The sequence below is a fragment of the Triturus cristatus genome, chromosome 4_1, assembly GCF_964204655.1.
Source record: "Triturus cristatus chromosome 4_1, aTriCri1.1, whole genome shotgun sequence".
Classification (NCBI taxonomy): domain Eukaryota; kingdom Metazoa; phylum Chordata; class Amphibia; order Caudata; family Salamandridae; genus Triturus; species Triturus cristatus.
The window spans coordinates 1,119,355,960-1,120,480,866 of NC_140585.1; the positions used below are offsets into that span (position 1 = coordinate 1,119,355,960).

The window sequence follows — 1,124,907 nt, forward strand, 5'->3', positions numbered from 1 at the left end:
CCACGCCACCAAATACCACAACTTGTTTCTCAGTATTTTGGAGTCCATGATGCCTTGTACCACATATTCCTGATCGTGTCGTACCCATATAGGTACCGGACGTTTTTTCACAGGACAATGGGAAGGTTTAAGGAGAGAGACATGAAAGACAGGATGTATGCGTAAGGAGGGTGGCAAAGTCAGTTTGACAGCTACAGGGTTAACATGCCGGATCACCCGGTATGGACCTATAAATTTAGGGTGAAAAGCGCTGTGTTTTTTAAACCTGATGTGTTTGGTCGACAGCCAAACCCACTCCCCTTTCTTGTATGAGGGCCCTGGCCGACGATGTTTGTCCGCTTGAGCTTTGTACAGCATCTTGGCTTTCAACAAGGCATCCCGTGTGTCACGTAACGTGGAGTGAAGGTGTTCTAGCCGTTCTTGTACCGTGGGGAGTTTGGAACGTGGAAGGGGTAGGTCGAGAGGTGTGAACCGAGGGTGAAATCCGTAAGAGCTAAAGAAAGGGGAGTGTTGGGTGGAGGTGTGCTTGGCGTTATTGTAAGCTATCTCCGCTACCCAGAGCCACTCCACCCACGCCTCTGTGTTGTTGTCCACATAGCAACGGAGGAATTGTTTTAATGTCTGATTAAGTCGTTCTGTTTGGCCATCCGATTGTGGGTGAAAACTAGTGGAAAGGGCGGATTCGATCTTCAGTGCTGAGCACCAGGTCTTCCAAAACCGGGCAGTGAACTGGGCCCCCCTGTCTGATACAATGACCTTTGGAAGGCCATGAAGACGGACAACATGGATCAGCAGCAGTTTGGCTAACATACCTGCAGTGGGAACCTGCTTGCAGGCAATGAAGTGCCCCATCTTGGTTAAATAGTCAACCACTACCACTATGGCAGTGCATCCTTGGTCCCGGGGTAACCCTACGATAAAATCCACTGAAAATCGTTCCCATGGGGTGTCGGGCGTGGGTAGAGGTTGTAACAATCCCTGAATGGGGCGGTGTTCGGTCTTCATCTGGGAACAGATGACGCAGCTTTTGACCCAAGACATGACGTCGGTACATACTGTGGGCCACCAGAATTGTCTCTGAATCCTTTCCAATGTTTTCTTCACTCCGGTATGTCCGGCACAGGGGAGGTCGTGACACCATGTGAACACCATCTTCCGTAACTCCTGGGTTGGGATCAAGAGCTGGTGACCTTTAAAGAACAGACCCTGGTGGCTCTGCCATTCTGGGTGGAACTTCAACCAGGTTCTCCAGGGAAAGGTATGCATTCCTTGTTTGGTCTTCTGTAAGAACAGATCCGTGTGCACTGCCCCAATCACTTGGTGGGGTGCGATTATGGCCCTTTCCTTGGTTCCGGGACGGTCTGTTGGCGTTTCTTGTCTCGTAAGAGCGTCAGCTTTCTGGTTATCTTTGCCAGGACGAAAGGTGATAACAAAATGAAATTCCGCAAAAAACAACATCCACCGGAGTTGACGCGGGGTTAGATGTCTTGCGGCTCGCATGAATTGGAGGTTCCGATGATCCGTGTAAACGGTGACCTGGTGAACCGCCCCTAACAGCCAATGTCGCCATTCACTGAACGCATCCTTTATCGCCAGAAGCTCCTTCTCTGCAATCGTGTAGTTCTGTTCTGCGGAGTTGAGCTTTCGGGACATGAACGCTATGGGGTGCAGGTATCCGGTTTCCACATTCCTTTGAGATAAGACCGCTCCTACCGCACCTTCCGAAGCGTCGGCTTCCACGATGAAAGGTATCTCTGGACGAGCATGGGCCAACACCGGAGCAGAAGTGAATGCTTGTTTGAGCTGTTCGAAAGCGTCTTGGGCGTCAGTAGACCAACGAAAGGGTACCTTTTTTCGGGTAAGTTTGGTGAGAGGTGTTACCGTCTCTGAAAAGTTCGAGATAAACCTCCTATAAAAGTTAGCAAACCCTAAGAAACTCTGGATTTCTTTCACGGTTCGGGGTTGGGGCCAGTCGAGGATCGCCTGCACCTTTCTTTCTGCCATAACCTGACCCGACGGGGTAAGTATCACCCCCAGGAATTCGACCGTGGCCACATGAAACTCACATTTGGAGATTTTACAGTAGAGTTGATGTTCCTGAAGGGCCTGTAACACTCTTCCTACGTGGGTCTGATGCTCCTCTTCGGTAGTGGAGTACACCAGGATATCGTCTATGTAGACGACCACAAACCGATCTAGAAATGGCCATAGGACATCGTTCAGGAAAAATTGAAATGCGGCCGGGGCGTTACATAGCCCGAAGGGCATGACCAAGTACTCGAACAACCCATACCGCGTCTTGAAGGCCGTCTTCCACTCGTCGCCTTCTCTCATGCGAACCAGATGGTATGCCCCGCGTAGGTCCAATTTGGTGTACACCACCGCCGTCCTTACCTGCTCCAGAAGAACCGGAATCAAGGGCAAGGGGTATTGGTTCTTAACGGTGATGGCATTTAAGGCTCTATAATCAATGCAACACCGCAAGTCCCCGTTGGCCTTGGGGATAAAAAAAAGGGGGGACGCCGCTGGCGATCGAGAAGGGCGGATGAATCCTAAGTGCAGATACTTGTCAAGATACTCGCGGAGATGTACATTCTCAGGAGTGGTGAGCGCATAGACTCTACCACACGGAATTTCAGTGCCTGGGACCAAATCGATACGGCAGTCATATTCCCGATGTGGGGGAAGTTCTTCCGCTTTACTGTCACTGAACACTACTGCGTATTTCTCATAACATTCTGGTAGGGTCACGTCTTTCTCTGCAGCCGTTGCCACATGGAAACCCGCGGCCACCGTCTCCGATGGTCGTGTGGGGTAGTGGTTGCATTTCTCCTGACAGAACTGGGATTGCAGGATTAAGGTCTTGTGTGTCCATTGTATGGTTGGTTCATGCTTCTGAAGCCAGGGGAGACCCAGGATCACTCCATAGTGTGGGGCATGAATGACTTGGAAGGACAGCATTTCGTGGTGATATCCTCCATAGACAATTTCATACTCTTGGGTCATGTAGCTGATTGGTCCGGACTCCAATTCCTTGCCGTCAACGGCAAATACTCTTTCAGGGGTGGTTTTCTGAATGAGTTGTAGCTTTAGACGTTGAGCTTCTTGGTGATCTATAAAACACCCAGTGGCGCCGGAATCTATCATGGCTTGTGTAGATTTTCTTTGGTCGTCCGTCAGGATGTCAACCTCTATGAAGAAGTGTTTGCCTTCGACGGCGTTATGGCTGTTAACGGAAGGGATCAGATACGTGCTTGATGGTTCCCCTTCATGAACCTTCAAGCTTTGGAGTTTTCCGACTCTTTTCCGGTTGTTGCGGCGGCCGTCTGTCCTGGTCGTGGACGCCCAAACCGTGGTCGTACAGGACATTCGCGGAGGAAGTGCCCCTTTTTGCCGCAATAGAGACAGAGGCCTTGTTTCCTCCTTTGGTCTTTCTCGCTCAGAGTGAGGGAGGCCCGCACAGCTCCTATTTCCATAGGCTCAGATTTGCTAGCCGAAGAGTCCGGAGACGGCCTGAGGTCCGGTGGTAACGAACCTCTGTCCTTTCTCCGGTGATCCCCTTTCCGTTCTTGGAGGCGATGGTCCAGGCGTAACGTCAACTCTATGAGGGCAGAGCACGTGGAGGGTTGAGGGTCAATCTGGGCAAGGACGTCTTTCAGCTCTTCCTTCAGACCTTCGTAGAAGACGGCGGCTTGCTTGGATTCGGGCCAGTCTGTCTCAGCCACCAACCGCCGAAACTGGTTCAGGTAGGTAAGCAAGTCTGCATTACCCTGGCGTAATACCAATAAGTCCCTGTCTGCCACGAAGGACTCGGTTCTTCTATCAAAGGTCTTCTCAAATTCAATTCTGAAGGCGTCCCAGTCGTACAATAATGGATCGTCCCTTCTCACCAAGGGCACTGCCCACTGGGCTGCTTCTCCCGCCAAATAAGAGATCACAAACGCTACTCTAGCTTGGTTCGTGTTGAATAGCCGTGGTTTGCAATTAAAATGAAGCAGGGCTTGGGTTATGAACACTTGTATCTTTTTGTTATCCCCATGAAACCTTTCCGGGGAGGCTAACGGGATTTGTGAGGGCATCTCTACGACTACTGGACCTGAATGAGGGCGCATGGTGTCTCCTGCATCAAAGGGATTCCTTTGCATCCTATCTACTCTAGCCTGGAGAGTTGCGCTCTCTGTTCGTGAGGCCGTGAGCTCTGCTTGAACAAGGGCCAGGGCCGCCATGACATCTTCCAGCGTGGTCATTCTCACACCAGCACAACCAGGAGGAGCGAATTCGTGGGCTGGTTATTCTGTCATGCTTCGTCCTCCGGTGATCCTCAGGGTTGTACTGATGCTGAATGGGGTCCACCTCTCGATCTCCCCAAGTCCGGAATTATGGAAAAACACAGACTGGTGAGGTGATCGAGTGAGGGAAGGAAAGGGTAGGGACAGCAGGGAAGGAGATCTGTAACGAGAAAACACACAACGTATCTAAACTTTGGCAAGATGTAGGTACATAATCTCTCCCGTTAAGGAGTCTTACTGTTATGTCGGACTGAGGTGCGGGTAGTTCGCCCTTGTCGTAGGGTGTGAATCACAGGCGTGGCTAATAAAATAGCACTGAAAGCTTTAGCGCTCCTCTGCACGAGGCTCCACCACGGAGTCTCTCCAACAGAGGGGCAACTCGGAAGATGCTTTAGAAATAGCACCACAAGAAGCTTTAGCGCTCCTCTGCACGAGGCTCCGCCAAGGAGTCTCTCCAACAGAGGGGCAACTCGGAAGGTGCTTTAGAAAATAGCACCACAAGAAGCTTTAGCGCTCCTCTGCACGAGGCTCCGCCAAGGAGTCTCTCCAACAGAGGGGCAACTCGGAAGGTGCTTTAGAAATAGCACCACAAGAAGCTTTAGCGCTCCTCTGCACGAGGCTCCGCCAAGGAGTCTCTCCAACAGAGGGGCAACTCGGAAGGTGCTTTAGAAATAGCACCACAAGAAGCTTTAGCGCTCCTCTGCACGAGGCTCCGCCAAGGAGTCTCTCCAACAGAGGGGCAACTCGGAAGATGCTTTAGAAATAGCACCACAAGAAGCTTTAGCGCTCCTCTGCACGAGGCTCCGCCAAGGAGTCTCTCCAACAGAGGGGCAACTCGGAAGGTGCTTTAGGAATAGCACCACAAGAAGCTTTAGCGCTCCTCTGCATGAGGCTCCGCCAAGGAGTCTCTCCAACAGAGGGGCAAATCGGAAGGTGCTTTAGAAAATAGCACCACAAGAAGCTTTAGCGCTCCTCTGCACGAGGCTCCGCCAAGGAGTCTCTCCAACAGAGGGGCAACTCGGAAGGTGCTTTAGAAATAGCACCACAAGAAGCTTTAGCGCTCCTCTGCACGAGGCTCCGCCAAGGAGTCTCTCCAACAGAGGGGCAACTCGGAAGGACCGAATGGGAACTAGGGCTGATCTGTGACTCACTTCCCTCGTCTAGGTATCGCTGAAGCCGGTCTTCGGGTTGGAGCGTAGCGACTGCTCGCCAGGACTGGACGCCGAGGAGGAATAACCAGCGTCTGTTTGCTGCTTCCGTCTCACTGATAAGGGATCCGGCGCACCGCATAAGCGTCACGTGTAACCGCGTTACGCGCAACACTTCACGGGAATTGTAGTCTTTGCGAATTCGCGGCAGTCAGTGACTACCGGGTGCTCGGCCTGACAATGTCAAATAGACTATTCAAATCAATCCATAGTACTTTAGACAATTTTACAAATCTGTCTACCTGCCTGTACCACTCGACGGGCTTCTCGCGCAATCGAGGGAAATCATTCGTAAAAGACAAAATATCCTGTCTTGTCCATGGGACATGTACATATCCTCCTCCTTGAATCTCTCTCATAGGGCATTCTGTCACTACCTTTTCCTTTTCTCTTACAGGAAATGCTGAAAATGTCTTATCTGAAGCATCATCACGTTTTCTATACCACCTGCTTCTCCATTTATCCACATCTCCCCATTTTCTCAATAAAATGATTATGTCCTTAATCTGACCTATTCGTCCTGTGGTGTTCATGTTTTCAATATCTTTTTCGGTGAAATCTACTCGATATGGTTTCTGTAAGGCTTTTACCTTTTCAATATCAATACCCATCTCATTTGCCACTTCTTCTAACCTTTCATGTAGGTTTTTCGCTCTCCAGGTCACACTTTTGCACAAAAATAGTAATTCTTCATCCTGATAAGTTTTCAATTTTTCTGTTGGGATAGTCCCTACTATTAATTCTTCCAATACCATTCGTAACTTAGCCACATCAATTGATTGGGATTCTTTGTCTTTTCTTTGCAAGCTTCTTAACCATTCACTTAACTCCTCTATCAATGGTCCTACTGGCTTCTCTACATTTCCTTGTCCAAAATCTTTTTGGGTTTCTGACATTGTCTCTATCATTGTCATACGTCTCTCTGCACAGTTCTGACCTACAAACGGGTTATTTGAAAAATTCGGTTCAACTATACTCATAGTCTGTCTCCATGGGTTCTCATTCTGACTCACTCTTGGTTGTTCAACCGGTTTATTACTTTTATAAGGGACTGTCAAACAATGTTCACTGTCCTTTTGCTCCATTGTCCGCTTCGCTAACCAAAGAACAGCAAAAGACTTTTCTCACGAGAATTCCGTCTTTCCCGAGAGCAGCGCTTACCTCTGCCCTACTACGGAATCGTTACTTCCGTTGATAAAGTAGCACATCCCTCTACTTCACTCTTCTAACAAGCACTAGCTAATTGTTTCTCTAGTATTTAAGACACATAGTTGGAGACCCAATGCTCCTGAGAAATAAACCCAGAGTTTCGCAATTAACCTGAATGCTATTGCGTTCGCGCACTTTCACACTAGAAAATATAGTACAGTCATACAGAATCCTGTCTTTCCTGAGAGCAGCAAACAGTCTGTCCTACTACAGAATTATGACATACGTTAACAAAGCAGCGCTTACCTCTCCTTTGTCCTTCTATCGAGCTCAGAGAGTACCTATTACCTTTCCAGTGATAAGCGTTCTCGGAATGCCATTTGGATCCCTGGTACCTAAGACCAGAATTTCACAGGTAACCTTCGCTGTCATACACACTTCTCTCACGCAGAAAATGTCACACATGACGATGCTACCGAATCGAACCCAGACAATGCGTTGTGCAACTTCAATCGTTACACGTCTCCCCTGTGTACCTACAGGGCAACAACAATTCCGTCTTTCCTGAGAGCAGCGCTTACCTCTGCTCTACTACAGAACCGTTACAAACTTCCGACTTCCTACATCCCAGAAGCTATGCTAACGACATAAAACTCGACGCAACTCAACATAGAGTGTTAGTACATAAATCAATACCAATCAATAACCAATAATCAATAAGCAATGTACAAGCAATAATCACCAAACCAAAACAATAACAACCATCATACTGCTACCAGAAAAACTGCTGCAGCGTGGAGTACAAAATCCCTCCCTCCGTCACAGACCAAAGATCTCACACACACTATCAATACATTCGCTGGTGGGGCCCATAACACCAACATTCACTCACCATCGATCTGTGTTTCTCGGGAGGCGATTATCTTCCAAACGCTGACATGAAAGAAATTACCTCTTTACCCTAATGAGCAACAAATCTACGCAACCTTCTGATACTCGTTAGGCCCTGAACTTCACCTTTAGAATTCCTCTCATAAATCGGGATGGATCAGTTAGTTGCTGGTTTAGGTTGATTTCTAATTCTCTATTTACCTTTGAATCAATACATTTTCCATGAATAAACAACCCAACTCATTTTGTAATTAATCAATTCAATCTTTATCTAATTAATGCAAATTAAATCATTCGTTTATTCAAGCCGCCAATCATCATATTTACCTATTCTGGCTAATCGGCGTCCTCTAAGTCAAATCCAGTAGTCATGCAAATCTATGCCCATCAAATGTAGTAATTTCAGTTCATCAGGAGATTGGGCATTAATTCAGTCCGTCAAAGATTCAGGAAAACAGCTGTCCTGCAGTGTCACCGTCCTCTCCGTCAGCATAACGTCAGGAAAATGAGAAAAGCCAAAAGAAGAACCAGCACCAACCTCTTTATTCTACCATAATTTATAGTAAAATCATTGTCAAAAAGTAACAAATATTGGTATTTAGCTCCTCTGATGGGACAATCAGGGATCGTCCGACAGGGTTCACATGGAATAATGTCTCTTAGGTCATCAGTCTTGCTTGTTCCGGTTTTAAGAGGCGTCTTATTGTTCTTCTGAAAAGCTGGCTTGCTTCCCAGGGCGACCTTGGTGGGTACAGTCTGGTTAGGGTCATGACGAGGCCACTGTTGCTGGCGTTAGCGCAGGCGCACTTCACCCAAAACCTCGTGTAGCGTCGTTAGTCAAGTCAGGTACCGGAGGCAGCCATTTTGTGGCAGGCCCAAATGGTCAACTTAAGCAAAAGAAACACAAAACGCAATTAATACATAAAAATGACTAATAAAATGTTATTCCCTCGCTAATACCCATATGTGTATGTATTTATCTAGCAAAAAGCAACACTCGAACGGTTTATACTTACTGAATAAAGCACAAATCACAAATACGTCACAAAAGCAACATATATCATGCAATATTCTAATTGTCTACCATTAGTATGCGTACATAATTTAGTTTACGAATTAATTAAGTCATGCAAATGCAATCTCACGTGTATTTCAGTTATTAATAAGATTGGTTAATAATTTTCACTTCATTCCATTAGTTCGATTATAATTAATTAATTAATCTAATTAGTATAAACATGCAAAATGGGGAGGGTATACAAAAATGTTTGCATTACCCGCTCCAGCAGGGTCACATCAAGAGAGGGAGCAATGCAGCGAGACAGGGTACCTGTGAGAACGGCAGGAGAGAAAGAGACAGGATGACACAGAGGGATGGACAGGGCAGGGGCGACGACCGCACAAAGTGGAGCACGCAGTCAGGCACGCGAGGGTCACCGAGAAACATTCAAAAACATGAATGGTGGCCAGCGAGAAGCTGCGAGGAAGAAACATATCAGTAGGATATCGAGCGAGCTAGGTGAAGAGAGGAGGAAAAGAAAAACAAACACGAACACTGAGAAAAAAAAGACTTTGGCACAGGAGGAAATTTACCTTTTGGCGCAGAGGTGCAGCATTGGGAAAAAAACGGACGAGGAGAGTGACACTCGCTTGGAGAAAGAGGTGAACAGTAAGGACAATGTGACGGCGTCGATGAAGAGGCATGGAGAGTCAAGGAGAGACATAGAGACATAACGATGAAACACTAGAACTGATGATGCTGGAAGAAAGAGGAAAGCAGACAGACTTAGTGTGACTGGATCACACTGAGGCCAGTGAGTACAAGAGGTAGATTGCAACCTGGAGAGACGGATCAGAGTGGCAATGGAAGAAAGAGACAGAGAGTGACACTGGAAGAACAGCACAAAGTGACACCGAGAAAAGTAGACTGCAAGAGGAACAAATGCACTCTGTGAGGTAGAGTTAGTCCAAGGGAGGCTGGGGAAAGTGACAGAAGAGAGAGCCGGCACAAAGAGAAACAGGGACTCCGAGAGAAAGACACGTGCGGACACCGAAAAAGTCAAAGAGTGACACTGAGAGAAAGAGGCAAACATAGACATCCCCCGAGGGCAGAGGGGCGCTGGAGGGAAACAAGCGTGAGGGAGGGTGGCGCGGCCCCGCAGCTGCGAAAGAGCAGGCAAATGCACTCGTGCTTGTGCTGGCATCCGCCTTACGGGAGCGAGCAGCGGCAGTGCGGGAGACATATGTTGTCAATTACCACGTGCGCCGCTGCTCGCGCCCGCAAGGTGAATGCCAGCACAAGCACGAGTGTGCGGAAAAGGAGCAGACCAATGGCTAAAGCCCCTCCTAGAGAAGCGCATGCGTGCTGCCTAGGCGAGACCTAAAAAGCAGCCCACAGCTAGAATTCGGATTCCGGCCCCTCGGGAAGTGCCCACGTTACCAATCCGGTGCTGCTTAATGCCCAGTTCCCCTGTACTTTACATTCTTCGCCGCCTTTGGCTGAATTGGATATCGGGAAAGTTGAAGGAAGGGCAAGCCGCACATCTCTTCTTAACCCCCTAAGCCCCGTGTGTTTTTGAATCACGGTCTTTCTATCCCTGCACTTACTGTAAGAAATGGCTTCTATTATTCCACCCTTTAGCTCGCCTTTGGCTGTTGTGCCAACTAAGTGATAGTAGGGCGGGGCGCGTAGAGTGAGTGAGTGGTGGCTAAGCGTGATCCCTGCAGAGACTCGCTACTCAGGCAGCCCCTGTCCCGCCCGACCGCTCTTGTTGCAAACAATGAACTATAGCTCCGTGAATGCAGCACTGTATATAGTGGTGCTGCATCTGAGCTGCCGACTAGGAACCGAGAACCACGTTCTACTGCCAGTGTCGGCCTAACATCCTGTGATTCTGGGCAAGTGCCTAAAAATACAAATCTGATCTTGTGGAATGTAACTGTGCTCATGTAAAGCCATGTAGGGAGTAAGGGATCGCAGCTGTGACCTCTACCTTGCTCTCTGCTACTCCTGGCACTTCCTTTGCAACCCCTGGCCTCCGAGGAGGCAAAAGTGTTGCCCCCTGTGAGGTCAGGAATCGCAAGAAAGGTTTTTATGCCAAAGATTTAAAGCAGGTTATTGTAAACAAGTACTCCAGGGAGCAGCTATATAACCTGCTTTCCAAAATTAATCTTTTTGCAGCCTGGTTAACATGCTTTTGAAAGCAGTGGGGGTACATCACTGAATTCTGCATATTTGATGTATTTGAGGTATGAGCTATCAAAGGTTAAAAGTTTATTAAGATTTGGAACTTAAAGAGGTCCACATAAAATACAAGAACGATTTTTTAAAAGCAATTCATGCAAAAATATAAAATAGAAAAGGAGACCAATCGGCATACAAACATATTCTAGATAAAAAAGACCCCACAAAGAAAGAGTTTAAATGCGCAATCTAATCAACTGAACATTATAATGCAATACTATCCAAGCTTAATAAATGGAACAAAAAAAGTAGTGCAAGATGTTTTACAGTACAACACTGATACAATTTGTCAGTTCCATGGGTTCCCAGAACTAGCAAAGGTTTTTTTTAGACGGGCTTTAAGAGTGTTATATGCGACTTTTCATACCCTTATGTAATACTTCAGGGTATCTGCCTCAAAGGAGAGAGATTATCTTATAAGGCCCAACTCCAGTTGTAGTCTTACCCTATGTATATATTTCGGAAGTCTAAAGATTTTTTTGTAGATATTAATCTGGGCGTGGTCAAGACTGGCCGTACATGCATCGGGAAAGGCCTGATGCCCATAGCTTAGGACTGGAAGCAGGGTGGCATTAATCACCTTCAGTATAGAATCTGCTGAGGGATTGCTCAGGGACTGATTGAGTCGGGTCAGGCTGAATGTTATGGCCCCGGCTCTCTTTTTCGGGGCAGCTAAGTGGACGGATGGTTTGGAAGACTCACTAAACCATACCCCCAAATAGTTGTACTTTGATGTAGATTTAATCTTTGCGGACCCGATGTTCCATGTTAGAGTTTTCTTTTTTTTTGCAGTGGCCAAAAATCAGGACCGTAGTCTTGTCCTGATTGATTTTAAGGGGCATTAGCTTTGTTGTATTCATCAAGCTTACACAGGGCTCGTTGAAGGCCAGATTTGGCCCGGTCTGTTATGACGATGTCGTCAGCATATTGTAAAATGTGCAGATTCGTATTTGCATGACCCAATTGTGGCGGAATCAGACTGCTATGCTCCAGGTATCTCCAGAGATCGGCAGTGTAAAGGTTGAACAAGACTGGTGCGTGGATGCATCCTTGCTTTAGACCGTCTGATGTAGAGATTTATGTAGAGACAGACCTGGGGCCTGCTCTAACATGCACCCATGTGTTCTTATGCAAGGAAATTAGGGCTCCGAGCAGACTCCCTGGGATCCCCCACTTGTCTAATTTCCTCGAAAGAGTGTTACGAGACACTTTGTCGAAGGCAGCACTATAGTCTATAAAGCAGCAAAAGAGGGGAAGCTAACTGCTTGATGGGTCAGGATAGCTAGGGCCGTGATGTTGTCAATTGTGGAGGCTTAAGCTCGGAACCCAGTTTGAAAGTATGGTAGTATGTTGTTTTCCGCAACCCATTTTTCTAATGCCTTAAGCAGACACCGGGCATAGACCTTAGTCTCAAGATCTAGTAGGGCTATGAGTCAGTAATTAGCTGGGAGGGAGGGATCTCCTTTTTTGAAAATTGAGCATAAAATCGAGTCTGGAATCTGGAATGTAGTGAACGCATAGTTATACAGGGGGAATAACGGCTTGGCCCATTCATCCGGCGCGCATTAAAAAACGGTGGATGGAAGGCCATTAGGACCAGGGGCACCGTCAGTTTTCATGGATTTCAGAAGCCTACAGACCTGGGCCGAAGTGGTCAACCCACAGATGTCCGTTGACATGTTATCATAAGCCTCACTGTTTTCGGCCTCAGTGAGGTCTGGACTTTCACAGCAGTATTGTTGGGTGATATCTGAGCATATGTTTCCAATTATCGTGCCCAGACGTGGGCGCGATAATTGGAAACATATGTTGCTACTGCGCGTAATCGTGCGCGCACACCAGCAGCTTCCGCATCTCGCTTCGAGTTATTTTGGGCAAGTGCAGTTCAGGGAGCATGTCTGTCCGAGACTCTGTGCTCTACCCTCTTCCTCTACAAAACCGAGTTGCTGAGTCGCCAACATCAGTCCGCTGTACCTCTCCGAGATCCTTGCTATTGGGTACTCGAAGAAGAGACGGCCCAACCATCACTAAACATAGCTTACAATGCTGGAAGCACCGGAAAAGCCCTTTCTGCTGCACCGGAAGACGTGGTCCAGTCAGAGCAGAGCCGGCACCGTTGGCTCACTGAATTCACCAAATATTTGCGCACTGCAGTTAAGTGTGAGCGCGTTTCAATATACGTGTGTTATGAACCATCGTGTGCCACTGCATTGCAATGCTGCGCTTTACAGAGGTGTGAATGACCCGTTCGCTACACGTGCTCTACATTTCAAGTTTTTAAAAAACAAAATGTTTTTTTTTCATAGGAGGGATTACTAGAACGCGGTAGCAGTAATACTCGGCATCACTGCCCTGACCAAGCCTGGCCCCGCCTACGAGGACATGCCCTTTAATTGTAACCCATCACGCGCTAGATCCAACCATTGCAGACGTGGACGGGTGCAGCTTTCCTAACTCCTCTACCTGGCCTTCCCGCATGCATTGCTCGCGGCCCACCAATGTGCAGTCACAAAATGTAACTGCATGTATCCGCTAACTTGGTGCCCCCCCGGCTCGCTTTTTGTCCAACCCTAATCAGCGTATATGTGTTTGCTTTAGGGTTACCCAGCCTTGCCTACTAGGCTCGTCTCTTCCCCCTGAAACCCCGACCCCGCCTATCATTCCCTGCTTCCACAACATCGTGCTCCTGACCCCCCTCCTCCTCTCCAGCATTCCTTCACCTCCCGCAGTCCGGGAGAGAAAAAATATATATATATTCCCCTTAGAGGCATCCCCCTGTACACATCCCCCCTGCGCCTCCTCCCGTGCCATACGACCCTGCCCACATCCCCCACCCATCCAAATTTGCACCCCAACACCCCCCCCCCCGCTCGCGAAAACCTCCGCTGCCTTCCCAACTCTCCACAGCTAGCCCCCTGCTAGTAGATCGAGCCCGGCACACCCTCCCTCTTGCCGGCATGGCAACCAAACCGTACCGCCGTCCTCCGTGTGCCGCGCTACAAGGTCTGTCAGGTGGTATCCATCTGCCCCGTGGGACTGCAAACACTCTGCCCCGCTGCCCCAGATCCCCCCACCACGCTCCATTCCCTGAGGGTGACAGTCTGCTAGACACCACCTGCACCCATCACCCTCGGCCCTTCCCGCATCCTTCATTGCCATACACCTCTTCCGCACAGCGCACAACCCCCCCGCCCATATCTCCCGGGCGCCCGCAGAAACTGTAACCAACCCTTTGCCACGGTGGGCGCAACGGTCCCCTATGCTACAGCCTCACCCCCCCATCCGCCCTGCAACCAGACCCTTCGCTAGGCCGTCAGGGAGGGGGCCACCCGCCCCCAACAGGCAGAGGCGGCCGCAGTGCCTAGATGCAACCCACCACTGGAGAGTAAGCCATATTTTCCTTTCCTACATATTTTTTGCTTGGAGCCGTTTATTTGTTCCTTATTCGTCGGTACTACAAAACCCACTCTCAACCGCTAACAACAACTCCAACAGACCCGGTGGTTTTAATAATCGCCGAGATCTTTTCTCCTGGGACAAGGGGCGCTATTTGTGTTGCGCTAAGCACCATGGCAACCTTGCTACGTCCTGATGCGCTGCCACTGTCCAGCAAGACGCCGCGTCTGCTCAAGTCACTGTCTACGAACGTATCTGTCGCAATCGAACGCAAGGCTCACCTAGTGGCATCCGGGCGAAGCCGGGGGTGGAGCAGCCTTCTGCCGCTCAGCGATGACCATCTGCCCCACCCCCACAAACCACCCCGCCCTCTCCAGCCTTACTCCCCGTACCTCGCACCTCATCCCTCCCCACACAGCGCTTCACCCCTGCTCCACGGTCTCCACTTGCGTCACCGTGGGCCCTGCAGCTATCCGCACATCTCTACCACCCTGCTCAAACGCCCCTCCCATAACCCACCGCTCCCACCGCACCCCCCCACCCTCACCCACCCTCACCTCACACCATGTAGCAACAGCGCCTCTCTTCTCTGGGTCTTCTCCTGACAAAATTCCCAGGACAAAGAGGGCCTTGTGCCCGGTGCCCACCTTTAACTACCCCTGCCTCCCTACCAAATTCCTAACCCTACATTTACAGCTGAGCTGGCCCAGCCCAATCTGTTTTAATAACTACCGGGTCTCAGGCCCTGAGGGGCCTAGCCCACTTAAAACCTTGACTCTAGGTTAATTCTAATGTTCAAAAATAATTCCTGGTCTCCAGAACTGAGCTTTGGTGCACACTACCTTCAAACACTGGTGCAAATTAAGCCCTGCTTAGGAGTTGTTCTGCCATTGAATCATGGATGCCAAAGATTGTCATAAAACTCAACAGAAACAAAATTTGCTGCACTTGTTATCCCCACCAAGTGCACCTTTTACTTCTCACCTGCCCCAGCCTGACTCTCATCCTGGTCAGTCCGCCACCACCTGCAGCAGGTTCAGCCCAGTCCATCTCACCTCGGAAAGTTCAGCAGGTTGTCACCACTTTATATACCACGAACATACGTGCAGGTTCATGCTACGGTATCGAAGTTGCAGCGCTCATGTGGCTATTGGCTATGTTGAGTGTGTGGGCATGCTAATAGGGGATAATCTTCTGCATGGGTAAACTTGTAAGGTCCCAAAGGCGAGACCTATTGGCTACGCCAATGCTTATTATAGGCACAACAACTCTCCCTTTCCAAGAAAACAATAGAACTCCATGCAAATAACAATTTTGGAACACCAGTCACATGAAAATAGCCCATGCTCATACCTCTTCTTTAATATTAGATATCAGGAGTTCATCTGGGCCTATTGCCCCAGAGAACATTGCACTCTTAATAAAACTCTATTTCCTCAAGAGGGCGGGCCATATACATACAATGAGGGAGGCTAATGACTCGACTTCAACATCTAGCAACTGGAATTAATGGCATATAGCCGTGAGATATATTGAGTCCACTCTGCATCGGATATAGAAATGGCCTCAGCCTTAATTCTAAAATCACAGTATTTAGCTATTCATGACTATGCGAGTCACCAGAAAAAGTGACTTCTCTCAACTTGATCCATTTCTGGTCCTCCTCCGTTCAGACACCTTCAATCTAGTTCTCACCCGCTTCAACCAATCGATTTCCCTTTGCCTCAATAGCGACGACTGCTTAAATTGTTTCCTCACTAGTGAATTTATGTCACAATTTACCTTTACCTTCCAAGGGATAACTACAGAGGGTTTAACACTAATAATACTATTTTTGCTCCCACATGATCGAAAGAGGATCAACTGCTTTTCGAACCATGCAATAGGGTTCTCTAGTGAAGTGTCAGAAGTGTCTAAATTCGCTTTTTTAACATGAGTGGCCAGGTTCATCATTTTATTTGACCAAAAAGTACACCCTTTGTTTTACTGTAAACAATAGTATCATTGCAGAAATTCCAGGTCGTGATCGCCTTAAGCTATAAGTTAAAAACCACTGAGAGAATACTGTGATAACTTAGATCCGTCCTCAATACCTCTAATTGGGAGCAGGCGCTAGACATTTGACAAGATACGACCATATAATCAATTATTAATTGCCCTTAAGAGGAATGAAAGCTGAGAGAGGCTGGAGAGTCCTCTGGAATCTTGCCATTTAAAGCAACAAGCTCATTAGATCTCAGGCAACCCAGAAAGCATAAGCCCCGCCTATATGATCTAATATTACCAGGCAAAACAGCCTCCAGAATACTGCACACCTCTTCCAACTCTGAGTTTCCAAAGGTCAAAGAACAACAGTTGGAGATTTTAGCATAAAAATCTCCCACAACGATTATCAATGTGCATTCTACTGAAACACTAATATTGTGTACAAAAGGAAACATAGACTCAACTAAATAATCAAACAACCTCCCAGGGGGAATATGCACATTTACCAAAAGAAGGGATGTATAAGGTCTTCCTATTACATTACACAGAGCTAACTTTAAGCAGATGCAATGTTTTGAGGAATGGACAAACACATTTGGATTCTAAGTTATGCCACTACTAAGTAAAATAGCTGTACCTCCACTGGCATGCCATTTTATCGTGGGTTTGGCTGCAAAATAAAAAGCTAAATAATTCTCATATGTGAAATCAGTTCATATACAAGTTTCCTGTAAGCAAATTATCAATGGGCAAAAAAGCATTAACAAGTTTAGCTTGGATTTAGACTGTCCCAGTCTGGCATGTTCCAGGAAAGGATTTTATCCAAGGGGCTACCTCTGCAACATTGGAAGTTTTATATTTTTCGAAGCATTCAATGTGCCTGCTACCCAACTCCATTGGCATAACTCATATCCCTTCCCAGATTCCATGGCCCGCTGGTCCTCATATCCCACAATGTTTATCACTCTCCTCCCCGTATCTCTACCAATTGAGATTGTGATATCCTTCAGGTTTGCAACCCCCTGCTACTACATGAATCTTGTGCTATCATCTCATCACTTTGCAACCTGAAAGACCATCAGTGCTGCAATACCCACACTACATTGTTCAATGCCTGCCTGTGAATCATTTCAGCCCATTTTGCGTAGTTACACTCTACAAGTGCATAACATAACACAGTTTGAGGAAAGCGACCTATTGCTTTGCTGTTGGCCAATCCTGCTCTGCACATCACACATGACCTGGTAAGCAGCGAGGGGTTTTGTGATTGGTGCTTATCGACCCTTGCCCACCAGCCAAAACGCTTTAGGTGCACCTTGAATTTTGGTTCTCCAACACAATGAACACGACGAATTATGTATTTGAAGTAATTTCTGTGTGAACTTTTTAATCTTGTATATATTTTGTATCTTCTCCTGCGCCGTACGCTGTGGTGTTTTTTCACGTTGTCACTTGCGCCGTCACTTTTCTGTCACGAGCACTATGTGCACTTTTCTTTAGGGTTGCCTTGGCATTTATGCCTAACAGTGCTGTAACAACTGTTATGTATATTTTTTGATCTTCTAAAAATATATGATGCCCAAGGGCACATTGAACAAATATCTTGAAGCCTCTCGTCTTGTGTTCTTTAATTGTAATGTCTTGTACATACAAATACAAACAGTCTTAATGAATCCGGCTGAGATATTGTTGTATTTATATTGTATCTGTAAATTCAGGCACTTTGCTCTTACAAGATTAAAATACCAAAATGTAGTCTCGCTTCCTCTTCATCTGTACAAAGAATCATCACAGGAGAGGAGAACGTTTTTTCCTGCCTTAGAGCTCACTGAAAATATATCATTTGAAATTGTTTCATATTGTCTGGGACTCGAGAAACAGCCATTATCTATGGATAGAGGTGAGTAGGCCACTGAAAGCTCGAGCCAGATGATTGCCTCTGGCTCATCTAGAGGACCTGGGATGAGTCCCAGCCTTCCTGCGTAACTAAACTGTGTGATCTTAGGCAAATATTTTATTTCCCCATACTTCATTTATCTTCATTATCACATATAATAGCACCTTGAAATATACAAGTTTAGGAGGTGCATTGTATGCACTTCTCTTTTCTGTTTGATTTAACAGCCTACATTTTTGCCACATGTAAACAAAGAATCCAGTCCACATGCTGGGTAGGCATGCCAATTTACTTTCCTCTTAGTTCACTAGTGGCACTGTCAGGGCAGGAGAGCAGGGATGTTTCTAATTTCATGTTTAAAAATGATCACTTTTACTAGGTCTCAACAGAGCGAATATTATCTCATGTACACGGGTAAAAGGATTTGGCCGGTTACAGAAATGCATTTATTTTTATTTTAAAAAGGCATTATCATATGTTTACACAATGTGTGCTGTATGATTTACCTGCAAAATATTTTTACAGCCCGACTAATGCATGTCCTCTTAGACCCAAGCCAGACAGCAGGCTTGGGCCTAACTTTGCTCCCCATGTTCAATTGTTGGCTCACCGACCTCTGTTTATGCCTTTATTGGTAGTAGCATGAAGATTCTCTATATTAACCCCAGGCTTGTAGTGAGGCACATTATATCACTCCCCTTTGCTCCAAGAACAAACAGCAGGCTAAAATGATGGCCACCTTGTTCTTGAGATAGGAAGCTATGGTTCTCTTTTCACGTTCTTTCCTATAAAAAGTACATCTAAGTATTTACAATATCTGCTTTTGAATTCCAATTTAAGATTGAGTTCAGCATTTAAAAACCTCTTTAAAAGTGGAGTCTTCTGAATCTATTCTTGGGATTTCTCCAGTGGTGCAGTGTTGGCCTTGGTTTAGAAAAGCTAGTCTTCTGGCTTTCCTTAATCATGTACTTTGAGAAGCTTCCTCCTTCTTACAGCCCCACATGATTTACATCAATTGGATATCAGCATTAATCATGGGCTCAGCAGATATCATTTGCTAGTTGATGCTATTTAGTGATGGAAATAGCACTAAGGGAGTTGAGGACCCGGTAATTAGATGGCTATTGCTCTTGACTAGCCTAAAAAGACAGTAAATATTGTTTGAATGTGATGCGAAGGCCTGTTTTAAATTAAATCCATTTTAAAAAGAATTGAACTCCAAGTTTCTCTTCATCCTGCATCTGCCGTCATTTTGTGTTCCTGTTTCCTTTGAAATTACAGGCATTTTCGAAGTGCTTGCCGTATTTTGAGAAGGCAAAATAAATTGCTTATTTTGAGCCAATGGCTGCAAGGGGGACCCACTGGCACTCATTTTTGGGACCAGCACGCACTTTTCCTCAATTGACTTTGATCCAGAACAAAACCAGAGAAAAACACAAAGGGGGAAAGCAGGAGGAAACGAAAGATGGATTAACAGTGAAAAAGGAAGAATGTGGGGATGAAAAAGAACCCACGTGAATGAAATAAACAGACAGGGAGTGTCTGGCAGTGCACTAAAAAAGCGTGATGGGCAATCAAGACTAGGCAGCCTTGCTGCTCTACACTCAACCTCAATAGCTGCGGCCGTGGGCTTCTGAGCAAAACTTTAAACCCTAGCACTGATTCTTTTAAAGATTAAGCACTTGGAAAAGGTGCGTACCGCCTATTCCTGGCACTGATCAAGCACCAGAAATGTCCCCTATGGATTTACCCAATTTGGAAGTGAAGAGTCTCCTTTCAGAAAGTCTGACCTGCACTAGTAGTGGTTTTATCTATGTGAGCACCATGGCTTGCAGTGTAGGAGTGTTCCACAATGAAAATAAGACTCAATTTAGTTTTGCTGCTACTAGGCCTGTAGCTGAAAGAACTTCAATGTGTCATCCTTTTGGCAGTTCTTCTTCTAGCCCTGGTAGTATGAAAAACTTGCATTTGGAAAGATTTTGAATTAGACACAGGAGGAACTATCCTTACCTACCACTGAGCATAACATTCCTAAGTATAAATGAGAACCCCTAGGGCATTGATACTCTTCTACAGAACACACAAGTGCACACAGACGCACATACACACATGCACATATTTTGTTACATCTTTTATTACCTCTTTCTTGATGATGCCACTGTTTGACTTAAATTCCCATCCCTCGGCATACATAGCAGTGCTATTGTCAAGGTTGCACGTGCCTTTTAGAGACAGTAGGACCATCCATCGTGGTATGTAAATAATTTAAAATCCATTAGGTTACCAAGATCATACATGGGAACCGCACAGGGTACCAGGCTTTGGATGATGCGGGTCTGTGTGACAACTGGTTGTCATTCCTTCCATTTTCACAATGCTAAGCAGACTGAGGTGGCCGGGCTATGAGTCAATCTGCAGGCTTCATATAGGTCTGTACAGCAGCAGATTTGTAACTCAACCAGCTAAATTATCAGTTCAACACTGTTCACTATTGTAATTTATAAATATTAGGATTTTAGAGATTTTGAAATTCCCCCAATTTTCTGGGAATAACTTTGGACCCTTCGTGAAACGGCGAAAGGATGACACCAGACGACGCAGGGCTTAGGAACAGAATGACATTTATTTGTAGTTACTAATGCTTGTTGGCTAGCCAAGGCAGAAGTGCAGACACACTTGCACGTCATTCAACCAGGCTTCTTCTGCCTCGAGTGGCTATTGTGAGTCCTTTTTATACCATACAGAGATGCAGCATGAGCACAAACCAAAAAGGCACAGTGCCAAATATGGGAAGTATAAAATAACAGAAATAAGTGTACCGTAGGCAGCTAAAGGAGTTCTTAAGTGGGGAATGCCATTTGTAACCGAACTATAGAGGGAGACAGAAAAATGGCCTGGCACAATAGAGAACAAGCATTTACAATGCAATAGGTCTCGCATTTGTTAAAGTTACAGCTGTTGGTGTTGAAAATGACAATGTTTTTACTTATTAATTTTTTATTTGCAGTTGAGTAATTATATTTGCATAGTGCTATTCCCATTGGTATAAAAAACAACAACCAAGAAAATGCCAATACTGATGATTATTTCCAAATTTATTTTTCAAATTGGCACCTTGAATTAATCAAAAATAATCACTATCACTTTTTCAAAATTTTTATCAAAATTATTTTTATCAAAAAAACCATTCTTCTCAATTCATAAGCACAATCTCAAAATTTACATATATCAAATCAATTTCACCCCACACATTCTTCTTCCACATTCCTTAGAAAGGCATCACCTCAACCATACACATTTACACCTTTCCAAAAGTCACCACATTCCAAACACTTTCACATTCGCTCCAGCAAACTCACCTTCATCCAACCCACAGAAAATATATACAAACTTTGATTAAATATTTCATAGAAAAGACTTTTTAAGCCACAACAAAACCTATGGTGTAAACATTTCGCAATATCTACAACAATCCAACAAACCTTTGCACAAGTATAAACACTCTATAGGTTATAACAAATAGGTCGACGCGTTTCGAACACCAGTATCCAATTGTTGGTGTTCCCTTCAGGACCAACAAGCTCTATTTTACGAACAATAGATCATCCGATCTATTAATCTCATGGAAATGAAGCATATCATTTGACTTGTTTTAAATGGCACAAGGCATGATGTAATACGAATTTCATATAAATGCACCTACAGTGCAACCTCCAGAACGTCACTTGTTTGGAAGCTGCGAGGTATCAAATAAAGCCGCTGCTCTTCGTAGTCAAATGAATTCTTTCTTGTTAACAAGAACAGGGGTTGCCCGCTAGTTTTACACGTCGGGAACCCAGTGCGCACCAGATACGCGTCGCAAACCTTCGTTTTCCGGCCGCCGTGTGGAGAGAGTCGCTAAGAAGCAGAAGAAATAGGAGTAGGCGAGAGTGAGGAGAAATTGGGAAAGGAGTGGAAGAGAGAAGGAGAAAATGTTAAAAGGAAAAAAGTGTGTAGGGGTAAGAGCAGAAAAGAAGGAAGGGATTAGGTGAGATAGGTAAATAAATGTGTTGTAAAGAAGGAACAGAATGAGTGAGTGAAAAGTCATTGTGGAGTGGATGTGGCGTAAGGGAGAAAGATGACGATTCTGTGGTTGGGGATTAAAGTTTAAGTGGTCCCAAAAATGTTATTTACTTTGTATGTACGTAAATTTATTATGTAATTAAGTGGTGTTATTTAAAATCACTTAAATACCTTGGGGTGATATTTTTTTATTATAAGAGTATGTGTTAATTATTAAGTGGGTTGGTGCACACAGGAAAACCCTAAATCAAGCACTAGTTTAAAGACTAATATTGTTTCCATAAACAACTATACACACATTTACCCCCAATACATACTAAAAAATAAATTTAAAAAAGCTTGGAGTAAAGGAGAGAGGCTTTGAGTGGGGTTAAGTAGAGTGGAGTAAAGTGGAGTGGAGTAAAGCAGAGTGGTGTGAAGTAAGCAGAGTGGTGTGGAGTAAAGCAGAGTGGCATGGAGTAAAGTAGAGTGGTGTTGAGCGAAGTGGCGTGGAGGAAAGTAGAGTGGAGTAAAGTAAAGTGGATTGGAGTGGAATAACGTTTTGCTATGTCCCCAATATCGTGTGATCCTGGGCAAATATTTTATTTACGTTGTGTGTACGTAAATGTATTATGAATTTCAGTGGTGTTATTTAAAAGCACTTCAATGAATACTTTTGGATGATTTTTGCATTATAAGAGCATGTGTTCCTTATTAAGTGCCGTGGAGTGTACAGGAAGACCCCAGCTGAAATTAAGCAGTAGTTTTAAGTCTAAAATTGTTTATATAAATAAGCGAGCGCACATTTACACCCAGTACGAAGTTTAAAAAAAACTTAAGGCAGATATACAGTGTGGATGGCATAAAATACATGTAAATCAAATTTGTTTTAGGTATTAAAGTGTAAAAAATAATGTAACTGCATATTTATGACACCGCAAAGAAAAGCAATATAGTGTAACCTAAATAGTAAATATAACACAGATGACTCTTAGTACTGGGTGTTATAAAAGACAAACAGCATATTACACAACACACACCTTATACAGCACGCACAAAACCAACATTGCACAGAAGAATATATATATATCTATATATATATATACCAAAAAACAGTCTGGTCGGGGTGGAGGCTGTCACTTGGGCGGTCCGCGTTCAGGGTTCCGGAACCCCTGTCATATGTGAATCAAACAACTTCTAATTTCCAGAAGTACCACGGACACATCGGTAGTTGCAGCAATAAGTTTATTCAGGCTGCACAGCAACGGACAGTGAATACACAGTGACAATGTTACAGCGGAAGCCATCTTATCATTGCAAGTAATACATTCAAATAATCACGAGCTTAATCCCTAAACAGGATTGCACCATTATTCTTGACAATGCATGATTGAATATAAAGCATTTTTTCTAGAAGTTGTATTACGATAATTATCGGTGAATATATATCGGACCTACTCATAAGTAGTCGCATAGATAATGCTCCCTTTAACTGGATTCCTAATTGGCATCGTGTGTATAGATGTTATTACCGTGTATTGGATAAAATACCCACAACACTTTCACCAATCATATCAGTTCTGCACCAGGTTTGTAAATATTTTGGATTCAATTCTTAAAAATAGCAGTCCTTCCCAAATGTGCAAAAGTCAATGATTATAAGCCAGTCAGTGAATAAGTGTAAAAACCTAAAAAGTGAAAGAATATAAAATTAAAATACAATTCATCTTCAGCAATTCAGCTAACAATTATTCCTAACAAGTTAATGATGCAGATGTACAGACAATTCCTCGCTCGAATTTAGCCACAAAGGGGTCATAGTTTCAAGATCTATAATGTATCTTGACTCCAATTTACATAGAGTTAATAATCTGTTCCCACCTTGGACATTCTCTGGCACCGCATCAATCACAACCATCCTTAAAAGTTTCTCATTTTGTAAATGTTTGTCAAAGAAGTGTCACGCTACTGGGTACTGTCTGTTGTTGTGGCGGATTGCCCTAATATGTTCGAGCACTCGTTTTTAGGCACGATGAATCATGCTCCCTATATAGACCTTATTACAGGGACATATCAGTGCATAAACACAATACATGGCATTACAGGTCAATGATTTTTTAATCACAAACTCTCTTTTACTGCTCAGGATTTTCAACGTCATGCAGTTGGTGCTGTTACTGCAAGCTTTGCAGTTTCTACAGCACCAAAAGCCAGCTTTACTGATTTGTTTAGATCTCTCCATGTTGGTTACAAGATTAGGACTCAACTCATCCCTCAGGGATCGACTTTTCTGAAAAGTAACCTGAGGACCATTACTTAGATGTTTCTTAAGGTGTGGGTCTGTCAATAATACATGCCAATGTTTTTTGAGTGTCAGTCTCAAATCCCGTGCTTGCCCAGAGTAAGTTGTAATAAATCTCAATGTGTTTGATTCCTTATCTTTCTTCTCAGGATGTAGTAACTGAGTGCGTGTTACTGCCTCCACCTTTTTGCAGGCCTCAGATATAGTTCTGCTTCCATAACCTCTTTCTTTGAAACGTTGTACCATAATTGTCTTTTCATTCTGGTACCCAGTCTCAGAGCTGCAATTCCGTTTGGCACGTAACAGTTCACCAAACGGAATGCTCTGTACCAATCTTCTGGGATGAGAACTAGATGCGCTAAGAATACTGTTCCCCGCTGTCTTTTTTCGAAATAGTTTCGTATGCATCATCTGTTCTTTGATTTCAATTAAGATATCTAGAAACTCAATTTCAGTTCTGCTCATTTGATCCGTAAAGGCTAGATTGTAACAGTTTTCGTTCAATTTCATAACAAAAGCTTTAGCAGAATCAATATCACCATCCCAAATGAAAAATATGTCATCTATAAAGCGCAGCCACAGGACACAATGATCGTATTCTGCCATTCGGGACACCACCTGCTCCTCCCACCAGCCCATGACCAAATTGGCATAGCTGGGGGCGAAGCAGGTGCCCATGGCTGTGACTGGCAATAGATGACATCATCAAAAAAATAAAAGAATTGTTAGTTAGGCAAAACTGTTTCATAGCCAAAATCATCTCTGAGTGCCCCAGTAATGAAATAGACCGGGTTTTCAAGTAATGTCTTATGGTTTGTAAACCAAATTGATGTTGTATACTTGTGTACAAACTGCACACGTCTAAGGTCACCAGAGCGTAGTTTAACTCCCAATGTATACCATCAATGATCGTCAGAAAGTGGGTTGTATCTCTCAAATACGATGGTAAGTTGACCACATATGGTCTCAAATAGTGGTATAGTGGTAAAATATATACAAACCTGGTGCAGAACTGATATGATTGGTGAAAGTGTTGTGGGTATTTTACCCAATACATGGTAATAACATCTATACACACAATGCCAATTAGGAATCCAGTTAAATGGAGCATTAGCTATGCGACTACTTATAAGTAGGTCCGACATATATTCACCGACAATTATCGTAATACAACTTCTAGAAAAAATGCTTTATATTCAATCATGCATTGTCAAGAATAATGGTGCAATCCTGTATAGGGATTAAGCTCGTGATTATTTGAATGTGTTACTTGCAATGATAAGATGGCCGCCGCTGTAACATTGTCACTGTGTATTCACTGTACGTTTTGTTATGTTGTCACCGCATTTAAAAATATGTGTAAAAACGCCTGTCACTAAGCGTGATCAAGGCGTAAGCAGAAACGCGTTGCCGTGCAGCCTAAATAAACTTATTGCTGCAACTACCGATGTGTCTGTGGTACTACTGGAAATTAGAAGCTGTTTGATTCATATATATATATATATATATATATATATATATATATATATATATATATATATATATATATATATATATATATATATATATATATATATATATATATATATATATATATATATATATATATATATATATATATATATATATAAAATAGAAATAGTCCTTTCCGCTCTCCTTTCCACTCGGCGGAAATGCAGGCACGGACCTCTCGCCTCCAAATCGAAATCAAACAATCCCACAAGTCAAGGCGGGTGAAGCAAGTAATTTAATACCCAGTTTAAAATGAAGAAATAAACGGACCAGTGTCCTCCATGACGCGTTTCGCTCCACGCAGGGAGCTTGATCACATGATGCGTCTCCGTGAAATGAGCTCATAAATAGAGCGACACTGAACACCACAAGGAAGAAAATAGAAGACAGACTGCCGAATAGATCCTAACAAACAATCTGCTCCCTTAGGGCATAATCAGCAATGCAATCAATGTCCTGTGCAAAATACGCAAACTATAGCAGCGGGGCTCAATAAACAGTTATTTTACAAAATAGACAGTCATTGACAGAAATGTATAAATATATAAATATATATATATATATATATATATATCGAGCACGATCCAGCATAAATCCGTTAAACGAAAGAGCAGGAACGGACCACCACACAGCCAAGTATTCTTTTGAATTTCAGTGCTTTATTCCATATTTTCAGCCAGCATGACGCGTTTCGACCGGGAAACCCGGTCTTGATCACATGACATGCCCCGATCACCTACGTGTTTAAATACAGGTGTAATTGAACATTGGCCCCTCCCAGAAGTAAATAGGGACAACAGACTATACTCTCAAGTCATATTAGTTACATAGTCATTGTTATATGTACATCACTAATCCAATATCTATTTTTTGCAATTTGCAGGAGTAGATGTGTGAATACAGACAATTATAAGTATAATTATACACACAATGATTTTTAAATATATTAAAAAACTTTAAAATGTTAAAATTTTCAAAATATCAAAAATTCAAAGTTCTGGTGGGCAAGTGCCCATAATTCAACATATATATATTTTTTGTTGAATCAGACAAATAGCATGAATATGCATATTAGAGCCAATGTAAACATAATAACAGTTAAGTTAATGGGCGAGTGCCCAATATTTAACATATGTGTCCTTGTCTGTACTCAGGAAGGGGAACATGTGTATTTATATACCTGCATTTTCTTTCGTATTTACTTTTCTGATATAAAGTGCCCAGTGCAAAAACCAAAAAATCATCTAAATATAACACACTAAGAGTTTCTCCATAGGGGTTTAGCATTAATACTAAGTTAACTGTGATTAAATTTATACCTGATTATTACAGCGAAAATCATGTCTACTGTTCAGTTTCGCTAATTCTTTTAAGAGCTTCTTAACAGTACAATGCATGAAAATGGTAAATAAATAAGGATAAAAAACCGTGTGCAAATAGCAATTAACAAAGCCACCCACCTCATAAATACCAGATAAAAACCAGTAAAAACAGGTAAAACTAGTTAAGATCTAATAAAATGAAGATCGTAGCTTATATAAAAACCTTCTTACACGATTAAAACATCAATCCTAAAAACCATTATCACAAAATAAATATTAATAGACTTAAATTTCATTGATCAAATCATTTGCAGCAAGTTTAAGATACAACGTTAAAAGATGAAATTATCTGCCCTCTCATGAAGTTCATTAAATGAAATTGTACAAATAACACTCCATAGTTTAACTATAAAAAGTTGTGCAAATCTTCCCCAGTGTTTAAACCGTTTGGCATTTTAGTATCTAATTGTACTATATACTGGCTTTCTAATCTGCGTAGTTGTTTTTCTCTGTCGCCACCCCTGATGGATTTAGGTACGGCATCTATGACAAAATATTTGAGGTCATTTAAATTGTTTTGATGCACTAGTTTAAAATGTCGAGCCACCGGGTAGTTGGAATCAGAGTTGACAATAGCCCGTAAATGCTGAAGAATGCGGTTAAAAACTTGAAGTTTTGTACTGCCCACATATTTTAGTTCACAAGTACATTCCAGAATGTAGACCGCATAGTCAGTTTTACATGTGAACTGCCCTTTAATTTTGCATGTGTTTGTAGAGAAAGCGTCTAAAAACTCTGTTTTATTAGTGCCAAATTTACAAGCCCTACATGAGCTACACTTGTAAAAACCTGTCTTATTCGTTAGCCAGTTCGTCTTTTCTTTTTGTATTTCTGGACTAGTTTTTACAAGTGCATCCCTCATAGAGGGTGCTCTTCTAAATGTGATAGATGGTGAGTCCTGTATCTCTGATGATAACGAAATGTCAGACTTTAAAATAGGCCAATTTCTTGTAACGATGCCTCTGAATCGTTTGTGATGACAACTATACATGGTTATTAGTCTGACTACTGATTTTTCTTTTTTATTTGGTTCATCATTGGTGCTCAGAGGAATCACATCTTTGTCAATATTTGTTGTTGTGTCTGGAGGGCTTTGTATTTTGGCTAAAGCAGTTTTAAGATCATGCATTTTGTAACCTCTTGCTAAGAATCTCTCTACTGATTCATTAAGGCAAATAGTTAAATCTTGTTCATTGCTGCAAATTCTTTTAATTCTAAGAAATTCCCCATAAGGAATACTTTTGATCAAATGTCCAGGGTGGGTGCTGCTAGCATGGAGGATCGAGTTCCCAGCAGTTGATTTTCTATGGAGTGTTGTATTAATGATATTGTTAGTAATATATATCTCAACATCCAGGAACTCAACTCTCTCTTTGCTAATGTTTGCTGTAAATTCCAGGTTAAGATTGTTGATATTAATAATGTCAACAAATTCTTGTGCTGATTCAGTGGTGCCATGCCATATTATGCAGACATCATCTATGAAACGCCACCATCTTACTATGTTTGATATGTCTGAGTTTGTCAAGATGTGTTTTAAGACATGCTCCTCCCACCAGCCTACATGCAAACATGCATAGCTGGGGGAGAAGCATGCTCCCATCGCCACGCCCCGTAGTTGTTGATAAACTTCTTTGTTGAACAAAAAATAATTGTTATTGAGGCATATACGTATCATAGTCAATAACATTTTGTTATGTTCATTGAATTTTATATCCCTGCTATCGAGATATTGTTTTGTGGCTTTAAGGCCATCTTCATGATTGATGCTGGTATAAAGGGAGCATATATCCATCACAATAAAACAATATTCGCTGTTCCAAGTAATCTCCCTAAGTTTGGTTAAAAAATGACCAGTATCCTTTATATATGAAGGAAGCAATTCCACAAAATCTCTAAGAAAAAAATCAACATACTTGGACATAGTTTCTAGTAATCCACGTTGGGCAGATATTATAGGTCGCCCAGGTACCGGGGTTATTTGTTTATGTACTTTAGGTATGAAGTACAGCGTCGGGGTACATGGGTGATCAGTTTTCAGAAAATTATATTCTTCTTTGCTAATAAGACCCATTCTTTTCCACTGTGCTAATTCCCTAAAGACCAGATCTTTTACTGCTCTTAATTCAGAAAAAGTTGCCTTCCTATAACATAATGGATCCCCAAGATGTCTATAGGCTTCTTTAATATAGGCATCACGTGGCCAGAGCACAATATTGCCCCCTTTATCCGCATTTTTCACAATTATGTTGTTATGCTCGTTGATTTTCTTAATTAATCTCGAATATTGTTGTTCATTGTAACTTCTGTGTTTATTTTCACATGATATATTTCTGTTCAACGTTTTTAATTCATCAACAACACAGTCACTGAAAATGTCTATAGCATCCCGTGGCATAATTGGAATGAAAGTTGATGGGGAACGGAAAGGGCTGGTGGCTGGGCTGGTACTGTTAATCCCCAATTCACGAAGCTCCTCCTGTGTGTTTCCCACTGTTTCATCTGCATGGCCTGCTAATGAATAGACATTTCTCAACATAGGCACATCTGATACCTGGAATTGATTACTCGGTTGAGTCTCAATATTGATCGCTGTAGCTGTGTTAGTTGCTCTTTTAAGTTTGTGAAATTTTACAAGTTTCAGTTTACGTATAAATTTAAAAACATCAATTCGCGATTGTACATACTTAAATCCTGATTTGGGGCAGAATGAAAGTCCTAAGGCCAGGAGTTGAATTTCTGCCTTGTCGAGGTTCAAGTCAGTCAGGTTAATTACAGTGTTTTTGTTTTCTTGATTTTCTTTATTTTCTTTATTTTCTTTGTTGCTTACTTCTGGAGAGGTCTCCCCCTTCCTCTTTTGCCTCTCCAATTGCCTCTTCCGCTTGCGCCTCTCATTGCGGCGCTTGTTTCGTTTGATCCTTTTTGTTTCTGTTGTATCCTGGGCCTTAGGGTATTTTTTCGGTCCTCTATGATAAACCCCAATTCTTCAGATGGGGTAAAACTGGCAGAGTTGGTTATTCCTTCATTTGAAAGACTGCCTTCATCTGATTCACCACTGCTTACCAGAGAACTTGCATCTGTATCAGACAAAACTATAGCATTGTCGTCATTTTGTGTTTGGGTTATTGGTGCTTTTTGACCCAAAGCTTGTTTTTTCACAGTTTCAAACTTTCTGGAGAAAGTGAATATTTTTCCCATCTCATAATCCTTCTTGTCCCTCGCGAATTTGAAAATTTTTCGCTCCTTGATGACAGTCTCATGTTTATCTAAACGTTTCTTAATGTCCTCTTTTCCTTTTTTGATAACATCTTGTTGATCCATGGTTTCAAGTTCCTGATTCAGTTTATCTATTTGTTTGACTATTTCCGCTCTGTCAATTTCCGCGTACTTTATTAGTATGCATACCATGTTCATTGATGCATCAAGATTGTTTGTGGCCCATTCTTGTAGCATCAGGGGGTTGGGGTTTTCAAACGATGGTGCAATTAGGACCCGCAACCCCCTGGGAACTCTTCCTGCCTCTTTGTACTTCTGCAGGGATTTTCCTTCCCACCATTTTGTTAGTTCCGTGCGTTGTAGTTTCTCCAATTTCCTCAAAAGTACTTGGACATTTTGTTTTTCCCCATTATCGGTGTTTGGAACGCTCTTAGTGTTTATATTGCTGCTTTCTGACCAAACCTCCCCTCTGTTCCGAAAGGAGAAGAGCACACGCAGGATTTCAGGAATAGCTGCTCTTTAATAAAACATGGCTTGTGCATGACGCGTTTCGTATTTAAACTTTCTCAAATGCTGCCAAACAATTCAAACTGTTTCCCAACCTCCTCTTTAAGCTCCTAGCCTCATTACGATTGGTTGAGGCAGTGCTGACGTCATCTTGCAAGGAAAGCCCGAACCCAGGAATCCAGGTACGAGCGGATCAGATACCAATTCGTAAGTACTTGCCCCAGTGGGCGGTGTCTGATCCCATCTCCATGTATACGCCTTGAATGTCGAAAAGGTGGTTTTAAGGGGGTGGGAGAGCAGCCTCCTGAGTCCAACACCCCACCGTACAAATCCCTATGTCGACCTGTGCACACGGCTTGGGTAAGCAGCGTGTCCCTCGCAAAGTTGCTGTCCATCAATGACGGCCAGGTAATACCAGGGAAAGCGGCGGTCCGGTGTTACCACAGTGTCTGTAGTGCCTCCAAAGTTGCCACCAAATCCACCGGACACTTCAGGGGTGGGCGCTCACAAAGGTGCATGTGGCTTGCACCTAAAACATCCGACCAAACCTCCCCTCTGTTCCGAAAGGAGAAGAGCACACGCAGGATTTCAGGAATAGCTGCTCTTTAATAAAACATGGCTTGTGCATGACGCGTTTCGTATTTAAACTTTCTCAAATGCTGCCAAACAATTCAAACTGTTTCCCAACCTCCTCTTTAAGCTCCTAGCCTCATTACGATTGGTTGAGGCAGTGCTGACGTCATCTTGCAAGGAAAGCCCGAACCCAGGAATCCAGGTACGAGCGGATCAGACACCAATTCGTAAGTACTTGCCCCAGTGGGCGGTGTCTGATCCCATCTCCATGTATACGCCTTGAATGTCGAAAAGGTGGTTTTAAGGGGGTGGGAGAGCAGCCACCTGAGTCCAACACCCCACCGAACAAATCCCTATGTCGACCTGTGCACACGGCTTGGGTAAGCAGCGTGTCCCTGGCAAAGTTGCTGTCCATCAATGACGGCCAGGTAATACCAGAGAAAGCAGCGGTCCGGTGTTACCACAGTGTCTGTAGTGCCTCCAAAGTTGCCACCAAATCCACCGGACACTTCAGGGGTGGGCGCTCACAAAGGTGCTCGTGGCTTGCACCTAAAACATCCGACCAAACCTCCCCTCTGTTCCGAAAGGAGAAGAGCACACGCAGGATTTCAGGAATAGCTGCTCTTTAATAAAACATGGCTTGTGCATGACGCGTTTCGTATTTAAACTTTCTCCAATGCTGCCAAACAATTCAAACTGTTTCCCAACCTCCTCTTTAAGCTCCTAGCCTCATTACGATTGGTTGAGGCAGTGCTGACGTCATCTTGCAAGGAAAGCCCGAACCCAGGAATCCAGGTACGAGCGGATCAGACACCAATTTGTAAGTACTTGCCCCAGTGGGCGGTGTCTGATCCCATCTCCATGTATACGCCTTGAATGTCGAAAAGGTGGTTTTAAGGGGGTGGGAGAGCAGCCTCCTGAGTCCAACACCCCACCGAACAAATCCCTATGTCGACCTGTGCACACGGCTTGGGTAAGCAGCGTGTCCCTCGCAAAGTTGCTGTCCATCAATGACGGCCAGGTAATACCAGGGAAAGCGGCGGTCCGGTGTTACCACAGTGTCTGTAGTGCCTCCAAAGTTGCCACCAAATCCACCGGACACTTCAGGGGTGGGCGCTCACAAAGGTGCTCGTGGCTTGCACCCAAAACATCCGACCAAACCTCCCCTCTGTTCCGAAAGGAGAAGAGCACACGCAGGATTTCAGGAATAGCTGCTCTTTAATAAAACATGGCTTGTGCATGACGCGTTTCGTATTTAAACTTTCTCAAATGCTGCCAAACAATTCAAACTGTTTCCCAACCTCCTCTTTAAGCTCCTAGCCTCATTACGATTGGTTGAGGCAGTGCTGACGTCATCTTGCAAGGAAAGCCCGAACCCAGGAATCCAGGTACGAGCGGATCAGACACCAATTCGTAAGTACTTGCCCCAGTGGGCGGTGTCTGATCCCATCTCCATGTATACGCCTTGAATGTCGAAAAGGTGGTTTTAAGGGGGTGGGAGAGCAGCCTCCTGAGTCCAACACCCCACCGAACAAATCCCTATGTCGACCTGTGCACACGGCTTGGGTAAGCAGCGTGTCCCTCGCAAAGTTGCTGTCCATCAATGACGGCCAGGTAATACCAGGGAAAGCGGCGGTCCGGTGTTACCACAGTGTCTGTAGTGCCTCCAAAGTTGCCACCAAATCCACCGGACACTTCAGGGGTGGGCGCTCACAAAGGTGCTCGTGGCTTGCACCTAAAACATCCGACCAAACCTCCCCTCTGTTCCGAAAGGAGAAGAGCACACGCAGGATTTCAGGAATAGCTGCTCTTTAATAAAACATGGCTTGTGCATGACGCGTTTCGTATTTAAACTTTCTCAAATGCTGCCAAACAATTCAAACTGTTTCCCAACCTCCTCTTTAAGCTCCTAGCCTCATTACGATTGGTTGAGGCAGTGCTGACGTCATCTTGCAAGGAAAGCCCGAACCCAGGAATCCAGGTACGAGCGGATCAGACACCAATTCGTAAGTACTTGCCCCAGTGGGCGGTGTCTGATCCCATCTCCATGTATACGCCTTGAATGTCGAAAAGGTGGTTTTAAGGGGGTGGGAGAGCAGCCTCCTGAGTCCAACACCCCACCGAACAAATCCCTATGTCGACCTGTGCACACGGCTTGGGTAAGCAGCGTGTCCCTCGCAAAGTTGCTGTCCATCAATGACGGCCAGGTAATACCAGGGAAAGCAGCGGTCCGGTGTTACCACAGTGTCTGTAGTGCCTCCAAAGTTGCCACCAAATCCACCGGACACTTCAGGGGTGGGCGCTCACAAAGGTGCTCGTGGCTTGCACCTAAAACATCCGACCAAACCTCCCCTCTGTTCCGAAAGGAGAAGAGCACACGCAGGATTTCAGGAATAGCTGCTCTTTAATAAAACATGGCTTGTGCATGACGCGTTTCGTATTTAAACTTTCTCCAATGCTGCCAAACAATTCAAACTGTTTCCCAACCTCCTCTTTAAGCTCCTAGCCTCATTACGATTGGTTGAGGCAGTGCTGACGTCATCTTGCAAGGAAATCCCGAACCCAGGAATCCAGGTACGAGCGGATCAGACACCAATTCGTAAGTACTTGCCCCAGTGGGCGGTGTCTGATCCCATCTCCATGTATACGCCTTGAATGTCGAAAAGGTGGTTTTAAGGGGGTGGGAGAGCAGCCTCCTGAGTCCAACACCCCACCGAACAAATCCCTATGTCGACCTGTGCACACGGCTTGGGTAAGCAGCGTGTCCCTCGCAAAGTTGCTGTCCATCAATGACGGCCAGGTAATACCAGGGAAAGCGGCGGTCCGGTGTTACCACAGTGTCTGTAGTGCCTCCAAAGTTGCCACCAAATCCACCGGACACTTCAGGGGTGGGCGCTCACAAAGGTGCTCGTGGCTTGCACCCAAAACATCCGACCAAACCTCCCCTCTGTTCCGAAAGGAGAAGAGCACACGCAGGATTTCAGGAATAGCTGCTCTTTAATAAAACATGGCTTGTGCATGACGCGTTTCGTATTTAAACTTTCTCAAATGCTGCCAAACAATTCAAACTGTTTCCCAACCTCCTCTTTAAGCTCCTAGCCTCATTACGATTGGTTGAGGCAGTGCTGACGTCATCTTGCAAGGAAAGCCCGAACCCAGGAATCCAGGTACGAGCGGATCAGACACCAATTCGTAAGTACTTGCCCCAGTGGGCGGTGTCTGATCCCATCTCCATGTATACGCCTTGAATGTCGAAAAGGTAGTTTTAAGGGGGTGGGAGAGCAGCCTCCTGAGTCCAACACCCCACCGAACAAATCCCTATGTCGACCTGTGCACACGGCTTGGGTAAGCAGCGTGTCCCTCGCAAAGTTGCTGTCCATCAATGACGGCCAGGTAATACCAGGGAAAGCGGCGGTCCGGTGTTACCACAGTGTCTGTAGTGCCTCCAAAGTTGCCACCAAATCCACCGGACACTTCAGGGGTGGGCGCTCACAAAGGTGCTCGTGGCTTGCACCTAAAACATCCGACCAAACCTCCCCTCTGTTCCGAAAGGAGAAGAGCACACGCAGGATTTCAGGAATAGCTGCTCTTTAATAAAACATGGCTTGTGCATGACGCGTTTCGTATTTAAACTTTCTCAAATGCTGCCAAACAATTCAAACTGTTTCCCAACCTCCTCTTTAAGCTCCTAGCCTCATTACGATTGGTTGAGGCAGTGCTGACGTCATCTTGCAAGGAAAGCCCGAACCCAGGAATCCAGGTACGAGCGGATCAGACACCAATTCGTAAGTACTTGCCCCAGTGGGCGGTGTCTGATCCCATCTCCATGTATACGCCTTGAATGTCGAAAAGGTGGTTTTAAGGGGGTGGGAGAGCAGCCTCCTGAGTCCAACACCCCACCGAACAAATCCCTATGTCGACCTGTGCACACGGCTTGGGTAAGCAGCGTGTCCCTCGCAAAGTTGCTGTCCATCAATGACGGCCAGGTAATACCAGGGAAAGCGGCGGTCCGGTGTTACCACAGTGTCTGTAGTGCCTCCAAAGTTGCCACCAAATCCACCGGACACTTCAGGGGTGGGCGCTCACAAAGGTGCTCGTGGCTTGCACCTAAAACATCCGACCAAACCTCCCCTCTGTTCCGAAAGGAGAAGAGCACACGCAGGATTTCAGGAATAGCTGCTCTTTAATAAAACATGGCTTGTGCATGACGCGTTTCGTATTTAAACTTTCTCAAATGCTGCCAAACAATTCAAACTGTTTCCCAACCTCCTCTTTAAGCTCCTAGCCTCATTACGATTGGTTGAGGCAGTGCTGACGTCATCTTGCAAGGAAAGCCCGAACCCAGGAATCCAGGTACGAGCGGATCAGACACCAATTCGTAAGTACTTGCCCCAGTGGGCGGTGTCTGATCCCATCTCCATGTATACGCCTTGAATGTCGAAAAGGTGGTTTTAAGGGGGTGGGAGAGCAGCCTCCTGAGTCCAACACCCCACCGAACAAATCCCTATGTCGACCTGTGCACACGGCTTGGGTAAGCAGCGTGTCCCTCGCAAAGTTGCTGTCCATCAATGACGGCCAGGTAATACCAGGGAAAGCGGCGGTCCGGTGTTACCACAGTGTCTGTAGTGCCTCCAAAGTTGCCACCAAATCCACCGGACACTTCAGGGGTGGGCGCTCACAAAGGTGCTCGTGGCTTGCACCTAAAACATCCGACCAAACCTCCCCTCTGTTCCGAAAGGAGAAGAGCACACGCAGGATTTCAGGAATAGCTGCTCTTTAATAAAACATGGCTTGTGCATGACGCGTTTCGTATTTAAACTTTCTCAAATGCTGCCAAACAATTCAAACTGTTTCCCAACCTCCTCTTTAAGCTCCTAGCCTCATTACGATTGGTTGAGGCAGTGCTGACGTCATCTTGCAAGGAAAGCCCGAACACAGGAATCCAGGTACGAGCGGATCAGACACCAATTCGTAAGTACTTGCCCCAGTGGGCGGTGTCTGATCCCATCTCCATGTATACGCCTTGAATGTCGAAAAGGTGGTTTTAAGGGGGTGGGAGAGCAGCCTCCTGAGTCCAACACCCCACCGAACAAATCCCTATGTCGACCTGTGCACACGGCTTGGGTAAGCAGCGTGTCCCTCGCAAAGTTGCTGTCCATTAATGACGGCCAGGTAATACCAGGGAAAGCGGCGGTCCGGTGTTACCACAGTGTCTGTAGTGCCTCCAAAGTTGCCACCAAATCCACCGGACACTTCAGGGGTGGGCGCTCACAAAGGTGCTCGTGGCTTGCACCTAAAACATCCGACCAAACCTCCCCTCTGTTCCGAAAGGAGAAGAGCACACGCATATATATATATATATAAAATCTACTGGCGGTCGCCAGTAGATAGTTATAGTTAGGACTGTGCTTCCATAGGAAATCTGAAAATTCTATTTTGAATAACTTTGGCGCCGGTTGACGAATCCTCGCGAAATTTTCAAAACTAATGGGGCGCTCCGTTCAGCCCCTACCCTGAAAGTCTCGGGGCGATTCGTCAAGTGGGGGCCGAGAAAAAAGGGGGGTCCCAAAATGCGTTTTCCCCATGCATTTTCCCATAGGACCTTTAGTCGAAGGTACAGCCCGAACGGCTGAACAGAATTACTTGAAATTTGGCAGAGATGTAGTCCTCAGGTCAGGGAAGTGCCTTTTGCAGGTCTGGTGTCAATCTGTTCAGTAGTTCCTGAGAAAATAGCATTTAAAAGCATATAAATATCTATAAGCGCGCACCGTGCGCGCACCGTGCGAGCACCGTGCGAGCACCCTAACGTGCGCGAGCGTAATTCTGATTGGTGGTTACATGTCAGTCAACGTTCGAATCGGTCGAGATCAGGAAGTGTCGGCCGCCATTTTGTTTGTTTTAAGTGCGAGAGTGAAAAAGGAAGGTGGCGAACATGAAAAGGGGGCAGGGTAGAGAGTTCCTGACCCCCTAACCTTTGTCAGGGGTTCCCTGAAGGACCCCGAAGGCAGAATTTTTTTTTTTTTTTTTTTTTTTTTTTTTTTTTTATTTATTTTTTTTTTTTTTTTTGAAACCGTTTATTGCATTCGTAAAAAAGGTTACAGGTATGGGCCTACAACCACACGGCCGGCCGCTAGAGCATCACAATATAGTACATACAGACAGTAGCGGTCTCTCAGCGGTGCACAGTAGAAACACAGGAGTAATCAATGGTGCGGGCCTCACGGCATCCTGCCACAGAGTACGGTTTCATTTTGAAGACTAACAACAGCAAAAAACCACAACCGCAAGGCAACCCGAGATTCAAGGTGACAACATTTGCTCCATAGTGGGGGATCCAGACTGGCAGGAAACATCTGAAGAGGGGGATGGGAGAAGATCAAGGACTGGGGGGTCGCGTGCCCGCGGCCAAGCAAGAGGGCCCAGCTAGGGAGACGGAGCAGGCGAGGCAGCCGGCAGCCGTGGCGGCTCACAAATGCCCCCACGGTAGGCGTTCCAGGGGCCCCAGATTTTCACCCACGCCCCAGGCTTACCCCTCGCCACATACACCACCTTTTCACGGAACATACACCAATCCATGTGCTCTTTCCAGGCCGACACCGCAGGGGGCCTCTGGGATCCCCACAATTGAGCAATATCACGTTTCGCTATCATGTATCCCAGAGTCACCCACCGCGTCTGCGGAACCGAATAGTCATTCGGCTCCCATACATTCAACAAGCACCTCCTCGCTTCAGGTAGCAGCGCTACACGCGTGACCACACGCAGGACCTCATGCACACCACGCCAGAATCGCTCCACCTTCGGGCACTCCCACAGTATATGCATAAAAGTCGCCAACGCACCACAGCCACGCTTACACAGTCCGTCACCGGCAAAACCCATACGTAGAAGCCTTGGCCCCGTCACGTAGACCCGGTGAAGGATCTTGAGCTGGACGAAACGAAGGCGAGCCGGGATGGCCACCTCTTTCGGAGAGGCCACCGCGGACATCCAATCCTCGTCGTCCAGCTCCAGCCCGTCGGCCACCCAAGCCTCGCGTAGACTAGTTAACAGGCACGATCTATCATTAATCAGCTTCTTATATATGAGGGAGATCGTGCTGTCCGGGACATGGCCATCCAGCACTCTGTCCTCCAGGGGGGAAGACTCCGGAATGGATGCAACATCCGGGAAGACGGAGCCCAGCGCATGGCGGACCTGCAGGTACCGAAAGTACTCACTGCCCTGCAGCTGGAACTCCGCCTGCAGCGTCTCAAAAGTTTTGAATCCCCCCCTTGTCCAGAGATCCCCCACTGTGCTGATTCCGATCGTGTCCCACTTCTCGAAGCCCTTCGATGTCCACAGGGAGCCCAGCCTCTCAGGTGCATACAGTGGAGACGCCCGGGTCAAACGGTCCTTCCACCCCATAGCTGCATTAGCCGCGTGCCAAACCCGCACCATGACACGCGTCGGTCCCGTCAGACGGGAGTCGGGCGCGCCAGAGTACAGCGCTCGATTGTAATCGCCACCGGGCAGGAGCATCTTGTCCATCTCAAATGCCGGGTTCAGGGCGGGCCCGTAAAGGCCGTGATTAATTGCAGCTAGTTGGGAGGCCCAGTAATACCGTTTAATGTCCGGGAGGGCGATCCCTCCGTCGTACCACGGGAGCGTCAGTTTAGCCAGGGCAATACGCGGCCTCCCGTCCCAGAACAGGCGCCGCTGAAGGCCCTCCACCTCACGAAAGTAGCGTGCCGGGACCATGTCCATGGTGTTCTGGAGGGCGTAGAGGAAGCGCGGCAAGGACATCATTTTAAACAAGGCCGCTCGGCCGAGTGGCGAGAGCGGGAGACGCCGCCAGCGCACCACATCCTCCCTCAAACGCTGGAGAGGGGGCAGCAGATTCCGCTCATAGCGGGCCTCCGGGTCAAGAGTGATATATATACCCAAGTACCGGAAACCCTGGGAGGCGATCTGGATCGGGCAGTCCCGCGGCAGGACCGGAGCCTCCCCGGAGAGCACGTAGACACAGGATTTCGCCCAGTTAATGACTAGGCCTGAGTTGCGGCCGAAGGAGCGCAAAACGTCGACCAGGACGATCAGGGACTTGCGCGGGGAGGCCAGATACAAAAGGATATCGTCCGCGTAGAGGGACACACGGTCCTCGTGCTCGGGGGTCCAGCGGAGACCACGGATGGACGGGTGCCACCGCAGCCACTCCGCCAGGGGCTCCAGGGCCAGGGCGAACAGAAGAGGCGACAGGGGACAACCCTGTCGCGTGCCCCGCCCCAGCGCGAACGGGGCCGACACACGCCCGTTCACCACCACCTGCGCCATCGGGCCCGAATACAGTAATTTGACCCAGCTGATGAAACCCGGGCCGAACCCAAACTTCGCGAGCATCGCCCAGAGATATGGCCATTCGAGCGTATCAAACGCCATGGTGGCGTCCAAGGACGCCAAGATGGCTGGCTCCCGCACGAAGGGGACACGCGCAAGCACACCGTGCAAGCGCCGTAGATTAAGCGCCGTGTTGCGGTGTGGGATAAAGCCCGATTGGTCTTGGTGGACCAAATCGCCCACCACGCCAACCAACCGGTTGGCCAACACATTGGCGAGGATTTTGGGCTCCGCGTTCAAAAGCGAGATCGGCCTATAGGATGTGACCCGTTCACGGGGCTTCCCCTCCTTGTGAATTACTACAATTGTGGCCAGACGCTGGTCCGGCGGGAGGGAGCCCTGCGAGTGGGCCGCGAGGAACATCGCACGCAGGTGGGGTGCCAGCACATCCGGGCGTAGCTTATATAGCTCAATGGGGATACCATTGGGGCCCATGGCCTTGCCGGATGCAACCGAGCGAATAGCCGAGGCGATTTCGTCCGAGGTGGGAGGGACGTCCAGCGAATCCCTGTCTTCCGCCGTAAGGGAGGGCAGTGCAATGTCCCGAAGCAGGGCACGGGAATCCGCCTCCGAACAGGGAGAAACAGGGGAGTAAACTCCGCGGAAATAATCCGCGAAGCAGGAGACAATGGCTTCCGGCTCCGTGGCACACGCACCATCCACACTCTCAATCAAAGGCACCACGCGGCTCGCTCTCTCTCTCTTATCCAACCACGCAATCAATTTGCCGGCCTTGTCACCCACATCATACAAGCGCCCCTGCTGCTCTCTACCAAGGCCCCTGGCCGCCTCCGTGACGAGGGCCCGGTAGGCCGCCTGCTTTAACTGCAGAACATGTAACTTGGCGTCTGTTACCCCGCTTCCCAGGTCACCCTCCAATTCCGCAATCTCGGCCTCCACCCGGGACACCTCCTCCCGCTCGCGCCGCCGGGCATTGGCAATAAAGGAGAGGGCCTCCCCTCTAAGAACCACTTTGAAAGCCTCCCATAGGGAGATGGCAGATGGGACCGACCCCACATTCTCCTCAAAATAGCGCTGCAAGGATGTGATCAAGTCGGCACGAATGGTGGGGTCGCGCAGATACCAGGCGTTAATCGGGGCCACCCTGCCATCCCCCCTCGGGAAGACATCGAAATGCAACAACAATGGGGAGTGGTCTGAAATACCCCGTGCCAGATGGCGCACCTCCCCCACCCTCCCGGCATGGGCCGCCGGGACAAGGATGTAATCAAGCCGCGAAAGACTACCATGGGCCCCCGAGTGGAAGGTGTATTGTTGCAATACGGGATGCTTTAGGCGCCAACAATCCACCAGGCCCAGTGTGTCTAAAAGGCCAGGCAGCCACGCCTGTGCCCGGGGGAGGTCCCTAGGGGGGTGGCGATCCATAGATCCAGAAGCAACCGCATTAAAGTCCCCTCCAACCACCAACAGGCCACTCGGAAGTTCCAGAAGGAGGCGCCCCAGGTCCGCAAATGTAGTGGCCTGTAGCCCAGGCGGGACGTACACCGACACAAAACTGAATACTCTGCCCTCCATACGTCCCACCAGAGCAGTGTAACGCCCCCTCTCATCGTGGTGCACCTCATCAATCTCCAACGGGAGCGAGTTCCTAACCATAATACCCACCCCCCGCGAACCCGAGGTGAAGCCAGAGTGGGCCGCCAAACGATATCCCCTCCGATTCATTGCATGAAAGGTGTTACCTATAAGGTGCGTCTCTTGCAGAAAGACAACATCTGGGGAGACACGTTTTAAATACTGCAGGACCACACCACGCTTAATCCTATCCCCCAGGCCGTTAACATTCCATGACAACACAGTCAAGTCCCTACCCCCCATCATACGTCGAAACAATCGGTCGTCTCCCACTGAGCAGTCTAAAGACAACAAAACAATTGCGGGTTTGCCTTGCGGTACAAACAAACAACACCCCCCCCCCACCCCCCGGTCCCAACAAAACTCCCCCCTCCCTGCACCCCTGCATGAGCCCAGACAGCCCCCCCAAAGTGCAGTGTGCCTGTCGCCCCATAGCTAAATACTAACTAGTCCCTCAGAGGAGGAGGGAAGCCCCCAGCAGACCCCACATGACCTCCATGGGAGGGGAACATACTGAAGCAGTATATGGTGAAGGAACAATGTCTCGAGCAAGGCAATACAGTCACCCCTCAATTCTGGTCCAGCGGGCCCTCCTCGCCAGCCGCGCTCCCCCCACCCCCCCGGCCCCGATCCCCAGGCAAGGTGTCCAACCAGTCCCCAGCCGCCTCGGGCCGGTCGAAGAAATGCGTGCGACCATCCACCTCCACCCGCAGCTTAGCCGGGAAGAGCATTGAGTATTTAAGATTTAGGTCCCTTAAACGACGTTTGATGCCAATAAAGCTCTGCCGCTGCTTCTGGACCGCCGGGGTAAAGTCCGGGTAGAAGTTCACGTCCATGTTGTCCAACCTGACCGGTCCCTGTTGCCTGGAGGTCTGGAGGATGGCATCTCGGTCCCGAAAATTAAAGATTCGGGCAATGAGGGGCCGCGGCGGGGCACCGGTCCTAGGGCGGCCCCCGGGGACCCGGTGGGCACGTTCCACCGCAAAAAACTTACTCAGCCCCCGGGGCTGGAGATGGGTCAGGATCAAGTCTTCCACGAAGAGATCCGCCGCCTCCGCCTCACGTCCCTCCGGCACACCAATAATACGGATATTATTCCTCCGGGCCCGACCCTCGGAGTCCTCCAGTCGCCGGTCCATCAGGGCGCTCGCCTGGCCAAGCCGGCGCACCTCCCTCTGGAGGGCCACCACGTCAGTCGTGAGGCTCGTTGTGGTGTGGGTCAGGGAGTCGACTCGGTCGTTCGTTTTTGACAAGTCCGCCCTCACCAGGCCCACATCCACCAGGACCGAGTCAATCTTTTGCGCCAAGGTATCAAAACGCTGGTCCACTGAGGCCTTCAGTGCAGCGATGGCGCCCATGACGTCCCGGAGGGTTAGATCCACTGGCTGGGCAGGTGCCTCCGTCGGGCCCACCGGGGATGGCCGCGATGTCTCCGGAGAATCCTTTTGGAGCGTGTAGCGGTCCATACTATTGGCCTGGTGCGCCGTGCCACGGCGGGTCGTCTTCACCTTCGCACGGTCGCCATCTTGTTTGGTGGCCATGCTGGCCCTTCCACCGTCGTGCCAAGATCTCCAAACGGGCCGCCACACCAAATCACGGGTGTCAAGGGGGCGACCACCGAGCCGCGGGTCGACCCACCGCCGGCGGGTCAGCTGGGCACCTGGACAAGGCCACACCACCGCACCCCGCTCCGCAGCCCGACCTCGCCAGAGAGCAAGGAGGGCGCAAAAGCGAAAGTGAAAGCGCGGGGTAGGCGAGTCGCCCAGCCCCGCACGCCGCTGTTATTCACCTTGTCCCCGGATCGCGCCACTACTCCAATCCGGGGGGCCGGCGAGGAGAAGGCCGCAACCTTCAGTCGATGCTCCCACCGGTGTTCGGGGTCCGATTCGAGCCCAAAAAACGGGTAGCGCCTCAGCTCGGGTTCCCCGACACAGTCCCCTTAACAAAGACAGGATATTTTCAGGATTTATTCAGGAGGTCGCGGAGGTCCTCGGGAGCCTCGCACCTACGCGGCCATCTTGGTTGCGCGCTAGGCTCCTCCCTTATTTTTGTTTTTAAAAAATCGCGGGGGTGCGCGCACCGTGCGAGCACCATGAAAAACCCCAAAAATATATATTTTAATACGTAGTTTATTGTAAAATAAATATATAAAAAAAATAATAATACATACATAACTTAGCATTTAAAAAACCGTACAAATTCACTGAAAAAACCATAGGTTTCATACACGTTATAGTTAGGAATTAGCATTTAAAAAGCCTTGCAAATTCACTTAAAAAACCATAGGTTTCACACATGTTATAGTTAGGTGGATATTTCACTCGTAAAAAACCAATGAAATTCCCCCGTTATAGTTAGTTCAGATAACTATAACTCGCGCGACCGCCACTCTATCACAAGGATGATGTCATCAGTGATGTCATGAGTGATGCCACTGACCATGTCATGAGTGATGTAATATGTGACGTCATGAGCAGGATTGCGGGCGCGCGAGTTATAGTTATCTGAACTAACTATAACGGGGGAATTTCATTGGTTTCTTACGAGTGAAATATCCACCTAACTATAACATGTGTGAAACCTATGGTTTTTTTAAAGAATATATATATATTGATAAACTAGAGTAGAAATACGTTTTATTTTAGCTAAGAAACCGTATATCATAGAACTAGGATGACAAAAACATCTGCAAAATATAGGGAGAAAGGTCCTGACTTTGAAGCTAGGGATCAAAATTCAAGTGCCTGCAAATGTACATAGTTAAAAATAAATTGCACACCGTCATAAGTAACTTTTAGCCACAATACACTGACACTCAGTACACTGAAAAAAATCAATTAACAGCATATGTATTACACATCGCAAACAAAAGCAATATTGTGGAAAATAAATAAAAAATATAACAGATAGCTTTCACTTCTGCATGTTATAGAAGACAAACAGCATTACATAACAGGCCCGTTACAAAGCACAGTCCGCAAAATAAAGAAAATGTATGAAAACTACAACAGAAATACGTTTTCATTTAGCAAACAAACAGCATGTTAGCAACAGAAATACATAGGTGCCAATTCCGATCCGGTAAAAACCGGGTACGAACCGTCGGACGGAGCCTTTTCTCCGTCCGACTCGTACCCGGTGCGAAATCCATCCGAAAATGCAAGTACGATTCATACGGAAACACCATTTCCGTACGAATCGAACAAAACACCGACCGAACAGAAACTAAACACAATTCCGATCCTGAAAGGCGCCGACGTGACGTCGGTACGCATCCAGCCTACGTTTCACGAACCAGGAAGTACGATTCGAACCGACGTCATCCCGCACGGAAAATATTTACCGGCTGCCAAAAACTGCCGGGAAATCAGGACGACACACGCAAGGAGCAGCTGGACGCGACGAACAGACATGGACCCGAACCTACGTGCCATCCCTGCCCTCCTAGCAGTCCACCTGGCGTACAGGAACCGACGCAGACGCCGCAGAAGGTTAGCACAACAACCAGGGGCAAAGGGGGGGGCAGGGGCAGGACACACAACACCAACACATGGTACCAAATCACACATGGCCTGGACATACCTGACCATCAGGGCCTGGACACTGCCAGGGTGTGGGGGCGAGGCCAGCAACGTAAGCGTCCGCCACAACGGAAGTGGATGGTCACGCGAACCGATACGTACCCTACCCAGGCCGCAAGAGCGTGGGTACGGAACGTACCACGCGTCCCCCTACGTCACTCCAACAATAGCGGTACGGCCCGTACCCACGTCAGAAAGGCCTTGGTACAGCTCGTACCAGCATTGCTGGGGTCATGTAGGGGTACGCGTGGTACGACCCGTAGCCACGCCCCCAAGGCCTGTGTACGGTGCGGACCCCACGGCCCCGCAACAATGGTGGGACGCACCGTACCCACCCACCAAAGGCATGGGTACGGCCCGTACCCAGGCACGCAGAGCGTGGGCAGGGGTATGTACGGACCGTACCCCCACCCGTGGAAGTACGGCCCGTACCCCCACCCGTGCATGTACGCCCCGAACCCCCACCCGTGTATGTACGCCCCGAACCCCCACCCCACCCTGGTATGTACGCACCGAACCCCCACCCGTGTATGTACGCCCCGAACCCCCACCCCTGTATGTACGCACCCAAGCGCCACCCGTGTATGTACGCACCAAACCCCCAGCCGTGTATGTACGCACCGAACCCCCACCCCACCCTGGTATGTATGCCCCGAACCCCCAGCCGCGTATGTACGCCCCGAACCCCCACCCCTGTATGTACGCACCCAAGCGCCACCCGTGTATGTACGCACCAAACCCCCAGCCGTGTATGTACGCCCCGAACCCCCACCCCACCCTGGTATGTACGCCCCGAACCCCCAGCCGTGTATGTACGCCCCGAACCCCCACCCGTGTATGTACGCACCCAAGCGCCACCCGTGTATGTACGCCCCGAACCCCCACCCGTGTATGTACGCACCCAAGCGCCACCCGTGTATGTACGCACCAAACCCCCAGCCGTGTATGTACGCACCGAACCCCCACCCCACCCTGGTATGTACGCCCCGAACCCCCAGCCGTGTATGTACGCCCCGAACCCCCACCCCACCCTGGTATGTACGCCCCGAACCCCCAGCCGTGTATGTACGCCCCGAACCCCCACCCGTGTATGTACGCACCCAAGCGCCACCCGTGTATGTACGCCCCGAACCCCCACCCGTGTATGTACGCACCCAAGCGCCACCCGTGTATGTACGCACCAAACCCCCAGCCGTGTATGTACGCACCGAACCCCCACCCTGGTATGTACGCCCCGAACCCCCACCCGTGTATGTACGCACCCAAGCGCCACCCGTGTATGTACGCCCCGAACCCCCACCCGTGTATGTACGCACCCAAGCGCCACCCGTGTATGTACGCACCAAACCCCCAGCCGTGTATGTACGCACCGAACCCCCACCCGTGTATGTACGCACCGAACCCCCACCCGTGTATGTACGCACCCAAGCGCCACCCGTGTATGTACGCCCCGAACCCCCACCCGTGTATGTACGCACCCAAGCGCCACCCGTGTATGTACGCACCAAACCCCCAGTTGTGTATGTACGCCCCGAACCCCCACCCCACCCTGGTATGTACGCCCCGAACCCCCAGCCGTGTATGTACGCACAAAACCCCCAGCCGTGTATGTACGCCCCGAACCCCCACCCGTGTATGTACGCACCCAAGCGCCACCCGTGTATGTACGCACCAAACCCCCAGCCGTGTATGTACGCACCGAACCCCCACCCCACCCTGGTATGTACGCCCCGAACCCCCAGCCGTGTATGTACGCCCCGAACCCCCACCCCACCCTGGTATGTACGCACCGAACCTGCTATAAGAATGGGGTGTGCAAAACACCCCCAGCAGTGCCCAGACACAGGAGGGGTGGGTGCAGAGTCCTCCCAGCAGTGTCCAGACCCAGGAGGGGTGGGTGCAGGGTCCTCCCAGCAGTGCCCAGACACAGGAGGGGTGGGTGCAGGGTCCTCCCAGCAGTGCCCAGACACAGGAGGGGTGTGTGCCTATCACTCCCAGCAGTGCCCAGACACAGGAGGGGTGTGTACCTATCACTCCCAGCAGTGCCCAGACATAGGACAATATACCCCATCAACAAGTTCAGTGACCTACAAGGGTGAAACCCCAGATGCAGCCGGAGCCATCGCTGAGCCAGCATGGCTATATTGAACGGCAACCCTCACACATCCAGGAAATGTAGACACAGCACAGCACAGCATTTGGGAGACACCCTGCAGGGAAAATGGCCTGGGCCACAGAGGATGGAACACACCTTGGGACAATGTCACCATACAGTGAGAGCAAACATGACCAAATACCATTGGCAGAGACCTTTGTGATGGCACGCAGATGGCAGGGTACACCCCATGAGCAGCACACTCCAACATTTCACAGACCCCTAACACATTATCACCACCCCAACGCAGGGAGCACCAGCACCAACAGCAAGTCCAGGAAAGCATCAGTGTGCAAAACAAAAAGAAAAGGCTTTATTCAGCAGGAAAATATATCAGAGAAAATGTCCACTATGTACAAGGGCCATGGGCCAGCCCAGCAGCAATGTCCGGGGGGGGGGGTACACATCGGGACGTGTGTCCCCTAGCTTGCCTGCACAGTTCACAAGTCCATTTCATCCACAGAAGAGGGGGCATCAGGGGGGAGGGTGGAAACAGGCACCGCAGGGACAGGAGGGGAAAGGGTAGGTGTTGTGGGTGCAGGGAGGGATGAATCTGCCACAGGGGGGGTGCCAGCGCCAAAGGTGGAGGACAGAATGGCGCTGCACACGTCGGCAAGTTCCCCCAGCGACTCCCCCGCACCCAATCCAACCACAGGCCCCAAGGAGGGGGGGGGGCAAAGGGATGGGTCGCAGCGCCACTGGGGGAGGGTGTGGACAGGGTGGGGGACTCAACTCCCCTGGCCGGGTCCCGCCTCCACCGCTTGCGGGGTGGTGTCATCCTGGGGCTGGGGGGCACACTCGCAGTGGATGATGCTGTCACTGACTGTTGGCCAGGAGAGCTAAGGGGAGTGGATTTGGAGGGAGTGGGTTGTGTGGAATGCGGACTCCCACTGTGGCTGCGTGTTCTACGTTTCCCCCCCGACCCAGTGGGTGTGCCTTCCTCACCCTGTGTGTGCGTGACAGGAGGTGTGCGCTTCGACTTCCCTGGTGGTGTGGTGCCTGTGTCTGTTGGGGTGCGTGCACGCTGACGTCTGGATGTGCGTGGGACAGGCACGGGAGTGGGAATTGGGGATGGGGCAGGGGTAGGGGGTGTTACGCAGCGCTGCAGGAGATCCAGTGCTGCAGTCAGTGTGGAGTCTATGGACCTCAGCAACTGCCGTTGGTCAGACTGCGCAGCCGACATGCCCTCCATGTATGCCTCCATCTGGGTCAGCACCTGGGTGTGGGCATGGAGGACATTTAGCATCGCAGTCTGACCAACCTGCAACTGCCTCAGGATGTCCACAGACTCCGCACTCACCGCAGCAGTGGTGACAGGGGCAGGGGGTGCGGTGCCTGGCAGGAAGGAGACATGTGGGGACCGAGCACGGAGGGAAGGGCCACGAGCATGTGGGAGGCCGGTGATGGAACCTGAGGTGGCGGGGGGATGTGGAGGGCTGCCATCAGCTGGGGGGGCAGACTCCGCCACCTCTGGGAGCTCAGCCTCGGACCCGTCTGCGTCATAGTCTGTGTTGGCAGTCAACAGGTCCTCCGCCTCACTCCCTTCGGCCTCCGTGCCACTCCATGTGGCAGACAGGACAGCACTGCTGGCACTGGTGCTCAATCCCTCCTCCCGGTCCGTGCTAGTGTCTCCTTCCGTGTCCCCCGGCGATGCTGTGGGCAAGGTGAAGAGACAGGAGAAAATCAGACACCTGTACACTTATGTCACATGAGTCAAATATACATAGGTCACATTGCATAGCCTGAAAAGCAACAGGAGTAACACCTACAAAACAATGTACACATGTAGGCCATGGAACACACAGTTTTTCGACCCACCATGCCACTGAGACACAATGGAGATCATGACACAACAGCAAATCACTGCACCTGAAATTTTAGAGAGGAGTCAGCCTCTGGGGACAAATGTGCACGGCACCTGCACCACACTGCGTCGTCAAAAAGGGATGAGCATGAATGATATACCTTTACTCTTGCCGCATGCTGCAAAGGCAATACATGAAACCAGGCCACACATGACAGGGTCACTGCACCTTGAGCGTATGTCCAGTCAAACATCACACACAGGCTAAACCCAGCAAGGAGGATGAAGCATCTGACATGTAGGCCTTGTACGCACAACCCACCCACACCTGAGACAATCTCATTGAGACGGAGAAAGTATGTACACCTCTTACTCTGGGATGGAAACACATGGCCTCCACTAATTCATGACTGTACACACACAGCCCCTGGTGGCCATGTCCACACATCATTGACAGGCAAACATCATCAGATTGTCTCAACAACACACACAGGTAATGCCCACTGTGAGTATGCACAAGCAAAATGGGTCCCCCTGTACAGTGGACACATGTAGCAACCTGTAGGTCCTAACAGTTGAGCCCAGGGTACAATGCCACCCTACGCAACCCATGGCGAAGACACAGTGAATGGCCATATTGTTGGATGACGCACATGATACCTAGGAAGAGGTGCCCCAGGGCACAGTAGTGCCCACACTCCTCCATGGTCCAGGATGGACATGACTGCAAATTAAGCAACCGTCCCTGCACTTAGCAGGCCTCCCACTCAGGCACATCATGTCAGAGGGCACACAATTGGACATGCATGCTGGAAGGCTGTACATTTTGGAGACACACCCCTATGTCGTGATTCACAATCAGTGCCAAGTGACATGGACACCACAATGACTGAAATTGGCCATGGCACACGCAAGGTCCCCATACCTGTGGCACATCACCCCCACACATGATGCTGATAGCATAGGGCACCTGCATGAACTGCCTGCCTAAATAACCTTGTGCAAGAGTGGCGACAGACCAGGGAACACATTGCAAGGAGGGGAAGGGAGGGAGTGAGAACAGCACTGTGCTACTTTGTGGAGAAGTTGACGCACTGCACAATCAAACCCTGGCAGTGTATCCATGCAACTGCACACTTACATTGGCTGGGGACACACAACTGACACACATGTACCTACCCCCTTCCTGCTGCTGCCTCTCCTGTAGGCTCCTGTCCATATCGGGGAAGACCACCGCCAGCACACGCTTCTGGATGTGGGTCAGACGACGGCGCCCACGGTTCTTACGGCTCTCAGGTGAGTCCCCCAGCAGGAGCCGTGCAATCCTCCTCGTCCAGCACCGGATGTCCTGCCAGCGTTTCCTCACCTGAGACAGGCTCCGCCTCCGACCCTCTGTACCCCTCACGGCACTGACGGCTTCCCTCCAGATCTCCCCCTTGGCAATGGCGCCTACCTGTGAGGATGCAAAAGAGAGAATACATTAATCCACATGAGCAAAGACACAGAGACACACATATAGAACAATCCTCATTATGAACAGGCCATGGTATGCATGCAACTAATTGCACCTTTGTCATAGGGACATTATCCACTGTGGAAGGCCAAATGCACTACGTGCCAGTGAAAGCACACGGGTGGCATGAGGGGTACCACACACTCACTCACCAGGGATCACACTGTGCCTCACAGGCTACACCAGGATTATGTACAGCACCTCACAGCAGTCACCTGCCCCAGCACACTGATGCTACCTCAGCAGAGTACACAGACACACACAGGTACAGGACAATCACATGGCATTGCCAACTGCGGGTACACACCTCACTCTGCCCATGTGCCAGTAGACGGGGGTGTCACAGGTGTGGGGCTGGCTCAGCACGGCATGCACACAGCACTGCTCCCTGCTCACATCGGATGGCCAAGCCATATCCATCCCTCATGCTGCTTGTGTGCAACACTCCCCATATGCACTCACCCACATGACAGGGGACTAACACACACACCAATGTGCAGGGGACGAACACGGCCTTTGGACACTCACAGCACAGGTACACTGAACAAACACACATCCATGGGTACTGACACCTGTCACACTGGGGGGAACACAGGATCACATCAGGACTGTGGAACCAACATCCCCAGGAGGAGTATGCAGGCAGAATGTGGCATGCACCTTGCATTCATTGTCACAGTAGGCACTATGCAAGTGAGGAGTGCACACAGGAAACACAGCATGCTCTGCATGGGTGACATGAGGCCTTCCACACCCTGGGACCCACTCCAAACAACAGTGCATGTCTGTCACACATGGACACAATGCCAGAAGTCACTGTCACACAAAAGGGGCACAGTCTAAGCTAGTGGAGTCTGCACTCACCTGAACCCCTGGTCGACCATACAGGCTCTGGAACTGTGGGAGGATCACATCTATCAGGGCAAGGTTCTCCTCCTGGGTGAATGGCTGTGACCTCTCCACAGTCCTGGACATGGTGCCAGAGGAATCACTATCAGCAGCAGTGGTCATGGATGAATGGATGTGCAGGCAAGTGCTCTCTCATGGGACCTGGCTGCCTTATATATGCCTGGCTGGCCTGTTCATGTATAGGAGTACAGATTGATTGGTCAGTCACATTAGCATCCTACGTTTCATCCAATCCCTTCAAACCTACCCCAGTGTGTGGCTTTGCATGGTTTCAGTTTTGATAATGATGTCAAGTCAACATCCACATTGCAACAATGTAGATTCTTTCAAACTGACTTCTGCTGTGCACCTGGTGCTCAAATTCAAAAATTTAACTCAGTCTCCATGGCAACCATCAGGCATGTAGGCCCTTATACTTGTCCCTCATGTGTCCCCTATGTGTTTTCATACATTTACACACAGGTACGGTGCGTTCCACGCCCTAGGGCACCCCACAAGCAGTGATACCGACCGTACAAGCGCTTGTACGGTCCGGATCACAATATGGGCGCTGGCGTATGCGTACGCCACAGTAGTACGGACTGTACAAGCGCTTGTGCGGTCCGGATCACAATATGGGCGCTAGCGTATGCGTACGCCACAGTAGTACGGACCGTACAAGCGCTTGTGCGGTCCGGATCACAATATGGGCGCTGGCGTATGCGTACGCCACAGTAGTACGGACCGTACAAGCGCTTGTGCGGTCCGGATCACAATATGGGCGCTGGCGTATGCGTACGCCACAGTAGTACGGACCGTACAAGCGCGTGTACAGTCCGTACTACTGTGGCGTACGCATACGCCAGCGCCCATATTGTGATCCGGACCGCACAAGCGCGTGTACAGTCCGTACTACTGTGGCGTACGCATACGCCAGCGCCCATATTGTGATCCGGACCGCACAAGCGCGTGTACAGTCCGTACTACTGTGGCGTACGCATACGCCAGCGCCCATATTGTGATCCGGACCGCACAAGCGCGTGTACAGTCCGTACTACTGTGGCGTACGCATACGCCAGCGCCCATATTGTGATCCGGACCGCACAAGCGCGTGTACAGTCCGTACTACTGTGGCGTACGCATACGCCAGCGGAAATATTGGCCCAGGGACCCTATACACGCGCTCCGAGCGTATGTACGGTGCGTTTCACAACTGTCAGTGGTGACAGGCGGCACACAGACAGGAATGGAGCGGACAGGTATTGCCAAGGGTGGACACCAATGCATTGTCTGTGCAATACCACATGTGTGTGACACAGGTGTGTCAGGATGTGATGTGGCACTTTACCCCTGAGGTGTGGGCAAAGCACATGTACGATGAGCTGTGTACACATGTCGTGTGTGATGGTGCGCATTGTACCACACATCCCCTGCACTCCTTTGACATGTGTGCATGTCGTACACACTAGTGGAGCCATGAGTCACTTGCATGTCCCAGTCACGGACACCCGCACCTGTCCCCTGATGCCAGGTACACGGAATATTACACATGACACGTGTATGGCTGCGTTGCACGCTGCAACCATGTCATGTGTGTGGCATGTCTTTCCATGATTTTGCTGTAGGTGTGTGGTTCAATGCGTCAGCAGTTGCTGCTGCCAACATGTGTCTGTGTGTCGATGGGCATGGCACACTGTTCCGCACACCAGCCCACATATGTGATTTGCCATGAGGTGTGTATGTATCCAACTACACGGAGTATCAACACAAGTACCTATCCACATGCTCCCTATGTATGTTCTGTCTCGACATGTACTCCTCAAAGGCAATGTGTGTGGCCTGTCCTATTCCTATGACATGTGACCAGTGCATATCGCATCCAACTACCTGTCTGTACCATACGCATACTACTTCTGCACATGTGTGGATGTCTGTGAATCCTGTGATGCGTGTGCATGTTCACTTACACTGGCCCACAGCTAGTCTCATGCCATGTCATCGTGATCTTGCCCCCCTCCGTTAGTGGCTGTCCCTTGGTAGGAGTGTCACCTGACTGGCGTACGTGTCCAGGAACTGTGGCACAGACCTGACTCACAACGTGGCATATGTGTATTGGCTGTGTAACATGTGCTCAGTGCATTGACGATGTTGTTGTACAGTGCTCACTCTTAGGTGTTCCTTCCATTTCACTGCAGGGCTCCGCCTCTCCCTCAACGTATGCCAGACATTGCTGCCCTGCATGAACGGGACTGTATACGCCGCTACAGATTCAGCCAACGGTTGATTGATGAGTTGACTGGCCGGCTGGAAGCACAACTCCTCCCGCGCCACAGGTATCCCAGTGCACTGACACCCAAGTTGAAGGTGATGGCATCCCTACATTTCCTTGCCACGGGTACGTTCCAACATACCATTGCTGATGTCGGGGGCATGTCCCAGACGATGTTCAGCCGTGTTCTGCATGATTTCTTAGAGGCCATGTTGGTTCACCTGGATGAGTACATTAAATTCCCAAATCGTGAGCAGTTGACAGATGTCAAGCGTGAGTTCTATTCCCTGGGAGGGATGCCCCATGTCATTGGGTCCATAGATGGGACACATGTTGCGTTGGTACCACCACAGGCACAGGAGGTGGTGTATAGGAATCGCAAACATTATCACTCCATTAATGCCCTTGTGGTGTGTCTGTCCAACATGGTGATTTCACATGTCTGTGTTCGCTTTCCAGGATCAGCACACGATGCCTTCATCATGAGGCGTAGCAGGGTGCCTGAAATGATGCTGCAGCTGCGGAACGAGCGAGCATGTATTGTTGGTGGGTAGACTCTGGCAGTTCAGTGTTTGGCGTCATCTTCCAATCTCACTGCCTGTGCTGACACACTTCTGTCCATGATGTTTCCTTGTAGGGGACGCTGGCTATCCCAACATGCCATGGCTGATGACGCCTGTCCGCAACCCCAGCACGGCTGCCGAGCACCGCTACAACAACGCACATGGGCGGACCAGGAGAGTCATTGAGAGGACGTTTGGATTTCTGAAGAGCCGATTCCGGTGCCTCCACAAGACCGGCGGAGCACTCCCATATGCCCCGGTGAAGGTGTGCAAGATCATCATCGTCTGCTGCATGCTGCACAACATGGCAGTGGAGGAAGCTGTTCCACTCATACTGGATCAAGATGACCAGGACCATCCACCCGTGGAGGATGAAGGCCTTGGTGACGGGGCAAGTGATGTGGAGGAGGAGGAGGCTGTGGAGGACATGCGGAGTCGGCTCATACGCAACTTCTTTGCTTAGTGGTGAGTTCCAGTGTCTGAGTGTGCACGCATTGGGCCGTGTGTGGTATGTGTTGCAATGTGTGTGTCCATCTGCATGTCTGCCAAGTGAGTCAGTGGTGTGTATTGAAGTGTCACTCAAGTGATGGCGCAATGGAAGGATGTTGTCTGAGGGTCATCATTGTCACCTGTCATGTTAACAACATGATACGTGTTGAGTACATGCTTGCGGATGTGCTCCTTTGTGCTGAATCCTTGTGTGTCTCTCTTCCACAGGTCCATGTGCATGCTGTCTGCTGGTGGCATTGTTGTGCTCCTGCTACTCCTCATGAACACAGCAACATGTGCTGATTCAGCGTCACATGCACGGGCAAGTGTTGAAATCTCCTTAGGGTAAGGGATGCCTCACGTCGTTTTGGGTGTGTGAATTGTTTGTAGTCTGTGTGCACTTCTCCGGTTCATGTGTGTTCCATTTGCATACATGGTGATCCTACATGGGGAACATGACATGGGGCAGGCTTCACCTGGAGCCATGCTCAGACTTGGTGACTGTCATGTGGCAGGGGATTGGGGATTGTGATGAGGCCATCATTGTGTGTAACACTGGCCTCGGAAACATACAGGTTGCACCGGGTTGACATGGTGTGTGATTGCCCCATCAGGGCCTCAATGGTGTATAGCGGCCTCTCCGTGGCAGCAGGGGGTGTTTAGCTGTTATCCGTCACTTGTGTGCCAGGTCAATGGGATGCCAGCATCTGTGTTGCAATGGGGGGTGCCAGTGTTGCTCCCACATGTTCATCCACATGACCTGTGTATGTGTTGACAGAGTATCATTGTCATTCCAACACACATGACTAATAAATTTGTCCCTCTGTCTCCAAGGTGCCTCTTCCCTGTCAATGGTGCCCTGTTGCCACTGTGCGTGCGGCAGGTCTGGCATAGTTTTCATAGGTGGTGCATATGTGTCTATGTGTAGAGTGACAAGATGCTAGGGGTTTGTCAGGGAGTGGGAACTGTATTATGCACAAGATGCACAGTTACATCCACCTCAATGCAAGAGAGACCATCCCCCAGGGCAACTACTACATCCGTGTCGAATCCTACCCTGCAGTCTACGGACATGTGCCTTACGACTCCCATGGTACTTGTCCATATCCGGAGTGCATCTGCACAGCTCTGCTACTGCGTCGGGCAACCAGGCCACATCAACGTCCAAACGGGATGGGGGGAATGTTTCACAGGCAGCTGCAGGATGACCTTCTCGATCCACGCCCACACTCATGATGCAGCCCACAACCCCAACACAACCATGTGGCACTGTGATCCTAAACTGCATTCTGGCATCTCCATGCATCCAACCTTGGCCTAGCCACCATTCTCAACATCCGCCTGACGCAAGCATGCTGCACATTGTAGGGACACATGTCTAGACATACCTGGGAGCGGCAAGCCAGGTCACTCCACATGATCCCTGACCTCTGCGCATGACTGTTGCTCCCCTGAATGTGTCTGTAGCCACAGTTGTGCGGGAACCACTCAGCTGGTTGGGCCCAGCACAGGTGAGTATGGTACTCCATGTTTGTATCTAATGAGACATTGGGACCCATGTGTGTCCTGGGCAAGACTGCTACCCCACGGTTTGGATGGTTGGAGTTAATTCTGAGATCAGGCATGCTTTGACTGTACAACACACATGTATTGTAATAATGTAGAATCACGGCATCATCTTGTAAGTGTGATTAATTTATTTGTGGTGGGGTACGGGTTTGTGGGGATGACAAGAGGTGCACAGCGGGAGTGTAGAATCCAAAGTTCACTGGGGGAGTTGGTATCCTTGCCGTAGCAAAATGTCAGAGTCCATGCCACAGTCTTTGTCAACATAGGTCAGACAGTGACCAGCAAGTCCATGTGGCAGAGAATGTCATGTGCTGCTATTGGGCCAGAGGGCCAGGTGCCAGGCCAGGTGACCTGGGAGATGGTGATGTTCTGCTGACTCTCACAGTCTTTTTCGTGGACGACCCACCTTCCTGCGGGGACCCTCGGAAGCAGTCCGTGACGATGTCTGTGACGCTCCGTCGGATGAATCCTCCTCCTCCTGATCCCTCCCTGTGTCTGGTAATTGTCTTCGCCTGGTGCCACAGGGAGGGTTGCCCATGTTGTCGGCAATCCGACGGAGTACACCGGTCATTTGGGTTTGCACCGCCACGAGCTCAGCCTGTCTATCCTCCATCCTTCCTTGGTGTTGCAGTTGACAGGCATGTTGCTGGGACTGCAGGGTCTTCATCTCCTGGAGGGTCCCCTTGATGTCATTGAGGGTGGACGCAATCTGGTCCATGCCCCTGGTGTCACGCCGGTATGTATCCAGGATGTTGCTGACCTGGGACACTACCGGGTCCTGAGCTGCCTGGTCAGGTTCGCGCCTCCGCCGTCCTCCACTCCCGCCACCCCTGCCCACGTGCACCTGGCCTGCCGTTGTGGGTGCATCGGGTCTCCGGGACCCCTGAGGGATGGCATCTGCGTTGCCGCCTGCCTCCTCCTGGGTGCCAGGAGGACCGTGTCCCTCCTGGGCAGACTGGCTGGGTGGTCGTGTGCGGGCAGGGCTCCTGGACGTCTCCTGGGATGTGGCTGGAATGGGGGTGGTGGTTGGCACAGTTGTACCTGACGCAGGTGCTGCAGGTGGTTGGACACCAGAGGGGCCAGGTTGGTCTGCGTCATCCACGGAGTGGTGAGAGTCATCGCTGGCGGTGGGGTCCTCATCCCGCGGAGCCTGGTCCTGTGAGACTTCCCCCCCAGTGTTGGGGGGTGTTCGTCGACGTTGACCTGTGTGTGAGAGAGACAATGTTAACGGTGTCACATGTGGCATCCATGTTGCATGCATTTCTGATTTGGCACTCTTCCTCTGGGTAGTTGGATCTGTCCTGCATTCCTCTCACAGTGCACTTGTGCATGGCTATGTCCCTTGGCCACAGCTGTCAGGGCTTTACGCATGTGTGAGACACAATCTTAGTTGATGCATCTATTTGGGTACACAGTCAGCAGTGTGGTGTGCGGGCGTAGCGAGCCATGCAGAGGCGCCTTACGTGTTGCACTGTACGTGGCCAAATGGTGTTTTGGCAAGGCAATTTAATGTTGCAGGTAGGGGACTGAAGCATTTGTGACAGGGTTCTTACCGACACAGTGGGTGGGTATACTGGGTGTGTGGTTAGGTCTGTGCCTGCAGCACGGATGGACTCGTGCACAGATTGACACATGGACCGGTCTTCATCTACGGAAGGGGGGGTTGAGGCACTGCCAGACCTGGTCTGCATGCACACAGTCCACCGGCTGACGAGTGGGCATGGCCACACCACCCAAGGGTGATTTAGTCTCCCTGTGTCTCCCTTCCTCCCTCCCTCTGTCACCCTCCTCCCTCCCTCTGTCGGTGTCCCTCTGTCACCCTCCTCCCTCCCTCTGTCGGTCTCCCTCTGTCACCCTACTCCCTCCCTCTGTCTGTCTCCCTGTGTCCCCCTCTGTCTCCTTCCCTCTCATTCCCCCTCTCCCTCCCTCTCTTTGTCACTCTCTGTCACCTCAGGCCAGCTTCCTGGGCACACACAGTTAGCCGGTCTTTGAATGGCCATTGGCTTGTTCATGTGAGTTAGTCCCTGTTCTCCGGGCACCCATTGGGCAGTGTGTCTGAGTGTAGGCTGCTGCTGTGGCGGTGTGTGCTGAGACTCTATCAGAGCGATGCATCTTCATTGTCTGCTGTTATGTGCAAATTGTGCCTTCAGACCCATGTCATCCTGCATGGCAGCCACCATTTGCAGGCAAGACAGTACTGTGTGGGTACACACAGTTTGTATGGCTGTGCCCTGGGCCATATGGGCTGAGGGCATTGTTGTGTGCTTGTGAGTTGCTCAATGTTAGTTTTGCTGCCCCCACTCCCAGCATCGACCACATCCTGTGTTGTGTTGGTGTTTTGTGTGGCCTGTGACTTGGCATGGCCCTGATTGATGCATGGGGCATGGAGGCGCTAGTGGCATGTGTGTGTTTGTGGAGTGTTGTTGTGTCCGGTGGTGGCTTGGGGGGGGTGGCATGCATGATTGATTGTGTATGGCATCCCCCCCATGTGAGGTGAGTTGTTTGTGTACTCACCAGGGTCTGGGAGTCCTGGCAGTCCGTGTAGTCCCTCCACCGCCAGCGTGGACATCACCTTCTCCTCCCAGGGATGGTATTGTACCGGTCTGGGGGGCGGCCCTCCTCCAGTGATGTTCCCCTGGTTGTGATTGTCAGTCATCTTCCTCTTGACCGTCCTCCGCAGATCGTACCACCTGGATTGGCACTCGTGCCTGGTCCTTCTGGTTGTCCCAACAGCATTCACAGAATCGACGATCCTCTGCCACATGGCGGTTTTTTCGGATATGCTGGTCTGTCTGACCAATGTCCCAAAGAGCTGTGGCTCGACTCTGAGGATTTCGTCGACAAGGATCTCCAGCTCCTCCTTTGTGAACTTTGGATTCTTGGTGGTGGACATGGCGTGGGGTGTGGGTGTGGATGGTTGTGGGGGTGTGGGTGTGGATGGCTGTGGGTGTGTGGGTGTGGTAGTGGAGGTGTGTGTGTGAATGTGATGAGGGGGTGTTTGTGTAGGTGGTTGTGTGAAGGTATGCAAGTGTGAGGTTCAAGTATGGTGGTGTGGGTCGTCTGTGGGCTCTGGCAGCAGTGGGTCTGTTGCAAAGGCTCATGGTTTGTGTGTGTGGTCCATTTTTATTGGTCCATTTGTGGGTGTGGCTGTGTTTGAAATTTGTGTGGGTGTGTTATGAGGAGTGATTGAGTTTTGGGCCTCTGTGTGGCAGTTTGGCAGTTGCAGGTGAGTGTATGTGATGTTTGTGGGGTTGTTGGGCATGTTTGGTGGTGTGGGGAAACTCTACTTGACTCTCCTTGTGTAAATATGGTTTGTCCGGGTTCAGTACGTGTTTTTTTGGCGTCAGTACGGTCCGTACATGCACTGGTGGGGGTGCGGTCCGTACATTCCCTGGTGGGGTGGTGGTTCGGTGCGTACTTACACGGCTGGGGTGGGGGTTTGGTGCGTACATACACGGCTGGTGGTTCGGTGCGTACATACACGGCTGGGGTGGGGGTTTGGTGCGTACATACACGGCTGGTGGTTCGGTGCGTACATACACGGCTGGGGGGGGGTTCGGGGGCGTACATACACGGGTGGGGGTTCGGGGCGTACATACTCTGCTGGGGTGGGGGTTCGGTCCGTACATACACGGGTGGGGGTTCGGGGCGTACATACACGGCTGGGGTGGGGGTTTGGTGCGTACATACACGGGTGGTGGTTCGGCTGGGGGGGGGTTCGGGGGCGTACATACACGGGTGGTGGTTCGGTGCGTACATACACGGCTGGGGGGGTTCGGGGGCGTACATACACGGGTGGTGGTTCGGTGCGTACATACACGGCTGGGGGTTCGGGGGCGTACATGCACGGGTGGGGGTTTGGTGCATACATACACGGGTGGTGGTTCGGTGCGTACATACTCAGGTGGGGGTTCGGGGCGTACATACACTGCTGGGGTGGGGGTTGGGTGCGTACATACACGGGTGGGGGTTCGGTCCGTACATACACGGGTGGGGGTTCGGTGCGTACATACTCTGCTGGGGTGGGGGTTTGGTGCGTACATACACGGGTGGGGGTTCGGGGCGTACATACACGGCTGGGGTGGGGGTTTGATGCGTACATACACGGGTGGTGGTTCGGTGCGTACATACACGGCTGGGGGGGGGTTCGGGGGCGTACATACACGGGTGGTGGTTCGGTGCGTACATACACGGCTGGGGGTTCGGGGGCGTACATACACGGGTGGGGGTTCGGTGCGTACATACACTGCTGGGGTGGGGGTTGGGTGCGTACATACACGGGTGGGGGTTCGGTCCGTACATACACGGGTGGGGGTTCGGGGCGTACATACTCTGCTGGGGTGGGGGTTTGGTGCGTACATACACGGATGGGGGTTCGGTGCGTACATACACTGCTGGGGTGGGGGTTGGGTGCGTACATACACGGGTGGGGGTTCGGTCCGTACATACACGGGTGGGGGTTTGGTGCGTACATACACGGGTGGTGGTTCGGTGCGTACATACTCAGGTGGGGGTTCGGGGCGTACATACACTGCTGGGGTGGGGGTTGGGTGCGTACATACACGGGTGGGGGTTCGGTCCGTACATACACGGGTGGGGGTTCGGTGCGTACATACTCTGCTGGGGTGGGGGTTTGGTGCGTACATACACGGGTGGGGGTTCGGGGCGTACATACACGGCTGGGGTGGGGGTTTGATGCGTACATACACGGGTGGTGGTTCGGTGCGTACATACACGGCTGGGGGGGGGTTCGGGGGCGTACATACACGGGTGGTGGTTCGGTGCGTACATACACGGCTGGGGGTTCGGGGGCGTACATACACGGGTGGGGGTTCGGTGCGTACATACACTGCTGGGGTGGGGGTTGGGTGCGTACATACACGGGTGGGGGTTCGGTCCGTACATACACGGGTGGGGGTTCGGGGCGTACATACTCTGCTGGGGTGGGGGTTTGGTGCGTACATACACGGATGGGGGTTCGGTGCGTACATACACTGCTGGGGTGGGGGTTGGGTGCGTACATACACGGGTGGTGGTTCGGTGCGTACATACTCAGGTGGGGGTTCGGGGCGTACATACACTGCTGGGGTGGGGGTTCGGGGCGTACATACTCTGCTGGGGTGGGGGTTCGGTCCGTACATACACGGGTGGGGGTTCGGGGCGTACATACACGGCTGGGGTGGGGGTTTGGTGCGTACATACACGGGTGGTGGTTCGGCTGGGGGGGGGTTCGGGGGCGTACATACACGGGTGGTGGTTCGGTGCGTACATACACGGCTGGGGGGGGTTCGGGGGCGTACATACACGGGTGGTGGTTCGGTGCGTACATACACGGGTGGGGGTTCGGGGGCGTACATGCACGGGTGGGGGTTTGGTGCGTACATACACGGGTGGTGGTTCGGTGCGTACATACTCAGGTGGGGGTTCGGGGCGTACATACACTGCTGGGGTGGGGGTTGGGTGCGTACATACACGGGTGGGGGTTCGGTCCGTACATACACGGGTGGGGGTTCGGGGCGTACATACTCTGCTGGGGTGGGGGTTCGGTCCGTACATACACGGGTGGGGGTTCGGGGCGTACGTACGCGGGCGGGGGGGGTGGTGGGGTGTTCGGCGCGTATGCGGGCACATGTCTCCATGGTTGCTATGGGAGTTCGGTTCGGACGGTGTTTTTTGCGTACGGTTGTGAAATGGGGAGGACGGGAGGGATCGTACTTGCGCAGTCGGACTTTATTTTTCCGCACGGTGGGTTTCTCGCCCGGGGACGTGTCGGTGACTTTTCCCGACCCGAGGACGTGTGGGGAAATCTTCCCAATGCGATTCGTATGGACTTTTTTCCGTTCGATTCGTACTTGGCAGTTTGTACGCTACTTTGACGATTCGGACGGAAAAAAATCCGGATACGAGTCGGACGGGGAATTTTTTTACCGGATCGGAATTGGCACCATAATTGTGAATAAAATCCTAATTGAGATTTCCTAGAAAAGGAGACTTTTGCAGAAAAAAAATAGGGCGGAAGTTATATATATTAAGTGTGGTTACATCATGTTGACTCCAAAGCACGGAAAGCATAGTGTGTACTTTCCATACCTACTTTCTACTCTTGTCTCAGTATAAATGTCCAAGTTCATTGGTGCCTCTAATTAATGCCACAGAATATTTGGAATGTGAAAGAAAGGTGTCAGCGCTTGACAGAAACCAGGCCTTGTTTATGATGCTCATCTGGCAGCACTGCCCTCCATCGGGTTCCTCTGTGAGGCAGGCCCCATGGCCGACTGGAAGGGAGGGGGGAGGGAGAGCAGAAAGAGTGGGCAGAGGAGCAGTGGTGGGGGTGAGACAGGAGAGTGAAAGCTAACCAGTGTGATGCTCTGAAAGGGCGCTACGCTGATAAAAACTAAGAGCTCATAGAAAGAGCTCATGCCCTGCTGTTCTTCTCAGAGACCAGAGCCAGTCCACAGCTGGGGCAGCTACGAGGAGCAGGGCAGGCACAGACAGCAGTGCCCCCTGATCTGAGGCCTGGCTTTGCTGGGAGGCAGGCTGGAACCTGCTGGCTGATTGGGAGGGAAAACAGAGAGCACAGAAAGTGTGACAGAAGAGCTGGGAAATACACAGCTATAAAAGTGAAACCAGCACAGCACTGATAAAGTATGTCAACAATTATTAAAACATGCAGGGTGGGGGGCAGGAGTTGTTAAGTGCGGGGGCCCTCGAGACGCTCTGATGAGCAAGATACAAATGCTGTGTGTTAACTAGGAAGCAAAATGTGTGCCTGGAACAACAGGTAGGAGAATCTTGATTAAGAAAATAGTGCAGACGGACCGTAAATTAAACTTACTGAGTAACAACACATGTAAAAGAGCCAGTCCTCGTAGGAGGTGACAATAGGAGACAGGAAGGTACTAAGGAGGGACTAACAAGCCTATTAACTCGTTCAGTGCTCATGAGGAGCTCAGCTCGTCATGAGTCACAGTGGAGCTGTGCTCATGACGAGCTGAGCTCGTCATAACTGCCGTGGCCCATCCACGCGCGATTGATTCCCCGCCTGTGCGGGTCAATTAATGAGTGGGCGGGGTTGTGACGAGCTCAGCTCGTCATGAGCACAGCTCCACTGTGAGTCATGATGAGCTGAGCTCTGCGGGGGATTTAACCCCGCAGGGAAGGGGTTAACAAATGGAAAGCAAACATTTCCAAAGGACAGTGACAGCAGCCAATTTAAAAGAAGGACGGAGGGCGTGGCTACGAGCGTCAAGATGGCGGTCGCACCTTAGGTGTGCTCCGGACCCCTCCATCATCCGCTCGGCCATCCGTTTCCATCAGGACCTCCTGACAACCTCCATAGAGTGCCTGCCTGCTGGGGGTCGCCGGAGCTCCACTTGGGACGGTGGTGGCGGTTTGGAGTGGTGCAGGCGGCCATGGTCTCCCGGACCTGCCGCGCGGCATCTCTAAAATGGCGGCCTCTGCCGTGAGGACCTCGGGCCTGCTGCCAGCCCACCGCCCTGGACTGCCCGTGTTCGTCTGCACGGTGGGGCCCCTGTTGTAGCTGGCACCTCTCCCCGCTTTTATGGACATTAGCTGGTCTCCCCCCCCTATGAGACCTGGGCACACTGAGCGTTGGCGTCCGCCGCCGGGAGTTGGCAGTAAAATCGGGCGTCGGTCGGGCAGCAAAAGTCTACACGTCTGCGGCGCTCCTGTCCAGGGCTGGCCCGCTGCTCTGTGGTGGACCCGGCTCTGCCTGCTGTGGCTCGGCTCTGCGGGGGGCCTTGGTGAATGCCATCAGTGCCCTTGGTGGGCCTACGTGTTGTGCCTGGGGACGCCGGAGCTCTCCTTGTGGCGCCTCCGGCCGGGGCCTGGCCTGGCAGCAGCTGGGGACTGGTACTTGCGGTGCACCCCACTGGGGGGGAAGGTCTCTGCCGCTGCCCTGTGGGCTGGCCCGGTGTGTCTGGCGCCGCGTGCCTCTGCTGGAGGTTTGTACATGTGGTGGCAGTGGACCCCGCTATCCCGGACTGCGGGCGGTCGCGCTGTGGGACCCCACCACACCGCGGCTGCTGGAATTGATGGACTGCCTTGAGTGACCCCCGGGGTCTGGATTGTATACCCGGATACCGCGGGGCCCATTGCAATACAGCGGCAGGTTTGCTAGGCTAGTGCTTGTCGGGGGCCTGCAGTGATCGTGAGTGGCGCCGCGGACCCCATTGCGCCATGGAGGCAGCTTGAATCGGGCAGGGCGGATTCCTGGCGGAGCCGCGAGCTTCCGCTCGCTGCGTGAGCTGTTGAGGAGGTGCTCTATCACTGCACCCCCTCCCGGGTCTGGGCGGACTTCTTCTACATCGTGGGCCTACGCCTGCGGTGGGATCTGTAGGGGCTGTGGCCATCCACGGGGGGACACCACCGGGGCCTCTGAGAGGCCTGCTGGGAGTGGGGCTCCCCCCTTTGTCACCCCCTGGGCCCGAGCAACATCCCTGGAGGTGAAGAACCTAAGGAGGCCGCGTGGGTAGGCCTGCACGCTTCCTGTCTGCCCTTGTTGAACTTGAGGCCTGTGCCGCTGCTGCGGTCCCCGTTGGCGGTCGGTGGGAGGCCTGCGGCAAGCGGCGAGCTTCTGCGCCTTGAAGTGGAGGTAAGGATGGGGGTGCCGAGGCATCTGGGTTTGGGTGGAGGATTCGGCCGTCGGTCGGGCGGCAGGCGGGTGCGTGGGGCCCTGGTTGGCACAACTTCCTTCCCTCCACCCGACTTCTCCCCCTATCCCCCACTCCTGGCACATCTCCTACAACCCGCGGCCGATGTGAACTGACCCGGCTGGGCCTTTCCTTCCCGGGCCTGGTGCTGCCCATTGCTGTGCTTCCGTGGTCACCTGCCACATCAGTCCCGGAACTGCCCCTATCCCTGCGGACGCTGTGTGTGGTCTGGAGGGGGTCCGGCCGAGGGGTCACTGAGAGCCCGTTCCTCCCCGGGGGCCCAACATGGGCAGAACAGACAGATCAACAAAGGTCCCCGCCACCCAGACTAAAATGGACCGCTTCACCACCCCGGAGGGGTGGGCTACTGGGGGAGTGGCTGGGCAAGATGCTTCTCCGTCCGCTGAACTGGCCACCAACCTCCAGGCCATCCACACGTCTCAGACCTCGGTGGAGGGCAAAATCGCAGAAGTAAGAGTGGATGTGACTCTCATCAGGCAGGACCTTCGTAACGCGAATGCCCGGATTAAAGAGACTGAGTCCAGGATCTCTTTTGTGGAAGATGACGTGCAGCAGCTTACGGGACAGGTGGCTCGTCTTCAGTCCCATGCTCAGGAGTTGCACCACCGGGCGGAGGACGTGGAAAACAGGTCCAGACGCAACATTCTCTGCCTGGTGGGCTTTCTGGAGGGAGCGGAAAAGGGTCGTACAGTGGACTTAATGGAGAGGTGGGTGAGGTCGTGGATCCCCGATCCCTATCCCCTTGGTTCACGATCGAGCGGGTTCATCGGTCCCTGGCCCCCAAGCCAATGCCGGGTGCTTTTTCCTGCCCGATTATAATGCGGGTTCTTTATTTCAAGGACCGAGACATCATCCTGTCTGAAGTCCGCAAGCAACAACGGCTCCTCCATGGAAACTCTGCCATTATGATCTTCCCAGATTATACCCGTGAGGTCCAGGGCCAACGTCGCTACTTTGGAGAGGTCAAGCAAAAGTTGAGGCCACTTAACATTCAGTATCGGCTCCTCTTCCCGGCTCGCCTGAGGGTGGTATTTGAGAACAAGACACTGTTTTTCAACAGCCCAACGGAGTCCTGGACCTGGGCGACGGAGGAGTGCCCTCTGCGGGCTGAGGGTCGCGTCCTGGGCGGGGGGGATGCGGGGGGCAGGCAAGGCCACTGCGCTCCCTCTACTCCTCAGCCTCCACATAACTGTTCCTGCAGGCGTCGTGACCGGAGGCAGGCCCGCTCAGACTCCCCGCCGGGTCACACACAACAGCCATCCCAATCCAAGGTTGAGGAGGGAGTGTCGACTGGGAGGCGCTCTGGCTCATCTGGCTGACCGGACGGCGGAGGTGCTGCGTCCCGGCCCTCCACGATTGACCTTCCAGACATGGACCTCTCCTGTAGCCCGATGCTGTTGAGGGACCCTGCTTGAGCCGGTCTCTGCCCGCCGGGCCTTGCTCCGCGACCGGAGACGGCGCTCTGTCTCTGACCTGTTCCTAACTTCCCGATGTAAACGCGCATCCGCTCCTGAGGAGGGGTCCTCCACGCCTCCCCATTCCCAGGCATTTTAGTTTGGCTGTCCGCCCCGTGTACTGGGTGTTGTTTTATTGGGGGGTCGACAGATGCTTCTATTCCTGAAGTGTAGGGTGGGGGGGAGTTGGGAGAGTTTTTTCCTGTATGTTGTTGTGCTTTTTGTTGGTTCTTGTTTCAGCTATCACGGAATGACACATGTTGCCGGCGGGATGCCCCCGTAGTAAATGATCGCACGCACCACCACGGGCTCCCAAGCGTGTTTGTATACCAACAGCCACGCGCTCCGCCTAGACCAAGAAACGCCTACCATGACAGATAACACTTCCCCTATGGCGTCTCTCCACGTGTTGTCGTGGAATGTCAATGGCCTGTTGGACCGACACAAACGCACAGCGGCTCCAAGAAACGCACCTCTTAGGTAACTGCTGCCCCTTCCTAGCTCGCTACGGCTATGATAGGGTATGGCACTCCGGCTTCTCCAGGGGCTCACGAGGGGTTGCAATCCTTCTGAGGCATACTCTGCCCTTTGTCCTCTCCCAAGTGGTACATGATCCTCAAGGCTCATCAGCGACAGTCTGTGGATCACTGGCTGGTTCACCCCTCACTCTCATGTCGGTATATGTCCCCCCCTTCATGCTCGCGCTCACACTTGCACATACTGCTGCCCTGCTACAAAGCGTGACTGCAGGCAACATGGTCATTGCGGGAGACGTTAATGCAGTCTTAACCCGGGCCCTCGACACAATGGGTCTTCCATCTGCCGCCCGGGCGGCGAGTGCGAAACAATTGAGAAACTGGTCTGCGTCCCTGGGGCTTTGCGAGCATGGCGCACCAGGCACCCATGCAGCACCCAATTTACACATACCTCTGCAGCTCACCACACCCAAGCGCGCATAGATGCCATCTTTGTCCCCACGCCCAACTGTTCTCTGATTGTTGACGTCCGTATCCTCCCCAGAGGCATTTCCGACCACGGCCCGCCAAACATGGAGGATGAACGCCTGGTTTCTCCAGGACAAAGATTTCAAGCGAGAGGTGGGGAAAGAGCTTGTACGATACTTTGCTACCAATGAGGGATCGGTAGCCTCTCCGGGTACCTTATGGGAGGCAGGAAAGGCGACCATACAAGGTTTCGCAAAACGGCAGCTTAAGATCCAGAGACAATCACAGCTGCAGGAGATCTCTTCCAAGGAAGTGCAGGCGCCTTGCTTGGAACAGCTACTATCCACGTCTGAGGACGCCGTTCAGACCCGACAATTAGCCCTCCTTCGGGATGACATTAAGCAACTATCCTTGGATGCGGCCACGCTCCTCTGGAGGTCCTTGGTAGCGAGAGTTTACGGCTGGGGGGGACAAGAACGGTACGATCTTGCACAGGTTGGCCACATATCCCAGGGCGAATCGTATCATCCCAGAGGTGGTGGATGCAGCTGGGGCGGTGCAGTGTGCTCCCGTGGCAATGGCAAATACCTTTGCTGCATACTACCGGAGGCTGTACACAGCACACAACCCCGGGCTGACCGTTGCTGCTCTCCTCGACCGGGGTGAGGTGCGCCTCCCTAGGCTAAATACAGCTGCCCAGAAGGACCTAGAGCATCCCATCTCCTTGAAAGAAATTGAGGAGGCGATCACACTGGTCTCCCAGGTTAGACTCCGGGTCTGGATGGCCTTCTGCAGGAGTATTATGCGGCTTACCAAGGCACCCTAGCACCCCACCTAGCCAACTTATTTAAAGAATCCGTGGAAGGAGGTACCTTTCTGCAGGAAACGGATATTGCCACCATCGTGGTTCTCCCGAAGTCCCAGCCTCCCTCCCGACTGTGTGCAGAGTATCACCCCATATCGCTCCTTAATACTGAAATTAAACTTTATGCCACCATTCTGGCCCAACGGCTGAAACCCTTTCTGGCCTTGCTGGTGCACCCGGATCAATGCGGGTTCATGCCTCAGCGGGGGACCCGCCATTGCCTCCGAAGGCTGCAGCTGGCTCTGGCAAACCGGCACCTGCTCACCCCATATTTGGCATTCTTGTCCATAGACTTCGAAAAAGCATTCGACTCGGTGGACTGGAAATACCTACAGGGCGTGCTGACCGAGATGGGGTTCGGGCCCCACTTCCGTTCTCTGGTCCAGGTCCTGTACGCTCACCCTGTGAGCGTGAGTACTGGTCAATGGGATATTGTCGGAGGCCTTCCCCATTGCCAGAGGTACTAGGCAGGGATGTCCCCTCTCTCCTTTGCTATTCGCCCTGGCGATGGAGCCCTTGGCATCCCTGATGCGGGCTGAAGACCGCCTCCGTGAATGGGAGTGGCCCAATACGGACACGGACAAGATCGCATTGTACGCGGACGATGTCCTTGTCCTCCTGTCCGACCCAGCCTCCTCCTGGCCACAGTGCCTCCAGATTCTGCACGCCTTCGAGCAGGCCTCAGGGCTGCGGCTAAACCCCGGGGAGTCAGTGTTGGTCCCCCTTCACCTGTCTAGAGAGTGCTTTGAATGGCAGTCCACCGTACCACTCCGGAGGCAGTCTTTTAAATATCTGGGGATTTAGATTACTCTTCTTCCTGAGCTGGGCTGGTCCATCAATATGGCCCCCTTAGTTAAGAAGGCCAAGGAAGACCTCCTTAAATGGAAAACGCTGCCTCTGAACCCCCTGGGGAGGGTGGCCCTGTTTAAAATGATGATCCTTCCCAGATTCCTGTACGTCCTACAGAACACCCCCTTCTGTTTTTCCAGGGCTTGGTTCAGGGAACTGGATAGTCTAATCACCACGTTTCTCTGGAGCAGAGGTCAGGCCCTCGTGGCTCTGTCGACTTGCCAGATTCCCTCCTACGATGGCGGTATGGGGATGACACACTTGTATCTGTATTTCCTGGCAGTGCGCCTACTGGTAGTCCACGACTGGTTCAATGGGAGCTGGTCAGACCCAGCCTACAGGCTTGAATGAGTGAGTTGGGGCTCATGGATATCCAAGCCATGATGTATGGGGGGCCCATTCCGACCCGACTGCCTGATGTGACGCGCTCTGTGTTGTTGGCTTTGCGGGCCTCGCTCCGTCACACAGGATGAACGGGGAAGTTGACCCAATGTACTCCCCTCTGGCAGGGGACTTGGCTCCAGGAGGTTAGTGGACTGCGGGGGTTCAAAACCTGGGACCTTATTGGTATCTCCCAGCTAGGGGATGTATGGGCATGGGGCCATATGTTGTCCTTCCAGGAGCTCCAAACTCGCTACTCCCTACACTCATCCCAGTTTTATAAATTTGCAGTTGAGACATGCCCTCCACATGCATATTACTGAAGACACGAGGCTCCCCGAATACAGCCCCACTGAGGCCCAGACGATGATGGGAGACCTGGGTGGGGGGGGGGGGTCTCCCGCATTTACCGTTCCCTAATTAACAACATTCCTGCAACCCTAGATAAGTTGAGGGATCAATGGGTGGAGTGGGTGGGCCCCCTTGACGAGACGGACTGGCGTGATGCCCTTATGGCCCCCAGAATAGTCACCATCTCCGCCAAACTCAAGCTGATTCAGCTCTATTATTTACACGCTGTGTACCTCACTCCCCTGCGCCTGTATCGAGCGGGCTTGCGCCCAGATGCGTCATGTGCAAGATGTAACCATGCCCCGGCCGACTTCTTCCATATGGTTTGGTTGTGCCCCCCGCTTTGGACAGTTCTGGGGATCCATTGAAGTAGAGCTAACTGAGGTATTGGGCTGGGAGGTTCCTCATGACCCAAGTCACTCCTTGCTGGGGATCACTGATGGGCTGGATGGGTCCAGGAATTAAAAGTTGTTTTTCAGCACAGCTATGATGGTGGCCAAGCAGGACATTGCGGTGGCCTGGATAAGTCTCGACCAACCTACACTAGAGAGATGGCGCAGAGGGGTTGACTGGTGTGCGACCCAAGAGAAAGCCCTTTACAAAGCTAAGGGGTGCGTTAAGAAATACCGCAGAGTGTGGGGGAAGTGGTTGGGGAATATGGAGGGTCTTGATTAACTCGGTTCCCGATTCCGCCTATGCAATATTATGGGGATTGTGATTGGGGGGTACAGTGCTTGTGCGAATTAACTCATACTTGTGATTTCCGTGTATTGGCTGAATTGTTTATATGTTTTAAAATCAATAAAAATTTGCTTATAAAAAAAAAAGGACGGAGAGTATGTGGAGCTACAAGTAAATATCTCAATACAGCCTGTCTCAAAGAGACAGCGCAAGCACTGTCTATCCGAGACCTAAAAGGGAAGAAAGACCTCTAAAGCCGTCTAAGAAACTGTTGTCAATGACATAGTGGGAGCCTTGGTTCAGGGCTGGAAAATGATCGGTAAAGGAGGGGGGCCACTTTCTGAAGGAAGGGGAAGCACCGTGGAGGACCAAGCTGCCAGCTTCTGCAGGGAGAAGTGGATTTACTCAGTGGGTTTGAGACATTGCGGGTAAGAATTGCAACAGAGTTTCTTATCTGTGTAGTACATACATATGGATATATATTTTTTTCCCAACAATCCCCTCTTTATGATATTTATATCACAACCAGTGTAAAATATATATATAATGCAAAGCATAGTAGTAACAACATAAGAATAAAGTGCACAGCTTTGGATGGCCTTACACAGTGCTTCCTATTGTATTCTATGATATCTGCGTCGTCCCTCCTAATCTGTAGGAGGTAGAACTTTAACTGCAGAAATTGAAAGGACGCCCTTATTACATAATTGCTGTCCCATGGAACAACAACACTGAAAACAACACAAAAGTGCAAGTATTGTGATAAAAAATACCTATTAGTGCTAGAACCATATCTTTTACCTATCCCATTTGTAGCCAAGACCACCCCCAGGACCAATCCCAAGAATCAGTCATTTTCTCTGCTCCCCTGAATATTTGAACTGCCTGCCTAATTTCTGCCACATCCCTTGCTATGTTTCCTTTTTTATTAGGAAAATAGCAGAAAGAAGTATTCAGTAAAACACACATTACTCCTTGTAGGGTCAGGAGGTCAAGTGCAATTCTATGTTGAATAGTCCTGGCAACCTCTGAATTTATTTTCAACTGCTGAAAGTGTGCATCTCTTGTTGCATTGAATGCTATGGCTAACTCAGCAGACATGTTAACAAGGGCCAATTCTAAATCATTTATACCATATCCAGGAATCAATATACGCATTAGATCAAAATAGACATTGTCTTTGCTCCATAATAGGTGCATGTATATCTATCTTAAACCTCCAAGTGAAACTTCCCGAATGTAATGGCTCGTGCTGCAATGTGGAGTACGACTAAAATGTTTGGTGTAAGATAAGAAATAGGTGACCTCGGTATCCTAAAGGAGGGCTGCAGTGTGGTAAGCCATAATCGTTGCTGCACCAATCAGGCGGTAGTCCATGTGTGGAGCGAAGCCGATGATCATGTATGCAAGGTGGGGCTGACGTTAAGATTGCAGCTGAGGGGAGGAGCCAAGATGGCGACCGGAGCAGACGCTTGAGCGCCCGGCTCCGTCGGCCCTTGGCCTCGGACTATCATCCTGATTCCTATCCTCGCCGATTTTCGAGGTGCAACGTGTGCGACGACGCGCTGACCGCGCCGCCGCTTTCCCGGAGTCTTAGCCCGCCCGGACGCCGGAGTTCTTGGTGCTTTTGTTCTCCGCACTGGACCCCTGCTCTATTGTGGCCTTGGCCGGCCCCCTCGACGCTCCGCAGTTACCGGACCCGCTAGCGTAAACCTGAGCCCCGAGGTCCCGGTCCCACCTCACACCACGGACTGTCGCCGGATGAGCCGGGGGAGGGACGCCCGGACACCTCCTGCACCCCGCACCTGATGGGCTGGAGCTATAGGGTAAGCCCCGGTGCGGCGGGTCTCCTGCCCCGTTCTGTGGACCGCGCTGTGGGAGGCTGCAGACCACCTTCTTCTATTGCCTAGTCGGCTGCAAAGAGAACCCGAGGGAAGGGCAGCGACTGTTGGCTTTTCCCTGTTGCGGCGCAGACCTGAGGGGAATTGCCTCCTTGCTACGACCCCCCCCTGGCCACTGTACCGTTCTGCGGGAAAACATGGCGTTGATTGCCTGCTCGCGGCTGGGGGATGCTACTCCGGTCTCGCCCGCTGCCCGCTTCGCCCTCCCTCTACCAGACACCAGCTCCACAGTGCCGTCCCGGATTGCTACCGATGTGGGGGCGCAGCCTCCGCTGACATGCGGCTCCGTTCTGGCTGCCCTGCGGGACTTTCGTCTACAAATGTGTCTTGGCTTGCAAGCGCTGAGTGAGCGGTTTGACTCCATACGGTGGGCTGCGGGTCGTGAGCACCCCGTTTGTCATCAACAAGGCGTGGGTCTGCCAGTGCTTTTGTCCTCTTGCGGGGACGCAATGGCTGTTTATGATCGTGCTACACTGGTGCCTGCATCTGGCTTTACCGGCACCCAGGATCAATCGCTCCACAGCTCAATTGCGGATACTTTGTCTCCCCGTTCATTGCTGCCTGCTTCGTTGTTGCCTGCCTCACCGTGCCCGCAAGAGTATCCAGCAGAGCGACACCTGACGTCCTCGAGGAACCGTTCATGGTGGCCTACTGCTTCTTTTCTGTGGAACTCCTGTACTTTACATGCCAGGTCTGGACTTTATGTGGTGCACAAGGGGACCTCAATAGATGGTCGGCGGCCATTTTGTGACTCTACTTCACCATCTTCTCCCAAGCGGCCATATTGTCTTTGTCTGCACGGGGTGCGGGGCCTTCATGTAGGGGCTGGTGTAATCTTAAGCCCGCGATCGGGCCAGGGCTGAACTGACTTATATCGCCATGGTTTCACGGATGGGCTGGACTGGGACTGGAACTGTTTGCATATGTTGTGCGCACTCGTCGCGGTTTGCCCGTCTTCATTTAAATTGTTGTGACACGTTATCTTCACACGACCGCTTTTGGCGTAGTGGGTTCTCAGTGTGTGGAGGCCATAGTTGGCCGATGGTTTCGGGCGCTCTGGGGTAACGTAGGCTCCTCCCCACTTACCTCTCTGTTCTCTTATTTTCTTTACTCTATTCCTACTTTCTCTCTTGTCTATATTTCGGGTTCATTGGGCGACAGGCACTATGCTGGGGGGGGGGGCAGGCCGTAGCCTTCGCATTGGTGTAGGGTGGGGGGGTAATTCACTGTTTCTACTTAGTTCTATGGGCCTTTTTCTTTTATGTTTCTGCGCTATACTTGTTTCGATTCGGGGTCCGGGTGTGGGGTGGATTGAGTGAGGGCGGCTCTGGAGGGGTGCATATTTACTCATGTGACTATCCTGTTATATAACTGCATCGCCTCACTGCCTGAGATTTTCCTTCCATGATCGTTTTAATGATGCTGCTGCTCTCCCGTGTGGTGAAGCTATCTTGCGGACTCGAATCTCCTTGGTTCTTATTCTTTACTGATTTTTTCCCTGATAAAATTATTTTGAAAACCTTAAACTTAACCTTCACTTCTCCTTCCCCTGGTGTCAAGGATCTCTCCAGTGTATACCTCATGACTCGTTGCTAATCTTGACCGTGGATGCGCAGGGGATGTAATGTTTGTACCAGTGCTTAACCGTACTGTGGCCGGCCTGACGGTTGTAGGCCCGTATTTGTTCGTTTCATATGCACAAATAAAGGTTTTTAAAAAAAAAAAAAAAAAGATTGCAGCTGAGCTGATCAGGCTTGGGGCCATGTATAAAGTAATGGTGGTGCCCACAAATGCTGGGGGGCCACCGGGACAAGCCAAGGAGTGTGGTCTGGTCAAGACCGTTGTAGTGAGGACGGGGCCACCATAGTGACCAAAGCTGAATGAGAAACAGCACCAAAAACATTACAATCCCCGCCCCACCTGTGAGGAGGATCCCAAGAAACCAGCATCGGAGGGGCATCGAAGACCCCAAGGCCACTGCCTCAGCAAGTCCATGTGTGAGGAACGCAATGACATCCGACCACTTCCCCTTCCAGGCTGTGTCTGAAGAGCTTCCCGGAATGCTGCTTCAGCACCCCAAAGGGGGCGCGCTCGGAGACTATGGTCGTTTAGATCCTGCTGGTATGTGTAAGATTGATTTTTAGGCTAGACGGCCCCCTGGGGAACTTGCCCCCCATACAGCACTTTAGAGCTGGAACACTTTTGACTTTATTAAAGAGTTGTAGTGGGACTCCCAAGTCTTTGACTACTAGTGGTGCTTAACCTCAATGTTGCCTAAAGTGAATAGGGAACAACCACTACCACAAGCGAGCGAGGAATGGGACTCAGGGGCCCGTATCTTAAAACACTAGACACCTGACCTAAGGGGATTGAGCTTGTTTGCGAATGCCATATTTAACTTTTTTTTTTAAAGTCTTTTTTGTTTTATTTTAATAAATGAAACACAAAGTAGAGATAGCTAAACAAAGAAAACTCAATCTCATGAAGCACTGGTTTTAAACCGTTACATTAAATCAGCTTCTGGTTCTGCATTCAAATTCTAATTACTTATATCCAGAGTGCAACAGACATAGTTCCATTTGGCATTCAGGATATAATTATGGTCCTGAGGTTTCACAACCAGAAATCAGAGACTGAGCAACAGGTAGGAAGGGAATCCCATAGTTTGGAGAAAAAAAGGGGGGCTGCCTATGTTGGGCAAGCTAGGGACTAGGTAGTTGGCTCTCTGTGGAGGCCGTCCGGCCTGTCTCTTGTAGCATGTCAGTATGCTGAGGTGAGAGGGTGTCTTGAAAGAGTTGCCGGGCTCGAAGTTTGGTGAAGTAATGCAGGTGTACTCTAATTTGGAAAAATAATCTAACAGAGGTTGCCATGTGTTTGTAAACCTAATTGTGGTATTGGCTAGCCGATTCGTGAGAAGTTCCATCGCCATGGTATGCCAGAGGCGAGTAGAGCGATAGGAGGTGTGTCTTCCAATATACAGCTATTATTTGCTTTCTGCTCCAAGCATATGGGATATTATACGCCAGTCTGCATGTTTCATAGCAAGTAGTGTTGGAGGCCTAATTCCCAGAATAATCGCTATTGGTGTTGATGGTATGGATTAACCAATTAAATCATTAATATGACTGAGGATTTCTTTCCAATACGTGGTCAGTAAGGAACAGTGCCACCATCTGTGCAGAAAGTCTCCAATCACGTTCTGACAGTGCCAGCAGGCGAGCAGGGTATTGGGGAACATTTGTGCAGCCGTTGGGGGATGTAATACCATTTTGTCATAAGTTTATGTGCGGTCTCCCTCTGTGGTATGCTTCTCAATGTTTTCAGTATATCTGGCCAGAGTTGTTCCCATTGCTTAGGAGGGATCTCATCCGTGCTGACCAATTGCCAGTATGTCTGATATGGGTGGGGTTTAATTGGAGTACAGTGTTGCAGTACTTGGTAGGTACGTAAAATCAGGCCCCAGGACCGGTCATAAGAATGAACCAGTGTCTCAAAGGGGGTGAAGGACCGGGTCGCCCCCTGTATGTTCAATGGTGTGTGTAGCCAGTGCCGGATCTGGAAATATTGTAGCCGTACTTCCCTCCGGTAGATGAAATTCCTTTTCACACTGGTCAGAGGTTTTAAATTAATCCCCCTCCAAGAGATCCCGGATTGTTCGGCACTCCCCCTCCACCCATGCTGGGAAGGCGTGTGGTTGCAGTGCTGGTGGAAAGCTTGGGTTGCGTGCCAGTGGAGTATCAGGGGATGGAAAAGAAGTTAGGCCCATGGAAGTTGCAATCTTGTCCCAAATTTCCAATATTTGTTTTGTGGGTGTGGCTATATAAGCACTACGTGGCCGAGATTCCAGCGGAAGCCACGCTAAGTCCCATAGGGGTCTGCAGGCTACCGCCCTATCCATGTGCAGCCAATGTTTCTGGCTCTCGCAGACCACCTATTCAGAGATGTAGCGTAAATGTGATGCCCAGTAATATTCGAGGATGTTGGGGCACGCTAATCCACCTCTATTTCGAGATAGCATAAGAAGTTTGTTTGGGAAGCGTGGCCGTTTCCCCCCCATATAAAAGTAGTTAGGTCTCGTTGTAGGCGTAAGATGTGAGGCTGTGGTATTGGTGTGGGTAGTGTTTGAAATAAATATAGTAGTTTGGGCAAAATAGACATTTTGACTGCATTAAGACGCCCTAGACATGATATCGGTAGAGATTTCCATGTACGCAGGTCCTCAAGGACTGCTTTTCTATACGCCGACCAATTTGCCTGTGTTCGCGTATATATCGTGGAGGTTTTTAAAGGTTTTTATTAAGGTTACATCAAGAAAAAGAAAAGAAACATGGCACTGCAGTGCAGTGTTAAGCAACATAAACCAAAAATTACATGGTCACATGTCCAGGTACATGCATCTTTAAAACCTGTACAACATTAGTTACCAAGTCTATACTGCATAAGATCAGGCACAGCGTCCATCTATATTACAACAAAATATACAGTGGTACATTGACCCCAGATGTGTCCCTATTGAGGTCAGTTCCAGTGGATGCAATCCGCGGCTCTGTAGAGGCATTGTTGCCATCCGCGTCATAAGGAGGTATGATTGGAACAGCTGCCAGATATCTACGGGCCGGGCTGCAGGTGGATGCACTTGCGCGTATGTATCACTAGTGGTATTGCAGTATGTCATGCTATGAAGCCGTGCATGTAGCGTGGGGGCATACTTACAACTCCACTTGATAGCCACTTCGCGTTTAGCAATGAGGGTTGCAATTGCAACGAATCGGCGCTTGGATTTGGGGAGATCTTGCGTGTGCCCCAACTGCGCCAGCAGGGGCGTGGGTGCAACCTCGAGTTCAACCATGCCAGAGATTTCCCCAAAGACCACCTTCCAATAGCACTCTTAATACAGGTCTTTGTCATATAAACAAAATCGGCCTCTGGGGACCGGCACTACGGACATTTGTGTGGTTGCGAGGGGTCTATACGATGCATTTTATTAGGTGTCATGCTCTCCACATGAATTTAAAATGCAGCAGCTTAGGGCAGTGGTTAGGAGAAACCCGGCGGGTTTGCGTACAGCACCAACCCCATTGTGCATCTGTAAGCGTGAAACCAAGGTTGTGTTCCCAAGCCACCCGAACCCCCGCATCATGACATGGGAGCAGTGCAACTGTTGCTTTATACATCCGGGACATCAAATGGCTCCCATCCCCGTCCTTAATTAACCCCTGGCATGATTGGGAATTCAGGGGGCTCCAAAGGGTAGCTATACATACTCACAGGCAATGCCCTCTGCAACCTGTGCAGCACAAAATGGACCATTATAGTGGCCTCTCTAAAGTGAGGGTCCTCTGTGCATGAGAAAATATGTCTGCCGGGGAACAGGTCGCTGAATGTCGACAGCTTGAATTTGGCCAGTGTACTTTTTACTAAGGTCTCCTGAAAAATGGGAACCCAGCCATTACCTGCCATTGGCAGCATGGATGAATATAGTATACGGGATACTGTTACCCGTAATAACTTATGACATGCCCAACTGGCTGTAGATAGTGTATGGATGTTGTGCTGGTCACGCGGGAACCCCACAGGCAACAGGGTGTTGAGTGGTGCCGGAAGCGCCAAATCAGCCTCTGGTCTGTGATATGGAATCCTGACATCTGCATGATACCAGTGTCTGGCAAAACTCGCCTGTGCTACCAAATAATAAATCGAAAAGTTTGGTACCCCAAACCCACCCCTCTCATATGGCAGCACCGAGGTATCCCAACCAATGTGGGGCTGCTTACCTCCCCACACGAGTCGTAGCAGCAGCGTACGGAGATCCTTGAAGAAGCTATTAAATAGAGGAATAGGGATGTTTTGGAAAAGATATAAAAATTGTGGAAGAACCACCATCTTAATTATGGCTATTCTACCTGCCATTGACAGGGGTAGTTTCAACCATCGATCTATATTGCGTCCCAGTTTCTCCACAACGGATCATAGTTAAGCTGGAGAATGCGATCCTTTTCTCTATGGATATGGCCTCCAAGGTACCTCACGAGTCATCACACCAGGACAGTGTGTATTCCACAGTTCTGGCGCAAGCCGCCTCCGTCAACTGGAAAACCTCTGACTTCTCCCAGTAGATCCATAAGCCCAACCTGGTGCCATATCTCGTCACCTTCCAGAGAAGTGGAGTTAAGTTTTCGTCCGGGTACCTTACATATAATATAATATCATCGGCATACAGCGTAAGCAACAGAGGACCGGTGTTAAACTGCAGCCCCCGCTGACAATGCCTCTCTTGTAAATGCCGCACCAATGGATCGAGTACCACTACAAATAACAGGGGAGAAAGAAGGCACCCCTGCCGTGTTCCCGGCATGAGTTGGAATGCGTTAGTCAATGTGCTATTAAGTCGAATGTGTGCTGTTGGCAACTTATATAACAACCTGACAACTGACAAGAACCGCTCCGGTACCCCCAGTCTTCCCATTGTAGCATATAAAAAGGGCCACTCGAGCGAATCAAACCCTTTCTCCATGTCAAGTAAGACAGTAGCTGCCGGGACTGTCGGTGATATTCTATGCAGTGTGGCAAATAACGTACGGAGATTGAGAGCTGTTGATTTGTGGGGAATAAAATCCAATTGTGCCGGAGAGATCAGTTTCTCAACAATAAATGCAAGCCTTGTTGCTAGCATTTTACCTAGTATCTTATTGTCAAAATTTAAAAGGGAAAGTGGTTGATACAAGCTACAGTTCCACATGAACTTCCCGAGAAGGGCTCGGCCAGAAATTCCTGATGTGCCTTTTCCATCCAGACCAGCGAGACCTCATCAAGGTAGTCACTGTTGTCTGCAGGGAATCTGGTAACTCTCGTGGTGTATAATGCTGTATAATACTTAAGTACCTCTCCTAGGATCCCAACATTACCAGTTATCGGCACTTCATTATGTCCCGTTAATTCAGCTATATATGTCGGCCTACGAGACAGTTGCATCAATCTGGCCAGCATGCTCCCCGGCCTCTTGCCCTCTCCATACCACCTAGCTACTGCATATTTGCCTAGAAAGTGCGCCTCACGCTCTGCAGCTTTCCAAAATTTAGCCAGCAGTGATGCATGTTGTTGCAGATCGGGGGGACCCGTAGCAGTAGTTTCCATACAATCCTGATCAGCGAGCTGCGATTCTATCTGTGCTAGCGTACACCGCAGATCCCTAAGTACCCCAGCACTTTTTGAGATGCACACTCCCCTTGCATATGCCTTAAAGGCTTCCCATAATGTGGCCTTCGATTCCGCCGATCTTACATTTATTGCAAAGTATTCGGTAATCACTTCCCCCAGTTCAGTTGTGAGCGCTCTACCCCCCGCTCTAGGGACCCTCAAATTTACCAACACCAGAGAATGATCAGATAATATACGCAACAGGTGGCTACATTCACCCCAGTACAGAGATCTGGGCCTAAATGCGTTGTTTTGTTGCTCACCATGCCGTTCCAGTTTGAACCCAGCCATATGCAAATCAGTCTTGACCCTGTGCCTCATGGGAACAGTCCAGCCCGAACTGTCAAGCCAGGTCCTCCCTGGACTGGAAACAAGCATCCTAGGACCGGTTTCGGGGTTTCACCCCTCTTCAGCCAGGATAGATTGATTCCAGTGGCATGGAGAGGTCGGCACCAGCACCAGAATCTGGTATATTCTGTGACAGTTGCAGTGATGTTGTACCATGCTGTTTCCCTGATTTAGAGTACTTCTGGCAGAACTCCTGGGCTACATGGGGGGAATCGAAGATTCGGGACCGTCCATCCACGTCTACCTTTAACTGTGCTGGATATAGCATTCCGTACCGCAACCCCATCTTCCGTAGGGACGCCTTCACCCTGGCATACTTTCTGCATGCCTCCTGTACCATGGCGGTGAAGTCTGGATACATGGATATGGTTGACCCCTGCCAGTCAAGCTGGCCCTTCTCATGCGCCAGCCGTAAGGCAGTATCCCTGTCTCTGAAGTTCAATAACCGGGCTATGATCGGTCTTGGCGGGCACCCCAGAATTGGTCGTGGTCCCAGAATGCGATGTGCACGTTCAACTACAAATGTTGCAGTAAAGGACTCACCACAAAAAAGATCTGGAAGAAGTGTTTCCACAGACCGGTCCAGCTGCCCAATATTGGTAGGTTCGGGTACCCCCATAATGCAAATGTTATATCGTTGCCCACGTGCCTCTAAATTCTCATTCTTAATAGCTACGCTTTGAGGAGTTTCTCCATTCTTTCGTACTTCTTAGTGGTCTGGGCAGCGCCATCTTCCAGATTGGAGATTCTACCCTCTGCCGTGGTCAGACGCCCTTCCTGTTGATCTAGTCGGGCCTCCATAGATTCCAACCTCTTGTCCAGGGCATCAAAACAGGTGTCAAGCGCCCTGAAGCCCGCCATCAGTTCCAACAACACATTATCAGGCCCAGTTGCGTCAGTTGTGTGCGTCACTCCACCCATCGCCATGTTGCTCTGTTGCATCGCAGTACTGGTTCTAGGCGCTTTGAGGGACAAGGTGCCTTACTTAGGGTCCTTACAACCCATACCACAAACTTGTGGATTATGGTGGTCTAATCTGTAGATGCAGCCCCAATGTATTTCACTTGCAAGGTGGTATATAATGGTGCGCCGACGTGGGGGGGGCTGCGCTGTTTGACAATTTCGCTGTCCAACCAATCCACCAGTCATAATATCGAAAAAAAAATATCGACTGAACAGAATATCGAGTTTTTAATATAGAAGGGACAGAATATCGAATTGCCAAAATACAGTGGTGAAGAATATCGAAAATCAGATAAGAATTATCGATTTACATAATATAGAAGTAATATCGACAGTCATAATATAGTTGTTAAAAATATCGAATTTTTTTATAGTGTTTTAAGTGTTAGTATATGTGCTAAATGTATGTATTAATTTTGGAATGTATGTTTGAATATTTTTAAAGTAATTAATTTTATGTTATTTAATTTTTGTGTAATTTTATCCCGTAGAGGGTTGTGGGTTGATAGGGGATTAGGGTGGGAAGTAATTTAATTATAGTACATTAAATAATAATTTTTAGGAATTATTAATTATTTGTAATTTAATTTTGCGTTTTACTTCTGTAGCGGGTTGTGGGTTTATAGGGGAATTGGGTGGGAAGTAATTTCATTGTTATTAAGTAATTATTATTTGGTATTGAAAATTAATTGGTTGTTGATTAGTTATTAATTGGTAAATAATTTGTATTAATTGGTAATTAATTTGTATTAATTGTTTAATTGATAATTATGTTAATTGTATTAATTTATTATTTGTAGCGGGTTGTGGGTTTATAAGGGAATATGGTGGGAAGTAATTTAATTGTAAATAATTAATTATTGAAATAATTTTTGTATATTGATAATTAATTTATTATTAATTAATTATTAATTGGTATTATTTGTATTTATAAATTTTTGGCATTGGAAATGTATTGGTTGTTAATTAATTATTAATAGCTAATTAATTTAAAAAAAAAATGGTATTTATAATTAATTAACTATTAAATATTGTGTGATGGGTAATTAATTGTACTACTTTTTTTTGGTATTAATAATTAATTAATATAAAATATTAAATTAATATTTTCCCTACTATTGCACTCACTGGAGTGGGAATAGTAATTTTTACCCCTACGCTATCCAACGCTTTCCCTACTATTGCACTAACTGGAGTGGGAATAATCATTATTACCCCTACGCTATCCAACGCTTTCCCTACTGTTGCACTCACTGGAGTGGGAATAGTAAATGTTACCCTCCCCTTATACAACGCTTTCCCTACTGTTGCACTCTCTGGAGTGGGAATAGTAATTTTACCCCTACGCTATCCAACGCTTTCTCTACTGTTGCACTCTTTGGATTGGGAATAGTAATTTTTTTCCCCCTACGCCATCTGACGTTTTCCCTACTGTTGCACTCACTGGAGTGGGAATAGTAAATTTTGCCCTCCCGCTATCCAACGCTTTCCCTACTGTTGCACTCTCTGGAGTGGGAATAGTAATTTTTACCCCTACGCTATCCAACGCTTTCCCTACTGTTGCACTCTCTGGAGTTGGAATAGTAATTTTTACCCCTACGCTATCCAACGCTTTCCCTACTGTTGCACTCTCTGGAGTGGGAATAGTAATTTTTACCCCTACTCTATCCAATGCTTTCCCTACTGTTGCACTCTTTGGAGTGGGAATAGTAATTTTTACCCCTACGCTATCCAACGCTTTCCCTACTGTTGCACTCACTGGAGTGGGAATAGTAAATTTTACCCTCCCGCTTTCCAACGCTTTCCCTACTGTTGCACTCTCTGGAGTGGCAATAGTAATTTTTACCCCTACGCTATCCAATGCTTTCCCTATTATTGCACTCTCTGGAGTGGGAATAGTAATTTTTACCCTCCAGCTATCCAACGCTTTCCCTACTGTTGCACTCTCTGGAGTGGGAATAGTAATTTTTACCCTCCCGCTATCCCGCTATCCAACGCTTTCCCTACTATTGCACTTACTGGAGTGGTATTAGTAAATTTTACCCGCCCGCTATCCTACGCAAAAAATATTGAATATTTTTAAATAATATTACGTTAATATATGTGTATTAAATTGTTTTTTTACTTACATTAATTATTTATTAATTTTAAAGTTATTTAAGTATTTTTAAGTATGTTTTAGTTAATTATATGTATTATTTCATTAATTTTACATTACTTTTAAGACATTTAAAAAATTCGATATTTTGATCAACTATATTTTTTACAACGATATTTTGGATTCTATATTTTTGTACTTACCTGTTTGTAGATAGGGATTCGATATTTTGGCATTCTATATGTTTTCCTCGATATTTTGGCAGGTCGATATTCTTCTTCTCGATATTTTGTCAGTGATCCCAATATAGCACCACCATAGCACCCGGTGCCCGCTCCACTGGTTCTGTAGTCTGCTGGCCCACAGTGCAGCCAGTCTGGGCGGGCTCCGCCACCAGCTCACTTGATGTGCAGAGACCAGTGGGGGAAGAGAACCACCAGCACTACCTCCGCAGCAGGAAGGCCCCTCCGGCAATCTTCACCAGGCCCAGGTGTCATCCACAGGGCCTTGCAGAAAGTGCCCAGCTATCAGTGTGCACATGTGCTGCACCCAAACATCCAGGGCCCTTCACACGGCCCAACACAGCCCTGATGGGCCTGCCGCTGGTATTAGGCTAGCCGGAGGGCAAATGGAGAATCGCAGCCACGGGGGAGCAATCTCTAAGGGTCCCACAGCTCCCAGCCTGGCATCCGGTCCCCAGGTTCACCCGTGGCCCCTGATTCCGTGGGGTCTCCGGGGAGCGTCTGTGGCCCTTTGTCGAGTACTAGGCAGATCCCGGCCCCCACCGCAGCCGCTCACCTCAATGCCGTTGTACGTTCCCAACTCGCAGTCGCCTCCGTAGTCCACACCCTGATTCCGGCCAGCCCATCCATCGAGCCCCAGGCTTCACACGACGCTGCAGGCCACCCACGCCCAGCCTCTGCAGTTTGGCGCCGATCCATGCCGCAATCTCCAAACGGGCCGATCTTCACGTCGGAAGCCGCACCGCCACCTCCTACATTACTGCATCGTATTTCGAAGCTGCATTGCTGCTACAGACGCCAGGGCGAGTAGTTACAGGGAGTCAGAGGCGGAGCTACAAGCCTACGTGGCCATTACGGTCGGCGACTTGGCCACGCCCTCGGTGGAGGTTAAATTAAGTCCAGGATGTCTTATTGAGTGGGTAGTCCATTGGAAGGGGGTAAGGGATTGGAGCTCCGGGATCTCTTCAGAGGGGATGGTGAGATTCAATTCCCAGGATTTAGTAGGATTGATTTTGAGGCTGGTAGCTTCTTCAAATGCTTTCGGAAGCATAATAAGGGCCGGTAGTGAAGTATGTGCCTTCGATAAGGTAAGTTATAAGTTGTCTGCAAATAGGGCTATTTTGTGTTGCACACCTCCAAAAGAAATGCCACAAATATCTCCTGATTGTCTTATGGCTATAGCTAGTGGTTCTATTACAAGAGCAAAAAGTAGGGGAGAGAGTGGGCAGCCTTGTCTTGTGCCCCTATGGATGTGTATCGCACACGTAAGCTGTCCATTGACTCTGACCTGAGCTTTGGGGGACACGTATGATGCCACTATCCTGGAGATCATCATGGGTACAAGCCCAATTTTCTGTAAGACAGCCCTCAAGAATTCCCAGTTTACCTAGCCAACGGCTTTCTCCACATCTAACGATAACAAGCAGGCAGGGATGCTCCAGCGGTGTGCCTTTTCTACCAAGTGAGCTAGCCGCCCGCACATTGTCTGTTCCCTGGTGGTGTCTTAGAAATCCAACTTGATCCGGGTCAATAAGTCCCATAGGGTATGGTTCTAGGCGATTGGCTAGTATTTTTATGTAAATCTTGAGATCCGTGTTGAGAAGCACCATGGGGCGATAGGAGGAGCACAAAGTATGGTCCTTGCCAGGTTTAGGAATAAGTGCTATTTCTGCCATGGCCATGGTTGCTGTAGAACCCATGATGTCTGTGAATGAGTTAAAAAGGTGCAGTAAGTAATCTTGAATTGTAGAAGGAACATGCAATAGAAGTGTACCGGCAGACCATCTGGGCCGGTGTTTTGCCTACCGGTAAGTCCTTTAAAGCCCGCCGGAGCTCATCTAGCGTGATTGGCTCCTTGAGAAGCTGTGCGTGTTGTTTGACTAGCGGGGTCCATGAGCAGTTGGCAAGTATTGCATGTATTGTGTTCAAGTGGGAAGTCCCCTGGGCATAGAGAGCAGAGTAGTATGTGTGGAAGGCTGCCAGTTTATCCCTTTCAGTTGTGGCCCACATGACCTCCGCAGTTTTCATTTTAGCAATATGTGCCTTTGCTGCCCTCTGTCTTAATCGACGTGCCAGGATTAAGCCCACTTTATCTCCCCCATCGTAATATTTTTGTTTTAACGCCAGCAATGCTTGTTCCTCCCTATTCATTCTATGTGTTCTTAGTTGACACCGGAGTATGGCCAGGCGTCGTTTGTTGGATTGGGAGGGCGTCGATGGTCTATCTTCTCCAAAGCTTTTATGTCAATGGCCAGTTTGATCTCTACCAGTCGAGCTTCTCAGCCACGGGCTATTGCTATGGAGGTGTTTACTCCTCCAGTGGTTGCTTTGAAAGCATCCCATACTACTGGATATGGTGTTTCAGGAAGGTCATTGGATATAAAATACGCTGAAATTGCCTTCCTGATCTCCGCTACATCTACTGGGTCGCGTAGGATATGCGGGGGAAGGCGCCAGCGAGGATTATATTGTGGGGGGTGAATGTGTTTTTGCAACAATAGTTCTATGTGTGCATGATCTGAGATGGAAATACCTGACATAGAGGCAGAGATTACATCACGCACTAATGCATGGGAAGGAACAAATACTCTATGTGGGAATAGGAGTGATGTAAATGCGAGTAGTAAAAGTAATCCCGTAAATGTGGAGTCATGGCGCCAGGCATCTATAAGCCCTAGGGCCGTGATTGATAAAAGTTGCAGACATGGCCCCAGTTGCCTGAAAGGAATTAGTGCTACGATCTAATGCTGTGTCCCACACCAAGTTTAGCCCCCAAAGATGAGTTGGTGGTCTTCATGCATCACCTGTTCTCTCAATACATCCCTAAGAAAGAGGTCCTGCGTGTGATTAGGTGCATACACATTGAAAAGGGTAAGCGTGCGCACCCCCAGTTGAATATCAAGTTTAATATATCTACCCTCCTTGCATCTTATTACTCGTGATTTACTTAGGCCTGTTCCTAACTTACAGAGTATTGGAACTCCAGCTGTCTTTGTTGGAGGGGTTGCCCAGTATTGAATTTGGTACTTGGTATGGGCCATACGGTGAGTGTCGGATTGTAGGAGATGCGTCTCCTGTAAGATGATATCTGGGTCTTGATATAAAATATAGCGCCAAATCTGATGTTGTTAATTGGGGGAGTTAAGGCCCTTTACATTGAGAGAGATAATCTTTAAATAGGGAACAGTAGTCATTGTTGGTGTCTAGCGTGTTTTCTAGTGATACCGTGCTGGGCTATATAGGTGCTAATCCTGGATTGGTGTCCATATCCCTCAGGGCTCTATCAAGAGTTATATTGATGGGTGTAAGGTCCATACCCGGGGGTTGGGAATACATCAATATTGCCCACATCCCTGGTAGTCGCGACTTGTGAGTCTGCCACCTTAAGTTATAGTGTCCCTCTCACCCTTCATTAGATTGAGGAGGGGGGGAGAATTGAAGAAGAAAAAGATCAATAATATTGAGAGGCCAACCGGGCCAACAAGTTCCATTCCAGTCCAAGAATGGGCACAGTGCCAATGCACAGTCCATTCCAGCGATATCACTCTCTTAGGAATAGGATCAGTGAGCGCTGGTCTAGAGAAAAAGATAAGTCTCTGGTCGGGGGTCTACCTGACCCACGCCTGGCATAGTCCGGGCAGATAGAGTGAATCTTCATTGTATAATGCGTCTCAGCATCTTTTGGAAAGTTACTTCAGGGTTGGTCTATGAGTGTTAGTTCCGGTGAGATGACAGTGTTAACCTGAGGCTGCCGAGGAGGGCGTGGGCGACTTCTCATCCTCCATGGTTCGAAAATGATGTATGATATCCTGTTTAGCCTGGGTGGAGGATTGTTCTCTGTTTCTGGGCCCCCGTCGTATTCAAAATAACTTTGGCCCATTCAGGGTGGACCGGCTCCCTGTCCGCCAGTGGCAGAGAGGAGGGGCTGACTGCCCTGGGGACATAGGGAGTTGTAAGAGTTGTTTAGTTTTATGAAGAGAGCGCAGCACCCGACGTTTGCCCTCCCAGGCGAAAATTAGGGCAAAGGGGTGGCCCCATTGGTATTTCATATCCAGTTTACAGAGTTTATCTGTTATTGGCTTAAAGTCTCTGTGCCTTTGGAGTGTCACTGGAGAAATATCTTGAAAAAGTTTAATTGTATGCCCCTTGTATGTCAGTTCAGTTTTATTTAGTGAAGCCTGTAATGTTGCTTATTATTCTATGAAACAGTGGACTCTGGTTAGGATGTCTGGTACCTGCTCAGGGTGTCCGGGGATGGTGGGCAACTACTCGATGGGCCCTGTCTTGCACCGGAGGGGATATGTCAACGTCTCCTCTGATGTTGTGGAACAACTCTGCTACGAAAGCCATCATATCTGGACCTCTGTCCCCTTGGGTACGCCTCTAATTCGGAGGTTGTTCAATCTACTTCTATTTTCCAAATCCTCCTGCTTTATGTGTTGTTCCTCGAGCGCAGAGACTCATCTCCATAGAGTTTCCTGGTCTTCCGTGTGATTGTCTATTGTTTTTTCATGATCATCAACTCTCTCACCAATTTCAGTTACATCTTCCGTCAACTCTTGGAGGCATGATGTCAATTCAGTTTTAAGGGAGCCAATTTCTGTTTTGATTTAGTGAAGAAAGTTGTTCATGAAGGCCTGGATACGCGGCTCTGTTGCCCTCTCTGAGGAGGATGCCATGGGAGTTTGGATTGAGGGCCGTCCTTTTGGCACAGTGAGGTCACAGGGTTGTCTTTAGTGAGGCTTGCAGTGGTGTCTTTACCTGCCTTGGAGCGTGGCATAGTCCATGCGCAGTATCTCCCTTAGAGGTCAGCCGGATCGTGTGTCCAGCTGAATAATACAGGTGATTCAAGGTGGTGTGGATGTTCTATGATGCGGTACAGAGTCGGATGCAGTTGGAGCAACAGAGTTTGTGGGATAACATTCACTGCATTCACACCCAATAAAGTCCCCTCTTGGAAGGGTTGCAACCCTAATCGAGGGCTGCGCAGTAGTGGGAACCGCTGCCCTGTTCGATGTTGCTGGTAGGGGCCCCCAAAGCTTGTCTGTTGCTTAAGTGCTGTTCCAATGTGGACTTCTTGGTCAAGACCGGTGTCATTAGCGATATGTGGTCTTTGAGGTTTCCGTGAGTGTAATTGGAGCGCTATGCGGAGTCAGTGCGGGAGGAGAAGATGTACGCTCCCAACTCTTCTGGTAATGCCCTCTGAGTGAAGTATTAGCAGGTTTTGTGTGTTTACACTGCAGGCCCGATCCCTCGTATACAAGGCCTATTACCTTAAAGCTCTTGAGTCTCCTACCTTTCCACGCTGTCCAATCGTGGTGGCTCCCTTGCGGATTCACTGACTCCCAGCAGGGCCTACATGGACGTATTAATGGTTATCCATCATTAATGGCTGTGGCTCCCTTTAGCCTCTGGTCCCATATCACACCATCACCTACTCCGGGGTTAATGCAAGGGGAGATCCCCCCAGGTTGCAACATCGTCAAAGGAGGGTCTACGTGTCTGGCCGCTACATCGCTGGGTTCCCCTAAGTAAAGGTGCTGTTTCTTTCAGTTTACCTTTCCAAAGTCGCTCTTTGCCACAGAGCTCACCTCCTGAGGCAGCGCTGCTTCTTCCGGCCCATGTCACCTTTCTGCTCCACTTTACAAACAGGTATTGTGGCCTCTGTGCTCACTCATGCCTGAGGCCCCGGAGGCACGTGTAAAACCGCACTGCGGCCTGCCGAAACATCAGGCATCTACTCACTCGCCTTCGTTCGCTGCATTGAAACGCTATCTCTCTTCCGAGGCTCTGTCGTGGTGCGGAGGTCTACCGTGCTAGGGCAAATAGGTCTCTATATGCGATTCCTTCGGCCCCGTATCTGTGTGTCCTAAGATGGTGGCCTCCGATGACGGCTTGGCCGGGGAGACGAGCCTCGCTCCCTGCTGATGTGTGCCTCTCCTCAACTTGCTTTCGCCACGTGAGCCACTGTGGTTAGTCTCTTTTTAGCTAGGGGTCTGCCTTATGTGATCTGCTTTTTCTGAGTGGTTGGGCTACGCAACAGCTCACTTCCTGACAGCTTCACCGGGCATCTCGAAATGGCGCCTACGGGTTCACCCCAAGCAGGACACAGCGTAGTCTGTATTGTTGATTGACAGCTCAAAGTCATCACGTCCCCATCAGCGACTCCGCTGTGTTGTTCCAGTCCTCGCGTGCACCTCGTCCGAGCAGTCTGCAGTTATCAGGGGCGGACCGCTAGAGCGTTCTCCATCCCAGGGCTTCTCCGAGCGGCTCAAGATGTGGCTTCAGCTGCGACTTTTAGTCTTCTCGAATGCTATTGTCAGCCAGCAAGCCAGTGTAAGCGAGACACATGACCAACCTACTCGCTAGTCCTTCCGGTGCCTAAGAGGCCTTCTGAGAGCGCTCTCGGTTGCCTCTGTGCCGTGATATAAGCTTTAAAAGGCAGCTGCAGCACGGAGACCCTTCGGAGCACATCCTACTCTATGCGCTGCTAGACCACACCCCCATATTTTACTTTTTGTTCATATATAAATACTCCTCCACTCAAGTGCTGAAGGCGTACTGGGCCCAGTTGTTCAGGATCCATAGTAGGTCAGACCCCAGGACATCAGAAGTAAAAGGCCTCAAAACCCCATAGTTGGGCCTACTAAATCCTGGTGGCACCGTGGCCCTCTGAACGGGGTTTTGACAGTTTATTATTATGAATGAGCACTTCAACATTAGATAACAAACTGTCTCATAGAGATGATTCTGTAGGAAATGTTAGAAAAAACAATAGATTTTAGGATGCTAGACATATTCAAAACTCATGGAAGTATCAATCAGCTTACTTGTAGTTTGTAACGCGTAACTACTCACATGTAAGGGTCTCAAGGCGCGGAGGGGGTGGCAGCTGGTCTGCTGGAGGCGCTATGGGTCAGTCAAAGAGCCAGGTTTTAAGGTCCTTCCTGAATTAAGGCAGTAACAGTGATTGCCTGAGGTGGAGAGACAGGATGTTTCAGGTCTTTGCTGCGAGGTAGGAAAAGGATATTCCTCCAGCCGTGGTCTTGCGTATACATGGGATGGTAGCCATGGTCAGTTGGGTGGATTGGAGGTCTCTGGTGGGTGCGTGGAATACAAAGATGTAGTTAAGGTATGCAGGCCCGTGTCATGTAGAGCTTTGTAGGTGTGCATGAGGAGCTTGAAGGTGATTCTTTTATTGACTGGTAACCAGTGGAGGCCTCTCAGGTGGCTGGTGATGGGGCTGCAGTGGGGTATGTTGAGTATGAGTCTGGCAGAGGAGTTCTGAATGTTCTGTAGTTTCTTGAGGAGTTTGTGGATGATACCGGTGTAGAGTGCAATGCCGTAGTCGATTCTGATGTGTGCATGGATGACTGTCTTTCTGGACTCGGTGGGGGTCCACTTGAAGAGCGTGTGGAAGCAGGATGATGAGACAGCATTGATCTGGCGGTTCATGGTGAGCGAGGAGTCCAGGATGATGCCTAGGTTTCGTGCGTGGTCTGTGGGTTCCAAGTGCTGCACGCCACCAAGAGTTGTCCCAAGTGGAGGGGATGGAGCCCATAATGAGGACTTTGGTCTTCTCTGAGTTGAGCTTGAGGCAGCTGTTCTTCATCCAGGTGGCGACAGCCTTCATCACGTCATGAATGTTGGTCTTATTGGTGAGGGAGAGAATCAGCTGGGTGTCCTCGGCATAGGAGACGATGTTGAGTCTGTGGTTCCTGAGGTTGGCAGCGAGTGGGGTCGCATAGACGTTGAAGAGAGTGGGGCTCAAGGTGGAGCCCTGAGGCACACTGCAGCTGATCTTTGTGGGTTCGGAGAGGAACAGTGGTAGTCTGACTCTCTGTAGTCTGCTGGTGAGGAAGGAGTGGTTCTCTTCCAGGGCTTTGTTGCGGATGCTGGCGTCGTGGAGTCTTGCGTATAGGGTGCGCTGAGAGATGATATCGAAGGCGGGCGAGTGGTCCAAGAGGACGAGGGCTGCAGTTTTGCCTCGGTCGAGGAGGGTGCAGATGTCATCTGTGGTGGCGAGGAGGGTGGTCTCGGTGTTGTGGTTGCTTCGGAAGCTGGATTGGGAGAGGTTCAGAATGTGATTCGCTTAGGGATGAACTCAAAGAGTTGGATGTTGATGGCCTTCTCGAACTTGGCTGGGAAGCTGAGAAGTGAGATGGGTCTGAAGGTCTTGTGGTCTGTCGTGTCTGTGGAGGGTTTCTTCAGCAAAGGGGTTAAACTCTGTGTGTTTCCTTTCTTCTGGGAAGGTGGCAGAGGTGATGGGGCAGTTGATGGTGCAGCAGAGTTCAGGGGCGATGATGGTGTCGGCTCGGTTGAATATGTGGTGCTGGCAGGGGTCCGAGGGTACTCCGGAGTGGATGCTCTTTGTGATTTTGAGGGTGTCGTCCCCGGTGAGGGGAGTCCCGCTGAGGAGGGTCTGCTGGGGTCCAGTGTCATTGGGTGCAGTAGTGTTGAGTGGGGTGGAAGGGTCCTGGCTATCGAAGCTGTCGTATATCTCCCTAATCTTGCAGTGGAAAAAGGTACCTAGGTTGTTGCAGAGGTTTTGAGAGTGAGGGATGTTTGCTGTCTCTGTGCTGCGTCTGGCGAATTCTTTGACCACAGCAAAGAGTTCTTTACCGTTGAGTGCGCTGGCGTTGATCCTATCTTGCAGGGCAGCTTTCTTTGATGTTCTGATGAGATGGTGGTGTACGGTGATGGCGGTTTTGAAGGCTGAGTAATCTTCTGGGGTTTTCCTGCTCCTCCAGTTCTTCTTGAGCCATCTACAGGTAGGTCTGGATTCGTGAAGGGCTGGAGAGAACCAGTTGGCTTTCGTGGGGTGCCGCTTGCCTGAGGCTTTCTTCAGGGGAGCCAGGGTGTCAGCGCATATGGAGATCCATCGGTGGAGGCTGTGTACTGAGGTGTTGGCATCCGTAGATGATGGTGGGAGGGTTTGCTGAGGCAGATGGTGAGCTGTTCTTCGGTGACCTTGTCCCAACATCTGCAAGGGTATGGGTGGGCATGGTGGTGTACTGCGGGTTTGGTGAAGGAAAAGTGGATGCAGCAGTGGTTGGTGCACAGGAGCTCGGTGGTGTGACTGAAGGTGATGTTGTTGCTGGCGGAGAAGATGGGGTCGAGCGTGTGTCCAGCTGAGTGGGTTGGGGCGGTGACCAGTTGTTTGAGTCCAATGGTGGTGAGGTTCTCCAGCAGAGATGTGGTGTTTCTGTCGTTGGAGCTGTCCAGGTTGTATGTGATTGTTATATTTGTACACTTTTGCCTGCATTTGCTTATGAGAGGGTGACCTTTCATCACCTTCGCCTCACTTATCCCTTGCCTTGCAGGGTGTATGTAACACCAGTGGTGGCTGGTATTTGAAGGCGGTGAGGAGGAGGGATTTATTTTTTCATTACACACTTACCTGTCTGCCTGTCTGCCGCTGCCGCCCACCGTCACTGTCGCCTCCTCTCGGTCCTCTCCCCCACTTCAAGGGCAGGAATCAGGATGTACCCGGCTCCCAGACTCCGTGGATCGGCGCTCAGCCAGAGAATGGGAGGCTAGGCATGTTCTTCATGTAGGCTGTAATGCAGCATGCACGGAAAACATTCATGTGAACTTTAGGGTGTGCAAACCACTCCACTCCTTCCCTGCTCTGTCAGCAGAGCAGCCCCATCCGCAAAGCTGCCACAAGGAAAAAATAAAATGATAATAACTTAAGAGTTATTATAATTTTATTTTTCCTTTAGTGACACTGCTTAAAAGCAATGAGGCGACATTGTATAACACAGGATATAAACCGTAATGCAGTCATTGTTTGTACTAAAAATACTTTATTAATTCCCAGAGGAGTGTAGTCTAGGGTTAGGCTAAAATGACAATCATAGACCGGTAGCACGATCAACGTAGTGTATTCCAAGAATAAGTCATAGCAGGGAACCCACGGCAACACAGCATGCAGGCTGACAAGCGGAGACAAACTGACTCACGCAAGCCAGCCCCAGTAGATCCATAAGCCCAACCTGGTGCCATATCTCGTCACCTTCCAGAGAAGTGGAGTTAAGTTTTCGTCCGGGTACCTTACATATAATATAATATCATCGGCATACAGCGTAAGCAACAGAGGACCGGTGTTAAACTGCAGCCCCCGCTGACAATGCCTCTCTTGTAAATGCCGCACCAATGGATCGAGTACCACTACAAATAACAGGGGAGAAAGAAGGCACCCCTGCCGTGTTCCCGGCATGAGTTGGAATGCGTTAGTCAATGTGCCATTAAGTCGAATGTGTGCTGTTGGCAACTTATATAACAACCTGACAACTGACAAGAACCGCTCCGGTACCCCCAGTCTTCCCATTGTAGCATATAAAAAGGGCCACTCGAGCGAATCAAACCCTTTCTCCATGTCAAGTAAGACAGTAGCTGCCGGGACTGTCGGTGATATTCTATGCAGTGTGGCAAATAACGTACGGAGATTGAGAGCTGTTGATTTGTGGGGAATAAAATCCAATTGTGCCGGAGAGATCAGTTTCTCAACAATAAATGCAAGCCTTGTTGCTAGCATTTTACCTAGTATCTTATTGTCAAAATTTAAAAGGGAAAGTGGTTGATACAAGCTACAGTTCCACATGAACTTCCCGAGAAGGGCTCGGCCAGAAATTCCTGATGTGCCTTTTCCATCCAGACCAGCGAGACCTCATCAAGGTAGTCACTGTTGTCTGCAGGGAATCTGGTAACTCTCGTGGTGTATAATGCTGTATAATACTTAAGTACCTCTCCTAGGATCCCAACATTACCAGTTATTGGCACTTCATTATGTCCCGTTAATTCAGCTATATATGTCGGCCTACGAGACAGTTGCATCAATCTGGCCAGCATGCTCCCCGGCCTCTTGCCCTCTCCATACCACCTAGCTACTGCATATTTGCCTAGAAAGTGCGCCTCACGCTCTGCAGCTTTCCAAAATTTAGCCAGCAGTGATGCATGTTGTTGCAGATCGGGGGGACCCGTAGCAGTAGTTTCCATACAATCCTGATCAGCGAGCTGCGATTCTATCTGTGCTAGCGTACACCGCAGATCCCTAAGTACCCCAGCACTTTTTGAGATGCACACTCCCCTTGCATATGCCTTAAAGGCTTCCCATAATGTGGCCTTCGATTCCGCCGATCTTACATTTATTGCAAAGTATTCGGTAATCACTTCCCCCAGTTCAGTTGTGAGCGCTCTACCCCCCGCTCTAGGGACCCTCAAATTTACCAACACCAGAGAATGATCAGATAATATACGCAACAGGTGGCTACATTCACCCCAGTACAGAGATCTGGGCCTAAATGCGTTGTTTTGTTGCTCACCATGCCGTTCCAGTTTGAACCCAGCCATATGCAAATCAGTCTTGACCCTGTGCCTCATGGGAACAGTCCAGCCCGAACTGTCAAGCCAGGTCCTCCCTGGACTGGAAACAAGCATCCTAGGACCGGTTTCGGGGTTTCACCCCTCTTCAGCCAGGATAGATTGATTCCAGTGGCATGGAGAGGTCGGCACCAGCACCAGAATCTGGTATATTCTGTGACAGTTGCAGTGATGTTGTACCATGCTGTTTCCCTGATTTAGAGTACTTCTGGCAGAACTCCTGGGCTACATGGGGGGAATCGAAGATTCGGGACCGTCCATCCACGTCTACCTTTAACTGTGCTGGATATAGCATTCCGTACCGCAACCCCATCTTCCGTAGGGACGCCTTCACCCTGGCATACTTTCTGCATGCCTCCTGTACCATGGCGGTGAAGTCTGGATACATGGATATGGTTGACCCCTGCCAGTCAAGCTGGCCCTTCTCATGCGCCAGCCGTAAGGCAGTATCCCTGTCTCTGAAGTTCAATAACCGGGCTATGATCGGTCTTGGCGGGCACCCCAGAATTGGTCGTGGTCCCAGAATGCGATGTGCACGTTCAACTACAAATGTTGCAGTAAAGGACTCACCACAAAAAAGATCTGGAAGAAGTGTTTCCACAGACCGGTCCAGCTGCCCAATATTGGTAGGTTCGGGTACCCCCATAATGCAAATGTTATATCGTTGCCCACGTGCCTCTAAATTCTCATTCTTAATAGCTACGCTTTGAGGAGTTTCTCCATTCTTTCGTACTTCTTAGTGGTCTGGGCAGCGCCATCTTCCAGATTGGAGATTCTACCCTCTGCCGTGGTCAGACGCCCTTCCTGTTGATCTAGTCGGGCCTCCATAGATTCCAACCTCTTGTCCAGGGCATCAAAACAGGTGTCAAGCGCCCTGAAGCCCGCCATCAGTTCCAACAACACATTATCAGGCCCAGTTGCGTCAGTTGTGTGCGTCACTCCACCCATCGCCATGTTGCTCTGTTGCATCGCAGTACTGGTTCTAGGCGCTTTGAGGGACAAGGTGCCTTACTTAGGGTCCTTACAACCCATACCACAAACTTGTGGATTATGGTGGTCTAATCTGTAGATGCAGCCCCAATGTATTTCACTTGCAAGGTGGTATATAATGGTGCGCCGACGTGGGGGGGGCTGCGCTGTTTGACAATTTCGCTGTCCAACCAATCCACCAGTCATAATATCGAAAAAAAAATATCGACTGAACAGAATATCGAGTTTTTAATATAGAAGGGACAGAATATCGAATTGCCAAAATACAGTGGTGAAGAATATCGAAAATCAGATAAGAATTATCGATTTACATAATATAGAAGTAATATCGACAGTCATAATATAGTTGTTAAAAATATCGAATTTTTTTATAGTGTTTTAAGTGTTAGTATATGTGCTAAATGTATGTATTAATTTTGGAATGTATGTTTGAATATTTTTAAAGTAATTAATTTTATGTTATTTAATTTTTGTGTAATTTTATCCCGTAGAGGGTTGTGGGTTGATAGGGGATTAGGGTGGGAAGTAATTTAATTATAGTACATTAAATAATAATTTTTAGGAATTATTAATTATTTGTAATTTAATTTTGCGTTTTACTTCTGTAGCGGGTTGTGGGTTTATAGGGGAATTGGGTGGGAAGTAATTTCATTGTTATTAAGTAATTATTATTTGGTATTGAAAATTAATTGGTTGTTGATTAGTTATTAATTGGTAAATAATTTGTATTAATTGGTAATTAATTTGTATTAATTGTTTAATTGATAATTATGTGAATTGTATTAATTTATTATTTGTAGCGGGTTGTGGGTTTATAAGGGAATATGGTGGGAAGTAATTTAATTGTAAATAATTAATTATTGAAATAATTTTTGTATATTGATAATTAATTTATTATTAATTAATTATTAATTGGTATTATTTGTATTTATAAATTTTTGGTATTGGAAATGTATTGGTTGTTAATTAATTATTAATAGCTAATTAATTTAAAAAAAAAATGGTATTTATAATTAATTAACTATTAAATATTGTGTGATGGGTAATTAATTGTACTACTTTTTTTTGGTATTAATAATTAATTAATATAAAATATTAAATTAATATTTTCCCTACTATTGCACTCACTGGAGTGGGAATAGTAATTTTTACCCCTACGCTATCCAACGCTTTCCCTACTATTGCACTAACTGGAGTGGGAATAATCATTATTACCCCTACGCTATCCAACGCTTTCCCTACTGTTGCACTCACTGGAGTGGGAATAGTAAATGTTACCCTCCCCTTATACAACGCTTTCCCTACTGTTGCACTCTCTGGAGTGGGAATAGTAATTTTACCCCTACGCTATCCAACGCTTTCTCTACTGTTGCACTCTTTGGATTGGGAATAGTAATTTTTTTCCCCCTACGCCATCTGACGTTTTCCCTACTGTTGCACTCACTGGAGTGGGAATAGTAAATTTTGCCCTCCCGCTATCCAACGCTTTCCCTACTGTTGCACTCTCTGGAGTGGGAATAGTAATTTTTACCCCTACGCTATCCAACGCTTTCCCTACTGTTGCACTCTCTGGAGTTGGAATAGTAATTTTTACCCCTACGCTATCCAACGCTTTCCCTACTGTTGCACTCTCTGGAGTGGGAATAGTAATTTTTACCCCTACTCTATCCAATGCTTTCCCTACTGTTGCACTCTTTGGAGTGGGAATAGTAATTTTTACCCCTACGCTATCCAACGCTTTCCCTACTGTTGCACTCACTGGAGTGGGAATAGTAAATTTTACCCTCCCGCTTTCCAACGCTTTCCCTACTGTTGCACTCTCTGGAGTGGCAATAGTAATTTTTACCCCTACGCTATCCAATGCTTTCCCTATTATTGCACTCTCTGGAGTGGGAATAGTAATTTTTACCCTCCAGCTATCCAACGCTTTCCCTACTGTTGCACTCTCTGGAGTGGGAATAGTAATTTTTACCCTCCCGCTATCCCGCTATCCAACGCTTTCCCTACTATTGCACTTACTGGAGTGGTATTAGTAAATTTTACCCGCCCGCTATCCTACGCAAAAAATATTGAATATTTTTAAATAATATTACGTTAATATATGTGTATTAAATTGTTTTTTTACTTACATTAATTATTTATTAATTTTAAAGTTATTTAAGTATTTTTAAGTATGTTTTAGTTAATTATATGTATTATTTCATTAATTTTACATTACTTTTAAGACATTTAAAAAATTCGATATTTTGATCAACTATATTTTTTACAACGATATTTTGGATTCTATATTTTTGTACTTACCTGTTTGTAGATAGGGATTCGATATTTTGGCATTCTATATGTTTTCCTCGATATTTTGGCAGGTCGATATTCTTCTTCTCGATATTTTGTCAGTGATCCCAATATAGCACCACCATAGCACCCGGTGCCCGCTCCACTGGTTCTGTAGTCTGCTGGCCCACAGTGCAGCCAGTCTGGGCGGGCTCCGCCACCAGCTCACTTGATGTGCAGAGACCAGTGGGGGAAGAGAACCACCAGCACTACCTCCGCAGCAGGAAGGCCCCTCCGGCAATCTTCACCAGGCCCAGGTGTCATCCACAGGGCCTTGCAGAAAGTGCCCAGCTATCAGTGTGCACATGTGCTGCACCCAAACATCCAGGGCCCTTCACACGGCCCAACACAGCCCTGATGGGCCTGCCGCTGGTATTAGGCTAGCCGGAGGGCAAATGGAGAATCGCAGCCACGGGGGAGCAATCTCTAAGGGTCCCACAGCTCCCAGCCTGGCATCCGGTCCCCAGGTTCACCCGTGGCCCCTGATTCCGTGGGGTCTCCGGGGAGCGTCTGTGGCCCTTTGTCGAGTACTAGGCAGATCCCGGCCCCCACCGCAGCCGCTCACCTCAATGCCGTTGTACGTTCCCAACTCGCAGTCGCCTCCGTAGTCCACACCCTGATTCCGGCCAGCCCATCCATCGAGCCCCAGGCTTCACACGACGCTGCAGGCCACCCACGCCCAGCCTCTGCAGTTTGGCGCCGATCCATGCCGCAATCTCCAAACGGGCCGATCTTCACGTCGGAAGCCGCACCGCCACCTCCTACATTACTGCATCGTATTTCGAAGCTGCATTGCTGCTACAGACGCCAGGGCGAGTAGTTACAGGGAGTCAGAGGCGGAGCTACAAGCCTACGTGGCCATTACGGTCGGCGACTTGGCCACGCCCTCGGTGGAGGTTAAATTAAGTCCAGGATGTCTTATTGAGTGGGTAGTCCATTGGAAGGGGGTAAGGGATTGGAGCTCCGGGATCTCTTCAGAGGGGATGGTGAGATTCAATTCCCAGGATTTAGTAGGATTGATTTTGAGGCTGGTAGCTTCTTCAAATGCTTTCGGAAGCATAATAAGGGCCGGTAGTGAAGTATGTGCCTTCGATAAGGTAAGTTATAAGTTGTCTGCAAATAGGGCTATTTTGTGTTGCACACCTCCAAAAGAAATGCCACAAATATCTCCTGATTGTCTTATGGCTATAGCTAGTGGTTCTATTACAAGAGCAAAAAGTAGGGGAGAGAGTGGGCAGCCTTGTCTTGTGCCCCTATGGATGTGTATCGCACACGTAAGCTGTCCATTGACTCTGACCTGAGCTTTGGGGGACACGTATGATGCCACTATCCTGGAGATCATCATGGGTACAAGCCCAATTTTCTGTAAGACAGCCCTCAAGAATTCCCAGTTTACCTAGCCAACGGCTTTCTCCACATCTAACGATAACAAGCAGGCAGGGATGCTCCAGCGGTGTGCCTTTTCTACCAAGTGAGCTAGCCGCCCGCACATTGTCTGTTCCCTGGTGGTGTCTTAGAAATCCAACTTGATCCGGGTCAATAAGTCCCATGGGGTATGGTTCTAGGCGATTGGCTAGTATTTTTATGTAAATCTTGAGATCCGTGTTGAGAAGCACCATGGGGCGATAGGAGGAGCACAAAGTATGGTCCTTGCCAGGTTTAGGAATAAGTGCTATTTCTGCCATGGCCATGGTTGCTGTAGAACCCATGATGTCTGTGAATGAGTTAAAAAGGTGCAGTAAGTAATCTTGAATTGTAGAAGGAACATGCAATAGAAGTGTACCGGCAGACCATCTGGGCCGGTGTTTTGCCTACCGGTAAGTCCTTTAAAGCCCGCCGGAGCTCATCTAGCGTGATTGGCTCCTTGAGAAGCTGTGCGTGTTGTTTGACTAGCGGGGTCCATGAGCAGTTGGCAAGTATTGCATGTATTGTGTTCAAGTGGGAAGTCCCCTGGGCATAGAGAGCAGAGTAGTATGTGTGGAAGGCTGCCAGTTTATCCCTTTCAGTTGTGGCCCACATGACCTCCGCAGTTTTCATTTTAGCAATATGTGCCTTTGCTGCCCTCTGTCTTAATCGACGTGCCAGGATTAAGCCCACTTTATCTCCCCCATCGTAATATTTTTGTTTTAACGCCAGCAATGCTTGTTCCTCCCTATTCATTCTATGTGTTCTTAGTTGACACCGGAGTATGGCCAGGCGTCGTTTGTTGGATTGGGAGGGCGTCGATGGTCTATCTTCTCCAAAGCTTTTATGTCAATGGCCAGTTTGATCTCTACCAGTCGAGCTTCTCAGCCACGGGCTATTGCTATGGAGGTGTTTACTCCTCCAGTGGTTGCTTTGAAAGCATCCCATACTACTGGATATGGTGTTTCAGGAAGGTCATTGGATATAAAATACGCTGAAATTGCCTTCCTGATCTCCGCTACATCTACTGGGTCGCGTAGGATATGCGGGGGAAGGCGCCAGCGAGGATTATATTGTGGGGGGTGAATGTGTTTTTGCAACAATAGTTCTATGTGTGCATGATCTGAGATGGAAATACCTGACATAGAGGCAGAGATTACATCACGCACTAATGCATGGGAAGGAACAAATACTCTATGTGGGAATAGGAGTGATGTAAATGCGAGTAGTAAAAGTAATCCCGTAAATGTGGAGTCATGGCGCCAGGCATCTATAAGCCCTAGGGCCGTGATTGATAAAAGTTGCAGACATGGCCCCAGTTGCCTGAAAGGAATTAGTGCTACGATCTAATGCTGTGTCCCACACCAAGTTTAGCCCCCAAAGATGAGTTGGTGGTCTTCATGCATCACCTGTTCTCTCAATACATCCCTAAGAAAGAGGTCCTGCGTGTGATTAGGTGCATACACATTGAAAAGGGTAAGCGTGCGCACCCCCAGTTGAATATCAAGTTTAATATATCTACCCTCCTTGCATCTTATTACTCGTGATTTACTTAGGCCTGTTCCTAACTTACAGAGTATTGGAACTCCAGCTGTCTTTGTTGGAGGGGTTGCCCAGTATTGAATTTGGTACTTGGTATGGGCCATACGGTGAGTGTCGGATTGTAGGAGATGCGTCTCCTGTAAGATGATATCTGGGTCTTGATATAAAATATAGCGCCAAATCTGATGTTGTTAATTGGGGGAGTTAAGGCCCTTTACATTGAGAGAGATAATCTTTAAATAGGGAACAGTAGTCATTGTTGGTGTCTAGCGTGTTTTCTAGTGATACCGTGCTGGGCTATATAGGTGCTAATCCTGGATTGGTGTCCATATCCCTCAGGGCTCTATCAAGAGTTATATTGATGGGTGTAAGGTCCATACCCGGGGGTTGGGAATACATCAATATTGCCCACATCCCTGGTAGTCGCGACTTGTGAGTCTGCCACCTTAAGTTATAGTGTCCCTCTCACCCTTCATTAGATTGAGGAGGGGGGGAGAATTGAAGAAGAAAAAGATCAATAATATTGAGAGGCCAACCGGGCCAACAAGTTCCATTCCAGTCCAAGAATGGGCACAGTGCCAATGCACAGTCCATTCCAGCGATATCACTCTCTTAGGAATAGGATCAGTGAGCGCTGGTCTAGAGAAAAAGATAAGTCTCTGGTCGGGGGTCTACCTGACCCACGCCTGGCATAGTCCGGGCAGATAGAGTGAATCTTCATTGTATAATGCGTCTCAGCATCTTTTGGAAAGTTACTTCAGGGTTGGTCTATGAGTGTTAGTTCCGGTGAGATGACAGTGTTAACCTGAGGCTGCCGAGGAGGGCGTGGGCGACTTCTCATCCTCCATGGTTCGAAAATGATGTATGATATCCTGTTTAGCCTGGGTGGAGGATTGTTCTCTGTTTCTGGGCCCCCGTCGTATTCAAAATAACTTTGGCCCATTCAGGGTGGACCGGCTCCCTGTCCACCAGTGGCAGAGAGGAGGGGCTGACTGCCCTGGGGACATAGGGAGTTGTAAGAGTTGTTTAGTTTTATGAAGAGAGCGCAGCACCCGACGTTTGCCCTCCCAGGCGAAAATTAGGGCAAAGGGGTGGCCCCATTGGTATTTCATATCCAGTTTACAGAGTTTATCTGTTATTGGCTTAAAGTCTCTGTGCCTTTGGAGTGTCACTGGAGAAATATCTTGAAAAAGTTTAATTGTATGCCCCTTGTATGTCAGTTCAGTTTTATTTAGTGAAGCCTGTAATGTTGCTTATTATTCTATGAAACAGTGGACTCTGGTTAGGATGTCTGGTACCTGCTCAGGGTGTCCGGGGATGGTGGGCAACTACTCGATGGGCCCTGTCTTGCACCGGAGGGGATATGTCAACGTCTCCTCTGATGTTGTGGAACAACTCTGCTACGAAAGCCATCATATCTGGACCTCTGTCCCCTTGGGTACGCCTCTAATTCGGAGGTTGTTCAATCTACTTCTATTTTCCAAATCCTCCTGCTTTATGTGTTGTTCCTCGAGCGCAGAGACTCATCTCCATAGAGTTTCCTGGTCTTCCGTGTGATTGTCTATTGTTTTTTCATGATCATCAACTCTCTCACCAATTTCAGTTACATCTTCCGTCAACTCTTGGAGGCATGATGTCAATTCAGTTTTAAGGGAGCCAATTTCTGTTTTGATTTAGTGAAGAAAGTTGTTCATGAAGGCCTGGATACGCGGCTCTGTTGCCCTCTCTGAGGAGGATGCCATGGGAGTTTGGATTGAGGGCCGTCCTTTTGGCACAGTGAGGTCACAGGGTTGTCTTTAGTGAGGCTTGCAGTGGTGTCTTTACCTGCCTTGGAGCGTGGCATAGTCCATGCGCAGTATCTCCCTTAGAGGTCAGCCGGATCGTGTGTCCAGCTGAATAATACAGGTGATTCAAGGTGGTGTGGATGTTCTATGATGCGGTACAGAGTCGGATGCAGTTGGAGCAACAGAGTTTGTGGGATAACATTCACTGCATTCACACCCAATAAAGTCCCCTCTTGGAAGGGTTGCAACCCTAATCGAGGGCTGCGCAGTAGTGGGAACCGCTGCCCTGTTCGATGTTGCTGGTAGGGGCCCCCAAAGCTTGTCTGTTGCTTAAGTGCTGTTCCAATGTGGACTTCTTGGTCAAGACCGGTGTCATTAGCGATATGTGGTCTTTGAGGTTTCCGTGAGTGTAATTGGAGCGCTATGCGGAGTCAGTGCGGGAGGAGAAGATGTACGCTCCCAACTCTTCTGGTAATGCCCTCTGAGTGAAGTATTAGCAGGTTTTGTGTGTTTACACTGCAGGCCCGATCCCTCGTATACAAGGCCTATTACCTTAAAGCTCTTGAGTCTCCTACCTTTCCACGCTGTCCAATCGTGGTGGCTCCCTTGCGGATTCACTGACTCCCAGCAGGGCCTACATGGACGTATTAATGGTTATCCATCATTAATGGCTGTGGCTCCCTTTAGCCTCTGGTCCCATATCACACCATCACCTACTCCGGGGTTAATGCAAGGGGAGATCCCCCCAGGTTGCAACATCGTCAAAGGAGGGTCTACGTGTCTGGCCGCTACATCGCTGGGTTCCCCTAAGTAAAGGTGCTGTTTCTTTCAGTTTACCTTTCCAAAGTCGCTCTTTGCCACAGAGCTCACCTCCTGAGGCAGCGCTGCTTCTTCCGGCCCATGTCACCTTTCTGCTCCACTTTACAAACAGGTATTGTGGCCTCTGTGCTCACTCATGCCTGAGGCCCCGGAGGCACGTGTAAAACCGCACTGCGGCCTGCCGAAACATCAGGCATCTACTCACTCGCCTTCGTTCGCTGCATTGAAACGCTATCTCTCTTCCGAGGCTCTGTCGTGGTGCGGAGGTCTACCGTGCTAGGGCAAATAGGTCTCTATATGCGATTCCTTCGGCCCCGTATCTGTGTGTCCTAAGATGGTGGCCTCCGATGACGGCTTGGCCGGGGAGACGAGCCTCGCTCCCTGCTGATGTGTGCCTCTCCTCAACTTGCTTTCGCCACGTGAGCCACTGTGGTTAGTCTCTTTTTAGCTAGGGGTCTGCCTTATGTGATCTGCTTTTTCTGAGTGGTTGGGCTACGCAACAGCTCACTTCCTGACAGCTTCACCGGGCATCTCGAAATGGCGCCTACGGGTTCACCCCAAGCAGGACACAGCGTAGTCTGTATTGTTGATTGACAGCTCAAAGTCATCACGTCCCCATCAGCGACTCCGCTGTGTTGTTCCAGTCCTCGCGTGCACCTCGTCCGAGCAGTCTGCAGTTATCAGGGGCGGACCGCTAGAGCGTTCTCCATCCCAGGGCTTCTCCGAGCGGCTCAAGATGTGGCTTCAGCTGCGACTTTTAGTCTTCTCGAATGCTATTGTCAGCCAGCAAGCCAGTGTAAGCGAGACACATGACCAACCTACTCGCTAGTCCTTCCGGTGCCTAAGAGGCCTTCTGAGAGCGCTCTCGGTTGCCTCTGTGCCGTGATATAAGCTTTAAAAGGCAGCTGCAGCACGGAGACCCTTCGGAGCACATCCTACTCTATGCGCTGCTAGACCACACCCCCATATTTTACTTTTTGTTCATATATAAATACTCCTCCACTCAAGTGCTGAAGGCGTACTGGGCCCAGTTGTTCAGGATCCATAGTAGGTCAGACCCCAGGACATCAGAAGTAAAAGGCCTCAAAACCCCATAGTTGGGCCTACTAAATCCTGGTGGCACCGTGGCCCTCTGAACGGGGTTTTGACAGTTTATTATTATGAATGAGCACTTCAACATTAGATAACAAACTGTCTCATAGAGATGATTCTGTAGGAAATGTTAGAAAAAACAATAGATTTTAGGATGCTAGACATATTCAAAACTCATGGAAGTATCAATCAGCTTACTTGTAGTTTGTAACGCGTAACTACTCACATGTAAGGGTCTCAAGGCGCGGAGGGGGTGGCAGCTGGTCTGCTGGAGGCGCTATGGGTCAGTCAAAGAGCCAGGTTTTAAGGTCCTTCCTGAATTAAGGCAGTAACAGTGATTGCCTGAGGTGGAGAGACAGGATGTTTCAGGTCTTTGCTGCGAGGTAGGAAAAGGATATTCCTCCAGCCGTGGTCTTGCGTATACATGGGATGGTAGCCATGGTCAGTTGGGTGGATTGGAGGTCTCTGGTGGGTGCGTGGAATACAAAGATGTAGTTAAGGTATGCAGGCCCGTGTCATGTAGAGCTTTGTAGGTGTGCATGAGGAGCTTGAAGGTGATTCTTTTATTGACTGGTAACCAGTGGAGGCCTCTCAGGTGGCTGGTGATGGGGCTGCAGTGGGGTATGTTGAGTATGAGTCTGGCAGAGGAGTTCTGAATGTTCTGTAGTTTCTTGAGGAGTTTGTGGATGATACCGGTGTAGAGTGCAATGCCGTAGTCGATTCTGATGTGTGCATGGATGACTGTCTTTCTGGACTCGGTGGGGGTCCACTTGAAGAGCGTGTGGAAGCAGGATGATGAGACAGCATTGATCTGGCGGTTCATGGTGAGCGAGGAGTCCAGGATGATGCCTAGGTTTCGTGCGTGGTCTGTGGGTTCCAAGTGCTGCACGCCACCAAGAGTTGTCCCAAGTGGAGGGGATGGAGCCCATAATGAGGACTTTGGTCTTCTCTGAGTTGAGCTTGAGGCAGCTGTTCTTCATCCAGGTGGCGACAGCCTTCATCACGTCATGAATGTTGGTCTTATTGGTGAGGGAGAGAATCAGCTGGGTGTCCTCGGCATAGGAGACGATGTTGAGTCTGTGGTTCCTGAGGTTGGCAGCGAGTGGGGTCGCATAGACGTTGAAGAGAGTGGGGCTCAAGGTGGAGCCCTGAGGCACACTGCAGCTGATCTTTGTGGGTTCGGAGAGGAACAGTGGTAGTCTGACTCTCTGTAGTCTGCTGGTGAGGAAGGAGTGGTTCTCTTCCAGGGCTTTGTTGCGGATGCTGGCGTCGTGGAGTCTTGCGTATAGGGTGCGCTGAGAGATGATATCGAAGGCGGGCGAGTGGTCCAAGAGGACGAGGGCTGCAGTTTTGCCTCGGTCGAGGAGGGTGCAGATGTCATCTGTGGTGGCGAGGAGGGTGGTCTCGGTGTTGTGGTTGCTTCGGAAGCTGGATTGGGAGAGGTTCAGAATGTGATTCGCTTAGGGATGAACTCAAAGAGTTGGATGTTGATGGCCTTCTCGAACTTGGCTGGGAAGCTGAGAAGTGAGATGGGTCTGAAGGTCTTGTGGTCTGTCGTGTCTGTGGAGGGTTTCTTCAGCAAAGGGGTTAAACTCTGTGTGTTTCCTTTCTTCTGGGAAGGTGGCAGAGGTGATGGGGCAGTTGATGGTGCAGCAGAGTTCAGGGGCGATGATGGTGTCGGCTCGGTTGAATATGTGGTGCTGGCAGGGGTCCGAGGGTACTCCGGAGTGGATGCTCTTTGTGATTTTGAGGGTGTCGTCCCCGGTGAGGGGAGTCCCGCTGAGGAGGGTCTGCTGGGGTCCAGTGTCATTGGGTGCAGTAGTGTTGAGTGGGGTGGAAGGGTCCTGGCTATCGAAGCTGTCGTATATCTCCCTAATCTTGCAGTGGAAAAAGGTACCTAGGTTGTTGCAGAGGTTTTGAGAGTGAGGGATGTTTGCTGTCTCTGTGCTGCGTCTGGCGAATTCTTTGACCACAGCAAAGAGTTCTTTACCGTTGAGTGCGCTGGCGTTGATCCTATCTTGCAGGGCAGCTTTCTTTGATGTTCTGATGAGATGGTGGTGTACGGTGATGGCGGTTTTGAAGGCTGAGTAATCTTCTGGGGTTTTCCTGCTCCTCCAGTTCTTCTTGAGCCATCTACAGGTAGGTCTGGATTCGTGAAGGGCTGGAGAGAACCAGTTGGCTTTCGTGGGGTGCCGCTTGCCTGAGGCTTTCTTCAGGGGAGCCAGGGTGTCAGCGCATATGGAGATCCATCGGTGGAGGCTGTGTACTGAGGTGTTGGCATCCGTAGATGATGGTGGGAGGGTTTGCTGAGGCAGATGGTGAGCTGTTCTTCGGTGACCTTGTCCCAACATCTGCAAGGGTATGGGTGGGCATGGTGGTGTACTGCGGGTTTGGTGAAGGAAAAGTGGATGCAGCAGTGGTTGGTGCACAGGAGCTCGGTGGTGTGACTGAAGGTGATGTTGTTGCTGGCGGAGAAGATGGGGTCGAGCGTGTGTCCAGCTGAGTGGGTTGGGGCGGTGACCAGTTGTTTGAGTCCAATGGTGGTGAGGTTCTCCAGCAGAGATGTGGTGTTTCTGTCGTTGGAGCTGTCCAGGTTGTATGTGATTGTTATATTTGTACACTTTTGCCTGCATTTGCTTATGAGAGGGTGACCTTTCATCACCTTCGCCTCACTTATCCCTTGCCTTGCAGGGTGTATGTAACACCAGTGGTGGCTGGTATTTGAAGGCGGTGAGGAGGAGGGATTTATTTTTTCATTACACACTTACCTGTCTGCCTGTCTGCCGCTGCCGCCCACCGTCACTGTCGCCTCCTCTCGGTCCTCTCCCCCACTTCAAGGGCAGGAATCAGGATGTACCCGGCTCCCAGACTCCGTGGATCGGCGCTCAGCCAGAGAATGGGAGGCTAGGCATGTTCTTCATGTAGGCTGTAATGCAGCATGCACGGAAAACATTCATGTGAACTTTAGGGTGTGCAAACCACTCCACTCCTTCCCTGCTCTGTCAGCAGAGCAGCCCCATCCGCAAAGCTGCCACAAGGAAAAAATAAAATGATAATAACTTAAGAGTTATTATAATTTTATTTTTCCTTTAGTGACACTGCTTAAAAGCAATGAGACGACATTGTATAACACAGGATATAAACCGTAATGCAGTCATTGTTTGTACTAAAAATACTTTATTAATTCCCAGAGGAGTGTAGTCTAGGGTTAGGCTAAAATGACAATCATAGACCGGTAGCACGATCAACGTAGTGTATTCCAAGAATAAGTCATAGCAGGGAACCCACGGCAACACAGCATGCAGGCTGACAAGCGGAGACAAACTGACTCACGCAAGCCAGCCCGAGCTCAGGATTCCAAGAACCAGAACCATGAGGAAATCAAGGTTCTGGACAGTATTAATGAAACAGCAGTAGCGGCCCATGGTGGGAATGCTGACGTGGGGCGGGGGGAGGGGCAGGGTGGGGGTAGTAATCTGCAGAATACGGCCACACACAGGTAAGTACACAAACAAATAAATAAAGCGAATTTCGTTGCCCGCGCTGCATCGCCAAGTGTGATGCAGAGGGGAGAGGGGATGAGGGACAGGGGGAGCCGGGCGCTTCGGGGGAGCTGGGCGCTCGAGGGGAACCGGGCACTCCAGGAGAGTTAGACCTACTGCAAGTAGACATTAGTGATAATGTGTTGCCAGGGAGACGTTCCAGGGCAGGTAGTAGTGTGTCAGCGGGGAGTGTGTCGGTGGAGGGGTACAAGGACAGGAGGGAGGAGAGGCAATTGAGATTGGAGAAGGAGAGAGAAGAGGCTAGCCATGGAGGAGAAGAAGCTTTCACATGAGCTTAGCCTAAAGGAATTGGAGCATTGCAAATAGGGGCGCAAGGCAACAGCAATGGTGGCAGCGTACCCGCTGAGGTTCCACGGGAGCCTAAGTTTTACATACCTAAGGAGGTGGTAGCCAGTTTTAGTGTAGGGGATGACATAGATAAGTGGTTGGTGGCGAATGAGGTGTCTCTGGTAGCCCATGGGGGCCCGAGAGTTACTGGGGGGGCGGCCTGTATCGGTACGTACCTCCGGTGGTAAGGGACACCCTCCTGACTTTAGAAAAGGAAGATTCAACAAATTACCCTGTCATGAAGGAGGCACTGCTTAGGAAGTTTGATCTCACTCCAGAGAAGTATCGCCAGAGGTTCTGCAACAGCCATAAGCTTCCCACAAAGAACTGAGTGGACTTTTTTGATTATGCACGTAAGGCCTTAGAGGGTTGGGTGCGTGGCAGCGAAGTGAGCCACTATGAGGGGCTGTACAATTTGTTTTTAAGGGAGCACCTTCTCGATAAATTTTTTCCAGAGCTGTGCCAACACCTGGTTGACCGCAAGCTGACCGACCCTTGGGAGCTTGTGGAGGAGGCAGATACCTGGGTCAGCACTCGAGTATCCCACAAGGGACCCGGGGGAGAACCCCCGAAAGGTGGACAGGGTTTTCCCCAGAAGAGAGGGGGGGGGGGATAAAAGGAAGGAGTTCTTTAAAGACCCCCAAAATAGACCGCAAGGGAAAGGGGTAGGTTCCCCACCCCAATCTGGATCCCAGAAACCCACTTACCCTGACAAGGGTCAGCAGCCCCGAACTGTCTGATGCTACGAGTGCGGGGAGGTTGGACACTACAAGGGGGATCCCCAGTGTCGCAAAAGGACCCCAGCCCCCACAGGAGGTAACAGCCCTGGGGTGGCTAGTGTAGCTCTGGGGGAGGAGTTGTCCCTAGATGAGGGGGTGAGTGGACAGGCTTGACCCTGGTTTCACTGGGGGATAGAGAGATGGTCCCAGTGACGCAGTTGCCCTCGAACACTGCCAAGTACCGGCAGTGGGTACGGGTTAACAGGGAAGAGGTGGAGGCTCTGCGGGACACGGGTGCCAGCATGACGATGGTAAGACGTCAGCTGGTGTCCCCAGAGCAGGTGATTCCAGAAGTGTTCCACCCGGTGGTAATGGCTGATAACACCCAGGGTCATTACCCTGTGGCCCAAGTTCCCTTTGAGTGGGGAGGAGTCTCAGGCCAGTTGAGAGTCGCCGTAAGCCCTGTCATGCCAGTGGATTGTGTGCTCGGAAACGACTTGGAACATACCGCCTGGAAGGAAGTGGAGTTCAACGCCCATGCTGAGATGCTGGGGTTACCAGGATGGACCTGCGTGGTCACGCGGTCCATGGCTGCCCGGCAAGGAACTCAACCCGGGTTGGAGCCTGGAACAATGGCCCAGCCCAATGCTTGACAAGAGGACATTGTGGAGGACACACCCCGCGAGATGGATGGGGAGCCCGCGGAGGTGACCCCGGAGTCCGCAGAGGTGGATGTTGTTCCCGTGGGGGACTTGCCAACCCCTGCAGAGTGGCAGGTGGAAGAAGGACCTACCGGGAGGAATTCTGTCGGGCGCAGAGAGAGTGCCCCACGCTTGAAGGTGTGCGGCGGCAGGCCGAAGCCCAAGCGACGAACTAAGAGACCGGTAATTACCATATTTACTGGGAGGATGACCTCCTCTACAGTGAGCCTAAGGCACCGGTGCATGGGTCATCAAGGGCCTTAGTGGTCTCCCAATGCTACCGAGCCTTCCTGCTGGAATTGGCACACGAGATACCACTAGCAGGACACCTGGGCCAAGACAAAACCTTTGCTCGGTTGGTCCCACATTTTTACTGGCCCAGAATGCGAGTTGCCTCTGACACCTTTTGCAAGACCTGTAATACTTGCCAGGCGAGTGGAAAGACAGGAACTAAGTTGAAGGTCCCACTGGAACCGCTCCCGGTTGTCGGTACCCCTTTTGAGCGGGTAGGCATTGATATTATCGGGCCAATGGACCCGCCGACTTCTTCGGGACACCGGTTCATCTTGGTGTTGGTGGACCACGCCCGAAGGCGATCCCTCTGAGGACCATCACTGCACCGGCGGTGGCGCGGGCCTTGATGGGGATTTTTACCCATGTGGGATTCCCCAAGGTCGTGGTGTCAGATAGGGGCACGAATTTCATGTCTGCCTATATGCAGGCCATGTGGAAGGAGTGCGGAGGGACCTACCGGTTCTCCACTTACCACCCCCAGACTAACAGGCTCGTAGAGCGCTTCAATAAGACCCTAAAGGGGATGATCCGGAGCCTGCCGGAGGACTTGAGGCGGAAGTGGGACATCCTCTTACCCTGTCTGCTGTTCTCCTACTGAGAGGTGCCGCAGATGGGGATCGGGTTCAGCCCCTTTGAGCTGCTCTATGGCCACCCCGTTAGGGGGCCCGTCAGTCTTGTGAAGGAGGGGTGGGAGAAGTCTTCCAAGAAGCTTCCCCGTGACGTTGTCAGCTACATGCTGGCCTTCCGCAGCCAGATGGCCAAGCTGTGGAAGGAAGCCTCAGACAATCTGGAGGCTAGTCAAGCCATCACGAAGGAGTGGTACGACCGGAATGCTCGGACGGTGGAGTTGGATGCTGGACAGAAGGTGTGGGTCATGGAGCCCGGAGAGCTTAGAGCCCTCCAGGACTGGTGGACTGGACCATATGAGATCTTGGAGAAAAGAGGCCAGACCACTTAAGTTGTAGACCTCAAGACCCCCCCGACAACCCCATAGGGTGTACCACATCAACCGCTGAAGCCGCACTATGAGTGGTCAGAGCTTGCTCTCCTTATGGTGACGGATGGGAGCGAAGAGGAAGAGAGCGAGCCTCTTCCGGACCTTCTGGCGGTGGAGGGAGTGGTCCTCTCCCCATCTTTGACCCCTGAGCAACAGAGGGACTGCCGCCAGGTATTGGAGCAGTACGCCTCATTGTTCTCCCTCACTCCTGGGATCACGCATCTGTGTACCCATGACGTGGGGACAGCCCACCCGTGAAATCCAAGTCTTGCCGGCTGTTTGACAACAAGACCAGCATCCAGAGGGAGGTGGCCAAGATGTTGGAGCTGGGGGTGATTGAGCCTTCCAGCAGCCCATGGGTTAGTCCGGTGGTGTTGGTGCCGAAAGCGGCCCCACCGGGCACCACACCGGAACTTCGGTTCTGTGTGGATTACCGTGGCTTGAACTCCGTGACCAAGACATATGCTCACCCGATCCCTTGGGCGGATGAGCTAATCGACTGACTGGGAGCAGCTCGGTATCTGAGTACCATCGACCTGACGTCAGGATTTGGCAGATTGCCATGGCAGACGGAGCAAAGGAGAAGACTGCATTCTCCACCCCTGAGGGCCACTTTCAATTTCGTGTGATGCCCTTCGGGCTAAAGAATGCTCCGGCCACTTTCCAGCGGTTGGTCAACCAGGTGCTTTCTGGCCTAGAGGCCTTTTCAGCTGCCTACCTGGACGACATAGCTGTTTTCAGCAGCAGCTGGGAGGACCATCTGGAGCATCTCCAGGAGGTGCTACAGACTCTACAGCGGGCTGGCCTAACCATCAAGGCTAGCAAGTGCCAGATTGGACAGGGATCTGTCGTCTACCTGGGACACCTGGTGGGCGGGGGTAAGGTGCAACCCCTCCAGGCCAAAATCGAGACCATTTTGGCCTGGGAGCTACCCAAAACCCAAACGGAGGTCCGGGCTTTCCTCGGCCTCACGGGTTACTACCGCCGGTTTGTCAAGGGGTATGGAACCATCGTGGCCCCCCTGAATGAATTGACATCTAAGAAACAACCACGTAAAGTCATCTGGACGGCTGCCTGTCAAGAAGCATTTGACACCCTTAAGCACGCGATGTGCACCGCTCCGGTGGTTAGAACTCCAGACTTCAACAAGGAATTCATTGTGCAGACAGATGCCTCTGAGCATGGCATTGGAGCTGTGCTCTCTCAACTGAATGAGGAAGGCCAAGACCAGCCAGTGGCCTTTATCTCCCGAAGGCTACTCCCCATGGAACAGCAGTGGAGTACGATAGAACGCGAAGCCTTCGCCGTGGTTTGGGCCCTGAAGAAGCTGAAGCCATATCTTTTTGGCTCTCACTTCCTCATTCAGACCGACCACCGACCCCTTCGCTGGCTCATGCAAATGAGAGGCGAAAACCCCAAATTGTTGTGGTGGTCCATTTCCCTCCAGGGGATGGACTTTCGGGTGGAACATCGGCCCGGAGTAGACCACGCCAACGCTGACGGTCTCTCCCGGTTCTTCCGCCTTAGTGATGAAAACTCCCTTGAGGTTGGGTAGCTCTCCCCACTTTCGGCTGGGGGGGGACGCATGTTAGACCTGTCAGCCCTAGGGTGGTCTTACCCCATTTTTTTTTGTCCTTTTCGCCTCATTTTTGCCACCATCTTTTTGTTGGACCTAGGTCCCTGGGCGCCTTACCACTGCCAAACAGTGATGAGGTGCAGGTGCTCTCTCCTAATAACATGGCTGCCACAGGCCCCTGCTACTGCGGAGTGGCCATTGCATACACGCACTAGTAGTTAGGAGCAGGCTGGGATATCTTGATACTGTATCTTTGCCGTCCCGCATTTTTGTCCCATAGACAGATATGTGGAAGCTCCTGGAACCTTCCAGCCCAAGGAGGGGTTATGCTTTGCCGCCTTTACAGGAGGGTCACCTGACCTAGGGGTATCAGAGGAAAGGAGGGAAAGTGAACTAGTTAGTTGCGGCACCACTGGACCTGGGGGAACCTCTGCCGGAGTATAGGCTCTTGGGCCTAGGGGAGGAACCTACACTACTGGGACTGACTGAGCTTAGGCCCTGCTGTACCCAAGTTAGATGAGGGACTCTACCAGCCTGCTGATCTAGCCCAGTGAGGGGGAAACCCAGGGGACCAACTCCAGTGTGCTGTGGGGAACCATCCTGCCTCTGATGCCTGCCAACTCAACCCCCTTCTCCCCCTCAAAAGCCTGCAACTGAGACCTGCCACCTCCCCCCCCCCCCGAGATAAGCGCTGCACTGAGGACATGGGCTGTTTGTTGTGTGCCACTGGAGGATCTCCAGGTAAAGCGCTGTGCCCACCTAGCGCTGTACTGCCCGGATTGTGCCCATCTAGTGCTGTACTGCCAGAACTGAGCCCACCTAGCGCTGCACTGCCAGAACTGTGCCCCCCTGGTGCTATTTTGCTGGAACTGTGCCCCCCCCGGAGGAATAATCCGCCTATGCTGCCCAGTGCTGTGCCCTGTGAGCGCTAATCGCCCCCGATCGCCGCCGCAGCCCAGGTACCTGCAGTCCCGCGCCCTGTCAGGACGCGCGCTATCTGCCGTAATCACCGGAAGTCCGGAGCGCGGCCCGTGCCTTAAGCCTGGGTGTGTCGTCCCCTGAGGCGCTGCCCCCCGAACACGCCTGGGGCCCAGGAATCACCGCCGCGGCGCCGGAGTAGGCCGCGCTGGGCCAGAGGAGGGCGAAGAGGGCATCGTCACGTGACGGGGCGCCGGCCGCGTCATCGACCGCGCCCCCCTCAAGTTGCGCACCCATTGGCGGGTGCGGCTGTGCCCCCCAGGAAGCCGCGACCTGATTGGTTTAGGGCTCCGAGACGAGGAGGGAGCCCGGAGCCCGCACCGCCATTGGGGAGGAAGGCCTGGGAGTCCCCCGGGCCTCCGAACGAAAGAGGAATGAGCCGTCCCCCCCAGCCAAGCCCTGAGGAAGAAAGTAGCGGTGGGCTGGCTGAGGGTAGGGGGATCCCACGCCTGCCAGGACCGGCGCGGAGACAGCCTAGGAGACTTCCCGCCTCCCGGACTCTGCGGTGAGTGGAGAGGTCTGGGGCCTACGCTTAGGGGGGGGCCCCTGGTACCGGCAGCGGCGACAGCCCCCAAAGGGAATCAGGGGCCCGCAGCGCAGTACTCTTAGGCGCCGGTCGACCCTGCCTGAGGCCGGTTCTTTTCCCCCTGTTGCCGGAGCCCTCTAGAACTGCTAGGAGCTGGGGCCTCAATTGGGTAGGGAACTGCCCTTGACCGGGCCGAGTACTGACATGTATTAGAAGCCACAAGAGATAGGTTGATGACGTCATATGGATGCCCCGGAAGTGTTACCTTGGGGACCATGCTTACAGGAAGACCTACCTTTATGTGATAACAACTACATAAATGTTGTGCATGATACCTTGATGTCCCCCTATCTAGGCAATGTTGTGATGTTATATTCACACCCTGATGTTCCTAAATGAATTTGCGACTGTTTTGGGCTTGAATGAATTAATTGTTGCCCTGCGATTATCTGCCCTATTTACTTGAATGAATTAATTGTTGCCCTGCGATGATCTGTTCTATGTACTCGAATGAATTTATGGTTGCCCTGAAATTATCTGCTCTATTGCTGAAATGAATTATTTCGCCATGACTTGAATTAGATAAAGGATCTTGTCTTACAAATCAACTCGGTGTGGTGTCTTTTCATTGTGTGCGTATTACTGAGTCCGGATGAGTGAGTGCTGCACAACTGCTTTACACATTGCCTTCTGGTGCCTTCCTACCTCGCGCCAAGCTACCATGTCGGAATTGGTGACCCCAGTTCTAACACACTGTATATTAGTATGTTCCTAGCTTATAGCAACATTTAAAGCGATAATACTCACCACTTCCCCATACCAGGAGCACAAACCATCACAAAAGCAACATAAATCATGCAAATTTCTATACCACCACATTCTACAGTTAATATGCATACCACATTAAATTAATAGAATTATTAGCCATGCAATTTGCATTTTAGTCCCATGTATATCTTGTGTTTGTTAAGGTGCAAAGGTTGGTTAATCATAACACTCCAAACAATTAATACGGGTTAGTGAGTAAAATGATTATGTAATTAGTATTTTCATGCAAAATAGAGAAGGTATAGAAATGTTTCGTTTTACTTGCTCCACCAATCCCCCCTTTGGTGATTTTTAATATCACCACAAATCCCACTAAATTTTAGTTAAAATTTTATGGAAATGAATTCTCAGTTCTTTTACATGTGGTTATGTCACATCATTGTTTCCCCCATCTCATCCTCTTTTGTTTTCTTATACATATTTTCCTTCCATTCTTCAAATTCTATATCTCCCCTTTCTCGTTCTCTTGCTTCTTTCTCCCTTTTCTTTGCCACTTTCCTTTTTAATTTATTTTGTCATTTTCTTCTTTTTATACATACGCATCCTAGTCTTAAAATCAATATTAGTACTACCACACAAGTCACTGGCATTAGAATCTTACCTACAAATGAACTGCCTATCTTGATTAAGAAGCTTTTTATAGTAGAAAATCCTTTACCAATCTTTTCCCAAACACTTTCAACCTTCAGTGGAACAATTTCCTCATGCAAATCTGTTATATTCTTAATATATTTCTTTAAATGTGTACTCTCGTAAGGAACGTAAGTACAACAATGTTGCACTTTCAACATTCCGCAGACTCCTCCCTCTTTTGCCAAAATAATGTCAAAGGCAAGTCGATTTTGCATCACCATGGCTCTCATGGCAACCATTTCGGTATTTACCAGTAAAAATCCTCCAGCAGTGCTTGTCGATTAGCGATCCACTACTGTAGTCAATTTTCTAATTTTATGTGCATTCAGAGATATTCCAACTGCTGGTATCAGTGCTCCAAAAATATCCCCTACAATTTCTGACCAACTTTCTATCCTTCTACGTGTTAGTTGCCTACCTATCTCGTGTACACCATCTTTTCCCCTTTCCACATGAAACATTTTCGGGAAGACCAGGCCTAGGTAACATGTGCCATACCAATGGTCCGGCAACCGATAATACGCTTTGTTCCCGCAGATGAAATATAATCCAGGGAATACCGGATCATTTCCTCCTTTAAATCCCCATCCTCCCATGATTCTATATGTATCATGGCATTCACTCGCACCTATAAAATAATGATCATAAACAGTTTAATTTCGTCTAATATACAATTTACCTCTTTGGGGCCAATCTAAAGCCATAGCCGGACTAGTTTCTCCCTTCAAATGTTTTTCCCTTTCAACATCCCAAACTGTCATCTCTCCTTTTCCCTCCGATATCTTTCTTTGCATCTTAATTCTCCTCTCTTCAACCATGTCCAAGAATGTCTTTTCTTAAGATTATTCTTAAACACTTCCTCTAAAGTTAATTCTCTAGTTTCTAAAAAATATTCACCTAGAACTTTACCCGGTTTTATCTTATTCAGTTCCGGAACTACAGGCACTTGTGAAAAAATATTATCTACATCAGAGTAATAATAGTCTAATTTCCATGTTTTATAGAACAAACTCACTAATACACTACATGTTATCCCATATGTCACAGGAAGGTGGTGATAGGTAACACCCTCTGATACTGACGCAGGTAATTGCATACAAACATAACAATCTGTAACATCCATTGTTTTTACATATTCGTACAACAATTTTGAGAAAACTTTATTAGAAATATCAGTTATAGACCTATCTTTGTGTAAATCCGTTCTATCTATCAATTTAGTTGCATGAGTATTATAACCCCTTACTATATTAGTCCTATTTTCATGGTGTTTCTCTACCCCTTCGAACGTTACTCTAAACAAAACTATTATAGCTAATATACTCCATAGAAGCATTAGTAATCCTGTACAACAACAACACACCTTGCACCATCTTCGAAGGAACCCACATGTAGGTTTTCTACCTTCAGTGTTTGCCATTTCGGAAATGATCAGTGTCTTTTGACTTAGCCTCTTTATTTACAACTAACTTTTGTCTAAACCCAAGGCTCTAAGCGCCTACTTGGTTCTTTTACGGTTATAGGTCTTGTGCAGTAATTTCAATTCCTCTGCAACTTCCTCACGTTGCCTCAATCTGGCATTTGATCGTCTTTTATCTTGTTTTCACAGTCTTGATTCAGAATTTCCTGAACATCCGTTTCTTCTCCGATATCAGACAAGATAACTCTCAGGATTTCCGACTCTTCTTCCTCTTCAACCACTTCCGGTATAGTCACACTTAGACTTTCTTGGCTGTCTGCTCCCTCTTGTACTTCAGAAAGTGCCACATATGTCCATTCCGGTGACTTATACTTCTGGTTGTGTTTCTGAATTCGTTTCTCTTTCTTCAATTGTGCCTGATCAGTGTCCTCGGTATTCTCTTGACTGGACACTTCATTCACCTATTCTGCCTTAGATGATTTCACTCTCGTCAATCGATACCTCAGTCTCTTTATTCTGTTAGGCCAAATTTCCTCCTTTGATGGCCTTTTCAACTTAGTTCCCTTCTCACCTCGTTCGGTTTTCCAAGCTCACTTAAGACTCGTCCTTCTTGTGCCTCGCCTTCACTTTCTTCAGATTCGGTCGCAGTTTGACCTTTGTCTTTTGATTTTCCCTTCACGACCTCCTGTTCCTTATCTGCAATTGTCCCTCCTCGTGTTTCTTCCGTGCAATCTTCCTGCTGACTAACTGTCTCTTCTTCTATCTGGATGTGTGTAGTCCCTACACCTCCTCGGGGGTCTTCCGCAACAATCTTACCCTCACTCTCTGTATCTAGTTCCTCACCTTCTAGTTCTATCACCTCAGGTGGAATTTCTCTCGTGTTTGCATGTGGGGCTTCTTTATCAAGGATTTCCTTATTGGTTTCTCCAATATTTTCGTTTACCTTTTCTTGTACCTTCACCTGTTCAGTATCTGATTTGCAACTAGTCTCAGAGATTTCCAGTTGTCTCCTTAATGGTAAATTTTCTGGTTCTGGAACTTGACTTGGTTCCAACTCTCCCCTTCTTGGAGCTTGTCTTATTCTTGTCTCTTCTGATTCTGACTCAGAACTGGTATCCGATTCTCCCAAATATTCTTCCTCAGGTCTATTCACAGGACTGGGTATTCAAAGAGTATGGCTGGCATGAATCCAATTCTTTACTCTGGCACATTTCACAGCAGTCGTCGTGGTCAGAATCACTTGACGTGGTTTTCCCCACCGTGGGACCAGGCAATTTCTTCTTCTATGCACTTTAATCCTTACCCAGTCTCCAGGACTTAAATCATGAGCTGGCTTCTTTTCAAGAGTCGTTGCATCCGATCTAACCTGATGAAATACAGAATAAACGGAATCAGCCAACCCCTTGCAATAATCCAACAAGAAGTCATCAAATATAGGCAGTAGTTTGTTGACAGGAATGAAAACATGTCTCATCGCTCTACCCATGACAATCTCATGGGGGTCTCAGTCCAGTATTCCTATCAGGAATCGATCTAATAGGCATGAGCACTAGAGGCAAGACATCAGGCCATTTTAAACCTGTAGCCAAACACATTTTTCACAATCTATTTTTAATGGTGCGATTCCTCTGTTCCACCACTCCAGAAGCCTCTGGACGGTAGGCACAATGCAGGTTCTGTTGTACATTCAATGCTTCACAAATCAATTTTATGATTTCATTCTCAAAATGCTTTCCTCTATATGACTCAATTGTAAGTGGGAAACCCTGTCACTCCTTCTGGTTGGGTATGCTTCCACTCGTGAAAACAAGCAAACAACTACTAGGACAGACCTTAGCCGATTACATGGTGGCATTTCAATGAAATCAATCTGCATTCTGGTGAAAGGACCTCCCTCCCGTCCGATTGTTCCCAAGCTCACCACCGTTTTTCTTCCTGGATTGTATTGCTGGCATATAAGGCATCTCTGACACAGGCTTTCAGCTACAAGCCGGAACTTTGCATTATACCAGGTCTGTTTGAAAAGTCTAATCATAGCGTCCCAACCACATGTGCTTGTCCACGGTACATCCGTGCCATGGTAGAGATCATGCTATCAGGCATTACTGGTCTTCCATCTCGGTAAACCCAAACTCTGTCTGCCTCTCGTGGTGCACACCCTGATTTTATCCACTGTTTCCTTTCCTCTTCTCCTGCCTCTTCCTGTAATTGCCTCACCTCTTCCCAAGTACTCACAGTGTTAGTAAGGAGTAAGGGACATGAGTTCATTTCCTTTTCCTGTTTCCGATTGACTGAATGCTGGGTCCGCGCACAGTACTGCGCCATATCATTTGCAAATTCATTTCCCGCCAACACGTAGTTAGCACTCTTTGAATGGGCTGCGCATTTTACCACCGCCAATTGCTTAGGCAGCTGTATCACCTCAAGCAACTTTCCAACCACTTCAGCATTCTTTATAGGAGTTCCACTCGATGTCAAGAATCCTCTTTGGGACCAGATTTGCCCAAAGTCATGCACAACTCCAAATCCATACTGACTATCAGTAATCACAGTGACTCTCATATTCTTTCCCAATTTACATGCTCTTATCAATGCAAACAATTCAGCAACCTGAGCAGATCTCACACCTTTCAAACATGAAGCTTCCAATACAGCCGCTACAGTACATACTTAGTACGCTGCACTCAAAATTCCTTCTTCAGTCCTCAGGCATGACCCATCCACAAACATTACATAGTCACTTTCTTTCAAAGGCACATCTTTTATGTCCGGACGTGGCTTGGTGCAAAAGTCAAGCACTTCCAGGCAATCATGATCCACGTCATCCTTCAATTCCACATTTACAGCATCAGGCAGAAATGTTGAGGGGTTCACATTAAGGCACCTCACAAGACTAACATTGTTGGCTCCCAAAATGACTTTCTCATATTTAGTCAAACGACTATGCGTCATAAATTGAGTGCGGCTCTTTGTTAAAAGGCTCGCAACGTCATGGGGTATGAACACTCTTACAGGGTATCCCATCATAATTCCTTCACTCTGTTCCAAACTCTAACAGGTAGCAGCCACTGCTTTCAAACAACCAGGCAACGCTATAGCTACAGGATCTAATATAGCTGAGAAATATGCAATTGGTCGTCTTAATTTCTCATGCTTCTGTACTAACACAGAAAGTGCACATCCATCTGTCTCACTGCAATAGAGCTCAAACTCCTTCTCATAGTCAGGCATTCCAAGAGCTGGGGCTTCACACAAGCTGTCTCTCAATTGTTTAAAAGCCTTCAATTCTTCTTTGTTCACTTCAAGGGGGTCTTTCACATAACTCTTTGTCAAGCGCACCAGAGGTTTTGCAATCAGTGAAAAGTTGCTGATCCACTGACGACAGTATCCCACCATTCCAAGAAACATTCTCACCTCTCTTTGAGTCATTGGTGCTCTCATTCCCTTGATTATTCTGATTCTGTCTGCAGTCACCTTTCTGAGACCTTTCTCAATTTTGTGACCTAAATATTGTACTTCCTTTTTGCAAAATTGTAATTTCGATGGGGATACTTTAAGTCCTCCATCCGCCAAATGATTCAACAATGCAACTGTATCTACCACACAGGCTTCTCGCGTTCTCGATGCCACCAGTAGGTCATCGATGTATTGCACCAGTACTGAGCTTTCAGGCATTTTTAAATCTTCCAGAGATTTCTTTAGAATCTGATTAAATATCGAGGGACTTTCTGTATACCCCTGTGGGATTCGGCACCATGCCAAAGTACGTTCGCCGAACCAGAACGCAAAAATCGGTTGGCTGTCAGGGTGCAATGAGATAGAAAAGAAAGCGTGACACAGGTCAATGACCGTGTACCATTCTGCATCACGGGGAATCTGATATAGGATCACTGAAGGGTTTGGCACAATGGGACAACAAGGTACAACAATTTTATTCACTTTTCTCAAATCTTGCACTATCCTAAAAGTCCTGTTAGGCTTTTTCAAACCCATGATCGGTGAGTTACATGGACTGCTCATTATCTCTCTCAAAATACCCTGTTCAATCATTTTGTCTATTATAGGAATCACTCCTGCAATTATTTCTGGTGTCAATTTATATTGGGGAATAATCGGGTAACTTATTCCTTCTTTTACAGTAATTTTTACATGGTCTATCTTTTTCATCAACCCCATATCTTCTCCCGTGAAATCCCATACCTCGGGTTTCACTGTTTTCTTCAATTCTTGAGGCAATTCTTCTGGGTCAAATACAACAAATGCCTCAGTAACTTCGGGTTCCAGATTAGCCATGATCATTCTATATAGTACATCCTCATCAGGAGTTTCAAAAGCTATGCCATCCGGAGTACAGAAAATCGTGCAGTTCACTTTACACAACAAATCCCTTCCTAACAAATTTACAGGACTGGTATCACAAACAACATAGCGATGCATATTGGTTAATTTCCCTATTTTAACTTTAACAGGCTCAGTAAGATACGTTTTTATCTGTCTATTTGAGACTCCAACTACTTGGATTGTGCCATCCGAGAGAGGAAGATTTTTGACGTCAGCTGATCTAACAGTTGAACGAGTAGCACCAGTATCTACTGGGAAAGTCTTATTTTCATCATTTACCTTTCCATCCACAAAAGCTCCTGTCTGGTCTACCTCTAGATTTGCGCCAAGTACACACTCCTCTTCCTCCACTCGGCACCGTCAATAACTCTCTTCTGACTCACTCTCCTCGCGCTGCAGCCAATACTGCGAAACAGCACTAGTGTGCAGTAGTTTGTTACCTGTTCTTTGGTGTAGAATCCTGTCTCATTACTGTATCTCTGAGGGTTTATGCTCTGTGGAAAAGGTGGCTTTGGCACCCGACACTGTTGGGCAACAACCTGCTGCTGTTGCGGCCGTTGACAACTCACCTCATTCTGCACCTGTGGATTCAATGATGCATTATCGCCATTAGCACTCGGGGGCAATTTACACTCGGATTTCCAATGCCCTACCTTTCCGCAATTATGACATGGCCATTTCTTTTTTGCTTTGTCTAAACTAATTTGTCCCTTTCCTTTTCCAATATTAGGTTTTGGTCTCACATTGCCCATGCCATTAGCCTGTTCAATCAACTGGGCTTCTTGCCTTTCTGCTACCTTAACCTGTGCCCACATGGCTTTTTCTTTCAGCTTGCAATGTTTTGCCTCAATTTCGTCACTAAAATATTTTGCATGTCTCAGTACTTCATCTATCTTTTTGTTTTGCCAATCCACTGTATGCCGTTTAATCATCTCACTTACTTCAGGTCTCAATCCATAAACAAATCGATATGCAAAATGACTCAAATCCTTTTCACTCAATTTCTCATCGCCACTATATTGCTTAAAAGCTAACAACAATCTTTCATAATAGGCATGGACAGATTCCTTAACTTCCTGGTGAGTTCTATCAATTTTTACCCAATCAGTTTCTTTTGGAGGCACTTTATTTAAAAAAAAAAGTAATTACTTGTTCATACTTCCTCATTACTTCTGAATCAGGGGCATCTGTTTTAGAATCCCTAGGATACTCTTGAGTGGGCCAACCTACCGTAATTTTACATTCCGCCCATAGATCTGCTGGTACAATGATATCGAACAAACCATTCAAATCAATCCACAATACTTTGGATAATTTAACAAACCTTTCCCCTTGCCTATACCATTCCACAGGCTTCTCCCTAAGCCTGGGAAAATCATTTGTAAATGATAAAATGTCCTGTCTAGTCCAAGGAACATGCACATAACCCCCTCCGGGGATCTCCCTCATCAGACATTCTGTTACCACTGTCTCCTTTTCTCTTACCGGAAACGCTGAAAAGGTCTTATCTGTTGCGTCATCTCTTTTTCGAAACCACCTGCTTTTCCATCTATCCACATCAACCCATTTTCTTAGCAATGCAATTAATTCTTTGATTAGAGTCAACCTTCCTGCAGTATTCAAATTTTCAATATCTTTTTCAGAGAAATCTACTCTATATGGCTTCTGTAATGATCTTATTTTTTCAAAATCAATAACCATTTCGCTTGCTGTCTCTTCCAGTTTCTCATGCAAACTCCTTGCCCTCCAGGTTATACTTTTACAAAGAAACATTAATTCTTCACCTTGATATGCTTTTAATTTTTCAGTTGGAATAGTCCCTACTATTAATTCTTCCAACGTTATTTTTAATTTTGCTACATCTAAAGGTTGAGGTTCTGTATCTTTTCGCTTTAAACTCCTTAACCAATCACATAATTCATCAGAAGTGGGACCTACAGGAATTGTTTCACTTCGTATTTGTTCCATACTCCTTTCTGGGGTCTCTGATGCTGATTCTGTTGTCATTAGCGTCTTACTTGCTGGACTTTGATACATTGTCAGATTTTTAGGGGTACTTAACCCTGAGGTACCAACTAAATTTCCCCATGGATTTTCTCCTGAATCTCTTTTTTCCGTCTCGATTTGTTTATTATTATTGTACGGGACTGTTAAACAATGCTCACTATCTTTCTGTTTATCAAAGACAGGCATCACTGGTCCTATAGTTACAGGAACAGTTACGGCTTCCATATTTGTGGTTAATTCCCTAATTTTCTCAGTTAATTCCAAGGTAGTTCTAGCCAGTTCAGCTGAATTTCATTTACCATCCTAACAGGTTGTGCTATTTCAGAGTCTCTAAACAGATTATCTTTCCCCAAATCAGGTGGCATCCGCTCAAAAGTTTTGTTTTGCATTATTTCTTTGACTGGCGCACTCGGCGTCAGAAACGTGGAGTTTGGTTGATACGGGGGGAGGATTTTTATAGAACATGTCCTCTAGCACATCATCCTCAGACTCATTCACACCGTACTTGTAACCTTCTGACCCTGTATTGTTTCTCTTTTTTGTACACTTTCTACCACTAGTCTCTTCAGCATTTGGAAACATCCCCATCAGTCATGTTTGCACTCCGCCATCTCCTCATTTGGTCCTCATGACTCTCCTGTCCACACGGTCTACCAAACATGTAATTATACCTTCCGCCACTCCGCTGCCGTTCTCTTTCCTACATCTCATCTTCCTATTCCGTTAAAGCTTCAAATTGAGTAGGTCTAGGTCTTGGTTCTAACCTCATCATCTTTTCTCTTAAGTTTCTTAATACAGCTAGACTGAACAAACCACTTTCTGGAAATGCTAGAACCCCATCTTCTTTTGTATACTTTGCCCAATTATCCAGCCAAATACATGTATGGTACCCATATTTCGCTACCATGAGGGATGCGGGTGATTTCGGTGTCCTTCCCTAGTCACTATTGGCATGTCCTTTTTAAATAAGTTCTTGATTTTCCCAAACCATTACTTTTTCTCTTTCTCTGGTGAATCGTAGTACATCATTTTCTTATTCTTCACTCCTGAACCGCTAGACTTCCTGAATCGCTTCCCTAAGACTATTCTGTTTGCTGTTCAATCGCAGCGCGACTCACACTAACGCCCCAATCCTGAGCGTCTACGTCACACTGGCGATTCTCTACTCCTAGCGTGGCGTACACCAGTGCACCAATCGTGAACACTTCGTCTCTCTATAGTTGACCAATCCCAGCGCGGTCTTTCTGACGTCAGCTTGTCTCGCCACTCCTGCTTCTGCTGACCCCTCCTTTACAAAATTTATCGGCCAAACTCCCTTACGTTCTCTTCAATCAAACATCTGTTAGTAATGACATAAAAACACCACCATTGCCTGTTTCGCTAAACCAAAGAGATAGTTTTGTTCATTTACACAAGAATTCTGTATTTCCAGTAGGCAGCGCTTACCTCTACCCTACCACAGAATTAGTCTGTTTCGCCGATAAAGTAGCACTTCCCTCTACCTTACCCTTCTAACAAGCAAAAAGGCTAACCGTTTCTCTGGGGATAAAACACATGTGGAGACTACACTGCTCCTGAGAATTAAGGCCAGAGTTTCACAAGAGAACCTGTTGCTACTGCACTCTCACGCAGAAATGTCCCTAACGATAACACACGACGATGTTACCAATTCAAACCCAGACAATGCGTTGTGTGACTCCAATCGTCACACGTTTCCCCGTGTACCTACAGGGCAACCAGACAATACATCGTGCGACTTCACTTGCCACACGTTTTCCCCGTGTACCTACAGGGCATCCAACTTCCTACATCCCGGAAGTCTTCAAAAACAACATACAACGCAATGCGACTCAACATAGAATGTTAGAACATAAATCAACAATCAATCATCAATAATCACCAAACCAATACAATAAAACCATCAATCTGCTACCAGAAAACTGCTCCAACGGGAAAGGGCAAATGTACATATCCTCCCTGCGTCACAGATCCGTCGTCACACTAACTCATTCATACATTCATTCACTGGTGGGGCCCATAACACCAACACTCATACGTCTCACCCGAATCTGCACACAGGAGGGAAAGAGGCGCTGGACATGTGGGGGGGTACCTTATTACCTGCAGAAGGAAATAGTTACATTATTTACATATTATACATCTCCACTTATAGAATCCTAACTTTTAACATCAAGGCACTCCACCATTTGGTCGATGGACCAATTAGTTGGACTGGTTGATGGGGATTTAGTACCAGCTAAAACACATTAAAGCTTTGGAACCTTCGATCAATCAATACCTTTTTGAAAGAATCACAAACTCATTTCTTGTTAATCAATGTTTAGTTTATCTAATTAATTCTCATTTGTTGGCATAGGCAACACTCAATCAGATCAGTTTCAATGAATAATTTGGCACAATTTGCATAACAATTATATTTACCTAAATCTCGACACCGGTGACCATTTCCCGAAAACCCATCAGCCCTACACGAATCAATAATCCCTTCTGGTAAAATCGCTCAGTCAAATGCAGGTTAAGACCCAAATGAGTCCGGGAAAGTTCTTTTTTGCTCGGCACGACACAGTCCCAAAAGTATCAAATAGACCAGGCAATCGTGTTTAGCAAATCGATCCTCCTCATTTGCAGTCACCTACGGCAATTCGGAACGCACTTCTCTCTCACACACTCTCTAAAGTTCCCCTTATATAATAAATTCTAAGATAAATTGCAACATCGCTGAGAGGAGAAGGCTTCTAATGGGCTAAGCCCTCAAAATTTGAAATATTAGACTAGGTTCCCAGGTTTTCTTTTGTTCTCAGGGAATTGAATATGTCATCCTTTAGTTTGTACAGTTCTCATGCGAAAAGTTCCGAAGTAACAATATGTAGACCTCTGGATACAGTTCTCCATTGTTTTTTCCTGTCCTTCACATTAGCTGAGTTCTGGCAATCCTCCACGTTCCTATCCTTGACGAGGAACAGAGAGCCCACAACGGAGGTTGCCTGGAGATCTTCAGAGCCATCCGAGTCTGCGCAGTAGACATGGCGCTCACAAGACAGTGGCCACTTCCGAACTCCATTTTGAATACTGCGGCCTAGTAGGCCCGAATGCCAACTTTAAGCAAAACAAACATAAAAGAAATTAATACACAGAAATGAAGAGTTTAATGTTAAACCCACACTAATCCCACTGTATATTAGTATGTTCCTAGCAACGTTTAAAGCGATAATACTCACCACTTTGCCATACCAGGAGTACAAACCATCAGAAAAGCAACATAAATCATGCAAATTTCTATACCACCACATTCTACAGTTAATATGCATACCACATTAAATTAATAGATTAGCCATGCAATTTGCATTTTAGTCCCACGTATATATCTTGTGTTTATTAGGGTGCAAAAGGTTGGTTAATCATAACACTGCAAACAATTAATACGGGTTAGTGATTAAAATGATGAAATTAGTATTTTCATGCACAATAGAGAAAGTATACACATTTTTCGTTTTACCTGCTCCACCAATACATACCACAAGAAGCCCTTCTTTGCAATTTTAGAATAACAACAGATTAATTAAAAAACAAAAAGGATCTAAACCCATGAAATACAATTTGCAAGCAGCTCCTTTATGCCCGTAAATAGATCTCTGTGCTATAGTAGAGGGATTGCAATTTATGAACTGAAAGTAACAAACTTATCAGTGTCAACATAAAATACAAATCTGTGATCTGCAAGCTACACCATATGTTTTGCAGTAGGCAAATTAACGCTCTAAGCTATGAGTGAAAGTGTGATTGGACAAAACACTGAATTCTCCCAGAACTGCATTAAGCATCAGAGTTATTTTAAAGCCCCTCAAAATTGCTCGGCAGTCAAAGATCTTACGTATTCGCAGCCGACCATGGTTTGGATTTCACAGAAGGACGTCACAGAATACAATGTGTGCTGCATTTTTCAAATGCCTACGAATCAATAAAAGCTAACGCACTTTACCAGTTGCTACGAGCAGCAGCATCGGTGATACATAAAAATAACTCCAAAAGTATAAAATGGGTATTATGGCATGTAATTAACAGGAATTAAGTCTTCGGTAATTTTAAACAACAAAGTTTAACAAGTGCAAACTCCCAGATAACGCATATAAACTGAAAGCTATATTCCTTCATATGAGTAGGAGACAAGCGTGACACAAAACAACTGAAAATTACCCAGGCGAAAACCAGAGAAAGTCAACATAGATTACTCATTCATTGGCATATTAAGCGGATATACACTTGAACAAGTGTCTAACTGTAGGTGGATTTATACCAAACTAAGACTAGAGTAGGAAGGCGGGGCTATGAAACTGGGCGGAGTCACACGCGTCTGTGGGCGGAGTCAGGCGTTTGTGAGCGAAGACACCAGTATTTGGGCGGAAACGGACGTCTGAGGGTGGTGTCACAGAAGTTCGTAGGCGGAGTCACAGGCGGTGAGGGCGGCTCCCTCAGAACTGAGCGGGTGGTGCAGGCGGATTCACGGGAGTTCGGGGACCCAGTCACAGGGGTGTATGGGCGGAGTCTCTGCTCTCATGGCAGTGTAGGCGGAGTTCCGACGAACAATCTGAGTCCAAGCAAGCAGAGATGAGCTAGTGGGAGTGGTTACATAATAGATGGGCGTGGCTACGCGTCAATGGGCGGGCAGTGACGAGCTGTAAACAGGAAGCCATAGAGACAGTGCCCTGGCTGTTTCCATGGGGAGCCGGCAGGGAGGCTCCGTGCGGGGGGAGATGAGCTCCAAAAAGGGTGAGTGAAACAGCGAGCACCCCCTACGTTCCGCGCCCACCCACTCGGCTCTAAACCGGTCTCCCTCTCCTCCTCCAGGGCCAGTTACGCGGGCGCGGAAGAAGAAGCCCGTGGGGAAGAAGGACAAGCGAGTCAAGCTGTGAGTACCAGTCAGCTGTGTCAGGGGTGTATGCCGTGGGCGGGGGCAGCCGGGCTCCACCCCCTCAAGCAGCCCGTCAGGACGCAGAGGTGCAGTAGCAGCTCCCACCCATGGGGCGTGTCCACTATCCGCCCTGCTGCTCTCGAGGGGCGGGACTTCCACAGGCATGCATAACTATAGAGGCATAACGGAACCAGAGGGGCGTGATGGATTCCTTAGTGAAAATATAAAGTGTCCATTGGTTATCCAAGTTACAGGCATGTCCATGGCGACCAGTAGTAAACAAAATACAGGAACTCCTTCCGTAGTGACCTAGGATTCTGTAAATATTTATTTTGGCTCTTGGTAGTAACCTGCGTGCAAGGTTGTGGTACCTCATAGCCCGTACAGGAGTTTGGAAAACTGTTCAATCCTAAAACACACACCGAGAAGTAGAGGGGTAAAAATATTCAGCCAGGTGGGGCAGTTGCCCATGGCTGTTTCTCAAGTTTGAATAGGTCGGTTTTCAAGAGTTTGTTGTAATACGTAGTTGGATTCATTGTGCAGAGAGGGACGACGTCCTTCAGTCTTGCCCCAAACACCATCGACAGTGAACCATGAACACTACTAGAGAAGGTGTGAGTGAGAGCTGATATATATTTAGTGGTCGCACTCAATTATCCAACATCCGCACTTACCAACGCACACTTCCTCTTCTAAATATGTTCACAGCTACAAGATCAGTTACCATAATAAAAACATCACTATTCATTTAAACATGGAACATTACCTGTAAACCATTGACCAATGTGCATATAAATATAGGGGCTTCCGCAGTACACAGTGGGTATACAGTTCTCGAAGTATGGATATGGCTACAGTTACCTGTGCTTGTCAAATTATAAAGACATCCACTCGTCTGCTCTCATTCGAATACAGATGTATATACATATATATCCACAGTAATCAGTTCACCCACACACTTAGTACATAAACAAGCTCCACAATATATAGGCATCCCTACATGTGGGCTTATTCATTTCTAAATATATTATATTTATACTGCCTCATCTAGCCAGGCCCAGTGCTCTTCTGAACATAGGGACATCATCCAGAACACAGATATGGGTACTTGTCTAACCATCGATTCATCGATAGTAGCCTCTTCACCCACGCTTCTCATACTATAGATAAATAAACAATAACCCATGCCTAAGTGCTTTTGTACATGCAGTCCTACCCAGGCTGCCCATGGATTTAGATCATACAAGGACAATCATGGTGAAACGTGGGTCAGTTACTAAAGTGAGGCCGCTGTATAAATACAAGGAGCGCTGTTAGTGGAAATTCTGTTCCACAAGTTTAGATTAGCATGAGCAATGTTTATGGTCTGGTATCCGCAAGAAAAAAGGTATAGCAAACCAAAAACGATCATTTGTGTGCCACATGATCCTACAGTGTCCTTATTGTGATGGGCAAAGAACCCTCAGTTGCTTTTAGTGGTTTGCTTTATCATAGGGAACTGTCTGCATTCAATGCAAGTCTTTGGCTGAATGTGCTCCACTGAATTCGGGAGCTCTTGTATATGTTTTTATTACTCTGAGAAAGAATCGGAAACAAATACTGTTTAAATTACCTAGAGGAACGCCCACAAATTTATCAGCCATGACACTGATAAGATTAACACCAAGAAAAGGGAACAACGTTTTGGATTTACTATTATTTCCACAACCTTAGGTGGATATGTTTTGGACAACAGCGAAGCCCATGGTCTGTAGCTTTGGAGAGGATCATGGATCCCTAACGCTTGCTGTACTGTGAAACTTGTTCTGTATAGAGGTGTAAGTGACAGTGTCAGACTTAAAAAAATAACATGAGTGAATATACTTGCTTTAATGGATGAACATAAAATCCGGTATTTCCCTATTTCGGGAGATCAGGCCTCACAGAGAGCATGGTTCTCATAATATTGAAGATACCTATAAGAGCTCCCAATTTTGATTGGGCTTTTAAAGTGCATTGAATGTGGACAGTTCAAATGATGAAGCTCTCCACTTGCAGTGGGTCAGGGTTATATGTCTATTGTAATGATGACATTGTAAGATATATATCACACACATGAGCTTTTTTTGGTTCTTTGTATCTTTTTTTGTTTTCGCAAGTCGGTGATTGGGAGGGTGCATTTGCACACAATAGCTCTACACTTGCTCTCCCCTTGGTGGTTATGATCAGGCATCTTCAAGCAGTCTTGATGGCCTATGCGAGTAGAAAAGTTGATAAAAATGCATGAGCAGCCCCTGTCATTAGTGATACTGTGTTTCTTAGCAGCTAGAGGCTAACCTGTTTACCTATGCCTAGTGTTCATTGAACAAATGTTGTTGCACCCATAGCATAACTCAGTATTTTTCTGAACACAGAGACATTAAGTTTAAAACAGCAGGAACAGTGAAGTTAAGCCTTGGAAAGTTAATCTCACCATGCCTGTGTGAAAATCCCGATGAGAATTAACCCCTTTAGCATTGATTTATTTATTTTCTTTCTTATTGAATTGGAAGTAAAATATGTCCATAAAAGCAAAGCCCTGCGTCCTAAATACTTGCACTGTGTTCAGTCCGTTTGTGGTGAAGTGTACTTTTTTTCTGCTGTACCACCCCTTTGTTAACATTTGCATATGTAATCCATGTATAGTATTTGCTCTTTGCATGTAAGTACCTACAATTGTATATTTACTCTTTTATGAATTTTGTGTTTCTGACATCATATTGTTTGCTGACAATTACAGTTTACTCTCTGTTTTAGAGTTGTATGTAATCATTTATGTGGTATTTGTATAGTACAAACCTCACCAAAACTCAGCATAGCACTGTATAGGGTCAAAGACGAGCATTAAGCCAACAAGTGATAGGGGAGATAGCTGGTTTGTGGAGTGTTACTCAGGGCTGGATTGGCCATATCGTTGGGCCGAAAGGTTGGGGGTAGTTTTGGACCAGTGGGGGCCGGTTTTGGTACAGGGGGCAAGTTTTGCAGCAGCGCTACAATATCTGCCCCCCATACGAAAAGAAGCAGCAGCGTTTACCACTGGCAACACCCCCAAGGTGGCTGGTCCGACTTAATTGCCAGGGGTGGTTTGCGTTCCCAGTCCAGCCCTGGTGTTACTGCAGTGTGATGTAGTGTTCTTTAAAGATGTGCATCTTCATCTCTTTCCAAAATTGGAGCAGCGTTGGGGCAGTCTTGATGAATAGGAGTATGTTGTTCCAGATCCTGGCCGCAATGATGGAAAAGACCTGCTGTGTAGCTTTTTCGTTTTAAAACCTCTTGGTCTGCAGTCCGATGGTGTCTATGCTGCGGGTGTGTGGAGAACCACCGGAGACGATGAGCTTGTGGCGCAGTGTGTGTCATCTACTGTTTAGACCTGTTCAAAGAAATAATTTTTGGTTGCTCGGAAGTGGTACAGTGCTGCTGTTTGATAATTACAAAGACTTCTGGTTTCATGGAACCACTTCATTACCTCCTGCTTTAAACTTTGGACAATCCCCTGTCTCTTCCCGGTGTGCTGGACCTACCTCATTACGCCTAAAATAGTTCTTCAACTTTGAAGGCCGGGAACCACACACTATGACCCTGATGGACAGCCCTGCACCACCCACCTTTAAATTATCTTATGGTGATATTGTATCGCTGTGCTTTCTGCATGCTTATGTATGACGCACACTGTATTCTGCTTTTAAACCAATAAAAAATACTGAGAAACAAAAAATGGTTCTTCCAGCAGGCACCAGAATTTACCATGCATCCGAATGTTAATCTCGCCTCCAAAGTTGGGGCAGCCTTCTCAGTTTTCTCATTCTTTTAAAGGGGACAAAGGCCATGGTTCAGTGCTTTTCCTGCAAGGCATACCTAATGTTGTTTTTTAATCCCTATACTTACAGCAACTGCTTAAGATGTCAGAACAAGTGATTTAATTTAGTTCAGCTGTTGGACTCCGTGACCTCCCTGCAGTTAATGGGACTATGTTTTAGATGTCATTCTGCTGTGGCTGTGTACCCATGTGGTTGTGAATCACACCTTGTGTTACATCATGTGGTTGAATTGTTGTCACTCAAGTCTTTTTCCATTAGTTGGGAGGAAGAAAGCACTATAATGTGGATAGTAAAATTATGATGACAATGCAGCAAGGCGGGATCTGCAACAGCTGTTGGGCTGACAATCACCTCGACCCCACGAGGGGAGAGGATTAGTAGCTGGACGGAAGGGGCAGCATTATGCCAGCGGATACATATCTTAGCTGTTTGGGAGTAAGCTCTTCTGCCACCAACTGCTGCAAATACTTGCATGGACTGTAAGTCTAACTTAAACAAGCATTGGCAAAGCCAGTAGGTCTCAACACTACGAAAGCTATTGGCGAGGTCAGTGTCTTTTAGCCAGGTTGTATAACAGCACAGCTGCTGTTCAGATTGGCTGTAGGTCATGGAAAAAAGCACTGTAAAGCGACCAGTGCTGGCCATGTCATAGTGCTGGCAGGAGGGGCAGCACAAGTAAATGCAAACCTTTATCTCACTTCTATCCCTCCACTATCCTTCTCAAGCCAAATAACTGACTAACATATCCAGCACTCAAAGTACTTTCATATTTTCACTATACTAATTCACCACTAATCATTTATGGGTTCCGAAGTAGCCTGCTACTCGACAAAAAAGTGATTTGACGCCTCGTCACGGATAGTAAGCGCTATATAAATGCAATTACAATAAAAGTGGTAGTAGCAAGATCCTTGTTGGCCAGGCAGCGAAGTGTCAGTACAAAGCAATAAAATAAATCTGTGCTCTTCCCAACATTTGGCCCTCGTGGCAGATGGCAAAGAAAGATATACACCAGAGCATTAGTCTGCACAGTTCCTAATTCAAGAAAAATAAAAAAGAAGGCAGCCACAGTGTGCCTATGGACTAAATGCCTATTAACTCTGACAGACACACAAATGAAGGCGCAGGATCACCATAAATGAAAAGAAACCTTCAAGATCGTGAGGCCCATGTGAAAATGCCCGACACACAAGGGGCACAGATATTTGGAGAGGCATCCCAGCCAAGCTAAACTAGTGAACTGATGTGATATTATTCCCACGCCTGAAGAGAAGGCCACTGTTCCGACCCTACTCACCTGAAAGCCAGGTACTGTGGGAACGGAGAATGTCCTACCACTCGTCTAGTGCTTTACCCTCCATGCTGATACGGCCAACCGTCGTGAGCGGAAAAACACTAGGGGAAGTGAGGTAAGCAAGGAAACAAGGGAAGAGTGTCTGATCGCTTGAAACCAATTCCTGCTGGTAAGAGGGAGAGTGTCCAGAAGTACTCTGGGAGATAAGGATTCAACAAGATTGTCTTAAACTAAAAAAGAAGAAAAGATTTAGTTGAGAGAAAAGTAATATAACCAAAGACACACCGCATACTATGACATTTAATATGATATAATTACAAGTCCCAACTTCCTACTATTAAAAATCCATTGCAGCCCTATCTGTTCAAAGAAGGCTGCTGACCTCACACCCCCCAACCTTAATTAAGACAGTGAAGCTTCCCAACTAAAAATGGATACCCACAGCAACTAAATGCCCTCGAGGCAAGCAAGTCAAGGCACTCAAAACCCCCCTTTGATTGATGAAAACACTGCCAGGACTTTGGTGTTGCGCTCGCAAAATCTAGATTGACTGCACTGCTTATGAATGGCCCAATTATAAGAAAGGCACAAAAACTGCAACAGGTAGAACTCTGGCCAACAGAAATGTATTTGGAGCAACAGAACACAATACCGCAGGAGTGGAAAGAGTTAAGCCCAACTGCGGGGTCTAAGGCAAATTACCAAAAGTAAGAGGGATGCCGTAATTAGAGAAACCTATATAAAAATTAACCCTACTGGCGCTGTAGCATACAAAACCGTGTGAGAGCAGAAGCTGAAATTGGAAAGGTGTCTAAATGAAGCAATGCCCTTCCTCCCGTTAAAGCGAACGCCAAAACAAACAGATGAACAGGGGAAAAGCTGAACATGAATGAGGATGGGGCGAGGGTAGAGAAGAAACAGACCAGCCAGAGGGGTAGAGTGAAAGAAGCAACATGGATCGGGCGGCTGAGAGGGGAAAACGAGCATCACCAATGGGTTGCGGGTGGGAGATGAAAGGAGCGACTAAAAACACAAGCACTCATATGGAGTGCTTGAACACAAATAAAGTAGATTAAAAAACAGGAGCAGTGGATGGACACAATGAATTGGTCCATGCTCCAGGGGGAGGGCCAAACATAAGAAGAGGCATGACACCCATATGCAGCAGTACTTAATTGTAAAGAAATGAGCGCTAGATTCCTCTTCAGTAGGCCACTGCAGCTTGCACTACCCAATGCCCCTGCCAGTATTGCCAATGACAGTACCAACACAACTATTAACCATCACACTTCTACAAGTGTTCCAATGCAGACTATTCCAGGCCCCCAAAGCAATAAGAATGGCCTGGGCAGCAGGTATTAGTCATTTTTAATCTATAATGAAATAATAACAACTGTTGTGCTCATCTCTAAATTAGACAAACCGCACCACCATGTCGCAGAATGACACAAGTGCCGGTGTTGACAATTAGGTGCCGAGCACTATTATGCAGGAATGAAGGATATGAGAGCGACGTTGAGGCTAACAAATGGTAAGTTATTGGCAGCCTATAAGCCCACTGATTGTAATCCACATGTCTCAAAGAGATAGCAAATGCGCTGTCTAGCCGAGACCTAAAAATGGAAATTTCCTGGCCACTTAGCCTGATTTCCCTGCACATATTTCTTCTACAGTATTCTTGAACCAATATTAATTGTCCTGGCATGTGTTCAGTGCTGATAATGAAATGATCGCTGAATGAAAGAGGGGTTCTCTGTGGTTTGGAAAACCCAGCAGACAGAGAGGTTGAAAATTACCGCAAACCACCGTAGAATCTTGAATATATTTCTGGGGCCAGGCAAATAGAAAACTGCTTGGTTACGCAGAAAATCTGAAATCGGTGCCCCTTTTTGGTTTTATCTAAAGCCAGTGACCAGCTGCGGGTATGGAGAAGACCCTGCAGGAAGACATACACATCTCTCATTGATTTATAATATGAGAATATATACATGGTTTTAAAATTTAGAGACATTGTAGTTAACATTTTCGCATTTATGCAAATAAAGTGTTTTTGGTATCTGTTTGCAAGCAGTTTAGGGTGTCTGGGTGTTCCTTAAAGCCATGTGTGTAGTGTATCGCTGAACTCCAAACAAGTCTATTTTTTATATTGAACTCATGCTGATGTTCTTAGTTCTACAATATGATACCTCATCCTACACAAAAGTCATCTTTTGTCACTGTGTCTTTTATTGAGCAAGCTCATTCAATCCCCTATGTGTTCTGTTGCTTTTCGCGTTTGAAATGCACTCGTGATGCAAAGTTTTAGGTTTTGTAATATTTTGGAACCTTGTTCCCAGTTTGCTAATTGAATTGACAAACGTATCCAGATAACATCACCCTAATCTTCTGATGTTACTTAATGAGGTGAATAATGCTGTGGCGCTAAACACAGTCTCATGCGACTGGACTATTGATTTTTGTGGGTAGATGGTCGGCCAAATGTGTTTGCTCTTATAATCTTGTTTTGCGCATGAAACGGCTGTAAGAGCTGATGTGGTGGGTTTGAAAGCAGAATCTGTGCTGGGGAAGCTTTTTGGGAAAATCACCTAATGGCAGTCTGCGATCGCTGTCCTAAAGTCCTTTGACATTTAACTATGCACATGCAGATGCTCATTTCAATAAATAGTGTTGCAGGCCCTCTTTTAGGAACTCTTCTCCACCATGTTATCGAAGCTGCTAAAAATCTAGAGTTGTGTCTAAATGTGAGAAATGAATTGGGAGCTGCATGGTGCAAACGGCAGCATGCGTTTTCTGTGTGAAGCACTTCAGAGCGAAAACATTGGGACCATGCACTTGTGAGTTGCCTTGGAGATCATTCCTTTGTTGTGTGTGACCCAAACAGAATGTGCTGCATCCCTTACCTGTTTCTTGAATGAAATCCCATTGATCTGGAGAAGTAGGTTGGGGGAGCCAGAAATGGTTGCCCATCATGACAAAAGATCCTTAACTGGGCCTCAGCATGTAGGTCACATAGGCATCATCAAAGATTTTCATTAACCTGGTTTACCCACAGGTTACACAGAAAATGGTAGAAATAATTCCCTAAAATGTAACCCATAGACATCGAGCCTTGTTTAGAATTTGGCAGAGGGACATCAGCCAAACAGTGGTGGATGTCCCAGCGGACGATTTTAGAGCACCATTGACATCAGTGCTCTCCTAATACGGCGGCTGGGATATCTGCCACTTTTTGGCTGAAGTCCTGCATCTGCCAATCTCGAAAAAAGGCCTGTAGATTGCATTCCTCTTTTATACTGCCAAATCTGTCTTTAGCAAAAACACCTTCTTGTCCACTCCAGATATGACCACTTGTAAGGACATTTCGCACTGTCTTCCCCAATGGATAGTCCTCTGTAATTCTCTGAGTAATTGGACTCACATTCTCAGTATCGTTAGGAGTGCAAACATTCATCACCATGCATCTTTTCAACAATGAGAAGATGACTGAAGATTTTAAGTATTTTAGGATACCATGGCCCCTATTATGTATAGGGTGTACATTCCCTGTTTGCACACTAGCGCACCTTAAACCAGTGAGCAGGCACAAACAGAGAAAGTTCTCCCTATTACTTAGAATGCGCTGCCCACAGGGCAGCCGCAAAGTTGTGGTGCCCTGGGGGCAGCGCATTCATGGAAATATGGAACGGCTTTGAAGCAGCCGCTCTGTGTTTCACTGTGCAGACGGCAACCCGTCTGCACTCTTAAAGGGGATTAGAGATCCCTTTGCAGGCGAGTGCAGTCAGTGACTGCACCCACCTGCAAGGGGATATCTTGGGTTGGGGGGCATGGGTTCCTCTTTTCCCCCCCTCCAGAGGGCTGCTCCCAGGCGCCCATGTCTGTAATAGGCGCGGGTGCAGAGGAAAGCGGATTCCCTCATTTGCATGGGGCACGCCTCCATGCAAATGAGGGAACGCCCCCTGAAGAGAATACTGGCACTTTAAATGCGCCAGCGCTATCGTTATTACAGAAGGGTTCACACAAGTGTCTGCGGCCCCTTCTGTAATACCAAAGTGACCCGGGGTGCTCAAAGCGGGCGCAAATGCCAGTTGCGCCCAGGGGCACCTTCTGTAATACGGCCCCTGGTATGGTGCATGCAAGCTTCCCCTGGAAGGTACTCCTCATAACCAGGACCACTCCAGCTCAACTTGGCCACCTTTATTCCTGGTACAGAGTTCCTTACACCCCAGGAATCCCCTCCCAATTAATACCATGCTCCCACATATCTCCTTGCAGGCCTCGAAAAATCGTAAAAATGTTACTAGACCTGCAGGTCTAGTGACTTAAACTACTTTACCTATTTGTAATGCTCTTGACCCATATACTGGTTTCATGGGCAATTCATTTTATTCATTGAGCCGCCATTTTCTTCATTATCACATATATGATAGCACCTTCTTTTGTTTGATTGAATAGACATAATTGTTTTTCCTCATATAATACAAATCTAGCCACATATAGGATACACTTTACCCCTGACTTGCCTCTTAGTTCATTAGAAGCATTTTCATCAGGGCGGGGGCAGGAATGTTTCTAAAATCATGTGTAAAAACTATCACTTTTAATAAATACATAATTAAAGTATGAAGTGGTACCACACTGTCATTTGTAATCAGCAGATTTTTCATTGAAATGGCCACAAACCTTCCCACTGACATGCAGCTTTACCGATAAGACTATATAGTGTACCAAAAATAATGTTTGAACATAGAGTGTCTGCAAATACGTGTCGTTTGCATATCACCAATTAAAGTGTTCTGGTTTGTTTTGCTCCTGTTTAACTCTTTGTTTGCTTCACACTTCTTAATTACAAAAAAAAAATATTTTCTAATTCCTGATATATTTTGAAATATTTGTAATATTAATTTACAGGCTAGTTATTTAAATGTTGTGTGTTAGAGAAAAATATCTAACCTCTTCAGCCAGCTCACTTGATAAAAACCTCTAACTCTAAGAGAGAAAAAATTAATTTTCCAAGCAGCAATTAGTTAAAAGACACTGACATTTGACATTTTTCCTTGAACAGACAGCAAATGTGTCAAGATAAGAACAAGTTTTAATGGCATCTTTATTGCTCATTCACTTTCAGCATGAACAGAACACCTGTTCCTTTCCACCTAAGTTTACTCCCCAGACGGGACTAGTAGGTGCTAAAAATAGCTCGACCTGTTAAAAGTTTACTCGCAAGTTTACTCGCAATTACGAATGAGCGAGTAGATTTTTCAAGGCCTGTCTTTGTTTCTAAGTGGAGGGTATTTTTTCCCTGGAGGCCCATCCACCTTCTTTGCTCATCTCTGTCCATATGGCGGATCCCATAAAAAGGGCACCTGTTTAACAACACTCTCCGAACCTCTTCACTGCCATGGGCACCAATAGGTACCTTTACAATATATTGCTTCCAAGTATGTGGATGTGGAATTAAGCATAAAAAAATACCCAGTTACCAGTATTTTGGTAGCTGATATTCTGCCTACATTATATTTTAGAACAATATTTAGCTCTGATATTGTGACACACAGCCTGTGGTAGGTAGTACTATACAAAACAATCAATTAAATAGGTAATATGTTTTTACCAGAAGAATGTTGCCTGCTGTTTGACTGGCTGATTCCACTTATTCCTCCAGAATTTGTATGGTTTCTTCAAGAATCAGTTTGAACTCTAAAAAAACACGCCCATTGTTTCTTTAATGAATCTGTCATGGTTATATCAGGTAGATTCAGGTTATGCGATACAGCTTTATTAATTTCACACCGGTCTGTATTGTGTGTCAAGTAAAGAAAAGAGTTATAGCAACTATAGACCTTCAGTGCATTGTGCACCCATGAAATAACTGGTTTCTCAGTTTTAAAGATACTAATACATACCGCGAAGCACATGGTTCCGGAAAATCAAAATGGAATGCCCCGTGGATAGAGGAGTGTCCTAACCATAGTTGATCTCTGACCCTTATGGTGGACAAGAGCCCTCCTTTGGTACATGAATTGGTTTATGAAATCTAGTATAAAAGTGTAAAACATTACCGCTCGAAATTTTACGCGGTTAAATAAAGCGTTTATAATTATGTAGTCCCCTTATCCAGTTAATTGTGGAGATCACATGTAGATTTCCAAAGTACATAATCCACCCGCCTTAACGGAACGAAGGATAGTTGTTGATTCTTGCGGATGCTTGAAGGTAGTTTGTCCCAGAAATTGGAAGAGAGGACAGAGAAGGCGTAGACTTGTTTTAAAGTGGGGGACTTAAAGCACCAAGTCAGCTGATGATTGCATGTACCAGTACACATGATGGTTTCTGCCTAGACATCTTTTGAGGTACAATGAGTAGAACGCACATCAAGGAATGAACTAGTTAACCGCCCAATCAGACTGGGTTTTTTTTGCATTTGATTCAGGACATCCACAGCAATCAATATATACATTTCACTTGCACATTAATGCGTCAGCACATACAATTGTCAAAAATGAGAATATCCTTATTGCTTGTCTCTTCTCCCCTATGATTTAACTAATTTATTTACTAACATTTTTCTACTTCTTTTGTTCCATCGATTCCTATTTGTGCACTGGCACCTTAGAGCGCAATAATTTGCACCACTTAAAACACCCATACTGAATGATGATGAGGTATGCTCCACTCCCTCCTTTATCTATACATATAATCATTTTTCAAATGATTTTTCATATATTTTTTTCATATCTTCCCATTGTTCTCCTTTGTCCTCACCCTTTTTCCTGCTGTTTCCCTTCTCTTCTCTTTAGAGTACTTTACGGTGACTGATATTGTATTGTACTTCACATATAGTAAAAATTAAAAATTCATTGTCTTAAATTGGTGGATGACAATAAACACTTAGGTGTAGCAAAGTATGCAGTCTAGTTGTTTTTGAAAAGGAAAAGTGATGATGGACTGTGGTTGAGGGCACATTTAAAATGGCAATCTAGACAGCAGGCTCTATGATCCTGTGGAAGGCAAATGCCGAAACGCATCGACTGTCCATGTTGTAATTGCACTGTTTGAGAAAACCCTTCTCTATAGTGAGGGTTGGCCAACACAGTGGTTGACCACAGGGCCAGGCCCACTTGTTAATTCCCATTGTGCCATCTTTAAACAGAGCATGGATAACATTGTGAAAATTCTTAATAGGAACCTTTATATGACCATCCACACATCACACCCTTGCGTGATCGCATCGTCTGAGTTTTCCATGAGCTTTTTTTTGCTAATTGTTTTTGTGATTTTCACAGCATTGCTGTGAGTGGAGATTGGAGGGGTTCTCAAAGCTTTTGCTGACGAGGAGCATCTAACCTGAGTCTTTGCTTGTCCAGTGGCCCCTCCTCCCTTCTTCCTTTCTAGTACCTGATTCCTGGCACGGTGCCTCGCCCCGACTGTATTTTTCGTGGCTGCTTGACTACCCTTTACCTTTAGAAATATGTATTTCACTATTATGTTAAAGAGAAGTCTTGGTTTTAAAGAGTATCTACCAGCTTACTAAATTGGTATTAATTCCTTGTTGTCTTTGTTAGTGTGAAGCCATCTTTACAGGCAGAGACCACTTGTGGTCAGAACTGAATGGATAGCTTCCACATCCACAGACGGTCACAATGTTAGCACAAGCACCTCGTTGTTTGTCTGTTCTTTGTAATTAAAATAGTTATTAATTCTTGTGCAACTTGTCATTTTTGTATTGTACTTTTTTGCAATACATTATGTATGTGTCATTTGTACTGTGTATTGCAGGCACTTTGATTATTATGAAATCTGTTTATTGGCATTTTAGTTGTAAACAGTTTACATAGTACAATTTAGGATCCGATTAACTAATAATTGCAGTAAATCCAATGATACATCTCTTGTCATGGGCACAATAATGAATGGGATCGAGCTCTACGTCCACTACCAGAAGGGAATAAGATTACGGACCTCTAGGCCGAGACCATTATCATAACACCCCCTTCACTATCTCGTCGTTGGGGGGCTTCCCCCAAGTGAACCGCTAGCATTTCACCCGATTATCCCCGTCAGGTGCCCACTTCCAGTTCATTAACCATAAGGGAACGAGGCAGAACAACAAGTGCCCCAGCAAAACAAAAACAACAGCAGCAAATTCCGGCCTTACTTTAGCATCCCCTCATACTGTCCTCTGTTCCGACCCCCCCCCCCCCCTTCCGCCATCCCCGCACCCCTTTGTTCAGGCGTTTGCAGGCACTTTGATAACCCAATTTCACTCTAATCATGTTGCATGAGGTTTTATGTAGACCCTGTTCTCGGGTGCTCATCTCCTTGTCTAGATTTCTAAATCTTAGTGGTTGACGAACGTCAGGACTTTTCTGCCCACATCAAATGTTGTGTAGATACTTGCATGTCATGAGGTCATGATCTACAGTTTGCTTGACATGACCGAATGACCACAATAACAGTTGTTTTTCTCGATTGTTGTCAATGTGTTCTTTTTAATTTCATTGTACTAAAAGTGCCTTTTTGCTAGACTTCAGAAATGCCTTACTTTGTTCTACAGCAGTGTTTTGCTTCCAAAAAATAAAACCTGTATGCTTGGTAAATTTGCCCCATCATTATTTTTTCACCTGTTAATATGCCAATAAAATAATCCACATCAGGAATGCCAATCCAGTGGTGTTTAACTTGGCTCCCTAAAAAGGATAAATTAAAAAACTCAACTACAGCTCGTCTCTTAAAGTATCTGACCAGCTGATATTATATGGGTCTCTTCCCTTCAAGGACTCTAAAAATTGTATTGTTACTAATCCTGCTGCTTGGACTTTCATGAGCAGATGAAAATCATAAAACATAGATGTATGTGGTGTGTTCCTTGATGTCACTGGTACTGATATACATAAATCAGTAGAAATGTGTACGGTTGTATATAGCCTCTCCCAGCAGTCTTGTACAGAGCTCCAGCGCCGCTTGTACCCTGGTCAGTGCTGTATGAGTACTTGTCTACCTTCAGTACAATCTTACAAATAAAATAACACAACAGGCTTCCATCCTGAGTCTTAAGTTTAATGCATCACACAGAGTCAGTCATGTCTGCATGATGTCCACAGTTTCATGAGACAATTATTGTTTCACAAAATTCTTCTCTTCTTGCAGTATGTTTCCTTCTGCTGCTCTTTAGTGTTGTACACTGTGCAGGAGTCCAACTCACTTTTGGGATCTAAATCATCTTTTTATTAAACCAAATTACTGTACTTGTGAATATCCAAATATTGCTTTAATTTTGGGAGTTTCTTTGTTTCCCGTTTGCTCAGTGTGATGCAGAGCAGAAAATGTGAACAGAACAGTTGCAGCTTGTTATTCACCGTTTTACACCATCCTCTTGTGTATATAGGAAGCATTGATATTACATGGGTGGACTAAAAAAACGATCCTACCTAACTGGATGCCACGCTTCCTCGCAGTTTGCAGTCTTTCTTTGTTCTTCCTTTGACAGATATTCAAGGTCTGCTGCAGAAAGTGAGATGGCTACACAGAAAGAGAGCTCATCGTGCTGTCACATGGAGAGACCATCAATATGAAACATACTGAGACAGACACAGCTAGCACCAGAAACAACCTCAGATAGCCACAGAAAGATACCATGGGACAGCTACAGAGCAATCACCAGAAAAAGAGCAAGGTACATAAAGACACACATATATACACACAAAAGCACACACCCAAACCAAAGAAGCAACAACACACACACTCCACAAATAAGTAAAGATGCAAACACAAGTAGCTACCCATGGAACGAAGACACAAGACCTACCTGGGGACCCGCATTTATCACTCGCCGGTGGATCTGATAGAGGGCAATGTGGGCAGGACAATTCGAGGGCTACAGGGCTGCATGGAGTTTTGGAAAACGCTCCCATTGTCCGTGGCGGGCCGCGTAGCACTACTTAAGATGGTGGCATTGCCTAGACTCCTGTACTATTTTAGGACCCTTCCAATCTGGCTCCCGGCAACAATCTTTAAATGACTTCAGTCAATGATCACAAGCTTTATTTGGCACACTGGAAGACGGCGAGTGGCCCTCAAAACAATGTCACGACCGAGAGGGGAGGGCGGATTAGTTGTACCAGACTTTGAGTCCTAATATTTAGCGGCCCAATTACAATGACTCACTCAAGCGGTGGCACTTGAGGTCAGGGGAAAGGGTGAGAGGGAGGATGGACAGGTTCCCCGACCACTATTGTCCCGTATTATTCTGCAGCAGCTGATGCGTCTCGGGAACACTCTCCATGGAGGTCAAGACATTTCGATTATGTTGGAACAGAAGCCAACGGAGGGGGCAAATTCACCGCCCCTATGCCCCTGAGATTCCCATCACCATGTGTACTATACTTCCACATGGGGTAATTGGTCGGCGCTTAATCAGTGGAGCGAAGCGGGCCTGACCACAATAGGTGATTTGTACGAAGACAATGCCCTGTTACCATTCGACCTGCCACACGGGGACTATCTGCTCCATTCAGTGCTAGTGGCGGCCTTACAGAAATACTAGCAGGAGGGTCTTTCTGAACCACAGACCTCCATGATTTGTCAATATGTAGTATTAGTGGCGGGTAAAATTAAGGCAGTTACATGCCTATACCGGCGGATGACGACCTAGAAAATGACCCTACTAGTGGAATTGAAACAGAAATGGGAGGAAGACTTGAGTAGCGAGATTCCTGAGAAGGTATGGGCCGAGCTGATCGAGCGACCTTGGCAATGCACTAGGAACGCTAGATTTCAATTGGTACAATTCTACATACTACATAGGGCATACCTGACTCCAGCAAAAATGAACAAATATTTTATTGTGACCAGAGCACTATGCCCACGATGCGGCAGGGAAGGGGCGGAGCTTCGACACATGCTATGGGACTGTCCCAAGTTATTGACGTACTGGGAAGAAGTGCTAGAGCTATTATGCGATATTACTGAGAGGAAGATTGACCTGGCGCCGGGCCCCTGTCTGCTCCACTGGTTCCCCCATACCTCGAAAATAAAAGTCACTAGTATGTTTCTGGATCTAGGGCTCCTGTTGGCCAAAAGGGAGATTACAGCGTATTGGAAGGCCAAGAAGGGCCTGAGTTTTCAGAGATAGAGAGCTGCTTTTATTCGATGGGCAGAGTGTGAAGGTAATGCTCGATTACAAGCAGCAAGTCGTGCACATAGTGAAAAGGCGCTGGACACTGCAAGGGCTTGGGAAGCGCTTGCATTGTTGTTAAAAATGTCAGAGACGGACACAGATGCGGATTCCACCACTAGTGGTTGCAATGACATTGCCTGATACCTGCCTGAGTAATATATACATGAAGCGGCTAGAGATCACTTGTTGTCATTTATTGTTTGCTGTGGGCCTTACTGCCATACATATGAATCTACACATGTGTTGCAATAGTTCGATACGAAGTGCCCAGATACTACTAGATTCTTCAGCCTTATGTGCCACGTCTGGAAGGGGGGGATTATTTGAGGGTGGCGGGGGTTCCATTCGATTGGGGTTTATTGGTTTTCCATATAGGTTCCACATTTACCTTTGCTGAGATCTATAGCACATTAGGGCTGATCACATAGACCAGTTTTCATACTGGGGTACTTATGCACAGTTCCATACCAGTGGTTGACCCGATACCTACCGGTTTGATCCTGGACTGGTTGAACTATTGGAACCTATGATATTACCCAAAGCTACATCTATAGTCAAGGAACCATATATGCTGTATATGTTCGATGTATGTTTCTTTATAAAATGAATAAACATATTTACCAAAAGAAAATTGGACGAAGACACAAGCACGCACTTAGGCACTGAAAGAAGCAAAAACACATTCACACACAGAGCTGCATACACCGACATTCCAAAGATGAACGCATAAGCCTGTTAGTGAGGTCAGTGCTACTAAGCGAGTGCCTCTGCGAATTCTGATATCCAGGCGTAGGTGAGGTTCAACAATGCTACAAAATGATGCTAAGCTGTGACAATGCTGATTTGTTCTTGTGACGATATTTCTTTAACTGGCAGCAATAACCTGATTTCTAAATTCGACTTAAATGTAGAATTACTATAATGGCTGGTTATGCACAACCACAGGAAGCCTGTTGGGAAGCCTGTTGGGATCTGTCTTGATTGCTTCTTACACTGGATCATTGTAGACCGTTTCATGTGTTTACCTACATGTTTCTGCTCATGCAATATTGCATATATAAAAAGCACAAAACCCTTTTCAACGGTTATTGGTTTAAGTTTCCAAAAATGTTACATTCAAGGATGTGAGCTCCTTTCTTGGCTGCGGTCACTCGCATTTTAAGTTCAGTTTGTCTTCTTTTGTTGGATATAAATTGTCCCTCATGTTCTTATTGTGAGCCCAAAAATGTGATTTCTGCTCTCCTTGTTTCACTGTTCCATGTAATTATTTACCCAACTCAATTTTGGGGATATGTTGCAATACCTGTCCTTTAGGTGAAACTCATACACGATCCCCTCAAGCCAATGTAGTTTTTTTCCAAATCATGCATGCAGATGCCAATGCTGGGACCCAGACCATGGGCAGGTGGAGGTTTGCCGTTCCCTGGATGCTGTGGCCTCAGGCCCTGTGGGGCTATTGGAACTGCTGAATGCCTTCTCTAAGCTTCTGAGAAGCAAACGATGCATAATGAGGATCACACACACTGGGACCACATGCTAGGTATCTGTCACCATACAACACTGTGGGTAATGCTCTTTGAGGATCTGTACCTGATTGGGAAAGAGTATTACAAGCAAGGATGTATTTTTCGAAGCTCGCTCCTTCTATATAAACCTCAATATAAACCAAATGTATATTCCCTATGTCGGAGGTCATTCGTTTGTTCCTTCCCTGTTCCACTGCACTTCTGGGATCTACTTGCCTTGTATGAGCTAAAGCTGCAAGGACTTGAAGTAAGAACAACTAAAAATGACAATTTTATTGGCCGCTTATACTTCATGAAACACAGACCCTCTCCATAGAAGGCCTCCTGAACATGACTCATGCATTGTTATTCTTACCCCACCCCATTCATTTTTCCAAGGGCCAGGGATTTCAAGAGTGAAACCGGCTTAATTATGGTCCTCACAACCAATGTTGAGTAGTATTGCCTTTCTGTTGCTAGTACTGGAATACTATTCCTCAATATCATTAATAGTGGCTGCAAGGTGACTCACTGTCAGCTGTCTACCCACCGCAATCCTTTACAAGATAACTGCTATATGATAGAACACAGAAAAAGTACTCTCTCACTTCAGATAAGTCTATAAAATGAGCACTGCAGTGAGGTCCATCATCTTTCCAGTGCATAATTCTGAGCTGTCTTTCTGGTCTTGGACTACCTGTACCAGTTTGCACGCTACCTTTTCTGGTACATTTACGGGATATTCCATGCTCCAGGTCCTATTTTAAATCCCCTTTCTTGTTTCCCACTGCGGCTCTTGACTGTCAAGCTCCCCCTTGTCCTCTGCCTAACGGAGCACATACCAGCTGGAACATGGTTATAAGCTCCATGCATCAGTTGCTGTGTTCCTTTATCCCTTGAAAGGAACGTTAACCCTACAATGCCTTACAATTGATGTTTCCCCTCATTTATATTAAAAATTGCCTCTTTTCGCTAAATACCATGCTGAGCATTGATTAAATGATCCCTTAGCCATCAGCCATTTTCTTTCAGTCATATTAATGTTGCACACGTTTAAATGTGTGTTAAGACTTCTGGAGGTCATCGTTTTGAGGAGTACGTTGGCAATATAATCAGCACACTGTGTTGCATGATCACCAACGCTCTTAAAATTCCCTAATATTCTTTTTTTTATCTCCAACTATTCTGATGCTCAGAGTTCCTTATCTTGCTTCTAACCTGCCATTTTGGGCACGGATATTGAATCCCCGCTCACAAAAGTCCTCCCACATCAACAGTAAAAAAAACTGCTGTGGTGAGGGAGCATATGTAATAAAGTTCTGGAGCAAAGGCAACTATTTTATGGGTGTCCAATTGAAGTATACAAATGCTGCAGCATTTTAATTTTGGACATCCTAGGCACGGTGACACTTTTAGACCTCCATCTGACCACCTCTCAGCGGCAGCCCTAGCAGTGTCCTTCTGCCATCCTGAATTTCAGATTAATCTCTGGCCTGTTACCTCATGAGGATCTACGTCAGTCTGCATCCCTATTTTTGTCCTTAATGTTTCTTGTGCTTAATGTAAATATTAAAAAATTCATTACAGTGTGGTGTTTACTACCATTTTAAGTAACCGTTTTCACCACTTACCCATTACAAACTAGTGCCTCACCCATACTCAGGATGCCATAATGTTCTATGTAAAGTTTGTCAATTGAATATTTGTTCCATCTATATCAAATGTACCCTCTATAAAGCGATCCACTGCTCAGCGGAGCTAGGTTTGTCCTATAAAATACATAAAATAAATTACAACTAAATGTCTGGAATTGCTTATGGCATCTTGGTGATTGTGCTCATGTCTTGGAAAGCCCCCATCCTTTTGTTCCTGCTTTTGTGATTCTTTTTACTGTGAAACCACAGTTGTGCATGTTGTCCTCAGGTCTGCGAATCATTTTATTAACTTCCTATACCCCAACACCACCTCCTTTTTTTTTTTTTCTTTTCTTCTTCTTCCAATATTTTGTCTATTTTACATAACGCCGCTCAAATTGGTTTAGCATCCACAGCGGAGTCTGATCATTCAGCGTATATTTGATAGCATTGATCATGAAGCTTTCCTAAACTGCTGTAGGGGGCGCACTGGTATTGGATTTAAAATTCAACACCTTCCCTGCTGGAGTAGGAATAGTAAATAATACTATTCCTAAGTCCAGCGCACCCCCTACTACGAGTCGTTGTAATGACTTGCTAGGTAATCGTATTGCGTACTAACAACGCGGTCATTGTAACGACCATGTTCTAATGGCATGCGATCAAATCGCATGCGTTGTAAGGCGCTATATTCGTGCCCATATCCTGTTCCAAAAAGGGATTGTCCAAGTGATTCCTAGATCTTTTTCCAAAATAAGTTCAGATTTGGATTTTGTGCTGGAGGGGTCAGGAAGGGAGAAATACTTATAAATGGCCGAAGCCCTAGGGCCAGCTTTCAGAAATTCAGTGATGTCCGAAGAGAAGGGGACCTTCATTGAAAAGTACTGTAAAGAAAATAAACATCAAGAACCACATTCATCAGTGATAAAAAGCAAGTATAAAAGGACAATGGTAAATAATACAAAAATTAAGGAAAAGAAATAGGAGAATCATTGTAAAAAAGCTGAGATATCCACATTAAGCCTTTTGTCCTTCGAGGAAGCCAAAAGAATGGCCTAATATTTATCTTAAGTAAGGCATTTTTAAAAACAACGCCGTATGTAGAGTAAGTGGAAAAAAGGTGGATTTGAGCAGCAAAATCATATTGCGTAATATAAGGGAGTAAAGAAATGCAGTTCTAGCAGTAAGAGATAGGACCGCTTTAAAGCTAAAGGGAAGAAGAGAAATACGCTCGATATCCAGGCATAAAGGAGAAAAAGACGAGGATGAATCGAGTCCAAAATGCTGCCTGTCGTAAAGCAAAAGTTCTATGATAACCAAAAAAGTGGGAAAAATTACCCCCCCCCCCCTGCAGATTTCGGCTTTTGTAAAGTGGCTAATGCTACTCTTGACTTTTTATGTTTCCACAGAAATATCGGGAGTAGCGTGTTGATTTTTTTGAAAAAGTGTTTAGAAATATGAACTGTCAGCATAGAAAGAAACTATAACAGTAACGGAGGAATCATCATTTTAATGGAGTCTAACCGACCCCACCCTGATATAAATAGAGGATTCCAAGAGGAGAGAATCTTCTCAATTTTAACACTAAGTTCCGTCAAATTAATTTTAACCGTGTCCGGGATGGAGTTTGTGAACCATACCCCCAAATATTTAATTTTCACAGAAGTGGACCACTGATAACCAGTAAGAGAATAAGAATTACTGAATGTATATTTAGTAAGCTGTAGTATTTCCATTTTATCCTTATTCATTTTATATCCTGAGACAGTAGAACATAGAGAAATTTCCTGTAATAGAGAAGGATACGGAGAACCCAAGATAGAAGGGTTGAGACATATCCCCGAAAGAAAGGGTTCAAAAGTTTCAACAAATAATAGAGGCGATCAATCCAATCAATCAGGATTTTGTGAAGCATGATACTCGCCCGTGAGGGTCTCAAGGCGCTGGGGGGAGGGTGGGGTGCAGCTCCGGTTCAATCGAAGAGCCAGGTCTTGCGGTTCTTCAACCCCCCTATTTAGAGAGAAATAGAAATAAATCATGCCATTAATCATTACTGATGCCCGGGGTGCATGATATAGCAGAGAGATGAGAGCTATAATTTTAGATCCAAACCCATGCTGTTTTAAAGAATAAAATAAAAAGTCCCAATTTACTCTATCAATTGCTTTTCCCGCATCAATTGTTATGGCCCCGAGAGAAGGTTTAAAAGAGGGAGCCTTCCTGAGAACATTCAGAAGCAATCTCGCATTATCCAATATTAACCTTCTCTTAATAAACTCCGATTGTTCTTTGCCTATAAGGTAGGGAAGAAAGGGTTCTAAACGAAGAGCTAAGAGCTTGGCAAAGATTATATAATCAACGGTTAATAATGAAATAGGCCTATAGTTTTTACATTCCAGAGGGTCTTTACCATCCTTATGAATAAGACATATTATAGCTTCCTGGAAAGTGTCCGAAGCATAAGAGGATGCAATAAAATGATGAAATAAGTGGTATAGATAGGGAAGAAGGATGTTGGCGAAATGAAGATAAAATTCTACTTTAAAACCATCCGGACCAGGTGTTTTCCCTAAGACTCGTAAGGCTGCAGCAATTTCTCCAGTAGAGAGTCCATTCTCTAAAAAATCTAAATCCAACTCGAGCAACTGAATGAGAGGTATGATGTAAATAATCTGCAATGGCAGCAGGAAGGGTAGTTTCGGCCATATATAGAGATTTGTAAAACATACAAATTTTTCCAGAATAGCTTGATGACTAGTAGTAGACGTACAGATCAATACGGTAATAGAATCAATGATGTGTCACTCTTTTCTTCCTTTGAGATAATTTGCTAATAGATAGCACTAAACTGAGCTTCGATGAAAACTACTGCCAGGGCTGTCGGTATTCTGTAACCATTAGGCTATGACCCAAATATTTGTTTTGAGCTTGTTATATCCAAAAAGGAAACTTCCTGTTTGTGAAAATTGTGCAGAAGTTGAAAAGGTTGCCTCTTAAAACTAAAAAGAAAAAAAACATAAGCCAGTTAATGATGAGGTGTTCCTCTAACTTTCTTAGACCGATGAGTCACCTCTTCAAAATATCATAAATCCTTAGAATGCTATGGAGCCTTAAAATATGCACATTTCCACCTGTGAAGCGCAAGAAACCAGTTTTAAACGTAGCCAAAAAAATAAATAAAAATGAAGTTGAGAAAAATGCTGCAGTGGCCCTCATTATCCTGAAGGAGTCACATATAAGTGCTAAAATTAATCCTCCCAGCGCGCTGCATTAAAGCCTCTTACTTGTGTCGAAAAACGCGGGGATAGAAAAATGGCGGCCGCTCTGTGAGGCAACTGCGACGTCTAGAAAAGGAAGAGAAGCGCAGCGCGCTTCATTTGGCCAAGCAGCTTCTCACTTTGCCCCCGGTTTCCGCTGCAGGTTCAGCAGTTTTCCAGCAACTAGCAGGTGCCAACCAGCGCCAAAAGACCGCAACTCCTCCCCGGTGCGGCGGAGCTCCTCCGTGAAGCGGCCATCTTGAGTGCCACTGAAGCCACGCCCCCCTGCATTGAAATGTTGATTTGAGTATGTTGCCCCAAGTCAGAAGTAATCCTTGCAATTCTTGATGAACCTCATGCACTTCTGTTTCTTCCATTTATATGTATTTGATGCTCTCCTTAAAATGGTTAAATGTACATTTCCGTCAGTTGCAGTAGCAATGCTTTGAATATTGCCGTATTTCAAGTAAGTTGTGTATTGCACTTATTTATATGATGTAAAGTATATAGACTAAAAGACTAACATCTTAAGTGTTTTAGTTTGCACTATTTTAGATTCAATGTAATGTGTATATTGAGCTTGGTTTTGAAACCGGTGTGAAACCTGCCTAAAAACCTGCATATTTTATTGCAGCTTTTGTGTACCAGCAAGTCTCACTAGTGAACTTGGCCCAAGCTCCACCCCTCCCAGTTCGCAAATTGGCAATCCATGTGACAAGTATTGTCTGTTATCTTTGAACCACAGGAATCAGTGGCTCGAGTTGAAGATCACTCGCTGGCCAGAATATTTTTTTCATGCTTTCACTCCTGCGCTCGATAAATATATTCCACAGCTATTGGTGCTATGACTTTGTGTAAAGTTTTGTACACAGTCAAAAATTCAACAGCGCTATAAAAAAAATAGTTTCTTCCCAATCTCACTGTAAATTGCTTTAAACTATTAAACATGGACAATTTGTCTTTTCCAGGTTAGCGAGGGAACCCTATGTGTATTTACCCTAATTATGAAAGTAGAGCTTAGGCCCATTTGTGCTGTTGCACCGGTACAGTATCTTGCCTGCAAGGAAAAGTCAGAGGGTTCTAGGCGAGCAATAGTTAGTTGTACGTTTTACTGGTCCTTTGGTGGATGCGTGACTCTGTGTTGTTTTTCAGTGGGTCCAGTGCGTTTCTGATGCCAACTGCATGTTGTGAACATGCAGCGAGAAATCCGTTATTGGGATGCTGCCCTGATGTGCTCTTACATGCCTTGGCAGACCTGTATTCTGTGCCGTTCAACTCTGTGATGAGCAAGAGTGTGCAGGCTCCAAGGGTGTAACCTGTTCTTCATGGGTGGTGAAGTTGTTCTGGAGCAACACACATCACAGTCTGCAAATAAGCAACATGGCAACCTCAAAAGAGGAGAAAGAGCACCCTTGCGCAAGCATTATTTCGAAGGTGACCTGCGCTGTCCTCTCACACTGGGGAGCAGGTGTACATGAGTGTGACTGCTCTCTATAGTGTACAACTTGGATCAAACTGGGTAGTAGCCTGGTTCTTTGATCTAAGCAACATTCTGTTCCTTTCTGCCGTGCAAGACACACACACCTGGGCATTTCTACTCGGGGCTGGTGCGGTAGGTTTCAGCATACGGTACAGTCTTTCTTCTTCTCTCCTACAGCCTACTGCGAAGTTAGTGCTTCCACAGCCTCTTCTGACTTACACTCCTTTGCAGAGTGTGCCCCTGGCTCAGAGAGCTTGCTTATATGCTTGGAGAGTGTTAAGTGCGAGGGGATGAAAACTAGCCAGTCTGAAAAGATACAGGGCTTCAATTTTCAATTCAGAGAGATTTGCATCTTGAGCAAATATAACTTTAGTTTCTCAAAATCAAATATCCCTTAATTGCCTTGAATTCAACCACAGCCTTTGTAAAAATGATGTTTCATTGCAGGCCTTAGAGTGGCCTGTACCAGCTATTCTGAAGCAATAGGGTAAGGGATAATATTATCTCCCTGTAATATTGAGAGTTCTGTGAAATGGAACTAGACATACAATTACCTAGCTACAATGGTGTTGGTAGGAAAAAGGTGACAAAAGTGCAGCGCATGTACAGAGACAGCTTTGCTCAAGGCAACCGAAGAGATCAGAGAGGCTTTAGACCAAGGAAAAGGGGCAGCCCTTATCCTGCTAGATCTCTCTGCGGCTTTCTACACTGTCAATCATAAACTATTACAAAGTCGTTTAACTACCTGGGGGTCACAGGTCGGACCTGGAACTTATTAAAATCCAATTTAGCCGATCTGGAGCAAGTAGTAAAGCTGGAGAATTTTACTTCCCACTCTTTCTCCCTTCCATTTGGAGTCCTGCAGGGATCCTCTTTGAGCCCTACTCTACTCTTTCTAACATCTGCTTCCCCATTAGCAGATCTGATAAGAAGCTTCAGATTTTCACTTACATCCTATATGGATGACACCCAAATTGTTGTCTCCATAGGGGAAAATGATGGTGAAACTGGAAATAGATTTCAGAACTGCATGATAGCTGTCCACGTTCGGATGGACAGCAACTGCCTTAAGCTAAATGCAGAAAAAAACGAGGTTCTACATTTTGGACCAAAATCGTTCTTTTGGGGTCCGTCAGCCTGGCCAACTATTATGGGCTTAACTCCCCTTCCAGTGGAAAAGACTCGAAACCTGGGAGTGATCATGAATACTAAACTTGATTTTACTGATCAAGTGAATAAACTTACCTCTTCCACATTTAACACCCTTAGAATAATTTAAAAAGTTTTCCCTTTCATACCAGCCAAATTGCAAAAGACATTAGTTGCCTCTCTAAGCCTGTCAAAAATAGACTTACTTGCAACAGTCTCCTTTTGACCACCCATAGGTACAATATAAACAAACTCTAGGTCCTGCAAAAGTTTGCAAAACGCTTCGGCGAGAATTTTGCTTAAAATCACCAAATTTTGTTCAGTATGCGAAGAACTGAAAAATCTGCACTGGCTCCATATTAAACAAAGAATCACCTTTAAGGTGTTGTGCCTAACCTATTAGGCAGTTCATAATCTTGGTCCTGACTTTTTGAATCAAAGTTTCAAACCGTATGTCCCTGCCAGAAATCTTCGCTCAACCAATGCAAATATGCAATGCAAATATGCAAATGTAGAGCTTCATGCTGGAAGCGTCCAAAGTATGGAATGCACTAAAAACAGTACCCAGTCTCCTTGCTTTTAGGTAAGCTGTAAAGACCTAGTTATTCAGGTCCTGTTAAGTCTTTTACAGTCCCTGTTTGGCACTCGCAGCCGGAACGGTACAGCGCTTAGAAGCCCCAGGGCAGTAACGCGCTCTATAAATCTATTTAACATAACATGTCATCGCTAATGACATGCCAACTTACTGATTCCACTGCTGTTGACTGCTGCAAGTCGTCTGTTATTGCTACAGGGCGAAAGTTGTACTTAGTAGATGCTTACTCTCCAGAGAGGCATTGAGTGTCTGGCAGGAGTGATCTCAAAATTAAAAGTTGTACATGGGTGTGAAGACTGTACCCATCAGGTAGTTACCCACCCATGTGTGCTTGATTGCCCACAGAGGTCGGCTGTCTGCAAAGTGTTCGCTAAAGGGGGAAGGCTATACTTAGTTAAACCTTCACCACCTAAGGGACCATGGGAGTGTAGAAGGAGTGGGCTGTCCATGGAGTGGTTCTGCACAGGATGCAAACTGTTAGCAATGTGTTATTTCCCATCCATGTGTGGTTGATTGCCCTAAACAGGCCGACTTTCTGTGAACGATTCAGTACAGGACAAAGGTTGTATGTAGTAGGGTTTTGGACACCTACTGGGGCTGGAGTGTCTGGACGGAGTGGGTTCTCCATGAAATAGTATTCACAGGGCAAAGATCACCTGCAGCAGGGACTTGCCCTCTCTTGTCTGGTGAATTGCCCATATGAGTTCATCTAGCCACAAAGTGTTCGATACAGGACTTACAATGTGGATAGGAAGACCTTGGTTCACCTAAGGGAGCTTGTGTGTGTGAATGGTAATTTATGGTGTACATGCTTCTGCACCATTTAGTTTTCAATTTCATATCTGAAATCCTGTACTGGATTATGGAGTAATGCGAACAGTAGTAAGTTTGATGATGTCAGAATTGATGTCATCAATAATGCCATTTTAGATGTTATCACTGATCTCACCGATGATGCCATTGAACTTGTCATGAGGGATGTGATACATGAAGTCATATGCAGGGCATGGTGGGGGGCAAGATATTGTTATCTCAGTAAACTATAACTAGTGAATTTCAGTGTTTTTTATGTTTAAAACACAAGGTTATGACTGAAATTTTCACCAAACTATAACGCCACTTTAACATGTGTTGTTTTCAGTGAATTTCTTGCTATTTCCTAAACGTAAAGTTAGATATCAATATCACACTTAAATATAAGATCTTACTACCGTACCCAACACTCTGCTGCGCACCCCCTGGCAGTGTGCAAAATGGGTTTGGCTGCAACACCCACCGCAGGTGGTCAAGCCTCAATGAGTAGCCAACCGCCCACAGACCCCCACCCCACATTCTTCCTTTTTCAAAGTTTTTTTTTAGTCCTGTGGAAAACCTGCAGGAGCAAACGGGTTGTGCTGGCTACCACGAGAGTCACATGGAGGGAGGGAGGTGATTCACACTGTCAAAATCTCCCACAAGAGTACTGTAGGCCCGCCACCCCCACCCCCCCAAAAAAATATATATTTTGGTCATTGGGGTTCCCTCTGGGATCACTCCTTATGGGCTAAGGGGTCAAGGTACCTCCTACCCTTCCCCCTACTAATTAATTCTATTATAGGTTTCATGACACGATTGGTGGCTGCAATATTTTCTTTCATGTTGCGGCTAGTCAATGAGATCACTTGTTCCAGAGACACCAAACTGACTGTTGGATAGAAAAAAACACCTGCAACCAATTAAAATGATCTGTTTTTTTTAATTCACAGTCCCATTGGAGTCCCACTGAAGCAGCTGTCCAGGTTTCTCTAGTTTCTTTTACCTTACTTGCTCTATAATCGCTGAACAGATTTACACCAGATCCCAAGAGCACACTTTATTGGTAAAGAATCTACTTTCTTCCAAATTTGGGGTAAGTCTGTTCAGCCGTTTCCTCTGTATAACGGTTCAAAGATACCTGTAGAAATTGCTTGTGGACATTTCATCTAGGGACCCCTCTATATTTTTCTTGGCCCTTGCTGGACAGATCACCCTGAATATTTCCAGGTGGAGCTGAGGTTGATGAACTTTTTTATTGGAAAGTTTTGTGAAGATTTGTCAAACCGCACCAAAGTTATTATCTTTGCTAATATGTTTTATCCATGTTGTACACCAGTGTGGATGCTGATTAGCATGGCTAAAAGTTAGTGGTGTAACAAAGTGACGTTGAGTGGAAAGTTGTAAAGTGGACTGTCATGGAGAAGAGTAGAGTGGAGTGTTATTGAGTGGCATAGAGAGTCGTGGAATGGGATAGATTTGAGTGGAGTGGAGAGGAGTGTCATGAAGTGGCTTATAGTGAAGTGGTGTAAAGTGTTGTGGAGGGAATCAAGTGTCATAGAGTGGAAGGGAGTAGAGTGGAGTAAAATGTCATTGAGTGGAGTGGACTAGAGTGTTGAAGAGTGGAGTAGCAGAGAGCGGATTGGCATGAAGTGGAGTAATGTAGTAGATATGAATGGCGTAGAGTGGAATAGAGTAAAGTGTTGTAGAGGAAATTGTATAATAGAGTAGAGCGTCCTGGAGTGGAGTAGAGTGGCCTAGGGTTAAGTGTCGTGAAGTTCAGTGATGCAGAGTAGATTAGCGTAGAGTGCAGTGGTGTAGAGTGCATTAGCGTAGAGTGCAGTGACGTAAATTACAATGGTGTAGAGTTGTTTGGAGTGGAGTTGGGCAGCATAGAGTGCCGTCATGCTGGGTGGAGTCGAGTGGCATAGAGTGCAGTAGCTTAAAGAGTAGATTGTTTCAGAGTAGAGTGAAGTGGAGTGGTGTAGGGTAGATTACAGAGTAGAAGAATATAGAGTGCACTGGTGCAGAGTAGATTACAGTGATTTAGAGTGTATTGGCATTAAGAGCACTGGTATGGAGTGGAGTGGTTCAGAGTAGAGTACAGTGGCGTAATGCGCGGTGTTGCAGAGTAGAGTGGCATAGAGTGGAGTGGCGTAGAGTGGAGTCATTCAGAGCAGAGTGGAGTGGCCTAGACTGGAGTAGTGTATCGAAAGTGGCGTAGAGTGGAGTGGTGCAGAGTAGAGAACAGTGATTTAGTGTGGTGTGGAGTGGAGTGGCGTAGTGTGGAGTGGTGCAAAGTAGAGCACAGTGAGCATCAAGTGGTGTAGAGTGGAGTGGGGTAAAATGGAGTATGCATGTTGTGGTACCACATTGCCATTACAGACAACACATCTTCAATTGAAATGACCTTCACATTTGCATGGACATACAGTTTTACTGATAAATGTATACAGCGCACAAAGGATAATATGTCGAAATGTCATCATCTAGTGTATTGATTTGTTGTGATCAAAATAAAATATTTGTTTCCATTACACAAATTCAGAATGTTAGATTTGGGGGTCTCTAGTTGGCACAGGTAGGTACTTGTGACAAATAGGGACCCTTGCCTCTAGTCAGGGTAAGGGGTACACTCCTAAAATAAGCCCAGCACACCCCCTTGGTAGCTTGGCACGAGCAGACAGGCTTATCTCAGAGGCAGTGTGTAAAGCATTTGTGAACACATACAGTAATCAAGTGACAACACTACAGATTGACACCTCACAGGTTTTATATCAAAAATAAGTATTCTTTATATAGATTTATCACAAGACCATAAACGACAAAAATACACAATACTGTTACTTAAAAATGGTAGAATTGGGTTAGTTCTTTTTAGATCTTAAAATGCAACACTTTGAGTCAATGTACCTTTAGATGCGACACGCAGGGCAATGAAAGCGTTGCAAAGATGGTGATGCGTTTATTCCTTACTGCGCTTCCGGGGCGATGCTGCGAGCGATGCGATGACATTTTGGTGCAAAGAAATAAAGATGTCTTCTTCTTGATGCGGCCCGCTTCTCCGATGTTGCGAGAAGTCTCGACTCGATGCCTCAGCTGCAGCGGCGCCACCCCTGTTCCGTGATGCGACGACAGCGGCTTTGGCGGTGACACTCTTCGACGATGCAAGAAGCTTCTGCCCGATGCTGCAGCGGCGACACCCTTGTTCAGTGATGCGACGACAACGGCTTCGACGGCGGCACGCTTCTCTGTGGATGCGAGGCGCTTCTGCGGTGCAATGCGACAGCTACAGCGGCGACACCCTTGTTCTGTGATGCAACGTCAGCAGCTGCGACGGCGACACGCTTCTTCTTCGTTGCGAGACACTTCTCGTGATGCGGTGCAATGCGACAGCTACAGCAGCGATATCCGTGATGCGACGGCAGCGGCTGTGACGGCAGCGCGCTTCTTCTTCGTTGCGGGACGCTTCTCATGATGCGGTGCAATGCGACAGCTACAGCAGCGACATCCGTGATGCGACGGCAGCGGCTGCGACAGCGACACACTTCTTCGTTGCGAGATGCTTCCAGCTCCTTGCGACACGCAGTCCCTCAGAAGGCCCAAACAACTGCAGGCACTTCCAAAGAACTCTTGGGGAGCTTGGGGTTGAAGTCTGTTGTCCCTGAGACTTCAGCAGGAGGCAAGCTCTTTTCCAAGCCCTTGGAGATCCTTCACAAGTTGAATGAAAATGCACACAAAGTCCTTTCTCCTTTCTTTGGCAGTCAGGCAACCACTGCAGGCCAATCCCCCAAGCAGCACTACAGCTTAGGGATAGTCTCTCCTTCGTTTCTTCGGGTTCCACTCCTCAGCAAAGGTTTCTTCTTGTTGTCCAAAAGTGATCTAAAGTTCTTGGGTCCCAATATTTATACCCAGTTTCTCTTTGTTCTATGAAGGCAGAGAGGCCTTTGCCTAGTCCAAACCAGTTCTGGTCAGTCCTGGAGCACTTTGTTTACATGACTCCTTCTTTCCTTTCAGAGTGCAGGGCAGAGACATCAGACGCACCACAGGAGGTGGAGCCAGCATTGTGGAGGGAAGGCACAGCCCTATTCAGGTCCCAGGTGCAATTCATCTCTCTATTCACCACTGGGGTGACTCACCCTGTCTCCTGGCATCCCCCAGCCCTGTCACTAAAACACCAGACAAGGAAAACACAGCCTAGCGGAGGCAGGTTTGAATGGTTAGACAAGAAAATACCTACTTTCTAAAAGTGGTATTTCCAAACACAAAGTATTTTACCATTCTGAGTTCAGGCATACTAAATTTGAATTTCTACCATGTTCCCTGAGTCAGTTAGGATTAGGATTATAAGATGTAATAATCACAGTGCCCATTCAGACCTATGGAGAACAGGTAGCCTTGCAATAGTGAAAAACGAAAATGGCTGTAATTCACTAGTAGGACATGTCACACACACCAGGGCATGTCCTACCTTATACTTGCAATACAATGAACCCTGCCCTTGGGCCTACCATAGGGGTGTCTGATATGAAGAAAAGGGAAGGTTTAGAGACTGGCAAGCGGTTGCACTTAGTCCAACACAACCCCCTTCCAGCCAAAACGCAGGGTAGACCAATCACTACCTTGATGAGTTTCCCTGCTTTGGGCGATAGAACCTGGACCTGGCCCGCACCTGCAGGGGCATATTCCAGTTCTACGCCAATCTGAACCTATTGGAATCCCTCTGTCCATACTCTCAAGGCACACCAAGTTAACCCATGGGGAACCCTTCGCCTCACCTGCGGACACCACCTGTGCAGCACCTAACCTTAACTTGCTCACCGGTGTGTCCCAAAAGACAGACCGCAAGCCACAGTGGCAACTGACAGTAGTCAGTGATGAGACCCAGGCCTTATGCCTCTAAGGGCTCTTAAACCTCTGTGGCGTCAGAGAGCGGGGGGCAGTAGCCCCAGGTGCTTGGCACCCTTTGTCCGTTCTCCGTCAGGTCAGGTATGACATCCTGGCACCGACTCACCAGCCCCGGGTCTGTACCTGGCAGCTGGACAGGAGACGGGGGTGGGCTTTCCCACACCCGGTCCTTCTCCTCCTTGTTGGGGCTCTGTACCCTCCCACTCGGAGTGGTACCCCCTTCCAGAATTTCCAGGGCACCTGTGGCAGGTGTCCTGCGCAATTCGCCCATCAGTCCAGGGGTGCTATCCTGCAACTGGGCGCCCAGCGCAGGGGGGACACCCCGAACCTGGTCCTCCAATCTAGTGTCTAAACCCTGTAGTTGAACCGGAGTCAGAGGCGAGGACTCCCTCCCTCTGCACCCCCTTCCAGAGCACTGCACCCTCCCAACTGGAGTGGTACCCCTAGAAGCTACATCGGTCAGGACACTGATTACAGTTGCCCCTTCCTCCAGGTCAGTCAACACCTGAACCTGTCTTCCCAACCCCAGGACCAACCCATGCGGTTGAACATTCGCCTGGCGCACCAACACTTCCTGGGGAGCACGCATGCCCCCTCCCCCGAGGGTAACACATAACTCAGGTGTTGTGTGAGAGTCTGCCTGGCGCAGATCTCCTGAGCCCTGTCCACCTGACAGTGCGCGAAGATCCCCCAGGACAGAAGTGGTGTCACCATGGTCATTCACTGGTGACGCACCCCTTCTGGCTGGCCCCTGACCCACTGGTTCCTCCACTGGGGACTCTTTCCCCCTCTCACCCCTCAGTCTGGACTTCTGCACCCTCCTCTTAGGAGTTGCACTGCCATACACCAGAACGGATGGAGGCCTGCTTACAGACACTCCCAGTTCACCAGAAACTAGGGGATCCCCATCAATGGGCGGCCCATCAGGACAGCCCAGGCTCCCTACCTGGTGTTCCCTTAAAGAACCATCCAGGCCCTGAGACTGGGTTTCAGGCACCTTGGGACATGCAGCCCCACACTCACTCCTTCTCCGCTGAGACAGGACGTGAATCCCTACACCCCTCCCACTACACTGGGACCTAGCTGGGCTACTCTGAACCATTTCCACCACTTCCACCACTCGGGTTGGAAGACACCTGAACCACTCCTCTTAGGATCGCTCCCCAATGCCTCTTCAGACCCTCTGGAATCCACCAAAAGGTCTGCCTCCAATGTTGGTTCCCTGGGGTCAAATAACTCACTCTCCACCAGGTGTTGGCATAGCTCTGGAAAACAGGGACTTACAATATACTCTCCCACAATTGGATCACACAGCCCCCCACAGGGGTTAACCAAACTATCCCTCACCTCACCATCCAGTGCCTCACACACGTACTCCACAACACTCTCTTGAGATTGGCAAGACAGTATCTGACTGTCTCCGTCATTCAACACACACTCTTCTGGGCGGTCTTCACACTCACAAACCAGGACGTCAACCTTGGGGGAACCCCTCTCCCTGCACCTCGCATCTGGAGTCAGTAGAGTGTCCCTCCCACCACTAGGACCATGAACCCCTGCGTCAGTTTCCCCATTCTCCTCCGGGACACTGCGCACTACTGGAGCTACCTCACGTCCTTGAACCTCCTGGTGTATGTTAACCCCCTCCTTCAAGGCAGGCGACATATCTCTGGGTGTATGTACTGCTCCCTCAGCACTAGATAACTCACTTTTGCTGCCACCATCTGAGCTGGACTCCACCTCCAACTCAGCAAAGCTCACTTTCTGAGCTGCCCAAATTTCTTCTTCTTGGGCTAAGGCCCTCTGAGCCTCATCAATCTCTCTCAGCTCTTCGTCAATTTATCTCAGCCTCTGCTCATGAGCCAGAAGCCTGCTATCTTTTTCTGTTTCTCCCTCACTTTCAGGGAATTCCTCCTTCTCAGACTCAACTGGTTGTGTTGCCTTTCAGCTGGGTAACTCATACTGAAATAGGGATGCCTCTGGATCCTCCCTGGACCTTCTCTTCACAGGCAGCCCCCTAGCTCCTTCATTGTGTAGACAAACATGTGCCAGAAGTTGAGTCCTATTTTGCAACAACTAACCAGAGTCATAGTCTCAAAAATACCTTCAGGAGGATACCATAAAACAGAAAAACAGTATGTGGTCGCGTTTTGGTCTGCACTCACTAGTAGTGTTCACCAATCAGTGTACATGAGTCACAAATGCAAGAAATACCTACTTTCTAAAAGTGGTATTTTCAAACACAATGTTAAAACCAACTTCACTAAAATATGTATTTTATCATTCTGAGTTCAGGCATACTAAATTCGAATTTCTACCATGTTCCCTGAGTCAGTTAGGATTAGAAGATGTAATAATCAAATTGGCCATTCTGGCCTGTGGAGAACAGGTAGCCTTGCAATAGTGAAAAACGAAAATGGCTGTAATTCACTATTAGGACATGTCACACACACCAGGGCATGTCCTACCTTATACTTACAATGCACCCTGCCCATGGGCCTATCATAGGGGTGTCTGACATGAAGAAAAGGGATGGTTTAGGGACTGACACGTGGGTGCACTTGCCCAGTCAGCATGGCAGTACAAGACTGCACGCAGGCTCTGCAATGGCAGGCCTTAGACACACTTTTCCAGGCTGCTTCTGTAGGTGGCACAACCAGTGCTGCAAGCCCACCAGCAGTATTTGGTTCACAAGCCATGGACACTCTCAGTGCACTGTACTAGGGTCTGACATGTACACCAAACTAGCCAATCTTGGAATCATTAATCCATACATCAATTTACAATAGGGAGAGCATATGCACTTTAGCACTGATCAGCAGTGATAAAGTTCCCAGAGTCATAAAACAGCCAACAACAGGTCAGAAAAAATATAGGAGGAAGGCAAAAAGTTCAGGGATGATCCTGCAAAAAGGGCCAAGTCCAACACAGAAATACAAAACAATTTGCTTTATTTGTTCTTTCCTAATTCTGATATAGTCTGAAATATCTGCTAGAACAAAATAACATTGTACAGCCTTCCTCCAGCACACCCCAGTAGCCAGCACGATTGACTCATACATCTTCTAACTTTGAAATCAGAGAAAGAAAAGTAAACACCAAGCTCCCTCGGAAGACAGAGTCTGACATTTGACTTCTGTCTTTGAATGCACAGCAAATGTGACAAGATAAGAACATGATTTAAATGCCTATTTATAGAAAGTACTGGTGGAAGAATACAGTAAATCAGAATATGGTTCAAGGAAGGGACGAACTCAAGCTGCACAACCCAAAACAAATAAAGCTTGAAAATAGAATAAGCAAATTTGAACTAATGTGAGTTACAAAACGCACAGCCAATTGAAAGCAATGGGCATAATGCATTCCCAAAGAAGCTTTCCGAATGTCCCCAAGACGTCGTTAGCACACCATACAGCTGCGCTATCTGGTAGGTGTTAATCTAAAAATGTTCTTCCTGTGTGATGTCTAGCCTAGCTATACCTACACACTATAAATCCCACTGTGTAATATATGTATATATGTATATGTTTTGGGGCCCATCCTATATATGTCATCCAACACACATGTATTCCCAGAATTGAGGGTTGAAGTTATGACCTAGCTCTTATTAATAATTCATGAACTGGTTTGCCTTGACCCTCTCAACTTCAGTAAAATCACTGGGTTTCACACTTTATCCTGCACTGTCTCACATTTTACAAATAGACAGAATCACCAAATCGGCCAGCTTCCATTCACAACCCTCTCAAAAAGAGCACATTCCTTTCTACTGCACATCTGTTCAAGCACCACTAATGTTCCAGATAAGCCTGTGGCAACATCATACTTGCTGTGATTGCTCTACCTTCTCTTGTCCCCTTCAAAGCAGCTCTTTATACCAGAGGCAAAGTCTTCTGTCATTCTTGACATTCAGCCACATATCTCCCATTCTTAAGGAACTACACTGACTCCCCATTGAATTAAAACTTTTTTTATTTTTATTTTTTTTATTTTTTTTAAACTTTGTTTATTGAATTTTGTACCAAAACATTACAGTCACACAATAGCCATAAGCGAACTTCAGTGGCATTTCAAGGTCTAAATCATCACAGCAGTACATCCAGTGCATTTCCGGGGGGAACATGAACAGCAAAACATAAAGTAGCATGAGTCTTGGCGCAGGGACAGTGGGCATGAACAGCTGGCAGCAGAGCCATACACAAGTTATAGCACGTGTAACAGGCATGACCCATTGAATTAAAACTTAAATTCAGTATCAGAGGTCTTGCTTAAAAAACACATCCATCTAAACCATCATCCCTAACTAGCCAATCAGCTCAATACATTCTGAGTGGTCAAAAAAGGCTGAGGAGTTAAAGCTCTTTATATCTTTAAACATCTATATTCAGTACCTCAGAAACACTGACTCAAATGTTCTAATGTGCTCCCACAATCTTCTGGCACTTCACTCCCTTGGACATAAGCAGGGCCGGACTGGGAACCGAAAGCAGTCCTGGCAAATTTTGTCTGACCAGCTTCCGTATAGTGCATAGCATCGGCAATCATCAAAGTAAAATAAAAACATCAATAAGTATCAGTCCATAACATAAAATGCAATCAAAATTCAGTGTCCAACATAAGCAAAATAAACTCCTGATTAAAAACCTGGATAAATACCAGCAAAGAGTGAAATTATCTAGAAATTGAAGATATAAAAGAGCTGGTCTGGCTTGATTAAAATTCAGAGATGCAAGTAGTGCAAAAATATATGTATGTTACAGATTGGCCCATTTAGGGCAAATTATGACAATATGTAAAGTGTCTAATGCAGAGAATGCATCACATATGCAAATGTGAGAGTCTGATGGCTTATGCCAGTGTCTAGTAATTGAGGGAACATATTCAAACAAAAAATATAAAAAAAATCTTCTGTGCGTAATCGGCATATCCAATGTTAAATAAAATTCAATTTTGTCTATAGATTTCACCATGACATAATGTGTACAGCAATGTTCACGATGAGAGTCTCTAACGTTCTAGCTTCTTGGGTATACACCTTAAATACTCTTTAACCCCTAAAATATCTGATTTAGAGATTAGCTGTGGTGAATTAAAATGATATGGTATGCCCAAATTTGTCTGGGTAATTTTCATATAATTCAACCAGGGTATATGCAAGCTTTAGTCCATATTCAACCAATCTCTCGATATTAATAATTTCCAAGTTCTTTTTAATCCGTATCAAGCACCATAAAAGTATAGGGTGCAAACGAATGTAATCAGCAATGTAGCCTGCACCTATTTCATTGTGTACTATTTCTGCAGGGACATTCTGCGGGATTCGTAACAATTTTCTTAAATATTTTTTTCCTGCAGTTTGTATAGAAATAGAAGATTGTTAACCCCAAAACTTCGCTGCAAAGGCTACGGTTGGGACACACTTAGCATTATAGAGATGTGATACAGACTGTATCATTCAAACAAATCGAGAGGTACCCTATTGCAAGTAGGGGAAAGGGTAAAACACTATTGTAACAAAAGAAAATCCCCTACTTAGAAACATGTATATAGGATCTGCTCAACCATAAGTCAGCTGATGTACCCCCAGAGTTATACTACCACACTGAACTCATATATATGTGTACAAATGTCAAATTTTTATTATCTTGGTTCCTGATACATGTACAAAAATATGTTTAAAAACACTTAAAAACTCAGCGTCACTGTATTCTTGAAATTATTAATCACCTTTATATTTAGATGGTGGAATGCTATATCTACAGGGACATAAGATGTTATATATACCCGAAGATATTTGAAATTCACAAAGTACAGGTGCACATGAAATGAACAATTACATCCAAATGTACATAAAACACATTATTGCATGGAACAATTGAATATTAAACCTTTTTTTAATATTAAATTGTTCTATGCAATAATGTGTTTTATGTACTTTGTGAATTTCAAATATCTTTGGGTATATGTAACATCATATGTCCCTGTAGATATAGCATTCCACCATCTAAATATAAAAGTGATTAATAATTTCAAGAATATTTGCACTAATGGTACAGTGAAGCTGGTTTTTACGTGTTTTTATTGTTTTTAAACATATTTTTGTACACGTATCAGGAACCAAGATAATACAAATTTGACAGACATTTTTACACATATATATGAGTTCAGTGTGGTAGTATAACTCTGGGGGTACATCAGCTGACATATGGTTGAGCAGATCCCATATACGTGTCTCTAAGTAGGGGATTTTCTTTTGTTGTAATACAGACTTTATATGACTGTAGCCTAAATGCCTGGAAAAGGCATCAATGCAAAAGGCGACCCTATTAAAGGATTGAATAGATGATTTCAGTAAAGGATCCCAGGACAATTTATTGTCCAGCAAAATGCCTAAATAGCTGAATTTGTCCACCTTACCTATATTGTTATATTTTTTTATATAGGTTTTAGTCTTGGTATTTCTGGGTGTCATGGTATACGATTTAGAGTTGTTGATTTGTAGACCAAATTTTCCATAAAGTCATAAAATCGACATAGTGGAAATGGCAAACCATTAGCTGTGCGGAGAATAAGCACATTATTTAAATGAATAAATACTAGTTTTCAAAAGTACTGTACAGTGTATACAGGGGTGGACTTACAATGAAGAGTATTGTTTAGCAATTCTTCAGAGAAGTTGTATCTGATCACATGAAAAATCTACTTACTACCTTTTGATATGCTTTAGGTATTGATGGAAATATTTTACAGACATCTGGTTTTCTTAGAATTCAGAATGGAGCTCCTATTCAGATTGCTTGACATAATAGAAATGTTCTTTCTGTATCTTAAAACTTTATTATCTCATACATTAAAGCATTCCTCGAGAGGTATCAAATTGTGCTATACAAAAGCAGTGCATCTTTACTAGAAATGTAAACAACATGTTGAATGACAGTAACTATGGAAGTAAAAAACATGCTTAATGATACATACCTTGGCACAGCTATTTGTAGGATAGAGATTTTTAATATAAGTCCAGTAATCTCTTGTATGCTTCCCAAGACTGCATCATGTAGAATATTCTCATCAGATCCTTTCAAAGTCCATGGCCTTATCCTACTGCCAGCCTGTAAGTGCCAATGTAATGTTTTGATTTTGTCACTGCACCGTCTCTTCTTATTGCTCACAATCCTGTCTTCTTCATCAAAGCCCTGAAACGGGGAGCTCTCTTCTTCCCACGCTATCACAGCAGCTCAATCTTCTACGTCCATTGGTTAAGTAATGGTCTTTTCTATTTATCCCATGTCCTTCCTAGATACCCAATAGATAAATTCCTCTCTCCTAATGAACGCATCTTTCACATTTTTATTCAAGGGAGTCTCTACTAGTCAAGAGCAGTGCCCTCACAATGATCAGAATGTAATCCCAGTATGAGTTTACTTTTACTGTGTATCACGTATGCTTAAACTCCAGGCCTGCTCTTATTTTGTTAGCCAAAGGCTCTGCCGTTAAAGCAGAGAGCAACTGTAAAATGAGGTATCCTTGGTGCCCTCCCTCTTGTAGCTTAAGGGCTCAGAAACATTCTATTCCCTTTTCATTGAGGCAGTTTTATCCATTTTGGGTGTTTTAGTTCTAAAATTAGGTCCCATCTTAATTTCTTGAGTAATATCAGTTAAAAGCTCCATGTGAGTTAAATGCGTTTTTGGTTTATAGTGAGATAGTGTTAAAGAGAGTGTTCAACTTGATAACTCAGTTCTCCGAATGTAGAGACAGAGGACAAAAACAGATAGTCAATGTGCATGTTATTCAGTAGTACATAAAATCTTATCCTGATATGTCCTTTACTCTATTGCGGCATTAAACGTGGTAGTTGATTGCAGAATCAGCCCTGCAATGCTAGCTGACCTCTATTGTGATTTTCATCCACTTTCTAGAGGTATGCAAGTGTGGGCCTCTGTGAAGTTTTAAGGAAGAAGAACTTATGACGTGCACTTAGAGGTGTGCACCACAAACAGAATAAGCCTCCTTTTGTACATGAATGGACTAGTCAGTAAGAGCTATTTCCAAGGGAACTGCTCAGTGTCTCCCTTTTGAAGAGGTGTGGTCAAAGAGATAGAAAATGGCAGTATTTTTACTGAAAAGAACAAAATGGGAAAATACATGTATTTCATTAAGTTTCCATGCAAACGGTAATGATTTTGTAGCCTAAATTAACATCCAGAAATTGTGAGCAGTTTGAGACTCTGGTTAGTGTGCAGTCTTGCCTAGAACGGAAGTGAACGCTTACTACAGATTTTGAATATGAAGATCAAGAACGCACTACAGATGGGAAAATTACTATAAGCTTTAGGTAATTTCAGTAAAAGTCAAAGTCCGCTTTATTCGATTATATAAGCATAAAAGCACACATAATTAAATACTTCTATCAACAATTTCATTGTATCATAAAAACCACAATTTAAAAACACATAAAAACAAGAGGATTTAAAAACAGTAAAGTACACAAAAATAACAAAGTCTCAGACAAGGAAAATAAACACAATATATGTCAGCATAACTAGTCCTATTCATACACCAATTGATCAGACAGGGTAAGAGTATTCCTTATTTTTATAGCACCACTTATAAAATGAGAAACAGCAGACAGATGTAATTAGTCTCAAGGCTACATAAAAACTTAGGGCCTCATTTACAAGGAACTGACACATCTGCATAGATGCATCAGTTTCCTTGCGCCAGCTCTAAATGTCCTTGCGCCACCATGGATGCACTGTATTTATAATGCAGTACTCCATGGCACAAGGAGTAACAGATGCGTCAGAAATTCTGATGCATCAGTTAGCACAAAAGTGACGCATTGCTGGAGTTGCTCATGAAAGTGACGCAACTCCAGCACTGCGCCACAACAGATAGGTGCGTCCCATTAAAAAAAACCTGCGTCATTCCTTATGCCTGGTCTTCGCAGGCGTAGGGATTTTGGAATGAAGGCGTAGAGTGACTGTTCTGCTTGGGTTTTTCCTCCTGATAGAACCTGCTCCACAGAGCCTTTTTAACCCAAACCAGAACGTTACCCCCTCCTTAGGGCCTTTTTACACCTAAATAACCACATATATGCGTACCACCTAAGGACAGGGAATTCCTATTATAATTATATATGGAGGCCTCACAGCCTCGCAATCTCAGACCCAAAATCTCCTACCCATTCGGCAGTGACACCCACAGTCTCGCGGCCCTTGTTAGACCCAGAACCTCCTACCCATTCGGCAGCGACACTCAAAGTCTCGCGGCCTTTGTTAGACCCAGAATCTCCTACCCATTCGGCAGCGACACTCAAAGTCTCGCGGCCTGTGTTAGACCCAGAACCTCCTACCCATTCGGCAGCGACACTCAAAGTCTCGCGGCCTTTGTTAGACCCAGAACCTCCTACCCATTCGGCAGCGACACTCAAAGTCTCGCGGCCTTTGTTAGACCCAGAACCTCCTACCCATTCGGCAGCGACACTCGAAGTCTCGCGGCCTTTGTTAGACCCAGAATCTCCTACCCATTCGGCAGCGACACTCAAAGTCTCGCGGCCTTTGTTAGACCCAGAACCTCCTACCCATTCGGCAGCGACACTCAAAGTCTCGCGGCCTTTGTTAGACCCAGAATCTCCTACCCATTCGGCAGCCTGCAAAGTTCTCACGGTCCCAGACGGACCCAGATACTCCTACCTCGGCGGCAGCTACAAAGTCCTCGCGGTCCCAGACGGACCCAGGTACTCCTGCCTAGACAGCAGCCTCACACGTGCTCATCCTATGGTTACCACGACATGCAACAAGGGAATCGGTACCACTATGTATCAGATCACACAAGGACTGTTAGTTGAGCTCAACCTGTTCTCCAGTTTGAGGAGCTCCCTTCTCCCTTGTTCAGTTACCACTTACCTGTCCAGGATCGTCCTCTGTACAGATCAAACTACAACTGACTAGAAGAATAGGCCATCCTCTCATACAAGAACACGCAGCACATGTTGGGGCATTATAATCGGGACCACTATTTATATATCAGATCACACAGAGACTGTTAGTTAAGCACAACCTGTTCTCCAGTTTGAAGAGCTCCCTTCTCCCTTATTCAGTTACCGCTTACCTGTCCAGGATTCACGTCTGTTCAGATCAAGACAACTGACTAGAAGAATGGGCTATCTTCTCATATAAGAACACGCAGTACATATTGAGACATTACCATCGGGACACTTTATTACTCATACATTTACAATTGCATAACATAGCAATATAATGTGTAACCTACAAAGAAAAGCGAAAGGTTAAGTTATATACTTCAATAGTACAGGGTTAACATCACCTGGTTATATACTCAAAGGTCATCTAGGTTCCCTTTCCGTCTGCGCCTTGGCTTCGCCTGGAAGTCACACCTCTGCAGTCACAGATTTACTCCCTTCTCTTTTTCCTCCGAGTCACTGGAACCTCCTCCTCATCAGCTAATCTCTTCTCTTTAGATTCAGGTTCATCATCTGTCTTCCCTGGAATAAGTAGTAGCTTTACTGCTAACGGCCAAATGCCGCCTATGGTCTAGAAGCAAGTGCCAGTCTCTGCCTCAGACTTTCACTAATATAGATGTGCATTCTCTCATGGAAATTTCCAGCTCGAAACCTGCCGCCCACCAAATTCCTGTACCTCCCCGTGCCAAGGACACGTTCCCAGCCGGCCGGCCTGTTGTAGTGTCTTCAGCATGAAGGAGAATACAATCCTTCGATAAGGGCCGGCCTGAACCGGTTCTCTTCCAAGCGAATAACACCTTTTAACTAAAACACTGCCTATGACCTAGAAACTTCCCAAGCTGCTAGAGCAGGAGGAAAGATGGAGTCTCTCCCATTTAAGGCCTACCAGGCCTGAATGCAGCACAGCTCCATTAGATACCCTTACTACAGAACATATTACCCCTAATGCTAACAAATCTATCCCCTAGGATATGTATGCAAACCCTGATCTATGGGGAAGAACACAGGGTCATGTTGAAGTGCCTAATAAATAGGCTCTATACACTACTCTAACCCTTAGACTTGAATGGAAAGAGACTGAAGTCACATGGACTGCCCTGCAACACCGGAAGGCCGGGAAAATCGAGCAGTACATTCCACCCTTGACTTCAGTCTATTATACATTCAATAAACATGCTTTCCCGTTTAAGGCCTACCAGGCCTGAATTCAACACAGCTCTATGCAATACCCTCACTATAGGGCAAGTTATTCTCAAGGCTACCGAATCTATCCCCTAGGCTATGTGTGCAAACCCTGATCTATGGGGAAGAAGTGCCTAATAAATAGGCTCTATACACTACTCTAACCCTTAGACTTGAATGGAAAGAGACTGAAGTCACATGGACTGCCCTGCAACACCGGAAGGCCGGGAAAATCGAGCAGTACATTCCACCCTTGACTTCAGTCTATTATACATTCAATAAACATGCTTTCCCGTTTAAGGCCTACCAGGCCTGAATTCAAGGAGCACGGGATTGTGTCACAAATGTCTAATAGCTAGGCCCTATTCACTACTCCAGTCCTTAGACTTGGATGGAAAGAGACTGAAGTCATATGGATTGCCCTGCAACACCGGAAGGCCGGGAAAATCGAGCAGTACAGTGACGCAGTGCAATATAAATTTCACTGCGTCAGTTCTACATGTCTTTTTGCATAGGAACGCCCACCCTACATACATTATACCTGATGCTGGTGTAATGTGGCACAGGGCTTTACAACGTGACGCATCTCCCTAGATAAGTCACATTGTAAATGGGCAGCAAAATGGCGCATTGTTTATGCCGCCGCGTCACAAAAAGTGACACCGCAGCGGCACAAAAGAGTCGCAAGGGGCTTGTAAATCTGCCCCTTAGGCTTCCTGGTGCATTACTAAATGCCTCGATAATAAGACAGGGTGGAAAAACATGTTTCCTGATTTCACAGTAAAATGTCAAGTGCATTGAGGATTGCCCTGACACTCCATCACAAGGACATCTAGGAAGTTTATTAGACCATGTGCCTCTTTTTGCGATTAGTAAAAGGCGATGGGCAATACCTAAACAAAACCTAGTAAGGTAAAATCTTTTCTGAGCATCTGTGACCATCACAAGGTAGCCATGCAATTCACATTGTATCAGCCTTTCCAGGTAGATAATTACTGAAATGTTCCTCCTTTTTTTGATTTCCCTCTCACCTGATTGTTTTTTGGTAAAAATGTTTTTAATTCTCTCTTGCCATGCTGTAGAATTGTTGCTGGATTCTAAATTTGAAATTCTACTTCAATTTCCTTAATTAACCTATTGACGTGCACCCGGCAAGGAATTTATTTTACAGTGCTCTAGAGCAAGGCAGTTAGTAATAAGGGTAGGAGTTGTACGTGGTACAGCAAGGAGCCTGGCTAAAAATAAATTCTCCTGTATAGGCAAAATATTTTGCTCCCTCACCCCCAGAGGATTGCTCCATAGATGGCTGAAGGTATACATTTGGTCCTATAAAGTTGCAACATCTCTTTAATGGGTTTATTGCTAACTGTGTTTGTGAACCTAAAAAAGGCCTCAGTCGATCTAACAAATTGTGACTTTGCTAGTTCTAAGTGGGGTGTCCAAGAACCGAAGCTTGAAAACGGCACACCCAAATAAGAGAATTTTAATTCTGATAATTTTTGTTCTCTTAGAAAGATTGATTTCTTTTTAGATCTACTTGTTGCGCAAACCATGGTGTAGGTCTTAGCCTGATTTAATTTAAGATCTTTGTGCTCCATATAACAGACAAAACCATTAATTAATTTTTGTAAACCATTTGCGGTTCGAGAGATTAACACTGCATCGTCGGCATAGAGGAGCACCAGGGTACAATGAAGTCCAATTTTGGGCGCATAAACGTCTAACTTCTGTAGCTCCTTATCGATCTCATTCGCATAGAGGGAAAGAGAGCGGGAGCTATAACGCATCCTTGTTTTATCCCCCTTCTAACACTAAATCTCGATATACACTCTCCCTTCAGCCAGAATTTTACACGTGAGGTCATTGAAGAGTACATCTGAGAAAGATAAGTGACAATATCATTGGGGGTACCCATATCAATCAACGTTTTCCAAAGGGTTGCATGATTGACTAGATTAAAGGAGCTGGAGAGACCAGTGTAACAGAGATAAATAAAACCCTTTTTCACTACTGTATATTTGCTGACTATGGAGATTTATACATTGTTCTATGGTCCCTATATCCTTCCTGAAACCATATTGAACATGTCAGCACATGGTTATCTACCATCCAATCATCCAGTCAGTCTAAAACAATTCTCCCCAGAATTTTGGCCAAGGAGTCCCGGAGGGATATCGGGCGGTAGCACCTAGGGTCCCCGATGCATCCTTTTTAGGTCTCGCCTGACCCAGCGCTTGCGCTCGTCTGGCGAGACTTTAAGTAAGGGCTTCAAAAAATGCTACCGCCGGCAGTGCATGTGCGTGGGCGCGTGCTTGAGCAGAGGTGCCATATGGCGTGATTACTGCTGCGCACGCACCACTCACGTGCTTCCCCCGCGATCACTTTCACTTTGGTCCCGCGGCTAATGCTTGTTATTTACGGCGCCCTTATGTTTCTTTTATTCGTGCATAACTAAATTGTTCATTACATCTGGCAAGCACGATATTGTGATAAAACCAAATTAACAGTTCTCTAGACCGCTACCACAACACTTCGAGAAAAAGAGCGGATCATACCCTCAGAATGACAGCAGAGGTATTTTAACCAATCTGCAAAAAGAAGACTGCAGTGCAACGGACTCTAAATCTGGTTGAGATGTAAACCGATGCCCCATTGGCTGCTATTTCTGTTTCGTCTTTCAGTATACTCCATTGATTGGTTGAGAGTGTAGTCAGCCCCATCTGTAGTTATTTCAGTTACGGAAACGGAAGAAGCGAACAAACTTTGTAAATGTCTTCTTCGCACAGGCAATGTCAGCAGTATTTTTAGTTGCGACATGTAAACTTGGCTGTAAACGGGAAAGTGCCATTATTAGATCAGTTTGAGCATAACAGGGCATTTTAATATTTCTGTTGAGTAGTATTTCGTGTCCGATGGAAGTCGTGTATCTGCATGTTTGTGTTCGAGCTTGCATGCTTTCCCTTTGAACCGTACTGTGCTTTTAGTGGTTTTTTCCCCCTATTTTAAATTACTATGAGCAACAGATTTTGTACACCAGTTCGTTGTTCTTATCCAGGTCAGTGTATTTTTCTTTCAAAAGCAACAAACTGCTAAAGTTTTTTTTAATAAGACATCCTGCAGTCATAGACTCAAATGGCTCCGCTGTGTTTCCGATGTTAGTGAGTTTGAGCCATTAGCATAGTGTGCAAGTTTTTTAATCCATCGAAAAAGCTATCATTGCGCCTTGAAGGAAATGGTTAGTTATTATTGTTACTGAAAGCAAAAATTAACATGCACTTCATCAATCTGAAATTTCTCACAGTTCAGATGGACAATGAAGTGCATGCCAATTTGTGCTTTTCAGTAACAATACCTATTTTCCTCAAAGCACGATACACCGTCCTTCTGTGGTAAATGCAGTCGTCTCAACCCCAATGTTGTTCTTTGCACGACATTTAAAAGTCTTCACACCAGCAACAGCTGGGGGGTTCTTTTTTCTATTTTTAGTCGTTCAATTAGCTTTACATGTGTTTTTTGCAACTTTCTTGAGCGTCCAGTGAAAGCTTTGTGGTGTACAATAGTTTAGCTTAGGGGCATCCATATAAAATTGTTACCTCTGCTGTGAATGTATGTTACACACATCCTTGTTAACCTTTTCTGCTTTCTTCCACTAGCCACTCTTTCCACATTCTTCTTTTTCAACTTTATTTTTCTATGCTGACCCCCGACAGTCTTCTCGCTGCTCAATAATTTGAAGTTTCTTCTTAATTTAGCTTTTTCAATGTCACTCTCAGTTTCACTCATTTGCAGTTGAATGCCACTCAGAAGTGCATTGAAACGTCATACATAACCAATCTGAAAACGTGGCAGTGATGGTGTAAGTCAAGATCTCGTACTGTTCCACTGACTCTTATGCTATGTTAAAATGTGATTTTCCTGGCGCAGTCACATTGCCCGACTGGGTGTAATTTGTGATAATTTTTTATATGTTTCCCTCGTCTTCATTGCTTGGTTTTGCTCATAGGTGCTGAAATGCCACTCATAATTACACTTAAATGATGCAAATATCACGCATAGCAATCTCAAACCTTGGCAGCTATACATGATATATAGTACTTTTCCCACGCCTTGAAAACCGTATCCTACTATAAATACAAGATTAGACTGCGATAAGTAAGCAAACAATGAGCATGCACGCGTTTTCCCAGGGCACAAGCCGGGACCTCCTTGAGGGCTCCCGTGCTCTTTGTGCACTCTCTGGTGCCCCCCGGTGCCAAACCATCCACATCCATGTGCCTTGTTTCTTTTTCAATCTTTGAACACATGCAGTAAGCAGAGAAGGGTGTATTTTCTTGGGCAGCATCCCTTTCACACCTTGGACTGCAGCTCAGAAAGGCAATCAAGTCTGTGTTTTACATTGGCTTTGAACTTCAGTGCCGCAAAGTAAGTGGGAAAGTGGATTTAGTACATTAAATCAGTGTGATCCCTGCCACTGACACCTTCACGGGTGCTATTCCATGACAAATCAATCCACTCTCCTTATTTTCACTCTCATCCATTCCTGGTCGTACCGACAGCAAGTTTCAGTAGCTCTTTATTTTCAATTTTTAACTTTTTTTGTTTCTCTTGAGAATGGCATGTAATGTATGCTGCAAAAGGTCATTATTCGTGATAATGTTTTTATTCATATGTATTGTGCAACGCTTTTCTTGGTTTTAAAGTCTCTGCTTGTTCAGTTTACTTGTTTCACTGGTCCCTGGTACATAAATTCCCCTGTGGAGGAAAAAAACGGTGTGTTTCATTCTGTAATGCAGAGGCCTCCACAATGCTGAAAATGGTACTGCCCTATTTTTTGTTACCAGTAAAAAACAAGCATTTGCAATGCAATAGGTCTCGCATTTGTGGGAGTTTAAGCTATTGGCATTGTAAATAACAATGCATTTTATTTATGTTTTAAAAATCAACAAGTAAATAAAAGGCATTGTCATTTAGAATGCAATAGCTCAAACTCTAGTAAATGCGAGACCTATTGCATTGCAAATGCTTGTTTATATATGGGGATTATAATGGAATCAGTCCAAGTTTGAAGGGTGATCCCTCATACAGCAGCATTAAAAACATTTGCAAGGACTGGTGCCCATAAATCAGTAGCAGCCTTAAAAATGTTGACTGGCACACCATCGGGCTAGGGGCTTTAGAAGCCGCAGATTTTCTTATGGCTGCAACCAGCTCCTCCACTGTGATCAATTTTAGAGGGATTAAAGACGGACCACTTTTATCACTGAGTTGCTGCTGGATAATCCGTACAGGGATCAAAAATGCTTTCAAAATGTTAGACCCAGGTAGATGGGGCGACCAGGACTTCTGTTTTAGGATCTGCACTATCTGACAGAAAAGGCAAATTTATAATTTTCCAAAAAATTCCCTGTATGTGCTGCCTGTTCTAAGTCTACCCAGACTTGATCCCGCAACTCAGCCTTACATCGCTCTAGGACCTGCTTATAATTTGACATAAGGAGCTTACTTTCTTCTCTGTCCCTAGGGGATTTATGAAGAGCGTTTCTTAATTTATAATTTGCCTGTGTACAAAGGAGGTCAAACCACCCAATGGGTCATACCTGTTTACTAGAGTTATTCTTCTTTAATTTGTATGCTATAGCTGACATCATCCTACTGAAAGCAAAAACAACTTCATCAGGTGGGGGGTTCCGCTTCCGTACAAATAAAAAAGTCTTCTAAATTACTTTTTACTAATTCTTCTGGAAACACTGGTGCATTTACTCTTGACCATTTTAAGCTAAATCCATGTTTTTGGGGCTATAGCAACTGAGGTTGATATCTGAAACACTTCTTGTGGCTGAATTGGTAATACTACAGTAACTGTAAGTGGGAAATGGTAGCTATAGTAATAGACGTCAATGGCTAGTGTGCTAGATAAATTGGCTTTGTTTGCTGACATTAATATATGGCGATACCAAAGGGGATGATGAACGGAGCGTTTGAGCAAATCAAACACTCACCCCCAGTCAACTGATCTGGGTTTAATCCATCATCATTTTTTAGCTCACTCCACCACCCCAGTTCAGACATGGCCATATGCAAATCAGTCTGACCCTGTGTCTCATGGGAACAGTCCAGCCCGAACTGCCAAGCCATGTCTTCCCTGGACCAGAAACAAGCATCCTGGGACCTAGTTGGCAGGGTATGCCCAGACGTGGGCCCCTTGCTCGCTTTGCCACTGGATTCAAGCTAGCCTGGCTGATGACGGCTGATTAGCCAGAAACCGGTCCCAGGATGCTTGTTTCCGGTCCAGGAAAGACATGGCTTGGCAGTTCGGGCTGGACTGTTCCCATGAGGCACAGGGTCAGACTGATTTGCATATGGCCATGTCTGAACTGGGGTGGCGGAGTGAGCTAAAGAATGATGATGGATTAAACCCAGATCAGTTGACTGGGGGTGAGTGCTTGCAAAGTTCAACACTCCGTCCATCATCCCCTTTGGTTTTGACATTAAAATATGGTCAATACAAGTTCCACACAAATTCGGCAGAGCAGTACATCCGCTTTAAGTCAGGATTACTAGATTATACTCCTGCCTTTAGTGTCTTCCTATACACAAATGTCGGTAAGTAAATATGCACAAGTCTCAATATTGAAGTCTCCTGCCTAAATGAGCACCCAGTCTCCAGCAATTTCCTTTATAAAAGAGTCCAGTTCTTTTTCAAGGGACCTTACAACCTCGTAGCATTTATTACTAAAAACATTGTTATTAAATTTTACCAAGACTAAGTAATTTCATATTTGTCTTAAATAGGAACAATTGGAAAAAGGATGATAGAGTGAAAAACTTTTTTAACAGTCACCGATGCTGCAGTTGAAACCAGGACAAACCACCCTTAGCTTGCCCTTGGGCTGATGGTATTGCAGGGCTAATTATATCAGTATCCTGATTTATAGAATAATTTCCAGTATGCCAGGTTTCTTGTAAACACAAAATATCTGCTGTACAGATGTAATTGCACCGTTCAGTGTTGGCCAGCTTACTTTCAACACCCACAATGTTACAGGATCTAAAAATGAAGGGCTTCAAGTCAATATTTACTGATAAGTTCGCCTTCCCCTTATTTTCATCAACATCACAGTGGACACCACCAATGCAACTCTGGTTGTTCTCATTATAGCGTCAATCTTGATCATCAAGAGTCTTGAGGGGAGCAAATAATTTGGTAGATAATACTGTGTAAATTTCTCCATCGTTTTGAGTAACTGCGGATCTCCGTGCCTGGCCTCTCTGCTGGGGCTCTAAAGGCTTATTAAAATAAGCAAGAGGAATGGCCAAAGTAATTATCCATGACCTCCCTTATGCCTCTGTCAGTGTTGTAGATTAAAAAGAAGTGACCAGGGCAGTGTTGCGGAAATTAACTGTGACACAATCACTATTTTCTTGTTTATGTCTGTAGCCCACTGTAATGAATCTGCTTTTCACTAAAAAAACAAACCCAACCCCTGCAGTCCCTTTCTGGAGGCAAATATACCACTGCACCTTTTAAAAATACACTTTGAACTACACTTCCTAAAGACGAGGAAAGGACACCGCACTCCCTTTAGGCAAGGCAAGAAAAACAAATTCAGGTGCTTTGAAAAGTTTATTATTGAACGGTAGGCCAAATTTATCAGTGAATGCAGATTCATTAGTATCAAACACTTTTAAATGAACAAGTAAAATAAAATGCAGGGACTCTCTCTTTTAGAATAAGGCTTGGAGTTTATTACACAATGCTCTCTAAACAAAGGCTGTCTCGGATGCCAAATGCACAAGATTCAAATTTATGTAGCAAACTATAATCTAACTGCATGAATAATATTGATTCATGAACAAGCAGCAAATAACGTGAGATATACTGGACGTCCTGCAAGAGATCAGAAAGATATACATATATATACAGCAGAGGATTACTCTGGATGTACACCTCCCACACCACAAAGAAAACACCTCAAATGATCAAAGCCACTGGCTAAACATCACAATGGCAATAACCAAAACTTAATACATCACCTGGTGCAAACACTGCATCCTAGCCCACTTCTGTCCGGGGGAGTTCACAGCCGGGGAGTTCCGAGCTTTAGCTACCAGGGTCACTCCGAGATAGACACGTCTGTCCTTGCTCGGATTCAAAACTCCCAGTTTCTCAGTCTGCAACCCTCAGCTTTAAACACACTAGAAGATTCGCGAAAGACCTCCTCCCAGCGCCAGAGGAATTTTACCAGAACTGGCCAAGTTCCTAGCAAGCATCCCCATGGCAGTAAGGAGCTCTCATGTCCCTTCCTCCATTCTCACATCTTCCAGCCTCTATCTTGACAAAGCTCTCACAAGGCATTCCAGAGTACATTTAAAAAAAAACAATAGCTCAGGAAAACAGCAAGACCTTCAATGTGAATAACCCAAACAACTTGCAAGCACTACTGTGCATGCAGAGAAACAAGGCAAAGTCAGACATGAGGCCCTGTCAAAGCCAGTAGTCAAAGTCAGAGAACAAGATGATATGAAGCCATGCTAAAGCCAATAGTAAGAACTCATAATTCACATACCCAAACAACACCATACACATTTCTGCACAACTGCTTATAGCATCACATACTTTATCTCTCAATGTCCTATAGCATCACATACTTTATCTCTCAATGTACAACACCGAGCACATGTGTGCATCACCGCTCACAACACTGCACTGCAAGACCAAAGAGTACATTCCACAACTCTCTCTCCTTCTCACGCCTTCAAATGCACATCCCACACCTTCTGTTCTTGGCAAGACTGTTATACTCCGTGACCGCTCCCACCGAAATACAGCAAGATTACAGGAATGAAGAGAAGCAGGCATATGCAGGACCGTCCTACATTAAGGCTAGGGCAAAATAACACACTAAAGTCAGTTAAAATGGTGGTAGTTGAGGGTCATCATAGGGTGCCAAATCACAAGAGCGCCTCTTTCACTACACCCACCCAAAGAATCCTCCTCACCATGATGATCGCTGTAAAAGAGTTGCATTAAAAGATCTATTTGACAGCCAGTGCGCCACTTTATTCTTTAGACTGACCCAGCTTTCTTTGGTCCCAGATTCCAGCTTAGTTACACCTTTCAAAACAATAACATAGGGTGCAGAATCAGGGGGAAGATAGAGTATCTTGATCTTCCTGATCAGTGTGCTGCTGAGGTGCCCCGTCCTCCATATGCTTGATGGTAGTCTCCCTGTTTGTTCTTCCACAGGAGCCAGGTCGCCGTTGGAATGATGGATTTCTTGAACTGTCTGGTGGAATAGGTACTAAAGGAATCGATTTTGCTGACTTATTTGTATTAGCGTGTAGGGTCTCATTTATATCTCCAGAATTGTTACTTGAATTTTTACCTAAAAGGGTTAAGGTATCATTACAGTGTCTTTCTAGGATAGAAACCCTTTCTTTTATCTCATTTAACTCCTGCCGAACCTTTTGTTCCATAGAGTCTAACTTAGTGTATACTTTTTCCACCAACAATTCCTGAATTTTTTTTATTTTTTTTTTGAAACCGTTTATTACAAGACTCAAAGAATATACAAATATGGGCCTACAACCTTCCGGCCGGCCGCTAGCAAGAAAAGGAGCATACGATATACATTTATAAAACACATGGTGCTGCGGCCGAGCAACATCGTTGCGAGCCACACTATCCAGACCCCACTATACGGTTCCATTTTAAACTTAAAGAACAACAAATACAAACAAACCCACAAGGCAATCCTCAATCGGAAATAGCAACACGTGCTCCCCTAGAGGGGGGATCCTAGCCATCCATAGGAATCTCAAGAGGGGGGGGAGAGATCAGAACTAGGGCTGGGTACACCTAATGCCCAGGTACCGGGGGGTGAGTTGGCTAAGGGGACGGGGCCGGCGACGGATCGGGCAATAACGGTGGAGCACAGATTCCCCCGCGGTAGGCGTTCCAGGGGCCCCACACTTTCACCCATGTCGCAGGCTTACCTCTCGCCACATACACCACCTTTTCCCGAAACATGCACCAATCCATATGTTCCTTCCAGGCCGAGACAGTCGGGGGCCTCTGGGATCCCCACAGCTGGGCAATATCACGCTTGGCAACCATATACCCCAGAGTCACCCACCACGTCTGCGGCACCGAGTAATCGGTAGGCTCCCACACATTCAACAGGCATCTCCTCGCTTCAGGCAACAGCGCCACATGCGTCACCACTCGCAGCACCTCATGCACACCACGCCAGAACCCCTCCACCTCCGGGCACTCCCACAAGATATGCAGAAAAGTCCCCAGCGCACCACACCCACGCTTACACAAACCGTCCTCAGCATAGCCCATACGCAGGAGCTTTGGCCCCATCATGTAGACCCTGTGGAGTATCTTGAGCTGGACGAAACGAAGGCGAGCCGGTATGGCCACCTCTTTCGGGGAGGCCACCGCGGAGATCCAGTCCTCGTCGTCCAGCTCCAGCCCATCGGCTACCCAAGCCTCACGAAGGGCAGTCAACAAGTCTGAGCGGTCGTTGATCAGTTTTTTGTAGATCAGTGAGATCGTGCTGTCAGGGACGTGTCCATCCAGCACTCTATCCTCCAGGGGGGAACACTCCGGGATGGAGGCAACGTCCGGAAAGACGGAGCCCAGCGCATGCCGGACCTGCAAATACCGAAAGTACTCGCTGCCCTGCAACTGAAATTCCGTCTGCAGCATCTCGAACGTTTTAAATCCTCCCCTCGTCCAGAGATCCCCCACTTTGCTAATGCCTATTAAATCCCACTTCTCAAAGCCCTTCGAGGTCCACAAGGAGCCCAACCGCTCAGATGCGTATAGTGGTGACGCCCGGGTCAAACGGTCCTTTCACCCCATTGCAGCATTGGCCGCGTGCCACACTCGCACCATGACAAGCGTGGGGCCCGTTAGGCGAGCGTCGGGCGCGCTAGCGTAGAGCGCTCGATTATGGTCACCACCTGGAAGTAGCATCCTATCCATTTCAAACGCCGGGTTTAAGGCGGGCCCATATAGGCCCTGATTAATCGCAGCTAGCTGGGAGGCCCAATAATACCGTTTAATATCCGGGAGGGCAATCCCCCCGTCATACCAGGGGAGCGTCAGCTTAGCCAGGGCAATACGTGGCCTCCCGTCCCAGAACAGGCAGCGCTGCAAACTCTCCACTTCGCGGAAGTAGCGCGCTGGGACGAGGTCCATAGTATTCTGCAACGCGTATAGGAAACGCGGCAGCGACATCATTTTAAACAATGCCGCCCGGCCGAGCGGTGAAAGCGGCAAACGCCGCCAGCGCGCGACATCCTCTTTCAGGCGCTGGAGGGGGGGAAGCAAGTTCCGATCATACCGAGCCTCCGGGTCCAGAGTAATGAAGACACCCAGGTACCTAAATCCCTGCGGGGCGACCTGGATCGGACAGCCCCGCGGGAGGATAGGAGCCTCCCCAGAGAGAACATACACACACGATTTAGCCCAGTTGATGACCAGACCGGAGTTACGACCGAATGAATGCAAAACATCAACCAGTACTATGAGTGATTTACGTGGGGAAGCTAGGTACAAGAGGATGTCATCAGCGTATAGGGATACGCGGTCTTCATACTCGGGGGTCCAGCGGAGACCACGGATGGAAGGCTCCCACCGCAGCCACTCCGCCAGGGGCTCCAAGGCAAGTGCAAAGAGGAGCGGCGATAAGGGGCAGCCCTGCCGTGTGCCCCGGCCCAGCTCGAACGGAGCCGACACTCTTCCGTTCACCACCACCTGCGCCAATGGGCCCGAATACAGCAATTTGACCCAACTGATGAACCCTGGGCCAAATCCAAACTTCGCAAGCATCGCCCAGATATATGGCCACTCAAGCGTGTCAAACGCCATGGTGGCGTCTAAGGACGCCAAAATGGCCGGCTCCCGTATGAACGGGGCACGTGCGAGCACTCCGTGCAAACGCCGCAGATTAAGGGCTGTGTTGCGATGGGGAATAAAGCCAGATTGGTCCTGATGAACCAAATCGCCCACCACGCCGACCAGCCGATTGGCCAGTACCTTGGCGAGAATCTTGGGCTCCGCATTCAGTAGCGAAATGGGCCGATAGGATGTAACCCGGTCCCGAGGTCTCCCTTCCTTGTGGATGACCACGATTGTAGCCAGACGCTGGTCCGGCGGGAGGGAGCCCACCGAGTGTGCCGCCAGGAACATAGCCCGGAGGTGGGGTGCCAGCGTATCCGGTCGCAACTTGTACAACTCGATAGGGAGACCATTCGGACCCATGGCCTTGCCGGAAGCGACCGAGCGTATGGCGAGGGCGATCTCGTCGGAGGTGGGAGCGGCGTCCAACGACACCCTGTCCTCCCCGGAAAGGGACGGCAGCGCGATATCACTGAGCAGGGCACGGGAATCCTCTTCCGAGCAGGGAGACACCGGGGAATACACCCCATGGAAATAATCCGCGAAGCAGGAGACAATTTCTTCTGGCTCAGTTACACACACACCATCCGTTTTCTCAATCAGCGGGACCACACGATTCGCTCTCTCTTTTTTGTCCAACCACGCTATAAGTTTACCAGCCTTATCACCCACATCATACAGTCGCCCCTGTTGCTCTCTACTGAGGCCCCTGGCCGCCTCCGTGACGAGGGCCCTGTAGGCCGCTTGCTTGAGTTGGAGGACATGTAATGCAGCATCCGTCACCCCACCTTCTAAATTCCCCTCCAACTCGGCTATTTCAGCCTCCATCCGGGTCACCTCCTCCCGCTCGCGCCTCCGGGCGTGGGAAATAAGGGATAGGGCCTCCCCTCGGAGTACTGTCTTGAAGGCCTCCCATAGCGGTATGGCCGAAGGCACAGACCCCACATTCTCATCAAAATATCGCTGAAGGGATTTAATCAATTCAGCGCGAATGGTGGGGTCGCGCAGGTACCAAGGATTGATTGGGACCACCCTACCCTCACCCCTCGGAAAGACATCAAAGTGCAGTAGGAGCGGGGAGTGGTCCGAAATACCCCGTGGCAAATAGCGCACCTCTCCCACCCTCCCAACATAGGCCGCCGGGACAAGGACATAGTCTAGTCGTGAGAGACTACCATGGGCTCCCGAGTGGAAAGTGTACTGCAGCTGCGTGGGGTGTTTTAAACGCCAGCAGTCCACTAATCCAAATGTATCCAAGAGGCCGGGTAGCCACGCCTGTGCCCGGGGGAGGTCCCTAGGGGGGTGACGATCCAAAGACCCAGATACCACCGCATTAAAATCCCCCCCCACAACTAAAAGCCCCCCCGGAAGGCCAAGGAGAAGGCGCCCAAGGTCCGCAAACGTGGTCGACTGCAGCCCCGGTGGGATGTATACTGACACAAAGACAACCACTTTGCCCTCCAGTCTTCCCACCAAGACCGTATAACGTCCCCTGTCATCGTGGAGCACCTCATCAATCTCCAACGGGAGCGAGTTCTTCACCATGATGCCCACACCCCGTGATCCGGACGTGAAGCCCGATTGAGCCACTAGGCGATAGCCACGCCGATTCATGGCGCAGAAGGAGTTGCCAATGAGGTGTGTCTCCTGCAGAAAGACTACATCGGGCGAGATTCGCTTCAAAAACTGCAGGACCACACCCCGTTTGATCCTGTCCCCCAGTCCATTCACATTCCAAGACAACAAAGTTAGTTCCCTACCCCCCATCATATACAGAAGCCATCATTCGTCCCCAGGAGAGCACTTTAGAACTAACACAATAATACGTTTGCCTTGTGATAAAAACGAACAACACCCCATCCCTACCCACCCACCCCAACAGAACTCCCCCCTCCCTGCACCCCTGCATGAGCCCAAACAGCCCCCCCAACGTGCAGTGTGCCTGTCGCCCCATATATAGTTAGACTAACTAAACCCCCTAGAGGAGGAGGGAGAACCCCCAATAGACCCACCACAACCTCCATAGGAGGGGAACTTACAAAAACTGACGCAGAATCAAAAGTGGCATCATTTTCGTCCAGAGTGAGGCCCAATATTAGACCCTCAGTCCTGATCCAGCGTGCCATCTCCCCCCGCCGCCCCCCCCCCTGCCCCCCCGATCACGATCCCCGGGCAGAGTATCCAGCCAGTCCCCGGCCGCTTCGGGACGATCAAAGAAGTGCGTGCGACCATCCACCTCCACACGCAGCTTGGCCGGAAAAAGCATGGCGTATTTGAGGTTTAGGTCCCGAAGACGGCGTTTGACGCCTAGAAAGCTCAGTCTCTGCTTCTGGACCGCTGGGGTGAAATCAGGATAAAAATTAACCTCCATATTGTCAAGCTTGACCGGTCCATGCAGTCTGGAGGTTTGCAGGATAGCGTCTCTATCCCGAAAATTGAAAATCCGGGCGATGAGAGGTCTCGGAGGGGCTCCGACCTTCGGCCTTCCCCCGGGAACCCTGTGGGCTCTCTCCACCGCGAAGAATTTGCTCAGCCCCCGTGGCTGGAGATGGGTAGCAATCAGGTCCTCCACAAAGAGATCCGCCGCCGCCTCCTCGCGTCCCTCGGGCACCCCGATAATGCGGATGTTGTTCCTCCGTGCTCGACTCTCGGAGTCCTCCAGGCGTCGATCCATAAGCGCAGTCGCCTGACTAAGCCGGCGCACCTCTGTTTGCAAGGCCGCCACATCTGTCGTTAGGCCCGATGCGGTGTGGGCCAAAGACTCTACTCGGTCGTTGGTTTTGGAAAGATCGGCCCTCACCAGGCCAACATCCACGAGGACCGAGTCAATCTTCTGCGCCAGAGTATCAAACTGCTGGCCCACCGAGGCCTTCATCTCGGCAATGGCGCCCATAACATCTCGCAGAGTCAGATCTGCAGGCAGGTCTGGGGCATCAGGAGGGCTCTCAGAGGACTTGCGCGGTCCATCGGGAGATCCCTTCTGGAGGGTATAGCGGTCCATACTGTTGGCCTGATGGACGGCGCCACGCCGGGTCGATTTGGTCTTTGCCCGGTCTCCATCTTGTTTCGTGGCCATGGCCACCAGTCTCCCAGTCGCACCAGACACGTCGTGTAGGGCAGGAAAGCAGGGCCACGAGCTCCTGGGGGGCCCCCTCAGAGCAGCGGGGTGGATCACAGCCTGCAGGCAGGCAGGGTCTCCCAGCAAGGCCACACCACACCAACACCAAGGGCTCCGCGACCCAACCTCGCAGAGACGACAAGGTGGTGCGAAAGCGAAAGTGCGGGGTACGCGAGTCGCCAGGCCCTGCCTGCCGCTGTTGTTCACTTTGTCACTGGATCACCCCACAGCGCAAATCCGGGGTCCGGCGAGGGGAAGGCCGCACACCTCAATCGGTGCTCACTCCGGTGTCCGAGGTCCGATTCGGAAGCGGGAAACGGGTGCCACCTCAGCTCAGGTTCACCAACATAGTCCCCTCATCCAGGGCAGGATAATTTCAGGATAATCGTAGGAGGTTGCGGAGGTCCTCGGGAGCCTCGCACCTACGCGGCCATCTTGGTTGCGCGCTAGGCTCCTCCCAATTCCTGAATTTTTTGAGTCTCATTGTCTTGCAGCTTTTTTGGATCTTTCTCCTGGTCCCTCTTTTTAGTCTGGCGGGGTTTAGTTGTTTTAAACAGTTTTTTGGATGTAGGTTCTAGGGTGGGAGCCTTTTTACTCAAATTGATCCTTTTAAGAGGTGGTGAAATCAATTTTGAGGCATCAGTAATCTCTGCTATTTTAAGGGGGTTATTGAGGATGCTTGGATTGTTTGTTGACTTTACATGATTCTTTCTTGTGTTACCTGTCGGCTGTTTTTGATTTTTGTGTACATACACAGTAATGCAGCCCAAAGCCTTTAGCCTCAGCTAATTGCTCTTCCACATTTATTACTTTGTTTTCTATTAGTCCCACAGCACCTGTTAAACAGTTTTTGATTGAGTTTGATAGTTTCCCCTTGACATGCTTCACATCACTACTTTCCAATAGCTTTCTTTTCACCATAGTTCTGTAATTATTAGTCCACTTACATTAGGTATAAAAGTTGAAAAGGGTAATTTAAAGGTACAATACGCTTCTTACCTTATCTTGATATTCTGTAGGCGAAAGACATAGTGAATTTAAACAAGAGGGAGGGCCCAGCCTCCTCTGGGCTCTGACGGGCGCAGACAGGCCCGCTCTTCGCCCGGGCGCGTCCGGGCCCCCAGCAGGTTATGAAGAGGACCTCCGGGTGCAAACAGGTGACATTGCGGCTCCTGCGCGAAGTCATCTGAGGCTTGTGGTTTGCCCCCCTCGCTGTGATGCGGTAAACCTCCTTCGGGAGCTGCGGGACCCCTAGTGGGTTATGAAGAGCGCCTCTGAGCACGAACAGGTGGTGTCGGCGGCTCCTGTCACAAAGTCACCTGAGGCTTGTGGTTTGCCCCCTTCGCGTTGACGCAGTAAAGCTCCTCCGGAAGCTGCGGGACCACCTGCAGGTTATGAAGATTGCCTCCGGGCGCGAACAGGTGGCGTCGGCAGCTCCTGCCGCAAAGTCACCTGGGGCTTGTGGTTTGCCCCCCTTGTGGTGGCACGTTAAAGCTCCTGTGAAAAGGAAAGCGAATACCACCTGGAAGTTTCAGACCAAGGCTCCTCGAGCAGTAAGGAATTGTGCAGATAGATGTATTTTGGCGAATTGTGATGTTTAAGTGTGATATATTCCTTGATTAGATTTAAAAGATGCTAATAGAGGAATCCCAAGCATTACATGAACCAATATGAGATAAGCAAAGCGGTGTGGAGTGAAGAATAGGATATTTATACTTACCTACACAATTTTTTGGTAGCCAGTATTCAGGCTGTAATACGTTTGATGCACAATATATTTTTGCTTGATATGCTTACATACAACTAATATTACATTTTCCATTCAACATCATAGATGTATATTGAAGAGCACAATCCCAGCAATAAAAGATTTTAAAACCATTGCATCCTTATTTCGATGAGTGTAAAGTACAAGTCTTATTTCTGCATCCCTGATACGGAAAATAATCCTTTTACCACTCACAGCATATCAAAGGACCTAGTTTCAAAGAGAACTTACAAAAACTGTTGTACACATCATAAAGCTATATGATTTCCAACTTGTTCAATTTTTTTCTTTTTTATGTCATTTATTTCATAGAGCTCTTTTTCCAGTGTCAAGTGAGGTATTTGATTTGGGGTTCCTTGACATCCATATTATTGTAGTATGTTGTTATTCCATATAGACTACTGCTGATTTCACAAATATCCCTCCAAGATTATGTTTGAATTTTTAATTGAAAAAGCTTCCCAATCACTGGGTTTGGAATGTGCTACCACTACTGCATGATGCCCAGTCATCCTTTGATCTTAATGAGTTCCAGTATTGGAAGTTCACCTGCAACTGTTAACATAAACTATTTACCCTTCTGTCTGACACCCCTTGGATAAAGTCTTTTTTTTGCCTGCTAGTTCTTGTTGCAAACTGAACAAGAGCTGCCGAATCCACCTGTTCCCACCGTGAGGCACACTTCTCTTTGTTTCATACTGAGTCTCTTCTTAAAAGCTTTGATTTTTTTTTCTGTTCTGCTTCAACATACCACCTAAAAGCTCTTATGCGATCATGCTATCAAGCTAAAATGTAATGTAGTTGCTACCATCCAAATCTTTTTTCATAAACAACCTTACCCAATCACCACTCTAAGTTTAAGCCAATGTACTGTACAGTGATAATTTTTTGTAGTAAATAGTGCCAATGTATTAATCACTTCTAGTACACATGCTTCTGACCTCCCTCAAGTTGGACATTCATCAGATCATCAGAACTGTTTTTAGCTCAATTCATTTTTCTCAGTAAGTGTACATTTACCTGCTTAAAACCCTGTGACTTGTGTCTATGCCCTTGCTTACGGTCCTTGTGTTCTATTTGTTTGACACTTGCATATTTGTATGTGCAGTTTTAACTCTACATCCTCAAAGTGTTCCATATTCCTCTTGGGATAAAGGGCAATTATCCCTTTCTGTCATACAAACCTTTTAAATAATGAAGTCTTATGTTACTAGAGAAGAGAACTCTAAAAGAGGTTCCACACGGTCTTCCAGATAAGGTTATTCTGAGTGTTACCCTTTCACCCCAGAAATTATTTTCTAAATGTCATCTTTCCCAAAAGATTGCTTTATCTATGGTTATCGCCTCTGCATCCATCAAAAGTGCTGGAGTGATTTTGTCTTGGTCCTAAAAGTACGTTAAGCTTGGCCTAATCTAGCATATTCAAGATTGTTAAAAATTCCCTAAATGTAAATGCTATGCTATGAATCTGAATTGGCTCACGAATGACTTTCCTACAGAGAGAAGGTCTCTCTCTGCAAAAAGGTAGAGTAACTATTTCTTTCCTTCATAGAACGGTGCATGTCTCTGAAACTTGTCATGCAGCCACTTGATATTCACGTTGTATGTTCACCACAAGCTTTTTCTTGATTCTGATGCAGGGTGTGAAGGTTGGTATGAATGGGTGATTTTGAAGGATTTCTGCTCTTACAGTACCAGTACTTTTCATAGTGTGAATATTGCTGTGAATTATTTTTCTGTATAAGGCATTTGTGGAAAAGAGTATCCTTTAGAAGCACCAGTTACTCAACATTGATAAAACATTTTCTGATAAATCTTTAACCTGGTCTCTGTAGAGCAGTGGAAATTTAGCAGAACTAACATCACACGTTTGTGGTGCCTCTTTGGTGATGCTCTGTGTTACTTCCTGCTGGAAACAGTACCAAATTTAGTGTGGCTCCGAGAGTTACCTTTAAATGAGCAGTCTGCCATAACATTGAACATCTGAAAGGAGGTCAGAAGTTGTTTGGCAGGGCAAAGATGTGTGCAGTAGGAATTTAAAATGTAATCTGTATTAAATTTAGACCTATCTCATCTAAGAGTATGCTAATTCACGAGTAAATAATATACATCTGTCGTAGGTTGATGAAGCATGTTATTGTGGATCACAAATAGTCTATAGTAGGTGTTCCAATGGCTTCAGTCAAGATTTCTTTTTTTTTTGTGCATTTTCAAAAGAAAACAGTCCATCTTGTAAAAACACAAAGCAGTATCAGCATCATCAGTCATGTATAGATTACATTTTGCCCACGACCCGCCCCCACCACAAGACATAAAAATAATCACCCAGTACGTTAGCAGCATGCAAATGAAGTCATCAGTAAACACACGAGCAATCAAAGTTATAACCATCTGAGAGTGAGGTTTGTGATGTGCAAAGTGTGTAGTTCTGTGAAGGAACTAATGCCAGCGGTCCGGCTATAAAATCAATAGAAAAAGGAGAACCGCACCACTCCCAACCACCCAAACCCACCATCCCCTAGGGAGCCTATGTGTTCTCTTCAGCAGCCTGTCTCTCTCAGGCCCAATTAATAAAAGATTCCCAAATGTCGTGCGGCCGTGATGTGGGAGGCATAAGTTCCCAAAAGGTGGTGAGCTGAGAATGCCCATACGTAATGTCCCTGATCCACTCCTTAATGGAAGGCACCCTCTTTCTACCCCAGTGTACAGCCACCAGACGTTTGGCGAAAAGGAGAAGTAACGCATGCAATTTACTAACTTTAACAGGGGTGTCCTTAACGTAGCTCAACAGCCATAGTTGGGCAGATAGAGTGGCAGAACGCCTGTTATCTAATGTATCAATGCGAAAACCATGACCCAGAATGTCGACAGCCGCGGGCAGTCCCAGGCCATATGAAAAAATTTGGCAGGATTAAGAAGACCGCTCCAACAGCTCTTATCATCCCGAAGTCCCATACGATGAAAGTCCACTTCACATTCTCATTTCTGCATGACTTTAACAATGATGTGGATCTTAGCTGCATTGCTCATCAACCATGTAAGATTTTATAGAAACCTATACCATAGCGTTGTACCCGGCTAAACTAATCATCCTCTGGGCAGTGTTGTTTCCTGAACAAATATCCTGTCAACCAGCCACAAGCTGCAGCTGTTGCAAATGCATTTTTACAAGTGCTATTAGCTTTTCCATTGGCCAGCTCCTGACACTCCCCTCCTCTCTCTCCTCTGAGATACATTTATTCTGGGGTTCCCAAGCTATTATAAACAAAGTAAGTCATTGGAAAAATCTGATTTTTATTATTGATAGAATATTTCCCAATTATTAAAATGTGACACTTTAGAAAACAGATCAACCAATAAGATATGTGTATTCTGCTTTGAACGGGGAGGATCTGCTACAAAATCCCTAGATGTCGAATCCAAGGTTCTTGATGGATAAATAATAGTTGCCCGAGTATTTCTGTGTCTGCTTTACCTCAGGCATAAATCTGAATAAATTCACATATTCTTCAGTTGCTTTATGCAAACAAGTCCCTCAAACCCACTACAAAATGAAAATCATAATTCTACTAGGATGGTCAGCAATGAAACTGTCATTTACTCATTTATAAACCTTTTTTCAACATCTGTTTTATGATTGGCTGTAAACATATACCTTTAAAACCTGGTCTCTTTCTCATTGAAACAACTTTAGCTTGTTCACACCAGTCTATTATTTCAATCTATTCTGGTGCTCTCTTCAAAAATGACTAACTGTTAACGTTTCTGGTTTAGATGTTTACTTCAAAGTCCGCACCAAACTGCTTCGCGATTCTTAGTTCCTGAACAAAAATGTATGAGAAAATTAAATATCAAGAAAAAACACCCATTTACTTTGACTTTGATACATTCAATGATTTTTAAGCACTCCAGATACCAGAAACTATCTTGAATAATTTCTTTAAATCCTCCAAGGGTGCTGCACATGCCTATTTTTTGGCAGACGTCTTCTTTTTTAAGGTAGTATATTTTACCTTCTGCAGCATTCATTTTACTACGAGGAGCTCTTACTTTCCTGTGAGAGAACTATATATATATATATATATATATATATATATATATATATATATATATACATATATATATATATCTGAAGTAAACATTGTTGTTGAGTTTCTTAAGTTCATGTTGTTCTTTCAGTGGTGGCACATACACATTCCACAATGAAATCATCTTCCCACACTACAGAGCTGTAGTGCTGTTATGTATTTTGCAGATGGCACCTTCTCAGCATACTTAGTGCTAACACTTCTCCAAAGTAAATGTTTTCTACTGGAGTCTGTATTTGTTGCCCCACATGGATGTGCTGCTTAAACTATTCCCTTGCTATACAAAAATAGAAAAATCCTAAGCTTAATTCAAACATTATGATGTATAACTAATTCTGCCCAAAAGAATGCATCCTTCCCTCCAGTTATTTACATGTATTCCCAAGTTTGTAGCGATGTCTCTGCTTCCCTAGCATTGAGCCACCTAATTTGCCATCTTCAGATATTGGTGCTGCTTTACAAATTAAGGCTTTCATGATAATAAAGTCATCCTTTCTCATGTCTCCATCAGCTATTTTCTGCAGATGTAGGTGGATCCCTGGGATTTAAAACCTGCATTGCATGCCCCCCCCCAATTTACAGACTTGATCTTTTGCAGCCATTTTCTAAATTGTCATTGAAAAGGAACTTGTGTTCTTCTAAAAATCATTTAGCCTTCTAAATGCTGATTTAGTTATAGAGCTAGATTGATAACTGTTCTTCATTTTATTCCTTAACCTAAAATAAAACTTGTTTAGCTGAGCATTATGGGATTTCAGTACCCTAGTCACCATCCTGAGAAGATGTGGTATGTTTGTAATTATTTTCTAATTATTTACTTGTTAGTTTTCCGAAGTGTGGTGTATTGGTTTTTGTTTGCTTTAGAGCACTGTGGTTTTGGTAAGGACTTTGAAAAAGCAGGTAAGAATCAAGCTAGGGTAGGTGAGGGCTCCTTTCTAAGATCAGTTGCGGAATTTATTGTTCATTCAGTTTGATTATGGGTAAGGGTGTTCAGGTCAGTCAATTTTTAGTAATTTCTCTAAGCATAGGCAGTTATTTTCTGCTCTTGTACTCGTGGTAGTCCAAGGCTGAGCTCTGGCCTCCCACTGATCTGCTTTCATGTCTCTGCCAATTAAATGTTGGCTGGTTGGTCGAGTGTGTAGTTGGGCATCACTAGGTGATGTCTCACTTTGTGTACATATTCTGACCCTCTGGCTTGATAGGTGCAATGCATGCTGTAAAGAAACTTGAATGTGATGGTCTACTAGAGTTATTTTATGGGTATTTGTATGGGATTAAGCTTTTGAAGATACATCTTGTTATTCTACCTGTTTTTGTTGCATTTGAAAACTACTGAATTTCATTAAAGTTCAGTATGCATGAAGTAGCAGTGATCCACCAACACCAGGCTCTCTTCAGCTCCAGCTGATGATCTGTTAGGGGCAGTGGGTAAATTTGCCAGAGTAAGGAGAGCTGCAGTAAGGCGGGGGAAACTTCCAGATTCCTTCATTTCTGTAATGTAGAAGCATGTACTCCTAAATGTGAAGGCCAGTTGTACAGCAGTGGCTCTTGCTCTCCTACTTTCAAAATCAAAAACCTGTTTTGATTCCATTCCTTTACAGGAATGGCTTTCATTGATTGAAATGCATTCCATGTATATCAGTTTCGTTCATCTGTTGATGCTTAAGAAGCTGAAACAAGAAACTATGGTTGACTGAACATTAAGCAAGAGAGGCACAATTGTAGTGCCACACCATGCAGTAGTGTGTGAAGGTGACTCCGGTAGACCAACTCTTAACCAGCTGCAATCTGGGAGAAAGGAAATGATCTATTCAAGAATGATTTTGGATACTCTTGTCACTTTTTGTTCTCTGACTGGGTTCTAAACTTCATAGAGGCCATTGAGTACTGTGGTCAATGAAAGCAGGAGTGTGCTTGTCTGATAATGGCCAGAGCAAGCTCATCACCCTTTGCTGAACAAACCCTAATTAATGACTGTGCAAGAGATGAATAGTTCAAAATAGTCATACTATTCAACACCCTGTTCTGTCGAGCATCAGGTTTGCTACATTTTCTCTGAAAATACAATGCATTATGTCCTTAACCATTCTTTTAACTTAATTCACAATTCCCATTTTCTCCTTGCAACCACTTAGTTTGCAGCATCTCTCATGTTCTCAATGTCATTAATTTTTTCTTCCCTTTCAACTTCCATTTTCAGGACTGGCCTAGAGACAGCTCTGGCTGTTTTTCAACCTTTTCACAAAAAAGTAAGCTAAATAAATACTATATGTACATATATTCAAACTCTGTATTCAATGTGTATTAGTTTAGTCGTCTTCACCCATTGGTCTATTCAGCTGTCATTCACATTGTGCTTGTACCCTCCATAGCTTGTAATATGTGGCAATGGGTCTGCTCACTTTAGTAATTGTCTTTCGTGCTTAGTGAGTGACGACATTTTTCCCTGATCACATATGCAAATCAGCCTCATAAGAAGTGAACTTTCGTACCAAGGCTGGTGGGCCAATACTTTACTGTGCAATGTTTTTTCTCAGTCGTTTATCCTTTTTCTAAATTGTTTAAGCTACCCTTGCATGTTTAAATTATGTCTTCCAAGTCATAGTACCATTTCTTTGTACCAGGTCTTCCTTTGATGTGCATTAAAACTATTACGTCTCTCCATCCCTGGCCTGAGTACACCTACCGGCTTGTAAGCACTCCTACTGTTAAATTAAAATGATATGCATTTTTTTTATTGCAAGCATAAGGCCGCCTCTTTTACTCTGTATGAGCTTTATTCTCTATGACACTACTGCATGTTCCTCAGACTGCACCGTCAAGAGTGGGTGGGCCTTCCGTGGTAGAGGCCGGACATTGAGGGCCAGAAACCTGGGTTGGGAGCTACCAAAGGCTCCATCAAAACTATTGCTACAAATGCATAACTAAGCATAGTTCGGGAATACTTTTTTGAATCTCTCTTATGCCGATTTTGTATGCAGGGTGAAACTTTGTGGGGGAAAAATGTACTGAATTGCAATAAAATGTCATACGGTGCATGTTGCCTTTTGCAGGGGCAATAGGGGTGAGTAAGTGAGGAGGAGACTTTCCTAAGATTGAGTTCTCAAGCACTCTCTATGCGGGGGAATCTCTATGTTGAGAAGGTAGTAAACCATTTGTTTATTGTCCACTGCTTATTGACTGCTTTTAATCATCTTGATCCTCATTCTAATACTCTCTCGTCTTATTCTTTACGTCTGCTGCAGTCCCCGAACTTTCATCTGTCATTGTTAATAATTAAGCCAAGCTACATTTTGTTGCTTGTAGGCATGTTAATTTGTGGACCTCCCGTCTTTCCAACTCAGCAATCACACATTGCCCTATATACCTTCCCCCACTCCCAAGTCTGTTTTTGGGCACTGTGGGAAATGTACCTTCATGTTGTTGAAGAGGAAGGAGGTCGTTCACTTGACTTTCATGTGTTTGTTATCCTGCTCCATGCCATGTATCCAAAAGAGCCCAGGCCTAGGAACTGTAGCTGTTTGATGGCCCTGACAGTTAAGATCTAGACCACTGTATGCACCTCCGCTCTGTGCTGTGAATGATCCTCCTCCCCCAAGAGTGACCTCTGGCAATACTACTTCCAACACAACAACAAATCTTTAGAGATTCTTAAGAAGACTGAAATGCTAAATTCCAATGCGTTTTCCATAGACTTTTTTCAACAGCGCTACCGCAAAAGCTGATTAAAGGAATTACATCAAATTTGGAAGAAAGCTAGATCTTGGTCTAGAAAGTGTGCTTTTGTTAGTTGATGTAAATCCGTACTGTAATTTTTCAGATATTAGGTAACACAAATCTTTGTATATCTAGATTGTTGGAGTCAGCAGACTCTCATAAGAGCCCCTCAATCCCAATTTAAAAAATAGAGCGTTCTGATTGGCCCAGGGGGCTTTTTTCCCATGGGCCACTATGCTCCCACAGGAGTCACTCTCCTGTGGGATCAATCACGGGAGGTAGCTTCCGGGGGTGGTATTTGGGGTGTTACACCCTGCCTAATAAATGTATTCTGTAGTAAATAGTTGGGAACATGTGCTTTCAGATTGTACCCAGGATTTTTGCATGCACACACAAAACTAAAACGCACACACACACACACACACACACACACACACGCGCGCACACACACGCGCACACACACACACTCACTCTCTCTCTCTCTCTCTCTCTCTCTCTCTCTCTCTCTCTCTCTCTCTCTCTCTCTCTCTCTCTCTCTCTCTCAGTTCTTAAAAAAGTCTGGTTATTTTTCAGTACCACTAACAGTCTGCACTGCTCCACCTTTCCACTGCACCTTAAGCCCCCCCCCTCATGTCCTGCATCTCAGATAATGTATGTTAACAAGATATGCCAGCATGGGTGTTGGGAAATGTGAAGCTTACACCCCTCCAGTCTTACTGACCAAGCTACTCCACTGATTGAGCACTCAGATTGGCTGCCTGCAACATAAAAAAAAGATTTGCTGGCAGCCGTTACAGAACTTAGTGCCCTGGACTGATTTTAAGAAATAAAAAAAAAGATATGTATATATATTGTGGCAGGCTAGGCATACCTTACCCATCCCAGCAACGCCCCCAGGCCCCCACCATCCCAATTTTTTTTTTTTAAGTTGCAATCCTGCTGGACTACAGCACTATTGCAATAAAAAAAAAAGAATTTTAATCCACTTTATTGAAAGTTTTGCGGCAAATCACAGCATAACACAATGTAATAATTGATCAGTATATAGGTACGATATGGAAACGGGCTCGGAAAACAATAGTGTGTAGCAGTGCTTTGTCATATTGAAATACCTTAATAGTCCCACCATTTCCCCCATTTCCGTTAATGCTTCTTTGGGCAGCCACGGTCCTCAAAAATCAGCTTCTCCCGTGTGTGCACCAGTCCACTCCTGTACATTACCCTCTAAAAGTCGGCGTCTTTTTTTCCTTCCACACTCGGGCCACATCCCGCTTAGCAACCAAACAAGCCATCCCCAAAAATGCACTGTCCGCCCTCAGACCTCCCACCTCCTCCATACGCCATAATAACGCAACATGAACGTCAGCTCCAGTGGACAGCCTCAGACAGCAGATAGCATTTGACCCACCTCATCCCAAATTGGCCTTTGTGCCAAGCACGCCCAAGCAATATGGAAAAAATCTGCTGCGGGAAGTGTGCAGCATGCGCAGACCAACCGCGCATCTGAGCATACGTGTTGTAAGCGTCTCGGGGTGAGGTATGTGGGATGTAAATAATTCAACTTCACCATTCGCAGCCGCACCGAAATTGCCAGCTCCCTAGGTGCCATGCAAGCCTCCTTCCAGTCCTCCTTGTCCAAGCCCCCCACCCAAGACGTCCACCTCTGCCTGGCCTTCTCGAGACCATCCGGAGCATGAATTACTAAGGAACAATAGATCACAGAAGTGGCCTTTTGCCTAACCTCTCCAAGAACATTTTCGTCTCTAGTGGATTATATAATTTGGTAGGATTGTGCCCGGAACCTCCTGAGCCAGCAAGGCATGACGCAGTTGGAGATATCGAAAGAACTGCAAATTAGACAGTGAGTACTCCGCTCTTAATTCATGAAATGACAAAATGTTCCCTCTCTTAAAAATATCTCCCAGGCATGTAATCCCAATGCGATCCCATGGCAGGAAACCCTTCAATGTCGAAAGTTGACCAAGCCTTGTTCCCGCCATAGAGGGGCCATCCCAGTCAGGCGATGGTCCCAACCAGTGAGACGAAGAGCCGCCCTCCAGCAGCTGAGGGATACCCGTGTGCAGGAAGGCAACATACCCGGTACTCACGCCTCATAGAGGAGGTCGAGCAACCCATCTATGCCCAATGAGCATATTTCCAACCGATATGCCGCGTCATCCTACCCTCCAGGGAACCTGCCATGTGTGATGCAAGGTAGTATATGTACAGGTCCGATAAGCCCAAGCCACCATCAAAAGGAGATTTACGTAGTGAATAGACTGCCACCTTGTGCCGACCCCCAGCCCACAGAAAGTTAGTTATTTTAGTGGTCACGCAGGGAAACCCTTTTGGGGGAAAGTGATAAGCATAGTTACCCAAGATGTACAGATAATGCAGGAAGCACACCATTTAGAACAGGGCTGTTCACCCCATGGGATTAAGTGGCAGTGTGGCCCAGTGGCTAAGATTCTGCTCAAGCCGCCAGTCCAGTCCTCAGAAGTTAAGGGGCCAGGCCAGATCCGGCATAGGAGACACGTGCACCCCTAAAGCTTGATCATGAATTTCAAGTGTATTTTCTTATTGTTTTTCTTGTCGACATCACATGCATCTTGTTTCGTGTGAATTTATTTACATTGTTCATAGTATATAAGTACGTTGGTACTTTGTCATCAAAGCACAAACAATTTTGTAAGTGATGCTTCAACATTTTCTTCTATTAGCACCCTTCTTTGCATTTCAGATGATGAGGCTACAATCGGTTCCAATCAATAGCCTCGTAAATACCTCAAGGCAATTTGAATATAGATTACTCTGAAGCAGAAGGCTGACGTTTTGTATATGTGAAACCTACACATCTGCTTGCGATCCCCTGGTCTATAAGATCTTTTCAGAAGCGCATAAAGAATCATGCCAAGCTGTTTACTTCAAGTAGTAAATCATCCTCTGCGCATGTGCAGAATTGACTTCCTATACATCCATTGACTGGTACACTAATAGAAGTGAACAGTTTGACATGTATGGGTTCTGGAGAGGATATCAGCAAATAGTCATTAAATCAACAAAGGAGAAGAGCGTAATTGGACCAATATCTATTTTTCACCCTGCCTCTTAAATATTGGCCCTCTCTTTCTCTTGTCACACACTAAACACAGCTGATGATCAGCTGGCTCTCAAGCACCGGTTACGTGATTAGGGTTCCACAGGAACACTCTTTCAGTCTATCACGCAGTGAAACCCCGGAATAGTTCTGGGCAAAGACAAATTCCATTCCTTTCCATTCTGTATTTCTAGAGTGGTTAATGCTCTACTGCCAGAGCACAGTGGATAGCAAAGAAATGAGAAATATGTTCAATAGGTTTTTTTTAGTCTCTCCCCAAACTCAAGCAAGTTGCAAACTTTGCAGATTTCTTCTGTCCTCACACACGCCTGATAGAACTTATTCCCACTCCTCAGTAGAATATAAAACATCTGATGTGACAGGTGTTGGCCATGGATCTAATAAAGAAGCAGTAAATCAAGTAAATTGCAGCAGTGAACTTGAGAGACATTGATTATCCTTGTGAAAACAAAACAACCTATAATTATCCACTTCATAAGTAAACCTCTAACCCTTATCAATTCGGATAATATAGTGTTGGCCTTAAACATGAAGTGTATGCTACACAATTTGGGACTATAAGTCTATCCATACCAATCCAGTTTCATTTCAAAGTGACCTAATATAACAAATATTCCTGTTTTTGATTCAATTGAATGTGCTTTCTGCTTTAGCTTTAGTTTACTACCAAAGATGGACCTTTGAAAGTAATTTCTGTCCTTTGCATATTTATGTTCACCATTAACCAGAATCTGTATTAATGAGAGAACTTCTGATTGCTTTGACGCACAAAAGGCAAAATAGGTTTATATCCTGCTGCCTTTATTAATTGGATTTGAAATAGATGGCCAGTATGTTTGATTCATAAATCCCCACTGCCTAACATCTTAATGCATAGATGAGAATATTATAGTTCAGGAGATCTATGATGTAGATCATGAACTGGGGAAATCATTATCAATCTTAAGTGTATCAGTTAAATCATATTGGCTAGACATAGACTTTACACAGAATTCATATTCCACAAAATACCCCTGGTCGACACCTACTGGGTGCCTTCAGTGTTCTACCAAAAATAATTTACTTCCAAGGTATCTGGCGTTGAGCCAGATCAATGTAATTCTTTCAGGACTACCATTGACTACTTAAACGATTCCTTTTAAGATTTTTTGTACATACATTTTGTACATTGATATAGTGGAAATAAGACATGGATTCGGACATGATGGAAAAGCCTGATCTATTGACAACAAACAAATTGAGTGACTGTGATTGATGATGGGCCCAGCTGTGCTCCTATAGAATGGTTTCTTGATACAATGCAATGAGATACTTGAGACATGCACAGAAATGTTGCCATTGATTGTAAAGCTTTTAGATTTATGGTCAGAGTTTAAATCTTCTTTATTAAGTGGACAGGACTTCTCTGATGATGCTATACAGTCAGCCGGTAATGATAGTGAGGGGGCGTGGCTTGGAGGCAGTGGTCTCAGTCGCACCCTGCTAAGCTTTGCGCCACTGGGCCCAGGACCCACAGACATCCTGCCATGATTATGGCCCAGGTGGTAGCTACAGACATCTAGCAGAGCGGGGGTGCTGCAGGTGCCAGTTTGGGGACAATCTCCCCCCCCCCCCTTTTGAGGGCCTCAGTGATGCTAACGGTAGCGCTGCAAGGACAGAGCGGCTGCCACACGGCCGAGGTGTGATGGAGGCCCCAGGTGATCGGGAGTTGGGGTCCCAGGGCTGAGTCCACGAGGCCGGGATGCAGCACTCCCTGGGTGTCTCCTCCCCCATCCTGAGGCAGCAATTGGACGCAGGGCAGGCGCAGCAGTGAGGAGCTGCGCACTGCAGGGCGCTAAAACAGAATAGATAGTGGCACTCACGAGGTGTAGCTGAGGACGACGTGCCGGCCCCTTGGCCCATCACAAGTGCCGATACACTGCTTAGGCTGGCAGGGAAGACCTTTGGCTGCATTTTCTGGACTCCTTTGAGAACCTTTGGCGGGGCTGTGGCGGAGAGCAGGGCCCCTGGGGGCCAGTGAGAGGCTTTGGGGCCTGCCTGTATGGATGGTGACACACTGGAGAGGTAAACACAAGGAGATGATGGACGGAGCACTGAAATGTTTCAGACACTCGCCCCCAGTCACTGATCTGGGTTGAATCCATCATCTTTTTTTAGCTCACTTCGCCACCTCAGTTCACACCTAGCTATTTGCAAATCAGGCTTGACCCTGTGCCTCATGGATACAGTCCAGCCTGAACTGCCAAGCCAGGTCTTCGCTGAACCGGAAACAAGCATCCTAGGACCGGTTTCTGGGTAACACCCTTCATCAGCCTGGCTAGCTTGAATCCAGTGGCAAAGTGAGCAAGGGACCAACGCCTGGGCATACCCTGCCAACTTAGGGCGAACAAAGCAAACACAAGGAGATGACGGACAGAGCGCTGAAACTTTTCAGACACTCACCCCACCTGACCTGGCCTGGCAGTTCGGGCTGGACTGTTCCCATTGGGTGCAGGGTCAAGACTGATTTGCATATGGCTGGGTCCAAACTGGAATGGCATGGTGAGCAAAACAACTATGGATTTAGGCCCAGATCTCTGTACTGGGGTGAATGTATGACATTGTTCTACATTCTGTCCATCAATTGTTCTTTTTTGCATTTTGTCACCCCGAGTGGGACGAGTATGCCCAGGCGTGGGTCCCGTGCTCTCCATGCCACTGGAGTCAAGCTATCCTGGCTGATGAAGGCTGATAGCCTGAAACCGGTCCTAGGATGCTTGTTTCCAGTCCAGGGAGGACCTGGCCTGGCAGTTCGGGCTTGACTGTTCCCATTGGGTGCAGGATCAAGACTGATTTGCATATGGCTGGGTCCAAACTGGAATGGCATGGTGAGCAAAAAAACAATGGATTTAGGCCCATATCTCTGTACTGGGGTGAATGTATGACATTGTTCTGCATTCTGTCCATCAATTGTTCTTTTTGCATTTTGTCACCCCGAGTGGGACAGGTATGCCCAGACACGGGTCCCGTGCTCTCCATGCCACTGGAGTCAAGCTATCCTGTCTGGTGAGGGCTGAAAGACCGAAACCAGTCCTAGGATGCTTGTTTCCAGTCAATGGATTTAGCCCCAGTTCTCTGTACTGGGGTGAATGTATGACATTGTTCTGCATTCTGTCCATCAATTGTTCTTTTGTCTTTTGTCACACTGGAGAGGTGCCTCAGGATCGTTTGAAGACCTGTATGCGGCCTGGAGACGCCCTGCAGCCTGATCTGGCCTCTCGCCTGCTGGAACGGGAGCAGATGGCGGCACAGTGAGAGGACTGGGGAACCAGGTTGCACATCGGCAGTGTCTGTGGTGTGGTTCCTTCAGTAATTACCCCTTGAGATTGTGAGGACTCACAACTGGGGCTACCCTTCTTGGTCACGGCTCGGTGCAATAGACGTGGACCTCCTGTGCCATGTTGAGCTGGGACTGCTCGCCTGTGACTGCCTGGTGAATATGGTGCACCCAAAGCAAGCCAAGTTGGCGCAGGGGACTGTGATGCCTGGCATGAAAATGGATGAGGGTGTGCAGACTGAGGGGGGGGTGACACTCTAGGCGCACACAGAGAGTATCTTGGCAGCAATCCGCAACACAAAAGTGGAATTGGAATGGAAAATAGATGACAGTGGCCAAGGATGTAGGCCTGTTGCGGGCGAATCACTGAAAATTGGCGGCGGTTGATGCAGAACGTTCCTTAACTAAGTTTCCACCATAGGTCACGGACTACACCATAATGATTGAGTAGATGCAATTGGTAATTAACAGTCTGACGGCCCACAATGAAGATACAGAGGGTTGCTCCAGGTGAAACAGCATGCGGGTCCCGGAACATGCGGAGTACCCCAGTACAGAAATGGTTGTGGAACAGTGGCTGCTGAAAGAGGCGCTCGGAGCTAGGGCCTCCGATATGTATACTAGATTGCGAGCGCACAGAGTCCCGAGGCAGCCACCCCTATCGGGAGCCCCACCCAGGCCAATAATTGCTAGACTACTCAACTTCAGAGAACAGGACCGCATTCTGCAAGAGGCACACACAAAGGGTCGCTGGCAGGTCGAGGGCAACCCAGTTAACATCCCGACTACACTAATCCAGCAGCAAAGGGAAAAGTTCCTAAAAGTGAAACAGCACCTGAGATGCTCTTCCCCGCGAAACTGCACATCTCCCTAGAGGGGAAGTCCTCCTTCTTTGCTTCAGCCGCTGAGGTTTGGGACTGGCTAGAGGGAAAGGGATACGCGGGGTCAGGATTGGCCAGCCGGGGCTGCAACCTTGAATGGTAAGCGCAGTGATCCAGCTGCTCTGACTGGCGATGAGGCACTGGGGCCCAAAAAGGATCAGGCCGAGATGGAACGCTCAAAAGTGGTCCAGGAGGTCCAGAGAGGGCACCCTTGGTACACCAACAAGAAATGGTCCACCTTGGCGACGGACTCCCCTGATTCAGGCGACAGCAATGAGATCTCTGGAGATGGGGTGGAGGAAAATTTGATTCTGCCCGTGGTGACCCGCCCATGACACCCTTGAGTTGGAGCCTAGGACTGTGGAGCCCACCAGGCTGGAGCACGGAACGTTTGGCGAGCTGTGGGGCCCAATATTACATTGCAGAGGTGCGGAAATAAAATCTCAGTTGGATTCCTATCCTGGAACTAAATGGCATGGCTGACAAACTCAAATGGGGAATGGTATTGATGTTTTTGTGCGAGGCACACATCCGACATTGGGCCTGATTTAGGTCTTGGTAGACGAGTTACTGCGTCATAACAGTGATGGATATCCCATCCGCCGAAAAATAAATCCATAGAATATAATGGTATTTATAGTTCGACAGATGGGATATCCGTGACCATTGTGACAGAGTAACCCATCTGCTAAGATCTAAATAAAGCTCTTTGTCTTGCTACAGGAGATCCACTTACTGGACAACAACTGTGGCTTCCTAGGCAAAGGCAAATACACTGTGCTTACCCACACGGGATTCACAGCAGGCTCGCATATTAGCTGTACACTAGCTCTTAAATCCCTCCCGTGGCAGGTGGCAGAGACGTAGGTGGATCCCCAGGGCTGTTGCTATGGGATGTACATGGAAGGGGGGGAAATTATAGGTTACATCCTGGTACTTTCCGCTGGACCTCCAGTCTCAGGGCCTGTATAAGATGTTGGGATGGATCATGTGGGTCCCCTAGGCATTGCTGGTGGTGGGTGGAGACCTGAACCTTGCTCTTGAGGGGGAGCTGGACAGGTTGGTCAAAGGGAGGAAGAGACCCAGGAAGTATGCCTTTTTGAGCAATTTCATTGGGGCGATGGGGCTGGAGGACTTGTGGGAGAGAGGCAGTTCTCCTAGGTGGCTAACATGTTGGAATCAGTGTCCTGAATTGAGTACTGCCTTGTCCCAGAAGTGTAGACTGGTAAATGAGGGAGTGTGCTGTATCTGCCACAGAGTGTCTCGTATCACTTACCGCTGACTATGCAAGTTACTGTTCTGGTAATGCTTGCGGGCCCTGGGTGGAGATTGGATCCCTTGGTCCTTTTGGAGTGGTCCTCAAAGCGCTGCGCACAGGAGGCCACAGAGGCGCACCCCAGTGATGAGTTATTGGCTGCATTGAAGCCGCGAGGGCAGACTACCATGGGCTGGCCCACCAGGAAGCCAGGTTACTGTTCAGAGCTAAACCACACGGACTGTATGAAGTGGGGAATAAGGCTGGGAAGCTGCTGGCGTGATTGGCGCTGAAGGAGGTGCGCCAGCAGTCGGTAATGACATGGAGGGGTGACATAGTGGAGACGGCCCCTGAGATAGCACAGGCTTTCGCTGAGCACCTGACAGACATTTACAGCAAAAGATGGGACAATGGCCGCTCCGGTGAGCAAAGTGCCTTCCTCCGGGATGTCCCAATTGTGAAACTAGAAAATGGGGTGGCGAAATCCCTGGATGAGCTGCTTATTTGAGTGGATCGACCCTTCCGGCCCCACAGGGTCGGAGGGTGCCGCATCGGGTTCTGTGCCGACAGCTTCGGCCTCAGCTTCGATGGACCCCCCCTGGATCCAATCCCAGATACAAACCGACGCCAGTCTTACCACAGTGACCTTCCCCAATGCCAGCCCGACGCTGATGCTCCCGGTGCCCAGTGGTGGCACCAGCCCCATTTACATCCACAAATATGACACGGAGCAGGAATGGTGTAGAACGACACAGATTCCGGCACTGACAGGACCCATGGATACTAGGTCATTGCCGGAGCCCTATTCTGAAAGACTAGGCTTTGGGGAGAAATGGGAGGAGTCACAGGACCCTTTAGAATGACTGTAAGATTGCCAGGAAAAGGATCTAGACACATCCCAAGATACTGGTATGCTTTCTCCCCCTACCGTGGCTATGGAGGAGGAAGCATCCTATTCCTTGGTGTTGAAGAGGGAATTTGAGGTCTTTGATCTCGAGTTGCCATTGGTTGCAGTTAAGACTAACGTCTTGACAGAAGTGCTACAGGTAGGAGCTTCCTCTTCCGAACCCTTGCTCCCTTTTAATGAAGCCCTTATGGATGTCCTACTGGGAACCTGGTCCAAGCCCAGCACAGGGGCTGCTGTGAACAGGACAAATGCGCCCCACCATCCCTCACCTGGGGACCCAAGCTTCCTTCCTCAACACCCCATCCTTGAGAGCTTGGTAGTCCAAGCCTCTACATCCCATGGCGCATTGAACAGCTTGGGGAAGAATACGTTTTCTTCCACACTCTGTGGGACACAGTTGCACAAGTGCTGCCGCTTGTCCCTGAGGAGGCCTGGGGAGTGCTCTCCCGAGCGGTCAAGGATGGGAGAGGTACAACAAAGCTCATCATTAGGTGTGTTTTGGATACGACGGACTCCCTGGACAGAGCAGTTTTGATGACTGTGGCACTTAGACGCCACTCCTGGCTGAGAACATCTGCCTTCTCAGGGGATGTCCAGGCTTCCCTCATGGACATGCCCTTTGATGGCAACCATCTCTTTGGAGCATAGGCAGACTCGGCGCTGGGGCGCTTTAAAGACTCGTGGGCTATGACCAAATCCTGCGGCCTGTCAGTTGCCCCGCGTCAACCCCAGTCTGCTTATCGCCCCTTAACCACGCCAACCCTACTCCAGCCATCGCCTCATGCATGCTTCCCAGTCTGTGCAGGGGCGAGAAAGCAGTTCATATCAATCCCATGGGTCGGGTAGCTAGAGGTCTGCCACAACCACCAATCCCCCTGCAGCTGCAGGCTCTGAGCCCTCCTTATCTTTCCCCATAAGATCATTTGCTGCCAATCAGTGGCAGAACCAGCCATCATCTCCATCACTGGCAGTCCATAACATCAGACGGGCGAGTACCTCCTTTCCCTTCGAATCCTTCCCTCCCCCCTTTGCCTCCATCTCACGATTTGGCTGACGGAAGATCATTTGTCCGTGCTCCATGAGGAAGTAATGTCTCTCTTGGCCAAGGGAGCCATAGAGATGGTTCTGATGTCGAATGTAGGCAGTGGTTGCTATTCCATCTACACTCTGATTCTAAAAAAGAACACGGGGCTTTGCCCTATTTTAGATCTGAGAACCCTCAACATCTGCCTTAAGAAGGAGAAGCTCAAGATACTCACTTTGGCCCAGGTATTGTCTGCCCTGGATCCAGGAGACTGGATGGTAACGTTGGACTTGCAGAACGCCTATTTTCATATTCCCAACCTGCCTGCCCATCGACGCTAACTGCGGTTTGTAGCAGGCTCAGACATTTTCAATTAATTGTGCTCCCCTTCGACCTTACCAGTGCCCCTCTGATGTTTACCAAAGTGATGGCGTGGTCGCAGCTCATCTGCGCAGATCAGGGGTTCCATTCCTCCCGTATCTCGATGACTGGCTGCTGAAGGGATCGCCCCGGGCTGTCGTCTCCCACATCCAGACTATGGCGAACCTTCTGCATTTGCTCAGGTTCACTATCAATGTGCCAAAGTCATACCTGACTCCCTCTCAGACACTGCCTTTCATTGGATTTGTACTGGGCACAGTGCAGTTTCAGGCTTATACTCCTGAGCATTGAGCCCAGGATATTTAGGCTATGATAACAATGTTTCAGCCTCTATCCTGCATTTCAGTGAGAATTAGACTGAGGCTTCTGGGCCTCAAGTCCTCCTGCATCCTGCTATTGACACATGCCAGATGGTATATGCAGGCTTTGCAGTGGGACCTTGAATCTCTCCGATATGATCCAGATCTTGGAGGGGAGTGCAAAGGACCTGCTTTTGGTGGTTGACAAACCTCAATTGGGTCAGAGGCAGAACTCTTCCCTTTTCCCCAACAAGATCTCACAGTAGTGATAGATGTGTCACTCCTGGGATGGGGCGGCCATCTGGAAGAGGTGGAGATCAGAGGACTTTGGTCTCCGGCAGAATACGGACTCCACATAAACATGCTGGAGTTTAGAGCAATCCAATTGGCATTGGAAGCCTTTCTACCCTCCTTCAAGGGAAAGCTGGTACAAGTGCTCACAGACAACACCACCGCCATGTGGTACTGCAAGAAACTGGCAGGGTAGGGTGATGGAACCTTTGTCAAGAGACCCTGTGTCCAAGAAATGGCTGGAACAGTAGGGCATATGCCTGGTGGTTCAACACCTAGCAGGTTCTCTGAACGCCAGAGCGGAAAATTCAGCCATTGATGCCTAGTGGATCACGAATGGCATCTCCATCCAGAGGTGGCGCAACGTCTCTTTCAGCAGTGGGCAGAGCCTTGGGTAGATTTGTTCGCCTCTGCCGAGAATGCGCAATGTCAGCAGTATTGCGTGCTGGAGTTTCCAAGGTGGCATTCGCTCTGAGATGCTTTTCGTCTTGAGTGGAGCTCCGGCCTCCTCTACACCTTTCAGCTCATACCACTTCTGCCCAGAATTCTCAAGAAGATCAGGAACAACCTGTCCCAAGTCATTCTAGTGGCTCCGCACGGGGCACAGAGAGTCTGGTATCCTGAGCTTCCCAGCATTAGCATAAATCCTCCGATCATGCTGCCCCTTTGGAAGGATCTTCTGTCACAGCAGCAGGGGAGGGTCCTCCACCCGAAACTGTCAACCATCCGCCTTCTTGCGTGGAGATTGAGCGGCGACAGTTGACTGCTTTCGACCTTCCTTCCAAAGTCTGCAATGTTATTCTGGCAGCCAGACTTCTCTCCATCAAGACGGTATACACCTGCCGGGGGAACAAATTTGTGTTATATTGTACAGAAAAGTCTATAGACCCTCTTTCTGCTTCTCATTCTGATGTCCTTCTTTTTATTCTTATCCTTGCCCATCAGAGCTCTGATATGGGCACTCTAAAGGTTACCTTTCTGCCTTTTTGTGGCTGCCTGACCAACCCTCTTTATTTAAGTCCCCTATTGTGAATAGGTTTCTTAAAGGTCTTGTAAATATTTCCTCCTCCTCCTTTCATTATGCCTCAGTGGGACCTTAACTTGGTTCTCACTTTCTTAATGCATGCTCCTTTCAAGCCTCTTCATAATTGTCACCTCTGGCTGCTTTCCTTCAAGGCAGCCTTTCTAGTTCAATAACATCTGCCCGAAGGGTGAGTGAGCTGCTGTCTTTATCATCCAAGCCTCCATTATAGTCTGTCTTTCCAGACAAATTGGTGCTTCTCACTAGGGCCTCTTTCCTGCCGAAAGTGGTAACACAATTCCATGTGGGCCAGTCCATCACCTTACCCACTTTCTACACTCCTCTACATCCCTCAAAAGAAGAGTAGCAACTCCACTGTCCGGACCCAAAAAGAGAATTGTCATTCTATCTTGACCGTATGTTGGAGCAAAGAATGATCGAGCGGTACAGAAACTAACTATTTCACGCTGGGGCCGTTTTCTGTATAAAAATCTGCTACGCACTGGCCAAGAAGCAGCCCACTGAGGGCTTATGGGCTCATTCCACAAGGACTAAAGCTGCTACCACTGCTTTAGCAGTGTGCTCCGTGCTCCTGGTGTGGAAAGTCGTAAAAAGTAACTGACCTCCCCGCGCCGAGGTGGCGCCTATATAGGTGACGCGGATATCAATTCTGGTGCGGCTGCCAACGCTGTGCAATACCGACCAGCGCCACCTACTGGCAAGCAGGGGTACTGCTCAGCCTGGGAAATTCAAAGGTAAGGAATCTGTGATTAGTTCTTGTCTCTACCAGATAATGCATTACCAAAGGTAAATAACTTGTTCAATTTGTCAAGTCAGCCTAAAGGTGGGATGCCAATTGATGTTGATGAATCCTTTTTATAATTTATCCCCTTAAAACACTCTGATCTCTCAGATGAACATACAAACTCTTCAGTTGTATACAGAGACTATGAAGTTGGTTGCATGACTCCTGTAGTCCTCGAGCTTGTGCATCAAAATCTACCATGTGTTCTATGGAAATTCTGAAGGGGGAACTGTTTAACAATTCCTAATAGTGTGTAAGAGTGAGCTTTTATAATTAAGAATGTGACAATTTACACATTTTACCCTAGTTACCTGCTTATGCACACTCTGTGCTTGTGGCCTGTGAATTATGATGTACTCACTTGATTTGTGGTGGTCTATAGAGTAATAACCTGTACAATTGCTCTTGTTTTAACACTTTTTGTTAGCACTTTATTGGAAAGAGTAAAGATATTTTCAAAGGTTTTTTTTTGCTACTTTTCTTTATTTGGTTTTTCTACACCTTAATACAAGTACAATGATCTCTTGACTCAGCAGGTCAACAGTGAATAAATGTATAAGTACATAATCAGATATTCCAACATCTGGTGATTGCACTAGTCACAGAATTCCACCCTCCTTGTAGAATTGCTTGCAAGCATTCTTATGTTCAATCTTGCCTCACTGCCACGGGTAGTGTAGTACTCAGCCCAATTCATAGACCCACATAGTTGCACTCTTATGTAGTGCAATACACAGCAGTTCACCATCCCACTACTATATAGTTGTTTTGGAGTAACCACATCGCCTGGCAATTAGACTGTTTTCCAGTAAAGTTATGATTGTAGCCACACTCCGAATAGTTCCGCACTAGTCTCAGTCAACCGTTCATCCAAAGAACAATAGTAAAGGTCAGGAGAGGGTTCATTTCCACCATGGCTGGCTCTGAGAGGCCTGTGGGACATACCTGGGTGGCGGTGAAGGAGCGGAGGAATTGTAAAAACCAGCATACTGCTCTGAATCAGCTCCCTTCTGGAAACACACAGCCCAGCAAGGGAGGGTGAGGAGGGAGGTATTTTCTGCCAATTAGACGGTTGTGTCCATTTAGTGAGGATAACATAATTATAAATAGTTATGAACTGGTTTTGAGGCGCAAGTCTTTCTTAGCAAGTTTGACACTTGGGTGGACCAAACAGTGGTATTTGATGCCTGGGTGTTTCCGAGCCACCTGCAACTTAGATGTGAGTGGACCTCAGTGAGATATCTCAATCCTTGGTATACTAAATCTGCCTTCAGGCTCTCAACATGAAGTATCGTTGTCACTAAATCATTGTTGCATATTTGAGATTCATGCAGTCTGTGACAAACAAATCTAGAAATTCTAGCTTCAGTGACAAGCCTGTTTCTGCACATTAAGAACACATCTCATTTCCTGACCCACATCACCCAAGAAACAGGGTACAGCACGTACCATTTATTCCTGAGGCCGGCTAAAATCCTAGATGGCTGAAGTGGGTTTCCTGGTTATGCTTAGGGTTGTCAGAACTAGTTACTACATAAGGAATGTTTTGTACACTTTAGTGTTTCTCAATGCTTCGATGAATCTGTTTGTTGTGTTTACCACCCCTTGCACGCCAGTCCCTTGTTTTTTCTTTCTGGGTTACATTGGCCTTGTTTTTGTGCCTGCTTTTTCATTGTTTTGAGTTTTTTTGCTCTTGTATTGTTTGGTTTTGTTGTCTCTAAGGTCTTAAAATTGTGGCTCCTTTTCTTCTGTGCTTCTTGTGGGTGCCATTACCTAGCATCTCCTTTCTCCCCTTTAGTCACTTTGGAGGACAGTGTTGTTGCTGAGGAAGGTCACCCCTTTCATTCTTGCTCCAGGGTAAGGTATAAGAGGTGTGACCTACCATTAGCAGATTGCAACACCAAAGATTATTGTCATCTTTCAGTACTAGTACTATCATGGTGTAAATGGATGATTTTGTTGCCACTGAACAAGCTCTGAATCAACACGTTCTGCAGAAAAGTCTTGCAACAAGCAGTGGCCTCAAGGGCTCCTCTTACCTTAGACTCCCATTCAGCAGGAGTAGGAGAGATTGAATATGTCTGGTGCCCTTGGCATCTGAAAGAATTCCTGAATGTGTGTACCATTCAGTTTACTTTTCACCACATCCATCTGAAAATGCTTTGACTGGGGCCACTCAGTAACATTAAGTGATCCCATTTTGGATAAGTGTTGTTTGTATACAGAGCTTTAAGACTGCATTTGATTGTTCAGACACAGTTTATACCACCGAGGAAGCCTTATTTTATTTTCACCAAGGATCAATAGACATGCTTACTTATTTATCCCGCTTTAAGCAAATGGCTTTCGAAGTGGGTTGACCAGAGAAGTCTCAATATCCCTTATTGCACCAAGGTTTGAAAGAGGAAATAAAGAACAAATTGGCCAGAGTAGCAAGATCAGAGACTTATGGATATAGTTCCTCAAATTAACTATTGTTTACAGGACCGAAGGGCTGAGAAGGAAAGAAGACAGCATTTATGGCGCCCAGTGGTAAGGCCTCCAGTTCCTAAGACTTCTGAAACCATTCCTGAATCTACAGAATAAACAGTGCAACTGGGAGTGAGATCGAGAGCAACATAGGAGAAGAAGAGATCAGGGACTATGTATACATTGTGGTAAGAAGGTTTACATGGTTCACGCCTGTCCAATTTGCCCTGAAGAGAAGAGGAAACTCCTGCACCTATCTCTACTAAGAGAGATGAGTGTGGGTACTACTTTTTAGCTACTCCGTTCAGTTGCCAGCAATTCATCCTATTATCAACCTACTTTTACTTTATGCAGATCTCTCTTGGCCTTTAGACGGTGACATCTTCATCCCAATCAATGTTGATTCTAGGACTGCTTAGGTTTTTTTGGACACAACTTGGGCCATAAAGAATAATATAGCTATAGTAGCAAAATAACATGCTGTTCCTGTCCATGCAGTTGTTGGATTTGTTTGATGTTCAGGATTTGTTACTGAAAGGACAGTTTCACTACAAATATCCATCGAAAATCCTATTGAAATTTGCTATTTCGACCTAACTACTTCACCTCATTATCCACTAAACTTTAGTATCAGTGTTTGTGTAGACACAATCCATATATCAACTGGATTATGAAGTCCTTAGATTTGTCTTCAGAGTTCTGTGCTGCGTACTGCATATGATCTGCTCTGTATTGGGATTCTGACTTATTGATATCTGTACATAATTTAATTCAAACCATACCTAAGCTTGTTTCCTCATTGGCACACATTCCAGATATCAGACCTGAAAACAAAATACATTTTGGTAGAATATACTTATTGTCTGGACCTAAAGAAGGCTCTGAATGAATATCTTAAGGACATTTGCATAATGGTCTCCTCATTAGGTCTAGCTTCACACCTGGAAAACCACTTTTCTTTGTAGCCTAAAATGAGTCTTCAGAACCAAGACCGTATAATGATTATAGGAGATGGAATGGCATGACAATCAAGGACTGTTATCTTTTACTCCAATTTAATGCTATTTTATTTCTGATGGATACATATGCCTGTGGATGCCTAACCTTTTGAATTACCCCATGTGCAGTATTTCACAGAAACTTTTCTCCATAGCTCTTTTACTTCAACAAGGACATCATTATGGAACGGCTCCGCACGCGACTCCGTGTGGCGTCATCAGAGCCATAAGAAGACCTTGTGCTAAGGTCAGTCTCCTTTTTTCCACGCCGTTGACGCGTAACAGTTTTTCCATGGCACTCAATTTCTGGGAGTTTCTTTGCTGCAAGTACTTCGTGTATTTGTAGTAGCAATCATGGCTACCCAGAGGAAATCCAGTTTTAAGCCATGTAGGGAGTGTGGGGGTTATATGTCAATTACTGACCCCATGAAGATTGTTTGTGGTGCCTCTCGTCGGACAAAGTCATTGCGGAGTGTTCGTCATGCAGGTGCATGAACCCCAAGGCTTTAAAGGAGAGGGAGGCCAAGCTGTTTTTGGCTAAGGCACAAAAACAGAAAAGAGGTCGAAGGATGCGGATGTCCTTGTCTAAGTCACCGAGTCCGCATACCTAAAAGTCATTAAGGAAACATAAAAAGAAGCAGGGCCATGGATCTCAACGCTGTTCGTCAAAGAATTGAACACCGAAGTCGGGGGTCTCCGGCTCTCCAACGTCATTGCAAGGATGAAGTCTCTCTTTCTCCTCAGGTGACTCCAGCCCAGTCTCCGTTTCCGATAGCTTCACCGGCGCTGAGTGAAACGAAGCATCCACTGCCGGCCACTCCACCACCTGCTTCAGGGTCTCCAGTGCTGCAACCGGAGCCTATTAGGTTGCCTCCTCAAGCGGTCTCAGAACTCGCAGTACCGGATCCAGGATTTCCTGCTTTCCCAACTCGGGGTACGAATCCTTCGCATTTCCTCAATGCGATGTTTGGCTTGATTGCCAGAGCGGCTAGTTCTGCTGGGCGCTGGTTGACCCCATGGGTGTGCTGGCTTACTCCCTGGGATGCTTGCCACCTCACTTCCCTCAGGGACCTTTCATGCCTTTGATGCCGATTGTTCTGGGGAGTTGGCCTTTCCCGATATAAAGGTTCTCGATGCCATTGCAATCCCTGCAGGGAAGAGTCCCATTGGACATATCCTCTCCGTGCTGTCTGGCTCCAGTCCGGCAACACCTCGTCTGGGATCTTCTACTATCCCGGTGGAACTTCCATAGACGCCTGTCCCGGAGTCACCGGCGCCACCGACGCCAGTTCCAAGAATGAGGGACAGAAGGACGGCACAAAGGCTGATGGAAGAGGAGGAGTATCAAGAGCAGCAGGAGGAGGCTGAAGAGGGTGAGATTGTCGACCCTGTACAAGAATTTAAGGACCTGCAGGAGGCTAGTGGCCTAGATACATCCCCTTATTGGAATCTCTCCTCACCAAAAGGCCTTCCAACGCAAGATGGGTCTTCGTATCATTCTGTAATTAGGAAGGCAGCGTATCTTTCTAGATTTGCCATTGCCTACTGCAGAACTCAAATCTAACATCTTCGCAGAGGTGCTTCATTCCCCTTCTTCTGTCTTAGAATCCTTGCTTCCTTTTAATGAAACTTTGACTGAGCTTTTCTTGGAGGTGTGGCAGAAACCAATGGCTGCTCCTGTGGTGTCCAGGTCTGTGAAGAGGAGGTATAAGGTGGCTCCGGTGGATCCTGCTTTCCTATCTACCCACCTGTCACCAGAGTGTTTAGTAGTCCAAGCGTTGTGCTCCTCTAAACAGTCTGCAGGCTCATTCCCATCTACACCTGCAGATAGAGAATCCAAAAGTATGGAGCAATCTGGCCAGTATGGCTCTAAAGTCGACAAATGCAACATGCTTCTTGGGTCGCTATATCCATGCCCTGATGGACTCAGCGAAGGAGGTGCTCCCGAAGCTTCCTGAAGATGTTCAGGGCCATTTCAGAAGATGTTCAGAGGTAATTTCTGATACTCAAGCTGCGGCTCTCCAGTACATTCATCGGGTCTGGACACTGCAGACTCTGTTGCCAGGGTAATGGGTTCCTCTGTTGCGACCAGGAGGGGGTGAGGTATTGTCTTCCAATTATACGGTTGTGTCCATCTAGTGAGGACATCATAATTATAATTCGTTATGAACTGGTTTTGAGGCGTAAGTCTTTCTTACCAAGCTTGACACCTGGGTGGACCGGACAGTTGGCTACGGGGGTCTGGGTTGTCACAAGATGTCCAGCCTACGCTATTGGACTTGTCTTTTGACGGATCTCATCTTTTTGGTACCAAAGTGGACTTGGAGATACAGCGCTTTAAAGATAGCAAAGCCACAGCAAGAGTTTTGGGTCTCCAGTCCCAGTCCAGGGATTTTGGATACCGCAGGTATTGCGGTTTTGGCAGGGCTTTATCCTTTCGAACCAAGCAGCAGCCACAATTAGCAGCAACAGGCGAACCCCCTGTACAGGTCATACAGGGAAAAAGGTAGAGGTCGTCTGCGAGGCACTGCTCGGCAGCAAGTCTCCTGCTCCCTCTCCTGCCCCTCCAACTGGTACAGCAGGGAAGCAGCTCTAGCTCCTCCATCTTAGAGCATGTTTGCCCCATGGGAGGATGGGTGTCCCATTTTCTACGGAATTGAAGGTCTGTTACTTCAGATCTCTGGGTTTTGAACCTTGTGGAGAATAGGTACGCCCTACGCTTCCGGGAGTTTCCCCTTCCTTTCCCTCATCAGGGTTGGTTCTCAGAAGAGAACCTGTTGCTGCTAGAGCAGGAGCATCCATCTTTACTGCAAAAAGGTGTGATAGAGGGGGTTCTGGAGCAGGAAAGGGGCCAGGGATGCTACTTCCTGATTCCCAAGAATGACGGTCGATTGAGGACGATCCTAGACCTCAGGTCTTGAATTTTTACCTCAAGCAGGAGAATTTCAAGATGTTGACCCTGGCTCAGGTTCTTCTGACGTTACAGCAGGAAGACTGGATGGTCTTGATCGATTTACAGAATGCGTATTTTCACATACCCATCCTGAAGTTACATTGAGGTCCTTCCGTTCGTACTTACTTCCGCACCTCAGGTCTTCACAAAGGTGTTAGCGATGGTAGCAGCACATCTCAGAAGGTGGAGAGCTCATCTGGGGGATCTGGAGGTCAAAGGCCTTTGGTCTCCAGAGGAAAGATTGTTTCACATAATTCTCCTGAACTTGCGGGCAATACGTTTGGCTCTCAAGGCCTTTCTTTCCTCCCTTTGCGGTCAGTCGATTCAGGTCCTGATGGACAACACTACCGTAATGTGGTATATCAACAAGCAGGGAGGAGTAGGGTGGAATCGTCTCTGCAGAGAGGCTATGTGACTCTGTACCTGGACTCAGGACCATCAGATCTGCGTGATTACGAATCATCTGGCTGGAGAGCTGAATGTGCGTGTGAACAGTCTTAGTCGTCAGCACTCGGCCAATCATGAGTGGCGTCTCCATCTGAAGGTGGTCCGTCAAATTTTCAGAATGTGGGGGGTTCCCCCGGTTGGACTGTTTTGCCACTCACGAGAACATGCACTGCCCGTCGTTCTGCAGTCTCCAGTATCCGATGTGGGGAGCGTTGGGTGACGCAATTCAGTTAGATTGGGGCTCACAGCTTCTTTACACGTTTCTTTCCATACCCTTGATTCCTCTGGTTCTGAGGAAGATTCGCCAAGGCCGGGCCCAAGTCATATTGATCACCCTGCATTGACCATGAAGGGTGTGGTACACAGACCTCATTTACCTCTCATGGCACCCTCCGTACCGTCTCCTTCTCAGGGCAGCCCTCCTCTCACAATCACAGGGGCAGTTTCAAAATCCCCACCTCCCGAGCATGCACCTTCATCCCTGGATATTGAACGGGGCAATCTGAGCTGTTTCTCTCTCCCGCCAGATGTGGTGGATGTTATTTTATCGTCCAGAAGACACTCCACCAAATCTCTCTATTCTGGTAGGTGGGCCAAGTTTGTTAAGTGGTGTGGAGAGAGATCAATTGATCCTTTACAGGCCCATTTGTCTAATATTTTGAGTTTCTCTCTTTCCCTGGCTCAACAGGGTTGTGCAGTAGCTACTGTTAAAGGCTATTTGTCTGCTTTTCTCTGTTTACCAGATCAACCCTCTTTATTTAAATCTCCCATAGTTATGAGATTCATTAAGGGTCTCACCAATAGGTTTCTTCCCACTCCCTTTATCATGCCTCAGTTGGATTTGAATTTGGTTCTCACTGTCTACATGGGGTCTTGCTTTGAACCCTTACATAGTTGTCCCTTAAGGTTCTTGGCGTTTATGACAATATTTCTGATTGAAATCACTTCCCCTGGGAGGGTGAGTGAGCTGCAGGCTCTTAGGTCCAAGCACCCTTTTACTTCATTTCATGTGGATAAGATGGTTTTTAGGACCAGAGCTGCTTTCCAGCCTAAGAGCAGTACTTCACTTTACCCACTTTCGATCCTCCCCCACACCCTTCAAAGGAGGAGGAGAGATTTCACCGCCTGGGCCCTAAGACGGCGGTCAGCCTCTACCTGGACAGGACTGAGGACTTCAGGTTGGACGACCAACTCTTCATTAGATATGTGCATAGGATGAAGGGCAAGGCTGTCCATAAGAGAACACTGTCCAGGTGGACCATCATCTGTATCAAGATCAGCTATGCCTTGGCTAAGAAGGAGCCTCCTGAAGGTATTCAAGCTCATTCAACCAGAACAAAGTCTTCTTCTCCGGCTTTAGCTAGAGGTGTCCCTGTTGTAGACATCTGCAAGGCGGCAATTTGGGCCTCCCTCCACCTATTGCTTAGACTCGGGGTGAGGAGGGATGGCCATTTTGCACATTCTATGCTGCAGGATGTCTTGGTATAAGTAGGCAGGCACCCCCCCACCAGGACCAGGACTGGTTGGGGATACAATTCAAAAGATGAGGAATCCACAGGCATTAAATTTAATTCGGTTACTGCTCTTTTAACATAATAATAAGCTATAACCAATGAAATCTTACTCTATCCACCAGAAAAAGTGCAACCAAAGGTAAGTAACGTGTTCGTCAGCAATGCTATTCATCTAAAAAAGATGTGGACACAAATTACAAAATTGCAAAATCTGATTTCAGATCACCTACATTTTGCTAAAAGATTGAATAAAAAAGAAAACAAACCCATTGCATTTCTAAAATCATGTAAAAAAAATGACTTTTCTATGCACCCACTAAATACTATACAATGTATCATCTATCACTCAGTAATGAAGTTCTGTCAGGATACTGGATGAATTTCTAATAGAGTTCCTTGACCAAACTTCTATTTACCATATTTCTAATTCAGACAAGAAGAGACAACGCTATAATTCTGTAATTATACCATAATCATTTCTAGTGATATGTAATTGTTTGTAGCTTATTATTAAGTTAAAAGAGCGGTACCAGAATTCAATTTATTGATATTATATAGAGAATTCCAAATAAAGTGAACCATGCATTTTTTTTAAGCATGAGTATATTGTAACTTTTCTATCTTCTTAACCTGTCAGCTCTTCCAATCATTTAACAGTCTCTACAACCTTATTAAAAAGTAAAAAAATATTGCATACTAGTAAAACTAGGGTTTATGTGAAAGTGCAAAATGCCAAGTGCTAACTCCTTATATTCAGTTATTGTATCAATTTCCCAGACCTTTACATAGCTGTTATGCTTTATAGTGTAAAGGGCTATGCATATAAACACACTATTTTAAATTGGCCTATTTATCTATCACAATACCAAAATATGTACCGAATCGATAACAGAGTCTTATAGTGTCGTACCTCTGATCTAAAATCATCAGTTCCATTGCTCGGCAAATCTTCAGTTCTCTTAAACAGAAAACAATTTTTTATTCTTTTCTTAACCAAACGCTGTGCAAAATACAATCAAATGTGAAAAAGACAGTGTATTCAGTTCGCAGAAGGGACATATATTTGGTGTTACGTTCATAATCACAAGTTTTTTTAATCAAATGCTTCCACTTTATAAAAGCCAAAATTTGGCCCAGTCTAAGCGTCAACATCTATCTTATTACAGTACACCTTTTTTATATTTTTCAAGTATGGTTGTAAAACAAATGTATAGTCTGTAGCCAAAAGGTGAAAGATCTTTCACTACAATCTTCTAAATCCTTTATCTTGGCTTCTGATCTGCACCATTTTGTTTATTGCTTTCTTCCTTTGCTGTATCAGTATCCAGGTGCACCAATATTTTCTTTATGTTAACCATCCGTGAAGTTTGGGTTTTTGGTTGTAAATGCTGATTAATCAATTGTTGTATCAAACCCAATGCCGCTTTCAAGATACCCTACCATATCTGAAGCTGATATTCATTAGGCCAAGCTCAAGTCTTAGTTCACTATTCACAGAACCTCTTGGTAAACCAAGGATTTTGTTTCCAAATATTAGTTTCTATTCTTTCGATTTGTTGTATGCATTGTCTGTGAAGAATTTCACACCCATACAATAATAAACAAGTTATTTTTGCATTATAGGTCCCCCAGAGAACTTTAATTGACCTGAAGTGAAAGTGCATTTTATGTCCATATAAGGAGCTGAGATCTTTACAAAATGTGATCTTTGCGGTGCTTATAATTTGTTAAGAATAAGAAAAGGGACAAATGGAAAACTGCTTTCTGGATACCTTTTGGTATCTTGGTATATTTGGTAATGTCCTTTGGACTTCGCTATGCTTCATCAATTTTTGAAAGCTTTATGAATCTAGCTTTTGTTGATATGCTTAAGCAGTTAGTCATTGTTTATTTGGATGAAACCTTGAATTTCTCATCTACCTTAGATCACCATATTCAGCATGACACCGACAACGATTATGAACCCTCAAGTTTGCACATATGCCAGAGAAGTGTGTCTTTGAGGATAACAGGTTGAAAATCTTGGTTATTTTTTTTTCTGAGGAGGGTCTTTCTATGGATCCATGTAAGATTTTAGCTGCCTAGTTCCCACTTCCATTAAAGAAGCCCAGTGTTTCCTTGGCTTTGTCAATTGTTATAACCTATTTATCAATAATTTTTCAGTTTACTTTGCCTATTACTAGTTTTTTAAAAGAAGGGGGAATGTATTTTCTAGTATTTTAATGAGAGAAATATGTTTTTAAGGATTTATTACAGGTCATGAGGATGTATTTTGGGATACCTATTTCAGAATATCATGGTTTAAAAACCATTATATAATGGGTGTCTCTTTTTGGTGGCCATCTTTAATGAGTGGCATTAGGTGTTATGTAGATTCCTTTTCCATTTGCGCACAATCAGATAGATAAAGACAGTTACCAGAAGGTTTTGTAAGACCTTTAGAAATCTCTTCATGACCTTGAACAGGTATTCCCACTGAATTTATTGTGGAGATTCCAGTTTTCTGAGGGTGTTCAGTCGTTAGGGTAGCCATCAACACTTACAGGAAGATGCCTCATATTAGTCCATTACTTTAGTTGCCTCCTGCAACTGAAATAGCTCAATTATTTCTTAGAAATATTTTCTGCCTCCGTTGGTTATCCCCAAAAATAATTTGGTATTTGGGGTCCCCATATAGCTCCTATGTCGGAAAACCCTATGTAGAGGCTTATGAATCCAACCAGCAATATTCACTAACAGATCAATAGACAGACACAGCATGCAAATGACATTTTTCAGCACTATCTACAGTGCTTTTCTAGTACCTCTCGAGATAATTGGAAAAACCTACTAGCATCTGCAGAGTTTACTTATAGTAATTGTGCACATTCTGTTTAGGGTTTCCCTCTTCTTTGCTATTTATGTTCTACATTTTTGTGTCTTACCTTTTTGGGAAAAAAAGGTGACAAGCCAGTTACTGCGGCTTCTGTGCTTTTTTATACCTTACAAAAGGTGAAAAGGACTTACGGTGTCATATACAAGCCTTCAAAGCTCGGATGCAAGAAGTGGCTAATAGGATAAGCGAGGCAGCCCTAGAATATAAAATTGAGAAAAGGTTGGGCTGTCATCTCAATTCTTGCCTTTAAAGTGAATTCTGAAGAAGTTAAGGTCCTGGTTCTATGGTCACTTTACTATCTAAAAGATAATAATTCAACTGCTGTATACATTTTTCTTCCTCCTTCCTGGAAAATGCATCCAGTATTTCATGTTTCGCCCTAAGTGCTCCGGGCATGCCCAGACGTGGGTCCCGGGCTCACTCTGCCACTGGATTCAAGCTATCCTGGCTGAAGAGGGGTGAAACCCCGAAACCGGTCCTAGGATGCTTGTTTCCGGTCCAGGGAGGACCTGGCTTGGCAGTTCGGGCTGGACTGTTCCCATGAGGCACAGGGTCAAGACTGATTTGCATATGGCCAGGTCTAAAGTGGGGTGGCATGGTGAGCAAAAGAATGATGGATATATCCCAGATCTCTTGACTGGGGGTGAATGTTTTGATTTGTTCCGCATTCCGTCCATCAACCGTGTGTCTTTTGCTTTCTCGCCCTAAGTGCTCCGGGTATGCCCAGACGTGGGTCCCGGGCTCACTGTGCTACTGGATTCAAGCTATCCTGGCTAAAGAGGGGTGAAACCCTGAAACCGGTCCTAGGATGCTTGTTTCCGGTCCAGGGCGGACCTGGCTTGGCAGTTCGGGCTGGACTGTTCCCATGAGGCACAGGGTCAAGACTGATTTGCATATGGCCAGGTCGAAACTGGGGTGGCATGGTGAGCAAAAGAATGATGGATAAAACCCAGATCTCTTGACTGAGGGTGAATGTTTTGATTTGTTCTGCATTCCGTCCATCAACCTTGTGTTTTTTGCTTTCACGACCCAAACAAGGAAGCACAAACTGCAAGTGCCGTGAATGTGGAGAGACAGTCCCCAGCCAGTATAATGGCATGTAATGTTACCAAGACTATTTATTTCTCTTAAGTACCCTGCACACATCGATTTAGTCCCCTTGATATCAGGGATGTTGATGGTGATAGAATGATTATACAGGATGGAGTGTCTCATGTGGGTACAATAACCCGTATGACAAAGGAGGGTGTCTCCATACAAGAACTTATAGAGTTTATTGAGCAAATGAGGGTTGAAATTGGTAGCTTGTGAGTACAAGTTACTCAGTTGTGGTCTATGATTGAGAGGGTGGGTTTGTCTCACTCGTTGGGTAATGGAAACCCTTGGAATGGGACCAAATGTTAAGAAGATGTAAACAGGTTAAAATCAGGTTGCCAAATGAGAGGACTGAATATGGAAGGAAGTACACCTCATGTGAAGGAACATATCAACATAAATGATGATCTGTTACAATGTAATACGAAATGGGACAGAAATAAGGGAAGTAGGGAAATTTTGTATCCCCATAGCCTCTTGGATAAATCCCAACACTGTGTTCCATTATACCAGATAAATGATGATAGCGGAAACTGGAGAATATCCCAAATTCCCCCATTGCAGTGCCCATGAGACTTCATGATGAAAGGTGAAATTTAGGAATCGGTTCAACGAGGAGGGAAAGTCTGCAGAATCAGACTTACTCAAATGGGAATATCAAAAAGGCTGTATTTAGTTAATGTCCCTAAATTACCCATGGGAGCTAAGGAAAATAGTGTGTCTCTTAAAATCAGTGATTCACTGGGTGAGGAATCTCAGACATTGTTATTCCCTGATTAGATCTGATCTACTGGAGGTGAAACGATGTTCTTCACAGAACATACAGCCTGGTTACATCTAAGCAGGGAGGAGTATGCAGTTGGACTAGTGAATTTGGATTTGCGCTTCTGCCCCCAGGGGTTTCCTAATCCAGGTTAAACACAAGCTGCCCCTTATGGATTACCACATTACTAACATGAGCTAAATGTTCATAACACAAACCAGTAGCCCCACAAATCTTACTATTGCAAGTGAGAAAGGCAACGGTCTTAATGAGATTGATTGACTTGGAGACTATAGTGCTGCACCATCGAGCGGTAATCTTCCATTGTCCTTACACACACTCCATACGTTAACTTGGGATCAGGCAAACGGTAAATTAGATACACATAAGAATGTGGGTGGCTGGATGATGCAGGGAACGGAGTATCACTTACAATATTTACCACAGGAAAAGGTTGACAGCTCACAACTTAATATGATCCTGTGGAACTTAGCGTAAATCATATGTAACAGGATAGACCCAGAATGGGGAACATTCATAGATAGGTTCCACATATGTGTGCTTCAAGAAAACTGGGCTTGGACACCTATACTCGAGGCAGGATATATAAAGTTTAGCATAGAAGCTAGACCTTCGACCACAGGCCGTCTGGCTGGTGGCCCAATAATCTGGGTGAAGACCTGCCTAGCCTTTAAAATAATTAGATTACATTTTAATTCTACTGATATCCTGGGTTTAGATATTAATTCAATGGAGGGGTATTTTGTAGTAAGATTGATTAACCCGTATAATCGTCCCTCAAACCCAAACCATTACTCAGGAACTCTGGTGGCATTAGTAGATTTTCTGGAGAAGCATAACATTAAGAATCAGCTTGTCATAGCCGGTGATATGAATATTTCATTTGAACACGTAGACTTTATACAGGACCTTATGCTCCATGAAGATGAGGAAATGAGTATCCCAAGAGTGCTGAATCCACACCTGAAGAGAGGTTCTAAGGTTGCCCTGCACTTAGCATCTATTTCCCTTATATATGGTCTGCATGTGTGTAATGGATGCACAAAATCGGACCAAGGGGCAAATTATACCTATAAAAGGGCGAATTCTAAAAGCAGAATAGAATATATATTAATTGACTTAGTCCAATGGCCTAATCTACATGATATGGTGGTCATCGATAGAAATTACAGTGACCACAATGCCTTTGTACTTGATCTGAAGAATACCGTTTATCTATCCAGTAATCAAAACCAGTATAGGTTGGATTTTCCAATTATGACATCTAATGATAGAAGGAGGGTAAAATGGCTCTGCATTCAAATAAATTAGGATAATCTTGCTTGCCAATACACTGAAGTTATACGTGTCCTTAATCTGATTGGGAACTGAGTACAAGGCGAGCCAGCTGTTATGCAAATACTCAATGACCTAATTACCTTGATTAGGATTTCTTTTTATAGAATACCTAAGGCTATAACAAATAGATGCAAAGAGGCAGAAGGGTTTAACGTGGATTGCAAATTAGCCAAAGCGGAGCTGGTATCTGCTGTAAAAGGTGGGAATAGGACTGTTCTAGTCAAAGGGAGAAGGCTATAAAATAGAACACAAGTACATGCTCAGAAAAGCTGGAAAGAGAAAAACTGGTGAGAATTGATCAGGGTGGCCATATTAACCCATTCCATGCGTCAGGTGGCCCCCGGCCGTCCGACGTCACGGTGGGCGTGTGCAGAGGACAGCCGGGGGCCGCCCAAACCACACTCACTAATTTTTTTGCCTGCACCGCATTCCGCCACGGTAAAAGTGTTAAAAGACACTCTGTCTTTCGGGCACCTCCTCGCCAAAGGAGTACAATTCTAGCACAATTCCCTAGACTTGAGGAAGAGACTATGCTCAACCTGATAAAAGTAACCAAATCTGCATCTCCACATATCCTATCTAAAACGACAGACTTCATTCTGGCGTCATTAATGGGATTACTTAACCACTCCATAGATGCAGCTCTGGTTCCAAAACATTGGAAGCACACAGTAATCAGACCCTTATTTAAAAAAGCTCATCTTGACCCAGCAATACTCCGCAATCTGCATCCTATTTCATTACTTCTGTTCCTCCGCAAGCTTCTGGAGAAACATGTCAATCAGACAGCCAATTTTTTGGAAGCTAATGACATCCTCCACTCCACCCAGATGGGTTTCTGTTCACAACATATCACAGAAGCAGCACTACTGGTGGCTACTGAGGCACTCAAAGCTCTATTAGATAATGGAGGCTCTGCCAGAATTCTTTTGCTTGATTTAAGCGTAGCATTTGACACCGTTGATCGTGCTATCTTAGAAGACAGTCTAAGGGAAGTAGGAATCCAGGATAAAGCAATGGATTGGCTCACCTCTTTCCTGGAGAACAGATCATATCAAGTAATGGAGAAAGATTGTTTCTAATCGCTTGGCAATCATTTGTGACATACCACAGGGATTGTCACTCAGCCCAACACTATTTAACATTTACGTGTGACAGCTTGCCAACATAGTACAGGAGTTTGACATATTGGCTGTCTCCTACGCAGATGACACACAGTTGGTTGTGTCTCTGACAAACGGTCCCAATTCAGTGGACCAGCAGTTGGTCCCATGTCTGGAGAATGTAGCCAACAGAATGTCAAACAGTCGCTTGAAGCTGAACGGAGACAAGACGGAACTCATGATACTAGAAAACCTTGCCATACCCAGACCCTTGATTCACTGGCCAAACGATATGGGCAACCCACCCGATCCCAAATCCTCTATAAAAAAAAAAACTGGGAATTTGGCTAAATAGTACGCTCACAATGGACTATCATACAAATAAATTGTCAGGAATCTCCTTTTCATTACTTAGGAAGATTATTGAACTAATCCCAGATCACCTAAAAAGACCATCATTCAGTCCCTTATAGTCTCTCGCCTGGTCTATAGCAACTCGCTTTGTGTAGGCTCACCGAAATATGTAACTCCAGGTGGTGCAAAATGCGGCAGCCAGGCTCCTACTAAAAGTACCAAGCTACGTCTCGGTAAAAGAATCTTTTAAAAAGCTCCATTGGCTGCCGATTGAAGCAAGAATTAAGTTCAAATCCCTATGTATTGCTCACAGGGCCATATATAAACAAGCATTGGCATAGCCAATAGGTATCGCCTTTGGGACCTTATAAGTGTTTAGCCAGAGATATTGACTTTGCCTATATCTTTAAGCTGTGCTGTACAGAAGTCTGCAGCATGCTTAAAAGTTATAATAAAGAAGTGTCAGATGCATTTTTGTTACCTTATATATGACCAAGAAAGGATTATGTACAACTGAACGACCACATTAAAAAAGTATTAACAATAAATAATGTCTTGAGGTTTTTTTTTTGTACTTTCAATGCTGGGAACTTCTATCTGCCTGTCCCAATGGTTGCTTGTTATGGTTTTTTTTTGTTATGGGGGCATAAATAACAGGAGGGTGAAGGTTGGGAAATAGTACCTGTATAACAGTCAGTGAGAGAGTCAGTCAGTCAGTGAGTTAGTTAGTGAGAGAGAGAGAGAGAGAGTGAGAGAGTCAGTCAGTCAGTGAGAGAGAGTCAGTCAGTGAGAGAGTCAGTGAGAGAGAGTGAGTCAGTCAGTGAGAGAGTCAGTCAGTGAGACAGAGTCAGTCAGTGTGAGAGAGAGAGAGTCAGACAGTGAGAGAGTCAGTCAGACAGTGAGAGAGTCAGTCAGTCAGTGAGAACAAAATCTGTTGAACATCCTTATGGCTGTTCCCCAATTGTAATTATTAAGCCTTCAGATGGCAGGTTTTGGCAGACATGTTGGCTATATCCGAGACAGAGGAGTCGCACGCTGATATTAATTAATGTGACCGAGCAGCTGGTCTCTGGATCCGAACTCGACGCCAGGCAGCCAGCCAGGGCGAACCGAGCACCGAAAATGACGAGAGCGTGCAGAGACGACATTGTATAAATGTGCCTTGGAGTTGGAAGAGTTGGGTGCAGGATGGAGGATAAATAAGCAGGTTGTATTGCTTAAAATCATAAAAGGGCACGTTGGAATACAACATGGATATGGTTTGGAAAAACAAAATTAGTGGGATGGTTTGCCGTTTTGAAGGTTCACGAGAACAACATTTAGGAGGGCTTTGCAGCACGTTTTGGAAAGTGTCACTCTAGCTATGTTGACATTACGTGGTGGAATACAGATCACATGATTGCGGATTCTTTTATTTTAATATCTTTTTGTTACCATTACTCCATGACCGAAGAGTGACCTCGTGTGAGTGAATTGATGGCACTGATCAGAGGTTGGGTATGCTCTGCTTCACTGGGGTCAGAAGTTACAACTCACTATCTGCAGGAGGGAGGGCCAGAGGCAGACCACCTAATATACATTGGAAACCGTTTATAAAACAATTATCTGATAAATAAAATGAAAAAGATCAAGGTTAGACAAATTCCTTTTTTTCTCATTGTGTTATTTTTTTAGGTTTCGCCTGAGCCAGTGCTTTAGCGCTGCTCTGGCGAGAGTTTTAGTAAGCGGGATTTGGAAGTGCAGACTAGTGGCTTTTCAGGCCTCCAACTACAGTGCATGTGCGCCGGGCGCGCGCACCATTTGTCAGCCTGCGTGATCACTTTTGCGGCCGCTTTGATGTTCTCAGTGAGCCACGCGGCCACTGAGAACATCAAAGCGGCCGCGAAAGTGCACACCATTTGTCAGCCCGCGTTCCTCTCCCTGTCTCCCTTATCCCACTTCCTGCTTGTTGTTTACGCCTGCTTAAGCGATCCGCATTTTAGCAGCCTTCCACCCAGCGTGTTGCTCCCCTTCCCCCCCCACGCATTCCCTCCTCGTCAGTTTAATTTTCCTTTTCCCCATCTTCCCGCCCCCCTTTGCTCATGATCGCGATCAGTTTCGATTTCACAGGCGGCCGCGTCACTTTTGATTGTTTATTTCATGCCATCTCTCCGTGACTGTTGCAGCCCATCTCTGTTTCTCTTCTGCGGTCTTAGCTCGAAGGCTTCGCTCTGCAATGTTTCTCCCCACCGAGCTGGCTGTATTCTTCTATTTTGCCATGTTTTTGTGTAAGTGAGGAACCCACATAATCGTGGCAGAAATATACATTGCATTTGCTGTGTCATGCGGCTTTTGTATAGCGCAAATGTCCCTGTTTCAATCACTGCTTTGCTCAATTAGATATTAAGCAAACTGCTGTCTACTGGGTTTGGGTTATCCCAATGGAAGGAGCTCAGTAGGGGAGGGAGCAGGCCTCGAATACTTAACCTCATCTGTTGTCTCCCCTAGTAAATAGCATGTGCACGAGATTAGCTAACGATAATTACCAAAAACACAGGCTGACACAGAGCCAACACAGTCATTGTGTAACCAACGTGAAAATACACCCTAAGGGCCCTATGACTGTTCCGACTCCCCAGAGTGTGCCATGCTTTTTACACCTCTGTATAAATAGGAGAAAATGTGTTCATATGAAGGGACAGCTCGAAACACACATGGAATGGCTGCATTTTCTACCGACTGTTCATTAGATGCAAGGCTAAGATTGGTCAATTTGTACTAAGCATCCCTGTCTCGGATGATTTAACAAGCGTGCCTCATTTGTTTTTTAGCTTTTACGTATTTCCTAGGGACAACTTTATCTGTCTCGCCAGTCACCTATTTTCATAAATCATAAAAAATCATACTTAAAATAGCCACTAATACATACAGGGCCTTTCAGTCAGCCCTCATCATCCAGTGGTCTGTTCAAGTGCCATTCACAAATGTGCTGCCCTCCTCACAGCATTCAACAGGATGCAAATGGTCAGCCCACTTCTTCCATTGGCTTTTCCTCCACTGTGAGAGGGACAGGCATTTGCCTTGGCTGTGGGACTTGTTTCTGAACAGCACGCCTGCAGCCTACCTAACAAAAGCTAAGAATGAGAAGTTGAATAAACTGTGCTTACTGTGGACAAAAATAAAACCAGCATTGGCATAGCCAATAGGTCTCGTCTTTGGGACCTTATAAGTGTTTAGTTATCCAGCACAATATCCTTGGTGCAACAACATCAAGTGTTGCATGGCTAAACACTTATGAGGTCCCAAAGGCGAGACCTATTGGCTATGCCAATGCTTGTTTGTTAAAGTAATTGTTCAAGTTTCCAAAAGCTGACATTCCAGTGCGATGTGGGTGTATGGCTGATCATAGGTTTGTTTCTATTTTTCTAATATATCACTCTGATTTTTCAAATGAAACGCTCCATTGGCGTATTTCGCTTTCATTGTGCTTTCCGGCTACGTTTCTATGTACATGTATACTGAAAACATGACAGCATTTAAATATATGTACAACACACAGGGAAGAGATTCAAATGAAAACCCTAATGAGCAGAATGAAAGCGGCTCCTCTAAAGTGGGAGCTTGCATATTTTGTGGTGTTTCAACTGTGGTTATCTCTTGTGTTAAGTCCAAGCAGAGGTTTGCCTACTTTTTGTTGACAGCGCTCACTTATTTGTTATCTACCTTGTAGGTGTTTGCATTTTGCAAGCATTGACGTTAATAAGTATCTTGGGCTGTTGCTACGTACATGGAATCTTTAAAAAAACAAGCAATAGCTGGGCGGCCGTGAAATTGACACGGCCGCGCGAAAGTGAAAGGAAAAATGAAGCCGATAGCCGCACGGCCGTGAAAATGACACGGCCGCGCAAAAGTGAAAGGAAAAAAAAAGATGGTGGCTGCGCGCGCACACTCGCGTTAACGAAAGCGCTAGGCCACCAGGCAGCACTTTGAAAACCCCTATACTAAATGTCTCGGAGCAGCGCATGCGCTGGATCAGCGAGACCTAAAAAGGCCCAGTTAAGCTCCGAGATCTGATATCTAAGTACACCAAGCAGCTCCTTAGGACCACCAGAGTCAAAAGGACAAGATGGGGAGGCAAATCATTTGCCCATTTGGTACCGGAGCTGAGAAATGCCCTACAGCTCGACCTTAGATCACTGCCTAATGAAATGTCCTTCAGGAAAAACCTTAAGACATGGCTGTATCCCCTTTAATTTACTTGTGGTCGCAGCCCTCAGTTCAACACTCACCAGTGCGGGGAAGCCCTTGGGCAGCCATTCGCTTTACAAAACATAAACATTGTGAATCAAGATGATTTCTACATCCATCCCTATATCTGAAAGCAACACTTCTCCAAACTATATTCTATGCAAGAAGGGAGTAAGGGAGGGGCTGTAATTATCCCAATATATAAGAAAGAGGTCAAAAGGGACTCAGCCAACTATAGACTGATCAACTTTATAGACACAGCCCATAAAATCTTTAACAAACCGGTATTGACAAAGATACAGGTTTACACGAGCTCTATTGATCAGGTGTGGGTTTTAATTAGTAAGAGGCATTTATACGTAGTGTTCGTGGACCTTAAATCTGCTTTTGATCTATTCCCCGGGAGAAATTGTGGGTTGCACTAAAGGAAATGGGAATGCCTATGGAATTGTTATATTTAGTAACTCGTCTTCATAAGGGAAACTATTCAAAAGTAAGGTGGGGCAGGAAGGGCAAACTAACTGAACGTATTGGTGTTTCCTGTGGAGTTTGCCAGGGTTGAGTCTTAACTCCAACTTGCTGCACTTAAACTTCTAGTTTATTGGGTTAAGATTTGGACGGGTAAGTTTCAGATCCCCAATAAAAAAGCTGTATTAGAGGTTAAAGTGCTGGATAGAGTAGGATCAAGCCCTTGGCTTAAGAGGTTAAGATTTGGCTTTATGAATTGGGCCTATAAGAAGCATGGGATAAGCCAGACAGTTTGGATAAAGGAATGATAGTCAAGCTGAAGTCAAGATGCTGGGACTATATCTTGGGTAATTGGTTATTTTTAACGGCACATGGCACTTTAACTAACTGTTTTATTGATATGAATTGCACTTTGATCTATGAATAATTTATGCATTGAATAAAACCCCTACTAGTAATATCTGTGTTTTTAAAATTTAGATATGGGATTTTACAGGTAAACACAGTAAAAAGCAAGTGAGAACTGAGCCCTACTACACCTTTATGCCCTGCCTGAATGAAAACAAGGAGGCGATGGATAAGTTGAGTTTTTTGGTTATTATCTGTGACACGATTCATAGACTCCATCTGTATTTTAAGATCTGAAAATACTGAATGGGTCATGTTCTCAGTTTCAAGGTATTTAATGTATGCATGGTGTATTCGTTGTAAAATGCTGAATGCAAGTTTATATCTTATAGTACAGACTGGTCTTATGCATATGTATTTATGCCAGTTTAACTTAGCCAAACATAGGTTGCTGTTCTAAGCAGTTGTACTTTACCTTTGAATAAACTAATAAACGTTTAATCTTAAATTTCCGAGATCCCTATTCATGTACTTAAAACTATAAACATAGATATCTAATGGCTACTGGAATTTAGATAGTGGTTTTATTTTCCTTTGTTAGTGAATTTTTATAATTACATGATAATGTATTTTACACTTTATTAAAATGTACTCACATTTTACTTATCAATTTAGGATAAAATCCTACTATTTTTATGTTGCAGACTGGCTTTATATATAGTCCTTCGTATGTTGGTTCATTATAAGTTATTCTAACTGCTGCTATAGGCTCTTGCACTTTAAGGATGGAAAGGTTTTTAATCCCATATAACTTGTTCATATTGCTTGTATTTAAGTCAGCAAATAGAAAATCCCAAATGTTTACTGGAATCTAAACAGGGCTATTTCCCCTTTTCCTTATTATGAATTTGTATCAACTTACGATAATGTATTTTAAAATTAATGATGATGTATTGACTTTATTTATATTGTATTTATCTTTGTTTTATTGTACTAGTATCTTATGATCAAATACTGATCAAATAAATTACTATAACTATTAGTTAATGGCAGATATGTGCTTTTCGAGTTTTTTATGAGCTTCCCCATTCGGTGGTGCATTGGAATGGATATGATGCTTGTGATTGATTCTGGGAACAAACTTTATCTTGTTCTCTAGAGAATTGATAGGATGACTCAGACACTAACACCCCATTCTTCAGCAAAAATGCACCATTTAAAAGGCTACACCAGTACACACTGTTCACACTAGATCACATCTGGTGACACCAAACTGCCCTATACCACCTCACCACACAAAGGCACAAGACACTGTGCAGGTTTTCAGTGTACCGGAGAGCACAACACACATATCACCGTACTCAAGATCACTTCACATGATACTACACTACACCATACTGCACCACACAGACCATCATACAACACCCCCCTTAGGTTCCATTCCAGGAACTTTCTTACACTAGAAACCATACTGTGCCCTATCAAACATACCACCCACCACCATGTCAAATAGTGCCACAATGTTCATCATTGCAACACACAATACAACGAATTACGATGAAGCAGATAACATTTATCATACAAATACAGCACAATACACTACTGTGCCACACCCTGCCAAAACTCAGCAGACCAACCATACATTCTACCACATCTTACCGTTTAAAACAATACTGCACTCTAGAATGCATCACACTAACCACATCACACTATATCACAAATTGTGTACTTTAGCTCAGATAACATCAGACTATATCAGATTATGGAACACCATCTAACACTAGAATGCATCACGCCATTTCACCTACTTCACACCACCAACCACTATATAATAAAACACAATGATACTGCATCATGCCGCACATCGTTCAGTCACATTAAACAGTCACGCAGCACCTTCAACACTACGTAGTAGCACACCTTATCCACCACATTCACGTCCACCCTTCAAAGCCGAATGCACCTTACCACACCTCAGAATGCCACAACATATTAAACCAACTCAAATAAATAGACCATATTACAGTGATCACATTACGCCAGTTCACCCTATATAATATAACTTCACAGAGTTCCATCCTCTTTTTCATATAACACATCTGCATACCACAACACAACATTCCAACACACCTTCCCACTCCATAATCCTAACACCACAGCATTCCCTATCACAATGCTCTGTAACACACAGTAACAGACTCTAGAACATCTCGTTCACCCCTTCTAATGCAATAGCACATTTTACAAGTCAAACATTTTAGCCCATAATACAACAGCTGTCCCACATTGCTGTGAAGGGATGGTGCTTAAGAGAGGATAGACATGCACAAAAGGGTATTTCTGAACTAGACATGCTCTGGTCTGTGGAGGTTCTGGGTCTGCCAGTTAATGTCGGATTTGTATTCATCCTGTACCTTGACCTGACCGCACCTGTACCATGTTGATGTGTAAGATTTCTCCAGAGGTTTGACACTGTACAGACTTAAGTATATAAGTGATTAGATAACCATCCTCTGCTAAAATGTTAGGCACACAGTGAGAGAATAAGAAACAAATCCATGCTGCAAGGCAGATCCTGAGTGTTATCTATGGTCAGATAGTCCTGGCGCCCCAGCAGAATGGCTTCTGAGGGGAAGCTGAGGTGGTCATCTCACAGAAAGGTATGAACTAAGGCCTGAGCGTATGGAATATTAGTCAATGGTTTTTCCGTAATGGGAAGTAAGCAACACTGGATCAGGGAGCACGGAAACACAGGGACAGGAATTGCGAGTTGTCAAACACAATAGGAACAGGTTGAGTTAAGACCAGATCAGCACTACATACAAGTTCATGCTGAAAGAATGTATCAGCTCCATCTTTACTTGTGGCAGTTACTAAACTTAGATAAGACCAGATTAGTCATTCATTCATTAGTAAACTTTATTCGATTTCAATTGAATATCATAAAAGCATAGAAAGCATTACAACATAAAAATATATGTATGTTAAAAACAATCATAAATGACTATATAAAATGGCAGCACAACATGAAGTAAACATATTAAGCAATATTAATAACATACAAAGATAAATTAAAAGTGAATTAGTCACAAATACTGCACTACCATGAGTGATGCCTCTCCCCTCCAAAATGGGTAAAATGTGCCCTCATAGAGATTCACTGGAACCGTAAAAATGACCGACAGCACTGCCATACCTGACACTGTAGGTAGAGGGCTATATGACTGACCTTAAACTCCCCGGCAGCCCTCTGTGGATCTCGCCAGACATTCATATGGTTAGGTAGTCTGATTAGTATTCTGTGATTATTTAATCGTGCTGCTAGAGTATGTATTTGTGTCATCCAGTTGAAGGCCAGGTTTTCCTGGTCCTTTAATGCATTATATGCCTGTTATGTGTTCTTGCCAATGATGGATCATGGAATGAATTGTATATGAAATGGATTGTATTATGTCAAAGTGATGCAGGAATGAACATCAAAAAGACTAACTGTTCTCCAGCTTGTGGTTATAGGTAGAAGGTGGTTTACATATAATTTACTATGTGAAATTTGGAAGGTGGTGTGGGGTTACGGTTAGAATCTCATATATATTTAGGACGTTTGTGAGTTTTTTGGTGTAGAGTCGCATCTGGTAAACATAGTGTTGATTTGGGAGGCATGTTCTTGTATTACATATGTACTTTGTGCTCATTTCATGGTTTGGTTGGGTGGAGCAGCCCAGTTTGGGTTTAATGCCTGTGTTCTTGGTATGATGATCTGGTTCATACTGTCCCATAGCTCACAACCGTGCTTCTATTGGTAGAAGTATTATTGTTATGGGTTGTATCCTAATGTTTGCAGTTGATGTACTTATCTTAGGAAGAACCATGTTTTTAACTTCTGAATTTCAAATGTTCCTTGGTACTTCAAATATGGGCGAGCGGTGAGTTTCCAGAGTTTGACAGCTTGTACCGAGAAAGGGAAGCCTCCTGTGAATTTCTTATTGTAAGGTGGTATGGTGATCTGTGGTGCTAGCCTGGAGTGCAGTATCCTATTTTGTTTGTATTGTTTAAATGTAATTTGTAAGTATAGCCATTCTTTTAGTTGGAGTCTCTGTGAACAATGCACAGTGCTTTGGACATTGAACAGCTAACTACAGATAGCTATTGAAGTGTTTGAAGGACTGTAGTGTTCTCTGTGATGAAGGTGGAGGAGGAGTATTTACAGCATTTTGTATTTCTTGAACTTTGCGTATTCTGAAGTAGAGGGTGCCAAGGCATAAGCTATTGTCGTAGTCCAGCTTGGAGATCACAAGATTGAGGATTACTTGTAGTTTTTTATTGGTACCTGAATTATGGTGAGATGCGTTGCAGCGAGGGGTCCTAGTTACATATGAAACCTAATATATTGCGGATCTTGTGTCAAAGATTTGTATTTTTTTCTCTCTCCATGGAGTAATAGCTTTGGCAGTCGCTGTCTTAAAAAAGAAATCCTTACTTTGTTGTAGGATTGATACTGATAAATACTGTTTCTTGAACCCTTCCAGCATTGATTAAATTTATAATAAGTTTTAAGAGAAAATTGGGCAACTGGCAAAGCTTGAATATTTTAGCAGGGGTCCGTTTCAAACATTAAGTTGACGTCATGTAATAATGGTCTTTATATATTAGAGGTTCAAGATTAACCTCAGGGGTAGAAAATATAAAGCAGAAAAATACAAACATGAAAGAACCCAAATATGTCATAATAGTAACAATTCACCACCTTTTCCAGGACAGCTAAACCAAACTGTAGTTTCAGTAAATCCCACATGCATCAAACTTTGTAATTGCGATTCCTAAATTGCGATTTTTAAGAAATCGCAATTTAGGAATCGCAATAGCTTATGCATGTGGAAATCACAAAAGAATTGTGATTCTTGCAAATTCCTTAATTGCGACTATCGCAATTAATGAATTGCTTCCCATTCATTCCTATGGGCCAAGAGGCCCATGGGAATGAATGGGAATAGCATGCACAATTTGCAAGTACCAAATAGGTACTCACAAATTGCGCAAGCAATTTCAAGGGTGCCAAAATGACACCTTGATGCACCCCTGAAATTGCCATGTTACTACATGTTGCACATGCCCCAAGGGCATGTATGTGTGCAACATGGAACTTTGAAAATTGCACTGTTGTGCATTTTTTAAAGTTTTTGCAAATTACCATCAACTTTGAATTGATGGTAATTTGCGTTTCTTAATTGCCAAATCGCAATATATTTTGGGTTAATTCATTGCATTTAGAGAATCACAATTTGAGATTCCCTAAATGCAATCGCAATTTAAGTAATCGCAAATATAGCGGTTACTTAAATTGCGATTTTTAGGTCGAGCCTAGTGCAGCGCGCATGCGCTGCTCTAGGAAAACGACTTCTTGGAATCGCTCTGGGCTTCCTTTTCATTGGTCTTTGCATGTGTCTTTCTAAAAAAGACATCACGCTAATGCTCAAATGTGTCTGCATGTATCCACCCACGGCCTATTCTCTCGGTTACGAGCAGGGACGCTCTGTGTGGCATCTGTTCGTTATTGTATTTCAAAGGCTTCCCCACGCTTTCACTTTTGCGGCCGTATGGCAGCGCTTGTTAGACTGTGCTCTGAGCATGCGAAAGAAACCGGTATGTTGGTGTAATTCCCTCTTTTTAGCAGTTTTGGGTGATTAGAATCGTGAGTCCGTCTGGCTTCGTCGACACTGCGCCACCCCGGCGCATACTTTTCTTCTTCCTAGAAGTTGCTGCTCAAGCGACGATTTGCTAGGTTGTCTCCACAAAACACTTTAGAAGGTGCGGTAAAGCCACAAGGCATGCCCCAGTCAATTAGGTTACCAGTCAGCTGTACGGCGGGCGAGCATTCCGCAATGCATTATTTACCAAGCGCGCAGGCACGGATGCGGCTCTCGCTGAGGATTACAGCACAGGCAGGTATTGCTCTTGGTGTATTTTTTCAATCAGACGTAGTGACCAGCGGCTGGCACGAGAAAAGAGCTGTAGCGTTTGTTACCGGAAGGAGCTGTATATTATTAATTTGACGTGACAGAAAGTACGGGGGCATTGATAAAGGGGAGGTGCATTACAATGACTGAAATTGAAGCAGTGCAATGTATGTTTTTGTAGCTGGTTGTTATCTCAGGATGAATATAAAACATGCGCGAAGCGCGCATCTTTACTGTTTATCATGTCAGTTTTCCATGTGCATTGGACGTCACAGGCGCATTCTGAATGCATTAAATGGAACTTCATGTTTATCACCCCTTGACATCAAGGGCACATTCTGAGTGGTCGAGTGTGACGTCATATTTATTGTGCCACTCCCGTACCCTTTGGGCTTCACAGGCGCCTTCTGAATGCATTAGCACTTTTAGGTTGTGCTGAACTGGAACGTAAACGTGGTTGCGATGCCTGTCTGGCTAGTCCGCGGCACACTCAGTGTGACATTTTACGTGGGTACGTAGTTATTACTTGAAAACCTACCGTTCTTTGTCTATGTTGTAGCGTTACTTATTGCTAGAGCTTTAAGTGGGATGAAAAAACTGGAAGGGTGTTTCCCAAAGGGGCATGGCCAATGTAATTAAGAACGTGGCTTAAAATGCGTAAGCTAAAAATCTGTGCTTATCCCGACTTGTATTTTGCTTCTGTCATTGCATCCATATATGATACGAGTATCATCATACCTACAAGTCAGGATAATGTGCAGCATGACTAACCACTTATATGGTCCCAAAGGCGAGACCTATTGGCTATGCCAATGCTTGTTTCATTTGGGATGATGCATCCGGCTTCTTACAAAGAATCTATTGGTTCAAGATGTGCACCTCCCAGGCCTTCAAACAGTCATACATATCTTTTAAGCTGGAGTATCCTAGAAAACCACTAGTATGTTCTCCACAATTAAATCTTACAAGACATCTTCCAAAACTGAGTGTTAGAGCTTTTACGGGTTTATTTGCCACTGCACAAACACCCATACTTCAGCTACAGAATTTACTTACCAGGATAGATGGGTAGTGATTTGACAAACGGACACATCAATTAGTGTCGACTTCAATGCATTTTTATAGTCAGTAAGAGGAAGCACCACAAAAGAGCTATGCTTTATCCCATGAAACGTTTGAGTTGTGATTGATAGTAGAACAGGTTTCTCTCGCTGGAGTGGCTGTGAAAGAGTTTCTAGCCATATGAGCTCTCAAAGGAATTACCTTCTGGCCCATTGGTGGCAGAAAATCGAATCATCGGGAGCGACCAAGTGAAAGCACCATTAAAGACCAAATCAACACTGTCATGAACTCTGTGTAGGACCGATCAAAATCATACCTAAATGATAAAAAAATACAAGAATTGGGAATGTACTATGCATCAATCATGAAGTCTAAAGACTGCAAGTTTCAACATATTGAAGTCTGAAGATCAGCCCAAACTAAATGTGTTGCTCGGATACTAGAAATAAGGTCTTTAACCAATTTGCACTCACCTAGTTGCAGCCCAAGATATGTGGTCCAAGAGAAAAATATAGTCTTTGGACCTTGTTATTTGCTATCTGAATTAAACGCCTAGAGCTTCTAATCCAGGTGCAGCCCGTTTCCTAGAAACCAGTCATTTACCTTGGTGATTGAAGGTCTTCTAAAACAATGTGGCATTTAGGGTACTGTGCAGGGAAAGAGGGACACTGAACCAAATTCACTGCTATCACAGTATATAGAGTTGCACACTGTTCCAGAAAGGCTGAACATCATAGTGACCTTCGCGAGTTTGCCATTAGCTCTGTGAAAGTTGCAAAATAGCCTAAGAGCACACTTACTTTCACAGCATGCTGACAGCAAACTTCAGACAGAAAAAGATGGGCAGACACATTTTGGAATAAAGGTATTCCACCACAGTCTTAATGCAACCAACACTACAAAATGTTAAGGACTCAGTGAGCAAGATCACTTCACAATGTTTCCGGGTGATTTTGTATTCTCTCATGCCTACTGCTCCCTCTCGACCTTACTTAAATACAAATGTATTCTTTCTTCCACCTGTAGTCCTTGGGTGGTATCCAATCTCCAGAACGAATGCAGCTTTCATTGAGCCATCTCCACATTTCCTCAAGATAGATGTTTCTGTATGTTTTTTTCTTTCCTCTGTAGGGTTGGTTGGTTGTTTAACAAGACAGACACTAGCTACACTAATTAGAACTGTCTTGAGTTGTGATAGCTAACTGCCGATTTACTAATATCGTATCACACACTCTAGTGAATCTTTCCCACTTCTGTATTTAATTAAGAGCACGCTGCATCCCCTGAGGTGATTTACGTGCCGTGCAGAACTGATACTTCCAATTCTGCTTCACAGCCTGGCAGTGATCTAGTAAAATTCAGTACTGGTGCAACCAATTTCCATTTTTAATGATACTTTCTTTATTCATACTAGAGTACAACATCCACCAAATAAATGTAATACTCGATAATCCATTGTATCTCATTGTTGCTTTTTTATCTACCTGTCCTGTCAGATCCTACTATCTTTTATGAGTGTTGCAGCATTTCCAGATTCCCTCAAACATCAGTGATCAATGAACATATCTATCCTCCCACCTCCCCAAAGGCTGAAAGTTTGTAATATGTGTTAGGATTTTGCGCGTTTGTTATTGTTGTTTTGTACTTATACTTGCAGAATTGCATGGGTCCTAGCTGCAGGAAAATGACGCTCATCTCACCACAAAGCCGAGAAGTGGAGCTAGTCCCCCCTAATCAAAGAGAAGGCAATCCTGAAGGCTGCAGGTAGGGCTAGGGATCTAACAAGGAAAGACGTTTCCATACACAAGAACTCCAGACAAACTTTTGCGTGGGAGATTTATGGCTCATCATTGAGTGTCAAAGGCCAGAATAGCAAAGATGTTTGGTAACTTTCAAAAACAAGATGTAAGTTCACCGAGTCCATCAAATTAGTCTAGCAGATAATGATGAAGGGTGACTAGAAAACTAATTTTTGTTAAATGTGTATCTAGTAAGCCACAAGGAGGGCAAATAGTGTTGTTCCTGAGAGACAGTGTCATTTTTGAGAAGAGGTCTCAATAAAGTTGTAATTTACTGTAGCACTAGAAGAGTCAACTAAAAACATGAAAGTCAACAGTTTATATCTAAACAGCTTTATACCATAGCTTAGGATTCTTAAACCGATTATGAGAAGTGATGCACTCAAGCATTCATAAGGGAAACTACTACTGTTCCATATGCTCTTTCTGTAGTAGAATTAATGTAGATATCTCAAGAGCTTTGTCATGCACACACATGCCTACATCCAACCTACAAGTGCACAGTAGCAGCAACTGTAAAAAGGGATAGTACATGGAGGTTAAGACAAATTCCGATAAATTAACCGGAGTCCCAGGACGCAAGTCACATAATGTTAAAGACATTTCCCCCGTAGGCCTCTGGGAAATGCTTAAAATAGCAAAATAACATTAATGCCTTTCATAAAGAAAAGACTGGGGGGAAAATACATTTTTCTCAAACAAACATATTTATGAGAACAGGTTTTGAAAAATCTTTGGAGAGACTTGCAAAGCTGTAGAACTTCTCCTGACAACCCAGATACATATGAAATTTAAATGCACCCAATAACGTTTCACAAGTAGAGTATTGTATTGTAACATTTGTATAGCATTTACTGCCCCTAGGTGTGGCGCAGAAGTGCTTATCCACACAGATAGCATGTTACATCTTGTTGGGTGTGTGGTTGGAAGACTGTTTTAATTGATTTGACCCTGTGTGGAAAGTGTTTCAAAGTAGTGTCTGATGATCACAGAGGTGTGGTTATTATGTTCTGGGACGCAGGCCTTGGCTATGTGATGGATGAGGTAGTGTGACAGACCGACTCATTTTTTTAGGCTGTCATTAATCAAGACATTTTGAATTTACTATAATAATATGTGTAACATACTTACCTGTGGAGGTTTTCAGACCATCCTCTTCTCCATTGATCTGTTGCATCGTTCACATTTTCCTCCCACACACTACAACATATAGCATGGGGCAGATGTTCAGCGCACTTAAATGTGGCTCTCGGCATTCTGCCCTTTCACAAGGAGCACACTCACTGACAAAGTAGTTATGTTAGATGCCAGGTACTACTATGGCAATCTGTGATCCAAAAATATTTTTGCTTTCAGACACTTTTTATTTTTGGATTGCTGAGGCCCGACAGCTTTCCCAACAATACATGGAGTATATATTTCCATTCTGATAATAAATCAAGTGGCACACATGTATTAGCACTTGTGAAACTTGATTTATTATCATAATGGAAATATATACTCACAAAGTAAGTAGAAAAGAAGCAAACACCTCTTTAATTAGTATGAGTAACCCAAACGCATATGGGACATATTAGCAAAATCTGCTGAGTGACGTAAAAATGTTAGCAATTCAGTCACACTTTAACTGTTGCCAGGGATGTGGTATGCCTTAGCCAAGATCAGAAACCAATGAGAGAAAAAATTGCAAAAGTTGTGCTAAGGAAGAATAAGAGATGTCTCCAACAAGAGCAAATCTTCGGGAAAGCCCCTGGACCTGACTGATGCACTCAAATTTCAAAAGGGCCTGGCCTCTTTAACATACTTAGCTGTCAGAAAAACATCTTGACCTACAAAAACATATCCCTCAAACCTGGTTGAGTACAACCATCATGGTTATAATACTAGGTTAAAATGTTGAGCTCTGTGCATTATATAAGCCCATTTATTAATAATAAACTTTGCAAAATCGTCTTAAAACGAATCGTTGTTTGGCTAGATGGAGTAGTAAAAATGTTACAATCCAGCCAGACCATATTTAGTAGAGACAGGACAGGTTGAGATAGTCTTTAAGACTGCTGACTAAAGGTTGGCTGACTCCACATCTGGAACCTTCTTGATTTTGGCACTCGATGCAGCTAAGTCTTCGAGAGGGTAAGCCTGTCATTCCCAATTGGAGTGCTAAGGATCATAAAGTATGTACAGTGTAGTGCAGTGCATCTAAATCTTCATATCTTCATATCTAAATCATTATATCTGGATTTAAATGGAATTCTCTCAATCCCCTTCACTTTGTAGGAGGGAATAAGCCAGGGTGTTGCTGCTTTCCAATCCTCCATATTCACCTAGCAATGGAACCCTGACCCACTCCATCTGGTGAAAAAATTACATTTGTGGGAATCACAGTGAGGGTAGTGAATATTGAAATGTTCCCCTTGTGCGTCATGTACTTTTGCACCTCATAAACCACTATAGAATTATCCTGTCTCTGCAGAAGACTGTACACCTTCATAGTAAAAACCCAGTATCTATGGATTCCAAAAGTTCACTGAAATCCAAGCAGCCAGAAGTTGGCAGAATTCTTTGGTATCAATGAAAGTGAATGTTCAGTAGATCTGCCAATTCACTCTTTTTTAAGGAAAAGCCCATAGTGAATGTTTAGTCGTCTAATTAGCATTTTGCTCTTCGAAAGATAAGTTCAATCTTTTTTCTTAGTTGTTACCTAGTGAACTAACCTATATTCTAAATGGTTTTCATGAGACTTCTTCCCGTTGTGATCAAATCAACCTTGATTAAGGATTATCCTCGGTGCTATCGATTTCCAGCGCGTATCTTTGCTTTTTAGTAGTAATGTCTTGTGCTTACCACTTACGTTGTAGTTCTTAGGTTGATCAGTTTTGAATTTAAACTTATTGATGTCTTAAAATAACTTTTCAGTGTGGTTTGAGTGATTTTGCTCAACATCTGTTTCACATCTTAATTCCTCACTAAATGTTGAACATTCTTTTGGAGTACCTTTTTTGAAGTTTATGCATTTGAGTTCTCCTTTATTAATAGAATGTAAAAGTGAGCGGTGCAATACTCCCTTGTATTTTGCTGCTACTTCCAAGTGGCAGCTGTTATATTCTGAATATTGGTTTGTTTAATTCTAATTTCGAAGTAGGGCTATATCCAGAATCCATCTATTTTGAAGAATTTTTTTATTGTTATATTCATTATTCACAATACAGTTTCATTTACTGCATATGGTAATCTGCTAGCTTTGAAGTGAATTTAGAGTGTAGTTTCAGCATCAGGCAAAGACACCCCGAGTCAAGACCAAGCTGGCAAGTTTGGTTATGAGTAATATTCAAAAATACATAACACAAATATCTAAAGCACTTTGGGTGTTTCACCATGAAGTTAATCATGTTGCATAGTATTTTGCAATGGTTTTGTTATGAGTTGAAGTAGAGGAGTGGTTGCTTTCGGTATAATGTGTGGATAGGTATGTTGGTTGTCAACCGCCCAAGATCCCAACCTATGCCCTACCAACATATGGATGTGACTAGGCTCACTGGGCTATTTAAACATAGCATAATTGTGTTTTTCGCTTCATAAAATCTCTCCCCTATTCAGCTGCCTGACTCACTCCACTGAATTTGAATTTCAGCAGTGTCTAAGGCTCAGCCTTTGTGCTGGCTCATCGAAGGTTGCTAATATCTCGTCCCATAAATATGCAATAGAGAGTCTACACATATCGCTTCTCTCCCCAAGATGCAAGGCCATTCTTTCACTAATAGCTAATTTCTTAACCTCATTATACCAGCTAGTCGGGGGGCAAACCTCCAGGGACCCCATGACATTGCAATAGCTCCTCGAGTCCATTTTGACCAGATTCTTCCCTGGTGTCTGTTGCTCTTGGCATAGACCATAATCGGAGCATGATCGGAAGCATTAATTGCCTCACCTTTACTTTTTTTTTTAAAGTTTCAAACATTTTTATTGAAATAAGAGATGCTCAGATATTACAGAGTACGAAAAAAACAAAAAAAAGCAAGATAAAGGTAACTAAAAACAGAAAAATAGCTAGTTAATTAATGACAATAACATAAGCTGTAAAATAAAATATCCCAGATTAAGAAAAAATGTAAGCAAAAACTGGCAATTGATGTGAAATAAAGCATTAAAAAGGAATACGAGAAACACAATATAATCAATAGCAAAGTTGAAAAACAAGAACGCAAAAGAAGTACCTTGTTGAGAAAGAACAGGAAATCATGGAGGTTTAGAAACTTCTTGCTGTATCGGGAGTAAAGACAGAGAAGTGCGGGCACTTACGTCAAAAAATACTGTAACTGGATTCCATAATTCTCTTCGTTTAACAGCTAAAGTTAAGGGATAAACAAAAATTGTGTCTAATCTATGATTGTAGCAAACAGCATACCACCACGCTTTATAAGATAATTTGGTAAAATCCTTCCAGTTTTTGGTGATTTGTTGAAATGCCACAGCTAACAGTAAATCAATTATTCTAATACTACTAGTGCAATGTTCCCAGATGGGAGATAAACTCCCTGAGAAAAAGGATGAGTGGAGGAAAAAATCTTGGTAATTTGAGACCAAACCTGCCTCCAAAATTTAAGAACAAGGTGACATTCAAAAAGCATGTGGAAAAGGTCTGCGTCTGGTGAAGAACAGGACCAACACTTGTCCGAGGTGTCTGGGAAATGACTGCTGAGAGTGAGTGGTGAAAACAATAAACGATTATAAATAAAAAATAGTGTTTGGGTAGTATTGGCCGCCCTGGAAGATCTACGAATTTTTAACCACAATTTGTCCCATAACACAACAGGCCATGAAGTTCCAAAATCTTTTTCCCAATGTTCTTCTGTATTGGTTTTGGTGCGAGGATAGGACAGAGTGTGAAAAAAAGGCGTATATTTTGGAAGCTTTAGAATGTGAAAGAAGTAAAGAGTGTAAGGAAGGCGTATCAGAAGACGTGGGAGTTAATGAGGGAGGTGCAGCAAGATGAACTTCGTAGGCTTGCTGTAAGGCGTGAGTCAACAATGAATATTTGGTTTGAAAAGTAAGAGGAAGGTTGAAAGAAGTCGCAACTAAATCAAAAGGAATGATTCGAGCATGATGAAATAATTGCCTCACCCAAATAAGACCACGTGTTCTCCAAGATTTCCAAAAGACTGGCTTATTGTTGATTAAAATGGAAGTATTATGCCAAATAGGTTGATCAAAAAAGGATGGATCAGGTAGACAAGGAAAGATTTTGGAAGTGTGCTTAAGAATAGGGGTTGAAATGGATTGAGGTCTGCGAGAGAACATAAGATACTCTTTGAAAGAAAAGGGAAAAATGAAAGATTGCTCTAAGGTTAACCAGAGAGGAGATGTTAATGAGATGTCCTCAAGCCAATGAGAAACTTGATGCAGCAGGAAAGATTTATGGTACAGGGAAAAGTTAGGAAAGTTTACCCCACCCTCCTTTTTAGAACGCATCAGTTTAACCAAAGACATACGAGATTTTTTATGACCCCATAAAAAGGAAGAAAGAATAGAGTTAATCTTCTTGAAATATTTCAAGGGGATAAGAAGTGGAATGTTAGAGATTGTGAACAAAACAATTGGAGAGAGCATCATTTTGATGGTATCTAATCGTCCCCACCATGACAGGTAAAGAGGATGCCACTTGCTAGTGAGAGTAGTTATTTTTGTATACAATCTTCCATAGATTTAGTAATTGTGCCCGAAAGAGAGGAATGAAAGAGGAGGCCAAGATATTTAATAGAATTAGGGCTCCAAGTAAAACCTGAAGGAGAAAAGTCACCCTTGAAAGTTCCTTTAGTGAGTGGTAGGATCTCGCATTTATCTTTATTTAGTTTATAACCCGAAACCAGAGCAAAGGAATGAACTTCATCAAGAAATACTGGGAGGGAGGTGACTGGCTGGGAAATAAGCAATAAAACATCATCAGCATAAGCTGCCATTTTAATGTTGGAATCATGAAAAGTAAAACCATGTATATTATCAATCTGACGAATTCGTAAAAGGAAAGGTTCTAGGGCAAGATTAAACAAAAAGGGTGAAAGTGGGCATCCCTGCCGAACTCCTCTCCCCAACGAAAAATAAGAAGATAAGCCTCCATTCGCCGAAATAGCAGCTCTAGGACGAGAATAAAGAAAGGAAATCAAGGAAGAGATTTTTGGTCCGAAACCGAACCACTTAAGAGTCGCAAATAGATAAGGCCATTCAACTCGATCAAAAGCTTTTTCCGCATCCAAAGCTATGGCTGCAAGGGAATGAGGGTAATGCGAAGTCTTAGAGAGAACGTCAAAAAACAATCTGGTGTTATCTGATAACAACCTGCCCTTAACAAAGCCAGATTGTTCTTTCCCTAAGAGCTCGGGTAATGAAGATTCTAAACGCAAAGCCAATACTTTAGAAAAAAATTTGTAGTCAATGTTTACCAGAGAAATGGGGCGATAATTTTTACAATGCTGCGGATCCTTTCCTGGTTTCGGAATAATACAAATAAGGGCATCGGAGAAGGAAACAGAAGCCGAACCAGTTTGTAGAAAAGTAGAGAGAAGTAAATGCAATTTGGGAATTAGCAAGTTTGAAAAACAGGAGAAGAATTCAACAGTAAAGCCATCCGGCCCCGGTGCTTTACCCAGTTTGAGAGTATGAAGAGCTTGAAGAAGATCCCTGTGAGTAAAATCAGACTCTAAGGAAGAAAGGTCCGGGGGGGTATCAAAAGGACAAGATATAGTAGACAAAAAGTGGGAGATGGACTGTTCAGACGAAGATGCTTCAGAAGAGTATAATGTTTTGTAAAAAAGCAAGAATTCTTGTAAGATGTCCTCATTCTTATGTTTCAGCAATCCATCCTGACCATAAACAGATTCAATGTTAACTTTGTTATGTTTGACCTTTAAATAATTAGCCAATAGCTTACCAGCCTTGTTCTGCCCACCATAGAACTTGGCGCTAGATTTTAAGAGAAAATTAGAGGCATTAGATGTAGAGTCTTTATTAAATTGAAGTTTGGCAGAGATGAGATCATTTAAGCAATCTTTTGAATTAGAAGTATAATATAAGTGCTCTAAATATTTAATTTTGGAAAGTAGAACACTAGTATCCTGTTGGGCTTTCTTCCGCTTACGAGAAACATAAGTAATGATAAAATCTCTAGCCGACGCTTTAAAAGCATCCCAGACTACAGGAAATGGAACCTCACCTGTATGATTAAGCAAAAAATATTCATGAAAGAAAGACGTGAAAGAAGATATAAATTCTGTATCAAGAAGAAGAGCATTATTAAAATTCCATTTTTTAAAGGAACCAGGATTCTGTAACCCATCCAACGCAATGGAAACTGGAGCATGATCCGATATTAAAATGGAGCCAATATCAGAAGAAATGAGGGACTGAGTAAGGTGATGTGAAAGAAAAAAATAATCTAGTCGAGACTGAGTTTGATGAGGGGGTGAGAAGAAAGAGTATTCTCGAGAGGTGGGATTGCAGAGTCTCCAGGCATCAGTAAATTTGAATTGTGCTATAAGGTGAGTAAAAGCTTTTTGTGATTTATGAGGGATGTAGGCGCTAGCTGAATGCCTATCCAAAAAGGGGTCAAATACTTCGTTACAGTCACCTACTAGAATAAAATTATCAACATAATGTTGAGTAATTAACGGAGCTAAAGAGGACCAAAAAGAGGCATCTCCACATGTAGGAGCGTACACATTTAAAATAGAAATAGGAGCATTGTCAAGAGTAAAATTGAGTAACACCCATCTACCTGAAATATCAGCGAAATGCGTTGCTGATTGGACTGGAAGAGACTTTTTAAATAAAATCAAAACGCCATTACGCTTACCATCACCTGGAGAAAAATATACTTCGCCAACCCAACCCCTTTTCAATTTGGCAGATTCAACTGCTGATAAATGCGATTCCTGTAAACAAGCTATATCTGCATTAAGTGTGGTCAAATGGGATAACACTCTCTGTCTCTTAATTGGTGAATGTAAACCTCTAACATTCCAAGAAAATATTTTTAAAGGCATGAAACAATATTAAAAAGAAGAACATATCAACATATCAGTAGAGGAAGAAGCGTAAGAATAAACAAAGAAAATAATATGAAAATCATTTATATGTGATAATAAAAGACAACAAAGATAAAGGAGAATAGTGTCATAAAGAACATCAAAGTGAAAACCAGTAACAAGATGAGGAAAGAAAGGGAAAATGAAAGCACAGAAATGTAGTGTAAACAAGATCAGAAACGGGGAGAAATGGAAAAACTGGATAAAGAGGAAAGAAGGATCTAAAGAGCGTAAAGAAGAAAGAAAAATAAATACAAGAACAATAAAACAGAAGAGGAAGGATAATAAACTTACATATTGTCGAGGACTAACAAAAGGAGAGGAGGGTGGAGGCCACATAGAGCAATGACGAGTCATAAGCTCTCAAGGGAAGGCAGGGAGGAAAGACAACCGCAACGAACTCCAGGGTCATGAAGGTGAATGGGGATGTGAAGGAAGAAATCTGTATGAAGGGGAGAAAAAGGGTGAACGTTAGATATGAAGAACATATACAGTTAACAAAAAAAAACAACCAATTGAGAAGACTGTATAAACATAACAATCATAACAGACCAACCAAGAACAAAGCGTACAGTCATTAATACAATACAGGCAAATGTAACCAAATATTAAGAACTAGACGATGCAGCAGTGCCCATACTGGTAGCATTATGAGAATATAGAAAGCTCTTCAATTTCAGTGGATCCTCATAGGTAGTAGTCTTGTTATTGAAAGTCACCTTGAAGAGGCAAGGATGAAAAAGTCCATATCTCGCTCCCATAGATCGGAGCTGTGGTCGGAGTGAAAGGAAGTCCTTACGCCGGTCAGCAGTAGATTTTGCATAGTCTTGTGATAAGAAAAGCCGATTACCAGACCATGAGAGTCGAGGAAGTGCCCTGGCAGCAGACAAAACGGTGAGTAAATCGGTGTATTCCAAAAAATAGAGTATAACACCTCGCGGTCTCTTAGCATGAGTGGTCGAGAAGCCAGTTGGAGGGGGACCTAACCGAGGAGCCCTTTGTATGTTTAGACTAGTGGTATCCGGCAACTGAAGAATCTTCGGTAAAAAGGATTTGAAAAATGCTAAGGCATCAGATCCCTCTGAATTTTCCGCCAGGCCATAAATACGGAGGTTATTTCTCCTGCTTCTGTTTTCCAAATTCTCAATTTGTTTGTGGAGTGCAGACACTTGAACACACAATGGATCAACCTTGGCAACAGAAGAAGCAAGAGTGTCAACATGGTGTTGTACATGGGTAACACGACCATCAATATTCAACCATTTGTCGGAAAGCAGCTGAAGAGTAGATTTCGTTTCCGCAAGAGTAGATTTAGTTTCCTCAATGAAAGGGCGTAAGGCCCTAATTTCTTCCAAAAGTATATCCATCGTCACAGATGAGCTTTGCTTGGGAGGAGATGGAGGGTCTTTTTTTAGCCTTTTGGTGGAAGCTTTAGTGACGCCACTCGTGTGTGGAGCAGAGATTGAAGAAGGGGTCGTCGCCGATGGATCAGAAGAATCATCCATCTCTAGACACCTGTATCTAGACCCTGTTTGAAGAAGAAATTTACGAGGAGTTGGAGAAGGCTTGCGTAGCTCCTTGTACAGTCTACCCATAGATGTTATAACAAAAGCAAAAGTAGTAGCCACAAAATGAGGAAAAAAGAATGAACAGCAGCACAAGGTGACAATGGCATCCAAAAGAGCGAAAAAATTAGCACTATATCAGTACATTTGAAAGAACCAGGACGGAATAACTTGTAATTGAGGCAACATTCATCATAGAGCGCAGTTAGAAATCTTCGTAATACTGCCAGGCGACGAAGAATAATGTTAGATAAGAGCAACAGTGAGATGGCAATTATATGGACATGTAATAACTTTACATAGCTTCATGAGGTAAACGAAAATAGGTCACATTATAGTAAGGTATAGAACGCGACCCATGCCTGGTAAATAGTAGAAGAGAAAGTCCGCAAAATGATGTTTAAACATATTGCAGCATCACTGTGAGGAAGAGGGAAGAGCCAGAGATGAGAGGAAAGCTGCACAAAAAGAAAAACGGTCCAAAAAGAGCCAAAATTCCGCTCAATCGTGAAGAAAGTACATCAAGGCGAGCAGCAGGCTAATTAGGTGAAGAATAGTTTTGTCAGTCCGCCGTTACCTTTAATAACCAGGAAACGCCATGCTTGAAGCTCTGTATGCGCTGATGCAGGAGGCTCCTTCAACTGTGAAACAAAATGGCGGGCGCGGTGACTGAAGCCGGCGCTTCGTAGATTTGCCAATACAAGTGAAGAGCCACAGGTAAACATGAGGCGCCAAAATCACCCCAGCAGCGCCTCAGCCATTCCGAAGACCAAATCTACGATTTTCATGAGGGGAAGACACGTTGAGAGGCTCGTTGCGGTCCCTCCTCACCGCGCTGCCCGGGAGAGCTACGAAAACGCCGCCATTGTCCGCGGGCGCTAGCCACGCCACCCCCTCACCTTTACTTTCAACGTCTGAAAACATGTCGTTGGAACCATATAACATATCTAGTCTAGAGTTTGGTGTCAACAGGAACATAATGTTTATGCAGGAGTGGTTTGGGGTTCTTTTCGCAAAAAGCAGAAAAGGTCAGTTACTACATGAGTCACCTCTGCAGGATTAAGCCATTTCTATCAGCCACCACCTACATCACAAAGTTGCAAGCCCTTGTCCCTTGTCCTGTCTTTTTAACTGCGCTCTTCTTTCAAACTTGCTTGACAACTCTTGACAACACACTTCTGCCATTTGGAGCCTCCTTCCATGTAGCTGCGTGCCCTTCCCAATTAAGACAATCACGGTCCCTTCTAAACTTAAGAAAAAACACGGAAAATACTTATTTTCTCAATTCATCTCTGCCTTAATCTCCTAAAGCTCACTATAAATATGTATTGCGCAAATGTAATTTTATATAAACTTCATAAATTGAAACTAAGCATGTTAGACATGTAAATTCTCCTGTATGCAGACCAACCCTGCTGTATTCCCTCCACGACCTTCTTTTAGTACCCGCATGCGCCTACTGTAAACATTCATCCATGTTTAAATAACCTGCACACCGCAGCATGTATTACTTATTATATCAAAGTGATCCGCCACGCTGCAGGGTCAAACTTGTGCTATGTAAATACCCCTCTATATATTACCCCCAATATAAAATAAAAATTGTCTATATGAATGCACCAGGTGGGCACAGTTGATGTTCTTAAAAAGATACTACAAGAACGTTTAAATTAATTTTAGGTGGTAATTACATGTATTATACTAAATAGTAAAATTATCTTGCTGTAAACAAATTCACATTTGTGATGTTTTGCACTTTCATGTTGTCCAAGATAGTCCCAATAAGTGGGCACTACCCAAATTTTACCTGAAGTAAAGAGATAACGTACAAGAAAAGAGTTTCTCAACAGCACAACTGTATATTAACAACCTTGATTTCAAATATTTCCAGAAAAGTCATTTGATGCTTGACACATGCACATCCCCGATCAATTTGAGAGCAGGCTCCCACTGCTCTTATACCGTTGAATCCATCTGTGTCCCCTCCTACACATCATGTGAAATAGTTGTAACAAGAGAAGGGGTGGATTTATCTGAGTTCGGTTCATGTGGGTGTGTTGAGCTGGTGGATGGGATGTTCAATAAAGAGTGATTTTCAGATATTTTATGAAGTGAAATATTGATGGTGTGAGCTGGATACAATGCTATGTTCTTGAAGCCTAGCTGCCAGTGGCTGGTCTGTGGGTTTTTCTTTTTTCTTTATAGTTTTTTTTGTATTGCCATGTATTGGTAAACTAAAACAATATCCCTGTATGTATTCTATTCATGCTTGCAACAGCAAAATGTAACAACATTGAAAGAAAGAAATTGTAGGCATATGTTAAAACAGATACAAAACATCTAAAATACTTGGCACACATGAAATCAAACAAGCCGTTCCATGTAACACTGCAGGGGTTTCCAACAAAGAGGTCCAAAAAGTTCTACCAGACATATTCAACTGTTGAGGCCATGTCTCTGGATTGAAAAGGACAGGTTTCGATGGAGGCCAGTTGCCACAAGAATTAAATCTATTGTTTGATTTGCAGTATATTTGTGGACTTCCAGCCCTTCATAATTATCCTTTTTGTGACCATAAACCCAGAGTTGAATCAATGACGAACCCTCTATGCTGAAAAAAAAATAATTATTAGAGAACAACAATGGGTCTTGGCTCCAATCAGTAAGGCTGAGCCTTAACTACAATCAAGAACAATAAAGTTGCCAATACTGATGTTATATCAAATAATCAATTAGATGGTGCACAAAAATGAAATCCATGGCACCCTTATACAAATTTAAATTATTTCAGCTTTATTTAAATGTTTCTTTTATTCACTCTCCATAATAGCTTAGCGCGTTAAGCTATTATGGAGAGTGAATATTGCTATTGATTATATTCACAGCGGATGAAAAACGCGACACAGAGTGGTTTTTCATTGTCAGGGATTCTTGGTTTACGGAGGGAACATTAAGCTATACTAAAGTTTCTCCACAAAGTTTTTTCCGGTTACCCTCCACGTGATACCTAAACTGCTGAGCACTTTTCAACATTACCTCTTCCTTATTGAATATTTGGTTCAGCCACATGATATAAGAGCTATTTTGGTCCTGAGGAGAACCCCTCAAACAGGGGGTTCGAAACGCGTCGACCATGCGTTTGTTATACCAAACAAACTTGGCTAAAGTAGTGATTGCTTTCGTGCACCAATAAATTGGTGGTTGATTTAAAGAATCTTAGTCTTAATGTACTAGTGCACTTGAAAGACTTTTCTGGTCAAAATTCTGTTGTTGTTTGGGTGTTATCCCTGGTCTTCTTCATTGATTGTATAGTTATCTTTTGCCAGGTTGAATGCTTTGAGTATGGTTGTGTTGTAGTATTGAGGAAATATGAATTTTTATGGTCAATTGTGTCCCCTATCTTAGACCCCAACGGCTCCATGTACATGCTACAAGTACATGTATGTTCCCTCCAGTTCCAGCTATAAAGACGCAAATACATGTGCGTCCAACATCAACCTGTCCTCTTTCAGATCCGCCATGAATGGGTCGAATATTCCATTCCGAAGTATGATTGGCCACCGACTTTATATGGTCCACTTTTCACGTTTTACAGTTCAGGCGAGTAGGCCCTGAATTCTGCCATCAAGCCTTTTCCTTTTTCTGCCTCTGAAATGCTCCAGCCTGGACCTGCATCCGTATCCATGAACTTTGTCCTACTCCCTGCGCGGCTAACGGTGCCTGACGCGGCCTGTTGCCTGCCAAAAACTGTATTCAGCCTTCAAGTTATCTGCTCCGCTCCTCATTCAATGCATTCCTGTCTAGAAGTTTTAGGTAAACATCCCTCCAGCTACCGAGCAAAGGGCCCGGCCTCGCTGTCTTTATGCAAGTAATTCATAGCCCCTGTCACCATGGAAGATTCCTGCCCCCTCGCATCTCATGTAGACACATAGACGCTTGTACATGCACTAACAGTCAGTATAGAATAGATTCCGTCCGAGAGACCTTTCCTTTTGGATAAAACAGTTCCTTAAACAAAGATATTAGATACGATTTGGGATTAGGTTGACCTGACCCCCAGACTTCTGTCTCCACATGTAGAGCTAAATGTCAATTCCCCTTCACCCTCTAGTTGCACGTCAATCACACGTCATGCGGCTGCGCGCGCATCTCTGCCAAATATTTCTGCTGACACTGCAGGATTCTCTTAAGGATCCACCCACTTGTGACATCATTTTAAATGAAGTTTCTAGTATACGCCTATTATTACGCCTATTTTCATTACGTATGTGTATTCTTATCTGTATTATCAGCTGTTACGCCTCCTGCATCTGTCTTAATGCAATGCTTTTCATATATATATTGTTACTTGTCAATAATGTATTGCTGATCCCTTCCTGAACCTTCGTGGTGATGGAATATGATTGCCTGGTTCGAACCATAATTCCTTTGTAAGGAATAAAGTCCTTTTCAGAACCTCTAATACCACGGATTCTGCCTCTTATTTTGACTGAGTTATTCTTACTAGACTTTACCGCATAAAAAATAGTACAGGTAATTTAAATATTTACCACAGTATGGATGTAAATGTTGCAAGTTAGGTATGTTAGCAATTATTAAGATCATTTGAGAGAGTGTGGTGAGTCAGCATTATTGATGATAGATTTTGAATGTGTTTTTTTATTATTATTGTCCTATGAAGTGTTAAGTCCTTTCAATTGATTTTGATGAACTTGAAAAAATAAAAGAAACATTTAAATAAAGCTGAAATAATTTAAATTTGTATAAGGGTGTCATGGATTTCATTTCTGTGCACCATCTTATTGATTATTTGATATAACATCAGTATTGGCAACTTTATTGTTCTTGATTGAAAAAAACAATTGAACAGAAACAACAAAAAGTCAGCTCTAAATTTACTAAGATTTGAAACCAAGATGGTATGGGCCAGTCAGTAACTCCTTCTGTCTTCTAAATTTGGGGAGTATCTACAAATTGCCCATACTTCAAACAGTTGTCAGGGGCTACACATGTCCACATTTTCTTGTACAGCAGGAAATTGATTTTATGGAAGAATGAGCCCGCAGCTTATGTTGATGTACAATTGTGAAATGTTAGACAGCAACATTGGTTGACCTTTTGTGTGCTGACTGATTAACAACGGACTACAGACTCCTATTACGATAAAATGTATTGCAGGCATTGAGTCTGCTGGTCTTGTTCCACTGCTGGGAAGTCATGGGCAATATCGTATTAACACCATTCAAGAGATAAAAGGTTCAGCTGTATAGCTTTGCGTTATATTGTTTGTTGTTTGCAAACGGAGTTTGTTCCAGATCTCTTCCCTAGGTAATTAATACTCCAAATTCAGGGCAAGGAATTATTTGACAATGCTGTTGTTTGGTAGCTGTAAAATTGCCAAGATCTCCATTTCAGCATTATTTCATTTGCCGGTTATGAATGGGTGTTCCATATTGTAGAGGCATTAGGCTAATTGTTTTTTTGTTATATTGTCGTTTCTTTGCAATCTCCAGCTTTTTAACTCTGTTCATAAACTTTGATTGCTGGACATCTTGAGCACACGCTTATAGTGAACCAGTTGTCATCCATTTTAGGCTTATATTGTAGGTTGAAAGAAAGGAGTGAGTTGTTTGCAGAACTATGACATGTCCACGTTGTTTTACGTTAGGTGGGCTAAAACACTACGGATGTGTATGGAGTCTCTTTGTCAATATAATTACATCTTCTCACACCAAAATAACAGCTTTTCCAATCTTAATAGACTATTCATTTTAAATGTTGAACCTTCATAAGAATATCGCACTTGCATTTTCCAGAGAAATCGATTTAGCAGTTTGAAGTTGCAGTGTAGCTCCCCAGGGAAGTTATTGGAAACTCAAGACTGAGATGTGATAATTGGTCAAAGATGCATGCATTTTGCTGTGGACAAAAGAATTGTATTTTGTAACAATTATCCCTCACTACCTAATAATTGTTTCTAGTATATCTGAGTTAGAAGTTGGAAAGTTGGGGACGAGGATTGTTCTGTACAGCTGAGACATGCTCTCCAGGTGCTCCGCTCCTGGGATAAAACAGATCTAGCTCAGCCAGATGCCGACATACAGAGCAGCCCCAGAAGTGGTCCCTGGCAGAAGGTGCATATTAGGCTTGTTCCCTCTAAATGGAATCCTGTGGTGTGGAGCAGCAGTTTGCTGTGGAAGACTAAACAAGCCTCTGAGGTGTAAGTCCTCCGGGAAGACTAGGCACAAAGCTTGGACTGCTTAAGGATAGATATTGACTCCCTGGGTGAAACACTGGTTGAGTTAGAAAGCAAAGGTGGCCAACAAATAACAGTTTAGTCTTACTGCTTAGGAAAATAGTTTGCAAACATGATACCTTGAAAAAGTCCAAATATAATATGAAGAATTAGAGAAATACTGTTGAGAAAATATCCAGATCCGGGGACTCGGATAGGGAGTTGAAGGCACAGACTTTCATAGTGGGCCTATGCTCACAATGGTGTGAAAGTCAGGAAGCAGCGAAACTTGATTTATTCCATAGAGTGGGTCCAAGGATACAAGCCCATGACTACAAACCAAAAAATGTTTTAGCCAAATTCCATTGCTTTTCAAAAAAGAGGTCTTAAAATTGGGTGTGAATTACGAGGGACGACTCCCTTTCCAGGATGACACCTGCCAACTGTATCAAGTCATCTAATCGATTGCAGTAGAATATTATTTAAATCAGTTACTGACAAGCTACGAAATGATGGAATGAGACGTAAATGGATATTTTCCCTTTGCATTTGATTTTGAACTGAATAATAACCCCTTGCATTTCCCTGACCAGGCGGAAGCTGGTGATGCCCAGAATATTGAAATATGAAACTGAGCCATTTCTAAAAGGTTTGCAAATAAGGCCAATAGGCAGTGGCTCATACTCCAGTGCGGAAGGGATGGGAAAAATGTGTAACTGGAATTGGTATTCTCTAAAAAGAATTGAAGCACTCACTGGCTCTCAGAAAACTATGATTTATTTGGAGGAAACTCAACGAGCAAGAGAAGGATTATACTTTATTTCTCATGTACATAAGTTCTAGTCTAGAATTAATCTAGAATCAACAATCATTGGCTTAGCTAACCCCTCTGGATTAAACAGCAGAGAACAGATAGTCCCAGTCACACCTTGGTTTTGGGGGATCTGGTCATCTGTGTGAAACCAGTGAAACAAAGTTGTTGGCCTTTACATCTCACACTGCTGAGAGATCCTGTCCTTAATAAAGAGGTAGAGGTACACATCAAAGTACATTTTGATCTAAGTAAGGGAGCAGAGGCTTCCTTTCCAGGAATATACGATGTATTCAAAAGTGTTTCTGAGAGGGAAATTTATGGCCATGATAGCAGGGTTTTGATGGTTGTGGGCTAGGCGTGGTAAAAAATGGAAGCTTGAGTTGGAAATTAAGAACAATTAACCTGAATAAAGACATCAACCCCTCCCCCACCCACCTCTCCCCCACTTAAACTTTTGAGAAAAATCAAATCTCTAAAAGACCAATTAAAATAATTTATACTAATATGGCTAAACATGCCTGGCTCCACATCAAGAGATAGTCATATGGGGCTAGCAGTACGGTTGGAGCACTCCTGGTCCTACAGTTACAAGGGAAGGTAGAAAAGGCTTATATTATGATGACAAGGAAAGGGGAAAAGATTGAGGAATTCAGGACGTTTTATCAAACTTCATATTTAACCGATTTACTCCTTGAAACACCAATCATGATCATGTCCAGGCTGGACTACGTTAACGTGCTGTATCTGGGCCTCCCGAACTACCTATTAAATTGTCTGCAGGTGGTTCAAAATGCAGCGGCAAGGGCAGTCCTTGCAGTGGGTCCAAGAGCCCACATGTCCTCTCATCTGAGCACTTTGCACTGGCTTCCAGTAAGACAGAGGATCTGTTTTAAATCCCTGGTTTTAACTTTTAAGGCTTTGAATAAGATTGGAGCCCCATATATTAGAAATAAAATCCAACCTTATAAACCCTCCAGAACACTGCGCTCATCATCCCTACAATTAACAATTGTGCCCAAATTCCACCGTTCTCACAAGGGCGGCCGCTCTTTTCAGGTGGTCGCAGCCAGATTATGGAATAGCCTACCGCTTATCCTAAGGCAAGAACGTGACCTCCTCAATTTTCGAAGAGGCTTAAAGACCTGGCTATTTCAGAAATAGTGTGGCAGGCATTCAGGTTTGTTTCTCTGTTTTGGGGTCAGGCTAGCGCCGGAACACTCTGTGGAGTAGCCGTGCGCTTAAGAAATACCCTATAACATAACATAACATAACAAAAAGCACATGTAATCTGAGTTTATTTGCCTAGTCTTTACCAAGGACAGGTAGAAGGATTGAAGACATCCATAACTATTGAAGCTTTCCATTTAGCCATCTGCAACCTCAAGGCTAATAAAGCCTCAGGCCTGGATATCTACACTGGTGGTTTTGTGTAAGACAATTGCCTTGCAATTCATCTCTCAAATAACCACACTGCGAAATCAAATGCAGTTTTATAATAAATTCATAGAGCGAATGCATGCATTATATCAAATGCCAAGTGCTCGGGCTGACCTCGTAATATAATAATATTTCTAGGGTTACTCGACAGAGCTGCTCAATTTTGCCATTATTATTTGCCATTTATTTGGAGCCATATGTAAGACAGATACATAGGAATGACAAACTGCAACCTGTAGTATTGAATAGTATACAATTTAAGATCTGTGCATTGGCAGACAATGTTGCGATATATTCATCTACAGCATTAGAGATCCAAGATATAGCGGAACAATTTTGATACGTATGTGGGTATAATTTAAGTATGGCGAAAACTCCATGATCATTATTTATAAAGAACATGTGAATGATCAGAATACATATCAAAGGCTTGCACCTGGTATAAATACTAGACCTACAAAACCACTCTTCAGATTACGTCTGGACCTGTGGGAGACTCTGAAGAAAGACTGCTCTGCTGCCCTGCTGCTGGAAGGACTGCCCTGCTGCCTGAGGAAGAAAGACTGGACCTGCTACCTTGAGCCCTGGACCATCAGTGTGACACCGTAGGCTAGCTGGCTGGACTCCTGTGTGGGCTACAGGGGAACAACAAGCTCCATAGACCTATGCTGCATCTGTTTAGCTGATCAGACCCAACTGAACATACCTGTGCTCTGCTGCTGGCCTCTGCTTGAGTGAGCCCTGATACCCAAGGGGTGTCCCCCAGCCCTGGACCCCTGGCTGGCATCAGAGTGTACTCCTCCTTGTCCAGCTGAGGGTCCACACAAAAACCAGTGCCGCTCGATGCAGGACCTTGTATCGCAGCATCACATCACTTGTGATTGGCACCCTCATCGGAATCAATGCAGCGCACCGCAACTCGACTCAGGATCTCGCATCGCAGCACCTCACAGTTCCTAATCGGCAGCCTTATCAGAACCGACACAGTGCAACGTAGCTTCTGATCGGTGGCCTCATTAGAACCAATGCAGTGCGATGTAGGACATCATATCTCAGTCCCAAGTATAACCAGGTACATCTTCTAGCGGGCCGAACTCTGTCCTGTACCCGGCCCGTGCTCCATCACGATTAGCCTGAGCTTGTGACTTTGTCCCAGTATCGCACAACGAGATAACCGCTGTTGGAGCTTTGTGCCTTTGAACACAATTTTTCCTAGAAACTTTAAAACTCAATAACTCTGATTTCTACTGATTGGATTTAATTTGTTTGGGTGTCATTGTATTTATTACAGTGTACTCTATTTCTCTAAATTGTTAGTATTTGTCTTGTGTTGTGTTTTCACTTTATTACTGTTTGAGCGTTACATAAATACTTTGGATATTGCCTCTAAGTTAAGCCTGACTGATTTTGTGCCAGGCTAGAAGAGGGTTAAGCACAGGTTAATTTAAGAACTGTTTGTGGTTCACTCTGACAAGGATTGTGGTTGTTGCCTGAGTGGGGCCTCCACCCCCCTCAACTAATAACCCAATTTTTTACCCTGGACATTATTGGGATTTTGTATATATTGCAATTATAATTGTCAGACTACGTATTGCATGTTATTGGAAGGAAGCAATTCCCCAGGATTGATTTAGTGGTGGGAAAAACTGGTTGATTTATAAGCTAGAATCTCTAATAATGGATTTAAAGGGTAAAAAAGTATCTGATACAGTTAATGAGATCTGGAGTCTAATAAAATGATTGGATAGCGATTGAGGCTTAAGTTAAACAAGAGACAACCAAATGTATTATTGTAGAAGGACTTTGGTCTATGCAAATTGATTATTGTGATGTATTTTGTTCTCTTTTTCTCCTAATGTAATAAAAATATACATAAATAAACCAACCACACTGTTTAACTACATAGCTGATCACAAACCAGTATGATGAGTGAGACTGAAATTACAGTTATCCCTAAGCCAGAAAAGAATTAGCTTTTTAGTTCTTCCTATAAACTTGTCGCTTTTCTTAGTGTTGTTGCCAAGATCTACACAGAAATATTAGCATCCAGTCTTGGACATTTAATAGCAGATCTGATTCATCCAGACCTCTGAAAGGTTGTTCTCTGCAGGCAGACAAATTATATTGTTAGGAGGATAGTCCTCCTGAGAATTCTCAAAAGAAAAATATTCTGTACCCCTGATGTCTTTAGATACAGGAGAGGCCCTCAACTTGGAGAATTGGGCTTCCCAAGGCAAGTATCTTGAAAAAAGTGCATGGGACTCAATTTTATCAAAATGATAATGGCTAATTATGTGAGCTGCACAGCTCAAATTCTTTAACGTGGCCAGATATCAACCCAGGTAAAACTAGGAAGAGGAATTGGACAGTGAGCCTAGAGCCACATATGACAATCCCAAGAGATTCAAGTACTGTCCTTTGGATTTGAAGTACTCAAATTGATTTTATTTGCAGATTTTGACTTTGGGTGACCCTGAACAATCCTTCTCATCACTTATGGATCATTTAAACAATTCCAGCACCTAACTGGCTCTAAAATTAATATATGAACATCAGAGATCCTAAACAGCATGTTATAAAGTGGTACTGTTTTCTGAGTTCAATCGACTTCTTCTTTTCAGTATTTGGGGATTAAATTTACACTAAGAATCTTGGTTCTGTCCAGAGTAAAGGTTGCTCCTCTATCGAAGGTAATTAAGAACGAACTGGGAAGGTGTCTCTCTTGTTTCTGTCTTAGCTTGGGTATGATATATGTAATTAAAATGAATATTGTTAGAATATTGTATGTCTTCTAGGCATTGTCCATGAAGGCAAGGCCTATTTTTAGACCACATCAACAATCCATTTGACAGTTTATATGGCAAGTGCTAGACAAAGTGTCCCTGGAAAACATTTGCAGGGTACAAATAGTTGGGGAGGGGTGGCACTTCCAGATTTCAGTGAATACTATCAAGCAGCACAATTAAGGATGGTGATTGAGTGGTCTATGAAAGAAACTCACCTGATATGGTCTCATTTGGAAAAAGCACTTATCACTTGTATTATTATAATTGCACTAATTCATCATTTAGTCAAGAGTGCACAAGTTTAAAGAAATCTACCACCACTGTCCCTTACAAGGAGACAATCAAATTCTCTAAATTCAAAAGAAAAATTACACCCAGTATTTGAACTTCAATAAACAAATACGTCCTGTGCCGTAAATCAATAAAGCATATAGTAAGCACCAATTTTGGAAATTGAGAAACTGCACAAGGATCCGATGTAAATGTTACAAAATCCTTTATTCAAATGTCATCTTCAAAATTCTTTTTATTGCCACTTGAACAATTTAGCTCTTTTCTGTACCCAACGCATTGTTCATTCAAAACTTCAGGGCTACAAAGATATTAAAATATATAACACACATTTACAACACATACAAATAAAGCCAAAGAGACTTAAGGCCTTCTAATGCTTACCAGACTACGCCAGTGCAAACTACTCTTGATGTTTGGCCCAGTACAGCTACAAAACAGGCACTCGCATCCTTTCCATCCCCATATACACCAATTCATCTTATTCCTGAACTCGCCCTGGCACTATATTAAGGTCCATTTGACAATGGAGAGAAGGTAATAGAGATTTATTGCAGACATTTTTAGAAATGGCTTAATCAGATCTTTTACACAGTGCAAATTAAAATTCCATCTAGGGCAATTAGAAAGTCTATATTATGTGCCAATACCTCATTCGGTAATGAACCCCACAAATAAAGAAGCAACGTGCAATATACAACAACCTTTTAGTCATTTTTTCATTGCTCCTATTTTCAAAAGGGTTTCTATTAAAACTCTATCTAACACTCCAGGAATCAAAACTTTCTTACCTCGATGCATACAAAAGTAAGGGGATAACTGACTTTGCTCAAGGAGTTTTCTAACAGAGTGTGGTAAATCCTATTGAAAAATATCCATACAATGTAGATTTGTTAGGGTAGTAGAGAGGCACATTATAAATGAAAGTTTAATTGGTATTATACCCTAGGCCAAATTAATTATGTCTCTCAATACACGCTGCCGAAGTTGAAGTGATGTGGCACATATTGGGTGGAATTGCCCCAACATAAAAACATATTGGAAAGCGATGCGAGATTCAGTTAAGGTAGTGGTGGGATTTACCAATACTTGATGACTTGTTGACATTAGGACAGAGGCCAGGAGAATACTCCAGAAGGATGGGCTCAGACTGTGCTTTGATCTGGCAGGTCTTGGGAACACTAAAATGGACCATTGTATTGTGCTGGTAGAGAAAAGATCCTCCCACTGTGACTCTGTGGTATTCACTATTATGGAATATACTTGCTATGGAAAAACTTCTAGCCCATTTGAAAGGGCAACATTTGAAATTCTAGGAAATTTGGAAACCCTGATTGGATTATCTATCAAGAGGTCTGTCTATTATGACCCTGGGGCCCCGTTTCTGAGCACTACATTTATTTTCCTGTTCTTAGACTGTACACCAAAAGCCTTCAATTATGTGAGCAGTTGAATGAAATAGGTATTGATACTTGTAGGTTGAATTGCTTTGAAAATCTCTTACATTTGTTTGATGAGCAAAATGTACTGGTATTGGCGCCTTATTAGGGGGAGAAGTGGTGAGAAGGAGGTTATAATTGGGTAAGATGGTCTTCTTTTATGTTGGATATGTTACACAGTGCTGGTGCAAATATCTTTCATACAAAGATATATTATACATTCCCTTGACTCTGTCTGTGTCTTTCCAAAATCATTAAAACACAGTTGTGAAAGAAGTGAGCAAGCCAGGAAATTCATAGGGCGAGTTGAACCATTGGCCTGGCTTAGGTCTAACAGCCAAAATGAGAGCTGATCCGTTGAAATAATTCTAATTTAAATCATACAACAGATGTTATGTAAAAATGACAATATCTATTACATTTTAAAACATATGCATTTCTTTTAAATTTGCATTTGAGATTGTTATAATAAAAGGTTATATTCCTGTAATGTTTATGAATGTGAAGTTTCTAAACATTCATTTAGTAAGATTCAAGAATCCCACATCTTGAATTTCACGATGTTGAAATAAGGGAGCCCAGATGTAATTAATTTGTCGTCTGCTATCAGAACATGGCCTTACATTAGAGGTATTATTTTTGGAGCAACATTGTAGTATACACAATCATGTAGGAGTTTTTAATACTGTACACTCCAAACTGGATTATTTAAGCGTGGTCCCAAATTTAGTACTCCAGGCAAATGAGCAACCATAAAGTGAATTGGTTTGTCCTTTTAGTGAAGTTACTTACTTGCTACCTGTTATGCCGACTTTATTGTAGGGCAGCAACTAAGACCCTCCACTTCTGTCTGTCTTGGGCAGGTTTCTGTACGGTGCCCCAGTTATGGTTTAGGGTCGTCATTTCTGTTTCCACAGTTTGCCTACAGGTGTTCTTTGGCCTCCCTTCCGTTTGCCTTCTGGGATCCACTGGAGAGCTGTTGGAGTGTCCTATTCATCTTCGTCATTTTCTCTTTATGATGGTGTATATGCTCTCTTGCTTTCATCTGGTGAGCAGATCCTGGTTGGATATGGTTTTTGGCCAGAAAATGTGCAAGATTCTTCTCAGGTTACTGGTGTTGGAAGGCTGACGAGTTGATGATGTTGATTTTTGTCATCCACCACCAGAGTGTGGACAGAACACTTCTCTGATAAAGCCTCAGCTTGTTGTTGGTACTGTACCTCCACACATTATTCAGTATCCTAAAAGCATTCATGGCCTTCTTCAATCTCTTCTTGATGTGACTGCCTGCCCCTCCACCATTGTCTGATAGTAATGCCTTGGTAGGTGAACTCTTCGCTCATGGGTAGGTCCTCTCCATCCACCTTTATTGGTGAAGCATTTGGGATGTTGAGTGGCATGACTTCTGATTTCTTTGTATTGATCTTCAGGCCCACTTGCTTTTCATAGATGTTGAGGCAAGACGTATTTTCCTGCACTCTGCACTGCTCTTGGATTTTGCATAGAGTACGGATTTGAGCAACACACCCCCTGCCGTTGGGGAACCCACCCTGTTCATTTCTTAACTGTTGTCTATGGCATCAGAAATGTGCTGCATAGTTATTTTTGCCAGTACTTTTCCCAGGATAGACAGAAGGGTGATTTTACGCCAGTTGATACAGGGTGTTAATGCTCCTTTCTTTGGAATCTTGACAATGAGGCCTTGGTTCGATTCGCTTGATACCCCACCATCCCCCCTTTCCCAAAATCAATGTAAACAGTGGTTAGAGGTTCTTAGCTGATGTTACGGGGTCAGCCCTGAACATTTCTGCTTTCAGGTTGTCTTGGCCAGGAGCTATTCCTAGGTTTTCCACATACGCCTGCTTGTCTTGTCTGCTTTTGTCATTCTTTCGACTGCTCTGTTTGCTTCTATGTACTGTTGCTTGTTCTTCTCCTGCAGCCTCTCAGATTTGGCCTCCTTAAGTTTCTTTTTTGCTGCTCTCCTGTCTTTGATAGCTTGCCATGTGTCTTGTCAAATCCAGTCGTTCCTCTTCCTTGGCTTGGTCCCCAGGCATGTTTCACTGTTCTTCACATATATTGAATAGACCTATTACCATTTCTTGTTGACTGTGTCTGAGGCTGACTCAGATTGATCTTCTGTTCCTTCCCGGAGTTGGAACCTGTTTTTGACTTGTAAGATGAATGCCTGATCAGTCTTGGACTCCTGTAATTTCGCCATGTCGAAGTGCTGTCATCCTGATGTTTTGGACTCCGTTTTCCTGAGCTTCAGCTTCACAGGAGTGCTCACTAGATGGTGATCACTGCTGACGTCCACTCCCCTCCTCGCTCAATCTGTTTTCTGTCTCTGCCATTGGGTGAACACCAAATTAGTTTGTGAATATCACGGTAGGGAAAGAGAGTCCCTCCTTTGACCAGATGATTTGTGGCGCAAAATTCCAACAAACCTTCTCCATTGTCATTCATTGTTCCACAATCTTCCTTTCCCGTGGCTCTGATATGATTCATCTTATCATTTCCCACATTAGCTTCCTAGTCCCCCATCACAATCTTCAGGTCGTGGTTTGACATGGCTTCAAGCTCAGCTTGCTTTTTTTGGTAGAATCTGTTCTTGACGGTTTCCTTTGCATCATTTAGTGGAGCATAAAACTGGTTAATGGTGATGTTGATGGGTGTGCCTATTAACCTTGTTGTTATGAGTCTGCAGTTGACGTTTTTTCTATCAATTAGGCAATCCCCTGTCCTTTTGCTCAGGATGAGTCCTTTCCATTCCCGTATACCCAATTCATCTACATCCTGAGTTCACCCCGGCACTTCATTATGGTCCATTTGACAAGTGGAGAGAATGTAATAAAGATTTATTGCAGACATGTTTAAAATGGGCCAATCACATTTTTTACACAGTGTAAACAAAAAATTCATCTAGGGCAATTAGAAATTCTACATTATGTTCAAATACCTAATTGAGTAATAAACCCCACGCAAGAAAGCAACTCACAAAAGATACAACACCCTTTAAGTCACTTTTTTATTTCTCCTATTTTCCAAAGGGCTTTGTTCAAAACCTAATATAACCCTCCAGCAATCTCACCTTTTTTACTTTGGTGCATACAAAAGTAAGAGGGTAACTGACCTTGCCATTGGAGTTTTCTAAGCGGGCCTGGGAAATGCATTTGGAAGATAACCGTAAAAGCTTGATTTGTGTGGTTATTGGAGAGGCAAGTTATAAATAATGCATGATTGTTACTATACCTTAGGTAGGATTCATAAGTCTTCTTAATACACACTGCAGTAGTTGGAGAAGTGAGGTTTCCCAACATAAAAACTTATTGGAAGGAGATATGAGATTCAGTTATGGAAGTGGTGGAATACGTGATGGCTCTGGAACTTTAACATTCAGACTGAGGCCACAGGAATACTCCAGTAGGATGTGCTCAGACTATGCTTTGATCTGGTAGTGCATGGGAGCATTGAAATGGACCATTGCAACATGGTGGAAGTGAAACTATCCTAAATATCCTTCTTTTATGATTGTGTGGTATTCAGAATTATGGAATATAATTGCAATGGAAAAATGTATAGCCAATATGAAAGGGCAACATCTGAACTGTCGAAGTGGCAAGCTGTGGACCCTACAGTCGGTCCATCATGAACATCTTATCTGGACTCCATATCAGTGATGTGCACTAACTATCTGTTATTCTCGTATTCCCATGTGCCTGTTTTTCTGCTAAATAAGGCAATAACATGTTCTACACATTCTGTAATTTACTAAGGCTTGCAATTGTTCTACATGTTGTTAGTGCATAAATGGAAATGTACCTTCTCCTTTTATGACTACTACTTACCCTTGTTTAAAATTAATAAAACCGAGTCAAACAAAAAAAATGTAAGGGTAACATCTGAAATTGTAGGAAAATTGGAAACCCTTGTTGGAATATTTATCAAGAGGTCTGTCTGTGATGGCAAGGTGGCCCCTTTTGTGAGTACTAAACTGATTTTCCTGTTCTTAGGCTGTACACCAAAAACCTTAAATTAGGTGACTATTTGTAAATAATGGTATTGATTCCTTTAGGTTGAATTGCACTGGAATTCACTTAAATGTGATGTGAGGCTTTTACCATTTCCACTTAAGCATTCAAGTCCCTTTCACAATCTTCAGGTCATGGCTCGGCACGCCTCAAGCTCAGCTTGCATCTGTTGGTAGAATATATTCTTGACTGTTTCCTCTGCATCATTTGTTGGAGCATAGCGCTGTATAATGGTGGTAAGTAGATGGGTCTGCCTTTTAAACTGGCTGTCATGAGTCTTTTGTTAATGGCATTCCACTCAATTAGGCATTCCTTTGTCCATTTGCTCAGGATGATGGCTACTTATTCTTGATGTTAGTCCTCATTACTTCTTGAGTACAGTACCATCTCTTTTGTGGTGGTTTCCATTCTGCTACATCCGTTTCAACTACTTTCACTGACTCACAGGATGTGTAGGTTGTAGCACCTCATCTCAGATGTTACTTGAGCCAGCTTTCCTGTGCACTTGGCACTCAATCAATCATTCAGGTGGCTTGTAAAGCATGACTACTCACGCGTAAGGGTCTCAAGGCAGTTGAAGAACCAGGTCTTGAAGTCCTTCCTGAATTGAGGCAGTGATGGTGATTGCCTCAGGACTTTCGTCATCCTGTCAATAGTTTATTTGGGGCTTTAACTACTGTCAGTCATGCATGTCACATGCCAAGACTCTGGAAGTCCCTTGTGTCCAGAAGATTTTGTAGTTCTTGCTGCGGATTCCATAACAAATGCTTTTTATGGGACAAGATTGTGAGACTTCTTCAAACCCCAACCTTGAGGACCAGTGGATCACACTTCTTCTGGTCTATACGCTTTGACCTTTTCGGCTTTGGCAACCCTGCTTGTAGACTAAGCTCCTACTGGCATAGTTTTCCAGATTACTGAGTTATGCAAGACTTTCAAACTTTTTTTTTTTTTTTTGAATTTTTTTTTATTGTGCAGAAAGAAGGTTACAAGCACGGGCCTACAACCACCAGGGCCGGCCGCTAGTAGGTGAGAAGATCAAACATTGCAATCACAAAGACTGGCCCACCGGGGCTCCGCACCCTACAGAAGAACAGACTGCACATAGAGGAAATCAGGATACACCCTTTTAACATAAATAACAACTTAAAACAAAGGCGAGGCAAGAAAACATAAGATGGGCGTCGGGCCACAGCAGGGGTACGTCCATATCCGACCACCCGATGGCAGTCAAAAAACAGGGAAACAAAGAGGTAGGGGGAGGGGAGAGACGGGAATACAAATCTATACTCAGATGTGCCAGATAAGTAAGGAACCATCAAGGGTCAGGGGGACATGGCTACATCCGACGTTTCCACCAGGGGGGGAGCACAAATACTTCCACGATACGCATTCCACTGTCCCCAAATTCTGTTCCAAGCCCCGGGTTTACCACGAGCCACATACACAGTCTTTTCCCTGAACATGCACCAGTCCATGTTCTCCTTCCAGACAGACACGGTGGGGGGCCGCTGCGAACCCCAAAGCTGCGCTATGTCCCTCTTTGCTATCATGTTCCCCAGGGCCGCCCACCGAGTCTGGGCCGCGTTATAGTCATTGGGCTCCCACACATTCAGCACACAACGACGCACCTCCGGCAACAGCGTGACCTCGGTGACTCGCCTCATAACCTCATGCACCTGACGCCAGTATTCCACCACCTCGCGGCACTCCCACAGGATGTGGAGAAAGGTGGCACTGTGCCCACAGCCACGCTTGCAAAGCCCGTCCTCAGAAAACCCCATCGAGACCAAACGGGGGCCCGTCACGTAAACGCGATGGAGGATCTTAAGCTGGACCAAACGGAGACGGGCCGGGATGGCCACCTCCTTAGGAGATGACAGCGCGGACTGCCAGTCCTCGTCGTCCAACTCAACCCCATCCCCCGTCCATGCCTCCCGTAGACGCACCAAGAGGTCAGCCCGATTATTTATCAATTTTTTATAGATCAAAGAGATAGTACTATCGGGAACGTGACCGTCGAGTATGCGGTCCTCGAGGGGCGAAGAAACAGGGACCGTGGACCCTTCCCCAAAAACCGAGAGCAGGGCATGCCGAACCTGGGCGTAGCGAAAAAACTCCCTCTCACTAAGCTCATACTCGCTCCGGAGCGCCGCGAAGGTCTTGACCGCGCCTTTAACCCACAGATCCCCCACTCTACTAATACCGATCATGTCCCAGTGCTCAAAGCCTTTCGTCGTCCAAAGGCTCCCCAGGCGGTCTGAGGCAAACAAGGGAGTAGCACACGTTAAACGCTCACTCCAGCCCATCGCTACATTCGCCGCCTTCCACACCCTTACCGCAATCTTGGTAGGGCCCGTGAGGGTACCACCGGCAGATCGGGAGTAAAGCGCTCTGTTATAATTACCGCCGGGAAGCAGGAATTTATCCATCTCATACGCCGGGTTCAGACCAGGAGCATACGTGGCATGGTTAATTGCCGACAGTTGGGAGGCCCAATAGTACCGTCTGATGTCAGGAAGCGCGATGCCCCCGTCGTACCAGGGGAGAGTAAGCTTTGCCAGAGCGATACGCGCCCGCCCGTCCCAGACCAGTCTCCTCTGCAGGCTCTCCACCTCCCGAAAGTAGGCCACCGGGATGACATCAAATGAGTTCTGTAGTGCGTAAAGAAATCTGGGAAGGGACATCATTTTAAACAGGGCCGCGCGACCAAGCGGAGACAGGGGCAACCTACACCAGCGCGCCGTATCCACCCTCAGACGTCGGAGTGGAGACAGGAGGTTCTGCTCATAGCGGACCGCCGGGTCCAACGAAACATACACCCCCAGGTACTTAAAGCCGGATGAGGACGTTTGGATAGGAAGTCGAGGCGGCAAGACGGGAGGGCCACCGGAGAGAGGGTACACGCAAGATTTGGACCAGTTGATTATCAAACCCGAGTTTTTCCCATAGGAGGTGAGGACATCAAAGAGAACATTAAGTGACTGTCGCGGCGAGGTGAGGTACAGAAGAATATCATCCGCGTACAGCGAGACCCGATCCTCGAAGCCCGGGGCCCACCGGATCCCCCTGATAGAGGGCTCCCAGCGGAGCCAGGCGGCGAGCGGTTCCAAGGCAAGAGCAAAAAGCAGAGGGGACAACGGGCACCCCTGCCTAGTGCCCCTCCCGAGAGCAAAGGGCCGGGAAGCCCGCCCATTGACAACCACCTGAGCCATTGGTCCGGCATAAAGAAGCTTCACCCAGCTAAGAAATCCCTCCCCAAAGCCAAACTTCTCCAGGACCGCCCAGAGGAATGGCCACTCGATGGTATCAAAGGCCATGGTGGCGTCCAATGAAACCAATACGGGCGGTTCAGAAAAGTATTTCGCCCTAGCTAGGACGCCGTGCAGACGCCGCAGATTAAGAGCGGTATTACGGTGGGGGATGAAGCCGCATTGATCCGGATGAATCAGATCACAGATAACGCTCAGCAAGCGGTTGGCGAGGACTTTAGCCAGGATTTTGGGTTCAGCGTTTAAAAGGGAGATAGGCCTATATGAAGCACAGCGGTCACGTGGTTTACCCTCCTTAGGAATCACGACTATAGTCGCCAGACGCTGGTCGGCGGGAAGGGAACCCCTCTCGTTCGACTCCTGAAACATACGACGGAGGAAGGGCGCGATTTTATCCGGGCGTAGTTTGTATAGTTCAATCGGCAGGCCATTAGGGCCCATAGCTTTGCCCGAGCTAAGGGAGCTAATCGCGGTAGCAATCTCATCGACGGCCAAGGGGGCATCCAACCGCTCATGGTCCTCGACGGATAAGCCGGGCAGGACAATATCCCGTAGTAGAAGACGAGAGTCGTCTTCATCTCTGTCAGACACCGGGGAATACACCGTCCGGAGGTGGTCAGCAAAGCACTCCACAATCTCGCCAGGCTCAGTCACACACACTCCATCCGCCACCCGGAGCTCTGGGACCACACGATTCACTCTCTCCTTCCTATCCAGCCAAGCAATCAATTTACCAGCCTTGTCTCCAGCATCATACAACCTACCCTGCTGCTCCCTATACATGGTCCGGGCAGCGTCAGTAACAAGGGACTTATACTCGAACTGTTTCAGGCTGAGGGCATGTAGCCCATCCGGAGAGACACCCGTCTCCAAGGCCGCCTCCAACCCCAAGATGTCGGTCTCCAGCTTCTCCACCTCCTCCGTCCTAACCTTCTTAGCCGCCACAATCTGGGATAGGGCCTGCCCACGGAGTACTGCCTTAAAAGCTTCCCACAGGGACACTGCGGACAGCACCGACCCATCATTCTCAAGGAAGTATTGGTCAATCGACTTAACCAGACTATAGCGGATCGTGGGGTTCCGCAGGTACCAAGGGTTAATAGGAGCGATCCGCCCAGCAGACCGCGTCCCAGTATCAAAAAGCAACCACAGTGGGGAATGATCAGAAATACCCCGGGCCAGATGCTTAACCTCTCGAATCAGGGCAGTCTGGGCCGCGGGCATAAGAAAGTAATCCAATCTGGAGAGACTCCCATGCGCCCCAGAGTGAAAAGTACTGTGTAGGATGCATTAACCTCCAGCAATCGACCAGACCGAAGGTCTCCATGAATCCGCCAAGCCACGCCTGCGCAGCAGGGAGGGCCCTGGGCGGGTGGCGATCCCGGTCGCCCGAGACCACCGAATTGAAATCCCCACCCATAAGCAGAAGACTGTCAGGAAGCTCAAGCAGCATTCGACCCAAGTCTGAAAAGGTGGAGTTCTGGAGGCCCGGGGGAACATAGACAGAGACCAGGAAAAGGGTCTGCCCCTCCCACCGCCCAGTCAAAGCCACATAGCGCCCTCTGTCGTCCGGGACTACCCTGGTGATCTCCAGCGGAAGTGAAGAGCGCAGGAGAATGCCAACCCCTCTAGAGCCAGTGGTGAAACCAGAATGGGCAACGAGTCGGTACCCCCCCCTGTTCATGGCATGACAAACGTTACCCACCAGATGCGTCTCCTGTAAAAACACCACATCAGGAGACATACGTCGCAGATACTGCAGCACAACACCCCGTTTGATACGGTCCCCCAGTCCATTGACGTTCCATGACATCAACCTCAACCCGTCCCCCCCCATCCCCTCCAATCGATCAAGGATCCCCCAGCAGATAGCGCAACGCCCAAGACTAGAACAGAACAAAGACCTCGCATTAAAAACAAAACACACAAATCAAAGCCCCCCAACCCCCCCCAACTACCAACTCCCCCCACCCTGCACCCCTGCGACCCAAAAAACCACCCCAACTTGCAGTGTGCCTGTCGCCCCATAAACCCCATTCTACGGAAAGACCCCGGAGGAGGAGAGGGACCCGTCCCCAGCCGCCCCCCACATAGATCATAATGAAACAAAATGCAAAAGAGAAGTTGAACCCAGCCGAACAGTACAAAATGGCAAAATCAAGGACCAAAGTCACTCCGAGGGAGACCCGCCACCCTCGGTACCAGTAGAGGGCCCAGGCCGGTCCCCGCGGCCCGGCAGCGAGTCAAGCCAGTCACTCAGAGTCGCGGGAGAGTCAAAAAAGATTGTCCGATCTTCGTGCTCCACTCGGAGCCTAGCAGGAAAAAGCATGGAGTACTTGAGACCCAGGTCGCGGAGGCGACGCTTTACCCCCTGGAAGCCCATCCTTTGTTTCTGGACAAGTTGGGTGAAGTCCGGGAAAAAGTTAATAGACGCGTTCTCATGGCGGACCGGGCCATGGGCCTGCGAGGCCTGCAAAATCACATCTCGGTCTCTGTAGTAGAAAAGTTTGGCAACAATGGGCCTCGGGGGGGCCCCCGGCCGCGGCCGACCGCCCGGAACTCGATGGGCCCGCTCCACGGCAAAGAACTTACTCAGGCCGGCGGGGGCAAGATGCTTGAGGATGAGCTCTTCCACCAAGAGATCCACCGGGTGGTTGTCGGAGGACTCCGGGACGCCTACGACGCGGATGTTATTGCGGCGGGCCCGTCCCTCAAAGTCCTCCAGCCGCCGGGCCATCAGATCGTTGGCCGACTTGAGATCGCCGAGAGTGGCCCGCTGGTCCGACACGTCCGTAACCAGGGTGGACGTCCGCACCTCAAGCGATTGAACCCTCTCGTTGGTCTTGGAGAGATCCGCCCGAATCAGTGCGACATCAATAGCCACCGTGTCAATTTTACGGGCCAAGGCCTCGTATTGCGTAGCAATAGTCTCCTTGATGCCGTTAATGGCGCCCATAATGTCATGCAGGGACGGATCCGAGGGCATGGACGAGCCACCACCAGCTTCGTCCGAAGGGGCTCCAGCCGCTCCAGGGGACCCTCTTCCTTGAGTATAGCGGTCCATGTTGTTCGTCTGGACCGGACCCCCGCGGAGGGATGTCTTAGTCTTACGCCCCTCGGGTCCCCCCTGCCACCCATGAGAACCACGCTCACCAACGGGGACCACCGGCACAGCGTCAAGGGGGTGCCGGCCACTCAGTCAGAAGCCGCACCAGATACCGTGATGCGGCCGGGCGAGGAAACCAAAGTCAGCGGATACACTGGTGGCAAGCAGAGACAAGGGCATCCAGCGGAGATAAACACCCAGCCGCTCCAATCAGTTACGATCTCCAGCCCCTCAGGGATCCGAAAGTGAAACCGAAAGTAATGGAGCGGCCACTGGCACAGATCCGCTGCCGCTGTTGTTCAATTACACCCCGGCTCCACAGGTCACCCTCGCACCGGGCACAGCCATCGATTGGGCCTCGAAAGTTCCAACCACCGTAGATCAGGATTCCCCGGTCCGATTCGGTTTCTGAAAGAAGGTCAACGTTCAGCCAGAGCTCGCCTTCTAGATTCCGTCAGCCAAGTCAGGATAATTTCAGGATAAATTCCGAGGAGCCGCGAGGGTCCGGGGAGCCCTGTGCTCACGCGACCATCTTGGATGCGCGCTTGGCTCCTCCCCTTTCAAACTTTTTAAGGTGGAGATCCTCCAAGTAATTTAAGTGAAGTTTGAAAACTGAAATTGCAGCCCAGTTTCCTTGTCACACAGCAACTGAACACTCTTTAGCTCTTGAGTTTAATAACTAAAGTGCAAAATTAGTACATTGTATGCAATAGGATCTGCTAAACAATCACAAAGAAAAATACAGCAGACTGCATGGAATACATTTTGTCTATACTCTTACCCATAGTATATAACCGAGTTCTCCAAAGTCAGTGGTGGAGGTCTGGATCTATGCCAGATTGTTAAGCTAACTACATTTATCTAAATGTGGATATTCTAATAAAAAATCTGGCATGTATCCAGCCCTTCAGGACCAACTTTGGAGAATGCTGGTATACAGCATGGATTTGCTCTCAGATTAAAAGCCTTCTTTATGACGCAACTACAAAATGCAACTGCTTGCAGACTAAAGATACCTCACTATACGTTCTTCTGTGACACCGCAATTTCATTGCAAAGGGTTCATGCAGAAAAATGTTCTTACAGATTTTACTGATGCTGAACACGCATGCCAGGTGTTCTTGAATCAGAAAGAAGCTTAATTGCATTTGTTTGAAAAACTGCGTAAGAGACTTAAGGGTTTCCCCGTCAGTGTGTGGGATTCTGAGAATGGCTACAACATGGCTAGCCAGTCTCATAGGACAACGACCCGGGTCATAGCCAGATGTTTGTCCCAAGCCAGCCTCGGACCTGAATTGTCTTTCCCATCTATAGTGCTCACTTATTACTTCAGAGTTCTAACATTTGCATGCCTATAAGCAGCACTAATAATACACCAACTAACATGCGTCAAATCTTGTGCGGTGTATCCGCATTATGATCCTTTATTTTCTCTACTTCTTCCAACTTCTAGCCAAACTGCTAGCAAGCTTGTGTTTCGTCCAGCATCTTCATCTAGACTTCCTTAGGGCTAATAAATGGATGCATTATATACGATGTGTAAGCAAATTAACTTTTGGCTTCACAGAAGAAACCATCAACGAAAGATAAAGATATCCATAAGTGATTCATGCTACACATATTTAGTTTTTCTTAATCTCCACAGTTATTTCCAATATAGCTTCTAAAAACACTATGGATAGGTTCATGGACAGTTGTTCAAAATTGGAAATGATGGTTCATACAGAACTTATTATAGGAATCATCCAGTCATAAATATGGTTCTAGGTTTACAGGTTATGCTTAATATCATATGAATTGGTCCAGAAAAAGAAATTGTTAATCCATTGTGTGCAAGAACATCATTGTGAGATGTTGTATTTAGAGTGACTTACGCACTGTAGTCTGAATAGGAGAAAACACATTGTTAGGTCAAATTACAGTAACAATGCCCACCTTATTGTGACAAGAGTCTTGCATAAATTGTAGGCGTCTCCCCAGGTAAACACCATCAGGGTAATAATCAAATATGCTCTAAAACAATGAAAAAGCATCAGCCAGCATTAAAAAGAAAACCATCAACACCAAAATGAGTTCGGGTACGATTCCACAGACCTCATGATAATATTGACATTGTGACTGGATGCCCCCTTGTCACAACTCACAAAAAGACTCAGGAAACGTGCGCATCAAAATCAAAAAACAAACATCACCCAGTGATGATCTTCATTTCTGCAAACCAAAACATAGTATAGTCTTCTATCACCTAGAACAAAGTCATGGAAAAGATCCAAAACCTACAAAATCAAAAAAAGTTTCAGACTTACACACTGAAAGGTCATTGTAAGTTGTTTATCACCTGCAAAGCGAACAATGCAATGTAGGCTTTAGAGTGAGCCAAAACCTCAAGTGGCTTCTGCAAAGACAAAACGACTTCTTTGTAAGTATACAAAATAGTACTCTAAAGTAATTAGCTCAAGGAGCAGAGCAGGACACAATCGTACTTACTGAAATTAATGAAGCCACTGGTTAGCGCATTTCAGTGTGGAATACCATGGCATCATCTTAAAGGTCAGTCAACGTGACTTCGAAAGTGGAATACCTTACTAAGTTGTGTAAGGAGTGGGGTCCCCATCTTTTGATGGTAAATTATGACACATGTCTATTATATAATGATACACTGCTATACGTGTGTTATGGCAGTCTTGTAACTATATAACATCGCTAATTGTTCAAATGATTCACTGAAATCGTAGTTCACATATGCAAACTTTCACATTGTTGCATAAAATTGTGGGTTGCTAGAAATATCAGCTCCTAACAAATCTATAACTGTATTCAAAAGGCTCAATCAGGGTCCCTCTACAGCAATCCCCGTCATGTGTGACCTCAGGGTTCAAATACTTAAAGGATTATTACGTTCAAGTGGATGTGGCTTGCTAAGTGAAGCCTCTGGATGGCACAGCCCGAAACAAAACCAAATGTTGGCACATTCATTAAGAGAACATAGGTGATGGTGATACAAGAGTGTTGATATGAAATTAGAGAGCCCTGGCGAAAAAAGCCATTGTAACCCACTCCTAATGACACTCCTCTAGTATATATGTTATTATGTCATTATAAAAATCAGTATATCAACTCCCCACCAACAGAGCCTGTTTTAGGTAAATAAAATGATCAAATATGTGTTGATCTCTCAGCTGCATGTCGCTATCCATTTATACTGTATGGGTGTTCTGGTTTATTGTTGTTGCTGGGGAAATGTATGAGTATATTGTTCTACGTGGATCCCTATCTCACCACGGGTTGAATGGCATCATGATACTGTATATATGTATTAGAGGTGACATTTCTTACAGTGCCCTGACTTTGTATGTAGCGGTCTGGTTTGCGTTAAAATGCAATAAAAAGTTTATTTAAAATTTAAAAAAATGTGTTGATCTTCCCTTATCAATATTTTCATGTTTACAATCCATCTCGTTTTGTCCACAGTACATCATATAAATCCTCTATTAGTCATGTAACTCATCATTGAGTACTCAATGTCAATACATATCAGTCGCTCAAGAAGTACTGCAATTCATGATCAATATTGAGACCTTTTTCCGCAGCTCTGAGTTTCAAAATCCACACAGCCTCCGCTCTACGGAGGGTTAGTTCTCTGTTCTCATGTCTTGATTCTATTGGGTATGCTGGTTACCATCAAATATAACTATGCCCTGGGATCTTGCAGGGCAGGAAAGACAATAAATGGCTATTGGACATTTTTTATCCCTTTGTCGGATTTCCCAAAGGTGTTTCAAAATATGTTCCCTCAACAGTCTGATGTTGCTGCCAATATGCAACAGTCCAAATTTGCATACAATTGCACATACAGCATATTTGTTAGAACATGTCATATTATTGTGTATCTGATATGTGGTAGTAGTATTAAACTGAAATAGCAGCCTCTTATTGTCTACATATCCACGTACACTGCAATCACCACTTCAAAAAAAATTATGTTTTTTGTGTCAGCCAGTCTGCTCGCTGTTTAACTGGTGGGACTCTAGTGCTCACTATATTTCACAGTGTGATTTCATGCCTGAATGTGATACTTTGATTCTTTGTGACCCAATTAGCCGTCTTGGGGCTATTCTAATACCTATTGAGAATACGACTGAATTTCCCAGTGTAACAGCCATATGATATAATAAGCCTTATAATATTTGTCTCTTTCTTGCTTACATTCCTTTTGTTTGCTTTTAGTGTATTCTCCCTTTTAATGCGTATGGCTCTGTGAGGCATATATAATCACATGCTCCTCATTACACCTTCTTCTTAATCTTATCTTCCATGTCTCTGAGGGTGTGTAGAAATACATGCACCTCACTACAATTTCTTCAGGCACTGACCATTTTCACAAGCTTTTTACTAGAGCATGGCTCTTTCGCCTCACAGGTCACTTCATTTGTTGGGAACTGATTTTTGCCAACTCAAAATAGTTTAACTAATCAGTCCTTTTCTCATCATTTTGTTTTATTCTTTGGAAGATGGAGCAGAAGCAGACAACAGGTAGACAAGGCATTAGGTGTAAATGATTAGAGCCTGCAGAATTACAACAGAGGAAAAGCAATGCTTGCATTGAAATTTCACTGTACAATTTAAGTGATCACATGAGCCTGTAGTTTGAAAGACAGCAGTGAGTACAAAGAGTACAAAGCAGAATCCCATGAAGCAATCTCTAAGTGTATGTTAAAAAGGTCTATTGGGAGGTTTGGGTGGCCAGTGGATGGCCAGTGGATTAGAGCATAGACTATCTACTCTAGGGACTTTGAGCCTATCCCAACAGAGAGTACAGTCCATAGACCTGCGGGTAAAGTGTGTAAAAGTGGACTAACTGGCAGCAGAAAATCCAGCCAAATATGAGTCTTTAGTACAGTATCTTCCTCTGTTAAGGGGCAAGATATACAATATGATGTGACACAAGCAGGACCGCTCCTAGAGGGCAGTCAGAGGCATGACTGATGTGGGCCGAGCTCATCAGCTGTCCAAGAACGGGCATTGTATGGTTAAATATTGTCAACAGGTTTTTGACTCTACGACAAAGCAGAAATTTTGGAACATCTTGTGCAGTCAGTCCAACAGAGTGGACTCAGCAGTCGCCTCCCAGTGTCATAAGATAAAGGTCTTGGCCACTGCTAGCACTGTCACCAACCATCTGTGGGCATGCTTTGAGGGGTCATTCACATCCGTCATGTCATGTAGCATGTGTAGATGAGCTGAGGTGTATAGGTGAGCCATGTACGTTAGACAATTTCACATAAAGACCTGACCAATACTTTTGTAGCCTAGAGCAATGCCACAGTATTTTTTATCTAGTCACAGTCTGAGTGTGTACAACTCCAATAATTAGAGTGGTGGAGTAGCCTCAACTTGGGAGACTCAGCGGAAACCAGTACCAACCAATACCAATTATATAAAACTTTAAAGTATGAGAACTTCAGACTAAACTCCCAGAGGAATTGATCATGAGTAGTGAGCAGGTTGGACCATTTTTCAGCAGTGTAATTTCAGTCCAGTGATTTGTGCCCGGAGTTGAGAGACCTGCTCGGTCGGCTTGTAGAACACATGGTCATGTACTAGGCCATAGAGATCTGAGACGTCCCCCCAGTGGCTTTCAATTTCTAAAAGTAGTGTTTAAACAGTGAGACAAGCAGGGATATAGACTTAGGCCTGAAGCACCCTTCAGGAGTTGGCATAGCTGTAGGTAGTGTAAACTGCAGTACAAAAGCCTTAAAGGTCTTGCGTCTCCTTTCTGAGAATAGTTGGTGCAGTTGCAAAAATGTCCTTCCATCTCCAGTTCCTCCATTGGAACAGGAAGACTTATATGCTTATGTCTGCATTGAACCATATTGTGGCATGATGCCAGAACTAAGTCTTGGGGGAACACCTTGTGCACATGATTCCATTGATCAAGAATGGTTCTGGAATCAGACATAGGCTTAGGGAGTGTCTTATGTGAGCATAGTATGTCCAAAGTATGTGTACCCTGCATTATTCCTGTAAAGGAAGCACATTATTTCTGAAAACATGGTGGGTCAAATAGTAACTATCCATATAAGGGAGGTGTAAGTCCCAGATGTGGTGTGTGGCTGTAGTTTAGACAAGCCTAGTCTTGCTCACAATCCGCTCAGATAAATGACTGAATAATGATCATCTACCTATGGCAGAAACTGTTTGTGAATGAGGAGCAGTAACTACTTTGAACACTACCTCACATGGACAGACTGTCTAAGCACTCTAAAATTGTGAACATGTAAAGAATAGTTTTTTATGACCATGTCAAGGAACTAGATCTTTTAGAATTTAAATAAAAATGTACCGATATTAAATTTTCTTTCCAATCAACGCGTAAGCACGTCAGAACATATCAAAGAAGCGATAAACAGACATACATTATGACATTAGATGTTGAAGACAGGTGCCCTCGTGGTAACGCCGTACAAGCTCTGTCAGAAGGGTCATTGCAGCCCCCTATATGATCACATCATGAAGAAGCACAAAAATGTGAGGGTATGAGCTAATTGTCAGGGGTTTTGCCATCTTTAAGCAGAGAACTGGATTTGTCTCTCTACCTGTGCATTTCTTCAGTGATTTTTTTTTCAGCCCTCCTTGAACCCAACCAGCCTGTCAGATGCTGAGAGAGATAAGTGTCCGGAACATCTTTGATCGAGGTGCTACTCTGAAGCACATTGCCACTGCATTGAGACAGTGCTATATCCATATAATTTAAGTCAAGAATAATGTAAGAAATCCTTTGGATTGCCAGGTACTGTGAATTCTGAGGTCTTCCCATTCAGCGTGACCTTCATCATTGCTGGCTGAAGTAGGCCATATTTTGTATGTCATGTCTAAGGGCCAGGACTTTCTTTCATTCAAGATGAGTGTCGAATAAATAATCATCCGAGATGGCAATAGTCTGACCTTCAAAGAGAAATACACTATTCTTATTTGTTTGTAAATCACCCTCTTGTGTTGGTGGCATAGTAAACAAGCTATGATTGGAAAGAGTTTATTCAGATCACCGGAAAATCTGGGCCAGGTCTTGTACACCAGCTGGAACTCTAGGATATTCCCAATTTAAACTTTCAAGAGGTGTGTCTGCAAATCCGTCAGAAAACTGATCAGGCCCCTCTCAGCTCTTTCGGAATCTCCATGTACCCTGATAGTATTGCTTCAAGATCAGACCTCCAAATCAGTGATTTTGAATTTTGTATACCAGATGTCCTGCCTTCAGCCCATTTCCTTATCCAAGCATTCCTCAACAACCCTCTGCCTCTGTTCGGAAGAGTTAATCTGCACATTGAAAGCGCACAGGTCTGCCATGTCAATTTCACCTCGGCTGACATCTCCAAAAGTGAGTGCTCCAGTTTGGATATAGCAAAACCAAATGATGATCTCTTTCATAATGGTCTCCAGCTTAACTTCAGCACTTTTTGCAAAGGTTTTCAAGTCAATTGTCTGATGCCTAAGAACTCTTTGGAGAACAGTATCTGCCATGCATGGTGGGATGAAGATGTGAGGTGTTCAGAGCAGGTCCCAAAGAATTGGCCAGATGATAACAATGATGAGAGCAATATCCATATACCAGGAGGTAACTACAGACATACTCAGAGGCCCAGTGACCTGGACAATCAAAGTGTCTAGCACTGACAAAACGTGATTTCAGGTTGGTGGGAGACTATCATTGTCTCTGGGTAACCCACAGTGATCCACACAAGGATGGTAAGAGGGCAGAATGGAGCGACCATTAGACCATAGAGTGACAATAGTGGCACATGTAAGCTGTCAAAAACAGCCCTCCCAATCTCACTATGAATGAAACATCTCAAAGTCAGTGGGGGTATTCATCTCAGTGAAACAGTTACAGGAGTGTCTTGTGGGTAGGGCCATCTAGAAGTGCCGGTACAAGCCAGACGTCCTTTGGGGAACTAGAGCAGCACCACCAAGAACAACATGGGAGCAACCAGTAACAAGGTTCCAGAGGGAAGTAGTGCTTCAACCCTCCCGAAATTGTAGCCTCAGCCATGGAACTAAAGGCCAGATACTTGAAGCTAGTTGGTCCAGCTGGAGCTTTGGATATTTCTTGCTGAAAATGTTTCAAGTCCGAAACAGAATGAGACTTAGTCATTTTTTCAGAGGTTGTGGGAACCTTGAGCGGGATGAAAATAAAATTTTGTCTGATGCCAAGGAATTACTGGTCTAGTACATTTTCTGTCCGGGCACGCTGGAGCTCATGATGAAGAGTTTATCTATCCCCCCCAAAAATATTAAAAACTGGGGTGACCACCCAAAAAAGGAGACTCTGCAACATGCCCCTACACCCATACTTGTGCCTGTAGGCCTTGTAACAATCACCAAGAACGTCTGTTTTCACCCCCAAGGTCTGATGCATTTGCACAGGCATCTGCAGCCCCACTTATATCATCAGGGTGTCTCATCTGCCTCTGCAGGTTGCCAGCCCTAGAGTCATGGCTCGTTGCATCTCCTAAGCACTGCTGCATCAGTCCAAGCTGGGGACATCCGTGTGTGCTGAGGCAAGGCAGAATGAATATACTCCCTCCCAACAGGGCTGTGTTAGCTCCAAATATCGATCATACATAACCATTCCATTGTTTGTAGTAGTGAGTCAGCCAGTCTTTCTACGCATGGTTCCAGTGAATTATCTACCTCTCCATCTAGCACACAGTTAAAGTTATCGATCCTGATTACTGTTGATCTCTTACATTGGGATGCAGCATCACTTAGTGGGCCATAAAAATATTGTACAGCAGCATTTGGAGCATGTATTCCCATTAACGTGAGGTCCTTCCCATTTATTTGGCCATGTAATATCAGGAATCTGTGCTCTATGTCTACATGCACCCTATCTTTTGCAGTTGGTACTCCAAGTGCAATCCAGAATCCAACCTCTCTCGTATTGGTGCTGTGCTCCTCATGATAAAAATGGACCCTCCGCGTATGCTATACCTTCAACTCTTCATCAGAGACCAAGTGCATCTCTCGTAGGCGCTCTCTGCACTCTTTGTCTATGTAGGTATGTGCTCACCTTGGCTCTCTTTACATTAGTATTTATCCGCCTTAAAGTCAAACTTATAGTGTCATGCGATTCTCTTTACTGTGTTATTCATGTTTGTGCACCTGGCCAGCACTCTGTGTACTTTATGGGGCAACCATGTCCAATTACAAATGACAGTCAAACACATGTCCACATGTGGTTACAGCTAGCATGCTGCCAGCTGCCCATGCATCCATACCTTACCAGAGATCTTGCTGGTACCTTATGAATTGAGGGTGCCAATATGGTAATCTGTGCAATTTCCACGCTTGTTCACGCTCCGCATGCAAAAATAAACTAATTGTATCTTTAACAATTATAGCTCTAGCATATGCAACAATTCCTAGTGAAATCGAGGCCGTAGCAGACCCTGCGAGTACCAATAATCTGTGATGGTCTTGTGTAAAGCTACCAGGGGCCTTGTATAGGTCGACGGGAGCTCTCCCAGCCAAATAGTTAACAAATTTAACCTCAACGGTGGGGCTCCGCTAGTACAAGATGATATATTATTTTTATTTATCCCTTTGCCAATGTACTTTTTACGGGTTCCAGTGTTTCATTCATTTATGGCCTGTGATAGTCCTGCGTCTTTGTGTCTACAGATTGTCTGGGGATCATCCTGCTCCTCCTCTCGTCGCACATTCTTGTGTTCTTTCCTCCTTACAGTTATGCCTGCCGATCCCCACATTACCAATCAACTCCCGCCAAACCCATGCCTGATCCGGCTCCTTAAAATAATGTTCTTCCCACTACGCAGTTCTTGTAGCCAAGCTGGAAAACATTATATATTTCATATCATCTCTGCATACCTTTTTAATGTGCTTCAAACAATCAGCGCAGTCCCAGTACTTGTTGCGTATAATCCGGGAACAGCATCTCACGTGCTCTCACTAGGTGAACCTCTCCACGTTGTCTAGCCATTTTTAAATTTAAAAAAATACATGTATATTTAATTTAATGAGCTGCGGTGGTCTTGCAGACTGCTTGCTGCCCCTGTATAAAGCTTGTCTTGCTAAAAGTACAGTTTGGGGAGAGTTGGTGGGGTTTGCTTTTGGTTCCTGTTCATAAAAAGGGTTCCTATAAAAGTCCAGCTAATTATTTGTTACTGCATATTACATTCATCGATGTTGCCACTGCATATGATAATGTAAACCGAGGTAAGCTATGGCCAAGATTTGGTGAAATGGGGAATCCCAAGCGAGCTGCTAAGAGCAATAATAAGCTTATACTTCAAGACATGAGTTAAGATAAAAACAAACCTCAAAATGGATTACATCTGGTAAGATTGTGACGAATAAAGGGTTGAAACAGGATCCTCGATGTGGCAGACATGTCAGTGTCCCTCACCTCCCCAAGAGAGTGTGAAGATTGTTGGGTGGAGGATCACGTTTTTGCAATATGCGGACAATACAATCTTAATAGATAAACCTGCAGTAGCACGACAAAGTTCATCAGATGATTTAGCTGGCTGTTGTTCAAACAATTGCATTAAGATTAATGCTGATAAAACGATGATGATAACCCTTTTTTTTTTTTGTAAATCTGTTTTTATTGTTTTAAACAAGAACATTCCTTGGCATTTGACACGATAGGTAAGCAGAGAGTCGTAAACATATGTAGGGGATCACCCCGCATCAGGATCAATAACTACTACGTCATGACATGTATTCAGACTAATTTGTGATCACTGCCCACATCGGAGCCAGCTGCAGTCTCTTTGACAGTCCCGGTGCAGTCACATCAGAAGTGACGGTAGTAACCGTACCTCAGCCAGGCTCCGTGTCTGTACGCGGGTGCCTCCCGCCCCATTCAGGTATTGAAGAACAGGCAAATTACCCGCAATTCCCAAAGATTATACATAACAGAACCTTAACAATGGCAGCATAGACTGTACATACATACGCAATACCCACCCAGCTGTCAGTAACCCCCCGCCCCTCCACACCCCCCCCGAGGAGCCCCCGTGTGTGCGCCTCGGCCGTGAACGTCGCTATGCAAGTGTGGGTGTCACGGCGCTGAGGGGAAAAGCAGGAAGGGGCCTATCATCTCAACAGAGGAGCATCCCCCGATCCACCCCCACCCACGCCGACACCGTCGGCCACCTCCTGTGACCCCGCGCAACCCTCCGCGCCTAAGCGTCTGAGCTTCCCCAGCAGCTGCCTCCAGCGATCTGCCATGGGTTCCCTCCGCAGGCCCAGTGTTTCCTCCCTCTGGATAGCGGTCCCCTCTGCCCCGGCCCATGCCTGAAATGAGGCGCTCCAAGCCTGCACGCGCTGCGGTTCATGTGCTTTCCACCGCTTCGTAATGAGGCGTGCCGCTACCACTAGCCCCAGGTCTAGGAATCGGGACGTCACCTTATCCTTACGCGATCGTTTAAAGTGGTGCAATATGTGTTCGGGCCAGTCGAATGGGATATTGCGGCCCACACTCTCCAGCAGCAGTCCACTGACCGATCTCCAGTAGGCGCCCAACCTTGAACAGCTCCACAGCATATGCAGAAAACCCGCCCCCGGCTCACTACATCTAGGGCACACTGCGTCAGTACGGTGAAAATACCGGTTAATTAACTCCGGCGTGAGGTAAGCTCTGTGCACAATAAATAACTGAATTTGGCGGAACCGCAAGTTTCGGGGTATACGCACCGGGCCCTTGAGTATCCTTTCCCACTCCCTGTCCGCCAGCGGTCTTCCCAGGTCCAGATCCCACTTAGCGCGGAGGCGGTCCAGACTTATGGACGACAGCTCCCTCAGCGAAGCTGCAAACCAGCGGATCAGGTGCCCTCCCCTCCCCATGACATGCAAGTATTGCATGGTCAGATGCAGGTTGGGTTCCGTGGCCATATCCCCCCACTGGGCGGTCATGCTCGCTATCAGCGAGCGGTGCGTCAGGAACCCACCGGGCGGGAGCCCGTCCTCCGATACCAGGGTCTCGTATGGTATGAGCTCGCCCTCCCGGTACAAATCTCCCAACGTGCGCACATCAGCTCCCCACCAATCCGCCAGCACGGGGGCCGTGAGCACCCCTCCTCCACCAGGGGAGCCTTCCAGCGGTATTGCCGGCGCATACGGGACAACAGTACGCGTGAGGAACAATGCCCTCCGGAAACACCTATGCGCCACTTCCAGAAGGAGTGGTAGCGGGCGCGCGACCCTGTGGAGAGGATGGAAGGACCTGGTTATTCTCTCCAGTGAGTAAGGCGCCAACCCCGAGGCCGTGTCGTCCCTGCCCCTATCAGCTAGCCAGTGGGCCACCCATTGTAATTGAGCGGCCAGGTAGTAGTGCTCAAAGCAAGGAGCGGCTAAACCACCCCTGTCTGTCGGCAGAAACAACTTCGCGAGCGCCAGCCTGTGTCTGGCAGTACCCCAGACAAAGTCCCGCAGCAGCTGATTAAGTTTACCAAAAAATGCGGGGGGAATATACATCGGCAAGTTAGCGAAGTAATACAGGAGGCGGGGGAGCATGACCATTTTGGCCAGCGCCACCCTGCCCGTGGTCGTCAGTGGGAGTGCGCTCCAGAAGTGCACCTGCGACTTGAGCGCCGTGACCGCTCTCCCCAAATTCCCATCGAAAAGGTCGGCCGGGCATCGGTAAATTTGTATCCCCAAATAGCGGAAGGTGTCTTCCTTCCATTGGACCAGTGTGCCATCCAGGCAGTATCTCGGATCGTCAATACCGGCGCTAAAGGCGTACAGGCAGGATTTAGCTGCGTTCACACGTAGCCCCGAGATATCGGCGAACGTCCTCAGCAGCCGCGGCAGCTCCTCCGGGACACGCCCCACATCTCGCACATAGACCAACAGGTCATCAGCGTAGAGCGACACGTGGTGGACGGCGTCCCCCAACGGTATACCATCTCCCAGGGTTGCCCGCACAGCCGCAGCCAGAGGCTCAATTGCCAGGGCGAACAGGAGCGGGGATAGTGGGCACCCCTGGCGGGTGCCGCGGCCCACCTGTATCGCCTCCGAGACGTGAGGGCCCAGTCGGACACGGACCGTGGGGCGCCTGTATAACAGGTCGACCTTCTTCAGGAATTCCCCGTCCAACCCATATCGCAGCAGCACCTCGGCCAAGTAACCCCACTCCAGGCTGTCAAATGCCTTCTCTAAGTCCAGGATGAGGCACCCTGCTCTGGGCCACCTATGCACTGCCTCGGTTGCTACCCTGAAGTATCGCCGAATGTTCAGGACGATGATGATAACCTTTTGTCGTAAACTGCACCAACCGAGACAGTGGCGAATTGAGAATAAAAAATTGCAAAGGATTCTTCCTATAAATATTTTGGTATATGGTTTGATGACAGAGGCTGCTCTTTTACAGGGAATTTAAACGTACGTGTCCTGAACATTTCCTTTATGTGAATCAAAAAACAATTAAACAGGGCAGATTTAGGAAATTGTGTAAAGTCATTTACTCTTAATTAACCCCGATTTAACTGTATAAAATGGTGGCTTTTAAAGATTCTCTTGCAAATTGGCTTGATGAGACCCAGTAAAGCTCGTATAGGTATATATTTCATTTACCAGATGCAGCATCCCAAGCTCAACATCGCTTAGACTTGAACTTTTACATTTAACAAGATACCAGCTGCTGCTCCAGGCATACCTCTCTTAGTGCCTTAAGCTCAAAGACTCAACCGGATTCAATGAGGAAGGCAAATACACATGTATGTACACGACATTACAGAAAGGAAAAAGGGAGACTCCTGGTAGCTTGTTCAAAGGGTGCTCATGGCACCATATATTTGAAATCGCAGTTTATACACAACTGTTGTATCAGCACTGTGAGCATAAATTGCAAAGGCAACCCAAAAGAACTTCGTGCTTGTGACATAAAAAGTGACGGCGCAAGTGACAAGTGAAACAAACAGCGAAAGGCGCAAGGTTACAAAGTGATGAAGGATATATACAAGGATCAATGGTTCAACACAAAAGGTTATTTACTGTGCTTGAGCACGGTTTTATACTTTTTATGAACCAAAGTTGAAAGTGCGCCGTGAGTTGTGCTTATAAATCGGTCAACGGCGTTTCGCTCCTATTGATTTAGGACCATCTTCAGGACCGGGTTGCCACTTTTTGAGGTGCTGTAGGTCGAGAGATGCAAGTAGCGGGGGTCGACAGGTTGGCCCCATGATGAGTCAAGGTGCCGGCCCGAATGATAGAGATCACTGGTATGGCGCAACGTGAGGAAGCGTCTGCGTGAATTCAGAGTATAGTAGGACTAGCCTAAGGGGACAGGGTTCCGGCGTGAGTCAGGGAACCACGGATGAGGCGCAGCGTGAAGAGGCGTCTGTTTGGAGACAGATAAGTTGGGATTGTCCAATTGGCCACCAGTAGAATACTGGATTGGGTGAGTAACAGGGACGGAACCCCGATCCACTGTGTAGGGCTGGAAATGGATGCCGTTATTAAGAGAAGTTCGAAGGGAGGAATGAATCTGTTAACAAGCGAAGCGCTGAGATCAGCATTGGGCCGCCACGTTCGTGTGCGGTATCCGATGTCTCGAGTGTTTGTTTCATTTGTCACTTGCGCCATCACTTTTTATGTCACAAGCACAATGTGCACCAAGTTCTTTTAGGTTGCCTTTGCAATTTATGCTCACAGTACTGATACAACTGTTCTGTATAAACTGTGATTTCAAATATATGATGCCATGAGCACCTTTGAGCAAACTACCAGGAGTCTCCCTTTTTCCTTTCTGTAATGTCGTGTACATACATGTGTATTTGCCTTCCTCATTGAATCCGGTTGAGACATTGTTGCTTATTTTCACTTACTTACCCAGATCTCAACCTGGTCTATGGGTTATACTCCTGTTGTCATTTACTACCTTAAGCTCAAAGAGGCACAAGCAGACACTTTAAGAAGTGCTTTGTGGGCCTGTATAAAGAAAGGTTCTTCCACAAGGAAGTCGTATCTGCAGGTTTCGTTACACGACCTGGAAGCTGAAGAACTCTGGAATAGTGACCTCCTAAGCAAACTACTAAACGTTAGAATAAACAGGCAAAGTTACTATCAGGCATGTTGGACAGGAATTAGCCATAAGTCTCATTCCAAATTGGCATTTGCAATGTAATGTCATCCTATATTGCAGCATATTTGAAGCAACCATGGTCACTAGAGCTAAAAAGGCAGCTTATGCACTACATATATATTTGGTCCGATCCTAGTAAGAGCTCACTGGCATGGCAGATTAAAAAACAGGTTCTGGGGGGAGGAGCCAAGATGGCGACCGGAGCAGTCGCTTGAGCGCCCGGCTCCATCGGCCCTTGGCCTCGAACTATCATCCTGATTCCTATCCTTGCCGATTTTCGAGGTGCAACGCGTGCGACGACGCGCTGACTGCGCCGCCGCTTTCCCGAAGTCTTAGCCCGCCCGGATGCCGGAGTTCTTGGAGCCTTTGTTCCCCGCGCTGGACCCCTGCTCTACTGTGGCCTCGGCCGGCCCCCTGGAAGCGTCGCAGTCACTGGACCCGCTGGTGCAAATCTGAGCTCCGAGGTCCCGATCCCGCCCCACGCCACGGACTGTCGCCAGAAGAGCCGGGGGAGAGACGCCCGGACACCTCCAGCGCCCTGCACCTGACGGGCTGGAGCTGGAGGGTAAGCCCCGGCGTGGCGGGTCTCCTACCCCGCTCTGTGGACCACGCTGTGGAAGGCTGCAGACCCCCTTCTTCTATGGTCTAGTCTGCTGCAAAGAGAGCCCGAGGGAGGGGAAGCGACTGTTGGTTTTCACCTGTTGCGGCGCAGACCTGTTGGGAATTGCCTCCTTGTCACGACCCCCCCCCTGGCCACGGTACCGTTCTGCGGTAAAACATGGCGCTGATTGCCTGCTCGCTGCTGGGGGGTGATGCTCCGGTCTCGCCCGCTGCCCGCTTCGCCCTCCCTCTACCAGACTCCAGCTCCCCAGTGCCGTCCCGGATTGCTGCCGCTGTGGGGGCGCAGCTTCCGCTGACATATGGCTCCGTTCTGGCTGCCCTGCGGGACTTTCGTCTGCAATTGTGTGTCGGCTTGCAAACGCTGAGTGAGCGGTTCGACTCTACACTGTCTGCTGTGGGTCGTGAGCGCCCCGTTTGCGATCAACAAGACGTGAGTCTGCCAGTGCTTTGGTCCTCCTGCGGGGAAGCAACGACTGGGTATAACGGTGCTACACTGGTGTCCGCATTTGGCTTTCCCGGCGCTCAGGATCCATCGCTCTCCTGCTCAATGGCGGATACTTTGTTTCCCCGGTCATTGCTGCCTGCTTTGTTGTTGCCTGCCTCACCGTGCCCGCAGGAGTTTCCAGCTGAACTACACCTGACGACCTCGAGGAACTGTTCACGGTGGCCTACGGCCCCTTTTATGTGGAACTCATGTACTCTACAAGCCAGGTCTGGATTTTATATGGTGTGCAAGGGGACCTCAATAGATGATCGGCGGCCATTTTGTGACTCTACTTCTCCATCTTCTTCCAAGCGGCCATATTGTCTTTGTCCGTTCGGGATGCGGGGCATTCACGAGGGGGCGGGTCTAATCGTAAGCCCGCGATCGGGCCAGGGCTAGATTACTTTTTATCATCATGGTTTCTCGGACGGGCTGGACTGGGACTGGAATTGTTTGCATATGTTGTGCGCACTCGTCGCGATTTGTCTGCCTTCATTTTCTTGTTGTTACATGCTATCTTCACACGACCGCCTTTGGGTGTAGTGGGGTTTCAGTGTGTGGAGGCTTGATCGGCCGGTGGTGTCGGGCGCTCCGAGGATACGTGGGCTCCTCCCCGCCTCCTTTCTTCTTTCTTCTCTTAGTTTCTTCACTCTATTCCTACTTTCTCTCTCGTCTATATTTCGGGTTCATTGGGCGACAGGCACTATGCTGGGGGGGGGGCAGGCCATAGCCTCCGCATTGGTGTAGGGTGGGGGGGTAATTTACTGTTTCTTTTTAGTTCTATGGGCCTCTTTCTTTTATGTCTCTGCGCTATACTTGTTTCGATTTGGGGTCCGGGTGTGGGGTGGATTGAGTGGGGGCGGCTTTTAGGGGGTGCGTATTTACTACTGTGATGATCCTGTTATCTAACTGCATCGCCTTATTGTATGAGATTTTCTATGGCTGTTTTTATGATGCTGCTGCTCTCCAGTGTATGAAGCCATCTCGCGGACTCGAATCTCCTTGTTTCTATCCTTCACTGACTTTTTTCTCGATGAAAAATTTTTTTTTGAAAACCTTAAAATTAACCTTCACTTCTCCTTCCCCTGGTGTCAAGGATCCCTCCAGTGCATGAATCCTGACTCGTTGCTAATCTTGACCTTGACACACAGGGGATGTACTGTTTGTCTCTGTGCTCAACCGTATTGTGGCCGGCCTGATGGTTGTAGGCCCGTATTTGTTCTTTTACTATGCACAAATAAAGGTTTTCTAAAAAAAAAAAAAAAAAAAAAAAAAAAAAACAGGTTCTGTCGATTATGTAGGGCAGCATCTGAAACATTAATTCATATTGTATTTATCTACTCAAATTCTGGAGCAACGTAAATTTTGGGTTAAAGCCGATATTTAAATTGCTAAAGATGATTCAGGTCAGCTAACAGCGAGATTCTTAACATTTATGAAGCAGGCAATCAAAGTATTAAACGACAAAACACTTGCCAACCAGCACAGTGAAGAAATGATCAGCCCTGAGAGAGGGCTGTGTTGCAATGACGCTGCAAGAATCTAGCTAAATCCCATTATATTGATTGATGAATTTTTAGGTGCTCTTGCGCCGGTGCTTTTGTTTGAGTTATATTGCTAAGAGATTTGTTTTAAGGATTTTAATAGAGATGGAATGTTGATGAGTATATATGTATCACGGGTAAAGATTTTATGGTTATAGTCAAATAGGAAATGGGTGATTTGTGGTCTACCTGTCTGCAACGATGTTTCAGTGTAAAAAAAAAAATGATTCTGACCGAATGCTCGATAGTTGGGTGTAATGACCGTGAACTTGAGGACTCTCCCAAATTGACATTTATTGCACGGTCTGTGGGTCTTGTTGTTTTTAGATTTTATTTTTTTTAAATCATGCAACTGCTTTTTTATGAGTTCCTATAGTTAAGTGTTTTGTAATGATTTTAAGTAATAATACAATAAATGTATTCATTCATTCATAGTGCTTTCTGTGACAATCTGCAAGTCAGTGTGGACCAGGTTGAGGTCAATGGATAGTGCATCCACTGAAATGTATGGCATTTATATGCTATGTGGACTCCGGCGCCTGCTGAGATTGCACTCCGGTGTCATCCTCCTGCAGGTCAGCGATCTGGTATATTTATCCGGGTTAGTCTGGTTGAGTGGCACATATGACATTTTATCTTTGACCATCCTTATACTGTTTTCTTTCCCTGCTATGGGCATGATGCTTCCCCTTCTGGTAGGCAATATGCATGGCTAAATAATTTATAGGACTCCAGAATCCCCAGATTGTGCAATATTGGCAGTCTATTATGTTGTTTGCTGTCAGATTCTGTCTACCCTAATTCCTCATATCTTTTTTCCTGGAGCTTTGGTATCCCTTGAGGTGGTACCAATTATGAGGGCATACAGGTTGTTTTTGTACAGTTTCTCACTTTTGCCCTCATGGGCTGGTTGAGTGATTAAAAGTCCCTTCTTGAGCTATTCTTGCCTAGCTCCTGTTCCTGTGGCCTAGAGGAACTCAGCCAGGCGCTGTCCACACTCTTGCAATCCATGGCTCACTTCCCCCAGAGTCCACAACACTCTTTCACAACTGTGGGCACAGTTGCTTATTTACCAAATCTGCCCTGTTTAGTTGTAAGTTCTCAACCTCTTTAATGCTCACCTCACTTTTTTAGTTGGGTTCAGCAGTGCAGGCTCAGCACTTCTGTAGCCTCTGCCACTAGAGCAGCTGATGTAATCCCAGCCATGCCTCTTTTGCACACCGCTGTTGCCACAGGCCAGTGGGTCACTTTTAAAACCTCAGTTGCACCTGGGCAGGCCCCAACGCTAGTCCCCATTTTCCTCTGGGTGAACCATCTCTGCTGAGCTCACCTCTCCCATAACAATGCCACAAAGGCCTCACGGGGTGCCGCCTCTACTACAGCCAGTCCACAGCAGAGGCAATCAGTGCTCCCTGGCTGTCCCTCACTCTTGGGTCACGGGGGATGAAGTTGGATTTTACAGGATATTTTTGCCGATGTGTGGAGAGCCCCCAAATGGGTGTATTCATGCCGTCTTAGTTGAGCCACACCACACCTCTTTTAGGTAAGTTCATTTTGACTATTTGCAAATTATCTGCTGTTGTCCAAAGAATTTAGGATCCATTCACTGTACAGTAGAACTTTTCCCTATTGGTAACTGGGAGTATTATATCCCTTTCAGTGCGATTGCTCATCATGGCAATCACAGTAACTCTCCCCTTAGTTTTGCTGCTACCATTTTTTGTTGGGCATTTGTGAGCCTTACGAATAGTCACCTAGAACGTGTATCAGATGTTAATAGCTCATTCTCCAGGTAGCTCTTCGTTGCATCCATCAAGGAGATGCCCTATGGGATTTGTGGAGCCCCCAAGTATACGGGCATTTGCTGCTTTTGCTGCATCTTTGGGTTCTTCTAATTGCCCATACATTTGTAGCAGGGATGTTACAGCACTGTTTTTAAACATAACTATGTTGTTGGAAGCTCTGGTCCACTGCCCACTTTTAAGGAGAACTCTCAACAGTCTTTCCTCTGTGTTGTCCTGGTTGCCACTGTGCCGCACCACTGTCAGCTTCCCATTTCCTCCAATCTGCAGATTAGGGGATGTCGTTTTGAATCTGATTACAGCTGCTGTAGGAGTGGTGGCCTGCAGAGAGGGATCAGAAGACTAATGGGTTGCCCATGGGATCAGCACAGACTGATGCTCCTTTTCCACCTCTGGAATTCAGCCAGCATCTGGGTCCCTGAGGGTCTGCAACCGCCCAAGAGCCCAGAGACAGACAACAGACAGACAGACAAACAGACACACACTTCCTCTCCCTTTCTTTCTTTCTCCTCGTGCTCTCTTCTTTCCCTCCCTCTCTCTCTCTCTCTCTCTCTGTGTATATATATATATATATATATATCACAGCTCCGACCCCCCCTTAAGGTGGGTGCCTCCAAACATGATGGTAGGAATCACGATTAACATCAAAGCTCCAAATGGCACTCACGGGGTGATTTTCAGCATATACATTTATTGATGCAAACGTGTTTCGGCAATCTGCCTTCCTCAGTGCTTAAAATGTGCATCTGTAGCGCGCAACATTTTACTTCCTTTAAGTAATCCAAGCACCTTTCTCATTGGTGAGTTCCTAATTATGGAAAACAAAGAAAAGATGCAGTTACGTTTTGTCGGTTTCTGCCACCATATTGGCAGGGCAATGTCTCCGTACTTATTATTACTCATAATTATCGACATAGATGTCCCAAAATGCCATTCTGCCACAATTGGTGAATACAAAAGCATTGTCCTTATTACCACAATTTGCTGTACTCTCCATCTCAGTCTCTTCTTGCACCATGCTGTGTGTGGCTGTGACAATGTCGTCCTGCGCTATTCACCCCTCGCCCTGCCGCTGGTTGGTAAGCCAGGTTGGAACCGCTGGTAGCGGTCTCATTACCGCCTAACCATGGGTTTGGACAGCCTACGACCTCGGTCGGGAGATCATCCTTCAGCGACGGTTCTGGCAGAGAGTTACATCACAGCTCCGACCCCACCGGCAACTGCCAAACTCTTAAGGCGGGTGCCTCCAACGTCACGCTGAAGGACGATCCGCCGAACGAGGTCGTGGGTTATCCAAACCCATGGTTAGGCGGTAATCAGACCGCTACCAGCGGTTCCAACCTGGCTTTTTTATAGAAGCCTAATTTCCTTCCATGTTCTGTATTGATTGAGTCTTTCTTAGTTTCAGCCTCAAAGCTATAGTTCACAGAGCGCAGCTTATATCTTGATTTTTGTTTTTAGCTCATGGGTGTAAGCTGTCAGGTACCTCAATCCTGTAAATATCCCTCTACATATGCCATTTTTCAGGTTACTCCCTATAGTTCAACTATTGTTTCCAGTGCCTCAAACAACATTTGATTTATGGTGGCTGATTTTTAATGAAATGGCTTGCTACTGGACAGTGTAATTCTGCATTTACTAAAATGCACTTTCTATCCAAGTTTTAACTTTACTTTCTGTAGGCCAACATAATACATTCCACATGGCAGTGAATAATACAAAATAATACAAATAATACAAAAGGTAGTATTACGTGTAAAAAGATTTTAGTTTGAATTTTTTTTCCCGAGTATTTGTGGTATGCAATTTCTCCCTTGGTCGTTCAGTTTACGCACTGCAAACAGGGGAATGTATCTACAGTCTTTATCTGACCTATGGTTGCTCTATTTTTAGTAAAGTGTTCCTAACTATCACTGTTAACGATTCAAGATTATTTGATTTTCAATATGCAAATAGCTGTTCAGGTGGAAACAGTTCTTTCAGCTGATTTTATGGCAAGACAGGAGGCTAGCATTATGCATGAACTTTTATTCACTTTCCTTCTGAGCAGCAACCCTTAAATGTTCCAAGAAACAGAATGCAAACTACATTACAATAATACAGAACTCTGAAGTCCCTGTCTTCTTGTTCTTCCTCTTTTGTTTGCTGCTTCTGAGCAGATAAGTATTACTAAAGAGTGTTTATTTAAAAAATGTAATGTATGTAAAATAGATAAGATTTTGAGTTTTCTTATTTGGTTGTGTTCAATCAACCCAAATTATGGTTTTAAGGTGTTATTTTGAGTAGAATGAGTATTATAGAGTTTATTCAAACTGCTTAACATGTGTATTTATGCTTTAACACAATTTAATTTGTGTTTTTTAAATAATTCAGCTTGATACAACTGGTAATTTGTTTAAAAAGTTGAAATTTCACATGTTTCTGTTACAACTTAATTCAAAACGTACTTGAAAGTTGGCAGCTCGGAGGTGATCGGTTTCAGGAGGTGATCGGGTTCAGCATTGATACTGCTGATCACAACTAAACAGCTAGAGCGACTTTCGCAATGCACCCCCATCTTGTGTGTAGGCGGCGCACCACATAGGCCGTAATTGAAACCGGAGGTCTTCTGGGTACGCAGGTCTCAAAGCAGATTTCTAAGGAAAGTGTGCAATGAGGTTATGCTTGTTTCGAAAGGCAATATGGCCTGTCATTGAGAAAAGAATAAACGCGCAATGTGCTGGTGCGGAGCTCGCGCGTGTGTAGCTGCGGATTTGTTGCCTAGCGACGCTCAGTGCTGGCAATTTAACTGTTCGGAGACAGAGAGATCGCAAAAAATAGAGCTCAGTAGAGGGGGGGAAGCAACCTTATACTATTATAATGTAATAAAAATAAAAATAATTAGTACTAGAGATAATTTTAGTAATAGGCTTTGGGCAAAATGGGTCCAGGAGGTAAATGTGTTACAATGTGTTAAAAAGAGGAAACGTATGTTAAGAAAGGAGTTCTTGGCAGCTCAAAATGAATAGATGTACAAAGCAACATTCAAGAAGAGCAGTCCAGCACTGCATTCCGGATTGAAAACTTTACTAGTTTGAGCAGAGGGATGAGCATCAAGATGTTGACGAGTAAATTTTATACTTAGACTATAACGATGAATTGATTGAAGAAGTTAATGAAAATTTAGGTAAAAAGGGAAACCTCTGGTGTTGGACACTTTGGGTGAAAAGTTATCTCATCCTAGGGAGGTTGATTACCAAAAGAGTAAGGAACAGTGGCCACTTGATCACGTGGAACATTATATTAAATTGTGGCTCAACAGGGTATTAGAGAAGGAGGAAAGGAACGTAAGGAGAGCAGAATGCTCGCTTCCTATTATAGAGGAGAAAATAACTATGACCCCCAAATATTGATCCTGAAATGATCACATACTTATTTAAAATTGTCAAAGACCAAAGGAAAGGGTTGGAGAAATCCCTTGTCATGTATTTTTTATTTATTTGGGGAGGCATATTTAAAAGAGACTGATGCGAATATCCATTTGTTACAAGGATGGTGCCAAAGAGCTATATGTTTCTTAGGCAATGCAAATGCTGGTCTGTTGGCCAAGAGGCGCAAAAACTAATTTAATGAGTATTAACCTAAAATTGGGTTATTTTTCTGTCAAAGAGTCCAGTGATGAAGCAAAAGAGCTGTTATTTGGGGATGGCATGGTAAAGTACATTGGAAAATGTGTTCAGACATTTACAATCCTAGATAAGGCACAGTATTCTATGAGGAGAGTGTTCTCAGGGAACTGCTTTTATGGACAGGCTGGAAGGAGATGACAACCATTTAGTCGAAGGTACTAAAAGGACCATTATTCATGGAACTAAGGAAGTGGTTACCAAGGAGGATGGTACTATAAACAGTTATCAGGTTTCTATCCCCAACGAGGGAGAAGAGGCAGATCTAAAGCGCTAGATGTCAAGGCCAAGGTTCATCCACAAACCAAGGTGAGTATATGCACAAATGTTGGTTCTACCAAAGAAGGGGCTGGTGGGAGACCAAGACTGCTCATAGAACAGTGGGAAAAGATCCCAGTCGACCCTTGGGTTATATCAACATTGAAAGGTTATCAGATAGATTTGGATATGGATCCTTACCAAGAGAAGGAACAGAGTGTGTCTAGTTTTCAAAAACATTTGGAAGATATTGTGACAGAGGAAGTGGTGCAGATGTTAGCGAAAAACGCAATTGTAAGAATAGAGGAGAACAAAATAGGGTTTGTCAGTACACTTTTTTTTTGTGGAAACGAAAGACAAAGGGTTGCGACCAGTGATAAATTTGAGGGAGTTAAACCAATTTGTTACATACGGGTATTTCAAGATGGAGTGTATCCATCTTGTAAGAGACATGTTGTTAGACAGAGATGAGACTGTGAAATTGGATTTTAAAGATACTTATTTCACAATCCCAATTCATCCAGTGAGCCAGAAATTATTACAATTCAGATGGAAAGTCAGTTGTACCAATTTTAATGTCTTCCTTTTAGTTTGTCGTCAGCCCCTTGGTGCTTCTCAAAAATATCGTGGCCAGTAGTGAGTTATTTGAGAGAGACGGGTCTAAGGATGATCATTTATTTAAACATAATTTTGATAATGAATCAATGTGGGGGAAGAGTTGAGAAAACACTTGATTATGGTGAGAATTCTACTATATTCATTAGGATTCACAGTGAACTTAAAAAGTCAGTGTTCATTCCGAGCCAGTCTTTGGAGGTTTTAGGATTTGTTGTGGAGACAATGAAGAGTCAGTTGCAGCTTCCCATGAGGGCAATAAAGAAAATAAGAGAGAAAATAAAGAAAGTAATGAAGAAAGAGGATATAAATCGAAGTGATTTAGCACAGGTGATTGGACTGCTTTCATTGTCAATACAAGCAGTATTTCTGGGGCTGTTACATTACAGAGCATTATAGAGACTAAATAGAACTGCTTTAGCAGGAGGCTTGTGGTATGGGGACAGGATAACAGTGAGTATGGAGGCAAAGGAAGAATTGAGATAGTGGATGGACAATTTGGAGGCATGGAATGGGTGTGCAATATTTGGAACAAGACCAGACTTTGTTCTGGAGACAGATGCCCGTATGTCAGGATGGGGAGCAGTTTGTTCAGATCAAGAGACAGGTGGAGTTTGCAGTATGTTGGAGAGAAAGGAACTTATCAATTTTCTGGAGATGAGGGCAGGGTTATTTGCCCTTCACAGTTTCAAACAACTGCAGGAAATGTCAGTATTGTTGAAAATGGACAGTGTTACAGTGGTGACTAATATCAACAAGCTAGGTGGGAGCAGATCAAAGAGATTGGCAGACTTGGCAAAATAAATGTGGAATGTTTGTTTGGAACACAAGATTGGTTTGAGAGCGGAGTTGTTTACTGGAGTGCACAATGTGGTATCAGACTAGAACTCGAGGCATCAAACCAATTTCAGCGATTGAAAGCGGGAGAGCAGTTATTTCAATACTATTCTGGATTTATTGGGTCCTTTGGAGGTGGATCTATTGGTTCCAGATTGACCTTTTAGTTAAGAAACTGTGTCAGCTGGAGATCTGATCCAGGCGCACTAGCAGTGGATGCATTTATGCATGATTGGACAGGGATGACAGTGTATGAGTTTCCTCCCTTTTCAATGATTCAGAGAGTTGTGTTACAGTGCAGAAGACAGGGTTGTCGAATAGTGTTTGTAGCACTTTTTTGGAAAACTCAGGCATGGTTTCTGACTGCTTTGGAAATGACTATAGAGTCCCCTTATTTGATCAGGTCCAAGAGAGGTTTGTTAGAAGGGGCAGAAGAGAGAGAGAGCATCTGGTAATTCTATTGGGTTTGCTCAACCTTCTAGTTTGGAGAACTTCAGGAAATCAGAAAGATTCACAAAACGTTTGGAGTCTGCTTCATTGTTGCTCAATGAGTAAAGAGCCCCACAAACTAAGAAAAAATATAGGACTGCATGAGGAGTATGGTTATGCTGGTGCATGGTGAGGGATTTGGATCCCGTGGAGGCTGATGAAATAGAGGTGGCTAATGTTTCAGCATATTTATTTGATAAAGGAATTTCTTATAGAACTATTATTTGCTATTGATCAGCATCAGTGGCAAGTCATTCTTTGATTCAAGGAATTTCAATTGGACGGAGTTCCATAATTTGTAGGGTGATGATAGAAATAAGGTTGAAAAGGGGTCCGAAACCAAAGTATCAGTCACTTTGGGATGTAGATTAGTTTTAAGCCTGTTTCTTGGATGGTCTAGTAATAAGTATTTAGGAGTGAGAGAGTTATACTGGAAATTAGCGTCTCTGTCAGATGTAGGAGAATTGGAGGTATCAAACAGACTTTACCAACCAACAGGAGTGTTTTTCAAGATTTGGAAAAGAACAAAAACCATGCAAAGTTATATATTTTATCCAAATTTTAACAATAAGCAAAAATGATGTGTGGTTAATAAATTAAAGATTATGAGTGAACGTTGTTGGAAAAAAGCAGTGCAGGAACGGATCAGTTATTGATTTCGTATGCAAACCGTTTAAAGCAGTTACAAATGTAACCATTGCACGGTGAGTTAAATGTGCAATTAAAGAAGCAGGTATTGATTTGACTAAGTACTCGGCCCATTCGGTAAAAGGTGCCACGACAAGTAAAATATTTATGTCAGGGGGAAGGTTATATGACATAATGAAAGCAGCAGACTGTTCTAATGAAGACACATTTAGGAAATGCTCTTTTAGGCAAATAGAACATGTTTCACGCTGAGCTTTGGGAAACTTTGAACACGCATAATGCTAGCCTCTTGTCTTGCCATAAAATGTCACTTTTTAAAGGTTTACTGCATAAAGGATTGCAATTTCATTAAAAACAAGGAGGGTAACATTATCTCCCAATACCCTCCCAGATTACTTGGAGAAAGTGGTTCTTTTCAAATGATGAAAATGTAGATTTAAGAAATAAAGTAATTAAGTGTTAAATTAATAAACAGATTAAGATTGAGAAGAAAAGATACACTTGTGTGTATATGTTTTTCAGACCAGTACAGAATTGATGATACAAGAACATGGAAGGAAAGGATAATTCGGTGAAGAGAAATAAAAGAGGAAGAACATGGAAGACAGGGAGATTTATATGGACTTGAGAGTTCTGTTTTATTGTGATGTAGCTTGCATTTTGTTTTTAGGAACTTTTAATAGCTTCTGCTCAGAGGGAATGTGAATAAACGTAAATGCATAATGCTAGCCTCCTTGTGTTTGATAAAATTGTGATTCTTTACGCAGTAAACGTTTAAGAATCGACATTTCTTGTCACTAAATTTCAATATTTTGCTGCTTTAATTAAATAACTTTGCCATGAGTAGTTTGATTCAAGATCACTTTTCTGTTGCTTTTTCCCCGGTATATCCAGTAGTTGTTTTCAGGTTAAGCTGTTCACTTTCTAATGTCCCTGTTCCAGAGTTATTTATCTTTTAGTCATGGACGTCTTTTCTAAATGTGTACATTTTCTTGAGTTCAATATCTTTGTGATAGCTTTTAATTGTTTTATTAGTATCTTCTAATATTTTAGGACAATCTTCTTTGAATTGCGTTTTCAAGCATGCTTTTTACAAATCCGTCTTATCCTGAGATTTTGTTAATTAATCTACAATAAGGAGTATTACATTGAATGAGCATTAATTTCAGGTCTGATACCAAATTTCATTGAATTGTTTTCTGTACATAGTGTAGGTTTCATTGAAACCCATACTCCTCTTGGGGTTCATTGTACTTTGTGACTAAAGTTGCAGCTTGTTGATACTAACTGATTAACTTATTTTTTAACAAATATCTAATTGCTTCAAGTTATGTTTTTGATGCCTCATCAGTGCCTAGTAATAACTCTTATTGCTTCTTCTTCAAAAAAGACAAACTTCGGACATATTTGTCGGGTGTATGTGCATTCTCACCAGGAAGTTCAGTACATGGGTCTTTGTAACAATAAGGCTGAAAACTCCAATGTATATTTTTTAATTTGAGACATACTCCTGTTTCTAGCAATGAAATTCCTTTTTAACTATTGGTGCAATAAGAACGTCCTCCATGACCTCCTTCATTCTCATATTGTTCACCTTCTGCAGTTGTTCAGATTGCCTCTTTACAAAGAAATTATCTGTGTGCTTTCTTGAATTGTTATGAAGGGAGCACATATACATGCTCATAATGCTTCCCTGTAGGCCATCGGTACTCCGGCTATTTACTAGAGGTGACACCCACTTACTATCCCTACTGTGTGTTATCAGCTCCTTTTTTCGTTGAAGCATCGTGCTCACATCGTTCGGAGTCAACCCTACAACGATAAAATTAGAGAATAAGGACCATTACGCCGCCATCAAATACGGACTCTTTATATACATTGGAGCCGATTAGGCGTCTATTCTTGCTGCCCAGGATTACCCTCTCATGGCACCTCATCTTGCAAAATTGTCAAATTTACCAAAATAGACACCATAAAGATAGATCTTGGTTCTCTGACAGAACTATACGAAATATTAACAAATAATTACCAACTAAAGGTCCTCTGCATATCTATATTACATAATTCACATCTTGGAGTAATTAAGATTTGAGACATCATCGGTTACGTCTATGGCTTTATGTGACTTCCATATCTGTAGATAGAGCAACTTTAAGCATTAGACGGTTCCCTGACGAAGGCTACATAGCCGAAACGCGCGTAGTTCTCCATCTACCGCATTGCTTCTAACAATATTATATGCTTAAATCTGTGAATATGATTGCCTGATGTTTTTTATCTGTTGTTTAGACCTTATAAATCTTGTATGCATATATTGTTTTTGTGCAAATAATTATTAATCAATTGTATCCAAAAAAAAGGTAAAAAAAGAATACTCACAAAAGAGAACAATTAATAATTTAATAAGATCACATTGTAAGATGAAAAATGAAAAATAAATATATTTTCTATACCTTCTGATCTAATCCCTGTGTTTTTTGAGAATGGTTACTCTTTGACTGTACACCTAGTATTTGTTTTGTTTTATTACTCATTTATTTGCTTGCTATAAATTCCGTTACATATATAGCCTTTCTCCCTACATATAGCAAGTCTATCAATCTAGTAGGGGTCCCCTTCTTTCCAAATAGTGTTATCAGCTCCTTTACACTAACTGCCTTCAGATTTGGAGCTAGCTGCCCTCTTGGCCTGTCTCCAGATGCCTAGATTTTGTACTAACTTGCGAAGATGCCTGTGAGCCTCTGTGTTAACAGATCTGCATGCCTCTTTGAGTTTCAGTAGTGTGGCGAGAACTTCCAAGTCTCTCCCTTTCTTTGTTCTCTTTTGGGTTTTGCCTACAAAAGCTATTGTGAATTTTAAAAAAAGCTTAAAAACGGGCTTAGATCCGGCCCCATACTTACTGTTACTTCCCTTTGATTGGCTCCCCCATGTAGGAGAGTAGGATCTGCTTCACATGGGTACCCCCACTTTTTGCTGGTGTTTCGCTGTTTTTTGACCTTAGTCTGGCTGTGGCCCTGCTAATCAGGACCCCAGCCTAGCTGCTTCCTCTCTAAAGTGGTTTCCCTGTACATTAGGTACATTTCTAATTGGATTCTGGAGTGCCTTATAAGCCCCTAGTATATGGTATACTATGTACCTAGGGCATAGATACCTCAGAGGCCTACCAGGGGCTGAAGCATGTATTATGCCCCCCTGGGAAGCACTCCAAAATGACACCACAGGTCTGCTACTGCAGCCTGGGTAAGGTGGTGCTTGCACCCCTTACTGTGGTATAGGCTACCTATATCACTACCATTACACACACATATAAAACCTATAAGTCACTCTTATGGCAGGCCTTTAAAATCCTGAAGGCAGAGTGCTTGGTTTTTATGTGAGAGGGTACCCCTCCATGAGCAGAGCCCCTCTGCAGCGTTCGGAGTACCTCCTCTGATGCTGTTTGTGGTGCAGCCTGAACATATACTCTTAAGTGCATTATAACCTCATTGTAAATGCTAACTTCGGGATGGCTGTACGGAAACATGTTGTGTTTAGTGTCAAACGCTTTGGAATACTACCCACCCCGCCAGTTCTGGCGGTGGGGGTAGCATTCCACCCTTCTAGAGGGAGAGACATGTTCACACTGGTCTAACCCGGTAGGACTTTCTACAGTCCTGACATCACAAAATGGATGCCTCGGCCACAGACACAGGTCTGACCCCTGCTGCTGACCGAAACTCCAGCAGGGGAGGCCTGGACAATAGGTTTCCTGTCCCAGGGAGGTGTAACCACCTCTCCAGGCAGGCAGATGTGTATTGGGGCTGGGCGGGAGCACTCTCTGGTGCTTTGAAGTCCTGCACTGGGGGCACACTTGGTGTCCCTGTGCATAGTGCAGTTCAAACTGGTTGCAGGGGCTACCTGCCCCTGCTCTGGAGCAAAACTGGACAAAGGAAATGAGTGTAACCATCCCACTTTCCAAACCCTCCCATAGGTGGGTTCCTAGAGTATGTCCAACCCCCAAACTTTGTATAAGTATGGGAACCCAGTCCTTGCGACTTTAGATTACCCTGGACGAAACTCTGCAATATATATCCTGGACTTTCGACGTTCTACTTTGCTTAGAAGACTGAAGAAATCTCCCTTGGGGTCAAGGAGTGACTTCCCTGCTTGGCAGGCACCAAAGAAGCAACTGACCGGTCTGCTTCGCTGAAGCTCCTGTCAGACGCTGAAGTCTTTGCATCACCAGAGGTAGATTTCCAGAATTCCCAGAGGCTACCCTGAGTCCACAGCAAAGCTGAAACCCGTGGCTATCGTGGGTGACGTGGAACCGTGACCCCTGGACACCGTGAACTTTTGCAGCAACATCATCTTCCTGGTCTTCCTCAAAGTTGTGCTTTGGGCTCAGAGTAGCCCCAGCCTTGAGCATCTCCTGCAGTGAAGATTTCTTGCCTCCACTCCACAAGTGACCCGTGGGCCAGTTTCCAGTGCGACCACTCGAGGCTCCTTCACGATCGCTAGCCCATTGGCTAGTGGGTCTCCACGAAGGCAACTCCTCTTCTGATTGTGCTTTCCTGGTTGTTCCAGACGTGCCCTGACTTACCCTTGCTGGGTGAGTCCCCCAGACCTTGCTGGTCTGCACCGCCATCCTTTCTCTGATTCCAAGTGACTTGCCGTTGCCAAGGTTTGTTGGATCCAATCTGGTCACCGACACCGCAGCACTCGACAGACTTTGTGGAAGAGCTCGAATCCAGCTCCTGGTTGTAATCGGCACCTCCTGGACCTCGTGGCTGAAGCATCAAGACACACGTCAACTCACCTGAAGCACCCGACATCTGTGGGCATTGGTCAATCGTGCCCTTGGTCACTGGTAAGTGACCCAGACTCTGTTCCCTCTGCTTTCAGGTTCCTTCCATCCTAGATCCAGGCTTGGATCGCTTCGGACACTTCTCCTCTTCACGGCAGCAGCACTTCTTCACCAGCTTCCATTGAAATCGGCGACGCAACCCAACACCAAAAGACACCTATGCACCCGGCTTCCCTGGGTGAGGTAACACAAGTACTCCGGTGCTCCCGTGGGTGCTAGCCCTAGAACTTCCTAAGTCCAAAAGGGTTTGGTCCTGACTAATTTCTAAGTGTCCCTAATCTTTACATTTCCAACAGCGACATTGCCCATAGAAGCTAACGGGAACCTGCGGCTGTGTTCACACACTGCACACGGCCCCCGTGGGTCCCCTGTGTCACTACCTTGGGTGGTTCCTTGGGGTCTCAGCGATTCTACAGGCTCTAGGCCTTGTGTCTAGTTCAGTCGTGGTTCTTATACCACTTTATTGGTATATGGTTTGGTACGCCCCTAGGGCCCAAACGTGTATTTGTGCTATTACTGTTGATTGCTAACTTGTAACTTAAGTACTTCGAACTCCAGTCTCATAAAGAGACTAGAGGGGTGTGTTTTATCTTAAATACATATATTTTAAATATATACCTGGTGTGGTGGTCCTTTCATTTGGTCATTCAAGAGATTATAGACTGGTAAAACAAGCTGCTTTACATTCCTTCAAGACTTAGCCTGAAGGCTGCTCTCCATAGCTACCACTAGGTTAGCTTTCAATAAAGGTTGTCTTAAACCTATTCACCATAAGGGGTTGTTTGGACTGATACAAGGTGCCCACTATAATTAGTGGACAGCATATATCAGGCCAACTTCTCACACCTCATCTCTCTCATTTCCTTGCTTCTCATTGGTTAGGGCTGCCTGCTGCTTCCACATTCTCTCCAGTTCTTCCAGCCGTCTGCTTGTCCATGGAACTTGAACCAAGTACAATTTCCTGTCTCTGTGGCCAGTGTACTTCCACTGGCCGCTGCTTGTACAGATACTTCTTTTTATTTTTAATCTAGCACGCCTAAAGAGTGTATGTGTTTGCAGGCCCTCTCTACCCTTCCCCATTCCTCCCACCCCTTCTCCTGTTTTTGTTGTTCCCCTGTCCCTCCCACTCTGTTGTTGCTTGCTGCCTTTGTAATTTTTTACCCAGTTTTTTTATATAGAGCAAACTTGGTTCAAAGGTTTTGCAGCGCTTTGCATTTGCACCAGTTACGTTACATCAGAAGGCATTCTTTTTTTGTAGGCACTGGAGTTTTTCTTTTTTTGGACAAAGCCCTGGGAAGATTTTAGGCATACTCCATGTATAAAGCGTTAATATGCTTCAGCTAAAGCATCAAAAGGGCAACGCAGTGCGTCTTCTCCCTAGGCTGAGCAGCCTGTGTCTTATCGTGTAGTCTCTATTTGTATGTACATTGGATGTCCCAGGACATCCAGGAGACCCAACCACTATCAAAATGGGGCCACTGGATCCTGGACTTCGGGATAAAATTGTTTTTTTTTTGCCTATTGGGCTACTGTATTTCTGCCTCCCATGCTTTTCTGCTAAAGTACGACCCCTTGTTTCTTTCTCCTGTGTGCCTAATATTAGAATACCTCCTTTATGATATACCCTCTGACCAGTGGATGTGATTGTGTCAGTCCTTGCATAACGATTTCCTTGTTTTCAGCATATATGAATGTGTGTTACATACAGCACATGAAACTTCTGTCCTGAACAGTTGTGTGGTGAGCAAAAATAACACATAGGACCGCCTAAAATATTTCAGAAAATTCATGTCCATCTCCACACAATTGACAAAAGAACCCAGGCACTTCTTAACCCCCCGCGTAGCCTTCCCTCTGGACTTGGCAAGAACTTTCTTTTGGACATTGCCCCATACTTTTTGGACATTGGCTGTGCCCTCATTTCATATGTGTTTTGAATCTTTATAGCCTAGCCCAGCCCTCCTTACAGGGTCTTCGGACTGATTGTTTACTCTGTGTCCTCCCCTTTTTTAGTTGCCCCCCACCCTTGCCCCTTACTTTTTGCGACATGTATTGTTTTTAGGTCTCGCCTGACCCAGCGCATGCGCTGGTCTAGCAAAACATTTTGAGAGGGCTCCAAAAAGTGCTACCAGGCCAACCTAGAGCTACAGCGCATGTGCGCGGGCATGCGCGCCGCGCTTGACCGCGATTACTTTCACTTTCGCGGCCGATTGATATTTGATCGCGATAGCCAATAGGTCTCGCTTTTGGGACCTTATAAGTATTTAGTTATGCAACTGTTGCATGGCTAAACACTTATAAGGTCCCAAAGGCGAGACCTATTGGCTATGCCAATGCTTGTTACTTGTTTGTCTTCAATACAAAGATGTTAAACAAGAACCCAGGCACTTTGGTGTATGTCTCCTTTTTTTCCCCCTGCCTTCTTTCTGGTTGCCCTCCAACGACCATTGTTTTAAAACCAAAATCAGTACCTTTTGAGCACGTTGTAGCACCATAGATGCCACAGTGTCTGAAAAGAACGACTGCAGTACACTGACCCATCGTTTTTATATTTCCCTCACAAAACGTCCTACTCCAGCCACTTTAGTAACTTTGAACTCAAAATAGGGGAGAAGCAACATGTCAATTGGATCAGAATCTTCAGATTTTCTCCTGAAGGTTTTTGTAATCATGGGTGCATTTAGCACTAACGAAAATTCCAAATCAAGTCGCTTATTACCATCCTAAGAAAATTACTGTACTCTGATCTTCAATATGTAAATAAGTTCAAAGATTGCTATTGAGTGGGCATGAGATCGTTGAAACAGTCTGTGATAAATATAATACTAAATGACCCCACCTCGCTTCAGAATTCTTATATCAGTTAGAAAGTGTGTTCAAAAATCTCTCCATTGGCGTTATATTCCAGACTCTTTGAAGCAAGAGTGTGAGGGGTGCAGTATACTTATAGGGGCTTTCAGCCAAACCTCTTATTCCATTGTTCAGTTATTGTGTCATTCACATTTTTCTTCCCCAGCTGCAATTTACAGTAGTAAGGGGTAATGGGTCAGCCCAGTTAATCTACTAGCTAACTTCAAAGTGAATGATAGCATTATGCCCTTTCACATGGAGGTCACCCAGACACAAGGTAGTTCCTTGAAGAACCAGGGCCTGCTATGGCACTATGTGCTTTTTTGAGACCAAAATGTATGAGACTATGGTATTTCTTGCAGCCTCCAAACAATTCCAGATTACAAAGGGATCAGTCTTGGTTTATGACCCAGGAGAGAAATTACCAATTGAACAAAGGTAACATCTGAAGGAATGGAGCTTCTTTAAATCGTGTTTATCAAAGCCGAAATCTCTGCCCAAAAAGGTTTACTATGAAGAAAATCCCACCTTCTATTTTTTAAATATCCAATTAGGCCACATTCCTGCCAGTATATGGCACTTCTATGAGGGTAGAATGTATTCAGCTTTGCTCGGCAAAGGTATCAATGAAAGGCAGCTTCTAATGAGCTTCAGTACATATTATGACACTCGAGTTTTGGTTGATATCTTGCCACAACTACCTCCTGTATGGCTTCCCTACCTCCCCATTTAGAACACTATTCCAACTTGCTTCACCTGGGTAGGATGTTGCCACAGTTTATCAATTTTCCTTGTTGGACCTTTCTGAGAAACATAACGCTGTGCTGTCGGCCTCCTGGAATTTCAGCTTGGCACAAACAGTTATTTGCCAGTCCAGCCTGATTGCCTTGACAGATGAATTTTAGAGTCATCTTTTTGAGTTCTATCAAAATTTCCATACAAAACCGGAAAGCGAGGGCATGAAAAATATAAAAGACTTTAAGATGCACATTCATTTCAAAAGTATTTATTCTGCCCTACCTGGAAGGGTAAAGAGGTGCCCATATTTGATAGTCACTTGGCAGGGATGCCAAAATACGTGAGTAGTTGGCCCTCCAAAAGTCCAAGAAACTCTGGGAAATACAAACTGCCAGGTATTTGAGACCAGACTCTTCTTAAGAAATGTAACCCATTCTTGACATTTCATCATGATGCCATTTTATTGCTAAGGCATGGTCTTCCCCAATCTGAATAAGCAGTCAGTGCTGCAAGTCCTACCACTGCTATCTTTGAACCTTTACATTTCTTTATCAAACCAACTGACTTGGCCAAAGTTTGTGGTGCATTCCCTAAGAATATGAGCCCAGCTCAATGCCCCTGGTTGATGATCTGAAAAAGAGTCCAAATTTGAAACTGTAAGTTTAGGTTAATGCGAGCCAGACCTCTGCCAATTCTCTAACCAGCTATATCATTCTTTTATGCCCACAATAGATACACAGTAAATATTACTTCTTTGTGCATTTGACTTGTCTTTCCATTTTGTTCCAAGATGTTCGATCTAAGAATACATGGTTGTATGGAAGAGAAAAGCAAATTATTTACCACGTAACAACAATTATTTCATCCCACCTTTTCACTCTCAGTTATACCTGGCGACCCACAAGAAGGCAGGCAGCCCTTTCCACATATGTTTTTTGTAGCTCTAGTGTGTGGTGTGCTGTCAATTTTCAGTGCTAGCAATTGGTTGTAAAATGTTCCAACCTTTACTATTTAAAGCCACCGTATGCAGGTACCTGTCAACACAGTGCAGCCCAATAGTAGATCTTAATTTCTTCTTAATTTCTTCATTGATGAACTAAAAAGGAGGCTTAAGTTAACTTTGTGGAGTCCTGTCTACCGTATTAGCAGGGCGGCACTGTGGATTCTGGTATAAAAGTCAAAGCCTCTTTAACCACGCTCATTGTAAGATTTCTTTTGAATGCACCCATGCTTTGGTTGGTTTCTAAAGTTCAGACTAAAAGAGTTCAGAGTTGCATTCCAGGGTGTTGATTGTTCTATGTTCATGTCTTTTTCAAGTTATTCTGGACTGAGCGATCTGACTAGCTTTACTTGGTCTGAGATTGCACCTCCATGTTTTGAAGATCGTACTGAGCAATTCCCACTTAATTTTTTGACCTACAAGGAACTGTTCTAGCCCTATGAGTGACAGTTTAATGCAGACGATTTCTTTTTCCAAGTTGAAGCAAAATGCGGCTGCTTGATTTTTTTTTTTGCCCTGTCGTTTGTGGATTTTTTTCTGTAGGTGCTGTGGGGAATATTGCTCCATCTGAGACAAAAAAAGTTCCTTTTGAGTCAATTGCAGTAAGTTAACTGAAAAAGAGGTCAAATACTTTTTGCCATCATAAATTGTTGGTTGCTATTTTGATGACTAACGAGATTTCATGTTAAATAGAGAGCTTATCATTGAACCGGCCCCTAAGAATTTTCACTGGTTTTGGGGTAGCATTTTTTTCCAGTGGGCCAATTAAATGATCAGTTTTCTCCAACTACTGCACTTTTGTTTTTTGTGCCTTTCAAATGAAGATATTGCAATGTGTTTCAGGCAGGTGGCGATGTTTGATCTCTGAGCTCAGTTGTGGCCTAAGCAAATATTGATTTGAATTTATATACATACATTTTGAATTGCAGCTACTGCTTGAAGATAAACGTGGCCATTGGTCTCATGCAGATATTGAAAAGCAGTGTTGATGCAGAAGAACCTTGAGGAGCCCCACAAGTAACAGATTTCACTGAGGATGTGGATCCCATTCTAATGTACTGATTGTGGCTTATGAGAAATCAGTGACTCAATTGAAGCACAATACTAGTTATGACAACATTTTTTTCCAGACGTCCTAGGGGGCATTTTGGACCACTGTGTCGTAGACCACAGATAGGTGAAGCAGGATAAGATTTTCTGGCAGGTCCTAGCCAAGAGAGGAGAGCAGTTTGATATCTTCAATTGTAGTTTTATTCCCTTCCTGGTACAACATTCAATTGTCATGTAAAATGTTGCTGAATAGAGGAAATCTTGTAGCTTGTGTGTCATCCAACCCTCGATGATTTTTCCGATTAAGGGAAGATATAAGATGGGTCAGTATTTTGCCAGTTCTAGTGATCAGTCAATATATTTTTTAGCAAGTGGCTGATGATCAATTGTTTTAGTCAACTGGCCACAGTGCTTTTTTCACGTGATAATTATTGCAATATTTGGGCCTGGAGAAGGTATATGATGTTTCATTGTGTAAACCAGCAAGGCTCCATTGGTAGTTTGTATGTCAGCTCCTTGCAAACTTACTCCAGGCTCATCACTGTAAAACAATGCAAACAAGAATGACTGATTGACAGTTCAATTGGACCAGCCTCGGTTAGATGCCTGATCAATGGCCTGATGTAGATGTATTTGACGGATGGAGTAATGGCTGTCATAGAGGTGAAGTACATTACCTCCATTATCCTCCAGGTAGGTACTCCGTCAGTCAAATTTAAAGATGCCTGCCGGCCCCGCCGTCATCTCTGTACATTGAAAGGAACCACTGTGACAGTGGTTCTGTTCAGTGTACTAAACACCTGATGGACGATCATCAAACCTATGCCTAGTGGCAGTTTGTTTGTGAAAAGCAAAAACCTAATGACCCCCCCCCACACCCTTTACGACACAATACCCTGTCTGCTAAACTCAAACTGTATCAAAAAAGGAAAGCACATTTTTGTAGCCTTAATTGTAAGCAACAGGGGGCCTCCACTAAATATTCCAGATCATTTGCTTCTGAGTAGATTTGAGATAACTCTTTTGTTTGGTTTATAGTTTTGTTGATTTAGGTCCCAAGTATAAACCTTCTGTAAACTCTGGACAGCCCTGTGATAACCTAAAGGCTTCCTGATCATTTCTCCATCATAACTCCTATTTCCAACCCAATCTTTTGATGGCGACCATTTATGAATCAAACAACTTGCTGAAGACCTTTTCACCTGGTTTAGGATATTTTGTCCGATGCAGGCTCCTGTGTCAAGTAATCGGATGATTTAATGACAGAATTAGACCAGGAGGAGTACAGTACGTGTGTCAACATGAGGAGATGGAAATCACTCATTCAAGACTTTGAAGATTCTCAGCAGTGTCACCTTCCCACTTTATTTATATTGAGTTGGATTCAATGGACCATCAACTTTTTTTTTAATGTGCTTTTTTATTGATTATTCACTTGAGGCCACAAATAAAAATAACATTGAGATTAGATGCGTAAGTAAAACACTGACCACAAAGATTGTAGTTGACATAATGTATGCCAACTATACATCGCTGGGCGTCAGAACTTATTAAACTGCCTTAAGCATTGTCCTGACTTAACATTTGTTGATGTTACTCAACTCTCATCAATGTCAGGTAATTGTATTATATACCTTCAAAATGATTCAGATGTAATAGGGAAAGGATATCAAAAGGTGCCATCTGTCAACAACGGCGGGTGACTGAAATGCAAATGGATCTAATTAAAGTGCCTGTCATTAAAGGAAGCATCTACGTAACATGATATGTTTTACAGAGATTGCCTGTGTATGAGCCTCCACAACGTTCCCATGCTGCTCATAATGAGTCAATACATAATGTATACGATGTGACAGGTTGTAAATTCAATCATAAAATTATATTCATGGGAGAAAATATTTGCAGTAATCATGGAAGTGATATCCATGGCATTATGCCTACTGGTGTAGCACACATATTACCCCTGAACTCAAACATCGTTCACTGCTCTGTGTTAAAAGAAGTGTCAGAATGACAACATTAAGCATACATGCCAACATTTTTGGCCAGGAAAGCGGAAGATTTGGAAAAGAAAATAGAGGCAATGTATTTTCCCCATTGGCTTTGATTGAAACAGAGGCAATTTCAGGCACGAGGCCGTTAAAATAAAGCTGTTTTTAGTTTAACAATTTTGAGTCTTCCATTTGAATTGGAACTTTGATTCCCTAGCACACGTTAAAATGATTTATATACAAAAAAACAAAGGACAGCAGTAGCAGTAGTAAGTCAATGCACAAATAGACACAAGCATCTTGTTTCTTCTATTTTCTTTTTTTATTATTGTTTCTTCTAAATCGTGAGCCAGATGGAAAGACAAAGCCAACACGTGTTTCGTCGCTTCTGTTTTGTATACACCTGCGACTTTTTCAAAGCTAAGTAGAAACATGAAATGCAATCACTAAGGCTGTATAGTTGTCAAGAATTCCTGTCATGCGAGGGGAGGAAAACGGTAACCAGCGTAAACGGACTACATCTCCCAGGATGCTTAGCGGTTGAGAGGTTATGTAAACAGGAGAGCTGTTGCATAACTCAAGGAAAACACGCCCTTATGTAAACAGGAGAGCTGTTACATAACTCAAGGGAAAACACGCCCTTATGTAAACAGGAGAGCTGTTACATAACTCAAGGGAAAACACGCCCTTATGTAAACAGGAGAGCTGTTACATAACTCAAGGAAAACACGCCCTATAAAGGGAGGAACCGGGAGGTACAAGGCTGTCGGATATTGTGTTTACACCGACGTACCTGCTTCGTGAAGAGCAGTGTTCCGGAGTGGTGCTCCAGTAAGGCAAGAACGGAGGTAGGTCGAGTCGTTACTCCCTGGGCCGTGTCTTGCCCCATCGTCACCTGTGAAGGACCCGGAAGCTCTACCGGTCAACCATTGAGCTTCGCTTTTTGACTCGGCTGAGTCAAAGCGCAGTGACGCTTTTGCTGGTTGGAGTCGTAACTCCCAGCCCGACCAGAGATACAGGGACTGCCAGCTGTAACGCACACCAGGAGGTGTTTGCCGCGTTACAGACTCGGAAGTCCACAGGATCGATCGAGCGGCTGCTCTCGGTTCAGTCTTCTTGCTTTTGATTGGGGTATCGGTGACGCATCACCAGGAGGTGACTCCGCGTCCCGGTGCAGTCGGAGGAAGAGGTTGAGCGGCTGCTCCCTTCAGGTAGAGACCCCGGCTGGGTGTTTCCCTGACTCCTCGATTCTCCCCAACACTCGTCGTGCCCCTCACAGCCTACCGATTGGCATTGTCGGCCATTTCATTTCTGCCCTCTGTTGGCATACGCCGGGATCGGCGTATATGCAGAGGACGGTTAGGACCATCCGTGCTGTGGGCTGGTAACGTACTTAGCCTGGAGGATTCCAGTGACTATAACTTTTGTTTATTCGTTGTATTGTTTTTGCCTTCATTAAAATAACTAACCCTTCCCAAGTGGTTGCGTCCTCATTATCGTGCCTGTTAAACGATCCTGAGACGTTCAGGGCGTTACAAAATATCCGACCGTAATAACACTAACTGTCTCCCGGTCGATCACAGACATGGCAACACTTGATGATGTGCTGGCTGCTTTAGCGACCGTGCAAGTTGAAGTGGCTGCCTCTAGGCAAGAAACAGCCGATGTAAAAGCCAGACTGGATGCTATCCAATTGGACCCGCTCACGCCCAGCACCTCCCTCACGAACCAGACCCCTGCGGTAGTAGTGGAAATGCCGGTAGCCATCCCCTTGGCAACACCAGAGAGGTACAGTGGGGATCCTAACACAGTGCAGGTATTCCTCACACAAGTGGCGCTACATTTATCGTGCAAACCAAAGGCGTTCCCCACGAGTCAGGCTCGTGTGGCTTTCCTTATTTCCTATTTGGCTGGAAACGCGGCACAATGGGCCGTACCTCTGGTGAGCAGGGACGACCCCATCTTATGTGATTGGGGTGCTTTTCGCGAGGAATTCCTGAAGGTATTCGACAGAAGGGCTGACTCGTACACGGCGGACCGTGAAATGCTTGAGTTGAGACAGGGATCCAACGACCTGGTGCAGTATCTCAACGCGTTCCGACGGCTAGTTGCGGAAACCAAGTGGCCTGTTGCTAAACAGACGGCGCTCTTCCATCACGGGCTGTGCGATGAGCTCAAAGACGCCGTGGCTCATATTGACCCTCAACCCAAGACATGTGAGGGCCTTATCAACCTGGTATTACGGCTGGAACATAGGCTGAGTGAAAGAAAAGGGGATCATGGGAGAAAAGGAAAATCCCTTCCATCCTATGTGACGGTGGGAAGTCCTGAAACTTCCACCGCATCCAAGGGAGAACCCATGGACATCGGCGCAATACGAGCGAGCCTCACAGCCACGGAGAAAGAGTCACGCCGTAAACAAGGATTGTGCCTATATTGTGGCAAAAAAGGCCACTACGTACGTGAATGCCCTGCCAAACCGAAGACGTCACGTTATCGGGCCAACCGGTCGGTAACAGCCGTGGTGGACATACCGGCGGAAAACTAGAGGACTCCCAGACCAAAGAAGGGGCATCTCGGAGTCACTCATCCATCCCTTCACTCTCCAACTCGGTCACTAAGGGACACCGACACCTGTTTCTCACGGTGCACGTGGGAGTGCATGACCAGTGGATACCCGTTGTGGCCATGGTGGATTCAGGGGCCACTGGCATGTTTATGGACCACAACGAGGCATGCAGGCTAGGGCTAGTGCTTCTTCCCAAAGCTGTACCCGAAGACGTCTATGCTGTAGACGGAAGGCGATTGGTGACGGGGCCCATCGGGCAGCACACGGGGGTCCTTCCGATGAGATATGGGAGGAACCATTTGGAACAAATCGATTTTAACATCATCCGAGCGCCCCAATATGGCGTCATATTGGGATTGCCGTGGCTACAGAAACACAACCCCTCTGTGGATTGGCCAACACATCGCGTCGAAATGACGTCACCGTATTGCATCCTGCATTGTGGAAAAAGAACGGAATCCCTTGACGCAGATGAGAGCGGGAGTCAGACGGTGGCTACAGCGGCAGAAAAAGATGTGGCTCTCCCCCAGGCTTATCACAGTTTTGAGGATGTATTTGATGAGGTGAAGGCGGAAGTGCTACCACCACATAGACAGTTTGACTGCCAGATCGACCTGGTGCCAGGGGCCAGCGTTCCCAGCGGCAGGCTGTATGCCCTGACGGAGCCTGAAAACGTGCATCTCCGGGGGTACCTGGATAAACTCCTCAAGCTAGGATTCATCCGCCCGTCCAAGTCTCCGGCCGCCTCGCCACTCTTCTTCATCCCGAAAGCTAATGGGGAGCTGAGAGCCTGTGTGGACTTTAGGGCATTGAATGCGATAACCATAAAGAATCGGTACCCCTTGCCTCTCATCAGTGTACTGCTGGAACAGGTCAAGAAAGCTCGTATCTACACCAAGTTGGATTTGAAAGGGGCATACCATCTGGTGCGCATGAGGGACGGAGACGAGTGGAAGACCGCCTTTAAGACCAGGTTCGGCCTTTTTGAGTACCTCGTCATGCCGTTCGGTCTGTGCAACGCCCCGGCAGCCTTTCAGTACTTTTTGAATGAGGTATTCAGAGAGGAGTTGGATATCTACGTGGTCGTATATATCGACGACATCCTCATCTACTCGTCCAGTGTGGAGGAGCACGTACACCACGTCAATGCTGTGCTCCAAAAGCTGAGGGAAAACAAGCTGTTTTGTAAACTCAGCAAGTGTGACTTCCACGTCACGTCCGTGGAATTCCTCGGAGTGATGCTGAGTCCAGAGGGACAGGAGATGGCAGAACGAAAGATCAAGGCGGTGAAAGAATGGCCGGTGCCCCAAAGCGTGAAGGACGTCCAAAGTTTCATTGGCTTCGCCAACTTTTACAGGCGGTTTATAGATGGATTTTCAGGATTGGTGGCCCCAGTCACACAGCTACTGAGGAAGTCCAAGGAGTTTGTCTGGTCCCCTGAAGCGAACACAGCCTTTGAGGCCCTGAAAAGCGCCTTTGGTAAGGCGCCGGTGTTGGCTCACCCCGATCCGGATCTCCCCTACGTGGTGGAACCGAATGCTTCGGATGTGGCGCTGGGGGCTATCTTGTCCCAACGCAACCACGACACAGGGGTGCTTCATCCCGTTGCGTACATGTCCCGCAAACTCAACGACGCCGAACGCAACTACCATATTGCGGAGAAGGAGCTTCTCGCAATCAAGGACGCCTTCACCGAATGGAGGCATTGGTTGATGGGGGCAAGACATGTGGTATCGGTGTACACGGACCATCGGAATCTACAGTTCATGACGGCCACAAGACACCTTTCTCCCAGGCAGCTGCGGTGGATGATCTTCTTTGCGGGGTTCAACTTCCGCATCACATATCGGCCGGGGGCGGAAAACCGGAAGGCGGACGCCCTGTCCCGTCAATCTGCAGTTAAGGAACCATTGCCTGCGACCGAGCGTTCCATCATTTCCCCGAGGATGGTATTGGGGGTTATCCAACCGGATACTTTCCTGAGGGGAATAAAGAGAGGGATCAGGTCATTCGCATGGCGGAGGTGGCTCCTCAGTCACAGAGAATGGCAGCTGAAGGACGGGATACCCCTGAAGGGCAGGTGCCTGTTGATACCCACGCCTAGGCTAAAGAAACAAGCATTCATCTGGTGCCATGACTCTCCATGCGCAGGTCATTTGGGCTTTGAAAAAACGGTGGCTAGCATGGGACGGCATTTCTGGTGGCCAACCATGAGAGTGGATGTCAGGAGGTGGGGACAGGAGTGTCCTACGTGTGCTACCATGAAGGCCGACCATGGCCGAACCCAAGGGCTCTTACATCCACTTCCGACCCCGGATAGACCATGGGATAGCATATCACTGGACTTCGTGGTGGGCCTACCGGTAGACCAGGGGATGACGGCAATACTGGTGGTGGTGGATTACTTGACGAAAATGGGGCACTTCATCCCCTGCAAGAGAGTCCCTACGGCCGGGGAATTGGCGTCACTACTCCTAAAGAATGTGGTACGACTGCATGGATTACCTGGGGTGATAGTGTCGGACCGGGGGTCGCAGTTTACTGAACCAAACGCTCAAACAGTATCTGCGATGTTTTGTGGACCAGGGCAGGGAAGAATGGGTCGACTTGCTATGGGTTGCAGAGATAGCCTATAACAACGCCACTCACAGCTCCACACAGTCATCTCCGTTCTATAGCAACTATGGCCAACTTCCCAGGTTCTTGCCATTTCTACATCCGTTCAGAGAGGACAGGATTCCCGCCACAGCGGACAGGGTGGCACACATAAAAGACACGTTGATGCGCTCAAGGGCTGTCCTAATAGAGGCCAAGAGACGATACAAGGCTGCGGCCGACAGGAAGAGAAGGCCCGGGCCACTGTACCGCACTGGAGACTACGTCTGGATATCCACAAGAAACATGAGGTTTCGAAAGAACAGTGTGTTCCATCCCAAGTACATGGGCCCCTATCGCATTACCAAGTGTATGGGTCCCGTGAACGTGAAGGTGTGCTTGCCCCAGTCATTGCGGAGACACCCTGTCTTTCATGTATCATTGCTCAAACCAGCACCCTCCAAGCCGTCTGGGACACCTAGGCCGGTATGCGTGGAGTCGGAGGTGGAGTATGAAGTGTCGGGCATACGGGCGTCCAAATGGCGCAGGGGGAAGCTGTGGTACCTGGTTGCGTGGAAAGGCTATGGCCCGGAGGAGCAATCATGGGAACCGGCTGAAGGGGTTCATGCTCCGCGCTTGGTCTCCTTATTCCATCGGCGTTTTCCTGCCAGCGCTGGACCCGTGGGGAGCCGCTGAGAGGGAGGATGTACTGTCAAGAATTCCTGTCATGCGAGGGGAGGAAAACGGTAACCAGCGTAAACGGACTACATCTCCCAGGATGCTTAGCGGTTGAGAGGTTATGTAAACAGGAGAGCTGTTGCATAACTCAAGGAAAACACGCCCTTATGTAAACAGGAGAGCTGTTACATAACTCAAGGGAAAACACGCCCTTATGTAAACAGGAGAGCTGTTACATAACTCAAGGGAAAACACGCCCTTATGTAAACAGGAGAGCTGTTACATAACTCAAGGAAAACACGCCCTATAAAGGGAGGAACCGGGAGGTACAAGGCTGTCGGATATTGTGTTTACACCGACGTACCTGCTTCGTGAAGAGCAGTGTTCCGGAGTGGTGCTCCAGTAAGGCAAGAACGGAGGTAGGTCGAGTCGTTACTCCCTGGGCCGTGTCTTGCCCCATCGTCACCTGTGAAGGACCCGGAAGCTCTACCGGTCAACCATTGAGCTTCGCTTTTTGAATCGGCTGAGTCAAAGCGCTGTGGCGCTTTTGCTGGTTGGAGTCGTAACTCCCAGCCCGACCAGAGATACAGGGACTGCCAGCTGTAACGCACACCAGGAGGTGTTTGCCGCGTTACAGACTCGGAAGTCCACAGGATCGATCGAGCGGCTGCTCTCGGTTCAGTCTTCTTGCTTTTGATTGGGGTATCGGTGACGCATCACCAGGAGGTGACTCCGCGTCCCGGTGCAGTCGGAGGAAGAGGTTGAGCGGCTGCTCCCTTCAGGTAGAGACCCCGGCTGGGTGTTTCCCTGACTCCTCGATTCTCCCCAACACTCGTCGTGCCCCTCACAGCCTACCGATTGGCATTGTCGGCCATTTCATTTCTGCCCTCTGTTGGCATACGCCGGGATCGGCGTATATGCAGAGGACGGTTAGGACCATCCGTGCTGTGGGCTGGTAACGTACTTAGCCTGGAGGATTCCAGTGACTATAACTTTTGTTTATTCGTTGTATTGTTTTTGCCTTCATTAAAATAACTAACCCTTCACAAGTGGTTGCGTCCTCATTATCGTGTCTGTTAAACGATCCTGAGACGTTCAGGGCGTTACAATAGTCAGCACCTGTTAATTCTAAAGGAAACACTTCTATAGATATTCTCCAAGCAAGCCTCCACCGTGAAGCATTAACCACTAAGGTAATACAGCATAATAATGCAAATTTTACAACATGGTCTTGATTACATTACACCGTAACACGTGAATACACAACAAGAAGGTCTAGTGCACATATGATTTAAAGGTCAGATCGCCCACTATTGCGTGTTATGTGCTCCTTTGTACTAAAATGTGGGACTATCACACCCTGTTACTTGCACTAATGAAATAAAGAATGTCAACTCCAACCAAAACCACCAATAAAAAGCAGTACGCACAAGACGCACAAACCTCAACTGTCTTTGGCTCCTATTCCTACAAATCCGGTCAGAGAGAGGAAATTAAGGCTGCATGAGCATCTATACTAGAAGCCCTCAAATCCAAACATACTATCCATTTTCAATGGACCAGAATTGTACATACTTGACATGTGGTGATAATTCCAACCCACATGTTTCTCCAGTGTGGAGTAACTTAATTTTCAGGGTTCAAAATCTTTACGTTCAGTTCTTCTATAGTGTGGTTTGAGTTACTATAAGGCAAAAATGGTTTATGACCAATCTAAACTAAGTGTCACTATATTATTTAAAATTTTATCAGGCAATCCATTTTTCTTTCTGTTAGAAATGGCGATTTCTGGTTGGCTAAGGCTGCGCCAAAGCCAGGCAGAAACCACCACTCTAGTCAGGGCAAGGAAGGTACACGCCAAAGATAACCCCTGCTCACCCCCTTGGTAGCTTGGCACGAGCAGTCAGGCTTATCTCTGAGGCGATGTGTAAATCGTTTGCGCGCGAACCCAGCAACAACACCCAAGGCCCACCACAAAAGAAACTCCACACAAGGTATTATATAAAAATAGCCTTTGTATTACCAAAACACATTAGATAAGAACACACACTTTACAATGTGCCAACAGGCACGGGCAGAGTTTACAAGGGATTATATGTACAGGGGACAAGGCCACATGGACCACTGTCAGGAATTAGCACGTTGTAGAAATTAGCACTTAGAACATAGGGTATAAAATTACTGTAGCACAAAATTACACATGTAGCACACAACCAGTAACTACTGGTAACAGGTAAGTACCACCTACGCAACCCTAACCACCTTAGGAAAATATTACGCAGGGAACTAGGACCTCACTAGCACCACCTGTACTAGGAGAAAACAACCACCTAAGTATCACAATACCTGTAGGGGTCTAAGCACATTACACATGATGCATCGCAACACATTCAGAGGTGTAGGGAAGGAAAACACATGATGCATAAAATACATTCAGCGGTGTAAAACAAGGCACATGATGCATCAACACACATTCAGAGGTGCAGGAAAGGAAAACACATGATGCATAAAAACACATTCAGCGGTGTAAGAAGGCACATAAAAACATTCAGAGGTGCAGGTTAGGAACAATAGCGAAAAACTCACATAAGCCACCACCTGTGGCAGTCCCTAGGCCAACTGGCCTTGTCGGGGCTAGGACACCCTGTGTCCAGCAGAGTCAGGGCAAGACTGCGCACGCAGTCAGGGCAAAGCGTAAACTAAAACGCAGAGGCCACAACCTAAACGTTGCAGCTGCCCACTAAGTGCTGGGCAGCTGGGAAAAGGAGCAGGGGCACCACTGTGCCTTGAACACGAGTTTGTCCGCCCTTGGAGCCTTCTAGGCTCTGTACAACTATCTGCCCCGTCGTTGGAGTCCCTCTGGACTCGAAATTGCCAAAAGAAATGCCCCCTGGGAGCCTTCTAGGCTCCTTAAGAATGCGCCTGATTGGAGCCTCGTGGGCTCTGAGAACGAGAATGCCCCCCGACGTTGGAGCCTCGATGGGCTCGTGCACAAATGTGGGGGGTAACGTTGGAGCGGCCCGCTGCCTTCCGGGGCCGCTCTCACCAGCAACACAAATGCCCCCTTAATTACAGTGGCCCGCTACGGCGGCGCCACTGCCAACACTGGCCCCCTCGTTGGAGCGCCACGCGCTCTTAGGCACCTACTAGGTCCCCCACACCGCTGCCCACAGTCAGGCGGGGCAGCGGGAAAGAGAACTGAGACGCGGTAAGGGGCGGGCACCGAAGCTGTGCCCCGACACTCCCCCCACCACCACAACACAGAGCCCCACTCACCGGGATTCTGGCAGAGGCGGCGCTGATGTCTCTGAAGGCGGCGGGGCTCTCCTCTTCCTCACGAGAGCCCCGCTTGGGCAGCCAGTACCTCGGGGACCCTTCTCTTCTCCGGCGAGGGCACCGGGGCGCAGGGTAGGCTCCTGCCTGCTCCGGGGCCCAAACAAACAGTCGCGAGTCTTCGGAGGGAGGCGGGGTAGGCTCCCGCCCTCCTACTTCCTGATCCGGTTGTCCCGGCGGCCCGCCTGACTTCCTGGATGTCCCGGCCCGGGCTGCAGCGGTGATTTTGAGATCTCGGCAATAAGAGGGGTAGGCTCCCTCGTGATAGCGGATGTACGGCGGGGTGGGCTCCCGCCGTAAAAATCAACAAATGAGCGGGGTGGGCACCCGCCAACGAGCACGGCAATGTCCCTGGCAGGGTGGGCACCTGCCAGGGGACTTCAGGATTGGCACAGCACGGGGCAAATGCCGGGTGGGCACCGGCTTGCAGTAAATAAGCGCTCCTAGCGCTAGGACCAGCAAAAGCGCTTCCAGGCGCTTAGGGATGCAAAGGATAACCACAAAGTCCAGCAAAGGTCTCCCCCACATACAGCAAGGCAGGGGTGGGGGGCAAGGCTGGACCCAGAGCCAGCTCACTGGGCCTCCAGGCAGGGAGGTAGATCAAGTGGCGGTCCTCTGGTCCAGCAGCAGCAGCAGCCCCCCTCAGGTAGGATCCTGGAAGAGAACAGTTTCTGTGGGGACACAGCCCTATTTTTATACAGTAAAACCCTTTGTCTCAAGGTGCAGGGAAGGGGCGAACCAGTTACAACTGGTTCCTGAGCACTTTGTTTTGCTCAGCCCCTCTCCCTATTCAGAGTGCAGGCCAGGGTCATCAGTCGCACCACAGGGGGCGGAGCCAGCATTGTGTGGGTAAACCCAGCCCTATTCAGGACCCAGGTGTACTCCTCCCCCCCATCTAGCTGCTGATCTCCCTATTCACCACTGGGTGACTCCTCCTGACCCTGGGGATTTCCCTAGCCCGTCACATGACCTCAACCAGCCAATCGTCAGACAAGGCACACATTTCACACTGCACACAGAAGTGCCCACTTCTAGAAGTGGCACTTCCACACTAGGTACATGCACGCCGCACACATCATCGCGCAGCATTCAATCACACGAGTCCGCACATACCAAACTCGGGCCTGCACACCCCACGCATCAGGAACTACCAGGACACATACATTCCCCCATGCATTCCTATGGGAGGGCAGGCCAACCTCACTACACGCACGCACTTTACCCTGGGACACAGCGGTAAAGTGCGCAGAAACCAAAAATCACTACACCAGGTCACCAATAAAAAGCAAAAAGTTCAGGGGTGAACCTGCCAGAAGGGCCAAGTCCAACACTTTCCTTATTTGTATTTTTAAATTTTTAAAGCAGCTTCATGTCACCTCCTGTTCCACACACTAGGCTCCGGATTCCCAAGTGCGGGTTATATGTGAACCCTGACTGTTAACACACATTCCATATCCGGGTCGTTATTCTTCTTGAACTTCACGTATTTCTCTGCAATCACATCCCAAAGCTCAAGTGCCGTATTTTCCAGGCACCCAAACATGCTTATGTCAAACACGCGTGTGTTTAGCCAACATCACTCGGTCCACTCTTGCTGACCCATCTAAACTAAGTGTCACTATATTATTTACAAGTATCATCAGGTAATCCATCTTTCTTTCCTTATCTTTTATTCTTTTTTTTGATAAACAAGTTTTTATTGTTTTAAACAGTACAACAACAGAAACAGTCTGGTATTCCGAAGCAGTACCACACAGCAATACATTAGGAAGCACCCCCCGTTCCCCCCGCCCCCAGAAGCCCCCCTCCACCCCCCGAACCGCCCTACTAAAGTATGTTGCCTAGCCATTTCCCCCAAACTTTCCGGTATTTCTTGGGGCATCCTCGTGCCCGATAGAGAGTCCGCTCCTGCGCCGCGCACCAGTCCACCCCAGCTCCCCATTTAGCCACACTTGGTGGCAACGGCTGCTTCCATGCCGCTGCAATGTTGCGCTTGGCCACCATCAAGGCCGTCATGAGAAACAGCTGCTCTGAACGCATGCCATCTAAGCCATCTGTGATGCCCAGCAGCGAGTGTCGGGGGTCGTGTGGCACCTCCCACCCCAGGACCTCCGTAAGCTCGGTTTCAATGCCTCTCCAGAACCCCTCCAGGGCAGGGCAGGACCACACCATATGCAGGAAGTCTGCCGGCTCGGAACCACATCGGGGGCAGGCCGCGTCCCCGGAGAGGCCCGCACGGTGAAGGCGAGCCGGTGTGAGGTATGCCGCATGGAGATAATAGATTTGGATGAGTCGCAGCTTAGCGGAGGCCCTCACCAAGCGGGGGGCCATAAGGGCGTCCCGCAAGTCGGCCTCATCCAGGGGACCCACCCATCCCTCCCTGCGCTCCTTAAGACCCGCAAGGGATGTAGGGGTGCAATTGACGAGGGAGCGGTAAATCCTGGAAATGCCCCCCCTCCCCAGGTTGCCCAGCAGGACCTGAGCCTCCGGGGGGCTGTGGTCTGGCAGCCGGACGTCCAGTGGGGTGTAGGTGCGTATGGCGTGGCGCAGCTGGAGGTATCTATAAAATTGAGAGGAGTGAAGGGAAAAACGCGCCTGCAGCTCTGAAAAGGAACACATCCGCCCCCCCCGCCAGACGTCCCCCAGTTGGGAAATGCCGATGAGGTCCCAGGATTTGAAGCCTTCCAGCTTTGTGACCTCCCGCAACCACGTCCCGTGCCACAGGGGAGTGACCCGGGTCAACTGTCCCGTCCATCGGGTGAGGCGGAGCGCCGCTCGCCAGGACAGGAATACAGCCCTGGTGATGTCCGGGCAAGAAGCAGGGATGGGGGCGCCGTACAGGCGATCTTGGATATCGGAGAAACCCAAGCCGTTAAGTTCCACCCTGTAGGCCGGGTCGGACCAACCCCCTCCAAACCAGTCGTGAATGACCAGGAGGCGGGTGGCCATGTAGTAGAGGTAAAGATCAGACATGCCCAGGCCCCCGTCAAAGGTGGGTATGCGGCACGTCGACAGAGCCAACCGCCGCCTCCCCTCGCCCCAGAGAAATCTCGTCGCCATCCCGTCTAGTTCGCGGAACCACGGTCGCGGAAAGGAGAGGGGGGCGTTTTGCAATACGTACAGAAACCGGGGAAGGATCATCATTTAGTAGAGGGCGACCCTCCCTAGCGGGTTAAGGGGCAGCTGTTGCCATCGCGCCAGGTCGACCTTGGCTCTCTTGACCAGGGGGGCGACGTTGAGCGCCCAGCTCAGCTCCGGGAGGAGGGAGACCCAGATGCCCAGGTACTGAAATGATAAGCGGCGCAGAGGGATGGTCTCCTGCCAGTCAAAGCATTCCCTGGAGGGGTGCAACGGAACCAGGACCGACTTCCGCGTGTTGAGGGAGAGACCCGACGCCTGGCCGAAACGGCTCAGAATGGATAGTGCACGCGGTCCGGAGCGCGCTGGGTCCCCAAGGTATAGTAGGACATCATCCGCATAGAGGGCGATTTTGTCGGCTTCCAGGCCAGGCCATTCCCACCCCCGAAGGAGGGGGTCAGATCTAATCAGGGCGGCCAGAGGCTCCATCGCCAGAGCGAAGAGAAGGGGCGACAGTGGGCAACCCTGCCTCGTCCCCCGGCCGATCCGAAAGGGCCTTGACAACGCACCATTAACCAATACTCTGGCACGGGGCCGGGCATAGAGGACTCGCACCATCCCCACGAACCGAGGGCCAAAGCCCATGCGGGACAGGACGTCGAAGAGGTAAGTCCACCCCACCGAATCAAAAGCCTTTTCGAAGTCGACGAGGAGTAGAGCGAGGTACTGGGTCAGACGCTGGCGGTGGGCCAAGGCCACATGGAGACGGCGCAGACAGTGGCGCGTGCCCCGAGCGGGCATGAAGCCACATTGATCCGGGTGGACCAAGGTAGACAACAGGGGCCTAAGCCGCTGGGCCAAGACCGCCGCATAGAGCTTCACATCGGTGTTGATGAGCGAAATTGGGCGGTAGGCAACTCTATCGGTGGACGGCGGCGTGGATTTGGGCAAAACCACAATCGTGGCCAGGTCAGACTCCGGGGGGAAGGAACCCCTCTCAAGCGCCTCCGCATAGTGAGCTCTCAGCCGCGGGACCAGGGTGTCCCTATAGGCCGCAAAGAATTCCTGAGGAAAGCCGTCCGGGCCTGGTGTCTTCCCCGCTGACGTACGCCCGATTGCCTCCCCGATTTCTTCGACGGAGATGGGGGCCTCCAGGCTCTCCATTTCGTCCGGCCGAAGCCGGGCCAAGCAGGCGTTCCCGGGCGCGAGCAGGGCGTCCAGAGAAAGGTCCGGCGCACGCGCTCGGTAGAGCTGAGAATAGAACTGGGCAAATGCCGCTGCCATCGCCACGGAGGAGGACTGGAGCACCCCCGACGAGTCGGTAATCGCCGGAATGATGCGCGACGCCCTGGGGTAAGTGGCCAGGCGGTGCAACAGTGCGCCGTTCTTGTCCCCCCAGCCATACACCCTCGCTACCGAGGACTGCCAAAGAAGCTTGGCCGCCTCGAGGGACCGCTGACAAATCTCCTGACGAAGGAGCCGCAACTGTCGGTCCACCGCCGGGTCGTCGTGCTCGGAGAGCGACTGCTCCAGCCGCAGCGCCCGGGCTTCGCAAGCAGTGAGCTGCCGCAGCTGTGTCTGGCGGTGCCGCACCACATGTGCCTTGGCCGCCCCCCTGATGGTTGCCTTGCAAGCCTCCCAGAGGGTGCCCGCCGACGAAACGGAGCCCTCATTGGCACCGTAATGAGGAAATATGAATTTTGTGATCAGTTATGTCCCCTGTCGTAGACCCCAACGGCTCCATGTACATGCTATACGTACATGTATGTTCCCTCCTGCTCCAGTTTTGAAGACGCAAATATATGTGCGTCCACCGTCAACATGTCCTCTTTCAGACCCACTATGAATGGGTCAGATATTCCTTTCCTAAGTATGAAAGGCCACCGACTTTATGTGGTTCACTTTCCACATTTTACAGATTCAGGCGAGTAGGCCCGAATTCTGTCATCAAGCCTTTTCCTGCCTTCTGCCTCTGAAAGCTCCAGTCTGAGCCTGCATCTGTGACCATGAACTTTGTCTTACTCCCTGCGCGGCTAACGGTGTCTGATCCAGCCCGTCGCCTGCCAAAAAACTGTATTTCACCTTCAAGATTATCTCCTCCGCCCCTCATCCGATGCATTCCTGTCTAGTAGTTTAGGTAAACATTCCTCCAGCTACCGTGCAAAGGGCCAGGCCTCGCTGTCCTCATGCAAGTAATTCATAGCCCTGTTACCATGGAATATTCCTACCCCCTCGCATCTAGTGTAGACACTTAGACGCTTGTACACGCACTAACAGTCAGTATAGTCAGTATAGAATAAGATTCTATCCTAAGAGACCTCTCTTTTTGGATAACACAGTTCTTTAAACATAGGATATTAGATATGATTTGGGATTAGGTTGACATAACCCCAGACTTCTGTCTCCACACGTAGAGCTAAATGTCAAGTCCCTTTCTCCCTCTAGTTGCACGTCAATCACACGTCATGCGGCTGCGCACGCATCTCTGCCAAACATTTCTGCTGACATTGCAGGATTCTCTTATGGATCCACCCACTTGTAACATCATGTATAATGACGTTGTCTAGTTACGCCTATTCTAGTTACGCATGCATAGTTCATTTTTCTTATCAGTTGATACGCCTACTACATCTGTTTTACTGTAATGCCTTTTCTATAAAAATGATTACCTGTCAATAATATATGCCCTTCCTTCCTGAACTTTCGTGGTGATGGAATAGAACGCCAACAATTCGAATTGTATTCCTTTGTATAGGAATAAAGCCTTTTTAAACCCTCTAATACCACGGATTCTGCCTCTCATTTTACTGAGTTATTCTTAATAGACTTTACCGCATAAAAAATAGTACCGGTAACGAAATATTTACCACATAAATTGGCGCCCGAACAGGGACACTTTCTCATCTCACGCGCCGGCGGTGCGTTGCAGGCCCGGTTTCCTGCCACAGCTGAACGGACAAAAACGCGTATCTGCAGGATTTCCTGTATCTCCCTCCGGCCAAGCGGGGACGACTGAGGCTGCGATCAACACCCAGACGAGGCGGTGAGAAGTGCGAAGTATCCCGACCAGAGCCTAGCTGAGAGAGCAAGATCCGAGGTATACAGAGACCCGCCAGGTTCCGAAGTTCCGAGTCCAGTCCGGTCCAGTCCAGTTTCAGTTCCATTCCGAGGCCTTCCGTTCCGAGCTACCCGGTGAGTACCATTACCGGGGAGGCATTTAACGTGCACATAGTCTGTGCCGGTCAAGACGGGTTTGGGTACACAAATCCGGTCTGCACTGTTTTAGCAGTGTATCTGTACTGTTTAGCAGTATATATAGTATGTTTTGCATATAAATAAATATAAATAAGTATTATCTAGTGTCAGTATAATGTCAGTAACTAGTTTTCTATTAGTTATCATTGTTCGTAAAACTGTTAAGTGTTAAATGTTTTAAATATGTTCTATATATTGTGGTGTGAATGACTGTTCATTATTGTGTTTTTATAAAGTATGTCCCAGTATTAAGGTCTAAAAATGCCGCTCTTTTCGAAACTAAGACAGATCAAAACTAGAAAAGGTGTACTCGAAGAAGCTGTTCCCATCCCACCGAGGGACACTCCAGGGTACTTTATGTATCATAAGCATGGCCTAGATGCCGTATTATTTCTTGATTTATGGGTGGACTACACCAAAGAATTACCAGAGAGTCAGAGATGGCCCGCAGCGGGGACCTGGGATGCAGATTGCATCATGAGAGTAGAAGAAGAATTATGGAAAAAGAAAGCCAGACAGTCACAGAAAGATGCCATTGAATTATGGCGTAAAGAATCATATAGACGCACGGAAAAAGCACTCAGACAGGAAGAGAAAGGTAGAGAGAATTCAAATAAAACCCGAGAAAATCTATTACTTGAGTAAGGTACCCGAGTGAAATCAGAACAAATAGACAGACAAAGAAACGCACTTATGAATGGTATGTATCCACTTCTGGCCGAAGGGTAACCTAAGGCTACTCCGGAAATACCAAAAGACTTGCCACCTCCATTGTTTCCAATAAAAGCACATCCCAAGGGGCATCCTAGAACCGCAGAAGATGTTTTCCTTTCCTCTTATTTAGATGACGCAGCTCCCGAGTATGCTAATACCGCACCACATAGACCGCTTGCCGATGATGCGCATCGCCAAGATTCTCCGTCTGTACCTCCACAACAACCAGCTCTGACACACATTCCGACAAGCACATCTGTTTCTACCGCTTTTCCCGCAACGACGGTTGCTGTCTCGCCTTCAACAAATCCTTTCACGTCCAGCACCCCAGACGGTGCTACAGGAGGTACGACAGACATTTTTTCTACGCCACCCAGAGGAAATAAATTTTCCCTTAGAGAATTAGCACACCAACGTACGCCCAAATTAGCAACCCCCGACATGCTCAAGGAACTTCTAGTAGATTGTAGATATGATCCTGTACCCGGTAAACGGGACGAAATGCTGCTGTCATCATTACGTATTCGACGAGCTGCAATATATTTAACGAAGCTACCAGGAATGGCTACACATTTAGAAAATATATATCACTTTGTCCAGTCAGGACGTGGTCCTGAAAGTATTAGCAGAGCCATGGAGTACCAGAAAGCGGAGGTACAGGGACAACTGTTACGTTTCCTTATAAACTGTGTAATCAGAAATCAAGACCGGCCTGGGGTAAATCCTGAAGAAATGCAAAAACTTGTCACTTGGGGCCAGAATATATAAGACGGAAGACATGATAAACAGTTATGTATAGTAGCTATGTACCGAAAGATCCGCAAAGAAGTAGAACGAATGCACGAAGAAAGATTAGAGGTAGACGCCACTGACCTAAACAGAGAGGAGGGGGAGCAAGAATCAGACCAAGTAGATACAATAGCTTATGTAGGTAGAGGAAGATCCCATAATAATACCAGAGGTTTTAACGACCCAATACGTCCAATACGTCCAGAATGTAATAGACATCTTCCAAACCCTATGCTAAATACAAAATCCCCTGAACACTTATTCCAAGCCGCTGATAAATTACTCCGAGATCGAAGGGGGTACCACGTGCTTGATTCCATGGACGAACAAGAATTAGCCAGGTCAGCAGTACAATGGGCTGACAGTCCCGGCGAATACAATGATGATGTACTTGCACACACGTTTCTGAATCTAGACCCATATGAACAGCGTTTAGCTAGTATATACATGATTCAACACCTCCTTATATTATATAAAAACCAACACTCCGATCCAGGACCCTTACCTGACATATTGACAGAACTGCTCACGAATATATGGAGAGGGTCAGGTACTGATTTGATTAAGGAAATTCTAGAATCCCGAAACCAATATTAAAATTTCGTATGCCCAGAACACGTTCCAGTTCCCATTATGGGAAGAAAGATGTATCACATAGATAGACAGAATCCGTTACGTGAAGTGCACCCAATCAGAGGTGTCGGTGATAATTTTACACGCGTGTTTGTGTACACGCCTATAACTAAACTAGAATTATTAGAAATGAAGAAAGTAGTACCTAGTCATGACAAGGACCCAGCAGGTTTCCACCGTGAGATAAAAGACATGTTACTAATGGGAGAGTATACCTACCCCGACATTATGAAAATATTGAAAGTCCTATTACCTGCCGGTGTTTATGAGAAACTCAAAGAAAAGGAATGGGAGGTGGGAGACCAAAAGATAGATTGGACAGCATTAGAAAACGAAGAAAAGGCCCGAGCTGCAGGAGCAGGGCTTGGGGAAAAGACTACAGCACTAGCAGGATTACTAATACAGGTACTGCCACGTTTATTAACTACGAAAAAGGAAGACTGGGGTGCAATCTCAGCCTGTAAACAAAAACCAGATGAAGACGCTAGTGATTTCTATTCCCGATTTGAAAAATGTTTTAGTATAAATAGTAATAACAACAAACAATGTCTCAACAGGAAAAATGAATGCAGGGACCAATCAAAACACGATTCAATCAAGGGAAGGGCAAAATTAAGAGAGATCCAAGGTAGAGAAGGAACAGATTTAATAATTGGATACACAAAGGTATATACAATTCAAAATAACCATAACTAACACATATGCACTGACAAAAAAATGAAAAAGTGAACGGCGCAGTGACAAAAGTGTGGAAGTGACAACACGGTACGGCGAGATTATTTCAATAAATTCAAGGTCAAGGAGAATTATATACAGTAGGTAATTTACATATATACATGAAGGTCTCACAGGACCCTGAGATTAGCTGTAAATAATGTTGTCTGGTCGACGACGTTTCAACCTCCATAAGTTGAGGTCATCATCAGGACTATGGTTATTGTTATTTTCCAAATACCTGTGTCCTTAGTATGAAAACACTACAAAATTAATTGCAGGGAAGGTGGGTCAATTATGTGAAGTATAAGAAGGCGTTCATCGAATGTCTGTGGCTGACAACAGCGAAGTGAAAGCCAATGGAAATGATGAGTAGGTCCAGAATTATTTAATAGGCAACCATCAAAGATGGCATTAGGTTAATTAATGAAAGGGCATCCGGCGGTGATTAATACCGCAATATTAGAAAAGATCGTGATCTGCCAGATGACGGGAAGGAATCTCCGTGTAGGCGGGGTTGGTTGCCGAGCAACGGGATCAGTCCAAAGGGTTTAGAGTGGTCCGGGCATCGGGATTAGTCCGAAAAAGGGTCCTCGGCGTCCAAACAAATGGAGACGTCTCCATTTGTTTGGACGCCGAGGACCCTTTTTTTTCATTTTCATTTTCATTAATTAACCTAATGCCATCTTTGATGGTTGCCTATTAAATAATTCTGGACCTACTCATCATTTCCATTGGCTTTCACTTCGCTGTTGTCAGCCACAGACATTCGATGAACGCCTTCTTATACTTCACATAATTGACCCACCTTCCCTGCAATTAATTTTGTAGTGTTTTCATACTAAGGACACAGGTATTTGGAAAATAACAATAACCATAGTCCTGATGATGACCTCAACTTATGGAGGTTGAAACGTCGTCGACCAGACAACATTATTTACAGCTAATCTCAGGGTCCTGTGAGACCTTCATGTATATATGTAAATTACCTACTGTATATAATTCTCCTTGACCTTGAATTTATTGAAATAATCTCGCCGTACCGTGTTGTCACTTCCACACTTTTGTCACTGCGCCGTTCACTTTTTCATTTTTTTGTCAGTGCATATGTGTTAGTTATGGTTATTTTGAATTGTATATACCTTTGTGTATCCAATTATTAAATCTGTTCCTTCTCTACCTTGGATCTCTCTTAATTTTGCCCTTCCCTTGATTGAATCGTGTTTTGATTGGTCCCTGCATTCATTTTTCCTGTTGAGACATTGTTTGTTGTTATTACATATACCCGGTCTCAACTGGGTTAACGGGCTAGCTCCTGTTTTTCTTGTATTAGTATAAATAGTGGCATAAAAGCCAGTAGTGAGTCATATCCACATCTGTTTGTGACAAAATTAGTTGAAAATTCTCTGCTACAAGTCAAGAATAGAGTATTGAAATTCGAAAGTACCTGGCAAGGTAATACCCCATCACAGATGCTACAGATGTTACAATATCACCACAATAGAATTAGAGAAGAACAAGAACACGAACAAAGACGTATGAAAGATACAAAAATGAAAATGCTTGTTGCACAGTCAGTTCCAGCGGATAGTCATCAAAAGGGTGATTCCGCAAGTCCTGCGAAAGGGACATGCAACTATTGTAAACAATCAGGTCATTATATACACGATTGTCCAGTCCTGAAACATAATATTGCCACAGGTAGAACACATGAGAGACCACGTCCACCTAGACAGGATCAGAATCAACAGCAACTGCCTCAGCAGGCACAACCTAGGTTAGCTCCGCAACAATTAGCTCCGCAACAGGCAGCTCCACAACAGATCGTAGCACCACCACAAGCGCAGCCTGTCGCTGCAACTCAAGCAACAACACAACAGATGTATCAATATGCACAAACAGATTATCCCGATTATCAGCGATACTCATGAGATAGCCTAGAGAGGGAAGTTGGCTTACCCCTTATAGAGGTTCCCGTAGACCAAGAGGGACCTTATGTACATAGTGAACTATTAGGGGAAGACAGAAAGTTTTTACTTGATACAGGGGCAAGCAGGACAACTATAAGACGCAGTGAAGTTCCAGGGGCACCCCTCTCAGGCTCACAAAATATTTCCCTTGGATTCTCAGGAAAACCTATAATAAATGACGTAACACAACCTCTTCCACTTACAGTCGGTCCATTAACACGTACAACAGATTTGTTGCTTACTAAATCATGTCCGGAAAACTTGTTAGGTATAAAAACATTGAAAGCTCTAGGAGCCATAATATGTTGTTCTCCGGAAGGAGTACGACTATTTTTACGTGACTTTAAAGGTCACTACGTATCCAGAGACATGGATCACCGACTGCAGAATTTACCTACACATTTATGGGCACAAGGCCCCACTGATGTTGGTTGCATGAACATTACACCATATCGAGTCACACTAAAGACAGGAGTGGTACTACCACGAATGCGACAATACAAGTTACCTCCAGATGCTGTAGTGGCTTTACTGCAAATCATTGACGAGCTCATTGCACAAGGAGTGGTTGTCGAAACAGACTCCAATGTATGTAATTCCCCGATAATTCCGATTCTTAAAAGAACGGATCCAAAAGCTCCGCCAGTATACCGATTAGTTATTGATCTGCGCGAATTAAATAAATGTATTGTACCACAATACCCTGTGGTCCCAGATATCTCTTCATTACTCACAGCTATTGACTCAGAAGCAACGTTTTTCACTGTAATTGATCTCAAGAATGCTTTCTTTAGTGTCCCAATTGATCCAGAAAGTCAGTATTTATTCGGTTTTAGTTTAAATGGACGAAGTTTTAAATTCACACGCGCACCTCAAGGATTTATAGAAAGCCCCAGCATCTATAGCCAAGCACTGAAACGAGAACTTGACAGTATCCACATGCCAGTTAACACTGCCTTGCTTCAATATGTCGATGATCTGCTGATCACCGCCCGAAGCGAACCTGAATGTGAAAAAGCGTCACTGACGGTTTTAAAATTTCTGGCCGACAAGGGGCACAAGGTGTCCCCTTCCAAGCTGCAATTCTGTGTCCAGCGAGTTGTTTACCTTGGGCACTCGCTGTCCAAGGAGGGAAGGCAGCTTACACCCGATCGTATCCAGTTAATTGCTAACATGCCACCACCCAAGACACAAAAGGAGGTGCGGGCTTTTATAGGCCTCACTTCATACTGTAGGCAGTGGATCCCTCAATATGCATTTCTAGCAAAACCACTCATCCAGTTGACAACACAGGAGGCAGCCACATCGACTGTCCTCCCTTGGACTCCAGAACATACACATGCCTTTGAAAGCTTAAAGAAAGCTTTATGTCAAGCACCTGTCCTAGCAACACCATGTTACAGTAAACAGTTTACACTCTTTGTTACAGAACGCGAAGGTACTGCTTTGTCAGTACTCACTCAGGAACAAGCAGGATCACACAAACCATGTGCTTATTTCTCTAGTACATTAGATCCAGTAGCTCAGGCACTTCCAGCGTGCCTGAAATCAGTGGCAGCAACAGCTTTAGCAATCAGACAAAGCGATGCCATAGTGTTAGGACATCAATTGACAGTACAAGTACCACACGCAGTAGAGGTTCTCTTGAACCGCACACAAACACAACACTTGACTATAGCAAGACTCACCGGTTACGAATTAACATTGTTTCAGCCACACATAGAAATCAGACGTTGTAATACGTTAAATCCTGCCACACTGTTACCAGTAGGCGGAACAGATCCATTGGCACATGATTGTGTCGAAGTCATTACTATCACGACGAAACCCAGACAAGACTTGACAGATATCCCTTTGACAGATCCAGACTTAACATTATATGTAGATGGGTCATGTATGAGAACAAGTACAGGAGAGTTAGTGGCCGCTTACGCAGTCACAACAGACACTGAAGTCATTGAAACAAATTGTATTAACACTTTGTCAGCTCAAGCAGCAGAGCTCATCGCTCTGACACAAGCCTGTATTCAAGCCACAAATAAAAAAGTCAACATATACACAGATTCACGTTATGCATTCGGAGTCGTCCATGACTTCGGCGTACTGTGGCGAGAGAGAGGTTATTTAACTTCTCACGGTGCCCACATCCAACACGGACCCCTCATTCAAGCTCTATTAGACGCCATTCATTTACCTACTACAATATCGATTATGAAATGCAAAGCCCACACAAAAGTTACCGATATTATTTCTCAGGGTAATGACCTAGCTGACAGAACAGCTAAACAGACTGCTCAGAATCAGACTCTCACAACTGACATGACAAAGACAATAGTCCCGACACCAACACATTGCATGACAGTTAAGGATCCCGCCCTTGATGTAATTGACATACAGACACATGCTACACCAGAAGAAATAAAGAAATGGACTGAATTAGGAGGGATCCAAACAGATCAAGGATGGATGACAAAGGAAAAATCTATATGGTTTCTTCCCGACTCAATGGTCCAAGTCATCATTAACACAATACATAGTCCAGCGCACCTAGGAGAAAAAGCTATGCTAGACAGCATTCAACACATTTGGTTCAACAAACACTTGCGAGCCGCAGCGAAACAAAAAGTTCGTACCTGTATGATATGTTGTCAGTTTAATCCAGGTAAAAGCATCCCCGTAGAACAGGGTGGATTTCAAACTCCCGATCATGCTTTTGAAGTCCTCCAGATGGATTATATCCAGATGGAACGATGTCGAGGATTCAAATATGTTCTCGTAGTTGTCTGTGCTCTTTCCCGTTGGACAGAAGCATACCCGGTTTCAGATTACACTGCCCCGACTACTGCCAAACAGTTAGTTCGAGAATTCTTCCCACGGTACGGTTTACCACGTGTTGTCTACTCAGATAACGGCCAGCCGTTCTCATCCGAACTAATGAAACACGTTTCCCTTCTATTAGGATACCAATGGAGATTCCACTGTGTCCGACATCCCGAGGCGGCAGGTCTTGTGGAACGCCATAATCAAACTCTGAAAATTAGATTGTCCAAAATATGTAGAGAGAAAGGAGTCGATTGGATAGTAGCCTTACCAGTTGCGCTCTTTTACATGAGAATGGTAGCACATTCTCGAACAGGGCTATCCCCGTATGAGGTGATCTTTGGTAGACCACCAAATATGTGGGGGACGCCTATACCTCGTAAAATCACTGATGTTGACTGTAATATGCTGACAGATTACCTGGCTTCCTTGATGTCTGCACTACAATCTTGTCGTTCACAGGTATCCGCAGCTTTTCCCGACAATACTGAGGTGAAGCCCCATGACGTGGTTCCTGGTGACCTGGTTTTGGTCAGGAATTTCGACCGGAAGACCCAACTGGATCCGAGGTGGAAGTCACCGAAGTTGGTTTTACTTACCACAAGGACAGCTGTGAAAATCGAGGGAAGGAAAGGGTGGTTGCACTCGAGTCATATCAAGAAATTTTATGGACTACCATCCAGCGTAGAGACTCAACCCTGTATTCCCTCACAAACAGACTCAAAGCTCCCTTTGGCTGAATTAACGAAACCAGAACTGTATAAACTAAAATTGAGGTCCAGTAAGTCAGACAATTTGATTGTTTAAGTCCTCTCCAAGGTGAATCGGTTGAATTTGTCTCTGACATGTATCCTCTGGACCGGAATAGAGAAAGAAATAATCAAATGCTGCTCAAAAAGCATGCGTATTGTAAATCATTTCGTAGTCATTGTACAGTAACATTATTAATTTTGTTTTTTCTAAGTCTTCTGATCATCATTGTCAGCATCCTATTGCACATGTATTACCCTATTCCTAAGCGTGCTTATAATATAACTGCAGAACATTCTTTTAGTGAATTACCTCCACATGAATTGTCCTATAGATTTGCGCTGCGCAATAACACTTTCATTAGTATGCTACATCATTCCCATCAAACCAGCAATGCCACAAATTGTTGGATATGTGGCCGACTCCCTCCCTATCAGAACTATAAGGGAGTTTTGCCCCTCTTTCCCTATCCGTTCACACACAATGGCTCCTGTGGAGCATGGTTTAGTTTGATTAATTCCCTAGATTCGAATTCCGCAGTTTATCAAGACAACTGGGTATGGGGAAACCTGAACTTAGTTTTGCTTAAAGTCTGCTACCCTAACAAGGAGGGACTTCCCAAAAGAACAGGAACTGATCTAGAAAATGAAGTATATGGATTAGGTAATTTTACGCTTAACCTCATGATCCTGAACGTTGAATCTGAAGCTACACCAATCTTGCCCGCCATGTCCGTATTCCCAGTAAAAGGGTAACTATGTATAAGAAAGAATGGCTCCATACACATGGGCCATAGTAAATGCACCACTGTAATAAAATTCAGTGATCAAGGCAAGTCTACATTTAGAGCTTCTCGTCATTCTTACTTTATATGTGGCCAGACCGCATATATACGCCTACCTTTAGATTGGGATGGTACCTGTTACATAGCATTCCTTCTACCACCTGTTTTCCTAGCTCCTCCTGATTATCATAGAAATACTCATTTAGTACACAATAGACAGCAGAGAGATCTCCCAATTGTTGATTACACTGAAACAGCATGGGAAAAATACACAGATTTCAATAAAGGTTTCTTTCCCTATATAGGTACAGTCACTAATAGTAAGCTGATACGTAGATTAACCAGAACCCTTGAAGCAGTAGTGAACAAAACTATTTCCGCCTTAGGCAATTTAACAGAAGAGCAGTCTGCTATGCGGATTGTTGTGCTTCAAAATCGTCTTGTCCTTGACGTCATCTTGGCCGATAGGGGCGGAGCTTGTAGGGTCATCGGATCAAGTTGTTGCATTTTCATACCAGAAAATTCGCCGTCCGTATATAAAGCCATAACCCGCCTTCATAAGATTGTAAGCCAGATACACCAGAGTCCAGGCACCTGGACTTGGTCCGGTTGGTTCTGGGGCGTGTTGTCAGCCCGGGGATGGAGAATGCTCTCCTTCCTAGGTATTGGCTTTCTCATACTATTCAGTTGCTGCTTATGTCTACAATGTGGGCCAGCGATTTGTGGTCTGTGTGCCACCTCGTGTATCCCACATCCAAGTTTTCGTTCGAGATCCCGGAAGAAGAAAGAAGAACAAATGATGCTATATGAACAGACCGATGGATTGATGAAGATCGATATCTCCTAAGGGTCCGAAGGGGACAAGGAGGGAATGAGGAAATATGAATTTTGTGATCAGTTATGTCCCCTGTCGTAGACCCCAACGGCTCCATGTACATGCTATACGTACATGTATGTTCCCTCCTGCTCCAGTTTTGAAGACGCAAATATATGTGCGTCCACCGTCAACATGTCCTCTTTCAGACCCACTATGAATGGGTCAGATATTCCTTTCCTAAGTATGAAAGGCCACCGACTTTATGTGGTTCACTTTCCACATTTTACAGATTCAGGCGAGTAGGCCCGAATTCTGTCATCAAGCCTTTTCCTGCCTTCTGCCTCTGAAAGCTCCAGTCTGAGCCTGCATCTGTGACCATGAACTTTGTCTTACTCCCTGCGCGGCTAACGGTGTCTGATCCAGCCCGTCGCCTGCCAAAAAACTGTATTTCACCTTCAAGATTATCTCCTCCGCCCCTCATCCGATGCATTCCTGTCTAGTAGTTTAGGTAAACATTCCTCCAGCTACCGTGCAAAGGGCCAGGCCTCGCTGTCCTCATGCAAGTAATTCATAGCCCTGTTACCATGGAATATTCCTACCCCCTCGCATCTAGTGTAGACACTTAGACGCTTGTACACGCACTAACAGTCAGTATAGTCAGTATAGAATAAGATTCTATCCTAAGAGACCTCTCTTTTTGGATAACACAGTTCTTTAAACATAGGATATTAGATATGATTTGGGATTAGGTTGACATAACCCCAGACTTCTGTCTCCACACGTAGAGCTAAATGTCAAGTCCCTTTCTCCCTCTAGTTGCACGTCAATCACACGTCATGCGGCTGCGCACGCATCTCTGCCAAACATTTCTGCTGACATTGCAGGATTCTCTTATGGATCCACCCACTTGTAACATCATGTATAATGACGTTGTCTAGTTACGCCTATTCTAGTTACGCATGCATAGTTCATTTTTCTTATCAGTTGATACGCCTACTACATCTGTTTTACTGTAATGCCTTTTCTATAAAAATGATTACCTGTCAATAATATATGCCCTTCCTTCCTGAACTTTCGTGGTGATGGAATAGAACGCCAACAATTCGAATTGTATTCCTTTGTATAGGAATAAAGCCTTTTTAAACCCTCTAATACCACGGATTCTGCCTCTCATTTTACTGAGTTATTCTTAATAGACTTTACCGCATAAAAAATAGTACCGGTAACGAAATATTTACCACAGTAATAATGAGTAAGCTCAGTGCCAACCGCCTCCCGTAATGTCTTATCCTGGAGGAACCAGGCGCTGAACCTCCACACCGGCCTAGCCGCGTGAGGCGGGGGGCCCAGACCCAGGAGGACTGGTGAGTGATCCGAAATGCCCCTGGGAAGGATGCGGGCATCCTGGACGCTTCCGCACTCGGTAGGAGGGACAAAAATCACATCAATACGGGCATGAGAGTGGTGGGCGGCTGAAGTGTGGGTGTATTGACGATCGTGAGGATGCCAGAGCCTCCAGGCGTCGCAGAGGCCCTGGGCCTCCGCCCATCCCGCCAGCTGTCTCGCCTGCGCGGCGCGGGAATCCGAAATCGGTCCCTACGAATCCAGCTGTGGGGCCAGGACCGCGTTAAAGTCACCCCCAAGCACGGTAGTGCCCACGGGGAGAGAGTCCAACAACGAGGCAGCGTGGGATAAAGCCTGCGACAATCCCGAGGGAGGCACATAGAGCGAAAGGAAGCTGACCGGGCGACCCTCCAGTGTACCACAAATAGCAATCCCGATTCCATGGGGCGCACGGGCCACCCTCTGAAGGACGAAGGGGAAGGAACGACGCAGCAGGACCGCCACCCCGCGGGAACCACGGGAAAACCCCGAGTGCCACACCCGGTCGTACCCGTAACGCGCCAAGAAAGGGCATTTTTCCCCAAGGAGATGGGTCTCCTGAAGGAGGAGGACGTCGGCCCCAACGCGCTGAGCATACTTAAGGACCGCCGTGCGCTTAAGCCTATCCAGCAGGCCGTTCACATTCCAGGACAGGATACGCAGCTGCGCCCTGGGGGCTACGTCAGCCATAGATACAACGGGCGCAATGGGACGCCGCAGGGTCGGAGCCACCCCAGGGGAGCCAGGAGGACCTCATGCCGCACCGGCGCGCAGGGGCCAGGACCCATGGGGAAGGCAGGGGACAGGCAATAGGGGGCCAGGGGTGCCAGGCTGGGAGCGGGTGGCAGCAGACCGTGTGTGTGAGCCAGCGCGGAGCGCTGCAGTGACGCCCGCGGGAGGAAGCCAAGGGGCGCCAAGACGGGAGCGGGCAGCAGCAGGTCGTGTGTGTGAGCAAGCGCGGAGCTTTGCGGTAACGTTCGCAGGAAGCAGCGATGCGGCGCACCCAGGAAAAACCAGACCCAAACGAAGAGGACCACCCTCCCTAGGAGGAACATCCAACAAAACATCCAACAAAACCCAACCCCCAACCCCCCACCCTACACTTCGAGAACTGAAGCATCTGTCGCCCTAACTTCAACAACTATTACAAAAGCCCCAAGCGAAACGCTCGGGTGTCAAGAGCGTGGTGGACCCCTCCAGAAGTACGGATGCAAGTGTTCCGGCTTAGACTACTACCCCTGAGCGGAGATCCGCTGAGTCCAGGACCGTGGCGGAGGCCTCAGCCGCGGGACCGGGCCGCCAGAGCTGCTGCCAAGACAGAAGACCACCCAGAGTCAAATGGCCGGGCTGCGGGAGAGATCAGAAAGGTCCACAGGTGCGATGAGGGGGGTCAGGGACGGGTCCGGCGGGCGCGGTGACCGGCTCCGGAGGCCCCCAGCCGCCTGAGAGGATGTCCCGGATGAGGCAGACGAGTCCCTCGGCCTCCTGCCCGACATGCTCGTGGAGCGAGGCCCAGCTGCCAACCCCCCCCGGGGCCGCCGGGACTGTGTGCATCTCCTGCGGCGTGGGCGAGGAGGTCTGGTTGTATCCAGGTCCGAAGGCCTCCGAGCCGGGGACGCCCGCCCAGATTGGCGCAGGGGTCGTTCCTCAGTGAGCCAAGTCCAGGCCGCCCGGGGAGTGTCGAAAAACAGGGTCTTATCCTGAAAGACCACGCGGAGGCGGGCCGGGAATTGAAGTTGGTAGCGAAGACCCAAGGAGCGCATCTTATGTTTCACCTCCAGGTATGAGCGGCGTTGCTCTTGAACCTCCCGGGTGTAGTCGGGGAAAACCATGATGGTGTGGTTATTGAAGGACAGAGGAGACTGCACTCGCGCCTCCTTCAGAATAGCATCTCTGTCTCTGAAATTGAGGATCCGCAGGATGAAGGGGCGCGGTGGGGCCCCCACCGGAGGTTTGGCGGCCAGCGACCGGTGCGCTCTTTCCACTATGAACCAGGTGGACAAGCTGGCCGCCGGCATCCAGGACTTGAACCACTTCTCTAGAAAGTCGTCGGTGCGGCCAGATTCGACCCCCTCCGGAAAGCCCACCAGGCGGAGGTTGTTGCGGCGGGCCCGGTTTTCAGCATCCTCCGCCCGCCGGTGCAGTTCCTTGGAATGGGTCGTGAGCTCCCGGACCTGATCCTGGAGCTGCCGGATGTCGTCCTCCGCGGTCGAAATTCGGGACTCCGTCTCGGTGATGCGGGCCGTGGCATTGCGGAGATCTTGTCGTAGGAGCGCCACGTCCACCTTCACCTCCCCGACCATCCCCTCCAAGGACGTGCGGGAGGCGGTGATGGCCTGCAGAATGGCGGCAAGGTCCGTGCCGGGAGTCGGCGCCGCCTCCCCCCCAACACCCGGGGGCTCGGAGGTCGTGAAACTGTCAATCTTGGTCTGGTGGGGCGCGGCCGCCGACTTGGCACCCCTTTCCTCGCCCATGACTGCCCTCGGGGCACGTGCGCCGGTGCCCAGGCGCTGTGTGGCTCGTCGTCCCAGTGTACCAACAGCCAGCTGGTGCGGATTCGAGGGGCAGGAGCGGTGCCCTCCTCCCGCTGCGACGGGCCAAGAGACCACCGGGGGTGCCGCAGCCCCGCATAAAGGTGATCCGGCGTGGTCTAGTCCCACCGTTATCTCAGGCACAGGGCCCGTGTCCAATCAAGCCCCCACAGCGACCACCCGGGCATACTCCGGCGGCGCTCCCCGCCGCGATCTGCAACTGAACCCCCCCCGAGGAGGGGGGAGGAAATAGGGGGCCCTCTCTGCCCAGGCAGCGACGGGGGGGGGGGCACACGGACCCTCGTGTGGCGATGGGCCCCCGCCGCCAACCGCCGACGCCAGTACCTGTTGTGGGTGCTACACGCTGTCTGCGCCAGTTCTAGGCCACCACAAGGAAGGAATCCAGGCCCGGCCCCACGGGGCCGCTCACTCAGGTGCGCGCCTCTCTCCTCGGATCGGCGTTGTCTCGGGGTCCCTGCAGGGCTCAGGAGTCCCGTGGGCACAGCATGCACCTCTCCAAACCGGGATCAGGGATCAGCAGCTCCGGACAGGACCGGGACCCTCTTCCGCGGGTCCCGCGCTGTAAGACCAGTCGCCGCCGGCCACACGGCCCGTGCCTCCCTCGGGCGCCGCGGTCTCGCGTAGCCCCCGGCGCCGGCCTCAGATCCAGCCAGCCGCGTCCCTCGCGGCCGCTAAGCGAAAGTCGGCAAAACTCGGGCCAGGGAGCATGTAGACGGCCAAGAATGTCACCGATGGTAGAGCCCCGGTCCCGCAGCAGATGGGGACCTCCGGGGCGCTGCTAGGTCAGCGGAACACGGAGAAAGGCCGGATGCGAGGGGTCGAGCATCGGGAGCCTCACATCAGTGCGGCCATCTTGCAGTGCGCCACCTAGCGCTCCTCCTTATCTTTTATTCTTAAAATAGTTTCACGTCACCTCCCGTTCCACACTCTTTGCCCCGGATTCCCAAGTACGGTTTATATGGGAACTCTGACTATTAACACACATTCTTTATCCAAGCCGTTATTTTTGTTAGACTTCACGTATTACTCAGCAATCACATCTCAATGTGCAAATGCCTTATATTCCAGGCACCCAAGACTGCTTATGTTAAAAACGCTTCCGTTTAGCCTACATCACTCGGGCTACTCTTACCATGTGCGTGTTCCTCTCAGCGTCTAAAACCCTCACGCCGATCCCTCGAGTATGAGGACGAACTCCGGCCTAGCCGGTAATTTTAACCGTTACCCTGCGGTCACGTGACCTCCGTGTTTGTTACGCTGATGCAAAACCAGAGTAACCATCTCTGCCATCTTGTCCTGTCTGTGAGACCTTAGTATCTATGCTCCATATTGATATATTTATACAAAATCACAACTTTCCATTCAAACCAGGTGCAATCTAACGGTGCTGAGCCACACCTATGTAGATACCTGTATTGCTTCACATTAAAACAACCACATTATATTCCAATCTATATCCTCGAAGTATACGAAATTTGCAAACAAATTAGTGTCCTTATGTATATAAATAAAGGTCCCGAATATGTAAGTCTGTGACATGATTCATAAAACGTCCCTTTCTGGATTGTCGACACGTGACAAAGAGAACTGCCTCTCTACAAATGTGTAGTCTTCATATGCGTAAACAACAAAGCAATCTTGGATTTACGGCAAGTTACTTCTGTCAAGCTTTAGTCACTACTCCTAAGCCATTTTCCTATATTCACCAATGCAAGCCACAGTGCGTCATCCATGTGTAATGTGATTTAGCCGTTAACATGTGGTATCAGTATTTTCCGGATCCCCATTGCACCTATATTTCAAATTTACTGAGCGTTATTTGATGCCCCGGGTGAGAAGTGAAGCTTCATTTTAAAAGTTAGATCATCATGAGTTTAATACATAATTCACATTATTGTAACATATCTGGTTATTTCGCAAGCTAGAATCACAAATAGTTTTTTTCAAATTCATACAAGATAAAGATATTAACCCTGGAGTGAAGATCCCAATACATACATCATGGTACAGTCCTGATTTGGATCATCTGTTACATTCTTGTTTACAATTCCCACAATATACTGTGTATGTTACGTCACAAGTTCTACATGAATTAGTAGTTGCATTCCGAGATCCAGAACCGCAGCAAGGTTACATACTGTTGTTCTTTATCTCCCTAAAAAATAATGCAATTCCTGGTCAATATTTGGCCCAATTTCTGTAGTGCACATCCTCAAAATCCAAGTCGCCTCATTCCTCCGTAACATCAACCCTCTGTTGCCCCCACGTGGGTGTTCCATTGTCTGTTCAGTTCCATAGAATAAGAAGTCCTTGTTCATACCCTGGGAGTCGCATTGTGCAATGTGTGCGGCAATGGGGTACCTGAGGTCACCTCGTTTAACTGCTCTGATATGTTCCCCAATCCTTTCGCGTAAAGTTCTGATCGTACTACTGACATATATTTTGCCACATCTGCACTCAATTATGTAAACCACATACTTGGTGTTGCAATTAATGTTAGTTCGAATTTTGAAACATTTGCCACCAGGACCTGTAAACTCTGTTCTCTTCTTGCTTGCCCATTTACAGGCAATGCAGTGGCCGCACCCAAACAAAAACCCACTGTTTGTACTGTCAACCAGTCGGTATCCCTCCTAGTTGATGGATAACTAGGACTTAACAAATTTCTGAGGGATGTGCCTCTTCTATATGCTACATCAGGTCTCCAGTTGATCGAACCCACCCCCCCCCAAGAAGATGCCAGTGTCTGTTAAGACTTTTCACCAATACCTTAGATAAGGTGTTGTAATTCGTCGCCATCCTTATTTTGTCATCTTTTTTCTTTTTCTTGGTTCTTTCCTTTAAAGTGTCCTGTCTTTTGACTTTGCTAATCCTAGATCTTGCTCTCTCTAGGCTATGTCTGTCATATCCCCTGTTTCTGAAGCGTGCCATCATTGCATTGGCACATTCTTCAAATTCAGAATCGTTGCTGCAGTTACATCTTGCCCTAGTTAGTTCCCCATACGGGATCGCCTTGATCTGGTGAGAGGAATGTGAGCTGGCCGCGTGTAATATTGAATTACATGCAGTTGATTTGTGGTATAATCGGCTTTGAATCCGATCATCCCTAATGTATAATTTCGTGTCTAAAACTGTTATCTTTTCACTGCTGTGTTCATGGGTGAACCTAATATTAAACTCGTTGCTGTTTAGATGTCAAACAAAGTCGCTCAATTTCTCATTGTCTCCAGTCCATACCATCAGGCAGTCATCAATGTATCGTCCCCAAAATAAAATTTAGTCATTCCATTCTTTGCCTGCCGTACTCCAGATCCACACCTCCTCCAACCATCCCATAAACAGGTTGGCATACAAAGGTGAAAATCTAGAGCCCATAGCAACCCCCTGTTTCTTACGGTACCATTTGTCTTTGAATGGAAAAAATTGTTGTCTAGAATCAATTCTATCATACTAATTAGCATCTCTGTATGTTCCCAAGTGCTTGCTGACCTGGAGCTAAACATCTTCCTAATAGCTCTGTCCACATTCTCGCTTGATGCTCCTATATAGAGCCATGACGTCCAATGTTACTAAGCTCATGTTGTTATCCCACGGTAGGTCAGATAAGGTGCCTAGGACATGTTTGGTGTCGTGAATAAAAGATGGTAAATTATTGACCAAGGGTTTCAAAAAAATGTCCACATATTCCGAAAGTCTCTCAGTGGGACCCTCGTTACCCGATATGATAGGTCTACCCGGCAGAAAGGGGAGGTTTTTATGTACGTTTGGAAGTGTATATATGCAAGGGTAATGTGGTCAGTCAACCCTCAAGTAACTCATTTCCTCCTCATCATCCAGTAAACCCATCCCATGCCATTGCTTAAGATGTCTAGTGATGTGATCCGTCAGTTTCCAGATGGGATTGGTGGGAAGTGATTCGTAACACTCGCTATCATTAGGTTGTGATAAGATCTCCATTTCATAATCTGCACTCTCCATAACAACCACATTTCCACCTTTATCCGCCTCTCTGATGGTTATACTATCATCATCCATCAGATTTCTCAAAGCTTGTCTATCCCCATATGTCAAATTGTCTGTCACATTCAAGAATTGGTGTTTTTTCTCAGCGTGTTTGTCTAGATCCCCAAGCAGCAATTTATGGAAAATATCGATGTTATTGCCTGTATGTAATGTGGGGGTCCCTTTGGATTTTTCTTTAAGACCGCTAGGTATAGGTATGTCACTCACCACATTCAAGTCTCTCATAACAATATCCGCAGTCACAACCTCATCTAAACATTCAGTGAGTGACAATAGCAATCTAGTGTCTATAACATCTTGAATTGTGAGGTCACTCATTTGATGTAACCGGTAAGGTTTATTGTGTACTTTATTCATTTCATTAAACATCATGAAATGTTTCTTTATCTTAATGTGGCTAATAAACTTGTACAAATCCATTTTTAGCTCGCAAAAACTAGCGGGCAAAAACTTAAAACTTTCTGTAGTAATGACACATCATCAACATTTTGTGGACAAATTCAATACATGCACATCATCTATTTTTTCTGGGTCCAGCACCTTGTTCTCATCCCTTGTCTCTCTTCCCCTACTGCCCCCTCTTTTTCCCCTCCTTGTTTTGGGCCTGGTGTAGGACGCCTGTTCTGTTCCCTCTCTTGATACGTTGGGCCTCCTTTAAAAAACGTTTTTTTACTATTCACAGTGTCCGCTGAACCTTTCCCTCTCTCTGATTCTCCTCCACTATCTTTAATTGCAAACTCACAGCAGCAACACCAAACAATGTAAAGAATTTAGAACATTACTTTAACATTCCAAATTCCACAAAATCCTGTGAGAGGCAGCCATATTCCTTCTGTAATGCTGCGAACAAGTCTTTAAATTCGATCCAAATCAAAGAACTGTAATGCCAAAGGATAAACTCCAAATATCCTGCGACGCTTCTCTATAATGGCTCATTTCTTAACGTCTCACCTGAAAGAGTCAAAACAAAAACATTAAAGAGGGTGGGAAAAAAACAGGGAGGGATAATATCAGCCGCCGTGCCTTTAATAAAGTCATTATTTTCTACCCACCCAAGCTGTGGAAAATCTGAATTTTATGGCAAGGCACGGAGGCCAATATTATGCATGTTCAAAGCCTTCCCATAATATTCTCTACTGTACAATCCACAGGTTTAAAATAAAACTTTTTAAAGACAGAGTCAGAAGACCAATCAGCTGCAGCTAAAATAGCTGTTAAACAACCACCCAGAATAAACGCTTTAGAAGCCATAGCTCCTCTTGCAGAATGTGCACCAAACTTTTTAAAATCAATTCCTGCTTTAAACATTACCTCCCTAACCCAGCGAGCCAAGGTAGGTGCAGAAACAGCTTTATGTGGAGGTTTGAAGGAAACAATCAATTGGGTTTGATAATTTCTCAATGATTCAGTCCTCCTTTCATACTCACGTATACATCTTGCCACACAAAGCTTTCTACAATCATCAAGACTCGGATAGAAAATCGTTCTAGACAAAGTTTGAGTTCTTTTTGAAATAGAAAAACAAACACCTTCTGGTACAAAACGACGCCCTGTAACTTCTAATGCCCTAACATCTCATACTCTTCTGAAAGAAATAAGACACAGTAGCATAACCGATTTGAGTGAAAGATCTTTAAGACTAAGGAACTCATTTTCATTCCAACTCATCAAAATCCTCAAAACAAGGTCCACATCCCAAACTGAAGAATACTTAGCCCCAGGAGGAGCCTTAATTCTAACACTTCTCAAAAGTCTCCTGACTACATCATGTTGTCCAACAGTGATGCTATCTACTAAATCATGGCCTGAGGAGATAGCTGATCTTGCTATATTGACAGTACTATATGATTTCCCGTTATGGAAAACGTCCGATAAGTAATTGACCACCTTAACTAAAGGAGCTGATACTGGATCCAAACTCCTCGAAGTACACCAACGAACCCATCTCCCCCATGCCAATCTGTATGCCTTTGCGGTCCCTGGTGCCCATGATTCTTTAATGAGCTTTGAAGCTTCCAAAGATAAGCCCTGCATTTGCCATGCTCTCCCGAAATCAACCAAGCTATGAGCTTTAAATGACCCTGAATAACCATCTCGTGAAAATCTCCTGAAGCGTTGGTTAACAAATCCGGTACATCCGGAAGAAGTACCGGGTCGGCAATCAACATCTCTATTACATCTGGATACCAGACTTGAGTCATCCAGAATGGTGTTACGAGAACTATCTCCGCCCTGTCTTTCCTCACCTTCAGCAGGACTCTCTGAATGAGAGCGAAAGGGGGAAAAGCGTAGCTCCGTGGCTCGTTCCAAACTTACATTAATGCATCTACCGCCTCCGCAGATGGATCCGGCCTCCAACTGTAAAACCTGCGAACCTGAGCATTTCCATGATTCGCAAAGAGATCTAATGTAAGGGGACCCCACATCTTGTTCAGAGCCAAGAACATTGTTCTCTTCAACCTCCAATCGCTGAAATCCTGCAGTTGCCGTGAATTCCAATCCGCAATTGAATTGCTCACGCCGGGTAAGTATTGAGCCAGAAGCATAATGTTTCTGCTCAGACAAAAATGCCAAAACTCCTTCGCCAACTCTGCCAATGCCCTGGATCGAGGTCCCCCGAATTTGTTGACATATCTTACTGCAGAAATGTTGTCCATCTTTAAAAGGACACAACATTTCACTTGATCCTTCGTGAAACTCTTCACTGCAAAAGATCCTACCAACAACTCCAAATAGTTGATATGCATATTCTTTTCTTCCCCTGTTCATTTTCCCCCTGTAGTCATTGACCCACATCTTAAACCCCAACCCTGAAGGCTGGCGTCCGATTCTATAATCATATCTGGAGAAGGGCCGAAAATTGCTTTCCTGTTCCAAGCCACCAGATTCTCCAACCACCATAATAGTTCCACTTTTGCTTCTGAATCTAACTTTACTTTCTGAGAGTAAGTCACCCCTTTCTTTAAATACAAAGTTCTCATTCTCTGCAAGGCTAGTGAAGAGGGGCTGGGAAGACTGCTTGAATTGAGGCTTTGAGAAGCCCTATAACCCTCGCTATTTGTCTCAAAGGAACCCAACCGCTCTTTAACAATCTCCTCACTTCCCTGCGGATCTTCCTGACTTTCTCCATTGGTAACTTCAAGACACAATTCAAGGTCGAGATCTGAAAGCCAAGAAATACTCTCCCTTGACTTGGAACCAGACAAGATTTCTTCCTGTTTACTATAAAACCTAAGTCCTCTATAACTCTGACCGCTAGTGTAGTGGGTTCCTGAGCTTGTTCCTTGTTCTCCGACATGATAAGAATGTCGTCCAAATAAATAATTAATCTTAGTCCCCTTGACCGAAGCCAGGCTGCTATCGGTCGCATCACCTTCGTGAAGCACCAAGGGGCAGATGTCAAACCAAAGGGAAGGCTCTTGAATCTCCACATTGTCCCTTTCCAAATGAATTTCAAAAGATCTCTTTGATTTACACAAACCGGAATAGTTAAATAAGCGTCTTTTAAATCTAGGCAAGTCAACCAATCTCCTTTTCTCAAAACATCTCTCAACATGTGAATACCCTCCATCTTGAAATGGTTGTATTCCACCCACTCGTTCAATCCTTTCAGATTTATTACCGGTCTCATTGTTTTGTCTTTTTTCTCTACCAAGAAGAGATTGCTTATAAATCCACCTGACAAAGTCCCTGCCTTCTCTATGGCACCTTTGCTTTCTAATTCCAAAACCTCCTGACTTACTAAATCCTCCTGTTCCTTTGCGAACCTTAGAAGAGGAGGTCTCTTTTCCTGAATTGGAATTCCTACCAAATCTATTTGATTTCCTACAACTGTCTGAAGGACCCAAGGATCTGAAGTGATTTCCTTCCATCTGTCTAAGAATAGAGCAAGTCTGCCACCCACCTTTGGTTGCGTAGAAAAAGGGTCTTTGGCAAACATACCTTGAAATCTGGTTCTCCTCTCGCCTCTAAAACGACCTCTTCTTCCTCTCTGTCTCTGTGGATACAATCCAGGATAATAGGAGGCTGATTGGTAATTTCCCGACTCGAAACCACCTCTGGTAAAGGAGCCTCTAGTGATGCCAATTCCTCGGCCGGGAAATCGGCCCCGTAATCTCCCGGCCGTGCCAAAAACTCTCCTAATATCTTTCTGTGCCTTCCGAATAGAATTAAAGGCCCCAGCATACTTGGCCATCTCTTTAACAAATTCCTCACCAAACAGTAAGCCATTGGCCGAATGGCCCGACTCTCTACTCGACAGATTCGCCAATTTCGGATCAATTTTAAACAAAAGGCTCTTCCTCCTCCCAGTACAGAGGGAAGCGTTGGCATTACCCAACAAACATACAACCCTTTGCACTCATTGGCGCAATTCAACTGTATCAACAGCACTCTCGCTTGCGTATGCCTCTTCACAAAGATCGAATATCTTAGTCAGTGGGCCAAAGCCGTCCAGTAGACGGTCTTGGCACCCTTTAAGTCCTTTTTCAAGTTCCTTCCTAGGGTCCCTGCCCATCTTATTTAGGAAAGTAATCATTTTTGCATCCAACTCTGTAGTATAAGCAACCTTATTCGCTAGAGAAGGTCTAGGACACTCAGATCACAGACATGTTCTCACTTCCTTGGGCATTTCTTTTCTAATCCAAAATTCAACGTACTGAGCAACGTGTTTAGCCGGCACCCATTGAGGAGAGAGAGGGTGCTGGATGGTATTAGGGTCAAACATTTGCTCGCCAAAGGGATCTTTCAATTGTCCCAAGAGTCAGCATCCGCATCTTTTTTAGCCTTTTTATTCGGAACATCCTCCTCATCTGATGAGCCAAATTCAGAAGAGCATGAAATGACTACGTCCCCACTACTTGAGGATTCATTGCAGGCAACCGTCCTACGATTTCCCTTTTTGGCCTTTATAGCCTCTTTCATGGACTCCATCTGAGTCTTATCCCTGTTGCCTTTCTTTAAAAAGGCCCCTTTTGTATTGCCCTCTTTTTCTGAGATCAAATGTTTCCTTTTTCTAGCGACCTTTTTCCCTGATCCACATGGAATTGGATCTTCTAATACCTCCTCAACAGACCAAAACTGTTCATCTGAAGGAATTACCTTCGAGAACTTTCTCTCCATTTTACTCACACAATCTTCCAATTTTTTTCCAAGCTGTGAAGCCAGAACAGACATGGCCTTGTCAACACACTCTTTAACCTTTCCTTCCAAAACATCTCCATTTTCATTATTATTTTCCATGAGATCACTTTCCCCTATAAGATCCAAAATATCTTCCTCAAAAAACCAAATATAATCTGTTAAAATCCAAACAACACCAATTAAATTCACCTAAGAAGCGTAAAGAATTAACTATCTTCACAATTTAACTCTCCAAATACTTAAACAAATAATCTCCTCATGTAATTCCACTTGAACTCACTTGACAGTTGTATGAAATGAATCTTACTCTGACAAAAGGAAGTAACCGACCTCTGGCTCTTTTGCATGGCCAAAAGATCGCTGCCAGACTTTCATTCTGAAAAATATTACATTCCCAATTCAAGATGGCCGTACTACCATGTGACTCTAAATACGGTGGCCTCTAAGGTTTAAAACTGTTTTTCTTCACATAAAAAATCGAAGAAGGAGCTGCATCCAAGGTAAAAAACGATATTTTTAAAAAAATATTTATTTTATCCTTAAATAATAGTTACTAAACGCTTAAATTGCTTAAATAATAAAAGCGCGTGTCAAATTTCAATTTCCCTTCGTAACTAACGATGATAACTCGCGCCGCTTGAACTCGCGCGCCTAAGAGAGAGAGACGCGCCGTAAACGTTTCTACTTTAAAATATAAGCGTTTACGATAGACCCAAAAAATTACAAGTTCCATTTGCGATCTGAGCGTCCTTGCAATACGGAGGCAAGCGCGCTCAGATGTCAAAGCCGGGAAATCTCAAACTGCTTTCTCGTACCCATTGCGCAGTTGATTTCTATACATGAGCACATTCAAGCAATGCGCTCGAAGATAAACATTCAATATTTCGCTAGTATTTTAACAAATATTATCCAATCATCGCTCGCTATCTTATTCTTTCTAAACCTTAATTGTGATTCAAATTTAGATATATTTTAAAAATGTCATAATTTAAATCAAATCAACATTCATTAATGAATATTATTATCACAAAATAAACATCAAAATATTCCCAAAACACTCAATTAATTATTTATAACTTCATTTTCATATATTATGTAAATAAATTACTTAAAAGTTAGATCTAAGCAGAGCGAACTTATCTTAGCTGTGAGCAGCAACAAAAGAAGGAATTTGGCTGCCTCTCACAGGATTTTGTGGACTTTACATTGTTTGGTGTTGCTGCTGAGAGTTTGCAATTAAAGATACATGCATAATATCAGCCTCCGTGTCTTTAATAAAATCATGATTTTCTACCCACCCAAGCTGTTGAAAATCTGAATTCTCCTCCACTCATCATTGGTGTGTTTAAGGATGCTGAGCTAGAGCTGATCGAAGCCCCTTCTTTAGTTTTGTTCAGATTATCTTTTGTCACCATTTCATCATATTTTTTAGCGAATTGGCTTTGTCTTTCAATCTGGCTCACGATTTAGAAGAAACAATAAAAAAAGAAAATGGAAGAAACAAGATGCTACTGTGACTTGTGTCCATATGTGCATTGATTTACTACTGCTACTGCTGTCCTTTGTTTTTTTGTATAAATCATTTTAACGTGTGCTAGGGAATCAAAGTTCTAGAGTTGCAGATAAGGCCGCAGGATTTAGGGAGGTAGGTGGTTCACCCCACCCTTTAGCACCGTACCTTTATAGACAGATCACCGGATATTTAGTGGATATTCCCATCAGGGCGCCCTTCCCTATACACAATACCTCCATCTGAATTGGGTCTGTTGGTATGTATGATTATGGTGTGTATATATTTATATTCACTAAAAAAAACATAAGTTTCAGAGGCGTTCTAGTTAGCTGGACATTTCCCTTTAATGACTCACTTATAGAGTCAGTTACGCACCTAGAAAATCACCCATTCACACACTTATACACCCACACATTCTTCCATCGGCCTTTCACTATAAATATATAAAACATATTTAAACTTTTCAGAAAAACACACATTCACTGGATGATGTCATCAGTGATGTCATCAGTGATGTCACTGACCATGTCATGAGTGATGTAATATGTGACGTCATCAGCAGTGCATTGCGGGGGCGCGAGTTATAGTTAGCTGAACTAACTATAACAGGGGAATTTCTAGGGTTTTGTACGAGGGAAATGTCCAGCTAACTATAACGCCCCTGACACCTATGTTTTTTTTAGTGAATTTCTAAGGTTTTTTAAATGCCAATTCCTAACTATAACGCCCCTGAAACCTTTGGTTGTTTCAGTGAATTTCAAAGGTTTTTTAAATGCCAATTCCTAACTATAACGTCCATGAAACCTATGTTTTTTTCAGTGAATTTCAAAGGTTTTTTAAATGCTAATTTCTATCTATAACTTATCTCTAAAGATATAATGTTTAATGATTTTCATTGGATTTATATATTTTTCAAATTCAGTGTGTCAATTTCATTAATTTTGTTTTTTTGAAATTCTTTTTATCACCATTTTTTAAATTTATTTTTTTAATTAATTCTTTTAAAAATTAAAATTGTTTTTATTGGGTTTTTCAAACATATTTTTTATATTTTAAAAAATATTTCTTTAACTATGTTCAAAACTTTATTTTATATATTTTTTTTCCTTTTTGGATCCGCACACCCTATGCGCACCGTTCTCGATCCCTACGCGCTAGCATCCGCGCATGGTATGCGTTGGGTACGTGTTTAGTGAGTGATCACAATGCGACAGGTACACGGCTCCCAGCCTATACGCGACACGTTTGATGTACGTAACGCGACGTTTATGCGCTTCCGCGATGCGTCATCTGCGTCTATGACGCGGTAGGTTCTGTGGATCCCGCAAAATATTTAACATTTATAAAAACATATATATATGTATTTCATGTGAATATTAATTGAAGACAAACTCTAAACTAGTCTTAAAACTAATATATTATTACATCTAATCCTATAATTTTTTTTAATTCAATTGCGCGGATGCGTGCTGGGTGCGTGCTGCGTATGCGCAGGATGCGCGGATCCCATGTGACCTGCAAAAAAAGAGATTTGATTGGTTCATTACACTTCCTCTTCTAACTATTGAAAGACCCCACCCAATTCAATCATTCTTCTTTGACCTTCTTTGGAGGAGCATCTCTTTGCAGAGAAGAAGATTTTTTTAGACTAAGTTTACACTTAGCTCTAACTTTTTTCAACTAAAAATGGCTTCAGGGCAGCAGGCATCACCTGCATCTCCTCATACATCTGAGGATGAATTTTTGGAGGAGGCACCACGCAAAGAACGTTTTTCTTCAGTGGTGTGGACATTTTTTACTTTTCCCGAGGGGCAGAATAAGACCAATGCCACCTTGGTCACATGCAAGATTTGCAAAAGAGTGCTGTCGCGAGGGGATCCTAACAAGAAATACTCGTGCGGCACGGCTAGTATGATGAAGCACCTAAGGACCCTTCATCCAAACAATCTTGCACGAGAAGAGTGCAAACGGATGAGAAACACTCCTGCTCCTGCGCACTCCACCTCATCGCAGCCGAGCACTTCAAGAGTGCATCCATCAGCCCAAAATTTGGACATCCGTCCCCAATTTCAATTTTTAAAAGTGCTCTGCACTAAGTGCAATGCGGCTTTGTGCTACGGTGAGCAGTCGATCGATCTGATCTGCCGCCGGCAAGAAAGTCACATTTGCTATATTTTTTTATTTTTTTATTGTTCCCTGAAGTTCATTGTTTGGTTCCTCCTGTTTTTTTTTGCAGAAAACCCCAAAATTTAAAAATTGTTCAGAAAACCCCCCAAAAAAAGTTCTTGTAAGAACTAACTTTCCTGGTTTAAAAAAAGAGCTACATTTCTTTGTTAGTGTGTGAAAGTTTAGATGAATGTATGTGTAGTACGTAATTGACTGAATGAATGCATTAGTAGCTTATGGTGATTGTATAAGTGCTGAACTATGAGGAAGTGCTGCAGCCTCAAACGGTAACCTCTTTAACTGCAGTGTGCTGTAGTACTTCCGAAGCACAGGGATGCAACATATGTATATAAATATGTTGCAAATCTATGCTTCTCTCTGCACGGCTGCTTAAACTGCAGCCATGTGGTGACACAGGCACCCTTGCACCATAGTGCAAGGATATCTGTGTCATGTGCTGTTTGTTTTTGTGCAGGAAGACACACCTTCCTGCACAAAAACAATCAGTAAAGGCATTTTTCTGCTTCAATGTTTGCTGAGCATTGTAGCATGCATTGAAGATATAAAAATGTGGAAAAATGAAAACAATTCTCCTTGTTGTGCTTTCCTACACCAATTTTAGAATGGTGCAGCATTCACACACATATCGAGATTTATGATTTCTGATAAATCTAGACATGTGTCTTGTTCTATGAGTATTCAGTGCAATCATGAACAACAACACTTATAGAACACCCTTTCAACGCAAACTGGTGTACATAATGAGGTTGTATTTACATGGAGTATAAAAAGTGCACAGAGTGCCTTTTCCTCTCTTTGTAAATATGAAAGAGTGTCTTGCGCAATAACTATGTTACAAAAAGTGACATATTTCCAGTTTTAAAATTCCTTGCGAATGATAGAAGGTAAGCACAGAGTTTTGTCTGCAAAGATGTTCAAAGAAGAATGATTGAAATGATTGCGGTCCTTCAATAGCTACAATGGGAAATATTATGAACCCCTCAAATCTCTTTTTTTACTGGTCACATGATATCTGATTATGGTCAGATTTTAAAGCTACATAGGTATAAACAGAGTGTTTTTAGAAACGTGTTTTAACTTTGTAGCTTCTTGCAGACCTCCTCATTCTGCATATTGAGACTTAGTTAAACTTACCTTCACAGTAATAGCAATAAAAAATGGTATACATTTTTTTCAGATTTTCATTGCAATCTAAATTCATATAAATTGCTTATTTTAAAATTTGGATCTGTGAAAGAAAAGAAAAAATATATATAACATGTAAAAATACATTTTTAACAACACAGCATAATTTCCACAAAGTAATTTGTTTGCCTTTTTTGCTGTTCTCAGAATATATTGAATTTCACTAGAAATAGTGATTTCAATCGTACTCATCACTTAACAGCGGGAAAAAAAAAAAACAATCAGAAAGATTGTTAAAAAAACAACAACATGCTATTCTCAGTAAAACACCAGAAAATACAAATCACACATATATGAAATGCTTACGGCTAACATAATTTTATAACTTTAACTTATAAAAACTGTAAATATTGCCGCATTAAAATATTCACCAAATCAATGACCACCAAAAAGTCCATAATTCAAAAATATACCTTTCCTTGAGGCCAAATGGTATTTTTGCACTTCTTCCTTATGTAAATTGTCCAATGGTAGTCCTATTAAATTATAATAATAAATTCCTCAGAGAGTGAATTATCTTCCTAAAACTTGGACTTTAAAAATATTAGGTAGGAATTTTGTAATTCCCTAGGCAAACATTGTTTAAAAACCAACTGGGAATCATTACAAAGTGTCCAGCCTTTCTCACATTTTAGATAGGCAGTGTAATATCCAGATGTGGTGGAAGGACCATCATGGAAAATTATTGCAATTGCTTCAAAAGTCCTTCCTGATATTGATAGTTGTGCTGCTACAAATTGCTTTTTTAAAGTATCCAATTTTCTTCCGTCAGCTGTACAACGTTGCATCATTAAAATTATGTATTTTCCATATTTTGTTAAGAATAATGTGGATGAGGGAGGAGCCTAGCGCGCATCCAAGATGGTCGCGTGAGCACAGGGCTCCCCGGACCCTTTCTGCTCCTCGGAATATATCCTGAGACTATCCTGATTTGGTTTATGGAATCTGGGAGATGAAGACCGGCTGATCTTATATCTCTTTTTAAAACTCTAATCGGACCTGGGAATCCTGAGTTGTCGTCGTCGGAACTTTTGGGACCCACCCGACGGAGGTGGCCGGGGTGAAGGTGACCCGTGGGGCCGGGCTGCAATTGAACAACAGCGGCCTCAGCGCGGTGCCAGTTGCCGATTCAGCACTTTCGGTTTCGGTTTTGGCCTTCAGGAGATCAGCTGGCGTGCGTGCTCAGGGTGGCGAGGTGCCTCCTGGGCCTCTGCCCGAAGCTTGCTTCCATCTGCTACTGGTGGGCCTAACGCCTCCGACCCCTACACCGACAGTTTGTGGTCCTTTTGCTGGCGCCCGCACACCTCTTGATCGGAGGCCCTATTGAGAGACTGCGCTCACATGGCGGGCAAAGGGGGTCCGGAGGGGCGCAAGACCAAGGCTTCTCTGCGCGGGGGGGCGGTCCAGAGCAACAACATGGACCGCTACACCCAGGGCAGGGGGTCCCCTGGCGCTGCTGGCCTCTCCCCGGATGCTGCAGGGGGAGGCACGACCGTCTCTGCGGAACCTTCCCTGCAGGACATTATGGGCGCCATCGAGGGCATCAGGGAAACCATCGCGACGCAATATGAGGCCCTGGCCCGTAAGATCGACACTGTCGCAATCGATGTCACCCTGATTCGGGCCGACCTCTCCAAAACCAACGAGAGGGTCCAGGCCCTTGATACACGGACCTCCACCCTGGGTGCGGAGGTGTCGGATCTGCGGGCCGCGCTTGGGGACATTAGAGTGGTCAACGACCATATGGCCCGGCGGCTTGAGGACTTCGAGGGACGGGCCCGACGCAACAACATCCGCATCATTGGTGTACCGGAGTCCTCCGACAGCCGCCCGGTGGACCTCGTGGTCGAGGAACTTATCATGCAACAGCTGTCCCCGGCTGGCCTAAGCAAATTCTTCGCCGTGGAGCGGGCCCATCGAGTGCCGGGCGGCCGGCCTCGGCCGGGGGCCCCCCCGAGGCCTATCGTGGCTAAACTGTTCCACTACAGGGACCGCGACGCTATTCTGCAGGCTTCACGGACCCGTGGCCCGGTCCGCTACGAGAACTCGACCATCAATTTTTATCCGGATTTCACGCAACTGGTCCAGAAACAGCGGATGGGATTCCAAGGGGTGAAGCGCCGTCTCCGCGAGCTAGGCCTGAAGTATTCGATGATCTACCCGGCGAAACTACGAGTGGAGCATGGAGAGCGGACAGCCTTTTTTGACTCTCCTGTGGCCGCAAGTGACTGGCTGGACTCGCTGCCGGACGGGGGTGGCCGGCCCGGGCCCTCTGGGGGCACCGCAGGTGACGGGTCCCCTTAGACTGACATTTGGTCCTTGCTTTTGCGGTTTTGCACTGTACAGTTGGGTCTTACTTCTTTTGCATACTGTGTCTTACCAGGACCCGTGAGGGGTGCGGGCGGGTTCGGGTCCCTTTCCTCCTCCGGGGTCTTTTTGTAGAATGGGGTTAGTGGGGCGACAGGCACACTGCAAGTTGGGGGGGGTCTTTGGCCCGCAGGGGTGCAGGGTGGGGGGAGTTGGACTTGGGGTGGGGTTGGGGGGGAAGAGGGGTTGTTTTGTTGTGTGTTTTTTGTTTACAGGGCGAGGTATTGATTTTTGTCCATATTTGGGAACTGTGCGGCGGGCTGGGGGCCTCGTGATCTATTGGAGGGGATGGGGGGAGACGGGTTGAGGCTTATGTCATGGAACGTCAATGGGTTGGGGGACCGTATTAAGCGGGGTGTTGTACTGCAATATTTGCGTCGTTTGACTCCTGATGTGGTGTTTCTCCAGGAGACGCATTTGGTCGGCAATGTCTGCCATGCGATGAACAGGGGGGGATACCGCCTCGTAGCCCATTCTGGTTTCACAACTGGCTCCAGAGGGGTGGGCATTCTCCTGCGAACCTCCCTTCCGGTGGAGATCACGAGGATAGTCTCGGATGACAGAGGGCGCTATGTGTGTTTGATTGGGAGGTGGGAGGGGCAGCCCCTTACCCTGGTTTCAGTCTACGTCCCCCCGGGCCTCCAGAACTCCACGTTTATTGACTTGGGTCGAATGCTGCTTGACCTTCCGGACGGCCTCCTGTTCATGGGCGGGGACTTTAATTCTGTGGTTTCGGGTGAACTGGATCGTCACCCACCAAGGACCCTCCCCGCTGCCCAGTCATGGCTGGGTGGGATGTTGGAGACCTTCGGCTTGGTGGATAGTTGGAGACTAATGCATCCGACCCAGTGTCAGTTCACCTTTCATTCGGGGGCGCATGGGAGTCTCTCCAGGTTAGACTACTTCCTTATGCCCGCGGCGCAGACTGGTCGGATTCGAGAGGTCAGACACTTGGCGCGTGGTATCTCCGACCATTCTCCGCTGTGGCTTCTCTTTGACACCGGGTCGCGGTCCGCAGGGCGGATAGCTCCCATTAACCCCTGGTACTTGCGGGACCCTGTGACTCGTGACAGCCTGGTTAAGGCCATGGACCAATACTTCAGTGAAAACGAGGGGTCGGTGTCGTCTGCGTTGTCCCTTTGGGAAGCCTTTAAAACTGTGATACGCGGACACGCCCTCGCCCAAATAGTGGTGGCCAAGAAGGTTAGGAGCGAGGCGGTGGTGAAGCTGGAGACTGACATCTCGGGGCTGGAGTCGGCCTTGGAGGCGAATGTTACTCCGGACGGGCTACATGCCCTTAGCCTGAAACAGTTCGAGTATAGGTCCCTGGTCACTGACGCGGCCAAAACTATGTATAGGGAGCAGCAGGGCCGATTGTATGACGCGGGGGACAAGGCGGGAAAGTTGATTGCGTGGCTGGACAAAAAGGAAAGAGTGAATCGTGTGGTCCCCGAGTTGCGTGCTGCGGATGGTGTGTGTGTGACTGAGCCGGATGAGATTGTGGAATGTTTCGCTGACCACCTCCGGGCGGTGTACTCCCCGGTGACTGACAGGGATGAGGATGACTCTCGCCTCCTACTGAGAGATATTGCTCTGCCCGGCCTGTCCGTTGAGGACCGGGAGCGGCTAGACGCCCCCTTGTCGTCGGATGAAATAGCGACCGCGATTCGTTCCCTTCGCTCGGGCAAGGCTATGGGTCCTAACGGACTGCCCATTGAACTATACAAATTGCGTCCTGATAAGCTTGCGCCCTTCCTCAGCCGCATGTTCCGCGACTCTCTTGCGGCGGGTTCCCTTCCGGCCGACCAGCGCTTGGCCACTATAGTCGTTATCCCCAAGGAGGGCAAGCCGCGAGACCGCTGTACTTCTTACCGGCCTATTTCACTGCTCAATGCGGAGCCTAAAATCCTGGCGAAAGTCCTGGCCAATCGATTGTTGAGTGTCGTGTGCGACCTTATTCATCCGGACCAATGCGGCTTTATCCCGCACCGCAACACCGCTCTTAACTTGCGGCGTCTTCACGGTGCCCTTGCCAGGGCGGAGTTCCTCTCCGAACCGGCCGTGCTGGTCTCTTTGGATGCCACGATGGCCTTTGACACTATTGAGTGGCCATTCCTCTGGGCCGTCTTGGATAAATTCGGCTTTGGAGAGGGATTTATTGGCTGGGTGAGGCTCCTTTACACGGGACCCATGGCTCAAGTGGTGGTGAATGGGCGGGTCTCTCGGCCCTTTGCCCTCGGCAGGGGCACGAGGCAGGGGTGCCCGTTGTCCCCGTTGCTTTTTGCTCTCGCCCTGGAGCCACTCGCTGCCTGGCTCCGTTGGGAGCCCTCGCTTAGAGGGATCCGGTGGGGCCCGGGCTTTGAAGATCGGGTCTCGCTGTATGCGGACGACATTCTCCTGTATCTCACCTCACCACGGCAGTCGCTCAACGTCCTCTTTGACGTTCTGACCTCCTTTGGGAACAATTCGGGTCTCACGATCAATTGGTCTAAATCCTGCGTTTATCCCATCTCTGGTGGTCCTCCTCTCCTGCCGCCTCGGCTCCCGATTCAAATATCTCTGAGCGGCTTTAAGTACCTGGGGATATACGTCTCGCTGGACCCGGCGGCTCGCTATGAGCAGAATCTCCTGCGTCCACTTCGGCGACTGCGGGAGGACACGGCCCGGTGGTGCAGGCTGCCCCTGTCCCCGCTGGGTCGGGCCGCGCTGTTCAAAATGATGTCCCTTCCCAGGTTCCTCTATGCACTCCAGAACTCCTTCGACGTTATCCCAGTGGCCTACTTTCGGGAGGTGGAGAGCCTGCAGAGGAGACTGGTGTGGGACGGGCGGGCGCGTATTGCTCTTGCTAAACTCACTCTCCCCTGGTATGACGGGGGCATCGCGCTTCCTGACATTCGCAGGTACTATTGGGCCTCGCAGCTATCCGCCATTAACCACGCCACGTATGCGCCCGGCTTGAATCCGGCGTATGAGATGGACAAGTTCCTGCTCCCCGGCGGGAACTACAACAGGGCACTTTATTCCCGCCTGGCTGGCCGGACCCTTACGGGTCCTACTAAGATTGCGGTGAGGACTTGGAGGGCTGCCACTGCGGCCACGGGCTGGAGTGAGCGACTGACATGTGCTACTCCTTTGTTTGCCTCCGATCGCCTGGGGAGCCTCTGGACTACGAAGGGGTTTGACCAGTGGGACACGATTGGTATCAGCAAAGTGGGAGACCTGTGGCATAAGGGCGCGGTTAAGACTTTCGCGGCTCTTCAGGCCGAATATGAGCTTACGGACAGGGAGTTCTTCCGCTATGCCCAGGTTCGGCACGCCCTGCTCTCGGTCTTTGGAGAGGGGACCAAGATCCCGGTTTCCTCGCCCCTCGAGGACCGCATACTTGACGGACATGTCCCTGATAGTACTATTTCTTTAATTTATAAAAAATTAATTAATCACCGGGCGGACCTTTTTGTGCGCCTTCGGGAGGCTTGGACTGGGGATGGGGTGGAATTGGACGACGAAGATTGGCAGTCTGCACTGTCGTCCCCCAAGGAGGTTGCCATTCCGGCTCGTCTCCGGTTGGTACAGCTCAAGATTCTCCACCGGGTGTATGTGACGGGTCCGCGCTTGGTCTCGATGGGATTTTCCGACGACGGGCTCTGTAAGCGAGGCTGTGGGCTCAGCGCCACCTTTCTTCATATCCTTTGGGAGTGCCGCGAGGTGGCGGACTACTGGCGCCGGGTCCACACGGTTATGGGACAGGTCACTGGGGTTGTGCTGCTGCCGGAGGTGCGTCGCTGTGTCCTGAATGTGTGGGAGCCCAATGACTACAGCGCGGCTCAGACTCGGTGGGCGGCCCTAGGGAACATGATTGCCAAGAGGGACATAGCGCAACTTTGGGGCGCTCAACGGCCGCCCACCGTGTCAGTATGGAAGGAGAATATGGACTGGTGTATGTTTAGGGAGAAGACAGTGTATGTGGCCCGTGGCAAGCCGGGGGCATGGGGTAGAATTTGGGGGCAGTGGAACGCGTATCGCGGAGGCATCTGTACGCCCCCCCTGGTAGACACTGATATCGCCATGTCCCCCTGACCCTTGATGGCTCCTGGCGCCTTTTGGAACAACTACATATAGACGTTCATCTCCCTTGACCCCCTTCCCCCCCCCCCTCCGTCCCCGGCCTCCCGGTACTCCTCTCTTTAGCGGATTGCTCAACTGTCCTGACTGGAGCTCCCGGGGGGAGCCTGATCCGCACTGGTTTCCCTCATAACTCGCCTTTTGTTTTTTATTGTTTTTCTTTTTGTTTTTGTGATTGTTGGACTTACGCTTCCTGTTCCTCGAGAACTATCTGGAGCCACTGCGGGGCAGCGCCCTGGGAACTGATTGTAGCCTTGATATGTGTAGATTTCCTTCTGTACCTAGCGGCCGGCCCGGGTGGTTGTAGGCCCGTACTTGTAACCGAATTATTGTTCAATAAAAACTTTTTCAAAAAAAAAAAAAAAAAAAAAAAAAAAAAGAATAATGTGGATAAAATTTCTGATTTACATTGGCTATACTCCATGTTTTGATTTGCACTTTTAACTAATTTATTGAAAGACACTGATTTACAGTCTGGTAATGTTAAATACAGAAATCTCTCAGTGTCTACATTGGTGCTACATGTATACATGCAATTTTCACAATGATGTTCCCATTTGTAAGAAAGGCCAAAAATATTTTCTATTTCTACACCTTCATTTTCAAAAATGGTAAGCATATACATAAAAAAAATTCCTGAGCATCTTGTTGGATTTTTTGTGTAAATTGTGTAGAACCAGAACACACATCCAAAAGACTACGAACATCTGAAACAGATTGTATTTTACTTCTATCTGTTGTCAATTTTTCATAAACAGAATGCAACAGAGAGCAAAATCTTTTTTCCTGATTCTGCATAATTTGTTCTTGCAAACCTTCCAGATAAAAAACAACATTGACCACTACATTAGCATAGCAGTTGACACCAGAATTAATTTCAAACTGATAACCAACAATCTCTTCAACAGTATCCAATTTCTTTTTACCTGCAATCACAACATTATCTTGTTCTTTTCCCTTCTTCACACCTTCAGAACAGATATTCTCTAACCTTCTTTTTCGACCAACCACACGCTTTTCAAATACAGGATATTGACCTAAATTTGGTGCATACGCCCTTCTTAACCTATTATACTCTTTTACACAGTTTGCATCTGCAGTAACCTTTGTCTCATCAAAATTAATCAAAAACAAACCAGATAATGTTCTGACTCGCGACAAAGCAACATATGCCATGCCCTCTTTAAATACAGTAGATCCAATGTTCACCAATGCACTGTCTACACTTAATCCTTGAGATTTATGAATAGTCACTGCATATGCCAGAGAAAATGGAAATTGTTTCCTACGGACATATAAATCTTTAACAAGCAAAAAACGAACTGAACAACGACCAATTTCTTTAACTTCATCAATCTGATCAAATTTAATTTTTAAAAATTAAATTTCTTCTTTTTTCTGATAAGTCACAAAATCCACCACTTTACCCATTGCACCATTAACTAAACCTTTCTCTACATCCAAATTACGCCTTAAAATTACCCGACAGTTTACACACGCATATAGTGTCTTTTCTAAACCAGCAGTTTTAGATATTTTTTTTTCTAAACAATCCAGTTTTGATCTCAACTTTTCCGTCAAAATAATAGTGATTCCTTCATGCAGCATTTTATCGATGGCTTCCATTTTTACAATTTGTTCATTTTCCAGTTTCAATAATTCTTCGTTGAATATGGAACACTCATGCAGTGTTGGCATTAAGCAAATCACTGATTTATTTTTAGCAATTTCCACGTACACTTTTGCAGGAACTGCATTTTCATTTGGAAAGACATTGCAAAGTAATCGACTCTCCAAAGCTTGTTTTCCTTGTTTTGAAAGAATTTCAATTCTTGTATCTTGAAGAATACTTCCATATTCAGCATCATTTGCCTGTCGCGTATTTGTTGTCAGTTCTTTGTATTCAAAATGAGTCCAAATGTTCACATTACCAACACTGCCAAGAGACTTTCTAGTATCTTCATGGGCTAGTGTTTTGAATACCGGTTGTCCTTTTACCGGAGTCAGTTGCAGTAGATCTCCAAAAACTATGACGTGTTTTCCTCCAAATAACACGTCATACTCTTTTTTAAGAATTTGCTGCATTCTTAAATGCACAAAGGCAAGCATCAAGTTTGAGACCATGCTCACCTCATCAATAATGAGAAGTTTCATTTTCTTCAGGACTCTTGAAACTTCACAACAAGCTTCTCCAGATAGCTTGTGGTATTCCAATTTGTTCTCATGCTATACTGGCAACATTAGTAAACAATGTAAATTAATTCCTTTTAATGTTATGTGCTGCCAACCCAGTTGGAGCAGTGACCACACAAGACAAATGCGAATCAGTTGTTTTCTGTAGATAACTTGTAATTACTTTAATTAAGAAACTTTTTCCTGTTCCAGCTTGACCACTCACATACATTCGGATAGGTTGAAATGATGTACATGAGCACCCTCTCTTTTCATGAAGTAATCCATGGTCAATCTGCTCTTTCACTTGCTGATATATTTGTTTCTGTTCAACATTTAGTTGTTCTTCCAAGATTCCTAATTGTATTGCATCTTCTTGAGCTTGATACATTGCTGTTTCCACCTCATTCATTGCAATCGCTGCTTCATTTTCAACAATTGGTTGTCCTAGTGGATCTTGACTCAGTGCAGCAGAACTTTGACTGTCTTGAGAACTGTCGCTAGCAATCTCAGCTGCAATTGTAGCTTCTTGATCAATTTCATCATTCAACATTTTGACATAATTTGCGAAAGCACTGCATTGTATGCTATCTTTAAAAGCATTAAATGAATCTTCATAGCTGGGAAAATCTCCAAGTAATTCCAGTTCTGAACGCCATGGTTTGAACATTTGCAAAAGGGCCAAATAGTAAAATTCCCTTTTGTCAGCAGTGTCGCAACTCAGTTTCCTGTGATTAATTAAATTTCCTTTCCTTTGTTTCACCAGACATCCTTCGGAACCAATACATATCGTTGATGTTCTCTGTAGTATTCCGTTTAAAAGTGTAGTTTTGCATCACTTCATAGAGACACATGTTCTCAAGATGATGACTTCTATTTGGGTAGTATGTGTCCAACATATTTGTTTTCAAAATATCTGTACTTTCTGGTTCATTTTCTGCTAAATATTCAATTTCTTGAACAAACTTCAGTACCCGATTTCGCATTCCTGCAAGACCTAGACTCACCCAAATGATTCTTCTACTTTTGGAATATAGACTTGCAGATGATAACCGATCTGAACATTCATATGCTCCAATTTCACGATGCGATAACATCTTCAAACTGAAACTGTATAATTTCTTACTTAGTCTTCTCGTGAGGAATCTCTTCTCACATTTCTTTCAATTCAGTCTTTTCTGATTTAGTAATGTAAGACGTTACATATCGAGCAACAGCAATGGAATTGTCCGCAACATACTGAATATCCATGTTAGCGTTCCACATGGATAAAATAACTGGATTGTAGTCATTTATGTATTTCGATTCTTCGCTTCTTCTTAAGTTGTAGGTTTTTTTCGGAGACTTTCTTGTGATGGTATGTCGCATAACTGTTCACTCTTCCTTTGGATAATACAGGACCTGGAAATCCAAAACGACATTTGGTATGGAACTTATCCTTTGACTTGTACTTTCGTCGACAGTATTTTCCACACCTGTGGCTTTGAAATCGTAAGACTTGTTGTTTCAAGTTTTTATCTTCTCTGCTATTGGGAAGAGCACATGTAGCATAATCTTCAATGAAAGACAAAACAATTTCATCTGAATCTGTTCCAAATTTGGGGGCGTCCTTGATCCATAACAACATATGTATGTGAGGCGCACCTCTTGCTTGATACTCCTTTCTCCAAAAGAAATCCACAACTTCTCCAAGAGGAGGATTCTTTTTATTGCAGATGAAAGACATCATAGCTTCAAATCTATGATTGAAATATCTGCATACATTGACAGGGTCCAAAGAGCACAATTCTCCAGGTGTCTTGTATTCAATGTTTTTTATATTGGAATTTGCCTCTCGAAGAAATTCAAGTAAATCATCCCAGGCATACTCGGCACAGCTTAGTGTAACAAACCATGTAGGAGTTCCCAAGTTCCGTAGCATACATTACAGTTCTCCATGTCGACGGTACCAATATTCATTAGTCCCACGCTGACATGCCATCAGATTAATCAACTGAGATTCTAAATGATCATCTCTCTGATGCACTTTATCCATAAAATCCTTTGCAGTTACATTTTGGAGATGCATTCCAGTTTTTAAAATGTGATTTACTGCATATGAAAGTCCAGACAAGTCACTTTCAAACAGAAGATGAAACATATAAGGGATACATCGTCGAAATCTTGGATCTTCTACATATAGGTGCCGATTACGATCCTGGAAAAAAATACCGCGTACGACTCGTATCCGGTCTTTTTACCGTACGAATCGTACAAGTGCCGTACAAACTCCCAAGTACGATTCGCATGAGAAAAAGTCCATACCAATCGCATTGGGATTATTTCCCCACACGTCCTTGGGTCGGAAAATGTGCCCGACACGTCCCCGGACTAATTACCGTACAAATGTGAAAAGTGAAGTCCGACCCCGGAAGTACGATCCATCCCGTGCGTCCGATGTTACAACCAGATGGAAAAAACACCGTCCGCACCGAACTCCTATAGCAACCATGGAGACATGTGCCCCCGTATGTACGCGCCCAATCACCCCCCCAGCCCCCGTATGTACGCGCCCAACCACCCCCCCAGCCCTCGTATGCACGAGTCGAACCCCCTCCCGTGTATGAACACCCGTGCACGTACAAGTCGAACCCCCACCCGTGTATGAACACCCGTGTACGTACGAGTCGAACCCCCACCCGTGTATGTACACCCCCGTACGTACGGCCCATACCCCCACCCGCGTATGTATGGAGCGTACCCCCACCCCAACCGTGTATGTACGGCCCGTACCCTCACCCGCGTATGTATTGAGCGTACCCCCACCCCAACCGTGTATGTACGGCCCGTACCCTCACCCGCGTATGTATGGAGCGAACCCCCACCCCAACAGTGTATGTAAGGCCCGTACCCTCACCCGCGTATGTATTGAGCGTACCCCCACCCCAACCGTGTATGTACGGCCCGTACCCCCACCCGCGTATGTATGGAGCGTACCCCCACCCCAACCGTGTATGTACGGCCCGTACCCTCACCCGCATACGCGAGCACACCCATAGTGATACGGACCGTACACACGCGCGTACGCTCACTATCACTATGGGTGTGCTCGCGTATGCTTACCCATAGTGATATGGACCGTACACACACGCGTACGCTCACTATCACTATGGGTGTGCTCGCGTATGCGTACCCATAGTGATACGGAGCGTACACACGCCTGTACGGGCCGTTGCTATGCATTTGGGGTGCCCTAGGGCCCCGGAATGCACCGTACCTTTGTGTGAATCTCCAGATTACATAGGGGACACATGAGGGACAAGTATAAAGGCCTACATGCATGCTGGTTGTCATGGAGACCAAGTTTAAAGTATGAATTTTTTTCTGCAGGTGCACAGCAAAAGTCGGTTTGAATGAATCTACTTTGTTGCAAAGTGGTTGTGGAGTTGACATCATGCTCAAGAAAAGAAAAAAAAACTGACTGTGCTAGGTTTAAAGGGATTGGAGGAAACATAGGATGCAAATGTGAGTGACCAATCACTCTGTACTCCTGTGCATGAAACAGGCCAGCAAGGCAGATATAAGGCAGCCAGGTCCCATGAGAGAGCACTTGCCTGCACATCTTTGGATTCGACGACCCTGCTGCTGCTCGTGATTCCCTGGAACCATGTCAAGGTCTGTGGAGAGGGCCCAGCCTTTCACCCTGGAGGAGAACCTGGCATTGCTGGATGTGATCCTCCCACAGTACCCCATGCTGTATGGGCGACCAGGGTATCAGGTGAGTGCAGAGTCCACTAGCACAGACTGTGTCCCTTTTTTGTGACTGTGACTTCTGGCATTGTGTCCAGGTATGACACACATGCAATGTACTGTAGGGGGGGTACCAGGGGGGGGAATGCCTGATGTCTCCCAGCCAGAACATGCTGTGGTGCATGTCTGCCGTCCTCACTTGCATTGTGTTTACTGTGACAATCACTGCATGGTGCATGCCACATTCTGCCTGTCTTATCCTCCTGGGAATGTTGCCTCTACAGTCCTCATGTGATTATGTGGTCAGCCCAGTGTGACAGGTGACTGTACCCACAGATGTGTGTTAGTTCTGTGTACCTGTGCTGAGAGTGTCCACATGATGTGGGCGTACCCTGGACATCTGTGTGTGTGTAAGTCCCTTGTCATGTGGGTGGGTGCATATGTGGAGTGTAGCACCCAAGCTGCATGAGGGATGGATATACCCTGCCCATCTGATGTGAGCAGGGAGCAGTGCTGTGTGTTTGACATGCAGAGCCAGCCCCACACCTGTGAGCCCCCCCCATCTAGTGGCACATGTGCAGAGTGAGGTTTGTAGCTGCATTTGGCAATGGCAGGTGAATGTCCTGTGCCTGTGTGTGTCTGTGTACTCTGCTGAGGTAGCGTCAGTGGCCTGTGGCATGTGACTGCTTTGAGGTGCTGCATATAATCCTGGTGTAGCTTGTGATGCCCAGTGTGAGCCTGGATCATTGATTGTGTCGTTGCCCTCATTCCACCTGTGTACTTTCAATGGCACGTACTGCTTTTGCCCTTCCCCAGAGGATAATGTCCCTATGACAAAGGTGCAATGCGTTGGCTGCATACTATGCCTTGTTGTAACCAGCAAATTTGTTCTAATATGTGTCTCTGTGACATGTGCCAGGTGTATTGATGTAGTGTCACTTGTTCATCCTCACAGGTAGGCGCCTCTGCCAAGAAGCAGATCTGGATGAACGCCGTCAGTGCCGTGAGGAGGACGGATGGTCGCAAGCGGCGCCTGGCCCAGGTGAGAAAACGCTGGCAGGATATCCGGTGCTGGACGCGGAGGATCGCACGGGTCCTGCTGGGGGACTCACCTGAGACCCATAAGAACCGTGGGCGCCGCCGTCTGACCCACATCCACAAGCGTGTGCTGGCGGTGGTCTTTCCAGACTTGGACAGGCGCTTACGGGAGAAGCAGCAGCAGGAAGGGGGTAGGTACATGTGTGTTTGTTGTGTGTCACCAGCATTTGTAAGTGTGCAGTTGCATGGATACACTGCCAGGGTTTAAATGTGCTGTGCAGATCCTGTTACCCACAGTATAGCGGTGTTCTCCTGCCTCCCTTCTCCTCCTTGCAATGTGTTCCCTGGTCTGTGTGTAGTCGCTCCTTCACAAGGTTATCTAAGCTGGCAGTTTATCCACGTGAACAATGCCTGTAGCATCATGTGTGGGGGTGGTGTGTAACAGGTTTTGGGACCTTGCCTGTGCCCTGTCCAGTTCAGTACTTGTGGGTTCCATGTCAGTTGGCACTGATGCTGAGTCCAGACATGGGAGTTAGTCTCTCAAGTGTCATACCTTACAGCACGCATGTCCTATGTTGTGGCCTGTGACATGATGTGCATGAGTGTGCAATACGCATAGTGCAGGGATGGTGGCGTGTGTTGCAGTCATTCCCATTCAGGACCATGGAGTTGTGTGGCCACTACTGTCCCCTGGGGCATATTTTCCTAGGTGTCATGTGTGTCATCACAAAATGTGGACACTCTCAGTGTCTACAGCATAGTTTGTGCTCTGTGCCATTGTCCCCTGGCACCATGTATATTGACGTAAAATGTAGTACAAGTGTCCACTGTACAGCCTGACCTGATTTTCCTTGTTCATACTCACGGTGGCCAGTGCCTGTGTGTCTTGTTACCATCATCTGATGATGCACATTTGTACATGATTCTATGTCAGGACCGGAGGCTCCGATTATGCTTCTCATTTTCTTTACTGAAAATCTCAGCAGCCAATCAGAGAGAAGAAAAAACATAACAAGTACTACAATACCCATAAACCTAGAGGGTATCACGTCATAACCATAGAGAAGTCCCCTATAAATGCATCACAGGATAATACCACTTCCTCTTTCTTTGCTGCTCCGCAGCCAGTTAAGTACATCACTTTTTTCTCTTATGGTTAACATTGTTATGGTATTTGCATTTGCTTATTGTTATGCTTTAGCGCTGTACGCGCCTTGCTGTTAATCCTCTGTTCGCGCTCGCGCTGTTGCGCGTTTACTTACTGCCAGCTCCTGTTTTTCTTCGTGTTGGGGACGTTTTTGTCTTGCAGCCCGCTTCGCGCTGTCTGCCTGTGTTCTCTCACTGCAGTGTGTTTACTTTTGGGAGCGCGTCTGCCTCCTTCACCGGGCGCTCTGCGCCCGTGTGTTTTTCCTGGTGGAGAGGGAGCGAGGGTGAGGACGCGCGTCGTTCCGACGCGTAGTCCTCTTTTGGCTTTCACTTTCTGGCCGTTCCGCGCATGCGCGGCGGCCATTTTGAATGTTTATTTCCCGATTTTGCCGTTTTCTCGGGTTGAGAGAGCGCGGGAGCAGCGCTATTTGCTCAAAATTCCCACCTGTGACTGCCACCCTCTCCTGACGCTCAGAGACTACATTATATTACTTTGGGCTGTAAACTTGGCATAGGCTTTGCCTAGAGTGGCTTATTAGGCAAGCCCTCCCTCCACATTTGAATTTGCCTTTTTTTCCACACAAGTGAGGTTGTGTGGCTGTGGCTTGCCAGGGGTTTTTGCCACTCCCCCTTTATAATATCACTGTCTACTCACACAGTTTTTTTACTCTTGTGTGCTTTTTGTTCACCAGTACAGTGCATATTTGCTCCTCCTTTGTTCCTCTGGTGGGTTTTATCTGGTCACTTTACTGTGCCAAGATGTCTGATTATTATGAAGAGGAGGATTACTTTGAGGAGGACCCTTCTGGGTCGTTTGAGCATGAGCTTGTTGATGCTCTTGATGTGGGAGTCCAGCACTCCGTCAATAAGGCTATGGTCAGGGCTGTTGAACCCCTCAAACGGCACTTATGTAATTTTGCCAGACAGCAAGGCTGGTTTTCAGGTTCTTCTTCTTCTCGTTCATCATCTAGAGGTAAAAGTTCAAAAAACCCTCATTCTTCAGATTTTGCTAAACTGGCCAAGACCTTTCATGCAGACCATTCTTATGGCACCTCTTCCAGGGATACTCCTTCCAGTTCGCCTTTCAGGGATGATGGCAATTCCTCCCCTGAAACGGCGTCGGAGCCGGAGGATTCTCCTCCACCAGCTAAGAAGCTCCGCAAGGAGCGCTTTGTCGATGCCCCTTCTCTTCCTTCCTTACTTACCTTTGATCCCACTGCCATTATCCACCCTAATTCCTCTTCGTGGATTCCCTCTTCAGAAGTGGCAGAATATGTGCAGTCACATCTACGTCAAGCCTTTGATAAAGACGTTAGAGCACGCTTGCGCTCAGAATGTCCCAGGCCGGATTTGGCAGACAAAGTCGCGGACACTCCTGAAGTGGACCCATCTATGTTGACATATCTGAAAAAATATACTAAGGATCCAAAAAAGGGTCTGGATCGTGCGTGGCGATCTTGTCAGGACAAACTCCTGGATTTGTCCGGTCCTTTAACAAAAATTTTGGATTTGGGTTACAAATCTAAGGCCTCTGGCCAAATTATTAATCCTGATGACCTCATTGGATGGGCTCAACGCGCAGTATGTCTATTGGGCAACGCCAATTGCGCCATGTCCTCTGAACGTCGTCGTTCCATCCTTTTAAAACTTGATCCCAAATTGGCGGAGTTGTCTAACTCGGAGTCCGGCCCCTTGGCGCAGGGCCTTCTATTTGGTCAACCTTTCTTGAAAGAACTTACCAAATTTGTCGCTACTTTCAGTGGCCTTGACAAGGCACAGGGCTCCTTGAGACGGGCTTTTCGCCCGGTTTTCGGCCGGGCCGGACGACACCGGGGGCGGTCGTTCGGCCGTGGATATCAGCAAGGCTCCCAACGAGGATACTCTTCCCAACAGGGAAAATTTCAAGATTCCAGTTCCTCAGCTTCCTTTTACCCCACCCGTGGGTCCCGCAACAACAATAGAAAAGGACGCTTTGGAGGCAACCAAGGAGGACACCGTGATGCCACGCCTTCAGGTGAGCCTGATTCCCTTTTCAGGGGTTCGGTTGGGGGGCCGCATTCAGTTTTTTCTCGCCAATTGGCAAGGAATCTCGCAGGATGCTTGGATCCTGGATACAGTACTAGGTTACAAGATCGAATTCTTTCAGACCCCCTCTCAAACTCAGTCCCCTCGTCCCATGCTTTTCTCCCTTCAAGACCGACTGTTCATTTCCAGCGAGATCGAGTCTCTTCTTCAAAAAGGTGCCATAGTGCAGACTTCTCGACACCCCCGCGGGTTTGTCAGCAACGTCTTCCTCATTCAGAAGAAGGGGGGTGGATCACGGCTTGTTTTAAATCTCAAGGACTTCAATGGATGGGTTGTATATCGACACTTCAAGATGGAGGGGATCCATCTTCTGCAGGAAGGGGACTGGATGGTCCGTCTCGATCTGAAGGATGCCTATCTGTCGGTTCCCATTTACAAACCGCATCGCCGTTTTCTGCAGTTCCGATGGCAGGGAGTCTGGTACGAATACCAAGTCCTTCCTTTCGGCCTCTCGTCAGCACCTTGGTGCTTCACGAAACTTCTGAGGCCCGTAGTCGAAGCTCTGCGTGCCCGGGGCGTTCGACTCATAATTTATCTGGACGACATCCTCATTCTGGGTCAGTCTCCTCACCTTGTCTCTCAGCATCTTGCTTGGTCCTTGGATCTGTTGCAGAATCTGGGTTTCTTGATCAACCCGCAGAAGTCTGCGTTGATTCCGTCTCAGTCTCTCGAGTTTCTAGGTTTCCTAGTCAACTCCCTCACTTGTCAACTCCTCTTACCGCATCAGAAGATCAGATCCATCAAGAGAGAGTTGAGGTTGATTTTGAGCAAGCAGACTGTGTCCTTGAGGTCTGTAGCCCGGGTCGTAGGTTTGTTAGCTGCTTCTATTCAAGCGATTTTCCCGGGTCCCCTTCATTACCGAGCTCTTCAAAGGCTCAAGATACGGCATCTCCAGAACAGCCTCAAGTATTCCGATCAGATTCCTCTCTCCAAAGAGGCGAGGTGGGAGATGTTGTGGTGGCTGGAACATATGGAATCATGGAACGGTCGTGCCCTATTCGGCACCTCTCCGGAGGTGGTGATCGAGTCCGATGCCAGTCGATCGGGTTGGGGAGCCCGGTGCGGTCCTGTGTCCACGGGCGGCCGTTGGTCTCCGGAAGAGTTGAGTCTCCACATCAATTGCTTAGAACTTCTGGCGGGTTCTTTTGCGATTCGATGCTTATCGCCCACTCAGACGAATTGCTGCATCCTTCTCCGCATGGACAATGTGTCAGCAGTCCGTTATGTCAACAAGTTGGGCGGGACTCGGTCTCGTCTTCTGGCGGAGATTGCCAAAGACTTTTGGCACTTCTGCCTTCAGAACAATCTGTTTGTGATAGCGGAATACCTTCCGGGGTGCAACAATCGAATAGCCGACTGGAACTCCCGACATCTTCGGGATTTCAGCGATTGGAGGCTTCACCCTCGTGTGTTCCGCTTGTTGAACACAATTTGGGGTCCTTGTCAAGTAGACCTGTTCGCTTCCAGACTCAACAAACAGATCCCGAAGTTCTTCAGTTGGCGTCCGGACCCGGAAGCCCTGGCCACGGATGCTTTTCTGCAAGTATGGCCTCCGACTCTCTGTTACGCGTTCCCTCCTTTTGTGATGATTCCAAGAGTCCTCGCACGCACCAAACGCTTTCGTTCGGAATTGATTCTGATCACTCCTCTTTGGAGGGCTCAAGCGTGGTTTCCGGTCCTTCTGGACATGCTATGTGCGGTCCCGGTCCTTCTTCCACAACGGTGGAACCTCCTGTTGGATCCTGTTCAAACCCCTCATCCATTGATAACATCAGGTCAACTCCGGCTGGTGGCCTGGCGAATTTCGGGGGTCGTTGGCAAGTCCCAGGTCTTTCAACAGACGCTACCAGATTTATCAATGAGGCTTGGTCACCCAACACACACAAACGTTACGCTTCTGCATGGAAACGATGGTGTGATTGGTGCTCTCAACGGGAGGTGGATCCCGCTACAGCAGATGTCTCCTTGGTAGTGAATTTTCTTGCGTCTTTAGCCGCTTCAGGCCTCGCTTATCGTACCGTTAACAATTTTAGATCAGCCATCTCGGCGGGTCACGGGGCTATTGATGGCAAACCTCTTGGGGATCATCCTTTAATATGTAAATTGCTCAGGGGTATTCGATTGGTGAAACCGCCATGTCCTAAATATTCTGAACTTTGGGATGTCTCCATTGTCTTACGTTTTTTGGATTCCTGGCCTGAAAATCAGGCTTTGTCTCGTAAACAGCTTTCTGCCAAGCTAGCTATGTTGCTGTGTCTGGTATCATGCAAGAGGGTTTCTGATATTCGCGCCCTTGATCTCGCAGGTCGCAGATTTTCTCCAGAGGGTGTTACCTTTTTGATCTCTAGACGCACTAAATGTAACACCTCTTCTATCACTTATCCGGCTTTTCCTCAAAACCCTAAATTGTGTGTAGTTCAATGCATTCGAGACTATGAGGTAAGCACTGCAGGTTTTCGTCATGATCTAGCGGGTCAATTGTTGATTGCACTGCAAAAGCCCTTTCGTCTAGTGACTCCAGCCACACTGGCACGATGGGTGCGTTGGCTCATGAGTGAAGCAGGGATCGATGTCTCCAACTTTGGAGCTCATTCTGCTCGTGGTGCCATGGCATCCAAGGCTTTTTCAATGGGAGTCAGTTTATTGGACATTATGAATGCAGCTGATTGGTCCTCTGATTCTACATTTAAAACTTTTTATTACAAACCTATTGTAAATGTTGCATCTGTTGTGGTGGCGCAGCTTTGAACAAGCATAATCGGAGCCTCCGGTCCTGACATAGAATTAAAAATTTGCGAACATTCGTGACAAGAATTTTCAATTCTATTAAGGACACGGAGGCGAGGATTATCCCACCCATTCTCAGTACTGTACTGTTTGATTGCACTGTTTTATTATGCAATGTATATTTATGCTCATGTTTTTTCCCCCCCCTTTTTTGCTATATTCCTTCTTGGGACTATGGTATTACGGCTTCATATTTCTATTTCCAGGTTCTGACCTCAAGTGAAGCTCTGCTGCTTTTTCTTCCTAAAAGAAGGATTTTCGTCGTCTTCCAGAACATGCTGTTCCTTTGAAGTTGTCTTCACTTCGTTGCTGCATTTGGCCCTTGGCTCCTTTGGTTGAATGGACTCTTTTCCTGTTCCTCGCATTCCAGACTGTGACTATCTTTTGCCTTAACTTTTCACACAAAGAAAGAGGAAGTGGTATTATCCTGTGATGCATTTATAGGGGACTTCTCTATGGTTATGACGTGATACCCTCTAGGTTTATGGGTATTGTAGTACTTGTTATGTTTTTTCTTCTCTCTGATTGGCTGCTGAGATTTTCAGTAAAGAAAATGAGAAGCATAATCCTCGCCTCCGTGTCCTTAATAGAATTGAAAATTCTTGTCACGAATGTTCGCAAATTTTTAATTCTTTGGACAGGCGCACCTTGGGTATTTTGTGTCCAATCTTGCATTTATTCAGCCCATGTGTATTTCACCCAGACTAAGAGATGTAAGTGCTTCCTGTGTCTCAACAAATTGTCTCATGTAGGGGGTGGTTGGTGCGGGCAAAGCCTACATGTCAAAACCTGAAATCTCCTTGCTAGGTCTGGCCAGTGTGTGATGTTTGTCTGGACATACACTCAAGGTGCAGTGAGCCAGTCATGGTGGGCATGTTTTCAGTATTACCTATGCAGCATGTGCCTCAAGTTCATGGATATGGTCCCTGCTCATCCCTATTTTCGGCAACGCTGTGTGGTGCAGATGCAGTGCTGGATTGTCCCCAGAGCCTGGCTCCTCTGTCAAAATCCATTTCATGTAATTTGCAATTGTGTCATGCTCTCCATATTTTTTCTGTGGCATGGTGGGTCAACCAACTGTGTGTTGCAGGGCCTACATATGTACCTTGTATTGTAGATGTTACTCATCTTTCTTTTCAGGCTATGCACTGTAACCTATGTAGATTGGACTCATTTGACATATGTATACAGGTGTATGATTAATTCCTGTCTCTTCACCTTGCCCACAGCATCGTCGGGGGACACGGATGGAGACATCAGCACAGACCGTGCGGAGGGACCGAGCACCAGTGCCAGCAGTGACATCTTGGCTGGCACATCGACTGGGCTGAGGCGGAGGGGAGTGAGGCGGAGGACCTGTCCAGTGCCACCACAGAATATGAAGCTGACGGGTCCGAGGCTGAGCTCTCCGAGTGGGCGGAGGCTGCACCACCAGCTGACAGCGGCACAACATCTCTCCCCGCCCCCTCCATTGCCATCAGCCCCCTCCCACTTGCTCGTGTCCCTTCCCAGCGTGCCCGGTCACCACATGTCTCCTTCCTGCCAGGCACCGCCCCCCTTGCCCCTGTCTCCACTGCTGCCGCCAATGCAGAGTCTGTGGACATCCAGCGGCAGTTGCAGGTTGGTCAGGCTGCGATGCTTAATGTCCTCCATGGCCACAGCCAAGTGCTAAACAACATGGAGGCATACTTGGAGGGCATTTTCTCATCGCAGGCTGACCAACGCAACTTGCTGAGGTCCATTGACTCAACACTGACTGCAGCAGTGGGTCTCCTGCAGCGCTTCGTCCAACCCCCTACCCCTGACCCATCCACACTTCCCACTCCCATGCCTGTCCCACGTACACCCAGACGTCAGCATGCACCCACCACAACAGACACAGGCACCACACCAGCAGGGAAGGTCAAACGCACACCTCCTGGCATGCACACACAGGGTGCAGTAGGCACACCCACTGGGTCGGGGGGCAAACGTAAGACACGCAGCCAGAGTGGGAGTCCGCATTCCACAAAATCCACTCCCTCCAAATCCCCTCCCCTCAGCTCTCCTGGCCAAGAGTCGGATACAGGGTCAGTCCTGCCCAGTCTGTCTGTCCATCAGCCCCAGTGTGGCACCACCCCGCAAGCGGTGGAGGCAGGACACCAGCAGGGGAGTTGAGGCCCCCCCCTGTCCACACCCTCCCCTGCGACCTATCCCTCCGACCCCCCCCCCTCCTTGGGGCCTGTGGTTCCTTCGGGTGCAGGGGAGACGCTGGGGGACCTTCTGAGGTGTGCAGCCCCATCCTGACCTCCACCTTTGGCGCTGCCCCACCCCCTGTGGTGGAGTCCTCCGTCCCTGCACCCACGACGCCTACCCTTCGCCCTCATGTCCCTGCGGTGCCTGGTCCTTCCCCCCCACATGATGCCCCCCCCCTCTGGACGACTAAGGAGTCTGACTGTGCAGGCAAGCTAGGGGACACGCGTCCCACTGTGTCCCCCTTCCGGATTGGAGTCATGGACTGCCCTATGGGCCTTGTATATATTGACATTTATAAGGATTATTAGTTAGATCCTGCTGAATAAAGCATTTATTTTTTTGTTTAAATAGAACACTACTGTTTATCTGGTATTGCTGTTGGTGGACCTGCTCCATTATTTTGGGCGGTGGTAATGTGTTGGGTGTGTGGGAATTGTAGTCTTGTGCTGGTCATAGGGTGGACCCTGGTATCTGTGTGCCATCACAAGCTGTTGGCTACATAACTTTGTTCATGTAAGCAGTTACTGCATGGTGACATCGTCCCAAGGTGTGTTCCTTCCTCTGTGTAACCTGACATCTTCCCTGCAGGGTCATTCCAATATGTGGTGCTGAGCTGTGTCTACATTGGCTGGGTGTGTGACGGACTCGTTAGACTTGGGCCATGCATGCTGAGCGATGTCTCCACCTGCATCATTCGTGGCATCCTTGGTGGTCACTGTACTTGTGTATGTAGACTGTTGACATGACTTCATGTGGACATGTTTCCTTTTCGGCGCTATGCATGTGTATACTCCCAGCCTCGCACACATGTGGTACATGTACTGCAGGGTCTTTGTGCACCTGACTGACATTTGTGGCCATTGGATCTGTGGGTACTCCACCCTTTTCTTTGCAGGGGCACTGCTGTGAGTGTTAGGCACCCACCCCTCCTGTGTCTGGGCACTGCTGGGAGGACTCTGCACCCACCCCTCCTATGTTTGGGCACTGCTGGGAGGAATCTGCACCCACCCCTCCTGTGTCTGGGCACTGCTGGGAGGAATCTGCACCCACCCCTCCTGTGTCTGGGCACTGCTGGGAGGACTCTGCACCCACCCCTCCTATGTTTGGGCACTGCTGGGAGGAATCTGCACCCACCCCTCCTGTGTCTGGGCACTGCTGGGAGGAATCTGCACCCACCCCTCCTGTGTCTGGGCACTGCTTGGAGGACTCTGCACCCACCCCTCCTGTGTCTGGGCACTGCTGGGAGGACTCTGCACCCACCCCTCCTATGTTTGGACACTGCTGGGAGGAATCTGCACCCACCCCTCCTGTGTCTGGGCACTGCTGGGAGGACTCTGCACCCACCCCTCCTGTGTCTGGGCACTGTTGGGAGGACTCTGCACCCACCCCTCCTGTGTCTGGGCACTGCTGGGAGGAATCTGCACCCACCCCTCCTGTGTCTGGGCACTGCTGGGAGGACTCTGCACCCACCCCTCCTGTGTCTGGGCACTGCTGGGAGGAATCTGCACCCACCCCTCCTGTGTCTGGGCACTGCTGGGAGGACTCTGCACCCACCCCTCCTGTGTCTGGGCACTGCTGGGAGGAATCTGCACCCACCCCTCCTATGTTTGGGCACTGCTGGGAGGAATCTGCACCCACCCCTCCTGTGTCTGGACACTGCTGGGAGGGCTCTGCACCCACCCCTCTTATGTCTGGCCACTGCTGGGAGGACTCTGCACCCAACCCTCCTATATCAGGATATGTACGCTTAGAACATACACGGGTGTGGGTTCGCTCCATGCATACGCGGGTGGGGGTACGGTCTGTACGTACACTGTTGGGGTGGGGGGTACGCTCCATACATACGGGGGTGGTGTTACGGTCCGTACGTACACTGTTGGGGTGGGGGGTACGCTCCATACATACGGGGGTGGTGTTACGGTCCGTACATACGCTGTTGTGGTGGGGGTTGGCTCCATGCATACGCGGGTGGGGGTACGGTCCGTACGTACACTGTTGGGGTGGGGGGTACGCTCCATACATACGGGGGTGGTGTTACGGTCCGTACGTACACTGTTGGGGTGGGGGGTACGCTCCATGCATACGCGGGTGGGGGTACGGTCCGTACATATCCGTACCCACGCTGTGGAATGCTTGTGCGGGCCGTACCCAGGCCTTTGCCACGTGGGTACGAGTCCCGCAATTGTTGGGGTGACGTAGGTGTGGGCGTGGTACGACTCGTACCCACGCTCTTAAGGCGTGGGTACGGGACGTACCTGTATTGTAGTGTTACCGGTTCGCGTCGTCAACCACTTGTGGCGGATGCTGGCTTTGCTGGACACGCCCCCACCCCCTCTTAGTGACCAGGGCCTGGGGGTCAGGTATGTCCAGGGCATGTGTGCTGTGTGACTTGGGGGGGGGGGGGGGGTTGTGGCCTGCCCCTGCTCCTGCCCCCCCACCCCCCTTTCCCCCCTCCCTTTGTTGTTCTGACCTTCTGCGGCGTCTGCGTCGGAACCTGTAGAGGAGGTCGACTGCTATGAGGGCCGGGATGACACGTAGGTTCGGGTCCATGTCTGTCCGTCGCGTGCAGGTACTCTTTGTTCGCATCGTCCTGATTTCCCGGAAGTTTTTGGCTGCCGGAAAATATTCTCCGTGCGGGATGACATCGGTGCGAATCGTACTTCCTGGCTCGTGAATGGCAGGCTGCGTGCATCCCGACGTCACGTCGGCGCTTTCCCGGATCACATTTGTATGTGTATTTTCGTCGGTCGGTGTTTTGTACGAATCGTACGGAAATGGTATTTCCGTGTGATTCGTACTTCCATGTTTGTATATTGTTCCGACCGGGTACGCGTCAGATGGAGAATATGCTCCGTCCGACGGTTCGTACCTGGTTTTTCCAGGATCGTAATCGGCACCATAATCTTGTTGTCCGATATTCAGATGCAGGAATCTGCACAGGACGTTCATCATATCGTCCACCTTTTCCTGTTGGAAACAACTGCAGGAAACAACGAGCTTCCAAGCTCTCTTCCCATACACTCATGGGACTTCCTGATGCTTTTTTCATTTGAAACAACTCAATTGTATTCCCCATCACCTCTTTGGAATGAAGTGGATGTACACTGTAATGTTCATAGATCTCTTCACATCTGGACATGTCCACTTTTTCTTTTTGTCCACTTATTGTTTCAGTATCTTCTGCTAAATCTATTTCTTCTTCTCCAACAAACACATTTCTATAGTACCTGTTATTTTTTAACAGATACAATGACGCCTTTTGCACTTTTCTAACATCTACTAGCTCTTGCCAAATTTTCTTATTCTTAGTAGGAACACCATTAACTAGAATGACTAGTGGCTCATTTTCTGCATGGTCTACTCCAATAGTTTCAATATTTTTCCTTAAATCTAACGGTAAATACACAACTCTTCCTTTCAATCCTCTTTGCAACTCTGATGGAGGTAATTTACCTGTTTTGGGCTCCATACGAACAATAGCCTGAAATGGGTGAACACATTGTATGAGAATAGACTCATACATATTTAAATCTATCAGCTCTGATGGAATAGCAACCAACTCTATATTATTATGAACAGCCCTAGCAGGCATTTTATTCTCATCTAATTTGTTATAACAATATTTGCAAATACGCTGCTCAGATCCCAAATCAAAACAATCCTCTACCAACAAATAAGTTGCAAATTCCATCCACTTATCATTATCTTCTATTTCACTTTTTAAATACAGAATGACACACCTAGTCTGATTTTTATAGTGACTTCGCCGACAACAAATACAAGAAACATTTGGTCTTTCACCTGAAATTACCTTAAACTTTGTGATTTAATCTTCAAATTTTTCTGTAATTACGGGTTGTACATTGTCTTCAACATTTTGTTCTACTAATGTGTCAGTTTCTTCACTCTCTTGCTGAGGACCAAAGTAACAAAACTCAATATCATCACAGACCTGCTTCACATCTGATACTGACCCACGCAAAAGAGCACTGTTCAACTCACTTAACGTTAGTGCTGGACTTTACAATACAACCTTCTCACTAACTTCCGCATTTGAGTATGATGTACTGCCAGCATTCTGAAATGGTGAAAAACACTTTGACAAACTTTCCTAGAAAGACAAGCCAGAGAATGACCTTGCAAACCAGTATGTCTTCTCACTCTGCAAGGGTCTAGTCCTTGCAACAGCTTAATCTTTTGTTTTAAACTTTATTTTGTATAGGCTCGTAAAAAACTACATAATTTTTGACAACATGACAAGTTTTAAAAGAGTTATCTGTCAGAAAATACATGATGTTACCAAATGCTTCTCTCACAATGGTTCCCAAAAGCACACACACTCACAGTATAATTCTAGACAAGCACCACTATCCCTAGGAGTTTACCAAAACTCATTCACTACAGTGGAAGAGGTAAGGGGAATGCACACAAACTACATATTTCAAAACTGCACTTTAGAGTCAAAAACTGCCTTCTAATGCTGCTAAAACTTGACAACAAGACAGGTTTTAAAACAGTTATCTGTCAGCAAATACACGATGTTACCAAATGCTTCTCTCACAGTGGTTCCCAAATGCACACAGACTCACTGTGTGATTCTAGACAAACAACACTATCCCTTGCACTATACAAAAACACATTTCTTCATCTAGAAGGAGTACTACATTTTAGTGTAGAAACATAACTCATTTCACAAATTCATAAACAATGACTGGTTTCTAATTTTGTAGGACATTGATATTTCATCATGGCCCCCGCGACCACCACCACTATCCCGATTTTATATTTTGTCCTTGGTATTGAGTCTGGTCACTCACCCTTTGCCTTGCTTCAATCCATATCTCTATGGCAACCTATTCTGTGAGTACATCTACCCACGAAGAATCACTTCCTGACTCATACCGGATATCGATAGCTATCCACTCTACCTGTTCCAATATGGTCGCCCCTCAATCCCCAACCAATGGGATTGAGACAACCGCGATGGCAACCTATTCTGTGAGTACATCTACCCACGAAGAATTACTTCCTGACTCATACCGGATATCGATAGTTATTCACTCTACCTGTTCCAACATGGCCGCCCCTCATTCTATTCCCCGACCAATGGGATTGAGACATCCGTGGTCATGTGACGTAATTTGCGCCTCCCGATATCCTTATCTGGCCAAGATCGGCACTAGACGGAACCCATCCCAGGTCCGGCGGTAGGGGTAGGTCTTTCATCCCACGCGTCGCACGACGCAGGTGAGTGCATCGGGTTCCTCTGTGCCGTTTTCCATAAGGTGAGTTTGGATACTTTTAGGGGGCTTCTTGGCGCCTCCATGACTTCAATGGCACCTCGAGCGAGAACGTCCTGCTCTGACCCATCGGCTACCAGGGGCTATGGCGGTCGCCCCCTATTTTGCTCTTGAGCCTTCCGTAACAACCCAGTTACTGACCTCACTGACCATTTTTTGGGCGGCGGCACACCTTGGCCCCTGAGCATGAGGGTTACCACGGCTGCACACCTAATCGCTCATGTTAGTACCTTTTGAAATTCAAGGCTGTCATTACCCTCCAACACTTTACTTACCACTTGGAATGCCGGGACGATCATGCCACTGTAGATTTTGTCCATGCTTGGTTTTCATATTCGCTCTTCCCGGTTTTTTACCGCAGGACCCACGTTGGGAGTCCTTGTTACCCGTCGGAGACTGCTGCAAGATTGCCTTGCTTACGCAAGAGGTGAGTTCTCCACCTCCTCTCTGTCTCCGCCCCTAGTCCTGTCTCTTGATTTATCCCGTCTTTTGAGACCTTCCAGTACCCGCCCTGGGAGCTTCTCCCCATGAGACTCTCGATGATTTCAGCTCATTATGTTATGTGTGTACTGTCTATCCTTACAGTATTTTGTCATGTGTTTTCTGTCTCCAATCTTTCCATAGGTTACTCCTGAGCACCTCTCGGGTATGTAAAACACACATACCTTGTTGTAGATAGTTTATGTTTTTTTGATCCTGACGAATTGCCGTGACCACTTACTGGCTTTATAGGCAAGAAACATGTTGATCCTTTTGAGAGTAGGGCATACACAACTAGCGTCATAACCACTAGTAGCTATCCCCACCTCACGTTTCCCATTTCTTTTAATTAGGCTGTTTACCACTCTATTAAATACATTTTTTGTGGACTAACAGTACCTATTTTATCCTTACACCACATCTACACATTCTAGGGCCCCTTACCCCCACAGCACCCTTCGGCAGGAACAGAAGATCCCCGCCAAAGAGCCCCATTATTGGGAGCCCGTCAGGAATTGCAGCGCCGACCTGACGAGGGGCAGGCTCAAATGATGAAGCATGACACCTTGCTTGCTGGGTGTGTGAGGGCCCTAGTTCCAACTAAAGGGTTTCCCCCTATCCATGACATACGACATTTTTTGCTGAAATCACAACTTTTTCTTCACTGACCTGAGGAACTTTGTACCCTTTTTGTCTCACCAGTCGTTTGGGTATGTACACTGGACCTCGTTAAACTTACCCACCTATCCCTCCCTTTGTTGATAGATATGGTTTCTAATTCTACCAAAATATAAAAACAGCACAGTTATCTGTCTGCAACCACATGAAAAACACAAATGCTTATCACAGAATGGTTTCTACATGCACACACACTGTCAACAAGATTGTAGAGAAAAAAAGTACTCCCTACACTTTGGCAGGAGAAATACATTAGTCTGATTAAAATCAAAATAGTCTACATACATCCCCTCACAATTAAATAACTCACCTTTCAAGTTGTTTTGTAGATTAAGAAGTATATCAGTCACACACCAGATTTTCTTATATAGAATCTTTGCACTGTGCACCTGTCAGCAGAACCAAAGAATGGTAAAGTTTCCCTCTCATTTTCCCCACATATACATGTAAACATCAAATCACACTCCTTCCCACATAAATTCAAAACCAAACGCACATTTCTATTGGTTAAACATTTCAACCCTTTCCAAATGACATAAATTTGAACCCTTCCCCCAATCTGCCTTCTGCCTGTTACCATAGAAACAGGTCATGGAACACTGTACTGAGCACACAGGTCACAAGTTCAGCACACAATGTTGCTAATCAAGACAGCAAGTGTGCTTGACTTTTCAACATATCAGCTTATCATATATAATGTTCCTTACAATCAGTTTTTGTTAACCAATAAGAATCATACGTTAAAAAAACAGAAATATGCACCCTACCTTTCAGTGTAGAAGGTTGTCAAACAACCAATGATTTCTTGTCTTTTTTCAAAACTGCATCTTAGCCACCATTTTAGAAAAATCTTACTTTCCAAACTGCCATTTCATTTACAGAGACCATCTGAGTGCATCCAGACCTCCTTTCAAGATGCTTAGAGTGTGGATTGTGGGACACAGCTATATTTTCTGGAGCCAAAGGTATGCAGAAAACAAAGGCATTCACAAAGACCTAGGTTTGCCAAATGTAGACATTAAATGGATTGGACTGTGAGGGTTAAAGTGGCACCAATTGATGCCATTGGTGAAATCCTTCATGCATATCCAACACCCTGACCTCATAATAGTGCACTGTGGTGGCAATGACCTAGGCACTTTGACTGGGGTAGGTCTGGAAATGCTTATGAAGGACACCTTTGCAGAACTGATTTCACTTTTTCCCAAAACTGCCTTTGTGTATTCTAACATATGCCAAAGGCAGAAATGGAACTGGTCCGATCATTATTGTCCACAAATTGAGAAAGCTAAGAAACATGTGAATAAATCTGTTTCTGCTTTTCTCTGAGACTATAGAATGGGGTCCATTTACAATAACAATCTGCGCTTTCATATGCAAGAGATGTATAGGAGAGATGGAGTACACTTTACTGATGAAGGAAACAGAGTCTTCCTCAACAACTTTAGACTCTGTATAGGTACTTACTTATAAGTACCAAAAACTCTCAATGAACACAACGGCTCTTTTTAGAGCCACTCAAGAACAAAACACTTAAGCTTGATGTTTATCTCCCAAAAATTTCAGTTTTTTTCCCTTGGATCCGCGCACCCAACGCGTTAGGAACCGCTCACCCAACGCGTGAGAATCCGTGCACCCTGCGCGCATTTCGCCTTTTTTGTTTTGTTTTTAAAAGGGGGCCCCAGGGGGTCCTTCTGGGACCCCCTAAGCACCACTAGAGGGTCAGAGTATTTCCACTCTGCCCCCTTTATATGTTTTACGCACTTATTCCCCTTGCTTCTTCAGCCTCGCTTCTACCGAGGCAGAAAATGGCCGCCAACAGTTCCTGGTTTCGAATGTAGACAGACACTCGACAGCCAATTAGCATTCAGCGCGCGATCGGGAGGGTGCGCACTTGGTTCGGGGAGGGTGCGCTTACGGTGCGGGTAGGGTCTGCGATCCTCCCCGGCCATAGATATCACTAACTTTTTTACCCTAATTTTCTCAGGAACTACTGAACAGATTCACACCATGTATGCAAAAGGCACGAGTCTGAACTGAGGACTACCTCTTTGCTAAATTTGGTGTCATTCCGTTCAGCGGTTCGGGCTGTAGCTGCGACAACAGATCCTATGGGAAATTGCATGGGGAAAACGCGTTTTGGGACCCCCCTTTTTACTCGGCCCCCGCTTGACGGATCACCGCGAAACTTTCAGGGTAGGAGCGGAGCGGAGCTGGCCAAAAGTTTATATATATATATATATTCGTTCCAATCCTGGTTTCGCCAATACAAAGCAGGCACTGGCTCCGTGGGATACCATAAATCAAAGAAATCTTTTATTCCATACGATGCAACCCAGACGCGTTTCGGCGGACGAGTCCGCCTTGCTCACTGTGTCTGGCATCACTCAGGTAAGTTACATTTAAAGTTTCAAACACTCGTGACACAAACCAAAGTGGTTGCCATAGCAACCTAAGTATTAGTGAAGGACATAGAAGATTTTCACAAACGTGTATGTTCTGACTCTTAATTCCTTTAGAAAACAGACCCCACTTGCCACTTTTCGCAAGTGGCAAACAATATAAAATGTAAATTACATCATTACGGAAATGGGATACAACGAAAATTTCAGAAACCTCCAACATATTCCAAAGGATTAAAATACATTTTCTGTGTCAAATAAGTGGCGAGGTACAAAGATGTTAATCCATCAAAAAAGTTTCTACCATAAATATCAGGGAAATGGTGATACTAATTGCCTTAAAGTAACACACATGTGCTTGAGATAGTTTGTGGGCATGTGGATGGATATTAAATGTTGCGCGCTAATGAAATCATAAGTTCATTGTGCCCAAGTGGGCAGGACTATTGGAGTTTCTATCATTAGGTCATACCCTCTCTAAATTCCGTTTCATTGGTGTTTAATGGGTCTGTTAGTTAGTAATACTCACTATAATCAGTGATCTGAGGGTGTATTATGGATAAAGATGTCAGAACAAAAATAGATTACATGTGTCAATAATGAAACATACAAAACAAAGTGTGAAGAAAAGAGTGTCAGATGTACAAAAAGGGGGATTGGTTCAGGGATCTAGAGTGTGCAGTTATAGTTATCCTAATTTTTGGATTTAGAATTTTAATTTTTAATTTATAATTTTTAATTTTTGCAGTGGCAGGTAGCTAAAGGTATTTAAAGGTGTACGCTCATTGCCTCGTCAGCATTCATGCCATTCGGAATTTTGCAATCCAACAAGATTTTATATTTGAATTCTAGTCTCCGGAGTGCCAGTTGTCTATTGCCTCCCCTGATGTTCTTTTTCACACGGTCAATGACAAAGTAGGTTAAGTCCTCCGCTTTGCCGCCATGTAATGCGTTTATGTGTCGAGCCACAGGATAAGTAGGGTCATCATTATTGATCGCCCTTAGATGTTGTAGTATCCTGATGTGTACGAGATGAATGGTACTTCCCACGTACATTTTGTTGCACGTGCAACGTAGCACATAAACTGCGAAGTCAGTTTTACAGGTGTAGTTCTCCCTGATCTCGAGCGGAGTCTTTCTTAGGGGAGTGGAGACAGTTTTGGTATTTATTCCATGTTTACAGGCTTTACACTTGGTGCATTTGAAAAAACCCTTCTGAGACCTGAGCCAACTAACACCTTTATCCTGAACAGGAGCATTGGATACCAGTTCCTGTTTCATGGATTTAGCTCTTCTGAAAGTTAGTTGAGGAAGCTTAGTATAGGACCTATGGTAGGGTCACAGCGCCAGTGCCTATACAAGATTTTACGCAGGTTGGCATGGTATGTATTATACCCTGTGTATGTATATGTATATATATATATTCACTGAAAAAACCATAGGTTTCACACATGTTATAGTTAGCTGGACATTTTACTGATAAAAAACCAATGAAATTCCCCCGTTATAGTTAGTGCAGGCAACTATAACTCACGCGACCGCAATCCTCTGCTGATGCTAATACTGTGTTTAGACACTTATTTGCCCATGTCTTCTTCCATTAAATTTTAGCTTTACATATATTACAAATATTTTTTTTTCATAAAGACACATATGTCATCAGCAGAAGATTGCGGTCGCGTGAGTTATAGTTGCCTGCAGTAACTATAACGGGGGAATTTCATTGGTTTTTTATCAGTAAAATGTCCAGCTAACTATAACATGTGTGAAACCTATGGTTTTTTCAGTGAATTTGCAAGGTTTTTTAAATGCTAAGTTACTTTACGCCATTCGTGGCGTGCGCGCCCAGTTAACGCAGTTCGTTCCGTGCGCGCACGGTGCACTTCGCGCACCGTGCGCGCACAGTGAGCACGCGGTGCGCTTCGCGCACCGCGCGCCCACTTTACGCAGTTAGTGCCGTGCACGCACAGTGGTCACGCGGTGCGCTGCGCGCACCGCGTGCCCACGTTAAGCGGGATGGGCCATGTACGCACGATGCGCTTCGCGCACCGTGCGCACATGGGGGACATATTTTGCGCATCTTTGTGAAATGTATTCTTTGTTAACTTCTTAGGTCAAATAAGCCATGCACAAATGGTGCCCTGCGGGCACCATTTGCACACGGGGTGGGGAGAATGTGGATATATTTTTTTTTTTACATTTTTTACCGTACGCGTACGGTAAGCGTAATCGCCGATTTTCCGAATTTTTATTTTTTATTTTTTTTGGGCTTGGGGTTTGTTTGGGGACCCCTATATCAATGCTGGGTGGTTAGGATCTCATGAAACTGCCTCTTTACACATTTTTGGGGTTCGTTTTTGCTGCCCAACTCAGGAAGCGAGAGAGAAAATAGCGGCCGCCGCTTCCTGGTTTCGACCGATTCGAATGTTTACTAAGATCTAAGAGCCGATCAGAATCGCGCTCGCGCACGCAACCGTACGCGTACGGTAAGCGTACCGTAAGCGCACCGTAAGCTGGCTCAGATATATATATTGATTTAAAGGCTATTTTCTCAGAATCTACTGAACAGATTTACACCAAACCTACAAAAGGCACTTCCTTGACCTGGGGACTACCTCTCTGCCAAATTTCATTAAATTCTGTTCAGCCGTTCGGGCTGTAGCCCTGTCTAAAGGTCCTATGGAAAAATGCATGGGAAAAACGCGTTTTGGGACCCCCCTTTTATCTCAGCCCCCGCTTGACGAATCCCCCCGAGACTTTCAGGGTAGGAGCGGAGCGTAGCGCCCCACCTATTTTGAAAAATTCGCGAGGATTCGTCGACCGGCGCCAAAGGTATTCAAAATAGAATGTTGCGGATTTCCTATGGAAACGTGGTCCTAACTATAACTACCTACTGGCGACCGCCAGTAGGTAATATATGTATATATATATATATATTTATTTACCAAGAGTGACCGAGCCCAAATCCATAAGCGTGATGAAATAATTTATTAGTTTATGGCAAAGTTGCCCGACGCATTTCGGAGCAGCCGCTCCTATCTCACGGGTCATTTCATGTTTGTTTTCCAAAAGTATATATCAAAAGTGCACACATCACATACACAAAACATAAACATAGGACTACTGCACCACATCTAGGAGTAAAAGCAAAATAGCAGCCATGTTGGAGAGATGAGTATAACCATTAAATAACAGAAACAAGATTCATTAACCTGAACAATTTTGGGCTGATGTGCACGTAATTCAAATGCATTTTAAACAATTTTAAGTGCATATAAATTATAATAACATATTCGCTTGGTCAAATTAATTTCGTGCAATTTCTGATTGCAAAATTCATTTTGCCAATACAGCCGAAGTGGGCATATCAGTCCCAAATATTTTGGTTTTGAATATCAACAGTTCCAATATAAATAGTCCATTGACTCCTCATGATGATGCAAATTCTTTATAGATGGTAGACGCACCACTTGCTTCGTACATTACTATAGCACATTGACATCATTTATTAGTTGAGTTTTATTGTTAGATGTTGGAAAATATTTATTTTTCTTTTTACGTGTTGAATATTATAAGACACACAAACGAAAATAATAACCAAACAGAGGGGACATCTCAGGGCGTATATAGCTCTAGCTGTGGTAGGGCTGTTTCGAGATATACCTTAACGGCTGAGCTTTGCAAAGCACGGTCTTCTCAGGCAAGAGCGGAATATTTCCTGTTTAGTATAATGACTGCATGTCCTGAGCTCTGTTGCACCCTAAACTACAGTTGGCAATGGGTACATTAAAAGCTTCCATCCCTGCCCCTGGTTGGAGATGCTAGAATGTACTGGCGGTTAATGCCCTAGAGACTTAGCTACTGGAAGAGTATTCAAGCACTATGGCTAAACATGATTCTAAGAGAACGTATTAGTAATTAATAAAAATATTCAAACAAAAAATTATGATGCAAATTCTTTCCAATCTAGCCCCAGTGGGCTTACCAAGTTCATCATTAATTGCATAGGCAATAAGTTTGCGTACTTCCTCATATTATGATGATGGTGTCTCCGTCTCCTATCATTAAAAATACATGTGATCATGATCACCAGTACACACATAATACAAACTTCATCAGGGATACACGGTTTACTTTAACAAAGCTATTTATTTGTACATTTTCATATTTTCTTCAGCCTAAATGGACCGACAGTTCCTCATCTTTATTGAGCCCCAAGGAATGCATTGTTTCATATTTTATAATCATCTTAGATTCAAGTCGCCTGAGTTCTTTTAATCTATTTCCCCCTCTTTCAGAAATGAGAATCTATCCAACGCACAGTATTTAAGTAAGCTAGCATTTTTCTCATGAGCAGCCTTAAAATGCCTGGCTATTGGATATTGTTTGTCCTCGTTCACAATTGCTCTCCTATGCTCTAAAATACGTTTCTTAACTTGATGGATAGTACTTCCAATATATATCAAAGCACAAGGACATATTAAAGCATATATGCAATAATCCGATTTACATGTCAGATATTTACTAATGACAAACGGTTTTTGGTATTTTGATAGTTCAATCTGTTTGATGTTACAACTATTTTTACAGGCATTACATGGTCTACAAGTAAAGAATCCCTTTGTTTTTGGGCCCTCAACTGTTCTTTGTACGGGACCACTACAGAGAATGTCACTTAAAGCGGTACATTTTCTAAATGTAATCTTAGGATTGTCACCTACAAACTTCTTGAGGGTCTTGTCTGTACCTAAAACATTCCAGAATTTTTTGAGACAACGTCTGACTTCCCAAGATTGGTTGCTATAGGTAGTTATAAATCGTAGAGGAGATTCGATATCATCATCCTTACTTGTATTCTTTAGTAAATCAGTTCTACTGACAAACTTAATTTTCTCACAAGCTTGCTTTATAGTTTTAGTCGAGTATCCCCTATCTTTGAACTGAGTTACCATGATTTGCATTTCTTCTTTAAAATCAGCATCTGAACTGCAATTCCTCCTAGCTCTTAACAGTTCCCCATACGGGATACTGTTAATCAGGTTTTTTGGATGGCAACTATCTGCATGTAACAGGCTATTGCCTGATGTTTTTTCCTGAATAATCTACTTTCAAGTTTATTGTTAACCACTTTCTGCTCCACATCCAAAAATTCAATTTTTTCATCATGGATAGTGCTAGTGAATTGTAGATTTAGATCGTTATCATTTAATGTATCTACAAATCGTTTAGCTTCACTTTCAGAGCCTTGCCAGATACAAAAAATATCATCAATGTATCTTGCCCAGAGGACGACATGTTGGGTGAAGGCATCGATCTTACTAGCCACCTGCTCCTCCCACCAGCCAAGGTACAAACCCGCGTAGCTGGGGGCGAAGCAGGTTCCCATCGCCGTTCCCTGGGTTTGGCGGTAAATCACATAATTAAATAGGAAGAAATTGTTATTTAAACATACCTGCATCATATCAAGGAGCATTTCAGTATGCTTAAAATAAGGTAACTCTTGTTTTCAAAAAATGTCGACATGCATCGATCCCCAATCCATGCGGTATGCACGTATATAGACTGTTCACGTCTAACGTTATTAATAACATGTCATTTTCCCATAAAAGGTTTTCAACCAATCTCAGGAAGTCACCTGTGTCACGTACATATGCAGGTAGGGATTGGACTTGAGGCCTCAAAAAGAAATCTATGTATTTGGAGGTATTTTCATAAAGACTTCCCATAGAAGAAACTATAGGTCTACCTGGCGGTTTGTGATAGTCCTTATGAAGCTTTGGTAACAAATACATTGCAGACATTTTAGGATGTTCACAATATAGAAATTTAAATTCATCATCGGTTAAAAGCTTTTCATTCTTCCATTTCACCAAATCTCTTCTATACTGGTCATTACTGTCTTCATAACAGTTTCTGTTGGTTCTCATATAATTATTGACATCATTAAGTTGTCTATGCCCCTCATCCAAATACATTTGTAGAGGCCAAACGACAATGTTCCCCCCTTTATCAGATTTTTTTATTACAATAGATTTATTCTCTTGTAATTCTTTAATTGCCAGCTGTTGTTGGCGGGTGAGATTAAAATTCACTGTTGATTTAGTTTTACTGAGTTTTTTCATTTCTTCATTAACACCTTTTTCAAAAATGTCTATAGCATCACAATGTATTTGTGGCATGCAAATAGATTTAGGCTTAAAACCGCTACCACTACTGCAATCCAAGAACAAATTTTCCTCAGTCACAGTATCAGGCAGATACCTATTCTCAACATCCTGGACATCTCCCAATTCATGCATGGTTTGTAAAATTTCCAAATCGGTAATTGTTAAATTAGAATTACCCTTGGATGAAATACTTTGTACGCTCTTCCTATGTTCAAACCATTTCTTAAGCTTCAACTTTCTTGTAAAATGGAACAAGTCAATTCTACTTCCCGTATAATCAAATTTCTTAGTGGGACAAAATGTTAAGCCAAGAGATAAAACATTGATCTGGTCAATAGAAAGTAAAATGTCGGATAAATTTACCACTGTCAGGTGGTCCATCATCTGGCGGCGGATTTTCCTTTTGTTGTCATCTATATATATATTGACTGAAAAAACTATAGATTTCAGGGACGTTATAGTTAGAAATTAGCATTTAAAAAACCTTAAAAATTCACTGAAAAAAACACAGGCTTCAGGGACGTTATAGTTAGTTGGACATTTCACTCGTACAAAACCAGAGAAATTCGGCCGCTATAGTTAGTTCAGCTAACTATAACTCGCACCCCCGCAATGCTCTGCTGATGACGTTACATATTACATCATTTATGAAATGGTCAGTGACATCACTGATGACATCTCAAATGACATCACTGATGACCTCATCCACGTGAAAATTTGATGCACCTCCTCATACTTTAATATAACCTTTGATACACCCACTCTAAAGTACAGAGTACCATTTTCAAAACCATAGACACACCAATACAAGTTACTACATACCAACTCACTAATTCCTAGTTCTACAGCGGCCGAACTATAGCAGCCGAATTTCTCTGGTTTTGTACGAGTGAAATGTCCAACTAACTATAACTTCCCTGAAACCTGTGGTTTTTTCAGTGAATTTCTAAGGTTTTTTAAATGCTAATTTCTAACTATAACGTCCCTGAAACCTATGGTTTTTCAGTGAATTTTGAAGGTTTTTTAAATGAGAATTTCTAAGTATAATGTAACTCAAGCCTATGCTTTTTTAATTGACTACATATATATATATATATATATACATATATATATATATTTATTTATTAAACAAAAGTTGAGAATAATTTAGAATTAGGAAAATGATATTCATTCTTTTCTTTATTTTTATTATTATACAGAAGTCGCGCACCCTTCGCGCACTCTACACGATGGCTGCGCGCGTAGCCATTTTAGAAGTCGCACGGAGGTCACGACTTTGGCGTAATTTGAAAAGTATAAAATATCTTTAAATCAATTATCAATAAAAGTTTTGCTTTAAGTGTTTGTCTAATTTTATTTACAAAAGTTGTTATAAATACATTTTTTCAGTATACTCCAAACGATACTAAATTTGCCGTATGCACGACGTATGCGCGTATGGTGCATGACCCCTCCCCGCACATATTTCTGGGATTTTGGCGTATTTTCAAAGTTTAAAAAATGACTTTTGAAAGTTTGAATATTAGATTAGAGTAAATAGTTTTGATAATATACTTATTAAAATATTATAGAATCTTTTATTTTTGGTTATATTCATATATGCAATATTCCACGGGTGCGTGAAGGGTGCGTAACGTAGGCGCGCACCCTACACGACTTCATGTCAATAGATAAAACAAAGAATCTGATTGGTTTACATCATTTTCATTCTAGGAGAGGGAGGATCCACCCCTGTGAACTTCCCTTTTTATATACTATTCATTGAGAGAAGACCTGTTTATTGCTTCTGTGCCTTTTATATTTTTTGTGTGTCTTTATTGATTTTTGGGTCAACAACAATGGCTTCTAGTCTTGTATCAGTGGATCCATTGGCTGTGGAAGAAGAGCAACAGATGGTGCAGGACAACAGGAAGAAGAAGGGAAGTATTGTGTGGGCCTTCTTCACAGTTCCTGAGGGAGAAAAAAAGGTCAATGCATGGAAAGTTACATGCATTATTTTCTCCAGAATTTTGTCAAGAGGGTCAGAGAAAAAATATTCCTGTGGCACCTCCAGTATGAAGAAACACCTAGAAACCTTGCACCCAGTCCATCTTGCAAGGGAAGAATGAAGGAGAGAGTTAAATGCTGCAGCACAGCAAGACCCCAATGCACCTTCTACGTCAAGACAGCAAGTTTCAGCTGCTCCAAGGCCCCACATCATGCCTGAACTCTTGGATGCAACTATATGTTGCAAGAAGTCCAATGTACAACTTTGCATTGCTGAACAATGCCTAGATGTCATTAGTGCTGCATGGAAAGCACACAAATGCTAAAACAAAATGTATGTGCTTGTTTTTGTTAAAGACTTTATTTGTTGTTCCTCATTTTTCTGTTTTAAAACAAATCAAAAACACAATTTTTTTTTAAAGGTTTTAAAAATACAAAAACAAATTCAAAATTGTTAAAAAACAACGGTTTTTACGGAACCACTTCTACTGGTTAAAAAAGAAAAATTACCTGAGTGATTGCATGAGAGTATGGAGACTGTGTGGGTGATTGGTGAACTGCTAGACTACTGCATCATTATTTTATGAATGTTAGGGTAGTGGCAATGTGATTGAATGAGTTCATGGATAATAGCTGGGTGATTGGAGGTGTGCATGAGGAGTGAGAGGGTGATTGCTGGACTGCCTGGGTACTACCTGGTAATTGAAAGTGTGATTGAGCAGTGTCTAGGTGGTGAGAGGCCTGCATGGGTAGTGCACATGTGATTGCAGCAGTGCATGACTTAGTGACTGGATGATTAGAGTACTGCAAGGAGAGTGCATGGTGAATTTATAAGTGCTTGGGTTTTGGCGCAGTGATTGTATAAAGATAGGGACTGGCTAGGTGATTGGAGGAGTTCATAGGAAGTAACAGAGATTACTGAATGTATAGGTAGTCCTTAAGGGATTGTAGAAGTGCATGAGTTAGTACCTGGGTCATTGCATGAGTGCATGGGTAGTGACTGGATGATTAGAGTACTGCAAGGAGAGTGCATGGTGAATTTATAAGTGCTTGGGTATTGGCAGAATGATTGCATAAGAACATGGTGCTGGCTGGGTGATTGGAAGAGTGCACAGGGAGTGACCGGGGTATTTTTGGACTGCATCAGTAGTATTCTGGAGGTTGTAGCAGTGCATGTGTTAGTGCATAGGTCTTTGCATGAATGCATGGGTACTGACTGGATAATTAAAGTGCTGCAAGGAGAGTGCATGGTGATTTTATAAGTGCTTGGGTTTTGGCGCAGTGATTGGATAAGGACATGGGACTTGCTAGGTGATTGAAGGAGTGCATAGGTAGTAACAGGGAGATTACTGAACTGTGTATGTAGTGCTCAAGGGATTGTAGAAGTGCATGAGTTAGTGCCTGGGTCATTGCATGAGTGCATGGGTAGTAACTGAATGATTAAAGTGCTGTAAAGAGAGTGCATGGTGAATTTATAAGTGATTAGGTATTGGCGGAATGATTGGATAAGGACATGGGACTGGCTAGGTTATTGGAGGAGTGCATGGGGAGTGACATGGTGATTTCTGGAGTGCATGGGTAATACATGGGTAATTCAATGTGTGAATAAGCAGTGTTTAGGTGGTTAGAGGACTGTATAGGTAGCGCAGAGGTGAATGTAGTAGTGCATGGGTAGTGTTTGAGTTACTTAATCTTACCTTTTCTATTGTAGATATGAAAGTCTTTGAAACATTTCTTTCAGTTGCTTTTTATAATCTAAATTTTAAAAAGTTTCAAAGTTTAGAATTTTGGTCTGTAAAAGAGAAGAAAAAATACAGTTTTAACATATAATTTTATAGTTTAAAGTACACAGTATAATTTTACAATTACAAAACATATTCACTTTGCCTTTTTTGCTGTTCTCAGAATCTATTGAATTTCACCATAGACAGTAATTTCAATGTTGTTCATCATGTAACAGCGGGCAAAAAAATACAATCAATAAGATTGTTAAAAAAAACAAATTTGTGTTCAAAATATTTACAACAAACTCCACTATCTGTTCACATTTCCTAAAATAAACATCCTCAAAAACATTGCATATAATACAAAGATCCAATATATAAAATGTTTATTTCTAAAACAATTTTCTAAATACAATATCAAAGAACAGGAACGATAATTAAATCACCAAATCTTGATATCTTTCCTTTAGTCTAAATGATGTTCTTGAAATCATTTGCATACCAAAAATAAATTTCTTAATTCATATTAACATCTTCCCAATAGGCCGAATGATGTTCTCAGATCTTTGGCATCAAAAATATTAGGTATGAATTTGGTAATTCATTAGGCAACCGGTATTTGAAAAGCAAATGGGCATCATTACAATGTGTCCATCCTTTATTGCACTTTAAATAGACAGTGTAGTGTCCATATGTTTTTTTTTTTTTTCGTTTTTTTTTGTCCTCATTAACGAAATAGAGTGAGTAATCGAATAGCGGTATCATGGCACCCTCTTCAACCCCACAGGGAAGAGACGGGACCCAACAATACTCTTTCCACCTCGTGGGTATCTAGGGAAACCAACCGCATTATACTTGGGAATTTCCAAACATGGTATAACAACCAAAGTTGCCCATGGACCATTTTCCTCAAGACTCACTTGTTTCATAATCATTGGACTTTTATGATTTACTAAGCAATTGCAAGGCTCAAGTTAGTATTATTATTAACCCAGTTCTCCCAAATCACCCAAAATCTAGTTATTTTCTTTACCTTACATTCTATATCCAATTTATCAGTTCTTTTAACCAATCTAGAACCTTTGGAGAATTAGGAGAGGTCCAATTTAAACAGATTTCTCTCCTTGCCAAGAGGACATTATTGAGACTTGAAAATTTGACAGTTTGGTATTAATACTGTCTTCAGGTAAGATCCCAAAAATAATTAATGTCAGGCTTACCTGTATCTCTTGGCCCATTACATCTGAAATAATCATACCGACTTGGCTCCAAAAGCCCTGAATCTGCGGACACTGCATAAACATGTGCACGTCATCTGCGCTTCTCAGACTACATTTCAAACAGGCCTTCTCTCCGCCTCCGAGCTTAGATAATCTCTTCGGGGTCCAGTAAGCTCTGTGGAGTGTAAACAGATGATTCCTTCTAAATGACGCAGCCTTTACAACCTTCCACATAGTGCCATAAAGACGAAACGTCACTGCAAGGCAAGTCTCTTCTCCAGGGCTCCTCCATAGTAACAATGGCAGATCTCCTTCAATCAAAATCCAATACCATTTCGCCTTTTTTTGATTGCACAGGATCAAGAACCTGCTCTCTGATTCATCATATGTACAGCCGATTTTACCCTGCTTTATGAACCAGGAGGAAAGCTGATAAAACTTAAATCTGGATAAGCTTTGATTTGTTAGGACCATAAGCTCATTCCATGACAAAAGTTTGTTGTTACACAGCAATTGGCCCCATTTCTGAAAAGCCGTAATCCTGTAGAGGCGCTGATAAGCTATCACTTAAGCATTCTGGGGTCCCTGGAGAGTTCCAAATGGGGGCACTGGAGCAGTAATAAGGAATTTTAAGCAATTTCCTCATCTGGAACCAAAGTTCACAGGCTGACCGTAACACCTTCAATTTAATCTTTTGAAAGTATTTTGGGTGTCCAAATTTAAAGAGGAGACCGCCCCCCTCCCTTGCGGAATGCTATTAGACATGGCTAGAAGATAAGGCGTGCAGCTGGAAGTATCAAGAAGAAGAGATCTCATGTTCTTAAAAAGAAACGCCCAACTATAAAACCCCAAATCAGGGCTGGCTATACCCCCTGCTTGTTTTCCACATCTCCGTTTCTTCCATGCAATCCTAATCCCAGAAAACTATTAATATCAGACTGCAAGTGTTTGAAAGCAGCTGGGCTGAATAAAAGGGGGATTGCATCGAAGATAAATGTCATTTTTGGCAGAACTGACATTTTAACTAAGTTAGATCGACCAAGAATGGTTAGTGGGAGGTTACGCCAAGATTTCAATAAGGTTTTAATCTCCTTCCGTTTGAGCTCAAAATTAACCTGAGCCAACTCGCTAACATTCTGGGTTATTTGAACACCCAAGTATCTTATTCGGTGGTATACCAAGGGCGAGCTAAATTGCCAATTCCATGACATAATCTCGGTTTTTTGGGAATTCACTTGATAACCGGATATCACCCCAAACTCAAAAAGCATTTGCTCTAGCCTTGGCAAAATTGCGGGTGACTCCTTTGTAAAAATCCTCAGGTCATCTGCATACAGGGCCAGTTTTTTTGACCACCCCCTGAATTCAAACGGAGTAAAAAGCTTGCTAGACCTAATTATATGTGCAAGTGGTTCTATATATAAATCAGAAAGAAGAGGGGAAAGGGGACAACCCTGCCTAGTACCTTGCTCTAAAGGAACATAATTAGTTAGGTTCTCATTAACTATAATCCTAGCCATTGGAGAGTTGTAGAACTTCCTAAGAGTTATCGCAATATTTTCTCCTAAACCAAACGCATGTACCAACTGATGTAAACAAGACCAGTTGACCCGGTCAAAAGCTTTGGCTGCGTCAAATGCAAAGATCGTCAGTGGCATGTTATTAGTTGAGGCAATATCGATGGCACCAATTAGTTCATGGGTTAAATCATGCAAATGGCGCCCTCTAATGAACCCCTTTTGATCAGGATGAATTAGCTTACTTATTATGTTATTTTTCTTCCTGCTAAAATTTGCGCAAAGATTTTATAATCGCAGTTAAGCAGGGAGATGGGTCTATAGGACTCACATTTTTTTTAATCTTTATTGGGTTTCAATATCAAAGTGATAGCTGCCTCATTCCAGGAACTAGGAATTGGGGAGTTATTTGTAAAAATACTGTCAAAAAGTACCTCCATAATCGGGGCAAGAGTCTCGTTTAAGGCGATGTAAAACTCATTAGGGATTGCATCTAAACCTGCAGCACTTCCTCTCTTTAGATTTTTAATTGCAGCCCTGATGTCGGAAAGTGCGAACTTCCTATTAAGCTGTTGAGCCTGCTCTTCAGATAAAGACGGTAGGGAGATATTTTTTAAATAATGATTAATTTGGGAGTCCGTGACAACTAGATCTTCCGTATATAGATCCTTTAAAAAGCTTTCACGCTTTTTCCATCATAACCCTATCAGAAGATACCTCCCCTGATTCAATGTTAACGATCTCTTTAATAAGATTTCTCGTTGAATTGACTCGTGATTTCCAGGCCAAAAGTTTCCCACTGCCTTCTCCATACTCATAATTGGCCAATTTACTAGCATCCCATCTTCTCTTAACAATACTATCTAAATAGTCTGCCAGATCCTGTCCTTTAGCCAACAGCTCAAAACTTTCTCCCCTCTGATCTACACTCATCCTGTTGGTTGATTATGAAAGCTAGGCTCTATGAATTTCGGCTTCCAATAACTTCAATTTATCTTTGTTTGCCTTATTGAGAAAGGCTGAGATGCCAATAACTCTACCTCTAATGAAAGCCTTATAGGCGTCCCATATTATCTCTACCGGGGCAGAATTATCATTTGCCTCAAAGAAAAATAGGGTATGGATTTTTAACTGAGCAACCACTGGCTCATCGTTGAGAATGGACCTATCAAACGTCCATCTTTTAGCTTCTGATTGGTGAGAGAATTTTAGAACCAACTGAACAGAAGAGTGGTCGGATAGATGTTCAGGTATATGAGAAATTGCCCCAATTGATTCTACCAATCTATGATCTAACAAAAAGAAATCAATTTTAGAGTGATATTTATATTTTTTATTATGGAAGGTAAAATTAGAGGGGCCACTTATAGACTTATTTTGTATTCTCAAAATATCTATTAAATTTAAATCCGCCATCAGTGTTTTAATCAATGAGCCCATTTTCGAATTTAGTAACTTACCCCCTTTAGATTTATCCAAAGATGGGTTTAGGAGAACATTAAAGTCTCCACCCATAATAATAGGGTAGGTTGAATCAAGTAGATGATTGTAAATTACTCTGAGCGAGGACTCATCATCAATGTTCGGCCCATAATAGCCCACCAAGGTCACCCAGTTATTTAGTATTTTTAAATCCATTATAATCCAACGCCCCTTATTGTCTACCTTATAGGACCCTAGAACCACATTTGCAGATTTTTTCCAAATAATAGCCACCCCCTTAGTACAAAAGGGCTGTGTAGTGTGAAGTGACCCCTCTATCCAGCCTTGTTTAGCCTTAACCAGCTCCCATTCGTCCGATAAGAGATGGTTCTCTTGTAGAATCATGACATCAAATTCAACTTGCCTTAAGTACTGAAATATTCTCCTTCTCCTACTTGGGACTCTTAAACCATTAATGTTCCATGTACAAACTCTCATTTCACTTATTTGTGTCAACCCAGCCATCCTCAACTTTACTCGAACAAAATGCACATTGCAAGAAAACCTTTCCCAACTGATTAGCAACCTCTTTTAAAAAACTGTGTAAATGAGGACTTTTTCTTTTTTTTTTACCCTATTTTGCTCCCCACCCAGTGCATGATTAAATTTGTGAACTACCCATGTATCTCCAACCCCCCCTTCCCTGGGAACCCTCTTGTACCACATGGGGTTTGTTATAAATAACCCCTATGAGCTCATAACCCACCCGGCAACCTATACTTGTTCTGCCTATTTTTACATAACCTTAACCTTGAGCCTTGATTTGATTGACAAAGATCTCTACCTCCTTGGGGTCTCTAAAATTATGCATTTTGTTTCCCCACATTACTCTAAGTAGAGCAGGGACCCTCAGCTGTACTGTAGCGCCAAGTGATCTTAACGTTGGTATAAATTTCCCCAATTCCCATTGCCTGTCCTGTAATTCTGGAGAGATCTGATCTTATCCGAAAGGCCCAATCCCCTTTTGTGAAAGTCCCGGCTTTTAGGGCTTCCGAAAGAACCCGTTCTTTTAGAGCATATGATTTAAAATTCACCAAAATTCTCCTGGGGTTTTTTCTTTTTGGGTTCTTGGAGAAAGGGTTTCTGTGGATTCTCTGGATGTCAGCTTCTAGATCCTTAACCTCTAGGACTGGGATAAACTCTTTTAAAAGGCTTATAACATAGGTTTTAATATCCCCCCCCTTCTGAACCCTCCGTAATATTCATGATTTTAATATTGTTGCGCCTGGCGTTATTCTCCAAAATTTCCAACTTTTCCAGCATGTCTTTTTCTCCCCTTTTTAAAGACTGAATTTCAGAAAAGTTCATCTCCACTTGCTTATTTAGAGCATCAATTGAAGCCTCCATTACACATATTCTTTCAGTGATAGCCGACATTTTAACTTTTAATGACTCGCATGAATCTTGAATCTTGGCCTGATTCACCTCTGAGATGGCGAACTTGCTCCGAATTTCCGAAGATAGGGAGTTTAGCAGTTGCACCAGATCAGACGGTCAGAGGTAGTTGGTAAAACTGGCAAAACTAGAGGGGTTGGAGCTGTATTGGTATTTTCTAGAGCAGATATGGGATCTTGGCTGCTTCCACTCAATGCCTCAAACCTGTTTTCCGTTGTAATATTAACGAGATCCACCCCGCAGGAACTGCAAAAATTTCTCTTGTACCCATGTTGACCACGGCAGCCCCAGGTAACTTAATTGGGGCTGCTTCCCCGCTACCCCTACTTGTGATAGGGTCGGACTCCTCTAATGGCTGCAATTATGTTAAATACGTCTTTTCCTGTACCTTGAAAAAAGATCTTAAACATGGTTTAATTTTGAGGTTTGAAAGGTCTTTTAGCTGATGCAAGGGCCGCTGGTCTCTTTTCAGACTCTTGCCAGATGTTTTAATAGGATTTTTCGGAGGCAGGCTAATGCTGGAAGACCCTACTAAAGGCTGGCCGAGGGAGGTGACATGGGGATCCTCCAGGCAGACCGACTGGTTATAGATTTTATTACGAAGGGTATATCTATTAGGATATTCCTGATTATTTGGGGGTCATATGTCGAGATAGGTGGTGACACCTTAACCAAGATATCAATGGGCAAGAAAGTTTGTATCAAATCTCTCTGATCTGAGATGTGCTGTTTTTTAGAGTCTTCTTGATGTAGGGAAGCGAGAGAACAGGTACTTCTGCTACTAAAACCTGTTATTTGGAATAACACCACTGCTAGAAAGTGGATTCCTCTTACGTGAGATCGTACCTGGTATTCCACGCAGAGAGATCCTGGCGACTGCGCGCCTGTCTGAGCGAATTCCAGCTTCAGCCTGCAAGAGTCTCCCCCCACCACAGGCGACCACAGGGCTTCCACACAGCCCCCACAGTTCTTGCTCCAGGTTTCTGACGAAGAACTCCAGCGACCGGGACTTGACACCACCTCCCTCAATGGGAGAGAGGCAAAACAGCAACCGAAAACAGCCGGAGACAACAGGACTCCGCCCGGCCCACAAACCGAGACCACACACCAGGAAACCGTCAGGCGCCCTCCCGAACCGCACCAAAGCCAACAACCAGAGGAAGAGCAAAGCCACAGGAGGCGAGGGCAGAAAGCGAGAAAGCGCGAGCCGAAAACCGGCCCCGTGAAACGCTGGACTTTCCGGCAGTGAGAAGCCGGTCGCACACGCCCCCGCATTCGCTAAGCCCCCGCCGGCACACAGCAGCGAGCCGCAATCCGCACAGCGAGAAACGCGGCACCCCAACAAACGGCACCAGAAGGGCACCCGCCCCTCCGCAGGTATTTGGCTTTCCGAGAATATTACTTCGGGGGATCAGGCGGCATTAATTTAGGGCAAGGCTCCGGAGATCAAGTCATTCAGAGGAGCCGGGGGTACCTAGTCAGCCGCCATGTTCCCTCCTCTCCCGGTGTCCAGATGTTGTAGAAGGTCCATTGTGGAAAATAATTGCTACTGCTTTGAAAGTTCTTCCTGATATTGATAGTTGACTTGCTACACCATTTTTAATTAAAGTTTCCAATTTTCTTCCATCTGCTGTACAACGTTGTATCATTAAAATGATATATTGTCCAAATCTTTCAATAAATAATGTTGATAACATTTCTGACTTGCAGTGACTACTCTCCATATTTTGATTAGCTGATATAACTAATTTGTTAAAACATACTGTTTTACAATCTGGTATTGTGAAATATATGAATCTTTCAGTGTCTATGTTAGTGGTAGAAGTAAATGTTTAATTTTCACATACATGTTCCCATCTGTAACGAACTCCAAACAGATTTTCAATTTGTATTCCTTCATCTTCCAATACTTCCAATACTGCAAGCATAAACATAAGAAATTCCTGAGCATCTTGCTGTACATTCTGTGTAAATTGTGAAGAACCAGAACATATATCCAGAAGATTCCGAATGCCAGAAACACTTTGGATTTTAGTTTTATCAGTACTCAATTTTTCAACAATAGAATGCCACAAGGAACAAAATCTTTTTTCACGATTCTCCATAATTCACAACTACATTAGCATAGCAGTTGATACCTGAACTATTTTCTAACTGATATCCTACAATCTCTTCAGCAGTGTCCTTTTTCTTTTTGTTTGGAATCTCAACATTCTCTTGATTTTTTTTCTTCTTTCCAACCTCACTACAGAGTTTCTCATATGTTTGTTTTCGGCCTACTACACGCTTATCATATACAGGATATTCACCTAAGTTGGGAGCATACAGTCTTCTTAACTGATTATACTCTCTTACACAATTTGCATCTACGCTAATCTTTCTCTCATCATAATCAATCAAATACAATCCAGATAAAGTCCTGACTCGGGACAATGCAACATATGCCATTCCCTCTTTAAATACAGTACTTCCAATGTTTACCAAAGCACTGTCTACACTTAAACCTTGAGATTTATGAATGGTCACCGCATATGCTAAAGAAAGAGGAAACTGTTTTCTACGAACATACACATTTTTAACAAGCAAAAAACGAACAGGACAACGTGCAATCTGTTTTACTTCTTCAATCTGATCAAATTTAATCTTCAAAAATTCAATTCCATCTCTATTTTGATAATTAACAAAATCAACAACTTTTTCTATTGCTCCATTCACTAAACCTTTTTCCACATCCAAATTACGCCGTAAAATTACCCGACAGTTTTCACATACACATAAATTATTTTCTAAACCAGCAGTCTTAGATATAGATTTTCCAATTAATCCAATTTTGTTTTGAATTTTTCTGACAGAATAATAGTAATTCCTCCATGCTCTATTTTATCAATGGCTTCCATTTTTAGGTCTCGCCTAGCTATTGCTTAGCAATCGCTATGCGAGACTCTAGTTAGGGGCTCCCAAAAGTGCTCCCAAAAGTGGATTGCATGGCGAGCAAGCGCACAATCACGTGCATCGTGCCGCCATGCAATCCACTTTTGGGAAGCGCTTCAGCCCACTGGCGCTTGCACCTACTTCAAAGGGTCCGCTCCCCCGCCTGGAATGCGCTCCCCCGCCCCTTGCCGCTTCAAAGCCCGCGTTCCCGCCCACGGGAAGACAGGCGTTACTTTTGTCTTCCTTGTTAATTACAGCGCCCCTCCACCCCTCGCCTGTTCCTCGAAGTCAGGGGCAGACCCTCCCTGAAGCTTCCGAGGCCTTCCCCTTTCGCCTCGGTTCCTTCCTCAACGTGAAGGCGGAAGCAAATGCACTGGAAAGATGTTCTTTTTAATTACCCAGAACTCAAGCCGTCGCTATTTGTGCCACCCCGGAGGGGATGAACTCCCAGCAGTGTTCGAGACAGTGCCACACCATGTGATCCCCGGCACTGCCCGGTAACCTGGACTGGATCTACAATTATATTCCGATTTGTCAAACCAGATCCCCGTCAAAACAGGATGCCTTCTGCAGAGCTTCCTGGCAGTGCCACGGAAAGATTAGGAAGGACAACAAAGGGGCTCGACAGCCCTACGCTGTAACAGATGTTCTCGACTGTGCAAAGGAAAGGCTTGTAGTGGCTAGTGGGCTGCCTCCCAGCGCTACTCCCATTGGTGGCACAAACACAGGCCTGCTAGTGCCTGGAGCTCACAGAGGACGGTCACATCCGTGCCAGGCAAAGATCTTTTGAGTGCTCCAAAGCGTCCCCGTGCAACGGGGGCCGGAGCCCCCTCACCTCTGCTTTGCTCTTGGCTACGCCACGAATAGATCTCTGGCAGCGCCTGGTGCTGGCTTTGCAGCGCTGAACTACAGCTGTGACCCTGCAGGCCCCGGGTAGTGCCTAGAGCGCTCCAGCAGTCCTCTGGGAGCTCCTTGCTGCCCACGAGTGCCTGGCCCTCTTCTGGCTGCGTTCCTGCCAGTCCAGCAGCAGTGGAGGGGTCCGGTATAGTGCCTGGCGCTCCGGGGGTGACGTGCTTGGATTCCTGGTAAGGCCCGGTGACTCTCCAGCGGTGCCCGGGCAGTGGCTGGGTCCCGGCGCTCTACGCCCTCAGTAGTGCTGTTTGTGCCCTGGGGTCCCAACGGTGCTCGAGTGCTCCAGGCACTTTCTGATTACAATCAGAAGAGAAGTCAACAGTCAATACCAAGAAAGATATTATGTATACCTCATAGTCTGTTACTGAGGTAAAAGCGAGCAAACTACAACAAGCATTTGCAATGCAATAGGTTTCGCATTTATACGAGTTTGAGCTATTGGCATTGTAAATGACAATGCTTTTTATTTTTAGTTTTTTTTTTTAAACATAAATAAAAGGCACTGTCATTTACAATGCTAATAGCTCAAACTCTCGCAAATGCGAGACCTATTGCATTGCAAATGCTTGTTATTATTTATTGTTTTTCCAGCTTCAAAAGTTCTTTATTGAATGTAGAACACTCTTGGAGTGTTGGCATTATGCAGATCATAGATTTCTTTCCTCCAATTTTTTTGTATATTATTTCTGGAGCAACATTTTCATTTGGAAACAAGTTTGTTAATCGACTTTGCAAAGCTTCTTTGCCATGTTCTGTCAATACACCAATTCTTATATCTTGAAGAATGCTTCCATAGTCTTCATCACTTGCCTGTCGCATATTTTTAATATGTTCTTTGTATTCAAAATATGACCAAATGTTTACATTTCCAATACTTCCCAAAGATTTTCTTGTGTCTTCATGCACAAGTGTTTTAAAAACTGGTTGCCCTTTTACAGGAGTAAGTTGCAGTAAATCGACGAAAACTATCACATGTTTTCCTCCGAATAACACATCGTTTTCTGTTTTAAAATTTTTCTGCATTCTTAAATGCACAGAAGCAAGCATTAAGTTTGAGACCATGCTCACTTCATCAATAATCAGAAGTTTAATTTTCTTTAGTACTCTTGAAACTTCCAAACAAGCTTCTCCAGAAAGCTTGTGATATTCCAACTTGTTTTCATATTCAACAGGTAGCATTGGTAAGCGATGTAATATAATTCCTTTAATGTTATGTGCTGCTAACCCAGTTGGAGTGGTTACAACCCAAGATAAATGTGATTCAGTGGTTTTCTGTAAATAACTGGTCAAAACTTTAAATAAGAAACTTTTTCATGTAACAGCTTGACCACTGATATACATTTGAATAGATTTAAAAGATGTACAGTTGCATTCTTTATTTTCATGAAGTAAACCATGGTCGATCTGTTGTGTAACTTGCTGATATATTTCTTTCAATATTTAGTTTCCCAACTCCATAATATGCTGTTGAGCTTGATGCATTGCTGTTTCTACTTCAATCATAGCAATTGCTGCTTCATTTTCAAGAATTGGTTCTCCTAGTGGATCTGGACTCAGTGGAGCAGAACTTTGACTATATTGAGAACTGTCTCCAGCAATATCAACTGCAATACTAGCTTCCTGTTCAATTTTTTCATTTAACATTTGGAGATAATTTGGAAAAACTGTGCATTCAATATTATCTTTACATGTATTAAAAGAATCTTCATAGCACTGAAAATCTCCAAGTAATTCCATTTCAGTACGCCAAGGTTTGAAGAGTTGCAGAAGTGCTAAATAGTAAAATTCTCCTTTATCAGGAGTATCGCTACTCAGTTTCCTGTGATTAATCAGATTTCCTTTACTATGTTTCACCACACATACTTCTGAACCAATCACTGCATATTGTTCTTCATTTATGTTCTCTGTAATATTTCTCTTAAAACTGTAATATTGCAGTACTTCATAGAGACATATGTTTTCAAGATAGGGACTTCTATTTGGATAGTACGTATCCAACATGTTTGTTCTAACAATATCTGGGCTTTCCGGGTTCATGTAATGCTAAATATTCTTTTTCTTGTATAGATTTAAGTATTCGATTTCGTGTTGCAGCAAGACCTAGACTAACCCAAATGATTCCTCTTAACTTTGAATATAAACTTGAAGAGGACAAACGATCCGAACATTCGTAGGATCCAATCTCTTGATGAGACAGCATCTTCAAACTAAAGCTGTACAATTTCTTACTAAGAGTCTTCTCTTGAGAAATTTCTTACCACATTTGTTTCAACTCCGTCTTTTCAGATTTTGTTATGTATGACGTTACATACCGAGCAGCAGCAATGGAATTATCCTCAACATACTGGATATCCTTATTAGCATTCCACATCGACAAAATAACTGGATTATAATCATTAATATATTTTTATTCTTTACTTCTTTTAAAATTGTAAGTGTTTTTGGAGATTTTCTAGTGATAGTATGCCTCACTGCTGACATGAAACTGTTGACTCTTCCTTTCGATATTACTGGACGTGGAAATCCAAAACGACATTTGGTATAAAACTTTTCCTTCGATTTGTATTTCTGTCGACAGTATTTGCCACATCGATGAGTTTGAAACCGTAAAACTTGTTGTCTTAAGCTGTTTTCTTCTCTTGTTTTTGGTACAGCACATGTAACGTAGTCTTCAGTAATAGATAAAACAGTCTCATCCGAATCAGTTCCAAATTTGGGTGCATCCTTGATCCATGAAAGCATATGTATATGAGGAGCAGCTCTAGCTTGATACTCCATTCTCCAGAAGAAATCAATAACTTCTCCAAGAGGAGGATTGTTTTTATTGCAGGTAATAGACATCATAGCTTGAAACCTATGATTAAAATATCTGCACACATTTACAGGATCCAAGGAACACAGTTCTCCAGGTGTTTTGAATTCAATGTTTTTAATATTTGAATTTGCTGCTCGAAGAAATCCAAGTAAATTGTCCCATTCGTATTCAGCACAACTTAGCGTGCACTAATGTATTGGTTTGAAAATAGCTCTCTTCATTAAAAAAAGGCTCTGAACTTGAAGTGTGCTTCTAGTCACCCCAAAAAAATATCACAAAAGTTAGTTCTGTTAATTAGTCTCTTCTTTTTACTTTTGGTCTTCATAAAACGTATTGGCTTATCTAATGATCAAATTCTGTTTTAAACTAAAATGAATAATTTCCTTTTTAATTCAAAAGCCTTTTCAACAATAGTTTCAATCTGTTTCTTCTTTTTATAAAATGCTGATCTTTTTTTATATTTCTTCCCATCGTTTAATACATTTAATATTACTCTATTGTGAAACATTCTTTTCCTTATTTCATCAAATTGATTCTTCTTTTACCATAGATTTTTTTTAGAACATGATTTGCCATTAATTTGTCCTTTTTTCATTTCATTCTTCTTCCTTCTTGAGGTATTCTTTCTATTTTCTACGTAGTGCCAACTATTTCCAGTCCTTGAAAGTCTTTAAATACATTGTTTTGTTCTCTTAATGCAAGACGTTTTCTTTTTTCCCACATGTTGTAGTTCATCTAATTCTTGCTGTTGTCTTTTCTTTAAATATTATTCTTTCTTTTGTTGTTTCCTCTTTACTTTTTTTTAGTCATGGTAAATCTTTTTTAATGATGAAGAATATCTGTAAAAAAATAAAAAATAAAATGTAATGTTAATATAAATCTATAAAATATACCATTATTTTACTAAACAAACACGTTCTACATAAAAACCAATGAAATGCTATGTTTTGAAATCACAGTGCATTTGCTGCAGTACTCAGGTACCACCTGGATAATTGTAGGAGTGATTGAGTAGTGTTTAGGTGTTTAGAGGACTGCATGGGCAGTGGACAGGGGATTTTAATAGTGCATGTATTAGTGCCTGGGTCATTGCATGAGTACATGGGTAGTGACTGAATGATTAGAGTGCTGCAAAGAGAGTACATGGAGAATTTATAAGTGCTTGGGTATTGGCGCAGTGATTGGATAAGGACATGGGACTGGCTGGAAGAGTGGAGGAATGCATAGGTAATAACAGGGAGATTACTGAACTGTATAGGTAGTGCTCAAGGGATTGTAAAAGTGCATGAGTTAGTGCCTGGGTTATTGCATGAGTACATGGGTAGTGACTGGATGATTAGAGTACTGCAAGGAGAGTACATGGTGAACTTATAATTGCTTGGGTTTTGACGCAATGATTAGATAAAGACATGGGACTGGCAGGGTGATTGGAGGAGTGCATAGGTAGGAACAGTTAAATTATTGAACTGTATAGGTAATGCTCAAGGGATTCTAGAAGTGCATGAGTTAGTGTCTGGGTCATTGCATATGTAGTGACTGGATGATTAGAGTACTGCAAGGAGAGTGCATGGTGAATTTATAAGTGCTTGGGTTTTGGCGCAATGATTAGATAAGGACATGGGACTGCCTGGGTGATTGGAGGAGTACATAGGTAGTAACAGGGAAATTACTGAACTGTATAGGTAGTGCTCAAGGGATTGTAGAAGTGCATGAGTTAGTGCCTGGGTCATTGCATGGGTAGTGACTGGATGATTAGAGTACTGCAAGGAGAGTGCATAGTGAATTTATAAGTGCTTGTGTTTTGGCGCAGTGATTAGATAAGGACATGAGACTGGCTGAGTGATTGGAGGAGTGCATAGGTAGTAACAGGGAGATTACTGAACTGTATAGGTAGTGCTCAAGGGATTGTAGAAGTGCACAAGTTACTGCCTGGGTCATTGCATGAGTACATGGGCAGTGACTGGATGATTAGATTACAGAGAGAGTACATGGTGAATTTATAAGTGCTTGGGTTTTGGTGCAGTGATTGGATAAGGACATGAGACTGGCTGAGTGATTGGAGAAGTGCATAGGTAGTAACAGGGAGATTACTGAACTGTATAGGTAGTGCTCAAGGGATTGTAGAAGTGCACAAGTTACTGCCTGGGTCATTGCATGAGTACATGGGCAGTGACTGGATGATTAGAGTACAAAGAGAGTACATGGTGAATTTATAAGTGCTTGGGTTTTGGTGCAGTGATTGGATAAGGACATGGGACTGGCTGGGTAATTGGAGGACTACATAGGTAGTAACAGGGAGATTACTAAACGATATAGGTAGCACTCAAGGGATTGTAGAAGTGCATGGTTTAGTGCCTGGGTAATTGCATGAGTACATAGGTACTCACTGGATGATTTGAGTACTGCAAGGAGAGTGCATGGTGAATTTATAAGTACTTGGGTTTTGGCGGAATGATTAGATAAGGACATGGGACTGTCTGGGTGATTGGAAGAGTGCATAACTAGTAACAGGGAAATTACTAAACTGTATAGGTAGTGCTCAAGGGATTGTAGAAGTGCATGAGTTAGTGCCTGGGTCATTGCATGAGTACACTAAGCATACATGCAACTGTATAAATAGAATCTGAACACATAGATAACTCATTACATACTATCTAGTTAAGTAGATAAGTACAACATGCCAGAAAAGGTAATATATGGTGGTTTATTTTTGAGTTACATCTTGACCATTCAATCTACAAATATGCAACATCATTAAATTATACCTCTCAACAGACTTAAGAAAGAAGAGCAATTAACAGCACCTTAAATGATCATTTTTAAAACCACACTTTTATTATACATCTTCAGCTTTGTATCGAAAATTATGTGGCATCATTCAACTATACCTTTGCGTAGACTACAAAAAGAAACCTAATTAACAGCACCTTATTTCACCATTCTATATTTAATTATATGCCATCATTTAACTTCACCTTCTGTACAAACTAATAACAGAAACCTAATTAATAACACCTTATATGATCATCTTTCAAACACCACAGTTGTGCTGCATCTTTACCAAAGTATCTATAATTATGCAGTATCAATCAACGATCCCTTTGAGGAGAGAAGAAAAAATGAAGCCTAATAAACTACACCTTATATGAACATCTTTCAAAATACACATTTGAACTGCATCTTCAACCAACTATCTACAAATATGAGGCATCATTCAGCTACACTTTTGAACAGACTTAAAAATATACATATTACTGTACAGACTGTTTTTTAAACAAACTTCAAGTACAATGAAACTAATTCCAATATACATACAACATCTCCAATATATACAGTTTTAGAATAATGTCAAATCTTTTTTAAATACACCTCAAAAATATATAACTCGCCTGTAAATAAATCTGTTGAATGAAAAATCTCACTTTTACACACAGTCAATATAAATCACCAGACTCTGCAAGGTGAAACCAGTAATGGCAAGGTTTCCCTCTCTTTTTCCATACAAATACACATAAGCAACAAATGACATTGCTTCCCAGAGATTTTCAAATTGTAAAACACATTTCCATTGGTCACAGATAATGACCTCTTATCAACTGACTTCTTCACCCCTTCTGCTTAATGTCAGTTACCATAGCAACAGGTCATGCAACATTCAACTTAACTGACAGGTCACAAGTTCACCACACAGTGTTGCAAATGAGAACAGGAGGTGTGGTTGGCTTTGCAAAAAATGACCTTATCCTTTCTGCTGTACCTTTCAAACATTTGTTTACTAACCAATAAGAAACTTGCTTTTTAAACAAAGTAAACTGCACCCTATTTTTGAATGTACAATGTTCTTAGACAGCCCAACAAATCTCTACTTTCTTAAAAACAGCATTTTCTCCACCATTTTAGATATCTCTCATTCTACCACCTGACGACCTCAGCTACAGACATCTTTTAATTACCTACATTCATCCCTTCAAGATGCTTTTCAGTGGGGATTATTGGGCACAGCTATATTTTGTGGTGCAAAAGGTATGCTGAATGCAGAGGTATTGACAAAGACCTAGCTTTGCAAAATGTAGACATTAAATGGATTGGACAGAGAGGATCAAAGTGGCAACAATTGATGCCTTTGGTTAAAACCTTTTTGCATCTCCAAGCCCCTGACCTCGTGATTGTGCACTGTGGTGGCAATGACCTAGGCACATTAACTGGGGTAGGTCTGTAAATGCTAATGAAGGACACCTTTGCAGAATTGATGTTGCTTTTCTCCCAAACTGTCTTTGTATACTCTAACATATGCCAAAGTCAGAAATGGAAGTGGTCCAATCAATTTTGTCCTCAGATTGAGAAAGCTAGAAAAAATGTCAATAAAGCTGTTTTTGCTTACCTCAGAGCCCATAGGATGGCCTCCATCTATAACAACAATCTTCATTTCAATGTGGATGGCATCTACAGAACTGATGGAGTACACTTCACTGATGAAGGCAACAGAGTGTTTCTCAACAACCTGAAGCTCTGCATGCGCACTTACATGTAGCTACAACAATCTCCCAATGAAAACAAGGGCTCTTTTTAGAACCACTCAATAACCCAACATATAACCTTGGTTTATATGAAAAAAAAATCATTTTTTGCTTGGAGTCGCGGTCACACTATGGGGCCATGCTGGAAGCCGAGCACCCCTCGCGTTCACACCAGGGGGCCGCGCTGAGCGCCGCGCAGCCCACACGTTTACACCAGGGGGCTGCGCTGAGCGCCACACAAGGGACGCAACTCCAAGCTTTGGCGGAAAAAAAAGTCTACTATTATTAATTTATATTCGCACCGGGGACCCCATCCCCCACATGTCATTTTTTTTATTTATAAAAAGGAAGGGGATTCGCATGCCCCCCCCCCCCCCCTCCCAGGCAATTTTTGGCCCTGGGGGCCCCATCCCCTGGGTCATAGCCTCACAGTTGGGGGCCGTGGGGGGAGCCCCAATGCCCCACGGTCCCGCCGGCTCCCCGCCTCCTGCAGGAGCCGGCATTGCTTTTCTACAAGGGGAGCGGCTGCTTGCTCCCCTTGTAGAAAAGCAATCCTGCTCTGCTTCGTAGAAGCAAGAGCAGGTTTCCCTGCTCTCACTTCCATGAAGCAATGTAGGAGTTTGCAATGACAGCGCGGGAGCTCCACGGCTCCTGCCTTGTCATTGCAAACAGCGGTGTCCCTGGGGTGGGCATCCCGGGACACTGCATGAGCCGGCCCTGGGGACCGCCACCCCGTCATTTTCATTGTACTGGGTAGGTGGTGGTCCCCGGGGCCTGGGGGTCTGCAACGGACCCCAGTATTTAAATATTAACTGCCCCGGGGCTACAGGGGCCCCCACAGGCCCCCACATATTAATTCGCGAGTGCCCCCGGGACCTGGCTCACCCCGGGGCTTTTTTAAAACAACAGTCCACGCTTTTTTTTTTCTCGACAGGGGTCGCGACCCCAACGTGACTTCTGCTGTTTAAAAAAATATATATTTGTCCCTGGGGGTCCTTGTGGAACCCCCTAAGCAGCCCTAAGGGGTTAGGGGGTTTCTACCCTGCCCTCTTTTCTTCATTTTACACTTTGTTTTACTGTTTTCTTGTGACTCGATTCTTCTGAGTCACAAGATGGCTGCCAACAGTTCCTGGTTTGGAGTGTTGGCAGCCAATCAGAGTGAAGCTCATGCTCAGGAGGGTTCGCGAACCCACTGCGGCCATAGATATCAAAACTTTTTCTTTTTCAAATTTCTTTAGAACTACTGAACGGATTTACACCATTTAACAACAAAGACTCTTTCTGAACCAAGGCCTACCTTTTTGCCAAATTTGGTGTAATTCCGTTCAGCAGTTCGGGCTGTAGCTTTGTCTAAAGTTTCCTATGGAAAAATACATGGGGAAAACACGTTTTGGGACCCCCCTTTTTTCTCATCCCCCACTTGGCAAATCACCCTGAAACTTTCAAGACAGGAGCTGACCAGAGCTGATCACTAGTTTTGAAAAATTTGCGTATATTCGTCAACTGGCGCCAAAGTTATTGGGAAAACAATAAACGCTTTTCCTATGGAAACTAGGTCCTAACTATAACTACCTACTGGTAATATATATCTCATAGCCTAATTTTTCCAAATAAGAAAACTCTTATAAACCTTAAAAGCTCTCCAGCCGGTCTTAAGTGTGGATTGTCAGACAGCATCACCTATGTTGTACTTCTGTTGTCACTTTGCACGGGTCAAGCATCGAAAGCACTGCAGTGCTTGTTCACTTTTAAGGCTCAACGATCTGTGGTCTGGGTCGCATGACGCCCTTCACAATGTTGTCACAGGGGCTGCTCATTCCCCTATCACACCCCTTATTGTCACACGGGACTGTGAAGCCCAGTGCTGATATTTTAGGCAAAGTGGTGTGTGTGTGTGTGTGTGTGTGTATATATATATATATATATATATATATATATCTCTTGCAGGTCTGTCCCAATGCTTCACGGACAAACTCCGGCAATCCACAGGATGGTAGATTATCAAAATGTTTTTATTTTCAGCATTACCACACAACGTTTTGGCTGGCTCCCCAGCATTTTTCAAACTATATATATATATATATATATATATATATATATATATATATATATATATATATATTTATATATATATATATATATACACTTATCATTTGTGAGCCAATAAACCGTTGTTTTGCGAACTCGAGTGTGCTGGAGTCTGTCTGGATGCAGAGGCAGGTGTGTGTGTGTATGTGTGTAGTGAAGGTAGCGATTTAGATGCATACATTGCTATGTTAGCATAAGCGCGTTAGCTTTTAGAATGCCATCTTGCCACTTTTGCTGCTTTTGCACACAACACTGCTGAGACATGTTATTATTTGAGAACTGCTTGCTTGCCTTTTCTTCACATGAGAACTGTCTGTTGTTCACATCCCTAGACGTGCACTGTGACCTTGGTCTGAACATTGCATGCAAAACACTCTGAGCCGCCAGACAATGTATGTTTTTGAGTCCAAGATGATCGACCCACTCTCTAGTCATAATATGCACACAGCTGCAAATACCTGAACGTCGAGAGCCTTTAATATTACAGTTTGCATGCGTTAGAAACACATTCTGGAGAAGAAGATTTCCAGGCGCAGAGCAAAGCTGATCCTGTGATGTGATTCACCTAAAGCTGATCTTTACGGTATGGGGTTCCCCATTCAAGCCTAGAGACCTTCTATTAGCCTAATAATATTAGTTTACCAGCGAAAGGAAAGTGGCTGCATTCCACTGTCATTTATACTATGATTTCTCCTTTCATTTTCTATGGTATTGTAACAATGCTGATGGTTTTAATTATAATCATTTGTCTGCTTATGTTAGCTAAAGTACTGCATCTTAGGACACGTAGTTTATAAAATAAACCTTTTAAACTTTACCGTGTCTCTGATTACTTTTGTTGTGGATTGATATGAGAATAATACCGAACAGATCTTTCCGATTCCCCCCATTCCTGAGAATACTCCAAATCGCTTGTTCTGGGTTGTCTATACATTGGGACCTTCGAGATAATACGGATAACGAATGGGACACTGATGCTGGTCGGATAGGGGTTCTGGGTACTGAGGTGAGTTTTTTGGTACACCACAATTCACTGAGGTCCTGGTTTCCTGCACATAGTTCTGTGCATGAGCAGAATCCCTGCAACATGGCGCACCTAACATTTGGTCTTTTGATTTGAAACGCCTTAGTAGTGCTTATATTAGTCCACAACACCCTCACTCTTGTTTCCGGATAACGGGAGTGACGGATTTCACCTACCTGTTAGTAACCTAATAGATTCATACAAGCTTGTTAATTAAAAAGGTGTTTTATATTTCTGAACCCTTGTGCTACTGTAAAATCCTTTGTTGTTCTTCTCTGTGTCCTTATGGCGGGTCGAAATTGCAGCACATAGTCGTACGCCTTTGCGGCGTCATTTGACGGAGTATGGGGTACCGGACGATGGGATGGCCGTAATTTTTGTGGTGAGTGCGGACGCGTCTCACCCTTACGAGTTGTTTTACTCTTGGGTAACGCTGCCGGAAGTGAATGCAAATGATCAGACATTTCACTCGTATACTCACACACGGGTCCCAGCAAATTATACGCCATACAGGACGCTGGAGATTTCCCTTTCAGCCTGGCAGCATAGCATTTGGTTTAATGGCACCCTTCCCCATACGGTTGCACCGGCTAGACTCGGCCCTTTGTCGATTCCAGGGGCCACGTGGCCGGTGCTGGCCGGATTTACGCCTCACCCCCGCTATTTGACTATTGCGGTGGATGAATTGCGTACACTCCATACAGCCCTCATTACAGTATATAGGGCTTTGGTGCAATACCTTTCGCGCAATGTGCAGGTGAGGGCACCTGCTGGTCACCCTGCGGTTGTTATTCGCCCAGTCATAGTTAATTCGGTGATGGGCAAGCGCCCCCAAAATAAGGACGATTTGCCTTATTGGCTTGCCGAGAAATTTGACCAACTGGAAGCAGTGTTTCCACACTCTACAACAGTGGAGAAACACAGAATCCTCACCATTAGTTTGCCGAAAGACTTAGTACCAGAAGAGTCCGATTGTGACAACTGGGGTAAGGTTTTTGCCGCGGTCTACTCGAAGTGCTTTGGCACTCCGTCTATGGCTGTGCTTCCCTCCGTCATTAAACGTGTTCAAGATAACCACGGCCCAGAAGCGGCTGTTGAGTTGGGAATGCGACTTGTCGGAGTATTCGACGTAGTTGCCTCTCTCGTCCTTGGTAATCTCAAGGGAGATGCAGTACAATTCCAAGTGGCTAATGGCTTAGCCCGCGTCGATGAGCTCGATAAGCCCAAAGAGTTGCCTAAAATTATTGCGGAAGCGTATAGAACAATTGGCCGCAGTAGTTTAGGGGTTAAACCAACTATAGTCATTCCTGACTTGATACAACAAACTAAGGTGCGCTCGTCTGTTAAAGACGATCGTCCACCTTTTCCAAAGCAAAATTGGCGACAAAAGAAACAGGGAAAGCAGCAACAGAAACAGGGGTCTCGTCCTGCGTCTCCCATACAGCCGACTAGTGAACACACATACGATTTGCGCGATCGCACTAGTATTAAGTCACCTGATAGATATCAGGTTACTGAACGTTCTCCTCGTTCTTCACAGGAAACATTGGCCTCGCAGTCCGGTGGCGGAGAACGTGGCAAAGGTCGGGGTGCCCAACAAGGACGTGAGCAACCCCGTCAGGCTGACGGTAAAGGAAAGCAAGACGAGTTTGCACGTCAACGTAACCTGTTTCAGAAGAAGAAGGTTGCTGTGCTAACAGCGAGGTATGCCACAGATAGTGCAGACGCAGCTTCGGAACCTGACATGGGCGCTAACACTGCTCGACAGCGCAGCGGAGGTTACAGTAGTGCGGCAAGCACTACGTCCATTTCTGGAGGCGACAACAACTGACATATTCATTACTGTAGAAACTGCGGACAGTAGAGTGGCTCAACCTGACAGACTATATGACATAGTCCTCTTAATTGAAGGTGACATACAACGCATAATACAAGGGATTTTTTGGGATAATCTGACCTCTTCCTATGACATTCTCTTGGCGGAGGCAGACTGGCCCCCGACTTTCATTTTAGATGCTCCTAGAGGGGAGGAGGTGATCCTCCCGTCCTTTGCGCATACAGTGCCAAAGGAGCATGCTGAAAGGTTTGCCGAAGAGTGGGCTCAGGTGCTTGCACCGGCTTTGTATCGTACTCTGGTGGGTATGCCTCAACCACAACCCCAATATCCCATGCGCCGCGAACCTGATCTCACGTCGCGGAAATCCTTGAGCAATTGGAATATCAGGTTGTTATTGAAACATGTGTGTAACCAATGAATAATCCTTTATTCACTGTAACGAAGCCTGATGGGTCGTACCGCCTAGTTTTGGATTACCGGCACCTAAACTCTCCTTGCCGGACGTGCGCGGTACAGAATACCCACAGTTCTGCCCTAGTTGATAGTCTTGTGCGTAAAAGGTTTAAAACCACACTTGACATATCCAATGGCTTTTACAGCCATAACCTGTCCTCTATTTGTAGTCAGTGGACAGCGTTTACTTCTGGCGGCAAGCAAAAACAATTTAAAAGACTGGCCATGGGCTATAAAAACAGCCCTGGCGTCTTTGCCGCACGTGTAGTCTCTCTGTTAGAGAGCATTGACCCAGATGCGTACTCGTATGTTGATGATATCTATCTCACGGATGACGAGTTGTGGCCGCATCTGTGTCGCGTTGATCGCATTATTGTTATGTTTGCAGACTTCGGTTACAAATTCAACTTTGTAAAGTCTCACATTGCAGAGTATACAGTGTTGTTTATGGGCTTCGGGCTCAACAATGAGGGTCGAGGCTTAGCTCCGCACTTTCTGGAGAAGTGCGCATTTTTGCGTGCTCCGACAACACTGAAAAAATTACAATCTTTACTGGGCTTTCTGAAATTCGGTCGTACATACATTCCCGATTATGCCCAGCGTATCAAGCCGCTATATGCCTTGGTACAACCTACTTTTTCCAAATCGAGCTGGCTGCCAGAGCATTCAGCTATTTTGCAATCTTTGCAGGCTGATCTTCTTGCTTCAAAATACTTACTGACACGTGATAACCACACAAACCTGGTAATAAGAATTGTGCCAGGCGCAGTGGGTTTCACGTACTTAACGTTCAATGAGGGCGACACCGTCCCCATTGCATACAAATCACACCTGTACACTTCGGCTGAACTGCGTTTTTCCTCTGTCGAAAAAGTTTTGACTGCGGTGCAGATGGCGATTCTTGAAGAACGAGCGCTGTCGCAAGGAAAACGCATGTTGGTGGTCACACCGTATCCTGCCCTAGAGGCAGTGACGAAAGCCAGTGTACCCAATTCAAAAGCTTTGCATCCACGTTGGATATTATGGCCACATCTCTGACATCGCCAGATGTCACTTATATCTTTGATGCCTCATTACAGACGCAGGAGTACTTGCAATATGAATTCGCTCAGCCGGCTCCTTTTTTTTTTGCGCCCGCTCGAAGATTACCATTGTGTCATTTATACTGACGGTTCAGCGCAACCGGCGACGAGATCAAAGCACGCCTATTCGGCAGCTTGCGCAATTGTTGCAGGTACTTTTGTAAATGGTGAATTCCAATCTGATGTCGTGCATACGCAATCATTGGGTGATTGTACCGCACATTTGGCGGAGCTACGTGCTCTGGTGCTTGTACTGGAGTTTACTGATCCTCGAGTCACTACTCTTATAGTAAGAGACTCGTTTTACTGTGTTCAGTCCTTCAACGACAATCTATTCTTTTGGTCTCAAAATGAATATCGTGATTCCAAAGGTAGCACAATTAAGCATAAAATGCTTTGGGTTCGAGTGGCAGAACTTAAAGAATATCTTTCTCTCTTGAATGTAATTCACACTCTTGGGCACCAGCGACTTGGTGTCCACGCTGTCGGTAACAGCTTAGCTGACGAAGCAGCAAAAACAACAGTGGCGACATATTTAGTAGCAGCAGTTACAAGATCCAAAAGTAAGATCGATAATGACATCTTGGCAGCAATTTCTGCTACAGAGAAGGGAAGTAATTACCCGAGGGCTTTCCCTTCTCGTTACCATTATCACTTAAGTCCTGATAAAGTCCCATTAGTGAGAATTAACGACGTTGGTGACAGATTGATTCCCAACGCGGACTGCAGACCATCGCTGATATCAGCGGCTCACGAGGGTATGGCGTCTGCCCATTCCGGCGTTGCAGCAACTGTTTCCCTGTTACAACAACGTTACTGCTGGCGCGGGTTATATAAACAAGCTCGCACGTATGTTCTTGATTGTGACATTTGCCAGCAGATTAAACCTTCAACTGCTGCGCGTCCACCACAAACTCAGCTGTACATATCCAATACACCACTTGGGTGTGTTTATCTGGATCACTGCGGTCCATTCTCCTCTGATACTGCGTACATGTATATCTTAGTTGCAGTGGATTCGTACACACGTTTTCTGTGGGTATGGCCACAAAGGAGTGCTGATGTCCGTACTGTCATCAGGGATTTGCGTGTCTTAGTGGGAAGTTTTGCGTGTGGTACCTTTCATTCTGATCAGGGCCCCGCGTTCGCCTCTAAGGCGTACAAAGAGGCCATGAAAAATGTGGGGGTCCAAGTCAAATTTTAGTCTCCATACCGACCTGAGGGTAATAGTGTAGTGGAGCGGATGAACCGTGACTTAAAGCAATCCTTGACAGCTAGGGTTTTAGGCACTGGCCGGAACTGGTTAGCCCATCTGTATAACGTCCAACGTGCACTTAATAATCTCCCTAGAAGGTCTCTGGGTGGGCGGACCCCATACATGATGCTCTTTGGCATAAAAATGTTTGTTCCGGACCTTGATGGTCTAGACATGGCGGCGTCAGCCGCACCCTTTGACGTAGATGAACATTGTGCTGTGTTACAGAGTCTACAAGAGACTAGAGATAGTCTCGCGAAGGAACACTTGCCCTCCACAACTGATGCTGCGCTTCAGATTCCGGTAGTCGGCTGGCTACCTCGAGTTGGTGACCTGGTCCGTGAGAAGGTGGAGAACAAGAAGGAGTTCGGCCCCTCTTATCGTGCCCCGGTTCCAGTACTTGGCGTGCAGGGTACAAGAACAGTCATTTTACCTCCACTTCCTGGTCGCAAGGATAACAGGTACATCTCCATTGACAATGTCGAACTACAGCGAGTGGCCGATTCTTTTTAGTATGACTCCAGCGGTCTCTTGCCCTGCGATGCTGAGAAATTCTGTTTTGGCTCCGGCTCCTACCACCATGCCTGATGTTGCCATCAAGATGCATACAGATACTGATCCTTTGTTGCTACCACTGGCTGGTGGTCTACCTGAAGATACTGAGTATGCTTATCCTACAGATGTAACATTACCTGTTTTACAATCCACCGCAGTTACACAGTCACGCTTCTCCTTTGATACTAACTCTATGACTTCCAGGGCCCCGCCAAAAGTTTCTATTTTTGCTGTTTGGTTCAAAAGACACTTTTTGATTCCCCCTTGGACTTCCATTTGGCTGATGCTCATATGTATTTTTTTATTTATGTCCATCGGATTTGTGGTGGTATTTTTTCGTCTTGTGAACGGACACTACCTAAAAGAAACATCTACGATTAGTCTAATTGACTGAACTTTGGCCCCTCACTCCTCATCCCACATCATGAAAAGAGACCAGACTTTTGTGAATATTACTGCCTGGCCTGTGTTAGATGGGATTGCGTGGGATCTGTTAAATTTCAGATTCATGGTCCGACTGAGGTTATCAATGTACCAAATGTATTTCGTGTTTCTATGGGTGATGTGGTTAAACAAAACATCCGCTCTGATGATTGGGACGTTCAGGCCATAGAAGCACTATTTTCTGATTTGAAATATTATGCCGCTTTTGATGCTGAAGATTTGTATTTAGACACTGCTAATTACGGAGAGTTGTTTTGCTATCAACATTATGGCCATACATTTCCTACATAAAGCCAATACGTTTCGTAATTTTGTAAATTATACACAATGGGAACATTGTCCAACTCCAATGTTAGGCAGCTCCAGCACATTGGTGAACAAATTTGCCTATTTTACTGATTTCAGTGTTTCAAAACCTGCCGCCTTTTATTTTAAAATGGCAGCGGAGTCTGCCTCGAAGGTTAGGCTGACACACACTAAATTATTTTATTCCAAATCCTTTATGGATGAATTAGCGGTTAGGGGTTATGATCTGTGGAAAGATACTATTGATCTTAAATCTGTCTGGGGTTCTAAACCATGGCAGGTACAAGGAACAGAAGCTTTGCATCGTGCCTGCCTCATCCCGAACCACATGTTATTTTTGAATTAGACTATTTTTCAGACCACCTGTTTTGGATTGGCTACTTCTAAAAAACTGAATTCCCCCTCTATTCCAGATCTGGGTGCTTATCCAAATTGGGATAATCATACAGATCTGTCCCTTGATGTGTTGCAGTCGTACATTACTAATACATCCTTCAATATTTCTAAGTTCCACTCTGAGGGTTGGTTGACTTGGCAGACGAGTTCAGATTCCTGTCAACATCGTTTTTTGGGTCTGAAGCCTGGGTATACACAGGATCGTGTGGACCCTCGCTTTGAATCTTCCCATTCTGTTACTACCTACTCCGTTGGGAAGTTATGCCAGTCTTGGCTGCAACACTCCACCTTGGCATCTGTTAAAGTTCATTTATCTAAATTACATGACAAAATAGATTTGAATGATTTTGTTAAAAGTCCTGTAGGTGGCAGGTCCAAAAGATGGTTGTATGCTATTTATAACGAGGTTTGGAAGTTATCACAAATTGAAGCTGCTTCCAGATTGAGAGCTATTGATCAAGCCAATATAGAAAAAGTGCTAGCTGTTATAGATAATAGCATTAACACCCTTTCTTCCAGAATGTACACATTAGATAATATTGTTTCTTCTGTTGTTGATATCGTGCAGGATGATGTGTCTGTTTTATATCATGGTCAGAATCAATTGCGTTCTATAATGCAGTTTGCATGGACACTGCAAACGTTAAAAGCTGGGAAAGTCCCCTGGGACTACATGAATACTTCATCATTATTCCTTCCTTTTAATCTAACTGCGAAACAACAATTCATGTCCATGAAAGATGCAACATACTCATTACTGCATATTGAAAAGTTAGAACCTTTGCCTTTCTCAGTGGCCGAATTGAACACAGCTGTGTGGCTTATCCACGGGTTAATCACATTGCCATTTCCATTGTTTAAATTCAGTTCATGCATGAAACATTATGCCCTAGGCAGATATGAACTATTGGGTACTGCTTTCCTGCATGAAGTATGGTCACTCCCATTTACATACAGGTGCATGAGAGAATGTAAAGAAGTTTATTTGAAGGGTGAGGAATGTTCTTCCACACCTGATCATTCTGTAGTCGGTAGGCACATCCAATTGCATGGCGCGTGCAATGTGCAAGCGCCTAATTTAGCATGCGTCCTGAAAGGGATTCCAATGCCAGCTATTACACCTTCTTTTACGTTGCTAGCTAACGGTAGTTATTTGCTTTTGAATAACGAGTCTTGCTGCGGAATGCTAGTGGGAATTCCCTACATTGTGACTGTATCACTGAGAGTAGTCTGCTGTAAAAATGTCCTTTTCCCACCCCCGCATGGGCGGCTGGATGTATCCATCTGGCCTTCCATTTCAACCTTGAAAGCAGAGTTCAACAAGATGAGCAGAATAAGGGCTCTGTTGTCTCAAAAAGAGGTCGCTCAGACTTCGTCCCATGAAACATTTGTCCTTCACGTAGCTAACACCCGTACCGAGGTGCAGGCACTTTTAAATACTGATCTCCCACTTCATTTTGGTGCCCTGATTCAAACTATATTTAACGCCTCGTCAACAACTGGATTGGTGCATTTTTTCAAAATTGTGGGCTCCGGCCTCGTGACCTCCTTCCAAACTATTTTTGGTGTGATACCGGCCTTTTTTCATTCTATTTTTTCCAGCGTCTTTGGAGGGCTCCCGTTGATTCTCGCGGCTGGCGTGCTGCTGTTGGTCTGCGTACTGCGCAATGGCTGCACACTTTGTGTCACGCAACAGCCTGTCCCGACTGCTCCATCTTCATAACCGGATGCTTGAATACTATGGAACTTTACCACTGGCAACCCTGAGCATAGCCTATGGATTATCCTTCCGGTTTGCATACTTTACATGCGTACAACCTGTTTTTCATTGCCTAGATTATCCTTTCGAATGGGCTCTGGATTTGTGCTTGTCAAATTCGGTGTCTCCTGCCCCGGATTAAGATCGACTAATGAGTCCATTAGTGGCTCATGAGTTGGACTGTTCTGGTGTTAGGATTATGGCCTGTGGAGCGGCACATGGAGTCCTTAGGAATTGGGACATCGGAACGGCAGCGTATGACTTTTTGGCACGAAGTTATTTAGAAGAACACGCCAGTTGTCCTCTGAACGTGCTAGAGGCTCCAGTGGTTGAAGAACATGTATGTTCGTTTACCTTGTTAGACTGGATGGCGGACACTTTTACAACTCATTCCAATGACGTCCTTTTGGAAGCTGTTGCTACGTACTGTGCTTACACGTTTATGGATTAACTCCATTATCGTCCAGCTTCCCTTGCACAAACCACACATTTTTTTTGTGTGTTCCTACATCTGGGCTCGTTGAGCTTTTGCGTGATGTATTGACTTCCCATTTTTTTTTTCTCTCACACCATTTTGTTTTTTTTACGTTTTTTTCGAACTTTCCCAGCTCTTTATTTGGATTTCCAATACATGCACTTGGTTCTGCTCTGTCGACTTGAACTCTGCGTTCCTTTTTGTATCCCTATTTGTTCGTGGTCCGATCAAGGGGGGGTGTAGTGAAGGTAGCGATTTAGATGCATACATTGCTATGTTAGCATAAGCGCGTTAGCTTTTAGAAAGCCATCTTGCCACTTTTGCTGCTTTTGCACACGACACTGCTGAGACATGTTATTATTTGAGAACTGCTTGCTTGCCTTTTCTTCACATGAGAACTGTCTGTTGTTCACATCCCTAGACGTGCACTGCGACCTTGGTCTGAACATTGTGTGCAAAACACTCTGAGCCGCCAGACAATGTATGTTTTTGAGTCCAAGTTGATCGGCCCACTCTCTAGTCATAATATGCACACAGCTGCAAATACCTGAACGTCGAGAGCCTTTAATATTACAGTTTGCATGCGTTAGAAACACATTCTTGAGAACAACTTTTCCAGGCGCAGAGCAAAGCTGATCCTGTGATATGATTCACCTAAAGCTGATCTTTACGGTATGCCTAGAGACCTTCTATTAGCCTAATAATATTAGTTTACCAGCGAAAGGAAGGTGGCTGCATTCCACTGTCATTTATACTATGATTTCTCCTTTCATTTTCTATGGTATTGTAACAATGATGATGGTTTTAATTATAATCATTTGTCTGCTTATGTTAGCTAAAGTACTGCATCTCAGGACACGTAGTTTATAAAATAAACCTTTTAAACTTTACCGTGTCTCTGATTACTTTTGTTGTCGATTGATTTGAGAATAATAACGAACAGGTCTTTCCGATTCCCACCATTCCTGAGACTACTCTAAGTCGCTTGTTCTGGGTTGTCTATACATTGGGACCTCCGAGATAATACAGATAACGAATGGGACACTGATGCTGGTCGGATAGGGGTTCTGGGTACTGAGGTGAGATTTTGGTACACCACAATTCACTGAGGTCCTGGTTTCCTGCACATAGTTCTGTGCATGAGCAGAATCCCTGCATAATGTGTGTGTGTGTGTGTGTGTGTGTGTGTGTGGGTGTGTGTGTGTGTGTGTATATGTATATATTCTGATACTATTCGTCATCAACATTTTGACAACTCTAAATTCAATTATGATGTTATAGATTAGTTATAGAGCTGTGATGACTAACTATGATATGCACTTTGCATATTACATTTTGTGTCATTTTAATGTTTTGCACTTGCACTTTAGTTTGACATTATCTGCAATCATCATAGCTACAATTCTATATTCAAAATGTGATGACTAAGATCATTTATAGAGATATGATTATTGGCAGTGATTTGCACTTTAGCACCATTTGCACTTTATGCTCGAGATAGTTTGATTTGATTTGTACTTTGCACTAATGATAATAGGCATCTATTCGGTAATTCTCAAAATGGAAATATCAGCTATGATTTTAATAACTGGTAATCAAAGAGGATATGATCTGTTAATCATGCTTTAATGTTTGACAGTTCTTTTTTGAATATTAACACACATTGTGTTATGGTATCCTACATACTGTGATCTAGATTGTATTTGGACATGTATAGTAGTATTTTTTCTATCTCTTTGATTTTTTTTAAAATGTGTGTTACCGTTTTTTTGCACCACTGAGAGTATTTATTGTGGATTGGCCCGGCAAGCATCATGTGATCAAGGCAGCGTCCTGCTGTCGAAACGCGTCATGCCGAGCACTTGCTGTTTGTTATGTAGCTGTTTGTGGATGGAATAAACCTGCATATCCAACCTCAAAGGCATTTTGTGGTCCGTACCTGGTTAAATGCTGTGAGAAGCGTGTCAGGACTGTGTATTTTCATATATATATATATATATATACCTATATATACATGTTTTATATAGCACATGGCCAGGTATCAGAGCGCTTTGCAACAATTATCATGACGATAACAGACAAACATTAGTTCAGCAAACAGCATTTTCTTGTGTATATATACACACGTGTATATATACACATATTTATTTACAAGCTTTAGCAGTTTGGCAACGTGCTCCCAACCATCGGCGGTGCTCGAACAAGGCACCCACTAGTGTATAAATAACATTCAAGGAGACCTATTCTCAATCAATAAAGACAACGGCACTTCAGCGGTAGTTTCACACAATCTGCGTTTAATGGACAAGTATAGCTACACGTGCAAAAGCCTTGATACTGATATTGACAGGCATGTTTTTCTCATTCCATTTAAACCATTCTACAACAATCACTGTGCAACAATCAAAAATAGACATAAATGAAGGCCTGCAACTCAACAGCAATACATTCCATCATCTTGGAGTGTTAACTTTATACAGTGTATAGTGCCTAATAGCAAATCAACATTTATGCAACCAAAATTATATGTCTCCAAACACAGAGAGAAGCAAAACGTGCAGGGTATTCACCAAAATGTGTGTTCATTTTCCCTTTATCGTATTTCTTTTTTCTATTTTGTACGGTTTACAAACTGAAATCAAGTATGAATGCAAATCTAAAATTTCGAAATGTCCACACTATATTAAGAAATTTCTACTTTCCTTACCACTCTTTTTTTTCAAACTCAAGTGGGTCCTTCGCACCATAAAATGTATGTCTCTTAGTTATATTTCTCATCCCAGTGGATATGCAATACATAAGTTAAAAATATGAAAGAAATTATACACTAATAGAAACAAATTAATTTAGAGTCTCTCTCAGAAATGAGTACTTCATGTGCCTCCATGAAAGAATCCTTCCTCTTGTACATTTGAAATCATTTCCATCCTTCCATCCTTCCTTGAGTTCCAGCTACAAAAGATTTTATTACAATTAAAATTATAAACTACAATTCATTATAACCAAGGCTCCCTGTTTTCCGTTTTTACTGATTTTTACAGATAAGTACAGAGAGAAAACGCTTATTTTCTTGTCTGTATTTATTTTTAAATGTAGATAAAAACAGAAATTAAGTTCCTTTTTGAGTAATTCAAAATACACTTTGCCTTGACTGCCAAGACTATGGCTGTGTGGATTGATAGGTAAGGGGGCTAAAAGAAAAAAGGAATTTTAGTAAAGAGGCTGTAACAGAAGTATATATACACATGGTTTGATTCTGAAATGTGCATATTTTAAGTGCATTGATTTATCTTTTGCAGGTGTTTTACAGCATTGAAACATGGTAGGCATTCAAGTATGACTGCATATTCACCGGTTAAATAAATGTGGAAATATACTATTTTCATCTTCATTTTTCCACAAAACCTTAAATAAATATAGATAAATACAGTTACAATTAGCAAAAAATAAATACGGATAAATACAGACGGAAATGCCCAAAAAATAAATACCATAAAAGCGGGAGCCCTAATTATAACGTTATACTTCTAAAAGTATCAAGAGCCTAAAGATTTCACAAAGCCGCTGCTTTTTACCAAAAAATATATAGCTCTTCATTGACATTCAACCCATTAGATTCCTTACTGTCCATCTCCAAAATCCGTTTAGCTTCTAATCTTCTTAAGTATTGTTTTCTATTGTCTCCCCTTTGGTGTTTCGGTACATGGATGTAATGGGAGAGTATTGCTCCCTATGTATTTAGTAGAGCACAGACATTAAAGCATGTATATTGTAAAACTAGTTTTGCAGGTAATTCTTTGATTTATAGCAATCCTTTGTCTACATGATATGTGAGATTTTCTTCCTGTCTGTGGGCCTTGCAGCTTTTACATTTAAAAAAAAATGTTGGGCCCTCAACCACGTCCCCGGCCTTTTTGTGTTGTTGACCTTACTTCTAACAAGGCAATCTTGCATAGACCTCACAGCTCTATCATATCAATGGTCATCTGGTAACCTTAGCACCTATTACCGGGTAATTTTGCACAAAATGCCAGTGGTGGTTTAGGGCAGCTCCAACCTACGAGTGCTGAATATTGTAAGTCATGATAAATCGGTGTTCAGTGACACCTTGCTTCCCTTCCACATTAGTTTTTATTTTTTTTCTGTTTAAGTCTTTCTTCAGTTCTACTATTCTGCGCCCTTTCTGCGGCAGCTCTCGATATGTCTCTGGTATACCCCCTTTGCTTAAAGCATGACTCCATTTCCGCTTTTGTCTTAGTGTATTCAGTTTCTGTGGTGCATATTATCCTTGATCGATATAGCTCACCAAAAGGTATATTTCTTATCAAGGAACTTTGAGGGAAGCTTTAGCATTTGGCATACTGTTACCCAAAGTGGGTTATTTTTTTTATTTATTTTTTTTAATTTTCAAAAACCTTTATTTGCATGAAGGAGGTACACAGGGCCAGCTGCCCGCAATACATTTAACAATAACAGGGCTCCGCCTAGCGGGCGGGTCTCCTCACTGTCACTAACACAGCCATTCATCTGACATCCCGGAGAACCGGCGGCGTCTCATTTACCCAACGTGTGACAAGTACATCCTTCTGAGCCTGACTGCGTATTGCAACTGTGCCCCTTCCAGCCTATATAGTAGCATGTAGGTATCTCGGGGGGTCATAGACTGTCAGCCTGAGCTGGCAGACCCAGCAACACTCCCATGAAATCCAATCGCACCTCCTACCCCCGCCCCCCCACCCACCCCACGCAAGTGCACTGTCTACTCTGGTCATCCTTCCCCGCCTGTGTGTGTCCACAGTCACGTCGGCCCAGCTCAGCCAGTCGCGGCGCTCTACCACTATCAGTCAGCATACCACTCTATACTGCGCATTTATTCTCCCGTTGCCCCCACCCCGAGGACCCCGTGGGGCCTACTATAGGCCCTCTCACATGCCCCTCGGACAATCGACCATCCCAACTCGCGAGCCAGAGCCACCCTTCCACACGGTCACCCAAAGTCCGGATCAGAAGTCGGGGCGCACTCAGCAAGAGTACGTACATCAAGCTCCTCCCCCCGTGCACTCTCCTCATCAGCCGGTACCGGGGCCTCAGCCATCAGATACGTTCTGTATAACCCCCAGAAATTCTTGGGACGACTTTTAGGCGGCAACAATTCACTATACGTCTCAGACTGTGTACTGCAATACAGCATATCACTGGCCCACCGTTTCTTGGTGGGGAGGGGCCCCCTCATCCAGCAGATTGCAACGACCCTTCTAGTGATCAGCAGCGCCATGTCTACTAAGCTTCGCAACGCCACCGGAACAGGCCGGGAGTACCCCAGCAGCGCCAAAGCGGCATTGGGGGTAATCTTAGTGCCCAAGACCCGGCTCAACTCAATGAACACCTCAGTCCAAAACTTAGCAATTCCCGGGCAGTGCCAAGCCATATGCATAAAGTCTGCCACCGGGAAATAGCATCGCTCGCACTCTGCCGATGCCCTGAGCCCGTACCTATGCAATCTTTCCGGGGTATAGTACACCCTCTGTAGGTACTTAAAGTGTACTAATCTGTGCCGGCCGTTGAGTGATATCATCTTGGTGCTGACGCAGCAATACCTCCACATCTCGTCTGTGAACTCTAATTGCAGGTCCCCCTGCCAGGCGCGCCGCGCCGTGGTGTACTTACGCGCCGGTTGCCGATCTCCTATTCTTTTAAGATTCGAGATCAATTTGGGCGGCGCTACCGTTTTGATAATGTAGGTAAGTTCCGGAACCTCCGGGGGCTCCGTCATGCCCGGGCCCAGTGCGACCGATAGAGCTCTACGAACCCTATGGAACTGAAAGCGCTGCAGGAGCGTGGGGGTAGATTGAGCCACGTTTTGGCAACCCCATCCGTGAATAAGTCCTCCATCCGCGCAATGCCCAATGCGCCTAATGCCTGGACCACTCCTCTCTCCCTCAGCGGGGGGAGCCAAATCGCCCATTCCACCGGCAGCAGAGGGGAGTACAGAAGTGCACAGTCGTGCGCCCTCATTAACGCCTGCCATGCATGAGTCGTGGCTTTGAGGGAGTCCAGTCGCCCCACCGAGCGGTCCACTGGCTGGAAAACGACCGCAGGCAATGGGAGCGGGTCCGCGAACAGGCGTTCCAAGGTGACGTGGGGGACATCCGTGCTAGCATGTATCCACGCGTGTAGGTGCGCCGCCTGCGCTACCCTGTAATATCTCTCCATGTCCGGAGCCCCCAGCCCTCCCAGCTCATACGGAAGAGTTAACACCTTCCATTGAACTCTAGGTTGTCTGCCACCCCAGGCCAACTTAATTAGAGTTTGGGTCAGCTGCTTAAAAAAGGCCTTAGACAATACGATGGGGATGTTGGTGAATAGGAACAAGAATCTCGGTAAGATGACCATTTTCATGATTGCTATTCTGCCCAGCAGGGACAGGGGCAGTCGATTCCACGACTCTACATCCTCGACCAATTTGGCGTACGCCACTCCATAATTTTCTCTGAGTAGCACCTCAGGGTCTTTATGTAGCCGTATCCCCAAGTACCTAACCGAATCTGTTGTCCATTGCAGTGGATAGTCCATTGGGAACGGCACAGTGACCGGCGTCAACGGGAACGCCAGTGACTTGCTCCAATTCACTTTGAGGCCGGACCGCGCTCCGAACCTGACCACCTCCCGTAGTATAGACGAGAGATTTTCCTCCGGGTCCCAGACATAAAGCAGCGTATCGTCTGCATATGTGGAGATACCAATTTGGTAGGTGGGAAAATGAATGCCCTCGTAGCAGTGGTACTCCCTGATAGCGCACGCCAAGGGTTCCGCCACCAGGGCGTAAAGGAGAGGGGATAGAGGGCAGCCTTGCCTGGTCCCCCTGCTGACCCTGAAGGCGTCTGTAACCCGGTAGCCCATTCGTAGCCTGGCTGTGGGCTGATAGTATAATGCTCCCAGCATCTGCAAAAAGGGCTCCCCCAATCCGATCTTACGTAACACCCGTACCATAAAGGGCCACTCCACTGAGTCAAACGCTTTTTCCACATCCAGGAAAATGGCCAAGGCCTTGTTTTCGGGGCGCACGTGTTGCATGGTCCCCAGTACCGTGCGTATATTGTATGTAAGATTTCTGGCAGGTATAAATCCCGCCTGTTCCGGCGCCACGAGTTCCGGTACCAGCAGCGCCAGACGCGTGGCCAGCACCTTGGCATACAACTTTGCATCTACATTGATGAGTGAGAGCGGCCGGTATGATCCACACACGTTAGGGGGCCTCCCCGGTTTCAAAATGGTGACTAGAAGCGCTTCGCGCATAGTGTCCGGCATGTAGCCATCCTGGCATATGCCATCGAATAAAGTGATCAGATGGGGGAGGAGCTTATCTTTGAATGCTTTATAGAATGCCACCGTCAGCCCATCAGCCCCAGGGGCACTGCCAGACCTCATTCCCTCTAGAGCCTACAAAATCTCGTCCTGCTGTATGGAAAGCGACAGGAACTCCCTCTGAGAGTCGGATAAAAAGGGCATTTTGATATAACTGAGGTAATCCTCTATTTCCTCCTCCATCTGGGTGGACTTGGCTGTATAAAGCCCCGCGTAGTAGTCCCTGAACTCGGCACTGATCGCCTCCTCCCCGGTGACCACTGTGCCGGCCCCCGTGATCAACTCGTCGATGACCAGGGGCTTCCTGCTATTACGCAGTATCCTCGCAAGCAGAGAGCCTGGGCGCTCGCTCTCCCCGTACGCCCGGGCCGTAGCATACTTGCCCATATGTTGCACCTCCCTGTCCGCCTCCCTGTGATATTCCGAGACTAATGCTTGGATCTGAGCCTCCGCCGCAGGGTCCGCAGACGACTGCTGGCTCTCTTCCAGCTTTGCTAGCTGAGTCTCTATAGCCTTAAGTCTCCCCCGTATGGATTTTAGGACACCAGAATGCTTGGCCATGGCCATGCCTCTGATGTAGGCTTTGAACGAGTCCCAAACCGTGTGGAAACTCTGGACAGAGCCCAAGTTGTTGTCGAAGAAGGTCTCTATATCATCCGCCAGTTCACCCCGGAACACCTCATCTAGTAGCGAGTATGGCGGAAGCCTCCATGTGAATGGTGGGATACGTTTAAGCGAGGTGTCTAGTATTAGAAGTAGCGGGGAGTGATCCGAAAGCGTCCGCGGGAGGACCACACAGCCCTTGACCATCGCAAGTAGCGACTGTGACGTCAGCCAGTAGTCTATTCTAGTGTGGACGTCGTGGTACGCAGAGTAGTGCGTATATCCCCCCCTTCCCCGGGTTTCCTTGTCTCCAGGCGTCCACCAAATCGAGTCTGGTGAGCTCCGCCTGCATACGTAAGGCAGCAGCCGCCGGGCGGCGCGCCGGGCCCGAGGAGCGATCCAAAGCTGGGTCGAACGTGAAGTTAAAGTCTCCCCCCCCACACCATGCGGGCATGCGTATAGCGACGGCAATTGGCGGCCAGGGCCGCATAAAACTCAGGGTTGTCGTAATTGGGGCCATATACGTTGACTACCACTAGATCATGGCCCTTCCCTACGCACCGGACAATCAAGTAACGCCCGTCCGAGTCTGCTTCTAGTACCGTCAGCGCCAATTTGGAGCGAGGATTCACCCAGGTGACCACCCCTCTGGAGTGCGAGGTGAAGCCTGCCGCTACGCTGTTACCCGCTAATCCCCTTGCATTAAGCATGTGGCTCGTGAGGGGGAGGTGCGTCTCCTGTAGAAGCGCCAGATCAATGTGATGCCCACGCAGGTAATTCAGCACTTTCCTCAATTTACGGAAATCATTCAACCCTCTCACGTTCCATGTCAGCGCCCTTAGGGATGCTGTGTCATTATCGCCAGACAGTTCACTAGGTTCTCCCATCACAAATTACAGCGGTTGCGTCCCAATTGTCTCAATGCATAGTGCCACACACCGACAATTATCTGAGGACTCAAACCAGACACAGAGCAAGAAAGCAAACGATCGACCACTCCACAGTACGTGCGAACCCCCAGCCCCAGTCCGCAACCCACCCCCCGCCCACAGCCGACCTCCCCCAACCTGGCCAGACAGTACCCCCATCCCCCCCTCCCACCCCGCAATAAAACAAACACTCCCCTCAAACATCCCCCGCTACGGACCCCGCAAGGACCCTACTAGTCAACAGCGCTAGGGCCGAGGTTACCAGGCACTGCAACAATCTCAACCTGGCAACGAGCCAGAGAATAGCGCACCTCCGCCGCCCCGCCCACGTGTAGCCTTGCTGCTTGTCGAGCTACTTTCCCATCACCTACAGGGATGTCAGTGGGCTCCCCACAACCCCCTCCCGTGATCAACCTCACCATCTGACGGGTCAGCGCAAAGGGCGCCGAAAGGCCCGCACCCCCAGACCCACCCCCACCCAGGCTTTCTCAGACCCGATCCCAAGCTAGCAAACCTCTAACACGAGCCCAATTAGGGCTCCCGCTCCGCCTCGCACAGCGGGCGAGCTAGCCCGCAGCATGCCCAACCCAATGCTCAGACTCCCAGGAGTACAGTTCCAGAGGGACTTAAGAGTACACTACGTTCTGTAGCACACACAAAAAAAATGTCTCATCAGGAGGGGCATCCCGTAGTACCTAAGTGCCGGTTTATCGGCAGCAACTGTCTATGCCGCTCCAAGTGCCCCAGCCTCCGCCAGGGCAGTATGTATCCCTCGAACAGCATATGAGGCCCCACAGTCTGTTCGCATGTTATGTCTGGCCTCCCACCAGTAACTAGTCCTGCCCATCCAGGCCCGAGGCCGTCTCCGGAGTGTCCCCTGGACCCGTGGGGCTATTCAGCCGTTCCCGAGACCATACCTTCAAGGATTTCTGGAGCTCCCTCGGGTCGGTGAAGAAGTGCGAGTGTCCTTGCCTGTTGATCCTGAGCTTCGCCGGGTAGAGCATGGCATAGTCCAGGCCGAGGTCCCGAAGCTGTTGTTTATACGGTGCAAACTGACGTCTCTCTTCCTGGACTTTCGCCGTGAAGTCTGGGTAGATCGAAATGTCCATGCCCTCATATTGCAGCTTGCCTTTTTCTCTGGCCACCCGAAGCGCCACATCCCTGTCCCTGTAATTCAGGAGCTTCGCGATGATTGGCCTCGCCGGCGCTCCCGGCCTGGGGCGCGGGCCCAACGATCTATGGGCTCGTTCGACCACAAACATGGGCGAGAACACGTCCTCCCCCAGCAGGGTGTGCAGCAGTTTTTCAACAAAAATTTCCATCCTCCCGGTCTGAGTCGATTCCGCCACCCCCGTGATGCGAATGTTCGATCTTCTTGAACGGGCCTCCAAGTCCTCAGACTTATCCTGAATGACCTGCAGCAGCTTGCTGAATTGTTTACGGTCCGCGTCCCACTCCGTTTGGGCTTCCTCCACCTGTGTGACTCTCCTCTCGGCCATGTCCAGTCTCTCCGCATTTTTGTCAACGCGTTCCGACATGCGGTCCATGCGGTATGTGAGCGCATCTAATTTGGCGTTGATTGCGGTCAAGCTTCCCTGCAGGCCCTTCTCCATCGCCACCAGCATTTCCCTGATGTCCGCGCCTGCCGAGCTCTCCGCGCCCACGCCGCCGGCAGGTGCCTCCTGCCCCGCGCTGGCTTATCCCTTTGGCTTGCGCGGATCAAACGAGAGTTTGGGCTGCGTTTTATCACCTTTCCCCATGTCGGTCACTCTCTGCCGCCGCGCCGCCAGGCCTGTATTCCCCGGACAGGATGTCGTGGCAAGTGCCGGGACCCCCGGGGTATCAGGGAAGCCAGGGGACACCAGGGCGGCACCACCGGTCTCCCTTCAAGGCCGACTGCTCAATTCACCCCCGTGACCGGGGTCGTGGTACTTCAAGGCCCCAGTGTAGGATCGTGGGCTCGCTTCACGCCGCTCCGAGCGGGGCCCGGGGCCACCTCTCTCCACCTGCGGGCCTCCCCGGTGCCTCCGGTCCAAATAGGGCCCGCGCCCCCGGGGCCAACAAAGCGAGCAGCACTCTCCCGGGCGACGGCCCGGGTCAACGCGCCCAGGCACCCCCTCCGGATCTCACCAGGCGCTGGGGGGCACACCGATGGGCACCGCCTGTATGGCTGGGGTTCCGCCTCGCTCCGGCAGCCCCAGCAGCTCCGCCATGCCCGGGGTAGTCCGGTGTCCAGGCACAGGGCCCGCAGCAGAGATTTCCGCCGCTCGATGTTCCCCGCCCCTCAGGGGCCACGTGCCGCCGAAGTCACTTGGGCCTCCAGGCCGATGTAGGTGCAGCCACTATCGCCGATCGCTGCCAGGGCCAGGGTCAGGGCACAACAGGTACACCTCTACTCGGGTGGGGGCGCCCAGACCCGCAACGCCCCCCGGAGCCGTCCACACCTCCGCCAATGCAGGCCGCCACCCCTCCGCTAGGTACGCCGGGAGTCCGGGTCAGTAACAAAAACAATGTCTCAACAGGGGAAGTAGATAAGGGGACCAATCAATACACAATTCAATCAAAGGCAAGGAGGGACAAGAGAGACCAAGAGATTGAAAAAGAAAACAGATTTTATAATTAAATACACAATTGGTATGTATAATTTAGAATAACCATAACAAACATATGTGCACTGACAGTGAAGTGAACAAGTGAACGACGCAGTGACATAAGTGTTAAAATGACAACAAGGTACGGCAAAATAATTCAAATAAATTCAGGGTCGAGGAGGAATATATACAATGAATAATTTGCACATAATCTCTAAGGTCACACAGGACCCTTTAGTTAGCCGCAATTAATGCTGTCCGGTCGACGACGTTTCAACCTCCTTGCGTTGAGGTCATCATCAGGACTATGGTTATTGAAATATTTAAAAATACCTGTGTAAGGGGGTAATTAAATCACCACCTCATAACTAATTGCAGGAAAGTGTAGGACAAATAAATCTAGTCCGTCAAATTAGGAGGGTATCTTCAGGTGTCTATAAATGACACAGGAAAGACGAAGGCCCACAAAAATACCTTGAAGCATATGAGTTGCTCTATTGTAATCGGCAATCGGGGTTCTAATTGTGAATCTTATCATCAAGTATGGAAAAAGCACGAAGCATCCAGCGGTGAAAAATCTGCGGCTTTGAATGAATCAAGGCTTGGGATGGGCTTGTCAAATCGCCGAATAACGGGATCAGTCCAGGCAGGGCCAAACAGTCAAAACGAGTCCGGGTCAGCCGCTCCCAGCAAAGCCTCACGTCGATGCACGCACTCCGGGCAGCCTCTCACGGCAGTCCGGGGATGACGGCCCAGTCCGGCACGCGCGCCTCCGCTCCCTTCGAGCGCTCCGCTCGGCTCCTCCGGTGGCGGCAGGGGGCCACAGCTCGCACCACCAAATTCCAGGGGGACTCCCCCGTCTGTTACACCGGGCAGCTCAGCAGCACAGGATAGATATGCGGATTGTGCGAGGGCTGAGACGGAGAGCGCTGCGCTCACGCGTCCGCCATCGATGCCGGCAAGCTCCGCCCCCAAAGTGGGTTATTCTAAATAACGTGGTGGTAAGTTTCTGATCTCATATTTTACACACACCGCAATCCTCTGCTGATGACATATGTGTCTTTATGAAAAAAAAATATTTGTAATATATGTATAGCTAAAATTTAATGGAAGAAGACATGGGCAAATATGTGTCTAAATACAGTATTAGCATCAGCAGAGGATTGCGGTCGCGTGAGTTATAGTTGCCTGCACTAACTATAACGGGGGAATTTCATTGGTTTTTTACGAGTGAAATGTACAGCTAACTATAACTTGTGTGAAACCTATGGTTTTTTCAGTGAATATGTATATATATATTTATTTAGATATTGATATATCTCACACACATACATACAAAGCCAATTTAAAACATTTTAAGCAAACATTCTATGCCGTGAAAGGTTGGACAAATTAATGTGCTGCAAGGTGCAGTGTTTGTTTTTTCTGCGTTGCCTCATGATACATTGAGCAGCTGTGGTGGCGGGGCACAAGGGGTAGTGGGCAGGACAAATACAGCTGGGGCCCAGGCTTCTTCTGGCCTCCTCTTGAGATGCCACTGTCCGGGCATCATCTTTGTTTCAGTATGAGGAGATTCGGGCATCAGATACCTGATATTACAGGCTCAGGGAGGGGGAATGCTGCAAACAGATCCCACTCAGGTTCTGGTGTATCCCTCTCGGGCCCCGCGCTTCCACTCCCGGCCACGAAAATCGAGATATCATGGAACCACACCATGTCTGCTCAGTGGCCTGTTGGGCCAGCTCCCCCAACTTTATGGTTTAGGTATTTAAAGTCACTGCTCTAGTGTGGTTGATCAGAGAGTTATCTGATCATGAGTTCGGTTTCATGACTTTTTCTTAAGTCTTGATGCCACATGTAACAAGCATTGGCATAGCCAATAGGTCTCGCTTTTGGGACCTTATAAGTATTTAGTTATGCAGCACAATATCCTTGGTGCAACAACATTAACTGTTGCATGGTTAAACACTTATAAGGCCCTAAAGGCGAGACCTATTGGTTATGCCAATGCTTGTTTTTTTTTTATTAAAAGGACAAGCAGTACTATCAGGCTCTGGCTGCCACTTAGAGGTAGAGAGAGAGAGGTGTGTAGAGAGAGAGAGAGGGAGGTGTGTAGAGAGAGGGGTGTAGAGAGAGGGGTGTAGAAAGGTAGAGAGAGAGGTAGAGAAGGGTAGTACGGTAGAGAGGGAGAGGTAGAGAGAGAGGTAGAGGTAGAGAGAGAGAGGTAGAGGTAGAGAGAGGTAGAGGTAGAGAGAGAGAGAGGTAGAGAGAGAGGTAGAGTGAGGGAGAGAGAGAGATAGAGAGAGAGGTAGAGAGAGAGAGAGAGAGGGTGGAGGAAGAGAGGTAGAGAGAGAGAGGTAGAGAGAGAGGGTGGAGGAAGAGAGGTAGAGAGAGAGTGGAGGAAGAGCGAGAAGGTGGAGGAAGAGAGAGAGGGTGGAGTAAGCACGTGTGTGTACGGGTCCAGGAAATGGCGTAGGGTCTCATGACCCAGAGGTAGGAAGTACGCAAAAATGAAGGGTGCCAGGGGTGTGTTAATGAGTGTATGTGGTGTGTAGTGATTGCCTCTTTGTCTACAAAGTAGTGATCTCAGGGCGGTGAAATGAGGAGGAATGAATGAGATACAGGAGAGATCACAAGCCCAGCCTTGTGCACGAGGCTTTGCATTATTCAGGCCTCTTGTGCCTCGACCCTGCTCTTACACATGGAACCAATATCACAGGGAGTGCAGGGCCCGGGGAAGCTAGTGCTGGGGAGGTGGTGCATGCCAGGGGCTGTGTCCCAAAAGTAGGGACTGTGCTCTATGCCATGCATGGTGGCACAAGGCGGGCACCCTGTATATTGCACAACTACCAGCTTCCTACTGACATCCGTGTGCTCTGCAGATCACAAGTTCGAATTCCCAGCCTTTCAAAAACAATAATGTGTAATACTAATAATCTCTACAGAGCTCAGAGGCAGCTAGAGTGTGGTATGAAAAGTTACATAAAAACTGCACATTATCAAAATAAATCAGCAGATTTTGACTGGCAAGAAAGACGCGTGCGTTTCCTGCAAGGTGAATACCATGGTGTCCCTGTTGCTGGATAACATGCGCCATGCACATTTCAAAGGGGCGCAAAGCGCCCTGAAGGGTAAATCTTAAGCGCCAGCCTGAGGATGGGCACAGGTACAGACAGCTGTCCCCTCCTGCTGAGACCCAAGAATACAGAAAGGGTTAACAGCACACCCAGCTGGTGCCACCCTGCTGCTTCTGGACTTCAGGGCACCGCCACGAGGGTTGCGCGCGACCCGTACTACACCGCAAATACTAGTTTTGTGAGTTAAACGCTTGCTGCTGAGACGTGGTGATCTGCAGGTCTCAAGTTCACATCCCCCTCAAGGCTGACTCGGCCTTCCAGGCTTCCGCGGTGGGTAAACCGAGAGTACCCGTATTTACATAACAGTAATAGCAGCTATGGATGGAGAGCCTCGCTGTCATTAAAGCGGGAAAATGTTGGCGATGGGGAGAGGCCCTGGGCAGCTGCCAGTGGTTAAAGCGGCGTTCACCCTTGTTTGCTAACGAGACTTGGGATAGACCCGAATTATCTGAACGGGACAACACCTATCAAGTTAACATTTCCTCCCAGAAAGGTCACAGATTACATCCTGAATAACTGTGTAGAAAATAAGTTGTGAAAATAAATTCGGTGCAACCACACACCTGCGATGTGAATTTGAGGTCCACATCTGCAGAACCGGTTCAAGGTGACATTACTTGTGTCTGAACTACCGTCAAACTTAGAAGCAAAGAGCACGTCTGTTGATTGGGGGAACAATGCTCCAGTTAGGCGTTTTAAATACAGAAAAAGTCAAAAGCACTCACCCAAAATGTTTTACATGAAGCACTTAGACTTTTTTTTAAATACAATTTAACTGGCATCCCTAATAGGAATATATTTGAAGAGTGCGTATCCAAAAACGTTAACGAAAACTCTAGCTGTGGCTAGTCCACGTTTTTTGCCTTTTTGTCTGCATTGGCTCTTTCCTAATGACCATAAAATAGTTGGGTGCAGGCACTACATTAAGACACAACCTGGATTGTACACTGCTGTGCTCAGAGAAGCCGAGCCCCGTAGCACAATGAAGGACAAAGTCAGTGACTGGCTGCTTGGAGGGGGGGGGGGTCCTATTATACAAAAGTACGGGGCCTGCAAAGCCAACGCGCTCTTTAAACAAGCATTGGCCGCGAGCAAAGTTAAACAAGCAAAGCCAACGTGCTCTTTAAACAAGCATTGGCCGCGCATGCGCCTCGCGCGCAAAGTTAAACAAGCATTGGCCGCGCGGCCGTGAAAATGACACAGCCGCGCGGCCCGCGAAAGTGATCGCAGACGCGATCAAGCACGGCGGAGGTACTCATGGTGACTGCGCGCATGCACGCCCACGTGCACACAGGCTTTAGGCCACAGGCAGCACTTGGAAAACCCGCACAACAAAATGTCTCGGCCAGACCAGCGCATGCGCTGGATCAGGCGAGACCTAAAAAACAATTTGTGCATGGCTGGCACTGTGTTTTGGAACTGACATCAATTATAGCTCCAGATATCTACCCAAAGGATAAAATCACATAGTTGTTTATGGGACTTAATTTCATGGAAGTATAGGCCTCCTAAAGTAGGACCCATTAACTAGTAGCATGAAATGGGTGATCTTGCGAAAGGGGGCTTTAGTTTCTCTAGTATTTTCTTAATTGCCACATATTAACTAAATGTTTCTGTGGTTTTGCTCCTGGAAGGCAATAGTGTTGGTCACAGAGGGAGCACCCCATACACAGAACTATTACTTGTAACTTAGTAAGAGTCAGGTAAGTCAAGGAAGGTTTGAGTCAAATGTTTAACCTTGACCCTGGTGTGGCGTTTTTTGGTATATGAGGCCAGCGTCCCAGTCCTCTTTGTGTGTAAGGATTGACCTCATAGGTCCAGATTAAAGCAGATCATAAAACTAGATCATATGCTGCTTTCTCCTAACTGTAAGTTATTGGTTTGTTTCTATGTGAACTGGTGACGGACAGGTTTGTGGACTGGCTTCTGGAGCCCTGCTAGACCTCGAGTTCAGCTTAGGCTTGGCTTTGCCTCGAGCTTTGTGGCCTTCCACCCATCTACTTAAGAACTTGATTTTGTCAATAAAGTTTGCAATGCATAGATGCTGAATGTATGATCTCCAGGCTCAAGTACTGAACAAAGGTTAGCACTCAAAGTATTAGGCTAGAATAATGTTTTCTCTTTGTTATTGGAGTAGTTAGAGTCTTCTAAACTAAATGCATGCTGTACTGTGCGAGTGTAACAACCCAGTTACAAAGGCACTGAATTCACTAATGTAACCGTATACCCGAAGGCCACTGATTCATGTATTATTTTCCAAATATGAGCAATTTGAAGCATGACTCGTGCAGCAGCACACAACCACTTTTTCCAGTGAATGAAGTCTGTTGGGTAATTTGACTTACGCCATGTGTGCAGTGTTTTGTTTATCTTTGTTGGTGGACCAACAATGCTCCTGGGCAGTGGAGAGCACATTGATTTTTTTGGTTCCATATTACATTTTCGTGAAAAGATTCTTTGGATATTCTGCATATTTCAAATGTACTGGATTTGTAATTCTTTATTATTCATAAGGGCTTAAAGTAAACAAGTGTTTGGTTTGAAACTGTGCAATTCGTGTACCGCTTGTGAAGATGAGTATGTACAAGACTAACGTACTGTCTGGAAGATCTAAAAGCTATCAGGAAATCCGTTTTCATTGTTTGTATTTGTTGGTGGTGTGATAAGAAAGCTGGGAAGCTTGGCAATCTACTCTTAATCGTCGGTGGCATTGCAAACTCATTTTGGGCACTATCTATTGAGGGTTACCTACAAGGCAGACAGTCTGCATTAGTAAGCGCAATGATGTATGCATCTGCACAGAAAACCTCTTGTTTTTCCCTTCAGGGGAATATTGTCCTGTGGAAAATCCCTCTTTCTTATGAATTTTGTAGATGTTCCCTTCCCCGTCCCATCCTAGAAACGCACCAACTCTTACCTTTTGCAGGACTAGTGTTGCATTTGTTTATTTCCAGAATGAGAAATGTCTTGCAAAATGCTTGTGAATACCCACACAGCTCTGGGTATGTAGGTGTTCATACATTTTGGATGTTATTGTTAGCCAGACTTGACACACCCTTCACCTGCCCCATTCCAAAATTCGGCACTGACAGACATCTGCCTCACTGTGTATTTTTCCGTGTATCCAGTTATCTTTCAGGCTAAAAAAAGTCATAAAATCCTGAAACTTAATCCCAATATGTGTGCTCACAGGTGGCTTTTAACTTTGAATGAGGTACTTTTCGTCTGCCTCGAGGCATAGGATTGTCATGCCTGCTAGATGACAGAGCATCCATAATCTCGTGCTGATAGCTAAGTGGTTACATTCTGTAAATGTACACTTTCCTGTTGGAGATTGCACTGTACCTGGGATTGGGTGGGTTAAAGTCCCAGGCAGTTGCTCTTCCATGTACTTCCATAGGCTAAACACATTCTTCCATTTAATGCGAGAGAAACCCAAATGCATGTGCAGCTCGGCCCACACTCTGCCTGGCCTTACAACTTCAGTTCCTTTTCTTCTCATTTCATTGTGTTGACTGCAAGGTAAGCAATTACATTAATTTCTCTGCATTTTTACCTAAATCTGCTGGCTTAATCTTCAATATTTTGTGTGGGCTCTCAGTGCAGCATTCTTCTGGGATTACTATACTCATGTTCTGCAAGGATAGGTTGTCTGTTGTGATTCATTCAGCTGTGACTCCAGTAATTTAATCCTAATGCTCTGCATAATTCTTGCTGGAACATCTGCAACTCCATAATCTATATTAGAACATTTTTTCTTGCAACATTAGCTCTCCAGAAACCCTCTGCCCACCCGACGGACCTCAAGAACTACAGACCCATTTCTCTGCTACTCTTCCCAGCCAAAGTCATTGAGAAAGCCATCAACACCCAACTCTCCGAGTTTATCTAAACAAACTACATCCTGGACCTCTTCCAATCGGGCTTCAGAAGCAACCACAGCACTAAGACCGCTCTCCTCGCAGCTACAGACGACACGACAACTGCACCTTCCTTGACCAAGACGAAACTGCTGCCCTCATCCTCCGGGACCTCTCGCCTGCCTTCGAAACTGTCTCCCACCACACCCTCGGTGCAAGATTCCATGATGACGGCATCCGTGACAAAGTCCTAGAATGAATCCGCTCCTTCCTCTCTGGCCAAACACAGGGAGTCAGACTTCCACCGTTCAACTCAGAACCCGCAGAGATCAGCTGCAGAGTGCCTCAGGGATCCTCCCTGAGCCCCACCCTCTTCACCATCTACATGGCCCCGCTTCCAGCCATCGTCAGAAGCCATGGACTCAACATAGCCTCCTATGCCGACAACACCCAGCTGATTCTTTCCCTCACAGATGAACCCACGGCCACCAAGAGCAACTTCCATAATGGGATGAAGGCAGGCGCCACCTGGATAAAGGACAGCTGCCTCAAGCTTAACTCAGACAAAACCAGAGTCCTAATCCCGGGCTCCACCCCCTCTGCCTAGAACGACTCACAGCGCTCTGAAGCCCCCCCTCCCCGCACGGGCCTCAGCATCATCCTGGACTCCTCGCACTCAGTGAACCGCCAAATCAATGCAGTTTCACCCTCCTGCTTCCACATGTTCCGCCTGCTTTCAAGTGGATACTCACTGAGTCGAGGAAAACAGTCCCCCATGCGCCCGTCAGCAGCAGACTCGACTACGGCAACACACTCGACTCCGGCACCACCCAGAAACTCCAAAAGAAACTGCAGAACATTCAGACTGCCTCCGCCAAACTCATGCTGGACATCCCACATCACCGGCCACCTGGGAGACCTTCATTGGCTACCTGTCTCCAAAAGAAAAACCTTCAAGCTCCTCGCACACCTACAAAGCCCTCACCAATGCCGGTCATGCATACCACACCCACCGCCTCTCCTTCTACACTCACACCAGACATCTCCGTCTGCCCAACTAGCCCTAACCGCCATCCCAAGGATCTGCAAGACCACTGCTAAAGGAAGATCCTTCTCCTACCTCACTGTGAAGACCTGGAACTCCCTGCCTCTGCACCTCAGGCAATCACCATTGCTGCCGCAATTCAGGAAGGACCTCAAGACCTGACTCTTCGACTGAACCAGACATCCAAACTCCCCCCCCCCCCCCCCCCAGCACCTTGAGACTCTCACGGGTGAGCAGTCACACTTTATAAGAGACTTGTGATCCAGTTGTCTTTAGGGGTAACAGTCAGTGCCTACTCCTGGAAGTAGTAGCATATTCGGAAATCCGGTACAGTGTATGGCACAATATTTACAAAAAAATAAACTTAATGTCCCAGGAACTGTGAGACAGTTTAAAAGGTGAAACAGAGTAAAATGTTCTAGCAACTTCCAGTCTGTTTCATACCCCAAATAGTTTCTTGCACAAGTGCAAAGGTGCGCTAAAATTAAAATAACATGGACTTTGTTAATAAACAAACTAGCTGCTCATTTTCACAAATTGGTACTGTGACAGAGCTTTGAAAAGACACTGAAATGTGGGCTCTGGTTTTAAGAAACATTTTGGAACAGATAGGCTTTCCCTCACATTAATGGATTTGGACAATTTGCGAAGTGCATATTTATGTTTAGAAAAAAAGTATTTATTCAGACCATAGGCATTGTAGCACTGGATTTACACCTCATGAAAGCATTATTGATGCAGGATAGAGGCTGTCCAGCGTCATAAACATAGAATCAAATAACATGGGTGTTCATGAACTATCTTCTTCTACTTTAGTTGTGCATGAGTTCTCAGCTGTCCTTGGAAATCATTATGTATTAGTCCTTTTCCCGTGGCATTGATTGTGGTACAAACTAATTGGCCCAAAAGTCAAAGGTGTGGTTCTATTGTTCACTCCGTGTTGCCACCTGCTCCGGCTGTTGGTGGTGGAAAGGGGCAGTAGCTAGTTTAAGGGGTGATCACTTACTACTCAAACTTGTCTCCTAAGTCACTATGAGATCAGGGGTATTGGTTGGCTAGTGCCCTCTGTAAGCACCCGTTAAACCCACTGGACCCCCGCAGGACTGGGATTCAGTGGTAGGGTGTTGTCACTCATTTGAATAGCTACATCCCTTGAAGAGTAAGGGTGAGCGAGACGATTGAAATAGTTCCATAACTGAAGCTACCCTAAGACTCAGGGTGAGAGGGGGGAGCCCTTGTGACAACTCTATGGAAAAGGGGTCATGAGAACTCCAGCAAAGATACTGATTCTTTGAAGTAGAGGTAGTCAAGTGACTCTGTAGTGACGCTGTCTTCCGGATGTGACATCGACTGAGTCCATATAAGCCCGCCCCTGACGCACTGACATCAGTTTCTTCTTCTCTGTGCTTACAACGCGGATCCGATCAGCGGTTCCTTAAGGCCGTATTTCGGACCACTGCGAAGATTTAGTCAAACGGAACAGTGTGCCTTTCATATGTCCCTGGTGTTCGAGCTTTGTGGGTCCTGTGGACGACAAATGCCGGCCACAGATGCTCACTCAATTTGTATGTGGTGCTTAGCTGAGCACCATGACTACGAGTCCTTCGACCAAAGGCGCTAAAAGAACTTTGGAGGAAGCTTCTAGGGGGGCAGTTGTTGCAGCATTCCAAGACGTCCCATCCACTTTGGTCCCCTTCAAGGACCGTTTACTGTCCAACGTCCAAAGGTAAGATAAGCAGTCCTTCAAGGTTGCAGCATCTTCTGACTTCGCCATGGGCACGTGCTTCCCCCCAAGTTATGCTAATCTTTTTGTGGGCTGGTGGGAGAAGCATGTGGCCCGGGCAGGTAAAAACAAGCAGTGGTTGGAGTCCCTAGTGATATGGGGACGTTACATTGATGATTTATTCATAATATGGAAAAGGACACAAAGGGAGATGGAACAGTATATCACAAATCTTGATACCAATGCCCTCAATTTAGAGTTCACCAGCACCATTAGTGATACTAGTGTCCCATTTTTCAATGTAACTGTATTTGTGGAGGGCAACACATTGCAAACTGCTCTCTTTAGGAAATCCACTGCAGTCATCAGCCACACAGGTTAGTCAACAGCATTCCATAAATGGAATTGCTCTACATCTCAGAATTTTCAGCAGACAGAAGGAGAGACTCTAGACGGATTCAGTCCTCAAACAGGCAACAACAAAAAAAGTGCAGCAGACATTGAGACAGCAACTCCTCTTAGCAAGAATCAGGGAGAAAGCTGCACAAACAACAGAGGAATCTATGAGGCTAGTCACTATCTATTCCCCAAGTGCAGCAAAATTCTTCTATATCCTCAAGCGAAATTGGAAGTTCCTAGAATCGGACCCCTTTATTGGGCCTATCTTAACTACATCTCCACAGATATTGTGCATTGTTGAAGGACTTATTAGTCCACAGACACTTTTCTAATGCAAACTACAGTAAGAAGTGAGTCACAGGATTTTTTCCTTGCATACGTTGCAAAGCATGCTAGTTTAGTAAGGAGATACAAACCTATGAGATACGTCAAGCAAGAAAGAAAGGTACAGTTACCAAAATATTAAATAGTAATTTGGATGATGTGGTTTACTGCCTCACAGGCCCATGCGAAAACAAATATATAGGCAGCACAACCAACAAAGCAAAGAAAAGAGTGTTGGAACACATCAGGGTGTTTGCCAATCGTTATCCTGCCAATCCAGTTGCAAGACACTTCCCGGCCCATCATAACAGCAGCTGTGATCTTTTGAGGTTTTACTGTCTGGACCAAGTAGCCAGAGAGGAGGGAGGGGGGAGACCAAATAAGAAAACTAAGTTCAACTGGAGTCCAAGTACATAATTAAATTACAAACTAGACATTCAATAGGTCTCAACTTCGATTAGGAATTATGTGTGCACAGGATAGAGTGAAGTTTCTTTCTGTTGCAATAGTGTATCACACTTCAAATAGAATATGGGCCACTGTAACTTCTTAGGCGAAAGGGACACTGAACATATAGCAGAATATGTATGCCCATTTGGGATAAATAATGCATCTTATTGTATCATAACACAAATTCACAATAGGATTTTATTACTATTTGTGAGGAGCCCATTCAGGGCATAATAAGTTAGAATGTAAAGGGCATCACACGAGGAACCCGATTGTACATGCCCATTCAGGGCCGAAATAAGGTATCTGATAGAGACATCTAGCCTCAGATTCCTTATCTTAGAATTCTCTCCAGGCGCCAGACATTTTTGTATAGGTGTAACACTGCGTATCGGTAGAGGGCGTCGAGCGACTCTGTAGCAATGCTGTCCTCCAGATGTGAAGTCGATGGACTCCATATAAACCCTCCCCTGGGGCGCTGATATCAGTTTATTCTTTTTCGTGCTTACAACGCGGATCCGATCAGCGGTTCCTTGATTCCGTATTTCCACCCACTGCGAAGATTTTGTCGAACGGAACAGTGTGCCTTTCATATGTCCTTGGGGTTCAATCCTTGTGGGTCCTGTGGACGACAATGTCAGCCACAGATGCTCACTCTATTTTTATGTGATGCTTAGGTGAGCACCACGACTCAGAGGAGTGCGACACATGTCAATGGCTTCGACCGAAGGCGCTGAAAGAACGTTGGAGGAAGCTTCTAGCGGGGCAGTTGTCGCAGCCTTTCAAGACGTCCCACCGGCCTCGGTCCCCTTCACGCTCCAAGGACTATTTACTGCCCATCGACGTCCAAAGGTAAGATAAGCAGGCATTCAATGCTGCGGCGTCTTCTGACTTTGCCGCAGAAGGTCTGCTCCCAATCTTGGGCTGAAGACTTGGTGCATGAGTCTACCCCACGCCTTCCAGCCTACCTGGGAGCTCGGGCGACTCTGACCCAAACGAAAGAATATTACTACTCTCTCCATAGCTTCTTTGAGTCTTCACCTTCCCCCAAAACACCCTCGGGCCCCAGGGAGGTGCATGACACCGTGACTGTGTCCACGCGGCAGGTTTACCCTCAGCGTCAGTCCTGTTGCCGGATTCTAAATCTGTTTTGATGCCGGTGTACAACCTTTAGGGGTCTGGTCCTCTGACTCTGGCAACGGCGTTAAGGTCCAGCCTGCTGACTTCAATGATGTTGCCAATTGATGCTCCACCTTCTTTCCACTACAATGCTGAAACGTCGCCTCGTCAGCACCGGAAGGACATCAGATGCAGCGTTGGTAGAGCCGCCCATTTCTGAAGTCCTTCCTCCTCTTTTTCCTGCTGAGGAACATGATGATGGAGGTAATGGAGAGGATTCGGAGTTTTGCCAACCCATTTCTGGCACGATTCAACCTCCTATGAGATCTAGTAGGTTGATTGACTTAGAGGAAGCTAGTGGTTTGGAGTCTTTCCCAGCCTTCTGTCACCTCCTAGTTGGGCTACAGAGCTGAGCTCTTCTCTGGCGGATATGCTCAGAGGAGGTTCTGCAGTTCTAGAGGTAACACTTCCCTCTGTGGAATTGGTGACCGATCCGTTACTTGGAGTCCTGTATCAGGGCCAATCAGGGGTGGAGCAGGTGCTTCTTTATAGTGAGGCTCTTTTTGATATTTTGTTGGGGGCTTGAGTGAAGCCCGGAACAGGGACCCCTGTGGATTGCTCTGTTTCTCACAGACACTGGACGACCCCTGGAGATCTAACTTGTCACCTTAGGCATCCGGCTCATTATAGTTTTGTGGTTCAGGCTGCCTTGGCCGCCCAAAATATTGATATGTTCTCTCCTGTCCCCCTAGAAAAGGAGGCCAGGAAATTAGATACCTGTGGCAGGCATATTTTCACCTCCCCTAGTGCTGCACTGTGGTCTCTCAATACTTCTTGTGTCCTTTGACACTTCTCCCATGCATTATGGGATTCATTGCAGCTCCTGCTGCCCTCTCCTCCAGAAGAGAGACAGAACATTCTTGTCCCGTTAGTACGGGACGGGCTACAGACGGCTAAACTGATTATTCGCTGTGGTATGGACACCACTGATTCTGTAGGTCGGGCTGTGGCCTCTTCAGTAATACTCTGTTGTCGTACCTGGTTGTGCACCTCTGGGTTTTCAGAGGCGGTTCAGGCCACTTTGATTGATATGCCTTTTGATGGCACCTGTCAATTTGGCATGCATTCTGACTCTGCTTTTTGGAGATTTAGAGATAGTCGGCGTGGAGCAGATTCTTAACTCTGCCGACTGCTTTCCTAGTTCTCTTGTAATAGTTTGTTGGGGACTTCCATTTGCATATGAGCCATTCACAGGGCGGCGATGCCCATTGGCTTAGCTTTTCTGACTTCCCTGTTCAGGGTGATAGCATGAGGTATTCCTACTAGCTGCAGGTACTTTAGTTCTTTTTATTCTGTCAATTGAGAGGTTACGTTTCCAGTGATCTGTGACGTATTTTATTGTGTGACTTTATGTACTCCTGTACTTGCGGGTTGCTCGCTGGAACTAGAGTTTCTACCCGAGTACTTATTCTATTGAGGGTAATTTATTTGCGTTATGCAGATGCACTGTAGCCTTGTTCCCTATTCTACAGGCATTATCATCAGTATACCTTGTGGGCATTTTAAGGTTTTCCTCTGTATTCTTAATATCCCCTATAGGGGATAAACTTCTGTGTATGAACACGAAGTGTTTGCGGCTTCCGCAGCACACCAGTGAGTTGTTAACTTCTCCTCCCCCTGCAGCCATCATGTAGCTTTTTTTTCCAAATAGGAAGTGTTAGAAAGATGGGCAGGATCCATGGTCTGGGCAGGATTTTAATCTGGACCTGAGACTTTTTTTCATTGTGCATAGTATTTCTTGCTGTTAATATTTGTTGGAAATGGCCCTTTTTGCAGGGATATCCCCACACATTTTGCTTCTTCCTCCTATTTTTTCCTGCCCTGTTGTTGTTGGCTTTAGGACTCTGGGCACTTTAACACTGCTAATCAGTGCTAAAATGCATATGCTCTCTGTGTAAAGTGTTATTATAATTGGTCATCTATGATTGGCATATTTGATTTACTGATAAGCCCCTAGTAAAGTGCACTGAGTGTGCCTGGGCCTGTAAATCAAATGCTACTAGTGGGCCTGCAGCACTGATTGTGCCACCCACATAAGTAACTCTGAAAAGGTAACTCAGGCCTGCCATCGCAGTGCCTGTGCGCAGTTTGTAAACTGCCATGTCAACCTGGCAAGCGTACCCACTTGCCAGGCCCTAACCTTACCTTTTCTTACATGTTAGACACCCCTAAGGCAGCCCAAAGGTAACCCTGTGGGCAGGGGGCAGTGTATGTGAAAGGTAGGACATGACCTGATGTGTGTGGCATGTCCTGATAGCCAATTTAGTTTTTTGCTGTTGTAAGGCTATCTGTTCCCATAGGATAGAATGGGGAGTTTGCTTATAACATCTTATAAGCATAACTGCCCCTCGGAACCAGATAGGAAAATAACGTTTAGTATGCCTGAACTCAGAATATTGAAATGCATCTTTTAGTGAGGGTGATTTTTACGTTGTGTTTAAAAATACAACTTTTAGAAAGAAGGTATTTTCTTGCTAAGCCATCCAGTGTGCCTCTGCTAGGATGTGCATTGACTGTCTAGCTTTGGAGTGACAGTGGCTGGGGATGTGCAGTAGTTCCAGAAAGCTTGGATGAGTCAGCGCTAGGCTGAATAGGCCTGGTGTGCATTTGGAGTGGTGGAAGGAGTAGCACCTGAACCTGAATAGGGCTGTGCCTGCCTTCCACAATGATGGCTCCGCACATCTGTGTGTCTGGAGCCAGGGCTCACACTGACAATCGAGGTTGTGGTGCACTTGCAAAGTGCCCCCCAGAACAGGTTTGGACTGGGCTCAGAGCCCTGGGCCAGGAGAGAACAAAGAGATTTACTGTATAAAAAGAGGGGGCCAGACTTTTAGATCATCCCTGGAATTCAAGAGGACCCTTTGCCAATGAGAAGAGCTGGAGAGACTGAGAAGTACTGCCCCTTTGCTGTGTGCTGTGTGGGGTTGGCCTGCAGTTGGCTTTTCTGCCAAGGAAAGCAGAAGGACTTTGCTGTGTGCTGTGTCCCCTGTTTAAAGGAGATCTCCAAGGGCCTATGGGTGCTCGCCTCCTGTTCTGAAGACTCAGGAACACAAAGACTTCACCCCCAGCTCCCTTGAACTCTGTTGCTGTGAGTTCTGGCCTGCCAGTAGGTGCCTGTGCTAGTATTGGACATCTGGAGATTGTTGCGGCTGTTTAGGAGCTGGAAGAGAGAAGGACCTTGAAGAACTACAAAAACGACGCATCACTCTTCTTGCGGATGTCAAAAACGACGCATTCCATGACGTGAGAAGAATTTCCATGCATCGCAGTGCAACTGTGAAAACCGACGCAGCGCCTGTCGCCACTGCAAGAATTGACGCATCGAGGGATCACAGCTGAAGACAACCGACACAACGCCACTCGCTGCCGCCGCATCGATTACCGACGCATACGCGATTTCCACCCATTGCACCTCTGCGGCAAGTTTCCCGGCGCATCACCTGCTGACCGGAACCCTCACGAAGAATAGACGCATCACTTCCCCCTACAGACCGGATTCAGCACATTACTTCTCCTGCGTGCAGCAGAACTGTTGCATCGCCTCTTCAGTGTCTCAGGAACTGACGCATCTCTTTGTTTTCAACGCTTCTTCACTCAGCGGCTGTTTGGCCTTGCGAATTTTGAAGCAACTACAGGTACTTTGTGTAAAAGGCTACGCATCCATAGTTTTCTATGGAATAAGTTTTTAAAACCTTTTGAAAGTCATATTTTTAACTGCGTATGTTGGATTGGAATTATGCGATTGTGCGGCCACGGCGATTTTCGCATAGTTGTAAATTTGCCACATAACCCATCATCTGCTGCATAATTTGCAGATTTTAACAAAAAAAAGTTGTTTCTAGCTCAAACATTTCAAAAGTTAGTTAAAAAGCAATGACGCGTGTTGCTGTGCAGTGGAAGGACCTTTGCAAAGGTTGACTGGTCACCTTTCTGTGGCTTATTGCTATATTTGGGTGTTAAACTGGTTATAATGAGGTACAACTAATGACCAGATAGTGTTAACAAGTTTAACAAGCATTGGCATAGCCAATAGGTCTCGCTTTTAGGACCTTATAAGTATTTAGTTATGCAGCACAATATCCTTGGTGCAACAACAACTGTTGCATGGCTAAACACTTCTAAGGTCCCAAAGGTGACACCTATTGGCTATGCCAATGCTTGTTTAAGGATGTTTCTCATATCTGAACGGCATTCAATATCAGAAGAGTTATTTTAAGGTGATTGAAGTTCGTTTCTGTATATGTTGGGGTGAGAAGCATAATGCTTAATTTGTGGAAGCCTCATTTTAATGGAATGGCTTTAAAATTAGAAATGTATAAATGTCAGAAATCTGAAAGCGGTCTTGCAATCCTATGCAGTACCTTTCAGTGGAAAGTACTCTTCTTAAATAAAGGTTAAATGTGGGAGGCATGGCACAGTGGTAGGTTTTGGCAAAAGTCCAGGTTCAGCCATTTTAGATTTTGCACCCAACCCCTATCCCCAAAGATTTATTAATTGTGACCAGCAATACAATAGCCATTCTGAGAAGTAGCTGGAAGCAGTGTCATACCCCATGCTAGATTCTTAAATACAAAGGACCAGTCTAATGTATCTAATCAGTTGCCTAGCATCGCCTGGAACCAAGATAAATGTAAATGATTGGGACCTGAACCCAAAATGGGTTGAGAAATGTATTTAGGGCATCAAACAATGCAGATGAACTGCAAGGGATAAATGCTCTCCATCCGATGATGCATAAAATACTTTACTTTTTATATCAGAATTTTAAATAAACTTTAAAAAAACACACAATATATATTAAAAAGGTGATTGCGAGCCCGTGTATTGGATGTACCCTTCAAGTACTTAACACAGAACAGTTTTGCATAAATATCAACAGGCTAGTCTAGTCAATACGGGCATTTATTTAAGCGTTTCGCATTCATTGCTTTTATTGTAATGCGTGTTTTCGGCCTTTATGTAAGACATGCAAAATGAAAACTTACAATTCAAAGAAACGGAGAAAGGTATGTATTGCTGCAATTTCTAAACGCAAAAATGTAAAGTCATGCAACAAAGAAGGCATGAGTTAAATCGTCTTCACGGTAAAAAGATTATTCACACCGATCATCATGAATGCAAAAATGAAAAGTTAACTGCACTGTTTCAATATTTTCTTTGTCAAAGAGTTGAGTTTAGCACGCTGTATTTTGTCGCTCCAAGCACAGGGGGCAAGAAAGGTTGCTTTCGTTGATGTATTTTAAATGTATGTGCCCAAGTGAGGCGCTTGGGAGAGCGAGGCTGACCAGGAGGGAGGGGAAAAAGAGAGGGGGCAGTGCAAGCAGAGGAGCCTGATTAAAGCAATAAAAAGACAGATGGCAGCTGTGCACGTGCTGCATAATTTGCCTTTTCTTGCCTCATAATTTACTCATCTATGCCACATAATGTGCCCCTCCCTGCCTCCAGCCGTGGCCATCTCCATTAGAACGGATGAGAACTCCCCCCCCCCCCCCCGCCACCACCAGCAAGTAAAATGACATACAACGGGTTTCAAACCTGGTTTATTGTAGTTTTATTTTTTTCCCCTGTACCCACCCCCAGGACTCTAACTAGTCTTGGGGGAGGGTCCAGGAGATGACACTGCTGTCATCTGGTGGTGGAGTGTTGGGCATTCTCTTAACTGCGCATGAGGGTTTGGCCGGCTATCTGACCAGCCAAACCCTCATGCACCATGAAGCTCTCTCCAGTCCTAGCTGCATTGCTGGGGCTGGAGAGAGCAGGCAGAGGCTCCCAGTCTGCCTGAGAGCGCAATTTGCCGGCGCTCAGGCCAATACCGACGCTGCTTTCATGTAGAGTCAGGATTGACTGCAGTGCAGTCTGGGAGCCTGTGCCCAGAGGAAGAGTGGAAGAGTGCGATGCGGCAGGCGGCAGCGTTGTTCAGGTAAGGTTATTTTTGTCCCCCAACACACCCCTCCCCACCAAACTCCCCCCTTCTGGCCTGCCTTGCCACTTTGGCAGGGGACAGGCCGCTACCGCCAACCTCATATTTCCAGTGGCCTTGATTAAGGTCAAGGATGTGTTGTGTCACTTCTGCTACCCTTGGGATTTTGATAAATTGACATGCATGTGTAAATCTAGGGCTTGTAGGCTACCTCCAGATTTGACATAAATTGGGCCTGCATAGGCCCACCTGAATGCACCCTTGGCCCATCCAGATACAAAATTCCTAGAACATGAGCTGCAGAATGGCACATGATAGCCGCATCAGGAGCTATATTATTAAGGGATAGATCTTGATTATGTATGGTTGGATGTTTAGGTCTCGCCTGGCTATCGCGTAAGCGATCGCTCAGCGAGACTTATGTAGGGGCTTCAGAAAATGCTCCCAAAGGCTTCCCAGGCGGATCGGTGGCGGTTACGCGCACAACCACGCGCATTCCATTTGCCACCAGCTACTTCCTGCGCGTGCGCCGCCTCACGCATTCAGAGAGATTTAGTAAGGGGCACAAGACCTTAGGAATGCGGTTTAAGGCCAGTGCATGTGAGGCATTCAAGCGCGAAGCTGGCATCTGGCATCGGACTTGAAAGCAGCAGACTGCTTTCGCCAGCGCGCGCTCGGCCTCACTTCCTGCATCCCCTCTTACAACAATTAACTTTCGTTATAACTCACACCCCATATGCTCGTTCCCTCCCACCCTTCCTTTGATGTCTGCTTTTCTTGTTGTTTACAAACCACGCCACACACTGCTGCACGCCACACACTGCTGCACGCTGCACACTGCTGCACGCCGCACACTACCGCACGCCGCACACTACCGCACGCCACACACTGCTGCGCACACTGCTGCACGCCGCACATTGCTCCACGCCGCACACTGCTGCACGCCTCACACTGCTACACGAAACACTGCTGCACGCCTCAACTGCTGCACGCCTCAACTGCTGCATGCCTCACACTGCTGCACGCCACACACTGCTGCACGCCACACACTGCTGCACGCCACACACTGCTGCACGCCTCACACTGCTGCACGCCGCACACTGCTGCACGCCGCACACTGCTGCACGCCGCACACTGCTGCACGCCGCACACTGCTACATGCCACACACTGCTGCACGCCACACACTGCTGCATGCCGCTGCACGCCACACACTGCTTCACGCCACACACTGCTGCATGCAGCACACTGCTGCACGCCGCACACTGCTGCACGCCGCACACTGCTACACGAAACACTGCTGCACGCCACATACTGCTGCACGCCACACACTGCTGCACGCCACACACTGCTGCACACCACACACTGCTGCACGCCGCACAATGCTACACGAAACACTGCTGCACGCCACACACTAATGCACGCCACACACTGCTGCAAGCCGCACACTGCTGCACGCCACACACTGCTGCACTACTCACTGCTGCATGCTGCACGACACTGCTGCATGCAGCACACTGCTGCACGCCGCACACTGCTGCACGCTGCACGCCACACAGTGCTGCATGCCTCACACTGCTACACGAAACACTGCTGCACGCCACACACTGCTGCACGCCGCACACTGTTACACGAAACACTGCTGCACGCCACACACTGCTGCACGCCGCACACTGCTGCACGCCGCACACTGCTGCACGCCGCACACTGCTGCACTCCACACACTGCTTTTATGCGAGTTTATGCTACTGACATTGTAAATTACAATGCCTTTTATTTGTTTTAAAACCAAAACATAAATAAAAGGCATTGTAATTTTTACAATGCCAATAGTTCAAACTCTTATAAATGCGAGACCTATTGCATTGCAAATGCTTGTTTTTTTGTAGTTGTAGGTCTTCCCTGGTCTGGAGGTACTCTGTGGGTGTACCACGTGCTTTGTCAAGACAATTATTTTCATTTGAGATGCCAGAGGCTTACTTGAACCTGATTACTGCTTGGACCAAGGTGATCCTCCTGCATATTTGAGGATTTGGAGAGCCATTTGAAGACTAGAATTAGATGGTAGGTGAATTGTGCAATTTTTCATGCAACTTGATTGTAGGCCAGATTTGAGCAGTTTTGTGACCAATCCTGGCTGGGGGTAAGTGGACGAATCTGAAAAGATTGTACAGATCTACGTGGACGTACACCATTAATTGCACGTGAGAATGTATTGAGTGATGAGCAAGTAGGCTGGTGCGTGCGTGATGTCCGAATGATGCCCATTGTATACCTCAAGACAGAAGCACCCTTTACGAATCAAGGTGCAACAATTTACCCTGTTTGGGGAAGCCACTCGGCTAAATGAGTTTATATTGAATTGTATATGTCTATATTTTTGTCGTGGGATATTTTATAGTAGGAATTTTTCAGGCAAGTTGGTGGAAAGATGCTAAGTAGACAACAGGGTTTTTGTGTAATTTTGTTTTAATGTCACTGTTTTGTTACCACTCAGAGGCTATTGCCATTATTATGCCTGCTGAGCTTCCCGGTGTAGATTGAAATGGCGGCTGAAGCATCGCTCTCCGACAACACTACAAAGCACGGATTCATAGGGCCATGTTAGTCCGGGCTTGGGAAGGAGTGTTTCTGGACCAGCTCATCTGCCCATAACAGATCCTTGGAACCTCGGGCAGTACAACTCCATCACCCGCCATTTCCTTGCACGCCCCCGAGCTTCGCCGCGACTTCACTTTAACTCGAATCACGCATCCACCACCCCCGTGTGCAGTGTGAGGTGGTGCGGGCGGGAATGACCTCCCCCGTGCCGCGTAGTGGTAGCGCCCGCCTCCCCGGTAGTCATGTGCACGGTGCAGCCAGGCCGCCGCCGTCGCCTCTGGATCCTGCTCGAAAGCCTGCCTGCGCCGCAGCGCCCGTGAACCCAGACCTGGCACCCGCAACAGCGCATGAAACAACCCCACACAGAGCGAGTCCGAGAGCGGCCCGGCCTCGGCGCTCCACCATCATTCTCCACACGGCCAGCGGAAGCAGTGAGCTGCTGATGTCAGTTAACTCCGAGAAGTCGTCTTCGTCTGAAAGGTAGGGCAACCCCCGGCATGGCTGCCGGGAGTCCTTGCATAGCGGCTGCCGCCAATGTTTGTCGTACGGCATGGCTGCCCGGAGTCCTTGCATAGCGGCTGCCGCCAATGTTTGTCGTATTCATTGTGTGCCCGGCATGCACACTGGCGGCAGGAAACCATGGAGGGGCATCGCGCGCGCTATACTTGCTGCGTGACACTGCACAGCGTCTCATCGCCTGCGCCGGTACTGGATACCTGTATGCAGCGCCAGGTAATACCGATGGCTCCCTGAGCAGAAGAGATCCGTGTGCAGCGGCACGGTGTCGTTACTGATGCCCCATCTCCATTGACAGGCGCTGGAGGGTTACTGCATGCACAGTCTGCCCTAGACCGCGTTGATGCCCTCATCTCGCCCGTGGGCAGTATATGGAGGGCCAATGCATGCACAAAGGCAGGGACACATTGTGGTGATGTTTCATCGGACCTATAAGTGGCCTATGAATAGACACTGCGTGCAGAGAGACAGCGCCAGCTTGTTTTGATGCCACCTCTCCTCTCCAGTAGAGGAGCACGAAGACAAGCTGTGCTAATGGTACCTTTCCTTCATGGAAACGATGCTGCTGTCAAGTTTGCTAATGCTGTGTCTGCACTATGTGCCGGGTATGACGCCGTGCGTACTGAATCTAGTGTATTTCGCGTGAGGGATTGATTTTTTTTGTTGCATGAAGTCCGAACCACCGCAGCATGCAAATGATGTCCCAACAGCAGCGTGCTGCGGATGTCAACATGTTGGGAGAGCTCTTTGCCTAATTTTATTGTTTGCTTCTAGCGCTGTGTGCCAAGCTGCAGCCTCTCCCCACCCCTCAACTGGTATTCTGTTGACTGGTATTCTGTTGTTTTGCCTTTGCCAGGGCTTGCTCCATCATCTGTTTCAGACACACGAGACATGGGGCGTTTGTTGGAGAGAAAAGGGAGTGGTGCTCGTTGCACATAGCATTGGAATTGCACGTTAGTCACATTCTGCGAGCCGGCTGCTGTGCTTCTCGAGGCCTGTGATGCGATCTAAACATGCGATGCCTTAAGGAAGGCTTCTTGCCTACAGGTGAAGCCGCCGTGACTCACTGGGGTTTTTAGAGCGATTATGGCATCTGCCGTTCAAATCGCCTTCGCATTTGCTTCAGCCTTCCCTGACAGACACGTAACCGCTCAGAGAGAGAGAGAGAGAGACCATTCTACACGTTTTCGTCCGTGCATCTATTTCTCAGTTTAATGAATTAGCTGCGTCTCTATGGCTGTCCACACATCTCGTCTGTAAGCTCATCACATTTCACGTTCCCAGCGCAGCCGTCATTTGGATGTTCATAATGCACATCACATACGTCTCCTACACGAATTCGTTGCCATTATGAATGCTTTGTTAAATTTAGCCTAACACCACCTTTTAGAGGATGCTTCTAGCACTTGAAGTAGTCATGCTTTACAGGGACGAGCGCGTGTGGAAATGAACCCATGCCAAAAATATATTTCAGAAGATGCCAGAGAACACCTATAGGCCAAGACCGTTACCAAATGGTGCGATATGGCCTATAGGGAAAGGCTCTGATTGCTGAAATCGGCATCACCACGGAATTCTGCGTGTTCTGTAACTATATATGTGAAGCCACAAGCAAAATCTGCTCTTATGTTGTCTGTTTTGTTTTTATTTGTATCACGTTTGGTTTGCTGCTGCCCATAGTATGCAGAACCAACATGGAATATCCCTTCCAAACGCTTACAATGTGAAGGTAAAGATGGTCTTGTTCTGCAATCTAAGATTTGTGCAGCCATTCTTGAGTCGAAGTGTATTAAGCACTTGTTTCTCATAGTGGAATTTACCAACCATGTTAAAATTGTCTGCTAGTTTCCGTTCCATAAACTTGCCATCAAAGCAATACAAACCCGGAAAACTCAAAATGTACTTTTTATTTACAGAGCAATCTAACTGAAATTAAGTAGAAATCAGTAACTCATGTTTGGCATCTAGCCCAGAAGCTGCCTGTGCATTAGGTGTGAAATTATAAGTGCTGCTGTTAGTTTATGTAATATACCTTTCCTAAGGCAAGCAACACTAAGAAACAACTCTTTACCAGTTTTAAAAAAAAATCCTAAACATGGGCGTCCGGTTTGAATTTGCGTTCTGTTTTTCTCACTCCTAAAAGCAGGTGCACTATTACTTTAATGTGTGCAAGAATATGATTCAAGACATTCAGCACTGGTGCGCATGCACACAAGCATTCGAGTATTGTCACCTATGTAAAAAGTCAAGATAATCTGCTTCCTACAGCCATACAGGTCCATAAACATGGTGGTAAAGAGGTGCTTGACGGTTGATTCCTGATCCGTCCTTTGAGCTACGGGTGTTGACTTAGCCTGTATTTCCAGTGATAATAGCCAGGCGTATAAAGTATGTTTGCTATGTGGACATATATAGCCGCAACAAACTGAAAAGGTAGAAAGAACTATTATTGAAGTATGGGTAGGGTTTTTTTCCTTTTTATGTTCTTGAGTGATATCGCAGCTGTCACCAGACCATTATGTGATAATCGCCAGAAGAGGGGCATTGGCTCCGCAATGCTGGGAACCGGTAGTACATGTTTTGATTGGGCAGAAGTTGTGTGCTTCTATAAAAAAAAAAGTGCTTGCTCCCCATTCATCAGTGATAACTTTTTTGTTTAATTTTCCAGCTGCGTGAGCTTGAACTTTCAGGGACACACACAACACTTTAATGCTATTGAAGTGTCTTAGAAACCAAGTTTTTTTTTTCTGGCACCAGCACAGATGGGAGGAGGGCACTCATTAACATACGTGGATGTTTAGGTTGGACTTGGCAGTGCGACTCTCACCTGACCCTTTAACCTACACCAGTATTATTTTGTGTTTTTGCTTCCACACAAATACATATCCCTTCCCATGCTGTCTACTTGTGATGCTTCACATTAGCATACAACTTTCCTTTAGACCTGTTGTCATTGCCAATGCTTCTTTTCGTAATTATTAGGCAAGTCTCTTTTACTTATTATTTCCTTTAATGCAGTGTATTAGGGGACTGGTTTTTATTGGATGTGAGTGGGATTTGGGGAGTGTTAGTATATGTTCCTATGTTGATCTGTCTAGCGTTTGTGGAAACTAAAACATAAACTAGCAGATTTGTGGAAACTAAAACATAAACTAACAGATTTCTCAGTCAAGGTGTTTTTAGCGATTCAATAGCATCTTATGTAAGCTAACAGTATGCGTCAGGCGTACTTTTCCATATGCACTAATTACGTGTGGCTGTGTAAATTTGTGCAATGTTGTTGCAGCGTGTTACTAGTTTTTAAATATTTTTGTTGACATTTTATAGCCAGTGTGTAGTTTTGTTAAGGCTAAGTTTATTCAAAATGAGAAATGATCCAACAGTACACACGTCAAATTAATGCTAACATTTTTAACATCTTAAACCTGGATATCTCAATAGCTGACAGTCCCACTTCACAATATTTTCCCTTGCAATATTTAGTTTCTGTACCTTTATACTCGCACCTGCCTTATTGTTTTAGCATAATATTGGACACCTCCAGATGCCTGTTGCTCTCAGTGTGTTGTTAGGTTCATCTATCGCCGGTAGCCTCTCACATAACTTAAGTCCAGGGCTCAGTCAGAACCTCGCTCTCGAGTACTAATGCTGTTCTACCCCATCCAGGTATTATATTCAACATGACACAGATTGTCAGTTTATTGTGAGGTCCATTCCACCACCTAGAGGCCTCCTCTAGGAAAGTGCATCATTAATGCTTCCTGCGCCTGTTGCCTACTCAGATTGTGTATATCTTGGCTTCTCTTTCTTCATTTCCACTGCCAGCCTACAACCCTATGGGTTGCATGTGACCTTCATCCAGAGTGCATCAATTTGCATGATATTTTCGACTTTTATTTTCTTTAAGCCTCTGAAATATGACATAATACGTAATTTACAATATCCCGCGATCTTTAAAAATGCAAGGCTCTTCAATTGGTTTTGTGGCGCCATAGCTTCTTCCCGAAGAACACTGCCTCCTTACACAGTTTGACGTAAGAAAGTGCCTGCACGTATAGTTGTCTATGGTGTTTTCGATAGTGCTGGGTTGGGTGACACACAGGCATGATATCCGTTCGCTCCCGGACTCGCTATTACTGCTCATTTAATTTGTACCCATAATCTATTTTTTTCATTCTCTTTTTGATGTCTTCAAACGCAGTGTAATGTATTAGGCTGTCCTCAAATTTGCATCCAATTTTACTGTGATTAGGCTTTGCATCAGCTTGTGCATGGTCTGCGGAGCTTATCATGCACTGTGTACCACGCAGACACTTAACGTTGGCCTTATTAGCTCTTCGCGTATGCCTGTCGTTTAAATAGTTTTTCAGCGTCTCCCTCCCCTGCGTGGCTTATTCCTCTATCAGACACAGAGCTGTAAAATTCCATTTAGTTACTCTTCAGGCACCCCTTGGGAGCAGAGTGACTGCCCCCCTCTTTGAAATAGTGGGGACTACTGAAAAACAAGCATTGGCATAGCCAATAGGTCTCGCTTTGGGGACCTTCTAAGTATTTAGTTATGCAGCACAATATCCTTGGTGCAACCACATCAACTGTTGCGTGGCTAAACACTTATAACGTTCCAAAGGCGAGACCTATTGGCTATGCCAATGCTTGGTGTGGTTGTGTGTGGTTGTGTGTGTGGTGTGTGTGGTTCTAGGGGTGTGTGTGTGGTTGTGGAGGTGTGTGTGTACGTGTGTGTGGTTGTACATGTGGGGTTGTGTGTGGGGTTGTGTGTGCTTGCGGGTGCGGTTGTGGGTGTGTGTGTGGGTGGTTGTGTGTGGGTGGTTGTGTGTGTGTGGTTGTGGTTGGGGGTGGTTGTACGTGTGTGGGTGGTTGTACGTGTGGGGGGGTTGTGTGTGTGTGACAGTAATACTAAAAGCATCTCAAAATAAAGGAACACAAACATCGAGTTTGTGGAAAGAGAAAGCACTTTGTAAGTCAAACGGGCGCAGCAAAGCATTAACACAACAACAAAACAAACAAGATCACTTAGAGAAGACTGAGTGCTGATAATGGATACACACAGCCCATCATCTTAAGAGTTCGATTGCAGCCAATGTGCACTCAAACCTGCACCTCCCTTGTGAGTTGCACGCCATATTTCATGAGTTGTAACTGCTGCACCCACCATAGCGCTTTGAGAACTAAAGCGCTACATAGGTCTAATCGATTAACCAGTCGCCAACATGCTGTGCTTTTAAAGAGAATGTGCCAGAAGTTTCCAGCTTCCTTATCATGTCCTCATAAAAGCGCCAACGAAAGGACTTCCTGAATGGTGCAACGGACATGAAGCAGCCACTGCGATCAGAAATAAACACTGTGAAGGTTGTCCAGTTTCACAGTAACATTTCCTTAATGTTCTTTAACCCCTTCGGCGCTCATGACGGAACGGTTCCGTCATGAGCGTCGGTTGAGCTGTGCTCATGACGGAACCGTTCCGTCATGACCACGCCCGCGCAAGCAGCGCTCAGCACTGCGGGGGAATCCGCCCCGCATGGAAGGGGTTAAGTCACAAAACAGTAATACTAAAAGCATCTCAAAATAAAGGAACACAAAACATCGAGTTTGTGGAAAGAGAAAGCACATTGTAAGTCAAACGTGCGCAGCAAAGTATTAACACAACATTTTCTTTACATCAAAGAGCCGCCGCAAAAAGTGATCGCGGGCGCTTAATGAGCATGACGAGGTTTGCCAGCCTCTGCTCCTAAGCGCGCGCGCCCGCACATATGCACTGTAGCTCTAGGCTGGCCATGGTAGCATTTTATGAGCCCTCACAAAAAGTCTCGCCAGACCAGCGCATGACCTGGGTCAGGCGAGACCTAATGACTTAGTTAAGACCTTATGTTGTATGATTTGGAAACATAGACCCAGAATAAATACTACCCACACCCCCAATAATAAACTTTTGTTTCCAAGAGTGATTTTGCCAGCCTGAATTGCAGATAAATCGGTCCAAAGCTGATCCTCAGTTTACTCTGTAGATCAGTTCGTATTTATTTTGGAGATTTGTATAGAGAGGATTATTTTGTTAGAAGCAACAATTCTCTTGCAGTAACGACAGACTGCTTTGTGCTTTGCAGCCATTATGCTGTGTCCCAGCTGTAAAACTGAAATGTGGGAAGTACTCTACAAGGAGAGGGAATAAGTCAGTGGTTACGAGATTGCAGAGAAGACAGCATGCAAAGGCAGTGTTCGAAATCTAATGAATCAACCACATCGAGCCCCTAATAAGCAACATTTGTCCGACTTTGTTTTGTAGATCTGGTTTACACACAAACCATCTAAACATATACAAAAATGTAAATATAATTAATGTTTATAGAAGTTCAAAGAACCCATCCAGCCTCGCATACTTTTTTTATTTCAATTCACTCATCAGAGTTTTGGAGTATTTGACAAGCATCTCCCCATTCTGACACTCTTTCTTAATAGTTGATCTCTAATAACAGCTTCATAGAACTTGTTTAAATATGAAAAATATAAAAGCATTCGAGTTTCTGAATCGTTTGTTTCACACTTACAGAATTTGCTTAGTTATTGTTCACCATGGAATACCTACTCAATCCTCTATCTTGTCATAAGTCCTCACAAGCTTGAGCCTTACTAACATGTATTTCTTCCAAATTCTGGGATACTTAAGCACTTCCAAGTAACCACAATTTTATCAACAACATTGAAATTATATAAAAAAAATCTCTGACGTCTTCTTTTTGATGTCATTGTGAGGCAATCGGCCTGCCTTGCAAAATTACACAATTTTATCTTTTCTTAAACCGTTATGCCTGAGGTCTTTCCTTCCAAATAGATTGCTTCACGTTCGAAAATTTTAATACAGTCAAGAAAACAATACCATCTGTGCTCTGCTCTTGAAACTCTGACGGCCCAACTTAAACATCAGTTCAACAGGAGATGCACCAGCCTGATTTCAGTTGTGACAGATGTATGGAAATGTTAGACCTTTTAGAGCAGAGATCCCAGGGCTGCAACTATCTAATTAATGGAACAATGTTGGAGCTCTATAAGTAATAACTTGGCTCAATAGACTTTGGAAAATAAATTCACCTGCAAATCACACCCACCTCTAGAATGGTTGCTCCCAAGTCTCGTGTAGATCACACGTCTGATGTAGGTCAAACATCTGGTTTTGGTCACACCCAAGTTCATAAATACTAACTCTCAGATACCTTGAGATCTGTCATCCTCACATCAAAAAATTCCAAATCAACTGAAACCCTCACCAACTTCTACCACACAAAACATCATAAACTTGCCAACTCTTTGAAGAATCCATGAGAGGTACACCTTAGGTGCAGCTGTGCATTTGAGTACAGTTAATCAATAAAAGATAAAAAAAAAAAATAACTCGGTAAAAAATGTGTAAAAGAAAAAAAACAATTTGCTCCTGGTTCTAAAAAAAAAAAGGAAAAGTCATTAAGACCTCATCCAACACATTGGAAACTGATGCTTACTTGTTCAAAAGGGCCGTTGGTCTGTTAATTGCCGTTGTCTTATTTGTTCGAAGTGTATGACTGAAAATATGTGAAACGTGGTTTGTGTGTTCCTTCCGCTGGATTTACAAAGAGGACTATTTATTTGTTCAGCAAGGTCTAGTTTCAGCTTTTTTGTGTACCCTGGTTTCCACTGCCAGCAATTTCTTTCAAGCTTCCATCCCATTGATGTTCTTATTAATAGAGTTGGTTGAGGGATGCCACCTCGGTTCCCTGGAAGTTTGTACCTATTGATACGAGAGTGGCCAGTGTTTTTATATAGGCAATTAAGGACGTTTTCCTTCCTGAGACAATTTCTTATGATTTTAAAGTTGAGTGTAGTTCTTGTGGTAACACTAAACAACGATAAGAGGGAGGATGCATTCCAAATAGTGGATATAACTGTTAATGGAAACTGGGCCAAAGCTCATTGTAGGCTACATCCTCCTCTATCACGGGGTCCAACTGTATGATCTATTAAGTACAGCATAGTCTGCATAAGTTTAGTTGTATTTAAATTTATTGAGTCTTGTGACCTCCTATGGCATTGAATGTTACGTATCATACAGAATTTAGCTGTGCCCAATCGTTTTCAATGTTTCCATGACATTTCTGGGTGACCATAATACAGTGAAACTTTGTCTGGAACTGTGATATACTGAACACACTCTTACCTCAGGGCACTATTGGCAAATATCCTGAAAACATTGAGAACTGAAACAATACCCAGCCAATGAAGTTGTATACAACCAAGACAAAGATTCTATGTTGTCCCTAAACACATCTTTAGTGCCAAATTTTCAGTAGTGTTCTCCCGGTAAATGCATTCTTTACTGTCCAAGTGCTTGTAATATCTAAGTGTAGGCAAATCTGTGCTTTATAGAAAACCATATTTTATAATAAGTATATATTACTGCTGAGACTAGTATTCTTGCTCACTTTTTGCATTGAGATGCTTCTCGGATCAGTGCCTTAAAAAGTGTTATCTGCTACGGCACCCCTATAATTTAAAGTCCAGTTTTCAATTCATCAAGTAGTCTGTTAAGATCTGAGTAATAGAGATAGGAGTGATAAGTATTCACTCAGTTTTAAGAGCTGTGCCCAGCCAGTGCCTCTCAGCCAGTCTTGTCCTATCTACCAAATGTTTTCCAGGGTCTTCAGATGTACAGTGACTAAGATTGCTGACTCAAGATGACATAGCTACTGATATTCAGTACTACGAGAAGTACTTATTAAATATTTGCAAGGACCGTTTGAGTGCCTCATCGTTTCCAGTGCAAACTTCCGATTAATGGGGGGCAGTAATGTTTTAAGATCAAGTGAATGCAGTGTTGGTCAGCGAGGCCTGAAGCCTTATTCTATATTAAAGATAACCATTTATTAAATGTTAAACATTTGGATTCATGGTGTGTACTTTTATCTAATGTGAATATTCTGAAAATCTGGCACGGTTCTTACTCTTGTACGCCAGTGTTAGACAGCCGGGTCTAAATGTCTTATAGTTGGTTGTGCACTAACCGACTCTATAATTTTTTCCATGACTAGGAGGCTTCTTAAACATCAAACTTTAGGTAATTTTAATTCTGTCCACATCCGGATGACCCCTCCCATTATAGTATTGGACAAGGTGACTGTAATGTTTTAGTACTTTCTTAGGATAAAGGAACTGATGTTGGCTTTGATATGATATTATTACTGTAATATGGTACTTGAACATAGGTTATAGGGAAGTGAGGAAATCTTAAATATCTGGTAACTTTTGTAGCGTCTTGAATTTTATTACTGGGTAAATGCTGATATTTATGTAGTTCACTAAATAAGAAGCTGAAATTTTATTGTTTGGCGATTTACTAATGATAGTGTGATCAGTCCTAGGCACATGGTGCACACCTAGATAAAATTTATAAAAGTTATTTTAGGTCACGTGATGCCCTTTTTATACTTCGACAGGAGATGTTAATATAAATGTGTGTCAGATATCCAAAATTGAACTGTAGTGCCTAAATATGTTCTGGCTGTGAAGCTTTTAGCATGGATAATTCTCAATTCAGGACATTCATGAATTAATGGTTCTTTAAATAACTTTGTCCTAACCTTACTACTTAGATATGCTGCAGTTCTTAGCATAGTGACAGATTTCTTTGCATCCAGGTCAAGTCCACGGCACTTTCAGACTCTTATCCTAGGTCGCACATAATATGTAATATGGTGAACAGCTATTCCTCCTCAGGTATTTAGGCCATATGGTTTTGCTTTGCTGAAACCTTTTCTCAGTTGTCAGTATTTATAATCTTTTTTTTTTTTTTGTTTAATTTTTATTAAACCATGACATGTTCGTAGATACACAGAGCATACATATAGACACTAAAATCTTATATTACATTGAAATAATATCCTAGTCATCTTGTCCATTGCTCTTTATATAATTATTTGATGCAAACCTGGGCAGGCATTTATGTTACCTCCTCAAAATGCTGTATTCTAACAAGATGCCTCTGGAATATTGTTTCTGTAATAGCCTGGACTGAGACACTACCGCTACCTTGTAAAAGGAAGTTAGCATTTTTTTTTGTAGATGTTTAACTCCCTTGTACCTCCTTTTTGCAGTTGTAGTCATCTTTTATGTATTTTTTACCCACTAGTCTGGGTGACAGTAAGGTAGCATCCCTTATTTAAAACACATTAATTCAAGTATTCTCTTTAAAGAAAAAGCTATCCTTCTAGATCAAATGGACATTTAAAAATACACTGTAGCCCACTAGGAGCCCGTGAGGAAAAGAGGACATCAGAAAGGTGAGTTTTTATTTTTTATTAAACTACTCCGATACTGCTATCCCTCTCCTGGAAGAAAGTACTCTTGACCCAATACACTTAGTCTTTTAGAACAGCCTCCTTTCCCCCAGGACACACCTCAGGCAAGGGTTGGCAGTGTGACATGAATCAGCTTAAAATCTATTAGAGCCCATCAAGTTAGAACGTGGTCATGTTGCACTGCGAGAAAGTGTACTACTTCCTCTGATATCAACCTTATGTTTGGCTGGAAATCCCCATTAGTTCACAAGCCACCAACATTCTTTTCCTGGCTAGTGTATCAAGACTCAAGTCATGGAATAACAGGAGACTCTGTTCCCCTGTAATTGGCCATTTCTATTGAATTGCCACTGTGATCACCTTCCTAAATCCAGTCGTCCTCTTGGAGTACTGCCATCACAGTTCCACCTCTGATGATCTGGAGGGTGGTTAGTCTGCTCTCTTCACCACCTCTTGGTGCTGCTCAGTCGTCTCCCTCCCCCCCTCCCCCCCCATCTTATGCCACATAGCACTTCCTCTGTCTTTGTAAAAAGAGAGAGAAGCAGATGAGGAAGGTGCTGAGGGTACGCTGAGGAGCTGGGGACACTATCATTTAATTGACACGCATGAAGGGCTTTACATAGTGGACTGATCTACACAACTGGATTTTGGCTCAGTAAGGTGGTGGGGAATCCAAGGACCAGTTGATAATCCCGTTTTAAATCCTGGACAGCGATAAGCAATGGAAATCCTCACAATAACAATTCTGTGTTCCTTGGTATTGGGAGCAGATCAAATTGCTATTGAAGTATGAAAGGTCGGGTAAGATTTGGTAAGCTTGGGCAAAGAGAGAAGTTTTCACTTTTGATTGGTGGTGCCATTTCAATTTTGATAACTGGTGTCCCTTTCCGTCCAATGCAAAAAGAACTGTTGATGGACAGAATGCAGAACAATGTCATACATTCACCCCAGTACAGAGATCTGGGCATAAATCCATCGTTTTTTTGCTCACCATGCCATTCCAGCCATATGCAAATCAGTCTTGACCTTGTGCCCTATGGGAACTGTCCAGCCCGAACTGCCAGGCCAGGTCCTCCCTGGACTGAAAACAAGCATTCTAGGACCGGATTCACCCCTCTTCAGCCAGGATAGCTTGATTCCAGTGGCATGGAGAGCACGGGACTCACGTCTGAGCATACCCGTCCCGCTCGGGGTGACAAATGCAAAAAGAACTGTTGATGGACAGAATACAGAACAATGTCATACATTCACCCCAGTACGGAGATCTAGTCCTAAATCCATCTTTTTTTTGCTCACCATGCATATGCAACTGGTGCCCAAGTATCGCGATTGCTTTCTTGGAGAAGGCCGGCCAAAGTCCAACGGGGCTAGGATCGACTACCAGTTTGGTACGCCTCCCAGTGTAAAAGTAGACCATGACTGTCTTGTCCATTAGCACTGTTTTGATGGCATGGAACTCGGTGTCCATTCCCAGGTGCTTCCACTGCGCGTCAGGGATCGTAGTGGCACAGGGTCAAGACTGATTTGCATATGGCCAGGTCTGTGGCATGGTGAGCAAAAGAATGATGGATTTAACCCAGATCTCTTGACTGGGGGTGACTGTTTTGATTTGTTCTGCATTCCGTCCATCAATTGTGTGTCTTTTGCTTCCTCGCCCTAAGTGCGCCAGGTATGCCCAGACGTGGGTCCTGGGCTCACTGTGCCACTGGAATCAAGCTATCCTGGCTGAAGAGGGGTGAAACCTCGAAACCGGTCCTAGGATGCTGGTTTCCGGTCCAGGGCGGACCTGGCTTGGCAGTTCGGGCTGGACTGTTCCCATGAGGCACAGGGTCAAGACTGAATTGCATATGGCCAGGTCTAAACTGGGGTGACATGGTGCGCAAAAGAATGCTGGATTTAACCCAGTTCCTTTTTGCTCTGTCGATTCTTAACTCTCCCTCTAGTTCTTTTTTAGGTTATGTTTATGCTGTGCTTGCAAAATTACTTGTGAATGGAAAAAAAATCGTTAAAGAGGCATTAAAGCCCCATTGGTTGGCTCCCAAGTCACTCACGTTTCCTTTCTTCTCATTGGTCGTCACCTCCTCCTTGCCTCTGGCTTCCTCCTAGGCTTCAGTCTCATCCCTCGCGTGTATTATAGACCAAGTACTGCTTTCTGTGGCCAGTGTCCTTTCCCTGGTTGCAGACTCTTTCAGGTACACTTTTTTGTTGTTGTTTTTTTTAAACTTTTCTGCATTAAACATTAACAGTGCCAAATAGTTCACACAGAGCTATTTGGACAGCAACAGTGCTGAAAATAAACCCAAAAAAGTGTTATGACGTGGCCAAAGCTAGCCACGCCATAGAGCTTTGTTTTTATTTGCTTTGAGGCAAGTTGCACAGCAGCCCCTGCTGCTTTGGTACATTTTTCAAAAAGATTGATCACGCCAGTAGGTTGATTTGTCTTGTGTCTACCCCAGGTATGATGTACTTTGAAGTGGCATGAAGGATCCTCCTGGCATAAAGTTGGTATTCATTCAATCTTGTGTTTCGTTTAGGACTTGTTCCCTGTGTGAGCAGGCCTACAAATTTACAATTTGCTTTCCTTCTGCCATCCAATGCACTATCCTCACTTTGGCACTTGTGTGTATTTATAGAATTTACTCTAGTTTAAAATTTGGAACTCATTTAAAAAAAAAAAAAAAAAACTGCTTGTGATAATAGGTTTATGCTAGAAACTCTTCATGTGAATCATGTGGTCCAAGACTTCAGCATGCAACAATGCCTGCTTTGTTGCCTCCAGTAGAATGATGCTGTCTGAGTTACTTTGCTTTATTTAACTGTCTTTTAAATGTGGGATTTTCTGCATTGGTTGACAGAGTGATTTATTTTCGAAAGAGCAGCTCTGCGGTTTTAAATTGATTTTCCTTTTATGTATTTGTTGTTATGGCTGCGCCTCCTCTATGGACTTTAGTGAGGCATGGATGCAGTTCTTCTGGTTCACCCTTCTCAACATCCACATAGCGGATCTTGCACGCCTAAAACATCTTGGCTGGGATTTTGTCTAAATGAAATCTCCTGTGTAGGCAAACCTTTTTTGGGCTATGAGGCAGAGTGTTCCTAAACATCTACGAACTTTATCTGCTGAAACTCTTCTGCCAGTGTCTTCTTTGACTAGTATTCTATTAAGTTAGTATTCTCCTCATCGTGTTAAACCAGTGTTGAAGTAACACATGTCTAGACCACTGGTTGAGAGTGGTTCTCCGAAGGTAGCTTCTATTGGTAATTCTTCTTAATCTCTATCCTTCTGGCAATGTTGAAGAAGAGCTCTCACAATAGACGTGGGCCCCTAAATAAGGAAACTGGAGTAGTAGATTAAGATATAGGGTTCAATAAATTTAAAATTACTCTTCCGTAATTCTCATAATTTGACATCCTAAAGGACCTGATTAATAAATCGGTCCATCCATGCTTGTCAGCCATAACAATAAAAATGAGATTTCCTAAGGGCTCATTTAGAAGTTAATATCCTTACCTTGTGAATATATTTTATTTAGCAGGTAAGCATGGAAATACTTTACCACAGCATATCAGTGCCACTGTAAAAAGATGCCGTTTAAAAGGGAATGGGTGGAAACTAGATGGTCTTATTCTTGTTGAGTTTCTTCGAGACCTGTTGATGAGTACAGTGACTTTTCCACATTGTAGAAATCCCTGTAAAAACTGGTCTACTTTTATTTCCACTGTCCAACTTTTTAGACTGTATTCATAATAGAGTAAATTTGTATAATTTTCTTCTTTATTTTTTAAATCCAAGATTGCATGTGCTCTCAAATTTTCCTAACATTAATTAGACAAAGGACTCCCACCCCCCCCCCTCCCCCACACACACACACACTTGGTGGTTACTTTTCTAATGTGGTGTCTTTATTCAACAATTTTCAAAAAGCCAGGCGTTCGGGTCTTTGGAAAATGCATTTCCTTTTTATTTCGGGTACCTTTGATGGACTGCCGGTGGTTTATAAGATAAACACCCTAGAGTCCTTTGCCCTGTCACTAAGATTTTTCTGCAGATCTAAGGGTTTGTTCCTCCTTCCGAAGGAGGTAAGAGGCATGCTTTTCATGTTGCTTTCTGTCCCATTTCTGCAAAGGTCTAACATGAAATTTGGTTCCACTACGTTATTCTCTGCAGCTCAATTTAGCCATTTCGAGTATAGGTGTCATTCTGAGTGTTTCTGCTCCTAATTTGTTAATTTGTTTTTATTTAAATTTTCATCTTAATCAATACATACAACTACATAATAGCAATTGCCGTCAATGGTGTTGCAGAACACAGGTGTCATGCCAAGCTAAACGTGCATCCATCTCAACTTGTCGGTATTGTGACAGTATAAAATATTACATAGTATCCCCACATGGTCCTCTTCAGCAGTGACAAGAGGTACAGTCATCGGTGCCCAGAAACCTTTTGGTTGCGATGATCCTGGCAGTTCTTCTGTGTATGCCGCCAGTTGGTCTCTACAATATGCAATTTCGTGGAACCACTGTTTAATTGAGCTTTGAGTACAACTTTTTTTACTCATTGTATCGCCACTCTTCTCTTGGCCAGTAATGGAGTCACCGTCACTAATTTAGGATTCGCTAGCTGCAATGACTTAACATACCCCAAAAGACACACTTGTGGGTTGCAGGATATTGGCGCCATCGCCACTTCGGTAAGAACTTGTGTTACCTGCCCGCAGTACAGGTAAATCAGGACACACTCATGCCAAATGCGCAAAACCTGCCCCCAGGGCCCTGCATCTTGCACAGCTATCATCTACTCTGAGCCCAAATTTAAACAATTTGGCAGGTGTATAATACATCTGTTGCATGAATTTGAAGTGAATAATACGTAGGTTACAGTTTGATGCAAGCATCCCTGTTAGAGCTCTTCTGGTCTTTACTTTCCATTGATAATCCTCATCGCAGGGCTCAAAATAATGATGCTAGAATGTAAACAACCCATGCTAATAGCCTAAAGGGGCTTCATTAGCTTTAACTGAAGCTACACTCTTTGAGCTATGTTTGGCTTCCAGCAGTGTTGTGAAAATCTGCCTTTGCCATAAGAGATTTCATTGCACTGCATTGGGACATTTGGTATCATTGAGCTGGTTAAGGAGTCTAGGTGCTTCCCACTCAAAATGAACCTGATTTTATTTTGGACTCGGGTGTGGCCCCTGATTGAAACAGAGGAGTTTGAAACTGTTTCCAAGCATATTATAACTTCTGATAGGGAACGTATTTGAATTTGGTGATGGGCGCTTTCGATCCAGTATCGATGTGCAGTATATTTGTCTTCTTTTTATTGGAGTGTTGCAACTTCTATTGCTATATATTGACGTTTGTAGAGGAGGTGTTGAATCTTTGGCCCCCAGTAAGAAGGCTTTAGTGTAGATACGTGCAGCACCCTTGTATTCTCCTGAATTAAAACTTTAAAAAAGCACACACAACGTGAAACTATGATGCAATTGATAAAAGAAATATAACGTCAAAAGATCTTAGTATTTATATAAACCATCGAGACATGGCACAAACCTCGTCTTGAACAACTACTGCTGAATTTGTAAGAAATTCTATCTTATGCTGACTAGTAATCACAGTAGTTGACTGGGAATCCAACTTAGCCTCGTTTATCATTGTATCTTCATATCTAATGATTTTAGATACTAAATCTGTATGGCAGCTGCTCACATACTATGAAAAGTTCATTATATTTGCAGCTGGTGCAGAGTCTTTAGTTATCGCATAGAGATAAATGTTATATCAATAATTGTTAACGATTAGGTACTTCTCGTAGGGGCTTCCCACTATTGTGCCAAAATCCCTGTACAATGTATCCAGTTTACCAAAGGAGGGAGATAGGAATCTGGCATCAGCATTACCCTTCACAATGTGGATGAGTCAGTCATAATTGTTATGTAGTACATAACAAATGTAAGTAACTGTGCGAGGCTATTGATCTTGTCCACCCAAACATCCAATTCTTGTCTTTCAATGTTAGCCTCCATGTTCTGATCAAAGTACCTCCCTCATTAAGTGCACCAGACTGAGTATGTAGGCTTTCCTGTATCCATTTATGTTTTGCAAACATCTGTTTTGAATTTCCCGCAGCATAACTAGTTCTCTCCAACGTTGCTACAAATAAGCCCTTATTCTACCACATTTGCTGCAATTGTTTACATTTTTGACGTTGATCTAGATATTTTTCTTATTACCGTTAGCAACCTAACACAAAAATGTGAACGTTCAAGCTTGCCTTCACTATTGACTTTTACTGTTTTCTCCTGAGGAATAGATCCTCGCTGACCCTTGGGAAATGTCTTTTCACTCTCTGTAACACAATGAGTGCATATTAATGCACATCTGGGATGCATTTACCATTTTCTCTGCAGGTAGTGGCTGGTTTAACAATACTTAGTGCCAGATGTACTGTCGTTAAGATTACCAATTTCCTAATTGTGATTCTGTCCGAATCGCAATTAGGAAATCAGTGGTGTTAGCGATTTCTAGTGGTTCGCAAATAGACCTACCTCATACATATTGATGAGGTAGGTCGCAATTTGCAACCCATTAGGAATCGCAGCAATCACAGGGATGGTGGCCTGCTGAGTTCAGCAGGCCACCATGTCTGTGATTTGCTTTTTAATAAAGCTATTTAAAAAAAAAAAATCAGACCGTTTTCCTTAAAAAGGAAAAAGGAAACTTTGCAGTTTTTTTCAAGAGTAGACTGTGGTTTGTGGGAACAATGCCTGTTCTTTAAAAAGTATTTGTTTTCCATTCTCAAAGGGCAAGGGGTCCCCTGGGATCCCCTTCCCATTTACCAATGGGTTATCACCTTCTTCAACGAGTCGGTAAAATATGAATGTTTTGCGACCAAAATGTGGTCGCAAAACATTCATATATCCCATTCAGATTCGGTATTTGGACGGGAGCCCTAAACACGCCCCTTTCACACATCAAATCGCAAACACTAATTGCGGTTCTGTAACTACCGAATTCAGTAATTACTGAATCGCAGTTTATGATTTGTACATATAAAATAATTTTTGTGGTCAGAAATGGCCGCAAAAATGCTTCGTACATGTGGCCTTAAATTATTTGTCGCATAACCAAAAAGCCCTCAACATGTGTCCAGAGCACATCATCGAGTCCTGACCCATCTTGCCTTGTTTGGTATATCCTGCAGCCATAGACACTCAGATATTTTTATCCCTATGATTGTAGTCACACTTTTCTTCCCTTTCCAGTCTACGATAGTCCACCGTGACCCTTGATGGATTGTATTCAGTTCTAAACCTGGTTGATTTCTTTGAAAGCATTTCAGTTCGGCATTAAAAGAAATTGAATGATTTAAACTGGGATTTTTGTGTTGGAAACCTTGTTCCACCTAATCATCAAGCGACTACTTGAGTTGCCTATCAGTTTTTCTTTCACTTATTATTGCGTATACATTCTCGGGTATTATTTGTAAATGTCCTGATGATGTTTCTGTTATGGTGTAAGGATCGAAACGTCGTAGACTTTTGTGCACTGACCCTACTTTAATTTACAGAGTAATCAGTATAGGGGCTAAACTGCTGCTTTAGATTTAATTGGGACTGTCCTATATTTTGATTTATGCCTCACATTACTGCCTTGGTCTTTCGTTTATGTAATTTTGTGGTGTTTGTGTTTCCACCCTCCGATTTGGCTTGAATTGTTCAATAAATGTGACTTTATTTTATCTAAAGGGCAGCATTTCAGGGCATAATTGTTTTTCCAGTTAAACTGTTCTTATATATGTTTTGTTTAGGTACCCTTGTTCTGCTAAAGCACATTGACCTGGGATCCGCCAGACTTGCTTTGATTCGGGACTCAGTTTTCTCATTTGGTGTGGTGTTCAGGATATCCCAGTGGCAGAGGCCTGGAAATATGTAATCTGCAAAGCCATGTCAGTGTTTACTCATCTGTTAGAGACATCTACCTGCAGAATCCTTACCTTAGAATATCCCAGACATCAGGCTGGATCCGGAAACTTTTGCTTGAGCAATACCCTTGCTCGCCGGTAGGCTGTGTGTGACGTTGTCGGCGTCGTCCTCGCTGGAATTGATGTCTGCATCACCTACATAGGTGCCACTTCAGCGCTCAGATGTCAGTTCTTTTCTTTCCTCACCAGCTAGCACAGATCTGTGAAGTGAGCTACCCTTTGTCACTCTTTGACAGGCCTTTTTCAATGTTTTGACGACGATTTTTGGTGTGTAGGTTATCGCCGATGTCGAAGAATACTTCTGTATTCAAACCATGTGGCGCCTGCCACCTGCCATGTCGGATCTACACTTTATTTGTCTCTGGTGCCTGGACTGGGCCATGACTCTGAAGGCTTTGACAGAGCGGTCCATAAAGTTGCTTGTGGCCCGGTGTTCGACTCCACGTTGCTCGGCCTGGATGTCTCGTTCCGGTCTGGGTCGAGAGGAAGGTCCAGGTGCTGCTCTGGGAGTCCTAAGTCCACGTCCCCCCACTCGAAGTCATCAAGTCAGTCAGGTAAGAGGCATAAGAAACAAAAGTCAAAGTGTGCTTCCTCTTTCCCCGTCCATCAGCTGACGTGACGGAAGAGCCTCAATACTCTAGATAGGCCTCGCTCTGAGGAACCTGCGCAGGCTCCGCACTGCCCTGCATTTCCAGGAGCTGGAACGAACCCTGCCCAGCTTAAAGATTTCTATGACGCCATGTGATACATGTTTGAGCGACCTGACCTTCTCAGCGCGCCTTCGGGCCCTGGAGGCTCAGGAGGGGCTTCATCAGGTTCCGTGGTGGTGACTCTGCCCTGGCGCTGATGGTCCCCTAAGGATACGGTGGTGGATCTGGACCAGCGCCGTTTGTGTCTCTGCGATCTCTTTCCCCCCCCCCCCCCCCTCCCAATGCCGGCCTCCTTTCCACGACTCCTCCTGACGCTGGCGGCGCCAGTCCCATCCTTACCCCCTACGACCCAGAGCCGGATCAGTGACTTTTGACTTCGATTCTGGCACCAACGGCACACTTGGGTCCTAGGTTGTTTCCCCAGTCATATTTTGAGGAGCTAGGAATGGAGGAAGATTGGGAGGGGTCGCTGGATCCTTTACAGGACCAGCCTGAACCTTAAATGGACTGGTATGAGGAACTGGGTGAGGCCAGTGGACTGGATACCTCCCTGGATTTTGTGGCCCATGGTTACAGAGGAGGGAGCTTCAGATGTTACAGTGGTGAGAAAGGAAGTCGAGTTCCTGGACCTTCAGCTCCCTTCGGTTGACATCAAGACGAACATCTAGACGCAGGTCTTGCAGCCAGGTGTCTTCTTCTCAGAACCTCTTCTGCCTTTCAACAAGGCCTTTACTAATGTCCTTATGGGCACTTGTTCCAAGCTTAGCCGAGGGGTTTCGGTGAATAGGGTCATTGACACCACTGACTCGCGAAGCAGAGCAAAATTGTCAATTTTGTCTATTTGACGCCACACCTGGCTGGGGACGTCCTGGCTTCCCTTATGGACATGTCCTTTTATGGCACCCATCTCTTCTGAGACCAGGCAGACATGGCCCTGGAGCACTTTAAGGACCCGTGCACTACGGCCAAATCCTTGGGCCTCTCTGTGACCACCTATCCCCTGTCTGCTTTTCGGCCCTTTCGTGGCCATGGAAGAGGCGTTTAGCCATGCCAGCCATATCCAAGCCACAAGCCCGCCAAGTTCAGCAACCTGTATGCAGCTGTGGCTCCTTTTAATCCCGTGAATCAGGCGGCCAGAGGTCCAACAACCGTCCACTCCTCCCCCTGCAGCCTTTAAACCTTCCTAGTCCGACCATTTAGGATCATGGCTGCTGGTCGGTGGCAGGATCAGCGCTAGATGGATGCCTATTTTCACTTTCCCGTCCTGCCTGCTCATCACATTACCTGCGGTTCACGGTAGGTCACAAGCACTTTTAGTTCACTGTGCTCCCCTTTGGCCTTACCGGCACCCCTCGGGTGTTCACTAAGGTGATGGCTGTGGTTGCAGCTCATCTGTGCAGATCAGGAGTGCCAGCTTATCTGTGCAGATCAGGAGTGCCAGTCTTACCCTATCTCGACGGTTTGCTGTTGAAGGCGAGTTCACTTCAGGCTGTCCTCTCCCACCTCCAGACTACGGCGAACCTCCTGCTTTCCCAGGGGTTCACTATCAATGTGCTGAAGTCACACCTGACTCCATCCCAGGAGCTCCCTTTCATCTGAGCTATTCTTGATACAGTGCAGTTTCTGGCCTCAGTGGCGTAGCTGGGGGGGGGGGGGGGGGGGCGAGCGATGGGGGCGGTCCGCCTCAGACGGCACTATTTTGGGGGAGGACAAAGGCATTCAGATAAGGCTCGGCTTGGTTTCGTGGACGTTCGGGGACGGGCAGAGAAGGAATAGGACTCTTCGTATTATTCCCTCTCTTTCTGTCTTGCTCCTCACTTACTGAAAACCGTAACTTGAAGAAACGGTTCACAACCTCTCTTTCCTTCTTTCATTTAGTTGCTTCCCTGTGAAATGGATCCAAAAAAGAAAAACACTCTTGCGGGAAATGCCCTTTTTCTGACATTTTTCTATTCCAAAGTGCAGTGGGATGGAGAGAAATAGGTTTTAAATATGAAAAATAAATACATAACTAAATAAAGCAAGACAGAGTGGTTGCAAAGTGGCCAGATTGGTTTTATTCTCATCCAAATTGGTTTTATTCACATCCAAACACATCAGCATCACTTTACCGGCTTTGCAGTGAAGCGCTACTTTTGTTTTCTCGTCTTTCTTTGAACAGCACTGTTGTCCCCAGGTGGGGAAGTGCACCATTCCTGGAGGGACTGCGATACCTGGTTGATGGGTGGATTGGAAAACAAAATGTGTACCATGGCTCTGTGTTTATGGATGTGGTCTTTTTAAACCATACTGCTTAGGTTTTGTAAGGATATAAGCAATGGACATTGCAACGGTTCCCTTCAGGGCCCTGTAGTCATGTCCGTAACTTTTCAGGTAAAACCACTTGCTGATTTCTGAATAGTGAGTGAGAGATCGTTAAGATAACCATGTTGTTTCTGCTTACATTTCACATGCTTTACTTAATCTTGCATTCCCTATGAGTGTTTGCTTTTACTTTTTTTCTTTAGGCGGCATATTACTCTTATCAAGTGCATAGTTTGAATTGAGCCACATCCAAGTGTTTATAACGGGCACAATTAGGTTGTAGCTGAAGGCAGTGTGAGTTTCTCTCAGTGGGGCAGTATGGTGTTCAGTGGGGGAGAGGATGTGGCACTATGGCCAGAGCTGTCGAATTTGGAACTGGGGAACTGGATTCAGCCTTCATGACCAGTCCACCAGACCACTCTACTGTGGGAGCATATTCCCATGCTAGACCTTAGAAGGCCCCACTAGACCTTAGAAGACTTGATGTCTTAGCACAAGCAGGTGTACCCTAGTGGTGTCAATTGTGAGTTGACCTTGAAGGCCTGTCCACCACAATCCATACTGAAGTTCATCTCCAGTCTTGCGGGCAGGCCTACGAAGCAGCACACCCTAGAGCAACAGTGATCCAGTCACTGTGACTCTGTCACTGAGGTCACATGAACCTTGAGCAGGTTAGGGCGGTGCGAACGGTGTGACCGCACTGGGTACCTATTTCGGGTGGGTGCGTAGTGTTTGCAAGTATATTATTGTTTAAAATAAACTTGCTGCCTCCTTCCTGGCCTCCAGCAATTTTCAGAAATAATAAAAATGTCATGATAACTTCGGTGATTAATGTTCTTCCTAGAGAGAGATCAGAGTTTTGTCTAGTGGAAGGGTTGACTCCTGGAAAGGTAGCACAGAGGGTTAATGTGCCTGCTGCAAAGAACATGTACCATGCAGATCACAAAGTGCACTGCTTTAATGGGGGGACCATGATGAATAGTCATTTAATGTCAGCTGTAGATGATGGATCCCTGAACAGTGTCATGTTTGCATTGTGCTGAGGGGATTACCAAGTAATTGTTCACGCAGCTCTCTGATGGATGTCACATGCGGTTTTTCTGAGTTCCCAGATAGATCATGCAGTCTGTGTGTTCCCTTTTGTACTGCCAGTCACTGGTGTATTCAACTGTGTAGTCTTGTCCCGTGTCATGTATGTGCATGTAACTTGCATGATCGAGGTAACTATTAGCGGCGATACTACGTGTCTCTCGGTCCTCTTTCAAGTGCTTGCCGTCCTTTTTCCCCAGCAACACCCCCCCGTGGGGGCGGCAATAATCTGAGGGATAGCCCCGGGCGCCACAAGCTCTAGCTACGCCTCTGTCTGGCCTATACTACCGAGTGGTGAGTCCAGGATATTCAGGCTATGATACCGATGTTTCAGCCTCTATCCTGGATTTTTGCGAGACTGACTCTGAGGCTGCTGGGCCTCAGGGCCTCCTGCATCCTGCGAGTGACACATGCCACATACTATATGTGGGCTCTGCAGTAGGACATTAAGTTCCAATGGGCGCAGCGCCCCAGGGGAATCTCTCCGACATGGTTCCGATCTCGTAGGGAACTTCATAGGAACTACAGTGGTGGCTGACCAACTGTGATTGGGTCAGAGGCAGACCCCTCTTCCTTCCCCAACCGGATCACACAGTAGTTAAAGATGCGTTACTCCTGGGATGGAGCGGCCATCTGGGAGAGGTGGAGATCACAGGACTGTGGCGGAATCCGGACTCCATATCAACTTGCTGGAGAACCGAGTGATTCGCTTGGCGTTAAAAGCTTTTCTCCCTTCCATCAAGGCTCTGCGCTCCTGGTGTGGAAAGTCGTGAAAAGTAACTGACATCACTGCGCCAAGGTGGCTCCTATATAGGCGACGCGGACTACGTCACATGGAGCCTACCGACGCCACCTACCGGCGCGCAAGGGTATTGCTCGAGCAAAAGTATCCAGCTTCAGCCCGACACCTGGGATATTCTAGGGTAAGGAATCTGTGGCTAGATTATGTCTCTACAAGATAAGGCGTTACTAAAGGTAAGTAACTTGTCTGTTAATACTTATCAGTCTCTTTTTGTGATCTTAATTCTTTCAGATAAAATACTGAAAAATGCCTTGTTAGTATGTGAATATATGCTCCTTGCAGGCCTGTTGGAAGCGACTCAAAATTCTTGGGGAATCCTAAATACTCCTGCTGGCTCATTCATTCGGATCTTGCAAATCATTTTTTGGGACAAAATGTGCCATCTCTTTCTACAATTCATGCCCTTGAAAAATGTTTTTACATTTTAACAACATCATGTATTTTCAGGCTCTCCAGTTTTTGTGCATACATTTTTTTTTCTCTACTGAGATGTTTACTTCCAATGTATTTACTTACTCTGTTTGATCTACTGCACTTTCTTCTGTATTATCCAGTATTCTGATGCTGGTACTGGAATTCTCTGCCTTAGCCAGTGTTCTTTCCCAGCGCATCAGATGGGTTATGTTTCAGTTGAAAATATGATTTCTGGGTTATAAATCTGAACTCTGCTGCTCTCATGGATCCCATGTTCCCAGTCATTTTATGTCCATGTCAAGGTTTTAGTCGGATGCTGCACCCCGTGCTTCTAAGGTTTCCATGTTCTCCTCTTTTAGGTCTCGCACAGGCAACGCATGCGCTGCCTCTCCGAGGCATCAAGTAATCAGAATTACTAGTGAAACTCCACTCATTGCGTTTCTCTTTGTTCTGTCGCTTGCCATTGGTGAAATCTGGCATAGCTCTTCTTATCTCACTCATTGGTGGCTACTGGTCCCATACGTACGTCACTTCCGTTATCTTCTGTTACTGGAGGAAGCAGCATCGACCAACTACAGTTAACTTACGCTGCAGGGCGGTATCTTTTAATGTAGGGACTACTTTTATTATTTTTTTCATGGCGCCTGGGACAAATTAGAATCCTGATTTCTTAAGAGTTTGGGGTGTGTTTGTGCATGCGTGCTTGTGTGTTTGCGTGTGTGCGCACTGCTTGACTTTCTCTGTGTACTACGATCTCTGCCCACAAGTTGTGAAAAGCACGTCTGATCGCAATGTCCGGATCTGCCCCCCGCCTCCCCAGCTGCTCCCTCCCAGAGAGTGTGGCGTTAGTGACATCCGGCTCCCTCGGGTTGCAGGAGTGGGGCTGGCTTCCTTCAGGGAGCTCACTCACTCCACAAGGGAACCGCAAAAGGACACAGTACAGTCAGTCTTACACTGCGTGTCTTTGCGGGAGTTCCTGAACAAACAGGCTACCGGCGCCAGTTATTGGGTTCGCTGCCGACCTCACTGCATTGAAACACGGGCCTGGCAGCTCTCTGTAGAGCTCCTGGTCCAACTTGTGGAAGAACGGTTTGCAGACAGTGCAGCATGTCTGGATTCCCCAAACTGTGGTCTCTCGCACCATCACCTGACGGGGCTCTTCCCTGTCTCCTCATGCCGTGCCCTCTTGCTCTCAACTCCTCTCTACCTTTTCCGCTCCCTCCCTTCCCGCAAGGACCTTTGAGGCGCTCCCGCAAAGTGCTGTTATTCAGTCCGGTGCCTGCGTTTTGGGGAAGCTGGCTTAATCAAAACCCCCATTCTCGCTTCCCAGTCCCTGCCTTTATCTTTTCCATCCCCCTGCCTCTCCCGGCGCTTCAAAGTAACGTTATAGTCTCAAAAGCGCCATCCAAATATTCAACATAATAATTAAACGCGCACACCAGCCCAAAAGCTATTAAATGTGTCCTAACTGTGCTGTAGAGCAACTACTGTGTCCGGGCTTCTAACAACTTTACGCGAAGCAAACAAACCTCTACCTGGCCATCTCAGGAGTTAATGGGCACCAGCTGTCAGGAGGACATGTCCCGATTTCCCTATAGCGCCCAGAATATGTTTATGTGAGCTGTACAGTAAAACATTTATTCATTTAGACGTCTGTCAATCACATTTAAACTGTTTTGAAGGCTTCACTCACAGAAGTGTGTGTTCAATCGAGTTGGAAATGGTCCTGTTTTGGGACAATACGCGCTGTTTGCAGAGGTAGTCATCCCAAAATACTAGAAAAGCAGAGACGCTCACACAACAGAATAATGGTGATCGTAAACTGCATAACGCAGAGTTCATTGACCAAACCCTTGGGGTGGGGTGTGATTAGCTAAACCTTTATGTCATCGACCTCGTTGCGATGAACATCTTGAGTCGGCTCAGCAGAAATCATCAGCCATCGACCTTCCGATTGCACCGTTAGCCCGGGAAACAACAAACTGCCTTGAAACCCGCTAATTTTTACTCTCAAAATTTCATAACATCAACCTTGTGATCTTGGTTCTCCTCAAGCTTTAACGTGATCTATTTACTGACCTAAGCGCCCGCTGACGATGTGTGCGTGTGTGTAACGTCTAACTTGTAGGTCACGGGTTCGGTCGGGTAGATGAATAGATGACGCACTTTTTCAATGGCACTACGAACTACAAATGTTACACCATTTGCTGTAAAATGCACAGAATCTTATCTGCCTCACAGTCCCTCTATTACATGTTGGAAAAATAAGGAGCGCATAGAATCTGAGCGCAAAGTAAAAAAAAAAAAAAACAAGCATTTGCAATGCAATAGGTCTCGCATTTGTGAGATTTTGAGCTATTGGCGTTGTAAATGACAATGCCTTTTATTTATGTGTTTTGAAAACCTCTATAAGTACAAAGTGCTCATAAATAAAAGGCATTGTCATTTACAGTGCCAATAGGTTCAAGTTTAAAAAATGCTAGACCTATTGCATTGCAAATGCTTGTTATTTCTCTCTGACTGCCCCATATGCTCCTCCTCATTACCAGACTCCTACTCGAGGAAACTGTGCCAGCATGGGAAAAGATGGAGACTTATTTTTACTTCCAGGGTTTGAATTTTCAGGGATGTGGAATTTGTATTTTCTTGCTCACTCATTAACTCCCACATTGATCATTACGCAGTGGAAACAAGCTCACGTTCAGTGTTTAGGTAGGTAGATAAATGTATTGTATTTATCAAATCATTTTACAAGTTCTGAAATAGATAAAAGAAACACATAACATCTATTTTTTGGTGCACATTAAAGCCGTTGGTCATAAATAAAACATTTTTTAAAGGAATATGTCCAATGAGTTAAGACACGTTAAGAACTCAAGCTGCTTTAAGCAAAGTCTAAATAGTTCATTAAGGCATTGACAAAAGAATATGATTGGTTATTAAAACAGTAGTTAGTGGCTTCTCTAATAAATCGTTTATTTGCCTCATTAAAATATTTTTGAAGCTATGTTCTGCGTAGACCTAATAGGTTAGGGTAGATGCGAATGATATGTTCTATGGTCTCTGACTAAAAAAACACATAGACGACATGAACCATTACCCTTTATATGTTGATTTCGAGTCGCTTCAAATAGATGCAAAGGATTGTAGAAAAACCTAAAACTTAAATATTTCCTTTTCTTTATTGCCTCGAGATTAGAACCAAGGCAAAATTGTCTTTTGAATAAAAAAATATTTATCTGTTAAGTAGCGGTTATGGTAGTTCAAAAGAGAATGTAAGTCTTCGTCTCTCTAGTTTTGCTTAAGAATACCCTTTAGTACGTTTTTCCGTTCAAGGCTTGTTAGGAGTGAGAGAGAAGTCAGGTCAGGAAGGTTATGTTGCCTGATCCCTGCAGCAATGCTGTCCAAATTCCGCTCAAAATGATTGTGTTTATTGTGCTGCAGGTCCCTGCGAATTATCCCTTTTAGGGGTAAAGCGCTTGAATTAATGATTTCACACACATAATTTATTATGGAAGCTAGCCAACAGGCTCAGATTGAACTCTAACCAAAGTTTGCATGTGGAGTAGCTATCCGTAGGTTAAGGAGTCGCTTGATACTGAGCATATACATTTTTTCCAGATCGTTTAGTATCTTACAGTTAAAGACTTAGAAGGCATAAAGTAGCAATGGGATACGTTTTGTTGTTAGTGCTGTAACCGACTGGGTAATTGCTCTTCCTCCGTACAACTTGGGGAACCTGCCAAAAGCTTTCCCAATTGTTATTGTTTTCTGTTTCCTGGAATGTAAGTGCTCTAGCCAGGAAAGTTTAGTATCAATGGTGACTCCCGACTATACTGATCTATTGATTTGCTCTATTGCTGCCTTCTCAAAAGTCCAGCCTGTTGTTTTAGTTTTTGAAAAGTTAACTTGGAGATAATTTTTCAGACCATATGTATTTTGTTCATACAACTGATGTTTCAGACCTGTTGGTGAAAGAAATCATGTAGTCGTCTGCATAGGCCAAGTGGGTGACACGCTGATTGTTGAGCGTCGGTGGTCAGCTACCCAGACCCTCTAGGTAATTTGGCAGATCAAAAATATAAAAAGAGAACAGTAGAGGTGCCAGAATACTTCCTTGTTTTAGGCTTTTTAAAGCAGACATTTTTGTTTGTAAAGTATTGGATGTTAATTTGATTCATACCCGGGTATATTTATGTAGCTCTAACATAAACTGCAGTTGGGATGGGTCGGTACCTCGAGTTATCAGCTTTTGCCAGAGATGTTCTCAGGTGATTTTATCGAAAGCGGAGCTGTAATCACCGAAGCAGGCATAAAGGTTTATGTTCCTATTAATAGCCTTTTGAGCAAGTATGTTTAATAATGCCACAAGATTATCTAAGGTTGAACAGCTTGCACGAAAACCAGTTTGAGTGATTGCTAGTAAGTGGTTATTTACCCTGGCTATTAAGAGTCTAAGTAAATATTTTATTTGACAAACAACTTATCTTCGTTGTCTAATAACTCTATGACCTGATAATATTAGGGATCTGATTTTTTTACCTGTTTTATGAATAGGATGCATAATCTATTCTTTTCAAGACTTTGGTATTAATCCCTCTGAGAGTATATTTGAAAACAGATCATATAATATTTGCTCGACAAGCAAGGATCCGTGTTTACAACGCCTACTGGCAGGCCTTTTGAACCTGCTACTCTTGAGGATCTTGTTATTTTAATTAACGTAGTGATTTCGTCTTTGGTAATCTGGGTCAAGGTGGGTATATAACTAGAGCTTAAGATTTTAGGTTCTATATAGCATGAGTGTATAATATATTAATATAGTATGCCCAGATGTCATTAGAAATCAAATGATCATTGGCTGTTTTATATGGGCCTGTCGCTTAACTGATCACTTTCCAGAATTGTTTAGGGGTCCTTGATTTTATAGCCACAGCCAATTCTGTCCAAGTGTCTTCTTGCATTCTCTTAGCTACGTCATTTATCCTTGACCTCCTTTTTAATTTAACTGATTTAATCAGTGAGTTACATTCAGCTGAGTGTGTTTTTTTTCCAATAAATATCTTGGTACATAGCTTTGTGTTTGCGCTTACCTAACAGTGAATATTTGCAATGCACTATTAGGTAATCGCAAACAGCGATTTACAAATGTGTGTTTCACACATTTAGCGATCCACATTGGGTTGCAAATAAACCTACCTTATTAATATTCATAAGTTTGGTCTCTGTTTGCGACTCGTTGGGATTCCCAAAAATCACAGGGATGGTGGCATGCTGGGATCAGCAGACCACCATGTCTGGCATTGCTCTTAAATAAAGCAATGTGTTTTTTTATTAACTGCAGCTCTTTTACATTAAAGGAAAATGGGATGCATTTCAAAAAGAAAAATGAAAAGTTTTCTTTTTGGTTTTTAATAGCAGGCAGTGGTGCTTTCCAAACATTCACAAAGGGGAAGAGGTCCCTTGGGGACCCCCTTCCTGTTTGAGTTGGGTTACCAGCTACTTGAAGTAGGCGGTAAAATGCAAATGTTTTGCGAACGCATTTCGGTAGCAAAACATTCATACATACCACTGCGAGTCGCTATTAAGAACACACCCCTTCCTAATACTGAAGAGCAAACCCATCTTGCGATTCGTTGATAGGTTATCGCAAAATAGTGCTTTGTAAATAGAAAAGGGCTTTTTTCCATGAAGAATTGGGCCGTTTACGACCCGAAAAAAGCATTGTACGTGTGGCCCTTGATTCTGTTTAGTAACATTTTTTGGCATTAGTAATTGTGGAATTTTTTTGCTTCCTTAAGAGAATGGTATTACTGTTCTTGTTGGAACTGGTTGAAGTGGGTGACAAATGCTGTAAGGCTAAAGTTAGTATTTGTTCCCAAGCTGAGATTCAGTCATTTCTGCTTAATATGAGGGACGACCGTCTAACCTGTTAGCAACTAATTCTAATTCATTAAGGTTCTGTAGTTTAAGCATAAAGACAGGAGACCGTTTAAGTTGTTTACAATTTATTACGGTAAGTAAACCAACATTTGTAAATTTTAAACTTTTCAAATATATTGAATTTTGTGAAGTGAACAAAGGTATAGTCTGGAAAATTGGTTGCGATAGATGACTCGAACGTGTTCTTAGCTGGTTGATCTGTCATGAATCTTCCATTTAAGGAGTGATTCCCAAGATCTGTTAAAAGGTTAAATGTGCAATTACTGATTTCTGTGCCAAATCTTTTAGAGGTCATTATTGCCGACGTTGGAGGCAGTTGAAAATGAAAAATTAATCAGATGAATCATCTACTTGGTCACTTCTATTAATAGGAAATAGGTATTGATGGTTGAAGTCTCCTGTCGATATAATCAAACACTGACTGGATGTGAGACTCAAGAAAAGGTTCAATTGATCCAAAATAAGTAGGCACTTTGACTTCAATCTTTATAGAATTGGCGGAAAGTATATGTTCATCATCTTAGTTTTTGCCGAAAAACAATCCTCTAAAGAAACGAAACTATAAGAATATGTTTTGAGTTTGGTTCGATCATAGAAGATTTAATTGTTAATTTGTTGCTGATTAAAGTTATAAGGCCCCCCACTTAGTCAACCTAAAGAATTTTTTGTGGCTAATACTTCATACGTGGTGCAATTGGATATGTTGAAGGACATGGTCTTCCATGATTCTTGAATACAGATAACATGATGATAATTTGAATATCTAGTTAAATTGATGTTGGATACCTGAAGTTGGCTAACGACACCAGCAATGTTCCATGAGAAATTATCAGATGTGAAACTGTGTTCTCCATTTGAAGTTTATATAGGATAGGAACAATGAGAAACTCCTGAGAGGCCAAAAGTTAGAATTAATCAGCGATTGTATGGCGACCTATGGTGAGGTTACAAAGACTTATGTTGATATTTGAAAATTCATATAGTCGTTAGTGAGCTCAAGGCCTTTATTATTCCTGATCTACAGTGATGTTAATTGACTACAGGGGTTAAATAGTTGGCTAGCTTTAAGAATATATAGGTACTTGAGTTTCATAACTAAAGAGAGAGAGAGATGCTTCATTGTGCTAACTCATATTTTCATATTTCTGACGTAGTTACACTAGTATCCCACTTTGTTCTACTAGCTTCACATTTTCTTGATTGTACATCAATCGTAGACTTGTTAAACTGATGGAATTTATACTCATCAATTCTGGGAAATGGTTTATTATTTTCAGTATGTTTTGACGATTCACTATATCATTTGGGCCTTCAGATGTGTACATTGGCCGAAAATGCATTTTTGGAGTCTCTTTAATATCTCTGTGATAAGGTTGTTAGGTTCCAAGGTAGATTTGTCTGCCTATTTAGTAATGTGGTGCTCCGATACACAAAAAATACTAATACTAGGTTGAGAGTTTGCTGGTAAATTTCCCTGAATTTTGTGTTAACTGATCAGTCGATGTCTGGTTGGAAGCAGAGAATTTGTTTAACAGGAAGTTAAAACCTTCAGAAATCTTCTGGAGCACATCAGAAATGTTAATTTGTTGTGTTGATAAGGTGATCAGATGATCTGAGTTAGTCATGAATGCTTGTGTCTCTGATTGGAGTCCTTTCAACAGGACTTCACTATAGGTAGGAACTGAAAGCAAATGTTGAGTATGACTTCATTTCATAAGGCTTTATTCGGAGCTTAAAACACAAGTCCATAAAAGCAGAACGAATACACAACAAATACAGTAAACATAATCATATTAAAAAATTGCAAAACAGATTGCATAATTAAAACATTTAAATAGTTAAAAAAGCATACTAGGCCTTGCTTTGATAGCTAATAGGAGGAAGGTGGCAGTAAAAAAGCAAACATCAGAATAAGGTTTAAAAAGCAACTTCATAGCATCTTGTATACTCCTAACTCCATATTTTAACAGGATAGGCTTAAGGTAGGCTTGACTATAGTTACCATATAGGTTACACAGTAAAAGAAAGTGCATGGTGCTTTGAGCTGATACATTATCACATGGGCATGGGCCTACCGGATGTTTTTTGATACACGGGTAGGCCACCAAATGGTGCACTATCCCAAACCTTAATCTGGTAATAACATACCGGTGGGAGGGCCGAGTAACTAGACTTAAATACGGTTGAAATCCCTCGTTTTCGCAGAATCTGCCGTAAAACATACATGTACTTAAGTTACTACTGATCCTTTCCCGCTTCTCTGACTTAAAATTCATAAAAACCGACTTCATCACTTCTTTGGGCAAACTGGAAGGGGCATTACAATCATCTTTAAGTTTAATACCATAAATCTCTAGATAGCAATTTAAGACAAATATAATCCAAGGAATTTTTAGGTGGCCGTCAGTGGAGAGACAATCTCCGATAATTGCTCTGCTTAAGGAGGTCTCTTCCTTTGACCAAACAGAGCGCCACAACATTAAAGGCCTTATTGCCAATAGGTCGGAGAGGTGGAAAATACCTAGCTCTCTGTGAGCCAAATCGTTGGTAGCTGATTTGGGCAAACACAGGAGCCTTTTAAGGAAGAGGTTTTCCTCCACTTGCAGGTTCCCTGCCTTGATATGCCCCCACACCCCGGCTCCATAAAGGGCCACCGAGCGACATCTCATTTGAAAAATCGTTAGCATATCTTTAATCCTTTTGTCTCCGATATTGGTAGCAAATTTAAACACCCCATGAGAGCTTTTCGCCATCTTAGCCTGGACACGGTTGATCTCGCTGGTCCAACTGCCCGTTTTAGAAAAGGTGACGCCGAGATAATTAAAAGACTCCACTGTTAACACCTTGTGTCCTTCTATGAAGAAGGCATGGGGTTTTTTACATACCGCACCACATTTCATAATAAAGGTTTTTGATTTGTTGATCAACAGCTTCCTGTCCTTAATGAACAGTGAGAACCTGTCCATCAAGCGCTGTAGGCCAATAGGGGTCCTGGACAAGATTACGGCGTCGTCCGCATAAAGAAGTACGGGGACGCTGAAATCATTAATTTTTGGTGCATCAGCCGCAACCTCCTTTAAAACTAGATCCACTTTATTAATAAAAAGAATAAAAAGTAAAGGAGCAAGCACACACCCTTGTCTAATTCCCCGCCTAACCCTGAACTTGGGGGTGCACTCCCCAGCCTGACCATAACGGACACTAGAGTTTAATTTAACATAGAGTCTCGCTAAAAAATAAACAATAGACTCCGGTGCCCCCATTTCCAATAATGTGGCCCATAAAATATTATGGTCCACCGTATCAAAGGCGCTGCTCAAGTCTGCGAAGCAGAGGGATCCTTTTTTTGCCTTGGTGTATTTCCCGATTATTAAGTCGAGGTTGAGGCATTGTTCTAATGTTCCTCTGCCCTTCCTGAAACCATATTGGGAATCAGCCAGGATATTATTGGACTCCGCCCATTCTTCCAGCCTAACCATAAGTACCCGGCTCATAATTTTCACCGAGGAGTCCAGGAGGGAAATTGGGCGGTAGTTCTTCGCATCCCCCCTGTCTCCTTTCTTGTAGATTGGTACAATTATGGATTCCTCCCAAGTGTGGGGAACCCCGTTGCATACGGCAGTGTTAAATACCTTTGTAAGCAACGGACCCCATATCTCGGGTGCCGTTTTGTATACATCAATGGGTACCCCATCAGGTCCCTGGGCCTTCCCACCCCTACTAGATTTAATACTGTCCCTCACTTCGGCGGTGGTGATGTCCAAGGGGATGACAGGCCACCTGTCATCATAAGGTCCCCCATTTCTAGCCGAGTCAAAGATCAGAGAGAAATGGGTGACCCAGCTCTCCGCACTGACGTTAGCTGATAGTTCGGGCATCTTATCGTCCTTTAAAAAGGGACTATTAACAGTTGCCCAAAACAAAGAGGAATCCGCGTTGGAGGCTGCCTGGTCTAGTTTATCCCATGCCTCTTGTCTTAGTTCTGTTTTCCTAGACTTAATAGCGGTCTGATAGATCCCTCGCAGTTCCCTAATCGTTCCAATATCTCTCCTCTGCTGCCAGTGCTATTTTTAGCCTCTTAAGTGCAGTAGTGCATGTATGGTCAAACCATCCCTTATGCTGGAGTTTCCTGCCCTTGTGGGGTACGGTGAAGTTGCTATCTATGATTAAATTAATATTACTAAAATGATGCACAATTTCAACATTTCCTTTCTCACTTTCTAAAATTGTAACTATTTCCGTAAGACATTTTGAAACAATGGCATTGGATTGAATGTCCGCTTTATTACCTTTCCATCTGATACGAATACCATTAGGTCGATGTGGCTCGATATTGGTAATAGTGCATGGAATATACACCTGTCGGTCCTTCCATAAGGTTACCTCAGCAGTGATAGTTATGATCACTAATTAGGTTATCCACAACTACAGGGGTTGAACACCATGGGCCAATACCGGATGATATACAGATAGTCAATTACTGTATTAGCATTCCTTCCCGTGTAAGTGGGAATGATTTCGCCTGAGGAATTAACCTGGTTAACCAGTATTTCCATGTCATAAGTAGTTAAAATTTTGTTCAAAGAATTACCATAAGAATTATGAGGGAAATGGCGAACACCATCCCCCCAATGGTCAGTAAAGCCACACACTCTTTGAGCGGCAAGGGGACACACCACTGTATTAAAATCTCCTACCCAAATGATATCAAAAACAATATCAAATTTGGTTATAATGTCTTCCATAGCAGATTCCAATGCAAGTACAACCTGATACCTTGAACAGTCAAAAATATTATTGTAAAAGTTAATTAAAAGGATATTTCTATCCTGCTCCTGTTGAAGCCATAAAATCTGGGAGTGTGCACCAACCAAAACATGTTTCTTAACTTTGATGGGTATTTCTACAGAAATCAGAACCAATAACCCACCCTTTGCCCTGCCCGACGATGAGGCCACAGCAGGTAAATTGAAAGAAACAAAACCATTATAATTGATTGGGTCAACACACCAGGTTTCCTGAAGACATACAATGTTAAAAGTATTAATAAATTCTAACCATCCCAGACAAGTGTCCTTAGATGAGAGTCCCACAATATTCCAGCTAGCAATCAAACAAGCACTCTGTCTACGGGGTCTGGATGAGGGTATGGGGCTAGTAAGGACAGAGGGGACAAAACTACAAGGCTGGTCCCCAGCCAAGGGAACACTGTTCTCTCTTTCACAACATCTGGTCATCCCGCTGGTAATATCATTCCTACTGGCATCTACTATGTCTAGCACCCTCACAGTAACGTTCCCTCCCTTGCCTCCAACGGTGTCGACAACATCCATTGGTTTAGACGAGACTGGCACCAGTCAATCATTGCAATCCAGTCCGCTCAGTACTTCAAATCGGTTTGACGTAGTAATGGTAGGACCAGGGAAAACATTCATATCTCCTTCTCTTGTCCCAGTATGTACAACATTAGGACGGGTATTAAGATGCCTATAGAAATACCCTAGAGGCCGAAGAGATATCCCTTGATCCCGTGAAGGGGATGATTGTGCTCTTAACAAGGCTGTTGATGCAAGATGGGGGCTTCGGAAGTTAACTATAATACAGTCACCCCCACAGGTCTTGCGCGAGCTCCCAATCCAATTAACTCTTCTTGTGCTTAATATATCCTTTGCCAAAACAACTGGGAAGCCGCATTCCCGATGCAGCCAATCCACAGTTTTGTTTTTCAGAGAAGCATGGGATTCACTATAATTGCGGCCAGTTTCATTAACTTGTGGAACATTGGTAAGAACTGCCAAAAACGGGGCACAAGCTGGGGGCAGATCGGGCCTGGAAGTACCAGGATTTTTTACACCAGGTCCAAGCTGATTCACAGCGACAGGGGTACATAACAATCTTTGTTGGCCTGGGGTCTGCAGGGAGTCTGGAACATTTCTTCTCTCATCACAGTGTTCTCCGTATGGAGTCTTAGGGGGGTTAATCTTGACCGTTGGTTTAACTGTCTCAGAAGCCTGTCGGGGAACATGACTATTTTCTAAAACCTCAACATTTACTTTGGTACCAGTGCTTGCATTGAGGTGTGATTCTAACAAGCCTCCTAGTCTGGCCACTTCGGTAGCTACCATATCAAGTTTGTTCAATAATGGTTTAATTAGTAGATCAAACTTGGCATCAATCATGCTGATTAAAAGGTCCAGCTGCCTACTATCTATGGTGACCGGGTGGCTATCCTGCACTACAGTAGGGTCGCGGGCAGAATTAATGGGTAACGGATCAGCTCTCTTAGATGATCGCCCCCCCCCCCCCTTTTAGAATGTACAATCTTATTATGGGTCCGGCTAGAACGTAGTATTCTCTGTTACGTTGTAGCCGTAGCCGTCAGAGTAGCAGTAGATGGGTCTGGTATAGGTATTAAGTCCTCGAGGGAGGAGTCAGCGGGGCTGTTTCCTTCTACGGAGGCAACCACTATGGGGCCATCCGTATCATGAATCAGGTCATTAATCTCATCACTTACATAATCTACAACGGGTAAAGGAGTAGGGGAGTTGCTATTAGAAAGAATAGGGTCAGCGGCTTCTAGCCGCCCCAATGACTTTCTCCGCTCCTGATTTATCAACCATTTTCACAAGATAATTATCCATGGTTGATTTTCCCGAAGTAGATTTAGCTTTAGACATGGGTTAAACTGATACAGCCCTACAGCAGTTAGAGCATAAATAACAAGCGATTACCAACCCTGCCAACCCTTTCGTATTATCCAATGTCGTGCTATATTCTCACAACACCACAACAATATATAATCAACCCAGCTGGTACCTCTAAACGTATCAAGAAGTCCACGGCCCCCGCCAGCCCCCTCCTGTCCTGGACTGTCACAGACTGTCCGCCCTTTGTCCGGGCTTCGTCCTGGGCGTCCCGCTCGCGTCCCGCGCAGCGGTGAAGGCAGGGGAATAAATAGGCGTGGTTCGATAGGCGGGTGGGCAGGCAGCAGCGCACCTGAGGCCACGCACGGACTCCTGGTCAATGGAGTCCCGTGCAGCAGCCCAACTTCACCAGCGTCAACACCCGGTTCCTCCCGCGGCTCCTCCAAATGCCACAGCGTCGTTCAACACTCCAAAGCCTCTCACGGCGAAGCGAGACCCGCGCCAGCGGGTTCCGCGAGCTTTTTTCAAGGATTGTGGGCGGGCGGACGGGCAGCAGCGCACCTGAGGCCACGCACGGACTCCTGGTCAATGGAGTCCCGTGCAGCAGCCCAACTTCACCAGTGGCAACACCCGGTTCCTCCCGCGGCTCCTCCAAATGCCACAGCGTCGTTCAACACTCCAAAGCCTCTCACGGCGAAGCGGGACCCGCGCCAGCGAGTTCCGCGAGCTTTTTTCAAGGATTGTGGGCGGGTGGGCAGGCAGCAGCGCACCTGAGGCCACGCACGGACTCCTGGTCAATGGAGTCCCGTGCAGCAGCCCAACTTCACCAGCGGCAACACCCGGTTCCTCCCGCGGCTCCTCCAAATGCCACAGCGTTGTTCAACACTCCAAAGCCTCTCACGGCTGTATGACTTGTTTGTGGGTCCATGTGATTGCTGTCAGCTGTTACACTAGTTGTTGCTGCCCATATTGGTGTTGAAGTAGAAGCCTGTGTTGGTAGATTAAAAACTGGATAATTTCTGATGGGTGAATTTGTGATTTCATTGTTTTTCGAGTCACTCCCTGGGTTGCCAATTCATTTTTTTTTTATTGAGTTTATCCAGTTTCTTCAACCGACGTTTTATGATGTAAGGTTGAAATCCAACAATATGATGTGGCCTAACTGCTAGAGCAATCGACTTTGAAGCAGTGTTTGAGACTCGGCAGGGACGCTGATTCTGGGCAAATCACTTCATCTCACAGTGCCTAACAAAAATTAATGTGTCCGTCTGTAACACAACTGGTGCTCATGTAAAGGACTCTGATAATTTCAGGTCAGGCTATATAAAACTCCCACAAAACAAGGTCCGGCATTAGTCATCTGAATAGTTTGTGTTACGGGCGCAACAGTTGGTAGGGTCAAACAATCAGAATTATTCGTCTCTGGATCGTATATCCTGGTATTAGTTTCCAGGTTTGGGTTTCTGGGTTGATGAAACTCCGTATTTATGACCTTTTCAGTGAATAGAACTGGTTCCTGATGCATTGGTGTTTGAGTAAGTTTTAAGTTGTTAATGATTTTATCAGGCAATAATTGCAATAAATCCACAATATCATCAATTCGATTGTGGCTTCAGCAGGAGGTTTCTATTGAGGAAAGCAATTTCTTGATTTTATTTAACAATTTGAGGTTGTTATGAAAAATGTTCATGTCCTGATTTATGTTCTTTAAAAGCGGTAGCTGCTCTGAAAAAAGTGATGATTGAGACGTCAATATATCTGACACCGAAGTTAAAGTAATAGTGATTGCCCTCATAGCTGCAATTACCGAGTAAATCGGGAGAGTTAACACCACAGCTGTATTCATTGGTAATGTATATGCTGATTGAGTTTGAGGTTCCAAGACACAATCAGTATTTGAGCTGGGTAAAGATGATGAAATATAACCTTCAAGCTATGATAACAATGATGAGTTATTTAATGAGCTGGCTAAAATCCGATTAATTTTACGATTTTGTTTGTGACCCAAGGTGTCTGCTCTTCGGTAAATGGAATCCGATTCACTGGCATTTTCTAAATTGACATTCTGGATACTGAGTGCGGTGGTATTAAGTTTATTTCGGCTGTCGTCAAGATAAAAGGGAAAGACGGTGATCCCACAGATTTCCTAGAGGCTACTTCGCTTAATTGCTTCAAAGTATGGTTGGGATATTGAAATTCTAGTGTTAATGGATTTGAATTGGAGTTAAACACTCCTATATCATTCGTTGAGTAAGTTTTGCTGAGTTCAGAGTCGAAGATTTAGACAAAGAGCAAGAGCCAGGTTGGTAGATAGTTGCATTGACATGATGAGTTAAATGTATTGCTTTAGATTTGGGACTAAGCTCCGCTGCTTTGTCGGTCCATCGTTAGGTTACTAATTGCTAAATTTGTCATGGAAATGGAGTCTTTGTTGTCTGTACCTCTGATTGCCACTTGATTTATCAGGTTTTCCCTTGCAACTCCTATTTCTACTGACTATAATGGACATAGAGGTATCAATTCTGAAGAGTGAGGTTCTGATGACTGTCTCTTCATTGAGGACACATGAATTTAAACACCTTGCGGTCACGAGTTTTCATTGTACTACTAATCATAGATACCGAAGGATCAATAGTAATTGGATTTAGAGTTGACACAGTTGTGGTCTTGTACAGCCTCTGACTACGTACTGCTAGGTTTTAAGACAAAGTTCTAATGTTAAGTATAAGACAAGTAAGAGAGTGGAAGCAGTCAGCCACTGCACCACTGTAACCCAATAATTATTTAACAAGCACACAAGATTACAGCCGTTCTTTAAGGGAGAAGAATGATAACCAACAATGAAAGGGTAAGCAAGCAGGAGAACGGCAATAAGCCACAAAACAGAAGAAACCTAAGCAAAAGGGGTTAAAATAGTAAAAGAATAATAGCTTTTAAGAGCAGTAGTTAAAACTAGGATATAACCTTAAGGATTATAATCAATAGACAATGTTAGGACAGTAATTTTGGTAGATTATTAGGATTTTAATAACTTGGAGCCCAACTAAAAGCACAAGTATCCGCACATCATCCCCATAAATCAGGTCGCCAATTTTTCCTCCTTGAAATCACGCAAGTTAAGATGGCAGTGCCTGTTTCTAAAAAATATATATATTAAAAAAACAAAATAGCTTGTAAGCATGGAGAAAATAGTGCTTTATGGTAATGCGAGGATGATTAGACCCTGTGACCCCGGGGTTCTGAGTTCGCAGGAAATCCCTGACAAGCCTTGTATATTGATCCTTATAGGGGATCGTGTGTCCCAGTTAACCTTCCCCTCAAGATGGCAGCTACATACTGCAAAAAGTGCAAAAGCCTAGAAAGATTCAGAGGACCAGAAACAGACTATTACCAACTCCAAGGTCTGTTAAATGACACTGACCGCTACTCGCAGCTGCTTACCGCCTCTCCTCGTCTTTAGTGCCGTTCTTTCCATCCTCAGGCAGGAACAGTCCTTCCCTGATGCTTGTTTCTTCTCCTTTCCTGTCTCCCTTAGTGAGTAGTCACTGTACAGTAAAAAAATTAAAAAAACAGGGGACTGCTTGCACAGGAAAACCCTAGCCGGACGACACTGCAGATACTCGTTGCGTGTTTAGAACTGGTTGTCGCATCGGTGAGATAAATTCTAGTGGCAAACTCTCATATATATTGGTCGACAGCTATGTTTGTTGTCCACTAAGAGAGAGAGAGAGAGAGAGCGAGAGAGAGAGAGAGAGAGAGAGAATATATGTACTACATCTGTGTTTCTTCTACTGTTACATTGTCAATGGGGGGGAGGGGCTGGGGGGTGGCATCACCCTGTCCAAGCACTGTGAAGTTGGACTAACCGTCTCCGACCAGGCCGGTGAACATGTATGTACTACAGCAGTCTTACCTAGCATTCTTTAATAAGACTTTGTAGGGTGAGAATGCCATTTTGTTTTTTTATTTAATGCAGATGATCAAAAACCATTGGCAGCTAATTGATTGTGCCTTTTTCTCCTATTGCAGCCGAATCACTTCTTACACCTTATTTACTGCTAGCTGTGATGTTTTCATCTGTTAAAAGAAAAAACTATTGCATACTGTGTCGTAATGGTGTGTGTGTGTGTGTGTGGGGGGGGGGTGTAATATATGTATGTGTATTTATATATGTATTATGTATGTGTGTGTGTGAGTATGTATGTATGTATATATATATTCAGTGAAAAAACCATAGGTTTCACACATGTTATAGTTAGCTGGACATTTTACTCATAAAAAAACAATGAAATTCCCCCGTTATAGTTAGTGCAGGCAACTATAACTCACGCGACCGCAATCCTCTGCTGATGCTAATACTGTATTTAGACACTTATTTGCCCATGTCTTCTTCCATTAAATTTTAGCTATACATATATTACAAATATTTTTTTTTCATAAAGACACATATGTCATCAGCAGAGGATTGCGGTCGCGTGAGTTATAGTTGCCTGCACTAACTATAACGGGGGAATTTCATTGGTTTTTTATGAGTAAAATGTCCAGCTAACTATAACGTGTGAAACCTATGGTTTTTTCACTGAATTTGCAAGGTTTTTTAAATACTAATTCCTAACTATAACGTGTGTGAAACCTATGGTTTTTTCAGTGAATTTGTACGTTTTTTTAAATGCTAAGTTACTTTACGCCGTTCGTGGCGTGCGCGCCCACTTAAAGCAGTTCGTTCCGTGCGCGCACGGTGCGCTTCGCGCACCGTGCGCGCACAGTGAGCACGCGGTGCGCTTCGCGCACCGCGCGCCCACTTTACGCAGTTAGTGCCGTGCACGCACGGTGGGCACGCGGTGCGCCCACGTTAAAGTTGGATGGGCCAAGTACGCACGATGCGCTTCGCGCACCGTCCGCACACGGAGGATATATTAGGCGCTTCGTTGTGAAAGGTAAACTATTAAATGTGGTATTCTTATATATGCCATGCATAAAAGGTGCCAAGCGGGCACATTTTGCACACGAGGGGGGGAAAATGGGGATCATTTTTATTTTGTAATTAATTTTTACCGAACGCGTACGGTAAGCGTAATCGCCGTTTTTTCGAAAAAATATAAAATTGAATTTTTTGCCTTGGGGGTACTTTTGGGACACCTTAGGCTAGGTGGTTAGGAGCTGTCTAACCTGCCCCTTTACATGTTTTCTACCTTTATTTTTGCTCCCCCCTCAGAGTGCGAGAGAGAAAATGGCGGCCGTCGCTTCCTGGTTTCGACCGATTCGAATGTTTACTAAGATCTAACAGCCAATCAGAATCGCGCTCGCGCACGTCACCGTACGCGTACGGTAAGCTTACCGTAAGCGCACCGTAAGCTGCCACAGATATATATATTGATTTAAATGCTATTTTCTCGGTAACTACTGAACAGATTTAAACCAGACCTACAAAAGGCACTTCCTTGACCTGTAGACTACCTCTCTGCCAAATTTCAAGTAACTCTGTTCAGCCGTTCGGGCTGTAGCTGTGTCTAAAGGTCCTATGGAAAAATGCATGGGAAAAACGCGTTTTGGGACCCCCCTTTTTTCTCAGCCCCCGCTTGACGAATCCCCCCGAGACTGTCAGGGTAGGAGCGTAGCGTAGTGCCCCATTAGTTTTGAAAATTTTGCGAGGATTCGTCGACCGGCGCCAAAGTTATTCCAAATAGAATGTTGCGGTTTTCCTATGGAAACAGGGTCCTAACTATAACTACCTACTGGCGACCGTCAGTAGGTAATATATATATATTCACTTAAAAAACCATAGGTTTCACACATGTTATAGTTAGCTGGGCATTTTCCTCGTGAAAAACCAATGAAATTCCCCCGTTATAGTTAGTGCAGGCAACTATAACTCACGCGACCGTAATCCGCTGCTGATGACGTCAGATATTACATCACTGTATTTACACATTTATATACCCATGTCGTCTTCCTTTTTTTTTTTAGCTATACATATATTTTTTTTTTCAGAAAGACACATATGTCATCAGTGATGTAATATCTGACGTCATCCGCAGCAGATTACGGTCGCGTCAGTTATAGTTGCCTGCACTAACTAGAACTGGGGAATTTCATTGGTTTTTCACGAGGAAAATGCCCAGCTAACTATAACATGTGTGAAACCTATGGTTTTTTCAGTGAATTTGTACGGTTTTTTAAATGCCAAGTTACTTTACGCCGTTCGTGCCGTGCGCGCACGGTGCGCTGCGCGCACCCACTTCACGCAGTTCGTTCCGTGTGCGCACGGTGAGCACGCGGTGCGCTTTGTGCATCGCGCGCCCACTTTACGCAGTTAGTGCCGTGCACGCACGGTGCACTTTGCGCACCGTGCACGCACGGTGGGCACGCAGTGCGCTACGCGCACCGCGCGCCCACGTTGCGCTTAATGGGCCATGTGCGCACGGTGCGCTTCGCGCACCGTCCGCACAAGGAGGACACATGATACGCTTTGTTGTTATGGGTTTTGGCATATATTGTTATTAACCAATATGCCATGTACGCACACTGCGCTGCGCACAGCGTGCGCACACGGGGGGACTGACATTGCATTTTTATTTTTAAGCCTTTATACCGTGCGCGCACGTTGCGTGAACCTCGTGGAATTTTTTTAATTTCTATAGTGCGCGCACGCTTCGCGCACTCGGCGATTTTCCAAAAATAATTAAATTTTTTTAATTGCCCTTGGGGGACCTCCTGGGACCCCTTGACCCCTGCTAGGGGGTCAGGAACTGTCCAGTGTGCCCCCTTTACATGTTTTTCTCCTTTGTGTTTCACCCCCCTCTCAGTGCGAGAGACAAAATGGCGGCCGACACTTCCTGGTTTCGACCGATTCGAATGTTTACTAAGATGTAACAACCAATCAGAAGTACGCTTGCGGACAGCCGAGTGCGCGCACTGTGCGCGCACGCTGCGCGCGTATAGATATATATATTGATTTACATGCTATTTTCTCAGAAAATACTGAACAGATCTACACCAAACCTGCAAAAGGCACCAAAGGGACCTTATGGCTACCTCTCTTCCAAATTTCACGTAATTCTGTTCAGCCATTCGGGCTGTAGCTGCGACTAAAGTCCCTATGGAAAAATCCATGGGGAAAACGTGTTTTGGGACCCCCCCTTTTTCTCGGCCCCCGCTTGACGAATCACCCCGAGACTTTCAGGGTAGGAGCGGAGCGCCCCATTAGTTTTGAAAATTTCGCGAAGATTCGTCAATCGGCGCCAAAGTTATTCAAAATAGAATTTTGAGATTTCCTATGGAAACTCGGTCCTAACTATAACTATCTACTGGCGACCGCCAGTAGATTATATATATATATAGTTATTCATAGTTCCTGTGTGGCCTTGTCCTCGGAGACCCTTGCGAATTACCTAAATAGCTCTCAGACTGGATCTTGTTAGTTGCGTTCCCTGGAGGCTGCGGTCACACAATGCGAACGGCCGTCGGGATTTGCTGCACCGAGTCGTCTTCATCTCGCTCTTTAATGCAACCATCTCACTCCGATTTTTCCCCGTATTATAAGTAGCTGATGGTATGAGAACCTTTTCATATAGGTCTTTCTTGGCTCTACTTCATAGGAGCAGGATATGATTTTACAATTTCTACCTCATGCCAAAACGTCACTGATGAAGTTCTGATCTAATCCGGGGGTTGGGGGCGGGGGGGGGGAGGGAGGTAGGAGGTTCTCATATCTGGAGATATCTATTAAAGAGCCCCATGTTTCCCGATCACCAGGTCACAGAAGGAATTATTTCTGTGAACATTCCTAGAAACAATATCAAAGGTATGGTTGGTAAACAGGGCACATCGGCCTCTTACTGAAGCATACTTAACCCATTGAGATTAATATGGAACTTTCAGTGGAACATAATAGTTCTACTTTGTGGGCTGTGTCGTATAATATTCTTTTAGTCTCTCTACTGCCTTCTGGTATCTAATTATACAGCCATTTTTAATCAAATATTAAGATATTTTAAACCAAATTAGAACACACATTGTGCACTGCAATTAACTATTTACATGGGACCATTCCGGGCTGTTTGACCAGGTGTGATACAAGTATGTCTACCTTGTTTGGAATGGCAATTTCCTCATATTTTGTATTCATTATGTAGTTGTGCAATACATTTCATTGGTTGCTGTTGTGTCAGGTCTCAGTGATGTAGACATTCTTTTTAACTTTTAAGGTCATGAATCAGCAGTGTGCTTCCAGCCTGATCCAGGGCATGCACTCTTTGATGGATAGATAGATGTGTGCACGTTTATAGACCGACTCAGGAACAAATGGTGATGAGTCGGAAGCCTCTGCCCAAGTGCTCTCAGGTGACCTCAGTTCAGGAATGAAGAGCTGTGCAATTCTGCAATGGCCTAACACACCATCTCTTTGTTAAAGACAGCAAAGTTGTGTCTTTCAGAGTTGGAAGTGGTTACGCAAACAACCAAACGGAACATTTCTGCTTGCACGTGAGAGTGTGAACCCAGTGCCTAATTCAATCCTCCGATTGCAGGTGGGGCTCGCAACACTCATCTTTGGGAACCAGAACTTGTTTCTCATCATCAGCATTTGACTCAGGACAAGAAAGGGACGTGAAAGGCAGTAAAGTGAGCAAGCATTTGCAATGCAATAGGTCTTGCATTTACGCGAATTTAAGCTATTGGCATTGTAAGTGACAATGCCTTCTATTTGTTTTAGAAACGAAAATAAAAGGCATTATTTGCAATGTTAATATTTCAAACTTGTGTAAGTGCGAGGCCTATTGCATTGCAAATGCTTGTTATCCATGTAGCTACCTGAAGGTGAAAGACTGAAAAAAGTTATAGAATTTTTTGTTTTTTTTCAGCCACACCCTTTGACCACGACCCTATGCTCACTCGCCCCTTCCCCACAGCACGCAGCATAACAGTTCCCATACTTTATTTAATGCACTTCGACCACTGGTGTCATCAAAACTAAACTGAGAGCATAAGTATCAAAATGCACTGATTACTTAAGCTAGGGGATTGGCACGAGGCATCTGGGTGATACAATGCTAATTTTCAATACTCAGCCTTCTTGTTACCCAAGTCATGTATGACATTGGCTGCTTTTTATTCATGATTTGAACAACAGTTTGCAAGCCAAGTAAATAGGCAATGCTACAGCATGAAGAAGTTCTGAACATATAAAAGCAACTCAACTGATTTCTCTGTGGCACCCCTAAGTACGGATGAACACGTGCATTCTAGCTAAAGGATGCAGTGCCTCTAATGAAAATAAGAGGTTTGAGCACATCGAAAAGTCATCTGAGTCGTTATATCTGCTGCCAGCATTTTCAATAACAGACAAGGCTGAACACAAGAAACTGAGGAGGCATGGGGCTCAGGTAGAGTACTCGGTGACTGGACATCAGCCCCAAGACGCACATAGCTGAAAGAATATAAGTGATGATATGGCCTGACAACACCCCAGGAGCTAGGGGTGCACACATGCTTCTCAGACATATGTTTCGCAATTGCGCTACCCCCTCTTTGGAATATACTTCCTAGGGACGGGTGACAACCAAAGCCGACTCCTCTAGGAAGAATGTTGCCCTTCAGTCAGCGTCCTGTCTCAAGCTTCAGACAAGATGTATCACCCCCTGATGAACGGTGCATGACAATAACACTGGAGATACAGACCTTGAAGGGACAGAGGGTCTTTGCTTCAAGCTCCAGACTCCAACACTTTGGACAGGCAGGAATCGGATCGCGTGCTGCAACAAGACTTACAGCTCATACGCAATACAGCAAACCAGACGATAGAGCAGAATTACGTTACTGCCTGTGTACTGGATGATTCAGTAAAGTCGATATTTCTAAAACAACAAAAAAACACTTTAGGAGGCTTCAATTAATCTACTAATTCTTTGTTTTAAATATGTTTTTACTAATTGGACAACGTCTAATGGTTTTAAGATATTGCTAGCAACCAGAACTCCGTCGTTTTAAAAACATGTTTCCAAAATGACATATGTTTTTTTAAGAGGAAATATGTTGTCTAATTTTGGAGTGATTACTCCACTACATAGTCGAAACAGAACTCTACTGTTCTAAGATGGCTGCCATATGATCCGAAGGAGGTGAACTAACGGCTGCCAATTTTACAGTGCAAGTTTACCCTCCCCACGTCTTTAGAACACAAGCGCTCGCCATTCCCGCTTTTTATTTTTGCATCGCGCTTTCACTAAGTGAAAGCACGATGCAAAAATAAACACGAATAGAGAAAGAAAAGGGACAGTTAGCACCAAGGTGGAGATGAAGGCGGGAGAGGGGAAGGAAGCGGACGCCTTGAAGGGCGGTGGGGTCAGGGAGACGAGAAAGGAGCATATTTTACAAAAAACCCACATATATTACAACAATAGCCAAAAAATAACACTTGCATACCTCGTTGTGGAAGCGCTCCTCCCTCTTCTATGCTGGCATCAGGAAACCGCTAAGGAACAGCAACGGTCCGGTGAACACAAAGATAAAAAACACAGACTAATACAACACGCCCAGTAAAGATAAGAAATAGCGTTACGACAGAAGGAAAGCAGGAGAGCCAGTCCGGGTGGGCCGGACAAAAAAGCGAAAAGGAGGCACCCCAGAAAGCTTATTTCCAATGGCAGCCCACCGTTTACCATAAACGGTGACGCAAGCCAATGGAAATAAGGAGCGGGGCTTCAAGCCCTATTCTTAAACTCCTCATTTACAATAAATCTCGCCGAGCGAGCTTCGCGTGTGCGCAGCAATGCTAGGCGATACCTAAAAATGGGGGGAAAGAAATCTGGAATGAAAAAGAACCTGCTATAGTCAGATCAATGGGCAAAGCATGCATGGTGGTGGCTGAAAGAGGAATGGAGTGTAATCAAGAGTGAACAGCCTTGTTTAATAAAAAGAACAATTTAAAAAAAAAAGTGAACAGCCTTGGAAGTACTGCAACACTGACATTCAGCAGCGCCAATCGCAGGCTCCTATGGAAAACGTTGGCCCATTCTTTTACAAATTAAGTAGTGAGTAAACCTAATTTAAGAGTATACCTGACTTCAACCTTGTGTTTGCTAGTAGGTGAGCTGTTCATATGAGATGGTGAGTTGGGGAGCAGCTGCATAAAAAGAAAATTGCTGTTACTCTTGCGTCGTTTTTTTTCTACCATTTTTAGCCTGATGACCGCCTCCATGACTGTAAGTTGCTTTTCAGATCTGTTAAGAGCAGAACTTAGTGGGCTTGGTAGTGTGCTTATGCCACAATGTATGTGTGGTCATGTTCTCTTTCCCGATGTAGACATGCTTCCTCGCCAGTTCCCTTTTTTCTTGCTGACTGGAATCGACTGGAACCTACTTTTTAATGATTTACAGTTCTATCCTGCAAGTCCTCGCCTTATGGTATGTCTTATGTTGAATGTTTTTTCTTCTCTTCTTTACCAACCTTGTAGTCTGTGCCTATTTGATTTGCTTTCAAGCCAATCAATGTACAAAGTGACACAACCATGGTACTGAGCACTTTATTCATGCAGGGATGCACCACACCCTGTAACTTCTTCCAGTGTGAACCAATTAAGTACAAGGGAAGTGGTACAAAACAATCAGGATCAGACGGCCCTTTAACAACTATGCCTTCAGCCATTGTTTAGACAACATCGCATTCTGGTCAATTCCATCTTCTCATGTGGTCACAAGCTGCAGTCAGCCATTGCACCATGCTTCTCATTCTATGTGCGATTGTTAATGAACATCGCACAGGGATGAATGACTCTCTTCCCATGAGCTTGTTTGAAGTGAAGAAGTATTTATCTGCTTCCAAGACTGGGGCTTTGCACCAGGGAGTAGCCTGGCTTTCTCCTGTGGGTGCCTGACCTTCGATTCTGATCCCGGTGAATTTTAATGGCTTGGTGGAGTTTCTTAATGAAGAGCTGAGACTCTTCTCTCCTGTGGGCATACATCTTTGCGGCATATTCTATGTTTGAATTTCCCCCCACTCCTCGTCCACATCCTCTACTTCCCCAGCCATTGAGTCTCACTACGTAGGTAATAGGTTGGGTAATTGGTAGCATGGACTCCATGGATTGTTACTGCCTGATGTTGAACTGGTCTAGCAATAACTCCCAGCTGCAGTCCTCCGACCCCTTATGTAGCAAAGTATGCACAACGGGTGCAAGTCGTCCTGAAAGAACCTTTGCCAGTATCTTTATCTCCGTGTTGAGTAGGGATATAGGCCTGCTGGAGGAACACACAAAAAGCATTCTCCCAGGTTTTGGGAGAACCACCATGTTACCTTCACGGAAACTGCGGAGTATACTTTCTGTACTTAAGATTTCGACTGGCAGTTAGTGGGGGGGTGGGGGACACTAGTGAAGCAACTTTCTTATAGAATTCCACTGGCAACCTGTTGGGGCCCAGTGTCTTTTTCGGGTATAGGATTCTGATAGTCACCCTTATCTCCTTTTTGGAGATAGGTGCTTCCACGATCTCACTGTCTTCTGGAGATTATCGGCACATAGGGAGGTCTGTGAGCAGAAGGTGTGTTTGTGCGATGGTGTGTAGAGCGGTGGGCATATAGTGCTCTCTAATAAGTTGTAAATGCTTTGGCAATATTGTTCGCTGTTGTCACTGGTTAGCCACCTGGGTTAGTTACATAGGATATAAATATAGGAGACTGTTCCCTGGAGGCCAGCTATTGAAGCAATGTAGATGTTTTGTTCCCTGAATTATATATCCATCCCTGCAAAGTTCTTTGCAGCCCTCTGGCTGTGTCCATGTATAAGTTGAGCAGTTGTGCGAGTTTCAGCCTTGATTCCATTGTTGTCAGTCCACTCTTTGCTGTGAAATTCATGCTATAGCAAGGCAACATCGGCCTCCAGCTCTACGATAGCAGCCTCCCTGCGCCTCTTTCTTTCTCCAACTTATGACATGGCCCTGCATTTTATCACTGCCTTAAAGGCTTCCCAAAGGGTGGCAGCGGGTTGGACAAAGTCTGTGTGAAACTCAAAAATCATCGGCATCATATTTTAGGGCACCATAGAAGTTATCTGTCAACCATCAGGCATTTAATTTCCACATGCCCTGTGATCGTTCATTAGTGCCATTAAAGTGCATTAGTATTGATGTGTGATTTGTGATTTCCCTGGGTAGGTTGTTTATGGATACAATACTTGTGCTTCCAAAGTTGGGAAGAGGAAGTCATCTATACGTGAGAATGAGCCATAGGTGCGTAGAACATAAAGGCTCTACCATACCTGTGGCGAGTGCGCCATGCATCTACCAATTCCCGGAAGGCCACCCACTCCACTACTTTGAGAGATCTGCGTGCAGGTGGTCTCTGAGGGTGCCATATAGTTTGGTGTGGGTCACTGACCATATTAAAATCTCCGCCCAAGATAAATCGGCCCACCACCCCTGGGAAATAAGAGAAGGCAGGCACGGGTGAGTGTTCTCAAGAAGTGTAGGGGGAATGTACGCTGAAAAGAGTTGTCAACCCCGGCCACTTACTCATCCAGTGACCAGAATGTACCTGCCTAGTGTGTCCGCCTCGAGTCCCTGGACCACCAGTGAGAAGGACCTATGTAGAAGAATGGCCACACCCCAGATTCAGATGTAAAGCAGCGTGATATAGCATACCAAACCTATATCTGCCTACGAAGTGCAATTGGTGCACCTTAGGTGTGTCCCTTGCAAAAGTAGGATGTGTGAGGAGTGTTGCTTGATTAACCGCATGACCTCCACCCCTCTTGATCCTGGTGTTAAGGCCATTCACATTCCATGATACTATGTGTAACCATCCTGTGTCATCCTATCCTCATCAGAGGTGTATTTAAACATTCTCCTTCTCTTGACACCATTTTATTTTTCTCGGTACAGAACATCAAGCTGTGATTCACCTAAATCATCATCAAAGAGGAAACTTGTTCACTGGACATGGGCGAATCTTTCACTTCTCTTTGCCATTGCTCCTTGCTGAAAAGTTCCTGTTTAACAGGACTCAATAGACTTCCATTCGAATTAATCGACCAATACTAACTGAGAAGAGAACAAAACACTGCAACATCCAGCAGCTATGAACTGTGATTCCTATTTAATTTCTCCTTGTACATGGACAGAGAAAGCAATGTCGAGTTTAATTTTTTTGCACTAAGACAGAGGTGACCCAGCTGTACCCCGAATCAGAGCGGTTTTACCTGCTACAGGGCTCAAGGACTGACATTTCTCCTGAAAATGGACCGATTGCTGTATTTTCGAATCTGTCCCTGTTCATGGGTGCCGAGTAACAGGCATAGTAGATATTAAATCTTGAGACCAAAGGTGTTTTAAAAATCATGTAAACGTTTATCACTCAACTTTGCAAGATATATCATCAAAATTTAGCAAAGTAACACTTTTAGTGTGAAATGTGGTTTGCATGTATCTTTTATGACTTTTTTTTTAAGAAAGCATACATTATATAAAGAAAAAAATTATACAATAGACCACTAGGTGACTGGCTTGAGCAGGTAGTCTCTGTTGTTTTCTGTGCGAATTAATTACCCGCAGGTGAAGATTCCTCAAAATTGCACAATGTATAATTTTGTGAATTTTACATAATGTGACATTCAGGAATTTCAATGGCCTAATTCGAATTTCTCCCAGGCATACTGGAAGACAGGCACTTGCTCTCTCTTAGCCACACACTGTGTCCACTTACCATAGAACCCCCTGAACACTGAGCTAGTACTGGTTGAACAAAGAATGCAAAGGGAAAATATGGCTAAATGCTGCCACTCAACTGGTAATGAGAATATTTACATTGAAAAATATGATGTAACCATCTAATAAAAGCATAATAGCTCAAATATGTGTGAGAGCGACTCAATACTTCTGTTACACTACTCATTGCAGTAAGAAAAGCAGAGAGCTTAGGTTCACAGCTGCATTCATTAGTGTCCCCGATGCTGTCAAGTAGGCTACACTTCCCTCTTTCAGATCAAACCTATTAGACAGTACGTATGCTGTCTTTTGCAAGATATATTGTAGCCTATTAAGTACATATAGAGGCTTGGACCCGCCTGTTGCTTACCATTGGTTGGCTTTCATATCACTCCCATTTGCCTGCTTCTTATTTGAGTATCAACTTGTCAATTTTGTGGTTGTCCCTCTAATAGAGCATAGCCTCTTTACCTTTGCTTTCATCGGCTGGCATTTCCACCTCCACTGCTTGCTTTTCAGGGACTTCTTTATTCTTCTCTGTTATACATTTTAGGAGAGTGCATGTGTTTTCAAACTGTTGAGCTTGTGTACTGCTCTCCCTTTGCACTCTGTGTGCGTCTACCCATCCCTGTTGCTGTTGTGCTTGCCCATGTTCTTCTCCCCATTACCACACCACACCCTCCATTTTGCTTCCCCACCTGAGCCATCCTGTCCTCCCCCTTGTTACTTTGCCATCCCTATTGACCTCCCCATGTTGCTTTGATGTCCAACCCTCCTGCCCTCTTCTGTGTTGCTTCGACTTACCCCACCCGGCTGCACTCTTCTTTGTTGCTTCGACTTACCCCACCCGCCCGCCTGTGTTGCTCTGACTTCTCCCTCCCACCCACCCACTCTCTTCTGTGTTGCTCTGACCCCCCCCTGCCCACCCTCTTCTGTGTTGTTTTGACCCCCCCCCCCCCCCAGCTGCCCGCCCTCTGCTGTGTTGCTTTTACTACGCCCTCTTAGGTGTTTCTTTGACTTCCCCCACCGGTCTGCCTTCCCGTGTTGCTTTGTCTTCCTCTGCCTGCCCTCCTGTGTTGCTTTGGCTTCCTCTGCCTGCCCTCCTGTGCTGCTTTGGCTTCCTCCACCCTACCCTGTCTTGTTTTTGCTTTTCCCCTTATTTCCTTTCCCAACCCTCCCTCGCTTTAATTCTTTTTAAATGCTTTGCTTGTTTTTTCTTAATTTTTAGTTACCAATTTAGATTGATAACTAAAAAGGAAAAAAAAACTCCTGCAGCATTTTGTAGGCACATAAATGCATGGTGTGTGCGCCTACAAAATGATTAAATGATGAAGTGCTTGTGTCACATGCTTGTTTTGTCCTTTTAAAACTCTAGCCAAGCTGCACAGCTTTAGAGCTGGCTAAAAACATTGGTAAAGCCAATAGATCACAAAGGCTAGACCCATTGGCTTTGCCAGTGCTTATTGATCTTTTTTCCCAGGGGTTTTGGAATTTATAGTTTAAAGTCTTTCCTATTGCCTGAAGTGAAATATGGGTAAAGCATAGCATGAAACTCCTGTCTTGTTAGAAACATTTTGCTTTTCTTTATGCAAGTCTATCAGTCTGTTAGTGATATTGTTTTGTATTATATGTGTAAATGTAAACTGTAAATATATCACTTGACTTTTCTCTGCCCTGTTGGAACCTCGAGTGCATAAGGAGCTGGGATTTCACGTGGCTTTTACCTCCCTCACTGTAGCCTAGATGCGCCATTATGGCCAGAACTGCTGACTTGGGAACCAGGTTCGAGCCTCGGCGTCCGCTCAACACCCTGTGATTCTGAGCAAATCACTTAATCTTATCCCTACAAACTATGAATGATGACCATGTGCAATGTAACTGGTTCTCCTGTATGAATGATGAACTCTGAATGATGACCTTATGCAATGTGACTGGTGCTAATGTAAAGTGCTCCAGTACCTTCAGATCCCATTCCCACTACATAAAAACTGCCAACCTACCGATTCAGATGGGAGACGACCGATTTCAAGGCTAGTTTCCCGCCTCCCGATTCCTGTATGCAACAAGCATTGGCATAGCCAATAGGTCTCGTATTCGGGACCTTATAAGTGTTTAGCCATGCAACAGTTGGTGTTGTTGCACCAAGGATATTCTGCTCCATAACTAAATACTTATAAGGTCCCAAAAGCGAGACCTATTGGCTATGTCAGTGCTTGTTGCTTTTCTCGGGAAATTGGCGATAGCCCACCGAGTTACTGCTTTACATCCTGTGGCATGGAGTGCTGTTTATTCATTGATGAAATCAGGACTACAGGTATCAGCGTACAGATCTGTTTTTGCTGTTCTCGTCACAACCCTTCAGCCAATAGGTCTCGCATTCGGGAACTTAGAAGTGTTTAGCCATGCAACAGTTGATGTTGTTGCACAAAGGATATTATGCTGCATAACTAAATACTTATTAGGTCCCAAAAGTGAGACCTATTGGCTATGCCAATGCTTGTTTTTCTCTGGAAATTGGCGATAGCCCACCGAGTTACTGCTTTACATCCTGTGGCATGGAGTGCTGTTTATTCATTGATAAAATCAGGACTACAGGTGCCAGCGTCCAGAGCACACACTGGACTGGATGAGCTCCCCTGTTTTATTTACACAGAAAACACTGGAGCTCTACAACAGCCATGCAAGGCCTGCATGTGAGGCCTTTATATTTAAATATGTTGCGGTAGGTCGCCAGAGACCAAATAGGGTGAGAGAGGGAGGCTCGTGGGTGTGTGACGAGGGTGGTGAGCGCAAGGCAGATTAAATAAAGTAGCAGAGTGGAGCACTAACACCGGTGTGGGTGGGGTAGATGGGACATAGACGAAAAAGAAGCAGAGGTGAAACTGTGTGGTGAGCAAAGGGGAAAGAGTGAAAAGACTAGATCTATCTTGAGCTGTTCTGAAGGATTGTGACGAGAACAGCAAAAACAGATCTAAAAAGAAAACAATCTGGATAACAAGTCAGCAAATGCACAAATACATATATAAACAAGCATTGGCCGCGCGTTGGCGAAATGAAATAATAAAAAAAAAATGCGAATGATGACGTGAGTTGTGCGCACGCGCACGACGGTAAAAAGTGCTGTGCGTGTCACGTGTGCTTGTGCGCCTTCTAGCAAGCTGGTGGCCGGCAAGGTAGCGCTTTTTGAAGCAGCTACTAAATGTCTCGCAAGAGCAGCGCATGCGCTGACTCTAGCGAGACCTAAAGACTAGGGGTGGGCGGAATTTGCGGAATTAACCTTCGCAAATTATCGCGAGAATGTTTAAAATTATCGCAAACAAGCAGAAATATCGCGAAGATGCGGAAGTTTTTTTCCGGCATGTTCGCGAGATTTTCTGCATGGTTGCGGGTCGCCAACTTACCCATGTGGTTGCTTGCGGGCGCGGCCATCTTGTTTTGAGTTGTTCTCGCGGTGCATGATCGCGAGAAGAAAGACGTGATCGCGCGACGCATGACGTCACTGCGGGCGCGAACTGTCGCAAGACAGCGCAAATGGCTAAAAACAATACAACATCTCATGGAGAACGCGACCGGATCAAGAAAACTTGTCGGCGAACGCAGGGATTCAGGTAAGGCGATCGCGCGCGCGCAAGAATGTATCATTTTACAGCGCGAGCAAGAAACAAATTATCGCCAAGCTGCGGAAACCGGAATTTTTGACATTTTCGCGCTCTCCGCGGAACGCAAAAATGTCAAATTATCGCAATTTCCGCGAACGGAACAAAATTTTTGCCCAGGCCTACTAAAGACCCGATTGCTCTGCGGGCTACTGCCAACAGGGACTGGTCTTGTGTGACTCTGAGCATACTCTTGACAGTAGTAACCTGCTCCTGCAGGTCAGTGCACAACATTTTTATCACGGTCTCTCTGCCTGCCTTAGTGCTTTCTTCCTGCTCCTGACAGGTAAGGAAAAAACGTATATTTACATTCAGTCCCATACATGACAATAGACCCGATTGAAACCTCAATAAAAGTCAAAGTGAGAAATGCATTCTCCCGATTTTTATTTATTTTTAAAAATCTCCCGCTTTCCTCTTCTAAAATGTTGGCATGTATGAAAGTGGTTAAAAAAGCAGTAAAATAAGGAAAGACAAATAGATACCCATTTACTAGTTCATGTGTACAAAGTGAAACCAAAAGACTAGGATAAATCACTGCTTTCCAGCTTAAATTGTGTCATTTTAACTATTTTGTTTCACCAAAACTGTTTTGGTCTTAATATTAGGCCTGGGCAGTAAATTCCGTTCCGCTCGTGGAATTTGCGAAATTTGGGGAATTGGGGAATTGCCCAAAATTCTGCGTTCTGCAGCTTTGCGGAATTTTTTGCTTGTTTGCGTTCTCAAAATGTGTGTTCGCGAGATATTTCCCCCCGAGCACGCAAACAGCATTTATGAACAGGAAAAAAGCATCGCGAACAAGCAATTCCACGTGTTCGCGGAATTTCTGTGTGCTAACGGAGATTTTTTACCGTTTTACGGAGCTTTTGCGTAGCGCGACTACACAAATTCCGCCCACCCCTACTTAATATCATCTACGAAAACACTTTCAAATATGTGAGTTCAGGACACCAGTTGTACAAAAACCTATTGTGTTTGATTAAATACACTATAATGTTGCTCTATAATAATCTCGGTCACGTAGAGAATTCACTGTCTCTTGCCTTTTTAGTTCACTTAATGGTTCATGCTTTAAAACTATCACTTTTAATAAGTACTTCCCAGTGCAGTACTATAATATGACGTTACAGGGCTTCCAATGTGTTAAATAAATAAAACTTTTTGAATTTCGAAGAGACTTTATCATGATTTAGCTGATGTTTGTCGTATGACTTACATTGCAAATCTTTTCAGGCTCGGCTCGTGCACGGGCTCTTCGATGTGAGCTGGACCCTTGGTTTGGCTCTGGGCTCGGCTCTCCCTGTTATTTTGTTGGCATGTTCACCTCAAATAGAGAATAAAGTGTACTCTCGGTTTGTGCCATTGGCTGTTCGGAAATTATGTACGTTAATACCTGCTCAATGGATTATAGCTATAAAATATGTACAACATTGTAGGTAGCCATCTTCTTTCCTTCAGCAGAAACGCTACTCTGTTGTACAGTAGATTTTTTTTTTGTTACACGTTCCTGTGACTTTCATTAAAGTGGTCTCTTTTACTCTTTGTATAGGATAACGTAGGGGAAAAGATCTACTCTTAAGAGTTCATATTTAGTGGTCAGCTTTGCATTAACCATTAACGATAATGGGGCGACCCAGTAACCCTCAGAACCTGGGTATAATGGTATGTGCAAAAACAATGGTTCTGTCGGAGTATAGACGGACTAACTTAATAGGTGCTGAATACACTTTTGATTATCAAGGACACACACAAACCCAAAGAAACAGGACAGAATCCAAGTCACTTGATATGAATGATATTAATTAATGTATCGAGAGCACCAAAATATTTACAGGGTAAACCAACCAAAAAACACAATAATAGTGAAACAATTAGTGAAACAGTGATACTTTGCACAAAACACATCACATATAACGAATATGTACAATGGACAATACATAGAAATAATCAACAAACAAGGTCCTATTTACAATACATAAGCCACTTAAGGGTTCAAATTTCCTTGTTATCTGAGTGGATTTGCATGTGACGCATAGGACATGTAACGTCAGACGTATCACTGTTTCACTAATTGTTTCACTATTATTGTGTTTTTTGGTTGGTTTACCCTGTAAATATTTTGGTGCTCTCGATACATTAATTAATATCATTCATATCAAGTGACTTGGATTCTGTCCTGTTTCTTTGGGTTTGTGTGTGTCCTTGATAATCAAAAGTGTATTCAGCACCTATTAAGTTAGTCCGTCTATACTCCGACAGAACCATTGTTTTTGCACATACAGCTTTGCATTAAGCTATTAAGCTTGGGTTTCCTTAAAACCCCTCGGTAGTTGGAGGTTTGCATCTGCAGCAAGTGTGCTCTCTGCTTGTGTGCTCTCTCGCATGAGTGAGCCGTCCGCTCTCTTGTTTAATTGGGCAGTCACGAGGAAGGAATAAAAGAGCAGGAAATAAAAGGGCCGCGTGCTTTCTGGAGAGGTCTCAATAACAAGGACACGTAATTCTTTGTAAGTGCTTGCAATGAGCTGGGAGGCATTACTTTATGTCCGAACTGGGCACATTGAAAAGAGGTTTAAATGTGAGCATCTTTTCTCCCGGGTTTAATTTCCGTTGTTTTTAAGTCTTGTAAATGTAATTATGTAAGATCGATGTGTTCTATTGTGATTGGACAGCACAAACCGTCGCGCGCCTCGGGCCCCTCCCCCTGGCTGCAATCTCTGCGACGTTATTTTGTTAATTCACAGATTCATGAGAAAAAAAAGAACGCCTGCATAGATTTTATTGCCGCATCCGTTTTTAACATTGTCACAAAAGTAACTGAACAGAGCAAAGACACTGGTGAATAATTCCTATCTGAAGTTTTCAGTACAATCCATTAGTCACTTTTTGCTTTGGTGCTTTAAAATATTCGACAATGGAAGATTTCGCTGCACACTGCTGATTCCTCCTTGACTACCCAGCATCTTTAATAGGCACTCATTGATTAAAAACACACAAACAAGTTGGAGGTTAGCAGTATTTGTTTGCCCTGAGCCAAATTGCTGAAAATTCCAAAAGTGTGTTATCCAGCGTCAGCTCAAGGTTACTAGGCCCGCTTGTCAGCTTCTTTTCCATCCCCTCAAAAAAAAAAATTACATTTTTTCGTATGTGTTGCATTATAGCCACCAGACCTTTATAAAAAGGAGTGGCCTAGTGTAGCCAATGTGCTTCACTTAAGCTACTCTAGGACACCTAAGCCATCTTGTCTTCCATCAATGCTGACTTGTCCACACCCCGTCACAAGCTCATCTAAATCCTGCATGGGCTTTTTCTATGACAGAGTCACCTGTTACGATAATGGACTGAGCTCTTCTACGATGGAAAGTGTAGAGCTCCTGCAGATCTGCCCAGAGATCTCTTATTGATCCATTTCGAGATTTAGGGTTTGTACAGAACTTGACGGGTATAGGGATGGCAAGCTCTTAGACGAGCATTTCACCAGTTCATTAACAAATGTTTTGCTAGCATGGCCATGAATTGTTATGAAGTACCTTTTAAGGTTGAAAAATATTTTTGTTATTGCACTACTGGTAACATTCGTTGAACATCCATGTATCAAGAGATCCATAGGGGATATGCTGAATTTTCTGTGCATGTAATGATAGCAATGGGAATATTCATTTCGGTTCAGTAATACAAGGCAACTCGGACGAGTTGCTTTAGTGAAATAGTGTATAAACACTACTGTCAAACAAAATAAATGTATTTACTTACGCATGTTGATGAGATCCCTATCTTGAGGTTCGAAGCACTTAGTGGTAACCGTCAGTTCCTGGAGTGGGTGGATGGTATGCTAAGAAGCTTGCAGTGCCCTTAGTGTCTTTGCATTGTATTGGGTCTCTCAACATGGACATGAGCTTGGGAGGAGATTACTAGATACTAATCGAATCAAGTGTCCTTTAAACCAGAATGGTGGACCAAGCAACAAACCATCCCTGCTTAAAATGGGCTTTGACAGCACAGTTTTTCCACCCACAGCCATAATAATTTTATTTAGGATTATTCCAGAAATTGAACCCCACAACTCCAAGGCCTGAACAGAAATAACTGGTGTTTTGATTTAGGAGCAGTTATGAAGCAGTAATGTATTAATATTACTGTCCCAAATCGCCGCAGACTGAAAACAAGTGATGTTGCAACTGTTTGCCGACTTGTGGATGGCAGAAACCTACTTCCTTCTCAGTTTGTACATGAGTGCAATGAAACTTAAAGTTGAGGAGTTAACTCTCTTTCAAGTACAACAGTTGTTTTGACAAATAGAGGGATGCCAAATCCTGGCATATACTGTAGTCGGATAGGGTATTCGAGTCGAGTCAAGTCAAGTCAAGTCATAGTAATTGCTAGTTACATTGAGCCACAAATTTAATGTACTTGAGGTCTTGTCTGAGAATAATTGCCCAACTGTGGCGATATATCTGTCTTGTCTTACTTAAAAAAATATTTTAGCTCCTTATTTTGGAGTCTATAATTCGACAGAATTCGAATTTTCATTGCACATACAGGCAACATTTTTTAAATATCCTGTTCAAGCACAAAGGGTATAAACAGTGGTGTAATTTCTATTTAAACAACTGCTTGAGGATTTTAATTGTTATTTCGTGTGAAATTTCTATTCAAACAACTGCTTGAGGCTTTTAATTGTTATTTCGGGTGATTCAATTTGTAGAACAATGCTGTATCACTAATTTAGTCATTCAACTATCCACTCATGTCCTAGCTCATTCATTCCCAGCATTGATGTAGTAACTCGAGGACCAGTTGTGGATCTCTCTTTTCTAGAAAAGGGTACATCATTGGATGGAATCAGCCAAGCCACCACTTGGTGCATTTAGGCAGCGATATAGCTTTCAAATTCAAGGAGGAATTTTAACTAATAAGGGTATAGTAAATGTTCTGTGCCTTGTGTGCGCAGATACCCAATGTGCCTTATTTCTTAACAAGCAAATTCTAATGGTGTGTAGGGTCAGGGGGTTGAGTGGGATTACTATTTTATTTGTAGTTTAACAATTTTATTGTTTTTATGAATCAAGAAAAGTGAAAAAAAATATACCTGGGAAATAATATTATATAAAAAAGATACAAATAAATGCATATAAGAATAAATAGTATATACATGAATAATTGTCACTGTAAAACACTTTTCTTCTATAATTTATTTAGGATTAAAAACCTAGAACATTGCAATTTTAAGAAGCAATTTTATGCAATAAAGTGAGCCTGTGAACTTAAATGGTCTCTGGCCTCCCTTCCTGCACAAAGGTTAATAGGCTGTCACTAGACAGAGATTCCCTATTGGTTGATAGTTCACGCTTTTCACTTATCTGAATTACATAGTTGGATGGAAAGGAAATGACTGGAGCCTTGGCCCTTCTCCCCTTTTGTAAGCAAGGTGATATGATTATCCCTAGTTGATATCCACGTCAGCACATAATCCGTATACAGTACGGCTGTATTATTTAACCTTCATGTCTTGATGTTCCGCGTGTCTGTGTTTCTGCTTCAGCTCTGCCACTGGCCCAGTTACTATAGCAACTGGTAATTAAGAGAATAGGCAACTTTTCTACACAAGAAAGAAAAAGACCAGTATTTCGGGGTTGGGGTATATTTTTTCAGATGGTCTTTTATAAATGAACTATAGCGATTAACACTAAGTGAAGGCATGAGCCAATTAGCATTCAGACAAACATGCTCAGTATGGTGGAGTCCTGTTCTGCATCCGGTAAACCAGTGGCCATTGGATCCTCTCCTGTAGGTGATACCATAAAAGGTGGATCTGAAGTGATGACGTCTTCTTCATCAGGCTTTCAGTATTTGTAAGTTTTGATTATGGAAGTGAGGTAGCCATCCAAGATGAGGAATCTGCAAGGTTCTTAGGAAGCTATCTACAGCTCCTTCCCCCATTGGATGTGGTTACAGTTCCTCTTCGCATTTCCCTCTCTAGGTGTCTGAAGTTTGAAAGCGAGGATATCCCTATTGAATTTGCCTAGCTCTGGATTTAGCCCATCCTGCCCGAGCACGTTGTTGACCAGTAGGCTGACTGCTGTTTGTGCCCCTTAGTCAGCAGAGTGGAAACTCCAGTTCTGCAAGCAAAAAAGCAACCAGCGGAGTGACTTGAACGCACTTTGTTTGGACGTGAATTATTATGGTGAAAATGGCCTAATTTAGTATAACTCTGAAATGGATGGTTGCAAAAACTGCACAGAATACACCTGCCCTACTCGGACTCCTTGAACACCACTAACTAATTTGACAAAAATAATTAAGTTTTTTTTAGCAGCCTTACCTGGTGGTATCGGATTGTTGAGCATATACAGGAAAATGTATTCGCATGGAAAGAGGGGGTATAGTATATTGCCAGTTCTCCAGTACCAAGGATTCACTCTTAGAGCACTTCTGGCAAAGATGGCCTTACTTTATCTGGAATTTTAGATTTAGGGGCTTACTTCATCAATTTTTCTGTGTTTCGACCTTTTGAATATTTTGAGTGTTCCCTCCAGCAGTCACAAACAAAACTCTGAATAAGCTGGAACCATCTATTTACCAACTAATTTCTAACCTTTTCACTGCTAGACCTGCCTAAATAGCATACACAGTGAGCACTGTTTTGAATTTCCAATACCAAACAGTCCTCTATTGAGTTTCTCATTACAGTCTTTTTTTAAAAAAAAATTTTTTAAATGAAAGCCATATTAGTCTTGGTTTTTTTTAATGAAAGACAAACCAAGTCATTTCCTTTTTGCAAGTCTGAGAGGCCGCTTGTACCTTATTGGTTGTCCTTTATTTTAAGAAAAGCTCCACATGATGTAAATTAACGAGGAGAAAATCAGATGACTCCTTGATTTCTCTGCAAGCTTTGATACTGTGGATTACTAAATTAATTTCAGTATTCTCTCCCTCCGCCTGGGCATCTCTAAAATATAATAGTACTGAGCTTTTTCACATATTTTCTTGCTAACACATCAGTGTCAAGTTGAATTTCTTCAGCTCTCTCCTTCAACCTGTTGTTAATGGGGTACCCTTACGTTCAATTTGGGCCAAAATGGCCAAACTTTAAATTATTGCTCAATGATCTTCTATATTTAAGCAAAATTCCTTGGGCACAATGATTAATGCTAGCCAGACAATACAACACATTCACCAGTGTGGAGAGACTGCTGCTTGGACCCCATCACATTATGAATGTTTGCACTATATTTTGAGATTAACTCTAACAGAATGAGTTCATATTTTTGGGTGACAGCAACCTCTAGGCCCAGAGGTATTCCAACCCAACCGTGTCCAACTAAGTACATTTTTCCCAATGCTCTCCATCAACAAGTTCCTGGACTTCTGCTTTAATTCCTGGCTCCCATTCAGAATGCCATGTGGAAGACATACCTCATGGTATCCATCAAGTCTCATACATTGATTAATGCACTTTCACCCAACCCACACCTTCAGGTTCACAGTACAGGTGTTTGTCTTGTCGCACAACAGTGCGGTTAACACCCTTCTTACTGGCTGCCTGAAGCCTGACCTTGGGTTCCGAAGGCAACATGCCAGTTTGCCACCTACCTAATCAAATCAAAGTAAACTTTATTGTACACCTGCTCCTCTTGATGCCACATTGTGCTAAGTATGCAGGTGCTGTTGGTGCAGCGGAAATAGTTGAGCGCACCCAGACCCTTTGTGGGTCCTTGCTATACCTTTCAGTTTCTTCCTCTCTCTGTAGCTAGTCCATCAGCCGATGGTGCGAGTAGAAGTGTTTGCTACAGAGTGACTGGTAAGGGTCACCTGTGAGAATGCAACGCTCTGTGTGGCTTGTGCGTCATTGGAGTTGAGTTGATCTGCAAGCTGATCTGTCCCTGTTTGACTTGTTGGGCTATATTGCCACTGCTCTGCCACATTGTACACCATTACACGGTTTGGCACCATTAGTATTACCAATCTGTTGCTCTGCTGACTAACTACTACCACATTTCCAATGCTAATAGCCAATCGATACCAGGATGCACAAAAGCTGTAAGGAGCTAGTAGGACTATTCTAGTTGACGAACATCATTAAGTGCTATAAGGTGCTAGGTCTCACCAAACAAAGTATTAAAAGCAAAGTTAAGAATGGTGGTAAGCGAGTACTAGAGTTGATGAAAGTCAGGCAGTATGTGTGTGCTAACAGCATTAATAGTACTAAATGATAATAAAATTCAGCAAATTTTGAAGCAAGCAACTTTATTCCTGCCACCTACTGAAATTGCCTACTTTTGCTGGGTTGAGTGGGAGTCTCTTTTGTTCCCCATGCCTTTTGAGTCCCCGGTGCTCAGTCTGCCTCTATATCATTGCTTCCCAAACATTTTAGAACCATGACCCAATTTTTAGCACAACAAACTTTCGCGACCCACCTAGCTTCAATGGAGATGAGGCGGACACTTTTGTTTCAATGTAAGTAATGCATTATGTGGTAGAGCAGTGCTATTTCCAGACAGCCCATTTTTCATTGAAATGGGTACTAAAGTTGCACAGACATACAATTTTTCAAATAAAAATATATTGCACATAAATGTGTGGAAATCGGGTTTCAGTGAATATTTATCATTTGTGCATCACCAGGTAGTGTCTTGATTTGGTTAGATCCTATTAAGATTTGTTTCCACCACACTTCATAATTCCTAAAAAGTGTTTCATTTTTACTTTCCTAACTGCTGAGTGTGTTCAGTTAATGTAAGATATTTGCATTTTCTTGTGTTACAAAAAACTACATCCTAGAGCCTTTTCTTTCACACTCCCTGTACCCCAGCAAGATTGTCACATAATTCACTTTCCTTTCCTTTCTCTGACTGTAGAGTGAGACGAGTTTGTAAACACCAATCACCATGTTAAAAACATAAGTAGCAGTTTGTCAGAAGACATAGCCTGACATTTGTCCTTTGTTTTCGAAGTTCAGCAAATGTCACTAGATAAATATAGAATTTAAAGACACCCTTATTTATTGCTTAGACATCTGTGAACCACTAAAAATTGCCTCATGACCCACAGTTTGAGAAACACTGCTCTATACTGCACCTGCTCCACGCTTCTGCAAAAAGACAGGAGAAAAGAGATCAAGTTTACGCTATGCGAAGCTCGACCGTTGATATGCAAGTTACTCATTAAGTAGAAACACCTTCTTGAACGTTACCTGTTTAAAAACATTTTCAAAATCTTTTCTACCCTCCAACTATATTGTAACCAATCACGAATCAATTGGTTAAAAAAAAATGTTATGAATAGTGACCGTCCATAAATTATGGTCTGGAACAGTCATCCGTAGAAGATCACAAAGAGTGTTTAATAAACTGATGACTGCACTACCCAAAGCTCCATGTGACTCGTTTGCTTGTGTGGAAAAGAGAAGTGATCATTTCTTACAACATATTTCCCTTCATCCTAAGACCAGGTTAATTAATGGCTGACTTTTTTTCCAAACTCGTGTAACAATGTAACAAAGAGCATAAAATGTTATCTTCAGTGATAACATCGTCACCCTCATGCCTGCTATGAATACGGCCAACCTACTCTGAAGTTGTAAGACTTCCGAAAACCATCAAGTGTAGAATCTGAGAAGACTGGAGCAAGGAAAGGGTTGTTGATCCTTGGGACCCAACACAAGTTGTTGCTGTGAACAGAGCGAAGTCTGCCTTATCACTAATTAAAATAAAATAATTGTCAGTGACTATTAGGTCCAGTTTACATCTGATTTGAGTCACACTACATAATATACAAAGCTGTCCAACCTGGTAATAGGATGCGAGGTCACAACGCCAAAAAAGGAGAAGATTAAATGGTTGACCTTCTCCTATATCCCCAGCTCTGAAATAACCTTCACTTTCACATTAGACTGACAGCAACTGTCCCCTCACTCAGGAACTCTAGGAAATAACTTAAAATCTTCTATTCTTCAGGCATCTCACCACGACCACCTAGCCACTCCTCCTTCTGTTCCTCTGCTTTGTGAATGGCCAACCGTTTAATATGTAGTGTGCACATGTTGGAACTTTACTTTGCTAAGTAAAGTGATTCCCTGACCCTCTGGGTTATGTCTACACTATATAAGCAGCCCCACTAAAATAAAGATATTGCAACATTTTTTTCTTTAGCATACTACCGTTACGGGCTTCTTCAGGCAACGGTTATGTAATATGAGGTGAATAGAGTGAAATATTATGGTTTAATACGTGAAAATAGTAATGAAAGCACCTAATTTGGTATTTCTGTAAGCGGAAGATGTGTACCCACTTTTCATTCATGCAATATGTTAGCATTAAGGGGGATGTTCCCACCATCGACATGTCTGACACTTTTTTGAGGGTGATTACCTTAATTTAATGGATATCATACTGTTGCAGAGTAACTTAAAAATGAAGAAAAAGACAGACTCCTCTTGGCAATGTAAAAGCAGCTCTTTACTGTTGCGGCAGAGAGAGCGACCACTTTCACAAAAGTATACAGCCGATCTCAGTTTGCTGCTTCAAGGCAGTTATTTTTATAGACATTTAAATAGTGCTAGTTACAATAGTTTAAACAATTAATTACTAGACAGTTACACATTGGTACACATTAGTTATGGAAAAACATGCTGTCACCTGTGACTCTAGACTTTAACCTAATTCTCTACACATCCTTTATCGCAGTTCTAACAATGCCCCAACAGACTAAGTATTCTTTTACTTTTGAATGCATGTGTTTTTGGGTTGAATTGCATATTTATTTGTGTGTGTGCTCTGTCACTGTGCTCCTAATACCTATCAGATTCTGTGTGTTCTTGGCTGATTCAGTCTTGTGCTCCCATTGCTTAATCGTGTTTCAATATATTGAAAACTCCCAATATGTGCCTGTGTGCCAAGGCCATACATTCCTTTTAAGTTTGCTGAAACCGGGTTTTCTTTTAACTACGACCTTACAGGTCATGCACTCTGTTCTCAAGTGAACTTTTCATCTCTTTTTCATCAGCACAAGGTTTTGGCCTGCCTTGCTCTTTCACCAGGTATTGCTGTGTGATGCTCTCTGCTGTTGCAAATGTTTAATATTAATTTTCTTCCTTAACACTCCCCCTCTAGTTGCTATTTCAACTACTGGATCTAAACTCTTGGTCTACACTTGGCACTAGGTGATGTATGTTACCCTTACCATCTACTACCTGAGTTGGTGTCCTAATTGGAAACATCCCTCCTGCCTTTGTACCAATCATTGTACAACATGCTAAAACTAATTGGATAGCACAGTACACAACTAGCAGGACCACAGTAGCTGGCAACAAAGCTCCCAACAGTGCCGACATTCGGGATGACGGAAAAGAAAATGATCTGGTAAACCAATTATCTGGGGGGACCTCTTTTATCTATCATTTTCTTCTGTAGATTGTACAAAGTTTGTATCGCCTCTGACAAAATTCCATTATCCGCACCGTTTTCTGGGATCAAGGTACAGCAAGCAGGTCCTATCCTGATACATACATCTCCTTGCATGGCCATAATAAGGTCAAGTACATAACGGTTCTGCTTTATTGTAATTCTCACAGCACGCAGCTCTTCCTTTATGGCACTTAATTCATCTTTTGATTATTGATGCACTTGAGGAGCTCCTACCGAGTTATCTGCAGCCATTGAGCTGTTGCCTTAGCCTGAACAAACGGCAGAATGCTCCCAAAGAACCTGTGTACATCATTAAACAACCGATACTCTTGAGGAATATCGTTCCACTTGATGCCATAATACTCTGCAGTTCTCTTCCTTCGATAATGATGTAACAAAGTCGTTGGACAGCTCATGGGGTGTTAATGTAGAGTTGATGTATTAATTCCAGGAATTACCAAGACAGGGGCGTGCAAGGCGACCAATGTGCAGATGCCACCCGAGTTCAGTGGTATCTTGGCGTACAATAGTTCTCCACACTGCCAATAAATAGTCCATGAGGCTGGAGGTGCCCCCCTGCATGTCAGCGTCATCTATTGTGGCTCTACAGTTGGTATTGTGTTCTACATTAATGGTGCCATTTCCTCTGAAACACAGTGAACCAATGTTAGTCTCATGACTGTCTGAGGATTCTCTGTACTATCAATCCAAGTGTGATGTGCAACGTTGTCCCAAATTTGTGCACACTTTTTTACTGCATCCTGAGTAACATCAGTACCTTTCCATAAAGATATGACCCTACAGGAGAATTTGATCTCGGAATGCCATTGATCATGGGCAAAAACTGACCCAGTGACTAAATCCTGGCCTACAAATACAGTCTGGGGGTGAAGAATTTACTGAGTAACTATTGCACTCTGTGGGCGGGTGTGTTACTTCTAAAAACCCTAAATCTAAAACCGTCTGGATCCAATCTACAGTGGTAGGATGAACTGTCTTCTTCATGCCTGATATCTCATCATTAATGTCCTATCTATCTGTAAGAATATATAAAACTTCTGCTGAAGAGTCCTAGTTGGTGGAATTGACTAGAAAACCTGCCACTTTAGCATGTGTTAATTACATTTGGGCCTTAATCCTACACAAGTAGGGATGCAATAGATCTAGTTGTGCCTGGAGGTACTTCTTTAGTTGAATGTAGCCTATCTTATCCTGTAGCATATGGAATTATAGAGCAAACAACACATGATTCATTGGTACTTCCTGAACCTAGGTCTGACATATGCTAATACTACATATTACCTGATAATCTGGTATGAACATTATGAGACAAATTAACATGAATAGAGAGTTCTCTTCGTAGGTGTGTGAGGTTAGAGCTAGAAGATATGTTGCTATAAAAGAGCAACAATAAAAAAAGATAGTATTAAGAGACAAAAAAAACCTAAAACTAAAAGACATAACTTACATGCCATTGATCTAAACAATTGTCCAAAGGCAGAGGTGGAGGGGGGTATTTTTATGATGAGTCTTCCCCCCCTCTTGTTCCATTTACATGGTCTATGATACTTGGCGGGATGTTGGATTCAGATGAATTTCGGTGAGGTGGAACCAAGGCTTCCTGCCACATCGCCCTTGAGGGCATTTGGGGTCACAATGGTCACTCTGAATGGTCCGTTGAATCAGGGCTCCCTCCATTTCCAGACAAAATTGCATATAAAAACCTTGTTGCCTATGTGCATAACTGGGAGGCCGACCTCAGCGGTGGCACGCTTCTCCTTCACTTTCGTTTAGAGATGAACATTGCAGCCTTGATGATCAAGTGATGATCAGAACCAGACATGTTCCTAAGTAAAAAGAGTGCCACTGATAGGCAATACAACCATTTCTTGTGCAGTGTGGCACATAGCTTGCTGATCTTATTCTTTGGTAGGCCATTGAGGCTGTCAACAATGCCATTGATTTGGGGATGGTAAACCGAGGATAGTTTGAAGTTTTATCCCCAACATTGTTGTAAAGATTACGTAAAGATTGCATTTACAAAGTGTGTGCCGTTGTCAGATCTTATTCCTGCTGGAATTCCCCAGCTTCAAATCACCTCGCAAATCAGAAATGTAGAAGCTGACTTAGCATCACAATGGACGCACGGTCCTGCTTCAGTCCATTGGGAAAAAGGACAAACTACAGCTATAAGGTACCGATAGTTATTGCACCTGTCTAGCATGTCTATAAAGTCAATCTGGAGGGCTTTAAAAGTACCTTGTGGTTGTGGAATAGTAAAATCTATCACTTTAAATGTGGGATTGGGAGAAAATTGTTGACAGACAGTACAGTTGTGAAGGTACATGGTAAGCATGTCATGCATATTGGGTATTAACCAGCCTTGTTGTATTTGCATAGACAAATGGTCTCTTGAGATGTGAGCTGGTAGATGCAACTGATCAAGAGCTATCATAAGTAAAAGCCTGAGGCGTCACTGGCTTACCTGTGGACATTTGTCCATATATTAGGTCATCCCCTGACTGGGAACATCCTCTAGCTTCCTATAACTGTTCATCATGGGGTTGAACAGCCTCCTGCAACTCTTCAAGATGTAAACTCGCTGTCTCAGTATTACGAGGTATGACATTCTGTGGTAGAGTTCCACTTATATTCAGACGGCGAGGCAGTCTGAGCCACCAAAACAGGGACATTTTGTGACCCCGATGACACAGGTGGGGTTGTGCATCTAGCTGCATCTTTAGCAGGCCAATCTGCTAGTGCATTACCCCTTGACTCAAAATTAATCCTGTCCATTTGTATGTGCTGCACATTTCACAACTACAAAAGAAACAATTGATGGATGGAATGCTGGACAATGCATATATTCACCCCCAATCACAAGGATCTGGGTTAAATCCATCATTCTTTTACCCACCCCAGTTTGGACCCAGCCATATGCAAATCAGTCTTTATCTTGTTCCTTGTGAGAACAGTCTAGCCCGAACCGCCAAGCCAGATCCTCCCTGGACCGGAAACAAGCATCCTGGGACTGGTTTCAGTGCATCACCAGTCCGAACCGCCAAGCCAGATCCTCCCTGGACTAGAAACAAGCATCCGGGGACTGGTTTCAGTGCATCACCCTTTATCAGCTAGGCTAGCTTGAATCCAGTGGTGTAGTGAGCAAGGGACCCGCATCTGGGCATATCCTTCCCTCTTAGGGCAACATATACGAAAGAAACTGTTGGACGGAATGCTGGACAATGTAAACATTCACCCCCAGTCACAAGGATCTGGGTTTAATCCATCATTACTTTGCTCACCACACCACCCCAGTTTGGACCCAGCCATATGCAAATCAGTCTTGACCCTCTTCGTTGTGGGAACAGTCCAGCCCAAACTGCCAAGTTAGGTCCTCCTTGGACCGTAAACAAGCATCCTGGAACTGGTTTCAGGGAATCGCCATTCATCAGCCAGGCTAGCTTGAATCCAGTGGTGTAGTGAGCACGGGACCCATGTCTGGGCATACACTTCCCACTTAGGGCGACATATGCAAAAGAAACAATTGATGGACGGAATGCTGGGCAATGCAAACTCACCCCCAGCCACAAGGATCTGGGTTAAATCCATCATTCTTTTGCTCACATATTGGCATCCCAACTTCGTATCACCTACATTGACCACTTCCAACTTTATATTGGGATAAACGCGTTTACTATATAGCGCCTTCAACTTAGTATTGTGCAACACATTTACACAATCTTGCATGCGATACCCTTATCTCTCTTGTATCTACATCTGTATTTACCATTGCCAAAAGAGACATGCCTTAGAATATATACAAAACATGGATCAAAGTCTGCGTTATCCTCACCTTAAAGACGGCAATCCCTGGATCTTCCCCTTCCCCCGTGAATAGACAGGACTTTAGAGTACACTGTGTCTGTTCACCTCATCAAAGATGCACAATGATCTATGCATCAGGGGCAGGCACTGCTTCAGTGGCATCAGTCTATTGAGAGCCAAAGGGTACCCCTAGGCTAGCTAGCCAACTGTTGTAGGGTAACTTAAAAATAAATAAAGAGACAGACTCCCCTTGGCAATGTAAAAACAGCTCTTTACTGTTGTGGCAGGGAGAGCGGCCATCTTCACAGCTGCTTCAAAGGCAGCTATCTTTGTACAAAGTTAAACAATGCTAGTTACAAAAGTTCAAACAATGAATTACTAGCAGCTACACATTGGTACACATTAGTTACGGAAAAACAGGAGGTCACCTGTAACCCTTGACTTCACCTAATTCTTTACACATCCTTTATTGCAGTTCTAACAATGCTTAACAAACCAAGAATTCTTCTACTTTTGAATGCATGTGTATTTGGGTTGAATGCATATTTATTTGTGGGTGTGCTCGATCATTGTCTAATCATGTTTCAATCTATTGAAAACACAGTATATGTGCCGGTGTGCCTATGTGTTAAGGCCATAAATTCCTTTAAGTTGCTAAACACAAGTTTTCCTGTAACTATGACATTATAGGTCATGCATTCAGATCTCAAGTGAATTCTTCACGTCTTTTTCATCGGCACAAGTATTTGGCATGCACTGCTCTTTCACCACATATAGCTGTGTGACTGTTTTCATATTTTATTTCTTCCATGACAATTCTAATCATAGTTGGTTGAGACAGGGGAAGTTACTAATTGATCTTCTACAGAGTGCTCATTAATAATTCAGACTTGAGGGAGGACACGATTGTAGATCCGTTAGGAAAACACAGCCCACAAAATCGTCACCCACTGCCAATAATGAAAGGCTTCCAATAGAGGTCGTAACTTGTATTAGAAAATTGGAATGTTGGGAGCTCCATTGAAGACAATGGAGTGCTCCAGTCTTCTAATACAGCAACAGACAAACTAAGTTAACCAATCCAATTAGAGGATCGAATCCTCATGTTTTCAGAGTAGAAGGAGAAGGGAATGTTGTGTTTTGAATATTTATTTTTGAATATTTATTGGATTCGCTAGAAAGTTAGTGTGGTCAGTTGGGATCGGTGAAGATATTGCATTTTAACCAAACAAGAACCTCCATATTTAGATGAATGGCATTAAAGTTGGACTATAGTATTCCACCAGCTTGTGTAGAAAACACCGAATTGCTTTATTTTCTGTAAAAATATTACTTATCAACAAAACAATTGCATATTGTTTTACATGAAAAATATATGAAATACTTAATGTAAACAATTCGTTTTTATATTGGTGTGATTGGGATTTTGCTTCAGAAGTCATCGTCCTAGTACTGCTAAGTGCCGAAGCAACACAGTTCACAAACGGGCGCAGCTAGATGTGCCCTTTTCCATACTAGTAAACGCATTGGAGTTGGTTGCCAAATGCTATGCCTTTCGTAAACAGCCTTGAAACTTCTTAAAATGTGCACACTTGCATCAACCTGATTGGGGGCAGAATAATTCCTGTGCTTGATTTTGGCAGCAGAGAATTAAAGATAAAAAGTCGCCTGGAGATTTGTGTTTGCAGTCACAGGATGGATTAGAAATATAAAAACCCTAATGGGATAGTGCCCGCCCATCATGATCTAGATTCTAGAAGAATTATTAACAGCATTTCACAACAATTACGAAGGAGTGGGTGTTTGTGATAAAAGGTCTGCGTGGAAAGTCATGTGGTTCTCGGTGGCGGTGGTTAGACGCCTAAACGCTTGGGCTAATTGCCTTTTTAGCATGCAGAGAATGTTGCTTTAACAGAAGAAACAAATCGCAGGTGGGAGGAAGTATAGTCATACAGTGCAAGGGTTCTTTCATAGCTGTAAAGTACACTGCAAAATACTTGGAGAACAGACCTACAGTTTCAATTAGAGCCGCCGCTCAGTGGTGCCACTTGAGTGACAGCCCACCGTTTTTTTTTTAATTGTTTCAGCAGGGTTTGTTTCAACATTCAAGCTTACAAGTGCCAGCCAGGCCATCCTATGTGTAATTGGAAGAGTAGTGATCATCGCGGTCATGTACTCCTGCAGACGGTGCTCTCCTGCCAAGAAATTCCTCCCGTCACTTTTAGTCACACTACCCTAGTAGATAACCCGTAGGGTTGAGTCTGAAGCATTTACATTTACAACCAATACACTTCTTCTTCTAGGAAAGATGATCAGCCAAGGTGCAAATTGAGGGCTCTGCTCCGTCTGTGTCTTTGAAGTTTTTCTTGGATGGAGAATGGCACAATTTGGTTGATGGTTCTGCTAGCAATGCAGTGTTCCTTGAACGCGAAGAGTTTGGCCATTGGTAACTAGTTGATAGATTAGAGGGCTGGTGAGATATTGCCCTGTTGGAAAGGTGTAGGAGTTGTCTTTCCTTCACTTTTTCGAATCTTTGCAGTCTTCACAGAAGTATGAAGTACTTGTGAGAATGCGGTCTGTGTAGATTAATTGTTCATTTGAGTTAGCAAGACCACATATTCACAGTGGGAAGAGTTCTTATTTCATACCAAATACATTAATATGTTGTTGCGATTACAAACCAGTAATAAAAACTCTAGTTGTACTTGCATGCATTTTTGCTAATTACAAGCTTTGGGTAACCCTTCGGAGCTTCATGTAGTCTGTAACTTTACACAGACTGTCTCCAAAATTCACCACTTTGTGCTAGCTATAGGAATAGTAACGTTTTGTTAATTAGCGCTTCATCACTTTCTACTTTTACTTTCTCTACTTTTCCCTAGAAATCATTGTTCATTTTGGGCATAACAAGAATAGCGTTTGTGTTTGAACGGTTTTGCATTTGTACCGTAAAAAAACCAACAAACAATCCTCCTTGTTGACCTAGAGAAAAAAGTCTATTTACTGAAAATGCTTACAACTGTAATTGAAACATTAAAATATCAGTTAAAAGAACATTGAACTATCTAAACATTCAGCTTTTGTCCCAAGTAGGGAGTGGTGTGTTGCAAAGAAAGAAGTGATTGCAGAAGAGGGGACCTGCAAAATCAACACACATGCAGTGAAAGCAGTGGGGCAGGGCACGGGTCGAGGGTACATGTGGATAGACGGCATATGCCCACCAATTTCACAGGGTGGAGGATGCCCTCTACCCTGCCAAGAATTTGGCCCCCACAGAAATATGCTGAACTCGTCCCGGTGTCATTATCAAACACAGGAGACACATTCAGCAGCGCCTACATGTTGTCTGCTTTTGTTCCGAGCAACATGCAGGCAGGGAGGGGGTTTACCAGATTCCTACTGGGCCCATAGGAAACGCCGAAGTTAAGGGGTCATCACCTCTTCTTTGGTTGGAGTATCCTGGCTGAGAGCTATCAAAGGCTCACAGCTTGTTATTACTTCAAAAAGTACTTAAGAGAGACATTCTCTTGACTGTATTCTATCCCTGTATACAAGAGATATGCAAGCACTATACGAATATCCGATGTGCTGGTTGGTCACCAATATTTACACAAAAAACAATTTGAATACCACGTTTTTGTTTTATTTCTTTTATAGGGATAATCATCCAGATGCAGGGTGTCAGAGCGCTTTACATCACACGTACACATTATAAATAAATCATGCAAGTGTGTAAATCAATGTACAGGATGTGCTACATAAAACTGTGAGGGTCTCAAGGTAAAGTAGTCGCATGTCCTTCATAGCTCACTGTGCTGTATTAGATGAACTACAATTTACGAGCTGCAAGTAACAAAAGGATCTCTGTGATAAAAGCAGTAGCCCATTACCTGGCTACATAAAATAGAAATCTATCATCTGCATATTACATGATGTGATTTGCAGAAGACCCTCTATGCTACTTTTTTCTCACAACAATCTTTGATTTTTTGTGGGGAATATCCAGGCCGAGGAATATCCAGGCCGAAATTGCCTACATATAAAGATAAGACATCATAATTCAAATTCCCATACCCAATGAAACCATTGCAATATACGCAGGTTATCCCCCCTCCCCCCCCCCCCCCCCCAACAATTTGACAATGGCTACATCATGTAATATAGCCCAGAATCGCCGCAACAGATTCTCAAGGTCAGGAACCATATTGTTGTATTTCATCAAGTTGGGACTCCATAGTGGAGACTGGGGCCAGGACAAGGCCCCTATAATTAGCCCACCACTGCCAAATCTTGGAGTGTTCGTATGGGCATACTCGCACCTGAAGCCCTGTGTGAGAAGTTGGCCTGGTATATGATGCTCACTAGTTAAAGTGATCACCTTGTACCATGCCAAGCAACCCTTATGGTGTGGTTGTAAGTCAACCTTTTCGGACTAGCTGCCCTAGTGGTAGCGTAGGCTAAGCAGTCTTTGAGGCTAAACTCGTGAAGCGTGTTAAGCCAGCTGTTTTACCAAATGCAACCCCCTTTTATACCAATGAAAGGACACCACACAGATATATATTCAAAATATACATGTAGTTATTTCTCAAAGTAACCCCTAGTCTCTTTATGAGCACAGGAGCACAAATCGTCAAACAAGATTACAGTAGAATACACAGAAGTTGCACTTTATATGGATAGGCCCTGGTGGCCGCTCAAACCATATACTAAAATAGTGGTATAAGTACCACGAACAGAAAAGGCCTAGGGCCTCTAGAATCGCTGGGCCTACAAGGAGCTAACTTCAGTTAGTGACCAGGAGGTCCACGGGTGGCATGTGCAGAGCAAATAGTCACACGCGTGCTCCCATAGGTTTCAATGGGTGCGTAAAAAGTACAAAGTTACTGCAAAAAGGATCTTCCGGATGGACTATGACCTTAAGATTGGAAACACAGACACTAGAGATGTTACTCTACACTTGGGCACCGGAGTGCCAGCTTTACCTCACCCACAGGAAGCGGGTGCATAGGTGTCGAAGTGCGTCGGGTTTCTTCTATCGGGTCAATGGAGCCTGTGGACAAAGATGCTGCAGGCGGTCGGTCCGGGAGAGATGCGGTGGATCCAAGAGTGGATCGGAGTTGTAGAAGACCTGTAAGCAGAGGGGACAGTGTTCACAGTCACTAGCCAGTGACCAGCGTGGCACCAGGTGGGTACCAGGCGATGTCGGGTGCAAACAGGAAGAAAGGTGTAGCTTGTCTCTGCAGCCACGTGGTCCCTGGAGGTCGACGACGTCCAGGAGTCGGTTCACGAGCTGTCCCACGCAGGCTCTCGCTGTCGGCGGTGTCGGCGACGTGATCGAAGCAAACCAGCCTTGGCAAAAGCAATTGTTGTGGAGAACAAGATAAGCTGATGGTTCTGACCAGCAAGGTCAGAGGGACTGCTCCTTTGGAGGGGAGCAAGGGCCAGTCTGGAGCAACCAGACCAGCGGTGTAAGTCTTGAAGTTCGTCGCCAAGATGGCTACTAGCCAGCGGGCCAGCAACCGGTTAGGCGCGTCGAGTGGCAAAATGCAGAAGGGCCCCACGCAGATCGTGGAGATGCTGGAGGGCTCACCTTTGGTGCAGATGCTGCTCGAGGGTTGGGCTTCTCAGATCCCAAAGCACAACTTGGAGGGAGCCTCGGTTGTTGCGCTTGCAGCTTGTCGTCGTCGTTCCAAGATGGCTGGCTCCACGTGTCTCGGTGCCTCCACGGGTCTCCTCTTTTCAGGGACTGTGGATCGGGCGGTGAGAGGTCTGGAGGTCCAGGTCTTGTCAGTCTCTGGGCTCGGGCTCCGGCGGGAGGCGGCGGCAAAGCAGACGTTGATTCGCTGGATGGTGCTTGCGTTAGCAAGGTGGTCACTCCCTGACCACAGGGGAGATTTCCTTCAGTCTTCTGTGCAGCAGAATGTCGAAGTTCCCGTCTTCTTCTTAGTTTCAAGTTGATTCCAGGATGTCTGAAGTCTTAGGACACAGCTCCTACCTTTAAGCGGATTCTAGGGGCCGGCCTACCTGCTAGGTCCCTCCCTAAGGGTGGGACCAGGAAGGGGGGTGGTTACACCCCCAATCCTTTGTCCAGCTCGCCCCAGGCCCGGGACTGGTGTGCCCCAGGACCGGATTGAACTGGCATATGCACCGAGGCTCCTTGTGAGCCACAGGCATGTCTGGTTTCTTTCAAGCCCTACCTGACCAATACACAAAATCCTGTCTGGGGTGGTGCACGCACCTCCCCTGGCAGGAAACCCTTTGTCCACACCTCCCAAGCTGGAAGGACTCCCAGCAGCAGGAGGGCAGACTTGTGTCTGTGGTGGCAGCATCCATTTTGTGGAGCTGAGGCGATGTCTGATTTTACCTGGGTTTCAGGTACTGTACATGTCGTGTCCCTCTAGAAGGGTGGAATGCTAACCCCGTCGCCAGAATTGGCGAGGGGTTAGTATTCCAATTCGTATGACACCTTACTCGACATGTTTTGATAAAGCCAAACCAAAGATAGCATTTAACCGCGAGGTTCATAATGCACTTAAGAGTATATGGTATGACGATATCTGGAAACAGTAGAAGGAAGTTGTTCCGACCACTGCAGACAGGCTCAGCTCATGCCAGAGCACCATCTCCCATGGAACCAAGCACTCTGCCTTCAGGATTGTTAAGGCCTGCCATAGGAGTGACTTATAGGTTAACATGTGTCCCATTTAAGGTTAGGTATAGGTATACTACACCTAAGTAAGAGGTGGTTACACCAACTTACCCCAGCTGAGTGATCAGCCAGTTGTGTCAAATTTGTTAGGTCAAGCCTGGGGTGGCATAATACATGCTTCAGCCCCTGGCAGGCCTTAGATACACCAATGCCCTGGGTACCTAGTGTACACTGGTACAGGGGCTCACAGGGTGATCCAACCAATTGGGTATGTACCTAGGGTACATGGAGTCCAGTTTAAAGAGAGAACAGCTAGGCTGAGATCCTGAATGGCAGGGTCTTAGGCCAACTAAGTCGAAAAACCAGCTAGACACTAGGCAAAAATTTGGGGGTAACCATAGTCAGATATCCACCTTCCTACACCCTGTAACTTCTAGCCCCATAGAGTGGGCCATTTCCCTTTTCCAGGCTCCCACCGTGGGCAGTGCGGTGTCCTTCCACAGTCTAGCACTATCCCTCTTCGCTAGTGGGAGGCCCAAAAATAAGACATTTCTTTTATATCGGTTTCCTCTTATCCCCTCAGTGCCATGGAGCAAGAGCAGCTTTGAATCTAATGGAACCACCCAAAAATGAACCCCCTCGAGGTTGTACATTACTCCCCTGCAGAAACTTGTCAGAGCTGTACAGCCACACACAGTGTGAAGGAAGGTGCCTTCCACTACGCCACAGCGAAGGCACATGGAGGAGCCAAAGATACCCATGCGCCATAATTGATAGCTAGTAAAATATACTCTGAGGAGGTATTTCAATTGAATTAAACGGAGCCAGGATGAGATAGCTGCGCCACGCGCCGCTGCCAAGGCCTCTGTCCAATCATCTTCATCCTGGGTGGGTAAGTCTCCTTGCCACATCGTCCGAAGGGCGGGCAGTGTGTTGGCACTTTGTGTTATCAGGGATTGGTAAATTTGCTTTATCTTCTGAGTGCCTAAATCTCCAATTAACAGTTTTCCCTCCGATGGATTGAACTCTGGCAGGTCCTGAAGATCTCGTATATAGGGAGATATAGCATGGCGTACTTGTAAATATTTATAAAACTAGTTATGATGTAATTGATAAACCGTCTGTACCTTGTGGAACGATTTCAGGACCGTGTGTTGCATAACGTCTCCCAGAATGGAAATCTCTGTGCCATCCCACTGCCGGAACCCACGCAACTACTCCACCTGGGGAAGGAAATCTGCCTCCCACAAAAGTGTTGTTTGAGTCAACCTTCCCCACCACCTAATTTGCCGGATAGAACGTTTCCATGTAACCATAACAACTTGAGTCGCCAGGGGAAGGGAATTTCTTATCTTCCCGCTATAAAGAAGGTCAAGCATAGGCCCATCATTCAGTCACGAATGCTGGGTCATCCTGTGTGGTATACCACCAATCGTCCCTCTATGCTACTTTGATTCAAAACTGGGACTGGATAAAACTGAGATCTGCTAAACATTTGTGTGAGGGCTTAAGATCTGATGCCGCTTGTTGTGATGTCACTTCATGTGAGGTCACATCCTGAGAAGCCATGTGCGATGTCACATGCCGTGATGTCACGTTCATACTGCCTAACTTGCTTCTTTTTTTAGGACTTGTGCCCTGCATTGGGGACACTTATGTCTAATGGACACAATGTTACATTGGCATACCCCAGGGACAGCAAGTTAGTCCACTTTACCGGGGAGGATGCTGTTGATACAATGGCGGATGCGGCTGGGGAGCGACGTCCCTCTTCTGCTGGTCCTCCTGGGTTGCCCTTCCCTCTCATTGTTTGGTTGCAGCATTGAGTGAGGGGGCTGATGGGTGTATGTAATTGGAGGGGTGGGACCTGCTGTCTAATAGTTCACTCACTGTAAGCTCGTTAAATACCAATCTTGCTGTGTATTTTTATGGGGGTGGGTTTCTGTGCAGATGGCAATGTATTTCTTCAATTGTCCACCTGCTGTGGCTTTGCTGTACATTATTGTGTACTTAAATCACGTTGGATGAACCATTTTACTTAGTGTGGTTGGTGCCGATTTGGAACACTTAAATGAAAATATTTGCCAAAAATTAAGTCCACTCTACACTGAGCCGAGACCAGAGGATGAGTCTGTTGGGATCCGCTCAGTAGTTGGAACTGGACTTCGGTTACCAGGTGCCGGGCGGAGCGTGTGTGATTACACTAGCATCTACGCTCCTTACGATAACCTCTCGTTAGTGAGGTATGAATTAAATCCTCGTAAAGAAAGTCTGTATTACTTTATGGAGCGTGCAGCTAGTTGGAAAGCGGCAAAGCTTTACATTACCAGGAGGTGGTTAAGTCTGTGGTACATTGTCTGCTTAAAGCTTAGTCCAGACGTGAGTCAGTGTGCGTCTCGTGTACTCTACACCTCATAGCTTCCGGGACGTGATATAACGTGTACTACATCCGAGGGAGCGAGCAGTGCCATTCTTATGGCGCAGACTGTGCACTAGACTGGGTCGTGGCTGGAGCTTCGAGTTTGGAATGTGTGTAAAAAAAAAATGTAGCTACAGAGCCCACTTGAAAGAACACAGCCAATTTAGTTCTGCTAGATTACTGAAGACGTTAGTCTCTGTGGGTTACTGAAATGTTTAAGTGCACTTGAACAAAGCTGCTAATTAGTCACAGCTGTGTCCCAAGGAGGAGGGGCCGCAAAGGAATGTAGGGAAATGGCCTCTAGTGTACAGAACATGCAGTTGAAAAGTATGTTTTTCTACCCAGTTCATTTTGTGGCTTTTTACCTACACAGTGAAAAAACTGAAATCGCCACAGTTTTATCTGTTTGTTAATTTATTTATATTTGTTTTGCAAGTAAACGAGACAAGAGCTGCCGACTTTTAAACAGGTTCGAGTCCCGGCGTCGGCTCAGCATCCTGTGTTTCTGGGCAAATCACTAAATCTCCCTGTGACGACAAAAAAACGAACGTGTCCTTGTGTAATTGAACTGTGCTCATGTAAAGCGCTACAATACCTTCGGGTCAAGTTATATTTTTTTAAAAAAATAATAATGAAAAACGTTGCAGCCCCTGTGAATATCATTGAGGCACTGGTATTGTTTAAAGAATGACAGGAAATGGTGGACAGGCTGTATACTGCAGCTCTGGAGCCTTTAGTATGCACCCTTATAGAATACCACTCAGGAAGCGGAGCGCTGTTTGGAGTTCGCCACACACCAGTGTCCCTTCATGCTAATGGCATCCTTCTATGTTGGAAACCAGGTCAGAACATAGGCCCAATTATCCGGGATGTCATTAAGCTTGGAGAGCAAGGAGGCCTCTGTATCAGCTGGGGAAAGGTGGAGATGTTCTTGTTGACGTCAGGGAATATATATACACAGTGCTTTAAATGGGGAAAAATAAGTGCCGGTACTCATTAAAATGAGCTAGAGGTGTAGTGAGGGGGCGGGGCTAAGGGAAAGACATGATGATACTTAACTTCTATATTAGTTGCAGCACATACCGAAACACATGAGAAATGTGTTTATATAAACAAAGCAGGTTAACTCATTACACAAAATGAAGGCGAAATGTGATATGTAAACATTTCCTTTTTTTTTTGCAATAGTTGCACCTTCTTAATGTCATACTGTTAATTGCTGTTCTGCACAATATTTTTGAGCACGCTAGTAGGAAGAAACTGAAACTACCCCCATGTTGCACCAAAGGTCTTATGGCACCAAGCAAATGAAGCAACTCATCATGACCCTCCCAAAATATATCTCTTGTCCCTTCCATCAATCTATCCATTCATCCTTTCATCCTACCATTTACCTGCTGATGTCCACCATTTAACCTTTACGTTCTATCGTCTATTCAGTCTTTCATCAATCATTCAGTTTTTCACCACTCCTTCTATCCACCCTTCATATCCAAACCTATCCATCCATCAATACATCTCCAAACCTATCCATTGATCCTTTCACTCATCCATCTCTTTATCCACCCCTTCTCTCATCCATCAATCCTTTCGCTCATCCATCCATCAACCCTTTCACTCCTTTATTCCTTCCACTCAATCCCTCCTTTCACTCATTCATCATCCACCCTTTCATCCATCCTCCCTACCTTTCATTCATCCATCCAACTCTTTCACATATCCACCCATCATCCGCCCTTTTATCCAATCATCCACCCTCTTTCACCCATGCAAGCTTTCACTCATCCATCCATCCATCCATCCATCCATCCATTCATCCATCCATCTATACATCCACCCCTGCTCACTCATCCACCCACTCACCAACCCTCCCTTTTACATTATTTATGAATCTTTGTCGCAGAGCAGACGTGTACAAACAAAGTGCTACACATTTTCTTTAAAATACCTCCTGAGAGTTTCTTGATTCTCTCTCTCTTTCTTTCACTTTTTTCTTACAAAAACAGGCATACAAATGCAGGCAAACACACAAACATAGCAGACACACAAACGACTCGGGTATGATAAAAGCCATCTTTGTTCTTCACCTACCAAGGCTTTTTTAATTGCCACCGGGCCGGACTGCCCGTAGACTGATTGCCACTGCCAGGAGACTGCCATGATTCCTGTGCTTGCACGAACCCACAGGATTGTGTGAATGGGATTGACAGCACAGGGCCTGAACGGACCCTGCTCTGTCAAGCACAGCGTGCTGGTGAGCACCCGGACATTATTTAGAGGAGCCCTGCTGAATAGCTCAGCTGGGGCTCAGATCGGGGCTACAGAAGCGGCGCCTTAGCTGCCAGAATCACGTTCCACTCCTGCTCGTGTGTGTGTGTGTACATAAATAAAATATTCCATCCCACTTCAACAAAGAAGAAGGCATGTACTCGAAGATGTCCGGTATGGCGTTCTTTATTAATTCAGGTCTCCCGCGACCCCATGGCTAGAGAGACATGTTTCGGCTTCGCAGAAGCCTTTATCAATCTGTATGTGTATATGTGTATATATATATATATATATATATATATATATATATATAATCTCCATCGCATCGCATCGCTTTGCATTGCAGGGAGTGGTGCACTCATTAAAATTGTTTTACCAACCAAGCTTTTTTCAGATCCCCATTTACTGATAAAAAAACTGGTTTGTGCAGGTAAAGTTCCCAGATTCAACTTGGGTACCCTGCCACTTCCCTGTGAACATGGAGGGACGGCCTTGTTGGGCGTGTAACTGTATTATATGTCTTAAGCAGACTTTGCATACTACTGGCACCATTCAACACTCCATCGGCTCTTGTGGTGAACTGAGAGATCGCTTCCCTGTGTCCACTGAACACGCCTAACACAGTCACTGCCACAACTGTCTGCTCAAATCAACAGTGGTGTGCATAAGCTGATAGGTTACATCTAAATATATGGTGACAGCGTATGCTTGCCTGCCTCCCCTATAGCAAACAATCTTTGTATTCTGTTATTGCTGGAAACTAGTACTCATACAAATATAATGTATGCGTATCAATGGCCAGTTTTTTTACCTTGTCTCAATTTATCAACCTACGTGGTACGAACCATTTCTTACACTAGAGTACGCTACACACTGCAGCTTATAATGCATCCAACACCTTGGAATCCAACAGTCAGAATTTGTCACTTATGGGATTACAAACCCCCCGCCCTTCCAATATTAAATTGCAGAGCCCTGGCCACGGAAATGTATAAGAGGTGTTAAGAGGAAGACCCTGGCTTTCCATTGACAGATGAGCAGTGGAGACGTTGTTGTTCCCAGAGCATAGATCACTCACTGAACAGGAGGCACCGATTTACTACATTCTAAATTCCTACACACTGGTTGCAATCCATTGCATGTATTCTTACGAATCACATGCTTTCTGTGACCCCTTGGGGCGCCGTGTAGTCTGAACTTTTACACCGCATGTCTCCAAAGTTCACCACTTTTTGCTAGTTATAGGAAAAGTAACATTTTGTTAATTAGCTACCCCCCACTTTCTATATTTAATTTCACTGATTTTACCTAGACTTCATTGTTTATTTTGGGCATAACAAAAATAGCATTTGTGGTTTAAGGATGCAGTGACTTCAATTATACACCTGTCTAGGCCGTACTCCATTGCCCTATTGGCACAAGATCTTAGATACAGTAACCCAGATGATGGAGACCGAGCCAACTGCGCTTCCTTTACTGGCCTTTTTGGAATTTATAATAGATCTGTCCGGTTCAGTAATACGCTTTTGCGCTGTGGCTCTGTGGAAGGGGCTGATGCTCACAGCCAAGAGATGGCTCTCAGACTTGGTATGTTGTTATGATGGAAACCAATGCATTACTTATGCCCAAGACTCAAGACTATATGGGACCCCTTATACAGATACCTGACAAATGAAAGGACTCTACTAAACGGGGGCGCTAACCCAGGGATGACCACCATGGAATATTGCTGTTCTGGAGATTTAAGAGGTAATAATTTTTGCATAGGGTGGACATGTTTGTGCTCTGCCTTAGCTGGGGCATAAGCAGTTCTGAAGACCATTGATAGAACGTGGGTGGTTGAAGCACCAATGGACTTGCTTTATATGGAATAGCTTGTGGGGGCGGCGGTTAACAGGCATGGTCCAAATTGTAGAGGAGGGTTCCTTCCTCTTATTATTGTATTTGCTGTTTTTAATGTATATGCTTACCTACTTAGCAGATGTACTGGCAGTGTTACCGAACATGTTAGCTAATTTGCTAGGAAATGTTTTTTTATAACGAACTGCTGTTTACTGCTGTGCCTTCAGTCTACTTCTCCATGGGTATTTTTTTTTAAATCTAGCCAGCCATACTGACTTGTTTAAATGTAAAATGATAATGGTAAAATAAAGACGAAAAGAGTGAGCTTATGTAGTAAGCTCAATATCTGAATGTTATTATTTCTAGTTTTTAAGGGTTTTGAACCTTTCTTTGGTGTCTGGAGGACCAAGCTCCACCTTGCATAATGTGCTCAGCATCATTTGTTTAAGTTGTCGACATTTCACTGAGCATTGATATAGATGGGGTATCCCATAGAACCTGGGGAATTATGACAGTATACAAAACAGTGGTTCTGTCAAGAGCAAAACAATTACTTTAAAACAAAGTTTGTCCTGAATGATTAGGACGACCAGTCAATGATCAACAATAAATTAGTACCACAGATGAGACTGACACTACGAGTTCAAAAATGTGACCGATATTCTCTGTAGGTGCAACACAATTGCTGGCCTCTAAAAGCTTTGGATATTAATTGCTTTAAACCAGATAATTTATCTGAGATACAAATAATGTTTCATTTATCAAACAGGATATGTCGGCAATTTTTCATTTGTGCGCTCGGTCAGCTAGTAGATCTGTGCTTGCTACCTTCTGGTTCTTCTTTCAGGCGAACCTGATGTTCTGTACTAAACCACTGTGAATCTCGTGTCAGGGTTCACAGACCTTCATTCTTTAACATAAAAACTAAGTAGTCCATGCAAATCTGTGAGCCTGCGTTTATTAAAAGCAATATTTTTAATCCCCTAAATAAGTACTTTTATTCCCATCGCACTGGCAGTGATTAACTGCAGTGAATTTTGCAACCGTTTTTAATGCAGTATTACATGTTTGGGCTAGGTCAGGCTTTGTTTCTTTACCGAATCCTATATAAATCCAGCAGTTGTGAGTTACTCACAAGTTGATGTTCACCCCAGTGTGCTTTGTACATCGAGCTGTCTACATATAAGCTCCGAATTAGTGACTTTTTGCTAATGGCAATTTCTTGTAAATGTCTCTTTTTATTCTAGGTGAGTGTGCAGTGTTCTCTCTAGCACCGCCCTATTGCATGTTACCATCCCACCTTCCCATCACTTCCTGTTATTACAGTAAGTTCTTAAACCAGCCCAGACTGTACTCTGGTTTGTACAGTGTTGTGTGTTTGAGACGCGTGTGCTGTAAAAAGCTGTTCTGTATAGAGTGCCCAACTTCTTAAATCATTAGAGCAAAATTCAGGCTATATCAAAAAAATGTACTAGATACCATATAACAGCTTGGCTCACAATATTCTATTTTTAACTTTAAGCCTAAAAGACTTGATGACTCAGAATCCGAATCAGACTTGATGACTCGTATGCTTAGCAGACATCAAGCTGCTCTTGGATTACAATTTTAAGAAAGTAAAGAAAGTGCCTTTTTGGTCCTTGAATTTGAAATTTTGGAAAACTCTTTGTAACTAGGATTTACCTTCGTGAATCAGTTGTACCAAATGTACAATTTAAAGACTACGGGTGGGCGAACTGCCGCTGGACACAAAGGGACGTTTGTGGCAGCCACAGTAACCCAGAGAATGGTTTGAGCTAAATGGACTGTATTGTATTGAACCAGCCCACTCTGTTGTCGGTTTGCAGAATGGTATTTTAGTAGTTTTTGAAAATATTTTTGGATTGGGGTACGTCTAGCTACTACTGTTTCCACTGTCGCCCCTCCCTCCCGCAATTGGATTTTTAGAATGGGCTAGTGACAAGGAGGATTTGCGGGAACAATACAAGTTAAACTTTATAAAACAGTATAAACTAAAGTGCTGGGTGGAAGTCATATGACTCTATATTGGCGTTAACTTCTTTTGCAGTAAAGACGACTATAGTTGAACTCCTAACACTTCTGTAGAAGGAGTGGCTTAAGCCGGGGCCACACTAATATCAAAATCCAACCAAAAGCCTAGGGCGTAGGCTTTGCTTGCTATGAGAAGCACCAATCGCCTAGTTCCATAAACCTATTTCCATGACCATATTTCTGAGGTGCCAGTTAAAAAAAAAAAAAAAAAAAAAGTATTACCCAAGTGATGTGTAATTGCTGGTAATTTACGATAGTGTCCTTAGTAATAATCACAAAGCTCCCTCCCTTTAATTCTCAGTTACATTTTTTCATTTATTGCGCTGTGAGTCGGTTTCCACCTAAGGATTGATTAAGCCATGTTTCAATGAACAAAGTAATGTGTAGTTTAACGTGCCCGGGGCAAGTTCATTGATGTATTGCACACCGGGATCCATCCAGCCTTTTATAGAACAAGTGCCTGCTTCATCAAAGTGGGTTTTAACTGTGAAATGTTATCTTGTGTGGTAAGGGACCAAGAAGAGTTCCATTCTTTAGACATACGTTACCAATATCCCAAAGGATGGGGCTCTGTTGTTTGCCATTATTTGAGTGATTCGAGATTAGTCTTTAGGAATAGTGTTAAAACACATTTTGAAAAAGTGCTCTTTCATTTCCCCGATTATAAGTTGACAAATGTATATAACATGACATGTCGCCACTTCCCTCAGTGTTTTATGCTTGAATTGCCATGAAATCTCATGACAATGAATGTCTGTGGGTTCTTCTGAGGTCTTTTGGATCCAGCCAGTTATCTTGAAATTATTGATGTATTGATTGTATGCATTATTTTGTACGTAAACAATAAAAATATTAATTTTACCAAAGAAAGATCATACCTACTTTCCACCTTCCTCAAGTCATTCAGTGTCCATTGTGCATGTACTGTTTTAGCTTCAGAAACGTAGTTTTCATCTTCAAGTTACTAAGTCGTGGACCAGAATCATCTTCACATTACTTGCGCTCTGAAGCTAAGGTGGTTTGAAAGCCTACTCTTTGTAGGTCAACTTCTTAAACTCTTTGCTGATGTAATGAAATTGTTGCAAATTACAGCTCTCGTAAGCTACATATACATCTGCCCATCTGTTTCACCTCTTGGGGTTACTTACTGCTCTTCGGTTCACCAACAGTGTATGTTATAAGAGTGGTCTTAAGTGTGTGGCATTCACTGAAAACATTTAATACTGCTTTTCCAGGTGTACATTTGCATTTTTCATGCAATAAGTAAAACATGCCAGATCAAAATTCGAAAAGTTGGCACATTGTAATATTACCTTTGATAATCATTTCTTCTCTCCTTTGAACATATTTTTCATGGGTGTGTCCTCCATCCCCTTCCTGTGAAAACTGGGATGGCCCACACTTTATGCAGCAGATCCTTTTGGATCCCTCCGTGGTTATCTTAGTGTGCGGATAAGCTTGGGGATTATGCTTACAAGGCGAAACTGTCTAGAATATGGTCTCATTCTGTTCTCTGACGGACGTTATCTATTTTAGCTACTAGGTATCACCAGGTGGCCTAGGCTTCTGCCATCTCACACTTGTAATTCAGTAGAATCTTTATATCATCCTATTCTCCCATTTAAAAAAAGCACCTTCTTTGGTCTCTAAACCATTCAGAAGCAGATAATCCAGTTCTACTTCGATTTGCCCTGTGGTTTTCTGGTTGGTTTACTGTTGCTTGTTCACTCAGGGATTTTTGTTGTTTGTTTGTTATAATAGCCACAAATTACAGCAATTTTGAACACAGTTGTTTTGAAGTTACATTATGTCTTCCTATTTTGAGTCGAGGTGAATGGCCTGCCTTTAGTCTGTTCCGCTTTACTAGAAATACTTGCTACTTACTACATTGTAACATAATAAATCGGGAGTGACCCCATTTTAGAGGAGGGTGTGCTAATACTTGAAACAAGCATTGGCGAAGCCAGTAAGCGTGACATTGGCTCCAGGCTTTTGGTATTGTCTGTGATTGCTTCGTTTTGTCATGGTTTATGCAAAACTTTGTTGGGGAAGCTGCCATGCTCTTCAGTCTATTAAAAAAAAAAAAAACTGGTGAAAAGCAAAAATATTTCTTGCCTTCAAAAAGCACAGATTACCGTAGTCGTCCATGGCATTTAAGAGAACTACTTTGTGTGTGAATGTGCTCCTTGTGAAAGGGCAGAATGCTATCCCTGACAGTGAAGTCAGCCAATGGCTGAAATGGGCTGACCTATCACCCCATGCCCTGTGCTGCAGTGGGTGGAAGAAAAATGATGGAACAATAATAGGCTAATGGATGATTAGCAAAGGCCGAGAACGCTCATAGGTTAGTATTTTATCCATCTAATTGTGGTAAAATTAAGTGATCTTAGCTAACTCCACACCCAAAAACACTATTACTAAGGTTGGGAATAGGCCAGCTTCAGTAGTAAGCAAAGTGCTTAAAAGTTAAGTATGAGTCTGTCTGGTTCACAGGGTAATGGCGGCAAGTAGCTGGTCTTAAAAGAAAGTGTTTGTTCCCTGTTTACTGGGGATTCATGGCCATCCAGTGGGATGAGCTGCAGTATCAGTGCCAGCAACTTTACCTTGTGTGATGTGGGAAAACTGGTGAAGAATGGCAGAGTGAAAGGCCCAATCCTGCAATAGACTGACACCTGCACCAAAAGCACAGACAAATATTTGACATGCTGCATTTTAGCAAACGCATTCTCTGCAAACCTGCTTTGTTGAGGTCTGCCTATGTGGCATCAGTAGTGGCCCAGAATGACTCCAGCGCTAGTATCCAGCAAACAAGCCTGTTATAGAACCAGCAAGATCTCCATAATTTGGCACACAAGCCTCTTCCTAAAGTTAGGAGAAAGGATATCGGCACTAAAGCTTGAGCTATTTCTGCCTGTCCTTCCACCCCGCTTGCCAACATCCGAATGCTGCACCAGGAGCCAACGCCAAAGAGGGGAGATGCCACAGACAGCAAAAAGTCACCATTTGTCTCCCAGCTTTACTTCTTGCCTCCTTCAAGAAACCCGGGCTGTGAGCGGTCTTGAGATTGTCAAAATTCTCATGCACCCAAACTATTGCAGCAGTTTGCCACACAAGACTCAATTTCAGCGGGAGACTCGCATTCTTTTACTCAAGTATGGCACTATTTTACCTTTCAGCTAAGTCTGTATTTGAATCCTATATTGAATATGCCATCACACTTCAATCGATGTTTATTCAGTGTGGGCTACAGGGATTCAGACACATGGCTGAATGGTCAAATATTGTCACGCTCGATTAAAAAAAGATTTAAAGTGCATACTTGGGCCCTGTCCTGTCGCTCTTTTCTCACCGTGGAGCTCCCTATCAACATGCTGAAGGGCTTGGTAGCCCGACCAGCTGAACGCTCATTGCTTTGAAGAAAGGTGTAACTGATAGGTTTCGAGTTCAAGGTGCGCCAGATGGACTCAGGCTTCCGTTCTCCTGGATGCCATTAAAGTGACTATCGTAAGTGGGAGTTGTCTATTAATTACAGTGCATGAACAAGAGATATATATATATCTCCTCAAACAAAAGTCACTTAAAGCGTGCTCTCAGTAAAAGAAGACTCTGTGTTCATAAGCTTCCACCGCTGTTTATTTTGTGAATATACAATGGTGGATACTTATGAACACGGAGACTTCTTTTACTTGAGAGCATGCTTTAAGTGACTTTTTTGTTTGAGGATTGAATTAGCCGGTGAACTCCGCTGGCATGCGCGCCACTCTCCATGGGTCTCAGGCAGTCTGGAAGGAGTGCATTTGATTTAATATATATATATTGTGATCAAGACTCGAAGGAGTTGAAACGCGTTATGGCGGCATCCAAGAACTAAAGATGATATAATTGGCACCAAGTTTGTGGTCCGTGTCCGTGTGTAGCTGACAAAGGCGAGCAAGCTGCGGATTCGTATATATATATATATATATATATATATATATATATATATATATATATATATATATATATATATATATATATATATATATATTCTCTGTACATCATTCCAAGATGGCTGCTGTGTGTAAATGTGTGGTGACATGAGGTTCCAGGAGACAGATTAAACTAAATTATGTAAATCTTTGAGGATAATAGGGTGTGGCTCCAGGGTATTCAGGCAGTGGTGGTATAAGTGTCCATCCCTGGAGGTCCGCAGACTTGAAGCTATTAATTAGCAATTGTAAGTGCTTTGCGTGTACACAACACCATTACAGGATTCGGAGGGAGGAGGGGCTCTTAAATCAGGCAGGTAAGGCTGCTGCCACACATCTCCGACAGTCCCTCCCCAATCTAAAAACACAAACCCAAACACTTCTAGGATTACAGGTACACCATAGTGATGCCAGTCCCAAGGATGTATAAAAGGATCAAATAAAGGAGGCCATTACTTAGGCAGACAGGGCAGAGGTTCTGTCCTCCATTTCCATTTTCCATGTGATGCTCCTTTTACAGCGGTTAGTTCATGTTCCAGTACTCCACAAGGTGCATCACTCACACCCACATTGCATGTCAAACCATGCTAAAATTTGATTAAAGGCAGGAAAAAGCGTGAAGACCTTATTTCTGAATACTGACCTTTCTGTTTCTGCAATTCAAATCGGTCAGGTATAGCACTCGAAGTGCTAATGTCGTACCTTGCGCAACATTTACAGAATAATCCCAGAGTAGATTGGCAGTGCAATATGTTATGGTGATTTTGTACTTAACTGCACACGTCCTCATTCATCCAAAAACAGACGTATTGATATAACAACTAGTGTTGCAACATAAAATTTCCTTAGAATGACACCCAAGTGCAGTGTTCTCTTGCACTAAAACAAAATACACTCCAAAGCACAAAATTAACACAGAGGACTTCAGTTCTAACCTCACAGCACTACCACCAACAAAACTAGGGACGAGTTTCAACTACAATCTCACAGTTGCACAGCCCCAACATTCACATAAGACTATCACTGCCCTTCAGAAGCGAGAAGGGGAACACGGTGGGAGATGTATCTCTCTTTTTAAAAGGATATACCTACCTACAGAGCTGAAACATGGGACAGTAAATTATATTCGGATTTCATAGAAAAGTAGCAATAAAATATAATTTTTCAACCCAACATTCATCATAATCGATATTCCAGCTTAAGTCAGAATACACAGTTATTTGTATTAATCTACAAATGCATTTCTTTTGATTGGCTGACTTAGACCAGGTTTCCTCTGCTTCAACATTAATTCTTCAAAAAAATCTTGTAAACATAATGGGTATTAGGAGGTCCCTCTCCTGCACATATCCACGATCCACCCAAATATATGCATTAAAAACAGTGTAGGCAATTTTATAGATGGGTTACTTCTGCCGATTCATCAATATCATGAAATCTCAAGCAGTGTTCCCATTAGGCCATTCAATGTCTCCTTCCCACCCACCATGTAAAATTATAAAATAACAAAAGATTTAACTTTGGGACTTCTATTAGGAAGATAATTGTGGATTCAATAACAGAATACAATGTAGGCACCCTGTATGTAGAAGGACTGTACGTCAAAGGAAGGAAGTGCCCCCTTCCCGCTGGTGCAGCAAGATACTGTGCATGCAAGCTGCAAGCCAAAGGACCAGTCTGTACAGATTACAGGCTTGCTCTTCAACATCCCACAGTTACTGCTACATTCAGCAGCTATGTGCCTGCGCCTTCTTAATGGAATTCTCAGTCATGTTCTAACTCACACACCGTCGACTGCAACAGAGAGCTGCTCCTGCTAAAAATAGAATTCCCAAGGAATGATATCAGAAATACCATTTGTTGCTGCCTGCAAAACTGGCTCAGAGCATCACTCGCACAACTGAAAATGGAAGCAACGCGAAAGCAAGAAGCTAACGCACAAAGCACTTTAACTTAGTGTGCCTCTAAGACCATGGTTATAAACTCGCATTGTCAACAACTTTGTATAGCACACAAGGGCAGCTGGGTTTTTAATGTGGGTTTAAATTAAATGTTTTATTTTATATGCTTTTAATGTAACTTTTAATAAAATGAACAATAAAAAATATTCATTCACAAGCTGCTGCTAGTATCGGTGGTTTACATCAGCTCTACTTACTGTCCCAAGACTGAAGGATAAGGGATTAAGAATACATTCTATTTATTACTGTTTCTCACAGTAGCAGAGCTGCTAGTATTAGCATTCACTGTCAGTAGGGCAGTAATCCAGACCGACACAAACACTCTCTTTATTTACTGTTGCTCTGCTGCTAGGGGTAGCATTTACCGTCGTTGACACATACCGCTCTACTGTTACTAATAAGGGGCTACAATACAATAGGTTCTTCAAACCTCAACAGAACAAGGCCTAAAACAGAGCCCTAGGGAAACTAGTGGATCTTGTGGAACTAGAAAACACGTACATATGTGTATATACATGTTCTTTTTTGCACATAAAATCTTTCGTATATTGAATGAACTTTGACTCTATATATAGATATATATACATACATTCATATACACACACATTTATTTGTATGTATGTATATATATATATATTCACTGAAAAAACCATAGGTTTCACACATGTTATAGTTAGCTGGACATTTTACTGATAAAAAACCAATGAAATTCCCCCGTTATAGTTAGTGCAGGCAACTATAACTCACGTGACCGCAATCCTCTGCTGATGACATATGTGTCTTTATGAAAAAAAAATATTTGTAATATATGTATAGCTAAAATTTAATGGAAGAAGACATGGGCAAATAAGTGTCTAAATACAGTATTAGCATCAGCAGAGGATTGCGGTCACGTGAGTTATAGTTGCCTGCACTAACTATAACGGGGGAATTTCATTGGTTTTTTATCAGTAAAATGTCCAGCTAACTATAACGTGTGAAACCTATGGTTTTTTCAGTGAATTTGCAAGGTTTTTTAAATGCTAATTCCTAACTATAACGTGTGTGAAACCTATGGTTTTTTCAGTGAATTTGTACGTTTTTTTAAATGCTAAGTTACTTTACGCCATTCGTGGCGTGCGCGCCCACTTAACGCAGTTCGTTCCGCTTCGCGCACCGCGTGCCCACTTTACGCAGTTAGTGCTGTGCACGCAGGGTGGGCACGCGGTGCGCGTGCCCACATTACGCTGGATGGGCCATGTACGCACGATGCGCTTGCGCGCACCGTGCGCACATGGAGGACATATTATGCGCTTCGTTGTGAAAGGTAATGTTTGATTTTTTGAATTGCAGGTCACATTGTATATGCCATGCACAAATGGTGCAACTCGTGGGAACCTTTTGCACACGGGGTGTAGTGAATGTGGATAGTTTTTATTTTTTTATTTTTTTACCGTACGCGTACGGTAAGCGTAATCGGCGAATTTTCTAAAAAAAATTTAAATTGAATTTTTGGCCTTGGGGGTTCTTTGAGAACACCTTCATCAAGGCTAGGTGGTTAGGAGCAGTCTAAACATCCCCTTTATATGTTTTTTGTCTTTGTTTTTCTTCCACCCCCTCAGAGTGCGAGATAGAAAATGGCGGACACCGCTTCCTGGTTTCGACCGATTCGAATGTTTACTAATATCTAACAGCCAATCAGAATCGCGCACGTCACCGTACGCGTACGGTAAGCGCACGGTAAGCGCACCGTAAGCTGGCTCAGATATATATATTGATTTAAAGGCTATTTTCTCAGAATCTACTGAACAGAATCTACTGAACAGATTTACACCAAACCTACAAAAGGCTACCTCTCTGCCAAATTTCAAGGAACTCTGTTCAGCCGTTCGGGCTGTAGCTGTGTCTAAAGGTCCTATGGAAAAATGCATGGGAAACGCGTTTTGGGACCCCCCTTTTATCTCAGCCCCCGCTTGACGAATTCCCCCGAGACTTTCAGGGTAGGAGCGGAGCGTAGCGCCCCATTAGTTTTGAAAATTTCGCAAGAATTCGTCGACCGGCGCAAAACTTATTCAAAATAGAATGTTGCGGTTTTCCTATGGAAACAGGGTCCTAACTATAACTACCTACTGGCGACCGCCAGTAGGTAATATATCTTTTCAGAAAACAACCTAGAGTAAAAATCAACCAAAGTCAATTTAGGGTACACTGGGAAAACATATAACACGAAAACAAATGCAAGTTTTTAAGACCAACATGAAAGTGCAATGAAAAGCTCAGCAAAGCTATGAAATTCCTCAAGAAAAAAAATGGCCTTGTGCCCCTAGTATTTCATAAAGTCAAAATGAAAGTGCTAGATATCTGCCCACAAACCCACTGATAAAAGGGTGTACGGCTTTTAGATGGCGCCGTCAACCCTATGCACCTATGTGGTAGGAAGCCAGGAGCCTAGCTTTCCAACCCCAGGCAAGGCCAAGTAAGATACTAGTTTAACAGAGGACGGACAACCGTAAACAAGAAACAAAAGGTTCAGAGAAATTCCCTCAACAACTCTTCTCATGAAGAACTTACTATGTGCGTGCGAACAGTGACTTGCAAAAAACACCATGAGTCTTAATGCAAACAAGGAAAATGGGCCCTTATCCTCCAACTCAATAGTAAAAAAAACAACTATTTTTAACCACTGCACCTGCTACACTATATACAGCTGCAGTCCTGCGAACACACACATTTCACTCTTCCACATGCAGCTAGAAAGGGTCTGTAAGTTTACAAACACACAGGTGTATCGTCTGTATTTATAGTTGAACACACATAACTTGTGAAATTGAAAATAATGATTCAAAAGTGATAATCCCAAAAAACAAATGGCAAATCAAACTTTTCAATTTCTCAACACAAATGAATGCCTTGCAAGGTTTATGAATAGAACAGCTGAAAGGATGGCGTTTAAAATTACCAAATGGCTGGCTGAACGGTTCTCCGATGCCACAAAGTCATAACTTCCTCATACAGCTCGGATTTCAATAGAACAAATGGAACTTGCTCTATGCTGTTAAAGGGTATTAATGGATGACCTTTAATTACAAGACGATCGTTTTTATAGAAGACTCAGCACGGTTGTTTAATTAAAACAAATATCACAGAATAAATTGCATGCACGGCGAATTAAGGCTAAAAGGAAACCCTGATGAGGAAATTGTCCTAGGATGTATTAGAGATTTTGTGCATTTATCGGGTGATTATTTGATTTTTGAGAGGGGTTAGTGACAAATATTTTCGAATTCAAATCAAAATAACTGGAATAATTTTTTTTGAATAACCCAGCCTAGTGCAGAACAGAGTCCTCCTTTCATCTGCATATACATGTTTTCCTTGGATTTGAAAGGCAGTGACATGCACGCTGGAACCCTGCACTCAGTGTTTAATATGTAAAAAAATAAGTACCAGGGACCTCGTCGGCAGGCCACTGCTGCGTGCACCACCCATAGCACGTGCTGCCAATGTCATAACTGCACAACCACTGACCATAACACTCCTACAAGTGTGATAATTCAGACTATTCCTAGCCCCCAAAGCTAGAAGAATGGCTCGGGCAGCTGGCATTATTTGTTTATTCCATAAACATTAAAAATGTCTGTTGTCCGCATCTCTAAATTAGACAGTCAAAGCCACCGTGTGTAAGACTGTCTTAAGTGCCAGTATTGACAATTAAGTGCTGGAACCACCGGCTCAAATTAAGCACTGCTACATTCAATGTCGCTGAGGAAGACACAATGCCGATTGTGTACTGCATCAAATGAACCTAGCTGGAAACGGATCAGGAAATCTACTCCAGGAACGAGTACATGCGATATCTAAGGGGAGCTGGGTGCCATTGTGAGATTTTTAGGTCGAGCCTAGTGCAGAACGATGCGCTGCTCTAGGAAATCGGTCTCTTGGAATCACTTCAGCTTCTGTACAAGCTCGTGCGTGTGGTGCTCACACGCTATTGGCCTTTGCGTCTGGCTTTAGCACGCAATTGGCCAAAGGCGTGTGGATGTCCCAGCTTTTCCTGAAATGTTTACTCCCAGAGCGTTTTGCTCTCGGGAACCAGCAGCGGCGCACACGGGCCATCTGAGTTGGGTCAGGTTTCATGCACGTCCCCTCCACCCCACCTCCACAAGAATGCGCGTTGTTTGATCTTTCGTGGCCGCGGGGCTGCACTTATTGTCTTTTCATTCCGAGGCTTGTCTTTCTGCTTGTTTTATGTGCTGTGTTTGAGGCTCAATGTGCACGAGCAACACTTAAGATGGTTTGTTGGCGACTCTTAAGTCCTGACTAGCCGTTGTTTATTTCAGAATGTTTGCTGTGTGTGTGCGCGCTATGGATCCGGTGATAGATGATTCTGAAAGCATACAGGAGGCTCTCCCCTCAACGAGGCATGCGCTGCAGGAAGACTAACGATCCTGGAACGGCGCTGAAGCGCAACAGCCTCAAGCTTTGATCCACTTTATCATCCCTGCTGACGCGCCACTTACACATATAGAATAACTGCACACCAGGGGGTGGCGGGAGGCTTCAAGCTCACAGGCATGTCCGGATTCCCGAAGCGCGTCACAAGGCTACGTCTGCCGCCCGAGCACCTGTGTGTCAAGAAAGTGTGTCAGGGATGCTCTGAGGCAGTGTAATTCAGACGTGTGTGGAACGAAAGGGATAGGTAAAAGTTCAGCGCACAGCGCTGTACGGGAGGAATGGGGAATCACCTTGCGCTGTTCAGCACCAGAGAAATAACCTCACTTGTTGAATCTGCAGCCAACTGCCCATCTTCAGGAGGCTCATGGATCGCAGACAAAAAGGCAGACAGAAAGGTGCTTCAGGCAAACTACAGCAAACATGGGACAATTTGAAAATCATCACACCATCAGTGCACGGAGCGAGATGCATTGGTCTGATACCCAGTAACACCCAGTAACGTAAACACCAACGGGCTAATGGAAGCTCTTCACAAACTCCCTCACTGCGGTACACTCCCACTAAAGTACTCACTACATCACTCACTGCAACGCCCTCCCACTCCAGCATTCACTAAAACCCTTACTGAAACACACTCCTGCACCAGAACTTACTACAACCCTCATTGCAACGCACTCACCCACCAGCACTCACTAAAACCCTCACTGCAACATCTTGCCACTCCAGCACTCACTAAACCCTCACTACAACACTCACCCTCCCACACTCACTAAACCACTCAGTGCAACTCACTCCCACTCTACCACTCACTAAAACCGTCACTGTGACACCTACCATTCTAGCATTCACTACAGCACTCACTGCAACACACCCACTCTCCAGCACTCACTAAACCTCTCACTGCAACATACTCCCCTCCAAACTTCACTGAAACCTTCACCGCAACCTCTAGACAAATCTCTGCACTGGATCACCTCAGTTCTAACCGCACCTACTATAGTCCTGGACTCCTCCCTCTCCATGACCAGACAAGTCAACGCCGTCTCCACGTCCTGTTTCAACATCCTGCGCATGCTACGGATGATCTTCCGGTGGATCCCCACCGAGACCAGGAAGACGGTCACCCAGGCACTCGTCACCAGCCGACTGGACTACGGCAACGCCCTCTACGCTGGAACCACCGCCAAGCTCCAGAAGAGACTCCAGCGGATCCAGAACGCCTCAGCCAGACTCATCCTCGACATCCCCCGACACAGCCACATCTCCGGACATCTGAGAGACCTGCACTGGCTCCCCGTCAACAAGAGAATCACCTTCCGTCTCCTCACCCACGCACACAAAGCCCTACACGACCAAGGCCCGAGCTACCTCAACAACCGCCTCAACTTCTACGCTCCCAAACGCCACCTCCGATCGACCAACCACGCCCTCGCCGCCGTCCCCCGCATCCGATGAGCGACAACTGGAGGAAGGTCCTTCTCCTACCTGGCCGCCAAGACCTGGAACACCCTCCCTCCCGACCTTCGTCTGACCCAAAACCACCTCTCCTTCAGGAAGAAGCTCAAGACCTGGCTGTTCGAGCAGTAGCGGCACCCCCCCCCCCCCCCCCCAAGCGCCTTGACACCCTCCGGGTGAGTAGTGCGCTGTATAAATGCCTTGATTGATTGATTGATAGTCCGCTCAGTACCTGTCCAACCCTCATTGCACCCTCACAGCCCTCACTCTGCCTGGTTTGAACCTCATACTCAAGCTCACTGCACACTATTTCCTTGACCCTAACTAAACCTTCACCCCACATTGCCCCTGTCCGACCCCATCTCTACCCCAGGCCACCATGTTCCTGCTCCGACCCTCGGCGCATCAATCCAACACTCAGTGAATTCTCCCCCACCCTCACTATGCCTGCTTCGCCCTCATCGCATCTCCCTGCCCCTCTTACGCCCCCCCACGCCCCCTGGTAACTCTGTTTCTCACACATGGCCATTTGTTGGGGAAGAACACATTCACGGGTAGCAAGTGGGGGCTGCCAACTGCATCTTACCCAGTAAGTCCCCCACCACCCCTTTACCTGGTGAAACTGGTGCTCTGCGTACAGCTGCCTGCGGCTGGTGTACGTGTTTTACAATGTAATTGTGGGGCACCTTCCAACGGCACAGACCGGTTCAGCCGGAGGGTCTAGTGGGACCGGGGGTGGTACGTCATTTCTCTTCTGCACATCATGCTTCCCTCACACTATATCCATTTACTTGCAGAGCACAGTGGGATTATAACGCGCCCATGGGAAGGTTGTGTTGCGTCTGAAGGGCAACGAGGCTTTCAGACGAATTAGGGGCTGCTAGTTTTCATGTATTTTCTACTCCTTTCCCCTGTTACTATATATTAATTTCTCTCTCTTTTGCACTTCCTCTGTCACCCTTTCTCTTCTTATTTCTCTGCTCCTCTGTTTATCTCTTTCTACTCTTCCTCTCACCATTTCCCCTCGTCTCTTTGCTCCTCTTTTTTTTTAATCTCTGCATCTAGTCTTGTGCCGTCTCTCTTTCTCTGTCTAGCCATCACCCAGGCACTCATCCTCTATTTCTTTTCATCCCTCCCGTGGTCACTCTCTTCGTAACACGCACTATCTTTTCCCCTTTCTCAGTTTCACTCCTCTCTCTCGCTTCCTCTATCTCTCGCTCAAGCACACACACACACACACACACAATTTCTTTCCAAATATCTCTGGCTAAACACTTATAAGGTCCTAAAGGCGAGACCTATTGGCTATGCCAATGCTTGTTCTTTACAGCTGTCCGTGGCCCAAGATTCGCTGTACACAAATCCAATATCCTGGAAAACAGCAGAGGAGGACCAACTAAGACCGCTCTTGCACTCTGCTGAAGACCTAGGCTCAAAACACGCAGGCAAATTATTGAGAAGGGAACACAACAGCCTTAAACATTTAAAGCTGTAGATGCCAACTGGGTTGCAGCAATAGTGTCTGTATACTCAAAAACTATCCTGTGAGGAACTTATCTCTATAAGCTACACACCCATGAAATTAGCTGAAGCCATGTATACCAAAAAATAATTGTTTACCTCTGTTGGGCATGGGCATTCACCAATGATGGGCAATGTCAATAAGTGACAAGATACAATACCATAAACATTTATGCAGGGTCAAACATACCCAAACTTTGGTCACAAGCCATCTTTTGTAACAATGGCCACTGGCATGCATAAGGTCACTGTGACATCACATATTGTGACATCACAAGTGCCCAAACAGCAAACAAGATTACGCTTCTCACTCCCAGCCTATTTTGTGCCACGGTAAAAATAGATAACAAGGGCTCAAACGTGAAGTGCTTTATCCAGTCACCATAATTCCATTCTCTTGAACACTCTTACAATGTTGCTCTCAGTTATAAAAATAAGCAATATAAAGTCGATATATAGAGTCGACAAGCCAAGGTCGTTATATTAGTTATGTATGGTTCGGGTAGAGACACTAGTGTAAATAACTGGATTCAAATCCATTAAGTCACTGCTATGATGCAGCAACAGGTGTTCACAAAAGCTGTTACCCACAACACTCTAAGAGCCTGTCAGAGCACCTCTAGAAACCAGGGAGCACAGCCTCTGGAGGAGAGGGCACAGAGAGAGTGGTGGGGGTGGGTGGGAGCAGGTTTGACTCTTGTTTTTCTTTAACATTCTGGAAACGAATGAAATGCTATGTTAATATGGCTCACTCATTACTCTCTGCCTTAGCCTAGTAGTTCTAAGCAGGGGCAGAGGATTTTGGGGACCATACATAACAAAATTACAGATGGAAAACAATGGGTTACCGGGATGTTTTTTACCTCTGGGTTTTTAGTGACATCATGGACAACTCGATCTTCACTCTTGTTGTTTACCTGATGTCACTCGGAGTCCCTCTGTGAAAAAAGCCCCTGTAGCTCAGTTACCCATCTAGATTTCTATATATGGCCCATACAGAAACTGCATGAACAGTGTCACTGTAGAAAACAGATCAACGTGTTTCTTGCTCCTCAGAATTCGTATCCACGTTGAGGAAATTTTAAAATGTATGGTTCGACACAAATAAAAAGTACTAAATAAATTATTATTTACAAAAACAAGCTTTAAAAAGCTGACCCCCTCCCCCACTTAAAGGACAGACATAAAACCAAGTGAAAGGACTTTGACACTAGTGTTATTCTTAAACGCATGCAGCCTTGGAAAGATCCAGAGGTGGGTACCATGAAACAGAGTAGCTCACAAGCCTTGCCTCCTCCTGTCCATGGATGCACTCAGACCAAAGAACCTTATAGGTGGACACAGTGGCGTAGCTGGAGGGTGGGAGGGGTTCGGCGCTTTTTTGGGGGCGCGGGCAGGTAGGCAATTTCGGCAAGCGCAAAGTCAGTGTTTTTTCTTTTTTTAATGTTATTTTCCCTCATTGTCGTCTGTCGACCTCCCTAACCTGCCCCCCCCCCCCCCCCCCCCCCCTCCCTTACCTGCACCGACCGTCACTGGCCGTTGCCGACCTGGGCGGCAAAAGCTCTTGCTACGCCACTAGCTAGACAGTGGACAGAGGTCTGTTAGGGCTCACTATAGAGCTAGAACTGTCTGTGAGACATTACTAGACGCGTGCCTGCCTTTGTAGTTCTTGCACTGAGACCTCCGTGAATCCCTGTGAGTTTCACTAATGAACGGGTGCTTGTTTAGAAAAGCTTGAAGGTTCCCAGCACTGTGCCCGCCTCTCCCGATGGGCCTCGCTGCCCCACCTTTACAACCTGAGGCGCCCTTCACAACAACAGCATCTGATCAGGCTGACGTCGCTGTGTTTTATTTTGGTAATACTCGCACCGCAGAGCAAGGAGCCTTTCTGGTGATTTTAAAGTTTAAGCCGAAGACGCTAATTATCATTGAAGTCGTTTGGATTTCCGTCAGCTTTAGGAACGACACCGCGGTTTGTTTTTGGCGCGATTGTTGCCGGTGGTGCTGCCCTCTGGCGGTCGAGAGTGCAGGGCTTTGATCTGATGTGAACGGATAGATAGGTGCAATCATAGGCTAATTCCATGATTGCACTGCTTGGCGTGCTAGTTCTCTGCCTAAGCAGCATCTGTCAGAATGAGCCCCGTCACTTGGATCCCAGGTGTGCTGCAGGTCCGGCTGTACTGTCACAGCTGTGCAGTCAAGCACACACAGCAGGCGGGTAGGGAATGAATGCTTCGGCAAATCCCATTACGCCCTTCCCCTTCACTGCCTGCATTCACGAATGAGGAATCCATTGGGGTGCACATAACACAGGCAAGCGGCCTTGCCACTTCAAGGCTGCTCATGGATATTTTTTGGTTTTATTTTATTATATATTTATTATATATTTTACCATGGTTAGTCATGTTTCCTCTTAGACAAGGAGTCACTTTTACCATTTCACTGCTGCTCCTTGATTATCTATTTGCTTTTTTTGCTTTCTTTTTAAATATTTATATTGGTTTTAAAGTGTCAGGCACGTGCGGAGCAGATCTAAGCAATAAAACAGTAGTAATAGCATAGTGAAGGGGCACAAAGACCCACTTAAAAGGATTGCAATAGGATAAAACATGAATAGAATTTGCATCAAATAACAGTTTGACAATTTACTACTAGGGGAAGGGGAGGTCGTGGTATAGGTAAGGGGTGGGGCGAGTGTATGGGAGGAGGGAAGAAGAAGAACGGTACTGTTGATGGACAAGGGTTGTCTCAACCCTGTAGGTAAAGATCAGTTAATAACAAATAGGCAGGTTAAAGTCACAAAAAGTACCATCAGTGGGATTATAGTCCGTTTTATATTACTTTAGCATAGTTTTCTTTACCCTTACATTTAATCAATGAAGTACATTTTGTAAAGAGAATTTCTGCTCGTAAATTAAATACATTTAAAAACACGTTTTATTTACCCAGAAATATGTTTGTGTTTTTATTTCTTTATTTTGGTAGTAGCGTTGAATCTGTAATGAACATGATTTCAGTGCCCTTTTTAAGCACTTTGGTGCTTTGGATAACTCCTGAAATACTGAAGAAAATGAAAAGTGTAAGTGGGAGTCTTTTTTTCCAAAATGCACAGTATTTGTGTACTGGGTTATGTGTTTAAACCGCACAACCACCCAGTAATTACAAGTGTCTCAGAATTACCGGGATTGGGTTAAAACTTTCTGCCCAACCCAGTATTCAGACTTGTGCATTATTAGGCCTTACCTAGATAGTGAATGCGCTGTCTCTTTGAGATGTTTTGTTTTCTGATAGTGGGCTTCTTAGAGGCTGCACATTGCTTATCATTGGTTGTCTTCATGGTTACTCCCATTTGCTTGCTTCTTATTGGCTAGCGGCCGTATGCTTCCTAGTTCTTAATGTGTTTGTCCCTTTCCTGGAGCATGAACCATTACTTGTGTCCTTCCAGTGTGCATTTTTTGGGACCCCACTTTTTTTCTTTCTATTTAAATAATCAACTAGAGTGTGTCTTATTCAGGTAGTTCCCTATTGATGATCTCTCCCTCCATGTTTCTCCCTCGCTCCCTCGTCCATGTAACTTGCCCCCACCTGCCAGCTCTCCCATGTTTGTGTTGCTTTGCCCCATAACCACACTCCCTTAATTGTTTTCCATGTTGTTGCTTGTCCCCACCAGCCCTCCATCCTTCCGGTATTTGTGTTTTTGCTTGTCCGAACTGATCTCCCTCCTACCTTTGTCTGTGTCGTTGCTTGCATCCATCCATCCATCCATCGTTGCCAGTGTTGTCGCTTGCCTCCACCTGCCCTCCCTCCTTCCATTTTCTGTGTTGTTGCTTGCCTCCAGCCTCTTTGACCCTTTTGTCCATCAGCTTGACCCCACCCTCCATTGTCCGTGTGCTTGTTCTCAGCCCCTTCCTCCCACCCCCAGTTATCTGTGTTGCCCTGACTCGCTATCCCTCCGTGTTGTCTTCTGCCCCATCCCTCTGTGTTTTCTCTTGCCTCCAGTCCTGCAATACTCCAGTCTTGCAATAAACAAACAAGCATTTACAATGCAATGGTCTCGGCATTGGTAAAGTTAGAGCTATTGGCATTGCTCATGACATTATTTTTGTTTATGTTTTTGTTTTTAAAACATTTAAAGAAATGGCATTGTCATGAGCAATGGCAATAGCTCTAACTTTACCAATGCCGAGACCAATGCAGCCTGTTTCAATAAAGTCTCCTATACCACACTCTAGTCGGGTCAGTCTCACTTTTAAGGAACTAGACATCTTCTCTGAAAATTATTTCCTTTTTCACAAATTCATCCTACTCTGCGGGCACTTGGATATTGACACCAACATCCTCACCCAGGCTATCAGTTTGCTGCACTGTTTATCCAACCGCTCACTCATTCACTCACGGATACCATACTCAGAGAGGTGCAGCCTTGAGAGCTACGTCTGTCATCCCAAGGCAGCCCTTCAGCCATCACTCCTCTCAAAGTTCCTTAATCAAGTTCACCACCACTCCCACCTGCCTGACCACCTCCCAGCCCTCCCTCCTCTCTCAACATAGGCACTTTAACAACTAAATCGCCGAATCCGACAATTCGCTGATGAGAAAATCATTCCTGACCTCACTCGTCCTCCCAGATAACTTGCTACCAAGAAGGCCTAAAATGTACATCTACCATATGGCGGTAGTACCTTTGCAAGAGTAATATCCTTGCAGAGGAGGGGCGTAGCTAGTATAGGTGCAGTAGCACCGGTGCCCATTGAACCCTGAGAACTGCTATATTTTACTACCCCCATCAGCGGTGAAAGAGGTTATTTTCCTTTCCTTGCTACTTACTGTTACAGAGTGGGTACACAACTCGCCTAATAAAACCGGAAGTGTTGCTCGGGAAGTACAGTCTGGCCATCCTCGATCTCTCAAACCACCTCCTATAAATCAGCCCGCAGTATCCGGTTGCAATAAAGCACAGCAGGTCCTGATTTTGCCTGCCAGGGACGCGAGATAGGAATGCAATTTGCGCAGACTTGAGCCCTAAAAGTGCATGGTTGTCTGCATAGTATTTGAAAGGCGGTGTCCACTGTCCAGTGTTTCATTTAAGCCGGTGGTGGCCACCACCACTCATTTTTGAGAACCGACACTTATTTTTCCTTCTCAAACATTTGCTGAGAGCAGGAGAGGGAAATATAAACGTGAAAGGAGGCCGAAGAATTGAAAGGAGGAAACCCAGTCAACAAGGAAGGAAGCAGGAACCTGTAAGAGCGAGATGAAGGGGCCGGCCCTGTCTGGCAATGGATGAAAGTGGGACATTGGGTGGGTTCTGGACTGCGGCCTTGGTACTATTCGGCCCGCAGATGTTTAACAGCTTCGGCCGCGAGCTTCTGAGAAGGAGCATCGGGCACCGGCACTCATTATTTTACAAATAAAGCACTGTAACCTGCTACAAATTGCATATTCTCCATTGCTAAACACAAAATGATGGAAGCTGTCTGCAGAGAGCGACGCGAACCCCCTGAAACTCTCACAAATACACATAAATAGGCTATAGACTGAAAAGGGGGGCACTAAGGGGGTGCAGCCCATCCTGCGCCACGCCCCTTTCACATTACTACTCTGTGGCTTTAGCAAAAAATATTCTTATACGTGCTTACCTGCGTCATGAATAATGCGCAAAGAATAAGGAGCGCTGCCACCTTCACCATTTGGAGCCCCATCCTTTAAAATCTGGATGGATTGATTGATGACCCGAGCGCGAGGCCCCTGTGCTGTTGCAGTTCTGTCCCGGGTGAATCCGTGCGCAACTTTCGACTGAATTTATGCAGTGAAATATTTGTCCTGGCCAATGAAATGTGAGTGGGTGATTGCTGCAATGCAATGGGCAAAGGTCACTTGCTGAACTCTCGCAGATTCCGCGAGATAACAACGGCGACCTCCGGCTCTGAGACACAGGGCGACGCAATCACGTTGAGACACACAGTGTGTGCTTTTCACCCGGTGGTTATCGCGAAAACAACATTTGCATAATGCTGTACAGAGCATTTCTAAAATGTGGCGCATTCCAAATGGCCATCGACCTAACCTAGTTGTTTGTTTTTTGGTGTAATTTTAAAAATAAAACTTAGACTCCAATTTTGGCAACTGTTGAGAATTCCAACTTCCTGCCCAGTGCTCTAAAGGACGTGACGGTGGAAAAAGAATTCCCTGATTTCCGTCCAGCCATGTCCATTGCCCCAGTGATTGCCTCCATGAAGCTTGTTGTGTCTGACCAGGGATGAAAAACGTCCACTGAAAACCATCATTTAGGACTGGAATAACACGTGAGGAGTACAGCTATGTTCTAAAAACCTAATAAATTAAGTAAGCCACGGAACCACTCCTAAATTGCTTTTAACATCCAACAAGTAGTAATCCAGTTAGTCGCCTTTGTGCTGCTGGAATGACTCAAAGAACAGAAAAACAAGGCAGAGCAAAAGGCACACCACTGCCTTTCTCCGAGGTCAAGAAGAAATGCCTCTGAGAAAGGCAGCGGCATTTTCGGATTCGGGGGCGTGTTTGTCTTTTCTCTCCTCCAGCCATTGGCTGGAGGAGATAATTAGACTTTCTGAAAAAAACACGCCCCCGATCCGGAAAGGACGGGGCCTAAATGGAATGACGGACCTCTTCTCCAATGGCTGGCCAGCATTCAAGAGGCCAGCCAATGGAGAACAGGGGAGAAGAGGGGCGGGTTCAAGCCCCTCTTCTCCAAGTCATTAAATCTCGGATCGAGACTGCGCAAGCGCAGCCTTCGAGCCGAGACCTAAAAAAACACTAGGATGCGGCCAGGCCTGACTGCATCATATCGCTTTTCACCGCGCACTCACTGAAGTCTGTTGCCCCCATGCTCTCCCTCCGTGTGTCCTTCCATTGCGCAAGCAATAAAAAAAAAGCGCTGTGACACGGCCAGGGCTGGCTGCTACTGCTGCCAATTCCTAGAGTCGGTGTTTAATTTGTAGAAGAATAGGTGCCGGTGCCCAAAGTTCTGCTCAGAAGTGCGCAGCCTACACCTGTGCGAGGAATACCAAGGCTGTGTAGTCTGGAATCCACCTCATGCCTCTTTAATCCACTACCAGACACTCCCTGTTCCTCTATATCAATTTTTCGAAAAAAACACTTTTCAGGTTCCTGCTTTCTCTCCCTTTGTGGCGTTTTTCTATCTTTCTCCTCCTTTCCACTTTGTCCGTTTTTCCCTCTCTTGCTCTCTGCTAATGTCGGATGAGGAAAAATAAGTGCTTGTCCCCAAAAATAGGTGCTAGTGGACCCCACCGGCTCAAATTATTTACTGCCGAGAGATATTACCGAGAAGAACATCTTCAGATGTTCCATGTTGGAATTTGAGTATGAAAGAGGACGGTATTGGGAAACGAAAGGGCAGATTTTCACGAGTAATAAAAACGCTTTCCTTTGGTATTCCCAAGCTGACCATAATCAACTTGGAATGAGGAAGCGGAATGATGGCACGTGCAGTAACGGTCAATTTTACTGCACTAGCAATATGTAATTGTATTACTATATGAATATGTTATGGAATATAAAATAATAGCACGTCACTATGGCAGGTGTGTTCTCCCAGCAGGATTCCAGCTCTTAAAGTAAACTAGCAATCTAGCCCAAGTCTGTTTCTGCTGTGGAGGCAGTGTTTGAATCCTCCCTTCCATGTTCCTTGCACTGTGTGTGGGAATAAGTTTGTGTAGGGTTGCAGCAACTTAGTGGTAGCTGATTTCAGTAGTGGCTGCAACGAGGCAAATGTATTGTTACCTTTCACTTTCACTTTGAAAATACATTCGGTGGATCCATAAAGTCATAATCTCTTCAAGATCGGTCTTTGCTTCAGTCAATGGACACTGACTGGCATGTGCAGATGAAAGCATTTTCCATTTTTAAAGCAGCAGCCAACATCTTTAAATGTGGAACCTAGAACAAAATGCACTACTGTTTTAATAAAATGTATTTTGCACTGAGACCATGCGACTTGAAAATACTGCAGTGCCAACATCATGCAGTGGCACAGGCGGCTACGGCTTGCCCTAGAAACAATTAAAGTAGAATACGCAATCTCGCGCAAATACAATAATTGTATTGTTGCACCGTTCTGATTGACAACAATACCCGTGTGTTTGTTCATGTTTTGTTGTTGGTAGCACTAGCTGCAGACTCTAGCCCTTGATGCAGTGTTGTGCTTTTGGGTTTAACAGACGGGCTAATACAAGCCCCATCATGTCGTGATGCATTTTCACCAAATGGCATGTGCGCAAAACGTTCAGCTTTGGCTTGTAGAGAAAAATGTTCTTTTCGGTGCCGAACGATGCCCTGGAATTCTTGTGTTCTAAAGGAACTACTGTTTTTGCTAAACCTAGATTTCTAAGAACTGCAATCTTCAAGGGAAAAAAAAATATGAACAGAAAGGTGAAGCCTTAATTAAAGGCAGGAAGACTTTCTAAGTGATTGCGAAAGCACGGAAATAATGCGCAAAATGTTTATTTACCACTTAGTTGGGGGCTGACACGCACGTGCGGGTGGCACAAAACGCTCCAATTCATCCTCAAGCTTACTAATAACTTTAGTAATGAATACGTTAATGACATCACGAGGTTACAAAGTCACTGTCTCCTTTGCATCGGTCCAGAGTGTTGACTTTAGCACTGCTGTTGCCCTATCATTGCACTTCAGTTAATTCAGTGACCCTCCGGTAACCTAGCAGAGGGTTGGTTTCAGTTTTTATTTGAGTTCCACTGGTGGTTTTCACACGGCTATCTATATACGTAGCTTTAGTGCCAGAGCAGAAACCTTTTTTTTATGACGGAAGGACGCCTCACATCTCTGTATTCATAGTTTACAATCCTGTTAAATAAATGTCCACCATGTGGCATATCTTCATTGAGCTCACACCTATGCGATAATTGAAAATTCCTACTCGAAAATGTCACTTCAGTATTTTCCTTCTAATATATTTTACGCTGCGATCATTGGCTAAACCTTTTGGACTCGTTTTTTTCTTTGACTAACCTTTTACGGTGCGTTCCAGTTTGAGCGCCTTTTATATTGTTATAAATTACCTTTCAATAATCACTTATTTCTTACGCGTTATCCCGCATTACGGGTTCACCGGATGCAGGACGGTTAATTCTTCACCCACGGAGATGCTGGGGATCTCTTTAGCTTCGAGTATAGACGTTAATGTGGATCCCTGATTTAATCACGGGTCATGTTAGCGCTATACAAAACTTTATAAATACATAAATAAATCCGACTCTTCGAGTATTGAGCAGTTAATTGGAGACTTGATCATTCAGGTCCGATTCCTCAGGTACTGGCTCGATCATCCCTGCTGTTTATTTCCAGAGATTTCGGTTGCTTTTAGCAGCCAAAATCACAGTGCTAAATAAGTTTGGGTCTTGGTAACGCCGTGGACCTTCTAATTCCTGATGGGGCCATCAGGAGATGAAGGACTCCTGCAACATGGCCCGAGTGGGACGGGTATGCTCAGATGTGAGTCCCATGTTCTCCATGTCCCTGGAATCAAGCTATCCTGGCTGAAAATGGGTGAAACCCCGAAACCGGTCCTAGGATGCTTGTTTCCGGTCCAGGGAGGACCTGGCCTGGCAGTTTGGGCTGGATTGTTCCCATGGGGCACAGGGTCAAGACTGGTTTGCATATGGCTGGGTCCAAACTGGAATGGCGTGGTGAGCAAAAAAAACCAATGGATTTAGGCCCAGATCTCTGTACTGGGGTGAATGTATGACATTGTTCTGCATTCTGTCCATCAACAGTTCTTTTTGCCTTAGTGAATCTGCGCAAGAGATTTTAAACACAGCCACAATCAGTCAGTATACACAGTTATTGGGTTTCACTATATTTTTACTTTCGGGGAACGGAGACTTCTGTAAAGTAAAACATACGTTTTGTATTACCATACCTTTTACTGCTAAGCTTGTAGTGCTTCCTTTGTAAATTCAGCAATGATTTACACAGTCACAGTGCCGCAAAACGGCAAACATACGTTTTGGACTTTTGTTTTACGATAGGCGGCATATGTGTCTTTTGCTTCTATTCTTATCCATTTATGACACTTCTTTGAAGACCTTACGTACATAAGGGTTGTTTACACTAAAAGTATTTAATTTAGGTCAGATGCAACCCACAGTGATGCACACATTTGATAAGAAATGCACTCTCCCCACTGCAAGTGTAACCGAACAGTTCAATTTCAATGAGGTGACATTAATCAGCCTCACCCCATTAAAACAGACTTTTTCAGTCTTTCAGCTGTACACTGTACAAACATTAACACTTCTTTTTATACTTTTCATGTACCCGTAAAGCCATCACTAAGACAGAAAGAAATACTTTTTATTTTTTTAATGCAGATTTATATAGCGCAAACTCGACCCGAAGGTATTGGAGCACTTTACATGAGCACCAGTTACATTACACAAGGTCACATTCAGGCACGGGGAGATTAAGTGATTTGCTCAGATTCACAGGATGTTGATGCGACCCGAGGCTCGAATCTTCGTTTCTAGCACCAAAGTCGGCAATCTAGCCGTCAGACCACATCCTCCCCACACTCTTGGCCTACCATTCTCACCTCTACAGGAACTGGTCCAATCTCCAGCCTCCTTGGTTCTCCTGGAAATCAGGGAACCCTATATGCAGTGGTTTCAGGGCTGAAGGCAGATATAATTGTCTCCTGGGCAAGGAAGGGTCCAAAATTTGCCAAATGTGAAGGGCTGGGGGTCATTGCCTGTTGGTTTCGAGTTGGACTCGCCGTTATATAGTAGAAAATCTAACAATGAAGAGATATGATGTGACAGTAGATCTTTGTATGTTTGCATATGTTGTTTCTATAGCGCAAATGTAGCCAAAAGACATTGGCCACTGGACATTGCCAAATAGGGTCAAAGAGTAAGAGAAGAGTAAGCTGAGTTGTGGACAGTTAGTTCATTGCGATGTAGTGTTCCTTAAAGAGGTGTTGAGTCTTCAATCTCAGCAGCAGTTCTGCAGTTCTGAAGTTGCTTGCTGGAAGAAATGGTTAGACTCTCTTTGGAAGAGAGATCTGGTATCAGGCTGTCTTTGTGTTTTTTGGCAATGTGTTTCTTGAGGGTGAGGTTTGTGTTCAGGGTAAATCCAGGTGACTTGGCATTCAGTGAAAGTTGAGGTTCGCAGTCTCATTAGTTTCCTCTTCAAATGTTTTGTGCCTCTGGGATGACCTCGGATGAAATAACTGTTTTACCATTTATGGTTACCATCTTCTTCTCAAACCTTGCCTGTAGTATCACCAGGGTCCTCAGCATACCATTCTCCTCAGTGTAGTGCTGTTACAGCCTCTCTTGTAATTGACTATAGGTGGGTTTGCTCAATATTCAGTGATCTAGACACCCCCTCCTGGGTGGTAAATGCTGCTGTCACAATACACAAAATGGAGTCTAGACTCGAGCTCTTGGTTATTGTCTCTAACAAATACTTTGGGGTTCTGTCTGCTATAATGGCGGACCCCATTGCTGCTGTGCTTGCCTGTGTTTACCCCTGTCATTCCACCTACCACCTTGCCACTTTTATTGTCCAGGTACTCATGCCGAGCCTGGCAGAGTGTGGCACTCTCCAGTGTAAATCCACTTCCTTTCCCTGCACTTTCGATTGGAGAGTTGATGAAGACACAGGCTAGCACTAGTCAATGTAGTACTCACTGATTGCACATTCACTTTATCCATCGTTGTGGGCACAGGCATGTCTTGTGTGACACCCACATGACAAAACGAATGACACAAGTGACAGGTGAGAAGTGCTCTTGTGACATTAAAATGCTGGTTCTATATGCATTTCTGATGGTAGAAGTAGCCTTTTGAATGAAGGGCTTGCAGCTAAAGTTGTGCTCTTCTGTTAAGCCCTAGTGCTACCTAACTTAATGTCCCTTAATGCATTGGCCATAGAAGGGTGAAAGGCTGAGTCAACCCTGCCAGGATTTAAAATTGTGACCTGCAGGCGAGGTAGTGATCTATTGTGAGAGTTTAGCTCACCCAGCCATTTGCCCTGCTGAACAGCTTTGACATTTGTGTGTGCCGCGTTGTCCCAAGCACTGGCTATCTGTCCATTATCATTTTGCATCTTCTCTTTTATCCAGGACTCTGATTGTAATTACATTGTTCCATCTATAGACGTTTAATACGGGACACAACCGTTTTGATGCTCTTTTAACAGGCCCACTTCTAGAAAAGGTTCACCAACTGATGCGTCTGGTACCTGGAGGCCTGTAAGCTGTCGGAACTTGCTGGTGTTTGGCGTCCTCTCCAGCCAAGTTAGCATTCTTTCTTTTATTATTAGATACTGTTAATCATGTGGAATAGAAATCCTCTACCCTTATAAACCTTTCTCCAGGATCATACAGGATCCAAATGTTCCCCACACGTCCTTCGAGAGCATTTGTTTAGCATGAATGAAGGCCCAGGATCAGAGAGAATGCCATGCTGGCCTGAGCTGGGGCGCTTTGCCCTGTGCAAATATGGATTTAGAAACCAGGAGTTAAAAAAAAGCTCAAAACACCTGTCGTTTGAATGACTTTAGGGTATAAATCTGAGGAATGTATATTTTTTTTCTCTTTTAGAAGCTTCAAAGCAAAAGGAACACGTTTTATCCGGCATCTCTAGTCTACTGAACGAGATAACATGGCTTGGCGGTAGTGCAACACGTCATACACTTGACCTTGACTATAAATAGGCCAGCAAAATGCCAGAAGTTGTGCTTTTTAATGTTTTTATTTTACAATATTCATTAAATTGTCACTGTTAGATTGATGATTTTAATATTTGCAAAGTAGAGAAAGTATCATAAAGCTGTAGAGACAAAGTGTTACCACAAGCGCCTGGGAACCTTGATTGAGTTTTGTACCTGGAGGGATTTCCTCACAAAATCTAATGAAGGGAATCCCCTTGGACCTGGTCGAGGAGGTCTACTGCTGTTTGGTACATACCCTTAGCATCCTCTGATGCGACTGGGATGCAGGACAACGGATCAGCTGTAGGCGCAGTAACACTGTTATCAAAGCTGAAAGGGCATGTTTGTGGTGGCAGAGCACAAGCCAGCCCATTGTTAAGGATACTCTTTGTTTTTGTGCATCTCTTTGTGTTGTCAGCACAAAGGCGCACAGTTGAGTTGGCAATGCAAATGCTTGGCCACAAATGTTACTCTGTGCTTATCGATTGGCCCACAGCATAGCGAAATTATCTGAATGAGATCATTTGAAAAACAAGCAGCAGTCCATTTTCAAGCGCTCCATGTTTTCTAATGATTCTTTTTCGTATTCGGAATTTAGCCGTACAAGAATATATTTTTTTGCCTTTAAGCTTTCTGTGTGACAATTTTTTGCCCTAGTAACATGGCAGTGCTTCATTTTTGGTTGACACAAATGACATACAATGTGGGGGGAAAAGGAGCTTATTGTTTGGATAATCTTGTGAGATAGGACTCCATAATTTTATATTTAGAAATAATCTGTTCAGGTAGGAATGCCTATCCAACACTTTGTTTTCTAACTCCAATTCATTTTTCATAGCAAAGTTGATCACAATTTCCGCCTAATCATAACTGCCTTGGTTGTGTGTATAAAAAGTTCGTCCGAGTTATGAACGACCAGACTCAAGACTATGCTCTTGGTATATTTTGATGGCACTTGTTAAATCCCCCAGACTTTTACCCTCACTCATGTGTTGGCCTAGTGCCTGGCCACTAACCATAATAACCTGGGCACCATGGGTAAATATGTGAAGTGTGAAGAACATTGTGACCCAACGTGGGTGTAACAAAAGTACAGGCCTGGGATATAGCCATAAAACCACGACCTGTGCTTGTTTACAGCTTGCTACCAGTACCTTGCCAGGGCTTTCCTGTGTGGTGGACAGACTGGTGCTGCTAGTAATGTATCCGTTTGGGTCTAGACGTTTTGGAAAACCCTTCCAAACACTGAGCTTCCCATGCTCCCTTGCGGTTTGAGCAGTTAAACATGGGTCGCAGAAGTGATTTTACAGTACGTCATCTAGAGGAAAAGTAGGCCAAGAAGAAGTATGTGCGATGTAGAACATGCTCATCTGCCTCCTTAGTCACAGACCTCATTTGAATAGTTCATAATCAGTGTACCTGATGGGCTGATAATGAAGATTCATTAATTGTGCCGATGACTTTTAGTGTTAGGTTTAAAAATAAACGAGTGTATTTTGATCTCGGATGTTCTACCACTTCAAACTAGGTATTATTGCGTTTTTTCTTAGTTGCTCTCAATTTATCAAAGAGGCTTCTTCATGTGCCTTTCATTGCAATAATTACATGGATCCCTTTTTCATTGTAGTAAAAACGGTTTAGAATAAAATACTCAAAATAGCCTTCCCTTTGTTGAAACAAGCACAGGCAAAGGCTATGGGTCTTGCCTATGAGACGAACTAAGGCTTGGTCAGTATTTAGATGGAAGTATGGCCTGTCATTTATTAAAGTTCTGCTTGTTATTCTGCAGGCCTAGGCTTTCAGTTACAAGCAAGGCTCTTGACACTAGCAGACTGTACCAACCAAGGCAACTTCATGTCTCTAGTTTCACAGCGCCGACCACTTGTTTATAGCATGATGGTGATCCCAAAAGTCCTACTACATTAACAATTTACCTATCTGATTGCATAGCAAGTGTTATTATTACTCAGCATAGGTGTACTCCTTGTATCGACCCACATAGGATTACGGTACAAGTCATCCTGTCTGGTCTGAAGCCTGTTAATGCAATTATATCCCATTAGCGAGAGCCTAACTCACTGTCCTATGTTATAAGGTAAAGAGAGGTGTGTGGAGGTGGTGGGTGATATTCCTACGTGATGAGTGAATATACTGTCATGCTATGTTCATTTAGCACCCTCAGAGTGAGCTGCGGTGCCTTCAGGCGGCTAGTGCTTATTTTTAAAACGTTTTAATAAAGTACCAAAGTAGTTATTGGACCACAAGGTTGAATAGTGAGTGCTGTGAGGTCCAACACAAAAAGTACAATAAATGGTGGTGGAAGGGAACATCGCGGTAAATTCTCCTGGAGCAGAACGCTTTTCAGCGAGTCGAAAAGTCAAATTCATAGGAGGGGCGCTGAATGTCAGGTAGTTGGGGGGGGTTAACGACGGTGCAGAAAAAAGAACAACCAGGTAGAGGAAGGAGAAAAACTGATGAAGGGCAGTTATGGGAAGTTGGAGAAGTTTTAGAAAACAAATGAAATGTGAATAAACAAGAAAGGGTAAGTTGTGCATTGAAGAGGGAGAAGAGAAGTGGGCGCAGTGCGTTGAGGAGGGCTAGCAGCAGTGCGAGGAGGAGGGGGAGGAAGGGGAGCAGTAGCACGTGGGGGAAAGGGGAAAATAAGTTCCTTGAAGACAGAGGAGCAGTAGCGCCATGAGGAAGTGGGAGCAATATTGCGATGAAGTGCACATGTTTACTAATATCATAGCTGTCTAGCCAATTCATTCTGGAAACTGAAAAAGACGTTTCTGGACCAGTACATATTTATCCCATTGCATGTGATGTCTTGTCCTAATTTGTACACTCAAAGCCCAGCTCTCCAGCTTCAAGTGCTTGACAGCTGTTTTAAATGTAGGTATTTTATATATAAAACATGTTAATTTTGTGTCATTTTTTTTCCTTGCATAACATTTGTGCTGCTCCCAGGCAAGAACTGCAATACGGATGCACTCTTAATATTAGTTTCATTTCTTACTTGCCCATAACTGCAGCGCAGAAAAGGTAGACATTCTGGGTTCATTTGCATGCCCATAATGCAATGTGCTCTAATTGCTGTTTAAGGCTGCTTCCTTCCTTTTAATTAGGCCTGGGCTAAATTTCCGTTCCGCTCACGTAAATTGCGATTATTTGACATTTTCGCGTTCCGCGGAGAGCGCGAAAATGTAAAAATGTCCGCATTCCGCAGCTTAGCGATAATTTGTTTCTTGCTCGCGCTGTAAAATAATACATTCTCGCGCGCGTGCAATCGCCTTACCTGAATCCCCGCGTTCGCCGACAAGTTTTCCCGATCCGGTCGCGTTCTCCACGAAATGTTGGATTGTTGGTAGCCATTTGCGCTGTCTCGCGACAGTTCGCGCCCGCAGTAATGTCATTGGTCGCGCGATTACGTCTTTCTTCTCGCGATCATGCACCGCAAGAAGAGTGAAAACAAGATGGTTGCGCCCGCGAGCAACCGCATGGGTAAGTTGGCGAGCCGCGACCACGCAGAAAATACCGCGAACGGGCGGGAAAAAAACTTCTGCATCTTCGCGATATTTCCGTGTGTTTGCGGAGATTTTTAACATTTTCGCGATAATTTGCGAAAGTCACTTTCGCAAATTCCGCCCACCCCTATTTTTAATTGCGTTTTAGCCACACTAGTTATGTGGGCAAATGTTGCGAGTAGACCATGCTGAGTGCGTGGGCAGTGAGCCCTAGTTCGTAGATGAACTCTCACTTAGAAATGTATTCAGATTAGGCTTTGATATACCGCTCAGTTATATTTTGCTGTAGTTCACATTCTGCCTACAAAACATTTTAGCTTCTCCCTCTTGCTGATCTCTAATTGTGAAGGGGAAGCATCAACAGAGAAAAGGAGGTTGTGGGGGGGGGGGAGGGGGGGGGGGGTAAGCAACAGTGAATGTAAGGAGAAAGAACAGAGACGGAAGCTTCCAGACAGGAATGATGAACATAAAAATTACTTGAATTACAGCCGAGTGGACAGCTGAAGGACAGTAAATTAGTAAGTAAATCAGTGGCTACTTGGAAGGACAGTAAATTAGTAAGTAAATCAGTGAATACTTAGCGGATGCGCCAAATGAAAAAACAGGAAGTGACATTGGCAAACACTGCCTAATTAGGAGGCAGTTAAAAAGAGTGACAATGAAACAAATGAATGGTAAGCAATGGGTGGGCTCCCTGCCCCATACAGTAAACACCCCCTCTAGCAGGGACAGCACATGCGCAGTCAGCACTCAAGACCTAAAAAGGGGAGTTTGGGCAGATTGATGAGCGAGAACTCTATGGCCATCCTATTTGCCACTCCCTTTTATACGTTTGGTAACCTGTGCAGCCCACATCCTTCAGGCCCAGTGTTTTGTTAGTCGGGCCGAAGAACAAGGGGAAAATCCAGAACTGGAATATCTGCTTCCCTCTGAGCCAGTTGACAGATCTGTCAGCCCCCCTACTGAACCATTACAACAGCTGGGACCAATGAGATGTGTGTGAGCTGGAAGAGGTCCTTGTCAAGCTTCCCTCCCAGGTTGTTGACTATCCTGTCCTATGCATACCCACCTCACCCTTCTTCAACAGTTCACCTCCAGCCTATAATTGCTGGCACCAAGAAGTGTGTGTGTGAGGCACAACTGTAAGAACGCTAATGGAGAGGAGACATAGCAGACTGGTCTTTGGGCCCGTCTGACCCATCCACTGTTATTTCCTGACCTCTTTCTCTCCACCTGTTTACCATCCAGTCCCACCAGGGAGTACACTTCTTGGTGTAGTTTATTTTAAAAAAGCACATTGGCGTAAATTTTATGTTTTTAGGGAGCAAATCAGTTGTAATGCCTGTTCATAATTTAGCCCTGATGTGGGTCTTTAGATTCGTTAAGACCAAGATTACTCACTTTGAAGTAATCATGATCAATATAAAACGGGTTAATGTAATTAAGATCAATATAAAATGGGGCCATCTTGTGAAACAGGGCTTCCAAACACAATGTAAGCCTCCTATGCCGATATTTTTTGTATGTCAGTTATTAGTAATTCATGTCCTCCATTAATGATGGTCATATTAAACATTTGTAGAGAAAGCAAAATCCCAGGATTCCCAAATGGAATTTTCCTATCAGCGTCACAGAGGCACATCCTGTTGACTTTTGTGTTCCACTCGCTTCGAGTGAAACAAGTACAATATTTTGGAGAAAATGTTATGATGTAAGGGAGGGTTCCTCAAACATGTGGGACAGGACCTTAAAATAGGCTTCACAGAAGTTTTTAATAACTTAGTTTTCTTGAAAAGTCGAGTAAACCGGATCATTAGATTGTTGCACATGGGTTAGTAAAGGAAAATTAGTGTATTGTGACTGGGTTGAGACACCCTGGACTAATGGATCTTTTAGTAATTTAAACCATTGGGAGTAATAGAATATCACCACTCTCCAAGGTTCCCATCCACTCCACTTTACTACTGTTCCATTTTGAAATATTGTTGGCATTACTGTTGTCGACGACAGGCTGCACAATTCCAAGGGTTTACCTTTCTTTTAATTAATCATTTAGAGCAGAAATACCATAATTACTTTTGAAAGCCAAATATGGTTTCCTCTTTAAATATTTGGTGGATCTCAGTTATAGCCTGCAAATCTTAGAAGCCAACACTACCAGTGTTGATTTCAGCTTCTGCAGTATCTCACTCATTCTTATTTCACCTCAGCACAGTTGGCCCTTTATCTGTTTTTGTTTATTTACTGGTCCAATATGGCAGACACTATTTGTATCAGTATTGGTTTTTAAAAAAAAAATGTATTTGTGCAAAATTACTTTTTGCAGTGCGGTGCAGCCCAAGGGCAGCAGCCAAGTCTGCTGAAACAAATACAATTAACAAACAAAACATGTACAGGATTGCGAGGGCTTCAGCAGTCGATTTAGGAGCAGAGGTTGGGAGCAGTGGGGGAGAAACAGGATGTGGGTGGGGGCCGGGGAGCTATTGAGGCATATGAAGCTGTGGCTGGAGGTGGGAAAAAAGAAAACGCAAGGGAGGATGTGGATTAAGCAATGTGCGAGCTTGTGGAGAGGGATGAGTGAGCAACATGGAGTGCAGGAGGAGGGCATGTTTTTCGGGGTTAGCAGCACGTTGGGCAGAGAGCTAGAGAACGTGCACTCATGGAGTACTGAAAGAAGAAAAAGTAGTTCTCTGCACGTGAGTAGTGGTAGAATACAAGCCATCCAATCAGAGGGATTCAGTGAGTGACAATAAAACCAACCAGTGATAAACAGTAGGCAGACTGTAAGCCCACTGCAAGTTTTTGGTATGGTCCACAAGAATGCAGCAATGCCTTGGCCTTCTCGTCTGTGTGTTTTTATGCAGTACTATGGAGTTGCTGGCTAATAGTAAGTTCCAATTTGTAAATGCAACTTAATAGGGACTTAAAAGCTTGAAATATGACTTGGGAGATGGCAGCCATGGGCCTGTGCCGCTGCACATAAAGACCTCTTATTGAGGCCGCACTAGTGAAGAGAGAGGACAGCTAGATGGGCAGAGAGGCTTGGACGGCCACTGCATAGAGCAGGGTGCAGAGGCTGGGATATCTGATGAGATGCACGTGGCTCAACGATGTAACAACCTGGTTTTAAGGTGCATTGTGATGGGTGTCATCTGAAATAAGGATGGCCGTTTAACCACTGCACACATTAGGGGCGAGGTGACGTGGAGCATTGTGTATGCATCCAGGCTTCACTTGCGCAAAGTGATAGAGGCAGATTGTAAACTCCTCCAAGAGGAGCTGCATGGAGAACCTAGGTGAACCAGAGGTTAGATGTACGTGACGGGCCGTGCGAGAAGACGTGAGAATCTCAGCAAGTTTATTAAGGAAGCAAACATATGATAGAAACATTCAAACTCCGAAACAATTAGACCTGGTTCAAAAAGCTACCAGTTGTTAGCGATGAGGACAGCAGCAGGAAATAAGCGTCATAAGAATCTGGGAACATATTTTTTACAATGCATGTAACTACATTCAATGAAAATATGTGACGTGCAGAAGTAGTGGAAATCTAATCAGAACACAGATTCAAAAAGCCTTGTGGCAGACCCATATTAGCAGTAGTCCTGGGAAAGTAAGGGTAATACCGAGACGAATGGGATCTCGTTGTATAGAGTAGGCTTGGTAATGGGAGAATCCCATTTAAATACGCAGGTTAGATTGAACAAGGGCTTGGCTCCACCAGACAGGGCATCCTATCACAGCCTGCAGTTTGCCATTGAGTACAGGAATGTGTTTTTTCCCCAGACCCAGTCACGCGTTGTGCTGCTGTCTGCAGTGTCCCGCGCTCAGTGCAGTGGCAGTTTGTCGTAATCCGTCCACTTTGTCCCATGTGAATGGTAGGTAAACCGTGGGCGGTCCATCCATGAATGCAGATATTGTACTAGACAGGTACGCAGGAGCCTTGCGAAACATAAACGAGGCACTGTTACTCCTGGATAGAACCAGGTACAACAACCAACCTGAATTTCTTGTTTGAAGCTTGTAGGAACGGGAGCTGTGGCGATGTACTTGTTGTAACTTCTAATGTTTTATTTTTACAGCAGTGCTTTGTTAATGAATTTGCAGGCTTGCCACTTTGCGGCTTGTACTATGCTACAAGACGAGCATTGTCATTTAAGTGTATTTTTCCTTTGGACTTGCCTGCCATGATGACATATAATGCCTTCATAGGAAGGAAATATCACGTAGTAATTATGTACAATTTCCTGAAACATTTTCATACCATAAAAAAGCGTTGCTTGGTTGGTTATTTTTTCCAGTGGAAGCAAATGAACAGTAAGCTTTTTTGAAAGTGCAAGATTTTTTTAATGTCTTTTAATTTGCAAGCTTAGTCCAGTGCTTAATTTGTGAAGGAATGAGTGCCGGTGCCCAAAGGCCTGTTCAGTAGGCCGTACTGGTGCAGTTAAATGTTGGGACGAGGAATACCAAGGCTCTTGAACTTTGAATCCACCTCATGCCTCTTTAATCTACTCTGTCCCTTTTTTCTCTGTCTGATCCTCCTTTGAGACATTTTTCCTTCTTTATCTTCCTCCGTCTTTCTCCATTGTCTTGCTCTCGGTAAGTGTCTGAGGTGTAAAATTAAGTCTCAGTCCCCACAAATAAGTGCCGATTGCTCCCACTGGCACCTACCAGCTCAAATTAAGCACTCTTAAGGACTATATTGGTACCTCCATTGTGCAGTTTACATAACATGGAAGCAGTTGACTTCAAGACCCAAAAGGAGCTTCCACTCAGTTTCTCTTACTGCAGAGTAGAAGGACTAGGCTGGACAGTAGTAGTGATGACAGGAGGATCACGTTTGTAACTGTTTGACTAATTATCGGAAAAGCAAACTCCTACCTATTTCTGTACGATTCCAACTTGCACATGAAGGTCACTGTGTCGTATGCCTTCACCACATTGAGAAAAGAAAATGGTGTGTGACCCCGACCTTAAAGATGATTCCTTCCATAAACCCATGAGGCCAAGAAATCTCTCATATTGAGGACGATCAGCCACTATTTTTACCAGTTAATGATCTTGACAGGTGTAGTAGTCCTGCCACCGTGAAATTCTGCATGTCTTTATCTCTAAACATAAAACAGGCTGTTATGACTCAGAGGCCCAAAGACTACTCCGTTTCCACAATTAGATCCCCTTTCCCAGAAGACAGATTCCGATTTATTTAGAGCCTTCGGCAAGTTTTCAGTTAATAGAAATTATCCCTTGAAAGGGTCCCCCAGTATCCAAGCTGCTGTACATTGAGGTCATTGTAGTAGGACACATGGGTAGTAAAGCTTATTGACTCGTCAGGTGGATATAAATCCCTAAAATCTCATGATTGGCCAGAATCACAATGTATTCCCATAAATTGGTAATGTTTAATATCCCACTTCCAAACATTTTTCCTCTGATTTGCACACTACGTAGAGCTTGTGACTTGTTTCCATCGATCTTCCCACTATGTAAACCTTGGTTTCTGACTTGTGGCTGATTTAAGAGCCAGAGCTGCATATCGAAGTCTTCAGTCAGTTCTACTGTCACTAATGAACATTTCTCCTTCAAGTGCAGCAAGTTATTGTATTTGCTCCATGGGCTGTCACAACAGCAATTTTCCAAACTCGCAGAGGATTCGGTTAAAATATCTTCTGTTGTTCCCTTTCGGGACGCATCTTTAGATAAAGAGGTTGCAAGGAAATGCATCATGTCTACAGACTGTATTGGCAAAACGATTGCAGCCTTAATGAGAGCTTAAACTGCATGTTCTGAATGCACTTTTCAGTCATTGAACACAGACTTGTTTCTGCAAGATGGGCAGCACACAGGGCTTTTTGGGACATACTCATTTTAAAATATCTCTGCTCCTTCTCTCTTCCCGTTAAGTTCCGGTTAGTCTGAAAACCTTAACCAACCGGGCTTGCCTCTTGCTGATAGTTCCCCACATCAGGCTCATCACGCCTGGCATTTTCATCTCCGTTTTATGCTATGGGACCCTCCACTCAGCCCAAAATGGGGGCAAATTATACATCCACAGTCTGTCTCTCACTTTGTGGGATGGCACTTAGAAGGGATAGATTCTGAGGAGGTGTAATTCTACGCAAGGATGAACCGTGTTTTCTGAGAGTCTTGGGCGTTGTTGGCGAGACAGAATTGCGATTTTAATTATTATTTACATGATTAAAAACTTATGTTGTTTTTTGTTCTTGCTTGCTTGGGCAGTTGTGGCCTGAAATACAAGTAAATGTTAGTTTGTGCTATAACTAATGAGGTTAGAAAATAAAATATTGTTCACCTTGCATTTTATCTCTTGTTCCTGTATTCATGAAAAATTATGCACTCTGGTTTCCTTAGAGATGAACTGACTTCATTTGGAATCTTTACCTTAGCCCCTTTCGCCCATCTTTGATCCCAGTAATCACTGTTTTTGGAATTTGTTACTTCAGAGTGCAAACTTGATTACCTTTCTAATTAGTAGGTAAGTCAAATGTATGCTTTTTTTAAATTAATTTTTTATTTTTTAAATTTGTTTTTATTTTTTTAATAAGCAGCAGTACAAAACAACAGTTGAGTATGCAGTTTTCCACAATATAGAACAGTACAGTATCAACTATTAGAGACAACCCCTCAGGAAGCATTTCCCCAGTACTATACATCTTTAATATCCACCTCCCCGCGCACACACCTCGGGGGTCTCCCCACATCAATCTGAGTCTGAGGCATCGTCATCTTGATCTGAGGGCGGGTCACAGATGTCACCTCTGAATTTGTTCCACGCCCCCCATACTGTACTCCATTTCCCAGGGCAACCCGCCTGATGAAGGCCGACCTTTCAGCAAACATGGCCTCGTCCATGTCGGCTCCCCATGCAGTTAACTTCGGCGATTCCCTTGTCCCCCATTTTTGGGCTGTATTGCGCTTGGCTATCATAATCCCTAGCGTAGCCCAACCTTGTGCCTGGCGCGTGAGGTCATTAGGTTCCCATATATTCAGCAGGCAGCGTCTAGGTTCCGGTACCAGCGACACTCCCCCCGACTGCGACAGCGTCCGCATCACCTGCTTCCAGTACACCTGGAGTACAACGCATTCCCATATGGTGTGGGAGAATTTTCCCACCTCCCCGCAGCCGCGCAAGCAGAACGGATGTGTCGCGCTATCTATGCTGTGTAGAGTGTGTCTGGTGTAGTAGGAGCGGTGCAGAATACGGAGCTGTATGAGCCGGAGCCTCGAGGGTATACCCGCCTCTCGCGGCGAAGCCAGCGCCTCCCGCCATTCCGGGTCGTCAAATTCGCCCACATCACGGGACCATTTCTCGCGGAGAGGACCCGTTGGGTCCGGTAGGTTGTTGACCAACCTACGGTACGTAAGCGATGTGGCCCTTTTTGGCATGTAATCCATCAATAATCTGTCCTCCAAGGGCGACGCCTCCGGTACTGTCGCGCCAGGCGCTAGCCTCGATAGCAAGGCGTGCTTGATTTGTGTATATCGGAACCACTCGGAGGACGCCAGCTCGTATTGCTGTTGAAGACGCGCAAATGTAATTATTTCACCCTTGTGCCACATGTCGCCAATAGTGGAAATCCCGATGTTGTCCCAATTATCAAAGCCCCTGCTGCTTCTAAGCTTTCCGAGCTGCTTTGTGTCCCACAGAGGTGTGAGTTGGGTCAAGACCCCACGCCACCCTAGCTTGGCTTGTGCCGCGTGCCAGATGGCGACGGTCTGTCTAAGTGGACCGATGAGCGCTGGAGCCAGTTTACCGTCATACAGGGGTGACAACACACCTCGCTCTCCCAGTATGTCCCTATCTGCTTTAAATGCAGGGTCCGTCCGCGGAGCATGAAGCCACTGATTAACTACTTTTAGCTGCGCCGCCCAGTAATAGAGTTGGATATCTGGAAGCGCTATCCCTCCATCATACCAGCCGCAAGTTAATTTGGATTGCGCTATACGCGGCGGTCTGTCACCCCACATAAGGCTAGTCACCTGCGCCGCAATTGCGCGGAAGTATTCAGGCGGTATGCGACACGGCGTGTTTTCCAGTACATACACGAATCGAGGCAGGGCCATCATTTTAAATAGGGCAGCTTTTCCCAGTAGCGTGAGCGGCAGCGCACCCCAGTGACGCGCGTCGCGCTTGAGACGGTCTAGCGGGGGTTGCAGATTCAGTTTTAAAAAGTCCGCAGGGTATGCAGTGACGTGAATACCCAGATATTTAAATGATCCCGTCGCCGTTTGGAGTGGGCAGTCTGCAGGGAGTCGAGGATGATGGCCGCGCAGCACATACATTATCGATTTTGACCAGTTGATAGTGTAGCCGGACGCTCTCCTGAAGATTTCGCAAATGTTAAGTAAAGTTAGGATTGAGCGCCTCGGGGAAATGTATGCTTTTTTGAGCAATTGTATGACTACTGACTGACTTTCACAGAAGTTGTTGTCTGACTTCTCCTTCAACCAGGTAGTTTTTTCTCAGGAGAAACATCCATAACATTCAGATTTCCTTGAGACAAATGTCGAACCTGACTTTTCAGGAGAGTATATAGATGTATCACTTGGGAATTAAGCTATAAGAGCGGTTTGCGAGGTCTCTGCTGTTAGCCACAGGAGAGCCGCAGTTGTAGATATTTCTAGCTAGTTGCTTTCCAATGGTGGTTAAATACTCGAAACAAGAGGGTGTAATATGTATGTATGCAGGCCTGTGAAACACCTTGTCTTTGGAAGCAGCATTTACTATACGTCCTCCAAGAACCAACATTGCTCTTTTGTGGTAACATGTAAAGCATGAAACTTGTAAAGTCCTTGTCACACAGACCCTGGATATTAACCTTTTTGCCTCCTGTGTTCTCTGCAGGTTGGTGGCGTTTATTTTCAGAGGGCTGTGTTCTTGACTAGTTGCATCACAATGGGTTGTATTTGAATTTGATAATTCAATCCAATCACATGGCAAGTTTTCTGTAATACTCTAGTTGTGGCACTTGTGTTTTTCAGACCCTTTCTTGCCTCTCGTAGTCTGGCCTTAAAGTACTGGTACTTACTTCTACAGAACATTTCTCCCCTCTCTAAATCATGCCTTATGCTGCTGGTGCTTGCTTCTACATACCCTTTATCCCCTCTCTAAATCAGGCCTTATTCTGCTGGTGCTTGCTTCTACATACCCTTTCTCCCCTCTCTAAATCAGGCCTTATGCTGCTGGTGCTTGCTTCTACATACCCTTTCTCCCCTCTCCAAATCTGGCTTTAGGGCACTGGTGTTTGCTTCTAGTGCTTCTTTCTGCAGCGCCTTTCCTCCTAGACTTTGACACTGGTGCTTGTTTGTGGGTATTGCTTTCATGCAACCTTTCTCCTTTCTTCAAACAAACCTTGTGCTGCTGGTGCTTGCTTCTACATATCCTTTCATCCCTTTCCAAACCAGGTTTTAAATTAATGGTGCTTACTTCTTGTTCATTCTTTTATATTTCATTATTTTCCCTCTTCAAGTCCGGTCTTATGGTACTGATGCTTGCTTCGGGTACTTGCTTCTACAGATACTTTTATTCTTTTCCAAGCCAGATTTAGAGTACTGGTTCTGGTTCTGGATTCTATAAATTCATTTTTGCCCTCTACAGGGCGGGCCTGCTACTCCTGCTCAATTCTCACAGAGCCTTTCTTCCCTCTACAAATTAGGTTTTAGGGTACTGATGTGACTGCGTGCCTCCCTCAGGGTGGGTTCACTGAATGTGGATGTAAGGCAAATTTTTTGATGGTGGTTAAAACCTCTAGGAATGAAGCAACGACTGCGCTAATATGAATTATAGTTTTGTGTGTCTACGGTACATAAGCGATCAGTAGAATTGTTTTCTTATCAGTCTGATTTCTCCTTGTAAATGTGTACTCTACACTGTAGAGGAGTCTTGCTCTTTCCCTTTTTAGTGCAGTAATGCCTTGTATTTTTGTCAGAAGGTATTTGGAGGAAAAAAATAAGAATTAGGTCGTTAATCTTTGAATACAGTGCCACCGTCCTCTAATCCAGGGCATATCCTTGTTTGTTCCATTACTGTCATATTTATGGACCTGAGTTTGATGTCTGTTTTATACGTATGGTTTTGGGTGTAATTTTCAGTTGTCAAAATTGTTTTTCTCTGAATACAGTGGCTGGTAAGTCATGTCTATTATTGAGAACATTGGGTAATAAGATGTAAGCCCTGAGTGCCTGTGGACTGTGCAGCCACCCATTATGTTTTTTAGTGTGTGGGTCTTTGTTACTTATTCATTGCTGTTGTATCTGTGAATCATGGCACCCACGGCTCTTAAGTAAAATGCACATGGTATGGGGGAGAGGAGAAGGAAATAATCCAATTAGTCCCAACGCAATTAATGCTGTTGCGGGGAATTCTGAGGCAAGTAATGAGCCGAGGTGGGAGGCTGAAGGGCTATTGATGCAGGACGAACGATGTGCTGATCATCAGAGTGTAGTTTGCTGATCTGGAGATAACGGTATATTGGTAAAGTTGAGGTGTGATGGGATGCTGACGCGTTTTCAGGAGCTGTGGGTACACAAGAGATTGGATTTCCCTCCGTGGTGGGGGGGTCGGTGGGAGTTGGGGGGAGGGGGGGGGGGGTCGGTGATGTGCCTTCAGGTTGTTTTTCCATGCAGTTATTTTTTTAAACTTACTTTTGTAAAAATGACCGAAGCGACCTTTATTCTAACAATTTTCAGTCCTACTTGACAGCCTGCCAGACTTATTTAAAGGTCATCCCTTCCTAATCACTTTCTAAACAAAAAGCTTAAGGCATCTGGCAAAAACAAATTGCCTGTGACTCTTTCCAACTCTAGTCCTGTCTAAATGTTTCTTAGGGCAGAGATGATCAAAAGGAAGTGTATATTAAAAAACAAAGTCTGCATGTTGGGCCACTACAATAGAGTAAAGGCAGACGAGTAGGTTTGATTAAAGTTACAGGCTGTGCAGGTAAAAGAGTGAGGTTCACATTGCAAAGTTACGAGCTACTAAATTGGAGGAGAAAAGAGCCACTGGGTGTTTCAATAACTACAGGGTAGTCAGAACACCGCACCCCTGGACGGCCAGCTGAGCACTGGAGACTTTGCTAAGAGTTACTTCTGGGCCATACAGGGACGTGCAATGAAAGATCAAGGAATGTTTTGGCTTTATATGTATTCGCCTGGCTTAAACATTTGATATAGTGAAGGGGGAACCGAACTGAACATAAAAGAGCGAGGAAAGGGTTTGGCGGGTTCTCGCATTTACTGTTTTGTCTTTGAGTGAGCCTACTTAAAGCAACAGTACCGAAAATAATTCTCAAAAATGTAATTGTCGGTGGGACCAAGTCAAAACTTTGTTACTGACCTTTTTTCTAGCTTTGTGTTATTTTCTGAGGATAAATAGGAATGTGCCAAGAAGCATTAAGCCATTGACCTAAGTAGAGCTGAAGTTGCATCAGTTCGGGCTGGACTGTTGCTATAGGGCTCAGGGTCAAGGCTGATTTGCATATGGCTGGGTCCAAACTGGAATGGCATGGTGAGCAAAAAAAACATGGATTTAGGCACAGATCTCTGTACTGGGGTGAATGTATGACAGTGTTCTGCATTCTGTCCATCAATTGCATTTGAAGTTGCATCTAGGACCTTTGCTTTGGGAAAACTGCCCTTGTTTTGTCCAGGAAGAAGACTGAGGGCCTGATTACGAGTTTGACGGACAGGTTACTCCATCACAAACGTGACCGATATCCCGTCAACCGTATTACACATGCCATAGGATGTAACTGCCTTGTAATACAGCAGATGGAATAGCCATCACGTTTATGGCGGGGTAACCCGATCTGCCAAACTCTGACTCAGGCCTTAAATCCTAGATAGTCATTTTTAGGTCTCGCCCGACCCAGCGCATGCGCTGGTCTGGCGAGACTTATTGAGAGGGCTCCAAAAAGTTCTACCAGGCCAGCCTAGAGCTACAGTGCATGTGCGCGGGCGCGCACGCTTTACCGCGATTAGTTTCACGTTCGTGGCCCCACGGCCACCTTGATGTTTGATCGTGATCGCGATCGCAATCACTTTCGCGGCCGCACGGCCACTTTGCATAGCCAATAGGTCTCGCTTTTGGGACCTTATAAGTATTTAGTTATGCAACTGTTGCATGGCTAAACACTTATAAGGTCCCAAAGGCGAGACCTATTGGCTATGCCAATGCTTGTTCGGTGTACCATCAGCTACAGCATGGCTACTGTGAATTGATTGAAAATCGAGTGAAATAATGGGATGGTGTGCACATAATAAAGTTTACTAAAAAATACCAGTGCTCCTGTTGTGTTCCATCTCCGAACACCAGAAGGCAACAGATATGCCTTTCTTCTGAGAGTCCTCAGCAAATGACATAGGACTGCACCACTGTTCAAATTGTTTTAATGAGACGATGGCCAGCAAAATCAAATCTTTCTTTTTGAAAAAGTTAATTTCAATGGATACTTCTAGTGCTAATTTCACCAACATTCTGATATTTGTCATACTGGTGTCTCGGTGAGTTGCCATATGTGGCTCATGGAACATAAATCCACAGCTAGTTGATTAATCGTAATATTTTCCAGTTAGTGGCAATGGAAGCACGATGGTTTAGTAGAGCATTGCATGGAACATTGTGCTGACCTTCCGAGAGTGTCTCTCTGAAGATTATTTGTTTAATTTATGGGAATATTTTCATATTTCTATTTTTGATATGACAAGAGAGAAGTAGTGCACTCACTGATCTTTTCCTGGATTTCCCCGTGTTGTCTCGATTTGAGTGGTACTTCATTTACAAACCCTAGCCTGGCTCCTTGATGTGTGTTACTTGCTTGAATTCAGTTTGTCGTGAATCCATACTTTGAAGAACATAATACATTGACGATCTGTATATATATATATTTTTTTGTTGACGGTTAGATATTTGTGAGCATTAAATAGTTGGCCAATAATTACATTAAACTGGCAACTGTTAGAAAACCTTGCCTTCTGCTAACGGATGTGTAGTAAGTAAACACAAAGGATCAACTGCAGGTCATAGGGTTGAATTATAAACATGCTGTTTCTCCTCAGCACCACTTCCTGAAAATCCCGCCGCAAAGCCACATCCTGTGTTTATTGGTTTCATAACAGTGCATTAACTTTAACTCGTTGACCGAGGACACACACATTATGACGTGCCTAAAGAACAGCGCCTCATCAGCTCACCTACCCATAGGCCTCAGGGAACAACATTCTGTTCACGAAACATTTGTACTGAGGTTCCTCACTGGATTCTGTGAATTTATTAGACATTATCCAAGACCTGAAATGCGCTGGCTTTGTGTTCTACTGATTTTAAATTATGCACAGTGTGTCGGGTAATGCCATCGAAATAATTGAAAATCAAAGCAGTGGTTTACCATAAATGGTTAGAAATCTATTCTGTACTGAGGTCTCCATTTTCATATTGTCCAATCCCCCACACCCACCAAGATGGATACCTGAAGAACTACTGTGCCACCCCTTGGCTGGAAACCCCTCGTGGATCCCTTTGTACTTCGCTTACCTTCAGCATTTTAGGTGGAGCCACTGGACTTTCAATGAGTTCATCAGCTTTTGTCACACATGTTGTTCCTGATCAAGAGGACGGAGCATGTGAACTACTGTGCCTGCTGCCCATCTACAACCATCAAAACATTGTCTCTGAACTTACATAATATGAAGGACGCAAGACAGAGTTCTTTTGAATGTATGTGCTTGAAACCCAGATTACTCCTAACCCAGTAACAGTCCACTATATGCTGCCATGTTCACTCAACAAAGAAAACATTCTAAAGCAAAACGCATGAGGGCCTTGTGAAGTCTGAACCATTGTGTGCCTTGCAAAGCAGAATACGCATTGGCAAAGCCACTTGGTCTTGCGTTGGTTGCCAGCTTTTTGGCTGTGCCAATGCCTGTTTTGTTTTGTCATGGTTTTTGTTAAAGGTTATTGTTTGGGCAGCTGCTTGACCCATGTCAGTAGAAAACATAAATGAAACTGGCTACAAATAATCATATTTTTTTTTAACTCAAAGCATACATTGCCATACTAGAAGAGAACTACTTTGTGTGTGGATGTGCCACTTGAGAAAGGCCAGAATGCCAATGGTCAACAGTGCACTTAGCCAATAGCAGGCAGGCTCACCAATGTTCTCCTGCTGGATGTTGCAGTGGGCAGAAGAAAAATGTGAATGGCACAGTAACAGACCACTAAATGAAAAGGGATGGCTGAAACAAGCTACATAATAAACATATTATATATATATATCATTTTAATCAAATCCAAAAGGTCTTATGTAATGCCAGATGTAAAAATGAGGAGTCCACAGGCTTAATGTATCTTTTTCACATTCGGCCGGTGGGGCAGATTTGAGTTCGGTACAAACTAGAATCATATTCATATCCCAGAGGCAGATCAGGCGCGGTTGTAAAGGGACTGGTCAGTTGTAGCAGGTGGATAACACGTTCCTGCCCTGCTAAGTGAGCTGTTATGTTTGCTTTAATTTCCTCTGGCTAAAATTCATGGTTAAGAAGATTATTCTACATTGAGGATGTATATAGTCAGGTGAATACTTGATGTTTCTGAGCTTTTAATAATTAACCAGTAACTAACTATACCAAGGCAACAAGTTTGTCTTTTGTACTGGTAATGGATATGTAGTTGTAAGGGATCGGAGAGGAGAGTAAGCAAACACGGCAGTGTAATTCAGGGTTGAAATAAAGATGTATTTTTAAAAGTTCAACTGGCTTTAGAAGTGCACAAACGAGGATGAAAACGATATCGGTTATATGGTATTGTAATCATGAACTGCGGTAGAGTGGTATCACCAGTGCAGTAGACACTTATTTCTCCATTTTGGCATCTTCCTGATGGCTGTTGCTTTATGTGGATTTTACTCCGAAAGTCTTGGGTTTTATTGTCGCTCCCAATAATTGCATTTTTCTGGTGCTGCGCTCTGTTTTTGCCGCACAATAATACAGAAAACATCACGGTTTGTGTACATCCAAAGCCATCACCAGAGTACTAGAATGCACAGTCAGAGTACAGCCTCATCCCTCCAAAAGCTCATACTGCTTCTCAGCTGGTAGCCTTTGTGGGCTGGCGTTTCTCAGATCCACTTTCAGGCTTCAGCAATTCCAGTGAGGGAAGTAGATGAAAAAAATATTTGATACTAAAATATGAGCACACCAATCTCTCACCTGATCATAAGCTTTTATAGGAGACTAACGCAACTGCCTTTTTGACACAGATTTCCATTTAATCAAGATGTTTTGCCATAGCTCACTTAGATGATTTTTAATAATTCTAAAGTGTTTATTTGAAATAGTTTTGATATTTCAGAAATGTTATACCTGTTGTCTCTGTCTGTCTGTCTGTCTGTCTACAGGGGACTCTAGGTCGTTTCCAAGTTTAGGGGCACTCTGAATCTGCTCACCTCAATTGCCTTTATCGCTAGCATAATTTGTTTAGCACTGTGCCATCCACGCCAAACTAGAGAGTGCCAAAGCCTTTTGCCATGTTTTGTAACAAAATCTTTAAGAATAGGATTAGCATGTGCCATCTACGCTGAGCTGAAAAATGGCCAAAGCCTTTTACCACTCCAGACACAGGATTACAGCTTTGACTTGGTAAAATAACACACAGGCCAACCTGGAAATAAACCAAGCAACCCCTGACACAAGTGTTTCAGATGGCTAGCTTGACATAATATTTGGAAGTAAAGCCAGCTCTCTGGTATCGTTCATGGTATCTTTTTCTGGATGTCGCAGTATATTTGTGTAAACTGTGATTGGAATATTGTATGCTCACTTTTCTGTTTTCATAATGAACCATCTTCTGTTTTGCAGGCCAGAGCCTCAGCAGAAAGCTCCCTCTGCACCACCGCCACCGCCTCCACCGCCGCCTCCGCCTCCTTTGCCGGAACCAATACCTCAGGAGCCAGAGGAGGAGATTCTTGGTTCTGACGATGAGGAACAAGAAGATCCTGCGGATTACTGCAAAGGTGTGTGTGAAGACATTCTTGTCTGATTACAAGTCATAGGTAGTTTCCTTCTTGCATCACCTCCAATGTTGTAAATTAAAAGGTGCATTTATATGTTAGCAACTCTGTGCACTCATGCCTCATAAATGTCATCTGACTCAGCAGTCTGAAGAATTAGAAGATGTTTCAATTAGGTGTGTCCCAGTTTCCAAGCAAATTAACAACTCCTCCAGCGAGCAAAACATCATGTTTCTGGAGGCAATATGTCATACTAATTAAGATTCCAAGGAGTGTTGGGTGGAGAAGTACATAATCCTTCAAACTGGAGAATGTTGTATCCTTGCCTACTGCATATCCGAGCATTGCTTTAAAGCAACACAGACCAGCATAGTTTGAAGACGGCTGGATCCATGACGGGGTTTTCAGAATAACCATAGTTTGTGTACATGGGCTCTGTTCTGATTCAGGAGCCAAAATCTGCCATGGATCCAGCCTTCCAGTACACATTTAGCTCGGGCAGAGGTCGTGCGATTACACCGATGATGGAAGGGGCAGCTGTATGCGACGGGGCATTCTGCCTATGCAGGGGGAGCCCTAGTGTGGGTACGTCCGGGCGCCCCATTTAAAGTCACAGATGCATTAATAGATGGGAAGGGCAGATACGTTGTAGTGAAGGGGGTGCTTGATGGGAAGCAGGTAATCCTGGCATCGCTTTATGCACCTAATACGGGGGAGGCTGCTTTTTTAGATCTTTTATCGCAAAAATTGTCTCTGTGGCCTGATCTTCCTATGATTCTGGGTGGTGACTATAACTGTGTACTGGACGTCTCCTTGGACCGGTCCTTTCCGCCACTGCCTGGTACCGTCACATGTACTGCTGCTAAAGCATTGGGACACTGGGCATCGCAGTGGCACCTCTCCAATGTGTGGCAGCACAGATGTCCATTAGATAGGGTGTACTCTTATTACTCCGGGGCTCATAAGTTACACGTGCGTTTGGATTGATTCATGGTGTCAGATGATCTCCTGCAGTGTGTTACAGATTCTACCTATATGGGGCGTACGCACTCCGATCATAACCCGCACACCATGGAGCTGCAGTGGGAGGATGAGTTGCGGCCGATACTAATTTGGCGCCTTCAACCGGATACTCTCCTGGACGCGCCTTTCCGAGACTTATTGGCATCTACAGTGGAACAGTATTTTGAGGATAATGCGGGGACAGCCACGCCGGCATTGGTGGAGTGCGATGCCCTTAAGGTGGTTGTTAGGGGACACTGTTTGGGGACACAGGCGGGCATGCGCGCACAGCTAGAGAGGGATCTCCTCGTTGTGGAGAGCAGGATAACTGCCGCAGAACAGGCAGACATAGATGGCACTCGGGAGCGGCACAGCTCCCTCCTGGAGGCGCATGCGCGGTTGCTTGAGCGACTGCGATGTCTTAACTATGCTGCACACTCGGCGAGAACACACCGTATAGGCGACAAGGCAGGCAAATTGCTCTCATGGCTCATCCGTCAGAATGACTCGGCTGCACCCATAGCGTCAGTGAAAACAGCGACAGGGGCAATAGCATACACACAGCGCGATATCCATAATGCGTTTGTGATACATTACCGCGACTTATATAAATCGCGCGTGCGAGCCACGACCCTGGAGATAGTCGTATTTGGATGGATTTACCCTGCCGCACCCAACGCGCACACAAAGCGATTATCTGAATGTCTCTATTCAGTCAGGAGATTCGGGACAGCATCTTTTCTCTGTCTAATGGGTGGTCGCCTGGACCAGATGGTCTGCCGACTGAATTATATAAAGCCTATACACATATTTTGGTACCACAACTGCTTACGGTATATGAAACGGTGCTTGGCGAATCCTCCCTCACTACCACGCAAAATGAAGCTTTGCTGGTCTCCCTCCTCAAGCCAGATAAAAATCCCAACCTATTGGGCTCATATCGCCCATTGGTGCTCCTTAACACGGACTACATTTTTGCTTCGTTGTAAGCTAGGCGTATTTCACCGCTGGTGAAAACCCTGGTTCACCCTGATCAGAATGGATTTGTCCCATCGCAATTCACCTCCCTCAATATACGTAGATTTTTTAGGATACAGCAGTACGCCACACAAGCTTGGCCTCGTTTGGGCTGCTTGGTGCTCGATCTGGAGAAAGCCTTCGATTCGTTGGAGTGGCTGTATCTGGCAGCTGTGCTGGGTAAATACGAACTAGGAGACCATTATTTAAACATGATGCGCTTATTGTATCAGCGTCCCACTGTCCGGGTCCGTACAGGTAGGTTAATCTCTGATAATATCGGAGTGAAGCGGGGGACACGTCGGGGGTGCCCACTATCTCCGTTGTTGCTCTCCCTGGCTATGGAACCTTTAGCCATGTTACTGCGGAGGGATGGGGAGGAATGGGGGATACGACTGGGAGACGGGTACATGCCGTTTCCCTATATGCTGAAGATCTCTTGCTGTACCTCAGGGACATTACTGCGATCCCGACGTCCATAGCTGATATACTTACATCCTTTGAGGGGAAGTCAGGACTCCGGGTAAACTGGGCCAAATCGGGGGTTTATTCATTCAGCGCTCACACTACCGAGGTAGATGTCTCTTTAAACGGTATGACCCTCACGTGGCACTCTACCACGTTCAGAGATCTGGGTGTATTCATCTATCGCTCGCCTGACGACCTAATGGAAGGCAACCTGACGAGAGCGATTTCGGCCATACGCATCCAGACGCATTTTTGTAGGACGCTTCCTCTGAATGTGATGAGTCGCATCACCCTGTTGAAAATGATCGTACTCCCCAAACTACTCTATTATTTTTCTAACCTGCCGCTGTATATCCCTCCTAAGACATTCCGAGAACTTGAGAGATTATCGCGGGATTTAATATGGAACACGGGAAGACCTCGTATTGCATTATGGAAAATGTATGGCCCCACTAGTCGGGGGGGCTATCGGTCCCCAATATGGAACTGTATTATCTGGCTGCCCAGCTTCAATGGGCAACAAAGTGGTTGAATGGCGAGTGCCTGGAAGATACGGCGACCATTCATCAGCCTTGGTCCCTTTCCAAAATCTGTCACCTGTTCCACCCTATCGCTAAACTCCCATGGCCAACACAGATACACCTAGGACTAGCCCTTCAATGCTATAGAAGATGCTTATACCTTACTCGCATGACACCTCCATATGCCCCAATCTTACCACTACAGGGCACACCACGAGGAATGCTGGGTACCACAGGGGTGGCTCTCACGGCTTGGCATGAGGCAGGGCTCGAGACACTGGGCGACTTATATAGCGATGGAGCACTACTAGCATTTGAGACACTGGTGGCAGATAATGAACTCCCTGCGGGTCACTTCCTGATGTACACCTCCCTCCTGAAAGCCCTGTCCACTGCCTGAGACGACCTAGCTAGTGAGCCATCGACGCACCTGCTGGTGCAATATTTACATGTAATGGGTGCAGGGTCGCATGTGGTACACTGGCTGGAAGAAGCGCTCCTCGCAAAAACACTGAAGCCGTTGACACGTCTCAAAGTTAGATGGGAAGCTGACAGGGGCCAGCCCTGGACGGACAAGGAATGGGCTGTTATACTGGAGAGTGCTAGGAACGTACCCAGAAATTCGAGGATCTGAAAGAAACACGTTAGTTAGATTCCTCACCTTAGAATATCCCCAGGCGTCAGGCTGGATCCGGAAAGATTTTTCGTCAGCAATACCCCTTGCGCGTCGCTAGGCGTCTGCGGCTCCGCGTCCGTTGTCGGCGTCGTGCGCGGGAATGACGTCGTCTGAGTACTTAGACTACGCCCTCGCGCGCTGACGTCAGTTCTTCTTTTTTCCGACAGCGCCGATCCGGGAAGAGCTTACACCTTTAGTCACTTTTTGACTAAAACTTTTTGGACTCTTTTGTGTACTCGATTCGAACTGGTGCCAGTAGGATGCCGGGTTTAAAGCCTGTGACTGATGTTGGCGACGTACCACCACCGCCGGTGCCTTTACTGCCGGGGGCCGACCACGATGCGGAGTCGTGCATCGACTGCCAGGCCTTGACCTCGAAGGCTAGGCGGGAGCTGTCCCGTAAGCTTCTCGAGCTCCGACACTCTGCTCCGCGCCGTTCACGGTCCCGGTCCAGGAGGAGGTCGAAGGACCGGTCGCGGAGCCGCAGCCACCACCACCACCGCTCGTCGGGGTCGAAGTCTTCGGGTAAGTCGAAGCATGCTAAGAAGTCCAAGAGGTGACATCGCTCTTCAGACTCCCCTCACCGGTCACGCGACTCGGTCGAGGGTCCGGGTGGTACCACACCCGCGGCTCCGCCAGAGCCGCAGGTGCCGCGTCCGTCCCCGTACCCTCCGGTCCCTGGGACTGACGCGACTCCGGCGGAGATCAGTGCCTTCCTCTCGGCCATGAGGGGCCTGGCTCTGCCGTCGACGCCTGCCGGCGCGCCTTCGGGCCACGCGGGCTCGACTGGGCGACCTAGTGAGCCGGCGGCTCCGGCCCCGTCGCCGTCGTCGACTTCGGTTCCGACGCCGCAGGTCCCCGTCGGATCCAGGCCTGGATCTCAGTCGGTGCCGGTCGACCTCATGACGCCTCCTCTGCCGGCGCAGACACCGGTTCCACCCCCGGCGCCGTCTCCGGAGGACGCCGTTCCCCGGTTCAGACCCGGTCTGTGCCTGGCGCCGGTGCAGCGCCGTCCGGCGCCACAGCCGACGCCGATGGATGACAATTTCATCTACCGTCCGGCTCCGATTTATTCCCCCTGTTTATCAGGAATCGGATGACTGGGGCGACTGGGAGGGGTCTGAGGACCCTCTGGCCATGCAGGCCAACTTATCTGCGGTCCCTGAACAACGCTTGTCTCTTGGACCGTTATTCCCACTCTGTGGGATACGGTGGAGGACGTGCTGCCCCAGTGTCCAGAGGAGGCCCGGACGCGGCTCGCCCAGGCTCTTGCTGACGGGCGGGATGCAGCACGACATGCTATTCGATGTGGACTAGACACTATGGACTCGCTGGGTTGGCGTCTTTCTCAGGGGATGTCCAGAGCACCCTCATGGATATGCCCTTTGATGGCACTCGCCTTTTTGGCGAGAAGGCGGATAGTGCGCTGGTGCGCTTCAAGGACTCCCGGGCTACGGCCAAGTCCTTGGGCCTCTCGGGGCCGCGACCGCAAACTTCTGCTTTTCGTCACTTTCGTGGCCAAGAAAGGGGCACCCCCTCACGTCCGCCTAGCCACCGGCCGCAGATCAAACCTGGACGTGGATTCCGCCGAGGCGGTACCGGGAGTCAACGTGCCGGTCAGTCCACATCCACCCCGGCAGCATCCCCCTCAAAGCCTTCCTAGTCCGTGCTTTCAGGCCCATTCCACGCCAGTGAGCGGCAGAGTTCGCCATCACCTGCTCCACTGGCGTTCCATTACGTCGGACAGGTGGGTGCTGCAAATCGTCAGAAGGGGCTACTCCTTCCCCTTCGAGACGACCCCTCCAGCCATGCCACCGCAGTGCCACCGCATGTCGGGGGATCACTTGAATCTTCTACCGGAGGAAGTTGCAGCCCTCTTGGCCAAGGGGGCCATCGAGCGCGTTCCTGGTCCAGAAGTAGGTCGTGGTTGTTTTTTCCACTACTTTCTGGTTCCCAAGAAGGGCAAAGGGGGCCTACGCCCTATCTTGGATCTCAGGAGCGTCAACGCCTTCCTCCAGGAGGAGAGGTTCAAGATGCTTACCCTAGCTCAGGTTCTGGCTGCCCTGGATCCAGGAGACTGGATGGTAGCGTTGGACTTGCAGGACGCCTATTTTCACATTCCCGTCCTGCCGGCCCACCGGTGTTACCTGTGGTTCACGGTGGGTCAGGAGCATTTTCAGTTCACGGTGCTCCCCTTCGGCCTCACCAGTGCCCCTTGGGTGTTCACGAAAGTGATGGCGGTGGTCGCAGGTCATCTGCGCAGGTCAGGGGTTCCAGTCTTCCCCTATTTCGATGACTGGCTGTTGAAGGCGGGTGTGCCCCAGCAGGTTGTCTCCCACTTACAGACTACGGGCGACCTCCTGCATTTACTGGGGTTCTCCATCAACGTGCCGAAGTCGCATCTGAGTCCCTCCCAGAAGCTCCTTTTCATCGGGGCGGTTCTGGACTCGGCGCAGTTCAGGGCTTATCCTCCAGAGCAGCGGTTCCTTAAGGGCATTACTCACATGTTTCCTCCTGTCCCTTTCGTAATGCCTCAGTGGGATTGTTTTGACTTCTCTGATGTGCGCTCCCTTTGAGCCACTTCATAATTGTCCTCTTCGTCTCTTGACGCTTAAGACTGCTTTCCTAGTAGCCATCACCTCTGCTAGAACGGTGAGTGAGCTCCAGGCTCTCTCTTCTAAGCCTCCTTTCCTTTCTATTCATCCGGACAAGGTTGTGCTCCGCACTCGCCCTTCCTTCCTAAGGTTGTGACTGCCTTTCACTTCGGGCAGTCTGTTATGCTGCCGACCTTCTTTCCGCCTCCGCATCCCTCGAAAAAGGAAGAGCGGCTCCACCGTCTGGACCCAAAACGTGCGCTCTCCTTCTATCTGGACCGCACAAAACCGTTCCTGGTGGACGACCATCTCTTCGTTGGTTACGTGGGCGTTAAGAAGGGACGGGCGGTGCACAAGCGAACCATCTCTCGGTGTGTTGTTTTGTGCATCAAAGCTTGTTACTCCTTAGCTAAAAAGGAACCTCCTGTTGGGTTGAGGGCCAGTTCCACTCGGGCCACGGCGGCGAGGACGGCCATGGGTCGGGGAGTCACCTTGCAGGACATCTGTCAGGCAGCAACGTGGGCCGCGCTGCACACGTTTGCCAAGCATTATTGCCGGGACAGCCAAGTCCGGAAAGATGGCTTCTTTGGCCGTTCAGTTCTCCAGGACTTTCTGGTGTGATCATGGTTCGCAGACCCACCATCGGGGTTGGTATTGCTGGGGTATCTATTCTAAGGTGAGGAATCTAACTAACGTGTTTCTTTCAGATGAACAAGTTAAGTTACTTACCTATTGATCTTGTCAGGCGAAAGATACGCCCTGTGTATAACGCATGTTTGAATGAGCTTGAAGAACAAGTTACTTACCTTCGGTAACGATGTATCTGTAAGAAACATTAGTTAGTTAGATTCCTCACCGACCCACCCATCCTCACCGTTCTGCGAACTGACATCTAGGGTTAAGGTTATCCTTATCAGGCCTCTAGACTTTTTTGGCACCAGTGTCGGTCTCTTGCATGGCTCTGCGTTCCTGGCGGGAAAAGCTATGTACAAGAACTGACGTCAGCGCGCGAGGGCGGCGTCTAAGAACTCCGACTTCATTCCGGCGCACAACGCCGACGACGGATGCGGAGCCGCAGACGACGCCTAGCGACGCGCAAGGGGTATTGCTGACGAAAAATCTTTCCGGATCCAGCCTGACGCCTTGGGATATTCTAAGGTGAGGAATCTAACTGACTGTTTCTTACAGATACATCGTTACCGAAGGTAAGTAACTTGTTCTTCAAGCTCATTCAAACATGCGTTATACACAGGGCGTATCTTTCGCCTGACAAGATCAATAGGTATTTTCATATTACCACCTCTGCATGTCCCCGTTGTCAGCATGGGAATGCTGATCTGCTCCATATGCTATGGACCTGTGCATCACTTCAGCATTATTGGCACATGGTGGTGACAACCCTGGCCTCGTGCACAATCACAGATGTGCCACTATTATGGTAGGTGTGCCTCCTGGGACTGTATGTCAGATCTAAGAAAAATAGAGTTACTTCGAAATTTCGATACCTTGGTCTCATTACAAATGTGGTATGTCTAAATTGTTGTGACTGCTAATATTGTTTGGCACCCGGGATTTGCATTTATATTATCCACAGCAGAATATAGCTAATAGTTTATTTTTCTTTGTATAGATTCAAATTGTCAGTCATGATCAATCAGTAAAATACCAATAAAGATATTTAAACAAAAAAAATGGATCCAGCCTTCCAGTAAGTGCAGTTATATATCCCTGCTATAAAGGATCATTTAGCCCATAGAAGAGTTCCTTGTTTAATCACTTTGTGTTTTAATGCTCTAGTTATTCTCTGTCTGGTTTGCATAGCCCATCCAGTCCTGGGTATGCCTGCGATAATACTAATTGCAATTTCTGGTGTATTTAGGCTGTCAGAGATGCAGAACACATTTATGAAATATGTTTTAAGGCTAGGGATCCCTGGGAACACGTAATTCCATGAAGTGGTCTGGACCCTTGCATTCTTTATGGGTAAGGTTTTGCCGTTAAGGAAAGGCAACTAAAAATTAAAGTTCCTTCACCTGACTAAAACGCCTTGCATTATTTCCTGAAATTTGCAACTGATTTTGAGAAGCCTGATGTTTCTCTTTCATTTTCCAGGGGGCAAAGTATGTAGGAAGTAAAGGGAGGAAAGTGATCTGGAAATCAGGGGGAGGGAAGTGGGGGGTTGATCAGACATTTGAAGGGGGGGGGGGGGGGAGTAGCAATGAAGGTGAGGAAGAGCAGAATAATAAGATGGTAGAGGTTGGAGAAAAGCAGGCAAGAAGTAGAGAATTAGAAAAGTTGCCAGAAAGTAGATTAATGGGAAATGGGTTCGGGAAATAGAGCTTAGCATGTAGTGAACAGGAAGTAAAAGTAGTGCTAAGTGGACAGCAAGTAGAGGAAATGAAATAAGTCTGGAATTAGGAAGACAAACGTTGAGAGAGGACAAAGTTATCAGACAGTATAGTGTGTGGATAGTGGTAAGGAAGTGGATGAGAGAGTCAAGAAAATAAGAAGTGGAGGAAGGCCTTGAATTCTACTCGCCCACTTAATTTGGCGAGTCAGATTTTATTAGGGCAGCTGTTTTAGGGCTTAGAAAGCTCTGTCTGTGAGAGAGCTCAAGCTGGCAAAGATAAGATTGTTCTGTTCATTCAGAAAGTGAATGACCAATAAAATGCCTTTAAATCTTGTTTTTATCTTGTCTCAATTGCTTTGCCTTCAAAGACAGAGGTCAAATGTTGGCTTATGTCTTCTAAGAAATTGCTGTTTATTTTAACCTGTAGATTTGTGTTTCCTTTTCTTTCTGTGACTGCAAACTTAGAAGATTTTGTAAAGTGAACAGTGACATTTGTGCTGGGCACACAACAGTTAAATAGGTTTCAAATGAACAGTGCAAATATTTCAAAATATGTTTCCATAGTTAGAAAAACACCTTTTTTTGGTAATTCTGTAGTGAGATGGAAACAAAGACTTTAATATGATCAAAACAAATCAGAATACTTTACTTGTTGCTGTACAATTATAAATATTTGCTGAAACCCTATTTCCACACATTACCGTTTGTATGCTATATAGTTTTATCAGTAAAAATGCATGCGAGTATTTGTGGCCACTTCAGTGGAATATGTCTGTCTGTAAATATCATTGTGCATTGCCCCATTATGTTTTAGTATTATATTTATTAAAAGTTAGAGTTTGTGGATGTGAACTGAGAAACATTCTCGCCCCTCACCCTGATAACAATGTTAGTAGTGAAATACGAGGCAGGTTAGGGGTCATGTGTTCCCTATATGTGGAGCAAACGTTTAGTCTGTTAAATCACCCAAAGGAGTTTTTGCACAGTAGACACGCTGAAATCACATATTTGAAGGTGCTATCATGCATGATAATGAAGAAAAAATTTGAACTCAGTGAAACAAAATATTTGCCTAGAGTTGGAGACGAGTTTATGGGTCAACTGCATTACAGTTAGGTCAATTAGATTATTCAAGTCATTAGACCTGCCGGTCTGGTAAAAAACTTTTGGTTTTTCGAGGCCTGTGATGGTATGCAAAGTGAACAGCAAGTAGAAAGAGGACAAATGGATTAGGAAGCTAAATAAGGGCAATGCAGGCACCAAGTAGGAGAGGGGAAAATGGTCAGGCTGCAGAGGGGAGGCTGCAGCTTAAAGAGAGTAAAGGGGAGAGAAAGTGGTATAAGGAGGGTAAGTAAGGTGGATGTAAAAGTTACAAAAAATACGTGTAAATATATTTATTAGTTTGGATGAGGGGAACAGCATCTTTAGTCAAAAAGGAGGCAGTGTGGCATGTCAACTGTCAGTTTAGTTGCTAGTGGCTTTTGCTGGTTATTGATTCAAGTAATAGACTGATCTGTGTAAGGGAACCACTGGAGATATGGAATAAGTTGATGATGCTCTGTATCTTTCTGTGGGGTTGTGAAGAAGATGACCCTTCTTCTGAGGAAACTTCAGGATTAGAGCTTCAAACCTCACTGGTTGCAAACACATCTCTGCAGTAAGTTATCTTACCATAATTGGAACTTGTAACCCACATGCTGCAGAAATGTCCCTGCGGCACGCTGTCTTGTATGGATGCAAACCTTTAGCTTGCAGTTTACTTACACCTTTAGCAGTGGCACTAATCCCACTGTCAACAGAATTGAACAAGTTTCTTTCATTTTGCAATCTTTCCTCTACTCTGGGTGCTCACTGCTTCAGGTATTTTACCATACTAAAGATGTTCTATCATCTGGGTAGATGATGGAAGCGACTGGAAAGTATTCCTCTAGCAGGCTCAAGTGAGGGATATTAAAATACCGGACCCCAGAAACATAATTCCCATGTTCTGGCGCTTAAATAGTTCTTGCTGGTTTTACCCTCTTGTCGGTTCTCATTTCATTTCATTGACTTGGAGGCTGGGTATGCACTGCTCCAATTTAGATCTGTGACTTTCAGGGTGAGTATGTTTCGGTGAAAGGTGCAATATGCTTTTATTTAGGAAAGGAAAGTGAACACTGCACATCAGTTCTTCCTTTTCTAGTCTCACTTGGAGTGAGTTTTTTTTTTGTCACCAAAGCATCTGTACACGATTTGTGTTTATCTAATGATTGGATTTTAAATTGTTCACATGCAGTAAGGAAAGTTTGATACACAAGCTGACAATAAAAAAAGTGGTGTCCCATAAATGCCTGTGTTGATTAGTTTTTGGAGAGCCCCTCACCCACTAGAATTCATCAGTGGCATGCTTCATCATCAGGTTGGCACTCGAGATCCTTAGTGTGACTGAGTTGGCTCGACATCTTGGGGGGGGGGGGGGGTCGGAGGGAATCTGTGTAGGGTGTCTTAAAATTACCTCAACATGCTGGCGTTGGAGGTGATATTAGGTCAGACAGTCAGGCTGGCACACTTGACGAATGTGTGACTATGGGGTTCACCCGCCTCCACTGTTGCCCTATAGGGCCATAACGGGCCCCCTACAGAGGTAATGGGACATTGTGCCCCAAGGAGCTATGAGCAACAAGATTCATTTTAGATTTTCTGTTTTGGTCACTAATATGGATCACTGACGTTATAGTTACAGGACACTGCTTCCATACTTTGTCTAGGGATCTGCTTAGAAAGGTCATGACGAAAGCCACAAGACCTGACTGGGCCAAGGTGGCTGAAACATGTAGACCACAATTAATTGTTGATGTAAGGGACCATTGATATGTCCCCAGATTACATCCTGCCTTGTTTTTAACCTTACGCTGATTCCCGAGATTTTAATAAATCTACTGGGGAATTTCAGGTAATTTTAAGAAACCCTACACAGATCCTACTCGTTTTCACACTTAGAAGTGCTCCCTCCCACTCGACAACGAGCCCACCTGGTCACACTGTGTCTTGAGTGCCGACCTGATGATGAGGCATCAATGTAGATATCAGGACCCCTGCTACTAGTAACCGTTCCCAGGGCAGGGAAAACACAATTGTCTGAACAAATCCCTAGACAACTAACTATTTATCTTACAATATTCAATATATAACTGTGAAGGCCAAGTATACACAAAAGATAAAACATATAATCTCTATTTTAGTAAAATACCTATAAAAATGATGATATTCAAAGTCTGTACTAATACATGATGATGAAGCATTCCTCCAATGAACTCTAGTGGGCGTGGGTCCCTCAAACAATTCTGAGGGACTAGTGATCAGCACAGGCATTTCTGGGGCCCCACTCTTTTATTATTTGTTCGCCATTGGAAGTTGAGTGGCCAAATCCCTAATTCATCTCCTCCATTGTTTGATCATTATGATACACAAGCTGGCCAGGCAGTAAATTGGACCTGTTAAAATCTCACTGTAAATGTTAATGGGACTTTGCCATCAGAATTAGCACTGAGAAATGAAAGTGAAATATTGTTTAAGGAAACTGATGAGGGGTGTCGAAGACAGAACAGTACGAGTACCTGAAACCCAGCATGATCTGTTTCCCGAGCTTTATAGAAGTGCAAAACTAGAAAATGTATGATTAAAAATACATGTCCGCCTTGAAAAAGGTTTGTGTTGGTTAGTGGATTTAGTTGCCTTTGTGCACATACCACACTAATAACATACGGGGAATATATCTGAAAAGTGTGAAGCTCAAGCGCTATTGACAAGTAACCGCTCTAGCTCTGTTCAGAGTTACACCTCACAGAAGATTGTCTAGGCCCATACAAGTTCATTTTTAGAGGTATTCGGTAATGTGCAGTTGATGTGTGGCATTCTCCATACCCAGAGACCTGGTGCAGTACTGGCTGGCTGAACTGGATCCCTCCCCTCCACACACTGAGCTGGCCTTTATTGCCAACATTCGTCCTTATTTCAATAAAGAACAAAGAGCTACTTAAAGTGACCGCTTATGTGGTATACCTCCTGGTGAAATGCTGAAGGAGAGTGCCATCTAGTGGTTAGAGCTGTAATTGAAAGTGAATATAACAAACAGGCAGCTCCTGTTTAAAAGTGTATTTGAAGCGTTATTTACCGCCCCTACGCTGTATTTATAACAGTAGAATAATGAAGTGTAGAGTTATGACCTACCCAAGCTTGGCAGCCTGAAGCAAAACAGTAGGATCTAAATAGACCTAACAAGTAACGGGTGTAGAAACCGCATGATCAAATGGAGAAATTGAAAGAGTGTCATCAACAGCCCACCTAGAGATAATATGAAATTGGTACCAGGTAGATTTATTAAAATAAAAGAAAAGCTCCATGTTGAAGGTGGCAGAATTGTCCCTTAACATCCTTTGAGAAGGGCTTATCTTCACTTTAAAGTTCAGTGAAACTTGTACCTACTCTGGCACTTTAAACTACAGACCTTCTGGAAAGAAATTCAAATTTAGTTTGGACTTCGCTGATTTCATTTTCCCTTTCTTTCTTTAAGCTGCCGACGTCAAGATTTTAGCCAATCTTAATTCTCATTTTGGTGAAACAAAATTCGCCGAATGCTAGGACTCTTATGAACACTATCTATGGCTGAAGTTGGCCTTCGATAGTAATATCTGCCATTCCTTATTTAGGTCCATTGCTTGAACCTATGTTTACTAATCAAACCTCTCTCCTTTTCTTCTGCTTCCGCTTATTTGTTCAGATCATATATTCTATTCTGTTTTTATGCCTCACAATATCAACAAGCACATTACCACTATATCATCTATTTCCAGACCCATCAGGGCTGGTCAAAGCTTAACAGCCGTAACTTCCCAGAAGCCCTGGCATGCCTCCCGATATTCTTGATGATTTTGCATTAGCTAATAACAACTCCAATAACCGGACGCAAGCTCTCTTGATTCTGTTACGCCCTTTAAGTCTTTTATATATCACAGAAGAATCCTTCTGCTCCATAGTATACGGAAGCGCTCTGCATGGCTTAACGCCACTGCAAAACTCTTGAACTGATCTGGCGCAAATTGTATGACCCTGACTCCAAAGGGAAATATAGACGAAGTTTGCAGGACTCCCTGTGCCAGGCGAGAGCTTCTGGCATCGCCTACTACGCCTCTACGTTTAAATCCGCTAAAAATTCATCAAGAATGATCTTTTCTGTAGTAAATATTTTGATGGATCCGTCTGACTGAACTATATTCCAATTGTTATCTCTTCTTTCATGAGAAAATTGACAAAATTCAGGCACATGTCAACTCTGAACTTCTCTAGACTCCCTTTAGTGCCTGGCTACTGACTTTTGCCGCTTCACTAAGGCATCACGCACTGATTTCTCGAGTCTTAAGCGGACTTCATAGCCGCATCTTTTTCACACTTCCACTGGCACATATAGGCCCTGAAATGTACAGTTTATCTCTTCATTCAGCAACCGTGCCAGCCACCTGGAAACATGCACAAGCTAAATTCCCTTTTAAAAAACCCTGTATAGAATACTGATCTAATGAGTAGTTACCACTCTGTCTCGCTGCTTCCCTTCCTAGCCAGAATATTGGTGAAAGTCAACATACAGCTGTACATAGTCCCAGTGCCTAATTTGTAAAATAAGTGCTGGTGCCCTAAATTTTGATTAGAAGCTCACGACAGGCGCTTTGAATATCTGGGAGGCCGAATATCAAGGCTGCATAGACTTGATTCCACCTCATACCTCTGTAATGCACCACGAGAAACTCCCTGTGTCCTTATTTGACAGTTTCAGGTTTCTTTTCATACATGTTTAGTCCCTTTTTCAGTTTCCTACTTTTTTGTCTGCTGTCTTTCCCTCTCATGTATTTCTTTTCCTCTATACCTCTGGGTGAAAGTGTGATGAGGAAAAATAAGTGCCATTTCCCAAAAATAAGTGCCAGTGGGCCCCACCTGCAACCACAGACTCAAATTAAGCAATGCATTGTACAGAAACAGCTCTTGAAGCCGCCACAGATGCTTCGGGAGGATCTTTGACCAGGGAGGCCTGTGCCCTGATCATCCTCCGTTTGCTGGACTCATTTGATAGTCTCTCACTTCATTTCATCTCCAGATTCTTTATTCTCGGCGTGTGCCATTCAGCACTTAAATGGGACTGGTCATTCTGGATGTCCAGAACGTAATCGCTCTACATGCCCCTTTCCACTCTAGCCCTACCGTGTTAGTTTCTGAGGCACCTCAGGGCGTGTCCCTAAGTTCCATACTATTTAATATTTGTGTATCCCGGCTAGTGTTCATAACTCCACACTTAAAATTCACATGTGCATGAACTCAGATTGTCGTTTCCTTGCAAGCCGTCCTCAATCTTTCAAAGCTACTAAGGCTAAATGTTGATAAAACTGAGGTCATCATCTTTAGACACCATCTGTGCCTTAGTCCCCAGGTTGGTGGCCATTGGAACAGGGAACCCCTTCCACCCCCAAGCAGTTTGGCTCGAAAGTTCGATTTCATCATGGATCACAACTTGTCTTTTGCTAAACATTTCACCACTTTTTCTGCAGTGTACTTGGCTATCGTGAGAACGCAAAGGAAGGTCCATCCTCTTTTGCTATGTCTTGTCGGAAGACATTAACCCAAGCCCATATCACTTGTAGTTAGGACTAGAGCAATTTCTTAAAGATAGGCTCGCAAGTGGTCGCTTCCATCATCTGTAGGTAAATAAAATTAGAGCTGCTCACTTCATCCTCAGTCTCCCACCCAGATCCTCTATTTTACATCCTCTTCCAGAGCTGCATTGGCTTCCGGTTAAGCAATTTTCCATCTTCAAATCTATGTGCCTTGTGGAGAGACCAATTCCATCCTTGCTGTATACAACACGCTCTGCTCATCTTTATTTATCAACATTCCTCACGTGAAGCAATTAAAAACTTGCGGTCGAGCCTTTCTTTTTTCGTGGCCAAGCACTGGAATAGTATTTCCATCCATATTAGACCTACTTCCGTCTTTCATTGTTCTGGAAAAAGCAGAAAACAATCATGTTCGAGGCATATGAGCTGCAGATTACACACTGTGCATAGATCGCCATCTGGTGTTGGGCCTGGTTGTTTGCACTTGTTTTTGTCTTGGAAAGTCATTGGAAGTCACGAGGTATGTGACTCCTCCTTTGGATCATAGTGCGCATGTGCTTCGGCTCCATCCTCAGATTGTTTTTTCCCGCCATCGGGCTCGGATGTGTTCTCACGTTCCAGCTCGGAACCGTTAGCGATTTCTCTTCGACGCGCAATCCTTCCCATCTCGACGGTATTGTTTCGATCGCGTTTCCAACCACACGCGCCCTTCCACTCGAAGTCTTCGATTTCGGTAGTCGACAAAGGCCTTCGGGCCGACCAGGGCCTCCTCTCCGGCTCATGGAAAGGACGCCATTTAAAAAGTGTCCTCGATGTGGGTCGAAGTTTCCCCACACCGACCTACATGAGGTGTGCAACCTCTGCCTCTCACCGGAGTACGAGGCCAGGGACTGTCCAGCTTGTGCCTCCTTCCGCTCCAAAAAGACCATCCGGGACCGACGAGCTCGAAGAACAATGGCGCGCTCGTCATCTTCGATCCCCGAAGACCTCTTTCAAGAGGGCGTCAATGTTCCGGAGCAGGGTTGAGTCGAGGAAGCCATCTTCAGCGCCTCCGAAGCAGACGATTCAGATGTCGAAGTCATCACTCCAGCTCAAAGGGCCGTGAGTACAGACGTCGACCCCCAACCCACCCACCCCCTCCACACTGTCGAAAAAGGCTTCGGTACCACCCCCACCTTTGGGCCCGGGTGCACGCCGAGACACTGCTTCCCATGCCCCGTCTTCGGGCCCGGTAAAGAAGCCTGCAAAGCCTTTAGGCGACTCGGGCTTGAGTCAGCCTACCCTCGGTACCGACAAGCCAACTCCGGCACCGAAGAAAAAGGCGTCTTCGACATCATCCATGCCGACCGCTGCTCCCACATCGAAGCACTCGGCGTCGAAGGTCGGAACCAGCTCTTCGGCACCGACAACCCCCTCAGAGCTGACTAAAAGCCACCCACCGAAAGGCCCCGATACTTCCATACCAAAAACCTCGGAACCGAAAAAACAGCACCCGGTTCCAACTCTCAAAGACACTGCAAAACCACACGGTTCCAAGCCTAGAACCGCTACCGAGGCGACGCCCAAAAAACTTACGGCACTGAAGCCCTCGGCCCCGACGGATCTGTCTCCCACAGATGAACTTTTTCGATCAGATCCAACACAAGAGACTCTAATGCAGGATCCTAAGACTGGTCATTTAATACTCAGTATCAAAAAAAGACCACTACACATGCCTGCGCCTGGTCCACCACCAAAGAAGAGAGACTTTGCCACCTCTCCATTAAGGATTCCTTCTCCTCCACCTCCTCTCCTACCACACCGCTCTCCCACACCATCACCTACCCCAATAGATGATGATGACAACACATCAGACAATGCAGAAGGAGGTGCAGATGATCAACCCCTTGGGGACCCTACCCCCACTGGCTCCCCTGACCGCTGGGATAATTATAGTGTCCCAGATGTCCCTTACACCCCACAAGATGATATTTATCCCTCCAGGCCTCCCCCCCCCCCCCCCCCCCCCCAGAGGACAATATCTGGTTCAACCAGCTCCTTCAACGAGCTGCTCAATACCACGGGGTGGCCTTGCATACAGAACCAGTAGAGGAGGATTTCCTTATGGATACCTTTGACACCACACAAAGGTCCACCGCAACACTACCCATGCTTAAAGGGATCATTAAGCACGCAACAGAAATATTTAAAGACCCGGTCAGGGCTCGGGTCATTAACCCAAAAATAGAGAAGAAATATAAAGCTGCCCCTACTGACCCAGTATACATTAAGGGCCCCGCACCACTAGACTCACTAGTAGTCTCTAACGCCAGGAAGAGGGCAAATTCACAAACGTCGGGTGACGCACCACCACCAGACAAGGAATCCAAACTCCTAGACGCCTCTGGCAAACGCACAGCGTCATAGGCAGCAAATATTTGGCGCATTGCTAACACCCAAGCACTCCTAGCCGGATATGACAGGGCACATTATGACGAACTTGAGTCCATAATGCAGCACCTCCCTGACCAATACAAAAACAGGGCTAGTGAACTAATCCATGAGGGTAAGACCATCACCAATACCTCCATTCGCTGTGCTCTAGATGCAGTAGACACCGCCTCAAGGGCAATCAACACCAGTGTCCTTTTGCGCAGGCATGCCTGGTTACGGATATCCAGTTTTAAACCAGAAGTCCAGAGTTCTATACTCAATCAACCTTTTGATGAGCAACACTTATTTGGGCCAAACGTAGACGTATCCCTCGAAAAAATGAAAAAGGATACAGACACCGCCAAATCTATGGGAGCCTTGCAATCGCAAGCTCCCAGACGATCCTTTTGTCGTACATCCTTCAGAAGCACCCATCGAGGCTACTCCTCGGATAGCCCTTCCACCTCTTACAAAGCTCCCGCACAATCCACCTTTGCTAGAGGTTACCAAAGGGGTGGCTACAGGGGGAATAACAGCAAAGGCAAAGGCAAAAATAACAACCCCGCTCTGCCTCCACACCTACCCCATGACTTCCCTCCACTTCCCCTGACTATTCCATTCCAGTCGGGGGAAGACTCCACCAATTTCTCCCTGCCTGGATGAACATCACTTCAGACAGGTGGGTCAACGAAATAATTCAATCAGGCTACTGTCTCGAACTAACATCTACCCCCCCAAACATCCCACCCAAACACCTTCCAATGTCACAAGAACATCTGTCACTTTTAAAGCAGAAGGTAATCTCCCTCCTACAAAAGAGCGCAATAGAACCAGTTCCCCTGCACCAACAAAACAAGGGAGTCTACTCCCTCTATTTCCTCATACCAAAAAAGGACGGATCTCGAAGGCCTATTTTAGACCTCAGACCTCTAAACATATACATACATTCAGACCATTTCCACATGGTCACGCTTCAGCAGGTCCTTCCACTGCTTTCCAAGGGCGACTTCCTTGCTACTCTAGACCTCAAGGTCGCCTATTTCCACATTCCTATTCACAGCGCTCACAGAAAATATCCAAGATTCGTAGTGGACGGTCAGCACTATCAATTCAAGGTCCTCCCATTCGGAGTCACCACAGCACCAAGAGTGTTCACCAAGTGTCTAGCAGTAGTGGCAGCACATCTAAGAAGACAAAACATACGTGTCTTCCCATACCTAGACGACTGGCTCATAAAAGCCAAATCGTACAATCAGTGTGTACAACACACTCACGCCACTATTCAACAACTTCACAACCTGGGATTCACAATAAATCACGCCAAGTCCCAGCTCCAACCGTCCCACACACAACAATACCTCGGTGCCACAATAGACACCTCGAGCGCTCGCCTATCCCAGTCCCGCCAGGATAGCAAGCATCCAAGCTCTTCTCACCAGATTCCAACCGCAACACTCTCTTCCAGCCAGAGTGTTCATGCAACTCATAGGGATGATGGCCATTTGCATATTCATAGTACCTCATGCAAGACTCCAGATGCGTCCTCTCCAAGAGTGCTTAGCACACCAATGGAACCAGGCTCCAGGTCAGCTAACAGATATGGTGTTGGTAGACGGTCGTACCCATTGCTCTCTACAGTGGTGGAACACCTAGAACCTTTCCAAAGGGCGACCGTTCCTCGAGCCAGTTCCTCAAATAGTCATGACAGCGAACGCATCGCTCTCCGGCTGGGGAGCTCACCTACTACATCACACCATGCAAGGCAGGTGGACACCTCAACAAAAACTAATCCACGTCAACCATTTGGAGTTACTAGCCATCTTCCTAGCCCTAAAAGCATTTCAATAACATATATCAGGCAAGACTGTCTTAGTCCGCACCGACAACATGACAGCCATGTATTACATCCAGAAACAAGGCGGGACACACTCTCTGCAGCTCTCTCAACTTGCACAGAGCATATGGAGGTGGGCTATACCTCAGAACATTTTTCTCCTAGCCCAACATGTCCCGGGAGTCCAAAACACGATAGCCGACCTCTTGAGTCGTCAAACATAACAAATCCATGAGTGGGAACTTCATCCACAAGTTCTTCAACCGTTTTTTCAGACTTGGGGGCAACCACAGATAGACCTCTTCGCCACCCAAGAAAACGCCAAATAGCCAAACTTCGCCGCCAGGTATCCTCACCCATTGTCCAAAGGCAAAGCTATATGGATGAACTGGTCAGATTTGTGTACGCTTTCCCGCCTCTCCCACTCTTTCCACTAGTGGTGCGCTAACTACAGCAACACTCATTAACGCTCATCCTAGTTGCTCCAACTTGGGCCAGACAGCCATGGTACACCACACTGCTGGAACTCTCAGTAGTTCCGCACCAAAAACTAAACCTCTCTCCACGCCTCGTAACCCAGAACCATGGAGAGATCCAACACCCGGACCCAGCTCAGCTCAACCTAGCGATCTGGCTCCTGAAATCCTAGAATTCGGTTACCTTAGCCTTCCTCCTGACTGTATGGACGTCATCAAAGAAGCTAGACGGCCTACCACTAGAGCATGCTATGCAACCAAATGGAAAAGATTTGTGGTATACTGCCATAACAATAACACTAATCCCCTAGATGTGTCTATCCAACACATCATAGGCTACTTACTACACCTCCATAGATGCAACCTAGCCTATACCTCCATCAGATTGCATCTGGCTGCCATAGCAGCAGATCTACAAAATAGACAACACCTCTCACTTTTCAGAGTACCTGCCATAAAGGCCTTTATGGAAGGACTCCAAAGAATAATTCCCCCCAGAGTACCACCTTCCCCTGTGTGGAATTTGAACATTGTTCTCACAAGACTAATGGGGCCTCCATTTGAACCTTTACCTAAATGTGAGCTACAATTCTTAACATGGAAAACTGCTTTCCTTGTAGCCATTACTTCTCTATGAAGAGTTAGTGAACTACAAGCACTAACCATTCAAGAACCCTTTCTCCAGATGCATCTTAATAAAGTTGTTCTCCTGACCAATCCTAAATTCCTCCCTAAAGTCATTTCTCCTTTCCACCTCAATCAATCTGTAGAGCTGCCTGTATTCTTCTCGCAGCCACAAACGGTTGCAGAAAGAGCTCTTCACACCTTAGATGTCAAAAGAGCACTACTATACTACATAGAGAGAACAAAACCCTTCCAAATTATTATTTGTGTCTTTCTCACCACCACACAAAGGCAACCCCATATCAAAATCTGGGATAGCTAGGTGGATTGTCAAATGCATACAGATTTGTTACCATAAAGCAAAACGTACATTATCTGTTCCTCCTAAAGCCCACTCTACACGAAAGATAGGGACTTCAATGGCATTTTTAGGAAACATTCCTTTAGATGATATCTGCAGAGCTGCTACATGGTCTACAACACACACATTCACTAAACACTACTGTTTTGATGTGCAAACCAAACAGGCTAGTGTGGGCCAGGCTGTACTCAAAACACTATTTCAAACTACTGCAACAGATGCTGGTGGTCGCAGCTAGGGGTGGATACTGCTTTACAATCTACACACAGTTGGTAATCTGCAGCTCATATGATTCGAACGGAATATGCTACTTACCAGTATGCATCTGTTCTTGGCATGTAGAGCTGCAGATCTACACACGCCCACCCGCCTCCCCGGCTACCTTTATCTGTTCCAGTATTATCTTACTTAGATACACCACACATGGGCTTCTTTCCTGTTTCTTACTAAGCTCCATCATTTCCCTGCTGGCGAAAAACAATCCGAGGATGGAGCCGAAGCCCATGCGCACTATGATCCAAAGGAGGAGTCACATACCTCGTGACTTCCAAAGACTTTCCAAGACAAAAACAAGTGCAAACATCCGGGCCCAACACCAGATGGCGATCTATGCACAGTGTAGATCTGCAGCTCTACATGCCAAGAACAGATGCATACTGGTAAGTAGCATATTCCTTTCAGATCATCATGTTATGCTGCTTCCCATCATCAGGATACCCTTAGAGGTAACTGATGCGCTGTGCAAAGCCTTCTAAAATAATATAACTAAATAAAGTCAAGAGTTACTCTTGTCTTTTTCCGGAGGAAAGGAGCAGGATGTGGCAATATGTAATCTCAGTTCTCCACAGCTCACTTTCAAATACATTACAAAGGGTACTTCCAGAAGGCAAAATCATATTATTTTTGGGTTTCCACCTTTGAAATGAGTCTCTTTACTTGTTTGACAAGTAATACGCAGGCTAAGTTAGACATGTCAATAATACATTTTGCTGATCTGTAAATTTAATTTTAAAGTTTTATTTAAGGACTGCTGTTGTTCAAATTGATATAGAATATATATAGTATCTGAAAGAAACACGTTAGTTGGATTCCTCACCTTAGAATATCCCCAGGCGTCCGGCTGGATCCAGAAAGATTTTTCGTCAGCAATACCCCTTGCGTGTCGCTAGGCGTCGTCTGCGGCTCCGCGTCCGTTGTCGGCGTCGCGCGCCGGAATGACGTCTGAGTACTTAAACGCCGCCCTCGCGCGCTGACGTCAGTTCTTCTTTTTTCCGCGCCAGACAGCGCCGATCCGGGAAGAGCTTACCCCTTTAGTCACTTTTTGGACTCTTTTGTCTACTCGATTCGAACTGGTGCCGGTAGGATGCCCGGGTTTAAAGCCTGTGACTCCTGTCATCGACTGATGTCGGTGACGGACCACCACCGCTGGTGCCTTTACTGCCTGGGGGCCGACCACCATGCGGAGTCGTGCATCGACTGCCAGGCCTTGACCTCGAAGGCTAAGCGGGAGCGGTCCCGTAAGCTTCTCGAGCTCCGACACTCTGCTCCGGTCCAGGAGGAGGTCGAAGGACCGGTCGCGAAGCCGCAGCCACCACCACCGCTCATCGGGGTCGAAGTCTTCGGGTAAGTCGAAGCATGCTAAGAAGTCCAAGACGCGACATCGCTCTTCGGACTCCCCTCGCCGGTCGCGCGACTCGGTCGAGGGTCCGGGTGGTACCACCCCCATGGCTCCGTTGGAGTCGCAGGAGCTGCGTCCGTCCCCATACCCTCCGGTCCCTGGGACTGACGCGACTCCGGCGGAGATCAGTGCCTTCCTCTCGGCCATGAGGGGCCTGGCTCCGCCGTAGACGCCTGCCGGCGTGCCTTCGGGCCCTGCGGGCTCGACTGGGCGACCTAGCGAGCCGGCGGCTCCGGCCCCGTCGTCTACTTTGGTCCCGACGCTGCAGGTCCCCGTGGGATCCAGGCCTGGATCTCAGTCGGTGCCGGTCGACCTCACGACGCCTCCTCCACCGGCGCCGACACCGGTTCCACCCCCGGCGCCGTCTCCGGATGACGCCGTTCCCCGGTTCAGCCCCAGTCCGGGACCGGCGCTGCAGCCGACGCCGATGGAGGACCATTTCATCCACCGTCCCGCTCCGATTATTCCCCCTGTTTATCAGGAATCGGATGACGGGGGCGACTGGGAGGGGTCTGAGGACCCTCTGGCCATGCAGACCAACTTGTCTCAGGACTGGGCAGATGAGCTGGGGGATGCCAGTGGTCTGGACACCTCCCCGGACACTGGTTTCATCTCTCCTCCGACTGTGGCTTCGGAGGAAGGTGCTGCATTTTCAGTGGTGCTGCGCAAGGCGGCCGAAGCCCTTGGGCTGGAGCTGCCTGCTGTGGCCGTGAGGACTAACCTCCTGACTGAAGTGCTTCAACCGTCAGCAAGCTCCTCGGAGCCTCTGCTGCAGTTCAATGAGGCACTAGTGGACGTTCTGAAGGGCACCTGGTCCAAGCCCTCCACAGTACCTCCTGTGGATCGGAACGTGACCCGGCGCCACCGCCCTGCTCCAGGCGACCCCAGTTTTCTGTCCCAACACCCCACGCCCGAGAGCCTGGTTTTCCAGGACTCTACTTCCCAATCCTCCTTTCCGTCCGCTCCCCCAGATCGGGAATCCAAGAGGCTAGAGCAGTTCGGTAAGAAGCTGTTCTCTTCCCTTAGTTTGGGACTGCGGTCCTTGAACACCGCTTGCCTCTTGGACCGTTATTCTCACTCTCTGTGGGATACGGTGGAGGACGTGCTGCCCCAGTGTCCGGAGGAGGCCCAGACGCGGCTCGCCCAGGCTCTTGCCGACGGGCGGGATGCAGCACGACTTGCTATTCGGTGTGGACTAGACACTACGGACTCGCTGGGTAGGGCGATGTCAACCACGGTGGCGCTCCGCCGCCACGCCTGGCTGCGGCCCACGTCTTTCTCAGGGAATGTCCAGAGCACCCTCATGGATATGGCCCTTTGTTGGCACTCGCCTTTTTGGCGAGAAGGCGGATAGTGCGCTGGTGCGCTGAAAGGAATCCCGGGCTACGGCCAAGTCCTAGGGCCTCTCGGGGCCACGAGCGCAAACTTCCGCCTTTCGTCCTCGTCTGTGCTTCCAGGCCCATTCCACGCCAGTGGGCGGCAGAGTTCGCCATCACCTGCTCCACTGGCGTTCCATCACGTCGGACAGGTGGGTGCTGCAAATCGTCCGAAGGGGCTACTCCCTCCCCTTCGAGACGACCCCTCCAGCCATGCCACCGCATGTCGGGGGATCACTTGAATCTTCTACGGGAGGAAGTTGCAGCCCTCTTGGCCAAGAGGGCAGTTGAGCGCGTTCCTGGCCCGGAAGTATGTTGTGGTTGTTATTCCCACTACTTTCTGGTTCCCAAGAAGGGCAAAGGGGGTCTACGCCCTATCTTGGACCTCAGGATCGTCAACGCCTTCCTCTGGAAGGAGAGGTTCAAGATGCTTACCCTAGCTCAGGTTCTGGCTGCACTGGATCCAGGAGACTGGATGGTAGCGTTGGACTTGCAGGACGCCTATTTTCACATTCCCGTCCTGCCGGCCCACCGGCGTTACCTGCGGTTCTCGGTGGGTCAGGAGCATTTCCAGTTCATGGTGCTCCCCTTCGGCCTCACCAGTGCCCCTCGGGTGTTCACGAAAGTGATGGCGGTGGTCGCAGCTCATCTGCGCAGATCAGGGGTTCCAGTCTTCCCCTATCTCGACGACTGGCTGTTGAAGGCGGGCTCGCCCCAGCAGGTTGTCTCCCACCTCCAGACTACGGCCGACCTCCTGCATTTGCTGGGGTTCTCCATCAACGTGCCGAAGTCGCATCTGAGTCCCTCCCAGAAGCTCCTTTTCATCGGGGCGGTTCTGGACTCGGCGCAGTTCCGGGCTTAATCTCCGGAGCAGCGGGTCCGGGATATTCAGGCTCTGATTCCAATCTTTCAGCCTCTATCCCGGGTTTCGGTCAGTTTGGTGCTGTGGCTTCTGGGTCTGCTGGCCTCCTGCATCCTGTTAGTGCATCACGCCAGGTGGCGAAAGCGGGCTCTGCAGTGGGACCTGAAGTTTCAGTGGGCCCAGCATCGGGGCAACCTGTCCGACCATGTCTTGATCTCGGAGGGCACTGCAAAACAGTTGCAGTGGTGGCTCACGAACCGCGATTGGGTCAGCGGCAGATCCCTACCCCACCGGAGCACGTAGTGGTGACGGATGCGTCCCTCCTGGGATGGGGGGGCCACATGGGGGAGGCGGAGATCAGAGGACTCTGGTCTCCGGCGGAGTCTCGGCTCCATATCAACCTTTTGGAGCTGAGAGCGATCCGACTTGCACTGAAGGCATTCCTTCCCGTTGTCCGGGGAAGTGTGGTGCAGGTGTTCACGGACAACACCATCGCCATGTGGTATTGCAACAAACGGGGTGGGGTCGTGGACCCTTTGTCAGGAGGCTCTGCGCCTCTGGACATGGCTGGAACATCAGGGCATCACCCTGGTGGTTCAACATCTGGCGGGCTCCCTGAACGCCAGAGCAGACGAACTCAGCCGCCGGTGCATGATGGATCACGAATGGCGTCTCAACTCGGACGTGGCGCAAGGCCTCTTTCGGCAGTGGGGAGAGCCTTGGTTAGATCTATTCGCCACTGAAGAGAACGCACAATGTCAGCAGTTCGGTGCGTTTAAGTTTCCAAGGCGGCACTCGCTCGGGGACGCTTTTCCTCGCGAGTGGAGTTGCGGTCTGTTGTACGCCTTTCCGCCTATACCACTTCTGCCCAGAGTGCTGAAGAAGATCAGGCGCGACCGGGCCCAGGTCATCTTGGTGGCTCCGGATTGGACACGAAGGTACTGGTATCCCGAGCTACTCAGTCTGTCAATCGATCCCCCGATACGACTGCCTCTTCAGGAGGACCTTCTGTCGCAGCAGCAGGGGACGGTCCTCCACCCAAACCTGTCCAGTCTCCACCTTCATGCGTGGAGATTGAGCGGCGGCAGTTGATGCCATTTGACTTGCCTCCTGAAGTCTGCGATGTGATTCTGGCAGCTAGGCGTCCCTCCACTAAAACGGTATACGCCTGTAGTTGGAACAAATTTGTGGCATGGTGCACAGCAAAGGCTGTGGATCCTCTTTCCGCCCCTCTTTCTGAGGTTCTCCTCTTCCTTTTTTCTTGGGCCCAGCAGGGCTCTGCTCTGGGCACTCTTAAAGGTTATCTTTCTGCTATCTCTGCCTTCCTTCGGTTTCCTGATCAGCCTTCTCTTCAAATCCCTTGTTGTTTCTCGGTTCCTTGAGAGGCATTACTCACATGTTTCCTTCTGTCCCTTTCGTAATGCCTCAGTGGGATTTGAATCTTGTTTTGACTTATCTGATGTGCGCTCCCTTTGAGCCACTTCATAATTGTCCTCTTCGTCTCTTGACACTTAAGACTGCTTTCCTGGTAGCCATGACCTCTGCTAGAAGGGTGAGTGAGCTCCAGGCTCTCTTCTAAGCCTCCTTTCCTTTCTATTCATCCGGACAAGGTTGTGCTCCGCACTCGCCCTTCCTTCCTTCCTAAGGTTGTTACTGCCTTTCACATCGGGCAGTCTGTTACGCTGCCCACCTTCTGTCCGCACCCCTCAAAAGATGAACAGCGGCTCCACCGTCTGGATCCAAAACGTGCGCTCTCCTTCTATCTGCACCGGGTGGACTACCAACTCTTCGTTGGCTATGTGGGCGCTAAGAAGGGGTGGGCGGTGCACAAGCGATCCATCTCTCGGTGGGTCGTTTTGTGCATCAAAGCTTGTTATTCCTTAGCTAAAAAGGAACCTCCTGTTGGGTTTAGGGCCCATTCCACTCGGGCCACGGTGGCGACGACGGCCTTGGGGAGCCCCCTTGCAGGACATCTGTCAGGCAGCAACGTGGGCCTCGCTGCACACGTTTGCCAGGCATTATTGCCTGGACAGCCAAGTCTGGTGAGACGGCTTCTTTGGCCGTTCTGTTCTCAAGGACTTTCTGGTGTGATCTTGGTTCGCAGACCCACCACCGGGGTTGGTATTGCTGAGGTATCTATTCTAAGGTGAGGAATCTAACTAATGTGTTTCTTTCCGATGAACAAGTTACTTACATTCGGTAACGATGTATCTGTAAGAAACATTAGTTAGTTAGATTCCTCACCGACCCACCCATCCTCCCCGTTCTGCGAACCGACATCTAGGGTTAAGGTTATCCTTTTCAGGCCCCTAGACTTGTATGGCACCAGTGTCGGTCTCTTGCATGGCTCTGCGTTCCTGGCGCGGAAAGCTGTGTACAAGAACTGACGTCTGCGCGCGAGGGCGGCGTCTAAGTACTCCGACGTCATTCCGGTGCACGACGCCGACGACTGACGCGGAGCCGCAGACGACGCCTAGCGACGCTCAAGGGGTATTGCGGACGAAAAATCTTTCCGGATCCAGCCTGGAGATATTGTAAGGTGAAGAATCTAACGAACTAATGTTTCTTACAGATACATCGTTACCGAAGGTAAGTAACTAGTTCGATAAAACAACAACAATTAGGATTGTTCTTTAAATGTTTCAAAACCATTTAAAAAAAAAAGTTTAATGAAACTGGTACACAAAATGAAAAGATAAAACAGTGTCAGAAAATGCATAGGTAGATGGTGTGAATGTCGGGGAGTAAGTCAGTGGTCATTTTTAGGTCTCGCCTGAGACAGCGCATGCGCGGTCTCTTCGAGACATTTAGTAAGTGGCTTTTAAAAGTGCCACCAGAGGCTTTTGCTGGCCTCAAGCTTGCGGTTACGCGCGCGACTGCCAGCATTCAGCGCCTGATCGCGATCAGTTTTACTTTCAGGGCGGCCGCGTCACTTTTGCTTGTTTTTTTTCTTTTCGCGTGCTTGTTTTTATTTCCTTTTTGCATGCGCGCGCACACAACTCCTAGTCGCGATCACTTTCGCTGCAGCCCTCGCACACAACTCTTGGTCGCGATCACTTTCGCTGCACCCGTACTCGAAACCAGATTGTCCAAACAGTGACTTTTCAGGGTCACAAAGCACTAAATAGATGCAATTCCAGTCATTGATTGCGATTACATGAAGGTTTGTCAACCCTGTCCACCAGCTGTCAGAGGTTTGGCCACACTTGCTGTTCAGAAAGAACAGTCTGCTTATTTATAAAAACATCAATGTCCAATGTAAATTTGCAATCTTCATCATCTTAATATGAATAAAATTGAACATGTTCTACACAGTCATCGCATCTTGGGAAATGTAGCCTAATTGTCACTAGTGCGCTTCGTTCCTCGTCAGGGGGGTATGGCTCACTGACTAGTTACAACTGCAATTTGATACAATTAAAGTTCTGGTTAAACCAGACCCAAAGCCGGCCTCGTGTTTGTGCGCGCGCTGAGCCGCCTGCCTCCTATTGCTCCGTTCAAGGGGCACTGTTCCAGAGCAGCAGGACTTTTACTTCCTGGAAGATGGGGGCGGTGCGGTTGTCATTGACTAGATCGCAGTACAGCTGTAAAAGATGAGCTTAACAGGTTAACTACGTTTCGTTTGTTTTGGCAGGAGCCCCAAGGTTCTGTAACGTCACACAAATGATTCTACTACGAGCAAATGAGCTACTGAAGTAGGCTGACCAGCCATTTTTGAAACTGCAGAACTCCTATTGATTTAGCCAAATAGCATGCGCAAATTAATTTGAATAATTATGTTAACTACCCGTGTCACTTTTACCAATAAGAGTCCGGAAGTTATCCCGCATTTGTATTTTTTTTTTTAAAGCATGTGTCATTTACATTTGAGCCGGAATCCTGCTTCAAAGCGTTTTTAATTTGTTTGTTTTATTTGCAATAGCTCCCATTGTCATTGCTAGTGAAGGTCGCCTTAAGTATCCGCGTGCTCTTTGTGCCCCTTCAGTTGCGTTTGTATTTTAATGTTTGTATTTTAATGTGTTGTATGTTGAATTGTTTAAAACAGATTATTTGTCTTTCACGATAAAGAGTTTTGAGCTATTCTCACGTTTATATTTTTTTCTTGCCCTTGCAATCCTTTGCATTATCTTTACATCCTTTTCTTGACCGAGGCTCCGGTGAACAGCTGGTGTGCTTTCACATGCTATAAAATAACCCAGTGCCTGATACTGTTACAACCAATCACTTGATTAATACTTTTTTCACCTTTTAGGCTATCATTCACTTGGAGATGACATGTTAGTTCTCTGTTCTCCTGCTCGATGTATTTTGAGAATTTTGTAAATGCCTTCTATGCAAGTGCACCCTGCACATACAACCAAGACTTATGAAAATTGCTCCCGGCTAGGACCACGCTACAAAAATATTCCATTAAATAAAAAAAATAAAATACAGTTGTTGAGTTTCAAGACTACATAATGTTTTTAAGCTGCTGTTTAAAGACTAAGCATGTGAAGATGGTCTTGTTATTAATTGGCATTTATATTGCACCCAATGAGCTACTAGTATGGCATCACAGCACTTTTCAGTAGTTTATGACTGACTTTTCTGAGGGATCTCACGCAGACTGGTGGAGATGATCCACAGTCCCTACCTTCAGATGTATTGTGTAGGAGCAGATTCAGCGCACTAAAGTGAGGCAGTCATTTTTTACAGTACCACAAGCAGGGTTGCTTAAAGGACTGGGAGAATTTGACAGGTATATAATGCAGTAAAGGTCCACCAGCAGTATATACATTGGTTCACGTAAAATACTCGGCCAGTTGTCTGATGAACAGATGTTCTAATCTCCATCCAGAAGATTCGTTTGGGAATCCTGCAAGGAGACTCCGAGGCAAATTGGACACCAAGATATAATCGGGAATACTGGAATTCTGCCGCAGGAAGGACCAAATTATGCAGCAGAGTTGACTAAGTTATTTTGCAAGAAAAGGCAAATTATGCAGCACGTGCTATAATTTTTGGGTCTAGCCAGGTTGCACAAAATGCCACTTACGGACCATAACAAAACATTACAGTGGGCTTAGAGCTATTGTTTACCATTGGTTGGTTTTATTGTTGTTGTAATTTGCTTGCTTCTTATTCAATGGATTGCCTTTCTCTTCTTGTGCTTTTCCTTTCTCTGCCACCTGACAGAACCAACTGTAGATTATATTACATCTGACTGAACCAACTGTAGATTATATTTTCAAAACCCATGTTCTGAGGGACACAGGGTTACCCCATTATCCTTAATGATGTACTTTCTCTGGCGCATAGCCTCTATATCATCCTTTGGATTAGCCAACTTTTATCCTCCCAATGGTAACGTTTAGTTAAGTACTTTCTTTCTTTCCAGCACTTCATGAATGTTTGTTTTCTACCTCTTTCACATTGTGCTGCTTCTAACCCAAAAATAACCCTTCCCCATGTGCACTTGTGTTGCTCCCTCATTCCTCTCCCAGACTCACCCATTGGTTTCCCTACCCCTGCCTCGCTTTTCTTTTTACTGTTTTTTCTTTCTCAGACTCAAGCGCCTCGTTTGCTCCTTCGTCCCCTACCCACTCTCTGTTGCTTTCCTCATACTCATAGCCCTCACTTGCTCCTCTGTTGCTCCCCCATTCCTCCTGTTCATTTAAAATGATGTGTTTAATTTGAAGGTTTCAGGATAGTCTGGCACCTGTCATTTGCTGCTGGTCGATCCGGACATCAAAATGCCTTTTCATAAAAGTAAAGTGACTTACCAATGCAAGTGGCCCCCAGCCATCTTGGATTGGTAAAAAGAAAACCGAGCATTGGCATAGCCACTAGGTCTCGCCGTTGGGACCTTATAAGTGTTTAACCATGCAACAGTTAATGTTGTTGCACCAAGGATATTGTGCTGCATAACTAAATACTTATAAGGTCCCAAAAGCGAGACCTATTGGCTATGCCAATGCATGTTCATTCTTGGAGTTATTGCCACTTGCAAGTTGCAAGAGAGCTAGATTCATTGATTTTGCTCATAACTACAAACAGTTATTTGAATTTGTTTTGCTTAACTATTATCTAATTTATTAGATAATATTGATTGATTCTCCTATTTAGTAGTCGCACAAACGTGCTCAAGTATACCAATAATAACAGTATTTTCTTATTTTGATACTGCCCAAGATGTATGAAAAATGTTTTGCTTGGGTTGCAAACACTCTGAATCGGAGTTTGCAACTGCAGAATTCTTTTTTGCAATGTACAAGTCCATGTTAGCAGTCAAAGTTTTACAGACTTCTAAACTAATTTCCGACAAGCTGCTGTCCATTCTGTTACAGGAGGTGCAGCTGTTGCTCTTCAGTGGTGCCATTGAGTGTGTTCTAGACTGAGAAGGAGGAAGGGGTTGTTACACTCACTGTTTCCTCCTTCTGAAGAAGGACAGAGGCCTCAGGCCTATTCTGGACATCGGACCTCTGAATGCTTTCCTCTGTAAGGACACATTCAAAATGCTCACGCTTGCACAGATTCTGTCTGATTTGTACCCCAGCAACTGAATGGTGTCATTGGAACTTCAGGAGGCATGTTTTTATCAACCCGTCCTGCTGCACCGCAAATATTCTCTCTATAGCTCAAGGCAGACCAAGAGCACTTTGTTTGCTGTACTGCCTTTTGGCCTTACCAGCACCGCTTATGTGTTAATGAAATTGATGATCGTGGTCGCGACTCTTCTTTGGAGGTAAATTATCCCGTTATTCCCGTTCCTCGACTGGTTGCGAATAACTACTGGACATTGGCAAGTTGAGATTCACAATCAACGTGCAGAAGTTCAACCTTAACTTGTAGAGGCTTATATTTATTGGAACTTTCCAGGGCAATGATGTTCGGGGCTTTCCGTCTGCCACAGCGAATCCATGATATTCAAGCTATGATTCCGATGTTTCAGACTTGATGCTGGATCATGAGGAGAACGGATCTGAGGCTTCTTGGCCTCTTAACCCTCATGCATCCTCTTCATCAGCTAAGTCAGGAGGCACATGTGGGCCCTGCAAAGTTTCAATTGGCTCCGTGTCAAAGCAGTTTGATTGATGTCCTACAGGTCTCGAAGGACATGCAGAGGTGGCTGCTGCAATGCAGTTGATAGTCTTGTAGACCTCTCAGCCTTCTTCACCCAGAGCTGACAGTGGTGACAAACTCGTCTCTGCTGGGAAGGTTATCTGGGGATGTGGAGTTCATGGTAGGGCTGGATCAACATAAATCTGCTGGAGGAGCAGGCCATCCGTTGGCTCTCAAGGCTTTCTTACTATCCATCGGGGAAGGCTGATGCAGGTTCTCATGGACATATAGTACCATATGGTTCTGCAACAGCCAGGGCAGAGTTTGGTCATAGGTCCTTTATCGGGAGGCTCTGTGCCTTTGGAGGCGACTGGAATGTCAAGGCCTTTTCCTGATTGCAAACCACCTGGCAGGATTCCGGAATGCCAGAGTGGACGAACTGAGCAGCTGGCGTCTAGTTTCTTCGAACAGTAGGGAGAGCCCTGGCTAAATCTTATGACCACAGTCAAGAAAGTATAGTGTCAAAATGTTTAGTGAGCTGTAGTTTCCGGAGTAACACTCGTTAGGGGATGCACTCCAGCGTGAATGGAACACGGGACTCCTGTATGCCTTCCTGCCGCTGCCCGGAATTCAGAAGATCCGGAACGACTTGGACTAAGCTATCCTAGTGGCTTTGGGCTGGGTCAGATGTGTGTGACATCTGGACCTTGTGTCCTCTGATCAGGCTGCTTCTTTCTGAGGACTTCCTGTCTCAGAAACAGGGTAGAATCCTTAAACCTGAATCTGCGCATCTACATGCGTGGTTATTGAGTGGCGATTATTGACTGTATTTGATCTGCAGACAGAAGTGATGGAAGTCATACTTTGCGCCAGGCACCCTTCCACAAAGTCCATTCATGCTGGGTGCTGGGACGAATTTGTGACCTGGTGTGACCTTTGTATGACTAACCCTTTACAAACCAAGCAGTCGAACACTCTTTTGTTTGTTTTTTCTTTGGCCCAGCAAGGCCTTGTAGTAGGCACTACGAAAGGTCATTTGTCCGCATTTTCGACCTTATTTAGTTTTCCAGATCAACCATCCTTGTTTAAATCACCTGCCGTGATGAGATTTATAAAAAGTTTGGCATATGTGTTTTTTCCCCAAATCATTTGCGATTCCTTAATGGGCTCTTAACTTGTTTTTCATGTGTACTCTCTCCGAACTGATGCATAGCAGCTCATTGCATCTCTTGACTTTATAGACTGTTTTCCTCATTGTGATTGTGTCAGCTCATTGCATGAGTGGACTTCAGGCACTTGCTGTGTAACCACCATATATAATCTTTTTCCCGGTCAGCAACATTCTTGGAAAATGTTGTTACTCCCTTCCATGCTGGGCAATCCATCTCTCTGCATGTGTGTTTTTTGCTTACCCTCTCCCCTTGAAAGCTGAGGAGATGCGTCATCCACTGGACCACAAAAGGGCTTTAAACTTTTATGTTGATCGTACCAAGGACCATGAAGTGGGTGATCAGCATTTTGTGGAGTTCTTCAGAGCAAAGAAAGGGATAGCTCTGCAGAAGAGGACCATGTTGAGGTGGATTGTCCTCTGGATTAGGATATGCTACCGCCTGGCAAAGAAGCAGCCTCGGGAAGGTGTGAGAGCCCATTCCACCAGAGCTAAGGCTGCTACCACTGCACTGGCACGTGAAATGCATGCCCATGACATCTGTCAGGCTGCGACATGCTTGTCAGTACACACGTTCATGTTGCACTACTGCCTTGACAGAACAGTCTGTCAGGAAGGGCATTTTGCCTGCTTGTTCCTGCAAGAATATTTTGGTCTGAATGCACCCCACTGGTGTCTATTTTAAAATGATGAATCTGCGGCTAGAAGTATCCATCAGAAGAACAACTTACTCCTAAGTTAATCCTCTTTCTGGTGGATGCTCTAACTGCAGATTCCTCACCACTCTCCCCCCATTCTGTGGAGTGGTCTCTTTTTTTAAAATCTGAAAAGGTCCCAAGTTAGTATGGCGCACACTGGTACTAATAATTGTTCATGCTCTGTATCTTAGGGTATGGAAAGGAAAAAGAGTAGGAACTAATGTCATTGGTAATGGCTGGCTCTTACAGCGACATGAATGAGCACTACTGTGAAAAGTTTCTGAATCCAGTCTGACACCTCAGGAGTATTCTAAAATGAGGAATCAGTGGTTCACTAGTGTATCCATCAGAAAGAGCGTTGCCAAAGATAAGTAAATAATTATTTTTTTATTTGGGCATTGGTGGCCTACTCCTTCACTCCTCCCACACTCTGTATGTCACCGGTGTCATACAGCTTATACTTTCCCAAGTAAAAATTCGCTTTTTTTGGACAACATAACAATCAGAACTGTCCAAGACTGATTCCAGGCACACCTTCTGGCTGTGTTGGTCTACGTCCTACTAGCTCACAGTGCACATTCTGTGCAAATGGATGTGCAAACTCTGAACATGACAACCCTGACTCCTCAAGGAAATCACGGTAACACATCTAGAAACATTTTGCTTAGTTACTTATGCATTTCCGAAGAGATGCACAAGAAATGGACTGTAAAGCGTTGCAATATTTATTAAAGCATTGTGATTCTTGAGTACAATACTTGCGGTGAAGTTATAGGAGGAAACCAAATAACGTGATTAGCATTACTAATGGTAAAAAGGATTCAGTTCAACCATTTTTCTGATTACAGAGAATATTTGCTTGCATACAAATACTCTAATATATTGTACTACCATCTAGCACTTCCTAACTTAGCATGTCTAGGGTGAGTGAATCTGCCAAATCCCAGTAGGGTAGTCTATCTCCTCGTTACCTGTAGGTAAGTGTCATAAAGCTGCCCGTCTTGGTGGAGAGCTGGGCAGCATCCCTTGGATGAGGTAAACAGGAATCAGCTGGGCTGGAATTCCTGCATGGGTCGATTTTTCAGTGGCAGCAAAATGCTCCTCTGTCTAAACAAAGGATCAATGCCGTATATATCTAATAACATCATCCATATTACCAAAGTCCTAGTCAGGTAGCTATTGTTTATTCTGTTATGATAACTCGGTCTCCAAGCGGCCAAACAAATAACACCTTGCATGATGTCCTTGTACAGGATGTTCTAGGTGTTTTGATTGGGTGCCTACGAAGTGTCAGTGTGAGGAAACTGCGTTTAAAGAATATTGGGCCAGATGTACGACGCTTGCATTTAGCGAGTCGCAGATTGCATTAAATTGCGACTCGCAATTTGCGACTCGCTAAATGCAATGTACAACAGTGTCACAGACATTGTTTGCGATTCAAAATGGGGTCGCAAATTGCATGCCTCATCAATATTCATGAGGCAAGTGCAATTTGCGACCCATTTGGGAATGGCCAGCACTCAAATGGATGGTGGCCTGCTGGGGTCAGCAGACCACCCTGTCTGTGACTGCTTTTTCAATAAAGCAGTTTTTTTAAAAATGCAGCCCCTTTTCCTTCAAGGAAAACTGGATGCATTTATAAAAGAAAAATTAAACATTTTAGTTCAATTCTTTAAGGGCAGCCTGTGGTCCCTGGGACCACTGTCTGCTCTTAAAGAATATTTACGTTCACACTCACAAAGGGGAAGGGGTGTTATGCGGTCGTAAAACAACAGTACTTTGCGTGGTGACTCGCTATTATGAAGGGACGCCCCTTCCTAATAACAAGAGTCGCAAATGCTATTTTACGAGTCAGTGATTCGCAAAATAGCATTTGTGCATGCCTGAAACCTTTTTTGCAGTCACAAACGGGCTGATCTCCCCAAAAAGGGTTGCACATCTGGCCCATTATCCTGTATTTGCACGCAAATTAATGTGTGTCAAATGTCATTATGTTTAGGGAGAGAAGGCAACTTAAGAACGTGAGCATGTAAAATGCCGTTTCTACCCGGTCTACCCGGGCCTAATGTAACCACGTGACACTGGAAGTTGACAAATAGATCTGTCTGGCATGGTGCCACCTGCAGCTTTTCTCTTTTAGCCAGTCAGGCAGTGCCAACAACCGAGCAGGACAGAAGTTGCAGTCTTGCACTAGTTATACTTCAGTTAGTACAGCTATGGCTGTGGTGGAAGAATTTCAGAAATAGCTTAGAATGGGAAACCAGGCAAGCAGAAGGTAAGCAGGTTTGATTAGGGGGCCACAGGCGGGCAGTGAGATAGGCTAGCCCAAGCTACTGTGTTAACGTGGCAGAGGCGATTAGTTTAGCATCGTGAGGCTACCAAGTTCTAACTGCTTGTGTTAGGAAGCCTTGGCAGCAGAGTTAAGGGACACCCATACTTGGTTCTCCCCCACATACAAGCTGAAGGTTTAGATATGGAATGTTGAATAGGGTAAGCCTGTAGCCAAAATACTGCAATTTTTCTGCTGTTAGAAAATAGTTGCTGGGGTCTGGAGTTCCATTTAACAGAGCACATAGTAGAATGCCTTTCTTCCTTGTGCTCCCCCCCCCCCCCCCGAGGATATAAGAAGTGGTTTATCATGTTGCGGGTGAAGGGCAGGCCCTGTATTTGGATACAGTCCATCATTGGTTGTTTTTGTTAATTATATTCTGCCCTTTCCTGATGTCAATGATGTCTTGCGCATTTTCCTTTTTTATTGAACACATTTTGGGTTGCACAGTTTCAATTTAGATAGGGAGTTGGCAAATTAGGGTATATTCCCCATTCTGCCCACCTAGGGGAGAAGAAAAAAGGAGGTTGGTTTTGAGGTAACAAAGGCTGGTGTTGTGCTAGTCACTAACCCGCCAACAGTTAGGTTCTACTGTGTCCCCCTGATTTCTAGTTGCTCTTTACTCTAATGATGTGCTATGAGACCAGATTGACTTGTTGGAACATGTGTTACAAGCTAATTAAGAGTTAGGTGTCAATTTTGTGCAGAGCAGTTAAAAGATAGAAGTTTTGGGGTTATTCAACAAAGTGTATCTAAAAATAAGGCTAACTGCTCCTCAGGTGGACTGCTAACCTTGAACTTCAATAATGTAGTGCAAAATGAGGAGACAATTGATACGCAGTGAGGTTGAATTTTAGCAATTAAAGTGGATCTGTATTGAAAAATCGCAAATGTTAGTGCGCTGATTTTAGTCAATTAATATGTCTGTTTAATCGATTAATATTGGTGGTGCAAGGCATTTTTTAAAATTTGAAAGACAGTCAGTATGCCAACAGTACAATGCAGAGTATTTAATCTGTGGCTCAAGCCCATGTGGAAGGATTGTCCACAAGAAGGTGTGCTATTAGTTTATAATGTTCCTTTTTCTGACTGTACACAGGCTACAATTTCTAATTAGTCTGCTAAAATGTTAAAACTTGTTGCTCCTCTGTTCTGTCTTGACTTAATGGACAATGTAAACCGATGCTTCTGCAGGTCAGACCTTTCGATTTAGTAGGCAAGGTTACCCTTTTGACTAAATTTTTGTTCCTGCTTTGGTTCTTGGGCTGTTTTTTAAATGACAGATTATCCAATTCTAAATTACAGTGAAAGTCAACATTGGTGTTTTCATGTTAGAATTTCGCAGAACTCCCTGCCAGTCCAAGCCAAAGCTCTACCCATTTGTATTAAATATCCCTGTTATCTCTCACCTAGACTGATACCTGGTTAACAATATCTGTTAACGTGCTTTCAAAGTTATATACATCATGTTGATGTATCTTTAATTGGCTGCAATTTGATACTATGGTAGAAAAAGTCCATACAGGATCTTGTTTAGGAGTTGAGGTGAAAAAGTATTTTCACTGCTCACATAATTCTTTGTTGGAAAAAAGTCTAATTACAGGATATAGTGTGACAAATTCTGTCAGAATCGAGAAATGAAATTACGTTTTGGATCTTCATAGGCTTTTAATGATTTTACATTATTATAGCAGTTTTCTCCTTGTATCATGCACTCAAACAGTGCTTTCTTTATTCAGATTTATATATTTTGTACAGTGTAACTTATTTGTATTATGTGTCTGTTTTTTTGGGGGTTGATCCCCGAAATAAATGTTTGATTGATTGAACTAAGGAATATGACTATAAATGCAAAGAAAAAAGGTGACCCCTGAACTCTCTTGATTTACAAATTGTTTAAAACTAATTATTTAAAGTTATACTCGATAAGAAATTAAATTACTATAACAAATGTCGGTCCTTAATGCCAGAGGTCATTGCTTCCCGAGACTCTAGGAAATTTTGGCAGTTGGTACGCCAAGTTTCTAAGAATAATCAGCCTTCACTTTCTAAAGTAATTTCGTAGAGTCATGGATAGCTTATGTAGGGTAAGTGTATGACTGAGTCAGAACAGCACTCTGATCCCCTGATTTTGTCAGGAATCATTTAATAGTTAATGTATTTCCTATGGAACCAACTTAAATTACTGCCCGTTTCTTAAAGTCAACAAGAGCAGCAGGTCTGGGCAATCTCCCATCCTTAATTCATAAATAAAAGATAGACAGGTGAGCAAAACTCTTCCTTCATCTTTTTGAGTTACTCAATCTGTATCTTTTTCTGTAAGTTGGAAATTTGCTGTAATTAAAGCCATTCACAAAAAAGACTATCCCACCACCCGAAAAGATATAGATTATTCTGGTTGATTGATATTGGGACAGGTGTCTATGCTAAGATAATTTTAAACTCTCTAAAAGATCGGATCAGTGAGTATAACTTCATTGAAAAACAGAGTTGTTTTAGAGAAGGTTATTTAGACCACTTAAGTCTTTGGGTTAATGTACTGAAACCATTGGACAACTGGGATATCTTTTTTGTTGCTTTGTTGATTTTAGAGGTACATTTGATCTAGTTGATAGGGAGGATCCATGGGAGTAACTCAAAGAAGTAGGCATGCCTACTTTCAGTCTGAATGGTACTTTGTTAATTAAACTGGACACAGTTTTAAATTGAACAAATGGTATATTTTTTTGTTTTGTTGAGTTTCATATAGTACGAACTCGACCCAAAGGTACCGGAGCGCTTTACATGAGCACAGACATATATATTCATTTTTAGGCACGGGGAGATGAAGTGATTTGCCCAGAATCACATGATGTTTGAGCTTCTCGCCAGACTCGAACCTTGTTCCCCAGATTCAAGGTCAGCTGTTCCAGCTGTTAAGCTACATCCTCTCCACATATGGCTTAACATTACTTGTAAATTAACAGTGAGAAATAACCTAATGCAGAGCTCCATGTTAGCCCCCCACTTAATTCTTACTAGATTTGGTTGACCTATCTATGACTTTGTTGAATGGGATAAATGTGCATTGTTTATTATATCCAGATGATTTAGTCATTATGAACAGTACTCCAACTGGCCTTCTGAGGAAGCTATCAATCTTTTATAAATTCTTTAACATTTTCTTACAGTAAACTTGGATGAAACTAAATTCTTAGCTTTCTGTCCAAATACTGAAACTTTTCTTGGACTCTGGTAGAAAGTAAAGTTCATGAGGTGGAATTTTATAATTATTCGGACTGACCATTCCTAAATTTCCACCCACCAAGGCCATACATAAACACAGTCTCTTACGTACATCAGAGATCTGCAAAAATGTAATAAAAATGATGGTGGGCACACTTTAGTTACGTTAATTTGAGCATTTTAATGTAAAGTCTCCCCATAAGTATTATGCAGTGCAGAACTCTTAACATCGAATCCTAAAACCTCCTATGATTCCGTAGAGAGCCATTACCCGAAACATCTGTTGTCCCTCCCCACGATTTAAGCTGTTAGACTTGAATTGCGACTAACCTCATGGCAAAACTTAGCATCTGTTGAAATCTTGAGATACTTGGGTATCCTTTCTCACAAAACTCAACACAAAATGTGTTTCGTGTTGGCAGAAAATCAGTTGAAGTAAACAAGGTTGAGCCTTGTCAACACACTCAGACACAAAATGCCAGGATTTGCGGGACTCGTAGAACTTAAAGGTGTTTTTGAATATTTAAAAATCTGAATTGTAATCTCTTGCCTTTTGTGTTGTATTGCAGGAGATTATGCATATTTGGAAAATAACATTTGGTCTAACTATTTCAATCTTTGTAGAATATAAATATAAACTTCACTATCTCGAAGAACTTCTAAACCAGTCAATGAGATGCAAAATTTTCAGACCTCAAATTGGAGTGAATCCCTTCTGGTTCATTCTGATATGGCTTGCAAATTAAAGTCAGATGATAGCAACTATTGGTTTAATTTTAAGTAAAATACACTCATTGCAAATGTTTTATTAAATTGTATATTACTCTTGAGTATAAGTTGTCTATTTATAAAGCCTGTTATAAAATATAGTACAGAGAGACCTTTAAATCTGTTAGTGGACATGAGGTATTTTGATGTGGTGATTAGCCGGGCGTTTTTTAAATTGCTATATACAAGATTAATGTTGTTCTAAACTTTCTGACTAGATAGTTTTATGCTTATAACATTATTTAGCTTGTTGATTTTATAATTTCTAAAGTTTTCAATATGGTTATTTATTGTGGTTTGATGTACTATGGTCTATATAAACATATTTTGAATGGAATTGAACTACAGGCCATTGCTCAGTGAGTGCATTTAATAAAACAGCTTGCAATTAAATATGTTTTGCGCCTCAGTAGAGCACTACAGTTATTGCTAGTCCTTGGCAGAGTGACCATAAAACTCTGGCGCGTTATGCGGAATTCCGCAAGCGACGGAGTGCGTTAGGTAGTGCCTTTCCCGCAGATTTTTTGCGCTGGGTGTTTGTCCCGCACTGGAAAATCAGCGCGAACAGCACCATGCATTCCACCTTTCTTTTCCTCAAAGCGAACGGAAGGTTTCTCAATGCGAGCGGTAGCGGCCATCTGCAACCGCCCGCATTGAGAAATCTCACGGGGGGTGGTCTGGAGTAAGATTTTCCTCGCTCACGCTTGCCAACTTGATGCCAGGGAGTGCAAGCGAGGAAACTTTCGTGCGCGGAGTGGGAAAACCTCTGTAAACTTCGCAAGCAGAGCAGAATTTGACGCCTAGGCCTACTTATTATGAATTTAGTGTATCCCATAGATTCATTATCGCAATTTTCCTTCATCTGGCGGTATGGATGAGCACGAAAGCACGCTCTTTGGCACACTATGCAGTGTGGGAAAGAATAGTTCCTCAAATGTGTCTGATGGGATCTTTGACCATTTTGAATGTCGGGGACTAATCCTCTATTCGTTATGTCCTCCGTTCACATGCACAGTTCTGATTTGTTTGATTTTTTTTTTTTTTTTTGTAAATTAACATGTCCTCTTGTATTTGTCTCTAAATAGGTGGCTACCATCCAGTGAAAATCGGGGATCTTTTCAATGGCCGGTACCATGTTATAAGAAAACTAGGATGGGGGCACTTTTCAACGGTTTGGCTCTGCTGGGATATGCAGTAAGATTGTTTTTTAATCAAGAAATGTTTTTCATTTTGTTGTTATTGAATCAACATAAGATGTGTAATTTGCAGAAATCACCGCGAGGCATTTGAACATAGACTGTATTAGTGTCTGAGGCATCATGATGTTTTGAGTAATATATTAGTGGTGGTTTTTCAGTGTGCTAGGGCTGTCTCACCCCCCCCCCCCCCCCCAAAAAAAAATAATTCAGGCTTAAAGCCCTGTTGGGACTGTCGCACACAGATGTTTGTTTGACCCCAACCAGTTGTGCTTGTGGTGCCTGGGTTCGAGCCATGACTCCAAGGCCTGCACTGACTGCATGCCGATGAACCAGAAGGCCATCAGGGTAACTCGAGGTGAAACTCTGTTGCCAAGCATAAGAAGATTTCACGTCGGGCCGCTTTGGATTTGCAGCCAAGGTTCGTTCCCGATCTCATTCTCGAAGCTGCTCGAGAGGTGGGCCTTCATTGCACTCCATATCTTCTGGCAAATCTAAAACGAAACACAATATTTTACTCTCTTGAGCCACTTGCATTCGCCTGAGTGGACGAGGGGACGGTGCCAGTCTTCTCAATCTTGCTCCTGAAGTCCACCATCTTCGGAGCTGATCCCGCAAATATTGCTGGTACAACCCAAGGTTCTGTTAGAATTTCCAAGGCATCTCTCACTCAGAAACGGATGCAGCCAAGTTCATGAACAAATGTGGGTTGGACACAACCGACTAGCTAGGCAGATGTTTCTTCATCCGTGGCCTTACAGTGCAACAACTGGCTGAGAACAACTGGCTTTTCAGGGAATGTCTAATCCTCGCTTATGGACATGCCCTTTTATGGCTCCTGTGTTTTCAGAAACCTGGTGGACTCCGCTCTGGAGCACTTCAGGGATAGCAGAGCTACAACGAGATCGTTGGGCCTTTCCATGGCCTCCTGCCAACCCCAGTCTGCCTTTCGCTTCTCTCTTGGCTACGGAAGGGGCTTCCAGCTGTGTCCTTACCTGCCCAGCCACCAGACCACGCAAGTTCCCCATATTCTGTGTGGCTGAAAACGCGGTCCCCCCTGGACCCTGAGGGTCAGACAGCCAGAGGTCAGGCCAATCCATCAACCAGTGGGAGGCAGAATGCGCCATCACCTGCATCACTGGAAGTCGATGATAAATGACTGCTCGGTTCTCCAGCTTGTCCGAAGGGGCTACTCCATCTCCTTCGTGACTACCCTGCCACCCACTTGCTACAGTATGACGGAGGACCATCGATTATCATTCCACTAGGATGTGGCTGCTTTCTTGGCCAAAGGAGCCATAGAGAAGGTTCCTACACCAGAAGTATGTCCTGGTTCTTTCTTGCTACTTTCTGTTGCCCAAAAAGCACAGATGCTTTTGTCCTATCCTAGACCTGCACCCTCTCAATTTCTTCCTCTAAAATGAGAAATTCAAAATGCTCACGCTCGCTCTAGTCCTGTCTGCCCTGGACTTGAGAGATTAGATGGTAGTGTTGGACTTGCAGGACGTGTAATTCCACATTCCTGTCCTGCCTGCCCACCGACGTTAACTGCGGTTCACAGTGGTCCAGGAGCACTTTCAGTTCTCTGTGCTCCCTTTTGGCTTTACTAGTGCCCCTCCTCGGGTGTTCACCAAGGTGATGACGGTGGTTGCAGCTCATCTGTAGAGATCGGGGGTACCAATCTTTCTCTATCTCGACGACTGGCAGTTGAAAGTGGGCTCGCCCCCAGGCAGTCATCTCCCACCTCCAGACTACGGCGGACCTTTACACTCACTGGGGTTTCACTATCAGCGTTTCACTATCAGCGTGCTGAAGTCAGACCTGACTCTCTCTCAGACGCTTCCTTTCATCACAGTTGTTCTGGACACAGTGCAGTTTCTGGCTTACATTCCCGAACTGCAAGTCCATGGTATTCAGACTAAGATACCGATGTTCCAGCCTCTAGCCTGGGTTTTAGTGAGACTGACGCTGCTGGGCCTCATGACCTCCATCATCCTGCATTCAACAAATGCCCGCTGGCATATGTGGGCTCTGCTGTGAGACCTCAAGTTCCGGTCGCATAGCATCAAGGGAATCCCTCAGATATGGTCCAGATCTCATAGGATACGCTCAAAGATCTGCAATGGTGGTTAATAAACTGCAGTTGGGTCAGCGGCAGACCTCTCTACCTTCTCCAGCCAGATCTGACTGTGGTTACAGGTGTCACTCCTGGGTTGGGTCAGCCATCTGGAAAAGGTGGAAACAGGGCCAGACTGGCCGTAGTAGGCATCAGGTGTTTCCCCGGGAGGCTGGAAGGGTGGGGGCTGGTTTTGCAGTGATTGGGCCGGTTTTGCAGTGGTGGGGGCCAGTTTTGTTACTTGGGGCCGGTTTTGCAGCAGTGCTGCAGTATTGGCCCCCAGTAGCAAAAGCAGCAGTGCTTCACTCTTGCACGGGCCGAGGGTGGTAGGGCAGACTGGGGGCGGAGGGATAGGTTGATGCGTCAAAATTGCCAGGGCTGCTTTGGGTTCCCTGTCCAGCCCTAGGTGGAGATTGAAGGCTTCTGATCTCCGGCGGAATCCAGATTCCACATCAGCCTACTTGAGCTCCAGGCGATCCGGCTGGCTGTGAAACACTTTCTACCCTCCATCAAGGAAAGGCTAGTGCAGGTGTTCATGAACAACACTGTTGCCATGTGGTATTGCATCAAGGACGGGGTGGGGTTGAGGACCCTTTGTCAAGAGGCCCTGCACTAGACATGGGTGGAACACCAGGGCATTTCCCTGGTGGTTCAAAACCTGGCAGGCTCTCTGAACACCAAAGCGGAGGAAGTCAGACGAAAATGCATTTTTTTTTTTTAATTTTATTTTTTTAAATTGACATTTCAAAACATTCAAAGTCCAATACAATACAACTAGCCAGCATAGTATTGATCAATGGAGGAGCTTAAAAATTAGTCTTATTGATACACAGTTCTTATTAGTGGCACACATTCCATTAACCCATCTCTAACAAAATGATTAACGTACATCAGTCGCTTAGACAGTTATTAAGAGCCGCAAATTGTAACGACAATATAAGAAGACATTATGCAATACCTCAGAGAGGGCCAAGTATACACCTGTACATTACTCTCCCATCTTCATTTTGAGGGAGCTACGCCACACAGGCAGAGTCTGGGGGCACCAGAGGGGTGAGGTCACATCCCGGCCGTACCGCATTCTGGGTGTTTTCTATGGCTAGCGCAGTCGACTCCTGCTGTTTTCTGAGCCATGCTAGAAATGCTTCCCATATGTCGCGGGGTCTGGAAGAGGGCGGCATCAATTCCCAAAATACACTTAATTGTGTGTGCCCATATGTGACGTCCCTGACCCAGTCTTTAATGGAGAGCACCTGTCTCCTGCCCCATTGGATTGCAACTTGTCTCTTTGCAAACAATAGTAGAAGTGCATGGAGCTTGCGCAGCTTAGGCGGTGTGTCTTTGACATATCCCAAGAGCCCAAGGACAGGGGAAGGGGACAGTGATACATTCAGGATGGAATTTATTGAATCAAAGTTTAGTGACCAGAACTCGGCTATTTTGGGACAATCCCACGCGACATGTTAATGTTAATGAGTTATCTCGACCGGCTAGTGCGTCGACCGCCATTCCTGCCTCTCAGTCACTTTGTGATTCGTTGGCTGCGGCCTTCGAAGACAAGATTGCGACCATCCTGAGTAAAATGAATCCTAACATCTCGGTGATTACTCCCTTGTCTACACTGGAGGCGGAGGATGGAAGAGCAAGGCTGGATAGTTTTCCCGCCCCTTCCTTTACGGAATTTGTGGCTTTAGCTAATAGTGTGTCTTCAGGCTCGCCTCTAGACGTTCTTCCGCACAAGTTCTGGAAGGTGTTTGGGCGGGAGTTGTTTCCTCCTCTCCATGCAATCTGCTGTCAATCTTTAGGCTCTGCCCAGGTCCCGGACAGCTGGAAGCTTGCGGTAGTTTCTCCGCTGTTGAAGAAGGAATCACTGGACCCCTTATCTCCTGCTAATTATAGACCGATCTCATTGCTTCCGTTCCCGATTAAGATCTTGGAGAAATTGGTCACAAGACATCTATCCAATTTCCTGGAAGCTAATGATTATCTAGATGCAGCGCAGTTTGGGTTCAGACCAGCCCATGGAACCGAATCAGCTCTGGTATCCGTTTTGAGCGACCTTCGTTCGCGTGCCGATTATGGTCAGGCAGCCTTTTTAGTGCTGCTTGACATGTCGGCAGCGTTCGATACGGTCAATCATGCCATCTTGACCAGGAGGTTAGAGGAGGCTGGGGTGATGGGCCTGGCCCGAGATTGGCTTGTTTCATACTTGGCCAATAGACATCAGGTGATTGCCCTCCCTCCCTTCAAGTCTACCATCAGAAGGGTAGGGCAGGGCGTACCCCAGGGTTCAGCCATCAGCCCTATTCTTTTTAATCTTTACCTCCGGCCCCTGGTCCAATTAATCAAATCTTTTGGCATAACGGTTACCAATTATGCTGATGACACCCAACTCGTCTTCTCCTTTGAGGGGGAGAAAGCGGTGTCATTGGAGGCCTTCCATCACTGTATGGTCTCCACGGCAACATGGCTAAGTAACAACTCGCTGCAATTTAACAGCTCCAAGACGGAGGTGTTGCATTGCTCAGTGGATCGTGTTTCACGTCCTCTACCGCAAGACTTCTGGCCCCCTTCTGTTCAAGGCACAGTAGCAGCAGCAAGCTCGGTTCGCAATCTGGGTGTGACCATGGAACCCAATCTTCAACTTGAGGGTTTCATCGACAAAACAGTGTCTTCCTGTATGGGGCTTCTACGTACCCTACGGAAGATTCTTCCTCTGCTCCCTGCCCATGCCAGACCACAAGTAGTGCGTAGTATCATTCTTAGTAGACTTGATTACTGCAATGCACTACTTCTGGGGGCTCCCATCACGGCACTGGGCAAACTGCATCGGGTCCAGAATTTTGCCGCCAAGCTAGCACTCTCTCGCCGACGGTTTGACTCATCATCTGCAGCCCTCAAAGATTTGCATTGGTTGCCTATTGCTCAGCGGGTCGAATATAAAGCTCTGTGTTTGGTCTTCCGGGCCTTACATGGTTTGGGACCACTCCCCCTACAGGAGTTGTTCACTTGGTACAGCCCTGCCAGACCTCTCCGCTCTGCGTCAGCCAGCTTGGTTACGGTCCCCAAAATCCGGAGGAAGCGGATGGGGGGACGCTCGTTTGTCTACATGGCATCTAAGCTGTGGAACAATCTCCCACTGTCGCTTAGATGTGCTGGGGACTTTCTACCTTTCAAAAAACAATTAAAAACTCATCTGTTTCCTAGGATAGAGTAGCCTGTCGCTGTTTATACAGGTTTAGTTGGATTATAGCGCCAGGATGCCCGTTGGGTGATTGGAGCGCTCTACAAATATGTTATACATACATACATACATACATGTAAAAATGCAGCCGAGGTGTACCCGCAGCGCCAACAGCTATTGTTCTCATGTATACCCATGCGATAGAGGCTCACTGGTGTTCTGTAAAATCTATGTAAATATTTAAAATGAATCCGCCGTAGCTTGTAATTCGGTGAGAGTTCGGTTAGTTGCCCACAACAGAATTTCCACTGGGCTTCGGTCAAAGGTGTCTCAAACAGACGAAAATGCTTAGTGGATCATGAATGGCGTCTCCATCCAGAGGTGGTGCAAGGTCTCTTTCAGCATTGGAGAGATCCTTGGTTAGATATGTTTGCCACTGCCACAAACGTGCTTCGTCAGCAATTCAGTGTGCTAGAGTTTCCAAGACGGCTCTCGCTCAAAGACTTTTTGTCTTGAGTGGAGCCCAGGCCTCATTTCCGTCCATCCATATCACTCCTGCCCAGAGTTCTCAAGAAGCTCAGGAACAATCGGGCCCAAGTTATACTTGTGGCTCTGGTCTGGGCTCAGAGTTTGGTATCCCGAGCTGTTGAGCATGGCCATTGGTCCTCTGATCAATCTGCCACTTCGGGAGAATTTTCTGTCACAGCAGCAGTGGAGGGTTCTCCACCTGAACCTGTCCACGCTCCGCTTTCATGTGCAGAGCTTGTGCGGCGACAGTTGACAGCTTTTAACCTTCTACCTGAAGACTGCTTTGTTATCATGGCAGCCAGGTGTCCCTCCTTTCTGCACTCCTTCTCAGATCCTTCTGTTTATTCTTTCTCTTCCCAGCAGGGCACCTTTAAAGTAGATCTTTCTTCCATTCAGCCTTTCTGTGGTTGCCAGACCAGCCACCACTCTTCCAATCCCCCATTATAAATAGGTTTTTGAAAGGTCTCCAACATTTGTTTCCACCTTCACCCTCAATGGGACCTCAATCTCGTACTTGCATTTTTGGTGTGCGGTCCCTTTGATCCTCTACATAACTGTCCTCTTAGGCTCCTTACCATCAAGACGGCCTTCCCAGTGGCCACAAGATCTGTCTGGAGGGTCAGTGAGCTCCAGGCCTTGTCATCTAAGCCTCCGTACCTAACTATCTTCCCAGATAAGCTGGTTCTTTGCTGGAGCTTCCTTTCTGCCAGAAGTTCTCATACATTTCATCTAGACTAGTCCATCACTCTGCCTACCTTTTATGCTCTGCCGCATCTCTCTCAGGAAGAGGAGCGACTCCATTGACTGGACTCTGAAAGGATTTCCAGATGGACATCCAACTCTTCTTGGGGTGTGTTGGAGCCAAGAAGGGGAAGGCTGGCCAGAAATAGACTATAGACTATCTCCTGATGCATCCTGCTCTGCATTAAAATCTGATGCACACTAAGCAAGAAGCAACCCCTTGAGGTTTTGCATACTTATTTCATCAGAGCCAAGTCTATGACCACTGCTTTAGCACACGGCGTTCCGGTCCTTGATATCTACCAGGTAGCATTGTAAGTTTCTGTGCACACATTCACCAAGTACTTTTGCCTGGGCAGTCAGGTCCATCGGGTTGGGCACTTTGCTTGTTCGGTCCTACAGGACGTTCTTGTGTGAATTTGTTCTGCAGACCCACCTCTGGGTCTTCAGCTAGTATTCTCTATCAGATGGACAAGTTACTTACCTTCGGTAACGCCTTATATGGTAGAGACTCTATCCAGCCGCAGATTCCTTACTGTACCGCCCATCCTCCCTGCTCTGCAAACAGATTTCTAGGGTCAAGACTGTTCCCCTTTAGGGCCCTAATTTTCCACACCATTGGTCAGTGTTTTGTGGCTCCGCGCTCCTGGTGTGTAAAGTTACGAAGAGAAACTGACAGCGCATTGGGATGGTGCCAATAAAGGCACCGCGCACTTCACTTCCGGCGTGCATGACACCACGCTGAGCTGAACTATGCCGCCTACTGGCACGCACGAGTACTGCTCATGAAAAACATCCGGATCCAGTAAGGCACCTGGGGAGAATTCTAAGGTAAGGAATCTGCAGCTGGATAGAATCTCTACCAGATAAGGCGTTACCGAAGGTATGTAGCTGGTTCTTTAGGTCCTGAGTTATAGTTGCTTGAGATACTGTAACTGGTGAATTTCAGTGGCTTTGTTTGTTTAAATTGGTATGTCTTAACTGACATTTTCACCTTAGTGTAGCGTTCCATTAACCTTTAGTTTTTTCTAGTGGAAAAATAATAGTGCCTTTTCTGTTACTGCTTCCCATAGAGCTCCTCCCCGGTCCACATTACAGCGGAATATTTAAAACTCTAATATATCATTAACAAAATGTTGCCACAATGTTACCATCCCCTCCTTATGATTTTTATATTGATTCTACATAATAGATTAATCTTTTACACCAGTGGTGAGCTTGATTTCTTCCTGTACACCAAGGTCCTCATTGTAGGTTTATGGCTACATAATGGTCCCTGACGGATTGCGGCAGGTCAAATTTGTCAAAATATTTTTTTTTTAGGTGTAGTGAGTTCAAATGCGAAAAGAAATGAAGAACATATAGATGTTGTTGCATTAATTAATTATTCTGCATGTTATGCCTTATTTCTTGTTGAAAATTCTGATTGGGAGGTATTTTCACATCTGGTAAATAGCTTAATTTATGGTAATAGTATCTACTAATTGAGCTAAATACCATTATTTATTCTGCCTGAATTTAAATGAGGGCCAAAACCTCATGCACTGCTGTTTTAGCATTCATATCCTTTTATTCAGATACTAGGAGGAAGATAACAAAAAGTGTGTTTCGGTTTTATTGCCTCCTAGACTTCAGTTCTAGTTGGAAGTTGCCCCCCTTTTCCTTTGGCTCCTAAATTCAGTTGAGGTTGTGACCATAACTGTGTTGTTCGAGGCATGTGTGGCTATAGATACACGTACTTTTCATACTCCTGCCATCGAGTGTTGAGGCTGGATGTGTGCCAGTTGTTTTTTTTTTAAGAAGTCTTTAGACAAGTTCGAGTAACTCCTTCTCTTGGTGATACTGTACATGGTCATAGACTCCATTGTTAGATTGTTTTCTTTCAGCCGTCTGGTTCGGACGTGTGTGCTGACGCTCTGGTTCAAGACAATTAACCCATTTTTGGTTCGTGCTACACTCTCACCCTCTGCGTAACGAGGTATCGCTACATCGCTTGTTGAGTCGATGCGCTTTGACCGCAGCTCCCAAAGGGGCTCGCCCTTCGGGGCCTTCTCGCTCAGTCTCCATCAGGTTCTCAGAAGAATGTTCTACTGGTGATGGGACGGATGCCCTTCCATTACTGTCCTCCCTGCCACACAAAATATCCTTTGACCGACTTGCATCAGGTCTGTAATCTGTGTTTGTCACCGAAACACAGAGAAGCGGATTGCAAGATCTGCTGCTCCTTCCCCTCCAAAAAACACACTCATGACTGTCACGCACGTCGGCTCGAAATGCAGCAGAGAAGTACTGAGGACACTCCTGACATCTTCTGACATAACGACGTCTAAAACCATGAAGAGGAACACCCTGGACCATCTGCTGCGGAGGAAGAGGCGTTCTCTGTTGAAGGCAGTTCTGGCTCCAACCTCTAGGTCGACATGCAGATGCAGAATGTTACACCTGCTCAACAGTCCATGAGTATAAACACTCACACAGACAAACGGCCCCTATTGATCAGGATGCCCTCAGTCCACCACTACTTTCCAAGTGGTCAGTACAGAAAAACTGGTTGGGATGCTCCTCTTTCTAGCTCGTGCGTCTGTGCTGAGCCAACCGGCCACGTCCACCACTTCGACACTGAGCGTAACTTCGGCTCTGAAACAGAACGAGAGCTCTGCCCCGAAAGACTCGAAGCTGGCTTCCAAAGCATATTCTGCCAAACCAGTGGAGCCCATCCTCCATAAACTTCAAGAGAAACTGGATACTTGAGGAAAGCTGTTCCACATCCAGCCTTATACAGGGTGTATCCTTGCCAAGTCCTCAGCTCCCATTCCTCCACTATTGAAAAGACAGCTGTCTTTGCAGGATGCTCTGGATTCAGCAATACCCTCCAAACAAAGGAAGAAAACAGATAAAGCCACTAGCCCTTTACCACTTCCGCCACCCTTACCACCTCCACCACTGCCATCACTTCCACAACTTCTTGGTGGTCTAAGCCTCTACCTCCCATGGTGCGTTCTCTGCCTCTGCCCCGGACAGGGAATCCAAGAGGCTGGACAGTTGGGGTAAGAAAATGTTTTCTTCTGCCAGCCTTGCATTGTGGTTGGTGAACACGCATTCTTATTGGGCCGTTACTAGGTGGTATCAGGCGGGGAAGATGCAACAAAGTTCGCCATTCATTGTGGTGTCGACATCATTGACTCGCTGGACAAACCAAATTAATTGACGGTGGCTGTTCAACACCATGCCTGGTTGAGGACTTTTGGCTTTTCAGGGGATGTCCAGGCCTCTCTCATGGACATGCCCATTGATGGCACTTGTCTCTCTGGAGATAAGACAGAAGTGGTACTGCAGCACATAAGGACTCGCAGGCTATGGTCAAGTCCTGCGGCCTCTCAATGTTCACATGTCCCCATTCTGCCTTTTCCCCCTTAAGTGGCTACCGAAGGGGCTTTCAGTTACGCCTCCCATACACCAGTCACAATGCTGCACAAGTTCAGCAACCTCCGTACGGCTGTTGGCGAGGCTCTTTCCGACCCCTTGGGTTGGGTGGCCAAAGGTCAGGTCAGTCCGCCACCCCTCCTGCAGCCTTCAAGCCCTCCTAGGCATGCCCTTCTTGATCACGGGTGGCCGGTTGGTGGCAGGATCAGCCATCACCTCCACCACTGGTAGAACAGCACTTCGGACAGGTGGGTTCTCCATATAGCCCGAAGAGGATACTGCCTCCCTTTCGAGACTACCCCTCCCTCCATGCCTCCATCTTACGACCAGCTGACGGAGGATCACTTGACTTTGCTTCAAGAGGAAGTTATGACTCTCTTGGCTAAGGGAGCCATAGCGAGGGTTCCGATGCCAGAAGTGGGCTATGGTTGTTATTCCCGCTATTTTCTAGTCCCGAAAATGGACAAGGGTCTATGTCCTATCCTAAATCTACAAGCCCGCAACTACTTCCTCAAAAAGGAAACTGCAAGATGCTCACTCGAGCTCAGGTCTTGTCTGCCCTGGACCCAGGAGACTGGATGGTAGCTTTGGACTTGCAGGACTTCTATGTTTACTTCCCCTTCCTGCTTGCTCATTGACTCTACCTGCGGTTTAAAGTAGGCCACAAGCATTTTCAGTTCACTGTGCTCCCCTTTGGCCTTACTTGCGCCTCTTGAGCATTCACCAAGGTGATGGCAATGCAGCTCATCTGTGCAGATCAGGGGTGTCAGTCTTTCCCTATCTCGATGACTGGTTCTTGAAGGCGGGCTCGCCCCAGGCTGTTGTCTCCCACCTCCAGACTACGGCAAACCTCCTGCTTTCGCTGGAATTCTCTATCCACGTGCCAAAGTCATGCGAAGACGCTTCCTTTCATCGGAGCTGTTCTGGAAAGAATACAGTTTCGGGCCTATCCTCATGAGTGGCGAGTCCGGAATATTCAGGCTAAGATATCGATACCACATCACATTAAAAGCGTTTCTTCCTTCAATCAAGGGAACACTGGTTCAAGTGTTCCCAGACAACACCACTGCCATGTGGTACTGCAACAAACAGGGCGGGGTTGTGGAACCTTTGTCAATAGGGCCTGCGCCTCCGGACATGGCTGGAGCAGCAGGGCATATCCCTGGTGGTTCAACACTTGGAAGGCTCTCTGAATGCCAGGGCAGACAAACCCGGCCATCAATGCTGCAAGGTCTGTTTCAACAGTGGGGAGAGCTTTGGTTAAATCTGGCTCGCCTCCGCTGAGAGCGCGCAATGTCAGCAGTTATGTGCGCTGGAGTTTCCAAGGCGGCTCCCGCTCAGAGGCACTTTTCATCTTGAGTGGAGCTCTGGCCTCCTATACGCCCTGCCATCCGTACCACTCCTATCCAGAGTGATCAAGAAGATCAGGAGCGACCAAGCCCAGGTCATTCTTGAGGCACCAGACTGGGCACAGAGAGTCTGGTATCTCGAGCTTCTCCAATTGAGCACTTGAGACTTGGCATAGTACCTCTATTAGCATTGTTATTTGTACTGGGTGATGGTAACCACCCGATTCTGGGTCCCTTTTTTGCCCAATCTAGCGTTAAATGCCTGAAAGTTATTGATTAACCTTGCAGGAACCATTTGCTGGAGTCCTTCATGTAAGAGAGGAATGTGCTAAATACCCTACGTTTTGGTGCCAGATCCTTATGTGTATGATTTTTCTTCTGGGTGTTAAAAGAAACACGAGCCCTGACTTTGGTCACCCCTGTGTTTTATCTTGTACAAGAGGATGGTACTGCATCCACGTAAACCTATTCATTTTCAATTGTTAGTTCATATTCAACTAAGGCTGTTAGTACACTGGTGACTCTGAAATTAGACACACATTTGGAACCTCTTTGTACTTATCGGTTCCTTCCTTGAACAGTTCTTTTGAACTCCATAAGAGCTTGTGCAATTACCACCGCCTGTCTTTCCTCATGATCATTTTTCATTTTGGACTATTCTGATGCTCCCTCTCCTCTTTCTACATCACCATGTCAGCCTCTCTTTTTATGTAATGCATAGGTATGAATGTAGTGTTTAATGTATGCCCTAATACGTAAAACAGAAGCTTAGGTTCTCCTTCTTTCCCTACAGTGTCAAAGAACGATGTTGACAAAGGTTACCGAGGAAGAAAAGGTTTAGCCAGTGCATACTTGGTTCTGATATTCTACAAGAAACGCACACTGTGCTAAATTCAATTGTACCCACATTTTTTTATGGCTGTTTTTATCAAATTCAATCAAACTGGACTTTAACTCTGCCACCAAACTTGTATAAAATGCTGCCAGACCTTTCTTCCAGACCGATCTCCCAGAGCTACCTTTGCGACAATCATAGCCTCCACATGTAGCTGGATAAATTCACCAAAACATAAGACTGCTCATGAATCTGATTTTGAGACAGTAATTGAATCTGTAGACAAGCAAGATCAAACACACCCTTTAAAGCAGTTTTTATTAATGGATTCAGTTCTGCCATCTAAACTAGCTACTTCTGTGTTGTTTTCTAGACTTGATCCTTCTGTTAGTTTCCTCAAACATAATTCTGACACTTGGAATAACCCTTTACCGTCCAGATCCTTAAATGCAGGCAGCAGATCATTTAACTGTTCCTAGAGCCAGAAGGTTCAAGTGCGGAGGCAGAAGCTTTGTTACTTGTGCCTTAAAACTCTGGAACGCCCTTCCCCTTCATCTCAAGAAAACGATCCTGCTGCTCTCCTTTAGGAAAGGTCTGAAGAAATGGCTTTTCAACCAATCGGTCAATGTATTGGTCTAATTCTTTTCTGCTTTTGGTTTCTTTTTTTTCTCCGGTTTCGGTTAGCACCTAGACGTCTTAGGGCAGTAGTGAGCTATATAAATTTACATTTCATTTCTCTATGGAGCAGCCCATTTCTATCTGGACAAGGTGGCTTTTCGAGATTGCAGTTTTACAATGTATTGCACTCAGAAGAGTGATTCGTTCATTGTTTTGGGCAACCCATTGTTCAGTCAGCAGGATTTCCTTGGTTAAAGTTAAAGTTTCTTCAACTTAAATGTCACCTTAAGGAGCAGAACAGCAGTTGCTGCTATTGCCTCGTGGATTGTCTCATGTAAATGGAAAGCATTTGACTGAAGAGGAGCCCTTTCTTCTCCCAGACTGCATATTCCTGCCAGAGCTAGAAGGCCCTCTGTCTTTCTACAAGCAAGTGCCAATCGATTACGTTTAAAGACCTTTTACTTAAAGCTACTTTGCCTCCTCCTTTAAGTTACTCAACAGATGCATATTCTTGCAAAGAAGAACTTTTAGTTCAGTGAATTCCCCAGCAAGCTAGGAAGCCTGGTGTAGCATACGGTGTCCCCACTCCCATAGTATCTTAAGGGCTATGGAAACATCTTTATCCCAAGTTGGAATAGGGTATAGAGTTACAGCAGAGTACGGAAGTATTACCTTCATGCTGGCTATGGTAGTCTTAGTCCTTGCTCACTGTTTCACAAGACCCATCCTGCCATTCTCATGTCAATCAAGGGCTTGCAGCAACCTTACAATTCAGAAAAAAAGATCAAGGTGGTTAGAGAAAAATGCCTTGAGGGTGGGGTGGGCTCTCTAACAATATTATAAATAGGGAGTATTCTTTTTAAACCATTTTTTTCAGTTTTACTTGTGGTGCCGGCTCTAACCAAACGTCTCTAACCAAACATTGTAATGGAGGAAGAAACCGAACTAAGAGTCTTGAAATCTCCTTGAAAATAATTTTTTAACTTTACTGTGTACAGAAACGATGCCTGCTGAATTTGAAATGTGACATTATAGTAAGAGCAAACATAACTAAGTTTTATTTTAAATGTTTTTTTTTTGTTTGTAGGAGCAAAAGGTTTGTTGCTATGAAAGTTGTGAAAAGTGCCCAGCATTACACAGAGACGGCTTTGGATGAAATAAAGTTGCTTAAATGTGTAAGTATTGTGAAATAAGTGTAAGTTTTGTCCCTGGTAATACACAAGTATACAATATGTAAGCAGTTGCTAAGAGTAATAATATTTAGGCCTCACCTTTTGTTGAAAGGCCTCTTGTAGACCATACAAAAAACCTACAGTTCGCTTATATTTCCCCATCCCACATTTCTTACATTGATTTGCTTTCTTGCCACTCTTGTTCGTTTACTTCTTATCCAGTGGCTTTCCTTCTTGTGCTTTCCCTCCTCTGGGCATCTTTAGCATCCTTTTGATTGAATGACTAATATCGTTCTACTGCTCTCATTCAGGAAACTACTTTTTCTCCGGTATTGAATCTTTCAAAGATTCACATGCTTAAAGCTTCACTTTCGTCGTTTTGGGAGTACCATGGTAATCATCAAAACTGGTGCTATACATAGAATTAACAGCTATATAGCAGTCATTTGACATTGTTAACCATTTCACATTGTTTTAATAGTCCCAAACTTCAATCAATCAGAGACCAGACCCTGAAGCACTCCTCCCCTGCAGGTCCACCATACTTTAGATTTCTAACCACACATCGTGTGTGAAAGAGTCTCACTGAGCTCTGTGCAGTTCCTGTGCTCAGTCAACTTTTGACCTTTGCTTTCTTTCAGGAGAGACATTTTTGGAATCTGTAAGCAACTCTTGAGGTGCACCTCTGTTGTAATCCTCTCCAACAGTATGTCTGAGGGATTCACGAAGTCTTTTTAGGCCCTGCAAGTGTTGTGGTAAACCAAGACTTTATTCTGAGGATCCACATAAAGAATATTTGTGCTGTTTATACACACATCATAAGCCTAAAGAATGCAAACATTGCAGAACCCTTTCTGCCGAAACTCTAAAAGACAAAGAAGCCAGGCTTCTCCTCTGGCTCTAGAAGAGAAAGCCCAAATCGGACTCTAGATCTGATGATGAGGGGTACAGGCGTTCCTAAGAGGACAGAAAACTCAAAAATGAGGTTTCTACCTCATTGGAAAAGGACCCCAAGAAATTAAAATCTTTCTAAGGATTTTGGGTCTGAAAGATCCAGAAAGTGTTGACTACCACCTCGTGGTCGACATTGGCGAGAGTGCTCCCGTCAACTGGAATTTTCAAACCTCCAGCAGTGAGACCGTCTTCACTTTCAAGCATAGTCAGGGGCAAACAGACTCTTTCGTTGCTGAAAACAGCCCATTTCTATTTCTACAGAGAAGATATCTGTGGTTCTACACCCAGATCCGTCATCACTGGGCAAAGTATCACCACTGCCTCCTGTGCATCTTCTGGAATCAGAGGAATCTGGTGACTTGAGTCTTTTTGGACAAGCCTACAGTCCCTCAGCTAAGTGTGAAGTGCGAGGGCACAGACCTGGTGCTGAGGCTTACACATATATGGAAGGTGAATTTTCTTTTTGAGACAGGCACCAACCTCCGACACAGCAATATGGTTCTTTTCAGGAGCACTATCCTCATGAGGAACCCTATGTTGAGCACCAGGCTCCAAGGGAAGACACTATTCCAGTGCCTGTATCTTTAGTGATGGAACTATGTCATATGTTTGACGACTATTCTAAAAAAAATCGCAGCTATGAATGCTCTTGGGCCTCGTACACCAGTGCGTATGGGAACACCTACTATACCATCAGCGCCTCAAAGTCCTGTAGACCCTCTGCCTCAAAGAGGAAGACTTGTGTTACCACCAGTCACTGTTAGGGATGACTGCATAGATTGTGAAGGGGACAATCGACCTGAGGAAGGGGAACTTCTTCGGGACTCTTATTCATCAGGGCAAGAATGGGACGACTGCAACGCTCCATCACTGTCACCAAACATCAGGTAGCTCTCCTCCAGAAGCTATAGTGGGATTTCATGAACTCCTTGAATGTGCTTCAAAGCGCTTTGATCTACCACTACCAGTAAAGCAAACAGTGTTTTTTTTAAAAACTTCAAGGATTCATCAAGAAAGTCCGTAAAATCCATTCCCATCATGGATTATATCTGCGAAGAGGGTTTAAAGCTAATGAAGACCTCCGCTATGACAGCAGCATTTGTCCTCCAGCTTGACAAGAAATATAAAGCGCCTGAGGATTCACCTGCCTGTCAAATAGGACAGCCTCGTCCTGACTCAGTTATGCAAGCTGCCCAAAGACACTTTGGTAACCTGTCTGCACCATGTTCAGCACCACCAGACCAGGAGGGCAGATGGCTAGACTATATTGGAAGGGTTTTTCAGCGATGGTAGCCACATCCATCAGGGCATCTAATGCTTTAGCTATTTTGGGTCATTATGGCAGGCAGATGTGGTCTGATTTATCGGTGTACCTGGACAACTTGGTGGAGCTAAAGAGAAAAGAGGTCAAAGAAATCTTGCAAGAAGGGACAAGAACCTCTTTGGAAATAATAGACACCGCCGTTGACATATCTTCCACAGCCTTCAGGCATATGGTGGGTGGGGCTGTACTACGCCGTCAGGCCTGGTTGAAAGTGACATCTTTCCGCTCTGGGGTTGAATCCAAGATTCTTGACATGCCATTCAAAGGAGTGAATTTATTTGGAAAACCTGTGGATGATGCTCTGCAGTCTATCAAGGCAGACACTGATAAGCTCGTTCTCTATGGATGCTGCTGCAGAGACACCTTTAGCCCTTTCGTGGTGGCAGAGGGAAAGGCCAGTCTACAGCAGGAGAGTCCTATCAGCGTTACAGATATCAACCTTACTCCCAACGGGTATAGATCTCAGTACTCTGTGTAACATCAATACAGAGACTCTTCAAGGCCCACGTGCACACAGCAGTCAACACGTTGGCTGCCAGCAGGAGGATAGTATCAGGATGTGGTAGGCGTCGCTGACAAATACAAGGCGCCAGTCACCTCTGGTCGCATCCCCGAGCGCCTCTCGGTCCCTTGACAAGGTGTCTAAGGCCGAGGTGATGCCGCTACGGCGCCGGCAGCTGCTGGACTGGGCGGCCCCACAGGCGTAGGTGGACTCTCCTCGTCCCGCTCCGGGTCGAGGCTGGGCGTGAACCCCTTGCCCTCCTCCGGGACTTTCTCGTCCCTCCACGCAGGCGGCTGCCTCGTCGGAGGGCGAGTCGGAGGTTTGGTCGGCCCTAGCGGCGCCGCATGTCTCGCCGGACCACCTCTGTCGTATACTGGGCCGAGGCTGGCGGAGGGCTTCGTGTCACTTCCCTGGTCCTTCTCGTCTCTCCACGCAGGCGGCTGCCTCGGCGGGGGTCGAGTCGGCGCCATTCCGACGCCGCCCCCTGTCCACTGCGACTCCGGCCCCGCTCCGGTCCCCAGCGCAGTGTGACTTCGGGGAGCCCTAGCCAGCATCTCCTTCGGCGCAGGCTGGCGTTACTGCTCTGCCTCAGGCGGCGGACTCTCCGGCTCCTGACAGGCGTCGAGTTGCGGATTTGTCTTCGAACGCTCCCTCTTCTCCGGAGACTGCCTGCATATTGGTGCCGTCCTCCCCGGAGACTGGCCTGCGAGTGGTGTCTTTTTCACCGGCATCGTCTAAGGGTGGCTCCCCGCCATTACTGAGGCCGCGGTGTTCGCCGGAGGAGTGGCAAGTCCCCCATTCCTCGGCTCCTCCTACCTTCCAGGTCTGGCCCCTGCCCGTTCCGCTTGGCTTGGGGGATGGCCGCCTTAGTCTGCAGCCGTCGCCTGTGGAGGACAGAATATGACAAAAATGACATAATACTTTAGACGAAGTGCAACATAAGGTATAAGAATTTACATCTGGCTGGCAGTGAGCAACATATCGTTTTCAACATGACCATCACTCAAAACAGTATTTGGTCATTCAGATTGACTTAGAACATGTCACGGGAGGTCTTGCGTCTTATCTTTCCAGTGTCCCCTCTTCTGGCCTAGAGTCTTCTATACCACTTTCCATTTCTAGCCCGTAGTATCTCATCCAGGGACCCAAGATCTTTGTGAAGTTCCTTGGGCACACTCTTTAAAAAAACATTTTTTTTATACATTTATTTATTAACATTTTCTTTAATACATTACAAAGACATTGATTAATAGCAGCACACAGTGGCACCTTCAGCGAGACATTGGCATCATACAAGAACAATAGTGGCGGGTGATCTAGTAACTGTTCTAGAATCGTATGCATTTGTTGGGAACATCTTTCAGCTGCATAACCCACAAGTCCATCGCTAGAGATCACTGTGAGTCAGAGAGCAACAACCCATAATGTGTCAACCATGGCTTCCGTATTTTCCAGAACTTTTTTGGGCAGCCTCGTGCTTTATAGGTCGTCTTTTCCCCCAGCATATACATATCCATACTTTTTTCCCACTCCATCAGTGACTGGATCACCACAGCCCCCCATGCCTTTGCAAAGTCACGTTTTGCAACCACCAATCCCAACTGAAGTAAGGTTAACTTTGGTTTGGGGAGATCAATGTCAGTGGATATCCCCAGCAATACGAAATGCGGACTGAGTGGTATCATCTCTCCTAGGACCGTACCCAACCTTCCTAGCATGTTGGCCCAATACTGTTGAATCCTTGGGCAGTCCCACACCATGTGAAAAAATTTACCCCGCAACACTCCACATCTCAAACAATCTGGTGTTTCCGCCCTCCCTATACGATGTAGTTGCGCCCTATCATAATATGCTCTGTGCAGGTATTTAAATTGTATCAGTCGGAGCCTGGACTTAATAGCCACCTCACGTGGGTGCATCATTGCCATTTCCCAATCTAAGTCGTCCATCTCACCTAACTCTACTTCCCATTTCGCCCACAACTTCTGTAGAGTGTCCGGCTTGTTGTTAATTATCGTCCTATCGGTCCATGAAACCGCTTTCTCACAATTAGTAGTCGCCCCTCCAGTGGCGCATATTCTGGAATGTCATTAGTGTCTAGGTGTTGTGCTCGCCAGGCATGGGTCAGCTGCAAGTATTTGTAGTGTTGAGTCTTGCTCATGTCATATTCCGCCTGTAGGTGTGAGAATGTGACCAGTTCTTTACGGTGTATGATATCTTTGAGTTGTGAAATGCCCAGTAGGTCCCATTGTTGGAAGCCTCAAGAGTTTTGTAATTTCCCGAAGCCGGGTGCGACCCAAAGAGGGGTTTCTCTAGTGATCCAGCCATCCCACTTCATTTGTTGTTCTGCCTGCTTCCAGGTTGTTATAACAATCCGTGACGCAGTCAGGAGTCGAGCTGCCCTCTTCCCTCCATATAAATAATGTGTGTATGGGCGCTTGGCAAACTGTGTGCGTTCAAGTACATATGTGGGATGAGCTCTCTGCATGCTGCCACTGTTCACAACGACTAGGTGGGCTGCCCAGTAATACGCCCGAAGGTCAGGCAGCGAGATACCGCCGCTGTATTGGTTACGTTGCAGTGTCGCCAATGCTATCCTAGGCGGCTTCCCCTGCCAGATAAATCTGCGCAACTGATCATCAATTTTATTGAACGCTTCAACTGGTATGAACTGGTAGGTATTCTGCAATATGTAAAGAAATTTGGGGAGCACTATCCTTTTCTACAGTGCTGCCCTGCCCAACAACGTTAGCGGCAGAGACCCCCACCTTTCGATGTCCGCTCGAAACTCCCTGAGCACCCTATAGAGATTGCGTTCCAATGCCCTTGCTGCATTGGTGGTAACATAAATCCCTAAATACTTGAAACCCTCCTGGGCCAACTGAAGGCGACTGTGGCCAAGAGCCTGGTCTTTACTCTTACCCACTGGATATATGTACGATTTCTCCCAATTAATTTTGTACCCGGCATGAAAGCCATAAGTCTCACAGCTATCCATAATTGAGGGGAGCGTCCTCTCTGGGTTTGTAACGTACATCAGGATGTCATCCGCATATAAGGATATGCGTTCATCTGTCTCTGCATATCCTCTGCCTCTGCTCCTAAATCCCGTGATGTCCGGGTGCAGTCGGATCACACAGGCGAGTGGCTCCAACACCATGGCGAAGAGCAGGGGTAACAAGGGGCAACCCTGTCGGGTTTCTCTACCTATTTGGAATTCCCGTGACATAGCTCCATTGACTCTAACCCTGGCCACTGGTCTCTCATAAAGCACAGCTATCCAGCGTCTAAATATCGGACCAATTCCAAATTCCTCCAATACAGACATGAGGAAAGGCCAGTGGACCGTATCGAATGCCTTTTCAGCATCGAGAGAGAGGACCCGGTGTGGATCCTGTCTACCATCAACCTCTTCTAACCAATTGTGCAATATCCTCAAATTAAGCCATGTCGATCGTTTGAGCATAAAGCCGGATTGGTCCAAGTGAATGAGACTGGTAATGACTACGGCTAGCCTGTTTTTCTAAAATTCTAGCCAATATCTTTGTCTCCATATTAATGAGAGAGATTGGGCGATATGAACTACACTCTTGCGGTGACCTGTCCTTTTTGGAGATTGCTACAATTGTGGCCGTCCGCAAGTCTCTGGGGAGGCTGCCCGCCTCATGCGCCTCCGGGTATAGTCGGAGAAGATGCGGGCCAAAAAGTGCTGCATGTTGCTTAAAGAACTCTGGAGGTAGCCCGTTAGGCCCTGGCGCCTTTCCTGCTTTCATTTGGTCAATCGCTGACGCGAGTTCTTCTGCTGTGGTTTTGTCATCCAACATCTTGGACTCAGCGTCTACTAATTTGAGGAGTTGTATATCACGAAGATATGTTTGTATATGGGAAATTTCGGCCAGGTGACGCCGCGTGTAAAAGGCCTCATAATAGTCTGCAAAGGCATTAGCTATTACGGTAGGGGTCGTGTGAGTCCGACCATCCTCCGTTTGTATCTGTTCAACCCACCTATTGTCGAGCTCTTTCTTACTAAGCCATGCAAGTATCCTACCCGTCTTGTCACCGACATCGTATATGCGCCGGTACATGGCTTGTATCGCATTCTGTGCATCGTGTTTGGCCAATGAAAAGTATTCCTGTCTGAGGAGTTGTAGACTGCGTAGCATTGAGTGGTCACTACCCGCGCTTGCTGTGACTCGAGCTGCAGCAACTGGGATTCCAGCCCCGTGATTTCCTCATGTTCTTTTCGTTTCTTTTCGTTCCTCTATAATATTTTGTGCCCTGTCTCTTAGCACCAGTTTGTAAGCCTCCCACAGGGTGATGGCCGAATCCACTGACCCCAGATTTTCTTTAAAATACAACTCCGTATCCACCCTAAGCTCCTTGGCGACCTGAGGGTTTTTAAGTTCCCACGGGCTCAGTTTCCACTCTCCCTTCTGTCGGTGTGTACGGGCGCCCACTGTGAGCCACAATGCTGAGCGATCTGAGAGGCCCCTTGCCAGGTACTCTACTTTGTGAACCTCCCCAAGTTCCCCCACCGGAGCAAATATGTAATCAATCCGTGAAAAGGCCTTGTGTGCCCCTGAGTAAAATGAGTAGGCTCTAGATTGAGGATGTTGTCGACGCCATATATCCACAAACGCTAGGGTATCTGTAAACCATTTAAGCGGTGTCTCCCTAGGGTTCCCAGTTGGGACAGTCGTGCGGTCGGTCATGGGGTCCATAACATCATTAAAATCGCCCCCTATAATGTGCGTGTCTTACCCAGCTTCAAAGAGAATTGCTATGAGTTTGTCCATCGTTTGCTTTTGGAGCTTAGGTGGTGCATATACGCTGATAAAAGTGATGTGCCTCCTATTCCATACCCCTTTAATCGCCACATACGTGCTATTGGGATCTGCCCAGGTGCGTTCTACTCTGAAGGGTGGGGTTTTCCTGAGAAGTAATGCCACTCCCCTCGCCCACACTTTGCAGGCACTCCCGTCACCCCTTAACTGGTCAACAGGACAACACTGGTGCAGGTAGACCACCCGAGGTCTGTAGCCCCCCCTCCCCTACCCACTCAACTATTGAACTCTAAGGGACAATTCAATGTGTGCCTCCCTCTACCCAAAAAGTGTCCAGAGTCCTCCAAACCTCGGGAAGCCCACATCGTCCCTCAGAGGGCGGCTAGCCCCAGTTCATCCTTTCTCTTCATCTCCGCTATGCAACTTCTGGACTTGAGGGTTATTGCATGGAGTGTCCGAGCCTGACACCTCCATGTGTTGGATCTGTTCCAGAAGGGGGCGCAACGCCGTCTTCGACAGCGGATCTGCAGGCTTCTGCTTGTTCAGAGTTCTCGTCTCCACTTGACCTCTACGAGGTTTTTGACATATATTCGAGGGCAGTATCATCATCCGTATCTGTGTTAACATTTCTCTGGCCCCTGGGTCGTAGGGATCTCCCCGGGGTAGTCATACCCTGAGTCTGGCGCCTGGGCTGTCATCTCCATCGCCTTTCCTTTCTTGGTCCCCAGTCCAGGCCCCGTTGTTTGTCGGCCATTGAAAGAGCCGCCGGCGGGGTTGCCCGCCTCAACTGAGGTCTTTCCTCAATCCATGACCATGCCTGCTCTGGTGTCTGGAAAAAATGAGTCTTGTCTTGAAAAATAACCTTTAGTTTAGCTGGAAACAGGAGCATATATTGGATTCGAAGAGCTCGGAGTTTCACCTTCATTGGGTCAAAGGTGCGGCGTTGTTTTTGCACGTCTCTGGAGTAGTCAGGGAAGACCATCACCTTCGTATTCTCATATTTGACCTCGCCCCTCTTCCGGAACTCTTGAAGTATTAAATCTCGGTCCTGATAGTTCAAGAATCTAGCTTGGCCGGGGTGGGGCTCCTGGTTGCGGTCGGACTCCAGGCATTCTGTGTGCCCGTTCTATGACGAAGCATGATGAGAATTGTGCCTCCAGGAAAGAGTTTGTGATGAAAGTGAGGAGGAACCGGGCCGGATCCGAGCGTTCTGCGTTCTCTGGAAGGCCTACGAATCGCAGGTTGATCCTACGGGCCCTGTTTTCTGCGCCGTCAACCCGCCAGGCCACTTCCTTCACAGTCTCTAATAAACCAGCCACTTCTGTGGTTTTGGTCCGTGAATGATCCTCCAGGTCTGAGACTCGTTGTTCAACCTCCGTCACTCTTTCCACGACCTTCCTCAGATCTTGACGCAGAAAAGAGACCTCTGTCCGCACTTCAGCAATCTTGGTTTCCATGCTTTCTCGTGTAGCCTGGATCGCTTGTAGTATTACATCTGTGTCAGGGCGGGGAGTGGAACTTCCCTCTGCTCCTGTTGGGGCAGATAGAATTGTCGTGAAGCGGTCCAGCCTCCCCTGTTTCGTCGTTTTTGGTTCTTTGTTTCTGGCCATGGTGGCGACCCTGTAGTCCGGCTGCTGCCTTTACTTTTCCCTCAGATACGTTGTTTATCAGGTATTAGTGGGCCAGGGAGGGACCCCACTATATAGCACCAATCCACACCAGCCGTGTCAATTTCCTGCGATTTCCATCGCAGAAGCACCCAGAATGTCCTTTGCGTGGAACCCTTTGTTTCTTCTACCTGTCCGACAAGGGAATGAGCAATCTGCCGTTGCGTGTGGCGTATCAAGCCTCCCGTACCTGTCACCGCCACCTACAGGCCACCTATGTCCTGGCCAAGAGCGTGGGTCCACCCAGGAGCCAGGGATTACCCCCGGGCCACAACTCAAAGCCAGGGGAGTGCGAATGGGTCACCCCACCGGCAACCGCGTCTTCACCACCACCTGTCTCCCAAAGCTTGGGGTACTAATGCCTCTTCAAGCTGTATAGGCCCTCCTTAGTGGCACACCTCCCAGCACAGTCTGTCCATAGGATGCAATTTTGTAGACGTCTCTCACCTCCCGATCTGCGGGCCCAGCTCTCCTCGGATGGCGCGGTGGGGATGGCAGCAGTCTCAGCACGCCTGTGAATCACAGCAGTCAGGAATAACATCCGCACCCCCCCCTACCCGCATACCAAGACAATGGTGCATACACTCCGCAGGGTTCACAGTCAAGGGGGGGGGGGGGCAGGGCCACAGGCACTGCGCTTCTCGGGCTCACCTTCCAGGCCTTAGACTGTTCGCATGCGCTGCACCACCGTGGGCACTACTCAATTCGCAGACCTCGTAGCTAGCACCAGTATGTGGCGGGCGGGTCTCCTACCAAGTGAAATTCACCTCCTCCACGTGGGTAGAATAGCATGCCTTGCTGGCTGGTGAAACAGTATGGCCTCAAGGGGGTAAGCTCCCTCACCTCCAGGCTCTGTTATGGGGCCTCCCCACGCCCCAAACAATGCTGGGCCTGTCCTCAAAGAGCTCTGCCACGGAGCGCTAGTGACACCATTCGTGGTCCCCCATGTCTGGTAGGGATGTGTCCCTTGTGGCGCCTCTGAAACACGGCCGGGTCCCTGTAACCGCGGGCGGGGTCGTCGCAGCCGCTTTGCAGATCCCAGCCGGTGCGTCACATGTCAAGCGGCCCCTCCTCACCAGCAATCCCTCAGAGAGCACCTGCAATATTATGCGCCCCTCCGCCGGTGTCTCTCGTCTGTCACGGGTCCAGCTGCCGCCACCGCTGGCAGATCGCCGCTCCCAGTTCGTGTTGGACTGCCGCTCCCTGTGCCCTTCAAGGCACCGCCATGCGCAACGCCGGTGATGGTTTCCGGAATGAAAAAGCCGGCCGCGGTGCCCCGCTCCTTGCCACTGCCCGCAGATCGCAGGTTACTTCTCCAGGGCAACGGCCCGGCACCCTGCGACGCGACCCGCAGCCTCAACTAGATCGCCGCCATCTAGGGTAAGACCGCGCATCTCCCATTTCACCGAGAGAAGCCTCCTTTCCGTCATATGAGGTGTCTGAAGGTACTCCCCTCCGTGGCCTCGCCGCTTCAGCTCGCCCTCCGATTTGATTCTCATCGAGGGAACGGAGATGAGGAGCAGGATATTAGCAGGATTACAGTTGTGGCCAGCGGAGCTCGCAGAAGATGCGGCTACCCGGGCCATGCTGTTGGCCACTCCCCTCCCCTTGGGCACACTCTTGACTGGTATATCACCTTTTCTGCCCCTATGTACAGATCCGTGCCTTTCCTCCATTCTTCCTTTGTGGGGAGGTTTGAGGCCCCCCTATATTTGGCGATATCTCTCTTGGCTGCTATAAGCCCTAAGTTGCACAGTAAGAGTTAGTAGCAGGGGAGATCCACTTCTGTGGGGAATGGGATGCCTAGCAGAACGTAGTTTGGAAATACTGGTAGTTGTGTTTCCACTACCCTGCCCATCTCCTCTATTATTTGGTTCCAGTATAAATTTATACGGTGGCATTCCCATAGTGTGTGGCTATAGGTCCCATTCTCTGTCTTGCAACGGATAAATTCCGGTGACTCGGCCCTCCCTATTTTGTGTAAATGCACCCTATCAAAATAGGCGCTATTTAGTATCTTAAATTGCATTAACCGTAGCCTTAGATTTTTGGCTACCTCCCCGGGTGCATCAGTGGCGTTTCCCAATCTACATTCTCCATCTCGACTGTGGTTGCTTCCCACTGTGCTCTAGGAGGTTTCTGGTTATCTGGCATGTTGTTGATGAGGATTTTGTATATCCATGAGATGGATTTCTCTGATATTTCTCCCTGCAGTAGTCTGCCCTCTATGGTGCAAATTCTGAAATGCTGATATATCTAGCTTCTCTGCCATGCAGGTGTGTTGTAATTGTAAATATTTGTATCTTTGGGTTTCGTTCAGCTGAAGTTCACGTTGTAGTGAGCTAAATGAGCTCTGGGAGCCTTTCTCTAATATGCGCCCGAGTCTGAAGATCCCTATTGTGTCCCAGGGTCTGAAACCCTCCAGTTTGGCTAATTTGGGAGGAGTATCCCTTCCCACAATGGTGTCTCTCTTGCATGTTTCCTGTCCCATTTAATTTTGTGCTCCTCCACCTTCAATGCTTCTATTGTCATTTGGGTAGCTGGGAGTAATTGTCGTGTTCCTCCTCCCCCATATATATAGTGGAGGTGCGTGCGGGATTGGAATTGAAGCCTCTCTAGGGCGTATGCTGGATGGTCACCTGGCAAGTGTCCCCATTTGTTTATAGCCCACAAATGATCAGCTTGGTAAAAGGACCATGTCCGAGAGGGCTATCCCTCCATTGTATTGGCTGCGTTGCAGAGTCTGAAGGGCCACCCTCGGGCGTCCCCCCATCCCACAGGAGTGTGGGGGTCTCATGATCTATTGTCTTGAAAAACATCTCCTGGAATTTTATGGTATGTGTTTTGAAGGATATAGAGCAGCTTGGGGAGGGTGATCATTTTGTACATTGCTACTCTACCCAGTAATGTCAAAGGAAGCTTTCTCCATCTCTCCACATCTTCGTGGAATTCCCTCAGTATCTTTTTGACATTGTGATTAATGCTTGTTGCGAAGTTGGTGGTTATTTAGAGGCCAAGGTATCGAAACCCCTCTTTCTCAATCCATAGTTGTCTCGGGAGCCTCAGTGTGGTTAGCCCCCCTACTGTATATAAACTGGATTTGTCCCAATTTATCCGATACCCCACCTGATGCCCATATTTGTCGAAATGCTGTAATAGAATGGATAGTGTCTTGTCTGGGTTGGTGACATATAGGAGTATATCGTCTGCATACAATCAAATCTCCTCATCTCTGAGCATCCCCTGTTCATCTCTAAAGCCTCTTATGCCTGGGTGGTTTTGGATCAGGCATGCCAGTGGCTATACGATCAGAGCGAATAACAGAGGGGAGAGCGGGCATCCCTGCCTGGTGCCCCGGCTTATTGGGAAGTCTGATGACATTGCTCCATTTATCTGCGCCCGTGCTCTCGGGTTAGTATATAGTAAGTCTATCCAGGCCAGAAATACCGGGCCAAATCTTAATTTCAATACACCAGGACACAGCGTTGAATGCCTTCTCTGCATCCAATGATATCATTGTGTGGGTCTGTTCTGTTTCGTACTGTGTCCAACCAATTGGCAAGTCCTACGTAGGTTAAATCTCGTTGCCCTGACTGTTCGCCATGCATGAGGGTGGTGATAACTGGCAACAATCTTGTGGCTAAAATCGTGGCTAGTATTTTTGGTTTCAATATTTAGTAGTGAGATAGGTCGCTATGACCCGCAGTCTAGAACCGGTTTCCCCGGCTTGTGGATCACCACCACTGTGGTGTTGCGGAGATCTAGAGGCAGTTACCCTTCCGCTCTTGCGGCCAGGTACATTTTAAGGAGATGTCGACTCAACAGGCTGGCGTTTGCCTCAAAAAAATCTGCAGGCAGTCAGTTTGGACCCAGGGTCTTCCCTGATTTTTGTTTGGCTATAGCAATCATGACTTCGTCGAAAATGGTTAATTTGTCTTCGAAGGCTGCTCAGTCTTCTCCGCCTAGGGTGAGTTTTGTTAATGCGCTTAGATAGCTAGCAATTTCAGGGGTTTCTGCTAATGGTCTGGCTTTATAGAAGTCTGCATAGTAATGTGCGAAGGCATCTGCTATGTTCTGGGCTTCCATGTGTGTCACTCCCTCTTCCTGGATGACTATTACCCATCTGGAGTCTTTCTCTTTTCTGCCTAACCATGCTAGTAATCTCCCCGCTCTTTCTACGGTGTTATACGGGCAATTGTGCATCTTCGTCTAGTATTGATGCTTAACAACCCTTTCTTCATTACTCAAAATTCAACTCCCAGGTTTTGGTCCCCCACCCCACTCTCTCCCCTATCCCCAATGGTCAACATGACAACTTTGGCGTAGGTTAAGACTGAGAGGTCTATGCCACCCCTTACTAATTAACCCCTTGGGAATACCCCCTACCCCATTATATGAAAATGAGAGGGGTTTGTGCCCTGTCCTACGCACAACACCCGCTAGAGGTTGTGCGTGCAAGTGTATTGGGGCACTTAATGCCGGCTTACTGTCCTCTGGTCTCCGGTAAGCCCGGGTAGTTCAACCTTCCTCGCCTCCGTCCTGTATCTGCCGTGACTTGGTTTGTTGGTCAGCCTAAACGGGGTTCAGCTCTTCAATTTGTGTGATCTTTTCGGGAGTAATGGTTGGTCGCTGTCCTTATCTGTCATACAGTCTTGTTCTGATAGATCTGGGGTGGTATGCACGCTGGCCCTAAATTGTTCCTGTTTGTCCGGCTTTTTCTGCTGGTCTTCTTCTGATTCTGTGGAGAGAATTTCCTCTGTGGGACGTTTGCTTCATCTGAGGGGCGGCCCCATCCGTTCCTTGCTTATCCAGTTGAGTGTATGGCTTCTCGCATCTCTTCTTTGCATAGGTTCTGTCTCCTGTCTCAAAGCAGTATGAGTGTCCTCGAGAGTGATATTGGCATCTCAGGGGTGGGCACTCTTTGACCCAAGACCAGGCCTCTTCCGGTGTCTGGAAGAAGAGGGATATGACTGAGTTTCGCCAGGAGGAGCAGCATATACTGCGGTTGAAGCTGTCTTAATTTTGCTTTCACTGAGTCAAAAGTTCGTCTTTGTTTCTGGACTTCCCTTGAATAGTCTGAGAAGACCATAATTTGTGTGTTGTCATGCTGAACTTCTCCCGTTTTCTCATCCCCCTCAGTATCAAGTCTCGATCCTGAAAGTTCAGGAAGCGGGCTATTAAAGGTCTTGTTCGAGCTCCCATCGGTGATCTGGTGGTGGGCATTCTATGCACTCTTTCAATAATAAAGCATGACGAGCACTGTGTTGTTGGGAAGGAGTCCATAAGCCATTAAAAGAGAAAAGTGCCTGCATCTGTTCCCTCCACTCCCTCCGTAAATCCCACAAAGCGTCGGTTGTTATTACGTGCCCTATTTTCAGCATCGCCCACCTTCTAGGCAACTTCCTTCAGGAAGGTGGTGAGACCTTTGACCTCTTTACGGAGAGTGAGATATGTCCTCCACTTCCAATGTGTGATGATCTGCCTGTGTCACCCTTTTGGACACGTAGGTCTTGTCTCAGGAGGGGTACCTTAGAGTGCACCTCTGCCATCCTACCTTCCAGTGCTTCCCTGGAGGACTGTATTGCTTGCAAGAGCACCGTATTATCTGGCGGTGGCGGCATTTCTCCTTCAGCTCCTGCTCGGGGACCCATTACTTTTGTGTAACGGTCCAGTTTGCCTTGTCTTGATTGCTTTGGTTCTTTGTCTCTGACCATTGTGTGTCTTTGGTTCACCGTCTCTCCGGCTTAGTATAACGCACCTTGTTCTCCATTGCACTTTTGGGTTGTGACCTGTCAGTGTCTGTTCCGTTTTCCTTTTAATTGGGTGGTATTTTGTTCCTGGTCACTGGTGGGTCCACCCTCGTCACCATTGCCCGCTTCGCCAGGTTACTGTATGCCACCTTGGCCCAATGGCCCTCTCATGTATGCGGTCGGGCCCTTTCTTCGTTACGTTTTCTGGTTTGGCTTTGAGGAGCACCCTCACCTCTAGTCTCACTGTTGCTGAGTGGCGGGTTGGCCCACCCCCTATTCCTCCGCCTTGCTACTCCCCTCTTCCCTCAGTGATCCTAAGTGGCTCTTGGGGAATCCAGTTACTAACGCTTTCTCTTGTTGCCTTCACTACCACCAGTTTACTCTTTATCAGCAGTTTTCCTCCGGCCAGTCCTTAAAATTCAAGACACTGCTGGCTAGGGATATTTGCTGAGCTTCTCTCCGCTTTACCCCACCTCTGGAGCTTCAGGTCCGTATGTTTCTGCCTGCTGTTTTCTTCAGTTACATGCGGTCTGGTTGCATAGATCCAACCTTTACTCCATGCAGACGGATTACCTCTATTCTCCTATTGCCGACTCCGTGCGCCCTCTGGCAGCAACGGTACAGCTTCACCCTTCAGCAGCCGGCCCCACACTGGCGGTTGGGAGAGGCCGGGTCCACAGCAGAGCACTGGGTTTCTCCTCTCTGGCCTCAGTGGAGCCCGGCCCTTCCCAGATTGTTCAGATGAGCTGCGCTGCCACTCCAGCAGGGCACTATGAGATTCCTGGGGGCACGGTCATCTCTTTGGCACTGGCCCCGCCCGCGTCATTTCTTTAATGGCTTTGCTTGCACCTTTTCATCTAAATGTTTTGGCAGCAAGGCACGCTATAACTATATTGTGACCGCTCACTTTTATTCTTTCAACTTAATCCTTCTAATCAAATTATTTATGTATTTCTTACGAGCACGCTTCAGCTTTAGCGGATGCGCCCCTTCTGTTATTTTATTTTTTTCCGGCACCGGGGCAGCTTGCTCCTGATTGCCATTGCACTTTTGTTTTCTGTAGCCCAGCTGGCCAAACTTTATTTTTAGGTCTCGCCTGACCCAGCGCATGCGCTGGTCTGGCAAGACTTATTGAGAGGGCTCCAAAAAGTGCTACCAGGCCAGCCTAGAGCTACAGTGCATGTGCACAGGGGCGCATGCCGCACTTTACCGCGATTACTTTCACTTTAGCGGCCGCACTCCCTCTCTCCCCCCCCCCCCCCCCCCCCTGGTGCGCGCGCACCACAAGTTGTTTCTTGACAGTAGCGATCAGAAAGCCGCTCGTTTTGTTAAACTTTTGGTATAATCGCGGCACCCGCGCTTTACTTTTAAAAGTAAAGCGTGGGTTCCGCGATTATACCAAAAGTAAAGAAATAGAAAAAACATCTATTTCTTTACTTTTGGTATAATCGCTGAACCGCTCTCTACTTTTAATGTTAAAAGTAAAGCGCGGGTGCCGCGATTATTCCAAAAATAAAGAAATAGAAAGAAAAATCTTTACTTTTGTTAAACTCGTGGCACCTACGCTTTACTTTTAACATTAAAAGTAAAGCGTCGGTGCCGCGATGCTTGTTCACTTTGTCCATTCAACAGAACGAGGCCTCAAGGACAATTATGAGCAGTTTAACGAGAAAATGATCTTGCTAACCATTGCCATCAGATATAAAACATATTGTATTTGAGGTTTCTTATGATAAAATCACGCTGTTGTATGCGGTCGTATTTCTATATATAGCGCACGTTTGTCACTGCTATGACTTCATGGAGCTGTGCACTTTCTTGATGGTTCATTACAACTTGTCACTTGCTTTCAAGATTCAAATACTGCTACATAAACAAATAAGTTTACAATAACAGTTTCCTGCGTGAAGGTATACTGCATACAAAAAGAATGTGCTTGTCTCAATATTTACTTCACTCGGACATTTTATATAGCGCCACATGCCAATTTTTGGCAACTTCCTAGTGCGACGCAGCTGAGAGGAGGTCGCGCCATCTTCAGCCGATGACCCTTGTGCAGAATTGATATTTTTGTGTGCAGTTTACAAAAGCAAAAACTATACATTCCTGGTAACAGTGTGGTGAAGATTTTCCCTAAATGTAACTCTGTGGAGAAGAACATAAAGACGATTCTCGTTTTATTAAGGGCACACAACCAGTTACATAGAAAGACATGGCGAAAGCACTAAAGGCTCCAGCCAGCTGCCTGGCTCTGCCCCAGCTCGAGGTCCTCTAGGACGTTCAAGCACAAAACGAGCCAAGCTTGTATGTTGCTTCTGGCTGCTGCCCATGCTCTAACCTCCTGCGCTAAGAATTATAGACACATTTAGCCGTAGATGAAAAATAGGAGAGAGAAATAAATACCTACCCCTCTATTGACTGCATTCCACAATGTGAAGCAAGAGAACCTGGGATCAATCCCTGCTTTTCTGCTAGACCAAACTGTGTGACCCTCTGCAAATATGTTATACACTCTGCCTTTTTTCTTCATTGTTGCATATGAGAGCATCTTGAAATACGTGAGCTCAGGGTGTGTGCTACACAAAACATCTTGTGAATTTCAATTAATAGACTGTAATGTTGCTCCATGTATACAAAGACTCTAGGACACAAAGAGAATGCACATCACAACTGACTTGTACACAGATTCATTAATAGCACGGTGTACAGGGCAGGGCACGAAAGTGCGCAAGTTCATGTTTTAAAACCATCGCTTTTAATACATGCCTCTCAATACTGCTATATTAAGATGTAAAGCTTCTATACTGCAATTTGGAAGAGATTTTATCTGATTATCATATGATGTTTGATGCATGATTTACAAACCAAATGTTTCAGTGCTTGGCTCCTGCAAAAACTCAGAGCCAAGCCAGGCCCTTGGCTCGGCTCTCCCTTTTAATTTGTTGGCTCACCCCTCGTAGTTGTAAGTACCAGAAAAGGCTACAACCTTTCTATACGGTGGATCATGAAATTAATACGTGTAAGCCAAGGGTGTACAGCCTTGGTCCAGACCATGCGTTTAGGATATCCACATGAAATAGTATAATAGACACTGAAACAAATTCAGAATCTTCACACAGTCCATATAGTTAGCTTGACTATGTGGCCTGGACCTGGCCCTCATATACCAGACTTGGACCTCCCACAATGTGATCTTTGACTATACTGAGCAGATACTTGCAAAAATTTTAAAGTTTGAACCAGAAAAGGAATCTTGCAAGTACGTTTTGCTGTGCTGGGAAATTGTTTTAATTCCATTTACCTTTTATCTTCTTGTAGGGCTATATTTCTCATCACCCCTCCTCCCTATGTTATTGTCAATGCTTTGCTCAACTCTGTAGAGATTTTTTTCATTAATGAAAAACAGCTCTGTTGCATGGATCTTGAGAGTGGCGTGCAATGCTTTTTGTTGCTGTTGCTCCACCCGTCATTGTTCCAGTGGCTAATGCTGTCTCGTGAAGTCCCAAAAGCCTTGCTATCTTAGTGAGCACAGCATTTACCTCAGGGATGTCCCACCTAGGTCCAGGAGGACAGGATCCATGCCATATTCTGACTTTAACCAGAGGCTTTGTGAAGGATTTCTGTTTAGCTTAACTAGGTATTTTGAGTGGAGTTCCTAAAAATCTGTTGTGTCCTGGACCTACATTGGACTTCACTGTGTTACCTAATTTACTGAAGGATGTTTTATAAGAGCAGCGCACCTATCTGGTCATTACCCACCTGCCCCTTTGTCTGAATCAGTTCTGTCCCCCCACACATGAGCCACTCTTCTGCGATCCCCATCTACCCTCTTACCTATTCCTCTACTCCACTGTCTCCCACCTGCCCTTACATGCAATCAGGCATGCTACGCCCATAGGGCTCAAAGGGCTTTAGAATCCCCTTTACCCGTCGTGTGTCAGCCCGGGCTGAGACAGCTTCCCGGGCACACACACAGGCAGTTTTTGAGCTGCTGTGGGATGGCTGGTCTGGCGTTCATCTTATTGCAGCCGCACCCGAGTACTTCACAGGACTTTAAAAGACCATTTACTTGTTAACGAGGCTTTGTTGTTTTTCCACCCCTTCTTAGAGCCATTGCATCTCCACTCTTGACTATTGCTGAAAGAATTAGTCCCCCCCCCCCCACCGAAATTCTGCTCTAGTTGCGCCTCTGCATGCAATTCCACCTACCCTACTACCTATGCTGCTGCTCACCGTCTCCCACCTGCCCCCTCACCAAGACACTTCTCTGCATCACCTACCTATGCTTCTTCCCCACCACCTCCCATCTGCCCCTCACCTGACACACTTCTCTGCAATCCCCACCTGCCCTCCTACCTATGCGACTCCCCATCTCCAATCACCCCCTCAACTCAGACACCTCTCTGCAGTCCCATCTACCCTCCTACCTATGCCACTGCCCCTCTGTCTCCCACCTGCCCCCTCACCTGAGACACTTTTAGCATTACCTATCTATGCCACTGCCCCACCATCTCCCATCTGCCCCCTCATCTCCCATCTGCCCCCTCATCTGAGACACCAGAGTCACAGAAACTGCCTCTCTCAAGGAAAGGTGCAAAACACGACCTCTAAATCGCATAGCATTCCACACCTACGGAGGATTACTAATAAAAACAAGCATTTGCAATGCAATAGGTCTCGCATTTACGTGAGTTTAAGCTATTGGCATTGTAAACGACAATGACTTTTATTTATGTTTTAAAAACAAAAATAAAAGGCATTGTTATTTGCAATGTGAAGAGCTCCAACTCGTGTAAATGCGAGACCTATTGCATTGCAAATGCTTGTTTCAATTGTATACACTTTTCGTAAGCAGCACTGGCTGCACTGCTTACTAAAAAGTTACAATAGTGAACGAGCATTTGCAATGCCATAGGTCTTGCATTACTGAAAGTTTGAGAGATTGCTGTTGCAAATAATAATGAAACGCCAATAGCTCAAACTTTCAGCAATGCGAGACCTTTTGAATTGCAAATGCTTGTTATTTCTTCTTCCCCTGTCGTCTATCAGTGTTTCTTCTTCACCTCCCTCCCACCCTTATCAGTGTTTCTTCTTCGCCTCCCACCCCACCCTTGTCTGTGTTGCTTCCACAGTTCTGTCCGCATCATTTCTCTGTTTTCTAACTTTTAGCCATGCTGCACAGCAGCAGCGATGTTTTAAAACATGACTAAAAGATGTTGGCAAAGTCAGTAGCTCTCACAAATGTGAAACCTTTTGGCAAAGCCAGTGCTGGTTTCTTTTTCTTCCAGCACTCCATGAGAGTGGATGTGCTTCCTGACTCTTCTTCATGTGCTGCCTCCCTCCTAGATAACCCTGTGCTTTGTGCTTCTCCCCACGCCTCCCAGCTTGTCTGTAAAAGCACAGCGACAGGTATAGTTTTGCCAGTGTATGGCTAAACAGCAGACGTTAAGGGTTGTTTTTGTTTGATCTTCTGCACTACATATAATGCACAAATGCTCTCGTGTTTGAGGTAGAATGTGACCGAGGCAGAAGATGTGATTGAAAATGAGATGTCTCTTCTCTTGGAGGACTATAACTTTTCTTCCTTGGATTTTGCAGAGGACCTAATGTCTGGAATGTCCTTAAGTTATTTGTGCTGTAGAAGGTAAATTAGTCCTTGGAAAGAATATTCCATTAACGGTCTGACACTGTCATTTTATTTTTAAGTTCCGTTCAGAGTTTCCTGAGTGAAAAGTATTTGAAAAATAAAGTAGTCCATTTATAAAGTTTTAAATTATTGATTGCAGTGCATAGTTTTGAACTATCCTAATATGTCTTTCGTTTTTCTCCTGTTTAAATTTTTTTTTTTTCTTTTACTTTTTGGAGCAATGCTTTACAAACGAGCTTTGTCAAACGCTATAGCTTGACATTCACTCTATAAAGGTGCAACCTATTGGCTTTCCAATGCTTGTTGCTGGATGATGATCTTGTTTTAAACACATGAGCTGCCTTAGCATTTTAACTATATTACATAGGTAGTGGTGAAATCATGACACTGGGCCATGCCTTAAATACAATTCTGTTATCAAAGTCCAGTATGGGGGCTATGTGATGCAAATCACGTTCGAGAATCATTGATTTCTGAAATAGTTCTTATCCAGTCTTGTTGATGTGTATGAACCATCTTTTAATTGGACCAAATTCTCATGCAAACAATAATACCCTTTTTTTTGTTTAGGTGAGAGAAAGTGACCCGAGTGATCCAAACAAGGATATGGTTGTACAGTTAATAGATGATTTCAAAATTTCTGGTATGAACGGAATACGTATCCTTTTACAGTCAACTGAGACACAAATAAAGGTGGAAAGTCATCGTATTCAACTTTTCAGCACACATATTTAGGAAGATATTTATAATTCTAGGGATGGAAATGCTTGCATCTCTCGCAGTTAAGAAGTTGTATTTTGTGACTTTCTCTTTACATACATGACGGCTTCGGGCTCAATCAGTAGGAATCGGTTCTTTTTCGTTGCAAAATGTTCCAGATAAACATCGGCCAACTCTGATTTAAGTCTGGAAGTATCCCCTCACTTGACTGTTCAAATCAGGTTTCTGCTATTTTGTATGGGCGAATCTTTGAGGCCCCAGAAAGCTCACATTTTCTATTGCTTAAGCAGGCTGTGGAACACTCTACTGCAGGTTTCCAAAACAAACTTCTGTGGCCTTTGTAAATGTTCTGTATCTTTCCTTTTTCACAAATTAAATTAGCAAGAGATGACTCTTTTTTCATCTCCTGTGGTTCCCATTCACAGAAAGAAACCTTAAAAAATGATGTCTGTAGATACTCACATTCCGCTTGAGCAATGTCACAATTTCCCGATCATGCCTCCGATTGGGGCAGAGAGAGGGGAATGTGTAGGTGAAAGTACCTTTCCACTGCTAACCACCAACACCTGTGCCTCCTTCTGGCATAACCTGTTATACTAATATTATTTTTGCTGTGTTTTGTGACTTTTGAAATCCTTATCAAGACAATGTTGGATAGGCATAGTGGATGCGATTGAAATGCGTATTATTTTACTGTAACTTTTATTTCCATCGCAAATCTGTACACATAAAAAGTAACGTTTACAGTGAATGTTTTTATGTAAAAATGTAAACTGTAATTGTTACTGTTTTAAGAACCATTTGTTGTGATGTGCATGTTAGAATTTTATTTGAGTATATATATATATATATATATATATATATATATATATATCCGTTTTTCAGTAAAGAGTTATCTGTCTACTTGTTCAAATACCCACATAGACAGGTTTAAGTCTTCAGTTGAAAGCAAGTGAAATCTCTTCTATAGTTTGCCTCCTGCAAGTAATCCTGTGACTTGACACGCTTGTCTATCATTATACATTGCTTGCAGTAATTGTCCCTCCCCCTTGCATCCAGTGATCCTTTCCAGAAGTCTTGCTGAGATTTTGTTTTATTGATTTCATTATGGGAGAGTCCCTTAGACTAGATACATTTTCCAGTTTGCAAGGTTTTATTAGCAAATTTAGTGATGTATCCCTCTTTGCTTATCAGCTGTGAGTCTTTGGCAACGCAGGAACTCTTTTCCCTTCTATTACGTCCACCTATGCCTGTGTGAAGTAGAAGAAGCATGTTATCCCCTTTCACCAGGGCAGAGGAGTGGGGGCTTTTCCCTGTTACTCTTCTCTCTCAGACCAAAAGCAATAACCTCTGCTATCATCTAGATATGTGCAACATTATGGCTCTGACAATCTAAAGAGAAGCAAATCTGGCTAAGGCTTAACACACAGTCTTGTGTCAATTGTTTGAAGGTTCCTAACCAAAAATTACATGTCTATGTATAGTAGCTCAAAATGTGACACTAAAGCCACCACTGTGTTTGATCCCAATACCTATTCTTTTAACCATCACAACTGAAGACTGAAAAAGGAAAAGAAAATAACTAACGGCTATACTTGTATTCCAGTGATTGTCCGTGATATCTGGATTGATGTTCACTTTGTATGTCCCAAACTTAATTGTAGGGGAGTGTGTATGGATGAGGTTGCTGGAGGCACACACAAACCTCAAAGGCATCCAGGATATCCTAAACATGAGAAACGTCTAAAGTTATTAAACTCACATATGACTGGGGCAGTTATGGTCAGCTGATCGAGAACAAATACAGGTGAAAAACAATCCGACATTGCACACTTTGATGTTACTAGACTGACCTGGAAACCTGAGGTTGTAGAGTACAGTATATGGGCCACTAAAGAATTATTTGCTCATTGGGATATTATTTTCAGGGTGGTGCTAATGGCACAAAGTCCACCCACCTGTATACAGCCCCCTTAGATCTGGTAAAGCAGCCGACGATCTAATGAATAAGTTCCTGAAAGGACTTAAGGGGGCACTGTTTCAAATTGTCACTTGCCCATGGTCTGCGAATAAGTAGTTTTAAAAATGTCCCTTGAGAGATACATCGGCTAAATTTAAATATAAAAACTGAAACATGTCACTTGGTTAAAGTAACAGATGGGAGTGAAAATAGGTAGCCTGTCTAGGGGTTCAGTGAATTCTGACAAGTTATCTGTTATTTCATGGAGTATACTTGGACTTCACTGCTTATCAAATGAAGGTGACGTCCTCCCCTTTTTAGGTCTCGCCTGAGCCAGCGCATGCGCTGCGAGACATTTAGTATTGGGGTTTTCAAAGTGCTACCCCAGAGGCTTTCGCTGGCCTTAAGCTTGCGGTCACGCGCGCGTGCACCCGCCATCTGTCTTTTCTTCATCACGGGTAATTGAGTGCATCATGATCACTTTCGGCACCCGCGAGGCCAATGCTTTTCGTGCGCGCTTCTTAAGGAGTTGGCAGTGGTCTACTAAACAAGTCCATTTACTAATATCATAACCAGGCAGACTGGATTTATCAATCCTTGATTGTAATTTGTGTCCTGAAAAGCAAATATGTTCACGATGTAAAAAGAATTCGGATTCTCATTACCATAAACGTTAAAGCCTTCCTGCGGTCCCTTTAAGAATGCAGGGGGCGGGGTTAAGGGGTCTACTGTAATTCAGTTTACCACGAGGAGGAAGCAGCATGGATGTGGAAAGCCGTGGGCCCTAGAGGGTGAGTACATTTCTTGCACGTTTGACTTTAGCCCGGGTGGGGTTCCCCACGCAGTAGGTTTGTGTCTTTTTGCCTTGCGGACAGCAAAGCTTTTGTTTTCCTTCTCCGATTTTGTAGCAGCACAGATCCAAGCAAGCCCATTTCCCAGGAAGCTTCTGTGCCCTCGGCTCTCCCAGTATCACGTAGAGGGCGACTTGACTCACCGGGCAGCCGGGTACAGCAGGAACGATGCGTAGCTAATTGACCCTCTCCCCCTAAGGGTGATACCCATGCGTGCTCAAGAAACACCACTCGTATACCACCCCTCTAGGGGAAAGGGAAAAAAGGGACAAAAGAACCAAAATGAAAATAATCTACGGCTGGTATGCTCTGGCACTGGAGGTCCTCGCTAGATAGACAGTCTCTCGCTAGGTTCCACCCCAGAGACCCTGTATGTGAGACAGAAACACACAATGCATCAGGCGCGCGCACTGCACCATCCTCCCCTTTCCCTGCACTCCTCAGGCTTGCACACTTACAGTAACCAGGCTGTGATCTGCTATTATGCAGGCAGGTTTGTAAACCTTGCAGAGAGTCAGGTACTTGTTGTATTATTGAGAAAGTACTTATCTGCTAGTGATGCAGAGTCCCGAAGGCGAGGACAGGATCCTTCCTTGGTTACCTCACCAAGAATTACCGGTAGCCAATCTTTGCGGGCACAACTACAGGCCTCTCCCGGGTGTCCGTGGGGAGCAGGCACTGCAGTCACCCTTACCATAGACTGGTAACGCCAGGGGAAATGCAAGGCAGAAGGAATCAGAGAGCCTGAGCGCTCTCTGCCGGTTCAAGTCTTCGCGGTCGTCACCGCGCTGCAAGGGTGTAATCTTCCTGGGAGTCCGGGGGAGAAGCTCGCATAGAGCAACGCGCTCCTCCACCGATGAGGGTGATGGCATCCAATCACAAGCCCAGTGAAAGAGACTTGGAGCGGAGCGGGCACTGGAGTTCAAAGGTTCCCTGTATCGTGAAGCGCGTCAGAGCGTGGAAGATTCAAATGCGGGCCAGGCGCCCGGGTGGGGGACTCCACGAAGGGCTGAAGGTACGGCAGTACGAGGAACGTACCCGCCTGGATCAAAGTATCTCCGCCGTGGACCCGGAAGTATTCCGAGTGGCAAGCCCCGCGTTCCTGGTAGGCGAAGCTTATGTAAGCCCCGCGCGGCTTGCTTGAGGATTCTGGGAAATGTATTTCTTAACCTCCGTGGCCTGGGAGGTGTAGTTCCAAGTCCCCCTGCCGCATACATACATTCGCTGTGCCCCTACTAACTCCTCTGTACCCGGGACCTGACAGTACCCCCTCCCCATGGCCGGCGTCTCGACGGATTGCCTGGCTTTAGTGGGTAACGGGAATGAAAACGCCTTACCAATAGGGGACAGTGGAGATTGGTTTTGGGTTCCCAGGACCGGTCCTCTGGGCCGTACCCCTTCCACTCAACTAGGTAGTATACCCGACCCCTTATGACCTTGGAATCTAGGATACTCTGTACTTCGTACTCCTCTTCCCCTTCTACCTCTATGACTGAAGGGCGGACCGGGATCCGCGTTTCTGGGTGACAGGGTTTGAGTAGGGAGACATGGAATACCGGGTGGAGTCGCCACTGTGGCGGCAGTGTGAGTTTCATGGCAACAGGGTTGATGACTTTGGCAATCAGATACGGTCCCTACGTATTTGGGCTGTAAGCGAGTATTTCCCTTGAGTCTTAAGTGTTTGGTACTAAGCCACACCCGGTCTCCTGCTTGATAAGCTGGTTCAGGCGTTCTCTTTTTATCCGCCTGTTTCTTGTCTCGATCATGAGCCTCTTCTAAGTGTTTTTTGGCAGTGTCTAATGTCTGTTTGAGGTGTGCATGGTGTTCTTGTATAGAAGGGTGCGAGGAGCTTACAGGATGTGCGAAAGGTAGCATGTTGGGATGAAACCTTTGGAGGCAATAGAACGGGGAACAGCCCAAGGAGGAATGGGAAGTGTTATTGTATGCAAATTCAGCGGACCACAGTAAGTCGCTCCATTCTTCTTGATGTTGAAGGGTGAAGCAACGAAGGTATTGCTCGAGAGCCTTTCGGTTTTCCCATCAGTTTGGGGATGATAGCTGGTAGAGAGGCGGGCATCAATTTTCATGCTGTCACACAGGTGTTTCCAAAACTTGGACGTGAACTGGGTTCCCCTATCGGTGAAGATGACGGATGGTACTCCGTGTAATTTAACGATGTTCTGCAGAAAGACAGTGGCTGTGGTACTGGAAGTGGGTAATTTGGTAAGGGCCAAGAAGTGCCCCATCTTGGTTAGATGGTCGATCACCACTAGAATGGTGTCATACCCCTGGCTGAGTGGCATTTCTACTATGAAGTCCATTGAGACTGTGTGCCACGGGGCTGGAGGAGTGGGTATAGGTCGGAGTAATCCACTAGGTCTTTGATGTAGTGCTTTAGCTTGGGAACAAATGGAGCATCCTGACACGTATGTGGCTACATCCGTATGTAGAGATGCCCACCAAAAATATCTGGATAGGGCCAGTCCCGTTTTATGTATTCCAGGATGTCCCCCCAAGGGGGAGTCGTGCATCCATTGTAAAGCCTGTTGTTGGAGACTTCTGGTAGGCAAAAGGATCTTGTTGTCATGGAACAGGTATCCCTCCTTCATATGTCTTTGTTGGGGGGCTTCTTGTATCCAGGAGGTCTGATCGACGGAGGAGGAGTGTTCTTTTATTTCGGTACAAAAGTCGTGAGAGGACAGTATTGCCACCGTCTCTGGCGCAAAGGACGCCTTTTGCATGATCACGGGAGGTTCTTCTTCTTGGGGCGCCAGGGGTCCGGCAGCCAGGGGTCGCGACAAGGCGTCTGCCTTTCCATTCTGGGGGCCTGGTCTGTACTTGATAATGAAATCAAAGAATAGCGACCATCGAAGTTGTCGAGGTGTCAGGGCTCGGGCACTTTTCAAAAAGAGCAGGTTTCGGTGGTCCGTATATATCTCTACGGTGTGCCTGGCTCCCAACAGATGATGACGCCATTCCTCGCAGGCTCTTTTGATGGCCAACAGCTCCTTGTCAGAAATGGTATAGTTAATTTCGCAAGGGGTTAACTTCTTCGAATAGAAGGCGACTGGATGGAGTTGTCCGGTTCTTGGGTGGCATTGTGACAGTACTCCTCCCAATGCATAATACGAAGCATCCGTTTCGAGAATAAAGGGTTGCGAGGCATCCGGATGTCGTAAGACCGGGGCGCTCACAAAGCGTTGTTTGAGCTTTTGAAAGGCGTCTTCGGCTAGCGGTGACCAGTGGAACGCCGGCCCTTTTTTCAAGAGAAGTGTCATGGGCTGAATGATTTTCGAGAAGTCCTGAATAAAGCGACGATAAAAATTTGCAAACCCCAGGAAGCTCTGCAGGGCCTTTACACAAGATGGAGATACCCACTCCCGAATGGCCAATGTCTTTTTTGTATCCATACAGAGACCTTTTGGACCTATGACATACCCTAGAAATTCCACTTCAGGGGAATGAAACAGGCATTTCTCCAGTTTCGCATAGAGAGAATGTTTCTGGAGCCTTTCCAATACAGCAGAGACATGCTGAATGTGGTCAGTCATGGAGGAGGAATACACTAAAATATCGTCGATATAGACGATACAGGAAACGTCCAATAAGCCTCTCAACACCTCATCCATAAAATACTGGAAGGCAGCGGGGGCGTTGCAGAGACCAAACGGCATTACCTGATATTCATAGAGGCCGAATTTGGTTCTGAAGGCCGTCTTCCATTCATCCCCCCGCTGCACTCGTACTAAATGATAAGCTCCCCGGAGGTCCAATTTTGTGAACACCGTGGCCCCTTTTAATTGGTCTAACAGTACCGGGATCAAAGGAAGAGGATACCTGTTCTTCTTTGTAATGCGGTTGAGGGCTCTATAATCGATACACGCCCTTAAACCTCCCTCACGCTTCGGAATGAAAAAAAGAGGGGATGACGCCGGAGAGGTAGAATGGTGGATAAATCCACTGGCCATGAGGGTACTCAGATATTGCTGTAGATATTCCGTTTCGGCTTCGGTGAGGGCGTATATGCGACTACAGGGGATGCTGGCTCCCGGTTCAATGTCAATGACACAGTCATATTCCCTATGAGGTGGGAGAGTATTTGCCTCCTGTTCACTGAACACATTCTGGTATTTTAGGTATGCGTTGGGTAGAATCTTAGTACAATTCACGCTGGCGGGTACATCACTGTTGGTGAGAAACCCCGTGGGGTTGGGTGTCTTTGTTGGTATCTGTACGGCTTCAAGAGTACAATGCTCCATACAATAGGGAGAGTTCAGAGTAACCGTCCTTGCTGTCCACTGCACTAAGGGATCGTGGAGCGTGAGCCATGGCATGCCTAATATCAGGGTAAACTGGGGAGCATCGATTAAATCAAATTGGATGAATTCCCGGTGGTGTGCTCCGGTTCTCATCTGAATCATGGGAGTATGATATCGTATGGGTCCTGATGTTAACTCTGAACCGTCCACCGCCTTGACCATCTCTGGAACTTTCTTCTTAACACCTTGGAAGCCTATGGCTTGTGCATAAGTTTGATCGATAAAGTTGCCTGTTGCTCCAGAGTCCAACAACGCATGTACTGATCTCAGGCCTATTTCTGGTACATCCAAGGTAACGTAGATGTTGATATGGGCAACCGCGTTCTGGACGGTGTTGACCGCCGCATGGCAGACCTCCTTCTCTCGTGGCCTCAAACAAGGGGTCTGAATCGTGTTTGGGCACTCTAGTTTTCCGGTATATCGGGGGAGTAGACCATCGCAGGCACTTTCTGTTCTCCCTTGCTGTCTCTATACGGAAGTCGTGTCTTTGCTTTGCATTCTTTAATGAAATGACCAGGCTTCCCACAATATAAACATAGACGTTGTTTTCTTCGCTTCTCTCGTTCATCTGGGGTTAGAGGTCCTCTGATCCCCCCAATCTGCATGGGTTCGCTTCCGTCTATGCTAGGGGTAGCACCCTCGTTGGGTGTTGGGGAGCGAGGCAGCGGGTATCGAATCTCCGGACGATGTTTATCTCCTTTCCTCTCCTGTAGTCTATGATTGAGTTGGACAGTGAGGTCGATTAACTCGTCGCAGGCTGTTGGCAATTGTACCACCTGGGCCAAGACGTCCTTCAGCTCACTTCTCAATCCTTGGTAGTACAGTGAGGACCTTTTTTCCATAGGCCATTCCGTTTCGGACACTAGTCTATTGAACGTCGTTATATAGGTAAGTAAGTCTTGACTTCCTTGTTTCAAGGTGAGCAATTCTCTGTCCAAGGAAAGGAGATGCGCCTTCCTATCAAACAATTTACGCATCTCGTCACAGAAGGTGTCGAAATTTCTCAAGGTTGGGTCGTCTCTTTCAATGAGGGGAAAGGACCAGCTAGCCGCATTTCCACCCAGATAGGACATGACGAAAGCGGTCTTTGTTTGATCGTTATGGAAGACCTCGGGCTTACACATGAAGTGCAACTTGCACTGCCCCAAGAAGATGTCAAATTTCTTTGGGTCGCCATAATACCTTTCTGGTGGTGCCAATGGCAGGTGTGGGGGTTGGATAACCTGGATGGTTGAGGGACTAGAACTACCCCCTGTCGCCTGAGCTACCTGTCCTCCTCCTACCCCCTGATGGTTGGGCGGTGGTAGTGTCCAAGGTTTTATATATTGAGCTCCCCGCCCTTCGCTAACCCCCTGTCGAGATAACCCTGCAACCTCCCGTTTCATCGTACTTAGTTCATTGCGGAGCTCTACATTTTCTCCACGAAAGATTTCTACTTCTAGTCGTAAGGCTGTTAGCGTTTCCAACACTGAACTAAGCACAGTGTTGGTGTCCATCGTTCGGGCTGTACGTAAACGTGGGCTTGCCACTATATCACGTAGAGGGCGACTTGACTCACCGGGCAGCCGGGTACAGCAGGAACGATGCGTAGCTAATTGACCCTCTCCCCCTAAGGGTGATACCCATGCGTGCTCAAGAAACACCACTCGTATACCACCCCTCTAGGGGAAAGGGAAAAAAGGGACAAAAGAACCAAAATGAAAATAATCTACGGCTGGTATGCTCTGGCACTGGAGGTCCTCGCTAGATAGACAGCCTCTCGCTAGGTTCCACCCCAGAGACCCTGTATGTGAGACAGAAACACACAATGCATCAGGCGTGCGCACTGCACCATCCTCCCCTTTCCCTGCGCTCCTCAGGCTTGCACACTTACAGTAACCAGGCTGTGATCTGCTATTATGCAGGCAGGTTTGTAAACATTGCAGAGAGTCAGGTACTTGTTGTATTATTGAGAAAGTACTTATCTGCTAGTGATGCAGAGTCCCGAAGGCGAGGACAGGATCCTTCCTTGGTTACCTCACCAAGAATTACCGGTAGCCAATCTTTGCGGGCGCAACTACAGGCCTCTCCCGGGTGTCCGTGGGGAGCAGGCACTGCAGTCACCCTTACCATAGACTGGTAACGCCAGGGGAAATGCAAGGCAGAAGGAATCAGAGAGCCTGAGCGCTCTCTGCCGGTTCAAGTCTTCGCGGTCGTCACCGCGCTGCAAGGGTGTAATCTTCCTGGGAGTCCGGGGGAGAAGCTCGCATAGAGCAACGCGCTCCTCCACCGATGAGGGTGATGGCATCCAATCACAAGCCCCGTGAAAGAGACTTGGAGCGGAGCGAGCACTGGAGTTCAAAGGTTCCCTGTATCGTGAAGCGCGTCGGAGCGTGGAAGATTCAAATGCGGGCCAGGCGCCCGGGTGGGGGACTCCACGAAGGGCTGAAGGTACGGCAGTACGAGGAACGTACCCGCCTGGATCAAAGCATCTCCGCCGTGGACCCGTAAGTATTCCGAGTGGCAAGCCCCGCGTTCCTGGTAGGCGGAGCTTATGTAAGCCCTGCGCGGCTTGCTTGAGGAGTCTGGGAGATGTATTTCTTAACCTCCGCGGCCTGGGAGGTGTAGTTCCAAGTCCCCGTGCCGCATACATACATTCACTGTGCCCCCACTAACTCCTCCGTACCCGGGACCTGACACCCAGTGACATGCGCGGCAGCCTCCTAGACAGTATTCCACACGTCTGCCAATCCAGCATGTCTCAAGAGCAGCCAGGTGTACCTAAAACCCTCTATGCCCCCTTCCTGTAGGTCAATAGAACCCACCCGAGCATGGCTGCTCGTAGCTCTGACGTCCAGCATGTCTCTCCTGTAGTCATTCAACGTCTCTCCTGTAGACTCACAACTCTGTATTTCCAATGTGTCCCGCCTCTTGTCATAACTTTGAACGCACCCTGGGATTGCCACCTTTCTCAAAGCAAAAATGAATACTAATTTATTCGCGGTTCAGGGGGGCCGCTTACTTGAATTAGGTTTGGAAGAAAATCCTATGTGGTCCCGTTTATCCTGACAAATTGGCATCTATTTCGTATAATCCTCAGTAACAGTTTACACGGCCTTAAAATATATTTTATGTGATTTCCCTTTGTATTTTCTTATTTAAAGCAAATACAAACGTTTAACAAGCATTGGCATAGCCAATAGGTCTCGCCTTTGGGACCTTATAAGCGTTTTAATAATTCGGCTGACACGTGGAGGTTGTTGCTGTAGAAAGATCAGACTGCAATTGTTTAGATTGAAGTTTTTGTGTGTTTTGTTTTCCTCAATTTAGAGTGCGCTGTGAAACCATAGACTTTCTATATGGGTTGTGCCATTAAACTTTTTAGTTCATCTCACGGTGAGCAAATAAAGTAGTTTGAGGGATCACAGCCACATTGCTCTTGTTTCTAGAAAGCAAGGGATTGTCTTTTTCTTGTGACCTTAAGTTGGTTCTCATAAAACCATTTGTGCTCACCTTTCAGTTGATCTTTTCTAGATGTCTGTTATTGCTCTTCCGAATGCAATGAATGTCAACAGAAAATATCCACTCTTGTATCAGTAGTACATTTTATCAAGTTAGTGACAATAATTCTAGATGGAACAAAAGATTTTTGTCTCTCAGGCGGAACGTTAGGGTCTTAGCAGTTAACTTTGAATTATTGTCCAACTCAAATCTATTTTGTTTTCTCAAAACAATCTTGGGAGTTCCTCATTGTTAGTAGTATTTGTTTTTGTCTGGGCACTATAACCTGGGACTGAACTCTTTAGAGTTAATGCACAGAATTGTCAATGTCTGCGTCAATATGACGCAAAGACATTGCAATGACTGTAAACGCAACGTGGAGTTCATTTAGGATTCGCAGTTTCACAGAGCATTCGGAAAGTATTAGTTTCACTATCCTGTTATGTTCTAATAAACTTGAGGCTGTAATGTTTCGTTTTTACCACACACGTGTGGAGGATCTTCTACTTCCATAATCCTCTGCTGCAAAAGCCCATATCCTGAAATGCTAATTTTTTATACACTGTACAGTTTAATTTACAGAGTTCTTTACGTTTTCAATAACTTACGTTGCTACCACTAGTGGTATTGGAGACAGCATCTTGTAATAGGTGCAGCTTCAAGCTGTTTGAGCAAAAATGTTAGCCCGAGCATAGTTGGAAACTGTAACTTTTCCTCCTCCTCTCTTTGCAACTTGGAGTTGTGAACGAATTACCCCTGATACTCCTTGCATTTGGCATCGTCCACACCACTTGTCTGTTGCATGATTGTTTTTTCAGTGTTTTCGATCATAAAGCTACAACTATATTGAATGACAACGTGCAGGGTTAGAATAGAAGGCAGAAGGACTGTGCGGCAACACCCATGTGTTTTAGATAACTGTTCATTTGTAGCCGTTTGAAACGCACAAAAACCCGCCCTCTCGAGATCTCCCTCTAAACAACCCTTCTTTCTGTAGTGGATGTACTTTTTCGGAGTTAGTTTGGTTCTTGGAGGCCAGTCTATCCACATCTCTTGTCTGCCTTTGGCAGCTATTGCTGAATATCTTTTCAGTTGTTCGATGTGCCCAAGTTACCTATAAAACTGCCCCCCTGGGTATCGCCACCTGCACACCCCCTGATGTTTATCTGCTGGTATTTTACCCATGCCTTTGCACGATAGCTTGCTCTATACCTTTCTCTTTGTGATGTTTGTTCCTACATTGGTTACATACAAATTCTTTGGGCTCCTATTTCTGTGATATGATTTAATTAACATATGCGTTTTGCTCTCGGGTGGCATCTTCAAAGCACTTTATTCTGGCCATTAATGACTGTGCTAAAGAGGTTTTGATGGTCTTTGTGCTCGTACAACCTGGTTAATGTACGACTTTTTTTCTCCCCTGTTAGGTCATTGGCAGTCTCCACATGCTCTTTCAATTATTATTTCTGACAGTTAACCCTTACGCAAAAAGAGGATCCATCAGTGAACTCCTTGCGTATCTTAGAGCTGTATATCCCCAAATAAATATTTTTCTCACCCACATATTCAAGTAATAACTTGGTGGGTAGAAGGAAAATTGGAACTACTTTTGCGTTTTTGCCATAGCTTTGCATATAAGTAATGATTGTATTCTACCCATGTTTGTAGGTGAAATGGGCTTTTTAATTTTTAGAGCTCTATGGCGAAAACCTATCGGAGTCGAAACATTCTACATAGAGAAAGTAGGTTTACCATATTTAATTTATTGATACAGATATCACGACCTAAGGTGCATCCCCCTCACAGCAGATTTTAAATGACTACCCAGTCTCCAGTAATAAGATTTCACTATTGTTCTTCAGACACACACCTTAAAACAATCCCTTTTAGAGGCCAAAGCTACCATGGCCTTGTGCTCCTCTTCTCTTCATGGTCTTCTACTTGGACCCAACTCTCTTGCCTTTCTAGAATTCATGAAGAGTAGGTTCCCAGTTCTTAATGACCCACACCCACTTTTTTTCTCAGAGCAAACAAACCATTGTTGACGTAAAAGGGCTGACTTCTGCTTTGTACCCATGAACATATGATCCACTGTCTGCACCCATCATCTTCATCCCACACAGCCATGTCATACCCTTTTTCCACGTATTAGTGACTGGCAAATTATTTTAACGCTTGTTTTTAGCCTGTGTTCCCTTTTCTCTTTCTATGTTTACATATTTGGAGAACTCATCTAGTTATTAAATCAATGAATGATCTGTTTCCTAGGAATGGCCTTGCTAAAATAAACACTGGCAATTTTAATGCGAGTCCCAAACATTCTTTTGGTAGGTTGCACATATGCAGCTCTTGGTATATACATTTGTCCTGTGTTAAGCTATTCGATTAACGCTTTTATTGTTTAAAGTTTGTACGTAATTTCTCGATGCTCGGCTCAAAATTCTTAGTGACCAAAGCAATAATGCACCACTAAGTACATGTTTGTTTATGACCTTCTGCACGTGTAATCGTCAAACTCCTCTTCCGTGTGGCTTGTTTTTATGCAGCTCTACTTTGGTGCCTTTACTTCAGTTACTTTGACTGTGAAGCATCATTTACATAATCTGAATATTTCACCTAATGGCTTCAACCTAGGATGCCTCTTGTTTTCATTTTTTGTCGATGTTTTCATTTTCCTTGTTTATGGGGAAATGTGTGTAATTTTAGTCTTGTTTCAGGAGACGGGCTATTTGAATGAAAACGGGAATCTGTCAGGGTTTAGTGAACCTTGCTCAGTTTAGGTGCTGTGATGGGAAATTCATGACGTCCTTCAGATGGTTGTAACACTCTATTTGTACCACAAGGGTGCAGTGGTTTTTAAGTGCTGAACATACAGATTTAGTAAAGTTGCCTGCTTTTGTTGCCCATATTAGCTAAAAAAATGTAGATGACTTTGGAAACACGCATTAAAAATGCAATAGGTCTCGCCTTTGGGACCTTATAAGTGTTTAGCCATGCAACAGTTGCTGTTGTTGCAACAAGGATATGTTGCTGCATAGCTAAATACTTATAAGGTCCCAAAAGCGTGTCCGCGGCCTGTCCTTTTTTCCAAGTAATATGTTTATTTGATAAGAAGCAATCAAATTGGTCACCTCGGCTCTAACACGGAGGTCCAAGTAAAAACGTACACAATATTTATACACTCTCTGAGAAGTGTTATCCTAAACAACGCACAATTTGAAATCGCTTTAATGATTTTAATTTCAATCTGATGTCTAACGATACCATTGACCATGCAGATTTCTGGACCCACATTGGTCCCTGCTCAGAAAAGGAAAGATTTAGCTGGTAGTAAACTCCTAAATAAATTGTGTAATTTTGACATGAGAGCCATTAACGTGGTGCGGCATACCATGTATTAATCACACAAAAGATGATGTAAGGAATGCTTGCAAATAGTTTAGCCACTGGCAGTTTCACAGGGAAGCATTTGAACCAATTGTTATTCATTCACTGTGCCACTCTAGACAAAATCCTGCCTTATACAAATCAGTACTGACCCTGACCTCATGGGAACAGCCCATCTTGAACTGCCTGGCAAAGCTCATTCCATAAATAAAGACCAGCAACTCCAAACCGGTTTCAGCCTTGGTAAGCCTGGTCAGTGTAGTATATCTTGAACCCTGTGAACATGGTCTGGGTATAACCCCGGTCTCTAAGAAAGAGTGTTACATCAAACACACAATAGGTGATGAGAGGAATACTTACAAATAGTTTAACCTCTAGCAATCACTCGGGTTGCATTCCAACCCATCCTTTTTTCACCCACCGTATCACACTAGACAATGGCCTGCCTTATGCAATTCATTAGTAATCTTGCTTATCATGGGGACAGTCCTTCCTGAACTGCCAGGCAGTGCCCCCTTAATAAGTGAACACATGTGATCTCATACCAGTTTCGACCCTGGTAGGCCTTGTCAATGTGGTATAGCTTGGATCCCTTGGCACAATAAACAAGTGACCCACGTCTGGACATACCTCCGTCCACTAGGGCGTTACATCAGTCACACAAAAGGTGATGGATGGAATGCTTGCAAATAGTTTAACCACTGGCAATCGCTCTGGGTAGCATTCCAACCCTTCATTCTTCGCCCTATTTGTGCATTTACGGGGAAAGAACACCAGAAGCTGGTGTGGGAAATAGTCAAGGGAATACTGATAGCAATAGAATTGCATTTATTCATCAGCAGTAATTTCCTCTTCTACGTATTAGTCCATACTGATAGATCTGCTCTCTTTCAGTCTCCCAAGAACAAAAAAGGCTGGTCTGCTTCTTGTGGGTAAGTGTTTGGGGACAGCCTCAAGTATAGGGATCCAAATTCTGCAGGGAGTGGATCCTTTTCCCAGAAGAGTATTTTCTGTAGATTTACACTAATTTCAAACCTACTACCTCCATTGACAGTGAACATTCCAAACTACTTGGACCAGAGGAAAGCAAGCAGCTCTCTGCTTTTAACTCCATATGTTCTGTTAAGGCCATATAATTGCCTGTCTGACATTTCTCTAACATGATGTTTTCCACGTTTTAAACAATATTGCCCGCATTTTTTCAGGAACAGTGTCTATTCTTTCACCTCCCCATATTCAGCATACTGATTCTGAAAAACTGTTATAAGTTAACCTGCTACTAAATTGTCACTGCACATGCCTGGTCGCCTATTCTGAACACATATACTCACATATATACTAACATGCCTGATACTGCAAGTCTCATCAGGAAACAGCAAGTGCTTCTGTGACTTCCTGAGAGTGTATTTGCTGTTGCAAATGTTGCTGATTTTTAACATTTACTAACGTCACAATTATATAAACGTTAAACGTATGCGTCTGCACGTGCATACACTTTTTTTGTTCTCCTTCCTCTGCCTTTCACACATGATGGTTCTGTATGTTTTATTATTATTCAATCTTCACTAATACTAGGAGAATAGTTCCTAAAACCTTATGCATCAGTGGAACGTTCTAAAGCTGGTGAACAAATATTATATTTCAGTAATTTTGTACTTTTTTTATGCCATTTCTGTAAGCATGCCTTCAACTATTAACACTGCCACAAATGTATGTAATGGGCACGTATTTACTGCGTTTCGATTACTTTGACTGTACATTTCAACCTTAACCAAATATTAGATGTATGTATGGTCTTTGAAGTGCTTGGACATCACCTTTTAAAATGGATAATCAAATCAAATTACCAAGGGCTTCCCATTCGTTGTGTAAAAAGTATAATTTGCCAGGTAAGTCTTCTAGATTGTCATTGTTCTGCGTTTCTTTTCTTGTTTTATCTCAATCAATATTTATTTAACTGCGTTATTTATTTCGCCTAAAAATGTACAAGATCATTATTTATTCACATATCTCTTGCAGTCTGTAAAAGTTCATTTCTGGTGTGCTAAACTTGTCGCTGTAGTTCTGTTGATAGAATTTCGACACTTTTTATAGAATTTGTGAACTGTTAGTTATTTGCTGAAGAAAAGACTGATTTGATTTTGTTTTGCTTGCTTTAAAATAAAATAATCTCAAATTGGGCTACACCGATCATTGAAAGTGTTAGTATTATTTTACTTGGCATTTTCTTATCGCTTAATTTTACAATGTGGTTTTGTGATATAACACTTCTAGTGCTAAGCAGTAGTCCGTTTGTAATATATATTGTTTTTAAATCCAATTCTGAGTCTTAAGGTCTGTGGAGCAAAGCATTGTAGAGCCTCAAAACAGAATCCATATTTAGTTTTCAGTAATTTTTTATTGGGCCAGCATGAGAACATCAGTGCACGCTACAGCATGCTATGCCTTCTTTAAACATAATTAGCCATTTGAGATTAAAACCTCATCATTAACTAGGAGCAATCCCATCTCGAGCAGCAAGCTTGTGGCTTAACTTTAGAAAGCAAGCAAATGCTTTAAGCAGTACCATTCCATATTCTGCAGTGCATCTGATCCATCTCTGAGCCTTTCTTCTGCATCAGTTTTGTTTATTGGTGGGATTCCCGTTCCTTCCTTTCAACTAGAAAGTTTCTGCTCTGCTTATGAAAACCTAAAGTATTGATTGAAGGTATACCAGAGACCATAATGAGGCCATGATTTTCAGGGAGGGCAAACTTTTCTTCACCAGCTGTAATCTTACCCCATCTCCACAGTGAACTAGCACAAATCTGAATAGATTAGTATCATTACACCGTCAAACCATATCCTGTGGTGTGTATATTGCCTTCATGTAGAACAAGTTCTCTCAAGGTACCACTTCCCAGTTCAGCTATGCTTGTGCCTTTTGGTTCTGTATCACCTTTCATGCTTTCAGTTGGTAGAGTATTCATTTTTCTCACAATAATCTTGGATGGTGAGTTAGCAGCAAGACCACCACCCCCTTCCTAATACACTCGAACCCACAAGATTGTCGGACCCCTTATCAGAAGGGCGCTGCGGGGAACTCATGATACAGATCATCACAGACCTCATTGAGCCCTCCGGATATTCAGTTGGAAATGCACTTGTATCATTGCAGAGGTGGCACTGTTCTGAAATGTTTGGCAGGACTTCACACCATCCTTCATAATGGCCAATGAATACTTCCAGGTTTGCTACTCTTCTCACTCCATGAAGCTGCTCCTTCTTAGTTTTAGGCTGACAATTGTTGAAAATTGAAGGTGAACTTCCTTTCAGTGCTTCTGTTAGCATTCTACAAGGCTTATGGGGCAGCTAGAAATAGTGAGCCACTACGGAATGTGAATCTCATTCTATATTTGAGTGAGCCATCAACGCACTTTTATCCCGTCTTTTGCAGATCTCAGCAACAGAAACATTTCTTTCCCTTTTTCTTCACTGGGCACCATCGGGCTACCTCCTATGCATCGCAGTTCACCTCGAAGTTCCCAGCTTAGTATTAGGAAACGTCATTGAGAGTGCTAGCTCTGCATGTCATCTTTCCTGGGACGGAAACTCGGGCAGTCCTAAACAGGAGCAGTAAAAGCAACCCTGCCTTTGTCAGCAGTTCCTGGTTGCTCTGCAGACAGTCCTGTTCTCATCTCTCTTCCCTGACACACATCCAGGTGTAAGAGGAATGTTAGAATAGGCTGCTCAAATTCTACTACCTATCACTCAGGTTGCAGTGCTGTTCCCCTTCTCCTTCTAGCTCAGATATCTTGCACCGTTTCGGACTTCAGGCCGCACATCCAGATGAAGCAGCCTGATACTCATGAGGCAGGACGGTTGAATCTTGCAGTTGCGTCCTTTTATCTTCTCTGTCACCAGCATATGGTTGTGCTGTTGAACCAGCACCACGGGAGCAAAACCACTACCTGCTCCGGTGTGTTCTGCTGGTATGCCACTCTTACCCCATCCATGGTCTCAGAAATGTAGCCACACAAGCTTCAGAAGCAAGTGACCGGTTTGGAGGATGGGTAGTTCCACCCCTCTCCAACAGAATGCGTTATGAAAGCCAGACTGTTTCATAAGTTAGAGTACCTATGCGCATATTCTTCTTCCCAGTATTGTGTGATTGTTTCAGGTCTAAAGCACCTACCTTAAATGGAAACACACATATATGTATTTATTCAAGCATATTGAGCTTTTTATGAATGAGTAGCCATCCGTTTTACAAGTTTTACAACTTGTTGAGATGCAGCATTTTTCACCAATATTTCAGACATTGGTGCACACTGTGCATCTTCTATTGCTCTCCTACTGAAGGATGAGAATATTTAATTTACAGTGTGATTTACACTTAAAAGGTTTCTTGACGCTTTTTTACCATAACGCTGGCTGGTGGGAATCTAGAAACTTAACAGAATTACCATTACAATAGAAATGTTTTTAAGGCGTTCTGGAAGAGGGAAAGTTTGGATTGGCTGCAAAGCACAAGTGGCATTGCGTTCCAGAGCCTTTCAGCAGCATTGAAAAAGCTCAATCACCAAATGTTACTGTGCGGGATTTTGGTACTTGGAGAAAATGTATCTATTGAGAGCATAAGCTCCTGGAAAGTTTCTGCCACAAAAATTTAGAGGAAAGGAATTCTTGTATCTTGGCATACAAGGCCTTTTTAAAAAAAAAACTTTTTTTATTGTTGATGCAAAGGGAGATCTTCACAGTGTATACAAATAAAAGGAAAAAAAAACCAAACAAACAGGGTGGGAGCCAAGTCGCATAATCTTCATAAAACAAGATTAGTACATCGAGAACATATAAAACTGGAAAATCATATTTAGATTATCAATCCTTTAGTACCTTATTCTAAATAGTTTGAAATTTCCGGATAGCACGTATAGCTCTGGTTTTTGCCACAGCTTTTTCCCTTTCAAAGATCTCACCAAACATGATCCACCATTCTACCGAGCTACTAGGTTTGGAGGAGATCCAAGCCCTGGCGATGGTGAGCCTTGCAGTAACTAATAAGATCAGCAAAAAAAGTGTTCACAAGGAACTAATTTACCAAAAGTGATACGATCTCTGCAAGAAGGTGTAGCCTGCTTGAATAAATCAAAAAGACAAAGACAAATATACAATAGGACCTTAATTAAATTCAGTCGAACAAATTTGTATAGATTTAAATTCAGAAAACCCACACGACAATGTCGCAAAGCCGTACTCACTTCAGCCGAAATGAGTATAGTTTATTTTGCATTTATAATAAGCATAAATATCAAAGACAGCTTTCCAAAAATGTATTCTAAATATTTACACTATAAGCAGTTCATACGTGATTCAGTGAACCACAGTGAAGTGACCATAACCTAACAGTGCTGTACAAAATACGTGAAAGAAGGGGGAATTGGTTATTGGTAGTAACAAAAAAGGGGAGCTCTTCACAATTCTAATATAATTTGTATATATAGATTTGTTCGGCTCTCTCTTTATTCTAGTTGACGACGTTTCGACCCTCTCATGATACAAGGTCTCTTCATGACAGGAATTCTGGGGACTAAATGGAGGGAAAGTGTTAATGGGGGGATAAGGCAGAACAGTGTGAGAGCAATGACGTGGGCATGGCGGGCAGTGGCTTACTAAGGAGTAGCACAGAAGTTGTGCCAAGCGTGGATGGGGCATATGCATCAACATTAGCATTTGCGATTCCTTATTAGCGAAAAATAAGGAATCGCTAATAAGGAATAGCAAAAGGCTATGCATGTAGGAATCGCTATTCAAATAGCGATTCCTTAACATTCCTTATTACCGAATCGGTAATACCGAATCGGTAATAAGGAATACCTACCCATTCATTCCTATGGGCTTGGAGGCCCATAGGAATGAATGTAAAGCCATTCTGTATTAGCGATTCGGTATTACCGAATCGCTAATAGCTGGAGCACTTTCAAGGGTGCCAGGGTGTCAAAAGGACACCCTGTTGCACCCCTGAAAATGATATGTGCACATATGTTGCACACACACATGCTCTAAGGGCATGTGTGTGCGCAACATGACACTTTGAAAAATGCACAAAAGTGCATTTTTCAAAGTTTTTGCAAATTACCATGCAGTTCATCTTCATGGTAATTTGCTCCCCTTATTAGCGAAATCGCTAATTTTTTAACTTTGATGCATTGCATTTAAGGAATCTCACTTTGGGATTCCTTAAATGCAAGAGCTATTTAAGGAATCGGTATTTAAGGAATCCCTATTTAAAGAATCGCTATTTAAGGATTCCTTAAATACCGATTTCTGCTTTTGGGTTGATGCATTGGGATTGGGTATTTTTTACTTAATACCGGGAGCTAATAAGGAATCGGTATTTTACCGACTGGATTTTGGCTTGATGCATAAGGGTGGATGTCTTCTGGGGCAAAATATGGTAATTTCAAGTGGTTCAGAGAAGAAGGTCCTATAAATGATACATATGAGGGACATTAGAAGGTGGCCAATTGTTACTGTGCCTGTGTGTCTAAAGTGGTTGGATTAGACGGCTGACCAGGATTACAATGCCAAAGACTTCTAGGTAGGGTTATGGCAACAGAGTTGCCGGTTCCGAGGACAAAGTGGGGGAGTGCGGTAAGCTCATGGTTACTTCAAGGGACCTGAAGTGGACAAGGGCAGATAAGCATTCTGATTGCCAAGACACATTGCATCTCCCATTAATTAATGGTGCAGTGAAGCGGTGTCAAAGCGGTCAACTCACCCGATATAGATTAGGTGGTGAGTAATTCAGTTACTATGTTCAACCGTCACAGATCAATTAGATCTGATGGCACGGCGCTTCATGGATACATCAAGGGATCTGTAGTAGACAAGGGCATATAAGTATTCTAATTACCAAGACACATAGCGTCTCTCATGAATTAAAAACGCAGCGCAACGGTGTCAAGGCGGTCAACTCACCCGATTTGATTTAGAAGGTGAGTAAGTCAATTACTGTGTTCCAACCATCACAATCTAGGATTAGAAGGGAGTCAGAGTTAGGGGTCCAGCATAACTAGATGCGTGCGTCAGGAATCGTTCCGAGCACAGGGTCCTAATGTACTTACTATTTAGTTGTGAAAGCACAGCGCTTCAGAGGTGCGTCTGATCACAAGGACGCGTCTCAGAGACTGCACTTAAGAGTGCGGATGTCCGAGCCGCAGATAACTGGCGCATGCGCAGAATGTGCTCCACGGACATAATGACACTATGGCCATTGCTAAGGGGAGTAGAGCTACCAGCCGGGCGGGACGTGTAATATAACGTGGTAAAACTTGTTACCAGAGCAATTCATAGGAGTATTTATACAGGGTCATGACGATTGTGTACATGGGATAATCCTCTTATATGGTGAATTATATATGAAGTGCAAGGGATAGTCACTATCCAGCCACGATCAACAGATACCGGACTTATGGCATTTACACTAGAAGTAAAGGTGTAAACATACCATTATTAATACATATATACATTTTTACAATAAGCAGAAGATTTTGCAAAAACTCGTCTACTGAGCATTAATATCACACAGTTACTGAGACATACATACATATTTAAAGTTCGCAGACAGTGTGAAAAAACTGTACTGCTCAAGCATTACACCTAAAGCACAGGTGTCCCCCAGGGTATAAGGATGTCATGATTCGAGTTAATGTCAACATCTCCTGTGTTAATGGATGAAAAGGAGAGCATTAATTGAGGATCTTAAGTCATAGTACGACACACTCAACTATTCATCTTGTCATGGACCAAGGGGACTTAAATGATGTGAAGTGGCTGGCCCACAGATGGTGATAATGTGTGAAGGGCGCAATGGGTTTAATGTAGGCTAATGAATCTACGCCATTCTTCTAAACTGATGAGCCTCTTTCCGATGGAATCACATTTTTCAATCTATTTACACTCTAGTGACTGCAAAATAAGTGAAATATTGCCCCCTCTCTGTGATATTCTGGCTTTTTGAATAACTTGCCATTTGAGGTCGTCAACAGTGGGATATTTGTCCTTATAATTCTCTACTAAAGGGGTATTCTCCACTTGAGAAGGTATTCTGCTCCGATGTTGGCCAATGCGAGTTTTGACTGGCTGGGTTGTCTGTCCTATGTATATCAGACCACATGGGCACAAATACAGTAGATAACATTCGGCGTGGCACAATTTGTCAGATCACGTAGTGGCAGTTTTATGTTGCCATGGGTGAAGTCTTTAGTGTCAAAAGTGTAATTACAGTGTAATTACATGCTACACATCCACTGCATTTGAAGTGTCCAGTAACGGGTGGAAGAGCCCCACATTGATTGTGCTCTTAGGTGTCCTTATGCTGGTGTCTGAGTGTACCAAGTGGTCCTTGATATTCTTGCCCTTTTTGTAAGAGAACATGGATAATTCTTGGCAGGTGCTCAGCGTGTTAATTGTGGGCCAATGTTTTTTAATGGTTTTGGTGACCTGGGTACTCAAGGGGCAGAAAGTGGTCACACACACACTTTTGTTGGTCTGATGTTTGGTTTTACTCATTAGTAGCACTTCTCGGGGGCTGAACCACGCCCTCTTCATGGAGGTTTTCACCAATCTTTTGGGGTATCCTCTCTCACGTAGTCTGGCGCTCAAGATGTTTGCCTCTCTGAAGAAGTCCTCTTTCTCTGTGCAGTTACGTCTTAGCCTAAGGAACTGCCCATACGGTAGACCATCCTTCAGGGCCCTGGGATGGAAGCTCTTGTATTGTAGAAGTGTGTTCCTATCTGTAGGTTTCCAATAAAGAGTCACATTAAGTTGGTTGTCACAGCATCTTATTTGTAGGTGAAGAAATTGAACCTTCTCTTTTTCAGTGCTATACGTCAAGGTCAGTGCTAGCTGGCAGTCATGCAGATAGGCCATGAACATTTCTAGACTGTCTTGAGTGCCTGTCCATATAAGGAAGATATCGTCTATATAGCACTTCCATCACTTGATGTTGTTGAAGAATGGGTTAGTCACATCATTGATGAATTTATTCTCCAGGTCACCAACATAAAGATTCGCTAGGTTGGGAGCAAAAATAGCTCCCATAGACGTCCCTGAGCGTTGTTGATAATATTTCATGTTGAATCTGAAATAGTTCATTGATAAAGCGATTTCCAATAAGTCTGTGATGAACTCTGTGGGAACAGCCATGGGTGCAGGGCGGAAGTTGAGGACAGCTCTTATAACATAGATGCTTTCCATCTGTGGTATGTTGGTGTACAATGATTCTATGTACAAAGTCACCAGCATTTCTTGAAGGGGATCATACACCATACTTTCCATCAAATTAATCATATAGGTACTGTCCCTAACAAATGTGGGCAAAATTGGGACGTAATCCTTAATGAAGGTGTTAATATAGTGTCCCAGTGGTTCCAGGGCAGAGCCGCATCCGGACAGAATAGGTCTCCCTGGAGGATTAACCTTTATGCACTTTAGGCGAAGTGTATAGTACAGGATTCCTAGGATTCTTCTGGTTAAGGAATTCATATTCAGATTTAGTTATGAATCCTTCATCTAGACCATTCTTAGTGACTTCCTGTATCTGTTTCTGAATGTTAGTAAGAGGATTACGTGGTAGTTCCTTGTAATGGTTTATGTTGTTTAGTTGCCTTGTTATTTGAGCCTTGTATCTTATTCTTTCTTGAATAACAATACCGCCACCTTTGTCTGCTGGCTTGAGGATGAGGATTTTTTAGATTAACCAGTGCCTGCCGTTCTTGCTTCGTAATGTTATAGGGAGTGAAAACCTTTCTTTCTTTAAGTTTTAATGTGTCTTCCAATACTCCTTCTTCAAATACTAGAATTTCTGGTGGCATCATGTTATTTGTTATGTTATGGTCACTTCACTTAGGTTCACTGAATCATGTATAAACTGCTTATAGTGTAAATATTTAGAATACATTTTTGGAAAGCTGTCTTTGATATTTATGCTTATTATAAATGCAAAATAAACTATACTCATTTCGGATGAAGAGAGTACGGCTTTGAGACACTGTGTGGGTTTTCTCAATTCAAATCTATACAAATTTGTTCAACTGAATTTAATTAAGGTCCTATTGTATATTTGTCTTTGTCTTTTTGATTTATTCAAGCAAGCTATACCTTCTTGCAGAGATTGTATCACTTTCCGTAAATGAGTTCCTTGTGAACACTGTGTTTTTGCTGATTAGCAACACCCAGTTCGCAAGGACATATGGGTCGCTCTTGTCTTGTGTAAATGTAACTAATAAGATGGCAAAAAGTGCACGACGTGCAGGACTAGGGTCGATCTTAAAACCCATCATTATCTCCTGTATAGTGAATCTTAATTCTAGACCCAATCTGTCTCTGCAAACGTGGCTAATATCCTCCCAGAACACCCAAATCGTCGGGCATGTAGCGAACATGTGCACTATGTCGACCGCGGTGGCTCCACATTTAGGACATTTTATTTTTATCATCGGGGCTTGGTCGCCTCTTTTTTCCCGCCAACTTGCTATCTTCTTAGGAGTATAATATAGCATACACAGTGTCCTGAAATGTTGCAGCTTTAGATTAACTGACACTACAGCCTCTTTTAGTCTAGTAAATGCGTCATTTTATTACAGCAGAAATATCTGTCCCCAAAATGCGACTCCACTTCAGCGCGAGCTGGACTCATGGATCTGTTCTAGTCTGTGTAAGATCTTGGTAAGCAATGCGTATTGAATGTTTATGGGGTGTTTCATGGATAAGTGTCAGAATCTCGTGTGCAGAAATGGATACAAGCCCTTTCGATCTCAAGAAAAAATCTCTAATCTGCAGATACTTGTAGTAGAAATGTTGAGGGAGTGGAAATGTATTTTCGAGACTTTGAAAGGTCTTAAAACCAGTAATGTTGTATAGATGACCACCCCGTATATAGCACAGCTTTTTGCCAACCTATCCTTGAAGATCTGGGGCAAGAATGTGTTGTCTCAGAGAGGGAACCTATAATGAAAAGCTGGAAGCGAGTAGCCGAAAAGAATGTCCCGCCAAATAGTAACAGTGTCTCTAATGGTCTTTAAGCGTACACGTTTATATTAATTCAGATCTAGAGTGCGATATAGAAATCTACCTCTTTCTTGACCCAGTAAAATCTTGGTCTTTATTTAAGAGAAGACTATGAAGACGCCCCGTCGAAAGAAGCCCATAAATAAAGCTTAAAATCCGGTAGTTGAAGACCCCCTTGTATATAAGGATATTTTATAAATGGAATAGCTCGCCGAGCTCGCTTATAACCCCAAATGAAACTACTTATATTACTGTCAAGTTTTTTAAAGAAAGAATAAGGAACTCTTAAAGGAATAGCACGGAATAAGTATAAAAATTTAGGTAGTATTGACATCTTAATTATATTGCATATACCAATAATGCTGATGGGAAGATTGTGCCATTGCTTTGGCTTTTTAGTGGTTTCCCGTAGCATAAATTCGTAATTCAGATTAAATATGTTTCGTATTTCTGAAGTAATATGCACGCCAAGATAAGTTGCTACTTGGCATACGCCTGCTATGGGTCTAACAGGCTTAAAATTAACAATCACTAGTGTCTTACTAGTATTTAGTTTGTAACCAGAGAGTGACCCAAAGGTTTATGCCTCTTTCTTAATAATTTCTAGAGAGGCTGCTGGATCAGCTGTAAAAATCGCGATGTCCTCTCCGTAAGCCGTAACCTTAAGTGCACATGTTCCAGAGCATAATGGTGTAATTCTATCATTAATCATCAACGTCCGTATTAGGGGCTCAATGTAAATCGTGAACAAAGGTGGGGACAGGGGACACCCCAGCCATGTCCCTCTATATATACGAAAAGGCATAGATTAAATACTTAAGTAGCTCAGTTTAGCCTGTGGTGTACAATATAAGGCTCGGATCCACGTAAGAAATCGGCCAGTAATTCCGAAAGCCGTAAGAGTAGACCATAGACTGCCCCAAGCAACGCGGTCAGAGGCCTTTTCAGAGTCTAAAAGTATCATGCCTAAATTTATCCCAGTGTGATTGGCATAATCAAAGGCCATAATTGCAGTATTAGTGTGTACTGTGGTTCCTCGATCCACTGTGAAGCCATGTTGGTGTCCTGAGACCAGGCCCGACATCGAGGAAGCCAGACAGTTAGCCAACACCTTGGCATAGAGGTTGGCATCCGCATTAATAAGTGAAATAGGCCGATATGAACTACATTCATCAGGAGGCTTACCCTTTTTTTTTTTTTAAAACAAACACTGTTCGAGATGTCCCAGGTTGGAGGAGTGGTCCCAGAAATGCCTATCGTGTCATCTCCCGCAGCCTTGCCAGGTGGCAATGCCGACAAAGCCATAAATAGTTCCTCCTTAGAGACTTCAGAAGTCAGCTGCAAGGCAGACTCCTCCTGCAAGGAGGGAAGAACTGCTCTTCCTAAGTACTTAGAAAGTTCCTCAGGATTTATCAGATCTGATTCAGCATATAACGTTTCATAGTATGTTATGAACTGTTTAAGGATAATATTAGTCTCTATATAAAGCGTGTTATCCGTTCCTTTAATTGCCTTAATTGAGTTTTTGGCTTTTTTATCTGCCAGTTGATATGCTAGTATCTTCCCCACCTGCTCACCATATTCGTACTGCGAAGACCGGAGTTTATTATAGTTCGCAGCAACTTTCTCCCTTACAGACCGACCAGCTAAAGCTCGAGCAGAAATCAGATCAGAATAAATCTGGAGTTGGCTCGGTTCATTATCTTTAACAGCAATGGCATGTGATCTTTCCAGATTAGCAAGTAGCTCACAGGCGGCTTTAATTGCAGCATCTCTGGCTTTATTCTCTCGCCAGATAAACTGCTGAGTAATGCCTCTAATATAGGCTTTCATTGAGTCCCAAAGAATACAAAAATTGGTAGAGTTAACATTGTTATGAAAAAATTCTACCAAAGTCCTTCCAAATGTACGATATACTGATTATCTGACATTAAATATCGAGGAAAAGATAAAGAGCGTCTAGTTTTAATTGTCGGGTAAGTTTGAAAACTAAAAATTATGGGGTTATGGTCCAATGTGATTTTAAGACACAGCTCATTTCCCTCCGTCTTGAGAATCTGTTCATGGGCCCACACCATAGTGCCATAAAACATCAAAAATTGAACCGAATACAAAGATTTTCCTGACAGGAGAGTAACCTTTTTTTATTATGACACATGCGTTAAAGACCTTATTCGTAGTGTTACCCCGATATATAAGCAGCTTAGAACCTACTCTCTGCATTCCGTTCGTATACTCCCTCTGCTTTTACCCAACCCCTTGAGCCTAACCCTCGCAGCATCTCAAAACTAACCCACCCATATCCCACCCTGCGTCCTAGAAAAAGAATCACCCCCCTCCCTTCTGTCGCTGGCAAGACAGCTACTGAGAGCGCCAGCACCCTGGGAACCGCCCCACCCACCCACCGCACTGTGAAACTCAGAAGAGTCTGTTTAACCAGAGAGTGGAAAATATAGAAAGGACAAAACGTGAAGAGAAAAGGGGGAAAAGCTAAATCGTATCAATCATAAATCACTGGGGGCATTCCTATAAGAGCAAAGGATTAGAAAGACCCTGCCCAAAAATCAACAATATTAATATCAACATGACAGTACATTATTTACTATAGGTATGACCCCCCCCCCCCCCCCGAATATCAATTTGCTCACCTCCCTTACCATACTTTGTAGTATCATTAGAGTGAAAAAAGGTCAAACCAGGAAGACAGCATTATAAGGTTCCTAACTGCAAATTTGCCAGAGCGTGTTAAGCAGCGTGCTCAGTGTGCACCAAATAAACTTGCCCTTTTCTTTATGATTTTCAAACGAGCCGGTTCTTGTAGAAAGACCTGCGCTCCTGCAAATTTTAAAGGATCTATAAACTGACGCAGTTTCCATCGTCTGTCCATCGTATGCTTGCAAAGATCCGACCTACAAAAGATAGAATAAGAACCCACTCTAATAGGGGCAGTAGGACGGGCTTTGATGGAAACTGCTTGTCGTAGAAGATTATTTACAAAAAAGATGAGATAAAGGCAGAGGAAAACGACGATCTGCAGAGTTGTTGGCAACAGAAGGCAATCTATGCGCCTGTTGTATTTGGCACTCCCAGTCCCTGTCGTCCAGATCAGGAAATGCACTCTTGAGTAGTTTTACAATGAATGCTCTGGGATCAGCGCCTTCCTCGTTTTCAGGTACACCAAACAGACGGATTTTATTACGTCGTTGCCTAGTCTTTAAATCCTCAACTTTACTTTGCAGGAAAATACGCTTGTTTCCTTATCATGTGGTCCTCGGTGTCTGATACTCGTTGTTGCAGCTCAGTAATATCTGCAGTTAATGCAGCTACTTTGTTGTTTACCTCAGCAAGGGTCTGCTTAAACACTGAGCGGTCTGCTTTTGCCTGCGAGTAATATGCCTGGGCTTCTTCCCTCTTAACCTGTAGTGTCTGTAAGATGGCAACAGCAGAAGAATCTAGTGAGCCAGCAGGTGGAACATTCAACTGAGCCTCATCCCAGGTAGAAGCTGGAAGTGTCGGAGGAGAAGAGCTTGCTGAGTGACTTAAAACTTTATCTGATGCTGAGGTCGAATCACGTGACGAGCTCAGGTCTTGATGTAGCAAGGTAGGGCCAGAAGCTAGCCCTAAACCCAGGGTGCGGCCAGTAGAAGGACCAGGGTCAGAGCCGAGGCTGGAACCAGAGAGTCTTGATATCCGAGTTTTCACTCCACCTTTTGCGTAACCCATTTACAAAGTGGACTATTGGTGATGGTCAGTTTAGTGGGTGCAGGTTTAAAACTGTGCACGTCGCTTTCTTTATCACTTCCTTTTTTGTAGTTTCTAGTGTCTTTGATATTAGAGTTGCATCTTTTCTTCTTCTTCCCACTAGATAGACAGATCGATTGATCTGTTGTCTGTGTGTAACCGGGCATCACATTGCCGGAAGTATTTGCCGCTATATCGTAATTTTGAAGATTCACATCTTTGCAGGATGACTGAGCACCAATGATAGTTGAGGAAGTAGGAGAAAAAGTAACTTACTCATACCTAACCGGCAAGGTATCTGAGTCCTCAGACTGTGAATCAGCTACGGTTCCTAAGGGATCTTCTGCTGGTTCTCGCCAGTATCGTGTTCAGCAGGTAGAAAAGCGCGATCAACGTTGTCTGAGTTAGAGGGGTGTCCTGAGCTTGCTTGTTGGGTAAGTACTGGTAGCGGGTCTCCTATTTGCATATCCCCTATTGTAGCATTATCACCTTGGCTAAGTGAGGTGTCCAAAGGTAAACAAATGGGGACATCTTCAGTCAGCACTTCGCCATGTGACCCATGTGAGCTAGGTAGTAAGGAGTCCTGGGCCGGAGGACATTCTATGCGAGATACAGAGGGAAGGACAGAAGGCGCAGCGCTAGACTCCTTTGAACTATTTAGGACTGCCTCTAATAGTGCTTCCACCATTTTCCCCTCTGGAGGTGGTTTTGTGGCTCCCCCAGGGTAGATAAGCTCACTCACATTGTCCGAGTGCAAGATTTTAAGAATAGGATGCCCAACCTTAGAGGTAGAGCGATTTGCAGTACCTTTTGGAGGCTAAAGCTGTATTTCTTCCCTGCTCAGTGTAGTATGCTCAGAGGCGGCTACGAGGGCGCGGGTGCCAGCTCTACCCCCTTTCTGGCCTGTTGTTTTAGGTGGTGCCATTCTGGACAGTAAAGCACAAAGGGAAACCAAGTGAGAGGAGAGCGCCAAACAAAACGCCAAAGCTGCGATGATTTCCCAGCAATCCTGAGCAGCATCGAGGAGTTGCTTGTTAAAGGAACAAGGCTTTTCCCTACTTAATCAGTTTAATCTACTGTAAACAAGCACAATAGTTTGCAATCCTCGTAACAATGTAGCAAAGAGGGAAGAGCAGCGTTTCCCAACATCCAACAGCAATGTGCGTGTAGCGTCTAGTGAGCGAAGTGAGCTGATGTAAGCTAGGTGTGTGATAGCAGCTGGGCTCTCAGCCTGCCACGTTCAGCTCTGCCTCTGCGGTCAACCAGCTTCTTTCAGCGTGCATGCTGTAACAGCAGCGGTAGTGGGGATCTTGGCTGAAAGCGTTCAGCACCCCCACCCCCGGAAGTGGCGTCACTCTGAGTGTGTGGCGGCAGCAAGGCGCTCGGCTTACCGCTTCCCCCTGCTGCGAGCAGTGGCGTTCTTCCGAGCAGGGACTTAAGAACGCGTCCTAGCAGACCTCATGCAGAGTGCAGGTTTAGCAGAGAAGCCATCAATCAGGTAAACAGAGCCGTGCAGGTGAGTTCAGCGGTGCCGCAGTGAGGCAGAGCAGCAATCACTCAGGGTGCAGCTCTCGGTGGCTGCATCAATCCGCCATCGTCTTTCCCTAAAGCACCTCCATAGCTAATGCCTTAAACATGATCAGTGCCTTAAACAAGATTTGCTTATTTAAAGCTTACCTATGCAGATGCTACAAAGTTAAAGAGATTGAATCGGACTATTGTAGGCTGCACAAAAGCCAGACTTGTGTATTCTGAATTAGCTGGAACCTAGTGATAAGATGTTTAGGAGCATCTAGAAGGACTGCATTACAGAAGTGAACTCTTGATTGTATTCTCACATTGACAGCCTGTGTTCTCGAGTTGTGTTAAAAAAATGGCAATGGTTATCATATGCTTACCCCTGATTTATTACTGGATTATCCCCAAAGTAAAATTTAACCAAATGTGTGATGATTGTAACATTATAGTCATCGGCAACGACTGTCACTTTATTTGGAATTGTGTGCAATTTGTTATATTTCTCATCACTTCATAATTATAGTGTGAGGTCGGAAATATGTATTAGATTCCCAAATTATGTATTTCAATGGCTTTTTTCCTTTTTTGGATTGTCTGTAGATTTTTGTGTGATGTTCGCTGACTGAAATCATAATTTTATATTACAAGTTTGTACTTTGTGGTTTTACCTTTCTCGTTTCTTGATCTTTGTCCTTGCTTTTCTTTTTCAAAAGACCTCTTTAAACTTCCAGCTCAGGAAGTACTTTTTCCCCTAATGCCCTGTTACTGCAAAGCCACAAACTGCTGTCGACAAGTAATTACAAAGCATTTAAGCACTACTTAGATAACTTGAAAACGCGGATGACCACCAAATACGCAGGACGGACATTAAAACATCCAGTAGTGCAGTTTCATCTGCAAATCTTGTAATGTGCCTTGTACTTAGTCTTTTTTTGGTCTCCACTTAGACATGTTTTATAAGGATTTCTGCACCAACTCCTTGGTAGCTCATGAGGTTGCTGATTCCTGATTCTCACCCTGCACAAAATGAATAGGTGGAATGTTTCATGATCTTCTAAATCTCCTTCACAAACCATGGTGAGGTTTACAATGGTAACCTTACCAGAAATCATGGCGGTCACAGAGTGACCAATTGTCTGTGAATGGTAATTCTGCAGGATGGCTATTTTCATTTCACCATCTGGTAGTATTAATGCAGTTGCAACAGGTTTGTAGAAGGTATGGAGATGAAGGGTCGTCCTTTTGGAAAAAGGTTAAACCTGTGGTTTTAGTTGCTTTTTTTTTTTTTACCAATAGCAGTATCTGAATCTATCCTCCTTGACAATCATCTGATTCAGGACTCAGTTCTTCACCCAACACACTACCCTCCCTCCCCCAGTGCCCCTCCCAGGTGCCCTTCTGCATCTCCACTGCAAACAGTAACACACTTTGTTCGCAAATTCAGGGCTCTTATATCTTATTTAGGACTGCAGCTGAATCTCTCAAAGATTTACCTACTTCCTTCTTCATGGATGCCTCAGACCTATAAGCACTTAATTTTGCGATGTGAATAGCTGTATAGCTGCAGAAAGGATGCTTATGAAGAAATGGGTCATCCTAGATTTGATAAACTGGGGTCCCTGTGGAAGCTTTAGAGGCCTATCTTGATTATAGACCCATTTAACATGACATGAGCATGCCAAAGCTTTACGTGACTGAGAGGATCTCTGTTACATTTATCTTTTATCTAGATTCCTCGTGTGTTAAAAACAATTTGAGGAAAAACACATATTGCTTCCAGAAGTTGTTTAATGTTCAACATTTCACATTAATGTCCATACATACTCCAAGCTACAAAACAAACTCTGCACGCAGTCACTACCACCCCTTACCCTTCCACCTCTTGACTCCCTCTCTAATCAGTTTGACAGTAACCGATTCATATCGAATGATGAACCACCTGTCTTGGTGCATGTGCCATAGCAGATGGCAGTGAGAAACCTTTTTCTATGCTTGGGTAGATACCGTAAAACACACATCCCACAATCCTCTGGAGTCCTGGAAGTTTCATTTGTTCTTGGCCAAGTAATTTAATAGTGGTCCCTAAAGCTTCTGAAATTTCTTTCTTTTCTTTGTAAAGTGTTGGCTAGCTTTTCCATTCTCAACATAAACCATAATCCTCATTCTAGAAATCTCCCGTATAAGGACCTGTAGAATGCCCCATTTTGCCAGCAAGTTTTGTTTTGCTGCTAATAGCATATATGATGTAAGCATGTCCTTTTTAGGTCTCGCCTATGCAGCGTGCAAGCGCTGCTTTGTAGTGACCTCTTGGAATCACTCCGGGCTTTTGTGGAAACTCGTGCATATTCGGCACTGTTTCCAGTGAGCCCTTGTGCATGTGCGGGGTTTGCCTTGCGGGAGCGAGCAGCGGTGCCATCTGTTTGCAGTTATCGTGCTCGAGCTTTGGAAACAGATGGCGCCGCTGCTCGCTCCCGCAGGGTAAACGCTGTGCATGCACTGAGCCTCGAAGCCGCGTTTGCGTTATCTTCGTGTTAACAGTTTGTTTCTTCTTGAATTATGCCCCTCTCTCGATTTCTGTCTGCCTCCACTTGGCATTACTTTCCAAACAATGTTGCATTGGCGGTGCCTGGTCCACCAAAGGTGCCTTGTTTACAAGTGACATCACCAGTGGTTTGGGGCCCAGCTGTGACCGTGGGCTGCGGTTAAATGGTGACTCATTACCGGCTCCATATGTTGTTTGTGTCCTGCACTGGGACAGGCAAAAGTGAAGACGGAGCAAAGGGCAGTGTCTGCGCCCTGCGACAGGTGCTGCGGCTGTCGCTTAACACATCTTGCGTACATTGCACATGCCAGCGTGCAAGGGCACCCGGGCCGCAGATTGGGTTTGAGAATAAGGGAGAACTGTAAGTGCCTACTGAACTTCAGAAAACAGATGCGCGGCGAAGGTCACCGCTACTGCCGAAAAAACAGGGGCATTCTCTCTTAAATGGGAAATTGCGTGTTATAGTAATTTCATTGCCTTAGAAGTGCCTGTCTCGTTGAAACATCCCTAGTCACTTTCTCAGATGGTCACTTTCTCAGACATGGCAGGCGGTGCCTGGGCCAATAGGAGTGGAGGGACTGCTGGCTCGCAGATGCTTTTCACATTTCTATTGTGTGCTGTGTTTACTTATTTCGTGCTGTGCTTGCTGTCCCCGCAGTCGAGATACAGATCTGCCCGTTCGAAGGAGCACATTCGGGCAGTTTATCTTCTGGCAGTCTGGCACTTTACATCAATCAACACCCCCTGCCCCCCTTCACCCTCCCCGAACAGACACTACTGCTCAGGGTGAGGGCAACTATTCCAACAACCAAAACAAACTCAGCTGACAGTGTGCTGCTGCATGCTAGCTGGTACCTTAATGCCTCTGTTCATGCCTTAGCGCTAGTTCTTCTTTTGTATTTTGCCGCTTGTTTTCATTTTTTGTGCTTCCGGTTTGATTGAGTGCAACGCCATTGTTGTCGCTTGAGTTGAGCTGAACATGTTTCCTCTCACCTTAGGTTGCTTTGTGTCATTTTAAATCCGCCCATTTAAGGTTTGCCAACAGGCCCTATACTATCAGTGTTCCTCTCAACAACTCCTTGTTCAGCAAATAGCAATGAGACCCGAAAGCCCATCCTTGTAGCTGAAAATCAAAACTACAAGTCCCAGAATCCTCACTACTAATGGCTTGGTACCGGAGCTGACTGAAGGTGCTCCAGCTGGCAAAGGGGACTGATCCAGGCCATACCTCCTTTACTGGCGCTGACCGTCTCACTCTACAATTCTGCCAGCCCCCTTCAGTCACAAAGCAATCATTGCCTGACAACATCTGGAACCTCGTCCATTTTCAGGTCTTTGCCACTGCAGACTCCGTAACACTGGAACAGCTTTCAACTCAACATAACCTGTGCGTCTCCCCAGAGCATCTTTAAAATAGCCCTGAAACACCACCTCAAGCTGAAGAATCTCCCTGGCACCACTGCCCACTACATGCAGACTGCATCGTCACCCCTCACTGAGTTCGTTATGTTAGATACTCAGCACTCATTCATCACCACCTCACCACCAGCGCAGCACCACCTCAACATCAGCGCAGCGCCAACTCAGCACCACCTCACCACCAGCGTGCCTTGGCATCTCGCCTTTGGGACCTTATAAGTGTTTAGTTATGCAGCACAATATCCTTCGTTCAACAACATCAACTGTTGCATGGCTAAACACTTATAAGGTGCCAAAGGCGAGACTTATTGGCAATGCCAGTGCTTGTTGTATTATAGCAATTGGTTTCGAAGTGTCACTCAAGGGCACTGTACCAGTATGCTGTCTGTGACCTCTATAATGTTAAAACTCCGTCCTAAACCTTTCAGTATTATAGAAAGACTCAAAAATACACATTATCTGGGCACTGCCGCAACTGTTTCTCCAGCATGTACCTGGGTGTTTTAGACAGATCTTGTTTAGACTTGAGGGCATTGTGTGCCACCTGTACATATTTTGTAGAGCATTACAAAGTTGGTGTTTTGCTAAGAAATCTCCTGCAGTTTGTCCAAGTCTAATTGTATTGGGATGGGAATGTTCCCTGCATGATGTAAAGTTGTTTTCCCTCATTCTGAGTGCCGAACAGCTTGTATCTGGTATCATGGGTTTTGATGTATGTCCTTACCTCACACTAGTCTTGTGTGTGCACAGAGCATACGATCTGTCCCTTAGAATGAGGGAAGTCCTTGACCTTTCCTGTTACTTTGAGAAGTCACAACAAGTGTCCCTGTCTTGGATTTCGTACATAGAGCGGTAGTGGTAGCGTACTGTGTTTTGTGAATCCAGTTGTGATCAAACCTTTTTATCTATGCTACCCAAAAGGAGGGCTGCTCTTTTGTTTTTAATATTTTATTTAAAACTTTTAACACGTAAAAGCTTACATTTTTAAAGAAGATTCTGTGACTTAGATGAAAAAGAAACTAGCATTGGCATAGCCAATAGGTCTCGCCTTTGGGACCTTATAAGTGTTTAGCCATGCAACAGTTGCGTAAATACTTATAAGGTCCCAAAAGCGAGACCTATTGGCTATGCAAGGCGGCCGCAAAAGTGAAAGTGATCGCGATCACGATCAAACATCAAAGCGGCCGAAAGTGAAAGTAATCGCGGTAAAAAGCGGCGCGCGCGCCCGCGCACATGCACTGTAGCTCTAGGCTGGCCTGGTAGCACTTTTTGGAGCCCTCTCAATAAGTCTCGCCAGACCAGCGCATGCGCTGGGTCAGGCGAGACCTAAAAATATCATGGGCGTTGAATAATCCAGTGATACAATATTGCATACATGTTATTTCCCATATCTGAAAGAGACACGTTAGTGATAGATTCCTTACCTTAGAATATCTCCAGGCGTCAGACTGGATCCGGAAAGTCTTTTCGTAGCCGTACCCTTGTGCGTCAGTAGGTGGCGTAGTGCGGCTCCGCGTCCATCACTGGCGTCGTATGCGCCGAGATGACGTCACGGAGACTACTTAGGAGCCACCCATGCACGCTGACATCAGTTCTTTTTTTTTTTTTTCGCGCCAGCAAGTGCAGATCCGATTAGAGCAAGTACCTTGGTCACTTTTTGACTACACTTTTGAGACTTTTGTCTCCCTCTTTTTCCTTGGTGCACGTAGGGATGCCTGGATTTAGGTCTTGTGGGACCTGCCGTCGCAATATGTTGGTGGCGGACCCCCACGATGTTTGCCTCTACTGCCTGGAGATCGACCACGACCCCCGCCCCTGCCGGGACTTTCGGGCCATGGCCCCGAAGGCCTTGACGGAGCAGCGCCGGAAGCTGCTGGAGGTCCGGCACTCATCCCAAAGCTGTTCCAGGTCCCGTTCCCGGGAATGCTCGTGAGGCCGCAGTCGTTGCTCCCCGGGCTCCAAGTCTTCGCCCTCGGATTCCGGTAAACGACATCATAAAAAGAAGTCGAAGAAGCGTGTTTGCTCTCCGACGTCCCCCCTTCGGTCCTTGGATGCGGACGAGGGGGACAGGGGTTCCGCTCCTGCGGCTCCTTTGGTGCCTGGGAGTCCCGCGGCCTATCCGCCTTACCCGGGTCCGTCGGCGACTCCTGAACAGGTGCAAGAATTTCTTGCCACCATGGACCGCCTTTTTAGGCCTCTGGCTCCCGCCGGCGCGCCTTCGAGCCCCGTGGTCCCGTGTCCAGATCCTGTTGGGCCGAACAGATCCAGCTTCGGCGCCACAGCATCCTGCGCCATTGGCTCCGGCCCCGGTGCCAAAAGGTCCAGCGCTGCCGGCTCTGGCCCCAGCGCCACCCTCTGCTCCGCCTCCGGCGCCGCAGTGGGGGCCGTTTGTCCTGCCCTTGCCCCGGTTCCAGGACCATTTCGTTCCTACCTAGGATCCGCATTGGGACGCAGTGCCGGCTCTGCCCCGGCTGGTGCCGTTCATGGCGCAGTTTCTGACGCCGTATGTTCCTTCTCCTGCTCTGCCGCCGTGGTCTGTTACCCATGCATCAGAGGTAGAGGATGACTGGGAGGGGTCCGAGGACCCTCTTGCCCGTCAGTGTGATTCCGAGCAGGACTGGGTGGACGACTTGGAGGATGCAAAAGACCTCGATGTCTCGTCTGACCCGGGGTTTGCCTCTCCCCCCTGCCTACCATGGAGGAGGGCGCTTCCTACATGATGGTGCTCCGTCGGGCAGCTGAGGCCCTCAACCTCGATCTTCCTACGGTGGCCCTCAAGACTAATCTCACTGAGGTGCTCCAGACGGCGTCCACTTCGTCGGAGCCCCTGCTTCCCTTTAACAACGCCCTCACTGATGTCTTGTTGGGCTCTTGGTCGAGGCCAGCCACACGGGCCCCTGTGAATAAGAATGTCGCCAGGCATCACCGCTCGGCCCCTGGTGAGCCTGCGTTTCTGACCACTCATCCTATGCCTGAGAGCCTGGTCATCCAAGCCTCGACATCGCAGAGTGCCTTTCGCACGGCTCCGCCAGTTAAGGACTCTAAGAAGCTGGAACAGTTCGGAAAACGGTTGTTCTCTTCGGCCAGCTTGCGGCTGCGGTCGGTGAACACCGCCTGCTTATTGGGCCGCTATTCCCACGCGGTGTGGGATACGGTTGCTCAGTTGTTGCCTCAGTAACCTGAGGAGGTCCACGCTGTGCTGTCCCAAGCAGTTGCTGAGGGTAAGGATGCCGCTAAGTTCACCATTCGGTGTGGTTTGGAAACCGCTGACTCACTTGGCAGGGCGATTTCTACGACTGTGGCGCTTCGTCGCCACGCCTGGCTGAAAACCACCGGGTTCTTGCCTGATGTCCAGAGCTCGCTCATGGACATGCCCTTTGATGGCACTCCCCTGTTTGGCGATAAGGCAGACAGTGCACTGGAGCGTTTTAAGGACTCGCAGGCCACGGCCAAGTCCTTGGGTCTTTCCTCAAAAAGCCCGGCAACTCCTGGGTTTCATTCCTTGCGTGGCCACGGCAGAGGCGCCCAGGCACGTTCCTTCAGCAAACCTGTGCAGAACCAGCCTCAGCGCGGACGCGACTTTTGCAGGGGCGGGTCTAGGAATCAGCGTGGGGGTCAGTCTACCTCCGCCCCTGCTGCTTCTACCTCCAAACCTTCCTTAATCTGAGCTTTGTGGAGCACCCCACGCCGGTGGGTGGCAGGATCCGCCACCACCTCCCCCACTGGCGCGATATCACATCGGACAAGTGGGTGTTGCAGATCATCCGCAGAGGTGTGATGTGATGTGAAAAGCATTTGTAAAGCGCAGCGTACACTGTACAGTTTCTTGGCGCTGAAGTAAGCAACTGCCTGGGGAGGAGGGGAGGAAAGAGAGAGTGAGGAAGGGGGCTGGGAAGAAAGAGAGGATGAGATTAGTGGTACGCGGAGCGGAACAAATGGGTCTTGAGGAGGGATCTGAAGTGGGTGTAGGGTGAAGCCAGTCTTATATCCAGGGGGAGGGTATTCCAGAGAGATGGGGCTAGGAACGAGAATCTTAGGCCGCCCCATTTCTTGCGCTTGACTTTGGGGACTTTAAGAAGAGCCAAGTGAGCCGAGCGCAAGTTACGGGGAGGGGCGTACGGGTGAATAAGAGAAGAAATGAACGAGGGGCTGAGACCGGCCAGGGATTTAAAGATAAGGCACCCTAACTTGAATTTACAGCGTTCAGAGACAGGGAGCCAGTGCAAGGATTTTAACAGAGGGCGGGTGTGGTGGTGCCTTGGTTGATGAAAAATGAGGCGGGCTGCCTGGTTCTGGACAAGCTGCAAACGTTTGAGCTGGTAGTCAGGAATGCCTACGTACAGGGAATTGGCATAGTCAATTCTGGAAATGACTAATGCCAGAAGAGCTAAGGCAGAGGTCTTCAAACTTTTGGATGCCGAGACCCCCCTGTCAACATTTTGAGGCGTAAGGACCCCCTCTTGACAAAAATGTCTAAACCTGTTGACTAAATTGCGTGGGATAAAAATGTAAATAAGGTTATGTGATGCCGCGTATTTTGGGATAGCATTGCTTCATTATTTTGATATTTGTTACACACAGTAACGCTGAGGAAAGATTTCACCCAATCAGTACCCATTTATAACCAAAATACAGCAATTATCATCAGAAAGATTTCAAGTCAACCTTTGTGAAGGGCCTTCCACTCTGCAGCAATACGTGCTGCCACATTAGAAGCTCACCTGGCCCTGACCGGGAGAAGCAGGGGTCCCTTAAAACCCTGGCGGTTTTGTGTAGAGTTAAGCCGTTTACCCATGCAGCTTTCTTCTCACCCCCTCCCTTCCATCCCTCTCTTCTCTCCCAACGCCGGATCCCTCTCTCACTTTGCAGGTCATTTTCTTTCACCCCTTTTTACAACTTCTGAACTCTCCCCATTCAACCTCTCACTTCACCTTTAATCACCTCTTGCCATTCTGTCCTCTCACTGCCCTCATCTCTAACAGTCTCTCACATTTATCTCATGGCCTCTCTGGCCCTGTCACCTCCCGTGCCCCTCAGCACTTCTCATTCACCTCGTCTCTTCATTCAAATTTTTGTCTATTTGTATCTTACACCTCTCCAGTCCCCCCATTCCTCTTTCACATCTCCCCTTTGTTCTAACAGAAGCCCTCACCTTTGGATCACACTCACTTCTTGCGTGTCCACACTTCTCTTCGGCAATTCACATTTCTCCTCATCCCTGACCTCTTCAATCAAATTCTCTCACTCCCTTGCTGTCCTCTCTCATTTTGGGTGCAGATGCAAGTTCAGAATGGGATGAATGAATGTATGATTACTGATGGGCTTGTTTGAGTGAGTTGCATATTGAGTAGTGAGGGGGACAGGTGAGTGAAGTGTCACATGAGTGCAGGATGAGTAGTGTACTCGTGTGACTGCAGGTTGAGGTATAGTGTGAGCAGGACAAGTGCATTTTGAGAGCAGAGTGATCACTGTGAGTGCAGGGTGAGCGGGTGAATGGTGCAAGTGCATGGTGATCAGTGTGAGTGCATTGTGATCGCTGTGAGTGCAGGGTGAGCGGGTGAATGGTGCAAGTGCATGGTGATCAGTGTGAGTGCATTGTGATCGCTGTGAGTGCAAGGTGAGCGGGTGAATGGTGCAAGTGCATGGTGATCAGTGTGAGTGCATTGTGATCACTGTGAGTGCAGGGTGAGCGGGTGAATGATGCAAGTGCATGGTGATCAGTGTGAGTGCATTGTGATCGCTGTGAGTGCAAGGTGAGCGGGTGAATGGTGCAAGTGCATGGTGATCAGTGTGAGTACATTGTGATCACTGTGAGTGCAGGGTGAGCGGGTGAATGGTGCAAGTGCATGGTGATCAGTGTGAGTGCATTGTGATCACTGTGAGTGCAGGGTGAGCGGGTGAATGGTGCAAGTGCATGGTGATCAGTGTGAGTGCATTGTGATCGCTGTGAGTGCAGGGTGAGCGGGTGAATGGTGCAAGTGCATGGTGATCAGTGTGAGTGCATTGTGATCGCTGTGAGTGCAAGGTGAGCGGGTGAATGGTGCAAGTGCATGGTGATCAGTGTGAGTGCATTGTGATCACTGTGAGTGCAGGGTGAGCGGGTGAATGATGCAAGTGCATGGTGATCAGTGTGAGTGCATTGTGATCGCTGTGAGTGCAAGGTGAGCGGGTGAATGGTGCAAGTGCATGGTGATCAGTGTGAGTACATTGTGATCACTGTGAGTGCAGGGTGAGCGGGTGAATGGTGCAAGTGCATGGTGATCAGTGTGAGTGCATTGTGATCACTGTGAGTGCAGGGTGAGCGGGTGAATGGTGCAAGTGCATGGTGATCAGTGTGAGTGCATTGTGATCGCTGTGAGTGCAAGGTGAGCGGGTGAATGGTGCAAGTGCATGGTGATCAGTGTGAGTGCATTGTGATCACTGAGTGCAAGGTGAGCGGGTGAATGGTGCAAGTGCATGGTGATCAGTGTGAGTGCATTGTGATCACTGTGAGTGCAAGGTGAGCGGGTGAATGGTGCAAGTGCATGGTGATCAGTGTGAGTGCATTGTGATCACTGTGAGTGCAGGGTGAGCGGGTGAACGGTGCAAGTGCATGGTGATCAGTGTGAGTGCATTGTGATCACTGTGAGTGCAGGGTGAGCGGGTGAATGGTGCAAGTGCATGGTGATCAGTGTGAGTGCATTGTGATCGCTGTGAGTGCAAGGTGAGCAGGTGAATGGTGCAAGTGCATGGTGATCAGTGTGAGTGCATTGTGATCACTGTGAGTGCAGGGTGAGCGTGACAATGAAGGGCGAGAATGAGGAATGAGTTGTCTGAATGCAGGGTGCATTCCCAGACCCATGAAGTAACTCAGCATGTTATTGACGGGGCGTAGACTTTAAGATCTAAGTTAAACTATTGCGGCATTAATCGAGGGTGAAGGAAATAAATAATGTGCTGATCCTGCAACAAACTTCCAGTCCTATGGTTAGGGTTGCCAGCAGATTATTTTGGTGGCCCAGTCGGTACAAAAAAAACCAGTCACCTAAAGCGGTATTTTCAGCGCTTATCTGTGCATACTTCCCAGGGCCGGCTTTAGTGCTGGTGGTGCCCTGTGCGACCATGTTTGTTGGTGCCCCCCACAATGACCACCCCCACCACGGATTCTCTCACTAGCACCCTTTAACAGTGACCAAGTCTCCATAACCCCACACTCTCAGATGCATTGAATTAGTTATATAGTGCCACTCATACCAGTGTAGGGTGTCCGAGCACTTTGCATCACACACACATTACACAGAGACAATCAATCATAAGTGTGTAAATCAGTGTATAGGAAATGTTACATAAGCCAAAGGACTAAAAGTATAGGAGTCACATGTCATCCATACTGGTAGGCAGTATAGTTCAAGAGTGCTTGGTGTGGAGAAGCACAAACTCAGAGTCGAAAAAGAAACAGCATAGTTGGGAGTTTCCTTTCATAATAAGAATTGATTTCTAGCCAAATTAACCCTTTTTGCAACATTAATCAATGGTCTAATAATGTATTCTTTGTAGTGTGTATGCTGTTCTAGGATGAAAGTTAATAGCTCACTATTCTCTATTAGGACTTTAAGTTATAAATTGCAAGTAACAAAAGGATGTCTCTTTTGAAAGCAGTAACCTGCTGATCTCTTCACATCATACGCACTCTGTAATCTACTTGGTACACGTTCTTTGCAGCAGGCATATTAACCCTCTGCACTAACATCACCCAAGTCAAAACCTCAACTATACAATAGTCTGATCTCTCTCCAGGAAGATAATTAATCACACAAGTTATCTTGACATTTATGTGAGGCCTGGCAATTGCCGGGGAAAGAAACGCTGCAGCAGGTGCTTCAAAAGCACAATAAACTTTCACTCACGGCGCCCCCAGGAAGCCAACTTTGTATTCCTTTCCATGAAATGCATTCTCACACTAGGGCAGTGAATGTAAAATCCAAATGTAAGGAATAGGCACAGTGGGGACCCAGGGGGTACTGGAACCAGCAAAAAAACCTAAGCCTCTGTAAGCAGTTTACAAAGGCATGTTAAATGGTCTTTAAAGACCTGTGAAAAAAAACACGGGGGTGCTGGAGATAGGAATCCAGACACTGCCCAGCTGAGCCCCCAGCAGCTCAAGTTTCACTGCAGCAGCCCGGGCTGAGACACAGGACGGGGGAAGGGGGGGGGGGGGCTGAAGCCCTTGGGCCTGGGCAGAAGTGTGACTGGGAAGGCGCGACCCCCTTTGCATCACTCCACGGCCCCCCTGGGGGTCGCGCCCCACAGTTTGAAGACCCCTGAGCTAAGGTGAGGGCTTCGGTAGTGAGAAAACGTGCAATTTTCCGGATTTTGCGTAATTGAAAGAAACAGGCGGAGACAGTGGCGTTTATCTGGGGTTTCATCGAAAGATCTTTGCTGATGATGACTCCCAGACTTTTAGCCGAGTCAGTAGGGCAGGGAGAAAGACCCAGACTGGTGGGCCAGAAGTTGGAATTCCAGGGATTGGAAGGGCTTCCGACAAGAACCAATTCGGTCTTGTCGGGATTCAGTTTCAAGTGATTTGCCCCCATCCAATTACTGATGTGACAGAGGATAGCTTGAAAATCAGAAACTGACTGATCCGAGGAGTCCATGTTAAAGACTAACTGGATGTCATCCGCATAATTAAATGCGGAGACATTTTTATCTCGGAGAGAGCTAATCAGGGGGGTGAGGTATAAGTTGAAAAGGAGAGGGGACAAAGAGGATCCCTGAGGCACGCCGCAGTTCAGGCCAACCTTGTCCGCAGAAAACTGGGACAGTCGGACCGCTTGTTGACGGCTGGTGAGAAACGAGTGGACCCAATCAAGGGCGGTACCTTCTATCCCAGCCTGCCTGACACGGTCGACCAAAATAGCGTGGTCGACCGTGTCGAAGGCAGCCGACAGGTCCAGAAGAACCAGAGCCTGGCAGATGTTAGTCAGCTCCCCGGCGCAGTTCTTCCATGACAGAGAGTATGACCATCTCGGTAGAGTGGGCAGGCCTAAAGACGGCCTGTTGGGAGTCATGGAAGTGGGACTGCTCAACATGGGAGCTCAAAATATTAGTAACATGGGTCTCTAGCACCTTACCAAGGTAAGGGAGGAGAGAGATGGGACGAAAGTTACTCATGATCGTGGGGTCGGCAGTCGTTTTTTTTAGGATGGGTACTACCTGGGCTGTCTTAAAGATGCTAGGGACTCGGCCGAAGGTAAGGGAGTTGTTCAGTAGTGCCAAAGGGGGGGCGGGGCAGGCAGAAAAGGCCTTACATAGGATCTTAGGGGGGCAGCAGTCAGTGGGGGATCCTGAGGTAACTTTGCTGAGGAGAGCGGAAAAGTCCGCCTCCGTGATGAGGGGAATCAGAGTGTGAGGCAGAGGGAGAAAAGGATCAGCGTGAGGGTTGGCTAGGGGCACAGAGGAGTTCGGGGAGGGCGACACCAAGATGCTGTTTTTGATTTTTACAATCTTCTCAATAAAGAAGTGATTGAGGGAGTCGCAGAGCTTCTGGGAAGGGAGGGGTTTAATGGACACTCTGTCAGGATGGGATAGCTCCTCCACAATCGAGAAGATGCTTTTAGTTTTGCTAGCTGACTCCACAATTTTGTTAGAGAAGTATGTGGTTTTAGCTAACGCAATAGAGGATTTATACCCTTTGAGGAGGGATAAAAACTCTGCCCTGGCTACCGGGTAGTAATTTTTGCGCCACCGGCGCTCGGCTTGTCTGAGACCAAGTTTTAAAATTTTGAGGTCCTCAGAAAACCATTTCTGAGCGTCATGAGGGCGTCTGAGTTTGATCCGTCTGAGGGGAGCGACCACGTCACTGGCAGACTCAAGCCAAAGGTTTAGGTTCCGAGCATATATGTCTAGTGAGTCGGATTCCGGGGGGATGGAGGTACTAAGTAGATTAATGAATTGTCTGATATCCGCTTTGTTCCAGTTTCGGGCGGAGAGATTAGTTTCGAGGGGCCTGCTGGGACAGATGGGAATTTTGAGGGAGAAGGAGATAACAAAATGGTCGGACCAGGCACACGGCAATATGAGGGGGGCCGAGATCACTAGATTGGAGGTCCAGACCTGATCCAGTGTATGACCTTTGGTATGCGTGGCGGTGTTAATATGTTGGCAGCAATTCAAGCTGCGCAGCAGATCGGAAAAAGCCGCCGAGCAGACGCTTTCCTTCTCATCCTGGGGCCAGTAATTAAAGTCCCCGAGGACTAAGATTTTAGAATTGTTGATGACTAGATGTAGAGGTTACTCTCTTCCCTTTCAGTCCTCCCCTCCAGCCATGCCACCTCGGTGCCACCGCATGTCGGGGGATCACTTGGTACTTCTCGAGCAGGAAGTCACTGCTCTCTTGGCCAAGAGGGTCATCGAGTGCGTTCTTGGGCCGGAAGTAGGGAGTGGATGTTATTCCCACTACTTTCTGGTCGCCAAGAAGGACAAAGGGGGCCTGCACCCCATCTTCGACCCCCGGAACGTCAATCGCTTCCTCCGGAAAGAGAAGTTCAAAATGCTGACTCTGGCTCAGGTCCTGGCTGCCCTCGACCCTGGAGACTGGATGGTAGCGTTGGACTTGCAGGACGCATATTTTCACATTCCCGTCCTACCGGCCCACCGGCGTTACCTGCGGTTCACGGTCGGCCAGGGGCATTTTCAGTTTGCCGTGCTCCCCTTCGGCCTTGCCAGCGCCCCTCCTTCGGCCTTACCAATGCCCCTCGGGTGTTCACGAAGGTGATGTGGGTGGTCGCAGCTCATCTGCGCAGGTCGGGGGTGTCAGTCTTCCCTTACCTTGACGACTGGTTGTTGAAGGCGGGCTCGCCCCAGGCAGTCGTCGACCACCTTCAGGCTACGGCCGACCTCCTGCATTTGCTGGTGTTCCCCATCAACATGCCGAAGTCGCACCTGTGTCCCTCTCAGAAGCTCCCCTTCATTGGAGCGCTTCTGGATTTGATGCTGTTTCGGGTTTATCCTCCCGAGCAGCGACTCCGGGATATTCAGGCTAGGATTCCGATCTTTCAGCCTCTGTCCCGGGTTTCAGTCAGGATGACCCTCCGGCTCCTGGGCCTGATGACCTCCTGCATCCTGCTAGTGCAACATGCCAGATGGCATATGTGGGCTCTGCAGTGGGACCTGAAGTTCCAGTGGGTGCAGCATCAGGGCAACCTGTCCTGCCATGTCCAGATCTGGGAGGGCACTGCACGACAATTGCAGTGGTGGCTCACGAATCGCGATTGGGTCAGTGGCAGATCCCTCTCCCTTCCCCAACCGGAGCACACAGTGGTGACGGATGCGTCCCTCCTGGGATGGGGAGGCCACTTGGTAGAGGCGGAGATCAGAGGACTTTGGTCTCCGGCGGAGTCCCGGCTTCATATCAGCCTTTTGGAGCTTCGGGAGATCCGACTTGCACTGAAAGCATTCCTTCCCTCTGTCCGGGGAAGTGTGGGGCAGGTGTTCACAGACAACACCACCGCCATGTGGTATTGCAACAAACAGGGCGGGGTGGGGTCCTGGACCGTATGTCAGGAGGCTCTGCGCCTCTGGACCTGGCTGGAACATCAAGGCATTACCTTGGTGGTTCAACACCTGGCAGGTTCTCTGACCGCCAGGGCGGACGAACTCTGCCGCCGGTGCTTGATGGATCACGAGTGGCGTCTGAACTCTGACGTGGCGCAAGGTCTCTTTCAGCAGTGGAGAGAGCCTTGGTTAGATCTATTTGCCACAGAAGAGAACGCGCAATGTCATCAGTTCTGCGTGTTGGAATTTCCAAGGCGGCACTCGCTAGGCGACGCTTTTCGTCACGAGTGGAGTTGCGGTCTGTTGTACGCCTTTCTGCCTATACAGCTTCTGCCCACAGTGCTGAAGAAGATTCAGCGCGACCGGGCCTCAAGTCATCCTTGTGGCTCCGGATTGGGCATGAAGATACTGGTATCCCGAGCTACTCAGCATGGCGATCGATCCCCCATCCGACTGCCTCTTCAGGAGGATCTTCTGTCACAGCAGCAGGGGAGGGTCCTCCACCCGAACCTGTCCAGCCTCCACTTCCATGCGTGGAGATTGAGCGGCGACAGTTGACAGCTTTTGCTCTTCCTCTCGAATCTGTGATGTCATTCTAAAACGGTATATGCCTGCAGATGGAACAAGTTTGTTGCATGGTGCACAGCTAAGACTGTGGATCGCCTTTCTGCCCCTCTTTCCGAGGTCCTTCTGTTCCTTCTTTCTTTGGCCCAGCAGGTCTCTGCTCTGGGCACTATCAAAGGTTATCTTTCGGCCATCTCTGCCGTTTTACGGCTTCCAGATCAGCCTTCTCTTTTTAAGACACCGGTTGTTAACCGTTTCCTGAAAGGTATTATGCACACGTTTCCTCCTGTGCCACTCATAATGCCTCAATGGGACTTGAACCTTGTCTTGACATATCTGATGTGTGCTCCCTTCGAGCCCCTTCATACCTGTCCTTTGCGTCTTCTCACTCTCAAGACGGCTTTCCTGGTAGCTATCACCTCTGCCAGAAGAGTGAGTGAGCTCCAGGCTCTTTCTTCCAAACCTCCTTTCTTTTCTGTTCATCTGGACAAGGTGGTTTTAAGGACCCATCCTTCTTTCTTGCCAAAGGTTGTCACGCCCTTCCACATCGGGCAGACCATCACTTTGCCTACCTTCTTTCCGCATCCTTCCAAAGAGGAAGAGAGGCTCCATCGTCTGGACCCAAAACGTTCGCTCTCGTTCTACCTGAAGCGCACACAACAGTTCCAGGTGGATGACCAGCTCTTTGTTGGCTACATGGGCGCCAAAAGAGGTCGGGCTGTGCACAAACGGACCATCTCTCGGTGGGTTGTTCTCTTCATCAAGGCCGGTTACTCGTTGGCTAAGAAGGAGCCTCCTGTGGAGCTGCGTGCCCATTCTACCAGGGAGACGGCAGCCACTACTGCCTTGGGACGCGGCGTTCCCTTGCAGGACATTTGTCAGGCGGCTACGTTTACCAAACATTACTGACTTGACAGTCTGGTCCGGAGAGACGGCTTCTTTGGCCGTTCTGTTCTCCGTGACTTTCTGGTGTAATCTATTCGCAGACCCACCACCGGGGTTGATATTGCTGGGGTATCTATTCTAAGGTAAGGAATCTATCACTAACGTTTCTCTTTCAGATGCGCAAGTTACTACCTGTGTAACGCTATATCTGTAAGACATTAGTTAGTGATAGATTCCTTACCGCCCCGCCCATCCTCTCCGTTCTGCGAACTGATTTCTAGTTAAGGTCATCCCTTTCAGGGCCCTAGTTTCATGGCACCAGTGGTCAATTTCTTACATGGCTCGGCGTTCCTGGCGCGGAAAGTCGTGTACAGAACTGATGTCAGTGCGCATGGGTGGCGCCTAAGTAGTCTCCGTGGCGTCACCTCGGCGCATACGACGCCAGTGACGGACACGGAGCTGAACTACGCCACCTACTGACTCGCAAGGGTACTGCTACGAAAAGACTTTCTGGATCCAGTCTGACGCCTGGGGATATTCTAAGGTAAGGAATCCATCACTAATTAATGTCTCTTACAGATATATCGTTACACAAGTAGTAACTTGTGCTTTAGCCAGCTTGTAAACTCTACATGCCACCAAAGTAAGTTTCTACTAAATAATAACACATCATTTAACCATTAAATCTCTTGAACTATTAAATGCCACAATAAGTAGGGGAGAGAATGGTATTTTTATGCCCAGTGTCATACACTTAACCCATCAGCAACTGAATCCTATTAAGATTACAAGCATTATACAGTGCTGCGAAGACCACCACCGCCATGCCCAAAACAGTATGGATAGTTGTGTCCTCAACTGAATACTTAATTCTACTTTGCCTTCATTAAGTTGGTCATAAACACAGTATTTAGATGAAAACGTAGCTAATGGGTTTATTAGACCGTCACAGTCCCATGTCACCTCTTATTTATTTCTGTACCCAAAAAGGGGGGCTAGCCAACATGTATTAACTATAGAGTACTCCATAGTAGTACAGTCAGACTCGTATCTGTTACCATTAATATTTATTCAGTCAATCAGTAAACTTTATTCGGAGCCGTGATAGCATCCTTAAAATGCTTCGCATGAAACAAACAATTAAGCAAAGATTTGTAGTTCATTAGGCATGTGAACAAAATATAAAAAGTGGCAATAAAATAGAGTCAAAGACCACATGGACATTACATAGTGCAAGATAAGCATGCTCAAATTAGATCTATAAAATACATTTAGACATGGTCATCGTGACGGTAATTCATCATTAAGATTAGTTTGACATAGACCTCTAAGCTCAAACAGTAGATTTTAGGAAGGGCCTGACACACAAAATGGTTTCCTCATTATCTAGTAATAATACAAATCTAAGAGTAGGTCTGCAATGTTTGAGATCATAGCAATACTTCTTTAAAAGTGGTATTAAAAAGAGTCTGGTATATCTTACATAAAATTTTCAGAAGAACATAAAATGACGCATAGTTTGGCCTGACACTTAGTCACAGGCATAATTTTGTTTCAAGGCCGTGTGCGCAACCCATGGAAAATCAGAGGAGGTATTTCATGGTATCTGACCTAAGACAAAAGATCAGAGAACGTTCCCATAAACTTCGAGCAGGAACAATATAATCAGTAGTGTAATCGAATTTGTACAAACCAAGATATCTAGTCACATTATACATCCCCACCAGATCCCTAAGCCTCCGTGATCCCAAGATAGTACGAAAGGATTGTGTCACCATTTTTTGTTAGGGTGTCAGTGAAGATGGATGGCATCTCAATTTTAAGACATTCAGCCCTCACAGGTGCAATCCATGGGATTTGTAGCCCTCTGCCCTGAGAAAGACCATTCATTACGATGTCTTTGGTCAAGGTAGTCTCATCGTTTCGCCAGATATCTATTTCGCCAGATAATATCTATTCTTTTAGATCAGATCAAACCAGCAGCCATATTTGCCAAGTTTGATATTAGGGGAGCATATTATTTGCTGAGAGTCCAAGAGGATAATGAATGAAAGCTATGTTTCGTATTACGCTTGTCCAGTTTGAATATCAAGTCATAGCTTTTGGACTCTGTAACACACATCCCTGCTGGTTTTCAATTTTTTATTTCAAGTGCAGAGAAGATGTTTGGATAAATTATATTTTGTTTATTTAGATGATAACTTGAGTCCATGGACACCCATGTGTAACATGCTAAGACAGGATTTTAAGAGACCATCGTATGTTTGCAAATTTGACAGGTGTGTATTTCAAACCACACCAGATGTTTCATTTGCCTTCTGGGAGTTGAGGATGGATGACCAGAAAGCTTCTGCTATCCTTGATGGGTTCCCGTCTACTTCTATAAAAGTAACTCAAGCTGTGCTAACTTTTATAGGAGATTTATTTATCAGTTTTCTGGGATACAGAAGCTGATCAAGGCTTTTGTTTCCTGGAAAAAAAGTTTCTACCTCCCCTTTTTTGCAACATCCCAATGTTGCGCTTCCATTTAATGTCGAGACAAATGCTTCATTTAATGTAATGGGGGAGCATTGTCTCAGAGGTGCACCCATTAGACGCTTTTTCTTAAAAAGTTACACCAGCAGAATGAATTTCACCATTACAGACAAAGACTTTTTAAACAATCGAGACCTCTTTTGTGAAATGGAGTAATTATTTGTTAGGAGCCTAACATATAATATGGAGGTTTATAATCGCCTCAGAAATGTACAGTATTTGAAGTCTACCTGAGGACTGACTTATAGATAGTTTAGACTGACATTGTTATTTTCTGATTATGATGTCGGCCCTTGCGGGAGGGTGACTGTTATGATTGGTAGTCATGATCACCTGTGTTTTCCAGGCAGGCACAGAGATGCCCTCCTCCGAACTTCAATGGTGTTACTCTTCTGTTGCAGAGGAGGTCAGTGGTACACCCAGAGTGTAGTAAGTGTTTAGTGTGAGACTTAGCGGCTGCAACACCTGCACTGTGCGAAATATTCAAGGGACATCAAGACAGATTACATTTCCTAGAGCGCAACAGGTTTTCTCAGACCTGCAGTGGTGGCGGCCATTCTAGATTTGTTAAGTAAAAGTTCCTGGTTCAGAGTGTTTCTTTTTTTTCCATAGACAGTATTTCTACATCGTTGCTACAGTCAGGAGATTGGAAGTCATTGCATTTTCATCGAGAGTTGGCAAGTATATTGTTCTTGGAGAAATGTTCAGAATAAACATGAGAGAGGATTTAGGCTTTGATTTGCGCTCTAATGTTGGAGTCCTTCTTTTAGGGTTACGAACTCTAGTGGACTTATTCACAGGAGAAGCTAGTGAATCCTTGATTCACTTATAGTATTAAGGTATTGCCAGTGGCATAATGCAGAATATTCCCAGCAGTGAAAGCGCAGTACTTATGAGTATTCATTATGTTGCAGTTTATGCAATAAGTATATTGGGAATCATTCAAATCAGAGACTTGGTCTGAACTCGCTGAGAGTAGTTGTAGATACAGAAACGTTTATTACAGTTCAGGTTATTCCATACATTTTTACTTCGTTGTGCTGAGAATGACCCTTTGAATTCCTCCGCAATACATCTGTACTGCGCAGGACGTCAAGAAGCCGCCTCAGCACAAATTAAAATGGTCCTGTTTTCAAAATCAAAGTTGATTCTTTTTGGTTTAACTGTGACGCTAGTGTGCATGACACACTAACTTCACAGCAAAATTAAAGCGGCAGCAGACTGCACTATAGGTGTGATCTGTTTTCGCTTTTGATTGGTGCCGGGGACATAACTCTGCACCCTGTTCAACAATCTCAGTGGGAGGGGCAGCGCTGGTAAGAGAAGAATGCCCCCCATGGGGAAACAAGTATACCATTATAGCGCAGGATGTTTTTATACCATTAGTAATTTCAATAGCAGTTACACATTCAGTTACGTTTACGCACGCCCCCTCCGCCGTGCCCCCCCCCCAATCTCTTGAGGAGTACAAAATGTTTGTTTGGCACGCACGTCTTAAATATACTGAGAAGCAAAGAACAGAAACGGAAAGCAAACATTTTGTGGTATAACATTGAACATGTCTATCATGCATGTGGTCTAGGAGACAGGGTTTGAGGAACTACCACTGTGTCGGGAAGTAGTTGCACAGAGTATGGGTTATTTGTGACAGCAGTGCTAGGAATTGGTAAACCCAAAGACGCACACTGATTCAACCTCAGGAAGTCGCCTTGTATGCCCCCTGCAACCTGTGGCAGCTATGATATGAACAAGCATGCTGTTAGGCAGCTATCTCACCTTTGTCCTTGGACCTTGAGTTACTGGAAAGAGAAGAAAACCGGCCCTCTCGGTTCTCAAATGCGTCCAGCATTTCAGACCAGAAGGGCACTATTGGTCGTATCCGCATTCCCCTGTCCTCCTCCCTTCTAAGTGCTTTGTCTTCCGCTCAATTCCATTCCTTAACGGTGGCTTCCCATTGTAGCACTACCGAATCAGCCACTGATTTCCACGTCATGCCAATATGTCTCTTAACCAGTATAAGCGCTAGATCTAGGAATCTATTTCCTGCTTTCTTGGGTTTTGGTGGGGGGAAGGAGAATGTCCTTTTCTAGTGCTCTCTCTCTCTCTCTAGTGGGTCCTTGCTTGGGAATCACAGTGGTCAAGCAAACCACTCCACTAGACCAGCAGAGCTTTATTTTAGTGAGGTGGAACCGTCTCCATCGTAAGGGCTAGTGTTTCTCTCCACCCAAGGGAAAGACCTACTTTTTGCTCCCCTTAGGGAGCAGATTGGGGGAGGATTGTCCCCAACCTGCCCCCTTGGGGTGGAAAGCCCACTAGATAACAGGGGTTTCTTTGCTTTTGCGATGGGAGAGAGGTGCCAAGGGGAAGGGCCAGTACCCCTCACCCCCAATCAAGGGTTGAGACAGTCATTCTGTCCCTCCCTTGGGGTGGGCTGATAAGAGAGTGTGACACAAATCTACCCCGCCCGAGGGACTAGAAAGCCCACTAGACACCAGGGATTAAAATCAAGGGGTGAGTTTGGTCACCCTGGCATAGGGTCATGCTCCTAACCCCAAAGGGGGCAATACAGTCTTTCTGCCCCCCCCCCCCCCCCCCCGAGAGGTAGATTAGAGGTGATTGCCCTTAATCATTCTCATAGGAGGGTAGAAAGCTCACTAGATGCCAGGGATTTCAGGCCACATTTTTTGGAAGGGGTGCGGTGGCCAACCCAAAAGTGACAACAGTGTCTCTCTGCCATCCCCTCCCCCAGGCCAAGTGGGGGGTAGCCGCAATTTGGCCCCAGTGCAGAAAGTCTACTAGACGCCAGGCATTTTGAAACAGCCATACCCCACCACATAATGAGCCACACAATTGTTTTGCCCTCAGGGGAGGCGCATGGGGGTTTGTCCCAATTTGGTCTCTGCCCCAGTGGGGTGAGGGCAAAAAGGGCACTAGACACCAATGATCTATTTCTTTCTTTTTGTTAAAAATATGGGGTGCTGGTGGGTTGCCCTTGTGTTGGCCCTTACACAGCCTTAAAGCCCTAACAATATTTCTGCCTGCCTGGGGTGCCATACCCAACCCATAGCTAGCAAGAGGAAATGTGGATTCTTTTGGGTGTAGTTTTGACATATGGACCGACAGAGAGGGGGTAAATCGAAATTTTATCTCACTTGCCATGCTGAATGGCTGTACTATTCGGGTCCGCACTTGGCTGCCACTCGGGGAAACCTACGAAACCCAGATATTTCTGAAAACTAGACACCTAGGGAGTCCATGTTGCTATGCCTTGCTTGAATCGTACAGCATTTTCCAACACAGGCCAGTCAAACTTTAACCTGTGACAAAACACACATTTCCTAAAATTTCTGTGAGAGAAAATGTCAGAGTATGCGGGGATCCACAAATTTCCTACCACCCAACAGCTATATAGTTGCTCTGGACAAAAGCTGTTGGACCATATTTAAAGTTAAACGAGCAAGGGGCTCATTATAACATTTTGGATATTCCATATTTGGGATGCAATGGAAGATATTGCATTTGTAATACAGCAGCCCAGATATCTACCACTTTTTTTGATGGAGTGCCCTATCGTCCATACTCATAAAAGGCCTGTATTAGTCTTCTTATTTTTTAAGTTATTGATTTTCTAGGGTTAATGAAGGGCTGGGACCCGGGAACATGTTTTCACTGATACTGCCCAAGTCTATTCAGTTGTTTGTGTAGAAAATTGGTACTTCTGTAGCTAGAGAAGTTTCATTGTATCGCAGGCTGGTCAATCAGTCGATCATTCATTCATTGCCGGGCATCTTTGATAGTTTACAGATCGCAAACAGAGGTTACCCCTGTATTCTAATTTTTGACTTTTCAATACTGTTGACCAAAAGGGTCGTCCTTATTATCCTCAAGAGACACATGGTCATCTTCGCTACAGTCGTACACATTCTTCTGGTTTCAACTCCCCTGTCTCAAAATATGGAGTTCTCTAAGTCTCCATCCATGCTTACGTGCTATTCCATCTGTAGATGGAGCCTCTGAACTTCTTTTCTACAATCTAGACATTGTCATCCTCAAGTTTATCTTAGTGTTATCAATACCTGATGTCCATATCCTTAGACCTTTCCTGGATACTATTGCGTCCTGCATGGTAAAATAGGTGGCACAAAATTAAATGAGAACAAGACAGAATTTGTTCTGGTCTATGAGACTAATGCCCCTGATTGAAGATATCAATTCAGTCGCATGGGTTCTTTACTCTTGAAATGCATAGTCCCTGAGTTTCTACATTGACCCCTCTTTCTCCATCAGAGAGTGCATGAAAGCCAGCCTGGTTGCAGATGGGTGTCATAAGAAGAGTCAGATGATACTTCCCAGCTCACACCTTCTGATGTGCTGTAAAGTCTCTTGCGTTCCCCCCCATGTTGATGAGGGTAGTTAGTTGCATGCTGAGTCACCTGCAAGATTCCATCATCCTCCCACTTGATAACACTTTCTGTGCTGCAGCACGCCTGATCTCTCGACCAAGCGAATACTGCCACGTCACCCCTGCTTTCAGGGAGTAACATTTGCTGCTTATTCCATCACACATTAGACATTTCTCTACGAAAGATGCAAAGCCATTGAAACCAACATGTGATTCTTTGCCCCAAGCTTCTGGATCGGACCCCTCCCTTCAAATTAGCCTGGTTCTTTCTCTCATGCCCGTTAAGGGAAAACGCAAAAAACGCTCATTCTTCATCAGCCTTCCCATTTCTCACAGTTCCCATGTTTGTAATGTTCACATTCTTCTATTCCGTTGTAATGTATTGATGTATTTACTTCCCACAGCATTGGTACATGTCCACTTGGGCATCTGTATCCCACACGTTTTTGGCACATACTCCTATTTCGTAAAATCATCCTCTGTCCATAGGGCTTGAGTCCAAATTACAGATAACCGAAATTAAATTAAATTAGATATTTTGGGGGTTGATATAATGGGGGGGTTCAGACTGTGTTGACCCTGAAAATGAGGTCTTTCCCAAGACTCTCTGTAAGCTCCACGGAGGCCAGTCCTCCGACCCAGTAGTATTTTGTGAATATTGGCTTTAATAGAGTGTGCAGTAAATGTTAAAGGAGGTTGGGAGGGTAATTGTACAGAAGCAATTTCAGAAAAACAGTTGGCTTTTCACAAAGGCCTAGGTCTTTAATAGGAGCGATCGATAATGAAATTCACAAAGATTTCCTATTATTATAACTTGTTTAACCAGGCCAATGTAGACAACTTTAATGCATACTGTGGGAGGAATTCAGTTCTAGTCCCGACACAGAGTTAATCCTTTATCGGTGCTCATGTAGCGTGTGCCAATCTGATGGCAGTGTGACTCATTTTAATAGCAGGGGTTTTCATACCGGCATATTTTCCTCCAGAAATGATCATTTCATTCTAAGCTGGTTCTCAAGATACGTGCATTTTTTTAAATTTAAGAAATGTTTGCTCCAAACAGTCTTTGGGGATTGGAATTCTTGGCATTGTTTACAACATGACTTGACTGGAACTGAATGTGTTTTCTTTGATTGGGTTTTCCACAGGTCCTACAAGGATTAGATTATCTACACACCAAATGCAAGATCATCCATACAGATATAAAGCCTGAAAATATCTTGATGTGTGTAGAAGATGCCTATGTGCGTCGAATGGCTGCAGAGGCCACTGAATGGCAAAGAGCTGGAGCGCCTCCTCCTTCGGGTTCTGCAGGTACATGTTCAAAATGCGATGAGGGACCGTGTTCATTGCATGAGGCTTTCACCTGATTTGTTATCACTGCTTTCGTTATAAATGAAGTATATGCACGGTTCATGGTCTTCCATGCTTCACTCTTTAGTTTAGTGTTCATTGCTTTGTTTACAGGAAGGAACCTGATTGGAAGGTAGTGCTGCATATGGCAATACTCTGAATCTGGGTTGTGAACTAGCCAGGTTAGGGCTTCAGCTTTAGAAAGCTCTCAATAACATAAGGAGAAGGATGTGACAAATGTGTAAGGCAGAATCATCTACTGGTTGACTTGGGTGTAGTAGCATTGTCAAAATACTACAGAGCCCAGAGGGTTGCTCTTCTAACGGGTGCTGTGGTATCTATCTGTGTCTAATGAAGCGATATGTAATTTGTCTTAGACTGTTAGAAGAAAAGTTCTAAAACCAAAGTAATCCTGGTTTACCTAAAGGCAGAGAAGTACAAAATGTAGTGGTATTAGGTACATTATTACACTCCTGAACAGACATTTGAATTATGGAATAATAGTCAGGATGTATTTTTCCCCCAGTTATGTTACCCTGCTGTTTTAGCCAATTTGTGTATATAGCATTCCCAAGACAGCGGAGAGCATAATTTGGTTTTTCGTTTGACTGATGCAGACGTTTATTTTTATTGTTTTTTCTGCTTGCTTGTATATATTATGTCCTACTTGATTTGCTATCTTGAGAGATAACCCTGACTTGATGTCCATTGTGGAGCTACAGCTTCTGTGGTGGAAAGACAACTGCTACTTTGATGTTTATTCCGTACATCCCTACTTTGTTGGCCGATACCTGTGTAAGATTGCCCAATAGTTCATGTAAGTTCTTGTCAGTTGTTATTGCTTCTTGTTGGCTTTTTTTTTTAGAGATCTTCACATGTCATATTTGTAAATGTACTTTTTTTTTTCTTTTTCAGTGAGTACCGCACCACAACAGAAACCTGTAAGTATAGTCACACATATTTGCCACTTTTAATTTCTGAAACTATTTCCTTCATATATTTTTTTTACTTAACATCCTAGATTTCTGGGCACATTCTCTAGTTTGTTGTGAACATTGACACTGCACCCAAGGTGGCTCTACTCTCCAGAAAAGCCAGTGCTCTTAATTGAATGAGTGTGATCGATTTTTTTTTTCTGTCACAAAGTTTGTTCATGGCTGCCAGATGGAATGAAAACAAATATGGTCTAGATATTTTTTCTTTTTAACAGACTCAAGGAACAGGTTTGCTTACATGAAGATAAACCGATTTCATTTATGAGAGACTCAGAGCTAAAAACTTGTGAAGAAATGATGCATTTAATCAGAGGCGCTGCCTTAATCGGATCTCCTCGCCTGTCTGAGATAGTTTTCTCACTTTTCATCTTTAGTCGACATGAAGAGTCTCCATCCACAGTGAGAGTTTTTTGCAAAATTATGTTGGTATCCCCCCAGCTCAAGTCTACATATGCTTCCAAAGCTGGCAAGTTGAACCACACTAGTGTGGTTCAACTTGCCAGCTTAGGAAGCATAAGTAGACTTGAGCTATGCACTACAATTTATGCTTGCTGAATTTCTGCTTACTTTAGACCTTGAACATTCCTTTTTATTGTCATATTTTCATGATGAAAAATTGCCGCCAGAGCAGCAAGTTTGCTAATAAAGTTGGCTTGACTCTTGTGGCTGGAAGACTGAGTGGGTCTTTAACATTGATTTAGGATGAGGAATCTCCTGTTCATAACACTGGGAACTGTTGCAAGTATGGCAGCAGCAACAGGTAGAGGATCACGCAACACATCCTGTAGAATGATTTGTCCAGACTGGGTGTCATATTTGTGCGGATGCTCTGTTAGTAGTATACGCTGCTTCATAATATCTTCCAGAGTTTATTTAATGCTAGGTACCTCTGGTCTGAGCATGCATTTACCTAAATTAATTTTGTGGTGATCTCAAGATGCACAAAGAATTCTGGTGAAATGTTAGAATCCTTCTTATTTAAGGTTTCATAAAGGTATACTCCGAAACCCTCGTCCTCTTCTGAAATCAACCCGGGTGTAGCAAAACCACAGTTGTAAGCTGTTTTCCTGTTATCTTAGATCTGGTTTTGTTAAGCAGATGACTTTGAGCATTGACTCTAAGAAGCCCTCAATTAAGTTCCGACCGGTGCACCTCATTAAGTCAAATGCTACAACTGTGGTTTACATTTACATCCATTCTTCTTCCTCTACAAATCACTTCTGTACTGTGGGCGGAGGGGACGACTGGTAACTATCAAAAAACCTTCCAAGTGGTTTGCATTGTCCTCAAACCATCATAACCTTGTCAAAAATACAAGATCATTAAAGTCTACTCGTTGCACAAAGATTGCAACCAGAAGGGAGAATTTTAACACCTATTCTGGGTCTTCCTCTTTAAGCACATATGCCCTCATTACATCATTTTTCTCACATACTGTCTCAGCTAACCCTTCCAACCATCCCTCTGTTGTTGGGCCAAAGGCTGTCTTTTGCAACCGACAGCTCAGCATTACATAACTGATGCTTCTATATCAAAGGCATGGGACGAACAGGAGCAGAATAAAAGGATTGAGGCTCTGGCTGTGCCAGCTAATAACACTGTAGTGGTTCCCCCTTCAAATCCCACTATCATTCACTCAACTGAACATGCATGGATCAGTTATACAGTTTCACTCGGACAGTAAACTACAGCGATCATTCCACAAACTGCATGGGTGGAACCTACTCTTGCCCTAACATCTGTATCTCAAGAGACTACATCCATCTTGTCAGAACTCCCCGACTCCTCACCCACGCTCTCCCCAGTTCTCGTTTTCAAGAGTCAATCACATATGTGTAGATACGACCAACACTGATATGTGTATTAGTAACACTAATGTGGATCCTGCCCCTCCGATTGCTCAAAGCGTAGGTGGATCTACTACAGACTATGGCTACCTTTGTCGCTTCTATAGACAGCAGAATTTCCAACTTGAATTCACTCTTTTCTTCCATTCTTGCAGAATCAAGATCCACACACTCGTCGTGTAACTGCTGTCCAATTATTGCTAGGTTAGCGGACTTGCCTTCTTTATTTAGCACTTCTATAAACCATGTGAGACGTATCAGTACCTTGTGGAAGTGTGCCTTCTGCTAGACACACTGGTGCAGGGTCACCCTTTGTCCACGGGTTCAAACAAGTAAGGAGAATCGACACCGGAGTGAAGTAAAGATCAGATCATTTATTAACACTCATGAGCGGGGGGCTTCGTCCAACAAGCACCAAGAGATAGTCAGGGTGGAAGCACACTGAGCAATGATTACATGGGCTTTTATAGGAAAAGATCACAAACAGGGGGCGCCCAATGGTGTAAATGGAGCTTGAGAAAGACCCACACAATGAGGTAAAATAAACACCAACAGCCTTGGTGTTTAGGCAAATTTGAGTCTTGGGGCTGCATAACAAGATAAGCTATCTATGTAGACTTTATTCATGGATTAACCATTGTCAGAAAACTCCGAGCAGACGCCAGCTGTTCGTTTGTGCTGCCTCTGCGTGTATACATATTTTGCAATACCCCAATCTAGTTTCTTTACACATGATTGTGCAAGGGGAGTGCCAAGGACAGAGCAGGGGCTGGCAAAGAGGACAGAGATAAAATGGATGACGCATAGGCCAACACAGCAACGAGAAGAGGTCAGGTTTTACATTTTAACAGTCCCTCCTTTTTAGTCTATGCTAATCCATTTTCAAGGTACATATATTAGTTCTGGATATCAACCATCATAAGTTCATCAATGTCCTGTTGTACCATCATTTGTTTATTAAATGCATGGAAGTTAACTGGGAGAGGCTTGATATTGTTACAGGCGGACATCCAAACTGTACATATCATAGGGGCACACTGAATGCAACAACAACAAGTAAGAAAGATGGCTCCTATTATCACTATTACCATCAATATGTTCCAGCCCCAAATAGAAAACATACCCCAAAACCATTCTGACCAAGTCCATGTTCCTTTTTCCTGGTGTATTTCTGCAGCTATCTGGTGAAGCTTTTGTGTTGCTCAATTAACATTAAGGGTGTTTTATGTAAATATTGAACAAATGTATTGTGCTTGTATATTTGGCAGAGTGAATCCTTAGGAGAGGACAAGGTGAAGTGATAATGTTCAAATGAGATAGGAGTAGGGGACACTAGGCTATGAACAGGGTAATATGTTTCAAGCCTCCAAAATAGACCCAAAACTAACAAAAGAAAACATACAAGTATCCCTATTTGTCTCCTTTTAATCCAAAACTGTCAGCTTTTGGTAGGGGCATTTGGGGCAAGTACTTCTATTCCTCCTAATAGGACAAAAAACACCTTCCCAAAGCGCCTTAATAGCAGTATTTCCCTGTATTACCTCAGCTATGATTTTCTTGTGGACAAAACATTTAACAATAGCAACTCTTTTTGTTAACATCAAGGTATCCAGTAACTTTACTATTCATTCACCATACTGTATCTTATCACCATGCAAAGTCAAAAAGCCCCACCCCCCCTTTTTTTTTTTTAGAGTCGTCCTAATGAGTGGGCAACTCCAAAGGCATATATATTGATAATTGCAGTCAAATCTTTACTTAATTCACAGGCTCTAGTCAAAGCTGTCCGCTCCACAGATTGCGCTGACATTTGTTGTATTTTATATAACTCAACCACAGATTTCAAGGGAGTAACTGTATAGGCCGCTGTACTAGAGCCATCAGGTAGTTTGTAACATGAACCATCCACGAACATACTGCAATTGGAAAAGAGATACTTTGTCCCAAGGAGGCTAAATGATGCAATAATTTCACTGTAGTCTGTTTGCAACCTTCTGCTGCATTGCTATGTCTCCAATGAGTGGCTCGTGAGCTACCAGTAGATCACCAGGTACCTGTGAGTAGCTCTCCTGTGTGCAGTCCAACCTGTATTTTAAAAATAAAACTCATACATTCAAGACATTTCTTTGGTTTTTTCACAACTTATAAACTGATGTCTACAGAAAAATAGTTGACATTTTGAAAATGTACTTACAGCTATTATTCCAGATATTTATTATTAATAATTGTATCTTGGCGCAAGGGAGTATTGCAGCTATTGTTTGTATCTAGTACCCACGTAATATTTCAGTTCAAATTGTCGAAGCCTTTTTTTTCATTACTGCTGAAAACCCTGGCTAATGCACCAATGTGATCACTACTGACACTCTTGGATGGGGTGGTCACTTTTTGCATCACTAGTGACTTTTGTTACTGAAAATGTTGGAGACCCTTGTACTAACATTCAGCTGTTGTAAAATAGGGCTTTGAACAGGGATGCCAGAAAATCCCACAGGTGTATTAACTTTACCTGAGAAACAACAGGATATTGAGGGACTACTATCTTGTTACTTTCTCTCAAATCAATCACAAATCGATAAACTTTTATCCTGTATTCCATCCCCTCTTTTAAGGACAGGAAGAATAGGGCTATTACATACCTTAGAGGAAATTTCCTCAAAGTGAGTAAAGAAATCAGGGATGGACTTGCCCTGTCTTTGCTTACAAGCAGTACGGAGCGTCCAATCTATTTTCCGTGCCAGAATTATCATCTTTATATAAGTTAGTATGTTGCCAGGGAGGTCCAGTATGAGCTGATTGGGTTTTTTACCAGGCTTCCAACAGCTTACTATTATTGCAGTCCAATCTTCTCCTAACTCAACAACATGATCTGTTTCCGGGTGAGTTGCCACATATCCGGTGGTGAGATCATGCCGAAAAACATATCAATGTCAGCTAGCGTCATACTGCAAGCGTCAATGGCTGCCTGTACTTTATCATAAAAACCTCTGGGGTTCTTTCGAATATCAGGTAAAGAGGCTTTAAGAGTGAGAACATCCAACCTTTTCCAGGGCGTATATATCCAATTATACATAAAATGGGCTCTAGCATCGGGGCTGTTAGGATCATCATTGTTGGCGTTGCCTCTCGGGGATTAACTGGGGTGCGGTTTCCCTCATAGGTCTTATCCGGGGAGAGGAAAAGATTTAGTCACAGTGCCGCATTATTATTGCTATGGTGGTATTAACCCTGCCTACAGGGAAGGCCCCTACCTGGCACTGCCGATTAATGGCTCTATCATTGTCTGGACCATTTTCCCCTGTAATCATCTCCCATTGGGCTAAAAATTGGTAAGAACGTTTTTTATACAAGTCAAAGGAGCTCGCCTTCAGAGAAATCTTGTATCTGGTCTATCATTTCTCCTGCCTCCAATTCCGGGTCATTTAACCAACTCAATACTATCTGTTTTTATTAGATCTTGGTGTGGCTGAGGTATGGCAGAGCGGAGAATTCGGGGGACTGGGATTGGTACAGGACCATCTGCCTGTTCATACGCGTTGGCTTGGGATTGAGGAGATAAAGGATGGATCTGCACAGGTTGAAAAGTAGGGGGTTGGACAATCATCGTTGGAGGAGGTGAGGCCGGTTGTGCAGGAAGTACAGGATTTGGTGGTCCAGGGGGAAGGGGTGCCAAAGATGCGTGTGGGGGTCGTTCAATAAATAATCTGTCGGTTTCTGAGTCAGCATCATCATGGTGGACCTGGGCTGTCGCCGTTGGCCTAACAACATATTATTTAGATGTTGGCAATCTATGTTCTGGGTCTAAACATTCTATATTTTCCTGAACTTCCTTATCCTTCAATTCCTCGTCCCTCGTCCCCTCTATTGGCCACTGAAATTGGGGATCCCCTTTTGTATATTTGTTCCACAATGCACTATACATGATGGGACAAATACCATGTTTAACATACATTTCAAAATTTGGCGTACCTTTTGGTGGCGCCGGCTGACTTTCTTCTAAAATGCGCTGCTTATCGCAGCAGCAACAACAAAACGTCCATAATTTACTAAACACAGGCATGGTTATAATATATAACTAATAATTCTTCAGACAGAAATTACGAGAGAAACCTCTCACATTGCCTGTGGTATTAACATTTGCAAATGTTAAACAAACAAACAAAAACCGGTTCAATACAATCCTTCCCATTCGTAGTCTTCAACTCCCACCTGTCCATCCTCCGTGATCAAATGATCAATTCCAAATAGCTGTCCGAAAGCCCCAGTCGAGGTCAGCAGCCGCCGGGAAGATCAGTCGAGAAGCCGAAAGAATCACCTAGGCCATGAGAACTAGTCTCTTTAGTTGGTGCGCTCCTTAGTGAAGTTCTTCTCACCAACACAGTCTCCTTCCCCGGTCCAACTGCAGGCCTTTGATGATGCGTCATGTTCGGGTGCCAATTTGTGGAGGTGTGCCTTCTGCCAGACACACTGGTGCAGGGTCACCCTTTGTCCACGGGTTCAAACAAGTAAGGAGAATCGACACTGGAGTGAAGTAAAGATCAGATCATTTATTAACACCCATGAGCGGGGGCCTCGTCCAACAAGCACCAAGAGTTACTCAAGGAGGAAGCACACTGAGCAATGATTACATGGGCTTTTATAGGAAAAGATCACAAACAGGGGACGCCCAATGGTGTAAATAGAGCTTGAGAAAGACCCACTCAATAAGGTAATATAAACACCAACAGCCTTGGTGTTTAAGCAACTTTGAGTCTTGGGGCTGCATAACAAGATACGCTATCTATGTACACTTTATTCATAGATTAACCATTGTCAGGAAACTCTGAGCAAATGCCAACTGTTCTTTTGTGCTGCCTCTGCGTGTATACATATTTTGCATTACCCCAATCTAGTTTCTTTACACACAATTGTGCAAAGGGAGTGCCAAGGACAGAGCAGGGGCTGGCAAAGAGGACAGAGATAACATGGCTGACGCTTAGGTCAACACAGCAACGAGAAGAGATCAGGTTTTACATTTTAACAACCTCTCAATCTTCACTCATCAACACAAAGGGCTCAAAATGCGTAGCTGTGCAACCTGAGACCAACCAGCTGTCCATTCAGAACTACATTCTTATTTAGGTTATCCTTCACCAATTCCTCTATTGGTTGTTCTATTACAGGAACTAGTTACTGTAGCCATCAGTAAGCACACCACCACAACTCTCATCTCAAATTACTGAAATGTTTAAACCACTAACGAGGAAACAAAAGAAACCCCTCCGTAAGAATACTAAGAGTATGAGCTCTCTTAAAAATCCTAGATCAATTCTTAAAATATACCCAATATTCGAGGCATATGAGCTGCAGATCACACACTTAGGATAAGATCGCCATCTGGTGTTGGGCTCGGATGATTGCAGGTTGTTGTTGTCTTCGGAAGAAGCCTTTTGGTCACGAGATAGGTGACTCCTCCTCTGGACAACAGTGCGCATGGGCATCCACTCCATCCTCAGATTGTTTTTTTCCGCCATTGGGTTCGGATGAACTTTTCCACTCCGGCTGAAAACTTCTCAAAATCCAGCTTTCGAAACCAACAACCTTTACAACTCAACGTCGAAATCCAATCGGACCGGTTCCGGATACGGCTCATGGAAAGGACACCTTTTAAAAAATGCGGAGCAAAGTTCCCCCACAGTGACCACCACGAGGTCTGCAACCTGTGCCTCTCGCCGGAACATAACGAATCCAACTGTCCAGCCTGCGCTGCATTCCGTTCCAAGAAAACCATCCGGGACCGAAGAGCTCAACGCCATATCATGGCCAGACCAGCTCCAGAACCAGAGGACATCTTTGCCCAGGATGTCCCGGAAGACGATTCCGAAGACCTCCAAATCTTATCCGAGGCGGACCATTCTGATGACCTCATCACTCCGGGGCAATGAGTGAGTACCATTGCCCTTACCCCAACCCCCCCAAAAAAACATTGGTCAAGACTCCGCTAGCTGGCCCCAGTCGCGACCGAAAATAGTCTTCAGAAGCCCCGCCCTCGGGCCCGGCTCCCCAGAAATATAAGCCTGCAGGTGGCTCGGGCTCGAGCAAACCACATGTTATTGTGCCCACAATACCTTCGGCACCGAAGACTCAACACCTCTCTGCACCGAAGCAGGCTCCGAAACCATAAAGGCCGAAATCTCCACCGGCACCAAAACGTTCTTCGGCACCGAAGTCTCCACCGGCACCGAAAAGTTCTTCGGCACCGAAACCATCGTCGGTACCGAAAAAAGTCCACAAAGACTCTACCGATCACCCAAAACATAGATCGGAACCGAAAAAGTCGGCACCAAAGCCACTTTCGGACAATGAAGAACTTTTTCGCCCGGATCCCACGCAAAAAAGGATTTATATCAATCCAAAAACCGGACATGTCACCGCTGTGCCATACAAGAAAAGGAAGCTGGACACAACACCTCCTCTAGCTCCCATAAAGAAGAAGGACTTCGCCACCTCACCCATTTGTCTTTCCTCTCCTATATCACCTCTCATCCCACCCCCTCTGCCCCCATCTCCTTCTCCTCTACCATCTCCTTCACATACACCACCTCCACAGGATGATGATGATGACATAGGGGGAGGGGGGATCCAGATGACCTTAATGATCCGAATGATCCTTTCACACTCCCGGATACGGCACCCTTAGATGACTGGGCTTACCCTTTACCTGATATTCCTGATCCCACTACATACCCCTCCAAACCCTCCCCTCCTGATGACCACCTAGGGTTTGGACAGCTGATAAACAGGGCGGCGCTTTTCCATGGCATCACCATGCACTCAGATACACCTGAAGAGGACTTTCTTCTAGACACATTTGAGCAGTCGCAAAAATCAGTTCAGATCTTGCCCATGATTAAGGGAGTCATAAAAAAACGCCACAGAGGTTTTTAAAGACCCTGTTAGAGCTAGGGTTCTTAACCCCCGAATTGAAAAAAAATATAGACCGGCCCCACAGGATCCCGCGTACATTAAAGCACAGCTCCCTCTAGACTCTTTAGTCGTTTCAAACGCAAGAAAGTGGGCTAACTCCCAAACAACAGGAGACACACCGCCCCCAGACAAAGAGTCCAAGCTATTCGAGGCCTCAGGCAAAAGAGTTGCAGCACAAGCTGCTAACCTTTGGCGTATTGACAACACACAAGCCCTATTAGCCCGATATGATAGGGCTCATTATTATCAGTTAGCAGATCTTTTACAACACCTGCCAGATCAGTACAAATCCCAGGCCAATGACCTCATCCAAGAGGGAAAACTCATATCTAATGCATCAATCAAATGTGCACTAGACGCAGCGGACACTGCCTCTAGGGTGGTCAACAGAAGCATACTACTTAGACGCCACGCATGGCTACGTATTTCAGGCTTTAAGCCGGAAGTACAAACAACAATTCTTGCTCAACCATTCAACCAAGAGCAACTATTTGGACCCGCAGTAGATACTGCACTAGAGAAGATGAAGAAAGATAACGAGACTGCTAAATCAATGGGAGCATTACAGTCTCCACAACCGTGAGGCTCCTTTCGACGCTCCTTTTATAGGGGAGCCTCCAAAAATGTGGGAACAGACACCTCTTCCACTTTCAAAACCTCCGCACAAACATCCCCTAACAGAGGATATTTTAGAGGAGGATATAGGGGAAACAACACCAAGGGCCGAGGTCGGAGCAATACCAACACCCGCACCTCTCCAGCCACTAAACAGTGACTTGCCCCCACTCCCCCAGACCATTCCACTCCAGTCGGGGGAAGACTCCAACAGTTCCTACCTGTCTGGAATTCCATCACAACAGACAAGTGGGTAAGACAAAGTATCCAGTTTGGTTACTGCCTCGAACTTACAAACACCCCCCCCACACATACCACCCAAACACCGTCCAATGTCACCACACCATCTTACACTCCTCAAACAGGAAATTCGGTCCTTGATTCAAAAACACGCAATAGAACCAGTTCCACTCCAGCATCAGGGTACAGGAGTATATTCTCTATACTTCCTAATTCCCAAAAAGGACGAAACTTTAAGACCCATACTCGACCTCAGACTACTAAACCAGTACATACACTCAGATCACTTCCATATGATCACTCTCCAACAAGTCCTCCCACTACTTCAACAAGGCGACTTCCTTGCCACATTGGACCTCCAGGACGCATACTTTCACATCCCCATGCATCCTGCTCACAGGAAGTGTCTAAGATTTGTGGTAGACGGACAGCACTATCAGTTTACAGTCCTCCCATTCGGAGTAACAACTGCACCCAGGGTATTCACCAAATGCTTAGCAGTTGTGGCAGCGCACCTCAGGAGACAACAAATCCATGTCTTCCCGTATCTCGACGATTGGCTCATAAAAGCCAATACTCTCGACAAATGCGTTCTCCACACTCACCGCACTATTCAAACCCTACACGACTTGGGATTTACCATCAACTATCCCAAATCTCAACTGCAACCCTCCCACATACATCAATAGCTGGGAGCCACCATAAATACGTCCAAGGCCATAGCTTATCCCAGCACAGCCAGGATAGCCAACATACAAAACCTCATCTTAAAATTTCAAACTCAACACTCTCTTCCAGCAAGAGTGTTTATGCAACTGTTAGGCATGATGGCGTCCTGCATCTCCATTGTGCCCCACGCACGACTTCAAATGCGTCCCTTGCAAGAATGTCTAGCACAACAGTGGAACCAGGCTCACGGACAACTTACCGATCTGGTGTTGGTGGATAGTCGCTCACTTAGTTCACTGAAGTGGTGGAACACCATCAACCTGTCCAAAGGGCGACCGTTCTTAGAGCCTCTTCCACAAGTAGTGTTGACGACCGACGCATCTCTCACAGGGTGGGGAGCCCACCTCCTTCACCACACCACTCAGGGCAGATGGACCACTCAACAAAAACTGCTCCATATCAATCACCTAGAACATCTAAGGAACAAAACTGTCCTCATCCGCACAGACAACATGACGACAATGTATTACATACAAAAACAGGGGGGGACACATTCTCTCCAACTGTCCCAACTCGCACAGAACATCTGGAGATGGGCAATTCCCCAAAACATCTACCTGCTAGCGGAACACCTTCCAGGGGTTCACAACCAGGTTGCCGATCTCCTAAGTCGTCAGACACAGCAAATCCACGAATGGGAATTACACCCCAAAGTCCTATTCCCATTCTTCCAAAAATGGGGCCAACCAGACATAGACCTGTTCGCCACATACGAAAACGCAAAATGCCCAACCTTCGCCGCCAGGTTTCCACACTCATAGTCGAAGGGCAATGCAATATGGATGAACTGGTCAGGCAGATTTGCGTACGCTTTTCCGCCTCTCCCACTCATTCCATTTGTGGTACGCAAGCTCAAACAACAGTCTCTAAAACTGATCCTAGTAGCTCCCACTAGGGCACGTCAACCCTGGTTCACGACACTTCTGGAACTATCGCTAGTTCCACATCAAAAACTGCGCCTTTCCCCGGCCCTATTAACCCAGAACCATGGAGAAATCAGACACCCAGATCCACAGCAACTGAACTTGGCAATCTGGCTCCTGAAGTCTTAGAGTTCGGTTACCTCAACCTCCCACCAGACTGTATGAATATCATAAAAGAAGCTAGAAGACCTACTACTAGGGCATGTTATGCTGCAAAATGGAAAAGATTTGCCATTTACTGCACTAACAATAATATACGTCCACTGGATGCTTCCATCCAAAACATTATTTGCTATTTACTCCACTTGCAAAGATGCAATTTAGCGTATTCCTCCATACGTCTACACCTAGCAGCCTTAGCAGCCTACTTACAAAATAGACAACACCTGTCACTATTTAAGGTACCAGCCATCAAAGCCTTTATGGAAGGTCTCAAAAGAATTATTCCTCCAAGATTACCACCTTCCCCAGTGTGGAATCTAAATATTGTTCTAACAAGCCTCACGGGCCCTCCATTTGAACCTATGCATAAATGCGAACTGCAGTTCCTAACATGGAAAGTGGCTTTCCTTATCACAATCACATCCCTGCGAAGGTTAAGTGAGATACAAGCCTTAACTCTTGAAGAACCATTCCTACAACTACATTGTAACAAAGTGGTTCTTAGGACAAACCCAAAATTCCTACCTAAAGTCATTTCCCCTTTCCATCTTAACCAATCAGTCGAGCTACCAGTCTTCTTCCCTAATCCAGACTCAGTAGCTGAGAGAGCCCTTCATACCTTAGATGTTAAAAGAGCCTTGCTTTATTACATCGACAGAACCAAACCTTTTCGCAAAACCAAACAACTGTTGGTTGCTTTCTCTCCACCACATAAAGGCAACCCCATTTCAAAATCCGGTATAGCCAGGTGGATAGTTAAATGTATCCAAATATGTTACCAAAAAGCTAAACGCACTCTTACAGTTCCCCCTAGGGCGCACTCCACGTGTAAAATAGGGGCTTCCATGGCATTCTTAGGGAACATTCCCTTAGAAGATATTTGCAAAGCAGCCACATGGTCTACCACACACACCTTCACTAAACATTACTGTGTTGATGTGCAATCCAAACAACAAGCTTCCGTAGGCCAAGCTGTCCTAAAAACTCTATTCCAAACTGCTGCAACGGATACAGGTGACCAGCGCTAGGGGAGACACTGCTATATAGTCTATCCTAAGTGTGTGATCTGCAGCTCATATGCCTCGAAAGGAATATGCTACTTACCAGTATGCATCTGTTCTTGGCATGTAGAGCTGCAGAGCCACACACGCCCACCCGCCTCCCCGGCACCTGTATCTGTTCCAGCATTGTCTTAATTAGACACTACACATGGACATCCTTTCTCTTTTTTCTTATACACTCCATTTCCCATCATGGCGAAAAACAATCTGAGGATGGAGTGGATGCCCATGCGCACTGTTGTCCAGAGGAGGAGTCACCTATCGCGTGACCAAAAGGCGTCTTCCGAAGACAACAACAACCTGCAATTGTCCGAGCCCAACACCAGATGGCGATCTTATCCTAAGTGTGTGGCTCTACATGCCAAGAACAGATGCATACTGGTAAGTAGCATATTCCTTTTGCTAGGTTTAAATCGGCTACTACCTCTGGCACCTGCACTAAAGAGTTAATTGATCCCTCTTTCTCCCCTGTACCCCTGCAGGAAAACCAGAAGATCTCAATTCCAACTAAAAATAAAGACATCTCTAATTCTTGAACTTAGCTTTACTGGAGTCCCAAGGTTTTTTCACGAGATCTCACTGCACGCTTTTTCTGGGTCTTCCCACATGGCTTCTAGGACAATTTTCGTCAGTTCCTGCTTGATGAATAGTAGCCAATGGATCTTTCTTGCCTTGTTATAGGCAAGTAACTGTTTTAATTCCTCCCTATAATTGAATAGTTCAGGCGTTGACCAGAGTCTGTGCCAAAACCTTAAGGGTTTGATCCCTAATTCATCTTCGATTGGATTTAATCCAAAGTCCAACCTTAGGGGTAGGGTAGGTGTACTTTGCGGAAGGGACAGCAGTTGTCGCATAAATTTGGTTTCAATTTTGGCAATTGCTGTTACCTTCGTGTGACCCCACAACTCCCCGCCATAGAGGACTGCTGCTCTTGCTTGTACTTTGTATATCTCAAGGGCGGGGCTCACTGGCTTCAATGAAGTATTTGACACCTTGAGTATACCACCCGTGAACTGTCCAAGTTTTAGTTGGGATTTAGCAATTTGCGGTCCCCATGACATATTTTCTTGTACTAGAACCCCAAGATAGGTGAAGGTAGTTACCCTTTCCAGGTTCCCTTTGCCCAAGGTCGGAGTCGAACGTGTAGATGCCGCGGGATTAAATATCATGTATTTAGTTTTGTCGACATTAATCTCTAGTCCTAGCAGACTACAGAAATCCCGAAAGCCGTCCAGTATCCGTTGAATCCCCATGGGGGACTTGGAGAGCAAGAGGGTATTGTCAGCAAACATGATTGCAGGTACCCTCCTGCCCGCCAGTAGCGGAGCATCATTATTTGGCACCTCGTTCAGAGATGGGATTAGGTCATTAACATATAGGCAGAAGAGGGTTGGGGCCAATACACAGCCCTGTCTCACCCCTCTTCTGACCGGGAACCTAGGGGACAGTGCACCATTCCTCCCACACCTAACCTGGGCAAAGTTCTCATCATGGAGCCTCGTTAGGATGTTCAAAATTTGCGGTACCCAAATCCCGGAGCACGGCCCACAGTTTCCTCCGTGGTACAAGGTCAAAAGCGGACCGAAGGTCCACAAAGACCATATATAAGCTGCCTCCCTCCATCTTGACAGTTTTCCAGTATAAAGGAGCAGCCGGAAGATCTGGTCCATGGTTGAAATATTCTTTCTGAACCCCGCCTGGAAGGGACTCAGGACATCATGGTCCTCCATCCATTCCAGGAGGTGGTTCAGAACAAGTCGTACAATCAGGTGGCATCAAATTACACCAGCCTTGTCCTGAGATCTCACCCACTTTTATAGGCACGCCCTACTTTTGCAGCGTGAATCTTTTCTGGATTCACTATGCTGTGCATCATTCCGCCATCTAGTGGTTGGGTCCGGAATTGTAGTATTTCTTCTCTTTTGTTGGTGGGCGTCGACGTAGTACCATTTGGTGCCCTTCTGTGACGTCAACGGGCTTCCTCCGGAAGCTCCCACCACTGGTAGCCATCTTCAGATTATTTTTTTCCGCCGTTGGGTCTGGATCGATACTGAGGAGCTCCCAAGATTGGAGAAAAGAATTGAGGAAAAAATCGGTAGGAGGGTATCTTCCACCTTCAACTTTAAATCAAAGACGACCACAGTTCGACGAAGGAAGAAAAACAAGATATTCGACGACGATCGGAGAATGCGCATGCAGGGGGCTCCCTGTGCGTGTTAATGGACAAGACGCCATTCAAGTTTTGTAAGAACTGTCACCACAAATACGCTCAAAAGGATCAGCACCCGGTCTGCAACCTGTGCCTACGGCAGGACCATCAGAGCGACGGCTGCAACGCCTGCTCTGTCTTAACCCCGAAGACGTTTAGGATGAGAGAGAGGCAGTGACGAGCAAATTACAACATGCAAGGCCAAGGACCACCGCCATCGCTGTGAGACCTGGGCCTCTCCAGTGAGGAGGAAGATAACGTCGCCGAAGGGCCAGAAGGCGACGAGGACAGAAGTTTTGGTCGTGGAAGTCGAGAAGAAGACTTTGAAGGAGGTAAGAGTCGTTGACCTCGAAAAAAAGTAGAAGAGACTCTAGACCTCCGAAGGGATCCTTGGCGTCGAAGCATTCAGTGACCGCAGATGCATCCAAACAAAAACAGACCGTAGGATCCTTAGATTAGGACTCCAGAACGGCAAAGGTCCTCGAAAAAACAAGGACGTCGAAATACAGTCTGGAAAAGGACGCCTCGGCGTCGAAAAAGGAGAGGCCCAAACAAACCTCGATGACCGAATCGGCGTCGACAGCAGAAAAAAGGAAAGCAGAAAATCTCGACCCCGAAACACACGTGGCCGAGATAGAGGAGAAGACAAAGATACTCGAAGCCGAAATGGCTAATATCCTTCAACGGAAAAAAGACTTTGACGAAAGCTTGAAGCAATTCAAGATACCACCAAAAACAAAAAATATGGAAGGCGAAAAGGTCTTCGAAGAACCAATTCCGTCAAAAAACCTCAAACCGATCGAAGAAGAGGAAGATTCAGTCTTCTTCGGGGAAGACGTCGAGGAAGACGAACAAACATGTCGAATCGGTAAACTCAGAGAATCAAGCCCTCCAATGGCAAGATTGTGACGCCGAATCTTCTGAGGCGGCTGCGGAATCGTATCCTTCGAGGACATCACCCCCAGATGACATCGGCATGTACAATCAAGTGATTAAAAAAGCTGCAGAAACTTATTATGTTCAGCTAGAGGACGATAAACCTCAGCCATGTTTTTTATTAGAGACACTGATGCCTACACAATCTAGAAATCAATTCCTCCCAATGCTGCGGAGTGTCTTAGACCAGGGGAAAGAGGCATTTAAAGAGCCTGCTGCATGCAAGGCTATAACACCAAGAGCAGAAAATAAGTTTAATACTTCTCTGAAGACCCTATATACGTCAGGGGATCAGTGCCAGCTGACTCTATCATTGCCTCAACATGAAGTAAAAAGGCTAATGTGCGAACTACAGTGGTATTACCTCCAGACAAGGAGAGCAAGAGGATGGACCTCGTAGGAAGGAAGGTTGAATGAAGCGCTGCTAATTAATGGTGCATAGCTAATTCAAATGCATTGTTGCTAATTCAATGCACCATAACACTTGATAAGGAAGTAACAGGACATCTTAAATAGAAGGAACATTCTCAAATTGCTCAAATACTTCCCTGATTTAAATCAGTTTAATACTGAGGACTGAGACTATTGAGCTCGTAGGCGGGTTCGTCCTTCTGGACAAATATTCCATGAAGGTCCCTTGGAGAAATATGGAAGTTCTAGATCTTGTTCTGAAACACAAGAAAATATTCCTCTCATAGGTGATCATTATTTCCAAGTCAATCCAAGCCGAACACCCGAAACCTTTCAACCACCGCAATACTGAGTTCATGAAGGCCAAATATACTTCTAATTTGATCCTTAAAAGCCACCCAGGGGCTAACGCTACCTGCCCTCCAATAAATGATCTAACCATTAAATGCTTGCAGAGAACAGAGAAACTTGTGCACTTTCACCAAAACACAAGCTAATCCTAACATAAGGGAGAGGACTGGAACTTGCTCACAACAACCCTTAATCAACGCAGGAAACATGTATGGTAGTAATGAAGCCCTTTATCAGAGGACCCATTTGGGCCGACCCATGTCGACAGTTAACCTAGGTGATAAGATTTAAGCCCTAACCTTGCTCTCCTGGAAAGTCGCTGGCCTGTCAAAACTATTTACAGATGCTGAACCCTGCTCTTTTTTGGCAAAGAATGATATTATTTGCATTCCTGCTCTTTTTTGGCGATGAATGATATTATTTGCATTCAAGAATCGTGGCAATGCGATTCACCTGCTCTCTCAGGTTATCACAGCTATCATATACATTTAATATGAAAGGGAAAGATGGGGGTGGAACAAAAGTAGGCTTATGCATCTTTATCTCAAACTCACTTGATTGCACAGCCATCTTTTTAGACACGGTGCGAAAAGATTCAAGCAATCGAGCTTAATTGGAAACATGGTAGGAGAGGCCTATGTCCAGTCTACTTTTCTTAAACGTATGTTTGCATCCTGACAGTCTAAAATGATGGCTATAAAGAAATAGCTTTCGATCCTTAATACGCTTGTCATTGGGCAGTCGAATGAGTTTACTATGCTAAATTTGGCTTGTAATACTGCGGATGATCCAGTGCATGCCCACACAGATTACATATGGGGGATTCCAACTGTGTTCCCCTCTCACCAACGTAGAGATCTGCAAGCTACTAAACAGTTTACACTCTTTCAATCTTCGTTCGCTCAATGGCAGGCTTCTGTGACACATCCCTATGAAATACACACATTTTTTCAAGTTAGCCAGACGCTGTGTTAGTCAACACCTTTGTCTCAGCTGGGCACTTTCATTATTTTATTTCCATTAACACCATTGCAAAAATTCATAGTGATCATGCTGCTCAACAGGCACAAGCTTCTCATTTTCCACTTAAACTTCAAACTTACCAGTTCTAGCAGGAACCTATAATTTAAAGCACCTCTCCTCGATTACCACTGTAGGCGATATAATTAACCATTGGTTTGCCAAAGGGAATAACCAGAGCTTTAGACACACTCTCTGTACCCCCAGAAATCTAATTCAGGTACTTGTTTCACATTGGGTGCCAATCGTCTGCACTCTTGGTTCAATCACGAGCTCAGATCTCCAAAGAGTAACTTAAACAGGCTTTATTGACAAAATAGAACCCTCCCTTTTGACTTAAGCAAATTAAGCATATGACAGCAGTAAAAAAAATAAGCATGTCAGGTTCTCCAAATGTTGTTGACAGTTTATAAATACATTGGATTCACAACATACACTCAAATTGAGTAACACCATTTCAGAACCAACTTGGGTTACCCATATTGAGACATTATAAATTGACCAGGTCAAGGGCTGACGTTTCACACCCACTTACGTGGCCTCTCTCGTGGAGAAGAGTGTAGTGCAGACCGAAAAGAAACTCAAAACCCATCTGCTTGCCCAATTGATTTCCAAATATTTTATTTAAACACAACTCTGACTACCGGGCTCTGACTCTCGCAAGCCTATTCACTTATGCATTTGAAACCCAGATTGTTTCTATATCGTAGCAGGGGTCTATCCTTCATCTAATCTTCAAGAAAGGTGACCTTTCCACACCTTTGAATTACAGGTTGATTGCACTACTTTTCATAGAAGCCAAATATTGCGCTCAAATCCTCTTAAAAGAATTAGAATCTTGGGCAGAATCCAACAACTTAATATCGTCCACACAAACCGGCTTTTGGCGCTCTTGTAATACTGCCAATAATATCCTTAGTCTCTCATTGTTAATTCATGCATCACTTAAGGTAAAAAGGTCCAGTCAGTTTGCCTGTTTTATAGATTATACAATGGCGTTCAATGGAGTGGAACGCTCAATTCTCTGGTTCAAACGTCAAACATGGGGAATTTTGCCCCCATTCAGTCTTCATACAGGAACACCTGGTTTCAAGTTAAACACACACACAATGGGTATATTTCCATCAAAATAAAAACCAGTAGAGGCCTTAAACAGGGCTGTTTGCTAGCAACCCTGCTTTTTAATGTATACAAAGCAGGTTTGCGTGCTGCTGTTAAGGCCCAAGGGTACCATCCTCCTAAGCTTGCCTCTTTGTCTCTTCAGTCTCTGCAATATTCAGACAACACAGTGATCTTAGATCACAGGGCTACTCAAATCCAGAAAGCCCTGAATGCCTTACATATTTATAATTCCACCAATAAATTAAGAATTACTTTAAAGAAATGTGCTGTGCTAGTTTTCAGTAACAAGCACTGTCAGTTGAGCATGTGGATTGGGTAAACCACTATAGCGAGACTTGGGTGCATCTGATGGTTTCCTTGAAGATAATGGCAATGCCTCCACCTTGTTCGTTGGTGTGGTCTCAGTGTATCATCTTGTAGCTGTCGGGAGTGGCGATGTCGGGGTTCGAGGAGGAGTTGAGCTATGTTTCTGTGATGAAGGCAACATCAGTGGCGAGGGTGGTGATGGTGTCCCAGATTTCTGTGGTGTGTTTGCTGATGGAGTGGGCGTAGAGCATGATGCATTGGAGTGGTTCCAAGTTGTTTGTGATCTTCTGGGCAGGAGTGGCGTGAGATCCTTCGTAGGTTGTGTTGCAGGAGAAGTGGCAGTGTCGACAGGTCCTTTGGTTGATGAAGCAGCTGTAGTTTTGGTGTCTAGGGTCCAGGTCAAGGAGTTCCATGGCGGTGTAACAGCAGATAGTGGGAGGGCCAGGGGTCCTGGCGCTGGACGCGGTCCAGGACTCGGATGTGTGCAGACGGGCTTGCCTTTGGTACGACTGTGCAGTGTCCTCCATTTGTAATGCTGGGAGGTGGGAGTGACTATCAGGAGGGCAGGGATTGGGAGACTGTGGAAAGCGGGGAAAAAACGGCTGGAGCAAAACCAACACAACAACATATGAAGAAAATAAAAGAGAAACTAGATGGAGTGGTAGCCCGGGGATGTCCGAATCAGTGGTCCCTGGGACCGAACCAACGTCCTTGAGGCTGGCAACGAGGAGCAGACTCACAGGGCTGAGCGGCAGGAGAGCAGAATAGCGGTGCCCTGACCAGGAGGTTGGAGGCTGCTCCTTTATTAGCATACTAAAATGCAACTGAAAACTTTAACCCATACAATGGATTTGTAAATGTTTAGTTTAAAAAAAATACTCAGCGCTGCGTTTTCACAAAACCTAGCACCAAGCTACCTTTTCTCACCAATGTCTAAGACAGTCAGACATCTTTTTTTTGCCTACGTTTTTTATTAGTTCCACTCTTCGAATTTTAATATGCTTGCCAGCATATAAACGTTATTCAACAAGCTGTTGCTTGTGTGGTTATAAGTCTGAATCACTAACTTGTGCCATATGCTTAAGCCACTCTTGGCAGTCGTTATGCGAAAGAGTCTGTGAGTTATGCATTGAGTTACAAAAATGAGAAAATGTCATATTGCTTGGTTAAGTACATGAATGTGGCCATTCATCTGCTTGGTTCGAGAAAGTACTCACTAAGGCTGTCTTTTCGTGGTGAACTGCTCTTTTACAGGCTGAGATAGTTTTGAATGCAATGTCAGCACATTTTTTACCTTTGAGAACATTTTGAAATAGAACTTGATTTAAGTTAGAAATAATACATTCTCTGAAATGAAATTTTATATATATGATTCAATAGACACATTGTTTTAATTTCTGTATTGATGTTTTAAAGATGCCTTACTGATATGCATTATCAGAGGCCTATCAGCTGTGTGATGGCTTCGTTTATTTTAGGTATTGTTGGAACATTTCCACTTTATTCAGTTTTTTTCTTTTACCCACTGTACTGTTGAATGTATTTTTTATTGTTTTAATTAACTGAAATAAAGGCTTCTAATACTGGTCCTTCAAATGGCTTCTCCTGGTGTAGCTGTTGCAGACCATGCCAATGCTTCCCCAGACCCTGCGAGAGAAAAGCCAAAGGTCATACGTTTTTGCTCCATAACAGAGCTGCTATCCTCAATCCCTGATCACAACTCAATAACCCGATTCCACAGTTCACCAATGTTGCATTATGAGCCTGTTATGTCCAAATCACTTATCATCAAACATGATTCCTCCAAAATGCCTATAAACAGGTAACCCATAAATGCAGTTAGTAATAGTCAATGCTGCTTTGGATGGAGGCCTACCTAATTATCATCTTCGTTAAAGAGGAACAAGGCTTGGATAGCATTAGACCTCTTAGTAGGCTGGGGCCATAGCCATTAACCAACGCATAAGGCTTACGGGGGAGAAATGTTAGAGGAGAGTAGCACACTATGCTTTGAAAGGTCACATGGATAACTAGTCTTGATGGATAGATAACCTCACTGGCTGTTGTGGTACACAACATAACACTGTCACCAGTTCCTAGTGCTCCTCCCCAGAGATCATCATCATTGTAGACATTTTACAGATCAGACTGCATATCTGGGTACCAGCACACCGCTCGGAGACAGCTCTCTACATGTGCAAGAAATGGTTCTCTTTCTACGCTATTGGTTAAATTGCAAAAACATGCAACAGTTTGCAGCACTGTTTATGCCTCCGTTGCAAATCATTTTACCTCCATTGTGTTAGTGAAGTAGCAGATGATGTCAGTGAATAGTCAAGGCTGCCGCTGATTGGCAATCAAGCTGGGACAGTAATGTTGATAGAAAAAACTATAGTGGCTTCATGGTCTCACCTACCAACAGGAAGACATTGGTATGTGTCTCCTGCATCCTTGGTCTTTGGTTTGCTTCCCAGTGGTACTTCCCAAGTCGCTGCCAATATACACTGGTGTTGCCAGCCTTCAGAATGCAGTCTTGACCGCAAGTCTGCAACTGGACTAGAAATGTAAAGGAAGGGAAGCAAGGGTGGAGTCAACCAATTTCCCACCCTTAGCGAAAGGTAATTCAGGTCCGCCAATAAAACAAGCATTGGCATAGCCAATAGGTCTCGCTTTTGGGACCTTCTAAGTATTTAGTTATGCAGCACAATATCCTTGGTGCAACCACATCAACTGTTGCGTGGCTAAACACTTATAAGGTCCCAAAGGCGAGACCTATTGGCTATGCCAATGCTTGGTGTGGTTATGTGGGTGCGGTTCTGGGTGCTGGTGCGGTTGTGGGTGTGCGTGTGTGGTTGTGTGTGTGTGACAGTAATACTAAAAGCATATCAAAATAAAGGAACACAAACATCGAGTTTGTGGAAAGAGAAAGCACATTGTAAGTCAAAGGGGCGCAGCAAAGCAATAACACAACAACATGTTCTTTGATGTTTGATGTTCTTTGAACAAGAACATCAAAGGGGCACCGCGAAAGTGATCGTGGGCACTTAATGAGTATGATGAGGTTTGCCATATGGTGCCTCTGCTCCTAAGCGCGCACACGCGCACATGCACTGTAGCTCTAGGCTGGCCATGGTAGCATTTTTTGAGCCCTCACTAAAAGTCTCGCCAGACCAGTGCATGTGCTGGGTCAGGTGAGACCTAAAAACTGCCTTCTTACTTCTACCTCTGTTCTCAATTTGTAATTTGTCTCATTGGTAAATTCAACAAGAAGCATAAGGAATGCCCATGGAGACAGGGTACCTTGATTACAAATGGCGGGGAAAAGAGAAGGTCACCGCCCTCCACCTAGGTCTTTTTCATTCCATTACCAAGAAAACCATTTGTAATTTTCTTGCTATCACTAGCTGTAATGTCGTCCTGTGGCGCGCACTATAACATTTGGTGGATGCAACAAAAGAGTTTTTTTTGCGATTGGAGCCTCTGCTGAAATAGCATAGAAGGCAGTTCCTACCATGCTGACTTCTTATTCCCTGGAATCAGAACAGATGACTAGATATTTCCCCCTTTAGTCATCCTTCTGATTAGACTTCGAGGTAGCCATTCCATCAAAGGCTAAACATTTCCTTACCATGCTGCTTTACGGGCAGCCAGGAGCATGTATAAGGTAGAACAGCTCTTACATAGGGTTTAGAAGCCTAGGAGCTTCCCCTTGTGACCATCATCAGTAGGCCATCTCTGACGTCATTGAATAAATTGTGAGAGTGTTTCACAGTCCAGTCCGTGTTGGGACTTGAGCTTTCCAGTATTGGCGACGGTAACAGGGTAGATGCTCAGTTTCTGTTGATTGTTTGAAACTGTATTCGCACTTGTGCGATTCAACTACTACTGTGTGCGGTCGAAAAACTCAAGTGTAAACCAGCGAAATTGGGGTTGTTCACAAAAAATACCCTAGTTCTGTTTTATTTATTTTGAAGCACATAAGATGGCACAGTACTTTATTGCTGGTTTAATCGCTCCACTGTTTTAAGATGATCTGAAAGTAGTATAAAATACTATGCTCTTCTGAATTACAGTAATTCTGTTCCCATAACAAACTTAATAGATACTTTTATTTTAATAAACTATCTTTTATACTTTTATTTGCTAATCAGTAATGCACTTTCATTTTATGAGATGCTTCACGTGAGTTAATGCTCATTTTTTTCTTTTAATAGTGTGGTAAAATTTCCAAAAATAAAAAAAAAAAACTGAAAAAAAAGCAGAAGAGGCAAGCTGAGCTACTTGAGAAGCGCCTGCAAGAGATCGAAGAATTAGAGCGTGAAGCGGAGAAGAAAAAGATTGAAGAAAATATAACGTCTTCTACACCATCAAATGAGCAAGAAGATGAATTCCATTCGGAGGTCAAACTTAAAACAGCAGGTTTACTCGAAGATGCGGATGACGAGCCGGAAAATGAGTCTGGTTAGTTATATCTTGCTATTAGTGGAGTTATTGTGAGCAATTTGTTTTATCCATGTTATGTTTTGTAGCTCCACTGTGAACTAAAAAAACCTATCTTATCACTACATTACATTATCGAAATTGAATTTTCCATCTGATTATTTAAGCATTCTGTCTATTGCGTTAGTTTGGCTGCTGCATGCATCTGCCAAATAGTGCCATAAGTCCCATCTTTCCTATATAGACTGCATAAAGGCCATAAGCCGGACTCAAGAGTTTATGTATAAACTAATGCTCTTTTTTCTCTTACAACATAGGAAGATAGTTGCAGGCATCATACGATACAGTGTCACAATACTAATATTGCAGCAACAAAAAAAGTGAAGCTTTCCACTTGTAGAAAGTTGGTCAAAGTAACAAGGGCGTAGAGGGAGAAAAATAGGCGAAACAAGGAATAAGGAAGCAGGCTAGTAAAGCTATGGGCCTGGGATCCAGTGGATAAGCGGCTATCTCCCCATGCTCGTCGTAGTTGGGCCCAGAAAGGTGGGCTGAGTGGCATATCCATGGTACAGGGAGCGCAAACAATCCGCTATGTGGTGATCATGGCTGCGCCAGCTATTTACGCCACATGTGGCTTTTCAGTGAGCAGGGGGACGAGACAGGGTTGTCCCTTGTCCCCCCAGCTCTTTTCCCTGGCAATGGAACCTCTGGCCCTGCGACTTAGCAGGGACAAATCTGGGGCATTCCGCTGCATGAGGGCACACACAGTGCGGATGATGTGTTTATCTACATGCAGGATATTTGAGAAAGCATAGATGGGATACAGTCTGTGCTGCAGGAATTTTGAGCTGTTTCAGGACTAGCTGTGAATTGGGCCACTTACATCCGGACTGCCCCCGTCAGTATTATGTGGTTGACTCATATTCGGTGTTTTGGGAACCACACACATTCCGCTACTTCAGGATTAACATACATCATGGGACCCAAGATATAATCAATGGCAATCTCACTAGAGCAATAGCCTCCCTACGGCCTCAGATGGCGTTCTGGGGTACACTACCACTCACGGTGCAGGGCCGAGTCTCCTTGACAAAGATGGTGATGCTGCCGAGGCTGCTGTACTTTTTTTTGACTGAACATGCAAAAACAGATATTCCAAATCTTTTTTTCCTTATCTTTTTATTAAACAAACATCGACATATCATCATTTAAATCAGCACAGTGCAGATACATGCATGCAAGACGACGCAATGCAATAGCAAATTACATGCAGTGAAAGCTTTCAAGGAGCAAGCAAATCGTCAAGCTCAATACTCTGTGGGGGAATGCAAATATCTCCACGATAGGAGTTCTACTGTGACCAGATGCCGGCCCATTTCCTGGGGCAGCTTCGGGCCGTAAACACTGTCTTTTCTCTGAACATACACCAGTCCATATTATTCTCCCAAGTTTCCAGAGTAGGAGGGGCTACTGCTCACCAGGCCTGAGCAATGTTTCTTTTTGCCAGCATGAAGCCCAAAGTAGCCCATTGTGTTTGGTAGGTGTTAAGATCGGTTGGCTCCCATATGTTTAGTAGACATCTGTGTGCTTCAGGGTAAATAGTAACAGTAAGGACAGTACTCATCACTTCGTGTACCTCCCTTCAATACTTTTGGATTAGAGTGCATTCCCACATAATGTGCATGAACGTGCCAGTGAGGCCACATTTCCTACGACAGTCTCCTGTTTCGGCTCTCCCCATCAGTACCAGCCGGGGGCCGGTCATATATACTCGGTGCAGGATTTTAAGCGGGACTAGCCGTAATCGAGCCGAAATGGCCATCATTCGAGTCGAAGAAATCGCCTCCTGCCAATCCTCATCATCCATTTCGATCTCATCTGCCACCCACTTCTGCCTCAAAGTTGAGAGAGGATCGTCCATGTGGTTTATTAATTTATTGTAGATTAGCGAAATGGTCTTATCTGGGACATGGCCATCCAGTATTCTGTCCTCTATCGGGGATGAATCTGGAAGGGACGTACCTTTTGGGATGAGGGAATGTAGTGCATGACTAACCTGATTGTATCGAAAGAGCTCCGCATCAGCAAGCTCGTGTTGAGCCTGGAGGGCAGCAAAAGGTTTTACTCCTCCCTTCTCCCACATATCCTTGATTTGTGATACGCCAATCATGTCCCATTTGTTAAACCCTTTCGAGGACCACAGATTACCAAGTTGTGCAGAGTCCCATAAGGGGGTAGCTTATGTCAATTTACATTCCCATCCAAGGGATTTATTTGCGGCATGCCACACCTTAACGGAGTGTCCAGTGGGCCCTGTGAATCTGGAACAGTTTGGTGTCGAATAAAGGGATCGGTTATAGTTTCCTCCGGGGAGGAGCCACTTGTACATCTTGAAGCCCGGGTTGTTAAGGTATCCATATGTGCTATGGTTGATAGCTGCCAGGTGCGCAGTCCAGTAATACTTTTTTATGTCAGGTAGACTGATGCCACCATCGTACCATTTTAACATGAGTTTACCCAAGGCTATACGCGGGAACCGTTCCATAGCAGGTCCCTCTGAAGGTATTTGATTTCTTTGAAATATTTCGAGGGGACTGGATCAAGTGAGTTCTGCAAAACATAAAGAAAACGAGGTAGGGACATCATTTTAAAAAGAGCTGCCTTGCCCAAGAGGGGAAGGGACTTCCAACTGGCAATGTCTCGCTTTAGGCAGAGCAACGGAGGGAGGAGATTTTTTTCATATCGAAGTGTAGGATCTAGGGAGAGAAATATACCCAGGTACTTGAAACCTGTGGCACTAATCTGAATGGGGCAGTTGTTGGACAGGGCGGGGGGTCTCCCCGAAGGACATAGAGGTGGGATTTAGCCCAGTTAATCCCAAAACCAGAATATCTACTGAACACGGCTAAGATGTCCAGAACTGCAATTAAAGACTTTTTGGGCTCTGTTAAGTAAAGTAATATGTCATCCGCATAGAGCGAGATGCGATCTTCCCATTCAGGTGACCACCGCATACCACGAACAACCAGGTCTTGGCGGATCCATGAAGCCAAAGGTTCCAGCGCCAGAGCAAAAAGAGGGGGAGAGAGAGGGCATCCTTGGCGGGTGCCCCGGCTCAAGACAAAGGAGTCCGACTTTTTCTTATTCACCACGACTTGTGCCATTGGGTGCAAATATAGGAGACGGATCCATCATATAAATTCCTGGCCGAACCCCAGCTTTCGGAGAACCGCTATGAGGTAAGGCCATTTAATAGTATCGAATGCCTTGGTGGCATCAAGGAAAACTAGGACAGCCAGATCAAGGATCGTATCCGCTCTGCCTAGAACGCCGTGGTCACGACGCAATTTTAATGCTGTGTTCCTGTGCGGTATGAAACCAGACTAGTCTGGGTGTACCAGTCCCGAAATTACATTAGACGGTTGGCTAGGACTTTGGCAAGGATCTTTGGTTCGGCGTTGAGGAGGGAGATCAGCCTGTAGGAAGTGCAGTCTGTTTTGGGCTTGCCTTCCTTGTGTATGGTTACTACGGTGGCTATACGTTGGTCAATTGGCAGCGCACCTATTTCTCTACTTTCCTCAAACATGCTTTTGAGATGAGGGGACAGTTTGTCGGGGCTGAGCTTGTATAATTCTATTGAGATGCCGTTTGGGCCAAGAGCTTTTCCCGATTGTAGTGACCTGATAGCTTGCGCTATCTCATCTGCCGTCAGAGGGCTTTCTAATAGGTGCTGTTCCGCTAAGGAGAGAGTGGGGAGTTTGATGTCCCGCAACAGTTCAGAAGATTCGCCATCGGTGCAAGATGCCAAAGCAGTGTATACTAGATCAAAATGTCTGGCAAAGCGGTTTGCTATTTCTTGGGGGTCGGTCAAGCTAACTTTATTAACATCTTGTAAGACTGGGACCAACCTGCTCGCCCATTCTCGTTTATCAAGCCAGGCTATTAATTTCCCGGTTTTATCCCTGAGATCATAAATCCTACCGAGTTTCTCTCTACCCAACACTCAAGCTCTTTCTATCAGTAGTCCCTTATACTCTTCTTGTTTAAGTCGGAATAGGTGAGTTGAGTCAGGTGTGATCGGCGTTTCCATCTCCTTCTCTAAGCGATAGATCTCTTCCTCTACATTTGTTATTTCCTTTTGTCTTTCTTTCTTTTGTTCGGATATCAAAGACAAAGCCTCTCCACTAATCACTGTCTTGAATGCTTCCCAGAGTGTCTGGGAGGAGTCTACCTTTCCCAAGTTTTCAGCAAAATAGGTGTCTATTGTCTTAGTGAGTTCTTGACGGATTTTGGGGTTGCGAAGATGCCAAGGGTTAATAGGGACTACCCTACCCACCTTAGACTGATCAAGGAGTATATGAACCCATAGTGGTGAATGATCAGAGATGCCCCTAGCCAGGTGCCTAAGTTCATGAATGAGTGAGACTTGGGGGGCGGGGATCAAAATATAATCTAATCTGGATAGGCTGCCGTGAGCCCCCGAGTGAAACGTGTGTTGTATACTCTCAGGGTTGTAGGTGCGCCAGCCGTCCACCAATCCCATGGTTTCAAGAAAGTCTGGCAACCATCTGTGTGAAGGCCCTAGGTCACACGGTCGGTGGCGATCTGGTGCACCCGAGCCCACTGAATTAAAATCACCTCCCAGCAATAACACTCCTTCAGGTAGTAAGAGGAGAGTGGTATGCAACTCCTGGAAAGTGGTAATCTGGAGGCCAGGCGAAACATAGACCGAAACTAGTGTGAGAGTTCGTCCCTCCCAGGACCCAGTAATACCTACATAGCGGCCTCTGTCATCCGTCCTAGTATGCAGAAGGTGTATCTCCACAGTCCCACGCCTCTCTGGTGAGTCAGTCATGCAGTCCCTCTTCAGTTATGATATCAAACCCCCCCCCCCCCTTTTACTGCATTAGGTGAAGTGAGTGAAATGATCTGGGACAAACCAGACCAGGGCTGGCGTCTGTTAAATATTCAGCCAGAACCTGCCAGTGAGTATCAGATACATGGCCAATTTGGTATAGCTCCCCCCCAACCTTCCCCCACTCCCCAGTAAGTTTCTCCATGGCCAGCAAGGCCCACAGCTTTCTTGTCCATTCATTGTCCATTCATTTATTGTGGGTATCCTAGGTGTTTTCCATATCTGTGCTATCAGCTGTTTTGCTGCCAGCAGCATATTGAAGGTTATTCTCCAATCCAGTTTTGTCATAAGATCATAGCCCTCAGGACGAAGGCCCAGTATTATAGTTGCAGGGTCAGCCAAAGGAGGTAGCTCATCAGTCCTCTAATGTGGCTTACAACATCTTTTCAAAACAAAGTCTGGGGCAAGCCTACCAAACATGAACCGCATCCCCCTCATGACCACACACTCTCCAGCACTGACCGAGTGTCCATACACAGTAGCGGCAGGCAGGGAACGGGGGTGGAGGGGCCAATATACAAAAAAATAAATACCACTTACCTCTTCTGCCGGCTGCGTCCCTCCTCTGCTTCTCCAGCGAGTGCAGAAAGCACACAGGCTCCCCTAAGATAATCACAATGCTGCAATGCAGCGTTGTGATTGGTCTGAGCACCGTGGTTTGGCTCTGACGGGGACAGGGAGCCTGTGCATCTCCCCCACCAGGCTGTGTATTACAGCCTGGTGGGGAACATCCAAAGTGCGCATGATTATTTGGCTGGCCCAAGATGGCCAGCCAAACCGTCTTGCGCACTTGTAAGACCTCCGACTCTCGGTCTAAGACCTCCAACCCTCTGTCTAAGACCTCCAACCCTCGGTCTAAGTCCACTCTCTCCCCGCAGCTCCGCTGTGCCGTCTCTTGCCTCCAGACCCCTACCTCCTCCTTGGGAGGTTCGAGGCTGCTGCCCGCTCCCACGCCTGTTGCCCGCTCCAACTGGGACCAGACTGCCTGCATCCACAGTAACCTTTCTCAGCCGTATTTTTCTTCTTAATTTTTCCCTATTGTGCCACTGTTATTGTGCCCATCTGTGTCTTGCTCTAATTCCACCACTGTTTTTATTTTCTCGTGCCTGCCTGTTCCTTTCGCCACTGCTGCCCCTGTGGCCACTCTTCCCCCCCCCCCCCCCCCCCCCCCCCCCCCAACCTTGGAATTCCCCCGCTCCCGCCTCCCAGCCTCTGCTCACTTCCACCTCCCCCACTTAATGGCGGCCTCTGTGCGGTCGTGCAGCGGGTGTGCCGCCTGCGTGCCCAAGGATAGCCCGACCGCAGCCAGCGCCAGGAACCCTGGACCTCCCACTACCCATCGCTATGATACCACCACCCCCCCTCCTCGCACTCAACCCTGGAAGACTTGGAGAATATCAACAGGCCTCTCCGAACACGACCCCCGTCCAGTTCTCCTGCCTCCACTGCTGCCAGACCTCACCGCCACCCCGGCCTCCAACACCGCCGACGCCACCACCGGAGACACCCTAAAATGCATCCTCCTCAACGTACGCTCCGTACACAAACACGCTATGGAAATCTGGTACCTACTCGACTCTCTCTCGCCCGACATAGCCTTCTTCACAGAGACCTGGACCAACGCATCCTCCGCCCCAGAAATCAGCACCGCCATCCCAGACGGAAACAAGATCTAGAGGAAAGACCGCCCCAACCACCCAGGAGGGGGCCTTGCCATCGCCCACAAGAGCACCCTCTGCCTCACCACCTCCAGCTAAACCTTCCCCTCCGCCGAACACTTGCACTTCCAGATCCTGACCTCCCTTGTCTGCAGACCCCCGGCTCCCGAACACCCTTCGCCACCACCATCACTGACTTCATCGCACCCCACGCCATCGCCTCAACAAACTACATACTCATTGGAGACCTGAACTTCCATCTCGACAACCCCAGCGACCCCCAACTCCACTATCCTTTGTGACAACCTTGCCAGCATCGGACTTAAACAACTCGTCAACACACAGACCCACAGAGCAGGACACACCCTCGACCCCATCTTCGCGGCAGGAAACAGCGTCCAATTCAGCCACACAACGCAACCGCCATGAACCGACCACCACTGCGTACACTTCGCCATCAACAAACCCAAGGCACCTAAACCAGCCCCACGCCCACCACGAAGGAACTGGAGCAAGGTTGCCTACAAGCAACTTAACTTCACCCTCACCCGAGACAATCGCACCTGGGCACTCGACGCAAATGACGCAGCCAGAGAACTTCACACCTGGATTTCCAACTGCGCAGACAAGCTCGCCCTGCTACACAACGCCGACAGACAACGCCCCAGGAAAGCCGCCTGGTTCACCACCGCTCTCCAAGAAGCCAGATGCACCTGCAGACGCCTGGAGCAGAACTGGATAAACACCAAGACAACCAAAAACCACACCACCAGGACGCCATGACGGACTACCACAGCCATATCGGACTACCACAGCCATATCAGAGCCACCAAGAGGAACTTCATCCACAACAAAATCCTGGCCAACTCCAAGGAAATTTTCAGTGTCCTTCAATAATTCACCAACCCACGCAGCGAAGCCACAGACATCACCACATCCCAAGACCTCTGCGACAAGCTTGGAACCTATTTCCACCTCAAGATCAAAAACCTCTACGACAACTTCGACCATCCACCAGGTGCCACAGACTGCCCCTGCCTCCCAGAAACACCAGCCAGCCCACCATCTCCAACTGGACACCGATCACGGCTGAAGACACCACCTTGACCATGAAAAGCATCCACTCGGGGGCTCCAACCGACCCCTGCCCCCCTCACATCTACCACAGAGCCGCGGCCGCCATCGCACCCGAACTACAATGCACCATCAACACTACCTTCAAAACAGGCACCTTCCCAGAAGACTGGAAGCGCGCAGAAGTCAGACCCCTGCTCAAGAAGCCCACAGCTGACCCCACCGTCCTCAAGAACTATCGGCCCATCTCCCTCCTCCCCTTCGCAGCCAAAGTTGCAGAGAAAACAGTCGACAGGAAACTGACACGATTCATTGAAGAGAACGCCGTCCTCGACCCATCCCAATCAGGATTTCGGAGCGACCACAGCACAGAGACCGTCCTACTCGCTGCCACAGACGACGTCCGTACCCTCCTGAACCAAGGCCACTCCGCAGCCCTCATCCTACTCGACCTATCAGCGGCCTTTGACATCGTCTCCCATCGCACACTAGTCGCCAGACTACATGATGCAGGCATACAAGGAACAGCCCTGGACTGGATCCGATCATTCCTCACCGAAGACGTCAAAGGATCAGATGCCCACCCTTCCTCTCCGACCCCATGAAAATCACTTGCGGAGTCTCACAGGGTTCATCACGGAGTCCCACCCTCTTCAACATCTACATCTACATGGCTTCCCTCGCAGCCATCGTCCGACAAAACGGCCTCAACATCGACACCCAGCTCATCCTCTCCCTCACCAAAGACCCCACCACTGCCAAACTCAATTTCCAGAAAGGAATGCAAGACTTTGCAGTCTGGATGACCAACAGCTGACTGAAGCTCAACGACGAGAAGACAGAAGTCCTCGTCCTTGAGCACCTGGTGGCCGACCTCCCTCGGAAGCCCACCTACCCCTCAGACCACGCCAAGAACCTCGGCATCGTACTCGACTCATCACTCACCATGAACCGACAGGTCAACGCCGTCACCTCCAGCTGCTTCAACACCCTCTGCATCCTCCGCAAGACCTTAAAGTGGATCCCCCCCCTGAGTCAAGGAAGACAGTCACCCACGCACTCATCACCAGCAGACTGAACTATGGAAACGCACTCTATGCCGGCATCAACAAGTCCCTACTCCGCAAACTCCAGACAATACAGAACGCCGCCGCCAGACTCGACCTCGGCATCTCCCGACATAAATCCGCCAACAGCTACGAAGTTTCCACTGGCTCCCCGTGGAGAAAAGAGTCACTTTCAAAATCCTCACTCACGCCTACAAATGCCTACACGGACCCAAACACCTCAACGACAGAATCAACTTCCACGTACCCCCAAAACCCCATGCATCCACAGAGCCAGACCAGGCGGAAGATCCTTCTCTCACATTGCAGCCAAGACCTGGAACGAGCTACCGGCAGACATCAGATGCGCCCCCTCCTTGAACACCTTCAGGAACACCCTCAAGACCTGGCTCCTCGGCTAAACAGATCTGCGCGCCCCCCCCCCCCCCCCCCCATTGAGTAGCGCGCTTACAATTCCCTGATTGATTGATTGACTTGGAGTATGCAAACAACTCCTCCCCTGTGCAACCAGCCCTGCCCCACCTTATCCGATCCCTGAACCTACGAGAAATAAAATGACAACAATAACATTTTTATTTTATTTTTCCTGCTCCGAGAGCAGTGGGGCGATGCTCTTCTACCTTAGCGGAGGAGCAGCCCCTGTCCATACATGTACTTTAACTGTCTCGGTGTATTGTACTACTGCATCATTATTTTGAATTGGGTTTCCCTTTGTTGCACACTTTTATAAAAGGAAGGTATGTCTTCCCATAGTTTTTGCCAGTGTTTTAGTGGTATAGGGCAGGCCAAATTTCGAGACCATCACTGCATATAGCACTATTCCGTATCTGCAGTCTCCTCCATGAATAGACCATAAATAGTGGAAATGAAACCCTTGGGACTGAAGTAGGTAGTAAATAATTTTTCCAAGTTTGATAGCATGCGATTAGCAGCCAGCTTATTAGTAGGGAAGAGGGTTCAATGACGTAGCTGAATGTATCGCTCAGTCTCTTGTACTTCAAGGTCTATTTTGCATTGCTGAAAGTCCTTGGTTAAATCACCTTGGAATAAATCACACAACATCCTACTACCCCCGTTGGACCACTTGAAGACCTCCTGCTTTAGCCCTGTGATAAAATCTGTGTTGCCTAGCAGGGGTGTAAAGGGGGAGGGAAACAGGATCAATTTAGGAGTCTTGGTGGGAATGTCCCTTTTCCCAAATGAGCTTTGAAGTATTTCAGACACATAGCAAACTGCCGGTCACGCTGGTTTCGGAAGCCATGGAACCACCCAGGGTGCCCTTCCCATAACCGTCCCAGTGACTCTTTGTGACACTCTGTTTCATTGAGGGACCTTCATAGAATATACAGAGTTGGGCAGCTTGGTAATATTTTTGAATTTCTGGAAGTGCCAGTCACCCCTTCTCCCACCCAATACAAAAGTCAGTGGATTTCTGCACGAGTTTTAATTCACACTCTGGTTTTTGGACGGGAAGGGGTTGAAACAGGTAAAGAAGGCAGGTCAGGATATTCTGCATAATGACTGCTAACCTCCCCAACCAGGATATATATAGAGATTTCCATTGGGAAAGGTCAGCTTTAATAGCATGGAGAAGACGCAGGTAGTTGGCTGCGTACAGTTGGCGGTGATGTGGGGCAATATAAACCCCAAAATATTTAAGCTTCTGTCCCGGCGCCGTGTTGCCGTCAACTCCATTAGTTTGTCTGGGGACAGGCCTACACTCAACAATTCAGATTTTTCTAGATTCAGTTTGAACCCAAAGATTTTTTGCGTGTGTGTTCATGACCAGCATTGCCTGTGGAATCGACAGAGTAGGATTTGCCAGGGATAGAAGTAACCGCCAAAAGGTGTATAATGTGTCTCTCCCTGCCAAAGGTCATCTCTTCTATATTTTTCAGCCTCTGAAGGGATGCAGCTAGCGGCTCGTCCACAATTACAAATAACAATGGAGATAGCAGGCATCCCTATCGCGTTCCACTATACAAGAGTATCCGTCTTGAACGTTCCCCGTTAACCAGTACTCTGTATAGGAAAGCTTTCATGGCCGCCATCCATGTTCCCATATGAGGTCCCAGTCTAATGGCTTCCAAAATCTTAAAACGATTGTTCCAGTTGACTGTCGATTGGTTTTTTGACATCTAGTGACACAATTGCCATGCACATGGATTTATAGTGGGCTTTCTCAACTAGGTGAGCCCTCTCCTGCTATTGTCCGCTGCCTGTCATGACAGGACAAAGCCTGATTGGTCTGGGTCTATCAAGTATGGCATGTGGGGTCGGAGTCTCTTAGCCGGAATCTTTGTAAATATCTTTGCGTCCAAGTTCAACAGCGCGATCGGCTTAAATGAGTCACATTCAGTAACTGGTTTTACCCAGTTTTGGCACGAGGGTTATGTGAGCATTGGCCACCGAAGGTGTCAACAACTGGAAATGAGTTAAACAGGGCAGTTGAGTGTGGAATTAGAGTGCCCTTAAAATGTTTTAAAAACCGATTTCTAAGGTCATCGGGCCAGGGTCCGGATAGAGACCTAGGATTGCTGCTGAGACTTCCTCATCAGTAATTAACTCCTCTAACTCATCTCTGTTGCTTTCAATAAGGCACGGGAGCCACGCCTTTTCAATGAAGGACTGCGCTGTAATGGAATCTATAGGTTCTTCCCGGTATAACTCAGAATAAAAATCCTCAAAGGCACTGAGTTTGTCCTGAGTATTATCTAGTGTAGTGTTCCCCAGTCACTGAAGGGCTAGGGTTTGACTACAAAGCGTTTGACTTCTGATCCTCCACGCCAATGATGTATCTGTCTTATTAGCCTGCCAATAAGATTTGTGTTAAGGCTTCTCTGATTTTTCATTAATGAGTAGGTCTAGCTTCCCCTTAATCGTGATGGTCTCGCGGAAATTGTCTAAGGAGCCACTGTTGCTGTGGCGATCCGAGGTGGCTTTGTAATCCGCCTCCAATGCAGGTTTGTGATCCCCAAAGATATTACTCAGCCGAGTTCTCTCCGCTGTGCACTGGCCTGCCTTGAAAGCAACCCATATCAAGTTAGACTGTACCTCCCCACCAGTGTTTTCATCAAAGTATTGTGTTATTGTTTCCCTCTCCGTTCTGCTCACTGCCCCTCCCACAGAATACCATTATGTGAGCCAATACTGCTATCCCACTGTGCACTACGGTCTTTGTGTTTTCCAAAAGATCTGGGCTCCCACATATAAGGTCAATACAGGAGTATGACCTATGCACGTGGGAGAAGATGGTATATTTCAGCATGTCTGGACACATATGTGTCCGGAGGTTAACCACACCCCAATCTTTTAGGCTGTGCCGGACTGCGGATGACATTATCCCTTGAGGATATTGATCATCTGGGTGTCCTTTTCTAGTGGAGCATCAGGTACAGTATTAAAATCCCCAACCCACAATAAGGAGGAGGACGTCCACTATCCCAGCAATATAATGATCTGAGTCAGGTAAGTATCCTGCCTTCGAGATTGAGTCTGTTGCATTACTTCCCCTGGTGAAGATCCTCAATATAAATATAGCGGCCCTCAGAGCTATCTTTGGTGATTTGTGTTACCTCGTATGGGAAATCCTTGCGAAATGCAGTCATGACTTACGCTCTTTTTAGCTCCGTCCAAAGGACCACTCACCCTAAAAGCCCCTGCGGCAGAGAGTGGGCCCAGCCCGGCCTCTTCTGGTGTTTGACAGGCACGGACTGGCCCGCCCTTGTTGGGACTGCAGCACACTTGAAATATGGCTCACTGTGCTCAGGTTGTGTCAGGAGGAAATTCTGGGCTCTGTACTCTCCAGCGGCAGCAGCCCTCGTTGCACCCATGATCAGCACGGTGTATATGGTGAGGCAAGCAACCGTGTGACCAAGATACCACTTGCAGGTAAGTGAAAACAGCCCCCATCTCTCTTTCAGTCTCTGTTCTGTATCGCTACCAATCAGGGTCACCTTGCTCTGCTGCGGCAGGCCTAGAATTTCCTGGGCTGCATCTGGTGTGCAAATAGTATAGGATCTGGCGCTTGCGTAGTTCTGCAATTACAGAGGTCATTGTGCGACGTTTATCTAGTATGGCTTGTGAAAGGTCTTTGTATTGTTCAACTGGGTAATTGAGCATTGGGAAATTATCCAGTTTTCTAGCTGCCAGCATGATTTTATCTTTTAAATGAGGAGAGATCATTATAGCTATATTGTCCCTTGGTCTCTCAATTTTCTGTTTGTTTAGGATATCGTCTCTTTCCTCCATTTCACAGACGTGGCGAATTCAGATATTGTCCCATCAGATCAGTACACTTCTCCCAGAGTTGCACAACTTCAGTTTCGACCTTTGCTACTAAATCTTGCACTTTTTCAATGTTCTGATTCATGTTTATAATATCATCCTCATTGGTTCGCCCAGTGCTTGTATCGCCTTCGTAACATCAGCCAGTCTAGATGCCAGGTCAGACTTCAAGCCGGACATTTCAGTAGCTATATTAGAGAATTTGCTGTGAAGGTCGTTGAGATGCATTTTAAGGTCTTCCTTCGTAAGAGGGATACTTCCCTCAACCTTTCATTGACATAGGGGCCTTTATTTGCTTGTCCTGGGTAGGGAGCACCCAGTACATTAAGATCTGTTTTTTGATGTCTAGGCTGCCTTTTCAGACACCAGGTTCTCAACATTAGTCTCGAAGTATACCGATGCCTGGGAGACCAGGTCTACACTATTCTGTAGGTAGGTAATTACAGACTCTTTCCGGGCTGACCAGCCACTGCTCCAGTGCTAACCGAGATTGTGCTTATGTGGGGGCCCCATTGCAACACAGTGGAGTACGGGGGAGGAGCTCCTGCGATGAAGAAGGCCAAGGTCAGCAGTTAAATCGGTTACTTAGGGCTATGAGCCCTACCTCTGTCTGCTGTCAAATGAAAAGCCCCTCTCTTTCACCAATCTCAGAATCTTGAATCCTCTGAATCCCCGGCACTTGAGCGCAGCCTCGTTCTGGCACCCGTGATGTTGATGGGCCCAAGATGGCCGCCAACGCTTGCTACCTCCCTCGGGCAATTAATTATCTCCATTTCTCTTTCGACAGTTTTACATATGAAGTGTAATGTTATTCATAACCTATTTTAAAGGTTCCAATTAAGTCTTCGATACGGAGTTGGTGTTCTGTCGATATTTTAGAAGGGCTTGCCTAGCAACCATAACAAATTGTCGGAAATGTGTTGGATTCAGATTTGTGGAGTTAAAAGCAATAGCAAAGCATGTCAGGGGTGTTTACATTTTTGTATTGTAACAGATAATGTGGCCTGTGAACTTTGCTACCAATTAATCATTCGTAAAGCTGCTGCTAGAAATGCAGATTGTTTGACAGATCAGTTATGCCTAAGTTAATCTATTTGATAAACATGGCCAATGCAAATCTATGTTGAAAAAAGAAGCCTAAAATTTCCGAACAATATTTGGAACTGATTGTTGACTCTGTCTTGGAAAACTAGGATGTTTTATTGGTTGCACAGTCCATTCGTACATCTCTGCACTTTAAAAATGGTATGTGGGACAGTATATTCTGCAAAAGATAAATGCCATCTCCACCACCAAATGCCTTGTAACTAATATTAAAAAGAGGTGATATGATCTGGCCAAGAAAGTGTGTGAAGATTATGGCAATGCAAAGCAGCATGCTAAAGGACAGGTGGTAGGTGTCTTTTAACCTAAGTAATGTTGAATTAAAAGTGTTGGAGATTATCGATCCTGCTAGATGGAATTGATACCACCCTGGAATGTACAGAAAATTAATAGCCAGTTAAGCTTTTCCCTTCTCCTTTTGATAAAATAACTTTAGGCCCTAATGAAATGTCTATTACGTGAGCGTAACCTCGCATAATTTAGGTAAATTATACATTACGTGTGTTAAGCAGCATAGCTGAAATGTGTCGAATAAGCATCATACGTAGTAAATATGCAGCAAAGAACAATGCGAATTACCAGAACTCTAATGGCTGCCGTTTGCAGTCCTTCTGTTTTTTACACTATGTATTTAGCGAGCAATGCGACCTCTTATTAGAAATGGGTGCAAGCACACTAATTGTGTTATAATCGGGGCCACTGGAATTATGCGATTGTGCGGCTGCAGAGATTTTATTGCATAATTATAGATTTGCCGCATTTGCCATATAATCAGTCATCTGCCTCATAATCTGCAGATTTGAACCCAAAACATTGTTTCTAGCTCAAACAGTTGACAAGTTACAAAAAATGTGAAAACGCGTGTTGCAGCGCAATGGAAGGCCCTTTGCAAAGCTGGGCTGGTCACCTTTCTGTTGCCTGTTGCTATATTTGGGTGCTAAACTGGTATTAATGAGGTGCAACCAAAGACCAGAGAGTGTTATCAAGTTTAACAAGCTTTGGCATAGTTAATAGGTCTCACCTTTGGGACCTTGTGTTTAGCCATGTGCCACAAATCACCTTATTGTCATTTAGCTCACGGAACAGTGCTATCCAGTTCTGGTAGCAGTCTCCCAAAAGCCCAGCCAAGGAATGGAATGGAATGCAGTGCAGTGCCTGCTTCAAGTGGACAGCGCAACCAAGAAGCAGTAACTAACTGTGTTGCAGATTTGTGTATTAACTATGAATTTTTCAGGTACATAAATCTTGGGTGCGGTTGTGTTTTTTATGCTGTATTCTGTGCATCCCTTGAGTTTTCCATGCATTTATAAAAATGCACAAGAGTGCACGGTTGCATTAAAGGCCCTGCTCAGAACGCAGATTATCCCTGTAATGAATGAAGCCTGGTGAATACATCCATTGGGTTGACCAGTCAAAGGCACACATACAGCAGATATCTGTGAGAAACCTACAGAGCACTTCTTCTGAAGCCCAGAGGCACACCAGATCCTCCTGGGGAAAAAAGGTCACAGCCTTTAGTTTCTTTCCATGAGATGACTTTATCATTCTGAGAGTAAATAAGAGTGCCATTTCAGTTTCTATGGTGTACTACCATTAATTACATCATAGGTAATACATTGGTTGTCATTACAATGAAAGTATATATTGCCACATTTACAGCCAATCAACACATGAAATAAGCCACCAATCAACTATTATAGGAGGGTTTTTTCACGCATTAGCCTATAGAAAGTCTTAATCCATATTTGAAAGGATAGGTTAAACAGTATGCTGCAAATGGACACTGAAAAGAAGGCATATTCTGAACATAAGAATTGCACTGAAAGTTTGCATTTTTATGGTGCTCCATATTGCGTACATTTTATAGCACTTCATGACGAGGTGCCCATGGCTTCCAGGAGGTCTAGTAAGGGGCTATTCTGTTCGCTGCCTTAGGGTAATAAAGTATATAGATTTTAGAGTGGCCTATGCGGTAATTGCATAAGCTGTTACCTAGGGCGGGGTTGACAACTGAACATGTGTTGGGCTGGTCTCCAGGTTGACCATCTAATTCAGTCCATCTGGCTGCTTCCCTTGCACACTAAGGTACATTTGACATAAATTAAGACAAACAACTTAACATGCAAACGCAGCCATGCTTCCGAAAAACAAAAACAATGTGTCGATAATTGGATTTGTGTGCAAGAAGACAAAAAACACCTCATAAAGTGCCGAGGTGTAATAAAAGCGCGACACAAATGTGAAACCAATACATGAAGTGCTATTGTTCCACAGGAATAGCTGGCTTGACCTAAACCACTCCACACAGGGCTCCACTGTCATGTCTTCCACTTTCTTAAGTCATGCCTTGAATGTTGCCATTGCAGTGCATGCGGCCGTGGCATACATTCGGTTTCACAGTTTCTACAACCTATCTTCTGCTCAAATGGAGTCTTCCTGAAAGAAAATTACGCAAGCAGTGTCAGTGTAAGAGAAACGAAAATTATGTGCGACTCCCGTAGCCCAATATTTGGGGTTTGTGTGAGTCTTTCATCTATTAAATAAAACGTATGCATGAAGTACAATACCAACTATATATATATATATATATATATATATATATATATATATATATATTCTACTGGCGGTTGCCAGTAGATAGTTATAGTTAGGACCGTGTTTCCATAGGAAATCCGCAACATTCTATTTGGAATAACTTTGGCGCCGGTTGACGAATCCTCGCAAAATTTTCAAAATAGGTGGGGCGCTCCGCTTCGCTCCTACCCTGAAAGTCTCGGGGGGGATTCGTCAAGCGGGGGCTGAGAAAAAAGGGGGGTCCCAAAATGCATTTTCCCCATGCAATTTTCCATAGGGACCTTTAGTCCAAGGTACAGCCCGAACGGCTGAACAGAATTACTTGAAATTTGGCAGAGAGGTAGTCCTCAGGTCAGGGAAGTGCCTTTTGCAGGTCTGGTGTCAATCTGTTCAGAAGTTCCTGAGAAAATCAAAAGTAAAATCATATATATATGTGTGCGGAGCCTAACCACACATCTCATCCTGAGATCTGATTGGCTGTCAGCACTTCATCCAAGAAGTGTTGGCAGCCATCTTGGGACCAATATACATGATAGCACCTCATTAAAAAGCATTGCAGTTAATAGAAGGTTTTAAGACTAGTTACATTATAAATCATTTGTTGATGGTACCATACTCATTTTAGGAATTGTGGTATGTTCTAAGGTGATTTCACCATGTGAAAAAGCCTTCTGCTGGGATATCATGATTGAGAGAAAAATATTTTCTCATGCTTTTCCCACAGAGGTTTGGAAGGTGATCTATAAGCTAAACTGAAGGCTTATTTTCTGTAAATTCACATTATCTTTCTCAGTCATGTGAGAATGAAGTCTGACATTCTCAGTAAAACATGTACATCCAACAAGGGCAGAGACTGTCAGTTGATTCCTTTGTGTTCTACTGCAGCTTCCCAGAGTGTTCCAAAGAACAACTAGAGCGCTAACAGTCCTACTTATGATAAACATATGGCACACCTGAAGCCATCTTGCTTGGATTAAAGTGGTAACTCTTAAACATTTAATTTAAAAAGGAACAAAATGAGGGGGTTCATTTTTCCATAAAAAGTATGATTAGTGCTGCAGAAAGAAAAATTAGGGCACATTTTGAGTGACTTCTCAAATCCTCTTCTATTTCATTAAAAAATTCTGACATGCAGACTGAAACATGCACTTTCAATACCAGCAGCAGTTTTCCCTGGTGAGCAGTAGCTTTACTACAGTGATATAATGAGCAAAAATAGTGCTAACATTCTGAATTTATGGCAAATGTGTGACACATCTGAATGCCTTCTTGATGGAATCAAAGTAAAAAACTGAAAGTATTTCCTACTGAGGAGACTGCAGTAAATGAGGAAATTAGGAAACTTCATAACGAATAAGTCTCCCAAGATGGCCACCAGAGACAAAAGAGCCCAAATGTAGCCCAAATATCACCCAGATGTAGCCCAAGTATAGCCCAATGACAGAATGTCCCAGAGTGTTCTTAAAAACAACTAGAGCGCTTACTGTCTTCATTATGACAAAAGTATGGCACACCTGAAGCCATCTTGATTGGAATAAACTGGTAACACTTAAAACATTTAATTTAAAAAGAAACACAATGAGGGGGTTCATTTTGCCATAGAAATTATGATTAATGCTGAAGAAAGAAAATGAGGGCACATTTTGAGTGACTTCTCAAATCCTCTTCTATTTCATTAAAAAATTCTGACATGCAGACTGAAACATGCACTTTTAATACCAGGAGCAGACTTCCATGGTGAACAGTAGTTTTACTACAGTGATCTAATGAGCAACTAGAGTGCTAACATTCAGAATTTATGGCAAATGTGTGACATATCTGAATACCTTCATGATGGAATCAAAGTAAAAAACTGAAAGCATTTCCTACTGAGGAGACTGCAGTACATGAGGAAATTAGGAAACTTCATAACAAATAAATCTCCCAAGATGGCCACCGGAGACAAAAGAGCCCAAATGTAACCCAAAATCACCCAGATGTAGCCCAAATATAGCCCAATGACAGAAGTGTGCAAAACACTTATTATTTTGTGTTTTTGCAGTGTTATATAGTGCAGACTTGTCAGGTATTGGAGTGCTTTACATGAGCATTGGTTACATCACACAAGAACAAATTCATTTTGGTTGTAGACATGGGGAGACTAAGTTATTTGACCAGAATCACAGAATGTCGAGCTGAAGCAGAAACTCCAACCTGGTTCCCCAGTTGCAAAGTCTGCAGTTCTGGAAGTAACACCACATCCTCTCCCCTAAGTGCAACATTTAATCAAGTGGTCAACTGGATAAAAAAACATAAAGATAACAAATAATTTAAAAGTGCTTTGTCTCTATTTGAAAACTCAGAAAATATGTCCTTATTTTAGTCTTTTAGAGCACTAACCATAATTTTGATGCCAATAAGACCCTCTCATATATGTAATTTCTAAAGGAAATGCTCTAGGTATTACAGTTTTGATTACATCAAGATGACGTCAGGCGTTCCACACTTTTGTAATAAATATAGAATGTTCGCAATCTAGTTGTTCATTAGGATACTGTTGAGAGGCAGAGGCCAGGGGCACGGACTCTCAAAATTGAAGGCAGGTAGGAGGGTGCAAAGGCAACAATTTAACCACACTGAGCAGGCAGGAAGGGCCGTGGCAGCACAACAGACTATGGAGGGCAGTGGAAAGGGGGGCAGGGGCAACAAACCAACAATACAGGACTTGCAAGAGAGGCTGTGGCAATGTAATAGACCATTGTGGGCAGAAGGAAGAGGCAATGGTAGTACAACCATACATGCCAACAGACCCGATTCAGCCAGGAAACGTCCAATGTTTTCAAGCTCAAATGGGCTTTATTTGATCTGTCTCCTGTCTACAATCTCCTCTTTTTCAATGCAACTCAAAGGGGAAAATCAATACCCCAGTTTTTTTTCAAAATCTCCCTTACCAAGTTCAAAATGTTCGCAAGTATGGTACATTGGATCATGGAAGGAAATGGGGTAGGGACATGGACTTGGATAACAGAGGACAGGAGGGACATGGAGAGGTGCACCAAACTGCCGCTGCAGGGCAGGCATCAGGGTTTGCAGCAGCACAATACACCACACAGGGCATGTGGGACGGGAGTGCAGCACAACAATCCATAGAAAGCAAGAGGGAGGCGACAGGACCATGCACATGGACAACAGAGAACAGAGGGGCAAGAGGCAATGGTAGCTAGCTGACCATAATGGACAGACAGGAGAGAAAGCTGCAGCATAACAGACCATAAAGGGCAGGAGGGACGGATCAGGGGCATTACAATAGAATAGACAAGCCAGGAGGGAGGGAGGGAGTAGGGGTCTGCACATGTAAACAGAGGGCTGGGGGCAAGGGGGCAGGGCAGGAGCAGCAAGATAGCCATGGAGGTCAGGCAGGATGGGCACTAGAAGCAAGACACACCATGAAGAGCAACACTGAGACTGTGATGGCATACACACAGACCATGGAGGGAAGGTGGGAGGGGGTCAGGGGCAGCTAACTGACCACACAGGGAAGGTGGGAGGGGCCATGGCAGCACAGAAGACCATGCATGGCAAGTGGAAGGGTTAGTGGCAGCACAATGGCTATGAGGGGCAAGAAGGAGGGTGCAGGGGCATGCACAAAGGACGATGGAGGATAGAAGGGAGGGTCAGGACCTGTACACAGACAAGAAAGTTCAGGGGAAGGGGCCTCACAACAGACCGCACGGGGCAGGCAGGAGGAGCAGTTGCAGCACAACAGACCAGGGAGGGCAGAAGGGTGGGGCAGTACAATGGACCATGTATGACAGGAGGAAGAGGATAGGGGCATGGCATGTGGACAGGCAGGGTGGAGGTGGCAGGGACAGGTTACAGTCATCTGACAATGCTAGTCAGGTGGGAGGGGAGTGGCAGCTCAACAGAACACTCAGAGTAGATAGGAGTGGCAGGTCCATGGAACATGGTGGGCAAAAAGGATGGAGCAGGGGCATGCACAAAGACATCGGAGGGCAGGGGGAAGGAGAATAGGGGCAGCAAGCTAAGCACAGACTTTAAGCAGGAGGTCAATGATGGGGCATAGAATTGGGCAATGGAGGGCAGGAGGAGTGGACTGGTACATCATACTAAATTGAGGGCAGTGGCAGCACATCAGACTATGCATGGCAGGAGGGAGGAGGCTAGTCCATGGATTCACACAACAGAGGATAGGGAGGAGGGGGATGGGGCAGCAAGCTAGCTGTTCAGAGAAGGCGGGTATTAGGAACTTTATTGTTTTTAAAACGTGTGTCTGTGCGAACTACTTAAAATATGAACAAGTATGCAGCATAATCTCACTTTTATTCAGGAAGAAGAGGACGTTTGTGACTGTGACTCCGGGCTCACTTGGCAGAAACACCCCCTGACCCTCCACCCCCTATCGCAAAATGTAATGCCCGTGAAAAGGGTAGGTGGACGCAGTGTTGTGTAGAACATAGACCTGAGAGCACGATTGAAAATGAAAACTAGATATAGTGTATGGTATAAACTCTGCACCAAAAAGTGTGATATAAGATGAACCGGGCGTGAAATATAATATGCAATACATTGTGCGCAATTACAGATTCATTGGAGAGCGCGCGATAGCACAGGCACTAGCGCGTGCTATGCGATATGTGCCTTGGAGTGTAATATGCACAGGGCAGTGTTATGTAACCTAACTAGTCTCTAAAGTTGTAATATAAAATATGTGCTGGGGAGTGTAACGTTGCATATGCACCGTGACAAAGATATGGATCCCAGATTGTAATATGTATGGCATAGCACTGTGCGGTATAACATAGGCATCGAGGAAGGCACGTTAGATGGGGCAATATAACCCGTGCGAAGACAAGTGTGGCATGACATATTCACGGGGTGGTGTTACAGTGCACATGGGCTAGAGAGTGTCATAACATATGCACTAGCTAGTGGAATACAACACAGAGGTGTGTGGCACTCAGCAGGCAATGGTGGGTGTAACACAGCATTGGGCTCTGCCAGGAGCGCGCTGTGACTCTCAAGTGATGTTCGTCCCCTTTCCAGAGCGTAAAATAAAAAGTATTACACATCCGGCAGTGGATGTGTGTTTTATTAACCGTGAGGGGGGTTTCTTGCATAGTTATGGTCGAATTTTTGTCGAATCCCCTTTGAATGGCTTGGTGTGCATGTGTATTAAATGTGCCCGTCAATAGCTACCCATGTTTGTATAAATAAACGACAAGGGTGTCTACCGGGATTAGGCACGGTAGGGCATCAGACATGTCAGAGCTTCACTAGTGGTGTAAATACATTCCACGTGGATTCATTGTATGCATAGTCGCCTTTTAATGAATATCACGCAAATCGTCATGGTGATAGGTACGTACGGTTTGTCCAGCATGTCCTAGGTGTGTCTATAAATATATATTTTTTAAAAATAATAAAAAACAGTGGCCGGCCCTGGGGATTGGGGTCAAAAAAATATAATTAGGAGACAGGCCCTGGGGGATGGGGTCATCAGGGCCAATAAATTAGAATAAGAAGGGGAACCACACAGCCCTCCTTCTTAAAAAATTAAAATAAATAAAAGACTGGCATCGTGCCGGAGGCCACGCCCCCTCCTTGCAGCACTCTGCAAACGCGCCCCCTGGCGAATTGTAAGTTGGGGAATTAATTCCTCTTCAATACTGAGGGTCCCTGAGGGCCAACTAGCCCAACAGGCATCTCCAGTATGCGCCAGGGAGCTGCGCTGCAGACAGGTGTTCTGAGGCCAAGCCCCTTTTTACACCTCTCTGCAACGCAGCTCTGTGGCGCTTACTGGAGGTACCTAGTGGTCTAGTTTGACCCTAGGGACCCTTAGGATTAAAGGGGACTTAATCTCTCAACTTAAAACAGCCACAGGGCGCGTTTACACAGTGGTGAAGGGAGGGGACGGGGCCTGAGGTGACGTGTGCAAACACGCACTATGGCACGTTTTAAATTGGGGATATAATTTCCCTTCAATACTGAGGGCCCCTGGGGGCTAACTAGCCCACCAAGTGCTTCCAGTAAGCGCCACTGAGCTGCATTGCAGAGAGGTGGTCCAGGCCGTGCCACTTTTTACACCCCTCTGCAACGCAGCTCTGTGGCACTAGTTGGACACTAGGGACCCTCAGGATTCAAATGAACTTAATCTCCCAACTAAAAACGGACACAGGGCGTGTTTACACAGTGGTGAAGGGAGGGGACGGGGCCTGAGTTAACGTGTGCAAAAACGCCCTGTGGCCTGTTTTAAGAGGTAGTTTTAATCCCCCTGCCCTATTATATACTAGGGGCTTACAGAGGAGGTCATGCTAATCACAGGGGGACCCCAACGCATAATGTTCCCTAGTGTATGTAGGGGTTTTCACTGTATTCTAAGTGTCTTTTAACATAGCACTGGCTCTAGGACTGGTTAGTCAGACTCAGTTACCACCAGTATCCGTCTGAAAAAGTTGAGGGTACAGGATGATTTTGCAACAAGGCTTCTTTCTGCTCTTCTTTTTGTTCTTTCTGCACGTTATCCTTCTTCCTGCACTTTTCTTCGTCTTTGAGGACTTCTGTTGCTTCTTTCTGCACTTCTTTTTTTTCTTTCTGTGCATTTTTTCTTCTTTCTTCACATGTCCTATCTCTGTAGGCATAGTTAGAAATTAGCATTTAAAAAACCCTTGAAATTCACAGAAAAAACCATAGGTTTCAGGCACGTTATAGTTAGGAATTAGCATTTAAAAAACCTCAGAAATTCACTGAAAAAACCATAGGTTTCAGGGGTGTTATAGTTAGCTGGACTTTTCACTTGTACAAAACCATTGAAATTCCCCCGTTCTAGTTAGTTCAGATAACTATAACTCGCGCGCCCGCAATGCACTGCTGATGACGTCACATATTACATCACTCATGACATGGTCAGTGACATCACTCATGACATCACTGAGTGCAAAACCTGCTCCGGTGCCGACCAAACATCATAAGACCCTCGGCACCGACACTCCCGTGCCAAGACCCCCTTCGGCACCGACCAAAAAAACGGAGGTTCCAAGGAAGCACGGTTTCGACAAACCTAAGAAGCCGTCTGCCCCGAAACAGTCGGCGCCGACCGATCAACCGGTGTCACAGGAGCTCTTCACCCCGGATCCTTTGCAGAAAACCCTCACCAAGGATCCAAAGAACGGACACTTGACATTGTCTTCCAAAAAGAGACACTTGGACAAGCCGGCTCCACCTCCACCTCCAAAGAGAAAGGACATTGCCACCTCTCCTTTCAGGGTGCCTTACCCTCCTCCTTTACCTCCTCCACCCTCTCCACCTCCACCCCCTCCACCTCATCGTTCCCCCACCTTGTCCCCTGTCCCGGACGATTTGGGGGACCCTTACTTTGATCCAGCAGATGTGCCACAAGATCCCACCCCTACTGGATCCCCAGACCCATGGGATGATTATAACAATCCGGACATCCCAGATGTCTCACAGGATGACCTTTATCCATCTAGGCCATCCCCTCCTGAAGATTCCTTGGGTTTTCACCACTTGTTACAAAGGGCGGCACACTACCACGGGGTGGAGTTACATACCGACCCAGTGGAGGAGGACTTCCTCCTAGACACCTTCGATGATACACATAGGTCCACTGCCATTCTACCTATGTTAAAGGGCGTAATTAAACATGCCCCTGAGGTTTTTAAAGACCCAGTCAGGGCCAGGGTCCTAAACCCTCGGATAGAAAAGAAGTACAAAGCCGCCCCTACAGACCCTTCTTACATTAAGGGCCCTGCACCATTAGATTCCCTAGTGGTATCCACAGCCAGGAAGCGCTCAAATTCTCAGGCGTCAGGCGAAGCGCCCCCACCTGACAAAGAGTCCAAGCTCCTAGATGCGTCAGGGAAGCGCACTGCGTCACAAGCGGCCAATATTTGGCGTATTGCCAATACGCAAGCACTGTTGGCACGATACGACAGGGCGCATTATGATGAGACCATCATGCACCATCTCCCTGAAAAGTACAAGACTAGGGCTAATGAACTTATTCAAGAGGGAAAAACAATAACCAATACCTCCATACGATGTGCCCTAGATGCGGCAGATACAGCCTCCAGGGCCATAAACACCAGTGTCCTCCTCCGTCGCCATGCCTGGCTTAGGGTTTCAGGGTTTAAACCAGAGGTTCAAGCCTCTATACTAAATCACCCATTCGACCAAGATCATCTATTTGGTCCTAAAGTAGATGAAGCCCTGGAAAAAATGAAAAAAGATACAGGCACGGCGAAATCTATGGGAGCCCTACAAACACAGACTCCCAGGCAGTCCTTTCGCCGTTCTTCCTTTCGGGGCACGGGCAGAGGCTACTCATCGGACAGTGCATCCACGTCCTATAAATCCCCCCCTCAGTCTACCTTTACAAAAGGTTATCAAAGAGGCAGATACAGAGGCAATAATAATAACGGCAGAGGCAAAACAAATACCGCCCGCTCTGTCACACCTCCTGCCCAATGACTTTCCCCCGCTCCCTCCAGACCATTCCACTCCGGTCGGAGGCAGACTACAACATTTCCTTCACATCTGGGAGACAATCACCTCAGACAAATGGGTGACACAAATTATTCAGTCAGGGTATTGCCTAGAATTAACATCTACACCCCCCAACATTCCACCCAGGCACCGCCCTGTGTCGCAAGAACATACGGCGCTACTGACACAAGAGGTGATCTCCCTCCTCCAAAAAGGAGCAATAGAGCAGGTCCCCATAAATCAACGAAATTTAGGGGTCTACTCCCTGTACTTTCTAATTCCAAAGACAGACGAGACCCTAAGACCTATCTTAGATCTCAGACCTCTAAACACTTACATTCATTCGGACCATTTTCACATGATAACCCTCCAACAGGTTCTTCCACTTCTCTCCCAGAACGACTTTCTCACCACTCTGGACTTGAAAGATGCGTACTTTCACATCCCAGTACACCAATCTCACAAAAAGTACCTCAGGTTTGTGGTAGACGGACAACACTACCAGTTCAAGGTGCTCCCGTTCGGGGTAACAACAGCACCAAGGGTGTTCACCAAGTGCTTGGCAGTAGTGGCTGCACATCTCAGAAGACAGCACATTCACATCTTCCCCTATCTGGACGATTGGCTCATAAAAGCCACGTCCTACCAACAGTGTGTGCACCATACTGCTGCTACAGTCCAACTACTTCACCAGCTAGGCTTCACGGTGAACCATCAAAAATCCCACCTGGTACCATCACACGCAAAACAATATCTCGGTGCCACCATAGACACCTCGAAGGCCATAGCCTATCCCAATCCTGCCAGGATTGAAAAAATACAGGCGCTGTGTCAAAAATTCCTATCCCAACACTCTCTCCCAGCAAGAGTGTTTATGCAGCTCATAGGGATGATGGCCTCTTGCATCTTTATAGTGCCACATGCAAGACTCCAAATGCGCCCAGTCCAAGAGTGTTTGGCGCGCCAGTGGAACCAGGCCCAGGGGCAACTGACAGATCTGGTGTTGGTAGACGGTCGCACCCATCGCTCTCTGCAGTGGTGGAACACCACAAACCTTTCCAGAGGTCGACCGTTCCTGGACCCGGTCCCACAAATAGTCCTAACGGCAGATGCATCGCTCTCCGGCTGGGGAGCTCATCTGTTACATCTCACAGCACAGGGCACATGGACGCCGCAACAGAAGTTACTCCACATAAACCACCCGGAGTTACTGGCGATCTTCCTCGCCCTAGAATCCTTCCAGGCGCAGATTTTAGGCAAGGCAGTCCTCATTCGCACAGACATGACTGCCATGTACTACATTCAAAAACAGGGGGGCACACACTCTCCACAGCTCTCTGTTAGCACAGAGCATATGGAGATGGGCAATTCCACAAAAGATTTTTCTCCTAGCCCAACACGTCCCAGGAGTACAAAACACCGTGGCAGATCTGCTGAGCAGACAGACACAGCAGATCCACGAGTGGGAACTTCACCCACAGGTTCTTCACCCGTTCTTTCAGAAGTGGGGGCATCCACACATAGACCTATTTGCCACCCACGAAAACAAAAAATGCCCAAGCTTCGCCGCCAGATATCCACACCCATTGTCCAAAGGCAATGCGATATGGATGAACTGGTCAAACAAATTTGCATACGCTTTTCCACCTCTCCCACTAATTCCATTAGTGGTCCGGAAGCTACAGCAGCATTCCCTAACTCTAATCCTAGTAGCTCCAACATGGACCAGACAACCGTGGTACACCACGCTGCTGGAACTCTCAGTAGTACCACACCAAAAGCTACGCCTCTCACCACGCCTCCTAACCCAGAACCATGGAGAGATCAGGTACCCGGACCCAGCTCAGCTCAACCTTGCGATCTGGCTCCTGAGGTCCTAGAATTTGGATACCTTAACCTTCCCCCTGATTGCATGAATATTATCAGGGAAGCTAGACGCCCTACTACTAGGGCGTGCTATGCAGCAAAGTGGAAAAGATTTGTTATTTACTGCCACAATAACACGATCAATCCCTTAAATGTATCCATACAACACATATGTTATTTACTCCATTTACAAAGGTGTAACCTAGCATATACCTCCATTCGGTTACACCTTGCTGCAATTGCTGCCTATTTACAAAACAGACAGCACCTCTCACTTTTCAAAGTACCTGCCATCAAAGCCTTTATGGAAGGCCTCAAAAGAGTAATTCCACCCAGAGTGCCACCCTCACCTGTTTGGAACTTGAATATAGTCCTCACACGGTTAATGGGACCCCCTTTCGAACCATTACATAAGTGCGAGCTGCAATTCCTCACATGGAAGACAGCTTTTCTAGTGGCCATCACTTCCCTCAGAAGGGTTAGTGAAATACAAGCACTCACTATACAGGAACCTTTTCTTCAGATGCATCACAACAAGGTTGTACTCCGCACCAATCCCAAATTTCTACCCAAAGTCATTTCTCCATTCCATCTAAACCAGTCGGTAGAATTACCAGTCTTTTTCTCGCAACCCCAAACAGTTGCAGAAAGAGCCTTACACACACTGGATGTCAAAAGGGCTTTACTTTACTACATCCAGAGAACACAACCTTTCAGAAAAACCAAACAGCTATTTGTTTCCTTCTCCCCACCACACAAAGGCAACCCTATTTCCAAATCAGGGATAGCTAGGTGGATTGTAAAATGCATACAGATTTGCTACCACAAAGCAAAACGAACGCTATCGGTTCCCCCTAAAGCCCACTCTACAAGGAAGATAGGGGCTTCTATGGCTTTCCTAGGGAACATACCACTAGATGACATCTGCAAAGCAGCAACATGGTCAACACCACACACCTTCACAAAACATTATTGTGTTGATGTGCAAACCAAGCAACAAGCTAGTGTGGGCCAAGCTGTACTAAAAACACTGTTTCAGACAACTGCAACGGATGCCGGTGGTCGCCGCTAGGGTTGGGTACTGCTATATAATCTATGCACAGTGTATAATCTGCAGCTCATATGCCTCGAACGGAATATGCTACTTAACAGTGTGCATCTGTTCTTGGCATGTAGAGCTGCAGATCTATACACGCCTCCCCGGCTACCTGTATCCATTCCAGTCTTATCTTATTTAGATACAATACACATGGGTTTGTTTACTGTTACTACTACGCTCCATCTTTCCCTGCTGGCGAAAAACAATCTGAGGATGGAGCCGAAGCCCATGCGCAATACTAACCAGAGGAGGATTCACCGACCTCGTGACTCCCAAAGACTTTCCAAGAGAAAAAAAAAAACTGCAAACATCCGGGCCCAACACCAGATGGCGATCTATGCACAGTGTATAGATCTGCAGCTCTACATGCCAAGAACAGATGCATACTGGTAAGTAGCATATTCCTTCTCCTGCACCCTATGAAATTCTATATTATTTTCTGTTGGAAGGGAGGTCCATGGATTAACCAATATTTTAGTGTAGCACAATTTCTTAAAGTTACTCCTGTACATCAAAGGTTGAATTGGTCATGGTGACGTTAGGAGAATTCTGGACAGGAAGGGTCTTGGAGAGGCTAGTGGGGCCAGGGTAGGGTCAGTCACATTTCAGATAGACACGGTACACATAGTGACTTCACCAGCACTACTAGACTATCAGAAACACCGTCCTGTCGGGTGGGGTATATTTACAGATAAGAACTTTCTCCCAACTCATATTTCTCAAGTAACTCCTTTCTCTAACTCCAGAAACTTCGCTGAAAACAAGCCCTGGCATGTCCGACAGTTCTGCAGCCGCATGTTAAAGGCAAGATCGATTGGCTGTGTCAGTTTTTATACTAGACTTAGACACGTTCTTAATTATTCTTCAAATGTACAACTTTATCAGACAATCTAAGCTATAATGACCAACTTCAGGGTGAGTTTCCTCTGTGTCTTCCTATTGGCTGGGAGTTGCAGCTGAGAGCTCCCAATTTCCAACTCAACTCAACTTGTCCTATTTTTCTAAAGGCAGCAAAGGTATGTTTCATCACACAGTGTCCGGTTCCGACAGCGCTCTACTTCTTTACAGTAGTTTATTGACACGGCGAGCAAGACAAGCACAACAGACCCAGTGAGAGCGCAGCCTGTACATTTTATGTCTAACAGAGTTGAACAAAATTCCACTTGCGTTCAAACAACGCTCATCTCTTTGAATTAACACGAACCAAAGTAAAGTTAATATGAACGTATTCAGGTATACGGTATAAAATAAACCTTATGCCCGCAGAAGCCGGTCATAAGGAGGGTGCACCGACCATGGCCCACGTTACGGCCAGTCAATACTTCTAACAGGAACCGTCCGAGCTGCTCAGGTCTCATAATGAAGAGACTGGAACCTGATTTTAACATGGCCACTCTCAAAGATCAAGGGCGCTCTATTTGTCTGCATGCCTGTTTGGGGGCTCATCTCTGATATCAACTATGGGCAGAGTTACAAAGCACGCTCTAGTGGGGGCAGTAAGTAAAGTAAATGTTCGAGGCATATGAGCTGCAGATTGTACACTTAGCATAGATCGCCATCTGGTGTTGGGCCCGGATGTTTGCAGTTTGTTTTTCTTCTTGGACAGTCTTTGGAAGTCACGAGTTTGGTGACTCCTCCTTCGGTCCGTACTGCGCATGGGCTTCGGCTCCATCCTCAGATTGTTTTTTTCCGCCATCGGGCTCGGATGTGATACTTCGTGCTCCGGCTTCGAACTTCTACGGTTCCAGCCTCGACGGAAAATCCTCGATTCTTCGAGTTCCTTCATCATCTTCATCTCTCGAAGCGGCACTTTCTCCATCCCGTACATCGACACCGGCCTTCGGGCCCTCCGCGACTCCGGTCCCGGCCGATGGAAAGGACTCCGTTCAAAAAGTGCCCAAAATGTGGGTCTAAATTTCCCCACACCGACCTCCATCAGGTGTGTAACCTTTGCCTCTCTCCGGAACACGAGGCCAGAGACTGCCCCGCCTGCAAGTCTTTTCGATCGAAGAAGACCATCCGAGATCGAAGAGCTCGACGCACCATGGCGCACTCATCCTCTGCAGCTCCACCGGACATCTTCGGAGACGACGCCGAAGCTTCGGGGCAAACTCACACCGAGCAGGAGGAAGACGTCGTCAGCGCTTCCGAGGCCGACGACTCCGACGTGGAGGACATTACACCAGCGCAGCGGGCCGTGAGTAATATGCCCCCTCCTACCCCCACGCCGAAAACCAAAGAGACTCAGGTTACTCCCTCGCCTGCCGGCCTGGGCAAAACCAAAACCAAAACTTCGATCACCCCACCTTCGGGCCCGGTGTCGAAGCTCCCAAAGTCTCATGGCAGCTCGGGATCGAGCCAGCCGACACCCGGTGCCGAAAAACAGCATCCGGCACCGAAGACTGCAAAATCCAGCTCGACTCCGAAACCACCGGTGCCGAAGCCTGGACACTCGGTGCCGACCAAACACAAACACAAATCTGTCGGCACCGATGCTCCGGCGCCGAAACATCATTCGACGCCGAAACACCCGGAGACCTCAAAAAAGCATGGCGCACACAGACCATCGAAACCCCCGGTTCCGAAATCACCGGTGCCGACAGACGACTCGACACCATTGGCTCTGTTTACACCAGACCCTTTACAAAAGACTTTGTCCAAAGATCCAAAGACTGGGCTTTTGACTTTAACTACCAAGAAAAGACGCCTTGATGCTCCGGCTCCTCCTCCTCCACCCAAAAGGAAGGACTCTGCCACTTCTCCCCTCAGAGTGCCCTCCCCACTACCGCCTCCCCTACCCCCTCCACCTCCTCCACCGCCTCCACCTCACAGGTCTCCGCCACCTGTACCTCACTACGATCCGACCCCATCCCCAGATCCGGATGATGGGGATCCGGACAATTACCCGGCGGACGCCCCAATGGATCCCACTCCACCAGGGACCCCAGATCCATGGGAGGATTACAATAACCCTGATATACCCAATGTACCTCAGGACGACTTATACCCATCAAGACCGTCTCCTCCAGAGGACTCCTTAGGGTTTCACCATTTAGTGCAGAGAGCAGCACACTACCATGGGGTGGACATGCACAGTGAACCAGTAGAAGAAGACTTCCTACTGGATACATTTGATATACAAGACAAATCCACTTCCATTTTACCCATGCTTAAGGGTGTCACCAAGCACGCTACAGAGGTGTTCAAAGACCCTGTCAGAGCCAGAGTACTGAACCCTAGAATAGAGAAGAAGTATAAGGCGGCACCCACAGACCCTGCTTACATCAAGGGCCCTGCTCCCCTAGATTCCCTAGTTGTCTCCACAGCTAGAAAGCGGGCTAACTCCCAATCCTCAGGAGATGCCCCACCGCCAGACAAAGAATCTAAACTTCTGGACGCGTCTGGTAAACGCACCGCCTCCCAAGCTGCAAACATGTGGCGCATTGCAAACACACAAGCACTGCTTGCGCGATATGATAGAGCACACTATGACGAACTAGAGGCTCTTATGCAGCACCTTCCAGAAAAATACAAGCACAAGGCTCATGACCTGATACAGGAGGGTAAACTAATTACAAACACCTCCATTAAGTGTGCCCTCGATGCAGCCGACACTGCTTCTAGGGCCATAAATACCAGTGTCCTGCTTCGTCGCCACGCCTGGCTCAGGATCTCAGGTTTCAAGCCTGAAGTCCAGGCATCCATACTCAATCACCCCTTTGACCAGGAAACACTCTTTGGGCCAAAGGTAGACGAAGCGCTCGAAAAGATGAAGAAAGACACAGACACAGCAAAGTCTATGGGGGCACTCCAAACACAAGCCTCCAAACGTTCCTTTCGACGCTCGTCCTTTCGTGGCACAGGCAGAGGCTCCTCCACCGATAACGCCTCTACCTCCTACAAGTCCCCTCCTCAAAATACCTTTTCAAAGGGCAATCAGAGAGGTGGTTACAGGGGTAACAACAATAAGGGCAGGGGCAAAACCAACAACACCCGTTCTGCCACCCCCCCCGCACAATGACTCCCCTCCGCTCCCCCCAGACCATTCCACTCCGGTCGGGGGCAGACTACAAAACTTTATCCACGTATGGGAGTCCATAACATCGGACAAATAGGTAACCCAAATCATTCGGTCAGGGTACTGTCTCGAACTAACATCTACCCCACCCAATATCCCACCAAGGCACCGTCCAATGTCTCAAGAACATTCCACACTGCTCAAACAGGAGGTACTCTCACTCCTCCAAAAACACGCTATAGAGCAGGTCCCCGTCAATCAACAAAATCTAGGGGTCTACTCCCTATATTTCTTAATACCAAAGAAAGACGGGACCCTCAGACCCATTCTCGACCTCCGGCCTCTAAATGCCTACATACACTCAGACCATTTTCACATGGTCACCCTACAGCAAGTCCTCCCACTCCTCTGCCAGGGAGACTTTCTCACAACCTTGGATCTGAAAGACGCATACTTTCACATTCCAATACACCCCTCTCACAGGAAATACCTCAGGTTCGTGGTGGACGGGCAACATTACCAATTCACGGTTCTCCCCTTCGGGGTCACCACCGCACCGCGGGTGTTTACCAAATGCCTAGCAGTAGTAGCAGCACACCTCAGACGTCAACACATTCACGTCTTCCCTTACCTGGACGACTGGCTGATAAAAGCCGCGTCCTACGACCAATGTGTGCAGCATACAAACAGCACCATCCAACTGCTCCACCAGCTAGGCTTCACGGTGAACTACCAAAAGTCCCACCTCATACCATCTCACACAAAGCAATATCTCGGGGCCACTATAGACACCTCCAAGGGTATTGCCTATCCAAACTCAGCCAGAATCACAAGCATTCAAGCCTTACGCAAAACATTCCTTCCTCAACACTCTCTTCCAGCAAGAGTGTTTATGAAGCTCATAGGAATGATGGCGTCTTGCATCTTCATAGTGCCACATGCAAGACTCCACATGCGTCCACTTCAAGAGTGCCTAGCACAACAGTGGAACCAGGCCCAGGGTCAGCTGACGGATCTGGTGTTGGTGGACGGCCGCATACATCACTCTCTGCAGTGGTGGAACACCACAAACCTTTCCAAAGGGCGGCCGTTCCTGGACCCGGTTCCTCAGGTGATTCTAACAGCGGACGCATCGCTCTCCGGCTGGGGAGCGCACCTCCTACACCTCACCATGCAAGGTCTATGGACGCCACAGCAAAAATCGCTCCACATCAACCATCTGGAGCTCTTGGCGATCTTTCTAGCCCTAAAATCATTCCAAAAACAGATTTCGGGCAAAGCAGTCCTCATTCGCACAGACAATATGACTGCGATGTATTATATACAAAAACAGGGGGGGGACACACTCTCCCCAGCTCTCCCGCTTAGCCCAGAGCATATGGAGATGGGCAATTCCCCAAAACATCTTTCTCCTGGCACAGCACGTTCCAGGCGTACAAAACACCATGGCAGATCTGCTCAGCAGACAAACACAACAACTACACGAATGGGAACTACATCCACAAGTTCTTCACCCATTCTTCCAACAGTGGGGGCATCCTCAGATAGACCTCTTCGCCACCCACGAAAACAAAAAATGCCCAAGCTTCGCCGCCAGATACCCACACCCATTGTCCAACGGCAATGCGATATGGATGAACTGGTCAGGCAGATTTGCATACGCCTTTCCACCTCTCCCACTAATTCCATTAGTGGTCAGGAAGCTACAACAGCACTCCCTCACACTCATTCTGGTAGCTCCGACGTGGGCCAGGCAGCCGTGGTACACCACGCTACTACAACTGTCAGTGGTACCACATCAAAAATTGCATCTATCCCCATGCCTCCTAACCCAGAACCATGGAGAAATCAGGCACCCGGACCCAGCTCAGCTCAACCTGGCGATCTGGCTCCTGAAATCCTAGAATTCGGATACCTTAACCTTCCCCCTGATTGCATGAACATCATCATGGAAGCCAGACGCCCTACCACTAGAGCATGCTATGCCGCAAAGTGGAAAAGATTTGTAATTTACTGCCGTAACAATACAATCAACCCTCTAGATGCATCCAAACAGCACATAATATGCTATCTGCTCCATCTTCACAGGTGTAACCTGGCATATTCATCCATACGCCTACACCTAGCAGCGATCGCTGCCTATCTACAAAACAGGCAGCATTTATCACTCTTCAGAGTGCCCGCTATTAAAGCCTTCATGGAAGGCCTTAAACGAGTAATTCCTCCCAGGGCACCACCTTCCCCTGTATGGAATCTAAATTTGGTTCTTACACGTCTAATGGGTCCGCCCTTCGAACCAATGCACAAATGTGAGCTACAGTTTCTCACCTGGAAATCAGCTTTCCTTGTAGCTATCACTTCCCTTAGAAGGGTTGGTGAAATACAAGCGTTCACCATACAGGAACCCTACATACAAATGCATCACAGCAAGGTCATACTTCGCACCAATCCGAAGTTTCTGCCCAAAGTCATTTCCCCCTTCCACCTCAATCAATCAGTGGAATTACCTGTCTTCTTTTCGCAACCCCAATCTGTTGCAGAAAGGGCCTTACACACGCTTGATGTAAAAAGGGCGTTACTATACTACATACAAAGAACGCAACCCTTCAGGAAGACTAAACAATTGTTCGTTTCCTTCTCTCCACCACATAAAGGCAACCCCATTTCAAAATCAGGGATAGCTAGGTGGATTGTAAAATGCATACAAATTTGCTATCAAAAGGCAAAGAGAACATTATCTGTTCCCCCTAAAGCCCACTCTACAAGAAAGTTAGGGGCTTCTATGGCTTTTCTAGGGAATATACCCTTAGATGACATCTGCAAGGCAGCCACATGGTCTACACCGCACACCTTCACAAAACACTACTGTGTAGATGTGCATTCCAAGCAGCAAGCTAGGGTGGGCCAGGCTGTACTAAAGACACTTTTTCAAACAGCTGCAACGGATACCGGTGGTCGCCGCTAGGGTTGGGTACTGCTATATAATCTATGCTAAGTGTACAATCTGCAGCTCATATGCCTCGAACGGAATATGCTACTTACCAGTATGCATCTGTTCTTGGCATGTAGAGCTGCAGAGTTGTACACGCCCACCCGCCTCCCCGGCTACCTGTATCCGTTCCAGTACATCTTATTTAGATACAACACATGGGTTTCTCACTGTTATTACTACGCTCCATCATTTCCCTGTTGGCGAAAAACAATCTGAGGATGGAGCCGAAGCCCATGCGCAGTACGGACCGAAGGAGGAGTCACCAAACTCGTGACTTCCAAAGACTGTCCAAGAAGAAAAACAAACTGCAAACATCCGGGCCCAACACCAGATGGCGATCTATGCTAAGTGTACAACTCTGCAGCTCTACATGCCAAGAACAGATGCATACTGGTAAGTAGCATATTCCTTATTGTATAAGTTAATAAAAACCTTTACAAAAAAGGGATAGCTCAAGACGAAAATTCATCAAAATATAAACTACAATTTCATCATTTATACAGAACAACAATAAAAAAGAGCTATGGGACAGTTTAGATTAACCCAGCGTTTCCTGTTCAGCTGGCTTGTGCCATGCTCTGACGGAGTATCTATTCATCTGATGAGCTTTGGGCGGTCCTTAGTCCCAAACATGTAACATAAAAAAACATGAATAAAATGGAACCTATGGGTTACATGTATATCTAAAAATAACAAGATTAGTAGCTTCGTATAGCAGCCTTGTAGTCACATTTTATAATAGGGATGCTACAGGTCCGTAGCGTGTCAAGTGCCCAATAGTTAACAAAAGATTATTTTCAATGTATTAAAAGGAAAGCTTCTTGTGTCAGGTGTTTTCCCAGTAAAAGAGTGCCAATTCCGGGGGATGATGAGCCTGTGATCTAAGCTGTTTATGGTGCGCCGGATCTCTTCATTTTATCCTCTACCGCCCCCATGAATTGTACGAACCGGCATGCCAACTGCAGGTCTCCTCCTCCAAAGCAAGCCTTTACTGCTTGTCTGCAGGTTCTTATCCTCTTGATGTTGAAAATTGATTTTAAAAAACAAACGCTCTAGTGGGGGCAGATCAATGTCATTCCTGGGTAGAGTTTCAAAGCACGCTATCGCCGCTCCTCAAACAGCTGTCAGGAAAAAAAAAACGTGAGTAAACAAGCGAGCACCACGTGATATTTGACAGTAGTTGCTCGGGTAATGGAAGGTTGGAAAATAAATAACTTCAACCTTACCTACTTCTGAAGCAAAAGCTGCGACTAACCGCTTTATAGTGCCCGAGGCTCCATGGATCTGCAGCTCATGGAAGCAGTGAGGGGCAGGATGTGGCAGGAAGTAAATAATAACCTAGGTTGCGATGCCCAGAGGGAGGAAGGGCCATCACGCGCTCTGCAGGAGGAAGCGTGGGATGACCATTCAAAACCATCACTTAGTGAAATCACGTGGGCTGATCCAATTACCCAAAGGTGGGACAATTGAGAGCAATGAGCCCATAGAAAGCCAGCATTTCTGAATGGCTCAAGAAAGAACCAATGGCAATCGGTGGGCTTGACAAAAGCCCACAGAAGAGATACAACAGGTCTTGCAGACATCACAAGCGCTGTTGAGGCTCGACGTAAAAATGACCAAATAATGAACCAATACTATTACAAATGTGCTGCATTATGCATGCATAGTTGACATATTCTAACGGCATAATTTACTCAACCCTGCTGTATAATTTGTCCCTCTCCTGCCATCCAATTCCAGTGGCTCTGGCTATAATAAAGCGTCAAATGTCAGCAGACTGAACAGGCACTTGTCTCTGCACAAGATGTAATACGTTGTTCCACAAAGCTGCTCTTATTGCTACCATTTTGACAAACGTGTATTCTATGATAAAATAAACAAATGACAAAGATATAACTAGTTTCCCGAGATGAAATGACCACAGTCCTTGTCAGTGAAGTAAAATGAAGTTGCTAACTCCAGCTTCACCATGGAGTAAAATACTTCCAAAAATAACACTGGAAAACTGTAGGTAAGTGGGATCAAAATTAGCTGCATAACCACTAATTTGGGGTAAAAATCAACAGCAGGGCAACCATGGAAGGATCTCTAGATTTTTAGAGAGAAACTGTCGATGGAGGAAATGTAATTACCTCCAATATTTTTGGAATAATGGGCAGGTTAAAGACACTTTTCTAAAGAACAAAATAGCATTCAAATGCCATCTCAATCCATCGTCGCTCTCCTAATCGTTCTCCTCATTTGCCCATGGCAGGCATGCTTCATGCCTCTTCCTGTGTTTAGCCCTGCCCGAGAGCAGGGACCAATTACTACTATCCATACTCCTCCCATTTAATGACCATTTTAGGAACTTTGTTTTTATTTCTTTAAAAGCCCATCTCAGGAGCGGTCGTGTTTCCATTCGCTCTGTGTGCCGCTCTGTGTCTGTTTCCTTAAACAGGCCTGTAAATCATGTTCTTATCTCGTTCCTTGTCCCGTCTCCCAATCACGCTCCTCACTGTCGCATTCTCCATCCTGCACCATTGTGCCCTGTGCTTCTTCGACCGTCGTGAAGTTGCTCTCCCCCACTCTGCATTTTTTCCTATCCCGTCCCCCAATCAACCTCCTTCGTCTGAGATAGTTCCTAAAAACAGGAACACGTCATAACAGGCTCGCTGGTTACTAATTAAACAGGCTGCAGGGAGGGCTTGTTTAACTTGACTGCTTTGTTTCAGCTGACCTACAATCACTCATTTCCCCCCTCTCACCCCTGAGATAGTTACAAAAAATAGAAACGCGTCATAACGGGCTCGCTGGTTGCTAATAAAACAGGCTGCAAGAAGGGCTTGTTTTAGTTCACTGTGCAGTCACTGTAAAGCACCACATGCCACCCACTAGAGTGCATCTGTATTGTAATTGTTTTGTAGTTTAGAATACAGTGCACAGTACATCAGCAACCCCTTCCATGATTTCCATTGCCTTGTAAGCTCAAGTGACCGCTTTGTTTCAGATGCCCTTGACTCACTCATTCTCCCCCGCTCCACTGAGATGGTTACAAAAAAAAAAGGAATACGTCCTTACTGGCTCGCTGGTTACTAATAAAACCGACTGCTGGGAGGGCTTTTTTCAGTTCACTGGATGGTCATAGTAAAGTGCTGCATGGCACCAACTGCTCTTCTAGGCCCTGGAATGTATCTGTATAGTAAGCTTTTTGTGGTATAGAATACAGCGCACACTAAATAAGCAAGCACATTGTTTGATATGTTGTAGATTTACATGTTAAAAGAAAATGATCAGTAAAAGGCTTATTACAAGATAAAATAAATAACGGTATTTTCTACAGACGGCACCCCGCCCTTCAGACGTAGGTTTGGTAAATGTTGATGCCAGCAAGTAAATTCGTATTTCTCAGATTTTGAAAACTGCAACCTACCAGGGGCACCAAAGAGGCACTTTGCACATGCACAGTATCTAAGCCCTTTGCGAACCACAATAACAGTGGTAATAAATAATACAATACTACTACTTAACACTTTAAGGCTGTACTGAAAGAATTTGTTACTGTTTCACAAATTAACAGGATTAATTTTATTAACATCCAAAGGCAGCATAAGCCCTGCCAGGATGACCACGTGACCCAGTAATAACAGTACAGTGGCCTAATATGCTGGCTTACCACTTTCCTGCAATAGCCTTGACAACTATGTGGTCATTGTAAATCCAACTCACTGACTGGAAGAGAGGTATGGTCAGAATATACCATGTTTATGTCAAACCAGATAGGCACAACAGTAACCCGCAAAACGCCATGTAGTAGGATGAGGGAATACATTTAATAAAGGATTCCTGAATTTGAATCAATGCATGCAATAATCTCTGCATCTTGATGATAGTTGACTGTGAGACTTCTAGCCAGTCGGAAAGCTTAGTGGTGTGAGGGCCTGCAGCAGGCATGTGTGTGTAACATCCAAGTCACCAGTGTGAATTGCATTAAGGTAGACCGTATTTTCTGTTCTTGAGAGGTCAAGTAAATAAGTATCATGATTTTAGTTGGTCATTTTGGCAGCACTCGTTAAATGTAATTGACACATTTTATATTGTGTTTTGCTCTCTATCAAATGGTAAATTTAATTTGGGATGCCTTGTTCATGTACACCCATGGTTGAACAAAGGAGTAATGACGCATCAGCTGCGGGCGATTGAGTGCTGCATCTGCCTGGGGAACACTTTTCATCTGGCCATGCAATGTGGAGACACATTGACATTAACAAAGCCAATAGGTCTCGCATTGCTGAAACCGTTTAAGTAGTCGTGGCCTGTAATAAAAAGAGTGTTCCAGACAGCACTATGGCATGGTGCAGCTGGGTTCTTTGCCATTGTTATATTACTTTCAATGCCACCTATGTTGTTTGTTGCTTTGTCAATGTATGTTCTCAAGACTTCATCATTAATAACAATAGTTGAATACATGTTTTGAGTTGTCTTTTTCCTAGACATTTTCTTTGTGCCATATTTGCCTTTGAACAATAGGTACATCTTTTGTCAAGTTTGTAAACAAATCTTCCTTGTTGAACCTGCCAATCAGTCTGTTTTTGGAATCTACTAGCTAAGAAGCTATAAATCAACTTTTGCAAAAGCTCAACAAAAAAATAATTCTAAAAAACGGTGTGCTCTTACTACTCTGCTACAGATTTACAGCATTAATTAAATTAAGCAGCTTGAAAAGGTTTTACTATGAAGCTTTGTAGTCCTGTTAGTGCCTTTTCCGCTTGGCATGCCCCAACAGTGAATATGATGCTTTCAGGAAGGATTTTGAGAAGGACTGTCTGAAAATCTCTTTATTCGCCTTTAATGTGCTTGCTTGTTTAACCGTATTCTATATCATCAGGTGAAGCAGATCATGAAGAAAAGGAAGACACAGAGAAAGAAATCATTGAAAAGGATGACGATGTTGAACAGGAAATCCGTGGACCAGAACGCAAATGGATAGAATCTCCGAAAGCAAATGGGCATATAGAAAATGGACCTTTTTCCATAGAACAACCCCTTGATGATGATGACGATGATGATGAGGAAGATAGCCCAAACCCTGATAAGAGTCCTCTAGAGCATCCAAACGTGGAAAGTAATTTTCCATACAGTAGAGCCTATGAACAATTTAACGGTGAATTGCCAAATGGACGACATAAAAGCCCAGAACCGCACTTTAGTGAATTTTCAGTTTCTATGTTTACTGGGCCTTTGGAAACTGGAGCTTCTGGTCCATCTGCTTCAGAAGGCTCAATAGTCCCAGAAAGAGAAGGAAACAGTCCGAGCGGCCTTATTCAAGATAGGAGCAGGACTGTCTCTGCCTCTAGTAATGGTGATTTGCCAAAAAGTAAGTACTGTCCTATCTTATTTGCCATCTACAAGTTGTCTTTTATTAATGTCTGTTAGTGGTATTGCTTGAGCACATTTGTCTTTGTCATTCTGTTGATTTTTGTTTTCTACATTCTCGTATGACCAGAGTGGCTCAACAGTTGAGGATCAAACATCAAGTGAAGATTCCAAAGTTCTTGAGCTCAAGCCATAGCTACATTACTGAGCTATTTTTGTTGGTCTGATGTTTGCACTCCTGATTGTATATTTGTGCCACAATGGACCCTATCTTGAAAGAAACCAACCATGCTAAGAAAAGAAACCAGAATGGCTTTTGTAGGCAGGTTTTCCATTTCTGACTGGGATCCACACTTATTCTAAGGATAGTAAATATTGGAACACTTTGAGTTGGATGTGTGGTTGATCCTCAGCCTCCTGGGTCACCACCATGCCAGTAAATATCAGTGATATTTACTCATTGTTCCCTCACCTTCATACTGCAACTAGAGAAAGATATAATGACTTGAGCAGATCAAAGAAAGAAAATGTGGTAGGAGAGCTAGGGCCTAGTGAAGGAAGTAACCAAGGTGATCAACAATTAAAGGGAAGAGCATTTGTTGACGGGGTAAAAGATAAGAAAGGGCCTGGGAATCCAAGCATAATATGAAATATAATTCCTGAGAATTTATATCTGCCTTGAAAGTTGAGATTTATTCTTTGTTTGTTAATTTTTTTTCCCAATGGTTTTTATTAGCGTACATGCGCATATCTCTTACATACGAAAAAGCATGTCTTAGAGAGCAATATTACTTGTACATTCAGAATCCTTTCCCTAATCAATGTTCAGGGAGGTCACATACTTGGAGCATGTCCTTCTTAGTATTGAAACCAAGAAACCCCAACAAAACGCTCCAACCCCACCCTAGGGTTCTCGATATAACAGTACCATTTCCAAACATTTATAAGGGTTTAGTATATCCTCCGAAGACCCTATAATCATTACATAGAGGATACTTCATCTGTTACCTACCTCCGCTGGTGGTCGCAGCATAGCTATTGCATAATGGAAAGAATGGCAGAAAAGTGTTCTATAAGGGCATGTCATGGCAGGTGAGTGTTGTCTTAAGTGATGCCTTTAAACTGCTCGAGATGCATGTCCTATGCCTGTGATATAAAATATTTTCTTAAGCTTGCTCATTCCTCCCTGTGTAGTAATATGCTCTCAGCTTGGTGCCATACAATCCGCAAACGGGCCCAAGTGGCTTTAGTAGGGGTGCCATTTTGTTTCCACTGTATTGTGATGGCTCGTTTAGCTAATACCAGGGCCAAGTCCAGGAATTTATCAGCGGGTCTCTCCACGGCAGGTTGAGGAAAAAGGCCAGCCAGCGAAGCACTCCTGCTGGCGTGTTTGATATAGAGAGGCCTGTTGTGTCAGTGAGTATTTGCAAGATCTTGATCCAATAATGTAGGAAGGAACAGACCCATAACGTGTATGAGGTATGCTTCAGGAAGGAAACAACGAAGACAGACCGCAGCTGCGCCAGGCAGTCTCATTTCTCCTGGCTAGAGTAAAATAAGCTCTATTGAGGATATTAAATTGAATATATCCGAAAGAGACACGTTAGTGATAGATTCCTTACCTTAGAATATCCCCAGGCGTCACACTGGATCCGGAAAGTTTTCGTCAGCAGTACCCTTGCGCGTCGGCAGGCGTCGTTGTGCGGCTCCGCATACGTCGCTGGCGATGTAGTCGCCGAGATGACGTCGTCGGAGCTACTAAGACGCGCCCATGCGCGCTGACGTCAGTTCTTTCTTTTTCCGCGACAGCAAGCGCAGATTCGAGAAAGAGCGGTACTCATAGTTAATCTTTTAACTTGGTTTTTGAGACTTGTTTCTGTTGTTTTGTCGAGTACTTGACTCCTGGTGCAGTAGGGATGCCCGGGTTTAAGTTCTGTAGGCACTTCCGTCGGACCATGTCGGTGGCGGACCCGCATAACGTGCGTCTCTTCTGCTTGGGGCACGCCCATGACCCCGAGGCGTGCCCCGATTGTCGGGCTATGGCGCCGAAGGCTTTGCGGGAGCGTTCCCGAAAGTTGTTGGAGGCCCGGCAATCGGCTCCGCACCGCTCAAGGTCCCGCTCCCGTGGGAGGTCGAGGGACAGGTTGCAGGGCCGACACCATCGTTCGTCGGAATCGGGGACAGGTAAGTCAAGGCGCCATAAGAAGTCGAAGAAGCGTTGTCGCTCTTCGTCTACCCCTCACCGGTCTCGGCACGCGGTGGAGGGGGCGGGTGGTCACTCCCCCGTGTCTCCAGTGGAGTCTCTGTTGTTGCCTGCGGCCTACCCGCTTTTTTCGGGCCAGCACGCGACTTCGGAAGAAATACAGGTATTCCTGTCGGCCATGCGCTGTTTGTTTTCTACCTCGGATCCCTCCGGTGCACCTTCGGGCCCCGTGGACACGTGGGGTGGTTCTGCCCCCGTCCAGCCGCCTTTGGCCCTGGCTACGCTGGCAAGATACCCTGTGGCGGCTTGACGCCGCCTACGACACCGCCTCCGACGCCGGACACGACGCCATTGCCTACCGGGCCGGACTACATCGACCCTGGATTGATCTATTATTCTCCGATTCCAATTCCAGGTGGTGAGTTTATTCCCTTTCCCCGGGCCCCTCATCCTTACCGGCCTCTTACACGGCCGGTGGACGAAGGGGAGTACTGGGAGGGGTCAGAGGACCCTCTCGCAGCTTAATGCGAGGATGAACCGGAGTGGGAGGGTGATATGGAAAGTCCAGGCGATCTGGATTTCTCTCCGCACCCTGGTACACTGTCCCCTGCTTCCGTAGCTACGGAAGAGTGTGGGACTTTTTCTGTGGTGTTGCGCAGGGCGGCTGAGGCTCTTAGCCTCGAGCTTCCATCTGTGCCTATCAGGACCAATCTCATGACTGAGGTGCTGCAGCCAGCGACCTCCTCTGCGGAGCCGCTACTGCCCTTTAATGACCCGCTTACAGACATTCTGTTAAGCACCTGCACCAAGCCTAACACAGGGGTTCCTGTGGATAAGAGTGTGGCACGACGTCATCGCCCGGCCCCGGGCGACCCCAGTTTTCTCACGCAACACCCAACGCCTGAGAGTCTGGTTGTCCAGGCCTCTGCCTCTCCGAGCGCGTTCCCTTCCGCACCTCCGGACAAGGAATCTAAAAAACTGGAGCAGTTTGGGAAAAAGATTTTCACCTCTGCCAGTTCTGGGTTGTGGGCGGTGAATACTGTGTGCCGGTTGGGCTGCTGTTCCCACTCTGTGTGGGACGCAGTCGCACAGGTGCTGCCTCAGTGTCCAGTGGAGGCTCAGGCGATGCTCTCCCAAGCCATTACCGAAGGGAGAGACGCTGCGAAATTCACGATCTGTTATGGTCTTGACACGGCAGACTCCCTCGGCAGGGCAATTTCGTTACGCTTGGCTCAGAACTACTGGCTTCTCAGGGGATGTCCAGAACACTTTGTTGGACATGCCCTTTGATGGCACACGCCTCTTTGGTGACAAGGCGAATAGCACTTTGGAGCGCTTTAAGGACTCCCGGGCTACGGCCCAGTCCTTGGGTCTTGCCACCACGCGTGCTCCCTTGGGGTCTGCTTTTTGCTCCTTTCGAGGTCAGGGTCGAGGCGCCCAACACGTTCCTTTCAGAGCTGCCGGCCTGTGCAGCTGCAGTTTCAGCGCAGCCGGGGTCAGGGTGCCCGCCGAGGTGGGTCATGGGGCCAGCGGGCTGTCAGTCCACCACCGCCCCTGCCGCCGCTGCCTCAAAACCTTCCTAGTCTGGTGTTTCAGGCCCACCAGATGCCAGTGGGCGGCAGGATTCGCCATCCCCTCCCCCACTGACGTACCATCACTTCGGACAGGTGGGTTCTGCAGATCGTCCGGGGCTACTCCCTCCCCTTCAAGACTAACCCTCCAGCCATGCCGCCTCAGTACCACCGCATGTTGGGGGATCACTTGGCACTTCTCCAGCAGAAAGTTGTGGCCCTCCTGGCCAAGGGGGTTATCGAGCGCGTTCTGACGTCCGAAGTAGGTCGTGGTTGTTATTCCCACTACTTCTTGATTCCAAAGAAGGACAAGGGCCTGCGTCCTATCTTAGACCACCAGAACGTCAATCGCTTCCTCCGGAAGTAGAAGTTCAAGATGCTCACGCTTGCTCAGGTCTTATCTGCCCTAGACCCACAAGACTGGATGGTGGCGTTGAACTTGCAGGACGCTTACTTTCATATCCCCGTACTGCGGTTCACGGTAGGCCACAAGCTGTTTCAGTTCACCGTGCTCCCTTTTGGCCTTACCAGGCCCCTCGGGTGTTCACGAAAGTGATGGCGGTGGTCGCAGCTCATCTGCGCAGATCAGGGGTTTCAGTCTTCCCCTATCTCGATGACTGGCTGTTAAAGGCGGGTTCGCCCCAGGCAGTTGTCTCACACCACCAGACTACGGCCGACCTCCTGCATTTGCTGGGGTTTTCCATCAACGTGCCAAAGTCGCATCTGATTCCCTCTCAGAAGCTCCTCTTCATCGGAGTGGTTCTGGATACGGCGCAATTTCGGGTTTATCCTCCCGAACAGTGAGTCCGGGACATACAGGCTATTAATCCGATCTTTCAGCCCTGGTCCTGGGTTCTGGTCAGGAAGACCCTGAGACTGCTGGGCCTCATGGCCTCCTGCATCCTGCTGATCAGTCATGCCAGGTGGCATATGCAGGCTCTGCGGTGAGACCTGAAGTTCCAATGGACGCAGCATCGGGGAAACCTGTCCGACTAAGTCCAGATCTCGGAGGGCACTGCACAGGACTTGCAGTGTTGGCTCACGGACCAGCATTGGGTCAGCGGCAGATCCCTCTCCCTTCCCCAACCGGAGCACACAGTGGTGACGGATGCGTCCCTCCTGGGATGGGGTTTGCCACATGGGAGAGGTGGAGATCAGAGGCCTCTGGTCTCCGGCAGAGTCCAAGCTCCATATCAACCTTTTGGAGCTCTGGGCGATCCTACTTGCACTGAAAGCATTCCTTCCCGCTCTCAAGCGGAGAGTAGTGCAGGTGTTCACGGACACCACCACCGCCATGTGGTACTGGAACAAGCCAGGCGGGGTGGGGTCGTGGACCCTATGTCAGGAGGAGCTGCACATGCCTGGAACGTCAACGCATTTCCTTGGTGGTTCAACACTTAGCAGGTTCTCTGAACGCCAGGGCGGACGAACTCAGCCGCAGGTGCATGTTGGATCACGAATGGTGTCTTCACTCGGACGTGGCACAAAGTCTCTTTCAGCAGTGGGGAGAACCTTGGTTAGATCTATTTGCCACCGAAGAGAATGCGCAATGTCAGCAGTTTCACGCGTTGTAATTTCCAAGGCGGCACTCGCTCGGAGACGTTTTTCGTCGCGAGTAAAGTGGCGGTCTGTTGTACGCCTTTCCGCCTATACCACTTCTACCCAGAGTGCTGAAGAAGTTCAAACGCGACCGGGCCCAAGTCATTCTTGTGGCACCGACTGGGCTCGAAGAGTTTGGTATCTCGAGCTACTCAGTATGAGCATGGATCCCCCAATCTGACTGCCTCTTCGGGAGGATCTCCTGTCGCAGCACCAGGGGACGGTCCTCCCCCCGAACCTGTCCAGCCTCCGTGCGTGGAGATTGAGCGGCGACAGTTGATTCCATTTGACTTGTCTCCTGAAGTCTGTAATGTGATTCTGGCAGCCAGGCGTCCCTCGACTAAAACTGTATACGCCTGCCGGTGGAACAAATTTGTGGCATGGTGCACAGCGAAAGCTGTAGATCCCCTTTCTGCCCCTCTTTCTGAGGTCCTATTGTTCCTTCTCTATTTGGCCCAGCAGGGCTCTGCTCTGAGCACTGTCAAGTGCTACCTTTCTGCTCTTTCAGCCTTTCTCAGGCTGCCTGTTCAACCCTCTCTTTTCAAGTCCCCTGTTGTCAATAGATTTCTCAAAGGCATTACTCACCTTTTCCCTCCTATTCCTTTTGTGATGCCTCAGTGGGACTTGAACCTGGTTCTCACATACTTAATGTGCGCTCCCTTTGAGCCTCTTCATAACTGTCCTTAGAGGTTACTAACTTTAAAAACTGCCTTCCTGGTGGCCATCACCTCCGCCAGGCGTGTGAGTGAGCTTCAGGCTCTTTCATGCAAACCTCCTTTCCTGGCGATTCATCCAGACAAGGTTGTGCTTCGACCACGTCCCTCCTTTCTACGGAAAGTAGTCACTGCCTTTCATCTCGGGCAAACTGTTACTCTTGCCCACTTTCTTTCCGCCTCCGCTTCCTTCAAGAAAGGAAGAGGCTCCACCGTCTGGACCCAAAATGTGCTCTTTCATTCTCTCTCAACCGCACACAGCAGTTCCGAGTGGTTGACCAGCTCTTTGTTGGCTACGTGGGTGCCAAGAAAGGTCTGGCTGTGCACAAGCAGACTATCTCCTGATGGGTTGTCTTGTGCATTAAAGCCTGTTACTCTGTGGCTAAAAAGGAACCTCTGGTTGGGCTGTGCGCCCATTCTACCAGGGCGATAGCAGCTACTACAGCATTAGGACGTGGTGTCCCCCTGTAAGAAATCTGTCAGGCAGCTACGTGGGCCTTGCTGCATACTTTCACTAAGCACTATTGCCTTGACAGTCAAGTCCGGAGAGACGGCTTCTTTGGCCGGTCGGGTCTCCGTGACTTTCTGGTGTGATTTCATTTCGCAGACCCTCCTCCGGGGTTGCTATTGCTTGGGTATGTATACTAAGGTAAGGAATCTTATCACTAACATGTCTCTTTCAGATGCACAAGTTACTTACTTGTGTAACGATATCTGTAAGATACAATAGTTAGTGATAGATTCCTTACCGCCCGCCCATCCTCCCTGTTCTGCGAACTGTTTTCTAGGGTTCAGGTCATCCCTTTCAGGGCCCTAGTTCTATTGCACCAGTAGTCGGTCTCTGGCATGGCTCTGCGTTCCTGGCGCGGAATAGTCGTGTACAGAACTGACGTCAGCACGCGTGGGCGCGTCTAAATAGCTCCAACGACGTCATCTCGGCGACTACGACGCCAGCGACGTACGCAGAACCGCACAACGATGCCTGCCGACGCGCAAGGGTACTGCTGATGAAAACTTTCCGGATCCAGTCTGACGCCTGGGGATATTCTAAGGTAAGCAATCTATCACTAACTAATGTCTCTTACAGATATATCGTTACACAAGTAACTTGTGCATTTGAATCAGCCTCCCCAGGATACCTTATGTGGGTTGACTAACATCTTCCACCATTCCAACCTTTGTTTGTTACATGACACAGACGTATGTACTTCACATCCATGACTAGAGCCGTCATGCATCATATACTTCATCTGTATACATACACCAGTTATTTGTATTGTAATTGCATTTGTATAGCGCTTACTACCCCATACGAGGCGTAAAAGCGCTTTTTTGGCGAGTAGTACACTACTCCCGGACCCATAGAGGATTAGTGATGAATTAGTATAGTGAAACATGTAAGTACATTTTAAGTGGTGGATAGGTTAGTCCGTTATTTGGATTCGGAAGGATAGAAGAGGAAAAAAGGTTTGGATTTATATAGTGCTTATGAGGTGTTGAAGCACGCTACTCCGGAAACCGGATTAGTGGTAAATTAGTATGGTGAAATATGATAGTAATTTGAGTGGTGGATATTAGTCAGTTGTTTGGAGTGAGAAGAATAGTGGAGGGATAGAAGGGAAAGAAAGGTTTGCATTCATATAGCACCTGTTACCCCTGATAGGTGTTGAAGCGCTTTTCTGGCGAGTAGCACGCTACTCTGGAACCCATAAAGGATTAGTGTTGAAAATTAGTATTGTGAAATATGAAGTAATTTGAGTGGTGAATATGTTATTCAGTTATTTGGATAGAAAAGGGTAGCGGCAGGATAGAAGAGGGAAATATGTTTGTATTTATATAGCGCTTGCTACCCCTGATGGGGTTTTGAAGCGCTTTTTTGGCTAGTAGCACGCTACTCTGGAACCCATAATGATTAGTGTTGAATTACTATGGTAAAACATAAAATTAATTTGAGTGGTGGATATGTTAGTCAGTTATTTTGACTGAGAAGGTTTGGGGAGGGGTAGAAATGGGAAAAAGGTTTGCATTTATATATCGCTAGTAACCCTGATGGGGTGTTGAAACGCTTTATTGGAACCTATAAAGGATTAGTGGTGAATTAGTATAGTGGAATATGGAATTTGAGAAGTGAACAGGTTAGCGTGTTATTTTGATTGAAAAGGATAGTGGGGGGATAGAAGAGTGAAGGATTTGGTTTTTCTTTTTTTCTTTTTTTTTTTTTAGGTCATAGCAGTAGGAAGATGCTTTTGTAGCAGCAAAACGGGTTTTTGGAGGGGAAGAGTCAGAGGGAAGAGTTTAGAAAGGTTTGTTTTGGGGGATCTGTATAGTAAAAGAGGTGTTGGGTGATGCAAGGAGGTTATTTGGGGGATCATAGTGGTATGGGATTTGGGATAAATGAGAGAGTGGGTGTATAGGATATATTGATAGATGTATACGGTGAGATAGGGTAGTGCATTGAAAAGAGTAGTAGAAAGAAGTTTGAGATAAGTCAGAAAGTTGGGCTAGAAGATATATTGAGAGAAGTATAAGCTGAGAAATAGGGTAGTGGATTGGAAATGCTAAATTAGAAGAAAGTGATAAATATATAGATCCATAAGTACTTTGAAAGTATATAGATGCATAAAGGAGGTAAGTATATGTAGATGAAAGATATTGATAGAGGTACAGGATGAGAAATAGGGTAGTGCATTGGATATGCTTTTTCAGGAGAAAGTAACAGACACACAGGCCCAAGTATATGGAGGTACATATATGCACAATGGAAGCATGTACATGTAGACTAAAGATGTTTTTTTTTTTTTAAACAACATAACTATTCTACATGTTTATTCAAAGCAATACACAAGGATAGGTACATATCTATAGTGAAAATAAATGCTTATATACTGAGGGATAGACTGTAAATTTCTGTTAGCGTATCGTGCTTATGTGGGGAAGAGCCAATTCTTGAGTAGTTTTCTGAAGATAAGGTGGTTGTCGGTGAGATGACAATCTATTTCCAGTTGTAGGTGCTGCTTCTAAAATCTGGAATTTAAAAAGTGAATTGCAGTATCAAGAAAATAGAGGCAAATATTTTTAATCTTCATTTCTGCTTAACAGCCAGTGCTAGATAATAAAACTGGGTGAATTGTCCCAAAATAACTTTTTATAAAAGACGTTTAATAATTTATTTCTTGAAAAGGACTGTGTAAGTCACACAGGTAATGGAAGGTTGGTTGAATGCCTTGAATTTGGTTTGCTGGTTATATTGAACAGTGCTGCGGAGGACGTTTGCTTACACAAAAGAAGCAAGATGAGTTACTGTTACCGCTGCTCTGTTTTGTTGTATAGCAGTTAGCAATCACTAAATGCATGATTGGTCACAGAAAGTGAAGGCACATCTTAGCTTGGCTAGCACACTTCCTAACTTCATATAGTTCACAATAAACGCCTTTTAAAGGGATGGGCCAAGGCATGATTTACAAGACTGAAATAAAACCAGCTTTGGTAAAACCAATAAGTCAGACGTTGGTCGCAAGCCTTCTGGCAATTCTGGTTTTGTTCTGTCATAGATTTTGCAAAACTAAATTGTTTGGGAACATACCGGGTCCTCATCAATGTAAAAACAAGCATTAAAAATGCAATAGGTCTCGCATTTCATTAAGTTAAAGCCATTTGCTTCGCTATACAATACCATTAGCAAAGCAAATGGCTTTAACTTAAAGGCTAAACCTATTGCATTTTCAATGCTTGTTTGTAAAGGGGCTCGCTGTAGCCCTCACCCCAGCATGGTAACACCGCCTGTGGCCAGTTATTTACCCTCAATGTGGGATTCTGACTGAAGTGGGGACCGCCTCCCTGGGTGCTGTGCGTAAACAGGAGGCTCCGGCCCCTGCCGGGCTGGCAGGGATGGCGTTTAAAAGGCGGCAAGTGTTTACCTGGAGGCAGAGTTCATTCATGCAGCTCCCATAGGGACCGTCGAGAAAGGGTCAGTAAGAGAAGGCCGAGGAGGGCACGAGGGGAGAAAGTAAACACCAGAGTACTAATGTGAAAGGAAAAACCGAGTAGAAAGCACCGACAATAAAAGAAAGACCTTCAGATCCGATACATAGTATTATTATACAAATATTCGGTTCACGGGAGCGGCAGAACTCAGAGCCCCTAGTTACGCAGAAGGAAGAGCAAAGAGGCAGGAAGATGAAGTGATAGGTATCCCACAACTGAATAACACACACCAACGACACACAAATACACTAAATGTCAACAGCCATGCTACCTACACCCGGGTTAGCCCGGTGAGGGAAACACATATATCCTCAAAAGGACACCATACTTTCAACTAACGCCAGCACACACGCATGAAATACTGCCGCCCGCTATAGCACACGCATGACTGATACATGCAGACAGGACATGGCACATGGACCACGCCTCCATCACTGATACTTCGAATCACACAAACAGAAATCAGGCTTTTGGTGTGATCGTACCCTCGACACCAGGATGTGAGAGCACTGGAAAACCCTGACAGCGCCCCGAGGCCATCCTCGCGGCAGGCTAGGCGCTGTGGAAATCTAACACATCACACCATTCACTGGGGGAAGCCAGGATGAGAGAGCAGGTCTCCCAGTGACGCACCTGGTACATTATCCAGTAATACTCTTTCCCCAAATCAGTCATAGTAAAGCAGCTGTCCAGTGCCGAACACAGAAGCAACTGTATACAAATGGCAGGCTAACAATGGTATTTACTCTATAAAGTGGAGACGCATGAGGAACAGTAGTGAAAGCGGTGTGTACACAAGGTAAGGCCTCGTGGGCTAGCGCCCCGGCTTCGGACATCACTACTACTCATAGTGCTAATGGTAAAAATAGCCATTTACACCACTCGTACAAACTGGACTGTGTTTTGTCATTTAAATATCCACATGACGCTGTTGTTTTCAAAAGACATTCTTGAACCTGAGTGGCTAACTGGTCTACGTAGCGCCTAACTGCCTAAGATTATAAGCGCATGAAACCAACGATAGGGGCTGCTAAATATACAGAGTCTTGTCCCACTGTATATGGGCAACATTCGAGCAAAAAAAAAAATCGCTACTGAGAGGAGTTTCTTGTATGACAGACATATTCGCCACTGGGGAAGATAGATACATCCCAGGCGACATTCAGAGAAGCGCTAACTACAACTGCCGCTATGGATCCGTGTGACAAATGAAAGTCGGGAATGCATGCGTGGGGTCTCTGTGAGAGGCTTTTCACACTAGATTTACTGTGCGCACTACACATGGGAACGTGCATTTCCTACTACACACTAATTATAATGGTTACCTACTCACAATATTGTGCCACCCACCCCTGACCTCCCTCGCCCCTCCCCCCTAAAAAACCGAGGACTCGCCATAGACCTGAGGCCCATTTCTCTGTAAGTGTTCATTCACACGTCTGGAACCTCAGACGGGGACATTTAAAAAACACACAGCATTTAAAAAACACAGAGATCGCGCGCAAAAAAGAATTAAACTCGACAATGCGAGACGCTCTGGTTATTCAGTGCCTCGGGGAAGCAGGCCAGCAGCTGCCGAGGGAGCGCCCCGCCACTGCTTTAGCCCCACACTCTGCTGTTTACTTTTGAAGTTCATTAAAGAAACCCCTCACTGTGCACAGAGCGAAGTGGATGTCAGAGGTTCACTTAGAGCTTACTCTAGAACCAGGGTTATCACAACAAGGAACAGAGCCCAGGAGGGGGACAGTGCCAGCGCCAGCGTTGCCTCTTTGTACATGCGTTTTATCATCAGAGAACAAACACTGCTCGTGCAACATCTGCTTGGGAGAAAGACATCCAAACGCCAGGATGATGCTATAAGTGTAAGCACTTTAGACGCATCTTTTAAAGTGGCACCATGCCAGAGACCCTGCACATCGTGACACATAGCACAGAAGATAGTGCCAGCGCCTCGTGGCTTCGTTCTACTGTGCTGGGACTTATTGTACCTACATACGGAGAAGGAACGGACTAGCAATACCCTGTCCATGTGTTTACTTGTAGAGCACTGCCTTCAACCCACTGAGTTATCCCATTACAGAAGCGTCGGATTCCACAGAATACCACAGCAGTGGCAGGATGCATGACAAACACTACATTTCATAGGCAGCGTGCTTTAGCAAGAGTAACCACCCCTACCCAGCCCGCTCATTGATTTAATACAAACACTGGCAGAAAGCAGCCGGCCTACCGTATTGGAAGCTGAGGCGTGGGAGCAGCTCCTGGGCGGCCGCCGCCAGCCCCACCAGGCACAGCGTGTGGAAAGCGGGGACCAGCCCCGTGTCGCCCTCGGCTCCGGCCGTGCGAGTCCTCGCCGCCTTCCCTCTGGACGGTCCTGGTGGGTAAATCCAAGTCACAGGGGCAGTCCGAGCCGGGGAGTAGCGATCTCCGTGTGCCGCGGCGCTGAAAGCTGAGCTTGCAAAACTTTGCTAGAGCCCGCCTCTGTCTCCGTCAGTAACCAGCCCACACACACACGACGTCTCCAGCGACCTGCAAGAGGCAAACACTGCAGGCTTGAAAAACAAGCGCTCGCCATGACGTTTTTCGTTCGTACACTTCTTTTTTAGAGCCATCCCAGTTGGACTGGCTTGCCTGACTTCCTTTTGTGCTAAAAGCCATGTGTTTGGCTCCATAAAGAATATAAGAAACCTTTTACGCCAGCAGGAAGTCAGGCGAGCCAGTCCAACTGGGACGGCTCTAAAAGAGAAAAGTGTACGTCACTGGAAGCTCTTTTCCAATGGCTGGCCACCGTTTAGCATAAACGTCGATGCCAGCCAATGAAAAAGAGGGGCGGGGCTTAACCCCCGCTAGTGAAAGCTACCCAAAAACATAAAATCTCGCTAGCGAGACTGTGCATGTCTGCGCAGCCTACGCTAGCCGAGACCTAAAAAGTAATTTCCTAAACACAAAAAAGTTTTTGGGGTCTGTTTCAAAAGAACCACCCATTACAATAGTACTCCCTGGCAGTGAACAGGGGTGGCTCCTCCGCTAAGGCGGGGGAGCGTTGCCCCACTGCCTTTCAGCACGGCAAAAAGGAAAGATAAAATGATAAGCAATATTATTTTCATTTTCTTTTTCTGTGCAGGGGCAGTTTTGTGGGGTGAGGCTAGGCTGGGCACCGGGGGAAGGGGGGGGGGGGGAGGAATGATGGCACCCTCCTAAGTGCGCATGAATGTTTGGCCGGCCCTCTGGGGCTGGCCAAACATTCATGCACATTTTGACCAGGCTCCCATTTCAGGTCTGAGCGCTGAACCATGGTGTTCAGACCAATCTCAATGCTGAATTGCAGCATTGTGGTTGGCCTAAGGGAGCCTGGGTGCTTCCTGTTCCAGCAGAAGCCAGAAAGAGGACGGACGAGACCCCTCTATCTCTTCCCCCGCCCCCCCTCCACCCCCTTCTATCCACCCCACTACTGGCTTGCGGTAGTAGCCGCGACTGGCACTGAAGTAAACTACTTAGGAAGTCTATCCTCATGAGATAGTGGTTAGTTTAATACCCCTAAGATGTTATTGCTATGGCAGCCGAAATGGAGATTTTGAGCAAGCCATGTAGATTATGCAATACATTCGAGGATCACTACTGCCCGTGATCTGCATCTGCATGAGTCTAATACTGTTGAGTAAGTTTTGGCTATGACCAATGTTTTGCACTTTGAACTTTCGTTCTTGCAGGCTTGCAATTATCTGTTGCTTACGAGGTGTATCAAGTCCGCTTTCAAGCCACTGTATATGGTACCTGAGAGTGGTGGCAGACCTACAGCAACAGGCCGCCATTCCTGTCATTTTATCCCCAAGGAAGAAAACTGAACATTATGCTGGCCGAAATCCTGATACATTTCATCATTTTAGGGGTGTATCAAGCTCTTATTGGAGAACTAAATATGAACTTTGTGCCTTAACTGATTGCACCGATGGAAGGCGGGAGGGATGGGGGCATGACTCCGAGGGTATCGTGCATAGTGGTTCAACAAATAAAGCTTGGGGTCATCTAAGGTGAACCGAGCAATTCTCGTATTGATGGATGTCTAGGGCTTAGGGGTGGTGTGCAATAATGGGTATATTTCAGTTTTCACTAGTGGACTACCAATCTTGTGTGTAATTTTGGAATATCCGGATCTGAGTAATAAGTACAGTAGGACAAGAAGGGTAAGGATGTTGCCAGGTGAGCATGAGTGCAATACTGGGGAAGAGTGCAATTTCCATCATAGCTATCAAAACTCTAACTCGGATGTAGGCGAGTCAGCAACCCTAAGGAGATTTGGCAATTTTTATTGGCGGATTATCGTTTTATGTGAAGTAGGTAGTTCTTATATGGGAGAATCATGCTGTCTGTTTTTAAGTGAAGGATAATCACCCCAAGGGAATTGTGATGTAGAGCTTTGATTTGCAGTTGCTGGCCCAGAAGTGAAATGCGTAAACAAGGGTTTTTAGAATGTGTAAGGAGGTTTTCCTCTTAAAAGGTCACTTGTTTATGGGGTGTGGTTACATACGATTGCTGTAATGATTTTAATTAATCAAACAGTTTAATTAATCTAATCTACTTAAAAAGTCAGTCAGTCTAGCATTGGCTGCAAGACTCTTGCCTTTGAGAGAGAAAGAAAGGGAGAAGGAAGGAAGGAGAAAGAAAGAGTAAGGAAAAAGAAGGAAAGAGAAATAATGAAGGAAAGAAAGTAGCAAAGAGGAAGGAAAGAAGGAAGTAAAGAAAGGTGAGAAAGAAATATAAAAGTGAAAAGGGGGTCATTTAATACAGAACAGTTTCAAATGGACACAATGTGGTATGCTGTGAAATAGCAGCAGTTGGAAAAGCAAAACATTCCAAAATGAATTTACAACAGCATTGGCAGCTGATGGGATCTGATAAAAATAGAATGTGCATCAAAAGCTTTCCACTATCACATTAGGCTCTAAACACAAAGGCAACACTAAAGTAATTATAAAGTAAAAACAAAAACACTGGCACTGAAGGGCACTAGCTTGTATGTGCTCCTTGTGAGAGAGCAAAATGCAGTCACTCAAAGTGAAGTTAGCCAGTGTCTTGAGTAGGCTGACCCATGCTATAAGTTGCAATGGGCTGAAGCAAAATGTGAATGACACAACGACATACCCATGAATGAAGGGAATTGGCTGAAACAGGCATGTGGAATTCCTGTAGCGTGAGGCCCAGGACATATTGTTTGGGGCCAAGGCTAACAGGTTGTCGCATGTATTTTGTCCTTGGGACAAGTAGGCCCAACCCACTGCAGCAGAAACCCTTTAGCTGCCAGTTTGCAGTACCACATTATGGCTCAGGGAAGGGCACTGTCAGCAGTTAAGGTAATATTTGTGTCCATATGTTAATGCTATTCAAACATGTATTTATGGTTCATTAATTGAAAGCCTTTATTAGGGTGAGCGCTCTAAGTAAATGTTGTAAGCTCGGACTGCACTACTGACAGTGGTTCTAGTATAAAAATGTGTACACACGTTTTCAAAGTTTAGCAATATGAGGCTATGTATAATGCTCCCAGAATGCTCTCTAATTTGATGAAAATATTTGCAGTAGCTTGAAAGCAAAATTGATGATTGTTTGCTTTCAAAATAAAATGTTCATTAATCTCTTCGACGCCGATGACGGAACGGTTCCGTCATGCACGTCGGTTGGGCTGTGCTTATGACGGAACCGTTCCGTCATGGCCCCGCCCGCGCTCAGAACTTTCAGCACCGCGCGGGAATCCGCGCAGCGCTGAAGAGGTTAAAAAAATGAAAGCGGGAAAAAAATCATTACGCTGAACTACTGTAAAATTTCAGGTACCATTTCTCTGCAGCATCATTTAGTAACATGTTAATGCATGCTAGTATTTCCCAAAACTTTTCATAATAGAAAATCAGTGTAACCAGTTTCAAAAAGATTATAGAAAACAAAAATAAACAAGCATTGGCAAAGTCAGTAGGTCTGAAATTGGTGGTCAGCTTTTTCGTTTTGTCAATGTGTGACTTGTTTTGGCAAGGTTTTTGTAAAACCTTATTGGTGTGGGCCCTCACCATTATAACAAACATTGGCAAAAGCAAACATTGTTTTTGGTCTCGAAAGCACACACTGCCACAAGTAGTTACTGGCACTGAACAAAACTACTTTGTGTGCTGATATGCTCCTTGTGAAAGAGCAGAATGCTGTCATTCACAGTTAAGCCAGCCGATACAGAGAGAGAGACAGAATTTCAACAAACTCAAAAGGTCATGGTCAATGCTAGACCAAATTATGGACCCAATCGGGGAGAGTATGTAGCCTAACAGCTAGAACAGTCGACTTTGAAGCTGGGGAACCGGGTTCGAGTCTCAACAACGATGCTCTGCATCCTGTGTATCTGGGCAAATCACTTAATCTCCTTACAACAACAACAAAAAATGTGTCCATCTGTAACTAAACTGGTGCTCATGTAAAGCGCTCTGATACCGTATTTCTCCGGTCTAGTTCGCGCTATATAAAACTCTTAAAAAATAATAAAAAATTATTAAAGAGAGTTTCAAAAGTGCACCCATGGTATATGTCCTTGCATTACGTGCAGCTATACGGCTTTCGTGAATTCCCAAGAATTTACAGAAGTACGACAATAAATAGTACTCCTAGAAAATATTTGGGAACTGCATTTTTTCGCATGAGCAAATATGCATGTGTAGATTTGCTAATGCGAAAGTCCAAGCGTTTGCAAGTTCACTTTCCCTCCAACCACTTTTCTCCCAACTCTGGAAGAAGGTCTATGTCTGCCATTGTCAGGAGTAAATTTCCAACATTTCACAGTATGGGAAAAGATTAGAGAAGAGTTGTTGAAAACCCTTAAAACATGCACGTTGCTTACCACTACCTTCAGCCCCAGAATGTAGATCTGCGGAAACGTGCCAACATAAGGGGATTGCAAGTATTCAAACACTACTATGGTGTGATCCCTGACCTATTCGGAGAGGCTATACCAGAGCTCTTATATAATGAGATTGCTGCCATAATTTGTCGCCGCACTACATGGCACCAAAGGGACAAGTGGATTTTGTTACAGGACAAGTAGATTTATGAAGCAACCTGCCCCATGGACAAGTAGATATTATAAATAATTGCACACCACTGCTGAAACCACTGTATGTAAGTATATTATACATATTATAGTGAAATCAAAAGGTCTTGGCTAATGCCAGGTCTAAAAAGAATAAATATAGATTTAGGGTACAGTTTCCAAATGGGATCCATAGATCCCATGACAATAAAGTAAACACATTAAGTAGTATAAACAGGACGCACTATGTGGGATTCTTTTGTAGTGTGTTTCAGTTTTAAAATCAACCTGTCATATGAGGAATTAGTGTGGTAAAGAAATGACACTAAGATCAAAATTGCACCTTGCCTCGACAATACTGTTCAATATAAGCTTTCCATGGTAAATAAAGCAGTCAAACACATACACCTCAATGATGTAATTTGAGTTGTCATCTGCGATGTCATAGAACATGTAATTAGTGATGTCATGTGAGGTCATAAGCAGTGCACGGTGGGAGTGGACGTTATAGTTAGTGCTGTTGACTATACCTGGTGAATTTCTGTGTTTTTTTGTTTTTTTTAAGTTCAAGACGTTAATGCTGTCATTGACACATTCACCTAACTATGATGTAACTTTAACGTTTGTTCTTTTCAATGAATTTTCAAGGTTTAAAATACAAAATGAAAACAAATCTTTTTATTACAACTAACCATAACGCTACTTAAATGTTTGTTTTTTTTCTATGAATTTCTAGCGCGTACATAAAGTAATAATTAAATCACCATATGTAAATGCAACCCCCCCCCACCCACCTGTGGCTAGGACTTTAAGCCCCCCCCCTCCCATGTAGCCAATCCCAGGCCTGTTGGCTATAGGATCTGGCCCTTGGGACCATATACCCCAGGGCTGTTTGTTCTTTAATTAAAGGGGAGGAGGTCCCCCCTTCCCAAGCAGTGTTTTGCGCAGAGGACCCCATCCCCAGGGCCATTCCTAAAAACAAAGGGGCAAGGGGCCGTGTGGCCTCCCTATTCCAAGTCTCTTTAGTCCCTATCCCCCAGGATTGTGTATTTGTTTGTGGGGATTGGGGCAGCCCCGCCCCTCTTTCAGAGCAATTATAGCCCCCAGGGACCCTTATTTAAATAAAAGGGAGGAGTGGTTGTCTCTCCTTCCTGGTCAGATTTTGGCCCCAGTGACCCCATCCCCTGGAGCTCTGTACAGTAGAAGGTAGATGCCCACCCAGGACATCCATCATAGTTTTGTTAGGGGCCTCGGGCGGGAGCACTAAGACTCCCGATGCCCTAGTTGGTTTCCCACATACAGCATGAGCCAGTACTACTCCATGCTGGCAGGGACAGCTCCTAATGCTGCTCTCTGCGGGCGGGAGGAGTATTTTGAAATATTTCCCTGCCTGTACTAAACAGATCAAGTCTGCTCCAAGCAGATGGGAGCATTTTTAAAGCCATTGGCCACCGGTTGCGCTGATTTGAAAATGCTCCTGCCAATCAAGAGTAAACACAGGTTTACCTGCCTGCGTTGCTGCGGCAGGGAAACCGCAATGTCCCGGTGGGTGGCCTGGGACATGGCATCTGAGCCGGCCCCGGGTAATGGCGTCCGGAGTGCCTCAAGCAGGGGAAAAGGAATCGCCCCTCCCCATTTAGAACATTTTCAGCTCGGGGATGGGTTGGGGCTTTTAGAGGGTAAGGAGGCCCCCCCCCCCTCATTTTACAAAATTCCGGCCCCGGCTGTGGGCTCCCCGGCTCCTCTAATGGCTCGGGTAGCAGACCAAGTGTCCACCCCCCCCCCCCCCCCCCCCCCAATAATATTTCGGCCCGGGGGTGGGCTCAGCGGGGTCTCTGATGGCTCGGGGATGGGGCAGCGCACCACCCTCCCCATATAAGATGTTTTCGGCCCTGGGGTGGGCTCCCTAGGTCTTACAGCGATTAAATGTAGCCCGGTCGTCATGTTTTTTTGTTTATTTAAAACTCCCACAATAGTCTCGCAGGATCATGGCATTTTTTGCAATTTTTTTGCCTTTTTCGGCCCCAGGGGAGTTTCTAAGTCCTCTCATGGCTAGCAGCAACATTTTTCTCATGTTGCTGACAGCCAGTCAGAGCGCTTGCAGGGGAGCAGGATGGCCCTAGGAAAATAAAGCTCCCTGGGCAAATCAGAACGCTCCATCTTTAAATTGGCGGTCATGCAAGAGTCTCTCGAGATTCTCGCATATGCAGCTGTCCAGATATACAAATATTTTTTACCCTTAAATCCTCAAAAACCACTGAATGGATTTACACCAAATTTTTCTCATGCTGCTGGCAGCCAATCAGAGCACTCGCTCTCACGGGAGTCTGACTCCCATGGGAGCGAGATGACCCAAGGGAAATAAAGTTCCCTGGGCAATCAGAACACTCTATTTCTGAATTTGCACACCCGCTAGAGTCCCTTGGACTCTCGCGGACCCAACTGCCAAAATATACAATTATTTTTGATCCTTAATTTCTCCAAAAGTAATGGACGGATTCACACCAAATCACAAAAGCACAATCTGCGGACCAAGATCTAGCTTCCTGGCAAATCTGTTGTAATTCCGTTCACCAGCTTTTACTATAGCCTTGTCCAAAGAAGTTTATGGAAAATGCATGGGGATTTTGCGCTTTGGACCCCCTTTTTTCTTGACCTCTCGCTTGACGAATCACCGCAGAACTCCAGGAAGGAGCCGAGGTAGATGAACTTTGTTTTTGGACAGTTTTGTGAAGAATCATCGAACGAGGCCAAAGTTATTAGCAAACTAAAAAAAATATGCTCTTTCTATGGAAAGACAGACCGAACTAGAACTACCTAGATTATATATATATTCTATCTTTTGGGGGGGTTACCTCAAATCTCATCCTTTTGTAAAATACTACCCTAATCAATCCTTGCCCTGAGTCCGTATATTCATTTGTTACCCTTACCCATCTGTTAGTCCTGAAAACCACCAACGGCTCCCTAATCTGAACCCCAACAACCTCCTACCCTTACCCATCCCTGAACCTTAGTGTAAGAAATTGGATTATTATTTGGGGTGGGTGACTGCTAACCTCCCACACTCAAGGAATAATCACATCTCTTGTCAGGGTGAACCCACAACCTCATTTAACACCAGCTCATCCTCTGGTAGTTTAGCTATGTGACAGAGCAGACAGGCCTAACTTAGGGTAATGTACACAGTATTTAAGCAGTACCAAAACTGTAGTAAAGATTAAATGCAAAATAATAAAACTCCCAAACTAATTTAGAGAAATAGTGTAAAGATTAATCAACAAAATGACAACAATTCCTAAAAAGGGAACTAGAGATATGAATGTGTAAAGTTTTATGTAGGAATAGCAGCAAGAAGCATAAAGTGCCAACGATTGTCAAAGGTCACAGTAGACTGGGCCCTAGATGCAATTTGATGCTGATCATGATAGAGCATCAGTCAGATACATCAACCAGGTTCGTCCTGGGCAAAGATAGTACCTTCTGACTTTAGTCCTTTAAGTCCCAATCCACCACAGATGTACACTTCTAAAGCCCCATGATAGGCACCTAAATACTTACAGGATGTCAAGGCAGAGGCCAACAGCTGGGTACAGTCCAGGTTCAGGGAGCAGATACAGCCCTTTTAGGGCTCCTCTCATAGCAAGTCCAGTCCTATTCTGTTCTTCCTCAGGTCCTGGGGAGTTCTGAAATGGGAGCCTAGAGGTGCCTCGTTTATTCCTGGTACGAAATGAGCGAGAATGACGCCAAGGTGCGCCTTAACCACTGGAATAAAAGTTCCAGGGGCCAACTCCACCCATTTTCAGCATTTGCAAGATTGCAAAAGTTTTCGACCACACTAAAATTGATCTCTGAAAGGGTGTGTTTGGGGAGTGCACTATAGTAAACCCTAGTGTTCTCCCACATCTAAATAATATAGGCAGGGGTTTGGTAGAGTAAAGCTGTTTTTTTCCAGTAACCAGACAATAGATACATAAGAATTGTTTAGAGGAACGCTGTTTCTCTTTCTTTCAAGTATTATTTGTAAAATTCTGCCACATCAGGAATCTATACATTTCTTACTTAGTCCTCACAGAGGTAGGACTGCAATTAATAATTCAGTGAATCTCATCACTGATTGTACAAACAAAAAACACAATTGACTTGAATAGTGTTAATTAATATATTGAAAAAATCAAGTATTTTGGAGAATAAGTAATACAGAACATGACACATACCCAATATACACAACATACCAGTATACTTTTACAAGTGTGACAAAAAAGAGTGACTAAAGTGGTTTTATACATATATCAACAATACAAACTATACATAACAAATATAACACATAGAGCAAAAATTAATTGTATAGCGTATTAACAGTGAAAAACGCCCTAACAAGACCTATAATTCATTTTCTTTGTTACACGGGTCTAGTTGGGCAACAATGCTGATTTGTGAACGTCGACATTTCGACACCTAATAACGTGTGTATGTGAAAAACATCACAGTGGGGTCTTCATCAGGACAAAGGAACAGTTGTGTATTGCCTTTTTAAAAAGAAAAGTAGCTATGTTTAAGAAATCAGTGTGTGAGGGAAGAACAGAAGAGGGTGAAGGCATAAGTGTCATGCTCATCTTCTAAGAATGAAGAAGCAGCTAGCCTTGTTGTCAATATTCAGCTACCTGTACAATCAATTACAGGCGTATAATCATCCGAAGCCCACAGGGGCTAAATAATGCTTCACAAAAGTTGAGAGTGGAGTAATCTTCCTCCTAGCTTAAATCATAAATCATAAGGACCTGTTAGCTTCAATCTTATATTGTATTTGCATTGATAATGTTTTTGTACACAGACCTGGGTCCTACCTAACCTAAAAAATCAGGTGGGAGGCTTGGAAATCCTATGGATCCTTATTTATAATCAGGTAAATTACAGTAGGGCCAGGGGCACACTTGCTCCCCTGTAACCTGTGGGGAGACATAAGCTCTTATTGAAATATTTCTGTAATCCATGTTGTTTTTCAGCACAGAACTCAAGGGTATGAGATTACTCCCGACTGCTGACTTCATACGTGGACAGAGGCCTCTGGCCCTGCTAGCTGAATTGATTGTGCGCGCACCATTAGTGGTGTAAGACGCTCTGTCATCACTCTCCGAGCGCGTGACGCCGAAGGTGGGTGGGTAACTTTTTGAGCTTACAGTACAGACCATTCATCGTGGTTCTGGACTCATATGTAAATAGCATGATTTTTTTCTTCTTTTTTCTTTTTTCTGATTGTCTTGCCACAGGTTACAATGGAGCATGTGTGCCCCTAGCCCTACGATAATTTACCTGATCATACATAAAGACCCATAGGTTTTCCAAGCCTTGCACCTGATTTTTTAGGTTGAAGGATTTTAAGGTAGGAACCAGGTCTGTGTACAACAATATTATCATTGCAAATACAATGAGATTGAAGCTATCAGGTACTTATGATTTATGGTAGGAGGAAGATTACTGCACACTCAATATTTGTGAAGCATTATTTAGCCCCTGTGGGCTTCGGATGATTATATACCTGTAATTGATTGTACAGTTGGCTGAATATTGACAACAAGGCTAGCCGCTTCTTCATTCTCCTTAGAAGGTGAGCATGACACTTATGCCTTCACCCTCTTCTGTTCTTCCCTCTCATACTGATTTCTAAAACATACCTACTTTTCGTGTTAAACAGTCAATACACAACTGTTCCTTTGTCCTGATGAAGACCCCTCTGTGATTTTTTCATATACACACGTTGTTAGGGGTTGAAACGTTGACGTTCACAAATAAGCGTTGTTGCCCAACTAGACCCGTGTAATAAAGAAGATGAATTATAGGTCTTGTTAGGGCTTTTATCACTGTTAATACAATGCTATACAATGATTTTTTGTTCTATGTGTTATATTTGTTATAGTTTTTATTGTTGATACATGTATAAAACCACTTCAGTCACTTTCTTTTCTTTTTTGTCACCATTGTAAAAAATTACTTATGTTTGTTGTATATATTGGGGATGTGCCATGTTCTGTATTACTTATTTTCCAAAATACATGATTTTTTCAATATATTCATTAACACTATTCAGGTCAATTGTGTGTTTTTTTTTTTGTACAATCAGTGTTGTGATTCACTGAATCATTAATTGCAGTCCTACCTCTGAAAGATATTGATTCCTGATGTGGCAGAACCACTGCTCATATAATGTACTTATCCCCGGGTTCTGCACGTTACTGGGTTACCCCATTGAGATTATCAATTTGTAAAATTCCGGCAGACCTGTCAAGCAGGATTTGACACTGCTGTCAAAAAGTTTGCTCACTGCTTTTCCCTGAATATTCTGTCTGGTTCTGAGTGGTTACCTCTGCCATTAAGTTCAACTTATTGTTTGTTTCTCTGAGGCACCTTTTTCACACCTATGCACATAGTAATTACAGACTGGCAGGAGAGCCTCCATTAACTTCAGGCAGTGAAAAGGTAAGTTCTGAAAACTACCTTGCCTTAATATTTATTAAAATTCAATTTCACCTTTGACTCGGATTAAAGTGATTATAAAGAGAGCTCAGTCACTCTACCACTGTAAAAGTCCACGGAGGTCAAATGGCAGCAAAAATATAGGATCCGGCAAAAGATGGGAAATATGGACTGATCACGCAGAAATGCGGATTCTCTACACTTAATCCCTTAATATACTTAATTTTTTTAAATGTATGTATTGGCATTTTTAATAAGGAATAACATAACCATTACAAGTCACTTACAATTCAAAGAGATCGAGAGTCGTATTCATAATGCCGGAGCAAGGATAACAAATTAACCTTCCGTCTGCACAGTTAGAGTACAGTCTAGCATTTATGTACGCAGGTAGTACAGCAACTAGTCTGGAGTCTTCCAGGTTCTGCAGCGGGGTGATTTGGGTGATATTAATTTAACAGCATCATTACGATATTGCGCGTTAGGGCCCAGTCCTGTCTCCGCTACTTGTGGGATGAGCAACAAGTATGCCTTTAGGGGGTCCCATATGTCGTGGGGTCTGGTATATATTGGCAATTACTGTATGTAGTCAACTGTTCCTCGCAGTAAACCAGATCCTGTAACTATTCCTTGAATTTGGGAGCTCTTCCCAGACCCCATCTACACGCCACTCTTCATTTGGCTAGCAATAATCCGAGGGCAACAAATCGTCTTATAGATGCATCTACGTTTTCCGTGTACCCAAGCAATGCAATGAGTGGGTCAAGGCATATCTGTGTACCCACCATTTGGGATAGTCCTTCCCCAACCTCCTCCCAGTATTTGAAAATGTGCCTGCATGTCCAGACCAGGTGGGTCTCAACCCATATTGATGTAACTTGCTGGGGAGTAGTACATCCTATAGATGTATTTGAAATGGATAATCTGCAGTCTGGTACTTGCTGTTATCCTTTTAGTTTGCTGGTAGCAGTACGTCCACTATGTATCCTCAAGTGGAGAGCGTAACTCTGTTTCTCAGCCCTTTCGTGACCCATCCCTGGACCTTGCCTGTGCAGTTGGTGTACTCTGGCATAATCGTGCCACCGCGTGTGATAAGTCAGTGGTTTGTAGCATATTGTGTAACACGATTAATGTAGACGGCTCCCTGGGGAAACCTGGACTGGCTGCCTTGATGTCTTGCCTCAGCCTTATGTATAGAAAAATCTCCATGGGTGAGGGGGATGTGTTCGCCAAAAAACTCCTCTCTATTCCGGAACCTCCCTTCAACATATAGTTCTCATGTGTGTATATTGTAGCGATGCAGCACGCAACCGCATATTCCCTCATGGGTTACTGGGATGTTGTGTTCATAGGCTAGAGGTAGCATGTGGGATTACATCACAAGAGCCTGTAATCACTTTGCGATACTTTTCCACGCTGTGTTTGTACATGCAACGATAGAATCCACTCCCCCAGCTCTCCCGGTCCACCCAAAGGAAACCAGTTAGTGGTATGGGACTCATGTACTCCTGTTCCACTGCAAGGAGCGGCATGAAGGGCGGAGGGTGATACCAGTAGCCCACCCCCACCCCCCACCAAGCCAGTCAGATCAGCTGGCCTCTCAGGCGTCTAAAAAAAAAAATGGCACATATGTAATGTTTATGAATAGGTACAGCAACCGAGGCAGGATTACCATTTCCATTAGCGCTATTCCTCCTGCCATGGGCAGGGTCATTGCAGTCCATCATGAAATAGTCGGTTATGGAGTCCAGCGCCTTGCCATATAGTTTTCTCTCAGTAATTCTTCCTTTTTTTGCGATAACTATACCTAAGTGTTTAAGCTCTGATGCACACCAGCTGAGTGGGTAGGCCGAATCAAAAGGTGACGTGTTGGTAGTAAGGGGGAAGATCTGTGATTTCTCCCAATTTATTTAATGCCAGAGAGTTCTTCCAATCTAATAAATTCCTGTAGTATTTCATTGAGGTTGTCCTTTGGGGTCCCTAACATACAGCGTGATATCGTCCGCATAGAGTGAGACTAGGAGGTGTCTGTCTGGGTATCTCTGCGCACAGTCCTGGTGGTGCTGCTGGAGGATGGCTGCTAATGGTTCCACCACAAAGGCAAAGAGGAGGGGAGAATATGGGCAGCCTTGTCTGGTGCCATGAGTTGTGTTAAAAGGAGGGGAGTGCGCTCTATTGATAAGAAATCGCACCACAGGCCTGTGATCTAATAGCCGCACCCAGGCGCTGAAGCGCGGGGGAAAGCCCATACGCTGCAATATTGCCATCAGGAAGTCTCACGCCTTGGTGGTGTCGAGGAAGAGCGCCACCGCATTTAGTTCCGGGTCTATATCTTGGATGATTGAAAACAATGTGCGTAAGTTATAGGAAGTAGCCCTTCCCAGGATGAACCCCGTCCAATCTGGCCAGACTAGACTCTCCATCAGCAATCCTAGGCGATTTGCCAATAGCCTAGCCAATATTTTTACGTCACAATTTATTAGGGATAGAGGTCTATATGACTCGTTTATGTCGGCGGGCTTTACTGGTTTTGGAAGTGGGATAATGAGGGCCTCCCACATAGTATGCAAAAGGGTTCCTACCTGCAATGCCTCCTCGTATAGTCTTTTGAGGAATGGGACCAGAACTTCAACATATGCTTTATAAAATTCTGCCGGGAGCCCGTCCGGACCGGAGGCCTTGCCAGACCCTAGTTGCATACTGGCAGCTCTTATTTCCTCTTTATCGGCTGCAAGGAATTCCTGTTAGCTATCGCTCAGCCATCTGAGCTCTACTTTCTCTAGGTATGGCTCTATGCCTAAGGGGACGGTTCTCCTGGAGGCATACAGCAAAGAATAATACTCCTGGTAGGTCTGTAGTATGTCCTCAGTACGCTTTTGTGGTTACCCCTTTGCATCCCTGACTCCCATGACGTAATTGGGAAACCGAGGTGTGTGTCAGTTCTAACAACACTTTCCCCGGTCTTTTCCCCCTGTCCATATCTCCTGGCTCTATATTATTATCCGCGGAAGAGGCCCTCCCTCTCAGCTGTATTTTGGTATTCTGTGTTTCCCTGATCTTTACGCGTACCTTCACTGCGTTGGTGGCGGCAAGTTCATTTTCTAGGTCTCTAAAATTCTTCTTTAGCGTTCCCAAAGTCTTTCTGATATATTTTAGTATGCCCCCTGCTTTAGCAATGTATATACCCCTTTTTATCACTTTCAAGGCCTCCCAGACCGTTGCCGTGACAGGCACCGAGTCTATATTGCGTTTAAGGAAGTCCTCTTCTTCCTGCCCCAGTTCCACCCTGAAGAGAGTATCAAGTAAGGACATGTACTTGGTGGAGCTCCCCGGAGGGGACAGCTGCAAACTCACCGGGAAGTGGTCTGAATATGTGCGGGCTAGATGTTGTGTGCGTGTAAATCAAGACCCGAGACCTCTGGACACCAACCATTAGTCCAACCTGGACCAGCTGGAATGCACCGTGAAGTAACAATTTCCTTCTCTAGCTGGTGCGTGGATATCCATGCATCGATCAGCCATTGTTAGTCTATGATCAGCTGCACTTGGCGCTGGGCCCTTATTACTGTTGTGGCTGGGGATGGGAGCATTCGAGGGCTGGTTGTAGTGTAAGATGGAAATTCCCGCCCCAGATAACATAGATTGAGCCAATGTTTATAACCAGACCCCACAGAGTGGTAAAGAACACTACATCTATATTGGGCCCATAGCGGTTGACCAGCATGACTGAATGGGATGCCAGCCTCCCCCCTAATTAAATTGTGCCTTCCTCGTGTGTCGTTCACTGCTCTCTCCGCTACTTACGGGGTATGTTTACATATAAGGATATGGGTTTCTCTCCAGTGGAGAAGCATCTGTGAGATGACCAACGTGCAGCAAATGCAGGAGTTGTTGCTGGGGTCGTATGTGTTTCCGGCAATTGGGCTATATGTAGATTGTGCCTATCTAGATAGGTTAGTAGAAACCGCCTTTTGCTTGGGTTACCTAGCCCTCTTACCTTCCATGTTAACAGGTTTAGGCCCTGCTGTTTATTACTACCCACCATGTGATTTTGAGTTGCTTGGGTCTGTTGCTGTAAAGCGCTCCTTGGGTCTCTTGTTAATTCTATCAAGTTGCGGATGTCTACTTTCTCTGTTGCTCTGTGTCTCATGCCGTCTGATCACCCCCTCACACCCACAACGGCTTCCCCAACTTGCCATGAATTGAATCCCCCTCCCACCCATACCCCCATCAGGGCCAACTCGCCCCATAACAAACTAGCTTCCCAATATTGCAGCGTACATGCAGCATTGTTCTCTGGAAGCAGCTAGTACAGGCGTCATGGGATGTGAATTTAGATTAAGAGTAAGAAAAAGAGTGTCCGTGTATAAGAAAGGTAGAAGGAAATGAAAAAAAGGAAGGAAATAGATTACCAATAACAGTAAAAGCGATAATTCCATATCTAGGTGGTGGGTATTCATGCCAGGGAATGCCATCTAGTGGCCGAATCGGGACCTCCCCCCACGCAGCTCGATGGAGGGGGGAGGGGTGTCTGGTAGTTCTGCATGAGCAGTTTCTTAATGAATTCCACTACTTGCTGTGGAGTTGGTCAGAAATGCTGTTTGCCCCGGTGTGTGATCCTTAGTTTTGCCGGGTAGAGCATGGCGTATGTAATGTTGGCTTGTTGCAATTTTTTCTTTGCCGGTATAACCTTCTGTTAGAGGCATATGAGCTGTAGATCATATACTTGTGCATAGATCGCCATCTGGTGTTGGGCTCGGATGTTTGCACTTTGCTTTTGTCTTGGAAGAAGTCTTTGTAGTCACGAGGTAGGTGACTCCTCCTTAGGACGATAGTGTGCATGGGCATCGATTCCATCTCCAGATTGTTTTTTTCTGCCATTGGGTTCGGATGTGATTTGCTGTGCTCCGGGTTGATATCTGTTTCGAATCTCCCTTCGATGTGCAATCCCTCTCCACTCAACGGTATTGTCTTGGTCCCGTTTCCTTTAAGACGCGCATCTTTAAAAACAAACTCCTCGACCTCGATGCAGGCAGTTAGGCCTATCCGCGCCGACCACACCTGCAGTCAATGGAAAGGACTCCCTTCAAAAAATGCCCCGGGTGTGGTGCTAAGTTCCCACACACTGACTTACACGAGATCTGTAACCTCTGCCTCTCCCCGGAGCACGAAGACAAGAACTGCGAGGTCTGTTCATCTTTCAGGTTGAAGAAAACCATCCCTGATCGTTTGGGCTCGACGTCACGAAATGTCTCGCGGAAGCAGCACGATTGTGGACATCTTCGGAGCAGATCCCAATGTCCAGCCGGAGCAACAAGGTGATGAAGAATACCTCTCCGTCTCTGAAGCCGACGACTCGGCTCTACATGCAAAGAACGGATGCATACTGGTAAGTAGCATTTTCCTTCTGGCTTCTTGGACCGTCATTGTGAAGTGCGGAAATAGGATGATATTGTGTCCTTTGAATATCAGTGGCTGTTGTTCCCTTCCTCTGCGTAAAGCTGTGTCGCGATCTCGGTAGTTTAGAAATTTGGCCACTATTGGTCTGAGGGGTGCCCCAGGGGAGGGTCAGGCCACAAGCGTTAGGTGCTGTCTTTCCACTACTAACAGTGGGGAAAATGTGCCCTTCCCAAAGCTAGTGACCAGCATGGGCTCCACATACTCCTCCATTTTTCGGCTGTTCGCGGATTCAGGTGTTCCTAGGACTCGTATGTTGTTTCTTCTGGTTCTGGCTTCCAAATCCTTGTTTTTGGACACTATTACCTTCAGGAGGCCATACATTTCTTTTACTTGCTCACTTCTGCAGGAGGTGGTGTCCGATATTCCGTGTTCTGCCTCACCTATCCTGCCATCCTGCTTTTCTAGCTTTTGAGTTATAAAGTCCATACACGTGCACATGGTATCTATTTTGGATTCAATCGAGGGGAGGCTACGTTTCATAGTTACCAATAGTGATTTCATATCCTCCTCCTCAGATTGATGGCTAAGATCGGTGCCCTCTACCTCCTCAGGGTCCCGATCGTGACTGTGCCCCCTTGCCGACGTAGAGGCTCGAAGGGCGGTTCTGTTTGTTTGCCGTCCAGTTTGCCATCCTTTGGCCTTTATGCAGCCTGTGCTCTGGATTATGTTATTTGTGCGCAGGGCACAATGGTCTTTCTTGCTGCTCCTCCGTTCCAGTCGAGCTTCCTACTCTACCTCAAATGTGCAGTTGCCACTATGTCTGAGTTTGGTCCTAGGGTAGGCCAAATGTAACCCCTCAATCGGGGGGGGGCTCCCTTCTTGCTTCAGGGCTTGCGCGTAGGCTATTGCGCTAGTCCGTTGCTTGTTTTATTTTCCCCCACCTCCCGAGCGTCATTCAGGGCAAGTTCTAGTGGTGCGACCCTCGCAGTTCACCAGACCCAATTCTGACAGTCTGGTTCAAAATGGCGGCGGGTTTTACCTCCTCCAAGGTCTTGCGTTCCCTGGAAGAAGCTGCAGGCGCACTTCTTACGGTACCACCACTTAATCCCCCATCTTCAGGGATGCCGGTTCGCCTTGGGAGAGAGGGGGGTGTCTCTCGTCCGTCCGGGGGGAGACCCCTTCGCTCACTTAATATCTCCTGCAGTTTAACCGCTCACTCTCCTGTCAACCCCATGGCCTCTGTACCTCTCCCACTGCGTGGCATCTGTTTCGGCTCTGATTCCTGTTGCAGGCCCACGATCACCCTCTCAGTCTCTTCTGTCTCGCCAGGTGGGAGTTCAGTTCGTTCCCATCCTCATTTCCCAGCTTCGGCCCACTGTCCTCGCATAGTGTGCCGTAGCTCTGTTCCGCTTCTCCCCCGTGAGTCTCCTTGTTCGATTGCTCTGGTTGAGGCTATTCCGCCTGTGTCAGATGAATCTGATGGCGCCCAGCGCCTCTCGTCCTGTTCGGCTCTTACTAGGACAGGTTGCGGGCTCCCGATGAGCTCCAAAGGGGTAGGAGTTTTGTGAATATTACTCCCGGACTGCAGGAGCCTCACTAGTGTGCGGCCATTTTGCTAGCCTGTCCTCTAGCGCCCCAATCCTTTAATATACTTTACCTATCCCTGTACCCCAAAACCCTTACAACATCATATCCTTATACTTAAATCTAGAAGCTCCTTACTACCTCTTATCCATTGTGAGACCCTTAAAAACCCTTAAACCTCTTACCCCCTCCCCTCCCCCTTTAATTCCCTTAAAAATACACTTACCTGGTTGGTAATGTCCCACTTTGTAAAGTGCCAGAAAATGGCATGAGTGGTATTTACCTGTGTGATAACTTCTGCCTTGTAAAACTAACACGTGATAATGTCAGCCTTGTAAAGACTGCTCCTTCTGTCAGATCTTCTTAATTGTATTCTTTATGCTGATCAAGTGTATTTCTCCTAGTAGAAGTGTTTTTGAGCAGGTCATAAAGACTGTGCTTGTGCTTGTAAATGCTTGACTTAAACTCCTTTTTTCTGATCAAATTTATTTTCACTATATGTGGAAATGTTAAATGATTTGGATTTGTCTTAATACACCGGAATTAGAAGACGATCCTCTTTGGTATCCCCTGAATCTGTTATCAGTCTTATTGCTGCAGTTTGCATGTGCAGCCACTGCAGAGCATGACCCTCTTGCTCTCCAAAGTCTGTATTTTCCCATCTCTTAAAGTTCCTTTGAGTGTAGTGCCTATAAGGTGTACGTTTTTAATTCTCTTCCATATCACCAGATCCAACGTGGTATGTTTCCTAAGTTATCTTGGACTATTTCTCTGAAGAACTGTTCATAAACGCCAATTGGGGTTATGTGGTTAGAGAGTAATGCTAGTTTAACATTGCTAAGCATTTACCTTTTCTAAAGGGTAGTTTTCCTGGGAGAACAGATGATTTTGCCAAAAAAACTGCACATGCTTGTAAATGACCCATAGAACCACAACATAACATAGATTTTTTTGCCTCAGCAGCCTTGACCAAGAATGGGATCAGTTGGATCTGTGTGTGTACCCAATTTTTATCCAACAGTGGATCTTTTCATAGATTCACTTGCTTGAATCATTCCTCATCAAGCTGTAAGTTTCTGGTAACTTTATAAATATTAGTAAGCAGTATTCATCATATTCTATCATTGTAATACAATCTAGTCTTTTCAGTACCATGTTCACCTCATGGTACATCCAAAATGTCTGCTAGTGAGGCAGATGTGCTTTGCTCTCTGCTCCCTCCAGAGGCCAGCATATGTCAGACTTCTACTGCCTATCGTGTATGATACTTTTTCAGTAAAGAGCACTGCTCTTTGGATATTTTCAGCAAATATTTAGTGAATCTAACTGGCAGGTTTTCTAGCAAGATTTTTTCACTTGTTTATCTGTTGCCTGGATTTATATTACTCTTTACCCACTTGCAGCCCAGGGCCATTCCTGGACTATGTAGCTTACCTGTAAGCCTGGTGATAACTCCTCTGATGTCCAGAATTGACTTCAGAATTAAGGTGGAATCTTCAGGCAAAGAGAAGAATTAACTTTTCATAATGTTTACAACTTGCAGTTTAGAGGTTGTTTAAAGATTTTTGGGTAAAGTCAGCAAACTGTTACTGCTGTTACAGTTTTCACCGTCATCATCTGCCAAAACCAGCTCCATTTGTCAAAGTTTTCCTGTGAAAGGAAGGCAATAAAGGGAGTGAAGATACTCCTTCATGGATGTCTTCCTTTAAAAGGTAGAACCCCACCTTCTGGTCCTCACAAATATGGCCTCAAGAGGTCACATCAGCATCTTTGTCTGTTAAAGAAGAAAATTCTATCCCTCCTCCATAAGGAAGTCATAGAGGAGGTTCCCTACGCTCATTGAAACACAGGTTTTCCTTCAAATTATTTCCTTTTCCAGCTGAACAAATGATTGAAGGGGCAGTCTTTCAGGATGGTTACTCTACAAAAAAAGATTTCAGTTTTTAAAGCCCAGGAGAATTCATGACATCCCTAGACGCTTACTTCTATATCCCTATTCACATAAAACCTAAACAAAATGTAAGGTTCGAAGTGGACAGTTGCCATAATAAGTTCACGGTCCTCCCTTTAGGACTGAAGCCCGCTCTCTGTACATTCACCAAACCGATGGACCCGGTAGTGGCTTTCCTTTAGAAGTAATAGTCACCTTTATCGGGCGACTGGTTTATAAAAGGACCCTCGTTTCACTCAGCAAAGCAATGTACAAAAGCCTGTCAGATTTTCAAAGCTGTTGGCCTAAAACTGAGCGAATAAAAATCCTGTCTCCAGGCCTCCAAAGAGATAACATTTCTGGGGGAAATCTTAACTAGTCTTATGCACAGCTTTTCAAGTGAAGCAGAGAAAAGGAAAGTGCACCTTGGTTCGGACATACAAATCATGGAAGGGGATGATGTCCTCCTGCATTCCCTTAATTCCGAACTGTTACTTCCACATCAGATCTTTGCAAGAGGAATTAGACTTCGAGTGGATTCAGACTCGTGGAACTTTCACAGACACCTCCCGAATCACTCCTGAAATTCCCAGCTAAGGTCTGGTGGATACAAGAAAACAGCATATCTTTAGGTCTGAAATTCATAAGCTTTCAGCCTGTTTGTCATGACAGAGGATACATTCCTCGAAGGATAGGGAGCACATTTGCAAGACTTAGAAGTCAGCATTAACTGGTCAGCTCAGGAAACGAAGATTTGCATCAATCTTCTGAAACCAAGAGCAATGGCTTTATAACTTCAGTCCTTTCTCCCAAAAATATATAACTAAGTAGTATTAGTCTGTACCTACAACACAACTATAATGTACTGTTTGAACAAACCGGGAAGAAAAAAGTTAAGTCTACTTTCCAGTGAAGCTCCGAAGATCTGGAAATTGATAATACAGCACCAAATTACCCTAAAGCTAATAAAGCATGTTCCAAAAATGGAGAACCAGTAGGTGGACACTTGCAGCAGAACATCAAGAGAGTGATGGGAGTGGCAACTATATAAACGTCATATGTTGAAGATCTTTCAAAGTCGCAAAAGTGCAAACCTGGATTTATTTGCAACAGCCCTAAATCGCAAATGACAATTGTATGTAGTTAGATATCGACAGAAGGTGTATTGGAGGAGTGGCTTTCAGGTAGCCACACAGGGACATTTTCCTATGCATTTCCCCCCTTCCATTGATACTCTGAGTCTGAATTTGTCTTGTACCTTCAGTATGGCCTTGACACTACGGGTACACAGAGTTACTTTCCTAGCGGGACTGTAATCCTGACATAGAATAAAAACCAGGTTGTTTGTCTAACACTGGAATCTCTTAATTTATTGGCTTGGCTCCTGACTACAGTGAATTCCATCTTTTAAATATTTTTCAGGAATGCAGAGATATCTTGGCAAAGCCAGAGTGTAAACAATAAATAAAAAAAAGGCAAAATTGACTTGTTTCTGTATATGGTGCTCTAGTAATAGCATTCATCCCTTCTCATCTCCACCTGAGCAGATTCTACCATAATTATCACAACGAGCACAATTAGGTCTTTCACACAATTCAGTAAAGGTCCGCCTGGCAGCAATCTCACAATTTCGTAGATCCTTAAATCAAGCATCTCTGATTAACACATTTATGATGAGGCTTTCCTTTGAATAGTAAACCTCCTATTACTTGGCAAAAAATATGGTCTAGTCGCAGTTAATCAGAAGCTATTTTGAACCTATCCACAGGACAGAAATAAAACTTATATCCTGGAAAGGCTCTACTGTTGACGCTCACTTCAGCCAGAGGAATCTGTGAAATTCAAACTTTTACAATAAAAGAGCCTTACATACAATTCAAAGACAACAAAGTCATTTTGAGGAGGAATCCTCATTTGATTCCCATAGTTGTAAAACCTTCTTCAAAAATCAGAACCAATGCAACGGAAAGAGCAATGCATACCTTGGATGTCTGGATTTGCCGAAAATTCAGTATTAAATGGTCTTAGGGCCTGATTTAGAGTTCAGCGGTTGATATCCTGTGTGCCGTATTACAAGTGCAAAAACAACAGTTGATGGACAGAATGCAGAACAATGTCATACATTCACCCCAGTACAGAGATCTGGGCCTAAATCCATCGTTTTTTTTGCTCACCATGTCGTTCCAGTTTGAACCCAGCCATATGCAAATTATTCTTGACCCTGTGCCTCATGGGAACAGTCCAGCCCGAACTTCCAAGCCAGGTCCTTCCTGGACTGGAAACAAGCATCCTAGGACCGGTTTCGGGGTTTCACCCCTCTTCGGCCAGGATAGCTTGATTCCAGAGTCATGGAGAGCACGGGACTCACATCTGAGCATACCCGTCCCACTCGGGGTGACAAATGCAAAAACAACAGTTGATGGACAGAATGCAGAACAATGTCATTGATTCATTGATGGAGTGTAGGAGGATCCCTGCCCTCCGAGGTTCGGGCATCTAGGTCCTGTAATGGTGGTTCGTTTTGTCAAGGTTCCATCGGAGTGTGCGCAAGACCTGGCTTGCTTAGCGATGCAAACACCCCTAATGTAGACTTTGAAGGCTGCCCATAAGGTCGCCTAGCGCTATACAGAGTCCGTATTGGTATGCAAATATTCGACAATCGCATTGTGAACTTCACTCTTGAAAACAGTATCCAATAAAGCATCAGTGGCAAAGTGCCAGGGCCTATAGGGGCATGCAATTGTGGGTAGAAGTACCGATAACAAGATATATGATCAGCCTCTTGTAACGTGACCAGGAGGTCTGATGTCTACTGGATGTAAATGTCACCATGCGTCTGCCAGTAAATGCGCATGTAACAACGCCTCAAGTTCTGCGGTAGAGCCCAGTTTTGTGACGTGACCTGTGCTTGTGGTGTCTACATTTGGTTGCAGTGTGAGGTTGAAATCCCCCCCAAATATGATAGTCTAGCGGTGTGGTGGTAATGTGCGCGGATATAGTAGAAAAAAAGCCACGGGCATCTACATTGGGGGCATATACGTTAATGATGAGTAGTAATAGACTGGGAAACGAAGAGGAGTGTCTTGTGTAGGAGTACACACACACACCACGGGAATAAGATCTGTAATTTGAAAAAAAGCTGTTGTTGCCCCCGGATGCAGCAAAGTGATTGTTCGAGCTTGGGGCATGGTGGGTCTCTTGAAGCAGAGCGGTGTGTACTTTTTGTCATGTCAAATAGGCCAATACCTGTCATCCCTTACGGGGATTCGAAAGCCCCCTCACATTCCATGTTATGCATTTAATTTCCAATCCCTCCATCCCCTGCACAGTGCCCCTCATACTAAATGCAGCAGCCCATGGATCGATGTGTCAGTGGGTATACGAGTGACCTGCAACATATAAACAAATTAAACTTTACACAACTTAATTACCCACCCCACCACCACCCTCCCACATCGGATAACCACCCAACTTGGATCCGGTGAATCCCAACCTATCTCAACAACAAAAAAAGCCAAAGAAGAACAACAAAGAATTACAAGGATTAGGAGATCTCCTAGGGGGGGGCAGCAACACCCCGAGCGGGCACCTGAAACTTGAAAGTTATAAGTCGCAAATGTACATGTAGCTGCTCTCATATGGGGGTTGAAACAACAGTTATATCAGTCATTAGAAGAAAAGAAAGGAAGGTACTACTACATAGTCTTTGAAGTGCTGATAGAGCTTGCATACATTGCGTTCATCATATGCGTCCAGAATGCCTTTCAACGGAGCACAAACCATTACGAATAACTGTGTGTCATTTTCCAGGAGAGGTGCCTCTATTTGATTTGTGGCCCTTCCAGAATTCAGACGCCTCCACAGGAGTGTCAAAAATGGAGGTTGTGACCTTCAATCTGTATGCGAAGGCGCGCCGGCTACAGCATTGCATAACGGACATTGGCATTTCTTAAGATATGTTTGATGTCTTGGATATTTGCGCCTAGCCTCATGCACACTGGCCTGAAGTCAGGGTAAATGGACAGTGACATTCCTTGACACTGTAGATCTCCTACCTCTCTAGCTCTTCGCAAGGTGGCATCATGGTCGCGGTAGTTAAGCAGTCGCGCTATAATGAGGCGTGGGGGAGCTCGGGGAGCTTATAATGAGGCGTGGGTGAGCTCCGGGAGCTGATCTAGGAGCAAGACATCTGTGGGCCCTCTCCACAGCAAATGTAGTGGAGAAGCAGTCCCTGCCAAACAGTTCGGTTAGCAAGCTCTCCACATAGAGCTCCACAGGGCCTCTACTTGTCGTCTCAGCCACTCCTGCTATCCGAAGGTTGTTGCGGCGCGACCTCACCTCCAAATCTTCAGCTTTCGCCGCCCTTTTTTTGAGTAGGCGCTCCGTGCGATCAAGACTTTTAGTCATTGCTGCTTGTATATCTTCAGCGTCCAAGATACGCTTTTCCGCCATATCGATTCGGGCTTCATGTTGTTCTACCCGGTTATGAATAGTGTCAATACGCGCATCCAGGTCATCAAAGCGCGCCTCAATAGCCATGAAGCCCGCCCGCAGCTCCGCCATTATGGCGGCAGCACCCTCCAGCGCAGGCTGCTCGGTGTCTGGGGGATTGGTGCGCTCAGTTGATTCTCCCCCCGTGCTGTATCGTCTCACCCTTCCCGTCTAGGGGTCTTAGCAGTGTCCAAAGAGGGCTGCCGCTGCTTGGGATCTCCACTCCCCATAATGAACAGGTTGGTGGCCAAATATATATGTACTGGCGAATGCAGGACCAGCAGGGACTCCCTAGTTGCAGGAAACTGCAGCAGGACGGTGCGGTTAATATGAGGCCTGGGAGGGGATACTAGGAATCCTGGGTCCTCCACAACGTGGTTGCATTACGAGGGATCCGGTCCAGTTGCAAGTTCGTGACGGAGCCCGGGAGGGCCTCTCACTCAAATCGTTTTTGAGAAGGGGAACAGGGCGCATTTAGGGAGTGAAGGTATCCCTCACCAATGAATTCTCTGCCACACAGTGTAAAGTGCAAAAAGGGTCATGTAATTATAGTGCAGGTACTATACCACCCGCCCCGCCCCCCCCCCCCCCCTCCTCCCCCCACTGCTCTGGGCATTCAGATTGCACTGGAGTTAGTGGGTTGGCACATGTATGCAGTATGCAGATATCCCTTCATTGGGGGAGCCCAGGATAATGAGCATGACTCACCCCCTTCAGTGCACATTGGCTCTCCATACTTCAATCATCACTGCTCTTCCTCCTCAACAGGCTGTCAAGCCGCGGTCTCAGTTATTGCCGCGCTCTGCAGTGGCGGCCCCGCCCTCAGGCTCGCCCGCGACCCCTATTGTTATGGGGCCTCAGAGGGCTGCAACAGTCCACTGCTACGGGAGCAGCGCACTTGACGGTCAGGAGCGCCCTCTCGAGCACCGTGGCGCTCTGTCCCCGCGCTGGCGGATTGCAGCGAAAAAGCATCGTAGAGCGGCCGCCCGGGAGCCCCTGAATCAAGCAACCAGCTTGGTGCTTGGTTAGGCCACGCCCCCGTCAGCCAAACTCTTTAATCAGGCCCTAAGTAATTTAGAACTATTTATAGCATTTCACCCTCGAGAGAGATGCGTGCTATGTCAAGGAAAAGTATAACCCATTAGATCTCTAATTCTATTGTTTTTTGGTCACAAAAAGGCTGGACGTCCTTTGAGTGGGAAGGTTCGAGCACACTTTGCAAGAAGTGTAGCTGCATCTACTGTCCTGTTTGCTGGAGTATCCTTACCCGACATTTGCAGTGCTGGTACATGGAGTAACAGGCATGCATTTACTAGACATTACAGTCTGGATGCCATAACTAGATGACACATCTGCGGATCAAGCAGTCCTTCACCACCTATTTCAATGAGAGGAGCACTTATTTATATAATTTAAAATCTTTACTTAAAATATCTGCTTCCCACCTCAGCTTAAAGACTGTTCTGTCAGTTTGTTACTCCTTGCTATTAATGTTCGGCCTGTGAATCTATGAAAGATTCAGTACTGGACCAAAATTAATTTACTTACCTGTACACTCTAGTTCTATAGTATTGATATCTATCATAGATTCACATGCAGCCCACTCTCTAGGGGCTAATTGCTTTAATACCTTATCTATATTACCTTTACACTCATGCAAAACATTTTGAGGTATGTTTGCCCTGGAAGAGAAGGGTGCTTCAGCAGCTGCTTCCTGATTGGCTGGAGTTTGGTTTTTATGAAAAATAAGAATTGGTTAACAATGTCACTTGTGTAAGCTTTGTTGTACCATGCATTTCTTACTCTACTTATAATTACCATGGGACTCGCACCTCAACGGTTGGGAAGATTCAAGCATGTAAATTATTGAAATATATCAAGACCGGAGAACTAAAGCGTACAGATAAGTAACTTGTTTTTCCATTACATCTTCGCCTATGCATGTTGATGGAACCTCTGGTAAGCAGCTTCCAATTGCTGAAAAGACCATTGAAGTAATCAGGTCACCTTCTAAACCATTTGTACCTGCATCACCCGAGCTCTGTGTATGTTCTGCCATTATTCCTGATTGAGGCACCACCCCAACGTTCTCAACACATTTGGAAAAATGGAAAAGAAGGAAGAGAACATGAATCTGACACAGATTAAAGACTGCGTCATCTGGATTTCCTTTACAATCCAGAAGACTTCAAGGGGAGGACTCAAGAACGTACTCAGAGGAACATAAATGAAAGTGACCTCTAGGGACCACAAGCGTAGTTTCATCCTTATTGTCCTCTTTGGCTCTCCCCCAAATCTCCCATTATGCAAGTCCGCTTTGATTTCTATTTTTCTCACATTTTAGTGCAAAATTCCTGCTGTTGCCACCTGTGACTGCTGATTTCCCAGTAACATTGGTCACTTGTCACACTCAAATTCCACCTCAGTAAGAAGATTGTTACAGACTCCTCAGAGGGAAACCGTCAAAAACATGGCTAAAGTTGCAAGAAAGTAAATGAGCTAGTGAGTGGCATGACAATATCTCTGGAGAATATTCCCACAATGCCGACTTCAGTAGACTCTCTTCTCCAGATATTTTTTGAGTAAATCATTTATCCCCACCATCTCTAGTGGATTATGTAAAACCAAATACAATACTTTCCCACCATCTGTAGTGGATTATGTAAAGACGAATACAATACATTCCCACCATCTGTAGTGGAATATGCCGTATGAGCATCCCTTTGCCAGGTTCAAGCAGTGGTTTCCATCATCTGGACCAAATCTTTTTTTGTGTGTGGCTGGGCAGCCTCAACGTATACACCGCCTCTCCACTGTGATGCTGTAATCTATACCCATTGCCATTCAGATAGTGTAGGGTGGGGGGAGGGATCAATTCTTCTCAGTTTTTTGGGATGTCTCACTTTGTGATCATGAAGCTCAGGCCCACTAGTGTTCGTGCACCTTGTACACGCCCTAGTCGTCGATGACCACCAGCAGAGCATGAGTGCATTTTTTTGACCAATACCGCAATATAGCCGCACGCTCCCAGATAACATGCAAGACCGACCCCTCAGCTATTTGACACTGCACAGATGTAGTTGCCTATCCACTACAATCCAGAGAGATGATAATACACCCTTTTCAGATATTTCAATTGTATTAGTCTAAGGCCTGCAGAAATGGCTAACAGTTGCACAGCCATCTTTGCTTCAATCAGTCCTCATTAACTAAGTGCCATAAGTCTCTCTCCCATTTTTCTTTCAAGCTCAGGAATGGTTCGGGTAGTTAATTATAAGCGATCTTTAGTCCTCTGGTATACCCTATCAACCCAGTTTTTTGGGTTGTTATTTTTGCCTCAAGGGAATGAAGTCCAGGTCCCCCTCGAGATCTGCCGCATGACATTCCAGCTCATGCCTATCTGTAGTTATATCCCCCAGATAATATTGACTGTTTTCATTAATTTGCTATTGGAGTAAACGTTTAAACATTCCCCTGACATTCAAAGAAAGTACATTCTTCTTAGGACTTTTGGCAACAGCTCTGACATCCTTCAACAATTATATTAAGAAGGCCAAACACTTTTGGAGATACCTTCAAACATCCTAATACCAAGATCAGATAAAAATTAATACTTGGCTTCAAATTCAACCTTTGTGTGCTTTACAGACCTGTTAGAGACTCAATGGCTTAAAAACAGTAAAAGAAAACCAGCATTGGCATAGCCAATAGGTCTCGCATTTGGGACCTTATAAGTGTTTAGCCATGCAACAGTTGCATAACTAAACACTTATAATGTACGAAAAGCGAGACCTATTGGCTATGCCAAGCGGCCGTGAAAGTGATCGCGGTTGCGATCAAACATCAATGCGGCCGCGAAAGTGTAAGTAATTGCGGTAAAAGCAGCGCGTGCGCCCGCGCACATGCACTGTAGCTCTAGGCTGGCCTGATAGCACTTTTTGGAGCCCTCTCAATAAGTCTCGCCAGACCAGCGCATGCGCTGGGTCAGGCGAGACCTAAAAACAATGAGCAGCCCTTAATGCTCATATCCTAGAGGCTAGGAGTGCAGACAATTGTCTCTCCACAGCTACCACCGCCATAAAGACAGCCAATGCTGTAGCTGTCTTAGAGTGTTACGGTTGACAGAAATGGCACAATGCCTTTCCTTATTTAGACTAGGAATGGGTGGAATATTCCGTTTCACCCGTGGAGTTGGTATAATTTGAAGGTATTATCCATGTCATAGGTAGGAATTCACCAAATTACTCCAACACAAAGTTTGCACCATCCCACCACCAATTTTGCAGGATTGGCCAGGACCCACAGCAAATGATCGCCTGTTTGTTATATACCATTGTGTGTGATGGCTTCTAATGTGAATGGCCATAGATTTCAGAAGGGCAAATCTGGTGTTTGGCCCGAACCTCCCTTTCTGTCCAAGGTCTTTCAAGTGTTTACATAAACCTGGAAATGTGTCTTCCTACTTCTTTTTATTAAGTAATTCTTTGGCACCTAAGGAACTCCACAAAAATTAGATGTCTGGAGAGCTCAGAGCTTGTGTGTGAAGGATACAGCTGTCACATTCTCAGATAAGCGGTTTGTGACCTACAGAGCCTCTCCACCAGGCAAGCCAGTTGTACAATATCTGATATCTATTGACTTGTTCTCTGCTTTCTACAATGTTAATTGGTCAGGGGTCTCCTACTTAAAATGCATAAATGGACATTATATTGCAGCATCTGTGGCTTTTTGGTAATATTTGCAAAGCAGTTACATGGGCTGTTCCACAAGCGTCTTTGCAATCAGTCCTTAATGGGCGCGTGTTTGAGGTCAGATGTAGAGATGGTCACTATGCTATGTAAAGGTATTGTCATCCTAACCCATACAGGAACCTCCCGTTAGTGTGGAGGAAAAAGCACCATGGACAAGAATTAAAATTTACTGCGTAACCTGTAATTAAAATGTGTACAAAAAGCTGTTCATCTTCTTATTTGGTGCACTTTCAACTTCTTCATATTTTGAATTGAACAAACTTGATACTAATAATATTCTTATGTTTTGCTTGTCACAGTGAAAACCCGATCTACTGATCTGTTGGTGAATCCTCTTGATCCTAAAAATGCAGATTCAATTAGAGTTAAAATTGCTGACCTAGGAAATGCCTGTTGGGTGGTAAGTGTACTGATAACCTTTTTTGATGATCTGTTATGACTGTTACCTTTTCTAAATCTGTAAGAATGCAGGATTTATTCTTTGACTACTAATGCGGTTTCCTCATTTTAGCATAAACATTTCACAGAAGACATCCAGACACGACAATATAGATCCATAGAGGTTTTAATAGGAGCAGGATACAGTACACCTGCTGACATCTGGAGTACTGCGTGCATGGTAAGAAAGAAAACGCACTTTTTTTTGCTTGTATTTATTTGAATTGTACAAATCGCATGTGCTATATGTATTCAGTTGTTAATTCCAGTCAGAAGATGCTTAGTGGTTTGGACCAAAACCGTATATTCTGATGCAAAAGATGGGAATCCCTGCCCTATACGTAGATATTTTGAACTCTATGGCAGAATTGATGCTTGACAACATATTGTTCATATTCTTTGAGGATAACCATTACAATCGAGATCCATTTACAGTGAGTGAGACTTGCTTACATTCTGGTGGGTGTCACCCACTCACACTGAGGTTAGCCAGTAGTGAATGCTTCTCACTCCCAGTGAGACCCACTTGCTGTTAATAAGCCTCTCTCTCTGTGGATGGGCTTCCTCCTAGTGAGTCACACACTGCTAATGACCGACGTATACAGTGAGTGAGACTTGTTTCTAGGTGGTACACCTGTTAGTCTATATGTATGCCTTATATTCCATTGTATAAAATTAGCTTTAGGTTTTTATGACTAACTTGGCTTGGCCCCAAGTATCCTCAAACCAAGTCGCAAACATGACTCGGCACATGGACTAAGAACTGTGACTAGAATGAAAAAGTGGTTATGCCTTGTATATCATAAATGTCTGTGGTGATCTCTTTCATAAGTGAATACATGAGGGTTGTAATTCAATCTTAAAACATAAATATGTTGATTTTCCATCGCAGACCTTCGAACTAGCAACAGGTGATTATTTGTTTGAACCTCATTCGGGTGAAGACTATTCCAGGGATGAAGGTAAGTGTTTATCCTAGTCTGTTTTGAAACCTTATGTAATGACCATTATGGTGCTTAGATTGCAACTGTATTTGAGTTGTAAACTGCACATTTCTTTTTCTTAGTTAGAACTGTCATCCATAACATCGGTGTGCAGGCCTGCGTTCCCCCTTAACCTCAGACTCAGGGGATTCATCCCCTTGACTGTAAGGCTTGCATGGGTGTGGAAATCTGTGTTTGGACTCCCTATAAAACAAGCATTGAAGTTACACAAGACAACAAGCAAAATATAGGTTTCCTCCACCTTGAGTAGGAAATAATAAATTTAAGAAAGACATTGAGGTTATGCATGTGCATAATTCCTTTAACGCGAGCAGCCAACAGTGAGCTTTTAAATAAAACCAGCGTGTCATAAAGGATGATCATGAAACATATGCAGCTGAATAGAGGGCCCCTCCAGGCATGGTTCTACCGCCTTTCTCGATGAGAAAGGTGCAGAAAGAATTGCCGGCTGCCCAGATCAAAGGCTAAACAAAGCGAAAGCAAGATGAAGCAGCTGGAATGAGAAAAGAAGAAATATGTAGGATAGGAAAAGGGTTTGACAATATTAGTCTCTGTCTTTGTTTCTTTGTTAAAATTATGAGGACCTATTTCAAGATGGAGAAATCTACATTTTACTTTAAGGCATGGAGGCTAACATTATGCAAGAGCAAAGCTTTCGACAAGATTCAAAGTTGTGGTATCTAAGGTCGAAAATAAAACTTTTTAAAAGTGAAGTGTGGGACCTGTCTGCCACCAAGATGTTTTGTACATTGGCATGTAAGATAAAGACTTTAGAAGCCATAGCAGAGTGGTTCTTAACCTGTGGTCCAGCAAACCATTTAGGTCTTTTAAGCCTACTCAAGGAGTCCACAACTGCTTAGAAAATTAAATTAATATTAACAGATTATTAAAGTGTATATGTATAAAGGTGCAAAATGCACAATTGAAAACTTTAAAACAGTCTGTAAATGTACAGGAATTTGAAATTGGGAGCTAAAAGGAGAGCTAGTATCCTAAGATTCATTCATGAGAGCAGTGAAAGTGCATCAAACAGAATATAGTATGAACAATGAGTAGCTTCGACTGAATTTAGAAAAGATCCAGTCTTCCCATTCAAATGTAGATTCTTTTATATTTGTTGTTAAATTAAGTATTTGTATACTTGCTAAATGCTTTTTCCCGTTTTTATTTTATTTATTGTTTACAGTTCAGATGATCGAGCATGCTTAGGCTGGTGTCACTGGCTTCCATTAATGATTCAGTGGGGGTCCCCAGGTTCCTTGAGCGAATAAGTGGGAGTCCACAGAAGTCAAGAGGTTAGAAGCCACTGTAATAGCACATGACTGAGTTTAGGTATGAAGAATGGAAAATCCTCCAGTTGTAACTGGAGAACTAGAGTTTGGACTTCCCTTGTCGCATCTGTCAAAGGTGTTGGTGGGAGGGAAAGGAGATGACAGATGGTTAGATTAGCAGTAAGAACCCATGCCTGAGGCCTCTAAAGAAGTGCATACCATGACTATTGTTTCTGAACATGATCTGATCCTGACTTAGAGGAGAGTACTCATGGTGAAGTGGGTACTTGGAGTCAAAGACTAATCCAATCCTTTAGAAAGGCAACCAGGGTAGTTGTCCCTGGGGTGCCATCCGAAGGAGAGGGACTTGAGGGTTCCTACTCTAGGCCATCAGTTCAATACCAAAAGGAGCCTACTTGATAAGCCCAGTTCTAGAAAAGCTCTCCGTCTAGCATCATGTGTTGCTGTCTAAATGAAAATGAGAGTGCTAACTAGCTTGGTTACTGAGATCGGTGATGTGTTGAGCTTTGAGAGAAATGTAACTGTCTAGATAGTAGTGCCAAACGTTCCTTGCAATATCAAGGAGGGACTTGAAATGGGTTCCACCCAGCAGATTGACAAAAGGGCCAGCCAAAATGTTGTCCATCTCTTCCCTATCCGAGGCTAGGTCCCTTACCGCATCAGCTAGCATGAAGCATTAAGACTTTGATGTGCAGCTGTCTCTTTTCAGGGGTGTGCTTTCCCAAAGCACCATGGCTAAAGGGCTATAAGAATGCCTCAGCACTTCTGACTGTCATCTGCTTTGATTGTAAAGTCTGTGCGATTTCAAACATTTTCTTGTTTCAGGCTTAAATGTTAGTCATCCATCAGAAAATCTCTTCTCAAGCATCTTGATTCAGGGACTAGTGGTTGGTGTAAGACATCTCATGGAAGATGGGCACCGTTGAGGTAGTAGAAAGCTCAAAGATGCAAATGGCTAGGGAACATAACTTTGATACAAATGGAGATCCAATCCAGGTTATGAGCCAGCATCCTAAGGGAGGCCAGTGAAAGTGTCTTATTGATCTTTGCAAATTTGTTGCTGGTGGACTTACCTTGGCCTTGATGTAGTAGTGACCATGAAGCCCAGGAACTGTACCTCCGGGAAAGGAAATATGCCGGCTTATTGACGGATAGCCGGCTTATCGCTGTATAGCTGCAAAGCCATGAAGCACCTCAAATGGATACTTATTATCTTGCATGGTGGAGCCGGCATTCTTAATCGTACCCCTCAGACCATTCTCCAGGTCAAGAGGCACACTGCCCGGAGTGAACTGGTGTAAGTGAGATGACAGCCCAGGAAAGTACAGTAAACGTGGTGGTATGCTCTCCTCTGCAGTGGTTGCATTCTGGAGTGACGGTCACTGAGACTGTTAGTGGGTTTTCGGAAACCCTAGGCAGAGTCAGCTTGTCCTTGGACACGCAGGAAGTGAGCAAGCTGTATCTCCTTTGTAACACCGCTGCTAAACAGGGGCATGTTTTCCTGGCATCTAGGGAGCCTGGAGAAAGCAGAGCTTTCCTGACTGGCTTCTTCTTCCTTTTGAAGTGCCAGCACCGTAGCAAGTGGTTATCCTAGGGCCTTTCACAAACCATAAGTCTTATAATTCTATTCTGTGGTGGCTGACTGCCACACCTGTGACATGGAGTCTTACATGAGGACATTATCTGAAGAGAGGAGTGCTAGGTAGGATCTACTGTCCGGCGCCTGAGCTTATTGTTTTCTCTTGGCCGTGAAGAAAGTGGAACAAACAATGTAGATTTTTTTAAAGTGCAGTACCGGACACTGACAAATGCGTGTGGGGAGAAATCTGAAGAGGAGGAGTTCGGTTCAGAAAGAGAGCAGGCGCTCCTCAGATCCACTAATGTTCTTCACACATATCTGACTGCAAGATCTGAGGCCATAAAGAAGTCAGTGAAGGCCAATGTCTCTAACATGGATAAGTTATCTGGGAACGTACCGGCTGTGGATCAGGCTTTAACTAGGGTGGAGTTACGAACCCGCACAGAGAGCAGTGGCGGAGCGCACTGGGGAAGGTCTTGTCGCTTGGTGGATTCTTGTTATTTTAGAAACTGTCTGTAGGTGATCATCAGAAGGATCTGTGCATGACTGGTATCGCTATAATGTGAGGTGGGGGTCCAATGTACAAGTGTTGTGCCTCCCAGGATATGACTTCCAGAAAGGCTGCAGAAGGTAAATGAAGGACTATTGTTTACCATTTGTAATGACATGGAGGAGAGGTTTGGCCCATGTATTCGGTTTGGCCCATGTATTCAGCAGATTTACCATCTTACTACAAGAGTTCTAAAATGAGTGTAGAGAGCAGAGTTACAGTTTCTGGGGTAGAGGACCTATCAGATGCAATGGTGCACAGTGGAATAAAAAAATGAAGGTGGTTTCCTTTAAGGGACACTGTTAACTATTTTTTTCCTGGACCCTGCCATGAAACCTTGAAGACCATGATGCTAAAAAGGAACTGGCTGTGTTTCAGAGGGCAGCAGCACTAGACCGCCATTGAGATTTAAGGCTTTGGATGAAGAAATTCCTGTTTACTGATTAATCTTCTCGAGCTGTGGTGTTACGGTATTGGTGCTCCTGAATAACTGGAGTCCCCCAGCCGACAACATCACCACCTCTTTATTTCGTGTGATGTTTTTGGCCAAAGCAGTTGTAGAGGAAGAGGTTTTTCTCTTGTTGCACCACTGCAGACTATTGTCAAAGCCCAGTCAGTGGAACTGAAGGGAACTTGGGTGGAGTGTGATCCGAGGAGTTGGGAAGTGGTGGAATCCATAATTGTGAGGAGGGCTTACTAGATGGAGCACAGCTTAATTCAAAAGTTACATTTGATTACCTCTTGTAGTAAACTGGTTTGGTTGAGAGACTGTACACTCCCTATTTCTAGAAACAGTGCAAGTGAACTAGTATGAGCACATCCAACGTCCACAAGCTTTTGAAGAAGTTGATGTTGTGTCCCTGAGATTGTTCAATTAAAACATGTCTGCTTACATGTAACAGTCACAAATGCATATGAAGGGAATAGGTAAGAGCCCATCCCAAAGTGACACACATAATGTAAGATGGCATCATCTGAGACTCCTGCAGTGCCTTAGTTTTAAGACATGTGACTTACAAAGATGAGCAAGGCCAAATATGCACTGAGTGGGAAAAGTGCATTGCCCGGAAAAGAACAAAGCATAGCCCGGGCTTTTGCTCCAGTGGAACTTTGTGAGTGCACAGGGAACACATGTTGGCAAAGCCAATAGATTTTGCTCCTTTTAAAGAAGCAATGGCATTAACATGTCCACACCTGTGAAAGCTACATTTGGGCCCTCCTGATGCGGACCTCCATGTCTTAGGCAGTTACTGGAGTCCCCTCAAGCTAGACATAGGGGCTTTATGCAGCAGGCCTCAGTAACGTAAGGTGTTATAATGGCTATAACTTGCCCCCTGTTTACAAAACCAATACCTACCCACTGCAGAGGTGGGGGTTAGGTTAGGTATGGCTGGGCAGGTTTAGTAGGTAACATTGTATTTTAGGTATGATAAGTAGGCAGATTTGGTAGGTAAGGTTTTGTATGCATTACAGGTAATTTATGGTGGATATATTGTAGTATGTTAGGTGTGGTAGGGAAAAAGGTAGAATAGATCAGTAAATTATGGTATGCAAGTTATTGTAGATATGATAGCTTAGGTATGGCACATATAACAGATTAGGTATTGTAGGTTAGGCAAGTAGGTTAGGTATGGTAAGTATTGTAATTAGACTCTGTAGGTAGGCATAATAGATTACGAATCAGAGGTACGTGCATTAGATGTTAGTTTTGTTATGGTAAGACATTTTTGTCAAATATTTACAATTTTGCGTATTGAAGTGTTTTCTAGACCACTTTCTTAGAAATATTAGAATTGTCAACGAGAAGCACATGCATTTATCTGCTGTTAAAGTTCACATTTTGCGTATAGTGGAGTGGTTTATTATATTTGAAGCTGTACATTGTTGATACAAGTTGCTTACAATTCACAGCATGATAAACATGGTTTAATAATACAGTTGCATATATATGATTTTCGGTAATAATAATAATGGCCCCTTTGCTAAACAGGCTGCATTAATCACAGTTAAGATGTACCCTTCAAAAAAACGTGTTATGACTTTGCAATACTAAATTAAATTTGCTTTGGAGTGGTCAACTTAAAAGTAATACACAACAAAATATTTTATAGTAGATACATTTGAGAAAGGCTTGCCCTCAATCCTTAATGTGTGAACAAAACTGTAAATCCAACAACTTGATAGCATGACAGCAAAGTAAAACAAAGGAACATGCTAGTGAATAGCACTGTGTTTTTATTATACGATCGGTCCAAGCATCCACACAACAAACGGTAAAGCCATAAATCAGCAACTGAAACTCCATTGTGCTATCAAAGTAAATTCATCAAAGAACACAATCTGGGTCTCAGTTTAAAGTTGCACATCATGTTGCATGTGCAATTTAACAAAAGGACTAATATTCTTTCTAACATGAACACAAATGGGGTGACGCAACTATCCCCAAAATGCCATTGCCTTGGAAAACCCCCAATCTAAACAATGGCAAAACGTGAAAACCAGATGAAGGCTAGTATCTGTAATGGGCTTACCCAAAATCCACTCTCCCTATACTGCTTTATACTTCATTTGTTGTATTCGATTGACAAGCGCTCTTCCTGCCCGTAGCAAGACCTAAAAAGAGGAAGTATGGCCCAGGCGTTTTTGGTCTGTAGGAGATGGGCTGAATTTGGTTCATAGGAATGTGTGAGCAAGAGGCCGCAAAGTAGCACTATGAAATAGGTGTCGGCAAAGCCACTAGGTCTCACCAGTGCAACATCTGTTGGCTTTGCCAATGTTTGTTTTACCATGTTGTACAGGACCCTGGCTGCTGTGCAGCATGGCTGGAAGTAAAAATATATTTTTTTTAAAGTGCTATGATGCAGCCACACCAACCCCGTCATAGCCCAACTCTAAACGAAAGAACAGGAAGTGACATCTACAAGCTCTGGCTAATTAGGAGGTAGCAGCAAATAAGAGTGACAATGAAGCCAACAAATGGTAAGCAGTGGGCACACTCCAAGCCCCTTATTTTAAACAGTACCCCTCGCAGCAACAGCATATGCACAGTCAGCAGGCAAGATCTAAAAATGGGGAATATGAGATAGCATTCCCAAAAGGGTCATATGGTTTTGCGAGAGGAGAAAAGGGAGAAAGGAACAGACTATTTTGGTTTACTGAACAGGTGTATCATCAAATAAAAATAAATAAACTGAATATAAATATACATAACCAAATGTTCAATAAATGCTGCAAAGACTGAAGAGCAGTGCTTATCTGCTCACCATTTAGTAGGGAAAAAGGGAGAAATGTGGCTGATAGGGCGTTTTAGGCAGCTGAATGTTTTATGAAGTCGTCATCTCTTATGACATGTTTGTTTTTATTTAAATCTTTCTGCTGGCTGAGTTAGCATCAAAGAAATGCTATATGGCAGCCTCAATGTATTGAATTAAAATACTGTGTACGTTTTCAAAAATGAATATAACACACATTTTGCAACCCTACAAATTTGCAAATAGTTTTTTTACCTGAGTAAGTAAATCTCTTGTAAATGGAATATTTTATGTTTGTATTTGTGTGCTTGCCAGGTACATGCTTTGCTTGCAATACATTCAGCAGCTGCAAAAAGTGCATCATGCACTGTTCTGCTTATTGCACTAAAGATGCCAAAAACTGTTGATCCTAGGAATCTTTGCATGGGTTTGTTTACAAATATTATTTGAATTTATTTTAGAATACCTTTTTTTCTAACTCTTGTTTTTTTCTTTCTCTTTATTTCCCATCCAATCCCTCCCCCTCATGTCTGTATTCACCCGTTACTCTCCTTCCTAGACCACATAGCACACATAATTGAATTGTTGGGCAATATACCGAGACAGTTCGCTCTATCTGGAAAATATTCACGGGAATTCTTCAATCGGCGAGGTAATGGCATGTCTTCGTAATATGTTTGTTACGAAAATATTTAAATGTTTTACATAATACATGCTGTTGGATGAATCCACAAGGTTAGTACATTTAGAATAATGACTTTAGTGATGTGATGCTTAACCCACTGTTCTGTAATTGCTTTCATTGGCCATTTCCATTTACCCACAGTTATTTATATTCTGTCTGTGTTAGATCTGAAAATGTTTCTAATTTATATTTAATTTAGTTTTATAAAGCGCAAACGTAATCCAAGTGGGTTTCAGATTGTTTACATTATGGGTGGTATTGAGCTTGAGGTGCGGGCAATGTTCTTGTACACAGGGGCTCTTTGATTCTCGTACATTAAAGTTTCATTCGTATACAGTATGTTTTTTTCTGTTAGCTGCAAGGTTTCCAAGATGTCATCCTATATCAGTTATGATTTCCCTGATATACATAAATCATATTTTAATACTCCACCATAAAAATCTTAAGAGCTGTATTTTATATTGAGAGATGGGAGGCTAAAGAGTTCACTACAAATTTCATTATGTTTCAGGTGGTCAGATACTTTCTTTTGAGGATGTTTTGAAATAGTGTTTTGAAAATGGGACTGGTGAGTGCTTTATTGATACAAAAAGGATCTCAATCGAGTAGCTATTCTTCAGACAAATAGGGTGTCAAATTTTAATTTGTAACCTGGATTCTGCTGAGACTTTGAGTTCATTTTTTCAAGTATCTTGGCATGTTCAGATGAGGTACTTTGTTCCTCAAACACGCTGTTTGTTAGTATGCATGTGGCTTTAAAATCTAGCCAGTTGACACATGATGAGACAGGTGTAATGTGATCAGTAAATCAAGCAATCAGTCAAGTTTTTGTAGAACACACTACTCACATGCAAGGGTCTCAAGGCGCTACGGGCGGGGGGGGGAGAGATGCTACTGTTCGAACAGCCAGGTCTTGAAGTCTCCTGAAGGTCGGCAGGTCCTGGGTCTGTCGCAGGTGGATGGGGGGGGTGTTACAAGTCTTGGCGGCGAGGTGGGAGAAGGATCTGCTGCCGGTGGTTGTTCGGTGGATTCGTAGAACGGTGGCGAGGACAGCGTAGCGAAGCTGGCGGTTGGGAGTGTAGAAGGTGAGTCGTTTGTTGAGGTATGTTGGTCCGGCGTCGCGTGTGCTTTGTGAGCGTGGGTGAGGAGCTTGAAGGTGATCCTCTTGTTGACGGGGAGCAAGTGCAGGTCTCTCGTGGGCAGTGTTGTGGCGGGGATGTCGAGGACGAGGTGTGCGGAGGCATTCTGTATGCGTTGGAAGTATTTTCTGGAGTTTGGCCGTGGTTCCCGCGTAGAGGGCGTTGCCGTAGTCCAGCCTGCTGGTGACAAGGGCATGGGTGACCGTCCTTCTGGTTCCGGTGGAGATCCATCTGTAGATCTTACGAAGCATGTTTAGGGTGTTGAAGCAGGAGGAGGAGACGGCGTTGACTTGCTGGGTCATTGATAGTGATGAGTCCAGGATGAACCACAGGTTGCGTGCGTGGTCGGTGGGTGTCGGCGCAGCTCCCAGCGAGGCCGGCCACCAGAAGTCGTCCCATGTGGAGGGGGTGGAGCCGAGGATGAGGACCTCTGTCTTGTCCGAGTTCAGTTTCAGGCAACTGTTCTTCATCGAATCGGGGACGGCCTTCATTCCTTCGTGGAAGTTGGTTTTGGCGGTGGCGGGGTCCTTGGTGAGGGAAAGGATCAGCTGAGTGTCGGCGTATGAGACGATGTTGAGGTCCTGCAATCGGACGATGTTAGCGAGCGGTGTCATGTAGACGTTGAAAAGGGTCGGGCTGAGGGATGATCCTTGGGGTACGCCATAGGTGATCTTGGTGGCATCAGATTGGAATGGAGGGAGATGGACTCTCTGGGTTCTGTCGGTGAGGAAGGAGGTGATCCAGTCCAAGGCGGCGTCTCCGTAGGGTGTGGTGGCAGACGGTGTCGAAGGCAGACGAGAGGTCGAGGAGGATGAGGGCCGTGGTTTCGACGTTGTCTAGCAGGGTTCTGATGTCGGTGGCGGCGATGAGGGCGGTTTCGGTGCTGTGGTTGCTGCGGAATCCTGATTGGGACGAGTCCAGGGTGTTGTTCTCTTCGAGGAAGTTGGTCAGTTGTCTGTTGACGATTTTTTCGATGACTTTTGCAGGAAGATGGGACGGTAGTTCTTGAGGTCCTTAGGGGTCTGCCTTGGGTTTCTTTAGTAGGGCGTTGATCTCTACGTGTTTTCAACTCTCCGGGAAGGTGGCGGTCTTGAAGGAGCTGTTGAAGATCTTCCGAAGTTGGGGCGCGATGATGGAGCTCACTTTGTTTTATGATGTGGTAAGGGCAGGTGTCTGACGGTGAGCCTGAGTGGATGGTGTTCATGGTTTTGATGGTGTCATCGTTGTTGACGTGGTTCCAGGAGAGCAGGAGGCCGGTGTGACTGGGGGGTGGTGAGTCTGTGGTGTCGGCAGCTGTCGGGGGGAGGTCTGAGTGTTGAAGCGGTCATGGATGTCTATGATCTTGCGGTGGAAGAAGGTGGCTGGAGAGTTGCAGAGGTCTTGTGACGGCGGGATGTCGTTGGAGCTGGCTCTGGGGTTGGCGGGTTCTTTCACGGTGTTGAAGAGCTCTTTGCTGTTGTGTGCGTTGTTGTCGATGCGTTCCTTGAAGGAGGTCCTTTTGGCGATTCGAATGAGTTGGTGGTGCCTGCGGCTGGCGTTCTTGTGGGCTGCGTAGTTGTCCGGTGTCTGTTTGTGGCGCCACTTTTCTAGTCTTCGGCAGGTTTGCTTGGATGTCTGGAGGTCGGTGGTGAACCAGATGGCCCTTCTGTCGGTGCGTCTGTTTGAGGGTTTCTTGATGTTGGCGCAGTAGTCGATCCAATGCCTGAGGTTGCGGGCGGTTTTGTCGGTGTGGTTGATTGGTGGGTCTCGGGCAAGGGTGGATATTAGCTGGTCTTCTGAGACCTTGTTCCAGCTGCGGTGGGGGATTCGTTGCGGGTGGTTGTGTGCGGTGTCTTTCTTGAGGGAGATGTGGATGCAGCGGTGGAGGTCAGTGGTGTGGCTGAAGGTGACGTGGCTGCTGGCGGAAAAGATGGGGTCGAGTGTGTGTCCAGCGGAGTGGGTGGGTGCCGTGAAGAGTTCTTTGAGTCCGAGGATGTCCAGCAGGGTGGTGGAGTTGCTGTCATTGGTGTTCTCGAGGTGGAAGTTCAGGTCTCCGAGGAGGATGTAGCCTGTGGAGGCCAGGGCATGCGAGCTGACGACATCTGTGATGGAGTCGCTGAACTGTGGCCGGGGTCCGGGGGGGGGGGGGGGGGGGGAGGTTGGTCTGTGGACGAGGGTTCCTCTGAGGGTGGTGTTGGGGTCGATGTGGATCTGGAAGTGCAGGTGTTCGGCACTGCTGAGGGTGTTGGTCGAGATTCTGAGGGTATTTCTGTGGACGATGGCAATTCCTCCTCCCGGTCTGTTGGTGCGGTCCCTGCGGGTGATCTTGTAGCCATCTGGGATGGCTATGGCAACGTCGGGTGCCGAAGAGGAGTTCATCCAGGTCTCCGTCAGGAAAGTAACGTCCGGGGAGGATGAGTCAAGCAGGTCCCAGAGTTCGACGGCGTGCTTGTGAACGGAGCGGGTGTTGAGCAGTATGCATCTGAGATGGTTGTGGCCTGTCCTTGTGGGAGGGGCAGGTTGTGCATGTGTACGCTGTCTGGTGAAGCTGCAGTTTCGGCAGGTGAAAGGTCGGTGGGTGCGCTTCGGGGTGGCCTGGAAGCAGCTAGATGAACGGCCAGCGTTAAGTGCGTGGAGGAGGTTGGGGTCATAGCGGCGACGGGTGTCGTGGCGCCCGTGGGGGCTAGGGTGTCTGGCGCTGGGTGCGGTCCAGGCACGGACAGGCGCACAGACGGGCTTCCCTTAGGTCAAGGGATGCTGCAAGGAGGATACTAGTGGGTTGAGACTATTTTGAAGACTATTGAGGAGGGAACATCTCACTAGTGTAGTTTCAAACAGGAGATGGCTATGGTGCTTTGTTCCACAAACAGGCTGTTTGTTAGTATGCATGTGGCTTTAAATTCTAGCCAGTTGATGCATGATGAGACAGGTGTAATGTGATCAGTATTTTTGTCTTAGGAAAAGGGATGCTGCAAGGAGGATACTGAGTGGGCTGAGACTTTTTTGAAGACTATTGAGAAGGGCAAATCTCACTAGTGTAGTTTAAACAGGAGATGCCTGTGGCGTCAACAACTGTTTTTAAGCTCCGTATGAGGGAGGATGTGCCCGAGGTTTTTTTTTTTTTTTTAAATGTAAACTTGCTGACTTTGTCATGGCTTGTATGTGCCTTTTTGAAGTGAAGGGTTTCTTTGATTATGTTCAAGTAGTCATTTAAGCATGATGTTTGCAGATTTTGGTGTTTTGTTTCATGACTGACAAGCAATTCTGTTTCTGCTAGAGGTCAAAAAGAGATTCTTTCTATGCTTCATTGAATTTAAAATATCTGCGTTCTGTTCAATGCTGGATAAAAGCTACTGTGAATTTACTTTTTTCATGGAATCAGGTGATCAAAACTTCAGACATAACTGTATGTCATTGGCATTCTGGTGAAAGAAGATGTTGAGTTCAGACATTAGTTTTTCTAGAGGTCTCACATACAGGTTGAAGAGTATACTTTTGTGGCATGCCACCAGGCCCACGTTGAGAAAGCGTTCCAATTGTAATCATTTGGCTGCTAAGCCTTTTCCTCCTTGAATACTAAGCCGTTTTTTAGACGTTAGGGACTGGTCTTGCTTAACCCTGAATACATTTTCTCCTCAAAAGGTATCCATGCCAAATGTGGGTCCTTTTATACCTGAACTTGTGAATTTTAAAAGTACCCAGGGTTTATGATTCCCTTAGAGAAAACTGGGTAATAGTCACTGTATTGCAACATTTTTTTTTCTTTCTAAAGATGGGAAAATGCTGTGGAAACAAGCGTATAACTTTTTGGGGGAAAATACCACCACCAAATGGTTTGCCGTGCTAAGATCACCATCTTCCCGCCTTTCAGGAATAAGAATGGTTGTAACCGGAATCCATGTTTTTTATTTTTCTAAGTGGTCATCCAGTTTTTAGGTCTCGCTGAGCCCCAGCGCTTGCGCTGGCTCGAAGAGACATTTTGTATGTAGGATTTTCAAAGTGCTGCTGGCTGGCCTAACGCTTGCGTTCACGCGATCGTGCACGCGCGCAGCCGGCCACCAGCAGCACTTTGAAAACTCGTGTGCGTCATCGCGATCACTTTCGCTTTCAGAGCGATCGCGATGACGCACGCGCGCACACACAACTCCCGCTTCTCCCCCTCCCCACCACATTTTGCATCTCAGGCCGCTCGCGCGCGGCCAACGCTTGTTTTTAAATTGCAGTGAAGGTGGATGTTCCTGGTGTATTCCAGGCGGCAGTCTCTATAGTCAGATAGAGGTATTTGTTTCTTGATGGCTATGTCTCTGACCAGTACTCAAGACAGTTTGTGTACTCGTGCCTTTCAATTTTAATCCGAGTCAGGGATCGGGTCCACATACTCCTCCCAGGCTCTCAGAGGGTCATTCTCTTGTTTTTGTCAATGCTTCTTTCTCCACCGACCCAGGGCCGCGGCCGTTCACTCTTGAGGTTTCACTACTCACTTGGTCACGTCCTCCGGTTCTGTGCCTCCCCGAATGTTTGCTCCGACTCGCCGCTGCCCCCGGCTCTGTCTGTACGCAAGCCCGCGGCTTTGGCATCCGCTAGGCCGAAACGTTCAGGTCTTCTTTTCTCCATCGCAGTAAGCTTGCGCGGTCCCGTGTTTTGGGTCGCTAGTGCCTTGATTCTGCGGTTGCTCCCACTCGTTTTTCAGACAGATCCGTGTGTTGGGTTTTGGGGTAGAAGTCCGGGATTGTAGGAGCTGCTCTAACTTGTGGCCATTTCATTTGGCGGTGAAGCCACGCCCCCAACACATCTTTCTTAAAATGTGTGATAGTTCCAAAGCCCAGAACTTCAGCACAGTCTCCCTTATGAAATAAAAGTCTTCTGGTAACCTCATTTCCTGATAGAAGTCAAGAGTTAAACTCCAGGCGCTATAACTATTCCCTCCTCCTTCCCCCACCCCCACTGGACCAAAGCCTCCATTTCTGGGAAGTCAGCCCATTTCCCGACACATTCATACATTGGACATTAAGTGATTTGCCCAGAATAACAGGATGTTGAGCTGACGCCGGGACTCAAACCTGGTTCCCAGTTCTAAAGTTGGCAGCTCTGGCCATAACGACACATCCTCTCCTCAATCAATAATAACAGCGAGGACTTCTAAGCGCTTCTAGAGTCAGACTACAGACCGTGCTCACCAAACCAACAGAAACGAGGCAGTAAAATAAACAAATACAGGGGACTCTCACTGGTCTGCAACCAGGACGGGCAAGGGGGGCTTCTAAGCACTATGGAAGAGGATCCGATGAACAGACAAGCATTTGCAATGCAATAGGTCTCTCGCATTACTGAAAGTTTGAGCTACTGGCGTGGCGTATTATTATTCTTTGCAATGCCAATAGCTCAAACTGTCAGTAATGCGAGACCTATTGCATTGCAAATGCTTGTGTTTCTTTCCAGTAGCGTCGATGCGCATATGGAAACATCAATATTTTTTCTGAAATGAGAATTATATACAGTAATCACCCTTTTGCCGGTCCTGTTTTTAACCCAGTACATCTCCATAGTCCATTCGGAGGGTCAAGTATAAAATGAAAAAAATCGTGAGTGTTGTACCCATCACTTTTGTATGTATTTTGTACCTTATTTTGAAAGTCTTTTTTCATGAGTTTAACCATAATTTCAATTGTATCTTTTGAGTGAATGGTGTGTTCGGCTCTTTCACTTACCTTCATTCAAATACATGAGTACATCCGAAACCAAATTTTACATTTAGCAAACAATCTACATTGTTACTTTCATGTACCTTGATCCAAAATTAAGTTTAATCTCTTCCAGATAAATACATATGGAACCTAGTATTTTAAAACGTTTTGTAAATAAGGTTACATTTCTCCCACTCGATCATTCTTTTAAAGTTCTAGTTCCGGAGCTAGAGAACCAAAGGCTCAGTTATCCCTTTATTTTGTCAGCGGTTAAAAAAACAAAAAGGGGGGGGGGGAATAAATACAGACAGGACTTCTGTATCTTTTCATGATACTTAAAATATTGCGCACTTTTGATTGCTAGTAGGGTACTTCAGGGGACGACCGTTGTATCGAACACAGGATGTACACACACGGAGGTGGTCTAGGGAGTGTTGCATTGTTTTGAAAGCTTATGGCTTTTTATCATGCTTTATTCTGGCTCATTTGGTTCCACTATTGAAATTGTAGTCGACTTCCTAGTTGCTTGAAATGTTTTGTATTTATTGGTCTGGTTTAGGCCAACATTTTGTGATTGGCATCTCCACCTTTACTCTACTTTTCTTTGTTAGCCTTAAATATTTGGGAGTTAGATCAACTGGTTTTCTTTTGGAATGTAAATGGATTTCTGATTTAGGAAAAAAGTTGCTCTCCTTTAATCGGTTCTACTTTCCTTTATTAATATGGGTATGAGCATCCTCTGCTATGGGCACATTTTTACAGTAGCAACATAAACGTTAAGGCATGCATAGCCACACATGCTGAATTGTAGTCTTATTGCATCTGGACCGGTAGTGCATTCTGATGTTTCCAAAATTGCATTCGTTCTTGGACGTCCTACTGCCACCTCGTCGAATAATATTGGTCCGGAATGACATAAGTGATGCACCCAGTCAAATGTGGATATATATGTATTTTTTACTGTAAAGTGTAAGCCTTCTTTGGTGGCAGTGTTCAGAATTGTTGGTTGTAGCTTCCTTGGAGGTCCACACACGTCAAATGGAATGATGAGCAAACCTTTTAAAAGGTCTTGTGCTATAAACTGGTTGGCGGGCTATAGCGCAGTTTAATATTTATTTTTGCCCTAGAAGTAAATGGGTTAAATAAAAACATAGTAGCGTTCATGGTTAACACATGCATAAACGCCGCTTCCCACTTTGCCCCCTGGTATTCAGATTTCCTCAGTCCCTCTGCATAATTATCTGAACACATCTTTTGCCAGTTGTTTCACATTGGCGTGTACCATTTTTCTGTTTTCTTTTGAACATGTAGTATGTGACCAAGGCTCTTTATTTCTTAACTTGCTTGTGAATGAGTTGTGGTAAGATGCTTCAGATCGGAGGAATGCCAAGCCTTTTCACCAGACCAGAGATTTGTCGAAGGGATCCTTGTACAGTTTCAACATATGAAGACGTTTTATTTAGCACCTACGAGCCATTCATTTTTTTTTCTCCATGACCTGCGGTCCAATGGTGTGCTGCAAAATTGAGACCCTAAGTAGAATAAGCCCATGTGATCACCATTCTTAAAAAATGAATGTCCTTGTACAATGCAACTGGTGCTCTTGTAAAGCGCTCCAGTACCTTCGTGGTTAAGTTGGTGCTTTATTAAACTGCAAAAAAAATACATTACACGAGTACGCCTTCAGTTAAGGTTTTTGCTAGACCTCGCATGCAGTTTCTTTTTGGTCCCTGTGAGTTTATTGTCCCGCCCCCTCCTAACGCCCAAAAAGGCGTTCTGTCGTGGCTGGTGCTTGCCGCTTCATAGCGCTTTTTTCCTGGACTTTCAGCCTTGCTGAACAGATGTGCTGCTATACAACACGGTTAAAAGATGGTCACATTGAGAACACCAATAGCTCGGGCTTTGCCAGTGCTTGGTCACTCCAGCTTTAAAGTAGCCTCCTGTCGATATGTATGCTTCAAAACTCAGGATTGACAGTGTCGCAAGTTATGCTAGACCTCAATACTGTTTGTCACAAGCTAGTACCATTGTAGATGTTAGAGTAGCTAATCATTTCCTAGCAATTGCTTTTAAGGTCTCACCTGACCAGCGCATGCGCTGGTCTGGCGAGACTTTGTGAGGGCTCAAAAAATGCTACCATGGCCAGCCTAGAGCTACAGTACAGGTGCGCGCTTAGGAGCAGAGGCTGGCAAACCTGGTCATGCTCTTTAAGCGCCCGCGATCAGTTTCGCCTCGCCCCTTTGATATTCTCCTTCAAAGAACATCAAACATGTGTTAATGCTTTGCTGCGCCCGTTTGTCTTACAATGTGCTTTCTCTTTCCACAAACTCGATGTTTGTGTTCCTTTATTTTGAGATGCTTTTAGTATTACTGTCGCACACATTCACCCCACTACACACCTCACCGCGCGCACACACACCACCCCACCCTACCCCACCACGCACCACACATACACCCCACCACACACACCCCACCACACACACCCCACCACACACACTCCCCACCACACACACTCCCCACCACACACACCAGTTGATGTGGTTGCACCAAGGATATTGTGCTGCATAACTAAATACTTAGAAGGTCCCAAAAGCGAGACCTATTGGCTATGCCAATGCTTGTTACCTTTTGTGGTTTCCACATACTTACAGTTTGTGGTAGAACAGATGTGAAAAGCACAGGTGAACCTGGAAAACAGTATATTTAATAAAATAAGACAAAATTCGGAATTCTGCAAAGGGTCATTTATGTAGATTGTTCATGGTTTTCACAAATAAAATTGTCTTTGAAATAAAAAATAATATAGATAAGTAGGAATAAACTGTGGTGCCAACATTTTCATCTGTAATTTTGTCATAATAGCCGATTTACAAAAGTTACATACGTTTTTGTCTGTCACGCAGTTTTGATCCCAGGTGCATATAGGGTTTGTTGGTTGTCCAAAAACATGCGCTACCCAGAGCCAACAACTGAGCTGCAGAGTGCAGTGATTTTTTATTGTATATCGACCATGCAGCATTCCTATGGTAAAATCGAATGAATGAAAAATGGACATTAAAGAAACCTCCATATTTTTAACGTCCACAAGGTGCTGAGCTAAGGCATAGTGGTTATTTGCGCACACCTGAATTTGGGGTTACCTATACTACCATGCCCTTCAGAAGGTATTTTGAAAATTATGTTCTTTTTGCACACTGGCCTGTGTTTGGTAGCGCAAAATGGAGAGAAATCCAATTGGTAATAACAAATGTTCTACTATTCTGTGTTCCACATTTCTTCCAATAAAATCTGTGCCCCATTTGTGTTAGTGAGTCTAGGACCTGCAACAGGAAATGTCCCAAATCATAACATGGAGACTTTGCATATTCCCCATTAATATCTGCCCTTTTTAGGTCTCGCAGACCTGCGTTGCAGCTCGCATGCGCTGCTCGCTCTGCGAGGCTTCTTGTAATCAAGTAGATTTCAGAAGGGGACTTGAAGCCTCGCCCATCATTCCTATTGGCTGGCGTCATCGTTTATGCTAAAAGCTGGCTTCCGATTCAAAATGAGACTTTTTTGTTACCTGTCTCCTTCTCGGACGGCCTATCTGGACTGGATCTTTCACTTGCGACGTTACACAGTCTCCTTCATTAGTCGGGCCGCACTATATTTTTGTCACAATGCCGACAGCTTACCTCGTTCTCAGACCCCAGGTGGCGCAGCGCCCTTTACCCACACCGCTCTCATAGGAAACCCCCCCCCCCCCCCCTGCCGCCGCCGCCCAGTGAATGAAATAAAAAGGTGCTTTACGCAGATGTCAGACTGCTTAAGCTGTCCTCCCTTGGCTCTTTTAAGGATCTGGATCCAAGAGGCCTTCATTAGCCAGGCAGCTCAGTCAGTGTCCGCAGACGTGCCGGCGGAAGAGCTCTCCCTGCACTGGCCATGCTCCGCTGGCAGCTCTCTGCTGCTCTTCCCCCAGTCGCCCGCGCACGCCCGCCAGTCTCCGCTTCACCGGTGCAGCTCGGGCAGGAGGAGCGCGCGCAAGGTACGCGTGCAGCCGATGGATCACTTGCATCCAAAACTCATCTCCGGCAACATCTGCATGCTTCTTCCATTCCAGCCCTGCCCCTTTCAGAGAGTGGGTGATGCTGGAGCGAGGGACATTTTTTAAAAATCCGGTGCAAAACCGTCTTAATTGAAGTTTGCGAGTGGAAAGGTCATTATGATTCTCCAGGGATCAAGCTCAGTGGAAGGGGAGGATGTAGTATCACTACTGGGCATGCTAGGCGTCCACTTTTGTACGTGCACGCCAACGTCGCACTGTTGTCAGTCTATATCAAGACACAATTTTGCATCTCAAGGATTAAACGCCTGGAAATAGTCAGGTCCTGGCAATTATGCAACAGCTGGTAAACTAGCTAATTGGTATCACTTCCCATAGTGATATGTCTTTCTATAAAGACCATATGTATGTACTATTATTCAAAACATATCACCCTTAGAAAGCGTTCCGTGTAGAATTTCTTAAACAACTCAACGTAATTTTGTGAAAAAGAAATCTTGACATGTTTTCTGTGAAGCTTTAGATGCTAAGAGACAACATTATTACAGCGAGCAATGCATGCATGCTTAGAGCCGCACCATGGTGGACCTGGGCGGCTGCCCCAGGAGACACATCTGCGAGCCCCTGCCGCCCCCCCCCGTCCTGCTCTTCTGGGCCCTGCTGCTGCTCTGCGCCCCGGAGAGCTCCACGCTGGCAGACTTCTCAGGTAAGACCCTCTCTGCTTCACAGCCTGTCCTCTCAGCAGGTGCCTTTCTGCGTCCCGGAAGTAACAGCCCTAAAGCAAGCAAGGAGTACACCTCCTAGCCACAGTTAAGTAATGGAAACGGTCCAAATTGGGGTGCAGACAGTCCCTCTCACCCCTCGGCCGGATGCCACTGCACCTGCTGCACTATGAATCGCTATACCTCCTGGTAGAGTTAATGCCACACTTTGCATGGAACTACAAGGATGCACCTTACACGTGCAGGCATGACCCTGTGAGCTGCATGCCCCGCAGGTGGAAGCACAGTCCCTCATCCAAGAGAGCACAGTCATAATTGCAGCAGGCATGGCACTGTGTGACCCTGTGGGCTCGTAAAACTGATCAGCATGTCCCACACGTGGAAGTCTCACAGGCACGATTGTGGTTTCAATGCACTCACGGTGAGCGAAATAGCACATCAGTCGGAGCGAGGTAGAGCAGCACAAGCATTTGCAATGCAATAGGTCTCGCATTCACGCAAGTTTAAGCTATTGCCATTGTAAATGGCAATGCCTTTTATGTATGTTTTAAAAACCATAACTTAAAAAAAGGCATTGTCATTTTACAATGCCAATAGCTCAAACTCGCGTAAATGTGAGGCCTGTTGCATTGCAAATGCTTGTTGGTGATGTAGTTAGCTGTAGAATTTGGGCTCAAGCTGTGCTGTCACTAAGGGAGCTTTTAAATAATATACTAAAACGTATTGCAACATTATGGATGGTGTTCATTAAAGCAACGTATTGATTATTGACATCTATTCTATGCTAAAAACCCTCCCTTTTCTAGCCTGTTACAAAACCTTCTAAGCACCAAAGTGTCCGTCTAAGTTCTTAGGTGGCTTCTGACAAGCATATTTTGGCTGGGTAACTAAGTTGGTTTCAATCAGCTACTCGGCTTTCAGAAGGTCACTATCTGTCTATTTCTCAGAGTCTTCTACCTACAGAGTTCTCAACTTTTCAAAATTGAAGCCATTCTGCTTCAGAAATTGTGTGGGGCCTACATAGGCGCCACTCTCTCGGGTTGATGTCAATTTCTTTCTACACCACCAGTCTCGAATCCGGTAATACATTGTCTCTCAGAAACCTATTTACCGCTTAAAATGTGAAAAATCCAGTTTGCTAGGGGAATGTCACCTCCCAAAACAACAGGTTTTAAATTCTGCAAAGACTGTCACAAGCAAATGTTTATGATAGACCTTCATCAGGTTTGCTTGTGGTGCCTGGTATCAGGCTATGACTCTAAAGCCTGCAGTGACCCGAATGAACCAGAAGGCCATATGAGACTGTGAGGCAAAACTATGTCACCAAACCTTGGAAGACTCCATGCAGAGACCTGTTCAAGTAGAACGGTCCATCCAGACTCATTCCTGATCCAGATGTTGCGGGAGTAGTTCCCGAGGTCAGTCGTCATGTCGCTCCAAGTCTTCAAATGGGTCAAAGAAAAAGCACAAAAAATCCAAACGGGACCCATTCTGCCACTCACATACTCCTGAGTATGCACAAGAATGTCACCATGCCTCTCGATCTCTCTTCTGAAGTCGATTGACATCGGAGCCTATACTATAACTTGTCCCAGCACAACCCAAGTTTCCAGTGCTATCTTCAACATCATGGCGGAACGAAGGGTTTTGCGAAACCATGCTCTGGCTCGTCCTATCCTTACCAACTCTGTTTGGCGGCCTTTGGGCCCCAAGGAGCCAAGATGCTCTCCATGTAGAGCACCACCAGTGGGTTTGCCTTCTGAGCCAGCGGGACCCCCCTAATCGATCACTGATCCTCCGATGGCTCGCTTTCTGACTCCACTTCCGGCACCTCGCTCCATGGTTCCCAGAGTATTGACGTCCATGCCGACTTCATCACCGCTGGGGGATGATGTTTCCATTGTGCTCTCTGACTCAGAGTTAGCAATGTTGTGCCTCGGCCAAAGCAGCACTCTGCTTCCATCACTTGACTCGCCACCACTTGGCTTGACACCCCCACAAGGAAGGGCACATAGATAGCATTCCTTATTTGGCACTGATTTGGACAATGATTGCAACGCAGGTGATGAGATTGTGCAACTATACCATGAAGGAATTTGGTGTGGTGACTTTAAAAAGCCTGTTCCCTAGATATTTCCTCTGAGTCGATCCTCCTCTCACCACCTAGCCCTGCTCCTGGTGAGAGCTGTACTTATGCCCTGGTTATGTGTAGGGTGGCTGAAGTTCTAGACCGCCAGCTCCCCACCTCAGAGGTCAAAACCAATGTCTTGACAACATTCTTGCGGGATTGTGAAACCCTACTGCTCTGCCTCGGTCGATCCTGCTTTTTTATCTCAGCACCCTTCCCCTAAAAGTGTGTTTTTGCAGGCATCTATAAGTCTGACGAACCTGAATACCTTCCCGACTACTCCACTCGATAGAGAGTCCAAACGAGTGGAGGCCTTTGGGAAGTGGGTATTGTTTTTACTTCCACCAGCTTGGCCTTCATATCTACAATTCCAGATGCCTTCTGGGCTGCTATTCCCCAAATCTTTGAGATTCGGTGGCTCAATTCCTCCCAAAAAACCTCCGAAATGTCCTTGTCCAAGCCGTAAAAGATGGCCGTGATGTTGCCAAGTTCACATTTTGATGTGGTTTGGATACAACTGATATCTTTGGGAAAGCCATTTGCACCAACGCTGCCAACCGCCATCACACCTGGCTGCGGTCCACCAGTTTCTCAGTTGATGTCCAATTGTCCCTCATGGACATGCCCTGTGATGGGACACCCCAGTTTGGGGACAAAGCGGATTACACTCTAGAGTGGCTCAAGGAGAGCATTGCCACTGCATGCTCTCTGGGCTCATCTGCACTGCCTCGCCAACCACATAAGTTTCTTTTCCAACTTTGGCAGACATACCCAAACCCGTCAGCCAATTCAGCCTCTGCAGGTTCCACAGCAGTTTAGCAGCTGTACCCTCCTCCACCCCTGTACTCAGCCCACTCCCTCCCACCCCCCCTCCGCCCATATTCCCACCTGCCAAACCCCTTTATCATGCCCTCAGTGGAGCACAGCCACCTGTTTGGAGGCAGGATCCAGCATTTCTTACCGGGATGTCCGAGCATCATGCCATGGGCCATGCAGATAATCCCTAAAGGTGTGCACCCTCCCTTTCATTACCACACTGCCTCACCTTTCACCATCTCAAAAATAACTGAGGAACGACCATCTGTTCAGCTTACGTCAAGAAGTACAGGCCCTTTTGCCCAAAGGAGCCATTAAGAGGGTGCCTGCACCAGAAGTAGGTTGTGGTTCTGCTACTTTCTGTTGCAGAAGAATGGAGGCCTCTGTACTATTTTAGACCTGCACCCACACAATTCCCTACGTAGGAAAAATTCAAGATGTTCACACTTGCCCGGGTCTTGGCTACCCTGGATGGTGCCTTGGCCCTGCGGGACACCTATTTCAAAATACCAGTCTTGCCAGCCCATTGGCGCTACTGCCTGTTCTTGGTGGTGGGACAGGAGAATTTTCAGTTCGCTGTCTCACCACCACCCCTTGGGTGTTCACGAAAGCGATGGTGGTGGTATCAGTACACTTTCTGAGATCAGATATTCCAGTCTTCCACTACCTCAACATCTGACTGTTGAAGGTGGGCTCACCCCAGGCAGTCTTCAGCCACCTCGAGACTACAGCGAACCTCCTGTCATCTTTGAGGTTTACTAGTAACATGCCACAATCACACCTGACTCCTTCTCAGATGATCACCAGCATTGGAGCCATCCTGGATACGGTTCAGTTTTGTGCTTTGTCTAAAAAAAAAAAAAAAGAGTCCAGGACATTCGAGCAATGATCCTGATCTTTCAGCCTCTGTCCTGGATTTAAGTGAGGTTGTCTTTTGGGCCTCCTGCATCCTTCTGGGTAAGCATGTCATGTGGCCATATGCGGGCTTTGCATTGGTATCTGAAGTCTCGGTGGTCCCCACATCAAGTGGAACTCTCCAACCACGTCTAGATCTCAGAGGAGACTTTGAAAGATCTGTAGTGGTGGTTACTGGATCACAATTGGGTCATTGGCAGACCCCTCTCCCTTCCCCACCCAGAGTTGACAGTGGTGACCGATTTGGGACGGATTGAAACTAGAGGCTGCTTGTCTCCAATGGAGGCCCATTGCTATATCAACCTCCTGGAGCAATGGCTCATCTGCTTTTTGTTGAAGCCTTCCTTTAGTCCATCAAAGGGAGGCTAGTGCAGGTGCTTACGGACAACACCATCACCATGTGATATTCCAACAAGCAGGATGGAGTTGAGTCCTGGACCAGCACATACTAAGACTCTGGAAATGACTGGACCACTATCAGATCTTCCTGGTAGGAGAACTACCCTGGCAGGATCTTTGAATACCAGGGTGAATAAGCCTCACAGATCACAAGTGGCAGTTACACCCAGAGGTGGTCCAAGGTCTCTTCCGCTAATGGGAAGAACCTTAGCTTGATCTATTCACCACTTCCAAGAATGTGCAATGCCTGCAGTTCTATACATAGGAGTTTCCAAGGTGCCTCTGCCTAGGGGACCCATTCCACCTAGAGTGAAACTCAGGACTCCTGTACTTCTTCCTGCCAATAACTACCTTGCCCCTAGTTTTGAAGAAGATCAAGAACTGCCGGGTTCTACTCATCCTAGGGGCCCCGGATTGGGCATGGAGATTATGGTATCTGGAACTCCGGAGCTTGAGCATCTGTCCTCCGATCAGTTTGCCCCTCTGGGAGGACCTACTGTCGCAACAACATGGCAGGGTTCTGCACCCAGCCTTTGCAGTCCCCACCATAATGCATGGAGATTGAGCGGCGATAGCTCAACACCTTCATCCTTCCTCCAGAGGTTGTAATTGTCATCTTGGCAGCCAGGCAGCCCTCAATAAAGACTGTATATGGTTTTCTTTAAGACAAATATTTGGTTTGGTGGGGCACACGCTAGATTGACCACCTCTAATCTGAGTTGTCTAGTGTTCTGTTGTTTGTATTGTCTCTTGCCTTGCAAGGCTTTGCTTTGGGCACAGTTAAGGGGTATTTTTCAGTCTTTCTACGGTTCCCATAAGGGAAGTGAGCCAAGTCCATAAGCTTTTGGAATTTCAAACAACCCTGTCATAGAAGTTAAATTTGGCACTGCACTCAAACTTTCATTTTGGGAATCGTAGGCGCATGAACAAACACATGTCAACTCTAGGCTTGCAGCCAAATCCTGAAATGTGCCTCTGCTTGGAATCCACTGCAAATGTTGACATTTCAGAAAATCATCTAATTAAAACGAGAACTTTCATACTAGTGCAGCTGTTTTGATCTATTTATGGACAGGCAACATTTTTGCCCATTTTTAGAAATTATTTTCCGTCAGTTGTTTTTTTTTTTTAATCTTTTTTTATTGCCATTTTAAAACATTGCAGTTCTTGCACATTTCAACAACAATCTAAGTAACTGAGCCCATACGTTTTTGCAGTAATTGCCAGCATGCATGGCCCACTCAAATGCAAGCCTGGCCTTGTCCGTCCATCTTGCCTGCCACCTAAGTACCCTTGGGTATGACATCTGCAAGTCTAAAGGGGACCTGCAACCTACATGAGCCTGCGGTTTTCTTCGATCTGCTTCAAATCAGGTCTATACAGTGCATGGTGGGACAGGTAGTCTGAGTATTACAGGGTCATGGTCTAGGTAATGCCAAATACAGGAGGGAATCAAGGATAAAGGAATAGTTATCAATAAACAGGTGAAACCAAACATAACTAACAAAATGTCTCTGGGATTTGGACCACGAGTCCTTCAGCACTTAACGTCAATAGGGCGAGGAATTGAAACACACCTGGCTCCGAAAAGATGGCATCTGGGCAGCCCGGTGAGTCTATGTCAAAGTTATGTAGAGGGCACAGCTTATGTCGCTTACCAAACCCCAGCCGAAACTTATGGGCATTACACAATATTATATAAGCAGGTTGGGTGCAATCGTCTCTCTCTGTGATTAGTGCTGGCTCTGAGGGGCGTTATTCCCTGCCCTACCCAACTCCATGTCCCTGTCGTTTCCATTTCCACCCTCCAAGCCACTGTGGAGCATATTTACAAGAAAGTGGCAGAGCGCAGGTTAACTCCAAAATTGGTAACGGTACGCTCTGTCACAGGAATGCGTCGTATTCACAGTACTACCGCACTTCCCTGTGTTGCTTCCTGCTGTGGTGCTAAATTCAGCTGCCTAGCACCAGCGCAGGCACCCTTGCACCATACTGCAAGGGTGCCTGCATTGAGGGAATGATTGTTTGTTAGGAAGGTGTCCCTTCCTGCACATAAACAATCCAGAATGGCGATTTGCAACTCCTGTGTATGCTGCATTGTGGGACACCTTCCTGTACATAAACAATCATTACTAGCAGTTTGCTATTTCTATGTGTGCTGCCCAATGCAACACACATAGAAACAGCAAAAACGAGGTTAATACTAGGTTTTCCCTGGTCTTAATTTTGGCCCTGCCACTTGCTTATGCCACCCTTGTAAATAGGTGGTCAACGTCAAAATCAATAGGTGTTGCTGCAAAGCACCCACTGCAACACCCATTGCCTACCCCTTTCACGCTAAGTCTAGCGTGAAAGAGGGCCTTATTTACAAGGCAGCGTTAAGCCATGTTAAGTAGCTTAATGCTGCCTTGTAAATAAGGTGAAGCTCCTATCGCCACAGGAATAAGGGCTTGTAAATATGCTCCTGTGTTCGGAACCCAAATCTCCGTCCAGGTGTTCCCAGCTTCCTAATATTTCCACCCACAGTCCCACTACAAGACCTATTCGTAGACCACGGGCATCCTTTCTATGGAGTATACTTTCCTCAGCTCTAGCCCAAGTGGTAACATCTTTTGCCCATACCTCAACCACTGGTCCCATCCGCGATTTCCATGTAAGTGCTATTCCGCGCCTGGCCAATGCGAGGGCTAAAACTAAACATCTGGTACCCACCCGGCGTGCTTTTGATCTAGAAAAACACCCCAAAAGACAAGTTTCCTTCGTGCAAGATAGTGCGCGACAAACAGCTAGCTTAATAGGGGCGAAGCAGAACTACATTTCAATAAACCTGAAAGGAGTGGCATCCCCATGTCATGTGATGAAAATCTGCATCAGGAGATCGAATCTTCGGGCACTCCTGGTTATCCCCTCCATAGATAATCCTCAACCTATGCAGGGTAATATGTTGTATGTAAGAGGTTAAATTGTATATTTTTCAGCCTCGTGTTGCAAGAAATGCGTTTGCGTTAAGCTAACATTCTAACCCATTCCCGGTTTCAAATAGTTGTGCCTAGGGTGATCTCCCATCTGTTCCTAAGAGTCGCCAATGGTTTCCGTCCCATGTCATTCAGCGTCTTGTACAACCAGGTCACCTGAGCCAAGGGAGAGCAGCAGTTTCAGCACTGATTGCCGCGGTGGTATCTCACTTCCTAGGCCCCATAAGGTTGTTTAGCACCAGTGCCCCATAAATAAGGAATTGGCCCCTGGGTAGGGCATGGTGGTCACAGAGTTCCTCCACCGGGAGAAGGGCACCCAGTTCAAAACAGTTCCCCACCGTTGTTACTCAGGTTGAAGTCCAGGCTCGAAGCTGGGCTGCTGTGAAGCACCAAACTGGGGGCTCATGGGGCAGCCCCACCAGCAGTATAGCCGAAGCATATAAAGGCGCTTTACCAGTCGGTACCATGCCGCGTCACCAGCTATGTAGGGCTACCTGCAAAAAAACGCTTGGTTGGGGTATCAGCACAGTAGTGCATAATAACTGGGCACCAGTCTCAGAGTGTCCAAGGTGTCCTGACAGGCGTCTTCAATCCACCTAGTTACCCACTGCAGCTGTGCCGCTATATAGTATAGTTCAAAGTCTGGGACCCCAAAGCCTCCCTGCTCATGTGGGCGCTTCAACACAGCAAGGGACGTCCTATAATGGCCTCCATCCCACAACAGCTCCCGGAGCAGAACATTGAGCTTTCGGATCCATGTTCAGTCTGTCTTAAAAGAATATGTCCTACCAAAGATTGAAGAGAGGTAGCAATACTAGTATTGTGGAATTACCTGAAGAAGCATTAACATGCAACTATTACAAGAGGATTTGAATAGATGTAGAAGTGTGAACTTTTTCCTCTACCTTTAGGAAATCAGTCTGCCAGAAACACACATGCATCCCAGTGTACAGCCGCAATGGGGGTCCTGTAGGCCCCCCTTTGTTTCCCCACTGCCAGCCTTTTCATGGCAGACTCACCACCATGAAAAGTCCGGCGGTGGGAAAACTCAGAATATTCTTGGCTGTGCCGCAGCAGCACTGCCAAGCATATTGCTGCCCCAGACTGCCGCGGTTCCCTGGCTGTTGTGGCGGTCCCAAAACGGTCCAATCACCATACTTGTAATAACGGCGGTTGGACCACAGGTGCGGCAGCCCCCGACCGCCACTTCACCTCAACCACAGCTCGTAATCAGGCCCGATGTCTTTTCTCTAAAGGCCAAGTGAAAAGAAGAAATGATTTTGAAGTAGGATGGTGAAGAACGTCCAGGGCCGTATTCCAAAAGCAGTAGGTTAAGCACTGAAAACATGCCTCTTTCTTTTTTAATGAATAACAAATGTGTAATGTTGGTGCCACACTCTGTTGCACAATCCTCTTCCGTGCATCAAACTTTTACTGTTTTTAATAACGTGTAATGAAAAAAGTAAGTATTTGATGCATACACTTTTTAATGTGAATCATTATTTCTGTAGGAGAGCTTCGACACATTACACGGCTGAAACCCTGGAGCTTATTTGACGTCCTTGTTGAGAAGTATGGATGGCCACATGAAGATGCTGCACAGTTTACAGATTTCCTGGTCCCCATGCTAGAAATGGTCCCGGAGAAGCGAGCGTCTGCTGGAGAATGCCTAAGGCACCCTTGGTTGAGTTCTTAACAGAATTTCCAAATATACCTTTCTGATCCAGCCACCGCGTTCTTGTAATTCAGAGCTAAAGGATGATTGTCAACTGATTCTTTATTAGGATTATAAAGTGAGCTGGATTCAGCCTCAGACCATTTATTTTGCTTCGAAGTACTGTTGTTTGACATTCTGCTTTTTGTGCACGATGGTTTTGGGAAGGGTAGTGTTGTTAGTCCTCAGCTAGTAGTTAACCGACCTACTCTTTTCTGAAAACACTCTTATCTGTCCACCAGAATTGTTCCCCGTGTTGTGGCATTCAGATGTCAGATTTTTTGAACAGGTATTTTTTTCATGTGTTTGGCAAATTTTGTATCTATTTATGGAAAATGTTTTCGCAGATGATGAGTTACATTATTTACAAATGTAAGAAATTATCAAGTCAAACTTGAGAAACAAGAAGGAGCTAAAGATATCTTCTGTCAAAGGGACATCATTTTGTATTATAGTGTACGTAACCAAACCTTGTAAATGTTTTTCCCATTGAATAGCAGATGGGGGCTCCATTTGCCAAGTACAGCTACCTTTGAGAGCTATCGAGCCTCCAAAGCCGCATGTAGTGGGTTAAAGCTGCTTAAAGGGGTGTTGTAAAATGTTACTAGAACAATGGATTGAAAAGCAAGCTGCTATTGTTTTATTAATTCAATATCCCAAATAGCACTTTAAAGGGAGGCCAGACTTCATTGTCTACGAGAGTACTTTCGAGTTTAGCACACCCATTACCACTTTGCATATTTTACAAAGTGCTTTTAAGGAGCAATAGCAATGTCCCTTAAAATGTGACGATGAAGACATGGTACCACGTGTTATTGCCTTAATTGAGCACTGTAAGTTGTACATTACATAATGTTCACATTAGCATGGGAACGCGTTCCCTTTGTAGAATCGCAAAATTTATCAAGACATATAAATATTTATATACATACATTATTTTGCTGTAACAGAAAAGAAGACAAATTTGCAGGCTTAAATGTATTGTGATCTACAATTTTCAGTGTGATAGGCGTACTACTTCAACCCCAACCCCCAAATGTCATTCTCAAATAAAGACCAAGTTCATTCCGTATACAGTTTTATTTAAAACGTTAAAAAAACTTTATAAAAAAAAAATGTATTGCACTGGTTTTAATGTTTTTCCCAGGAATTGACATACATATCCCCTTTGCAGGTTACATGTAGTTTTGTTCCAGCATTTCCCTTAGAAACAATGTTAACGAATCTCTGTCATGGGCAATACAGATTTTAGAATGTAAATTATGGAGGTATTTTTCGCCTCTTTTAGAAGTGTGTGGAATGAATGTACGTTTATTTCTGGTTTTACACATTAATTATGGTGCAACTTTTTCTCCACTGCAGTTTATTAAAAAGCCTTTGCAATAACTAGATTGTGAAAATACCCCAGCGTTGTAACAGTAACCAGTTGTTGTTAAGGTGCTTGCAATTGTCTAATTAAAGTGATGTTTTTTCATATATTGTTCTCCTTGTAGTGTTTGACGGGGGGGCAGGGAGTACAGCCATTTAAAAAAAACAAAAAACAGGGCATGTTTAGTGTGGTTTACAGTGCATTTTATTGAATAAAACTAATAATTATTAAAGTAAATGACAACAAAATTAGAATAATCTTCACCACTTTGGATGTTTCCAGTGTGTCCACAGGAGAAATCATTTTTCTTCAATATATGTGCAACGTCTGATGTCAAATTCTCGTTTTGGCCATCATTGCCTTGTTCATGTTAACTTTGAAGATCCCAGTTCGCACCTGGAACTCAACTGAAAAAATAGCTCAATGCGTTGATGATGTGCAGCAAGAAATTCTTTAACTGGCACATGATCGAAGCTGACTCCTTATATATTTAAGGGGCTTTACAGCATTTACCTACATGACTGAAAGTCCAGTGGTTGGAGTGTGAATTTCTACCTCTCAGATAATGGCAGGCTTCATAGCCTATTTGAAGTGGTTGAGAAAAGTGGTCCATGTAGCGTAACTCATCGGTTGGCATGATAAACCATTACTTAGTATTTTTTTCTTACTTTTTCCTCGAATATCTCTGACCAAAGGTCAAATATGTTAATACATCGCTTAGCACGCTATTGATACCTAAAAATAATACCCTGCTTTGTCACCATTGTAAAGAAATTACTTCAGCAGGGAGGAGGTTTGGAGGTTCTGGAACGAGTCACTTGATTGCTTTTGCCAACTGACCCCAAGTCAGAGACGAATCTTATTGTAGATTTTTTAAACCAGCATACAAATCTGTGAGAGCAGGAAAAACCAAAAATGTGTTTTTATTAATTTAATACACATTTTTTAGTTCTGGCTTGATAGTGCATTTATCTGCAGGGCCTATTTGTACTAACTCTTTAACAAATACATAGAGTAAGCTTAGGTTCTGCCCTTGAGAAGAATCCTTCTTTTATCTCATGCTATGGCTAGTTGATGTATCTTTCCGCTTCCAAACGTATGTTTGTATTGTAGTGCATGAGGGTCTGTTTTACGTCTAAAAAGTACAGATTCACATATTGTATGCAGAAAGGAAAACATTCGTTTTTCCACTGCAGCAGGCTTTTTAAAATGTTTTGTCGGAACCTGTGTGCAAGTCATTTGTTTATTTTACTGTCTTTTTTTCATGGGTAACCAGCAGCTTTTCATAAATTATTGGTCCTTTCGACTAGAAAATAACAGTAAACTAATAGTTAAAAAGTGGCACTCCCTTGGGGTTTTTCTGGGTGTGGAATTTGTAGCTCAATTTCTATGTAACACTGAGTTTTGCTTATAAATGAACATGGTTTCATGTTGAAGACAGCAAGCAAATCTTTTACTCCGGACGCCCCAATGTCATGCTACATGTTTTGAATGGCTGTTGTCTCTAGGACCAGGGATAATATGACCTCTTCATATTATGCTCTTGTGTTAGCAAAGACAACAGCCACTCAAAACATGTATTACACATAAAAGTCCTAGTTTGCAAAAGGTACACCTTTCGCACAACACAGCCAAACACATCACACCCCAAATTGTCATTAAAATCCTTTACTCACGTTTCATTCATGTTCATATTTATGTTCACGTCCGGTTTCAGTCTCCCTAATGTCATGCAATTAGGGGCTAAGAGTATAGTTCCTCATCATACTGAAACCCTTAACATCTGGGTGCTTTTGTCGAGTTTGGAAAAAGGCAGTGGTTAAACCTCTGCTCAAAAAGCCCCACTTGGAACCTACAGAATTAAAAAGACAATCGGCCCATTTCATTGCTGTCTGTAGCACCAACATTCTCGCGAAACATCTTAGCGCCCAGGTTCTGAACTATCTTGAATAATTCCAACTCCTAGATGTATCTCAGTTTGGCTTCAGGAGCAACCATGGGACTGAGACGGCACTAGTACCTTCAGTCAACAACATCCGTTCCATGGTTGATGCTGGGGAGGCTGCAGCGTTTGCCCTTTTGGACCCATCTGCAGCCTTCTGTACCATCTCGTCGACCCAGCTTGTTGATCGGCTCTAGCAACTGGGAGTCACAGACCTGGCACTCAAACCTTTGGCATTTTCCGAAGTGACAGGTCTCAGGTGTTTATGGTAGATCAGTTTTGCTTAGAGTGCATAACGATGCCATGCGGGGTGCCTCAGTGCTCTTCTATGAGATTGTTCAACATGTATGTTTCCCCGCTAGACAGAGGTCTTGATCTTTGGTGGTCAACCATCTGTGTGGTCCAATTTGTGGTGGCCAGATAAGCTGGGGGCCTTACCTACCTCAACAGACTTCGCAAAACATCTTAGAGTATTGGTCAATATAAACCGATCGTTTGACCTGCAGGTAAACAGGACAGTTTCTACCTGCTTTTGGATAATCAAATCCCTGAGGAAATTGTTTCCTTTCATTCCTCTCCCTGCACGAAAACAAGTGGCCTTGGCACTTGTCATGTCCAGGTTAGATCACTGTAATGCTCTCTACCTGGATATTAATAAAACTGTTCTTGCTAAACTGCAGCTTGTTCAGAACGCTGCAGCCAGATTAATTATTGATATCCCTAAATTACAATACGTCTCTGAGAGGATTCAGAAACTTCACTTGCTACCTGTGAACAAGCAAATTACTTTTAAGGCTCTTTGTATGGTTCACAAAACACTGGACAATATAGGTCCAGGACAACTCAGGAATTTGTTTCAACGCTACATTCCTTCTAGATCACTACGTTCCTCAGGCAAAAATCTTCTAGTTGTTCCTAGGCACAGAAAATCGAGATGAGGATGTAGAGCCTTTTCAGTGGCCACATCCAAGCTATGGAACACGCTTCCTCATTTGATCTCCAGTTTTCAATCTCACGCTTCATTTCGCTCGGCCTTGAACACCTGGCTTTTTACCCTCTAATGGTCAGTCGGCGAGCTCTTTCTTTGCCTTCTCCTCCCTTACTAAGACTAACTACTATTAACGCCTTGATGCCATTTGGCATTTGTTGCGCTTTAAAAGTCATTTTCATTCATTCATTATAGTTTGTGATTAAGACCATCATATATAATAGTTTACTGAAAAATGAAAACGCATTTTCAAATTTAAAAAGAATAAGAATTATTAAAGTGTGTTAATGACACTTATGAGTGTGAACAGTTTTGCTGTGCAGAAGGAGCACTTTTCTCAAATAAGCTTGATTCTGGAAAATAAGTTTTCTTGTTTCATATTTCAAATTCCCCTCTGTATTCCTATATATATCCACAGGTAAGTCGCGGTTATGCCGGCTACCACCAGACCGCAGGTGGTGCAAGTAAAGGTGCTACCTCCAGCACCATTAAATATCAACATGCTACTCACCTGCACTTGAAGGTTCGGACAAATCCAATCCTTTTATTCCATCAAACAATACAACGTGTGAGTTAGTGACTATAGTTCATGCATCTGATTTTGTATAGGCCTGTGAGGTTGTGTCTACACATTTGTGTATTTGAATGTGTAGGCATGTGTATGATTGCTTGCATAACTGTGTGCCTTGGGCCTAACGTGTGTTAGTAGGACTCTATTGGTGCCCAGGCCATTGCTTTTATTGTTCCCAGTGTGTATCTTCTTTGTTAAATGTCAGTTTTTCCCCATGGGTCTCCCCAGTACTTCTTCCTTTTGTGTTTTTCCCAGTGACTTTCTATTTATTTCTTGTTGTTTTTTCTTCTTTGAATTGTTCTATTCATTTGTCTTTTATCCATTGTTCTTCCTCATCTAGGTCATCACATATTCAAACAAAAAAGCTTTTCCAAACCGGATATGTTCTGGCTTTAGTGCAATGAGACATGCATATATAGCCATCTGCAAATGTTGTTTCGACGTGTTAGCACATTAAAACCAGATCTATTCGCTTTGCCAATGCTTGTTGGATGTTTGCTTTCAGGACTAGATAGGCAAGTTTCTGGGATAGTGCTTGTACAACTGAAACATATGCCAGTTGTATTGAACAAGAACAGCTTTTATGGCTTAAAAACACAAAGTGTTATTGAACAAACACAAACAAAATCAAGTAATGCTTGGGAAATAAATGGTATACTAGTCTAATATGAAGCTGGTTTAAACTTTGAAATGCCACATCTTAGTGGAAGAGCTAGGCCAGGAACAAAGGGGCTATCCATGTGACAAAGGCCTTGGCATACATTCTTACATTTTCATTGCCTTTCAATATATTTCCCCTCCCCTCTTTTCTTTCTCTAAATTTTAAAGAGATCTCCTTAAAGACACTCCTGGTCAGTGGTGTAATTGTAGCTTACGTTGCGCAAAAGTGAAGTGCAAGTCTGGCAAAAAAAACACAACAAGAAAAATTTTATACAGAAATTGTAAATACTGTATGTAACTTATAACTAAGATTCAGAGCATTTACCTACGAGAGCACATAATATACAGATATTCCTATTGGGTGGCTCGCTACATTATGATTGGTATTATTATGACTTATAGTACCTTTGTCTTGAAAATAAAAATGGAAAAATGGGCTATGGGTAGAATCTTTTTGTGCCCTTTTATTTCTTGGTCCTTGTCTGAAGGCCTTTGGAGGGACGTTCCATTTGAGTAGTGGGACACATATCCTCTATCATTTGTTATTATTTGTAGTGTACTCGGTGTCTGGAGTCTTCTTAATTTGTTATTCTATTTCTGTTTTTACAAAGTTCTAACTCTGGATTGTTACAATAATTCCTTAATGTTATGTAATGGACCCTACAGCAAACCATAGTCAGCACATTATCAGGTAACGTATTATCTTTACATGTTGCAGGATATAAGTAGGATAAAGAGACACCACATTAAATACAGACAGGACCTTCTTTCTCGGCCCCCTCTCATCTCTTGCTTAGGTGCCAGTCCTCTCATTCAGAACTTGTCAACTTTATGTCCTATATGACATACTCAGCTGCACAGGTAAGACTGAAACATGCATGAATTCAACATGCAATTCTGTCATTCACAGAGGCAACATGAACAAAGACACACCATGCAAGTCGCATACCTGCATAGCGAAACAAAGGACTACAGAGACTAAAGGGCAACGCTAAAATCCACATAAAACCCCTGAGTTGTGTTTTTTCAGTACAAGGTTGAACATATGTTCAGCATGAACCGTGCACTATCTCAACTTAGTAGCACAAGTGCTACTGAATTTTAACTCACTTGCTTATAAAACCATACTCTTACACCCACAACTCCACTCAAAACAACAAAGTACTTAACATGCCAAGGGACCCCGCCAACTAGGAGCAGAGACTAGCCGTCCCAGATCAGGCCCTACTCCTCCATGATTTAACTGCCAGTCCTCCCTCGAGCCATGGCATGTTTGGACAGCAACCTCCTCAGCTCCAGAGACTGCTGCACTGTTGGCTTGGGCATGACTTCTTAGTGGAGCACTATTAATCTGGGAGTTAGAACCATAGAAGATTCTATTCTTCTCTTTCTGACGTAAGTGAAATTATGTTTGGTGTGTGCTACTAGCAACACGTGTGTACATGTCTACATTCGACATTAGAGGGTCTTAACATATAATTGTTTAAAAATGAAACTTGGCGGTACTATTAAGTCTACTTGCTTACCATGAAACACTGTGCTCTGTAATTAATTGATTAAAATGTGAAATACAATATTATGAAATGTATTTTTATAATCTCTCTCTTTCTCCCTCTCTCGTGCTCACTCGCTCCCTCCCTTCTGATGCAGTTCCTCCCTGGGCATGAGTTGGGCCCAACTTTGTTAATTACTATGAAACCAGGTGGATGTACCAGCGGAATCGATTCTTGCTTCTCTTGTGGGTGCCCATCCATCATTGCAGTCCCAACCTTACCTGGACAGTTCATACGTGGATTCCCAAACCTCATAATTTCATCCCTCTCCTGCCTTGTGCAGTATGTTGTTGAGAGGGTGGTGGACACTTAGCGACACAAAACGAAATAAAAGCAGATGAGGTTTTGCTCCTGTAGGAAGCTGGCTTCCTATATAGGGTAGCAAAACAAAGTACACTATGCAGAGAGTCCAGGCAACCCTTATTGGTTTACAGACAAATAATAACACTAAATGCTCACTTTTGTGGTAGTGTGGGCTAGCAGTTTAGGCTTATCAGAGGGTAGTGCTAAGCATTTGTTGTAGGCAATAAATTAGACACACACTTAAAGAATTAACCTGAGACCAATTTAGAAAAATAACTCCAATTTTTATATAAAATTTGCTACCAAGAACTTCTTAAGGAAGTAAGTGCTTTTTAAAATCTTAATTTTCACAGGTGAGGAAAATGTTAACTTAAATGTGTCTTTACTCGTAATGCCTTCCTTTGGGAGAAAAAGACATGTATATCATACAAGTATTTGCAGTAGGTTTCCGGTGCTCCCCTTGAGGACTTAACGTAGTAGGTGGGTAAGGTCCAAAGTTCCACCAATAGTTAGAGTTTACCTGCCCTGGGGCGTCTAGCTGCAGAGGTGCTGGTCGGGCCCGTAGCCTTATGTGCTACATGGAAGGAGGGGGGGGCCTAAAACGGGCTGCAGAGGTGGCCTTGGGGACAAGTCTGTGAGCTCCCAACAGAGGGTTCGGTTCACAAGGGTCCTGGGAGCAAAGAAGCACATTCCGTTATCGGGAATCCAGGCTGTGGCACTCGGTGCCGAGGAATTAGGTTGCCTGGGATGGTGTATTGCAGGTCCTTGCGGTTGTCGGTCTCCCTGGTTGAGGGTGCAAAATTCATGATAGCTGTGCCACTCTGGAAGGGGGTCTCTGCACTGCTTATGTCCTTCGATTGCTGCTCGGTCTTGGTGTCTTTATAGTCCGGATTGGACTCAAACAGGCTTTGTTTGCTGCAAGTGGTCTGGTACCTCAGATATTGGTGCTGTGTGGCTCTGGTTGGTCCTAGCGTCTTCTCACTTGGTGGGGAGATGGATCTGACCTCTGGAGCATGGTGACCTCTTCCTGAGTGGCTGCTGGTTTGTAACGACCGGGGAGCGGCAGCACGGTAAATTGGACTCTGCTGTTTTGGAGCCGACGAGCATATCAAATCACTCCGTACTGGCCTTTCATCCCAAGGAAGCGACTATGTCCTATGTTTACTGCAGTAGTCCCTTCGACGAAACCATCTTTTTGGAATCTCTGCTACCCTTACTTACCAAAATGATATTATGATGCCAGAAATTTGACGGTTTGATCAATCAAACTATCCAACATTAGAATTCCAGAGTACAAGACAACTACGACCATGCCGACGTCTGAAAATTCCTTTGAACCCAACAAACTAGGGAATTGCAATCCATCCCCAGACCAAATTGTTAACTTGTCCTCACAGAAGTGCACCACTACCTCTCCGTGGAGAAATTTACACCTTACATGCTGACCATATAAACCTGATGAGATCCTTCAGATTACCGAGAACCTCCATTATCCTAATTACAAAGAATGGTATTTCAAAGGAAGGCAACTGTACAATTTCTGATAGAGACTTCTAACTGCAAATTCCTCTCCTTTTGAATATTCCCCAAGGCTTCAGACTGGATCCGGAAAATCTTTAGCAGTACCCCTAGGCCCCACCAGGTGGTGCTGGTGGCTCCGTGTTGATGTTGCGCTGTCCTGGATGCGAGGTGCATGGGTCTATTTAGGCACCACCTATGCGCACTGACATCCATTTCTTTCTTTCCACACCAACAGATGCAGACCTGGTCCTACCCCCTTGTCTCCGAGACCACTTTTTGTTGACAAAAACTGTACCAGTGAATAAGAGAAAATGTCCCCTCATAAATCTATAGGGTTCGACCCCCTGAAGAGAATGTTACAAATAGATGTCTGTGACTGACCCACACGTGGTTTGCCTGTAGTCTGACCATGACTCCTTGGTCTGCAGCGACTGTGACTTGATACACCTCAAGGTCATATGATACCGGAAAGCAAAAGTCTTCGTGTCAAAACACAGTAGAAATCTGTCATGACTGGTTGAAATCCAAGGGCAGGACCCATTACTTCTCCCAAGGCCATTTGTGCGATATATCATTGTCTGTCTCCAAATCCTTGGGTAGGTCCAGAAAAAAAACACAAGAAGTCCAAGTGGGACTTGGCCTCATCCCGCCACCACCTGATCTCCTAAGATGGCATGAGGGCATCATCGCACCTCCAGGTTAAGCTCCGGAAGTTGTTCTACTTCAGAGTCGATTTGGACCCTTGTTCCGTGGCAACCTGAGTTCCCAGTGACGTTGGTGATGCCGCAGCACAGTAAAACAAAATGTGAAGCTATGCTGCATCTTTTTGGCACATTGCCAGCTCCCTTGGATGCACCTTTGTGTCCCAAAGAGCCAAGAGGCCTCTCAACAGGGCTTCTGCCGATGGTTTCACATTCACCGCCAGCTGGAACCACCGGCTTTACTCCAGGTTCTGGACTGAATTTGGCGATTTCCCTTTCCGGCGTGCACCCTACACCACAACGTAATCAGCTGGTGCCATCGAATCCAGACGACAATGGCCAACCTCGTGGGACTCAGTGGTTCAGGTGCTTCCCATAGTCTCGGGAGAGGCCCATGCCATACATTCCCAGGCAAGGCAAAATGGTCTTAATGCCACCATATTCACTAATTGTTGTGGGTGGACACAACTGATTCCCTTGGTAGGGCTATTGGCATCAGTGTGGCCCTTCACAGGTATGCCTGGATGTGGTCCACTGTCATTTTGAAAGACATCCAGGCCAGTCTTATGGACATGCCATTTGATGGTTACCGACCTTTCTGGGTTTTAACAGGCTCTAACCTGGGTTGCTTCAATGATAGCAGGGCCACAGCGTGCTCCCTGGGCCTCTCTGCTCCAACCTACCGGTCCCATCAGCAATTTTGCATCCCCTGTGGCTATGGTAGGAGATTACAGTATCTCCAACAACCTCCGTTAGTAGAGCAATTACCCCAACCTTTTCACGACTGTGACTGCAGTAGCCACAGAAATGGGCAACAGAGACCATGCGCAGCCCAGTCTTTTGTCCACCCCAGCAGCAGCAACCCATTATCCTCTTTAGCATGCCTTTGATGGCACACAGCCACCATGTTGAAGATGGGATCCAACATTTTCTGCTAGAGTGCCAGGCAATAACTTCATACAAATGGGTCCTGCAAATTGTTCAGCAGGGTTACGCCTTACCATTTCTCCAAACCCCGCCGCACCTTCCACTATCCTCAGTCTGGCTGACAAAGGACCAGCTTTCTCTCTTTCATCAGGATGTGCAAGCTCGTTTGGTCAAAGGAGCTATAGAGAGGGCACTGGCACCAGAATTTGGCCATGGTTGCTAATCCTGTTACTTCTTGGTGCTGAAAAAAGATGGGTGCCACCGTCCTATTTTAGATCTTAGCCTTACCAATGCCTTTTTCAAAATGCTTACCCTGGCCTCAGGTCTTGTCGGCCCTTAACCCTGGAGATTGGATGTCAACTTTGGGACCTGTAAGATGCTTATATCCATACCCCACCCTAAAGGCCCATACTCGTTACCTGCGATACACAGACTACCACAAGCATTATCGGTTCACTGTGCTCCCGTTTGGCCTTACCAACACCCTGCGGTGTTCACAAAAGTGATGATGGTGTTGGCAGCACACCTTAGGAGGTCGGGGGTCCCAGTCTTCCCCCTACCTCGACAACTGATTGTTGAAGCCAGGCCCGCCCCCCCCAAGCAGTGGTCACCCACCTCCACACTACGGCAAACCTCCTGACATCTTTAGAGTTCATGCTCAATGTGCCAAAATAACACCGGACACCTCAGCAGATGCTCCTCTTCATCTGAATCATTTTTGACACTGCAGTTTTGTGGCTATCCCCCAGAGCAGAGCCCCCCATCCCCCCCAAGCAGTGGTCACCCACCTCCACACTACGGCAAACCTCCTGACCTCTTTAGAGTTCATGCTCAATGTGCCTAAATAACACCTGACACCTCAGCAGATGCTCCTCTTCATCTGAATCATTTTTGACAGTGCAGTTTTGTGGCAATCCCCCAGAGCGGAGAGTACAGTACATTTTGGCAACGATCCCGATGTTCGAACCTCGGTCCTGGATCTTAAGATAACTCTGAGGCAGCTTGGACAGATGGCCTCCTGCAACCTGGCGGTGAACACCAGATGTGGTCTCTGCAGTGTGATCAGAAGTCACAGTGAGCTCAGCCAGGATTCTGATCTCGTCCAGGATTCATAGAAGACTGCAAAAGATTTACAGTGGTGGCTGTGGGACAGCGATTGGGTCTGCGCAGACCCCTCTCCATAACGCACCCAGAGCCAACAGTGGTAACCAGTGCATCACTTCTGTGTTGGGGAGGCCATCTGGGAGAGATGCAGATCAGAGATGTCTCGTCTTGGACAGAGGCATCTCCATATCAATCTTCTGGAGCGGAGAGCCATCCACTTGGCGCTGAAAGCCTTCCTGCCCTCCATCAAAGGGAAGCTCGTCCAGGTGGTCACGGACAACACCACAGTCAAGTGGCACTGCAGCAAGCAGGGCAGGTTGGGTCATGCACCTTATGCTACTAGGCTTTGGTCATGGCTAGACAGCCAAGAACGTTTTCTGGTGCGACTTCACCTTGCGGGTTCCCTGAATGCCACCACAGCAGACTGACTAAGCGGTCAATGCCTTGCAGGTCACCAATGGCCAGTGCATACTGCAGGGACGCAAGGTTTTTTCGCAAATGAGGAAGGCCCTGGCTCGATCTTTTTGCCACCACTGAGAACGTGCAATGTAAGTACTATTTCACATTGGAGTTTCTAAAGCGTCTATTGCTGAGAGACTCATTCCATGTCCCCTGTACACCTTCCCGCTGATACATTGCCTTTCACGAGCTCTGAAGATGATTAGGACTAACCACACCCAAGTCATTCTAGTGGCCCCAGATCGGGGACAGAGAACTTCTAGATCAAGACCATTTTTCTTCCGATCAGGCTGTCATTTCAGGAGGATCTCCTGTTGCAACAGAAGGAAGGGTTGTGCACCTGAACTTGCCCAAACCTACACCTCCATGCTTGAATATTGAGCTGCAATAGTGGAGTGCTTGCGACCTCCCTCCCGAAGTTGTTGTCCTGGCAGCCAGATGTCCCTTGACCAAATCTCTATGCCTGCCTGGGATACATTTGTGGTCCGGTGCGCTTCTGAACAGATCGACCCACTCTATGCCAAGCTGTCTGATGTTTTGTTGTTTGTGTAGTCCCATAGCCCAGCAATGCCCTGCATTGAGTACATTCAAAGAGTACCTGTTGGAGGGGGTGTTAGAAAGCCCGGCTGCAAAATGGTCGCCACTCTGTGAGGCTCTGCGGGCTGAACAGGCAGTCCGCAAGTTATGTGGCAGAATAAGCAGCCATCACTGCTGATAATCAAAAGGTGACTGACCCGCAGTGCTCAGGGGCAAGACCGTCTGTATCCATGAGCCAATAGATGCCATAAAAGTGATGAAGCGGAAGGCTAGGGGCTGCACGACTAAAGATGGCTGCAAGATGAGGCCTCTGAGACATCGTGCTACATGATAGTCCCACCGACAGAGGCAGAGCAGGGAATCAGGCATTGTATGCAGCCTGGGCCGGACCGCCCCTGGTAGGTAATGCGAGGCAGGGGGCATGTACAGCGGCTGACGAGGGAGGTGAAAAGATTGCTGTGGCCACCATCGCGAAGACCGGGTCCGTAATGACACACTAAAGGCGAAGAGAGGTGGATGCGGAGGGAGGGATGGGGCCTTTGGCAGCGAGCATGAGAGGACAATATCCCCCCAGGAGAAGAAGTATATGCTGCGCAGCCACTGGGCATCTCGAGTGCAACATTGATGGCCTTGGACTGCCAGGTGGAGAGGAAGGGTCTGCACTGGAGCGCATCCTGCTGCGACAGGCCTGGATGGTCCCGAAGGCCCAGGGGAGGACTGAGAGGGAAGGAGGCTGCAAGAGGCCGGTCAGGGCACCTGGGAGTGCAGCGGTTGCAACGGAGCACCATGTACGACCACAGTAGGGCCTGGAACGGATCAGTGCGCAACCTCACCGCTGCGGCCTGGCGGTTGCAGGGGGGAAAGCAGCAGCCTGCTGAAATCGCTCATGCAGGGCAGGGAGTCTCCCTGCTCTAGCGCTCACACAGCCCAAAAACGAAATATCAGAATGTGCACTGCAGGGCGGTAGGCCTGAAAGGAAGACCGGCCTGGACCACGGCTACAAGGAGGAGGCCCTTAATGAGAGCCGGCCAGCTGAGGATGCTCCAGCGGGCGCGAGCGAGGAGTTAAGAAGACGCACGAATCCTGGCAGCCGTCAGTGAAAATCCCAGCTGGCAGAACACCATTGAGGGCCCCCCGAGGAAACCAGAGTTCCTCCAAGCCATAAGAGTTGCCCCAGAGAGTGATAACAAGAGCCTGGTGGTGCTGCAACAAGAAAAGACAAGTTTTGAGGGCTGCAGTTACCCTCAGTGGCGAACTGGTCAAGATTGATGGACCCCGGCTCCCCTGTTGTTGGCTAGTCAAAGGATGGTGCCCGACCGGGAGATCTTTCTAGAGGCCGGGGCACGTAGTGGAGACTCAGAGGCCCTGGAGTTTACCTGTGTAGCTGGTCCTTTACCCCACCACAGAGAGTAGGAACTCAGAGCCAACAAGGATGGCTGAGGAGCGCTTCTGGGATAGCACTGTGGAGCAGGACCACCATGGGAAAGACGGACACCCGACAATCCAAATTGATGTTCGAGCAGCGCAAACCTTCCAGGGGCACTGCACCGATGGAGTATGGACAGCAAGAGACAGACATGTGTGCAGCATCTTTACAGGAGCCAGATATATGAGAAATGTTTAAGGAGCTCAAGCAATCTCTTACAGCCATTGATCACAAAATTGACTCAATGTCAGATAGACTGGATAGGCTGAAAGACAAGGTTACCAGCCATCACAAATTCATTGGCAAACTGGAGAAACATAGAAAGTACTTCTGTGTTGGAGGACAGTGATGTCACAACACGCGAAAAGCTGCTTCGCATGGAAAAAGTACTAGAAGTGATCAAAAACAAAATGAGGACTTGGAAACCAGGTACAGACGGAACAATCTGTGAATTGTGGGAATCCCAGAATCCACTGCCATTACACAAGTAGAGGACTATGTGGAAGACATGCTGTGGTCCTTTTGCGCACACTCACTATCGGCGGTATGCATTGTAGAGAGGGGCATAGAACACTGGGCCCAGGACCTCTGCCGCCACTCCCGCCAGACCAATTATTGCTCGCCTGCTAAATTACAGGGACAGTGGCACTGTGCTCCGGATGGCAAGAGACCAGCAAGCAGTTGTATGCCAAGGGAACACCGTGTCATTTTATCCGGACTTCACCCTCGCAGTACAGGCAGCGAGACGCGAGTTTGTGCCAGTGAAACGACTACTTCAGAATCAGGACATTAATCCCAACATAGCTGCGCATTTTTTAATGCGGGCAAGACTTCATTGATCCAAAGACTGTCACAAAATTTGTGCAAGAGCTTCACGCGACTAGAAAGTCCCAGCGAAGGATATGGGAGAAGTCAGCTGCCTAAGTGACAAACACTAACAGAATTAGACATGCTGCGGAGGGAAAGATGGCGCCTGACTGGCAGCCGTTCCGAACACCCTTTGCGGCCGTGAAATCGCTGTGGCCGATTCTGGATGTTGAAGCTACTATATTAATGGATCAAGACCCCCCCCCCCTTATGACTTGCGGTTGGGTGAAGACGTGTTTGACCCCCTCGTGGTGGCGGAGGAACTCCTTATGGTGGTTCTGGAAGCAGCCCACGTGGGGCTGCAAGAGATTCGCTGCACCGCGTCCAGAGGCGGGCGAGGAGGAGGGGCTGGAGACTTCGAGTCGGAGGCGTCTGGAGAGGCCGGGGGGCTTGCGACAGTGCGGAGCACCAAAGTGACTGTAATTGTGTCAGAATCTGTCAAAATGCCTCCAAAGTCAAATCGTGGAGCTAGAGGGAAAGCTCCTGACTTGCAGTCTAATACAGAATCTAGGGCCAACGCTGGAATAGCGCTATCCAAAGGAGGCAGAATAACGGCTCCTGCAAGCTCGAGCTTGAGCAGTATTGCCCAGGTAAAAGGCACCGTGACTCTGAACTGTAGGAAGCGAAGTGAGAATGCTGAGGCACCTAAGATGGGAGAAGTAAACAGTGGCAGTAAGGGGGGCAAAGGATCAAATTCTGGGTTGTTGGACCTGACGAGGCGCCATAGTATTATTGATTTCTTCCCCACTAGCCCGCCAGCTTCCAAGATAGACTTCTCTACAAAGGGGAAAAACGGACAAAAGGTGCAACAAAAGTTTAAGTCTAAGCAAGATCAAATACAGTCAACCTGCGGATCGGACCTGTGACACACAATTGGTAATTCCCCCAGCGAATGAGCCCCAAGGTAATTTTGCCACTGAGGTCAGCCAAAACAGTGACAATCATAGCCCACAGGAAAATTCAGATTCAGGTCAGGGTGTGTTAACGAAAGAAACTCACTAGGGAACAACGCTCAGATTATCCCCTTCGTTGGAAGTTCTAGCAGATACCGCGGACCAGCTGAAATTGAGTTCGCTAGTGCAGGGGGCTGCAGTAAGCAATGGCCCAGAGTATACGCTAGACTTGGGGGATAAGTTATTTTCGGTGACGGATGGCTCTGAACTTAGCCCCTCTGAAGCAGAGGATAGTAGCAATATCCAGCTCTCTAGCTCCACCTCCTGCCCCGATACGCCACAGAAAGACACAGTTGTCAGAAAAAAGAAACTTGGGAAGTAACAAAGGGATGCCCAATCCGTGGAGAAGAGCGAAGACGGGCTCCATAGAAGAATCAGAGGAAACTCAGACCCCGCTTTAAATTGGGATTACTCTGCTACCCAGAGCTGTTATCCGGATCTAACTGGTCAGGGGGTTGAGGATAATGCAGAGGCTGCACCATCTCAGAAAATTGTATTTGATTCAATAAAACAAAGACTCAAATTGACGGAAAGAAAAACAGGTTGGCGACAAAGAAGCTTCAAGGCGCAGTTCCGAAAATGGCTAAGGCATGTACAGATACCAATACTAGGTTGACCCATGTGGAAGAACGTACAAGCACACTAGAAGACAACTTGGCTAGAACTCAAGTACAGGCTGAAACATATGACAAGCAGCTCACAGATCTGCAATGGAAAATGGAGGATTTTGAAAAGAGGCAGAGGCGCAACAACCTCCGGATTCTTGGGATCGAAGAAGGTATAGCAGGAGAGGATGTGAGAGCTTATGTCTTGAGGTTGATGAAAGGAGCCTTTCCAGAACTCCATCACTGGAACTGGGAGGCGGAGATACAGCGAGTTCATTGCTTTCCAGTGATGCTTAGGAAGTCTTCGCAGCCAGGCAGGGATGGATCTGCAATGCCAAGGGCAATCCTTATTTATTTTGGGAACTTTTTGCTTAGTGAGGAGGTATACTCCAAGGCTCGCCCGAATGCTAAACGGACTTTTGAGAACCAAACTTTTTTCACGAAGCCAGACTATTGCCAGGTTACCATGGAAAGACGCTAGCGTCTAAGAGAGCTGATCCAGCCTTGTCAAGCTATGGGTGCACAAGCATATCTGATGAATCCTGCGAGACTAAAGATTTTGTATAAAAATACTGCTTGAGTATTTACTTCAGAGATTCTAGCTAAAGCATATATGGATTCCCTAAAATCTTAGAGAGACCTAATGATCTATCAATAGATTGGGAAGACAGTGAAGGTTTATCAGTATATTGGGTATTTAGAGTCACTGTTTATTTTTAAAAGAATTAAAAAAATAGTAATAAAGGGGGGGTACACTTGAGGATGTTTGGTTTTGGGAAATCGATAATAACATGAATAGTGGTAAATCTAGTTGGTTGGCAAGAAGGTAGCAAAGGGTGGTCGAATTCAGGCTCCATCACAGACTTAGGTCTGCTTGCTTCACATTTTAGGTGGGGGTAGGAGGGAGAGGGGAGGGTTTGGGGGCAGGGAGGGGTTAAGAGGGAGGGCTTGAGCGGGGGGGGAACTCGCCATCTTGTAATGGTCACAGCGGTGGAATTCATGTAACTGGAAAAATGGGAACCGGATTTAAGTACCAAGTGATAGGTTATAAGCAATATGATAATCTACATATAGTAAGCGAATAGTAACCATTAATATATGTGGGTTAAATGACGCTGCTAAACGAAGGATGGTGAAAGAGTACCTCAAGACATTGCGAGTGGACATCGTTTGTTTGCAGGAGACGCACATTGAGGGGTCTCGTAAGATTCTTTTAGACCAATTGGGATTTCACTTAATGGCATGTACCTCGCAAGGGACCAGGACTCGGGGAGTGGCAATCTTTGCCCAAGGAAGAACGATATCAGCTAAAAACTGTCTATCCGATAAATTTGGCCGGTGGGTAATTGTGGAGTGTCAAACGCAAGGATTTAATTTTACGTTGTGTTCAGTGTATGGACCGACTGTGGATGATCCCGATATGTTTAATCATGTAAATGTACAACTAGCTAATTGGCCCCTACCGATTATTATGTGTGGGGATTTTAATATCAATGGCTTAAACGGGCTGTGGAGGAGGGATCCAACTACATTTTTAGGTCTGAAAAAGAAAAGCCATAGGGCTTTAGTTCAATTGATGGATGATAATGGGCTTATAGACGTGTGGGAACAGCTAAACCCTCCAGGGGTGGGTAGCACATACTATTCAGCACCACATAGGGCTGTAGCACGGTTAGATTACTTTATGGTCTCTCCATCTCTTCTTTCCCTTTGTAAAATTCTAAAGTTTCGGCGAGTTGTCTCCGACCATAACCATGTTAGAGATTAAAAATTTTAGTTGGGAAGCCGCAGGCAATGAGTTGGTCATTTGAACGAGCACTATTGCAGGATGTAAACTATGTTGCACACATGAACAAATGGCTCAAGGATTTTCTTTAAGTTAATAGGGGGAGTGCTCGGTTCGGGATAGTGTGGGATTCCTTGAAGGCTGGCATTAGGGGAGAAACATTGAGCTACTCTTTGAAACGGAATAAGATGGAAAAAATGGAGATGGAGGCCATACAAAGAGTAATTAGAGATTTGGAAGAAGAACTTGTTAATGCGATTGACTCCGGCCTTAATATAGATGAGAATGTGCAGAAACTTGCACTAGCAAAGGCTGCGGCTGGGGACACTATGGCCACTAAAGCAGCAGGTCAATTTTGGGCCTGGAAACAAGCTTAACACGAATTTAGTGAACAAGTCGGACGGATTTTGGCTGTAAGGACAAGACAGATAGCTACCAGGGGGGACATCCTGGAGATTAAATCATTAGATGAGACAGTAGTTACCACCCCTAAGGATATTTGTAATGTATTTCATGGGTAGTATAAAAACTTATATAGCGAGGATAAGGCTAGGGATATTAAAGAGGTAAGGTTAGAGCTGACTCCTGTTGAGACATTCTCTATAGAAGATTCCATGGCCATGGAGGCTAGCTTCACAGATGAAGAGATACAGGGAGCAATTAAAGATCTTACATCCGGCAAGGCGGTTGGGCCGGATTTAATTCCTTTGGAATTTTATAAAACTTGTTTTTCATTTTTGGGGGAAGATTTGTGTTATGTAATGCGGCAGGTCCAGAGTGGTCAAACACCTCCACAGTCATGGGGAGAAGCCAATATGATCATTTTTTTAAAGAAAGGTTAACCTCTAATGATCCTGGCTCTTACAGGCCGATAAGCCTAATGAACAGTGACACAAAGATCTACTCAAAAATCCTAGCCAACCGCCTCAGTACCATTATAGAGAAGGTGATTTCACCTCGTCAGCACGGGTTTTTTCCTGGTAGGGGTACGGCGGAACATATTAGGAGAGTTTGTACCTTGTTTGATGGCACTTCAGTAACACGAGACACTATGGCGCTTATACTACTCGACGCAGAGAAAGCGTTTGATAGGGTCTCGTGGGGCTTTCTTTGGTCTGTATTGGCAAAGGCAAATATAGGCAAGGGGTGTATAAAGGCAATACAGGCGGCGTATCTGAATCCTAAGATTCGACTTAGGGTAATGGGAGGACAGAGTGAGCCAATAGATATTAAGCGGGGTACTAGGCAGGGATGCCCTTGCTCTCCCCTCCTTTTTGCTTTTTACATTGACCCCTTTATTAGAAGAATGGAGTTGAATAGAGGCATTTCCCCAATATGGCGTAGTGTTCGAGACAAAGGTTTTGGGCTATGCAGACGATTTGGCTATTACGTCCGCAAACCCTTCTGTAGCCCTAGTTGAAATAGAACATGAAGCGGAATGCTTTGGATCCGTCTCAGGTTATAGACTTAATCGCGGGAAGACACAAATCGTGGTTAATGATCAGATTAATCTGGTAGACCCAAGAGTGACTGACTCGGCTATGTATCTAGGAGTTATTATAACTTCGGAACTAACCAAAGTTGTCTAAGAATCTAGCCCCAGTGATCCAGTAATCAAAGCGAGACCTTGACAGGTTGAAAAATTTACATCTTACGATTGTGGGAAGATGTAATATCATTAAAATGCTATTCCTCCCCAAAATTTTATACTTTGAGTTGGTGGCTAACAGCATGGCCAGGTAGTCGCATCTTCTGCGAGCTCCGCTGGCCCCAACGGTAATCCTGATATTATCCTGCTCCCCATCTCCGTTCTTTCACTGCGATCTACACCGGGGGCGAGCTGCAGCGGCGAGGCACGGAGGGGGATACCTCCGGACACCACGATCGGAGGCGCTTCTCGGTGCTTTGGGAGACGTGCGATCCGACCGAAGATGGAGGCGGCGGCGGAGCTCTAGTGGAGGCGGCTGGTCGCGTCGCAGGGTGCCGGGCCGTTGCCCGGGGGAAGTAACTTGCAGACGGTGGCAGGTGGCGGCGTCTCGGTCCGGACCCCATCACCGGAGCAGCGCACGGCGGTGCCCTGAAGGGCGCAGGGAGCGGCAGTCCGGCGCGAACTGAGGCGGCGATCTGCCGGCGGTGGTGACAGCCGAACATGTGGCAGATGTGAGACAACGGCGGAGGGGCACACTATACTGAAGGGACTCTCTGAAGGATGACTGGTGAGGTGGGGCCGCTTGACATGTAACGCGCCTGCTGGGATTTGCACGGTGGATGTGACGACCCCCACCCTAGGTTGCAGGGACTCCGCTGGTTTCAGAGGCACCGCAGGGGCCACATCGCTGCCAGACATGGGGGACCACGGATGGTGTTACTAGCGCTCAGTGAGCTATTGGAGGGCAGGTCCTGTGTTGTTTGAACTGTGCCCCATACTGGAGCCTGGAGGTGAGGGAGCCTACCCCCTTGAGGCCATACTGTTTCACCAGCCAGAAAGACATGCTGTTCTACCCACGTGGAGGAGGTGAATTTCGCTTGGTAGGAGACCCACCCGCCACATACTGGTGCTAGCTGCGAGATCTGCAGGGTGAGCAGTGCCCACGGTGGTGCAACGCATGCGAACAGTCTAAGGCCTGGGAGGTGAGCCCGGGAAGCGCAGTGCCTGTCGCCCTGGGGCGCCCCAATCCCCTTGGCGGTGCACCCTGCGGAGTGTATGCACCGTTGTCTTGGAATGCTGGTACGGGGGGAGCGGATGTTATTTCTGCCTGCTGTGATATGTAGGCACGCTGAGGCTGCTGCCATCCCCGCCGCGCCAACCGAGGAGAGCTGGGCCCGCAGATTGGGAGGTGAGAGACGTCTACATAATTGAATCCTATGGCCAGACTGCGCTGGGAGGTGTGCCACTAAGGAGGTCCTGTACAGCTTGAGGAGGCAGTAGTACCCCAAGCTTTGGGAGACAGGTGGTGGTGAAGACGTGGTTTCCGGTGGGACGGCCCATTTGCACTCCCCTTGGATTGAGTTGTGGCCACGGGGGTAATCCCTTGCTCCTGGGCGGACCCACGTTCTTGAATAGGACAGAGGTGGCCTGTAGGTGGAGGCGACAGGTAAGGGAGGCCTGATACGTCACACGCAACGGCAGATTGCCTATTCCCTTGTCGGACAGGTGGAAGAAACAAAGCGTTGCACGCAAAGGACATCTTGGGTGCTCCTGCGATAGCAATTGCGGGAAATTGACACGGCTGGTGTGGATTGCTGCTATATAGTGGGGTCCCTTCCTGGCCCGCTAATACCTGATCCACAACGTATCGGAGGGAGAAATTAAGGCAGCAGCCGGACTATAGGATCGCCACCATGGCCAGAAACAAAGAACCAAAAACAACCAAACCGGGGAGGCTGGACCGCTTCACGACAATTCTATCGGCCCCAACGGAAGCAGAGGGAAGATCTACTCCTCGCCCCGACACGGATGTAATACTACAGGCGATCCAGGCTACACGTGAAAGCATGGAAACCAAAATTGCTGAAGTGCGAACGGAGGTCTTCTTTCTGCGTCAAGATCTGAGAAAGGTCGTGGAAAGAGTGACGGAGGTTGAACAACGAGTCTCGGACCTGGAGGATCACTCGCGGACCAAAACCACAGAAGTGGCCGGTTTATTAGAGACTGTGAAGGAAGTGGCTTGGCGGGTTGACGACGCGGAAAACAGGGCCCGTAGGAACAACCTGCGATTCGTAGGCCTTCCAGAGAACGCAGAACGATCGCATCCGGCCCGGTTCCTCCTCACCTTCATCACAAACACTTTCCCAGAGGCACAATTCTCCTCATGCTTCGTCATTGAATGGGCACACAGAATGCCTGGAGTCCGACCGCAACCAGGAGCTCCACCCCGGCCAATGATAGCTAGATTCCTAAACTATCAGGACCGAGATTTAACACTTCAAGAGTTCCAGAAGAAGGCCGAAGTAAAATATGAAAATACGAAGGTGATGGTGTTCCCGGACTACTCCAGGGACGTGCAAAAACAACGCCGCACCTTTGACCCAGTGAAGGTGAACCTCCGAGCTCTTGGTATCCAATACATGCTTCTGTTTCCAGCTAAACTAAAGGCAAGACTCATCTTTTCCAGACACCAGAGCAAGCATGGTCATGGATTGAAGAAAAACCTCAGTTGAGGCGGGCGACCCCTCTGGTGGCCCTTTCAATGGCCGACAAACAGCGGAGCCTGGAATGGGGCCCGAGCAAGGAAAGGCGACGGAGACGACAGCCCAGGCGCCGAACTCGGGGTATGACTACCCCGGGGAGATCCCTACGTCCCAAGGGCCAGAGAAACGTTAACACGGATACGGAAGATGATACTGCCCTCGAATACATGTCAAAAACCTCGCAGAGGTCAAGTGGAGATGAGAACTCTGAACAAGCAGAAACCTGCGGTCGAAGATGGCGCGCATCCCTTCTGGAACAAATCCAGCACATGGAGGCTTCAGGCTCGGACCCTCCTTGCAACAACCCTCAAGTCCAGCAGTCGAATGGCGGAGATGAAGAGAAAGGTTGAACTGGGCCTGGCTGCCCTCTGGGGGACGATGTGGGCTTCCCGAGGTTTGGAGGACTCAAGCCACTTTTTGGGTTGAGGGAGGCACAGTCCCTTAGTGTTCGATAGTTAAGTGGGTAGGGGAGGGGGGGGGGCTACAGACCTCGAGGTGGTCTACCTGCCCCAGTGTTGTCCTGTTGACCAGTTAAGGGGTGACGGGAGTGCCTTCAGAGTGTGGGGAGGGGGGTATGATGGGGGTAGCCTGTTATCTGGGATTTAGAGTTTGGGGTAAGATGGGGGATTGTTTTGTTTTACAGAATTACACGAGTAATGACATTGAGGCAGGGTGGCATAGCGATGGAAAGGCAAATACTGTGATATTACGAAATAGACAGCGGTGGGGAAGGGGCAAAGGGATCGCTGACATGTCAGACCTGATACACCACTGGGATGGCTACATCTAATTCAGAAATGTACTCGATCCTCTCCTGGAACGTGAATGGGATGGGAAGCAAGGTTAAGAGGGGACTAGTGGCTGCGTACTTCAAAGGTTGAAACCTGATGTCATCCTCCTGCAAGAGATGCATTTGAAAGGTACTAAATGTGGGTTCATAGGCAGGGGGTCTATAGACTTATGGCGCATGCGGGATTCTCCACAGGGGCGAGGGGAGTGGCAATATTTCTTAGGAAAACCCCACCCTTCAGAGTAGAACGCACTTGGGCAGACCCCAATGGCACGTATGTGGCGATTAAAGGGGTATGGAAGAGGAGGCACGTCACATTTATCAGCGTATATTTATCAGCGTATATGCACCACCTAAGCTCCAAAAGCAAACGATGGTCAAACTCACAGCAATTCTCTTAGAAGCTGGGTCAGACACGCACATTATAGGGGGTGACTTTAATGATGATATGGACCCCACAACGGACCGCACGACTGTCCCAACTGGGAACCCTATGGAGACACCACTTAAACGGTTTACAGATACCTTAGCGCTTGTGGATATATGGCATCGACAACATCCTCAGTCTAGAACCTACTCATTTTATTCAGGGGCACACAAGGCCTTTTCGTGGATTGATTACATATTTGCTCCGGTGGGGGAACTTGGGGAGGTCCACAAAGTAGAGTACCTGGCTAGGGGCCTCTTGTATCACTCACCTTTGTGGCTTACGGTGGGTACCCATGCACACCGACAGAAGGGAGAGTGGAAACTGAGTCCGTGGGAACTTAAGGACCCTCAGGTCGCTAGGGAGCTCAGGGTGGATACGGAGTTGTATTTTAAAGAAAATCTGGGGTTGGTGGACTCGGCTATCACCCTGTGGGAGGCCTACAAACCGGTGCTAAGAGATGGGGCACAAAATATTATAGCACATAAGAAACGGAAAGAACATGAGGAAATCACAGGGCTAGAATCCCAGTTGCTGCAGCTCGAGTCACAGGCAAGCGCGTGTAGTGACCCCTCACTGATACGCAGTCTACAACTCCTCAGACAGAAATACTTTTCATTGGCCAAGCACGAGGCACAGATTGCGATACAAGATATGTACCAACGCATATACGATGTCGGTGACAAGACGGGTAGGTTACTCGCATGGCTTAGTAAGAAAGAGCTCGACAGTAGGTGGGTTGAACAGCTACAAACAGAGGATGGTCAGACTCACGTGACCCCTACTGCAATAGCTGATGCCTTTGCAGACTATTATGAGGCCTTTTACACACGGCGTCACCTGGCCGAAATTTCCCATATACAAACATATCTTCGTGATATACAGCTCCCTAAACTAGTAGATGCTGAGTCCAAGATGTTGGATGAAGAACTCGCATTGGCGATTAGCCAAATGAAAGCAGGAAAGGCGCCAGGGCCTAACGGGCTACCTCCGGAGTTCTTTAAGCAGCATGCAGCACTTTTTGGCCCGCATCTTCTCCAACTATATCTGGAGGCGCTTGAGGCGGGCAGCCTCCCCAGAGACTTGCGGACCGCCACAATTGTAGTACTCCCCAAAAAGGACAGGTCACCGCAAGAGTGTAGCTCATATCGCCCAATCTCTCTCATTAATATGGAGACCAAGATATTGGCCAGAATTTTAGCAAACAGGCTAGCCGTAGTCATCACCAGCCTCATTCACCGGGACCAATCCGGCTTGATGCCCAAACAAGGCTTAATCTGAGGAGGTTGCACAATTGGTTAGAAGAGGTTGACGGTAGAGAGGATCCACACTTAGTCCTCTCTTTCGATGCTAAAAAGGCATTTGATACTTTCCACTGGCCTTTCCTTATGTCTGTACTGGAGGAATTTGGAATTGGTCAGATATTTAGATGCTGGATCGCTGTGCTTTACGAGAGACCAATGGCCAGGGTTAGAGTCAATGGGGCGGTGTCACGGGAATTCCCAATAGGTAGAGGCACCCGACAGGGTTGCCCCTTGTCACCCCTGCTCTTCGCCATGGTGTTGTAGCCACTCGCCTGTGTGATCCGAATGCACCCGGACATCACGGGATTTAGGAGCAAAGGATATTCAGAGACGGATGAACGCATATCTTTATATGCGGATGACATCTTGATGTACGTTACAAACCCAGAGAGGACGCTCCCCTCAATTATGGCTAGCTGCAAGACTTATGGCTTTCATGCTGGGTACAAAATTAATTGGGAGAAATCGTACATATATCCAGTAGGTAAGAGTAAAGACGAGGCTCTTGGCCACAGTCGCCTTCAGTTGGCCCGGGAGGGTTTCAAGTACTTGGGGATCTATGTTACTACCAATGCACCAAGGACGTTGGAACACAATCTCTACAGGGTGCTCAGGGAGTTCCGAGCAGACGTCGAAAGGTGAAGGTGGGGTTCTCTGCCGCTAGCATTGTTGGGCAGGGCAGCGATCTATAAAATGATAGTGCTCCCCAAATTTCTTTAGGTATTGCAGAATACCTACCAGTTCATACCAGTCGAAGCGTTCAATAAAATTGATGATCAGTTGCGCAGATTTATCTGGGAGGGGAAGCCGCCCAGGATAGCATTGGCAACACTGCAACGTAACCAATACAGCGGTGGTATCTCGCTGCCTTACCTTCGGGCGTATTACCGGGCAGCCCACCTAGTCGTTGTGAACGAGTGGCAGCATGCAGAGATAGATCATCCCATATATGTACTTGAACGCAGGCAGTTTGCCCAGCGCCCATACACACATTATTTATATGGAGGGAAGGGGGCAGCTCGACTCCTGACGGCGTCGCGGATTGTTATAACAGCCTGGAAGCAGGCGGAGCGACAAATGAAGTGGGATGGCCGGATCACTAGGGAAACCCCTCTTTGGGTCGGCAACCGGCTTCAGGATATTAAAAAACTCAGAGGTTTCCAACAATGGGACCTACTGGGCATTTCGCAACTCGAATATATCATACATCGTAAAGAACTGGTCACATTCTCACACCTACAGGCTGAATATGATATGAGCAAGACTCAATACTACAAATACTTGCAGCTGACCCATGCCTGGCGAGCACAGCGCCTAGACACTAATGACATTCCGGAATATGCGCTACTGGAGGGGCGATTACTAATGGGGGAAATTGCGGAGAAAGCGGTTTCATGGACCTATAGGACGATAATTAATAACAAGCCGGACACTCTGCAGAAGTTGCGGGCGAAATGGGAAGCAGAGTTAGGTGAGATGGACGACTTAGATTGGGAAATGGCACTGATGCACCCACGTGAGGTGAGTATTAAGTCCAGGCTCCGACTGATACAATTTAAATACCTGCACAGAGCATATTATGATAGGGCGCGACTACATCGTATAGGGAGGGCGGAAACACTGGACTGTTTGAGATGTGGAGTGTCGCGGGGTAAATTTTCTCAAATGGTGTGGGACTGCCCAAAGATCCAACAGTATTGGGCCAACATGCTGGGAAGGTTGAGTACGGTCCTAGGAGACACGATACCACTCAGTCCGCAGTTCGTATTGCTGGGGATATCCACTGACATTGATCTCCCTTAACCAAAGTTAACCTTACTTCAGTTGGGATTGGTGGTTGCGAAACATCACTTGGCCAAGGCATGTGGGGCTGTGGTGACTCCGTCACTGACGGAGTGGGAAAAAAGTATGGATATGTATATGCTGGGGGAAAAGACGACCTACAAAGCACGGGGTTGCCCCAAAAAGTTCTGGAAAATATGGAAGCCATGGTTGACACACTATGGATTGTCGCTCTCTGATTCACAGTGATCTCTAGCGATGGACTTGTGGGTTATGCAGCTGAAAGATGCTCCCAACAAATGTGTAACATTCTAGAACAGTTACTAGATCACCCGCCACTTTTGTTTTTGTATGATGCCAATGTCTCGCTGAGGGTGCCACTGTGTGCTGCTATTAATCAATGTCTTTGTAATGTATTAAAGAAAATGTTAATAAATAAATGTATTAAAAAAAAAAAAATGTTATACTTGTTTAGCCCAATACCCTTGAAGTTTGATAATTTTTGGTTTAAAGAAATGGAGAGAATGATTAATCGGTTTATTTGGGCTCAAGGGAAAACGAGAAGGGCAATTAAATATATGTCCCTCCCTAGGGAGAGAGGGGGTTGGGCAGTACCCGACTTAAAAGCATATTATTGGGCAGCGGTGTTACAATATATCCGTGGGTGGCAAGATCACCGACCGATGGAGGGATGACGATGATATTCCAGATGTCTATGAGCTACTTTTAAATGGCGAGGCCCGCAATTGGCTTTTACGGTATAGCGAGCCCAGTTATTATAAAAAAGTTAAATTTAAGACTTTGGGAGCAGCTATAATGGTTTGGACTACTATTAGGAAAAAGCTTGGACTTGGAAGAATGAATTATTACACTCCTTTATTTATGAATCCATCCTTACCTGAGTTTTTAGTGATAGTGTTATGAGGCGGTGGGATTGTTTGGGTGTTAAAACAATCGGTGACATCACTGACCCCAATGGCATTATTACCTTCGAAAGAGCGCAAATCTTGTTTAATTTGGAGCGCAGGGAATTTTTTTAATTCTTACAGATCCGGTCAGCCCTTGTAAGGAAAAAAGGGGGTTCAAGCAGAGACACAGTTATGGAAAGGGTGCAAGACCCTGATGGGTGTTCTATTACACAGTGTTATAGTGAGTTAAATCAACATCAGAATGACTATCTGGAAAACTTTTCTGAAAAATGGCGGGAGAAGTTGAACATTGAAGGGAGCGAGTTTATAACCTCACTAAAACTAGGTTGCACGGTTTTAAAGGTGGCCAATCTTCAAGCTCAACATTTTAAAACTATTTTTGATCTCTATTTCACCCCAGCAAGAATAGCTCAATGGGGTGGGTCTCAGGGCACTTGTTGTCCGCGCTGTCACAGCGATGAGGCTGACACGGTTCATATGTTTGCCTCTTGTCCCATATTGGATCCCTTGAAAAGGGCGATAGAACACTTTATGGGTCAGACTTTAAGGATCCAAATAAGTTTAACCAACGAACTAAGGGTTTTAGGTGTGGCTAGGGATGGAGTGCAAGTAGTTCATCGCGAGTTTATATTTTTTGCCATGGTTGTCGCTACGATCTGTGTGGCATCTGCATGGAAGGACTCTAATCCTCCTACCTTTCAACAATGGATGTCACGGCTTTTAGCCATACATAGTTTGGAAAAGGGCTTATATGAGAAGAAAGGGTGGAAAGCCAGGAAGCTGGGGATGCTCATCTGGGCCCCACTAACAGATTGGAAGACCAGATTGGAGAGATCCTAGTTATTACTCCTGGGTTTAGAATTCAGGATTAGGTCTAGATTTCGATAGCTGACCCGTCCTCTCTTTTTTTTTAATGACTCGCTGATTGCTTGCTCGTTTATCAGTTCGGATGGTTTCGATAAGGGCTAAGTCAATTCCTATCCTTTTCTTATTAGTGGGTTACGTAATATAAATTCCTGTTTTTTTTGTTGATTTTTCTTTCAGATATATTGGTTAGAAAACTTGTATAATATTGTATTCTTTTTTCTAATGATGAATAAACAATTGATGGTGAAAAAAAATTTAAAAAAAAGAATTAGACATGCTGGGCCAAAGTGACTTGGGGGCCGTGCCCGTAGAGCATCAACTCTTAATCTACAGGGATGTAATTATCCACCTTTCTCTTTATATGATATGCTTTGAGTATTGATGGCTGCTTTCGTGGCAGCTGGGAGTACGTCCCTGCTGCACTAACTGGGTTTCCCCTCAGGGATGATTCCTATTTCTTGTCTATCTGTTGGCCACATCTGCCCGTTTTGGTGTTGGGCGGACCTTATTCAGCCCCGTTCGGAGGCTGAAGTGGGAACAGGGTGGGACATTCTGGGATTTGTTGTGGGTTTAATATGTTTCTACGTTATCGTCTTCTCTCCCCCCCACCAAGCCCCCCCCCCGCCGTAAGGTGTTTGATGATGATCGATTGAAAATGTGATTGAGACTGCTGTTGGTAAACTGGATGCATGAGGGGAGAGAATGACCCGAATAAAAGTAATAACCTGGAATGTCCGAGGACTGAATGACAGACGGTAGGCGAGACTGGTAGCCGCATATGGGCATGAAGCGGACATTCGTTTCTTACAGGAACTTCACTTGACAGAGAACACGAGTGCGCGCCTGCGGGCAGGCCGGCTTGGGGAGAAACATGTAGCATGCTATTCTAACTACGCACGGGGTGGCTATCCATATCAGTAAGGGGCTGCTGTGGCACACATGCAAAGCCCTATGTGACTCACAGGGTAGGTACACAATGATTGCGGGCACGCTGGTGGGACACCCAATCAGGCTGATCTTGATATATGGCCCCTTCAGAGTGGTTTGGAGGTTAGCTGACACACTAGGTCCAGGAGCGATTCTGTGGGGTGGGGACCTATTAGATCCTTGCAAAGATAGATTGGGTAGCGCTCAGCACCCTCATCCAAGAACAGAGGCACAATTACACAACATTATAGCAGACCACGGACTGATAGATATTTGGCACAGTCACAACGCAGATAGGGAGGAACGTACATGTGTATCTTCAGCTGGCCCCTTTTAGTCAAGAATTGACTTCTGGGTGACCACGAGAGAATCACTCACTTGGGTCTCTATGGTCACCCATCTAGGTAGAATCCTGTCTGATCATTATCCTGTACTTGTTGAACTGCTGATGCCGGAATATCCCAGTAGAGCATTCAATTAGCGACTCCCGCCAAGAGCACTGCAAGATCAGGTGTTCTGAGAAGCCATCAGATTAGCGACAGAGTATTTTGCGACAAATGAGGGGAACTCAAGTCCCTTTACACTCTGGGCAGCATTTAAATCTGTGATTCGGGGAGAGTGCATTGCAAAGAAGGCAGGTTTGCAGCGCTCACTTCGATGCAACCTCAAGCGTCTAGAAGAGGAAATCCAATGCCCGGAGAGCAAGTTTTTCGCCACTAATCAGACCGAAATCCTCTGGGACATTAGGGGTAAGATCGGCGAGTTTGAAGAGGCAGCTGAGCGGGAAACGCACTATCTTGGTAAGGAGTGCTGTGCTAGAAGATACGAAGAGGGAGATAGAGCTGGCAAGACACTAGCTGGGCTATTAAAAAAACCATGGGCCTGCGACTATATTAGTGAACTACGCACCTTGGACGGTGATCGGTCAGACAGCCATACACGCCGGACTGATATCTTTTTACTCCTCATCATCGTTCTCTTTATTCGGATATGCATTATCCATAAAATCACATACATAGTCCATCATCATTAAAATAGAAACTCAACATTAAAACGAATCAATTAAAATATTACTAAATTATCCATATCTTGATATCATCAACGATGTTAAAGTGACAGTGTGCAAAGTGCAAATATTTCACAGAAGAGCAGCTAAAGACGGGCAAATCCTTAAATCTCAAAAAGGTTACAGTTAGCAGCATTAGGTGAAGGTGCAAGTGTGCATAGTACAAAATATAAATACAAGCAATTCAAAATCCAAAAATGCATATTGTTCAGCCTAATCCAGCAGTCATTAATTCATAGAAAGACGTGAGCGGATGGCCATTGTCAAGAAAGTGCACACTCGGTATGTTATATCATCATCTTTAAGCTGGAGAATAATTTTATATGCATCCTTAAAATCCGTTTTGCCCTTTGCCCTGAAAAACAGTATCAATAACTGCATACTATATTTTTGATAAAAAGAACAAAAAAACAAAAAGTGTAGCGTAGACTGTTTCCCTGAGTTACCACATGGACAAACCAAGTTCTCAATGTTAGGTTGATAACCCACGGGGAAGCACAACAGATACTTTATTGAGCCCGATCTAAGACGAAAAAGAAGGCTTCGCTCCCAACGAGTAATATCTCTTAAGCGATAACTAATAGGAGAGCATAATGGGGATCCGCCCTCGCCTGTCATTAGGATATATTGTTTCACAGACACTTTGGCGGATTCCTGGGCATATCTCGCATCCCCGTAGTATTGAAGGAAAAATTATCCGTAAAGTTTTATGTCAATTCCATCTAGTTGCTCAGGATTATTAAAAATATGCTCTAGATTGACCGCAGTCAAGTTTGCCCGTACTTGAGCCAGCCAAGGCATGTCACCGCTCTTATCACATTTTAGACAATCAGCCAAGATCTCCCTTGTTTATAGGGCTGCTGGAATTTTCCAGACCTTTAGCCAAAATAAAACAGGGCGTGACCTAATGTAATCTTCCAAATATGGCATTCTTAACTCGTTATGGCATGCAAAAGTGGACGATGAAATTGGTAGGCCCAAAAGCCTCCTACAAAATCTGTTTTCTTCGGCCTGGATGCTTTTCAAATTTGTATGGACCCAAATTTCAGCCCCATAGGTCATGATTGGTACACATTGTGTCCTATAGATTTTGAGTAGGGACAGTACCACCTCCATTCTTTTCAGTTGGGGGAGATTTATTACTGAGTTTATGGCTCTTGAAAATTTAGTCAGTCCATAAGCCGAATGTGGTGTCCAGGACCCATTGTCAGAGAATTGTATGCCCAAATAACGGAAAGTGCGAGTGCATGTCAAGGAATCAGGGCCCAAGGTAATCGTATTAATGAAACGTTTCTTAGGGCTTTTTACTCCTCATTGTAAGTGGCAAGGCAGGGCACCACCCACCTGGATCCAGCCACCTTTTTTGACTCCATCCATTTGGTGGGGCTTGAGAATGGGCGCCACAGCTATCTGGACTAGCTGCTCTCGAAGGAGGAGATAATTATAGTTATTTGCGCCTCACCTGGGGATAAGGATCCCGGACTGGGTGGCCTGACAGGTGCCTTTTACAAGGAATATACATCACTGCTGGCACTGCACCTTATAACCATGTATGAGGAACAATGGGGGACATGTTCCCAGAAGGAACATTCGTAGAGCCAGGCGGGGTGGTGGTGGGGAGGGTGGTACATGGGCTGCTTGACAAACTGATGTATTATCAGCTGCGAGCCCAAGTGATTTCTTTCAGCTAAATGTAAGGTTTTCTAGGGGATTCTGGGTAGGGAAACTTTGTGGGATCCACCAAGCCATACCTCACTGTACTCCCAAGGGTGTCTAGTTTTCAGAAATGTGTGAGTTTGGTAGGTTTCCCTAGGTAGCCGAGAGCCCAGGGCCAGAAAACCAGCCACCCCCGCAAAACCAGGTTGTTTTATGATGGGGAATTTTGAAGTCTCCACAATACATTTTGAGCCCTTGCCTGTCGCAGGTACTTGACCCACCCACACAAGTGAGGTATCGTTTTTATCAGAAGACTTTTGGGGAATGCGGGTGGGTGGAATTTTGTGGATCCACGCAGATTCAAGAACGTTCCATCACAGAAACATGAGGAAAATCTGGAGGTTTTTTCTTCAAAGTTTGAGGTTTGCAAGGGATTCTGGGTAACAGAACCTGGTGAGACAAGTCACCCCATCCTGTATTCCCCTGGGAGTCTAGTTTTAAAAAAATGTATAGGTTTGCTAGGTTTCCCTAGGTGCTGGCAGAGCTAGGGTTCAAAATCTACAGCTAGGCACTTTGCAAAAAAGGTGGTGTGCTACGTTGCGTTTTGGGTTGTTTCTTGTCGCTGGCACTAGGCCTACCCACACAAGTGAGGTACCATTTTTATCAGAAAACTTTTGGGAATGCGGGGTGGGTGGAATTTTGTAGATCCATGCAGATTCCAGAACTTTCCATCATAGAAATATGAGGAAATGTGTGTTTTTTTTTTTCGTTTTTTTTTCTTTTTTTTTTTTACAAAGTTTGAGGTCTGCAAGGAATTCTGGGTAACAGAACCTGGTGAGAGCCAGACAAGTCACCCCTTCACGGATTCCCCTGGGTGTCTAGTTTTCAAAAATGTATAGGTTTGCTAGGTTTCCCTAGGTGCAGGCAGAGCTAGGGTTCAAAATCTACAGCTAGGCACTTAGCACATTTTTACAGTGAAAACTGACCCCTTTTTTGCAATGTCCACGTTGCATTTTGGGCTGTTTCTTTTCGCGGGCACTAGACCTACCCACACAAGTGAGGTACCATTTTTATCGGGAGACTAAGGGGAACACAGAGTTGTAGAGCAACTGTTATTACCTATTGACATTTAATGTATTTCTGCCTTCCAAATGTAAGACAATGTGTAAAAATAAGTCACTTTGATAAATGTCCTATTACTCACATGATCGTATGGGTACCCACAATTTCGGAAATGTGTAAATAGCTACTGTTTCTAAACTATATTTTGTTCCCATTTCAGAAATACAGAGGTGTCTTTCATACCATTTTTTAAATATTAATGTTTTCCCAAATGAATTGCTATATACAATAACCTATATTGCAGAAGGGTCCTGCGGATGTAACGGTATATTGATTTAAAAAATCTGTCATACTTAGAGGAAGTTACAGGTGAAAACGTTGGCACAAATGCCTGTTTTTTCCCCAACTCATTTTCAGTTTTTCCCATTTTCAACTGTTAGTTTCCATAAGAAAACCTTGAAGCACAAAAAATTGCAAAAATAGGCCATGTCCCAGTAAAATGCCAAAACTGTAAACGTTTTTGGCTTTCTGACAAAAGTCTGTCAGTCCCTGAAAGCTGGTGACATCAGCATCACAAACCCTTTGTTGATACCATTTGCAGGGAATAAGGCAGACACTTTCATCTGCAGCATTTTTTCCCCCCATTTTTTCAAAAACAAAAACATTTTGCTGTATTTTGGCTAATTTCTGAGTCCCCTCCAGGGGAATCAACAAACCCTGGGTACCTTTAAAATCCCCATGATGTGGGAAGAAAAGTACACAAATTTGGTGTGGATACCTTATGTGGTCAAAAAGTTACAGGGGCCTAAGCGCAAACTACCCCAAATAGCCAAAAAAAGGCTTAGCACGGGGGAGATCAGGGGGTTTTGGGGAAGGCCTAGCAGCTAAGGGATTAAAGAGCCATGCTTTCAAAAACTCTGAAAAGTAGTATAGAAGGAGCAACTTAGAGAGAGGTAAGGTATTTCAGAGCTTGGAGGCTCCTGAGGCAAAACTGCTGCTGTCCCATTTCTGCCTTGTAAATTTGGGGACGGTGACCAGGAAAGATTCTCTGGGTGCATACCAGGTTAAAGAGTGTTTGAAGTGATCGGGACCTGAGTTGTGAAGAGCTTCAAAGGTAAGACAGAGAGCTTTGAATTTGATGCGCTTTTCTACTGGTAACCAGTGAAGCCCTTTCATGGCTTGAGAAACTGGCTGAAATTTGATGTCCAGTAGTAGTCTGGCGGCCGCATTCTGTGCACATTGCAGTCTGCTAAGGTATTGTTTTTTCAAGATTTCTACTGGGCCCGCGGAGAACGTCTCTATTTCCCAGTGCCTCCTCGATGGAGCGGGCTATGCTCGCTGGTCACCCAGCATAGATCTTGCGCTGATCCATAAGATCTCTATGATCTGCTCACATTGTCCTTTGCATACATTTGTACCCTGTATATACACGTTCTTTGAGCACATGGAGAAACAATCACCCATACAACGTTTCAGTCATGTTGATATGATTAAATACTGTTTGACTCAAAAGACAGATATGAAATTCACGCCTCCAAAGTAGCTTACCCAAGGGTGACAGCAGTTGTTATACTGCTGAGATGGGTCTGGACAGGAAGTACTAAGTTCAGTATCTGTGCTGCAGTGAAACAGTATCTAGCCTGACAGCATGTGCAGTATCTCCTCAGACGTCATGAGCATGCAACTGTGTACATGTTAATTCTGTAAGAATGACCCCAAACGGCATCCATCTTTGAATTATATAACACTGTATGAGTCACTTCAATGTTCACACTAGCAGAGACTGTTAAACGGATTACTTATTACTTTAAAGTGTGAGCAATTTGCATTTTCCTGTCTTCAAGTATATCAGTAGGACATATGTCCCCTGGAGCGCGAATTCAGAACTGTTTAAAGCCTGCTGTCCAGCTACTGCCCAGGCACCCCATGCAAATAACAGAGGGACGCCATTAGTCGCTCAACAAGCAGGACCCAAGGTGGAGAGTCCCTCATCCGTGTCACCACAAAGACAAGTTACTGTGACTTCATTGGGTGGTGTCTGGAACTTCAGAATATAGGCTTCCTGAGGTGAAGGATTGGCCTATTTTCTCTCCACCACGCTCACCCACTCCTGGAGGAAGGTGGAATTTCGTGCAGCACAAAAGGGGGCTGATTTACTGAACTTTTCCCTTGGAGGGGCTGTTGATTTGTGTGGCCAATGGGGCGGCAGGAGGGGGGGGGGGGCGGGGAGACTGGCCTGCTGGTGGTCCTGGACTTTTCTGCCCCAACAATGGATGCCTGAAGTTGAGCATTTTGGGGGATTTGCCTTGGGACAGCTACCCTGGCAGGGATGAAGCGCTATGCGGTGCCCTGGTTTGTGTTGGTATGGAACTGCGGGCATTGCCCATCCCTCAGTGATGATGGGCAAGTTCCTAATAAGCCATGGCTATGCCCTAGGTTGAGGGTGTAGGCAATGGATAAGTTAAAGGGCCTTTCCGGAACTTTACTTGCTGTAATGGAAGGTGGGGGACAACTGTTGCATTGCTTGCATAATCTTACTCGTTATATAATGGGAGAAGGTGGGGGGTGCCAATAATTGCTTAAAGGTCTTATGCACAGTGAGTTATTAACAAGGTTACTTTTGGATATAATGTAAGTGTTTAAAAATAAGACACCATTTATTTTGCTTAATATGGATCCTGATAGATTCCTTTATTATAATTTGCCAGATTCTTGAAAAAAGTCATAAATTAGCACCCTTAGATTTACATCTAAGGTGTATAGTCCCAAGAACGTGTGCTACACATCACCAGAAAATGCTAACGCAACTTTACACATTGCAGCCCATCGCGGGAAAATAACCCCGTGTTAACGTGGAATTCACAACACGGCGGTAGCATGCGATAGTCCGCCAAAAACGCAGCCAATGTCCGCGATACAACCACCCCGACGGAGATAAAAACACAAACCACAACACCAGAAAACATGCGATGAGCCCATTCGTGATGAGGAAAGCAGGGATGGGCATCCCCAGGACCGCGAAACACACGGCAGGCAAGAATAAGCACAACAAAAGCCTGAAAATGTAAGACAGACCAAACACAAAACAGTCAACCCCAATGGAGGCAACCCGAGCCAGCAGGCAACCCCACCAAACCCATAGGCAACAAAACATTGTACATGGCAGGCCATCTTGGACAAGATGACTGCAGCCTGAGAGCGCAGGAGGACAATGGCAGAAAACCAGAACTCCAGCAATGATGTGAAAGGCACAAACAAGCAGAAACACGCCAACAACAAGAAGGCAGCAATGTACACCGGAGGTGGGAGTCCAGCGCCACACCATGAGCTGGATGACATGGAGGAAATGGTGTCCACCACATCAGTCTGGAGATGGTGGCAGGACTCGTAGACCAGAAACTGCACCAAACAACAGACACAACAGCAACAGGGAGAGGAACCAGCAGGGACTGGAGGATGGGGGGAGATGTGCACATTGGCACACATGCACAACTAAGCACAGCACAACTGCAGACTAACCATGCCCAAGAGTAATAACACCAACCAGGAGCACAAGTCACACAACCCGGCAATGTCACACCACTGAACAAGCACAGAAGTGAAGACCACACCGCCTGAAAGGGAGAAGGGTGAGCCAGATCAGAGCTGAAGGGACATCTCATACACAATGCAGCACACACACATAGGAAGCAGAACACCCCAACATGGAACACAATGTGGTACAAACACCAACTTGTGCACAACCAAACACAGGACACAAGTGCACCCGCCTGTGGCCGGTAAACGGCCATACGCATCTGGCAAAGCAGGAAACAGGGACATGACAATGCACAAGTACAAACATACAGTCCTGATGGGATAGCAGTGCACGTATGGCAGGGGGCCAGAGAGTCCGTGACACACACATTGGCATACAAATCAAGATACAACACAGTTGGAAACAAGTGAAAGTGTGGAAACTTTATCAACAAGTGCGAGTCAGTACGGCCAAGAGAAGTGCCACGATATGCAGACAAATGCAGCAGCATGTCTGAATGAGGAATGTAGGAAAGCGCCCATGTCCACCTCAGGGGAGTCCCTCACCAACACAGTCAGTGCCAACCTGTGTTGGTTGTCCGCTCCTGGAACATGAGTCCTGATCAATGCAGCCATGTCCACTGTCGTCTTGGTACATGTGACCGTGTGTCGGGACACGTGCAATGGCTCACATCCAGTTGTTGCTGCAGGTACCTTGTCACTCGTCCATGAAAGCGGGTGCGGGTGCAGCTGCGTAGGCCAACATCTCCAATGAGCGATCGTCATCCACCACATCTGACATGTTGTCAACGTAATCCATCAGCTGACCCGGACAGATGTGCTGACTCCAACCACTGGACCCAATGTGCACCAAAGCCCAATCGGGTAGTGGCTCAATGTGCTCACTGCACACGACGACTCGTGCAATCTCCCAGGTCCAGTTTCCAGCCTGCATGTCAAACATCCATGCATGCCATAAGCCGTCATCCTGGTGACACTCTTGGTCGTGGGCCAACAGGGGGCGCACACACACGTCGTAATCCAGGTCAGCTACCGTTACGTTGGAGAGGCAGACATCCATGGACCACTCGAATATGCACGAGCGACAATGCAACACAGGCTGCACGCAGGTGACGTGCGCAAGGCAGAAGCTCAGCCGATAACTGATCTGCAGCACTGCCAACGGCAGTGCCCCCAGTACATGCAGCAGACGTGCACGGTACAGCTCCACGTGACTGGAGTCGAGCATGTGTCCAGGATGGTCTGCCATTGCGTCAGTGGCTCTGCTTGAAGCGGCACTGGCTTGCCCCGAGACAGTTCGGTGGATAAAATGGCACAGCTCGGTGCAATGAGCAGTGTCTGTGTGCAACGGGTGCAGGCCTTGGGTGGAGTGGGAGTGCATGTGAAGGCCATTTCACGCACGCCAACTGCGACCAAGGACTACTGCGTGTGGGATGTGTACACGTTGGTCTCATGTCGGGCAGTGCGTAGTGTGTGAGTCGCAAGCAAATGCTATCGTATCTGTCAGGGGGTGCTGGGCACATGCAAGTTCCTGTAGATGTGCTACCGCCTGATAGTACAGACAAAGGACCTTTCATCCCTACAGTAACTTCACCAGCGGCATGCATACAGGAGGTGTACAGAGCCCGGTTATGGGTGTGGTGGGACGTCAGCGACCCTGGGAATCATGGATGATATGGTCAGCACGATGCACATGATTCACTGTGTGCCACGTTTCCACACAGCTGCTCCTCCCTGCCACTGGCACTCACACTTGTGTGTGCTGCACAGTTACATCTCGTGCACTCCTACGGGACACCATTCTAATGCCTGTCCGAGCATGTCCAGCGCCATGCCAACAACACCGCGACGCTGGCATTCGAAGGTGTGCTTCCTCTTGGGTGTAGGCCAATGGTCCGGACAGGGCGGACACAGGTGTTCAGCCCATGGCTGGCTGGAATCGCGCTGCGAATGAGGCCAGGCAACAGACTCGTGCATCTGCAAGCCTGATACACATACCACCTGGCATGCATGTGCCAAGACCCCAAGCGTTTTAGCGCTCCTACATGTCCCCTACCTGCGGGCCCGCCCTCCTGGTACATGCCACATTGCAATATCGTGTACTGTGGCCCTGGTGGCGACAACACCCCAAAACAGAGACACACACACCGCTCTTCCTGCACCGGGCCAGGTCTGGATCACGCCCTGCCCCCCTGCTGAACCATTATATGCAGCCTGTGCATGCAGGGGGGTAGGTGCACGGATACATGTCCAGGGACTGTGAAGTGACTTGGCAACATCTGCAGAAGACAGCACACTGTGATATTGCAGGGCCCATGCCCATCATGCTGACACATGAACACACGGACACACTTGCTCAGATGGTGTGAATGGCTATGGGCATGTGCGCATGGCCACATTTATTATCAGGCACACTTACCGAGTGACCCCTGTGTTGGATGTGTTTGGGGTGTGTGCACACCAGCCGGCAAGGGCTGCCTGGTGCAGTCAGAAATCGACAACAGTGTACATCAAAAAGGACACAACCATTCAACCATAAAGACCCCATGATTTGTGCTGCACAGTTAGTAGCCCCAGATGCACTGCGTTCTGCACGGGCCTGCCATCACGGACCGTTGACTTGCAGTGCACTGGGGCAGGGTCACGGGTGCGGAGCAGGTTCATGGGATAACAAGGGGCCTTGTCGCGGAGTGTCTCGATGGACAGTGGAAGGTGTACCCCCAGGGCAGGATGCAGAGGGCAAGCCCACGCTGATAGTCACTATGGTGGAGATGAATGGAACAGACACATGTCGGACACCAAGTCCGGTCCAGCCAGAAGAAGATGCAGAAAACCACCAGGCCATGGGCTCTGCATCACCAAGGTCCAACCAGATGGTGCCCATGACTCATTATGTTCAGAGTTAGTGGCACCAGTGCTGTTAGGGGATGCCGCCTGCGATGAGGTGTGTCAAATTGTGTGGATTCCTCCACATCTTACCCAAGACACAGTTCCACATGTGACACCTACTGGACCGCAGTGTAGGCCTGAGGCAGCGATCAGTCCGGGCCATTCACCGAGTGTCGCCGGCATAGGTTGGATGGCCCCACCAGCCTGCGTAGTTTAGGTTCAGTGGCACTGCGGGACGCGGACTTGCGATGAACAGGGTTGATGGCACCAGGTCAGTTGTTGATAGTGTTCGGTCACCTCCGTGACTGTGACCCGACTTTCGTCCAGACTGAGCTGCATCTTCCTCTTACTCCTCTCCGTGCGACCACTGGTGTGGACTCTGCCATTCATGATTCACGACTAGGTGCTGGATGTGGGACCTATTGGTCTGCAGGGTAGTCCTGGTCCCTCGTCCGCGTAGCGTCGGTTGGTGTTGAATAGGGTTAGTGGCACCACGTGTCGCAAGATGCCCATATGGAACTATGCCTCACTGATGGGGGGGGGGGGGCGGAGGTCTGGTGCTGTGGCCGCTGGCCCGGCTTTGGGGTCACTGCCATTCAGGACTCAGGACACAGTTTCACATATGGGCCCCAATGAGCCGAAGAGGAGTATGTGAATGAGGAAGGAGTAATGTGGGCCAGCGTCGGGGGGGCCAGCGATGGTCTGAGAGGCTGCCAGGGTCGTGGCTCTCATGCTTGGAGCTTGCGCCTGCATGTGGTGGGCCCTCCGTGACACATGCAGGTGTCGGCTGGTGATCAGTGTGGCCTGGCTGCACAGGGGCGGGCCTGACGGGTTCGGGATCCAGCGGGCCGGGGTACGGCAGGCGCACAGGATCGCAGGCAATTCCGCTCACGAGGATGGCGTCGGCCTTGTGGCGTGGTAAGAGGCGCCCCCCTGGCAGAGACGTTGGGCTTTCCAGAAGAGGACCACGCCCATGTGCTTTTTATTCACACCCCCTACGCGGGGGCATCCCACTCCGCTCACGCTTACAGGGGGGGGCGTAACAGGCAACATTTCCGCCAACTCCCCCACTGGCCGGGGTTAGATTGTTGCGTCCACTGTCCACTACACTCCATACACCAGAAGTGTATGTTGCCATGGATATGGGTGTGTTCTGCATACTGCGTTCTGACCAGCACCTCTCCGCCAGTCTTGGCATTGTGTACTTTCCCAATCATGGTTCTCCTGCCTCCTTCACACATGCCTGGTTGCCACTTCTCCCCAAATTCGGCTAGTGTGTGTGGCTGAGGTGCCATGCCGTTGATGGCTCATGTTCACGGCTTGCCCAGGTTACCATTGTGAGTTGTTCTGTCAGTCTGGTGGGTGGGCATGTTGTTTTGCATGTTGGTTTTTTTTTTTTTTTTTGAAAAACCTTTATTAACATTTCGATCATTGACAAGTATGGGCCTACAACCCCCCAGGGCCGGCCGCTAAGCAATCAGAGCAATAAGGTCAAATATAAGCACATGCGGCACCTCGGTAGCAAAATCTTCATACTAAGATAGTTCGGCCCGGGAGCCGCGCAGGTAGGACACCAGGAGAAAAGGGGTTTTTCATTTTATAATGAAACAAAACAGTAGGATCAGGTGCCAAACAATTTCCCAACAGCGATAAAGGGCAGGCCGCATGATAGACGTTAGCAATAAACAGCAATCTATTGAATCCATGGCGCAAACACAGGAAATGATGGGGAAGAATATCAAAAACAGTTGCGCCTGCAGGCCCCCATACCTAACGCCCAGAGAACCCCCGGAAACTGTGGCACACACGGAGAGGCAACGGTTCACAGCAAAAGAGGCGTACCACGCTGATCCCAGAAAAAAAAGAAACAAGAAGAAACGGAGAAGAAAAAGGAGGCCATGGAAAAAGAGAGGAAGACTGAGAAAGAAAAGAGTCCCCCCCCCAACCCCCCACCCTGCACCTCTGCAAATGAGTATGGCCCCTCTCCCCAGCAGTGTGCCTGTCGCCCTGGAACTAGACCCGAAATATAGAAGAAACAGGGAAAAAGGAATAAGAAAGAACCCCACCAGGCGGGGGGGTGGAGAAAATATAATAAACTGGAGGAGGGCCTTCAGAACATACCCCCGGCTTCTCCCTCCCGCACAGTAAGGTATCCCAACAGCAAACAATAAGTAGCACCAAATCGACCATAACAAAAGGGGGAATGGGGAGCATTGCGCACCGAATATGCTAGTAGCTATGTCCTGGGAGTACACAACCATGAGTCCGCCCGTCAACCAGATGACCACCCCGAGGGATCAGCCTCATCCCTGACCACTCCTGGCGATGCTGCCCATGCCTACCCCTCGACCCAGCGCCATGTCCGATATTCCAAGGTGAAGGGATGTCCCAAAACAACCGGGAAGCGACGCACACAGGTGGGGTGGAGGTCTCAGAACGCCAACACAGTCCGCATCTCGGAGGGACGTCTTTCCCAGTGCTGCCCCAGGATCTGCACTGCACACAAGGTCCGGGAAGGCTGAATCATCCAAAGTAGACAGACATTGCTGGTAAAGTCCCTGGGTCACCGGAGGTCGTGCACGGGACGAGGCCACCACCTTCCACTCGGAACCACTACCTCCGGAACAGATCCAACCCTCAGTCAGCCGATCATACGGTAGCATACTGTCCGGAGTGTCCGGCTGCGCACTAATCGCAGGGATGGCCGCGACATTATCCTCCTGTGTGCAGTGTAGGAAGTCCCTGTGTAACTGTGGACCAGCATGCCGCCATTGTCCCAACGCTGATGCCACACCGTCGATCTTACTCCCCAAGACCTCGATGCCACGAGCCAAGGAGAAATGAAGGGCACCAAGGGCCTCAAGGAGGTCGCCGTACCCCAGCACTGCTCCCCGCGGTCGCTCTGCCACACTCCCAAAAGTCACACACTCCCAATCCTGCTGCGACCCGGTGGACAGGATAGTAGGCTGCATCGCAACAAGATGGCCGCTGGGGGAGGCCCGACTCGTATGGGGGCCGGGACCCAGGGACAAGCACCTCGGGATCCACGTCGCTGGAGACAGGGGTCCGGGGGCAGGTACAAATTCAGCCGTTGCGTGGACTCGGGCAGCAGTCGTCTCCACCAAGGACCAGCAGCCGCGAAAATCCGGGAGCAGTCTGCAAGGATCAGGGCGAGCTAGGGGCGGTGTCCGGGCAGCTCACCGTCAAAGGCAGGGGCAAACACCGAAGAGTCTGAGAACTGCACCCCCGGGCATGCCCTCGATCCACTACGCTTTAGCAACGGGAGCGGCCGTGGCGAGATGCAGGCCGGGGGCAGCACCGCTCCGGTGGACCGACTCCACCCAGTCACCACAGGCCGTTGTTGTTAAACTGCCACCCGGCCAAGGCGTCCACTCGAGGTCCCGGCTCCGGGGCTGCACGGGCCGCAAAGTTCATCCGCAGATTTCTCAGGCGGTACAGTAGCCAGAAACCCCGGAGTCACACGATCGGTTGCCACTCTCCTTCACAAACACGATCCCATGGCGCAAGCTGAGGATCTAGTACAGGATATCCGTGCGGGATGCGGAGGTTCACGGAGCCGGGAATCTACGCTGCCGTCTCGGTCGCCATCTTGGCTCCTCCCCCCTGCATGTTGGTTTTGATTTTGTGACGTGTGCATTGCCGGAGTTGTGAGTTGCATGGTTGTGGAGTTGAGGTGAGTGGGGTGTTCATTTGGAACTTGCCAAGAGGCTGTGCATTTCCCATGGTGCCATCCTGGGAATGCTGGTTGCTGATGGACTGTCGGAGGATGGAGGAATCATGCACACTGGTTGAGTATTTGGAGGCGACATTTGTAGAGGTTCTACGGTGTTCGGCTGTTGCCTGCACATTGATGTGACACGTGAGCTTTCTGTTGCGGTGATTGTGTGGGGCACAGGTATGATGTGTGCTGTGGATTGCCCCCAACACGTGCGTGCATCCAGCTATGGCGTATGGTCCTTGCTTGGTGTCCAGCGGATCCTGCGCATTGTGTTGGATGTATAGGGACTGGGGTACCAGGCTGATGGTAATGTACTGGACAGGTGTGAGGGACTTGGATGTGGCTGGCTGTGTGAATCCTCCGACTCTGGTGGGTGTTGGTTGAGGGGTGTCAGGGGCCAACAGGTGCAGCACAGCCAGCAGCTTTGTGTGGGGTGGGATGTTGGTTGTCCGCTGTGTGAGTGCCGTCGGCCTGTTGGGCGTTGTATGGTTGTCCTTTTGGGCCTGTAGTGGGCAATGACATTGTCAGGTGTTGGGTCTGTGAGGCTGGTGCGTTTCCTGGGGGTCCGCTGTCCTTGTCTTCGCTACCTCTGTGGTGGGGTGGGGGATGTTCTGGGTGGGAGTTGGGGTCCTGGGGTGGTGGCGTGGGTGTTGTGGCCCTCTTGGGTGTCCGGGCCACATGACCAGTGGCTACAAGGCATCTGTTGCCCTTCCGATGTGGCTGTGGGCTGTGCTCCCTTTTGTGTTGCAGGCTGTGGTCCGACTTTGCACCAGCTCAGAGCAGGTGTTATTTTCCTCCTGCTAACTCGCCTTATCGCCTGTTTTGTGTTCTTATCGCAGTTCTGGCTTGTCGTTGTGAAAGTTGTGGAGTGGTGTTGTCGCTGCTTTTGGCACGGGAACTCCTACTCTGCATCTCATTAGCGATAGTTGCAGGGGTCTTCTGTGGGGATGTTTTTTGAGGCTGCTATCGCGGGTAAACTGGTGCTGTGGGCTGTTAACACTAGCTTGTGAGTGGGGCGATAAATTTATCGCAACTTTGGCTGCGATAAAGTGCCGTTAACTCTGCGATAGATCCTTGTGAATATCCCCCCCCCCCAAGTGTGTTGTTCACCATTATTTTCAATAGCACACCTGGAAAGTGGTAGGTGACTCTTCCTGCAGGCTCCTATTTTCCGCTGTACAGAGATCTCCATAGCAGAGATGTCCTCATCGGGGAAATGGAGCCCACTGTGCAAAAACATACTTAAAAAAAAAAAATTGCTGCAAACAAAACATATTTCACAGTGGAGGAACCCTTTCCTCTACACCCCCACCAACCCTGGAGGTGATCCATTTCCCTTCCTATCCTCGAAGCCGTTGATCTGAAAAAATCTCTGACCAATCAAAGGGTGGGAAAGGGTTGAATAAGAATAACCCACAAATGTACATCAGTGTGGGCATTCCCAAACTTCCACAGCAAAGAACACGTTCAGAATGACAATGTTTCACCCTTTGAGTGGAAATCACTGGGGCCTGGTGGAGAAATACAGACTCATAAAACCAAATGCCCTTTTTGCCCGTCAGGAGTCTCTTTTGTAGGTTCCTGGCATGTGTAAATATGGTAAATTCAGTTGTAAACTGAATATTTTCCATTGTGAGTCAGGTCCACTGAATGGGATTTTTTAATAGAGAGTGTCAACGCATGAAATGTGGAAACAATTTATAGTTTAAATCTTACACCACAACCCAGTAGCCAGTGTGGGAAGGGGCCATTTCCCAGAAAAGAAAATTAAATTGAAAAAAAAAGCAATGCAAATAAATATCCTGAATTTAGAGGTACTCTCCAATGTTCCCATATGTTTTCTTTAATCTATCCCCACTCTTTCTTTCCCTCCCCTCCCTTGTTCTGTTTCAGAAAGTGTTTTATTGGTTGAAGAGGGTGTGAACCCTTTTCAATCAACCACCACAATCTTTCAGGGTGGAACATAAAAAGTCACTAAATCAATATGTGCTTAACCCTCTGGCAGCTTGGCACAAAGCAGTCAGGCTTAACTTGGAGGCAATGTGTAAAGAATTTATGCAACAGTTAAAGAGTAATAAAGTGAAAACACAAGCAAAATCCCACACGATGCATCGGTTCTGATAGGAACCACAGCTGGGCGGGTAAAGTACCTTTATTCCCACTTCCAAGGGTCCAGGGCAGGGTAGGCACCACTTGGGGAGTGTGAGTTTAGGACTCACAGTTGGCAGAGTCCAGGTGCAGGGTTCAAGAGTGTTGAAGCTATTAGAGTCCCTCTGGTGGCCCAGGGTTGAAGTCCAGTCCTTCTTCCACAGGCAGAATAGCTGGGCAGTCCTTCTTGCAGTAGAGCAGTCCTTCTCAGTCTTCCACAGGTCTGAAGTGAGGCTAGAGTGAAGTCCTTTGTGAGTGTGCTGGGCAGTGCCTTCAAAGTGCAAGTGTGGTAGGTGATACCTCTGCCCCGTAATAAAGCTAAGAAGGCCCGTTCTGCCAACACCCAGATCCTCTATTGTTATACTGTCTGCAATTAACAGACTAAGGCCAACTACACCTAGTCATTAGGCCCAGGAACAGACTGCAGTCAGCAAATGGTTAGGACAAGAAAATGCAAACTTTCGAAAAGTTATATTTTCAGTATTGGGCCTTAAGATCCGACTTTACCATTAAAGAGGGTTTTAAATAAGAGCTCCTTGACACCAAACATAACTTTTTCCTACCTGTTCCCAAGAGTTATCATCATTTTTAAGTGTGATAAGGTAACAATGTTATCCTATGGGAGAGGTAGGCCTTGCAGTAATAAAAAACACATTTGCAACGGTTTACACTACCAGGACATGTAAACTTTAGAGTACCTGTACAACATTTTAAATACATTTCACTCTGCCCTAAGGTCTGCTTTAAATCCATCCTTGGCAGACCCCCCAGGATTTTGCAGCTATGAATGGCAAATTCCGTGGCCAAAAAAAGCAACATTTGCATCCCAAAACCCTTTAAATTTGCAGTATTTTTGTGGTGGGCAAAAAATGTGTTCACCACTAAAACATCGAAGGCTTGTGCTCTGTCACTACTGGATACTGCGCTCTGTCACAGTCTGTAACTGTGCAGTCTTTAGCAGCACAGCACCTGGAATACTCTAAGTTAAAAAACGGGTTTCTGAAAGGTTGCCCACTATTTAGTGGTGAAAAGAAGTGCTGTGTCTAGGAAGAGGTTACCCCCCCACGCTCAATTGTAAAAAGAAATGTATCAAGGCGAAACCAAGACAGGTACATGAAAGCGTCAACTTGATCAGTGACTCCACTGCCTGGTATGCAGTTAGTAAAAGAGAACCGGTGAACATGCAGACACGTTGCATTTGTGTGGCGTCAGGTGGCCATGTGACTTAAGAAAACATTATAATTTCAACACCAAAATGAAATAAGTGAATGCCCGCAAATGCAAAATGAATAAAACTACGAAATAAAGGTAGAGAATGCAAATCGGAATAACAAACGCCCCAGTGTGACTCGAGAGCCCTTCGTCACCAATTGTGAAGAAAAGCCAATATCCAGCATGCATCACAAATACTGTGGTAGGAACAACATACTTAAGCTACATGCACTGCGAAGCGCAGATAAACAGTCTGTTACTAAACCTTGTGGAATAGCGACGGCGATTATAAACAGAAAAGATCCTCCTCGTCCATCTTCCTCGCCACAGTAATCAACACATGAGCTTTAGACTCCTACAGAAACTCCAAGTAAAGAAAAGCCAGCCTACTGGCCTCCCATCCCTCCAATATGGCCCCACCTCCATCCACCAATGAGATAAAAGGCGGCACCACACAACACAAGACCAAATCTTTAGCTTCTGCACTGCTCCAAGTGCTGTTTCCTGTTCTTCAGGTAAGTGGGATCGAGGTCCTGCTTTAGCAGAGGCTGGTATCCCTGAGTTCGAGGTGTGCTGGGCATGCTGAGGCAACCTCTCTCTTTGTATTTCAAGCTCCCATGTCTTGCTTTAGCGGACTTCTCGGGGGCGCAGTGTCTGTCTTCTAGATGGCCACCTGTTAGACACTTGCGATCCCAAATGGTCGCGTCCTGTTCGTGCGGATTTGACGGTGGGTCGCGGTCTTTATATTTGGGCATGATTTCTGCGACCCTCCACCCTATTTGGTGCAGTGTACACGCCTGCTCCTTATGAAGTGTGGTTGGGAACTGGGTGTTACATGGCTTTTGCATGGAGGTCCATCTACAAGTTCTCGGTCGGCTTCCTGTTGGAGGCGTATGGGCAGGCCCATCGACTGGCGATGGTTCCAGTTCACGGGGTCTGTTTATTGTTAGCGTGCACGCTTGTGGTGTGTCGGCAGCCGCTGCAATGCATAGAGGGTAACGTTTCCATTAAGAACTAGCCATTTTTTAAATGAAATGTTCACCGAGTCAGTTGGGTTTGTTTCCTGCCATTACTGCTGTGGTGTACTGATCTGCATGATGGAATCAGGTGGCAAGGCCAATTTAGAAGACCCATAATATTGAGGAGGTAGAACCATCGGAGCCTCTTCCTTCCTCAGCAGTTATTCAGCAGATGATTCAGGCTGCGGTGGCTGCTGCTTTTCAGGACAGAGAGGCTGCCCCTTCAAAGAAATCTAAATCGGACCCTAGTACGTCGATTGACTCCGATGTGGAACTGAAGGGTCGTTATGTGCCGGGTTCTCTCTAATCTGTTGTTTCCTGATACAGGGGTATCTGAGGAAGACACAGTTTCATTTCCCCAGTATTTGAAGAAGGACCCTGAATTCTTGCCTGTTCACTCTTCCTTGTGAATGTGGTGGGGGATTGTCTGAGCAGAATTTTTCCCTCCTTGGGTTTGCTGTCTCTGACCCCGGAGGCATTCCTGATGTTGCAGGGGAGGTTTGGGTCTCCAAGGGTGGACTTGTTTGTCTCTCTGGACAATGCCATGGTCTGTTGTTTTTGCATGATTATGCCTTGCCTTGGGGCTTTGAAGGTGGATGATATGTCCTTCCCGTGGCCTCTGCTTCTGTTGTATGCATTTCCCCCGGTTCCCCAGATTCCGGCAGTTCTGTAGAAGATCAGGCGGGACAGGGCTTTGGTGCTTCTGGTGGTCCCGGGTTGGCGGTGTCGCCTGTGGCTTCCTCTGTTGTTGGAGTTGGCAGTGCGTCCGGGTTGGCCGTTTCCGTTTCATCCGTATCATTTGTTGGGTCCTCTGGTTCCCTTCCCAGTGTTCCAATCCTTGTGTCTTCAAGCTTGGCTCTTGAACGGCAGTCTCTGATCCAGAGTGGTTGTTCCCAGGTGGTGGCTGGCCTCATTCAACAGTCCAAGCATCCTTCTACTTTGACGGCTTGTGCTAAGAATTGGGACAATAATTTGGGTTGGTGTCTGCGCTAGGGACTGTCTGTGGATGTAATGGATCCAGCTTGTATTTTGGATTTTTTGACAGAGGGTTTTGATATGGGTTTGTCCCTTTCTACTCTCTGGGCCCAGTGGGCTGCTATTCGGGCGTTCCATGGTTCCCTTTTTGTGACTGTTGAACCTCTGATTGCTCGTTTGTTGAAATCTCTGGCTTTTTGGCACCCTAAACCGATGTTGTCTCTACCTCTGTGGGATCTTCCTTTTGGTATTGAAGACCTTGCAGGGGGTACCCTGCGAGCGACTGGAGTCTGTGGACCTGAAGTTATGGACCTTGAAGGTGGTCTTCTTGGTGACGATTGCCTCTGCCAGGTGGCTTGGTGAAATGGGGTCTGCCCCATTTGTGCGCATTTTGAGGATAGTTTGGTTTTGCAAGCTCATCCTACTTTTGTTCCTAAGTTGGCCTCTTTCTTTCATAGGGCTGTGGAGGTGGTTCTTTCTGTTTTCTTTCCCGATCCCTGGTCAGAGGAAGAGTCTCTGTTGTATCTTTTGGATGTGAAGCATACTTTGTTGATTTATTTGTCATGCACTGCTTCTTTCTGTAAGGTGGACAATCTGTTTGTCACTTTTGGTTTGGCTTGGCAGGGCTTGAAGCCTTCCATTTCTACAGTTAGGGGCCGATTCCAGGCCGGAAAAACTACGAGCCGTACGCGTGTTTTCCGCCCGACTTGTACAGCTGTACGAGCGAGCAAGTACGATGCGAGCTACATAAATTCACCGACCAAGTCGTTTCCGGGTCCGAACCGCTCCATATGTCTCGGTCGTAAGCTAACCGTGGCGTGCAATGGATGCGATTCACGACCGAGCCAGTACGATGCACGTGTCGGACAGCCTATGGGAGCCGGAGTGTCCGGCTCGCAAATTGTCCGGGTGGTTGCCTTTGGGGGTCCGTGTCGGACCCCCTGTCACCCGCAGCCCTACGACTCGGACACAGGGGGAGACCCATGGGTCTCCCCAACACAGGCATGTACGGTGTGGATGGCACAGACGCGTACCCACTGTAGGGGGCGCCCTTGTCCGCGACGTACCCATTCAGTCAATGGGATCCCATGTACGCGTCGTATGACCGGCTCCCATTGACTTCTATGGGAGTCCGACCGAACCGAGTCCGACAGCATACGGCCGCATCGTACTCACTCGGTCGGACTGCAGGACTCCGGCTCGGTCGGAAAACACTCCGGATCCGGCTCGGTCGGAGTGCTTTCCGACCCGGATCGGAATCGGCCCCTTAGTCGTTGGATTAAGGAAGCTGTTCTGTTCGCTTACGAGACCCAGGATGGGTTTCTCACTCATCCTGTTCAGAGAAGGTCTACTCGCTCTGTAGCGGTTTCTTGGGCCGCGCTCAAAGGTGTATGCATGGGGGATATTTGCAGGGCGTCCATGTGGTCTTCTCCTCATAACTTTATGATGAATTACTGACTAGAGGTTGGGGGCAGTGCTTCTGTTGCTTTTGCCACTTCTGTTCTGGGTCTGGTTGAATATTGAGATTCTGTTTTTTTCCCCATGTGGTGTCATTAAACAAGTTATTGCTGTCTTCTGTGTTTTGGCTGTCTTCTGTTTTCCATGAAGCCGATTTTACTTTGGTATCAGCTCATGTATTGATTACTATGGTGAGGAAGACAGACGAGGAGTTAATGCCCCAGTTACTTACCGGTAATCTTCATTACCCCGAGTCCATGTCTTCCTCGCCACAGTATTGTTTCCCATCCCTCCCGGCCCTTCTTTGGGGGCTTCATGTTTCAGTGACTTTGGTTGCAGGTCTTGTGTTGTGTGGTGCCGCCTTTTATCCCATTGGTGGATGGAGATGGGGGCCATATTGGAGGAATAGGAGCCTAGTAGGCTGACTTTTCTTTACTTGGAATTTCTGTGGGAGCCAAAAGCTCATGTGCTGATTACTGTGGCAAGAAGGACCAGGACTCAGAGTAATGGAGATTACTGGTAAGTAACCGGGGCAATAATGCGTAATCAGAAACTCTGTCCGTGTGTAGACTCATGCCCCATCTGCTGCAGTGCGTAAGTAAGCTAGTGAAGATGTACCTGGAGCGAATCAGGAGTTACACGTTGTTCATCTGTCCAAAAAGCTATGGGCTAATTGCAATTGCCGCAAGAACTCGCAGTGAAACCGTAGGAGCATGGAAAAAGCCTGGTATGCAAAATAACTATATCAAGTTAAGCTTCAGATACCCATGCATTTCGATTAATTAATCCAATACCTGTCCTGAGTTTTAAAAAAAGCACTGAGCATAGAGTGCTGCCGACTGCTGCGATAATGTGAGCATCAGAAACAAAGTGAACGATGTGCGTGCATGTCTTTTAATTAGTCCAAACTGAGTGCAACACCTACGTGATAGATATTGAGGACAGACCCCTGTGTGTACTTAAAGCATGGAAAGTGACCAGACTTGCAGTTTAACTGAAAGGACATGATATAATCGCATCCTAATTTGTGTTGCAAAACACGTGATACAAATCAGATATGAAATGGAATACAGCTTAACAAGTGGTGGAACCCAGTAAGGCCACAACGGGTGTAGATAAGAATATAAAACACGCATACAGCTGATCTAAAAATTATAATGGATTTTGGAACGGGATTAAGGACACAGGCAATAAACCGTGATTTGAACACACGCTGGTTTACATCACTTATCGCATCTGGCAAAATAATATGCTGGGAGAGGTTAAGCCATATACACATGCAGGGGTAATAAATAGCGGTATATAATGGCAGTGTGTTGCGTAGCCTATGCATGTAAATGAGTGTGTGAATCACTATTAACCAATTGTCACACCAATGACGCATGGAATGCATAAAGACTATAGCAAAAAAATGTGACTGACTTTTTTGTGAGCCTTATGCCCTACAACAAGAATTATGTGCAAAAATGTGTGTATAAGTGGTAGTGAATAGTTAAATTTAAAGTTGCACCCTCATAACAAAACACCGGAAACGATCCAATGTTTAAAGGAAGCATGCAATTTCCAGCTTATCGTTGAGACAATTTGGGGATGGGGTGTCTAAGTTCTTGATTCAGAATGCTTCCCTTTAGGAAAGGGCTCTCTGCACATTAGTGTCAGGATTCACCAGGATCTTTTACATAATGGTAAACTGAAGTTAAGCAATGTTGTGATTATAGTCCAGCCAGTGTGCCACAAGACTTGAATTTCTGTTCCTGATCATGCTTTTAAGTTATGTCATTTGAACCTTCACCTTCCTCTCTCCGTTTGCCCAAGTAAATTAAGCCCCAGGAGCATTTGATGGCGTATATCACATTTTGAGAATTGCAATTGGTAGAATAGTTTAGTCTAATAGATTTGCCTATTTTGGGGTACAATGCTGTGTTGCCAGTGATCACATTACTACAATGAATGTAGCTGTGGCATTTTTGCATGCCTTTTTCGCTGATGGGATAGGAACTCAAGGTGGAAGAAATAATCTCTTTCAGATTTTTGGAGGTAAAGTCTTATTTTATTTATTTATTTTTATTTTAAATAGTTTTTTATATTGTGAACATGACCCTTGCAGGTATCAGAGTGCTTTACAAATTTACAGCGAGCAGAGTAGTAGAAACAGTAATATAAAATTCACTACAAATTCTGTAACAACCGAATATCATAGTTCCATCACTAATAACAACATAATGTCAAGTACCAGGCAGTGTTGAGAAGCAGGGGGGTGAAGTCGGTACTGCTAGGATGAGTGTACTAGGTAGCCAGAGATAAGTAGTCCTGTGAGCGACTGAGGAAACTAGAATCTCGGGTTCTAGGGAAGAAAGTTGTTCATAAGGAGTAATTCCAGAAGCGAGCAAGGATTCTTTCCTGAAGCATTTGGTGTATCTTTAGCCGTTACTTTTCTTCTGATGCTTTCTGTGTTTCCCAAACTGTTTTCATATGTTCTTTGTGCAGTGTGATGATGGCCATTTCAGTTTTGATGGTCGGGTTACATTTGTCACTATGCATAGACCTTCTTAACCTTCTTCGTGGAGTAATTATGACCTTGTTATGCTGTTGGTTGGTGTAGGAAGGTGGAATCTGACTTCATGGTTGCCCCCAACTTTTTTCCTGGTATTTGAATGGTTTTTGACTAGTCTGGCTGGGATCCTGCTATCAAGGACCCCAGCCTATCTGCTTCCTCTCTAAACTAATGTGAGTACCCTAGGTACATACCAATTGGATACTGAGGACACCCTATCAGCCCCTTGTAGATGGTACCCTAGGTACCCAGGGCATGGGTACCTCAGAGGTCTCCCAGGGGCTGCAGCACTTATTGTGCCACCCCTGGGACAGCCATACAAACTGACACCACCTGACCACTACTGTAGTCTGGGTAAGGTGGTGCTTGCACCCCTTACAGGGATATAGGTATCCTGTATCCCACTTAATACAACACATATATCCTCATAGGTCACCCCTAAGGCAGGGCTTGCTAATCCTACAAGGCAGGGTGCTGAGATATGTGTGAGGGGGAACCCCTACCTGAGTAGGGCTCCTCTGCAACCTTCGTAAAACTATTGCTGGGTTGTTTGTAGTGCAGCCATACTATATACTCTTAACCGCATTATAAGTAATCGCGATAGCGTGATAACTTGAGAGTGGCTGCACAGAACCATGTCATGTTTGGTGTCAAACATCGTGGAATCATACCCCCAATCCAGCCATGGGAGTGAGGGCATGATTTTAGACACCAATTTAAAAGTGCACACGTAGTACAAAATGGATGCTACCCGCCACCCACACGACTCTGGCTGTCTGTTGCTGGGCAGAACTCCAGCCTCGGCAGCTGGACAATAGGGATCTTGTTGCAGGGAGGTGTTCCCACCTCCCCAGACAGACTGTGGATTGGAACTGGGTTAGTGCACCATAGGATGTCTTTCAGACTTGCACGTAGGCTTCTCCAGTGCCTACTTCTGCATACACCGCCTCAAACCGGTTCTAGGGCATCCTGTCCCCTGCCCAGGCGGGAAAACACACAAAGGGGAGGGTGTAGCCACCCTTTCCCGCCTGAACTCTCATTGGTGGGCTCCGATTCAGACACTCCCCTAATCTCTGGATAAAGGTGGGTGCAGGGTCCCCAAAGCCTCAGATTAATCTTGTACTTCAAAGACTTGAACCTTCGACTTGCTGCCGCACAGCTGAATGAAGAAATCTCCCTTGGGGTAAAGGAGTTACCCCCCTGTTTGGCAGGCACCTGAAACACTGCAAGTGACCCGGTTGGAACTCTGCTGCTCCTACGGACATCGAAGACTTCTGCCTACCCTGAGGTGGGTTTCCAAGCATTCCAGAGGCCAGTGAGTGTGCACAGCAAAGCTCAGCACCGTGGATCCCGTGGGTGCCGAGATCCCCAATACCCCAGGACACCGGCCACCTCTTGCACAGCACATGACCCCGACCAGTGGGGAAGTTGTGCTTTGGCCCATTATTGAGCCAACCTCTCAGCATTACTTGTGCCAAAGGACGACGCTCCAGCCCGCTCCGGCGACCAGTGGGCTCATCTTTACGCACTCCAAATTGCCGCCACCCGCGGTCCCTTGTCTCTCGACTGGTGGGCCCTAGCGGAGGTCAATCTTTACTTTAAAGGGCTCCCCTGGTTGGTCCAGGCCTGCTCTATAGTCTCCTCGCTGGATACCTCGCTCAGACCTCGTGGGTCTGCACCGTAGCTGTTTTGTGATCCTTGCATGGGTTGCGGTTGCCAAGGCTTAGTGGATCCAATCCAGACACTAACACCGCAGCGGCCTTCATCCTTCGTGGGACAGTCGCCCTCCAGAAGCTGGCCTTCCTTGACGCCTCCTGGACCCCGTGGCTGCTGATCCAAGCAACCAGTCTTCAACCTGGAAGCACCCGACATTGAAGGGCTCTTTCTCCTGAGCTCCCTGGTCACTGGCTAGTGACCCAGACTCTGTCCCCTCTGCTTTCAGGTCCTTTCCTTCAAGATCTACATCTTCAATCTGCACGACATCGACGACGCTTCATGCCAGCAGCAGTTCTTCACCTTTTTCCTTTGAAAACTAGATCGCGACCCGACATCGAAAACGACCTATGCACCCGGCTTCCTCGGTACTGTCGTGGGTGTGGGCCCTCCAAAAGCTTAACTCTAAGCTACTGAACTTGAACTCCTGCTAGAAGTGTTTAGATTCTTGGCATTTCCAACCGCGACATTCTCCATAGGGTTTAATGGCGATTCCGACAGTAGTTTATACCACTGCACGAGTCTCCCGTGGGTCCCCTTCCTCACTACCTTGGGTGGTTTCGTAAGGGGCCAGCGACCCTAAGTGCCCTAGGCACTGTCTGTAGAATCGTCTTGGTTCTTATACCACTTTTTTAATAGATGGTTTGGTCCCCCCGGGGCCCTATGATTCCAGTGCTATTTATTGTAACTATCAATGCTTGTTTGAATTGTATCTTTACCTCCAGTCTCATAAAGAGACTAGTAGGATTATTCTTAGAATAAATACATATATTTTATATATATATACCTGTGTGGACTACTCTTTCATTTGGTCATTCAAGAGGTTATCCATGGTAAAACAATAAGCTTAACACTCCTTCAAGACTTAGCCTGAAGGCTGCTCTCCACAGCTACCACTAGGATAGCTATCTTTAAAGGTTGCCTTTTAACCTATCACCTTAAGAGTCGAATTGGACTGGTGCAAGGCGTCCCCTATAACTAGTGGACAGCATATGCCAGGCCAACTTCTCACAGTTGGTCTGCATGCTCCCTGTTGCTACTGGGATTTGCTTGCGGCCCCCGGATGTTGTAGAGAATCCATAAGCTCAGCAGTCAGTTCGCCCCACGTGTTTTGCATGGCTTCCAGAGCACTGGTAGTGGACACCGTGGTTACCTTACAAAGCTAATTAAACACCATTGAAGTGCCTGTTGGCCTCCATTTGATCCACCAAACTAGACTTGTTGCTTCGACTCATGTATAGCAGCCCACTGCACAGTATTTTAGTGCTATGAGAGCATCTAAGTTTACGGTAAAGATCAGGGATTTATGATCACTTTCATATCTGGTAAAAATCTCAAAGTTGGGAGATTCAGATAGAAAGGTATAGTCAATTGTTGAGATTTCTTTGGAAGTGGTTAGGAACTGAAGATGTCGAGCTTCGGACTTCAGCGCTTGTTCAGCAGTGATTAATTTGTATTTTTTTTAGCAGGTTGTTCATTTTTCCCCGGTCCTTAACTTTACGAACAGGGATGCTGGCACTTCCTAAGTCTCTGATATTGAAGTCACCTGTAAGCAGGACTTCATGCTAGGTGTGGTCCAGAAGAATGGCTTCTAGACATCTGCAAAAGTCGTCAGTTGCGCGCTGTTTTGATGCTTTGTGCGCATTGTGGTAACAATTTATCAGCAACAGGGGAATCTTTATATGACAAATTGTAAGCCCTGAGATTGTCGCCGCCTGAAAGGACGGAGAGCATTGGTTGAGGGGTACAACTCCGGTCTTGCCAGTTTGCCTGATGAAAATAGAGTCACCTCCAGAGGGACGGCCAAATAAGTTGGTGCGATTTGCTGACTTACAAATCTCATAGAAGCTGTGCAGAACTGTTTTTTTTTTTTTGTTTAAACATTTTTTATTGTTTTCTTACCAACATACCAATACACTTCCCACAAGTGCCCAAGCAGCTCACCAAAAATTAGTACATACAACATTTCAACCAGTTATGCATTGGAAAGGTTACCTGTCCCGCTTGGGCCCCCAGCTGTGCAGAACTGTTGGAGTGATGCCCATGTCTCCTGTATGCAAATGCTATCACTATTCTTCAGGGAAGCCAGCGCTGATTTGCTTGTCAGAATCAACCTCAGGCCTGCTACGTTCCACAACGTGATTATGATCTTGGGCTCTGTCGTGAGCCCCTGGCCAGTGGACAGTCTGGGTGTTGATGGCTGGGGATGATCTTCTCAAGGGCCCCCTTGAATGTTCCCTAAGTGATTCCACCCATCTTTGTCACAGCTTCTTTTCCTGTATCTTACATTTCTTTGGCTGTGGGCACACAAAACTTCTAGGGAGTTGGCAGCTTTGGATGCACATGGGAGCCAATCATGGGTAGGGCCCCATGCCCCTCTCAAGATGCTTCTGTGCTGCCTAGTGGGCTCCTGTGGCTTTAAGACATTGGTATATTTTGATGGATGAAGTTTTAGCAGCTCAATACCCCAGTTCTCAAAGGACATTGATTCCTTCAGGATAGCCTCTCTGAGCTGAGCTCTTTGCCACATGGTTATTGTGGCCTCCGAGGATCTAAATAAGTGTGCAAAGATAGGTTTGTGCCTGAAGAGTTCTCTAAAATCAGGTTCCGTCTGTAGAAGATCCCAACGTTTACATATGCTTCGTTTGATCGCCGCTGACTTTGTGGGGCATTTAGTGAAGAAAACGTCTGGTGGAGGTTTGTCTACCGGGGTGTGCTGAAGTAATGATGCACGATATATGGTACCGATGCACTGTAAAGCAGTACTGAGAATTTGATCAGGATGTAAGCAAGCAAAGTCTGGTCACACACTTCTAGATTAGACGTTATTCTTTTGATGCGGATGAATTGTGACAAAGGTAGATATTTTTTCAGCAATGGAGGAGGAAAACTGTTAAAGTGAAGGGTAATATTCCTATCTGTAGAGACGTTTTAAGGCACAGGCTAAGTGGGCTCTGGCCCCAACCTTTTAAGGGGGGCCCCCTGATAGATCCGGTTCTGTTCTCCACACAGTCCTGCCCTGATGACCTTAATTTTTTTTTTTTAAGATAGATTGTTTTAAATACTACTTTCTTTTAGTTTATTCTTAATACAGGTGATGTGTTGGACTCTTTTATAGACATTATGCAGAGAAATGTGTTTGTTTTTCAACACCGTGGAACATTCATAAAAGAAAAAACATTTTAGATCGAAACAGGACCTCACATTTAAGAAATGCGAGTGGCTCGCAGAGCTCATTTGCAGTAATATTAGTGAACTGCTGCTATATTAAATATTGAAAACACACATCACTGTCCCTGTGTATTAGATGTAAACCCATTTAGAATTTGGACTAGTGTGCCGGTGCAGTGTCGGTGACCTAGCCAAAGACAACATGAAAAAGCTTATATTGGATCATGAATTTAAAGCTGTTCCAACCAGGGACCCCCAAAATACATTTGGCCCGGGCCCGCAAAATCCTTAAGATGTCTCTACCTATCCGTTGGTTTCTTCTGAAGACGAGTGGACAAACCTGAAGGGGACAGTTCAAGATGGACATCCAAAAATGTAATATTCTAATTGCTGCTTGTGTGGTTGAACTGAATCTCCCGATTGTGGCTATTCAGTGTAACAGGGTCGATATACCGGGGTGTCTGCCCAGGCCAAGTTCCAGATAATATGCAGGTGGTTTTGGCGCTAAGCTGCTGGAGCACGTACTTCTGGCCAGACAGGTAGGATCCTGTTCCAACCCATTACCCTGCCGTTAGAGCCTTTCTACTGTGATTGGGGGTGAGGCTTTCCCATGTATGTAAGGGTTTGGATGTAGTTGGTGAGATTTAGTTAACTGGGCCCAACATATAGTTAATCTGACCACATTTTGGACACTCCATGATGCGACTATTGTTGGATGGGAGATTCTGTTAGATGCCATACATGGTTGTCGTTTCCTAATATATATATATATATATATATATTTGATGTGTGTCCCTGTTTTGGCTTGGGGTTGATGTGCACACAACTGTGGCACACTTATGTTGTATTAAGTTTTACTGATACACATCCCTGTGATCTGTTTCTTCTCTTCCTTTTTCCTAGATATTGAACTGGAGCAACCTTTTTTTCACCATCGACCTGTCACCATACTGAGGGTGTACAGGCCATTGCCCAGGCCGTTAATGAGGGTATTTTAAACTGTTTTACCTTATTTTCACGTGCACTCTGTTTTGAGAATCTGGTCCTGACGAAGCGCCACCGACCCTTCGGGGCGAAAGAGGCACGAAACATGTTGACCTATGATCAATGATCCCTGGGCATAAAGTGCCATCAGGGTTACAACTTTTTGATCAGTCCAAATCTGCTCAGGGTACATCTATATAATCAGCTGCATGATGACCCTCCATGCTTTTCACCAATTTTGCACGAACCTTTTTTACTTTTTACCCTCTACATAGAACCCACTCCCCACACACCCACATGCACCATCCGGCGGTTCTTAAAAGATCTCCGTGAAAGTGACCCTTCGGGGGCCCGTAGGGAATTGCAGCGCCGGCCCTACGAGGAGCAACCGCCCGATGATGAAGCATGACACCCTTTGGGTGTGTGAGGGCAACAGAGGACATAGAGTGGTCTTCCATTCACCTGAGTGGATCTTCTAACTAGGATTCTTTTCACTCTCTTTTTTCCTTTTTTCTTTTGTAGGGCTAGGGTGACTTTTTGCACCTGCCCGTAGGAACTTTGTCCTCCTGGTGATATATATTCAGTGTAAGCACATGTTGTTCCAGAAGTGTTTTCAATCCTTTCCATATTAGAAAGCTGTAATCTATGTATCTCAGATACGTGATTACATTTTGTTTGCCAAACCTCAGATTAAAAGATAGATTGATTTTCGAATTTGACCATAAATATGTTGCAATTGCTTGGGGCTCCGTAAAAGTCCATTGATGTATAAAGAATCCTTCCATGAGAAGTAACTGGCAAAAATGCAAAAGTTCCAAAATGAACACCTTGTATGCTTGGATGCCATTGTGCTGTACCAAGGCCCACTCTACTGCTTCAATGCCCTCTTCATGAGGTATTGAGGTATAATGTGCTGCAAAGCCAATTGTACATAACCAACAGGATTCCAAAGTTTATTTTGCCAGGTCAAAATGGCAGTTTAAAACTACACACACAGGCTGCATTGGCAGATCTGTGGCATGTTTAAAAGTCTACTTATATGGGTGGCACAATTGGTGCAGCAGGGTCGCAAGTAACGTTTAATTCACAGGTCCTGGGTGCATGCAGTACCACTTTATTAGGGACTACAAATAAAGATGTGCCAATTGGTTGTAAGCCAATAACAAGTTTAAAGGAAAGAGCACAAGCACTTTAGCACTCGTTAGCAGTGTTAATGTGCACAGAGTACTAAAAGTCAACAAAAACAGAATAAACAAAACACAGGAGGTTGAAGGCAAAAGGTTTGGGGGTGAACCTGCAGAGAGGGCCAAGTTCAACATTCTGCATCTGGAGAATGTTCCATAATCATAGGTGTTGATTGATTCTTGTATGTCCAGCAGTAAGCAGGATGCAGTGATTTTACTACACTTTATCTTCAGGTTTGGCCCTTTGCCATATATGGGGGTATCACACTGGGATTCCTTTTAATAGTCTTAAGAATCCTGGGATTGTGAGCGATAAATTCATATGTGAGGTGCCCCTGGAAGGTTTCCCAAAAGGTCTTGAACCTGGGGGAGTCTTTGGATAATGAAAGTGCTATCTCCTCCATTCCCAGTATATTCCAAAGCTTATGTAGGTAGTCTTGTAACAAGGGGATCTTCTTGTGTGTCTGCAAGGCCTGGTAATATTTTATATCATCTGGAGCACCCCCAACTCTGCCTCATAGGTCCTTGTTGCCTTCATCTGCCTATTCTGGACTGTTTCCCTTCCCATATGAATTTCCCAACTATTTTCTGTATTTTAGTGAATGTTGTAAGAGGAAGCAAAAACAGTATGAGGTGCATTCAGAATAGAATCCTAGGTAGGATACTGTTTCGGATTCCTGCTTTGCGACATATCCATTGTCTGCCAGCTCTTTAGTTCCCTTCAAATTGCCTGCGTCAGTGGAGAATAATTAGCCTCAACCAGGTTGTTTTGAGACCGGGTAATTTTGCGTTAGATTTATATCTTTAGAGATATATTGATATGCTGATTATAAAGTCAGAGGCTTGGCTATATTTCTGGAGTTTCTGTAGTAGAGTGGAGATAGATCTGTCTGGGTCGGACAATACCATAAGAAGGTCGCCAGTGTACATGGTGAGTTTGTAGGCATCACACCCTATCTTCATCCCTTTTATCTCCTCAATTTGACAGAGCTGTGTGCAAACAATTCTGTTATGAGGGTGAAAATGAATGTGGACAATGGGCAGCCTTACCTAGTACCCTGCATGGTTTTAAATGAGTTAGACCTGGCATCATTGGCGTGGGTCTCCCTCCCCTTCCCTTCCCCTCTCCTCTTCCTATCTTTTTATGTTGCCTGGATTTAGATGCTCTGGGCGCCGTGCCACTGCTAATCAGTGCCACAGTGCGAATGCTCTTTGTATATAAATGACTGTATGGCTAAGGATAACCATAATGCCTGGATCTGTGTAGCATGTCCAATAGCGAGTTACCCTCCATTTCGCTGTCGCTACTGTGACACAATCCGTTCTCATAGGCCAGGCTGGGCCGGTTGAGGATTACTTACTATCATCCTATCTGGCCCCAGGAACCTGATAGGAACTTCGCGTTTGATATGTTTGTGTTCAGGACATTGAGAGACACCTGTTAGTAAGGGACGTTTATATATCATATGTTTGGAAATGCCTCTTCTGAAAACGCTGTAGTTTCTTGCCTAAGCTTTACTGTAGGCTTTGCGAGTATGTGTATTGGCCGTCTGGTTTTGGAGCAGCAAGGCCAGCTGGGTCAGACATGGCTGGAGAGAGATCGGTATTCAGAGCCTGGGGAGGGGTGACTCTGATCCGAGCAGGGCTGTGCCTGGCAAGGTGAATGATGGTTCCACCTCCCGCTGGGCGTCTGATAGCAGACCCCCTCATTCTGAAAGGGCAGGATTTCACCTCGTAAACCAAGTGCTCCCCGACCCCACCAAACTGGTTCTGACTGGAGTCAGTGATTTGCGACCTTAGAGAACAAAGACTTTTTAGGTATAAAATGCTGCGCTGGAACTTTGTCCAAGTGTGTTCCTTCTGGATGTCAAGACGAAACTCTGTTCGAGTGAACTGAGGAAAGGAATTTGAAACCTTCACCAAGCTTGCCGAAGAAACTACCCGAGGGCCTGAATCGAGAGCGCCTCCTGCAGAAGTCTCAGGGACATTAGACTGCACCCCGTCAGCCGTCGGAATTCCGGTGCGAGGAATTCTGCTTGCAGGTGAGGCCTCCGTCGAGTAATCCGGAGCCTCTATGTCTACTGTGAGGACTGCGGACTGGGCATCTTGAACCTTTCACCTTTCACTGGATCCATGTGGGCCGCTGCAGCTAAGAGAGAGCTGCCGCCGCTGAGTGCCCGCCTGAATCTGAACCCTTCGCTGGATTCGTGTGGGCCTCTGCAGCTAAGAGAGTGCTGCCGCTGCTGAGTGCCTGCCTGAATCTGCACCCTTGAACCTTTCGCTGGCTCCATGTGGGCCACTGCAGCTAAGAGAGAGCTGCCGCCACGGAGTGCCCACCTGAATCTGAACCCTTGAACCTTTCGCTGGATCCGTGTGGGCCGCTGCAGCTAAGAGAGAGCTGCTGCCGCCACTGAGTGCCCGCCTGAATCTGAACCCTTGAACCTTTCGCTGGATCCGTGTGGGCCGCTGCAGCTAAGAGAGAGCTGCCGCCACGGAGTACCTGCCTGAATCTGAACCCTTGAACCTTTCGCTGGATCCGTGTGGGCCGCTGCAGCTAACGAGAGAGCTGTTGCCGAATGCCTGCACCCTTTGCCACTGGGCATCATCGTTATTCGTCCTGTGGGCCGCCGCAGCTAAGATAGCGCTGCTGCCGCTGAGTGCCCGCACCCTTTCCATTTGCATCATTGTGATTCGTCCTGTGGGCCACCGCAGCTAAGAGAGAGCTGTGGTCGCTGAGTGCCCGCACCTTTGTCAGCTTCGCATCATTGGGATTTGTCCTGTGGGCTGCCGCAGCTGAGAGAGAGCTGCTGCTGCGGTGTGCCCGTACCTGGTTTACCCTGGTTGAGGATTGTTGCTATTGTCCTGTGGGTCACCGCAGCTGAGAGAGCTGCTGCCGCTGTGAGCCCACCGCGGAGCTGCAAGACGAGAGTGATCGCCACCACCAGCCCGGGCCGCCGCAGCTGCGGGCTGCTGCTGCTGCTGAGAGCCCGCCTGTCCCGAGTGCCCGAACCATTGTGGGCACACGCTACGGACCTCTGCAGCCAAGACTTGTGGTCGCTGGGAGTCCGCCTGTCACCGTCTCCGCTTCTTCAAGAAGCTGCGTGCTGTGACCCCTTTCACCAACAGGTATCTGGTGCGCAACGGGTAGCGTAGGCCCTGGCCTTGAACTCAGTCAGTGTCACTTTCTGGTGAATACGTATTGCTTTTTGGAGTCCCGATTGGGTAGCGTGAATTGTAGTTGTTGAAACACTTTGAGAATTTCGAGTAAACCTGTTAGATAAAGTTAATATTTTTTTATACCTACCTGAGTTGTGTCCTTTTGTGGTGTCGTTATTACCGTGTTGTGAGTGGTCATAAATGCTTCACACATTGCTTCTGAGATAGGCCTAACTGCTCGTGCTACGTTACCACAGGGTTGAGCAGGGGTTGTCAAAGGGGGTAGCCCACTTGCACTCACTTAAGAGGAAGGGTCCCTATTTGGACATTGGCGTCCGCCATTGCCAACTAGAGACCCCCATTTCTAACATTCTCCACCACCCTTTCAGGAAATTCCTCCACTGAATAGAGGTCTAGGTTATATGACGTGAACGTGTGTGCCATTTCCCCACCTGATTTCCATGTTTTGCCCAAGTCAACCCGGATTCGATTTACCCTGCATTGGGTGTTTACTGCTCTGGGCCAAGAGGCTAGTTTTCTGCCAGCTTTGTAACTCACACTGTAATACTTTTGTTTTAAGGTGCTCACTTGGGCTCTTCTCGCTGTGAGCTTTTGCCAAATCTTTTGGAAGCCTGTCCTGTATCTCCCTCTAGTTACTTTAGGTTTTAGTTGTTTCCTTGATGGCTTCCTATCTCTTTTGAAGGCTGCAAATGCTGCTGAGGAGCCCTCTTTGTACAGCCTTCAGTGCATCCCAAAGTATATTTATGGCCACTTCGCCATTGTCATTTTCTGCTAGATACGTATTTGCCACCTCTGCTTGGGATTCTTTGAGTTGGGAGTCTGCCAACATACTCTTCCTGATTTTCCGCTGTCCATAGCGCAGGGTCTAGCCAGTAGTTTGTCTATTGAGATTGCTGAATGCTCTGAATGGCTAGCATTGCCTAACTCTGTAGCAGTGATGTCTCTTCGGAGCAAAGATTAGAAAGTGGTCCTGTCTTGCATATGTGTAATGTGCACGTGAGTGGTATGTGATATCTAGCCGTCGGGCCTGACAGACTGACTTTCACACATTGGCTGTTATTCCTGCCAGATGTCTAACATTTCTATTGTGAATTCCCCTGAGCTGTTGGCTCTTACCAAGGATCTGTCTCTGGAGCCATTCATGAATGCGTCTTTCATCCCCATATGAAGATGGACGCCCGACCCCCACTTTCCAGGACTGCTTTCACTGATTCACTGAGAAATGTATGCACTTGGGAGCAGATTTATCATAGTATTGTGTTGCACTTGCATCCCCCAAGGTAATGCAAGAGCAACGCAACACTAAATAAGATTTACCAAGCCACTCTAAGCCACCTTGCAAGCCCTGGGGTGCTTGGTAAATTTGGAGTAACGCAAGGCAGCACAAGTTGCTGCTTTGCGTTACTCTGCACCAGGGAGGCGTTCCATAAGTGTTCACAAGCATCCACATGGATTTCGGCGCAATCTCAGATTTAGCATGAATAGTAGACCTGGGAATGCTTCAAAATGCTATGTCTTCCCAGGGGAGTGGGAGGTGGGGTGGGGTCTGACTAGGTGAAATATCTCTATTTCTCCCCGTTTTTAGGTCTCGCCTGATTCAGCGCTTGCGCTGATCTGGCCGAGACATTTTGTAAACAGGCTTTTTCAAAGTGCTGCCGTGGCCTAAAGCTACAGTGCACGTGAACGTGCACGCGCGCCCTCCGTTGCACGCGATCGTAATCGCGATTGCCATCACTTTCACTTTCGGCCGCGTTGCCAAAGCTTGTTACATTTGCAAAGCAATAGCTCTGCATTTAACTAATGCGACACCTATTGCATTGTAAATACTTGTTTTTTAAGAATCTCCTACTTTGCTCTTCTGAAATGTTGGCATGTATGCATTAGCGCTATATAAAGACGCAAAAATGAATACACTCTGTGTGGTCACACTCTGTGACCACTGGTATGTGATACTGGACAAGGCACTTCCCTTCCCCATGCGTCATCTGACAAAATTATGCGTGCTTACACAGGTAACATCTAGTGAAGGTTTTGACTATTAGTTAGCAATATTACATCAGTACACTCGATCGCCAGTATTAAGCGCTAAATTGGCAAAAATAACCACATCGTTACCATCACCAGCACTATCAAGGACTGACGTGAAGCGCTACATGACAACCACAAAGCGCTTGCTGTTGATTAGATCTATGCGGAACCCGACAGACCTGTCGGTATGAAACTCGACAGGGCCCACGCGATCTATTATCCTTGCGAGGTTTACAAAGAGAGTACTGCCAAGTAAAAGGAATACAACGCCACGAAAGGGTAACATATGTAGTAATAACTGCCATACACAAACACAATCCAAAACACCCTTGAAAACACACGCAGCGCATTCTTTTTGGCAGCCCATTAGACAAACATCGATTTTCCGCACTGGAACTTAACACTCAATCTAGATGCAAATTTGCAAACATTTATGAGACAAGCAGCCGTCCATGCACCATGTTTTTTATTTAAACTAAATACTTCAGTTGGAAAGTTATTTCCCCCCTCCGTTTGTTCTCTGCCCCAGTCTCCCTAAAGCCCCTCGCGGGTGTCTTTAGCCTCAGACTGCCACAGACGCACCGGGTCTCTTCACTGCACTCGCTGCACACTGGCACTGCACTGCTCTGCGGCACACAGCATCCGGAGTCCGTGTATGGGGGGGAGTGGGTGGGTGCACAGTGTCGGAACCCCCGCAACGGCAGAGTGTGCAACGCAGCCCCGTGCCCTCTGGCACACAACTCCCTTGTTTACTTACCCCTCGCGTGCCTGCGTCCTTGGGGGAGTCGCGGCGCATTCCGTCAGCGCTGTGCAAATAATGCACACGAATACAGGGCTGCAGTGCAGATGCAAGAAGTACGTTTACCAGAAAAACACCCTAGCCCCCAAAACAAGCGAGGGGACTGGCAGTGCCAGAAGGGCACCAACTCGCAACTCGTCAGGAAGAGTAACTTTCTTTTTTTTTCAGGCCCGTCCTTTCATCGGGATTTCTGATTGGACAGCAGGAAAGTCAATCTGTGTAATGGGCGGGCCAAGGCGGAGGCGGGCTTTGGGAAGTCTGGGGGCTGTAGTTGGGAGGATCACATGAAGAAACGTGATACCTTGTCAAACTGTGACTAGATAATGTTTTCTCGGTTGCGCAAGTCACCACCACCCAACCTTTGGGCAGACAGTGCCTCGCGCAGCTCCAAAACTGAATTACTTACTAAGCTCCCATAACAGCCAGTAATACACACTCTAAACCGCAGTGGAAACAGGCAGAGTGCAGATATGTAAAGAATTATAAAACTGATGCGTGCCGTCTACCAGCGTGGTCTCTGAAATCATAGTAAATTACCTAAATTGTTTTGTTTGCTACAAACTTTGCAATACGCATTAATGCAATACCAAAGCGAGCCTGCAACACTCAAAACATTATATCCGGTTAAAACAAGCATTTGCAATGCAACAGGTCTCGCATTTATACGAGTTTGAGCTTCTGGCATTGTAAATGACAGTGCCTTTTATTTATGTTTTAAAAAAACAAACTTAAATAAAGCATTTACAATGCCAATAGCTCAAACTTGTATAAATGCGAGACCTATTGCATTGCAAATGCTTGTTTCCTCTTTCTATGTGTGCTGCATATAGAAAGAGAAAAAAACCTCAGGGGATTGTTTTTGTGCAGGAAGGTGTCCCTTCCTGCACAAAAACAAATCCTGCCTGCAATGCAGGCACCCTTGAACCATGATTCAAGGGTACCTGCGCTGGCGCAAGGCAGGCAAAAGTGGGCTAGCGCAATGAAAAGAAGGAATGCGCCATATAATGTTAAATATGGCACATTCCTGGCCTCTCCCTTTCATGCAGTGCAGCAAGGTGTCTTGCTGCGTTACATTGCATGAAAGTTTGTTAAGCCTGGATGTGTAGAGATTTCGGTGTGTAAGTGCATGTGGGTCCTCTTGGAGCTCCAGCATCAACCACCTGTCTTGGGGGTACATTTTTACTGCAGATACTTCACAGTTGACATGGATTCCAAAGAGTAAGGCTCGTCCTCCCTGCCTCGTTGAAGAACTAGAAAAGTACTGGTGTGCAAACCATCTAGCCCCAAGCCTAAAGCAGTCAAGGCAAGTGTCATAGAGAAGGTATATATCTACCTCAAGGTTTTTGAGTGATTGAAGTGTTGCTTGATGTTTGATCCTGGCATTTAGGACTTTAACATTGAGACTAATTACTTTCAAAGTTTGGGTGCTTTATTGATGGGTCTGAACAGTTACCCCATCATGTTGTGCTTATGTAGACTCCCCCTTCCGGTAGATCTGAGTGTATTCTTCCACCAGGCACTAGAATCCCTAACCACTGCAACAATCTTGAACGTGAAATTAGGCCAATAGACATTCAATAACAGTTCATTTTCTTATGAGCACCTATGAATGGAGACTGGTTTTCCAAGTTCCTGCTCTCCCAGATTTCTTCCTTCCATCGGCCGCCCTTGTTGAAGGTCTTTTTGTATCCCCGCATAGCTGTTTAGGCTGCATTGATAATTAGGACCGGGCGCTTTTTCTTTCGGGCTTTGGTCTCCCAACCCTCACATGTGTTTAGCTGGGAATTTGTCTTCTTTAGTCTGGAAAGTAGTTCCGCACTCTCTCTGGCTGTGCCTTCAGGTAAGGGGTGGCCTCCTTTTGCTTGTGTTCCGGCTCTCTAGAATCTTCTCTTTGTGGTCTGGGGGGGGTTGCTTTTACCCCTTTCATATTGGTCTTTTCCTCTTCAGCAGTTTCTTGCAGAATTGGAATGCTTTTCGCTTTGGCAAGTGAATAAACTTGTCCTGCTTTTTCTTTACACTGAAATATAAGCACGCAAGGATGGCTCCAGCAGTACGGTATTTGCTTCTCTCTTTGAATTCTGGTCATTCCTTAAGGGTAACTATCGACAGGTCTTAGTAGATTTGGATTTTGTTGTGGAGAATCTCTACGGTCTTCTTTGCTGCTTCCATTATTTTTTTTTTTAGTTTTTTTAATCCGTGTGGCCATATTATCCAGAACTGCGCAAACATTATCGCCGCTTTAGCAGCAGGAAACTACCGCTAAAGCGGCGATAAAGGGATTGATAATATGCCCTAGAGAATTCCAGTAGAAGCCCATGTTCTGGTGTCAAGGACATCAAACCTGGGCTTCTATTGGAATTCTCTAAGGCATATTATCAAGCCTCTTATCGCCGCTTTAGCTGCCGTTTTCTGCCGCTAAAGCGCCGATAATGTTTGCGCCGTTGTTGATAATATGGCCCGTGGACTCTTGTGATGATGTTGAGGGCAGATTTGTTGATGTTCTGAGGTGCTGCAGCCCTGCGAGTCCTGTAGGGCTTAATGGAGTCACATTCTTTCAGACTGAGGTTGCTCTTTTAGAGGTTGTGGATGTATCCCCTGATGTTTCCCCCATCTCTGCATCTAGGTACACTCCATATCTGGATGCTGTTCCACCTTCATCGGTTTTCCAACTCCACCAGTTTGTGGTGGAAGGTTAAGATTTTCACTTGCAGGGTGCTGCATTCTGATTTGATAAATTCTCGTTTCACTACTCTGTTGTCTATGTTTTACTCAAAGGTGTGTTTTCCCACATCTTTTTTCCTGAGTGTAATTAATTGTTTTTTTGGTCTGCTTACAGTCTAGCGAAGTTCTCCTGAATGGCCACAAACAGCCTTCATATATTGGCGCATAATGGGTACGTCTTTGAGTCCCTTGGATTTCCTTTGATTTGCGTTGGATCTTTGCAGCTGCTGGGGGGCACTCTGGCGCATATTTACAAGGGAATAGCACAGCGTGGCGGTAAGGAGAAAATGCTAACGCCACTGCCGCCAATTCAAAACTGTAGGGATGAGCAGGATTTACAAAGATACAGCACATCCCTGCTTTTTCCCTGGTGCTGGTGCTAAATTAAGCTGCCTAGCGCCAATGCAGGCACTCTTGCACCATAGTATATGGGTGCCTGCGTTGAGGGAACACCTTCCTGCACATAAACAATTATTCATGGTGTTTTGCTGTTTCCATGTGTGCTGCACAATGCAGCAACCATATAAACAGCAAATATGAGAAGAAATAAAGCATTTCTCTTCGTTTTCCCTGGTTTTAATTTTGGGACTGCCTCCTATTTATGACACCCTTGTAAATACGGGGGCAGCGTCAAAATCAATGGGTGTTGTGGAGGAACGCCGACCACAACACCCATTGCCTACCCGTTTCACGCTAGGTTTAACGCCACACCCCTATCGCCACAGAAACGTCGTTAAAAGTGATGTTCCTGTGGCGTTTGGGGCTTGTAAATATGCCCCTCTGTGTGCAGGAGAGAGTCTTATTTCAGGATTGATTCTGTGCAGCTCAGCTTATTCAGGGCATTGTTTAGTCCTTTTATTTAAGCAGACTAGAGACTCGAGTAGTCTTCTCAACACACCTCAATCCAAACAATGGTTATTTTTGGCAGAAAGGGAGTTGCCTGGAGTTTTGATGATCGACCACCACTGTTCCCACATTCAAGTTGATATTTTTTAAACTTGCAGGGCTTTTTATAGAACTTTGTTAGCAGTTTGTAGGGGGTCAGGTGTGGTTACAAAAATTAGTGGGCACGGGCCTATACAAATTAAGTTTATTTTATTGTGAGTCTTTGCCACCTGATGCGGTCACTGTCCTCTAGGATTGATCAGTTGCCTTCCCACTGTTGAGTTGTGTTGAGGACTTGTAATATTAGGGTGACTGGAGGCCTACCCTGCTCTGGGGGCATTTTTGGTAGTGGGCCACCACAAGCATTCCAGTACAAGGGCACTATCGATGGGAGAGTTGCACATGCATGGACGGGCACCCAGCCTCTTCGGCCCAGTCGCTGTTAGCATTGTCAACGTGGGGATCATCTGGTCTGATGCCCCTCCAGATGGATCATCATAGCCCAGCTATGTCTGCCCTGTTCTCAGCCCTTGCCACCCCCAGGTCACCCCCTCACCCTCTTAAGTCAGTAACCTGCAGTGAGGAGTAAGCGGTGCCCCCGCAAAGTGCAGAATCTAAGGCGAGTCTCTAGCTCCATTGCTGGTTTTTTTTCGAGTCATATCCCTTGGACGCATTCCACTCCCTTCGCATGCCAGGAATAGGGCAGCATCATGTCAACCTGTCTGCTTTGAACAGGGGTGGCAGCACTGCCAACCCCAGCTGCTCTGTGAGTTTCCCCCCATAGTGACTGACTTCAAACACATCATTGTCTTGCTGGTCCCCTGATGCCTGGTGTAATAGACTACCACAGGGGGTTGAATCTTTTGAGGCATTAAAAGGCAGAGTGTATACTTTCATTCATATTATCTTCACTGCACCTGGGGTGATATTTGAAGAGCAGTGCAAGCATTTTATGACGGATCTATGGCTCAGATTGGGACTAATGGTCAAATCTCAGAACTAGTTGAACTAGGTAAAGTTGCTAAATAGAATTGCCCACTGACACGTTTGCTTTCCAATATTGTGTTTAACCTATTGATATGGGTAGCAAAAAAGGATGATAGAGTAACAGGTACCAAAGTAGGGGGTGGATGAATATAAACGTTCAGTGTTCGCCGATTATATGATTTTATTTTCTATGAAATCCAGCTACTAGGTTACCCAGAACACTGGATATCATACAGCTGTATGGCCTAAGACACGCACATAAACTGGAATATTACTGTAATAGACTTTTAAGATCAGCTTTGAAGGGTGAGATTTTTTTAATGGAAAAATTAGTATTATGCCTCTAGGTGCTGATATTTCAATAGGTTTTACTATAGTACTAATAAATGTGATTCTTCCTGCCGTGGTAGCCTGGAGGGAGGACATGAGCTCATGCCTAGTTTGGGTACCACACTCACCTGACACCATCTGGAGCCACTAGGGTGAATTGGAGCCAGTTGTTCCAGATTTCTTCAGAACTCGGGGCAGGAGAGACAGTGGATTATGGAGAAGGTGTACAAGAGTACTGTGCTCAACTCTAGCCTGCATGTGTCTCCGAGAGAGTGCATTTTTGGGAACTCCGTCAGACAAAACCTGTGACACTGGGCATTCTCCTCACTGTTGGTAGATGCCCTGTGCCACCTTTTGGATTACCTGCCATTCGTGATCTGCCAGACACAGTTGGCTGAGGTTGTCCACCTTGGCATTTAAAGATCCCGTCAGGTGGTTTACAATTAGGAAATGCCCTGAAGGTCCAGCCAACTTCAGAGGCGTAAGGCATCCTGGCTCAAGACTCTGGATTCCACCCTGCTTGTTGCACTATCACATGGCTGTGGTGTTGTCTGTGACAATCTGCACTAGCCTTCCCTTGATGATCGGCAGAAGGCCTTCAATGCTAAACAGATGGCGTGTAGCTTCAACAGACTGATATGCATCCGGGTTTCTGCCAGAGACCTCTGATCCACTACTATGCCAGATGACCCAACCCACCAGGTATGTATCCATCACCACAGTCATCCATGGGTGGGGAAGTGAGAGGAGTCAGCTGCTGGTCAAGCTGCAGTTAAGTAGCCAAGCACTGCAGATTTTACGCAGTCTCCTATGAAACCTGGATGACATCTGATAGGTGCTAGACCCAGTGAACCTTATGCCACCTGTTGAAGGGGACGAGCAGGATACAGGAGGCCAACGGACTCAGAAGTCTCAGAGCTGCTCTCACCGAGATCCAGGGCAGAGAATGATATATTGGGATCCTAGATTGAATGTCCTAGTCTTGTTGCAGCAGAGGAAAGACCCTGAACAGCACCATATGCAAAATGGCCCCAATAAAGTAGAGCCTCTGTGAAGGAGTCAGGTGCGACTCAGGCTCATTGATAGAGAACAGCAGCAATGTTAAGAGGTTCACCACCATCTGGGGTTGGTCCACAACTGACTGTGGTGAGCCCCCTTCCAGCAGCTAATCGTTGAGGTGGGGGAAACTGGTATCCCCAATCCTCCAATGGTGTGCCGTGACCACCACTATCACTTTCGTGAAAACCCAAGGGGCGCTAGTAAGACCAAAGGGGAGCATGGCCAACTGAAAATGTTCCTGGCATACCTTGAACCAGAGGCAGCATGTGTGGGACCACAGGATGAGCACATGCAAATAGACACCCTGCAGGTCCAAGGCAACCACCCAGTCATCTGGATCAAGGGAAGACAGAACTTGAACCTAAGTGAACATTTTCAGCTAGTCCTTTCAGATGAAGGCATTTGGAAGGGGCAGATCTAAAACAGAATGCAGGCCTCCATCCTTCTTCAGTCTGAGGAAGTATCAAGAGTAGAAACCTGTTCCTATGTCCGAGGCTGGCACCCTGTTGATGGCCCCTACAGCAAATAGAGCCTGCATCGCTTCCAGCAAGATGGAAAGATGCACCTCCAAAACCTGCTCTGATGTGAGAGGAATTTAAGGTCTTGTAAGGAATTGTAGCCCTATTGGACAATCTGGAGGAATGATCTGTCGAATATGATGGTCCATCACCTGATAAAAAAATATCTGATCCTGCCTCTCACAGGGCAGCTGTGTGCCCCTAAGGGCGGCTGTGTGCCCCCAAGGGCAAGCTGTGAGGCTTGGAAGCTGATGCTGCTGGGGCAAAGGCCTGAGTGGAGCACCGTCCCATGTGGCCAGTGCAATGTGTGCTGGATCCCCAGACATGGCCATGAAAGGGCTGCAGAGACTGTTGTGGAGAAGGAGGGCCTGGCATTGCTTATAGACCACCCCCCTGGAATGGCCTCAAAAGTGTCAGAACTGCTGGGAAAACTGTTGAGTGGGGGTAGAAAGACCGAAGGAATGAATTGTGGCTCTGCTTTCCTTAAAGCATTCAAAGGCAGACTCAGTTTTTTTTTTACCAAAAACGGAGGACCCATCAAAGAGCATATCCATAAGGGACGCCTAACAGTTACCCAAAAAGCTACTGGATCTCATCCACACCTAGCAGCAGAGCGCCACACTATTGCCCACCGCATGCCCCAAGCAGTCAGTAGTGTCCAGGTGCTGAGCCCGAATGTCCAGGTCATCTGTAGCTAACCTAAGGCCTCTGGTCATATGCCTGTCTGTAGGCAGACAAGAGCAAGGTTATGCCCCGGTACCAATAAAGGTGTCAGTTTGGGTTTCATTCAATGGGAGTAAGGAGCTGATAGGAAGCTGGACCTGGGTGCAAACTTTCAGTCAGTACATTGGTTTTGGCCTCCACCGAGGGTAGATGAAAGTCAAGCTGCAGGTCTAATACCCACAGCAAAAGATGCACTCTCTTCTGTAGAGGGTCCAATAGGCGACACACCCCGACCCTGTGTTCAGGGAGGTATCCAGCCCACTGTCCTTTTGCAAATCCATGTAAAGGTCATCTTATCGAAGCGTGGGGGTAAATCATCCCCATCATCTCTGTCATCATTGTAAGGCTGATCAGTTCACAATCAGAGCGTACTAGGTGCGCTGGAGTGGTCAAGTTGTGCCTTGATCAGTAAAGAAGCAAATTCCACCGAGGTCAGACAGCGGAGTCAACAGTGTTTCAGTGATGTCGGATGCGGTGCCAGTGGGGAAAGGACTGGTGCAGAACTTGGAGCCAGACTGGAAGTTGGCATTGGTGTCGATGAGGAACCCAATGTGGAGGCGAAGACCGATCCGTTAGTGGCAACCCAACAAAAAGCCCCTGCGGATCCTTGGGGCCCGAAGGTATATCAGAGGGAGCCAGAAGAGTGCCAAAAATACGCAGCATAGCCACCTTAAATGCCGCAACCGGCTGCTGTGTCGCCAGTGGACCAGGAAATTTGGGGCACAATGGGCTACACAAACAGGAATCAGAAGCGAGATTGGTTCATAACTCGATTCCCTCCTGGCTTCTCTTCGGATAGAGTGGCGGGATGGCGTTGAGCTCTGCTTCGACTTCTTGAATTTCTTCTTAGACATTGACTAACCGGACGACCTTGACCATGAAGAAGACCTGCCGCTGGAGCAGCATCGAGAGTGGAAATGAGTCTGCTACCTCAACTTGTAGTGGGACTTACGCAAGCTCTGAGACTTCTTTTGGTGTTCGGTGACATCTCACCTCATGGTCCCGGATTGCCTCTGGTTCATAAGGTCATATTCTTTGTACGGATTGGAATTGTGCCCCGATTACTAGCACCAGAGGCAGACTATGTGCAAGTCCAATATCTGTTTCTGACAATCGAGACATGGTTTGAACCCTGGAGTCTTCGGTGGGGACATTGTTCCCTTGCACACAAGAAAGCAAATGTTGAAGGTATTCGTCTAACAACTATAGGAGCAGAGGTTCAGATTCTTGTACAAAGGTGCAGAGAGAAAGGAAGCGACATTGCCGTGCACGGTTGGGGCTCATCTGTGACTCTGCTCTTTGACTTCCGAGTTGCAACATAGTCAATACGGAGGTGTACACTTAGTGGTGCAGGAGCACTCTTGAAAAATTATGTATTCAGTCTGCCACATGAGGAATATTCTAAAGGTGAAGAATCAGTGGTTAGAAGTATGCATCAGAAAGGGCAGCACTAGAAGAGGATTCAAGGACAGGGCACTTATTCTTTGTAAGGAACACAGGAGGGGACAAACAACCACTCCTGTAAGGGTATATAAGAGGGAAAGAGCAGTAAGTGGAATGAAATGGGGGTGACAGCATCTCAATACCTGCCTCTTTGTTTACCTTCTGGGCAAGTGTGGAATATCAATGGGGAGGTTCGAAGGAACTGTTACCCTATAGAGTAAAAGAGAAGGAGGGTGTGATATGAGCGAGTGTTTTTTTAATTGATTCCTGCCTTTTCCTCAACCTTTTAGGAACACTATCCTTCTCGAGAGGACTTATCAGAGTAATGAAGAAAGAGAGAGTCTTTGACAAATAGTTGGCCTAATCCTATGGGAAAGAAAATAATGGGCCACATTTATATTCACTGCCAGGGCATGCATGTATGTACACACACATGTACACACACACACACACATGCACACAAACACACACTCACACACACACACACCCACCCACCCACGCCCACCCCCACCCCCACCCCCACACCCTCTCCTCCCTCAATGTAGGTCAGTGAATGCCAGGGGTTTGATACAGATAAAAGCGATCCGCAGTACCACGCAAGAGTGCGCACAGGTAAAGTGATATCGGGAAGAGAGGAGGTGCAGCAGGGAACGTGGCAGGGTTGCCCCCTATCTTTGCTGCTGTTCACCCTTGCTATGGAGCCTTTGGCCTCCCAGGCGAGACAGGAACAGGCCTAGGCCTTTAGAGGCCTCCTGGTGAGAGGCGTACAACACCATATAACCCTATATGCGGACAACGCTTCTGATCTTCCTCCGCAACCTAGAGAGGGATCTGCGGGGATAACAGAACACACTGGAGGTGTGTGGCAAACTGTCCGGACTAAAAGTCAATTGGCAGAAGTTGAAGCTATTATCCATGGCGCCGAACACCCCCCCAACCTTGGCGTTAGACAGCCTCCAGTGGGAGCTGGGATGCCTGCCCTACCTTGGAGTAAGAATTTACCATGAAGCAGCGGATCTACTCGAGGGCAATGTGAGCAACGCAGTAAGCTCTCTTAGAGCGACCATGAGCTTCTGGGGATCCCTCCCATTGTCTATGGCTGGCAGAGGTGCCCAGTTGAAGATGGTGGCCCTGCCCAAGCTGCTGAACGTCTTCTGGACCCTCCCGGTCTGGATCCCTAGTGCAACGTTCAGGGGCCTGGACTCCAGGATTACGTCATCCTTGTGGGGAGCGGGACGCAGGCAAGTGGCTGTCACCACACTGAAATGCTCCTCGGTGAGGGGAGGGATGGCAGTACCAGACCCACAGTCCTATTATTTGGCAGCACAGCTCAACTGGTTGATCCAGTGGCTGGCAGCGGGGCGGAATCCAGAACGGACGCAATATCCCTTTGCACCGACAGAGGCAGAACAAGCAAAACTGCTCTTACGAGTGCGAAGACACAGCACAGGACACTACTGAAATTAAGATAATCAATAAGTGCTGGTCCAGATGCCTTCAGCGCGCAAATATTAGGATCCTCTACTTGCCTGAACTACCGGTGGCTCTGCTTCATGGCCTCCCACACACAGGGAGTTGGGCGGGACTGGATGACTGGGAGGAGGCTGGGGTGCTGAGAGTGGAAGACATGTTCCGAGACTCTCAACTGCTCCCCTTTGAAGACTTTCGGGCAGAATATGACCTGCCCCGGGGACACTTTCTACTGCACAGTGCAATCACCATGAGTATGAGAAAGCACTGGGGGACGGGGGTTGTGGAACCCCAGGCTCTGGATAGTTGCCGATATGTAGCTACGTTGGCGGGAAGGATAAAAACAGTATCCTGCCTATACAAGCAATAAGCCAAGATATCCAGAGGCTGATGGAGAGATTGCTTTCACAGTAGGAGGAGGACCTGGGGATCTCTATCCCAGAGGAGGCCTGGGAAGCTATAGTGGAGAGAACACCAAAATCAACCAGAAACGCAAGGTTTAAATTAATTAACTACTATGTCCTACAAAGAGCCTACCTCACTCCGGCACGCATCAGGAAGCACTTTAATGTTGAGGAGGCAGCCTGCCCTAGGTGTGGGGTTAGAGAGGCACACATGATGCACATGTTCTGGGATTGCCCCCTGATCCCATTCTGGGAAGAGGTCCCTCACATCATAGGAACAATCCTGGACAAAGATTCTGCGCGGCCCAGGGCTCTGCATACTGGCTTGGTTTCCACACACGGCTAAGACCAAAACTACAGCGAAATTCCAGGACCTGCCGTTGGTTCTAGCCAAGCGGGAAGTCACTAGAAATTGGAAATCAGCAGGGGGTCCAAGGGTTGGGACGTGGAGGCGTGAGCTTGAAAAATGGGCAAGAGTGGAAGGGAGGATTCTACTAGCAGAGGCAGGATGAGGTATAGGCACCCTCGACAGAGCCAGGGCATGGGGACAACTAGTGGACGAACAGTCGGCACCTGACCAGGAACAACCACCCCGATGGTTCCCCACCAAGAGACATGACAATAGAGGAAGATCAGGCTACACAGAGAGCGATCAGGACTTCTCCCTGAATTCCCGCTTAGACACACAACATATGCGAATAAAAGATCCTACTGTAGGAAGATCCTAGGAGTCAATATCTATGAAGAGATGGAACACGCGGCAGCGGAAGCAACTCGAGAGGGAGGGATGGTGGGAGAGGGGAATGGGAACCTAGTTAACCAGTTGAGTATGAGTTGCCAGAAGTGCATTAAGATATACATGAGATTCACTGGGAATGTTGTATATGTAATGCAAATGTTATTAAATGCCAATAAAATCTTTTTTTTTATTAGAAACTTTTTTCATTTTGTCAATTATTACATACCATACAACGCTCCCTATCTCAGGAAGCCGTCGATATATATCCGGCCACAAAATATTGACATTTCGTTTACAATATTGGTAAATGAAACAAATATAAAGCAATAACAGTTTCCCATTGTAACCTCCCCTCCATTGTGCTGCAACAGATTCATGCCCCAAATCTATTAAGCTACCCAGCCACAACATAATAACCACATAGTGTCTCTTCACACAACACTCTGTCTCGCATCTTCCGATATCTATGCTAATGCATCGTTTAGCCCTTGATCCATTGGCTTCAACCATATGCCCCGGTACTCAGCCCATTTCTTCCAAATTTTCACGTTTCTGCGGGCACCCTCTAGCCTTGAACACTGGTTGCTCCATGCCCATACAAAAGTCCAGCCCCTTTTAGTAGATAATTTTAGTGCGGCAGATGCTTTCCACATTTTTGCAATGTCCCTCTTGGCTAAGGTGAATCCTAACAATAAAAGGTGACGTTTATACAAGTTTCCCCCTATTCCCTCCATAATGTGTAATATGCTTAATTTCGGTGATGCAGGGATATCCCAGCCCAGCACCTCCACTAAGTACGCCCTAACCCCATCCCAGAAGGCAGTTAGTACCGTACAGTGCCATATCGTGTGCATAAAGGAGCCCTCAGCCTGGCACCAGTCCCGTCCTCCAAAGTCTCTACTGTGTATAATAGACCCGGTGCAGGTATTTAAACTGTATTAGGCGCAGCTGAGAGGCTATCGCCGCTTCGTGCGGGGAGGCCAATGCCGCTGTCCAATCCTCCCCATCTAGATGGCCCAGGTCTCGTGTCCGACGCCTCTCAATGTATCCAGCGTAGTGGGGCTGTGCGTCACTAGGGATTGATTAATGTTGGCTGTCTTATGTTCCCCCAAATCCCCCATGAACTCCTTCGCTTCGACTGAACAATGTTCGGGGAGGGCGTCCATCTCGGCAATACTGGGGGATATAGCGTGTCTAAACTGGAGGTATCTAAAGAACTGTGTTCTAGACATGAAAAATTCTTTTTGGAGGTCCTGAAACGATTTCAGTGTTGGGCCTCTCATGACATCCCCCAAAGTCGAGATTCCTATGTTATCCCAGCCCTGAAAACCCAACAGTCCAGCCAATTGTGTTAATCTCCCATTGTGCCACAGCGGGGTCTCCCCAGTTAGCCTGCCCCACCATCCTATCTTACGGAGAGATTGTTTCCTTAGCCTGAACACTACCTGGTATGCGGGCGGGAGAACTCGGAGCTTCTGGCCTGAATACAGAATAGTGTGCAAGGTCGAATCCCCCATCAGCCACCGCTCCACTGCGTATGCAGAGTCCCTTCTGTCACCATAACACCACTCGTTGAGTACCAGAAGGTGTGACGCTTTATAGTAGGATTGAATGTCTGCTGTGGCCAATCCCCCACAGTACGTCGATTGGTAGCAAGTCCGCAGGGCCACCTGGCCCGCACCCCCGGCCCATAGGAATCGTCCTAATGCCGCATTCACCTGTCTGAACCATGTGTGTGGTACTAGATATGGATGGTTTTGTAGCCGATACAACAATCGAGGAAGGGAGACCATTTTAAATATGGCCGATCTCCCATATATAGACAGGGGCATGTGAGACCACATCCGCATTTCCTCCTTCAGTCGTGTCCACACTGGGGCGATATTCTTCTCCCAGGCTATGGGTAGCGAAGCCGACAAGAAGACTCCCAAATATTTCCCCCCCTCCGTTACGGTCACCACTTCTGACGCCCAGGACCCTATTTCGTCTGCACCTTTCAGCGGCCAGAGGGTGGATTTTCGGGGATTCATGAAGAGGCCCGATGATTCACCAAATACCTGCATGATTTGGAGCAGTCTCAGGCCCATCCTATTGGGGTCCGTCAGAAAAAACAGGACATCGTCGCGTAGAGGGCAATGCGGTCTGACACCCCACTGGACCATTCAAAGCCCTGTATTTGGGCGTCTATCCTCACCCACACCGCTAGGGGCTCCATTGCCAGAACAAATAAGTATGGGGATAGGGGGCATCCCTGCCTAGTTCCCCTACCAATTGGAAAGATGTCCGACACGCTTCCCGCCACCCTCTCCGAGGCCGTAAAGTCTGTGTAGAGCAGTTTCACATATGAAAGGAACATAGGTCCCAAATTTAGTCTGCTAAGAAGAGCAAACAAATACACCCACCTCAGGGAATCAAATGCCCTATCCATATCCGCTAATAACACAGCAGCCGACTCTTTGTATGTAACGATAGCCTCTATAGCATTGTGCGCCCAGTGGATATTGTGGCACATGGCTCTCCGGGGCATAAATCCCGCCTGCTATGGGTGCACCAGCTCCACTATATATATGGCTGCAGGCGATTGGCTAGTGCCGTGGCCAATATTTTGGCCTCAACATTCAAGAGGGAAATAGGGCGATATGAAGCATGCAGGTCCGGCCGCCCTGGCTTGTGGAACACCACCACCTCCGCATGCCGCCAGTCCCTTGGGAGGCTGCCTCTCTCTCGTGCCTCCTCCACGACCGCTAGAAAATGGGGTCCTAATCTGGAAAAAAATCCATTTGGACCCGGCGCCTTGCCCGCGTTTAGATCCCCCAACGTGGCAGATAATTCTTCCACTGTAAGGGGTCCATCCACCATTTCCCTCGTGTCGGCAGTCAGGGCTCGAGGCGGGAGGTAAGTCTATGAAGCGCTGAACTGTGTCTGATGATGGATATTCCTTAGGAGCATAAAGCTCTGTAAAATCCGTAAAGCTCTTAGCAATCAGCATTGGATCACTGAGCACCTGTCCATCTGGGCCAACAATACCAGGAGTGGAATGTGGCTGCTGCGCCTCCGACATAATCGATGCAGTAAGCGACTGGACTTATCGACCCATTGATAGATCCTGCTGTGGGTCGCCAACCACACTAGTCTGGCCTCATCAAGTAGTTCGCTTGTATGCAACTGCTGCAGATGCAGTCGTTGGCGGCGTTCCCGGCTCCCACCCCGTTTCGACAACGTTGTTCCAGCTCTATGAACTGGTCTGACCTCAAAAGCGACTCTCGATGTATCTTGCGTGAGGTCTCACAATAGGAGATATTAACTCCTCGAATCACAGGTTTCATGGCCTCCCAAACTTTTGCAGCCTCCTCTACCGATCCTACGTTAGTCTCCATGTATCGCTCTATTTCTTGGCATATGTGGGTCTGGTACTATTCATCCTGGAGGTGCCAGGTGGAAAGTCGCCAACGAAAGGGCTGCCGCTCCGGGCCAACCTGCAATCCCTGGTGATTAGCTCCCGTACCTTCGAGACTCTTGCTGAATTACTCCCGGACTTCACAAATTCGGCTGGCCCCCTCGGTCACCAACAAAGATTAACTCGATCAGTTCTATGGCTGATGCACACCACCCACCGGACCAAATTATCACAGGTCCCCCTCTTCCTGTGATCTCCCGTAGTTTTCTTAGAATCCGCTATTCATTGCACCGCTACTTCCTCATTACCTTGGGCAATCCGGATCTGATCTGCTACTTAACACTCGCCGCTTTCCGGAAGGGAATTTTACTCCCACTGCCGATTAATTCCTCCCTCCATCTGGCTCCCAATGTTTGCAGGATTCCATCTGCTCACAAATGTTTTGTCCTGATGATGATCTCAATTTAATGAGATCGAAACGCCGTCGACCTTAACAACAATAAGCAAAACCCCCAAATAATCAATTGCACTAGGGGAGTCTTGATTGTAGTCAATGCGATGTCAATTTTAATGTCACGATCACCCCTCATTGCACGCACTTGCACTTTTTATGTGAGCACCGGAACTATTACTAAAAAATATATTTTGCTGACGAGAGGCAACTACCTCGAAACACGTGTCCAGGGATGGCACACGCCACGCATACTTGCATTCACACTCGAGCATAGGTGTATCCGCCGACGCTGACCTTCAGGGACCATTTTCATTGGGGGAACACGACTGGTAGGTGTAGCAGTGTGCGACCAATTGGGTTTAACTTTATATTCAGGCTCCCTTGAGCCGGTGGAGTCGACGGACTCTGGTTACGCACCTGCGCGCTACGAGAGGTACTAGACCTGATAACGATTTTAGCAGCTTACACAGCAACCCCACACTCATTTTCCTACTCCCTGCTGACGAGAGGCAACTACCTCGAAACACGTGTCCAGGGATGGCACACGCCACGCATACTTGCATTCACACTCGAGCATAGGTGTATCCGCCGACGCTGACCTTCAGGGACCATTTTCATTGGGGGAACACGACTGGTAGGTGTAGCAGTGTGCGACCAATTGGGTTTAACTTTATATTCAGGCTCCCTTGAGCCGGTGGAGTCGACGGACTCTGGTTACGCACCTGCGCGCTACGAGAGGTACTAGACCTGATAACGATTTTAGCAGCTTACACAGCAACCCCACACTCATTTTCCTACTCCCTGCTGACGAGAGGCAACTACCTCGAAACACGTGTCCAGGGATGGCACACGCCACGCATACTTGCATTCACACTCGAGCATAGGTGTATCCGCCGACGCTGACCTTCAGGGACCATTTTCATTGGGGGAACACGACTGGTAGGTGTAGCAGTGTGCGACCAATTGGGTTTAAAAAATATAATTTGACACTCCATTTATGCTGTTAATAAATGTGAAGTCAAAACCTTGTGTCCTAGCATACATTGCGTAACCAGTCCCATTTGGACTTTCTCAATTTGTTCTACTTGATTAACACTGTTCAGAAGAGATTTGAGTAGCCTAGGCTACACGAGGACCCTATTGGCCTCCCCCAGACCTTTGTTTTCTCCAAACAATCCGCAATCCCAGCGCTACCGGAGAGTGATCTGAGAGACTCCTTGGGAGAATCTCCATATTAATCACTCTGTGGGCCTCCCTAGATGGGATAAAAATATAATCAAGGTGGGAAAAGGAGTCATGCATCCCCGAATAATAAGTATAGCCTTGTGGCCTCGGGTTTAATCTCCTCCATGTATCTGTCCAGGACAAACCCTCCACCAGGGAGTTCAACTTTAAGGCTTGATGACCATGTGGTTGTCTCGATGCTCGGCATCTATCTTTGGTGTGATCCAGAACATCATTCCAGTCTCTGCCCACCACCGCTACCCCTTCCGGCATGTCGGACCACAGAGACATTATACGCTCAACCAATGACCATGATAGGGGCAGAGGGGCATAAACACTGCCGAAGAGCACTCGCTTCCCAAAAAGCGTCCCGAGATAACAACGTACCTCCCCTGTGGATCGGTCCATGTTTTCTCATGCTGGTATGGGACCCTACGGTGGACCAAAATGGCAACCCCCCTGGACCCACTAGTAAAACCGGAGTGAAAGACCTGAGTGAATCCATATCGAAGTAGACATTTTACTTTATTACCCAATAGATGGGTCTCCGGCAGCATCAGGACGTCCGTCCTATATCTTTTAGCTTATTGAAGTAATGCACCACGTTTTATCTTATTTGATGCCCCCCTTACATTCCAGCTGACCACTTGGAGACCGTCCCCTAGGGCCGGTGTTCTAGGTACCAGAGTCACCATGTGTAGTCTGTTGACATGTGTGAAGATGGGCAGCCATGGCTAAATGGATAGCCGTAAATAGGATGATCGTTGCTGCACATAAAACAGTTAACCGCTTCCCAACTCCCCCACTCCTATACCTCATAACTGAGGAAGCACCTGTCGCTGTCAGCATAGGGAGCGGGCCCCAACGGGAGCATGCTACCCTTCCCGGCCAATGAATCCCCAAGATCCAACCCACAAACATCATGCGTTCCCGTTGACTATATACAGTCCAGTTGTGGTACTAGCCCCGTATCATGTGACCCCACGGTCAGAATTACTTAAACCATGTCCCCTTCCAATGTCACTTCACAGCGCCCGGTTCCGCCAGAGGAACTGAAGTGTCTCTTTTAGCATCACTGTGTGATTTGGAGCGCTGGCGCGATCTCGACCTGTTGTCACCTTTTCTTTTGGGCTTTAGTTGCTTGTTGATTACTTCACTTGAGGATGAGTCTGCTTCCTGACGAGACGGCGTGTTGAGCCGGATTTTGACGGTTTCATCTGTCCATGCAAATACTTCCTCCGGTGACTCTAAAAATAGCATGCAGGACCGTTATACCATTCTCAGCCTAGCTGGATAGAGCAGAACATAGGGAATCTTCAGATCCCTGAGACGGGCTTTGGCTGCCGTGAACGACTGCCTCCTTTGTTGGACCAGCCTTGTGTAGTCTGGGAAGATAAGTATGTTATTGGACTCAAATGTGAGGGACCCCTTGAGTCTGGCTTGTTTCAGTATCACATACCAGTCGTGATAGTTCATGATTTTCGCAATAATAGGTCTAGGCCTTGCGCCCGGTGGCGGCTTCTGAGTTAGCGCCCTGTGCTCCCTCTCCATTATTAAGCAGCGGAAGAGTGCATCCGATGGAAGCCAGTCCATTAGCCACTTAGTTAAAAACCGCTCCATGTCGTTGCCCTCGCATCCTTCAGGGAAGCCCACAAAGTGCAGGTTGTTTCTCCGGGCCCTGCCTTCCGCCTCCTCCACCCGGGATGCAAGGCCTCTCATCAAGGTCTCGAAGGATGACACTTTCTTTTGTAGAGTGGTGACCGTATCCTCAACCCAGGAGATCCTGGTCTCCGTTTCAGTAATGCGCTCCACTGCGTTGTGCAGGTCCTGCCTAATAAGCATTACGTCAGAGCCCACTGCACCTATCTTTGGATCCAAGGTGTCTCAGGCTTGTGTAATGGCTGCCATTAATGCTGCGTTGTCTGGTATGGCGCCTGATGCACTGCCCTTATCCAGCGTTGACGTCCCCGCACCCATGTATCTATCCATTGTACTCTGCTTAGAAGCCGCCCCAGACACCTTGTCTTTTGTCATGGAGCTATACTGTCGTGGGCAGCTGCCAATAGCTCCGGCCATTAGAGAGCCCACTTCTCCACTTATCCCACGTTGGGGTCCCTCGCTGGCCACAGAGTTCTATCGCAGGATGCCTCAGGCTGGGTGCGGGGGATCCCACACACAAACCGCACTTGGACCTAGTCCAGCCGCTTCGGTGCGCAGTCACCACCCACACTGCCCCTAGTGGGTGCCCCACTCACGGCAGTATTTCAGGCCCAGGTTCTGCAACACAAGGGCCTCATCCAATTTGCAGTCTGCTGCCTGGCACCCTGTGAATGATGCTCGCCTGCTGGGCCCTGAATGCTCGCCCCACTCAGAGCGGCCGGTGGTGACACTGCTCTCGGCCCTGTTGGGCCCTCCACCAAAGATACCCGGCATCAATCAATGCTCGCTGGTTTCAGGCTGTCTTCCGACTGGTTAGCAGATCTTAGGCCCCCCTGATTACGGTCCCCGGCTCTACCGGCATAGTCTGGGAGTTCCCCGCCTCTCTTCTCCCCAAGCGCGACCTCACAGTGCTCCGTCTCTCTGTTCCCGCGATAATGGCAGCCGCCGGTGGCTAGGCCCCCCGTCGGATAGCTCTTACCGGCCGTTGCTCCGCTGCTTCAGTCACTGTGTTCGGGCTGGCACTGCTGTAGTGCCACTTGTCTCCAGCTGCTGGGCCACCAGTGCGCCACTCGCGCCTGGGAGCCGCCGCCCAGTGTTTCTCTGCCCAGGGGCTTCAGGCCGCCGCAAGTGCGCCCGGCCGCGTCTCCGTGTTCTCGTCCCCTATCAGCACAACAGAACAGATCGTTCGCCTCCAGCACGTCCCTATCGCTGCACGGCAACACCGGGAGTGCCACACTATCTTGAGAAGGCCGATGAGGTAAGATTAATCAGGATCTTTCATTGTGGGGTACGGGAGCTCGCCTTCAGCGCGTCCGCCATGTCGGACCTCCAATAAAATCTGGTTTATAAAAAAAAAAGCTATCCGCAGTAGGTCATTTTGTTTTGGTACTGACATCGATGTCATATGCGATTTCACCGCATGTCATGAGTGATTTCATATGTGAGGTCATAAGCAGTGCATGGCAGTGTCGCAAGGTATAGTTAGTGGTGCCAACCATAACTTGTGAATATTTGTTTTTTTTTAGTTCAAATCGTTAATGCTGTCATTGACAAATTCACCTAACTATAACATTACTTTAACCTTTGGTTTTCTTCAGTGAATTTCTAAGTTTTTTTTTTTTTTAAATGGAAACAGAACTTTTATCACACCTAACTACAATGTTAGTTTAATTTTTGTTTTTTCAGGGACTTTCTAGTTTTTTTTTTTCTTCGTTCTACTACTCTTTCCAATGCACTACCTTTTCTCTCACCCTATACATCTATCAATATATCCTCTACATCCACTCATTTATCCCAAACCCCATACCACTAATATGATCCCCAAAATAACCCTTTCTAGACTCTCTCCTACTCTACCCCTCCTTGCACCATCTGACACCGCTTTGCTATACAGATCCCCCAAAACAAACCTTTCTAAACTCTTCCCTCTGACTCTTCCCCCTCCAAAACCTATTTTTACTCCTCGAAAAGCCTCCTCCTACCGCTATGACCTAAAAAAAAAAATCCTTCACTCTTCTATCCCTCCACTATCCTTTTCAATCAAAATAACAGACAAACATGTTCACTTCTCAAATTCCATATTCTACTATACTAATTCATCACTAATTCTTTATGGGTTCCAGAGTAGCGTGCTACTCACCAATAAAGCGCTTCAACACCCCATCAGGGTTACAAGTGCTATATAAATGCAGACCTTTCTTTCCCTCCGCTATCCTTCTCACTCCAAATAACTAATATCCACCACTCAAATTACTTTCATATTTCACCATACTAATACACCACTAATCCTTTATGGGTTTCCAGAGTAGCGCGCTTCAGCACCCCATCAGGGGTAACAAGCGCTATATAAATACAAAAATGTTTTCCTCTTCCATCCTTCTGCTATCCTTCCGGATCCAAATAACTGACTAACCTATCCACCACTTAAAATTTACTTGCATGTTTCACTATACTAATTCAACAGTAATCCTCTATGGGTCCCAGAGTACCGTGCTACTTGCAGAAAAAGAACTTCAATGCCTCGTCAGGGATAGTAAGCGCTATACAAATGCAATTACAATACAATAATTAGAGGGAATGGGGGGCATGCCATCCCCAGGGCCAGCATACATTTTGGGGTGAGAGGGGCACGCAGCCCCCTCCTTGGACTGACTTCAGCCCCGGGGATCCCATGCCCCAGTGATATTTTCAGCGGAGGGGGGCACACAGCCCCAATTGAAGGGCCGATTTTGGCCCCGGGGATGCCAACATTTAGTAGGTGGGGTGGCAAGCAGTCCTGTCCCATCTGCCGGCGACATTTTACAAGAGGGGGGCACGCGTCCCCCCTTCCCATACAGATTAAGTTCGGCCCAGGGGTGGGCTTCCCGGGGCCTCTATATGGGAAGAGTGCCACATGGACCCCTCCCATCAAACAGTTTAGCTCCCCAGGGTCTTCGGATGCTCTGGGAAGGGGGCCACGTGGCCTACCTCCCCATTTTAACACATTTTGGAATTGGGTGCTGGCTCCCAGGAATCTCGGGGATGGGGGCCATACTCCACCCCCCCCCCCCCCCTCCTCTTTATGACATCAGCCCTGGAGTAGGCTCCCCAGGGCATATGTTATTTAAATGCAGCACAGCCGCCATTTTTGTTTCCAATCCCGCAGAAGTCTTGCCGGATCGTTGCATTTTATGCCTTTTTTGGCTCCTGGGAAGGTGAGAGGAGATCCCTCTGGGTCCCACCCAAGGGGGCCTAAGGCATCTGGGTATCCATACCCTTCCCAAATATATCTTTATTGTTTTAGATCTTCAGGAAAGGGAACTAAGTCCCGGAATCCTGTGATGGCTGCCAGCAACATTTTCTCATGTTGCTGGAGTCTTACTCCCACAGGAGTGAGATGGCCTAAGGGAAATCAAGTTCCCTGGGCCAATCAAACACTATTTTTAAATTGAAGCTCCTGCGTGAGTCTCTTTGACTCTCTTGGACTCAACTGCCAAAATATACAATTATTTTTTACCCTTAATTTCTCAAAAACTACAGAATGGATTTACAACAAATCACAAAAAGCACATTCTGCAGATCAAGATCCAGGTCCCTGCCAAATTTGGTGTTCAGCAGTTTTTGATGTAGCCCGTCCTAAAGAAGACTATGATATTTTGGCTACATTTGATTTGACTGATCGATAAAATGGCGGGTTTCATAAGAATCTTTCCCAATATGTACCATCACATTTACCCACAGACAGCGAATGGGTGAAACCCTTTGATACATCAGCCCCCTGTTCTAGCGAGTCAGTATTGATTAAAGCCTTGGGTGTTTGGCAATTCACCTATAAACATTAAATGCAATGTGTAGTGACCGGTATATGTGAAAAGAAAGTTGTGACCAAGCATCTGAGATAGTGGTGAAAACATGACACCAGATGTTGGTAAACATGGAACGCAGTGTCACTTGGAATACTGCTGGAAAAAGTTCCTACCAAGTTCAATAAAGATTGGAGTGATATTGTTTGTATTTGCAGTAATTCAGCTAAGTTTATGAAAAAGTTGTATGATGACCTGAAATCATCTTTACAATCTTCAGAGTTAATGAAGAATGCTATTGACTTTGTAGTCTATTCTGGTACACTGTTTAGTTATGCCCGGAAACTAAAATGCAAATATTTCTCATTTTGTGCTTTGTGTGGCATCAAAGAAAGAGTTGTCCTAACTGTCATTTAGCCAGTGGTTGTCAGTCCTAGAGGATGTGAATACCATATTATCCATGTGGCGAACGTTTACACGTTATTTGCTTAGTGATGATGCCAAAGGCAAGAAACGTGCTGAGCTTTGGTCAGATATTGATAGTGATGTGAAAAAAATACAGTCTACTGCATGCTTAGGTTTTTGCAGGCAATCATGACGGCTGTAGTGGACTTAATCAAAATACTAGAGTCTGAAAACACCCTTGTCTACCAAGTGTTCAGCGTTATTGGTGTAGATGTGAAACATCTCCTTGAGAGAAGGCTGGGCAACACTTACATGCTCCATGTTCGAATTTTGCCACTTGACAAGCAAAGAAATGTTGAGAAGCAATTCAGGAAATTTTATTTTACAGTCTATGGGAAATGGCTTGCTATGATTCATAGAAATGTCCCTTCACCAACCATGGCATTTGAAGTTAATGAAGCCTCACTGAGGTACTTTGCACAAGTGCTACATCCCTTCTGAATTTTCTCCAGACTTTGAAAAGTACTGCTTCATTTTTGACAACTTCAATAATTGAGGGCATATGTGCCCAATTCAACGCTTATTTTGCAGAACATGTTGTAGACAATCATATGCTTCAGGTGCACCAATATTGGCATGGAAAGCTATGTAATTGGCCAGAACTCGCAAATTGTCTACTGGCTGTTTTGGTGATGGCCGTCTCAAGTACCAATGTTGAGAGGGCCTTTTCACAGATAAACGTTTACATAGGAAGGAAAGAGCAAGCATGATCAAAGACTCACTAAAGAAGTATTGTATGGTGTACTAAAATAAGTGATTTCTAAAAACCTATTTGGACCTCATATACCCAGTACACACGTTATCTATACACATGCACTATCAGTGCAGAAAGCAAGCAATAATTAAAAGCAAAGCATTTCATGAACACCAGAAAAACACGGTTTCTGTTGTTTTTAATGGTGCGAAAATGTGTATCCACTGTTAACCTTTTTTTTTAAGGTATTGCAAAAACTGAAAAAAACCCCACCAGAATCTACCAAAAACAAACTGAAAACAGGAAAGCCTACCCATAATGCACCACAAGGTAAGTATCAGTTCAGGCAAGTTCTCAAAATGCTGCTGAATGTTAGTGTTGCCGCTATTCCTTATTGTAAATATTGGTCTCATATTCAATCCACAAGAGGTGGTCGTAATACCCCTATTGTTTCCCTCGCTCGCCCCCATTGTTTTTGGTAGAGTGACTCGGAGGTAGATCCTTGGGTGTGAGTGGGTCATGCTCCGAGCTTCAAATAGAGAGAGAGAGAGAGAGAGAGACAGTGTGTGTGTACATATATATATTTTTTTTTCTTTCACTAAAAAAACAAGGTTAAAGTAACGTATTTGGTGTGAATGTTACGGTTTTGAACTCAATGTCATCAATTATGCCATTTTAGATTTCATGAGTGATGTCATATATCCTGCGATAGAACATGTCATGAGTGATGTAATATGTTAGGTCAAAGGCACTGCATATTTGTTTTTTTAAGTTGAAAACAATGTTGTCACTGACAGATTCACCCTACTATAACGTTACTTTAACCTTTCTATTTTTCATTGAATTTCGGAGTTTTTTTTTTTTTTACAAAAAAACAAATCTTTATTACCCTTAACGCGCACATTAATTTAACCGTTCGTTTTTTTCAGTGAATATCTGCCCCATGCCTCCCTGAGCATTCCTAGGTCCCAGGGTCCCCATCCACCGGGCTGTTTTTTGTTTAAAAGGAAAGGGGGCTGCACAGCCCCACTCCCTTGGACTTATCAAGCCCCGGGGACCCCAAGGCCAAAGCCAACTGGAAATGGAAGGGGCATGTGGCCCCCTTCACTGACCATTTTTAGGGCCCAGAGACTCCACGGCCCTCCTCCCTGAGCCTTAATAGGTCCAAGGGAGCCCCATCCCCTAGGGCTGAAATATAAATAAAAGTTGAGGGGTGCCACGCGGCCCCTCCCTCCCCAATTCTTTTTGGGCCCCAGGAACCCAAATCACAAATGTAATTTAAAATGAGGAGAAACCTGTGCCCCCCTGTGGCCGAGTAAATAATAGTGGGAGCAGGGCACGCAGCCCTCCTCCCCGAGACACTATAGGTCCCGGGTACCCCATTCCCCGAGCCATACCTTTTTTTTTTTTAAAGGGGAGGGGAGGTGCGCAACCCCCCTCCCTGAGCCTATTTTGGCCCCTGGGACACCATCCCCCGGGACCTAGATTTTAAGTAGGTGGGTGCCCCAGTGCTCTTTCGGGACACCCACCAAGCACAACGTTGGGGGCAGTGGGCAGAGCCACAGGGCCCCCCATGGCCCCAGTCAGCTTCCCACCTGGTGGGGAGCCGGCATTGCTCCAGCACAGAGGGAGCAGCTATTTATGCTGCTATCCCTCGGATGGAGCAATATGTTCTTCCATTTCCCTGCCTGCATTAGTGATGGCAGGAAAACAGGTCTCAAGTCTGCTCCCAGCTGGTGGAGCATTTTTAAAGCTCCCGCCGACTGGGAGCAGACTTAGTGTTTGCTCTCGTTTGGTGGGAGTTTTGAAAATGCTCCCGCCAGATGGGAGCAAACAAATGTTTGCCTGCTTACAGTAGTGCAGACATGGAAAATAATGTGTCCCGGGGGTGGGCTCCCCGGAACAAAGTAAGGGAGCTGGCCCCGGGGATGGGGTCCCAGGGGCCATTAAAGGTTCAGGGAGGGGGCTGTACTGAAAAAAAGCTCCCTGGTCTAATCAGAACACTGTATTTTTAAATTGGCAATCCTGTGAGACTCTTGCAAGCCTCTCACGGACCCAGTGTCCAGATATACAAATATTTTTAAACCTTACTTTCTCAAAAGCTGACAGGATTTACACCAAATCACAAAAAGCATAATCTGTGGACCAAGATGTAGCATCCTGCCAAATTTGGTGGAATTCCGGTAAGCAGTTTTTGCGGTAGTGCTTCTTAAAGCAGTCTATGGAAAATGAATAGCAATTTTGTGGCTTGGGAGCTCCCCTTTTTTCTTGACCACTGCCAGACGGATCACCCCCAAACTTTCCATGCATAAAATATGCACACAAAAAAACACTTTTTTGGAATGTTTCGTAAAGATTCGTTAAACGGTGCCAAAGTTATTAGCAAAACAAATAACGCAGTTCCTACGAAAATGTTGACCTAACTATTAACTACTCAGTGGGGACTGCCACTGGGTAATTATACATAAATATACCAAAACAATACACTTTCAGGCTTAGAGTGCCGCATAAATTCTGCAAAAAATTAGCAAGGAACTCTGGGTAGTTCCCAAGTTTAAGTTGAGAGCAGCTCCAATATAGAGCACCCTCCAACACCAGCAACAATCTGATCACCTCAAATGTCTATTTTTGTGTCAACGTTTTTAGGCATAGTGATAGTGCAGTGCCATCCAAGCTCAGCTAGAAAGTGACAAAATAGTCTTGCCGTTTTTACAGCAAAGTCTTAGCAGAAAAATAACAAAAGACTTTTACCACTCAAGGCACAGTATTACAGCTTTTGATTGGTAAAAAGAACATCCAAGCCAACTTGGAATGAATAAAAGCGATGCCATATACGTGTTTGGCTCTCGTTGTGAGCTTTTCAGGGAGGTATAGCTTTGTTCAGACCCAAGGGAGCCAGTATAAGTCAAAACAATACCCTTTCAGGCTTACTGTGCTGCATAAATTGTGCAAAAATGAAGCAAGGAACTGTGGGTAGTTCCCAAGTTTAGGTGGACAGCAGCTCCAATATACAGCACCATGCAACACCAAAGACACTGAATTTGCTCAACTCAAATATCTGTTTTTCTAGCAAAGTTAGAAGGCATAGGATTAGCTCAGTGTCATCCACACCGAGCTAGAAAATGACCGGCTCTTACCATTTTTACAGCAAAGTCTTTAAGCATAAGATTAGCTAGTGACATCCACACTGGGCTGAAAAAGGACAAAAACATTTTACCACTCCAAGCACAGTATTACAGCTGTGGATTGGTAAAATACCTTCCATGTCTATCTGGAATGAATAAAAGCAACCCCGACACATGATTATATTATTTATTTATAAAGTTTTATATAGCACAAACATGACCCGTGAGGGTATCCGATCGCTTTACAGGTGGGCGAAGTAAGAAACCAGTAAAAGACAAGTACATTCACAAATACGTGAGAAGTACAATTAGAGAAGAAGAAGAATTTGAGGAACGTGACCTCCATAGGAAATTAGCAGGATAGTAGTCATGATCAGCAAATGAAAAAATAGACAAGGGTAAGATCAAGCAAAAGGATAATGTTACTTACCCAGTAAGCATCTGTTCTTGGCATGTTGTAATGAAAGGTCTCAGATCACCCCTGGACCAAGGCACTTTCCCAGGGAGAGAATATCAGTTCCAAACTTATGGAATATAAACATATACACAGCACTTCCTAAGGTGGGCAAACTTTCAACACTCCCCCAAAGGCAAGGCAAGAAAACAATATCACATGAGTCTCCACTAGACCAAGGTAACACACACAACACTTCTCTAGAGCGAGATATACTTTGCACATCACTTGCCAGGAGTAGAACAACTTCCTATAACACAATTACCTGCAAGAAGGGAATTCACCCATCCTTCTACAACAGAATACTTGGCCAAGAAGAGTCCACACCTCCTGCTACAAGGAAAAGACGAATTGGGATATATTTATTAGTAAATAGCACCACACGGTAAGCCAAATGTACCTATCATAGCAGACTAACATATCAATAGTATGATTGAAACACAATCAAGGCAAACATATATGTAGAATTAGATACATGTATATAAATGTATGGAACCTGAAAATAAAGTTATAGTAAGCAAGAACAGTAGGAAAACTAGAAATTAGTAGAACACCTCACCAACTGTCTGTCCATCCAGTTTCCACTTTGCCAAAGGGGAGTCCGTTTCTTCAGCCGCAACAGAAGACAGTAGTGACACTATACGCCCCACTGCCACAGCTGCACGTCTGCCCTGTGATGAACTTCCACCGAACAGAACCCAGACACCTCCTTTAGTACAAGTGGAGACGTAAGACGAAGCTCCTGGTGAGCCTCGCCCCCTTTTCCCATCAGAGTCCGTACCACTCCGCACCAAGGCCACAGCTTCAGCTGGCCAGGCGTCTGTTATGGCTTCAGAGCAGAGCGAGCACATTCCTCTGACAAGATACAGTTCTTTCTGGTCAGTAAAGTGCGAAAAACAAGTGAAAAGGAAAACATGCCCTTCTCACCTAGTGAAGGTCAGAAATTGGAGACAGCTCAGAAAATGGAGTCACTCAAGCATAAGCCTCTATTCACGTAAAAGAGCAAAATAGTATGCAAGATGATCAGGCCAAAGCCAATAGCAAGCACTGCTGTTAAGCAAGAGAAAGTCAGAAATCAGAATGACATGAAGCCATGTCAAAGGCAATAGTTCAACACATAATTCAAATAACCCAAATAACACTATAGACTTTATCCCTCAGTATACAACATTGAGCACATGTGTGCACCACCACCCACAACACTGCACCTCAACATCCCATACCTTCTATTCTTAGCAAGACTATTCTACTGAAAGACACCAAGATTACAGGACAGAAGAGAAGCAGACACATGCAGGGCCATCCTACGTTAAGGCTAGGCTAACATAACACACTAAAATCAGTTAAAATGTTGGTGGTTGAGGGTCATCATAGGGTGTCAGACCACAAAAGTGGCTCATTCACTACACATGTAGAGCTGTAATTCAAATGCTTTGCATACTCCTGCCATCTAGTGTTGGGTCTGGATGTTTGCAAGTTGTTTTTCCTAGTCACGAGGTAAGGTGACTCCTCCTTTCGGTGATAGTGCACATGGGCATCGACTCCATTGTTAGATTGTTTTCCCACAAGAGGGTGAAAAACGAGTAAATAAGTGTAGTATAGAGATGTCCATGCGTATGAGTGTATAATGTAAGAACTGCAACAACTACGGGTACCCGGGAAGGTGGGTGGGCGCATGTGAATCTACAACTCTACATGCCAAGAACAGATGCTTACTGGGTAACATTATCCGTTCGGGGCATGTATGCTGTAGATACACATGTTTTGCTTAAACTATAAAGCAGTATACTCCCAAAGCGGTGGCTAACCTGTAGATTCTGCAGTTGTTTGGAATAGTGTTTTTAGTACTGCTTGGCCTATATTAACCTGTTAACGTGCTAACACATCTAAACAATAGTGTTTGGTAAATGTGAATGGTGTAGACCATGTAGCTGCCTTACATATGTCATCTTGAGGGATGTTCCCTAAAAAGGCCACGGGCGCCCTTATTTTGCGAGTGGAATGTGCATTAGGGGGTATAGTTAAGGTTCTTTTAGCTTGGGGGCGCTAGGTGGCGCTGGACTGACATGGCCGCACTTCTGTGAGGCTGCACCCGGCCAGGCAAATCACGATCCGGTACGCCGATCCTACAGGCCAGCAAATGACCCGATGACCATACCGGCGAGTGCGTGGACACCTTAGGCCTCTTCCGGGCCAGTTTGGTGGTGAACGGCAGCCGAGAGGAGGTGAAATCGGCTCCTGCAGATCTGCGGCGACGGGACCACTGAGAGGGGCGGAGCGACGAGGCGGACTCTGACGCTGCTCCAGGCCGGGGCTCTTCGGTGACTGCTGGGCCGCGGAGCCGATGCGGTAATCGGATGCTGTGACTGCTGCGGACTCACCGGAGAGCGGGCCGACATCATCGGACGGTCTGGTGTGGGTGCTGGTGTGCGCGGAGCCTCGGAGGCAGTGAGATCGCTCCCCGCGAGCTGCCGGGGAGAAGCCTGCTGCGGGGCCCGGGGCCATTAGATCCCTCGAGCGCTGACTCTGCCTAGGCGCTGCTGCCTGCGCTGGGTCCCGGATGCGCCTCTGACGGGCTCATATCGACCCCGGTGAAGACTGTGCTGGCTGGCGCGGGGCTGGGTGAGCGCCCGCTCTGGTGAGAGGTGCCCTCAACTGGACGTGCTATTAAGAGGCCTACCCAGTGTGACGCCACAACCCTGCCCTGAGCGCGTGCTTTCCTGCCTCAGCAGCGGACCCGACGGGTGTGTGGCTGATTATACGAGGGCTGGGGAGGCGCGGAGGACGCAGCGTTCCCCACTGACCGGGGGTCAGCGCCGATCACTTGGTGGCTATTCCCCGCCCGGCTGTGCCATTTGGTCCCGACGGGCTGGCGTGGAGTGGTGCCGCAGAGAGGAGTGTGCGCGACCTGTGTGTGGTACCAACAGCGTGCATCGTCCAACCCACTCCCCGCTCGAACTGACCCCAGCGGGGGCAGCTACGATGGGTAAGACGGACACGAAGCAGTCAACGCTACCCTTCGGCTCCGTGAAAGGGAAAAAGACACGCGCACAGAATGCGGATGGCGGAGAGACGGACCCCGGCGTGGAGGATGAGGTAGACTGGAAGTCCTTGCTCTTGGGCATGCAGCGGAGCCTAACCTCCATCGACGCAAAGATTGATAATATGAATACCAGGCTGGACACGGTGGTGCAGCGACTGGATCAGCACGGGGAGCGGCTCGAGGAGGCGGAGGGCCGGATCTCGGTGTTGGAAGATGGAGCCGGGACTACCACCAAAAAACTCTCCCAGATGGACCGCCTCCTCAAAATCATAGCGGAGAAAAACGAAGATTTGGAGGCGCGTTCCCGGAGAAATAACGTCCGCCTGGTTGGCCTGGCGGAATCCAGCGGCGGTGGCCGCATGGAGGAGTTCATAGAGCGCCTACTGGCAGATAAATTTGGACGGGACGCCTTTTCGCCTCAGCTGGTGGTGGAACGTGCCCACAGATCCTTGGGTCCTCGACCGATCCCGGGTGCTCCGCCGCGCCCGGTGATTATCAAGTTCCTCAACTACCGAGACCGGGACACCCTGCTGCGCCTGGCGCGTGAGCAGCAACCAATCCAGCACGAGAACACTACACTCTCTTTCTTCCCGGACTTCACCCAGATGGTACAGGAGGCCCGCCGCAAGTTCGTGGGAGTGAAGAAAAAGCTGCAACAACGCAACATCCCATACTCCATGCTTTACCCCGCTAAGCTCAAGGTCACGCATCATGGCAAAGTCCACTTTTTCGTTAACCCACAACAAGTAGAAGACTTCCTACGGGACCGTGGGTCCTCCGCGTCTCCGAGGCGCAGCCCCGGGGCGAGATCTGGATCCCGGTCCCCGACATCGGCTCCGGACTGATGAGTATTACACCATGTCGTCATAATGTCTACTTCTGTCTCCCCTCCTCTGTGTCCCTCTCACTTCTCCTTCTCCACTCTTGGCTGCTCCCCCCCCCCCCTTACCTCTTCCCCAAACTTACTCATGCTTCCGTTCTGACTGTAAGACTGGACTGGCGGACTTCGTAAGCTGGACTGTTTGGCTACACGGGAAAGAGAGTCCAGTCCTTTGATTCCTGTCTGAATTGGGGGGGGATGGGGGGAGAATATGGAATTTGAGTGTCCCACTCATATCGCCACTTGTTATTCAGGAGGAGCTGGCGAGGTCGAGGTAGCTGCTATTTGCCTTGGCACTCCCCCTCCCACCCCACTTTCGCTCCCAGCCCTTTGGCGGCGGCGACATAGTGGGTGAAATATCGGGATAGGGGAGGGTAGGTCCAGCTCACTGGTGCTACCCACAGAGGGAATACCCCATACGGATGGTTTTGTTTGATGGGGGGGTCGGGGGGGGTATGGTTCCCGGCAGGATTGGGCTGTCGTGGTGGGAGGGGGTGGGGTGGGGGAGGGACGGGTTGTTGAGGGGATTGTTGATTGATAATTTTTCCTCTGACGAGTTTGTTGAGTCGGTAGGAGAGGGCGAGGGGAGGGAATGTATATACAGCATTACACTGAACCATTGGACCAATCACACATATGCATTGGAGTTTATGACACGGCGATACATGTGGGGGTGCCTGAGGTCGGCAGTGTGCCGCCTAGTGGGTCGGGAGCTGGATGTGCGGCTGGCAGTTCGGGCATGGCTGGGAACCGATCTGCAAGCGGGCATCTTGCATCAGTTGGTGTGACTGCCCAGGAGGGTGGTGGGACGCCGCGCGACCCGCATAGTAGAGTGAATGTTCTGGCCTGGAATGTACGGGGGTTGGGTGACCCGCGCAAGCGTCGCCAGGTTCTGGGGTATCTCGATCGCCATCAAATACATATAGCGCTGCTGCAGGAAACGCACACGGACCCCCGGGGCGTGCCCCCCTTTGCGTCCCGCTGGGCGTCTTATAGCCTATTCTCCTCTTATTCTACCTATTCTAGAGGAACGGCCATTCTGGTCAAGAAGCACACCCCCTTTGTGCCCCTAGGGGAAAAAACGGATGCCGAGGGACGGTTCTGTGTCGCGTGGGGCCGCATGGGCAACGCCACGATCACTATCGTGTCCTCCTACGGGCCCAATCTTGATGAGCCCACCCACTTTATCTCCCTATGGGAAGTCATATTGGGGGTAGGGTCCACTCACCTGCTCTGGGGGGGCGATCTCAATGTTACCTTGAATCCGTCTCTTGACCGTTCCAATGTAGATACTCCACACCACCCCCGCTCTCAGGCATATCTCTCTGACCTGCTGACCCATCATTTGCTGATAGACGCTTGGCGCCAGATACACCCAGATACGCGGGAGGGTACGCACTGGTCGGCGCTGCACTCCACATGGGCTCGTTTGGACTACATACTGCTTTCTAGGGGCCTGGGATCCTCTCTGCTGGCGGCGAGGCACTTACCTCGTACCTTTTCAGATCACGCACCGGTACTGATCACTCTGGCCAGGACGGGGTTGGTCGGGGCACCGCTCCCATGGCGCATGCAACCTAACATCCTCCGGGATGATCTATTCCTGCACGAAATGTCCCAGGAAATCACGGACTTCATAGATCGCAACAGAGGGTCGGTGGATAGCGTTGCGACTATATGGGAGGCATTCAAGGTCACTATGCGGGGGGTGTGCATCTCGAAGGGTTCGGGGGTGCTTCGCTTTCTTCGCGCCACTCTGGCTTCCCTGGAGCGAGACCTGGGGGCGTTGGAGACTGCCCCGGATTTCCTGGAGAACCCCGGAGCGCAGCTAGAATATCGCACTAAGCTCTCGGAATATAAACGTACCGCGGAAAGGGAGGTCCATTTCAGAGGGAAACACTTCAGGGCGCGGGCATATGGGGAAGGGGAGCGACCCGGCAGATTCCTTGCGGGGGTTCTTCGCCCTCCGCAGGGCTCTAATCACATACTAGAGGTCAGAGACTCGGATGGTTCCATATGTCGGGATACCCCCTCCATACTTTCCTCCTTTGTCTCACACTATTCGGGCTTGTACACGTCCAGACGGGAATCTCCGCTGGAGATGTCCGACTATCTCTCGGAGCTCACCCTCGGATGGTTGTCCAATGCCCAGCGGGACCTCTTGGCGGCCCCTATCGGCCTAGCTGAAATCAAGGAGGCCATAATGCAGACTTCCTCCGGGAAGGCGCCTGGCCTCGACGGCTTCCCTATCGATTACTATAAAGCCTTCATTGACCCGCTTGCGGCGGTCCTGCGGGAGGTGTTCGAGGAGGCGAATGAGACTGGCTCGCTGCCACCCAGTATGTCAGAGACCCTGATAGTTTCGCTCCTTAAGCCAGGGAAACCCCCGGATTCCTGCGACTCCTATAGGCCACTTTCTCTCCTCAACAGCGACGTGAAGATACTAGCCAAGGTTCTTGCGAACCGTGTTAACCTCCTGATTGGAGACTTGATCCTGCCGGATCAGTCGGGGTTCGTCCCAGGCAGGTCTACCTCCCACAATCTGCGGACCCTGTTCTCGGTACTGAATAATGCGGACCCCTCTCTCGCTTTGGTGGCGGTGTTCTTGGATGCCACCAAGGCGTTCGACTCGGTCGAGTGGGACTACCTCCATTTGATTCTGCGTAACATGGGCATGCCCATAGCCTTCTCCAGATGGATCCAAATCCTGTATCACCGCCCAATGGCAAGAGTTCTTATCAATGGGCGGGTCTCCGAGCCTTTCCTGGTCACTAGGGGCACTCGGCAGGGATGCCCACTCTCGCCGCTCCTTTTTGCCTTGGCAATAGAACCCCTGGCGTCTCGGCTCCGGCAAAACTATCTCGAGGCTTCCTTGCGCTGTCAACGGAGGCAACTCTTGGTGTCGCTCTACGCGGACGACCTCACGCTGTACATTAAACACCCCCGGGAACACTTGAACCCCATTCTCAGAGAGCTTGTCCGGTTCTCGTTGTATTCGGGAATACACATCAACTGGGGCAAATCGGCGGTCTTTCCCTTAACTACGGGGGTGGACAAATTCCCACTTGACTTCCCCTTGGAGTGGCGTGACACTGACGTGAAGTATTTGGGGGTGTGGGTCTCCAGGGACCGACAGGAGGTTATGCGTATGAATTATGGCAAGACTTTGGAGGACATACGTACAAGCATAGTCCGGTGGCTGACCTTACCGCTGACCATGGCGGGGCGCGTTTCACTTATCAAAATGGTTATACTTCCCAAACTACTTTATTTATTCCTTAATATACCGCATCATCCGGGGGGCTATTTTTTTAGGGCTCTGCGGACGGAACTCATCCGTCTGGTGTGGATGGGGCAAGAGGCCGCGACTCCGATGGCCTGTGCTCACTCGCCCGTACATGCAGGGGGGCCTAGATATCCCGGATTTTGAGCTCTACTACAACTGCGCTCAGGCGCACTATGCGTATTATTGGTACCACCCTACCCCCTACATGCCGCAGATTGCGGTCGAACACTGGTTGGCGGACCCTATCCCGCTGGAGGGCGCGGCCCTCGCGGAGATCCCCTCGTCTCGGGCAGATCGGAATCCCGTTCAGGCCACGGCGCATGCTTGGAGTGCACTGGCAGGCCATGTTGGTGTACCGTTTCTTTATTCCCCACTGATGCCTCTGGTCTACCATCCGGCTCTTCCACTCCTTGAGGAAGGTCTGTTCCAACGCATCAAACTAAAAACGGGGATTGCGCGGTGGGGGGACTTATTCCATGAGGGTAGGTTTCGTGACCTCCCCCTCCTATTTGGGGCGGTTGTCCCAACTCCCCTAGAGGTCTTCGCGTTTATTCGGCTGCGCAGTGGCCTGCAAAAAATACTGCCGGCATATCCGGCGGAGCCTGCAATCCTGGAGCCGCTCCATTACCTTCTCGACTCAACCTCCCCGTCGCACATGGTCTCCTTGCTTTACCGGCGCATCTACTCTCACGGACGGGGGGATGTTCTGAGGTCTAGGGCCGGCTGGGAAACTGAGATTGGCGCAGAATTCACAGATAAACAGTGGGAGTACTGCTGTCTGCAAACAGAGATGATCTCCTCGAGTAGTAGGTTCCGCATTATTCACTACAAATTCCTGCACCGCCTCTATTGCACCCCAGTCCAGATGCATAGGTTTCATCTCCGAGACAACGATCGATGCGATAGGTGTCACTCCCCGGGGTCTGATTTTTTACACCTGGCTTGGACCTGCCCGAGTATAGACGACTATTGGAACCAAGTCTATGCTGCCTTGGGCGAAATGCTTGGAAACCCGCTGCATCCCTCCCCACTTCAGGCTTTACTGGGATACACCCGAGATATACCCAAGGCGGATCGGCGCTTTGTTACCTGTGCGTTGTTGCTAGCCAAGAGACGCGTGGCGTGTCGTTGGGGGAGGGGGAGAAGCCCTAAGTTTAAGGAGTGGCTGCGGGATATGCTCACCTGTCAGGAGAATGTTCTACTGTATGCTGAATTGTTGCCGCCTGCGTCACGGCCCCCAGACATTTGGACCCCTCTGACGAGCTACCTCTCCGCACATGAGGACCAGGACGGGCACTCTAGTGCTGCCGAGGGATAGTATTGGATGCTTGTATGTGGTTGGGTGACTGGGCTGAGGTACACGTCTGGTGAGATTACGAACCGCAGGGGCCCTGGGAGTTCTTGTATTCTTCTCTGGCCTAAGGGACTACTACGATCTACTGTTTGCCTCCAATGTAATGTAATATGTGACATGGTGATATTGCAATGCCTCCTTTTTTACCACTCCGTGTGATGCTTGTTGGTTTCCTCTTGCTGTATAGCTTTTAAAAAAATAAAAAAATAAAGAGTTAAAAAAAAAAAAAGGTTCTTTTAGCTTTAATATAGCAAGTTTGAATGCATTTTACAATACACCTAGCAATACCAGATTTGGAAATAGGATTGCCTTTGTGGGGAGGCGCAAATGCAACAAACCGAACAAAAGACTTTCGCAACACAGAACTACTATCTATGTAGTAGAGTAAAGCTCTTTTGACATCAAGCGCGTGAAGAGCGCGTTCTGCCACAGAATCGGGTTGAGGAAAGAAGACTGGCAACTCAATTGATTGGTATTTATGAAACGCAGAAACTACCTTGGGAAGGAATTTTGGGTTGGTATGGAGAACTACCCTATCTTTATGTAGCTGAAGGAAAATGCTACTTACCAGTATGCATCTGTTCTTGGCATGAAGAGCTATAGATGCGCATACTTTTGCATAGATCGCCATCTGGTGTTGGGCTCGGATGTCTGCACTTTGTTATTGTAGAAGTCTTTGTAGTCACAAGATAGGTGACTCCTCCTTTGGTTAGTAGTACGCATAGGCATCGACTCCATCCTTAGATAGTTTTGCCATGAAGGGTGATGGAGTTAGTTAGAAAATAGAAAAGATGTCCATGTGTAATGTATCTAAGTAAGATAGAACTGCAACACATATAGGTATCCGGGGAAGCGGGTGGGCGTATGCGTATCTACAGCTCAACATGTCAAGAACAGATGCATACTGGTAAGTAGCATTTTCCGTTCGAGGCATACGAGCTGTAGATCGCATACTTTTGCATAGACTATACAGCAGTTACCCAGTTAGCGGTAGCTACCTGTATGCGTTGCAGTAGTTTGGACTAGTGTTCGTAGTACAGCCTGGACCAGACTTGTAAGAAACTGGCTCCTTATATACTGCACCAAAGTGAGGTACAGTGTGTGTATAGAGCCCAAGAGTCTCCAGAGGTTTGGCAGAGGTTAAAGTTAGATAGAACCTTACTCTCTAAAGTAGTAGCTTGGTCGAGCAGTAAGGCAGTATCAGAGGACAGTGTAAAGCATTTGAGGTACGCACTCAGTCAGCAAATGGTCTCACACACAAGAACTGAACTCTAGGCCAATTGTTTTGTATAAAAAAAATATACTGTTTTATTTCTAGAACCAAGCAAGCCTGGTACAGGTTTCAGTTGTAATTGACTTTTTTGAACACAGTTCAGAATTGCAGTATAACTGGTACTGGTTTTGATTACAGGTTTAGGAAAGTTTGCAACACATTGCAGGTAGGGTACATTCAATTGAATGGGCTTTTTAAGTAAAATGCAGTTAATTACTTTTCAGATTACTTTTCTAACCACAGGACTGGATCCTAGATTCAGCCCTGGGACATTTCCTGAAAACAGGTGAGTAAATGCGATTTGGTTAAAGGTATGATTTTTAACGCATATTATTGTATTTCAAAAGTTGACACTTAGGATATCATTGGTGATTCTATGTGAACAAGTTTCTATGGGAGGAAATTCACTTAGCAGGTAAGTTAGGTTATCGTTACTTTTTCTTACTCAGTGCTGGATCCTGGATTCAGCACTGGGACATTTCCTGAAAACAGTTGAGAAAATGCATTTTGGTTAATCGGCTGATTTTTAAGGAATATTCGCAGTTTTCGAAAGTCGACAAACTTTTTGAGAGAAAAAGTGTCAATGTTATCCTATGAGGAAAAATGAGTTATTGGTTTCAAGGTAAGTAATCGGTCTTTTGAGTTAGGGTTCTGGGGTTAGACTCAGGGGTCTCCCAGGGTCAGTGATGCACTGTTGTTGCACCTTCAGTGTCACTCGGACGGCCGGGTGCAGAGTGTGGAGGCCCAATGTTATCCTATGGGGGATAGGGGGAATTCTGGTTGGTGGCTGTGGGAGCAAAGATCCTAGGGTTAAGCTCAGGGCACGTTGGGGACTAAGTTAGCACCAAAGGGACACCCTCAGCGGCGCTATGCCAGCCAGGTGCAGGGTGCAGTTTTGAGGTCGGGTGCCCTGTTGAATTCAATGGAGATTCTCCGGGACAAAGAAACCATGCAGGCTCGGGGACGAAGATCTTCGAGGAGTGACCCCCACTTCGAGGGGTAAGTTGGGATGTAGAGGGATGGTCAAGCACCACTGGGTTGGGCACACAAGGCCGTGGGGCGTCGGGTGCAGTGGTGCCTTTAGACGTCGGATTTTCTTACCCGCTCTGGTCGCAGTAGGGGGGGGTCTCCTGGATTGAGGCTGCAGGCGTCGTCTGGAGGCTTGAGGCAGGTCAGGGGTCACCGGATCTCAGGTCAAGATCGCCGGGGGGACCTCCTCGTGGTGTTTGTTCACTCCAACACAGGCTGGGTTCGGCGGGTGCAGAGTGTGCTGGATTCGCGGTTTCTGGCTGGCACCAGAAGCTGCAGTTCAAACACGTCCGGTGTTCACGGGAGAAACAGCTTGTAGAGTGAATGCAGGCAGGTCATCCGGGGTTTTTGAGGTTGCTGGCCGCTGGACACGCCGGGATTTTTGCAGGAGCAGGTTCGAGGGTAGACAGGCCTGTCGAGCTAGAGCCAGGTCAGTGGGCGTCGTCCTCTTGTTAGCTCTGCACGGCTTCTCGTCCTTTTTTTGTGGTTGCTGGATCTGAGGAAGGAAGGTTCAGGGTGCCCCTAAATACTAAATTTAGGGGCGTTAGAGGTAAGTATAGGGCAGGGATCAATGGGTCCCTTCCCTGGGGTGGGTACACCCCCTATTCTGCCACTCTCCAGAGGGAGGGGGGCAGGAGCCTGTCCCTGGTTGGCTGGGTCCAACCATCCTCAAGATGGGGGGGGGGGGACTCTAGGTTGTGCTTCACCTCGCCTCCCCCACCTTAGGGGTGGAGTTGGCAGAGGTGGGCACACCTCTCTTCCTCACTTGTTTTTCCCTCTGGTTCCCCCGCCCAAAGTGGGATGTAGAACCAGTGGGGACCAGTTGCTGAAAGCAGCAAATGTTCTGGAGAAGCTCACAAAGGCGGCATGCCTTTGAAGCTTCTCCTTCATGAACCCTGCCCATCCTGGGGAAGGAGGCTTGGCACCTCGTCCCAGGATGTGCATTGTTTCAGGCCCGAGAGCAGCAAGCTCTCGACCCAGGGGTCCAGAAACATGTCTAGTGGTGGCAGCCTGCGCAGCCACTCAGTCAGGTCACTGGGAGTTGGTCGTTTTTCAGGGGCATCTCTAAGATGCCCTCTGTTGTGCATTTTACATTAAATCCCACACTGGCATCAGTGTGGGTTTAATGTGCTGATAAGTTTGATACCAAACTTCCCAGTCTTCAGTGCAGCCATTATGGTGCTGTGGAGTTCATAATGACAACCTCCCAGCACCATATACTCTTAATGGCAGCACTGCACTTACAGGGCCCAGGAATGGACCTGGGCACTGTAGGGGTACAGGGCTCATGCACCTGTACCCTCACCACTGGCATAGGACACCCAGCTAGAGGGATGACTGATGTATGCCAGGGCAGTGGTTTGTGGGCATGGCACACAGGGATGTGTGCCATGTTGTCTCTTTGTTTGGTTCTGCATCCAGACACTCAGCCTGCAAAGGCAGTGTGTCAGGGTACAGGGCCTCTAAGGGTGGCACAATAAGTGCTGCAGCCCTTAGGGGCCTTCTCTGGTCACAGTGCCCTGGGTACCTATGGTACCATTTACCAGGGGCTGACATGTGGCCAGAGATGCCAATTGGATTTAGGCTTTAATGCAGTTGTAGGGAAGAAACACAGGCCCTGGGTACCTGATTGGCAGGAGCCCAGGGCGCACTCAGTCAAAGTACATCAGCAATTCAGCAAAAAGTGGGGGCATACCATGCAAGAAAGAGGGCACTTTCTCACAACACTTGCTTGTTGTTTTGCGTGCACATCTACACAGTAGTGCTTAGTGAAAGTGTGAGGTGTAGACCATGTTGCGGCTTTGCAAATGTCATCCATGGGAATATATCCTAAGAATGCTATCGATGCCCCTATCTTGCGTGTGGAATGCACTCTAGGGGGAATAGATAATGTACGCTTTGCTGTCTGGTAGCATATTTGAATGCATTCAACTGTCCACCTGGCAATTCCAGATTTTGATATAGGATTGCGCTTATGTGGTGGCGAAAAAGCTACGTAAAGTTGTTTGGTTTTTCTGAAACTTTTTTTCCTTTCAATGTAGTACAGAATAGCTCTTAACGTCAAGTGTATGAAGATCTCGTTCTGCTACTGAGTCTGGTTGAGGAAAAAAGACTGGGAGCTCAACAGAGTGGTTAAGGTGAAAAGCAGAAATCACTTTAGGTAGGAATTTAGGGTTTGTCTTAAGAACCACTTTGTTGTGATGCATTTGCAAAAATGGTTCTTGTATGGTTAATGCCTGGAGTTCACCCACTCTTCTGAGGGATGTGATGGCTACAAGGAAAGCTACTTTCCATGTGAGGACTGTAACTCACATTTATGTAAAGGTTCAAATAGGGGACCCATGAGTCTTGAAAGAAAATGTTTAGATTCCCTACTGGAGAGGGTGGAATTCTGAGAGGAATTATCCTTTTAAGGCATTCCATGAAAACCTTGATGGGAGGCACCCTGAACAATGACAAGTGTTGTCTGTTTTGTAAGTAAGTTGCTATAGCAGCAAGATGTAATCGTATGGATGTGTATGCCAGATTGCATCTTTGTAGATGTAGGAGACAACAAATGATGTTTTGAGTGGAAGCATCTAGTGGATGATTGTATTGTTATTGCAGTAAATAACAAATCTTTTCCATTTAGGTGCATAGCATGCTCTAGCGGTAGGACGTCTAGCTTCTTTAATGACGTTCATGCAGTCTGGTGGGAGATTGAGGTAACCAGACTTCAGGAGCCAGATCGCTAGGTTCAGTTGGTTCTGGATGTCTTATCTCAGAATACTGAGAGTTCCAGCAGTGTTGTGAACCATGGTTGTCAGGACCATGTTGGCGCAACTAGGATCATTGTGAGAGACTGTTGTTTGAGTTTGCACACCAGTAATGGAATGAGTGGGAAAGGCGGGAAAGGCGGAAAAGCGTATGCAAATCTGCCTGACCAATTCATCCATATCACATTGCCTTTGGACAAGGAGTGTGGATACCTGGAGGCAAAGTTTGGGCATTTTGTGTTTAAATGTGTGGCAAACAGATCTATGTCTGGGTGTCTCCACATTTGAAAAAATGGATGAAGAACTTACGGATGAAGTTTCCATTCGTGAATCTGCTGTTGTTGACGACTGAGCAGATCCGCAATTTGATTGTGAATCCCAGGTAGATGCTCTGCTAAGAGGTATATCTTTTGAGGAATGGCCCATCTCCAAATGCTTTGTGCTAGGCAGGACAGCTGCAGAGTGTGTGTTCCGCCCAGTTTCTGTATATAGTACATTGCTGTCATGTTGTTCGTTCGGACGAGGACAGCTTTGCCTATGAGATGTTTCTGGAATGACTTTAGGGCGATAAATATGGCCAGTAACTCTAGGTGATTGATGTGGAGGAGTTTTTGTTGAGGGGTCCACATACCCTGGATGGTGTGTTTTAAGAGATGAGCTCCCCATCCGGTGAGCGAAGCATCCGCTGTTAGCACCATTTGTGGAACCGGGTCTACGAACGGACCGATTTTGTGTGTTCCACCATTGCAGAGAGCGATATGTGCGGCTGTGTACCAACAGCAGATCTGTAAGTTGACCCTGAGCTTGGTTCCATTGTTGTGCTAGGCATTCTTGTAATGGACGCATCTGGAGTCTTGCGTAAGGAACGATTAAGATGCAGGAGGCCATCATTCCTATTAGCTGCATGAACACTCGAGCTGGTAGTGAGTGTTGCGGCTGAAATTTTGTTGTGAGTGCTTGCATGTTGGCTATCCTGGTTTGGTTGAGGTTTGGTGAGGTTTATTGTGAATCCTAAGTTGTGTAGCAGCTGGATTGTGTTGTGTGTGTTTTGTACACAAGCTTCGTGTGACTTGGCTTTTATGAGCCAGTCGTCGAGGTAAGGAAACACATGAATGTGTTGTCTCCTTAAGTGGGCTGCTACCACCGCGAGGCATTTTGTAAAGACTTAGTGCTGTTGTGACTACGAATGGTAGGACTTTGAACTGGTAATGTTGTCCGTCCACTACAAACCGTAGGTATTTTCTGAGAGCAGGGTGAATAGGAATGTGGAAGTAGGCGTCCTTGAGATCTAGAGTGGTAAGGAAATAGCCTTGCTGAAGCAGGGGGAGGCCCTGTTGTAGTGGTCGGATTGTATGTACCGGTTTAATGGCCTTAGGTCTAATATTGGCCTGAGAATGCCGTCCTTTTTGGAATCGGGAAGTAAAGTGAGTAAATCCCTGTATTTTGGTGATGTATGGGAAGTGGTTCTATTGCATGTTTTTGCAAGAGAGAGAGAGAACCTCCTGCTTGAGAAGCGCAAGATGTTCTGCGGACATTGGATGCTGTTTGGGAGGTATGTTGGGGGGGGGGTAGAATTGAGTTCCAGGCAGTAACCATACTGGATAATTTGTTACCCACCTGTCTGTGGTGATGGAATTCCACACAGGTAGGAACTGTGATAGTCTTCCCCGACTGTAGTGGAATGGGGGGAGTGGAGGGAAGTCACCGTTTTGTGGTGGGGGAGTTGCAGGTATTAGAACCACGCCCTCTCCCTCCGTTATTGCGTCTGTAATTCCCTCGAAAGTAACCTCTATTATAAGTTAAAGAGGTGGTTTCTGTACCAATGGTCTTAGAGGCACCCCTATAAGAGGAGTGACGAAAACAACCTCTACCGGTCGTTGCTTGCAGAGCTCCCATGGATTTGGCTGTCTGTGTCCTTTTTCATCTTTTCTAAAGATGTGTCTACAGTGGGTCCAAACAAGGGTTAATGATCTAAAGGCTGATTGAGGATGGTAGACTACACTTCTTGTTTAAAACCAGATATGCGCAGCTACGCAGGTCTTCGTAGTAAAACACTTGTATTTATTGCGTGCGAGGGCACATTTTATTGAGGTGTTTGTGATTAACTTTCCCTCTTGTATGAGATCATTTGCTTTGTCTTATGCTCGTCAGGAAGGTGCTGCATGAGCTTTTCAAGCTCATCATAGTGAGCCCCGTCATACCTTGCTAGTAAAGCTTGCGAGTTAGCAATGCAGCAAAAGTTTGCTGCCTGAGACGCAACTCTTTGACCTGATGCATCCAGTAACTTAGATTCTTTGTCTGGCGGAGGGGCATCACCTGTGGTTTGGGAATTTGCCCATTTGCAGGCATTTACCACTACGGAGTCCAGAGGGAGTTGACCTTTAATATAAGCTGGATCGCTTGGAGCTGGCTTGTATTTGTTCTCAATTCTAGGATTAAGAACCCTAGCCCTGACAGGGTCCTTAAAAGCCTCAGGGGCATGTTTAATCATCCCTTTGAGCATAGGGAGAGTATTTGTTGTCTTTTGAGGCTGGGAGAATGTCTCTAATAAAATGACGACCTCTAGAGGGTCTGAATGGAGTTGAACCCCATGGTATTGTGCAGCTCTATTTATCAGTTGCGCAAACCCTACATTATCATCTGGAGGGATGGTCTGGAGGGATATAAATCTGGCTCAGGTACATCCGGGACATTATAATCGTCCCAAGAGTCATGAGGTGGGATACTGTGGGTGTCATCATCAGTATCTGTATTGTGGTGAGTGTATGTCCTCATCCTCACCCCCTACATCCTCATCCTGTGGTTCAGGTGAAAGGAGGCGGCACTGGAGAGTGTGCTGGAGAAAGTATAATGTTTGGAGGCTGTGGAGGTGGAGAGAAAGGCATCATCGGTGAGGTGGATGAGTCTTTTTTCTTGGAGGGTATCTCAGGTGTTTCTGAGGTGTCCAATTTCCTCTTCTTAGGTGGTATAGAGGTGACCTGGCCGGTAATGGGGCCAATATGGAGTGTTCTTTGCCTAGGATCCGGATGGAAAAGTTCTTTGGAACCGTTGTCTTTATTCAGCGCTGAGAACTTCGGCTCTGAGTGGTGTTTTGGCCTGTCCTCTTTAGTTTTAGGAGGGGTTTTTGTCTCCTTCTGTTCAGGTGGATTTTATTTTTTTTTTTTTTTTTAAAGACCTTTATTGTTATGTTTACGATACACAGCTTTGGCCTACAACCCTTCGGGCCGGCCGCATATTGCATTCATGCACTTTGTCTTAACTAACACAGCCCAGTGCCGTCAACCCGGGGGGTACGGCGGCGCTAGAAAGTGCATTCGTATCACAGTTAAAGAAGGATAATGCAGGCCTCATTTTCTCTATGTAAACCATAAACAAACGGAGAGCTCCCAATGGCGGCGGCGCCGAACGAGCAACTACTCCCCCCCCCCCCCCCTCCCCCCCAAACTTCCCTAAAACCAGTCACCACTCTTACCGTAGATATACTCTGTACCCATGGGCGGCTGCGGCACCCCACCTCAGCCCCGGGAGCCACTGAAACGTGGGAGTCCTATATAGCCCCTGCATCATCCTGCTCGACTGCAGGCGGCTCACAAATGCCACCCCTGAAGTCATTCCATTTGGACCATACTTCCCCCCCATTTCCTGGGGCACCCTCTCGCAATATATACAGTCTTTTCTCGCAGCATGCACCAGTCCATGTCGCCGTGCCAGTCCGAGAGTTTTGGTGGAGTAGGGCTTCCCCAGAGTCTGGCAATGTTCCGTTTAGCCACCATTTGACCAAGCGTCACCCAGAGCCTTCCCTTCGGTGGCAGGTCCGTTGGCTCCCAGATGTTCAGGAGACACCTCTTGGCCTCCGGGCGAATTTCCACCTCCCATACCTCCTCCATACACTTCACCACCCTCCTCCAATAGCGTTGAATCTGGGGGCAGTCCCACAACACGTGGAAGAAGGTGCCCGTCCCCCCACATCCCCTCCTACAAAGAACTGTGTCCACCCTGCCCATGGTGTGCAACCTAGTACAGGAGAAATAGATTCTGTGTAGCAGCTTGAGTTGGATCAGGCGCAGCCGGGCAGAGATCGCGACCTCCCTAGGGGAGGCTAACGCATAGAGCCATTCCTCATCATCTATCTCAAGCCCGTCAGCGACCCACTTGTCTCTAAGGGGCAGCAGCAGATCAGGGGGGTTGTTAATTAGTTTTTTGTATGTGAGGGAGATGGCGTGTTCTGGGAGGTACCCATCCAGTAACCTATCTTCCAGCGGGGAGGCTTGCGGCGGCTTAGTGTCGGGTGGAATATTGGCCTGTAAGGAGTGCCGCACCTGCAGGTATCTGAAGTATTCAGTGTGTGCAAGCTCATATGTGTCCTGCAGTTGGGCGAACGTACGGACCCCCGTGGGGCCCCAGATGTCTCTGATTTGGGAGATGCCTATAAGGTCCCAGTTGCGGAAGCCCTTAGTGCGTCCAAGATTGCCCAATTGTTCAGACGCCCAGAGCGGCGTGGCTAGTGTTAGGACTCCCTCCCATCCGAGCTTCCTCTGGGCCATGCGCCAGACTTGTACCGAGTGAAGGGTAGGACCCGTGAGGTTGTGCGTACCTCGTTTGGAGTAGAGTACTCTCTCATAGTTCCCACCGGGAAGCAGCCACCGATCCATACCGAAGGCTGGGTCGTTCCTGTCACCATATGTCCCGTGATTTATCGCTGTGAGATGGGCCGCCCAGTAATATTTACGAATATCGGGAAGGGCTATACCGCCGTCGTACCACCCCAACGTGAGTTTATTCAGCGAGATTCGGGGCGACCCTGCCCATAGGAGGTCCCGCAGCGCCGCCTCTATCGCCGCAAAGTAGGTGTTAGGGACTAAGTCGGGATAGTTTTGTAACGCATAGAGGAACCGTGGCAACCCCAGCATCTTGAATAAGGCTGCCCGACCCAACAACGACATTGGCAGGCGCTGCCAGGCCTTGGCCTCCCTCTGCAGCCGAACCAACGGTGGCTTGAGGTTGCGCTCGTACAACAGGGTCTTGTCAGTCGTGATGAATATTCCCAAATACCGGAAACCGTCGTCCGCCACCCTGATTGGGCACGCGTCAGGGAGCCTCGGGGGGTCGCCCCGCAAGACGTATAGATGTGATTTGGCCCAATTGATCCGGAAGCCAGAATTACGCCCGAAACTCGCAAATATGTCGAGTGCCACGATGAGGGACCTGCGCGGCCTACAAAGGTATAAGAGAATGTCGTCGGCGTAGAGGGATATTCTGTCCTCCCACCCCTCCGTCCACGCTATACCTCTGAGATCTACGTCCTGCCTTATCCAGGCCGCAAGCGGCTCAAGGGAGAGGGCAAAGAGGAGAGAGGGGGCAGCCCTGCCTAGTCCCTCTGGCAAGCGGGAACACCTCGGACAATTTGTTGTTAACCAGAACCTGCGCTAGGGGTTCGGTGTATAAGAGACGCACCCAGGCTATAAATTGAGGTCCAAATCCGAATTTATGCAGAACTGCAAACATGTATGGCCACTCTAAGGTGTCGAAGGCCATCGTGGCGTCTAGGGAGACCACCACTGCGTCTTCCTGCAGTCTGTGGCGCTGCCCCAGAACACCGTGCAACCGTCTGATGTTGAGGGCCGTGTTACGGTGAGGCATGAATCCCGATTGGTCCGGATGGACCAACGAGGGAAGCACTGCCTTAAGCCTGTTGGCAAGCGTCTTTGCCAGTATTTTGGGCTCCGCATTGAGGAGCGAGATTGGCCTGTAGGAGGCACAGGAGTCCTTGGGTCTCCCGTCCTTAGGGAGTGCCACTATAGTCGCGATGCGCTGGTCGCGGGGTAGGACCCCCCTTTCCTTGCTTCGATCGAACATGAGTTTCAAGTATTTGCTCGTGACATCCGGACGGAGTTTGTAAAGCTCTATCGGAAGGCCGTTGGGTCCGAGAGCCTTTCCCGGGCGAAGTTCCCCTATTGCACGCTGCAGTTCGGATTCGGTGATCGGGCCATCCATAGTTTCACGATCTTCTTCCGAGAGGGAGGGCAAGCGAATGTCCGTTAATAGGACCCTGGAGTCCTCCTCCGGCCTGTCAGACTCACTCCGATAGACCCGCTGGAAGTGTCTCGCGAATTGGCTAACTATTTCCCTGGGTTCTGTCACTACAGTCCCAGACTCGGTGCGTATTTCAGGCACCACCTTGCTGGCTTGTTGTTTTTTCTCCAGCCAGGCTATCAATTTCCCAGCTTTATCTCCCTGATCATAGATCGTGCCAAGCTTGTGTTGAGCCACTGTCTGAGCCTCCTGGGTAACCAGAGCCCTATATTCCGCCGCCTTCAGCTGCAATTTGTGCCTAGCTTCACGACCCCCCCCTCAGTCGCCTCCCCCTCCAGAGCCTCCAATTCCGCCTCAATCGTAGTAACCTGCAGGCGCCGCTCCCGACGTCGTGCCGCTATGACCGAGAGCGCCTCCCCTCTAATCACGGGTTTAAATGCCTCCCATAGGGTGACCGGGGAGTCTACGGAGCCCAAATTATCATCAAAGTACTGGGAGATTGAGTCGGACACATGTTTCCTGGTGTCCTCATGTTTCAATTGCCAAGCGTTCACGGGCACTATCCCTCCCTCCCGGTGAGTGCCAAAGACGATGTGTGTACGGACAGGTGAATGGTCGGAGATACCCCTAGGCAGGAGCTCCTTCTCCCGGACGGTCATATCGGGCTGCAGGAGGGTAAGGATATAATCTAGTCGTGAGAAGGAGTGATGCGACCCCGAGAAGAAGGTAAAGTGGGTGTCTGTAGGGTGGAGCAGCCGCCAAACGTCTGTGAGTCCGAAGCTGTCAATAAATTCCGCCAACCACCCCTGCCCTCGAGGGAGGTCCCGGGGAGGCTGCCTATCACGGGTTCCTGACACCACGGCGTTAAAGTCCCCACCTAGCATCAACTGACCCCCGGGAAGGGAAAGGAGCAGCGCACCCAGATCCGCGAAGGCCCGGGCCTGGAGGCCAGGCGGGACGTATATGGAAAGCAGGGTAAGTGTACGTCCCTCCCACCGTCCAGAAACAGCCGTGAAACGGCCCTGCGGATCAGTTTTGACCAGGTCTATATGGAAAGGCAGTGAGCGCCGCAGGAGGATCCCCACTCCCCGGGAACCAGATGTAAAGCCAGAGTGCGCCGCCAGCATGAAGCCATACCTATTAAGGGCCTGACAGACATTACCCATCAAATGAGTCTCTTGCAGCAGCACCACATCCGGCTGGTGCCTTTTGAGGAATTGCAGGACTAAAGTGCGCTTAAGCCTGTCCCCCAACCCATTGACATTCCAGCTTAGGACTTTTAGGCTCTTCTCCCATCGGCTATCCATCGCCCTTGCTCTGCAGGGTGCCTCGTCCCACCACCCCAATGTTCCGGCTGCCGCAGTGATGACCTAGTTCGTGTGACCATAAACTCCCCCTCCTCCCCCCCCAAACTCAACAACCCCCAACATCCCCGCCACCCCTTGCCCAACAGACCCCCCCCCCTCCCTGCCCCCTGCTCCGTGGGCTCAAAACTACCCACCACCCCAATTAGCAGAGCGCCTGTCGCCCAACCCTACCCCGGTGAGAGCCCACCGAGGAACTTACGTGGGAAGGTCGTGAGCCAGCCCAATCCTGACCGCCCGCCCGTGGTGCCCAGGTAACGCAGCCCCCAGGTCCACAAAACATCTGCTACATAAGGAGCCCGGCTAAGCAACCCCAGGCATAAAGTCTAAGCACCTCATGGAGCCTGCCAGTCTCACAGTTAACAACCATAATACTTTACTGTCCGATGGCTTCTATGTCGAGCGTCCATGGCTCATCTCACTGCGTCGTCTCTTGGCGTGTCCCAACGAGGACTATTCGATCTTGACCGCCAAGACCGCTGGCTCTGCTCTCCCCTGTCCACTCGCCCCGTCGCTGACCCGGGGGAGGAGTTCCCCACGCTTCTCCACTGTTCACCATCGCGCCGTGGGTCCCGGGACGTATCCTCTGAGTCCAGCCACTCCTGCACCACCGCAGGCGATGTGAAGAAATGGGATTTGCCACCAGCTATGACCTTCAATTTGGCAGGAAAGAACATCATGTACCGAATCCCGCGGTTGCGGAGCGCCGCCTTCACCCCCTGAAAGGAGCGCCTCTCCTGCTGAACCTGGAGCGTGAAGTCTGGGAAGAAGCGAACAGTGGCGCCCTCGTACTTCAAATCCCCGTGTTGCCTAGCCGCCTGGAGAATTGCATCGCGGTCTCGATAGTTTAGGATTTTGGCGATGATCGTTCGCGGGAAGGCCCCTGGTTTGGGTTTCGGGATCGGGGCCCTGTGCGCCCGCTCGACCGTGAACAGTTTAGACAGTCTCTTGGGTTTAAGGTGTTGAAGGATCAAATCCTCGATAAAGAGTTCCATACAGTCCCCTTCAAGGCCTTCCGCCACACCTACCACACGGATGTTCTTCTCCGGGCCCGGCCTTCCTGCTCGTCGAGTCGCGAAGCCAGCAGTCTATGCTGGTGGATGAGTTCGTTAACCCTCCCGGTGAGCCGCTTCTCGGATTCCTGCAGGGTGACGATGTCAGCTGCATTGGTTTTAGAGCGGTCGGTGGTGGTCCCCAAGTCAGCCCGGAGCAAGTTAACTTCTATTGTGATCTTGTCCATTTTCGTCTCCAGGTTGGTGCCCAGGGTTTGAATCGCGGCCATAATGGACGTCAGGGAGGGTTCCGCCTGGCCTGCCGCCTCCTTCGCCGTCCCACCAGGTTGCGTCGCCGGTTTGGCCACTGTGTAGTTGTCCAGTTTGTTTGACTGGGTCGCGGCTCCTCCTTTAGGCCGCATGGCGCCGCCGGTACCTCCGGGGACAGCGTCCCCCCTGCCCCTTTCGCTCGGAGGCGCCCGCAGGGGGTCGCGCCAGCCCCGGTCGCCCAAGTGTAGTCGGGCGCAACCCTGGCACCGCCGGCACTCCCCTGGTCGAATTGCCGGGTAGGGGGGCCCCCAGACGAACCTTGCGCGTCCGCTGTATGGTCAGGAGCCTCAGTCGCCTCTCGGGCCGAAGATCGTTCGCCCAGGTCGCACCAACGGCAATGAAACAGGGGCCCAAGCCGGCGGGCCACACAGGTCACCCCACAGCAACTGCCCCGGCTGGTCTCACGTCCTTGCCCCTGCCGAAGCAATCCGGAGGTTCGCGGCCCACCTCCGAGATCACGGCGCCTCCTGTCTCAGCGCCGGACAAGCAGGGCCCCTGCCGCCGCACTCCGCTCCTCTATCTGTTCGGCCCCCAGAGGCTGTGGGGGCCCTCAATCACCGATGGCAGGCTGCAGGAAGCCAACGGTCCCCAGGCTCCGCAGGGGGAAAAGCGCCGTCCTCGGCGGCGCCCCTCCGCGCGCCGCACGCGTCAGGCCGAAGCCGGGGCTCCAAGTAGAAAGGAGGCGGCCCCGCAGCTCCGGAGCGAGGCACTCGGCCGCCGCCGTCGGTCGCGGCTGCCGCGTCAAGCCCTCCGAGGGTCCTCGGGGTCCGCAAAAGCGCTCCGCTGGATCACTGGGCCCTGGGGGAGCCGGGGGGCATTCACTGACCAGCCCCGCAGCTCGAATAAATGGCGGATGGTAGAGGACACCAACGGTCCCGGCGGAGCTCAGGAATCAGGCGGCCATTACGTTCGGCGCCTGGCCACGCCCCCCTCAGGTGGATTTTTTGACTCTGAAGGTTTAGTCTGTTTTTTTGGCTCCGAAGACTTGGATTGAGTTTGCTTCGGTGCCGAAGAGTCAGGTACCGTGGGTTTTGGTTTCGGTGCTGAAGATTCTGGTGTCAACGGGACCTTGGGTTTATGGTTCAGTGCCGAAGATTGTTTTTCAGCACCGTGGTGTCGCTGGCTCGATCCCGAGCTGCCTGAAGGCTTTGTGGGCTTTGGAGCCGGGCCCGGAGGCGGGGCTTCTGAAGTCTTGTCTTGGTGTCGACCCAGACCCGAAGGTGAAGGTGTTACCGGAGCCTATTGTTTTTTCGGGGCAGGGGCGTCGACGTCGGTACACACGCTCCGTTGACCTGGAGTAATTTTCTGGTCTTCTGAGTCCAATTCCTCTGCTTCGGAGACGCTGGCTTGTTCATCTCCGGTCTCTGGATCATCGGGCCTACCTCGAAGATGTTGGCCGGCGCCGAAACGGTTGATCTGGACATTTCGTTATGTTGAGCCCGGCGATCACGTATAGTCTTCTTGGACCTGAAAGAGTCGCAGGCCTGGCAGTGTCGACTCTCGTGTCCTGGCGGTAGACAAAGGTTGCAGACCTCGTGGAGTGGGAATGTAGCCCCACACTTGCATGTTTTAAATGGAGTCCTTTCCATATGCTGGTTGATGGCGCCGATCGGTCCAACGGCCGGACTCAAACATGTTTTTGGAACTGGATACGTGTCAAGAGAGATCGAAATTGAAACAATACTGTCGAGCGGTGAGAGCTTTTGCGCGAAGGTGAATCGAAACTACGTCGACCCAAAGCGCAGCAAGTCACATCCGAACCAGATGGCGGCTAAAAAAAATCCAAGTATGGAGTCGATGCCCATGCGCACTACTAACCAAAGGAGGAGTCACCTATCTCTTGACTACAAAGACTTCTACAATAACAAAGTGCAAACATCCGAGCCCAACACCAGATGGCAATCTACGCAAAAGTATGCGATCGACAGCTCATATGCCTTTGAATAGAAAGGTTCTTCCAAAGTTTTTTTTTTGCTTAAATCATTTTTATTAACCATTTTTTGATTGTTTTGCACATCGCTCAGTAAAACCAAACAATCAGAGCAGTATTCATGTAACAGACAAAATAATGCAGCTAAATCTATGCATCAGATAGTATGCGAGTAGTTTAGGAACAGTGCAGTTCAAACATAATTTGGGACATAGGGTGCAATAAAATGAGGACAACGAAAGCGAAGGAAGGGCAGGGTAGAGTCGTGTAAGACCTGCCGCCATATCTAAATTCGCTGGAGGGCCTCAGACACCTCCGAGTCTCAATGGTGGCAGGAGCCCGTGGCACTGGGGCGGTGACTGTCTGAATGTCGATGTCGGCGGTTTTCCACATTTACGTCAGCATGGGGGTTGGGGGGGTTTGCCCTGAGTGATGAGCCTCTGTGATGCAATCGGGGATCCCGTGTCTGCGCCTGCCCCAGAAAGTCTGGAAACCATCTCATCCCAATGAGGTGCCAGGGGGAACATACGCATGCCAAGCTGGTCCTCTCTGCGTAATACTGCACCCTCCGCCCTCGCCCAATTGAGTAAGGAACTGCGCCAGTCAAGAGTGCGGCGGCAGGGGGGGATTTCCATCGTTTGGTAAGCAAGCGTTTGGCCGTTATGAGACCGAGATCTAGAAACCGCGTGGCAGCTCTGTATTTTTTGTTTCTACTGAAGAGGTGTAGCACATGGGCTTCCCAGGTCAGGGGAATGGTGCGGGAGGTGCAGCTCACGAGAGTAGTGGTCACCGTGTTCCAATAGTCAGTCAGGACTGGACACCCCCAAAGCATATGTATTAGGTCAGCATCCAATTGTCGGCATCTGGGACAAGCTGCATCTACGCGGAGCAAGTACCTGTTGATGTAGGCTGGGGTAAGGTAGGCCTGATGAAGTATGAAAAATTGTATCTGTCGAAATCATTGATTCCGGGGGATACTGTTCGGGCTGCCACGAGCAGCCAACCGTTCCCTATCTGTAAACGCTCTACCCAGTGCCCCCTCCCAGCGAAGTCGCAGTCGGGTGAGATCTGTGTGTTGTCGGAGTGAAGATACGAACCAGCGCGTGAGGTGTTTCCCTATCCCCATCACGTGTAGATACTGCAGTGTGTGATGTAAGGGAGGTTCCTGGGCAAGCGCTCCCCATTTGGAGGTTAACGTAGCTATGAGTGTTCTGTGTAATAGGAACTGCCCAGGATGTATATTCTCCCTGTTATGAGTTCCTGGAATGGGATGAGAGCACCTTCTTGGAAGAGGTCCCCTACATCCTGTATCCTCTCCGAGGACCAGTGATGTAACTCTGCCGCCGTCGTGTAGGTGCTGTCCCGTGGAGGAGTTCCCAATAGCAGGATGGCGGGTGCGTATGGGATGGTGGTCCTAGTGAGGAAAAGGCACCTCCGGAAGCATGTGTGCGACATTGAGGAGAAAAACATCTGGGAGTTTAAGCGTAAAGCAAGGGTGGAAAATCTGAAGTAGGTTTGCCAGCGGTAACGAAGGTTGCATAGAGGCCATGTCTTGTAAATAACGGGAGGACATCCATCTGACGATCCCCTGCAGTTGGGAGGCCAGGTAGTAGTGTTCGAAATTGGGTACCGCAAGGCCACCCAACTCAGTGGGCAGGTAAAGCTTTCCCATGAATACACTATGGCGTGAGGCTCCCCATATAAAAACCCGCACCACGCCTTCCCATTGCTTTAAGAAAGGGGGTGAGATGAAGAGGGGCAGAGTGGCGAAATAATATAGGAGACGGGGAGAACTACCATCTTAACCAGGGCGATTCTACCAGATATTGCCAAGGGGCGGGTTTTCCAGAACCCCATCTGAGACCGAATCGCCATAGTAGCGCGGACGTTTCCGTCGAAGAGATCAGCTCTGGCGCGACAGTCCTGGACTCCCTAGATAACGAAAAGGATCAGTGCACCAGGCCACTGGTGCCCCCCCAAGTCTGTAGCCCGGATCCGGGATGTCCCCAAAGAATGGGAGAGTATAGACTGTCGGGTTGACCTGCAGCCCAGAAGCATGACCAAAAAGACTAAGGGCTCGATCAAGGGAAGGAGGAATATCATGAAGGTCCCTGGCGTATATTAATAGGACATCCGCGTAAAGCGAAATGGTGTGCATGCCATCGCCTAGCTCGATCCCCATATCTACGGGAGTACGGATATGAGCCGCCAGCGGCTCCACTGCTAACGCAAATAGTAAATGGGACAACGGGCACTCCTGCCATGTCCCTCGCCGTACTTGAACCGGATCTGAGAGATATGGGCCTGTTCGAACACGAACTGATGGATTACAGTATAACAACCGTACTAAGCCAAGGAAGTAGGGACCAACCCCAAAGCGTGTCAGGGCCGCAAAGAGGACATTCCAGGCCAGCAAATCGAAGGCCTTCTCTAGGTCTAATATCATGCAACCGGAGCAGGGCCAGACGGTTGGGGAATATTCCGCCACCTAAAAGTAGCGGCGCAAGTTCAGGGCCGTGTTACGCTGTGGGACGAATCCATTGTGGTCAGAATGTACCAGATCAGGGACTAGCAGGGCTAGCCGATTGGCCAGGACCTTCGCCAGGATCTTTTAATCCGAGTTCAAGATAGCAATCGGCCGGTAGGAGCCAGGAGAAGCGGGGTCCTTACCCGGTTTCAACAAAGACACCACATTAGCCGTTCCCCTCCGAGATTGCCTCCAGGAACACAGAGTGCAGTTGCGGCACCAAATGTTCCGCATACGTTTTGAAAAATTCCGTTGGGAGTCCGTCTGGTCCTGGAATCTTACCTGAGGACAAGGCACGTAGTGCATCCCGTATATCGTCTTCTGCTATAGGAGTGTCCAGCTCCAGGGTCTGATCCAATGACAGAGTAGGTAACTCCACTGTGTCTAGAAAGGATCTCACATCGTGAGCGTTACCTGTCAGGGCAGTGTCGTAGAGGCGGGTATAATGGTCAGTCATCAGCGCATGAATGTCTCCGAGTGTTGTGTTCTCGACCGAGGTCGTCAAGGAGGAAATGTATGGGTCGCTGGGGATGTTCCTGTTTAATCAAGTAGGCCAGTAGTCTCCCGGGTTTGTCTGCGGTTGAGTGGGAGCGGATCGAATGTGCCAGATAGTTATGGCAGCGTAGGCGGTCTAGAAGTGTCTCCCGTTCGGTATGGGCAGCATTGAGGCACTGCTGCTGGGTCGGGTTGGTGACGACCTGCGACTAGAGTTGGAGTAACCGTTCTTCAATGCAGGTCAGTGAGGTGTCTAACTGCCTGCGAATGCTCCAAGTCTGGCCCAAGCAATGGCCCCTAATCACTTTAAAGGCCTCCCATTTAGTGAGGATCGAGTCTGTGGAACCAGCGTTAAGTGCAAAATAGGTAGCCATTGCGGACTCCAGTGATCCTCGGAAGAGGTGGTCCTACAAAGCTGCGGTCTGTAGGCGCCAGGTCAGAACCGGAGGAAGAGACGCTGCCCAGGCCAGGTGCATCAGCAAGGGATCATGATCGGAGTGTGTCCGACCAAGATAATTAGTCGCTTGTATCAAAGGGAGGAGGGCTGCGGATAAGAGTATACAGTCAAGGTGCACATGTAGCTTATGAACTGGGGAATAGGAGTATACTCGAGTGAGCGTGTCGCTCCCACCATACATCTGAGAGGGCCCAGTTACCTAACCATGTGTCTAAGAACGGAGCATTGGAGGAGGCTGCAGTACTAGTGAGAGAGGGGGGGGGGGGAGGAGGAGCGATCAAGGGAGACATCTAGCACTGCATTAAAATCCCACCCCAGGAACCACGGGATGTCTCTCCATCGGAGCAAAATCTCAGATCACACAGGAAGGTGTCCTGGGCAACATTGGGGGCGTATAGGGAACCCAATAAAATCAGTTGTCCGTTCAGTCTGCCACTTATCAGGACGTATCGCCCCATTTGGTCTATCAGAACTTCTTTTTCTTCCCATGGAACCCCTGCCTTAACCCATATCATCACCCCTCTAGCCATGGACGAGAAATTGGTGCTATATATTTGGCCGTGCCAACGTCGGCGCAGGCGGGTGGCTTCTAAGGCTGTCAGATGTGTCACGGTCGTCCGGTTCTCCTCAGGATCCGGGCGATGCTCAAAGGGGTCCCCCTCCCGACCTCCCCAAACTCTGGTTCTAACTCCACAGAGTGTTGTGGCGATCAGGCGAGGGAAGGATAGGGTAGGGGCAGCGTGGGAAGGGACACCTGGAAAACAAAGTACATGCAATTAATAACTTTTCAGACACTTTCTACTCTCAGGTGGTCTCACTAGTTCCTCCTCCTACCTGCCAAGGCGTATCCCTGTCAATCGTTCCACTAGTACCCACACGTTGTCTCTCGGAGACTGCGGCACCTGGATCTATACCCACTCCTATCCCCCACTCGCATGTAATCAGAAACTGCAGAAGGAAGGAAAATTCCCCAAACAAAGAAAAGAAAACGGGGGAAAACTTTTTGCCAAGGTTCTATTGCTTGGCAGAGAAGGACTCGTTATCACAGTAAAGTACTTACAGTACTTCTACTTGGAAAAAGTCTCGATCTCCCCTCACGTAGGGCCCGGCTCCACCACATTGGCTGCCAGAGGGCCGATGAATCAAAGTAACAACCAAAGTCCGAGGCCGGCTCCACCACATTGGCTGCCTGAGGGCCGATGAACCAAACTTAGCAAACAAAATCCGAGGCCGGCTCCACCCACATGGCTGCCAGATGGCCGTGGACAGTATTTCAGAAAAAACAGGAAAACAACGTTATGTCTCGTATAAACACAAACCCCTACTACTGTCTGGACTGCTGTGTTCTTTCACACGGCTTACCTGCCGATAGTGCTGGGGTCCGCTTCGGGCAGCGCGCACAGCGGGGTTAAGGTGCACTGGAAGGAAGCACCTGAATCACCTAGCCGGCTCTGCCTTGTAGAACGAAAATGCCGCCAAGAACTGCCTAGCGATGCCCTCTTCTGACTCCGGCCGTCCCAGGAAAGATCCCCGGCTCACGGAGCTCTCTCCCAAACCCGGAAGAGCAGCTCGTATGCTTTGCCGTTCGGACGCTGACGACTGCGCCCAGGATTCAGAATCACGAACAACGTCCTAACGCGTTGTTCGTGTTAATAAAGTCTTTCGCCCCACCCCCCTGGCCTGGGGTTGCTGGGACGTGTAGTTCCGCTGCATTTCTCCGCGCAACTTCGTAGGCGCCCTAGCCCTCAAACCCTGACAGTTCCACTGCGGTGATGGCCACCCTCTTCCCCATGAATCCCGTCGCTCGTATCTTGGGCTTTAGGGAACACTCCCTCACATAGTGCCCCTTTTTCCCGCAATACATGCAGAGTCCCAGGACTCTGCGGTTTTCTCTCTCGGTTTTTGACAGCGGAGGCCGAACTGCCCCCACTTCCATGGGTTCAGGACCTGTCTCCCGCGTTACATTCGGGGGGCGGCTGTCCTGCTCCCCTCCGACTCCTGACCTCTCGCCTTTTCTCCGATCGCTCCCCCTCTCTGACAACCTGTGATCTAGGCGTAGCGTGAGATTGATTAAATCAGTACAGGTGGTAGGCTGGGGGTCTATCCGCGCCAGCACATCTTTAAGGTCGTCCTTCAACCCTTGATAATACAGGGCCATTCTCTTTTCTTCGGGCCAGGCTGTCTCGACCACCAGCCGGTTGAACGTAGTCATATACGTAACCAAATCGTTCTTGCCCTGTGGTAATCCTAGCAGTTCCCGATCTGCGCTTAGCGTGGTAGCCCGGCGATCGAACACCCTTTCAAATTCCTTTCGGAAGGCATTCCAGTCGGTCAGTAGAGGGTCATCGTTCCTGACCAGCGGAACCGCCCAGTCGGCGGCGTCACCGGTCAGGTAAGAGATCGCAAACGCCACCCTCGATAGGTTAGTGGGGAATGATGACGGACGACATGAGAAGTGAAGCGTGATCTGGGTTAGGAACGTCTGAATTTTTAATGGGTCACCCGCATACCTTTCAGGGCTAGCCAAGGGAATGGGCGGAGGTACTGTGACCTGAATTTGGGGTGGACCCCCCCCTGGTCGAAGGGATTCCTGGCTTGTCTATCCACCCTCTCCCGCAATGCTGCTGTCTCAGCTCGAGATGCCACCAACTCTTGCTGTACCGCGGCGAAGGCCTGCAGCACATCATCGAGCGTTGCCATCTTTGTGAATCGCCCTGACCGGGAGGAGAAGCTACCGTGGGTTCGTGATTCTGTCACGGTCGTCCGGTTCTCCTCAGGATCAGGGCGATGCTCAAAGGGGTCCCCCTCCCGACCTCCCCAAACTCTGGTTCTAACTCCAAAGAGTGTTGTGGCGATCAGGCGAGGGAAGGATAGGGTAGGGGCAGCGTGGGAAGGGACACCTGGAAAACAAAGTACATGCAATTAATAACTTTTCAGACACTGTCTACTCTCAGGTGGTCTCACTAGTTCCTCCTCCTACCTGCCAAGGCGTAGCCCTGTCAATCGTTCCACTAGTACCCACACGTTGTCTCTCGGAGACTGCGGCACCTGGATCTATACCCACTCCTATCCCCCACTCGCATGTAATCAGGAACTGCAGAAGGAAGGAAAGTTCCCCAAACAAAGAAAAGAAAACGGGAGAACCCTTTTTGTCAAGGTTCTATTGCTTGGCAGAGAAGGACTCGTTATCACAGTAAAGTACTTACAGTACTTCTTCTACTTGGAAAAAGTCTCGATCTCCCCTCACGTAGGGCCCGGCTCCACCACATTGGCTGCCAGAGGGCCGATGAATCAAAGTAACAACCAAAGTCCGAGGCCGGCTCCACCACATTGGCTGCCTGAGGGCCGATGAACCAAACTTAGCAAACAAAGTCCGAGGCCGGCTCCACCCACATAGCTGCCAGATGGCCGTGGACAGTATTTCAGAAAAAACAGGAAAACAACGTTATGTCTCGTATAAACACAAACCCCTACTACTGTCTGGACTGCCGTGTTCTTTCACACCGCTTACCTGCCGATAGTGCTGGGGTCCGCTTCGGGCAGCGCGCACAGCGGGGTTAAGGTGCACTGGAAGGAAGCACCTGAATCACCTCGCCGGCTCTGCCTTGCAGAACGAAAACGCCGCCAAGAACTGCCTAGCGACGCCCTCTTCTGACTCCGGCCGTCCCAGGAAAGATCCCCGGCTCACGGAGCTCTCTCCCAAACCCGGAAGAGCAGCTCGTATGCTTTTCCGTTCGGACGCTGATGACTGCGCCCAGGATTCAGAATCACGAACAACGTCCTAACGCGTCGTTCGTGTTAATAAAGTCTTTCGCCCCACCCCCCTGGCCTGGGGTTGCTGGGACGTGTAGTTCCGCTGCATTTCTCCGCGCAACTTCGTAGGCGCCCTGGCCCTCAAACCCTGACAAGATGTGTCTCCTGTAAAAATGCAATACTCATCTTATGACGCTGCAGATAGGCATAAATGGCGTATCGCTTGGAAGGTGTCTGGATTCCCTTGACATTCCAAGTGAGGACGTTCAGGTCCGTCATCAAGGCGATTAAAGTTGGTGTGCCCAGTCTGGATGATGCGGGGCCCGCCCTGTGGGGGGTTCCCTCGGACAGGGGGATGGGAAGGCGGCAGGCCTGCAGGGCTAGCGACTCATACAAGGGGAGAAAAGTATTAGGGTGAGGACGTAAGCAACCTTGTAACTGGTAAAAAGAGCGGCACCCCAACATGAGGAACTACCCAAGTCATGGCTACGGAACAGTCGTCGTTTGACTTGAATTTGGGGGGGGGGGGGGTTATGGGAAGGAGAGTGTGACCAACGAATGGGAGGAGACCGTATAAGGCCCATCCCAATCGAAGTATCGCCGTAAAGCAGGATATGGGACATCACAGAAAAACTAAAGTGTTTTTACGTGCATACAGGTCACAAGTCAGTGTAATGTCAGTACTTCAAGGGAGAGAAGGGAACCTGTGGAGAGAAGCAAGCACGGCATAATCTGACCTTTCAAATACCTCTGAGAAAGCACGTGGAAAAGAGGGGAGGCATCGCACAAAAGGCAAATAAACAAGCTTGTCTTGGATCCATGCAGCAGTCTGTCCTTGATGTAGGTTAAATATCAAATAATGTCATCCGCAGTTTGTGGGGTGACACCCTGAAGTGGGGGGAAATCCGCATCTAAGGACCATTCCGATGTGAATCCGGGGGCTCCGGATCTGAGTGGAGAGGTAGCAGAGCCAGCCGGAGATGGAGATCTGGAGGGCCGCCATCGCTCGCAGGGCCCCCTGACGTTCCAATCTGATTTGGGCAGGACTGGGGACGGTGGTCTTGGTCTTGCCCCCTCTCTGCGTCGCCTTCCACAAGGACGTTAGCGGAGCCGGGACTCGTCAGATGATTTGGGTGCCGACGCCAGACCCTGTTCAAGCCACTCCCATGTCTCAGCGGGGGAGTCAAAGTATTTTGTATAGCCATCCTTGATAATTCTCAAGCGGGCTGGGAAGAGCAAGGAGTAGCGAAGGTCCAGGTCACAGAGCTGTTTTTTGACGGCAGTGAAGGTGGCTCTTCACCTTTGCACCTGAGCCGTATAATCAGGGAAGAGAGAAACTGCGACGTTTTGCACCTTCGGGTCGGGGTGTTTGCCTAGCTCCTGTAATATAGCGCCTCTATCCCTGAAGTTCATGACTCGGAATAGGAAGGGGCGAGGGCGCACAACCCAGGAGGGGGCCTGCGAGCAGGTATGCTGTGGGCCCCCTCCACCACAAATTGCGGGGAGTGTGTTCCCGGAGGCATGAGCTCCTTCATCCAGGCCTCCATGAAGGTCTCCGGGTCTTGTCCCTCCGCCCCTTCAGGAAGATTGACTACACGCACATTTTGGCGTGTGCGACCCTCCGCGTCATCCACCTTATCCTCCAGGGTGCAAACTCGATCCAACAGATCTTGGAGTGCAAAAGAGGAATTCTGAGACCGGGGTCGGAGATCCGCTAGTGTGGTTTCCGCATTACGAAGTCAGTCTAAAAGTTTGTGGTGGTTGGCCCGAAGGAGCGTTAAATCTGAGGTGATAGTGTCCATGCGGCCTTCCGAGGATGTGAGAGTCTGATCCAGGGCACTGCCGATGTGTTCCACTGCTGCCAAGACAGAGTCCAGTTTGGTAGCAATATTGGGCGGATTAATCACAGTTGTCGACCCGGGGGTAGTGAGTAATGTCCCAACCTGGCCCCCAGGAGGCACATCACGAGAGGGGTTGTTGCGTAAGCGGCCCATGGCAATCTGCTGCGCACTCTTCATAGGGAGTGAGACTGGGCCGCTAGGTCTCCACTATGTTCTCAACACAGAAGCCTCGCCTACGATCGAGAGTAACCTCTCCAGTATGCATCCTCCCGTCAGCTCGCGATGAGCCGCACCGTGCGGTCAGTGACCACCGGGGCCTCTCCAGAAGGCAAGGCTCTCCCCGCAGTAGTCCCAGCAGAAGAGCAGCCCTGCAAAAAACACAGGCGTCCGCGTCCACCGGGCGACGCCCGGCCGATGGGTAGCAATACGTGGCATTAAAGATATCCCCAGCCTCAGCCCCGTCACCACGGTCTCCACACACGATATGGGGCCCTCTGCTGTCGTTACACAGGTGGGACAGCAGGGGAATGCAGAGCTCTAATAGGGTGATTAGCACTGGACTCTGCCACTCTCCAGCTCACCCTCAGTTGTACCTCTCAAATGCTGGACATGGCGTGTTGCAGTCTCTTCCCCGCATCGGGTCTCCAGGCGTCTAGTAAACCAGAGGGGGTCACTGCGGACAGCATAACGGATGAACCAACTCACGGTAGTGAGAGGTTCACACTTCCAGGATGGTGAGTGGCCCTGGACCCGACCGGCCCCCGAACGATTCCCCAGTAAGATCAACCCCTCAGCAAATCCCACGCAGGCACACGGCTCGTCACAGGGCCCTGTCCTCCCCTAGATCACCGCTGGCGGGATGTCCCACCGCCAGGACGCTGGAGGGGTCACCGCCGGTAGCACCGTAGGCCGCGATCACTCCAGGAGGGAGGGCAATGCCAGTTGGCAAGGACAATTCCGGGCGCAGCAGGCACAAGCGTGGCCACCCCTCAAGGCCTACAGCGAGCATCTTGTTACAGTCTCAGGACCCGTGCAGGCGAGGGCCCCTAGGTCCGGTCGACCCCCATGGACCCCCAACCCATGTGAGCGCCGCACCGCAAGGACAATCGCTGGGTCCACCGCTCACTCCCAGGCAGCAGTCCTCACAGGGGCCCATGGTCTGACCGGCCTCCGCGACACAGCCTAGCATGGGGTCGTACGCCCGATCGACCCCCGTGTCCGCCCTCCGTAAGCCCCTCGCGGGCCTACCTCGGCCTGAAGGCCCCGCCGGTCAGCTTCAATGTGAGGCCAGTGGTCCCCACAGCTGCAGCACAAGTTGCCGGATCCGGGCTCCTCCTGCAGTCACTTCCCGGGCAGAGACCGTCGACTCGAGGGAATCACAGTGCGTTCCCCAGCCTCCCGCAGTAACACCAGAGCAGGACGCGGCAGTTTCAGGCAGGCACGACAGCGCGGCGGAATCATCCACCACACAGAGGCAAACTCAGCTTAGCAGGGGGCCCTAGGCCCGATCGACCTCCGCGGCCCCCCACCGCCACAGAAGGCACCTCGCTGCGCCCCTCGCAGGCCTACCTCGGCCGGAAGGCCTCGCCGGTCAGTTGCAGCGCTAGGCCATTGGTCCCCACAGCCGCAGTCTAGGTCGCCAGATCCGGGCTCCTACCGCAGTCAGTTCCCGGGCAGCTATCGCCGACTCGAAGGAGCCGCAGAGCGCCCCCGCTTCCCGCGGTATCACCAGGGCTGGACGCGGTGGCCTTAGGCAGGCATGGGAGCGCCATGTTGTCACCCCTCACACAGAGGCAGCAGGATCGTTAGGCCCCTGCAACGTAGCAGGCCGCAGCTCACAGGATCACTGCGGGATGAGTACAGGACTCGGGGAAAACCTCCACAAGTAGCGCGACTCCAGATATGCATAGCAGGTAAGCACTGGGGCCGGATGGAGCCCCGTGTCAGCAGGATGGCCAGGATAATCTGGGGATTAGGCACGGAGCGCTAGCAGAACGCGTCCGCCATCTTTGGCGCCTGGCCATGCCCCTTTCAAGGTTCTTCCAAAGTTAATGCCTGTAGCTCACTAACTCTCCTCAGGGATATGATCGCAATGAGGAATGCAACTTTCCATGAGAGGAACTGTAAAGGGCACTTGTGTAATGGTTCAAAAGGTGGACCCATGAACCTTGTGAGAACAATGTTGAGATTCCACACTGGGGCAGGGTGAATCCTCGGTGGTATTACTCTTTTAAAGCCTTCCATGAAGGCCTTGATCACTGGAACTCTGAATAATGACAAATGTTGTCTATTTTGTAAGTACGCAGCTACTGCTGTAAGGTGTAAACGAATAGACGTGTAAGCAAGGCCTGATTGTTGCAGATGTAACAGATATCTAATCCTGTTTTGTATGGAAGCATCTAAAGGATTGATTTTGTTATTGCAATATACAGCAAATCTTTTCCATTTTGCTGCTTAGCACGCTCTGGTGGTAGGCCTTCTTGCTTCTTTTAGAATATTCAGAGTCTGGTGATAAATTTAAATAACCAAACTATGACTTCAGGAGCCAGATTGCTAAATTCAGCTCTTAGGGATCTGGATGTCTAATTTCTCCATTGCTCTGTGTGAGGAGACTGGACTTTAGATGTAGTTTCTGATGCAGAACCAGAGACCGCTCCAACAGAGTGGTGTACCATGGTTGACAAGCCCATGTGGGAGCTACTAGAATTAGTGTGTGAGATGTTTGCCTGAGTTTCTGAACCACCCATGGAATGAGCGGGAGAGGCGGAAACGCTTAGGCAAATATTCCTGACCAGTTCATCCATAGGGCATTGCCCTCTGATAGCGGGTGTGGGTACCTGGAGCCGAATGTTTGGGCATTTCACGTTTTCGGCTGTGGCAAATAGGTCTATTTGTGGAACACCCCACTGTTGGAAGTAAGGAAGTAGAACTTGGGGGTGAAGCTCCCACTCGTGAATTTGTGGTCTTCTCCTGGTGAGATCGGCAATTTGATGGTTAACTCCTGGGAGGTGTTGTGCCAGAAGATGAATCTTGTGATGCATCGCCCACTTCCAAATGGTTTGAGCGAGTGTTGACAGTTGGAGAGTGTGTGTGTCCCCTTGCTTCTGCACACAATACATTGCTGTCATGTTGTCCGTTCGGACTAGGACAGCTTTGGCTACTAGCGGAGTCTGAAAAGCTTTTAGCACTAGAACAACAGCTAAGAGCTCTAGATAGTTAATGTGGAGAGTGCTATCTTGTTGCTTCATATGCCTTGTATTGTGTAATTGTTTTAGATGATCCCCCAACCTGTTAGAGATGCGTCTGCTGTGAGCAAGATTTGTGGAACAGGGTCGATGAAAGGCCGACCTGCTAAGTGTTGTGGGTTGCACCACTGGAGAGAACGATGGGTGCGGTCATCTACCAACAATAGATCGGTCAAAAGACGCTGCTTGATTCCACTGAAGTGCAAAGCATTCTTGTAGGGGACGCATGTGAAGCCTTGCATTTGGTACAACTGCGATGCAGGAGGCCATCATTCCCAGTAACTGCATGAACAGTCTGGCTGCGAATGCCTGGTTGGGTTGAAATTGTAGAATGGCAGTTTGAATATTGTGTATTCTGGCTAGTGGGAGAGGCTAGGGCTTTGACTGTGTCTAGAGTAGCTCCTAGATAAGTCTGCATCTGTGATGGTAGCAGGTGTGATTTCTGTGCATTGATTGTGAAACCCAGTTGATGAAGCTGATCTATTGTGGTGTGTGTGTACTGGAGACAGTTGTGGTAAGTACTGGCTTTGATGAGCCAGTTGTCCAGATAGGGAAAGACATGGATTTGTTGTCTTCTGAGGTGAGCAGCAACTACTGCCAGCCATTTGGTAAAAACTCTGGGCGCTGTAGTTACTCCAAAGGGAAGTACCTTGAACTGGTAGTGCTTGTTCGCTATCACAAATCATAGGTATTTGCGATGAGCTGGATGAATTGGAACATGAAAATATGCGTCTTTTAAATCCAGAGTAGACAAAGTCTGCTCTTTGTAAAAGCGGGAGCACTTGTTGAAGTGTGACCATGCGAAAATGTTCTGACCATATGTAGTGGTTTAGCTCTCTGAGATCTAGAATAGGTCTTAGGGAACCGTCCTTTTTGAGGATGAGACAATTTAGAGAGTAAACCCCCGAGCCATGGTACTGTATGGGAACTGGCTCTATTGCCCCTTTTTGTAAAAGGGAGTGGAACTCTTGTTTTAGCAAGTGGACATGTTCCGGGGATAACTTGTTAGGCTGTGGCGGAATGTGGCGGGGGGGGGGGGGGGAGCTTGGAAAAGTCACTTTGTTGGGGGAAGGGGAGTTTCTAGGTGTGTTGCCCTTACCCCTACCCTTAAAGTTCTTGCCTCTATAACCTCCTCGAAAGAATCCTCTGGAGGGAGAGGATTGGGTATTACCCTTGTAAGTGGAGGTATTCTGATCTGGGGATGTTGTGTTTTGACCCTCTGTAGAAGGAGCGACAAAAGGAACCTCTAATGGAAGAAGTCTGAAGTGCACCCATAGATTAAGCTACTTCATTGTCCATCTGCGTTTTATCCAATGCCTGGTCAACGTTCTGGCCAAATAAGTGTCCTTATCAAAGGGTGTGTTAAGAATTGCTTGTTGGACCTCAGGTTTGAACCTTAAGATCTTTAAGCAGGCATGCCTCCTAAGTATGATGCTGGTGTTAATTTCTCTAGCTGAGGTGTCTTCAGCATCTACAGCACATCAATTCGAAAAATTAGAATTGAGCTTCCCTCATTTACTAAGTCCTGAGCTTTAGCCTTATGCTCATCTGGGAGGCATAGGATAAGTTGCTTCATTTCGCCCCAGTGTGCCCAATCATACCTAGCTAAAAGACCCTGGGTGTAAGAAAGTGGCTCTGTATAACCTGTTCCCAAATAGGTACAGTGGGCACAGAGTCCACAGTCCCCAGAGGTTTGGCGGAGGCTAAAGTTAGATATAACCTTACTCTAAAATGGTAGCTCAGCAAATGGTCTCACACAGTCAAGAACTGAACTCTAGGCCAATGGTTTTGTATCAAAAGATATAGTTGTTTTATTTTAGAACAAACAATAGGTATCAAAATATACTTTCTCAGAATGAGAGGCTTTAGTTAAATACTTTAATAGGCAACAGACTTTTGAATGCAATAGTTAGTTGTTGCAATTGGCCATACAATTCAAACACAATTATAACATTGAGCTCAATGGAAATTTCTTAGTAAATGCAATTGATTACTTTTACAATTACTTTTCTAACCTCAGGACTGGAGCCTAGATTCAGTCCTGGGACAGTTCCTGGAAACAGGTAAGTAAATACGTTTTGGTTACAGGAATGATTTTTAAGGAATATTATTGTATGTTAAAAGTTGACACTTAGAAACTTTTTCACATAGAATCACCAATGTTATCCTATGGGAGGAAATTCACATAGCAGGTAAGTAGGGTTATCGTTACTTTTTCTAACTCCGTTTTGGATCCTGGATCCAGCACTGGTGCATCTCATGTAAACAGTTGGAAGAAAATGTTTTTGTAATACAGGTGATTTTTAAGGAATATTTGTAAGTTTCAAAAATCGACACTTAGAAGAATTTCTGGTGAAAACCAGGCAATGTTACCCTATGGAGGAAAATCAAGGTATTGGCAAGTACGTTGTAATTACTTTTCAGTGTCAGTGCTGGGCACCAAGATCCAGCACTGGGATCTCTCCTGATGACAGGTGAGCAATTTCGTTTTCGTTCTTCGGCTTATTTTAGATGAATATTTTAAAGTTTCAAAACCCGCCACTTAGAAGAATTTCCAAGTGAAACCAACAAATGTCACCCTATGGAAGAAAAGTGAGTTATTGGCTTTTGGCTAAGTACTCGACTGGCAGAGTTAAGGTTCTGGGCATAGACTCAGGGGTCTCCCAGGGTCAGGTAGGTACAGTTGTTACACCCTCAGCGGCACAGGGGCAGACGGGTGCAGAGTGAGTTAGGCCCAATGTTATCCTATGGGAGGCAGGGGGCCTTTGGTTGGTGGCTGTTGGCAAGCAGGCCACGCGGCTGTGGGAGCTGGGCTCCTGGTCACTTACTCAGGGCAAGTGGATTAGGATAGAGGTTGCACTGCCAGGAGCAGTCGGGCGGCTGGGTGGAGGGTGCTTTTGAGCCGTCGGGTGCTCAATGGATTTCAATGGAGAATCTCAGTGACGAACAAAGGCTGCAAGCTCGGGGACGAAGATTTTTCAGGTGCGACCACCACTTCGAGAGGTAAGTTGGGAATCTGTGGGTTAGGTTGGCACCCAGGAGCTGGGCACAGGGGGCCGCAGGGCTCCAGGGTGTCTTTTCGTGTCAGGGAATCTTACCCTCAGCTGGTCGCGGGTGGGATCTCTGGTGTTGAGGCTGCAGGCGTCATCAGGACCGTCGAGGGTCCTTGGGTGCCGGATTCAGGGACACAGTCAATGGGGGGGGGGGGGGGGATGTCCTTGTGGTCTTTGTCCACTCCGGCACAGGCCAGGCTTGGCAGGTGCAGAGTGGGCAGGAGTCACGGTTCCTGGCTAATGCCAGGGGCTTGTTACTTGCTTTGAGCAGTACCACTGCTCATGGGAGTCTCAGTTGTTTAGAGTCACAAGGCGGTCAGGTCCTCAGGGGTTTTTGAGGTTGCTGACCACTGGAGATACCAGGGTTTAGCAGGAGCAGGTTCGAGGGTCGAGAGGCCTGTAGGGCTGGGGCCAAATCAGTTGGGGTCTTCCTCTTGTTAGCAGCTGCACGGCAGGTCTTCTTGTTTCTTGATCTTCTTGCTTGTTTGGGAATCTGGATCTGAGGAAGGAAGGTTCAGGGAGCCCCTAAATACTAAATTTAGGGGTGTTACAGGTAGGTAAAGGGCAGGGACCAATGGGTCCCTTCCCTGGGGTGGGTACACCCTCTATCCTGCCACTCTCCTGTGGGAGGGGGGCAGTAGCCTAGTCCTGATTGGGCAGGGCTTCCCATCTTCAGGATGGCGAGAGCCCAGAGATGTGCTTCACCTCGCCTCCCCCACCTGAGGGGCGGGGTTGGCAGAGGCTGGCACACCCCCTTTCATCACTTAGCTTTTCCCACCGATCTTCCCGCCAGAGAGGGGTCAGAACCGGTGGGGGCCAGTTGCTGAGTACAGCAAGTGGCCTGGAGAAGCTCACAAAGGCGGCATGCCTTTGAAGCTTCCCCTGCCCATCCTGGGGGAGGAGACCTAGCCCCTCGCCCAGGATATGCATTGTTGCAGGCCCAGGAGAGCGGATGGCTCTCTACCCAGGGGTCCAGCAACATGTCTGCTGTGTGGCAGCCTAGGCAGCCTCTCAGACAGGACATGCGTAGTAGGTTAGGTTCAGGGGGCATCTCTAGGATTCCCTCTGTCGTGCATCTTACAGTAAATCCCACACTGGCATCAGTGTGGGTTTACTGTGCTGAGAAGTTTGATACCAAACTTCTCGGTCTTCAGTGTTGCCATCATGGTGCCGTGGAGTTAGTGTTGACGACCTCCCAGCACCATATACTCTTAATGGCAGCACTGCACTTAGTGCCCAGGAATGGACCTGGGTACTGTAGGGGCACAGGGCTCCTGCACCTGTACCCTCACCACTGGCATAGTGCACCCAGCTAGAGGGGTGACTGTAGTATGCCAGGGCAGTGTGTTTGTGGGCCATGTCGACTGTTTTGTTCTGCACCCAGACACTCAGCCAGGCAGTGAGTGTGTGTGTGTGTGTCAGGGTACAGGGCCTCTAAGGGTGGCACAATAAGTGCAGCAGCCCCTAGGGGCCTTCTCTGTTCACAGTGCCCTGGGTACCTATGGTACCATTTACCAGGGGCTGACCTGTGGCCAGAGATGCCAATTGGGTTTAGGCTGTCATGCAGTTTTAGGGAAGGAACGCAGGCCCTGGGCACCTGATTGGCAGGAGCCCAGGGCACACTCAGTCAAAGTACATCAGCAATTCAGCAAAAAGTAGGGGCATACCATGCAAGAAAGATGGCACTTTCTCACACTGGGCATCTGCGATATACCAGTGATTTGCTGCCTGAGCAGCTATTCGCTTGCCAGAGGAGTGAATTAGTTTGGACTCCTTATCCGGTGGAAGAGCGTCTCCTGAAGATTGAGAATTCGCTTGCTTATGAGCATTTGATACCACTAGGGAATCTAGGGGAAATTGTCCTCTAATAAAGATAGGGTCTGTAGGAGAATCTTTATATTTTTTTGTCCACCCTAGGAGTTAAGATGGGGGCTCTGACTGGGTCTTTAAAGGTTTCGTCAGCATGCTGCATCATGCCTTTAAGCATGGGGAGTGATTGTGACTATGTGTGGATGCTAGTGTCTCAAATAAGAAATCTTCCATTGATTCTTTATGGAGCTCTACCCCATGGTGATGTGCAGCCTTGGCAATGAGCTCATGGTGTGATGCATTGTCGTCTGGAGGAGATGGTTTGGTTGGGTACAAGTCTGGATCAGTGTCACCTGGGGGATCTAGTGTGTAATCTATCCATGGATCTAGTGGGATAGGCATTCCCCCCCATCATAACCAGTAACAGGGTTGATATGCAGTCTTTTTTTGCTTTGGATTGGGTGATAATGAAATAATGTTCATTTTCGGATCCGGAGGGGCATCTTTATGTTTCGGTGCAGAAGTTTTCAGTGCCACTGCTTTTGGCGTTGAGGGAGGCTGACCTTTCGGTGTGGAAGGTTTCGACTCCGAAGGTTCCTTAGTCTTGGGCGCAGTGTATTTAGGCTCTGAGCCAGACTTCTGCTTGGAACTGGATGCTTTTGGCGCCGAGCAGGGTTATAGTTGACTTGGTACCAAGCCTGAAGGCTTGACAGGTTGTTTCGGTGCCGGGCCCGAGAGCGGGGCGTCTGACACGTCGTCTCGGAGCCGACCTTGGCCAGAAGGTAGAGTTGGTGCCAAACCCTTATGTTTCTTCAGGACAGTTTGAGGGGGCAAGGGGTCTTCGGTATTCACATCGCCTTGACCCTGCAAACACAAGGAGATGGACGGAGTGCTGAAACTTTTCAAACACTCACCACCAGTCACAGATCTGGGTTGAATCCAGCTTCATTCTTTAGCTCACTTTGCCACCCCAGTACAGACACAGCTATAAGCAAATCAGTCTTGACCCTGTGCCTCATGGGAACAGTCCAGCTCGAACTGCCAAGCCATGTCTTCCCTGGACCGGAAACCAGCATCCTGGGACCGGTTTCGGGCTAAAAGCCCTTTTCAGCCAGGCTAGCTTGAATCCAGTGGCAAAGTGAGCAAGGGACCCACGTCTGGGCATACCCTGCCAACTTAGGGCAAACAAAGCAAACACAAGGAGTTGATGGACGGAGTGCTGAAACTTTTCAAACACTCACCCCCAGTCAGAGATCTGTGGCAGCTCCTCGGCGTTGAGGTTGATCTAGAGTTCTGAGCCAGCGTCTTCTTCGGAGAAGGCCTCCTCTTCTGCTGCTGTCGCCTCGATATCTTCCTGGCCGGAGTCTTCACCAAAGTTGTCTGGCGTGTCTTTTATACTTTGATGCTGCATTTCCTGACGTCGAGCCAGACGATCGCAAAGAGTCTTCTTTGATCGCAACGTTCTGCAATCGTCACAATTTTCTTCCTTGTGCTTGAGTGATAAGCACAAGTTGCACACTTCGTGTGAGTCAGTACGCGGATACTTTGCGTGGCACCGAGGGCAGAATATAAACTGAGTCCGATCGATCGATGGGAGAGCTACCGCGCGCAGTTATGCCTCGAAGGCTGTCCACGAGGCTTCCCAATCGAAGGTCAATTCCGATATCGAAAATGATACGTGGAGTTGAGGAACGTGTATGGAAACAATACAGTCAACGTAGAGAGGATTGCGCGTCGAGGGGAACCCGAGAAATGGTTTTAAACCAGAGCACAGCAATACACATCCGAACCAGATGGTGGAAAGAAACAAACAATTGAGTCGATGCCCATGCACACTGCCACCGAAAGGAAGTCTCACCTTACCTCAGGACTACGAAAGACTTCTTCAAAGAACAACTTGCAAACATTCAGACCCAACACTAGATGGCAGGAGTATGCAAAGCATGTGTATCTACAGCACACATGCGTCACACCAAATTTTCCATCAGAAGTGTTTTCACTTCTACTTTGAAGGAGGTGGTAGACAGAATAAGATGGATTTCCGAAGACAAAGAATTCCGAATTTTCGGGGCGATACCTGTGAAGGCTCAGTTGCATGTTTTTTGTCAAACATCTGTGGTTTCAGCAGCAGGGAGCTGGCACTTCGCAATGATCTGCATCCGCCTGATAGTTCTAGCTTTTGTGTCAAGTACCTAGGGGTATTGAAGTGTAAGGCTTTATGAGTTATGCATGCAATTTTTCATTGTATTCTTGCCTCAAAGGAGCCAGATCAGGGATTTCAAATCAGGGGGGATGCATTTGTTTTTTTGTTCCGGTGATGAGTCTGGCAACAGTGTTAAGAGAGACTTGTAGAGGGGCCAGATTGTATCTGGGCACGCCAGAGTGTAGCGCTTCCGAAATCCAGCCTAAGAATGACTAGGTCTGGGACCGAAGATTTAAGTTTGTCCTGGAGGAGGAAGGTTTTTAATTTCCTTAGAATGCTCATCTGATAATTCACTCCTTTGGTGGCGGTACTGATGTGATCCTGCAATTGCAGGTGTTTGCCTAGTGTAATTCCCAGAGATCTTGCAGAGTCTATAATGTGAGGTGTGCAGTTGAGGGCAGTTAGATGCTTCATCCAAAGGTCGATCTTGAGGTTGTGTTTATGTGGAGCAATGAGGAGGAATTCCATTTTGACGGTGTTAAGTTTGATGATTGAGAGTAAGTCAATTCTGAGTATTTTGTAGAGTAGGGTTGAGGGACAGGATATCTTCTAAGAAGGAGATTTTCAGGTACAATTGGGTGACATCTCCATATATGCGATAATGAATGTTAGAGGATGTCAAGGAGTCTGCTAGGGGTTCCATTAATAGGATAAAGGGAATGTGTGATGGGGCGGATCCTTGTGGAATCCCTAGGTTGAGCGCAGTGGGCTTGGACAGACTTTGACTCTTTGGGTTCTGTTATGGAGGAATGAAGTAAACCAATGTCGGATGGTCCCTGATAACCCCATCCTCCTTTCAAGTAGGTTTAGTAGATTGTCCTTTTTCACAGTATTGAACGCAGAAGATATGTCAAGGAGGATAAGACACGCTTTATTCCGATCCAGAATTAATGTGTCATCCACTATGTGTGTGAGTGCCGATTCTGTGCTGTGACCTTGACGGAAGTCGGACTCGCTTGGACAAGGAGTTTGAAATGCTTTATGTGGTTGCAGAGTTGGATCTGGACACATTTTTCAAGAGGCTTCGCCAGTGTGGGAATGTTGGAGACTGGACGGAAATTGTTACGGTCGGAGCAATCTGTAGTAGTTTTTATTTTTTTTTATTTTAAAAGATGGGCGTTACCTGCCATACTTTTAGGCAGTCAGGGATAGTGCCTTGGCGGAGTTAGGCATTTACAATCCTGGTCCATAAAGGCAGGATGAACGATTTGATCTCCTTAAAGTGATTCTGAGGTAAAGGGTCGAAGTGATTATAAGTTATTCAATGGTGTAAAAGCATGTTGTGAATGTCACTTTCATTGAGGGGAGTGAATGTGTGCCAGGAGGCATTGTTTTGGGGGGGGGAATGCCCAGGGTAACCAATAGGATCAACAGTGAGGGATGAGGAATGGTGTGTAAAATAGTCGACAGGAGCTCCTTTACTGACTGCAGCTTATTGTCAATAATTTCCGTTTTCCCCATGAAGGAGGCAAAGTCCTTGCAGTCTGGAAGCGAGATGGACCCAGTACCGGGAGGGTTAAGTTGGTTGTTGTATTATTACTTGACAATTTCAAAATGTTTTTGGGGTCAATTTCTGGCTTAGTCTAGCTGGGTTCTAAAGAAGTTATCTTATGAACCTTTGATTTTTTTTGTTGTTGTAATTGTTCCTCACTGATCTTAAACGTTTCAGGCGCTCCATGGATGGTGAGGATCTCCAGGCTCTTTCCGCTAATCTCAAGTTGTGTCTGAGTATTACGGTTTTCATTGAACTAAGGATTAGACACTTTTGTGGATAGGTTTAGTTGTAGGGGGTCAATCGGGTCAAGGATGTTCAAGATGGAAATATTGTAGTGCTCTGTAAGGATGTCCACCTAGGAAGTCAGGGAATTGTTACTGAGGGCACATAAGACTATAAGGTTTTTCTTTTCCATTGTTTCGGTTTCTTTATTTGAGCTCTTTTAGGGATCACAACTGCATTGATGAGGAAGGTGATACAGCAGTGGTCTGTCCAGTCGCAAGGCACAATAGACTCCAATGTGATGTTATCTGTTTTTGCAATGATTAAGTCTAAGGTCTTTCCCTTGTTGTGAATAGGGCTGTCCCAAATCTGGGTCCATTCAAGGTCGGATAGAAAGGATTTAAAGGTGTTCACTGCATGGTCATTCCAGTGAAGGTTGAAGTCTCCAAGGAAGATCTGGGTAGCTTGATTATCAGCATTGGTTGAGATGACTTCCATGACTTGTTCAATGAAAGATACGTGGTCTCCTGGAGGGTGGGTAGATCAAGTGAAGTTTATATGAATCTATCTTTGCTAGCGATATTGATGCAAAGATATTCGCCAGTGGTAAGAGCAGTGGTTTCTGACTGATTCACAGAGAGGGTGTTACGGTAGAGGCAGGCTACTCTCCCACCGGGTCTGTTAGCTTTATCTAGTCTAATGATGCTGTGACTAGGGGGAACTAATAGTCTAGAATAGGAGCAGATTAATAGTTTAACCAGGTTTCTTTAAGGATAATGAGATCAAACTCATGTGTGAGGATGAGGTCAAATGTCAGGTGCATGTCTAACAGCCAATCTGCAATTGATGAGCATGCATTTCACATGGGTATACGACAGTGACAGATCGAGAGAGGTTGATACGCTTAAGATTGGCACGGTCTACCCCTCGAGTGTTTCGCTCCCATTATGAGCTCTTCAGCAAGGGAAAGCTTTGATCAGATACAAGGAAATGTTCTGCAGCTGTGGCAGCAGCACGACTACCACTAGACATGTTGGTGCGGGCAATGGGTGCCTCCACCTGACATATTCCAAGAAACTCTAAAGTGTCCCCAAGTGACAAACAAAGAGTGGCCCACACTCTAGGAGAAGTGCAAACAGTGTTTATTCTGTGACATGTTTCAGTGTTCCTATAACGCCTTTGTCAAACTCTCAGCACTGCAAGCAAGTGCCATCAACATATACAAAGAACTGCCATAAGCATAGCTGAAAGACTTGTTTGCCATCTTAATCCTTCATCATAATTCATATACTTAACACTTTTTCATTAGATTGGTTTTATACTTTGCATCTAATCATAGTAAATAAAAAGAATATACATGTATTGCATGTGATCTCAAATTTGCCTTCCCTTTCAATCGATGTCCCTGATCAGTTATTGTGGTGAATGTAGTGACTATCAGCAAAGATGACAGAGGACTAGCGTTGGTTAAATATTTTATATGTGAGGCCCTCGTGTTGGGCACTATTTTGTAATGGCCCTTTTCCAAGCATATTCCGATTACTACTACCTTGGGAATATATCCTCCTTCTGTTATGTTGCTTGTCCTCATGCACTCCACTGCCCCATACTATTATGGTATATGTCATAAGTGATAAATGTGAATAAAACAAATTCCCCCACTATGCGTTATGATGCAAGCTTGGCGAATAGTCTCAATCAAGCAAATCAATCTCTATTCTATTACGATACTAGTTGATTTTATACATCATGACCCAAGTGGGTGTATCACAGTTATTCAGGACCGAGGTTAATACCATGAATGATGTAATCAAGCTATGTTTAGGTCTCACTATTGTATCAGGAACTTTATGATGTTCAATGACTCAATGGAAGAAAATAATTGCCCTCCTTTAGTTAGTAATATAATTTTTGGTCAAGTAAACCTTATTAATGGTAAGCTGATATTGCTTGTCAAAGATATTAACATGTGCATCTTTGATAGACTTATTTAAGTATTTTGTTATCCACTGAGGTCCACCTTTTTAAATTATATATGAATGCAGAACTAATAAAATAAAAAAGGATAATCGTGAGTTCTGGATGGTTAATCCTGCACATTCATGATTCTGCTCACCGTGTACCTCCTCAGGCAATCATTGCATTTCTTGGTCTTCAAGACTGTGGTCCTCTCAGACGTGAGAAATTAGGAGAGAAGAGCATAACCAAAGATCACAGCCAGTGTTTAACATACTCACACTGACAATGCAGTTGACCTTCACCCTTCCTTCATCCAAGTATTCTTCCCGTCATTTGTCTACCATTCACTCTCCTCCTCCATCATGCACTTTGCTCTAGTACATATTCCCACCAATCCAGATCTGTTTTGGGATACCGATACTTTGAGCTACCCAGTTAATCTATGGCAGAAGTTTCTCAGCCAATCCAGGTTCACTACATTTTCTCACCAGTTTCATAAGGTTTCAAACTACTGAACGTATAAGCACCTTTGTGCAACCAGACCTGAACCTGCCTACTGTAAACAGAATTTTTTCCATCCGAACAGGACTCAACTTCTTGCATGAGGTTTCAAAGTTTATTCAGGATAATAAAAGTGAATAGCAAAATAAATACTTTTTTTTTTACACTTTTTAGGCAAACAATAAGTATTGACATATCAATTATTACTGTTTAGGCAGACAAAAACAGTGTCACACTGGCATTTTGATTTTCCAAGTGCACCACACTTAAAAAACACAACTATATGGCGTGTTCTTTAGTACTGTCCCTTTTACATATCGCCACTAGCTCCCTGCCCGCTCCTTTCATGACACTGCTTTCTGTAATATGGTCTCACCTGAAATTCACACATCATCTTATGCAATGTTGCTGCTTCAAGAAAAATGTTGATTGGAATTAGTTCTGTATTATATAATTTACCCTAGAGTAGACAGTGATTTACTTAAGACTGTACAAATATTATGTAAAATATCTAAGAAACTTCAGCCTCGAATGTGTAAAGTAAAACGATGTTTTAAGTAAGAGAAGTGAACTCAGTATTAACATTCACTCTGTCAAAGCTACTGATGGCATAACATTTCTATTTTCTTGAAAATATTTCCGTTTTATAATTATGCTAGATGCACCAATACATACAATACAGGGCTATAGACAAATATATCCCAGATAAATTAAGGCATCTCAGTAGCACAAAGGAAAATAGATCCTATAGGGGAATCCTTCGTTTTAAAAATCGCCAGAACAGAGTGGGAGTATATTTAGCCTGAGTGTTAAACAATTTGATAAACTGTTGTCCTAAACATGTGTAACAGGTCTTCCGCCAAACCTGCACTTTACCCTACACTTCTGGTTTTTACAAAAAGTTAACTGGGCTTTCATTTAATCTATGTATATTCTCTACATGTGCTATAATCTGGATTAAGTTATATAAATTAAAATATATATATTTTTAAAACAGCCTTTTGCACCGAATAATGCCCTGAAACATAAGGTTATTCAAAAAGTAAGTTACCTATTTTTGCTATTTAGGAAATCCGATTGTCACTGGCATACAACATTTTATGGACACAATGCATGATGTGAATCCCCAAACCTACAATTTTTCTATCAACAAGTAGTAGTGGTCTTGAGTTTGAATTTAATCAGGCTGGGTTTCCGCAGCACGATAGCTGCTGTCCCGAGTCATTTTCCAAGGGTTTCAATTTCTCTGCGACAGGATCTTTTCTGTCATAATATAGAGCCCACAACAGTGTGAGTGTAAGTATCATTGCTAAAATCTGTGTCACTCCAATCGAGATTCCCAGAACGTGTAACACTTTTAACTGCTTTGTTCCTCGTAAGAAGCTGTACATTTTCCGACCACAGCCCTAGAAGAAAAAAAGCATATACAAAACTTACTTCATATGCATTCAAAAGTCTCAAGCGTGCACTGAAAAGATCATAAATGGATACAAAGCCATGCAGAAAAACAGCAGCTTTTACTATTCAGGCATGCATCCTTAGTTGAGCACGGGAAGGTGCATTATTAGTAACAATACACCTTCTCAATCACAACTTCTTTTCAAGGGTTAGCAGAAAACTTTTTGGTTAAAGGCACAGGTCTGAAATGGTAATAAAGACATATTCCAATGCTGTTGTAGGGTTATAAGAAACACTGAAAAATCGAAAACCGTCGACGTTTTAGCACCATCTCTCTTAAAATTGGCCAAAGGACAAGTTACTTACCTTATTCAATGGTTATTCTGGAGGATACTGTTTCTAACCACAGATTTCCCCACTTGTGAATAATTCCTCAGGTGACAGACTGGATTCAGACACTCCAAAACAGTACTCCTGCGCACCGCTGTGTGTAGTAGAGCGGCTCCGCAACAACATCATTCTGCTCTGGAAGTGACAAGCATATACCACCCAGGTGTAGTGACGTCAGTTGCATTTTAAGGCTTGTCCACACCCTCAGATGCAAAGCCCATTGAAAAATTGGCTTGACCAGTGTGCAGATCTTTAGGTTGGGATCCTCTTTATGTTTAGATTTATTTTATTGATTGTTTTTGCTGGGTCTGTATGTTGATCCATGTTCTTTCAGTGTTCATGATTATGTGGCCCACATGCAGGACCATCTTGGTGGGCGATAAACCCTGCTCACCCCCTTGGTAGCTTGGCAAGCGAAGTCAGGCTTATCTTAGAGGCAGTCTGTAAGGCATTTGCACATAACCAGCAGTAATACAGTGTAAGCACTACAAAAGGACACCACACCAGTTTAGCAAAAAATCCAATATTTTTATATACTTAAGACAAGACCAACAAGCATTTGCAATGCAATAGGACTCGCATTTACGCAAGACCTATTGCATTGCATCACAGACAACGGGGGGCACGGACAATGGGAGTGCGGAAAGTGGTGCTGACAATCTAAATAACATGTACCGTACTGTGTAACACTCGAAGTAAAGGGGCTAGTGGCATGGGAGGGTACAAATGATGACATGGCCATAATAAGGAGGGACTAACAAGCCTCATAATCAATCAGACGGCAGCATTTACGAAAGACAATGACACAAGCCAATTAAAAACATGAGCTGAGAGTGGGTGGAGCTTCCACAGAGTTTCCACTCCATACTCTATTACTGCATGCCTCGCAAAGTGAGCAGCGCATGCGCGCTGCCGCTATAGACTCGACCTAAAAATGACTGATGTTACCCAAAGGTCGTGGGCTTGGTAGAGTTCAGAGCAAGTTTTTTCCTTTAAGTCTTTTTTGTCTAGTTACTGTGATTGAAAGTTGCTTCTATGGCTGCTGATCAGCGTGGGCTAAAGCTACTGTGGTGCACCTGGCACTGAGCCGCTGTGCTTACCCTGCAGTGTGACCTGGGCACAGAGCCACTATTTTTCTCTATCATTCCCATCTACCCGATAATCATTATCAGCTAGTTATGCCACTAATGCATTTTAGTGCATACCTGTTATTCGCTGTCAACCCCCAAGCAGCTCTATAGACCTGGGTGAAGTTACTTCATATTAAAAACAAACATTGGCGAAAGCAAGTAAGTCTTTGTTTGACCACCATCATTTGGGCTTTTTCAGTGCTTGTTTTGTCAAAGCTTTTGTAAAACCTTATTTTGTTGGAAGAGCCGCTGACCCTTGCCAATAAAAATTAAACAAGCATTGGCATTGCCAATAGGTCTCGCCTTTGGGACCTTATAAGTGTTTAGCCATGCAACAGTTGATGATCTTGCACCAAGGATATTGTGCTGCATAACTAAATACTTATAAGGTTTCCAAAGCGAGACCTATTGGCTATGCCAATGCTTGTTGAAATAGGGTACATAAATGAATGGGGTAATGCTGCAACTCGGTGCTCTTTTGAACAGGGGTAAAATAACCCACGTAAGTGATGTGTTCAGCCTTCACCACAGCTGTATATTTCACATTAGTCCCGAGGATTCACTGCACAGTCCCCATGTGCGACTTGTGAGGGGCAGGCTCCAGCCTGGATGCTGCAGGACTACTATTGCAAACGTATTTTCTGCCACCGACCGCGCGCTCTGATAACTCGGAAATCTGAAGGATGCAGGCAGCGCTAGCGTTCCCGAGGAGCTAAGGCAGGAAGGAGGGGGCGGGGCCGTTCTAAATGGGATCCTGTCCCGGCATAAAACGTGGGCGGCCGTGGTTTAGATAACACAGGCCCTGCTGCGTTAACCACGGTTCGGTGTGAGTCAATGAAAGGAGTGGAGCTACTCTTCTGACGGAGCGGTGAAAGGACAACTAAAAGAGTCAGGACTGACAGGAAGTGAAGTACTAAACCAAACGTTAGCTAAACCAATAGAAACAAAGAATAAAGAAATAAACTGCAGAGAACGAGAGGGAAAAGAAAAGAGAAGCGACGGATGGAAGCTAAGTTAAGTGTCCAGGAAAAGAGGCGAACTAAAGTGGAAAGTTTGTAATCAGGAAAGGGTGCGTACAAATAATTGAACGCGAGGCTCAGAGAACAGAGGGTGTAAGAAAGATGGCAAAATGAGTGTGATATGAACAAGCAAAAAGACAGACAAAGAAAGATTCGAGGGAGAGAAAGAGGAAAGGAGGAAACGTGTGACAGGGATATGAAGGCAGCGTAAAGAGCAAGCAATAGTTCACTTTAACAAAATATCAAAGGAAATAAATGAGAGATAAACATTAAAAAGAGAAAGAGAGCAAAAGCATCACGAGACAGCAGGAGAGGGATAGTAAGAGCAAAAATATAGACAAGCGCTAGTAATGTTGCCAGTTGTGGGTGTGCTGGCAGAGGAGGCTGGGTCTGCGCAGCAAAGCGGCCGTGCGGCCGCGAAATTGAAAGTGATCGTGATCAAAGCGGCCGTGCGGCCGCGAAAGTGAAAGTAAGCGCGGCGCGCGCGCCCGCGCACATGCACTGTAGCTTTAGGCCACGGCAGCACTTTGTAAAGCCCAGATATAAAATGTCTCTTCGAGCCTTTGGCTCGCGAGACCTAAAAACGATAAAAATCCACAATAATGTACTTCAAAATCTTCAGTTATCAAAATATGCTTGAAAAACAGTTCCTTGATGTCGATAGCTCCGTCCGGGGCCATCACGGCGTGAGCAAACAGACCCAAACAGTTCTGGCTGACCGCAGTGTCGCAGGCCACCTACGGTGTTGGGAAGACCCGCAAACAGTACCTTTTAGAAATGCAGGGCATCGGCGACCTCTCGTTGAGCTTCCGAAAGCACAGTGTCCACAGGTGTCTGTTCCGGAGGTCGTTGCAGGAGTCGTGGGGGCCCTCGAAGTCACACGCGTTGCAGATCGATCTCTCTGAGTCAGGAACGCTGGGGTCGGCAGGCATTGGGTGCTGCGGTGCGAAGGGCAGCGTGCGGTGCCATCAAGTCGCATTGCGAGCAGCGGCTCGGTGGCGTCATATGGCATCGTCTGTGAGCCTGGGGTTGCAGTGCGAGATGAAAGCGGTGCTCGTCGCGGTGCTGGTAGGTCATGGAGCAAGCAGCAGCGTCGTCGTTGGCTGACGAACTGGAGTCAATGGCGCCGGCAGGCCAAGGTGGCGGTGCAGGATGAGAGTGGTGCACTCTAAACACGGTGCAAGCAGCAGCATCGATTTCGGCGAGGAGCGTCGCCATCTGGGATACCAAGGTGGCGTCGTGAAGCAAGGCAGTGCGGAGCGCGGTGTCCACAGGTCGCAGTGTTAGCAGCGGCTCGGTGGCGGCGTCAGCAGTGAGACCAGGGTCGTGGTGCGGCGTTGTCCTCTGCGGTGCCTTCAGGACACAGTCGGCAGTGGCATTGTAGATGTCGTCGGGTTGCTTTTCTGTTGCAGCACAAAACACAGTCCCCAGTGCTGAGGGCAGAAGAGCTTGAAGTCTTTGCTGTTCCTGAGACTTCTTGAACAGGGGGCAAGCTCTACCCCAAGCCCTTGGAGAAACTCACAAAGTAGATTGCAGGAAGTTCAGTCCAGTCCTTTCACTGCCCAAGACAGAAGCAGCCACTGCAGGCCAACACAGCAAAGCACACAGCAAAGTGGTAGTTCCTCCTCACAGCTTCTCCAGCTCTTCTTCTTGGTCCAAAAGAGTTCTAAAGTTCAGGGGTCTGGGCCCCAATATTTATATCCCAAAATCCTTTGACATCTTAGGCAGAGTGTGTCTGTGCCCAGCCAGAACCAGTTCTGCCTTCTCTGGTGTGACTTCCCGGCAGGAGGTGGAGGCGGCATGGTCAGAGGTAGACCAGGCCCTTTGAGGTGCAAGGAAATCTCCTCCCCCCCCTTCCCCAATTACAGCCCAGGTCTATTCAGCCCTTTCCTGACCTACCTAGACTATCTGGAGCCACTCCTGCTCCCCTGCCTTCACTCAACTAAAACCCAGACAGGCAATCCACATTCCAGCAGAGGCACACTGGATGGCTGAGCAAGAAAATACCTACTTTCTTAAAGTGGTATTTTCAAACACAGAATGTAAAAATCACCTTGACTAAAAGATGCATCTTTATATTCTGAGTTCAGGGATACTAAACTTTATTTCCCTACCCAACTTATTTGTAAGCAGGAAGGAAACCGAATGGCTTTGCCACAGGCGCAACACCTCAGTCACAGATCATTCCTTGGCACCTTACGCGAAGCTCACATGTTCTGATCACTTTCACAGCAGGTACAAAACAAGCATTTGGCTAAGTCCTAGAATATGGTTTGCGAAAAAGAGGCGCAAGGAGGCACAATTTTTCTAAGCATTTGAAATTGTGATGCAGAAAGGGACTGCAGCACACTGCATGGAAATGAATTACTTTAGTAAAGCCATCATTAGGGCGAATGTGGGCTTGTTGTAAGTACACACGGTCATGGAACCAGATGAGCTACTACTTTTTAATCATCTGAGTGATATTTTTGTACTTTGGCACTCTAATTCACATGTTCTCATTCCCTTGAAATTAACGTCAAATGAAAAACAAACAAAAGTTTTAAATAAAAATCTAAGTTCTTTGGTTTATTTGTTTGTCTCTATGTCACTATATTTAAAGGTGTAACAACTCGACTGCTTAAGTGGAAAGTAGGGTGTCACAGAGGTCATGAGATGTCAACACTGAACCTGCTGATGTTGGGGGATTTCTCAGGCTTTTTATCCTGAGTGTTTTAATTGAGTTTTCAACGTTAAAATCAGATAGATCGTACAGGCCATTTATCGGATATTAGGCATATGATATAATAATGGTCAGATGGGCATTTGAGGTAGGCTCAATATAATCACACTAGCTTCCATTAACGTGTTAAGGCATCTCTCAAGACCCACCAAAGCCACCACACTATCCAGCTGAGAATTCTGCTTGGCTATAGTGATGCCTGCCACGCTAGTACCAAAGCCCTCCAAGCAGCCTATTTCCTTGGCATCTGAAGGCGGGAGGTTTTGGAAGTGGGCTCGAGAAGTAGGTGGGGTAGATGGTTAGGAAGCAATGCCGCAAAAGTGGATCCACCATTACCCCTGATTTTCTAGTGTTTGAGGCCTCTCCAGGATCTATATGCATCGTCTATATGTGGGCATTGGTTCACACCTCACAGCCATTCCTGCAATGAGGCTTCTCACTTGATTTCCTGTGCAATGCCTCTTTTGACTATCAGACACCACATCCTGAGTAGTGTGTGGGGGCCTCACATGCCTCCTACTCCTTCCATTATACCCAGAAGTGCTATCTTGAGAGTAGGGCAAAAAAGGCCGTCCTGCTACTGTAGGTGAGGAGTACTGTATTAGTGACCAGAAATGCCAGATTTTCAGGCATTCACACATTACATGGGTGAAGGTGCCAGTAGTGTTCTTTTATTGGGTATAGTTTGGCCATGTGCTCGTGCCCACTCCCCATAGCCTCTCTGGAGTAGAATTTGTTATATGGATAGTTAAATTGTATAAATCAAAGATGGACAGAGGCGGCATGTTTGCGGTGTATCATCTTAGACTTGCGGCAGTCATCTATGGTACCCACATCTCCTTCCCAGCTTGAGCGGAGGGATATCAGAGGGTCTGGGAAATTGGCCACTAAGGAGTGGTATATATGGGATATGCCTCTTTTCCTTATTGGTTCCCGCACCAGCTTTGCTTCCAGCCGATAACATTCTGAGAGTGCCACTAATTTTTCCTGATAGGGCTCCAACGCATGTTGTAGCTCTAAGAACCAGAAAAAGTAGGATTCATGTAGTGTAAATTCTGCCTTTAAGTCATCAAATGATTTATATGTGGCTCCCATCCTAATTGTCACCCAGTTTGGAGATCCTGATGTAATGCAAAGACCTAAAGCCCATTAAGATTGCCGAATGGACAAGCCAATCTCCCCATAGATGAGGGGGGGGGGATATAGTGAGGAGGGCAGGGGAATAGCTGTAGGAGTCCCAGCTGATATATTTCAGGGCCTTACACCATGCAAGTAGTGTGACCTTTATAACTGAGGGAAGTGAGTTGGGGACTGTAGAGAAGACTAAGGGGTATATTCACAAGAACCCGTGCTAAACAACTCCAAAAAATGTTAACACAACTTTACACATCGCAGCCTATCACGGGAAAATAACCGTGTCAACGTGGAATTCAGAACACGACGGTACCATGCGATAGTCCGCCCAAAATGCAGACAATGTCCGCGATACAAGCACCACGACGGCGATAAAAACACAAACCCCAACGCAAAAATACATGCGATGGGCCAAAGCGTGAAGAGGAAATCAGCGATAAGCAGCGCCAGGCCTGCAATACACACATGGCAGGCGGGAAAAATCACTATAAAAGTAGAAAAACACAAACTGACCAACACCCAAGCACCATGGAGGCAGAAGGAGCAGGCGCAGAGGACGAGATCAACCCACAAGCACCCCAGACGACCAGCCTGGGACCTCGGGGGACAGGGAAGGGCAAGAAGAAGAAGACGAAGTTCAGTCAGCAGGAACAGGATCCTAGTCCGGAGGTGACGGAACACCATCAACAACTGTTTGTCACCTCCAACGTGTCATTGGGCACCAAAAATGGAAAAAGGCGGAACATCGCTGACAAGGTGAATGCCGTCGGGGAGCACAAGAGGTCAATGGACGAGGTCTAGAGGCGATGGACTGACATCAAGCGGAAGACCAAGGATAAACTCACAGCCAATCAGAAGGCAGCAATGCAGACTGGAGGTGGGAGCCCAGCACCACAGCTCATGCTGGATGACAAGGAGGAGCTGGTGTCGACAGTCATCAGTGTGGAGACTGTGGCCGGAGTCGGGGGACCGGACACTGCTCGACAGGACACAACACAACACAACCACAACAGGGTGAGTGACCACCAGGTACTGGGGGGACGGGTGGAGATGGCCACAATGGCACACATGCACAATCAAGCAGAGCACAGTGCACACCCACAATGACTGGGTCATGGCCCTGAACTACAGACTGTCGTCACAATGTACAATGCCATGCTGTCTGAATGTCAACATGTACCATGCGGTTACATACATGTGGACACATTATAATACACCATCTCCCCTTCACATTGCAGGGGCACCGTCAACACCTCCTACAGAGCAGTCCCAGGCACTCTTCACTGATGACGAGGACAACACCCCCAGTATTGACACCCAAGCCCTCCGAGACATCATAGAAATTATCTGCAACTCACCTCCAGGATCAGGGCAGCCCAGCTGCATCGAGGAGACCCCACCCACTACCCAAACCACCCAGCAGGAGGCACCCACAGCCCCAGCAGTCTCCCAAGACCCCCAGGAACAACACAGCCTTCCAACATCGTGTGCTGGAGGGCCGGAGGGAGACGGCTGAGCAGGTGCGGGTGGGGTTCCAGACCATGGCTACCAAACTGGACACCATCCATGGGTGTCTAGGCCCGCTCTATGGTCTCCAATGAGCCCTGACAGACATCGCTGGAGTCATGACGCGGAGAGAAGAACACCTGTCTGCTCAGAGTGGCTGCAGCGATGCCAGCCATGAGCTGACACATGCGGAGGCTCATGGAAGACATGGTGCGGATGGAGGCAGAAAGGATGGCAGCCACGCTGCACATCAGCGAAATGTAGCTGGGCTCTACCATGCCCTGCAGATCCTCATCATGGCATTGCTGCCACATGGTGTGGTGCTGATGAATGCTGCTGCCCCCACACCATCCACATCTCCGCCCCCCAGTGTGTCAGTGCCTCACAGTGCGGCAGGCCTAGCCACTCCGGCACCTGATGTGTCACTGCCACACATTGCAGCCGACAAACCTCCTCCGGCCCCTGATGTGTCAGTGGCACTCAGTGCCGCAGCCGGTGCTGCAACACCCACAGATGGGGCAGAGCACACATCCAAGGACGTGGATGGGCTTGACTTCAGAAGGAGACACTAGCATTCATTTCCACCACCTGGCCTGTTTCTGCTTGGTGCCGCACATGGCCCCCATTGTGAGAAGTTGGCCTGATATATGCTGTCCACTAGTTATAGTGGGCACCCTGTATCAGTCCAAACAACCCCTTATGGTGAATAGGTTAAAGACAACCTTTATTGAAAGCTATCCTAGTGGTAGCTATGGAGAGCAGCCTTCAGGCTAAGTCTTGAAGGAATGTAAAGCAGCTTGTTTTACCAGTCTATAATCTCTTGAATGATCAAATGAAAGTACAACCACACCAGGTATATATTTAAAATATATGGGGTTAAGATAAAAAACACACCCCTCTAGTCTCTTTATGAGGCTTGAGTTCGAAGTACTGAAGTTACAAGTTAGCAATCAACAGTAATAGCACAAATACACGTTTGGGCCCTAGGGGCATACCAAACCATATACCAATAAAGCGGTATAAGAACCACGACTGAACTAGACAAGGCCTAGAGCCTGTAGAATCGCTGGGACCCCAAGGAACCACCCAAGGTAGTGACACAGGGGACCCACGGGTTCCCGTTAGCTTCTATGGGCAATGTTGCGGTTGGAAATTTAAAGATTAGGGACACTTAGAAATGAGTCAGGACCAAACCCTTTTGGACTTAGGAAGTTCTAGGGCTAGCACCAACGGGAGCACCGGAGTACTCGTGTTATCTCACCCAGGGAAGCCGGGTGCATAGGTGTCTTTTGGCATCGGGTCGCGTCATCGATTTCAATGGGAGCTGGCGAAGAAGTGCTGCTGCCGAGAAGAGGAGAAGGGTCCGAAGCGATCCAAGCCTGGATCTAGGATGGAAGGAACCTGAAAGCAGAGGGGACAGAGTCTGGGTCACTTACCAGTGACCAAGGGCACGATAGACCATTGTCCACAGATGTCAGGTGCTTCAGGTGAATTCACGGGTGTCTTGACTCTTCAGCCATAAGGTCCAGGAGGCACCGATGACGACCAGGAGCTAGATTCAAGTTGTCCAACGAAGTCTGTCGAGTGCTGTGGTGTCGGCGACCAGATTGGACCCAACAAGCCTTGGCAACGGCAAGTCACATGGAATCAGAGAAAGGACGTCGGTTCAGGCCAGCAAGGTCTGGGGGACTCACCCAGCGAGGATAAGTCGGGGCACATCTGGAGCAACCAGAAAAGCCCACTCGGAAGAGGAGTCGCCTTCATGGGGACCTACTAGCCAACGGGCTAGCGATCGCGAAGGAGCCTTGAACGGTCGCACTGGAAACTGGCCCACGGGTCACTCGTGGAGTGGAGGCCAGAAATCTTCGGTGTAGGAGGTGCTCAAGGCTGGGGCTACTCTGAGCCCAAAGCACAACTTCGAGGAAGACCAGGAAGATGATGGAGCTGCAAAAGTTCACGGTGTCCAGGGGTCACGGGTCCACGGTTCCATGTCACCCACAAATGCCACGGGCCTCAGCTTTGTTGTGGATTCGGGGTAGCCTCGGGGAAGTCTGGAAATCCACCTCTGGGGATGCAGAGACTTCGGCGTCCGGCAGGAGCTTCAGAATTGCAGACCGGACAGTTGCTTCTTTGGAGCCTGCCAAGCAGGGGAGTCGCTCCTTGACCCCAAGGGAGATTTCTTCAGTCTTCTAGTTAAAGTAGAACGTCGAAGGTCCAGGATATATGTTGCAGAGTTTCGTCCAGGGTAATCTAAATTCGCAAGGACTGGGTTCCCATACTTATACAAAGTTTGGGGGGTTGGACATACTCTAGGGACCCACCTATGGGAGGGTTGGAAAGAGGGGTGGTTACACCCATTTCCTTTGTCCAGTTTCACGCCAGAGCAGGGGCAAGTAGCCCCTGCAACCGGTTTGAACTGGACTATGCACAGGGACACCAAGTGTGCCCCAGTGCAGGACTTCAAAGCACCAGAGAGTGCTCCCGCCCTGCCCCAATACACATCTGCCTGTCTGGGGAGGTGGTTACACCTCCCTGGGACAGAAAACCTATTGTCCAGGCCTCCCCTGCCGGAGTTTCGGTCAGCAGCAGGAGGGCAGACCCGTGTCTGTGGCAGTGGCATCCATTTTGTGATGCCAGGGCTTTAGAAAGTCTTTACCGGGTAGACCAGTGTGAACATGTCTCTCCCTCTAGAAGGGTGGAATGCTACCCCCGCCGCCAGAACTGGCAGCGGGGGTCGGGGGGTGGTTAGTATTCCACAGTGTTTGACACCAAACACAACATGTTTCCGTGCAGCCAGTCCAAAGTTAACACTTACCGCGAGGTTATAATGCACTTAAGAGTATATGGTCCGGCTGCACCACAAACAGCATCAGAGGAGGTACTCCGAACGCTGCAGAGGGGTTCTGGTCATGCAGGGGCACCCTCTCACATAAAAACCAAGCACTCTGCCTTCAGGATTTTTAAGGCCTGCCATAGGAGTGACTTATAGGTTTTATATGTGTGTGCAATGGTAGTGATATAGGTAGCCTATACCACAGTAAGGGGTGCAAGCACCACCTTACCCAGGCTGCAGTAGTAGACCTGTGGTGTCATTTTGGAGTGCTTCCCAGGGGTGGTATAATACATGCTTTAGCCCCTGGTAGGCCTCTGAGGTACCTATGCCCTAGGCACATAGAATACCATATACTAGGAGATTATAAGGCACTCCAGAATCCAATTAGAAATGTACCTAATGTACATGGAAACCATTTTAGAGAGAAAGCAGCTAGGCTGGGGGTCCTGATTAGCAGGGCCACAGCCAGACTAAGGTCGAAAAACAGTGAAACACCAGCAGAAAGTGGGGGTACCCATGTGAAGCAGATCCTACTCTCCTACACCCATGACCTTCCACTGACCCCCGATACACTCCGCTGCACTCACTTTGGACCGTGACATGGACTGCCATTTCCTGTTCGATGACCAGTGACACGGCGACCAGACTGCGGACTGTACCCTTCCTCTTACGCAGTACTTGTCATCCCCGGATGGACTCTGGCTGGCCCTCCACGGGCCCAATATTGTGTGGTGTGCTTGGCATGGCCCTGTACCGCTCCAGAACTCCACTGGATGTGCAATAAACCTCCAGTAACGCACTGCTGTCTCGTGTATTTCATCATTCACGTATGAATGCGTGGATGGATGTAGGGACAGTGATTGCCCTTACGTCCATGATGCTCATCTAGTGGGATGCCCTGCACTGGTCCGGCGTACGCCAGGCCAGCCCACTGCACTTACGCTCAGAGGGGGGGCCTACGTTGCTGACTGTCGCAGGCGTACTCGTTGGTGGTGTGCAGGTCACTGGTCTAGTTGTCAGCATGTCACGGCCACTCCCTGAGGGCAGGTTTGCACACACACACACCACATCCATCCGGCACAGGCCATGTGACCCCGCACATATAAGGCGCCGACAACATCACATTCCCCTCTGTCGGTGGTGACTGGATGACGGACGCTCCAGGGTTCTCAATCATAATGGGCCCATGAGTCGTAGCGCACAGGGTTAGTGGCACCTGAAGCCTTGTGGCCGTCACGTGCCTACCACCATGTGGTGCTGACTGGGGTTGCACAGGGTTAGTGGCACCCAAAGCCTTGCGGCTGTCACGGGCCTACCACCACGTGGCGCTGACTGGGGTTGCACAGGGTTAGTGGCACCGGAATAGCGGAGCGGGTGTGCAGCCTGCGATGACGTGTGCACTGATGTGGTCTCCGCCATTGATGACTCAGGACTCTGCGTCATATGTGGGACCTGCTGGCCCGGGGGGCAGGTCCGCAGGATGTGGGCCATGCCATGGTGGCGGGACGGGGGCCTGGAGCTTGCACGGGCACGTGTTGTGCCCACTGATGGACACACCGTTGGCAGCAGGTGAGCAGTGGAGCCTGGGTGCGCAGGGGCGGCGGCCTCTCCCTCCCTTCTCTCTCTTTCGCTCTCTCTCTCTCTCTCCATTCCTTTCCTCTCTGGCTTGCTTTCCTTCCTTCTCGGTTTCTGTGTCTCGCTCCTTTGATGTGCGCATGACACGCCCTGATTTTGTGCTTTATTTTCCAGGCTGTGACGTCGATATTGTCCCCGACGGACCCGACATGAGTCTTCCGCATTGGTGTTTTGAGTTGTATTTCAACAAAGCTTTTGGTTGTTACTTCAGTGCTGTGTGACTGTTTGTCGTTCTTCTGGACACACGTGTGTATTATTTTGGCAATGTGCGTCATCATGCGCTTTTTGTGGCTTTTGTCTCGTGCACAGTATGTGTGTTTCCGGGGGGGTGGATTGGGGGGTTGTGGCCCTCATGGGTATCCGCGTTGCTTGATCATTGTCACCATGGCATCTGTGGGTCTTCCGGAGAGGCTCTTGGCTGGGCTCCCTTTCTTGCTGCAGGTAGTCCTGCTTAACACCAGCAAAAGGCAGGTGTTAATTCCCTTCTGCTACCACAGCTTATCGCCTGTTTTTGGTTCGCATCGCAGATCTGGCAGTTCGTTGTGAAAGTGGGGGTTGTGGTTTTTTCGTTTGCTTTTGCACGGGAACGCCTACTCTGCATCTCATTAGGGTTAGTTGGTGGTGTCCACCGTGGCGGTAAATTTTGGGGCAGTTATCACGATAATACTGGCGATGTCTGAAGTTTGCACCGGCTTGTGAATGGGGTGTTACATCTATCTCCACCTTTGATGCGTTAAGGTGGGGATAAATCGGAGATAAGTCCTTGTGAATATCCCTCTAAGTGTGCTAGTCATTCCAAATTAACCTTGTTCCAACCTGTGTGCTACATAGTCATGTTTGCTAAAGAGCCAATTGTTAATGGTAAAAAGTTGGGCTGCCCAGTAATAAAGACGCAAGGCAGCAATATTCCCTCCTTCGTAGTAGAGCATCTTCATGATCCTAACAAAGGATAGTCTGGATTGTTTGCTTGCAAGAATTTAAGCCCGTGCACCCATTGCATTGAAGAAGCTGGCTGGGGTGTTGTATGGACACAATTCTACTGTATAGAGCATCCTTGTCAATACAATCATTCTCAATATTGCTCTCCTATCAAGACTTGAGAGGGGAGGGTGTCTGAATTGCTGGGGAATTGTGTAAAAGCTTACCTTCATGCCAGGCTCGCATGATTGCATACCTGGTCTATGTGGTTGAGGAGGTGGGAAGTGAAGGACAGTGGGATTCGGGGGATGGGGAGGGAATAACTTTGTACTGAATGGCCTGGATCATGTGTTCTGCCTCAGAAATTCTTCTCTCTGCTGTGATCTGGTTGCGGTGTTTTTCGATTTTTGCCCTGCAAAAGGAAGGGAGATTTGTAACTATTGGTATGGCTAAAGTATGTGGATACCAGAGTGGTCAAGGACCTTTGACAGCAGCAGGCTCCATCGTAAAGAAGTCTCATCAGGGACAGCGCATCTCCCATCACTAATGGTGCGTGCAGAGCTTCTTTGCACCCGTGGTCACCTTAAGGTAGGGTGGGCTACAATGCCAAAGCGTTTCATGCACCTTGCTACTTCATACCACTGAAATCTAATGTTAGGCTGTCTCAGAGAAACTCCAGTGCTTCCAACTGAGGTTGTCCTTCCTGTGTGTTTTATAGGAAAATGATGGGGGAGGATGCCAAAGTCTTCGCTTGAAAATCAGGCAGTGAGGAGGACGAGGAAGGCTGTGTCTTTAGTTAGGCTCCTACTCACCATGACTGCAGCGGAGCGCAGCCCACCAATACTCCAAATGGTAACAAAGGCAGGGCCCAATCCAAAAATCTGTGTGCTCTGCAGAGAGGCGTGTTTTGGAGTGCAAGGAAGGGCTTGCTGCAGGTATACAAGGCATTTGTCAGCCTCCCCTTCCTTTCAGATATTCACCTCTAAATCGCCAATGTTGTTCAGTTGTGGTGAAATGATGATCACTCACAAAACAAAAGCAGTAGACATGGATCTTCTTCAGGACCAAGCCAAACTGTGTCCTAGTCTGCCAATTGCCCAGTGTTTCAGTTCATCAGTATCCGCTACTGTGCCTGGCTCAGTGCTGTGGACAGGAATCTACGTTTTTGCCTGTCTTTCCGGGGCTATTGTGAGGCAGGTACATCCCAGGAGACACCATAGGCTCCAATCTTGCTACTGAGGCTGTCTGTCTTCTGGGACAGCTAGTCCTCTGGTGCCTCTTGTTCTGGTGGTGGGTCCCATGCATCATCAGAGGCCCCTACAAAGCTTCTCAGAACCTCACTTTTACCCCTCAGCATTGCGGTCCACCTCGCGGGGCCAGCCTAACGCCTGCAGTGTTAACACTCACTTTATACTGGGCTGGTGAGGACATGAACAACCAGGAACACAAACAGCAGAGCCTCCTCACAGTACAAATGGATCAGCTAAGTGCTCTTGAGAGATTTGTGACAATAGGTGGCCATTTGTGCAAAGGATATTGCCAAACTACAGAGGTGCTGTTCCGGAGCAGAGGAGAAAGCAGATACCATCTTTGTTGACCAAGTTTCACCCGCTCGAGAGTCCACGTGCATATATTAATTTGCCCGTCAATTTACCGTTTTAACTGTGTTTAGTACATATTGTGAAAAACACCACATATATAGTATTCTGTACTGTGAAATGGAAAACAACTGTCGATCCAGGAAAATACATGCAATATAGATAGTTTAAAGGACGTGGGCTCCTGAATCTGGTGGGGGAGGGGTATCTCTTAAGAATAATTCCACAGGTAAAAAGAATATGATTCAGATGTATCCAATTCTGTCCATTTGCATTTTATATCATTAAGTAATAAGAGCCAAATTATATGCATTCATTATCAATTTGAGCATCAATGTTATATCTTTATAAAACTGGACTTGTTTTTGTAATATTTTAGGAGAATACATTTTCATAGAATATCCTAAATGGCTCTAATACAATTAATCAAACAAGCACAAATGCCTTAAGTGAGACCCATGGCCCTTCTCTTAGTGATACTTAGTTTGCACTTTACCTCTTGGTGAAGGTCACTCAAATCTCCACTGTGCGCTTGTTTGGAGCATCCTTGGAATTCTTTGACACAGCAGGAATCAGGAGGCCACTCCATCTCCGTCACCTCCAGCCAGTCCGTCAGGTACACCACTCCACAGCACTTGAACTGTAAATCAAATGCTAGAGTTAATTTACATAATATGTTTCTGATGAAGTTTCGCTGCGATGGTTCTCAATCTGAATTTCCATCATTCTCTGGGTTACTGACCACATTCTACTACCCACTGTGAAAGAAGCACGCTGAAGAGGAGTCTTAACTTATCGAAGATTACATGCAACCTGATGAGCCTGAAGACAATCGGCTGGCACATGTAGAAACCACCATAATATTGTGCATCACAAGTGAGAAAAGTAACAAGCATTCGCAATTCAATAGGTCTCGCAATACTGAAAGTTTATGCTATTGGCATTGCCAATAATGTAATACCAATAGCTCAAACTTTCTGTAATGCGAGAGCTATTGCATTACGAATTGTTTTTGTCTACTTATTCATTTATTTATTTTTTTATTTTATTTTCTACTTATTTACTTTTGAAGCAATCACTGCACACGCGCTTTAGCTTATAATGTTTAAAGTTAAATCGCGGTGGTGGGATTGTAACAAAAGTAAAGAAATAGAAATAAAAAGGCGTGCGGCTGCATTTTTTTAAATGTATCTATTTTACAATGGCGGCACCCACACTTTAGCTTTAAACATCTTAAGCTAAATCGCGGGTGCCACAATTGCTTTTAAAATAAAGAAACAGAAAAAAAGGCATGGGGATACGCATTTTTTCTTTTTCTTTGCTTCTGTAGTAATCGCGGCACCTGCGCTTCAGCTTAAGAATGTTTAAAGCTAAGGCGCGGGTGCTGCGATTGTAACAAAAGTAAAGAAACAGAAGTCGGGCAGCCTTTTTTCCCTTGTATTTATTGACTTTTTTTGTTGAAAATTCTTATTGTGCATTTAGTTTACTTACAGAGTTCAAACGTAAAATAACATTGAAGTGTACATGCTTCACATCACAAGTCGCTCCATCTGGAGGACTATACAATTGTCCGTTATACCTTGTTATCAGTAAATAACAGATTTGCTTCCTTTATTCACTTACATCTGACACGGATTCCATAGGAGGTGGTGCACATATGTTCCCCATTTTCACTTCTTGGGGCACCCTCTATGTACATAGACTGCCTTCTCTACCACCATTGCCCCATCCATATCTCTACAACAGTCACAACACGTAGGTGTATCCTGCGCCCCCCAGTGTTTAGCAATGTTGCGTTTGGCCAGCATCATACCTAGCGTCGCCCATCTGTCTGGTTAAGGTCTGTAAGTTCCCAAATATTGAGGAGGTATCCTTTGGGTTCAGGTGCCACAGACTCCGCTAACCTGTGCAATTGTGTGCATAATTGTTCCCCAATAGGTCTCTATCTCCGGGCATACTCACCATGTATGATAAAATGTACCAATTGCCCCGCATCAGCTCAAGCAAATTGGGTCTTCCGCCCTCCCTATTTTGTGCAGGGTTACCCTCTTGTAGTATATTCGATGGAGTACTTTTAGCTGTACTAGCCTCAGTTTGGAAGGTATCGCCACCTCCGGTGGAGACGCCAGCGCCTCCTGCCAGTCCATCTCATCTAGTTCTCCTTACTCGGTCTACCATTTTTAGGTCTCGTGCCTAGCGATGCAGTGCGTAGCACTGCTCGCGCAGTGAGAGTCCTTTTGTACGGGGTTCCGAAACGGACCCTGGAATTGTACATGCTTGTGCGTGTTTTTAGTTTCGTGTCGTGCTATTGGCTTTTGCCTGCGTGTTTGTTTTTAAGATAGCAGGCAATAGGCCAAAAGCGGGTGCATTGCTCCGCGCATGGCCTATTGGTGTCTAATACGCGCATTGCTGCCATATGGTTTCAATTATCGTGCCCAGACACGGGCGCGATAATTGAAACCATATGGCTCGCTGTGGCGCGCGCACACCACTTGCGGCTTTCTCGGTTTCCAAAAGCGATGGCTTTCAGTTTCGCGATCGCTTTACTTGTGGCTTTGCGGCTCCAATACACTTTGTTGCTCAATTAGAAAAAAATGCGTGGCTAATAATTACGTGGTTACAGGCTACCGCTTACGTCATGGGGCAAGTTGCCAGCTCTGCACAAGTGAGGATAGCTGATAGTGTCACTAAGCTACAAGGCAGACAGTGAAAACATTACACAAAGCAGTATTTGTTCTGGTGCTTCACAGAGGGCGCTCACGTCTCCTTGGAAAGCCCCACGCCCCCCCTGATAATGCAGGAGGTGGAAGCTGGAGAACACCCAGTTCACATTACAGCTCTATACTTTCTTCTCCCTAATGTAGCAAAGAGGCGCACGTAGCTAATTAACTTTAGCTGATTAACTTTAAAACAAGGAGACTTCGGCGCTAACTTCTACTTCCTCAATTGATTGAAAGCGTGTGATCTTGGACAGAGTCCTTTCTCTTTCTGTCACCCAACAGCACTGATAACAATGGGACTAGTGCCCATGACAACAATGAGAATAGAGTTGATACCAGTGGGACTAGTGCCCATGACAACAATGAGGATAACACTGATGATAACAATGGGACTAGTGCCGATACGAAGAATGAGAATAGCACTGATGATAACAATGGGACAAGTGCCGATGCCAACAATGAGAATAGCAATGATGATAACAATGGGACTAGTGCCCATGACAACAATGAGAATAGCACGGATAACCATGGGACTAGCGCTGATGCCAACAATGAGAATAGAGCTGATGATACCAATAGGACTAGTGCTCATGACAACAATGAGAAAAGCCCGGATAACGGGACTAGTGGCGATGATAACGCTATGGCAATTTATAGAGCGCGCGATTACCAAGAAGGTGTCCTGGCGCTTATCCACTCCTCCCATGACCGGTCAGGCAGAGGAAATTAGTTCACGAACAGCCAGGTCTTCAGCGACTTTCTAAAGCACAACAGGTTATCAATACGTCGCAGGTGGAGAGGCAGCTTATTCCATAGTTTGGCAGCACCAAAGGAAAAGCTGCACCCGCCCCAGCGGGCCTTTTTTTATCCAGGGGACAGTGATCAGTTTAGCATCAGATGATCGAAGCCGACGCGGAGGGGAATACCATTTAAATTGTTTTATTAAAAACTGAGCCTTCCTCATGCAAGGCTTTAAAAACCAGGCACAGTGCTTTAAACCGGACCCTATTTTTAACTGGAAGAAAGTGCAGATCTTGAATAGCCTTCGAAATAGGAGCAAATTTGGGGGTGCCTTTCAAAAGTCTAGCAGCAGCATTTTGCAGCAGCTGCAGTCTATGCAACAGATTTTGCTGTAGATTAAGGTACAGACTGTTGCAGTAATCCAATCTGGATAATACCAGGGCAGTAACCACCGTTTTACGGCATTCAAGTGGGAGCAGAATCAAGATTTTTTTCAGAATTCTCAGCACGTACCCTGTTTTGGAGGCTACCGCTTTAACCTGGGCGGCCATGAAAAGTTTGACATTCACCACAATCCCGAGATTTTTTACCTTCTCAACCGGGATGGGGAGAGCCCCCAAGGCCTCTAGCCACCATGAGGGCGTCCAGAAATTGGGGTTTTTGCCAAACAGCATGACCTCGGTTTTATTCGAGTTCACCCTGAGACAATTACTGGCCATCCAGTGCCCCAGTTCCATCATACAAGACTGAAAATTGAGATCCAACCCCTTCTCCAGACCTGGAAGTAGGGACACTACGATTTGTGTGTCATCCACGTACGATGTGACGCTGAACCCATAGCGTCTGATAATAGGAGCAAGGGAAATAACAAACGTTAAAAAGGGTGGGACTTAATGAAGACCTCTGCGGAACCCCACAGGGTAGGGAGAAGGGTTGAGAGGAAAAATGACCCAGAGCAACTATTTGGCTACGGTCAGAGAGAAAAGAGTTGAGCAGATCCCATGCCTTCCGCCGAATCCCACCTTTCCTTAAATGATCCATCAGCAGCCCATGATGGACCGTATCGAACGCGGCCGATGGGTCCAAAAGGATCAGAGCAGCTCTGCCTCCCTGATCCACTGCCGACCTAATTTCCTCCGTGGCATTGATCAGGGCAGATTCAGTGCTATGTCCTTCCCTGAAGCCGTACTGAGATGAGTCAAGCAAGAGGGAATTCTTCAGGAAGGCACTGAGTTGTTTATTCATTGCCTTTTCAACCAGCTTAGCTGGGAGAGGCAGGCGGGAAATGGGCCGGAAATTGTTCGGATCCAAAGGGTCCAGACTAGGTTTTTTTTTAGTAACGGTAGGATGGAGGCCTCCTTCGATATCTTTGGGAATTGACCTCCTTCAAACATCTTATTAAAAATGGGGGTGAGATAGCAGGCAATTGGGACTGGGGCCAATTTAATGATTTTCAAAGGACAGGGATCCAGGGGGGAGCAGGATTTAGCGTTGGCTAGTAATTCCGATGTGTCCTGCAGGGTTAAAGACCTAAAAGACTCCAGGGTTCCAGCCGGCATGACCCGGTCTCCCCCTTCCGACTCAGTCTCCCGTCCCGTCCTTATCGAATCACAAAGGCTAGTGAAGATATTATTAACTTTAGTTTGAAAAAATAAAGCATTCTGTTCACAGAGCTCTGTGCTAGACTGGACGGGGGCTGATCTGACAGAGGACAAATTGGTAATTGTGTAAGAAAGCTCTTTGGCCGAATTTTTTGCCGCCTCAATTTGAGCTGCATAAAACTTCTGTTTAGCCAAAAGCAACATTAGTTTATACCTGACCATGCTAGCTTGATATATCGCCTTTTCCTTGTCAAAATAGCCCTTCCTCCAGTTCCGTTCCAGTCTTTTGCATATGCATTTTTGCAATATTAGTTCCTTCGAGTACCAAGGGGCTGAAGGTACAATTCTTCTAGGTACGAGCAATTTAGGAGGTGCAAGGTCTTTACATGCCTGCGTAAGCCATCTAGTATACGAGGAGGCAGCCTCCTCCATACCACCAGAAATGGGCATGATAGAAGCTGTTAATACCATAGACAGTGTCTCCGCTTCCACCCTATTCCACGCTCTGATTTCCATCTGCTCACGTGGGTCCCTCCCTTTGGGCTTGTGGGATTTGACAGCAAGGTTGAACAAAACCCCAGCATCTTCTGACCAAGCCAAAGGCAAAAGGCCCGTAAAGGATAGCTCAGGAAGGTTTGAAAAAACCCCGTCCAAGGTATGCCCCAATAGGTGCGAGGAACCTGTTACTTGCTGGGAGAGCTCTGCGGCTTCCATTAGATCTAGTAGGCGGGCCGTTTACGGGTCGTCTACACGTTCCAGGTGAAAATTAAAATCGCCAAGTATAGTATACAAATTGCCCAGCAAGGCATCCTCCAGGAGGATTCCCAACGCAGGGAAAAAAGAGGGTCTAGCGCCGGGAGGTCTATATATTAAGATGCCCTTAAACGCAAAGTGGTCTGTAAGCCTCAGATTAAATGCGAGTGCCTCACATGCGGTCTGATTGACCGCTTTACATATTCCCTGAATCGAACTGTGATAGATGATAGCTAGACCACCTCCCTTCTTGTCCGGCCTGTTGAGCACCTCACAATGGAAACCAGGGGGGGGGGGGGTAAGCTTTAACTAGATCAGGCCCGGATGCCTCGTCCGTCCAGATTTCTGTAATAAAAGCAATCTGAATGCCTTGGTCAATCAATAAATTGGCGCATTCAGTGCTATGTTTCACCAATGATCTAGCATGGATAAGACTGCAACTAAACTTCTCAACAGAACCTCTGGCTAAATGCCCAACATCCTTCAACGATCTGATGGGTTCGGATAACAATTTGGGAAGCGGCGTTCTACAGATGGGGCAGGATCCTAGCGGAAAACCATTTCTCGCCTCGGCCAAAAAACGGTCACAGGCTGCATGCCTTCCCCAGCCATTTAGCTCCATTAACGCTTCTCTGGTGTAATGGTGTTTGCTAAGAGTACCTGGTATCACCTGGCCAGGGGTTTGGGCGCTGAGCGCGACCCGGGTGTGCCTTAGGCGTGCCAGCGCTCCTAAAGTAGGCAGGCTTCCGCCCAACTAGACTGCCAACCTGTCCACCCCTCAAAGATGGCTGCCGCGCTCGAGAGACCTTGCTCCACAGGAAACAGCTGCTCGGGTCTGGACCAGCGCCAGGTGAGGAGGGAGAACTAGCAATCAGGCAGTTATTGTAAAATAATGTGAAAGGATAAACTATGTGCAAAAATGGCAATGTTAAAAAAATAAAATCCGCAGCGATTCACAGCAACTTCAGAGCGAAGAGCGCTCGAATACCTGTAGCGTGATAGCTTTCCTCTGCTCCCGGCTCAAGCCTCAGGAGTAATAGACGCTCGCGGTCGCGCCAGCGCTCCTAAAGTAGGCAGACTTCCGCCCAACTAGACTGCCAACCTGTCCACCCCTCAAATATGGCTGCCGCCGCTCGAGAGAGCCTGCTCCACAGGAAACGCCTGCTCGGGTCCGGACCAGCGCCAGGTGAGGAGGGAGAACTAGCAATCAGGCAGTTATTGTAAAATAATGTGCAAGGATAAACTATGTGCAAAAATGGCAATGTTAAAAAAATAAAAGCAGCGATTCACAACAACTTCAGAGCGAAGAGCTCTCGAATACCTGTAGAGCGATAGCTTTCCTCTGCTCCCGGCTCAAGCCTCAGGAGTAATATCTCTGATGATAATGGGACTAGTGCTCATGACAACAATGAGAATAGCACTGATAACAAGGTCTATAGCTCTGATGATAACAGTGGGACTAGTGCCAACGAGAACAGTGAGAATAGCGCTCATGACAACAATGAGACTAGTGCCGATAACAATAAGAATAGCGCTGATGATAACAGGACTAGAGCAGATGGCAAAACTGCATGATTAAAAGACTGTTACTCAGGGTTGACACTGCTCATTCATAGGAGACACTGTCCTGGACTCGCATGCCTCTCAGTGTGCACACTGGTCATTAACCATATTCCTCCAACGGATTCTAGCACATTATTACAGGTTAATATGTTCCTTGTTTATTTAAATTATCACTCCACTTAAAAAACATAACTAACAAACATTGGCATTTACAATGTCAATAGCTCCAACAAATGCAAGACCTATTGCATTGCAAATGCTTGTTCTTTAACATGTGCACGGGGTCTGGTTGGTTGTTGATGATCTTGCGGTAAGTTAGGGAAATAGCTTTCTTATCTAGATAGTCTGTCAAAAGCCTATCTTCCAATGGAGAGGCATCTGGCAGCACAGTGCCCCATGGTATGGCCGTTGTGAGTGCATGCTTGATCGCGGTGTAGCGGAATAATTCTGTAGGCGCCATTTCATGATTCTTCTGGAGTTGGTTGAAAGTGAGGACCTCTCCTTTGCTCCACAGATCCCCGACTCTCGAGATACCGATTAAGTCGCATTGTTGAAAGCCTTTACTGCTTCTTAGTCTACCTAGCTTCTGGGTCTCCCAGAGCGGAGTCAATTGAGCTATTATACGTCCCATCTGAGCTTCTTAAGCGCTACATACCATAAACGTACCGTATGCACAGTTGGTCCCATAAGGGTGCGCTGATTTGTTGTAAAGTGCCCTCATGACCCCTCCCTCTCCTAAGACATGTCTGTTCATGCAAAATGCTGGGTCTTACTGGGGGGGCATAGAGACACTGATTGTGCTCAATCAGTTGTGAGGTCCAGTAATATATTTGTATATTTAGGAGGGCGATTCCACCGTCATACCACCCTTTAACTAATTTATGCATGGCTATAAGGGCTGGCTGGCCTTCCCAGAAGAGGTTGCTAACCTCCGCTTCAATTGCTTTGAAGTATGTAAGGGGCACTAAAAACGGGGTGTTTTGTAGGGCGTAAAGACACCTAGGTAGCACAATTATCATGAAAAGTGCTGCTCTACCCAGCAGCGCTAATGGTAGGGATTGCCAATGTTTGGTATCACGGCGAAGCAGTTTCAGGGGTTCCAGGAGGTTTTTGTCCATGAAGTACTCTGGCTGCGGCGTGATGTAAATTCTGAGGTATTTAAAGCCTCCCTCTATCTGTACTGCGCAGCCCACTGGCAGTCGCAATGGGGGTGGGGTGGGGGGACGACGCTCAAGACATACAGATTAGATTTAGACCAGTTAATAGCGTATTCGGAGAACCTACTGTATAACTCGCAGATGTCCATGAGCCTACTGATCGAGTGTCCAGGAGAAGCCATATATGATAGAACATCGTCCGCATATAGAAAGATGCGGTCTTCCCAACCCTCCGTCCCGTGGAGCCCACAAATCACCAGGTCTCTCCTTATCCAGGCTGCCAGTGCCTCCAACACCAGGGCAAACCGGAGCAGTGACAGGGGACAGCCCTGTCGTGTCCCATGGGGAAGTCTGCAGAGATGCGGCCGTTTGCTACTACTTGGGCCAAGGGTTTTGTGTAGAACAGCTGGACCCAGGCGCAGAGCTTGGGACTAAACCCCATGTGTTTTAGGACCGCAAAGAGGAAAGGCCATTCTACCATGTCAAAGGCCATACGGGCGTCTAAGGATAGGATGACAGCGTCTTCTTGGATGGCAGGTATACGTGCCACACTATGCAGCTGGTTCAGGTTTAATGCCCTGTTTCTACCCGGCATAAAGCCGGATTGGTCCAGATGCACTAATTTCGTGAGAGGAGGTTGCAGTCTGGTAGCCAATGTTTTGGACAATATCTTGGCTTCTGCATTCAACAGGGAGATTGGTTAGTAGGACGTGCAGTCCTGCGCCGGCTTCCCGGGTTTAAGATTAGCAACTATTGTTGAAAGTCGCTGATCTCTGGGAAGTTCTCCAGTATTCAGACTGGCCTCATACATATTTAGCAGATGTGGTGCAAGCGTAGTTGCCGCTCTTTTATATAGTTCAATGGTATACCATTAGGTCCGACAGCTTTCCCTGCTTGTATGGAACCTATGGCGGATTCAAGTTCTTTGGGTGTTGGATCTGCCTCAAGCAGCTGAACCTCTTTTGGTACAAGCGTTGGCATACCGATGTCTTTGAGGAAGGACAGTGCGCCGTCTAGAGTGGTTGTGGCTGTTGGAGTATATACATCTCATAGTGAAGTGCCAGTGTGTCTACTATTTGCTGCGGGTCCGTTCTAGTATCCGCATTATCTAGCTGTATCTGTGGCACCCAGCGACTTGCTCGCTCTCGCTTATCCAGCCAGGCCTACAACTTGCCTGCCTTATCCCTGACCTCCTAGATCTTATGCTGAGTGACTAAGTTTGACCTTTGCTGGTTCCCACATATACGCTCTATACTCCTGTTTTTTCAAGGTTAGCTTGTGTGCATTAGTATCAGTGGGATCTTGGGAATGTATGGCTTCTGTCTGCCCCTCCTCCTGCTCCAGCGTTTTCACTTGCTGCGGTTGTTCTCTTTTGTGACCCACTATAGATGATATTGCCTGTCCTCGCAACACTGTCTTGAACGCTTCCCAAAGAATTATAGGGGAGGTCACTGACTATTCATTTTCAGTAAAGGACTGTTTTTTTTTTTTTGCTAGACCTTTCCAGATTTCAGGGTTTTTAATAAAGCCTGAATAAACTGGCAATATCTGTCGCCGACCTGGAACATGCGATACGTATCTGACGAGAACAGGGGAGTGATCTGAGATGCCTCTAGGTAAGTGTGTTACTTCCTCCAGCGTCTTCAAACTATCTGCCAGCGTAAGTATGTAATCTATCCTTGATCGGCTATTATGTGCCCCAGAATGGAAGGTGTATTGTAGTTTTTGTGGAAACCGGGAGCGCCAGATGTCTATGAAGCCCAGCGCATCTAAAAAGTCTGCAAACCGTGGGGGGAGCTGTCGGTCGTGAGAGTCATTGACTGTTGTGTTGAAGTCACCACCAATGAGGAGTTCACCCTGTGGAAGTGTCAATATGAAGGAGCTAAGAGGAGGAAGCGCAAAGTGCAGTGACGGTGGGATATATACAGATACTATGTTATATAGTCGCCCCTCCCATTGGCTTGAGATGGGTGCGAAGTGGCCCTGATCATCCGTCCACGTCTTATTAACAATCAGTGGGAATTGTTCTAACATTAGGATGCCCACTCCTCTTGAACCAGAGGCGAACTCAGTGTGCCACCATTCGGAATCCCCATCTATCGAGGGCCTTACATGCTGTTCCCACCAAATGGGATTCTTGGATAAGGGCTACCGCTGGCGCTAGCCGCCTAAGGTACTGTAGAACCAGAAGACCTCTCAATTTTATCACCGAGACCACTGACATTCCATGAGAGTATTGAAAAAGGCTGGCCGGCTACTACATGTGTCATTGGTGCTTTATCCCCAGCTTTAAGTGATATCGTTGCTTGTCTCATTGATCTGCTGAGTGGAGGGAAACCAACTAAAAGTATGTAATGGTGGCGTTGCGTGGAAGCCTGTATCGGACGTTGTGAATAGTTTAAAGCATGTGGAACAAATAACATAAAAACCATATAAAACTTTACCACTCTTCCCACCCCCCCGCCTGACAGATTTAGAACTACCCGCCACCCCAACTGCGCACAGTGCTGGTTTCCCATTCCCCGATACGTGTGTGTGTGTGTGTGTGGTGGGGGGGGGGGCACAGATTAGTAGACGGATAGGTCGGGATGATTGTTGGATCACGGAGCACCTCTAGGCAGCAGCCATGTTCTTCGGCAGCTAGCCATGCTCCCTATTTATTGACTTTTGAAGCAATCGTGTAACTGTTAGTTGACACCGCTGATGAGAATTTATTGGAAGAACACGTGGTTTTTAAATGGCCTCTGGAAGGATAGAATTCTACTTGGTGAGAGGAAACAAAGGGCTTAATTTACAAGCCCTTGGACCGAAAGTCGAAAATGTTATGCGTGCAGGAATATCCTGCCCCTAGGACTGAATTTGCTCGATTCGTAGAATTCACAAGGAATTTCAGGAGTATTTCCATGAATCTTTTGTAGATTCCCAAGAGCACTCACATGAGCATGGCATATATGAACACCCTGTAATGTACTTGTGTACGCAACTGCATTCAGAATTGGAAATCTGATTTTAAAGTTTTGTAGATTTTCCATGCAGTAAATTCCCTTCAAAATTTTGTGACTGCAGACTAACTTGTGAATGGAACCACTTCTGAAAGTCCACGAACTTACTCCATTCAAGACATTTGCTCAGAAGGGGGTTTTGCAAGATTGAGTGAAATTTCCATGTGAGAAAATCTTATTTATAGGGGTAAAATTACAACAATTCTGGTACTTTAAATTAATAAGGAGATGTTGCCCTTGTAAATGATATTTGTGCATACGTTTTTGACTTAGATGCGCAAATAGCCTTGTGAATCTTGCCTGAAATGGTTAAGCATTCGCAGATTTCATAGCATGAGTGCGGAGCCGTGAAATTAGAACTGCCTCAATGTTTGTATAGCAATTCACACCACACCGCGCTGGCCTGGATAGTCTTTCCTCTCGGACCGCTCATTCCAGGTCTGGGATGATAAATCCCGCTCAGACTCTTTTCCTTTGACAAGTGGGGTCCCCCAGGGTTCCTCACTTAGTCCCACTCTTTTTAATGCATATATGGCCCCTTTGGAGGAGGTTGTCACCCCCTTCGGCATCAAGATTGTGAGCTATGCGGACGACACGCAATTGGTAGTCTCGCTCTCCCATCTTGAGCAATACCCAGATAACCTTCTGCACTGCCTCAAGAAAATTCATCCCTGGATGTGCAAGTCCTCACTCAAACTTAATGGGTCCAAAACGGAAGTTATGCTGATGGGGAAGAAGTGGTCAGCAATACCACCTTCCGTCTGGCCCGATGTTATGGGTGAGGTACCGGCCCCAAAGAAAGAAATCAAGAGTCTTGGGGTCTGGCTCGAAACAGACCTTTCCATGAAGACCCAGGCGACTAAAACAGCGGGAACCTGCTTTGGACTGGAGGTCAGTCCGCAAGATCCTTCCCCTGCTTCCCCCCCAATCCAGGAAACTCCTGGTTCAAGGACTGGTCCTGGCACGTCTGGACTTCAGCAATGCTGTCTATTTAGGAGCCCCAGAAGCTACTCTGGGCAAGCTTCAACGAACCCAAAACGCAGCAGCCCGGATGCTGATGGGTCTCCCCTCCAGAACCTCTGCCAGACCTGCGCTTAAGGCTCTGCACTGGCTACCAGTCCGAGAAAGGATCGAATTTAAGGCAATGTGCATTACACACAAGCTCCTCTACGGACAAGGTCCACTGATCCTGGGAGACATGATAACCTCTTACAAAGCTCCGAGATCCTTGCGCTTGGACAATGAAGGACTGGTGACTGTTCCCAGGTTTAGGAGGGCGCTCTCCGGAGGCCGTTGCTTCTCCGTCAAGGCCTCCAATCGCTGGAACTCTCTTCCCCGCAGTCTGCGTCTGGAACCCTGCCACCTGCGTTTCCGCAAACATCTTAAAACTCTGCTCTTCCCAAAGTAAGTTCCCCCTCCCCTCCCGACTAACTCCGCTCTTACAGCGCGGGGATGCCTTCGGGTCACCAGGCGCTTTACAAATCCTTAAATAAAATAATAATAATAATACCTTCAGTTTCTAAGCGCTGTAAATACTAGGTATCATTACTATGCAATTTAGTGTACTCCATATACTCCATACACAAGGTTGATTAGGTCTTGTCTGGATGAAAACTAGTCATCTCCAGACCCCCTTGTATTTAGTTGACAATGTTAAACTCAAGAGCTATCCAGCTGACGTCACTGAGGATGCAGAGTGGAGTACTCCAAATGGTGGGTTATGAGCATAACTTTTTGAATTGTAAACTGCAACTAAATAATTCAAAAGGCCAAACCAGACATTCCGGAACTAAAGAACCTCTACTTCTGAATCTTTCAGAATTCTACAATTTGAGACAGTAGGTATCCTGTGATAATCAGGTTGTATGGGCTGACCATCAGTGTTTAATAAATGTCTGGGAGAATGGTCTTCCACCTCGTTTTGTTCAGTTAAGGCACTCGCTCAGTACTGGGACTGCTAGCAGCCTCGTAATGCAACATGTTCATAAGAGCTGGAATTAGGGGTGCTTGACCTGCAGCAGCACCTCCAGAAATAATCATGCTGGAGTTCAGACGGTGAACGAGCAATAAAACTGCCTTTAAATTTCGTCTTAATCTTGCCACATTTCAAAAGCAGCAGTCAAATGTCAAGCTGCTGCTTATTCATCTAACATGGAGATAGGTATTTACATTTTCATTCTCCGACTAAAAACTGAGTTGCAATCTTGCTGCAGTACAGGAAGTGTGGAAGGAAAGGTTGTGGGTTTTATATCCAAATGATAATTGCTGAAAATCAATTTTCACATATAGTCGTTTTATCAGTAAAATCGTATGTGTGTGCAAATCTAGTGGCCATTTCAATGAAAACATTTCTATTTGTAAATGACACTGCACTAGCACACCATGCTTTATTAATATATATTTGTGAAGTGCACTCCAAAATGCCCCACTGGCTACATATCACACCCATACCATTCTGTGCAAAGATCGTGGCTCATTTGCTACCTTGTTCTTTGTGTGAGGCTTAGATTATTCACAATCACTATGACCGGGGTGTTTGTAACATTGATGGAAGTTCCCCCCACTCTGAAGATTGTTCCAGCGCCACTAAACGTGTTAAAGTACTAAGCTTGACGCTCCATTCGCATCAATGGCACGTCACAAAGGGGTGTGACGTACCGGGAAGAGTGGTAGCTCCTCCGCTAAGGCAGTGGAGCATTGCCCCATTGCTTTTCAAAAGTGAAATAAAGGAAAAATAAAATGATAACTCAACGTTATTATAACTGTATTTGTTCCTGCTGCGGCAGCTTTGTGGGGCGGGCTGCTCTGCTCTCAGAGCAGGGGGAGGGATGGCACACTTGGTAAATGCACATGAATGTTTGGCCGGCTGTCTCAGGCCAAACATTCCCGCCCGCAGAAATCAGCAGGACCCAGGCACTGTGCGTGCTCAGGCCCAGAGTCACTTTACTGAGCAGAGTGTTGGCCAGCAAGAATTGCTCTGGCGACGGCCACCCTGTGCTGGCGACACTCAGCACTCCTCATTGCCCTCACAATTACCCCCGTCATCCATTGAGGGTATGGCCCACCCAGTCAAAACACTCAAGCACCCTCCTTATGAATTGGATATTGGAACACAGTGGTAAATTCCAAATGGTAGGGAGGATCTGACCAGCACAGCTGCTTTTGAAAACCTAAAGAGACACAATTTGGTTTCACACTTGAATGGCCATGGAGTTTATTGCGAGAAGAAGGCACGTGCAGAGGAAAGGTCACCTTGCCAACCCAACAACCCCCCCCCCCCCCCCCCCCCCCCGGGGTGTACATTGACCTCCAAGGTACTGATCTAAAACAGAGTGGAGAGGGGGAGAGGAAGGCAGCCACAGAGTGTGTGAAGTGTAAAGTTAGGCTCAGTAAGTAGGGAGGGTTGATTTTTACTTCTGAGAAGTCTGCCACCTAACCCCTTTCAAATACTCAATCACAAAATGGGAGACATCGCTACTAAAGAAACACGCCATTTTGGTAGCATGCCAGTGCCAAAGTACATGTTTATATGGAGGCACCGCAATAAAAGTAGCAAATACAAAGCTCAGAAACAATGACCAACCAGAAGGCTTTTTCATAGTTAGTGTGTGTTGCCAGTAGGCGAGATGCGCACAACAAAAGAAATGTGCGGCTGCCATTCTTGAAAGCACAAACAACACACAAAATAAATAAAGTGCAGAGTGTGGCGCTGCTTTTCGAATATATTATAGCATGAGCAGCATTCTAGAACATGAAGCATGCAGTGCAGGCTTCAATTACAATCTCTTGCTTTCCTGGAGCCCGTGTTAATGATAGGAAAGAGTGCCGTGCTGGAACCTAAGGCGCTGCGCCTACGGGCGGGGCGGAGCTGTGACCTAGGAGACTGCGCAGCTGCCATTGTTTGTGTGTTACCCAGTGGACGAGCCGCACATAAAAGAAATGCGGTGCCGCAATTTTTGAACATGAAGCTTCCACGCTGTTAGATAATAGAACAAAGTGCAAATTTAAAAAAAGACAAAATAAAGCGCGGCGCTGCTTTCCCAAAAATATTATAGCTTGAGCAGTGTTAATGGCCCAGCTGCCATTGTTAAAGCAATAAACAAAAAGCAGTTGCAGGACAGCATGTCGTGCATGCTATAGGGGAAAGTCTCTGAAGAAAAAAGTGCTCAGTGTGTGTAAATAAAACACTGAGTAACAACACATGTAACAGGGGGTATCCTTATGGGAGGTTACAAGAAGAGAATAGAAGGTACTAAGGAGGGACTACCAAGCCTATTGGCCAATGAAAAGCCACCAATTACACAAAGGGCAGTGACAGGAGCCAAATAAAAAGATGGGTGGAAAGTGGATGGAGTTTCATGCCCAAATCCTGAATACAGCATATCTCAGAGACAGGGCAAGCACTGCCTAGGCGAGACCTAAAAAGAACATAGGTTCTGTAAGCACCGCATGTAGGCGATCTGGACATTATCAAGGAAATTTCCTCTTAGGCCCGGACAGGACCTTTGGAATTCCCAATTTGACAATTACCCACCAAAATCAATACAGCAATCCTAATTTCCACAGTATTTCCACATTCAACACTGAAATACTTGTAGTCTGAGGATACGTTTGCATCCCAGAATTACTGCTCCACCCAATACGGGTAATTGTATGTGATTAAAGGATCCGATTTTTTTTTTTAGCCAAATTTTGTTTCCCAAAAGGAGAGAAGTGACAGTTCTAAAGCATATATATCACTAGTGTTACACGTATAAATAGCGCCCACTTGACACGAAATACAGCAATATAAAAGGCTTCTTATCAAAAGGTCATTGAATTCATTTGACCCATGTTGTCCGGCTGGTCTTGCCACTCCATTTAAACAACTTCATTATGGACTTTGTTACCATAAAAAAAAAAAAAGTATGCAGGGTCTACAGTAGATAGTTTTGCAAGACATACAAAAATTTGGGGAGAATGATCATTTTTAGATGAGCGACTGGCCCCATCGTCAAGACTGGGAGGTGTAATATGCTTATTTTATTTTAAGTGCAGTGTTTGTTTCCTATCTGCCAGCCTCCCTCCCTAGTCCTTCCCTCCTTTTGTTTGTGTGAGTGCGAGCCGCACACAACTATGGAACACGGATGGAGATGGTTGGATGTAATATTCGTTGGTGATTAATGGGCATTCTATACTTGACCTGAATACAAGTTGGAACACAACCTTCATGGTCTCCTCTTCAGTACAGAGGGCATCCCAAGTGCCACTATCTATCCAGAGCTTAATTCATAGTCATGTAAAGTTCATGACATACTATAGGGTCAGGGTAATGGTGCCACCCAAGTATTTAAATGTACCTCGCTGTATATTGATTTCTAGGAGGTTCTTGGGTTGTACAATTTCTCCTCTATGGGGTACTAGAATAGTTGTCCCTACTTGTCTCTGAATCCGGTGGATATTTCAGTGATGTCTAAAATAGTTCACACAGTTTCCTCAGTTCACTGTGGATTCCTAAGGTACAGTAGTATATCCTCTCAAAGGTTCTGAATAATTGACACTTAACATTAGAGGCTTAAGGGTGTTAATGCATGTGTTTCTAACCAGAACTAAGGAGGGCAGCGCTCTGAGCTTCACAACATGTTGACTTTACCTATTTACATGGGAGGTCAGATTGCACTGCCCTTTTTATCAATAGTCAGCATCGGTAATTGTGAGGAAGGAATAAGCATGCCACTGCTTCTGTAAATTATGGACTCTGAAGGACAGCCCCTCCAAGGATCCTACAAGCCTTTGTGCTACCACCTTGATCCAGGGTCAATGTTTCTAGCTTGAAAGCTCCACCACCAAAAATCTTAAATACTGTTGCTTCTTAAACATATCCTTTACTGTGAGATGGTCAGTTAACTGTCTCACCAGATTAATATTTTTCTAAAAACAATTCATACATAAATAAAATATGGGGGTCATTAAAACACCAACGGGAGGCTCATCCTCTGCTCACTCCATGGCAGACCACCACTTAAGAAAAGCATGTTGCTCTGGCGTGCCTTTTTCACCCTTCAGCACTTTACAGAAAATGTATTGCTGGGCCGCAGTGTTTTCGCCTCTCAGAAACAACCTCACCCCCCAAATTAGGGGTTTGTTTCTTTGGGGAAAAAAAGCAATCGCTCATGTTCAGTGACATTTCTCTCTGCACTTCGGGATCAATGATTTGTTTTATTGGAAAGACTACCTAACCTGCTACAGGCCCAACGTCGGAAAAACGAGCATTGTCAAGGCTGCCCTAGATAAGGTGGACCTTCTGAAGTCCTCCATTAATAGGCCGGTGGCAGACACGCTGCCAGTCACAGAATTCCAATGATGGAGCCTAGTGGCTTCCCCATTTCCAAATGAGACCAGGGAACTGCAGATTAGGGGAGATAGAAACCCCACAGAATGATAGCAAGTTTCCTGCTCTACCAAACTCTGGAGATGGACCAGCTGCTACCTTAGGCCCCGGTACAACGCACGCTAGGAGAGTTTGGGGCACTCAACGCATGAGATCCTGTCTTCATGTTTGACATTTTAAGGTTTGTTGCAGGATATGTAATGTGGGATCAGGTTCTGGAAACATCAGATTGCTATTGCAGGAATATTTGCGGATGGTGTGTAGGATTTCAAATTGGATCTTAGTGGCTACAGTTATCCTGTGGTAGTTTTCAAAGCAGGTCAAACATTGTTGTGTACAGTTTGATGGTGCGTTTGTTGGATTTTGAAGTCTTTATAAACTGCCTACAAGATTTTTTCGGGAAGCCTGTTTAGACCACATTAAAGTAATCATGGCATGCTGTTAATAAGACCCTTGTTAATTTCACTCGATGACTGATTTTCAATAGTTTAGGGATCTTCCAGAGCATACACAATTTCAGATAAACAGTCTAGATTACTTGGTGAGTGAATAGAAAACCTGCATCAAATATTATGCCAGAATGTTTCGCTTTGTAGCCAGTGAAGAAATGGAAGCCCAGACTCTTGGGAACTTCAAAGGAGCCGTAACTTCATCAGGCCGGACCTTCTAATACCAGGACCTCTTTTGGTCCAATCACTCTGAAGGTTTTTTTTTTTATCCAATGGAACATTTGGTCTGATATTCTGTGATCTTGGGCTATGTTGTCCATTCAGATATGAAATTGGTTGTCATCCGAAAATATCTAGAAATGCAACTAACTATGCTTTAAGATATGTGCCAATGGGAGCATGTACATGTTGGAAGGGTGAGATGGAGAAACCCCATGGGGACACCGAATGCCAGCCATCGTACTGAGGATTCTGTGGGCTGTGCAAGATATTCCAGCCCATTATTTAAACCACACTAACACAGGCTGTAAGGCTGTGTGCATCCTTCAGCCTAAGGTCTTCCCCAATGTTCAATTGCCGGATTAGGTTCTCTATAGAGGCCTGCTATCGGAGTGTGGTTGAGGAGATGGTTAGATTCAGGACGAAATGGTCCGCAGGCATGGGCGGGATAAACTGCACCCAGTGCGGCGCCTGTGGCGGAGGCAGGTGCGGCGCTGGGGCCGGAGCCAAGGGCAGTGCCTGGGCTGGAGCCAGCGGTGTTGCACCTTGTGGCGCCGGAAGCGGTGCCGCTGGGTCAACAGGATCTAGACACGGGACTGCGGGGCACGCAGGCGCACCGGCGGGAGCCAAAGGCCTAAACAGGCGGTCCAAGGCAGCGAGACTCGTGCCGCTGTTCGGAAGTCGCCGACGGACCCAGGTATAGTGGGTAGGCTGCGGGACTCCCAGGCTGCAGAGGAGCTGCAGGGGTGGAGCCTCTGTCCCCCACGTCTGCCTCTGGGGAGTGACGTCAGATAGCGAACACACTTCGACTTCTAATGGCGTTGCTTACCGGAATCTGAAGGTGAAGACTTAAGAGTCCAAGGAGCGACAACCGCAGTCCCACAAGCGGTCCCGCAAACGGCCCCTAGACCCGGAGCGGCCGTGAGAGGAGTGCCGGACCTCCAGCAACTTCCGGCGCCGCTCCCGTAATGCCTTCAGGGCCATGGCACGGCAGTCCCGAGAGTCGTGGTCGGTCTCGAGGCCGACATCATGTGGGTCTGCCACCGACATATTACGGTGGCACGACCCGCAAGTCGTCGGGCATTCCTACGTGCACCAGGAGACAAGAGAAGGAGACAAAAGGTCTAAACAAAAGTGGTCAAAAAAATGACTGAGGTACGTGCTCAATCCGGATCTGCGCTTTCGGCGTGGAAAAAGAAAGAACTGACGTTAGCGTGCATGGGTGGCGCCTAAGTAACCGCCGTGACATCACCCCGGCGCGCACAACGCCGGTGTACGGCGCGCAGAGGTACTGCTAAGCAGAAAACTTTCCGGATCCAGTCTGATGCCTGGGGAATATTCTAAGGTAAGGAATCTATCACTAACGTGTCTCTTTCAGATTATTCCTTCGGACCCATTTCACACTGTTACTTCTTGATCAACACTTTTTCCAAGGGACATCGCGTTGGCATATCCACCCCCCATTGGTGCACAGTACACTCTAATTGCTGACGTTTCTTTGGTTGAATGGTTTAGTTTGAGGATTTACTGGCGCTTACATTGCCTGGTGTGGGAGGCGGGTGGAGGGAGGGGATCTGTTTAAGTCTAATGTTGCTGTCTTCCCAGGTTGTCTAACAAAGTTGGTTCACATACACAAACATGGTTTCACTGTTCATTGAGCACTCATAGATGGTACCCACACGCACCCTTAATTCACCTTATATAGAACGTATAGATACTACACTGAAATCTTCGAACATTAGAGGTCTCAACAACCCTTGCAAGCGCAAGCAGAATTTTGCGATATCCTGCACGTCACAGCGCAGATACCGCCTTATGCAGGAGACCCTCCTTGCTTTGGACAGATACCATACCTTTGCATCCAATGGGGGTCCTCCCTATATTTCTCCTGCTAGAAAACCTACTCCAGAGGGTTATGCATGTAGATTCATAAAAATGTCCCCTTTTGTCCTGCGACAGTGATTCTTGACGAACATTGACAATACGCTTTGGTAACAAGGACGCTGGCAGGTAGATAGATGCTTTTGGCATATATTTAAGTGCCAAACAGAATCCCCTAATTTTTTCTAGACACTGCACAGAAATCACCAAATTTGACTTTGACCATCTCATATTGGGGAAGGGGGGGGGGGGACTATCTTAATGAATGCGCCCCGTAACTCGAAAGCTAGCGCTCCAATTTGTAAACCGCATTCCCTCCACGTACTGCAAGACATCTGCACTAATACTATTCTACATGACACCAGGTGTCTTAAAGGGGTTTCCTCACTGGCTTACCCTCTACTCTGCCCTGCATGCCACCTGGACCGCATTGATTATTGGCTTATTTCCACTGTAGTGGACCCATGGCTGCAATCAGTCCATCACCTAACGCGCACACTTTCTGATCACGCCCCTGTCCTAGCCACTTCCCAAATTCCATTCAGAGGTGTTCGCGACAGTCCTTGGCGATTTCCCACAATGGCCCTACTAGATGCGCTCTTCTGCTCCACTTTGCAGGAATCGATCTTGGAATACATTAGAATGAATGAGGGCTCTGTAACCACTCAGGCCACACTCTGGGAGGCTTTCAAAAGGCCTACACCAGAGGTAACGGTTTCACAGCAGTCTGGGGTATTGCGGAAGATCCATAAGGAACTTTTGTGAGTGGAAAACGCCCTCACCCAGCTTGACCTCGAAACCCATCCACCTCTCTCTCCCTGCTGCACACTCAAACGAAACATGCTCTTGACAGAGTACCAAGATTTGGCGGACTGTGAGGTCTGGTTTCTCTGGAAGTATGCCGAAGCCTACAGGTACAGAGGTCTAGCGTCCTGGACGCACGCTGGTTCGGCTGCTGTGCCATACCCCCCCCCCCCCCCCCCACCTCACCTTGGGACACCTCCTACTTTACAAAACGATACACTGACTCCGGTTCTCAGTGACCTCTAATGATGACATACGTGCCACGCTCCTCCAATACTACACGCACCTTTATACTACTAGACTCTCCCGAGACATATCAGCCCAGTTTGCCTGCCTGCCTTGAGGTGGCCATGATCTGGCTAACCCTGGCACAACAGCAATTCCTAAACAAACCATTCACATGCAATGATATCACACAAGCAATTGATTCCCTCGGGGCAGTAAGGCTCCAGGCCTGGATGGCTTTACGGGAGATTTTTATGAACGTTTTAAACACATTCTTGTGCTGTGGTTGCTGGTGATGTACTCCCCTCGCCATTACGAGTCGGATATCACCCTGCTCCTTAAGCCAGGTAAAGACCCTTGTCATCGCGTATCTTACTGCCCCCTATTAAACTTCGACAATAAGATTCTTATCAAAGTACTATCTAACCGCCTTGTGTTACTAATAGACCAAATAATTTCCCCTACACAATCTGGGTTTGTCTTGCACCACTGCACCTCCTTAAATCTAAGTACATTGTTCTCAGTCCTTAACAGAATCTTTCCAGGAACTCATGCAGCAGTGGCCCTCCAGGGAATTGGAGGCCTTCGCCTCCCTGGAATGGCCGTTCCTCCAAGCCACATTACTTAAAGTGGTGTTCCACGGGGATTCTCCTCCCCGATTAATGTTTTGTATTCTGCCCCAACAGCAAGCCTTAAAATTAACTCAGTCACGTGCTTATTTCCTATTGCCCGGGTCACGTGTCAAGGCTGCCTGCTAGTCCCCCTACTATTCATCATAGCAATGGATCCCTTCGCCCGACACCTGCATCAGGATCATATGCACCGCGGCGTACAATTTCAACCCGGGTCAGTGCTTGCATCTCCTTATGCAGATGACGTCCTACTCTTTAACCGTTACCCAGAAAAGAATATGGCTCCTATCCTGCGAGAGGTGGTGGGCTTTGGGAACTATTCCTGAATCCTATTTAATTGATCAAAATCCGAGCTTTTCCCCACTCTCAGATGCCACCACTCCGTTCCAGTGTGCCTTTCCCTTGAAGTGGTGTGATGGCCCAGCAAAGGTCAGCAAAATACCAGGATCACTTTAGTATTCTCTAGATTCCAGTCCATAGAAATGGTCTTCCACAAGCACCGGTAGACTAATATTTTTTTCAAATCTTGTATTTTCAGTGATAGGATCACTGAAGGCCCTGATTTTATATTAAAAACAGCTTCGGCCTATATCATTTCCCGCTGAAAGATCTGTTCCCATATCTGGCGTCACACGCAGTTTGGTGCTTACTTTCACTCCATGTTAAAGAACAGTAGATGTTTCAGTACCCAGGCTAATGTGCTGCATATCTAAATATAAGGTCCCAAAGGCGAGACAGATTGCATTGCAAATGCTTGTTTATATTTCTTCCAAAATATTCCGATCCCTTTGAGCAACGCCTTTTTCATTACATTGCAGGGGATATTGTTGAAGCTCATCTGGGCCGGTAAGCGTCTCGGTATTGCTTGGGACACACTAGTACTACCATATGAACAGGATTGGTTTGGAGAACCACATTTCCAGCTGTATTATCTCGCAGCCTAGTGTCAATACGCTCACCACTTGTTTCAGAGAAATGCCAGGTTGCCATACACCAGGCCGTAGATTGATCTGGCAGCCCCAGAGCGGTTAGAATCTATACTGCAGAGGGGGTCTCCCAGTGGACACCACTGACATACAACCAGTGTCCACCACGTGCTGGGTTTGGCGCAAACTACAGCACATGCAGAAAACCACATTGCTGTATTCCCCTTCTCCGATAGTTGCCAACACCCCGTGGCTTTCTATCACTAATGAGACACTGGTTAACGTACCCTGACACTACAATAGTCACACCTTCGGTGACCTTTATCCAGACGGTCATGCACTTTCCCACTCCACGGATTGGCGGATGGCTCCAGTGACTGTGATGGACTGCTTTGTATTTCAACTTATACACAGCGCAATCTGTGCGCAGATCCTGCCTTACCCATTAGTGCCTGAGAAGTTTATCAGGAGTGTAAATATTGCAGAGTATGACAGAGGCATTCGGTTGGTGTCTAAGTCCTACCGTTAATGGTTGTCCTTGTTGCCCACCAATGGCCAAAAACTTTGTGTTCTCTTGGAAAATGATCTGAGCTAACAGACAAAATAAGGTCTGCCTGCTGTCAACTAACACGGTCAGTTTCCCCCAATCACAGCAATAAACGTATTAATTTTAAATTTCTACTTCGCTCGTTACCCTGGCCAACCTTCATAAATGTGACTGTACAAGACCCCCTGAATGCCCTAAATGCCACAATGTAGATGCAACATTTTTACATATGACTTGGACTTGCAGACATATTGCACGATATTGGGTGGAGGTTTTATCTAGTCTGACAGATGGTAGAAACTAATATTAGCCTAGCCCCAATAATGGCTTTGCTGGGTTATGAGCAGGACCTCCCAAAAGGCATCCGTCGATATACGGCGATGGCCATCCTGCTTGCATGACGGGAGATTGCCCTTCATTGGGGCACTCGTCATCCTCGACCATTCAAAACTGGCTTACAAGCCTGCTTCACTGTGACACTAACAGCGAGCTTAACGCCTCGCTCCAAATCCCTTCCTACAGGCCTAAAGATATTTCACAACCCCTCTGTACTTATTTGTTTTCAAGGGGACATTCCACATCACATGCCCAGAGTGACTCTACCCCCCCCACCAGTCACCCACAGGGGTTCTCCCCACTCCCCTCCAAAGACACCTACCCCACTTCTCCCCCACCACAACTGCTCTGACCTCTGAAGCCTCACCCGCCATTCCTCCCTTGGGTCCATGATACTAAAGTGGGTTGCACGGCATGAGAGTATGCTCACATGTAATCTCATAGTGCTAGATATGGGAAGACAAAGTTAACACAGCAAGTAAATGTTCTTGGTTGGGAGTGATTAACAAATTGAACTTGGCCTTTGGAAGTGTTTATCTGACTATGCTTACCCAAGCTATGCTCCAGTAGACTGTGCTGACTCACATTATGCCTCTGGTCCATGCAAACCAAAATGCGCTGATGTGACCTATACATACTAAATCTGAGCAAAGAAGGCAAATCTGAAATCGAAGCCAGAGGTCAGCTTGCTTCTTCAATGCTCTAGTGCCTAAAAGTAGTAACAAGTGGCTGGCATGTTTTCCCTGTGCTATACAAATTACTGAATTCCCATTCAGTGCTCAAATCAGGGCTTAGTAGACGAATCTGCTGTTTAGAAGCAGAAATCAGCTATTTACCTTTCTTTGACAACGCTGGTCTTACAATGGAGCCAGTCATGTTTCTATGAGATATAAGGTTTAATTCCCATTCAGGGCTTACATCGGACTGGAGAAGATTAATCTGCTTTCTAGTAGCAGATGTCTGCTGCTTCCCCTCAACGTTTCCCACAAGAAATGACATACTACACTGCTAACGTGCTGCAAATGCAAAGGGCATCTGTAGGAGCCTCTTAAGCGAGAGACTTTAATTTTAGATAATGCACAGAATTTTAGTATGACCTTGTTGAAGCTTGGTTAGTGGCTTGAAACTGCGGACAGGATGTTAGTGGTGAAATGTGGAGTCCGAGGAGATAACGGAAAGTTGTGTATAGATGTCATTTGGTCTCTATACATGCTGAACTGGGGACAATTTCTGCTTTCCTGAAGGCAAATTTAAGGTCCCTAGTATGGAGCAAACAATTTCAATGGCGACAAGACATTATGGCGAGTACTCCCAACCTGTCACACACAAGGGGGGGGCAGCTGTTCTTAAAGAAGCAATAGAATACAGGAGGATAGTTGATTCTGGGGAGGAATATCTTCCTTATTAGGAAGCTGTGCCCTCACACAACTTTTAAGGTGTCATGTTTCATCAGTGGATGTTTTGTTCCTCGTGGGCTCGGCACTGCAGTAGCCCACCGCCGCAGCAAGAGGACTCTTTGGCAGGGATCTTTTAGTAAAACGCCGTAATGGTGCGTGCAGTTGTGTGGAACAAGTGAGACGGTGGGTTAAAAATACCACGGCAGTACCCAGAGGGGGTAGTAGCACAGGAGCATGCATGCCAAGGTGCCTGGAAGGGTCTGGGCGAGACGAACTAGTTACTTATCTTTGACTCTTTTGAGTGGATACTTACCACAGATTCTTCACCATAGAATAGTATCCTGCTGCCAGACTGGATTTGGAAAATCTATCTCCATGAATGCTCGTGCACACCACCATGTGATTCTGCACATAAGCGCACATATGTTAATTTCATGCTGGCCTCTCATACAAGGAATATGAACAATTGGAAGTAGCAGTGAGCATGTTTTCAGATGTTAAAAATTGACCTTGCCACATAATGAGGAGGTGGAAGAGCAGGAAGGGCTTCGCAGTTACATAGAGTATCCACCAGAAAAAGTATTACCAAAGGTAAGTAACATGTTCTTCTGATGGATACTAATAACCACAGATTCATCACCCTAGAATAGATGTCAAAAGAGCATCTCCTCTGGTGGAGGGTTTATAGAGTGGACTCAGACCGAAGAGTCTTGCAAGACAGCAGATGAAATGTCCTTCTGGTTGTCAAGGCAGTAGTGCTTGCTGAACGCATGGGCTGATTACCGAGATGCAGCTCAGCAGATGTCAAGGGCAGAGACTAAGCATGCGAACACAGGGGTAGCAGCCTTAGCCCTAGTGAAATGAGCTCTCAGATTTTCCCGTGGGCTGCTTTCTGGACTGCGCACACGCGCACAGCAGATCTAGATCAAGAGCCAGAGGACTATCCACCTTGATAGGGTCCTCTATGCACAGCCTTCCCTTTGTACACCCCAGAAAACCCAACAAGCTGATCGCCCACACGGTATTTACTTGGTACGATGAGTGTAAAAGCTTAAAGTCTTTTGGGAGTCCAGCCAATGAAGCCTCTTCTCTTTCAAAGAGTGTGGTGGTGCAAACACTATAGGCAATGCGATAGCGTGCCCAATATGGAAAGAAGTCACAACTTTCAGCAAGAAGGCCGTCTGAGTTATGAGCAGCAGTTTGTCTAAAAAAAGGTGGTGTAGGGCAAATGCACAGATAGCGCTTGAAGTTCACTCATGTGACGAGCTGAAGTAACAGCAATGAGGACAATAGTTTTCAAAGCAGAGATGCAGCAAACAGCTATACACCAGTTTGGAGGGCGAGCATCTGAGAAACGTTAAGACCAAATTACAGTCCCACTGTGGCATCATAATCAGCTTAGGAGGAAACACTTGTGTCAAGCCTTTTTATAAAGCTCATCCAAAGAGGTGATTGAAACAAGGACAATTGGTTCGGAAAACAAAAAAAGGCCAAAAGGGTCTTCCCATCCCTTTGGCGGAGGTGTACAATGGAATGGGTCGAGCCCACCTTCAACAGCGAATAGAAAGACGGATAATCCATACTCTTGAAGATGGGCAGTGACCACCGCTATCACTTTTGAGAGCACCAGAGTGGCTCTGGTGATGCTGAAGGAGAGCATGGCAAACAATGTGGACCTGGCCCACGTTGTACCGTAGGTAATGTCTTTGGAACCGCAGGATGGTAAATGAAAACATGAATCCTGCACCTCCAAGGACACCATCCAGTCATTCAGGTCCAGTGCAGTCAAGATCTGGGCCAATAGGGACATTTTGAACGTTTCCTTCCACCAGAAGGCATTGAGAGGTCGGGATGATTTCAGCAGTGGCTGGGGAGAGTGACAGTGCCTTATACAATAGCCCCCTAGAGCAGCCTTGTAATTTCCTAAACTACTGAGGAAATGGCTTGGCGGGGTCAAAAACCCAGGGAGCATGCTGTGGTTCCATTTTCTTTGAAAAGTTTCAGCTTTTTCACTGACAAGCATGAGCCATCAAAAGGCATATCCTTGAGAGAGGCCTGTATGTCTCCACAAAAATGCTGTGGAGTGGATTGATGCATGGCAGTGGAGCACCACACTGGTGCCAACCGCCCTTCCCAGACAATCTCTATTATCAAGGCCAGCACAAATCATTTATTTGGCTGCAACTGGACCATCCTGAATGTGTTAAGCCAGTGATACCCCAGTGTCTTGGATCACCAGCTGAATCTCATTTGCAATATCCAGGAGGTTATGTGTACATTGGCCCAATAAGACTGCACTGTCCATTCTCAATGCTAGGCTAACGGAGCAGAACATAGATTTTTTTTTTTTTTTACAAAGGCCTCAGTCCTCTTCAACTCACTATCTGTAGTAGTCGTGGGAAATTCATTAGGGTTCACTTTACTGGTTGGAGGCCTGAACAATCAGACTCTGCAGAAGGGTGTTTATTGAGAAAACCAGGTTTGCTGGCTGCCAGTTCTGTGATGTCTGGCTACTGGCTTATTCAATGGGGGGCAAGAATGGGCCTTTGACCAGCTGCCTATTAAGGTGCTAGTGAGTACCTTATTAAAAGGGAGAAAGGGGTCATTTGTGGTTAGACCAGACTGTAAGATTTATGTAACATAATTTGCCATAGTCTCAATAGACAGCAGTTTTAGTTCCAAGATATCAGCTACTCGTCTGAATACCACTGTAAATGAAGAATTCTCTTTTGCTAGTGGTCCAAATGGTGAGTTCAGCCTTGTATCGGGGGGGGGGGGGGGTTAGTATCGAGCTCACTGGGCACTTGTAAGTCAAAGTAAAAATGATCATCATCATACTGAGGGAGTAGATCATCCCAATCCTCATCATTATCATCTTTCGCTGGTGGTAAGATTTGCTCACAATTGGCGTAAAAAACAATGGCATAGGATCAGTCAGGCTGAATGGCGACTGTTCGTACTTTTGTAGTGCCACATTGGTTAGGATCAGGCTGAAGCTGGTATCGGGTCACACATCAAAACCAGCATGGATCTTCCTCCAGCATCTAGATTGGCACTGAGGAAGGAGAAAGGGGTGTAGGATGTAGGGCCGGGGTGGAGTACCAGAGTCTGTAAGGTGCCTGGGGGAGGTCAGACAGTGAGTGCCAACTCGACCGAGAGCCTCTATGGATCCTTGGGGCCTGCAGTTGCAGTAGGTATCTACAACCTTTTCTGTAACAAGAGCTACTTATGCTCAATGCAAAAGATTACGAGCTACTAAAATTATCAATGTTGTGTGCATCAGACAAGATTACATTAGTGATCACACTATGCAAGATTACTAGCTGTGATTACCTAAGTGCAGGATTGCCAGCAGTAATGTAATTACGTTTGTGTCAATTTGGAATCTCTTTACAAGGGGAATACATAACACCCACAGCTGCAATACCCCTGGCACCAAGGTAATATTACAAGCAAGTCCCTCCATGCTACAGGATTCATCATTCATCATCTTTAAACATATTTTGGAAATTATGGGTTCTGAAAATTAACAAATATTCATTTTGAATACACTCTATTTTGGTATACATATATTAATTCAACCAAGCAAGAGCTTATAAACGTAGCAGGCTGGGCTGAAAACAAACTACTCACAGGTGAGTGGAGAGCTACCACTAATCACAAGCTACTCATTGGAGAAGACTGTACCAGAAGCAGCCAGAAGAATGCCAGATATTTCCAACATAGTCATCTTAAAGGGATCAATTTGCTGTGGCATTGCTGATGACCAGGGAAATTGCGGGTGAATCGAAACCAACTGAGGCCGAACCAGCCAAGATGGCAGATATGAACCTTTAAAGCTCCGTCTACTGGCCCGCCTAACCGTTCACAATCCAAAGGCCAGTTGCAGCATCTAGGAGGCCCACAGGCTGCACTGAAGGCCAGCCAGATGATGCCGTGAGGTGATAGGAATTCGAGAACTGGCCCAGAAAGGCTCCTAGTGGCCAGAACTGTGCAACCTCTTGGAACATAAGGCGTGGGTTAGCGGCTGAGACTCATTGAACTGGCAGTGGCCCCGGGGGACTAGCTCCGCAATGTTGAAGGCAGCAGCAAGCAGCGGGCCCCCCGCAGGTAAAGGGCCCCAGAGCTACTTCCTCTGCATCGGCACCTTAGCCCAGATGCGCAGGAGGAGGCTTGCTCCCTCCTATCCTCGGAAGTCCTCCGGTGGCTGCCCTGCGCAGGATGGCACCAATAATCGGGGCAGGCGCAGAGGATTCCGGGACCCCCTGGGAATTTATCTGACATTATACATCTGGCGGGTGGGTGGGGGGGGCTCAGATCTTTGGGGTGAGGCGTTCCCCACTGGGACTCTCAACAGCTGGCATGATCAGGCCGTTCAGGGGGTTGTCCTGCAGCGGTACCCGGTCACTGACAACCCAACTCGCCCGAGACTGGCCGTGGCATAACGGCGCCACCATCGAGGCATGTGCTGATCTCAACCAGCTAAGTGGAGCTGCAAGCTGCACGTGCTGACTCTCACCAGTTAAGGAATGCGTTACTTACTTGTAACTGCAGTTATCCAGTATTGCTATCTTTCATAGATTCACATGCCTGAATCATTCCCCGTCGTCGGGATGAGTCCCAGGTAATAAATAAAGTAATGTCCCATTAGACATATATAGTAATAGGCCAAGGGCCTCACATTAGTAACATCTCCATGTCCTTTTGAAAAAAGGACCAAACCCTAGAAAAGAGCCAATCAACTATCACCACCCTCTGGAACTCTCCTGGAAGGAGCTCTAGTCGCTCAGATTTTCGTAAGCAGTGCTAATAAGGTGAATCACTGAGAGAACTAGGTGAGCCCTTCCAGGAGAGGCGGGTGGGTTGCATGTGAATCTATGAAAGATACCAATACTGGATAACTGCAGTTACAGGTAACACATTCCTTATCCAGTATTAGGGTATCTTTCATAGATTCACATGCCTGAATCAGAGTAGTAAGCAATAAGCACATTTCGGATGGTACAGCATATAAAAATTCACCAGATAATAACATATCAATGTAAAACATAGAAAGTACCAAAGGTCAATCAAAGAAACCATTATGGAACACAATAGAGAAATGTGTGTATTAAAGAAAGGATGGTGGGATGAAAAAAAAAAAAAAAAAGGAAAAAATAAGGGCTCACCTCTATCGAAATAGATGATGCAACACAGCCTGTCCCACTGCAGCATCCTTCATGAGTTCCGTATCCAAGCAGTAATGCTTGGTAAATGTATGCGGTGTCTTCCATGTTGCCGCTCTGCAAATGTCTGTGATAGGGACATCTGCAAAGAGTGCCATGGAAGTAGACATCGCCCTAGAGGAATGGGCTCGAACCGTGGAACGCAAGGGTTGGCCCGCTTGCTGTTGACAGAAAGTAATAGCTCCAGAGATGCAACAAGAGATACTTTGTTTAGTAAGTGGAAGACCTTTCCTAGGTCGACTAAGCAACAGAGTTGGTTGGATTTGCGGATTGATTTTGTCCTGTCAATGTAGAATTTATGGCAGCGTTTAAGGTCTAGAGTGTAGAGCTCTTTCTGCCGCCGTTTGAGGAGTTGGAAAAAAAGTCCGCAAGACTATAGGTTCATTGAGGTGAAAGTCTTGACAGGACTTTGGACACAAACTTAGGATTAGTCCGCAGTATGACCCTGTCATGTTTGAACTGAAGAAAAGGGTCTTGAACTGAGAATGCATGGAGCTCACTTGCTCTCCTGGCAGAGGTAAAGGCTAGAAGGAGTGCTGTCTTCCAAGAAAGATATTTAAGATCAGCGATGTGTATCGGCTCAAAAGGGCGTTTCATAAGCTGAGCAAGAACTGTGTTGAGCTGCCAAGTGGGAGGCAGAGACTTCACTGGAGGAAAAGTCCTGAATAGGCCCTTGAGAAACCTACTAGATCAAAGAGAAGGGCCTGCAGAAGATCTTCTGCAATGGGATATTGCTCCTAGATGAACTCTAATAGAGGCGTGAGCAAAACCTGAAGTTGCCAGATGGAGTAGGTAAGGCAGTATTTGTTCTGGTGAAGACGAAAGAGGGTGTAGTTTCGCTGACTTACACCAGATGCAGAACCTCTTCCATTTTAAGGAATATGTTTAGTTAGTACTGTCGGCTCGAGCCCGAGCCAGAACCGCCCTGCAGTCTGGAGGAATGTCTAGGCCATGAAACTCTCGGAACTCAGGAACCAAGCCGCTAACTTGAGATGCTGGATCTGGATGCAGGACTTGTTCCCGGTTCATTGTGAGGAGAGAGGGAAACGGTTTCAAAGAGATCAGTTCCAGAGAGAAGATGGAGCTCCGTGAACCAATGCTGACGCGGCCACGCCGGAGTTATTAGGATTAGCGTGCAGAGTTTGGTCTTCATTTTCCTGAGGACCCTGGGAATCCGGGGAATCGGTGGAAAAACATATTCAAAGACGTTGAACCATGCGATCGAAAATGCATTACCTAGAGAACCCCGTAGGGGATGCTAGCTTGCGAAGTTTGGGCATTTGGCGTTCTGCTTGGTAGCAAATAGGTCCAGGAGAGGAGTGACCCATTGGGAGAATATGCGGTCAAGAGTCCGCTGGTTCAACTCCCATTCGTGGCATGTTTGTTGCCTGCTTAGAGAACCGGCCAGTACGTTGTCTGTTCCTGGAACATATTCCGCTCAAAGGGAAATGTGATGAAATAACCAGTTACAGATTTTTTGAGATTCGTGAGATAGTGTCAGTGAACGAGTCCCTCCCTGCTTGTTCAGGTAGTGCATTGTCGTAGTATTGTCCATCCGGACGAGCACTAGAGAACCTTTGATCCTGCGAAAGAACGCCAGGAGAGCCAGATAGACTGCTCGTAGCTTGAGGTTTATGTGAAGCTTTCGTTCGGCAGGAGACCATTTCCCGCTGATTCGGAGTTCTTGGAGGAAAGCTCCCCAACCCTCCAGGGACGCATCTGTTGTGATGACCTGTGGAGAAGCTTGGAGCAAGAAAGGAAGGCTTTGAGAAAGATTCCATCGACGAGTCCACCACTGCAGAGCAGCGACCATCTGAGGCGTCACTTGAATGACATCGAAGGATCCTTCGGATTGAATCCATTGAGCCGACAGTGCTTCTTGGAGAGGGCGCATGTGGAGGCGACAGTAAGGAACAAACAAAATACAGGATGACATTCCGAGAAGGGCTTTGAAGAGGCGTACTGAGAGAGACTTCTTGGATTTTATGTGATTTGCCAAATGAAGTTTGTTCTGTCGCTCTTGTGATGGGAAAGCCTTTTTCTGGGTAGTGTCGAGAGTAGCACCCAGAAAGGTTATCCGCTGAGAAGGCTGGAGGACGGACTTGTCCTGATTCAGAGTGAGTCCTAGGCGACTGAAAAGCTGTAGACAGGCTTCGGAAGACCTGGTTGCGCAGTCCAGAGAAGGTGCCTTGACGAGCCAGTCGTCGAGATAGGGAAAGACCTGATGGTGTTGCTGCCTGAGATATGCAGCCACTGGAGAGAGGCATTTCGTAAAAATGCGTGGAGCTGACTTGAGTCCGAAGGGCAGGACTCAGAATTGGTAATGTCTGCCTGCCACGGCGACCCTCAGGAATTTCTTGTTGTTTCTGTGGATAGGGATATGGAAATAGGCATCTTGAAGATCCAAAGACACCATGTAGTCGTTTGCGTTGAGAAGTTGCAGCACTTCTTGGATGGTAACTATGCGAAACGACTTTCTTTAAAAATTTGTTGAGACTTCAAGTCCAGGATTGGTCTCCATTTCTTCTCCTTTTTGCGCACCAGGAAAAAACTGGAGTAAAACCCTTTCCCCCGTTGACGAAGAGGAACCCTTTCTATAGCTCCCTTCTGGAGCATGAGTGAAAGTTCCAGGAGTAAGAGGCGTAGATTTTTGTGAAGCATAGGTCAAGGAGGGGTCTGGGGAGGTTTGTGAGTGAACTCCAGCGAATGTCCAAACTGTATCATTTGAAGAACCCAATGGTCCGTTGTTATTTGTTTCCAATTCCGTAAGAAGTGGGAAATCCTTCCTCCAACTATGAAGGGTGGAGAGGAGATGGAGACCGGCGGTAGAGAAAAGTCACTGCCGCCGAGCAGCATCCTTCTGTCATCCTCCTTTTCCTCAAAAGGAGGTTTTAGTGTAAGAGGATTGCTGCCGTTGATGTGGTTGGTACTGTGGTCGATATTGTTGGTTGGAGGAGGAATAGAAGACAGATAGTGTTGGTAGCCTCCTCTGGTGGAAGATTGACCTCTACCCCTTGAGCCACGAAAAGGGTGGGTGGGTGGGTTTAAATTGAAGGGTACCCAAAAGCCCTAGCCGTATCGGTATCCTTTATTATACCCTGAAGAGCCTCCTCAATATGCGTGCCAAAGAGAAGCTGACCATTGTTGGGCATGTCCAGAATTTTTGTCTGGACTTCCGGCCGGAATGAAGTTGCCTTCAGCCAACCTTGGCGTTGTAGTACAGCAGTGCCAGCTAGTTGACTGAAACCACTAGAGGCGATATCTATCGCACAATCGATGATCTTGGAAGCCGAACGTTCACCCTCCAGCAAGATCATCTTCGCTTCTTCCCTCGAGTCATCCGGCAAGGCTCCCAAGTATGGAGCAATGTCCGCCCACATCTGCCTGTTATAGCACCCTAATAACGCTAAGGAATTTGACGCATGCACTGTCAATGCAGACATGGAAGAAAAACATTTTCCAATATTGTCAAGTCGTCTGCCTTCTTTGTCAGGAGGAGCGGACAGCGGGCCAGAAGGCTTTTTAGATTTCCTCTGAGCAGCCCGAGTGATGACGGAATCAGGCTTTGGATGTCCGGTAAGGCAGGTTGGAGCAGTGTCCGGAGCTCTGTATTTTTTGTCTAGCCGAGGTAATACTGGGGGAATCGAAGATGGATTGTGCATTATTTTTACACCCTGATCCCAGATGTAGTCTATAATAGGTACTGATCTTACAGACTATTTGAAAGGTTCTTTAAAGTCATAAAGGAAACAATGCGGTTTGTGAGAAGGCATAGGGATCTGGAAACGCTGTGCGGCTCTTTCCAAGACATTATGAATACCCCTGATATCCTCAGGAGGCGAATCAGCTTGAGTAGGCACCGGGGACGCTGGACAAGGGATAACAATCATCCCACTCATCATGAGTCGATTGAGAATCATGGAGTTCTCCCTACTCTTGTTGCTAGTCATCCTCATCAGTGGAAGTTGGAGGAGGTAGCGTGACAGGCACAGACTGTGGAGGAAGAGGTGGAGGCTGTAGCCTTGGTGGCGGAGAGACAACCGGAGCAGGAGACGTAGCATGAGTAGGAAATCTCTGCTTGTAGTCAGTAATCAGAAATTGGAGGTCAGAAACCAAAGAAGCGGATAGACAAACCATGGGAAGTTGGGGAGGATGGCTGTCAGGATAATATGGCTGGTCTTCTGGTTCTTGTTCGTCATAGTACGAACTCTCTTGGTATTGGACATGGAGTTCCGAAGGACTTGTTGCAGTTCCGAACATACCGCCATCGTCTGAATCTTCCTCCTCTTCCAAAAGGTGAGTCGGAGGTAATGGCTGGACTAGAAGTCAGGGCAGGTGTCAACGTGAGTTTTGTTATTTTGAGATGGACATACGCACTCTCCACTTTGGACTCTGGTGTCGTCGACTTGCCCGTCGTCTGTGTAGTAGTCGACTGTGAAGCACCGACTGGCAAAATTGAAGGAAACTTCGACAAGGCTCCCGTCGTCAACGGAGCCGTCGTCAACGGAGCCGTCGTCAACGGAGCCGTCGTCAACGGAGCCGTCGTCAACGGAGCCGTCGTCAACGGAGCCGTCGTCGTCGACGAGGCAGAAGATGCCAAAGAGGTGCAGACGGTCGTCGTAGTTATCCCCACAGCTGTAGACGGGGATTTTCTCATCGTCGACGAAGCAGTAGTCAACCAGGCTTTTTAAAGGTGTGTAGAACCTCCTGTGGAGAAACCTTTGTTGGTAAAGCCTTAAGGGGAGCCTCTGAAGACTTTTTGTGAGTCTTCTTTTGAGGGGGCTGCGACAAAGGTCCTGGGGAAGCAACTCTGGGCCTTTTCTTGAGAGGATTTTGAAGATGTAGAGTAGCCTTCACTCTCCTCAGAAGACAAGACTTGGTATTTATCTTTAAGCCTCTGCAGCCAAATTAGAAGGCGTCCCTCCCGATCTTTAAGGGTCTTTGAAGAAAAGGTACGACATACCTTACAGTCCTTTGAGGAGCGGTCCGGGTAAAGACAATAGAGGCAGTCTTTGTGTTGGTCATCAACATGAAGCCTCTTTTTGCCACAGGAAGCACAGGGCCTAAAAAGGCCTTTCTTAGGAGTATCTGCCATGAAGATATTGAGAACTTCACACAGAAGGAAGAATCCTGAAGAAAAATAAATAAAATCACTGGAAATCCAGAAAACAAGGAAAACTGAGCAGAGCACGACGTGTGGTAGAAAATCTGAGGGACTAGAGCTCCTTCCAGGAGGGTTCCAGAGGGTGGGGATAGCGGATTGGCTCTTTTCTAGGGTTTGGTCCTTTTTACAAAAGTACATGGAGATGTTACTAATGTGAGGCCCTTAGCCTATTACTATATATGTCTAATGGGACATTACTTTATGTCCTGGGAACTCCCATCCCGACGACGAGGAATGATTCAGGCATGTGAATCTATGAAAGATACCCTAATACTGGATTAACCTTGCTCAGTACACACCAGGCACCCCGTGGGGGGTGGCAGTTACCATACTCCACAGAAGAACTACCCCCCTCATCGGGGCACATCACCAGAGGGCCCCTTGTGAAAGTGAAGGGGCCAGCAGGTCCTTCACCTTCTGTGTCCAGACATCATCCCTGTGGCACCACCGGCAGAGGGCACCTCGGGGGCCTGCGATACCTAGCGACCAGGGGTGGTGGCAGCTCCCTGACACACGTCCACCCAGACACCAGTGCCACTGCACTAGCAGCAGGATTTATCATTTCAACCCTCAACCGCGCAGCCACAACTGACTGTAGGACGGCCGCCATAATGGGTAGGTTAAGCTCCACTACAACATCCACAGCGACCACACAGGCAACCATGCTTGCCATGATCCCAGACTCCCTACAACTGGACAATACGCCACACCTCTCCACGTCAGATAAACTGGACAAGGTTCTGGCGGCAATAGAAAACTATCGGGTCTCTATGGAGGCCAGATTCACCTCCCTTACTGCGGAGATTGGTTTCTTATGTGATTATCAGCGTAAGCTCATGGACAGGGCCTCAGACAGAGAAAAAACACTGGCAAACATCCAGCCCCTGATGACGGGCAATCAAACCACAATTAGAGTGCTACAAGGACAGATGCAACAGCTAGGGCACAGAGCAGAAAACTTGGGAGGACCGCTCCCGTAGAAGCAACATCCGCATTTTTAGACTCCCGGAGGGGATTGAAGTTCAAGATCCTCTGACCTACTTAAGAGTCTTGGTTCAAGTCCTTCACCCAATCGTCAGATCCCATCCCCTTCTTCTCCCTCAGGAGGGCACAGAGTACCAGCCCGGCACCCCCTACCTGGCGCACTCACCCGGCCCATGCTGGCCAAACTGCAGCATTTTAAAGACTTTGATGCAATCCTCCAGCTTGCAAACAGGCAGGCCCGCTTACAGTGGAGTACAAGACAATAATGCTCTAATGCTCTTCCCAGTCTATACCAGAGTAGTCGAACGGCAGCGATCCTCCTTCATGTAGGTCAAAACGCCACGTCTGACGGCTTAAAGTGCAGTACTCTCCTTTGTTTCCTGCCTGACTCAAGGTAATCTCTGGAGATACAACCATCTTCTTTACCGACCCAAACATGCCTGGGACTGGGCTGACCAACACCGTTGAGGCTCTGCCTGTCCCAGAGACAAGCCAACCCCGGGCCCTCCCGAATTACGTGGCCGGAGACTGGATCCACCAAGGATGAGGTTGGTGCCCTGAGGATCATCGACTGTCTCTCTTAACCTTGAACAGATCATTGCGGATTGCAGAAGAGCCCTGCAGGCTGCTGCTGACCTCAAAGCCTGTCACCATCACAGATGACGAGAAAGGTAGGCACCACTTCACATTTGAAGAGGACTCTCCCCACTCCAACAAATCCCAAGGGGACTCAGACTCTCCCTATGGTAACTCCGCAGACAGACAACCTGCTTTGAACAATGGAAATTTTCAACCTCCAAAGGTCCTCACTCGCATGGGCATAAGGCCAAAACTCTTGGCATACACCCGGCTCCTATACTCCAAACCAATATCTGGATCGGTCTATGTCGATACATATGAGGTCCCTTACCGGTTGGCTGTGGGACGCAACTGGGGTGTCTGCGCTGCCCACTGCTATTCGTGCTTGCATGGACGCCATTGGCTAGGAGTCTGCTTGAGGAGGACAGAGTGTGGGGCATCCTGCTTGCGACTTGAGCCATGCGGTGTCCCTTTATGCAGAGGACGTGCTCCTGTATCTGCAGGACTTGATAGCCACCCTGTTGTCCATTTGGGACACCTTAGCAAAATATGACTCCGCATCAGGCGTCTGCATTAATTGGGAGAAATCGGCAGTCTATCCTCTGTGCCCAGAGAGGCAGCTGTGCAAGGTGCTACTTGGGGCTTTATCTACACTGGCACTCCCAGACAGCCCGATACCCCGGGGTTTGCCTCTATCACACCCCCACAGACCTTTGACTGGAACCTCCGCAAGGCTCTAGCTGGAGTCTGGGTGCACATGCGCTTTTGGAAGGCCTTACCACTGGCCCCCATAGGCAAGACTGCCTAAGCAAAACTGATAATACTGCCCCACCTCCTAGATTATTTCACAAACTTGCAAGTAGTTCCGCCCACTCCTTTCAGGAACTGGACACCCTGCTCATAACCCTTATATGGGTCAACAGAAGAGGCAGAGTTGCTCTCGCAAAGCTGAAACTACCCATAGGCAAGGGAGCACTGGGTGCTCCATCCTTCACAGCCTACTACCTGAGTGCCCAACTCGGTGGTCGTCGCACTGGACCACAGGACGTTGCATGGGAGAGGACTGCCCAGACCAGGGGTTATACCAGCAACAACGGTCCTTTCTCCCCCCTCTCGCTGGCCCATACAGGTGACAGTGGCACAGAGATGCGTGACCCGTGTATATCGCTTCTTGCGCAGCTCTCCGATCTATACCCAGACTCGCCCCTGGTTGGGTTACCCCAGCCCCCGGGATTCTCTGCAACCGGCGAGTTAAGGATCTGGACGGAGTATACGATACTCACCCTTGGAGACCTCTATGCGGACGGTCACCCAATCTCCCGCCAGGCCACTTCCTGCTCTAAAGATAGCTGCACCACACCTCCCACGCCCTCCGGGGCGGAGGGACAGAGGAACCCATCACACCCTCTGTTCTTCATACAATCCTTGACATGGGCAATGGTAGTCACCGCATAAACTTGCTCTATAGAGCCATTAGCGAGCTAGCTGCAGACTCCTTGACGGCACCGCACCAGAAACGAGAGAAATAATTCAGGAGGGCATTACATGACGAGTGGAGCTGGGGCTGGATTTCCCCAGAAGGTCTCTCGCAATTCTAGACTCAAGAACATACAGTTATATTTCCTTCACAATGCTTACCTCTCCCCAGCCCAACTGAACAGCTACTTTGCGAGGCACACCTAGGCTGCTCACGCTGTCATACCCCAGATGCAGACCTCACAAACATGATATGGTCCTGCCCAGCACTCCAAAGCTACTGGCTCTCAGTCCGTAACACCCTGAATGAAGTCATAAAATTGACAGACATTAACTCGCGGGAGGCATGCACGTTGGGACAGTTTAAACGCAAAAAGCAACAAAAAAAATATACATCCACTTCGCAGTGCAGCACTGGCACCACTCCTTCCCAAGCACACACCTACACTCCACTGGCGCTCCCCCTGCTGCCCCACCCAAAGCCAACTGGCAGGGAGAGGTGCGTAAATGGGGCCCAGCAAGAGAAGACGCTCTGTGTTAGGAGGAAGTCCACGGTCTGCATAAGCAACCTATATCACCACAATAAGCCACCCTCCTCACGCATTTCCAACAGGTGAATGCCAATTATGACCTACCCCAGTGAACAGGTACAGATCCCCCTGTACCAACCGACTTGTAGACATCGGTGTCCCTGCAGTCAGCTGTTAGCCAAACTCTAGCCATGCGTACCCCCACCTGCGCCCCTCCAACTGTCTTATTGCAGTGCCCCACCCCGTGCTGTCACCAAAGCCAAGCCACCATGGCCCCAGCAACAATCACTGTATTAATCAGCTTACCCCCTCCCTCTCAGCTCTACTCTCCCTGTTAATCCCCAGTTAATGCATTCTGATGCTACTTGGTTGTTGAAGCACAAAGCCTCATGCTAAACTGCTTATTTGATGTAAACATGAATCATTGGTAACTGTCAAATGCGATTAAAACTTAACATGTAAAATCCAACGAAAACATTTGAAAAACTGGAATCAGCTCCGAAACTGGAGCTCTGAAAGGAGACCGACTAACATGAGGCGCTCAAGCCTTCCCTTTGACGAGAGCAGCAGTATAGGGTTTCTTACCCCTTCAATGTCTTTTACTTGCATTTGGCCTTCCGTTTTGACTATCTGGTACTTTGTCTGCAAAGTTGCCATTTCACAGAAATGGCCTCAGGAGTGGGAGTGAATCTGTGCCCTTGACTGCGAGTGATTCCTATGCGAGGATTGGGATTTTGTCTCGCGTTTGGCGATGTACCACTTTGCGTCTCGGTCCTGCATAGCCTGCGGGTGCATGAGAGCACACTTGTCGCACCACTTCACATTATGTTCAAAGTCCAAGCACCAGAGACATACCTTGTGTGGGTTCAGGACTTACTTCTGTTTTCTACAGTTGCAGCATGGTTGGAAACCTGTAGAACAGGCTTTTCCAAGGAGCAGCTTGAGAGCTACTGTTAGCTCTCCAGGTACCAGTAACTCATGAGTTACTGACGGCTCTTCAGCTACCTGTAAGCAGCTTTCCTGTGTCCAGCACAGACTTGTAAAGTAGAAGCTTTTGTTTAACTGCAATAGTATATGTATATCAAAATTGAAAAGTCAGTACTAGAGACAAATGTGTGTATTTTCAGAACTGATAAGCTCATATTTGACTTTTCTAAATCTATTTTAAGCTGATATTTAAGTGATAAATCATGTGGCGTTGTGGAGCTTTACTTCTAATGTTACCTCGGTGACAGGGAGACACTCCAAATTGGCAAAGCCTTTTTTTTACATTTCTACTCGAAATTCTGCCAGATGCACTCCGGTGATGATTGCTGGTAATTTTACTTTGGGAAGTTACTAACATAATGTCTGATGAGAACACTATTACAGCTCTATTGATATTAGTAGCTCAGGATGACTGATTGATCATAAACAGCCATTTTACAGAAAAGGTTGGAAACCCTTTTGCCAGACCTAGGAGGGAACACTGTTCCCTAGCACACCAAATGTTGTTATAAAAAGTAATCTGAAGGCTAATAAAATTTGGAGTGGGGCTCCTGATTCGCGCAAGAAGGTGCGGAATGTAGGGACTGTCACTTCCGTAGCAGTATCTGGTAATGTGTGGGAGTATTGCTGGGGAAAGGTTTTCCGTATTCAGTCTGGCGCCTGGAGAGTATTCCAAGGCGAAGAATCTGCAGTTAAAAGTATCCCTCAGAACAAGTTGTTAACCTGCACAACCAGAAGAGGGTTGATGTACTGCATCAGTTCCCACTATCGTACATTAATTACCTGGTTTCAGTGATGACTGGAGCAGTGGTACTCACCTTATTAGATTTGGCATTCACTTTGGCTTATTGCCAGGTCAAAGTGCATCCAATGCCTTAGAGATAGTTCAATTTTGCCACAAATGGCGACACATTCCTACCATGTGGGCTAAAACTGACTGTTTGGTTTATTTTAGTAAATAATGGCAGAAATTTATTGCAATTAGGATGAAATGTTGGTCTATGCAAGGACATGTGCTATGATGAGGTTGAAACAGAATTTCAATAATTTGGAAGATCGATATTTTAACAGTGAGGAGCTGGAAATGTAAGTTTAGAAGTGTCTATCTTAAACGTATGGCGGCTGCTGTAGAAAAAATGCCAAAGCTGGTGGAAAATGAGCAAACAGTAGGAATAGCAGAATTTTACAAGTATTAGCTAAAAATTATGCTTTTAAAAACTGTGAATTTGAGGGTCTCTAAAAGGAAAGAAAGGCATGGTTTGAATACAGTTTGTAAATTTTTTTGCGGGAGGAGGGGGTCAACTTTGCCGAAAATTCAGAGCGGGAGCGCAGATGTGTCAATGCGGATGCCAGGCTGAATTATGGTTTTGGGTCAGTACTGGCACATATGCAGTCACGGAAGGAGCCATTGTGCCTGGAGAGTCGAGGAGATGAAAAAAACACAGTATTTGGTGATTGAATAAGAGGCACTGTTGGGCCACCAATAAGTTTAAGAAAGTTTGTGGGATGCAAAATTTATGTTGAGTGTGAATCAAAAACCACTACTGCAATTTCCAAGGTTAACATAGCAATTAATATATTTGGGTGGTAATACAGTTGCAGAGGCATTGGTTTGATGTACAATATGTGCCAGGAGTGAAAAAATAAGATGGCCGACTGTCTCAGGGTTAAAAATTAAAGGCACAGTTACCAGTGAACAGAATAGTTTTTAAGATAAAGAGCGGACATTTCAAGTGGTGGAGGTTGCTCTTGGACAGGGCTGGCTAGAAGGTGTTCGGATATGTGTTCTGGTGTAAGCTGAGGATTTTATAGGGGCAATGTGGCAAGCAAAGGATGTCACTGATGGGAATAGAATGCTTGGCAGGTTAAGATAAATAGAGGATGGTAGGAAAATGTGTAAACAGCAGGGAAATACACACTGTCATCTGAAACCTGACAGGCGCATGACGGACATTTGAGGATAACGTGCAGCAAGCAGAAGGTGAGGCTTCTTTGTTGGCGCATGGGAGAGATTTATTCAACAGGAGTGTGAGAAATTGTATACAATGTACAATACATGGCAAGGATCAGGGGTCAGTAACATACCAGATGAGGTGTTTGGACAATCCCAAATGTACCAAGATTGAGAATGGCATCAAACATGCAGACAGCAATGGGTGGTAGAGATGGAACTCAACAGTGCATGATTGTATTTGCTTGTACTGAAGGCTAATTTCACTAGAGGCATGACAACTAAGAAGGTGGTTAGGATAATGAAGAAATTTATATTGAAGTTCTAATGAAGGATATTTGGGTGCAGTTTACTTCAAAGAAGATTAAGGTAGGTTTGGCCAGAAATGGGAAAGAACACCACAAAGAGGCATTATATCTAGAAATAAAGTTACAATGGACCTCCAGCAGCTGACAAATGTAATTGCAAGGAGGAGACAATGGGTAATCTCACAACTAGGTTTGTCAAATTTCACTAAAGGGATCAAGAGGCAAACAAATGACAGCATGGATATTACATTAAGTTTATAATAAAACATTTTATCGCAGTTGCAATTGCAATTTTATGAAGGTGGTGTGTGAAATAGTCAAATAACTATTTGTTGCTATTTTATTTCATGTACAAGCATCTATTTTCACTGAAATATTTTCAAACTGAGCTTTACTGTATCATGGCGTGTGTGTGTATATATATATATATAAGAGCTTAATATTCTGAATGTTATGCTCCTGTGAATTTGCAAATATATAATTTATGTCGGAGCCTCACCAAAACTCTTGAAGGCTTCTATTTTATCCCAGGCCATTGTTGGCCACAGGTTTTCCACAGCTCTGAAGAAAACAAGCCTCGAGAAGGTACTCAAGATAGTGCCAAGAAAACAGTACATCTGTTTTGTCTTGAATTATGTGATGTCATAAGTGTTTATAGGGAGGCTATGTAGCCAGGAGTTGTCCTGCTGCAGCAGTAAGGAAAGCTTGAAATCAGCCCTGAGAAGGGTGCAGTTTTCTGTTATACATGCAGCTTTTACTTGGAGGATACATACGTGAAGATGTCCTTAGTTCTGTTCTGGGCGAGACAAGACCATGTCCAGATACGGCAAAGGAGGGAAGGGTCTTGGCAAAGAGGGCGCCAAGAGGTACAGGAAGGTGATTTGGGACAACATCTGGGCGGGGCATCGCCATTCGCTGCTTAGCGCAGGCTAGGAGTCAAGTGCATCTCCGGCCTAATCAATGAGGAGACCCGCACTGTGCTCAAGATCTTCCTGGAGAATGTACTTACAACTATCCAACAAGAAGCAGTGTGAGCATAGAAAATATTTCTGCATGCGATTGTTGAATAGTTACAACAACTTGCTAGAAAAGATGTTTCTTAAAGGACAACCACAATGCAAAACATTTTAGAAGGTCCTGAGGCAGCCACAGAAGGACTAGAGTACAATGCATCTACGAACGGTAATACAATTCACATATATTCTTTACTTTTGTGGAAGCCAGCTAAGAAATTACACCATTTCATGTCAAGAAAAACATTACAAGTTTAAAAGTTGAGCAGATATCACAAACTGAGCAGTGCAACGTTACCTCTCTTTGAAAGAAGTTCCATGCATTAGTGAGCCACTGATATCTCGGAAGACCATAGTTTGTCATCCTAGATTGCAAAGTCAGCATATCTGACCACTGGACTGGGACCTACAAAACAAACAAAAAGAAAATCTATATGTTTTGGTGAGCTTGGGATGTTAAAAATCTATTTTGTGTATGTGCATTTAAGAAACAGAAAGAGGACACCACTCAACTTTCAGTATTAAGGTTTATTGATTATATATTTCGCTATACATACACACACATACATACACACACACACACACACACATATACACACACACATACACACACTTACACATACACATACACATACACATACACACACACACACACATATATACACACATACACACACACACATACATATATATACATATACACACACATATATACATATATATATACATATACATATACACATACATATACACATATACACATATATTCACTGAAAAAACCATAGGTTTCACACACGTTATAGTTAGGAATTAGCATTTAAAAAACCTTGCAAATTCACTGAAAAAACCATAGGTTTCACACATGTTATAGTTAGCTGGACATTTTACTGATAAAAAACCAATGAAATTCCCCCGTTATAGTTACTGTAGGCAACTATAACTCACGCGACCGCAATCCTCTGCTGATGCTAATACTGTATTTAGACACTTATTTGCCCATGTCTTCTTCCATTAAATTTTAGCTATACATATATTACAAATATTTTTTTTTCATAAAGACACATGTCATATGGTTTTTTCAGTGAATTTGTACGGTTTTTTAAATGCTAAGTTACTTTACGCCATTTGTGGCGTGCGCGCCCACTTAACGCAGTTCGTTCCGTGCGCGCACGGTGCGCTTCGCGCACCGTGCACGCGGTGCGCTTCGCGCACAGTGAGCACGCGGTGCGCTTCGCGCACCGCGTGCCCACGTTAGGCTAGATGGGCCATGAACGCACGATGCGCTTCGCGCACCGTGCGCACATGGAGGACATATGATGAGCATCGTTGTGACAGGTAAAATATATGTTTTGTTTTGCTGTAATAAGCCATGCACAAATTGTGCCCTTCGGGCACCATTTGCACACGGGGTGGGGAGAATGCGGATTTTTTTTGATTTTTTTATTATTTATTACCGTACGCGTACGGTAAGCGTAATCGGCGAAATTTTCGAAAAAATTAAAATTGCCTTTTTTCACTTGGGGGATCGTTGGGGACTCCCTCGACATGGCTAGGTGCTTGGGAGCTGTCTAAACAGCCCCTTTACATGTTTTTGCACTTTGTTTTTCAACCCCCTGTCAGAGTGCGGGAGAGAAAATGGCGGCCGCCGCTTCCTGGTTTCGACCGATTCGAATGTTTACTAAGATCTAACGGCCAATCAGAATCGCGCTGGCGCACGTCACCGTACGCGTACGGTAAGCGCACCGTAAGCGCACCGTAAGCTGGCTCAGATATATATATTGATTTAAAGGCTATTTTCTCAGAATCTACTGAACAGATTTACACCAAACCTACAAAAGGCACTTCCTTGACCTGAGGACTACCTCTCTTCCAAATTTCATTAAATTCTGTTCAGCCGTTCGGGCTGTAGCTCTGTCTAAAAGTCCTATGGAAAAAGGCATGTGTAAAACGCGTTTTGGGACCCCCCTTTTATCTCAGCCCCCGCTTGACGAATCCCCCCCGAGACTTTCAGGGTAGGAGCGGTGCTCAACGCCCCACCTATTTTGAAAATTTTGCGAGGATTCGTCGACCGGCGCCAAAGTTATTCAAAATAGAATGTTGCGGATTTCCTATGGTAAGAGGGTCCTAACTATAACTATCTACTGGCGACCGCCAGTAGATAATATATACATATACATATACACATATACATATACATATACACATATATATACATATACATATACACATATAAAGCTACTTACCAGTGTGCATCTGTTCTTGGCGTGTAGAGCTGTAGAATCATATGCTTTTGCATAGATCACCAACTAGTGTTGGGCCCAGATGTTTGCACTTTGTTTTTCTTCGTAAAACTCTTTCCAGTCACGAGGTAGGGGACTCCTCCCTTAGGTGACAGTGCCCATGGGCATCGACTCCATTGTTAGATTGTTGCCCCGCAGCGGGTGATAACGGAGTCAGAAGGGTTAGTTAGAAGGAGATGTCCAAGAATGTATGTATCCAAGTAAGATGTACCTGCAACAGGTAGAGGTACACGGGGAGGCGGGTGGGTGCATATGATTCTACAGCTCTACATGCCAAGAACAGATGCATACTCTTAAGTAGCATTTTCTGTTCGAGGCATATGAGCTGTAGATCATATGCTTTTGCATAGACTATACACCAGATATCTCCCAAGGCAGTGGCTAACCTGTAGTTGTTGCAGTAGTCTGAGATCGTGTACATAAAAATGCCTGGCCTACTCTAGCTTGTTGTGCTGCTAACACATCCACCGAGTAATGTTTTGTGAATGTGTGAGGGGTAGACCATGTTACAGCTTTGCATAAGTCTATGGGTATAGTTCCTTGGAATGCCATAGAAGCCCCCAGTTTACGTGGAGTGTGCTCTAGGGGGAACTGGTAATGTTCGTTTAGCCTTTGCATAGCATATTTGAATACACTTAATCCACCTTGCAATACCAGATTTTGATATCGCATTGCCCTTGTGTGGTGGAGCAAAGGGCTACAAAAAAGATAATTAGTGTTACGGAAAGGTTTTTGTCCTTTCACCAATACAGCAATGCTCGTTTGACATCCAGCATGTGCAGAGCACGTTCTACCACTGAATCTGGTTGAGGGAAGAAAACCGGTAACTCAACCGTTTGATTAATGTGAAAGGCAGAAATGACTTTAGGAAGGAATTTAGGGTTGGTCCAAAGAACTACTTTATTTTGGTGCATCTGCAAAAAAGGTTCTTCTATGGTTAATGCCTGGATCTCACTGACTCAGTGATGTGATAGCAACTAGAAAATCCACTTTCCATGTAAGAAATTGCAGTTCACATCTGTGTAATGGTTCAAAGGGTGGACCCATAAGTCTGATGAGAACAATATTGAGATTCCACACTGGGGCAGGTGGACGTCTCGGTGGAATAACTCTTGAGTCCCTCCATAAATGCTTTAATGACAGGGACTCGAAAAAGAGACATATGCTGCTTATTCTGGAGGTATGCAGCTATTGCAGCAAGATGTAAGCGGACAGTTGAGTATGCTAAATTGGAACGTTGTAGAGGTAACAAATAAGCTTTTGTACCGAAGCATCAAGCGGGTTGATGTGGTTGTTACAATAAATCACAAATCGCTTCCACTTGGCTGCATATCAGGCTCTTGTGGTAGGAAGCCTGGCCTCTTTGATGATTTTCATACAGTCTAGTGGTAGATTTAGGTATCAACACAATTGGAGCTACAGGGGGAGAAACAGCCAGGCCGCCCCGCACAAACGCCGGTGGGACTCGGTAGTAGTGGTTGGGCAGTCACCTTGTGGGCACGCGATCAGCTGACGCGTGTACTAATATGAGATGGTTGCAGGTATGAGGAATCTTCGCAACCAGCTGGTTTGATGTGAATCTCGCACAAAGTTAATATTTGGAACCCCTACAGCCCTGAAGTTGCACAAACTATTTGCAACAAAACATGTTGGCTTGTGGAAATTGAATATGGTTTGATTGAAACCATTTTTAAATTGGGAAAGCTTACATCGCTTAATAAAGTTACGCCAAGCTAGTAAGCTGTACTGCTTTTTAAATGGTGAGAATTATATCTTTATTCTCACGGGGTCCAGTGGGCACTTGTAACAACACTATGCACTGACAGTTTATTCACACTCCGGTGTTACTGTCTTTCTCCTTTTCTTCAGTTTTTCGAGATTCTTACGATGGAACACTTTTCATTTCCTGTATGGAGAGAAAGTAACCGATAAGTGGGTGTGCTAGTGAGTACCAACCAGCAACCCCCTTGGTGTTAAGACCATGAGGTGAATTCTCTCCTCTTGCACTTTTTCATCTTTGGGTGGGATTGGTCATATGATGGTATACTGACATTTTTGTTGTAAATTGACACCATGACACCGACTGGCAATAGGGATCGCTTCTGTGAGGGAGTTTGAAAAGTATGGGTAACCCCTCTAGTGTCGAGTTTGCAGCACTAGGTGTGTAAATCAAGTCAGGCCTAAGGTAGATTTAGGTAGCCAAACTCTAGGACTTCAGGTGCCAGATCGCTAGATTGAGTTGACTGGGATCTGGGTGTCTTATCTCGCCATGGCTCTGGGTGGGGAGACTGGGTGACAGACTTGGTTTTTGATGAAGAACTACTGAGAGTTCTAGTAGGGTTGTGTACCATGGTTGATGTGTCCATGTGGGAGCATCCAGGATTAGGGTCAGGGATGTTTGTTTCAATTTCCAAACCTGTAATGGAATGAGTGGGAGAGGCGGAAAAGCGTAAGAAAATATCCCTGACCAATTCATTCATATCGCATTGCCGTTGGGTGGGGATAACCTGGACGTGAAGTTTGGGCATTTTGCGTTTAGATGCGTGGCGAACAGGTCTATGTCTGGGAAGCCCCACATTTGGAAGAATGGGAGGAGAACTTGAGGATGCAGTTCCCATTAATGTATTTGCTGTGTCTGGAGACTTAGCAGATCTACCATCTAACTGTCCACTCCTGGGAGGTGTTCTGCCAGGAGATCGATTTTGTGACGAATGGCCCATCTCCAGATTTCCTGTGCTAGCTGGGACAATTGGAGGGAGTGTGTCCCCCCCCCTCCCGTGTTTAAATGTAGTGCATGGCTGTCATGTGGTCTGTACGAATTAGTACTATCTTGTGTAATAACTTAACTTGAAATGCTTTCAGAGCCAGAAAAAACGCTAGGAGCTCTAGGTGATTTATGTGAAGCGGTTTCTGCTGGGGGCTCCACATCCCTTGAATTGTGTGTGTTTGGAGATGCACTCCCCAACCGGTCAGTGATACGTCTGCTGTCAGTACTTTCTGTTGAACCAGGTCGCTGAAGGGCCGCCCTTTTAACAGGTTTTGTGTTCCACCACTGCAGAGAGCGATGGGTGCGGCCATCCACCAACACTAGATCCGATAACTGATTGCGAGCCTGGTTCCACTGACGTGCTAAGCATTCCTGCAGGGGGCGCATGTGAAGTCTTGCATAGGGAACTATGAAAATGCAAGATGCCATCATTCCCAGTAATTGTATGAACAATCAAGCTGGTAAGGTGTGTTGAGCCTGGAACTGAGATATTACGTTGTGAAACGTTCCGAGTCTGGCTGGAGTTGGAAATGCTACAGCTGTGCGTGTCTATGGTACCTCCTAGATAGTCTTGAGCCATGGAGCGTTTTAGATGGAATTTTGCCTGGTTTATTGTGAACGCTAATTGGTGAAGGAATTGCACAGTTTTCTCTGTGTGTCGTAGGCAACTGTTGTGTGAACTGGCCTTTTATAAGCCAGTCATCTAAGCAGGGGAAGATGTGAATCTGTTGTCTTCGCAGGTGGGCTGCAACTGCTGCCAAGCATTTTGTGAAAACCCTGGGAGCAGTCGTGACTCCCAAGGGTAGGACCTTGAATTGATAATGTGGGCCTGCTACCACAAACCGGAGGTATTTGCGGTGGGCAGGGTGTATTGGTATATGGAAATAAGCGTCCTTTAGATCCAGAGCGGATAGAAAGTCGCCTTGCTGAAGTAGAGGAAGCACTTGCTGGAGTGTTACCATGTGAAAATGGTCTGACTGAATGTATAGATGGAGTTCTGAGGTTGAATATGGGTCTGAGAAAGCAGTCCTTTTTGGGAATTAGGAAGTATAGGGAGTAAACTCCTGTTCCCTGATATTGTAAAGGGACTGGTTCTATTGCACCTTTTTGCAATTACGAAGGAACTTCTGGCTTTAGAAGCGCGAGATGTTCTTGTGACACGAGTTGTGACCTTGGAGGAATATTGGGTGGAGTGCTTGTAAGTTCCAGGCAATAACCAGATTGGATAATATGGAGAACCCATTTGTCGAATGTAATCGTATTCCAAATGGGTAGAAACGGTGAGCGACGTCCCCCGACAGAAGTGGAATGATGGGGAGTATGGGAAATAAGTCATTGTTGATTTTTGTTGGGGTGGAGGTACGCTTGGAATTACCACAGGCTCTTCCCCTGCCGTTATTTCCTCTATATCCTCCTCGAAAATAACCTCTTGAATAGGCAGACTGATGGTTACCCTTGTAAGAGGAGGCGGCATTGTCCTTAAGAGATGTTTTTTGGAGCCGCCCCGTAGAATGAGCGACAAAAGGAACCTCTGTTGGAAGATGCTTGCAAGGCCCCCATTGACTTAGCAACCTGTGTGTCCTTTTTCAACTTTTCTAAAGATGCATCAACAGCTGCGCCAAAGAGATGTTGCTTATCAAAATGTTGATTAAGGATAGAGGCTTGCTTGTACCTCAGGTTTAAACCCAGCAATCCTTAACCAAGCATGTCTGCGAAGCAGTATGCTAGTGTTGAATGCTCGAGCCACATTATCTGCCTGATCTAAGGCACATCTGATAGAGGTATTTGTTATTAATTTACCCTCTTGAATAAGGTCGCTGGCTTTAGCTTTATGCTCGTCAGGAAGGAACTCAATGAGCTTCTGGCGTTAATCATAATGATCCCCATCATATCTTGCCATCAATGCGCCAATTATTAGCCACTTGTGATGCTATCCTTTTACCGGAAGCATCCAATAATTTGGACTCTTTATCCGGAGGTGGGGCGTCCCCTGTGGTTTGGGAGTTAGCCCTCTTATGAGCATTAGAAACGACCAAAGATTCTAAAGGTAACGGTCCTTTGATGTATACTGGGTCATTAGGTGCAGTCTGGTATTTCCTCTCTACCTGGGAGTGATGATCCTAACTTTGACAGGGTCTTGAAAGATCTCGTCAGTATGTTTAAGCAGGGCTTTCAACATTGGTAAGGTTTGTGTAGCACTTTGAGATGAACTAAGGCTCTCTAATAAAAAATGCTCATCTAGACTCTCCTTTTGGAGTTCCCAAGGTATTCTGCAGCTCTATTAATAAGCTCAATGTACCCAATACTATCACCTGTAAGGAAGGTCTAGATGGATACAAATCTGGGTCATTATCAGGTTGAGGGACATTAAAATTATCCCATGGATCAAGATCCTGTGGGACATCTTGTGGTGCATAGTCATCATCATCATCGTCGTCCCCTGTATCGTGTGGGTCAGGTGATGGTGGTGTAGGGGAATGTGTAGGTGAAATAAAAGGGTCTTCAGAAATGTAACTAGAAGAGTCAATATTCACAATTTTCTTTTTCAAAGGAATGCGATAGTCCTCCGATAAGCCCATTTTTCTATTTTCCGGAAGTTTGGCATGAATTTGTCCAGTTTCTGGGTGAATTCCTTTCTTTTTCGGATCTGGTGGATTTTCGGTCCGAGACTCTTTAGTCCTTGTACCTTCTTTAGATGTTGGTCTCGGCATCAAGGGTTTCAGCACCGAAGATTTTGCTTTCCGCAACGAATGAATGGAGACCAGAAGGTGCATCGGTGCCGAAGGTTTCAGGTTGGCACCGGCGTGTGGACGGGTCGAGCCCCAGCCGGAAGGCATTTTGTGCTTCGGTGCCGAGCCCGAAGGCGGGGTGCTTGAAACTTACTCGGTGCCGACCTTGGCCCTGCAGGCAGAGGAGGGACCAGAGCCTTTTTGTTGTAAAGGAGATGATAGGGGAATGAAGACTCTTTACTCCCGGTCAGTCGTACCAGGGTCAGGTCTTCGGCATCGGAAACGGAGACGTGCTCCTCCTCCATCTCAGCCTCCTGCGCTTATGATTCTTCTTCATTGTACTCTTCTGCGAGGAGGTCTGGCGCAGGGCCGCTTTGCTGGCACATTTCGTGACGTCAAACCTGACGATCACAGAGGGTTTTCTTCGGCCGAAACGACTGGCACCCGTCGCATTCTTTCTCGCCGCATTCCGGAGATAGGCAAAGGTTGCACACTTCGTGCAAGTCGGTGCGTAGGAAAAGTCTGTTCCATCAGCTGCGACCGATCCCGGCGCGGGTATGTTCAACAGCCTTATTCGAATGTTCCGATCGAAGGAGTGTAAACGATGCGCAGAGAGGCGTTAACATGGTTGATTAACAATACCGTCGAGGGTAGTGGATTGAACGTCGAAGGGGGACCGAAGAACGGTGCCGAACCAGAGCGCAATAATTCACATCCGAACCTGATGGCGGAAAAAAAACAATTCAACAATGGAGTAGATGCTCATGCGCACTATCACCTCAGGGAGGAGTCACCTACCTCGTGACTCGAAAGACTTCTTTGTTTTTCTTCAAAGTGTAAACATCCGGGCCCAACACTAGATGGCGATCTATGCAAAAGCATATGATCTACAGCTCATATGCCTTGAACAGATTATATACATTTATAATGTTACTTACCCTTTAAGCATATGTTCGTAGTGTACGGTCAGATTGTTGATGTGGAGGGACAATACATGCTTCTACATGGTACAACGGATGGGCTGGAAATGTGTAGTCTCAACATATATGCACCAAACACTGACGACAATGGGTTCTTTGGGCCCTGGAGACTGAACTCCTACCTTATGTTGGACTACCGATCATTTTGGCGGGAGACTTTAATTGCACCCTAGACCGCCGCCTCGACAGGCATCCACCTCGGTTGGGTATGAAACCCTGCATGGTGGCGAGATTTCAGGAGACCATAACTAGATTGCAGCTTGTTGACATATGGAGGGACAACCATCCTACAACTAAGGAATCCTCCTGCTACACCCCCACACAAGGCCCATAGCCATCTGGACTGCTTCCTCCAGACAAACGACAGTGCCCTGAACATTAAGAGGATGAGCTACCAGGTGCAATTTGTGTTCGACCATGCCCCTTTGCTGTTGGAGTGTGGAGGTTAGGGTCACCAGCCACGCATCCCTTTAAGGCGGCTATGCCCTGAGTCGTTCGGGGACCTTGAATACACTGTAGACAAACTGGAACACTACTCAGTCGTGCAGTGTGGAGTGGGGGGCACTTAAGGTAGTCGTCAGGGGCAAGAGCCTTAGTAAGACCTACGGCATGAGGAGGAAACTGGAGTAAGAATTGAAGGAGGGTGAGGAGAATCTTGCCCAACTGCAGCCACAGTGCTGGGAGAGGCGGGAGATGCAGGCCTGACTGAGGCGCACAGACGAGTCGTAGCCATCTGGGACAGACTGGACTGCCATGTCTGAAAAGACTACAGACAGCAGCTCCACCGTGAGGTTGATCGGTCAGGGAGCATGCTGGCCTGGTTGCTCAAACGTAAAAGACCCCCAATGCTAATTGTTTTCCTTTGCAGGCCAGATGGAGACATAGCAGTCGGACAGACAGTGATTGATTTGTGGATACGAGACCACTTGGTGGGAGTGAATTCACCCCTAGCGGATATTGAAGCTAATGAGGTGGGGGGACTTCTTGGATATGATCTCTATTCCCAGGCTGACAGAGGTCCGAGCTGAGGGACTCCGTGAGGAAAACACTGGAGGAACCCCAGGAGGCCCTCAAGGATATGGCCCAAGCGAAGTGTCCGGGAACGGATGGTCGCCCGGCTGTGTATTTTCAGTCTTACTCCATTCCCTGCCCTATTTGAAACTCTACACGAGACTAACGCTTACGGCGAACTGCCGGTCCACATGCGGGAAGCCCCAGTAATTATGCTCCCAATGCTGTGCAAGGACCCCACAGACCCCAGTTCCTACCAGCCGCTCTGTTCAATGTGGATGTTAAAGTACTAGCTAAAGTGCTGGCGTTGCGGCTAGGACAGGTTACTACACAATGGGTCCAGGACGATCAGTGTGGCTTTATGACAGGGAGGGACACTCATATGAACCTTCAAAGACTTTCCCACATGATGTATGACAGAATGCAGCCAGCACTGACCGCAATAGAAATTAAAAAGGCGTTTGACACGCTGTCCTGAGTGTATCTTTTGGAGGTGCTCTGACGGATGGACCTAGGTACGGGTTTCCAGTCCTTAGTGCGACTTCTATACACAGTGCCAAGTGCGAGGGTGCACACAGGCCACGATGCTCCTGATACATTCAAAATTGAAAGGGGTATACGACAGGGCTGCCCTCTGTTGCCGCTCCTGTTCACCATGCTATGGAGCAGTTAGCGATACACCTTAGGGGCGAAATACGAGAATGGGGCATGCAAGTGGGTGCCATGACACATTTTGTCAATGTATCCCGATGACACACTGATCTATGTAATGAAGCCGGAACACACGGTACCCCTCCTCCTGCGGCTGATTGACAGTTTTGGTGAGGTGTCAGGGCTTCGTGTCAATCGCCATAATTCAGTGCTGTTCCCCCCCTGGTATCCCCTGGTATTGTAGAGAGGTGTGGCTCACTGGTTAGAGGCGGCAGACCCGTAAGCAGAGATTCGGCTAGGGACCAGGGTTCCATTCCCGACGCGGCAGGGTCGTGGACCAGGGTCAAAACGGACTTGATAATTCTCGCCTCGGTACCTACTCTAACCAGGAACACACTCGGCAACTCTGGGCATTAAGCTTGCCTCATCTCTACAACGGCCCCCCACAGACGCCGGGGATGCCTGATTTCACCTTGGAGATACCCAGAAAGGGACCATCTCACAGGGAAAGCCAGGACGGGTTCCCCAGCGGTCTTCAGCGCCGGGACACCTCCTTGTGAGGTAGCTGTTCGCGCTCTACAAAATGCTGTATTATTATTATTATTATTATCCCTAGCTGGGATGGATGTACACAACCTCCCCACAGCGTAATTGCCGTGGGTGACTGAGTTTCCCTTGGTTGAGGATGCAGATGACACATGACCGTCACCAGCAGTATAAGGTAAACATGGGAAGGGTGATAGATGGCTTTATAGCCTGCGTTCGATTCTGGTCTGCACTGCAGTTATGGAAAGAGTTGCTTTAAGCAAGATGATCCTACAGACCCTCTGCCTTTACGCAATGCAAAACTCGTTCTGTGTACTACCGTCTTCATTATTCCAGCAGCTTGATGGGCTGCTGGTGTCCCTGGAACGGCAGGAAATTGGAGCAGGGTTTGCCTTGCAATCTTAAAATTCGACCTTCCCCCCCCCCCCCCCCCCTTGGGGGGGGGGGGGGGGGGGGGGGTCTTGGTCTCCTGAACCTTCAATTGTACTATCTGGCAGGCCTAATTCAGTATGCCACTCAGTGTTGCGAAGACTGTCCTAATTGGGAAAAATCATTACTGACTGATTCAGTTACAATGGACGAGCTCGCAAAATTGTTCATGCACTCCGCAGATTTGTGCATGACAACTTCGTTTTCGCACAAGTTACCAAGGCATGGGAGAAGGCTGTTAGGGAAGTTCTGAGGTGGGCACCCTATGCTAGGATCCTCCGGCTCTGGTGGCTGCATGCATTCATACACATCTGTGTCTCCATGGAGGTATCAAGATGGCTCGTGGGGGATGTCAAAGGGCGGGAGATCTGTTCCTAAACTGCACCTTTATGTCCTTGGAGGAGGTTTGGACCCACTTTGGAATAGTTCGGGAACAATTTGTGCAGTACGCAAGAATGTCCCACATAGCCTGGGAAGTCTGGACATCCTTTCCGGGAGAACCAGGTGAGTCCCAAGTACTACAGGTGATGTTAGATCTTGGCTCATAAAGAGGTATAATTTCTCAATTATATGCTGCTCTCAAGAGCGAAAGGCAGACAAATGTAGAATCAATGCGTGCGATATGGGATGGGGGTGGAGACCTCACTCACAGATGGGGAGTGGAGACGGGCTCGGACACAGGTACTGGAGGTAGCAAGCAACGCCAGATTTAAGCTGATACGGTTTTACTATTTATACAGAGCTTATCTGACATGGCAGAGCCAACACAGGGTTTACCCAATGCGCCCCACTGATGCACCTGCTGTGGCGTATCCCCGGCCAATTTTAGTCATGTTGCGTGGAACTGCGTGGGAAAGCGTTCCTGAAGGGCGGTGCTGAAGGAAGTGAGCAGAATAACAGCAGTGAATGCAGAATTGACAATCTGACACTGCCTACTGGGTCTGCTCCCTCTCCCTAACAAAGGTAAATAAATCCAGTATAGTTTCTTTGAGATGCAGTAGCGGACAAACCTCTTCTACCTGGCTTCATAACACAGGTCTAGTAGGTCGACGGGCCTCTAACAGCATGGACATACACTAGCAGTGGGATCAGCCAGTGGTGGACCCACCCCAGAGGACTCGGGCAAGCTAGAGGGCTGCAGGAACCTTACTATGGAGGCCATCTAGGAGTTGTTCACTGGCAAAACTCCTAAAACTGATGGGTTGAGCTGGAAGTTTTCCAAACTATTACTTTGCAGCTGGTGCCCAAGCTGGCCCTTTGGTGTGAAACGGTGGCCACTGCTGCCTTCGCTTTGGGAGGTTTAGGATAGTGTTGATGCCTAAAGCCATGCCCGTGCCCTCCTTGATCCTTCCTCCTATAGACCAAAAGCTGAACTCTGTTTTTATATTTCTCAGTAAGATTTTGGCAAGCCAAATTTTGTGAGCACTTCCCTACTAGATCCATTTGGATGAAAAGGGGCTTGTACTGGGGAGGAGCATGTCCTTGAACAAAAAGATTGTATAGACTTTTTGGAGGCAGCTCCTCAGGTGTAGCTTTGCTGAACCTGTGGGGAAAAGGCATTCCTCACTCTAGATTGGGAATATTTGTTGACAGTTGTCAGAAGGGCTCCTCCGAGGTATATGCAGCGCATTACTTCTTTCCAGAAATCTACTGGTTGTTACTTTTGGAACTGCTTAGGGCTTATAGTTACATTCTAAGTCAGTGGAGTCACAACGTGTATGGAATCTTGGAATACTGATTTCTCCTGGAGCCCTTGGGTAATCCATCTTGGAAATGGGTGCATTCTGGGGGGGAACATAGAAAATGTGTTCTACTGAAGAGGTGTTCAGACAGGCTGTATAATACTATCAGAACATTTTTATGCAGCATAAACAGTAGACTCTTCCCTTCCTTTTCACCAATTTATACCTGGACATTTGTCAGAGTGATTCAGGGCGTGGGCTATTTCTAAAATATCTGGTGATGTCTAGTGCTTTCATTTGAATAATGGAGTGTCTGGCTGTCTTCAAGTGACCATGTCTACTTCTGTATGTGTCTTTTGGGTACTGATGCTACATACTCAACATGCTAGAAAAAGGCAAACAAGGGTATACTTCTCAGATTACTTACTGGAACGTTTCATTACTGTAACGGGACGAGCCTCTCATCCCAGCCCGGCTACCTCTCATACCTCCTAACTCCTAAGCCATACAAATAGAAGAGTCACACCCCACAGTGCAAAGAGGGGAGCCTTTCTTCACTTATTTTATCTACACACTGCTTGTCTGGAAGCAGAGTAGCTTGTCTCATGTAAGAACTTGGACGAGAAAGAGCTAAACTTGGAGGAATGACTACAACAAGTAAACAGGTCACTCACTCCAAAACCTCTGCTGAGGTCTTGCAAGACTGGGTGCATCCAACATAAGGTCAATAATGGGCTTTACTATGATTTGAAAAATCAATGTCCTCTTTCATTGAATTAGAATGAAGAACAAGTTACTTACCTTCGGTAACGATGTATCTGTAAGAAACATTAGTTAGATTCCTCACCTTAGAATATCCCCAGGCGTCAGACTGGATCCGGAAGATTTTTCGTCAGCAATACCCCTTGCGCGTCGCTAGGCGTCGTCTGCGGCTCCGCGTCCGTCGTCGGCGTCGTGCCCCGGAATGACGTCGGAGTACTTAGACGCCGCCCTCGCGCGCTGACGTCAGTTCTTGTACATAGCTTTCCGCGCCAGGAACGCAGAGCCATGCAAAGACCGACACTGGTGCCAAAAATAAAATCTAGGGGCCTGAAAAGGATAACCTTAACCCTAGATGTCAGTTCGCAGAACGGGGAGGATGGGTGGGTCGGTGAGGAATCTAACTAACTAATGTTTCTTACAGATACATCGTTACCGAAGGTAAGTAACTTGTTCATCTGAAAGAAACACGTTAGATTCCTCACCTTAGAATAGATACCCAAGCAATACCATCCCCGGTGGTGGGTCTGCGAACCAAGATCACACCAGAAAGTCCTGGAGGACAGAACGGCCAAAGAAGCCATCCCTCCGAACTTGGCTGTCAAGGCAATAATGCCTGGCAAACGTGTGTAGCGAAGCCCACGTCGCCGCCTGACAGATGTCCTGCAAAGGGACACCCCGTCCCAAAGCAGTAGTAGCCGCTGTGGCCCGAGTGGAGTGGGCGCGCAGCCCAACAGGAGGGTCCTTTTTTGCCAAGGAGTAGCAAATTTTGATGCACAAAACGACCCACCGAGAGATGGTCCGTTTGTGCACCGCTTTCCCCTTCTTAGCACTCACGTATCCAACAAAAAGTTGGTCGTCCACCCGGAACGGCTTTGTGCGGTCCAAATAAAAGGAGAGCGCACGTTTTGGGTCCAGACGGTGGAGCCTCTCTTCCTCTTTGGAAGGATGCGGAGGCGGAAAGAAGGTGGGCAAGGTGACAGACTGCCCAAGATGAAATGGAGTCACCACTTTCGGAAGAAAGGAGGGACAAGGCCGAAGGACAACCTTGTCCGGATGAACAGACAGAAAAGGAGGCTTTGAAGACAAAGCCTGGAGCTCACTCACCCGTCTAGCCGAGGTGATGGCTACCAGAAAAGCAGTCTTAAGTGTCAGCAGACGAAGAGGACAATTATGAAGAGGCTCAAAGGGAGCGCACATTAGAAATGTGAGAACAAGATTCAAGTCCCACTGAGGCATTACAAAAGGGACAGGAGGGAACGTGTGAGTAATGCCTTTTAGAAAGCGTGTAACCACAGGGGACTTGAAAAGAGAAGGCTGATCAGGAAGCCGCAAGAAGGCAGAGATGGCAGCAAGATAACCTTTCAGGGTGCCCAGGGCAGAGCCCTGCCGGGCCAAAGAAAGAAGAAAGAGGAGAACCTCAGAAAGAGGGGCGGAAAGGGGATCCACAGCCTTTGCTGTGCACCATGCCACAAATTTGTTCCACCGGCAGGCGTATACCGTCTTTGTGGAGGGACGCCTGGCTGCCAGAATGATATCACAGACTTCAGGAGGCAAGTCAAATGGCATCAACTGTCGCCGCTCTATCTCCACGCATGGAGGTGGAGGCTGGACAGGTTCGGGAGGAGGACCGTCCCCTGCTGCTGCGACAGAAGATCCTCCCGAAGGGGCAGACGTATCGGAGGATCGGTCAACATACTGAGTAGCTCGGGATACCAGTACCTTCGTGCCCAATCCGGAGCCACCAAGATGACTTGGGCCCGGTCGTGCCTGATCTTCTTCAGCACTCTGGGCAGAAGTGGTATAGGCGGAAAGGCGTAAAACAGACCGCAACTCCACTCGTGACGAAATGCGTCGCCGAGCGAGTGCCGCCTTGGAAATCCCAACGCGCAGAACTGCTGACATTGCGCGTTCTCTTCGGTGGCGAATAGATCTAACCAAGGCTCTCCCCACTGCTGAAAGAGACCTTGCGCCACTTCGGAGTTCAGACGCCATTCGTGATCCATCATGCACCGGCGGCTGAGTTCGTCCGCTCTGGCGTTCAGAGAGCCCGCCAGATGTTGAACCACCAGGGTGACGCCCTGGTGTTCCAGCCACGTCCAGAGGCGCAGGGCCTCCTGACAAAGGGTCCACGACCCCACCCCGCCCTGTTTGTTGCAATACCACATGGCGGTGGTGTTGTCCGTGAACACCTGCACGACACTTCCCCGGACAGAGGGAAGGAAGGCTTTCAGTGCAAGTCGGATCGCTCTCAACTCCAACAGGTTGATGTGGAGACGAGACTCCGCCGGAGACCAGAGGCCTCTGATCTCCGCCTCCCCCATATGGCTACCCCATCCCAGGAGGGACGCATCCGTCACTACGACATGCTCCGGTTGGGGAAGGGAGAGGCTTCTGCCCATGACCCAATCGCGGTCCGTGAGCCACCACTGCAACTGCTGTGCAGTGCCCTCCGAGATCAAGACATGGTCGGACAGGTTGCCGTGATGCTGGGCCCACTGAAACTTCAGGGCCCACTGCAGAGCCCGCATGCGCCGCCTGGCGTGATGCACTAGTAGGATGCCGGAGGCCATCAGCCCCAGAAGCCGCAACACTAGCCTGACCGAAACCCAGGATAGAGGCCGAAAGATGGGAATCAGGGCCTGTATATCCCGGACCCGCTGTTCCGGTGGATAGACCCGGAACTGCGCCGAATCGAGAACCGCTCCGATGAAGAGGAGCTTCTGAGAGTGACTCGGTTGTGACTTCGGCACGTTGATGGAAAACCCCAGCAAATGCAGGAGATCCGCCGTAGTCTGGAGGTGGGAGACGACTGCCTGGGGCGAGTCCGCCTTCAACAACCAGTCGTCGAGATAGGGGAAGACTGGAACCCCTGATCTGTGAAGATGAGCTGCGACCACCGCCATCACTTTCGTGAACACCCGAGGGGCACTGTTGAGGCCGAAGGGGAGCACGGTAAACTGAAAGTGCTCTTGGCCCACCGTGAACCGCAGGTAACGCCGGTGGGCCGGCAGGACGGGGATGTGGAAATATGAGTCCTGCAAGTCCAACGCTACCATCCAGTCTCCGGGGTCTAGGGCAGCTAGAACCTGAGCCAAAGTCAACATCTTGAACCTTTCCTTCCAGAGGAAGGCATTGACGTTCCGGAGGTCCAAGATAGGGCGTAGGCCCCCTTTGCCCTTCTTGGGAACCAGAAAGTAGTGGGAATAACAACCACGACCTACTTCTGGACTCCGAACGTGCTCGACGGCCCCCTTGGCCAAGAGGGCCGAAACTTCCTCGTGGAAAAGATTCAAATGATCCCCCGAGATACGGTGGTGCTGCGGTGGCATGGCTGGAGGGGTCGTCTCGAAGGGGAGGGAGTAGCCCCTTCGGACGATTTGCAGCATCCACCTGTCCGATGTGATGGACCGCCAGTGGAGCAGGTGATGGCGAACTCTGCCGCCCACTGGCGTGGAATGGGCCTGAAAGCTCGGACTAGGAAGGTTTTGAGGCGGATGCTGCCGGGGTGGATGTGGACTGACCTAGTCGTCCTCCAGAACCGCCTCGGCGGAAACCACGTCCGCGACCGCGAGCAGGTTGGTTCTGCGGCTGGTGGCTAGGCGTACGTGAGGAGGCACCCCTTCCTTGGCCACGAAAGGGGCGAAAGGCGGAAGTTTGTGACCGCGGGGCCGAGAGGCCCAAGGACTTGGCCGTAGCCCGGGAGTCCTTAAAGCGATTCAGCGCACTGTCTGCTTTCTCGCCAAAAAGGCGAGTGCCATCAAAGGGCATGTCCATGAGAGAGCTCTGGACATCACCCGAAAAGGACGTGGACCGCAGCCAGGCGTGACGTCGAAGCGCCACGGAGGTAGAAATGGCCCTACCCAGCGAGTCCGTGGTGTCAAGCCCACATCTTATAGCATGTCGCGTTGCATCCCTCCCATCGGCCAGAGCCTGGGTAAGTCGTGTCCAGACCTCCTCCGGACACAGGGGCAGCGCGTCCTCCACCGCATCCCACAGAGAGTGGGAATAACGGTCCAAGAGACAAGCGGTGTTCAAAGACCGAAGGCCCAAACTAAGGGAAGAGAACAGCTTCTTGCCAAACTGCTCTAGTCTCTTGGAATCCCGGTCCGGCGGGGCGGTCGGGAAAGAGGATTGGGAGGTGGAGGCCTGGATAACCAGGCTCTCAGGGGTAGGGTGTTGGGACAGAAAACTGGGGTCGCCCGGAGCAGGGCGGTGGCGCCTGGCGACGTTCCTGTCCACAGGAGGAACTGTGGAGGGCTTGGACCAGGTGCCCTGTAGAACGTCAGTGAGGGCCTCATTGAACGGCAGTAGAGGCTCAGTGGAGCTTGCTGCAGTCTGAAGCACCTCAGTGAGGACGTTCGTCCTCACAGCCACGGCAGGTAGCTCGAGCCCAAGGGCTGCGGCCGCCTTGCGCAGCACCACGGAGAAAGCAGCACCCTCCTCCGACGCCACAGTCGGAGGAGAGATGAATCCAGTGTCTGGCGAGGTATCCAGACCACTGGCCTCCCCCAGTTCATCTGCCCAGTCCTGGGACAGTTGGGCCTGAGCGGCCATAGGATCCTCGGATCCCTCCCAGTAGTCCCCATCATCGGACTCCTGGTGTAGAGGAGAAAGTAACGGAGCCGGGCGGTAGACAAAATGTGTCTCTAGCGGCGTCGATCTCGGCGTCCATCGACGCCGGACCGGCGCCGGGCCCGGAGCGGGACTGAACTGGGGCACGACATCGAGCGGAGTCGACGTCGGCGTCGGGGGTGGTACCGGTGTCGACGCCGGCGGAGGAGGCGTGACGAGGTCGACCGGCGTCGACGGGGACTCGAGAACGGGTCCCTCGGGCACTTGCGGCGTCGAGGCCGGAGCCGTCAACGGCGCCAGGGCCGGAGCCACCGGCAGGCAAGGCAGCCCAGTCGGGTCCACGGGGCCCGAAGGCGCACCAGCGGGTGTCGACGGCGGAGCCAGGCTCCTCATGGCCGAGAGGAAGGCACTGACCTCCGCCGGCGTCGCATCAGTCCCAGGGACCGGAGGGTATGGGGACGTGCGCGGCGCCTGCAGCTCCGCCGGAGCCGCGGGGGTGGAACCACCCTGACCCTCGGCCGAGTCGCGCGACCGGCGAGGGGAGTCCGAAGAGCGGTGTCGCCTCTTGGACTTCTTGGAGTGCTTCGACTTACCCGAAGACTTGGATCCCGACGACCGATGGTGAAGTCGGCTGCGGCTCCGCGACCGATCCTTGGACCTCCTCCTGGACCGGGATCGAGCGACGCGTGGAGCAGAGTGGCGGATCTCGAGAAGCTTACGGGACCGCTCCCGTCTAGCCTTCGAGGTCAGGGCCTTGCAGTCGGAACACGACTCCGTGTCATGGTCGAGGCCCAAGCAGTACAGGCACCGGCGGTGATGGTCCGTAACCGACATCAGGCGGTCACAGTCAGCACAGGCTTTAAAACCAGGCATCCTACCGGCACCGGAGTCGATTGACAGGAACAAAAAGGATCAAAAAACTAGTCAAAAATTGACTAAAGGGGTAGCTCTCCCGGATCTGCGCTTACTGGCGCGGAAAAAAGAAGAACTAACGTCAGCGCGCGAGGGCGGCGTCTAAGTACTCCGACGACGTCATTCCGGCGCACGACGCCGACGACGGACGCGGAGCCGCAGACGACGCCTAGCGACGCGCAAGGGGTATTGCTGACTAAAAATCTTCCGGATCCAGTCTGACGCCTGGGGATATTCTAAGGTGAGGAATCTAACTAACGTGTTTCTTTCAGATCATGAATACTCTGCTCTGCAGCATTACAGGCCCAACATTATAAGACGATTTATTCACTTTACCATACACCCGATAGGATCGCTCAATGGGGGGGGGGGGGGGGAACGACAGGAATTACGTGCCCCCGGTGTGACAGTAGTGAGGCTGATATTGTCCACATGTTCGCGTTGTGTCCTCATCTTAATTTGTTGATTAAGGCTATTGAATCTTTTTTAGATGCAAATTTAGGAATAAATGTTGTTCTTACGCCAGCATGGATTCTCCTTGGGGTAGGAGGGGGAAACGAGCAGGGTGGTTCATCTTATTTTTTGTTTGTGGCTATGTCAGTCTTTAGAATCTGCGTCACATCAGCATGGTTGGATAAGGCAGCTCCAACATTCCATCAATGGTTAGCTAGATTGTTGTCAGCATATAACCTGGAAAAAGGGATATATGATAGAAAGGGGACAAAGTGCAGAATTCTAGGCAAGCGTATATGGGAACCTATTAGGAGTTGGAAGGAGGAGGTTTCAAAATAAGGAGACTGTTTTGGGAAGATGTTTATGTTGATAGATTTTGGGGATAAACTATTTGGTTTCCTGATCAATGTTTCTCCCATGTAAAGTATAGTGCTATGTGCAAATTGTGATTGTTGATTATAGAAAAACTTAATAAAAATATATTTTTTTAAAAACCAAAAGAATGAGAATGAACATGACAAGAAATACATCCGTGCTTCCCGGCAGGTAACAAGGGAGGAATTCCAGAACTGAAGAACAATAGTTACTTACCTGTAATCTGTGGTTCTCCAGTATTGGTGTCTTTCATAGATTCACATGCCTGAATCACATGCCTGAATCATTCCCCGTCGTCGGAGTGGGAGTCCCACGGTACATAAAAAAGCAATAATTATGCCTATACCAAACGAAAAACCTTGGTAACCTGAACCAGGAAGTAAAGTAGCCTAAGCTACAAGGGAAAAAACTTCCACAGCTATGACTATCACTGTCATTATATACAGTCCAAACTGCAGCCAATCAGGCGACAGCACCCACCAGAATGTTCTCCTCAGAGGCTCAGGCTGTCAGATTTTCTCGCACAGGAGTGAAGTAATATACCATAGCCTAAAAAAACCTCTGAGGGGAGGTGGGCGGGTTGCATGTGAATCTATGAAAGACACCAATACTGGAGAACCACAGATTAAAGGTAAGTAACTATTGTTCTTCTCCAGTATTTGGGGTGTCTTTCATAGATTCACATGCCTGAATCAGAGTAGATAGCAGTACATAACCTTTTGCTCATAAGACGCCACACATATATATATATATATATATATATATATATATATACCATATACATTATGAAACAGTATAACCATACAGAAATACACATGTGTTTCAATTTATGCAAAACAATTTCACATCACAAAAAGCATCTTATAAAAGCATAGCGGAGGAGGGAGAACAGAGGCTCACCTTATTTGAAAAGATTAGGTAGAACAGCTTGTCCCACTGAACCATACGCATCACTTGCAGCTTCCAAACAGTAGTGTCTGGTAAACGTATGGCAGCTGGACCATGTTGCCGCTTTACAGATCTGGTGAAGAGGCACACCGGCGAAAAGAGCAGTAGATGACGAGATTGCTCTCGTAGAGTGTGCTCTTGGGGTCGCTTGTAGTGGTCTTCCAGCCTGATCATGGCATAAACAAATTGCAGCTGAGATCCAACGAGCTATGGTTGGCTTTGATACTGAATGGCCTGGACGTGGTCTGCCATAAGCTACCAAGAGCTGGTCCGATTTGCGCAGCGGTGCTGTACGTTGTAAGTAAAACTTCAGACATCTCTTGATGTCTAGGGAATGCAAGGCCCTTTCTGCAGCTGTTTGCGGATTTGGAAAGAAAGTTTTCAAAACTATGGGTTCATTAAGATGGAAATCCGTCGGGACCTTTGGCATAAATTTTGGATTAGTGTGCAGCACCACAGAATCAGATGTGAATTGCAGAAAGGGTGGATGAATAGTGAACGCTTGAAGGTCACTAACCCTTCTTGTAGAAGTTAGAGCCAATAATAAAGAAACCTTCCACGAAAGGAACTTTAGATCCGCCTTGTGGATGGGCTCGAAAGGATGCCTCATTAGTTGTGAAAGCACTATATTAAGGTGCCAAGAAGGAGGCGGACGCCGAATAGGCGGAAACATCCTAAATAGCCCCTTAAAAAAATTGTTGGATGACTCTGTTGGAATAGAGAGAGTTAGTACCATCCTGTCGGAATCTTGAAATTGCAGCCAAGAACACCTTCAAAGTAGTGGGAAAGACCAGACCTCGCCAATTGTAGTAAGAAAGGCAGAAGTTGTTCCGGTTTTGCGTGGATCGGATGGAGATTAACGGATTGACACCACATGCAAAACCTCTTCCACTTTAGTTTGTAGGTCTTAACAGTTGCTGGTGCTCGAGCATTGGCCAAAACCTCTTGGCAGTCTGGAGGGATATCTAGGTGTGCAAATTCAAGCTGTTGAGGAGCCATGCCGCTAATCTCAGCGATGCTGGGTCCGGATGACAAATTTGACTGTTCTGAAGGGTCAGAAGATGTGGAATTGGTCGAAATTGTATGGGCTCTGCCTCCGAAAGGAGGAGAAGCTCTGTGAACCAGTACTGGCGGGGCCACCTAGGAGCAATTAAGATCATGCGGCAAGGCTGTTGTTTGATCTTGCGCAGAACTCTTGGAACCAACGGGATCGGTGGAAAGGCGTAAGCATATATTTGCGACCAATTCATCGAAAAGGCATTCCCCAGCGAGTCCTTGTGGGGAGCCCAGCTTGCGAAGAATGGGCATTTGCGGTTCTGGCTGGTCGCAAAGAGGTCTATATCGGGATGCCCCCATTCGTGAAACACTTCGTCTAGGAATGGTTGGTGTAACTCCCATTCGTGATTCGACGTTGTGGTCCTGCTGAGGGAATCCGCCAGAACATTCGTGATTCCCGGGACGTGAATGGCTTTGAAGTTGATCTTGTGGCGGATCACCCAATCCCAAATCTCTTGCACTTGCTGGGATAGGAGGGCTGACCTCGTCCCGCCTTGTTTGTTCACGTAATGCACACTTGAAGTGTTGTCTGTTCTTACAAGTATGCATGCTCCTCGGATGATGGTCTGGAAGGATTTTAGAGCCAGGAATATGGCTCGCAGTTCTAGCAGGTTGATATGCCACTTTCTTTGTTCTAGAGTCCACCTGCCATTGATTGTCATTCCTTGAAGGTGCGCTCCCCAACCCTCGAGGGATGAGTCTGTGGTGACTGTGAACTCCGGCATTTCGACCAGAAATGGGCAACCCTCTTTCAAGTGGTTCATCTGACTCCACCATTGAAAGGCCTCTCGCATTCGTGGGGTGATGTGAATGAGATCCTCGAATGACCCTGTGATCTGAAGCCATTGCAGATTGAGTTCCTCCTGCAACGGTCTCATTCTGTACCGACAGTTGGGAATGAGATGAATGCCAGACGAAATCATCCCTAGGAAGGATTTGTATACACGGACTGAAACGCACTCTTGATTTTAGAGAGCGCGCAAGATTGCATATTTTGGTTTGCCTTTCTTTTGATACGAAGGCTTTGACCAGATCCGTGTTCAACGTCGCTCCTAGAAACGTTCTTCTTTGCGAAGGAATAAGATGTGATTTCTCCAGATTTGTTGATAGACCCAGGGATTGGAAGAGTAAAAGGCATTTCTGAACATGCTCGGCTGCTACCTTGGCGGAACTTGCCTTGATAAGACAGTCGTCCAGGTACGGGAATATCTGAACTCCCTGCAGACGGAGATGCGCAGTCACTGGCGCTATGACCTTTGTGAAGACTCTGGGTGCAGAACGGAGTCCAAATGGGAGGACTTTGAATTGGAAATCCCTGCCAGCCACTCTGAACCGTAGATATTTTCTGTGCCTTGGTAGGATTGGTACGTGAAAATAGGCGTCCTGCAGGTCGAGGGTGGCCATGTAATCTCCCATCGAAAGCAACTGCAGAATTTCTTGGAGCGTCAACATCCGGAACGACATTTTCTTTAGGAATTGGTTGAGGGCGCGAAGGTCGAGAATTGGACGCCACTCTCCTGATTTTTTCCGGATGAGGAAAAATCTTGAGTAAAAGCCCGTTCCCTTTTGTAAGAGAGGGACTTTTTCTATTGCTCCTTTTTGAATCATCAAATTTATTTGGGAAAAAAGCTCCTTGAGATGAGCAGGGGGTGGACCTTTGGGAGGAGAATTTGGCGGAATTTTTGTGAATTCCAGAGCATGTCCTCTGGATATTATATCTAATACCCACTTGTCTGAGGTAATCTTGGACCAATTTGAATAAAAGTGGGATATTTGACCTCCGATTCTTGTACGTGGGAACGGTAGAGATGGTGGCAGGTGGCTGAACTCATTGCTTCTTACCAGACTCTCGTCCGCGAAAGGACTGCTTCTTACGCGACTGCGAATATTGTTGATTTCGCTGTCCGTAATACTGTTGGCGATAATTCTGAGATCTTTGGTTATACTGAGAGGTTTGAAAGGAACGCTGCTGGTTATTACCTCCCCTGCTAGAGAAGGATCCACGTCCTCTGGCTCCGCGGAAGGTAGATTTTCGGAATTGCAAACTACCCAGGGACCTTGCAGTCTCCGTATCCTTCTTTATTGCCTGTAGCGCTTCATCTACATGTGCACCGAACAAGGATTCGCCATCAAATGGCATGTCTATAATTTTAGACTGCACCTCCTGGCGAAACGAAGTGGACTTCAGCCAGCCCTGCCTTCTCAGCACTGCGGCTCCTGCCAGCTGCCTGAAACCAGTTGATGCCACATCCACTGCTGCGTCGATGATTTCCGCAGACGCATACTCTCCTTCCTGCAGGATCTATATAGCCTCGGATTTTGAAGGCTCCGGTAACATGTAGAGGAAAGGAGAGATGTCGGACCACATCTGGCGGTCGTATCGCCCTAAAATCGCCAGGGAGTTCGCAGCCCGAACTGTGGTGGCTGCCATCGTAGACACTTTCTTTCCTATTGCATCCAACCTTCTACCATCTCTATCAGGTGGAGCGGATATGGGTGTTGAGGGATTTCTAGCCCGTCTCTGAGCTGCTTGTGCTATAACCGAGTCTGCCTTAGGTTGACCAATCAGGCATGCTGGTGAATTACTTGGGGCTCTATATTTCTTGTCCAGCCTTGGTAACACTGCTGGAAGAGAATTAGGGGTAGCCATCAGTCTCAATCCCTCTTTCCAAATAAAGTCAATGATTGGGATTGCCCGAACCTGCTTCCTTGGTTGGTCCTTGAAGTCATATAGGAAGCAGTCATCTTCCTTTGTTTCCATGGGAATCAGGAATCTCTTGGTCGCTCTTTCCATCAGTGAGTGGAAATTCCCAATGTCCACCGGGGGAAGAGTCCACCGGAGCTGGAGCACTTGGAGAAGGAGTTTGTACTTGGTAATTATCCCACTCCGACATGATAGATTGATCATCTACCTCTCCTTCCTCCCTTTCATCGTCTGAAACCTGCAATTGCCGAGATGGCAACGGAGAAGGTGGTCTTGGTGACTGGAGCGACAACTGTACTCGTGGTCTGGGTGTAGCCGGAAGAGATTCCGCCGTTTCCGAAGGAGGAAAACGTCTATAGTAATCTTGCAACATATACTGCAGATTATCAAGTAGTTCCGACGGCATTTGACCAGACGGCACTGGTGCAGGTGGTGTTGGCTGTGGTTCCATATTAGGATGTTCGTATTGTTCATCCTCATCATCCTCATCTTGATATTTGATGAGAAGCTCCGATGGACTCCTTGCAGTCCGAAATCTCTCATCTTCTTCGGAGTCGTTATCCTCAGATTGTAAAAGTTGCGCCGGTAATTTTAGAGGAGATATAGCCTCTAAAGACGATCCTCTACGCTGTAGAAGCGTAGATGCTGGTGACTTTTTTTTTTTTTTTTTTAAAACCTTTATTCGTGCATCTTAAAAGAACAAATACGGGCCTACAACCGTCAGGCCGGCCACGTTACAGTGAAGCACTAATACCCACATTACAGCCCCCGTGCGTCAACGGTCAGGATTAACAGCGAGTTAGGAGTCACATACTGGAAATAGCTTTGACACCCGGGGAAGGAGCGGTGAAGGTTAATTTTAAGTTTTTTTGATAATTTTATCAAGGAAAAAAAAGTCAGTGAAGGATAAGAACAAAGGAGATTCGAGTCCGCAAAAAACCTTCACCACACGGGAGAGCAGCAACATCAGTAAAAACATCAATGGAAGTAAAATCTCAAGCAGTGAGGCGGTGCAGAGATATAACAGGATAGTCACATGAGCAAGTACGCACCCCTCCAAGGTCGCCCCCACTCGATCCACCCCACACCCGGACCCCGAATCGGAGAAAGTAGAGCGCAGAGACATAGAAGAAGAAAGGCCCATAGAACTAATTAAGAACAGAGAATATTACCCCCCACCCTACACCAATGCGGAGGCTACGGCCTACCCCCCCCCCCCCCCCCAGCATAGTGCCGGTCGCCCAAGGAACCCGAAATATAGAGAAGAGAGAAAGTAGGAATAGAGTAAAGAAATGAAGAAAACAGAAAAGAAGGCGGGGAGGAGCCCACGGGACACCAGAGCGCCCCAAACCATCAGCCAGTTATGGCCTCCACACACTGAGAGCCCACTACGCCAAAAAACGGCATGCGAAGATACCATGGCACCACTGTTTAAGCAAAGGGACACAAGTCGCGACGAGCGCGCACAAAACATACATACAGTTCCAGTCCCAGGCCAGCCCGTCCATGAACCATGGCGATAGAAGTCAGTCTAGCCCTGGCCCGATCGCGGGCTTGGGATTAAACCAGCCCCTACATGAAGGCCCCGTGTCCCGAGCAGACAAAGACAAGATGGCCGCCTGTGAGAGGATGGTGAAGTAGGATCACGAAATGGCCGCCGACCATCGATTGAGGTCCCTCTTTGCACCACATAACATCCAAACCTGGCAAGTGAAGTACAGGAGATCCACAACAAGGAAGCAGTAGGCCACCGCGGACGGTTCCTCGAAGCCGTTAGGTATCGCTCAGCAGGATATTCTTGCGGATGCGGTGAGGCAGGCAACAATGAAGCAGGCAGCCATGACCAGGGGGACAAAGCATCCGCAGTTGAGGTGGAGAGCGGTAGACCCCGGGTGCCGGGAACGCCAGATGAAGGCACCAGTGTAGCACAATCATACACCGCCGTTGCGTCCCCGCAAGAGGACAAAAGCACCGGGAGACCCACGCCCTGTGGATGACAAACAGAGCGCTCACGACCCGCAGCCGGCAGTATGGGGTCAAACCGCTCACTCAGCGCCTGCAGGCCAGCGCACATCTGTAGTTGAAAGTCCCGCAGGACAGCCAGAACGGAGCCGCATGTCAGCGGAAGCTGGGCCCCCACATCGGCAGCGATCCGGGACGGCACTGCGGAGCTGGTGCCCAGAAGAGGGAGGGCGAAGTGGGCGGTGGGCGAGACCGGAGTATCACCCCCCAGCCGCGAGCAGGCACTCAACACCATGTTTCGCCGCTGTACGTTGCAATGGCCCGGGGGGGGGGGGGGGGGGGGGTCGCGGCAAGGAGTCAATTCCCCTCAGGTCTACGCCGCAACAGGAAAGGCAGACAGTCGCTTCTCTTCCCGCAGGGTACCCTTCGCCGCCGGCTAGGCAATAGGTGAAGAGGGCAGCAGCCTCTCACAGCGCGGCCCTCAGAGCGGGGCAGGAGACCCGCCGCACCGGGGCCCACCCCACAGCTCCAGCCCCTCAGGCACAGGGTGCAGAAGGTGTCCAGCCGGCCCTCCCCGGGCTCATCCGGCAACGATCTGTGGTGCGGGGTGAGATCGGGACCGCGGGGCCCCGGTTAGCGCTAGCTGGTCCGGTGACTGCGGAGCTTCCAGGGGGCCGGCAAAGGCCAGAATGGCGCCGGGTTTCAGTGCAGAGGACAAAAGCACCCAGAACTCGGGCATCCGGGCGGGCTGAGACTCCGGGAAAGCGACAGCGCGGTCAGCGCGTCTTCGCACACGTCGCGCCTCGAGAATCGGCGAGGATGGGCATCAGGATAGTAGTCCGAGGCCACGGGCCGACGGAGCCGGGCGCTCAAGCGTCTGCTCCGGTCGCCATCTTGGCTCCTCCCCCTCCCCTCATGTCTTGATGATGCTGGTGACTTTTGATCAAACACGACAGACGACGGAGTCGCAGTCCATACCTGCATATCCATGCAGGTAGATAGTGAAGGTGGTAACACTCGTGTCGACGGAACGAATCCTGACGTTACAGCCATTTTCGATGACGAGGCTGTTTGTCAACGAGATGGCATCCGTCGACGATGGGACAATCTTCGCCGACGACGGTGCCGACGACGAGGCAACCTTCATCGACGGTGGTGCCGTCGACGAGGTCGTCTTCGTCGACGAGGTAGTCTTCGACGACGAGGGCGTCGACGCGTCCATCTTCGTCGACGGGGTTTTCTTCGTCGACGATGCAACAGTCGACGGTGCCACAATCTTCGTCGACGGAGTAGACGTCGACGAAGTAGTCGGCGGAGCCAGCTTCTTGATTCTTACCGTCGACGGAACGGAGACGAGAGATGACACTTCCCTCGTCGACGAGATGGGTTTTACACTCACCGAAACCAGCGTCGACGGCGATGAAGCCGATGACATTATCATTGTAGGTCTCGGTGACGAGAATGTAATCGTCGACGTTGAAATCGCGTCGACGATAATAACTGTCGACGCCACTGCCGTCGACGGCGCCGTCGACGACGGCAATCTCACCTGAGGTGATTTCTTGTCAGGAAAACTCTTAGCTGGCTGGGTTTTTCCTGTTTTCCCAGGGGGCGTAGAGGGCTTGGATCCTGAAGGTGGAGATGTCTTCTTAGATGAAGACGAAGACTGCCCGAGCCCTTAACAGACTGGGCTCTCCTCGACACCTTTGCCCCAGTAGAAGAAGATTCTTCCTCAGCCACCCTTTTTCTGGACGAGATAGAGGATCCAGAGGCAGTTTCTATCTCTGATAAAGGAGCATCTTTATCCTTAAGCTTCTGTAGCCACAGAAGAAGGCGTCCCTCTCTATCTCTTAAGGTCTTTTGAGAGAAGGTACGGCAAATCTTGCACTCCTTCACCTCATGATCAGGATAGAGGCAATAGATGCATTTTTTGTGAGGGTCTTCAGAAAAAAGCCTAAGCTTTCCGCAGGACTCACAAGATCTGAAGAGTGATTTCTTTGTAGTTGACATCCTAGAAGTTGTAGAAACAGCAGAAACTTAAAGAACTGAGCAGAGCTCAGGGAGACTCCCTTCACACGACGTGCGGTAGAAAATCTGACAGCCTGAGCCTCTGAGGAGAACATTCTGGTGGGTGCTGTCGCCTGATTGGCTGCAGTTTGGACTGTATATAATGACAGTGATGGTCATAGCTGTGGAAGTTCTTTCCCTTGTAGCTTAGGCTACTTTACTTCCTGGTTCAGGTTACCAAGGTTTTTCGTTTGGTATAGGCATAATTATTGCTTTTTTATGTACCGTGGGACTCCCACTCAGACGACGGGGAATGATTCAGGCATGTGAATCTATGAAAGACACCCCAAATACTGGAGAATTTACGTTATCCTGTGTGTAATAAGGATAAACTGTACAATACTGTTGTCAAGGTAAACCTTTCATGCTTCACACCAAAAGGAATTTGCAAAAATGCTGAAATCAATGAACAAGACTAAATTAAAAGCCTTTCAATCTGTTTAAATTAATCAGTACATAACAATATTTAGGGTTAACTTTGTCTCTAACCGGGATTTCCTGTTCGGATGTCCATACACCACAGGCTAGCTCGATGGATAGCATCACCAGCAGGCTCCCAACATACTGAAAAAAAATTAGGACAACTAGATAAATGTTATCAAGTCACAAAATTATAGCTGCAGCCCTGAGCACATTAGGAAAAGCAGCATGGAAAGAAATTACTTTTTACAATTTCATGAGCTATCTTTCACAATTTGGCGTCTTGGAACACACTACTAAATGTTTCCATATTAACTGTCTCCAGACAAAACGTGTACGTTATAAGTTATGTAACAAGCTGGCTACTAAAATAGCTTCCATGATTCTTTTCCAAGATGACTTAGTACATGTAGCAATAAACCAAATCAGAGAAGGACCTACAATTTGGAAAACATATTGAGCAAAAATACGAAGGATCTGGAAATTACAAGCTTCTTCATTTATTCAGTCACTTTTTCTATAAGTTTGGGTTATACTATAGGAGGCAGTCAATTCAGTTATTTCAACAAACAGCCTCATTCTGAGTGACGTGGAATTGAAAATAATTAAGCGAGTTGACAACGTAATACCGTTGAAAGTATGTGTCTTTATTAACACCCACCGGAGAGCCACCACACCACGGTACACGAAGAATCTGTGTCTCATCCGTGGCCTCCAGTGTTCTAGTGATGCACCTAACATTCTTACAGGGGCATCACACTGAAAGGGCAAGATACAACACATCTTCCCTTCACAAAAATGATAATGATAAAAATTGGAAGAAAAGGGAATAGGGAAAGAAAAAAAGAGATTGAACATGGAACAATTATTAAGCATTTAAAAACAGTGTTCATAACCATGACACCAGAATGTAATCAAACAGCAAGAAATAACATTTAAATACAATATTAATAAACACTACTTAAGAATGTAATCATTAAGATACAATAGTGATTTCCTCACTCTCCTTTCTGCAAACAATTGTTCAGATTGAACTCTATCATGTACAGTCACCTTCCTGTTAGAGTCTACAACTCCTTCACCTTTAGAAAGATGACATGCTCCAAATATCTCCACCATTTAGCATTACAACATTTTTCATGACTTTCACAATGCGTCTGGGACCCATATACTTAGTTTCCCCTTTTGGAGACCATACAGCTTTCTTAATAAACACCATATCTCCCACATTCCAAACACTTTAACCCCTTTTTTTCATTGTACCTTTACTTGTACATTTCCTGGTATCTCTTTAATCTTAGTCTAGACTCACTATTTTGTAGCGTCTTCTTACCTCGCAACCACAGTGGAGTGAGTTTAGATCCCGCTAATCTACCTCAGAGTTTCTTAAAAGGTGTCACACCAGTGACACTGTTGGGCGCATTGCTGTGTGCCGACAATTTTTCATGTAAACTTTTTTTTTTTTTTTTTTAACAAGACAGGTTAGTTTCAACAGCAGTTTGAGCACTAGCTCTAACAAGTCTATTCATGCTCTCGACAACCTAATTGGCCTGTGGTGCATAAAGAGCTGTGCGGTGGGGAGTAATAGAGATCTTTATAAAAAACTCTTCAATCTCTAAAGAAGTAGATTGCACCCCATTGTCGGTAACCATAACATCAGGTATGCCTTCACAAACAAATCTCTGAGAAATTCAATTATGTTTTTTGTGATAACAGATCCCATGCAGCAAGCAGAAACCCATTTGGAAGTGTAATCAACCAAAACAACCACAAATCTCTCACTGGGCGCTAATAAGTCAAAGGGCCCCACAATATCTAAAGCTAGTTTAGTCCATGGTTGGTCTGGTAACTCCACTGGAGAAAGAGGAGTTGCTGTTACTTTCTTGGATTTGTCATTATCTGCACATAGAATACAGTCTCTGACCACTTCCTCAACTTGTCAGTCTACTTAAGGCCACCAGTATGATTCTCTAACTCTGGACTTGGTTAGACAGTGCCCGAGATGCCCTTCATGAGCAAGATTGATGATTTTCTCATACAAACAGATGGGAGGAACTAATCTCTCACTCCTATAGAGATTCTCACCTACAACGCATAATTCATCAAGCACATTCCAAAATCCTTTCACAAACTGAGGAACATCAGAAAATAAAGGACAACCATGGACCACAAAATAATTTAAGATTTTCCTAGAATCATCATTTACGACACCAGACTTCTTGCAAGCAAACATGTGAACCAATGGTTTATGATCCGTCCTTACAAGAAAAGGGAGATCCCAAAGCTAAAATCTAAAAGGATTGATGCCCCAAGTACACGCTAGAGCTTCACGCTCTAACTAAATAGCGTTCTTCTGCACCTTTAAGCGATTGCGAAGCAAAACCCACCACTCTTTCATAGCCATCAATAATCTGTGCAAGGACAGCACCAAGACCACGCACACTTGCATCTGTGGTTTTAAAGTAGGCATACAGGAAATTACTTTCTTAACTTTGTTAAAAGCAGATACACAATCCTCAGTCCATACAAATCTGTGCCTTTTTGAAGTAACAGTCTCAAAGGTTGTATAACTCGCAAAATTCTGAATAAACTTAGAATAGTACTCAGAAAGACCAAGAAACGGTTTGACTTGTTCTTTGTTGATTGGTGGAAGTGCTTGTGAAATCGCTTCTGCCAAATCAAATTTGGGGCAGATACCTTCACTGGAAACGGTGTGGCCAAGATAGGATAGAGAACTAACTGAGTTTGCATTTTTTTTTGTGTTAAACCCCACTCTTGTAGTATCTACAAAACTTTGTTTAAAACAACATCATGACTGGTTGTGTCTTTTCTAAAGACAAGTAGGTCATCTTGAAAGAAAAGGACTGAGGCTATCCCTGCTAAAACCTCCATCAACCTCTGGAACCAAGCAGCGGCTGAGGTTAACCCAAATGGCATTCTGATAAATCTGAAAGCTCCCAAAGGTGTGACAAAGGAGGTCAACGCTCTTGATTCTTCATGTAGTAACACCTGATAAGCTGATAAATCCATCACGCTGAAAACAGAGGCACCATACAATTTAGCAAGGGCTTCATTATTATTAGGCAGGAGTTGTCTGTTCACCCAGATGCAGGTATTCAGACTCCTGAAGTCAACACACACCCTAATCTTAGTACCATTATCGTTGGGCGCCAAAAGAATTGGAGCCAACCATTCAGAGGATTCTATCTCTTCGATGACCCCGATATCTAGCAGTCAGTTGAGCTCCTCTTGTAACTTTTCAATCATGAGATTAGGTTCCGTCCTCACTTTGTGAACTACTGATTGAGCTTTCGTCTTTAAGATTTTGTGTTTGAATCCTTTTAGCAACCCCCGTTTGTCACTAAAAACTGCAGGATAATTTTCAATTATGCCGACATTCACATTCTGTTGCATGACTAACATTACTTGTTCACAAGCGGTTGGATTCAAAATGATACCCAGATCTCTCTGGTGACGCCATCCGAGAAGATGGTCACCTCTTTTGGCGAAGTAAACTTTTCCAACAGTTTCTCTTCCCTTGAACGAGATGGTTTGAACAGAATAGCCAATCAAAACAAAACTCTGCCCCCCCCATAACCAACAGGGTTAATATCAGGCGGTAACAAAGTGATATCATCTTTACCAAAGGTACAGTCCCAAATGTTATCCTTTATAAATGTATAAGGAGAACCTGAATCAGCTAGGACAGAAACAGATCTACGTCCAATTTGGATGTCACATTTTGGCATTATTACAAGTCAGAATCAAAACTTCACATCCTGAACGACATCACCATGCATTTCAGTTATATGGTGAATGATTTGTTGTGGGTAATTTGCATCCTCATCGATGAAATCGACTTTAACATTCCTGCACATTCGTGCATAATGCCCTTTCTTCCCACAATTAACACTTTTGGCAAAACAATTCGGATAAATTGGACCATGACTTTGACTGCCACATTTAGGACATCTCAGATTTGCATCTCTACTTGCATAAGCATCCCACTTTGGTTTCTCAATTTTAATAGGCATTTTTTCTTGTTTCCCAGTGATCTTCTGAATAATTGTTTGCAAATTTGGATCCATATTTCCACCTTCACTGAGATTTACTGCAGCAACTGGGTCATTGGGTGTAATGGCACAACGCATTTCCTTCACCCAGCTCGATGTATTCTCTACACTTGCAACAATACTAATAGCTTTTTAAATTTGGATTTTTGGCAAGTAATTGCTCTTGAATTCTAGTGTCATTCATGCAACAGACAAGTTGATCACGTATGAGTGAGTCAGTCAGCTGTTCAAATTCGCAAGTGTAGGCTAAAGTTTTAAGTGCTGCCACGTAGTTCCCAACACTCCTTTTGACTATACCCACATGAAAAATTTGTGTCTCTCCATTGCAACATTTATGCGAGCGCCAAAGTGTGTCTGAAGCAGTAACACGAACATTTCATAAACATCTGGTTCACCAACTCCTCTACCAATAGGCCCAGGATCTAAACTATCATATTCTCCTCCCTTCAATTCCAAGATTGTGCAAAAGGATGGGTCGTTTCATAGCTGCTGATAATTTTTCACCCCCAATTGCAATTAAATATGAATCCAATAGAGGTTTCCACTTCTTCAGGGAAGGGTAGGTTCCCCACGCTCACACAAAAATTGTGGTGGCTGACTCATTCCACCAGAAGCCATGCTGAAAGTAAAAACTTCTTAACAAGCTAACAATAAATATAAAAGATTAACACAAAAATGGTTAAAAAAATCTAACATAAAAAGATAAAATAACTAAAATTATTACCATCTTGCAGTTCTCCACTGAAGAATGTACGATGAAGCGGTTACCATAAAAATGAACTTCAGTCCGTTGAGATTTAGTTATTTTAAAAACTGTTGAGCAAAATTCTTTTTTTGTTTATTTTAAATAAGCTGCTTCATTGTTGCTGCTGTAACCGTTTTGTTCCTCTTTTCCTTTAAGTAAAGGACTCAAATGTGGATTGCTCCTGGAATGATGTGTGATTACTCTTTCATCACATGATAACCTGAGATCTTTGTGAAAAATGGTCTCCGCACAGAGATGATGCATTCTAGATTTTTTTTCTCTTTCTGGTAGGAACGCAAGTATTGTGAAGTCAGCGCGCATTCCGCTCGCGTCTTGCCGACTTCACAGCCCTCTGCTGAATTCTCCGCGTAGTGACGTCTTCACAGTCCTCTGCTGAATTCTCCGCATTCTATGAAGATTAATGGCACGCGCAATCTCGAAGAGAGTTTAAACAATGCTCGCCTCGTAAACTATAACAGTCACAACATTAACTGCCATTGTAGTTTTAGCAAGAACAGGTAAAGTGCTTTAAACTTTAAGATTGGCAAAGTATCGACAAGTAAACAGCGACGGACGTTGCCTCAAAACATTAGAGGTTTCTTTTAAAATACCAAATAACTGACCTGTTCATCGGTGATCTCATTACAAAATATATAATGCATTTGCAGCAATCAACTCCGCACGCTGGGTTCTTTCGGTGGGTGACATTTTCATAAATCGTCGCCAGTAATAACGTTGAAAGTGTGTGTCTTTATTAACACCCACCGGAGAGCCACCCCACCACGTACACGAAGAATCCGTCTCTCATCTCAAGTGGCCTCCAGTGTTCTAGTGATGCACCCAACATTCTTACAGGTGCATTACACTTAATGGGCAACAGAAAACTTGAGAGAACACTGTTTCTGCCCGTTTACAAACATAGGTTTTGTGCAAGCTGCACTATGTCCTGGTGTTGCTGAAATTCCCTGTTATGCGGGCAAAACAGCAGCGTAATGGACCAATTCCACAAGTTATTCCCCTTGATACCACACGCAATCAGTAATTTTTTTGTGCCTGTGCTCTGACAGGATCAATGACACATTGATGCACAATTTGAATTCACAAAAATATTGTTCACAATAATATCGCCTTCCTCTACCTAACTCGTAAAAACACAAATATCAAGAACCCCCTGCACCCCCCAAAAAGATTTACCAATAGCGGTAACAAAAACCATCGTAAACAAAAAATATCATAAACTTTAAATAATCAGATAGTCAAAAATATCACCAAACAATATTGAATATATTAATATCACCAAAATAAATGTATTTTAACTACAAAACAAAAACATTTTAAATATATAAATATTTTAACAGCATTATCATTTTACATGACTACAAAAAATATAAATCACAAAAAAATAACTTTCAATACATAATGTTAATAAAACTATACTTGCAACTGCTAACGTAAATATACATTAAAATATACATATTTAAAACCATGAAATATAAAAATTATAGAAATACCTATTAAACATAACAGTGCTCAGCGTTCACCATAAAAGGCTATAACTGAAAACAAAATTTGAACGCAAAGAAAACTAACCAATAAAAACATACCACAAACAAACTGAACCAGTAAGATCTCACAAATAATTAAAGTAACAATATAAAAGGCCCACAAATGATAGACTTACTACTCCCAAAAATGTTTATAGGCATGCAAGTAAGAAGCCCCATAGGCAAGGGTCGCTTTTTTTTTTTGTTTAGGCACACATTTCGGCTGTTTGTGATATTTTTATTCTCATCTGTACCCAGGCGGGGGCAGAAATCCACTATAAACCAGAGAGAGTTTGTGTGTGCGTAAACTGGAGATTGACTGGAGTTCTGCGTGTAATGACCTTTGGCTGGCATTGTGCCGTCGGTGTGTGTGGACCTTCACTTGGCTAATGGAGTGGGTGGACTGGCACTTGCCTGGTGGTGTGCGTGGACTGGTGCTTGGCTGGTCGTGTGCATGGATGGTGCTTGGCTGAAGGTCCGGACTGGTCGTAGCGGACACCGTACGTTTCCCTGCTGGGCCAGAGGGGTGGGTGCCGGTTTTACAGCCGTGGGGGGCAGTTTTGTCACTGGGGGCCTGTTTGGCAGCAGTGCTGCAATATTGGGGACCAGTAACACAAGCGGGAACTGTGCTTTTTACTAGCACGTCCCCTACCTCCCAGGGCCAGTCGAGCAGAAAACGGCCAGGGCTGGTTGCTGTTTCCAGTCCGGCCCTGCTTGGTTGGTGGTGTGCGTGGATATGGTGGTGTGTGTGTGTGCGTACTGACACTTAGCTGGCAGTGTGGCTTGCATGGATCCCCAAGCGTTTTCTTACCCAGATTCCAAAGCAAACCTCAAATTTACTTACAAAGTCACATTTTCCTGACATTTCTGTGTGGGTAAGTTGTAGGATCACTTGCCCAGGCACAAATTTCCTACTATCCTGCATTCCCCTTGGTCTCCCGAGAAAAATGATACCTTACTTTTGTGGGTGCCCAAAGTAGCGTCAGCCTAAGAACATATAAACAAACTTCCCTTTTGGACCAGTTCTGAACCCCCCCCTCAATCTGCACACGTTTTTGGGCCTTCCATGTCACAGGCACTTGGCTCATCCACACAAGTAAGGTATCATTTTTATCGGGAGACTAGCGGGGAACGCTGAGTGATAGGAAATTTGTGCCGTGCCATGATCCCACAACTTTCCCATACAGATATTAGAGGAAAATATTACTTTTTAGCCAAATGAGATTTGCAGAGAATTCTTGGAAAGAAAGAATTGGGGGATCAATGCAAGCCACACCTCCCTGGACTCCCACAGGTGTCTTGTTTTCAGAAATGTCTGGGTTTTTTAGGTTCCCCTAGAGGTCTGAAAACCCAGGACCAAAATCACAGGTGCCCACCTATCACAAAACACCCTGGTTTTTCAAAGGGGGTCACCTGGGTTTTTGGTCCCGGGCTCAGCGTCCAAGTAAACCTACCAAACCCAGACATTTCAGAAAACTAGACACCGGTGTGGCTCGCGTGGATCTCCCAACTTTTTCCAACCCAGAATCCCCTGCAAACCTTAAATTTATCTAAAACAAATCCCATTTCCCTCACTTTTCTGTGTGGGAAAATTGTGGGATCACCGGGCCGCCACAAATGTCCTACCACCCCAGGTCTCCCAATAAAAATGGTACCTCACCTGTGTGGGTAGGCATAGTGGCCGCAACAGGAAACGACCCAAATCGTACTGTGGGGGACTTCAAAATTACCTATCTCAAAACGACCTGGTTTTGCAACAGGGGCACCTGGATTTTCGGCCCCAGGCTCGGTGGCCTTCTAGGGAAACCTACCAACCCTACACATTTCAGAAAACTAGACACCCGGCCGAGTCCAGGGAGATATGGCTCGCGTGGGTCCCTCAAAGTTTTCCTACCCAGAATCCCCCTGCAAACCTCAAATTTAGCTGGAAAAAAAAGCATCTCTCTCAAATTTCTGTGTGAAAGTTGTAGGATCACCGGGCTGACATATTTCCTACCACCCAGGGCTTCCCCAGGTCTCCCAATAAAATTGGTACCTCATCTGCGTGGGTGGGCCAAGTCCCCACAACAGGCAAGGGCCCAAAACGTTTTGTGGTTTTGCAAAGGGGGGGGCAGCAGGGAAGAGACAAGAGACTAGTCTATGACACATCCTCTTTCCTTAGGCAATTAAAACAGCAAAGGAGTGCAATAGTGGTAATGTAATTATAAACGATACATAAGGAATAACATAAGCATGAAAAGAAACTTCAAAATGCATATGACAATAGGTGTAATAAATCATGAAAAATAGAAGAATGATTACTAGGAATACTAACTAGGCATGCCCCATCCCCCTCCCTTGGGGGATAACAAAGTTTGCTTGGGCATGACTTTGGGATATGCACTGTCCCCACAACCTTTCCGTAAAAGGGTACACTTATGCTAGGGAGAATATCTGGGGAGCTAACTGCCCTCGCAACCTAAAGAAAAAGAACATTAACCTACCCATTAAACCACAACCTCCCCCAAAATGGGTTCACTCTTTGCTCAAAAATTAAACTGTAGCTGGAGTAGGTGTACATCGCAGGGTATACCGTACTCTACCTCCCCAAATCAGGGTACACCATAGGGTATTCATCACCCTAGGAAACTAAATTGGAGCACTGACTGGCTCCAACAACCTCCCCAAAATAGGTACACTCTATTCTAACAAAATCAAAACTAGAATTGGGCAATCACCGCTCTCGCAACCTCCCCATGCATGAGTACACTCTAAACAAACACTGACCGCCCATACAACCTCACCATGACAGGGTACACAGCAGGGTAAGCATCACCCTAAAAACTGAATTAAGTTACTGACTGCACACACAACCTCACCACGACAAGGTACGCCACATCCAAAATCTGTGAAAAAAAAAAAAAAAGAAATGGTACAAAGGGAACCATAGACTGAATGGGAGTCAGCGACCACCCACTAAACCTTCTCAGGACAGGGTACACCACACCCATGACCACCCCAAAGATGGGTACACAGTGCAGTATAAACTGGAAGGAGGGCTGCCCTACAACTGATATGGACCCTATGCACAAACTACGACCTTAAGCGTGCACACACACTAAACGAGACATGCATTATAATGGCCAGCAATAAATGAAAAGAAAGCCTCGAGCTCCAGTGAGCTCTCACCCGACGTTTAGACCCACAGAGAAACCCTAGTCCAAAAGCTGCATGTAGCGGTCGCCTTCCGATATACAGCTGTGCAATCAAGTTCAAAATGGTTGACATCAAACAAACAGTTCTTGGATGTCAGCACCAGTTTTAGATGGTAGTCAGCAAGGAGGATCGCTAATGTCTCCAAACCAGTAATGCAAACGCAGACAATGGATATTGCGCGCTTTGATGACAAGTGCTGAGGAAATAGAAAAGTCTCACCAGTTTCTTCAGGAGACAATAGTTTGTGCACTGGTGAGTTTTACTCTGTGTCAGACTGTGCACAAGGAGCACAACAAATGGACCTGTAACAAGTTACTTACCTTCGGTAACGATATATCTGTAAGAAACATTAGTTAGATTCCTCACCTTAGAATATCCCCAGGAGTCAGGCTGGATCCGGAAAGATTTGTTAGCAATACCCTTACACATTGCTGGGCGTCGTCTGCGGCTCCGTGTCGTTGTGATCGCCGGGATGACACCGTACTTAGACGCCGCCCTTGCGCGCAGATGTCAGTTCTTGTACATAGCTTTCCGCGCCAGGAACGCAGAGCCATGCAAGAGACCGACCATGGTGCCAAAAAATTCTAGCGCCCTGAAATGGATGACCGCAACCCTAGATATCGGTTCGCAGAATGGGGAGGATGGATGGGTCGGTGAGGAATCTAACTAACTAATGTTTCTTACAGATATATTGTTACCGAAGGTAAGTAACTTGTTCATCTGAAAGAAACACGTTAGTTAGATTCCTCACCTTAGAATAGATACCCCAGCAATACCAACCCCGGTGGTGGGCCTGCGAACCAAGATCACACCAGAAAGTCCTGGAGAACAGAACGGCCAAAGTTGTCTCTCCGGACTTGGCTGTCCAGGCAACAGTGTTTGGCAAACGTGTGCAGCGAGTCCCACGTTGCTGCCTGACAGATGTCCTGCAAGGGGACTCCCCGGACCAGGGCAGCAGTCGCCGCTGTGGCCTGAGTGGAATGGGCCCTCAGCCCTACAGGAGGTTCCTTTTTAGCTAAGGATTAACAGGCCGTGATACACAAAACGACCCGAGAGATGGTTCGTTTGTGCACCGCCCGCCCCTGCTTAGTGCCCCCGTAGCCAACAAAGAGTTGGTCGTCCACCCGGAACGGTTTGGTGCAGTCCAGATAGAAAGACAGTGCCCACTTTGGGTCCAGACGGTGGAGCCTCTCTTCCTCTTTCGAGGGATGCGGAGGCGGAAAGAAGGTGGGCAGAGTAACAGACTGGCCGATGTGAAAGGCAGTTACCACCTTTGGGAGAAAGTAAGGACGAGTCCTGAGAACAACTTTGTCCGGATGGACTGAAAGGAAAGGAGGCTTAGAAGAGAGAGCCTGGAGCTCACTCACCCGTCTAGCAGAGGTTATAGCAACCAGGAAAGCAGTCTTAAGAGTGAGAAGACGAAGGACAATTATGAAGTGGCTCAAAGGGAGCGCACATCAGAAAGGTCAATACAAGGTTCAAATCCCATTGAGGCATTACGAAAGAGACAGGAGGAAACATGTGAGTAATGCCCTAAAGAATCGAGAAACAGGGGATTTGAAAAGAGAAGGCTGATCAGGAAGCAGTAAGAAAGCAGAAATAGCTGAAAGAAATCCCTTGAGGGTGCCCAGAGCAGAGCTCTGCTGGGCCAGGGAAAGGAGAAAGAGAACCTCAGAAAAGAGGGGCGGAAAGGGGATCCACAGCCTTTGCTGTGCACCATGCCACGAATTTGTTCCACCTGCAGGTGTATACCGATTTTGTGGAGGGACGCCTGGCTGCCAGAACAACATTACAGACTTCAGGAGGCAAGTCAAATGGCATCAACTGCCGCCGCTCAATCTCCACACATGGAGGTGGAGGCTGGACAGGTTCGGGTGGAGAACCGTCCCCTGCTGCTGCGACAGAAGGTCCTCCTGAAGAGGCAGTCGTATCGGCTGATCGATAGACTGAGTAGCTCGGGATACCAGTATCTTCGTGCCCAATCCGGAGCCACCAAGAAGACTTGGGCCCGGTCGCGCCTGATCTTCAGCACTCTGGGCAGAAGTGGTATAGACGGAAAGGCGTACAACAGACCACAACTCCACTCACGACGAAAAGCGTCTCCGAGCGAGTGCCGCCTTGGAATCTCCAACGCGCAGAACTGCTGAAATTGCGCGTTCTCTTCAGTGGCGAATAGATCTAACCAAGGCTCTCCCCACTGCCGAAAGAGGCCTTGAGCCACGTCCGAGTTGAGACGCCATTTGTGATCCCTCATGCCCCGGTGGCTGAGTTCGTCTGCTCTGGTGTTCAACATGTTGAACCACCAGGGTGATGCCCTGAAGTTCCAGCCATGTCCAGAGGCGCAGAGCCTCCTGCCAAAGGGTCCACGACCCCACCCCGCCCTGTTTGTTGCAATACCACATGGCGGTGGTGTTGTCCGTGAACACCTGCACTACACTTCCCCGGACAGAGGGAAGGAATGCCTTCAGTGCAAGCCGGATCACCCACAGCTCCAAAAGGTTGATATGGAGCCGGGACTCCGCTGGAGACCAAAGGCCTCTGATCTCCGTCTCTCCCATGTGGCCCCCCCCATCCCAGGAGGGATGCATCCGTCACTACTACATGCTCCGGTTGGGGTAGGGAGAGGGATCTGCCACTGACCCAATCGCGGTCCTTGAACCACCACTGCAGCTGTCTTGCAGTGCACTCCGAGATAAAGGTCGGACAGGTTGCCCCGATGCTGGGCCCAATGAAACTTCAGGTCCCACTGCAGAGCCCGCATCCGCCATCTGACGTGATGCACCAACAGGATTCAGGAGGCCATCAGACCCAGAAGCCGCAGCACCAACCTGACCGAAACCCGGGAAGAGGCCGAAAGATGGGAATCAGAGCCTGAATATCCCGGACCCGCTGCTCCGGGGCATAGGCCCGGAACTGCGCCGAGTCCAACACCGCTCCAATGAAGAGGAGCTTCTGGGAGGGACTCAGATGAGACTTCGGCACATTGATGGAGAACCCCAGCAAATGCAAGAGGTCGACCGTAGTCTGGAGGTGTGAGACGACTGCCTGGGGCGAGCCCGCCTTCAACAACCTGTCGTCGAGATAGGGGAAGACTGGAACCCCCAATCTGCGCAGAGGAGCTTCGACCACCGCCATCACTTTCGTGAACACCCGAGGGGCACTGGTAAGGCCAAAAGGGGAGCACGGTAAACTGAAAATGCTCTTGGCCTTCCGTGAACTGCAGGTACTGCCGGTGGGCCGGCAGGACGGGGATGTGGAAATTAGCGTCCTGCAAGTCAAACGCTACCATCCAGTCTCAAGGGTCTAGGGCAGCCAGAACCTGAGCTAAGGTGAGCATCTTGAACTTCTCCTTTCGGAGGAAGGTGTTGACGCTCCGGAGGTCCAAGATAGGGCGTAGGCCCCCTTTGCCCTTCTTGGGAACCAGAAAGTAGTGGGACCAACAACCACAACCTACTTCTGGACCAGGAACGCGCTCGATGGCCTCCTTGGCCAAGAGGGCCGTAACTTCCTCCTGCAGAAGTTGCAAGTGATCCCTCGAAATTCGGTGGCACTGCGGTGGCATGGCTGGAGGGATCGCCTCGAAGGGTAGGGAGTAGCCCCTTCGGAAGATTTGCAGCACCCACCTGTCCGATGTGATGGTACACCAGTGGAGCAGGTGATGGAGAACTCTGCCTCCCACTAGCGTGGAATCGGCCTGAAAGCTCGGACTAGGAGGCGGATGCTGCTGGAGTAGATGTGGACGGACCGGCACGTTGTCATCCTGTACCGCCTCGGCGGAATCCACGTCCGCGTGGAGGTTGGTTCTGCGGCCGGTGGCTAGGCGGACGTGAGGGGGCGCCCCTTCCTTGGCCACGAAAGGGACGAAAAGCGGAAGTTTGCTGGCGCGGGGCTGAGAGGCCCAAGGACTTGGCCGTAGCCCTGGAGTCCTTAAAGCGCTCCAGCGCACTATCCGCTTTGTCGCCAAAAAGGCGACTGCCATCGAAGGGCATGTCCATGAGGGTGTTCTGGACATCCCCGGAAAAACTCATGGACCGCAGCCAGGCATGGCTACGAATCGCCACCGTGGTCGACATTGCCCTGCCCAGCGAGTCCGTTGTGTCCAGTCCACATCGGATTGCATGCCGTGCCGCATCCCGCCCCTCTGCAAGAGCCTGGGCGAGCAGTGTCCGGGCCTCCTCCGGACACTGGGGCAGCACGTCCTCCACCGTATCCCACAGGGAGTGGGAGTAACAGTCCAAAAGGCATGCGGTGTTGATAGACCGCAACCCCAAACTAGGAGAGGAGAACAGTTTCTTCCCAAACTGTTCTTACCTTTTGAAATCCCGGGGGGGGAGGGGGGGGAGGGTCTTGGGAAGGGGTTTGGGAGGTAGAGGCCTGGATAACCAGGCTCTCGGGCGTGGGGTGCATGGACAGAAGAGTGGGGTCGCCCGGTGCAGGGCGGCGGCGCCGGGCCACGTTACAGTCCACAGGAGGGACTGGACCCGGTGCCCTTCAGAATGTCAATCAGTGCTTCATTAAACTGCAGCAGAGGCTCCGAGGAGCTTGCTGATGGTTGGAGCACTTCAGTAAGGAAATTAGTCCTCACGGCCACAGCAGGCAGCTCCAGCCCGAGGGCTTCGGCCACCTTGCGCAGCACCACAGGAAATGTAGCACCTTCCTCCGAAGTCGCGGTCGGAGGAGAGATGAAGCCACTGTCAGGGGAGGTATCAAGACCACTGGCATCCCCCAGTTCGTATGCCCAGTCCTGAGATAACTGGCCCTGCCGGGCCAGAGGGTCCTCAGACCCCTCCCAGTCATCACTGTCATCCGATTCCTGTTATACAGGTGGAATGATCGGAGCCGAACGGAAGATGAAATTGCCACCCATCGGCGTCTGGGTCTGGGTGGCGCCGCTCCGATGCCGGGCCGGGACTAAACCGGGGATCGGCACCGGAGGAGTCGGCGCCGGCGGAGGGGTCGTGAGGTCCACCGGCACCGGATGGAATCCAGGCCTGGGGACCTGCGGCGGGCACCGGATGGAATCCAGGCCTGGGGACCTGCGGCGTCGGGACCGGAGTCGACGACAGCGCCGGAGCCGCCGGCTCGTTAGGCCTCCCAGTTGAGCCTGCGGGGCCCAAAGGTGTGCCGGTAGGCGTCGACGGCGGGGCCAGGTTCCTCATGGCCATGAGGAAGGCACTGACCTCTGCCAGAGTCGCGTCAGTCCCAGGGACCGGAGGGTATGGGGGACGGACGGGACTCCTGCGGCTCCGACAGAGCTGCGCCGGTGGTGCCACCCGAACCCTCAGCCGAGTCGCACGACTCGGCGAGGGGAGCCCTTAGAGCGATGTCGCCTCTTCGACTTCTTACTGTGCTTAGACTTACCGGATGGCGAAGACTTGGACCCCGACGAGCGGTGATGGCTGCGGCTCCGCGACCGGGACCTTGAGCGGCACGGAGCCGACTGCCGGAACTCGAGCAGCTTCGAAGTCAAGGCATGACTCAACATCGTGGTCTGCCCCGAGGCAATAGAGGCACCGGTGGCGGTCTGTGACCGACATCAGTCGGTGACAGGAGTCACAAGCTTTGAAGCCAGACATCCCCATCGGCACCAGAGTCGAGGTCGACTTAGAATGGAACCAAAAGAGTTCAAAAAAAGTTTAGTCAAAAAGTGACTAAGGGTATGCTCTTCCCGGATCGGCGCTTACTGGCGCGGAAAAAAGAAGAACTACTGATGTCAGCGCGCGAGGGCTGCGTCTAAGTATCCGACGACATCCCGGCGATCACGCCGCCAACGGACGCGGAGCCGCAGACGACGCCTAGCGATGCGCAAGGGTATTGTTGACGAAAAATCTTTCTGGATCCAGCCTGACGCCTGGGGATATTCTAAGGTGAGGAATCTAACGCGTTTCTTTCAGATGAAGCTTCCTTTTCAGTGACAGTAAAACCAGCAGCAGTAGACGCTTCCGGACTCCTTCAATCCGTAGTGGGTTCAACGGCAATATACGTGGTTGGCCAGGTAACCAGACTAGAAAACTTGTGTCTTCAGCCAACTACAAGTTGGTAGCACGCACCAGTGACGCCGCGCCGGATGGCTCCCGGCATCACCATGCTCCCAACGTGCCACACAGCAAGTACCTTCATGGACGTCAGAGGCGGAAAGGAGGCTTCGCGTAACAGCTGAAGAACATTAAGCGTGCACGGGCTCTGTGTGCACTCGTGGCACATTTTGAATGTGTGTGTGAGCAGTTCAACTGCCATGGGGCAGCTAAGCAGAATGTGTATGTAAATCCGCAAAATAAAATGCTCTGAATCACCGGATAACACTGCCACTGTCCCGGCTTATCCAAACACGTGCATATGCTCAATTACAATGCCACGCTTCACACAACAAGTTGCTCTGCCGGTTCCTCTGGTGAAGAACTTCGGGTGACGAGTGGTGCCGCCTTACACAAAGCTAGTCGCTCCTTCAAATTTGTGTAGATGGCGAAATTTCAAGCGCCTCAGTATACAATTGACTAGTCTCGCTCAACACGCTAGGCTGCTCACACGGTAGAAAGCACATCGGATGCAGATAGGAGTTGCTGTCGGGCCAGAACACACAAGAAAACTCTGCAGGGTGTGCTAAAGTGGAATGAAACACTCAGGCTGTCCAGATAGAAAAGGACACTGGTGGGGCTGACCAGGGTGTTTCTGCAAAGTTTCAATGTCTTGTGTTCCTTTTTCTTAAAGTTCTTAAAGTTCCGGACTCTTGGTTCCTTCGTTCCTTTGTATAGGGCTTTCCTTACTCCACACGCAGGTTCTTCAAGATAGTCGCCAAATTGTTGTAAATGGATGATACACAGGCCGGGTGTATAAACAGGATATCTTTAGCTTAGTTCAGGATAGATGAGTAGAAGGTAAAGTGTAGATTAAGTGTAGCCGCACCAGGAGCAGCATCCATGCTGCTCAGCCTGTATTCACCAACTGACGCTCCACACCCACACACACAAGCACCCAAGCATTCTAGGAGGTCATCACACTTTCCAGCTGAGCAGTAGGGAAGAGACAAGAACTAGTTTATGACAGAAACCTACCAAACCCACACATTTCTGAAAAATAGTCACCTGGAGAAGTCCAGCGAGGTATGGCTTGCGTAGACCCATCAACGTTTTCCTACACAGAATCCCCTGCAAACCTCAAATTTAGCTTAAAAAAATGTAATTTTACACATTTTTGCGTGGGATCACTGTCTGCACAAATGTCCTACCACACAGCATTCCCCTCAGTCTCCCGAGTAAAATAATACCTTACTTGTGTTGGTGTCCAATTCAGAATTGGCTAAACACTAATTTTTTTTAAAATGCAACGCTTAAAATTCGCTGTGCTATAACCTTAACGCCCATGTTTTTGGCCCTTTGCAGTCACAGGCCCTTGCCCCACCCACACAAAGAACGCAACAACAACCCACATGCCACTGAAATAGATGAAAGCATGTTTTGCAAGATCTAAAAGAGAAAAGCACTAGCTCCCAAGCACCCACAACTGGAATCGTACAAGATATACTTGCCAAAGTCACCAAGCACATCACAGGAATATGACTCATTACAACGGGTGCTAATACCACGCGTGCCATTACAACGCGGGTATTAATACGCTTTGCAATTATAACAACATGTCATTACATCGCATACTTTTACCATGCATATGCCTTTACCACGCATGCCATTACAACGCAAAGGCATGCGTGGTAAAGGTATACTCCTGGTTAAAGTATGAAATGTAAGTGACACTACCCTGCCCTAAACCCTAATTTAGTACCCCTGCAGGACCCTCCCCCGACCCCCAGTCCTCGCCCTACATTAACACTACACAACACACCCACCCACCCGGCACTACCCTAAACCACTACCCTGCACTACACACGGCACGGCACTACCCTACCCTAACCTCAAACACTTCCTCCAGCACGACCCTCCCCAATACCCCAGTCCGTGCCCTAAACTTAAACCCTAATCTGCACGACCCCCCCTCACCGCACTACCCTAAACCCTAAAAGAGTAACCCCCACCCCAGGCCCAATACCCCTTACCTCTTTCTCCTCATGGTTCCTCTCTCCTGGTTCCTGCTTCACTTCACGATGGCTGAGGGGCGGTGCACGTCGTGAGGAAACGGAAGAGCCAGTTTCCTTTCAACAAGGTGGATCGCCATTACATCGCATGCGTTGTAAAAGCGCATGCGATGTAATAACATGGGTAGTAATAGCTACGCATTGTTACATCGCATGCGTTGTAACGCTTACGATGTAATGGCATGGGGGAAACAGCCGCGTTGAAATGGCTGTTTCCCCATCACAGGCCAGCTACCAGCTTTACCCACCACAAAATGCTTAATTGCACGAACTAAAAAAGCCACCAGTAATACACTTGCTCCCCCTAAAAGATACCAGAACATCAAAATATCTGAACACTTAACATCCATACATAATGAGGAACCCTTCCTCTTACTTGATAACCTTAACAATGAAAAACAATCATACTAATATTTTCTGCAGCAGATAACTTATTATAGTCGATATCAAACATGGATGATGGATGGGACATTCAAAATGTGCCCCCAACTATTCGCCGAGATATAAACCATGCATGATGAATATCGAAACACTAATAGACCATTCATATATGCCTTACTGCCTAATAAACAAAGTGGCACTTACTACAAAACCACATTAAAATTATCCCACACACAGCCATGCAAGGCTGATACTATCATTGTAATCAAAGCATATGGAGACACTTCCAACAACCTGTAATGGGTGTAGAATATGAACTAAACAGCCAATTGTCCTTTGAAATAAAAAAAAGATTGCACTTGCCCGAGTCTAGACTGCACACTTTAAATAAAGCAATCAAAAAGTTTGAGGTGGTTGCTCTCAGCCTCACTCACTATGCCCAACGTCAGAGAAAGTCCCTCATTTGTACTCATCACAACTATGGACTGACATCACAGAGTAAAGAAAGCTCAAGAATCCTTTAGGCAGACTGCTGATTTTTTTGCTCATTGCACGAGGTATTCTTTCTCTGACAGAGGCCACTGAATGGATCACCATAGTAGCTCCAGTTCCATGAGGGCGGTCATCAGTACTCCTTAAGAATTCCTTGAAACAATTAAAACCTTGAGGATCTGGGGAACTTGGACTGTGAATTGCCATGCTCTCTCTTTTCAGGCTAATGTGGACTCTTTTACCAACTCACTTGGTCAGCTGTAGATCCTGTCTAATGTTACCAAATCTGTTTACCATCCACTTCTGAGCACCTAAGGCCAGCTACAGTGGGTCAGCAATCTTATGATCCACAAGATGCTGTGTCAGATCCATTTGTCCATTCATCATATGTATACAAGCTTTGCCTGAGCAGTCTTGGTATTTGCTTGCATTTAAAAGTTCATAGGGTATTGGTGAGGGCAAGCCCGCCAATCAACGTACGCTTCATGTGCTCACACTTTTGATCGTTCCACTCCTCCAACCACATTTGGATACATTTCTACTTGGGGGAAGACACCTCCGTAGAAAAGCCATTGACTTAGTTTACCTACTCACGACAACATGGAACAAGTCAACTCAAAACTGGACAACCACACCAGCTCATCTGGATGATTGGAGTAGGTCCCCACTAAACTTTCAGATACATTAGGGTAACAAGGGATTAGAGTTACCCACAGCACATGCTGCATGGCGGTAAGGGTGAGATTTGCTACTTTTAATTCTGGTTCCTTAATCTTGAAGATTTTGGCAAGTATATATTTTTCTGATGCCCTGCCCATCTATTTTGCTTTCTCCGTCTCAACTCTTTTGGCGATTGTTCTACCAAACTCTCAACAAAAAAAAAACCTACTTAATCTTAAGCGTTTTCTGCTCAAATTTCTTTGTCCTACTATCGTCCTTGCAATTAAGGAGGGCAAATGCACATTTTCTTATCGCAAGTGTGCTTGGTCGAATGACGTTCTTTGTTTTTTGCTGTCCATCACAGTAAAAATAAACAAAGAGAAATCTCCCATGGTGTGGGGCCATTAGGGTTACTCTTCTGTAAAACTCCTGCTTTGGAGTTTGCTTTTGAAAAATCTAAAACTCATAAAATGTTGGTGTCGCCAATGACAGACGCACACTAAACTTTAATGGCTTTGTAGAACAAGTTACTTACCTTCGGTAACGATGTATCTGTAAGAAACATTAGTTAGATAGATTCCTCACCTTAGAATATCCCCAGGCGCCAGACTGGATCCGGAAGATTTTGTCAGCAATACCCCTTGCGCGTTGCTAGGCGTCGTCTGCGGCTCCACGTCCGTCGTCGGCGTTGTGCGCCGGAATGACGTCGGAGTACTTAGACTCCGCCCTCACGCGCTGACGTCAGTTCTTGTACATAGCTTTCCGCGCCAGGAACGCAGAGCCATGCAAAGACCGACACTGGTGCCAAAAATAAAATCTAGGGGCCTGAAAAGGATAACCTTAACCCTAGATGTCAGTTCGCAGAACGGGGAGGATGGGTGGGTCGGTGAGGAATCTAACTAACTAATGTTTCTTACAGATACATCGTTACCGAAGGTAAGTAACTTGTTCATCTGAAAGAAACACGTTAGTTAGATTCCTCACCTTAGAATAGATACCCAAGCAATACCATCCCCGGTGGTGGGTCTGCGAACCAAGATCACACCAGAAAGTCCTGGAGGACAGAACGGCCAAAGAAGCCATCCCTCCGGACTTGGCTGTCAAGGCAATAATGCCTGGCAAACGTGTATAACGAAGTCCACGTTGCCGCCTGACAGATGTCCTGCAAAGGGACACCCCGTCCCAAAGCAGTAGTAGCCGCTGTGGCCCGAGTAGAATGGGCGCGCAGCCCAACAGGAGGGTCCTTTTTTGCCAAGGAATAACAAATTTTGATGCACAAAACGACCCACCGAGAGATGGTCCGTTTGTGCACGGCTTTCCCCTTCTTAGCACCCACGTATCCAACAAAAAGTTGGTCGTCCACCCGGAACTGCTTTGTGCGGTCCAGATAAAAGGAGAGCGCACGTTTTGGGTCCAGACGGTGGAGCCTCTCTTCCTCTTTGGAAGGATGCGGAGGCGGAAAGAAGGTGGGCAAGGTGACAGACTGCCCAAGATGAAATGGAGTCACCACTTTCGGAAGAAAGGAGGGACGAGGCCGAAGGACAACCTTGTCCGGATGAACAGAGAGAAAAGGAGGCTTTGATGATAAAGCCTGGAGCTCACTCACCCGTCTAGCCGAGGTGATGGCTACCAGAAAAGCAGTCTTAAGAGTCAGCAGAAGGACAATTATGAAGAGGCTCAAAGGGAGCGCACATTAGAAATGTGAGAACAAGATTCAAGTCCCACTGAGGCATTACAAAAGGGACAGGAGGGAACGTGTGAGTAATGCCTTTTAGAACTACAGGGGACTTGAAAAGAGAAGGCTCATCAGGAAGCCGCAAGAAGGCAGAGATGGCAGCAAGATAACCTTTCAGGGTGCCCAGGGCAGAGCCCTGCCGGGCCAAAGAAAGAAGAAAGAGGAGAACCTCAGAAAGAGGGGCGGAAAGGGGATCCACAGCCTTTGCTGTGCACCATGCCACAAATTTGTTCCACCGGCAGGCGTATACCGTCTTTGTGGATGGACGCCTGGCTGCCAGAATGATATCACAGACTTCAGGAGGCAAGTCAAATGGCATCAACTGCCGCCGCTCAATCTCCACGCATGGAGGTGGAGGCTGGACAGGTTCGGGTGGAGGACCGTCCCCTGCTGCTGCGACAGAAGATCCTCCCGAAGGGGCAGACGTATCGGAGGATCGGTCAACATACTGAGTAGTTGAGGATACCAGTACCTTCGTGCCCAATCCGGAGCCACCAAGATGACTTGGGCCCGGTCGTGCCTGATATTCTTCAGCACTCTGGGCAGAAGTGGTATAGGCGGAAAGGCGTACAACAGACCGCAACTCCACTCGTGACGAAAAGCGTCGCCGAGCGAGTGCCGCCTTGGAAATTCCAACTCGCAGAACTGCTGACATTGCGCGTTCTCTTCGGTGGCGAATAGATCTAACCAAGGCTCTCCCCACTGCTGAAAGAGACCTTGCGCCACTTCGGAGTTCAGACGCCATTCGTGATCCATCATGCACCGGCGGCTGAGTTCGTCTGCTCTGGTGTTCAGAGAGCCCGCCAGATGTTGAACCACTAGGGTGACGCCCTGGTGTTCCAGCCACGTCCAGAGGCGCAGGGCCTCCTGACAAAGGGTCCACGACCCCACCCCGCCCTGTTTGTTGCAATACCACATGGCGGTGGTGTTGTCCGTGAACACCTGCACGACACTTCCCCCGACAGAGGGAAGGAAGGCTTTCAGTGCAAGTCGGATCGCTCTCAACTCCAACAGGTTGATGTGGAGAGGAGACTCCGCCGGAGACCAGAGGCCTCTGATCTCATCTTCTCCCATATGGCCACCCCATCCCAGGAGGGACGCATCCGTCACTACGACATGCTCCGGTTGGGGAAGGGAGAGGCTCTTGCCCTTGACCCAATCGCGGTCCGTGAGCCACCACTGCAACTGCTGTGCAGTGCCCTCCGAGATCAAGACATGGTCGGACAGGTTGCCGGGATGCTGGGCCCACTGAAACTTCAGGTCCCACTGCAGAGCCCGCATGCGCCGCCTGGCGTGATGCACTAGTAGGATGCAGGAGGCCATCAGCCCCAGAAGCCGCAACACTAGCCTGACCGAAACCCAGGATAGAGGCCGAAAGATGGGAATCAGGGCCTGAATATCCCGGACCCGCTGTTCCGGCGGATAGACCGGGAACTGCGCCGAATCGAGAACCGCTCTGATGAAGAGGAGGTTCTGAGAGGGACTCGGGTGTGACTTCGGCACGTTGATAGAAAATCCCAGCAAATGCAGGAGATCCGCCGTAGTCTGGAGGTGGGAGACGACTGTCTGGGGCGAGCCCGCCTTCAACAACCAGTCGTCGAGATAGGGGAAGACTGAAAACCCTGATCTGCGCAGATGAGCTGCGACCACCGCCATCACTTTCGTGAACACCCGAGGGGCACTGGTGAGGCCGAAGGGGAGCACGGTAAACTGAAAGTGCTCTTGGCCCACCGTGAACCGCAGGTAACGCCGGTGGGCCGGGAATGTGGAAATATGCGTCCTGCAAGTCCAACGCTACCATCCAGTCTCCAGGGTCTAGGGCAGCTAGAACCTGAGCCAAAGTTAACATCTTGAACCTTTCCTTCCGGAGAAAGGCATTGACGTTCCGGAGGTCCAAGATAGGGCGTAGGCCCCCTTTGCCCTTCTTGGGAACCAGAAAGTAGTGGGAATAACAACCACGACCTACTTCTGGGCTCGGAACGCGCTCGACGGCCCTCGGGCCGAAACTTCCTCGTGGAGAAGATTCAAATGATCCCCCGAGATACGGTGGTGCTGCGGTGGCATGGCTGGAGGGGTCGTCTCGAAGGGGAGGGAGTAGCCCCTTCGGACGATTTGCAGCACCCACCTGTCCGATGTGATGGACCGCCAGTGGAGCAGGGGATGGCGAACTCTGCCGCCCACTGGCATGGAATGGGCCTGAAAGCTCGGACTAGGAAGGCTTTGAGGCGGATGCTGCCGGGGTGGATGTGGGCTGACCGAGTCGTCCTCCAGAACCGCCTCGGCAGAAACCACGTCTGCGACCGCGCGCAGGTTGGTTCTGCGGCTGGTGGCTAGGCGTACGTGAGGAGGCACCCCTTCCTTGGCCACGAAAGGCGGAAGTTTGCGACCGCGGGGCCGAGAGGCCCAAGGACTTGGCCGTAGCCCGGGAGTCCTTAAAGCGATTCAGCGCACTGTCCGCTTTCTCGCCGAAAAGGCGAGTGCCATCAAAGGGCATGTCCATGAGGGTGCTCTGGACATCGCCCGAAAAGGACGTGGACCGCAGCCAGGCGTGACGTCCAAGCGCCACTGAGGTAGAAATGGCCCTACCCAGCGAGTCCGTGGTGTCAAGCCCACATCGGATAGCATGTCGCGCTGCATCCCTCCCATCGGCCAGAGCCTGGGTAAGTCGTGTCTGGACCTCCTCCGGACACAGGGGCAGCAAGTCCTCCACCGTATCCCACAGAGAGTGGGAATAACGGTCCAAGAGACAGGCGGTGTTCAAAGACCGCAGGCCCAGACTAAGGGAGGAGAACAGCTTTTTGCCGAACTGTTCCAGTCTCTTGGAATCCCGGTCCGGCGGAGCGGTCGGGAAGGAGGATTGGGAGGTAGAGGCCTGGATAACCAGGCTCTCAGGGGTAGGGTGTTGGGACAGAAAACTGGGAGTCGACCGGAGCAGGGCGGTGGCGCCTGGCGACGTTCCTGTCCACAGGAGGAACTGTGGAGGGCTTGGACCAGGTGCCCTGCAGAACGTCAGTGAGGGCCTCATTGAATGGCAGCAGAGGCTCAGTGGAGCTTGCTGCAGACTGAAGCACCTCAGTGAGGACGTTAGTCCTCACAGCCACGGCAGGTAGCTCGAGCCCAAGGGCTGCGGCCGCCTTGCGCAGCACCACAGAGAAAGCAGCACCCTCCTCCGAAGCCACAGTCGGAGGAGAGAGGAGTCCAGTGTCCGGAGAGGTATCCAGACCACTGGCCTCCCCCAGTTCATCTGCCCAGTCCTGTGACAGTTGAGCCTGAACGGCCATAGGATCCTCGGAACCCTCCCATTCGCCCCCATCATCCGATTCCTGGTATGCAGGAGGAAGGATCGGAGCCGGGCGATAGACAAAATGTGTCTCCAGCGGCGCCGAACGCGGCGTCCATCGACGCCGTAACGGCGCCGGGCCCGGAGCGGGGCTGAACTGGGGCTCGACGCCGAGTGGAGTCGGCGTCGGAGGTGGTACCGGTGTCGACGACTGCGGAGGAGGCGTGACAAGGTCGACCGGCGTCGCGGGGACTTGGGAACGGGTCCCTCGGGCACTTGCGGCGTAGAGGCAGGAGCAGTCGACGGCGCCGGAGCCGCCGGCAGGCAAGGTTGCCCAGTCGGGCCCGCGGGGCCCGAAGGCGGAGCCAGCGGGCGTCGAAGGCGGAGCCAGGTTCCTCATGGCCGAGAGGAAGGCACTGACTTCCGCCGGCGTCGCGTCAGTCCCAGGGACCGGCGGGTATGGGGACTTGCGCGGCGCCTGTGGCTCCGCGGGGGTGGAACCACCCTGACCCTCGGCCGAGTCGCGCGACCGGCGAGGGGAGTCCGAAGAGCGGTGTCGCCTCTTGGACTTCTTGGAGTGCATCGACTTACCCGAAGACTTGGAGCCAGACGATCGATGACGACGTCAGCTGCGGCTCCGCGACCGATCCTTGGACCTCCTCCTGGACCGGGATCGAGAGGGGCGCGGAGCCGAGTGGCGAAGCTCGAGAAGCTTACGGGACCGCTCCCGTCTAGCCTTCAAGGTCAGGGCCTTGCAGTCCGAACACGACGCCGCGTCGTGGTCGAGGCACAAGCAGTAAAGGCACCGGCGGTGATGGTCCGTAACCGACATCAAGCGGTTGCAGTCAGCACAGGCTTTAAAACCAGGCATCCTACCGGCACCGGAGTCGAGACAAGATCAAAAAGGATCGAAAAACGTTAGTCAAAAAGTGACTAAAGGGGTAGCTCTCCCGGATCTGCGCTTACTGGCGCGGAAAAAAGAAGAACTAACGTCAGCGCGCGAGGGCGGCGTCTAAGTACTCCGACGACGTCATTCCGGCGCACGACGCCGACGCCGCAGACGACGCCTAGGGACGCGCAAGGGGTATTGCTGACGAAAAATCTTCGGGATCCAGTCTGATGCCTGGGGATATTCTAAGGTGAGGAATCTAACTAACGTGTTTCTTTCAGATTAAACTGTTCTCACGACGCCGGGTAAACTCTTAATGATGTGGGTGGGATAAAGGCAGAGTGGTGGACGTATAGTCCTCTGCAGTGCTTAGTTTTTCAAACAGAGTGCTGCTACCCAAAGCTCTGCTCAAAAGCCCCCCGGCCGGTGCAATTAAGAGTGGCTGCACGCAATATCAAGACTGCGTAGTCTCAAAAACCAACTCCTACCTCTCTAATCTACCACCAGGCACTTCCTACCACTTTCTCACTCTTGCACGTTTCTTTTTCCTTTTATGTTTTTCAAGCAGCATAGAACTTACAAAATTGGAGAAAATTTTGTAATTGCTGTAATATGCCCCAACAGGTGGGCTCACATATATCAAAGATCAACCCCAGCAAGCAATAGCCACAAAACATTAAACAAAAGAAGAAAAAAAAATAACCTCCCTCTCCCCTCCCTATTCTAATGAGTTTTAACTCTGTCCCGTATTTATCTAACCATGTCTGGACTTACAACATACATTTGACCAATCTCGTCAGTCCATGGTAAATCCTGCGGTTATAGGCTGCTTCCACCTGCAACTTTTAGCCTTGTAATGAACATTGCATCGTATCGCAACTGGTCGCTCTTGACAAAAGTATAACAAAGCGTATTATTCAAACCTTGCCCATGCCCCCTCTCCTCTCCCACCTCCCACTGGTACCCTACGTGCTTCAACAACTGTATAATCAGACCTCATGGTTACAGCCTACTCTGTCTGCTCTGGGTCTGTCAGCTCTTCCTCTAGGATTCGTCAGCCTGAGAAGGCGAAGGTATTTCGGACACGTAATTTCGTGAAATTCTGCTGATAACAGCTCGATGAGAAGTTTCCACACATCTTTGAATGTGCCCTCAGAGTTTGTGAGGGAAGCGTGGATTCGTTCCATCCCCATAATGTACCACATTATGTAGAACCAGCCATTAAACGTGGGTATAATCTGTGTCCCCCAGTGAGTTTTGATATTGTGGAACGCTGTTCCAAGAGCCAGACCAATCTGTTTCCCTTTCAAGGGATTTCAAGGGGAACATTAAGGAATTAGGCAAACCCAGGATTACATCGGGCGGTAGTCTCGGGATCTGTGTGTCGACACGCAAGTCCACCTCATCTAAAAGTTTTGGCCAGTATGATTTCAAAAGGGGACATTTCCATAATAGATGTACTAAGGTGCCCTCCCCTCCACATCCACGCCAACAAGTGGGGCTGCGGTTTGGTTTCCCTTTGAGGCGCACTGGGGTGAGATAGCAATATGTGGCTATCTTCATAGCTGTTTCCTTACTAGCTGTGTTTCTTGCCGTGTGTTTGGCCCTACAATAGATTTCTCCCCATTCCTTTTCCGACAATGTCCGTCCCAATTCTTTTACCCAGCGTGCTTGGCCCACAGTGGGTGATGGTGGTGGTGGGCGGGGGGAGGGTTTGTGGCATAACATGTTGCAGATTTACAAGATTAGTCTCTTATCTTTTTTGGTAACCAGCCATTATTCGTAACTGGTTAATTTCCGGCTGGCTTGGGAGTATATGTCAGGCTGAAGTACCAAATGTCTTATTTGTGTATATCGAAAACGCTCTGTCTCAGGCAGTGCGTAGTCAAGTCTCAGCTGTATGAATGGTACTATCCCATCTAGATCGAATAAGTGTCCCACTGCTTTGCAAGGCGTTTTACATTACTCCGCAAAAGCCTTACTCCACTCCAGGCGTGAACTCATTATCTAGTATTGGAGTCATCGGGGAAGGAAATGTCGTGAGGTTTGCCTTATTAGCCACCTTGTCCCACACCTCCATAAGTTATGGGTGACCTCCACAGACTTAGTGGCCTTTCTACCCTCTGTAAGAATGGAATCTTCCATAAGGCTTGCCACGCTAGAGCCCTATCTTGAAAGAGCCATTGTTTCTCGGACTACTCTCTGCTCCACTCTACCAGGAATCTCAGCGGAGCTGCCCGATAATAGTCTAAGAGGTTCGGTATGGGCCATGCTCCTGTCCAGACAAACTGGCTGATTTCAGTCTGTAACTGAGCGAGGATGCCTTTAGGCGGTGCAACCGGTAGTGTTTGAAAGGGAATAATGCTTTGGGTAGGATCGACATCTGAACTGCCACCACCCGGCCCAACAATGATAGGCGGTGATGTCTCCAGCTGCTCAAGTCTTTCTTAATTTGCTGGGAGAGTTTCGCGTAATTGAGTTTAACCGTGTGTGGCACCGTCAGAGCCAGTTCGAGGCCCGTATATGGAATAGACTCCACCACTTGAATCATCGAAGCACCATGTCCCCCAGTCTCCGGATCCAGTACCGTCCCCGCCAAGGGCAGAATCTGGGATTTCCCCACATTAACTTTGAACTGTGACACCTGTCCGAAAGAGTCCAATTCCCGCATAAAAGTAGCAAGCCATCTCCTCAGGGAGTGCAGGAAAGCTAGGATATCAGTGTAGAGGTTTATGACACGTTGCTCCCCTCGAAATAGAACCCCCTCGATTTCGGGATTATCTCTTACTTTTTGGGCCAGCGGTTCCATGTATAGGGCGAACTGGAAGGGCGACAATGGGCACCCCTGCCTGGTGCCCCTTTGAATAGCAATGGGGCAAGAAGAGACCCCATTAACCCAGATTGTAGCGGTGGGGGAGCTGTAGCACCCGGCAACCCAAGATCGAAATCTGTGTCCCACCCCAAAGTGAAGCAGCGTCCGTTCCAGAAAACCCCAATCAACCCGGTCGAACGCCTTTTCGGCATCCACCGTTAAGAGTAGAACATCCATATTCATGCAGTAGGCTTGATCTCTTAAATGCAGGGCCCGTTTTGGGCTGTCTCCGCTTTGCCGGGTCTGGACAAAACCGGCCTGATCCGGTTCTATAATACCAGGCATTATTGAGCCGAGTTGCATTGCCACTACGCTTATGGACATCTTTAAGTCCACATTGAGGGACACCGGACGGTACGACCCACACCGTGTTCTGTCTTTCCCGGGTTTGGGAAGCACAACGATGGCTGCCGAGAACATCCCTGCCGGGATCGATCCCAGGCCCTCAAAAAATTAAAAAGCTGCATCAGCACTGGTGCTAGGATGTGGCAAAAGGTTTTATAGAAACCGGCCGAAAAGCCATCTGGTCCAGTGACTTGAGAAGCTCCAATGACTTCTTCCTGTCTAATTGGTGAGTCCAACATCTCTGCACTATATTTTGTAATCTGGGATGTTCTCACCCCTTCTAAGTACTCTGTCATAAGGTGCTCCGGCCTCTCCTCCCACTTATATAAGGTGGCGTAGAAATCTTTGAACTATATAGCCGACGTCCATTAGATTGATATGTTGGATCCTAGATTGCGGACTCCTGGCCCTGAGTTCATTTGCTAGCATTCGCCCTATTTTGTCTCCGCCCATGTAGTAGGAATACTTTAAACGCAATGCGGTATATTCTGCTCTATCAAGGTCCAACCCTGCCAGTTGTGCCCTTGCTGCTTTCAACTGTTTCCAGACTCTTGGTGCTCCTGTCCGCCTGTGGACCCTCTCCAATTCCATTACCTGTGCCCCTAGTTGCTCCAGTTTCTCTCTCCGTTCCTTATTCTCCGCTGCGGCTATGGCGATTAGCTCACCACCGCTTTCAGAGCCTCCCACAGCATAGCGGCCGAGACATCTGGGGTGTCAATTTCGAGGTAGTCCTTAATACACTTAGTGATGTGTTACTACCGTGGGATTGCGTAGCAGGTTTTCCCTCAGCCTCCAACCCCGACACTACACTGTGGAGGTAATCTTACAGAGATCAGTACGGCATCGTGGTCCGACAGAGCCGCCGGTATAATAACGGCACATCCACCAGTTTATTAGCTTCCACTGTACCCATTATGTGATGAAGCCGAGAGTCTGTGCCATGGGCACGAGAGTAAAGTGTGTATTGCGAGGTGTGGGGGTGCTTATCCCGCCAGCAATCCACTAGTACCAAGGTTTGAAACCAACTGATCCCCCCTCTTGCAACAATCCACCCCCCTTGGGTAAACCGGTTCCCTGACCTATCTTTAGTAACATCCATCACTGTATTAAGATCTCCACCCACTACGGTCAGGCATTCTTGCCTGTGCATGATCTCGGAGAAGGCTGCTTGTAAAAAGCGTTCCTGTCTGGAGTTAGGAGCATACACCGAGCCTACCACCGAAGTGTGCCTTTTCATCTGCAGTGTGTAAGCCAGAAGCCATCCTTTGATTTCAGCCACTTTATCCTTCCTCCACTCGGAAGCGTCTGGCTATCAAGATTGCCACCCCGCCTTTTTGAACTGTTAGGGAAAAGCACAGGACCTTAGCCGGTGCCAATCCCTAGAGAGCAGATGAGTTTTCTGCAGTAGGCATATTTCTGCCCCCGAGTTCTCCAAGTACGAGGATAGCCTCTCTTAACCGGATTGAGGCCTTTCATATTTAGCGTTGGGACCTTCAGTGTATCATATCACAATCTGAGAGTGGGTGTTGCATTAGCCTGCCATGTCCCCAAGTATCTACCTCCCCGCCATAGCATCTTCATCCCAGAGCCATTGCGCTCCCAGTAAACTCCATAAGTTCCTATATTCCGGTCCTTGTAGGTACCAGTACCCCTCCCTAACCCCAACTTTGCGCTCAGCAAGTCCCCAGAATGTCCAGGACCCGTAGGCCAAGACCGCGTGTCCCTGGTAGCCCAATGTGTCGGGGGCAAGTTGTGGTCTAAAAGGAAAGAAAAAAACCTTGTGCAAGTCTCCTCGCTCCCTTCGGAAAATTCCTCTGCCCGCCCTGCCCTCTAGTTCCACTTATCTGTCCCACGAGATCTCAGTCACCTCATGGGGTCGTTGTCCCCTTTGGTGGCGTCTGAGGTACGACCCTCGGTCCCACTTGTCGAAGGGAGCTTGGACAGCATCTCTCAGGTTGCGGTCCTTTTTCGCCCTTACCGTGGACATGCTAGCTTCTTCAATCCGTTGTTTCGTCAGCAGGACTTGATGTGGTTTGAACACGTCGCTCCCGGTCTATGTAGGGAAATAAGGACTCATCAGCAGGGGGGTGGGGGGGGTTTGTTAGGGGGAGAGGTTGGTGGTGTTGCCATCGTATTCCTGGCCTGGGCCTTACTTGTGCTGTCCAGGCCTAGGCTGAGGAGTGGGTCTCTTTTGGCGTCGACAGGCCTGGGCGTCTGCGTTCAGGTCCTCGCAGCGTTGATGCCTCAGCTGTGCTGCTCCATTTCACCCTCAGACCTATGGACACAAGTACACCTAGAGTTCCCCAATCTATTCCTCCACTTCTGAGCCCGTTCCCACCCTTAGGGCCATCGCCCGCTAATCTCTCAGGGGTCACCGTGGCCCTGCATCTTCGTGATTGCAGTAAGGAGAGGGGCACTTCTCCCCTCCGTCACCCAGGCTCCGTTTCCGGGTTTCGGTCTCTGTCCCCTCAGCTGCTGCCTTGGTCCTGTGTGTTTGGAGCTGCCTGGAGCACCCACCGCGGCCCCCCTCACCCGTGCGGGTCACTCCCAGGCTGGTAGCTGCACCTGTCTGTCTGGGGAGACGTGCGCTGGTGTGACTCCGACCGGGGAAGCGCGCAATGCACTCTCAGGTGATTCCTCTTGTTCCCACTTCACCCAGCGTGTGCTGTATTGAGAGGGGCCGTGCCTTCCACGTTGAAGTCCACTCGCTAGGCCCGGCTGCTCCGGCCTCCCGCTCCTTGATTTCTGCACTGCCAGTTACCGCTGCGTTGCGGGCCCCTCCACACTGCGCAGATCGGCCCACACCAGTCCAATCTTGTCTCTGCCCGGTGTCGGCGCCGCACTCTCTGGGGACTTGTCGTGCCTGTGATCTGGACTCCGGAGCGCCCGATTGTGATCCGGTACGGCCTGGTGTTAATGCCCTCCGCCGCCCTCACCTGAAGTATGCCCCCCCCGCCAGCAGAGCCCTCAGCCCTGTAGACGACCGCTCCTCCGCAGTTATCGCTTCGACACCCGTGAGGTCCTCTTCTGGCCTTGCCCAGCCACTAGGCAGCTCTCAAAGTGCGGCGCTTCCGCTGGGGCCTCAGTTGAGTTCTCTAGGCCGGCCGCCATCTTCTGTCCGGAAGGAGCTCCGTCGTTGATTTAGCTTGGTTCCTGAAAATCGGGCCCACAGCTACCTCTCCTTTCTCCACGACACCGCTTGCCACCAGGCGCTGCAGCACACCTAGTCTGCGCTACTTGAGGAGACAAAACTGGTATTTTGGGCTGAACTGGTCGATCTGGAGCGGGGAGACGAGGAAAGCATGTCTTACCCGATCGCCATCTTGGCCACGCCCCTCTCTTTCTCCTTTTATGACAGTTTTTCTATCTTTTCGTCTGCCTTTTCCCTTTGTTTTCCATTCTCTTGCTCGCAGTCAATGTCTGAGGGGAAATAAGTTTCAGTACCCAAAAATGAATGCCGGTGGCCCCACCAGCAACCACTTACTCAAATGAAACACTGCCTCTGCCACCGCCTTGAATCGGTTTGTAAAACTCAGGGGGTGGGGGGGTTTAAACAATGATCAATCCTTTGGACTGTGTGTCCGCCCTGCAAGAGTATCACCTTTAGTCATTGGTATTCCATTATGCACTAATTTCACATTCCTTTCTTAATTCCTCTGAGTGCAAACTAAAACGTTGAGAGCAGACAGACGTTCCCCTCAAAGAGTAGAAAGATTATGCATAAGACTTAACCTCTAAGCCATTTATGAATAAGTGTCCTTGTTTGAAAATATATCACTGACTCATTCAAACGGTTAGTGTGGCAGAGTGGATTATCCACTGCAGACTGACGGATATCCCACTTCACTTGCAGATCCCCAGCTCATTTAGAGGTGGATGATCTCTGAGTTTCCAACAGCAGAGCCTTGTTCACCTCTGCCATCGGAAATCCTTAGAGGGTGGCCCCTTTACCACAGGCCCGCCGACTCCTGAATGTCAGTGGACCCACCCTTTTTAGGATAGACCTTCCATCATTCCTTGCTCCTGCCTGGGTACGCCATGTGTGGCATGGCAGTACCCGGCAGGAAAGATGAGGGAAGAACCCCACAAGTTGAGAAAAATCCCCTGCACCATTTGGGGCAATTGCTGTTCTGCTTTACTGAAACATCTCTCCACTCTAAAGGGAAAACAAAATGAATAACTAGAGGGCCACCACAACAAGACTGACCCAGCATTACATTTTTGCCATACGGGCTTCCACTGCGACAGTAGCAGCACTATCATGAAAATAGGCCTCTGCCACCTCAGCCTCTTGGCAGACTGCCCACCAGTCTTGCACTGTGCCCTTAGTGTATATTATTTATGTGTTACTAGTATCTGAGTTTAAGATCTCCCCTAAAGAGTAAGCCTTAACTGCTCAACAACTGCCCGCTGAAAGTCACAGCATAAGAGGATGTGAGCTCACAAATCAAAGGTACCAGAGGAAACGGCTACCTCAATTACTAGAGACCTAGCGAGCTGAACTGTCGATGGAGTCACTATATCAAAATTTGACCATGACCTTGTGGACATCCTATCGAAATATTTAAAACTCCAGAGTCTCCCAGAGTTAACTTTTTAGTATGAGAAAAATCAAAGCAGTTTTCAGAGTAGGCTGTTGAACAGTGTGAGAAACAGTTCAATTGTCATCATTTAGACCTCAATCCAAAACTGGAAGAGCAGATGAGGCTGCTGACTTGCATTTAATTAACAGGGCGATGGGAACCTCTGTAGTAGGCATTAATAATGACTTAACATCTTTGAAATGAGTGAAAGATAAAGACTCTTTTAAAAGCTTTATACCCTCTGTTGGGTTTTTCAACTTAGGACAGAGGAGCAATGCATTTGAGTGACAATCAGGCGTATCTGACTACACAGTAGCCTTTCTTATGCTGTAATTAGAAAAGAAAGAAAAGCTCTGTTTGCATAATTTTGAAGAATAGGTAAACCTATTAAGCAAATATTTGCTGGAAATTGAATAAATAGACTAGAGCTAGCAATTCCTGCAAATTTTGTCCCATAAAAGTTCCACCTGCTCCACATGTTCATATGTTACATGCAGCACTGTGCTGAGCTGTATTCTTGAACGTAGCAGGGCATTGTTCTCTTGAGGGGGTACAGAATATTACTAGCCATGAATGCTGGTATTACTCCAATCACCTATTCATACCTACTTCAAACAAAGATAATATATGCCGATATAAAAAGAATGCATTTCTCAATTGCTTTGCAATGATGTGGCATAAACAGTAACTCATGAACCTACCCATAGGAGGAGAAGTACATCATTGTTTGTTGTTCCCCAGTATCCCAGCATCCCCACAACGATGAGGAAACAGCAGACAGCAATCATCGCTGGGTGGACCACAGGAACATAGGCAAAAATCACAGCTTCCTCCACTCTGAAAACAAATAATGTTTTAACCTTCCGAGAAAATATTTTACTTTATATAGGTTACTTCTTGCAATTTTAAATGTTATGGCCATAAAACAGAAATACATATCCTTATTTTGTTAACTTCCTGAGAAAATATTTTACTTTACATAGGTTGCAATAGGACATTTCAATTTCTCCTGAAATCAGATACCTTGCAGTATTGTGCTTAAATGTAATTTTCTATTTACTTTTTGATTGCCAATGCATGTTGGCTGCAAAATAAATAAATACTATCAGTTATTGATAGTTATTCTGCAGGCCAAACATGCATCAGCAACTCTATTGTTATGGTTACATTAATGTCTAACAGGGACAGATAATACATTTTCTGTTACATTGTTTTTAAATGAAAGTCATGCAAAAGAACATACTTAACAAGTAAAAATCCATTCTTTACTTTTAAATGACAGGGGCACAAAAACAGTGGCCTAAAAACTCAAGAGCTATCCACGTCTCAGTTCGGGGATATCCGATCAGAATAGAGGTGAGTTGTATGAACTGTTGATATCTCAGTGATGGGATAGATGTAAAAGTGGTATGCCCATGTATGAATATTATGCACCGAGAAGGTCTCATTACTTGTAAATCTGTGCACGCTGAAAATAAAAAAAATTAAAATAGTGAAACCTCTCTCAATGTCTTTGTAGTAGGATATTTATGCATAGTGCAGGTCAATAGGTGTACCATGTGAACCCTGTAAATAGCCTGGTCCTGGGATATCAGTGAATGGCACAGGACAGTCGAGAGATGGCTCAGGGGAGCTGTGAATGTTTCAAAAAGCAAATTCCTGATTAATGTCAGTAGAGGTCTCCCATGATTAAGGAGAGCACTGAGTGTCTTAACACTGAACTATCAGTGCATGGTTGAAGTCTAATCAGAGGAGCATTATTAAGGCTTTGTGAATCTCTCAGTACTGTGACACCAAAGCATGCAGAGCCGCACACTGACGCAACCTCTACTTACTGGCTTTCAGAACAGTAAGCAGTGTGCCCCACTGTGTTTCTTCTTGGGCCAGGGTATATGGTTGTGCCAAACTATCGCCCCCCCTTCTTGTCTCAGCTCTACCTCTACTACTAAGGCTTCATCCCCACTCTAGTCTGAGCTCTCCAGCTATATCTACAGATCTTTCCTGAGCTCAAGAAACCTCTAAAGAGCCCCTGCTTCATGACCAGGAGTTAGTGAACGCAGATCATGAAAGCACTTCATACTTCATATGTGCTAGTATGAGTAGACCTTCGCTGCATGCAGTCTAGTAGGAGCTGAGGCAGAGCTAGATCCGAGGCAGGAGGAAACAAACACCCCTCTCCAGTCATCAATAGGGAATGGCAGTAAAAATCCTTCTTCCTACTTCTCCTTTTCACTTTTTCTTTTCCTCATTTTCCACTTTTTAGGCATACTAGCTTTTTCCTCCTCCTTCTGCAGACAATTGACAGTCCCTACAGTGGGATGCCCGTCACAATGCCAACTTACAAAATATCACTGTCCAAGTTTTCTATCCACACTATCGACTATCACAATTTTGTGAAGGTAAATTACACAGTGGCGGATGCTGCTGTGCAGCTAGGTCAGTGTTTATAGTAAGAAAGTTTTTTGTTTCACTAACAACTTTGGTGCGGTCTGACGAATCTTCATAAAACTTTCCAGTACAAACTTCATCCACCTCAGATCCTCCCTGTTAAGTGTCGGGCTGATCCATCAAGTGGGACCCGAGAAAAGGACGGTCCCAAAAATGTTTTTGGCCATGTTAATTCTCACAGGAAATTTTGGAAAGTAATACAAAACCAATTACACAAAATATGGCAGAACGTTAGCGGTTCCTCAGAAAGCATGCTTTGCATTATTTGGTGTAAACCTATTCAGTCATCTTTAGGTCTCACCTAGCGATGCAGTACGCATGCGCTGCTCGTTCTGCGAGAGCTATAGTAATCTATATTTTAGAAGGAGACTTTAAGCCTCGCCCCTGTTTTCAATTGGCTGGCGTTATAGTTTAGGGTAAACGCTGGCTTGGGAATCGGGCTTTTTGGTTACCGCCCTGTCGCTATTTGGGACGGCCCATTTGGACTGGCCCACACCATCTTTGTTTCCCGTTGCAGCACGCATGCACTGCTAGCTCTGCGAGAGCTATACTAATTGATATTTTTTTTTTCTTTTTCCTCCTTCTGTTCCCGGACAGCTACTTCAGAAACTATTTGCACGGAGACACAAGGTAACTGTGTGCGTAGGCTCACCCCGCAGCTATAATCGCTCAGTTGCATAATAAATGGCGAACACACATACGCACTCAACAAGAGCTGACAAAAAAATTTAGTGTGAGTTCGCAAACTTTACGCACCCTCGATAACAAGTTCAGATTACAGTCTTGACGCGCAGTGTTCAGTCGGCGAACTACGTTTAACTCGGCAATTAACAAGCACAGCAACGAGCTCACACGCACAAAGTCTAGCAAGGCCCAAACAGGTTTCAAATATAGACACCACTGCAACAAGCCTTTGTGCGCCCAATGATCAGACTAGATAAGCATTTGGAACTTTTAAAATCCCCACGCTCCATGCAGGTAGTAATCCATTACTGGCCCACTGTTTATTGTGCGTTGACTCCATTAATTATTACAGCCTAAATCACAAGCAGCGCTTGATAAACTTAATTGCTTACCAGCATCCAGTTTCCAGGCACCAAACTCCAACAACCACAGAACCTGCCATTGGTACACTTGTAAACCTCACTGCTTATTGCCTCCCAGGCTCTTCCAGGGTTGGAGAGGTCTCCTATCTGTCCTCTGCAAGGAGCCTAATCTTGTCGCCATGTAGAAGAAAGTCCCACTTCAGGTTTTCTTAGTAGCTTATTTATTTAAGGGACATCTCCAGCAGTCATCAGCAGTTAATTCTATCTTCCCAGCAACCGTTCCTCCCAGCTACTGCTCCATCATACATTGCAACTGGTCACCTGGAACCCGTTGGTCACCTAGGGAAACCTCATTAATAACTCCACAGGCCTGGCAATAGCAAACAAGCATTTGCAATGCAATAGGTCTCGCAATTGCGAGATTTTAAGCTATTGGCATTGTAAATGGCAATGTCTTTTATTTATAGGTTTAAAAAACCTGTAATAATAAAAGGCATTAGCATTTACAATACCAATTGGTTAAGTTTGTAAAATGCTTGACCTATTGCATTGCAAATACTTGCTGTAAATATACGTTTGAAGAGGTGCTTAGAAAGGTCATGTAGGGGTTAAAAAAAATAGGCATATCTACATGGTTTATTCTGTGAGAGTTGAGCTGTGCCATAAATTAAAATAAGGAAAAAGCTACTTACCAGTATGAATCTGCTCTTGGCAGGTAGAGCTGCAGATCCACACACTGAGCATAGCTCGTCATCTGGTGTTGGGCCCGGATGTTTGCAGTTGTTTTTGTCTTGGAAAGGTCTTTGGAAGTCACGAGATAGGGAACTCCTCCTTTGGATCATAGTGTGCATGGGCATCGGCTCCATCCTTAGAAGGTTTTTTCGTCAGCAGGGAAATGGAGTTTTGTAAGAAACAGAAAGATGCCCATGTATGCTGTATCTAATTAAGAAAGTACTGTAACAGATAGAGGTAGCCGGGGAGGCGGGTGGGCATGTGTGGATCTGCAGGTCTACATGCCAAGAACAGATGCATACTGGTAAGTAGCCTATTCCGTTCGAGGCATATGAGCTGCAGATCACACAGTTATCATAGATTGCATAGCAGTACCAGTCCCTAGCGGTGACCACCAGTATGTGTTGCAGTAGTTTGAAAGAGTGTTTTGAGTACAGCCTGGCCCACACTAGCTTGTGGTTTTGTTTGCACATCTACACAATAGTGCTTTGTGAATGTGTGCGGTGTAGACCATCTAGCTGCTTTGCAGATGTCATCTAGGGGAATGTTCCCTAAAAATGCCATTGAAGACCCTATCTTTCGGGTAGAGTGGGCGTTAGGAGGAACAGTTAATGTACGTTTTGCTTTGTGATAGCAAATTTGTTTGCATTTGACAATCCACCTTGCTATCCCAGATTTTGATATGGGGTTGCCTTTATGTGGTGGTGAGAAGGACACGAAAAGTGGTTTTATCTTGCAAAAAAGTTTTGTCCTTTCAATGTAATAAAGCAGTGCTCTTTTAACATCTAGAGTGTGGAGAGCTCTATCTGCAACTGTTTGTGGTTGCGAGAAGAATACTGGCAACTCTACAGACTGATTGAGGTGGAAGGGTAGAAATAACCTTAGGGAAGAATTTTGGATTGGTTCTGAGAACCACTTTGTTATGATGGAGTTGTATAAAGGTTCTTGAATAGTTAGTGCCTGTAGCTCGCTGACTCTAAGGGAAGTAATAGCCACTAGGAAAGCAACTTTCCATGTTAGAAATTGTAGCTCGCATTTGTGCAGAGGTTCAAAGGGAGGGCTCATTAGTCTTGTGATAACTATGTTTGAATTCCACACAGGTGAGGGTGGTACCCTGGGAGGAATTATCCTTTTGAGGCCTTTCATACATGCCTTGACGGCAGGTACCCTGAAGAGCAACAAGCGTTGTCTATTTTGTAGGTAGGCTGCTATGGCAGCGAGATGTAACCTATTAGAGGTGTACCCTAAATTACACCTTTGAAGATGCAGTAGATAACCTATGATGTGGTGAATAGACACATCTAAAGGATTGATGGTGTGACAATATATCACAAATAGTTTCCACTTGGCTGCATAGCAGGCTCTAGAGGTGGGGCATCTAGCTTCTCTGAAAACATTCATACAGTCAGGGGGAAGGTTTAGGTGACCAAACTAAGGCCTCAGGAGCCAGATCGCTAGGTTGAGCTGTGCTGGGTCTGGATGTCTGATCTCTCCACGGTTCTGTGTTAACAGGCATGGGGAGAGGTAGTTTTTGGTGCGGGACTACAGCTAGTTCCAGTAATGTGGTGCACCACAGTTGTCTGGCCCATGTTAGAGCAACTAGGATGAGAGTCAATGAGTGTTGCTGCAGTTTGCGCACCACCAGTGGAATGAGTGGGAGAGGCAGAAAAGCGTACGCAAATATGCCTGACCAATTGATCCATATCGCATTGCCTTTGGACAATGGGTGTGGATATCTGGCGGCGAAGCTTGGGCATTTGGCGTTTGTGTGGCGAAGAGATCTCTGGTTGCCCCCACATCTGGAAAAATGGTTGAAGAACTTGCAGATGAAGTTCCCACTCGTGAATCTGTTGCGTCTGACTTAATAGATCGGCTATGTTGTTCTGGACTCCCGGAACATGTTGGGCTACAAGAAAATGTTCTGAGGAATAGCCCATCTCCATATGCTTTGCGCCAGTTGAGAGCTGTAGGGAGTGTGTCCCGCCTTGCTTCTGTATTTAGTACATGGCTGTCATGTTGTCGGTGCGGACTAGGACAGCCTTCCTGATATTTGTTTCTGGAATGCCTTTAGGGCTAGGAATATGGCTAGTAACTCCAGATGATTGATGTGGAGTAACTTTTGTTGAGGCGTCCACCTGCCCTGCATGGTGTGATGCAATAGATTCGCTCCCCAGCCAGGGAGCGATGCGTCCGCTGTTAGCACAATCTGTGGATCCGGCTCGATGAACGGTTGCCCTTTGGAAAGGTTTTTGGAGTTCCACCACTGCAGAGAGCGATGAGAGCGACCGTCCACCAACACCAGATCTGTTAGCTGACCTTGAGCCTGGTTCCACTGACATGCCAAACATTCCTGCAGGGGACGTATCTGGAGTCTTGCATGAGGTACTATGAATATGCAAGAGGCCATCATCCCTATCAACTGCATGAACACTCGAGCTGTAAGTGTTGCGGCTGAAATTTCGTTATGATGCTCTGTATGCTTGCTATCCTGGCTGGGCTGGGATATGCAAGTGCTTTTGAGGTGTTGATTGTGGCACCGAGGTACTGTTGTATGTGGGACGGCTGTAGTCGTAGGTGAGACTGTGTGGTTTACTGTAAACCCTAAGTTGTGGAGTAGTAGGATTGTGGCGTGTGCGATGTACATATTGATAGTATAATTTGGCTTTTATGAGCCAGTCGTCTAAGTATGGGAAGGCGTGGATGTGCTGTCGCAACCGCCAGACACTTGGTTAATACTCTAGGTGCTGTGGTGACTCCGAATGGGAGTACCTTGAATTGGTAGTGCTGACCGTCCACTATAAACCTGGAGATATGTCCTGTGAGAGGTGTGAATGGAATATGAAAGTATGGCGTCCTTGAGATCAAGAGTGACAAGGAATCGCCTTGAGAGAAGGACATGTTGAAGCGTGACCATGTGAAAATGGTCTGATTGCATGTACAAGGTTTAGGGGTCTGAGGTCTAAGATAGGTCTTAGAGAGCCGCCCTTCTTTGGGATGAGGAAGTATTGGGAGTAAACTCCTGCGTTTTGCTGAAGCAGGGGACCTGTTCTATTGCATGTTTTTGTAGGAGGGAGATTACCTCCTGCTTAAGCAGCGATAAATGTTCTGGTGACATTGGGCGCTGTCTGGGTGGTATGTTTGGGGGGGGGGGGTAGAGGTGAGTTCTAGACAATATTCTGATTGAACGATTTGACTCACCCACCTGTCTGTGGTGATGTTGTTCCAGACAGGTGGGAAATGTAGCAATCTTCCCCCGACTGGAGTGGAATGGTCCGGGGGGGGGGGGGGGGGGGGGAAGTGGAGGGAAGTCATTGGGTAGGGGTGGAGGCAGAGCGAGTATTGCTGGTCTTGCCTCTACCTTTGTTAGGGTTGCCTCTGTAGCCTCCTCTTTGATAACCTCTGGTGAATGTGTCTGGGTGGGAGTCTTATAGGATGTGGAGGGGTTGTCAGAGGAGTAGCTTCTGGAGGTGCCCTTGTAAGAGGAGCGACGAAAGGAACGTCTGGGAGCTTGCGATTGCAAGGCTCCCATTGATTTAGCCGTGTCAGGTGTCTTTTCTAGAGATGAATCCACGGCAGGCCCAATTAGATGTTCCTGATCAAATGGCTGGAAGTTTGTACTTTAGGTTTAAAACCTGAAATGCGTAGCCATGCATGTCTACGCAGAAGGACACTTGTGTTGATGGCTCGGGAAGCGGTGTCTGCCACATCTAGAGCGCAATGAATGGAGGGGTTTGTGATGAGCTTACCCTCTTGTATGAAGTTGTGGCCTTGGTTTTGTATTTGTCAGGAAGGTGCTGCAATAGGGTCTCTAGCTCGTCTTAGTGTGCCCTATCGTATCTGGCTAACAAAGCTTGAGTGTTGGCAACGCGCCAGATATTAGCTTCTTGGGACGCTGTACATTTACCAGAGGCGTCCAAGAGTTTTGACTCCTTGTCGGGAGGTGGAGCGTCCCCTGACGTTTGTGAGTTAGCCCTCTTTCTGGCATTGGAGACCACTAAGGAATCCAATGGTATTTGGCCCTTAATGTATACGGGGTCTGCTGGGGCAGATTTGATTTCTTCTCTATCCTGGGGTTAATAACCCTAGCCCTAACAGGATCTTTG

General features: G+C 46.3%; 2 protein-coding genes across 6 annotated transcripts in view; one reads left to right on the forward strand and one right to left on the reverse strand.

Moving 5' to 3' along the window:
• Window positions 1-128,295: 128,295 nt before the first annotated feature.
• Window positions 128,296-855,802, forward strand: SRPK2 (SRSF protein kinase 2). Of its 2 annotated transcripts, XM_085654150.1 has the most exons (16): window positions 128,296-128,408; window positions 128,487-128,547; window positions 586,082-586,236; window positions 627,440-627,548; window positions 641,432-641,519; window positions 662,715-662,802; window positions 678,644-678,750; window positions 718,203-718,368; window positions 719,323-719,348; window positions 742,515-742,761; window positions 782,764-783,252; window positions 825,314-825,414; window positions 825,526-825,633; window positions 826,345-826,414; window positions 833,688-833,780; window positions 854,124-855,802. In XM_085654150.1, the coding sequence occupies exons 1-16, from the start codon at window positions 128,357-128,359 to the stop codon at window positions 854,306-854,308; spliced, it is 2,145 nt and encodes a 714-aa protein (XP_085510276.1). In that variant the 5' UTR covers window positions 128,296-128,356; the 3' UTR covers window positions 854,309-855,802. The 2 variants fall into 2 exon arrangements, with proteins under 2 accessions (XP_085510276.1, XP_085510275.1); XM_085654149.1 differs by lacking the exons at window positions 128,296-128,408; window positions 128,487-128,547 and adding an exon at window positions 455,148-455,595.
• Window positions 855,803-994,650: 138,848 nt separating this feature from the next.
• Window positions 994,651-1,124,907, reverse strand: part of TSPAN12 (tetraspanin 12) — a 326,891-nt gene continuing 196,634 nt past the window's right edge. For all 4 annotated transcript variants that reach the window (XM_085654151.1, XM_085654154.1, XM_085654152.1 and 1 more), the window contains 5 exons: window positions 1,117,280-1,117,415; window positions 1,083,768-1,083,842; window positions 1,054,671-1,054,778; window positions 1,011,329-1,011,472; window positions 994,651-995,955 (listed from right to left, as the gene is read on the reverse strand). In XM_085654151.1, the coding sequence (XP_085510277.1) occupies window positions 995,731-995,955; window positions 1,011,329-1,011,472; window positions 1,054,671-1,054,778; window positions 1,083,768-1,083,842; window positions 1,117,280-1,117,415 (688 nt within the window). In that variant the 3' untranslated portion in view covers window positions 994,651-995,730. The remainder of the gene's footprint in view (window positions 995,956-1,011,328; window positions 1,011,473-1,054,670; window positions 1,054,779-1,083,767; window positions 1,083,843-1,117,279; window positions 1,117,416-1,124,907) is intronic.

What these genes read in the sequence shown, in the direction of transcription:
- SRPK2 (XM_085654149.1), top strand. Translation starts at nt 455,309, where the DNA reads ATGACCTCCCCCGTGCCGCGTAGTGGTAGCGCCCGCCTCCCCGGTAGT. An exon ending in TCCTGCGGATTACTGCAAAG is followed by an intron (nt 586,237 to 627,439) that starts GTGTGTGTGAAG and finishes GTCTCTAAATAG; the next exon opens with GTGGCTACCATCCAGTGAAA. An exon ending in TCCTCCTTCGGGTTCTGCAG is followed by an intron (nt 718,369 to 719,322) that starts GTACATGTTCAA and finishes TTTCTTTTTCAG; the next exon opens with TGAGTACCGCACCACAACAG.